The sequence below is a fragment of the Lepidochelys kempii genome, chromosome 7 (genome assembly GCF_965140265.1).
Source record: "Lepidochelys kempii isolate rLepKem1 chromosome 7, rLepKem1.hap2, whole genome shotgun sequence".
In the NCBI taxonomy this organism is placed as follows: domain Eukaryota; kingdom Metazoa; phylum Chordata; order Testudines; family Cheloniidae; genus Lepidochelys; species Lepidochelys kempii.
Window position 1 is genome coordinate 45,180,161 of NC_133262.1, and position 1,153,433 is coordinate 46,333,593.

Below are 1,153,433 nucleotides of genomic sequence, written 5' to 3' on the forward strand. Positions count from 1 at the left end.
GAGAAATGGTGACTTGTTAATTAACTTTTTGGCTGAAGATGCACCTTGTACATCTCTGGAGCCCATTTTAACACCAGTGATTTCCTAGGGAGGTTCCAGTTTTGGATTCATGCCTTCTCTTGTGATTGACATTGTGCTGGGCAGGGTACAGATCATCTTGTGCTAGCATTAAACAGGGTTAGCTGCCTGCTTTGATCAAGCTGAACCTTTCAGCACTTTTTGATATGACTGACCATGTGGTGTTACTTTGTTAATGAAGGGAAGTTTGTGGCTGGAATCACTCCCCAGTGGCTCTAGTTGCATCTTTCAACATAGTGATGGTAGACAACTCTCATTGCTGTGGGAGTTCAGATCTAGTAATCCATCAATTCTCCTTCATCTCTCATGCTTCCCAACATGTGAGTCTTATGGCAAGGTCATTTCTCTACATCAAATATGGCTGTATGGCTCATATTTTGAGATTGGAGCCATGACTAGACAGTCCCTCTTTGTCCCACCAGTGGGACTGATGGTATAGACAGGCTTCCAGGCAGTAGTCTGGATTTAAACACCATGTCACTTAATTCTGTACAGGATGGTCTTCATGACATGATGCTTCAAACACCAGCATTTGTCAGCACGTTGTCTATGGATAGTGAGAGCTGCACAGGTGGGAAAAATCAGGGAAAACTTCTTAGTGTACACATTAGTGTAAATGCTGCTGCAACAAAATGGGGATTGAGGGGCCCAGAGAGGGAGAGAAGACTAACCATGTAGGAATACTCTGCTTCTGGCTGCTCCAAGGCAGGGCTCTGAACTTGTTTAAATCCAACTGCTATTTTGATCCTGAAAATCACTTTAAAAACCAAACAAACTTACTGTACACACCCTTGCATACTGTAGGAATGCTCAAAAGCAAAGTCAGGCAGAACAATGCGGTTCTTACTATCAGAGTTAGACCTTTGATACAAAGAAGAGACCGCTGTAATAAATTTAACACATGAACACTGTGATACAGCTGTGATCACAGCTAAATGTTAATGCCTGTCAGAGGATGCTGATTTCAGTGATTACTGTTACCACATTTGCTTTTCGTGAGGTACACATAGCTTTCTCCTTGCGTACAAACAGTAACTTTTGGGGAGGACTGAGAGGGAAAGTAATGAACTGGCTAAATAAAACACTTAAATTAATTTGATCCACCGTGAGGTGCGTGCACTCAAAATTAGACCAGCTCGTAGTTGGGAGTGAATAGCTTGGAAGCACAAATGAATGAATTGTGCACAGAATGACACAGTAATTGCAGCCTGTACTCTACACCTTTGAACTAGTTAATGACTTATGCACCCAAAATTATTGAAACCTCTTTCTTGTGGGGTATGATCTCATTGAAGTCAATGGAAACAGGCCGATAGATCTCTGGATGCTCCTAACCGATGTGTTCCCAACATTAGCATTTTGGTGGAATAGCTCAATGTGGCTAAGGGAGACCACCTCAGACAATAGTAGAATCTGGACTCCTCAACACGTTAAAAGCATGTTGGAACAGTGAAAAATGTCATGCTTTGAGTCTAAATCCTGTCCATCTGCCCAAGAGGAGGTGAAGGGGGATGGGCTGTCTAGTGGATAGGGTGCTAGCCTGGGACTTGGGAGACCCAAGATGCATTTCATGCTCCACCACAGACTTCTCTCCATTTGTAAAATGGGGATAATAGTATTTTCCTATCTCCCAGGCACTGAGGATAAATGCATCAGACAATGAGGTGCTCAGATCATACAGTAATGGGTTCTATATAAACACCTTAGACAGAAAATGGAAGGTATATTAGAACAGACAGGATACATCTAATAATGCATACTACCCAGATAGTTGACAATGCTTCAGAGGAAGGTATATAACCACTACAGTGCACCTAAATGTCTACAGCCAAATGCAGAGGGTTCTTCCTAACTGTAACAATGTGGTCTGTCCCTTTTAAGGGGTGTCAGGCCCAGGGGCCTGCCAAACCCCTGTGCCAACGTAAACCTCTTTAATGGTAAGTATTTCATCAGAATGGGGGCAGGTGCTTTAATAACATGCCTACAATTCTTAGCAGGTAAAAAGACGGGGGGGAGGGAAGAGTCTGAAGAGAGGTTCCCTGTAACCTGATAAGGGTAAACTAGGGAAGCCAGTGAGGATTACAGCACAGTCTCTGTGCAGGGAGGGGGCTGTGATAATCTTGTCTCAAGACAGAAGGAAGTTTGGGCTGAGGAAGAGGCGCTGGGAAGGAGAAACAGGACAACTTGAGGGGCAGAAAAAACTGATTATTTAGGATTTCCAGGTCTGGGAATTCATGGCAGAGGGAGGGTGTGGGTTCTCCCTAGGCTACCATCCTGGTAGAGAGTGCAGCAACAGCTGTTGCTAAGAGGAGGTAAAAGGAACTAACCAGAGCCCAGGAGGGCTGGAATTTGAGCCTGGGAATAGAAAGCCAAAGTCGAAAGAAAAACATCAGTCTTCTATCTTGGACCTGCGCCAGTCACATAACAGGCTTTGATTACCCCAGAAGGGTTGGACTTAGCCAGAAGGCCAAGCCACCTCAGAAACTGAGTCACTGAAAACCCAGGAGGGAAACTGAGGCAGGTTGACTGCAGTGCCACACCACACAGGGGCCTGCTCTGGAACTGCACCCTGCTATGTTAACCCCATTTTATACTCTGGGGGATTCATGAACCACTGTAACTATTATCCTACCCACTATAATTGCAGATGCTGTTATTTTATGTAAAACATGAAATCTCCCTTTTAATCCCTAAGGAATGGATACATGGAGATCCTTGCATTGAAACAAATAGCTATTTTTCAATGGAATGATTAATATCTTCACATGTACAAAAAGCTCAGCATCTCACATCCACATAACAGCACTCTGTGCAACAGTCATGAGTGACGGTGTGAGAAGTATCATATTTTTAATATCCTGACTGAGCATTCAGATGTGTAATGAAACATTGCACAGCTGAGGAGGGTTGTGTGTGTGTTGGAGGGGGTGTGTGAATTGGATATCCATGTTGAATATTCCAGTAAGCTGTGTATCCATGGAGATAAAGCCTGTCCAAATCACTTTACTGATTCCTTTTGCTTAGCTGTGTACAAGAAATTTTACAGTTTAATAAACCGACTTTATTGAGACTGACTGTGACAATCCTTTCTCACTTTTAAAATAACAGGTGCAGGATACAAACTTGATGCAGGCTTTGGGAAGATTGCTTCAATCTTCCCTGTTATGCTTTACCAGTTTGCAGTTGGACTTGTTCTAGAGATATGCCCATTATCACCAGAAGGTGTCATACTGCTACCATATCAGAAGTGGAGTGTTACCAAAATTCAAAGAAGGCTAATGCAGCTGCGTTTTGTAGGTGGTTTCCTCCCCTTTACTGATCAATCTGTGCCTCAAGGAAGAGTGTTACTGGCAGTGGTACTTGAGATTCTACCCCCCCCCCCTTTTTTTTTTGGAATATAGTCTTTCTTCCCAGGACCTGTTGCACTGATACAGCTACTGACTTATCTGTTAAGGGAACAGCGCAAAAGCATCTGTAAGCTAGGCTTCTTTGCCATTAGTAACCCTTCTCTACAGCTGAGGGTGCCCTAAGAAAGGAGTGACAATTCCTTTGCTGATGTTTTAGGGTCTCAGGTTTTGGCACAGCCCCTTCTAGTTTTGGTGGTCTGCTCATTGGTCTTCTAACAGCTTCATTATGCATGCATGGTATCCCCATCATGTAACTGCTGTGACAGCTGTCTTTAAAAGACCATCCCAAATTATCCCCAGCTATACTGAATGCATCTTCCTTCCCCTTGCGTCCTAAAGGGTGGGCCATAGAGCTGGTGCTGGAGCCAGAGTATGCAATGCAAGCCTGATTGCCTGCTGCTGGAGAAGCATGTCCTTGGCTTTCTTAGTGAGGAAGAAATACAGCTCTTTTGTTATTGCCTCTCTCGTATATGTTGCCTGCATCTGCAAACGGGCACTGAAGTGACAACTGGGCCTTGTCCACCCAAGGGTCACTTTGCAAAAAATCCATCAAGTTCAGCTATGCTACTGTGAACAATATTGGGGTGCCTATAAGGATGGGCTGCTGCAGTGTCTGAACATATTGATTAGAGATGGTCTGAACTGGGTTACTGGACACAGTGGTAAAAATACTCCAGGTGTGTCTGTTCCCTGCCCTCTACCATCGTACCCTCTGGGGGAGCTGCAGCAGCAGAGAATACAGTACCTCAATTTCCCATTGTAGAAGAAAGCAAAGGAGAATTGAGTCATAATGCTCCCCATGGAAAATTATAGCTTTATCAGTTCTGTGAGCAATACTTTATTGGCATTACAAGTGTTGCCAAAAAAAAAAAGCAAACACAATTTTAAGGAAGAACCCTCATGAAGTTTGTCAGTGCTACATTACAGCAGGCACGGGGGCCTTCAGCGTGGGTTTGTGTCTTTATTTTTATTCCCCTGTCTCTACTAGTCATGCCTGCTTCACTCACCAGTGATAAGGTTCTCCCTGCCCTCTGACTCACCCTTTTGCTCTCTACCAGGAGGGGATTTTGCTTCAGTGCTTTTTGCCTCAAAGCTGATTTCTGCCTGTTCCCCCATCCAACTAATTAACCCATAATCCTTGTGTCCCTCCCTACCACAACCCACAGCCCTGGCAATGTGTCCCTCCTTCCAGGAGGAAGGTACTTGTACCCCTTCATGATACCACCTCTTCCTCCGCTATCTTGTGTGTCTGACCTGGCAATGCCCCTGTGGCTAATGCCCCCTGCCCTTTGCACATATCCTAGTCAAGAGGCTGGTGCTTGCTCCCCGCTCTCCCTCCTAGGCTGGCGGGTATCCTGTGTGCCCCCCCCCAGCTGGTACCTTGTGTGGTTCCCCCTCTTCCCACCTTGCAGGTATACTGTGTCCTCCCCACCTGCCTGCCTGGCTCATACCATGTGCATTCCCCCCTTGGCTAGAGGGTACCCTGTGCCTCTCACCTCTGGCTGGCTAGTACACTATGCACCCCACCCTTCTCAGCTAGCTGGTACTCTGTGCGTCTCCCCGTCAGTCCACTCCCATGGTTGGCTGGCACCCTGTGCATCTCCCCCCTCCACAGCCCACTCCCCATGGTTGGCTGGTACCCTGTGTATCCCGCCCCACATCCTGGCTGGCTGGTTCCCTGTGTGCCCCACTCCCCCCTGGCTGGCTGGTACCCTGTGCATCTCCGACTCTCCCCCCCCACTCTCCCCTCATGGCTGGCTGGCTGGTCCCTGTGCACCCCCCCCCCCACTCCCCATGGCTTTCTGGCACCGTGCCCGCCCTTGCATAGCTGGCTAGCACCCTGTGCATCTCCCCCTCCACAGCCCACTCCCCATGGTTGGCTGGTACCCTGTGTATCCCGCCCCACATCCTGGCTGGCTGGTTCCCTGTGTGCCCCACTCCCCCCTGGCTGGCTGGTACCCTGTGCATCTCCGACTCTCCCCCCCACTCTCCCCTCATGGCTGGCTGGCTGGTCCCTGTGCATCCCCCCCCCCCACTCCCCATGGCTTTCTGGCACCGTGCCCGCCCTTGCATAGCTGGCTAGCACCCTGTGCATCTCCCCCTCCACAGCCCACTCCCCATGGTTGGCTGGTACCCTGTGTATCCCGCCCCACATCCTGGCTGGCTGGTTCCCTGTGTGCCCCACTCCACCCTGGCTGGCTGGTACCCTGTGCATCTCCGACTCTCCCCCCCCACTCTCCCCTCATGGCTGGCTGGCTGGTCCCTGTGCATCCCCCCCCCACTCCCCATGGCTTTCTGGCACCGTGCCCGCCCTTGCATAGCTGGCTAGCACCCTGTGCATCTCCCCCTCCACAGCCCACTCTCCATGGTTGGCTGGTATCCTGTGTATCCCCCCTGCCCCGGCTGGCTGGCACCCCGTGGCCCCCCACTCCCCACCATGGTTGGCTGGCACCCTGTGCATCACCCACCCCCCCACGCACACTCCCCATGGCTGGCTGGCACCCTGTGCCCCCGCCCCGCCTGGCTAGTACCCTGTGCATTCCCTCCTCTTCCCCGACAGCTGGCGCACCACGTGCTCCTGCCACTCCCCCGGGCCGCGTGTCTCCGCCGGGACCGGCTGTAGCAGGAAGGCGGGACCGGGACGTCACGTGAGCGGCCGCCTCTCCTGGCTGCTGGGGGTACGGACCGCGCCGGACCCTGTGCGGGAGGCGGTCCGGGGCTGTACCAGCCCCGCCCCCCCAACTCACCTGCGGCGGGCACATCAAGGTAACCCCCCCCCCGAATAGTGCGGCGGGCAGGCTCACCTGGGCCCCTCCCGCCCCTAGCTCTGCGCGGGGCAGCCAGGTAACCTGCCCGGCTCTGCCCCTCCCTCCGCCTGTGTCCTGCGGGAAGCCCAGATGGGTCCTCACCTGGGCCTTGCCTGTGTCCTGGGGGAAACCCAAGTGGGCCCTCACCTGAGCCCCACCTTCCCAGCTGGGCCCTGGGGGAAACCCAAGTGGGTCCTCACCTGGGCCCCTCCTTTCCACCTGGCAGGGCCCTGGGGGAAACCCAGGTGGGCCCACTCTTTTGTCCTTCCCCCCACCTCTGTGACCTGGCCTAGAGGAAGCCCAGAGCGGCCCTCACCTGCCACCCAACTGTGCCCCAGGGGAAGCCCAGGTTAATCCTCCTCCTCCTCCTATGCCCCAGAGTGCTCTAATTGTGGGAACTAGGTTACACCTCACCTGAGGTCTCCTCTCCTCCAGTCTGCTGTAGGTTAGCCAGGTAACTTCTTACTTTGGGGCTCTCACCTGTGATTCTTCACTAGGGCAGTCATTACCACCTCATCTTGGGGCCAGCTTTTCCACATATACCATCCCACCCACCCCCAGTCTTGGATGCTGAATTGGGGGTAGTCATGTACCTCTCATCTAGGGCCTTCACCCCCTCGAATTCTACAATAGAGCAGCTGGGTAAACCCTCACTTGAAGGCCTTCTTCCCCCATACCCTTGACCTGTGCACCAGGATGGCCACATAACTCCTCACATGTTTTACCCCACCCCTGAATTCTTCACCAGGGCAGCCAAGTATATCCTTAGGTGAAATGAAATACATGGATATCACCTGCCCCTCTTCTTGACCCAGCACTGGAGTGGCCAGGTGATTCTTCACCTAAGGTCCTTCTCCCCCCAATCTGTCTTCACCTAGGGACTATTCTTGCACTGGAATTGCCAGGTAATCCCTTGGCTGGGGGCTTCCTTCTCCCATCAACTTGTTCAATCCTATATCTTGGGAATTTCTTCCTTTTGACCTGTGTGCATTGGGATAGTCAGATTGCCCCTCAGCTGGGGACACCCTCCCCCCTGCTTTTTCTCCAGCTTATGTACCAGGGCAACTAGGCAACATCTTATTTAGGGCTTCCTTCTATCTCTCTACCAAGTCCTGTTCCTGAGTCGGTAATCAGTGACTCATTTGAAACCAGGTTCACTTAGGCCTATAATTAATTGGGTGATTTTGAACCTTTCAGTCACTGTTCAGTCCTGTAAGGCTGATATTCAGATCATAGGTAAAACTGTCTTCAACATTTGTTATTAGAGATTGTGAGCTTCTTGGGGTATAGGGACCAGGGTGACCAGATGTCCCGATTTTGGGGGCTTTTTCTTATATAGGCACCTATTACCCCCCCCACCCCATGTCCTGATTTTTCACACTTGCCCTCTGGTCACCCTAATAGGGACCATCTTTTTGTTGTGTTTGTACAGCACGTGGCACAGTGGGGTCTGGGTCCATGGCTCAGGCCTCAGGCTCTGCCACAGTGTAGATAAATAGTGATTGACTGTTACCTGTGAATAAATGATTCAAGGCAACTTGGTCAAGTTCTTTATGCTGATAGGTGAAAGTTACTTTTCTGATGTGAACAGCCATCTTCAGTCATTTGTAAGTCTGGTATTGCCAGATGTCTAAATATGAAGAAGGGAGGAGAGAGAGGAGTTTGTGTAGGAGCGGAGTTTGATTCTACCAAGTACATTGCTAATATTTATTTGCGTTCTTGTTTAGGAAAACTGAGTGAAATACAACCAAATGGACTCCTCGAAGCACTTGCTTTGATCTGCTGAGTTGGGGGGAAATCGTACTGAGGATCTGGTGTCTACCTCTGTAACCTCTAACTTCTCAGTGCTATGGAACAAAGTGAGGGCGAGCAGGCGCCCCAGCCAGAGAGTCATGAGGACAGCAAGAGCAATGTGAAATCCTTGCCTGGGGGAGCTGTCCATGTCTGGGGAGAAATAAAAAAACATGCAGTTACAGATGACTACAAGCTCTCCAAACGGGTGCTAGGTTTGGGTGTTAATGGCAAAGTACTGGAGTGTTTTAACAAGGTGACAGAGCAGAAATGTGCTTTAAAGGTACGTAGACATTTCCTTGTATACATTTTTGAGGCCAAAGCTCATATCTCAAAATCCCATAGAAGGCCATCTTTTCTGTTGATGCCTAGGTAAAACAGAGATGGATGTATTAGAGATTCTTGGATATGTAGAGAGAGAGTCTAGTGTAGCAGTATGTTGGTCCAAACTCAAGAGGTCTTTTTCAGACTGTTCCTGAGTGAGTTTCTGTAACAATTATCATTTATATAACTGACTGTGCTTTTCTACCTGGACTGAAAAACCCCAACTCCTGAGTGGTTTAGCCAGGGTTTTTAATATGGATACTATGCAATCAACAGTCAGGAATCTGTTGCAATAGGTCTAGGGCCTGATGCCTTTATGTGTATTGCCACTCTTCTGGTTTTCCGTCTTTAAAAAAAGTACTAAAGGGCAATTTGGATCCTGGAGTCCAAGACTTACAGTTCTGTTGGAAAGGAGTCCCTGACAAATATTTGTCTGTTTGTTTTTCTTATAGAATATTTCTTAGGACTTTAAGGAGATTTTCTAGTTGTTGAATAAAAATTGCAGGGTGAGTGAGTAATTCCATTTTCTTATCTACTTCCAAAAGAGTAGGGCATCTGAAAACAGATCAGAGATATCCGGTTTGGGCAGATGTGTTTACCCACTTACCAATGATGAGCCAATATTAGGGTAATAAGTGTCATTTATATAAATAGAGCAGGAAACCTGCACTAATAAGTGTAGGGCTTACCTATCGTTTTGTGCAGTATTTAAGATTTCTTTTTTAATTACAAATTTAACCCTAATAGTGACAAAGTTAATCTTCACTGAATCTGTAAACAAGCATAAGCAACAAAATTCTGTGAACTGCCTCAGAATGCAGTACTGCTTCTTTTGCATTAATTGGGATAACTAGAATATCTAGAAGACTTCAGATACCCTTTTCTGTCCCCACCCTCAAACCCTGAATGCATTGGCAGAGAGTAGGACGAAATCTGCTAGTGATCTTCTGGATGACTTGTTGAGGTATAGACTACACCTTGTCTCTAGCAGGCTGGACCTGAATTCTACGGCAAGGTTCTTGCATTCTGTAGTATGCTGGTTGGACAGTTTCATTTAAATTTTAAAAAAGAGACTTTTAATTGATTAAACATGAAAACATCAATTTGTACAGAAATGTGGCCTCAAAATAACAAAGGGACTAATTAATGCATTCCTCGCATTTTCAGTTTTCATGCTGATTTCTGTATTGACAATGCATAGTTGAATTGCAGAAGTTTATTAGGATGGAGTTGCAGGTTTTGGCAGGTGGGGGAATGTTGAGGCTTCTGGCACACAGGCAGGCATAGGAGGGTGTTTGAGATTGTCGGATAAGTACGTTAGCTTGTTGCTTCTGATTAAAATGACCAGCAGTGAATCATGGAGTATAGTTGTAGCCATGTCTGTCGTAGTGAATTAGTTAATATTGACACTTATTTAATTTTCAGACCTAACTCATTAAAATGAAGGGAACAATTAACATTCAAAGCTGTTTCACTGTGTCTGCAGACTCAGGCAGGCCTCATTATATAAGTTTATGCTTGGTTCACATTTTCAAGGTTTTCATTGCAGCTCTAAGAGCTAGACATTTTTAAAATGTGAGCTTACTTTCTAGAGCAGTGGTTCTCAACCAGGGGTACACGTACCCCTGTGGGTGCGCAGAGGTCTACCATGGGGTACATCAACTCATCTAGATATTTGCCTAGTTTTACAACAGGCTACATATAAAGCACTAATGAAGTCAGTACAAACTAAAATTTCATACAGAGACTGACTTGTTTATACTCCGTCCTGGATATAGATGTAATATTAAAAAGCTAATTCAACACTGATTAAGCTACAGAGAAGAATGTCAGAAATTAAAGGTAATGTGCTTTTTAACAGGCTTCCCTTTGCCTAATGAGCAGGAAGAACTAATGATGGAGGAAGGGATCTGAGACATCCAATTTAGAGGTTCCCTGTAATAAAAAATGAGGCTGAAAAATCAGTTAATCCCTTCAGTGCTAACATACTTAGGGTACAAAAAACCCCATCCCCTACCTCACCTCCCGCATACACAACCAAAACTATATTCTCTGTGATGTACCTGGTATATCACTGAAGTCCTGTTGTTATGTTCCAGTGGAATGTCTGCACTTCAGGGAGTGCTCCCTTTTTCTGCTGAAATGGCCAGAAAGGTGTTAAGATGTGTGTAAAGGCCATGGGGAGCTAAAACAGCAGCTGATGCCTTATTCTGTGTATACAGTTTTCACCACTATGGATCAGAGTGCCGAATACAAAATGAATTATGCAATTATGTAAAACTTCCAATGGCTCAGAGTGTAGCCACTCCCAAAATATGGCAAAGAAAAAAATAACCATGGAAGGAGAGACAAAATGGTTTAATTGTCCTGAACAGAAGAATCTTGTATTGAGCCCTGAAGATACTTACAGAGGTGGCAGTGTTCAGGGAGGATGTTGTCATTGTTTCACGGGGATCCTGAACCAAGCAGCACAAGTCCCTCTCCTGCTCCTCATGGGACCTCAGAACAGCCCATCCAGACAAAAGAGCTGTGTAAAACCTTCTGGAAATATGTTCTGTTCAGAAACTCTGCTTTTATATTGTACAGTGTAGGGCTTGTCCTCCTTTTGGAGGAAATAGGCTCAAGAGTTCTCAGTTTACATAGCTCTCTATTCCCAAGCTGCATGTGATTGTCTCACATTGGTGGGGTTAAACAGTAGGTGCGGATGAATTATTTAATAAGACTCCCTATTTGACATGTAAATGTCAAAAGTAGAGAAATGCAAACGTTACCTTGTGTGTACTTTTTTGTATATGGAGCCAAAAGCTGAAAAGAGGGACAGAGGTGGGTATTTTTAAGGCTTTATTTGTGTGTGTTGTATAATACATAGTGTTTTCTACATATGCCTATGCATGCGCGCACCCACTTCCTCTATTACTTCTCTGCTCCCTGTAACCAAGTCCCCTGAACAAAATCAAAACCTCCTCTTGCTGCTGAAGGTAGACCTTATCAACCGTAGGTTCTCTTTACCACCAAACTCTCACATCAAAGCTGCCCCTGACTTGGCAGATGGCACTGCTTTCTGCCTGCAGGTTTTCTTTCACAAGGGAACAAAGCCAGCACAGAGCTTACTCAATGGAAGGAATTTTTACGGAGGTACTCAAGAGAAAAACTCTTGAAGAGGCAGAAACATTCATCCACAGAGCCATGTGTCAGTCAAGCACTACATACTGTAATTGGGAGGTCTCTGTTGTCTCCTTTAGTCCATGCCTGTAATTGGAACTAGTTAGAATTTCACTAATAATTTTAGACTGGGAAAACACAAGGCATCCTCCCAGGATACTGCAGGGGCTCTAACTGTGGCGTTGCTTATTTTTCTGAAGTGTTATGTGGCTTCGTTTACTCTGCTTGGCATAGTGTTCTGTTATACGCTTTTTAAAAGTACTGTCACCTTTGCTTCCATTAGATTGAAATGCCACCCACACTGCTGCCACAGTTAAGAAAATCTAATCTGGCTACTTGCTTATACGTGTAATGACACATTGGCTGTACAGCAATGTTTCCAAACAATGAGGGTGGAGGAGTAAACAAACTAGTCTGCAGGACAGTGGCGTTCTAGAAGGCAATTTTGAGTAGTCCACACGTCTATTATTTTTCTACCGGGTAGGCAACTGACCTAGATTCACTTCCATAACTTAGGTGATGTTACAAGCCCTCCTGCATTTTTGTCCCTTCCTTTGTGTCCTGACCCCATTCTTCATAATTCTACTTCCCTGTGGAGCTAGACTTGGAGAAAATGCTGATACTTAACTTCCCTTCTCCTCGCAAGCTCTCTATTATGTCCCTTCCTTATGGGGATAAAGAAATCTGGGCCAGCTTTCTACCTGGGACAAAGATGATAAACATGAGGGTTACTGAAAGTTGCCTTCTTGAAAAAGGCCAGTGGTTCTCAACGCTTCTTTTTTTCTTCTTCTGTGGAATGAGAATCACAAAGTGGTCAAAAAAATCATCCCATGACCCACCCTATCCCACAAAGCTCTGTGGAACTGAGGATGATGTGATTTAGGTTTATAGGATGGAGATTGTGGATCAAAAAAGGTGAGGAGGCTGAAGGGTCTTCTGGGTCATGGAGACTTTTCTGTGCTTGCACAGTGCTCAGTTCCAGGGTGGCGATGAACTGCTGCTAGTGGATGAGAAGCTGGTCAGATAGATCGTTAGAGCACTGCTTCCTCTTGCCCTGGAGCCTAGCACTGAGTGGAGGGAGAAAACAGCTTTCCTCAGACTGTGGGGTGGATAGCATCAGCAGGAGTGAGCCTCTTCTTTCCTTTTGTCACTGGGCTCTCACTGTATCCTGGTGAGTTGGAGCATTTTGATACACTATGAAAAAGGACTGAAATGGCAGAGTGGCTGCCTGTGACTTTTTCCCTCCTGCGCGCGCACACACACACACACTATACGCTAACAGCCTCCATCTTGGTTAGGGCAACGTGAGTTGGGTGTTTGAATGGGCCTGCTCCCTCAGGTCTTCTAGCCTAGAACAAACTAGGCTGTCACCTTCTGGCTGCTGGAAAAGTTAAGAGTTAGAGATTATGGCTCCCCATAAGCTAATGGCCAGACATCCTGCCCTGAGAACATAAGGACATATAAAAACATGAGAGGCCATACTGGATTAGACCAAAGGTGCATCTAGCCCAGTATCCTGTCTTCCGACAGTGGCCGATGCCGGGTGCCCCAGAGGGAATGAACAGAAAAGGTAATCATCAAGTGATCTATCCCCTGTTGGCCATTCCCAGCTTCTGGAAAGCAGGCCTTGAATTCACATCAGAACAGCTCAGCAACAGGAAACTTACCTATGTTGCAGGTAACCTTTGCTTTCTTAAGTGCCTTTTTTATTATTACCTGAGAGGGTAATAAGTTTGATAGAGAGAATACAAAGTTCATATGAGGGTAGCATTTACAGAGTGCAAAAAATGTGCAGTTTTACTTGACTGAGACCAAGACAGTGAATCAACATTTTCAAAGTGCAGATATAGGCAACGGTTATGATTGTAGTGCATAAAATCATTGCCGTTTTCCTGAGATGTTTGGGCTGGCATTTTCCTGTGAAGGATCAATACCTTTGCTTCTTGAAGAATGTGGAAGTGATTTTCAGCTGATGATTTGATACAGAACGATAAATGTTAGCAAGTTTCCTGGTGGATGGAAGTTGGTATTAAATCTCTTTAACTCTGAAGTCATCCTTTAGAGTGAAGAATTCCAACTGTGTAACAGTGCAAAACAACACTGTGCAACATTTTAGGACAGGAAATAAGAATGCTGTGTCATACTGAAACTGCAGGGGAATTCAGGGTGTTAGAATATAATTATCAGAGTTGGAATTTTGTGAAGGATTTAAGAGTGATTGTGTTTTGTAGGTGGAATTTTAGGACATCCGACTACAGGACACTTCATCTTAATCTCATTTATTTATTTTTTAACCCTTGCCATCTATTTAAACCAGTCTGTCTCATTGGTACAGGACTCCTAGAGTCATTATCACAAACGATTACATGTAATGAGCTCCAGCTCCAGGGAGCTAATGGGATGAGGGAGAAGGCAGATGCTGGGTGAAACAAGCATACTTCAGGGAGATTCCACCTGAACTGGAGTAGAACCTAAAATATGGATAGTGTGAGACTGGTACCCTGAACTTTGTTCTTAGATGCCAAGCCCAGAACATATATGAAATACCTAAAATAAACATCCACTGGGTGGATAGTGGATTATTTTATCTGTTCCAAGAAACTTTTTGCAAATCAATGGGTTACTTGAAAGACCAGGATCATTCAAGCACTTACCTGTCTGCAGTTGGTCTAGAACTGCTGCATCTTATGGACTAGTTGTTTTGGTTTGGTTATCAATGGAGTTTGTCAATTGGCTTGCACTTTACAGATGTAAATAAGTTGGTTAGTCTAGTGATCTCTTGTGCTTATTGCCAGCCTGGGCTGATTTCTAACCATAGAAGAGTTGTATAATAGGGGTATAGCAGGTGGAAGCTAACTCATCAAGCCTGTAAGGTGGAAATGCAGAAAGAAAGGGAATGCTGTAAAACGATTAAGGTCTCTGTGAAAAGCAAGCTGTATTGCTGCTTCCTCTGTGCTTTTTATGTTCTCTTGTAGTGTGCCAACAAGCTGAAACATGTTCCATCCAGACATGTGTAGTAACAAAGCTTAGGAAGATCAAGGCGTGTCCCTGTGGTTTCAAGCAGATTTGAAGATCTGAAAAATTGTTACAGATACAAATCTTATCATGTGCGTCTGTCTGTCTGTCTGTCCATCAGACCTGACTAAGATCTCTCTGTTTTAGGAATAGATGACCCTTCTCCCCATCTCTCCCCCTTTATAGTCTAAATCCTTCTGTTCCATTTAACGACAGTAGAACCTCACTAATTCACACTGACTGGGCATCTCATTGCAGATAACTGGATTTCCATATCAGCTTTCATGTAAGCACCCAGTAAGCTAGAATAACAAAATGTTCATTTATTTAGCAAGTCTGCTCCAGTTTTAATTACGTCTGGTAATACATCGCAGCATAGGGATGCCTGAACAGGAACGTCTGATCCAGCCTTTTGCAATTTGAGGAAAATCACATCCTCCTTTGAATGTCAAGGCTCAGGTCCGTTTCTCCTTCATAGTGCACTAGTAAACGTGGTACAGTATCTTGTGTACAAGTAATGCAGTCTTAGAAAAATGAGTAGTCCTGCTAGCCCTCTGCTATTAAATCTCTGCCCAAAAAATGGGGAGAGACCCCAATTTTCCTGTGTTAAAGTGATAGGGAGCACAGATTAGCAACATTCTGTGGTAATTGGGACCAACATGCACCTAAGGCACTTAATAGATAAAAGTGCTTAGCATACATAGAATGTTTAATATTAATATTTTAATTGTATATTAAGTGAACCAATTTAAAGCAGATGTAAATTGATCAGTTCACATCTGTACAACACTCCATTCTAAAATATTTTGCGAACTACATTTCATTCACTCTTGAAAAGCAGCCATTGTTAGCATGAAATGTTTATTGTTCCATATTATGCAATAATAGCTACACTCCCATTTTTTTTCTTGATTTTCCTGACTTAAAGATGTATTTAATTTAAAAAGTCAAACTGTTTAGGACTATGCGTAATGTACCAATGGCAATGGTTGCTGTTTAGCAGTCTTTATTTCTTTTGCCACAATAAGAGTTTGTTGAACTGCTCAGCTTCATGGTTTTAATACTGCACGTTCCACATGGAAACCTTCTTGAACAGCAATGTGGTGTACATGTGTCCAGTGATGGGACTAGAGTAGAAACCTATTTGACTGGAAAACCATGAGAACGTCTCTTTTTTAACCAATGGAACCAACAGCCTCTCAGGATTAGAGCATATAAATTGTCTGGATTCTGGTACTTTTACACAGACTTCCTAAGTATTTAAGATGATTCAAAGCTCTCTTAATGAGATTAAGCTATAACTCCCTTGCATTTTAATACCTCTAAACTGAAAGGAGGAAAGAAGTCTAGTTCAGCCTGCTAATCGGCCCTGGGCTTCCTATTTTCTGAATCTTTACAATATGGCATTTCATGCTGAGGCGTTTGAAAACTGCTTTGAGAGAAATAGGAAACACAAAATGTTTAAAATTAATTTATTCCAAAGCAACTTTAACAATGCCAAAGTTTTGATAAAATAGTCTGAATGTTTCATCTTTAAAATGTAATTTCAGACACAACCAAAGAGCCAAAGCTTATTAAAGTTGCACTGTTCTCGGGTCTGACCTATTGTCAGTTCACAATCTGGCTCTTCTCCACAGGCCTTTTCCCAAAAATATTAGGTCTTCCCAATTCCTGTTTTGAGTGTGCTGAAGGTTAAGTAAAAGGCCCTCAAGCAGCTTTTTGAGTTGGCATTTGAGTCAGCTACTGTCTGGGACATTATTTATTATGCCTATTTCAAGGGTGGAGTTGAGAAGTGCAGAATTCTGTTGGAATGCACTGCTAAAACATACAAACTCAGGGCCCCATCTCTGGAAGCCACAGAGAGTAGCTAGAATGGTACCATTTGGTTGCTCTCCATTGAGATTTTGGTTACTGAGAGTGATTTGCCCTGTGAACTAGCCGTGATGCCCCTAAGAGTCAGTATCTCTGTTATCCCTTACAAACATGTGAGTCGGTAAGGTAACTTATAACCATTATTGGTTTTCAGTTAAATATTTTTTTGAGGGAGAGGAGAGAGGGAAATGCCTGGATGGTGAACTACTAGTGTCTTTCTTGCACACTGTGCTGTGCATATATATCCTGAAAATCTAGGATCTCTCTAAAGTTTATGGCAGATTGGATATTACTGTTGTGGGATATTTAAAGCCCTGTTCACAATACCATAGGGTTTAGTGCACAATAGAAGCCCTGCTACCAAAACATTCTCCTTGTTTGCAAGTCTGTGTGTCTGTTTGGGGCTTGTTTGTTGTTTTATCAAAAACTTAAAATCCTAATTTTTTTTCTTTTAAGAATTCATTTCTCACAGGGCTTTATAACGATTCCGGTTTCCCACATGTTGCTTTCAGTCAATGTGGCTTTGTCAAAAGCAGTCTGGTTGCCACAGCAACAGAGTTGTTAATAGCAAAGATGTCATTGCCTGAAGGTGGGAAGAGGGGGAGGGTGGGTTTCTCTGGCTCAGCTGCCTCTCCACAGTAGAAGCTCCTGCTGGAGCCACACTACAGTACAAGGTCTCCATTGTTTCTGTGAGGAGTAAAAGCCTTTTATTTTGTTCTCTTCCCTTTCCAATCAATTTACAATCAAAATTTGACACATGGGAGGGTGACGGGGCTTGACATTGGCTTGATACTCTGAAGCGTTCCTGTTCTTTCAGACTCTCCAATCTCAAGGATACTGCTGTTGTCCTCTGTGTTTAAAAGAAAGTTTCTGTGAACAACAAAGCACTTGCATACATGCAGAACCTGCAGCGTTCAGTTTGTGTTTATAACTAAAATAACACATAGATGCACCATCCTCTTTCCCTTTAGCTAACAGCCTTTTTATGAAGGTAGTGTGAAAAATGATCTATCCCTTCACCCTGTGCTGTAATATGAAACCAAGAGGACACTTAAAGGGCATTGGGTTTTCAAAGGAACCTAATGATGGGACTTGGACACCTAACTCCCTTAGGAAAATCCCATTCTTAAACAGCGTGTTACTTTATTAATATTTAGTGAACCTGTAGAATTCTCTGCTCCAATAAGTCAATGAGACCAACACTGAGGATTTTAAACGGGATTGGGTCATGTTTATGAACCTTAATGAAATGTGTATCTCTGCAAGAAAGTTGTACAAACTTTTGTGTTTTGAAACAAATAAAGTGCTATGAAAGTCCTTTGTGTTAGCTTGCAGTGATATTACCCATGCTTCAGGGAAGTAGCTGATTCTCTCTCTTTCCCTGCTGCTAAATATACCACCTCAGCAAATATAGCATTCTGCTAGCCAAGGAGAGAGAGAGAAGCTAGGCTCTGATTTTGCAAGTGCTTATGGACATTACTCATGTCATTCACATGCATAAAGTTATGCACGTGTAAGAGCTTGTCCACAGGGAGAGGTTATTCTGTACTGTAGGAACCCTCCAGTTATGTACACAAATAATCTGGGTAGCAAAAGGGAAAATCTGTGCATTGTCTGTATCTGTTATGCTGGAATTTGTTGTTTTACAAGATAAACCTCTGGCAGGATTGACTGGGTTGTGTCTCATTAGGTTCTTCACTTTACAATATTTGGAAATTGACAGGATTTCCAGCACCAGAGAGCGAGAGAGAGAGAGCTGGGGAACGTCTCAGTTATGTACTAGTGTAGTTGTGGCCATGTCAGTCACAAGAGCTGTGTGTGGCTGGAAAGCTTGTCTCTCTCACCAACAGAAGTTGGTCCAATAAAATATATTACCTCACCACCTTGTCTTTCTAGAACTGTACTAGGTAATTTGCCTTATCCATTTTGTAGTGTTCAGTCATTTTTTTTTAAAAGATTTTTTAAAATATATTTGCCAGGAAATTGTGTGTATCCTGTAATGTGGGGTGGAGTGCCTAGGAGAAATTTTAGGAAGGACATGAAGACTTGAAGAGGAACAATGGTCCAAGACTGGATCCTGGAAGAGGGTATTAGTATAAAGTGAGAATAGACTGGGTGGAAGTTCATTAACAAAAGGAGGTGAAAGTACTGATGATAGCTGCTGAGTGTGTTGTGTCTCACATGTCAGTTTTTGCACTATTAATGGTATGAGTGCTGTGATCTCCAAATGCAGATGTTGTCGGTATTGGAAGGATTGAGGGGAATTATGTGTGTTTGTTTTGATTTTTATTTTTTATATTGCAGTATACCATTTTAATTCAAGCCTATGGGGACATTCAGTGTATATATTCTAAACAACTTTATTTTGTAACAAAACAACAACATTGTGTATGTTCTGCATATGACTACTTCACCCCACTGCAGCTTCTCTGTGGAAACCTTAATCAATTATATACAAGGTGGGGGAGGTAATATCTTTTATTGAACCAACTTCTGTGGATGATAGACAAGCTTTTGAGCTACACAGAGCTGCTCCTCAGGTCTGGGAAAACTACATGAAGTGAATTAAGACACTCCTTTCTCCCTTCTAGGATTACTCTAGTGACCTGTATTTGAGCATTCTTAGAGCAGGGGTTTCACCATCCTTCCTCTTTTGAGCTTCTGTTAGTCAATAGCCTGTCCAATAATGATAGCTAGTCAGGCTCCTCCTTTCTCTGTTGCTTAATGAAATGCTAATTATCTGGTATTGGGAAGGAGAGGGAAATCAGTTATTACGCTCTCACTTGCACTGTGGTTCAAATGGTTCTTCATTTGAACAAACTGAACCAGAACTTCAGGTAACTTGTTTCAGTTACATGCAGTTTCTTTTACATATGCTTTTGTGTGCAAGTGATGGGTATGGCAAATATCCGACATGCAGTTGGTAAGAAGTAAAATAGTAATGGCTGTGTTTTTAATAAGAAAGTTCAGTGACATGGGTATGACAACCTAGCCATGTAAGGGAATATTTAAGTGTGTGAAAAATCCTAGAGCAGATTTTACAGCATTTTAAGTGATAGAACTTCAGAATCTGAACAAAATGAAGACAGCTATTTTACTCATTGTGTGGGAATGGGTGCTTCTGACTATGCTGCTTCAGTCACAAAGGGAAGAGTATAAATATGTTCGTGGAGTAAGTGGGGGAAATGGAGAGGGAGACACTCTTAAATACATTTCCTAGAGCTGTGCAACATATCTAGTTTCTTCCTTGCAGTAGGTTAGGGACTGAAGAGATTGGAAAAATGTTCCATATTCTTTGAGATTTTGTTTTACTGCCACTACCTTTTTGGACTTGTTTGCAAAATGGTGCAGTGGAGAGGGCATTGGACACCCTGGCAATAGACACCCTTAAAATATTTTAAATAATTGCTGCATCTCAGATTGGGAGAAAGTAGCATTAGTAATTCTTTAGGGTAGTATTTTAAAGTATGATTTATTGGCAGAGCTGTTAGTCTACTGTGTTTACCATAATGAAATGGAAACAGTTGATGCACATGGGATTCTGAGATTAGGCTTAAATGTAAAATACACAGAGGCTGAGGACAATAGGCTTTTAAATGTTGAAGACAGTAGAAAACCTGAGATAGTAACAAAATTTGATGGCGAGGAGTAGTATACAAGAGGGCAAGAGATCAGACCAGGAATAAAATTGACTGGAGGTAGTGGGAGACGGGATAGGCAGCAGTGGAAGATTTGGCTAGCCAAGGGCAATGCTCATCTAGGATGGTCTAGTCTAGGTTTCATAGCATGAAGGGTGGACCATAGAGTACTGCATGGATACTTAGGCCCCAGTGTTGCAGATTTACGTACATGCTCAAGTTTAGCGACATGAGTAGTCCCACTGAAGTAGACTCAAATACTAATGTCTACAGATAAGTATATTGTGTATATCTTTGCAGGACTGGGGCTTTAGTTTACATTTTCCTGTTAGTTCTATTGAGTATTATGATTCTTCACAACTCAGATAGATGTAGGTTTCATTTTTAGAAGGTGTGTACTATACATTTTTAAGTGATTTATTTTGAAAACTTTTCAGATTAGTTTTACAGCTATATCAGAAAATGAATGATTGTTTGGTTATTTTATTTACCACAGGTAACTGAAGCAGATATTTATGAAATCAGTGGGAGGTGAACTATCTCCAATTCAACAAGTTAATCGTTAATATTTGGAGGATTTTCTTGCCATGCTGTATTAGGAGGAGAACATCACCAGACAGACATTTAAATTGTTTTATTTAACTAAAACAACAACATTATGTATTATGGACTTTTTTTCTTCAACAGCAAACATAATATTTTGACAAAACAAGCATATGAATTTTTGAATGTAGTGTGACAAAGTTCCTCCTCTACCTTGGTGGGTCTTGCGCTTATTGGTGGATTTGCTCGCCTCGGAGATTCACGGCAGCCCTCAGTTTGGCCGTTTTTGTGAACCCACAGTCCAGTAAACTCCTTCTGTGTCTGATCAGGAGTTGGGAGGTTTGGGGGAAACCCGGGCTCACCCTCTACTCCGGGTTCCAGCCCAGGGCCCTGTGGAATGCAGCTGTCTAGAGTGCCTCCTGGAACAGCTGTGCGACAGCTACAACTCCCTGGGCTACTTACCCATGGCCTCCTCCCAACACCTTCTTTTTCCTCACCATAGGACCTTCTTCCTGGTGTCTGATAATGCTTGTACTCAGTTCTCCAACAGTACGCGTTCTTACTCTCAGCTCCTAGTACATCTTGCTCCCAGCTCCTCACACGCACCACAAACTGAAGTGAGCTCCTTTTTAAACCCAGGTGCCCTGATTAGCCTGCCTTAATTGATTCTAGCAGCTTCTTGATTGGCTGCAGGTGTTCTAATCAGCCTGTCTGTCTGAATTGTTTCCAGAAAGTTCCTGATTGTTCTGGAACCTTCCCTGTTACCTTACACAGGGAAAAGGGACCTACTTAACCTGGGGCTAATATATCTGCCTTCTATCACTCTCCTGTAGCCATCTGGCCGGACCCTGTCATAGTAGTTAAACATTCAGGTTTTTTAAAATCAGGTTTGTTTCAGTTAAAATTGTTTTTAACTGAAATAGTTAAATGAAATATTTATTTAAAAAAAAACAACCCAAAAATTAAATTGACTATGTTAGCCAGGTCAACATGAGAAATTTAAAATATTGACTTCTGCAGCTAACTCAGTCATTTTCACCTTCATTTTCCTGTTTGTTCATAGTCTGGAAAAGAAAATAAGCTTTCCTGCTTTTTCAGGTCCCAAATGATTAATTCATTCCAAATGGAGAAATCCAAAGGAAGAAAATTATTCTTTCTACACCAGCAGAAGAAGCTATTGCTGTTAAAAGTGAGATTATCCCTTCAACAGTCTCTGAATCCAAGTGCTTAAGTGACTTCCATCAGCTCACTGGTGTGATTGTCTTTAAAACATCATCAGCAAACATATATTTCTTGAATGGTTCACTCTTAGCTCTGAAGTTTATTAGAGTTGGCATTATGGAGGGATGATTGCTGGATGTCCATGTCACAGCCAACTCCTCTTCTTCAGTAGCTAAGGTTTGACCCTGGTACCGAGCATTGAGAATATTTGGTAGAAAAAGAGCTGAAGATAGTGCTTGTCCCATTTGTTTTTTTAATGCTTGTAATTTAACTCCATCATTGCATATTTCTCTTTTTAAGATCTCACTCAGTTCCTTCCAAATTTCAACAGCGTCAGCAATAAAACAGCTGTTTCCCTGCATTTTGTTCAAGGCTACAGAAATAGGCTTCAGGGTACTTGGCATGTGTTCAACATTTCTCTTAAGCCCAATGTTGAGAACTTTGGCTGTGACAGTGCCATCTATTTTTTCACAATTTTGTTCACAAAGTGTCATCAGATTAGGCCACTTCTTGATCTAGCGCTCAAAACAGTCCACTCCTGAGTTCCATCACACGTCTTGTGGGAGAGTTAGCTTGGTTCCTCCCACTGTTTTCAGAGCAGCTGCTGCAAAGTGGTTGTTACGGAAGTATTTTGCAATTTCAACGACATTAGCCTTTATTTCTGGATCACTGAAGCCTTTGGCTAGAAGGTGCATCAAATGAGCACTGCAACTGTATGTTATTATCTTGGGACTCTCTTCTAAATAATTTCTTCTCATCTTGGATACATTTGCAGCATTGTCTGTGACCAAGCTGCATACTAGATATTTGCATTTTTTTTCACAGTTTGTTATAGCTTTTGCTGCTGCTACTTGTAAGTATTCTGCTGCGTATGCATTTCCTGATGTATCAATTGTTTCTGTAAGGAAGACATTCCCTTCTTCTGTTGTCACACAAGCACGTACAACAGGATCATTGTGGGCATTGCTTCACCCATCAAGACCTAGGTTAACAATTTCACCCTCTAAACCTTTTGCACGCTGTTCAATTTCTCTTTCATACACTTTATCCAGCAATTTGCTTGCGACATCTGTTGGGTGCACTGTATCCTGGTCTTAATGACTGAACCATATTAATGAAGTGTGGGTTCTCAATCATATGGAAAGGAGAGTTTGTTGCATAAACAAACCAGGCAATTTTTTCATCAATTAACTCTTTTTCTAATCTGCTGGTTCTTATCACAAACTTATCGATGGTGGTTTCTGGATGATGGAGATTTTTTTTTTCTTTTTGCTATAGGTGATATACTGTGGCTATGTGACATACATGATGTGACTGAAACAGTGTCATTGGCGGATAACTCTGAAACTATAGAAAATGATGGTGATCTGGAAGGTGGAGAGTCTTCAGAATCCTGTATGTTGAGGGTGGATTCTCCTAAAGAAAATAAGTCAATGCAGTTATTTAATTATTATTACCATACTGCTCATTTAGTATTACTCATTGCATTCACTGACACTCAGTACTACTTTAAAGGTGAAATTGTAAAAGGAAGATCTGCCTATTTCAGCTATTTATTTTTTTATCACAACTGCATCTAAAATGATTGCACCATAGAGTAACAACTATATTTTTTGCTCAAACATGAGAATTCAAGAATAGTCCAGAAGGAAGACAGGCAGTCCTTAAGAAAGAAGTATGAAATAAAAAAGTTTTACCAACCTGAAGAGCCTGTATGATCAGACATGTGTGTTCCTTTCATCGTCTTTCAACGCATCTTCCTCCTGAGAAGGAACACTTATCATGATGATGTTTCATTTGGGCAACCAGGCCTTGCATTTCTTTATTGCACTGTTTGCATTTTGCACCCATGCCTGTCTTACCCACAGGTAGAGGAACTTCATTAAAATATTCCCAAACTGGGTTTCTTTTATGGCCTGCTGCCATTATAGGTTTTCCCTTCTAGTGAGAGAATGGTATGATAGATCTCACATCAATGAAGGCTGCACTCAGAAAGACCTCAAGACTTCTGGAATATGCTGCTCAAACAATTTCACTTTTGTTCCTATTGCCTGTCCCTGCCTTCTCACATTTATCTCCAGACTTCTTCTCCTTGTCCAGATCTATTCCGCCCCCATTCATTGAACTTTTTGAAACTTTGCACTTTTAGAGAGAGGTAAGGGATTGACTCTGTATATACAAATTTGCAGAGGGACAATGGGGTTGAGGTCTGTTATCTTTCACCTCTATATATTATTTATTTATTTAAGAACTTTTTTGCTGTTAACAAGCATGTTATCTCTGGAGACACAAATCCACAATTTGAGAACTGCAAAACTGAGCATCTCTGATGATGTCTTCTAGACTGAGCACTGAGTCCCATTGGGTAGATAGAAAGGATTAACCTAAATAATCTATACAGAAGCCCCTGGAACCCCATAAGATTGGGTCCCTAATCCATGAACTATTGGAACTCATTTACAAAACTTTTCTTAAACATTAAATGAATATATTGTCTCATACTATAGAATTAGTATTTATAATCCCTATTCCATGATGAGATATCTTTGAGCTATAATGAATCTTCAGATAGGTTTTTTCGTCAAAAAGCATTTTACCAAAAAAATCGGATTTTTTTTTAAGCTCATTGATTTTTATCCACCCAGGTATTATCATTAAATTCTGGCACTTCAATTATTCAGTGCTCATCTACCCCCTTCCACCGCCAATACTTGAAATTTCTGAGTATCCTTATTCATGAAACCCTAGTTTGAGTTTTTAGTACATATACGTGCATTTCTAAGGCACTTATCATTGTATCTGTATTAGACAATATAGTCTAGATACATACAGATGCTAACCCTGCCTGGAAGAGGCAAATTGAACTTTTTTTTTTCTTTTTCTTAAGACTGCAGTAGAGTGGAGAAAGGCCAGTGAAGAGGTCTGCAGAGTTTATTTGCATTGGCTTCCCACATTGTTCCTGCTGGTTTCTGGATGATATTTACACGACTCTTTATTTTGCCGTGGATACTTTTCAGGTGCTGGTGGTATGTGAGGCTTTGGTCTAATGTCATGCCACAACAGTTCAAGTTGGGATAACAAAAAGCTGCTAGCCACCAAAGTGCAGGTGCAGCTCCATCCTAGCGTCTCTATTGCTTAGATGAAATGCTGACATGACATTCTTAGTAAGTTTTGGTTTTAGCCTCCAATATAAGAAATATTCTGTGGTTTTAATGCCCTTTGGTTAGGGTTTGTCCAGTAGTAGGTAGATTTCATGCCTGTATAGTCAGAGCAATTTTATCAGCATAGACTGATTTCCATAATGTTTGGGGAAGGTCAATGGTGCAGATATTAAACAAGATCGGTGCTAAACCGGTTGCTGAGGTAGGCTGTCATTGTGAGTGCATGGCCTGCTGATCTGGTCACCAACAAAAAAGCAAAACCTATAGCTGACCAAAACATCTTGGAGGAGTTTTATCATAGCAAAATTATCTCAATCAACGTAGGCTTTCAAGAGAAGGACATTCCTCCCTATGGGTCATAGGCATCAGATAAGTCTAAGAAAACTGCCCCAGTCTTGGGTTTTCACTGGAACTGCGCCTCAGTGTGTGGTGGTCAAGCTAATACTTGGTCAGTATAGCTGTGGCCTGGTCAGAAACCTACTTGTTTATTTAGTAACATTGCTTCTACAAGCGGCATAATCTTTGCCAATAATATTCTCTCCATGACCTTATGTAACATGCAGAGGAGTGACATGGGCCACTACAATGGTTGGCTTGTCAATGGCTATGACCACAACCTCACACCAGATCCCTCGGACAAGCCATGAGGAATGGATATTGGAGAACAGTGCTTCCAGCCATTTCTCTCCTTTAACTCTGAGGTTTTTAAGAAATTCTGGAAAGAAGCCATCAGGCCCTGCAGCTTTCCTAGCTTTTTTGAGTGAGAGTCGTCTTCACCTTTTCAGTGTTGAAGGGCAATGATGCGGGGTGGAGGTGGATAGTGTTTGTCAGTGCACTCTGAACATGTTGTGCTTATTGGACTTGTCCCCTAAGCTTACCATTCAGAAGGTCTTCAAGAGGCATCTGTCTGTCTCTACTCCACCTCCCTGCTTTCCTCTGCTTCCCCACCCCAAAAAAGAGGAAACAAGCAGGGAAACATTCTATCTAAAGTGCTAGGGATTATGGGGTGCTATCTAATACTGGTTTAATAGAATACTGTGTTCTTCACCCTATCCCCTAAGGAAAGATGACGCTTAGGGTGTAGTGGGTACCCAGTGGCTGGAATTTTATCTTGAAGTTCAGGTACTGTAGAACCCAGATCCCCCAGTGAACTTGTGAGAGCTGAAGTGGCACCCACACAGGCCTTGTAGGTATCGATCCTATTGTTCACGTGAACCAAATACTGCAGGATCTGTTTGAGGCTCATGAGTGCCCCCACTTAGTACCAAGAGTAGTTAATTGGCTGGTCAGGATTGTGCCTGTGAGTTTGGATAAGAAAATTCAGTCTCTCTCTCTCACTCCCTTTTATGAAAGGGTGAGGATAAACCAACTGATGCTCTCTCTGTTTAAAAATGGGGGTAGTTTTGTGTGTGTGTGTGTGTGTGCACACCCATATATGTACCTAACAGTCAGTATAAATAAAGAAGGAGATTTTTACAAGATGTGGAATGTATGAGAGTTGAAAATGACCACCACCACTTAGATCCAGGGAGAGAAAACTGGCAATGGGTAGATAATCTACTGAGTCTCATGAAGTGCTGTGCAATGATAGATCAGTGACGCTTCTCCTTCCCCCACTTGACTTGTCTCTGTGATCCTTCTCTTGCATAGATGGAATAAACATCACTGGCAGCTTCCTCCTCCTGCCACTTGCTTGGTGTGAAATGTTAGCTCAGCTCTGTAGAGAGGGACTTGCAGCTACACCAGTAGGACAATCTGCCTTTCTGTTAACGTGGCTTTAGTGTGGATATTTCCCTGATTCCCCGGCACATCATGTCCAGGAGAATGATAGTGGATGGCACATCATGTCAGTGAAATCCATCTCTTCAAAAAGCATTTTACAATTTCATGAAGCAGCTGTTGCTGCAGCTCCCCCTGCTAGGTTTAGAATAAGAGAGGTGACTTTTGATCAGACTCTAAGCAGATAAGTGCTATTTCTCCCTTTCCCCCACCTCCCAGCTCCTCTTTCTCCTTTTCCTAAACCCACGCTTTTATCTTAGAAACATACTGACTTTTGGAAGTGAGCCAGCATTGCAGGCTGACACAGAAAGAAACTGCTGCAGGGAGAGGAGGAGAAAGGCAGGGTCCTGTAAGAGGCAATTGGAGGTGTGTTTCACAGCTTGCTTAAGAAAGGGTTGAAACTCCTAGAATGGCATTTGTTTTCCACCTTTGCGATGTCTTACTTTTCCTCCCTCTGTTTTATCCCCAGTTTAATGAAGGAATGAACATTAGTCTTCCAAATATTCTTGGAATTTTTCCCTTTCCTCTAATGTGCATGGTCATTGAGTAGGCATCCAGTGACAATACTATAGAGCAGTGGTTTTCAACCTTATCTCATTTGCAGACTCCTAATAAATTTCAAGTGGAGGTGCGAACCCCTTTGGAAATCTTAGACATGGTCTGTGGATACCCAGATGCCCTCAGACCACCGGTAGAAAACCACTGCTGTAGAGGAATGGAGAGGAAATCTATTTAGGAACATTAAGAAACCTTTTTTGATTATAGCAACATATTCTTTTCCATTTGAATTGCCCTGTTCATACTTCGCTATGTTTGACTCTCTGCAGCCCTATAATCCAATAGCAGGGAGTGCAAAGGAGATTGCTTTCTTTCTAATGCCCGGAAAATTGGATCACAGATCTTGGAGTGGGCGGAAATCACTGCCTCTCCTCCCTCCTCCACAGGATCATCTTGGCTAGGAAAAGACTTCAGAGGAAGGTCACAAGGATGGAAACTGCAATAAGGTGGGGAGTGGAGTCAAAATTACATTTCCTTCCTGTGGGGTTTGAAAACTGCTCACTGCAGGGCAAGTGGAAAAGGAGACTGGGGATCTGAGGGGTATTCTGTATGTCTACATTCCGATAGATGATGAGCATTTGATTCAAGGCCAGAAGGATCCATTTTGATCATCTAGTCTGACCTCTTGTCTACCACCGGTCATATAACTTCACCAAAATAACTCCTAGAGTAGATATTTTAGCAAAACATGCAGTCTTGATTTAAATATTGCCAGTGATGGAGAATCCTCCGTGACTCTTGGTAAGTTGTTCCAATGGTTAAGTACCCTCACTGTTAAAAACGTATACCTTATTTCCAGCCATTGGATCATGTTGCACCTTTTTCTGCTGGATGGAAGAGCCCGTTATCAAATATTTGTTCCCCATGTAGATACTTACAAACTGTGATCAAGTCACCCCTTAACCTCTTTGGGTACGTCTACACTATGAAGACTATACCAGCGTAGCTATGTCACTGTAGCTATGCTGACATAACCCCACAGTGTGTAGACAGCCTATACTGACAGAAGAGGTTTTTCCCGTCAGCATAGGAACACCATTCCTGCAAGCAATGGCAGCTACATTGACAGAAACATTCTTCTGTTGGTCAGGGGCATGCATTTTTCATACTCTTGACCAACATAGCTATGTCAACCTAACTTTTAAGTGTAGACTCACACCTTTGTTAAGCTAAATAATTGAGCTCCTTGAGTATGTCATTATAAGACATGTTTCCTAATCCTTTAATCATACTTGTGGCTTTTCTCTGACTCGTTTCTATTTTATCAACATGCTTTTTAATTGTTGTCACCAAAACTTAAGAACATACATAAGAATGGCCATACTGGGTCAGATCAATGATCCATCTAGCCCAGTATCCTGTCTTCTGACAGTGGTCAATGCCAGATGATTCAAAGGGACTGAACAGAACAGGGGAATCATCAAGTGATCCATCCCTTGTCGGCGAGTCCCAGCATCTGGCAATCAGAGGCCTAGGGACACCCAGAGCATGGGGTTGCACCCCTGACCATCTTGACTAATAGCCATTGATGGACCTATCCTCCATGAACTTATTGAATTCTTTTTTGAATCCGGTTATACTTCTGGCCTTCACAACATCCCCTGGCAAGAAGTTCCACAGGCTGACTGTGCGTTGTGTAAAGAAGTATTTCTTTTTGTTTGTTTTAAACAGGCTGCCTTTTCATTTTATGGGGGACCCCTGATTCTTCTGTTATGTAAAAGGGAAAATAACACTTCCTTAGGCCTGGGCTACACTGGGGGCGGGGGGTTCAAACTAAGATACACAACTTCAGGTACGCTATTCGTGTAGCTAAAGTCGAAGTATCTTAGTTTGACTGACTTGGCTGTCCTCACGGCGGCGAGTTGACCACGGCGGCTCCCCCGTCAACTCCGATTGCTTCTCCTGCCGAGGTGGAGTACAGGTGTTTATTTGGGGATCGATTTATTGTGTCTAGACAAGATGTGATAAATCAATCCCCGATAGATCGAGTACTACCCGCCGATCCTGCGTACCCTTATTCACTTTCTCCATATCATTCATGATTTGATAGCCCTCTATTGTATTCCCCGTTAGTAGCCTCTTTTCCAAACTGTTCCAGTGTTTATTATTTCTCCTCATATGGAAGCTGTTCCATACCCCTAATCATTTTTGTTGCCCTTTTCTGTACCTTTTAAATTTCTAATATATCTTTTTTGAGATAGGGTGACCAGAACTGTATGCAATATTCCAGGTGTGAGCGCACCATGGATGTATATAGTGGCATTATATTATTTTCTGTCTTATTAGCTATCCCTTTCCTAATGGTTTCTACCATTCTGTTAGCTTTTTTGACTGCACATTGAGCGGATGTTTTCAGAGAACTATCCACAATGACTCCCAAGATCTTTCTTGAGTGATACTGGCTAATTTAGATCCCATCATTTTGTGTGTATAGTTGGGATTATGTTTTCCAGTGTGCGTTACTTTGCATTTATCAACACTGAATTTCATCTGCCATTCTGTTGCCCAGTCACCCAGTTTAGTGATAACCCTTTGTAGCTCTTTGCAGTCTGCTGTGGACTTAATTGAGTAAATACCCCGTCTTGTGCTTTATCTGTTAGGACATTAATCATAATTATTCAAGATCATGTTCTGTCAAGTTGTGAGTGACTCTGAAACAGGTAATGCCATTTTTGACAGTGTGTCACTCTTCCTCCTCTTTGGACCAGCTGGATCTTGAGAGGTATCTTTTGCAGTTTCCACTTTGAGGACCTGGTATCGACTGGAAATTCTAGCTGTGTGGAATTCCTCCTGGTCATCTTCTCTTTGGTGGCCTCAGCCTTCCCATTCTTATCTGTCTCCCACTGTGCAGAACTTGTTGCAGTTCATGGTCACAACACTATGTGTTGTTTCTCAATCACTCCTGCTTCCTCCCTCTTCCGTGCCCCACTATCTGACTTGGAGTGATGGAGAGATAGCTGAGGAGCAGCAACATAGAGCAGGCTAAGCTCCAGAGAGCAGCAAATTGGCAGGAGACTAGCAGGAAGTAGGCAACTGAAGGGAGCAGAACAGAGCACTGGACAATTAACCATCTAGAGAAGGGAACCAAACAGTGGGGAAGCCCTGAGCCTGTAGGGACCCAATCAGTGGGAGAGACAGGCCAGTGGAGCTCTAGACATTTGGAACCCACCCAGCAAAGAAATCAAGTTCTTCTCCTTTCCCACTCTTTGTTCTCTCCACTCCTTTTCTGAGAAAGATGCTTTCTAGGCTACTTACTGCGGGGACCTATTTCAAATGCTTTCATTGTCTGTCTGTCTCTCTGGAAATGCTGAGCTGTAGATAATGTCCTGAATGCTACTGTGACGAATCTGCTGAGTGGTTTTAAGTCAGGAAAGTGCATTGTTATGAATCTGCTGCTGCTCTTTTCCTCCTGCTTGTGAAGGTTTTAGGCCAGGAGTGCAGGATGGTTATGTGGCAGTTGGTGAGGAGAGGGTCCTAGAGACATGGTATCTGGGGACCTTGCTGGAGTATAGTGTTTCTGAGGCAGTTGGTGAAGGTGTCTGGAGGACCTGCCGGTTGTTAGACCCTATCAGGCTTAGCTGTTGAAGCAGCTAGAACACTTCCTAGAGTCATGGTGTACAGAGCATGGTGTGAAATCCTGCTCAGGACACCCAGAATTATGAACTGCTGTGTTACCCCTCTCTGCCTCAGGAAGGGAGAGTTTTTCTGTTGCTAAGCTGTGTCAGCCCCCTGACACACCAGCCTGTCTGTCTTGCTGGGAAACTCTTCTGGACTCTGCCAGTCCAAATCTTGCCTTGCAGGTAAGAATCAGTGAACCCAAATGCCCCAGAGATGTGTCTCTGCTGTGTCCAGTCCCTCTCACTGTGACACTCAGTAATTATCAAGTCTGCTCCCTCAAAAGAGACAGAACATGCACAACTGCCAGTTTTGCTGAGGACTCGCATAATACACGGCACTGAGGTGGTTTTGTAATAAAACAAGAATAAGTTTGTTAGCAAAGAATAGAGATTGAACTGATACTTAGTATGATGTTCCCCTCTGGTGTTATCTGGACCGGTGATCTGCTAGGCTACTCCAATCCTTGACTCTGGAAGCCAGCCTTACCCTCCTCCGCTTTGAGAACCCCCGCTCCTGGGCTGTTCATGCACAGCCTCTGGCATGTAAGCTGCTCCCAGCTACTTGCAAGTGAATGACACTAGCCAATATCTCCAGTCCCAGACACAACCCTTTTCAGAGTAGCAGCCGTGTTAGTCTGTATCCGCAAAAAGAAAAGGAGTACTTGTGGCACCTTAGAGACTAACCAATTTATTTGAGCATGAGCTTTCATGAGCTACTTTTATGCATAAAAGTGGAAAATGCAGTGAGGATATTTTTATACATACAGACCGTGAAAAAATGGGTGTTTATCACTTCAAAAGGTTTTCTCTCCCCCCCCCACCCTACTCTCCTGCTGGTAATAGCTTATCTAAAGTGATCACTCTCCTTACAATGTGTATAACACAACCCTGGGAACTTCCGTCTTGCAGTGTCCAGTTATGCCTGCAGGACGCTGCAAGCTTATATAAGTTCGTCAGTTTAACAAAGAAATTGATATGTACCAGGCTTGTTCTCCCAAGGGGAGTCTCTGACACACTGCAAACCAAATGCACTGCTTCAGGTAGAATAAGCAAACAGATTTATTAACTATAAAGGTAGATTTAAGTGATTATAAGTCAAAGGATAACAAGTCAGATTTGGTCAAATGAAATAAAAGCAAAATGCATTCTAAGCTGCTCTTAACACTTTCAGTATCTTTACAAACTTAGATTCTTCTCACCACAGGCTGGCTGCTCTTCAGCCAGGCTCTCCCCTTTGATCAGCTCTTCAGTTGATTGGTGGTGATGGAGTCTGTAGATGTAGGTGGAAGAGAGAGAGCATGGCAAAATGTCTCTCCCTTTTATCATGTCCTTTCTTTCCTCCTGGCTCCTCTCCCCCCCCCCCCCCGCTTCAGTCAGGTGAGCATTACCTCATCGCAGTCCCAAACTGCCCAAAGGAAGGGGGGTGACTCCCTCAAGGGTCTAACAGATTCTTTTGTTGCTGCCTAAGCCAGTGTCCATTGTTCCTGTGAGGCTGTGCTGGGTTTGTCCCATCCATGCCCTCACGAATGTGAACTGTCTGTCTGTTCTTGGAGATTTTGCATGGGCTTGCTTTAAGCCATGAGGATACTTTTTCAGCCTCATAACTATGTAAATGAAATTACAAACTATAACCTTACTATAACATTACTGTAACAATTACTATAACATCACTATCACAACAAATGCTCAGTGCATTATGAGCCTTCCGAAGATATCCAACATGACAAACTTTGCATTGGATACCACACAATCATTTTATAAAGATGAACATGGGGGTGTAGGGTGTTCCCCAAGGTACAGAACGTCATACTAAGTAAGAATAAAAAAGACAGGTATGGTTATAAGCAATGCAAAGCATTCTTTTTATTGACTAAAATGTAATTTCAGCAAATTACAATAGCTGGTTAAGCAGATTTCTCACTCGCATGAGTTTCCAGTAGCTCTTGCCTTTTAGGCCAAGAGGATCCAGGTTCAAAGGCACAAAGGGTTCTGTACCCTATTGTCCCCTCAGTGATGGATCCCTAAAAGGTCTTTTTGCTCCCCTTATATTACGCAGAGTCCATCGTTTCTGCCTCAAGAGCCAGGAAGTCTTCCTTGGATTCTGTCCCCCAGCATGAGGGGATTGGGCCAAAAGAAATCTGATGTGGTTCAACAAGGACAAGTGCAGAGTCCTGCACTTAGGACAGAAGAATTCCATGCACCGTCACAGTCTGGGGACCGACTGGCTAAGCAGCAGTTCTGCAGAAAAGGACCTGGGGATTACAGTGGATGAGAAGCTAGATATGAGTCAGCAGTGTGCTCTTGTTGCCAAGAAGGCTAACGGCATACTGGGCTGCATTAACAGAAGCATTGCAAGCAGATTGAGGGAAGTGATTATTTCCCTCTGTTTGGCACTGGTGAGGCCATATCTGGAGTATTGCATCCAGTTTTGGGCCCCCCACTACAGAAAGGATGTGGACAAATTGGAGAGTCCAGCGGAGGGCAACGAAAATGATTAGGGGGCTGGGGCACATGACTTACGAGGAGAGGCTGAGGGAACTGGGCTTGTTTAGTCTGCAGAAGAGAAGAGTAAGGAAGGATTTGATAGCAGCCTTCAACTACCTGAAGGGGGGTTCCAAAGAGATTGGAGCTCGGCTTCTTCTCAGTGGTGGCAGATGACAGAAAAAGGAGTAATGGTCTCAAGTTGCAGTGGGGGAGGTCTAGGTTGATATTAGGCAACACTATTTCACTACAAGGGTAGTGAAGCACTGGAATGGGTTACCTAGGGAGGTGGTGGAATCTCCATCTTTAGAGGTTTTTAAGGCCCGGCTTGACAAAGCCCTGGCTGGGATAATTTAGTTAGTGTTGGTCCTGGTTTGAGCAGGGAGTTGGACTAGATGACCTCCTGAGGTCCCTTCCAACCCTAATCTTCTATGATTCTATTGTAAATGTTCTTCTCCCCTGTTCATTTAGTTTAATGACTTTGTTTATCTTATATATGTAAATGTACTTCTATTGTCCTCTGCCTGTAACCAAGCCGGTCAGATGGGAAAATACACATTCCTTTGTCTAGGGCAGGCTGAGCTCATGCTCTGCCTGCCAAACACATTTTAAGAACATATTCCCAGCACACATTTATATCACTTTGTACACAACCCATACATACATCAAATAATGATTTTTGGGACCAGCTTGTCACCAGGTTACACACATCTTGCCCGATAACAGTGTATTGGGGCAATGAGTGTCAGGCCTGATGTGAGTTACGGTATGGGAGGGGGCCCCTTTGCCTTTGGCATTGATGTGCTCCCAAGGTCACAGGAGAAAGATTGACAACCACTAATGTGTTCTGCCTCTCCAGGATAACTGGGGTTTTGGAGATGAATACTGGCAAACCTAAACAAATATCAAAGTTAAAATCCAACACCTCCTTAGAGATAAATTGTGTGTGTGTAAGGATTTAGAACCACTTTAGGAAATATAGTGAATAGAGTGCGGCAAGAATGCGTTGTTGCTGTGAGAAGTGTAGGGTTAATAATCAAAGTGAAACAGTGAAAACTGCAACAGGGGTTCACATGGATAGTCCCAACAGCATTCTATTTAAATTTAGATTTCAAATTTCACACTGCTTGCAAAGGATCCTTTAGAAATCTCTTCAGTATTGGATGAGTGAAGAGCATACTTTTCAGAGATACATGGTAATCTCATGTTGCTCCTGTGCACTTTCAGCAAAGGACATTGAGGAAACAGAATCTTTCAACTGAAGTAGATAATCTTGAAGATATCTGGAACTGAGGATGAAACAAGATTGAATTATTTTCTCTCTTCCCTAGTTGGATGAATTGTAGCCATTTGGAAGAAGCTATGGATGGAGGAAAAGGCAGCGCAGGCTGGACTAGCCTGGAGAATGCCCTTTTCCCTGACAGCAAAGGCAGTAACTGACATGGGCTTGCAGTTGTTGTACTGTTATAAGCTCAGATGCTTCTCTGGGTTAGCCATACTCCAATCCAATGCTGCATAAAAGCCCCAGCAGGCTTCTAGGCCTAGAATTTGAAGGGGGTATGTGTGAGAGAAGAGTCCTAAAGCTACTTTCAGCTAAAACGAACTGAATATCTAGGACTATACAGTACTACAGTGCAGTTAATCACAAGAATACTTTAAGCCTAGATCCCCAACCTTGGAGCAAAATTAGTTGGACTGTCTAGCTCGCTCCAAGCCTCCGAGCTTTTGCAGTATTTGGCTGTGAAAAGGAAACAAGGTGACTACAGGAGCTCGTTTATAGCTTCTCATAAATTCCACGCACAAGGAACTCGCGGCTTCAACAGCCACTGCCAGCAAAGGGTTCCAGACACATGGCTAAAGGCACATGCATCCCAAATGTTAAGGTGAGGATTTTTGTGATGCAATTCTCAAAGTATCTGTTATCTTGTAATACAGGTTAGATGGTAAAATGCATTTGCAAGGCAAGTCTATATTGTGTAATATATGTGCAAGAAATAAAATATGATCGTTTAAGAAATGTTCTGACCTTCTAGGAGGGTGAAGGGTTTGTTGTTTTAACCTAAAAAACAGATGACTGCTTATGTTCATAGCTAAACACCAACCCCAATGAATGGATTATTGCATGTGTGAATGATTTGTTAGTGTATTAACACACCAGAACATGGGTTTGTTTTTTTTCAGTACTATTGGGCACACAGTCATCTTCTGAAGTGCGTATTTGCAAACTGCTGTCCTGTAAATCTGAGCTTATTTCCCATATCTGCACTTTCTTCTCTACACTGCAGGTTAGCATAGGGTCTGACTGACCACGTAAATGTCATGCTTTCCAGGCCTAGTTAAGACTTCCACAAGCCTAGGCTTTGAGAGAGTGGGAAGTATGGGAGGGGACTATGCATTGAAACCTGTGCTAATAGTCACCTCATAACCATCTCTTCTGTCCTAATAGTAAAACCTTACGCTGTGCAAGATGTCTCATATTAATTGCATTCTTGGGTGATTGCCTATTAACAAACAGCCCCTTGGACATGATTAATAGTCTTACTGTACTGTCACCCATATGAACTGAGTCCACCTTTGACTTTTCTTTGAAATTTTGTTTTCTTTTCTTTGAATTTATTAATTTTCTTGGCTCTAGAAGCTGCATACTCAGAAAAGCAAGCACAAGCAGAGGTTTGGAGAGAGTTATTTTCACCAAAGTCATTCCTACTTCTCGTATTTGCTCTCTTGAGTAGCGATACAGAAATGGCACCTGCATTCGGAACAGTTCTGATTTTCACCCCTTGCTGTGTCAAGTGTGCCATGTACAAGATGTGCAGATCCCAGTGATTCTCTTGATCTGTTGCTCTAATGCAGTAGTTTTCAACCTATTTACCATTGTGGGTCTCATATGCAGCTCTCTCTGTGTTATGTGGGCCGCATCCACACAATATATATACTACCTGTATGGCCCAGAGGATATCACATGGGCCGCAGCTTTGTGCTGACTGGGCCGTGGGTTGAGAACCACTGTTCTAATGTATTACTCCTGCTGTAGACTGGGTTGTGACTTAGAGAGAGGCTTGGTCTCTGCTTTAAAGCACTTACAATCTAGTTCACACAAACACAACTCTGCAAACATATATAGTGCACATCAGATGATGGTATGGGCTCAAAGTGGTGGAGAAATGTGAATAGTCCCATTGTTGAAAGATTTTGCAGACGAGACTTGATGTAAGAGAGGTAGTTCACACATATGACACATTGCAAGAGAAAATGGTGCTACACTGCACTGGATCCAGTTGGACAGATACCAGAGAGTAATGGTGGACAGCTGTTCCATGTTTCCTGGATTATATGGAGTCCTACAAGATTCTACACCTCTCCTGTTAGAGATTGTGAGATACCATGGACCACCAGGCCACCAATATTTGGACTGCATTCAGCTTTATGTCTCCTCTTCCCCCAGTGGAGCCTCTGGCATAGACATCCCCATGCCTGGAAGAAATAAATGGATGGATGAAGAGCAGGTGGTTCAAGCTCCATCCAGGAAAGAGGAGACATTTCAAGGAAGTTGATGGTAATCTATCCTCCCCATTGACTGAGAGCATCAGGTCACAGACAGTCAACATTTTGTTAAGCCACAGGCTCATGCAGAATTCCTTGCTCCTCCTGGACATGCACATTGCTCTAGTCATGAAGAATGTGTTTTCTTCAACTATCCACTAAACTGCTCCCTTTCTGCTCAGAAATCTACCCACTGGGCTTGAACATAACTATCACACAGGCCCCACTTAAACTGATGCATGATTGCACCATGTCATCAGTAATAAAGGAATAATACCTCACAAATACCACTGCTCTGTCCATTTTGAAAGCCCTGATCTAAGCCAGAAACCACTTATTTTGGTCCCAATCTGTTATCTTGGTGACTGCCTCATTCTCTGCAGTAGTGATATTTTTTTCTCCTATGAGGAAACTTTTATTTCAATTTCCGGAGTAGGGCCATAAGTGAAAAGTGTAATTATTTCAGATGCGATTTTAAACTTGAATAGCAGTGGTGGAGCTGCAGTTGAGGTCATTTGATTGAGAAGCCCAGTTTACTGCACATAGGCACTCACTTTCCTCCTGCAGTAAATATCCTTAGAAGGTTTACCACCAGCAATTAACCCGAATATGCTTTAGTCAGAACAGTAATGGTCTCGCAAGCCAAACAGGCCAGGATTTTAGGTGGCTCGGTTGTCTAACACACTAGACTTTTACCTCTAGATGCTAGCTCAAATCCTGGCTTTGGTCAGGTGGAAATGAGTTTGGTCATCTCCAAACAACCTAATTTATGCACGCAGCTGGAGCTGGCTGAGATCCCCCTCAGTGATGAATGACCGGGGCATTACCCAGATGCAAATTACGCTGCTGCGTAGGGCACCAGGAAATTTGGGGTACCAAATTGCTCCAGATTCCCTGGTGCCCTACACAGCTGCATGCTGCTCCAGGAGCCAGCCCAATCCCCCAGCTGGCTGAGCCAGCCAGGAAATCTGCCCCCACCCCTCCTCTTCCCCAAAGCCCCCACTCCCCCCCTTTCCCTAAGCTACATCCCGGGGGATTGCAGCAGGGGTCGGGTGCACCCTGCACTCACCGGGCAGCTGGAAGTTGAGCGACCCGGCCCCAGCCCGCTCCGCTCCGGCGGCTTCCAACCGCGCCACCGGTGAGTGCTGGGGGGCAGTTCTCCCCTACCCCCAAGTCCCAAGGCTGGAGGCAAGGGAGCAGAGTTGGCAGGAAGTGGAGCGACCCGTCCCCAACCTGCTCCGCTCCGCCGACTCGTGCTCAAGGGTGGTTTCCCCCCTGCCCCCAAGCCTTCTTCTGCCCTCGCCAGACCTTGGCCGCAGGCTCCCCCCCCCACGGAAGCCTGGGCCAGTGCTTCCTCTTCTTCCCCTCCTCCCCCTGCGCCGCTGCTGCGGGGCTGCATAAGGCACCACACTGTCTTGGCCCTGTGAATGACCAAACATCCAGCATAAGAGCTTCAAGCAAGAACTTGTGGTCTGCACAGTCATTCTGTATCCTGTCTGTTGGTGGAGATGAGGGAGACTAGAAAAGACGCAGATTACTTTGGTGACAGGCAGCCAGTCTTTAAGTCTACTACTGTATTAATGGAAAGAAGCTTGTCTGTGGCAGGGCTTTGAGACAGAGGGTTCTACCTGGGTGATGACTGTTGAGCCTAGAGTTATGATAGTACTGTGTGCGTAGGTCATCGGTAGCATATCTTGCTAATAGTACTTGAGAAGCAGGGCCATCCTTAGGCATAAACAGCATATGCGGCTGCATAGGATACCCAAAAATTTGGGGCACCACCAGGACCATAGGCACCAACTTCTCATCTTGCCAGGGGGTGCTCGACCCCTCCCCATCCGCTCCAGGCCCTTCCCACACTCCACCCCTTCCCCAAGCCTCCGCCGCACCTTAGTGCACAAGAGGCATGGGCGAAGGGGGTCGGGGAGCTTGGCGCCAGTGGGTGCTCTGCACCCACTAAATTTTCCCCATGGGTGCTCCAGCCCTGCAGCATCCACCCACGGAGTCCGCGCCTATGACCAGGACAGCAGGTAAGAGCAGGTTTGCTCCCACACATCCAGCGCATGCTGCAGCCTCCTTACTAGGCAGAAGGCAGGGGCCGTATTCACAGAGCCAAATGTGCTGGCGTAGGGGCACCAGTTTAATAATAATGCATAGGGTCCCATAAATACTAAGGATGGCCCTGTTGAGAAGTAAAAGTGGACTGGGAAATGGAGCCCTAGACCTTCTTAAACAAATTGTCAGTCTAATTTTGTGGGAGAAAAAAATTTGTGGCTGTGGCTTTTTAAACTACAGTATTTAGAATAACATAGAAACCATTAGAGTTTCATCGAAACCGTCAGTGGGCGGCTTGTAGCTTAAATCTTATTCTGTTCTAAAATGCTAAGAAAAGTTGGTGGAGGAGGTGGAACAAGGTTACTATGTGCAAACAGCACTAGAACGCCACCTTCTTTTTGGCTTATGGAAAACTGGAAGCCTTTCAATAAAGGGCTAATACTTATCAACATTTGAATTTTTTAATTTTGGGAAATGAGAGAGCCTGAGCTGTGAAGTCGCCTTCCTTCATTCTTTCCTATCCCACCACCACCACCTCCCTCTTGACCCACCTTTCCTCTCTCACCACTACAAATGAATGTAACTTTTATTTTTATGGCACCTATCAGATGTCTTTATCCAACTTGCAAAGCAAGTATAGTGCTAAAACGCAAATATACAGAACTTAACAAAAAATAAACGGAGATGAGACTTTTAAATCAAATTATATATGCAGTGTGGTATAAAACATAAACCTGAGTAGTTGGGTCACCATACTTCAATGAGGAAAACACATTCATACTATTAAATATAACAGCTCATTGGTTTATGTTAATATAAATTATGTTTTTTTGCTTTACTCTGTGCTAACTTCATGTGCAGAGGATACCTTTGAAATATATATTCAGCTGTTATTTTGCCATTTCAGTTGCCCTTGCCCCATCTCTGCTGATGTTATGAGTAAAGACACTTTACCTTTGTGGAGTGAGTGGCTAGCGATATATGTAATTAGAGTTAATAGCTGTATGTCTCTATTTATTTATTTATTTATTTGTACAGTCATATTGCTGGGCACCCAGGCCATCTTCTGGGTACCTCTACAATAAAGTACACTGTGACATACATTAAATAGATATATTTGAAGCGACTGCCCAAAATTACCCACCAAGGAAACCAATTATACTTAGAGGACTCCTTAATTCCTCATACCAAATCCAACTAACTCCCAAATGCTTGGGAAAACAGTTGGACTTTGTAGTGTGTCTAGAAGGCTAATAAATCATCCTCTCCGTAAATGCACAGAGATCCTTGCATTATTCTAAAAAGAGAGGAATCTTGACATACAACTTCTGTCCCTCTTGCTCCCTCCCGTCTCTGCTGCTGAAACATGAGTATTGCTTTCTGTGCATCTCATAAATTGACCACATCTGGTCTCAAGCAAGTTTTACAAATGGTCAGATTTATAAAGGATCATACCTCTTTCTGCTTGTCTGTCTTCTTCCCCTCTTTGCCTCTTTTTGTTTTTCTCTTAAATGTGCTCTTTAAAACTTGTTATGGAATAGTGTCCAAGGTTTGAGTGTCCGCATCTAAGCGAGTTCAGTCTTCTTCTGACACCACATGCAAATACTCCTCTTTAGCCCCCTTCACTGTAGCTCATTCTGGCAGGACACTGAATAGCATTCTTCCAGTTTTTGCCTTTAGAGTGATTAGCTGGGTATAAATTGTAAGAACAGAGAGAGGAGGAGGGATTCTTAAAGCAGACAAAGCCCTGGTCTACACTATGGGGTTAGGTCGAATTTAGCTGCACTAGGTTGATTTAAAAATGACTGCATCCACACAACCAACCCCATTTTGTCGAACTAAAAGGCTCTTAAAATTGACTTCTGTACTCCTCCCCGACAAGGGGAGTAGCGCTAAAATCGACCTTGCTGGGTCGAAGTTGGGGTAGTGCGGATGCAAATCGACGGTATTGGCCTTTAGGAGCTATCCCAGAGTGCTCCTTTGTGACTGCTCTGGACAGCACTTTGAACTCTGATGCACTAGCCAGGTACACAGGAAAAGCCCCAGGAACTTTTGAATTTCATTTCCTGTTTGGTCAGCAAGGCGAACTCAGCAGCACAAGTTACTATGCAGTCCCCCCAGAATCGTAGAGCGTAGAATGTTTCTACGCTCCCCCTATCATCTCCGTCCCTGAGGTTATTGCAGATTAGAAGGCAAAAAAACCGCACTCGTGATGACATGTTTTCCGAGCTCATGTAGTCCTCCCGCACTGATAGGGCACAGCTTAATGCATGGAGGCATTCAGTGGCAGAAATAATTAAGTGAGCATGAAGAGTGGAGGCAGGATGTGATGCTGAGGCTAAGGGGGGAGCAAATGGACATGCTGAAGCATCTGTTGAGGGAGCAAACGGGCATGATGAAGCGTCTGTTTGAGCTGCAGGAAAGCCAACAAGAGCACAGACCCCTGCTGCATTCACTGTATAATGGCCTACCCTCCTCCCCATGTTCCATAGCCTCCTCACCCAGATGCCCAAGAATGCGGGGGGAGGCTCCAGGCACCCAGCTACTCCACTCCAGAGGATGGCCCAAGCAACACAAGGCTGTCATTCAAACAGTTTGATTTTTAGTGTGGCTACAATAAGCAATGTGGCCTTGTCCTTCCCTCCTCCCCCACCTCACCCAGGCTACCTTGTCCGTTTTCTCATTTTTTTTAATTAATAAAGAAAGAATGCATGGTCTCAAAACAATAGTTACTTTATTTCGAAGTGGGGAGGGTGGTTGGCTTACAGGGAATTAAAATCAACAAAGGGGGCAGATTTTCATCAAGGAGAAACACACACAACTGTCACACCAAAGCCTGACCAGTCATGAAGCTGGTTTTCAAAGCTTCTCTGATGCTCAGCGCACCTTGCTGTGCTCTTCTAATTGCCCTGGTGTCTGGCTGCTCAAAATTGGACACCAGGTGATTTGCCTCAACCTCCCACCCCGCCATAAACATCTTCCCCCTTACTCTCACAGATATTATGGAGCACCCAGCTAGCAGCAATAACAATGGGAATGTTGGTTGTGCTGAGGTCTCACCTAGTCAGCTTTTAAACATCCAAAGGCACATTCTACCACCATTCTGCACTTGCTCAGCCTATAGTTGAACTGCTCCTTACTACTGTCCAGGCTTTAAGAGCCATGGGAGCAGGGGGTAGGCTAGGGTAGGTGCGACCACGCGGTGCTGCCGGCTGGGAGAGCAGCCTGAGGCAGAAGCCTCTAGCTTTCATGATATTCCAGGCAGGACTGAATCTCCATAAAACGAAACTTAAAGAAGAGAATGACCTGGAGTCTCTGGCTCCCATTTGGTGCTCTAAGAGGAGAATAGCCATGTCTGTCCAGGCGCCCCTGATCGACCTCACCAAGGTCTGCCAGGAGCACCCAGGAGATTTACGACAGCTATCAGTCCTACTGCACTGTCTGCCATGAAGTGGGGAGGGATAGCTTGGTAGTTTGAGCATTGGCCTGCTAAATCCAGGGTTGTGAGTTCAATCCTTGAGGGGGCCATTTAGGGATCTGGGGCAAAAATTGGGGATTGGTTCTGCTTTGAGCAGGGGGTTGGACTAGATGACCTCCTGAGGTCCCTTCCAACCCTGATATTCTATGATTCTATGAAGGCAAGGAGCTGCTGCTGTGTAGCAATGCAGTACTGCGTCTGCCAGCAGCACCCAGGAGATGTACCGTGATGGTGAGCTGAGCGGGCTCCATGCTTGTTGTGGTATGGCATCTGCATGGGTAACCTACAAAAAAAGGCATGGACTGATTGTCTGCCGTTGCTTTCACGGAGGGAGGGGGGCCTGACGATATCTACCCAAAACCACCTGCGACAATGTTTTTGCCCCATCAGGCATTGGGAGCTTAACCCAGAATTCCAATGGGCAGCAGAGGCTGCGGGAACTGTGGGATAGCTACCCACAGTGCACCGCTCTGTAAGTCGATGCTAGCCATGGTAGTGAGGACGCACTCTGCCGACTTAATGCGCTTAGTGTGGACATAGGCAATTGACTATAAAATCAGTTTCTAAAAATCGACTTCTATAAAATCGACCTAATTTCGTAGTGTAGACATACCCAAAGAAAACCCTTGATTTTGTGCCTAGAGGCATTGAGTAGGTTAGGTACAAAACCAGAGCCATCTTTTATAGCTGTTCTAGATACCTTGGCATTGTTCAGGTTTTTAATGACTTTATCCCTGTGTGGGCTTATGAAAGGTGAATGACAGCTCTTGACCAAACTCCCTTGTGTACAAGTGTAGCACAGGCAGGAGTGATGCAAGCTTTGTTACTGCACAGCACTTCTTTACTAACCTGGAGGGACCACCTCTGGGGTTGGTCTTTCCACTAAGGGTGTCCATTAGTGCTGACTGCAATGGTAGCTTTGGTAACGTGGACAGCTCCTCTGGAATTGGACTAGAGGTTCATTACACTTAGGCCACCATACAGTTTTGGTCACTAACACCCTGGTTTAGAGACCTAGAAGTGAAAGGCTTTGTGAGCCACCACCAATCCCCGGATCCATCCAATCCACCTGGTTATTTTTAAATATCCCACAGTCACTGAAAAATTTTTAAAAACCCTCTTCTTCCTCGGGGGTTTGCTGGCATGTGTTGTCTGCTGGTTTAACTGCCACAGCTAACATGCTTTTGCTAGATCTCTTCTGGCTGATGCTGATGCACAAACAAGAAAGTAAACATTCTTGTTAACATCAGCTCCATTAGGAATGTAGCACAAAGGAATACTTTCACCATCGTAATGGACTGTTAGAAAGCATGATGAAATTTTGGGTGGTTGTTTTGTTTTGTTTTGTTCCCACCGAGAGCGGAAGAGAAACCTATTCAGAGGGATATGTTCAACTACTGCATTTTTTTCCCCTTTCCCCACTATTTAAGGAAGAATGTGGACACTTCACCACCAGCTGATGCTCTTCTCCTATAAGGATTTTTTCACCTCTTTGGGTAACTGTCTTGCTTCCAAAAAGAAAAGGAGGACTTGTGGCACCTTAGAGACTAACCAATTTATTTGAGCATGAGCTTTCGTGAGCTACAGCTCACTTCATCAGATCTTCCATCTACCTACCACTAAGGCTACATTTTAGTCACGGGTATTTTTAGTAAAATGGACAGGTCACAGACAGTAAAGAAAAATTCACTGCCCATGATCTGTCCATGACTTGTACTATATACCCCTGACTAAATCTTGGGGGCAAGGGTACCGCAGGTGCTTGTGGGGAGGTGGCCAGGACCCCCACTGGTGCTGGGGGGGGGGGTGGGATTGGCAGGGCTGGCAGGCTTCATACCTGGCTCCTTCTGGCTCCCCAGAAGCAGCAACATCTCTCTCTCTTAGCTCCTAGCTCCATGCACTGCCCCTGCCCTAAGCACTGGCTCCACAGCTCCCATTGGCCATGGTTTCTGGCCAGTGGGAGCTGCACGGGTGGTGCCTGCAGGCAGAGGCAGCGCGTGGAGCTAGGAGCTGAAGGAAGGACATGTTGCTATTTCCAGGGAGCCCACCAAGGTAAGCACCGTCCAGAACCCTCACCCCCTCCTGCGCTCCAACCCCCAGCCCTGAGCCCCCTCCCACACACATGCAAACTCCTGCTACTGGGGGAGGGGGACAGTGGCCCAAGACTGCCCCAGCAGCAGCTGGTGTGGCTGGCCCAGGGGCTGCCCAAGCTGCTCAGGTGGCCCCTGGGCCAGCCGTACTGGCCGCTGCAGAAGTCCCGGAGGTCCCGGAAAGTCACGGAATCCATGACCCCTGTGAGAAACTCTCGGCCTTACCTGTCACTGTCTGTTCCCTACCCCCTCTCCAGTTGAGAAATGTCTTGAAAAAATAGTGAGTGAAACAGCATCTCACTGATACCTGAGCTTCCCAATAGAGTTTTCTGTTTTCAAGGTCAAAAAGCTGTTAATGTTAAGAGCAAGCAGTATAGCAAAATGCAAAACATGATCCTCTTTGGGGAGTTACAGCACTTAGAGAAAGACAGTGCGGTATCTCTTAGTGAATGGCATTAATCAATGGTCTCTCCTCCATTCCCTTCCCCTACTGCACCTTTTAGTCACCAGATTTCACAGTCTTTGCAAAAGCCTTTTCAAGTTTCCTGAATGAATAAAAATATAATTTAACAATCAGTGAAGTAAAGCTATCAGAACATGCCTTTGCTGAAATTGAGGTGCAATCATCTTGTTAAAAACCTTTATGGTTGATTCGGTGTCTTTTTCTCTTTCCACTCTAATGGTACACAAGTGGTCTCCCCAGCATGTTCACATTCATTATGCATTAGACCATCCACATGTGCCTTTATAGAGGTAGTGTAGAAATAAGGAATTGACTACAAGACAACATGTGGTCCAAAGCCATCGTGGTAGAGACATTTTGTGGGTGGGGGAAGAGGAAAGGGACAAGTAAAAGCTGCATTAATCATACATAACTATACAGGCCTCTTTGTGACAACAGCAGCTCTTGAATAGAAAATGAATGGAAGAGCAGCTGTGGAGCAACTGGTGCTAGTTCAAGTGCATGAACAAAGCCCTGATTCCTTTAATCCACGCTCATAAAAGCAGCATGCAAAGAGGAAAAGTAGTAAATTGAGGTAGACATATGTCCATCATTTGCACGTGGTGGGTGACTTTGTTTGCAGCAATTTATATTTTAGCAGTCAGACAAAGTTTGGATCTGGATTCAGGTTTCCCCCAGTTGAGTGTTAGGATCTGGACATTTAGTTCAGGCCCATCTCTACTAATCTTACAGCCCTATCTCTGACTGAAATGAACAACAGAAAGGTGAGGATACTTAGTTTCTGTTCTCAGGCAAGACTAGATGCTGGGAATGGGAGTAAATGAGTGAACCTAGAGAGGGCCACTTGTAAAATCAGAGGTTACTGGGACAACTAAATTCAAGTGCAGATGCCTAAAGTAGTAGTCAGTGAGTCTGCTAGAGGTCTAACACAAGTCCCAGAACTCGTTGGCATCACAGGGACTTGAGAAAGGAGGAGGATTTTTCTTAATCTACTATGGAGGGACAATGTCAATGGATATGTCTACCCGCAAAAGAAGACCCACAGCAGCTACTCTCAGTTGTCTTGGGCTCACGCTAGGAGTTCGACTTCGGTCTGAAGCTTGAGCTCCAAAACCTGGCGAGGAGGGAGGGTCTCAGAGCCCAGGTTCCAGCCCGTACAGGAACGTCTACACTGCTATTTTTAGACCCTTAGCGTGAGTCCCAATCAGTTGACCCAGGTGCAATGAGTTTTTGCAATGTAACTGTATCCTTAAGTCCCAGAAATCAGATGAAATAGTAAAATCACCTTCCATGGAAATGTTACACACCAATCACCTAGTAGTTCTTGGTGTACATTGATGGGAAAAATCACACGGTTGTCATAGTATGCTGTCCTATGTTCCATTTCCTACTGCACCAGCCCACGGATTCCATTACTACCATTAATTGCACAAAATGCTGCATATGTTTGTACCTGTATATAGTATGCAAAGGGCTTATTTTTGATATCTGTGTACCAAATAAATACAAAGGATATTTTCCAGAGTTTAACCCTCACCCTCTAAAAATGGCTTTTGGCAGACACATAATGATTGCTACACCGCCTCCTTTCTTCACTTCTGGCCAACAGCCCAGGTGTGATCCCTAGTGCCAGACTTGACTGTGGTAATGTCAAGATGACAGCTGGAGGGAGTGGGAGAGGGAGAGAGAACACACAAAAATCGAGAACAGAAATGTGGGGACTTGATTCACATTTCAGGGGTGGTTTGATTTATATTAACTCTTCACGGTCACATCTTTACTGGTAAGAGTGCTACAAAAATTAAATTAATCTTTGGTTTCAAACGTAAAATGAGATGCCCTTATCATATCTTGGAATAGGACTTGGAAAAACCACTCACCTGTGCCAAGAGGGAAACTTTCCTTGGTGAGTGCAGGGGCTACAAACAATTTCTGCAACATTTAGGCTGTCATTTAAAACCACTATTAGGATTCTAGCTCTTATGGGTGCAAAGAAAATTTTCCAGATTTGCACTAACTATAAACTGGAGCAGTGTCATCGTCCTGAGTCTGTAGAAAGATGGCACTGGGCCTCCTGCTGCTAATAGCCTTGTCAAACAACAACAAAGCGAAACTGATAAGACTGGAAATCAGTTTCACTGATGATTTTCAGAGCTCTGAAGACATCAAGGAAACTGAAGAATCATGTTGGTTTTTTCATGCTGTTGGTTCAGAGAGGCAGCTGAAACAAGAACCAGAGTTCTTCCTGGAAAGACCCAAAAATGGAGGCTAGGAAAAGTGTAAAGTAATAGAAATCCATTTCCTTGGCCTCCCCTCAGCTCTTTGCAGCAGCCAGGAAGGCTCTGAGGGAGAGGTAGAGGTTGAGTGTAGAGGACAGGAATAAGGCCAGGACCCTGGTAGAAATTCTAGCACACATTCCCATTCCAGTAGCTGGTGGTGGAGGCAAGGGCATTGTCCCTAGGGCCTTGTTTGTCATCTTTTGTGTCTACCTCTGGCTAGCAATTATATGTTAAAAAAATAATTGAGCCCTGCCTCAGAATGCCTGCTCTAGCCTTGCTTTGTGAAATTTCTCTTGATCATTTCTGCTGGAAAAAAAAAAAAGAGACTGGGAAATTACACTGTATCTGCATTTGCTAATGGAACTTGCATTGATTGAGCATTGTGTAAGAGGGAAGGATGGCAGGAACTCTCACACCTTAATTGTCTGATCTTTTCCAGAAATAGCCTTCTAAGAACTCCAGTGAGAGGCAAGTTTCAGAGTGATAGCTGCATTAGTCTGTATCAGCAAAAACAACGAGGAGTCCTTGTGGCACCTTAGAGACTAACAAATTTATTTGGGCATAAGCCCTTGTGGGCTAAAACCCCGTCATCAGATTCGTGGAGTGAAAAATACAGTAAGCAGTATATATAAACAGCACGTGAAAAGATGGGAGTTGCCTTAGCAAGTGAGGGGATCAGTGCTAATGAGGCCGATTCAGTTAAGGTGGAAGTGGCCTGTTCTCAACAGTTGACAAGAAAGGTGAATATCAAGAGAGGGAAAATTACTTTTGTAATTTTGTACATTTGTAGTGCTAATGAGGCCAATGCAATCAAGGTGGATGTTGGCCATTTCCAACAGTTGACAAGAAGGTGAGTATCAGCAGAGGGAAAACTACTTTTTGTAGTGACCCGTTGTGACATTCCCCTCTGGTGTTATCTGGGCCAGTGATCTACTAGGCCTCTCCAATCCTCAATTCTGGACCAGTGATCTACTAGGCTTCTCCAATCCTCAGCCAGCCTTACCCTGCTCTGCTGTGAGAACCCCCACTTCTGGGCTGTTTACGCACAGCCTCTGGCATGTAAGCTAATCCCAGCTACTTGCAAGCGAATGACACTAGCCAATATCTCCAGTCCCAGACATAACCCTCGGAACTTCCGTCTTGCAGTGTCCAGTTATGCCCACTGGACGCTGAAAGCTTATATGAGTTTGTCAGTTTAAGAAAGAAATTGATATGTACCAGGCTTGTTATCCCAAGGAGAGTCTCTGACACACTTCAAACAAAATGCACTGCTTCAGGTACAATAAACAGATTTATTAACTATAAAGACAGATTTTAAGTGATTATAAGTCAAAGCATAACAAGTCAGATTTGGTCAAATGAAATAAAAGCAAAACGCATTCTAAGCTGATTTTAACACTTTCAGTGTCCTTACAAACTTAGATGCTTCTCACCACAGGCTGGCTGGTTACTTTTCAGTCAAGCCAGTGTCCATTGTTCCCGTGAGGCTCTGCTGGGTTTGTCCCATCCATGCCCTGACGAACGTGAATTGCCTCTCTGTTCTTGGAGAGTTTTTGCATGGGCTTGCTTTAAGCCATGAGGACACATTTTCAGCTCATAACTATGTACATGAAATTATAACTGTCAAGGTTTCTCCCCCACTCTGAACTCTAGGGTACAGATGTGGGGACCTGCATGAAAACCTCCTAAGCTTACTTTCACCAGCTTAGGTTAAAACTTCCCCAAGGTACAAATTAATTTTATCCTTTGTCCCTGGATCTCCACTGCCACCACCAAACTCTAACTGAGTTTACTGGGAAACGTAGTTTGGACACGTCTTTCCCCCCAAAATCCTCCCAACCCTTGCACCCCACTTCCTGGGAAAGGTTTGGTAAAAATCCTCACCAATTTGCATAGGTGACCACAGACCCAAACCCTTGGATCTGAGAGCAATGAAAAAGCATTCAGTTTTCTTACAAGAAGACTTTTAATAGAAGTAAAGAAATCCCCTCTGTAAAATCAGGATGGTAGATACCTTACAGGGTAATTAGATTCAAAACATAGAGAATCCCTCTAGGCAAAACCTTAAGTTACAAAAAAGACACACAGACAGGAATAGTCATTCTATTCAGCACAGTTCTTTTCTCAGCCATTTAAAGAAATCATAATCTAACACCTAGCTAGCTAGCTAGCTAGCTAGCTTGCTTGCTTGCTTGCTAAAGTTCTAAGACTCCATTCCTGGTCTATCCCTGGCAAAAGCAGCATACAGACAAACACAGACCCTTTGTTTCTCTCCCTCCTCCCAGCTTTTGAAAGTATCTTGTCTCCTAATTGGTCATTTTGGTCAGGTGCCAGCGAGGTTACCTTTAGCTTCTTAACCCTTTACAGGTGAGAAGATTTTTCCTCTGGCCAGGAGGGATTTTAAAGGGGTTTACCCTTCTCTTTATATTTATGACAATAACCGATAAGCTTACTATAACATTACTGTAACAGTCTCCAGACAGGAGAGTGGAAGGGGAGTCCTCAAGGGCAAGGAGGCCACTGGGTAAAGGAAGTGGGAGCGAGGACTCAGATCCTTTTGCTAGCCCACTTCACCGGGGTAGTGCAGAAACCAGGAAAGTTCCCCACAATAGCGGGACTATTGCCCCACTTACATGTGGATTTTTGGAGTGATGGGACTAGTTGGGGTCAGGGGGTTCTGGTTCTGCTTCTCTAGCAGGTCCAGTTGGTGTTTTCGCTCTCTCTCTCTTTCTCTTTCTTCTCTCTCTCTTTTTCTTTTATCTCCAGTTCTTTCTCTTGCAATAATCTCTGGTGCTCCCTCTCCTTTTCTGCAGACTGAAGCCTAAAATGCTCCAACTTCTCAATCGCTTCACTGCTTTCACTAATTTTCCTGCTTTCCTGTTCTTACTTCCCTTTCCCGAAATAAGCAAACAGAAAATAACAAAACCGTGACCTCCTCCTAACTGTCCTTATATGTGAAACGTGCCATCATGTGCCAGAAATGCCCATCTGCCATGTACATTGGCCAAACTAGACAGTCTCGACAAAAGAATAAATGGACATAAATCAGACATCAAGAATTGTAACATTCAAAAACCAGTAGGAGAGCACTTCTGTCTCCCTGGACACTCAGTAACAGACTTAAAAGTGGCAATTCTTCAAAAAAAAAAACTTCAAAAACAGACTTCAACGAGAAACTGCAGAACTGGAATTAATTTGCAAGCTGGACACCATCAAATTAGGCCTGAAGAAAGAGTGGGAGTGGATGGGTCACTACAAAAAGTAATTTTCCCTCTGCTGATACACCTTCTTGTCAACTGTTGGAAATGGCCGACGTCCACCTTGATTGCATTGGCCTTGATAGCACTACAAAAGTAATTTTCCCTCTTTTGATATTCACCCCTTCTTGTCAACTGGGCCACATCCACCTTAATTGAATTGGCCTTGTTAGCACTGACCCCCCGACTTGGTACGGCAACTCCCATCTTTTCATATGCTGTGTATATATACTGCTTACTATATTTTTCATTCCATGCATCTGAAGAAGTGGGTTTTAGCCCACGAAAGCTTATGCCCAAATAGATCTGTTAATCTCTAAGGTGCCACAAGGTCTCCTCGTTGTTTTCAGTGAGAGGCAAGTGGCTTTCTGGGCTTTTCTGAAATATCAAGGGGGCAGGGGGCAGAAACACAGGAAAGGTGAGTGGAATTTGAAGCATCATAGAAAGAAATGGTGCTACATTAGCAACATCTGGGCAGCAAAGCTCAGTATACTCTTAAGAAGCTTCTCTAAGTATCTTGGCTAGAGAGAGAGAGCCCTGAGAATGTTTGGGCTTTGCTATTGCACATGTGGCTCAACGAGCTTTTAATTAGACCTTTAGGCAACAGCCCAAATCAGGAAAGGCAGAGGGGAAAATCCACATGGACAGGGCCACTGAGCTACAGCATAGTGGTAGTGAGGGAAAGAACAGGCTGAATGGACTGATGACTGAAAGAAGTACAGTTACTGCACTTGGACCTGCTAATAGGCTGCCTTTATATATATATATATATATATATATATATATATATATATATATATATATATATATATATATATATATATATATATAAATCTAAATTGGATCAGACTTTTCTTTGAGAAATAGTATGTATTGGAAACCAGGCCATATTGAGGCTGGTGGGAGGATGGCTATGAAGGGTGAACTCAGGTCACAATTGATGGCATTGGAAGAAGCCCTTATGGCCTGTTGCAGGTGTCCTGAGTTTAGGAATAATGTTGCAATGCAGACTCCCTACAGCAGTGAACATCTCGCACTTTGTGGAGCTTTTGTATCTTTGGAAAGGAGCTGGAGAAGTTTGGGGCCCATGGTGCTCCGTGGGATCCCTGGCCATTTAACTAAAGAGGAGGCAGGTCCTTGGAAGAGACTGTGAGCCTCATCTTCAGCTGCACTGAGACAGCTTTCCACCACCTCCAGGAGCGTGAAGATTTCCTAAAGTCTCCTGCCTGGGGGAATCCCCAAGTAATGTAGAAACGCCATAGTCACTCCGATGTCTCCCGTCTCCCTCCTCCCTGCATCCAGAACAGGGGCTGCTGCCAGGGAGAAAGGGGCGATAGCTAAGGATCTCAAAGTACTTCACAAATATTTAATTGATTTATGCATAACAAGGCCCCGTGAAGTAGTTTTGTACTGCTGCCCCCATTTTACAGAAGGGAGAACTGAAGCACAGAGGGTAAATGGCTGGCCCAGTGTCACATGGAGGGTCAGTATCTGTGCCTGGAAAAGAAACCAGAACTGCTGCTATCAGTTCCTTGCTCCAACCTTTACACCATGCCTAGTGTATTAATGACAGAATACATTTCGATACTTGTTCTCAACAAGTATCTTCAGTTCCGTTTTGATCTAATATAATAAATGAATGAGACATGAGGTACGCTTTGGCTTCATAAAGCCAATGATAATGATGTTGCCAATTTGTCTGAAAATATTTCGCCTACTATTGCTATACTTAACTCCTAAGACCCCAGTGACTGAAAGAAATTAGAGAAAATTATTTTCTTTTTCCTTTTTTTACTTTGTGCATTTGAAAATAGTGTGTGGAGAGCCAGTTTCATTATTTCTCCAGTCCTGTTAATGCTAATATTACATTAGCACTGAAAGGCATCAACCAATATCAAGACCCATTATGCTAATCACTATACTGATGCACTGTATGAGACAGTCCTTGCCTTAAAGAGTTTAAAATGTCTAAATAGACAAAACAGGGGGAAGGAGTGGAAGAGGAGTCAAAACTGAAGGTTTGTCTATACGGGGATATCCAGTAAAGTTAATCTGAATTAACTAAAGGTATGAATTTGAAGTGGATTAATCAAACTGCATTAAATCCCTGTGTGGATGCTGTTATTCATAATTAAAGTGGTCTTAATTCAGTTTAGCTTAATTCACCTTGGAAGTGAATTAAGGTAAACAGAATTAAAACCACTTCAGTTCTGAACAAGGGTGTTCACACAGCACTTCAATGCAGGAGTTTCACTAATCTGCTTCAAACGCACCTTTAATTAATTCAGATTAATTTTCCCGGATGCCCCAGTGTAGACAAGCCCAAGAGAAGTGACTTGCCCCACGTCACGCCACAGGTCAGTAGAAGAGTCTGGAATAGAACTCAGGTCTCCTGCCTGCCAGTATACAGTTGTGTTTCATGCAGAACACCAGGCATCAGATCTGGCTCGCACAGTTCATTTTCAGTCATGGTGTTTTCTGGCAGATGAATAATTAGAATGGTAATATCAGAAAGCTTCTCAGAATATTTTTGGGGAGGGAGGGAATATATTTCTTATTGTGCAGAGCTCCCTGTGATCAGGAAAGCTAATCTCTAACCTAACCTACCTTCTGAGGGGGTTATATGTCACCGCATATAATAGAGAAGAAGCTTGAGTATCTAGCCAGCCCTGGGAACATTAAAGGTTTGTTAATACTCAAGGAGCATACTCACAAATGGAGGACTGTATACACAGTCACCGCACACTTTTAAAATCTCACTATGTTTTAGGGCTCTGTAGTGCACCTTAAATTTTCCAGGCTCCATGGTGGCTGGACTGGGGAGGAGGAGTTACTAACCTTCAAAATCGTGTGGACAGCTGTGGCCTCCTACTTCATTCACACTACCAGTTGCTTCTATTATGGAGAAGCCCAAGAGCAGTGCTAGCCTCTCGCTGCTATTAGATGCTAATGCTTTAACCCTTAGATCCCTAAGGAGGTGTCTGTTCTTCTTAAGGTGAGGGACAGGAACCAAGTCAATGCTGCTCCAGCTCCCTCAGCAGCCCTGGCTCACTTACCCTGCCAGCTACACGAAACTACCCCCTGCCCCTCTGTTGCCCCCACTCCCTCCAGCAGGTGAACAGCGTCACATTCTTTCCCCACCTGTCCAACTTCACTGGCTGACCAGCCTCTCTGCATGGTGCCTCTTCTGGGCTCATGCCAAGAAGTCCCTTCCCACAGCTGCTGCTCTGAGCAGAGCCGCTTCTCTATGTGTGTGGCAGGGTTAGGATCCCACACAAGCCAGTGAGGAAGGGAACGTTCCTAGCAAGGAGTGGGGAGGGTAGGACTGCCTCCATCTAGGAATCCCAATGCCGCCCCTCCTCCTTGCAGCCACAGCCCCTTTCTTCTCCAAGAAACAATAGCCCTCTGTAGCCTTCCCACTAGTCCAGGAAGCTTGTCGGTTCTGATAGCATAAAACATCTCAGGATGGGCTAGCATCCTATGGGCTGAGCGGACAGCCAAAGAGGATTCCTGCCACAGTCTTGAGTGCCGCTGCTGTTTGAACCCTAGGTACTAAATTTAAGCAGAATAGCTTAGACCAGTGGTTCTCAAATTTACTTGATTGGGCCCCCTTTCTTTTTGTCTGTAGTCGTTTACGCCCCTCTCCCACAAGTACATATAGTGCCACCCAGCTCTGAAGGCAAGCACCACACCAGTAGCAGCACAGAAGTAAGGGAGGCAATGTCAAAAGTGACATTCGTCAATATCACTTTTCACAGCAGACTTAGCACCCCATTGTCACCCTTACTTCTGTGCTGCTGCTGCCACCCTGGGGCTGACAGCTGGAGCCCCACCGCATCCCGGTGAGGGACTGTGGGGCTGGGAGGAAAGCCCGGGAGCTATGGCTGTCCTGTTTATCCCCACATCCAGGCTGTGCACGGCCCTTCTGCACAAGCTCTGGCTGCCTGGGGCCGACAGAGCTCTTAAAGCGGGGTGGGGGAGGAAGGGGAGCACACAGTTCGCACCTGCCATGACACATTCCCATGTCTCCCTCGGGAGGCCTGCCCCATAGTTTGAGAACCCCTGGCTTGGACTGATAGCGTTGCTCTCTCCTGTCTCCTTACAGCTCCTGTATGACAGTCCGAAAGCACGACAGGAGGTGGATCATCACTGGAGGGCGTCAGGGTGTCCCCATATTGTCCACATTCTGGATGTGTACGAGAACATACACCAGGGGAAAAGATGCCTCCTCATCGTCATGGAATGGTACGAACCAGGGAAGTCCCTTCCCCCTGATCCACATTCAGGAGAGTAGAGAGAATGTGACCGCTGGCTGTAAGAGCTGGGAGCAGTCCTGGCTGCACAGCCTTGCCATGCAGTAGCCTCCTGCATCTTTCTCTTTATAGGATTTATGGGGAAACCTGCAGCTGCTCCAAGCAGCCTGTCTGTGGGAGGAACAAGAAAACTAATCATGAAACTAACCTTCCTTTGCACTCAGAAAAAAGTATCTTTATGGAAACATGGGTGTAATTAATACGTATATTCAAACGTGCATCTGTCACTTTCCTCAACACATTCTCGTGGGGGCTGACTGTCCTTATAAGGTAATTTGGCTCCCCTCAGGCTATAACTATACCTAATTCTTCCCACTGTCCCCTACCATCTTGGTGCCACTGTCGCAATGGTGACTTCCTCCGGGAGGTGGGTGGGGGCAGTTTAATATCTCTCTTATTAGTTCCTTATTTGCTTGCTTGCTTCGTTTGTTTTTCTCCATCCCCAAACCTTAAAGAACTTTTTTGTAGTGCAGTAAGACCACAAGAATTGCTATCAGCCTTCTGAACCAGCATCTGACCTGTCATTTCTGGTCTCCCAGCAGAGATGTGTGGCATGTTACCAATGTCAGTGATTATGTTTTCTGGGAAATGCCTCACTACATATTAAATTACAGGCCTCAAAACTCCTGTTTTGTTGTTGTTGTTGTTGTTTTTTAATTTAATGGCAGAGCAGGCAGCAATCTGCCCTGGACCTATCAGGAACAGATTATTTAGCAAGTTCAAGTCTCAGAGACAGGCAGGCAGGTTACCTAGCTTACATAAAACCATAGTTGCTGCAGGTCCATGCACACAAGATGATGCACACTCTGATGGAGATTTTCTTTTGCTCGTCCCCCTGATTTTGTTTTGTATGTGTTCTCTGTTTCAGCATGGAGGGAGGGGAGCTGTTCAGTAGGATCCAGGAGCGAGGAGACCAAGCTTTCACAGAGAAAGGTAGAATGTCATGAGAAAGTCTGTGAGGTTTTATTTCCTTCACCCTCCCTCCCTACCCAAAATAAATGGAAAATGTTTACGTAGTTTCTGCAGGAACTTTACTGGGTTCGGTTTTGTTTCCTCTTGTTTTAAATTTCTATTTTTTGTATTTAAAACAATTTAATGTCACAGCTCAAGAAAATGAGAAGCTACCAGAATTGGCTAGATTTAGGCATAATGTGGAAAGCTAGACGAAAACTTCCTGACATACATCTGCTTATACACTTCAGTACTAAACTGCAGCAGCCCCTGCTGTTCTAATTCCTGGTCCTCACACAGCTCTGCCAGCATACCCCCATCCTGACATGCAGTCCCTCCCTTGAGTAGCATCAGTTGTGTTCAGCTGTGTTGTGAATAAATGGTTATAACAAACACTTAGTACAGAAAGGCAACATGACTTGTTTAAGGTCCCACAGTGAATCAGTAAGAGAGCCTGGAACACAAAAGGCTTGTTGTTGTTTATTTAATTATTATTATTACTTACTATTTGGACAGTACCATAAATGCACATGACTGCAAAATTCTACTTGCCCACTCACTGCCAGAGAAGTGCCTTACTTTTATTGAAGAGTAAAATATTATTAGCGTTGTTTCATTATTGTCCTCATGAAATGGGTAGGAGAGTGGAATTTATACCTGGGTTGTAAATTATTGTGACCATTGTGCAAGGCTGGTATAGAGGCCAGGTTTTCTGATTCCCAGTTTCCTATGCTAATCTCTAGTCTATGATGAATCTCTCAAGAGGCATGAGTGATACATGTGGAGCACATGAACTGGATGCAGTTCTAAGGCGTGTACTGTGTAGTTCTGTCAGATACAAGACTCCAGAGGGAAAGAATGGTGCTGTGACTGTAGGTGATTCTACCCTGATAACAACATGACTTTTATGCATTATACACCTCCAGTGTTTTCTCCCAGATACCCATTCACAAATCTTTGGGGACTACAAGAGAAAAATACTCCACTTGCGCAACAGGCGCTGAGAAATTAATATCCCTCTTTCTTTGAGGGACCTCCCAAGATCCCACTCTCCACCCACCTAGCAGATAGCTTCACAGTGCTCAGGGCCTAGCTAGTAAAGGAGAAGGGTATGCAAGGTTTTAACCTCACAGCTTCCAAATGGGATGCATTTTTCCTCCCTTTGATTGTTTCTGCCTGACAAGGCACAATTTGTGCCCTCAAGCAAGACATCTCTGTATCAGTCCAGACCTGGAATTTCCAGCCAAAGCAGGAGACTTGCTTTATACCCAGATGGGTCTATATAAACTAGGTTTGCCTGGTTACAGTAAAATAATCTTAGCTTTCCCCTCCAGCCTCTGAAGCTGAGAGCATCACTTTATTTATGCTCCTACCTGTGCAGGAAATGAACAGCCAAGTTAAAGATATTAACTCTGACCTCTGTTAATTCAGACAATGTTGAATAATATAGATATTTATGTAGTCTTGTGAATTTAAGACAGTGTTGACCCATAACAGTGGGAACAGAGAAAATGAGAGAGAGACTGCAGGTGAAGTACCTTAGGGGGTTGAAGCCAAAACTAGCACTTGCTCTAGAATAGCTGTTCAGCACACAGAGCTGGGGGAGGCCACAACCCTCTTTCTCTGAAATGACCTCCCACATAAAGCTCTTCTGGCTGCCGCAAGTCGATGAACTCTTTCAGGCTCCACTTCACGAAATCTGTTGCTGGGGGGACAGTCAGCTCACTGGCCACTAGAATTTCCTGCTGGAGTATGTATCAAGTGCAGAAATTAGACATAAAAATAAACTGGTGAAAAAATAATGCCCTTAGTACTCTGTTCTGATGAGCGCAGCAGAGCATTAATTTACAAGTACACACAGAGCAGGAGTCTCAACTATTTAAGTTTCTGTGCCCGCTCATGAGAATGGCTGAGCTGCCGGGGGATTGTGGGGTATGATTGCCTTCAAAACAAAAACACAGCTGTTGAGGCTAATTTTAGGTTTTTCAGCGTTGACGCTAGCCCTGTATACAGACAAGCTGGATGTAACTCAGAAACATTCCCAAGCATGTCTCTGAGCTACAGTGGGAATGTTAATATGACCTTTCTCTAAAATTATATTTATAGAGGCCTCTGAGATAATGAGAGACATCGGAACAGCCATCCAGTATCTGCATGCAATGAACATTGCCCATAGAGATGTCAAGGTGAGGCCTGAATGTGCCTATGCAGGGCAGAAAAGTTAAACTGAAAACAAGTGGATGGTGGTGATCTATATAACATTTATGAATACAGTACAGCATAGGTGCTGGAAGTAGGGGTGCTGCCACATCCCCTGGCTTGAAGTGGTTTCCTTTCTATACAGGGTTTACAGTTTCATTCAATGGCTCTCAGCAGCCCCACTGTACAAATTGTTCCAGCACCCCTGCAGTAAGGTAGCCAAAGTGTTCCTGTTTCACGCCAGTGTGGGGAGGATCTGTTCATGCCCAGTCAGTTCAGGGTCTGAATACCCACCCACATCAAGGCCAATAGTTTTCAGTTACATATGCAACACAGAAAGATCTAGGTAGTCATAACTGGTATTAAAGAGACATTCAACTTGAAGTCTAGTTAATTTTAAAAAATGTATTAAGTTGTTTCAGATTCTGCACCCGCACCTGAAGTCCCCTTGTCAGTTTTTGTAGTTTCAGAATCGTATTTTCCTATTTTATGTTTAAAAAAGAACACAAGAAAAGGAGAAACTGCCTGTGTAGAGGAAAGTATGAAACCAGTTCCACACAAAATAAACAAACTGGGGAGGGGGAAGAGAAATTAATATTAGACTTGATCCTGACTAACAGGGAGGTATTGGTTGCAAATCTGAAGGAGGAAGGCAACTTGCGTGAAACTGATCATGAAATGACCGATTTCATGATTCTAAGGAAAGGAAGGAATGAGAGCAGTGGAATAAGGACAATGGGCTTTGAAAAAGCAGATTCAGAAAACTCAGAACTAGTAGGTAAGGTCTCAAGGGAAGAAAATCTAAGGAAAAAAGAATTCAGAAGAGCTGGCAATTTCTCAGTGACAATATTAAAGGCACAATAGTAAACTATCCTGTTGCGAAGAAGAGACAGTAGGATTAGCAAGAAATCAGTATGGCTGCTTTAATGACCTGAAAATCAAAAAGGAATCCTACAGGGAAACATGGACAAATTGCTAAGGATGAACACAAAATAACAGTGCAAATCTGTAGGGACAAAATCAGAAAGACTAAGGTACAAAATGAGTTACATCAAGCAAGGAATATAAAAGACAGTAAGAAGAGGTTTTATAAATACAGTAGGAGCAAGAAAAAGATGAAAGAAAGCATAGGTACACTACTTAGTGGAAAAAGAGAGCTAATGATGGAAGAAATGAAGAAGATTGGGGTGTTTTGTTTTGGTCGTCACTAAAAAAGGTTTCAATGTAACCAGATGCTTAACACAATATTAACAACAAGAGGAAGGAACACAAGCCAGAATAGGAAAAAAATAGGTTAAAGAATATTTAGATATTTAAGATGTATTCAAGTTGGCAGGGCCTGATTAAATTCACCCTGAGGTACTTAAGGAACTCGCTGAAGCAATCTGAGAACTGTTAGCAATTATCTTTGGGACCTCACCTGTCCTCCCTGAGTTCTCAGAGGACTGGAGAAGGGCAAATCTTTAAAAAGGGGAACAAAGAGGAGCTGGGGAATTATAACCAGTCAGCTTAACTTTGATACCTGGAAAGATACCGGAACAAATTAGTGAACAATCAGTTTAGAAGCAACTAGAGAATAATAAGGTGCTAAATAGCAGCAAATATAGATTTGTGAAGAACAAATCATGCCAAGCCAACCTAATTTCCTTCTTTGACAGGGTTACTGACCTAGGAGACAGGGGAAAGCAGTAGATGTGATATATCTTGATTTTAGTAAGGCTTTTGACACATTCCCACATGACATTCTCATAAGCAAACTAGGAAAATGTGGCCCACACTATAAAGTGCGTGCACAACTTGTTGAAAGGTCGTACTCAAAGAGCTATTGAGTTATCAGTGGTTCGCTGTCAACCTGGGAGGGTATTAGGGGTCAGTCCTGGGTCTGGTACTGTTCAACATTTTCATTAATGACTTGGAAAACAGAGTGGAGAGTATGCTTATAAAATTTACAGCTGATACCAAACTGGGAGGGGTTGCAAGGAGGACAGGAGGACAGGATTAGAATTCAAAATGACCTTGACAAATTTGAGAATTGGCCTTTTATTGAATTTCATCTTGTTGATTTCAGACAAAGTACTACAAAGTACTGAGGAAGGAAAAATCAAATGCGCAACTACAAATTGAGGAACAACTGCTAGACACAGTACAGATGAAAAATATCTGGGGGTTATAGTGGATCACAAATTGAATATGAGTCATCAGTATGATCTAATTATAAAAAAAAGGCTAATATCATTCTGGGTTGTATTAACAGGATTGTTATATGTAAGACAAGGGAGTTGATTGTCCTGTTCTGTTCAGCACAGGTGACGCTCCAGCTGAATATTGTATCCAGTTTTGGGCAACATACTTTAGGAAAGATGTAGACAAATTGGAGAGAATCTAGAGGAGAGCAACAAAAATTTTAAAAGGTCTAAAAAACTAACCTATGAAGAAATATTAAAATAACTGGGTATGTTTTGTCCTGAGAACAGAAGACTGAGGGGAACCTGATAAATCTTCATATAGGTTAAGGAATGTTGTAAAAAGGACAGTGATCAATAGTTCTTTATGTCCACTGAAGGTAGGCCAAGAAATAATGGGCTTAATCTTCAGTCAGGGAGATTTAGGTTAGATATTAGGAAAAGTTTTCTATCTATAAGGAAGTTGAGTAGTGGGATGGGTTACCAAGGGAGGTTCTGGAATCCCTGTCACTGGAGGTATTTGAGAACAGGTAAGACAAACAAACACCTGTCAGGGATGGTCTAGGATGTTATGCTTGGTCCTGCTTCAGGGTGTGGGGGCTGGACTAGATGACCTCTCAAGGTCCCTTCCAGTCCTACATTATTATGATTCTATGATTTTTTAAAATCTAATCACTTTTCATTAGCAATCTGAGGTGCTGTAACAACAGCAGGTAAAAAAAAATTTTTGCACTCCTGTCTGAATATTTCTTAAGTTGGCTGTCTCTCTTCAAGAATGTTTTAAAATTGCTAATGAAAATGAGGATGATGTTGGAAGGTCTGGCTGCGCTTGAGCATCATGTATTGCTAGTACCTGGTAATTATTTGTGGCACAGTACTGAAGAGAATCATTCCAGAAAGCAGGTCTGGATTTCAGACCCTGATTTAGAATAGTGGTAAGAACCTCAGGCTATTCCAGAGAAGAAAGAATGCCTGGCCTGCATAGAGTATACAGACTTGCAAAACAGGAGTTGGTGCACTCAGCCATCCTCTCCATAAGGCCATGTAGAACTATACCCCTGGCTATTTAGTGTTCCTCAGCATCACTGAAATGCCTCAGTCCCATTCAGCAGAGGACATACAGCCTGTCCTGAAATAGACATTTGACACACTTGTACCATTTCTGTGCAAGCCCACTTTATATGTAGGATGTGTTTTATGGTTAGCACCCATTTGTTATGGCAGTGGCACTGCTTACAGCTCTTGCAAACTCAGCTCTGAGGTAGTCCAGATGTAAATGCAACATTTCAAATATTCATAATGTTATTGCCGAGTTTAGAATCAGGAGGAGTAGGGGGAGCTCATTTAACACTACCATGCAGAACTGAATTAAGGTACTAGGTAATATTTGCCAGCCTATTTAGTGGGGGAGATTTGGCAGGCTTTTGCTATTAAATTACTGTATTTACATAGTGTTTGTAGTGTGCTAAGCACTTTACAGACAAAATAAAGACAAGACACATGCCCCCAAAGAGCTTACAATCTAAATACTCAGTGTACAAATGAGGGATGGAATGTAACAAAGAACAAGTGATTTAGTGGTGGGGGTTAGCACCTGTCCTATTCTCATTCCACAATTTATTAATTTGTGTGTGTGTTTTCTAGCATGTATTTCTGTTCACATTTAGTTGAAAGGAGGACTAGTATTTATAGGGCTCATGGAAGGAGTGTGTTTTAAAGAGGGACTTGGAGGATGATTTACAAGTTAAGGGACTAAATTCCATGTACTTTGGCGGAGCTGAGTTTGTGCCAATGCCAACCATAAACATGAGAACTAAATGCTGGCTGGCTTCACAACATGTGCCAATGCACAGCAGGCTAATGCAGAAATGGTACAAACTGGTTAGCCATCCCTCAATTCCCTCCTCCTTCAAGTCCTTCCTCAAAACATGTTTCTTCCATCCTAATAACCCCAGTGTGGAAGAGGGCATATCTGTGTACAGAACTCAGGTATCAGAGGGGTAGCCGTGTTAGTCTGTATCCACAAAAACAATGAGGAGTCCGGTGGCACCTTAAAGACTAACACATTTATTTGGGCATAAGCTTTCGTGGGTAAAAACCCCACTTCTTCAGATGCATGGAGTGAAAATTACAGATGCAGGCATTATTATACTGACACATGAAGAGAAGGGAGTTACCTTACAAGTGGAGAACTGGTGCTGACGGGGCCAATTCAGTCCGGTTGGATGTGGTCCACTCCCAATAATTGATGAGGAGGTGTCAATACCAAGAGAGGGAAAGTTGCTTTTATAGTGAACCAGACACTCCCAGTCCCTATTCAAGCCCAAATTAATGGTGTTAAATTTGTAAATGAATTTTAGTTCTGCAGTTTCTCTTTGAAGTCTGTTTCTGAAGTTTTTTCATTGTAATATGGCTACTTTGAAGTCTGTTACTGAATGTCCAGAGAGATTGAAGTGCTCTCCTACTGGCTTTTGTATGTTACCATCCTGATGTCTGATTTGTGTCGATTTATTCTTTTACGTAGAGACTGCCTAATTTGGCCAATGTACATGGCAGAGGGGCATTGCTGGCACAAGAAGGCATATGTCACATTAGTAGATGTGCAGGTGAATGAGTCCCTGATGGTGTGGCTCATGTGGTTGGGTCCTCTGATGGTGTCGCTAGAGTAGATATGGGGACACAGTAGGCAACGGGGTTTATTACAGGGATTGGTTCCTGGGTTAGTGTTTTTGTGGCGGGGTGTGTAGTTGCTGTGCTGTTCCTTTTAATTTTAACCCGTGGGTCCATATGATGAAGATGGGAAGGAGGGCCTTGAAAAATTCCACCTGGATTTCAACAATTTCCACCCCACCATCAACCTCAGCCTGGACCAGTCCACACAAGAGATCCACTTCCTGGACACTACAGTGCAAATAAGTGATGGTCACATGAACACCACCCTATGCCGGAAACCTACTGACCGCTATACTTACCTGCATGCCTCCAGCTTCCATCCAGGACACATCACATCATCCTTTGTCTACAACCAAGCCCTAAAATACAACCGAATTTGCTCCAATCCCTCAGACAGAGACAAACACCTACAAGATGTTTATCAAGCATTCTTAAAACTACAATACCCACCTGGGGAAGAGAGGAAACAGATTGACAGAGCGAGACGGGTAGCCAGATGTCCTACTACAGGACAGGCCCAACAAGGAAAATAACAGAACACCACTGGCCATCATGTACAGCCCCCAGCTAAAACCTCTCCAGCACATCATCAACGATCTACAACCTATCCTGGAAAACGATCCCTCACTCTCACAGACCGTGGGAGGCAAGCCAGTCCTCGCTTACAGACAGCCCCCCAACCTGAAGCAAATACTCACCAGCAACTACACAGCACACCACAGAAACACTAACCCAGGAACCAATCCCTGTAACAAACCCTGTTGCCTACTCTGTTCCCATATCTACTCTAGCAACACCATCAGAGGACCGTATGAGCCATACCATCAGGGACTCATTCACCTGCACATCTACTAATGTGATATATGCCTTCTTGTGCCAGCAAGTTTTTGTGTACAGAACTGTAATTTCAGAGTGTTTTCTTCTCCCTCCCAGTGAAGTTAAATAAAGTCCTTACTTACTAATACTTGAACTCCCAGTTCCCTTTGATTCAGTGCTTAAGAACCTTCCTCCTCTTCTCTCAGAGTGCACTGTGCAAGGGTGCTAGTACACAGATTGGAAGGGCAGAATTAGTTCAGTTTTGGGGGAAAAGCTGAATCTTGGTGTTAGTTTTAATAGAGTAGTGTCAGGCACTGGCCATGATCTAGTTCTTAAGATGAGCTGTTACCAGTACCCCGGTTCTTAGCTCCTACTGCCTGAATGCCTCATGGAAACACAAAGCATGGACTGATATCTTCATCAGCTTAGATGCCATGTAGGTCAGAAAGAATAATCCCCTAAAGCGTAATGTTCTAAAGAGGAGTTCATAGAAAGCCTGATCCTGCACCCATTGAAGTCAGTGAGAGTTTTGTCATTGACTCCAGTGGGTGCAGGACTGAGCCCATTTTTCTGTGATTATTGGGTTGGGAAGGATTTTGATGCCTGCTGTAGGCAAAGGTGCTGTCAACTGTGAAAGGGGAATGATCCTAGGGGAAGTGAGGAGAGAGAGAGCGCAGCAGTTCATGGCCGCGTGGATGAATTAGGAGTATAACCCAACAGAATTTATTTTGAGACCCTTCTCCTATGTTGTTGCAATTACCTTTTCTCTTGGTGCCATTGCAGCCTGAAAACCTACTTTACACATCCAAAGAAAAGAATGCAGTACTCAAGCTCACAGACTTCGGGTTTGCCAAAGAGACCACTGTACAGAATGCACTGCAGACGCCCTGTTACACTCCGTATTATGTGGGTGAGTCTTCTGGGGGGCCCTCCTCCACATGTATAATCATCCCAGCAAGCCTGGAGACCTCGGGAAAGCTCCCCGTGCTGTGAAGGGCACGTCTTCTCTCCCACAGAGATGAAAAGGAGGAACCCAGAATTTTAATTGAGGTCATACTTGTAAACTAACCTAGTCCCAACACAGAGTTCAAGCCCTTCTGCGTGGGAAGGAGAGAGAAAATGTAATGGCAAACTTAGGTACACAGAAGTAATGTTGGCTTTTTCAATGTGGGTTGATGTGATAAAATCCATAATCTGAACCCAGCCTTCACAACCATTGGATGTTTTCTTGCAAAACTTCGCTCAGCATAAAAACATGGTGAGAGAAAACAGGGTGATGGATCATTCCCACAACTATAAAGGTGCATTTTTAAACTAGGAAAATGGAGGAATTGGTAATCCAAGAACAAAATTTAGTCTTGGCTGAAATGTTGCCTTCCTTGCATCCAGCAGTGTGTACCAATGTACTGAATGTCTCATTATGCTGTACTTATACTAATTCTGGGGTACACCCACTGCAATCTTTAGGATAGTGATTTCCTCAAGATAGGATGAAAAGTCACTCTCCCTTTTGTATGGCTGAGTCAGTTTGCACTCATAACACCTCTTTGGGGATGAGAAGGGATAATAAAAAGCCTTCACTATTTTGGCAGAACTGGTCCCCTTTGCTATACAGATGAAAGCCTATTTGATGTTTTTAATGGGTAAGTATCTTCGGGGGGAGGGGGGAACTCAAGTGATAACGGCAAAAACCATGTAAAGAAAAACAGCACTAGGAAAACAACATTGAGCTGTACTCACCATGCATAAGGTCAGCACACTGACATGTTAAAGGAATTAATATCCACATATTTTAATGTCCTATATATTTGCACATGAACAGACTGACTTTTCCCTTTCCATACCTCTATAAACCAGCATGAATTGCTCATTTACTCAGAGAACCTTTTTCTTACTAAGCAAACCTAAAAACAATTTGTTTTGCCTAAGAAAAAAACAATTTCCCCCATCCCCCGAGCCCCTGACATCTTTTTTCTCATTTTTGTACTTTTGTAAGAATTAGATGCTGTGGCATATAATAATTCTGGCTGGAGCCAACCACAATCCAGGCAGGTGCTGTTCAAGACTTCCCCACATAGCTCTGTCAGTGTACTTCAGTTCCAATCTCTGCAATATGCACTCCTGTTTATTCCAATCCTGGATCCCCATAAAGTCCTCAGCTGCAGCTCCCTCTACTACTTTAGCTCAGGACTTCTCCTGAGCAGAGATTTGCCAATGAGGAATTGTGCAGTTTTTCAAATTGACACCTGCACATTTGGAGCTCCAGAGACCACACAGCAGTTTGTAAATAGAAAAGATTACCCAGTGATAGCAATCACTTATTTTTTTCCTGCAACAAATATTTGTTGTTATTTTATACTACTACTTGCTGTTTAGAGGTGAGGAAAATATCTGGCAATCAATTGTTTCTAATTTTTCCCTTCTTCAGCCCCGGAAGTCCTTGGTCCTGAGAAATATGACAAATCATGTGACATGTGGTCTCTTGGTGTCATCACATATATTCTGTAAGTATAAGATATGGGGACAGATGAATAAACAAGAGTAGGCCAGCTATTAGCAGACTCTCGACCCATATGTCCCGCCCTACCTCCATCCCAGACACTATTGCTGCATTAATAACTTTTTCATGATATTTGCACTACTCATCCCATCTTTGGAAGAATCATAGGCTGTCGGACTTTATATGGGACAAAGGAATGTGTGGATTTCCTAGGTATAACCATTCCATACACCTCTCTTACAGCCTGTGTGGGTTTCCTCCATTTTACTCCAACACCGGACAAGCCATTTCCCCAGGGATGAAAAGGAGAATTCGGATGGGGCAATATGGGTTTCCCAATCCAGAATGGTCTGACGTATCAGAAGAAGGTAACTGAACTAGCCTGTGTCTCTGTTTTTCACACATACACACTGGATGGTGAGAGGGGTGTTTACATTTCAGACTATTTCTAAGGAATCTTTCTTTTGTGATGCTCTTTAAATCAAGACTTTATGAAATGATACAGGGAAGGGCTAGGGATTGATGCATTTCCTGAGCAGTGTCGAACATAAACAACAGAAAACTTTTATTGAAGGGCACTTAGTGCTGGTGAGAGGTGTTAGATAAACATCCCTGGAAACTGAAGACCTTAATCCATAGAACAGTGTGATGCAAGGTGAGCTGCAGGGGAGAACTCAGACTTTGGCCTCCTTATTGATACTGCCAACTTCTCAAAATAAATTTTGTGATGTGGACACTTATCCAGGTATTAGACTGAGGTAAACGATCTATTTCAGCTAAACTAGTGACCAAAATCAGCTGTTGAGTGGTGACCTGGAATGAATTAAAATCAGTGTACTAGAAGTGGAAGGTTCTGGTTCCCTATTTCTACACCAATTTCCTAGATCACCTATTCTCACTTGCCAAACCATGTGTCAGGGAAATAAGTTCAGCAGCTTCTGATCATACTTCTAATGATAGAATGGCTTGTTAGAAAAGAAGTGGGTTATGCTGTGATAACACCCTTTAATTTTTACTTATTGAGTGAAAACCAGGTATCATCACTGTGTCACACTGTGAGATGTGGTACAGCTGTCCATTATGGGATCTAATGGATGTGCATGCGGAGTGGGCCACTGTACATGTAATGTGAAGGAGGATGCATCAGTTGTGCATCCCTGTGTGAATACTCGTTCTCCCCTGGATTCTGTTCCTATCCTGTCCCAGGATAGCAGTTATTAAAATGCTAGAGGAAGGTGGAGAGAGGTAATTTATTTGGAAAACTTGTTTTCATATGGATGTGATAGAGGGTAGTTGCCTCCTAATTTGAACCTACTCAGCACTGTCTACAAACCAAATTTAGCAGTAGGTCCCCTTGAACCAGTGCTGAAAACTGTTTAACTGCTAGTATGGATGGGACAAAACTGATTACAGAAAGAATGACTGATACTCCAACAGTGCTGAGGACAATTTTGTCTGGTATATGCCGTGGTCATTAAAGGTTTAGATATTATGTTGATGTAGATCTACAGAAAACCTTGTGTTAGACAACAGCCAAGGTGTACGGTTTTCAACATGGGTCCAGCGGTACCCACTGCTAACACCTGTAGTCAGCAACAGGTTAGTTTCAGGGTGTAGACTGGCTCATAGAATCCCTAACCCTCGTCTCCTCTTCCTACTACCTTTCCTCTGTGTGTGTGTTTGTGTGTACACGTATGTATGTTCTCTCTCTGTCTCTCCCATCTCCTCTGCTTTTCAACATGAGAGCAGACACAAGTAGGTGTCCTGAGCTGTATACAATGACCCTTCTTAATGCAGGTTCCTTGTTCTGAAGATTGTGTTGGATATAGCTGAATACAGTGTGCCATGTTGGTCCTTGTCTTTCAGCCAAGCAGCTGATTCGTCACTTGCTTAAGACAGACCCGACAGAGAGAATGACGATTTCTCAGTTTATGAATCATCCTTGGATTAATGTGAGTCCTGCATGATTTTTACAAAGGAGAGGGATGGATTCTTTCATGCAGAGCCTGAAATGCTGCTCTGCCTGGCACAGGAAGAGAGGGCACTGTTGTTGTTAATACTCATTTGTTAATTAGCAAAGACTCTACCCAGTGTGCTCTCTGTAAAAGGACACCTGTCTGCAAGGACACAGTTCCTCATTGTGGTACCAGAGGACACACCTTACAGTTTTTGTGAGCAAGAACCAAGTACATCCCTACCTACTCTCAGCCAGACGTTGCTACTGACTGTAGCATGCGCTACCCTCCTCCCTTTAAAAAAAGCCATGGTACTTCGTTGCAGAACTTATGAAGAGCTACTATTAGAAGTCTCAGGCTTAGCTATGTTGATGTGAATTCAGAGCATCACACTAAGGGAATTCTCATCCTTGGCATAGATCTGAAAATGCCTGGGAAGAGGCAAGGATTTATGCACTGTATCTTATGAGAAAACAACAGAGACTCGTATACATGATGATGTTGAGGAAACCAGTTCAAGTCTTGTTTTGTCACATGTTTTTTTTCTCCCCCAAGTATTTGAGCAGATGTCTCTATTTCATAAAGTAATATTTATTATCTCAAGGAGATAATAAACCCCTGAAAACAAACCCAAAGGAAACAGAATGCTTATCCTGCACAATCCTTTCTCCCAGGGATGGCTGTTCTAACGAACTTCCCTGTCTGTGCTTATCCCAGGAGGAAGAGACACAAACAGCAACATAACTTCATATAGTGTCTTATTTTATTGTATTCATTGCTGAAGATAAGGCTGCACTTCTGCAATGCCTTTCATCTGAAGATCTCAAAGCCCTTTACAAACATGAAGGAATGTAGCTTTATTAGTCCCCTGTGAATCAGCTGGGTGTCCTCATTTTGTGTTTGAAGCATGGATGAGGGCACTATTATTGCAGCCCATGCATCTTGGGTGCAAGAGGATGTGGTTTGTAGTTTAGGAGGAGCATGTTGTCCTCCAGTCAGTTGGTATGGAAGTGGCAGTCAGCAAGCAGTAACTGTCAGCAGGTGGGGGCACGCTCAGCTCCTGCTCAGAGGAATTAAAATGCACTCCATGGTGCCAGTTTTCCATTCCCTCCTCCCCAGCCTATCCTTGACAAATCATGCCTTGGTCAGCAGGGGACTTTTTCCAGAGAAGGCATCAGCCATGCTTTTGGCTTCCTCTTGCCATATTAACTAGAGCAGGATTTAATTTTATGGCACCCTGACCTGGGTGGCCTTTAGGCACTACTGCAATATAAATGTTAAATGATGATAACATGCACAGGGATCTTTTCACCCTTTGCTGAAATGCAGCCTGCTTTGGTATGGAATGAAACAGCACTCCATAACCATTTAGGACAGAAAGTGAAGGAGAATTCTGTGCCCAACTGAGACTACAGTGTGAGCTGTAGACAGGCACAGTGTCATTGCTTAGCTGGAATTTAGCAAGGAAATTGAGCTAACAACCCTACTCTACCAAAAAGATCTACAAGACCTTTCTTGACAAGAGATCATGGGCCTCAGTTGTATGTCTTATCTGAAAGAGCATCTCAAGCAAAACAGTTGTTGGGGCATTGAATGTGTACTTACTCAAGATAATAAAACTATACATTGCTCTTCTGTAGCACCTTGCAACCAAGAATCTCAATTATTTTCAAGCATTAATTGAGCCTCCCAACCATTTCCTGTGAGTTATTTTGTACCTATTTTACATTTGGATGAATAATAATCCCTCACTCATATATAGCACTTTTCATCAGTAGATCTCAAAGTGCTTTACAAAAGGAGGTCAGTATCATTGTTCTCATTTTACTGATGGGGAAACTGAGGCACAAAGTAACTTGGTTATTTGCCCAGCATCACACTGCAAATACTGAGCAGATCTGGGAATAGAACCCAAGTGACCAAATTCTCAGTCACCTGTTCCAAACATTGGATTGTGTTTCCACCTGCCAATTCACCCAGACCTGACTTTTCCTGAAAGGTTTCCTATGGGTGTATTACTGTGTCCCTCCCTACATTTAAGGTCTGATGAGATCATACCAAGTAGTACTATATGTGCAGAATGAAATTTCCTCTATCATAAATGCTAGAAGAAAAATAATGAACTGCTTTGAACGGGATATTTAATGAATGAACAGTTGTTAAAAACAATGTATAATAAGAATACACAATATATGGTTTAAAAAAAACCTAGAAAAGAATAAAAAAACAAATGAAATGCCAGACTGTGGCTTCTACATCCTCTTCGTCTGGGTGATATTTTAGGGGGATAATAGTACTTCTCTACCTTACACGGTGAAAAAAGGATAAATGCATTTGATTGTTGGGCACTCAGATTCTAAGGTAATGGGAGGCCAAGTATCTTAGATAGGTCTTCTGCCTCACATACATTCATGAGAGTAACTGATCATTTCACACAGCTAGCTTTGCAGAATGTTTCTTTCTGGTTTTATTTCTCTCCTTAGAAATCAATGGTGGTACCACCAACCCCGCTTCATACTGCACGGGTCCTGCAGGAGGATAAAGACCACTGGGATGAAGTGAAGGTCAGCCAAAGAACAGCTGCATGAATTATTATTTTTGTAATTATTGGGGATTCTTCCCAGAATGGGGTTTGAGAAGGGATGGAGAGGCCTTTCTTTGCTTGGAATGAAAGAAAGCCAAACATGTTAAGGTATGGAAATGCACATTATGGGCACCTAAACAACCTTAACTCTGCCCAGAGACACCATGAGGGAAAAACGTGAAAAGATCTAATTTGTCTTTTAAAAAAATCATTTTAATCTAATCTGGGACTCCAAACACTGTTGTGCATTGACCATAACTGTATGGTTATTACATTGTCATTATAGGGCAGACTTAATGTTGTTGGATTCTCTAACTCTGTTTCCATACCTTAACATATTTGCATTTCTTTTAAGGTTAACTGTATTTTATAATATTTGGGTTTGGGATAATTGCAACATCCCTGTAATGTATTTTACCCTAAATTACTCATACATTCTCCCAACCTTTAAACTACATTAAGATAGAGTTTTGTCTGCAAAATGAGTTAAGGCAAGGCCAAGACTCACATATAAAATGTCATTAAAGGGATTGAGATGATAGTTTCATTTATGATTTTTCAGTTCCGTGTCTCTATTTGATTGTATGTATTTTGTTCAGGCCTCTTGGATGTTCTCTGATCACTTGACCACTAGTCTGGTGCATTCTCTTGTAAACTTGAACTATTTTCTGTTTGCAAAATTCATTGACACTCACATAGGCAGCCTACAGTGAGTGGGAGTAAGATTTTTGCTCCCTTACCTTGTTAGCAGGTGATAACACTTTTAGTCTTGTCCAGGCAACAGAAAGGTCTAATTTATTATTAATTCTAATATAACCTACAACAGGGCTCCATTCTGTCAGATAGTCACTCACCAGTAGGATGGAATGGCTGTCTTGCCTATGTCTGAGTTTTCACAATTGTTTAGTGTGGTTTCAGGAAGAGATGACGAGTGCTTTGGCTACCATGAGAGTGGACTACGACCAAGTGAAAATCAAAGACTTGAAAACATCCAACAACCGCCTCCTCAACAAACGCCGCAAGAAACAGAAACAGGCAGGCACCTCCTCCGCAGCCCCAGGATGTAACAACCAGTGAGAATAAAGGAGAGGAGGCTGAGGACTTGAGGGTTACAATTAAAAGGAACAAATAAAAATGAGCAGGGTCAGCTTACCCTATACCACAAAGGGGCTGGCCTTGAGAAAAAGAGGAACCTGGCCTGCAAAGGGGGGAAGTGTTAAAGACTATATCATTCTAGAATGTTATCTGAGCTTTGCTTTTTAAGGGGGATTTGTTCTTGTCATATGATTTTTGCATTTTGCCAGGGGTACCTAGCAGTACCAGAAACTGGGGAATTTTGACACAGCTTTAGCTGTTTTGGGGCAGCAGAGGGTACAGGAGATCAAGTCTTAGAATACCGATACACAAAGGTTTTAACCACAGCCTGTGAGAGTGACTTCTACTGTGATTTTAAGCTTGTGAAGGGGAAGACCAAAGTGTTCTGGTAGGAGAGGTTCAAGACTTCAAACACAGGCATGGGGAAGGGAGTGAAATGTCACTGCTCTCTTTACACAAGCAGCACAGTCTCAACTCTTGGTGTTGCTGGTGCATCTGAATCGCAGCTCATGCTAGCATTGGTGAGAACAGTGAGTGTTTTCCAGGTTTAACTCCTACAGCTGCACATCATCTGAACAGGGAAGCACTGTCCTTGATTTAGGAAAACCTTCCTGTGCCACTAATGGATGGAGTAAGGGTTTCTTCTTGCATTTCCTTATTCACACAGATCCTTAGTCTTATGTGAAATTCAGGTTTTGTAGCACTTTTCTAATTCAGTAGTTTGTTCATTTTCTACAGTTACAGTGATGCCATGTCTGTTCTACTGGCATATCTCTCTTGCGTTTTTTGTTTTTGTTTTTTAAATCTATGGCAGTATTTTACATAAAGCTGTTTGTTTTTAATTAGGACTCAGAACATGTCATTAATCCTTCTGAGTCTGTGAACCTTCAATGAACACAACTGGATAACTATCATATACACACCTCTGCTCTAAAGAGAGGCGTCTGAAGTCCACAAAGAAATGGAAGGGGTTGTTCTCTGTAGGAAATCCCATTGTCTGACTTCATCCAGTCTATTACATGCAGGTCTTATGCCTTATGTAAGGTGCTTATTTCTGTTAGGTTTTACCTGCTGTGCTTTAACAAGCAAACTTTAAACCTTGGGGAGTATTTTGACCCATTCTGACACAAGAAAGTGTAAACCTATGTCAGCAATACTGCTGGATCCAGAGTTCCAACATGGATATGTACCCATTGTCTTTTTTTTCTAACTCAAACTTCTGGTTTAGATATTCTGGCTGTGGTTTGTTAATTTGTTCTTCTACTTTATGTTCAGATTGTTTCTTCTTACTGCATTACGGGTTTTATTTGAGGTGAACAAAATCAGCGAGAATGTGGAGAGTTTTTAAGGTGAAATTAAATGCTTCCAATGCTGCAAATAAACACATTATAACATGGGAAATGAGGGGCTGAAAGGGTCAGACAAGAGGACAGCAGTGTACAGGAGGCAAAGCAATCCTGCCAAACAGGGTCTGGATCTTCCAATTTATTTGAAAACCACACTGAATTTGTTACCTCTCCACTGAAGATCTGCTTGATGCTTCGACCTTACAGATGGGCTCTGGTCCCTTGTAGGAAACACTGGCTATCCCTACAAACCATCCACTTTTCTTTGTGTAATCTTTGGATTTTACAAAATGATTTTAATAAATCATGATGTTCCAGCATTTCTTCCTACAGTGGTCCCTGTTTTCATTGAAATATTGTGTGGTTTCATGATACAGTACCAGGTACAGTCATCTTTGAGGATTTTAGCAGGAAAGGAAAAGTTTAAAAAGGAAAAATACCACCTGCACTCAAAGGCTGGCCAGCTTAAGTTATCTGAACACATTTTTGCTCTCAAAGCTTGGTTTTTGAATAGAAATCTCAGTGTAAATGCAAGCACTGAAGGGTTATTTCATGTTATCAATCTAGCTACTCCCATGACCATAGTGCATCTCACATTAATTGATTTAGCCTCATAAGGGTCTGGTAGGATAGGGAGACATTACTCCCCTATCTATAAAATGGGGATAATAAGGCAAAGAGCGATTAAGTGACATGCCGATGGTCACATGGATGGGGGTCTGTGTCAGAGCTAGGAATTGATCTCCTTAGTCCCAGTGTAGTGCCTTTACCACAAGACCATCCATCCTGCCTCCCAAAAGTTCATCTGTTTTCAGAGGGTAGCTACCACATCATTCCAGCCATCTGAGTTGTACACCTCTTCAAGTTGGAATTTGTTCTCCCATATCCCAGCTAGTAGGAGTGCAAAGGTTGACTTTCTAGTAATCTGCCCGTTTTTGATTATATAGAAATATGACAGCCATCATGGTCCCAGTGGTACTCATCCTCTGCAGTGGGTTTCCCATCGTCTAAAGGTTAAAAGGCTGAGCCATTGGTCTCCTGAAAAACAATGGCTCATGTTTTCTCTTAACTTGTCAGTTCAAGCAGTCTAGAGCTCTTTAATGCAGTGGTTCTCAACCAGCGGTGCATGTACCACTGCAGGTATCCTGAGGTCTTCCTGGGGGTACATCGACTCATCTAGATATTTGCCCAGTTTTACAACTGGCTACATAAAAAGCACTAGCGAAGTCAATGCAAACTAAAAATTCATACAATGACTTGTTTATACTGTTCTCTATATATTATACATTAAAATATAAGTACAATATTTATATTCCAATTGATTCTATAATTGTAGGGTAAAAATGAGAACTTAAGCAATCTTTCAGAAATAGTGTGCTGTGACACTTTTGTATGTTTGTCTGATTTTGTAAGCAAGTAGTTTTTAAGTGAGGTGAAACTTGAGGGTGTGCAAGACATATCAGACTCCTGAAAGGAAGGGGTACAGTAGTCTGGAATGGTTGAGAGCCACCGGTTTAAGGGATGTGCATAAGCACTGGTCATTTCTGATGGAGAACTCCAAAGTATACTAAGGGCCCAATTCATCACTACATTACCCCAAGTTTACAGCAGTGTAATTCCCTCAAAATCAATGGAGTTATGCTACTGGAAAACTGGAGAGACAAAATGGTGAGTCAGGCCCTCAGGTACTCAAATTCCAGTCCCTGAACAGTGGAAGCTGTGACATATTATTTTTTTGACTAATGCCATCACAATCTGTTGTACCGTGACATCTAGGAATGGACTAAGTTAAACCACAAGGGGCAGCTCCAGGAAGGTCTCCAAAGTACAGTGTGAAAATGGGGAGGGGCGGCATGAGGGAATATTTCTCCTTAACTTCTTTTAATGAGGGACAGAAGAATATGTGAAGTAAATACCATGTAATATATGTCAAGCCTTCAGGCCCAAATGTGTTACAACTTCAGCCATATAGGGGAAACTGGCTACAACATGGTTGTGTTACAACCTGGTTCCATTTACAATATAGACAAGATTTGTTTTAACCATGTTGCAGAGCCACACCAAAGTCTTGGATACATCAAAGATTTCAGCAGGGTTTGGGCATGTGGTTAATGTGCCATCCTCACTGAAATATTCAAGTGTTTTGTAACCGAATGTGGGGATAATTATGTTGTAACTCTTCCTCCCCTTCCCCCACCACATGGCTAAAGATGTAGATTAAACAAAGCCTTGGAAAACAAGACTTCATTTCAAAGGTTTTTTTGTGGATGTGGAGCTACCTGCTGGTCCTTCAGCATCATTGCACTTGTTACAGCATAAAGAAGTGGTGAGTATTAAGAGTCTCAACATCAGTAAGAAGCAAGTAGGGGATTAACATGAACAAAGTGAAACAAAATTGCTTTTAGTGGGTAACATCCACACCCTAAAGATTTTTGTAATGATACTGAAATGTTGCAACTTTTTGAAGCTCTTTTGTGTGTGTGTGTGCCTACCTTAATGTAGGTTACTCTGCCATGGAAGAGGTTTGCAAGACAAGGCATGAATGGTGCTCTGCATTCTGTGGATTCTCATGTTTCATAGAAAATCTTTCCCTTGTGGTTTTTAGCTCAGTTATACAAAATACCCATCACAGCACTCTCACACATCATAAAGTGCTCCCATTATTAGCTATGGTACTTTGATCTTACCTACATGAACCCTACCCCCATCCCTATGCAGTCCTCCCACTTGGTATAATAGCTTCTTTGGAACATACTGCTTGGGAGTCCAAATTTATCGCCTGTTTTTAAGGAGGATAGATGATTATAAAACTGGTTCATTTGCATATTCATCAGGCACATGGATGAGGTGGCACAGCCAGGAAGAGAAAGAAGTGAATGGCCAATAGGACAGGCTGCAAAGAAAACATAGATTAAAAAGAACAAAAAACCAAAAACCTTTTAGGCAGAAACTGAATAAGAACTGTATGCACAATTCCCTGCCCGTTTCTTTTAATCATTGCTTATGGGCTGCCGTTTCCCTTGTGCGTGTCTCCAGCCCATCTCTCCCTCTCATGAGCACACTCTCTCACATACAGTAATTCCCTCCCACAGCTTTTCTCTGCGTGTGTTACACATCTGACTCCCTCCTTGTCTTTGATCAAATGTACATTGTGATGAACCTTTTCTGACACACTACATTTCAAAACTAATTTTAATTGTAAGCCATTGTTCTACTTCTGTGTCTTCTAATTGAGAAAACACAGTACGCAGTCTTGGGATTACATGTCTTAACTCTTCATTGGCTGGGGTTTGGAAGCTCACTTTTATTGCAGCTCCTGACTTGCCTGAAATTGGGGGAAAAATAGGGTGCTACATACTCAGTTTGATCTAATTTCCTGTTCTCATTTCAATTAACTTGAGGTTTTTTGGCCAGTGTATGACCAAGTTCTGATTGTGAGGCTTTTTGAGAAGAGGGGTATTTGGTGGGATGGAGAGTTGGTGGCCTTGGAGGTACATTTGTGAAAACATTTTTGCAATGTTTTGAAACATCTATTAGAGGGTGCTGCTCTCACACACATACACCCATGATTAAACTAGCCCCAGGAAATTTTCCTGCCTCCACTGTGGGAAGATTAATTCTTGAACTGAGAGGTTCATTCTCAAACTGTATATCATCGCTTCTACTTTTCTGCCAGACTCAGACCTGCAATCTGCCTCCCTTCCCTGTAATATAGGTTTGTTTCATCTTTGCCTCTGCATCTTCCTTCCCATGCCTTTGTCTTCTTTCACTTTGGCTATTGCAATTCCATCATGTAAAGCTTCCCTGTGTCCTGGTTCCACAGACACCATCATATGCTGGACACCCCCTGTGTTTTTTCACAGGTGGAAGGAAGCATTGCCCCATCACTCCCCCACATACACACACACCATTTCCCAACTCTGTGAATTCCCCATTCATGTCAAGAGCCAGATCAACCTGTGACATTGCACCCCATAAGGCTTTATGGAAATATGCTTATGAATGTATGTATGACATAACTGGAATATGTTTTATGCCACATATGCCATGTAACGTATCTCTGTAAAGGTTATGATCTACTGAATCTATTAATCCTATTTGTATGCATGCGTCATTTTTGTACTCGAAGTTATGAATATTGGCTTGTGGTGGTTAGATTTTATATTGCCTTAGTAAGGCATTTGGGCAGCTTCTTTAGAAAGGAATTTGCAAGTTAAGGGCCTAGTCAAGAAACACTTAATGGACAATGGATCTTGGAAGGCTCCAATCCACATAAGAAGTCTACTTGAGGACGTTCAAGGTAGCATGTGAACCACGGCTGCTACCTGTAAATTCTGAGTCATGCATGGACACGTGACTTGCCCGTGTGACTCCAAAACTCCATCTTGTAGCTGGGATTCTACACAGGGGGAGGGATGGGTGTCCACCCACAAGAGAAAGTCTATTTAAATCCCTGTGAGACCCCCTCCATTAGATCTTCAGCTGGCTCAAGAGATAGCCTCTCCACCCCCAAAGGATACCTGAAAGAAAGTGGAACAAAGGACAGTAACTATGGGGATGTGATTGATTGCTGGACCCAGACTAGAAGGAGACTAGAGCTTACTGGGACACCTCTGAGGGTGAGGTTTTATCTGTATTCAGTTTTCTTACTGTATTAGACATAGACTTGTGTGTTCTATTCTATTTTGCTTGGTAATTCACTTTGTTCTGTCTGTTACTACTTGGAACCACTTAAATCCTACTTTCTGTATTTAATAAAATCACTTTTTACTTATTATTTAACCCAGAGTATCTATTAATCCCTGGGGGGGGGGGGGCAAACAGCTGTGCATCTCCCTCTATCAGTGTTATAGAGGGCAAACAATTTATGAGTTTACCCTGTATAAGCTTTATACAGGGTAAAACGGATTTATTTGGGGTTTGGACCCCATTGGGAGTTGGGCATCTGAGTGTTAGAGACAGGAACATTTCTTAAGCTGCTTTCAGTTAAGCCTGCAGTTTGTGGGACGTGGTTCAGACCTGGGTTTGTGGCTGGCAAGCGTATCTGGCACAACCAGGCAGGGTTCTGGAGACCCAAGCTGGCAGGGAAGGCAGGGGCAGAAGTAGTCTTGGGACATCAGTTGGCAGCTCCAAGGGGGTTTCTGTGATCCAACCCGGCACACAACCTCTACCCCCTTTTTACTAAAATCTCTATGAACTTGCTGCCACTGACCTCCCCTACCTACCAACCCCGGTTCATTCGTTACTGCTCTTTCAGACTGCACCTACAAACCACAGTGGGGTTAAGAGAGAAAGGAAAAGAATAATTATGCACTTAGAAAATGGACCTAACTCCCTCAAAAAAACCCATACTTCTTTCCTCTGATCAGAACCAGGGTCCTCTTTCTCCTAAACTCTTGTTCTAGCTCCCCTCACCTTGCTATTTTTAGTGGTCTAGTCTGCAGCACAGGCTCCTTGTTTAAGCTGCTTGAAGAACCATCACAGGATATCTATCCTGCTAAGGGGAATCAGGCTCAACCTTGCCTGTGACCTACCAGTTAACCCCCAGCTGATCCTGCTCTGGTGGCTTAATTACCATTAGTAATTTTATTTATTATTTTTAGCAGCTGTGAAAGGGTCAGGGAGGACTACATACAGAGACAGGGAAAACTATGTGCAGAAAGAAGAAGGAGATCTAGGAGAGCAGTACAAGGGGTATTTCCTCTCTTTAGGGAAGGCTGGTGAAGGTAGTCTGGAGAGATCTACAGGGAACAGGTCAAGCTCCTGTGGAAGGCCCTGAGGTAGGGATTATAAGAAGCTGAGACGTTCCTGGGAGAAGCTACTGGAGTCCCCAGGGAAGTGGGCAAATCTAGTAGGAAGAAGTGCTTGTAGGTAAAAAGCTCTGAGGGATAGTGGTTAGCCAAAGGAGCAAATGTACTGAAACATTTCAGTTGAAACAGTAAAGTCAATCTCAGTTATTAAAATAAATTGATGAAATGTGTTTTTCATTAGAAATAAAAACACTTTCTGTGACTGAAATGCAGCCTTAATAATGAGATTGTCTTATACAGTGGGCTGTTAAGAAAAGTTAAAATGAGGTGGGGGAGGTGGAAACGCGTCATGGTGAAAAGGGAGTGAGAATTGAAAAATGGCTAGTGTCATGAGTGCTATGCTATACCCCAGATATGCTTTATTTATCCTGTTTTAGTGAAAATGTCTAGAGCTGCACAACTGCAGCTGATTGGCTTGGTCATCCTGAGAATGCTGCCCCTAGGATCTAAATGTATCCATAGCTGTGGACAATTAAGCAAGAAATGTGGAAATCAAGGTTCAAGACTCAAGCAAGTAGAGGTTAACATGGTCATCCTTGTGTAGCATAGTTATAATTTCTTTAAAAGGCATCTGTCTTGAGGAACAAGATTGAGGATTTAGAAAATGGACAGAGATGTAATAGCCACCAGAATACTGGCCTCCTTGAAGGTAGCTAGGGATCTGATGAAACAATTTCCCCCCCAAGAAATAGGACCTTGAGTCCTGAGGAACCTCATCAGGCAAAATCCTAATTTACAATGTGCAATGCTCTGTATGTATAAACCTCACTAATGGAACAAGACCCCCTGCACACATGTGGGTACAGCCCTATCATGACAAGTGACATTATAAGCCCCTTTCCAGCAGGAATCATAGAATATCAGGGTTGGAAGGGACCCCAGAAGGTCATCTAGTCCAACCCCCTGCTCGAAGCAGGACCAATTCCCAGTTAAATCATCCCAGCCAGGGCTTTGTCAAGCCTGACCTTAAAAACCTCTAAGGAAGGAGATTCTACCACCTCCCTAGGTAACGCATTCCAGTGTTTCACCACCCTCTTAGTGAAAAAGTTTTTCCTAATATCCAATCTAAACCTCCCCCACTGCAACTTGAGACCATTACTCCTCGTTCTGTCATCTGCTACCATTGTGAACAGTCTAGAGCCATCCTCTTTGGAACCCCCTTTCAGGTAGTTGAAAGCAGCTATCAAATCCCCCCTCATTCTTCTCTTCTGCAGGCTAAACAATCCCAGCTCCCTCAGCCTCTCCTCATAACTCATGTGTTCCAGTCCCCTAATCATTTTTGTTGCCCTTCGCTGGACTCTCTCCAATTTATCCACATCCTTCTTGTAGTGTGGGGCCCAAAACTGGACACAGCCTCACCAATGTCGAATAGAGGGGAACGATCACGTCCCTCGATCTGCTCGCTATGCCCCTACTTATACATCCCAAAATGCCATTGGCCTTCTTGGCAACAAGGGCACACTGCTGACTCATATCCAGCTTCTCGTCCACTGTCACCCCAGGTCCTTTTCCGCAGAACTGCTGCCTAGCCATTCGGTCCCTAGTCTGTAGCTGTGCATTGGGTTCTTCCGTCCTAAGTGCAGGACCCTGCACTTATCCTTATTGAACCTCATCAGATTTCTTTTGGCCCAATCCTCCAATTTGTCTAGGTCCTTCTGTATCCTATCCCTCCCCTCCAGCGTATCTACCACTCCTCCCAGTTTAGTATCATCTGCAAATTTGCTGAGAGTGCAATCCACACCATCCTCCAGATCATTTATGAAGATATTGAACAAAACCGGCCCCAGGACTGACCCTTGGGGCACTCCACTTGATACCGGCTGCCAGCTAGACATGGAGCCATTGATCACTACCCATTGAGCCCGACAATCTAGCCAGCTTTCTACCCACCTTATAGTGCATTCATCCAGCCCATACTTCCTTAACTTGCTGACAAGAATACTGTGGGAGACCGTGTCAAAAGCTTTGCTAAAGTCAAGAAACAATACATCCACTGCTTTCCCTTCATCCACAGAACCAGTAATCTCATCATAAAAGGCGATTAGATTAGTCAGGCATGACCTTCCCTTGGTGAATCCATGCTGGCTGTTCCTGATCACTTTCCTCTCATGCAAGTGCTTCAGGATTGATTCTTTGAGGACCTGCTCCATGATTTTTCCAGGGACTGAGGCGAGGCTGACTGGCCTGTAGTTCCCAGGATCCTCCTTCTTCCCTTTTTTAAATGTTCTGAATGGATAAATCTAACCTTATTTCCAAACCTGTCCGGCAACTTCCAGATGCAGAGAACTTTCAGATCCATTCAAGAAATCCACCTTGCATTCATGCACCGATCATTCCTCAAGAGTTTGGAATCTAACTGTACTAACCACTTCCAAATCCAAAAGTATACTCTAAACATATCAGTGGAGGAAGATTACAGGTGCAGTTGTATTATGAAGCACTATTGTTCTTTGTTTCAGAGTAGCAGCCGTGTTAGTCTGTATCCGCAAAAACAAAGGGAGTACTTGTGGCACCTTAGAGACTAACAAATTTATTTGAGCATAAGCTGTCATGAGCTACAGCTCACTTCATCGTTCATCATTCCACTGAATGCATCAGATGAAGTTAGCTGTAGCTCACGAAAGCTTATGCTCAAATAAATTTGTTAGTCTCTAAGGTGCCACAAGTACTCCTTTTCTTTTTATTGTTCTTTGGTGAAGTTTCCTTCTGAGAGTCTTTCTTGTGTCTGGCTGAGACATTCCTTGGGGTCCCAATTCAGGTGCCAGCGTCCTTGCCCAGTGCAGTCCTGCTTGCCTTTCCAATCTTCCCCTACCTAGCAGGAGAGAGTTTTAATTTTTTTATTATTCTATTTGTTTTCCCCTTGATACCTCTTGTTTTCAGATCATTGGCTCTGCTGTGGTACCCTTTACGTGCTCCAGTAGTGTAAATGGGCCATAAAGCCAACTTAGCCATCCAACTGTGGATTCCCCTGGCATAAGGGAATCTCCGGGCAGCACTGATCGCATTCCCCTCACCACATCCTATGTTGTAGGGGTAGAGACAAGCAAGGTGGGAGTGCTACTGCATTCTAGCAATCCCTGGCTGCTAGAATGGCCTCTTGGAGCTATAGTCTGTCAGGCATAGAGAGTAGCCCTGAAACAGCTGTAAGTATCACCATGAGCCAATGTATCCCCTACCTGACCAAAGGAGAAATGGAACTCAAAGATGGTATGGGTACCTCTGCTGTGTCACCTCCTCCACCTTCTAAGTCTGTCATGAAGCAAAGCATTGTTAGTTATGTCCGTCAAGTGGATGGGGTATTATTTTTCATTGTTACCTTGGGCCATACAATTGAACTCCATAAAGTAACTGCCAATCATGGACTGTGTGGAGCATAAAGAATCCAAAAAGTGGGAGTCGCATGGTTTTCTTATAGAATTGGCTTGTGCTGAATGCCAATGTGTTGAAGTTAATTACAAATGTTTTTTGTTTCACAACCATTTCTGATCACTTTATTCATTAACAGGAATTATAGATGTTCCTTCCTTTTTTGTTGCATCAGTTTTATTCAGGTCCTTGCAATTAAATGGGATGGTTATTTGGACTGTAATTGCTCTCCTGAAATTTCCTTGCTTACCGCTTTGAGAAGCTTGGAAAACTGTTCTTGGGAGACATTTCTTATTGCTTAGCTACTGAAACACCTGCTAAAACTGAGCTCTTTGAAACTGAAAATTATTTAAATGTGAAAAGGGTGGGTAGATCTGGAAGAGAAACTTCTTAAAACACTAAAATTAGAATAAAATGTGTTGGTGGAGAAACACTGGTGGGGGGGCGGAGAACTCAGATTTTTAAATCTAAAATGTATTGCTTCACTAATGAACCAGGAAAATTCTGGTTCAGATATTAGCTGTTGCCCCATCTCAGAGCAGTTCCTGAATTCTGAAGTAATTAAATCTCCCTAAAGACAAGTACAAAATGTATTCTAACTATTGCTGGAGAATTCTAACGTAAGGCTGTGCCTTATGGATATGAATGAGTCACTTGAGTAAATACCTTCATTTACCTAATAATCAGGCTCAATTTTTAGAGCAGCTGATAACACATGGACAGTGCATTTGTTCCGTTATCGGACACAGTCCCACTCCCCCAAAGTTACTTGGCTGATCTCGCTCTTTGTTTTTAAAGAAAGATATATGATCAGGCAAAGTAGACCTTCCCTTTTTAATGATCCTTTGTCAATCTTACAAATTTCTGACCTGGATGAAGATTTATTTAGTTCGCCTCAAGCCTGAGACCTATTCCATGATGTCTCTTCCTTTGTTTTGACTCAGGAGGCTGCCTGCTGCTCCATCTCTTACAATCACGTAGGGCAGGGGGAAATATTATCAACATTATATTGTTATCTGGCAGGAAACTTTCAAAATAGGAACCTATATTATGTGCAAAGCAGTGAGGAAGAAAAGTCTAAAATACCTACGAATGGAAGGTGTATCCCTGTGCCATGCCAAACTCCTGAGACCTCCCCTGCATTTGCCCGCCAAGCCCAGAGACAATGGATGACTCTCCCAATGAAATTAGCCTAGTTAGAGTTCTGGGTATTGTTAAGTGTGAGGGATGGTTCCTCTGTGGCAGCTTCCTCCGGGTCACCCTGAAAGAACGTTACCCCCATCAGCAACCGTCTTACTCTAAAAAATCCAAGATTGTGGGACACAAGGATTGGTTGCTTTCAGCTGCACAGCATTACCTATGGTCTGTGGAGGCAGGGAGAGGTCAAGAAACAGTGGAAGCATAAGGCCTCTGTATGGAAGGTGCTGGTGAGCATCCCAATCTATGGTTTTACAGGGGTGGATCTATTTCACGAGAGGACAAGCAGTTGCTATAACTGTATAAATAAGTAAGTGTATAAATCATTAGAGCTGGTTGAAAACTTTGTTGGAACAGTTTTCTGTCAGAAAGTGCTGCTTCATCAAAATGTTTCATAGGAACATGACTACTTCAATGGAAAAGTTGACATGATTTGAATGACAATGGAGTATTTTGTTTAACTTTATCATTTCAGTCTGACTTTCTCATTCTGTTTATTTGGAGTTTCTTGTTCCGTTTAATTTCATTTTATTGTTGCATTTTGACTTGATGTGGAAAAATTTCATTTGAGGGATTGTGTACTGGGATTGACCTGTCACATATTGCTGTGTGTCGTCTTTCACTGGATCTGACTGCACATTGCTTCAGATTTTTCCAGCTGACCCATGTGATATCAGTGTGAGCAGCAACTCTCTGTTTAGTGCCAGGCTCAGCCTTTGAGTGAGGCTGTGAGATTTGCATGGCATTTTTGCTGAAAGGAAGCAATAATTGCCAGCTATTATCCATCTCTGCCCTTCCCCTCCTCCCAGGTGCTCTGGGCTTCTGTGAAACATGATCTTTTCAGTGATTTCACCTCAGAAAGCCTGCCCCCCTGCTCTGAAAGATTTAAAGAGGGAGTGGAAGCAGTTCAGGTCACATTCAGCAGTTGTCTGACTCTCTCAAATAATAAAAAGGTCTCTTTGACACTGCTTCCACTATAAATGACAGTGCCACATCCCCTGTCACTTCTAAGAACATAAGAATGCACATACTAGGTCAGAGCCATGGTCCTTCTAACTCAGTATCCTGTCTTCTGACAGCGGCAAGTGCCAAATGCCTCAGAGGGAATGACCAGAACAGGGCAATTATTGAGTGATCCATCCCCTATTGTCCAGTCGTAGCATCTGGCAGTCAGAGGTTTAGGGACCCCCAGAACATAGGGTTGTGCCCCTGACCACCTTGGATAATAGTAATTGAATTTATCTAGTTAGTTCTCTTTTGAACCCAGTTATGCTTCTGGCCTTCACAACATCCCCTAGCAATGAGTTCCATTGGTTTGACTGTGTGTGTGAAGAGGTGCTTCCTTATGTTTGTTTTTAAACCTGATACCAGTTAATTTCATTGGGTGACCCCTGGTTCTTGTGTTATGTGAAGGCATAAATAACTTTCTCCACACCATTCATGATTTTATAGACCTTTATTATGCAGCCTCTAGCCGTCTCCTTTCTAAAATGGACAGTCCCAGTCCTTTTAATCTCTCATATGGAAACTGTTCCATACTACTAATAATTTTGGTTGCTAATCTCTGTACTTTTTCCAGTTCTAATATATCTTTGAGATAAGGCAACCAGAACTGCATGCCGTAGTCAAGGTGTGGGTGTACTATGGATTTAGACAGAAAATATCATAATGCCACTCTATAGCTATCCATTTCCTAATGGTTCCTACCATTCTGTGGGCTTTTTTGATTGCTACTTCACATTGAGCAAAGGTTTTCAGAGAACTATCCAGTGACTCAAAGATCTTCCTGAGTGGTAACAGCTACTTCAGACCCCATCATTTTGTATGTATAGTAGGGATTATGTTGTGCATTACTTTGCACTTATCAACAGTCTATATCATCTGCCATTATGTTCCCAGTCACTCAGTTTTGTGGGATCCCTTTGGAACGCTTTGCAGTCAACTTTGGACTTAACTGTCTTGAGTCTTTTGTATTGTCTGCAAATTTTGCCACCCCACTGTTTACATTTATTAATGGTCTGGAAAAAGGGGTATTGTACAGCACAGGTCCCAGTACAGATCCTTGGGGGATCTGCTATTTACATCTCTCCATTGTGAAAACTGACCATTTATCCCTATCCTGTGTTTCCTATCTTTTAATCAGTTACTGATCCATGAGAGGACCTTCCCTGTTATCTCATGACTGCTTACTTTGCTTTAAGAGCCTTTGGTGAGGGACCTTTTCAAAGGCTTTCTGAAAGTCCAAGTACACTACATCCCTTGGGTCAGTGTAAGTGGAACTAGCAGACCCCAGCATAAGGCTGCCCAGAAGCTGCCATCTTTAATGGAACAGTTTAGGGTGGGAAAATGACTCGCTTGCTCTGTAGAGAAGCTGTTGTGGATGCTCTGCACCATGCACCCCAGCAAGTGCAGGGGGAACCCAGGCTGCCAAGAGGAGGAGTCAACAGCATCCATTTTGCCTGAGTCAGGCAGCTCTTTCAGAGAGGAATATTTCCCTGGGAGTACACTTGACCAGACTGAGTGCATGGGGTAGGGAGAGCAGTGAGTAGAAAGTTACTGTAGCTCCAGTTTGTTCTCTAGAGGAGGATTCCTAGCATACATCAGCTACAGCTCCCTCTAAAACTTTGTTCCACGAGTCACTTCTGGCAGGATGTAGTTGTCAGTCACAGCTCCCAGCAGGGGCAATCCATCGCTGCTGCACATAGTTCTGGTGGGAACACTGTGTGTGGGGGAGGGAAAAGTAGTGCTCCCATGGAGCATCTCTCTCGCCAACAATACTCCCCAGTTAAAATTGCCCACCCCACCCCTGCAAAATACATTAAACCGGACATCCTCCTGGGGATGGCAACATTTCCAAATTGATTCTGGGGCCTGTAGCAGTGCCAGCTTTACATCAGTAATGTCGGTTTGGGCCCTGAACCCTAAAAAGACTGGAGACAGCAGGTTTACAGCGCCCACATGCAGCAGCAGGCTCAGTCAGCGGAAAAGCACACAAGCACTGGGTGTACTATAGAACAGAGGCTGACCCAACCAGGGTTTTCCACGATATTGTCAGTTAAGTCCACCAGAGCATAGCAAGGTGTATTCAGATGGGCCAAAAATATCACAGCCCCCCTAAGGCCACGTTACTGAGCACAGAGGGCTTATGACTGCAGCTGCTCCCAGGTGGCAGATACCTAGCCACTCCTATGTTGCTAAAAAGACAGTGCCAGATCTGTGGCAGCACAGTGTGCTCTGGGTAACTGGGAAGGTGGGAGGGTGCACCTGACCACAGACGGGGACCAGCTGTCGGACAACTTGTCTGTTATGGCCCACTGAGTGAGCAGCAGCAGATAGGCCAGCACCAGCACGGACACCACCTACACACTTAGTTGACAGCGTGCCATTCTGTCCAGGGGTAGGTTTGAAAAACACCTCCAGGAACATCCTGGACAAACTGCATGCTGTCAGGGGAGTAGCTAAGGCCCCTCGCTCTGCTGGATTTGTGCAATGGACAATGGGCTGAACAGGAAGATCTGTGCCCACTTCAGCTGGTGCAGTGCAGCACACTGAGACATGTTCAGGACATGCATTCTTTGCCACACCACCAGATGAAGAAGGAGGTGGTAACCAGGTCAAGCTCCCGCTTTTACATGCTGGATCATCTGTATGAGTGGAGAGCAGCAGTGCAAGTATGGAGCATCCATGGCTCCCTAGGAGCACAGACACAAGACGAAAGTGAAAGATGAAAGTGAGCAACGCAAATTGTTTTCGACATCCAGTCGATTCCTTTGTTTCATTTTTATTATGACTAAACTTGAAAAGCTTTTTTCACCGAGTTATGTTGACAAAAATGGAAGAATAATAAGTAGCGCTACTTCTCCAACTTTCGGGTAAATTGGGAAATATTTTATCCAAAATTCCTCCAGGCTTAAGTTTTTGAAAATATATCTTTCGCACTTGAATCGTATTTCATTTTCAAGTGCTTGTTCTTGCAATACTTCTGGCAATGAATCGACATCAACGTTGAACAGATTACGTGCTAATTTATGAATGGGGTTGCAAGAAAAGGTGTCTGGAAAATAGCGGATGAATTCGTCAGCAAGGCAGTCCAGATGAAACAGAATTTTGTTCTTTGCATCCTCTTTACAAAGTTCTCGGAAACCTTCATTTTCAGCGAGTGATGAAAATGTTGGAAAAGACTAAAAGTTAGGAGTCTGAGCTTGCATTCGACTTTTCTAAAGCTTGATTTTTTTTTCTGTAAACGCTTTGATGGCATCGTGGTGTACTATAATGTTTGCAGTGTTGTTTCCTGGAAGCTTCAAACTGAGATTGTTCAAAGATTCAAAAATGTCCATGAGGTATGCCAGTGGAAACTTTTGGTCCGTAAATGCACGATATAACTTCTTTTTTCTGTTTCAGGAAAATTTCCACTTCATCTTTCAGTTCGAATAATCTCAAAAGCACGTTCCCCTTTGGAAACCCATCGTACCTCTGTGTGAAACAAAATAATTTTATGATCCGCTCACAAATCCATGCAAAGAGCTGCAAAAAGTCTTGTATTTAAAGCACTGTTCTTCACAAAATTGACAACTTTGATGGCCAAATTCAACGAGTCACGTAGGTCATCTGTAAGGGTTTTAGCAGCCAACGCTTGTCTGTGTGTGACGCAGTGAATCGTGGTTATGGCTGGATTTTTTTCTTTCACCAGTGTCACAAATCCAGAGCGAGAGCCAAGCATTGCTGGAGCACCGTCTGTGCATACACCAACCAGTTTTTCCCATGGAAGTCCATTTTCTTCAAAAAAGTCGGAAACCATTTTCATAACATCAGAAGCCTTTGATGTGGTCATCAATTCCTTCAAAAAAAGCAGTTCTTTCACAGTTCCATCGTTAATTAATTGTGACAATATTGTGCTACATCAATGGTATCATCGCACTGAATTGCGAAAAAAGAAGCTTTCGCTGCCTTCACAACTTGAAGTTTTAGATCTTTCGCCATGTCATCGATGCGACATTTCACGGAATTGTCGAAAAGCGAAATTTCTGATTTTTTTTCTTGCTTTTGGCACAAAGCACAATATCAGTTGCTTTCAACAAGCAAGGCTTCACAAGAGTTTCTGATATTATGTGCACTTTCTTGGCTTTAACAATGAGCAATGAAAGTTCATAAGACGCTTCTACCACTTTGGCCGATGCTTCATGAAAAGCTCCAGTAGCATCCAGCTTCATGCATTTTAAGTTTTGAAGTTTAGCAGCAAAAAACTCTTTTTTGATTTGTCTTTCAAAGCGCTGTGGTTCTTTGTCAAGTGTTGCTCAACACGACTGGTCTCCAAGACATCATTGCTGAGAACTGCGTGGCATACTACACATTGATGATGATTGATCCTGTTTTTTGCCATGACAGTGAAACCATACTTAATGTAGTCTTCATCGTACTTCCTTTTCTTAATCGAGGCCGTAATATACTAATAAAAAAAATCTATAAAAATTTTCCTGATTCGTGAATAATAACGGATGCAAGTTAATTTGAGCTATCGCAAACATTTATTTACTAGTACTATTATGTACAGACATGCGCTGGCCTATATATACACCCTACCACCAGTCCAGCAAGTAGCTGGTATTGCGCGGTGAGTGGTGGAGGTAACCACTCCCATGATAAACAGTCTCAAATACTCTCACGAGCGAGGTAGAAAGTTTAAAGTTCCATCGCTTTCTACATCTTTCTTCGGCCTCCCCAACAACCGAAACGGCACTCGTACATATCAAAAGGCAAAAAAATAAAAAATATTCGCATTTTGTGGTATGAAATTTGAAAACATTGCAGTTATATACTTTTATTTATAGTTGTATTTTTATTATTGTACTTTGTTATTCCTTTATTCTTGTCTACTTATATTCATAATAAAAGACAAGATTAATACTTTATTGTCGTTAAATAATATAGGACTGTAATTGGACAATTTTATGAATAGTTATGTATACAGAATATGTATAATTTATTGTCTGGTCTATTAAATTTAAAAAAAAATTATGCTGATAAATTTTTTTGTTATGAAAATTTCACAGCCTCGTGCCCACCCCCCTCGGAATTTCTTCATGCCCCCCAGTTTGGGAACCGATCATTTAGTCCCTTTGGGGGTAGAGGGTTAGGAGGATTTGTATGAGCAATTGCACTTTTTTAACCCCTATTTAATTGTGGATTATTTTTTCTGTTTGTTTAATAAAATCAAAGTAGCAGTTGGGTACTGTGAAGATTTTGGATCAGCTGTAACCTAAATAAAACATATTGATTTTTGGGCTAGAATTTTTTTTATCTATAACAAATTTTGTTTAAAATGAGAAATTGACTCTAGAACATTTTAAATTGTCTGTCTTTAGGAGCCTAACAAAGGAGTGTCCCTGACCATCACTCCCACCCACCCACCTGCAAAATAGGAAGAGTAGATCCTAAGCAAAGCATAGTTGTGTTGTAGGTGCCAGTAGTATAATGCATGCAAGTGCACAGTATGTGCATGGTTGGGAATAAGCATCATCATAATGCAACTTTAGGTATCAGCTCTATAAATCAGTGCTCTAGGGTGTGTGTGTGTGTGTGTGTGTGTGTGTGTTTTTCTAAATCTCTAGTTCCCCTCCCCCCCTTCTCTCCCACTGGCAAGCTACTCTGCCATATACTTGCCCCTTTCAACTAGTGTTCTCCACTTTCACCTCTTTAGATCTTCATGTAAAATGTTTCCCACCCTATCTCATTGGGGAAATCAGACTGGGTAGGGGTAAAACTTTCACTGATGTCATTCTCTCTCTTACACTAACAAACTTTGTCTAGCCATGATCTCTCTTGTTTTAATAAATGAGTCCATTCCTTTTCTCTGTAAATGATAGGATCATTTACATCAAAGGCTTAGTTTTATTTTTGTGGATGTGTAAACACATACACCATACCTAACAGGAGGGAAGAATTAAATTTCCTGATTTAAAGTGACTATTTTAGGTCTAAATCCTTATTACACAATAGACTAGCTCTACCCCAAACATATCCTTAGCTGGCTCTAGGTAGAGCCATCAAATGTTTTGCTGGTTAATTTGTCATTCTTGCTTACAATCAATTCCTAAACCATTCCTTAAGGATCCACGAACAACTAGCCATTTAGCACTCCTCAGATTCTGGAGGCAAATGCTTTCTTGTCATAGGGTATCTGGAGATATTTGAGACCTCCCTCACCTCAAATTATGAAACTATGTTTTCCTAACAGGGGTATTAGCAGCTGAGTTCCAAGCGGGCCCCCCTCCAAAAGCCTGCCTCCCCACAATTCCAGACTTAAATCAAAAGTTGCATTATTGCTATGAGAACTCAATATCATTGTTATAAGAAAGTAATTTGGTCTTGTACTCCAGGCTAAAAAGCATTTTTCCCCCCATAGGACTCTTCCAAACACTTCATATTTCACTATACAGCACTCTGTGCTCCCCAATCCAGAAAACTATTTCCACCCACTTTAAGGTTAAAGGGAAAGTTGGTCTGCAAACAATACTTGATTAAACATGCTGAAAAAGATGTGTTGCTGAATATGCAACTCCTGTCCAGGCAGCCAAGTGCATTGTTATACTAGGTCTGGTTTGTTAAATTAAATGCCGCCTCCTATTAACACAAAATTTAGTCCTAAAGCAAATCTCTATTGCCCAAAAGTGTTGTTCTGCTCTGCATTGTGACTTTGTGAAAATGACACACAAACATAGGATCTCAGGGTATCAGTGATTTCAATGTAAGCACATGTGAAACTCTGTGCAGGAATAGGAGTACTTGTGGCACCTTAGAGACTAACCAATTTATTTGATCATAAGCTTTCTTGAGCTACAGCTCACTTCATCGGATGCATAAAGTGGAAAATACAGTGAGGATGTTTTTATACACGCAGACCATGAAAAAATGGGTGTTTATCACTACAAAAGGTTTTCTCTCCCCCACCCCACTCTCCTGCTGGTAAAAGCTCATCTAAAAGTGATCACTCTCCTTACAATGTGTATGATAATCAAGGTGGGCCATTTCCAGCACAAATCCAGGGTTTAACAAGAACGTCTGAGGAACAGTGGGGGGGGGGCAGGGAGGAATAAACAAGGGGAAATAGGCTTGAATAGAGACTGGGAGTGGTTGAGTCATTATAAAAAGTAACCTAAGTTAATTGTATCCAATTTGCAAATTAATTCCAATTCAGTAGTCTCTTGTTGGAGTCTGTTTCTGAAGTTTTTCTGTTATAATATCGCAACTTTCATGTCTGTAATCGCGTGACCAGAGAGATTGAAGTGTTCTCCGACTGGTTTATGAATGTTATAATTCTTGACATCTGATTTGTGTCCATTTATTCTTGTATGTAGAGACTGTCCAGTTTGACCAATGTACATGGCAAAGGGGCATTGCTAGCACATGATGGCATATATCACATTGGTGGATGTGCAGGTTAACGAGCCTCTGATAGTGTGGTTGATGTTATTAGGCCCTGTGATGGTGTCCCCTGAATAGATATATGGGCACAATTGGCAACGGGCTTTGTTGCAAGGATAGGTTCCTGGGTTAGTGGTTCTGTTGTGTGGTGTGTGGTTACTGGTGAGTATTTGCTTCAGGTTGGGGGGCTGTCTGTAAGCAAGGACTGGCCTGTCTCCCAAGATTTGCGAGAGTGATGGGTCGTCCTTCAGGATAGGTTGTAGATCCTTGATAATGCGTTGGAGGGGTTTTAGTTGGGGGCTGAAGGTGACGGCTAGTAGCGTTCTGTTATTTTCTTTGTTAGGCCTGTCCTGTAGTAGGTGACTTCTGGGTACTCTTCTGGCTCTGTCAATCTGTTTCTTCACTTCAGCAGGTGGGTATTGTAGTTGTAAGAATGTTTGATAGAGATCTTGTAGGTGTTTGTCTCTGTCTGAGGGGCAAATGCAGTTGTATCGTACAGCTTGGCTGTAGACAATGGATCATGTGGTGTGGTCAGGGTGAAAGCTGGAGGCATGTAGGTAGGAATAGCGGTCAGTAGGTTTCCGGTATAGGGTGGTGTTTATGTGACCATCGCTTATTAGCACTGTAGTGTCCAGGAAGTGGATCTCTTGTGTGGACTGGTCCAGGCTGAGGTTGATGGTGGGATGGAAATTGTTGAAATCATGGTGGAATTCCTCAAGAGCTTCTTTTCCATGGGTCCAGCTGATGAAGATGTCATCAATATAGCGCAAGTAGAGTAGGGGCATTAGGGGACGAGAGCTGAGGAAGTGTTGTTCTAAGTCAACCATAAAAATGTTGGCATACTGTGGGGCCATGTGGGTACCCATAGCAGTGCTGCTGATTTGCAGGTATACATTGTCCCCAAATGTGAAATAGTTATGGGTGAGGACAATGTGCAGGAATGTGGCCCAAATGTGTTCAGTTTAGAAACAGAAAGTGTGGTTTGGGGTTTTAAGAGAGGATGGGGAGTTCCAACTGTCAAGTTTTTTTTTTATTAAAGGAACCTGGACTCTCAAAGTGAGGATCTGGTCTTCCTTTTTCCTGCATCAACACTAATAACAAAGGTTTTGCGGAGCAATTTAGGCTTTCACTTCTGTACAGTCCCATTGCCTTTAAATTATGCCCACCAATGTCCCTGTGGTTCCATTGCCTTTAGTGAGTTTTCACAGATGTAACTATTGGAACTTAGAACAAATGCTGATGATGATGCACATGAAGGAACAGAACTCCTCTCACTTTCACTTAGCTAAGTTAGCTCTGCAGTGCAGGGAGGCGATAAACAAAGCAGATTACTGCACTAAGTGCATACAGAAAGCAAATCTATTGAATAAAAAGCTTCATTTCAGAATATGTGTGCTAAAATGTAAAAATTTTAAGCCCACATTCATCCTTACTCTTCTAATATATTCTCGGAGGGGCAGAATGTACTAGATGTGGGGAGGTGAAAAGTTGACTAAATATGTTGCATTTTGCTAGTAGTTCCTTTACAACAGTCTCTTTTGAGGAATAAATAGTAGGGGTGAGTGTTTCAAATCTTTCAGGATATTCATATTAATCAGAACAGTAGAATCTAATGTTTTTAAAAGACTTGCTAGGTCATATAGGCCATCTTTTTGCCAATGCAAGATTGTTCTCCATTGTATTGAATGGTTTTCACCTCAGCTCTACAGATAGTTACTGACTAGCTCATTATACAAGATATATCATTTCATACTTCTTTGGAAACATGGTTTCAATAATTCCTCAGGATTTATTATGGTGGTGACATAGCAAATCTCTCACTATGAAGCTCTCTTAATAGGAATTAAACCTCTTTGTTATGTATAGTTTCTACTCCCCAAAGTTACAGCATTTACTCCGAGTATAGAATGAATTTTCTGGAAATTTACAAGTAAATCTGTTAATCATGTTATGAGTTATAAGCATTAAATGTGACCCCTTATTTTTTTTCCTTTTCTTTTAAGAATTGTTACTTGTAGACTATTCAAAACATCTAAACTACAGGCTATTAAGATTAGCTGTAGCTCACGAAAGCTTATGCTCAGATAAATTGGTTAGTCTGTAAGGTGCCACAAGTACTCCTTTTCTTTTTGCGAATACAGTCTAACACAGCTGTTACTCTGAAACCAAAGATTATTACTGTGCATACTTATCTATGAACACTTAGTCATAACCATTTTAAGTATGCTGATTTTTTAAATCAAATTTGTCATAAATATATTTAACAGTGACTACTGGGGGCATACAACTGACTTTTGTACTAGTCACTTGTGTTTGGAGAAGAGGTTATATAATATACTTTTACAGGCTGTTTCCTAAAGGGAAGCTGACAGTAAAGAAGCATTGTCAAAAGGACTGTATTGCAGATCAAAGTAGAGCTTCAGCAGTCTACTTTCTGAGTAATATCCAAAGAATCTTCTTGTCTCCTGGACTTCCTCATCCTTTGTAAATTTTCTAGGAGGCAAAGTACCCTCCTTCTGCAGGCTTCCTATCATACTCAGGTGAAGAGCTTCTCTTCTGTTCATTACCTGAGGAGCTCTTCTAGAGAATTTGGAAAGAGCCTTGCCCATTGCACCACTCCTCTGATCAGCATCTCGCCCAATCCAATGCCTACTGCTACCACCCCTCCTTCTCCTCTGCCTCATCCAGTGTACTTGTAAACTGTAAGCACCTCACATTTTAACATATAAAAGTTACACTTGCAATATATATGCCAAAATATTTTGCATAAATGTTTATAGTTCATAGGAAGAAAACTGGATGAAGCAGTGGACATGTAGCAATGGGGATGGCAAAAGATATCTACTTAGGTCTGAGAGCATAGGATGGAGACAAATACAGGATTCCAACGCTATCAACACTTAAGAGCTGGTATGGTAAAAAATCATATCCACTTTTCACATTCGGTGGAGAAAGCTTTAAATAACACACCCAGCACTAATCTTGACTTGGGCTACAGCCAGGGAAGACTGAAGTAATGCTGATGGAAGGGGGAAAACACTGCATCCCCTGCTCCCACACTTATGCATGTAAATAGACAACCTTAAGTTAATGATATTTTGTATGGAAATTTGTTTGTCTAGTTTCTCACAACAATACACATACCAGACTACAAGGAATCATAAGTTAAGACAATATATGCACCCAGTGCAGTACCCTTCTCCAAGCACAAGAAGACCTTCAACCACAACATGCCCCCCACAATGTCTCTAATATTTGAAGAACTGACAGCCACAGTACAGCTTATGACATATATATCTTGCATATAAAAATGCTGGAAGAATGTTAAGTTGCAAAGTCTAACACACCAAAGTTAGAAAATTCCTGTTTTATGGGTATCTATATAAATTTGCCCCATATTATGTGCAGCCTGTGTCCTGAACTAGGCAGGGGTCCTTTGGGGAAAAAAATAGTATGTGATCATACAGTGTAATGACTGTATTGTAGTGCATAGAAACCTGAGGGTAGTATTAAAGTTTCACAGACAACTGTAGCTCTGGCACTTCCTAGCATGTGTTCTTGACTTTGCAACCTTATATAAGGTTCTTTTAATATATTTTTTATGTAATTTCCTAAGGGTTTTTTTTAAATGGAAAAGAATAAAAACAAGTTCTACTTTTACACAATTATACCACCCTCCCAGTCATGCATTACCATCAGAGCTCAGACCCTGCACGTTCAACATTGCAACAGAGACTGCTACCACTTGAGCTACAGGACTAGCTCAAGTGGTAGCAGTCTGGGGTGGAGGGAGGGATAGCTCAGGGATTTGAGCATTGGCCTGCTAAACCCAGGGTTGTGAGCTCAATCCTTGAGGGGGCCATTTAGGGATCTGGGGCAAAAATTGGGGATTGGTCCTGCTTTGAGCAGGGGGTTGGATTAGATGACCTCCTGAGGTCCCTTCCAACCCTGATATTCTATGATTCTATGCCTAAATATGTTATCTATCACCAAGAGAAGGGTATTATTCCAGGGCATGGGCCATCCCACCCTGATGTGTGCTTGCTCTCCTTCAGTCTGGACTTGAGAGAGCTCCTGCCCCATGTGGTACCTTCAGAGATGGGGAGAGGCTGCTGGCACCATGTGCTGGGTCTGTTGGATGGTTGTAGGGAACCTGGCCTAGCTATTTCTCAGCACTCCCCCACTACTCTTGGGAAGTGGGGGAGTGCCACCTCCATGTAGTGCCCTAAGGAATGGGGGGAATGTGCTGCTGGGGTGAAACAGCATGCTGAGTCTGTGGGGATGGGGTGGAGAGAGAAGTCTGGCCCATTTCCTGCTGTATGTGGTGCCCCAGGGGAAACACAAGCCACTGTGACCATGTGAGGGGAGTCCAGCCTGGCTATCTTCCCACTCTGCCCATAGTTGCTCTGGCAGTTCCCAGCTGTTCCAAAACATAGTCTCATCTGCTGCTGTTGCAGTGGTACAAACCCAGTGTTCAGATGTCTGCACGTTTAGTTGTTATTTTGGTAGGTACCCCAACCCTCTGTCCCAGCCCAGAGACCGCACTCAGCACTCAAACTCTCTCCTAGAGCCTGCACCTCAAACCCCCTCCTGCACCCAAACCCTCTGTCCCAGCCCACAGCCTGCTCCCAGCACCCAACTCTCTCCCGGAGCCTATACCTTGCCTGCACCCCAAACCCCCACCTGCACCCAAATTCCTTCCCAGAGCCTTAGGCAGGTGTGTGTGTGTGTTGGGTGGGGGGGGTGGTGGCGGCAGTGGCGGGACTTGGACCCGTTCTGGGCACCACCAAAAATTATACAAACCTGCCACCCCTTTTGTAATCTGGCAGTCTATGCCAGTATAATGGCCTCTTTTGGGCAGGAGGAGGTGGAGTCTAGGAGGAGAGAATTACATGCCATTATAGTTCAGAGTACAGAGGATGGAGACACTGGAAAACCAGCCGCAGCACTGGGAGTGTCAAACCGGCAACTTGTGGGAGGTGAATGAAGGGTCAAGTGCCCCTCCTGCAGGGTCAAGTGCTCTCAGCAGTCAGCCTGGGCTGGGAGAGGAAGGGTCAAGGACAGAGGTGGAAGGGAAGAGGTGGGGCCAGAGCCTCTCCTCTTCCAGCCATGTTGCCTGGGACGCTGCCCAGTGTAGTGCAGCGGCTGACTGGGAGAGCTCCTGGTTGCAGCAGTAGCAGGCTACCCCCCACCTACGCTCATCTTCTGGGGACAGTGACTGAGACAGCCAGAGCCCCCCTGCCCCTCCAGCAAGCTCAGAGTTGGCTCCTGAGCCTGGGCTGGGAGTGGGCTGAGCCTGGGCACAGGAGCCAACTCTGAGCATGCCAAGGGGGCGGGGTGGGGGTGGGGGGGACACTCCAATTCGCTCAGCCCATGTCCCAGAAGCTAAGCCCGGGCAAGAGGCAGCCCACTGCTGCTGCAGCCAGGCACTCTCCTAGGCAGCAGCTGTGCTGCATGGGGCAGCATCTGGGAGTGGCTCCGGGGCCTGGTTGCCAGGAAGAGCAGCTGAACATGCCAGGGGAAGCCAGCGCACTGGGAGGACAGAGTGTGTCTTCATCCCCTCCGCATCCCATGTTACTGGGGGGGGAGGGAGGAGTGGAAGGAGAGAGTATAGGGGCCTCAGGCTAGGGGCAGGGTGGGGAAAAGTCATGTGTCCTCCCCTTTAGCTGGTGCCCCCATGTCCCTCCCATGAGTTGCCCATCACCATCAAATGACTACTTTGCACCCTCTCTCCATGTGCACCCTGTGCTCATGGGCCACATATGAAGCGGCAGCTGTAAATTAACAATGTGGCATTTCAGTTTGGTTTGATTTGTGGGAGGGGGTGGAATGTGTGAGAAATGGGACTCTATTGGAAAACTAAGAAAGAAGAATCTTATGCCATTAGAAACAGTCTCTCTACTGTCAAAGTATTTATAGAGGACTTCTTATTGGTTTTAGCTAATCAAATACCTGTGGTTCTTCTGGACAGCAATTTTCTGAAGTTTTAAATTGTCTGTTTCCTTTTTCCATCCTGTTTCATTCACCAAGTGTAAAGTTGAATGCAGTTAAGTTGAAGTGAAACTTTGTTAAACCGTCTAGACTGCTCTGTCCGTGAGGCTGAATTGCTTCCAGATTCACTCCCTAGGTTCCTTGTTCCACTAGTGTCCCAGCAACAGTCCCTTCAGGTAACACTGGCCCTCTGACTCCAGGTTCCACTGATAGTGGTACATCATCTCTATTTTACAAAAAAAATTAATATAAACCTTAAAATAATTGATACCCCACCCCATGTCCCGTCTGCCAGAGGTTGCTAGCACATAGCTCAGTAGGAATCTCTTCTTTGCTGCAGACTCAGCTGGTTACATAGTCATTAAGATGGTTTGGCCTTCACACCAGGAGTGACCCCTCCCTGTCTCCAAGTCTAGGAAACTCTCTCTGTGAAGCTCTCTACGAAATTTTCGGTGTAGCTGGCCTCTGGATGGTTCTCTCTCTGTTCTGTGGTGGTCTCTATATCTCTCTCTAGGCTCTCTGGGTGTTGAAGTATCTTCTATTCCTTCAGATCACTTGTCCCTCTTGTGTAGTCACCTTGTATGACCTGGGTGCCACTTTACGCCTTAGACCTCCTTTAGTCCACTCCTTCTAGTGTCTCTCTAATGGCTGCATCCTCAAGGAGTACCTGTCTCCAGGACCAGCTGGTCCTTGGCTGACCTGTCATATTCTAGTGCCTTCTTTTACTGATTGTTGGCCAAGGCTCTAGGTGGTAGCTTCATCTTTCTGGCTGTAGCAGGTCTCTCCTCCCTGATAGCAGCGTTGCTGATTGCATCTTACCATTACTCTGTGAGAATGCCAGGCAGGAAGTGTGGTGGTCAAACTTCCATTTGTATGCAAATTCCTTAAATTTTTCCAAGCCAAATTGGGATCCATTGGTGGGGAATACAGCGCCTGGAATGCCATATCTCGTTAAGTGGGCCCTCAGTTTGCCAATCCCAGACTTGCTTCTTGTATCAGGCAGGGCCTCAACCTCCCAAAAGTTAGAATAGCAGTCCGCTTTAATCAAGTACTGCTTTTCCTTGAAGGTAAACAAGTCCATTCCCACCTTTTCTCATGGTCAGGTGGGCAGCTCATGTGGTAAGAGTTTCTTTCTGATGGCAGTTATCACATGACCTGGAGGTGTCACATCCTTCCATCAAGGAGCGGACTCGTGTATTCATTTTTGGCCTATAAACACGTGAGCCCATCTAAGACAGCTGTCAGGGCTCAGGTGTGAGGCATGTATTTTCTTCAAGACATCCTTATATAATGTGGTGGAAAAACAGCTCTCTGTCCTCAAAATAGGATTCCGTCTTGCACACTCAGCTCATGTTTAAAGTGAAAATATGGTTTTGTTCCTACTTACTTGGCTTTTGTCTTCTGGCCATCCTGCTAGGATTGCTTTCTTGATGCCCGTAGCTGGATGTCCTTGTCCATAGTCTCTTTGATTTCCATCAGCTTCACTGTTGACTACTCCTAAGAGTGTTAGCTAACAACAATAATCATCCTGGACAATATCTGACCTCTATCTGGCAGTACTGGAGGCACATCACCATATGCTGCCATGTCTTTGGCGCACTAAGGAATTTTGCCATGATTGTCTCTAGGGGTGTGTGGTCTGATTGCACAATTACTGGGTGGCTGCAGATGTGCTTCTGGAATTGCTACACCCCAAATACCACAATCAGAAGCTCTGTTTCTATTTGGGCCTACCTCTGATCAATCTCTGACTGGCATAAGTGACTGTCTGCTCCTGCAAAAGAACTACACCCAATCCTTTCTCTGATGCAGCACACTGGAGTGTCAGTGGCTCACCAGGCTGTTTGTACTTCAGGACAGAGGCATATCATCATTTGTTTCAGCATGTCAGATGCTTGCTGTTGGGGATCTACCCAGTCCCACTGCACATTCTGCCTTATGAGCTGACATGTGGGTTCCGTTACTGCAGCCAGTCGGGACAGAACTTGGACAGAAAATATATCCTAGTTTTGCAAGAATTAGGTTCCAAGCAGTTGTTGTTGTTAACTTGGACTCTGGCTATACCATGTGAGTTCATAAAGGGATCCCCTCTATTTCTTTCTCCACCCCATCCCTATATGCAATTTGCAAATAAACAATTTAAAATCTAACTATGGCATCTGCTGCTGCTGTGAGAATTAAGCCAGACATGCAGTTAAATAATAAATGAAACTTTTGTAAGGCAGTTGGGATAAAGTTTATTATACATGATTCCTCAGAATAGCCATATATATCTTTCTCTTCATCCATCCAGGAACAGACTTATGTTTGCAGGCTTCAGGTAAGAATGGGTCCAATATTCTGGCATGAGGGAATTAGATCTTGAGTTCCTTCCCCTCCTGTTGTTATGGAGGGCAAAACTGAATTTTCTTTTTCCTCTCCATTTCTGCTGCTAGAGGTAGGATCAGTCTTCCTGTAGTAAAGTGGCCAAAACTGGGTTACCCAGAGTATTATGGGATGGAGCCATGTTCCACTCCTCCCTTACTTCCTGTTTTGTGAGTCATCCTCTTCCTCTTCACTCCAATACACTGTGAGGTGTTATGCCGTAAAATAAAGCAGCAAGTTCCCAGCCTGCAGTACTGTGAGTAGAGCTTGGTTTGTGTTGTCCTGAGCCTTCCCTTAACTATCACTTGCAAAATTTTCATGAGAGCCTGGGAAGTTTCAAACAACTGCTTGAATAATTTGTTGAAGAAATGTCTCACTCCACCATGTTCCTCTCCCGTCCCCCTCTATGTCCAAAAAAATGTACTGAGGGCCTTGTTTAATCACATGATTTACTACACGCAAACTAAAAAACCTGATCTTGCCACGCACTGGAGCTCAAGCTTGATCCTGAGCCTGACAATATTAGAGCTCTATCTCTAATTTTTTCATGTGTGTCACTGTTCAATTTTTTTTAAAGAAAAGATGCAGTTATAGGTGCCAACTCAGTGGGCGCTCTGGGGCTGGAGTACTCATGGGAAAAAAATGCTGGGTGCTCAGCACCCACTGGTAGCCTCACGGATCAACTCCTTCCCCTACCCCCTCCAGCCATCCCACCTGCTGGTGGGCCTTCCTGATCAGCTCCTCCCCATCCCTCCCAGCACCTGCCATGATCAGCTGTTCGGCAGCATTCAGGAGGCACTGGGGGGGAAGGGACAGGAAGAGGTGGGGTAAGGGCTTGGGGGAAGGGGTAGAGTGAGGGTGGGATCTGGGGCAGAGCAGGGGTCAAGCACCCCCCAGGAACTGGGACAGTCAGTGCCTTTGGATGCAGTCATTTTGGAAGCCTTATCATCATCTACCCTTTATTCCTTGACTTGTAGATACATTTCCTCATACTGTTTTCCTTGGAAAAATTTCAGAGTTATACTGCCTTTGGTTGTGAGCCATTAAATATCATCTTCTGACAATACAGTGTAATCCTTGGCAGGACCCATGCAGCAGCTTTTGACAAAGAGCAAACAATGCCCTTTGAAGCTGTTGCCAATTTGAATAATTTTGTTTTAGCTGTTTATTCATTAGTAGAGAAGTAAATAGTGCAGGCAGACTGTTGTGAAACAGGGTGTTTGTTCACTTGTTTTCTGTCCTTCTCTGGATTAATAAAATGACTCATAGATACAATTATATGCTTGGAGGAAAAAAACCTGTAGGTGGGATATGTATTGAGGCTACTGGTTTTTTTTGCCAAAACACCCCCATTCCACCATGCCCACACTTGTGATAGGATTCCTCTTAGAATGGCTACATGATGGAGCAGTTTGTTGCTAAGGGGACCAGAACACCAAAGCTGACAGAATCAAAGAGCATCTACCAGGATTTGGGTGGTTCACATCCATTTGAAAGGAATGGCTGGTAGGTGAGCAGTGAAGAGCACAGAGTTGCCTATGAATGTCTGCACACTGCAGAAACACTTGGAAAGAAGCACTATAACAAGTTTTATGTCTTAACTTCTCTGTTGTGCCAAAACGGGGGTGCCAATAGAAGGAGCTGAGGGGAGACAGAGAGGTTTTCATAAGAACATATCTGCTAGCTCTCTCTCTTCTGCTGTGGCCTCAATCACCCTAGTAACCAAGCACTTCAGTGTAGTTATCTGCATAACACCCCATGTGAGGTAAAAAAATATATTCTGTTTTACACATGAGAAATGGGGGCATAGAGAGACTAATGTCTATATCCACACAAGGACTTAGGCACCTGTCATAAATATAAAGGGAAGGGTAAACCCCTTTGAAATCCCTCCTGGCCAGGGGAAAGCTCCTCTCACCTGTAAAGGGTTAAGAAGCTAAAGGTAGCCTCGCTGGCACCTGACCAGAATGACCAATAAGGAGACAAGATACTTTCAAAAGCTGGGAGGAGGGAGAGAAACAAAGGGTCTGTGTGTCTGTCTATATGCTGGTCTTTACCGGGGATAGACCAGGAATGGAATCTTAGAACTTTTAGTAAGTAATCTAGCTAGGTATGTGTTAGATTATGATTTCTTTAAATGGCTGAGAAAAGAATTGTGCTGAATAGAATAACTATTTCTGTCTGGTATTAAGGTTTTGCCTAGAGGGGTTCTCTATGTTTTTGAATCTAATTACCCTGTAAGATATCTACCATCCTGATTTTACAGGGGGGATTTCTTTATTTCTATTTACTTCTATTTTTATTAAAAGTTGTCTTGTAAGAAAACTGAATGCTTTTTCATTGTTCTCAGATCCAAGGGTTTGGGTCTGTGGTCACCTATGCAAATTGGTGAGGCTTTTTATCCAACATTTCCCAGGAAAGGGGGGGTGCAAGTGTTGGGAGGATTGTTCATTGTTCTTAAGATCCAAGGGTCTGGGTCTGTAGTCACCTAGGCAAATTGGTGAGGCTTTTTACCAAACCTTGTCCAGGAAGTGGGGTGCAAGGTTTTGGGAAGGACGCGTCCAAACAGCTCTTCCCCAGTAACCAGTATTAGTTTGGTGGTGGTAGCGGCCAGTCCAAGGACAACGGGTGGAATATTTTGTACCTTGGGGAAATTTTGACCTAAGCTGGTAAAGATAAGCTTAGGAGGTTTTTCATGCAGGTCCCCACATCTGTACCCTAGAGTTCAGAGTGGGGGAGGAACCTTGACAGCACCTAATACCTTTGTGGATCTGGGCCTAAGTGACTTGCTCACAGTCACATATGGAATCTGTGACAGAGCAGGGACTTGCCCTCGTACTCAGCAGACTGAGATTCAACATCTTAACCACTGGAGCATCCTTCCTTTCTATATAAATATACATCATCTCTATAACAGGCCAGGTATTTGTTGTAAAGTAAGAGAGGATTGATTACTTAGCAAGATCCCTATACTACAAATGAAACTCTAATTACAAAGAGGATTGTGTCACTTGAAGTACCTTTAAAAAAGTGTTTAATGTTTTACAATTGATGAAATACACTTTTCCCATTGCTGTATAATTCAAAAGCAGGTGAAGAAATTTTTTGTAAATTTTGCACAACAAAAAAAATTACATTTGGATGATGAAGGATGAACAACTTTCAGCTGAACAGGAAAAATTTTCAGTAAGCTATGAGAAACTGAAAGCAGGCCAAGAGGGGAGGGTATTGTCATGGAACTCCTGATCGGAATTTAATTATAGAAGTTGCTACCTGGTGACTTCTATATTGAGAAAACAGTCAAACTAGAAGCAACCAACTGACTTAATTTGAGACACAGGAAATTTTGCTCAGCATTTAAGTACATGAGAAAAGCAGGAAACTGATTATATTATTTTTTTAAAAAAAGAAAAAGAAAAATCAATTATGAAAAAAGAAACCAGTGACTACAATGCAGCCACAGAGTTTTCAAACAGCAAATTACATATTCAAAAAGTGTTATCCACATAGGTAGGAGTACATTTCACAGCAACAACTCTCCCAATAAACCAGCTCATACTTCACCCCTATAACCACTCAATTCATGAGTGGCCCTAACATTAGAATTTACCTAAGAGATCCTAAACTTATTATTTAGTTATTTAAGAACGCTGATGTTGGCAATTACTCCCTTTTAATCATGTGGCATTCACTCTTAAAGAGGAGCCTGTGTTGCTAGAGAAGAGGCTTGGGTCTAAATCAACAAAGGGACTTAGGCATTGAAATGCCTCCTTTCCCCTGGCCCAATGACTATTTAAATATTTATCCCAGTCAAATGGTCACTGGGCCAGAGCAAAGGAAGGGAATGATGCTGTAGCCTGGTGGCTAGGGAACCTACTTTGGAGGTGGGAGACCCAGAGTCCAGTCCAATTGCTCCAATGACTCTTTTTTTGTTATTTATCCACAGTGAAACAGCTTCAGAGACTGAGGAGAGACTGAGGGAGCCTCACATCATACTCTCCCATAGCTCTGTGGTTAGCGAACTCTCCTGAGAGGTGGGAGACCCTCGTTCAAGTCTTTTCTCCCCCTCAGAGGAGGGAATTGAACCTGGATCTCCCACATATTAGGCAAGCACGCTAGCCACTGGGTTAAAACTTATAAAATGGGAAGTGACAGTATACTTTCTCATCCTCCTGCCAGATTTTGAATGGGACCTGATCCAGTAAGTGACCTCTGATTGGGCCCCACATATGGGGGCATTTGTCTGCCTATCTTCCTCCAGTTGGTGGATCGCTCTTAGGCTTAGGTGAGAGCTAGGCAGATGGATGCTGAGAAGGAGACAACAGTGGACGTGCCTGGTGGCAGAAATTTAGGCACCAAGGGAACTTTCTCCCTGAAAACTTAAGCACCAAGTAAGTTTAGGCACCTACAGTGTTCGGCGAGAGTTTTGTGGATCACAGTGGAGCCTAAAACTGGGGCGTAAGTATCTTTCTGTATCAGGGCCTAGGGCTGTAGGAAGCAAAGAAGTGAAGGAGCAGGCTGGATCTAGAGCCAGGAAAAGGAAGAGTGGAATGGGATCCAGGAGTTTGATCAAAGATTGCCTTATTAATTATCCTCAAAGAGACTCAAAGAGGGGTGGAGAATGGGTATGCCCAGGGAAAGGTATAAAGGAATATAAGGTCAAGGAATCAGAAATGTATGGCTGGGAGGGGTCTCAGGAGGTCATCTAATATATCTTGCTTATGCTGAGGCAGGCCCAAGTAAATTTAGACCATCCCTGAAAGGTATTTGTCTAACTTGTTCTTAAAAACCTCCAATGATGGGGATTCCACAACCTCCCCTGGAAGCCTAGTCCATAACTTAATTAGGTAAGTAAGACAGAAAACTTTAAAACAAGAGAAACAACAACCACAAGGCAATGTATACATAAGAGTCTGATGAGGGGGAAAACCCCAGACTGAGTCATTATACAGCTAGCTCTACAAAGAGAGAAATCAAAACAAGACAGCAGTAAAATGCTTAGGCTTGAATGGTGCAAGGTTAATTTACAAATAGACCCAATGGCAGTTGCTAAAAATAGCAGACAATGACGATCCCTCACAAGTATAGTAATTAAATAATCAAAATAGATGATGTGAGTGAAGAGTCCAGATAGTGCTGTTAAAAATGGATATGTATAGAAAACATTACATTAGGGGAGAAAAATATACATTCCTCTGCCTTGTTCGCAACATAAACATTGTAACATTTGGGTTACTAAAGGGGAACCCATGGAAAAAAATAGACTGAACCTCCGTTTATAAACAAAAGTGAAACTGATTTGCTTAGTCTTCTTGTCCAAGCAGAGGGCCTTCTAAGGCTGCTGGGGGAATGAGCTCCATTTTCTTGCTTCAAGAGAACCTCTAGCTACAGGCCACTGTCCTTGCCAAATCCAGAAGAGTCTTTGAGGGGCTGGAAGCTGACTGACAACCCTAAAAAAACCTGGAGCAGCAAAACTGGAAATGCACTTCCTTCCATTCCTGTTGAAGGCAGGAACAGATGCTGCCTCGTAATAAGCCTTAGGATAGAAAAGGACTCTCAATCCTTAGGCACAACTGCTGGGAAACCTGTGGCTTATTTAGGCTCCTGGGATACTTTATGCACTTACTTAAGGAAGCAGTGCCACTCCTATGCTCACTGTGGTTCCCCTGAGGCTAGGCGATGGGGAAGAGAGGACAGCCAGAGAAAATCACCTTGTCCCAGGAGAGAGCAGCAGGGGGAGAAGTAGTGGTCAGGCTATGCATCCTACTAGAAGATGGAAATGGTAAGGTTGGAGAGGTTCCTAGTTTGGGTGAAAGGAAACATCAGGGGGGCTTTTGGTGGGTCAGAAATCTAGATCTGTGCAAACTGAGGCCTGGTCTACACTACAGAGTTAGGTTGATGTAAGGCAGCTTACATTGACCTAATTATGTCAGTGTACACACTACAGCCTAGTCCTGCTGATGTAAGTGCCCTGCTTATAGGCGCTGACTTCCCTTCTGCCCCGTGGGTGCTCGACCCACCCCTGGTCCCACCCCAATTCCACCCCCTTCCCCCATGTCCCCCGCCCCGCCTCCTCCCCTGAGCACTCCTCCCCGTCCCTCCCAGAAAGTCTTAAGTGCCACCAAACAGCTGTTAGGCAGGAAGCTCTGGGAGGGGGAAGAGCGGGGATGCGGTGTGCTCGGAGGAGGAGGCGGGGCGACGGGAGCTTGACCGCTGGTGGGCGCGGAGTACCCACTAATTTTTCCCCATGGGTGCTCCAGTCCCGTAGCACCCACACAATCAGTGCCTATGGCCTTACTACACCAACATAAGCCCTATGCCTCTTGACAAGAAAGCCAGACTGTCACCAGGGTAGGTGGAAGGATCTGGTTAGATCTGGGTGGCCCCAAGCTCCCGGAGGGGACTGCATGAGGAGCTGAGAGCCCGGGCTTTCAGCCCCCAACACTGCCCCTCTTAAGTCAGTGGAAGCGCTTCTGGTGAGGACACTCACCACTGACAGAATAAGGGTACTATGGACATCAACCAACTTATAGGCATACTTAAGATTTTAGTGTCCTGAATCATTCAGCTCCCATCATGCTTATAGACCTTGGCTGATTGTTTGCAGATAGGGGCTAAAACCAATACCCACTCTCCTTTTTGCAGCTGATCATGGTTCTAGCTGAACTGTTCTGGCTTAGACTTAACAGCAATATATCTGGAAAAACTAGCAATCACCTAACTGAAATAATTTAATGGGTAGGTAACTTCAAAAATAGCACCTAAGTCCATTCTCTGATCCTTAGAACAGCAGCAACAAAAAGATTCAGAGATTGTGCTTCGTTAGGACAGGGGATATAGTTAGCACTAAGTAAACCCATGGAGCCAATTTTGGCCCAGTATGCATTTTCTTTGGCTCAAGACACCTATACCAGACATTCTAAATTGGCTCCAGCAGAGACAAATGTATATTTTGAGCCAATGAAATGTCAGTGTCTAGTAATTGATATTAAATAACTGTATTTATCATGGCAACAAAGGCATTAGCAGGGGATTAAGATGGTCCATAGGTGTCCCCATCCTTGTATACAAGGAAAATGTTTTATACAGTTGTCTAATGCATCCATCTTATTTTAAGAATATTAGCATCTTTACACTAATTAGGAGCCAGACTTTCAGGTAGGAAATCAAACACTAATCTCTCTTCAGGTGTCTGTTACCTTGGAATGTGCTATTTAATTGTGCTTTTTAGAAGTGGAAGAAGCAAATTACCTAAAACACTGGATCATTGTTCAGCCTCTTTTTCCTCAGGAAGGGAATTATATTTGGCTGTTTCATCTTTCTGGTACTGTGCTGGGTTTAGAGTTCTTCAGCTACCAATCCAATTCCTATCTGTAAACTAGGTCTGCAAGGTGGATTTTTCTTTGGTACCACAGTCTCCCATCTGTCTTTGTGGAGCTAATTCAAGGTATGCTTGCAGTTCCTGCCTCACCTCAGATAGTAGGAGACAGGTGTGGAATTATGAACAGGATATTTGCGGTGGCTCACCTCTCCCCTAAAGTTCAATCCAGGCATGGAAAGAGAGGGCAGAAGATACCCATTACTTCTCAGAGTAGAGACTAGAATAGGTTAACCAAGGGAAATTTATTTTTGTGCATTGTCCCTAGCTGAATTCTCTCTCTTGTAGCTGCTTTGAAAGCTTTGTGGTCCCTCATTGGCTAGTGACCAGGGGCCAGATTTTTAAAAGGTATTTAAGCGTTGCTGCACTCAAGAGCCTAAATCTTATTTTCAAAAGGGATTTAGGCACATAGGAGTCAAAAATCCCACTGACAGTTGATGGAATTTAGGTGCCCTAGGTGCCTAAATCACTTTTCTAAATGAGAATTAGATGCTTCAATCAGTTATGTCTAAATACCTTTAAAAATCTGGGCACTGCTATAGTACATGGGGAAATAAAACCATCATTCTGCTGTGTCCTACATTCCCCTTATGGCAGATAAGCACTAAACTATATCATGTCTAATCATGAACCTAAAACTTTACTGTTGATCTTCCTAATTTTTCTTTTAATTCTTCTACTTTTTAACCTATTTATCCCCAAAATTGTAGAGTTATTGTCCCTACTGACAGACATGCTGTGTTGGTGGACAAGCTTCCACCCCGAGATCACATCAACCTCCATTAATGCAGAAGTCCAGGATCTTGTCTATAATCTTGTCATGTGAATTTAGTGCTGGTAAAAAGAGCAGAATTGAAAAGCCTTGGAGACAAAGATCCTCTGCTTAGCCATAGAATAGGCAAAGCACAAACAGGAGCAGTACAAGGTTCCCTCACCTCACAAATGTGCTTCAACCCTGACTTGCAAAGACTGCCATTCTAGAGGTCAGAGTGCACTTTGAATTCAATACCCAGTCAGTCCTTAGCATCTATGCTGACACTATCAATAAAGTGCTAATTATAGTGGTGATTGTAGTGATGTGAGTGCCTATCCAATGGGCATTGAACTAACACAATTAAAGCCATTTCATATAGGAGTCACTGCCCTGAAAGTAATAAATTGTGATCACTTTCAACCTGCACTATATTTGAATGGCAATCTTTTAAATACCTTTCTCCCTTCATGAGCAACCTGTCAAGTGGGCTCTACAGTTCAAATTCATAAGGGCAAAAAAAGCCTAAAAACTATTAGTATATAATGGCTATCACCTTTATGTCCCTGGAAAAATCATGGAGCAGGTCCTCAAAGAATCAATCCTGAAGCACTTGCATGAGAGGAAAGTGATCAGGAACAGCCAGCATGGATTCACCAAGGGAAGGTCATGCCTGACTAATCTAATCGCCTTTTATGACGAGATTACTGGTTCTGTGGATGAAGGGAAAGCAGTGGATGTATTGTTTCTTGACTTTAGCAAAGCTTTTGACATGGTCTCCCACAGTATTCTTGTCAGCAAGTTAAGGAACTATGGGCTGGATGAATGCACTATAAGGTGGGTAGAAAGCTGGCTAGATTGTCAGGCTCAACGGGTAGTGATCAATGGCTCCATGTCTAGTTGGTAGCCGGTATCAAGTGGAGTGCCCCAAGGGTCGGTCCTGGGGCCAGTTTTGTTCAATATCTTCATAAATGATCTGGAGGATGGTGTGGATTGCACCCTCAGCAAGTTTGCGGATGATACTAAACTGGGAGGAGTGGTAGATACGCTGGAGGGGAGGGATAGGATACAGAAGGACCTAGAAAAATTGGAGGATTGGGCCAAAAGAAATCTGATGAGGTTCAATAAGGATAAGTGCAGGGTCCTGCACTTAGGATGGAAGAATCCAATGCACCGCTACAGACTAGGGACCGAATGGCTAGGCAGCAGTTCTGCGGAAAAGGACCTAGGGGTGACAGTGGACGAGAAGCTGGATGAGTCAGCAGTGTGCCCTTGTTGCCAAGAAGGCCAATGGCATTTTGGGATGTATAAGTAGGGGCATAGCGAGCAGATCGAGGGACGTGATCGTTCCCCTCTATTCGACATTGGTGAGGCCTCATCTGGAGTACTGTGTCCAGTTTTGGGCCCCACACTACAAGAAGGATGTGGATAAATTGGAGAGGGTCCAGTGAAGGGCAACAAAAATGATTAGGGGTCTAGAACACATGACTTATGAGGAGAGGCTGAGGGAGCTGGGATTGTTTAGCCTGCAGAAGAGAAGAATGAGGGGGGATTTGATAGCTGCTTTCAACTACCTGAAAGGGGGTTCCAAAGAGGATGGCTCTAGACTGTTCACAATGGTAGCAGATGACAGAACGAGGAGTAATGGTCTCAAGTTGCAGTGGGGGAGGTTTAGATTGGATATTAGGAAAAACTTTTTCACTAAGAGGGTGGTGAAACACTGGAATGCGTTACCTAGGGAGGTGGTAGAATCTCCTTCCTTAGAGGTTTTTAAGGTCAGGCTTGACAAAGCCCTGGCTGGGATGATTTAACTGGGAATTGGTCCTGCTTCGAGCAGGGGGTTGGACTAGATGACCTTCAGGGGTCCCTTCCAACCCTGATATTCTATGATTCTATTGTTGCTGTGTATTGTTTAGATTTAGTAAGCTACCATTAACTGGTCCTTTACAATATGATGATTTTCACATATATTCCAACTGTTCCCATCTGTAATAAGGAAAAATAATTCTCTCAGTATGTCTCATGTTTACTTCATGTGACAGTTGGAAGTGAAAGGATCACCTGATTTTCCCACTTCACTTATATGATAGAGTTTGAATTCTGCAGGAGCTCAGTTTTAGTATTGAGCTGACTGACTTGAAAGCTGCATATGAGGTAGCACGTGTGTACTAGGTAGAGCAAACTGAGACACCAATCCTGAAAGCACTTGTGTAATGTGCTTAATTTTAAGCACACAAGTAGTCCATTAACTTCAGTGTCACTACTCAAGTACTTTAAAGCACATGTGTAAGCATTTGCAAGACAGGGACCTGAGTCAGCAGTTTCCCTTACAATGTATTCTGGGATATCAATAAAAGATCACAGCAGCAGCACACAGTTAAGAAGCTTAGAGAAATAGTGTAAAGCCTGTAAGAGTGAACTCAATAGACTACTTTTTGTTTTTTTGTCAAGTTTTATTTATTTCTTGTTAAAACAACTGCATTGTAGCTAAAATATTCTAGCCACTTTCTGTGTCAGCATTCCACATCTCACCCATCAGAGTGTTAAACAGAGAGGATGATTACTATTCTTTTCCCTCTTCCTTTGTGATTATTCAAAGCTAGAGAAGATTACCCTGAAGATTTAGCCTGAGTTATCCATTCTTGGTAATGTGCTGCTCTTAGAATTAAATTGAGAAAGATCAGGGAAATAACCCCTTTCCCTAAGTAATAAGGGCCCAATTAGGCATTTGTTGGCAACATTTAAACTCACTTTACAACCCTCCAATCACTTCTTACAGGCAGTTTTAGCTGTGACATCCTGTCAAGGTTCCTTCCCCACTCTGAACTCTAGGATACAGATGTGGGGATCTGCAAGAAAACCTCCTAAGCTTACTTTCACCAGCTTAGGTTAAAACTTCCCCAAGGTACAAATTAATTTTATCCTTTGCCCCTGGATTTCCACTGCCACCACCAAACTTTAACTGGGTTTACTGGGAAACGTAGTTTGGACATGTCTTTCCCCCCAAAATCCTCCCAACCCTTGCACCCCACCAATCCTCACCAATTTGCATAGGTGACCACAGACCCAAACTCTTGGATCTTAGAACAATGAAAAAGCATTCAGTTTTCTTACAAGAAGACTTTTAATAGAAGTAAAGGAATCACCTCTGTAAAATCAGGATGGTAGATACCTTACAGGGTAATTAGATTCAAAACATAGAGAATCCCTCTAGGCAAAACCTTAAGTTACAAAAAAGACACACAGACAGGAATAGTCATTCTATTCAGCACAGTTCTTTTCTCAGCCATTTAAAGAAATCATACTCTAACACATACCTAGCTAGATTACTTACTAAAAGTTCTAAGACTCCATTCCTGTTCTGTCCCCAGCGAAAGCAGCATACAGACCCTTTGTTTCTCTCCCTCCTCCCAGCTTTTGAAAGTATCTTGTCTCCTCATTGGTCATTTTGGTCAGGTGCCATCGAGGTTACCTTTATCTTCTTAACCCTTTACAGGTGAGAGGATTTTTCCTCTGGCCAGGAGGGATTTTAAAGGGGTTTACCCTTCCCTTTATATTTATGACACATCCTATTAATGGATTTTACCTTTTTTTATTTTATTTTTATGATTATTTCTGCATTAGAGCTTACATCAGCTAGGAAACTTTCACACATTACCCTAAATTAGTTATCCTTCGAAGTGCCTCTTTTACCCTTGCTGTTTTCTTTCCTCTTTCTATATCTTACCTTTATTAATATTTAAAAAAATCACTTTTAGAACTTTTTAACTTCAAAACACTGTAAGTTGTCTAAAATTTCTGTGAGGAATACACATATGAGTAAAACTCAATTAGAGAAGTTAAGTGACTTACCTGGGTGGATTTGGTATTAGTGCCAGGATTAGTAATCAGGAGTCCCTAACTCTCAGTCTTGTGTTTGAACCACAGCTTTATCCTCTTTCCTTTCCTGCCTTCATCTCCTTTTCCCTCCACGCTGTGTCTTATTCATTATTCTTCACCCCACAAACAATTCTTTTGCTTCCTTTTCTTGTGTGAAAGTAGTTTATAAATTCCTGCTTCTTTGATTAATTCAGACAGCAGCACTCCTGTGCAGGAACTTTGCCAGCTACCTTCATGAACTAAAGAGATGCTAGTGCTGGAACTCCTGATTTAATGCAGCAGGAAAGAGGTGGCCTAGCAGCAGCAGTAATATTCAGTTAAAATGGGTCGGAAATCTGTTTGAACTGGAAAAATCACAAAACACAGTAATTGCACAGCTCCAATTCTTATCAAGCCACTGATTCTTTCCAGTGGCCTTGCTTAATGAGGAATTGACTTTCAAAAGGAAACATTTTTTTGCACATGCTGAGGTTCCACTGTGTTTCTCTGTAAATCTAAAAAACGGTCAGTTTCTGTATCCAAACTGTCAAGAGCTCTCAGAGAAGGGATCCAAAGGACTAAAGAACATGATTAGACTACATGTTAACCTACAGTTCAGCTATGTGCCCACGGACAAGTCTTCAGCTTTTTATCTCCCCGCTGTGCATTGCATGGAGTTTTTACAATCAATTTCCTTTTGGCTACAGCTAGCAACCTTTTTATTTAGAATTAATGCTCCTATTAGCTACTGAAATCAAACAGATGCCTTCTCTTTCCCCATAAGAAATTAGGTTAGTGGATAAAGAGTTCCTCAATTTTTGTTTTGTTATCACAAAAGGTTTCTTTCAGCTCCAATCTGGGAGAGGAAGGTTTGCATATTTCTGTGCTCCTTTGTGCTTACTGAATTTATTAATTAGTTAAACTGACCTAAACATGGAGGCTTGCATTAAAGGGAGTTTCCCCAGTAGCTTATAGTATTTCCTGGGAAATGCACTATAGCAAAGTAGGGTAAAAAGAGAATACAGTGTAAAAAAAAAAAAGGCACAGTAGAACCTTGTTGTCTCCCACCATGTATCATTTGTATCAGAAAATTTTCTCTGACTTTTCTGAATAAATTTCATAACTCACATTTGACTTGATTAAACTCAAGGACCTTGTGGAGGGAAAAACTGTCAACATTCTGCCCCCGCTACTTAAGAAGGTCTTGTCTACACTACAAAGTTTGGTTGACAAGTTACATCAGCATAAAACCAATGACTTTTGTATATTGCTCAGGCAAGTGCACACTTGACTACTTGCATTGGGGCTGTGCATACTCGTCACAAGTTGCTATGTGGATGGAAAATGCAGTGTACCATTGGCAGGTATCCCAGCTTGACCTTGCTGGTGTCCAGAGCAATGCCTTATGGGACATTTTCACAGTGCTTTATGGTATAGCAGTTATTTGCCAGGGATTTCTGGGAACTGGGTGTCAAGTTCCCACAATGTTATTGTCTCCATCCCATAATTTTAATGCCTTATTTTAAAACTTCCACAGTCCAGTGTGTCACTCTTCAGTTTCTGCCATCTCTCTGGCAGAAGCGTGGATCCTGAAGAACTCAGTGCAATTTTAATGACTACTGGCTAGTACAGGACACATGATTCTCCAGTATTTCAACAAGTACTGCTGGCATTCCCAGAGCAGCTCTACATGGTGGCTCACTGCTTCCGGGCTTGATAAACAAGCACTGAATGGTGTGATCACATTGTAATGCATGATTGGAATGATAAAACAGTGATCGGCAGAATTTGTAGATGCAAAAGGCCACATTCCAGGTTCTGTGCACTGAGCTTGTTTCAGTGCAGGGACACCAGAATAAGAGCTGCATTGACAGTGGAGAAGCAAGTGGTGATCACGCTGTGGAAACTTGCACTGCCAGATTGTTACCACTCAGTGACCAAACAGTCTGGAGCTGGAAAATCCACAGTGGGGGCCATCTAACTCTCATCCAAGTGTGCAAGGCCATTAAGCATATCCTGCTACAGATGACTGTGACTCTCAGCAATGTGCAAGAAATAGTGGATGGACTGGCAATAGTGGGGTGCCCAAATTGTGCAGGGGTGACAGGTGGCACTATTATCCTTATTCTGGCACCACCCCACCTCATCAGTGATTATATAAACAGAAAGGGATACTTTTTCCATAGCTATGCAAGTGCTAGTGGATCACTGGGGATGCTTCACTGATGTAAATGTGGACTTGTCAGGGAAGGTGCATGATGCTCACATCTTTAAGAACACAGGACTTTTCCAAAAGCTGCAAACTAGGACATCATTTGCTGACTGGTGGATTACCATTGGTGATGTTGAAATGCCAGCAATGATTCTGAGAGACACAGACTACCTTAGTTCATGAAGCCTCAACAGTGCCAAATAAAGATTAAACTACTGACTCAGCACTGCAGGATGGCTGTTGAATGCACTTTTGGTAGACTAAAAGGTTGCTGGCACGTGTACCCTTTATAATAGTGATGAGAGGGTATTAACAGTGGTCTCTAAGACCACAGTGACCTGTGCCAAAGGTTCAAACTCCTGAATGACAGCAGTATCAGGACTGGCAAATTGAGAACCACCATTAGAAATATCCTTACCTTTGGAGGTTTTAGGGGCAGGAGGAAGAGTTACCACAAGTAACATGTTCACAAGTTATCAAACATCCTTTTTATTAACAATTTTATTAAGAAGATGAACAATGCCACAACTACAGTAACTCCTTGCTTAACGTTGAAGTTATGTTCCTGAAAAATGCGACTTTAAGCAAAATGATGTTAAGTGAATCCAATTTCCCCATAAGAATTAATGTAAATTGGGGGGGGGTTAGGTTCCAGGGAAATTTTTTCACCAGACAAAAGACCATCTCTCTCTCTCTCTCACACACACACACACAGTAGAAGTTTTAAACGAACAATTTAATACTAGTACACAGCGATGATGCTTGTGAAGCTTGGTTGACGTGGTGAAGTCAGAGGGGGGAAGAGGGTGGGATATTTCCCAAGGAATGCCTTACTGCTAAATGATGAACTAGCAATTGGCTGAGCCCTCAAGAGTTAACTCGTTGTTAATGTAGCCTCACACTCTACAAAGCAGCACGAATGGAGGGAGGGGAGACAGCATGGCAGACAGAGACACACACCTTGTGTGTGTGAGAGAGATGCGCATTGCTCCTTTAAGTACACTGACCCCACTCTTAAGTACACTGACTTGTTAAGTTAATCAGCAAGCTGAGATGGCAGCTGCTGCCAGGAAGCTCCCTCCGTCCTGAGCCCTGTCATGTGTCCCCCCTTCTCTATGGAAGATGGAGTAAGTGGGGTGGAGAAGCAGAGGGGAGGGGGGGACACTCTGACATTAGCCCCCCCCCCCCCCGCAAGCAGGAGGCTCTGGAGAGCAGCTCCAAGGCAGAAGGCAGGAGCAGCACATGGCAGTGGGGGGAGGGACAGCTGAACTGCCGGCAATTGGTAGCCTGCTGGGCCGCTGCCGCACAGGGAACTTAGGGGAACGGGAAGCTGATGGGGGGCTGCCGGGCCATCCTGGTTCCAAGCCCCCACCAGCTAGCTGCAACGGGCTGCTCTTCCTGCAAGCAGTGGACAAAGCAGGCAGCTGCCAAATGATGTTATAAGGGAGCATTGCACAGCTTTAAACGAGCATGTTCCCTAATTGATCAGCAATGAAACAATGTTAACCGGGATGACTTTAAGTGAGGAGTTACTGTACTGACACGTACACGGAGATAAAGACAAACAACAAGATGTGTAAGATCAATGATTTCATATGCTCAGCCCCTAGGGAAACACCAATATGAGTAGGATGATTGCCAGGTGACCATTCTGTTGGGTGTTACCATCCCTACCCACTTAGCCTAGGCAACACCTTTTTATCCTGAATTTCTTTTCCACTCCCTATGCTTATGCATATACATGAGTGTCAACCCCTTTTCCTTATTTGCACATGCACTTACTCATGAATTTTAGGATGCCCCATTTCTCACAGGCTACCCACTTAGTTCCCCTGATTCTCATTAGCATCTATGTCAATGAGTTAAGAACATAAGAATAGCCATATTGGGTCATACCAATGGACCATCTAGCCAAGTATCCTTCTTCTGACAATGGCCAGTGCCAGGTGCTTCAGAGGGAATGAACAGAACAGGCAATCATCAAGAGATCCCACCCCTGTCATCCACTCCCAGTTTCTGGCAATTAGGCTAGGGACACCCAGAGCATGGGTTGCATCTCTGACCATCTTAGTTAATAGCCATTGCTGGACCTATCCTCCTCCAACTAATCTAATTCTTTTTTTGAACAACGGTGACAGGGTGGACTAGGCCCTGAGGTGCCTCCTGCTGGAGGTCTTATGGCCCTGGCACACCCTGCCCCAGAAAAGAGTAATGGAGAGGGTCCTCCAATCTGCCTAGAGTGCCTGCATCCTACACAGACAATCAGAAGGAGCTGCAGGGAGCCCAGCAGGCTAGTATAAAAAGAGGTACAGGGCCAGAATGAGTTTAGTTACTTGCTGGAGCTGAAGGAGTGTGAAAAGTGTGCTGTGGATGGCTGAGGGAGCTACTGGACCTTGTACAGAGCAGTGCTGGCAGAGACAGGGGTGGAGATGAAGAAGGAGCTGCTGGCTGGCTATTGGGACTCAACCAGGACAAACCCCTGAGGTAAAGAGTGAAGAATGTGCTGGGGCTGTGGAGAAGTAGCTCAGGGAATTGTAGCAGTGATGCACTTTGTTTAAAGGAATGCAGTGGACAGCTGCTATCTATAGGGTCGACTACCTGGGATCCACAGAGTAGTGGGCGGGCCTGGATTCCTTCCCATACCCCCTGCACAACAGCCACTGGGGAAGTTGCCTAGACATTGTTGCACCCCAGAAGGGGAACTGAACTCTTAGTGGCCCAGCAGAAGAGTGGGGGCTAGAAAGGCCAAGAGGGGGTAAAGACATTGCCTCCAGGGAGGGAGTCCTGAGGCACTGCTTCATACCAGAGCAGTGACCATTTGAGAGAGCCCAGAAGGGTTTGAGGGACAGTTTGAATGAGGGTACTGTGATAGATCCTGTTGGACTGATTTTGAGGATCAAGCTCAGGGATAGGGCTGCAGATAAAGTGACATTACAGTGGACACTGAGATAAACCCTCTATTGGAGTAGTACCGTGGAAGGGATTTTTATTTCACATAGACTGTGTGTGACTCAGCTGGAGGGCTGAGTCACCAAAGACCCACCACAAACAGAGAGAGGGAGAGTGCAGGCATATGCACTTGGACAGTGGGCACTTGCCATAGGCATTGGCTTCCTCCGGGCTTGGGGGGGGTTACTCAACCCCCCACTCCGCCCTAGGCCCCACACCACCACTTCCCCCAAGTCCCCAACTCTGCCCCACTTCTTCTCTGCCCAGTTTTGGCCCCTCCCCCAAGCACGCCCCATCCCCGCTCATCCCCAGTGCCTCCTGCCTGCTGCAATCAGCTGTTTTGCAGTATGCAGTATGCGCTGAGAGGGAGGAGTTGATCCATGGGGCCACTGGTGGATGGGAGGTGCTGGGGGGGCAGGGGAAGCTTGCTGCCAGTAGGTGCTAAGCACTCGCTATTTTTTTTCCATGGGTGCTCCAGCCCTGGAGCACCCACGGAGTTAGTGCCTATGGCACTCGCGAGAGGTGAGTGCAACCCTATTACAACCCTGTTACTGTTTTGGCCTTCACAACATCCGTTGGCAACAAAGTTCCCAGCTTGACTGTGTGTTTGAAGCCTGCTGCCTATTAATTTCTTTGGGTTCTTGTGTTATGTGAACAGGTAAATAACGCTTCCTTATTCACTTTCTACATTCACGATTTTAGAGACCTCTATTATATCATAGAATATCAGGGTTGGAAGGGACCTCAGGAGGTCATCTAGTCCAACCCCCTGCTCAAAGCAGGACTAGTCCCCAACTAAATCATCCCAGCTAGGGCTTTGTCAAGCCTGACCTTGAAAACCTCTAAGGACGAAGATTCCACCACCTCCCTAGGTAACCCATTCCAGTGCTTCACCACCTTCCTAGTGAAAAAGCTTTTCCTAATATCCAACCTAAACCTCCCCTACTGCAACTTGAGACCATTACTCCTTGTTCTGTCGCCTAGTACCACTGAGAACAGTCTAGATCCATCCTCTTTGGAATCCCCATTCAGGTAGTTGAAAGCAGCTATCAAATCCCCCCTCATTCGTCTCTTCTGCAGACTAAACAATCCCAGTTCCTTCATCCTCTCCTCGTAAGTCATGTGCTCCAGCCCCCTAATCATTTTTGTTGCCCTCCGCTGGACTCTTTCCAATTTTTCCACATCCTTCTTGTAGTGTGAGGCCCAAAACTGGACACAGTACTCCAGATGAGGCCTCACCAATGTTGAATAGAGGGGAATGATCACATCCCTTGATCTGCTGTCCCCTTAGTTACCTCTTTTCCGAGCTGAAAAGTCCCAGTCTTTTTAATCTCTCCTCGTATGGAAGTTGTTCCATACCCTTAATCATTTTTGTTGCCCTTCTTTGTATCTTTTCCAAGTCTAATATATCTCTTTTGAGATGGGGCAACCAGAACTGCATGTGTTATTCAAAGTGTAGGGGTACCATGGATTTATACAGTGGCATGATATTTTCTGTCCTATCTGTACCTTTCCTAATGGTTCTTAACATTCTGTTAGCTGTTTTGGCTGCTGCTGCACACTGAGCAGATATCTTCAGAGAACTATTCACAATGACTCCAAGATCTTTCTTGAGTGGTAATAGCTAATTTATACCTCATCATTTTGCATGTATAGTTGGGATTATTTTTGCAGTGTGCATTACTTTGCATTTATCAACACTGAATTTCATTTGCCATTTTGTTGCCTAGTCACCCAGTTTTGTGAGATTTCTTGTAACTTTTTGCAGTCTGGTTCAGACTTAGCTATCCAGGGTAATTCTATATTGTCTGCAAATTTTGACACCTCACTGTTTACCCCTTTTTCCAAATCATTTACAAATATGTTGACTAGCACTGGTCTCATTAGAGACCCTTGTGAGACACCACTGTTTACCTCCTTCCATTCTGAAAGCTGACCATTTTGTTTCCTTTCTTTTTACCAGTTACTGATCTATGAGGGCCTTCCCTCTTATCCCATGACTGCTTACTTTGACAAGGTCGCTCATCAAAGGCTTTTAAGCAAAGGCTTTCTGAAAGTCCACTGTATCTACTGGGTCACCCTTGTCCACATGTTTGTTTGACCCTTTCAAACAATTCTAGTAGATTAGTGAGGCATGACTTTCCCTTACAAAGCCATGTTGACGCTTACCCAACAAACTGTTTTCATCTAAGTATCTGATCATTCTGTTCTATACTACAGTTTCAACCAGTTTCCTTGGTACTGAAGTTAGGAGTGCCAGGATCTCTTCTGGAGCTGTTTTAAAAAATTAGTGTCACATTAGCTATCCTCTGCTCATCTGGCACAGAGGCTGATTTAATCGATAGGTTACATACCAGAGTTAGCAGTTCTGCAGTTTCATATAAGAGTTCCTTCAGAACTCTTAGGTGAATCCCATCTGGTCCTGGTGACTTATTACCGTTTAACATATCAATTTATTCTAAAACCTCCTCTCCTGACATCTCAATCTGGGCCAGTTCCTCAGATTTGTGACCTAAAAAGAATGGCTCAGGTGTGAGAATCTCCCTCACATCCTCTGCAGTGAAGACAGATGCAAGGAATTCATTTACTTCTCTGCAATGGCTTTATCTTCCTTGTGTGCTCTTTTAGCACCTCAATCATCTAGTGGCCCCTCTGACTGTTTGGTAGGCTTCGTGCTTATGATGTACTTAAACAATGTACCACAGCAACTTGAGGTTATTGCAGAATCTCCTCGAATCATAGGACTGGAAGGGACCTTGAGAGGTCATCTAGTCCAGCCCCCTGCACTCATGGCAGCACTAAGTATTATCTAGACCATCCCTGACAGGTATTTGTCTAATCTGCTCTCAAAAATCTCTAATGATGGAGATTCCCTCACCTTCCTAGGCAATTGACTACAGTGCCTAACCACTGTGACAGTTAGGAAGTTTTTCCTAATGTCCAACCTAAACCATCCTTACTGCAATTTAAGCCCATTGCTTCTTGTCCTATCCTCGGAGGTTAAGGAGAATATATTTTTCTCCCTCCTCCTTGTTACAACCTTCTATATACTTAAATTTGTTATCATGCCCCCCCCTCCCCCCGCCACTCTTCTCTTCACCAGACTAAACAAACCTAGGGTTTTTTCAATCTTTCCTCAGAGGGCATGTTTTCTAGACCTTAAATCATTTTTGTTGCTCTCTGGACTTTCTCCAATTTGTCCACATCTTTCCTGAAATGTGGTGCCCAGAACTGGACACAGTACTCCAGTTGAGGCCTAATCAGCACAGAGTAGAGCGGAAGAATTAATTCTCTTGTCTTGCTTACCACACTCTGGCTAATACATCCTGGAATTATATTTGCTTTTTTTTTTTGCAACAGTGTTACACTATTCACTCCTTTTTAAGCTTGTGATTCACTATGACCCCCAAATGCCTTTCTGAAATACTCCTTCCGAGGCAGTCATTTCCCATTTTATGTGTGTGCAACTGATTGCTCCTTCCTAAGTGGAGTACTTTGCATTTGTCCTTATTTAATTGCATCCTGTTTACTTCAGACCATTTCTCCAGTTTTAATTTTAATCCTATCCTCCAAAGCACTTGCTCCCAGCTTGGTATCACCTGCCAACTTTATATGTGTACTCTCTATGCCATTATCTAAATCAGTGATGAAGACATTGACCAGAACTGGACCCAGAACTTATTCCTGTGAGACCCCACTTGATATGCCCTTCCAGCTTGACTATGAACCACTGATAACTAGTCTCTGGGAACAGTTATGCACCCACCTTTATAGTAACTCCATCTAGGCTGTATTTTCTTAGTTATGTTGCTATCCAGCATCTTGAGGTATTAACTTGTATATTGCGGCATACTGTCTAGTCTATTGCTGCACAGTTGCCAGAACATCAGCACTTAACAAATCTTACTATTGACTAGTACAGGGTCATCTCTCAGTCAACTATTCATGCCAACCTGTTTCAGGCCTGAGGTCTTCCATGACCAAACTACATATCTTACAGACCTAAATCCTGTTTCCAGTGTTGTACCCATGTTGGTACCAGTATACTGGAGGGAGACAGTGTGTGAGGTAATATCTTTTATTGGACCAACTTCTGTTGGTGAAAGAGAGAAGCTTTCAAGCCACAAAGATTGTCTTCTTCAGAGAGGGAGCTCTCCAGTTTGCCTAGAAAGAGATATATACACACCCCAAGGTCCTAATAATTCCCAGAAGCTACAGCATACAGCTCTTCTCACGAACCGTATTTTGTCCCATTGAAGTAAATGAGATTGCACATCCTTAAAAAGAAGGATGGAAGTTTGGTTCAAGGGCTTTCGTGGGAAGGGGAACAAGAGGGTTCCCTTTCTTCACATCCCATTTAACACCCAAATAATGGTTAAATTGGATTGATTCTGCACAGACTATGAGATTCATATGGCCAACATATTTTCTCTTTGTGTGTAAATTTGAACCTGTTTTACAAGCATCCCAGAATTTTTCCCTGAAACAGTGTATTAAAGATGCACAGAAACCTTACCTTTGCTCCTAAGTTTCCCCTCCTGTTTAGCAGATAACACAACAGTAAAAGTAGTTCCTTGAAGCTACACCCTCAGAAAATTCCAATTTAACATTTATAAGTATGGAATAAACTAGTTACTCTATAAAATACCCATCACAGCCCTGATAAAGCTTCCCCCCCTGGCACTTATCAGGCTGCTGTGTTTTGGACCTATGCACTCCATATTGCCTCTGGTTTTAAGTGTCTAGGCACACTCTTGTGGCGCAGATCTTCTGTCTTGTGCTTCCTTCTTGAGCTAAGACTCCGCAATCCAGCTACCTAGGACCAGTGACTAGTGCTGGCTCTCCCAGGCTCCACAGAACTTTAAGCACCCAATCTCAGAACTCCAAACTTGTAGGCACAGCAGCTTACTATTTACTTCTTCAGGAGGGACATGTGATAGTTGAAGCACATAACACAGAGCCTTTGGAAAAGTTCCAAAACCAATCCTTCTACTTTGGATAACACAAGAAACAAACAGATCCAGACTGGAAGGGGGTGTTCACTCCACACCAGCCCTGAAATTGTTAAAAGTGGCTCAGAATGGGACCAATTAACCTTTATGCTGGACCTTGGGGAGGAGTCAAGCTTCATTGATATTCAGTAAATGAAAATGAATATCACCTGGGCAGGAGCAGGCTGAGCTCATATAAAGCCAGGAAGTTGAGTACAAAAAGGGGTTCTAGGGAGGAAATGAGCAGCTGCTTTCTGGGTACAGAGAAGTGGGTAAAAATAAACCCAGGGGAGAGCAAAAGCTCTGGGATCCTAGCTCTGTAGGAAGGTTTACTCAGAGGTGTTGTAGGGAAGAAAGTCTGTGGAAGGCAGAGTAGGAAGAAGCCCAAGGAAAGCATAACAAGGGCTAAGACTATGTAGACCTTGGCTGCTGATTATAGGGGCCAACAGCCTGAACCCAGAGTATGGCTAAAACCAGGTTCCCCTACCAGCCAATGTGGAAGTGGCACATACTGGGAATTGGCATAGAGGACTGAATGGGAGAGCACATGGGCATATTATCTGGTGGGACTTGGCTTCCCCTGAAGAGGAAAACTACAGTGACCTGACCAGAGTGCTAAGTCTGGAGAATGAGAGGCCATAAGGTGAAGGGGATGTTTCTCTCCCCCCAAAGTGGTGAGTGAAACCCCATTACACAGACAGAAACAAGAAAAATTCTTATGCCATTCCCAGCTTCAATTTCCTTACCACACCGGAGTGCTCTTCAGGAGTTCATAGAATCATAGAATATCAGGGTTGGAAGGGACCTCAGGAGGTCATCTAGTCCAACCCCCTGCTCAAAGCAGGACCAATCCCCAATTAAATCATCCCAGCCAGGGCTTTGTCAAGCCTGACCTTAAAAACTTCTAAGGAAGGAGATTCTACCACCTTCCCTAGGTAACGCATTCCAGTGTTTCACCACCCTCCTAGTGAAAAAGTTTTTCCTAATATCCAACCTAAACCTCCCCTACTGCAACTTGAGACCATTACTCCTTGTCCTGAGTTGTGTCAGTATCTCTTGAGGTTCCAGGTACCGTCTCTAGGACTCTACTTATCCAGGTTGGGCTTCTCTGTTGAATCATGGAGTCTGCGCTCAATCCTCTAGCCAGCTTCTTTTGACCATGGCTGATTGTACTATCAAAAACATTCCCCTCTCCTTCTAAAAGCCTGTGCCTTTGTTCCTCCAGTGAGTCCTTCCTCTGAGCCCCACCCAGAGGCTCTGAGGATTTTAATAACCAGCACTAAAACTTGATCTGCTTCTCAGGAAACTCCACTCCTTCAAACCCCATCCCCCTGCAGAAAAATTGGTGAAAACTGGTACTACTAACTTCAGCCCATCCACTGTCTTAAGGTGCTTCCCTTGAATGGGCAACCATCAAGGTTTAAAAACTCTCTATTGTCCCTGATCTGGAAGATATGACAGCCCTGAGAGCAGTTGGTGGAATCCATATACCCTGAGGCAATCAATAATGCAGCAATTTCTTAAAATCAACCAGAATCCATAAGTTGTATACAGAGCGGTCCCCCTGCCAAATCATCACAGTATTTTCTTCTTTAAAAGTTGACTAAAATATGCTAACTTACTCCACTAAAACACCATTTCCATTGGCTCCCAGTCTCCTGCACAGTATGCTATAGAACTTTGACACATGTCAAAGTAAAATCACCTACTGATGCACCTCTCTGAAAAACAGTTTCTGGGGTGGGATGCTATTATTACATTGACTTCCTTTAGTAATATGTTATATCTCATGCTGCTACAGCCAAAGCAATAAATTATGTATTTCTGCAGAAATTAAACTATGGCTGTCTATATATTATGCAAATGCCTGAAGCATGCCAATGGTATTTCATGCATATATAAGAATACATGTAAAGCATATTTTTCAGTACAACTAATCTGTGCTGAAGCACAAAATAAAACCCCAACACCTTCCATCAAGCTTTCATAATTTGAGTAGAATTTGGGGTTTTTTGGACTGCTAACCTTAAATTAATTAGTTAATAGTGAATAGCTGATTTATTGTCCTAGTGACTAGGAAGCTCTAGATAGACTAAAGCATTTCACATGTACCAAGCAGGAAACTGCATGTATTTTGGTTGAAGTCCCTTTTTATTTCTACAGCTTATTTTGAAATGATGCTTTTCAAGGATCAAGAAAAGGATATGTTTATCCTTTTGTAACATTTATATTCATCTGGCCTCTTTATCTCCCTTGGAAATCATATTCTCTGCTGAATAGATCTGGATGTACAATAAACCAATCAAAAGTTCCTATGCTGTATGTTAAAAGTGGCCTTGCTTTTTCAAAATGGGTCAATTGGTGACCAACTGAGCAAGGGGTCCATGGGCTCCTACTGGAACATAATTACTCTGTGCAGCTTCCCTGAATACTTTTTCTTTTTTTTAAAGCATTTGATGTAGATGGTAACCAGAAGAGTTTAGCAAGTGTAATTTTGTGTTTGATTCCTTCATTTAATTTCCTTTGTTTGGAAGAGACAGATTAAATTTATTTCTCTTGTAGGTATTATGAAATTAGAATAACTTTCAAATCAAATTTTTGAGGAGGTGGAGAGGTGCAACATCACAAGCACTCTGGATACTGAAATATAGAAATTTGATAGGAAAAACATAACTGGTACATGATTTTTTTGGTTACATCCCATCACAGAATGGACTAATGATTAATCATATCACTTTTGCAGAGCCTTCACCTGAAGGTTCGCAAAGCACTTTGCAAACTGTGCAACAAACTATAGTTAAGGATCACTTCATTCTCCATTCAAATGCCAACCTCTGTGATAGGAAGTAAAGACTAACTGCAGGGGGAATTTAGGGACAAAAAATGTAATTAGCAAAGTTGGAATCTGGCCAGACCACTACTCTCAGCAGTCTGATTGAATGTTCATGTAGTTAATAGAAAATACTGTGCTTTCTCTCTTGACTAACCTGACCCCTGAGTGCTTTTAAACCTTAAGCTTTGATTTTTAAAAGGAGCCTAGCACTCCTAGGCTCCTTCTAAAATTCCTGTTTATAATTGATTCCAGTTTTGTGTCCTATAATAGTACTTCAGTAGCACAATGCTTGTGCTTGACAAAATGCTGGGGCATTGGTTCTGTGCTGACCCTGAGGAAAGACTACTACCTACTGAATCTCCAACCCCACTTCCTGGAGCATGTATGTGTTCCTGAATACCTATTCAGATACAGAATGGATTGATCTTGCGTTGGTTGCATGATCTCCTGGGATCAAAGGAAAGATAGTATAGCTACAGGTCAGAATTACTCATCCTTCTCTAAAACACCTAATGCAGATTTAACACTTAGTCATTCCATTTGGAGGAAGATTAACAATCTAAAATACAGTAATAAATCGAACAGTATATGCTGAAGAATTAAAGTATAGAGCAGTTAATTCAGAAGTAGATAATTGGGGTAGCTTTGGAACTGTAAAACCTCAAGGATTTATTCTATCTTCTGAAAGAGCAACATTAAAAGAAGTTCCTATTACTTGATGGGAGAAAAGTGAAGTATATTCCCTTAATACATACACATAACTTCTATTAACATTAATTGGAATGCTGTGTGCATTTCAAGGAGGGGATAGACCCAGAAGTGGTGTTTTCAGCTAATGGTGGTAGCAGCATCATAGCAGATTCTGCAACAATTATGTATTTGTAATTGTGGCGCTGTGAGCCCTGAAACAAGCAAAAGCAGTTCAAGAATTCCTTCACTGCACCAATTTTTCTCACCAGTGGTGCTATGCTGGGAAGTACAGCCGCTTAACTGCATATTGCTTTCAGAATAAGGTGTATGAACCGGCAGGGAGGAAGCCATGATGATAAAATGCCAGCTTCGCTTCAAGGATTTATATGTAACCCTTCTGTGAGGAGTCAATAGCAGTAACAAGGTTCAATATGACATCTCAGGATCTCTTTTAATAACAATAATTTGACTCAAGTCTCCACTGTACTCAGATTCTAGTTCTAGGAATATAAAATCTAAATACCTTGGGTCACCTTTAATAGTAATTTTCTTTCCCTCATGCAAATCCACACAAAGTCTTATTAACCTGGGAGCACAATTAATTTTATTGGGAAGAAATAAACAAGTTGACTTGAAAACTCTGGCTCCTAGCAGAAGACCGACTTAAGTCTTATCTACAAATCCAGTCTGGCCCCATTTCCCTGTATCTGCTTGACTGGCTTTCCTCAGCTATGGCCTTTCACTAACTTACTGAAATTGCCGCCATCCAGTCTGCCACTGCCTGACCAGGTCTTCTCTAAACCTCTAGGGGCAGCTCCCATCCAGTTCACTGCCACCATTCCACCAGGTCAGATCCAGTCCAGTGCTGCCTTCTCTTACCTAAGTAACCAATGAAGTCCACTATGTTTGGTTAGAACTAGGGCTGTCGATTAATTGCAATTAACTCAGGTGATTAACTCAAAATTAATTGCAATTAATCGCAGTTTTAATTGCATTGTTAAACAATAGAATATCAATTGAAACTTATAAAATATTTTGGATGTTTTTCTACATTTTCATGTATATTGTATTCTGTGTTGTAATTGAAACCAGTGTATTTTTATTACAAATATTTGCACTGTAAAAATGATAAAAGAAATAGTATTTTTCAGTTCACCTCATACAAGTACTGTAATGCCATCTCTTTGTTGTGAAAATACAACTTACAAATAGAAGGGTAGGTGTGGTGATGCAAATGGCAGAAGGAGCTAGCCACCTCAAGTTACATACCTGCCCAAGCCATACCTCCTGTTCAGTTTGTGACCCCATTCCTTATTTAGTGCACACGATTTCAAATGCTGCTCTGAAGGCTGAATTATTCACGTCTTCATGGGCTTTTCTGTGGTGATCATCACTATAGTATAGGCATTCTCAAACTGGGGGTTGGGACCCCTTGGGGGTTGCGAGGTTATTACATGGGGGTCACAAGCTGTCAGCCCCCACCCCCAAATCCCACTCTGCCTCCAGCATTTATAATGGTGTTAAATATATAAAAAGGTGTTTTTCATTTATAAGGGGGTCACACTCAGAGGCTTGCTATATGAAAGGGGTCACCAGTACAAGAGTTTGAGAACCACTGCTATAGTACCTGAGTATTTCACAAACATTAACGAACTTCTTTTGATAATGCCCCTAAGAAATGAAGGGTTATTATTATCCTGATTTCACAGATGAGGAACTAAGGCACAGAGAGTAAGGTAAAATATCTGCTAGATTCAACTACCTTAACCAGGAGACCTTCCTTTCTCTTCCTGCTGTTCCCTGCCGTATTTGCTACAAACCTTCCAGCTTCTGCAACAAATGAAGCCAAGGTCCTACAGCCAATAGTCATTGTCACTACAGTCTTGATTTATCACCAGAGCAGGTCTAGCCTGTAGACTCAATGAAGCCAGGGTCCCATGGAGAAAATAGTATGTAATTAAAGACTGTATCGTAGTGAATATGCACAAGTGTCGAGGCTAATTCCCCACTCTGGCACTTTGAGTGCAGAAGGTGGGGGCCTGCAATGATTCTAAAAATTAATACTGCCCACTCTAGGTTTGTATTAAACTCCCAAGGTTACAGCTTTTCTCTGACCTTGGATTGGTAGATGCTGCCACCACCAAGTGCAGAACCCTTTTAAGAGCTCAGGAAGGCACACTTGGGAATTCTTTCCTGTGGGGTACCCTCAAGCCCTTTCACCCCCACCCTGGGGAAGAGCTGAGAAAGGGAAAAAAAGGAAATGAGTTGTTGCCACCAGCTAATTAAACAACATGTGCACAAACCTCTTAAGACACAAAAATCCAATTCTGTTCTTAAAAAAGGTAAATTTTATTAATAAAGAAAGTAAATACATCTGGGAACTCAGGCTATTGCTAAACTTTAAAAGAACTACAAGGATTAAGCACCAAGAATAGCTTTCTTGAGGTCCAGTTTAAAGGTTACAAGAAAAACAAATGCACCTGGGGTTAGCACAGAAGAATCCACGAGCCATAACGAAATAAAAGGGATAAACCTAATCACATATTTCTAGACATTTCCCGATCTACTTACATATTTGGGGTTTTAAATGAGTAGTTCCTAGGTATGATACTGATTTTTTTCCATATATGGACCAAGCTTCTTACAGCATAGCTGCTGTCCTGTCCACCTCTCCCTGGGAGAACAACAGACAAACAAAAGGGAAATCTCCCCCCCACATTTAAAAAAGTTCTAGCCTTCCCATTGGCTCTTTTGTTCAGGTGCCATAGGCACTGACTCCGTGGTGCTCTGGGGCTCAAGCACCCACAGGAAAAAATTAGTGGGTGCTCTGCACCCACTGGCAGCCAAGCTCTCCTTACCCCCCCCACTCTCCTCCTCCCCCCCTGAGCACTCTGTGTCCCTGCTCCTTCACCTACCTCCCAGCACTTCCTGCCCAGCCGCCGCCAAACACCTGTTTGGCAGCATTAGCTCGCTCCGGGACCAAGGGGGAGGAGCAGGAATGTGGCGTGCTCAAGGGAGGAGGCGGGGAAGAGGTGGGGCTGGGGCAGGGATTTGGGGGCGGAGTTGGGGCAGGGACTTTGGGGAAGGGGTTGGAATGGGGGTGGGGCAGTGGTGGGAAGAGGCAGGGCAAGGGAAGGGCATCATGGAAGGGGTGCAGTGGGGGGAGGTAAAGAGGGGAAGTTGGTGCCTATGCCTGGTGTCCACACATTTCTTTTTATCTATGCATAGCAGTGAGACATTTTAACCCTTTACAAGTAGAGCAATTAGAGAACAGCTACAAAGAGGGATATTATAGCTGCTGGCTAGCTGGGTGTCCATAAAAGGGAGCTACCCCCACTCCTTCATTTATCACAACAAGGAAACCAAATTAAGCACTAGCGCAACAGGGGGGATAAGACACACTTTGCCAGTGAGATTCACAGATATTTCTTGACAGCAGAATCATGGGGAGACTCAGGAATTTTGGATTCCATTCCTCTAACTTGACCCCCCTTAGCTTCATCCCCTCCAAACTGTCCTGGTTTTGAGTCCAGTCTCTTTCCACACTGGATCTTTATCCTACTCTCATTCTCCTCACCGAGCCAGTCCCAGTCTCCAGCTCAGCTCAGACTCCAGGCTTGTGATCACACTCTCCCCCTCACAGTTCCAGTTTCCACCCCACTGCTCCCTGGCCCCTGGTCTTCCCCAGTTCTGTCTTGTCTCTCATTTATCCCTGCTATAACAGCCCATGCACCCCCTAAAATTCCAATCCTTCTCCCAGCTCTCCATGTTTTTGACTTGATTACTTTCAATTTTTTTAATCGCTTGACAGCTGTAGTTAGAACCTTGTTCCCCAGAGCCAAGATGACACTCCAGAAGAAATCCTTGCTTTCTATCTAGTTACCCATCTTGGGCCTGATTAGATTTAAATCTTATGGTAAGATTATGTAGTATTGGAAGTGCTGCAGGGTGTTTCGGATCATTATTGAGCAGAACCCTCATCAGCATGGACGCATGTCCTCTGGAATGGTAGTTTTGAAGCATGAAGAGGCAGATGAACCTTTAGTGCATCTGGCAGGTAAATATCTTGCAACGCCAGCTACAACAGTGCTATGTGAACGCCTGTTCTCACTTTCAGGTGAATTGTAATTAAGAAGTGGGCAGTATTAGTAAATGTAAACAAACTTGTTTCTCTTAACAATTGGCATGGGTGGTCAGTGAAACTTCCCCTGTGGGAGGCTAGCTCCTTGTCGCACCCACACTTCACCCCTGCTCTGCCCCAGGACGCACCGCTGACTCGCTGCTCTCCTCTTCACCCACCCTGTGAGGTCTCCCCTTCCACTCACTTCCTTCTCCACCCACCTGCTGTTTGCCTCCTCACCTCCTCACCCCCCTGCCAGACCCTCCCACCCTCCACAAGACACCCCCACCTGCCGTGCAGCTGCCTCACCGCTCACCTCCTCACCTTGCTGCTGCCTCTCCCCCACCCCCCGTGAGTCCCTGCCCCCTCTTCATCTTAAAGCACTAATAATATTCCCGTATGGGAACTGAACAGCTACAGATCAATTGCCAGATGGATTCTCCTCTGCGTGGCAGGCAGTTTGATGTATATGGCATAGAGAGATGAAAAGCCAGGCTACCTGCGCCACACTGAAGCCTAATCTCTCCTTTTGAAAAGTGTTTGTCATTGACAGCCTGCATTAAGGCAGCAGTTTAATAACCTTTCTTACACAGAATTCCCTGCCAGACTTGCTCACTTAAACTGGGTTTGAATAAAACAACTAGATCAAGAAATAAACTCACTGGCTATGTCAGCTCCTCCTTGAGAGTGAGCTTAGTCAAAAATACTTCTGCCTGGTACAGAGAATAACTGAAGGGTCACTTGGAAGCCATTTTTAACCCCAGTAACACATTTTCCTACAATATAAAAACCAGCTGAAAGTGGCCAACGGCTTCCTGGGCATTGGCAAATGCCTGTTAAATGGCTTCATCACCACTTTAATGGCCATTCAACAGTTTCAGTGATCTGCTACTAGGTCTCTGCTCTGGAAGGCTTTTTCACTGTGTAAAGTTACTCAGGGATCCCTTCCCCTCTCCTCTTCCTCCTCACTCCCCTGCCTGCCATTCGCATCCTAACACACCCCCCTGTGCCCTGCAGGGATGGGGGTGAAGAGGAGAGTCGCACTGGCAGCTGCAGGGAGCTCTGAAGGGGGAGGAGGGTGGGGTGTAGAAGAGGAGGAAGACACCAAGCGGCGGCAGCAGCAGCAGGCTGTGGGAGCCTCTGGGAAGGGTCAGAGCAGGGAGTGGAAGAAGCGGCAGGGGGACCACAGCCCAGATGTCGGGTGGCAGGGACATCTGTGCTCGGGGAGGCACTGCCTCCCCTTGCCTATTATACCTGCTGCCCTTGACAATTGGCTGAACAAGAAGTAGGACTGAGTGGACTTGTAGGCTCTAAAGTTTTACATTGTTTGTTTGTTTTTGAGTGCAGTTATGTAACAAACAAAATACATTTGTCAGTTGCACTTTCATGATAAAGAGATTGCACTACAGTACTTGTATGAGGTGAACTGAAAAATACTATTTCTTTTATCATTTTTACAGTGCAAATATTTTGTAATAAAAAAATATAGTGACTACTGTACACTTTGTATTCTGTATTGTAATTGCAATCATTAAATTTGAAAATGTAGAAAAATATCCAAAAATATTTAACAAATTTCAATCGGTATTCTGTTGTTTAACAGTGCAATTAATCGCAATTACTTTTTTACAGTTAATCCCTTGAGTTAACTGCAATTCATCGACAGCCCTATTAAATATACACAAACATGCAAGGGCTAGCTATGAAGCCATTACTTACATTCCAGACAGCATGTTTACATGACAGTCCGCTCAGTATAGATGGGTGTCTCCTATGGTCCATTGTTGCTTCTGAAATATATAACACTGTGAGTGCCACTAGAGATTTCACAAACTCATTGTTTAAAAGAATGCAATTCTATCCCTATATGCTATACTGGTGCACTCCAGGATTCAGAATGCCCAAGACACCATTATATATTTCTTCTGGCAAAGCACATGGAAGTACTGCCCAACTCTATTGCAGAGATACCATGGTCACACTTTAAAAAAAAAAAAATTCTCCTCACTTGGGAGAGAGTGCTCCTGTGAAAGACATTCCCATTACTTAAATGAAGGATACCTCTGAAAACAGTAGTATCTCTCAAAATAAAGACTTCTAAAGTGTCACCACTGCAGCTATACTCCAAATTTCTTTTACGTATGGAGGAAACATCAATCAGAAAGATAGCCAGCCATCAAATTAAATTAAAACCAGGACAAATTACTAGTTTCAATATAATTATCCAAAACTGGGGCATTCCAGGAAAGGAGGTTTTTAGATCACTGTTGGGCCCTTCTTAGAGCAAGAGCTCTTCAGCAAAATAATGCCCCTAACAGGACACTGAGGCATTGTTCATATTTGACTGAGGCCTGGTCTCCATTTTTTACCAGCAAAACGTTAAGTGTTGTGATTTTTTTTTCTTTTTATTAACATAGTTATGTTGGCAAAAGATCAAGTGTAGACCATTACACGAGTATAAAGGTGCCTTACACTGATAGAGTTTCTTTTGTTTCACCAAACTGGAATAAGCTATACTGCTCTAAGCACCTTTTTGTACTGGTATAACACTGTCTACCTGGGGGCAGAGTGGGATGAGAAAGAAGTTGCCTCTTTAACTATGCTGGCATCACTAAAGCAGCACCATTTTTAAGTAGGGCGGATTTGATTTAAATCAAATTGATTTAAATAATTAGTCAGGAAGACTCGATTTAATCATGGATTTCTACTTAAAAGTGTATTCTTGTTGGTTGGTATAACCTTAAAACTTATTCTTCACAATTCAGAGATAGATGTAGATTTCATTTTTAGAAGGTACACACTGTACATTTTCAAAGTGAATTATTTTGAAAACTTTTCAGATTAGTTTTACAGCTATATCAGAAAATAACTGTTTGGTTATGTCATTTACCAAAGGTAATTGAAGCAGATATTTATGAAGTCACTGGGAGGTGAACTATCTCCAATTCAACAGGTTAATCATTAATATTTGGAGAATTTTCTTGCCATGCTGTATTAGGAGGAGATCACCACCAAAGAGACATTTAAATTGTTTTAGTTAACTAGAGCAACAACGTTATGTATTCTGGATTTTTTTTCTTCAACAGCAAACATAATACTTTAACAAAACAAGCATATGAATTTTTGAATGTAGTTAAACATTCAAGTTTTTTAAAATCAGGTTTGTTTTTGTTAACATTCTTAACTAAAATAGTTAAATAAAATATATATATATATTTTATTTAAAAAAACAGAAATTAAATCTACTATGTCAGCCAGGTCAACATGAGAAATTTAAAATAATGGCTTCTGCAGCTAACTCAGTCATTTTCACCTTCATTTTCCTGTTTGCTCATAATCTGGAAAAGAAAAACCAGCTTTCCTGATTTTTCAGGTCCCAAACAATTTCTCAATTTGGAATGAATCAGTCCAAAGGAAGAAAATATGCTTTCTACACCAGCAGAAGAAGCTACTGCTGTTAAAAGTGAGATTATCACTTCAACAGTTTCTGAATCCAAGTGCTTGCGTGACTTCCACCAGCTCATTGGTGTGACTTTCTTTAAAACATCATCAGCAAACATATATTTCTTGAATGGTTCACTCTTAGCTCTGAAGTTTATTAGAGTTGGCATTATGGAGGGATGACTACTGGATGTCCATGTCATAGCCAACTCCTCTTCTTCAGCAGTTAAGGTTTGACCCTGGTACCGAGCATTGAGAATATTTGCTAGAAAATGAGCTGAAGACAGTGCTTGTCCCATTTGGTTTTTTTTAATGCTTGTAATTTAACTCTGTCATTGCATATTTCTCTTTTTAAGATCTCATTCAGTTCCTTCCAAATTTCAGCAGCGTTAGCAATAAAACAGCTATTTTCTTGCATTTTGTTCAAGGCTATAGAAATAGGCTTCAGGATACTTGGCATGAATTCAACATTTCTCTTAAGCCCAATGTTGAGAACTTTGGCTGTGACAGCGCCATCTATTTTTTCATGATTTTGTTCACAAACTGTCATCAGATTAGGCCGGTTCTTGATCTAGTGCTCAAAACAGTCCACTCCTGAGTTCCATCATATGTCTTGCAGGAGAGTTAGCTTGGTTCCTCCCACTGTTTTTAGAGCAGCTGCTGCAAAGTGGTGGTTACAGAAGTATTTTGCAATTTCAACAACATTAGCCTTTATTTCTGGAACACTGAAGTGTTTGGCTAGGAGGTGCATCAAATGAACACTGCAACTATATGTTATTAGCTTGGGACTCTCTTCACTCTCTTCTAAATTTCTTCTCATCTTGGATACATTTGCAGCATTGTCTGTGACCAAGCTGCGTACTAGACATTTAAATTTTTTTTCACAGTTTGTTATAGCTTTTACTATAAAAAGCTACTTCTTGTAAGTATTCTGCTGTGTGTGCATTTCCTGATATATCAACTGTTTATATAAGGAAGACATTCCCTTCTTCTGTTGCCACACAAGCACATACAACAGGATCATTGTGGGCATTGCTCCACCTATCAAGACTCAGCTCTTCAACTTCACCCTCTAGACCTTTTGCACACTGCTCAATTTCTCTTTCATACACTTTATCCAGCAATTTGCCTGTGACATCTACTATTGTATCCTGGTCTTAATGACTGAACCATATTAATGAAGTGTGGGTTCTCAATCATATGGAAAGTAGAGTTTGTGCATAAACAAACCAGGCAATTTTTTCATCAATTACCTCTTTTTTTGTAATCTGCTGGTTCTTATCAATGGTTGTTTCTGGATGATGGAGGTTTTTTTTCTTTCTTTTTGCTACAGGTGATATACTGTGGTCATGTGCCACACATGATGTAACTGAAACACTATCATTGGCAGATAACTCTGAAATTATAGAAAATGAAGGTGGATAGTCTTCAGAATCCTGTATGTTGAGGATGGATTCTCCTAAACAAAATAAGTAAATGCAGTTATTTAATATTACCATACTGTTCATTTAGTACAACTCATTACATTCACTGACACTCAGTACTACTTTAAAGGTGAAATTGTAAAAGGAAGACTTGGCCTATTTCAGCTCTTTATTTTTTTTATCACAACTGCATATAAAATGATAGTACCATAGAATAACAACTATATTTTTTGCTCAAACATGAGAATTCAAGAATAGTCCAGAAAGAAGAGAGGCAGTCCTTAAAGAAGTGTGAAATAAAGTTTACCACCCTGAAGATCCTGCATATTCAGACATGTTCCTTTCACCATCTTCAACGCACCTTTCTCTTTAGAAGGAACACTTCTCATGATGTTTCATTCAGGCTACCAAGCCTTGCATTTCTTTGTTGCACTGTTTGCATTTTGCACCCATGCCTGTCTTACCCACAGGTAGAGGAACTTCATTAAAATATTCCCAAACTGGGTCTCTTTTATGGCCTGCTGCCATTATAGGTTTTCCCTTCTAGTGAGAGAACGATATGGTAGATCTCAAATCAATGAAGGCTACACTCAGAAAGACCTCAAGACTTCTGGAATATGCTGCTCAAACAGTTTCACTTTTGTTTCTGCTGCCTGTCCCTCCCTTCTCACATTTATCTCCAGACATCTTCTCCTTGTCCAGATCTATTCCTCCCCCAACAATCTATTCACTGAACCTTTTGAAACTTTGCACTTTTAGAGAGAGGTAAGGGATTGACTCTGTGTACACAAATTTGCAGAGGGACAATAGGATTGAGGTCTGTTATTTCTCACCTTTTATTTGTTTTAAACCATTTTTGCTCTTAACAAGCATGTTATCTCCAGAGACACAAATCCACGGTTTGAGAACTGCAAAACTGAGCATCTCTGATCGTGTCTTCTAGACTGAGCACTGAGTCCCATTGGGTAGATAGAAAGATTAACCTAAATAATCTATACAGAAGCCCCTGGAACCCCATAAGATTGGGTCCCTAATCCATGAACTATTGGAACTCATTTATGAAACTTTTCTTAAACATCACATGAATATATTGTCTCATACTATAGCATTAGAATTTATAATCCCTATTCCATGATGAGATATCTTTGAGCTATAATGTATCTTAATTAAAACGGTCTTTAGATTTTTTTTCCTCAAAAAGCATTTTATTGAAAAAATCTGATTTAAATAAAATCTGATTTTAATTTTTTTTTAAATCACTGATTTTTATCCACCCTACTTTAAAGTATAGATACGGCCTAAGAGGAAAAAGTGCTCTCCTCCACTGAACCATTAATACCACTTCCTGTTGCACTTGTGCTTTACTTGAAGATCTCTCACACAAGTATTGGCCAGGCCTTGACCATGCTTGTCTTATAAAATCACAGCCCGAGACGGGATGGCTGCAGGCAATAAATCACTGCAGGCAATGAATCACTGAGTTCCCCTGTTCCTCTGCAACACTTTGACTCTAATATTGTATTTTGCACAAGTTCTACTAATAAAGGGTTTTGAATTTTCTGCTTATGTAGTATCCATATGTTTCTTCTATGAAATTCTTCCCACAGGGAAGTCTTCCCTTACTGTCAGCCTATTACACATCCGGAATTTCTCATTGTAGAGTTGCACCTTGCTTTATAACTTTTTAATTCTATAATTTTGCTTTTTCATTTAATATAGGAAAGGACTTAAAGCTTCTCTGATAAAAGGTACTATGTAAATCAAGTGTTACCTTGTTCTATTCATGTATTTTTAACATTTTATTTACAATTTCATTTTTAAACGTCAAATTGTATACTTGAAAACTGGTAACACAAACTAGAAAAAAAATTATTTAATAAAAACAGAAGTTGCAATCTATATAATATTCCAGGATTGTTATTCTGTGTGTTACTCTTAAGCCTAGAATGTCGGAGTGAGTGGGAAGCAATGGAAACAGCTACAAGCATGGAGAAGAGTTCTTTTGGTTCAGAATAGCATCAGGTTGAACCATAACTGGGTTTTGCAGTCTGTTCCTGTTGGAAGTTTATTGATATCATTGCTTATTCCCATACCACTATGACCCCAATTCAACAATAAATTCCTTTATTCATTGTAAAGGCTGAATGGTATTTGTACAATTGCTCGAAGCATGTCTAAATAATAAGCAATTGCTACATCCACACAGTAACAAACATTCCTAAGCATTTGATCAGAATACTCATGAAAGGATCAGTACTGGGGATAACTCTCTCATCCTGACTTGCTCAAGCATAATCAGGTAGGATCTGATAAATACCCACTGCAAGTCTGGTTCTTCTACACAGTGCAACAAACAAGTGATGCAATACTGACTCTTACTATTTTAGCTAAAAACCAGGTTTTGGCTAGTTTGGGATTACTACAGGTTAAACACTACATTGTTCAAAGTAGTTAGAATGATTTTCTGATGAGTGGGATCTTTTTTCCCAAGCACTTTTCCTCCTACCTTAGCAGTTACTTTTCAAATTCAGTTTTTCCACTTAAGCCACTGTGAAATTACCCAGGGTACAATCTGGACTGATGGATAACACTCCCCCCTCAATTCCCCAACCTGGGGTGCCTTTTACACCGCTTTGCTGCGAGACCAACCACTGCTAGTCTGCCCTCAAACAGCCTCCACTATGTAACTCATTGCCAGCTATACTGTATGAGTGCTATCATGACCCACTCATGTATTACACTGCAGAGCAACACTAGCAAACTCCCAAGTTCCAGATTTCCCCCCAGAAATGTGTGCCTTGTACTGCCCAGCACCCTCTTGGACAACACAAGCTCATATAAAGTTGTCATTTATTAACAGAAAATGATATGCAAAAATCTTGTTATCCCAAATGGAGTTTCCCAAACACTTTTAGATAAAACAACAAAATACATTTGATTAACTACAGGAAGATAAACTTTAAGTGACTACAAGTAATGAGGCATACAAGTCAGAATTGTTTCAAGGAAATAAACAGCAAAACGCAACTAACACCTAACTTAACAAGCTAAATTAATATAAAGCAAAAGTCGCTCTCACCACATGTTCCAGCAGTCTTACTGGTTGAACCTCTTTCAGTCAGACTCTCTCCCCTAGTCCAGTGCTGCTTCCTTTGTTCTCCAGATATTGATGATGCTGTGGGGAGAGAGAAAGGGAGAGATGATTTGGGGGTATCTGCCCTCTCCTCTTTATAGCCCTTTCTCTTGCACAAGAATATCTCCAGCTGATCAGGAGACAGAAAATCTGTGTGGCCAGGAACTTAAACTGCTTCTTTGTCACTACGTAGATTTGGTTGGGTTTTTTTGGGTATCATCCTTACCCAAGAGTGGCCACTTAATCAGGTGATGGTCCATTTGAGCATGTTGACAGCTGGCAGAGGGGTTGGCTAGCCTTTTGTCTCTGGGGAACTTGTTTGTGACTGCCCTCCCAAAAATGTTGGAACATGTCTTGGTAAAATCATACAGTAGAATCTTCCATCTTTACACAATGTTGTCACACATACTTTATTAGGACAATAATAATCAGCAAATCTTGAGTTTTCAAATAACAGTTTACACAGTCTGCTTTGTACATAGTCTTATAAAAGAGGTGAACATAGGGGTACAGCCTGTCACAGCCACATTCCAAGTCCGCAATTTCTAATCAAGCCTACCATCTTTCAGGACCACTGCTAACTGCAAACCAAGCCATATATTTTTTCCAACTAAGCTAATTTAATCCTTTTATATCTATCTAATCCTACAGTTACGATCCAGTTTTTAAATTCTTACAGCTGGGTGACAGAAAGGCATGTAGCTATACTATATCTATGTATCTATACAGCAAGGGTTCTCGTTCATTGTGACATCAGAAGTAATGCAACCAATCACCACCCTTACTCTACAGCTAAAGTTTCACTGGTCGTATGAGAGAGATGGCACAGATGGTGGATTACATGGCCCAGCTGCCCAACCCATACAACAGCATGGGACTTCAGTAACTAGTTTAAGCAATTTGAAAAGAAAGTACAAAATTTTACATGATACAGTGAACACAAACAATAACTAGACATTCATTAGACAAAGGCATTAAAACAAAAGCAGTATTGCTTGTTGGAATATACATTCCTTGTTTAGAAATAGAATTATCCAATATAGTTAATATTTGAATTCAGGTGCAATAGAATGCCATTAGATCTTATTCTGATGTATTATGGACCTAATCCTGCTCTCATTAACATCAACATCTGACTCCCATGTTTCCAGTGTTGTTGTAGCTGTGACCCATGGGCATTGAACCAGGCTCTAAAGTGCTCCATCCTCATGTCCTCCTTCTTATATGCATAAATGAAAAGAGATTTGGCATCATTGTAATCCATAAAATGTGAATTGCTTTCAATCAAAGCATAATCACATGTTAACAGGTTATAGTGCCAGTTTAGATATAGCTACAGAAGCAAAATCTTATCTTAAATTCAGCAATATTCTCCACTGTAACTAAGTTGCTCCAGAGACAGCCAAACTTGAAGTCATAGCTCTATTCTCAAATAATACAGAAAGAAATGTAATAAAAGTGAGCTACACAATAAGGAAAAGTCAGAAATAACTGGTGGAAAAGGCTTACTGGGCTTCTAAAAGCTTTGCCTATTTGTTAAAAATTGATCCTTTTCTTTTGTTCATGTGTGGTTTCCAATAATGAAGAGACTGTTGTGCAAAACAATTTACATAGCTTTCTAAAATTCTAATATTACATGACTTGATCCTATTTTCAATAATTTCAATTCTGCAAAGAAGCAAATCATTATCCTGTATGAAGACTCCATCCAGTGAGTAATTTAAATTTCATACTGTGATTGCAATTCAGATATTTTCCCTCTGATTTTTGTAATGTTCTTTGATTAAAAAAAATCTTAGAAATAAATAAGCTGATTCAGTTTCAGACTCATTGCAACAAGACTCTGAAGCTTGTATTAAAGGAAACACAGATGAATGATATCTTTGAAGATAGAAGACAATTTATATACAGAACACACTGAACCAGATTCTCAGCTAGTATTGTCTTCAATGCAGCTATACTGATTTAGAGGTGCTAAGGAGCTGACTTGCTGCATTCAGTGCTGCTCTGGCCAAAGAAGAATATGATGGGGGGCAAATTCCCGTTTTTTTTGTCTGGATGTCTCCTATAACTGTCCATTCATTATTTTTTAAATACCTCAAGAATCAAAAGGGGAAAAGATATATTCAAAAAGGACCTCAGCAAAGAAAAGCAAGACATCTAAATAACCATCTAGCTAATTACAGAAAACATTCAACAAAATGGTCCTTACTGTACTGGGTGAAGAGAGTTCCAACAGGGAATGTATTGGCCACTGGCAAAGGCACAGAAGCAGCATCAGCAAGAACAGCAATCTGTCAAGGGAGAGAAGCTTTAGGGAAATCTTCTCTCCTAATATTACTTTCTGATATTTCACTGTAACTCTGCATCCACTCACAACTTTTACAACATACACATCAGAAGCTTTGTGCACCCAGTGTGTTCCACCTGCCCTCCCAAACTAAAAAATCAAATGGTGCAGAGGGAGGAAGGAAGAAACAAAACGTTTATTCTTTGAAGTTCTCCAGAACCAGGGGACCTTTGTGCATCCACTCACATTATCATGGCTAGTTTAAGGTCTGGAGTGCTGTGTAGCTCCTTGGCTTAGCATCCGTCTCACTTGTACATACACTGGGTACAATTCTGTGCTGCACCTCTTGGAAACGGTGGCTGCTCCAAGCACTGGCATAGCCCCAGTTGGTATATTACAACACCCAGTGGCTAATCTAATTTATGGCAGCCCTCTAAAGACTGCCTATGGGCTGTGTCACAGCCCAGAATCTCTGTAAATTCATGCACTCCAAAGAGACCATCAAAATCCCGCTCTTGCCCCTGCCACATGCTCACTGTGCCAGAGCTTGTAAGTGGAGCAGCACAGCACCATTTCTACTTGCTCTATACTGCTCACATGCTGGAGGAATTCATGACCTCTATAGAGTATATAGTGATTAAGGCAGATGAAGAAAACCTCTCCTGCTGATTCTCTCACTCAAACTGACTACTACAGTGAACAACTGCTCCTCTAGAGGAAAGAAACTGAAGTGATTATTGTTCTTTAAATGCTCCTAAATTTAAAGGAAAATGCACCAATACTTTTTAGATGGTGTCAACAACTAATTTCATCCTGTACCTTACAAACTGTGTTCCCTTGTGAGAATCTAAGCAATGTTAATCCTCAGCATGGAAATCACTGTTACAAGGGGAAGATGACAGACCTTTTATTTTGAAACAGTGCAGGCAGCTCTGTCTTTGGGGGAATATTCCCTAGGATTATCTTAATTTCTTCTGAAACCTCAAATTGATTAAATTAGATCACTGAAAAGCCACTAAGGGCATGTTTTGTAGGGCAGCATGTTAATCTCCTTGGATTTGGAGTCTAAGTTTGAATCCCAGAGTAGCTGGTAGTTCAAAGGAGCAATATGTAAAGGTCTACACATACCAGTTCAGTGAGGCTTCTGTCTACAGCTATTAAGAGACAAAACAAAGATTGGAAGTAAAGACCTAAGATCCTCCTGCATAATCATATATGTAGTCATAGAAGTAAGATTTTTTTATTAAAATAATTTTCCTAAGTAGTGCTACCTGGAAATTCATTGACCTGCTCAGATTTGTAATTTTGATACACTGTTTCTCAAGAGTCATTGTAGTGACTCCTCTAAAATTTGAAAAATTCTACCTACATGAGACTGCACTTTTACGATAAATTCAAAGTAAATTGATAATCATTGCATGAACATAAGAATGGCCATACTGGATCAGACCAAAGGTCCATTTAGCTCAGTATCTTGTCTTCCAACAGTGGCCAATGCCAGGTGCCCCAGAGGGAATGAACAGGAACAGATAATCATCAATGATCCATCCCTAGTTGCCCATTTCCAGCTTCTGAGAAACAGAGGCTAGGGACACCATCTCTGCCCATCCTGGCTAACAGCCATTGATAGACGTATCCTCCATGAATTTATCTAGTTTATCTAATTCTTTTTGATGACAAATAGAATTTTTTATTTTTATTTTTTCAAAAAATAGAAATATTATACACACACACACACAAAGCAGAGGACAGATTTTCACAGCTGCCTGGGAACAGGCAGGGGACTCATGCCATAGTCTTTGGCAGTGGAACCACCACGTGTCTCTCTAAGATATCCCTCCTCCTCCCTCACAATCTTTTCACTTCAGCTTCACTCCACACCTGCCCTTCTTTCCCTCTCTCTGCCCTGTCCCTCTTATTCCCTTCCCTTCAATGTCTCCTCTCCCTTCACTTTTTCTTTCAATTTAGCTTATCCCCTCCTACCTAAACCTGTCCCCAAAATAACAACAGCCATGGAACTAACATGATGTTTGATGCCATTACATGATTCACTCTGCTTGGCTATTATACCCTTTTCAGAAACCTTTTCAATGTCTGCTCTCTCTTTAGATTGTAAGCTCTTTGCGGCAGTGACTGTCTATTACTCTATGTTCGTGAATTGTATAACACAATGGGACCTCAGTCTTGGTTGGTTGTTAACCACTACTGTAGTAAATATTATTAATATTGTGACAGGGTCGGGCTGGGTGGCTATAGAGAGTAATAGAAGGCAGATATATTAGCCCCAGGTTAAGTAGGTCCCTTTTCCCTGGGTAAGGTAACAGGGAAGATTCCAGAACAATCAGGAACCTTCTGGAGACAATTAAGACAGACAGGCTGATTAGAACACCTGCAGCCAATCAAGAAGCTGCTAGACTCAATTAAGATAGGCTAATCAGGGCACCAGAGTTTAAAAAGGAGCTCACTTCAGTTTGTGGTGCGCATGTGAGGAGCTGGGAGCAAGAGGCGCTAGGAGCTGAGAGTGAGAACGCATACTGTTGGAGGACTGAGGAGTACAAACATTATCAGACACCAGGAAGAAGGTCCTATTGTTAGGATAAAGAGGGTGTTTGGAGGAGGCCATGGGGAAGTAGCCCAGGGAGGGAACCTGGAGTAGAGGGCGGGTCCCCAAACCTCCCAACTCCTGGTCAGACACAGGAGGAATTGACCTAGACTGTCGGTTCACGAAAACGGCCAAACTGAAGGCTGCCATGAAGCTCCAAGGCGAGCAAATCCGCCAATAAGCGCAAGACCCACCAAGGTAGAGGAGGAACTTTGTCACAATATCTACTACAGATTTATCAAATATGCCATGCTGAGTACAGTTTCAAAACATTTAATCTTAGCAGGCATAATGAGCCATTTAATTTTTTTTTACTATATATGGGAGCAGGCAAAAAGGGCAGTGAGCACCCAACTCCCATTGATTTTTGGTGGCATTTGGGCAACTAACTTCCATTAGAACCTTTGCAAATCTCCCCATATCTTTCATATCTCTTTTCATCTCCAAACATTTTTGGAATAAGGCCAAATTCAGAGATGAATCTAAACTAGGACTGTCAAGTGATTAAAAAATTAATTACAATTAATTGCACTCTTGTTAATATAATACCATTTATTTAAATATTTTTGGATTTTTTTCTACATTTTCAAATGTATTTATTTCAATTACAACACAGAATAAAAGTGTACAGTGCTCACTTTATTTTTGATTACAAATATTTGCACTGTAAAAAACAAAAGAAATAAAATTTTTCAATTCACCTCATACAAGTACTGTAGTGCAATCTCTTTATCATGAAAGTTGAACTTACAAATGTAGAATTATGTACTAAAAAAATTACTGCATTCAAAAATAAAACAACGTAAAACTTTAAAGCCTACAAGTCCACTCAGTCCGACTTCTTGTTCAGCCAGTCACTCAGACAAACAAGTTTGTTTACATTTACAGGAGATAATGCTGTCCGCTTCTTGTTTACGTCTCCTGGAAGTGAGAACAGACGTTCGCATGGCACTGTTGTAGCCGGCGTTGCAAGATATTTACGTGCCAGATGTGCTAAAGATTCATATGTCCCTTCATCTTCAACCATCATTCCAGAGGACATGCGTCCATGCCGATGATGGGTTCAGCTCGATAATGATCCAAAGCAGTGCAGGCCAACACATGTTCATCATCTGAGTCAAATGCCACCAGCAGAAGGTTGATTTTCTTTTTTGGTGGTTCAGGTTCTGTAGTTTCCACATCAGAGTGTTGCTTTTTAAGATTTCTGAAAGCATGCTTCACACCTTGTCCCTCTCAGATTTTGGAAGACACTTCCGATTCTTAAACCTTGGGTCGAGTGCTGTAGCTATCTTTAGAAATCTCACATTGGTACTTTTTTTGCATTTTGTCAGATCTGTAGTGAAATTGTTCTTAAAACGAACATGTGCTGGGTCATCATCCGAGACTGCTATAATATGAAATACATTGCAGATTGCGGGTAACACAGAGCAGGAGACATACTATTCTCCCATGAGGAGTTCAGTCAAAATGCAATTAATGCATTATTTTTTTAAGTGTCATCAGCAATGGAAGCATGTCCTCTGGAATGGTGGCCGAAGCATGAAGGGGCATACGAATGTTTAGCATATCTGGAATGTAAATACCTTGCAATGCTGGCTACAAAAGTGCCATGTGAACTCCTGTTCTCACTTTCAGGTAACATTGTAAATAAGAAGCATTCAGCATTATCTCCCGTAAATGTAAACAAACTTATTTGTCTTAGTGATTGGCTGAATAAGAAGTAGGACTGAGTGGACTTGTGGGCTCTAAAGTTTTACATTGTTTTGTTTTTGAGAGCAGTTATGTAACAAAAAAAAATCTACATTTGTAAGTTGCACTTTCATGATAAAGAGATTGCACTATGGTACTTGTATGAGGTGAACTGAAAAATACTATTTCTTTTGTTTATCTTTTTTATAGTACAAATATTTGTAATAAAAATAATAATATAAAGTGAGCACTGTACACTTTGTATTATTTCTTGTAATTTAAGGCCAATTATATTTGAAAATGTAGAAAAACATCCAAAGATAGTTAATAAACTTCTATTGGTATTCTATTAACAGTGCAATTAAAACTGCGATTAATCACGATTAATTTTTTTTAGTTAATTGCGTGAGTTAACTGTGATTAATTGACAGCCCTAGACTAAACTAGTATATTTTACATTGTCTTGCAACCACCACCATATAAATTACACTAATTTAGACTCCTATAGATGCTCACTGATATGTAAACTACATCCCTATATGCCCCACAATTGCCATTTAATTTAACTAATCCTGACAATAGCCTCAGTGGGTAGGTCCATTTTATAGTTTGAAAAATTGAGGAAAAATAAGTTAAGGCCATAATTCTCAAAAGCATTCACTAATTTTGTATGCCCAGTTTTAGAAACATAGAGGCTAGAGTTTCACTTTGCATATAGGCACCATACGTGCCCAATACTTTTAAAGATTTTGACTTAAGTGACTTTCTAAAGACAGACAATAAATGAATGACAGTGCTAGAATTAGAATTGATGAGTGTTTGTTTTTTTGATGATACATACTTTTATAAGATGTATTCACATCTACTTTTCCAAATTTAACAGCAACAATATAACAAAAATAGCCAAAACATTTTTAAAAATTAAATTATGAAAAGCAACTCTGGCATTTTTAAAGCTGTTGATGTTAAAAGTCAAACATTTAACGGGTCAGCCATTTGTATCCACATCTGTTTCTGAACAAGACTGTGTAGAAGATCTAGCCTTTGATTTTTTTTTGTTCTATATCATCTTTCATGGCAAATGTGGAATTTAAGTGAGTACAGGACCAAAGCCTCCACAAATTATCTTTTTATGGGAACTCCTTCCTGATGCTTCCGATGTCATGGAATTGATATCTATAAACACAAACACTTATTCACCCTTAAATAAATCACACTTCTTTCTAGCCATGGGGATGATTCTCTGTCACTAATAATAAAGATCAGAGTGCTTCCTTGAGGATTCCTTTGTATCTACTTTTCTGTCCTCTTTATCAAACTCCTGAAGGCCATTTTTCATATAAATTAGCTCCTTGCAATCAAGCAGCAGAGCCATAGAAAACCAGGACTCCAGAAATCCTGCATGGTCCTCCCACACTGCACTGCCTGGCAAGCCAATTAGCTTGATATTTTTATCACTAATCTGATTTGGAACTAATTATAAATCAGTATTTTACCAATCTCTTTTCTGTGATAAATGCCTCAGTCAACTATTATTAGATCTGTTCCTAGGACAGCTAAGTAGCCTCACATCCACTCCAAATCTTAGCTTTTTTTTAATTCCCTATCCTGACCTCGAAGCTAGAGGGGGAAAAACACACACATGCACATATAAAAACAAACTCAGGGCTGGCCAGAAGTCTTATGGCTTCTCCTCTATTCATGGCTGTAGTATCTGAGTGCTTTCTAGTAGTGCATTAAGTAATATGACTATCATCACATACTTGTACTCTCAGCCTCCCTCGGGGAGAAGTGCATGCAGTGGATTGTTTCATTTTGGAAATTTGTTTTAATGTGTGTGTGTTTATAAAATACACATTTTGCTAGTAAATCTGTGGCTACCTAGTACTTCATGGTCATCAAGCCCTATGAAATGCATGGTCATAAGTGGAGATAGAACGTAGGTGCTTCTTTTTGCTCCAAAATCATAGACTCATACCATTAGAAGGGGGAGTGTAATGGGGTTTACAGACCCCAAACTAAGGTTATAGGAATGATGGAGTAATATTGGGCCAAGAACGGTCCACCTCTCAGCAGCTGCTGGGCATGCTCCCTATGGAGGACCTGCTTAAAAGGGAGCTCTGGAAGTTAGGTGGTGTGGGAGGGAAGGAGAGACTGGCTTCAAGAAGGCTGGCTACAGCTGCTCAGACAGAGTGATTGACAGGAGAAGGCCTGAGACTGTGAGAAAGACTTAGGAGGGGCCCTGACCCCTCCCCACTTCTCCCTGACAAGGAGGAAAAACTGGACTATGTGAGTGAGCTGGGGAGCTTCCCCCTCACTCCCACTCAGCTGGGAGTTGGAGTAATGAATTGTGACTTGGCTGACAGGCCTCCTGGAATGCCTGGAAGATCTATCCCATGACACAGAGAGACTGTTTGGCCGTGGCTTGACCACTAGGCCTGCTGTCCCTCGAGCAAAACCTACTATGGAGAGATTTCCAGTTGGCCAGTAATTAAAGCACTTGTTTCTAGCTTTGAAAGTTCCTAAGATATCCAGCTTTCTAGTCACAATATTTCCAGATACAGAAAGGCTATTTTAGGTCACGATCAGAGTCCTTTACAACTGGACTTTAGCTTCATAGGTGGAAGGATGCAAAAAAGTCACCAAAATGTTTTTGAAGTCTTTCCAACATTTCTAAAACTGTTTCCCCTGAAAAATGTGTGTATTATTATCATGTGTATTATTGAAGTAACTAGGGGTCTCAGTCATGGACCAGGACCACATTGTGCTAGGTCAGGGGTGGGCAAACTTTTTGGACCGAGGGCCACATCTAGGTGGGGAAATTGTATGCAGGGCTGGGGCAGGGGGTTGGGATGTGGGAGGGGGTGCGGTGTGCAGGAACAGCCTCAGGGCAAGAGATTGGGGCAGAGGAAGGGTGCGGGGTGTATGAGGGGGCTCAGGGAAGGGGGTTGGAGCGTAGGAGGGGTGTGGAGTGCAGGAGGGGTCTCAGGGCAGGGGTGCAGGAGGGGGTGTGGACTGCGGGAGGGAGCTCAGGGCAGGTGGTTGGGGTATGGGGTGCAGCAGGGGGCTCAGGGCAGGGAGTTGGGGTACAGGAGGGGTGTGAGGTGCAGGCAGTGGGCTTGGGGCAGGGTGCAGGAGGGGTTCGGGCTCTGGCCTGGCGCCGCTTACCTAAAGCGGCTCTGGGGTGGCAGTGGTGCGCACCTGGGCCAGGCTCCCTGCCTGCCTGCCCTGGCCCTATGCCATGCCACTCCGGGAAGCAGCCGGCACCATGTCCCTACACGGTCCCTGGGGGAGAGGAGGCACAGGGCTCCACGTGCTGCCCTTGCCGTACCTCCAGGTATCTCCCCCGAAGCTCCCACTGGCCAATGAGAACTGCGGGGGGCAGTGCCTGGAGGCAAGGGCAACGCATGGAGCCCTCTGTCCCTCCCCCCCCGAGGCCGCAGGGACGTGGTGCCGGCCACTTCTGAGAGTGGCGCGAGGCCTGCGGCACCATGGGGGACAATCCCGCAGGCCGGATCAAAAGCCCTGATGGGCCGGATCCGGCCCGCAGGCCGTAGTTTGCCCACCCCTATGCTAGGTGCTACACATACAAAATGCATGCTGTGTAGGGTGATATAATTTTTAAAAACACCTCTGTTTTTTAATATAACAAGAATATGTATATATGCTTTATTTTTTAACAACAAATGTAAATCTAAGTGAGGGTGATACTATAAGTATATAATAATCCCTGGGTTCATTAAATTTAAGGCGTTAGGGCAGTGGCTTTCAACCTTTTTTTTTTTTTCATTTGCAGACCCCTAAAAAATTTTGAATGGAGGTGCAGACCCCTTTGGAAATCTTAGGGGGTCCACAAACCACAGATTGAAAACCACAGCCATAAGGGGATGATTGTGATTATCTAGTTTGACTTCCTCCAAAACACAGGCCATAGAATATCTCCCAGTACTTCCTGCATCAAGTCCATAATGTCTGGTTGAGCTAAAGCATATCGTTTTAGAAAAAACATCCACATTTGAGTTAGACTTCAAGTGATAAATAATCCACCACATCTCTTGGTAAATTGTTCCAATGGTCCACTTGGTTAAAAATTTTACTTTATTTCCAGTCTGAACATGTCTCACTTCAACTTCCAGCCATTTGATCTTGCTATGCCTTTGCCCACTAGATTAAAGTGCTATCAGAAATCTCCCCATGTAGGTACTTACACACTGTGATCAAGTCATGCTTTAACCTCCTCTTTGATAAAGCTAAATAGATTGAGATTCTTAAATCTCCCACAGTTAGGGAGATTTTTCAGACCTCAAATCATTCTTGTCGCTCTTTTCTGAATCCTTTCCAAGTTTGTAGCATCCTTTTTGAAAGTGTAAACACCAGAACTGGATACAGTATTCTACAATATCAAAGGGACACCAAGCTGTATGGTAAGATTAGGTCTTTGTAATTTTGTTTTTAAATAATTGATTATTTCCTATTTCCTTTTGAACTGGTCCAAGTTCTGGGTTGCTCTTACTGAGGCTTGCTCCATTATGAAGGGTTTCAGAGTAGCAGCCGTATTAGTCTGTATTCGCAAAAAGAAAAGGAGGACTTGTGGCACCTTAGAGACTAACAAATTTATTTGAGCATAAGCTTTCGTGAGCTACAGCTCACTTCATTGGATGCATTCAGTGGAAAATACAGTGGGGAGATTTATATACAGAGAGAACATGAAACAATGGGTGTTACCATACACACTGTAATGAGAGTAATCACTTAAGGTGAGCTATCACCAGCGGGGGAGGCGGGGCCTTTTGTAGTGATAATCAAGGTGGGCCATTTCCAGCAGTTGACAAGAACATCTGAGGAACAGTGGAGGGTGGGGGGGAATAAACATGGGGAAATAGTTTTACTTTGCGTAATGACCCACCCACTCCCAGTCTTTATTCAAGCCTAAGTTAATTGTATCCAGTTTGCTAATTAATTCCAATTCAGCAGTCTCTCGTTGGAGTCTGTTTTTGAAGTTTTTTGTTGAAGAATTGCAACTTTTATGTCTGTAATCGAGTGACCAAAGAGATTGAAGTGTTCTCCGACTAGTTTTTGAATGTTATAATTCTTGACGTCTGATTTGTGTCCATTTATTCTTTTACGTAGAGACTGTCCAGTTTGACCAATGTACATGGCAGAGGGGCATTGCTGGCACATGATGGTGTTAGGTGAAAAAAATTGAATATGAAGCAGTTATGCCAACCGAACCAAAGTCAGGCCAATAAAGGTTGCTGGGAAAGTCCCTGAACGAGATAAATAAAATGAAGGAATATTTGTTTAAGTTACAAAGAGTGAGAAAAAGGGAGGCTTGCATTCCTGCATTTTTGTACCAAATGTTCTGGGAACAGTTTGTTGAGATAGGAGGCACTGTTTTCCACTCCTTGTTTTTGTGTTATGTCTGTTCTTAACTCCTCATCTCCTGGTTGACACCCATACCAATAAGAAAGTTAGTGAAGCACTATGATTTGCTAAAAGTTATCTACAATAAGGGGGGTAGATGTGCATGCATATAGAGAAAGAGGATTTTAAATAATATGGGGGGGATGGGCTGCTTTATGAATAAATCTGTGACGCGATGGGACTGTCTATAAAAACCTATGAGTTTTACTTAGAGGCTGGCTGGTTCTCTTTGGAGACGGGCTGCTCTCTATTGTTGTGTGCACTCTTCAATAAAGAGCTTTGAGTTCGGACCTTGCTGGTGTTGCCTGTCTCTCTCCGGTCAGACAACGAACCGTGCCGTCTGGGGTTCGAGTCCTCGACAATTGCATGTATCACATTGGTAGATGTGCAGGTGAACGAGCCTCTGATAGTGTGGCTGATGTGATTAGACCCTATGATGGTGTCCCCTGAATAGACATGTGGACACAGTTGGCAACGGGTTTTGTTGCAAGGATAGGTTGTAACTATTTCTTATTTGGGGACAATGTATACCTTCAAATCAGCGGTACTGCTATGGGTACCCGCATGGCCCCACAGTATGCCAACATTTTTATGGCTGACTTAGAACAACGCTTCCTCAGCTCTCGTCCCCTAATGCCCCTACTCTACTTGCGCTACATTGATGACATCTTCATCATCTGGACCCATGGAAAAGAAGCCCTTGAGGAATTCCACCATGATTTCAACAATTTCCATCCCACCATCAACCTCAGCCTGGACCAGTCCACACAAGAGTTCCACTTCCTGGACACTAGTGCTAATAAGCAATGGTCATATAAACACCACCCTGTACCAGAAACCTACTGACTGCTATTCCTACCTACATGCCTCCAGCTTTCATCCAGACCACACCACACGATCCATTGTCTACAGCCAAGCTCTACGATACAAACGCATTTGCTCCAACCCTGCAGACAGAGACAAACACTTACAAGATCTCTATCAAGCATTCTTACAACTACAATACCCACCTGCTGAAGTGAAGAAACAGATTGACAGAGCCAGAAGAGTACCCAGAAGTCACCTACTACAGGACAGGCCTAACGAAGAAAATAACAGAACGCCACTAGCCGTCACCTTCAGCCCCCAACTAAAACCTGTCCAACACATCATCAAGGATCTACAACCTATCCTGAAGGATGACCCATCACTCTCACAGATCTTGGGAGACAGGCCAGTCCTTGCTTACAGACAGCCCCCCAACCTGAAGCAAATACTCACCAGGAACCACACACCACACAACAGAACCACTAACCCAGGAACCTATCCTTGCAACAAAGCCCGTTGCCAACTGTGTCCACATATCTATTCAGGGGACACTGTCATAGGGCCAAATCACATCAGCCACACTATCAGAGGCTTGTTCACCTGCACATCTACCAATGTGATATATGCCATCATGTGCCAGCAATGCCCCTCTGCCATGTACATTGGTCAAACTGGACAGTCTCTACGTAAAAGAATAAATGGACACAAATCAGACATCAAGAATTATAACATTCAAAAACCAGTCGGAGAACACTTCAATCTCTTTGGTCACTCAATTACAGACATAAAAGTTGCAATTCTTCAACAAAAAACTTCAAAAACAGACTCCAACGAGAGACTGCTGAATTGGAATTAATTAGCAAACTGGATACAATTAACTTAGGCTTGAATAAAGACTGGGAGTGAGTGGGTCATTACGCAAAGTAAAACTATTTCCCCATGTCTATTCCCCCCCACCCTCCACTGTTCCTCAGATGTTCTTGTCAACTGCTGGAAACGGCCCACCTTGATTATCACTACAAAAGGCCCCGCCTCCCCCGCTGGTGATAGCTCACCTTAAGTGATTACTCTCATTACAGTGTGTATGGTAACACCCATTGTTTCATGTTCTCTCTGTATATAAATCTCCCCACTGTATTTTCCACTGAATGCATCCAATGAAGTGAGCTGTAGCTCACGAAAGCTTATGCTCAAATAAATTTGTTTGTCTCTAAGGTGCCACAAGTACTCCTTTTCCATTATGAAGTTTATTCTGATCAGTTGTATAACTTATTATGGTCCTGCTGGGTTCATTCATACTGTCAGGATTGCTTTCTTAGCCAATGTTATCAATAATGAAGTTTTTAAAATGTCCATAATGCCAAGACTACACAATTGTGGCCTTTTAGGAACAACAATTTCTAACAGGTCCTTTGCTGTGTGATTACGTTTTATTGTAAATGCTTTGTTGTTTTTTTACATCTTTTGTCAAATAATCCTTGAGAAATAATGCAGCTATGGATTAGAAAGATCTGCGTTTGTATAATTATTTCTGTAAACATAGTAGATGTGTCTTATAGCTTCAGAACACTGGTTTTGGCTACTTTCTGTTTTAATATCTTTATTTAGAAGGGTGATGGTGCTTACAAAGTTCCCTTGTATGGGGTGCATTTATATTTACAGACTGCTGATATCTCTTTTGCTCCTAGTGGGCCTTACTATCTACTTTTCAATGGGATGCATTTTCCATAGATCTTTGTTAGTATTTAAGTGCTTAAAATTGTAACTTCTGAAATAGAGATAACGCAGCAAGAGCCTGTCTGAAATTCTTATTTGTTATAGGTACGGGTAACTTGCTTCATGTACATTTTTGCATATCACAATAACTTTTTAGACCCAAACTTGCCAACATTTAGAATTTTGGATCAAGTTACTCCTTGTCAAAAATAATGATATCTTCTTATTGACTGTATCCATGTAACTTTATATTATTTTTGGAAATATTTAGCATTATAATTGCCAAGTTATGTTTAGATGGTTTTATTGGAATTTGTTTTGGACTAAATTACATGGCATAGTTGTGGGTTCACTACTTGTGAATAATGTGGCATTCACAAACTCAAATCCTTTTACCTCACCATATCATTTTGTATTCTCTTTCATTTTTTCTTTCTTTACAAAGTGCTCTCTTTATATAATCATATTTGTGTGTTTGAGTTTGTTAATTTCATTCCATACTTAAACTAATATGGCTTGGGTTGACTTTTATTCCTGGGTTTTAAAGATACTCCTGAAAAGATTTTTTGCCCCATTAGGAATGCACCAGAGTTCACAAAAGGGTGATGTTCCTACTGTAGGGTTGGTATTATGTTCTTTTCAGGGCTGTCAAGAGATTTAAAATTTTTGATTAATTGCATGATTAATCGCTCTGTTAAACAATAATAGAATACCATTTATTTGAATATTTTTGGATGTTTTCTATATTTTCAAATATATTGATTTCAATTACAACACAGAATAGAAGTGTACAGTGCTCACTTTATATTTATTTTTGATTACAAATATTTGCACTGTAAAAAACAAAAAGAAATAGTATTTTTCAATTTACCTAATACAAGTACTGTAGTGCAATTTCTTTCTCATGAAAGTTGAACTTACAAATGTAGAATGATGTACAAAAAATAACTGCATTCAAATATAAAACAATGTAAAACTTTAGAGCCTACAAGTCCACTCAGTCCTGCTTCTTGTTCAGCCAATTGCTCAGACAAACAAGTTTTTTTATATTTGCAGAAGATAATGATGCATGCGTCTTATTTACTATGTCACCTGAAAGTGAGAACAGGTGTTCACATGGAACTGTTGTAGCCAGCGTCGCAAGATATGTACGTGTGAGATGCGCTAAAGATTAATATGTTCCTTCATGCTTCAACCACCATTCCAGAGGACATGCTCAATAAAGATCCAAAGCAGCGCGGACTGACACATGTTCATTTTCGTCATGAGTCAGATGCCACCAGCAGAAGGTTGATTTTCTCTTTTGGTGGTTTGGGTTCTGTAGTTTCCACAGCAGAGTGTTGCTCTTTTAAGACTTCTAAAAGCATGCCCCATACCTCATCCTTCTCAGATTTTGGAAAGCACTTCAGATTCTTAAGCCTTGGGTCAAGAGCTGTAGCTATCTTTAAAAATCTCACATTGGTACCTTCTTTGCGTATTATCAAATCTGCAGTGAAAGTGTTCTTAAATCAAAAAATATGTGCTGGGTCACCATCCGAGACTGCTATAACATGAAATATATGGCAGAATGCAGGTAAAACAGAACGGGAGACACACAATTCTCCCCCAAGGAGTTGTCGCAAATTTAATTAACACATTCTTTTTTTTAATCAAGTGTCCTCAGGAATGGAGGCCAAAGCACGAAGGGGCATACGAATGTTTAGCATATCTGGCACGTAAATACCTTGTAATGCTGGCTACAAAAATAGTTAGTTCACATTGTAAATAAGAAGCGGGCAGCATTATCTCCTATAAATGTAAACAAAATTGTTTGTCTTAGCAATTGGCTGAACAAGAAGTAGGACTGAATGCACTTGTAGGCTCTAAGGTTTTACATCATTTTGTTTTTGAGTGCAGTTATGTAACAAAAAAAAATCTACATTAGTAAGTTGCACTTTCACAATAAAGAGATTGCATTATGATAGTTGTATGAGGTGAATTGAAAAATACTATTTCTTTTGTTTATCTTTTTTATCGTGCAAATATTTGTAATAAAAATAATAATAAGTGAGCACTGTACACTTTGTATTCTGTGCTGTAATTGAAATCAATATATTTGAAAATGTAGAAAAACATCCAAAAATATTTAATAATTTTCAATTGGTATTCTATTGTTTAACTGTATGATTAAAACTGAGATTAATTGTGATTAATTTTTTTAATCGCAGTTAATTTTTTGAGTTAATCGCATGAGTGAGTTAACTGCAATTAATTGACAGCCCTAGTTCTTTTTATTCACTAATTTCTAGTGCCATATAATCAGTTTCTGTAACTCTCTATAGCAGTTGGTAGTGATATTAGCAGTCTGTTTCTTTACTGTTTTCAACCAAGTAACTATTTTCTACAAAAAAAAACAGGGAGTACTTGTGGCACCTTAGAGACTAACAAATTTATTAGAACATAAGCTTTCGTGGGCTACAGCCCACTTCATTGGATGCGTTGAATGGAACATATAGTAAGAAGATATATGTATACCTTCACAGAAGGTCGAATTTGCCATACAGACTGTAAGAGGCTAATTAATTAAGATGAGCTGTTATCAGCAGGAGAAAAAAACTTTTGTAGTGATAATCAAGATGGCCCTTTTAGACAGTTGACAAGAAGGTGTGAGGATACTTAACATGTGGAAATAGATTCAATATGTGTAATGACCCAGCCACTATCAGTCTCTATTCAAACCCAAGTTAACGGTATCTAGTTTGCATGTTAATTCAAGCTCAGCAGTTTCTCACTGGAATCTGATTTTGAAGCTCTTCTGTTGCAGAATTGCCACCCTTAAGTCTTTTACTGAGTGGCCAGAGAGGTTGAAGTGTTCTCCTACCGGTTTTTGAATGTTATGATTCCTGATGTCAGATTTGTGTCCATTTATTCTTTTGCATAGAGACTGTCCAGTTTGGCTAATGTACGTGGCAGAAGGGCATTGCTGGCACATTGCTCTACAGTGCCTCTGCAAATTGTGACAATTGACATGAACTCCAAACTAACCACTGAAGACGGGAGCAGCGGAGCTGAATCTCAGAGCCCCAAGCCCTGGTGCTTCCTGAGCCCATGGGCAGAGATGGGAGGCATGGAGGGTGTTGCCCCCCCCAAACTGCAGCACAAGAGCAGGGTAGTCCCAGAGGCAGCTCCACCCCCCACCCCATCTCCTTCTCTCCCTGCCCTCTGACCAGGTCAGATGTGGGAAGCCGGAGCTGGGCAGTGCGGGGCAGCTGCTGCTCTGGCTGGTGCCATGGAGCAGGCAGCTACAGTATTCCCTTGTCTCCCGCTGCTGCTGGTGCTCAGGGTTGAAGCTGCTGCTCAGTTCCCAGCCCCCTTTGCTCTCGCAGAGGCAGCCGATAAGAGCCACCAAGGTGTGGAGATCCTGCTCTGAGGCTGGCAGAGTCCTCCGGGAACATGGACTCCGCAGGGGAGTCCTCCTAGCACACAGTCCCTAGAACCTTCTGTGATGGGCTGGATCACAGAAACCCCTTTGGGACTGCCACCTGATGTGTCTAGACTACCTCTGAGCCTGTTTTCCCTGCCAGTGACTTCATTACCTTGCCTTGTTTGAGCCAGACACAGCAAACACAGATCCAAGTCTGAACCACGTTCTCCACAAGCTGCAGGATTAACTGAAAATAGCTTAAGTTGTACTCCTGTCTCCAGCACTCAGATACCCAGCTCTCAATGGGGTCTAAACCCCAAATAATTCCATTTTCCCCTGTATAAAGCTTATACAGGGTAAACTCATAAATTGTTCGCCCTCTATAACACTGATAGAGAGATATGCACAGCTGTTTGCCCCCCTGGTATTAAAGTTCACCCTCAGAGATGTTTCAATAAGCTTGCTTCACAAACTGGACTCCTTTCTAGTCTGGGCACAATCCTTTCCCTTGGTACAGTCCTTGTTCCAGCTCAGGTGGAGCTAGGGGATTTCTCATGACTGTAGCCTCCTTTGTTCTGTTCCACTCCCTTATACATCTTTTGCACAAGGTAGGAATCCTTTGTCCCTCTCTGCGTTCCCACCCCTCCTTCTAAATGGAAAAGCACCAGGTTTAAGATGGATTCCAGTACCAGGTGACAAGCGCACATGTCACGGTAAGACTTCATTACCCACTTGCCAGCACACAGGTATACAGGAAGACTTACAAGTAAACAGAGCCATTTACAACCAGTTGTCCTGGTTAATGGGAGCCATCAAGATTCCAAGCCACCATTAATGGCCCACACTTTGCATAATTACAATAGGACCTCAGAGTTATATTTCATATTTCTAGTTTCAGATACAAGAGTGATACATTTATACAAATAGGATGACCACACTCAGTAGATTATAAGCTTTGTAATAATACCTTACAAGAGACCTTTGTATGAAGCATATTCCAGTTACATTATATTCACACTTATTAGCATATTTTCATAAAATCATATGGAGTGCATCACACCTTCTTCCTACATTCTGAGCTACCCCCCTGCCCTCACACAGCCCCTAGACACTCCTCTTCCAGCTCCCTGAGCTACCTCCCTGTCTGCACATAGCCCCTAGCTATCCCCTCCCTGAGCCTTGAGCTACCCCCTTCCTGCATGCAGCCCCTAGCTACCTCCTTCCTGCACCCTAAGCTGTTTTCAAACTTTTTGAGCTGAGCTCGCCACCTTTGAATTATAATTTTTGGTTGCACCCCCACCGACACAGGCTGGATGGCCTGCTAAGGTGAGTCAGGGGGTGGAGGTGGCACTCCCTCCCTGGACTCCACCATGCGGAGCTAGCTCAAGCCCCACTGGCCCCTGCTCCCCCTAAAATAGAAGCCAAACTACACCTATGCCCCAGGCCCCTGCCCCAAGGGGCCCCCCCACACTGGGCCCTGGAGTTTTTATAGCATCTTGGGTGAGGGGGGGAGGCTCAGAAAGAAAAAGGTTGAGAACTCCTGCTCTAAGTGTCCCTACACTCTGTTTGCCAGAAGCTGGGAGTGGACAACAGGGGATGAACCACTCGATGATCGCCTGTTCTATTCATTCCCTCTGAAGCACCTGGCATTGACCACTGTCAGAAGACAGGATATTGGGCTAGATCAGAGTTTCTCAAATGCCGCCACTGTGGCTGCATGTGGTCACCAGGGGCTTTTCTTGTGGCCATGACAGCCTCCTGGGAGTGGCGGGAGGAGCAAAGCAGTGGAGCCTCCCCCAGGGCCACGAGCAGGGCCCAGCCCCCTTCTGGAGTCACAAACGCCAGAGGAGCAGGCAGCAGTGAGTTCCCCACCTTCCTGGGGGTAGTGAGGTGCAGGCTTCCGATGTTAGCCCTGGGGTGAGAGGCAGCAGGATCCAGTCACGGGTCTTTGGATTCTGGCCCTGGACCAAGGTCCTTGGCTCACCCGCCCCGGCCCAAGTTGTCTCCCTTACCCACCTCCCCATCCAGGGCTTAATTTGTCCGCTGGTTTGTCAGGGCTGAGTAAGTCTGCTGTGGAAATTGATATTTGTATGTTTGTTAATATCACTTTTCACAGCAGACTTACTAGCTAGCTGGGAGGCTGTGAAAACCGATATTAACAAATATACAGATATTACTTTTGGCAGCACCAGACTTACTAGCTGTCAAGTCTTTTTAAAAAAAGCAATCAAAAAGCAAAAGAAACAACAAAAAGAGGTAAGAATGTTCAAAGCACCTTATTTGTGTTTCTATTCTGTTTAGGTCCAATAGAGAATAGAGACAACTGTACATTATTTTTATGATTGAATCTGGAAAAAAAAACTACATAAATAAATTACACTGATTTGGACATGTATATGTGCATATTTATTTGTTTTTCCTACAGTTAATTAAGTATTTTAGGAAAAATTGTCAGAGCAGCCTCCAGAAAAAGTTAGTAGCCACACTTTGAGGCCACCAAAAATTTGTTGTGAGAACCCCAGGGTTAGATGGACCATTGGTCTGACCCAGTATGGCCGTTCTTATATTATAATAGGCTGAGCATGAAATCCTGGCCCCACTGAAGTCAATGAAGATTATACCATTGACTTGCATGAAGCCAGGCTTTCACCCTAAATGTTTAAAAGTACACAGGGGATTAACAGACAAAAGGAAAACCACTTGTACAGTTTAACAAAATAAAACACAAGAATGAATACTTTTGACAAACATGTGTATTAAATGTACATTATTATCAAATACTATTTTTATGGGGCCCCTGCATCATTCAGTGACAGTGCTCTGGGAATGAATAGTAATTAATGATGCTGTGGAAAAAATAATAGGTGAACATGTAATTAAAAAGTGTATCATAATGCATACGCATAAAGGGGGTGAATTAAGAATGCACTGGCATTTCCTAACGTTTGAGTGCTGGTCTTTTCAGTTTCAATGTTCTTTTAACATAGTTTTTTAAAATGAAATTTCGTAGATTTTTTAAAAAAAGTATACTGGAAAAAATAAAAAATAAATTCTAGCATGTGGAAACACATTGACTCCCACATGGTCCGTCAGCAAGGTTAGAACCTTTAGGTTCACAGAACAGACCTCTGCCACTTGAGATAACAGAGTACCTGTTAGCAACAGCAGGTTGTCATAATTTAAAGGGGCCAGCCACTAGTGGAAGATGAGGCATTTTGCTAGTGGGTTTCACAGCTATTTGCTGATAGCACAGGAATGTTGAAACTCAGCAATCCTGGATTCTATTCCAGATTCTGAGGGGAGTGTGCTGTATGCCCCTCCCCAGCCTGACTCCTTCTGTCCCAGGCACATCTAGCTTTTCCTTGTCCCAGTCTTCCCTGATTCCCTTGGCTTCTTGTCACAGTCCCAGCCTCACCACCAACTACCCCTTGGCTCCTTGTTCCACTCTCAGTCCCCATACCTCATCTCCATCCTGCCACCCCAAGTTCCATATTCCAGTCCCTGACTCTGCTTCCTCCTCACAATCCTCCTCACCCTCTGGATCTCCGCAAGCTTAGATCTTCACTCGTATGCATTTCAGACTTGCAGCATCCTCATTCTCCTCCTCACGGCCAGGGCACCAGCATTAGGACTACTGGCAGCACAGGAGAGACAGATTTCCTGCTGTCCACCCCCATGCTCAGAGCCAGAGTGGCCCCTTTGCTCTGCCCAGCTGCCATTACAGGGAAAGTCCTGCTCATCCCCTGAAGCCTTGGGCTGGCATATGCTCAGTGCAGATTGAATCTTTGGAGAATTTAGAGCTAACTTTGGAGGCTCCAATGAGCACGTGTAAACTAAAACTTTTCAGATATTTATAACTTTACCATTTTGTGCAGATTCTGATGGAGATGCAAAAGACACATTCTTGACACCACGGTACCCCATGTGCCAAATTACAAGTCCCTGTTCCAAAGCATGAGACACTAGAGCTTTTCAATTAAATGGTTGTACAAATTTTTTAACACTGGCAATGTATTTTCCCCTATCCTTGTTCTCAGAAATGGCTGAACTATATGTGTGCTGAAATAAAAAAAAATCAACATCTGGCATGGAAAAATTCAGTTAAATTTTGGCAAAATTATAAGCAACTGAAAACATACAAGGCAGAGAACTACCTTAACTATAGGCGTTGCTACCCATGTCATCTATAATTTTTGTGTGTGTGTGTGTTCGGATCTGCTGCTTACGTTGGAATTGGAGAGTTAGATACTGTACCAGTCATTGCCTTCTGCACTTTATGACTGGGGAGCACCTCTTCTGTTGAGGCGAGGGACTTTTTTAATGGTCTGCTCTTGGAGGGTGATGGAGCATTTCCAGAGGGATTCATAGAAAACTGGTTGCTTCTGATGGACCATTATATTGATGGATTGGTGTAGTACTCTTTCTTTTGTTTTTCATCATCAATTAGGTGGCTCCCTGTCATCTTCTTCCTTTGTTTCATTGTCACAGGTCTTCTTGGCTTTTTGATTATGTGCAATAGATGAAACAACGACAAACTGCTGGAACCTATGGTGGACATTCAGTGCGGAAGGTAATTGACTACACATAAAGAATTCTTAAGATTTTATTAGAAGATTCTGTTTGAGAAAAAAGGTTTTTTTTTCCTTTAACACAACATATGCAATATCTTGGACAATAGATTTTTTCCCCATTTTTGCCCCCAGGGATTGATTCAAGCATCTCCCATCATGAAGAAATTTGTTATTTTTGTAGAGAAATAATTCTAATTTTGACTGAGCTGTCTGCATCCAGGGCAGCCGAGCAGCATATTGAGGTAACTGCTTGAGTTTGCACCAGTGTTGGTCACTGAGGTTCTGAATGTTCTGGGAGAAATTAATTCTGCAACCCATATTTTGAGCCCATCTCCCCCTTGGCTGGAGAAAACTATCAGGATTTGTTAGCTAGTGGAGATTGTCAACAACCTTTTTAAGGCGGGCAGAGTACTGAGCACTCTTAAGAACACACGTGTATGAGCTTTCCTCAAGAAAACATTATTTCATGACTATAATTTGGCCAACTATAGACCAATATATAATCTTATACTTTTGATTAAGAACATGGAGCGAAGACAATTATGGTGGGACAGTTCTGAATATCTAGATGTGTTAGATGGCCTTGTCAATCTGGTTTTATACTAAATTTTAGCATTGAGACTGCGCTCATTGATTATATCATCCTGATGACAGATGAAGATGAGGTGTCCATGATATTATTGTTAGATCAATCAGTTGCCTTTGATAATGTTTTTCGTGTGCCTTTGATGCTGTTGGTCACAATGTGTTGACTCATTTGTAGAGCGGATTAGGAGTAGATGAGATTGTCTTCTAGAGGCTTCATCTTTTTCTCTCAGATTCCAAAGGATAGTTTAAGGTAATTGCTGCTGTGTCCTGTGGGTTCTTTTGTGTTATGTTCCACAAGGTTCTACTTATCTTCTCTCTGGTGAACATGGGATCATTAGGAAGGTTACTGAGGAGGCACAGATTGAGGTGCTTTTGATATAATATCATTGTATGCTATCTTTCCATTTCAACTGACTCTAAGGGTGCAGCTAAGTTTCTTCCTCAGTGTCTGTTGGTGATTGGGGCATGGACGAGAGCAAACTGGCTGAAGCTCAATCCAGAGAAGACTGAATGGTATTGACAGGTTGGGAGAAAAAACTAGGAGATAAGGTAAAGGTTAGATTGGCTCTTCTTATTGAAGATGTGTGACCAATTTCTCAGTCAAGCTTTCAATTTGTGGGTCTTATTAAGTCTCACATCTGTAGCAGGATACTACTGCCCAGCAAGCTGTGTTGGCTAGCTTGTAGGATTCCAAGTGGGGCTTACATTGTCTTATTTTCTTCATTTTAAATTACAAACTTAATGTTATTTCTATTAGATTTTTATGTGTTCATATCAGCTATGTATTGTCTGGTTTTATTTTGATAAGTACTTATCAAAAATTTAATTTGATAAGTACTTATCTCTGCACCTATTTGAAAAAATTGAGAGGATTTTACGTCTAAAACGTCTCATAAAATCTGTGACTAATACTATAAATATAGTAACTGATTGAATACAGTAGGTCACTGCTAACAGCACAACAGAGAAGGAACAGTGTGCAAACATGACATCATCATAATATAAATGTCACAGTTCTTCATGTAGGGATAATTTACTAGAGCACACTAGCACCATGGACAGCTCCTTGCCATTTATTCTATCTCTTTGAAAAAGTATGCTGTATTTTGGAGGGATTTATGCAAGCAACATAGCTTTGTTCTGATCTATTGTATGTCTTACAAAATGGAAGGTGCCCTAACATTTACTGCACCAGCTAGGGTAAGGAAGAATTCTTCTAAAAATAACTACCATGGAATATTTAATTTGATAGTAAGCGTGCTGTGACTAACCCATGGAACAAAGAGGCTGTGAGATAAGTGACAGCACAATAATAGGAAGGTATTCTTGTTTGACCCTTAAACCAATGCAAAATGAAATAAATTTGCTGTATCCTTGTTGTACAGCTGAACATTAATAAAGGTATATAATAAATGTTATTCTACAGCCACTAGTTCCAGGAGGTGTATTGGTTCACTGTAGGGAAAAAAACCCCTAACATTCAATTTTCTATGAAACAAGGCAATATCATTAGAGAAAGCACTTTTAGAAATGAATTACTCTGTGTTAAATTGTAGAGAGTTATGCTAGTAATGGGCTAAGTGACTGCTAGTGTCAATTAAGACAAGCTCTGGAATGCTAACCTGGTTGTATTTTCAGATGCAATGAAACCAGCTCTCAAAGGTTTGCTTCAAATGGAACAAAATTAATGGAATGAAAGGAAATATATCCTTTCAAAAAATAAATAAGTACATGGTAAGAACTTTGGTAAACCAAAAAAAGATTTCTGAACCCTGCCACTTGAAAAAACACTAAATGCTAACAGTTTGCCATGATCTCTCCAGAATGCAGAAAATCCCTCATATCCTAAAACATTACAAGAAATAAAAAGAAAATAGTATCCATTTGTCAGAAAATTGCTAATCTATCTTTTATGATTTCTCTTTTTATCACCATGCAATCTGCTGCAGTGAGAACTCTAGAGTTCCTAACAGAGGAAAAGCAAAAATAAGGCCAGAGTAGAATTTCCCAGAATTTCTCCATTATTTATGGAACACACATTAAAATTCAGAGGAATCTTCTTTGGTAGTAATTGGAGAACAAAATATTCTAAATTTCTTAGTATCATAAAAATGTATTTGTTTAGTGTAATCTTTGATATTTTTCAAATCAACATCTAAAAGACTAAAGAATACTAGGCTATACTATGAATTTATTATACTTGCATTTGATGATGTTCACTTTGTATTAAAGTATTAAACTGAAATAATTTTAAATTTGTAATTTAATGTAATGCTCATAAAAGTGAAGAGTGGATAGCCATCATTTGATCCAGGCATAGGAGAAGCAAGCATCATGCAAACTTTCCATGAACAGCTGTGCCAAGGCACCCCACGCTTGACCCATAAGAGCTCTTCCTATCTGAGTCCTGATCCTCTCTCATTTTATTTTCATTGGAGATGAATTACACTATGACGAAAACAACATTGCAAATATAGTACAAGAAATTTTTGATATTTGAATATAGTTATCTTAGTTTTATTATTTTTTAATCTTCTAATGCAGTGTTGAAATTCAACTATACAGTGCTTTCCCAAAAATGAAAAAATAAACAAAAAAACCCAACAAAACACTCAGATATTTTAAACCTCAGTTGGAACCATTTTTATTCTGACCCTCACTTGGTATAAAAGGGCGAATTGTGTTGCTAGATAAATGTTGGTATTTTTACAAAATGATTATTTTAATGTAGGTGTTTTGGGGACTTCTGAGAGCCCCTCTTCTTTTTCATTTGGGTGAAACATGGTAAGTTTGAATCATGGGGTTGGGGTGCTCCCACATAAAGCCCCTGATCAGAAGGTGCATATGATGGCAGAGTAATGTGACTTCTATAAGAAGTGGCTGCCTTTCTCACCTTCAGAGACCAGGGTTGGGATGTAAGTGCAAATAGGAGTCAACTTTATCACTGTGCCACAGTGCCAGTTAGATTTTTAAAGCTGAAATCTAATAAACTAAGATTTGTCAATTTGATAAGTATTATAACCAATATTTGAATGAAATTTAATTAGGATAACTTATTTTTATTGAGTCCAGAGCGTGCTAGCTTATTAATTTTAGCACTAGGTTCTTTTCAGGTCTACTTTTACCTTGGACAGTATTTCTCAGATCAAGACATTTGGTTATTCTTAACGAATCAACAGCTTACTTACTCACCCAGAACAATCAACAGTTCATCAATCAAATGTAGATACAACCAACTCTCTAGGCATGTACTGAACAGAAAATATACAGTCTTGTAAGCAATTAACACAGGTCAGTGCTGGGGCCCAGCAGCTATACCAAGGAACATTACAAATCTCCAATATTTCTTATAACATTTACTTATAATCATCAGATATCAATTCTTTAGTTGCTCTAATACACTTATTACTCTTTCAGGAATTCTCCAATGAGAAAGGATGCATATGTCTATTTTAATGGCCTGTTACGAAAAGGAGTACTTTAAGCAATTGCTCTTGATGTTTTAAAGTTATTGGTTAATTCTCTCTTAGGCCAATTTGCTTGCGTGTATAAAGAAGAAACATATATTAGTTGGTTAAAATCCAAAGTATGGTTACTTGATGGTCTCACTTGAAAGAGTAGTCTCAACAAGATAACTCTTAGTTATTTATATTAAAGAACACAAAGAAAAATACAATCGCTGAAATGAAAATTTTCGCTGCTTCTTCTGTCTTATTAACCCTGGAAGAGAGGAGAGCTATCCATGAGGCTGGTCTAAGTGTCTGATAGCACTTCTGGATTCTGTAGCTTATTTGTGTGTTTAGTTAACTTTTTTCTTAGTTGTCATACATATAAAGGGAAGTCCCTTGAAATCCCTCCTGGCCAGGGGAAAGCTCCTCTCACCTGTGAAGGGTTAAGAAGCTAAAGGTAACCTCGCTGGCACCTGACCAAAATGACCAATGAGGAGACAAGATACTTTCAAAAGCTGGGAGGAGGGAGAGAAACAAAGGGTCTGTGTGTCTGTCTATATTCTGTCTTTGCCAGGGATAGACCAGGAATGGAATTTTAGAACTTTTAGTAAGTAATCTAGCTAGGTACGTGTTGGATTATGATTTCTTTAAATGGCTGAGAAAAGAACTGTGCTGAATAGAATAACTATTTCTGTCTGTGTATCTTTTTTGTAACTTAAGGTTTTGCCTAGAGGGGTTCTCTATGTTTTGAATCTAATTACCCTGTAAGGTATCTACCATCCTGATTTTACAGGGCGGATTTCTTTATTTCTATTTACTTCTATTTTTTATTAAAAGTCTTCTTGTAAGAAAACTGAATGCTTTTTCATTATTCTCAGATCCAAGGGTTTGGGTCTGTGGTCATCTATGCAAATTGGTGAGGCTTTTTATCCAACATTTCCCAGGAAAGGGGGGGTGCAAGTGTTGGGAGGATTGTTCATTGTTCTTAAGATCCAAGGGTCTGGGTCTGTAGTCACCTAGGCAAATTGGTGAGGCTTTTTACCAAACCTTGTCCAGGAAGTGGGGTGCAAGGTTTTGGGAAGTATTTTGGGGGGAAAGATGTGTCCAAACAGCTCTTCCCCAGTAACCAGTATTAGTTTGGTGGTGGTAGCAGCCAATCCAAGGACAAAGGGTGGAATATTTTGTATCTTGGGAAAGTTTTGACCTAAGCTGGTAAAGATAAGCTTAGGAGGTTTTTCATGCAGGTCCCCACATCTGTACCCTAGAGTTCAGAGTCGGGGAGGAACCGTGACATTAGTATTTTACCCTGGAGGAGGGGAGAACCATGGGGGTTCAGCTAGTTCTGGGGTCCCCCATGGTAACTTCAGTTTTACATACATTGTTTGGAATTTTGTCAGAGTGGGGCCACCTTCTTGTTTTTATCAGACTCAGAGCTCAGATTTCCTCTCTCTCTCTGCTGCTCTTGTTGGTATATAACAAATATCTTCAATCATTTTCTTAGTCAGGGATTTTTTGTTTGTTTAATTTCAAGGATTGTATTTCAGTAATAGCCTGGACTATGAACTGGAATATCACTTTTTAAGCAATTTCTTTCAATATTTCCCAGTTATACCCCGGTTATGTGCTTATATCTTTCAACATTCCTTTTTCCTTCTTGTGCTGTACCATTCATTCCACTCAACATTCCTTTTTCTTTCTTGTGCTGTACCATTCATTCCACTTCTGCAGTACATCAATCATTTAGAATTAAAACAAAAATCCCCTAAATTTCCTCCCAATTTAGTTGATGTAGTCTGTGCATTGTTTGGTTATATCTCTTACCTTTCTTTTCACATGGTTAGGGCTTAAATAACATGAGACATTATTGACATACATAGAGATGGTTTATCTGATTCATAAGGAAAAGAAATTTACAGCTTCTAATTTGGGGTGAAAGACATATTGAAGGAACAAAACAGATTATTCACCTATGGAAAGATGGTGCTTTTGATTCAGAAAGCAAACACATGTAGTTTCACATTTGGGGTGAAAGCTAGTTGGTTTGGACTTCTTAATTTTCCAGTTCCCACAGTAAGTTATTTCTAGTTGGATTAACTCCTACAGTTTCTTTACTCATCTTTGGTCTTTGGTCTGAGGAGCTAACAATAGTTGGAAGACTTGTTATCAAGCTTTCCCTTCCTGGGGAATGTGTACTTCAGCTTCAGTTTAACTGATATTCCCCAGACAAGATGTCCCACCTGTTGGATGTGAATATTGGCTCCCAATGCCTTTAGCTCCAACAAGAAGCTAGTTTTGGATAATGCATAGGGGTGTATGGTTGTAATGTTGGCTGACACAGATAGATAGTTTCCTGATGAAAAGGGGAGGAAAGAAAACTATAGCTGTTAATCTTTTCAGGGCATATTTGACAACTATACTTCTTACAGGGGAAAGGTCATGGAAAAGGCTTGTCTGTGAAGGTCTTAGCCAGAAAAGACCTAGGAAGGTATGTGTAGAGGAGCTGAAGGAAGTCCTGGGGTAAAGACCTAATATAAAAGGCAACCTAAGCAATGTCAGAAGTAGCTCTGATGGAACAATGACATGGATGGTTGAGCTTAGAGCAGATGGCTATTCACTAGTTAGGGCCTTAGAGGGAGGGTCTGAGCTACCTTGTATCTTTTTGTAATGTCCATTTTAAGAGATAAGTAGACAACTCTCTTACCAAAGGTGATGGATTGATTGCAGTCCTAGGGAGAAGTTTGTGAGGAGCACCTGTAGTAAGAGGAGAAAGACTACTGTGGATTGAGGCAATAAGAGCTGAGGAACTCTCTTTAAACATGGGGAAAAGGGCTTACTTCAGCACAGGGAAGGGTTATGGGGAGTAGCATTCCCTGAAGCTGGGACAAGGGCCCAGCCATTGAAACAAGGTTAACAGATTCATAGATTCCAAGGCCAGAAAGGACCATTCTGATCATCTAGTCTGACCTCCTGTACAACACTGTCAAGGTTCCTTCCCCACTCTGAACTCTAGGGTACAGATGTGGGGACCTGCATGAAAGACCCCCTAAGCTTATTCTTACCAGCTTAGGTTAAAAACTTCCTCAAGGTACAAACTTTGCTTTAACCTTGAACCCTACGCTGCCACCACCAAGCGTGTTAAACAAAGAACAGGGAAAGAGCCCACTTGGAGACGTCTTCCCCCAAAAGATCCCCCGAAGCCCTACACCCCCTTTCCTGGGGAAGGCTTGATAAAAAATCCTCACCAATTTGCATAGGTGAACACAGACCCAAACCCTTGGATCTTAAGAACAATGAAAAATCAATCAGGTTCTTAAAAGAAGAATTTTAATTCAGGAAAAAGTAAAAGAATCACCTCTGTAAAATCAGGATGGTAAATATCTTACAGGGTAATCAGATTCAAAACATAGAGAATCCCTCTAGGCAAAACCTTAAGTTACAAAAAGACCCAAAAACAAGAATATACATTCCATTCAGCCCAGCTATTTTACCAACCATTAAACAAAAGGAAATCTAACGCATTTCTAGCTAGATTACTTACTAACTTTTTATGGGAGTTCTGAGCTGCATTCCAGATCTGTTCCCGGCAAAAGCATCACACAGACAGAAAGGCCCTTTGTTCCCCCCGCTCCAGCTTTGAAAGCATCTTGTCTCCTCATTGGTCATTTTGGTCAGGTGCCAGAGAGGTTACTTTAGCTTCTTAACCCTTTACAGGTGAAAGGGTTTTGCCTCTGGCCAGGAGGGATTTAAAGGTGGTTACCCTTCCCTTCATATTTATGACACCCCCCTCCTCCAAATCACAGATAGGGTGAAACACTGGCTGTGATTTCTTCCTGGAGCTCTAGGAGAAAACAGAGTTAATAAGACACATGCAACCTCTAAATATACTACCAAGTGTATAAAGACTAACAATATTTCCCACATCTCAAAGACGATTTTAACCAGTTGATTCTGGGAAACTTTCACGGGAGAGTGAAAGCCACTTTGTTAGAAGCTCCTGAGATGTGTTGTATGTCGAAATCAAAATCTTGGAGAGCTTAACTCCACTGAATAAGTTTTTTGTTATTTCCCGTGGCGGTATGAAGCCACTGTAGCGCAGCATGGCCGGTTTGCAGGTGGAAATGCCGTCCCCAAGTGTATGGGCATAGCTTTTCCAGAGTGTAGACAATGGCGTAACATTCCTTTTCACTGATTGACCAGTGGCTTTCCCTCTCAGACAGCTTCTTGCTGAGAAAGACGACAGGATGGAACTCTTGATTCGGTCCCTCCTGCATTAAGACTGCTCCCACACCACGCTCGGATGCATCTGTGGTTACTAGGAATGGTTTGTCAAAGTCTGGGGCCCTTAGTACAGGGTCAGACATGAGTGTCGCTTTAAGCTGGTTAAAGGCCTTCTGACACTTTTCGGCCCGCTGAATGGTATTTGGCTGTTTCTTTTTGGTTAGGTCTGTCAGTGGGGCGGCGATTTGGCTGTATTGCGGTACAAATCGCCTGTAATATCCGGCCAAGCCTAAGAAGGATTGGACATGTTTCTTTGACTTTGGGACAGGCCACTTTTGGATAGCGTCCACTTTGGCCTGTAGGGGGTAGATAGCTCCTAGACCCACCTCGTGTCCAAGGTAAGTCACTCTGTTTAGGCCTATTTGACACTTCTTAGCCTTAACAATTAGTCCTGCCTCCCTTATGCGCTCAAAGACTTTTTGTAGATGTTCCAGGAGTTCTGCCCAGGAATCCGAAAATATGGTCACATCGTCAAGGTAGGCGACTGCATATTCTCCTAATCCCGCTAGGAGACCATCTACAAGTCTTTGGAAGGTGGCGGCTGGATTTCGCAGCCTGAAAGGGAGCACATTAAATTCATACAGCCCAACATATGTGGTGAAGGCTGACCTTTCGTTGGCAGATTCATCTAGTGGTACCTGCCAGTACCTCTTGGTTAAGTCCAAGGTAGAGATGAACTGGGCCCGTCCCAGTTTCTCTAATAGTTCATCTGTGCATGGCATTGGATAGTTGTCTGGGTGAGTTACGGCCTTTAGTTTATGGTAGTCCACGCAAAAACGTATCTCCCTATCTGGTTTGGGAACTAGAACCACTGGAGATGCCCATGCACTTCCAGAGGGGCAGATTACACCCATATGTAGCATACCCTGGATCTCCCGTTCTATAGCAGTTTTAGCTGGAGGAGACACCCGGTAAGGTTGGGCTCTAATTGGGTGAGCATTACCTGTGTCAATGAAATGGTATGCCCGTTCAGTCAGTCCTGGGGTGGCTGAGAACGTCGGCGCGTAGCTAGTGCACAGCTCCTTGATCTGCTGTCACTGCATACGCCCAAAGGTCATGGAGAGGTTCACCTCTTCCACGCCACCAGAACTTTTTCCTTCGTAGTAGACACCTTCAGGTCACTCAGTTTCATCTCCTCCCTGGGCTGTAAACTGACAAACCTTTAATTCTCTGGAATAAAAGGGCTTTAGAGAATTAACGTGCTACATCGTAGGCTTTCGGTTGGAGGTGGGGAATGCTATGAGATAATTAATAGCTCTCAGGCGCTCTTGGACTGTGAATGGCCCTTCCCACGACGCTTCCATTTTATGGGCCTGGAGCGCCTTTAAGATTATGACCTGGTCCCCTACTTTGAAGGAATGCTCTCTGGCATGTTTATCATACCAGGCTTTTTGCTTTTTTGAGCATCCTTTAGGTTTTCTTTAGCAAGGGCTAAAGAGGTTCGGAGGGTGGTTTGCAGGTTGGTTACAAAGTCCAGAATGTTAGTTCCTGGAGAAGGTGTAAACCCCTCCCATTGCTGCTTCACCAACTGCAATGGCCCCTTAACCTCACGGCCATATACAAGTTCAAATGGGGAAAACCCTGAACTGGAATGTGGTACAGCTCTGTAGGCAAAGAGCAACTGCTGCAACACTAGGTCCCAATTATTGGAGTGCTCATTTACAAATTTATGTATTATGGCCCCCAAAGTTCCATTAAACTTCTCCACCAGGCCATTTATTTGAAGATGGTAAGGGGTGGCAACCAAGTGATTCACCCCATGAGCTTCCCAAAGGCTTTCCATAGTTCCTGCCAGGAAATTAGTTCCTGCATCTGTGAGGATGTCAGAGGGCCAACCTACCCTGGCAAAAATGTCTGTTAGTGCCTGGCACACACTTTTAGCCCTGATGTTGCTTAGAGCTACTGTTTCCGGCCATCGGGTGGCAAAATCCATGAAAGTCAGTATGTACTGCTTTCCTCTGGGTGTCCTTTTTGGAAAAGGATCCAGAATATCCACAGCTACTCACTGAAATGGGACCTCAATTATGGGCAGTGGCTGTAGAGGGGCTTTGACCTGGTCTTAGGGTTTTCCCACTCTTTGGCACACCTCACAAGATCAGACATAGGTAGAAATATCCTTGCCGATTCCCTCCCAGTGGAATGACTTTCCCAAGTGGTCTTTGATTCTGTTCACCCCAGCATGGCCACTAGGATGATCGTGGGCTAAGCTTAATAGCTTTAACTGGTACTTAGTTGGAACTGTCTCTGAGGATGCCAGTCTTCCTGGTGTCCACCAGAAAGAGTTTCCTTGTATAAAAGTCCTCTTTCTACAACAAACCTGGATCGATTAGAAGAGCTGAGAGGCAGTGGGTTGCTCCATGCTGCCGTCCAAGCTCTCTGGGGGCTTTCATTTGCTTTTTGTTCGGTCTGGAACTGTTCCCTTGATGCTGGAGAGATCAGTTCCTCATTGGATTGTGGACCTAGGCTTGGTCCCTCTGGAAGCAATGCAGGTGATGGGGCTGTTTCCGCTGACTGTGAAACGCTCTCCACTGGTGCACTATGTTGGGGTTCAGGCTCCAGCTGAGCCTCTTGTGTAGGGTTATCGGCTGCCGCCGGTTCAAGTTCAGTGGGGCCCTCTGGTGTTGGGGTTGCAAGTACTGGGTTCAGTGCTGGCACTGGTTCTGGTGCTGGGGCTGGCTCTGTCTGGGTCTCTGGGATTGGATCCACTACTGCTGTTGCAGACGTTGGCATGGCATCACCTCTGACCATGTCCTGGTAGAAGTTTCTGGAACAGCGCTAGGTGCGATGGCTTGCTTTGCCTGGCTGCAAGTGACCATTCCCACCCTTTTGGCTAGCTTCATATGATTGGCCAAGTCTTCCCCCAACAGCATGGGGATGGGATAATCATCATAGACTGCAAAAGTTCACGTTCCTGACCAGCCCTTGTACTGGACTGGCAACTTGGCTGTAGGCAATTCAAAAGAGTTTGACTTGAAGGGTTGAATTGTCACCTGGATCTCTGGGTTGATTAAATTGGGGTCCACTAAGGAAGCATGGATAGCCGACACTTGTGGTCCGGTGTCCCTCCACGCGGTGACCTTCTTCCCGCCCACACTCACAGTTTCCCTCCACTCCGAGGATATCTGGGAGGTATCTGGGCCTGAGGACCTCTGGTGTGATTCCAGTGCAATGAACTGTAATCTGTTGGGGTTCTTGGGGCAGTTGGCCTTTACATGCCCCGACTCGTTACATTTAAAACATCGTCCACCTGACGGATCATTGGGATGACATGGGTTGCTGGAGAACAGTGTGACGGGACGATAAGGTGTCTGGAGTGTTCCTTGGTGTGTAGTTGGGGCCTTGGGCTGCCCCCGGTAGTAGGGTGTGGTTTGAGGTTGCCCCTTCAGGTATCTGCTCCAACTGTGACCAGGGTTGTTTCTCTCTCCTCCCTCCACCCGTTTTGTTCCGATTTGCTCCGCCTCTCTGGCGGTTCTTGACTGCTCATATTGATCAGCATAAGAAGCAAGACTTTCTGCTGAGTCCATTTTCTTATCCCATAAACACTGTTTTATTTCCTCCTTGGACATATTGAGGAATTGCTTCTGAGCCATCAAATCACACATTCCTTCAAAGGTAGTTACTTCCTTTGACCCATTTATCTAACAGATCCTTCATCTGGTTTAGATAAGCCACATTACTTAGTCCACGTCCTCCATTAAGGGCTCTAAATTTTACTCTGTACGTTTCAGGTGTAACTTGAAATTGCCTTAAAACCAAATCCTTGAATTTATTTTCGTGAGAAGCCTCATCAATAGGCATCTTATTGAAGATGTCCAGAGCTCTTCTAGTCAACTTTGCGACCAATGTGGCAATCTTGTGAGCTTCAGGAATTTTATGGAGTGTGCAGAGTCTCTCAAAGGTGAGAAAATATTCAGCAATATCACTGGATTCATCATACTGTGGACACAGTCGCTCCCATTTGTGGATTCTTGGGTACGGATTGTTAGGGTTATCCGATATATTCTGCTGAGCCTTTGCTTTCTCTATCTCCAGTGCATGCTTCCACTCTTTTTCCTTTGCCTCCATAGCTCTCCCATGGGCAGCCACTTGGGCTTTTTCTGCCTCTTCTGCTGCCTCCAGTCTGGTTAACTCCAGTTTGTGTTGTGCCTTGGTTTCTGTCATCTTAGCCTCTCTGTTTTTAACTAACTTTACACCCGAGAGTTAGAAAGAAAACCACAAAACAAACAAACAAACAAAAAACCTGGCTTGTAAAATTTTGCTGTGCTGTAACCTGATACCTGTGTTCTCTGATAGCTATTCTCAGCCTACAGAAAAATCCTTTAAAAAACCACCTCTTTCTCCAGACAAATAGACAGAAAAAGCCTCTAGCTGCTCTTAGCTTAAAAAACAACCTCTTCAGGTCTGTGAAAAACTTGTGAATTTCCCTGCAGGAGGTTAACTACCCTGCCTTTAGGCAGAGAAAACCCCAGCGCAAAAAAGAAAGATCCCTTTTGTTATGCCTGCTGCTCTGTTCCCCCCAGGCAGAGACATAGAATTTACAGCTGTAATCCTCTTTTACAAAACCTTTTAAAATCCTGCTGTGCTTCTGGTTCAAAAATGATCTAAAAAAAAGTCTCAAAATGATCTCAAAAAAATCTCAAAATGATCCCACCGCTCTACCACCATGTTAAGGTTCCTTCCCCACTCTGAACTCTAGGGTACAGATGTGGGGACCTGCATGAAAGACCCCCTAAGCTTATTCTTACCAGCTTAGGTTAAAAACTTCCTCAAGGTACAAACTTTGCCTTGTCCTTGAACCCAATGCTACCACCACCAAGCATGTTAAACAAAGAACAGCGAAAGAGCCCACTTGGAGACGTCTTCCCCCAAAAGATCCCCCGAAGCCCTACACCCCCTTTCCTGGGGAAGGCTTGATAAAAAATCCTCACCAATTTGCACAGGTGAACACAGACCCAAACCCTTGGATCTTAAGAACAATGAAAAAGCAATCAGGTTCTTAAAAGAAGAATTTTAATTAAAGAAAAAGTAAAAGAATCACCTCTGTAAAATCAGGATGGTAAATACTTTACAGGGTAATCAGATTCAAAACATAGAGAATCCCTCTAGGCAAAACCTTAAGTTACAAAAAGACCCAAAACCAGGAATATACATTCCATTCAGCAGAACCTATTTTACCAGCCATTTAACAAAAGGAAATCTAACACATTTCTAGCTAGATTACTTACTAACTTAACAGAAGTTCTGAAGAGCATTCCTGACCTGGTCCCAGCAAAAGCATCACAGACAGACAGACCCTTTGTTTCCCCCCACTCCAGCTTTGAAAGTATCTTGTCTCCTCATTGGTCATTTTGGTCAGGTGCCAGTAAGGTTATCTTAGCTTCTTAACCCTTTACAGGTGAAAGGATTTTGCTTCTGGCCAGGAGGGATTTTATAGTTCTGTATACAGAAAGGTGGTTACCCTTCCCTTTATATTTATGACATCTCCTCATTGGTCATTTTGGTCAGATGCCAGTGAGGTTACCTTAGCTTCTTAACCCTTACAGGTGAAAGGGTTTTGCCTCTGGACAGGAGGGATTTAAAGGTGGTTACCCTTCCTTTTATATTTATGACAAACACATACCATAGAACTTCCCCAGAATAATTCCTAGAGCATTTCATTCAGAAAAACATAAATCTTGATTTAAAAATTGTCAGTGATGGAGAATCTACAACAGCCCTCGGCAAGTTGTTCCAATGGTTAATTACTCTTACAGTTAAAAATGTATGCCTTAGTTCAGTGGTTCCCAAACTAGTTCCGCCACTTGTGCGGGGAAAGCCCCTGGTGGGCCGGGCCGGTTTGTTTACCTGCCACGTCTGCAGGTTTGGCCAATTGCGGCTCCCAGTGGCTGCGGTTCACTGCTCCAGGCAATGGGAGCTGCTGGAAGCGGCGCGGACCGAGGGATGTATTGGCTGCCACTTCCAGCAGCTCCCATTAGCCTGGAGCAGCGAACCGCGGCCACTGGGAGCCGCGATCGGCCAAACCTGCGGACGTGGCATGTAAACAAACCGGCCCGGCCCGCCAGGGTCTTTCCCTCCACAAACGGTGGAACAAGTTTGGGAACCACTGCCTTTTTTCATCTGAATTTGTCTAGCTTCAACTTGAAGAGCCTCTGCATTTAGCGGCCCAGGGGAAGACTTCTGTCACAAACAGGAGAATACTTTGGGCATGAAGACGACCATTGTGGCTGTGAAAAAGAGTGGACTTGTTTAGTTTATTTACTTAGATCCTTTGATTTTCCCTGGAAGGGGAGATTTATGATTTAGCTGGAGAACCAAGTTGCCTCAACAGACCAGACCAACCTACGAATAGGGAGAGACTGTGTACTTGAAGGGAAACAGAGATGCAGAGTGTGGGAAACTGAAGCACGGACAACTAGCTTATCCTATTCTGGGATCTGACTTATAGGAGAGAAACAAAATCAACCCCTTGTTTACTATGTTAGCAGGGGTAGGCCAGTAGCAGCCTGTCTTGAACACAGACTTTAATCACGGATGCCTTCATTTAGTATCACCACCAACCCTAAGGACTGAAGGGACAGAGGAGAAAGACGAAAGTGTATATGCCCTTCCCAGGCATGTCGAAGTGGAAGGGGCAATAGTGATAAGCATCCCAAGATACCTGAGGACTGAGAGGGTCAGGAGACAGCTGACTGGGATTGTGCAAGAATAGCTCAGTGCCAGCTGCCTTGACTGTTTGATTCCCCACATGTCCTTTGTAGAGTATCTGAAGTGACCATTCAGCTCTGTCCTCCTCCTGGCTCTTTGATCTATGTACAGGAGGACATTTTTGCAAGACTTTCATTTCCCAGCCTCCTATCTCCCAGATTATGTGTATACTATGAAAAAGCATTATGCTGTAAAATGTGCTAACTAATGCATTTTAACTAAAACAACATTAAACATGATTTGACACTATGTATAGACAGGGACAGTTGTGTTTAAAATAGTTAAGTTCCTAGGTTAAACATGACCAATAAACATTTTAAACACAACTATATCTGTCTACCATTGTCATGTTTAACATTCTGTTAGATAAACATTTTTTTTTCTAACGTGTTTTTCCAGTGTAAATAGGCATCAGTGTGGGGAATTTGGCATTCCCTCTTTAGTCTGTGAGACAGAGGTCTGGGGAAAGAGACTTGCAATGCTGCTTCCTAGACCATGATAGCTCAAAGGGTCACTGTGAGGGGAGATAAGGCTGATGATCTGCCAGTACAGCCAGTCTCTGGAATCCACGAAGCCCACCCTCAAACCTTTAGGTTTAGGGCCCTAGATATTTAAGGAAAATCTTATCTTTCGTTTTGATTTCTAAAATAACTATTTCCAGAATCTTTTCTTGCCAAGACTCTCTAAAATGTAAAGATCTACATTGACAGTAGAGATGGAATGAACAAGTAGCTGGGCTCCAATTCTGCAACAGGAGATTGGAAATGCACACAATCCTTATATAAAATAAATCTTACATTTGGGGTGTATCACAAAGAATCATTGTGCTATACCTATGCACAGTGGTGTGACCATCATGGTAAACTGTCAGTTACATTTGGAGGGAGGAGAGGAGGCACAACTTTATTCTGAATGCCTGCCCAACAGTGCTAAAGTTGGCTCTATTTGCAAGGTTACTATATGTTGCTCTGGGCTTCCTTTGCTGCATATGGCTGACCCTGAGCTCCTTCTTCCTCCCCGGAGAACTAGCTCCTGTAGCTCCTTCACTGGACAAGATATTTATTTAGCATTATTCTCTGGGTAAGAATGTTTGTTAAAGAAATCAGGATTTGTGTTGGGCTGGTAGAGGACTCATTCAGTTTGTGAATGCATATCAATGAAACAGGTGTAAATAAATCTGATAGCTTTAAATTATGTAAAATTGCATTCCATCTACTGTGCTATAGAGGATAGTGATTTCTTAATCAGGATATCTGTCCCTCATGTCACTCTTTGGGAAGTACAAATGTACTAACTAACAAGATAACTGTATCTGAGGAGATAATTGGGGATTAAATATCTAATCTGTAGAATATTGCAAATAAATCTTAAAATGTTTCAATACTTAAAGAATCACTGGAACTGCTGATGCCACCTTTTTATATAATGGTCAAGATATACAAATGACCAATCTGTCTTTAAAACAAAATATTTTGGTCCTCTGAAGGCTTTGTCTGTCCCCACTCCTAATTACTAGCCCCACCATCTCTTTAGAGTTTGTTTTCATCTAATCTTGTGTGGTGTTATTCACCCTCAATCTGTTTTGTCTTCAGAGGGTGAGGGTGCTCAGAAGCGTCCTGCATATAGCATCATCATCCTGCTGAATTCTCCCTCAAAGAGGAGCAGCACTGGGGCTGTGAGGAGAAGCATTTGTCACCTCTGTAAAGAACAGGGCAACTAGGAGAGGGCTAGGAAGAATCCCCAAGAGCAGAGAATAGAGAGATGGCCATAGCAGAGGGACTGTCTCTTGTCTTTAAAAAGTTTAGGATCAGTAAAATGTCTAATATTTAAAATTCAGCTGGTACAGATAAAAATAAGAGATTAAGTATTATATTATGAATGTTAAAGTGAACAGAAAAATCCTAAAAGCTAGTAGCATCCTATCTGTAACAACAGAAATCTCATGATTTCTCAATTTTTGTTATGACTAAAAGCTACTCTTGTACGCTATGAGAGTTCTTAGGAAGATAAGTAACAAAACTAATGCAAAATATGCATGCTTACATTTATGTGTAGAGTAAGGTTTGATAAAATAACTAGTTTTCTAAATCAAGAATGTAAGAGCACTTTCCTGCCTATTGGCCTTTGTATTTGTACTCTTATAAAATGCTGTCAGTACATCATCAATGTTAAAAATTTAATTGCACAAAAGTCAGAAAATTCATAATAAATGTTTCCATGGCAACCTCAGCTCAGTAGCTCAATTCAGCAACCTTTATTATTTCATTACATAATTGCAGAACACATATTTAGTAAAACAGAATTTTATATTACAAAAGTACTATGTAACCATAAAGTTGTATATATATCACATCTTATTGATAGATTTTCTGGAAGAGCTGTACAAAAAGAGCAGTTCTCTTCAATTATATTAGGGACAGTATGTATTGAAAAAAATAGCTAAATTATCAGGACACTGAAGTGATAAATCCAATACCAAACTTACTGAAATCCTAGGAAACATCTAGAATGACACATCCTTCAACTTCTAAGGCTCTGTGAAGAATTCGTATCTGATCTCTTGACATCAGAGGTAAAGTAGAAGTCATAGATGAAGTCTAACACAATACAAATGATAGATAATTGCTTTTCCAATGACCTGCATAAACACCCGTTACTTCTAGTTAGAAACTTGTCAAACTGTTCACAATCTCCACATTATAGGATTACATAACTTTCAGAAGAGTGTCACATTAGCTAGTGTTAGATGAATATATTGTGAAAGCCCCTATTGTAATGCATAGGTAAATTTCCAATTTTAATGCAACTACAATCTCAGGCTTAATGGTGCAACACTATGTTTATTTTTTTAAAGAAAAACAGACTGGAGAAATGATGATTTTCACTAAATACTCATCAAACAATGCAAAAATTACAGTAAAATCTGCCTTAGAGCCTACCTCTGAAGAGGGGTCCCTGTCACGACCAACTAGTTGCAGAGGCCACAGAACACAGCTGCTCTCTGGTCTGCAAACCTTTGAAGAGAGACCACCTCTTACAAGAGACCACTTTTGCTAACTCCCATGCGTGGTAGCTCTTGGCAGGTTTTACTGTACTTGGAAAACTTTCCACTAGCCCTTGGGCTAAAAATCTTTGAAGTTCCATCCTGAAAGGTCTCTTATTGAGAATAGGAGTGCAAAACGGAAATACTATTTCAATTTGTAAAGCCACTGAATAGGGTGGAATATCAATGTTAAAGTTCATATCAGGAGAATAATAATCCAAATTTTTAGTTTTTTCCCTCATATAATCTGTATTAGGCATTTGTACCAGGACTGAAATACTGAATACGAATTTGAACTTAACTCCTATGATGCCTGCATGCTCAAAGAGTATGCCTTTCCTAGACCACGAATATTCATATGGTACTCACTGTATCACACAAACATTCTATAGTATATGACCTTAGGAGACTGAAATTCCTACACTCCTGGGAACAACAATTTTGAATCCTAGTAGTCATCTTGGTTTATTCTTCTAAAATAGATACATTGAATATGATGAAGTTTACTGTGAAGTTTTTCAGATGAGATATAAACAAAAATCTAAGATTCTAAATAACCCTCTTATTCTTTCAAGAAAGCATTTGTCCTTGTGTGTGTGGCCAAAATTCCCTTCGCTGTGTGTCCTGTCTGCTGTTAATTTGCCAGATACCTGCAATCTAAGGGAGCTATTATTATGGATTTAGTTAGGGAAGCACTTTGAGATGGTTTAAGAAGAAATCAGCAATATAAATGTGAGTTAATAAAGGCCATACAGTGTATGTGCCTATTAAAGTGTCATAAACTGATGGTTATAGCAAGGGTTGGTTTATCACTTCACTGTTAGTTGAGGTACACACTTGTATACCGCTTCTCCTGGGTAGTACTGGTGGAAGAGATCAGGTTAACTACTCAGCATGGACAAGCACAATACTTATTATCAAACAACAGCAGTGTAATAGTGACACACACACGCACACTGTTCTGGATTAAACAATAGCTTTGTTTACAAACAAAATGTTAAAGTTCACACATTCAAATTACATAACTTAGACTTCTCTGGGCATATCCGTGCTCCCCACTAGCTAGCAGAGTCCTGATTCAAAAGAGGTAGAAGGAAAAATAAAAACTCACAGCTCTAGTTGTTTGGTGGCTGTCCACAAAGGCGGCTGCTGGTGGGGGGTAACATTTGGCACCTCCAAACCTACAGTTTTCGCTGTTGCCAGATCTTGCCATTTGTTTTAGCAGAAACAGTGATATTTAGTGATATTCGGAGTGTGTCTTTTCTCCATGCAACCCCAGCTCCTGGAGGCATTTTTCCTTATTTCCCCTCAGAATCTGCTGTGGCGCAGGACCACTAACACCTCGCGCGTGTGCCCCCATTTCCCGCCCTTTTCGTTCCCCTCTGCGGGTACCGTGCGGCCCCGGGAGCGCTGGAAGGCAGGGGAGGTGTCTACGTCTGCGCGCGATGTGGAGGGGGCGGCGGGCGGCGGCGGCGCCAGTCCTTCGGCGACGACGGCGACAGTGAGGAGGCTGGAGCTCATGATAGTGACCTGAGGGAGGGAAGTGGGGACCCCTACAGCCGGGGGCTGGACTGTGAGAAGCCGGGAGCCGCCGGTACCATTCTCATCACCGCGGGCCATTCGCAGCTCCGTGCTGGGTGCTGCCGAGCCCGGAGGGATCCGGCACCTGGCGCGGCGGCTCCCTGGGGAGTTGCGCAACCCCCCCGCCTCCCAGCACCTGCGCCTGGCCTGAGTGAGAGCGAGGAGGAGACGCTGCTGTGCCCGGGGGACTGTGCGGAGCGGCGGCTCCGCTGTCAGCTGGGGAAACCGCCTCCGCTCCATGAGCAGGGCTCGGCTGCTGCGCTCCGTGAGGGGGGAACCGCGGCCGCCGCCGGCACCAGCATGTGGACGCCGACCGAGGAGGAGAAATACGGCGTGGGTAGGTGCCGAGCCCCCTCTTCCCTTCCCCTGCTCCCCCAGCCACTGGCAGCACGGCGGCCCCCCTTTACTGCCTCAGTGGGCTGGGGAGCTCCGCACTGGGTGTGGGTCTGTATCCCGAGCTGACCTCTTAGGGTCCGAGGGTGGTGATGAGGCTGCCCCTCTTCTGAGCAGCCCCAGCTATTGTGCTGCGGGCGGGCGTTGCACATTGAACCCAAAGTTGCTGTAGCGGGAAGGGTCGTGGTGGGCCGCAGGTGGAGGGATGCGGGGGTGGGGCTGTTGCTGCTGCATGGCAGCGGCCGTCTCTCCGCCTTTTGAAAACAGTAACGTGTGCAGCAATGTTCGCATCCCACTGTTCCCAACTGCACCACAGGCCTAGGCATCCCCCAGCCCTCATCGCCTTGCGGGTACGGTAGGGAACGAAGGGGGCCGTGTTATGGGGCCGGCCCCATCTCCCATGTGCGTTGAAGGGCTGCCCGCTAAAAATAAGATTAATATCATGAGGTCTCTGTGTGAGGTGGAACATCTGTTTGGGACTTTAGTCCTTTCGGATTTTCGAGCCTGGAGTCCAGTGTTTATATGAATTGGAAGTCCAATTGAACTGTGCATTTTTGGTTTTGTGGGGTTTTGTGGTTTTTTTAGGCGGTAAGGGAGTGGAAGGAGAGGAGTAGGCTTCCAGGGTTTACTTATAGGTTCTGTTTGCGGAAATAATCAGTAAACGAGTCTCTCAACCTTAATCTATTTATCTGCTATTCCTTTTTCTCTCTATTTTAATCTGTGCTCTGTGGTGTTCTTGTTTACATGGTTGAGTTTAGAGAAAGGGAAGGATTATGATGGTATGTCATTAGGGGGCGCCAGCGATGCACCTGCTCTGAGTCCTGATATCCTTCCAGGAAAAGAGACACAAGATGTAACATATAGATAAATGTTAAAACCTGGTTTTGTACTAAGCCCTGGCTATGATATTGAAAGCTGATGAGCATTTTTGGATTCTGGCAGCACTTAACACTAGTAACCCAGAGCTACTAAAGAAACCAAAATGAACGAAAAAACCCCCAACCTTTTAATGGTGAAACTAAGTAGTATGGTGTTATGTATAATATGAAGGGACTATATATACTCAGGTGACCATTTCAAAATTTGTAAAAAATTCACATCTTGTGTAATATTCCTGAAAATGTCAGTAAAAATACATTATACTTTCTGCTAACATTATTTTCCTGGGTGTTTGATATAGCTTATTGTACACTGTTAATAATAGATGCAGTTTTGGTCAGATGCCATAATGCACATTGAGTAACACATACTTGTTATAGTCAACATTCATTATATTTTTACAAACATGTCTTGTTTCTTGTAAACTTAGTATATTTTAAATACTTTTTATCAACACTTGATATTTTATCATGAAAATTGGTATCTCTAGGATGTGGGAAAACTGCACCTTCTGAAGTGACAGTTCACTTCTGCTCAATTATAAAGTTAAAATGTTAATGATTTAGCATAGGTGGTGAGTTATATGGACCTGTGGTGCCCCTGCTCCACCAATATTCAGGAATATGGGCCTGGTTCCACCAATGTTTGGGCTGATATTTTCAGAGCCATCCCGTCCATAGGGCGGACCGGGGCAACTGAGTCGCTTGCTGGTGCCAGGCCCCCCCCCAGGCTGCCCTGGACCCTGCGTCCCCCTGAAGTGTGGGGGCCCCCCAAAGCGCTGGGCCCAGGGCAGTTGTCCCGGTCCATCCTGTGGATGGGATGGCTCTGCTTGGACCCGTTCTGGGCACCACCAAAAATTTTATAAACCTGGCACCCATGTGATTTAGAGCAATTTTTGAGTGGTTTAGAGGACCAGTAACATGACAAAGAATTCTCAATTAATTTATCGTATTATGCAGCTGTGTAGTAGTTTTATTACAGCTAGATTTATACATGTGGTAAAAACCAATTTTATTTGCTTAGAACAAGCATCATAGAACGTATTAATGTATAGACACATAAGGAATGCAGTTTTATAAGAAAAGCAATTAAATTTGGTGAATGTTTCTCCCAGAGATACATGTATTAAATGCAAAAACCTATGATAATATATGTAATAAGGATGTAAATTTACTACTAATTAATTAAAAAACCCAGGGGAAAATTCAGTTTAGGTACCTGCAGCAGTATTGTTACCACAATGTGTATACTGTGTAAAATACACATTTTAACCTCTAAGAAGAACCTATATTGTAATCGGTAATATTATATATGGTTTTTGTGTTGAGAACCTTAAGTGAATCTTCTGATAAGTTTAACTTCATATTAACAACTGTAATGTTGTATTAAATTAAGCTTTTTGTATTTTAAGTTTATATATAAAAATTGTATAGCAGGGGTACCATGTTTGTTTGTTAGTTTGTTGATGTTTTTTGGGTAACTGTTTAACTTTGCTTTAAATTGACTGTAGATGCAGGAAAATCCTAGCTGCAGAACTATGAAGTTCCACAATGTGGCAATAATGTAACTAAAACCTTTTCTTACTCTACTGTGAAAGTGAATTTTTAATCATTTTCCTGAATTGTCATTCTATCCCATTTATAAACTGATTCTTCCTCACTGTGGACTAACAGCACATGAAGTTTGATGGTTTTAATACTTTCTCTTTTGAGCATTGTACGTAGTCATGGTGATCTTTGGGAAAAAAAAGGTTCAGAGTAGCAGCCGTGTTAGTCTGTATCCGCAAAAAGAACAGGAGTACTTGTGGCACCTTAGAGGCTAACAAATTTATTAGAGCATAAGCTTTCGTGGGCTACAGCCCACTTCATCGGATGCATAGAATGGAACATATACTAAGATATATATACATACAGATAAGTTGGAAGTTACCATACAAACTGTGAGAGGCTAATTAGTTAAGATGAGCTATTATCAGCAGGAGAAAAAATTTTTTGTAGTGATAATCAAGATGGCCCATTTAGACAGTTGACAAGAAGATATGAAGATACTTAAGGAAATAGATTCAATATGTGTAATGACCCAGCCTCTCCCAGTCCCTATTCAAACCCAAGTTAATGGTGTCTGGTTTGTATATTAATTCAAGCTCAGCAGTTTCTCATTGGAGTCTGTTTTTGAAGCTTTTCTGTTGCAGAATTGCCACCCTTAAGTCTTTACTGAGTGGTTGAAGTGATCTCCTACCAACTTTTGAATGTTATGATTCCTGATGTCAGATTTGTGTCCATTTATTCTTTTGTGTAGAGACTGTCCGGTTTGGCCAGGGTATCTGGCAGAGGGGCATTGCTGGCACATGATGGCATATATCACATTGGTAGATGTGCAGGTGAATGAACCCCTGATGGCATGGCTAATTTGATTAGGTCCTATGATGGTGTCACTTGAATAAATATGTGGACAGAGTTGGCATCGGGCTGTTGCAAGGATAGGTTTCTGGATTAGTGTTTTTGTTGTGTGGTGGCTAGTGAGTATTTGCTTCAGGTTGGGGGGCTGTCTGTAAGTGAGGACTGATCTGTCTCCCAAGATCTGTGAGAGTGAGGGATCATTTTTTAGGATAGGTTGTAAATCTTTGATGATGCGCTGGAGAGGTTTTAGTTGGGGGCTGAAGGTGACAGCTAGTGGCGTTCTGTTATTTTCTTTGTTGGGCCTGTCCTGTAGTAGGTGACTTCTGGGTACTCTTCTGGCTCTGTCAATCTGTTTTTTCAGCAGGTGGGTATTGTAGTTTTAAGAATGCTTGATAGAGATCTTCTAGGTGTTTGTCTTTGTCTGAGGGATTGGAGCAAATGCTGCTGTATCTTGGAGCTTTGCTGTAGACAGTGGTTTCTGTGGTCTATTCTGGATGGAAGCTGGAGGCATGTAGGTAAGTATAGCAGTCAGTAGTTTCTGGTATAGGGTGGTGTTTATGTGACTATCACTTATTAGCACAGTAGTGTCCAGGAAATGGACCGCATGTGTGGATTGGTCTAGGCTGAGGTTGATGGTGGGATGGAAATTGTTGAAATCATGGTGGAATTCCTCAAGGGCTTCTTTCCCATGGGTCCAGAAGATGATGATGTCATCAATGCAGCGCAAGTAGAGTAGGGGTGTTAGGGGACGAGAGCTAAGGAAGCATTGTTCTAAGTCAGACATAAAAATGTTAGCATACTGTGGGGCCATGCGGGTACGCATAGCAGTACCGCTGACTTGAAGGTATATATTGTCCCCAAATGTGAAATAGTTGTGGGTGAGGACTAAGTCACAAAGGTCAGCCACCAGGTTTGCTGTGACATTATTGGGGATACTGTTCCTGATAGCTTGTAGTCCATCTTTGTGTGGAATGTTGGTGTAGAGGGCTTCTACATCCATAGTGGTGAGGAGGGTGTTTTCTGGAAGGTCAGCGATGGATTGTAGTTTCCTCAGGAAGTCATTGGTGTCTTGAAGACAGCTGGGAGTGCTGGTAGCGTAGGGCCTGAGGAGAGAGTCCACATAGCCAGACAATCCTGCTGTCAGGGTGCCAATGCCTGAGATGATGGGGTGTCCAGGATTCCCAGGTTTATGGATCTTGGGAAGCAGATAGAATACCCCTGGTCAGGGTTCTAGGCAAAAAAGAGTGTATGTGTGTTCTGCCTTCTTAACTCAAAAGCAACTGTATTGATTTTGCTTAATCTGAGGCAAAGAGGGATCACTGTTGGGCTCTAAACAAGCCTGGAAAAGTCAACCTAAAGTGAGAAATGAGTAAGTGACAACAAGGGGGAATATAATGAAAGTTTCTGGAGTCTTGGACATCTTCCTGTAACACCTGTTCCCTTATTTGGGCTATAAAGACAGAGGGTATGAACCTCAAGTGATAAGCAATTGAATCAATTGATTGTATACAATATTACTGTAATTATAAAAGTTTATCAAGTGAGGTGTTTTATGAAAGCCTGTGACACACCGGTGATTAAACCTGTAAAATGTATGTTTTAACACTATATAAAGAATTATGGATACTCACTGATATTAGGCTTTTCAATCTGTCCTCAAACAAAGAGAAAAACAAATCTCTCCCAGACAGAAAGGAATATCACAGCAATTTACCAGTCTCCTATGTAAATTAAGCATGGTGGAATCAAAACAATGGAAGCCCTATTTACGTAGAGGGGGGTGGGAAGCCTACAGGAAGGGAAAAATGGAAGAAGGTCATTCTAACAAGTTAATTGAACTTTGGAAGATAGATTTGTCTTTGCATATATTTTTGTCATCCTTCACTAGATGTACACAAGGAGTCAGAGCTCTTGCAAGCTGAAAAAGATGTGTACGTTAACCAAGGAGGGACTGAAGTCTCTATGAACTTAGTATAGGTGAGAAACCTGCTTAAGCATTGATCTTTCACCTTGGAAGACAAGGGAAGCTAGCATCTTGTACTCCTGTGGAAGGTCCTGACTGAGAGAAAGTCAGCTATGGTTGGGAAGAGTGATTGAGTGATTAAGAGAAATCGTTTGCAACAAAGCCAGTACCATGGTTAACATTAAGTTTTAGATGTTTAGATGCATTTTCACTTTCATTTGCTTATAACCCTTTCTAACTTTATTCCATTTACTTAACCTATATCCTGTTCTTAAATTTGTTTTATTTTTACTATAGACCTACTTAGTGCTGTGTTTGAAGGGAAGGGTATGTTTACCCCTGTTAAGTTAATAAGCTGTAATGTGCTTTCCTTTCTTTAAAGAAACAACTGACCTTATTATTTCTCTGAGTGATCCAGGTGAAGTCTGGATACTTCGGGCACATTCTTTCAAATACATTTGGGACTAGAAGTATGTTGGGGTCACCTTGCTAGTTGTAGTGAAGACTGGTAGAAGCGAGAGTAGGACAGTGGGGCTGTAAGCAGGCTGCTGAGATCAGAGCTGCTGAACCAGGGCCCAGAGTAACAGCCATGTTAGTCTGTATTCGCAAAAAGAAAAGGAGTACTTGTGGCACCTCAGAGACTAACCAATTTATTTGAGCATGAGCTTTCGTGAGCTACAGCTCACTTCATCGGATGCATACCGTGGAAACTGCAGCAGACTTTATATATACACAGAGAATATGAAACAATACCTCCTCCCACCCCACTGTCCTGCTGGTAATAGCTTATCTAAAGTGATCATCAGGTTGGGCCATTTCCAGCAGGGCCGTCTATCACCCAGGGCCGTCTATCACCCAGACACTTAGTGTGTGACGTGCATGATTATAGGCTGGCTGTGAGCATGCCAGGCTGGGAGCTATAGCAGCAAAGCATTGTAAGACGGACAGAATTGCAAGGCAAGTGGTTGCACAATCTCTTTCTGGTCTGAATTGCAACCCAAAGTGTGTCTGTGTTGTTCCTAGCTACCTCATTTGGTCCCATTGACCAGATTAGAGGGGCCAATTTTCTTCATTAGCTAACTCTCTCAGGTGTTCTTGCAGCCTCTTTGTGCAGCAGACTTACTTTTGGACAGGTCTTATTTTTTGGTGTTGGGTTCCATTATCCTGTTGATGGCCCATTGCAAGGAATCATAGGCCTTTCTTGAAGTCACATGGCTTCTGGAGCTGTGATATTTTGGACAGTGACATTGAATTACCTTCTGCTATCAGTTTTAAGGATTCACAGGTACTTCTCTGGAGTACTTGAATAAGCCACCATCTCTTATTAAAATCAAAATATTTTCCCCCTAACTGGGTGGATGTATTCTGGAAAAATCCAGCAGACTCAAACAAATCTGTAATTAGGCAATTGAAAGTCAGCATTTTCCTTTAAGATTTCCAAAATATGTATCTGCCTAGATGGATTGTCTCACTTGAAACTGGATCACAAGATCTTTTGACCATAAACTTGATGAAAGCTTGACCAATAAAAAGTGTTGGCATTTTATAAAAGCTCTAATTTAAAATAAGAAAAATAAACGTTTTAAAATTAAAAAATTGAAACTGAATTCTGTGGCTTAATTATAAATATTCAAAACTCCAATTTATATTTTACTTCCTTTAATCTCAGGGCTAGCAAATGAGCAAGGCTCTTGTTTCAAGCAGTGACTTATCTTTATTTTCATGTAACCCAGGGAGAAATCAAAATAGCTATTTAAAATGATACTTTTATTTTTTTTAAAAAGGGATGGGGGAAAGATTTTTTTGTAGAAAGTTGGCCTTTTAAATCTTCACACAGTGTACTCATTTGAATAGTCATCACAACAGAAATATTGACTATGCTTTGGAAAAGATGTTGACTTCCTAAATTAATCTTTGGTTCATTCCTTGTAAGCAACCAGAGCCCTTGTTGAATGGGATGCTAATATTCAGAACTGAGAGTTCCGTTCTTCCAGCAGATCTGGAGTCAGGGTTGCTTTGAGAATGCTATACAAGTATTCCTTCATATTAGCCAACGTCCATGGTGCTACCCAAAACTTCTTTAGACTATTAGTTAAAAATATAACATGCATTTTAGTGGCCCAACAGACTCCATGGTTTTTTCTCTGATCTGATGAACTGGCTGTAAAATTATGGCTAATATTTCCTCCTTTGCAAGAGAAAAAGAGATTATCATTTTAAGACCCTGTCTCACTTCTTGAAGAAAATACTTTTAAAACAGAGTTTCACTTTTCTACCATGCTAAAAGCTGGGTCAGCATAGTCTTCTAGAAGGCATTTCAAAAACTACTACTCTTAAAAGTTTCCCTCCAGTCCCAGAGTCATGATTTCTTGCTTGGAGGAAGATCTTTTGGAGCTGAACATCATATCAGAATGCCTGTGCTTTCTCTCCTACAACAGAGATCCATAGTGTTTTGTTATGGGTTGGTAGAGATCAGCATGACAGTTTCATGGAGCTACAATAAAACAACATAGCCATGTGATAGTTTGTTGCTATGGAATGTAGGGTACTTGCTACGGAATTTGGTCCCATTGTGCTGCAGAATACTTTTAATACTTTCCAGAGCCATCCATGCTGGGGAAGTTATGGGAAGGAGCCACTGGTGCCATTAGTGCAACCTTTGTTCTCTCCAAGAGAAGAGCCACTCAGAATGGGCAGCTGTTTGAAGAGAGGCAAACAGCCATTTTCTCCCTTACCATATCCCTGATTTGTGGTATGCTGCCTGTCTTCCTCCTTCAGCCTGGACACACCGCTTAAATGAGAGTCACTGACTACTTTCCGGGGTGCAGTTTGAACAGGTACTAGCGAGTGCTTTTGTAATGGTGACAGGAGTATGGCAGTCTTCCCACCTCTGCCATTCTGTCCTTCAGACTTTACTATCATTTTTGTCAGTTTTCCTTAACTTGTCTTTCATTGTCAGGACTGCAGACTGAGTGCTGCTGATGGACATTTGGAGCTACAATATTGCATACCTTGATGTGGATGAACACTCTGTCTTAAGGGACCCTGCTTTATAGTTAAATACATGAAAACTCTTATTTTTCTCAAAGAATAGATCAGTGTCCTATGTGGCTGCCTCACAACACTGTTTCTCCTTTCACCAACTCCCTGGCCTTTAATCTATCAGTTGATAGCAGGAGCAAAAGTAATATGCACCCTGGCTGAACAGCACAGAGGTGCAAAGGAGAGAGAAGTCTGAGACTCTGTTTTAGCAGCAGCTTCTGTCCCTGTTGGGATAGGGGTTTCATAACCAAGGCTGATGAGGGAGATGGTGTTATAGGGGAAATCAGAGAAAAGAGCTAACAGGAGAAAAGTCAAGCTTTGCAGCATGGGTTAGAGGGAAGTAGAAATAATGGCAGTATGTCCCAGCTATTGAATTAGCCATCTGGCTAGTGAGTGTAAAGTTGTGAAGCTCTGCACGTAGCTTCTGGTGTGAACTAGAGAACCTATATTGTTTTGAACTCTATCTTTTATATTCTATTTAATCTTTTCCTGTGATATTTCTACTGCATATGTGAACCAATATCATTGTTGTCAGTGGCACCTGTGAATTTCCATTAATATTAACCAGGATTATGTACTTAAAATCTAGTGTATTTGTCTTATATGTCAAAGAAATAATGTTCAAATCCTTTGGATGTGGTGTTTCAGTCAGAATTTGACATAACTGTCAAATGCTTACAACAACTTCTATGCAGTGAGGCTTTCTTCTTTTTACCAGCCCTTCACCTTGGAAAAAATTAGGGTCCGGGTCAGTTATCGAATCTGATTGCATTACATTTATTTTAAGAATCAGAGGCTTTTCTCCTTAAATCAAATCAAGTAGATGCTTTTATAAATAAAATTTGAGTTTTCAACTAACTGTCTCACAGTGGAGGGATTTCAGAGCAAAATAAAAACCCATAGATTTGTAGGTTTCAAGACCAGAAGGAACCATTGTGATAATCTGGTCTGACCTCCTGTATAATACAGGCCATAGTACTTCCCCAAAATAATTTATAGAGCATGTGTCTTACAAAAACATCCAGTCTTCATTTAAAATGATGATTTCCCCATTTGTAGTTGCATTTTGAGACCTATCAGTTAGCTAGTTTTTAATCCATTTAATGCCATGTTAATTTTATATCATTCTGGTTTTTTAGTCAAAATATTGTGCGGTACCAAATCAAATGCCCCACAGAAGTCTAAGTATATTGGGAACAAAAAGAATCCTCTCTCTTATTCTTAACTCTGCAGGTCATTGAGAAATCTGTGTGTCCCTTTGCTTCCCATGTACATTTTTCTACAATTCCTAGCTTATATTCATTACTATCAGCTTCCCTTTTCTTTCATTTGTTATAAATTTTTTTATAGCTGCTTTCACTTCCCTCTTCCTTGATTGTGGCTTTTTTGGCATCTAGTAACATGTTTTTAAGCAATTCCCAGTTACTCACATTTTTCTGATTAAGTTCTTCCTCCCAGCTGATTTGGTTCATAATGGTTTTCAGCTTTGTGAAACTGGCCCTTTTAAAACACCAAGTATATCTATTACTGGTTTGGACTTTATTCTGTTGGCACATTATAAATGCGATCAAGTCAGTATCACGTGTACCTAAGCTACCATTAATTTTTACTTCTGTGGTCAGTTCCTTTTTAACTGTCAAGATTAGGTCTAATATAAAATTCCCCTGTGTTGGTTGAAATACTTTTTGAGTAAGGAAATTGTCATCTATAACGTTAAGAAAGTCTGAGGATGTTTTAGTACTGGCAGCATGAGATCTCCAATATATGTCACTCAAATTGAAGCCCCTCATGATCGTGTGTCTTTTTAACCTAAATATTACAGATAGTGTGTAAGGAGCTGGTCATCCCATTCCTTAGTATAATTTGGTGGTCTGTAGCAGACACCAACTAATACCCAATCTTATGCTTTGTCTGTTAGGACATTGATCCATAAGCATTCAGTGTCATTTTTTTTCCAAATGATCAGAGACTCAGAAACAAGGTTATGCCATTTTTAACATAAAGTGCCACTCCCCCTCTCCTTTGGCCCATTCAATCCTTCCTACGTAGGTTATAACCATTTATTTTTTTAATATATATAACTTAGTTACAACTTATAGTTACTAGAAGTAGAAAGGTTTCAGAGTAGCAGCCGTGAAGTGAGCTGTAGCTCACGAAAGCTTATGCTCAAATGAATTTGTTCATCTCTAAGGTGCCACAAGTACTCCTTTTCTTTTTGTAGAAGTAGAAAATGTCAGTTTGTCGGAAAGGATTGATACGTTCTGCCATTGAAGTAGCAGTGCATTCTGTATGTGTATATAGACTTTCTGTGATGGTAAGTGGTGACTAGGGATAAGCAGCCTTCCAAAGGATAAGGTAACTTTGTCAGCTCAACAGTTCTTAAATGTAGACAATAGATCAAACACTTGCTTTTCTCCATCTGGATTGGTTCCACTTCAGGCAGCTAGGTTTTAAATGTCATATAAAAGAGGGCACCTTAGAGAATTTAAAGAGATTGTTTTTATTCTTTCTCTCCTCTGATAAAGAAATCATATTGATGATTTAAAAACTTTACCAAATATCCATTACATATTAGTATACATGAAGGACAGCAGTTTTCAGAAGCAACCCGTGCAGTGCTGTGAACTCTCATGATTGTATTTCAAGTCTCAGAGTATTCTGTATCTCCATTTCTTTAAAGCCCTAGCTCCTGGAGGCATGTGATGAGGTGGAAATCTCAGCTTTTATTTAAAACTGTGTTATTTTTAAGCCCTCATGATTGCAAAAATATTTACAATGTGACACATGCACTCCAAAGACTCAAAGCAGAAGGAAAATAAAAAACACCCAATGTATTACCTGATTAATATCTCTTTATTTTTCAGTGCCCCCGGGTGATGGGAATGAGTAGGTGTTGAGATTTTTACTAGAGTGTTGTCTTTGGATTCTGATACAAACAATAACATTCTGAATCTGCCTCTGGCTATGAAGTCTTTTATAAATTTGAAGATCAACCCCTTTCTAGTTGCTTAAGGGTGAAAGGAACTCCCACTGGATCTTCTTAGACTTCAAGGCCAGAAGGGGATACTAGGGTAATCTAGTCTGATCTCCTGCATAATATGGGCCATAAAATGGCTATTATGAGAGAGGGATAATTTCCATTATTCTAAATACACAAATTGCCAGAGTGGAATAAACAGCATTACTCAGAATCCTCTCACTGGGAAATTGGGGATTGTCTATTTGAGGAGCATATTCCAAGACAAGATAAACTTCAAAGCCATTGGCTCAGTTGTGCTCTGGCAGCAGGCAAGTGGGAGCTGAACCAAGGTATCTGCAATAATCTATCCACTAAGTGGTCTCTCCACAATGTAGTCTTATTTGTAAACTGCAACAACAGCCAAGAGTTTGCTCTTGATGCTGAAATCCCTGAACCTGGAAGACAGACTGTGTCTTTTCACCAAGAAAAAACCCATCAATGGCCTACAAAATAGGCCAAATGTAATTCTGAAGACCTATTATTTGCCATGCGGACTGTCATAAATATAAAGGGAAGGGTAACCACCTTTCTGTATACAGTGCTATAAAATCCCTCCTGGCCAGAGGCAAAACCCTTTCACCTGTAAAGGGTTAAGAAGCCAAGATAACCTCGTTGGCACCTGACCCAAAATGACCAATGAGGGGACAAGATACTTTCAAATCTGGAGGGGGGGAGGAACAAAGGGTTTGTCTGTCTGTGTGATGCTTTTGCCAGGAACAGATCAGGAGTGCAGCCTTACAACTCCTGTTGTAACTCCTGCTAGAAATGCGTTAGAGTTCCTTTTGTTTAATGGCTGGTAAAATAAGCTGTGCTGGATGGAATGTATATTCCTGTTTTTGTGTCTTTTTGTAACTTAAGGTTTTGCCTAGAGGGATTCTCTATGTATTGAATCTGATTACCCTGTAAGGTATTTACCATCCGGATTTTACAGAGGTGATTCTTTTACCTTTTCTTTAACCTTTTATTTAATTAAAATTCTTCTTTTAAGAACCTGATTGATTTTTCATTGTTCTTAAGATCCAAGGGTTTGGGTCTGTGTTCACCTGTACAAATTGGTGAGGATTTTTTATCAAGCCTTCCCCAGGAAAGGGGGTGTAGGGCTTGGGGGGATCTTTTGGGGGAAGACATCTCCAAGTGGGCTCTTTCGCTGTTCTTTGTTTAAAATGCTTGGTGGTGGCAGCATTGGGTTCAAGGACAAGGCAAAGTTTGTACTTGAGGAAGTTTTTAACCTAAGCTGGTAAGAATAAGCTTAGGGGGTCTTTCATGCAGGTCCCCACATCTGTACCCTAGAGTTCAGAGGGGGGAAGGAACCTTGACACGGACTATGGGTCTCCAGATTCATAAAAATAGAAGTCTAAAACCCCCAGAAGATTGCAGTTTTCAGTGATTGCTGTCAGGTACCTTAATGTTAATAGTGAATGAACTGTATAGCATAACTACAGTTGAGAAGAAGGCTCCTGTATCCAGCCAAATAACTTGTTGTGTTGTTCGTGTAAACACTGTTGTTTTTGTTGACTGTTACTGGCTTTTAGAAGCTGTCCCTCAGTGCCCTCCAGTGACAGTACAGTTGGTACAAGCACTTAGAATCATAGAATCATAGAATATCAGGGTTGGAAGGGACCCCAGAAGGTCATCTAGTCCAACCTCCTGCTCGAAGCAGGACCAATTCCCAGTTAAATCATCCCAGCCAGGGCTTTGTCAAGCCTGACCTTAAAAACCTCTAAGGAAGGAGATTCTACCACCTCCCTAGGTAACGCATTCCAGTGTTTCACCACCCTCATAGTGAAAAAGTTTTTCCTAATATCCAATCTAAACCTCCCCCACTGCAACTTGAGACCATTACTCCTCGTTCTGTCATCTGCTACCATTGAGAACAGTCTAGAGCCATCCTCTTTGGAACCCCCTTTCAGGTAGTTGAAAGCAGCTATCAAATTCCCCCTCATTCTTCTCTTCTGCAGACTAAACAATCCCAGCTCCCTCAGCCTCTCCTCATAAGTCATGTGTTCTAGACCCCTAATCATTTTTGTTGCCCTTCACTGGACTCTCTCCAATTTACCCACATCCTTCTTGTAGTGTGGGGCCCAAAACTGGACACAGTACTCCAGATGAGGCCTCACCAATGTCGAATAGAGGGGAACGATCATGTCCCTCGATCTGCTCGCTATGCCCCTACTTATACATCCCAAAATGCCATTGGCCTTCTTGGCAACAAGGGCACACTGCTGACTCATATCCAGCTTCTCATCCACTGTCACCCCAGGTCCTTTTCCGCAGAACTGCTGCCTAGCCATTCGGCCCCTAGTCTGTAGCGGTGCATTGGATTCTTCCGTCCTAAGTGCAGGACCCTGCACTTATCCTTATTGAACCTCATCAGATTTCTTTTGGCCCAATCCTCCAATTTTTCTAGGTCCTTCTGTATCCTATCCCTCCCCTCCAGCGTATCTACCACTCCTCCCAGTTTAGTATCTGGTGAGGATGTGCACCGCCGACCCAAGGAGTGTAGTGTGGATATACATAAGTGATTTAATGGTAATGTAAATTAGATCGACGTAATTTTGTAGTGTAGACATGGCCCCAGGGTCAGAGCTAAATACAATATGAAACAGATAGTTTGGCACATACTCTATCTAAGGGACCATTCAAGGTGAAGTGGCCTGTTAACACTCCTGTAGTCATAGGACAAAAAGGGGGGTCAATAGATTACAGATTGTTATTTAGACTGTGATTTTTAGTGTCCAGCAAAATTATCAGTTTAAGCTCCCAGGCTTGTCTTTTGAAAGTGTTGTGCAGGTTTCCTTTGAGGATGAGGACTGATAGGTCAGGTATAGATTGATCGTTTTAAGAAAAGTGTTCACCCAGAGGGAATATAGCATTCAGGGTGGATAAAAATCAGTGACTTAAAAAAAAACGGATTTTTTTAATAAAATGTTTTTTTCCTCAAAAACCTATCTAAAGATAGTTTTAATTAAGATACATTATAGTTTAAAGATATTTCATCATAGAATAGGGATTATACATTCTAATTCTATAGCATGAGACAATATAGTCATGTAATGTTTAAGAAAAGTTTTGTAAATGAGTTCCAATAGTTCATTGAATAGGGACCGAATCAGCAGCCCCACATCAGCTGCCCCACCCTGCTTCCAGTGCCTCCCACCCACCAGCAGCCCCACTGATCAGCAATTCCCCCTCTCTCCCCGCACCCCGATCAGTTGTTTCATGGCATGCAGGAGGTTCAGGGGGCAGGGGGAGGAGCGAGGGCACGGCAGGATTAGAGCAAGGGGTGGAGTTGGGGCAGGGCCTGTGGCAGAGCCAGGGGTTGAGGAGTGAACACCCCCCAGCATATTGGAAAGTTGGCGCCTGTAGCTCCAGCCCCGGAGTTGGTGTCTATACAAGGAGCCGCATATTAACTTCTGAAGAGCCGCATGTGGCTCCGGAGCCACAGATTGGCCACTCCAGTCTAGAAGATACCATCGGAGATGCTTAGTTTTGCAGTCTCAAACTGTGGATTTGTGTCTCCAGAGATAAAATGCTTGTTAACAGCAAAAATATTTTAAAATAAATAAATAATATATAGAAGTGAGAAATAACAGACCTCAACCCTATTGTCCCTCTGCAAATTTGTGTACAAGTGAACAAGGAGAAGAAGTCTGGAGATAAATGTGAGAAGGGAGGGACAGGCAGTAGAAACAAAAGTGAAATTGTTTGAGCAGCATATTCCAGAAGTCTTGAGGTCTTTCTGAGTGTAGCCTTCATTGATTTGAGATCTACCATATCATTCTCTCACTAGAAGGGAAAACCTATAATGGCAGCAGGCCGTAAAAGAGACCCAGTTTGGGAATATTTTAATGAAGTTCCTCTACCTGTGGGTAAGACAGGCATGGGTGCAAAATGTGAACCGTGAAACAAAGAAATGCAAGGCCTGGTAGCCTGAATGAAAAAACATCATGAGAAGTGTTCCTTCTCAGGAGGAAGCTGTATTGAAGATGATGAAAGGATTATTTCTGAACATGCAGGATCTTCAGGTTGGTAAACTTTTTTTATTTCATACATCTTTCTTAAGGACTGCCTCGCTTCCTTCTGGACTATTCTGAAATTCTCATGTTTGAGCAAAAAATATAGTTGTTACTCTATGGTACTATCATTTTAGATGCAGTTGTGATAAAAACAAAGAGCTGAAATAGGTCGATCTTCCTTTTACAATTTCACCTTTAAAGTAGTACCGAGTGTCAGTGAATGCAATGAGTAATACTAAATGAACAGTATGGTAATAATAATTAAATAACTGCATTGACTTATTTTCTTTAGGAGAATCCATCCTCAACATACAGGATTCTGAAGACTATCCACCTTCCAGATCACCATCATTTTTTATAGTTTCAGAGTTATCTGCCAATGATAGTGTTTTAGTCACATCATGTTTGTGAGTTCAATCCTTGAGGGGACCATTTAGGGATCTGGGGGCAAAAATTGGGGATTGGTCCTGGTTTGAGCAGGGGGTTGGACGAGATGATCTCCAGAGGTCCCTCCCAACCCTGATATTCTATGATTCTATGTCATATAGCCACAGTATATCACCTGTACCAAAAAGAAAAAAAAATCTCTATCATCCAGAAACCACCATCGATAAGTTTGTGACAAGAACCAGCAGATTAGAAAAACAGTTAATTGATGAAAAAATTGCCTGGTTTGTTTATGCAACAAACTCTCCTTTCCGTATGATTGAGAACCCACACTTCATTAACATGGTTCAGTCAATAAGACCAGGATACAGTAGTAGATGTTACAGGCAAATTTCTGGATAAAGGGTATGAAAGAGAAATTGAGCAGTGTGCAAAAGGTCTAGAGGGTGAAGTTGTTAATCCGAGTCTTGATAGGTGGAGCAATGCCCATAATGATCCTGTTATATGTGCTTGTGTGGCAACAGAAGAAGGGAATGTCTTCCGTACAGAAACAATTGATACATCAGGAAATGCACACACAGCAGAATACTTACAAGAAGTAGCAGTAAAAGCTATAACAAACTGTGAAAAAAAATTCAAATATCTAGTACGCAGCTTGGTCACAGACAATGCTGCAAATGTATCCAAGATGAGAAGAAATTATTTAAAAGAGAGTGAAGAGAGTCCCAAGCTGCTAATATATAGTTGCAGCACTCATCTGGTGCACCTCCTAGCCAAAGGCTTCAGTGTTCCAGAAATAAAGGCTAATGTTGTTGAAATTGCAAAATACGTCCGTTAACAATCACTTTGCAGCAGCTGCTCTGAAAACAGTGGGAGGAACCAAGCTAACTCTCCCACAAGACGTGTGATGGAACTCAGGAGTGGACTGTTTTGAGCACTAGATCAAGAACTAATCTGATAACAGTTTGTGAACAAAATTGTGAAAAAATAGATGGCACTGTCACAGCCAAAGTTCTCAACATTGGGCTTAAGAGAAATGTTGAACACATGCCGAGTACCCTGAAGCCTATTTCTGTAGACTTGAACAAAATGCAGGGAAATAGCTGTTTTATTGCTGATGCTGTTGAAATTTGGAAGGAACTGAGTGAGATCTTAAAAAGAGAAATATGCAATGACAGAGTTAAATTACAAGCATTAAAAAACGAATTGGACAAGCATTATCTTCAGCTCATTTTCTAGCAAACATTCTCAATGCTCGGTACCAGGGTCAAACCTTAACTGCTGAAGAAGAGGAGTTGGCTATGACATGGACATCCGGCAGTCATCCCTCCATAATGCCAACTCTAATAAACTTCAGAGCGTGGAGTGAACCATTCAAGAAATATGTTTGCTGATGATGTTTTAAAGAAAGTCATATCAGTGAGCTGGTGGAAGTCACGTAAGCACTCGGATTCAGAAACTGTTGAAGTGATGATCTCACTTTTAACAGCAGTAGCTTCTTCTGCTGGTGTAGAAAGCATATTTTCTTCCTTTGGACTAATTAATTCCAAATTGAGAAATTGTTTGGGACCTGAAAAATCAGGAAAGCTTGTTTTTCTTTTCCAGATTATGAACAAACAGGAAAATAAAGGTGAAGACGCCTGAGTTAGCTGAAGAAGCCAGGGGTCTGTCGGTGTTACGCTTGCTTCTGATTATGAGCTTTGAGAGGTTGGTGGGGTGTTTGAAGATCAGAAGAGGGGGTTTAGGAAAGATTTCTTTCGGGATGGGGGTTCCCATCAAGTATGGGTGGTTGTAGTTTGATACCTTGTATGGGTTCTAGCGTGAGGTGGTAGCTGACAACTGTGAGTATGCAGTCAGAAGATTTTATTTCTGTACAGAAGCAGGTTCTCTCAGGGTATTTGGATGGTGAGAGAACCTGCTTCTTTACAGAAATAAACCCTCTGATAACCTCATCACCCCCTGAGGGAGGTACTCTCCTCACTTTGAAAACTTATGAACTAAACTATTTGAGGTTAATTCGGCGTAATGAGAGAAAAATGAAGGGACATAAAATGGACTTTCACACAAAGTTAGCAGACTGACTGTGCAGATGATATCAGCAAGCTATTTCATATCTTTAGAGACATGCAAGCCAAAACAAATGATCTCCATACTTATGTAGATAATTAGATCCTGCCTGAGTCAAAATAGTGAATTCAGCCTGTGCTGAGTGCAGTTTACTGGGTTTTTATCTACAGCTAATCAGGGATCATCAACACGGTTGTTCCTGACGTGGATCTGTTGTTATTTGAAGAGTTGTAGGGTCATGATCAGAGACTAGATTGGTATCATTGGAGGAGTCAGTTACAGTATTAACCAAGTCTCTGGAGATCAAAAAGAAATCCACACAGGAATAGGACCCATGTATTGGGTCAAAGTCTGAATGAGTATGGGTATGGATGTATGAGCCACCAAATATCACATTGTCTTAGACCTTCAGTATGCAATTCCGGGGCCATTCTAGTTTTGGTTGGTTTATGACACTGAGCATGAGATTTATTCACAAAAGAATCAAGCACTTCATTCATAGCCTTAGGAATCACAACAGGAATATGAGGTTCTCTGTATAATTTAGTAAAAAAACCTCTGAAAGTTTTCAGGATCATCAAGGCTTCATGCCTATTAGCAGTAATTAATTCAGATTTATTTATGGCAACTTTAAGGATTAAAAATCTGTCCTGATAGTGTGAAATTGACTTAGACTGTTACTACCAGCAATTTATGGAGCAGAATGGCTACCTCTATGGATTTGGATGAGAAGCGGCAAGACGCTGCTTTTCCTACCCAGTCACATTCTAACTGAGCAGTCTGATCTGTGGTCAAGTGTGCCTGCTGCAAAAGCACTACATCTGCCTTTCGTTCTTTAGTAATGAGTATACTTTGTTTCTTTTAATATTGGTTTAGAGTCTCTTTACATTCCAGGAAATAAAATTAAGATTCAGGACCATTGGCTATGTTAAGAATTTTTGTCATCTGTGACCTTATAAATGAGGGTGATGGAATGTTTGTTTGTGTCATTTGCTCTATTGCCTCCCATCCCACTCACCTCATAGAATCCCGTGGGGAACAGAGTGTCATCTATGAATGAAATACTTCAGATGCTTACTCCACAGACTTTTGGATTACCTTGCCTGTTGCTTGCCACTTGCCAGGCCTCCAGAGAATAATGTAGGTGCAGAAGCATGGGGGGAGGCATCAGCATTAGGTCTTATCTACACTACCTCAATAAATTGACCTAAGTTACACTACTTTAGTTACGTGACTAAAATAACAGGAGTCGACATATCTTAGGTCGACTTACCGTGGAGTCTGCAATGTACGATGTTGACGGGGGATGCTCTCCTGTCGACTTACCTTACTTTTCTCATTCCGGTGAAGTACTGGAGCCGGGTGGAGTATTGGAGTTCACTGGAGAGCGCTCTGCCATCAATTTAGCGGATCTTCACTAGACCCACTAAATCAACACCTGCTGCATCAATTGCAGCAGCACCAATCTACCAGTAAGTGTAGATATGGCCTTAGTTGCAGCCACCTGCAGAAGCTTGATGCAATTCACTGTCATGTACGGTGCAATTTTCCTGAGTGATGTTGGTCTAGAGAGAGGTGGAAAGGGGTGGGCAAGAGTGGGGGTGATAAGGAGAATATAGGAGAGGGCTCTGAAGAGGGGAAGGGAAAAGCACAAAAAGACATTAAAGCAAAAACATAAAAACACCCTAAGTTGACATACTGCAAAGCATGATTCGCTGTTTTTGGGATGTGGTATTGGGCATCATGGGCCCACTTTAAAGGTAAATCTTAGTGAAAAAGCAAGAATTGTCAAGTACTTAACACTACAAACAAAGCTAAACCAATTGTAAGTTCCAGAGGGTGGACTGGCGAGGCACACCCATGCAGTCTGGTAGTTTCACCAAATACCTACTATTTAAATTATATTTTCCAACAGGCATTCTATATTTCCCATACTGCAACAAAGTAAGCACACATTAAAGAGATAGAAAGGGATCACATGCTCCGCAAACATGACTTTTCTTAATTTGGTATGTCAAGCATATGCCTGAGTATATTGTACCACCTGAAAGTCCAACCCTTTCTCCAAATAGTGGGACAGTGGAAATGGGGCAAGTAGGGGATTGCTTTGTAGGATGAAGTATGATGGCGAACTCTGCTCTCCAGGCTGTTACGGTAGCCATGAAGGTGTACAGGGATTTACTCTGAAACACCCTGGCTAACATGGCTTTGGTCAAGCAGATTAGGCTCATTAGCTTGAGCAGCTGGTCTAAGAGAAGGTCACTCTGAAAATAAACCTGCTGCCAGTAAGTCCTTCAGTTGTTTTGGTTTACCTTGCCACTGGAAATGGTCTTGTTGGTCAAGAGAGTGTATGAGTTGGTACACAACTGCTAATCCATTTAAAAAAAAATTCTCAAACAGCCTTTGAAAAGCCAACAAGTCTGGCAGCGATGGGACAATGGTGAAAATGACATGCAGTGGATATTGCTGGCAGTCATAGATGTGAACCTGCATGAAGGGAAGGTCAAGGCTTTGGTTACTCTGCATTGACCTGGGGTGATACTGAAGTCCGACAGAATCTTGATCAACTTGGCTGCTCTGTTCAGGGACAACACAGCTGATCTTAGTCTGAGGAGCCCTGACCAGCTTACCCTGGCTGGAGAGTGTCCCATAATGTGGTCAAAATTCAACCAAGCCTTGAAAAGTTTCCTTTTATTTCAGTGTTGTGACGTGGAATGTTTGTACGCTCCTTGAACTCCCAACCAAACCGATCATCTTGCCTGGTGGACTACTCTAGTTGTATGAGGGTTTGGAAGATGTTGTATAGACCAGTGGTCTCCAACCTTTTTACGCCCCAAGATCACTTTTTGAATTTAAAGGCAACCCAGGATCTACCCTGCCCCTTCCTTGAGGTCCTGCCCCCCCTCACTCCATCCCCTCCTCTCTCCATCGCTCACTCTTCCCCTCCCTCACTCACTTTCACTTCTGGGGGTTGGGGTTCGGAAGGGGGTGTGGGCTCTGGGCTGGGGCTGAAGGGTTCTCAGTTTGGGAGGGGACTCTGGGCTAAGCTGGGGCTGGGGGTTGGCGTACAGGAGGAGGTGAGGGGTGCAAATTCTCGGAGGGAGTTTGGGCGCAGGAGCGGGTTCCAGACTGGTTGGTGCAGGAGGGGGTGTGGGAGGGAGTATGGATGCAGGAGGGGGCTCTGGGCTGGGTGTTGGGGTGCAGGCTCCCACCAGGGGGCACTTACCTCTGGCAGCTCCCGGTCGGTGGTGCAGCGGGACTAAGGCGGACATGCCTGCCTGCCCCGGCCCCACTCAGGCACATCGGCATCTACTCCCCATCATGAGCTGGGCCACCCCACCACTCTGCCAGCCAGTAGTGCACCATGTGGCCATGCCGCTCCCGGAAGGGGCCAACACGTGCTGCCCCTCTCTACAGGCACTGCTACCGCAGCTCCCATTGGCCACAGCTCCCCGTTCCCAGCCAGTGGGAGCTGCGGGGGTGGTGCTTGCGGGCAGCCCCGCTGCACCATCGCAGCCAGAGATTGTGATAGACTGGGAGAGTCCCCAGGATCGACCAGTTGATCACGATCGACGGGTTGGTGACCACTGGTATAGACATTACAGTGCTGAGTGAGGTGCAACTTGCTGAGGAGGGTCAACTAACTGAGGAGAATGCTGGGTATATGGTTTTTCTGGAAGGGACACCTAAAAAACAAGCCGTGCATCCCAGGAGTCAGCTTTCTTATCAGCAAGACTCTTGTCTCATTTGGAAATCCTACCTGTCAGTATAGATGAAGCTCTGCCTGCCCCAAGAGATGTACGTTATGCTTCACTAATCAGTACTTAGCACTGACAATGACTAACTGAGGGTAAGGAGAAGCTTTGTTCGAATTAAATGACTTGATCTGATAGACTCCCCATGAAAAGCTGATTATTTTAGGTGACTTTAGTGGTCATGTTGACTGTAATGATTCTACATGGTGTGGCATAGTTGGCAAACATGGTGTCAGCAAAATGAACCTCAACGACCTACTTTTGCTGATGATGCGTTGAGCTCCACTGTCTTCCAACTCCCTGACAAATATAAAACTACCTGGATGCACTCTTGCTCACATCACTAGCATCTGATCAAGTGTGTGTTGGTCCAACAGCTTAACATACAAAATGTGCTCGCAACTTGGGTATTACACTGAGCTGATTGTTTGACTCATCACCATCTTGTTCAATCAAAGCTTTCCCTATTTATTTGGCCAAAAATGGGGGGAAAAGTCAGTTAAGCACATAAATACTGCCTGGTTGAAAGATTTGGTGATCATCGAACAACTTTCAACACAGCTAACCACTGTTTTAGAAACTCTTCCAATGAATAGTGATGATGCATCTGCCAAATGGCTTTTCCCGCTTGACACACTCTATAACGCTGTTGTGGACTGTGTTGGGTATATGAAATGCTGTTATCCAGACTGGTCCAGTAATGGTGATCCTGAACTGTCATTTGATATCAAGGCAATTTGATAAGCACAGCTGCGCTCTTAGATGAGCCTTTCTGAGTCAAAAAGGCCACATACTGGGTATATTGTAGCATGATCCAATGCACACTCTGCCAAATGCAAAATATGTGGTTTGACTGTAAAGCAGATGGAACCATAGGCTCTTGCTGATAACCATGACTCCAAAGGTTTCTGTGATGGGGTCAGTGCTGTGTGGCCCTACCCAATCTGCCTTGTCACTGCTAACAAGTGCTAATGTTGCATCTCTCATCGCAGATTGCACTATCATCAATCAATGGTGGTGTGAACATGTTAATTGTTTATCTACTGTTTCTGATGAATCACTGGACAATGTCCACATCTAAGATGCTTGGCAATCCACCCACATGAGCTGAGGTGTTGGACAGTGATCAAAGTCAGAGGTGATGCGTGTGCGGGGGTGCATGTGGGGTCAAATGCCCCCCCTCCCAGATTGCTCGGTCATGTGTTGTGGCCAGGCCCCCTCCCTGCGGAGCAGCTGAGCTGGGGAGCTGCATCAGACATGGAGAGGCTGCCACTTTAACTCTGCTGGGAGAGGCGTAGGAACAGCTGGGAGCTGCATGGAGGGGCCGCTGCTTTCCAGAAGTGGGAGGGGAGTGCGTAACTCAAGCTGTTATGGGATTGTGCCCCCTCTCCACTGTATGCACAGGTCATCTATGGTTCACGTAAGAAAGAATAGTAAGTCTTCTGGTCCCAATTCTATTCCAGCTGAAGCTTTCAAACATGGAGAAACTCTTATTGATGGACTTGTTGAATTTTTATTACATGTCTGGCTTCAAAAAATCATACCACAACAACTAAAAATATCAACTTCAGCAACATCTATGAGCATAAAGGCTCAAAAAGCAACTGTGGTAATTACAGCGGTATCTCTTTGCTGTTTGTGGCCAGCAAGATTCTTGCCCAGGTTTGCCTGAAATGACTCCTGACCCACATCATCAGCAATGTTCTATCTGAGTCACAGTGCTACTTTTGTGCTCAGGGGATTACTATTGACACTATTTTCTTCATTCAACAGTTACAGGAAAAATGATGTGAACAGCACCAACCTTTGCACATCATGTTTTTCGAGCTAACCAAAGCATTCATAGAATCATAGAATATTAGGGTTTGAAGGGACCTCAGGAGGTCATCTAGTCGAACCCCCTGCACAAAGCAGGACCAACACCCAACTAAATCATCCCAGTCAGGGTTTTGTCAAGCTGGGCCTTAAAAACCTCTGAGGAAGGAGATTCCACCACCTCCCTAGGTAACCCATTCCAGTGCTACACCACCCTTCTAGTGAAAAAGTTTTTTCCTAATATCCAACCTAAACCTCTGCCACTGCAACTTGAGACCGTTACTCCTTGTTCTGTTATCTGCTACCATGGAGAACAGTCTTTGGAACTCCCTTTCAGGTAGTTGAAAGCAGCTATCAAATCCTCCCTCATTCTTCTCTTCTGCACACTAAATAATCCCAGTTCCCTTAGCCTCTCCTCATAAGTCATGTGCTCCAGCCCCCTAATCATTTTTGTTGCCCTCCGCTGGACTCTTTCCAATTTTTCCACATCCTTCTTGTAGTGTGGGGCCCAAAACTGGACACAGTACTCCAGCTGAATGTGGAGGGGAGTGATTACATCCCTCGATCTGCTGGCAATGCTCCTACTTATACATCCCAAAATGCCATTAGCCTTCTTGGCAACAAGGGCACACTGTTGACTCATATCCAGCTTCTCGTCCACTGTAACCCCTAGGTCCTTTTCTGCAGAACTGCTGCCTAGCCATTCAGTCCCTAGTCTGTAGCGGTGCATGGGATTCTTCCGTCCTAAGTGCAGGACTCTGCACTTGACCTTGTTGAACCTCATCAGATTTCTTTTGGACCAATCCTCCAATTTATCTAGGTCCCTCTGTATCCAACCCGACCTTTGAGTGTATCTCCTCCCAGTTTAGTGTCGTCTGCAAACTTGCTGAGGGTGCAATCCACGCCATCCTCCAAATCGTTAATGAAGATATTGAACAAAACCAGCCCCAGGACTGACCCTTGGGGCACTCCACTTGATACTGGCTGCCAACTAGACATGGAGCCATTGATCCCTACCCTTTGAGCCTGACGATCTAGCCAGCTTTCTATCCACCTTATAGTCCATTCATCCAGCCCATACTTCTTTAACTTGCTGGCCAGAATACTGTGGGAGACAGTATCAAAAGCTTTGCTAAAGTCAGGGAATAACACATCCACTGCTTTCCCTTCATCCAGAGAGCCAGTTGTCTCATTATAGAAGGCAATTAGGTTAGTCAGGCATGACTTGCCCTTGGTGAATCCATGCTGACTGTTCCTGATCACTTTCCTCTCCTCGAAGTGCTTCAAAATTGATTCCTTTAGGACCTGCTCCATGATTTTTCAGGTGAGGCTGAATGGTCTGTAATTCCCTGGATCCTCCTCCTTCCTTTTGATGTGGTCAACCACAGTGCTGTCTGGAAATCACTTGCTAAATTTGGATGATCAGAGGAATTTATTAACATTTTTTGGCAGTTCCATGAATGCATGGCTGGAAGAGTTAGCGTTGATGGTGATCTAACAGACTCATTTCCAGTCATGAACAGGGTGAAGCAAGGATGTGTCCTCGCTGCTAGCCTTTTTGGTCTATTCTTTGCTGCGATGCTAGAGGAAGCCCTTCGTGGCTCTTCAAATGGTGTCTTTATGCACTTCTGCAGTGGTGAACTCTTCATTCTACATTTATGTGTGAACACCAAGGTGATACAAGTGTTAATCCAGGAACTGCTTTACTCTGATGATTGTGCCTTGATGGCACACTCTGATGCAGCACTACAAGATCTTATAACCTGCTTTGTTTTGGTGGCTAAAAACTTTGGCCTCACTATCAGCCAAATGAAAATCACTCCTCAACAACGCTACTAAGACCTGTCAATTCGCTTGAAAGGTACCACGCTCCAAGCTTGAAAACAGTTCAGTTATCTCAGCAGCATGTTGAACAATGAAGTGACAATTGACCACAACATGGATACATGAATTAAGAAAGCCAGTGCTGCATACGGTAGCCTCCATCGCCAAATCTGGAAGCAACATGGAATTTTTCTACAGCCAAAAGTCAAAGACTGTAATGCTGTTGTCCTCATGACATTGCTCTACGAGTGTGAAACGTGGACCTTTTTTATCAACAGCACATAAAAAACCTTCCGTTTCCATTTGTGACATCTACGATGATTGCTGGGCATCATGGAAGTCCTGGTGAAAGCTTGTTTGATTGGGATTGAGTCTGATTTGATCTTCACCCACTTGAGATGTACTGGCTATGTAATTAGGATGCCTGAGACCCATTTAACAAAACAAGTCATATTCCGAATTAAGCACTGGCAGTTGTAAATGTGGAGGGCAGATTAAGTGCTTCAGACACCCTGAAACAAAATCTGCACAAAACTAATATTTCTGACTTGACCTTTGAATGACTGGCTATTGATCGTATTGCATGGTACCGCTCTGTAAGTGTGGGCGTCCCTGACTTTGAGAAGAATGGTGTTGAACAGCGCTGGGCACAGAAATAATGTGCAGCTCAATCAACGGAACTTGGCAATGGGCTCTATGGCCAGTGCGGTAAACGTTCTTCCTGAATTGGGTGTATGGAGTCACACAAAGACCCATGAACACAATCTATGATTGTTGGTGTTGTCATCCTTGAAATTGAGGTGACCATCACCATCATTCCTTAATTGTAATATGTTTAATTTGTCAAATTGAACCCCAGAGTATTGGTAATATAGCTTGGTGCACTGAGTGAGATATATGTTGGGTTATTTTTCCAGATCCACATGCCCCGCTCTCTTTTGTTTACAACCAAACATTCAGTTTCCTTTCCTCATATTAAATGAACTTATAACTGACAGGGAAGAAATCTGATTGCTCCCTTTAAACTGTAAATTGCTGCAGCAGAGAACACAAACAAATCCAATCCAGCAAGTGAATTTTCTGTACAAATGTCATACTCCATGTACTCAAGGTCTGAGTTTGTAGAAGATGTTAGGTTGGGGAAAGGAAGCTAGTCACAGTTACTAGATAACTATGTGCAAGTAGAGCAGAAATAACTTTGATGTAAAGCAGAAAAGGTATTCAGAACATTGCAGGCTGTTTTTTTTTTTTAAAAAAAAATCTTTCGGCTTCTTTTGGTTTTTGGAAGACCTGCACTTCCTCATCAACTCTGACATGGAATTGAGCTAGAAACTTCATAAAATATTTCAACCCTTGCTGCATGACAAGTTCCCTAGTTCTTCTAAAGGCTGATCTCTGTTTAACCACATATTTTGCAAAATCATGAAAAATCATTATCTTAGTACATGACCTCCCTTTAAATGGTATTAATCACCACACTATGGAAGGGTCTGCCATCTTTTTGGATCAGGGGAGAAGCATAGTGATCTTGTTACAGAACTTTTTTGTTTCATGCTTTAGTAGATGTAGTACTCAGACTTATTTAACTTTGTTGTATATAACAGTACAGTCAATAGTAAAATGTTACATTTGTGATAAATAGGTTCTGTAAATACACACAATGCTGTTGTCTTTATTATGTGTAATTGAGTACACAATTAACACAATATTCATCTTCAGTAGAAGGGAAGATAAAGTAGTGTTCTTGTTTTAAAAACATTCTAGCATCAAGGTCCACTTACCTTTACACTTCCTATTATTGTATCAAAAACTATACATAATTTGTTCCATAGTTAATTTTATTAAGTGTATTGGTTCAATTATTTATTAAATTTATTTACTGTATGTGGACATTTTTTGCAATAGCTAATATAATACATATTTCCATGTGATAATACCTTTTTTATCCCATTTCTTCCCAAATACACACAATTTTTTACCCTGAGGAAAAAACACTTGAAAGATATATCTAAGTCTCATTCCTGTTTATGATCACTATAAGTGGGTTGGGATACTGCCAGGTTGAGTGTTCTAGTATCTGAATTAACCTTCTTGCATATATTGGGTGTAGCTCAATGAAAACATTAAAGGCCTAAATAAAGGTATTATGGGGAACCTATAACAATCCTTTTTTAGTTTTCCAACAGTTTCTATTATAAAAGACTTGTGTGCTTTTTTTAATACCTCCATTTGCACCAAGTATTTAAAATTTTGGCTTCTGGCTAGAAAGGTGTCTTTTTTCCCCTTTGTCCTGTTAAATTCCACTCAGGCTTTGCTGAGTTATAAACTGTTGAAAATTGCCATTTCTCTTTTGTTACTTGCATTCCCCAGGAAAACTTTGGAGCCTAGCAAAGTAACCACTGAACATGAACATTCTAAGGCTGGTTTCACACCACTGCACTGGGAATGCCTGGGAATAGCCAGAGCAGCTGAAGAGTGTGGGGAGAGCCAGGCACCCAGCACATGGCCCGCCTCTTCCTCTGGGAACACTATGTGGGGGAGGGAAAGGGTGGGGTAGTCTGAGCTCCACTCCCCATGTCTATCCTCTGAACAGAGCACCTGGTTCCATTCTCCCTGACCTCAGAGTATCCGTATTCTCCTATTGCCATCTAACTGTTAGTCCTGTAGGTTAAGTGAGTGTCTACAGTATTGAAGTTTCAGGGTTCATTATAAACCACGGTTATGTTGTTTGGGGGGAGGGGGTCAAGAGTGGGGTTGTTGGTTTTACATAATATAATTTACTTTCTTCTTTAAACAACAAAACATAAAACAGGGAATTAGTTACAAAAACTGTTAGTTATTTAGGTAGCAAAAGCAAAGACTCCAAAGATAGGATATGCCAGATTTGTGATAACACAATGTATCTTTGATTCTGCCACTTTGTGCATACGCATTATGATACAGACTTTAATAACAAGATCTGAATGTGTGCTTTCTGCAGGACCCCTACCTCGTTTAGTGTATAGGTTGGACACACAAGAGGTTGGGATTGAGGGTGCACAGGCAACTGTAAATCTGCCTGTTACGGGGGGCTCTACTGATTAGCTCTGTGTGGCTGAAGCCCCTTCCTGTGGTAGCACTCCATCTCTCCCTCCTTCTGCGGCCCCTCTCTTGCTCCAGGAACTGCAGCGTCCTCTTAGTGACTTGGCCCTCCTCTTCCAGGGTGGTGTATCAAAGTCCCTGCTCACCAGCTGTCTCAGGCAGTCCTCCCATTCACTGCCCCAGGTGCCACTCCCTCAGTGGCTGGTAGGGGGACCCAGATCCACCCTGTACTCTGAGTTCCTGATCAGCCGAGACGTGGTTACTTCTTGCACTTTGCTGCCTTTTCTTGAGCCTTTTACCTACCTCCTGGTTCTCCCCACTCCTCTGGGTTTGCCAGCCTCTCGACTCCCTTCTCCCAGCGAGTGACTGCAGACTACTTTCCAGGAGCCCCCTCTGCTTCTAATTTCCTTTTAGCTAAGCCCCACCTGTTCCCTTACAAGTGAGCCTCCCTCCAAATAACTTCCTCCAGCCTAAATGTCTTATTTTTCCAGCATCATGGGCTGATTGGGCTTACTTGTCTTAATTCAAGTCTTGGAGGGTCAGTGTGGGGAGTACACCCCATCACACTGCCATTTCCTAATTTTGTAGTGCCTTGATTTTACAGTCTAAGTAACTTAATGTTAGTTATGGATGTTATAGCCTATGGATCTTAAATGTTTGCCATATTTGATTTTACAAGTGGGTGTTTTAATGACTTTGCTCAACTTGTCTTGGATTCTTGATATAATTGGATTTTTTTTGGGGCATTTTTGATTAAGCTTATGAACTGATTTAGGGTTAGATTATGAGTTAATGATTTTCCCTGAACAGGAAGTAGCATGTTGTTGTGCTGTCTATGTAGCTGTCTAGAAGGGAGATTGTTATTTTGCTGAATCACAAATCTCCTTCCCAGTCTACCCATTGCACCAACAAGGGAGTAAACTGTGCAAGGTCTATATCGGGTGTAGTGTACGTCTGCTGGCATATTTTCTGCCCACCTGTATGATTGGGGACAGGGTTGGCTCACAGTGGCTATATGGAGAGTGCTTCACCTTCTATGCTGTGGGTGGTGGTGTGGGTAGTTGGGACAAGGCAGTAAGCAGGCTTTGTAAAGAGGCATGGATGCATGATTGTGTAAGCCAGGTCAAAAGTTTATTCCTTAGTAATTGCTATTTTTAATATTCTTTAACATAATGAAATGTAATTTCTCCCCAATTCCTGCACCCTTTTTTTCTTTGTGGTTTGGTTATATGTGTGTACTTTATTTGATAAAATACTTTGCTGCTTATATAATAGCATTCTCATGTTGTGGTCTAATTGATTTTTCTACTGACATAGGTTGGGGGCGAAGGGAGCTATATTTTTCCTTGTCAGAAAATCTTTATAAAGAATGAATTCTTCTGTGTCCATTCCTCAAATACTTTCCATTCCTGTAGGGAAAAGTTGGGATCATTAAATAGAGTGGATACTTATGAAACAAATTTATCTTAAATTTTCTTTTGTAAATGGCTCTCCATACTTGTAGACATCCTCAAAGTAGTGTGTGGGTAAATTTTATCCGACCATTTTACTTTTTGTACGCAGTGTAGTTGTAGCTGTGTTGGTCACAGGATGTTAGAGCGACTCGAAGAAGAGCTGTGTGGCTTGAAATCTTGTCTCTCTCACCAACAGAAGTTGGTTCAGTAAAAGATATTCCCTCACCCACCTTGTGTCTCAGTTTATTTTTTGTTTTACTAAACATAATCCAAAGGACGATCGGAAGCAGTCCTTACACATACTTGTTCATTAGGCTAAAGATGTTAATTGCTAAGATGACGTTTACCAGTACAGTATTGTTCTGTTTTAGTCCAGGTGGAATTGTTTTCCTGTTGTCCATCTAGTAAGATTTCATAAGGGCTGAGCAAAAATATAAATAAAATTTGGAAAACCAAGGTCTCCTTTGATTTACCTGTATCTTACCACCTGCTTTTTTATTATGGTTTTTTCATTTGGTTTGTTTTTAAGTGAGCAAGGGTTTTGGTTTGTTTGTTTTTTTTTCACAAATAATGTGGTCTTAAATCTATATGAGAACACTTTTTGTATTTGATGTGAAATCTGGGGAAGAATGTTCACTTTTATTTGGAACCTCTTTTCATAAATGTTACACTGATTGTCACCTATCTTTTACTGAGCATGGAGGGAGAGTGATAGAATGGCATTCTTCACCCCAGAGGTATGGGGAAAGAGAACTGTCAACTTTCCCACATCTCAAGGAGTAAAGAGGGGATAAGTGGCACCCTTCTCTAAGTAGCTAGTTCGAGGCTTATATTTTGCCTTCACATTTATGGTTGAATTTTGAACTTGAAGTAATTTCAAAATAATTGGGGGGTATGTGTCAGTGGTTTCTCCCTAAAAACTTAACAATCAGAAGACAGACAAAAATGTCATTCATATATTTTAAATATAAATAAGTTAACAGCCAGTCATGGGGTCTGATTCATGATCTTTGAATGCTGGGGGTAGGCAATACTGCTTTTCTTGGCTTTCCTTGTTCTTCCCTTCCACCCACCACCATAGAATCATAGAATATCAGGGTTGGAAGGGACCTCAGGAGGTCATCTAGTCCAACCCCCTGCTCAAAGCAGGACCAATCCCCAATTAAATCATCCCAGCCAGGGCTTTGTCAAGCCTGACCTTAAAAACTTCTAAGGAAGGAGATTCCACTACCTCCCTAGGTAACGCATTCCAGTGTTTCACCACCCTTCTAGTGAAAAAGTTTTTCCTAATATCCAACCTAAATCTCCCCCACTGCAACTTGAGACCATTACTCCTTGTCCTGTCATCCACTACCACTGAGAATAGCCTAGAACCATCCTCTTGGATCCACCTTTCAGGTAGTTGAAAGCAGCTATCAAATGCCCCCTCATTCTTCTCTTCTGTAGACTAAACAATCCCAGTTCCCTCAGCCTCTCCTCATAAGTCATGTGTTCCAGTCCCCTAATCATTTTTGTTGCCCTCCGCTGGACTCTTTCCAATTTTTCCACATCCTTCTTGTAGTGTGGGGCCCAAAACTGGACACAGTACTCCAGATGAGGCCTCACCAATGTCGAATAGAGGGAAACGACCACGTCCCTCGATCTGCTGGCAATGCCCCTACTTATACATCCCAAAATGCCATTGGCTTCTTGGCAACAAGGGCACACTGTTGACTCATATCCAGCTTCTCGTCCACTGTAACCCTTAGGTCCTTTTCTGCAGAACTGCTGCCTAGCCATTCAGTCCCTAGTTTGTAGCGGTGCATGGGATTCTTCCGTCCTAAGTGCAGGACTCTGCACTTGTCCTTGTTGAACCTCATCAGATTTCTTTTGGCCCAATCCTCCAATTTGTCTAGGTCACTCTGTATCCTATCCCTACCCTCCCGCGTATCTACCACTCCTCCCAGTTTAGTGTCCTCTGTAAACTTGCTGAGGGTGCAATCCGTGCCATCCTCCAGATCATTAATGAACTTATTGAACAAAACCAGCCCCAGGACCGACCCTTGGGGTACTCCGCTTGATACTGGCTGCCAACTAGACATGGAGCCATTGATCACTACCCGTTGAGCCCGACAATCTAGCCAGCTTTCTATCCACCTTATAGTCCATTCATCCAGCCCATACTTCTTTAACTTGCTGACAAGAATACTGTGGGAGACAGTGTCAAAAGCTTTGCTAAAGTCAAGGAACAACACGTCCACTGCTTTCCCTTCATCCACAGAACCAGTTATCTCGTCATAGAAGGCAATTACATTAGTCAGGCATGACTTGCCCTTGGTGAATCCATGCTGACGGTTCCCGATCACTTTCCTCTCCTCTAAGTGCTTCAGAATTGATTTCTTGAGGACCTGCTCCATGATTTTTCCAGGGGCTGAGGTGAGGCTGACTGGCCTCTAGTTCCCAGGATCATCCTCCTTCCCTTTTTTAAAGGTGGGCACTACATTAGCCTTTTTCCAGTCATCCGGGACTTCCCCGGATCGCCATGAGTTTTCAAAGATAATGGACAATGGCTCCGCAATCACATCCGCCAACTCCTTTAGCACTCTCGGATGCAACGCATCCGGCCCCATGGACTTGTGCATGTCCAGTTTTTCTAAATAGTCCCAAACCACTTCTTTCTCCACAGAGGGCTGGTCACCTCCTCCCCATGCTGTGCTGCCCAGTGCAGTAGTCTGGGAGCTGACCTTGTTCGTGAAGACAAAGGCAAAAAAAGCATTGAGTACATTAGCTTTTTCCACATCCTCTGTCACTAGGTTGCCTCCCTCATTCAGTAAGTGGTCCACACTTTCCTTGACTTTCTTCTTGTTGCCAACATACCTGAAGAAACCCTTCTAGTTACTCTTAACATCTCTTGCTAGCTGCAACTCCAGGTGTGATTTGGCCTTCCTGATTTCACTCCTGCATGCCCGAGCAATATCTTTATACTCATCCCCGGTCATTTGTCCAATCTTCCACTTCTTGTAAGCTTGTTTTTTGTGTTTAAGGTCAGCAAGGATTTCACTGTTAAGCCAAGCTGGTCGCCTGCCATATTTACTATTCTTTCTACACATCAGGATGGTTTGTCCCTGTAACCTCAATAAGGATTCTTTAAAATAAAGCCAGCTCTCCTGGACTCCTTTCCCCTTCATGATGTTCTCCCAGGGATTTCTGCTCAACAGTTCCCTGAGGGAGTCGAAGTCTGCTTTTCTGAAGTCCAGGGTCCTTATTCTGCTGCTTTCCTTTCCTCCTTGTGTCAGGATCCTGAACTCGACCATCTCATGGTCACTGCCTCCCAGTTTCCCATCCACTTTTGCTTCCCCTACTAATTCTTCCCGGTTTGTGAGCAGCAGGTCAAGAAGAGCTCTGCCCCTAGTTGGTTCTGTTAGGGGGCTTATTCCTTCACCCACTTACTTCCCTGGTCCTTCTCGCATGAACAGAGAGCAACAATACCCGAAGTCCAAAGGTGCAAACAATTCGATGTTTATTGGGGTGAACTTCCAGCAAGCATGATTCCAGTTTCCTTCCTTAGTATCCTCCTTCCCAGTTCTGACACCACAGAGCCTTACACCTGTGTCCCTGTTCCCATTCCTGCCCTTAGCCAAACATGATTCCAATTTCCTTACTCCCATTCCCTGTGCCCATTTCCCCCTTTAGCAAAACATGATTCCAATTTTCTTACCCCCATTCCCCCCACACACCCACCCCCTCCCACCCATACCCACCCACTTCCTCATTGACTACAGATTATATAGTAAAACTTGAGTTCTGCTTAGCCATACCTTAACCAATCATTTTCCTGAAATTTAACTAACCAATCCTAACATATTGTAACATGATTATGTAACCAATTATATCCCACCACCTTAATTAGTTTACACCCAGTAAAATTAATTATACAGCAGACAGGAACAATCACAGTACCAGATAGAGATTATACAGACAAACAATAGCAAAGTGGGAACTATAATGCCAAAACAATACAGAAGTGAGGATTTCACATCCCAGCTATTGATAAGTGAGTTCTTGCCAGACAGGATGCTATCAAACTAAGTTTCCTTTTACATTTTCTAGGCACTTCATTTTCTCTGGAGGTGATAGGAATACAATCCTGTCCTGATAGTGCCTAACAGCCCAATAGCACCTTATTTCAATGTGACTAGTTTGGAATGTGAGGATGTGACCGTTCGCTTCCCAGCTTATGGCTGCCTCTGCTGCTTAGCCTAAGAACAGGGCCTCAGACTGTCACAGTAAGAGAAGGCCCTTACACCAGCAGACAGTGATTTTGATTCTTTTATACCTCTAGAACTAGCCAAGCGATAAGAATACACCTAAATTCTTAGAGTATAGGCCTTTACAGACAGGCCTGAATATCTATATCCTAACAGGTTCCTCCAGCACTTGCACCAGGAAATTGTCCTTACATTTTCTAAAAACTTCCTGGATTGCATAAACATTTTCTAAAAACTTCCATAATCCATTGCATCTCTCCAGTGCTTGAACTCCTCCAACCACAAAACAATGGCAGTCTTTGTCTGATTAATTTAACATGATCCATCAATTAAATGGATTAAGAACTGATGACAGATCTCAAAAAGTAGCTATCAGTGGGAAATAATAATAATCATCAAATAGGGGTATGGTAGTAGTGGTGTTCTGCAGAGATCATTTATAGGCACAACACTATTCAATGTTTGTTTCAGTCTGCAGAAGAGAAGAGTGAGGGGGGATTTGATAGCAGCTTTCAACTACCTAAAGGGGGGTTCCAAAGAGGATGGAGCTTGACTCTTCTCAGTGGTGGCAGATGACAGAACAAGGGGCAATGGTCTCAATTTGCAGTGGGGGAGATCTAGGTTGGATATGAGGAAAAAATTTTTCACTAGGAGGGTGGTGAAGCACTGGGTTACCCAGGGAGGTGGTGGAATCTCCTTCCTTAGAGATTTTTAAGGTCAGGCTTGACAAAGCCCTGGCTGGGATGATTTAATTGGGGATCGGTCCTGCTTCGAGCAGGGGGTTGGACTAGACGACCTCCTGAGGTCCCTTCCAACCCTGATATTCTATGATCCTATGGTGGTGGGTAGAAGGGAAGAACGAGGAAGGCCAAGAAAAGCAGTATTGCCTACCCCCAGCATTCAAAGATCATGAATCAGACCCCATGACTGGCTGTTAACTTATTTATATTTAAAACTTATGAATGACTCCTGTTGCCAGCTGGAAGCTAAATCTAGTCCTGGAATAATTGATGGGGCAGCCTTTTTGAACTGGTGGCTCCAGCATCCGTTTTTCTATTTCTGTTAAAGTGGCCTCTCTTGTGGCAATTACTCTGTGAGAAGGGTCAGTGATTTGAGTGCCCTTTTAGTTAATACTTCTCTCTTCAGTTTTTCTCTGACAAAATAGTCCTTCACACTACACAAGAATTCCTGTCTAAGGTAGTCTCTCCATATTGTCTGAATAGATAATTACTTCACCTTTATTTTTGTCTTAATTCTTCTCAGAGAGAAGTGAGATGGCATTACCTGAATATTTGTAGAGTCATAGGACAGTATCCTTCAGGAAGTCTGATGCCAAAATCTGAAGGCTTTAAAAGCAATTAAAGGAAGGCTGGTAAAACTCCTTTTTATTTTGTTTGGTTTGGACTGCTTCCTAAGTCCCAAAGGCCCTTTCCCCCACAAATTAATGTGACTGTATGTGAATTGACAATCTTGTTCTTTTTTGTTAATTTCTCATACCAGGAAATCTATTAATCTGAAATTTCTCTCTCCCTTGTAAAATATGTGTGTAATTATTTCTCTCTGTCTTGTAAATTATGTGTATAATTAGTATTCTGAACACTGGAAGATGGCTACTGAAGCTGTGATAGTGAACAGACATAGATAGGAAATTTGTTTTGATGCAAAAATCATCACCACTGAGCTGCCTCTATGGGTACAGATGGACATGGTCAACCCATTAGTCCTCACGAGAAGAATAGATTGCTTGCCATGAGAAGACAAATTTGAAATAATAAAATTATTTAATTTTGTGCTACACTGGCCACCATTTTTATTGGAAAACCTGAATAAGCAAAATTAAACATGATGATAAGACTTCTTTTCCTTGGCTACTATGTCTCATATAGGTGGCTTTATTATGCCTACGAGAGAGCTCTCTTCCATCAGCATAGACCATCTTCACCAGAGGCACTACAGTGGCACATCTGCATCAGCGCTGCTTCTAATGTAGATTAGCCCTAAGTCTTGTTGGAAGCCTGCTTCAAGTGGGTTTTCCTTGAGCATGGAGGTGTAGGACACAACCACCTCCAGCAGTGGGCCAAAAAAAAAAAAAAGACAGAAAGAAAAGGCCTGATAGACCCTCCCATCACAACTTCACTTCTGCATTCCTCCTATCAATTCTTTCCTACTTTTTTCTAGTGAGCTCAAATCCCTCTTCCCTAGACTGACTGTGCAACTGTAAACCTATCTAAAATCAAATGTGTATTTGAAAATAAATATATAAAAATTAAAAATAAAATAAATAAGATCTATACCAGAAAGAATTTCCCCTTTCTCAAGAATACAAGACATGTCCAAATTAAGATTTCCAAATGAAGATTTAGGAGGACCAAAACTTGCAACAATATTCATTTGAATGGAAATTAAGTAGTACACTTAGGGTAATACATTACTCTTTGTTTCCAGTGCACCCATAAAAAAATTCAAAATAAATTGCAATACACTTTAGAAAGTCCTTCAAAAAACTTGTTTTTTTTTCCTGTTTAAAAAAACCCCACTCAGAGACCTAATCCACACCTCCATTTAGAAGGCAAGAAAACCATCACTGCAGTATGAACAATTACAATTATGGTTCCCAAGAACTACCTGTGTGGTGTTTTGATGCAGAAATAAAACTTATTAAATGGAAATTCCTCCTTATTAAAAGGATAACTATTTTGTTTTATGTATTAACCCCTGAAGTAATGAACATATACTGCAGTGAACTGTACAGTCAACAGTTGAAGAAGTTAACCATACAATATTTCTTTTACTGAAGATACACAATACTTGGAAATTTTCATTGTGATATATTTTCATGGAGTGTCCAATTATTCAAGTAAATTACATTATAACTATATCAATACACTTATTAGGTAATCAAATACTATATAGAATATTTTTTTCAAACTATCATTTCCAAAAGTTGTCTTGCAGTGTTATGTATTGATGAAAATAAATCTATTTTGCAAAAGACTGTGTTTAAGGTAGTTTACTATGTAACAAATTATAAAAACATCTTATTTTTTATTCTTCACTTCTGAATCATCTTGGAGAATGCCCCTTAGATTGGACTTGAAATTTGCTTAAGTTCATATTTTCAAAATATATCAGCACAGCCAACTTTTAAGTTTTTATAAACTTTACTGATTTCTTTATAGTAAAAATACTCCCTGGCAACACATTTAAATCATACCAAAGCCAACAGAACTCATTGTCATAGAAGCACAACAGGCAATGCACTTCTCAGGGTGAGTATGCAAAACAAACAAACCCAAGAAAGGAAGGAAACAAGGATAGGAGGAGTCCCAGAACACAGAAGAGAAGCTTTTAAAAAAACAAAACAAAACAAAAAAAAAGAGAGACGATGACCAAAAGAGAAGGGCACAAAGTGAGAATAAAGGGAACTAGAGGAGGCATTGAATAAAGAAGGCCAAAGTAAAAAAAATAACTGAAAAATCCAAACCTGAAAAGATAATTCACCTAAAAGAGATTGTAAGAAATGTGCACTTTTCAAAAATCTTCATTTTTCTAGAGAATACAAGAGATATATTTGAATACACAAGAATCTATATACAGAGAAACAGAGGCTAGAGAGAATGTGAACAGGGAATGCAACAATAAAGCCTATAAAGGAAAGATGCATTTTAAGTCATGGTAATAGAACACTTTCTGTTTATCCTATGTTGGGGGGAGCAGCTCTCCTGCCAACATAGCTCTGTCAATACTGGCTTATTCACACCCCTGAGCTACATAATTTAAACCAACATAAGTGGTGGTATGTACAAAGCCCTCATTCCTCCAGAGGCATAGAAGTGCCAGGAGGAGATGCTGACCAATCAGGAGCCAGCAGGCCAGTTAAAAAGGCTTGTTTGCTTCTCAGGAGCATTGCTGGATGAGTCTGAGATAGAAGAGGAGCTCGTCAGGTCCAGGTCAGGGCCTTGCCTTCAAGCAGTGCAACTAAATGCTTGCCTTTGAGGTTGTGCTTATTTACTGGAGGGAACTGTAGGCCTGACACAGGACAGTTTGGGATTACCAGGGACTGGCTGATCATTATTAAGCCATGCCGTGGCAGGGGGTTGGAGAGCTGGGTCCTAAGGGTGCGCAGATGAATAACCTCAGAGAGGCTGAGTAATAAGCCCAGCTGGAATAAAGTCTTCTTTATTTTGCCAGATTTTTGGATTGTGACTTTGGACTCTCCTGCCCCCAAAGGGAGGATTGAATTTTTATAGTGACTGGCAAGCCAGCTAAGCCATCACTTGCCAAAGCGGGCTGGAAACTCTGTCAGGGAAGCTGAGGCAGAGAGGATGCAATGCTGGGTCAGTGATCATGGGGACAGTGATCTAGTGACAGGAGAGGAGTGATCCCACAGGGTGTTCAGTGAATAAAGAGAAGTAGTAAAAGTAGTAGCATCATGTAGATGTTTATAGGTATAACAACTGATCACTGATGTTAATCACAGGTTTCAGAGTAGCAGCCGTGTTAGTCTGTATTCGCAAAAAGAAAAGGAGTACTTTTTGCACCTTAGAGACTAACAGATTTATTTGAGCATAAGCTTTCGTGAGCTACAGCTCACTTCATCGGATGCATTTAGTGGAAATTCCACTGAATGCATCCGATGAAGTGAGCTGTAGCTCACGAAAGCTTATGCTCAAATAAATTTATTGGTCTCTAAGGTGCCACAAGTACTCCTTTTCTTTTTGATATTGATCAGTATCAAAGAGCAAAATTCATATGCGTTCTAATGTTTTTGAGTCTCAAATTTTTATTTCCCCCCTTCTGAGTGAAGTGGTTTTAAAATTCACAGTCTCTATCATCTATGTGTGGGGGCATTTGAGACCTTTCCTCTGCAGCACTAGTTTTAGCTACTAGTGGCATGGATAAACCAGCGTTCTTCATAAATCTGAGCTCTAGAGACCTTGGAATTGCCCTCAATCTGAATAGCTTGGGCCTGAATGAGATGCTCTCGGTGGATGATGGAAATCCTGGAATGCAACTGTCATAAATATAAAGGGAAGGGTAAACCCCTTTGAAATCCTTCCTGGCTAGGGGAAAGCTCCTCTCACCTGTAAAGGGTTAAGAAGCTAAAGGTAACCTCGCTGGCACCTGACCAAAATGACCAATGAGGAGACAAGATACTTTCAAAAGCTGGGAGGAGGGAGAGAAACAAAGGGTCTGTGTGTCTGTCTATATGCTGGTCTTTACCGGGGATAGACCAGGAATGGAGTCTTAGAACTTTTAGTAAGTAATCTAGCTAGGTATGTGTTAGATTATGATTTCTTTAAATGGCTGAGAAAAGAATTGTGCTGAATAGAATAACTATTTCTGTCTGTGTATCTTTTTTGTAACTTAAGGTTTTGCCTAGAGGGGTTCTCTATGTTTTTGAATCTAATTACCCTGCAAGATATCTACCATCCTGATTTTACAGGGGGGATTTCTTTATTTCTATTTACTTCTATTTTTATTAAAAGTCTTCTTGTAAGAAAACTGAATGCTTTTTCATTATTCTCAGATCCAAGGGTTTGGGTCTGTGGTCATCTATGCAAATTGGTGAGGCTTTTTATCCAACATTTCCCAGGAAAGGGGGGGTGCAAGTGTTGGGAGGATTGTTCATTGTTCTTAAGATCCAAGGGTCTGGGTCTGTAGTCACCTAGGCAAATTGGTGAGGCTTTTTACCAAACCTTGTCCAGGAAGTGGGGTGCAAGGTTTTGGGAAGTATTTTGTGGGGAAGGACGCGTCCAAACAGCTCTTCCCCAGTAACCAGTATTAGTTTGGTGGTGGTAGCGGCCAGTCCAAGGACAACGGGTGGAATATTTTGTACCTTGGGGAAGTTTTGACCTAAGCTGGTAAAGATAAGCTTAGGAGGTTTTTCATGCAGGTCCCCACATCTGTACCCTAGAGTTCAGAGTGGGGGAGGAACCTTGACAGCAACACCTCTCAAAATCCTTTAATCATGGAATATTCTCAAGAGCGTACATGGCAGGGTTCTTGGAGCCTAACATCATCATCAGATATTACTGTCCTTTAACCTTTTGGTGGGAGGCCAATGTAGGACGAACTGTATTTTCTGTTTGAGTGTGTGATGGAAGTTTTAGAAAGATCTTTCAGTTTAATAACAAGGCTAATTATAGAGTATAGTTAATTTTAAATAAAGGTCTGTACTTCTGTGTTTTTAAAGGCTCTTGGGTGATTTCCGTGGTAATCATAATGGAATTGATGACAGAGCCATCTTGATTAAAGCTTAGAATAGGCTCAGAAATTTCCTTCTCTGATGTCATGTTTCTTCTCAATTTTATTTTTAAAATAAAAATCCATTAATGATGGTCCTACATAACACACACAGCCATTATATTTCTTTTATAAATGTCCTCCGTTCTAACAATGAAGAACAGACCATCAACGCTTAAGTAATTATTAACCTCTTGATGAGGTATTAAAAAACAGCAGGTATTAGACTGCTAGTTTTCTAGAAATAAATGGGTTAAGATGTGTGACTTGTAGGTTATGGTAAATCTGGATGACCTGTTATTTCAGACTGACGGTCATTGTAGGATCTAGTTCTGTACGCGTTTTCTGAGCAGATGCCAGGTTAAAGGGCATCAGCTGGAGTCAGTAGTGGCCATCTCCCACTGGAAAGCATAAAAACATTTGACAGGCTCCTTGGCACATAGGGATCTCTACTGGAGGTTGTTGAAACATAAGAAGTCTTGGGGAACTCAGGGGACTCTTTCTTGGATCAGAGAGAACAGTGTTTTAATCTTGAAATGAATCTTGCATATTGAGAGATTGAGGATAGACTGGTCCAGAATAAGATGAGAATTTCTAGATGTTTTGAGTATTAGAAGGAACCTGGATTAGATAATGCTGGAATGATTGCCCTGAGCGAGAGAAGTTTTGTCACACTGTCTAGAATAGTTTGCTTTTTATTAGGTCAGGAAATTATTAGGAAAAAGGATGCAAAGATGATGGGGAGAGAGGGCTGATAAAAATATATGAGGTGGCTTTGCTTCAGGTGCAAGAAGGATGAATCTTGGGACAGAGAAAAATTTGATAGATGTTTCCTTTATTCGATATAGTTTCTGGATACCCTTGTTTATATTTCTTTTCTGCTTCTGTAGAACCATTCAGAGTCTGCAGTCTCTGCCAAAGACTTTCCTTTACTATGTCTCATTTTGAGGGGGACCTGGGTGGGAGTGGGGAAGATAGACCGTTGATTCTGCTTGGATCAACTGAGATTTCCATGTCCTTATTTAGGAAAAAAAGTGATATGTTTGAGTCAGAATGGGAAGAGTTCTGCATCCTTAAATATGAGAAAGTATTACCTGTGCTATCTGGCGAACCTTTGAAGGAAAAGGCTGGCTTGCTTCCCTGGAAGTGAATGCCTTGGGGAGCAATTACCTTGCTACCTGTAGTGATCAGATTGCAGGGGATCAGAGCAAACTATCTGAGGAGAATGAAAATACCCATAACTGGAGTGTACGCTTAGCTTGGCTGTCATGATGACTGAGAGGATTGTGGGATCAGACAATGTTGTGTATGAAGTGTTTGGATCTTAGAGGTTTTTTGGGAGGGGATGGGGTGTAACCAATTAGTTCATTTTATCATTTAATTGTTGTTAATGCACTTGCTATTTCATATGTAATCAATGTGTGATGAATAGATGAGTAGAATAGGATTATAGGAGTTTGACAAGTATTTATGAGTGACAAGTGTCTATTAAGGATATTAGCTCGTGGACAGGGGACCACAAATGGGAATTTGAGAGGGGGAGAAGGAGATTCCCCTGCTGAACGAACATGGTGTGAGTACTAATCATGGGGTGAGTGAGTTTGTTTGGCTGTTTGGGTTTTTCTCTCTCTTTCAGGTTATTTCAGTTACAGGGTCAGTTGGGATTGTGTGTCTGGGGACTGTTTGAGCCTTTGTTCCCTGGATCGTCCTTGATCATCTTTGATCAGCTTCAGTCATCCTTGTGATCACCCTCTCCCTGTGTGATTAACGAGGGGTTAGGGCTGACCTAGGAGAGAAGGCCTTAAAAACCAGAGACTAAGTGACCAATGGGAGCTAGTGAACAGGGGACTGCAAAAAAGGGAGTTTGGGAGGGAGATGTAATATAATCACTATGGTTAGGAAGGGCTGTGTCGCAAGTGCCAATGGTGCTCCTATCTCCTCCATCCGTGCATGTATCCAGACAGACAACCTAACCATGGATGCCTCTACCCAGATGCTGGTGTGGATTTTCAGAGACTGTGCCCTGCATTTCCCATTCACAGAAAGCCAGGCTGGGGGGACCATCCAGTGTGAATGGTGCCTGCTGGTGGAATCTCTCAGGAAGCAGGTGGGAGAGCTACAGGAGGAAGTGGCTAGATTTAGAAGCATCCATGCCCAAGAGGAATTCCTCGAGAGTATTCATATGGAGACATCCAAGGCTGAGAAAGCTATCCAGCTACAGAGGACTGCTGTCACTTCACTGGGGGAGGAGGATATGGCTCAGGCACAGGGAGGACGCTGGCTGCTGGTTACTTCTGGCAGCAGGCAGTGCTCCAGCCCTACTCCCAACCCACCCACCATGGTAATGGAAAACAGTTATGCTGCCCTGGCAACGAGCGATGACGAATCACCCCAAAAGGTGGAGGAGGAGAAGCTATGTGCCCCCAAGGCTGGGAGGATCACAGTCACCACTCCCAAGAGGAAATGTAGGGTAGTGGTGGTTGGTGACTCTCTTTTGACAGGGACGGAGGCACCCATTTGTCATGCTGACATGGCATCCCAGGAGGTATGCTACCTGTCTGGGGCCTGTAGCCGAGACGTAACGGAGGGATTGTCGAGGATCATCCAGCCCTCTGACTACTACTCCATGCTACTCATCCATGTGGGTACTAATGATACTGCAAGGTATGACCCATAGCAGATCAGAAGTGACCACAGGGCTCTGGGAGTAAGGGTGAAGGAGTTGGGGGCGCAGGTGGTGTTCTCTTCAATCCTTCCCCGTCAAAGGTAGGGGCCCAGGCAGAGACAGATGCATCATGGAGATGAATGCCTGGCTGCAAGGATGGTGTTGCCAGGAGGGCTTTGGCTTCCTTGACCACAGGATGCTGCTCCAAGAAGGAGGACTGCTAAGCAGAGATGGGGTCCACCTATCTAGGAAGGTATCATAAATATAAAGGGAAGGGTAACCACCTTTCTGTACACAGTGCTATAAAATCCCTCCGGGCCAGAGGCAACATTCTGTTACCTGTAAAGGGTTGAGAAGCTCAGCTAACCTGGCTGGCACCTGACCCAAAGGACCAATAAGGGAACAAGATACTTTTAAATCTTGGGGGGGGGGGGGGACAGGAAGGCTTTGGTTTGTGCTCTTTGTTTACGTGTTTGTTCTCTCTTGGGACTGAGAGAGGCCAGACAGAAATCCATCTTCTCCAACCCATCCTAATCCAAGTCTCCAATATTGCAACTAGTATGGGTAAGCCAGGCAAGGTGGATTAGTTTATCTTTTGTTTTATGTGAATTTTCCCTGTGTTAAGAGGGAGGTTTATTCCTGTTTTCCGTAACTTTAAGGTTTTGCCCAGAGGGGGATCCTCTGTGTTTTGAATCTGAATACCCTGTAAAGTATTTTCCATCCTGATGTTACAGAGGTGATTCTTCTACCTTTTCTTTAATTAAAATTCTTCTTTTAAGAACCTGATTGATTTTTCATTGTTCTTAAGATCCAAGGGTTGGGGTCTGTGTTCACCTGTACAAATTGGTGAGGATTATTATCAAGTCTTCCCCAGGAAAGGGGGTGTAGGGCTTGGGGGGATATTTTGGGGAAAGATGTCTCCAAGTGGTCTCTTTCCCTGTTCTTTGTTTAACACGCTTGGTGGTGGCAGCATAGGGTTCAAGGATAAAGCAAAGTTTGTACCTTGAGGAAGTTTTTAACCTAAGCTGGTAAGAATAAGCTTAGGGGGTCTTTCATGCAGGTCCCCACATCTGTACCCTAGAGTTCAGAGTGGGGAAGGAACCCTGACAGAAGGGGAAGAGCATATTTGGATACAGACTAGCTGACCTAGTGAGGAGGGCTTTAAACTAGGTTCGAAGTGGGCAGGTGACCAAAGCCCACAAGTAAGTCAAAAACATGGAGAGCTGGAAGAAGGGTCGGAATTTGGGGGGAGCATGGGTTGTTATAGCAGGGCTAAAGGAGAGACAAGACAGAATGTGTGTGAGGGGGATCAAATCAATATCTTAGATGTTTGGATACTAATGCGAGAAGTATGGGGGATAAGCAGGAAGAACTCGAAATGCAACTAATAAACACAACTGTGAAATAGTTGGCATCGCAGAGGACTCAGTGGAATAATACACATGACTGGAATATTGGTATAGGACAGCACAGCTTGCTCAGGAAGGACAGGCAGGGAAAAAGGGAGGAGATGTTGCCTTATATATTAAATGTATACACTTGGACTGAGGTACAGTTTAACTAGGAGGCAGACTTGTTGAAAGTCTCTGGGTAAGGATAAAAGGAGTAAAAAACAAGGGTGATGTCATGGTAGAGGGTCTACTACAGACCACCTAACCAGGAAGAAGAGGTGGATAAGGCTTTTTTTAAACAATAAAGTCATCCAAAGCACAGGACTTGGAAAAGGGCAAATATAGTGCCCATCTATAAAAAGGGAAACAAGGACAACCCAGGAAATTACAGACCGGTCAGCTTAACTTCTGTACCCAGAAAGATAATGGAGAAAATAATTAAGCAAACAATTTGCAAACACCTAGAAGATAATAAGGTGATAAATAACAGTCAGCATGGATTTGTCAAGAACAAATCGTGTCAAACCAACCTGATAGCTTTCTTTGACTGGGTAACAAGCCTTGTGGATAGGGGGGAAGCGGTAGATGTGGTATATCTTGACTTTAGTAACGCTTTTGATACTGTCTTGGAACTACTATAAAGTGGGTGCATAACTGGTTGGAGAACCATTCCCAGAGAGTAGTTATCAGTGGTTCACAGTCATGGTGGAAGGGCATAATGAGTGGGATCCCACAGGGATCGGTTCTGGGTCCGGTTCTGTTCAATATCTTCATCAATGATTTAGATAACAGCATAGAGAGTACATTTACAAAGTTTGTGGAGGATACCAAGATGGGAGGGGTTGCAAGTGCTTTGGAAGATAGGATTATAATTCAAGATAAGCTGGACAAACTGGAGAAATGGTCTGAAGTAAATAGGATGAAATTCAATAAGGAACAAAGTACTCCACTTAAGAAGGAACAATCAGTTGCACACATACAAAATGGGAAATGACTGCCTAGGAAGGAGTATTGCGGAAAGGGATCTGGGGGTCATAGTGGGTCACAAGCTAAATATGAGTCAGCAGTGTAACACTGTTGCAAAAAAGCAAACGTCATTCAGGGATGTATTAGCAGGAGTGTTGTAAGCAAGACACGAGAAGTAATTCTTCCGCTCTACTGTGTGTTGATTAGGCCTCAACTGGGGTATTGTTGTTCAGCTCTGGGCACTGCATTTCAGGAAAGATGTGGACAAATTGGAGAAAGTCCAGAGAAGGGCAACAAAAATTATTAAAGATCTAGAAGAGCGTTCTCAAACTTCATTGCACCGTGACACCCTTCTGACAGTGAAAATTACTACATGACCCTAAGAGGGGAGGCAAAAGCTCAAGCCCCGCTGCCCTGGGCGAGGGGGGCCAAAGCTTGAGCCGCACTGTCCTGGGCAGGGAAGCCGAAGCACAAGGGGTTCAGCTTCAGGCTGGGAGCCTGTAACCTGAGCCCTGCCACCCAGGGCTAAAATCCTAGGGCTTCGGCTTCGGTCCTGGGCAGTGGGGCTTGGGCTTTGGCTTTGGCCCCCGGCCCCAGCAAATCTAATGCCATCCCTGGTGACCCCATTAAAATGGGGTCATAACCCACTTTGGGGTCCCGACCCACAGTTTGAGAATCGCTGGTTTAGAAAACATGACCTATGAAGGGAGATTGAAAAAATTAGTTTTTTTTATTCTGGAAAAGAGAAGACTGAGAGGGCACATAACAGTTTTCAAGTATATAAAAGGTTGTTACGAGGAGGAGGGAGAAAAATTGTTCTTCTTAATGTCTGAGGATAGGACAAGAAGCAATGGGCTTAAATTGCAGCAAGGGAGGTTTATGCTGGACATTAGGAAAAACTTCCTAACTGTCAGGGTGGTTAAACACTGGAATAAATTGCCTAGGGAGGCGGTGGAATCTCCATCATTGGGGATTTTTAAGAGCAGGTTGGACAAACATCTGTCTGGGATGGTCTAGATAATACTTAGTCCTGCCAGGAATGCAGTGGACTTGGCTAGATGACCTCTTGAGGTCCCTTCCAGTCCTATGATTCTATGATTATTAAGGTAAGACAGTAATGCAAGTCCTGCAGGCTAACACCTGTGAGATTTCAACTTAACGACACTAGGCCACGGGCTTAAAGAGACTTGACATAAGTGGATGACCTAAGACTGACCTATGTCAGTCAATAATACCACAAGATTTCTGTAAAAGATGTGCCAATTGTTGATATTATGGAAAAATAGACTGCAGTAGATCACAAAACACCTGATTGTAACATCACGGAAAGTTCTGTTCTGATCACAGGTTATCCTGGAAACAGGTTGACATAAATGTTACTTAGATGCTGATAAGGAAAAGGGGAACTAAGAGTACAACCTATGGAGAATGGGGCACCCCAAAATTTATGGGGTGTGGGAAATATAGATAAGGAAAAAGAGGTTGGAATATGAATAAGGAGTTAGGCGTGATCAGAACAACAGTATATGAGGTTCCCTGATTGGGCAAAAGTGGGAAGACCCCAGCAGGAATCACCCCTATATCAATGATCACCTGTTGAGAGATTCACCAAACTCTCAAATATCTTTGGGGATGTGAGTATGAGTACAGCGTTAGCTATTGCTTGGGCTCTCTCAGGTTGGATAGAAGTGTATGGGAGTGTGTCAAGGTTCTTTCCCCACTCTGAACTCTAGGGTACAGATGTGGGGACCTGCATGAAAACCTCCTAAGCTTACTTTTACCAGCTTAGGTTAAAACTTCCCAAGGTACAAATTATTTTACCCTTTGCCCTTGGATTTCCACTGCCACCACCAAACTTTATCTGGGTTTCTGAAAAAACGGAGTTTGGACACGTCTTTCCCCCCAAAATCCTCCCAACCCTTGCACCCCACTTCCTGGGGAAGGTTTGGTAAAAATCCTCACCAATTTGCATAGGTGACCACAGACCCAAACCCTTGGATCTTGGAACAATGAAAAAGCATTCAGTTTCCTTACAAGAAGACTTTTAATAGAAGTAAAAAAAAGAAGCACCTCTGTAAAATCAGGATGGTGAATACCTTACAGGGTAATTAGATTCAAAACATAGAGAATCCCTCTAGGCAAAACCTTAAGTTACAAAAAAGACACACAGACAGGAATATTCATTCTATTCAGCACAGCTATTTTCTCAGCCATTTAAAGAAATCATAATCTAACATATACCTAGCTAGATTACTTACTATGTTCTAAGACTCCATTCCTGTTCTGTCTCCAGCAAAAGAATCACACAGACAGACACAGACTCTTTGTTTTTCTCCCTCCTCGCAGCTTTTGAAAGTATCTTGTCTCCTCATTGGTCGTTTTGGTCAGGTGCCAGCGAGGTTACTTTAGCTTCTTAACCCTTTACAGGTGAGAGGATTTTTCCTCTGGCCAGGAGGGATTTTAAAGGGATTTTACCCTTCCCTTTATTTTTATGACAGAGTGTAATGTATAACTTTTAATACAAACAAGACAGTTTACTTGTAACTGTTTGTGGTCCACTGTATTCATTCTGTGTGTGCTCCTAAGAATCTCCCAATCTAAGAGAATCATAAATGGTAACTTTTGCCATATTGATTTGGAAACTAGCAACAGGAGCTGAACCCATTGTAAGTTAACACTGAACTGTCTATGCGGGTGGGGAGGGAGGAGAATCTGTGAATCATTCTTTGATTCAAGTAAGTTATTGAGGTCATGGATCACTTGATCTTTAAGCGCCCAACTGGGGTGAGGGGGGCTGTGTTGGGCACTGAATCAAACTGGGCACAGAACATTGGGAGGAGCTCAGGAAAAAAACAAGATTTTGCTTTTAAACCAGCCAAAAAGACATGAACTGGCTGAAATGCAGCCCCCCAGACTGCTGATATGCAGCCCCCCAGGAGATGAGAAAATGGGATGAGAAGTGCAGGAAATTGGAAGTAGACTTGGCTAGACTTCTCTGGATTATATCCACATGGTTCTTTTGTGGTTGTGCTGTCATAAAGACAATGGGTAAAATTTTCAAAAGCATCTAAATTATTTAAGCATTTAAATCATTTTAGAAAATAGGACTCAGGGTCCTCAGTCACTTAGACATCTTTGAAAAGTTTACTCTTTGAAAATTGTCTCTCAGTATCCTAAAACTGTGTATGGCCTGTTAAGGGTAGAAATATGAAGGTTTGGAAAGAACTGAGAAAATTTCAGGAAAAAAAACTGTTTTCTCACCCTCATTTTTTTCCTTAGGTCTGGTATGGGAAAATTGGAAATTTTGGGCAAAATTTGAAAAAAAATTTATGTGAAATATTTTCTCTCAGAATGAATGGTGAAAGAATTTTTAGGCTAATGTTTAAAATATTAACACTGCTGCACTTCAGTCGTTCAAAATGCTTTCTAATAATTAATAAGTAATTCAAATGAAGTTACTTTATTTCAAAAACGTATAGTATTAGGCAGTCGCAGTTCCTATATACTGAAGGCCTGTCATAAATATAAAGGGAAGGGTAAACCCCTTTGAAATCCCTCCTGGCCAGGGGAAAGCTCCTCTCACCTGTAAAGGGTTAAGAAGCTAAAGGTAACCTCGCTGGCACCTGACCAAAATGACCAATGAGGAGACAAGATATTTTCAAAAGCTGGGAGGAGGGAGAGAAACAAAGGGTCTGTGTCTGTCTGTAGTCGTCTTGGCCAGGGACAGAACAGGAATGGAGTCTTAGAACTTTTAGTAAGTAATCTAGCTAGGTATGTGTTAGATTATGATTTCTTTAATTGGCTGAGAAAAGAATTGTGCTGAATAGAATAACTATTTCTGTCTGTGTATCTTTTTTGTAACTTAAGGTTTTGCCTAGAGGGGTTCTCTATGTTTTTGAATCTAATTACCCTGTAAGATATCTACCATCCTGATTTTACAGGGGGGATTTCTTTATTTCTATTTACTTCTATTGTTTATTAAAAGTCTTCTTGTAAAACACTGAATGCTTTTTCATTGTTCTCAGATCCAAGGGTTTGGGTCTGTGGTCACCTATGCAAATTGGTGAGGCTTTTTATCCAACATTTCCCAGGAAAGGGGGAGTGCAAGTGTTGGGAGGATTGTTCATTGTTCTTAAGATCCAAGGGTCTGGGTCTGTAGTCACCTAGGCAAATTGGTGAGGCTTTTTACCAAACCTTGTCCAGGAAGTGGGGTGCAAGGTTTTGGGAAGTATTTTGGGGGGAAGGACGCGTCCAAACAGCTCTTAGTTTAGTTTAGTATTAGTTTGGTGGTGGTAGCGGCCAGTCCAAGGACAACGGGTGGAATATTTTGTACCTTGGGGAAGTTTTGACCTAAGCTGGTAAAGATAAGCTTAGGAGGGTTTTCATGCAGGTCCCCACATCTGTACCCTAGAGTTCAGAGTGGGGGAGGAACCTTGACAAGGCCTTTCTACCATAAATGTCAGTGCTGTTAGCGTACACATTTATGCTTGAAACCAACACACTGGTAAAATAGTAAAGAGTGAATTTACACAATTTCAAAAATTTCCTAAAATAAATTGTAAATCTTGGTGGTAAGTATGCCCATAATCTCTCATAAGGGTCTGATCCTGTGATGTGCTGAACTGATTTGGAGCTGAAGATGTTCAGCACCTCTGCTGGTTAGCCTCAGTATATAATCGGTGCTGTTGAAATACCTTATCAAGTGTAGCTTATTGGTCTCTTGTGGGAAAATACAGTTTGGGGAGAGGACTGAGACTTTTTTGTTTCTCTGGTATTGTCCCTGATAGTTGACATTGTCTACTTGTACTACATATAGGAGTATGGAGAGATGGCCCACTTTTAAAATTATTTTGCTAGAATGGTGTTAAATTTCTAAGCTTGTAGAAATTCAGAATCGTAATCTTAACTTCATATTCAATTTGTGGAACAGAAGTGGAAGCAGCTAGTGATCAGGGAAAGCTCTGCTTGCAATTTTTAGGCCTCTTGCATTCCCCACAGGGCCTAAATCCTAAACTAGCACATTAATGATTACTTTGATTTCTGTGGACAAAAAAATATTTTAGTCAAATGAAGTGATGACAGTAAAGAGGTTGTAGTAGTTTAGAGCTGCCTGGTTACTTTTTAAATCTTTGTAAAGCATGAATCAAGCACAGAAGGAAAAGTAGCCACCATGTCTGTCTGCCTTAAAATTTTCTGCACCCTCCATCATCATAACTATTGATTAATATGGTAATTGCTCAATTATCTGCATCACTCAGCAGTTTCCCTTCCTAGCTTTCACTCCCTTGGTCCTGATCAGCAATTTTCCCTCTTGACCTGAGATCAGGTTAGGAGCCCTCCTCCTTTCTCTTATCCTTCATCCTGCCTGCACTTGAAAGAAAGAGAGGTCACTGGCTATAGGAGCTGCCATCAGCACATCTCTTCTATCTAGAAACTCCTCAGCCTTGCCAACCTTTGGAATCCAAGTCTTTGAGGAGGCGCTAGGTGTCATCTTCTCAGTTGCTGCTAAGCACTTTCTGCAGCTTTGCTGGTTTCCATTTCCTATGCTCATTAAGGAGGAACAGAGGAAAAGGGGTTACAATAAAATGTTTTGTTTCAAAATAAAATGTTTTGTTTCCAAATAAAAGTTCAGAAATATTTCTTTTACTTCCCAGGGGGGTTCCCAAATCTACAGAGTGCTATTAGGAAGTAGAACCACAGTAACATTGCTTACATTTTAGTTTTGGAAGTATTGGGACATGCAGCATGTGGTGGGAGGGCTGGAGAGGAGAACAACTGCATCTTGCTAAACCTTAGATTGACAGCTTTGATTGGCCTTCATTTTTATAACTGTTTATTTAGAAGATATAAACAGCTTTACAAATAATCAGATAGGAACCAAAATGAAATATTAACAATTACGCAAATGAGTATATTTTGTTTTAAAAAATACAGTGACAGTCAAGTGTCTGTTGGGCAGTGTGTTACCATTTTACAGGATAACTTTCTTTACAATACTTACTGCATGCTGTTTTTTGAGGATTTCCTTATACTGAAAAAAAATTCTTTACTCGTTAACCAACCACAGTAAATCTTTTATAGTTATTAATATTAACTGTCAAATGTGATGGCATTTTTGTTGGCTAGTGCACTTTGGGTATTTAATAATGGGTAATCCAAATCAGTGTCTTTTCTGCTGTGTTCATTTTTCCATAACAATTATCTTTCATATTATTTGAAATTATTCCTTTAATTTTGGGGGAATTTTTCTTCTCCAGCGAGACAGATGAAAGATCAGTTCTTTATCTTTTTGACTCTGACAGTTTTCACTTGGAATCCCCAGGAGGATTACCAATGGATGATTTGGGAATAAATGTCTAATAGTTTGTAATATTTGGTTATCACATCCCATTAATCTTCAATAATTTGACATCTGCCCTGTATATATAAAATCACTTTTACACAGTTTCTCCAACACTTGTTTCCCCCCCTCTGACTGTCTTCGTGTTTTATATAAGTTGGAGCAACTCATTTGAAGTGATTCCTCGACCCATATATTTGTTGAAAATAAATTATCAGATAAAAGCATATCACTAAGAACACTTAATTATTAATTCCAGGAGATTAATCAGTTTAGGCTAAACATGAATACAATATGTAACAGCTTTTTGTCCTCGGTTTTTCATGTATTCTGATATTTGGCCTTTTCAAAATGTTAAAATTACAGTTGGAGTGTATATTTTAAAATCACTACTATGGTAAATGAATAGACTAGCTGGAGTAATTTGTTTTATTGGATCAGATGGACTGATGTAAATGAATATACTCTAATTATCATTAATTATTTGGTACCTATCAGTTTGATTTTCTAAATACTGGATTTAGTGCATTTTGTGTGAACAGTACAATCTCTTTCCATTTTTCCAGAATTTTCAATGCATGAATAACTAAAGAATGCCAGGAATGTACACTCATGAAAAATTTAGTGCTGAAATCCCTTGAATCAAATGCTATAATTAAATGGAAAGAATAACAGGTACTTGAAGAGACTATTTAAACTGATTAAGAATGTAGTGAATGAAATCATGTAATCTGTCAAGTGTAAGATATATATAGCATGAAAATATAAACCATTTTCAAAGCCTGTATTCTGCTAGAAAATGGTTCTACCAGATACCTACTCACATAAAAAAGCACACGAAAAGGGATTACCTGATTAAAATTTTTTTTTTATTTTTTCTGTCCATATAAGTGTTACACTCTATAGGTGCACTACCCTTTCTAGTTAAAGTATAAAACTGCTTTTGGAACTGTCCTGGAATAAATACCTGACAGTTTTGAAGAATAAAAACTTGCAGTTGTTTGGATTAGATCTTTTGAGCAATGGGTATTCTTTTTAGCCCTGCATACAGGTGGATGGGCCAAAGGGTGTAAAGCCAATGGGACATATAACAGTTATAGGTGAGCTCAGTTTACAATCTGAGCATTTAAATTCTCATTTAAATGTTTTCCTAATGTTGGACAGAAAATATCTTTTTGTAGTTAGTACCCAGCAACCAGTGGAGGTTGGACCTTACGAGGGAGGTTTATTTCCCATCAGATCAGAAGGACACCTCTGCCTCCATTCAGTACTTCCTCCACATCCCCTGATGAGGCAGCTTGTTGCCTTGAGGATGTGGCAGTGTGTGACTTGATGAGATCATACAGGATGCATGCACATATGGTGGAGTGGAGACAGCTGATGCATTTTTAATAGCTGCAATCCCACTATGCTGACCTATGATTCTGGAGTAGGAGCAGAAGCACAGAATGGGACTACATTGTCATCCTGAGAGGCTGGGATGAACAGTGGTGGCTCCAGAATTTCTGTTGATGGACACCTTCATGAAGCTATGTGAGGAGCTTGCCCTGACCCTTCAGTGCCAAGGTATGCAAATGAGAGAGGCCATACGTTTCCCCAGAAGCAGGTAGCTATTGCTATCTGGAAGCAGGCTACCTTAGACGGCAGTAGGTTGATGGCTAACCAATCTGGCGTTTGTCAGTCAATTGCTGGTGCTGTAGTGATGGAGGTTTGTGAGGCAGTTATTGCTGTGATTTTACCTATGGAGTACTTTATTGAATTTCATCCTATTTACTTCAGACCATTTCTCCAGTTTGTCCAGATCATTTTGAATTATAATCCTATCTTCCAAAGCACTTGCAACCCCTCCCATCTTGGTATCCTCCGCAAACTTTATAAGTGTACTCTCTGTGCCGTTTTCTAAATCATTGATGAAGATACTGAACAGAACCGGACCCAAAACTGATCCCTGTGGGATCCCACTCGTTATGCCCTTCCACCATGACTGTGAACCACTGATAACTACTCTCTGGGAATGGTTCTCCAACCAGTTATGCACCCACTTTATAGTAGTTCCATGTAGGTTGCATTTCCCTAGTTTGTTTATGAGAAGGTCATCCAAGACAGTATCAAAAGCCTTACTAAAGTCAAGATATACCACATCTACCGCTTCCCCTCATCCACAATGCTTGTTACCCGGTCAAAGAAAGCTATCAGGTTGGTTTGACATGATTTGTTCTTGACAAATCCATGCTGACTGTTATTATTACCTTATTATCTTCTAGGTGTTTGCAAATTGTTTGCTTAATTATTTGCTCCATTATCTTTCTGGGTACAGAAGTTAAGCTGACCGGTCTGTAATTTCCTGGGTTGTCCTTGTTTCCCTTTTTATAGATGGCCACTATATTTGCTTTTTTCCAGTCTTCTGGAATGTCTCCCATCTTCCATGACTTTTCAGAGATAATTGTTAATGGCTCAGATATCTCCTCAGTCAGCTCTTTGAGTATTCTAGGATGCATGTCATCCGACCCTGGTGATCTGAAGACATCTAACTTGTCTAAATAATTTTTGATTTTTTCTTTCCCTATTTTAGACTTTGATCCTACCTCATTTTCACTGGCATTCACTATTTTAGATGTCCAGTTGCCACCAACCTTCTTGGTAAAAACCAAAACAGAGAAGTCATTAAGCACCTCTGCCATTTCCACATTTTCTGTTACTGTCTTTCTTCTCTCATTGGGCCTACTCTGTCCTTGATCTTTCTCTTGCTTCTAATGTATTTGTAGAATGTTTTCTTGGTTCCTTTTATGTCCCTAGCTAGTTTGATCTTGTTTTGTGCCATGGCTTTTCTAATTTTGTCCCTACATACTTGAGTTATTTGTTTATATTCATCCTTTGTAATTTGACCGAGTTTCCACTTTTTGTAGGACTCTTTTTTGAATTTGAGATCATTGAAGATCTCCTGATTAAGCCAGCATGGTCTCTTGCCATACTTCCTATCTTTCCTACACAGTGGGATAGTTTGGACTTGTGCCCTTAATAATGTCTCTTTGAAAAACTTCCAACTGTCTTCAGTTGTTTTTCCCCTTAGACTTGCTTCCCTTGGGATTTTACCTACTGTGACAGGGTTGGGCCAGATGGTTACAGGAGAGTGATAGAAGGCAGCTATATTATCCCCAGGCTAAGTAGGTCCCTTTTCCCTGGGTAAGGTAACAGGGAAGGTTCCAGAACAATCAGGAAAAATCTGGAAACAATTAAGGCAGACAGGCTGATTAGAATACCTGCAGCCAATCAAGAAGCTGCAGGACCCACCAAGGCAGAGGAGGAACTTTGTCACAATTGGTATGAGCTGTGGGATTTGGTGTGCACAGCGCGGTGGAAGAAGGAATGTGTTGTTATTTTTTTTAAAAAAAGAGAGGGTTCCCCCCCCCCCCCCCACCACCACAATGGAGGAGGTACTGCGGGCACTGATGCAAGCCATGGCTTCCCAGCAGGAGGCTACCCTTGTCTAGGCAGCTGCCCAACAGGAGGACTAATCGCCTGCTGATGGACCAGGCTGCTCAAGACCGTGCTATGTTGCGGGAACTGGTAAATCAAGTGAAGGCCCTTATGGAGATGAACCACGGCCATGATGGGACGTGGATCAGATGGGTCAGCAATTGCCTGCAGAAAATGACAGGGGAGGATGACATAGAGGCATATCTCCTGGCCTTTGAGAGGACAGCCCTGCGGGAGGCTTGGCCCCGAGAACAGTGGTCTGGCATCCTCGCTCCATTCCTGTGTGGGGAGGCCCAGAAGGCCTACTATGATCTGCCTCAAGAAGCTGCAGCACCCTACCCCCAGCTGAAAGCAGAGATCCTGGCCAAATCTGGGGTAATGACCGCAGTGCGGGCCCAGCGGTATCACGAGTAGAGGTACCAGGAAAACAAAACCCCACGGTCCCAATTGTTTGACCACATCCATGAAAGTGGTTGCGAACTGAGTCCTGGAGTACGGAGGAGATATTAGAGGTTCTGGTCATCGACTGGTACATGAGAGGACTACCGCCAGACCTTCGTGCTTGCGTAAGCCAGAACGAACCCTCCACCTACGATGAGGTTGCCAGAGTATAAAATATCATTTGTGTTATTGGGGCATTCTAAATGCTGCGCAGCATATTTGAGGATAAGGGGGAGAACTTTCACCAGAAGTGGTTCGCAGACATTGCTGGCATACAGGCCAGGTACAGGCAATTAGAAAGTGTGCCTCTGATAATTGGGACTGGGACCAGGTGAGTGAGGGAAGGAAGGGGTGTTTGTGTGCCCACATCCTTGCTCTGCAGGGAGAAAATGCTCATGGAATTGTGCTACTGTGGAGTTGTGATTCACCTGTACTGTACATATGAATAATACATATCAATTTGTCTTTTGTTAATCTGACTATATTAAAAGCTTTGCCTTGAATTTCATGTGTCTTTGTTTCCCAGGTACTCACACCAATTGATTGTGCAACCATATATTTCATTTAGCAAAAACAAATCAAAACATCAACAAAAAAACTATATTCCAGCTGACACTGCATTAGGCAAAGTGTTGTCAAAATCTATAGTGAGGTGTAAACAGAACTGACAGTAAAGCCAATTAGTGCAATATAGTGGGAAATGGAATTGCACATTGCCAGTATACCTGTTCTCCTTTCCCCACGGGTACATGGAGATAGAGGAGCAGAATACGTCTGCCCACGTATACTCAGGCCCTCTCAGAGGTCCAGAGAGGACTGGGCCGCTTCCAGCTTTTGAGGCCGGTAGCCATAATAAAAATAAAAAATGACAACACCTGGAAACAAAATAAGGCACCAAAAAATAGAGTGGCACATAATTTGAATATTTTTTTATTTAACAAATGCTTTTCTAGCCTTTTTCTGTGCAAATGCACTAATTGAGGAAAAATCTAGCTTTCGTGCACATAAAAACAAGTCGCGAAACTTATCAAATGCCAAAAGATTAACAAGTGTCTAAATTTGAAGCCTCCTTTGAGCTTGAGGCCCAGGCCAAATGGCCCTCCTGCCCTCCCCGCCCCCCGTGATTGGCCCTGCGTATACTTCTCCTCCAGGAGGACTTTGATTGGCTATTCCCCAGCCAGAATTCTTCCATAGCTGCAGTGACTCCATGACATAGTAGTGTGAAGGGGTGTCTGTCTAAATTATTACAGTGGGGCATGATGTAATGGCTTACATAGGTGCAGCTGTTAGAACTGCGGTCTGCTGCCTGCTGGCCATCAGTGGTTCTCAAACTAGGGGTCAGGACCCCTTAAGGGGTCGCAAGATTATTATGTGGAGGGTTGTGAGCTGTCAGCCTCCACCCCAAACCCTGCTTTGCATCCAGTATTTATAATGGTGTTAAATTAAACACAATTTTTATATATTTTTAAGGTGGGGTTGCACTAAGAGGCTTGCTATGTGAAAGTGGTCACCAGTACAAAATTTTGAGAACCACTGGGCTAAGCATCTCTTATCCGTCCTGCTCCTTTATCATGCTTCATGTACTCCACAGCTATTCCTGTCCAGTATCTTCCTCTGCATTTCCACGAGTTGATATGAACTTTAGGCAAAGTCATTTTGCATGTGCTGCAGTAGGTTGCTTCTGACCCTTTCTTTTGCCCTCTGTTTAAGGGTCCTTGGCCGAAGAAGCCTGGATAGGTGCCTTTTTTTCCAGCTGAGGTAGAAGGTACTGCAAAGGCAATGAAAAATCATATGTGTTGTTTTTTTTGTTAGAGAGAGAGAAAAAAAGCTTTCCCTTTTTAATGTTCTGTGTCACAACAAGGCCAACATTTGCAATACATTTTCCTGCTCAGAATCTGCTGCAGCCTAGGGTACTAGCCCATCAGGACAGGGATAAATATTTCATATTTATTTTACTAAAAATACCCCAAAATATTTTTTGGCCTGGGTGGGGATGTTGGGTGACAGGGGGAACAGACCAGGGTCATTATTTCAGGCAGTGGTGGCACTGGAAGATGTAAACTTTCTCAAGATTCCAAATTGGAAGAGGGAACAACTTTTTCTTGCTTGCAATAGAATTCCTGCTGTCTATATCAAGGAGATATTTTGTTGCCTTGTGATTTAGCAGTAAATTAATGGCTGGAGAGGTCTAGTAAGCTACAGTCTGGAATTTCTTGTCTCTGAAAAGTTCTCAAGCATCAACATCCAGGAGTGGGCTAAACTTCAGACAAACATAAGCAAGCTTCTGCATCCTGTTTGTAACAGATGTGCCTTTGCAATACCTCCTCCTCCTCACTTTTCCACTTGCGGCCAACAGATAGCAGGATAGCAGCACCAAGAGATTTTCCAAGTGCTCTGGACTTTATACATCTACAGGTCATACAATGGGACTTAAAATCTAAGGAGCTTTAGACAATTCTCTAGTGCTAGCATCAGTGTAAGGAAGAACTCTGTGTGTGTGTGTGTGTGTGTGTGTAAGCATATAGGTATCCTTGTGGTGCATGTATTCCTTCTCCTGCAGGCATTGCTAGGCTCGTATGAATAATCCCTACTTTGCATACCTAAAACAGTGCATGCTAGAATAAATTAGTAGTTGCATGCTTAATTTTTCTGGCCTGCTAGGAATCCATCTTGGATTGCATGTAGCAGGGAAAGGAGATGGTCCAGGGAAATGGCATTTCTTCCATCCTGTGGAGGATAGAGGAGTTTGGACTAAAACCTGGATAAAAGCCTGGGTTGTTCTTTGGGTGATGGTCCCTATTGTATTCCACTGTCGGTTATGCATGTGCCCTTAGAGAATTTGAAAGTAATTTCTGTTGGTCTGTACATGTACCCTGGTTCACCTCAGGCTCCCAACCGAGGCGACAAAGGGAAGGACAGACCATCTGCCTCTTAAGTTCATCTCACCGCTACATGGTCTGGGTCAGAACCTTCAGGTCTGATGTCATTGTTTGGATATAGATATTCTGGCCTGTCTGTAAAGGCCTATACTCTAAGAATTTAGGTGTATTCTTATCACTTGGCTAGTTAGAGGTATAAAACAAAGAATCAAAATCACTGTCTGCTGGTGTAAGGTCCTTCTTTTACTGGGACAGTCTGATGTCCTGTTCTTAGGCTAAGGCCTTAGGCTAAGCAACAGAGGCAGCCATAAGCTGGGAAGCGACCGGTCACCTAATCACATTGAAATAAGGTGCTATTGGGCTGTTAGGAATACAATCCTGTCCTGATAATGCCTATCACCTCCAGAGAAAGGGAGGTGCCTAGAAAATGTAAAAGGAAACTTAGTTTGATAGCATCCTGTCTGGCAAGAACTCACTTGTCAATAGCTGGAATGTGAAATCCTCACTTCTATATTGTTTTGTCATTATAGTTCCCACTTCGCTATTGTTTGTCTGTATAATCTCTGTCTGGTTCTGTGATTGTTTCTGTCTGCTGTATAATTAATTTTGCTGGGTGTAAACTAATTAAGGTGGTGGGATATAATTGGTTACATAATCATGTTACAATATGTTAGGATTCGTTAGCTAAATTTCAGGAAAATGATTGGTTAAGGTATAGCTAAGCAGAACTCAAGTTTTACTATGTAGTCTGCAGTCAATCAGGAAGTGAGTGTGTGTGTGTGTGGGAAATGGGAAGAGGGAATGGGGGTGGGGAAATTGGAATCATGTTTTGCTAAGGGCAGGAATGGGAACAGGGACACAGGTATAAGGCTCTGTGGTGTCAGAGCTGGGAAGGGGGACACTAAGGAAGGAAACTAGAATCATGCTTGCTGGAAGTTCACCCCAATAAACATCGAATTGTTTGCACCTTTGGACTTCGGGTATTGTTGCTCTCTGTTCATGTGAGAAGGACCAGGGAAGTAAGTGGGTGAAGGAATAAGCCCTGTAACAGTCATCATTTCTGAAAAACAGTATTTTAGGTGTAAATAGTAGTTTTAGAATTTTTAATAGATTTCGAAGTTTTGATAATTTTCAATAGCTTTGGATTAGGCTATATGGGGGTCCCTCCCCCCAATTCCTCCTGTACCGCATTTGGGTACTGAACTGTGTCTTCCTCTGCGTCCATTCTGAAGATATCGAGCAAGCCTATGAGCAAGCCCACTGGCTTGACCCATGACGACGACGTATGTCCTAAGTCCCATAAACATAACAAGAAAGTTCTGAAAAATAGGCTCTACCATCTCCACGACCATCTCTATGATCATCAGTCATAGGCTCCATCAGTATCATCATCCCCATCTCCTCATAAGACACAAAACCGTCCAGCACTGGTGAAGACCGCCCGCCACCAGATATCATCCTCATCACTGGCATTGACAGCCCAGACAGAAAGGGTCTCTCTTGCACTGAGGAGGTCTGGATCCAAGGCTGCACCACAGGACCAGCAGCAGGAGGCTACCCAGCAACAACAACAATAGGCTCAGCTGCTTCAGCAAATGGCTACACAACATCAACAGATGGCCCAGCATTGTCATTATTCAGCCAACCCTACAAGGGCTCTCACTAGTTCCTGCATTTATAACTAAGGCTGTGAGTTTGTCATGGAGGTCATGGAAGTCATGGATTCCGTGACTTCTTCAATGGGAGCTGTGGTGGCGGTGCCAGCTGGCGAGGCAGCGCACAGAACTAGGAGCTGAGGGAGGGACATGTGTCCACTTCAGAGAAGCTGGGTAGGGAGCCTGCCAGCCCCACCATCCCTCCTGCTGCACTACCAACGGTGATCCCGGGCACCCCCTCCCCCCAAGCACCTGCAGAGCCCCCTGGACTCCCCCTGCCCGAGCACCTGGGATGCCCCCCATGAGCACCCATGGCACTCCCAAGGTTTAGTCAGGGATATAGTACAAATCATGGACAGGTCATGGGCTGTGAATTTTTGTTTACTGCCCATGACTTTTACTAAAAATACCCATGACTAAAATGTAGCCTTATTTATAACATTTCATCTGAACTCTGGCTCACTTACATCTCTTGCTGAGGATGTGTAGGACATGCAGAAGTGGTAGTTTTTGTTAAAGCTGTACAGAAAGCATCTGAGTATATTCAGCAACTACCACATCCTCCTTCTGGATGTCTGTGAGCATTTCTGAGTCCCCTACTCTGCTCTTTGCACATGTGCAGAGACAGATGATTCAGACAAATCCATTCCTCTTTCCTACTTATTTTTTCTCTTTCTTGGAGTTAAAAAGCACTATAAAAATGCTACTGTTGGAGTGGCTGACCCTTTTTGGGAGGTTGGACCCAGCCTCACTTGTGATTGCTCGGCGACCTCCCAGCTGAGTCTGATCCAAGTGATTATTAAAGCCAACAAGTGGCTGAGTTCAGGAGGAGGGAAATTGGTTTCTGTGTCAGGAGCTGGAGTAGGGGGACTCCCATGGAGACTGCATGTAGGAGGACTGGGGAATAGCTTTGTTTTGGTTTACTGTGTGAGTTTAGTGTTTGAGTAATAAATGAAGCCCTGAGGAAAACGCCCTGATTCAGACTCTGGGAGTAATGTCAATCGTTTCAGGGCTGGGGAGATTGGCAGCAGCTTACAGCTGCATTGTAAAGCATGTGAGTTACACTGATTGAAATAGCTTTCTTCGGACAGCAGTGAGTTCCTGTTTATCCATATTTGGACAAATGGCTCACGAGAGCACTTTCTTTGCAATAAATTTTCTCAGCCCTCAAGCCTGTATGCACTGTATTTTAATCTTGGGAATTACAAATAGATTATGACAAGTCTCACTTTCAACTTGTCTCAGATGGCATAGTTTGTGGAGGAATTGGAGTTGCTCATTTCTGAGCATAAATTTGACCTACTTGGCATTACTGAAATCTGATGGGAAGATTTGCATGTTTGGAATGTTAAATAGGTTATAACCATTTTTTTAAAGGGAGGATTGAGTGGGCAAAAGGGAAGTGGTGATATCACTGTCAAAAACGGCATTATCTGTTTCCAAGTTGCTGATAGCTGGGAAGCAGATCATTTTTAATGCTTATGGATCAAAGTCCTAACAGGTAAAGCACATGATGGGGCTCTAGTTGCTATCTGCTGTAGTCCACCAAATGACACTTGAAAACAGCCTGTCTGGCTCTTTAAGTTCCTATCTGTAACATTAAGCATTAGGAAGAAGTGCCAAAGGGACACAGTAGAGTTAAAAATTACAATTCTTTTTTAAAATATTTGTGAAGTAGTGTTTTGAGTAATATCTAATATGAGAATTATGGTAATGGACAATATGAACCACACTCCTAGGTGGGTTATTAGATTCTTTTTGTTTTATATCACTTGTTCTCAGTTCTAGAGAGCCCTGACATCTGGGGAAGAAACATTGTCAATTTCCAATTTTATATAAATAACTAACAATAAACCTACATAAAACATGTTACAAAATGAACGAATATATAAAAAAATAAAAATTCCTAACTTAAAAATGCAAATCAAACTAAATAAAAGTTAGATTAATTTGATTTTAACTTTATCAAGTTAATTAAATGATTCCAAATAAGCCAATAGTTTCCTCAAAAGCTTTACCTAATAATTAACTAGAAAATAATGTCACATTATCAATGTCAATCAATATGAATTTATATTCTAGCCAGATGGTTAATGCATGAAGGGTTAAATAATTGAATAAAGCCAATAATTAAACCACATTTTGATGCCATTTGAAGCTGTCTGCCCAAATTTTAGTGGTTAGATGCTAGCTAATTTTTGTTCTCCGTATATAATTATATAAAACATTTTCATACAAATCAAGATAATACAGCTTATTATATTTATCAAATGTTTTTAGGTGAAGATGGCAATTTCTTAAGATTTAAGCATATAATCCCTAACCTGTGAAATGTACTTGTATAATCTCCTAGTACAGTGACATTATCTAATTTGGACCTTTCTTAAATGTTTGAGAAACTAATTCTTTTTGGGTCATTTTCAGATACATTGAAGGTTTTAACCACACGCACTTGCCCATACATACATGCTCACTACCTGTCACTTAGTGGGATTAAAAAAAAAGCAAGAATGCTGAATCAGAGGCATCCTCTGCTGGCAAAAAGAAAAGTTAGATACTTGTACAAGTTTATTTTGTGACTCTTGTCGTTTCATACAGCTTTTTAAGAAGCTGACCTGTGGAAAAGAGTAGTTGGTTGTTTTTATTTTCTCAGCTAGTTCATGTCGACAGACTTCCTGGTTGGCTAGAGACTGTTTGCTTGTGAAGACTTAGATATTGCAGGTTGCTGGAATCTTCTCTATGATTAAGCAGTGTCTGGAGAAAACACAGGCTGCTTGTCAACCATGATGATACATGACCAGAAGCAAGAATTTTCACTTTTCATCCAGCTTTTAAAGATGTCGACTTTACAGGCTCCTCCCTCTCGTCAAGCTGCCTCAAGAATTTCTTGACAAACCAGATTAGGGCATCATCCAATGGGGTTCAAATAGAGCATCTTATTCATTTCAGTAAATATTAGCTTGGAAAGTTTTGCAGTGTCAGCATTTTACAAATAAATGGTGAGACAATCACTCAGCAAATAAATTAGCTGTGACAGTCTGGACCCTTATGTTCATCCCTTTTACAGGTCTATGATAATTTTTGAACAAAGTATGCCTTGTGAAGTATCATTTTAAAACTCATCATTTTGCTGATCATTATTGTCCCAGTAAAATATATGTGGCAACATTGTATGTAAAGTTAATATTCTACTATATAACATTACTGAGACATGTTCCAAGTTTAGAAAAGCAGGCACAAACCAGTTTCGCAAAGACAAAAGGCAAACTGATGACTCAGCCAGGGTCAGCAAAATCAGATGGACTATCATCTGGTTAAGTGGCCATTCTTTGGCAGGAAAAAGGGTGTGATAGAAAAATCTACATTTTGGCAAAGAAGCAGCTGAAGGTTCCTGGCCCCTCAGACTTCCTGTCTCCTGAACCTCAGCTGGAGGTGATTTTCAAAGGGCAAAAAAGAAATATAAGAAAGGGGAACAGATACCCCAAAAGACTCCTTCTTTTCTCTCTGCACACGAAGGATAAGGAAATCAACACTGAACTGGAGGAGACGTCCTGGCTTATAGGAACCCAGGCAGTAAGATTGCTAAAGCATGTGGTGAGAGAAACCTTTGCTTTGAATTAATTTAGTTTGTTAAATTAGGTGCTAGTTGTGGTTTACCTTTTATTCCTTTGTAACCAATTCTGACTTTTATGCCTCATTACTTGTAATCACTTAAAATTCGTCTTTTTTGTAATTAATAAACTTGTTCCATCCAAGCACACTGGTTTAGATAAAAGTGTTGGGGAAACTCCATTTGAGGTGCATATAATTTTCTATTAATAAATTGAAGGACTTTATATGAGCTTGTGTTGTTCCAAAGGGGGCTGGGCAGTACAAGAGACATGTTTCTGGGTGAAAGTCTGGGACTGGGAATTTGCTGGTGTTGCTCTGCAGTGTAATTTAAGGGGGGAGGGATAGCTCAGTGGTTTGAGCATTGGCCTGCTAAACCCAGGGTTGTGATTCAATCCTAGAGGGGGTCATTTGGGATCTGGGGCAAAACTTGGGGATTGGTCCTGCTTTGAGCAGGGGGTTGGACTAGATGACTCCCTGAGGTCCCTTCCAACCCTGATGTTCTATGATTCTATGAGTGTCTGGGCATAAGCACTCATACAATATAGCTGGGAGTAATTTACATGCTGGAGGCTGTGTGTGAGCTGACCAGGAGTGGTTGCTCTCACAGTGAAGCAGTGTACAAGTCACCCCAGGTTGGATAATTGAGAGGACAGAGCTGTTCAGCCGTCTAGATTGTGCCATGGGGAATGTCACACTGTCTGAGAATAATTTTTATAATTTGCCAATTTGGAGAAATGTCATAAGATTTTCTTGGTAATCAGGATTTGCATCATCTTGCACAAACTTGCAAAAGTGTTTTTAAAAAAACCCCAAACTTAAAAATGCAACTCAAGTATAAAAGTTGGAACTGCAATAATTCCACACTCAACCTCACATTCACTCAATATTACATTTGCCCAACAAACACATGGGATAAACTTCCATATTGTAAAATTACAGGCACTCTGTGTTCTGCGTAAAAATGCATAAACTACGCTTTTATAATTTGATGCATAGTTGAACTTTAAACAATATTTCTGACAGAAATGTCAGTGAAAAATTACTGTAACTAAAATAGAAATACTAGATAGAAAATATTTTTCTGTATTTTTCACTTTGTGCATCGGATAGCACTTTCTGGATTGTCAGTATCCCTTAATGTTTCTGTAGGGCTTTAAAGGCTTTTCTCTTGTTGCTTATGTTTAAAAAAGAAAAAAGAGAGAGCGAAATATAATTGTAAGACTACACAAATATGGGCACAAAAAATCAGGAGCTATATAAGGGACATAGGGGGAACAGAGCTCCTAACTACCTGTATTCTAGATACTCTCTTGACATTACTTTAACACTTTTTTGAGCGATACTCAATTTCAAGCTGATCGCATCCCTTTTAAAGAGATAAGAAACTACAGGCAGACAAGGAAAAAGCTTTTTTGCCAAAACAAATTCTCATTTTGGCACTTAAATTCTAATGCACCTTTGTATAAGCTTACCTTGGGAGCGAGTTCTTAAGTCCTTCAGGAATCCAGTTTATGAACTATTATTTCTGAGCACCTCAACATAGAAAATAATTCAGTCTTGAAGGTGTCAACTGATTTAGGGATTTGGCTTATTTTATGATTTATATTCTTGTAGTATGTATAATAAATAAAATCCAAACCCTGTGTTAATGAGAGATCATTCAGTGGTGACAGGTCATTAGGGAGTCTGTTTTTGGATTTCTCTGAGAAAATAATGAACTTGGGTATTTTTGAAAATATTTTGTCTCTCTAACTTTGTTCTTTGTGTACAGTAGTTCCTATTGAATGTGGAAATAGCAACTGATTATGGCAGTAGCAGGATAGAACTTCTCAGAATTGTAGAAATAACCTATCAAGAGTCTGTGTTTTGAGTTAGAGGATGATTACTATACTTTTTGAAGAATTTGAAATTTCTGAGACAGTTTGAACATAAGAACGGCCATACTGGGTCAGACCAAAGGTACATCTAGCCCAGTATCCTGTCTTCCTACAGTGGCCAATGCCAGGTGTGCCAGAGGGAATGAACAGAACAGGTAATCCATCAAGTGATCCATACCCTGTTGCCCATTCCCAGCTTCTGACAAACAGAGGCTAGGGGTACCATCCCTGCCCATCCTGGCTAATAGCCATTGATGGACCTATCCTTCATGAACTTATCTAGTTCTTTTTGGAACCCTGTTATAGTGGTGATAAAATATATTGTAGGATTAGTTGACTGTTTTTAAAAAGTGCCATCTGACAAAAATGTTTCTACTGTTTGAAGTGTTCTTTAAAAATTAGGGCTGTCAAGCAATTAAAACAATTGTGATTAATCGCACGATTAAAAAAATTAATCGTGCTGTTTAAACAATAATAGAATACCATTTATTTAAATATTTTTGATGTTTTCTACATTTTCAAATATATTGATTTCAGTTACAGCACAGAATACAAAGTGTACAGTGCTGACTTTCTATTTATTTTTAATACAAATATTTGCACTGTAAAAAATAAAGGATATTTCAATTCACCTAATATAAGTAGTGTAGTGCAATCTCTTCATCATGAAAGTTGAACTTACAAATGTAAAATTATATAGAAAAAAAACTGCATTCAAAAATAAAACCATGTAAAACTTCAGAGTCTACATGTCCACTCAGCCCTACTTCAGCCAATCGCTCAGACAGACAAATTTGGTTACATTTGCAGAAGATAATGGTGCCCGTTTCTTGTTTATAGTGTCACCTGAAAATGAGAACAGGCATTCGGATGGCACTGTAGTTTAAGCCTGCGTCGCAAGATAGTTACATGCCAGATGCGCTAAAGGTTCATATGTCCCTTCATTCTTCAACCACTATTCCAGAGGATACGCATCCATGCTGATGACGGGTTTTGCTCGATAACCATCCAAAGCAAGAGCAGACGATGCATGTTCATTTTCGTCACCTGAGTCAGATGCTACCAGCAGAAGGTTGATTTTTTTTCCTCTATAGTTTCCGCATCGGAATGTTGCTCTTTTAAGACTTCCGAAAGCATGCTCCACTCCCCGTTCTGAAGCAGATATTTATGAAGTTATTCGGAGGTGAACTATCTCCAATTCAACAGGTTAATCATTAATATTTGGAGGATTTTCTTGCCATGCTCTATTGGGAGAGAACATCACCAGACAGACATTTAAATTGTTTTATTTAACTAAAACAACAACATTATGTATTCTGTTTTTTTTCTTCAACAGCAAACATAATATTTTAACAAAACAAGCATATGAATTTTTGTATTTAGTTAAACATTCAAGTTTTTTAAAATCAGGTTTGTTTTTGTTTTAAACTAAAATAGTTAAATAAAATATATTTTTTAAAAAAACAGAAATTAAATAGACTATGTCAGCCAGGTCAACATGAGATATTTATAATATTGTCTTATGCCGCTAATTCAGTCATCTTCACCTTCATTTTCCTGTTTGTTCATAATCTGGAAAAGAAAAACAAGCTTTCCTGATTTTTCAGGTCCCAAACGATTTCTCAATTTGGAATGAATTAGTCCAAAGGAAGAAAATATTCTTTCTACACCAGCAGAAGAAGCTACTGCTGTTAAAAGTGAGATTATCCCTTCAACAGTCTCTGAATCCACGTGCTTACATGACTTCCATCAGTTCACTAGTGTGACTTTATTTAAAACATCATCAGCAAACATATATTTCTTAAATGGTTCTTATTCCCAAACTGGGTCTCTTTTACGGCCTGCTACCATTATACGTTTTCCCTTCTAATGAGAGGATGGTATGGTAGATCTCAAATCAATGAAGGCTATACTCAGAAAGACCTCAAGACTTCTGGAATATGCTGTTCAAACAGTTTCACTTTTGTTTCTACTGCCTGTCCCTCCTTTCTCACATTTATCTCCAGACGTCTTCTCCTTGTCCAGATCTGTTCCTCTCCCAACAATCTTCTATTCATTGAATTTTTTGAAACTTTGCACTTTTAGAGAGAGGTAAGGGATTGACTCTGTGTACACAAATTTGCAGAGGGACAAAGGGGTTCAGGTCTGTTATTTCTCACCTCTCTATATTTATTTATTTAAAAACATTTTTGTTGTTAACAAGGATGTTATCTCTGGAGACACAAATCCACAGTTTGAGACCTGCAAAACTAAGGTCTCTGTTGGTATCTTCTAGACTGGGTAGATAGGAAGATTAACCTAAATAATCTATAGGGAAGCCCCAGAAACTCCAAAAAATTGGGTCCCTAATCCATGAACTATTGGAACTCATTTATAAAACTTTTCTTAAACATTACATGAATATATTGTCTCATACTATAGAATTAGATTGTATAGTCCCTATTCCATGATGAGATATCTTTGAGCTATAATGAATATTAATTAAAACTATCTTTAGATCGTTTTTTTCCTCAAAAAGCATTTTATCAAAAAATCTGATTTTTAAATTTTTTTTTTAAATCATTGATTTTTATCCACCCTGGTCACAAATTTAATTAACTCACTATTTTTTTAATGAACATCAGCAGCATGGAAGTATGTCCTTTGGAATGGTGGCTGAAGCATGAAGGGGCACATGAATGTTTAGCATATCTAGCACGTAAATACCTTGCAATGCCGGTTACAAAAGTGCTATGCGAATGCCTGTTCTCACTTTCAGGTGAGATTGTAAATAAGAAGCAGGCAGGAGTATCTCCTCTAAATGTAAACAAACTTGTTAGTCTTAGCGATTGGCTGAACAAGAAGTAGGACTGAGTGGACTTGTAAGCTCTAAAGTTGTACATTGCTTTGTTTTTGAGTGCAGTTATGTAAGAAAAAAATCTACATTTGTAAGTTACACTTTCACAATAGAGATTGCATTACAGTACTTGTATGAGGTGAATTTAAAAATACTATTTCTTTTATTATTTTTACAGTGCAAATATTTGTAATAAAAAATAATATAAAGTGAGCACTGTACACTTTGTATTCAGTGTTGTAATAGAAATCAATATATTTGAAAATGTAGAAAGACATCCAAAATATTTAATACATTTCAATTGGTATTCTATTGTTCAAGTGTGATTAATCGTGATTAATTTTTTTAATCGCAGTTAATTTTTTTGAGTTAATTGCATGAGTTAACTGTGATTAATTGACAGCCCTAATAATTAGTTATTTAAGGTATAAAAAGATACTGGTTTGAATGTGAACATTGATGACACAAGGTATAATGGTGGCTTGAGTGTTTGTTGACATGTTATTGAAGACTCAGGATATGATGATAGCACTGCCCTCATCTGAACATGACAGATTATTTAGACACAAAATGTGTCAGATTCACTATTTACTGTCACGCTACAGGACTGAAGACGTTGCAATTGTAACTCACCCTAACGCGAAGTGGCTCTTTGTCCTCCTCTGTGGGCTAGAGTACAGATAATGGTTTGAGCATGTTCCTTTCTTTGAGCTGGTTCTTTATCTTAAGCACCTACAGAGTCATGGTTTTAGATCCAGAGGTACTAATTTCAGCCCCCACAGATGCATGTAGGTTACTTAAATTTCCGGGGAGAAGGAGAAGGTGTAGGAGAAGGTTTCCTGGCCAGGGTGAGTGTGCAACTTATACTAACGTTAACAACGAGGAGCCCTGGAAGTACCCCAAGGACTCCTTGTTGTTTTTGCTGATACAGACTAATACGGCTACCCCCTGAAACCTTATACTAACATTTGGCTTTTTCACCCCTCTAATGGCTTGACAATATGTAACATTGCTCCTAGTTGGGTCATCTGTGGAAGAAAGCACTGTGGACCTCTGCATGCACTGCTACTGTTTGAAATGAAGGACAGAGGCCATTAGTTTAAAGGCAGGAACAGACTCAGGAATCTTAATATGTGGTGTAGCCACTTGAGGAGAATCAACATGTGGATTATAGTGGAGAAAAGTTCAGGGCATTCTAGAGTAACTGTTATATCTTATTATGTTTGATCCCATTTTGTGCTTCATGTGTTAAACTCTGACAATACCTTGGAAACACATTTGCTAATGTCTTTCACTGCAGAGTGTCGGCGGTGGGAGGCAGAGCCTCCTCTGTAAGAGTTGCATGTGGGGAAGAGTTCTTCCTCCAACCCCTGTCTCTACAGGCAGATTGACTAGCTTCATTAAGCTCACAGGTGATCCAAAGGAAGGATGCTAGCAGAAGTTACATTTATATTCTGTTTGTGTCAGTTAGGGCATTTACAAATATAAGTATTATACTTAATCCACACAAATAGCTGCAGAAGCTGAAGATGATGTTATATCATTCTGGGAATTTTCTTCTTCTTTGGAGTGCTGATGTCAAAATTGGAAAATTCAGAGGTGGAGAGGTATGTTTTTTGTGCTGGCAGAGATTGGGGGTGGGGTGGGGAGGAGGAGGGATCCAGATGGAGAGTGAATGTTGTAGGCATACCTGCTACTGCAGCTATTCTTGGCTGTATCCACATAGAGTCCATTCCCCTGTTCATAGAATCATAGAAACATAGAATATCAGGGTTGGAAGGGACCTCAGGATGTCATCTAGTCCAACCCCCTGCTCAAAGCAGGACTAATCCCCAACTAAATCATCCCAGCCAGGCCTTTGTCAAGCCTGACCTTAAAAATCTCTAAGGAAGGAGATTCCACCACCTCCCTAGGTAACGCATTCCAGTGTTTCACCACGCTCCTAGTGAAAAAGTTTTTCCTAATATCCAACTTAAATCTCCCCCAACTGCAACTTCAGACCATTACTCCTTGTTCTGTCATCAGCTACCACTGAGAACAGTCTACATCCATCCTCTTTGGAACCCCCTTTCAGGTAGTTGAAAGCAGCTATCAACCCCCCCCTCATTCTTCTCTTCCGCAGACTAAACAATCCCAGTTCCCTCAGTGTCTCCTCATAAGTCATGTGTTCCAGTCCCCTAATCATTTTTGTTGCCCTCCGCTGGACTCTTCCCAATTTTTCCACATCCTTCTTGTAGTGTGGGGCCCAAAACTGGACACAGTACTCCAGATGAGGCCTCACCAATGTCGAATAGAGGGGAACGATCACGTCCCTCGATCTGCTGGCAGTGCCCCTACATATACATCCCAAAATGCCATTGGCCTTCTTGACAACAAGAGCACACTGTTGACTCATATCCAACATCTCGTCCACTGTCACCCCAGGTCCTTTTCTGCAGAACTGCTGCCTAGCCATTCGGTCCCTATTCTGTAGCAGTGCATGGGATTCTTCCGTCCTAAGTGCAGGACTCTGCACTTCTCCTTGTTGAACCTCATCAGATTTCTTTTGGCTCAATCCTCTAATTTGTCTAGGTCCCTCTGTATCATATCCCTATCCTCCAGCATATCTACCTCTCCTCCCAGTTTAGTGTCCTCTGCAAATTTGCTGAGGGTGCAGTCTACGCCATCCTCCAGATCATTAATGAAGATATTGAACAAAACCGGCCCGAGGACCGACCCTTGGGGCACTCCACTTGATACCGGCTGCCAACTAGACATTGAGCCATTGGTCGCTACCCGTTGAGCCCGACAATCTAGCCAACTTTCTATCCACCTTATAGTCCATTCATCCAGCCCATACTTCTTTAACTTGCTGGCAAGAATACTGTGGGAGACAGTATCAAAAGCTTTGCTAAAGTCAAGGAACAACACATCCACAGCTTTCCCCTCATCCACAGAACCAGTTATCTCGTCATAGAAGGCAATTAGATTAGTCAGGCATGACTTGCCCTTGTTGAATCCATGCTGACTGTTCCTGATCACTTTCCTCTCCTCTAAGTGCTTCAGAATTGATTCCTTGAGGACCTGCTGCATGATTTTTCCGGGGACCGAGGTGAGGCTGACTGGCCTGTAGTTCCCAGGATCATCCTCCTTCCCTTTTTTAAAGATGGGCACTTCATTAGCTTTTTTCCAGTCATCCGGGACTTCCCCCGATCGCCATGAGTTTTCAAAGATGGCCAATGGCTCTGCAGTCACATCCGCCAACTCCTTTAGCACTCTCGGATGCAGCGCATCCGGCCCCATGGACTTGTGCTCATCCAGCTTTTCTAAATAGTCCCGAACCACTTCTTTCTCCAGAGAGGGCTGGTCACCTCCTCCCCATGCTGTGCTGCCCAGTGCAGTAGTCTGGGAGCTGACCTTGTTCGTGAAGACAGAGGCAAAAAAAGTATTGAGTACATTAGCTTTTTCCACATCCTCTGTCACTAGGTTGCCTCCCTCATTCAGTAAGGAGCCCACACTTTCCTTGACTTTCTTCTTGTTACTCTTAACATCTGCTAGCTGCACGTCCAGTGTGATTTGGCCTTCCTGATTTCACTTCTGCATGCCTGAGCAATATTTTTATACTCCTCCCCAGTCATTTGTCCAATCTTCCACTTCTTGTAAGCTTGTTTTTTGTGTTTAAGATCAGCAAGGATTTCACTGTTAAGCCAAGCTGGTCTTTCTACACATCAGGATGGTTTGTCCCTGTAACCTCAATAAGGATTCTTTAAAATAAAGCCATCTCTCCTGGACTCCTTTCCCCCTCATGTTATTCTCCCAGGGGATCCTGCCCATCAGTTCCCTGAGGGAGTCAAAGTCTGCTTTTCTGAAGTCCAGGGTCCGTATTGTGCTGCTCTCATTTTTTTCCCTGTGTCAGGGAATTTTAATTAATCAATTAATTAATTTACTGTTATTTCAACCAGTCTTGTCAAATAATCCTTTATCGAGTTCTATCATGAAACCAGTTCAGCTTCTTGCTCCCACTACTTCTACTTGGAAGGCCGCTGTAAAACATCGTTCCTCTGAGGGTTAGAAACATTTTTCTAATTTCCAGCCTAAGTTTACTCATGGCCAGTTTATACCCATTTCGTTCTTGTCCAAACATTGTCCTTTAGCTTAAATAGCTCTTCTCCCTCCTTGGCGTTTACCCCCCAAAGTATTTATAAAGACCTGTCATACTCCTCTCCTCTCCCCCTCGTATTCATTTTGCTAGACTAAACAAACAAAGCTCTTTTAGTCTTCCCTCATAAGATAAGCTCTTCAGTCTCCTGATCAACCTAGTAAGCCCTTTTCTGCACCTGTTCCAGTTTGAATTAATCTTTCTTAGAGGTTGGTGACCAGAATTTTACACTGTATTCCAAATAAGGTCTTATCAGTGCCTTGTACAATGGTATTACTGTACTTCTCTATCTCTACTGGAAATGCTTTTCCTGATGCATCCTAGGATGGCATGTGCCTTTTCATAGCTATACCATATAGGTGTAATAGTCAATCACAGGATGACTATAGGCCACCAAAGCGTCTCTCTTTCTCTGTTATTTCCAGCTGACGAGCCCTCAGTTTATAGAAGAAATTCTTATTAGTTCCGAAGTGCATGACCTTGCACTTTGTGTTTTTAAATTTCATCCCATTTCTGTTACTACAGTCCTTAAGGTCATCCAGCTCTTCCTGTATGATGATCTGTGTTGATAATGCCTCCTAACTTGGGTCATCAGCAAATTTTATACATTTTTGTGTCAAGGTCATCCAATGAAAATATTTTTATAAGATTAGTCCCAAAATTGACCAGGGGAGTTCAAGAATAACTTGCAATTGTTTTTCTAATCCACATTTTCTCCATCCTAACTCGTAATTTCCTATGTGGCACTGTATCAAATGCTTTACTGAGGGACATCTAAATTAGATTTATTGCATTTCTCTGGCCTACAAATTATTTTAATCCTAACTGAAAACAACAACCAAACTTTATGGTGTGGCTAGCTGACATATATAATTATTTCAGTGTGAAAATGGTGCATCCAGATATAAGTTACCATAGCAGTTCATTGGTTGTTCAGCATTCTCTCAGAACTCTGGAACATAAGAGTTAATTAATTTCAGGAGCTGCAATACAGCATTCTGATAGGAATGAGTTTAGGCCCAGAACTCAGGCTGGACAAAGAGGTTCTGAAAATTTCAAAAGTGTAATTAGTGAACTTCAGATATCCAGACCTATGTTCAAAATCAGATTACAATTTTCTCCATTACTTAGATCAAGTCAGTCACTTCCACTGTGTTTTATTAAGTTGTTGCTAAAAATGCAGCAGTCTCCTTTTCTTAAGGTTATTCTTTGGTAAGCATCATTCTGGATCATTCAAAGCAGTAAGTTTCCTAGCATGGTTAAATAACACCTTGCCATTGAAAAAAGAATAGAATTTTTTCCTCAGATATATTAATGTCTTTTTTTGTAACCCAGCTGGGCACCCATTTGCCAAATAAGGAAATAGGGTTTTAATTTCTGTATTTCAGTCTCCTAGAAAATTATAATGACTGCAACTGATTTCTCCACAGCTGTTCTTTCAGAGACATTACTTGACTTGCCTAGAAACAATTTGCTGAGCCTGACTAGCGTAATGCAAATGTTTTGTTCCTGGATGGAAACAAAGCCAAATGCAATCCATTTTACTCATCTACAATTTGAAGTCTTGTTTTAACAGAAAGGGGAGACATTGATTTGGAACAATTTGCTCTTATTATTAATGAACTCCCCTTAGGCACCTAAGGAGAAAGCTAAATCATTCACCTTAGCACCAAAGGCTAATCTGGATGCAGATGTCTGAGGAAGTCTTTGTGAAATCTGTGTCTGTGAAAAAATATATCTTACCTTCCGTTATGTGTATATGTAATGCCTCTGCACACTCTCTCAAATTCTCAGGCTACTTCAGAATCAAAATCTGATTTGTTACATTATGTATTTAATTAGAAATATAAATACTAACTACATATTATTCTGGAGCTTGTTTATTGTATGCAATATAGGATGGATAATGGATAGGGCGTTGAGACCTGGGAGAACTCGTTTAATATTTTGTTAAGCCGCAGACTTCCTGTGTGACCTTGGGCGAGTCACTTAATCTACCCTGTGATTCAGTAGTTCTTCTATATAAAATGTTAATAATGCTTCTCTACCTCTTGGGTATATTGTGATTAAAATCCATTAGTGATTGTGAGGGGCACAGTTATCACAGTGGTGTAAGTACCTAGATAGATATGTACAAATTATTTCTTTCTGTTTGTTTTGACCTGGGATATTTCCCTGGAGTAGTTCCATTAAATGCACATACTTGTGTGTGATTTTATGAAATAGACTTATATCAAGAGTTTGGAATGAAATTGAAAATAAAAAAAACATATAATACACACATCAAGGTAGAGTATCATTAGAATGGAACATTTTGAAAATTACTTATAATTTTGTGCACGTTATATTTTTAATTGGTGATATCTGAAATCTGTAGACTAAAGATAACATTATAAATCAAATTGCATATTTCTGAAGTTTGAATTTGCTCCTTGACCGATCCAAAGTACTATATCCTACCTTACTTCCTCCTGTACTACTTTTTAGCATGTGTCTGAAATAATTTTCTGACTTAAGTAGAGCATTGCAGATTTGTAGATACTTAATTTCATATAAAATTATATACTATCTGTAGTTTGAAAAATGAGATAGAATTCAATCTTTGAAACATGATATAGACTTGTGAAAGTACTGTATTTTCTTCCAGACTGATGAATGTGATTGTACTGAAGCCCATGTGTATGCATATGTGCAACTTAAAATTCTTCAGTGTCTGTTAAAGGGACCTAATGCCTCAGAGACAAGGCCTTTATATGGCTGAATAAATTTATCATGATTTTCCTTTCAATGAGCTCTGTGTGATAATATCAACTCTGGGTATTCATTACTAATCATATTTTTTATTAGGAAAAAAATCTGTTACAGCCTTTTTCTTTGCTGGGTGGACATAGATCATAGGGCTGGAATGCGACTTTGAGAAGTTATCAAGTCCTGCCCCCTGTGCTGTGGCAGCACCAAGTCAAAGTAGACCATCCCTGACAGGTGTTTGTCCAACTTGTTTTTAAAAGCTTCCAATGATGGGGACTCCATGACCTCCCTTGAAACCCTATTCCGGATCTTAACTACCCTTATAGTTAGAAAGTTGTTGCTAATATCTAACCTAAATCTCTCTTGCTGCAGATTTTTAGTTTGTTTGTTTCCCTGCAAAAAAGTTTGTTTCCCTGCAAGAGTTGAATACACCACAAGCTCCTACAGCAGTGCAAAGAATACAGAAAAGTATTTTAGTAAGTGCTTGCCATGTCATACCCTTAGACTCCAGTTTTGGTTGTTAAATGAAGGAGGAAGAAGGTATTGGTAGACATGAAAAAAGTTTCAGAGTGGTAGCCGCGTTAGTCTGTATCAGGAAAAAGAACAAGGAGTACTTGTAAGGTGCCACAAGTACTCCTCGTTCTTTTGATAAAAAAAGTTGTAATTTTAACGCTGCATGTATTATTGTCTGCGAAACTTTAAATAATTTTATAAATGGTTTTCAATTAACATTGTATAAAGAGTATTGTAGGTTTAAGAAATAGGAAAAGATTCACTTTTCTTTGCATAGGCTAGATTGAAAAAAGCACACTGAGAAAGTCAGTAAAATGTCACTGTAAACTAGAGTTTCTCAGACTTTTGAAAACTGAGCTCCCACTTCAGGAAAATGAAACCAATTAGGATCTCTTCAACCTCTGTTCAACCCCATCATGTGTTAAGGGTCTACTCATCCGTAAATTATATATCTTGTGCACTCCCCCAGATCCAGCTAATCCTTGGCTCATCCCACACTTTGGCAAATGCTGCTACAAAAGTTAACACTTATTTCTTAAAGCAGTGGTCTCCAAACTTTTTGGATCGTGCATCCCCAGGGCCAGCCCTAGGGAAGCAAAAAAAAGGGCTGCCGCCGGCATGCCGCCAAAGACGGAGCGGGGAGAGCTGGGCTGCCGCTGGCATGCTGCCAAAGAATCAAAGGTGCAGGAGCGCTGCTGCAGCCATGCTGGTAGCACTCCTTCTGCGCACCCCTAGGGATGGTCTTGCGCACCCCCTGGGGTGCGTGTGCCCCACTTTGGAGACCACTGTCTTAAAGTAACATGATTGTGAAAGGCAAAGCTTGCAAGATTGAAGATAAATACCAATGAAAGACAGTTCATTACTCAAATCGTCTACTAGGCTGCAATAGTTTAAAATAAGATGTGATCTGATTCATCTGTTGTATTTGGTGTCATAAGAAAATATCTAACTTATGAGTTCATAGTTTCACTTTTATTTCTATGGTTAATATTCAAATGAAGCAGGTTTGTGTGCAGATGCTTAGGTCAAAGCTAATCCCTTTTCAATCAACTGATTGTTTCCTTGAACGATATCTTCCTTTCCATCTCTTTTATTCCCAGTATGGTGAAGAAAAGTCAGCTAGGCTCGAGACAGGACTGTATTAGCAATCTTATGAGCCCTTTTATCAGAGCTTCTAAAGTGTCTGTTTTTGTGAAAAACACAATCCTGGAAATTACTTTTCCTTGGTCAATTTTTACTATGTAGCCTAAACATACCAGAGCTAAAACCACAGCATTGGAATCTTGATTAATTAGAAGAAATCTAGGCAGATGATTACAACTGCAGTAATTTACCTACAGTTTAATTTAAAAAGTACTTTAAACTATCGTTTGTTTGGTGGAGAGAATAATAGATAAAAAATAAAATTGGTGGACGGAGGAGGAGTCAGCACCTGAGTGGATGGATTTAAGCATGAACCTGATGCGCTCATGGCAGCCTACACCATAGAAAAGATGGGCAGGTGCATTTTGTACCAGCTGGAGCGTGTGCATTGTCTTCATGTGCAGCTTCAGATACAGTGATTTACAATAATAAATACTCCTGGGGGAATTCTGCACCACAGCGCAAGTGCAGAATTAATGTCCCCCCAGTTGACTTCTACTCTTTCCCCACAGAATAACTGATTCACGCAACCCTTCAGGGCAGCGGTCCCAAGTGGGTACATCTGGTTTGGGTGTTGGGAGCAGCCGGGGGAGATGTAAATCATTGCCTCAGGGGGCAGGGCTGGGCATCCATGCAAGACTCTGTCCCACTCGCGCATTATCGGGGTGCAGCAGAAGCCGGGGAGGGGCAGGACTGGAGATGCTCCTTTTGTGCACTGGGCTCCAGCTCCTAGATCTGACTGGGTGTGGGGGAGCGGGGATGACACAGGACTTCCTCTTCCCCTGCATGGAGCAGCCAGGGCTAGGTCAGACCCACTCCCAGGAACCTCCTTTGGCTGCAGGAAGTTCTGCAACCCCCCCACTTTCTGCCCCCATTATTCCCCAGCTGTTGGGGGAGGGATCACTGTACGGGGCGCTCCCCCTATCTACCCAACCCCCATGCATCTGAACATCCTGCACACATACACCCCCACTGAACCAGACCCCCTGTACCCAGACCACCCTCCACTGAGCCCCCTGCACCCCGCTGCCGAGCCCCATCCGCTCCATGTCAACTCCCCCTGCTGAGCTCCACCCCACCTTCGCTTGAACCCCACCTAGAGTCACATTTCCCCTGCACTCGGAACCTCCCAATGAGCCCCTGTGCATCCAGATCCCCCTCTTCACTTGGCCCACCACCGAGCTGCCCACACCCAGATTGCCCCACAATGAACCCTCTCACCCCATACCTGAATCCCCCTTCCACACCTGGATGGGGGGGCACGGATGGGCATGCATGTGAGACACTGTCCCTCTTGCTTCCTATCGCAGTATACCTGGTGCAGAGTGGAGGGCCCCGGGATGTTTCTGGGGCAGGCCTCGCTCTTGCGCTGTGTCAGGGTTGGGTGCAGCCTCCCCACCAACCCTGTGTCCCCTGGGCAAACATTGGGGGTGGGAGGGCTGCAGAGTGATCCCCCACCTCCATGCAGCCAGTGGCCTCTGCTTGCCATTGCTGTGCTGGAGCCTGCATTCCTTTTGCCCTCTTAATCTATTGTATTAAAGAATTTCAATTCTTCTCCAGTGCCTGTACAGTGACACGTAAGGACTACACTAGATATTAGCCATGCCTTTCATGAAGGCCCCAGTCTGGCAAAGCACTGATTTTAGGTGCTTTATGCACATAATTAAGGACTGTGCCAGATCATGGCCTAACTTCACTCCTAAGGATGTGCTGCCCTTTAGGGTATGTCTGCACAGCAAAGAAGAACCCGCAGCTGGCTGATGCCAGCCAACTCACGCTCACAGCATATCCCTGCAGCTCCTAGGTGGAGGGGCTAGGGGGCTCCATGCTGCCCACGCCCGCAGGTGCCACCTGTGCAGCTCCCATTGGCTGCGGTTTCCTGCCAATGGAAGCTGTGGAGCCAGCACTTGTGGTGGGAGAAGCGCACGGAGCTCCCCTGGCTGCCCCTCCCCTAGGAGCTGCAGGGTCACGCCTGTTGGAGCTGGGTAGGGAGCCTGCCAACCCTCCATCCCCCAGCACCAGCACTGGTCCCAGGTCGCATGCTGCTGCCCCTCCCCCCCAGTGCCAGCAGGGGTCCTGGGCCATGCGCTGCCACCCATCTTCCCCCCAGCACCTGCAGTGCCCCAACTCAAGTTTTAGTTAGAGGTATATAGTAAAAGTCATGGACAGGTCACGGGCCGTGAATTTTGTTTACTGCCCGTGACCTGTCCATGACTTTTATTAAAAATACCCGTGACTAAAATGTAGCCTTACTTATGAGACCATGTCTAACCCCACAGCAGCCCCACATGGTCTGTTTCCCCATATCTTGACCTGACCCGACAGATGCTGTGAAGAAGGCAGGCTGTTTCTCTTTCCTATCATAGCTGGGGCTGGCAGGAACGGCTGCTGTGTTTTAGCACCACAGCGCCCCTCTGGTGGGCAAAAGATGGAATTGCAGCAACTTTACAGCAGTTGCTATTTTCTGGGGGAAAAAAAATTAAAAATGTGCGTTCAGTGGCACAGAATTCCCCCAGGAGTAAAACTGTGAAACTGGCTTGTGTGTCTTATGTGTAAAATACTTGGCCTATGCAAATAGCAGGGTGAAGCAGGGTATCAAGAGGGAATTGTTAGCTACAGGTTACCCACCATCCCAAACAAGACAAGCTAACAAGTAAATAACCAAGGCCACAAAAACAGATCAGTATGGTTGAAAACAATGAATGGAAGCAATGGGCTGACGGAAGTAAACAGATTAAAGTAAATTTTATCAGGATAAGCAAAAATATATTAGTCTAGGTTATATGCAGTGTAGCTGTCACCATGTCTGTTAGTTCAGGTTTAGTTATTGTGATTTGTGCATGAGAATGCTTTAACTAGAGATTTAGAATACATAGGCACACAGATGAGGTCACTTGATAAGCTGAATCTGCACAGTTTCAAAATGGGATGACAGACAGATAATTAACAATGAGAATGGAGAAGATGAAGGGTTGAACGTAGCAGAGAACAGAGACATGAAAGAGTCACCCTGTTTCCAAGCGAGGTAACATGATCAATTACTTTTCTTGCCATATCTGTTTTTGCATGTATATGTAATTCTTAGGTGATAACAGCATTGTCTTAAAATGTACATAATAAAGGCTAAAAGAAACTGTTTAAGACTAAATTGAGATAGATCTAGTTTTTCATACAACAAAGTGTGTATAAAAAAAACAAAAAACAAACAAACCCAAAAGCCACACAAATATTTCAGCTTTTCAGAGAGCCAGTTTTGTAAAATATTGGAGGAAAAGAAGTTACCTAGAAGGTAAAGCAGAGGTTCTCCAACTGGGGGCAGGGAGGTGCGGAATGTATTCTGGAGGTGAGGGAGTAAGAAGCTTTAGGGGGAAAAAATTACTATGCACATTCAGAGCTGGGAGGCTAGAGAGCGGTGGCTGCTGGCTGGGCACCCAGCTCTGAAGGCAGTGCTGCTGTCAGCAGCAGCAGAGAAGAAAGGGTGGCATGGCAATACTATAACATACCCCCTTTACTTCTCTGCTGTTGTTGGCAGCTGCCCTGCCTTTAGAGCTGGGCTCCTGGTCAGGCACCTCTGCTCTGCCTGCAGCACTGGGTGGCTGGAGAGCGGCAGTTGCTGTCTGGGTACCTGGTGGGGGACGTAAACTACTACAGACACGAAGAAGGGAGTGCGATCAAAGACGTTTGAGAACCATTGCTATAGCATATTGATCGGAGCCTATAACTTAAGAATGTTGTAACTAGTCTCGATAACTTTATTCTGCTTTGGTGCTTAGTATTTTGGTAGTTATCCTCAATAACAGGACCTATTTATAATAATTCCCCTGTGATTGAAAGTGAATCCAGTGGATTGAGAATACTTTAATGTGATTTAAAGGATTTTTGCACTATTGCCCCAGCCAGGCTTTAAGTCACTCTGAGACTCCTCCAGTCCTGGAGCTGTCTGGATGCTTGTACTGTCTGACATAATTTAGAAGAGTGAAGTCTGCTCTAGCCTATAGTGGCTGCCACTAGACCCAAGGAGCAGTTATAATTGCTGGGGTTTGGGGGGAGAAGTCCAACCATGACCCTTTTTTCTTGTCTGTGCACACTGCATAGAGATCTTCAGGAAGCAGGAAGAGGCGCAAATTCTATTGTATGTAGGTTCTTATACTTCCATCATTACTGTAGAATCTGAGCAGTTTCCGTTAGTGCAGTGGTTCCCAAACTTTAACAGCCTGTGAATGCCTTTCACTAAAATGTCAAGTCTTGCGAATCCCCTCCTAAAAATGAATATTTCCAGGGATTTTCTCCTTTACCTGCGTATAAATTATAAAAGCAGTGATCTTGGAAATATAAAATTTGTTTTTGTGATATGCTTATTACACACTATTTATTATTTATCATTACAGTATTTTTATTACATTATGAAAACAGCAACACTCTTCCAAGATCTCACTTTCATAGCTTGTATCACTTTGAATAAACCTGTTATAAGACAAGGCTCCTATATTTCATCAAGGAGTATCAGATGTGAAACAGCATGGAGGTATTTAAAAAGCCAACTCAAAAAGTTCCTCCTACACAAGCATTGAGGTCTTGAGCAGTCCAGGCAAACAACGCACGTTACAACAAAGCTTAAACTTGTTGTTTATAATAATTTTAAAAACAATACTAGCTGCCTATTTAATTTTAAAAACAGCAAAAAATATCCATCTCCCTTTCCATTTCTTATAAGGAGTTTTGAAGTTTAAATCTCCTCAGTGTGATAGATATGCTTGCTTTGATCTGCTTAGCTCTTGGAAGTCCAGGGGCTCCAGGCTGCTGGCCCCATGCTGCTCAGAGTTCCTAGGGATAGCTCTGTCCACCATTAGGGAGTTTTCCCCTGGGAACCCCCTGTAACATTTCGCAAACCCTGAGGGGTTCACGAACCCCAGTTTGGGAACCACTGCATTAGTGCATTAAGCAGTGTGACTAACCTGATCATGTGGTTTGTTCCTCTCTCATCCTCTCCACAGGGGGGAAATTGTGTGGGCAGTGAAGTTTTTGTTTTGCTAGAATTTAGGTTTTAGTTTTTTAAAATATACACAGTGTTACATCTTAGAGAAGGTTGAAGAAGTGCAATTTGCACTTGGAGCAGAATATGGTGATGTTTGATGGTCCATAGTTCTCGTGGGAGTTTGTTCCACAGTATCAGACCAGCCCCTGAGAAAAATATGCCTTCTGCATGGATGGGCTTTATACACAGGACTCTCTACAGTGGCTCTTTGTCATATGAAAATGCCTGTATGAAGTAAAGAAGTGAGAAGCAGCTCAACTGAATAGGAGAATTAGGCCCATAGTCTTGAGTTTAATTTTAAAGGAAAAGATATTTCCTTACTTATGGGCAAACATCTGAAGTTTTAGCCTGAGTACATTATTCCCCACTGGAGGTCACTATTTCAACTCATGGTTTCCCATTATAAATCTCATCTTTGTGTGTAAAATGTATATACAAAATGTGTTTATTGTCCGTGTATATATAAATCATCTTAAAGTTAGTTCTCCAGGAGAAAGTGGGTTTTCTGTTTTCTCCATTTTTTAATAAACAAATCTTTGATGTGTCCATAATGACACTTATAGATACAAAGGTTTTTAAAAGAATGATCATATTTATATGTAATCCTAGTTACTGTTGACATGACCTATTAATGTTAAAAATAAAAAATACAACCCTCCCCCCTTCCAGAAAAAACTCCCAAACAAACAGTAGCCATGCCACTATGGCATTTTAACAAGTATCATGGGTAAGGAAGACTGTTACGCATTTCCAACAAATAATTCCTTTCTTGTTAGATTTGAGGCTCTGAGTGGTGATTTATTTTATTTATATTTTCCTATGTTCATTTTTAAGATAGGACATTTCATAAAGTGATTTTTCTTAATTTAGTTCTACAGTAATTAACCAATAAAAAACCTGGAAGAAAAGACACAACAATTAAAGCTGTCGTCTCTAAATTATTAAAGCTGTATAACCTATTCAATATTTCTAAACAAAAAACATTCTCTAATAGCCTTAAATCATAAGTATCTAAAAATAACAGCTTTCCTATATTAAATTAGCGCCAGACCATGTTTGAACATGAATAGAAATGTTGGAGAAGAGTAATCTTTGCAATCTACCTCCCTTTTTATGTACATTAATGCTCAAGAAGAATAATCCTGATCCAAATAAAATCAGTGCTGTTTCTTGCACTTGGTAAGTTGTATAGATGAAGTAAATCTTGGTGTATATAGCATGAGTTCATCTGGGATCAATTATTAAAAATGATTGAGATCTTCCTCAACCTAGATTTTCCCCCCACCCCCAAAAGTATGGATAATTTTTAAACATAATAGAGTTCAAGGTTGTGGTAAGAGGGGGAAGGATGTACAAGAGGAAGTAATAGCAAAATGGGAAAGATTTTTTTTGAGCAGATATGTAACAGCTCTTTGTGTATAAATAAATTAAGCTAACATGTGAGTCTCCTTTGTTTTAAGAATAAAACAAGACAATATGTAACCTTTATCTTTTGTTTTTTCTAGTGATATGCAGCTTCCGAGGATCTATACCACAAGGCTTAGTCTTGGAACTAGGAGAAACTGTCCAGATCTTGGAAAAATGTGAAGGTTAGTATGATGGATTGGAATGTGGGTGTGTTTCCCAAAGATAAATCTTATTTGCAGTAGAAATAGATAAACAAATTTACAGTTGAGGATTTTAATTAATCATTTTGGGACCATGATGTATCAGATCATCAAAATACTCTGATAAAACCTCATTTGACCCACTTTCCATAGGAAAGACTAGAGCATTACTGGCAGTAATCCGGTCTGATAGGAGGTCAGCGTGTTTAAGTAAACCATCTGTCCAGAAAATGTTCGAACCCTGACTTGATTTGGTTGGGACCAAGACTGAAAAAGAATAGTTTGTTGAAGTTATTGATTTATGTAGGAGAGTGTTTTACAGTTAACCTTCTTTACCTTCTTTTTACCCTTAAAAGTAAATGCCATTTCCAGTACATTACAGCAATAGCAGTTGTTCTCTCTGTTTGAATATATACATATAGGGTCCATTCCTGCTGCTTTTTTACTCCTGGGAATAAACCAGTTGAAGTCAGTGCTGCTAATCACATGTGAAAAGGATTTGTCTCCTATCATACAGAAAAAGCAAGCAACCGTAAATTATTTGTTTGTAATACCATTGAGGCATACTTTTGACAACATAAAACACGAGAGGACATGTTTCACTAAAACCTCTGAGATGGAATTATAGATTCTTAATCCAAAGATGTCTTCAAAAAAATTAATCCAGGTCCCAGATCTATAGTTATGAATCTGAGTTGCAGATCCATGGGCCATTCAGTCTTTTGTTTTCTCTCTAACTTCCATGAATAGGAATGTAATTCGTGAATGTTGCATCACAGCAAAGAACAATTAGGATTTTTTAAAAAAATATAGATTGCAGTGCATTAAAATTTACTCAGTCAGTAGTTTAGCATAGTTTAACAATATAACATTTTAGCCATAGACCACTGAGCATACTACAGTAAATACAAATTTTAAATTGATAACTTCAAAAAAATTAGAATTTTAAAAACACAAATTAAAAACAAAAGATTTAACCTTCCCCCAAATCAATTATACCTTTAAAATCACTACTCCTAAAACATTGTAAGAAAATAAGATTAAAAAAATTAGGAGTACAATATTTCATTTTGGTTAAGTGGCCTCTGTCTCACAAGTTTGTTCTTATGTTATGGCCAACCAGGCAAATAAGATAACAGTCTGTATAACTGAAATGTTTTCAGTGCATAACAAGTATACTGATTTCTGAGCTGATGTGGTAAAAGGCATGTAGGCCAAGAATAGAAATAGCCATTTATTTCTCAGGTGGCAGTATAGATTACAAGACTATAAATAGGTTTCAGAGTAGCAGCCATGTTAGTCTGTATCCGCAAAAAGAAAAGGAGGACTTGTGGCACCTTAGAGACTAACAAATTTATTTGAGCATAAGCTTTTGTGAGCTACAGCTCACTTCATCGGATGCATTCAGTGGAAAATACAGTGGGGAGATTTATATACACAGAGAACATGAAACAATGGGTGTTACCATGTACACTGTAAGGAGAGTGATCAGGTAAGGTGAGCTATTACCAGCAGGAGAGTGGGGGGTAGGGGGAACCTTTTGTAGTGATAATCAAGGTGGGCCATTTCCAGCAGTTGACAAGAATGTCTGAGGAACAGCGGGGGGTGGGGAATAAACATGGGGAAATAGTTTTACTTTGCGTAATGACCCATCCACTCCCAATCTTTATTCAAGCCTCAGTTAATTGTATCCAGTTTGCAAATTAATTCCAATTCAGCAGTCTCTCGTTGGAGTCTGTTTTTGAAGTTTTTTGTTGAAGAATTGCCACGTTTAGGTCTGTAATCGAGTGACCAAAGAGATTGAAGTGTTCTCCAACTGGTTTTTGAACGTTATAATTCTTGACATCTGATTTGTGTCCATTTATTCTTTTACGTATAGACTGTCCAGTTTGACCAATGTACATGGCAGAGGGGCATTGCTGGCACGTGATGGCATATATCACATTGGTAGATGTGCAGGTGAATGAGCCTCTAACAGTGTGGCTGATGTGATTAGGCCCTGTGATGGTGTCCCCTGAATAGATATGTGGACACAGTTGGCAACAGGCTTTGTTGCAAGGATAGGTTCCTGGGTTAGTGGTTCTGTTGTGTGGTGTGTGGTTGCTGGTGAGTATTTGCTTCAGGTTGGGGGGCTGTCTGTAAGCAAGGACTGGCCTGTCTCCCAAGATTTGCGAGAGTGATGGGTCGTCCTTCAGTATAGGTTGTAGATCCTTGATGATGCGTTGGAGAGGTTTTAGTTGGGGGCTGAAGGTGATGGCTAGTGGCGTTCTGTTACTTTCCTTGTTGGGCCTGTCCTGTAGTAGGTGACTTCTGGGTACTCTTCTTGCTCTGTCAATCTGTTTCTTCACTTCAGCAGGTGGGTACTGTAGTTGTAAGAATGCTTGATAGAGATCTTGTAGGTATTTGTCTCTGTCTGAGGGGTTGGAGCAAATGCGGTTGTATCGTAGAGCTTGGCTGTAGACAATGGATCGTGTGGTGTGGTCTGGATGAAAGCTGGAGGCTTTTTAAGACTATAAATAGTGTGTTAAGTCTGCAGCCTGGCGAAACCTACATGGACAAAGATGATGGTCTCTCAAAACCAGCATAACTACCTTCTTTCCAAATAGGCCCTTTGCAAAGTTTGAAACAGAGACCTCTAAACATACAGTTTGAAATACTCAAATATTTCTCATAGCTATATATATTTTTTGTTGGAAAGTTACAGAGATATTTGTTGTATGAACAACTGCCCCATCCAATTGTTTACAGTTATATTCTGCTCTGAGCTTATTAAGGTTTTCTCACTTTTGCCGACAGTGCTAACCAAGACAAATTCCAAAAAGCCCAAAGAATGGAGGGAATAGCGAACTTGCAAAAGCCAAGGGAATGTCAGAGGGTATACCTTGCTGAGCTTTTCCTCCACACATAACTATGGCAGGTGCTGTCCATTCATATGCTACATACAGAGCCAATAAATATTAAGGCATTTGGCTTTTGTTGAAATAGCATATTCTTCTTCGAGTGCTTTCCCTGTGGGTGCTCCACTCCAGGTGACGGTGTGTCCTGGCGCCGTTGATCAGAGATCTTTGGTAGCAATGCCTGGTCGGGACGCACGCGCTCAGCTTCTGTCTAGGGTGTTGTTAGGGTGCGCATCCTGCACCCCCCTCAGTTCCTTCTTAACCATCCTTGAAGACGGGACTCGGGGCAGTGCTCATCTCTTACCTGGTTGCTGTAGGAAATAAGTAGAGAAAAATAGAAATAGCTAGCGATTTCCCAGTTCTCCCTTTGCTTTAGCATAGTTTGTTAGTTTCCAAAAAAAAAATAAATCCTCAAGTTAGGCCTTGACTACACTACGAAATTAGGTTGAATTTATAGAAGTCGGTTTTGTAGAAAGTGTTTTTATACAGTTGATTATGTGTGTCCCCACACAAATGCTCTAAGTGCATGTAGTTGGCGGTGTGTGTCCACAGTACTGAGGCAACCGTCGACTTCCGGAGTGTTGCGTTGTGGGTAGCTATCCCACATTTCCCGCAGTCTCCGCCACCCATTTGAATTCTGGGTAGAAATCCCAATGCCTGATGGGGCTAAAACATTTTTGCAGGTGGTTCTGGATATATATCGTCAGGCCCTCGTTCCCTCCCTCCCTCCATGAAAGCAACGGCAGACAATCATTTCGCGCCTTTTTTCCTGGGTTACCCGTACCATGGCAAGCATGGAGCCCACTCAGCTCACCGTCACCATATGTCTTCTGGATGCTGGCAGACATGCTACTGCATTGCTACACAGCAACAGCTTATTGCCTTTTGGCAGCAGACAGTGCAGTATGACTGGTAGCCATCATCAACATAGTCCAGGGTGCTCTTTTAACTGACCTCGATGAGGTCAGGGGTGCCTGGGCAAACATGGGAGTGACTCAGCCAGGTCATTTCCCTTTTAAGTTTCGTCTCATGGCAATTCAGTCCTACCGGCAGTGCACTGTCTTGTAATCAGCAGCCAGGAGAAGACGATGGCCAGCAGTCATACTGCACCGTCTTCTGCCGAGCACCCAGGAGATGACGATGGCTAGCGGTCGTACTGCACAGTCTGCTGCCAGCAAGATGTATAAAGATAGATGAAGTGGATTCTGGGCCTGGGAAACAAGCACAGAGTGGTGGGACCGCATAATGTTGCAGGTCTGGGATGATTCCCCAGTGGCTGCGAAACTTTCGCATGCGTAAGGCACTTTCATGGAACTTTCTGACTTGGTTTCCCCTGCCCTGAAGCGCAAGAATACCAAGATGAGAGCAGCCCTCACAGTTGAGAAGTGAGTGGCAATAGCCCTGTGGAAGCTTGCAACCCCAGACAGCTACCAGTCAGTCAGTAATCAGTTTGGAGTGGGCAAATCTACTGTGGGGGCTGCTGTGATCCAAGTAGCCAACACAATCATTGAGCTGCTGCTATCAAAGGTAGTGACTCTGGGAAATGTGCAGGTCATAGTGGATGGCTTTGCTGCAATGGGGTTCCCTAACTTTGGTGGGGCTATAGACGGTCCCAAGATAGGGATATGCATTCTGGACCACCAGGGCAGCCAGTACATAAACCACAAGGGGTACTTTTCAATGGTGCTGCAAGCATTGGTGGATCACAAGGGAGGTTTCACCAGCATCAGTGTGGGATGGCTGGGAAAGGTGCATGACACTCGCGTCTTCAGGAACTCTGGTCTGTTTAAACGGCTGCAGGAAGGGATTTACTTCCCAGACCAGAAAATAACTGTTGGGGATGTTGAAATGCCTATAGTTGTCCTTGGGGACCCAGCCTACCCCTTAATGCCCTGGCTCATGAAGCCGTACACAGGCACCCTGGACAGTAGTCAGGAGCTGTTCAACTATAGGCTGAGGAAGTGTAGAATGGTGGTAGAGTGTGCATTTGGACGTTTAAAGGGTCGCTGGCGCAGTTTACTGACTCGGTTAGACCTCAGCGAAACCAATATTCCCATTGTTATTGCTGCTTGCTGTGTGCTTCACAATCTCTGTGAGAGTAAGGGGGAGACGTTTATGGCAGGGTGGGAGGTTCAGGCAAATCGCCTGGGCACTGAATACTCACAGCCAGACACCAGGGCGGTTAGAAGAGCACAGCAGGAAGCGCTGCGCATCAGAGAAGTTTTGAAAACCAGTTTAATGACTGGCCAGGGTACTGTGTGACACTTCTGTTTGTTTCTCCTTAACGAAAACCCACCCCCTTGGTTGCCTCTAAATTCCCTGTAAGCCACCTGCCCTCCCCCCTTTGATCACAGCTTGCTTGCAAAGGAAATAAAGTCACTATCATTTAAAAAACATGTATTCTTTATTAATTGATTATAAAAATAGAGAGATAACTCACAAGGTAGCCCAGGTGGGGTGTGGGAGGAGGATAGGAGGGAAGGAAAAGGCCACTTTAAAACTTGTTGAATGCCAGCCTTCTGTTGCTTGGGCTGTCTACTGGGGTGGAGTGATTGGGTGCCCAGAGCCTCCCACCCCACGTTCTTGGGTGTCTGGGTGAGGAGGCTATGCAACTTGGGGAGGATGGAGGGTGGTTAAACAGGGGCTGCAGCGGCAGTCTGTGATCCTGCTGCCATTCATGAACCTCCACCAGGCGCCGGAGCATGTCCGTTTGATCCCGCAGTAACCCCCGCGTTGCCTCCTGCCTCCTCTGATCTTCCTGCCGCCACCTCTCCTCACGTTCATCGGCCACTGTCCTGTACTCTGCTATTGTGACCCTCCACACAGCTCTGTCAGTGCCGGACGACTGCATGAGCTCAGCGAACATGTCATTGCGCATGCGTTTTTTTTGCCGCCTTATCTGAGATAGCCTTTGGGACGGTGGAGGGAGGCTTGAAACATATGCAGCTGCTGCAGGAAAAAAAGAGAGTGAAGTATTTTAAAAGATACATTTTACAGAACAATGGCTATACTCTTTCACGGTGAACAACACTATTCACATTACGTAGCACATGTGATTTTGGTACAAGGTCACATTTTGCATCTTATATTGAGTGCCTGCAGCTTTGGTGTTAGAGATCACACACGCAGTGCCAGGGAACAGAATTTGGCTTGCAGGTGGCCATGGTAAGCTATAGTCTTTCAGCTTCTGCAACCTTCATAACAGCAGCGCCCTCATCTCCCATACAAAGCAAAGCACCTTGAGTTGGCCATTTAGTACTGCGGTTTTCCTGTTAACGTGCAGCAGCAAAAACCAAACTAACCCCCGCTCCCATCCAATTCTCTGGGATGATTGCTTTACCCCTCCCCCCACCACATGGCTGGTATCAGGGAAGATCCCTGCTAGTTAAACATGAATAGCTCGGCGCCAATGCCCCCCCCCACACCGTGTGGCTAACTGCGGGGAGGATTTCTTTTCAGCCACAGGCAAACAGCCCAGTAGGAACGGCCACCTCTGAATGTCCCCTTAATTAAATTGCCCTATTTCAACCAGGTTACCATGAACGATATCACTCTCCTGAGGATAACACAGAGAGATAAAAAATGGATGTTGCTTGAATGCTAGCAAACACTGGGACCATACGCTGTCAGGCTTTGTCATGCAATGATACCAGATTACTTGCTACTAGAATGGCGTGGTAAAGTGTCCTCCCATGGAGGACGGAATAAGGCTGCTGTCCCCAGAAACCTTCTGCAAAGGCTTTTAGAGTACCTCCAGGAGAGCTTCATGGAGAAGTCCCTGGAGGATTTCTGCTCCATCCCCAGACACGTTAACAGACTTTTCGAGTAGCTGTACTGCCCACGAATGCATCCCAAGTCCTCAGGGCTACTTAATCATTAAAAAACGCTTGCTTTTATAACATGTATTATATTTTAAAAGGTACACTCACCAAAGGTCCCTTTTCCAGCTTTGTTGGGTTGGGAGGGTATTTCAGTCAGGGTGATAAAAAGATCCTAGCTGTCGGGGAGAACGGTGTACTGTGTGCTCCCCGCAAGCTTGTCTTTCTCCTCCTCATCTTCCCCGTCTGCAAAATCCTCTGCCATGGTGGAAAGTACTCCATCATCGGAGTCCACGGACAGGGGTGGGGTAGTGGTGGCGGCGGCGGCAGCCCCCCCCTAGAATTGAATGCAGCTCAGCATAGAAGCGGCATGTCTTGGGCTCTGTCCCGGAGCGTCTGTTTGATTCTTTGTTTTTCTGGTACGCTTGTCTGAGCTCCTTAAGTTTCACATGGCACTGTGTTGCATCCCTGCTGTAGCCTCTGTCCCTCATGGCCTCGGAGATTTTTTTAAATGTTTTGGCATTTTGTCTTTTGGAAAGTAGTTCTGATAGTATGGATTCCTCTCCCCATATAGCGATCAGATCCAGTACCTCCCATTTGGTCCATGCTGGAGCTCTTTTTCAATTCTGGGACTGCCTGGTCACCTGTGCTGATGAGCTTGCCAGGCCAAACAGGAAATGAGATTCAAAAGTTCCCGGGGCTTTTCCTGTACACCTGGCCAGTGCATCCGATTTCAGAGTGCTGTCCAGCGCTGTCACAATGGTGCACTATGGGATAGCTCCCGGAGGCCAATACCTTCAATTTGCGTCCACACTAACCCTAATTCAAAACGGTGATGTTGATTTCAGCTCTAATCCCCTCTTTGGGGAGGAGTACAGAAAATGGTTTTAAGAGCCCTTTCTGTTGAAAAAATGGCTTTGTTGTGTGGACGGGTGCAGGGTTAATTCGGATTTAAAGCTGCTAAATCCAACATAAACTCGTAGTGTAGACCAGGCCTAAGTCTTCTGTTGAGACTTCCCCGGCTGCTCATACTTTCATTATGCCGGGGTCACCAGGCTTTAAGAAATGTGTCTCCTGCAAGGAGTTTATGCCTCGGTCTGACTGGCACTCACTCTGCGTTAAATGCCTTGGCGAGACACACGTCCCTGCCAAGTGTCTCCACTGGACCAACTTAAAAACTAGAGCTCGCCATGACAGAGACTTGCGGCTAAAAATGCTACTCATGGAGAAAGCTCTGGAGCTATCTATTGAGAAGGGCGGTAAACCCTCTCCCTCATGCTTCCCTGCCAAGTCAGAACCAACCAGGAGCACGGCTTCACCCTCTCATGCAAAGAGGCAGGGAGCCCTAATGTTTCCTCTCAAAAGGGTAAAGGATCTCCCGCAAGGTCTGTACCCTTGCTGCTGACAGAGCTGAGAGCAGGCAAGTCAGACCGCACCAGCACTTCAGCAGCAACTCACACGGGGCGCAAAAGCAGGGACCCAACTTCCCACAGCGGAAAGCTCTCCTTGGTACTGGTCCTGCCGGCACGGACAATGGACCTGGTGCCAGCAACACGTTCCACCCTGGTGCTGACAAAAATGTCAGCACTGAGCCTGCCTGCCACCCCCGGAGCAGATTCAGACCCCCTGCGGGGCTCTCACAAATGTCTCACAGCTCCTACAAAAGTGAAACTAAAATCACTCCGGGCTGCCGCTCACGCTTCCCGCTCTCCAGCACACCAGCCTAGGGAGCAGCAACAATTCTTGCATCAGCAGGATATCTCTATGGCCCCTGAGCCTGACTCTCCGCTCCTCGACATTGAGTACTCACTGTTTGAACAGCAGCTCTCACCGTCTGACCTGGCTACTTTCACTGATAGTGAGAGCAACACACAATAGCAGGCAGAGTTCTCCCCGCCTGAGTCTCCCCCTCCACTGGAGCCATACATACCCCAAGACATGGCGCATCATAAGAATCAGCCTCAGTTTCCCTATTTTATCCCCCAGTGGCTGGGACCCAACTTTTCCTACCTGGTGCCCTCGCCTCAGTGGTTGGCTCCTGCCACCGCTCCTCCTTGCGTCCCTTCTACCAGACCGCAAGCTCGTCCTACACCTATATCCCCAGCTCCATCAACTTCTAGAGCTCCTGAACCCCCTCCTGAAGAGGTGGGCTATCGCCATCAGCCACAGAGCATTCCCTCATGCCTCCACATCCACAAAATATGGATGACTTTAAGCAATTTCAGTGGAACTTTTCAAGAGAGTGGCACTCAGCCAGGACATCCCTTTGGAGGAAGTCCAGGAGACACATCATAGACTGCTCAAAATCCTCCAACCCTCTGCACCCTCAGAAATCCCTCTACCCATAAATGAAGCTCTCCTAGAACCAGGTGATGCTCTCTGGCAGACCCCTGCCTCCAACCCACTAACATGCAAGAAAGCTGAACATAAATACTACATGCCTGCGAGGGACGTCAGGTTGTGGGTGGGAAAATAAGAAATCAATTATCTTCTGGTGGATGCAGCGATGCAGAGAACAAAGCAGCCACACTACCGGCCCACTCCGCAGGACAAGGACCTCAAATCCCTTGACATCCTGGGACACAAGGTTTATACCTCTTCTACTCTACAATTTAGAATTGCAAATTATTCTGCCCTTGCAAGCTATGACTATGATAACTTCAACAAGCTCTTTGATTTTTCTCCCATATACTGGAAGACAGGAGAGCGGACTTCAAGGAAGTCCTCTTCGAAGGTCAGTTGGTGTCTAGGATGGTACTACAAGCGTCCATGGACATGGTTGATACAGCAGCCTGCACCACTGCTACTGTAGTGATGATGTGGTGGTCTTCCTGGCTCTGGCATCCGGTGTCCCCAAAGATTTGCAGACCAAAGGATCTCCCCTTTGACAAAGATAAACTCTTTTCCAAAAAAGCCGATGAAGTCCTTCACGCTATGAAAGACTCTAGAGCGACTTTGTGCACATTGGGCATATACCCATCCATCCTCAGGAGACCATGGTATCAACCTATCAGAGGCCCCATGCACAACAATATCACCGACCCCAGTCAAGACCGTATGACACTAGGAGAAACTGCAACAGACCTCCTAGGCGCAGGCAAAACCAGGTGCAACCAACTACTTCCCACCCATCAGGTAACAAACAACAATTTTGAAGTGCTGGTTGGGGGTCTGCACGGCCACCCCTTGACTCCACCTCCTATTTGCCCATTTGGCTACCACCTTCAGGCTTTCCACCACGTCTGGCAACAGATCATGCAGGACTGCTGGGTCCTGGAAATAGTTCAGTCAGGTTACTCCATCCCTTTCTTATCTTTCCCGTCCACCCTTCCCCGTCCCTCTTCAGGAACCCCTCTCACGAACATCTTCTCTATGTGGAGGTGGCTCATCGTCTCCGCCTAGGTGCAGTTGAACATGTACCGACGCAACATCGAGGAAAAGGGTTCTACTCCCACCACTTTCTAACCCAAAAGAAAGGCGGGGGGTGGAGACCTATATTAGACCTACGCCGACTGAACAAGTTTGTATGTGTACAAAAATTCAAAATGGTCACATTGGGCACAATAATGCCCACGCCTGAACAAGAGGACTGGTTCACAGCCCTCGACCTACAAGATGCCTATTTCCATATATCCATTCATGCAGCACACAGACACTTCCTGTGATTCACACTCGGACACGACCACTTTCAATACAGAGTACTTCCATTCAGTCTCTCCACAGCACCGTGGGTATTTTCCAAGACCCTTGCTGTAGTTGTAGCCCACCTCCGCAAACACGGGATTATACTTTCCCCTACTTAGACAACCGCCTTATCAAAGCCAGCTCCTATAACGAGACGTTAAAAGCGACAAACTTTACCATCATCCTTTTCCACAGTCTAGGCTTGCAAATAACTTTCCAAAAATCCACTCTAATACCTACACAGCAGATAGAATTCATTGGAGCTCACCTGGACTCGATTCAAACCAGAGCCTCGCTTCCACACAACAGATTCCTCCTCACAATTACGCATCCCATACGCATGATCTCTGTTCGACCCAGAATACAGACATGGATCTGCCTTCAGCTTCTTGGTCACATGGGAGACACCACCTTCGTGGTCAAATACGCCAGGCTGCACATGAGATGCCTTCAGGGTTGGCTCAACTCCAACTACAAACCCAGCAGACACAGTTTCTGCATAAAACTGACTCTGCCACCGATGTATTGGCCTCCTTACATTGGTGGACAAACCAGAGAACCTATGCACAGGTGTTCCCTTCCATCCACACTTCCCAGTACTCGTGCTTACCATGGACGCTTCCCTGACAGGTTGGGGAGCGCACCCAGGAGACCACAAGGCACAGGGCCACTGGTCCCTATCAGAAATGCGTCTGCACATCAATCTTCTAGAACTCAGCCATCAAGTACACTTGCCTTCACTTTCTTGCCACCATAAAGAACAAGTCCATCTGAGTTCTGACAGAAAATATAGTATGTATGTTTTACATCAACAGGCAGGGAGGAGCATGATCTCACTCCCTATGCACAGAAACCATCTGACTATGGAATTGGTGCATACAACATCACATAGAAATCGCCACTTCCTACCTGCCTGGTGTCATGCAACACTACCGCCGACACACTCAGCAGACAGTTCTCCAAGGAACACGAATGTGAATTACATCCAACGATACTCCGACAGCTCTTCTCCCACTGGGGTGCTCTGTCAATAGACCTGTTTGCCCTCCTCAAAACCGCAAATGCCATCTATTTTGCTCCAGAGCGGGACTCAGAAACGCATCTCTAGGGGATGCATTCCTCATTCCTTGGAACAACTCCCTCATGTACGCTTTTCCAACAATTCCACTGATACACAGGGTTCTACGCAAGATCACAGAGGACAAGGCTCGGGTCATACTTATTGCCCCAGCTTGGCCCAGACAGACATGGTCTCCTTACCTACTACGCATGTCCATCCGTCCTCCCCGGACTCTCCCTGACAGACCAGCTCTCCTCTCCTAGAACTGCGGTCGTCTTCTTCATCTGCAGCTCCGGAAACTCCCATCTGACAGCGTGGTTCCTTCATGGTTTCAGTCCCACAAATTAGCCTGCTCAGAACAGGTCCAACATGTCCTCCTGCACAGTAGAAGGGACTCCACTCAAAAGACTTACCTGCAAAAGTGGAAATGCTTCTCCATCTGGTGCTTCCACAGACGCCTGACACCCCAGACTGCAACCCTCCTTGACATCTTAGACTATCTTTTCAAACTAAAACAGGATGGGCTTTTGCTCAGTTCTATCAGAGTACACCTCACAGCCCTTACCACCTTCCATGACACTGGACGGCTAGTCACTTTTCACCCACCCCACCATGAAACGCATCCTCACGGACCTGAAAAAGCTGTACCCTGAGATTCATTCACCAGTAACCTCCTGGAGTCTCAACCTAGTTCTCCGCGCTCTTACGAAACCCCCTTTTGAGCCCCTGGCCACCTCATCCCTGCTCCACGTGTCCATGAAAGTGGCTTTCTTGGTTGCCATAATGTCAATGAGAAAGGTTGGTGAAATAAGCGCCCTGATGGCCTACCCTCCCTACACCATTTTCTCTAAAGACAAGGTTACTATGCGACCCCACCCCAAATTCCTCCCCGAAGTGGTGTCTACCTTCCACCTTAACAAGCCAATACACTTACCTATATTCCATCCCAAGCCTCACATGACTCCACAGGAAGCAGCGTTACATACCCTTGACATTTGACAGGCTCTTGCATTCTATCTTGACAGAACTAAACCATTTTGTGAATCCCCTAGGTTATTTGTTTCTACTACCGAGAGATCAAAGGGTGAGGCTATCTCTAAGCAAAGACTCTACAAGTGGATCTCAGACTGCATCAGATCCTGCTACCAGACCCAGAATGTTCAACCACCAGAGAGTGTTAGGACTCATTCTACTAGAGCAATGTCAACATGCATTGCTTTCCTCCACAACGTACCTATTACAGACGTATGCAAGGTGGCCATGTGACATCTGACCACACATTTACCAAACATTATGCAATCACATGGAATACCACAGCAGACATCATAGTCGGCCATATGGTATTATCTACGATTGTGCCTCACGCAACTCCAAAATCCCACCAACCATAGTGGGTACTGCTTCACATTCACCTGGAGTAGAGCACCCACAGGGACAGCACTCAGAAGAAGAAGAGAAAGTTACTCACCTTGCAGTAACTGAGGTTCTTCGAGATGTGTGTCCCTGTGGGTGCTCCACTACCCACCCTCCTCCCCTCTACTTTGGAGTACTAATCAGACAACTCTACGGTAGAGAAAGAACTGAGGGGAGTGCGGGACGCGCGCGCTCAGGCAGACCCTAATGACCCCGCGAGACAGCAGGTGAGCGCGTGCGTCCCGACGAGGCACTGCTCCCGAAGATCTCTGCTCGACGGCACCAGGACGCACCGTCACCTGGAGGTAAGCACCGACAGGGGGACACATCTCGAAGAACCTCAGTTACCGCAAGGTGAGTAACTTTCTCTTCCCCTACCTTTGCCCTGAGTAAAGCAGCTAAGATGTAACTTAGGAGGCTGAGCATTCTCCTTAAAAATTTGTTTTATACATCCTGTAATTCGCTATGATTCTTCCAACCCCAAATTTCTGCATTTTACAGTATTTGGGAACACACTTTAGCTTTAACCTCTAAGAGTTGGAAGGACTGGATTGCCCTTGTAAACGTGAGTGAATGCAGCACTGCTTGCATAGAACCTCAGGCTTTCTTCTTTACCTCCTCTATATGTTTATCCTATTGGCCATTATGTGTAAAACAGATATCCAAATAGGGGGAAAACCTGACCTGTTCAATATAATAGCCATCAATCATCCATTTATACAGTTTTGGTCTGTGGCCAGAGAAAATTACTTCAGTTTTCTCATAGTTTATGGTCAGGTTTTCCTGCTTGCAAAGAGAGCTAAAGTGCTTTAACATATGTTTTAAGCCCAGCAGGGTTTGGGACCACAGAACCATGTTGTCTGCATGAAGAAGGACCAACACAAATTGGTTCAGAATTTTGGGAGGGAAATGTTGCGCTGCTTCTAAAGCTGTCACAGTCTCATTAATGTAAAAATTAAGAAGAAAATGGGCCAATAAGCAGTCCTGTTGGATGCCTTTTATGATGGATAAGTAAGTTAATTTATCTTGCCACCCAATCCTAATCTTGGCTACTGTTTGTCTATGATGGGCTTTCCATACAAAGAAGCCTAGGGTCAATGCCAGCCTTCGCAAGTTTCTCCCAGAGATGATCTCTGTAAGTAGACTCCAAAGCTGATTTCATGTTGACAAAAGCTGTATACATTTTTTCCTGGGAACTGGCTTTGAAGGCTAATAAAATACTCTGGTCAGATGGCTGAGATAAATCTTAATTATCTGATGTGACAAAAAGTGTCTAGTCCAAAACTACATGGCTCTTGGGCTAGAAGGCAAAATAATGTACATATTTATCATTTTGTGAATGGTTACAGTGCACATCTTTGTAGACCAGATTCTTGAATACTGCAAGTGCTATATAAGGTTATTAGGCCATTAACACTATGGACTTAAAGGAAAAAGTTGCTTACTGGAACTTCTCTGCTCAAATGTAGATAATTTTTCCTGAGATGGCATATATTAATGATGGTACCTGTTTTAAGAGTCTTTGTTCTATGCAACTAAACTCGCAAAAAAATCCAAACACCCTTCCCAGACCTGAAGAAGAGCTCTGTGTAGCTCAAAAGCTTGTCTCTTTCACTAACGGAAATTGGTCCAATAAAAGATATTATCTGACCCACTTTGTCTCTCTAGTATCCTGGGACCTGCATGGCTACAAAAACACTTCAAACAAGCGGTGGCTTGTAATTAAAAGCTAATACTCCAATTCCATGGTATATATCTACCTCTCTTCAAAGGTCAGGTGAAACAAATGGGCCCTTTTGCAACATGTCTTGAAAGTTGACTAGTCTAATCTATTTTGTACCACAGATGGTGGGAATTCTAGAGTCATATCAGCTGGCCCCTATTTGTTATGTCAAGGAGGATTTAGTATCAGTACATCTGCTGATCACAATTGTCAGTGTATTGCAGGAAGAGACATAGGCGCAGAGTTTCAAAACTGCTGGGGGTGGGGCATGCTCCTCCCTGGCCCTGCCCCCACTCCATCCCTTCCCCAATGCCCCACTCCTGCCTCACTTCTTCCTCACCCAGTTCTTCCCCTTCCCCCGAGTGTACTGCGCCCTCGCTCCTCCCCCCACACCAGCGCCTCCAGATGCCACAAAATGGCTGATCCGCGGCAGGTGGTAGGTGCTGGGAGGGAAGGGGAGGCACTGATTGGCGGGTCCTGCCAGTGGGCAGGAGGCACTGGGGGAAGGGAGAGGCATTGATAGATGGGCTGCTGGTGGGTGCTAAGCACCCACCGTAGTTGTTGTTATAGACTTTTATGTTCCCAAATCTAGTACAAATCCTCATTGCTTAGGACTTGCCAGTTTATTTCTATTTTATTTCTGGAACTTTTCCAGGAATGAAGGCAGATAAAGAAAATAGACTTTAGACTCAGTTAACCTAATTTGATGGCTTCTATCCTGGATTAACAAGGACAGTACATATCAATTGCTTGATCCACACTTAACAACACAAATTATGTGTGTGTATTTAGAGATCTGTAAAACTGTAGAATCCCATTTTGGGTTCATCCAGAAATTTTCTATGGCTGACCACTGAATGTGTCTGTGTCCTTTAAACATTGATAGTTATCAGTTATTGGAAAGATTGTCACTGGCAGCTTTTAGCTGTTCTTGAAAACATTTCTCAATAAGCATTGCACCCTCTCTATATATTTAAGTACTTCAAAAGCTATTTCAAATAATTATTAAATTTAGAAGTGGAATTCTTTTCAAAAGACCTTTCTTCTCTGTTGGAGTTTTGCAGACACTTATGTAAACATTTACTCTTTCTGGATCTTTCAAAAGAAATTATTTGAGATTAACCAAAGATTTTAACCAGTGAAGATTTCAATCGTTAGTATGATCAGTCATGAAAAATCAACTGTTTTTTTATGGGAGAAAATCACCCCAGGGTATTTTGTTGAATTTTCTGGATTTTTCACCTGTTTACTATTTTACTTTCTATTTCTGAAGAATTCAATATTATGTAAATTTACACATATGTATACAAATATGTAAAACAGAACCTGTAGTTTTTTGCTAGCAAATGTTGACAGGTTTGTAATTGCATATTACTACCATATGTACGTTAAAATGTGCACTGAGCATAATGAGGACTTTTTATCACATATAGTAAAGTGTGTATATAACAACTTTACAAAGAGGCACAAAACTTACAAAAGTAATTGCAGGAAATTTAAAGGGAAATTAGGAAATACAGTTGAAACTACTGTTCCAGTCTCAGTTGAAATCTGATTTGATTTAATTAATAAAGAAATGGAACCACAGAAGAAAAATATAAAAAAAGAGAGAAATTATGAAACTTTTCCATTACTTAGCCAACATGAATGATCCCACATAAAAAATGTCATTTGGTGAGCCCAGAACAAAAAGATGCTGAAACATGACTGACGGAACACATTTCATCATCTTTGCTGTCTTCTATTCTGCTATTTAAAATTAAAAGTCCAACTTCTCTCCCAAATCTTTGTTTGTGAAGGAGACTGTCACATTTTGTTGGGAGGAAATTGTGGCAGTCGCAGGAGAAAGGACAGGAGAATTAATTTTTTCTTCAGTATTTAAAAGCCTGGCACACCTATCGACCAATAGCAAAGACTTTCCAAGTATATATTATGTTCATGGTAATGCTTTACAATGATATAGAAATTTTAAACAAAATAAAAAGAAAAAAAATTTAGTGTGAGAGCCTCATCCCTGCTGTGGCTCCTTTACTTGGAGTAAATTAGACTGAGAGGTGTATATGGGCCTTTAAAGCCCTAATTCTGTCCAGGGAAGGATTTCCCCCAGTGCAGGAAATGAGAAAGATAACCATAAAGTTGTCAAATAGCGTCCCTATGGGTGCTCCACTGTAGGTGTGCTTGCATCCCTGTGCTGCTGATCGGAGAACTTTGGTAAGTGTCCACTGTCTCTCCTCATGCTGCGCCACGAGGCAAGTCAGTGCCTGTGCTAAACCCTCTCAGTTCCTTCTCAACCGCCCCAGCTAGAGATGGAGCTGTTTGCAGTCCATTAGGATCTTTACTTTATATTTGCATTTCTATAGTTAGTCAGTCTCTAAATTAGGATAGTTGTAGTTTTTTCTTTACCCTGTTTTTTCTCTTAAAAGAAAAAGAACTTCACCTCCCCTGCTTTTTCTTCGTTGTTGGGGACTCTTTACCCTACTGGGTATGTCCAATTCACCAGGCTTCAAGAAGTGCCTCGCTTGCAAGGACGCAATCCTGGTTGAAGACAAGCACTCCCAGTGCATTCGCTGCATTGTGGAAGGCCACGTCCAGCAGAAGTGTGGTCTCTGCCAGCAGCTCAGGCCAAGTTCATGTAAGGTCAGAGAGCTCTAGCAAAAGATTATCTGCATGGAGGCAGCTCTCAGACCCTCTCAGGACTTGCAGTAGAGTCACTTGGCAGACATGAGTCTTCTCCACAGTTCTCTACATCTAAAGGCTGTGAGTCGAAGAAGCAAGCTGCTGACCCTTTTCATAAATCATCAAAGAAGAAAGCGGGAAGCCACTATAGTGAGCCACGAGATAGCCATAAGAGATCCCCATCGTGCACTGTATCTTTGGCACTGTTGGCACAGAAACCTTCCCAGTCAGGTACCCATGGCTTACAGAAACCGAAAGCAGCAAGTACCTGTTAACATGCCCACCGAGTCATTGGCACTGAGGGACAGGAGTAAGCACTCCACTAAAAAGGCTCTCCTGTTATGAGAGTCTGTTTTGGTACTGTCATCGATGCCTCATCCAGCACCAGAGCAACCAGAACAGGCAAGATCCCCGGCACCACCATCGGCATTGAGCCATTCGGTACCGGCAGAATTCCACCACTCTAGAGTCTTCCGCATATTGGATGTACCAGAGTCTTTGCTTCTCGGTATCGGGACCTCCACACCAAACCTCTGGGTAGCATGGGAGTCATCCCCACTGCCATGCCACACTCCCCTGCTCTCTAGCAAGGGTTCAGATAGTGAGCCAGAGGAGGTGGCGTCACACTACTTCTCCCAGCCTCCGTATGGTGATCAACATCAACAGGTCCCTAGAGTATGCCCTCAGATGGCCTCACCAACACCATCGTGGCATGAGCACCACTGCCGGGCTCTAGGCCACCACAATCCCAATGGCCATATTGGGATCCTTGGGTGGCATATTGCCAGCATGCGTCACCGGAGAACTCTTAAGGCACACCCCCTTGGCTGTAGCATCTGGAGCTTCGGAGCATCCAGAAGACATCATTGAGGAACATGAGGGCGGTGCCAAGGAAGAAGTGACCCTGAGGACCATCTCCTCCCCCTTGCCAGACAAAGCCATCATGCCGTCCCCACCATTTCTGGCTGATGTGGTAAAGAGAGTTGCAGACACTCTCCAGATACAACTGGAAGTAGTCAAGGACACCCACCATTGTCTCCTTGGCATTTTCCATTCATCCTCTTCCTCAAAGATCATCCTTCCTATTAACAAGGCCATCTTGGACCCGGGAAGAACCATCTGGCAAACCCCAGCATTGGTAGTGCCTACCTGCAAGCAGGTGGACAAAAAATACTATGTCCCAGCTAAGGAATCTGAATTCCTCTTCTCTCACCCTCCACCCCACTCCATCGTGATGGACACTGTCAACTCCTGCGGCCATCAGCACCAGATGAGATCCACTCCCTACGAAAGGGCCTGGAAGCACCTGGACCTTTTCAGAAGAAAAGTGTACTCCTCAGACGCTCTTCAATTACGTATAGCCAACTACCAAGCCCTCATGGCAAAATATGATTATATAAATTATTCAAAATGGAATGATTTTATTGAATGGCTGCTGGAATCACATCGTGAACAATTTAAGGCCATTATCCAGGAGGACCAGTTAGAGGCAAAGACCACACTTCAGTCTGCCCTCAATGCTGCCGACACAAAAGCTAGGTCCATCTCCACAGTAGTGGTGGTGTGACGAACATTGTGGCTCCATCTATTGGGCTTCCTGAAAGAGGTATAGTTGACTGTTAAAGACTTTCCTTTTTGAGGGCACAAAGCTCTTCTCAGAAAGTACTGATGCCTCCCTTCACGCTCTGAAGAATTCTAGGGCCACTCTCCGTTCTCTGGGCATCTATATGCCAGGATAAAAAAAGAGATTCCGGCCCCAATCCTTGCATAGATCACACACATCCCAATATCTGACTCAATGCCACTATGAGCTGCAGAGAAAGAAAAGTAAATTTTTTAGGCGTAAACCATCTGGTCAGCAATCTTCCTCATCCCAGCCGTCTTCTTCCAAACCAATTTTGAAAGGCTGATTGAGATGTGGTAGACCACTTTCCCCCAACCACTACAGCTGAAAATGCTATACACCCATTTGGACACTGATTGGCAGCATTCTGCAGTGTCTGGGAATGCATAACTTCAGACCAATGAGTGTTAGATATTGTTCACATTGGGTACTCCATCCATTTTACCTCCATACCCCGGACCCTTCTCATGAGAGTTTACTATAACAAGAAAGAGATCACCTCTTCCAGTTAGGAGCCATAGAACTGGTACTTCAACATCTACAAGGCAAAGGGTTCTATTCTTGGTATTTCTCAATACCCAAGAGGAAGGGAGGCTGGAGACCAGTGTTCGACAAACTTGTTGAGAGCTCTGAAGTCTAAGGTCAAAAATTCAAGATGGTCACTCTAGCAACAATCATTCCATTGTTGGAACAGGGAGACTGGTTTTCAGCACTTGACCTTAAGGATAACTACTTTCATATCTCAATCCTATCGGCTGTGATTTCTTAGATTCACTCTAGGACAAGAGCACTACCAATACACAGTGCTCCCCTTCAGACTATCATTGGCCCTGAGAGTATTTTCCAAGGTTCTCTCAATCCTCTCAAGAATTATCAACATTCAAAAACCAGTCAGAGAACATGTCAATCTCCCTGGACTCTCAATAACAGACTTAAAAGTGGCAATTCTTCAACAAAAAGACTTCAAAAACAGATTCCAACAAGAAACTGCAGAACTGGAATTAATTTGAAAACTGGACACCATCAAATTAGGCCTGAATAAAGACTGGGAGTGGATGGGTCACTACAAAATCTAATATCCCCATACTAATTTCCCCCTACTGTTACTCACACCTTCTTGTCAACTGTTTGAAATGGGCCACCCTGATTACATTGTTCTCATTACAACTACAAAAGTGATTTTTCCTCTCTTGGTATTCTACCATTGAGAATAGCCCACTTCCACTTTAATTGAATTGTCTCATTAGCACTGACCCCCCACTTGGTAAGGCAACTCCCATCTTTTCATGTACTGTGTACATATACCTGCCTACTGTATTTTCCACTCCATGCATCTGATGAAGTGGGTTTTAGTCCACGAAATCTTATGCCCAAATGTGTTAATCTCTAAGGTGCCACAAATACTCCTCGTTGTTTTTTCAATAGTAGCTGTACACTTACACTCCCAAGGAATCCTCATTTACCCTTATCTAGACGATTATCTCCTGAGAGCCCCATCGCTCCTGGAGGCTCAGCGAATCACCAAGGCTACAATATGCCTTTTTACAGAATTGGGCCTGCAGATCAATGCCCAGAATTCAACCCTTGTTCCAGTAGAGCGCCAGGAATTCATAGGCGCAGACCTCGACTCGCTACAGGCCAGAGCTCTTCTACCTCAACAAAGATTTCTCTCCCTGGTTACACTCAGAGAGCCCACAGATATCAGCCAGACACTGCCTCTAACTCTTGGGGCACATGGCAGTGAACACAGCAATAATACCACATCCCCGGCTTTATGTGTGATGCCTTCAGATGTGGTTCAGCTCAGTTTACAGATCAAACAGGGACAGGTTAGAGAAACCCGTCACTACCATCCAGGATCAAAAACCCCTTTAGACTGGTGGAAAGACCCAGACAATTTTTGCAGAGGGATTCCCTTCTTGCAACTTCACCTGTTGTTGCTTCTCATCACTGATTCATTACTCAGAGTGGGGTGCACATCTAAACAACCTCACCACACAAGGCAAGTGGTCACCCACAGAGATGTCCCTTCACATCAATCGTCTTAAGCTCAAAGCAGTTAGGAATGCCTGCACCCACTTCCTGCCATTGATGAAAGGATCTGTCTGGCCAAAGAGGGCTCGGATACGCTCAATGAAGCCACACCAGGTGCATAAGTATAACCGGTTTTATTGCCAAAGTATAATAAGCTTCCCAGCCCTCACGCGTTACTAAATACGTGCTTTCCAGCAAGCAAGCAAGAATCAATGCTTACACACCCTCTGCTATGGACAGTCCCGAACCCTCCAGCCTTGTCCTTGAGGGCTCGTAGTAGGCGCTGCTCCACCATGGGGAATTCCTGGGCCACCCACAAGGCCTAGGTCCGCAGGTGAGACTGTTCGTCTAAAGCAATTCTCATAGCCGTTTTTTATCATCATGTCTTTCTAAGGAGGGCATATACATCCACAAGCAGGCTCTGGCAGGAAACACTACTGCTTTCTATTCCCACACTTAACACACTCAGGCCCTCCTTATCTCATTACTTGTTTATCCAGTCGAGTAGTTGCAAGCCAGCCCGGCTGGTCAAAGCCAGTTCACTACTAGCTCCCCCCGAACCATTCTGTAACAGGCCAAGGTAACTTGCGGACAGCCCCAACAGGATCACACATGAGAGTTCTAACGGACAACATAGTCTGCATGTACTACATAAATCAACAAGAGGGAGCCATGGCACCCTCCCTTTGTATAGAATCAATGAGACTATGGAACTGGTGTATCTCCCATGACATCACAATGTCAGCAGCCTACCTCCTAGGTACACAAAACTCCATAGCGGACAGCCTCAGTCACAGATTCCCACATGACCACAAGTGGGAGCTAGACCCAGTCCCAGCTAGACCTATGATCTATTCAAGTGGTGCGGGGGCGCTGACCAGAGATTTGTTCACTACAGTACTTACCTGAACAAGAAATGTCCACAGTACTGCTCCAGAGTGAGGATAGGACAACACTTCTTGGGCAATGGTTTCCTTCTCCCCCTGGGAGGGGGACCGCCTTTGCACCTTTCTTCCTTCTCCCCTGCTATCAACGGTCCTGCTGAAAATAAAAAGAGAGAGCACGTAATTCTAATTGCTCCTTCTTGTCCATGACAGATCTGGTACCCTTACCTGTTGCATCTCTCTCCCAGTCACTCTGGACCTCCTCTCTCAGGACAGAGGATGTACCCTACATCCCAACTTGAGAGTTCTACGCCTCAAGGCATGGCTCCTTCTTGGTTCAAACACCTAGAAAACTCCTGTTTGAAGGAGGTGTAAGAGGAGGTATTATACAGTAGAAAGTCCTCGACACAACATACCTATCTGCAAAAACGGTCCAGGTTTCAGATTTGGTGTACTTCCCATCAAATCTCCCCGAAATTCTCTACTCTTCCACATATTTTAGACTACATACTTTCCGTAATAAAAAAATCAGGGCTACCTCTAAGCTCTGTGAGTCCATCTAGCAGTGTTAACAGCTATCGACCTACCAGTAGAGGGATACTTGGTGCTGTCACATCCAAGTACTAAAAGGTTCCTCAAGGGTATAGTAAACCTTTTCCCATAACCTCGATCTTCTACTCCCACATGGGACCTAACTCTGGTATTGAAAGGACTGACTAGGCCTCTCTTCGAACTCATGGCCACCTGTTCGCTTATGTACCTCTCAGTGAAAACCACCTTCCTGATAGCAATCACCTTGGCTAGAAGAACAGGAGAAATAACAGATCTAATGGCACATCTCCCCGACATGATATTGTTTTGGGACAAGGTTACACTCAAGCCACATCTGAAATTAATTCCTAACATAAGCTCCCCATTTCACATGATTCACTTGATTCATCTTCCAACCTTCTATTCCAAGCCTCACTGAGACAACAGAAGCTATATTACGCTCTCTAGATATCAGGTGTGCCCTAGCCTTTTACCTGGACAGGATGAAGGTTTTCCTTCCCCTTGCGGAAAGATCCAAGGGTGCAGCAATATCAGCACAAAGACTCTCCAAGTGGGTCTCAAACTGCATCAGACAGTGTTACCAAGTTCGCAGTATGACCCCTCCACATACTATTTGTACATACTCCACCAGGTTGATCTCCTCATTCGTCGCCTTCTTCAAGAATATCCCTCTCTCAGAGATCTGGAGAGAGGCAGCATAGGTGTCAGTTCACACTTTCGCAGAACATTATGCAATCACTGGGGATGCTGCCTCTGATGCCATCTTCGGCTTCATGGTGCTGTCATCTGTGACTAACCTGACTCAGAAGTCCCAGTCGTCCAGAAGGAGTCACCTACAGCGGAGCACCTATAGGGACACTGCTCGAAGAAGAAGAAATTACCTTGTGCAGTAACGATGGTTGCTCCACAACCTGTCCTCCTCCCCTCTACTTTGGAGGTCAATAACTCTGTGATAGAGAAGGGACTGAGTGGGGTTAGCCCACATGTGCTAACTAGCCTCTTGGCGCAGCATGAACAATGACAGCGCATGTGTGGGCCTAACGGACACTACTACTGAACTTCTCCGATCAGCAGTGCAGGGACGCTTACACTGGAGCACCCATAGGGGCACACATTTTGAAGAATCATCGTTACTGTACAGGGTGAGTAACTTCTTCTGAGGATTGCCTCACAAGCCCTGATGTATGGGGTTTGGTGGGAGCAGGGTTTCAGCATGCACTGTTGCAGAGATTCTAGGCAGTACTTAGTATCTAATGGTTGGTCTAAGTAGATTGTAAGTTGGGGAATCTACTAGTATGGTCTTGTTTTTTATTTAAAGAATTGCAAACTTTACATTTTGGAAAATGTGTGTTGTCTTGTGTTTTGAGGAATAATTATGCTTATGAAGTGTAATTTTGTGTGTTATTTGATGAAACCTAATCATTCTGAGGCCTGTTTTTTTTTTTAATGGGAGTTTTCAGTAACAAACAGTCTTCCTTCTCCCCTTTTCAGGTTGAGAAAAAACACAATTTGTAGCTTCAGAAGCTGGATTGTATACAACTGACTTAATGGACAAAGAAATATCTTTTTGATATTTAAATATTTATATATTTTTCATATTTTCTATGCCATTTATTTTTAAAACATTAAAATACTTATTTTACAACATCACTTGGTTATTGAATATTTTAGTGCCATTATGGGTTGTATGTAACCTTAATGCTACTTATGATCTTGATTAAAATATATAGTACAGTTTTTTTGTTGCACTCTAAAAGTGGTCTTCTCAACCTCTTTGGGAATTTAGTTGTGATAATAAGATGCAAAAACACCATAAACTTCGAAATTTTGATTAAACCTTAAAATGCACAGCATTTAAAAAAGAAACCCTTGTATAGAATATACATAAAGCTAAAAGGGAAAGAGGATTGGAATTGAAAAATACAAAGATCATATTGCACGGACTATTAACATTTTTGTTATAAGAAAAGGAGTACTTGTGGCACCTTAGAGACTAACCAATTTATTTGAGCACAAGCTTTCGTGAGCTACAGCTCACTTCATCGGATGCATACTGTAGATCCACAGTATGCATCCGATGAAGTGAGCTGTAGCTCACGAAAGCTTATGCTCAAATAAATTGGTTAGTCTCTAAGGTGCCACAAGTACTCCTTTTCTTTTTGCAAATACAGACTAACACGGCTGTTACTCTGAAACCTGTCATTTTTGTTATAGTAGGTTATTGAATGTGATGGCTATTTTCAAGCAATGCCTGCAAACAGAAAATGTATCTAAATGTCATTAGATTTAAATAATTAAACAGCATCAGGTAAAATGATTACTGTATCTTCTAGCCTTGTGATATTTTTGTACTTCTGTCGCAAGGACTATTAGGAGTTTTTTCTGTTAAGTCATCACGTAACTGATAGTATTAGCTGGATAGTGTTGGTTCATATTTTGTGTTTGTGCTTCTAGAGGTCCAATTTTTGTAGTTTATAGACTATCACCCTTACAATAAAGTAAGTTTAGCACATCCAGTATATTAGCCTTACAGTTTAGAACAGTGTTAATAAAGCACACAACATTTTATTGTAAGACACGCAGATGACAATTTCAGACCTCTGAATAGATCCTTTTTTTTTTTTTTTAAACAAAACATTAAATTAAAGCGACACTTTATGGAAGTGAAAAAGACTGAGGCTTCAACAGGCATTTTTCAGTAAAACTCAGAATTTGAGTTTGAATTTATAGTGTTTCTCCAGATATGAAATGTCATTGGCCTATCTAATTATGACCTCATCACTGGGAGAGGAAGTAAAAAATGCTGCTGCTTGGGTATGTGCCTAGCTGTTGCTCTTGGACTTCTTTTTTTCTTTTTAATATAGTGATGCAGTTGTTTTACTCCCATTGGTCTTATTTGAGAATTTGGAAGTGATTTCAAGGAAATTAGGGGCTTTGTCTCCTGCTGCAGTGGTTTTTTATCTTTCATTGTAAATCACAACTGAATTTACATCATATTCTTTGCCTTATTTATATTGAGTGGATTTCCCAGTGCGGCTTTTCCTATTCTATTTAGGCGGTTTTATATCCTTTATATTGTTAGCATTGTAACCTCAAATTTGTGTTTTATGCCTTTTTGCAAGACTTCTTTGCTCCTTGTCATTGATTGTATCTCAATATAAAGGGAGAAAATTGAGGGAGGTATAATAGAAAAATGAGTATAAACTGACTTTACTATTACACTTAAGCGGGTCTAGTGATGTGTGAAGCATGTTTGTTTCTCTCCTTCCAATCCTTTTTACACTCTCCCTCTACTCGTTACTGCTTTTGAGGCAATCCAATTAGCGGATCAGAGACCTACTCCTGTACAGCTGGAACAATGAGTCACTTAAAAAGTCTCAGTAGAAACCATCACTCTGCCTGCTATGGACACCAGGGCCCATCAAGACCTACTCAGGAGGGTGGCCCAGAACTTGAACTTGCAGGCAGAGGAGGTCTATAAGGACACAGATGGTGGATATTCTGGTCCTAGAAGAGCCCTTGAGGGTGGCTCTGCCCCTCATCAAAACTATACAAAATGCCACCAAGGTGCTGTGGCACATGCCCGCCTCTATCCCACTTGTAGCCAAGGGAGTAGAGCACAAGTACTTTGTGCTTTCTAAGGGTATGAGCACGTCTTCACCCACCCTCAGCCCGGGACCGTGGTGGAGGCGGCAAACCACAAAGAATGCTGGGGGCAACAGGGGCCTCTCCCCAAATCGAAGGATGCTAACAAGCTGGACCTCTTTGGTTGGAAAGTCTACTCCACCGGGGGGCTCCAGCTTCGCATAGTGAATCAGCAAGCAGTACAGAGCCTCTGTGCTTATAACTCCTGGAACTCTCTGGCCAAATTCCAAGAATTGCTTCCAGCGGACTCCCGTTTGGAGTTTAGAGTGGTTCTGGAGGAGGGAAAGGTGGTGGCCAGGACCTCTCTTCAGGTCACCATGGACTCAGTTGACTCGACCACCTGCACCATGGCCCCGGTTGTAGCCATGAGACACAGCTCTTGGCTAGAGATCTCAGGGCTCCTGCATGAGGTTCAGAATACAATTCAGGACCTGCCCTTCGACTGCTCTGGGGCTTCATACACCAGCCCTGCAAAGAAAGACATTCAAGCCCCTGGCCGCCCAACGTTTCTACCCTGCCCTTCCTAGACAAAACTTTACAATAGGAAGCAGGGCAGAAGCAACAGGAGGTGCCCATATCAGTCCTCCTCCAGCCAAGGGCAGGACTCAGCTAAGTAGCCCTTGGGCTCGAAGCCAAACTTTTGAAGGTGTGACCGAGGATGGAGTACCAGTTCAATACCTGGATCATTCCCCTCCCTTTGTGAACTACCGTGCCTGGGCTCAAATAACCTCAGACCTATGGGTCCTGAGCATGGTAGAATTGGGTTATTCCCTCCCATCCTCTTACCCCCTCCCTTCTCACAAGCAACTTCTAGTGCATGAGATGCAAATGCTGCTACAGCTGAGTAGGGTAGAGGAGGTTCCTCTGGAGTTCTGGGGCAGGGGTTTCTATTCCCCTTACTAATTAATCCCCAAGGCCAAGAGGGAGGGAGTGCGCTCAGGCCCATTTTTAGACCTGTGAAACATCAACAAATTCATGAAGAAACTGAAGTTCCGCATGGTCTCCCTGGCCTCCATCATTCCTTCTCTGGATCTGGGGAACTGGTATGCCATCCTCGACTTGAAGGACGTGTACTTCCACAACTCCATAATCCCGTCCCACAGATGGTTTCTGCGATTTGTGGTCACCAACACCAATCAGTTCATGGTCCTCCCCTTCGGCCTATCAGCAGCCCCTCAGGTGTTCATCAAGTGCATGGCGGTCATGGTGGCCTGCCTTCAGAAGCATCAGGTGCAAGTGTTCCCATACCTAGACGACTGGCTCATCAGGGACTGCATCTAAAATGATAGTACCATAGAGTAACAACTGTATTTTTTGCTCAAACACGAGAATTCAAGAATAGTCCAGAAGGAAGAGAGGCAGTCCTTAAGAAAGAAGTGTGAAATAAAAAAGTTTACCAACCTGAAGATCCTGCATGTTCAGACATGTTCCTTTCAGAACCTTCAAAGCAGCTTCCTCTTTAGAAGGAACACTTTTCATGATGTTGTTTCATTCGGGCTACCAGGCTTTGCATTTCTTTGTTTCACTGTTTGCATTTTGCACACATGCCTGTCTTAGCCACATGTAGAGGAACTTCATTAAAATATTCCCAAACTGGGTCTCTTTTACAGCCTGCTGCCATTATAGGTTTTTCCTTCTAGTGAGAAAATGATATGGTAGATCTCAAATCAATGAAAGCTACACTCAGAAAGACCTCAAAGACTTCTGGAATATGCTGCTCAAACAGTTTCACTTTTATTTCTACTGCCTGTCCCTCCCTTCTCACATTTATCACCAGACTTCTTCTCCTTGTCCAAATCTGTTCCTCCCCAAACAGTCTTCTATTCGTTGAACTTTTTGAAACTTTGTACTTTTTTTAGAGAGTGGTAAGGGATTAACTCTGTTTACACAAATTTGCAGAAGGACAATGGGGTTGAGGTCTGTTACTTCTCACCTCTATTTATTTATTTATTTATTTATTTATTTATTTATTTATTTATTTATTTATTTGTTTTAAAACATTTTTGCTGTTAACAAGCATGTTCTCTCTGGAAACACAAATCCACAGTTTGAGAACTGCAAAATTGAGGGTATATCTACACTATGAAATTAGGTCAATCTTATAGAAGTCAATTTTTAGAAATCAATTTTATGCAGTCGATTGCGTATGTCCACACTAAGCGCATTAAGTTGGCGTAGTGTGTCCTAATTACCTTGGCTAGCGTCAACTGTTGGAGTGTTGCACTGTGGGTAGCTATCCCATAGTTCCTGCAGTCTCTGCTGCCCATTGGGAATTCTGGGTTGAGCTCCCAATGCCTGATGGGGCAACAACATTGTTGTGGGTAGTTTTGGGTACATGTCATCAGTTGCCCCTTCCTCTGAGAAATCAATGGCAGACAATCTTTTCGCACCTTTTTTGCATGCAGATGCCATACTGCTGACAGTAGATGTTGCAGTAGGACTGCTAACCATCATCGTCATCCACCGCTTCTGCTGAAACTCTGCTCTCCTGGTGCCATGAATCCACCTCGCAGGTCCTCTCGTCGTTCTGTATAAATATCTGTTCTCATGGCATCCGTCGTCATCCACCGCTTCCGCTGCAACTTTGCTCTCCTGCAGACGCCATACCATGGCAAGCCTGGAGCCCGCTCAGATCACTGCTGCTGTTGTGACCATTGCAAACACCTCATGCATTATCCTGCAGTATGTGCAGAACCTGCAAAAGCAGGCGAGGAGGCCACGACAGCGCGATCACGATAGTGATGAGGGCATGGACACAGACTTCTCTCAAAGCATGGGCCCTGGCAATTTGGACATCATGGTGGTAATGGGGCAGGTTCATGCTGAGGAACGCCAATTCTGGGCCTGGGAAACAAGCACAGAGTGGTGGGACCACATAGTGTTGCAGGTCTGGGATGATTCCCAGTGGCCGCAAAACTTTCGCATGCGTAAGGGCACTTTCATGGAACTTTGTGACTTGCTTTCCCCTGCCCTGAAGCGCAAGAATACCAAGATGAGAGCAGCTCTCACAGTTGAGAAGCGAGTGGCGATAGCCCTGTGGAAACTTGCAACCCCAGACAGCTACCGGTCAGTCGGTAATCAATTTGGAGTGAGTAAATCTGCTGTGGGGGCTGCTGTGATCCAAGTAGCCAACGCAATCACTGTGCTGCTGCTATCAAAGGTAGTGACTCTGGGAAATGTGCAGGTCATAGTGGATGGCTTTGCTGCAATGGGGTTCCCTAACTGTGGTGGGGCAATAGAGGAAATGCATATCCCTATCTTGGGACCAGATGACCTTGCCAGCCAGTTCGTAAACCGCAAGGGGTAGTTTTCAGTGGTGCTGCAAGCACTGGTGGATCACAAGGGACGTTTCACCAGCATCAGTGTGGGATTGCCGGGAAAGGTGCATGACACTTGAACAGCTGCAAGAAGGAACTTACTTTCCAGACCAGAAAATAACTATTGGGGATGTTGAAATACCTATAGTTATCCTTGGGGACTCAGCCTATCCCTTAATGCCCTGGCTCATGAAGCCATATACAGGCACCCTGGACAGTATTAAGGAGCAGTTCAACTATAGGCTGAGCAAGTGTAGAATGGTGGTAGAATGTGCATTTGGACGTTTAAAGGGTCGCTGGCACAGTTTACTGACTCGGTTAGACCTCAGCGAAACCAATATTCCCATTGTTATTGCTGCTTGCTGTGTGCTCCACAATCTCTGTGAGAGTAAGGGGGAGACGTTTATGGCGGGGTGGGAGATTGAGGCAAATTGCCTGGCGGCCGATTACACACAGCCAGACACCAGGGCGATTAGAAGAGCACAGCTGGGCGCCCTGCGCATCAGAGAAGTTTTGAAAACCAATTTCATGACTGGCCAGGCTACGGTATGACCGTTCTGTTTGTTTCTCCTTGATGAAAACCCACCCCCTTGGTTGACTCTACTTCCCTGTAAGCCAACCAACCTCCCCACTTCGATCACCACTTTCAGAGGCAATAAAGTCATTGTTTCAAAATCATGCATTCTTTATTAATTCATCACACAAACAGGGGGAAAACTCGCAAGGTAGCCCGGCAGGGGTGGGTGAGGAGGGAAGCACCGGGTGGGGTGGTGGATGAGGGGAGGTGGGAAGGACAAGTCCACACTACAGTTCAAAACTTACTGAATGCCAGCCTTCTGTTGCTTGGGCAGTTCTCTGGGGTGGAGTGGCTGGTGCCCGCAGCCTCCCCTCGCCCCATGTTCTTGGTGAGGAGGATATGGAACTTGGGGAGGAGGGCAGGCGGTTATACAGGGGCTGCAGCGACGGTCTGTGCTACTGCTGCCTTTCCTGCAGCTCCACCAGACACCTGAGCATGTCAGTGTGCTCCCCCATTAGACTCAGCATTACATCCTGCCTTCTTTCATTGCGCTCCTGCCTCCTTTCATTGTGCTCCTCCCTCCTCTCATCACGTTAATTTAACACTTTCCTGGACTCTGCCATTGTTTGCCTCCACACATTCTGCTGAGCTCTTTCAGTGCCGGAGGACTGCATGAGCTCTGAGAACATTTCATCGCAAGTGGGTTTTTTTGGCCTTCTAATCTGCGCTAGCCTCTGGGACGGAGATGATAGGGGGAGTGTAGAAACATTTTCAGCTGTGGGAGGAAAAAAAGGGAGAGTATTTAAAACGATATATTTTAGAGAACAAAGGAAAGAGTATTTCACACTGAATCAAGAGATTCACGTTATGTAGCACATGTGCTTTTGGTACACGGTTGCATTTTGCCTCTTATATTGAGTGCCTGCTGGTTTGGTGTGAGACATCAACACATGCTCGGCTGGGCAGTAGAATTCGCCTTGCAGGCAGCCATGGTAAGGCAAAGGGTTTTGGCTTCTTCAACCTTCATAACATGTGGGAACGGTTTCAAACAGCAGCACCCTCCTTTCCCATACCAAGCAAAGCCCGTTGGGTTGGCCATTTAAAAGGAGGGGCTGTGGTTTTAGGGTGAATGTGCAGCACAACCCAAGCCCCACCTCCCACCCAATTCTCTGGGATGATTGCTTCACCCTCTCCCACCGCCCCCCACCACATGGCGAGTATCAGGGAAGATACCTGTCAGCCAAACGTGAACAGCTCAGCATGAACGGGCCTCCCCGCTCCACATGGCTAACAGCGGGGATGATTTCTTTTCAGCCAAAGGCAAACAGCCCAGCAGGAATGGGCACCTCTGAATGTCCCCTTAAACAAATTTCCTGTATTTCAACCAGGTGACCATGAATGATATCGCTCTCCTGAGGGTAACACAGAGAGTACCTCCAGGAGAGCTTCATGGAGATGTCCCTGGAGGATTTCTGCTTCATCCGCAGACACGTTAACAGACTTTTCCGGTAGCTATACTGGCCACGAATGCATCCCAATTCTTCAGGTCAAATTAATCATTAAACATGCTTGCTTTTAAACCCTGTATTATATTTACAAAGGTACACTTACCAGAGGTGCCTTCTCCGGTTTCATGGTCTGGGAGCTCCCCTTGGGAGGGTTGGGAGGGTATTGGCTCCAGGGTGATGAACATTCCCTGGCTGCCGGGGAGAAGGGATTCTCCGCTTGCGTGCTGTGTGCTATCCTCAACCTCCTCCTCCTCATCATCCACAAAATCCTCATCCCTGTTGTGTGAGACTGCCCCCTTGCTGGTGTCCACGGACAGTGGTGGGGAAGTGGTAGGGGCTCCCCCTAGAATTGCATGCAGCTCATCATAGAAGCAGCATGTATGGGGCTCTGACCCGGAGCGACCATTTGCTTCCTTTGTTTTTTGGTGGGCTTGCCTCAGCTCCTTAAGTTTCACGTGGCACTGCTTTGTGTCCCTGTTGTAGCCTCTGTCCATCATGCCCTTGGAGATTTTGGCAAATATATTGGCATTTCGTCTTTCAGAACGGAATTCTGCCTGCACGGATTCTTCTCCCTATACAAAAAGAAAAGGAGTACTTGTGGCACCTTAGAGACTAACCAATTTATTAGAGCATAAGCTTTCGTGAGCTACAGCTCACTTCCACGATATGCATCTGAGGAAGTGAGCTGTAGCTCACGAAAGCTTATGCTCTAATAAATTGGTTAGTCTCTAAGGTGCCACAAGTACTCCTTTTCTTTTTGCGAATACAGACTAACACGGCTGTTACTCTGAAATCTCCCTATACAGTGATCAGATCTAGTAACTCCCGTTAGGTCCATGCTGGAGCTCTTTTGTGATTCTGGGACTCCGTGGTCATCTGTGCTGATGAGCTCTGCATGGTCACCTGTGCTGATCAGCTTGCCACACTGGCCAAACAGGAAATGAAATTCAAAGTTTCTAGGGCTTTTCCTGTCTACCTGGCCAGCGCATCTGAGTTGGGAGTGCTGTCCAGAGCGGTCACAATGGAGCACTCTGGGATAGCTCCTGGAGGCCAATACCGTCAAATTGCATCCACACTACCCCAAATTCGACCCAGCAAGGTCGATTTTAGCGCTACTCCCCTCGCCGGGGAGAAGTACAGAAATAGTTTTTAAGAGCCCTTTAAGTCGACAAAACAGGCTTGGTCGTGTGAACAGGTGCAGGGTTAAATCGACCTAATGCTGCTAAATTTGACCTAAACTCGTAGTGCAGACCAGGGCTAAGCATCTCTGACGGTATCTTCTAGACTGAGCACTGAGCCCCATTGGATAGATAGAAAGATTAACCTAAATAATCTATGCAGAAGCGCCTGGAACCCCATAAGATTGGGTCCCTAATCCATGAACTATTGAAACTCATTTACAAAACTTTTCTTAAACATTACATGAATATATTGTCTCATACTATAGAATTACAATTTATAATCCCTATTCCATGATGAGATCTCTTTGAGCTATAATGTATCTATTTTTAGATAAAATGCTTTTGGAGGAAAAAACCTTTTTATCAAAAAAATCCAATTTAAATTAAAAAAATCCATTTTTTAATTTTTTTTTAAAACATTGATATTTATCCACCCTGCTAGAAACAATTCTACCAGCTATTTAAGCCCTACAGTCTAAATTTCATTTGTTTGTAGCAAAGTTGGTTCTGGTTTAATCAAATATGTTAGATCTGCAATAAAGAACGTTAACTGTTGAAAAATGTGAAAGATCTAAGAGAATTTTAATGAAGCATGAGTGGAAAATGAGATTACCAAACTTCTAGTGGGATTTTAGTAAAAGACAGAATTATTGTATCAGTAGGCATGTCAGTAGTGAGAACTCCATGAGTAATAAATAACTTGCATATAAATTAAAATATTCCAGAACTTAACATACTACTGTCCAATGTAGTTTTTATAGGTAAGAGGTTCAGAAATGTGTTAGTTGATCAGAGAGCAGCTTTGCATGCTTTATGGTGTAACCAGTGTTATATAGGGAAGTGGAAGTCTGGAAAGAAGGCTCATTGAATTAAGAGGATAGGGGAGCTTTTCCAAGATCCTAAATGTACTCTGGTGTGCTGCAGGTTCTCCTTTGAGTGATTGTGTACATATGCGTTCCACTGTAGATGTATGTGCGCCCAATGTACTCGAGTCAGAGACTTTTGACAGCTGTACATCTAGGCAGTGCACATGCCCCAGTTCTTTTTGTGAGTTTTGCTGGGAGTATAAAAGGGCCATATCTCCTTCTTGGTTCCTTTTCACTACCCATGGTGAGAGTCAGAGCTCCCCATAGCTTTTTACATTGGTTAGCCAGCGTTTTCTGAAAAGCTTGGCGTATATAGTTATAGATAGTTTAGTTTGTTGTAAGTATTTAGTGTAGTGATCTGGGAATTTATTATGAAAAAAATCGACAGGTTTCAAGTAGTGTGCCACCTGTGGGATGATTTTCCCTGTCATGGACAGGCACAAAAGCTGCTTAATCTGCCTGGGGAAGGACACATGAGGGACAAATGTCCAGTTTGTACCTCCTGCCCACCAGTACAAAGAAGCAGAGGACTTCTGCCTAAACGTTCACCTGATGAAGGAGGTGATGCGTCCTGTGCTGGAACCAGCCCCTGAACGTGTTCCTTTTCTGTACATCTAAGCTTGTGAATTTATATTGTATGAGTTATACAAGACATTCTTAATGTTAATTGGAGGATAGTTATGGGTATGTAATTTGAAATTGATTTGAAGACAGATGCTAGAAGGTAAGGGGCATCGTAGGAGAAATCCATCGTAACCTGCCTGCCCTCCAGGAAAATATAAATGGCTGTTGTCTTTTTCTGCCTATCCGCCATTCATTGCTTTTATAGTAATTGTAACTACAAGGTATTCTTTTGGTTCATAAAAATGTTTGAATTAATAAACCTGAGTGTTTTGGCCAGTGTGTGTTTAAACTTCATCCAACAGTTATTTAGATAGATAATTATGGGTTTTTTAAAAACCCTGAATTTGTTATTACTACATAATTTATATATTAACACAGTTATCTAAATTATATAACAACGTAGACTGGTTTAAATTATTTTTGAAATGCTTTGAATGTGAGTGAATTATTTTTTAAAAAATTAAGATTACAAATAAAAGTAGGTTTCAGAGTAGCAGCCATGTTAGTCTGTATCCGCAAAAAGAAAAGGAGTACTTGTGGCACTTAGAGACTAACAAATTTATTTGAGCATAAGCTTTCCTGAGCTACAGCTCACTTCATCGGATGCATGCAGTGGAAAATACAGTGGGGAGATTTTATATACATAGAGAACATGAAACAATAGGTGTTACCATACACACTGTAACGAGAGTGATCAGGTAAGGTGAGCTATTACCAGCAGGAGAGAAGAAGTTAAAAAAAAACAAACAAAAAAACCCCTTTTGTAGTGATAATCAAGGTGGGCCATTTCCAGCAGTTGACAAGAATATGTGAGGAACCGGGGGGGGGGGGGGGGGGAATAAACATGAGGAAATAGTTTTACTTTGTGTAATGACACATCCACTCCCAGTCTTTATTCAAGCCTAATGTAATGGTGTCCACTTTGCAAATTAATTCCAATTCAGCAGTCTCTTGTTGGAGTCTGTTTTTGAAGATTTTTTGTTGAATAATTGCAACTTTTAAGTCTGTAATCGAGTGACCAGAGAGATTTAAGTGTTCTCCGACTGGTTTTTGAATGTTATAATTCCTGACGTCTAATTTGTGTCCATTTATTCTTTTACGTAGAGACTGTCCGATTTGGCCAATGTACATGGCAGAGGGGCATTGCTGGCACATGATGGTATATATCACATTGGTAGATGTGCAGGTGAACGAGCCTCTAATACTGTGACTGATGTGATTAGGCTCTATGATGGTGTCCCTGAATAGATATGTGGACACAGTTGGCAATGGGCTTTGTTGCAAGGATAGGTTCCTGGCTTAGTGTTTTTGTTGTGTGGTGTGTGGTTGCTGGTGAGTATTTGCTTCAGGTTGGGGAGCTATCTGTAAGCAGGGACTGGCCTGTCTCCCAAGATCTGAGAGAGTGATGGGTCGTCCTTCAGTATAGGTTGTAGATCCTTGATGATGTGCTGGAGAGGTTTTAGTTGGGGGCTGAAGGTGATGGCTAGTGGCGTTCTGTTATTTTCTTTGTTGGGCCTGTCCTGTAGTAGGTAACTTCTGGGTACTCTTCTTGCTCTGTCAATCTTTCTTCACTTCAGCAGGTGGGTATTGTAGTTGTAAGAATGCTTGATAGAGACCTTGTAGGTGTTTATCTCTGTCTGAGGGGTTGGAGCAAATGCGTTTGTATCATAGAGCTTGGCTATAGACAATGGATCATGTGGTGTGGTCTGGATGAAAGCTGGACTCATGTAGGTAAGTATAGTGTCAGTAGGTTTCCGGTATAGGGTGGTGTTTATGTTACCATCGCTTATTAGCACTGTAGTGTCCAGGAAGTGGATCTCTTGTGTGGAGTGGTCCAGGCTGAGGTTGATGGTGGGATGGAAATTGTTGAAATCATGGTGGAATTCCTCAAGGGCTTCTTTTCCATGGGTCCAGATGATGAAGATGTCATCAACGTAGTGCAAGTAGAGTAGGGGCATTAGGAGATAAGAGCTGAGGAAGCATTGTTCTAAGTCATCCATAAAAATGTTGGCATACTGTGGGGCCATGTGGGTACCCATAGCAGTGCCGCTGATTTGAAGGTATGCATTGTCCCCAAATGTGAAATAGTTATGGGTGAGGCCAAAGTCACAAAGTTCAGCCACCAGGTTTGCTGTGACATTATCAGGGATACTGTTCCTGACGGCTTGTAGCCTATCTTTATGTGGAATGTTGGTGTAGAGGGCTTCTACATCCATAGTGGCTAGGATGGTGTTATCAGGAAGATCACCGATAGATTGTTGTTTCCTCAGGAAGTCAGTGGTGTCTCGGAGGTAGCTGGTAGGGTAGGGACTGAGGAGGGAGTCTACGTATCCAGACAGTCCTGCTGTCAGGGTGCCAATGCACTGAGTGAGTTATAGGAAACTCTGCTTGTATTCAAGATTTCCTGCAGTTAGCAAGGTGGTTATGTTTTAAAGACATTTTTGCATGTAAAGATCTTTGCAGCTCACATAAATCTTTATTGAAAAATATTTGGAAAACTTGATACACAGGAGAGTGCTTTGTAGCAAGAAAATATCCTTTCTTTGATGTTCATTTGATTTTTTTTTGTGCCTGACTTATGGACATGCAGGTGATTGGACAGGAGGCAGGAGAATGAATGCAAGGGCAGATCACAGAGGAAAGGTGAGGAGGGGAATATGATGGAAAAGGGGAAACTCAAAGGGTAGAGTCAAAACTGTAATGGGAAATGGATGGCAGTTCCCCATCTTAGGGGTATGGAGAGAGTAAGTAGAGTCACCATCCTAGCAGCCAGTAAATTTTAGTGTTAATTAAGGGTTGACTTTTCAATCTGATATTCTCTCTTGCATCCTGGCAGAAGAGCAGAGGGGAGTTGGAAAGTCCAAAGGCTGATTAAAAAACACAGTTTGGCCCCCAAATCCATTAATTTTTTTAAAAAATTGAATCTCATGATTTTTGATGTCATGTAGTTGGCAATAGCTGATATGGAGTTTTTGTAAAAAGTCTGAGCAAGGTTACAACCTATCTTGGGGCAGTTGTTGAAGTGAAGTATCAGTCAGTGTCCCTTCAGAGAGATGGCCATTTTAAACTTTCTGATCTTTAGGGTCTTTTCCCTTGATGGTTTTATACTCAGTACAAGGGAAGAGCGTAGTGAAGCAAGACACCAGCGCGACGCCTCCTGCTGGTCATTTTGGGAATTAGCTCAATTCCAGCTCCGGGGCTCCCTCTGCTGGCCGGTGTCTTGCCTTCCTCAGGCCCTGTGTCCCTCCCAGACCCCCTTTTACCTCGGGGTTCTGTCCCAGCAGTACCCCCACACTTTGGGTCTCCCCTCCCAGGGGAATCCCCAATCCTCTATCCTCACCTTGCCTCAGTGGCTACTGCCAGTAATTATCTAGCCCCTTTCACTGGGGCAGACTGCAGTCTGTAATGGCCACTCATCATTGGCAAGGGAGTGAGACCTGCTGCCTTTGCCTTTGCCTATCCCCGGGCTGCGCCTCTGCATCTCCAGTACCTTTCGTAGGCTTTCAACAAGACCTGCAGCCTGGTGGTTTACCAGGCTGGAGCTCCCCAGCTCCCTTTTCCCTTCCCCAGCACTGCTGTGCTTTCTCCCACTCAGGTACCTTACTTCCCACTCCAGGGCTAGAGTGAGACTCCTCTGTCTCCTGGCCCCACAGACCTTTTATTCAGGCCAGCTGTGGCCTGATTAAGTCAGCCACACCTGGGGCCAACAACCTCGCCAGGCTCTCAGAGCTGCTCTTAATCCCTTTTACGGTGGAGTGGGGCAGCCACCCCACTACAAAGAGTCATTGAGAAAAATGATAAGAGAAACCCTTCTCAAGACGTCATCCATCTGAAGGCGATTGTAGCTTCTGAACTGTTGAGAACACTGAGAAACGGCAACTCTTTTGAAAAAGGGCTGTTCTTTGTGAAATTCTCTGTCAGACCATTGTATCAGCCTTTGCTGAAAGAAAAACTTTCAATTATGAAAAGTAATGGGAAAAATGACCATTAATAAGAAAAAATCAAATATGGGCTTGTGGCAGGGCAGGACTCGCCCCTGCGGCACCTCCTACTGGTTGTCCAGGGAATTAGTGTTGAGCCTCTGGGGCGCCCTCTGCAGGCTGGTGTCCTGCTTGCCGCGGGGCCCCGAGTCTCTCCCGGACCCTGGTGCCCCTTTCACACCGGGGTGGTGCCCCCTGGCAGTGCCTCCACAGATCTGGGTCTCCCCCTGCGGGAACCCCCACCCTCTATCCCCACCTCGCCTCAGTCTTTGGTTACTGCCTGTCACCATCTGCAGCATAATTCCCACTCATCATCGGCAAGGAGGGTCTGGACCTGCTGCTTCTGCCTACCCTTGGGCTGCCCTCTGCAACCTCAGTACCCTTTTCCTAGGCCTTCATCAAGGCCTGCAGCCTGGGGGTTTCCCAGGCCAGAGCTCCCCAGCTCCTCTGGCCTTTCCCCAGCCCTGCTCCACTTTAGGTACCCTGCTCAGCTCCCAGCAGTCAGGCCCCTCCCTCTTAACATGTAGATAGAAACTGTCCTCCTTGCCCACGGCCCTTCGATAATGGACAGCTGGGCCCTGACTGGGGTGTGGCCACAGCTGTGGCCATTTCCCCAATTAGCTGAGGCTTGCTGCTTTCCCTAGCAGCAGCCCTCTCCCAGGGCTGATTTCAAGCCCTTCAAGGCAAGACCAGGTGACCACCCCACTACAGAAAGGAAAGGTCAGTCTGTTCAGGCTGCCCTGCTGGGTGGAGCTCTCTCCCTTCCTGGGCTGCTGCTGCTGCTGGGAGCTCCCTCCCTGGGCTGTTACTGCTGGCTGGAGCTCTCTGCCTCCCTCCCTGGAGGGCTGCTGCTGGCTAGGACCCCTTCTGGGAGCTGCTGCTGCTGCTGCTGTTGTTGCTGCTGTGGGGAGGAGGGGCCTTGCCGGCCTGTCTCCCCATCCCCACCCCTCTGGAGGGAGAAGAAGCGAGGACCCCACCACCACCATTGTCACCCCTTCTGCCTGGGTCCTCACCTGGCTGGCCACCGCCCGCTTGCTGCAGCTTCTAGGCTTGCTGCCTCGTCGAGACCACTGCAAGGAATTGTGGACAGGGTCGGTTATTGGACTGAGTGACTTTAACAGGTGGTGGTAGCCTTTTGCTGCTGTGGGGGGCTGGGGGAGAGGTGTGGAGCGCTCCCCTAGTCCTACTGCTTCCCACCACATCTTCCTTCACCACCACCACCACCCCTTTTTGCCACTACCCCCTCCGTCAACCCAGCTGACCATTAACACCTGCTGCTCTCCCCTCGACGGGGCTGCCTGCTTCTTCACCCACCATCATCTGGGACTGTTTCCAGCAGCAAGCAAGGACTGGAGTGAGCCCTACAAGCGCTCGTGGGTGCGCTCCCCCCCCTTTTTTGTTTGGACGTGGCCCCTCTCCCTCAGTTGCATTTGGGTGGGAGGGTCTCCCCATTACCCCCCCAGCCCAGTTTTTCTCCTCCCTTCCTCTCGTAGCTCCCTGGAAGATTTTTCCCGGGTTGTTTGCCTGTCCCACCCTGACCCCATCCTAGGTTCCTGGGTTTGTTTGTATGCCTGCCCTGCCCCAAGCCTTGCAAGTTTGTTACTTTGCCTGCCCCGCCCTTCCCGAGGAGTTGAGTTTCCCCCCTTGTGCTCTACTTGCCCCGCCCTCAGTTGTTTCCTGTTCCCCCTGACTCCCGCTGACCCCTGCCCTGTCCAACCCGCAGTTTGGTGTGCCCATGTCCCCTTTCGGAGCGCTTGTGCCCTCCCTCCCCCCCGTTTTTTAAGTTGTTTACCCTGATCACTGCACCTCCCCGATGCAATTATAGTCCTTCCCCTTCCGAGTGCAGCCGGAGGAGCCGGTGCCCTGCCCTATGCCTGTGATTGTCCCCCTCTCCTTTGTTGTCCCCATGTCCTCCTGTTGTTAGCACCCTCCTCCCCTGCCTGCAGCCTAGTGGGAGGAGTGGTTGCTTTTTGCCTTCCCCCCCGGTACCCTCCTACAGTTTCCCCCCCCCCCGCTCATGCTGGTGCCCTCCATCCTGTATACAGTCTAGCAGGGAGGAGTGGTTGGCCCTGTCCCACCTTCGCTATTCCCAATACCCTGTTTGCTGGACCCTCCTCCCCGCCTGCCGTCTACTGGGGAGGAGCAGTTGTCCATTGTCCCACCCCCGATTTAGGGCCGCCTCCTGCCTCTTTCCACCATGGAGAAGGACCCTGCCTCTGCCCCTGGTCCCGTCCCAGGCCCTGCTCCTGCCCCCACTGCTCCCATAGTTCCTCCCCTGCCACCACCCTTGCCCATCCCAGCGGCTACTTTCTCGACCACCACTAGCCTAGACTCCGTCGCTGCCATGGCTGCCCCTTCCATTGGCAAAAAGGGCCAGGGGAATAAAAAGGGCAAAGGCCCCGCCCGGAAAACAAAACCTCCTGTTGGCGGGGCTGCCCTCCCTGCCGCGGCCCTGACATCTGCCACAGCTCCTTCCTCCCGAGCCGTTCCCTCCACCAGCTCTGGGGGCGCTCCATCCCTAGCCCTCAGAGCGTATGCCCAAGTGGCCGCCGCCCCCCTGCATGCCACCACGCCATCTGCCCCAACTGCCGGCTCCGGTACCATTCCTGGTGGCTGGGGCCCCTTCCCCTCGCTGACCAGGAGGCATGGCGTCTGCTGCCTCCTGGTGTCTGCCTCGCCCCACGTTGAAACGTACATGCAGGCATTGGCATGGGTGGTAGGGCCCATGGCCATCGTGGTGGTCTCCAAGATGTATGGTAAGGTTGTGCTCTTCCTAGCGTCGGAGGCCGCCGCTAAGGAGGTGGTAGAGAAGGGCACAGTGGTGCGGGGTGTGTTCGTAGCCCTAGAACACCATAAATCGTGCGGCGCCCATAAATCGTGGGCTCGATCCCTCCCCTCCGACGAGGAGGGAGAGGAGGCCCCCTGAAAAATGCTGCGGGAGGCTGATGCTGTTACATCTTTTGCTGTGCCTCCGGATGGAGCTCAGCAGGAGACGCTGGCTATGGCAGCCATGGCAGCAGACAGAGGTGTCACCGCCCCCCTTATTGAGTACCCTCCCTAGGAGGCCTCTGTAGGAGTTCCCCTGGCCCCTTTGCCATCTGCGCCCCCTACCATTGTCGATACCGGAGCTATTACTGCCCAGGCTCCTGACGGGGAGGACTCTGGGGCCGCAGGGACTGGATTTACCTCCGTATTCGAGGATATTGAGGCCCTGGGTCTTACCCCGGTCACCCAGAGGGAGGACGACCCCCAGTCAGCGGGCCTCGATCTGGGTGGTGGCTCAGTTCCACCACCCCCTCCTCCTTCTCCCTGCCCCTCACTCCCAACTGTAGCCCCTGCTCTGGTCCTGGGGGCGCCCCCGGCTCTCCCTAGAGGCGACGGCTGATGCCGAGCGGTCCGGCCCTGAGCCTGTGGGCGTGCCCTCTAGCGCCCGGACGGAGCAGTTGGCTTCCCCTCCGGAGGGGGGCCCCACTGAAGTTTCCGTAGTGCCTGACACCGTGGCTGTGGGTGACGTGTTTCTCACAGCTCCCGTGCCCGGCGTCGACGCTGGCCTCTCTCTGACCCCGGTCCCGTTGTCCCCCGCTCCTGGCCGAGAGGAGCCGCACCCTGATAGCCCGGTTGCCGGGGACCGCGAATCCATCAGTGTCCCCGTTCCTGTTCCTACCCCTGCTCCCGGCCCCTTTCCTGCCCCGGTCCCAATATCAGCCGTTGTCCCTGCTCCCGCCCCTTCTTCTGTCCTCGCCCCTGGCCCGGTCCCCGCCCCGTCCCTGATCCTATTTCCGTACCCGATGAGTTGCTCGCCCCCTTCCCTGCCGCCGCCCCTGAGGTTGTCTCGTTTCCTCTGTCTACGGACAATTCTCAGGGGGCGGTTTTCGTGTTCCCTCTTTCTAACATCATGGGGGCTGCACTATTCCCTCCGCCACTCCCTCCTGTGCCGGGGATGGGGACAGGCTGCCCGGTGCAACTACGCTGGGGTTCCGCTCCATGCTTCCCCGTCTCTGCAGGCCGCGAAGATCTTTTAGGGGCCTTACCGGAGGGCGGCGGCGGGTTGGCTGCCGCGTCCCCCTCTGCGCTGAGGGAAGAGCTGTGCCATTTCCTGCTGGACACTCGTGGTTCAAAGGGCAAGATGCAGCTCGCCCTCCAGCGCTGGGGGGACTTCCATCGTGTCCTCCGGGCTGTGAAGGGCCTTTTGGGGGAGGAGAGAGGTACCGGGAGGCAGGGCCTCACAGCCTACCAGCAGGCACGTAAATTCCGCAACTCCCTGATGACCTTTGGGGTCGAACATGGGTTGTTGCGGGGCCCGCTGGAGGCCGTCAATTCCCCTGCCCGTGAGGATTCACCCCGGCCCTCCCTATGAAGGATACCATCTTTGCTACGTTGAACACCAGGGGTTGTACCGTGGGTCTCCTCAGGAGCCAGGTGCTCTCCTTCCTTTGGGAGGGGGTACTCTGTGATCTTCCTGCAGCAGACCCACACGGCTCCAGCCGTCGAGGCTAGCTGGCGGCTGGAATTGGGGGATGACGTTTACCGTAGCCACCTCGTGTCTCGTTCGGCTGGGGTGGCCATCCTGTTCTCTCCCGAGCTATGGCCCGAGGTGCTGGGGGTAGCCGAGGTCATGCTGGGTCGCCTGTTGCATGTCCGGGCCTGCGTAGAGGGGCTAAGATTAAACCTGGTCAACGTTTACGCCCCGAACGCAGGCCCGGAACGAGTGCATTTCTATTGGCAGGCGTCGGCCTTCCTCGGCACCCTGGATCCTCACAAGTGCCTGGTCCTGGGCGGGGACTTCAACACCACCCTCGTGGAGTGGGACCTCTCAGGAGTCGAGACATCCCAGGCAGCCACAGGCGTCCTCAGGGAGATCGTGGATCATCACTCCCTGGTGGACGTCTGGTGCGACCACCACCCGGACGACGATGTTACCTTTACTTATGTCCAGGTGGAGGGAGATCGGTTGCGCCAATCCCGGTTGGACTGCATTCATATCTCGTGTTTCCATCTGGCACGAGCGTACGCCTCTGGCGTTTGGCTGGCCCGGTTCTTGGATCACCACTTGGTGACCGTGACAGCCTTTCTCAGTCTGGAGAGGTCGGGGCTGGCCTATTGGCATTTTAATATCAGCTTGCTGGAGGACGTGGGCTTTGTGACTTCCTTCTGGGAGTTCTGGCTGGCCTGGCAGGGGCAGCAGCGTGCTCTTCCCTCAGCGAGGCGGTGGTAGGATGTGGGGAAGGTGCGCACACAGCTCTTCTGCCAAGACTACAACTGGGGCGCCACCCGGCGGAGGGATGCGGTGATAGGGCAGTTGGAGCGGGAGATTTTAGAGCTAGAGAGGCGTCTCGCCTCTGGCCCCGAGGATCCACCTCTCTGCGCAGCATACTAGGAGAAGCATGAGGAGCTCTGGGCCCTGGAGGACCATTGAGCCCAGGGCGCTTTTGTTCGATCCTGCATCCGCCTCCTTTGGCAGATGGATCGCGGCTCCCGCTTCTTCTACGCCCTGGAGAAAAGGAGGGAGGCCAAAAAGCATGTCACCTGCCTCCTGGCAGAGGACGGGACCCCCCTCACAGATCCAGAGGAGATGCATGTAAGGGCCAGGGCCTTCTACGCTAACCTTTTCTCCCCGGATCCGACTGACGCCGATGCCCGCAGGGTGCTCTGGACCGAACTCCCAACAGTCAGTGCGGGCGACCGAGACCAGCTGGAGCTGCCTCTCTCTCTGGCTGAACATTCGGAAGCCCTCCGTCACATGCCCACTAACAAATCTCCAGGTATGGACGGGCTGACCGTGGAGTTCTACCGCATGTTCTGGGACGTCCTTGGCCCAGACCTTGTCATCATCTGGGCCGAGTCCTTGCAAAGCGGGGTCCTCCCTCTCTCGTGCAGGCGAGCTATGCTCGCCTTATTGCCAAAGAAGGGGGACCTCCGCGACTTACGGAATTGACGTCCCATCTCGCTCCTCAGCACGGACTACAAGGTCGTAGCGAAGGCCATCTCGCTGCAGCTTGGGTCCGTGCTGGCGGACTTGGTCCATCTCAACCAGACCTCCACCGTCTCAGGCTGGTCCATCTTTGACAACTTGTATTTGGTCCGGGACGTCTTGGAGCTGGGGCGTAAGGATGGTCTGTCGTTCGCCCTCCTGTCCCTGGACCAGGAGAAGGCGTTCAACAGGGTGGACCACGGGTATCTCCTGGGCACCCTGCGGGCGTTCGGCTTCTGGCCCCAGTTTGTGGGCTTTCTCCAGGTGCTGTACACTGACACGGAGTGTTTGGTCAGGCTCAACTGGACCCTGACTGAACCGGTCAGCTTCGGGTGGGGGGTACGGCAGGGGTACCCCCTTTTGGGTCAGCTGTATGCTCTGGTGATGGAGCCCTTCCTCAGTCGGAGGTTGATGGGGTTGGCGCTTTGGGAGCCGGAGCTGCGGCTGGTCCTGTCGGCATACGCCGATGACGTGCTCCTCGTGGTCCAGGACCCGAACGACCTGGTTTATTTGGCTGCCTCCTCCGCCCGGGTCAGCTGGGTCAAGAACTCTGGCCTAGTGGTTGGGGATGGGTGGCAGGCGAGCTCCCTCCCACCCGCGCTTCAAGCCATCCGGTGGAGTGCAGGTCCGCTGCTCTATCTTGGCATTTATCTCTTCACCACGCATCCTTCTCCGCCGGAGAACTGGCAGGATTTGGAGGCCAGGGTGGGTGAGCGACTGAGGAGATGGACAGGACTGTTCCGGTGTCTCTCCCTGTGAAGGAGAGCTCTGGTGCTGAACCAACTGGTTCTGTCCATGCTCTGGCACCGACTCAACACCCTGAGCCTGGCCCCGAGGATCCTGGCCAGGCTCCAGAGGATGGCTCTGGAGTTCTTCTGGCTGGGGCTGCACTGGGTCTCTGCAGGGGCTCTGAGTCTTCCCCTGGAGGAGGGAGGACAGGGTCTAGTTTGCTTGCGCAGCCAGGTCCATGTCTTCCGTCTCCAGGCCCTGCAAAGGCTCCTTTATGGTGCAGGTAGTCCAGCGTGTAGTATGTTGGTGCACGCCTTCCTCCGCCACCTCTGCTTTCCCTTCCAACCCCCAGGCGCGTACTCCAGTAGGTGAAGGCCGCCTTGTCACCCAATTCTCTCACTTTCCTGTGGTAAGCCCTGTAAGAGGATGTTCCCCGCCCACCCCTGGCCCTCCGGACATTTTTCTTGGGCCCCTGTTCCACGAGCCCCCCCCCCCCCCCGGCCTCTCCGCTCCCACACATTCCCTGCAGCCAGTCCGGTTTTGAACCGCACCCAGAAACCATCTGTACACGCTCGTGCTCCATACGTTACATTTCCTCACCCTCATGTCCCGCCCTGACACCAAATGGCGGGACTATCTTCCACCTAAAGAGGGTGAGGAGCCCCGGTGGGCCAGCCTTTATTCCATCTTGGTCCCACGGCCCGCCGGGGACGTTAGTTGGCGGCTCCTTCATGGAGCCATGAGCACTGGCATGCACCTGACGCAGTTCACCACTACAGCGGAGGCCTGCCCCTTTTGCGGTGTGAGGGAGAACCTGGCGCATGCCTGTCTCGAATGTGCCAGGTTGAAGCCCCTAGTCTGGCTCCTCCAGAACCTCTTGTTGAGGTTCTGGCTGCACTTTTCCCCACACTTGTTCCTCTTTGCACACCCTATCTGTGGCCCCACGAAGTCGCGAGACCTCCTCGTCAACCTCCTTCTGGCTCTGGCCAAAGTCTCCATCTACAATACCAGGAGGAGGATGTTGGACGAGGGGGTCCTCTGCGACTGCGGGGCCTATTTCTGTTCCTCCCTAGTTTCATGCATCTGGGCAGAGTTCCACTGGGCTGTGTCCGCTGGCTCCCTCAACAGCTTTGAGGAGCAGTGGGCTCTGTCCAGGGTTCTCTGCTCGGTGTCCTCCTCCGGTATCCTCATTTTGAACCTCTGAGGTTCAAACCTCAGACCTCACTCTGGTCCCTGTTTTTCATTAGTTGCCCCCTGTAATCAGTTGGTCCCTGGGTCCAGTGGTCCTTCCCGCTAGGCTGGGGGAAGGGCCTTTAGCAGTGGGTGGGCTTGCGCCCACCCACTTCCCAGGTTTTCCAATAAGACCCTGCTACAGGCCGATACGTATAATTTCAGTTACTTTTATTTGAAGAGTCTTTTATGCTGTTACTGAGATTATTAGAGGCAAAGGTCTGACACTGGGTACTCAATTTCTTAAAGGACCCAATTTTAATTATTTTTCATTCCTAAAGTAATTAAAAAATTGTAAACTGTGAAAAATCATTCTGTATGTGAACTGCTGTCATAAATATAAAGGGAAGGGTAACCACCTTTCTGTATACAGAACTATAAAATCGCTCCTGGCCAGAGACAAAAACCCTTTCACCTGTAAAGGGTTAAGAAGCTAGGATAACCTCGCTGGCACCTGACCAAAATGACCAATGAGGAGACAAGTTACTTTCAAAGCTGGGGGGTGGGAGGGAAAACAAAGGGTCTGTCTGTCTGTGTGATGCTTTTGCCAGGAACAGAAAAGGAATGGAGTCTTAGAACTTAGTAAGTAATCTAGCTAGATATGCGTTAGATTCTGTTTTGTTTAAATGGCTGGTAAAATAGCTGTGCTGAATGGAATGTATATTCCTGTTTTTGTGTCTTTTTGTAACTTAAGGTTTTGCCTAGAGCGGTTCTCTATGTTTTGAATCTGATTACCCTGTAAAGTATTTACCATCCTGATTTTACAGAGGTGATTCTTTTACTTTTTCTTTAATTAAAATTCTTCTTTTAAGAACCTGATTGCTTTTTCATTGTTCTTAAGATCCAAGGGTTTGGGTCTGTGTTCACCTATGCAAATTGGTGAGGATTTTTATCAAGCCTTTCACAGGAAAGGGGGGGTAGGGCTTGGGGGGATATTTTTGGGGGAAGACATCTCCAAGTGGGCTCTTTCCCTGTTCTTTGTTTAATACGCTTGGTGGTGGCAGCATAGGGTTCAAGGACAAGGCAAAGTTTGTACCTTGAGGAAGTTTTTAATCTAAGATGGTAAGAATAAGCTTAGAGGGTCTTTCTTGCAGGTCCCCACATCTGTACCCTAGAGTTCAGAGTGGGGAAGGAACCTTAACAACTGCAGTAATTTTAAAGAAGATATGCTTTGTTTTTCTGTCCATAACAAACCTGTGTATGCCTCCTTTATGTGCTAGAATCAATTGAGTCTCAACTATAGAGTCAGTATTGATGCCCTCATTAGTTCTGTAATATTTTATTTTTTTTGGTCAGAGGAACTGGGTATGAATATTTATTTTTGATTCTTTAACATACTATCATAGTAGAGAGTGGGAACATGTTATAATCCAGGGCAGGGATCTCCTCTTTATTGGTGTTTGTTTGTAAAATGCCAAGCATAATTAGGCCCTGATATTGAATGGGGCTTGTACATGTAGCCGTAATACAAATGATTAATAACAGTAATATTATGTTAGAATTGCTGATTATTTAAAAAATTGCTTTGTGTACATTTTTATAAGAGGAGATTATTTTAAAAAGAAAAAAACCTCAGTACTATAGTAGTAGTAATAATATACAAAAACAACAGTAAAAGAATCTTAAGGTTGCAATGTCAAGACCTCAGTATTTAGGAAATGCCAGAATTAAGGTTGTCTGTGATTCATTAATTTACTCTTTGTGCATATCCATTATGATAGTCTGCAGTTACACCACCTCATTCGCAATACACCTTCTGACTTCTACAACACTGAGGCATGAGTCCTACAGACAACAGCCTTATTCACTACACATCCCTGATTCATTCCCTGAGCTCTGTCCATTCTGTGCACTGAATGAGGCAGGGGTTTTATGGAAACAGTAGTAGATGATCATATAATTAAATACTTTATCATAATGGATATGTACAAAACCACAGGTTAACAAGTAGCTGTTAAAGACTGTTATCTGTGTAGACTTATCTTCTAGAGGGGTATGAGACACAAACTTTGGGTTTTATAATTATTTGCTAGACAGCAGAGAAAAGTTGAGACTCAGGAATCCTGGGTTCAATTTGAGTTCTGGAGGGGAGTATGCTCTCGTGTTTACAAACCCTCCTGTGTCTCTCCCCTCCCCCATCTGGTTCCATCACTGCCTCTCCTCAGAGCTCTTAACCTTCTCTCCAATTCCCACAGCTCCTGTCCTCATCCTCTGCTCCTATCCCTGCCTTCTTTAGTTCCTGCTCCTATATCCTCTGTCCCTATCCTCCCCCATGCTCCTATCCCTTCCTCCCTTGCTCGTGTTCCTGTTCCGTCCCCCTGTCTGCTCCTCTTCCCCTTCCTCAGCCCCCATGCCTCTGCGTGTCAGTCAAGCTGCTTAATACTTCTCCACACTGCCTGTGTGCTAGCAAGGAGCATTGAGAACACAGGAGAGAAGGTCTCCCTGTTCTCAGTTCTGGTGCCTGATGCCACAGTGTTCCCCAGCAATGAGGATGAGTAATTGCAATAAAAGTTCTGATGAGCCCAGGTTTCCTGGGATGGAGCATGCTCAGTGCGGATGGAATCTTTGGAGAATTGAGCTGCTGAACTCTAAGAAATTTCTTCTGAATATGTGTAAATATGTGAAACTTTTTATTCAGAGGTTAACTCATTCAGATTTGGGCAGTTTTCCTTGGGATAACAAAAGGCATGTGTCTGACACCCGTGCAATCTCAGTTGCCAGATTTCTGCTCCAGAGCATGGAGATACTAGAATTTCTCAATGAAGTGATTGAGAAAAAATTTTAAATAGGCAAAACACATCTTGTTCTCAGAAACAGCTAACCCATTTTGGTTGATTACCCTGATGCAAACACCTGGCATATAAAATTTCAGCCTGAATGTTGAAGTTTGGGAAAATTTAAGCAGCTGAAAACTGGGTTTTAAAATGGAAAAGGTTAAACAACTGTAACTGTAGGCATAGCTACCAGCTCTGCCTATAATAATAAATAGTAACATCAACCGAAATATATTACGATTGTGGCACGAAAAGGGAAAAAAGAAAAGGAATCTGTGCTTCACTCCCCTTGGCTAGATATATTTCCTAGGGTTGACTGTTTTCTCAGTCTCTGTCCATTTGTTTCTCTCACTCAGCTCTCCAGTATCAACCTTGTTGGTCTTTCAGCACCATCAGTTTTGATTTTTTCCTGTTTTTGTTGCTGATGCTAGCTTACATAAGGTGAAATTATTCTCACCTGTTGGTGAAGCTCAGGTAGCTTGTGGAGAATGAAATTTGAACCCCTTGTAGCCCTTACTGCAGGCTGTTGTTGGAATACTACTATCTGGAGCTCTTGTGTGACACTTGAATGGGATTTAAGCGTAATAATTGGATTTGTGCAATTGTAGATCCTGAGGTCCATTCCTTGACTTGTTTCCATCACTGTCCTTTAGAGACACTGCCACTGGGCACCCCATCCAAGCATAGTGCAACTGCAGTGTTTAAGTAGTGTGAAGGGCCTTGCTGACTCCTGTCATCCAAGATACAGCTCCTGGTGTTCCCATTGTGACCTTTGGCATTGTTTGTGCAACTTAACTGATCCCACACCAGAGAAACCGTGACAGGGCAGTGTTTACACAGTATACGTCCTTTCCACACGTTTGCTTTCCTGATTAAATGTTGAACCTATAAAATTCAAGTGTGTTAGAAATGTACTGGAATGTCTTCTCCCATGTAGGAAAGATGTTCAGGCTGAATTATTGCCTGTGTGCTGAATGTGTACTCACCACAGCTGCTAATGGTTCCAAGTAGTTTAAAGAGACTACAAACACTAAGCTGTTTCTGTCCTTCATGGGAATAAGCAGGAGTACAAGATTCTTATGGCTTGTGGTCACTGCAGAGTAAAAATCTTTCAAGAGTTAATAACCTATGTGAGCTATAGTGTCTGTTTCAAAGATTACTCTTGGGGGAATTCTCTGCCACTATGCATGCACAGAATTTATGTCCCCCGCAGATTTCTTTGATTCCCCACAGAAAAATGACTTTCTGCTGAGGAAGCAAAGGGAAGTCACAAGAGCGGTCACACAACTTTCCCCAGCAATATGTTTTGGATACCTAGGGCAGCCGGCAGAGTGGTAAATCACTGTGGGGCAAGAAGTGGGACTGGGGAAGTCCTGGTTGGTGTCTCCTACCCTGTGCTGGACTCGGTTGCTAGTCCGGGCTGGGCTGGGGAGGACAGGACTTACTCTTCCCCTGCACGGCATCTGGGACCGGGTCAGACCCACCCCAGATTTCTCTCCTGGCTGCAGGAAGTTCTGCAAACTCCATCTCTCCCCCTGCTTCCTGCACCCATTACTCCTCAGCTGCAGGGGGAGGGATCCCTGTACAGGGAGCTGCTCTTCCATCCGCCCAACCCCTGTGAATCCAGACCCCCTTATACTCAGACCCTCTCACTGAGCCTAACCCCCCTGCACTCAGAACCCACCTTGATGGACCTGACTACTCCGATGAGACACCCATATCCCCACCTCACTGAGCTCCAACCAGTTGCACCTGGATCCCCACTCCACTGAGCTCCCCCCCGCCGAGCTACCCCCCTGCCGAGCTCTATACGCCCACACCCAGAAACTCCCCACCACTGAGCCCCAACCACCTTCACCTGGACCCCCCTGCAGAGTCCCATTACCATTGCCCCCAGAACCCTGCAACAAGCCCCTGTGCATCCAGATCCCCCACTGAGCCTCCTGCACCCAGATTGCCCCACACAAAACCCTCTCAACCCACACCTGGATCCCTCCCCCCACATACTAAGCCCCTCCACACTTGGATCCTGTCTTGCTGAGCCTGTCTGCTCACACCTGGTGCACCTGGCACGGAGGCGCAGGCCCAGTCCTTGCACTGTCAGGGTAGGGTGTAGCCTCCCTGCTGAGTCAGTGTCCTGGGGCGGAGAGCTGTACAGTGATATCCCACCTCTGTGCAGCTAGTGGCCTGTGTTCCCCAATGCTATGCTGGAGCCTCCATATTTATTTGGCAAATAATATTTGCAGAATTTTGCAGAATTTTAAAATATTGTGCGAGAATTTTAATTTTTTTATGCATAATTTTTTGGCACAAAATACATTCAGGAGTAAAAGATGACCTGAGCATTTGGACGGTTTTGCCAGTGGCAGTCAGATTATTTCAGTATAAAAAAATGCAATGCCACAATTTAATACAGTATATTTTGTCCTGTTTTAGGCTGGTACAGAGGAGTTTCCATTAAGAAGCCAAATGTAAAGGTAAGTGTAAATATAGTCTCTATTTTTAACAATTATTTGAGAATGAGGACTTTCCACCTTGCTGTTGCAGCCCTAACCCATGTTCTCCCTCACTCTTAAGACTCCACTTCCCTTTACAAATATTTTGGCATACATAATTGTACTGAATTTTTTTCTGAATTGCTTCTTAGTCATCCCAAAGGTTCAGAGACCTTTTTCATCTGCATACATGTAGGCTGTATTCATTTTGACTTTTTTTTTCAAAAAAGCCCAAATGCCTAAATAAGCCTGTACAATTCTTAATTCAGGATTTTTAAAACAAATTTAAATACTTCACTTTATCAAAATAGAAATATGAGAATTTTTGAAATAAAGCCAATTGGGGAAAAATATTGTTAATGTTTTATATTTCACAGATTTTATAGTCTAATCAAGGAAATTTTGCACCAGGAGGGCTCTTTATGCTGGCTGTGAATTTTTGTTTGTGTTCATGTACGCTTAAGTATACAAAGACACAAGCTATTTCTAACATTCAACTGGCTTTTGTTTAAAATACTGTAATTTTCAATGTAATTTGTAAAAAATATATTAATGAACACTAGTGTCTAATGAATTTTTTGTTTTTTCAAAAATATACCCTACATAATCAATTAATTATATTTTTCTTCTAATAAAACTTCCCTAAGTTGTTGAGCATTTCATTCATTTGTGCATTTATTGTTACATTGTACACTGCATAAATCTGTGTTCACAGTTCTGACCCAAGAGCCATTCAAACCTACCAGTTTCCTAGGTAACCAACACAGTGCCTCAGAAACAGACGGCATAAAGTGGGAGTAAATCAGATGAAGTAAATCCAATTGCATTTCCACCTTTCCAGTATTTCTGTATGGTTAAAATGTGTGTGTTCGCTATTGACTTTCTTGGTGAAGTCACTCTTGTTGGGAAAACCTATGGAAAAATCTGCTTCAAGTTTGTATTTCAATGGAAAGCGATTTTTCCTCCTCTTTATTTTTGTTCCTTGAAAATTCTTAATTTTAGTACTTCAGTGAGTTTTTAAGAGTTGTTGAACTAGTTTATTGTTTAGCTCCTGTGTATATTGCCTGTTTGCTAGCTTTTGATCTCTGTGTGGATGGCTTGTATATTTTCTTGGTGCTGAGCAACTGTGTATTTTGAATCTTGGCATCTTTTTTTCGGGATACTGTGAAAAGTAGGGAAAAGTAGCCATTTTTTTTGGTATGATTGTATTTAAAATGGTGTGTACACAACTAATTGTAGGCAAACCTGGTAGCTGTGCTTGTCGTTCAAGATGCAATGCTTTCCATTATGAGACCTTGTTTTCAGTTACTTACAACTTTGCCAAACATAAACCGTTCAGACTCAAATTTCCTGTGTCAGTTGTTTCTCTCAGGATGAATGTTTTTGGAAAGTTTCAGCTAAAATGTTTCAGCCATTTCTTACAACAAGGCGAGGAAAAATACATTGTTTTGCTCACATCAAAAAAATTCTCAACTCTTTCTTTGAGATACTCTAGCACAGGGATTCTCAAACTTTTGTACTGGAGACTCTTTCACATAGCAAGCTTCTGAGTGTGACCCTCCCCTTATAAATTAAAAACATTTAAAAATATATTTAACACCATTATAAATTCTGGAGGCAAAGTGGGGTTTGGGGTGGAAGCTGACAGCTTGCAACCCCCACCCCGGTGTAATAACCTCATGACCCCCTATGGGGTCTTGAGCCCGAGTTTGAGAACCGCTCTTCTAGCACTTCCATGCTTTGCAGCAGACGTTTGAAATTTGCAAAGGGGTCACTCTGGTGTCAGAGATGTCTTTTGTCACAGTGAAAATCTTCTCAAATTTGGCCAAGTTTATAAGTCCCTGGAAAATCACAGTTTGGACATGATTAATAGAGTTTTGTTAAAGGTTAGCAGCATTATTTTCTGAAGATTCAGTCTGTAAAAAATGTGCTCCACCGCTACAAAGCTCCTATGTGCTGGCAAGGTTATCTGTGCCATCCTGACAGAGCAACTGAGCATGCTGTATCCTAGGCCTGCAGGAGCCATGCAGGACTTTTACCTGCAATTGCTCCTGCTGGCAGCAAAGGGACACTGTGGCACCAGGCACCAGAAGTAAGAGCAGGGAGACTCTCTCCTTTGCTCTCAATGCTTCTGCTTCTGTAGTGGCAGAATGGAAGAGAATGAGAAAGGAAGTTGACTTGAAAGTAGAGGCTGAGGAGCAGAGGGGAGATGTGGAAGTCAGGATGTTGAGTAGCAGGGGTGAAGATGGGAGAGAGAGGAGCAGAGAACAGAAGAAGGAAGTTTGGGAGTGAGAAGGTGAGCAGACTGGGACAGACTGTGTGAGCCTGAGTGGACAAAGTAAACAAAATGGAAAGTGCCTGCTTAATGAGCAGCTATTAGATATTGTTTTCTCTATTGTTTGTTGTGTGGCCCCATGGCTTATTTACTGCACATAGAACATCAAGGTTAGGAGGGACCTCAGTAGGTCATCTAGTCCAGCACCCTGCTGAAAGCAGGACTAATCCCCAACTAAATCATCTCAGCCAGGGCTTTGTCAAGCCTGACTTTAAAAACCTCTAAGGAAGGAGATTCCACCATCTCCCTAGGTAACCCATTCCAGTGCTTCACCACCCCCCTAGTGAAAACGTTTTCCCCAATATCCAACGTAAACTTCCCCCACTGCAGCTTGAGACCATTACTCCTCTTTCTGTCATCTGGTTCCACTGAGAACAGTCTAGGTCCATCCTCTTTGGAACCCCCTTTCAGGTAGTTGAAAGCAGCTATCAAATCCCCCCTCATTCTTCTCTTCTGCAGACTAAATAATCCCAGTTCCCTCAGCCGCTCTTCATAAATCATCTGCTCCAGCCCCCTAATCATTTTTGTTGTCCTTCACTGGACTCTTTCCAATTTTTCCACATCCTTCTTGTAGTGTGGGGCCCAAAACTGGACACAGTACTCCAGATGAGGCCTCACCAATGCCAAATAGAGGGGAATGATCACATCCCTCTATCTGCTGGCAATGCTCCTACTCATACAGCCCAAAATGCCATTAGCCTTCTTGACAAGAAGGGCAGACTGTTGACTCATATCCAGCTTCTCGTCCACTGTAACTCCTAGGTCCTTTTCTGCAGAACTGCTGCCTAGCCGCTTGGTCTCTATTCTGTAGCAATGCGTGGGATTCTTCCATCCTAAGTGCAGGACTTTGCACTTGTCCTTGTTGAACCTTATCAGATTTCTTTTGGCCCAATCCTCTAATTTGTCTAGGTCCCTTTGTATCCTATCCCTACCTTCCAGCATATCTACCTCTCCTCCCAGTTTAGTGCCATCTGCTAACTTGCTGAAGGTGCAATCCATGCCATCCTCCAGATCGTTAATGAAGATATTGAACAAAACTGGCTCCAGGACTGCGCTTGATAATGGCTGCTGAATAGACATGGAGCCATTGATCACTACCCGTTGAGCCCGACGATGTAGCCAGCTTTCGATCCACCTTATAGTCCATTCATCCAGCCCATTCTTCTTTAGCTTGCTTGTAAGAATACTGTGGGAGACCATATTAAAAGCTTTGCTAAAGTCCAGGAAAAACACATCCACTGCTTTCCCCTCATCCACAGAGCCAGTTATCTCATCATAGAAGGCAATTAGATTAGTCAGGCATGACTTGCCCTTGGTGAATCCATGCTGACTGTTCCTGATCACTTTCCTCTCCTCTAAGTGCTTCAGAATTGATTCCTTGAGGACCTGCTCCATGATTTTTCCAGGGACTGAGGTGAGGTTGACTGCTCTGTCATTCCCCGGATCCTCCTCCTCCTCCCCTTTTTCAAAGATGGTACTACATTAGCCTTTTACCGATCATCTGGGACTTCCCCCTATTGTCATGAGTTTTCAGAGATAATGGCCAATGGTTCTGCAATCACATCTGCCAACTCCTTTAGCACCCTTGGATGCAGTGCATCCAGCCCCATGGACTTGTGCTCGTCCAGCTTTTCTAAATAGTCCTGAATAACTTCTTTCTCCACAGAGGGTTGGTCCCCTCCTCCGCATACTGTGCTGCCCAGTGCAGTAGTCTGGGAGCTGACCTTGTTTGTGAAGACGGAGGCAAAAAAAACATTGAGTATGTTAGCTTTTTCCACATCCTCTGTCACTAGGTTGCCTCCCTCATTCAGTAAGGGGCCCACACTTTCCTTGGCTTTCTTCTTGTTGCTAACATACCTGAAGAAACCCTTCTTGTTACTCTTAACATCCCTTGCTAGCTGCAACTCCAAGTATGTTTTGGCCTTCCTGATTTCACTCCTGCATGCCTGAGTAATATTTTTATACTCCTCCCCAGTCATTTGTCCAATCTTCCACTTCTTGTAAGCTTTTTATTGTGTTTAAGATCAGCAAGGATTTCACTGTGAAGCCAAGCTGGTCGCCTGCCATATTTACTATTCTTTCTACACATTGGGATGGTTTGTTCCTGCAACCTCAATAAGGATTCTTTAAAATACAGCCAGCTCTCCTGGACTCCTTTCCCTTTCCTGTTGTTATTCTCCCAGAGGATCCTGCCCATCAGTTCCCTGAGAGAGTCAAAGTCTGCTTTTGTGAAGTCCAGGGTCTGTATTCTGCTGCTTTCCTTTCTTCCTTGTGTCAGGATCCTGAACTCGACCATTTCATGGTCACTGCCTCCCAGGTTCCCATCCACTTTTGCTTCCCCTACTAATTCTTCCCTGTTTCTGAGCAGCAGGTCAAGAGGAGCTCCGTCCCCTAGTTGGTTCCTGCAGCACTTGCACCAGGAAATTGTCCCCTATACTTTCCAAAAACTTCCTGGGTTGTCTGTGCACTGCTGTATTGCTCTCCCAGCAGATATCAGGGTGATTGATGTCCCCCATGAGAACGAGGGCCTGTGATCTAGTAACTTCTGCGAGTTGCCGGAAGAAAGCCTCGTCCATCACATCCCCCTGGTCTGGTGGTCTATAGCAGACTCCCACCACGACATCACCCGTGTTGCTCACACGTCTAAACTTAATCCAGAGACTCTCAGGTTTTTCTGCAGTTTCATACCGGAGCTCCGAGCAGTCATACTGCTCTCTTACATACAGTGCAACTCCCCCACCTTTTCTGCCCTTCCTCTCTTTCCTGAACAGTTTATATCCATCCATAACAGTACTCTAGTCATGTGAGTTATCCCACCAAGTCTCTGTTATTCCAAACACATCATAATTCCTTGTTTGGAATTATGTGCCAGGACTTCCCGTTCTCCCTGCCTGTTTCCCAGGCTTCTTGCATTTGTGTATAGGCACTTAAGATAACGCGCTGATCGTCCTGCTTTCTCACTATGAGGCAGGAGTCCTCCCCTCTTGCGCTCTTCTTTTTGTGCTTCCTCCCAGTATCCCACTTACCTCAGGGCTTTGGTCTCCTTCCCCCAGTGAACCTAGTTTAAACCCTCCTCACTAGGTTAGCCAGCATGCTTGCGAAGATGCTCTTCCCTCTCTTCGTTAGGTGGAGCCCTTCTGTGCCTAGCAGTCCTTCTTGGAACATCATCCTATTGTCAAACAATCCGAAGCCTTCTCTCCGACACCACCTGCATAGCCATTCATTGACTTCCACGATTCAACGGTCTGTACCCGGGCCTTTTCCTTCCACAGGGAGGATGGACGAGAACACTACTTGCACCTCAAACTCCTTTATCTTTCTTCCCAGAGCTACATAGTGTGCAGTGATCCAAGGTCATTCTTGGCAGTATTATTGGTGCCCACCTGGAGAAGCAGGAAGGGGTAGCTATCCGAGCGCTTGATGAGTCTCGGCAGTCTCTCCGTCACATCGTGAATCCTAGCTCCTGGCAAGCAGCACACTTCTCGGCTTTACCGGTCAGGACGGCAGATAAATGAGTCGGTCCCCCCTAGGAGGGAGTCCCCGACCACCACCACCCACCTCCTTTTCTTGGGAGCGGCAGTCATGGAACCCCCATCCCTAGGACAGTGTATCTCATGCCTTCCAATCGGTGGAGTCGTCTTCTACTCCCTTCCTTCAGATGTATCATCTAGTCCACTCTCCACATTAGTACCTGTGGAGAGAACATGAAAACAGTCGCTCACCTGTATCTGCATTGCTGGTACATGGATGCGCCTCTTTCTTCTTCTGGAGGTCACATGCTGCCAATTTTCTTCACCGTCCTTTTGTCCCCGCTGCGCAGCCTGCTCTGAATCTTCAGAATGTTGTGCACATAGAAGCATATCCTGATGTCTGTCCAGGAAATCTTCAATTTCACTTATGCAACGCAGCATTGATACTTGTTTCTCCAGACCTTGAACCTTCTCTTCCAATATGGAGACCAGCTTGCACTTTGTACAGACAAAACCTCTTCTGTCCTGTGGAAGAAAGACAAACATAGCACATCCTGTGCAGGTCACAACAGCTGATCGCTCACCGTCCATATTACCTTCCTTCTATGAGCTTCCTCAGCTGTTGCAGTAACTATTCAGAGAAGCCTGCGAGATGAAAGCCTCAGTGGCCTCTCCCTAGGCAAACTCCCAGTCAAACTCCCTCTATTAGCCTCTCCACTGTTTGCCGCTCAACTGGTTCTCAGCTGACTGCCTTTTTATAGCAGTCAGGCCCACTCAAGGCTCACCTGGAACAAAGCACTCCCAATTCACACTATTGAAACCCTGCTCTGAAGACAGACTTGTTAATTTCCACATAGGGTTTTCTAGGGCACTCATCAGTATGATATCTGAGTGCTTCATCAATATGAATGAATACATTTTTACAACACCCCTGTGTGGTGAGGGAGGATTATTATTCCCATTTTGCAGATGGGGAATTGAGGCACTGAGAGAGATTAAGGCTAAAAGTATTCACTAATTTTGGGTGCCCAATTTGAGACACCTAGGACCTGATTTTTTCAGAGTATTTAGCATTTTATAGCACTTCATTTGCTTGGAGCTCAGCTTCTGATTGATTTCAGTTGCAGTAGTTAGTGCTCAGCGCTTCTACAAGTCAGACTCCAGGGTCTCAAGTCAGGCACTCAGAAAATGTGGAATACTCAGTTAGTGACAACCTGTGAAAAGGTTGGTTTAAGTGACTTGCTTAGCATCATATAGGATGCAGGAAAAGAATTGAGATACATGGTCATCAACAGGATTGGGACTGTTAAATACATCATACCCTCTGCCACTTGATCTGAAGGAGTAACTGATAGCAGCCTTAGGTTGTCATTCTCTGTGTGGTCATGCACCAGAGGGAACTTGGTACCTTTTGCCAATGGGGTTTGGAGATACTGACAGCAGAGGAATGATGAAATTTGGGAATTGGGTTCCATTCCAGTTTCTGGAAGGGAGTGTGTTCTATTTGGCACAGTCTGTTCTTCCTTTTACGCCCAAGAGTGACACTTTCTGCCCCATCCCTGCCAACCTCTCCTTTTCCCAATCCTGTCTTGTCCCTATTGCTGGTTCCTCATTCCAGTTCCACCCTTTTCACCTAGCCAGTCCCAGTCTCCAGGCTTCTCATACCAATCCTAGTTTCCTTGCCAAGCAAGTCTTAGTCTCCCCCCTCCAAACTCCCCCTCCCAGCCCTAGTCTCTCCCCACGTTTCCCATCCCCACTGGCTTCCTCAATGAGCTCCTCATCCAAACTCGGTATCCTGTCTCTCCTATTACCTCCCCTACTCTTTGTCCTAGTCTTTTTGCCCAGGCAGTACCAGGTCTCCCCCTACATGTCAGGGTTTTTTTTCAGATCGGTCTCACATCCCCTCCTATCTCCTTTCCCTGACCCACTGAAACCTCCAATCCTAGTGTCCCCTAGCTCTTCATCCAGTCTATTGGCTCCCCCCCACCTATTGGCTCCCAGTCCCAATCTCCCCCCCGGGTCCCAGTCCTAATCTCCCCCTCCTCCCCCCACCCTCACATGCGCCAGTTTCCTCCTTCTTCCCCCCCTTGCCATCCTCCACTCCTAGTCTCTTCACCCGGCCTCCTTGCTCCAATCTATACCTCCTACCCCACTGCATGTCTATCTCTTGTCCCCTTTGCATTAGATCAGGCAACTTACTCCTCCACTGTGTGTCTACCCAGCAGGGAATCATGGAGAACTGTGTAGAGCCAGCGTCCTTGCTGTTAGTTCAGGTAGCCACATAAGAAAAAGAAGGCAGACAGGGGTCGTTCCCCCGTCAAGAAGCCACAAGGGGATTTCAGTGGGGTGTGTCCTCAGGCAGGACACCCATGGTCTGGGCCTCAAGACCCAGCACCGTTGACTCTGGTCCCAACAGGAGGCCCATTGAATCAGGTGCTGGTAGACTCCCTGACTCGGGTGGATTTGGAGGAAGAGCTCAATCTTCCCTCCATGCCGGACACCTACAAGGCAGCGCGGAACCTCATTGCCATGACCGCACAAGCCCTGGCACCGCAAGACCAGGCACCGGCTGTGGCACCAGCTGCAGCGTCTATTCCGGCACCACATGTAGCTCTGGAACCCTTTGCAGCACCAATGATGGCATCGCTTCTGGTTCATCATCGTGGCAAGCCTATGATGTTACGGCACGGCTCACCATCTCCCCAGTACCGCTTCCTGGAACCGTCCGGCTCTGCCCCACCGTGGTTGGGCACAGACTATTTGTCCGAGTCAGACACTGAGTCTTCTCTCTCTAGACACAGCCACTACCAATCCTGGTCTGGCTCCACAGATCGGTGGAATCATCGGCACCGGCGGTTGCCTGGCTGCCTCAGTGGCATGGCCCAGTCCAATGGCCCTTTTGGACACCTTGGGCCTATGCTCAGGGTCAGGTCTCCAGGCCGGCATTGGTGGCATCTACAACTCATGGCCCTCCCCCTTAGTAACGTCGCTGACTCACCACACACTCAGGGCTCCTGAGGACCCTGCTCGAGTCAGGGACTCTGGGCTGTCACGCTCAGGTGCAGAACCTGAACCAGCACTATAAGTGACACTAGAGCCACCTCTAGTCACGGGAGGTTCCAAGGTACCTGACCCAGCCTCCAGAGAGCCAGAAGGGCAGGAAGACCCTGTCCCACGGGCCTCCTCCTCGCCAGACGAGGAGGTGGCGGGCACCACCACCACCCTACCAGTGATGGACACCAAGGGACACCAGGACCTCCTTAGGAGGGTGGCTCTAAACCTCGATCTCCAGGCAGAGGAGGTCATGGAGGAGTCTGACCCGATGGTGGACATCCTTGCCCCTGAGGGTCATTCTAGGGTGGCCTTGCTCCTCATAAGAACAATCCAAAACACCAAAGGTTCTCTGGTAGACTCCAGCCTCTATACTACCCACCACTAAACGGGTGGAAAGATGCTATTTTGTGCCACAGAAAGGGTACGAACACCTTTTCACTCCACCCCCAAGGTGGAAGGGAAGGAAGTGAGGGGGGTTCACCTGTGCAGTGCTAAATAGCCTCGAGGCAGACTACGAGGGAGGGAGAGCACATGCGCGGGCTCAACGGGACACTGATACCATAAATCTCCGATTAGAGGTGCAGGGGCACATAGGCACCTAAAGTGGAGCACCCATAGGGACAGTACTCGAAGAAGAAGGTCCAGCTTCTTAGTGTCCCTTGACTTAGGCGTGGGACCTGGCTGTCCTTGCCGCTCTTTGTGATTTGCCGCATTGTGGAAGGAATCCCATTGTTTCAAACAAAGTTCTCTGTGGAAAATTACAGTAACAAGATTGTGTTTGGAGTCACATGGACAAGTCACATGTCCATGCACGATTTCACCTAGTCACAGCAGGAAAGTCCATTAAGAGTAGGTAGGCATCTTCCATTGTAAGTTAAGTGTCCTTTAATGGGGCCACTCTTCTTGAAATAGTTCCTTCAAGATGTGCAGGCTAAATACCTTGTGGGTGTTACCCCAGGAGCAAACATTTGAAATACAGGTATAGTGCCAATACTCGTAACTTCAAATATTAAAATGATACGTGCATAGAAATAGCATAATCATATTCAGTAAATCATAACCTTTCCATAGACATCTTAAATGCCAACCTTTGTACAATATTTATTGAAATTATATTACAGTGGTTGCACCAATAATCTATATGCTCGTATTTTAATCAGATAACGTCACACCCAGTATGGCCATTCTTATGTTCTAATACTTCACTGATTACTTCAATATTGATTAGCTGTTGCAATCTGATGAGAGGCCTGTAGAAAAGCTATGTATTCTATATACTGTAGTCCAGAATTGCAAAGAATGATATCTAAACTTGCATCAGTGAGAGTGATTTTTAAAAGAAATGTACTGTATATACTAGATCATAAGCCGGTTAGTTTATAAGCTGACCCCCTGAAGATGGATAAGTAAAAGTGGAAAATTTTTACGAGCCATTCATAAGCTGACCCTATAATTCAGGTGTCAGCAAACTTTGGCTCCTGGGCCATCAGGATAAGCCACTGGCATGCCGAGATGGTTTGTTTACCTCGAGCGTCCGCAGGCACGGAGGTAAACCTAAGTAAACAAAAAGAAAAGGAGTACTTGTGGCACCTTAGAGACTAACCAATTTATTAGAGCATAAGCTTTCGTGAGCTACAGCTCACTTCATCAGATGCATATCGTGGAAACTGCAGCAGACTTTATATGTACACAGAGAATATGAAACAATACCTCCTCCCACCCCACTGTCCTGCTGGTAATAGCTTATCTAAAGTGATCATCAGATGGGCCATTTCCAGCACAAATCCAGGTTTTCTCACCCTCCACCCCCCCACACAAATTTACTCTCCTGCTGGTGATAGCCCATCCAAAGTGACAACTCTTTACACAATGTGCATGACAATCAAGTTGGGCTATTTCCTGCACAAATCCAGGTTTTCTCACATCCCCTCCACCCCCATACACACACAAACTCACTCTCCTGCTGGTAATAGCTCATCCAAACTGACCACTCTTCAAGTTTAAATCCAAGTTAAACCAGAACATCTTGGGGGGGGGGGTAGGAAAAAACAAGAGGAAGCAGGCTACCTTGCATAATGACTTAGCCACTCCGAGTCTCTATTTAAGCCTAAATTAATAGTATCCAATTTGCAAATGAATTCCAATTCAGCAGTTTCTCGCTGGAGTCTGGATTTGAAGTTTTTTTGTTTTAAGATAGCGACCTTCATGTCTGTGATTGCGTGACCAGAGAGATTGAAGTGTTCTCCGACTGGTTTATGAATGTTATAATTCTTGACATCTGATTTGTGTCCATTTATTCTTTTACGTAGAGACTGTCCAGTTTGACCAATGTACATGGCAGAGGGGCATTGCTGGCACATGATGGCATACATCACATTGGTGGATGTGCAGGTGAACGAGCCTCTGATAGTGTGGCTGATGTTATTAGGCCCTGTGATGGTGTCCCCTGAATAGATATGTGGGCACAATCGGCAACGGGCTTTGTTGCAAGGATAAGTTACCAGCAGGAGAGTGAGTTTGTGTGTGTATGGGGGTGGGGGGGGATGTGAGAAAACCTGGATTTGTGCAGGAAATAGCCCAACTTGATTGTCATGCACATTGTGTAAAGAGTTGTCACTTTGGATGGGCTATCACCAGCAGGAGAGTAAATTTGTGTGGGGGGGTGGAGGGTGAGAAAACCTGGATTTGTGCTGGAAATGGCCCACCTGATGATCACTTTAGATAAGCTATTACCAGCAGGACAGTGGGGTGGGAGGAGGTATTGTTTCATATTCTCTGTGTACATATAAAGTCTGCTGCAGTTTCCACGATATGCATCTGATGAAGTGAGCTGTAGCTCACGAAAGCTTATGCTCTAATAAATTGGTTAGTCTCTAAGGTGCCACAAGTACTCCTTTTCTTTTTGCGAATACAGACTAACACGGCTGTTACTCTGAAACCTAAGTAAACAAAGTGTTCCAGTGTGCCAGCAGCTTACCTTGACAGGCTGGGACAGCAACTGGTGGGGAAATTTTTGCTGGGGAAGAAGCTGGGAATCAGGGGAGTTAACCCCTGTGACCACTCCCCACATGACCCCACCCCTAGCCTGGGACTCCCTTCCCACCTTATCTGGGGAGGATGTCTTTGGCCTGGCTGGAGCTGCTCCGGCGGCCCAAACCGGACGGTGTGACTGCAGCATGTTCCAGTGGGCTGGGCCGGGAGGCATGGCTACAGTGTGCTGCGGTGGGCTGGGCAGTGCAGCCGCAGCCCGCTCTGGTGGGCGAGGCCAAGTGACACGGCTGCAGCCTGCCAGCCTCTGAGCTGCAGCTGCTTCGGAGGCTGGGGGGAGAGCAGCATGACAGAAGCGGAGAGACTCTGGCCCCCCTCTTCCCTTCTGGCTCTGCTGATTGTGCTGCCTCTCCTTGCTCCCCCTGTTGCGGGGAGGGGCTGTGTCCCACCTTTCCCTCTCTATACCCGTTCATAAGCCGATCCTCTTCTCTGATGCGTCCCTGTTTTACTAAAAAAAATTCAGCTTATGAATGAGTATATACGGTATACATTTGGAATATTGTTTTCCCATCTACTTTTCTATTATTTTGGTGGAATTATCTCTTTAAGTGATGTGAAATTCAATGCACATAGCTTAATTTCCCAGCATTGCCTCTCTCCATCCCCTAAATTAAACATACCCACTGTCTTACTGTTCAGTCCCTTAAAAACTACACACTACAGCATTGGCCTTTAGCAGGGTGTGTTAATGACTGTTTCCATATTTGACAGTAATACCTGTTGTTCCATATCCATTTTAAATGTTTGAACTTACTAAACACTGGTCTGGCCATGGTGAAGGTAATTGAGTTATGTACTGTTTCAGTAAATTTATGTAGTAGTTTTTAAATACTTTTAATACTTTAAATGGGTTGTAAAAAACCACCAGCCTGTAAGCTTTTATCATCTTCATTTATGCAAGTACTTATTGTGGCTTTATGTGCCAGATGATAGTTATTTAGCTTTGTTGTTTCTAAATGTTGTAAAGCATTTTATATTTTCCTATGCTGATGCAAAGTTAAGCTGCTTAAAGTGATCCTTTTATAAGACAAAACAGTGTCATATAACAGTATAATTTACATTGACAAATAAAAAGTTCTTACAGGAGTGCCTGAATGAGAAATACCTGGAATATTAAGCAAAGACCTATGCTTAGGTCTGTGTACGCTGTTGGCCTGTCTCCCCAGCCCAAGAATGTTTGACGGCATGTCCAGAATCTGGTTCAGGCCCTCTTTTTCAGGCTTCGGCTTTATTTCTTCCACATATCAACTGGTAACAAATTCCACATCAGCTGTCACTTCCCCCTAAACCAAGGATCTTCTGCCCGGGGCTACAGGTTTCTATGCTACAGGCCAGTTGTCTGAGAGTCATTCACAAATTGTGCTTTTTGCCCCGCAGAGACAGGAGCTTCTTTCCAGAGCCGCCTTGTTCCTGTTAGCCTTTTTGTAGTCCTACAGGCAGTTTGCCCTGGGAGTAGCCCTTCTCCAGGACCCACCACAGGATCCAATCCAGTCCCTGTATCTCTCCCCAGGGACTTCTGCAGGAATTTGTTAGTTTTTGAGGTGCCACAAGGACTCCTCCTTGTTTTTCCTGCACTTTGCAACTCTCTCTCCCAAGTGGGTTACTTGCTGATTAGAAAATCATGTGATACCTAGCTGCTTAGTCTTAGCTGGGAGGTAGCTAATAAATCACAGGTATAGCTGGATTCCAACTCCCCTTAGAGGACAGCCACCCTGTGAGACTGTTTCCAAAACGTAGCATATTTTCCTTTTTAATAATGATGGCTAATGTGTTCACAAATATCTCATTGCCTTTCTGACTAAGTGTTAATAAGTAATAACAAAAAAAAATTAAAGCTGTAAAATGGATAAGTGAAAGTCTCTTCAAAGCTTACGAGAACATTTTAGAATTCTCCAGTGAAGTCCCTGGGTGACTGCACCTCTAGTGTTAATGGATAATTAGATCCCCACAGAAATAAAGCTAATTATGTAAATATTTTAAGGGGTGTCATTAAATGGAAAATATCAGTTACCAATCGACGTTCATTTTTATAAGTAATTATAATTGCTGTTTCTTGAATGTCATTTGTAGTTTAATAGGAAAGTGTGTGACTATTAGCTTTAATTGCAAACAGATTTTGGCCCAAGGAATCAGGTTTTGTCTTTTTTTATGTTGCCTGTAGGAAACGCCAATCAGGCACAAAATAATCAATATATAATATCAGGAGATGTTTTGGCCTGTTTGTCCTTTTTCTTAAAGATCACGAATATATTACCTGACTAATTTTCCATCAGATAATCATTTCAGATGTTGTTATAGTCATACATTTTTATCAAGTACAGTTTTAAGGATCCCTGTATCCTCAGCTAATCATAGATAAGTTGGTTTTCATTAAGAGTTAAGGTAATTGGGAGTTATGTGGGACAGCATAATCTCTTCATAAACATTCAGTACAAAATGTTCTGCCTAGAGGATTTAATAAAGGACACCACATATCCCTTATATTGAAAAGATGATAATTAAGATCTACCACTAAAGATGATCTCATATGGAACTTCTTGACACTACTTTTCTGATGCTGGAACAGAATTCTGTGGAATGATACTGACTCTTGATATGTCTATATGAAATGAAATGGGAATAGCCTCCATCAAGATCACGTTCAGCCTACCTTACATCTATTCTTCCAAAAGTGAGAATCTAGAATCTGTTTGATTTTGATCCCTGATGTGGCATTGGTGTCTGGCAGCACTGGCCCTCTGCAACAGAGCAGACTTAATGAATGTATTTTTATCTTTTTAGGCTATTTTTTATCAACATTCTTTTGAAATAGGGTTGTCAAGATTCCTCCCCCACTCTGAACGCTAGATGTCATGACATGCCCCCCAAATCTCAGCTAGGGTGAAACACTGGCTGGGATTTCTTCCTGGAGGTCTAGGAAAAACAGAGTTAATAAGACACATGCATCTCTAAATATACTACCAAGTACGTAAAGACTAACTATTTTCCACATCTCAAGGACAACTTTAACCAGTTGATTCTGGGAAACTTTCACGGGAGAGTGCATCAGCCACTTTGTTAGAAGCTCCTGAGATGTGTTGGATGTCGAAATCAAAATCTTGGAGAGCTAAACTCCACCAAAGAAGTTTTTTGTTATTTTCTTTGATGGTGTGAAGCCACTTCAGTGCAGCATGGTCGATTTGCAGGTGGAAACGCCGTCCCCAAACATAGGGGCGTATCTTTTCCAGAGCGTAGACAATGGCGTAACATTCTTTTTCACCGACTGACCAATTGCTTTCCCTCTCAGACACTTTTTTGCTGAGAAACACTACAGGGTGGAATTCTTGATCAGGTCCTTTCTGCATTAAAACTGCTCCCACACCACGCTCAGATGCATCTGTGGTTACTAGGAACGGTTTGTCAAAGTCTGGGGCCCTTAGTACAGGGTCAGACATGAGTGTCGCTTTAAGCTTGTTAAAGGCCTTCTGACATTTTTTCGGTCCACTGAACAGCATTTGGCTGTTTCTTTTTGGTTAGGTCTGTCAGTGGGGCGGCGATTTGGCTGTATTGCGGTACAAATTGTCTGTAATAACCGGCCAAGCCTAAGAAAGATTGAACCTGTTTCTTTGACTTTGGGACAGGCCACTTTTGGATGGCATCCACTTTGGCCTGTAGGGGGCTGATAGTTCCTTGACCCACCTGGTGTCCAAGGTAAGTCACTCTGTTTAGGCCTATTTGACACTTCTTAGCCTTAACATTTAGTCCTGCCTCCCTTATGTGCTCAAGGACTTTTTGTAGATGTTCCAGGTGTTCTGCCCAGGAATCCAAAAATATGGCCACATCGTCAAGGTAGGCGACTGCATATTCTCCTAATCCCGCTAGGAGACCATCTACAAGTCTTTGGAAGGTGGTGGGTGCATTCCGCAGCCCGAAAGGGAGTACATTAAATTCATACAGCCCGACATATGTGGTGAAGGCTGACCTTTCCTTGGGAGATTCATCTAGTGGTACCTGCCAGTACCCCTTGGTTAAGTCCAAGGTAGAGATGAACTGGGCCCGTCCCAGTTTCTCTAATAGTTCATGTGTGCGTGGCATTGGATAGTTGTCTGGGCGAGTTACAGCATTTAGCTTACAGTAGTCCATGCAAAAACGTATTTCCCCATCTGGTTTGGGAACTAGAACCACTGGAGGTGCCCATGCACTTCCAGAGGGGCAGATTACACCCATCTGTAGCATACCCTGGATCTCCCGTTCTATAGCAGTTGTAGCTTGAGGAGACACCCGGTAAGGTTGGACTTTAATTGGGCGAGCATTACTTGTGTCAATGGAGTGGTATGCCCATTCAGTCAGTCCTGGGGTAGCTGAGAACGTTGGCGCGTAGCTAGTGCACAGCTCCTGGATCTGCTGTCACTGCATATGCCCAAGGGTCATGGAGAGGTTCACCTCTTCCACACCACCAGCACATTTCCCTTCGTAGTAGACACCTTCAGGCCACTCAGCGTCGTCTCCTCCCTCGGGCTGTAAACTGACAAACCTTTAATTCTCTGGAATAAAAGGGCTTTAGAGAATTAATATAGTACACCTTAGGCTTTCGGTTGGAGGTGGGGAATGCTATGAGATAATTAAAAGCTCCCAGGCGCTCCTGGACCGTGAATGGCCCTTCCCACGATGCTTCCATTTTATGGGCCTGGAGCGCCTTTAAGACCATGACCTGGTCCCCTACTTCGAAGGAACGCTCTCTGGCATCTTTATCATACCAGGCTTTTTGCTCTTTTTGAGCATCCTGTAAGTTTTCTTTAGCAAGGGCTAAAGAGGTTCGGAGGGTATATTGTAGGTTGGTTACAAAGTCCAGAATGTTAGTTCATGGAGAAGGTGTAAATCCCTCCCATTGCTGCTTCACCAACTGCAATGGCCCCTTAACCTCACGGCCATATACAAGTTCAAATGGGAAAAACCCTAATCTGGGATGTGGTACAGCCCTGTAGGCAAAGAGCAACTGCTGCAACACTAGGTCCCAGTCATTGGAGTGCTCATTTACAAATTTACGTATCAGGGCCCCTAAAGTTCCATTAAACTTCTCCACCATGCCATTTGTTTGTTGGTGGTAAGGAGTGGCAACCAAATGATTTACCCCATGAGCTTCCCAAAGGTTTTCCATAGTTCCTGCCAGGAAATTAGTTCCTGCATCTGTGAGGATGTCGGAGGGCCAACCTACCCTGGCAAAAATTTCTGTTAGTGCCTGGCACACACTTTTAGCCCTGGTGTTGCTTAGAGCTACTGCTTCCGGCCATCGGGTTGCAAAATCCATGAAAGTTAGTATGTACTGCTTTCCTCTGGGTGTCTTTTTTGGAAAAGGACCCAGAATATCCACAGCTACTCGCTGAAATGGAACTTCAGTGATGGGGAATGGCTGTAGAGGGGCTTTGACCTGGTCTTGGGGTTTTCCCATACTTCACAAGACCGGACATAGGTAGAAACATCCTTGCCCATTCCCTCCCAGTGGAATGATCCCCCCAAACGGTCTCTGGTCCTGTTCACCCCCGCATGGTCACTAGGGTGATCATGGGCTAAACTCAGGAGCTTGGCCCGGTATTTAGTTGGAACTACCAGCTGTCTCTGAGGATGCTAGTCTTCCTGGTGTCCACCAGAAAGAGTTTCCTTGTATAAAAGTCCTTTTTCTACAACAAACCTGGATCGATTAGAAGAGCTGAGAGGCGGTGGGTTGCTCTGTGCCACCGTCCAAGCTCTCTGGAGGCTTTTGTCTGCTTCCTGTTCGGTCTGGAACTGTTCCCTTGATGCTGGAGACATCAGTCCCTCATTGGATTGTGGACCTAGGCTTGGTCCTTCTGGGAGCGATGTAGGGGATGGGGCTGTTTCCGTTGACTGTGAACTACTTTCCGCTGGTGCACTGTGTTGGGATTCAGGCTCCAGCTGAGCCTCTTGTGTAGGATTATCAGTTGCTACCGGTTCAGGTTCGGTGGGGCCCTCTGGTGTTGAGGTTGCAAGTACTGGATTCAGTGCTGGCAATGAGTCTGGTGTTGGTTGTTCGACTGGTTCTGGGATTGGTTCTGTCTGGGTCTCCGGGACTGGATTCACTACTGCTGTTGCAGACATTGGCCTGGGGTCCGGGTCCATCACCTCTGACTGGGTCCTGATAGAAGTTTCCAGAATAGAGCTAGGCCTCACGGCTTGTTTAGCCTGGCTACGGGTGACCATTCCCTCCCTCTTGGCCTGCTTCACATGATTGGCCAAGTCTTCCCCCAACAGCATGGGGATGGGATAATCATCATAGACTGCAAAAGTCCACATTCCTGACCAGCCCTGGTACTGGACAGGCAACTTGGCTGTAGGCAAATTGAATGAGTTGGACTTGAAGGGTTGAATCATCATTTGGATCTCTGGGTTGATTAAATTGGGGTCCGCTAAGGAAGCATGGATAGCTGACACTTGTGCTCCGGTGTCCCTCCACGCGGTGACCTTCTTCCCACCCACACTCACAGTTTCCCTCCGCTCCAAGGGTATCTGGGAGGTATCTGGGCCTGCGGACCTCTGGTGTGATTCCGGTGCAATGAACTGTAATCTGTTGGGGTTCTTGGGGCAGTTGGCCTTTACATGCCCCAGCTCGTTACATTTAAAACATTGTCCAGCTGACGGGTCACTGGGGCGAGATGGGTTGCTGGAGAATGGGGTGGGGGGACGATAAGGGGTCTGGAGGGTTCTTTGGAGGTAGGTGGGGCTTTGGGTGGCCCCTGGTGATAGGGTGTGGTCTGGGGTTGTCCCTTCTGGTCTCCACTCCAACTGCGACCAGGTTTCTTCTTCTCTGCCACCTCCACCCATCTGGCTCCAATCTCTCCTGCCTCGATTACAGTTTTGGGCTTCCCATCTAGGATGTATCTTTCTATTTCCTCAGGAACACCCTCTAAGAATTGTTGCATTTGCATTAGGAAGGGCAAATTTACTGGAGATTCAACACTTGCTCCTGATATCCAGGCATCCCAATGATTCACAATGTGGTAGGCATGTCGGGTAAATGACACGTCTGGTTTCCACCTTAGGGCTCTGAACCTCCAACGAGACTGCTTGGGTGTTATCCCCATTCTGACTCTCGCCTTGGATTTAAACAGTTCATACTTGTTCATGTGTTCTTTAGGCATTTCAGCTGCCACCTCAGCTAAGGGTCCATTGAGCTGTGGCCTCAGCTCTACCATGTATTGGTCAGTAGAGATGTTGTACCCAAGGCAGGCCCTTTAGAAGTTTTCTAGGAAGGCCTCAGTATCATCGCCTGCCTTTTAGGTGGGGAACTTTCTGGGTTGGGGAGTGGTACCTGGCGAAGCATTGCTAGGGTTTGTTGGTATATTCTGCTGAGCCTTTATCTTCTCCATCTTCTCCGCATGATTCCTCTCTTTTTCCTTCTCCTCCAGTTCTTTGGCCCTTGCCTCCATTTCTTTGTCCCTTGCTTCCATAGCTCTCCTGTGAGCAGCTGCTTGGTGGTGTTCTGCCTCTTTCGCTGCCTCCCTTTCTTTTTCCTTCTCCTCCTTCTTCAGCCACATGAGTTCTAGCTGTCTTTCATGTTCCCTTTGTTTTTCCTCAGCCTGAAATCTGGCTAATTCCAGCTTTTGTCGAGCTGTGGATTTTGTCATTCTAACCTCTCTGTTTTTAACTAACTTTACACCCGAGGTTTAGAAATAAACAAACAAAACTTGGCTGTAAAATTTTGCTGTGCTGGAATAGAATACCTATTCTCTGATAGTGATTGTCAGCCTACAGAAAAAGACAATTCCCTTGTCTCTGCTCTGGGCCCAAATCAAAGCAAAAAACCTCCAACTACTTGGAAACCTGCTTACGAGCAGCCTAAAGGAAAAAAAAATTCCTTTTCAAACTTGTGCTCCTTGTAAAAAATCAAAATCCTAAAAAAAAAAAAACCCTGCCACTTTTGTCTCCAGGCAAATGGGTAGAACACGCCCCCCCCCCATTTACTTTTAGGGGAAAAAAAACTCTGGGTTGGAAGACTGTGAATTTCCCTGCAGGAGTTAAGTATCCTGCCTCCAGGCAAAGAAAACCTGCAATGCACAAAGATAATCCCCTTTTGTCTCTGCTTGGCCACAAAGCAGAGAAAAAACAAGCTGCTTTCAGTTTCAGCTGCTTTCTGGACTTCCTTTCCAAAGCAAAAAAAAATTCCTTTTTAAAATCTGTATTTCTAGTTCAAAAAATCTCAAATTGATCTCAAAATGATTTCAGGTTAATTCCACTACTCTGCCACCATGTCAAGGTTCCTCCCCTACTCTGAACGCTAGGGTACAGATGTGGGGACCTGCATGAAAACCACCTAAGCTTATCTTTACCAGCTTAGGTCAAAACTTCCCCAAGGTACAAAATATTCCACCCTTTGTCCTTGGATTGGCCGCTACCACCACCAAACAAATACTGGTTATTGGGGAAGAGCTGTTTGGAAACGTCTTTCCCCCCAAATACTTCCCAAAACCTTGCACCCCACTTCCTGGACAAGGTTTGGTAAAAAGCCTCACCAATTTGCCTAGGTGACTACAGACCCAGACCCTTGGATCTTAAGAACAATGAACAGTCCTCCCAACACTTGCACACCCTACTCTCCTGGAAAATGTTGGATAAAAAGCCTCACCAATTTGCATAGGTGACCACAGACCCAAACCCTTGGATCTGAGAACAATAAAAAAACATTGTTTTCTTACAAGAAGACTTTTAATAGAAATAGAAGTAAAAAAATCCCCTCTGTAAAATCAGGATGGTAGATACCTTACAGGGTAATTAGATTCAAATCATAGAGAATCCCTCTAGGCAAAACCTTAAGTTACAAAAAAGATATACAGACAGAAATAGTTATTCTATTCAGCACAATTCTTTTCTCAGCCATTTAAAGAAATCATAATCTAACGCATACCTCGCTAGATTACTTACTAAAAGTTCTAAGACTCCATTCCTGGTCTATCCCCGACAAAAGCAGCATATAGACAGACAGAGACCCTTTGTTTCTCTCCCTCCTCCCAACTTTTGAAAGTATCTTGTCTCCTCATTGGTCATTTTGGTCAGGTGCCATCGAGGTTACCTTTATCTTCTTAACCCTTTACAGGTGAGAGGATTTTTCCTCTGGCCAGGAGGGATTTTAAAGGGGTTTACCCTTCCCTTTATGTTTATGACAAAGGTATTTCTGAAATTAAATAATTATTGATTTTTAGAGTCCTTTTAAAGAAGTAACTCAAATATTAAGAGAAGATATCAGAATATACTATTGTTTTTGCCTGTAGCAGAATCTTACATTTTATTGGTGACAGCATAGGGGAAGGAAGTGGGGTAAGGGAGATGCCCTCTGGAGCCACTGATGTCTGACTTACATTGCAGGACACAGGTTCTGCCAGCCTTCTACTTGAAGAATGAACATATAAGAACATAAGAATGGCCATACTGTGTCAGACCAAAGGTCCGTCCAGCCCAGTATCTTGTCTACTGACAGTGGCCAATGCCAGGTGCCCCAGAGGGAGTGAACCTAACAGGTAATAATTAAGTGATCTCTCTCCTGCCATCCATCTCCACCCTCTGACAAACAGAGGCTAGGGACACCATTCCTTACCCATCCTGGCTAATAGCCATTAATGGACTTAACCTCCATGAATTTATCCAGTTCTCTTTTAAACCCTGTTATAGTCCTAGCCTTCACAACCTCCTCAGGCAAGGAGTTCCACAGGTTGCTTGTGCGCTGAGGGAAGAAGAACTTCAGCTTCATCACTTCTGTGATGCATTTAACCTCTCCTTATTGGGGACCTGAGGTTCCTGAGTAGTCTTCTTGGCAGAACAATATGTTTGTGCTTTCTTTTTTTTAAAGAAGACAAAGACAGAAAAAGAACATTATGTCTTGTACTCTGTCAACAGAATGCTGTTTCAATTACTAAGGTCATTGGCTGAAAAGCATGGAGAATTCGCACCATAGTAAATCTAGTCTGTGTTAAGAATAAACAAAAGGAGGAAGATAAGAATATGCCATTTTTTCATCATGCTCAGGTACACAGATCTGTTACAATGGATACTTGAGCCAGCTTGCTGGTTCAGAGCAGAATCGGAACAGTCAGGGGAATTATTACTATTTTTCATTACTGTAGAGCCTAGGAGCCCTAGTCATGATAAAGAACCAGATTGGCTAGGCACTGTATGATCATAGAACAAAAAGACAATCTCTGCCCTGAAGAGTTTACAATCTTAGGCTATGTTTACACTGCAGCCTATGTTGCCAAAACATACGTAGCTCAGGAATGTGAATATTCCACTCCCCTGAGTGACTTAAGTTACACCGACATAAGTGATCACGTGCATAGCGCTATGTCAGCAGGAGAGCATTTCCCACCCGACATAGCTTATGCCGCTCACAGAGGTGTGTTTTTTATGCCAACAGGAGAGCTCTCTCCTATTGGCATAGAGCATCTTTACCAGGCGTGCTGCAACAGTGCAGTTGTATTGCTACAGCTGCTCCACTGCAGAGCTATTCATATAGACATGGCCTAAGTATAAAATGAGATGGCAGATACATACAGACAGATAGGGTAGCAATGAAAAGTATTGGTCAGCATGACAGTCAGTGGTCTCAGCACACCAGTGGACTAACTGTTGTTGATTTTTTTGTAGGCGGCATGGCAGAGGAGAGTTTTAAGGTGAGATTTGAAGGAGGATAATGAGGCAGCTGTGCCTCAGATGTGCTGATTCCTTTGGACTTGAGCACACATCTCCCAACACACACACACAAAAGGGAACTCTTCCTCCTCGAGGGAGAAAACTCTGTTTTGGACAGCTGCCCTAAGGGGTCAAATAATAAAATATTTATGTTTGAAAAATAGCCAAAAAATCAACAACCACCCAAGCAAACCCTCAAAGGATAGCTTATTACAGGCACAGTACTGTGAAATTTATGCTCAGGCGGGCTGCCACTGCTTTAGACAAGTTGTATAGGAGCATATGCCTCCTTGTGTGGGAAGATTATAAAGGGATGAAATTTCTTGACCCTCCTAAAAGACTAAGAAAGTATTGGGCTGTCATCACCAGATCCTGCTGCCAGTTGCCCTGACTATTGGGCTATCATACCTATCTCTTACTGTGGGTCACCATGTCATAATGTCCAGGGTGTTTCCAACTGCTTCTGCTGTCTCCCCACAATCTCCACTTCCTCCCCACAGCAGTTGGCCATGGAGTGGCGAGACTGACTGCAGCCCAGATGGGGAAGAACAATCAGGCAGTAAAGGGATCTTTTTGCCCCACTGTTTAATTCTTAGCCCCTGGCTGCCTCCTCATGAGGCCAGAGAATTCCTTAGTTTACACAAGTTCAAATTCAGCCTTGTATCACTGCCAAAAATAAAGCTGCCATCTGACATGCTAAGTTCCTCTCCATGCATTCACAAAGAATGATAATGTCGGAGGAAATATTGTCCCTCTCAGCCCAAAAATCCATGACCCGAAGGATATTCTGTGAACAATGTAGTGAGATACACCATTGAGAAACAGAATTGTATGTGGCTTTCATCTTTGAGATCCAATGATCAGGAAAATCAATTTCCATCTGTCTTAGTGATACAATGGGAAATTTTGTGGAAATCTGAGGCTATTCAGAGTCACTCCAAAAGTTTATTTACAATCCTGGCTCCTGTCAGACATTATAGAAAGGAATACAAGTTGTATGGGAAGTTGAAAGAGTCTGAAGTACAAAATGAGAAAATACCGTTCTTCAAATGATAGCTTCGGTACTGAGATGAGGTTAGTAGGTACCCACAGTTGCCTCAGCACTATCTGCAAAATTTTCAACCAGCCCTGTTTAGAGTTATAATTCTGATTGGTGCTAGACTCTTTCAGTTTGGGAGAAAATGGCTACCTATAGTTTTGGTCAAAATGAGGTCACAACTGTCATAGCATTCATTCCCAAAGAAAATTTTAAAAAAATGTATTCTTTTAAGAAGCAAAGTCCACTCCTTAGGAGCCATGAGAGTCTCAGGGCAGAGAAGTCTTGTCTACTGCATTAAGACCTGGTAAACAGCCAGATGATGATCATAAATTCATCAAAATTTTACATATGGGTCATCCAGTCTTTATCCACTTCCATTTTTGGCAGAAGACTTCTCCACATATTAGTGCCTAGGTGAAGATGGAGGATATATAGAATCATAGAAGATTAGGGTTGTAAGAGATATCAGGAGGTCAACTAGTCCAACTCCCTGCTCAAAGCAGGACCAACCCCAATTAAATTATTCCAGCCATGGCTTTGTCAAGCCGGGCCTTAGAAAGCTCTAAGGGTGGAGATTCCATCATCTCCCTGGGTAACCCATTCCAGTGCTTCATCACCCTCCTATAATCTCTTCATAAACATTCAGTACAAAATGTTCTGCCTAAAGGATTTAATAAAGGACACCACATAACCCTTATATCGAAAAGATGATAGTGAAATAGTTTCACTATGATAGTGAAACAGTTTTTCCTGATATCCAACCTAGACCTCTCCCACTGATACTTGAGACCATTGCTGCTTGTTCTCTCATCTGCTGCCACTGAGAACAGCTCCATCCTCTTTGGAACTCCCGTTTAAGTAGTTGAAGGTTGCTATCAAATCCTCCCTCATTCTTCTCTTCTGCAGACTAAATAATCCCAGTTCCCTCAGCGTGTCCTCGTAAGTTATGTGCCACAGCCCCCTAATAATTTTCGTTGCCCTCCACTGGACTCTCTCCAGTTTGTCCACATCCTTTCTGTAGTGGGGGGTTAGGGCACTCCAGATGTGGCCTCACCAGTGCCAAATAGAGGTGAATAATCACTTCCCTCGATCTGCTGGCAGTGCTGCTACTAATGCAGCCCAGTATGCCGTTAGCCTTCTTGGCAACAAGGGCACACTATTGACCCATATCCAGCTTCTCGTCCACTGCAATCCCCAGGTCCTTTTCTGTAGAACTGCCTCTTATCCAGTCGGTACCCAGACTGTAGCAGTGCATGGGATTCTTCCATCATAAGTGCAGTACTCTGCACTTGTCCTTGTTGAACCTTGCTGAACCTCTCGGATTTTCTTTTTTCTTTCTTTTCTGTAATATACCTCCTGTTGGATGTTCATATTTAAGGGATGATCCTGTTTCCCATCTTGGGGGCAAACTGTTGTACAAATCCCATTGTAATGGATCTCTGAATCTTATTACTCAAAGAATAAGATTTTTCTTTATCTGTGCTTTCAGGTAAGCATAGAAACATTTCCCCTAATTTTTGGTGACGTGTTCTTTGAAAAATTAAGAGCCACTAGCTAAAAGACCTGTGAGAGTCTGTGAAAGGTTTTTGGAAGGTAATACAGAAGAGTTGCTCTCCTATAGTTGGAGTTCTTTGAATAGATTATTTGTATGTATTCATGATCTTGGGTTTCACCTGCACACTACCACCCCAATGCTGGGACTCTCTAAAAAGCTGATCATTGCCAGCCTATGAGGATCCTGTTTGAAGACGTGGAGTCCTTCAGGTAAGGTTATGTAAGGAGGCATGGCCTCCACGTACTTTAATTTCTTTCTACTTCCTCAGAGGCTAATATGGAGTCCAAAGAAGTCAGACGGGAGGGGGAGGAAGTCTAGATCTATTGACCGTCTACGTGAATTCCAGTCAGAAGTGTGTATCTTTCCTTTTGCTTTTGAGTATTTCCTATATAGATTTCGGCTCTTGGAAGATGTGCAAGCAGTAACCAATCATTAGGAGGTATGAATGAGAGGGATATTTAATTGAACAATGATTGCAGAATTGCAATGTTCTGCAACTTGGACTTCTTTACACCAGTCATCTATTTTTCTTTGTGCTGCTTTGCATTAGTTAATATCTGATACATTAACTCCTTTTAAGTCACTACCTACTCGCTACACTAAGTACTGCCTTACTCTCTTGCTATTTTGTTACCTAAAATTTATCACCCAATTAATTGCAATACTCTCTGCAAAAGTCTCTCACTTGTCTCTCACTTCACAAGGAGAAGTGCAGAGTCCTACACTTAGGACAGAAGAATCCCATGCACCGCTACAGACTAGGGACCGAATGGCTAGGCAGCAGTTCTGCAGAAAAGGACCTAGGGGTTATAGTGGACGAGAAGCTAGATATGAGTCAACAGTGTGCCCTTGTTGCCAAGAAGGCTAATAGCATTTTGGGATGTATAAGTAGGGGCATTGTCAGCAGATCGAGGGATGTGATCGTTCCCCTCTATTCGACATTGGTGAGGCCTCATCTGGAGTACTGTGTCCAGTTTTGGGCCCCTCACTACAAGAAGGATGTGGAAAAATTGAGAAGAGTCCAGCAAGGGGCAACAAAAATGATTAGGGGCCTGGAGCAGATGACTTATGAGGAGAGGCTGAGGGAACTGGGATTGTTTAGTCTGCAGAAGAGAAGAATGAGGGGGGATTTGATAACTGCTATCAACGACCTGAAAGGGGGTTCCAAAGAGGATGGACCTAGACTGTTCTCAGTGGTAGCTGATGACAGAACAAGGAGTAATGGTCTCAAGTTGCAGTGCGGGAGTTTAGGTTGGATATTAAGAAAAACTTTTTCACTAGGAGGGTGGTGAAGCACTGGAATGGGTTACCTAGGGAGGTGGTGGAATCTCCTTCCTTAGAGGTTTTTAAGGTCAGGCTTGAGAAAGCCCTGGCTGGGATGATTTAGTTGGGGATTGATTCTGCTTTGAGCAGGGGTCGGACTAGATGACCTCCTGAGGTCTCTTCCAACCCCAATATTCTATGATGAGGAGGTGTCAGTATCAAGGGAGGGAAAATTTGCTTTTGTAGTGAGCCAGCCACTTCCAGTCCCTATTCAAGCACAAATCAATGGTGTTAAATTTGCAAATGAATTGTAGCTCTGCAGTTTCTCTTTGAAGTCTGTTTTTGACTTTTTTTTTTTTTTGAAGTATGGCTGTTTTTAAATCTGTTATAGAATGTCCAGGGAGATTGAAGTGTTCCCCTACTGACATGAAATGGTAGAGTTCATGATTCTAAGGAATGGTAGGAGGGAAAACAGCAAAATAAAGATAATGGATTTCAAGAAGGCAGACTTTAGCGAACTCCGTAGGTAAGATCCCATTGGAAGCAAGTCTAAGGGGAAAAACAATTGAAGACAGTTGGCAGTTTTTCCCAACAGACATTATTAAGTGTAGGCACTGACTCTGTGGGTACGCTGGGGCTGGAGCACCCACAGGGAAAAATTGATGGGTGCTCTGCACCGACTGGCAGCTCCCCGCCCTACCTCCCCACCCAAGCTTGCTTCCGCCTCCCCTTAGCACACCGCTGCGTCCTGCTTCTCCCGCCTCCCTCCCAGTGCTTGCGCTGCAGAACAGCTGTTTTGCACGGCCAGTGCTCGGAGGGAGGGGTGAGGAGGAGGAACATGACATGCTTGGGGAAGAGGCGGGGCTGGAGTAGGAATTTGGGGAGGGGTCCAATAGGGGCAAGGTGGGGGCAGAGTCGGGCCAGGGCCTGGGGGCGCAAGCACCCACCGCTGCCAAGGAAAGTTGGTGCCTCTGTTAGTAAGGGCAAAAAAGAAAACTATCCCACTGCTTAGGAAAGATAAGAAGTGTGGCAAGAGATCACCCTGGCTTAACCAGGAGATCTTCAATTATCTAAAAATAAAAAAAGAGTGGTACAAAAAGTGGAAATTAGGTCACATTACAAAGGATGAATATAAAAAAACAAGTATGTACGGACAAAATTAGAAAGGCCAAAGCACAAAAGGAGATCAAACTAGCTAGAGACATAAAGGGTAACGAGAAAACATTCTACAGTTACATTAAAGCAAGAGGAAGACCAAGGAGAGGGTAGGCCCATTACTCAATGAGGGGGGGAAACAATAACAGGAAATGTGGAAATGGCAGGGGTGCTTAATAACTTCTTTGTTTCGGTTTTCACCAAGAATGTTGGTGGTAATTGGATGTCTAACATAGTGAATGCCAGTGAGAATGAGGTAGGATCAGAAGAGGCTAAAATAGGGAAAGAACAAGTTAAAAATTACTTAGACAAATTAGATGTTTTCAAGTCACCAGGGCCTGATGAAATACATCCTTGAATACTTAAGGAACTGACTGAGGAGATATTGAGCTATTAGCGATTATTTTTGAAAAGTCATGGAAGACAGGAGAGATTCCAGGAGACTGGAAAAGGGCAAATATAGTGCCAATCTATAAAAAGGGAAATAAGGACAACCTGGGGAATTACAGACCAGTCAGCTTAACTTCTGTACCCGGAAAGATAATGGAGCATATAATTAAGCAATCAATTTGCAAACATAATAAGATGATAAATAAGTCAGCATGGATTTGTCAAGAACAAATCGTGTCAAACCAACCTGATAGCTTACTTTGACAGGGTAATAAGCCTTGTGGATGGGGGGGAAGTGGTAGATGTGGTATATCTTGACGTTAGTAAAGCTTTTGATACTGTCTCGCATGACCTTCTCATAAACAAACTAGGTAAATGCAACCTAGATGGAGCTACTATAAGGTGGGTGCAAAACTGGTCAGAAAACTGTTCCCAGAGAGTAGTTATCAGTAGTTCACAGTCATGCTGGAAGTTCTTGGTCTAGTTCTGTTCAATATCTTCATCCATGCTTTAGTTAATGGCCTAGAGCAGAGGTGGACAACCTATGGCTGCTGGCCGGATCTGGCCTGTCAGAGCTTTGGATCTGGCCCGCAGGATTGCCACCTCCATGGTGCTGAGGGCCTCGCGCCGCTCCCAGAAGCAGCCAGCACCACGTCCCTGCGGCCCCTGGAGGAGGGAGGGCAGAGGGCTCAGTGTGCTGCCCTCGCCTGCAGGCACTGCCCCCTGCAGCTCCCCTTGGCCAGGAATGGGGAACAGCAGCCAATGGGAGCTTCGGGGGAGGTATCCACAGGCAAGGGCAGTGCACGGAGCCCTCTGCTTCCCCTCCCCCAGGGGCCGCAGGGACGTGGTGCTGGCTGCTTCTGGGAGTGGCACGGGGCCAGGGCAGGCAGGCAGGGAGCCTGCCCTGAGCCCAGTGCGTGCCACTGCCACCCTGGAGCTGTTCCAGGTAAATGGCACCGGGCCGGAGCCTGGGCCCCGAACCCCTCCTGCACCCTACTCCCCAACTCCCTGCCCTGAGCCCCTGCTGCACCCCTCCTGCACCCCAACCCCTTGCCCTAAGCCCCCTACTGCACCTTGCACCCCCTCCTGCACCCTAACTCTCTTCCCTGAGCCCCCTCATATGCCCCGCACCCTTCCTCTGCCCCAACCCCTTGCCCTGAGCCCCTTCCTGCACACCGCACCACATCCCACACACTCTCCCACACCCCTGCCCCAGCCTTACATTCATGGCCCTGCATGCAATTTCCCCACCCAGATGTGGCCCTCGGGCAAAAAAGTTTGCCCCCCCCCCGGCATAGAGAGTACACTTATAAAGTTTGCAGATGATACCAAGCTGGGAGGGGTTGCAAGTGCTTTGAAGGATAAGATTAAAATTCTAAATGATCTGGATAAACTGGTCTGAAGTAAATACGATGGAATTCAATAAGGACAAATGCAAAGTACTCAACTTAGGAATTGTCAAGATTAGAGGACAAAAAGAGGGACGATACATTTTCAAGGGGTGGAGTGTGAAGGAAAGCAGTTTAATTCTGAGGATTAAATCCACAATTTGACAGTCAGAGAAACCACAACAGATAACAGCATAAATATGCTTTGAATTAACTCAACAGCAAAAATTGAAACTCTTGTAAAGAGCAAAGAGGAAAAAATAGAAAGTATTGTTGGAGCCCAGTATTCTATTTCAAACTAGAAAATTCATGATTTTTAAAAGTTACTTTTTAGAGTTACAGTGCTTTCAGATGTTTTGATCTGTTTCCTGTGATATTTTTGTTGGATACACTCACAAAACTTCCCCATAATGAAATTTTTTTTCCCAAGAATGAACGGTTATATAACCTACATAATTGTCAAATCAACATACTGTCCTATTCTGAGATAAATTGAAGCCATCTGATGTTACTATCATTTGAATATTGATTTTGACAGTGATAGCTTGTTTCACACTATAGATGAAATTGGAAAGTTGGCAATTATCAAATGTTTGCTAATTTTGTTAGAATGAAAACTGTTCAGAGCTATAATTGTATTTTTCTGACAAGTGGAATTATTATTCTCTCTTGCAGGGGATCTTTCCTGCTAACTATATTCACTTGAAAAAGGCAATCGTCAGTAACAGAGGGTGAGTATTTTTCTTGATTATTAAGAAGTTGCCTCATTTGTGTAAATTGAGAGAATCTGAGAAATGATCTGGTTGGAATTTTGAAGGGAGATTGTCAACAACTCCCCCCCTCAAATTTATTATTTTTTCTTTCTTGTTGTGTATGATACATAGGGCTCTACCAAATTCACAGCCATGAAAAATGCATCACAGACTGTGAAATCTGGTCTCTCCCTGTGAAATCCAGTCTTTTGTGTGCTTTTACCCTATACTATACTGATTTCATGGGGAGACCAGCCTTTCCCAAATTGGGGGTCCTGACCCAAAAGGGAGTTGCAGGGAGGTTGGAAGGTTATTTTAGGGGGGTTGCAGTATTGCCACCCTTTCTTCTGCGCTGTCTTCAGAGCTGGGTGGCTGGAGAGCAGCGGCTGTTTGCAGGGGGCCCAGCTCTGAAGGTAGCGCCCCGCCAGGAGCGATGCAGAAGTAAGGATGGCAGTACCATACCATGCCACCCTCATTTCTGCTTTGCTGCCTTCAGAGCTGGGTGGCTGGAGAGTGGCGGCTGCTGACTGAGGACCCAGCTCTGCAGGCAGCAGCACAGAAGTAAGGGTGTCAATACCATACCACGCCATCCTTACTTCTGTGCTGTTGCTGGTGGTGGCTCTGCCTTCAAATCTGGGCTCCCAGCTAGCAGCTGCCACGCTCCAGCTGCCCAGCTCTGAAGGCAGCACCGCTGCCACCTGCAGCAGCACAGAAGTAAGAGTAGCATATTGCAACCCCCCATACAATAACCTTGTGACCACCCCCACCCCCAACTCCTTTTTGGGTCACGACTCCTACAATTACAACACCATGAAATTTCAGATTTAAATAGCTGAAATCATGAAATTTATGATTTTAAAAATCCTGTGAGAGTGAAATTGATCAAAATGGACTGTAAGTTTGGTAGGGTCCTAATGATACTCTTTGAACCTTGAAAATCAAATGTCATTCTGTGGGGTTCTGTCCTCCATTTGTCAATGTCCCAATTGTATTTTTAATATTGGAAGAACAAAAATGACTGTGTTTACACTCCTCTGGTTGTGCACTGGAAAAGTAACATATGGATGATGCCATCAGTAATATGTACACTTTTAAGAAACCATTCACACTCCCTACTCACTGTTCTCTAACTTACATGGGCTCACTTTGATTGATTAAAGTATGCTAAGGGAGCACAGATATGCAGCTAGCACCTCTTATTTTGCTATGATCAGACCTTCAATTACTTCTAATGATTCTTAGCCTCCTAAGTGCTTAAGTTACTTTTGAAAATTGAACTAGGAGTATCATTTTCAAAAGCATCAAAGATCCAAAGTCCCCCTTTTTTTCAAAAGGGACTTAAGCAGACACTTTTGAAAATTTTACTTTGTGTGTGTAAAAGAGTGTCCTGATGATGAAGTCTAGGTATTGCCATCTAGGAGCAGAGTTTGATATTAATATACAATAACTCAGGGCACATCTTTAAAAATTTGATCAGCTGTACACAGTCAAAACTTGGGAACAGAAGGCCTTGCTGTTCTATGACCCCTTTCATGCAATATTTTGTTGACATTACATGTTTCAAGAGACAGTAACTAAGCTAATAACTTAGAAGGGGGATTTGACACTTCAAAGTAAGTATCAGGCTATTGAACCATTACAGGCTGAAAAAAAATCTGTGCATTAGGTGGTGTTATGTACCAAAGAAATATAAACTTCCGAAGGAAACAATGAGATCAGTAAAAACAACGAGGAGTCCTTGTGGCACCTTAGAGACTAACACATTTATATGGGCATAAGCTTTTGTGATGAAGTGGGTTCTAGCCCACAAAAGCCCAAATAAATGTGTTAATCGCTAATGTGCCACAAGGACTCCTCATTGTTTTTGCTGATACAGACTAACACGGCTACCACTCTGAAATGAGATCAGTGACCCACAAAGCAGCAAAATCGGTGTATGAACCATTGAAGGCAACATCTCCTTGCTTCCATGAGGCGTTAGCAACTAAGACTGAGCTACAGAGATGCTGGAGATCATTGCTGTGAAGAACTGCTCTGGAATATTGAGGAACTGTATGAGTGCAGGGCAAAACAATCAAGGGATACAGAAACAGTGTCCAAAACTTAGCTTAGCTTAAGCAAAACTTGACTTTAGCTTAGTTCCTTTCAATGCCCAGCTTGTAAGTGTATTTCATTAGAAACATTCTGGCATTCAAGGCTGGGGAAGCTAAAGGGAGCCTCAAGACAACCTGCACTGGAATTTAAACTTTAGTTACTCATGCTTGTTCAAGTGTGACGTACGTGAAAACCTATCTATTTAGAGTCTGACCTTGTCCATTGAAGAAATGCAATTTACAGGTTAAAAAAAAATGTTTATGATGTTATAAAGTAGACCAGTAAAGACCTCTATTAAATTGTACAGCAGGACATTTGACCAATTTAAGATTTAGACAGACACAACATGACATTTCATTGAAAGTGTAGACGTAGTGTATAGAAGAATGCAAGCTTATAGGAATCTGAGCCATGATGCTTCAATGGTTTAACTGTAATCCTGTTATGCACTCTCTTTAAATTCAACCACATACTTGAAGGTTAGAGTTAATCTAGCAGAATGTACTTTCTTGTCAGTAATGAAAGAAGCTTGCAAACCATTTTCTAAAAAGAATCTTTAGGAAAAGTTTTCTTTAGATTCAGTGAAATTATTATTTACCTATTCTCACGTAAGACAATATTGTCTGGGGTTTTTTCTACCTCCAGAAGATTTCTTTAATGTATACTGGGTTATTTTTCAACCCCTCTTTTGTAGTTCAGTGACACTTTACGAAGAGCCCAACAGAAACTAGATGATTTTCAGCTTTCCTGATTCCCAGTTCTCAAGTTGTTGCCAACAGGCAATCATTTTGATTCTCCATTTGGTGTACATTTCCAGTGCAAGCCACTGATCTGATCTTTGACTTACTGTTCCACATAAAAAGCAACATTATTCTAAGTGTTTTATAGGCTGATAAAGAAACTTCTTTAACAGGGATCCTGAAGGTACACTAAAATGATAAATGAACTATAGAAAATAATTTGTCAGAGGCAAATACGAACTTTTCAAACACGTTAAGAATGGGATTATTAATTACAAGACTCTCAGGTCCCTGTTCTTCCTTCAGATATACCCATGCAAACCTTTAAAATCAAGGAATTCATACAAAAGCCAGTGCAGAGTTATACACATTATTTACCTGGGGCATGATCACCATTGGTACAGATAGATGGGTGTTTGTGTATTTGGTCCATCAGACACATGGTGTCCAATTAGGATACGGGAATTTTTGTTCCCAGCTCCTCCCTTTCTAGGCTCCCCCATCATTCCTTGACTCAGACCAAAGAAACAGCTAGTGTATCATGCTGAAATGCCATTTTGGATCCTCTACTGCCTTAATCTACAGAATGTAAAACAGGTAAAAGACAAGCCAGCTGGGAGCTACAAGCACTGTGCTGGATGAAAGTCTACTCTTTAGTCCCCCATTGTGGGTCCCTTGTACATGAGTTCTCAGATACAGAGATTTTGCTCTTTTGTCTTCTCCATATGGAGCCTCCTGTGGGGGAAAAGCCAAGTAAAATGCCACCGTGCTTCATCTCCCCCTGCAGAACAGGCAGTTTCTTTCAGGCCACACCACAGCAGAAGGAAAATGGGGAGAGTTCCTTTGAGGTGCCAGTGATTCAGGAGGAGGCGGTCATGATAACTGTGTGGTCTTTTCCTCACACTGAATTCCATGACCCCTTCCAGGACTGATATGTTCACAAGAGATAGGCAGAAGATGCATGAATGGTGCACAGTGTGAAATGGAGTCAGTGAGGGCAAGCTTTGAAGAAGGGGACAGAAATGGAGGAGGTATGGATTTACAGTGCTGTACACCAACACCCCCTGAAATTCTCCCTCTTTTTCCAAGTCTGCACCAAAAAGTTATGAGAATCTGAAAATGTGATGAGCAGTTCATGTTAGAAGGGCTAGGTATAATTTAACCCCTTGACCAGTTGACCCAGTGACTTGCTTTGCTTTGATCTCACTAAGTCACATACAAAATGGTTGAACATGAATAATGCTGCAATTTAGTCATGGAGGTCATGGAAGTCACGGATTTTGTGATTTCCAAAGACCGCCATGACTTCAGTCAGCGCTGGCTGGGAGCTGCAGGGTTCTCCGCCGCCTGCAAAGGCAGGGAGCTGTGGGATACCCCCACCACCGCAGTGGCAGGGGGGACCCCCACAGCTTGAAGCTTCCAGTGGAGGGGGACCCTGGAGCTCCCAGCCTTCCCACAGCTTCCCAGGTGCCTCATTTTGTCATGGATATTTTTAGTAAAAGTCAGAGACAGGTCACAGGCTTCCATGAATTTTTCATTATTGCCTGTGACCTGTCCATGACTTTTAGTAAAAATAGCTGTGACAAAATCTTAGCTTTAAACATGAGTCATGATTGTATTACCTTGTTTACTAGTCTTTCATCTCCCCTTTATTTAATCACAGCTATTTTCCTTGATAATACTACTAAAGTAAAAATAAATAAATAAAATAAAATCTAAAATCAGGATGTACATGTTGATTTTTGAGCATTTTAAAATATTGCTCTTAAACCAAAACTTTTGATCTCAGATCAAAGTATCGAAAAGCAGCCCCTGCAGGCAATGAACAAGTAAAACACACATTCCACGAAAGCTGGTAAGGATAGAGCTCAAACTTATAGTACTTCAGTATAGCTCAGTTTCAGTGGCCACAGTATGTCACCATGTACATTTCACTCTCTTAGTTAATCCTTTTACTCCATATTGGAGTAACAGATTCTGTCCTCAGTATCTTTTCACTATTACTTCTTCAAAGGGGCAGTCATTGCTGATCAATAGCTGAGATAAATCCCAAGGGATGATACCAATTTGGGGGGAACAGAGCCATAGTTTTATTAAAAAAAGTTATAAGAACCATGTTTTATAAACACATTTTTTTAGGTGGAGTTGTACCTCAAAAACCCCTCTCTCAAATGACCTCATAATTGTACCACTAACCCTGTGCTCCTTGCACTCCCTATGATTTACGGCAAACTGAACCAGCATGTGGACTTTAGAGTACTTCATATAGTCATCTTTTAAACAGTAAGCCATCCTCCACTTTAACTGTAGGAAAGCTACCACTTCACTATAATGACTAGGCCAAATGGCCACATCCAAAATTGTTAAATGCCATTAAATAAGAGGTTGACAACTTCTTGGGTCGTAAGGCATAAGCATCTGCCTCATAAATTTGTGAGGTGATTACCTGGTCATCTCACACCTTCATCTGGCATTAAAAATTGTATCAGTCTTTGCAGACATTTGTTGATCACTGTGTGCACCAACCACTGCTGTAAGGTACATCGGCCTCCTTTAATTCATTGGTGGCAAAATCTGCAGTGAGAACCCCTACTCCTGCGCTGTTCACACACAGCCTCTGGTATGTAAGCTGCTCCCAGCTACTTGCAAGTGAATGACACTGGACAATATCTCCGGTCCCAGAAACAATCCTAGGAACCTTCATCTTGCAGTGTCCAGTTATGCCAACTAGACGCTGCAAGCTTATATAAATTCATCAATTTAACAGAGAAATTGATATGTACCAGGCTTGTTCTCCCAAGGGGAGTCTTTGACACACTGCAAACCAAATGCACTGCTTCAGGTAGAATAAACAAACAGATTTATTAACTATAAGGTAGATTTAAGTGATTATAAGTCAAAGCATAACAAGTCAGATTTGGTCAGATGAAATAAAAGCAAAACGCATTCTAAGCTGATCTTAACACTTTCAGTATCCTTAAAACTTAGACGCGTCTCACCACAGGCTGGGTCTTCAGCCAGGCTCTCCCCTTTGATCAGTGGTTCAGTCACTTGGTCGTGGTGGTGTCTGTAGATGTAGGTGGAAGAGAGAGAGAATGGCAAAATGTCTCTCCCTTTTATCATGTCCTTTCTTTCCTCTTGACTTTGTTTCCTGCCCTCCCCTTCAGGGAGCATTACCTCATTGCAGTGCCAAATGCCCAAAGGAAGGGGGTGACTCCCTCAAGGGTTTAACAGATTCTTTTGTTGCTGCCTAAGCCAGTGTCCATTGTTCCTGTGAGGCTGTCCTAGGTTTGTACCATCCATGCCCTGACAAGGTGTGAACTGCCTCTCTGTTCTTGGAGAGTTTTTGCATGGGCTTGCTTTAAGCCATGAGGATACATTTTCAGCCTCGTAACTATATACATGAAATTATAATCTATAACCTTACTATAACATTACTGTAACAATTACTATAACATCACTGTAACAACCATGCTCAGTGCATTATGAGCCTTCTGAAGACACCCAACATGACAAACTTTGCATTGGATACCACACAATCATTTTATAAAGATTAACATGGGGGTGTAGGGTGTACCCCCGAGGTACAGAGCATCACACTGAGTATTTAGAGAAATACATATTGACTCAATATTGTAACCATTTTCTAACATTAGCTTTAGTTTGTAGTGAGGCACAATTATAAAACTCCTGGATAAATGGATTAAAATTAAATGTTGCAAAGATGATGGGAAAACCAAATGAAAGTTTGTTTTGAGAATTTGGTTTTACATGTAAAAAATGCAGTCTTTTATTTAGATTAATCTTCAATTTCTGTTATTTATTTGGAGCTAGCATGAGTACACAAGGGGAAGGTGAGGGGGGAAATGACTGCTTTCTTTCTCTCTCTTTCACATCCTGCATAAGGGGGGGGACAGCAAGTAGCCTAAATTTGGTGAGGGTAGGGCCATGGTTTCACCTACTCCACTGCAAAAGCTCACAGAGCTGGCTAGGTTCAGAGAGCAGGGAGAAATATGTATCATCCAAGAGGAAGGGCAGTGAGTGCACGCCTCTAGTGTTCTTTGCAGTGCTGGGATTGTGCCTCCTGAAGCAGTTTCTCCTGGAGCTTCTTTAGAGTCAGTGTAGCTCCTACATCACTCCTCTACTCAGATCTGTGAATAAATTCCACAATCTAGCACTTGATATTTCAGAAACACTGATGCCTGTCACAGATTATTTTTGTTTTTTGTTTTTTAATTGCTAGAATAGTAGAAGCTTGAGATACACTTTACTTCCATAGTTCTTGCTAGTTGTTGTACGATACCTAGCATTTGTATTTGTTCCATTTAAAAGGCCAAGTAAAGGAACTGATGCCTCCAATAATATAAAAAGCAGATTATTACACTAAATCACATTATATTATTACCATACCGTGTGCTCAGATGGTGTGGAGGAATCCTGTTTCTCCTTCTATGGGTGTGGAAGACCCTGAACACAGTGGAACTAGTGTGATTCTTCTCCTTACTTGGTGGACAGGAAGCCCACACAGAGACTTTGTAACCCACTGCATTAAAGGGTCTCGGGGCTGAGGAAGGTGCATAGCTAGTGGATCCATAGAGTAATGGATTTGTTGGCCAGAGTGCTGAACATAGGGGAGAGGATCAGCATAGTCTTGAGGAAAAACCTCATTCCTGTGGAACTCCCCAGGCACAACCTGGTTACTTTGGCTGTGGGATGGGCATAGGATGGCGCATAAGGGATATTAGCACATCATAATCAGAAAGACTCTAATATTGAACTTTACTAGAATGATAATTAAATAGTGCCCTCATATAATTAGGAAATACTCCCTCTCTTTGCAGGATCCTTGCAGGAGATAATGGAGTGACAGTTGTTCTACTTCCTGAAGATATGTAATGTGTTCAGCATAATAGAGGGCTATTGCTAGAATATTGTGTTTAAAAATTCTTAGAAGTGTTTAACATTTAATAGACTATAGACATTAGAAATGCAAAGTGCCTATTTTTCTTTAATTGGCTGTAATATAAATAATAATAATGTCTTTGTGTCACAAAGTAAATTTGATAAAAAAAAGAAAACAATGTAAACATTCCTATGGGCTTCAGAGCTCAATTTAGAGCCCCTGGAAAGGCAGTCTGATTGGCCAGTTTTTGGAGAGCATGTTGTAATAATTGTTCTTTTCTATATATATTGCTTACATGGATTTCAGGTCATTTATATTGTTTTCTACCTTTTCATGAGAGCCTTTGTAAACAGTATTTTTCTGTTTTACAGACAGTATGAAACAGTAGTTCCACTTGAAGATTCTGTTGTGACTGAAGTCACAGCAACGCTCCAGGAATGGGCTATCCTCTGGAAACAGCTGTATGTGGTAGGTACAGTGAGAACAGTGTTTTTTATTCCACCGTGTGTAGAAACAAGTGTTGTGTTTCACACCATTTACTCCATCTAAGAAATGATTGTTGTACGTGTGACATGTTGGGAACCTGTGGAATAATATTAGCAAATTATTCTGGGAGTGACCTTTAGAGGTAGTGAGCATTTGCGGCTGCTATTGACTACATCTGAAATTGTGGACGGTCTCAACTCTTCTGTTGTCTAAAATTTCCATTGCCAAAAACTGATGGTGAGTTTTATAGATTAATCATTCAACATTTTAAGGATTCTTATGGTATCTGTGTGTGAATAACCCTGTTTAATAACACATGAACTTCAAGGACTACCTTTAAGAACTTTTCCATAAATGACTCTGAAGGATTATTCAACACAGTTTGTAAATGTAAATATTTCCTATAGCGTAGCATCAGCTTCTTCAAAACTTACCTAATTGGTGCTCGAAAACAGAGAGAGCCCTACCAAAATAAATTCTGAGTTAGATCATTGTCTCTCTTCAGAAATAAAAATGTGTTAAATAAATTAAGAGAAGGCTTCTTGAGTTGATTTTCTTTTAAAATTAACTTTCTTGGTAACGTTCTTGTTTTCATTTGATGCTACATTTGGTTCAAGTTTTCTGGCCACACAAAATTTTGAGAAATGGCTGGCCTGATCCCATTGTCAAAGGGAACAAAAAGCAAGAAAGGCAGCTTGCATATTTGAAATGTTCTTTTCCTTTTCTTTTATTGTCTATTTATCTATGATTACTGTATCTGCTGTATTAGGGCCAGAGACATCAGGTGAGCCATGCATGAAACTTCCCTTGACTTAAAAGGAATTTCTCCATGTATTGCTGGTGTGGCTTTGCTCCTTTATTAAGCCTGAATACTAGTAGTCTATTTTCCAGCTACAGTACATAGTGTTACTCCTGGGGAGATTCTGCATCACTGCGCATGTGCAGAATTTATGTCCACCGCAGATTTCTTTGATTTCCCAAAGAAAAATGACTTTCTGACGGGAAAGCAAAGGGAAGCCACAAGAACAGTCATGCGACCCTCCCCAGCAGTATGTTATGGGTGCCCAGGGCAGCCAGCAGAGAGGTAAATCGCTGTGGGGCAAGGGACGGGATTGGGGAAGACCTGGCTGATGGCTCCTTCCCTGCATCGGGCTCAGCTGCTGACAAGACTTCCTCTTAACCTGCGTGGCATCTGGGGCTGGGTCAGACCCACCTCCAGATTTTTCCCCCAACTGCTGGAAGCTTTGCAAACTGCCCCTTCCCTTGCCAGCTAACAGACTTTTCAAATTAATATTAATGTATCACTATATCTCTTCATATATGTTAGAAGCATTATCAAAGCTGCACAGCACTTGTGTATAGGTTCAGAAGTGAGTATTATTCCCATTTTACATATGGTGAAACTGAAGCAGGGAGAAGTTAAGTCATGGCTAAATTGGTTGAGGGCACACATTGAATCAGTGACAGAGCCAAGACTAGAATTCAGGAGCTCCTGGCTTTCAGGCCCACATCCATACCACAGGGGCACATTGGCACTCATTTATCTTGTAATGTTCATTCTAAACGCTAGAGTGCTATTAGGTCTGGCTCTAAGCAGGGCCGGCAGAAATTTTTGATTATACAAAAACTGTAACTTGAGCATTTAAAAAAAATCTCATTTAATTAGTATACTATTTAGCTTCCTTAGTAATGAGATATATTGTTGCTGTACTGAGTCAGCCTTGTAGGAAAGTCCCATACCATGGGTGTCATTAAAAGGCTAAGTTTACCATTCAGTTATTCTAAGGATTTGTCTACACCTGTGATACTCAGATGTCTGTTGTTCAGAGCCAAAATTAGCAATCAACATTATCCAAAAGAGCAACAGTAGTGTGAATTCATTGTTTCATTTACTATAGTACTATATATTCTTCTTTAAATATTTAGTGTGTGTATATATGTATAAAAATATAAAATTCTCACAGCAAAACTACAATTGGTTAGTAACATAGTAAAAGCATCTGATTGGCTAAACACTTAGATTGGGTAATAATTAAATCACACAGTGTTTTAATATCATGTGCTGCAGAGAGCCACAGGAGACACATTAAAGAGCCACTTGTAGCTTGCAAGCCTCAGTCTGAGTATCACTGGCCTACACAATGAAAGCTATGCACAGGCTAGCCTACTTGAATCTAGCTAGGGCAGGTGATAATAGCAGTGAAGACATTGCAATGTGGGCTTCAGAGTGTGCTCATGAGTAGGGCCCTACCAAATTCACAGTCCATTTTGGTCAATTTCACGGTCATAGGATTTATAAAATTGTAAATTTCATGATTTCAGCTTTAAAAATCTGAAAATCCACAGCTTTTGTAATTTTAAGGATCCTGACCCAAAAAGGAGTGTGTGTGTGTGGAGGTGTCACAAGGTTATTGTAGGAGGGTTGTAGTACTGCCACCCTTACTTCTGTGTTGCTGCTGGTAAGGCACTGCCTTCAGAGGTGGGTGTCTGGCCAATAGCTGCCACTTTCCAGCTGCCCAACTCTGAAGGCAGAATTAAGGGTGGTAATATCGTGACCCGCCTTAAAATAACCTTGCAACCCCCCTGCAACTACCTTTTGGGTCAGGACCACCAATTTGAGAAACGCTGGTTTCCCCTGTGAAATCTGTATAATATAGGGTAAAAGCACACAAAAGACCAGAGTTCATGGGGGAAGACCAGATTTCATGGTCCGTGATACATTTTTCATGGCTGTGAATTTGGTAGGGCCCTACTCATGAGTCAGGATCTGTGTTGCATTTTTAATACCTGTGTTGAAGCATGTGCTGTGGTGTCTTCACTGATGTTTTTACTTGTGCTAGCTGGATTCAGTCTAAATCAGACAGGCTAGCCTATGCACAGCTTTTGCTGTACAGACATACCCCAAGTATGAGGAAAAAACTGTTGTGTATCACGTACCTGTGTGTGATAACTATTAGCAAATTATTACTTGATAATAGTGATCGTGGTTCTTAGAGACATGCAAAGCAAAATATGTAGTATCTCTCAGGCTCTATGAATAGGCTCAGCATTTTTAATAGTGTTCTTTACATAGATTTTGATTTGAAAGGCCAAGTGCATATTAATTTAAGAAGTCCTCGAACAATTAGGATGCATTGTAAGATTTGGATCTGTCTTCTGGATTTGTGAGTTAGACAATAGGAATAAAGATGTGACCTTCCATCCATGTAAAATTCTCTTGGTCAAAGTTGCTTGCCTTCAAATGTGTTGATTCATTTTTATATATATTCTGGAAAAACTATTATTTTGGTATAATGCAGAAATATGTAAATACTCTTAAATTTTGAGTTAATTATGTGGTCGGTGGGAAAAAATCTTCATAGAAAAGCTAAGTGGCTGCTCTGTTTAAATAACTCATAATGCATATTATATCTGTACTTTTTCATTTTCTTTGGTTAAAAGACTGTTTTCCTGAATTAACACCAGGCTGAAATGTTTGAAATACTATGAGGTAAATTTTCTTTCTAGATACAGGACTTTTGCTATTGTGAGAAGCAGCAATGGATATTGGGTTTTAAGAGAACTCACTCTTGCTTCTTTGAAAATATGCCATTCTAACAATAGTGTTTGAATAACATAATTTAATGTGCCATGGCTTCTCATAGAAATATCATCTCCCTTCACAAAACGTTTTCCTGATATTCTTCTTAGAATTCTATAAACCTTGGCTGTGAATCCTGAAGAGTACTTAGTGCACTAATATGCTTCCCTTCATAAAGCAGCCCCCACCTGTGTGTATTTGAACTCATAGCTTCTAACTGCAGCTCTATTAACTTGTAGTGAGCCCATATGTCTAGCCACTTTGCTGACAACAGAAGAATTTTAACAGCTAGAGGGACACTTATAACATCTATGGAAGCAGTTATTAAACTCTCTGTCAAAGTATATGGAGTCAGGGAAATTTTCTACTTGTTTTCATAAAATCTTAACTGTTCTCTTCTTTCCCTGTGTCCTTTCCCCACACACAATGTTGCCCCATGTAGTCCGTTAGGGGGAGTGGCTCTGTGGCATTGCATTCTATATTTTTATAAAAATATGTTTATAAGTGTGGAAATGATGTAACTGGAATATGCTTCATGCAAAACATCCCTTGTGAGGTATCATTACAAAGCTTAATATCTGAGTGTGGTCATCCTATTTGTATGAATGTATCGTTCTTGTATCTGAAACTAGGAATATGAAATATAACTCTGTGGTCCTATTGTCATTATGCGACGTGTGGGCCATTAATGGTGGTTTGGAATCGTGATGGCTCCCATTAACCAGGACAATTGGTTGTAAATGGCTCTGTTTACTTGTAAGACTTCCTGTATACATGTGTGCCAGTGACTGGGTAATGAAGTCTAACAGAACATATGATCATATCACCTGAACTGGAATCCATCTTTAACCTGGTGCTTTTCCATTTAGAAGGAGGGGTGGGAACCCAGAGAGAGACAAAGGATTCCCACCATGTGCCAAAGCTATTAAAGGGGGTGGAGCAGAACAAAGGGGGTCCCAGTCTTGTTGAATCCCCTGTTTTTCACCTGAGATGCCTGGTGGAACTAAGAAGGTCTGTACCAAGGGAAAGGACTGGGCCCAGACTAGGAAGGAGTCTAGTCTGTGAAAGAAGTTTATTGGAACATCTCTGAGGGTGAGATTTACCTGTATTCAGTTTCTTAATGTATTAGGCTTAGACTTGTGTTTTTTTGCTTTATTTTACTTGGTGACTTATTTTGTTCTGTCTGTTATTACTTGGAACCACTTAAATCCTAATTTTTAGTCTCAATAAAATCACTTTTGTTTATTATTGAATCCAGAGTAAGTGATTAATACCTGGGGGAGCAAACATCTATGCATATCTCTCTATCAGTGTTATAGAGGGTGGACAATTTATGAGTTTACCCTGTATAAGCTTTATACAGAGTAAAACAGATTTATTTGGGTTTTGGATCGCATTGGGAGCTGGGTGTCTGGGTGCTGGAGACAGGAGTACCTGCTGAGTGGTTTTCAGTTAAAGCCTTAGCTTTGGGGATGTGGTTCAGACCCTAGGTCTGTGTTGCAGCAGGCTTGCGTGTCTGGCTTAACAAGTCAGGGTTCTGGAGTCCCAAGCTGACAGGGAAAACGGGCTCAGAGGTAGTTTCAGCAAATCAGGTGACAGTCCCAAGGGGGTCTCTGTGACCGAATCCGTCACAGGCTCCTCCGCCTCTGGGTCAGTGGGTGGCCAATCCTATGTCTCTGGGGGTTGCCTTACATGGGGAATCAGTGGGGCAACGGGAGATGTGAGCTCAGGCCTGTGATCAGGGCCAAACAACAAACCCAGTTACGGAGCCCCAGCCCCAGGTCAGGACAGGACAACAAAGGGTCTCGGGCTCAGGCCTGTACTCAGGCTGGGCAGCAAACAGTCAGTTAGCCCAGGCCCTTGATCAGGGCAGGGCAGTAGAGAATCTGAGGGCTCAGGCCTGCACTCAGGCTGAGCAGCAAACAGTCGGGTCTCCTAACTCTGGTGGAGGCCGACAAGTGCAGGCTTCTCGCCTAGGAGAGGGGGAGACTGCCACCCATGGATTGGGGTGGCAGGGGGAGGATGCAGGTCCACCCACTCCACTGCTTCCCGGCCCAGGGCCCTAACAGTGACAGTGCGGTCTGCCACTGGGTCAGCGGGGATCCTGAAGGCAACACGCTGATGTGCTTGGTGTTAGCGTTGCCACCAGACAGGGATTGGCTACCCTTGGGCCACTTCCCAACTCCCCCTCAGGGTGTACCTGGCTCTGTAGAGGGTCATCCTGGGTTGTTGGTGAAGAAGGCTTGCAGCTTGCAGCTTCTCCATGCTTGGGTCCGTAAATGGCCCTGGTGGTCCTGGCCAGTCCTCAGCTCCCTCAGGGTCTGCAGCGGCCTCCTAGCTCGGGAGCTCACAGGAGGCGTCTGGCTCCTCCGGTGGCTGCCTCCCAACTGAGTTCTCCGGCATGCCTTTTGTACTTCCAGTCCCACCCCACTGACTTCCGGCAGGAGGGTTGAGCGTGGCATGGCTCCGCCCACTGGGGTTCAATAAGGGGTTCCTCCCCCTCTGGGTCTGTGAGCGGTCAATCTGCCCCACTACACCCTGTTATAGAGAAACAATCCTGCAATGAAGTCTTGGCGGCCGAATAAAAATTTTCAGATACTTTGTTTTAAAGAGTAAATCGATTAGTAACATTTCCCCTATGTGTAGTTTGTTTTTTATTTTGGATTTTCAAAGTTTTTTTTTTTAATAAAATATTTTCAATTCATTTCTAAAGGAATTAACTATGAGACCAGTGAAAAGAATACATTTGCATTAGAAAAATGAACTGCTAAAGGTCCTAATCTGTTGAATAGATTTTCCTTGTATAAAATGAAACTATATTTTCTTCTTTGAGTGCTGGTCCCTGTGTGACTGTGTTCCAGGTGCTTGGAGTCAGAGAATTTTTGCAAACCGTGTCTGGTCCATGCATACATCCTTGCTTTCCTCATATTTCCAACCAAAGGCATGAAGTGCAGAGCAGACCAACCCCCTCTCCAGTTTCTTCTTACAGCTGCATGACCTGGGTTGGAACCTACAGTGTCCAGAGCTTTCCTTCAATTACTCCTATCTGTAAATATTTCAAAGCTTGCCTCTGTGTCTTGTATGTAGTTCTTTATAATGAGCAAGTTTGTAATAGTTTTTATAGCCATTTAGCAGAGTTTTTTCTAGTTAGTTAGATTCCTTGCCTTGGGGACTGCCCACCTCCCCTGTTACGGGTATTGGATGGTGCCCAGAACTCCAGGCTTCAGAAATTGTGTGTCCTGCCCCTGTTCCATCCTGATCAGCGATGATCACCAGCACTGTTTATACTGTTTCAGGAAGGCACAGAGTGTGGCTAGGTGAAATATCTGCCACTTTTTTTCCCTAGACAGACCTGTGAGATGAGGGAACTCTGGCTTAGAAAATACCTCATGGAGAAGGTCATGAAGCTGCAATCAGACCCAGGCCGAGAACCACCCCCCTCCCACAGTATGTTGGCCTGAATTGATATGGAGCATGCCTCCTGCCACGAGGTCCAACTCTGTTTCAGTCGAATCCATACCTATGGATCCCTCCCCTCTATTGTGCAAGCGTACTCTGCCTTTCCAAGCATAAAAGCAGGTCTCTCCCTAAGTCTGCTTTGAAGATGTCTGATACGGACATACTACATCCAAGGGTCATGACTTTAAAGTCCAATGAGACCAGGGGTCACCAGTAGCAGATCCCCATACCAGCCAAGTCCACTCCACCAGTACGGTCCAAGTCAAAAAGCCAGGATCCGTCAGTTCTGGCATGATCAGAGCTTCTACCACTGATGGTATTGTCATGTCTTAACACTCCAGCCTCGTGAAGCCCCCCTCCTCCAACTCATTTGACATGAGTGGATTGGACCCCTCACACTCCAGGGATATCCGAGACTTATGCTACACCGAAGCCTCAGTTTCCACCATCATCGGGCCCTTCTCTCACTAGGGAGATTTTGACTCCACTGGAAGATGCTATCTTTGACAGAAGCCTATCCCCTCTTCTGTCTGCCAGCTGTGCCTTTCTTCTGTTCGAACTGTTGGTACCACCATTGGATCCGGACCCTTTCTTCTCTTCCTTGGGAGAATCAGAAACACCAAAGGAGCAATTTTCTTCTCCTCTGAGACGTGTTAGTCCATACAGGAGATCCAGAGCCTCCTGGTACCAACCTCCATCTCAATATTTATCAGTATGGGGATTCCCTCCTGAACCATCATACAGGCCATAATGGGAAACAGGGTTCTGTATGCAAGATGTATAGAATCCATGCATTCTCCCAGACTCATTCCACCATTCCCTTTTGAGGGAACTGTCAGAGCCTCCTCCTGACCGTACAGAAGAGGAAGAATATGAACTGGTTCTGTCAGTACAGAAAAGATTGTCTTCATTTCCCAAAGAAGCTGTCACCCCAGCATCTCAGTCCCCTCCAGATGACCACAAACAGTTTCTGGATTTATTGTGAAGGTTGCAGAGGGACTCCAGATCTCCCTAGAGGAGGTCTAGGACCCTCAGCACAAACTCCAGGATATCCTACAAACCACTAGATCCAGTCAAATACAATTCCAGTTCATGAAGCTGTTCTGGAACCTCCAAGCACAGTCTGGCTTACACCAGCCTCGGGTGCCCCTATTCCCAAGAGGGCAGAGAAATGCTGTTTCATTCCAGCTAAGGGAGTAGAATCTCTCTTTACCTACTCTACATCAAACTTTCTGGTCATCCAGGCTGCCACAGAGAGCTCTAGATATCTCAAATCCACTCCTCCTTCTTTGAGGAATGTCCCTGTTGGTGCTCCGCTTTAGGTGTTTTGGTGCCCTGCACTTATAATCAGAGATTTGTAGTAGCAGTGCCCCGGTTGGCTGCACATGCACGAGACGGCTGCTACCTAGCATGCGCAGCCAATTGGGCCCCAGTTCCTTCTCTACTGCCCTTGGTTTGAGTTGGAGCGACAGCAACGCCCCTTCAACTTCATAGAAAGTTTATATTCCTTCCTTTTTCTTTTATCCCCTCTGTTCTAGTTAACTTCGGTTACCATTACTTTTAATTTCTTCCATATTTAAAAAAACACAACTTTTTCAGGTAGTTTTTCCCCTCGTGCCCCTGGCGGGCCTCTGCTAACAACAACTGCTTAAACATGGGCTGCCCCATTTTTCTCCAAAGCTGGACCTTCCTCAGATCACATACCTCTTCAACACCAAGGACAAGGTTTTTACTCTGCCTACTTCATAATCCCCCAAAAGAAGGGAGGTTGGAGACATATCCTTGATTTGTGCATTCTCAACCACTTTATTTGCAAGCTGAGATTTCACATGGTCCCTCTCACATCAATAATCCTCACGGGATGGGGAGCTCACTTGGGCGACAACATGATCCAGGGTCGTTGGCCAGCAGTGGAAGCAAACATATATAAATATACTAGAACTAAGAGCAGTCAGAAACGCATGCGAGCATTTCCTTCCTCTAATCCACAGCACTGCTATCAACGTCCTTACAGACAACACAGCTTGCATGTTCTACATAAACCACCAAGGGGAAACCCAATCATACCCTCTGCTTGGAGGCAATATGCCTCTGGAATCTGTGCATCACCCACAATGTAGACATCTCGACATCCTACCTGCCAAGACACCAGAACACCACAGCAGACCAATTGAGCAGAGACTTCTTACAAACCCACGAGTGGGAGATGGACTATGCAACCCTCACCACCATCTTCAACCTTTGGGGGTTCCCCTCTATAGACCTATTTGCCACAGCTCACAATGCAAAGTGCCCTCAATACTGTTCCCAAGCGGGCCTGGGACGCCACTCCCTGGGCAACACCCTCCTCATGAAATGGGAGGCGATGCTAATGTATTCATTCCCTCCAATTCCACTTCTGAGTTGGGCTATACACAAGATCAGGCAAGACAAGTCCAGGGTTATTCTCATTGCCCCTACATGGCCCAGACAAACATGGTTCCCACGCCTTCGACAGATGACAGTGAAACCACCTCGAACTCTCCCTTTAATACGTCACCTCTTGATACAGGACTCAGGACATGTCAGTCACCCCAACCTAGCTCTTCTCCATCTGAAGGCCTGGGTTCTCCATGGCTGACAGGTATTGACAAAGAATATTCTGACAAAATTAAAGACATACTCTTGAATAGCTGCAGACTAAGCACACGGAAAACATATACATAGAAGTGGACATGATTTCACACCTGGTGCGAGATTACCCATATTTCTCCACAGTCAGCTCCACTGCCCAGGGTCCTTGAATATATACTGGGTCTTAAAAAATGGAGACTATCCAGCAGGTACATCAGAGTACTTCGCACCGCAGTCACCTCGTTCCATGATAACGTGGATGGAGCCACTATCTTTGCTCATCCAATGACTATGTTTTCTAAAAGACATGATGAATACTTACCCAATGCTAAAAGACCCTACACCCATGTGGGATCTTAACTCTGTCCTCCATAGCCTCATGGAGAAACCATTTGAACCCTTAGCGACTTGTTTATTGCTACATTTATTGATGAAAGTGGCCTTCCTCATTGTCATCACGTCAGCAAGAAGGGTAGGACAGCTAGGTGCCTTAATGGCACTCCTACCTTATACCACTTTCTATAAAGACACAGTGAACCTACAGCTGCACTTCAAATTCATACCGCACCTCAAATTCATAGCCTCGCTCTTTCATCTAAATCAACCGATATACTTACCTGTGTTTTTTCCGAAACCACATGCCAACAGGGAGGCTTCTCTTCACATGCTTGATGTCCGCAGAGCACTAGCTTTTTACCTAGAAAAGAACAATCACTGGGAAAAGACATTCAGTTTGCAACCCTCTGTGTGAGGGATGCATACATTCATGTCTCCCACACGCATTTTCTCAGCTTCATGCAGGGCCCTGGCCATTTCCAATACAGGGTGCTCCCTTTTGGTCTTCCCACTGCTCCCAGCATCTTTACCAAGATTTTTCTGGTAGTAGCAGCTCTCTTCAAAGAGAACAGCTTCATCATTTTCCTGTCTCGATGATTGGCTTCTAGTTGCTAAGACATGTCAGGAAGCATATGAGTCAACCTCATCAAAGCTTCAACTACTTGGTTGCCTAGGAGTCAGTGTGAACTTGGAAAAGCCTATCTTCACTCCAGTGCAGACTATTGACTTCATAAGGCCATCCTGGACTCAGTCATGGTGAGAGCTTATCTCTCAAAGGACAGGTTTCGCACCTTATAGATTGGGTTATGCATAACCCTCGATCTCCAGTCAGTACTTGTCTTCTGGGGAACATGGATGGCTTCATATACTTACATTACTCTATTTGCCAGAATCCATCTAAGTTGCCTTCAGGTTCCAGACAGTACATCCCCCAACCAAACACAGCATGAATACCATGGTAACAATTCTTTCCAGAGTAATGTTTTTCTGTTGTGACAGAAGGATCCTCATCAGGTATGTGTGGGTGTCCCCTTCCTATCATCCTCGCCAGATAAAGAGGATCATTAGAGACATCTCTCTTTTAGGCTGGGGAGCCCACATGGACAGCCATATAGTGCAGGGCACATGAACACCCTGAGAGGCCAGGATGCACATCAACCTTCAGGAACTCTGGGCAGTCCAAGACACTTGCAAGGTTTTTCCTCAGTTAATCTGGCCCCATCCTGTCCTCATGATGTCAGACGATACGACAACCATTTTTTACATCAACAAACCGGGAGGGGCAAGATGTGTAGAAGTAGTCAACCTGTGCAATTGGCATATCAGGAATTGAATCACCCTTATCTTATTTTCCAGGAACTCAGAATGTGTTGGCAGGCATTTTTCCATCAATTACAAGTGATAATAGCAAGATTCAGTAGTAAACAACATCTTTGCTCAATGGGGGACTCCCAAGCAGGATCTGTTCACCTCCCAAATAAATAAGAAATGCAACATATACTGTTCCAGAGGAGCTCTTGGACTACACTTTCAGGGTGATGCTCTCCTCCTCCCTTTGTCAGACTATCTGATTTATGCCTTTTTCCCCTTACCACTCCTACTAGGGTTTTACAGAAAATTCGTCAGGACAGGGCATGAGTCATCCTCATTTCTCCCGAATGGCCCAGACAGTTTTAGTTCACAGATCTCCTGTGGCTTTCATCTTGTCCTCCGATCAGCATCCAGACTTTTCCAGATCTCGTGGCCCAGGAGAAGGGCAGGATCAAGCATCCTAGCCGTGAAGCATTTCATCCCATGTCTTTGGATGGATATTAGTACTAGAACATTCCTGCTCTTAAGCCATACAGAATGTCCTTAATTATATCAGAAAACATTGCACTAGGAAATGCTATTCAGCCAAATGGAAGCATTTTTCTATATGGGTGTAGCAGAAATACATATCTCCTGAATCTGCAAATAATCCAAAGTGAGGATTCTCTCGAAATAGTTGGGCTTTCCCTCAGTTCTGTATGAGTCCGCCTGGCAACAATCAGTGCACACCATCCACCATCAGACAGTTACTCAGTTTTCACTCCTCTGCTGACTGACAGATTTTTAAAGGGCCTAATCAGCACTTTCCCACCAGTAAGAAGACCAACTCCTCTCTAAGACTTAAACTTTGTTCTTTTATCACTCACTAAGCATATCTTCAGACCATTAGCTACGTGTTCCATGCCTCACTTCTCAAAGAAAATAGCGTCCCTTGTGGCTATCACCTCAGTCAGAAGGGTAGGTGAGCTGGCAGCTTTAATGGTGAATCTGCCTTACATTATATTCAATAAGGATAAAGGCTATTTACATCTACATCCGGAATTCACCCCCAAAGTAGTTTTGTAGTTACATGTAAACCAATCAATCCATGTGTCTGTTTTTTTTCCCCAAAACCGCATGCATCTGAGGAGGAGAGGCAACTTCATTCTCTCGATGTAAGATGTGCTCTTTCCTTCTGCCTGCAAAGGACAAAACCAGTTAGAAAAGTCACCTAGATCAGGGGGTCTCAAAAGAAAACTTTTGGTGGCCTCAGAGTGTGGCCACCAACTTTTGCTGGTGACCACTCTGACAATTTTTCCTAAAATACTTAATTTTAGGAAAAACATAAATATGCACATATACATGTCCAAATCATTGTAATTTATTTATGTAGGTTTTTATTGCAGACTCAGTAATAAAAATAATGTACAGTTCTCTCTATTTTTTACTGGACCTAAACAGAACAGGAAAAAATAATGTGCTTTGCACGTTCTTGTCTTTTTTGTTGTTGTTTTTTTTCCTTTTTTTGTTGCTTTTTTTTAGATTTGCTGGCTAGTAAGTCTGTTTCTGAGAAAAGTGATATTTGTATGTTTGTTAACATTGCTTTGTGCCCCCGGTCACCACCCAGGAGGCTGTGACTGCACAAAAAGCCCCTAGTGACCACATTTGAGAAACGCTGACCTAGACTGTTTCTTTCCATAGCAGAACAAGTCAGAGGTCAAGCTATATCCTCCCAAAGGATCTCTTAATGGATCTTGGGCAGTATCCTGTTATGTTACCAGTTGTTGCATCTTCTTCCCCCTCATGGGATGAGGGCTCTTTTTGCAAGAGTACAAACAATTTCAGTAGTATTTCTTCAGGAAGTACCCTTACTTGACATTTGCAGAGCAGCAACATGGAGTTCCATCCACACATTCACAAGACATAATGCTCTAGTGTAGCGGTTCTCAAACTTTAGCAACCTGAGGACTGTTATTTTGATTTAAAAAATTTTTAGGGATCCCCCAACCTCCTCACCCCACCTCTTCCTGCCACCCACTCACTCCATCCTCTGTCGCTCACTCTCCCCCACCCTCATTCACTTTCTCCAGGTTGGGCAGGGGATTGTGGTGTAGGAGGGGGTGCAGGCTCTGGGAGGGAGTTTGGTTGCGGGAGAGGGGTGAGAGGTGCAGGCTCTGGATCTAGTGCAAAACTCCTCTACAGATGCATTCTTTGGGACAGTGGTTCTCTAAATGTCTCTGCTGTCTGCATCCTCTCACCCTCCTCCTACTTGAATACTGCTTATCAGTCACTCACAGGGGAAAATACATCAAGACCAGCGCTTGAAGAGGAAGCAGAAGCTACTTACATCTTGGTAACTGGAGGTACTTTGAAATGAGTGGTCTTTATCTGTATTCCACTACTCCCCCCCCATCCCCGTTCCCTTCTGCTTCTGGTCTTTACTGGATTCTCAGCAGAGAAGGAACTGGAGAGATGGTTGATCTGCTCTGCCTTTTATGCCTTCGGTTGGAAACACGATGAAGGCAGGGGCACATACACAGACCAGTGGACGCTATTTACAATAATTCTCTGACTCCAGGCACATAGAGTACATGTGTATGCTCACAGTGGAGTACAGATAAGGACCACACATCTCGAAGTCTTCTTTAAAGAAACCCCTATTATAGAATTAGGACAGAGAAGAATACATTTTTCTGCATAATACTGTTTTCAGCAGCTTTCGCCTGTATTCTTTCATTGTTAATAACAATGTATGGAATCAGTGGCTGCTTCATGCAATCAGAAGCCTGCAGTTGCATAAAATTATCCTTTACTCCCTGTTCTTTGGAAAGATGGTCAAGAGAAGTGGATATAATGCACTTCATCATGGCCTGAATAAAGTGTGTGTGAGAGAGAGACACACGTGCACACACACACACACACACACATTTACTGGATAGAAAGTAATTTAAGTACATCTCTCCTGTTGTCTTATGAAATCATCTACTTGTAAATTATATTATATGGAAGTATCTTGGTAATGTATGCTGCTACTGTAACCATAGAAAATACATAGACAATCTAAAATAATTTTCCTACTGAAAAAGTATTGTCTTTACAGTTCAGCAATCATGGTCACAGTATGGATTATGCTAAATAAGACACTTGGACAAAATCTCCTCTGGCTGGCTCAGTGAAAGAGAACAGAAATGCAGTCCTTTATGCCTTCTGCCTTTAGAGATCTTGCTGACCATAGCATGATTTCATAATGAAGGCTGGTGATACTGCATTTGTGGTGTATTTTGTTGTTAAAAAGCAACATGCACAAACAGCACTTTCTACTAGTGGCTGAATGCATGCTAGCAGGCTTGTGTGCCTGGTCACATCTCTTAAGCCACATTACACATCCCTTTGGGGATGTGGTGAGCAAGAGGGTATATTGGGCTAATTTTTAGTGCACTCTTTTCTGCTAAGGAGGGATCGTGACCTATTGATTCCATGAAGGGAGGAAGAGGGTCCCTGCACTCTCTTCTCCCCCACACCTTATGTCTCTAAGCATGGCACAGTAAAGGTTTAGTATATTTCTGTTTCTGCATAACTAGTTTTCTTCATGTTGATTGAAACGAAAGATGCCCATAGGGGCTCTCATGACACTGGATAATGACCTCAGAGCGAGGCTCTAATTCTTTTGCAAAGTATATCTGCTAAATAAATATACAGTATATATTGAGGTTTGTGTGACTGTTTTATTTGGGACTGAGATTTTGTTTTATGGGACCATAATATATATAGTCTTCAGAAACCATTCTAAGGGTCACAGGGATGGTATTTGGGATTTGCTTGGAGCATAAGTCTGTGTAACACCAGTATACTCTGTTTTGTTATTTTGACTAAGAAATTTTTCTGATCATACAAGCTCAATGTGTTCATGTTACTTTTCTCTTAGATGAAGTTCAGAATGAGGAAATGTGTAGTCTTATGAAATATTAAGACACAGCATGTGAATTCACACTATGTCATGCGTGCTTTTTGAAACTGGAAGTTGTTTTGTCATAGCAAGTAGGAGCCACTAAACAGAGGTGGTCATGTTCCTGTTACTGTTTTCCTGTGATAATGTGGAATTTAATGAATTTCACTCTTATAATATCCTTTTTATAAAATAATTTCTATGAGGCATAAAGAAGGAGAACTAAAAGTAGACCGTTATTAACCATTAAAAATCGAGGAGAGGGAAGAAGTATGCAGATGGTAACATTACCATCCCCTCCACCATGCACACACAAATTAACTTGGTAAATTTGGTGCGTTTCTCTAAGTACAGTTTCTGTATTTCAGAAAATTAAGCACCGAGTGATGTCAGCTGTTTTAGTAACAATTTCTGCACTTCTTCAATAATTACATAAGGCTCACACAGCTTTAAGATCTAAGTTACAGTTGCTCTATTGCTGCAGTAGCTTACACACATGCACGTGCCCTCTTCTACCCCAAAGAAGTCTTTTCCTAAGGGCTGTCAAGCCATTAAAAAAGTTAATCGTGATTAATCGCATGATTCATCATGCTGTTAATAATAAAATACTATTTATATAAATATTTTTGGATGATTTCCACCTTTTCAAATATATTGATTTCAATTACAACACAGAATACAAAGTGTACAGTGCTCACTTTATATTTACTTTTTATTATAAATGTTTGCACTGTAAAAATAAAATAAATAGTATTTTTCAATTCACGTAATACAAGTACTGTAGTGTAATCTCTTTATCATGAAAGTTGAACTTACACATATAGAATTATGTACAAAAAAACTGCATTCAGAAATAAAACAGTTTAAAACTTTAGCATCTACAAGTCCACTCAGTCCTACTTCTTGTTCAGCCAGTCGCTCAGACAAACAAGTTTGTTTACATTTGCAGGAGATAATGCTGGCTGCTTCTTGTTTACAATGTCACCTGAAAGTGAGAACAGGCATTCACATGGCAGTGTTGTAGCCAGCGTCGTAAGATATTTACATGCCAGATGTGCTAAAGATTCATATGTGCCTTGATGCTTCAACCAGCATTCCAGAGGACGTGTCCATGCTAATGACGGGTTCTGCTTGTTAACGATCCGAAGCAGTGCAGACCAATGCATATTCATGTTCATCATCTGAGTCAGATGCCACCAGCAGAAGGATGGTTTTCTTTTTTCGTGGTTCGGGTTCTGTAGTTTCTGCATCGGAGTGTTGCTCTTTTAGAACTACTAAAAGCATGCTCTACACCCCATCCCGATCAAATTTTGGAAGGCACTTCAGATTCTTAAATCTTGGTCGAGTGCTGTAGCTATCTTTAGAAACCTCACATTGGTACCTTGTTTGTATTTTGTCAAAACTGCAGTGAAAGTGTTCTTAAAATGAATAACATGCTGGGTTATAATCTGAGACTGCAATAACATGAAATATATGGCAGAATGTGGGTAAAACATAAAGCAGGAGACATACAATTCTTCCCCAAGGAATTGAGTCACAAATTTGGTTAATGCATCATTTTTTTTAATGAGCATCATCAGCATGGAAGCATGTCCTCTGGAACGGTGGCCAAAGCATGAAGGGGCATATGAATGTTTAGTGTATCTGGCACATAAATACCTTGCAATACCAGCTACAAAAGTGCCATGTGAACCTCACTTTCAGGTGACATTGTAAATAAGAAGTGGGCAGCATTATCGCCTGTAAATATAAACGAACTTGTTTGTCTTTGCGACTGGCTGAACAAGAAATAGGACTGAGTGGACGTGTAGGCTCTAAAGTTTTACATTGTTTTGTTTCTGAGAGTAGTTATGTAAAAAAGAAAAAAAATCTACATTTGTAAGTTGCGCTTTCACGATAAAGAGATTGCACTCCGGTGCTTGTATGAGGTGAATTGAAAAATACTGTTTCTTTGGTTTATCATTTTTACAGTGCAAATATTTCTAATAAAAATATAAGAGTACAGTACATTTTTATTCTGTTGTAATAGAAATCAATATATTTGAAAATGTATAAAAACATCTAAAATATTTAATAAACATCAATTGGTATTCAATTGTTTAACAGTGTGATAAAACTGCGATTAGTCACAATTAATTTTTTTAATCACGATTAATTTTGAGTTAATCGCATAGTTAACTGATTAATCGACAGCCTACTTTTCATTTCTTTAGAAGACTATACATATCTCATTCACCCATTTTGAACTGAGCATCTTTCCTGTGATATGTAAATGAGAGGTGAGCAGTTTGTTACATATGGAGAGAAAAGAGGATTGATGAATACAGAAAACAATCTCTTAGCTAATTACGTTTTATAATTTTTTGCACATAGTTGACATTACATTATCATTGCCATCCAGCAAACTTTTTAAAAATAAATTGGAATGGTTATATGTTTAGCATAAATACATGTGCCCTACTCGTAAATAAGGAGATTAGTTTTCAGTGTCACAGATGTTACATTATTTTTCATTATCAGTTTAAATGTATGAGAGCTAACATTTGTTGGAAGTCAAATGATTCTATGGAACACCTTTACTAGAGTATATAATCTGAACAAGAAAATGATAACCACCTTGATAAATCTCTAGACAAGATTTTTTTTTTTTGGGTGACAAACTCCAAGTGGAATTCTCTGTGAAAATACTTCTATAAACATAGAAGCAATAAGTTTTCTATACTTTTAAAATGTTCATCTTTTCCTTCATTCGGGGAAGAAACTCTTCTCAGTTGCTGGCTTACACAGCACTGTAGACTTTCCAAGATGAGACTTCAGGAATTTTGAATGTTTCCCTCTTTGGCTGATCCGATTTCCCCCTTCCACCACAAAACCCAAAGGTCTGCCCAGCCTGTTGCTATGTATGATAGTCAACTGAATGCCAATGTCACTAGGGTACTCCTTGAGCATACAAAGTGGACTCATACAGATATCATTGGCTGTTGTTTGATTGCCATACAGAGCTTTGACCTGGTATAATTAAAAAGTCAACATTATAAAATAAAGATTAAAGAGAACATTAAACTCTTTTGTGCATGAGGGAATGACGCTTGCCTTACAAAACTATCAGAGGTAGGTAGAGATTTGTGTAATATGCATAGACAAATTTGCAGTCTTAAGATACCACAGTAGTTGGTGCATAAGGAGTATCTTAGATAGATAAAAGAAAAGGAGTACTTGTGGCACCTTAGAGACTAACCAATGCATCCAATGAAGTGAGCTGTAGCTCACAAAAGCTTATGCTCAGATAAATTGGTTAGTCTCTAAGGTGCCACAAGTATTCCTTTTCTTTTTGCGAATACAGACTAACACGGCTGCTACTCTGTAACCTTAGATAGATAGGCCTTGTAATAGAGTGGCTTGCCCCTTAAGGGCTGGAGGGCCTGATTATTGAAGAGTTAAACCGGGGTTGGAGCAGGGACTGCCCTGTAAAGGTTGCAGTGAAGGGGAAAGCTCAGGCAACAAGAAAGGCTTCTGGGGAGAAGAGCCTGCTAGGAGGAGGTTTGGAAATCAGAACCAGAGTCCAGCCAGGTAGGGCCTGGGAGTGGCTAACCACAGAAGGTAAAGCCTCTCACAGGGCGGCCTGGGGGTAGGATGAACTGGAGACTGCTGAGAATAAACAGGCTCCAGGAGAAGGACCCAAGACATGAGGCTTCCCTACTGAGACTACAGGCAGGAAAAGCCTGGGAGTGACCTGACAAGAGGGTAAAAACGATGGACTGTGATTTGCAACTTTTATTATGAGTTTTATGTAGAGTTTTATTTGTATTAATAAAGTTAGAGACCCTTCCCCCCGCCCCAGCCCCAATCCGAGAAGGGGTGGGGAATGGACAAGAAAAGTCTTTGTGGAATTTGTTTTAAAAAAGCCTGTGAGGGAGAAATTGTTACCAGGGCACTGCAAAGGCACCCCTGGCCACAAAGGGCCACATGGGAGGCGGCTGACTCTGCTACAGGTCTCTTCTCAGTTCAGTCATTCATCTATATCTGCCTTTTCAAAGGAAATAATGTAACAGCCAGGTGAAGAAAAACCCCATTTTGTAAGATTCAGCATGCTCTTATTGATGCAGGTCAACTAGGGATACAAACACATGTTGGCTATTTAGGCTGAGCTGATTGCACACATCAGAGGCTCCTGGCATCCCTGCAGTCTCACCCTTAGATTTCATTTGTGTTACTCTCCCATCCCTTTATTTCATGGACTCCCCATAGCCCTTCCCCACCTCACACTTCATGCCAGGGGCTCTGTGTGCACCCTTTCCCCTGTTTGATAGTGGGTCTCATTCTTTCCCCTGTGCCAAGGGGGGAGGGCCTCTGTGTTGTACCCTAATTTCCCCTTACTCCCTCCATACCAAGGTCCCCATTGTTCTCTGCATCAGAGGTTCTGTGTGCTTCCCCATCTCCCATTCTACCTCCCCCCAGAATGCTGTGTGCTCCCTATGACCGGGTTCTCCATTCTCACACCCACCCCCGCACACACACACACATATTAGAGCTTCTGTGCTCTCCTCCATTTCCCTATGCCAGGATCCTACCATTCACCCTCCCCTCCAAGGATTTTAGGTCACCCCCACTTCCCCATCTCCCCCTGTCAAGGTTCCGTCCCCACTCTGAACTCTAGGATACAGATGTGGGGACCTGCATGAAAACCTCCTAAGCTTACTTTTACCAGCAACTTCCCCAAGGTACAAACGATTTTACCCTTAGCCCTTGGACTTTCGCTGCCACCACCAAACGTCTAACACCAGTTACTGGGAAAGAGTTCCTTTGGAAACGTCTTTCCCCCCCAAATCCTCCCAAATCTTACCCTCTTTTTCTGGGGAAGGTTTGATAAAAATCCTCACCAATTTGCATAGGTGACCACAGACCCACACCCTTGGATCTTAAGAACAATGAAAAAGCATTCAGTTTCTGAAAAGAAGGATTTTAAGAGAAGTAAAAAGAATCACCTCTGTAAAATCAGGATGGTAAATACCTTACAGGGTAATTAGATTCAAAACAGAGAATCCCTCTAGGCAAAACCTTAAGTTACAAAAAGACACAAAACAGGAATATCCATTCCATTCAGCACAGCTTATTTTCTCAGCCATTTAAAGAAAACAGAATCTAACGCATATCTAGCTAGATTACTTACTAAGTTCTAAGACTCCATTTGTGTTCTGTCCCTTTTTTTTCTCCCCCCCTCCAGCTTTGAAAGTATCTTGTCTCCTCATTGGTCATTGTGGTCAGGTGCCAGCAAGGTATCCTAGCTTCTTAACCCTTTACAGGTGAAAGGGTTTTTCCTCTGGTCAGGAGGGATTTTAAAGGTGTTTCCTCTTCCCTTTATATTTATGACACCCCCCCCCATACCAAACTCCTCCATTCTTCCCTTCATGCCAGGAGCTCTGTATGTACCCCATTGTGATGTTATTGACATGATCTGTGACTGTATAGATTGTTGTTGCAAACAAAGTACTATAGTTGCACCAAATCTTGTACAAAGAAGGTCCAGTAAGGTGTCAATGGAAAGGTTATGATCTGCTGGTTATGATTATGCTATCAGTATGCATGTATCAATTTTGTAGTTGAAATTATGAATATTGGCTATGCAGTTGTATCTCAATGTGTTTGATTCTAAAAGTGACATTAGTGAAGCATTTGGTCAGCTTCTTGAGAAAGGAATTTGCAGATTAAGTGCCCAATCAAGAAACACTTAACTGACAATGGATCTTGGGAGACTCCAAACACTTAAAGTGGCAAAGAGTCCTGTGGCACCTTATAGACTAACAGATGTATTGGAGCATAAGCTTTCATGGGGGAATACCCACTTCATCGATGCACGTAGGGGAAATTTCCAGAGGCAGGTATAAATATGCAAGCAAGAATCAAACTAGGGATAACGAGGTTAGTTCAATCAAGGAGGACAAGGCCCCCTTCTAGCAGTTGAGCTGTGAACACCAAGGAAGGAGAAACTGCTGTTGTAGTTGGCTAGCAAGTCACAGTCTTTGTTTAATCCTGAGTTGATGGTGTCAAATTTGCAAATGAACTGAAGCTCAGCAGTTTCTCTGAAGTCTGGTCCTAAAGTTTTTTTGCTGCAGGATGGCTACCTTTAAATCTGCTATTGTTGTCCAGGGAAGTTGAAGTATTCTCCTACAGGTTTTTCAATATTGCCATTCCTAATATCTGATTTGTGTCCATTTATCCTTTTAGGTAGAGACTGTCCAGTTTGGCCAATGTACATAGCAGAGGGGCATTGCTGGCGTATATTGCATTGGTGGACATGCAGGTGAATGAACCAGTGATGGTGTGGCTGATCTGGTGAGGTCCTGCGATGGTGTTGCTGGTGTAGATATGTGGGCAGAGTTGGCATCGAGGTTTGTTGCATGGATTGGTTCCTGAGTTAGAGTTACTATGGTGCGGTGTGTAGTTGCTGGTGAGAATATGCTTCAGGTTGGCAGGTAGTCTGTGGGCGAGGACTGGCCTGCCTCCCAAGGCCTGTGAAAGTGAGGGATCGTTGTCCAGGATGGGTTGTAGATCACTGATAATGCGTTGGAGAGGTTTTAGCTGAGGACTGTATGTGATGGCCAGTGGAGTTCTGTTGGTTTCTTTCTTGGGCTTGTCTTGCAGCAGGAGGCTTCTGGGTACACGTCTGGCTCTGTTGATCTGTTTCCTTATTTCCTTGTGTGGGTATTGTAGTTTTGAGAATGCATGGTGAAGATCTTGTAGGTGTTGGTTTCTGTCTGAGGGGTTGGAGCAAATGCGGTTGTACCTCGGTGCTTGGCTGTAGACAATGGATCATGTGGTTTGTCCGGCATGGAAGCTGAAGGTATGAAGGTATGTATAACAATTGGTGGGTTTTTGCGATAGGGTGGTGTTAACGTGACCGTCACTTATTAGCCCCATGGTGTCTAGGAAGTGGACCTCCCATGTAGATTGGTCCAGGCTGAGATTGATGGTGGGGTGGAAGCTATTGAAATCATGGTGGAATTCTTCCAGGGTTTCCTTCCCATGGGTCCAGATGATGAAGATGTCATCAGTGTAGCGTAGGTAGAGAAGGGGCATGAGTGGACAAGAGCTGAGGAAGCGTTGTTCCAGGTCAGCTATAAAAATCTTGGCATATTGTGGGGCCATTCAGGTGCCCATAGCGGTGCCACTGGTCTGGAGGTATATATTGTCACCAAATTTGAAATAATTGTGCGTGAGGATAAAATCACAGAGCTCAGCAACCAGTTGTGCTGTGGCATCATCAGGGATACAGTTCCTGACAGCTTGTATTCCATCTGTGTGTGAGATGTTTGTGTAGAGGGCCTCTACATCCATGGTGGCTAGGATGGTGTTTTCTGGAAGATCACCAATGCATTGTAGTTTTCTCAGGAAATTAGTGGTGTCAGCTGGGAGTGCTGGTGGTGTAGGGTCTGAGTAGAGAGTCCATATATCTGGACAGTCCTTCAGTGAGAGTGCCAATGCCCGAGATGATGGGGCATCCAGGATTTCCGGGTTTGTGGATCTTGGGTAGTAGATAGAATAACCCTGGTCGGGGCTCTAAGGGTATGTTGATTTGTTCCTGTGTTAGTGTTGGGAGTGTCCTGAGTAGATGGTGCAGTTTCTTAGTGTATTCCTTAGTGGGATCTGAGGAAAGTGGCCTGTAGAATTTGGTATTGGAGAGTTGTCTGGCAGCCTTCTTTTGGTAGTCAGACCTGTTCATGATGACAACAGCACCTCCTTTATCAGCCTCTTTGATTATAATGTCAGGGTTGTTTCTGAGGCTGTGGATGGCATTGCATTCTGCACGACTTAGGTTATGAGGCAAGCTATGTTGTTTTTCCACAATTTCTGCCTGTGCACGTCAGTGGAAGCATCCTATGTATAGGGCCAGACTGTCATTTCGACCCTCAGGAGGAGTCCATGTGGAGTTCTTCTTGTGTGTTGGTGGGAGGGTATCTGTGTATCAGTGTGCTGTTCAGTGTTATCTTGAAAGTATTCTTTGAGTCGGAGACGGAGAAAGTAGGCTTCCAGATCGCCGCAGAACTGTATCATGTTTGTGGCGGGGCAGAAAGAGAGTCCACGAGATAGGACAGACTCTTCTGCCAGGCTGAGTGTGTATCTGGATAGATTGACGATATTGGTGGGTGAGTTAGGGGTACAACTATTGTGGCCCCATGTGGCAGGTAGGATTTTAGACAGCTTACAGTCCTTTTTCCTTTGTAGAGAGGTGAAGTGTGTAATGTAGATCTCCTGTCTTATTTTAGTAAAGTCCGTTTGTATGGAAGGTTGGTTATTTATGAGACTCTCCAGGTTGGAGAGCTCTTTTTTGATGTTTTCCTGTTTGCTGTATAGGATGCTGATCAGATGGTTCCTCAGTTTCTTTGGTAGTGTGTGGCATAATCTCTCACTGTGGTCCGTGCAGTATGTCGATAGCAATGGATTTTTCACCTTCAGTCCATTTGGTATGATGTCCATCCGTTTGCATTTGGAAAAGAAGAAGATGTCTGTCTGTCTGTCTGCAAGTTTCTTCCTGAGGTTGATGGATTTCCACTCCATACAGCTAAATGCAGTGCCTTACATGGTGTCAAGTATCAGAGGGATAGCTGTGTTAGTCCAAACACTTAACTGACAGTGGACCTTGGGAAACTCCAATCCACATGAAAAGTCTTCCTGGGAACGTTCAAGGTAGCATGTGAGCAATGGCTGCTCTCCCTGCAAAGAGCCGAGTCATGCATGGACATGTGACTTGCCCATATGACTCCAAACTCCATCTTGCTGCTGTGATTTTCCACAGTAAGAACAAAGGGTTGTCCTTCCACAGGGCAGAGGATATAAAAGGCCCTGGAAACCCCTCAATTTTGTCTTCAATCCTGCTTCTTACCTCTGGAGGAACTTTGCTACAGTGAAGCTCTGAACAAAGGACTGAATGACCTATCCAAGCTGTGGATGTACTCCAGAGACTTAATTTGAACCTGCAGTTTACTCCATCACTGCTACAAGCCTGAATCAAGAACTTTGCCATTACTCTATGTAATTGATTCCATTTAACCATTTTTAACTCTCATCTATATTTTTCTTTTTATGAATAATCCTTTAGATTTTAGATTCTAAAGGATTGGCAACAGCGTGATTTGTGGGTAAGATCTGACTTGTATATTGACCTGGGTCTGGGGCTTGGTCCTTTGGGATCGGGAGAACCTTTTTTGACGGAGCTCCGACCTTATCCCCGTGGGTCCCGCGCTTCCAGGCGATTTCTGCTAGCCTCAGAGGCTCACTGCGACCCTCCACGTAGCCCTTCTCTCTCTAGGGCCAGGGTTACAGTCTACTGAGCCCTTTTCATCATAAGCCAGCAAGGAGGTTGGTGAGAGAACTCCCACAGTCTCTGTTGTCCCTACAGGCTTATTCCGTAATAGTTTAGCCTCCTGTCCTGACAGGGGCCTATCTTCCCCTCCCAGGAGGTGTTTCTGTAGTGGTGGGTTGGGGGGAACCCGGGCCCACCCTCTACTCCGGGTTCCGGCCCAGGGACCCTAATGGCAACAGCTGTTGGCAGCCGACCTTTCACTGCCAGAGTTGCTACATTTCCCTGGGCCACTTCCGCACAGCTCTCCCGCTTCTCTCTTCTTCACCCTTACCTTAGGGCTCCCTTACCAATGATTTGAGGGTGTCTTCATTAACCAGCCCTTCAGCCGCACTTCCTTTCCTCTGGTTCCCCTCAGCCTGACTGGAGTGAGTCTTTTTATAGTATCAGAAGAGCCTTAATTAGAGTCAGGTGTTCACATTAACTTAATGGCTTCACCTGACTCTTTGCAGATTAATTGGAATCAGGTGTTCTCATTAGCCTGGTGCAGGTGGTGATACAAGGGAACTGGAGTATCTGAGGGAATTGCTTGTATGACTTCTGGTTAGCCAGTAGGGTAAAACCAAAGTCTTCTCTGTTTGGCTGGTTTGGTGTGCCTCAATAGTGGAGGAACTGCAGCCTTGGGCTGTGACTGCCCTGCTCTAAGCAGTTTGTCCTGAATTGATACTCTCAGTTGTGTCCCCATCAGAAGCAGCTTCATTACACCCATAGTCACCTTTCCTCCCATGCCTTCCCCTTCCCCTTCCCCTTCCCCTTCCCCTTGCCATTCTTATTCTCCTTTTCTTTTTTAAACTGCTTCAGGAGGATGGGCAGAGGTAAGATGGGAGGTATCACTTAGAAATTTTAGACAAATCGCTTACTTTTTCATTCATTGTTTCCAAATTTTGAAAAGGAAATGCAGTCCTTATATGCTGCTTCTGGTGGTGGTATGTGGGTCCAGCTGGAGCGGATTCCTTGGTTTGCTTACTACCATGGCAAAACACCATTCAAACTGTTTTAAACCTTTCATTAAAGGTACAGGGTAGTGTGGGATGCGGGGGGGGGAGGGGGAGAGAAAAACAGTTCAAGCATTTGAAATATAAAGTATTAAGTAAGATTTTCATTGTAACAATATCCATTATTCCTTTTCCCTTTAGCTATATGAAAAAAGGGGAAAAACCCTATCTGACAGTCTTTAGATGGTGTTTAAAGATGGTAATGACTGTCTTTTTTTGTGGGGGCAAGGACAGAAATAGTAGAGAAGGGATGGAGCTATTGTTATTGCTGTTCAAGTCTGATCCCATTTCGCAGAAGACAAACACATACAAAAGGGGGAAAGAAAAGATCAGCAAAGGTAGAGAATGCAGCTTCAGTCTTTGGTGCTGACTCTTGCAACCTCACTGCTAGAGAAATTGAGGGTACGTCTACATGGCATTTGAACACGCACGGCAGGCCCATGCCAGCTGACTCAGGCTCATGGGGCTCAGGCTAAGCGGATGTTTAATTGTGTGTAGACGTTCAGGCTTGGGCTGCAGCCCAAGCTCCAGGACCCTCCTACCTAGATCCTGGGCTCCAGCCTGAGCCTGAATGTCTGCACTGCAATTAAATAGCCCCTTAGCCCAAGCTCCTTAGTCCAAGTCAGTTGGCACAGGCCAGCCATAGGTTTTGAATTGCAGTGTAAACATACCGATAGGGTATGTCTGCACAGGGATAAAAACCTGTGGTTGGCCCAAGTCAGCAGACTTAGGCTCGCAGGACTTGGGCTCTGGGACTGAAGGACATAGAACGTCAGGGTTACGGACATCTCAGAAATGGAGGTTGTCTGTAGCTCTGAAATGTTCGTAACTCTGAACAAGACCTTATGGGATGCTCCTCAGGGCAGACTGCTTAGAGCGGGGGCTCACAGCTGTGCCTGCGAACTTCAGCGTCTTCACCTCCTACCTGTGAGTGGCTGCCCAGTGAGTGGGGGTGGGGACAAGCAGCTGGTTCTAGCCCCCTGGATTCAAAGGTGATGAGTGAGGCACCCTGGAGCACTGTGGCATCAGTGGGTGCGTGGTGCAGGCTGTGGCCCTTTAAAACTGAGCTGCTCTTCCAGAGTGCAGTGTGCAGGCAGGAGCTCGGGCTCGGGCTCCGGCTCCAGCAGCTCCTGCCCCAGCAAGGGCAGCTTCCTTGCAGCATAGAATCATAGAATATCAGAGTTGGAAGGGACCTCAGGGGGTCATCTAGTCCAACCTCCTGCTCAAACCAGGACCAATCCCCAATTTTTGCCCCAAATCCCTAAATGGCCCCCTCAAGGATTGAACTCACAACCCTGGGTTTAGCAGGCCAATGCTCAAACCACTGAGCTATCCCTCCCCCTATCAACATCTGGGCGGGGAAGCTTCTTTCCCTGGCTCTGACAGAGCTTGCAAGCTTGTTCCCTTCCCGGCCGGGGGGAGGATGGGGAGGGAAACAGTGCCCGTGTCTTACAGGAAAGCAATGCAGATCCCTGCACTGCTCCTGCTCGGGGGATCGCAGCTTGGCCTGTGAAACTCAGCGTCTTCACCTCCTACCTGTAAGTGGCTACCTCACACATGGCGAGTAGGGGGTGGGAGTGGGGACAAGGCGGCCCAGATGTGCCTCCCTTTAAGATACAGTACAGTATTTGCTTTTTTTTTTTTTTTTGTCTCTGCTGCTGCCTTATTGCTGACTTCTGGTTCCATATGGTGTCTGGTTGACGAGCTGGTCTGTAACTCTGGTGTTTGTAACTTTGAGGTTCTATTGTATTAATCTAAATGGCAGAGATTCTCACTTGTGAGCAGCCTGACATAGTCTGGACCTGGCCCAAGCCTTGATACCGAACATCCTCGACTATTTGTTGCACTTGAAACAGATGGCCTTTCATTCAGCTCTATTAAAGGTCCACATCACAGGATCTCAGCTTGTCATCCACCTGTACAGTCATGCTAAGTCTTTTCTTACCACACAGTACTGAAGTTTCTCAAGAGGCTATTACAGGCTTCTCACGTATCAGAGAAACTGCTCCTACTTGAGGCTTCAGTTTAGTCTTCTTGGGCTCATGGATCCTCCATTTGATCCTCTCTCAGGATATGCTTTAGACCACTTCATGTAGAAGATTGTCTTCCTGGTGGCTACCACTTCAGCCAGGAAGATGAGTGAGCTACGGGCCCTCACGACCAAACCTCAATTTGTGACATTCCATAGCGAAAAGATGGTGCTCAGAACTCATCCAAAGTTCATTCCTAAATTGGTCTCAGATTTTCATCTAACCAATCAATCAACCTATCTGTTTTCCTCCTGAAGCCCCACTCATTACTGGGGAAAAGAAATTCTTCAAGTGATTGCACATGTCATTTCCACTGCTGGTGTGTGCATGCTTTGTGCACAGATGTCAGATTTTTTTCTCAGAAATACTCACACACTTGAAGAAAGAATGGTTACTTTCCTACAGTAACTCTGGTTCTTGAAGAAGAGGTAGTCGGTATGAATCCTGTGATTTGCCCTCCATCCCTGCTTTTCAAAGTCCTCAGCTACAAGTTGTGAGGGAACAAAGAGAACGTTGTGGTTGCTCCATCTGTATGCCCTCACATGGGAGCATGAGGAGGTGCAGGACATATGCATGTTGTTTTAAATATCTATATATGTATATCTCCTCACTTACCTGAGGCATGTGCACACCCAACAGTGGAATCCACAGTTGGATCCATACCGTCTACAACATCTCAGAGAAGCAGAGTTAGTATAGGGTAAGTAACCATTTTCTTTCTGGCCGAGGGTTGCCTCCGTGAAGAGATTCTAGAAGCTTCCTATTTTGCTCTGTAGGATCTGCCAGTTCTGGACTAGATTTTAACAAGTGTCAGGTATTTTAAAAAAATATTATGGGAAGATCTATATCTCTATGTTCTGACATTAGAGCATATCACTCATATCTGAGTACTCTTCATTCTCTTCCTCCACATGTTCTGTTACAAATTATACAGTTTGAACACAGTACTATACTATCAGTACGATCAGTGTAGTGTTTAGGAACAAAATGTAATCACTCCCACCAGTTGAGCTTAATATAAGTTTGCCCAATGATATTGCCTTTTTGCTTAGTTATGTTATAAGAAGGTAGTTTTATTTACTATACTTGCCCTTTCTGTGTGAAAGCATACATACATCTGAGTTTCTCATACAGTAAGTGGGAAAATTTTGTTGGAGCCCCTTGTTAATGTATTGGTACCACATCTGCTCACTATAGTGTCACAAGGCATTGATATAGCAGTTCGCCTCAAGTATAGGTTAGATTGAAATTCTCTTTGCCTATGTGTCTCAGCTTATATTTGCAGGTAAACTTGGAGAAAGCATTGTTTAGGTATTCAGTTTTGATTGGGAAATGCTCCAGTTCCACAGTTACCTACTTGCTTCTATTTTGAAACAAAAAACTGATGAATTCCAATGGCATAACATTTGCTACCTAGGTAGCAAAGCAGAGGAGTGCGCAAATCAGGCATGTGAAAATTAAATGCTTGCTGAGAAAGAGGAGATAGCAGTTCCTCTAGAAATCATTTTTAATGGACTCTTATGGCTGAGAAATTCTGAATGAGGATTATATGTTGCAAGCTGCCATAATGTTACTATCCCTCTATGTGACCTAATTTTTAGACAGTGGTATCCAACAAAAGGAGAGTTCTCAGTATTACTGTTTTTTATTGTGCAGTGATATTAATATATTTAAACACCAAGAAGACTTTGCAGAAAATATTCATGGTCTTCACATGTGAGTCTTAATGGTTTTTATCTGACTGACACCCTGGCACCCCAATATTCACCACTGTCATGTAATCAGGATATGTTTTTCACAAAGTATGCCTTGCGGGGTATCATTCTAAAAGTCTTGGTATTCTAGACATTAATATCTTGTTGGATTTTATGTGCTATCGTCATATGTGAAGTTATGAAGTTTGGCTGTGTATGTATTATTGAAACGTGTTGGGAGGTTGAAAACACCCACAAGCAGCCTTTCAGGTACAACAGTAAAAAAGGCCAAACAACGTTAATGGCTTATTGAGGAAATGTACACAAGCACAAGGGTTACCTTAGGAACTGTGTGCAACAGAAACCTCTCAGAGATAGCACTACACAATGGGAACTGTTTGAGCCAGGTCACAGCAAAAAAGCTTTCCAGCAAGTGGGAAGAGGATATAAAAGGGGGAAATGACATGATAGTACCTCACTCTCCCTACAACAACCCACCTGGAAACACCTGAGGAACAGAGACTGAACTGAGGGAAGTGATGACCCCAGGCTAAAGGGATTTCTAGCCTGTGTATGAAAACCTGGGAAACCACAAGCTGCCTTTTCTTTGCAGCTTGGCCTTAAGAATCTGCCAGCCTGTTTATCATTCAGGGTGAGAATTTGCTAATTTATATCCTTCCTATCTAGTATGTTAAGCTCAGTTTGCTGTTTTGTTTATTTATTAGGTAATCTGCTTTGATCTGTTCACTGTTACTTATAATCACTTTAAAATCTATATTTTTGTAGTTGTTAAACTTATTTTATGTTTTAATCCAAACCAGTGTGCATTTGACTACGGTGTCTGGGGAAAATCTCAGCTTGGTTATCACAAGTGTGCATGATCCTTTTCACATTGAGGGAGAGGCAGACTGGGTGTTAAACCCATATACTGGCCAGATTTGGCCAGGGCAGGACAGTACTGCTCTGGGGTCCTAGGTTGGGAGGCTGGTGGTTAGTGAGCCTGCATGTAACTGCAGTTGGATGTGTTTCTACCTGTGTGAATGCTGGTGAAAATGCAAGCTTGGAGGGCTTTTCAGCTTGTCAAAGCAGCATGGTGTGAGAGGGAGCCCAGGCTGGTGGGTCAGAAGGCTCAGTGGTACCCCAGTTCCAGGTTGCACCCCGGCGGGAACCCGTCACACTGACATAATTGATAACATCTATAGAATCATAAATCTAATTAATCACAGAACAGAAACAATGGCCAGAGTCAATAGGGCTGCCCTTCTGCTCAGGGCAGCATAGCCCAATTTTTCAGAGTCTATACGGCCACCCTTCTCTTCATGGTAGCAGGGCCCAATGGCCAGAGTCTGTGTGGTAGCCCTTTTCTTTAGGGCAGCATGGCCCATAGAGTCAATAGAGCTGCCTTTCTGCACAGGGCAGTGTGGCCCAACGGCTAGAATCAAAGCCGCCACCCTTCTCTTCAGGCAATGTGGTGCAATGGCCAGAGTCAACAAAACTGTCCTTTGACAGTAAAACCCACCCCTTCAGCCGGTGATTACAACTCGTGGCGTGTGCACTCGGGGTAAGGGGGGCCCAGGCCCACCCTTCTCCACCAGGTCCTGAGCCAGGACCCTCAGGAACCAGTATTTCTGTGATCAGTCTTGGTCTCCTATTGCTACAGTCCCGTTTCCTGGGTCGCTTCCTACTCTTACTTCCAGTGAGAGCAATCTCACAGCCTCAGTGATTTCTTCTCTGTTGGGGTTGGCTGGGTATTCACCGGGGTCTCAGCATGGCTGGCCTCTGTGGCCAGGGGCTCTGGCAGCTTCCTGGTAGGAGCCTGCAACACACCTCTGGTCTCTTCCATGATCAGCCCAGATTGAGCTGAGCCACTCTCTTTTATACTCTGGTTCTGAGCATGCCCAGTAGGTATGAGGGGGCATGGCCTCTTCAGCCCACACAGTGCTGTTAACTCCTGTGGGACCAGTGCAGGGTAGGTACACCCTGTCACAATTGAATTGTGAATAAAATGTTTGTTGTCCTAGTAGGAGTAATTAAGGTATTGAGATAGACAGAAGTCAAGTGAAGAAGCTGTGGTGGTCTCAAAGGAAGGAGACTTTTAAACACACTTGCTTGGTTTTCAAAGAATCAGCATTTGCAAATCTTTGAATTATTTAGCAGTAGGATGACTCACTTCTCCTGCTGATTTAAATAAACATGTTTGCTTGCCCAAAAGGGATGGAGGTAAACATCAAAGTTTCTTCTGCAATTTAGCACTTTATGAGAATGAATTGTGGTAGATAGAAACAATTCCTATTTAAAAAGGTGTCATTTGTTGTACATCATGATAGTTTCAGTATCAGTAATTTGAAACAGTTTGATTTTCATCACAGTATGAATGGAGTCTCTGCAGAACATCTGTCTCTAAGGAAAGTGAAAAATCAAAATGGGCTGCTAAAAACATTATAAATGTTATTCCTGTTAATGTCTTTCACTGAGGTGGGAGGCTATGCCAATATGAAAACCTTCTAAAAATGTCTTCTAATTAAAATGTCCATTTGGGGATAGTCCACAGTGCTCAGGTTTTTCTTTAACTATGGGATTTTACCCCCTGGACTGTCTAACTGAGTCTGGGAGAACTGCAGAGATAAATAATGTTCTTAAGGTTTGAGAATGTTGTATTTAGAGAATCTCCTTGTGTTGAGTTAGGGACTTTTTATAGAAAGTAGAGGGATTCAGGATTGAAACAGTGGTTCAAAATGATGGGATTGGTAGAAACCCTGCAACCCCATTTGGGACTCTTGTCTCCAGATATTTTGTCTTGGGCATATGTCTGTAATCCTCGTAGATATAAAATAGGCCTATAAACAGCCCGTGGATCGGTGAAGGAGTTAAATTAGGAATTTCTTTGGGATGTCTTCTAATATATTATGCATGAATATGTTACTTGTTACTTCATATCAGATAATTTACTCTGTGACATGCCTAATCTGTAATATGTTACATAGAAAAAAACCTCATACCAAATTCATTTTACCACTGTCTGATCTGTACTATTACCCATTGTTCTGAGATTCCTTAAATACTTGGGCACATGTAGGACATTCAGTTGGAGTCCTACTTTTGATTCTTCTAGAATTGTATTCAGAAATAATGCTAAATATCGTTGGTTCAAGATAGATCTGGGCAAACTGCTGAATTGTTCTAGGAAAATTCAACTATTTTTAAAATGGCAAGCTAGCACTTTTCATGTGGCCTGTCTTCCTAATGCCATAATGAAGTTCCAATTTTTTGGAAGTTATCGGCAGTATACTATTTTAAATATTATTCAAAAGTTTGTTTAATGAGTGAGATTGTGTACAAAATTTATATTTCTATACATTGATCTGAAATATTTCTGTACCATTGAAATATATTTCAAACAAATACAAGTATAAAATAAAAACTGATTTTTTTCCATAAAATGACAAAAATATGTGGCCAAGGTTTTCAGAAATATTCTTAAATTGGGATTGTGCATCCATATTAGGCACCCATATAAATGGCCAGATTGAAATTAATGGGAGTTGCCTGGTTGGCTTTTAAAAATCTCAACCTTGGTGCCTAAATTTAGGTAGCCACTTTAAAAAATCTTAGCCTGTTTGTATTTCTAGTTGCTAAGTAATGTACTGAACAGCAGTAGTATTTTACAGTAATACATATTAATGAAATATCATAGATAATATTGCCATTATGGAAAGGGTTAATGTGGTAATTTCATTCAGAACCCTTGAGTATGCTAAAACATGTTCATTATCTAAGCATAGTTTTACTGTATATTTATCATATAAAGGATTTTAATAAGCTTTGTTTCTCTGGCATACTCTGAATAGTAAACACTGTAAAATACCTTAAACGTATCTAAGGTTGTAGGAAAAACAATGTATGATGCTGTGTTGTATTATTTGAGAAATAACATGTGATCATGCTGTTTATGATAGTGGGCCCAATTCTGCTGTCACATCAGAATATATCTGGAATAAGCGTGCAATGAGTTTCCTCAGCTATAGGGAGCATATAACCCATGGTAAAACAGTGTAGCTCTTTGTCGTGTGGTTCCGCCCCCCACCCTTGCCGGAGCTAGATCGCTTATAAAGGTATGAGTGTTACTTGGTATGGGCCAGTGGGTTTGGTTAATTACTCAGAGCAGCAGAGGTTATGCTTTGAGATCCAGAGGTCCTAGTTTCAATTCCTGCAGGCAACCCAGTGAAAGGTGTTGTTACAAGTCATTGAAGTGTCTTTGGATATACCTGGATGTGACTGAAAGTGTAGTCTGGCCCTGTATCGTAATGCATACACACATGGGAGTCAAGTTAGGATTGCACATTCAGCCTTAGCATTGACATTTCCTACTAATTGAGGGTTTAACAGTGTAACCTTTAACATTGTGTTAACTTGGGTTTTTGCATTTTATTTACAAACATGTGGGGTGTTTTGTTTAATTTTATTTTTAAGAAAAATGGTGGTGAAAAAGGGTAAAAAAAACCCCCAACAACCTGAAAAGTGAAATTTTTCCAGTCTTCCAGGCTTCCAACTTATGCTAAGTTGAAAAATTTGTAATAAGAACCCCTTGCATTTCCCCACATGTAGCAAGTGCAATTCTTTCCAGTTCCTGCCCAAGCCATATATACAAGATATGTAGAATGTCAGAAGGCCTTCAACCAGCTTAAAGCGACACTCATGTCTGACCCCGTGCTAAGGGCCCCAGACTTTGACAAACCATTCCTAGTAACCACAGATGCGTCTGAGCGTGGTGTGGGAGCAGTCTTAATGCAGGAAGGACCGAATCAAGAATTCCATTCTGTCGTCTTTCTCAGCAAGAAGCTGTCTGAGAGGGAAAGCCACTGGTCAGTCAGTGAAAAGGAATGTTACGCCATTGTCTACGCTCTGGAAGAGCTATGCCCATACATTTGGGGACGGCGTTTCCACCTGCAAACTGACCAGGCTGCGCTACAGTGGCTTCATACTGCCACGGGAAATAACAAAAAACTTATTCGGTGGAGTTTAGCTCTCCAAGATTTTGATTTCGACATACAACACATTTCAGGAGCTTCTAACAAAGTGGCTGATGCACTCTCCTGTGAAAGTTTCCCAGAATCAACTGGTTAAAATTGTCCTTGAGATGTGGAAAATATTGTTAGTCTTTATGCAGTTAATAGTATATTTAGAGATGCATGTGTCTTATTAACTCTGTTTCCTCCTAGAGCTCCAGGAAGAAATCACAGCCAGTGTTTCACCCTATCTGTGATTTGGGGGGCGTGTCATAAATATAAAGGGAAGGGTAACCACCTTTCTGTATACAGTGCTATAAAATCCCTCCTGGCCAGAGGCAAAATCCTTTCACCTGTAAAGGGTTAAGAAGCTAAGGTAACCTCACTGGCACCTGACCCAAAATGACCAATGAGGGGACAAGATACTTTCAAATCTGGAGTGGGGGACAAAGGGTTTTTTCTGTCTGTGTGATACCTTTGCCAGCAACAGATCAAGGATGCAAGCCTTCCACCTCCTGTAAAGTAATCTAGCTAGAAAATGCCTTAGATTTTTTTTTGTTTTTTGGCTTGTAAAATTCGCTGCGCTGGAGAAATGTGTATTCCTGTTTTTGTGTCTTTTTGTAACTTAAGGTTTTGCCTAGAGGGATTCTCTATGTTTTGAATCTGCCTGCCTGTGAGATTATCTTCCATTCTCATAGACTCATACATATTAAGGTCAGAAGGGACCATTATGATCATCTAGTCTGACCTCCTGCACAATGCAGGCCACAGAATCTCACCCACCCACTCCTGCAATAAACCTCTCACCTATGTCTGAACTATTGAAGTCCTCAAATAATGGTTTAAAGACTTCAAGGTGCAGAGAATCCTCCAGCAAGTGACCCATGCCCCATGCTAGAGAGGAAGGTGAAAAACGCCCAGGGCCTCTTCCAATCTGCCCTGGAGGAAAATGCCTTCTCGACCCCAAATATGGCGATCAGCTGAACCCTGAGCATGTGGGCAAGATTCAGCAGCCAGATACCCAGGAAAGAATTCTCTGTGGTAATTCAGATCCCACACCATCTAACATCCCATCACAGGCCATTGGGCCTATTTACCATGAATAGTTATAGATCAATTAATTGCCAAAATCATGTTATCCCATCTCCTCCATAAATGTATCGAGTTTAATCTTGAAGCCAGATAGGTCTTTTGCCCCCACTGCTTCCCTTGGAAGGCTGTTCCAGAACTTCACTCCTCTGATGGTTAGAAACCTTCGTCTTATTTCAAGTCGAAACTTCCCGATGGCCAGTTTAATGGGTCCTAAGAAACCCAAGCTGGTCTGTGCTTAACTTGTTTATTCTCAAGCCTCCCCAGGAAAGGGGTTGTAAGGGCTTGGGGGGATATTTTGGGGGAAGATGTCTCCAAGTGGTCTCTTTCCCTCTTCTTTGTTTAAATCGCTTGGTGGTGGCAGCATACTGTTCAAGGACAAGGCAAAGTTTGTACCTTGGGGAAGTTTTAACCTAAACTGGTAAGAATAAGCTTAGGGGGTCTTTCATGCAGGTTCCCACATCTGTACTCTAGAGTTCAGAGTGGCAAGGAACCTTGACAGGGCTCCTTACTGCCATACCCTTTATTCCACTCTGTGCCTGCATAAAGGTAAGCCAGAATCAAGCCCTAAGTGAAATGCCCATGTCACACACTTGGAACAGCCTCTTTCTTCCCATTTGCCAAACAGCTTAGATTCAGCCTTTCTTTACTTAGCTTTGTGGCTCTTGGGATGCTGTGACCAAATGACACTTCTGCATCTGAGGAAGCACAGAATATTCTTTAATCTTGTAAATGATCACTTTGGAAGTCCTCTTGGACTTTTCACTAATTCACTTCTGTAGAGTAACATCTGTTAAGATTTTTCTAAAGAGTGTTTTGCCTTCTGAGTCACCGGAACAGAAAATTCCATTTGCTCACCCTCAGATGAAACACTTCATGAAAGGCTCCTTCGTCTTTATCCACTGGTGAAATTCTCTAATCGGTCTTGGGGCATTAATCTGAACCTCATTAAATTTTTGATCCTCCTCCTGAACTGTTCAGGAAATGTTCATTCTACTCCTCTTCCTTGAAAGTAACTTGTACTACTCTAAAATCCCTGATAGCCTATTCTCTTTTCCCTGCTTTCCATAAGGACAAAGAAGTTCTTAACCCTAAAATTCTTTCTAAAGTGGTTCCATCTAATTCACCTTATTGCCCTTCCTTCCAGTTTTTTCCCTTGGGATGTGACTCTTCTAGCACAATTCAACAGAAGTTTGATATGAAATTAGTTCTTCATCTTTACATTGAGAAAATGAAAAGCTTTGTCATCTCTTCTATGTTGCTTACAGGATAAAATCCAAGAGGAAATCCAACAACTATCTGAGCAGATAGCGCAGTGAAATGAAGCTTGCTATGATAAGATGGCTCATGTTCCAGTACAGAAAATGTTGAAGACTCATTCTAATAGAAATATGGCAATGTAGAAGATTTCCCTTAGCAAAGTTCCTTTTCCTAATATGGTATCTGCAAGGTAGCTCCTTGCAGTTTAGTGAACATAACTTGAAGCAGAATTTACACAACATTATTATCTACAGTAGTTTCAGAGGCTCGGTCAGTAATTGATCAGGATGTCAGTTTTGCAGGCCAGGTCTACACTAGAAACTTTTGCCAATATAATAATGTCAGTTAGGGATGTGATTTTTTTTTAAAGACCTTCCAAAAGACCTATTGAAGATACTGTTATACTGGGGAAAATGTGTTTTTACCCAAATAGCTTACTTTGGGGGAACTGATGAAAGCTATATGGGCAAAAGCATACTCAAATAATTAGAAATAACTTGTAAGTATCAGGGCAATTTTTAATTTACATTGAACAAATATGCTAGCTTTGAAATGATAGGATTGTAACAATACTATTTTAAATAAATCACAGAATGCCATCATTAAAATACAGTTCTAGAGAGGACAGATAAAGGTTAAGCCTTTTTTCCTATAGTACGCTTTATCTGTGAAACAACTTAAATCCTGAAAACACCCTGAAAAAGCACAAGAACAAATCTGCACAGACACACCCCTAGAACCCCGAGCAGGGGTATTCTGTCTACTACCCAAGATCCATAAACCTGGAAATCCTGGACGCCCCATCATCTCAGGCATTGGCACCCTGACAGCAGGATTGTCTAGCTATGTAGACTCCCTCCTCAGGCCCTACATTACCAGCACTCCTAGCTATCTTTGAGACACCACTGACTTCCTGAGGAAACTACAATCCATCGGTGATCTTCCTGAAAACACCATCCTAGCCACTATGGATGTAGAAGCCCTCTACACCAACATTCCACACAAAGATGGACTACGAGCCGTCAGGAACAGTATCCCCGATAATGTCACTGCAAACCTGGTGGCTGAACTTTGTGACTTTGTCCTCACCCATAACTATTTCACATCTGGGGACAACGTATACCTTCAAATCAGCAGCACTGCTATGGGTACCCACATAGCCCCACAGTATGCCAACATTTTTATGGCTGACTTAGAACAACGCTTCCACAGCTCTCATCCCCTAAAGTCCCTACTCTACTTGCACTACATTGATGACATCTTCATCATCTGGACCCATGGGAAAGAAGCTTTTGAGGAATTCCACCATGATTTCAACAATTTCTATCCCACCGTCAACCTCAGCCTGAACCAGTCCACACAAGAGATCCACTTCCTGGACACTACAGTGCTAATAAGCGATGGTCAAATAAACACCACCCTATACCAGAAACCTACTGACCGCTATACTTACCTACATGAGTCCAGCTTTCATCCAGACCACACCACACGATCCTACATGTCTACAGCCAAGCTCTTCGATACAACCGCATTTGCTCCAACCCCTCAGACAAACACCTACAAGAGCTCTATTAAGCATTCTTACAACTACAATACCCACCTGCTGAAGTGAAGAAGCAGATTGACAGAGCCAGAAGAGTACCCAGAAGTCACCTACTACAGGACAGGCCCAACAAGGAAAATAACAGAATGCCACTAGCCATCACCTTCAGCCCCCAACTAAAACCTCTCCAATGCATCATCAAGGATCTACAGCCTATCCTGAAGGATGACCCATCACTCTCACAGATCTTGGGAGACAGGCCAGTCCTTGCTTACAGACAGCCCCCCAACCTGAAGCAAATACTCACCAGCAACCACACAACAAACACACTAACCCACGAACTTATCCTTGCAACAAAGTTCGTTGCCAACTGTGTCCACATATCTATTCAGGGGACACCATCATAGGGCCTAATAACATCAGCCACACTATCAGAGGCTCGTTCACCTGCACATCTACCAGTGTGATGTATGCCATCATGTGCCAGCAATGCCCCTCTGCCATGTACATTGGCCAAATTGGACAGTCTCTATTGTAGAAGAATAAATGGACACAGATCAGATGTCAGGAATTATAACATTCAAAAACCAGTCAGAGAACACTTCAGTCTTTCTGGTCACTCGATTACAGACCTAAAAGTTGCAATTCTTCAACAAAAAAACTTCAAAAACAGACTCCAATGAGAGACTGCTGAACTGGAATTAAATTTGCAAAGTGGACACCATTACATTAGGCTTGAATAAAGACTGGGAGTGGATGGGTCATTACACAAAGTAAAACTGTTTCCCCATGTTTATTCCCCGTGCCCCCACCCCGCCACTGTTTCTCACATGTTTTTGTCAACTGCTGGAAATGGCCCACCTTGATTATCACTACAGAAGGTTCTTTTTCTCTCCTGCTGGTAACAGCTTACCTTACCTAAGTCACTTTTAGAAAAGGAGTACTAGTGGCACCTTAGAGACTAACCAATAGGTGCCACTAGTACTCCTATAATTACAGCTTATTGTAATATTTCATTTTATAAGATCAGTTAAGGAAAATATTTTTAAAGAGTTTCTTGTGTTGAAATGTATGGAGTACAGATAAGGCTATATGAAGTGGTAAACGTATCTATAAATCTTCATGTAAAAACATAAATACTTTCACATTTAGCACTTTCTCTGTTGGTTTTGAATGATTACTAAAACCAAAATCAGAAAGGAAGTGAGAAGAAATATTCTCCCAGTAAGAACCAGAGTGAAATATAACAGTAACTTTTTATATTGGAAGAAGACTGCGCAATATGTGGGATCCGTATTGACAAAACATCTCAAATCTACATTTACTATAAGAAAATTGTTTTTTTCATTTCCCCCAAAGATGTATGCTCCTTTGAATAAGTTGGTTTCACTCCTTCAAAAGAAATAATTTCTATTGGAAGCTTTCCATAAGTAGCAGAACTGGAAACAAAGCTTGCAATTTAGCTCACTTGACCCTGGTTTGCTCCTTGTACTTACTTACTATTTTTATTTGTAAAAGAAATAAGTGGATAATAAATCTGACCTGTTTTGCTTACCTATATCAGATATATGTGATAAAATAGAGGCATCATGCCCATAAACATTAATTAAAACAAATAATTATTACTTATTGGTCTACAGATATTTTGTTTCTGCAGAGCATATTTTATGTCTTTTAATTTTAATCCATTGAAATGCTAAAAAGGACATTCTTTTATATATTCTACAAACTCTAAAATTAAATATAAATGCTTACAGTTTGTGCATAAACATTCTGTCACAGCGCGATACTGACTGTTGAAGAAGGAAGAGGCCAGTGCACACATTACTGATCAGCTTCCCAACTGGGATTAAAAGAAAGCACCTAGGCCATAGGGAGGGACTGAGACAGTGGAGGAGTCAGGAAAAAGGGAAGGTGAGAGTTGTCTGAGTTAGCCAGGAAAAGAACAGGCAAGAGACATGCCTGGAAGTGAGAGATTGGAACTTGAGACCTGCCAGAGACTAGGAGGCTATAGGAGGTCCCAAAAGGAATTTGTAGGTGGTTCCTGGGGAAAGGCTGAAGGGAGGAGAGCAGTGAATGGAGTTTGCTGACTGACCTCCACAAGCCAGAAAGTGAGGGCTGGAGAGGGCAGAAGGTCAGAGAACAGCAGAGAGAGTTCGCTGCTGTCTTATGAGCTGGAGAGCTGAAGCCTAGGGCTGAAGGCAGGGGAGCAGCTGAGGGGCTTACCTGCTGACGTCTCCATGTTGGAGAGCTGGAGCCAGAAGGCTGGAGAGCACTGAGTGGGAGTGATCTATACTTCCTTGGTGAGAATGAACTCCCAAGAAGAGAATATTCTACTTGGGTATTGTACTTGGAAAAGTAGGGTTGCACTCCAGCTGGAAGAGTTAGGGTGTCTGTCCTGGAAAAAGGACAGGAAATGACTGAAGAGCCTGAATGTGTGGAAGATGCTGGAGCGTAGTATGAGCTGTGTGGGATTTTAAAGATTGCATTCACTGGGTCTGAGAAATGTACTGTGTTTGAGACTTTTGTTGTCGATTATCTGAACTATTGACTAGCCTTTCCTAATCTCATAAACACATATCTGTGTGTTCAGAGAGTGAATTGCAGGGTGTGTTCACCTTAACTAATGGAGATACAAAATTATTGGACACATTTTGGTGCCAGACAACCTTATGTATTATGACAAAGTTCCTCCTCTGCCTTGGTAGGTCCTGCGCTTATTGGCAGATTTGCTTGCCTCAGAGATTCACAGCTGGCCTCAGTTTGGCCACTTTTGCTAGTGTCTCAAACCTGCTGTTCCCTCAGCTAACCTCATCACCAGACAGCAGGCGGAAAGGGAGGAGAACAATCCCCGCAATCTCTGCTGACCCACCTAGTAGGTTGGGGGATGGGCCAGGGACCTTCCCCTCTGGTGGGACTCACAGTCCAGGTCACCACCTCTTGTATCAAATAGGCAGTTGAGGAGGATGGGTGGAACCTGGGCCCACCCTCTACTTGGGGTTCCAGCCCAGGGCCTGTGGATTGCAGCTGTCTACAGTGTCTCCTGAAACAACTACATGACAGCTACAACTCCCTGGGCTACTTCCCCATGGCCTCCTCCCAACTCCTTCTTTATCCTCACCACAGGACCTTCCTCCTGATGTCTGATAACGCTTGTACTCCTCAATCCTCCAGAAGTACACCTTCTCACTCTTAGCTTCTTGCGCTCCTTTTGCTCCCAGCTCCTCGCATGCAACTCAGTAACAGAAGTGAGGTCCTTTTTAAAACCAGGTACCCTGATTAGCCTGCCTGTCCTAATTGATTCTGGTAGCTTCTTAATTGGTTCCAGGTGTCCTAATTAGCCTGCCTTAATTGGTTCCAGCAACTTCCTGATTGTTCTGGAACAGCCCATTATCTTACTCAGGGACAAGGGACCTGCTTAATCTGGGGCTAATATATCTATCTTCTATCACTCTCCTGTAGCCCTCTGGCCTGGAGGTAGGCAGGAGGGAGAGGGCTGCTGCTCCTGCTGGCGCTGCTGCTAGGCCCTGGGCTCTCCCTGCTGCTGTTGCTGCTCCAGCTGCTCCCCTGGCTAGGCCAGACACCACCACCCCTTCTCTGCTACCTGGTTGCTAGCCAGCTGCTGGACCCCCCACCTTTGGGGCTGCTACTGCTCCAACTACAGCCCCTTGGGGGGAGCCTGCTGGTCCGCTCCCCAGAGGAGGGGAGTGAGGGGCCCCAGCCGTTGCTGTTGTGGACACCACCACCACCAATTGAGAGGGGTCCTTTCTGCCTGCTTGGACCACCACCTAGAATTCCTGAAGCTGCTGCTGCGTAGTCTTGTGCCTGGAGCTGCTGAAGCCCTGAGGAGGAGGAGAAGAAGGACCATCTGCCATTGGGGGAGCACCTAGAGACTCTGCAGACCACTGTGGAGGGGGCTATCACGTACTGAGTAACTTTCAAACTGTGCTCTTGTGGTTGGGGTTTTGACTGTGTTTGTAGGGATGCAGGGGGTGTGGCTTGGAGCTACCCCCTGATCCATCTGTGTCCCCCATAACCCCCACCTCTACCACCACCACTGCCCCCTCCACCACCCCCACTGGCTGTTTACCATCTGCCTCAGCTCCTGCCTCTGGACTCAGCTGTTTGCTTGGTTTGCTATGCCCTATTTCCACCATTTGGGCCAGAAGCAGCAGCCAGCCCAAACTGACTTTGTGCAAGAGCACGTGGGCGCACGTGCCCCCCCCCCCCCGGACTGCCCACCCCACAGCTTTGCCCTTCGCTACCTGCCCCATTTGCCCCTTGCAACCTTTCCCCCCCTTTTTACTCCAGCCTCCCTTACTAGCTTCAGTTTCTTTGCCTGCCCCATCCATTTCCCTCTGCAGCCTTTGTTTGTTTGCCCCGCCCCAGCTTCTGAAGCTAGCCCCTTGGTTTCCCTGACCTAACTCCAGCCTGCTTAGCCCCTTGCTCCGTGCGCCCATGCCCCCTCCCATGTGCTTTTGCCATTCCCCTTTTTTAGTTTAAACCCTCTTCACTGCACCCCCAATGCTGTTGTATCCCCTCCTCCCCTAGTGCAGCTAGAGGAGCCGGAATCCTACCCAGTGTTGGTCATTGACCCCTAACCCCTGGTTGCCCCCTCGTCCAGCCCACCCCCTTTGGCACCCTCCTCCCCTGCCTGCAGCCTAGCGGGGAGGAGTGGTCGACCTGCTTCCCCTTTTTCCCCTTCTTCTTCTGGTGTCTCCCCTTCCCTCCCTGCTCACGATCGCGGGGGCTGAGACGGGTGGGGCCCCTCCAGAAAACCCCACCGACCCTCCCCCACCTACCACCCCGTTGCTTCCCTGAGCCTCTAACTCCTCTGCCACAGCCGAACGACCTGGTACCGCCCCCACTGAGGCCCTGGCAGTGGTGGACACCAGAATGAACTCCGTTGCTGCCACGGAGCACCCCCTCTGACTCTGGGGAACCGCCTCCCCCAGCCGGTAGGAAGGGCCAGGGTAAAAAGAAGGGTAAGGGCCCCGCAAAAAAGACGAAGCCCTCCATGGCAGGGGCTGCCTCCACTGCTGCGGCCCCGCCACCGGCCATGGTGTCCCTCCCCGCTGGTCCGTCCACCAGCTCTGCGGGTGTCCCTCCCCCGGCCCCCAGGGCATACGCCCAGGTGGCAGCAGGCCCCCCACCTGCCGCTATGTCATCTCTCCCGCCCACAGCCTCTGCTACCATCTATAGCGGCTGGGGCCCCTTCCCAACCTTGACCAGGAAGCACGGCATCCGTTGCCTCCTGGTGCCTGCCTCGCCCCATGTAGAAACCTATGTGTGGGCGTTGGCGAGGGTGGTGGGGCCCACGGCCATTGTGGTGGCCTCCAAAATGTACGGAAAGGTTCTCTTCTTCTTAGCATCGGAGGCCGCCGCCAGGAGGCGGTGGAGATGGGCCTGGCGATGGGGGGCGTGTTCGTCCCCCTAGAGCCGCTAGAGGACCTAGGCATCTGGCTGGTCCTGACCTCTGTCACTCCCTTTCTTCCCAATGCCGCCCTGTTACCTGTCCTCTCTACCCTGGGGAAACCCATCTCCATTGTCAGCCCTCTCCCACTGGGCTGCAAAGACCCCGCCCTCACGTCCTCTCATTCCGCCGGCAGGTGCAGCTTCAGCTGCCGCCAATGGCACGTGGCGGAGAGGCACTCGAGGGGTCATTCCTGGTCCCCTACCAGGGGGCACTATTCCACGGGGGAGGCCCAGTGCTACCTTTGCTGGGTGATGGGGCATGTCTGGAGGGACTGCCCCTTGGCAGTCTGGAGGGGTACCTCTCCCACTATGCCCAGACAAGCGGGAGAGCTCCACCTCCGCTGCATGCAATCTGGTGGGGCCTGTGGAGGAGGGGAGGGTAAAAGGACCGGGAAGCAGGCCGCTGCAGCCTACCAGTGGGTCCGTGGCTTCCGTGACTCGTTACTCACCTATGGGGTAGGTCACAGTTTGCTGCGTGGCCCAATGGGGGCCGCGAGCATCCCTGCCAGCGAGGATCCCCCCGCAGCCCTCCTCATGGCACCGCTCATCATAGCAACATTGAACACCCGGGGCTGTAGGATGGGTCTCCGCACTTCCCAGGTGCTCTCCTTCCTTCGGGAGGGGGCTACTCTGTGGTTTTCCTGCAGGAGACCCATACGGATCCGGCCACCAAAGACAGCTGGCGGCTGAAATGGGGGGACAGGGTTTACTTTAGCCATCTCATAGTTCATATGGCTGGAGTGGTGACCCTGTCCTCCCCTGACCTATGGCCCAAGGTGCTGGGGGTTGCTGAGGCTGTGCCAGGCCGCCTGCTGCACCTCCGGGTCCGTACGGAGGGGCTCGTGGTCAACCTCATTAAAGTCTATGCCCCAACATCGGGCCCGGAGCGGCTGCAATTCTATCAGCAGGCATCTGCCTTCCTCAGCACCACCCTCAAGGAGTGGGACTGCTTGGGGACCGAGCAGTGCCCGGCTGCCGCGGACGTCCTCCGGGAGATAGTGGAACATCACTCCCTGGTGGACGTCTGGCACAACCACCATCTGAATGACATTTCCACATTCACCTTTGTCCAGGTCAAGTCCCATTGGTCACACCACTCCCAGTTGGACCGCATTTATTTATCACGCTTCCACCTTTCACGAGCCCACTCCTCCAGCATCCAGCTGGCCCCATTCTCTGACCATTATTTAGCCACCGTGACGACCTCCCTCTGTGCGGAGAGGCTAGGGCTGGCCTACTGGCATTTCAACAACAGCTTGTTGGAGGATGTTGGCTTCGTGGCGTCCTTCCGGGAGTTCTGGCTGGCCTGGCGAGGGCAGCGGCCTGCCTTTCCCTCGGCGTGGCATGGTGGGACCTGGGGAAGGTGCGCACCCAGCTCTTCTGCCGTGACTACACCCGGGGCACCAGTCAACGGAGAGATGCGGCGATAGAGCAGTTGGAACGGGAGGTCTTAGAGCTGGAGAGGCGTCTGGCCGCCAGCCCCGAGGATCTGCCCCTCTGCGAAGCATGCCGGGAGAAGCAGGAGGAGCTCCGGGCCCTCGAAGATCATTGGGCCCAGGGCGCCTTTGTTCGATCCCGCATCTGTCTCCTCCCGCTTCTTCTACACCCTGGAGAAAAGGATGGGGGCCAAGAAACATGTCACCTGCCTTGTCACAGAGGATGGCGCCCCCCTCATGGATCCGGTGGAGATGTGCGGGAGGGCGAGAGCTTTCTATGCAAACCTTTTCTCCCCGGATCCGACTGATCCTAACACTTGTAGTGTGCTCTGGGAGGAGCTCCCTACGGTAAGTGCAGGCGACCGAGACCGGCCAGAGCTGCTTATCACTCTGGCCGAGTTCTCGGAAGCCCTCCATCGCATACCCACCAATAAATCTCTGGGCATGGACTGGCTGACCGTGGAGTTCTACCGCGTGCTCTGGGACGTCCTTGGCCCAGACCTAGTCACCATCTGGGCCAAGTCTTTGCAGAGCGGGGTCCTCCCTCTTTCGTGCAGGCAAGCCGTGCTCGCCTTATTGCCGAAGAAGGCAGACCTCCGCGATTTACGAAATTGGCGTCCCGTCTCGCTCCTCAGCACGGACTACAAAGTCATAGTAAAAGCAATCTCTCTGCGACTAGGGTCCGTGTTGGCGGACGTGATCCACCCAGACCGTCCCGCGCCACAGCATCTTTGACAACCTATATCTGGTCTGGGACCTTTTGGAACTCAGGTATAGGGATGGTCTGTCGTTCGCCCTCCTGTCCTTCGATCAGGAGAAGGCGTTCGACAGGGTGGACCACGGGTATCTCCTGAGCACTCTGCAAGCGTTTGGCTTCGGACCCCAGTTTGTGGGTTTTCTCCGGGTGCTGTATGCCTCCGCAGAGTGTCTGGTCAGGCTCAACTGGACCCTGACCGAACCGGTCAGCTTCGGGCGAGGAGTACGGCAGGGGTGCCCCCTTTCGGGCCAGCTGTACGCTCTGGCGATTGAGCCCTTCCACTGTCTCCTCCGCAGAAGGTTGACAGGGTTGCTGCTGCAGGAGCCGGAGCTGCAGCTGGTCCTGTCGGTGTACGCCAATGACGTGCTCCTCGTGGTCTAGGACCCGGGCGACTTGGTGTGGGTGGAGGCTTGCCAGGCCATCTGTTCAGCAGCCTCCTCCGCCCGGGTCAACTGGGTCAAGGGCTCTGGCCTGGTGGTCAGGGACAGCTGGCAGGCGAGCTTCCTCCCACCCGCTCTTCAGGCCATCCAGTGGAGCGCAGGTCCGCTGCTCTATCTCGGCGTTTACCTTTCTGCCACGCATCCCTCTCCGCCGGAGAACTGGCACGATTTAGAGGGCAGGGTGACAGAGTGGCTCCGGAAATGGACAGGACTACTCTGGTGCCTCTCCCTTCGAGGGAGAGCGCTGGTGCTTAATCAACTAGTCCTGTCCATGCTCTGGTACTGGCTCAACACCCTGGTCCCGGCCCCAGGTTTCCTGGCCAACCTCTGGACATTGATTCTGGAGTTGTTTTGGTCAGGACTGCACTGGGTCCCTGCAGGGGTTCTCCTGGAGGAGGGAGGGCAGGGCCTGAAGTGTCTGCACGCTCAGGTCCATGTCTTCCACCTCCAGGCGCTGCAGAGGCTCCTTTATGGTGCAGGTAGTCCAGTGTGGAGCATACTGGCGCACACCTTCCTGCGCTGCTTCCTAGGGCTCCGATACGACTCACAGCTCCTTTATCTCCATCCTAGAGGTCTTCTGTGAGACCTCTCCGGGCTGCCGGTCTTCTATCAGGATCTCCTCCGGACCTGGAAACTGCCTTCAACGACCAGGTCCGTGGCAGCCACTGAGAGGGTAGATCTCCTCGCGGAGCCCCTGCTACACAACCCCAGCTTCGCGTGCAGGTGGAGTCCCCCTCGGTGCACCAGAGGTTGGTCCTGGCAGAAGTCACAAGAGTCAGAGACCTCCTGGGCTACGACCGGGGAGACTGGCTGGATCCCCTGACACTCGGTCAGCGCATGGGGCTCTCCAGACCTCATACTCCTCGGCACGTACTTCAGGAGGTGAGGGCCGCTTTGCCGCCCGCTGCTTGGGTTTACCTCAATCGGGTCCTGCACGAGGGCGCGCCCCGCCCACCTCCACCCCAGGCCCGCCGGACCTTTTCATTGGGCCACTGCCCCGTGGACCCAACCGCCCCCCACCCACCCCTTCACTGTGAGCCGGCTGCACAAACTGCAGCCGGTCTGCTTTCAGACAGCGCCAAGGAAACATCTATACATGCTCGTGCTCCACACCCTTCACGCCCTCACCGTCGTGTCCTGCCCTGATACAAAATGGTGGGACCTCCTGCCACCTTTGGAGGGTGAGGAGCCCCGGTGGGCCAGCCTATATTCCACCTTGGTCCTGAGGCCTGCCGGGGATGTCAGTTGGCAGCTCCTTCACGGAGCCATGAGCACGGGCGTGTACTTGGTGCAGTTCACCCCATCCCAGACACCTGCTCCTTTTGCGGCATGAGGGAAACCCTGGCACACATATATTTGGAGTGTACCAGGCTGCAGCCCCTATTCCGGCTCCTCACGAATATTTTATTACGCTTTTGGTTGCACTTTTGCACTCACCTTCTTATTTATACACTCCCTATCCGTGGCCCCACAAAGTCATGGGATCTCCTGGTCAACCTCCTCCTGGGCCTAGCTAAAATGGCCATCTATAAAACCAGAGCGAGGAGGTTGGCCAGTGGAGTCTCCTGTGACTGTGGGGCCTATTTCCGATCCTCGGTCCGTTCACGTATCCGGGCAGAGTTCCTCTGGGCGGCGTCCACTGACTCCCTTGACACCTTTGAGGAGCAGTGGGCGCTGTCCGGGGTTCTCTGCTCAGTGTCCCCGTCCGGTTCCCTTTGTTTGACCCTTTGACCACACTCCTGTCCCTGTTATTTCATTAGTTGTCCCCCATATTTATTTGGTGTCCAGGTCCGGTGGATCCCTCTCTTAGGCTGGGAGGGGATCCTTTAGCAGTGGGCGGACAAAGCTTCCCGGATCCCAATAGGATCACTCTCCTGTAGCCCTCTGGCCTGGAGGTAGGCAGGAGGGAGAGGGCTGCTGCTCCTGCTGCTGCTGGCATTGCTGCTAGGCCCTGGGCTCTCCCTGCTGCTACTGCTGTTGCTGCTCCAGCTGCTCCTCTGGCTGGGCCAGACACCACCCCCTCCTTCTCTGCTACCTGGTTGCTGGCCGGCTGCTGGACCCCCCACCCTCGGGGCTGCTACTGCTTCAACTACAGCCCCTTGTGGGGGGGGGGGGGGACTCTGCTGGCCTGCTCCCCAAAGAGGGGGAGTGAGGGACCCCAGCCCTAGCCGTTACTCCTGCAGATAGAACCACCACCACCTGAGAGGGGTCCTTTCTGCCTGCCTGGACCACCACCTGGAGTTCCTGCTGCGGAGCTCGCTGCCTGGAGCTGCTGAAGCCCTGAGGAAGAGGAGAAGAGTAGCATCTACCAGTGGGGGAGCACCTAGAGACTTTGCAGACCACCGTGGAGGGGACCATCATGGACTGAGTAACTTTTAAACTGTGCTCTTGTGGTGGGGTTTTGACTGTGTTTGTGGGGACATAGTGGGTGTGGCATGGAGCCTGCCCCCCCAATCCATCTGTGTCACCCTCCCCAACCCCACCACCACCGCTGCTTCCTCCACCACCCCCACTGGCTGTTTACCATCTGCCTCAGCTCCTGTCTGTGGACTCAGCTGCTTGCTTGGCTTGCCACGCCCTGCTTCCACCGTTTGGGCCTGAAGCAGCAGCCAGCCCACATTGACTTTGTGCAAGCGCACGTGGGCGCATGTGCCCCCCCCTTGGACTGCCCATCCCACAGCTTTGCCCCTTGCTTGCCAGGTCCTGTGGATCCGCCTCTTAGGCTGAGGGGGGATCCTTTAGCAGTGAGCGGGCTTTGCCTGCCCACTTCCCAGATCCCAATAGGATCACTCTCCTCTAGCCATCTGGCCTGACCCTGTCACAATATATAGGCCCTGGCTGAGTGCCTAGGAATTCCTTTTAAGATTTATTAGTGTGTTGATTAGACTCTGAGTGGTAGTACTGGCTCTAGACTGATGGACATGTGAATGAGACACTTGATTTTTAAGGTACTGAGTGCCACTTAGAGCGGGAACCTGGAACAGGGGAGGAAGGAAGGTCAGGCCATACTTCAGAACTCAGTAATATCTGAGGGGCTAACTCTTCATTGTTTATCAAATGTTGACAAAGAGCAGATATTTTTCCTGAAAATGAGTATGTTTCTCTATGAACTCTGGTTATGCTGTAGACATCAGTGTTTGACACATCAGCCGTGTTAAGAAAAATCATTATCCTTGTAGCAATTTCAGAACCTTCCGTCTGCTTTAACCCATCTGAATTTTTGACCTTTTTTTGTCATATAGGGTATAACTTCAAGTGGATTGGAATGTGTGGGTAATTCACTACCCTCACATTTTTAGTAAGAACTTAAAGAAATGGTTCTTCAAAGTAAAAACAAAAATAGTTCTTGACACGTTCTAAAAATTGACAAGTGAGGTGAAGTAAATTCTCCATCATATTCAAGATCGCCTCTCAGATTTGAGTTTTCCTTTACTCCACAGATGGAATAACTTTTAATCATAAGAAAGACGTTTAGCTTTCATTTCTGGGAAAATCCTGTTTGTTTTGCCTTCTGACAGTTTTAACATACAATTTTACACAGTTCCCTGATGATGGAGAAGCCCTTCAAAAATAAGAAGAAATCCAGAAACTTGCACTTCAGCCTAGTTTGGAGGGAAAAAAATTATTTCCTTTTCCTCTGACAGGTAGTCTCTGCTAGTCATTCCTTCATTGGCTTCTGCTGAAGGGACAGTAAGTGAGTGTCTCTATCAAATCCTCCAGCAAGGGTGGCCTTTTCAGACAGAAGCAACATAGCTTCCTCTTTGCCTACAGTACCAGAAGGCTAGCAGCTCCAGAACAAAGTGATTCTAGCAGAAGGTATTTGAGTGGCTACAGGAGAGTCGCAGCTGTCAGTTGCAAGCCTCATTTCTCCAGCCAAGTTTTCAAGTTTTCTTGGCTTTTTTTAGGACCTGGAACATTGCCTTGAGCTTCAGCAAAATATAAATTTGCTAGAGCTCAGAGCAGTTGAGCTAGCCCTTTTCACCCTGGAAAGAACATATGATGTATCCAACACATTTTGGGGTGAGGAATAACACCATGGTTGTGGCCTATGTGAGCAAACGGGGGGACACAAAGTCATCATGCCTACACAAAATGGTGGTTATTAATGACATGGTGTGATGGAATGTGTACTCCACATAGGTCCTACAGGGGTTAATGTGGCTTGAGAGGTCAGTTCACATACCTGGCAGCACCTGTGAGAGAGAGCAAGCCAGGCTTAATAAATAAGGAAGCCAAGTTGGGGAGGGGCTAGATGGTGATTATAAAGCCAGGACATTTGTAGAAGAAAGGGGAGTCTGCAGTCTGTCTCTGAGTATGCAAATGGAAGAGTCTGCAGAATGGACTCTTTGTGAGTCTTTATCCGTTACCTGACACACACATTCAGAACACTAGTGTGAAATGTTTCTCAATCAAGCAGGATATCTAAACCTACAGATTCTTCTCCAGTCATTGCAGTCAAGAGGTAAAAGTGCTGTATGTGTTGTTCCAGTCATGGACAATAGTTTTTTACATGTTTTCCCTTGATAGTCAGAAGAAAAATAAGAGATGACATAAGTAATTCTAGTGTCTCCATCTTTGCCCTAGAGATCCTGGGTTTTGGACCTATTGTAACTATCATCCACATTGTCAATTTCCCAATGAAAGGGTATAATAAGAATTTAAATCCAGACTTGGGAAAATTGTGTCTACCTACCTGAGTGCTGAACAACTAAGCAGGAAAGGGAAATTTTGACCCTGTAAATTGTTTTTCTGCAAGAGGCTCCGAATAATCCAGGTTGATTCTCCTCCTTTGCTTAATCAGGTAACTTCACCAATTGAGGGGTAGATGACTTTGGTGCCTTTTTCTCTGCAGATAGAAACTCTCCCTCACTAACCATCTGAAACTTCTGTAGCTAGACTCAGATTCTGAAACATAACCTGAGAATCAGAAACAAAAAGCAAGATTCCTGGAATGGATTTCAGATTGTTAGAGCTTCTCACAGAAGTGTAAATTTGTAAGTATCAATAGGAATCAAAATTCTGCTTTCTGTTCATGAGGCTTCAACAACCTGCAAAGTGAATTTTGTCTAGTAATAACCAATACCAAGACAGTGGGGAACCTATTTAGGGAGTTTACTGGAAGATTCTTGGACTACAGCATTCAGGACCATATGCCCCAAAAGTGCATTTAAGGACTCTATAGAAATATGTGTGGAGCAACAAAAGACCACTTCAGATTTTCACTATTGAGGCAGATTATATTTGTCTTTGCCCAGGAGGAGGCTGCTTTATGAATGGAGTGGGCTGAAATAACTATGGTACATGGGAGACCTTCTGCACCAAATCCTTCCATAATACATGCTCTCATTTATTGAGCAATGACCAAATAGGAAGAAGATTGCCCTTCCTTCGGGTCAGAATATAGGACCTGACTCTCTGTAAAAATAAAATTTCAGAGCTCTAAAAAAATCTAGGGAATGCCAAACCTCTTCTGTATCTGAGGCCAAATGAGAACAAAAGGAGGGGGAAGATTGTCCAGAGTCCAGTAGAATTCTGAATAAATCATGTGGATAAAGCCTCCTTCACAAAAGGTTACTAAAGAAACCAAGTAGTCATGGGGTAAGAGGAAAAGTATTATTATAGATCCATAACGGATTAAGATAGGAAACCATAAGTAGGAATAAATGGACAAATTTCATGTGGAAAATGGTTGACAACAGGATGCTTCAAGGTTCTATATTGGGTCCAATATTTAATAGATTATTTAATGCCCTGTAAAGTAGGGGAAGTAGTGAGGTAGCAAAATTGGAAGAGGACAAAAAGTTACTTAGGTCAGTCAAGTCCACATAATATCGTGAGGAAGTTTGGAGAGATGTAACCATGCTAGGTGAATAGGCAACATGATGATAGATGAAGTTCAATTTTAATAAATTCAAAGTAATGAATTTTGGTTGAAAAAAATTTAACTACTTATACAATTTTCAGGGTTTTTAATTAACTGTATTGACTCAGGAAAGGGCCTGAGCATCACTGAGGACAGTTCAGTGGAGACTCGATCAATGTGTAACTGCATTAAAAAAAAAGTTAAGATGTCTATGGAATTGAATGAAGGATAATACGTGAAATAGTATAATACCATTATAGAAATTGATGGTAGACCCTCATCTAGAATATGGTGTGCAGTGCTGGTCAAGCTATCTTAAAAATAATACTGGAAAATTAGAAGGGGTTCAGAGAAGGGCAATAAAATTATTAGAGATAAGGAAAATACAGAAGATTTGGAAAATATTGGAATTGTTTGTTTAGAAAAGAGACAAATAAGAGGTGACAGACTCTTAGATTGTAAATCCAGAAGAGACCATCAGATGACCACTTGCACATCGCAGGCTACAGATCCTCACCCACCCACTCATGGAATAGGTCCGTAACTTCTGGCTGAATTACTGTATTCCTCAAATCTTAATTTAAAGACTTTGAGTTACAGAGTATCCACCATTTGCTCTAGTTCAAACCACCAAGTGATGCATGCTCCATGCTTCAGAGGAAAGCGAACTCTTTGCCCCCCCATGCCCTGATCTCTGTTTCCCAGGGTTTTCAGAACCCCTAACAGGGGCAATTTAACTATTTCAGATTTTGGAAGGGATAGTCTTGTTTCAAGGCTTAAACTAATCTCTAACTATTAGGGATTACACTGAGACCTTTATGGGTCAGATTATAGCATATTTGCCTGCTCTGTGGTTCTTGCACCTCCTTCTAAGGCACCTGGTACTGGCCCCTGTTGGTGGCAGGATGCTGGACTGGACTAGGTGGTCCATGGATCTGATCCAATATGCCAATTCCTATAATGGAAAACTAGAAATATTTGCCAGCAAAAGAGAGCCACAAGCTCACTCGCTCTCCAAAAAGAGGTAATAGTTATGGAAAAGGCTGCTTTTAGTGAGAGCCAAAATAAGGATTCTAATGTCAGGGGCTTAAAGGGTCATGTACAGAGGCTATTAATCACCATGTTTAGGCTCCAAGGAGGGACGATCCTTCTAGGTCTCACTGAAATCTGTTTTATTGCCCTGAAAAAATAAATCAAGTTATTAGATTGGGAACCCACTGAGTGTCCAGCCTTGCTGAGGGCGCCAGGCGTTTGCCAATGCTGAACTTTTCAAACTCTGTTGAAACTAAATCTTTAATATTGCTCCATCGTATAAAAGCCTATTGCTCTTGCCAGTGCTGGAAATGTATTGTAGTTATGAAATCCTTCCATATTTAATCCTAGCTGAGCAAATAATGCATATCATTGCACACTACATTACCAATTCAATGGTATTTAAGTGAAATCATTTTCAAAAATAAGTCAAAAATATAAGTCAGAGCTCTCTTCCAGAATTTTATGCTTATGTTTTTTCCCTTGGGCCTTCAGCACAGCAGTACAAATGCATAATTTCTATGTATTCTGCTTAAAGAATTGCAAAATACAGAATTGTTCCATAGTGTCTAAATGGGGTTTGAGTGATGGTAAATTTTTATGTAGATTACAGTTTTGGGAACAAGGGTTCCATTATATAGGGAACTGTAGAGCATAAATCTTTCTTCTCCAATTGTTTTGCGTTTCAAAGGCATAATTACAGGAAAGTACACAACTGAGTAAGCATCTTTCTTTGACTGGACATAGGATGGTCTCATTTAGGCTGTAATTTGTTCCATATCTTGTTTTTTGTCCAGACACATCTTAATAGTAAGACTGTCATGAGCCATAGTATGATGATACCTGTTCTGGTATCTACTATTCTAAAATTGAGAGAATTACCTGCTTTACAAGCAGTGGTGAGACTACATTCACTGATGTTTGTAAACTGCTTTGATGTGTTTAGATGGAAGTGGCTAGAGAAATACAAAGTGCAGTTGTCTTCCTCTTCTTTCTTGACATTTCTCTGTTCTGGGGCCGTGACTTTTATAGCCTTCTTCCAATACTCATGATTGTACACTGGCTGTCATGCAAATTGGTCTCTCTAAGGTCTGCTGATATCCAGTCTGTGTATTGAGTCTTTGGCCTCCCCCTTGGTCATCTTCCATCCACGATCATTACAAGGGCTGTCCTACCAATATAACTCTCATATCTCCACTATACATGTGCATACCAACAGAGCCTAGCCTCCCCAAACTTGTCTTCAATTGGGGCAACCTGCATTAGGCCCTCACAACTTCATTTTGCTTCCTATCATGGAGTGTCTACCCATTTGACCACCTCAATATTTTCATTACTGCGGTGGAGAGCATAGTGATTTCTTTTCTTGGTCCAGTCTCTGCTCTGTACATTAGGCCTGGTCAAATTATAGTTTTATACACTCTACCTTTTAACTTTATTGGCATCTTTTTGTTACAGAGAACTGGGATCAGCTCCTGATATTTGCACTAAACTGTTTCGGTGCAAAGCTGGCATTGCTCAGGAGGGCACCATTGTCAGCAACCACTGATTCTAGGTATTTACATTCTTTAACTCTTCTAAGCTCTCTACCTGTATTGTTCTTTATGGTGGGTCCTCCTCCATCAGTTATCATAACATCAGTCTTACAAACATTCATTCTAAGTCCTGCAGTTCAAAGTTGGTTTGCAGGGTCTCTTAGTCATCTGTCCGTATCACTAAGTCATCTGAGAACAGCATATTCCAAGGTGATTGCTTTCTCAAGGTGGATGATATTCTCATTTATCACATCCAAGACAACCACAAACAAAAGGGCTTAACTGTGACTCCAGGTGCAGGCCACTGTTTACTGGAAATTCTCTGCCTTAGCGCCATTTGGTTTTGATTATGGTAGTTACTCCATCATCATCCTGGATAAGATAGACATATCCTTCTGGCACACCTGTAAACTCCACCAAACAAATTCTCTTGGCACATGATTGTATGCCTTCTCCAAGTCCACAAAGACCATATCTAGTTACCGTCCCTTTTCTCTGAGCTTCTTCATGAGGGATTCATAAAGCAAATATGGCATCAGATGTACTCCTTCCCGGCATAAATCCATACTGAACCTGTGACTGGTTACGCCCCTTCTGTGGGTTGCCAACTGGGACTGGGTACTACTGAGCCCGCCTGACCACCAGCCTGGGCTCCCTTTCTCCCTGTAATGCTGTGACAAGCTGCAGACACGCTCCTGGAAGCACACTTTTACCAGCACACAGGTAGGGACACAACCAGCTGCAGAAACACACAGCCACTGAAATCAGCTCTGCATGGGAAGACTCAACTAAGGAATTGCGCAGTACTCAAGTGCACACACCCCTCGAGAGGATAAACCCAAAATTATACCGTTTTGCCCTGCACAGAGAACTACACAGTGTAAACTCATGAAATTCGTCCCCTCCCTCAATGTGGAGAGAGAGATGGTACAGCTTTTTGCCTCCCCCCCCCCACCCTATGAATTCCACACACTGGATTTTAGACCAAACAAAAACAAGTTTATTAACTACAAAAGATAGATTTTAAGTGATTATAAAGGATAGCAAAAAGATCAAAGCAGATTACCCAGCATTTAAAACAAAACTGCAATCTAAGCTTAAGATACTAAATAAACTGGTTACAAGTAGCAATTTCTCACCCTAAATGTTGTTTTAGGCAGATTGCAAAGATTCTTGAACGCCTACAGGACTTGCCTGCAGCTTAAACCTTCAGATATTTATTCACAGGCTAGACAACCTTCCATCCTGGGCTCAGTCCTTCTCCCCAGGTTTGGTCTTTGTCTTAAAATTAATTAATTTGCGATCTATCATTTCTTCTTGTTAAAAAATAAATCAATTTGCGACTTGTGTCCTCCACTCACATAAGTTATGAGGTGGCTTTTCCTCCTCTGAAAGTGTGTTTGCAATCATCATGTCTAGTGCTTCACATGTCTGAAGGGCTGTTTCCTCTTTGGAGTTTCTGGCTCCAATGTCATGCCTGTAACAGGGCAATTTCTTGCAGTATCCTGAACAAACCTTACTGAATTGAGTTTACCTTATATTGTGGCCCAGAGAATGTGTAATTCCATTGGGGAGAGGGACCATGGACTTCCAAGGACTAAAAGCAGTGGGAGGTACTTAGGCAAATTCACTCAGGTTATAGCATCTCCAAATAGGTATCACCACCTGGAGAGAGGCTCACGTATGCTGGATTCTCCAGGGACCAATAGACAAAGAAAGGACTTTTAGTTAAATAACCTGAGTAGAAACTGATGCAGGACCCTTTTTTTCTGACCCAACAAATGGTTAATTTCCAGTTCCTCATCTTCTGTTTTTACCAAGTGTGATTTCAACATAGTGTTTTGGATCATATCAGTGTGGCTTTTTGTTTGTTTGTACTTATTTAGTGTCTCTATCCTTTTTTCTCGCATCTTTTTGATAACATTCATTATTGAAAGCAACTTGACGTACTTTCAATCAACATTTGTTATTTTAGGTTATTCATTTCATGAAATTTAATATACTTTTTACAATTGAGTTTATATTTAGGGTAAATTTGTAGACACAATTATCACAACTCCACTCTGGTTTTCAATTATTTATTCTTCTCCTTCCTCTTTTTTAGACACTGGCTTCTCTATTGCAATTTACCTTCTCTTTGAAATCTTGAATGCTACCATCCTATGAATTATGGGATGCAATCTTAGATACGCACATAATCCATAACTATAGGTAGTTAAAAAGAGATAGTTGCTGGCTGCAGAAAAGCAGACAGTGCATGCAAGCTCAGCTATCAGAGAAGTGGGCCTATCTGAAATTAAATAGGATGCACAAGCGTTTAAAATAGCATTTATGACTGGGCTGAGGAATATGGTGAGAATTGGACCAAAGCTTGATGACCAAAGCCAGGACTTGCAGAAACTTTTGGGACAGATATGTGTTGCCAGCTCTTGAGCTTTTATCATGAGTTTCATGATATTTGTTGTTTTTCGTAAAGCCCAAGATCATGGAGTCCTGTGATTATGGGAGAATGTAAGCTTTCATTGGAAAAAAAAATTCAAGCACTGATGCAGAGAAGAGCTTGAAAACACAAACCATAATGGTTCAACCAGAAGGTGAATAGAAAGGATCAACAACTTATTACGTTTTAAAATCTCATGATTTTTAAGCCAATATCATGAGTTTTGGAGACATGACTTATGATGTTAGAATATTTAGGATTTGCAATACTGGTAGTGCTGCCCAAGTTGGCTGGCTGTTCTGCCTCTTTTCAATGCTGGATGTCTTCTCAAGTCATCTGCAAGAACTGCACCATGCTTCACCAGTGCTTCAGGAGGTGTAGGACTACCTGCTTTTCTGTGTTTTCCCGTATCACCTCAGCATTGCTAATGCCAAGTGTTTCAAAATCATGACATTAAGAAACACCAAATATTACAGCACTTGCAATAATGTCCCCAGAGTTAATAAATACTGCTCTCTCCACCTTCCCATGCTGCAGAAAACAGAGCAGCGGGGGCGCTACAGCTCCCTCACTCTCTTCTCCATCCTCCTGTGGCAGCAGCAAGTAGCTCCTCTTTGGGGCTACAGCCCCAGGCTCCATACCCTGTCCCTCCATGGACATATAAAGCAGGCTCTAGGGTCCCTTAGGCTCATCAGCAACAGGAGAAGAAAAGTGAGTGAGCAGGGATGCCAGAGTAACTTAGGAGCTTGGCTGCAAGTGAATGTAGGGTGAGTGGAGAGCTGCCTTGGTGAGAGGGGAATTGAAACATCAAGGAGGACAGACTGCAAAAACAAGGAAGGAATGTATTTCCGAGTGGGAAGGGCTACAGGGGAGGATGTCAGAGATAGCCAATATGCGGACCAGGCTGCTCCAGCAGTGGGTTTGTAAGAGGGCCCTAAGTTGACATGTTGTCCCAGGCCCTGTAAATCCTCACTGCCATCCTGATGCTGGATGGGGACTAGGAGGTGGAGGGGGATCTGCACAATGAGAAAGTAGCTATGTGGATTGCAGTTTAACACTATTTTATTAAAACAAAATTGAAGTTAATCTATTATTAGAAGAAGTAACAGCAATATTAACCTCCTTTTGTAATGTCATAATAAAGTATTAATAAAGCATGAGGAAATGGAATTGAAGAGGGTAGGTGCTTGGGCATAAAATTTACTTAATTTCTGATTCGGCAGGACAGGCCCAACAAACAAAATAACAGAACGCCACTAGCCATCACCTTCAGCCCCCAACTAAAACCTCTCCAGCGCATCATCGAGGATCTACAGCCTATCCTGAAGAACGACCCATCACTCTCACAGATCTTGGGAGACAGGCCAGTCCTTGCATACAGACAGCCCCGCAAACTGAAGCAAATACTCACCAGCAACCACACACCACACAACAGAACCACTAACCCAGGAACCTATCCTTGCAACAAAGCCCTTTGCCAACTGTTCAGGGGACACCGTCTATTCAGGGGACACCATCACAGGGCCTAATCACATCAGCCACACTATCAGAGGCTTGTTCACCTGCACATCTACCAATGTGATATATGCCATCATGTGCCAGCAGTGCCCCTCTGCCATGTACATTGGTCAAACTGGACAGTCTCTACGTAAAAGAATAAATGGACACAAATCAGATGTCAAGAACTATAACATTCAAAAACCAGTCGGAGAACACTTCAATCTCTTTGGTCACTTGCACAAAAAGTTGCAATTCTTCAACAAAAAAACTTCAAAAACAGACTTCAACGAACGAGAGACTGCTGAATTGGAATTAATTAGCAAACTGGATACAATTAACTGAGGCTTGAATAGAGACTGGGAGTGGATGGGTCATTACACAAAGTAAAACTATTTTCCCATGTTTATTCCCCCCCACCCACCCCCCACTGTTCCTCAGATGTTCTTGTCAACTGCTGGAAATGGCCCACCTTGATTATCACTACAAATGCCCCCCCCCTTGCTGGTAATAGCTCACCTTAAGTGATCACTCTCATTACAGTGTGTATGGTAACACCCATTGTTTCATGTTCTCTATGTATATAAATCTTCCCCACTGTATTTTCCATTGAATGCATCCGATGAAGGGAGCTGTAGCTCACGAAAGCTTATGCTCAAATAAATTTGTTAGTCTCTAAGGTGCCACAAATATTCCTTTTCTTTTTGCGAATACAGACTAACACGGCTGCTACTCTGAAACCAGTAAAATTAATGTCATTATTGACCATTTCTCTGGTTTCAACTCGTACAGTGAAGCCTGTCCCAAATCCTTTACTTATTAAATACATTACATTTATTTTCATTACCATAAGAACAAACAGATTTGCCAATTACCATGTGCCAATTTTTGATTGTTGAATCAAAGAGCATGTCTTGGTTTTTGTATTCTCTCACTTCAACCTGTATAGTTGCTGGTTTTATTGTATCAGTCATCAGAATAACAGAACACATAGGACTGAAAATTAGCACAGCTGCACTTCACTCTGTTTGCCTGTGTTTTGTTGTGTTTGGGAATACTTTTGAATAAACAAATCTGACAATCAGTTTTCTGGGTAGTGTTGATCCACATTATCTTTGATAGAGCCCCACATGAAGTGTGAAGGCAGCTATATGTGGTATGTTCCTTTCTCCCCATCATGTAGCCACCAGCAGTCTTTGTGCAAGCTCAGCACCACAGCTAAAATGGAAGCATGTCTGGGCTGAAGGTGAAAAAGCTGGGGAACTGTAGCTTTTTGTGGCTTGCTCTAGGAATACATCAGATGTGCCCTGTGATTGTTGCTGATGTGGAAAAGCTCTGTATCCTGCACAGATGAGGAGGACCCCCTTTTATACCGATGAAGTGAGCTGTAGCTCACGAAAGCTCATGCTCAAATAAATTGGTTAGTCTCTAAGGTGCCACAGGTACTCCTTTTCTTTTTGCGAATACAGACTAACACGGCTGTTACTCTGAAATTTGTAAATCATGGCATTCATTCCAGTGCTTTAGGAGATCTTTTATGTATCCTGGACCCAGACCACTGAATTCCCTGAAGATAAGCACTGAGATCTTGAATTTGACTTAATATTCTATAGAGACCCAGACTAGTGAGCAAAAGACTAGTTCGAGTGCTCATGCTAGCCTGTGTTGCTGAGGGGAGGCACTACAATGTGCTCAGATACAGGGCACATCAGGGTGATGAGCACAATATAAGAACTTATATAGAATATAAAAATATTCACAGCCCCCTGGTGCCTGGTTCCATTGAACAATGCAGGGAATATAGAATCATAGAAATTTAGGGCTGGAAGGAACCCTGAGAGGTTATCTAGTCCATTCCTCTGTGCTGAGTCAGCATTTAAGTATGCTTAGACCATGAGAGATGTTTGTCTAGCCTGTTCTTAAAAACCTTTAATGCCAGGAATTCTAAAAACTCTCTACATAACTTGTTCAAGTGCTTAAGTGCCCTTAAGTCACTTGGGGTAAAATTTTCAAAAGCACATCTATATGCCCAGTCTTGCTCCTCATAAAGTCAATAGAAAATTTTCCCTTTGACATTATTGGGATTGGTAAATTTGTGTAATTAATGTGAGAAAACTACATACATTTTTGTTTCTTCAAACTGTCTTGAAAGCTGATCTGCCTGGGGTTATAAATAAGGAGAAAATAAATGATAGTTTAATATTTTGTAATTTGGGGATTATTGGCACATTTGCTAAAACTGTTTTTGAGAGGGAAAAGTTGCTTATATAAGAATGGAAAGAATACTGAGGTTTTGTATTCTGTGCGTTATGCTTCTTTGAGAGCAGTTTTCATCTGATATTTTGATTTTAAAATATGCAAAATAAGATTAAAGGCTGTGTTTCTAATGCAAAGACTTCTTTAGAAGTAGAGCAAGCTTATGTAATTGCCATCTCCCTTGTTTGTTTTTTCCCACAGCTCAAGGAAAGCCTTGTGACTGAAATGCTGCTTCAAATCAACATGTTTTTTCTTTAAAAAAATACTCTATTCATTTTATGAACTCCTTTCACAATTTACAGACTACATTGTGATGTGCAATTTGTTTACTTTTTTAGTACCCTAGAAAAGTTATTGCTGTTTCCTTTCAAAATTAATATTTAAATGAGAAAAAATGAATAAACTTCAGGAATGTGGGCCTGCTATATGCCCTTAATTATTAGTGTCATATATGAGGATCTTGTCCCTCACAACCAGCACAAGTTGTGTAGTTAAAACATGATGGAACAAAATGTGGTTTGTTCCTGTGCCATTTTGATTATAGTAGTAAATAACATTTTAATTTTGAAAAAGTTTTGAAAAAGGATCTGAATGAAATAATTTGTAAGGGAAATGTGGTTTAGATGTTTGAAGCATGAATACGAAAGAATCTACCATTTTTCATGTGAGGAAAGACTGCAACTTGGCATGAATCCCTTGTAATTTAATTTCTCTTGCTAATAATATGAAAAAGCTTGAACTTCAGACTAAGTTGACTTGTTAATTGCAGAGTACTGTGATAATGGGTTTGAGTATTAGTCATTTGCCCCACTGTTCTTTGTAGTCAGATAGTAATGAGGGAAGGAAAAAAACTTTCCTAGGAATTACTAGTTTTTAGAAAACCTTGGAATCTCTCTCTCTCTCTGCTCTCATTCTATGTAATTTCCTTGAATTTTGGTATTGGAATAACGTTACCAAGAACCCTTTCTGAATCATGTTTGTAGCAGCCACGAGTCATAACTTAACATGGTTGGTTTGGTGTGGTGCAGGTACACTAAATCACCAGATGTATTCATCCTGTTGGTAGATGGCTTTGATATTGACGAACACACTAATTTATTCTTACATCAAATAATTAAGATTTTCCATTTGTCATATAGAATTTTAAATGGGTTTTGTTTTATTTTTTTTGTGTAGTGCAGAAATGTGCAATGCTCAGAGAATTGAAAAAATGTTGGAAGGAGTCATTTGCTGCTATAGCACTGTAGAGAAATTACTGTGGAGCAGAGCATATAAAATTAAAATATCATAAAGAGTTAAGTTTGTGCAAGTTATATAGGCCTTAAATATTTTTAGAAAACTGCTTTTGATGGTGGTAAGGAGAAAGAGGAATTTGCACATACAGAATAGATCCTTCAGGATTCCCACATACAATGTTCTTTAAAACCTCCTGTTCCTCACATTTCAAGACTTCTTCACATCACAATGATCATACTTCTTTAATCAAAGAATAGGATAGGATGGAAATCCCATTATTTTTTCTCATAACTCAAGGAAAGCCAAATAAATATTTTTTGCATTTTTGCACCACAAAATTCTGTTTAATTATCCAGAGGCGTTGGTTTTGAGTGACATATGAGGTGCTCCCTCAAGGGTGAAATATGTCTAATTTGCAGCATTCATAGCTCCTGGCCGTGCAGTTCCAAATGTATTCAGAAGTAAGTAATTATTCTGACTACTTTATAAGAACAATATAGTGATGCAGCCACATGATTTATATTAACATAAATGGAAATTATGTAACCAAATCTCTGCTTTCTATTTTACTCAGTTTTCATTTGCTTCAATGTAAAATGATCTGAAATTCCTTATATCTGTTTGTTTTTTCCTATTTCACACACTGTAGTATTTAAAACTTAGGCAAGTTGTTGCCATAACACATTTTTCACTGGTTAATAGTATACTATCAGCAATGAGAAATAATTTTTTCTGTCACTTTATCTTGCTTTAATGCAAACTCTGCAAACTGAGGTGCCCTCCTCCTCTATGAAGACAGTTGAGAACCAAATAAACAACAGATATATAGTACAATAAATTGATAATTCCTTCTTGAAGGAAAAGATCTTAATTATATATCAGTAGGAGTAAATAAAATGCATGCAGGTTAATGCATTTTATTCACTAGTTGCATATAGAAGCATATAAAAACAAAGACATTTCAAAGTTATGATCCCCCTTTTCAAGTGTTTATTAAGGGGATGCATGCCTACACTGGAAGGAAAAAGGAAGGGAGGGGGGTTCTTAATTCAGGTTAGCGAACCCACGTTATCTACCTCAGGTCAGAATAGAAGTGAAGGCATGGAAACTTGGCTTTTAACTTGAGTTAGCAGTTCAAGGTTGACCCCAGGCTTCCCTATAGATTTTAACATGAGCTTCTAAACCGAGTTAAACAGAGTTGTCAGGTTTTCACTATTATTTCAGTCCAAGTTTGCTAACACAGCTGAGCTGACCCAATTTCAAAACTTTTTTTTTTTTTTTGCAGTTTGGCATACCCTAAAGATACAGTGACAAACTTTCTAAGAAATCGGATATCAGCCATGGACTCATGTCTGAATTCCAGAGTTGATATTTAAATTCTTGTAAAATTCACCTTATAGTTTTAAATTGGAGAAGTTAGTATTGACTTCCTCTCTTTAAATCTGTTGTTTAATGGTGCTGTGCAGTGTTAACAGTCACTGCATTTTATCAGACCTGACTGCATTTTAGTGGAGGTGAAAGTGATTCCTCTGTCTCTCAAGCTAATCTACTATTTCTTTACTATTTAGAATGTAAAAAAGGGTCTGAATGAGCTCTCCCCTGACTTCTAATGATGAAGTCGGGGGAAATAATTTGGGAGCGGACTGTATTTGCACAGACATATCTAGTCTGCCTAGGTGTGCAGCAGATGGAGCTGCTTTGCCAAAATTATCAATTTTGTCTGGTTTTGGGTTACAAATCACTCTTGTATTTGAATGCAGGAGTAGTGAAATTTTGCTATACTTTTTGTACGAGTAAAGGACAGCCAACTGTGCTTAGCATGCCCTGATTGAGGGGGATCATCCTAAACTGAACCTTGCTTGCTAATTAGGGATGCCAATTCCCAGTAAGGAGAGAGTGGGTGGGAAAAGGTGTTTCTACATGATGGTATGAACACTGTCTAAAGAGTCCTAAACACCACTTAACCTGCCCCTTTCCAGCTTTTAAAGACAGAGCTGATTAGACTCAATTGAAAATCCTCTTTTCTGGTTGGTGATTCCTGGAGCTGATATCACCGCTGAGCAGGTCTAGGTCTAGGTCCAGTGCTGCAGCAAAAGACAACACAGCAACTACGCTGGCAGTGAGGTTCTCCACTACCTCCTGAAATCCAGGAGAGCTGCAATCACTAAGAAGTGTATAAAGTGGTGGAACCTAAGAATGTGATGTTGCAGTGCATGAAAACAGAGGAACAGTGACAGCAGCAGCCGATGGGGGTAGAGAGTCAGTGGTGGCCAGTGGTAGCAGACAGGCAGCAGAAAGGCATCAGCGGTCAGCAACAGCAGAGAGACAGCAGCAACTGTGAGCCAGTTGCAGAGGTGGCAGCAGCAGCAAAGACATTACTCAATGCCTCGCAGGGGTGGGAGGTGAACCCCCATGAATGCACCTCTGAACTCTGGGCCTTCATTAACCAAGGGCTAGTAACTGTGAGTGGGATGCAGCAGCAGGAGAAGGGATTGGTGTGTTAAGAAATGTTTGTTTGTCAGCCTTTATTGCCTTGTGGAGCTTCACATTGCCATCAAGTACACTATCTGCCACTCCTTTCTTCCCTGAATGTGTGAGGGGCAAGGGCCCCATCTGCAGAAGCACCTCATGGAGCAGGCTATGAGGTCCCATTTGGATCCAGGCTGGAGAGATTCTCCCCACCCCCCACCGCCATGCAACAGCCTCAGACTGCGTGCAGCGCCCTTCCGAGTATGAGCTCTGAAGTAGAGGCTAAAACACTTAAGTCTAAGGCCATGTCTACACTATGAAATTAGGTCGAATTTATAGAATTCGGTTTTGTAGAAAGCTTTTTTATACAGTCGATTGTGTGTGTGCCCACACAAATGCTCTTAAGTGCATTTAGTTGGTGGAGTGCATCCACAGTACCGAGGCAACCGTCGACTTCCGGAGTGTTGCACTGTGGGTAGCTATCCCACAGTTCCCGCAGTCTCCGCCGCCCATTTGAATTCTGGGTAGAAATCCCAATGCCTCATGGGGCAAAACCATTCTCGTGGGTGGTTCTGGGTACATATTGTCAGGCCCCCCCTTCCCTCCCTCCCTCCGTGAATGCAACGGCAGACAATCATTTCGCACCTTTTTTCCTGGATTACCCATGCAGACACCATACCACGGCAAGGATGGAGCCTGCTCAGCTCAGTCACCGTATGTCTCCTGGGTGCTGGCAGATGCGGTACTGCATTGCTACGCAGCAACAACTCATTGCCTTTTGGCAGCAGATAGTGCAGTATGACTGGTAGCCATCGTCGCTGTACTCCAGGGTGAGGTCGGTCACGGGCACCTAGGCAAACATGGGAGTGACTCAGCCAGGTCATTTCCCTTTTAAGTTTCGTCTCATGGTGATTCAGTCCTGCCAGCAGTCCTACTGCACTGTCTTTTAATGCGCAGCCAGGAGACGACGACTATGGCCAGCAGTCAAACTGCACCGTCTTCTGCCGAGCACCCAGGAGATGACAATGGCCAGCAGTCAAACTGCACCGTCTTCTGCCGAGCACCCAGGAGATGACTATGGCCAGCAGTCATACTGCACCGACTTCTGCCTAGCACCCAGGAGATGACAATGGCCAGCAGTCGTACTGCACTGTCTGCTGCCAGCAAGATATATAAAGATAGATGAAGTGGATCAAAACAAGAAATAGACCAGATTTGTTTTGGATTAATTTTCTCCCTCCCTCTGTGAAATCAACGGCCTGCTAAACCCAGGGTTTTGAGTTCTATCCTTGAGGGGGCCATTCTGTTTCTCCTTGACGCAAAGCCACCCCCTTTGTAGATTTTAATTCCCTGTAAGCCAACCCTGTAAGCCATATTGTCAGTCGCCCCTCCCTCCATCAGAGCAATGGCAGACAATCGTTTCGCACCCTTTTCCCCGGATTGGCCGAGCAGACGCCATAGCACAGCAAGCATGGAGCCTGTTCAGCTCACCGCAGCAGTTATGACCATTGTAAACACTTTGTGCATTATTGTGCAATTTATGCAGAACCAGCACCTGAAAAACCAGGCGAGGAGGCAACGGCAGCGCAGTGATCAGGACATGAACACAGATTTCTCTAAAACCGCGGTCCCCAGCAATTTGGAGATCATGGTGTTACCGGGGCAGGCTCATGCCGTGGAACACCGATTTTGGGCCTGGGAAACAAGCAGAGTGGTGGGACTGCATAGTGTTGCAGGTTTGGGATGATTCCCCTGGCTCCGAAACTTTCGCATGCATAAGGGCACTTTAATGGAACTTTGACTTGCTTTCCCCTGCCCTGAAGCGCAAGAATACCAAGATGAGAGCAGCCCTCACAGTTGAGAAGCGAGTGGCAATAGCCCTTTGGAAGCTTGCAACGCCAGACAGCTACCGGTCAGTTGGTAATCAATTTGGAGTGGGCAAATCTACTGTGGGGGTTGCTGTGATGCAAGTAGCCAACACAATCATTGAGCTGCTGCTATCAAAGGAAGTGACTCTGGGAAATTTGCAGGTCATAGTGGATGGTTTTGCTGCAACGGGATTCCCTAACTGTGGTGGGGCTATAGACGGAACGCATATCCCTATCTTGGGACCGGACCACCAGGGCAGCCAGTACATAAACCACAAGGGGTACTTTTCAATGGTGCTGCAAGCATTGATGGATCACAAGGGACGTTTCACTAACATCAACTTGGGATGGCCAGGAAAGGTGTATGACGCTCGCGTCTTCAGGAACTCTGGTCTGTTTAAACGGCTGCAGGAAGGGATTTACTTCCCAGACCAGAAAATAACTGTTGGGGATGTTGAAATGCCTATAGTTATCCTTGGGGACCCAGCCTACCCCTTAATGCCCTGGCTCATGAAGCCGTACACAGGCACCCTGGACAGTAGTCAGGAGCTGTTCAACTATAGGCTGAGCAAGTGCAGAATGGTAGTAGAGTGTGCATTTGGACATTTAAAGGGTCGCTGGCACAGTTTACTGACTCGGTTAGACCTCAGCGAAACCAATATTCCCATTGTTATTGCTGCTTCCTGTGTGCTCCACAATCTCTGTGAGAGTAAAGGGGAGACATTTATGGTGGGGTGGGAGGTTCAGGCAAATCGCCTGGCCGCTGAATACGCGCAGCCAGACAAGAAGAGCATAGCAGGAAGCGCTGCGCATCAGAGAAGTTTTTTGAAAACCAGTTTCATGACTGGCCAGGGTACTGTGTGACACTTCTGTTTGTTTCTCCTTAATGAAAACCCACCCCCTTGGTTGACTCTAAATTCCCTGTAAGCCACCTGCCCTCCCCACTTTGATCATAGCTTGTTTGCAAAGGAAATAAAGTCACTATCGTTTAAAAAACATGTATTCTTTATTAATTGATTATAAAAATAGGGAGATAGCCCGGGTGGGGTGTGGGAGGAGGGAAGGAAAAGGCCACTTTAAAACTTGTTGAATGTCAGCCTTCTGTTGCTTGGGCTGTTCACTGGGGTGGAGTGGTTGGGTGCCCGGAGCCTCCCCCCCATCCCACGTTCTTGGGTGTCTGGGTGAGGAGGCTATGGAGCCTGGGGAGGAGGGAGGGCAGTTAAACAGGGGCTGCAGTGGCAGTCTGTGATCCTGCTGCCATTCATGAACCTCCACCAGAAGCCAGAGCATCCTCCTCACCTAATGAGGTGGCCGCTGCATTCTCTCTCTTACTGCCCGACAGCCACAAACTATACCAGGGTTACAGAGGTTAGCAACTGAGCTCCAGATACCACTGCAGGAGGTCCAGGACACACAACATGGTCTAGTGGACATCCTTCAGCCCTCTGGTCCTTCTGGGATGGCCCTTCCAGTCAATTGGGACATTTTGGAACCCACCAGAGCTGTGTAGCATACCCCTGCCTCCGGTGCCCCTATTCTGAAGCGGGCTGAAAATAGTACTTTGTGACAAAGGTACAGAGATTTTATTTACTCATCAAGCACCCAACTCCATAGAGGTGCTAGTGGCTACAGAAAGTTCCAGGGCACAGCACCCCAAGACTACCTTAATTGACAAAGGTGCTAAACACCTCGAACTCTTAAGAGGAAAATATTTTCAGCATCTAGTCTCCAGAGTTCCTAACTACCAAACACTGCTAATGAAATATGATTTCCTGAACAGTTCAAAATTTCTAGACATTAAAGACAAACTCACTTAGGAAGGCAGAGACCTGTTCCAAGCCCCCATTGATGAAGGCTGTCTGGTGGACAAGACATCACTCCAAGTGGCAGTAGATGCAGCTGATACTGCCCCTAGAGCTGTAGTCATAGGACATGAATTGTGGTTGCAATCTTCAGGGTCCCTCAGGGAGGTCTGGAATACCGAGGACATTCCCTTTGATGAGTAACTTCTTTAATGAAGAAGAGCAATGAGTCTCGACACTCTCTTACAGACTCCAGGACAACCCTCCACTCTCTGAGCATTTACACCTCCACCTCAGAGAGGAAACATCATAAGCAAACCTACAGGCCCAGACCTCCCCGTCAGGTGTTCTGTCACCAGTGTCCTTATAAGCTTGCATGCAAAAGACAGTGTTCAAAGACACAGATATGCAGCTTTTTTCACCTCTACACCTGCTACCCACCTCACCAGTTGTCCAATGGGTTCTTTTGATGGCACTCCCAAGGACCTGATACCAATATTGATGCCTTATTGCCCCCACAACCTTTTGTGGCTGTCTTGCCCACTTTGATCCTAACTGGGAGGCAATAACAACAGAGAAGTGGATGCTGAAGATCATCCACTCTGGCTACACAATCAAGTGTATCACACATCCTGTAATGTTTTGGGGTTCAGCCCAGACCAGTGAGAAGCTGTCAGCACATGTCCTGTAACTGGGGGTGTCTTAAATGCTCTGCAGTCATGGCTCAAACCCCAGCCACCAACAGCCAGCAGACGAGCATGTAGTTTCCTGCGTGTCTGTGTACTGTGCAGCACTGGTTTAGTGCTCGGACTCCAGCAGCCTTTGTATAACACAGCAGACCCACCATGGTCTGCATCAGGCTTTGTCACTACTTGCAGGGTGACCCCAACAGACCCAGTCTCAAAATTTCTCCTAAATCATCTGCCCTGAAGTATCCAGTCTTCTCCAGGAACACTCAAGGAAGTAATAAAGTTTGTTGGTCCTTTAAAGAGACAAAAGTAGAGTTTATCGCTTTAATTGGAATTAACAATCCTTTCAATTCAGACACAGCACTGAGTTGGATTATAGTAAAAATAAAACAGGTTATTAACAAAAGGGCATAGGTTAAGTTATACCAAATAGAAGAGATTAAAGTAGAATGGATTACAATCAAACAAAAGTAAAAATACACTTTCTAATGTTTAAGAACTAACTTAATGAGCTACAGATGTTACTCAACGTAGTTTTCTCACCAATCATTCTTTGTCCAGAATGTCTGACAAGACCCTCTGGCCAGAACCCAACACATGGAGCTTCGTTCTATAAAAGTCAGGAAGGCCTCCTTGGGGATTCAGTCTCCTTTGTCTCTCTGGAGTGCAGGAGCCATGTTAATTCCCTGTCTCAAGTTCATTGTCATGATAACCCCACTGTTTTAGCTGAATGGCTTTGTTTACTGCTAATATGTAAATTGAGGTAAACCCACATTCCTTTGTCTAGAACAAACCTATTTATTACCTTTGCCTAGGCTAGGTCATCTGGTTTTCATCATGTTTTAGTAACATCACACAGAGAGAATTTATAGCTTTACATATAACTGGGACCTTACCAAATTCATGGTCCATTGTGGTCAATTTCACAACCATAGGATTTGAAAGTTGTAAATTTCACATTTTCAGATGTTTAAATTTCACGGTGTTGTAACTGTGGTGGTTTAGACGCAAAAAAGGATTGCGGGGGGCTGGAGGGGTCATAAACCTGTTGTAGGGCGGTCATGGGATTGCCATCCTCACTTTTGTGCTGCCCTCAGAGCTGGACAGAGTAGGGAGGAAGGGGTGCAGAGCTATCTGCAGCTGGGAGAGATACCCAAGAGGAGCCCTGCAGGGAAAGAGCAAGTCCTGTCCTGCCCCAACCCTGCCCAGGCTAACAGCTAGGAACCCCCTTTGCTGGGTGTTTCCAGCAGCACTATGAAGATTGGACACAACTTGACTCCAGCTGCAGGAACCTCTGGAGCTACTACCTAGTCCCAGAGCGTCCTGCAGTAGGGTGAGGGACCTGGGGTTGGGTCTGGTCTCCCGCACCCCTCCTGGGCAGCTGTGCAGGGCATGGACAAGTCCTGTCCCTCCCCAGTGCAGCCGGAACTAGAAGCCCACTTTACTGGGCCGCTCCTAAGAACAAGGGGACATCAGATTTCATGGGGAAGAGTTTATTTCATGGTCGATGACATGTTTTTCATTCCTGTGAAATTGGTAGGGCCCTACATATAACGTTACCTATATTTTTACAATGATATTATAGACCAGTGTGGTGTTAGTTTTCAACTGATAGCTCATAAGGCATATTTTGTACAAATATCATTGCAGTAGTGTGTAGGATGTGAATATAGCAGTGTCTAGGGTCACACTTCCCCTGCCACAAACCTCCTTCCTGGGTCCTTCTCAGGGGCCAGCTTATGAGTAGATTCTTTGTCAAAAGGTTTCAGAGTCGTAGCCGTGTTAGTCTGTATCAGCAAAAAGAACGAGGAGTACTTGTGGCACTTTAGACCCTAACAAATTTATTTCGGTATAAGCTTTCATGGGCTAAAACCCACTTCATCGGATGCATGCGTGGAAAATATAGTAGGAAGATATGTATATATATACTGTGACGAAGTTCTAGCTCTACCTTGGTGAGTCTTGCGCTTATTGGCGGATTTGCTCACCTTGGAGCTTCATAGCTGCCCTCAGCTTGGCCGTTTTACTGAATTCACAGTCCAGGTCGACTCCTCCTGTGTCTGATCAGGAGTTGGGAGGATTTGGGGGGAACCCGGGCCCGCCCTCTACTCGGGTTCCAGCCCAGGGCCCTGTGGAATGCAGCTGTCTAGAGTGCCTCCTGGAACAGCTGTGCGACAGCTGCAACTCCCTGAGCTACTTTCCCATGGCCTCCTTCCAACACCACCTTTATCCTCACCAAAGGACCTTCCTCCTGGTGTCTGATAATGCTTGTACACATCAGTCCTCCAACAGTCCGCGTTCTCACTCTCAGCTCCTAGTGCCTCTTGCTCCCAGCTCCTCACACGCACACCACAAACTGAAGTGAGCTCCTTTTTAAAACCCAGGTGCCTTGATTAGCCTGCCTTAATTGATTCTAGCAGCTTCTTGATTGGCTGAAGGTGTTCTAATCAGCCTGCCTGTCTGAATTGTTTCCAGAAAGTTCCTGATTGTTCTGGAACCTTCCCTGTTACCTTACCCAGGGAAAAGGGACCTACTTAGCCTGGGGCTTATGTATCTGCCTTCTATTACTCTCCTATAGCCATCCTGCCCGACCCTGTCACAATACAGAGAACATGAAACAATGGGTGTTGCCATACCAACTCTAACAAGACTAATCAATTAAGGTGGGCTATTATCAGCAGGAGAAAAAACAACAAAACCCTTTTGTAGTGATAATCAGGATGGCCCATTTCAAACAGTTGACAAGAAGGTGTGAGTAACATTAGGGGGAAAATTAGCACGGGGAAATAGTTTTAAGTTTGTGTAATGACACATCCACTCCCAGTCTTTATTCAAGCCTAATTTAATGGTATCCAGTTTGCAAATTAATTCCAGTTCTGCAGTTTCTCATTGGAGTCTGTTTTTGAAGTTTTTTTTGTTGAAGAATTGTGACGGTTTGGTCTGTAATTGAGTGTCCAGGGAGGTTAAAGTGTTCTCCAACTGGTTTTTGAATGTTATAATTCTTGACGTCTGATTTGTGTCCATTTATTCTTTTGCATAGAAAATGTCCCGTTTGGCCAATGTACATGGCAGAAGGGGCATTGCTGGCACATGATGGCATATATCACATTGGTAGATGTGCAGGTGAACAAGCCCCTGATAATGTGGCTGATGTGATTAGGTCCTATGATGGTGTCCCTTGAATAGATATGTGGACACAGTTGGCAACGGGCTTTGTTGCAAGGATAGGTTCCTGGGATAGTGGTTTTTGTTGTGTGGTGTGTGGTTGCTGGTGAGTATTTGCTTCAGGTTGGGGGGCTGTCTGCAAGCAAGGACTGGCCTGTCTCCCAAAATCTGTGAGAGTGAGGGATCGTCCTTCAGGATAGGTTGTAGGTCCTTGATGATGCGCTGGAGAGGTTTTAGTTGGAGGCTGAAAGTGACGGCTAGTGGTGTTCTGTTACTTTCTTTGTTGGGCCTGTCCTGTAGTAGGTGACTTCTGGGTACTCTTCTTGCTCTGTCAATCGATTTCTTCACTTCACCAGATGAGTATTGTAGTTTTAAGAATGCTTGATAGAGATCCTGTAGGTGTTTGTCTCTGTCTGAGGGATCGGAGCAAATTCGGTTGTATCTTAGAGCTTGGCTGTAGACACTGGATCGTGTGGTGTGGACTGGATGAAAGCTGGAGGCATGTAGGTAAGTATAGCGGTCAGTAGGTTTCTGATATAGGGTGGTGGTTATGTGACCATCGCTTATTAGCACTGTAGTGTCTAGGAAGTGGATCTCTTGTGTGGACTGGTCCATGCTAATTTTTCCCCTACTGTTACTCACATCTTCTTGTCAACTGTTTGAAATGGGCCATCTTGATTATAACTACAAAAGGTTTTTTTTCTCCTGCTGTTAATAGCCCACCTTAACTGATTAGTCTCGTTAGAGTTGGTATGGCAACACCCATTTTTTTCATGTTCTCTGTGTGTGTGTGTGTGTGTGTGTGTATCTTCCTACTGTATTTTCCACTGCATGCATCTGATGAAGTGGGTTTTAGCCCCAAAAGCTTATGCCCAAATAAATTTGTTAATCTCTAAGGTGCCTCAAGGACCCCTCGTTCTTTTTGTCAAGAGGTAAATTCTCTCCTTCAGAAAGGGGATATAGAATTGGTGCCATCCCAGCATAAAGGGAAGGGATTTTATTGCCCCGGTTTCTTGGTCCCCCAAAAGAAAGAGGGATGGAGACTGATTCTTGATCTATGTCAACTAAGTGTATTCCTCTGGAAATTAAAATTCTGCATGGACACATTAACATCTATAATCCCCTATCTAGGAGACATAACATGGTTCGTGGCTCTTTTCATGAAAGATACTTTCCCATAGACATTCACCTGTCCCATAGATCTCAATCTCATCTTTTCCTTCTTATCAAACCTGCCTTTGAACCATTAGCTATCTGTTCTAGGTCCCATCTCTCGATTCAAGTTGCCTTCCTCATCACATCATCCAGGAGGGTAAGCAAGCTGGGAGCATTCATGACAGATCCGCCATATAGCATTTTTCATAAAGAGAAACACTTCCATCCAAAATTCATCCCTATTATATTCGGACTTTCACATAGAATCATGGAATATTAGAGTTATAAAAGACCTCAGGAGGTCATCTAGTCCAATCCCTTACTCAAAGCAGGACCAATTAAATCATCCCAGCCAAGGCTTTGTCAAACTGGGCCTTAAAAACCTCTAAGGAAGGAGATTCCACCACCTCCCTAGGTAACTCATTCCAGTGCTTCACCACCCTCCTAGTGAAATAGTGTTTCCTAATATCCAACCTAGACCTCCCCCACTACAACTTGAGATTGTTGCTGCTTGTTCTGTCATCTGCCACCACTGAGAACAGCCTAGCTCCATCCTCTTTGGAATCCCCCTTCAGGTACTGCTATCAAATCCCACCTCATCCTTCTCATCCGCAGACTAAACAATCCCAGTTCCCTCAGCCTCTCCTCGTAAGTCATGTGACCCAGCCCCCTAATTATTTTTGTTGCCCTCCGCTGGACTCTCTCCAGTCTGTCCACATCCCCTCTGTAGTGGGGGGACCAAAACTGGATGCAGTACTCCAGGTGTGGCCTCACCAGTGCCGAATAGAGGGGAATAATCACTTCCCTTGATCTGCTGGAAATGCTCCTACTAATACAGCCCAGTGTGCCATTGGCCTTCTTGGCAACAAGGGCACACTGCTGACTCATATCCAGCTTCTCATCCACTGTAATCCCCAGGTCCTTTTCTGCAGAACTGCTGCTTAGCCAGTTGGTCCCCAGCCTGTAGCGGTGCATGAGATTCTTCCTTCCTAAGTGCAGATCTCTGGACTTATCCTTGTTGAACCTCATCAGATTTCTTTTGGCCCAATCCTCCAATTTGTCTAGGTTCCTCTGGACCCTTTCCCTACCCTCCAGCATATCTACCTCTGCCTCCAGCTTAGTGTCATGTGCAAACTTGCTGAGGGTGCAATTAATCCCATCATCCAGATCATTAATAAAGATGTGGAACAAAACCAGCCCCAGGACTGACCCCTGGGGCACTCCGCTTGATACTGGCTGCCAACTAGACTTCGAGCCATTGATCTCTACACACTGGGCCCGATAATCTAGCCAGCTTTCTATCCACCTTATAGTCCATTCATCCAATCCATACTTCTGTGACTTGCTGGCAAGAATACTGTGGGAGACTGTATCAAAAGATTTGCTAAAGTCAAGATATATCACATCCACCACTTTCCCCATATCCACAGAGCCAGTTATTTCATGATAGAAGGCAATCAGGTTGGTCAGGCATGACTTGCCCTTGGTGAATCCATGTTGACTGCTCCTGATCACCTTCCTCTCTTCCAAGTGCTTCAAAATGGATTCCTTGAGGACCTTCTACGTGATTTTGCCGGGGACTGTAGTGAGGCTGACTGGTCTGTAGTTCCATGGGTTCTCTTTTTTCCCCTTTTTAAAACATGGGCAGTATATTTGCCTTTTTCCAATTGTCCGGGACCTCCCCCGATCACCAGGAATGTTCAAAAATAATGGCCAATGGCTCTGCAATCACATCAGCCAACTCTCTCAGTACCTTTGGATGCATTAGATCTGGACCCATGGACTTGTGCATGTCCAGCTTTTCTAAATAGTCCTTAACCTGTTTCACCACTGAGGGCTGCTCACCTACTCCCCATGCTGTGTTGCTCAGTGCAGCAGTCTGGGAGCTGCCCTTGTCTGTGAAGACCGAGGCAAAAAAAGCATTGAGTACTTCAACTTTTTCCACATCATCTGTCACTGTGTTTCCTCCCCCATTCAGTAGGGGTCCCACACTTTCCCTGACCACCTTCTTGTTGCTAACATACCTGTAGAAACCCTTCTTTTTATCCTTCACATCGCTTGCTAGCTGCAACTCCAGTTGTGCCTTGGCCTTCCTGATTACATCCCTCCATGCTCTAACAATATTTTTATACTCCTCCCTATGCATCTGTCCAAATTTCCACTTCTTGTAAGCTTCCTTTTTGAGTTTAAGCTCACCGAAGATTTCGCTGTTAAGATAAGCTGGTTGCCTGCCATATTTGCTGTTCTTTCTGCACTTCGGGGTGGTTTGTTCCTGCACTCTTATTAAGGCTTCTTTAAAATACACCCAGCTCTCCTGGGCTCCTTGCCCCCGAATATTAGCCTCCCAGGGGATCCTGCCTATCAGTTCCCTAAGGGAGTCTAAGTCTGCTTTTCTGAAGTTCAAGGTCCTTATTTTCCTCCTCTACTTTCTTCCTTTTTTCAGGATCCTGAACTCAACCATCTCATGGTCGCTGCAGTCTAGGTTGCCACCCACTTCTACTTCCCCTACCAATTCTTCCCTGTTCGTAAGCCCCTAGTCGGTTCCTCCAGCACTTGTAGCAGGAAGTTGTCCCCATCACTGTCCAAAGACTTCCTGGATTGTCTGTGCACTGCTGTATTGCTCTCCCAGCAGATGTAGGAATGATATCAGGAGGGCCAAATCGCACCTGGAGCTGCAGCTAGCCAGAGATGTCAAGAGTAACAAGAAGGGTTTCTTCAGGTATGTTGGCAACAAGAAGAAAGCCAAGGAATGTGTGGGCCCCTTACTGAATGAGGGAGGCAACCTAGTGACAGAGGATGTGGAAAAAGCTAATGTACTCAATGCTTTTTTTGCCTCTGTCTTCACGAACAAGGTCAGCTCCCAGACTGCTGCGCTGGGCATCACAAAATGGGGAAGAGATGGCCAGCCCTCTGTGGAGATAGAGGTGGTTAGGGACTATTTAGAAAAGCTGGACGTGCACAAGTCCATGGGGCCGGACGAGTTGCATCCGAGAGTGCTGAAGGAATTGGCGGCTGTGATTGCAGAGCCATTGGCCATTATCTTTGAAAACTCGTGGCGAACCGGGGAAGTCCCGGATGACTGGAAAAAGGCTAATGTAGTGCCAATCTTTAAAAAAGGGAAGAAGGGGGATCCTGGGAACTACAGGCCAGTCAGCCTCACCTTAGTCCCTGGAAAAATCATGGAGCAGGTCCTCAAAGAATCAATCCTGAAGCACTTGCATGAGAGGAAAGTGATCAGGAACAGCCAGCATGGATTCACCAAGGGAAGGTCATGCCTGACTAATCTAATCGCCTTTTATGATGAGATTACTGGTTCTGTGGATGAAGGGAAAGCAGTGGATGTATTGTTTCTTGACTTTAGCAAAGCTTTTGACACGGTCTCCCACAGTATTCTTGTCAGCAAGTTAAGGAAGTATGGGCTGGATGAATGCACTATAAGGTGGGTAGAAAGCTGGCTAGATTGTCGGGCTCAACGGGTAGTGATCAATGGCTCCATGTCTAGTTGGCAGCCGGTATCAAGTGGAGTACCCCAAGGGTCGGTCCTGGGGCTGGTTTTGTTCAATAAGTTCATTAATGATCTGGAGGATGGCGCGGATTGCACCCTCAGCAAGTTTACAGAGGACACTAAACTGGGAGGAGTGGTAGATACGCGGGAGGGTAGGGATAGGATACAGAGTGACCTAGACAAATTGGAGGATTGGGCCAAAAGAAATCTGATGAGGTTCAACAAGGACAAGTGCAGAGTCCTGCACTTAGGACGGAAGAATCCCATGCACCGCTACAAACTAGGGACCTAATGGCTAGGCAGCAGTTCTGCAGAAAAGGACCTAGGGGTGACTGTGGACGAGAAGCTGGATATGAGTCAGCAGTGTGCCCTTGTTGGCAAGAAGGCCAATGGCATTTTGGGATGTATAAGTAGGGGCATAGCGAGCAGATTGAGGGACGTGATCGTTCCCCTCTATTCAACATTGGTGAGGCCTCATCTGGAGTACTGTGTCCAGTTTTGGGCCCCACACTTCAAGAAGGATGTGGATAAATTGGAGAGAGTCCAGCGAAGGGCAACAAAAATGATTAGGGGACTGGAACACATGAGGCTGAGGGAGCTGGGATTGTTTAGCCTGCAGAAGAGAAGAATGAGGGGGGATTTGATAGCTGCTTTCAACTACCTGAAAGGGGGTTCCAAAGAGGATGGCTCTAGACTGTTCTCAATGGTAGCAGATGACAGAACGAGGAGTAATGGTCTCAAGTTGCAGTGGGGGAGGTTTAGATTGGATATTAGGAAAAACTTTTTCACTAAGAGGGTGGTGAAACACTGGAATGCGTTACCTAGGGAGGTGGTAGAATCTCCTTCCTTAGAGGTTTTTAAGGTCAGGCTTGACAAAGCCCTGGCTGGGATGATTTAACTGGGAATTGGTCCTGCTTCGAGCAGGGGGTTGGACTAGATGACCTTCTGGGGTCCCTTCCAACCCTGATATTCTATGATTCTATGTCAGGGTGATTGAAGTCCCCCATTAGAACCAGGGCCTGTGATCCGGAGACTTCAGTTATCAAATCATCCCTTTGCGAATATTTTTTCCAAAATCTCGTGCCTCTGATGAGGAGAAAAGGTTTCGCTCTCTAGACGTTTGGCAGGGACTGGTGTTTTACCTACTGAGAACAAAAGAATTAGGAAAACACCTAGACCTCTTATCACCCTAGCAGAGCAATCAAGGAGACACTCTAAGTGGATCTTGCTCTGCATCATCTTTTGTTACCAACTAACTCAAATTCCTGACCCAGATGGGGTGAGAACCCATTCCACCACAGCACAAGTGACCTCTGAACCATCTCTGCGAAATATACACTTCTTAGGATTATGAAGGGTGGCTCTCTGGAGCTCTGTACACACCTTTACATGTTTAATGGGACTGTGGGACAACTGTGCCCCCTTAACTCTCCAGCCTGTGATGCCTCGCACAATGCTTTGCTAGTGAGAAGCAGCAAACTCCTCCAGGTGCTGTTATCACTTAGCACAACCACATGTGGAGCCCCATGCCCAGCTAGTTAGCATGAATGTTCCCAGAGCCACTCATGAATCAGAGTAAGACACCAGCCAAATGCCCCCCCAGTCCCAGTCTTGTATCTCAGAAATATACCGTCTGAGCAGTGCAAATTTATTAATTGGTTTACAATGGAAAGTGGATGTGCACCGGCCTTCGCAAACTTGAGCAGATTCACCAGACACTTCAGGCAAACTCACTGGTAAAGATAAACAGGTAAACAAATGTATTGACTCCAAAAGATAGATGTTAAGTGATTTACAAGTGATAGGCAAAAAGTCAGAGTTAGTTACCAAAATAAAATATAAGCATGCAGTCTAAACTCTCATCCCTATTAGACTGGGCAACATCTAAATTAAGCAGTTTTTCTCCCCCCACTGGATATTGCAATGCTTAATATACAGGTTTGTCTCTTAAACCTGGGCCAGTCTCCTCTGTTCGAGTCTTCAGTCTTCTGAGTGTTTTTGTTGCTTGCGGCATAGGTGGGGGCAGGAGAAAGGCCAAGCAGTGGGCTCTTTGTGTTCTTCTTTATACCCTTAGCCCATGTGCTTGGAGCACACAAGTCCAGGCATGTCTGGCGGGCATTGCTGAGTCCCTAGGCAAGGTTCAGCAATTCCCCATGTGTGGCCTTATGCAGGTGAGTCATTGAATTGTAGCTCCCTTGCTGGACAATGTTGTTGATAGGTTGTTTCACACCCCGCCTGGACGTTAGTTACTTTCCTTGCTGTTGCTTCTGGTGAGTTAATATCTGGCAGAATCCCCAACTTACAGTATGTTTTAGTGACAACCATACAATACAATCTCATAACTTCATATGCACTAATGATATACATATTTAGCTAGAATAGTGACTTTTAGCAGATCATAACCTTTCCCCTGATACTTAACACGGCATGCTTTATATGCAAGATCACAATTATATATAAATGAGGAATATGGGGGTTACAGGGCCCTCCCCGATGTTATAGACTGTCACAACATGACATTACACATTGATCCAGACTTCTACTGTAGGTACAGCTGTGGGAATGGCAGTACTACAGACATCTGTGGTATCTACATCCTCTTACCCACCTCCTGTTTGACTCTGCTTACTAATCTCCCAAATGTGGAATATAGATAGGGACTATCACTCGAAGAAGAAATAGAGGTTAATCACCTGTAACTGGATGTTCTTCAAGATGTGCGGTCCATATCTGTATTCCATTTGCCCTCCTCCATCCCCTTTGGTGTGGATTATGATTAGATTTGCAATAAAAAAAGGAACTGGAGTAGTGTTCTGCACTGCCCTTTAAGTCCTCGGTTTAGAGCACAAGGAGAAAGAATTGCACATGAGCAGACCAAAGAACACTGCTTACTAAAAATCTCTGTAGCAGGCACATGGTTCACATGCATACACCCTTGTGGAATACAGGTAAGGACCACACATCTCAAAGGAACTCTAGTTAAAGGTAAGTAACCTCCATATACCCAGGTCATCCTGTTTACCCTTTTTTGAAAATTGTCATGTTAGCTTTTTTCCAGTCTTCAGAAACTTCTTCAGTATTTGAAAACTTATTGAAAATCAACATTAATTGTCCAGGGAGCTCCCTATCCAGTTTTTTTAAAATTGTTGGATGCAAGGCCATTATATAGGACCATTAATTTCAGTAGAGCTTGCTGATTTACCTTAGCTGAAAATCTTGACCCATGTGTTCTAGGCTCTTTACAAACATCTATCTATTTATTTATTTATTTATTTATTTGTATATCATATAACAGGGGTGTCAAACTCAGTTTACCTTAGGGCCAGTGCCAGTCCTCAAATCCTCCCAGCGGACCAATAATGTCACTCATGCTGCCAGAACCCGCCCCCCAAAAGCAAGGGGGAGTGGGTGCAGGCTCTGCAAGGGAGTTTGGGGCTGGGTGTGTGTGTGTGGGAAGGGGGAGAGGGTGCAGGCTCTGGGAGGGGGGAGGAGGGGTGGAAGTGGGGAGGGGTACAGGCTCTGGGTGGGAGTTTGGGGGCTGGGTATGTGTGGGGAAAGGGTGGGGGTGCAGGCTCTGGGAGGGGGGGGCGGTGCTTACCTGGGTCTCCAGGGTGGGGCAGGCCCGGGGGCCTCCACGTGCTGCTGCCCCACAGCTTCCCATTGGCTGCAGGGGCGCTTGGGGTGGGGGCAGCGTGTGGAGGCACAGCCCTGTCCTGCCCTGCCCTGCCCTGGGGCCACAGTGAGGGGCCGGCAGCCACGTGGAGCGAGCAGGCAGAAGCCGCTCAGTTCTGCTTCACTGCGGATGGTGAGTGAGGCCCTGGGCCATTGTAAATTGCATGGGGGGAGTGCCCGGGGGCGGCAGGCTGGGCCAAGGGAGAGACCTGGATCCAAAATTGCTGGAGCCCCGCGGGCCACATTGGGGAGGTTCTCGGGTCGCAGATGGCCCATGGGCTGGGAGTTTGAGACCCCTGTTGTAGAACTTAGGAGCCCCAGTCGTGGACCAGGGCTCCATTGTGGTAGGCACTGTACAAATACAGAACAAAAAGACTGTCTCTGTCCCAAAAATCTCAAAATTTAAGTATGAGACAAGAGAGAACAGATTGGTATAGATAGACAGACTGATGGGGGAATACATTGAGACAATATTGGTTAGTATCACAAGCTGTGGTGTCAAAATGCTAACCCAAGACCGTAAATAAGCATAGTAAGACAGAGAACATAACATCAATTTAGATAGCATATAAAGGAGTGGGGGGAAAGGGTATAAGGTTTTTTTGATACTTTAGATATTAGCCTCTGTAATTTCTATGGAACCTTCAGCCCTTACTTGACAATCCATTTTAAATCCATATCTATATATTTTACATCATTGTTACTACCTTTTTTCCCTTGATCTATCTTCTGAAATTTTGCCCCTCAAAATGGTAGACAGGTCACCAAAGAACTTGTTCACCTTCCTTTTTGTGAAGTCTAATGAATTCTTCTGAGTATACAAAATGGCTTTTTTAGCACTCTGGATTTGGAAAGTGCATTTTTGTGGAGACCTGCCTGGGCTTATTTATCTCCAGGAGTAAGAATCAAGACAATGTGAGGTTTTTAAAAAAAGAAAATGATTTACCTATGGTTTGGCTACTCTCAAAATTATTTGACTAGATTTCTGCTTACCTGTCTGTCTTACTCTTAGAGTTTGGAAGTGAAAGATTTTCAGTGACTCCTCTTTGGTGTTCATCTGGTCATATGCCTGTTTGAAAATTATATTTAGAATCTGGGGACTCTTTGCATCCTGCTTTTCAGGAATTGAGGTGAAATATTCTGGGGAAACTGAGGCACTGGCACTTGGTGCATCTTTGTAACACATACCTCAAGGTCCGTCACACCTCTGCCCTTACCTACTTATCTGCTCTTCTCTTTCCCTCCATCCCCTCTGCTTCACTAAGAACACCACCTTTAATCACCTATTTATCTGCTTCTCTCCCAATCAGATTTATACTTTCTTATGCTCCTTCCCTTAACCCTGGAACAACCTCCCTGAATTGATTTGTAGACCCTTTAACTTTTACTACATCAAATTTCTCCTCAAGGCCCACTTCTGTTGTGATGCCTCAGAGAAATTAGCTAACTCCTAATGGCCAGCTAGAGAGGCAGTTGCAGATAATTGTTACTTATTTAAACAATTTATACAATAGATTTTGATTATCTCTTTTATCCTTCTTCCCTCCTTTGCATGTAGCTTGTTTCTTTTTAGATCATAAACTTTTGGGGAAAACTTACTATTCTTTTAATTGTTTAGTCCTACAGTGCATAATCTGAGATTAATTCTCTGTTGATGGCAGGAAGCTTCATGGTAACATTACTACTTGGAAGTTGGTTGAACAGTCAGACACAGTATTATGTATAAAGTTTTTAAAATATCTTTTGTTGTGCTTAAGGGTTTCAGTTGCATTTATAACATTAGAGACTTGCAATAAGTTTTAAACCATAAATAAGGCACAACACTCTATATTCCAACTGAGTTTTATTGAGAGAGGATTTGTTTAGTGGTTAAAACTGAGAACATAGAGGCATGAGGTCTGTATTCTGTTCCCAGTTCTGTTACTATCTTGCGCAAACATTATCATTTTTCAGACTTTAATGTGGAAAGTTAGACACCTAAATCCATATTTAGACATCAGAAAATTTATTAGCATAAGGACAAAATCTAATAATCCATTCTTATAATAATTATGATAAGAAAAAAATTATATTTGTCACCTTTTAAAAAAAATTATACCCTAGACAAGTGTCAGTAGAATTTTTCAGATTGCAGTATAGAAATGCAAAGATGTTTTCTTTACAGTACCTTTAAATATAGTTATGATGATAAAAAGTGACATTAACATGTCAACTTCCACAATAAACTTGCTTCCTATGTATCTTCATGGCATACAATATCTGTTTATCTTAGTGACAAAAAACAAGTATAGACTCTTTCTAGCATTGCAAAACTAGGTATGGAAAAGTGAGATGTTTCATGCATAAACACAATTGGCAGCCACATTCTAATTTTTGAATCTTTATTATGAGTGCTTGAGTAGGAGGCAAAAAATGCTCATTGTGATTTTGGAAACCAAGTTTGAGTTTTTAAAGAACTGTCTGTTAGAAAAATCGTCTTTTGATTTGTAAACTCCACAAATTTTATATAGAATCACTGAGAGAGAATTAAGATGGAACTTCACAATGTAACTTTTCTGAGTATCACTGCACTTAAGATAGTCTTAGCAGTGCTAATGCTGTGCGTTGTCAGTAGTAACAGATGTTGCCATAGAAGCCTAGGAAATGGTCTGTATCTAGAACATAAAACATGGCAACAAGATTTAGTGGATGATAGACTTGTGCTGCATGTGATATGAGATCCTGCAACACATGATATCAAGTCTGACCAGGTACAATTAGCCCTTAGCCAGCTTTTATTATTATTACTATTATAAAAATTTTGTGTATATGTTTACTAAAATATCCTAGGTACAAGAGAGATTTACAGAATTTGTTCATGCAAGTGCAGTGTAGATCACTGCAGACAAACTGACAAGACTTCTGTTGCCTGGCAGCCCATGACGTGATAGAGCGGCCTGAAGTGAAAGCTATAATAAGTTACATGAGAGACAACTAAAAACATAATGAATGGTTACAAATAATATCTGACTGATTTGAAGAGGGCTGATTAGCATGTTTGATTTATCAAGAAAAAACATTTTATTTTTATTATGAGATTACTCTTTTGACTGAAGTGTCCCCACTTTAATAACTAATGAACTTTGACAGTTTGTCAGAAAAGGTGGTGTTTAGGATCATGTTTCAAGCAATTCATCATTCAAGCAATTTTCTCTTTAAATAGGGTGGGGTGTGGGGAATCCAGATACTGCTAGCATGGTAGTGAATTTTAGGGGTTTCTTCTTAGAAAGTTGAGAGAAAAAGGCAGAGAAAATTCACTGAAATTCACCAAAATGTGTGTAAACCCCTCTGTTGAATGGACCCTAGCAATCCCCAGATTCCTGGTTTATTTAAAAAAAAAATTAATTATTTCAACCCTCACATTACTGTCCTCAGTCCCTCTTTTCAGAACAACCTCAACTCTTCCAGATTTCTCTCCTCCAGTACAGCTCTCCTTCTTTACTCCACTTTCATGGCTCCCCAGTCTTTGCTGTACTCCATAGCTTCTGGGCTGTCACCATAAATTCTTTTATTCCGACAGAGCCTCATCCACAACTACCCTTCTTTCTTCTCCCCTTAGGTGGAGATTAAACTTCTATCTTCCTTACATGGGCATAATCTTCTCAGCTCCCTAGCCATCAACATCTACCTCTCCTACTGACAATGGCTGAGAAGTAATCTGCTAAAGAACAGCATTGGCAGCTGCAGCCAAAAGAGACAGGGGATTGGAGTAGCTGATCACTAAGAGGCCCTTCTTTTCTTACAGTACTTCATGTGGAGCTCTGTGTGTTTGCCAAATCTATACTGCAGAATTTTCAGTAGAAATTACTCCTTGCAGCAGAATTGTGCTCCAGAATCTCATCTTTAATTTAAATTATATATTTGCTTATAATTCTGAAGACAACATTGAAAATGTTGTTTTAATTTAACCAATGTAGTGAGTTTACCAATAACTTGAAACAATATCATGAGAGTTTTGAAGTGTCCCATTCATCTCAATAGGTTAATTTTGAAACCTGAATAAGACAATTTTAATGTCATGGTTCTTAACTATTATTTCACTGCTGATCATTTTCACAGAAATATGCAGCTAACTTGCTTATCCCACAGTCCCAAACTGTCTCCCACTCCTCCCTATGTGTCACCAGAAGCTTCAATTCTGTCCTCTACCCAACAGTATACAGCTCTAGTTATGCCAATGACAAGTGCTGATACAATTGACTGTTACAAATACAAAAAAGTATGGCATGCTGAAAACTGAAAATACTGGAACAATATAAAGTAAATTTAATTTCATATAAAATAAATAAAACAGATGCTATTTTGCTGACCACTGTTTATTAGTAGAGTTACTTAAAACCTCAAGTATTTTAATTTATCTGAAGCTGTTGCATAATTTCCACCCCAGTGCTGCAGAATCCAGAGACCTTGCCACAGGCTACACAGGGTGTTTACAGTCTTCTTCAGAACTTGATCAGTCTTTGGACATTGCCTGGGACTGCATGTACTTGGGACAGAATGGGAAAATTCATCATGTCAGAACTCTTGTCAGCTGTGCAGGATATGCTGTTAATAATATTTGTTTTTATCTTGAAAATGTGGCCTACAACTGAACACTGCATTCAATTCCAGAAATCTACAGTAATTGTTCTCTGGTTGCACAATATTACAAACAACTTAATTTCACAAGATTACAGTGTTTCAGAAGCTTAACAGTGCCATTTCCAGAGGATGGGCAAACCTTAGATAAGGAATTAAAATCTTCACATACTACTCAGATGGATGGGGCCATTGGTGTAGCGTTATGCAAACATCTCTTTCACAGTTATTTTCTTCTTCAGTATAGGGAACCCTCTACCCCAGCTTCCAAGGGTATTCAGTAGAGTAATCTTTCTTGACAAAGTGGCACGATATAACATGTCTTTAGGAGACCATCAGGATGATTGTAGTTCAGCCACATTTGGCACTGCAGAACTACATAGCAGAGACGACCCGTGCCTGCCAATTGGGGGGGGGGCAGAGTGAGGGCAGCCAGCTTCAGCAGTGTTACTGAGCATGCTCAGTGTGTGTGAGCATGCTCACAGGCCAAGCAGCAAATCTGGGGGGAATGTGACCCTGCTTGCCCCCTCACCCCCCAACGTGTTGCCTCTGCTACACAGTAAGGTGTGCATAGAGAGTAAGAAATCTGGCCGATTGGGTCTTTTGAGGTCACTTCCATGGGCAAACAAAGGAACCAGTTATTTTATGTCTTATTAGGATAAAGCTATTTCTAGAGAACACATTTTGTCTCTGAACCACAGTCTACCGCGGGAGGAGCTGGATGAAGAGAGACTGGGCAATTTCTGCTCAGCTTTTAAGCCTGGATTCCTAAACTTTTGAAAGCTGATCCCTCCTTCAGGAAAATGAAAACAATTATATACCCCATTACAGTCTCATCACGTGTTGTGAAAGGCCTACATTTTTAATTTATACATCTTCTGTGTCCCCCTTCCCCTTTTCATTTGTCCACACACTTTTTGGCTCTGGAAAACACTGGTGTAAATATTCCTCTCCTTTCTTACATGCTTTGATGGGCATTAACATAGTTAATAATATTCACATCTGAAGAATCACCCATTACAAAGAATGGAACATTTCACACCTCAGAGTTGTCAGAACTATTGTTTCTTCTAGTGCTGGTCCCTATGTATATTGCACACATGGATATGCATGCTCTCCATGCAGAGATGGAGATAGCAGCAAGCAGTGTCTGTTGGTCCGCGTCTTCGCAGATGCTCTCCTTGTGCTCTAATCCAAAGGCATAAGTGGTGGTGTGGATTGATGCTTCTCCAGTTCCTTCTTACGACTGCATGGCTTGAGTTAGAATCCTCAGCATCCTCAGCTATCCTTGTTCTTTTCTGCATCTGTAGTGTGGATATTGTACATCATTATATAGCTTTTATAGTTTTCTAGCTTTAGAAGTTCATGGTTAGTTTAGTTCTTTCTGCTCTGGGAAATTTTTCCCCACAGAGAGAGACTATGCTCAGGGTTCTGGGGCTTAATAACTGTATTATCTGCCCCCATTACTTCTCTGTCAGTGATGAACATCAGCACTGCCTCTATTGTCTTGGAAAGCCTCGTGTTGCCTCCAAGTGCAGCATTTACTGCTCCTTCTCTCCCTCAACCCAGAAAGAAAGGGAGCTATGCTTGAAGGAACATCTCATAGAGAAGGAAGGCCATTACACCACAGTTGGACCCAGGCCAGGGAGATCCCCATGTGTAGCCTCAGTCTGTGAATAGTCTCCCTCCAACCACAAGCTCTGGGGCTGAGGTGGGGTCTGTTTTAAGACTAAAAACCCTCTCATGAGAGAAAGGGGCATGACCATAGACACAAGGACAGATCCCCTTCCAGATCTGCCTCTGAAAGAAAAGATGCCTTTCCAAGTTGGGCGAGTCCTCATGCATGAGTTTTAAGGACTTAAGCCTGCTTAAATCTTCCATTCAAGAAGGGAATGTGTGAAAGGGGGAAGGATCTGTTGGTACCGGCTCCATCTCACTGACCAAAAAACTGGAATCCGACAACTCTGTTTGGGAGTTCCATGTTGGATTTCCCTTCCATGGTACTACCTCAGCCAAGACAGGTCTATTCTCTTGACATCGCAGATCCGTTGGTACCAACCTCGGGTACTCCACGTACTCTGGGTTGAACTGAGACTTTTACTTCCATGGAGGATGTTTTTGCATTCCCATACCCACAATCTCTTCTCTTCTCAGGTCCAGTCCTTATTAGAGATATTCTTGCACCAGAGGTGACCACTTTAGGGAGAAACAGGTTCTCCCTCAATACAAATGGGAGTATTCTACTGCTGGCATCCCCAGAGAATATGACTCAACTTTCTCATTGGAAGAATATGACATTTCGTATGAACCTTCACCCTCCCTCCTAGAGAGACCAGTCTAGACAGATCATCAAGGAGGTTTTGGAATCATTCTCCTATCAGACAGTGCCTTGGAGGATACCCTCCCCAGCCAGTTCACCCATCATATTCACCTTATTTTTGGCCTCTGGGATCTGTATCCTGGGTGTCCCAGATCTCTGCAGGAATCACACTGACCATCTTCCCCAACTGGGCCAGCCATGATTACAACCAGCAGGGTAACTCAACACAATCCCAGTGCCACATTTTCCCAAAATCATGTGTACAGTAACACCCAGCCTTCTCCTGGTCAATTCAGAGAAATAATGTTTGGTTGTTCCTCTAAAGACGCAAAAGCACATCGTTGCTTATTGATGTAAATAGGGTAAATATACCCTTCCATTTAAACAAATGCCTCAGTTGGTTTATATTAATAGTAAAACAAGTTTATTAACAAAAGAAGATAGGATTTTAAGTGATTTCAAGTATGAGAGATAAAGTTAGAAAGTGTTACAAGCAAATAAAAGTGAAAAAGTATCTAAAAGTCTGTAACTAAGTCTAGCAAAGTACAGGCTTTGTTCAAGACAGTCTCTTTGAGCCAGGCTGACTTTCACTCAGTCAGGACCTTCCACAGAAGTACAAGAGGCTGTTTTCCCTTGCCTTCCTAGGTGAAAGATCTTCACCTATGCATGTTTATCACCTACATTCAATTTCTAGAGACCTCAATCCTCATTGGTTGAAGGACCCATCTTTCTCAGTTTGCAAGAGCTCTCTTCCCTTGTGTCTGTTTAATGATGGATGCCAAAGATGGCTTCTGTGTTTGGTTATATCCTTCAAAAGTGAATGACTTTGTTTCAAGAGGCTGGATGACCTCTTGTTGTTCTTACCTTTCTGTGGGCTTCCCATCACCCTATGTGAAAATGGGGCTTCCATTGTTTTGATTTCACCATGCGTAATTTACATATGAGACTGGTAAATAGCTGCCTTCTCTCCTGTCTGGGCGGGAACTTCTTCCTCCCTGTTTGACCACAGACTTCAAAATGTAATATTATTAAGTAGCCATATTTCCTCATATAATGTTAATACATACATTTCACAGTTATGTTAATCACCAGTGTGTCATTAGCTTTCAGAAAATACCTTAATTTATATACTTTTATAATACAGTAATATTGTCAATTGCTTATCACTTGAGGTTCAGCCCTCGTCTTTATAGACCAATAAACCTTTGGAATGGATTTTTCCAGGGGATACCCTTCAAAATAAAGTTGATTCAAGTGGAGAGGAGGGTGAGATGGAGTCTTGTGGTGAAGGATGTACCATGCACTTTCTTCCCCCACTTGCTAGCTCAGGGGCGGGCAAACTTTTTGGCCCAAGGGCCACATTGGGTTTCTGAAATTGTATGGAGGGCCAGTTAGGAGAGGCTGTGCCTCCCCAAACAGCTAGGCATGGCCCAGCCCCTGACCCCTATCTGACCCCACCTGATGACTCCCCGGCGGCCCCTGCCCCATCCACCCCACCCCCAGCTGTCTGTCCCCTGACCTCCTCCGGACCCCCTGCCCCATCCAACCACCCCTTCTCCCTGGCTGCCCCCGGACACCCCGCCCCTGACTGCCCCCCGCCGCCCCATCCAACCCCCGCTCCTTCCTGACTGCCCCCCGGTACCCCTGCTCCCATTCAACCCCCCCTGTTCCCCGCACTCTGACTGCCCCGACTCCTATCCACACCCCCGGCCCCTGACCATCCCCCAAACTCCCCTGCCCTCTATCCAACCCCCCCCTTCCCGTGCTGCCTGGAGCACTGGTGGCTGGTGGCGCGGCTGCATCAGGTCAGGCAGCCACGCCGTGCAGCACAGAGCACCAGTTCAGGCCAGGCTGTGCAGCTGCGCTGCCCCAGGAGCTCGCAGCCCAGAGCATTGCGCTGGCGGCGCAGTAAGCTGAGGCTGCGGGGAGGGGGAACAGCAGGGGAGGGGCCGGAGGCTAGCCTCCCAGGCCAAGAGCTCAGGGGCCAGGCAGGATGGTCCTGCGAGCCATAGTTTGCCAGGGTCCAGGCAGGATGGTCCTGCGAGCCATAGTTTGCCCACCTCTGTGCTAGCTTAATAGCTTTGTTTACCTAATATGTAAAAATGGACCCTCGTTGTCTCTGCTTGAACTTCAGGCTTATCAGAGAATCAAATACACATTCTTTTGTCTAAGGCAAGCCTGTTTACCAACTACCCCTGACATGCCTGGTTTAAACACACTTTAGTCATAATTCTAGCATATATCCATAACTCTTAATAACCACCATGTACAAACATCACACAAGAATATTAATGATCAATGAGTTATTAGTTTTCATGTGATACCTCACAAGGCGTATTTTCTACAAAGATTATTATAATAGCGTGTACAGTGTGAATACAGGGCTTTTTAGTGTTGCACGCACCCAGCACCTATTTCCTTGAGGGAACAGTGATCCAGATTACAGCACCCCAGGTCAATTCAAGGGTGATAAATGACTTGACCTTCTGGGTTGGAACATTTTCTCATCTGCCAGCTTCCAATTTAGGATCACGAACTACCAGGCCCTGTTAGTGGAATATGATTTCACAAATTATACTAAATTTGTGGAATTCAAAGAAAAACTTCCCCTGTAGGACAGGACCCAATTCCAAGCACTCATTGATGAAGGCAGTCTGGTGGCTAAAACATTTGTACAGGAAGCAGTAGTAGATGCAGCCAATATTATATCTAATGCCATTGCCACAGTCATTGTCGAGAGATTCAAACAGTTGCTTCACTCTTCAGGGTTCTCTAGGGAGGTCCAAAATACCATAAAGGGCTTACTCTTTGATGAGACCAGTCTTTTCAGTGAGAAGACAGATGAGTCACTTCATTCCCTCAAGGACTCTAGGACAACCCTCTACTCCCTGGTCTTTTATACACCATGGTCAAAGAGGAAGCACCACAAACAAATGTGCAGACACAGACCCTGTCCTCAGGCATTTTATCACCAATGTTCTCACAGGCCACCCTGTAAAAAGGTAGAGTATGCATAAATCCAGATATACAGCTTTTTCAACCTCAACTACTGCTGCGCAATCTCACCCACCAGGTTTTTTTTTGACAGGACGCTCAAGAACTGCTTACCACTATCAATGACATTATATACTGCTCTCCAAACATTTGGTGGCCCTCTCACCCTCTTCATGTATAACTGGAGGGCAATAACAACAGACAAGTGGTTACTAGAGATCATCCACTTTGGCTATCGATTTCCACTCTCCTTCCACTCACAGAGCCCCATCCTGACCCCTCTACAGGGACCTCTCTTATGAAGTGATTCTCTATCAGGAAGTGGGTTCTCTCCTCCAGTGAGGAGCCATAGAACAAGTACCTCCTCAGCGTTAGGGGAAAGCATTCTATTTACCATACTTTCTAGTTGCCAAGAAAAATGGAGGCTGGAGTAAAATGTTTGTAGTCACATGTCAGAATTAAGAATGATTACACTGGTCTTGATAATCCCCTCCTTGAAAGTTTTTCCATTCTGACTAACCACAGCCCCCAGGGTCTTCACAAAGGCCTTATCTGTGGTGTTGACCCAGATGAGATGAAATGGTTACACTGTCTTCCCATACCTGGATGATTGGCTGCTTATGGGCAGATCTAGTTAGGACGTCCAGTCAGCAACCATCTTTTTACTAAGTTTCCTGGCATCCTTGGGAGTCTGTGTAACATCCTACTTTGACTCCCAGGAGGACTATAGATTTTATCGGGTCAACCCTAGATTAAATCTTAGCAAGGGGTCTATCTCCCTATGGAGAGATTCCATGCCATGAACTCTTTAATAAGAAAAGTCAGTCTTGATCCTCAAACTACAGTCATTGTTTGTCTGTGTGTACTGAGCACAGTGCCCTCATGTACTTATGTAATGCTGTTTGCTAGACTCTGCCTCCATTGTCTGCAGGTCCAGCTCAGCTCTGTTTACTCTTGAGACAGTGACTACATGAAAACTAGGGTATCAGTTCCCACCAAATTGCAGCCTCTTTGGTTTGCTGGACAAAACCAGAGCAAGTGTGTGTGGGAGTATCTTTCATTCCACCCCAACCAGTGTGACCATTATCACAGATGCATCCTTCATAGGATGGGAAGCCCCCTGGGAACTCATGCTAAGCAAGGCACCTGGACCCCTCAAGAAGCTAGCATGCATATCAACCTTCTAGACCTCTTCGGAGCAGTCTGCCTCGCCTGTAATGCATTCCTCCCACTGGACAACTGTCTTCTACATAAACAGAGTGGAGCAAGATTGCTTTCTCTGTGAGTTGAGGCAGTCAGCTTATAGAACAGGTGCATCAGGAACCACATAGCACTCATGTCAACATATCTTCCAGGGACACAGAATTCTCTGGCAGGCAATCTCAGCAGACATTTCTCCACAGAACATAAATAGGAGTTATACAATGCCATCTTGAATGAGAGATTCACCCAGTGTGGAATACTATCCTGGGACCTGCTCACTTCCCAGACAAAGAATAAATTCAGCCTTTATTGCTCCAGAACAGCTCCGGCCAGGGGTTCTAAGGGCGATGCGCTTCTCCTGTCCTGGACAGACTACGTGAAGTACACGTTTCTTCCCATTCTACTACTACTACAGGTACTGAGAAAGATTGACTCGAGTTTTCTCATGATTATTGTCATCGAATCCAACTTGCCCAGACAGTTCTGGTTGTCAGATCTTCTACAAATACCAGCCCATCTTCCCATCAGCATGAGATCCTTCCCAGATCTGTTGACCCAGGAGAACAGCACAAGCAGACATCCCCATCGAGACACTGTGCACCCCACAGTGTATTGTTTGGATGGGCATCAGACCTAGAAACTTTCCTGTTCAGAGAACATCCTGGCTATTCTCAATCAAAGTAGAAAATGCTCCACCACAAAATGCTGTCTGGCTAAATAGAGATGCTTCTCCACCTGTGGGCAACAGAACCATTTCTGTTCAGGGGCTATGGTCATTCCTGTTGTTCTTGACTACATCCTTCCTCTTAAGATGTCAGGCCTTTCTGTTAGCACTCTGTGGGTCCACCTAGCAGCAATCAGCGCCTTTAATCCTCCATTTGAAGGATATACTTTTTTTCCCCTCACCCAGATTAGTCAGATTTCTGAGAGGCCTCATTAGAGCCTTCCCATCCCTTATGAAGCCAGCACCACAATGGGACTTCAGTCTTGTACTTTCCACACTTACCAGAGCTCCCTTTGAGCTGTTGTCACTTGTTCCAAATCCCATCTCTCTATGAAAGTAGTCACCTTCCTAGTTGCCATCACATCAACGAGAAGGGTTAGCGTATTAGGAGAGCTGATGGCAGACCCACCATATTTCTTAAGGAGAAGGTTTCTTTTCATCTCCAACCAAAATTCATTCCTAAGGTGATCTGAGTTTCACATGAATCAACTGATTTTCTTTACCAACCCTCATGCTTCTGGGGAAGAGAGGAGACTTCACTCTCTTGATGTCAGACGAACTTTGGCTTTTTACCTACAGAGAACAAAACCAATTAAAAAACATCTAGGCTTTTTGTTGCTATAGCAGAATGAACATGGGAATAAGCATTACTTGCTCAGACACTAAGTAGATTTCTGAATGTATCCTTCTTTGCTATCAGTTGGATTATCTCACCCCATGGGTAAGAGCCCATTCCACTAGAACATAGGCAACTTCAGCAGCATCATTTGGAGCTGTACTTATTCTGGACGTTTGTAAGGTGGTTAGCTGGATTTTCATCCACACTTTCAGAAAGCATTACACTTAGTCCAGGTCTCTTCTGCAGATGCAACATTTGGAACAGCAGTGTTAGTCTTCTATACCAGCTGTATCCTCGCACCTTCCTACTCTCTGAATACTGCTTACTAATCACCAATGTGTGGAACACATATAGGAACCAGCACTCAAAGAAATGGAGGTTATTCACCTGTAACTGGAGGTTCATAGAGATGTGTGAACCCTATCTGTATTCCACTACCCACCCTTCTTCCTCTCTGCTGTGGATATTGTTTGATTTGCAGTAAGGAGAGGAACTGGAGATGTCAGTCAACACCATCTTTATGTCCTCAGATCAGAGCACAAGGAGAGCAACTGTCTAGGCATGGAGCAACAGACACTGCTTGCTTACAGAGCACCAGTCTCAGGTTCATAGAGCCCGTGTATACATGTGTGGAGTACAAACAGGGTCATAGGGCCCACACATCTCTAAAAACCTCCTGTTATGAGTGAATAACCTTTATTTCAGGCTCTCTCAAAACTCAGGCAGACATTACTTCATTGGTTACAAGTGGGTCACGTTGTCAAGGTTTTCTGCACAATTGTAATAGCTAGAGACTTGCAAGAAATCTGAAACTGGAGAGCAATTGAGAAGTCTGTCCATGTATTCTGTCTAGTGATTCACACACCTCTGGGGAAGAGGGTGCGCCCCACACTTTGGGGAACACTATTTTGCTGGAAGCAATGTGTTCCTGTGCTGTGTGCCCACTCAGGTACTCTAGTTTGGGGAACAGGGTCATAGCCCTGCCCAAGCCCATACCTCCTGCCTCCTTGGGGTAGTCTAGTGCTGCCAGTAGTGTTGTACTCATGCAACCCTTGTTCTCACATGAGTGGAAGTAATGGGATTATGCTGGCCCCTGAACAGTGATTCAAGGCTGGTGGGAGACGCCTTGAGCCCTTTCCCCTCTCTCTGCCAATTTGTAGAGGGCTGTCTGTCTTGTGGCCCAATTATTTATAAATGTGATGTTATTTTAAAAGCATTAACACCATTACTTTACCTTTTCTGGTTTTTTTTCTGTTTTTCGTTTGGCTTTTTGTATTCAAAGCATGTATCTTATACAGGAAAAAAGGGAGGAATAGTTTTTATATCACTTTGTACTGGCTGAATGGCTATAGTAGCTCAATATGTATATTTAGTACACTTTTTTTATATACTGGCAGAATCATTTCTGTCATTCTTTCTGTGTACTGTCACCAGGGAGAGAATGCAATGACTAAACAGATTCTGTGTGCTATATGAAAAACTAAATCTTCTCTAGGGCATTCATCTGCCCTGGAATTCATGTCATTTCTTACCCGATCTGAGAATGAGATGTAAAATTTGCTCCCTTCTTAATGTTTGTTTTTGCTTTGTTAGGGTATCTCTTTAGTGGAAACTGTATAAAATTCATTTTTCATTACTTAAAGTAATAAACTGCAGTTGTTATCTCTATTTTGGGTAAGACATTTCTCACTGGTTTGTGTTTTTGGAAGTTCATAATTCTCTCTATATAGTGCTTTTATAACCAAAAGGAAATTTATACCTGTATATTTTCAAGTCCTTGTGTTACTCCATTCAACAAAACCACCATTTTATTCTTCCAGATATAATAGGTATTTCTTCTTCGAATAGCGTCCCTATGGGTGCTCCACTGTAGGTGTGTTTGTGTCCCTGCGCTGCTGATCGGAGGACTTAGGTAGCAGTGTTTGTTAGGCCTGCACATGCGCTGACCCCCCTCATGCTGTGCCATGAGGCTAGTCAGCGCAAGAAGGCTAACCCCCTCAATTCCTTCTCAACCACTCCTAACAAGAGACATAGCAATTCACAGTCCATTAAAACTATCACTTTAATTTACATATCCATAGTTAATCTCCTAGTTTATAGTTATAGTTTTGTTTTCTAATTTTATCCTTGAAAATGAAAATTAAAAAAAAAAAGACTTTAATTTCTTTTCCCGCTCTTTTTTCCCTGCCAGGGACCCTTCCATCCAGTGTGGTATGACTGGGCTTTAAGGAATATCTCACTTGCAATGAGACCATCCTGATTGCAGACAAGCACTTAGTGCATTCGCTGCCTCAGACTGAGAGCTTGACAGAAGATCATCTTCATGGTGGCTGCTCTCAGGCCTGAGTCACCTGGCAGACGTGAATCTTCCCCTCAGCCCTCTACATCTAAGGGCGGTGGGTTGAAGAAACAAGCTGCAGACTCCTTTCATAAATAATCTAATAAATGGGTGGGAAGTCCCCACAGTGAACCCTGACATAACTGTAAGTAGCGCCTACCTGCAAGCAGGCAGATGAAAAATACTATGTGCCTGCCAAGGAATTTGAATTCCTTTTTTTCCATTGACCATCCAACTCCATTGTGGTGGATGCCATCAACTCCTGCGGCTGCAAACACCAGTCGAGGGCTACTCCTAGTGACAGGGATTGGAAGTGCCCGGACCTTTTCAGAAGGAAAGCGTACTCCTCAGCCACTCTTTCATTCCGTATTACCAGCTACCAGGCCCTCACAGCAAAGTATGACTACATAAACTATTCAAAACTGAATGACTTCATTGAATGGGTGCCAGAGTCACAATTTGACCAATTTAAGCCCATTGTCCAATGGGCCAGTTAGTGGCAAAGATATGGGTGCAGTGTACCGTCAATGCAGCTGACACAGTGGCTAGCTCCATTTCTACAGCTGTGGTTGTGTGACAGGTGTTTTGGCTCCACCTGTTGGGCTTCCCAAAGGAGGTGCAGTCTATTGCAGAAGACCTCCCATTTGGGGGCACAAAGCTCTTTGTCGAGAAGACTGGTGCCTCCCTTCACACCTTGTAGGATTCTAGGACAACTTTCTGGTTGCTGGGCATCTATACGCAAAATACATTAATTTATAAGGGGTCTCACTGTAATTAGCACATATTATCAAGGTGACATACCAAAGGATAAAACCCTAGGCCCACTGACAGATGGAATAAAATAAGAAATATAAAGGGTTGAGGCTTTCGCTTCTCTTTTATACACTTGGGCCCAAATCTCTCTTATGACCTGGACCCAAATAGCTTTTTTTGGCCTGCACCATTGGAGAGATAATAAAAGGAAAGGAAATGACATGTGGAAATACCCCCAGCACATGGGGCTTCCTGGCTGACGTAAAGCTGTCAGAACGAATGTGTTCTGGCTCTCAGCAAATGGCTGGCAGAGATAGGGATGGGGTGTATCCCGAGGGCTACTGCATTCCAGCTGTCTGTGCTCAGATGACTGGGAGCCCTTAGGAGACCATGGCCTGGTCAAGCATTAATTAGAGCAGTCTAACTTAATCTCAGGTGTGGACATGTCCCTGGGAAAGCCCAGAATACAGGAAGCACAGAGGTGGTTTAAAGGCCCTTTTGCCCCTTCCATTCCTGCACTGATTTCAGTAACAAAGGACCTAAGAATTAGGCTCAAAATCTTCTCAATATGCAGCTTATGTGTCATTGTCCAGATTTCCTAGCTAGCTAAAGCTTTTACTGGTTCCAGTGTTGCTTGCAGATGAGCACATAATTCCAAAAGCATATCTATGGAGGCAGTAATTTGGAGTACCCAATTTACTAAAAAACAAAAACAAAATCCTATTGTAGAAAATTGAGAAATAAAACACAAAATTTTTCAAAAGACATTCCAGGTGTGCAGAGGATGAAAGAAAGCACAGAGACTTTTCTGAGAAGATGAAATGGATATTGTTCTTGGCATCAAGGATGGATTATTTTGTGAGGGTTTGGGGGAAGACAAGGGTGCTGATTTATGCCAGGGCTGCATGCAGTAGCGCAGGGGTGGCCAACCTGTGGCTCTGGAGAAGTTAATATGCTGCTCCTTATATATGCATCGATTCCAGGGCTGGGGCTACAGGCACCAACTTTCCAGTGTGCTGGGGGGTGCTCACTGCTCAACCCCTGGCTCTGCCACAGGCTCTGCCCCCACTCCACCTATTCCTGCCCCCTCCCCTGAGCCTGCTATGCCCTAGCTCCTCCCCCTCCACCCCCCCGAGCCTCCTGCACACCACAAAACAGCTGAGCGGGAAGTGCGGGGAGGGAGGGGGAGGCCCTGATCGGCAGGACTGCCAGTGGGCAGGAGGCACTGGGAGTGGGGGGGAGTGGAGGGAGAGCTGATGGGGGGGCTGCTGATTATTACTGCGGCTCTTCGGTAATGTACATTGGTAAATTCTGGCTCCTTCTCAGGCTTAGGTTGGCCACCCCTGCAGTAGTGCCTTAAAAACAAGGACAAGAAGTTTGAACTTAGTTCACAGTGCAAAAGGAAGGTGGTAAAATTTCTGAAAGAAAGGGATGGAGGTGTGTGAGGTATTTTAAGAGGTGAGTGAGAAAGATGAGTTGGCAGTGGTAATGTGGACAATTTGGAGGGAAAGACAAATTTAATATAGAAAAGACCTGTTACAAATAGTATGTAGTAATCAAGTAAGGCAAATGACTGAGATATAGAGCAGCGATTTAGCTGATTGGATGGAAAAGTTGTGAAGGAAAAAGGGACAGGACTTGGTCCTTTGTTTGAACATAGAACTAATTTTAACTACTTGGTTGGATTAGAATCGTAGACTTTAAGGTCAGAAGGTGGTGTTTTTAACTGCGTCTTTGTTTTAGAAAAAAGAAAAGGAGCACTTGTGGCACCTTAGAGACTAACCAATTTATTAGAGCATAAGCTTTCGTGAGCTACAGCTCACTTCCTCAGATGCATCTGTTTTAGAGTTTACTTTGCAAATGTATATGTATTTTAACTGGTGAGAGGTACCCAGGAACCCTTGGGTGCCATTTATGAATCATTAAATAGTTAACGCTAACTAGAGCATCACTTTGATAATATAAAAACTGACGAAAAATTTTATATAAAAATATTCCATCTTATTTCTCCATTTTTATGGCTTAAATTGTCAATACCATTTGATAAAATTGAGCTTTGTCAGTGTCTCTATTATAGTAACATATTAATTGAGCACTGCTGTATAGGGACAAAACATCACATTCCTCCTTACACTTTTACTCTTCTAATGAAGCTTAATTGGTCATTCCCATTGTTTCCTTTTTCCCACTGGTTTTTGTGCTGCCTTCCATGCTTCACTGTACATTTAGGATATCTTCTCTATTCTAAGTGTGTCTTCATTCAAAGTTGTCCTGAATATTCTGGGTGAGATCCTGAATCCTGCTTCGACCCCTTTACACTATGCTGGAGTGGCATAAAGTAACCCTAAAAGGTCCTGGTCATGTTTAGGGAGGGGGAAATAAGGGAAAAGGTAAGAAAGCTGCCTCTTGCAAACCCTCTTGTGAGCACCGGTGTTGGAGAGTGCTGGAGTGAGGCTGGGATTATGAGGGACATGTCAGGGATTAGGCATGCACCATGCAGCACTGTGGACATTTCAGGCAGCTCTGCATCCCGCAGGGCAGACTGGGGAAGCTGCTGTAATTTAGACAGGCCCCCAACAATATTCTTAAATTATGCTGGTGTCCTTTCCAGCTTCCAGAACAGCCCAGAATCAGGAAGCCAAAGGTTGCTAATAGACCCCTTATACCCCCACCCTCCTGAGTGGAGAGTTCTGTGCTGCCCGGAAAGCGCTAATCACTGCCAAACAGCTGTTTGGCGGCAGGAAGCACTTGGAGTTACGCAGAGGAGCGGGGACATGGCGCGCTGAGGGGGATGTGGGGCAGTGGGTGAGGGGAGCTTGGCGGCTGCAGGAAATAACTCCGGGGGGGCGAGGATCTTGGCAGGCCACAGCAAATAACTCCGCGGGCTGCATACAACCTGCCGGCTGCATGTTTCAGACCCCTGCTCTAAATCTTCCAAATATTCTTCTGTGGCTTGTGTGTTTAGATTGTAAGCTCCTTGGGCAAGCGACTGTTTTTTCCTTTGGCTATTGGTCAGTACCAAATAAAATTTGAGTGCTTTAAAATAATATTATTGTAATTTAGTGAGAAATTGTATTAATTGCAGTATATTTATAGATATTTCTCTGCTGGCTTCCTTCCAGGCCTCAGTACCTCTAAGACATGTATTGTTTCAAATGACTAATGATGGATAGGTCAACTTAAATAATTGTTTTGTGGGATATGTTGATTATATTTGATAGTGTTAGTCTGCATGATTTTTGCTAGTTTTGAGTTACCGTTGTCAATTGATGCACAAGATAGGTAATGTTGAGTTGAGTGTTGCACTTAAAGTTGGAATTCAACCTCTTTATTATTCATGAAAAAATACAGCATATCCTCCCTTGGCCAAAATGACACCACTTAAAATTTCAGTAATGCATAAACTTTGGGAGAAAAGTCAAGTAAATTTATTAGATAATTTGAGCTATAATTAATTTTATTTGGGATTGCACACTTCATAGCTCGTGTGGGCTGAGCTTATTGCCCATGCCAGGGGCTCCTTGCATTCCTCCATTCCTCTCCACAAGCTCCCTGTGTGCCATCCTCCCATCCCCTTCTGTTTCAGGGACTCCCTGTAATTCTCCCAATCTCCCCACTGCCGGGGGTTCTGTTTGCCTCCCATTTCCCACCTCCTCCCATACCAGGATCCCCATTCTCCCTCCAGGCACCACCATTCCTATTTCCCCCCATGCTGCCTGTTCCTCCTTTTCCCCCACCCATACTAGGATCCCCCCATTTCCCTGCCCATCGGGGGGGTTCTGTTAACTCTCCCCCATTCCAGGGTCCCCCATTGCATTGTGTTCCCCCATTCCCATTTTCCCCCATACTAGGGTCCCCCAATCTCTCCCCCACCAGGGGTTCTGAGTGCCCCACATTACCACCTCCACCCTATACCAGCGTCCTCCATTCTCTCCATTATGTCAGGGTTCTGTGTCCCCAGATCCCTCTCTTCCTCATTCTCCACCCCATGCCAGGAGCTGTTTGTATCCCACCATGTTTTGTCTGGGTGAAAGTCATTTAGGATGTCATCATGTGAAAAACTATTGGGAGAATGAGCAGAGATCAGATAAGGTATTGTTATGTTGAAAGTCTTTAATGAGTGCCATTAGTTTATTCCTTATAGACAAGTGTTGAGTGCTTGAAGCTGTGGCTGTGCTAATCAGATGGCAGGGACTCCATGTGTCCCCTGTTTTCTGGTTTACCCAAAAGCCTATAGAATTCTGGCCTCTGATACCAGAAACAGTCTTTGAACTTTTTGAATTTATCAGATAGGGCATTCAAAAGTTACTGCATTACAGACTGATACAAAAATGCTATCAAGTGGATAGTAAGGTCTTCACAAGCTCGGCCAAAAAATTTAGCATCTCGTGTCAAATCTTTTTTTCATGGCCTTATTTTAACAGTGGAATAACACAGACTCTTCAGACTTCCCATATAGTTAAATGATAGAAATATTTTGTTTTAGACTACTTTTAAATATTTTTTTAAAGGATTAATAGTATTTTTTCCCTGTATTCTTACCCTGGTTTGAGGATCGCACTGGGGCTGAGACATGATATGTGTCTAGAATGATGCCTACAGTGAAGCAGCACATGTTCAGAGGCAGAAACTTAGAAGCCTATGGAATTTTTACAGCTGAAAATTTACATGTTGGTTGAGTTTAGTCAGGCAGCAGCTGAGTGGCGGTTTTGTGGATCTCAGTGGTGCTTACATTGAGACTGAGACACCTAAGTCCCTTTGTTGATATGGCCCCATTGATATTTGTTGCCTGTATTTGTTGCAGGCACTGTGAAGAATTATTTTGTTGTGATTTACTATTGCCCATGTTGATATTGACCTAAATGTTTTTCATTCTTTTGATTGTGATAGACAAGTTTTGGGGACCTTTGCCTGTGTTTTTAGTTTATACTAGGTACGCCAATTAAATTCTGGACCTTAGTACCTTAAGAGTTACAGAAGGGACTTTCAAAAATGTTTGGTATGAGCTGAGCTCTGCTCCCAGTGAAGTCAATGGCAAAATTCCATTGACTTCAGTAGGGCCAGGATATCACCCTGGGAGTTTTACCATTGACTGTAAATGGAGCAGCGTTAGACCAATGCTGAATACTTCTAAAAATCTTACCGTGTGTGCATCCCACCCTTAGGTGCCCAAATATGGGCTTAAGAGCCTAACTTTAGACTCCTATCCTTGAACTTTTTGGTCTATGTGCATAAAAGAGTTTACAGTAATTTTGTTTATGTGCTAAAGGTCTAAATAACTTCTAATTATTAAAAATGAAGAAAATTTATTTTAGTATCAAGATTTTATGCCATTAAGAGAAAAAATTCAAAAAATACAGTTTTTACCCCCTGATGCGTATGCTTAATTATAAGTAGTCCCATTGAAGTCAATGGGATGATACATGTAACTAAAGTTATGTACCCACTTAAGTGTTTGCAGACAGCCTCCTACTAGTGGCATTAAAACAAACAATATTTATAATTTAGTGTATATTATAAATTTTAATCTAAAGATGCTATAGAGCAGTTTTTCAAATTAGTTTTAGAAAGACTGAACCTGATTTAAATCAATTATTGCGGGGGGGAATCAAGTGATTTCAATTGGTTTGTTTTAAATTGCTCCATCCAGAAAGGTACACTTTCAAGAGTAGGATGGAATTACATACATATAAATTCATGTTTTTGCCCTTCTCTTTCTGTGATTTAGGCCTCAGGTAAGAAAACAGTACCTAATTCTGCCTTGTGGTCCATGTACCTTTCTAGTACTGCTAAAATATAGCAATCAGCATACAATTCAATTTCAAGATTTACAGTTGATTGCCTTTTTGTGGCCATAATACTTAAAATAGAAGTTGTTCTAGAGTTTTTTTTTTACTTTTTGAAGCAAAACAAACTGCAGAAAAAACAGAATGGAATGACTGTGACAACCTGGAAAAGGAACCAGGAGTTTGTATTTTATTTATTTTCTGGAAGCATCATGACATTGAGGAATATATGGGGAAAAGAGTGATTCTTTTGTGAGTTTTTTTTTCTTGGATAATTGATGAAAATCTCATTTGATTTTTTTAATCTCTCTCTCCCCTCCGCCCCCCCCCCCACCAAAATGTACTTTTACAGAAGCATAAGATAGATCTTTTCTACAAACTGCGCCATGTGATGAATGAACTCATTGACCTGCGTAGACAGCTGCTGTCAGGTCACTTGACACAAGATCAGGTGCGAGAGGTCAAGAGACACCTTACAGTGCGACTGGACTGGGGTAATGAGTAAGTACAAGTACCATCCAAGTGCCATCTGTTTTAATTAAAATGGAATGTTTTTTGTGTAATGGAATTTGCAAACAGTTGAACTATCTTCAAGTTGTTGGCAACTGAAACCAAATATCACTTTTTACATTCTGAGTTGATGGCGTACCTCCTCCCCCATAGATATACATACAGTAATTAAAAATTCTAAAAATGTATGATTTGCTTCTATTATTAATTCCTTTCTGAAGGAGTCTGTATTTTTCAATGTGTTTTAGGCCTTTTCGTTTAAGTTGTACAGTGAATATTAACTCTGAGGTATTCTATACATTGTAATTTATCTACATTATTATTATTATTACCATTTTGCCATTTGAAAAATTGTTACTGTCAGTGGAACAGCTGTACATTTGGGTGACACTGTAGAATAGCCAGAACTGGCACTGTCTGATCAAATGATTAACACTGTGGAGCTGAGGCTTATAGTATTCAGATTTAATTTTGTTTTAGGTCTTGTAATCTGTATAATTCTCTGCTGATGCTTTCTCAGATTTTGTGCCCAGATTTTGATGATCAGTCCTGTTGTAAAGAGGTGGCCATTTGAATCTTCTTTTTATGGAGCCAAAGGTATTTACAGTAATTTAGAGTTGAATATGGAATTATAATTAATTACTTAACAAAAAAACTAGCCCTATCCCAGAATCGACTCTTGGAAAACAACAAGGAAAAAGCTTGGCTTGCCTAGTTCTAAGGCCAAGTTCCGTGAACAGATATGTTATGCGTGGCATGCACATGACCTTTTCAGAGGAAATGTCACCCCCTTAGGCTTACAACAACCTTTCTTCAACCAGGATGATGGATAAGTTATAATTAAAGTACAGAGTAAAATTCTGTGTAAGTTACCAAAAACAGAAAAAAAATCAAATTTTCCTCCCTAACTTATTCTAGTCGTGTCCACATTCCTTGAACACCTGTGTCAGGACTCCCATGGAGAAGAGTACAGGAATGAACTGTCAAAAACTCAGCTGGCCTCTCTTCTTAAATTAATATATTAGTCTCTTCTTAGCTGAAAAAGAGGCTCTGAAAGATGTAGACTAACGGAATTACTTAAGTGATTGTCTTGCATTTTAACTCCCACTAATGTAAATGGAACCCAATAACCATCATGATGCTTTGGGATTCAACCCAGACTAGTAAAGGGTTGTTTCACCATCTGCCCAGCAAATCTAGATGCCTTAAATGGTCTTGCTGTGGCTCACAGCCCTGACAACAACAGCCAGCAGACAAGCATGCAGGTCACACCCTGGTTTCCATTGCTCAGTTACTTTTGCAGAGTGACCCAACACCCTCCCAGTTCCGAATATCCCCAAAATCATCTGCTAATGTGGCAATCTGCTGAGGTTCTCAGAAATGCGAACTCCTGTGTTATTCCTCTCAGCCTCAGTAAGTGAGAGTTTTGCTACTGCTAAGTTGTGTGACAAGTCCCTGACAGACCAACTTGTCTGTCTTGCCAGTAAACTCTTCAGGACACACCTTGTCTTGTATGTAACAAACAGTGAATCCCCAGCTCCCGAGTTCCCCAGAGACGTCTCCATGCCATGCCCAGCCCTCTCCTGGAACACTCTCAGAAGTTAATAAGTTTGCTACTCCTTTAAAGAAACTGTGCACTGCAGTTCATTAATTTAATTAGAGTTTGACAACTCTCTTATTTCAATCATAGCACAGAATTGGTTTTTAGTAAAAGTAAAACAAGTTTATTTAACAAAAGGACATAGGATTAAGTGATACCAAGTAAAAGGAATAAAGATAAAAAGGGTTAAATGCAAACAAAAGTAAAAATACATTTCTAAGGCTAAAACTTAATTTCAGCAAATTACAGTCTTTGCCTAAGCAGGTTTCTCACCTAAACTCAGTTCCCAAAGACTTCAACCCACTTGTTTGAAGGATCCAACATTCCATATTCAAGAGCTCTGGTCCCTTTAATTTCCCAAATGATGGATAATTATGAGGGTTCTCTCCCCATTCTTTTTAAAGTCCAGTAAACCTTTAAAATGTATTATTTGACAAGTAAGCCCAAACAAAGCTTCTCTCTCCTCCTGGGATGTAGATGCCATGATGTCTTCCTAAAGTTCATTGTCCCTACTTCAAGAGGCAGGAAGGCTTTCTGTTGTTCTTCCCTGCCTGTTGACTTCCTATCATATGGAAATGGGGCTTCCATTGTTTTGATTCCATAATGCTTAATTTACATTGGAGACAGATAGGTAGCTGTCTTCCCTCCTGTTAGGGAGAAAAACCTATGCATTTGGTCACAGACTTTAAAGCATATCATCAGTGAGTATGCATAATTCCTCATATAGTGTTAATGCATATGTTTCACAATGAAATGAATCACCAGTGTGATAAAAGACCTTGATACACTTTTATAATACAGTAATATTGTATACAAACAGTTGATTTAATTGTATCTTTGAGGTTCAGCCCCCCTGTCTTTAATAGTTATAGTTTCCCCCACTTGCTGGTTTGATGGCTTTGTTTACCTTGCATGTAAATGCAATTTCATTGACTCTGCGTGGTGATCAGGGTGGTCAAACAAGTACACATTTCTTTGTCTAGGGCATACTGTACTTATGCATTGCTTGCCAAATACATTTTAAGAACATAATTCTAGAATATCCATAACGAGGGGTGAAAGTAATATAAAATTTTTACTGGTACGGCCCTTTTAAATCGCCGGCCCTGGGGCAGCTGCCTCTTTTGAGCCCCTGCTGTTGGCGGCCTGGGGGGGGAGGGTGGGAAAAAGGGGCAATATCGTTAAAGCGCTACCAGCAGGGCCGCTCATGGAGGGGGGAGCAAAAGGGGCAGTGACGTTAAAGCTCTGCCACAGCAAAGGACCCTCCTTAAAGTGCTGCCACAGCAGCGCTTTAATGTCGGCTGCGTACGGGCCGGTACCATCTTCTTACCGGTACATTGCACCGGCCCTTACTGGCCCACTTTCACCCCGTCCATAACACTTTTTGTACACATCTTGTATATACCTTACACAAGAACATTAATGATCAGTGAGTTATTAGTTTCCCAGTGATATATTGCATACCACTTTTTGGGTATATGTCATGACAACAGTGTGTTAAGTGCTGTGGGTATGTCAGGCCTGACAAGAGTTGTTGACACAGAATAGTGAACCTCCAAAGGGCCTCTGTGTCACAACCATACAGAAGCTTTATCCCTAGATATTTTTGCTGAGAGAGGCAGCAGACAGAGTGAGCAAGAGGAAGTGAGAGAGGGAGTACTGAGAAGAAAGGAATTTGGACTAAATGGTAGTTCAGCACTGACGGGAGTAGGTTGCTCAATTAGTTGTTAGTGGACCAAAGAGGAGAAGTTCTGTTAAATAAATAATACAATAAATAAGTGTAAAACTTCAAGATAAAACCCATTACCCAACCACCTTATAGAAATGAGCAATTGAGGTAAATGATGGTTAAATGTAACATCTGTTAGGTAAACCAGTAATACAGTGGTATTCTGTTTACGGTGGTAGAGAAAGACAGAACTTATACTGTGCTAGAGAAAGAGATGGGTTGAAATCACCGAGGCAGAAATAGAACAGGATATTAGATAAAAGTAGGCATATGGTATAGTGCGTGTGTGTCTGTGTATGTAAAAATCTGTATACTTGTGTGAGAAACATAATAGAAAAATAAATGAGCTGTACTGGGATAAAAGACATGTCTGAGGTATGGTTGGATGAAAAAAATCAATGGGCTATTGTAATACCAGGCCGTAGACTATATAGGAAGAATGGATTAGGTTATAGAGATAAGAGCATAGCACTGTATCTAAAAGATGCCATAAAATTTAATTAGATACAGTTTCTGAGTAGGGAGGATGATACAGTAGAATCCATATAAATTCAAATCCCATGTCACAATAATACAAATATATTAATAGAGTTATACAATGAGTCTCCAGATAAGGAAAAGTATGTTCAGCATATAATGTTGAGGGAGATCAAAGAGCCAACTAAAGAAAATAAAACAGTAATAATGAGTGCCTTCAAGTATCCACATACATATAGGTCACGTTGGGGGACAGTTTAGAGAAACAACTTCAGAATTTGCTTCTGGGAATAGCTAGCGCTATGGCAAACAAGAGGAGAAGCTATCCTCAACTTAGTCCCTGGAAACACTCAGAAGTTGTTTCAATAATGACGATAGTAACAGCAACAGTAATCACAATATTATTAAGTTGTTTATACTGCCAGGTGACAGGGAAGAGCTGCAAGGGTTTCAGAAATCAGTGCACATAGTCTTGGTCTCCAAGACACCATGAGAACTGGTGTTTGGGAGCAACATCTTTTTCTGCAATCTCCACCCTTAGGGTATGTCTACACTACGGAATAAGGTTGAATTTATAGAAGTCGGTTTTTTAGAAATCGGTTTTATATATTCGAGTGTGTGTGTCCCCACAGAAAATGCTCTAAGTGCATTAACTCGGCGGAGTGCTTCCACAGTACCGAGGCTAGAGTCGACTTCCGGAGCGTTGCACTGTGGGTAGCTATCCCACAATTCCCGCAGTCTCCGCTGCCCATTGGAATTCTGGGTTGAGATCCCAATGCCTGATGGGGCTAAAACATTGTCGCGGGTGGTTCTGGGTACATATCATCAGGCCCCCATTCCCTCCCTCCCTCCGTGAAAGCAAGGGCAGACAATCATTTCGCGCCTTTTTTCCTGAGTTACCTGTGCAGACGCCATACCACTGCAAGCATGGAGCCCGCTCAGGTAACCGTCACCCTATGTCTCCTGGGTGCTGGCAGACGCGGTACGGCATTGCTACACAGTAGTAGCAACCCCTTGCCTTCTGGCAGCAGAGTGTACAGTATGACTGGTAGCCGTCATCGTCATGTCTGAGGTGCTCCTGGTCGCCTCTGTGAGGTCGATCAGGAGCGCCTGGGCAGACATGGGCGCAGGGACTAAATTTGGAGTGACTTGAGCAGGTCATTCTCTTTAGTCCTGCAGTCAGTCCTATTGAACCGTCTTATGGTGAGCGGGCAGGCGATACGGACTGCTAGCAGTCGTACTGTATCATCTTCTGCCGAGCAGCCATGAGATGTGGATGGCATGCAGTCCTTCTGCACCGTCTGCTGCCAGCCAAAGATGTAAAAGATAGATGGAGTGGGTCAGAACAAGAAATAGACCAGATTTGTTTTGTACTCATTTGCCTCCTCCCCTGTCTAGATCCCCTTGCCTTGTGGCAGCAGACGGTACAGTACGACTGGTAGCCGTCATCGTCATGTCCGAGGTGCTCCTGGCCACGTCGGCTGGGAGCGCCTGGGCAGACATGGGTGCAGGGACTAAATTTGGAGTGACTTGACCAGGTCGTTCTCTTTAGTCCTGCAGTCAGTCCTATTGAACCGTCTTATGGTGAGCAGGCAGGCGATACGGACTGCTAGCAGTCGTACTGTGCCATCTTCTGCCAAGCAGCCATGAGATGTGGATGGCATGCAGTCCTTCTGCACCGTCTGCTGCCAGCCAAAGATGTAAAAGATAGATGGAGTGGATCAAAACAAGAAATAGACCAGATTTGTTTTGTACTCATTTGCTTCCCCCCCTCCCCTGTCTAGGGGACTCATTCTTCTAGATCACACTGCAGTCACTCACAGAGAAGGTGCAGCGAGGTAAATCTAGCCATGTATCAATCAGAGGCCAGGCTAACCTCCTTGTTCCAATAACGACAATAACTTAGGTGCACCATTTCTTATTGGAACCCTCCGTGAAGTCCTGCCTGAAATACTCCTTGATGTAAAGCCACCCGCTTTGTTGATTTTAGCTCCCTGAAGCCAACCCTGTAAGCGCCCCTCCCAGCGTCAGAGCAACGGCAAACAATCGGGCATCTGAGAGTGCTGTCCAGAGCAGTCACAATGGAGCACTCTGATGGGGCTAAAACATTGTCGCGGGTGGTTCTGGGTACGTATCGTCAGGCCCCCGTTCCCTCCCTCCCTCCCTCCGTGAAAGCAAGGGCAGACAATCATTTCACGCCTTTTTTCCTGAGTTACCTGTGCAGACGCCATACCACGGCAAGCATGGAGCCCACTCAGGTAACCGTCACCCTATGTCTCCTGGGTGCTGGCAGATGCGGTACGGCTTTGCTGCTCAGTAGCAGCAACCCATTGCCTTCTGGCAGCAGACGGTGCAATACGACTGGTAGTCGTCCTCGTCGTGTCCGAGGTGCTCCTGGCCACGTCGGCTGGGAGCGCCTGGGCAGACATGGGCGCAGGGACTAAATTTGGAGTGACTTGAGCAGGTCATTCTCTTTAGTCCTGCAGTCAGTCCTATTGAACCGTCTTATGGTGAGCGGGCAGGCGATACGGACTGCTAGCAGTCGTACTGTACCATCTTCTGCCAGGCAGGCAAGAGATGAGGATTGCTAGCAGTCGTATTGTACCATCTTCTGCCAGGCAGGCAAGAGATGAAGATGGCTAGCAGTCGTACTGTACCATCTTCTGCCGAGCAGCCATGAGATGTGGATGGCATGCAGTCCTTCTGCACCGTCTGCTGCCAGCCAAAGATGTAAAAGATAGATGGAGTGGGTCAGAACAAGAAATAGACCAGATTTGTTTTGTACTCATTTGCCTCCTCCCCTGTCTAGGGGACTCATTCCTCTAGATCACACTGCAGTCACTCACAGAGAAGGTGCAGCGAGGTAAATCTAGCCGTGTATCAATCAGAGGCCAGGCTTACCTCCTTGTTCCAATAAGAACGATAACTTAGGTGCACCATTTCTTATTGGAACCCTCCGTGCAGTCCTGCCTGAAATACTCCTTGATGTACAGGCACCCCCTTTGTTGATTTTAGCTCCCTGAAGCCAACCCTGTAAGCCGTGTCGTCAGTCGCCCCTCCCTCCGTCAGAGCAACGGCAGACAATCGTTCCGCGCCTTTTTTCTGTGCGGACGCCATACCAAGGCAAGCATGGAGGCCGCTCAGCTCACTTTGGCAATTAGGAGCACATTAAACACCACACGCATTATCCAGCAGTATATGCAGCACCAGAACATGGCAAAGCGATACCGGGCGAGGAGGCAACGTCAGCACGGTCACGTGAGTGATCAGGACATGGACACAGATTTCTCTGAAAGCATGGGCCCTGCCAATGCATGCATCATGGTGCTAATGGGGCAGGTTCATGCTGTGGAACGCCGATTTTGGGCTCGGGAAACAAGCACAGACTGGTGGGACCGCATAGTGTTGCAGGTCTGGGACGATTCCCAGTGGCTGCGAAACTTTCGCATGCGTAAGGGCACTTTCATGGAACTTTGTGACTTGCTTTCCCCTGCCCTGAAGCGCATGAATATCAAGATGAGAGCAGCCCTCACAGTTGAGAAGCGAGTGGCGATAGCCCTGTGGAAGCTTGCAACGCCAGACAGCTACCGGTCAGTTGGGAATCAATTTGGAGTGGGCAAATCTACTGTGGGGGCTGCTGTGATGCAAGTAGCCCACGCAATCAAAGATCTGCTGATATCAAGGGTAGTGACCCTGGGAAATGTGCAGGTCATAGTGGATGGCTTTGCTGCAATGGGATTCCCTAACTGTGGTGGGGCTATAGACGGAACCCATATCCCTATCTTGGCACCGGAGCACCAAGCCGCCGAGTACATAAACCGCAAGGGGTACTTTTCGAGAGTGCTGCAAGCTCTGGTGGATCACAAGGGACGTTTCACCAACATCAACGTGGGATGGCCGGGAAAGGTGCATGATGCTCGCATCTTCAGGAACTCTGGTCTGTTTCAAAAGCTGCAGGAAGGGACTTTATTCCCAGACCAGAAAATAACTGTTGGGGATGTTGAAATGCCTATATGTATCCCTGGGGACCCAGCCTACCCCTTAATGCCATGGCTCATGAAGCCGTACACAGGCAGCCTGGACAGTAGTCAGGAGCTGTTCAACTACAGGCTGAGCAAGTGCAGAATGGTGGTAGAATGTGCATTTGGACGTTTAAAGGCGCGTTGGCGCAGTTTACTGACTCGCTTAGACCTCAGCGAAACCAATATTCCCACTGTTATTACTGCTTGCTGTGTGCTCCACAATATCTGTGAGAGTAAGGGGGAGACGTTTATGGCGGGGTGGGAGGTTGAGGCAAATCGCCTGGCTGCTGGTTACGCGCAGCCAGACACCAGGGCGGTTAGAAGAGCACAGGAGGGCGCGGTACGCATCAGAGAAGCTTTGAAAACCAGTTTCATGACTGGCCAGGCTACGGTGTGAAAGTTCTGTTTGTTTCTCCTTGATGAAACCCCCCGCCCCTTGGTTCACTCTACTTCCCTGTAAGCTAACCACCCGCCCCTCCTCCCTTTAATCACCGCTTGCAGAGGCAATAAAGTCATTGTTGCTTCACATTCATGCATTCTTTATTCATTCATCACACAAATAGGGGGATGACTACCAAGGTATCCCAGGAGGGGTGGTGGAGGAGGGAAGGAAAATGCCACACAGCACTGTAAGCACAGCACTTTAAAAGTTTACAACTTTAAAATTTATTGAATGACAGCCTTCTTTTTTTTGGGCAATCCTCTGTGGTGGAGTGGCTGGTTGGCCGGAGGCCCCCCCACCGCGTTCTTGGGCGTCTGGGTGTGGAGGCTATGGAACTTGGGGAGGAGGGTGGTTGGTTACAGAGGGGCAGCAGTGGCAGTCTGTGCTCCAGCTGCCTTTGCTGCAGCTCAACCATACACTGGAGCATACTGGTTTGGTCCTGCAGCAGCCTCAGCATTGAATCCTGCCTCCTCTCATCACGCTGCCGCCACATTTGAGCTTCAGCCCTGTCTTCAGCCCGCCACTTACTCTCTTCAGTCCGCCACTTACTCTCTTCAGCCCGCCACCTCTCCTCCTGGTCATTTTGTGCTTTCCTGCACTCCTACATTATTTGCCTCCACGCATTCGTCTGTGCTCTGTCAGTGTGGGAGGACAGCATGAGCTCGGAGAACATTTCATCGCGAGTGCGTTTTTTTTTCTTTCTAAGCTTCACTAGCCTCTGGGAAGGAGAAGATCCTGTGATCATTGAAACACATGCAGCTGGTGGAGAAAAAAAAAAGGGACAGCGGTATTTAAAAAGACACATTTTATAAAACAGTGGCTACACTCTTTCAGGGTAAACCTTGCTGTTAACATTACATACATAGCACATGTGCTTTCGTTACAAGGTCGCATTTTGCCTCCTCCCACCGCGTGACTACCACCTCAACCTTCCCCCCTCTCTGTGGCTAACAGCGGGGAATATTTCTGTTTAGCCACAGGCAAACAGCCCAGCAGGAATGGGCTCCTCTGAGTGTCCCCTGAAGAAAAGCACTCTATTTCAACCAGGTGACCATGAATTATATCTCACTCTCCTGAGGATAACACAGAGAGATAAAGAACGGATGTTGTTTGAATGCCAGCAAACATACACTGCAATGCTTTGTTCTACAATGATTCCCGAGTACGTGTTACTGGCCTGGAGTGGTAAAGTGTCCTACCATGAAGGACGCAATAAGGCTGCCCTCCCCAGAAATCTTTTGCAAAGGCTTTAGGACTCCATCTAGGAGAACCACAAATGCCAGGGCAAAGTAATCCTTTCACATGCTTGCTTTTAAACCATGTATAGTATTTTAAAAGGTACACTCACCAGAGGTCCCTTCTCCGCCTGCTGGGTCCAGGAGGCAGCCTTGGGTGGGTTCGGGGGGTACTGGCTCCAGGTCTAGGGTGAGAAACAGTTCCTGGCTGTCGGGAAAACCGGTTTCTCCGCTTGCTTGCTGTGAGCTATCTACAACCTCCTCCTCCTCATCATCATCTTCTTCGTCCCCAAAACCTGCTTCCGTATTGCCTCCATCTCCATTGAAGGAGTCAAACAACACGGCTGGGGTAGTGGTGGCTGAACCCCCTAAAATGGCATGCAGCTCATCATAGAAGCGGCATGTTTGGGGCTCTGACCCAGAGCGGCTGTTCGCCTCTCTGGTTTTCTGGTAGGCTTGCCTCAGCTCCTTCAGTTTCACGCGGCACTGCTTCGGGTCCCGGTTATGGCCTCTGTCCTTCATGCCCTGGGAGATTTTCACAAAGGTTTTGGCATTTCGAAAACTGGAACGGAGTTCTGATAGCACGGATTCCTCTCCCCAAACAGCGATCAGATCCCGTACCTCCCGTTCGGTCCATGCTGGAGCTCTTTTGTGATTCTGGGACTCCATCATGGTCACCTGTGCTGATGAGCTCTGCATGGTCACCTGCAGCTTGCCACGCTGGCCAAACAGGAAATGAGATTCAAAAGTTCGCAGTTCTTTTCCCGTCTACCTGGCCAATGCATCTGAGTTGAGAGTGCTGTCCAGAGCGGTCAGAATGGAGCACTCTGGGATAGCTCCCGGAGGCCAATACCATCGAATTGTGTGCACAGTACCCCAAATTCGAGCCGGGAACGTCGATTTAAGCGCTAATCCACTTGTCAGGGGTGGAGTAAGGAAATCGATTTTAAGAGCCCTTTAAGTCGAAATAAAGGGCTTCATTGTGTGGACGGGTGCAGGTTTACAGCGATTTAACGCTGCTAAATTCGACCTAAAGTCCTAGTGTAGACCAGGGCAAAGTCTTTCTTCCTGCTTGAGTAAATCAAATCTTAAAGCTAAAACATTTATTTATACTGCAACACTGCAGTCACCTTTTGGCATTGTATTTTATCAGGTGACTGAAGAGATAGTCAATGATCTTATGTACCACAAGAGGGCTCTTCTCCTGACCAAACTTCTGTAAAGATACAGAGCACTACTTACCTCAAACATAGAAACTGTCATCTATTCCAGTAGCAAATTATAGGCAAGATTAAAAAACACAATGGTTCTGCAATTTCATTCCATGCACAGCATGGACAAGGCAAGTCTATCATTGTTCAGTGCAGCACAAAAGCATTAGTTGGTGCTATTCAAACTGCTAGTAATCTGAAGCAGGAACTTAAGTCATCCAAACGTTTAGAGGGTGTTTTTCAGGTGGCTGAGCCTGAAGAACAGCTTTCAAATGAACAAGTGGTTTTATGTCATGCTGCTTCAATCCTTTGTTCTGAAATAGCCAAAATGAAAGTCTCAGAATATTATCAAAAGCCAGATTATTGTAGTTTACAGAGGTCAGCTACTTTTGTACCCCAGTTGGTACAAGGAGTTTGTCCTTTGGTTGATAGACAAAGAGGCATATAATTCATCCAGCAATTAGTATCATCCTTCAGAAGGCATTCAAAGAGGGTGTCTCTCAATTGTGGAGTCCATAGTATTTAACAGTTCCAAAGTTATCACACCACTGTATATAAATCCTGCTGCACAGCTACACCATGAGTTTGTCGCACAATTTAACTGACTTACTACACTATCATGGATTCTGCATTAATTATGATTAGCTGAGGCGGTTCCTTGCTAGCGCAGGAAAAAACTGATGTAGAAAGACTCCAGGGAGGTATGGTCATTCCAAATGGAATTGTACCATTTAACGCGTGTGAAAATCTCATCCATGAAGAAAATGATAATATAGACATCAACATAGAGACCATTTATGGAAAGAATGCCTTCCGTTCAATGGCTAGAGTGGTATTTCATGAACAATCTGCAGATAGTCCAGCATCACAAGAAATATCACTGAAGCATGGGAATCGGAGTCTCTAATGTAGTGCGCCATTTGAAAAACCTAGAATACATCCAGAACTGATTGACCATGAAAAAGTACTTGAGAAAATAAACTCTTGTCACCTGCAAATGAGGGCTGTCCAAGAACTCTCCTGGTGTCTTTTTAGCACTGCTGCATTTTGATGTCCTAACAATACTAAATGTCACTGCTGTTGTTCACCCTCAGGTGATTCTATTTTGGACTGGTTTCAACCAAAAGCTTGCAACAAAGAAGAGCACCTACACAGCAGTTACATATGTAACTATTGTGGGTGCCAAACCAGCTGATATGGCCACATTGTATACTACACTGCTGAAATATAAGGAAATGTCAGGACCTCTAGGACAGCAGCATGCTATTTAGACCATGGATAAGAAACCTTATGCTGTTGCACAGCAAGTGAAGTAGACTCTCCAAAGTGAACGTGGTGCCAGTGTGATTTGCATTGTGTGGGTCATTTTCACACCGTTTGCTGTTTTATTGTATGTATTGGAAAATTTTGGGGAGATGCAGGTTTGCTAGACTTTCTTGTTGATTCTGATATGCATGTATCTTGTACTGCAGCTCAAATGCTTGCTGGTAAACAATTGTGTTGTGCGCCATATGGCTTGACTTTAGCATTCGTGGCCCTGAATGCTCTGAAACTTTATTCATTTGTTCAATGTGTGAGCAGGGAGAGGTACTCTTGTAGTTCCAGCATTTGTCTGCTAAATGTTGGCTGGCACTCAAAAGGTGTTTAAGTTTGAGGATACTGACTCCTTAAAGAGTTTGATGATGATGTAACTGAGTAAATGCTACTACTACTGGAGGAATTTCAGACACGGGAGCATGCCTAGTCTTCTACATTCAAGTTCTGGGATCATTTTCTCCAGGTTATGCATATCTAAATGTCCTTGCAGAGTGATGGTGATTGGAAACTTCACCTGCAAACAGCGTGTCATGCTTCCGTAATTCTTTACTACAGCTAGGCCCAGTTATCCCTGGTGGATATCAATCTACATTTGTGATATGTTAAATCTCTCTGAAAAAATAAACAGTGCCTTTGAATCAAGGGAATTTGCCGTGTGTCAGGTTACTAGTTCTTTTATTGGAATGTGCCATCGAAGACTCAAAGGACAGTAATGGGATTGTAGGACTGACAAGAAAGAAGCTAGCCCTTGTCAGATGGACCCTCAAAAGACAGGTCCTGAGTGAATATGCAAAAGATATGAGAGAAAGATTTGACCTAACAAGAAATAGTGAAGACAAAGTCCACAAACAAATCCTTGCCTCTGCACTGAAATGGATGAAGAGTGTGTTACAGCATTTACTAACCATGTCATCAAAAATATGAAAAACCCAGTTGACCCTGAATCATATTCAGAGATGCTTATCAATCTAGCAATTGGACTTCAGGGAACATTAGATGTACAAAAAATAGCAGATGTTGGCATGGAAGAAATGGAAAGATTTGTGAGAGGTCCTTTTGATTTGGATGGGACATGAAGCTTCTTCAACCTAGTCAAGAAATCTGGCTTCAAAACATTTGCTGACCTGGCAAGAAGACCCAATTTAAGTCTGTCAAGGGAGGGACAATTACAGCAGCTGAGTCCTGAAATGGTTTTCCCTAGAACCCTGTCCGTAGCAAAATGCAGAGATGATGTTTCAATGCACACGCATTAACAAGATGTGACTCTGTGTCATCCCTATTTGGTACTGGAGAGAAAAAAATCTGAGTTTGATATTGTCATAGTAAAGGAAGCTTACTGCCTCAGAGATCTTGCCAAATTAGGAGAGAATGATGGACAAGCTGCAATTTCTTCAGCAAGGAAGTTGGTAGCAGTGATGCATGACCAGAGTGAGAGAGAAAAAAGGAGAACCACAAATACCAGAAAGAAAAGGAGTACTTGTGGCACCTTAGAGACTAACCAATTTATTTGAGCATAAGCTTTCGTGAGCTAGAGCTCACTTCATCGGGTGCTCACGAAAGCTTATGCTCAAATAAATTGGTTAGTCTCTAAGGTGCCACAAGTACTCCTTTTCTTTTTGCAAATACAGACTAACATGGCTGTTACTCTGAAACAAATACCAGAATTGCTTGTACCTTAATCTGGCCATCAAAAAGGTCAAATCACAGGCCAAACTCCCACCATGTGAGAACAGTTTTGAAGAGCGTATCAAAAAAGCATCTTGACAAACAGAGATTTGGATGTCTTTGCACATAGGTAAATCAGATATTAGATCACCATTGCAATATGGATGGAAAAATGTGGCTGATGAACTAAGTCCTGTATTCTTCAAGGGCTGAATGGCATCTGAGCTTCTACAAGACCTCATTTGTACTGTACAGGGCACTGTACAGTCAACTGTATCTGTAGTCTGAACAATCTTCCCTGCAGAGAATTGTATATATGACAAGATAATGAAGGCTGTGGTAACCCATGTGCTCTTGACAGAGATTAAAATGATGAATAATAATATGATGATGATAACTAGAAATGTTACAAGTGGTATTACATTTCAATGATACTGCCACAAATTTTTATTATTAGATTTTGTTTTACCCTTTAGATTGTTGTGATGGTTTGAGGTCACAAAGAAATCCAATTTTATGTCTTGAAATAATATGTAGAGTCATTAACAAACAGAAATGAATGCAAATATTTCAGAGTGGTCCTTTTAGCATGTTGGTGTATGTAACGGTGCGAGACTCACCCCTGCAGCGCCTCCTGCTGATCTCTCAGGGAATTAGCTCTTCCAGCCTCTGGAGAGCCCTCTGCAGGCCAGTGTCCTGCTTGCCGATGAGCCTGAGTCCCTCCTGGACCCTGGTGCCCCTTTCTCTGGGGTGCTGCCCCCTGGCAGGACCCCCGCAGATCTGGGTCTCTCCTCCCAGTGGAACTCCCACCCCCACCTCACCTCAGTCTTTGGCTACTGCCAGTCACCACTGAGCCCCCACACACTGGGGCAGACTGTAGTGTGTAAGCCAATCATCACAGGCAAGGGGGGTTTGGACCTGCTGCCTCTGCCTACCCGTGGGCTGCCCCCTGCAGCCCCAGTACCCTTTTTGGCCTTCCACTAGGCCTGCAGCTGGGGGTGTCCAGGCCGGCTCCCCAGCTTCCTTGGCCTTCCCCCAGCCCTGCTCTACCTCAGGTACTCTGGTACACTCCCCAGCAGCCAGGCCCATCTCCCTGCACAGCTAGCGGAGACTGTCTGTCTGTTCCTGACCCACTGCCCTCTTATAAGGACCAGCTGAGCCCTGATTGAGGCGGGGCCACAGCTGAGCCTGCTTCCCCAGATCAGCCTGGGAACTGCTGGTTCCCAACCACAACCCTTTCCTGGGCTGTTTTAAGCCCTTTAAGTCCGGAGTGGGTGACCATCCCACTACAGTGTCATTGTTCATCTCCATTTCTGTGGTAAAGGCACCACTTGACAGCTCCATATCATGTCTCTCTCTTTAAGTAGACATAAGCTTTCAAATGATGTCCATGTGTTTAGAGAGGGTATATTAAGTCAATCAGTAGGTAATGTCTGCCACTCACCTACTTTGTCTGGAAAATTCCAGTATCTTCATGCAAAACATCTTCTCCCATACTAGTTTATGTAAGACATTTTGGACCATACAGTGAACACCTGTTGGCTTAGCTTCAGACATCAACATATTTCTGCAAATTATTTTCTGTGGGCATCCTCTGGTCCTTTGGCCAACTTTGCACAACTCCATGCTCTTTCCATCAGCACTTTTAGCTGTCTGTAGCAATGTCCATTTTTAATTTAGAACAGAATGTCTATTGACAGTTCATGATGGTTCTGCCCTTTAGTAGTTTTCACTATCCAGCAATATAAAAGCATTTGACTCATTTGCTTTGTCAGTCAACAGTAGTCAATCAAAACAGCTGTACACATCTCCATACCAGTGCTTGATTATTTCATATACCTCAGTGATAAGGGTGGTAAGATTACTTCCTATGTGAAACTCTCTCTGTGCAACTGCCAATCATACACTTGATCAGGTCTTAGGGCCTTATAACATTCTGGTTGGTTCACTAAAAAGGTTTACACTTCACTTTGTATTCTCAACATATCACTTGAGTGGATCAGCTTCTTTAATACAAAATGAATATTTTGTTAGCTATTACTTTTAGTCAGGGGTGAAAGTAACTTAAAGGACTTACCGGTACTCCGGAGTCCTGATGAGGGGGCTGGGCCTCAACCGAAAGAGGTGGGGCCTTTAACTCCCCAGGCACTTTAAATCAGGATTTAAAGGGCCTGGGGCTAGGGCTGTGGGAGCAGCAGCTGGGCCCTTTAAATCACCCCCTGAGCTCCCAGCTGCAGAGGCAACTGAGAGCCCTGGGGTTTGGGGGTGATTTAAAGGGGGCTATTTAAAGGGCTTGGGGCCACCGCTACCACCCCTCCCTTTAACTTGCCACCAGAGCCCCGCTGCTGCTACCCCAGGGCTCTGGCAACAAGGCTCCAGGGACAATTTAAAGGGCCCGGGCCGGATTAACTTTTTGTGGGCCTGGCGCCAAACATATATGAGGGCCCCCTGGGGAAAGAAGAGGCCAGGGGGAAGAGCACAGTGGGGCATGGTGTGTGGGGGGGAAGATTGTTCCCCAGCTGGAGCAAGGCAGGGGCCGGGGCAAGATGAGCACAGTGAGGCATGGGGGGAGAATTAGTGTCTGCTGACTGGAGCAAGGCAGGGGCTGGGGGCAAAAACACAGTGGGGCAGGAGCTAGGGTTGGTCCTTGGAGCAAGGGAGGGGCTGGGGGTAAACTGCAAGCGCAGCAGGGCTGGGGAGGGGGTAAACAGGATCCCCCACACACACCCCTGCCGACATAGAGTGGGTACCTACCTTCTCCCTGGTTCTAGCCCATTCTCTTTGTCTCTCTCTACACCAAGCTGAGGGTGGGGGTGCACTGAGAACAGGGCTGGCGATGCAGGGTCTGGGAGGGAGTTAGGGTGCAGGAGCAGGCTGGGGGTTGGGGTGCAGGGTCTGTCCAGGAGCTAGAATGAGGGAGGGGGCTCAGGGTTGGGGCAGGAGGTTTGGGTGTGGAGTGCTTACCTGGGGCAGTTCCCATTCGGTGCAAGGGGTGCAGGTGGGTATGTGGGCTGGGGGAGGGTGCAGGAGCTCCCGTTTGGTGCTCAGGGTGGGGGTGGAGTTGTGGGGGGGGTGCAGGAGTCAAGGCATGGGGTGTGGGAGGGTGCAGGAGTCAGGGCAGAGGGCTGGGGGTGTGGGCTGGGGTCGCTCCCAACTCCCTGCCCTGAGCGGCTCACAGCAGGGGGCTGGAGGGGGTATGCCGATTCCACCCCCTTCCCCAAGCCCCGCCCCCGCCTCTTCTCTGCTTCCTCATGCCAGCAAACAGCTGATCGGCAGCAGGGAGTGAGAGGGGGAGGGGGAATGCAACACACTGGGGGAAGAGGCGGGGGAGGCAGGAGCTGGGCTGCCAGCAGAGCCTGCCCTGCAGCAGAAGGACAGAGCCCCGGGAGAAGGCAGCACCAAGCTTCTGCCCCCATAGGAGAGAGCGGGGGGCGGAGAAGAACGGCCAGGGCCCCTTCCGAGTGTGGCCCCTTTAAATAGCCGCTAGAGCCCCACCGCCGCTACCCCAGGGCTCCGGCAGCGGGGCTCTGGTGGAAATTTAAAGGGCCTAGGGCTCCAGCTTACGTATCCGGGGTGTACCGGCTTACTTGCACCTTTGCTTTTAGTCATATATTTATTTGAAATAGAAAATTCAATCGACAGCATGCTCTGAACTATTTGCAGTACTTTATGATGAGGTTGACTAGGGGGTGAAAAATCCTCAAACTTGAAGGAGTCTATGACATAATGCCTGTAGGCATAGCTTTAATTTTCTGATATAGTTTCTTAAATCTGAATTGATACCTGTTAGATTTCTTTATCTATTAAAAACATTATACCTTGTCATACTGTATCAAATAGTATAGCTTGATCTATGGCATCTCTATTACCAATTTTATAGGCATAGAAGAGGAAGTTACTTCACAGCTTAGTAAGAATTTGTGGTTAGGTCTAGCTAATTAGCTGTTATAGTATAGCAACCTACATCTCCTCTGCAGTGTCTGCTCTTCTATAGCTAGATGTAAGTTTTGACAAGATTGCAGCCTGTGTGTGGATGTCTATAATATTGTTAATAAACTCCATATTTTCTGTGTCATTGCTATGAAAGGAACATTTGAAGAGGCTTCAAAATAAATCAAACCCCCAAATTGTGTAAAAATTTAGAAAGACCTTACTCCGGAGTTATATAGAAGAACTTTGCAGAAACCTGTAGATCGCTACTGATCATCACAGAGTACTCACGATGGGCTGGATATTCATACCCTTATATTAAGTTGTACCTCACTTACAACTAGTTCCACTAATTTCAGTGAGGCTACTCATGGTATAAAGTTTTCCCAATCTGAGGATGGATATCCCAGTCTAGCCCTATAATTCAGGAGAGAGGTCAGAAGAATAGAAATGTGAATTTGGCATTCAAAATGAGTGTGGCTGAGGAGATGGATAATCAGTATGGCTCAGTAAATTGCAGGCAAATTGCCTGGATATCTACATAGTACAAATGAGACATGATTGGTGAGGCAATATCTTTCATTGGTCTGACTTCTGTGGGTGAGAGGGACAAGCTTTTGAACGTAAACTGAATTTTTCGTCAGTTCTCAAAATGTACTCAGAGTGTCACAGCTAAATACAAGGTGGAACAGATTGTTTAGCGTAAGTAGTTAACACGTATTTCAAGGGACCATTCAAGGTGAAGTGGACTGTGTGACAGGTTGTCACCCCTAGGGTGCGGACTGGGAGGCAGGGGAACCGCTGCACCCTTCTAAGACACACAACTGGGATGGTCTTGCTTTTCCTGCTCTGTTGGAGAGACAACCAGCCTCACCAGGCTCTGTTATCGCCCAACACAACATCAAGTGGCACCACTCACCCAAACTAAGCTACCTGAGGGCAAACAGCAGACACCAGCCAATTTCCCAACTTTCCAGGCACGCACCACCCCACTGGAATATAAACCCAAAATTATACAAACTTGCACAGCACAGGCATCTTACAATGTAAGCTCATAAATAGTTCACCCCTCCTTCATGTGAAGAGGAATATGCAACAAGCCTGTGTTAACCAAGCTGAGATTTTTCCCCATACATTTCACTCAACGGCACATTGGTTTAGATAAAGCAAAAAACAAGTTTATTAACTACAAAAAGATAGATTTTAAGTGATTATAAGAATTTTCAAACAGGTCAAAGCAGATTACCTAGTAAATGAACAAAATCGCAAACTAAGCCTAAATTACTAGAAAGACTGGATATGAATTAGCAATTCCTCACCCTAGCTGATGATACAAGCAGTCCACCAGGTTTCCATACACAGGTTAGAAATTCCTTTAGGCTGGGACCAGCACTTCCCCCAGCACTGAGGATGGAGTGGAGGTTAAGGATAATCTAGGCATGGCCCAATATCTAAACAAACACTTTGCCTCAGTCTTTAATAAGGCTAATGAGGATCTTAGGGATAATGGTAGCATGACAAATAGGAATGGGGATATGGTAGAACATATCTGTACATATATGGTACATATCTGAGGTAGAAGCGAAACTCGAACAGCTTAATGGGACTAAATTGGGGGGCCCAGATAATATTCATCCAAGAATATTAAAGGAATTGGCACATGAAATTGCAAGCCCATTAGCAAGAATTTTTAATGAATCTGTAAACTCAGGGGTCCATATGTTGTACCGTATGACAGAACATTGTACCATATGACTGGAGAATTGCTAACATAGTTCCTATTTTTAAGAAAGGAAAAAAAAGTGATCTGGGTAACTACAGGCCTGTTAGTTTGACATCTGTAGTATGCAAGGTCTTGGAAAAAATTTTGAAGGAGAAAGTAGTTAAGGACATTGAGGTCAATGGTAAATGGGACAAAATACAACATGGTTTTACAAAAGGTAGATTGTGCCAAACCAACCTGATCTCCTTCTTTGAGAAAGTAACAGATTTTTTAGACAAAGGAAACGCAGTGGATCTAATTTACCTAGATTTCAGTAAGGCGTTTGATACCGTGCCACATGGGGAATTATTAGTTTAATTGGAAAAGATGGGGATCAATATGAAAACTGAAAGGTGGATAAGGAATTGGTTAAAAGGGAGACTACAGCGGGCCATACTGAAAGGTGAACTGTCAGACTGGAGGGAGGTTACCAGTGGAGTTCCTCAGGGATCGGTTTTGGGGCCAATCTTATTTAATCTTTTTATTACTGACCTCGGCACAAAAAGTGGGAGTGTGCTAATAAAGTTTGCAGATGATACAAAGCTGGGAGGTATTGCCAATTTAGAGAAGGACCGGGATATCATACAGGAGTATCTGGATGACCTTGTAAACAGGAGTAATAGTAATAGGATGAAATTTAATAGTGAGAAGTGTAAGGTCATGCATTTAGGAATTAGTAACAAGAATTTTAGTTATGAGCTGGGGATGCATCAGTTAGAAGTAACGGAGGAGGAGAAGGACCTTGGAGTATTAGTTGACCACAGGATGACGATGGGATGCATCAGGCGGTCTTGGGATGCATCAGGCGAGGTATTTCCAGTAGAGATAAGGAGGTGTTAGTACCGTTATACAAGGCACTGGTGAGACCTCACCTGGAATTCTGTGTGCAGTTCTGGTCTCCCATGTTTAAGAAGGATGAATTCAAACTTGAATAGGTACAGAGAAGGGCTACTAGGATGATTCGAGGAATGGAAAACCTGTCTTATGAAAGGAGACTCAAGGAGCTTGGCTTGTTTAGCCTAACCAAAAGAGGGTTATGGGGAGATATGATTGCTCTCTATAAATATATCAGAGGGATAAATACCAGAGAGGGAGAGGAATTATTTAAGCCCAGTACCAATGTGGACACAAGAACAAATGGATATAAACTGGCCATCGGGAAGTGTAGACTTGAAATTAGACGAACGTTTCTAACCATCAGAGGGGTGAAGTTCTGGAATAGCCTTCCAAGGGAAGCAGTGGGGGCAAAAGACCTATCTGGCTTCAAGATTAAACTTGATAAGTTTATGGAGGAGATGGTATGATGGGATAACATGATTTTGGCAATTAATTGATCTTTAACTATTCATGGTAAATAGTCCCAATGGCCTGTGATGGGATGTTAGATGGTGTGGGATCTGAGTTACTACAGAGAATTCTTTCCTGGGTATCTGGCTGCTGAATCTTGCCCACATGCTCAGGGTTCAGCTGATCGCCATATTTGGGGTCGGGAAGGAATTTTCCTCCAGGGCAGATTGGAAGAGGCCCTGGGGGTTTTTTGCCTTCCTCTGTAGCATGGGGCACGGGTCACTTGCTGGAGGATTCTCTGCACCTTGAAGTCTTTAAACCATGATTTGAGGACTTCAGTAGCTCAGACTATTGGTGAGAGGTTTATTGCAGGAGTGGGTGGGTGAGATTCTGTGGCCTGCATTGTGCAGGAGGTCAGACTAGATGATCATAATGGTCCCTTCTGTCCTTAATATCTATGAGTTTATTAGTTCAGTCTTTGTTCCTCGGGTGATTCCAGGAGTTCTCTTGTGTGGAGAGTGAGGCCCCTAGATGATGTATATCTTATATACTAACCTTATATATCTTTAACATATGGTGGTAAGCCTTTGTTCTAAAAGCAGTTCCCAGCCCAGTTTGTGGAAAAATAGAGGTGTCAAAATGGAGTTCAGTGTCATGTCACCTGGTTACATGTCCTTGCTGAGTCATAGTAGCCATTACTTACAGGCTGTCTGGAGTGTTCTCAGTCAGGCTCACCAGGTGGAGGATAAGCTTCTCATAAGGCCTATTGTTTTCTCTAATGGGCCATTACCCTGAATAGGCCCTTCACAACCAGCTATGTAGACTGGAAGCCTTTTGCGTAGTGGGTGTTACCCAGGTGTAACCACATTTGAAATACAGATACATACTCAGTTTTCATAACTTCAGATACAAAAATGATACGTGCATACAAATAAGATAATCATATTCAGCAAAACATAACTTTTCCGTAGACATCTGACAAGACACATCTTGTATGAATTGCATCATAATTATGTCATAATTATATCATAATCATACAACTATGAAGAATATGGGGTGCAATGTCACAGCTTCTTTACATGATACAAGTCCATCTACCATAGAACAGGCTAAATAAAAATGAGAGAGCCATGCAGAAAAAGCATTAGTACTCTGTTGGAGGGGTTGGCCAGTAGATCCCTCTGGTACAGAATTTTACCCTAAGCCATCACAAAAGTCTCCTCTCTATAAAGAAGTGTCATGAAAACCTCTATAGAAATCTATGGCATGCAAGGAGTGTGGTCTCCCCACAGTGTAATCTCCATATCTATAAGAGTAAGTAGACAAGATTTGCTCCGAAAAGAGAATTTAATGTCTTTGACATTGTTGGCAGTAATAAAATAATATTTTTAAAAAGCAAACTCATAACTTAGCAGTTAGCTTGGATGCCATAATAAAGTACTTGATCTTCTATAATCTGTGCATTATCATTTGGAACAAAGAACAGCAAATTCAATTTTGGTTCAGGCAAACTAATACCAGTTCTTTAAAGATTGATTTAGCACAGAATAACTTTGAATAGGGACATACAATTTTAGTAAATTTCTCTTAAATAGTTTCAGCCAGGAGAGTAAAATCTCCCACCCTCCATCCACTTCCCTGTACAGTGCTGTTAAAAAATCAGATTAATAGAGAATAAAGTTTTGGAAAGGCTTGGTAACATTGTACAGTGGGAATATAGTGAAAGCATTGTTTTTATTTTTGACATGTGCATATGTAAAAAAAATATACCATACTGAAATGATAAAGGACAAAGTGTCAATTCAGAACTCAAAAATTGAGTTTAGGAACATTTCAATAAATATGTGTTAACTGAAATTCTAAAATGTAATATGCTGTGTGATGGTAGGATGACAAGATCGCAAGAGTGACATATCAGAACACATTGGGCAAGGGGGACAGTGGGGGAAGAGAGCCACAGGTGCACAGCCCCGACCAGAGCCATGAGAGGGGGCACACCGCCCTAGGAAGCTGCAATAGGGGTGTACAGCCCCTGCTGCAGCCCGCACCACAAGCCATGAGGCAAGGACTCATGGCCCCATCTCCAGCCCCCAGGAGAAGCCACAGAGCCAGGGGCACAGGTTTCTCCTCCCTCCCAGTGCCCCTCCCCACAGTCCCACCACCACAACTACACAGTGTCCCACACAGACCCCCAGTGCCCTGACACACAAAGATCTCCCCCACTGCCTAGCACCCCAAAACACACAAACCTCCCCCACTGCCCAGCGCCCACCACACCCTCACAGCCCAGCACCCCACACACACACTTCCCAGACACTCACTCCATCACACCCTGCGCCCTTCCCTGGCCGCACTCACCAGCCCTGCTGGGAGGTCTCTGGCTCCTAGGGTCAGAGCAGCGAGGGAGGTCTCCAGACTCTCCACGTGCTGCGCCCACCACAAGTGCGAGCTCTGTGGCTCCCATTGGCCGGGAAAAGCGGCAATGGGAGCTGCCGGAGCCACGGAGCAGTGCTTGCAGGCACCAGCAGCGCGTAGAGAGCTCTCCGCCCTGACCCTAAGAGCCAGAGGGACCTGCCAGGGGACGAGGTGGGGAGTCCTGGCGGTGCTTACCTGGGGCGGCTCCCAGGAAGCATCCAGCAGGTCCCTCTGGCTCCTAGGGTAGGGTCAGGTCGGGTTGGATGGAGTGGGGTTGGTAGGCGGAGGGCTCTCTGCCCGCTCCGAGCGCCTGCAAGCCCTGCCCCTGCAGCTCTGATTGAGTAGGAGGGAGCTGGTGCAGCACGTGGAGACCCCCTCCGCCTCTGTGGCCAGGGGCTTCCCATACTGCAGGCTCCTGCTGGCGGGCGGCCACCGGGAGCTGCCCCAGGAAGCGCCGCCACGCCAGCCTCCGGGACTTTGGTGGTGATGGTGAGCAGTCCGTCCCTGATATCAGGACAAAGGGTGTCCTGACTGATGTGCGGTCAGGACGCGGGACAAATGGGTTAAAATCGGGACTGTCCTGATAATATCGGGACATCTGTTCACCCTATGTGATGGCTTTCTGATTTCAGCCAATAATCAGATAAGGGGCATATAAAAGCACTACACAGGGTATTACATTACATAACTATATTGTGTCAAATTCTGAAGTAAGTCCAAGTGAATATAAGGTGATATAGCTTATTACTTCCAGCCTCCTTAGTGTGTTACACTAATCTACACTCCCTTTGACTTAAAAATATGCCCTTAGATTCAGACAGACTTATTGATGTGCAACTTACACCTTCTTAAACATTGTCTTTGGATTTGTCCCCTGAATATAAGGGAGATCAAGTTGTTGTAACTGCCATATTGAGCAGCCAAAAGATAGAAGTTTATACTAAGAAAAGCAACTAACAGAAAGCTAAAAGACAAGGTACGTTAAAATTACTTATGTGAGTCCATGAGATAAACTAATCTGAAAGAGTCAAAACAAGTTATAAATTAGTATAATTTACATTATTATTATTTAGTATTGATTACTTATATTGCAGTCATACCTGGAGGCCTGCTAGACATTGTGCAAACAAACAGATGTTCCATGCCTGTGAATATTCAAAAAAAAAAAAGGTAAACTATGCCAATGTAAACGTCTTTAGACTTACCTCCCAATAAAACCTATTCATTGTACCTCTCTGAGCCTTTAACTGAGAATTTTTTTCCTGGAAATGAAGGATTGCTTGCCAGATGAGTCAGTTCAGAGAGAAATACTAGGTACAAATAATCATTCAGTCGATGCCAGTATTGGTGCTCCACCATGACCACTGGTACCACAAGATTTCAACAATTTCCACCCCACCATCAACCTCAGCCTGGACCAGTCCACACAAGAGGTCCACTTCCTAGACACTACAGTGCTAATAAGCGATGGTCACATAAACACCACCCTATACCGGAAACCTACTGACCACTATACTTACCTACATGCCTCCAGCTTTCATCCAGACCAGACCACACCACACGATCCATTGTCTACAGCCAAGCTCTAAGATACAACCGCATTTGTTCCGATCCCTCAGACGTAGACAAACACCTACAGAATCTCAGGCAAGCGTTCTTAAAACTACAATACCCACCTGCTGAAGTGAAAAAAACAGATTGACAGAGCCAGGGGGGTACCCAGAAGTCACCTACTACAAGACGGGCCCAACAAAGAAAGTAACAGAATGCCACTAGCCGTCACCTATGAGCCCCCAACTAAAACCTCTCCAGCGCATCATCAAGGATCTACAACCTATCCTGAAGGATAATCCCTCACTCTCACAGACCTTGGGAGACAGGCTAGTCCTCGCTTACAGACAGCCCCCTAACCTGAAGCAAATACTCACCGGCAACTACACACCACACAACAAAAACACCAACCCAGGAACCCAACCCTGCAACAAACCCTAGTGCCAACTCTGTCCACATGTCTATTCAAGGGGCACCATCATAGGACCTAACCACATAAGCCACACTATCCGGGGCTTGTTCATCTGCACATCTACCAATGTGATATATACCATTATGTGCCAGCAATGCCCCTCTGCCATGTACATTGGCCAAACGGGACAGTCTCTATGCAAAAGAATTAATGGACACAAATCTGACATCAGGAATCATAACATTCAAAAACCAGTAGGAGAACACTTCAATCTTTCTGGTCACTCAATAACAGACTTAAAAGTGGCAATTCTTCAACAAAATAACTTCAAAAACAGACTCCAAGGTGAAGCTGCAGAACTGGAATTAATTTGAGGCTGGATACTATCAGATTAGGCCTGAATAAAGACTGGGAGTGGTTGGGTCATTACAAAACCTAAACTTAATTTCCCCAATACTAATTTCTCCCTACTGTTACTCACATCTTCTTGTCAACTGTTTGAAATGGGCCACTCTCATCAACACTTCAAAAGTTATTTTTCCTCCCTTGGTATCCTGCTGTTAATTGATTTATCTTGTTAGACTGACCTCACACTTGGTAAGGCAACCCCCATCCTTTCATGTATTTATACCTGCTCCTGTATTTTCCACTCCATGCATCTGATGAAGTGGGTTCTAGCCCACGAAAGCTGATGCCCAAATAAATTTGGTAGTCTCTAAGGTGCCACAAGGACTTCTCATTGTTTTGGCTGGTACAACAAAGTGACTTCACTATAACCTGTTTAGATCATATGTCAAACATATGGCCCATGGGCCATCCAGTCCTCAAAATGTATTTCTTCTTCTTCGAGTGCTTGCTCATGTCGATTCTAAGTAGGTGTGCATGCACCACATGCTGTTGTTGGAAGATTTTTCCCCTAGCGGTACACGTTGCACTGGCTGTGGAGCCCTCTGGAGTCCCACCTTCATTGCAGTGTATATGGGTCCCTGCCGTCCCGCCGCCTCTCCAGTTCCTTCTTACCTCCGTGACAGTCGTTGGAACAGCTATTCTGTTGCTATGGCAGGCGATCCCCTAGTGAACTTTCTTGTTATTCCTAGTTAAATAGTTAAAAACTTTGTATTAGTTAGTCATGTAGTTCTCAGTTAGTTTAGATAAGTTTCAGTTGCGAGTTTTCCCCCACTGTTTCCCATCCTGGGGACCGGGGCATGCCTTGGTGTTAAGGGTTTAAGTCATGCGGGTCCTGTCTAAAGCCCATTCTAAAGGGAGACCCACACAACTCCTGTTTAAAGTATTTGGGGGAAGCCCATCAGACTGAGAAGTATTAAATCTTCAGAGGCTTCCGCCCAAGGACTAAGAAGGAAAGGGACTTCAGGCTGAAATTGCTCTTCATGGAGTCAGCCCTCCTTCCCCAGCCAGCGCCAGTGGCGTCCAATCCCAGGCCCAGCACTTCCGTGCACAGTGCACTGGCCTCGGTAAGGGAAGCCATGGCACCGAGAAAGGACTCAGGGTCTAGGGTGCTGACGGTCCCTAGAACCTGAGTCCTTTCTCGGCTGCGCCAAAGATCCCCTGCAGTGCGAGCACCTGGCACTGCTCCCATTCACCGGTGCTACACAGAAAGAAGAGGTCCGACAGAGGTCACTCTCCGGGGCACCAGCGGGGTGCGTCCCACCCTGGGACATGCTGCTCCAGCTCCAACTCAGCTGGCACCATTGGCTCTGGCCTTAGAGGGAGGTCCATCGAGTCCAGTTCTAATAGACTGCCCAGTGCGGTAGTGTTGGGAGGAGGATTTAGACCTCCCCTACATGCTGGCCACCTTTGAGGCTGCCAGAGACCTCATAGTAATGATGGCACAGCTCCCCATCTGGACAGGTGATGGACTTTGTGCAGCCACACTTCTAAGTACAATCACTCTCCCCATTATAATGCTGAGAGATACTTACTTTCTTATCCTTTAAATATAGGAGTGTTATTCCCTAAACCTAGAAACAGACTAGGGAAGAAGGAGTCATCAGTAATATGGGACTTGAAATGGGACCATAGGAATTAACAAGTAAAGATTGCTCCACAGGTTTGCATTACTTGAGAGTAAAAGGTAATTTTTCCTTATAAAATGCATTACAATTATTTCTTAAATCACTCCCATCATAGCAGTAAATAGCTGGAAACATCTAGAAAGAGCACAAATGGCCAACAGTTGCAATTCAGTGGGATTGCTAAGGAAAAGTATAGTCTTTTCCACTGTGGTCTGAGTGAATTAAACTCTGCTTTGAAATTCATGGCCTTTCCCTGCTCTTCACTTATATGAAAATTATTTTACCCACTGGCAGTTGCAATACTAGCACTTACTGAATATTGAAATGAGTAATATTGTATAGTTAATGAAGGGTAATGTGATCTAGTGACCTAAGCAGATAATTGGGAGCCAAGAACTCCCAAGTTTTAATCCTGGCACTAACATTACCTTTCTCTGTGGGGTTGGGACTTTCTCTCTCTGTCTGCATTTATTTTCCTGTACAAGGGAGGATAATAATACTACATACTTGCCTCATAACAGCATTGTGTGAATTAGTTTTATGTTTTTAAAATGACATTCATGGTTAAAAGTACTAAGTAGTAAGATAGAAAGGATTCTGAAGAGGCAAACTAAGCAATTTCTCTGTATTCTGAGACATGTTGCAAGACATCCTCACTCCAGAGAAGCCTGTGTGAGGAACACTTCATCAAAGAGGTCCTGGTGTCTTTATTTTTTGGTTCTCACTTGGTATTTGCTCCCTGGCCCCTGTTTCCCACCCCTTGGACTGTGCATTCCATTATCATACTTTTCTTTTCCCCCTAAAACCTTTCATTTTTAATTCCTCCTTTTTTTTTGTCTTAACTCTCATGTCAACCAATGGGATAATGTGTATTTATATGCTTTTAAGATGTTTTGTGCAGGTCTTGAAATAATATACATTCTAGTTTAAAAAGTACTTTATCTTCATGAACAGTTACTGTCTTCGCTCTCCCTGAGCCCCCAGTTGTCCTGGTAAACACATACTTAGTGAATTTGCTTTGTGTAGAAATTGCCCATCATTTGATGCCACACATATTTTGATGCTTACTTAAAATATGTAATTAATTATTCATTTTAAACAATACATAAATCTGATCCCTCAATCAGCTCTGGCTTCCACTGAGGCAGTTTCTCCACTACATAGAGTTCCTGACAGCCCCTGTTTTCTCCCTTCTGCTGCAGCTGTTTTTCTTCTCTACCTGAAGTTGATTTCTCTGTAGCTCCTTCTGAATCTGTCTTCCCCTGCCCTACTTGCTACAGTTTCTCTGTACTCCCTTTGATACCAACTCTCCCACCCCCATCTTCATTTATTGATGGTTCCCATTACCTTCCTATTTCTTCTTCTGCTTTCTCTTTTTTGCTCCAAACTCTTCAGTCACCGTTACTCCTTTTTTGCCATCTCCCTGCCTCATATCCCTTGACCATCTTCTAGTTTGGAACACAGGCTGCATTCTACCTTCTTCATTCTCCTAATTCCTCATTGTTTCTGGGAGCCATATATTTTCAATTATAGTTGACTAATACTTGTATTGCTTGAATATTCAGCTGCCAATCTAGTTGCCAAACTAGTTGCTATCAGCTCTCTTAGCTGTGTCCTGCCACTGTCATATGGCTGAATGTTTGACTAGCACAAACGTCAAACAAAAATATTCTAAAATATTTGGATCACCAAATATTACTGATACTTACATGGTTTGGCAAATTAATAATTCAATTCACACTTCTCTAATAAACTGTCCTATTACATTATACCTATTCTAAGATGGCTGCCAGCTTAGCAACCTGGTACTTCTAAAGTTTTGTTAATTTTTATATGTCACTGCATAACTCTTAGTTATTCAAATTACCTCTTTATCTTCTGTGTCTCAGGGAGATCTTTATACTGTGTTTTATCTGAACTAACAAATACCATAAGTTTGGATGGTGTCATCTGCTATTTCGTCCTTTCTTGCTATGCTCCACATCAGTGGAATCCCTTAGCATTGTGTATAATTTCAGAGCCCTTGACTATTAAGAATCTTGTGTCTCAGTGGTACACTTTACATTCCTTCAGTACAACACTCTTCCGTGCTGTGCAAAATAGTCATCAGTTCTACATTCTCTCCCCTAAAAGCAAAACAGAAAAACTCCATGAATTCTATACTCTCCCACTTCCCAGATTCATTAGTCCTTCTACCACCATCACCCTCTGGGCCAGTTCACCATACTGCTCTCTCTTCAGTGCCTCACTGAGGCCACTCTAAACATCTCTGCTATATGACATCCTTTGCCTACTGCAGCAATAGCAGTGCAGACAAGTTGTTCTGTGGGCTGTGGCTGTGGAGTGGAGTGGATGATCAGGTGAGGAATGGGTTCCTTTTGATGGTGGACTGCATGGTCATTGGAGGAATATGTCCCCTTTGGTTCATGAAGAAGACAATTCTCCTTGAACTACTGAAGATCTTCCTTAGCTAGGGCAAAAGAGTGGGAATGGGGCTGGGAGAAAAAAGTCTCTCTTGTCTTATGAGTGGAGGCTTTAGGCTCCTCCCTAGCATGAGCTCCACAGACTCTAGGCTAGGAGTGGGGCTGGGTAGGCACCAGTGGGGAGACTGGTGGACTAGAGTGGCTATAGTCACTATAATGGCAACTTGGCCCTATCTCTTCCTGGTGTGCTGCTGGTATGGCTGATGGGAAGGGTTTCTGAGAAATGCATGGTGTATGATTCACTGCAGGTTAGCATCTCTGATAAATGAAGCAGGGTAGCTCCCTTTTTTGGACACCCAGCCAGCCAGTTAGCTATAAAATTCCTCTTAGTAGCTTTTCTCTACTTGCTTTACCTGTAAAGGGTTAACAAGCCAACAGGTAAAAGAAAAGGAGTGGGCACCTGACCAAAAGAGCCAATGGGAGGGCTAGAACTTTTTTAAATTGGGGAAAAAACTTCCTTTTTTCTGTGTGTTGTAGTTCTTCGGGTAAGTGGGGAACAGGGCAGCAGTTATGCTGTGAGAAGCTTTAAGCCAGGTATGAAAAACCATCAGATCATACCTAGAGATTGCATATCTGAAACCCCAGATATGTAAGTAAATTAGGGAATGTCTAGGAAGATGCGATTAGGTTTATTTCTGTTTATTTCTTATTGGCTTGTGGACTCCTCTGTGCTAACCCCAAATGCTTTTTGTTTTGCTTGTAAACTTTAAGCTGGACCTCAAGGAAGTTATTCTTGATGTTTAATTTTTGTAAGTGGGTTTTTTAAATCTAGCAAAAGCCTAAGTTCCAGATGTATTTTCTTTCTTTTTGTTTTTAATAAAATTTACCTTTTTTAAAGAACAGAATTGGATTTTTGGTGTCCTAATAGGTTTGTGCATATGTTGTTTAATAAGGTGGTGGCAACAGCTGATTTCCTTTGTTTTCTTTCTCAGCTCTTCCCCGGAGGGGTGTGTGAAAGGGCTTGAGGGTACCCCACAGGGAGGAATTCTCAAGTGCGCCTTCCTGGGTCCCAAAGAGTTTGAGTTTTTTTGCACTTATGTGGTGGCAGCATCTACCCATCCAAGGTCAGAGAAACTGTGACCTTGGGAGTTTAATCCAAGCCTGGAGTGGCCAGTATTAATTTTTAGAATCCTTGCAGGCCCCCACCTTCTGCAGTCAAAGTGCCAGAGTGGGGAATCAGCCTTGACAGCATCCACGAAGGGATTCCTTTTACAGTAGTTTCCATGGTCACAACAATAATGATCTTACTTGGGGCTGAAAATTTTAACAATCAGAGCCAACCATTTTTGGAAAGGTTGTCAAACAAATTTTTGCAGCCTACCTCTAAATATAATCAGTTTCTCTCCCCAATTATCATACCACTTTTTATAGGCCAATTTAAGATGTGTGTCTAAGTAGCTTCATGGTGAGAATGTACTGGGTACTAAAGGTCACTTTAATCTAACACAATAAAAATCAATAACTGGGTGTTAAAGCCAGATAAATTGAAATTAGAAATTAGCCAAATAAATAAAAATTGAAATTAGAACACACGTTTTTAACAGTGAGGAACAACCAACCAAGGGAAGTGGTGGATTCCCCATCTTCTATTGTCTTTACACCAGTGCGGGGTGCCTTTTTGGCTTTAGTCAAACACACATTATTAGGCTTAATACAGGGGTAACTGGATGAAATTCTATGATTTCTGTTTTACAGGAGGTCAGACTAAATAATCTAATGGTCCTTTCTGGCCTTGGAATCTATGAATCTATGAAGATTGTGGGGATTGTTATTGAGGTCATATCTTGAAATATAATGCAAACTTAACTGACTTGTGTTTTAATAAAATCTTTTGGGGATGGGTTTTTACATTCCCACTCAAACTCCTACTGTAGAATCATAGAAGATTAGAGTTGGAAGAGACCTCAGGAGGGCATCTAGTTCAACCCCCTGCTCAAAGCAGGACCAACCCCAGCTAAATCAGAAGATGAAGCCCAGCTGCATAGTTCCCTTCAGTCTTAGCAATTGTTTAGCACTGCTTTATGTCAGTTTCTTTTTTGAGATAATCTTTGCAAGGAAAAGGGCCAGAGATTTAAATATTGTTTTCAAAGAAAGCTAAAACTCTCCTTTACAGGGTCCAGAATCTGGCTCCACGGAAAAAGAGACTTTCACAAACTCCTGCCAATTCAATACTGACTTTGTCCAATACTGATGTCATTCATAGAAGCTGTCTGTCATCTCAGGAATTTTTCCTAAGGGTATGTCTACACTACGAAATTAGGTCGAATTTATAGAAGTCGGTTTTTTAGAAATCGGTTTTATATATTCGAGTGTGTGTGTCCCCACAGAAAATGCTCTAAGTGCATTAAGTGCATTAACTCGGCGGAGCGCTTCCACAGTACCGAGGCAAGCGTCGACTTCCGGAGCGTTGCACTGTGGGTAGCTATCCCACAGTTCCCGCAGTCTCCGCTGCCCATTGGAATTCTGGGTTGAGATCCCAATGCCTGATGGGGCTAAAACATTCTCGCGGGTGGTTCTGGGTACATATCGTCAGGCCCCCGTTCCCTCCCTCCCTCCGTGAAAGCAAGGGCAGACAATCATTTCGCACCTTTTTTCCTGAGTTACCTGTGCAGACGCCATACCACGGCAAGCATGGAGCCCGCTCAGGTAACCGTCACCCTATGTCTCCTGGGTGCTGGCAGACGCGGTACGGCATTGCTACACAGGAGCAGCAACCCCTTGCCTTGTGGCAGCAGACGGTACAGTACGACTGGTAGCCATCATCGTCATGTCTGAGGTGCTCCTGGTCGCCTCTGTGAGGTCGATCAGGAGCGCCTGGGCAGACATGGGCGCAGGGACTAAATTTGGAGTGACTTGAGCAGGTCATTCTCTTTAGTCCTGCAGTCAGTCCTATTGAACCGTCTTATGGTGAGCGGGCAGGCGATACGGACTGCTAGCAGTCGTACTGTACCATCTTCTGCCGAGCAGCCATGAGATGTGGATGGCATGCAGTCCTTCTGCACCGTCTGCTGCCAGCCAAAGATGTAAAAGATAGATGGAGTGGATCAAAACAAGAAATAGACCAGATTTGTTTTGTACTCATTTGCTTCCCCCCCTCCCCTGTCTAGGGGACTCATTCTTCTAGATCACACTGCAGTCACTTACAGAGAAGGTGCAGTGAGGTAAATCTAGCCATGTATCAATCAGAGGCCAGGCTAACCTTCTTGTTCCAATAACGACAATAACTTAGGTGCACCATTTCTTATTGGAACCCTCCGTGAAGTCCTGCCTGAAATACTCCTTGATGTAAAGCCACCCCCTTTGTTGATTTTAGCTCCCTGAAGCCAACCCTGTAAGCGCCCCTCCCAGCGTCAGAGCAATGGCAAACAATCGGGCATCTGAGAGTGCTGTCCAGAGCAGTCACAATGGAGCACTCTGATGGGGCTAAAACATTGTCGCGGGTGGTTCTGGGTACGTATCGTCAGGCCCCCGTTCCCTCCCTCCCTCCCTCCGTGAAAGCAAGGGCAGACAATCGTTTCGCGCCTTTTTTCATGAGTTACCTGTGCAGACACCATACCATGGCAAGCATGGAGCCAGCTCAGGTAACCGTCACCCTATGTCTCCTGGGTGCTGGCAGACGCGGTACGGCTTTGCTGCACAGTAGCAGCAACCCATTGCCTTCTGGCAGCAGACGGTGCAATACGATTGGTAGTCGTTCTCGTCGTGTCCGAGGTGCTCCTGGCCACGTCGGCTGGGAGCGCCTGGGCAGACATGGGCGCAGGGACTAAATTTGGAGTGACTTGAGCAGGTCATTCTCTTTAGTCCTGCAGTCAGTCCTATTGAACCGTCTTATGGTGAGCGGGCAGGCGATACGGACTGCTAGCAGTCGTACTGTACCATCTTCTGCCAGGCAGGCAAGAGATGAGGATTGCTAGCAGTCGTATTGTACCATCTTATGCCAGGCAGGCAAGAGATGAAGATGGCTAGCAGTCGTACTGTACCATCTTCTGCCAAGCAGCCATGAGATGTGGATGGCATGCAGTCCTTCTGCACCGTCTGCTGCCAGCCAAAGATGTAAAAGATAGATGGAGTGGGTCAGAACAAGAAATAGACCAGATTTGTTTTGTACGCATTTGCCTCCTCCCCTGTCTAGGGGACTCATTCCTCTAGATCACACTGCAGTCACTCACAGAGAAGGTGCAGCGAGGTAAATCTAGCCATGTATCAATCAGAGGCCAGGCTAACCTCCTTGTTCCAATAACAACGATAACTTAGGTGCACCATTTCTTATTGGAACCCTCCGTGCAGTCCTGCCTGAAATACTCCTTGATGTACAGGCACACCCTTTGTTGATTTTAGCTCCCTGAAGCCAACCCTGTAAGCCGTGTCGTCAGTCGCCCCTCCCTCCGTCAGAGCAACGGCAGACAATCGTTCCGCGCCTTTTTTCTGTGTGGACGCCATACCAAGGCAAGCATGGAGGCCGCTGAGCTCATTTTGGCAATTAGGAGCACATCAACCACCACACGCATTATCCAGCAGTATATGCAGCACCAGAACATGGCAACGCGATACCGGGCGAGGAGGCGACGTCAGCGCAGTCCCGTGAGTGATCAGGACATGGACACAGATTTCTCTGAAAGCATGGGCCCTGACAATGCATGCATCATGGTGCTAATGGGGCAGGTTCATGCTGTGGAACGCCGATTCTGGGCTCGGGAAACAAGCACAGACTGGTGGGACCGCATAGTGTTGCAGGTCTGGGACGATTCCCAGTGGCTGCGAAACTTTCGCATGCGTAAGGGCACTTTCATGGAACTTTGTGACTTGCTTTCCCCTGCCCTGAAGCTCATGAATACCAGGATGAGAGCAGCCCTCACAGTTGAGAAGCGAGTGGTGATAGCTCTGTGGAAGCTTGCAACGCCAGACAGCTACCGGTCAGTTGGGAATCAATTTGGAGTGGGCAAATCTACTGTGGGGGCTGCTGTTATGCAAGTAGCTCACGCAATCAAAGATCTGCTGATATCAAGGGTAGTGACCCTGGGAAATGTGCAGGTCATAGTGGATGGCTTTGCTGCAATGGGATTCCCTAACTGTGGTGGGGCTATAGACGGAACCCATATCCCTATCTTGGCACCGGAGCACCAAGCCGCCGAGTACATAAACCGCAAGGGGTACTTTTTGATAGTGCTGCAAGCTCTGGTGGATCACAAGGGACGTTTCACCAACATCAACGTGGGATGGCCGGGAAAGGTGCATGATGCTCGCATCTTCAGGAACTCTGGTCTGTTTCAAAAGCTGCAGGAAGGGACTTTATTCCCAGACCAGAAAATAACTGTTGGGGATGTTGAAATGCTTATATGTATCCTTGGGGACCCAGCCTACCCCTTAATGCCATGGCTCATGAAGCCGTACACAGGCAGCCTGGACAGTAGTCAGGAGCTGTTCAACTACAGGCTGAGCAAGTGCAGAATGGTGGTAGAATGTGCATTTGGACGTTTAAAGGCGCACTGGCGCAGTTTACTGACTCGGTTAGACCTCAGCAAAACCAATATTCCCACTGTTATTACTGCTTGCTGTGTGCTCCACAATATCTGTGAGAGTAAGGGGGAGACGTTTATGGCGGGGTGGGAGGCTGAGGCAAATCGCCTAGCTGCTGGTTACGCGCAGCCAGACACCAGGGCGGTTAGAAGAGCACAGGAGGGCGCGGTACGCATCAGAGAAGCTTTGAAAACCAGTTTCATGACTGGCCAGGCTACGGTGTGAAAGTTCTGTTTGTTTCTCCTTGATGAAACCCCCCGCCCCTTGGTTCACTCTACTTCCCTGTAAGCTAACCACCCTCCCCTCCTCCCTTTAATCACCGCTTGCAGAGGCAATAAAGTCATTGCTGCTTCACAGTCATGCATTCGTTATTCATTCATCACACAAATAGGGAGATGACTACCAAGGTATCCCAGGAGGGGTGGTGGAGGAGGGAAGGAAAATGCCACACAGCACTTTAAGCACAGCACTTTAAAAGTTTACAACTTTAAAATTTATTGAATGACAGCCTTCTTTTTTTTGGGCAATCCTCTGTGCTGGAGTGGCTGGTTGGCCGGAGGCCCCCCCACCGCGTTCTTGGGCGTCTGGGTGTGGAGGCTATGGAACTTGGGGAGGAGGGTGGTTGGTTACAGAGGGGCAGACGTGGCAGTCTGTGCTCCAGCTGCCTTTGCTGCAGCTCAACCATACACTGGAGCATTCTGGTTTGGTCCTGCAGCAGCCTCAGCATTGAATCCTGCCTCCTCTCATCATGCTGCCGCCACATTTGAGCTTCAGCCCTGTCTTCAGCCCGCCACTTACTCTCTTCAGCCCGCCACTTACTCTCTTCAGCCCGCCACCTCTCCTCCCGGTCATTTTGTGCTTTCCTGCACTCCTACATTATTTGCCTCCATGCATTCGTCTGTGCTCTGTCAGTGTGGGAGGACAGCATGAGCTCGGAGAACATTTCATCGCGAGTGCGTTTTTTTTTCTTTTTAAGCTTCACTAGCCTCTGGGAAGGAGAAGATCCTGTGATCATTGAAACACATGCAGCTGGTGGAGAAAAAAAAAGGGACAGCGGTATTTAAAAAGACACATTTTATAAAACAGTGGCTACACTCTTTCAGGGTAAACCTTGCTGTTAACATTACATACATAGCACATGTGCTTTCGTTACAAGGTCGCATTTTGCCCTCCTCCCACCACGTGACTACCCCCTCAACCTTCCCCCCTCCCTGTGGCTAACAGCGGGGAACATTTCTGTTCAGCCACAGGCAAACAGCCCAGCAGGAACGGGCACCTCTGAGTGTCCCTGAAGAAAAGCACTCTATTTCAACCAGGTGACCATGAATTATATCTCACTCTCCTGAGGATAACACAGAGAGATAAAGAACGGATTTTGGTTGAATGCCAGCAAACATACACTGCAATGCTTTGTTCTACAATGATTCCCGAGTACGTGTTACTGGCCTGGAGTGGTAAAGTGTCCTACCATGAAGGACGAAATAAGGCTGCCCTCCCCAGAAACCTTTTGCAAAGGCTTTAGGACTACATCTAGGAGAACCGCAAATGCCAGGGCAAAGTAATCCTTTCACATGCTTGCTTTTAAACCATGTATAGTATTTTAAAAGGTACACTCACCAGAGGTCCCTTCTCCACCTGCTGGGTCCAGGAGGCAGCCTTGGGTGGGTTCGGGGGGTACTGGCTCCAGGTCTAGGGTGAGAAACAGTTCCTGGCTGTCGGGAAAACCGGTTTCTCCGCTTGCTTGCTGTGAGCTATCTACAACCTCCTCCTCATCATCATCTTCTTCGTCCCCAAAACCTGCTTCCGTATTGCCTCCATCTCCATTGAAGGAGTCAAACAACACGGCTGGGGTAGTGGTGGCTGAACCCCCTAAAATGGCATGCAGCTCATCATAGAAGCGGCATGTTTGGGGCTCTGACCCAGAGCGGCTGTTCGCCTCTCTGGTTTTCTGGTAGGCTTGCCTCAGCTCCTTCAGTTTCACGCGGCACTGCTTCGGGTCCCTGTTATGGCCTCTGTCCTTCGTGCCCTGGGAGATTTTCACAAAGGTTTTGGCATTTCGAAAACTGGAATGGAGTTCTGATAGCACGGATTCCTCTCCCCAAACAGCGATCAGATCCCGTACCTCCCGTTCGGTCCATGCTGGAGCTCTTTTGCGATTCTGGGACTCCATCATGGTCACCTGTGCTGATGAGCTCTGCATGGTCACCTGCAGCTTGCCACGCTGGCCAAACAGGAAATGAGATTCAAAAGTTTGCGGTTCTTTTCCTGTCTACCTGGCCAGTGCATCTGAGTTGAGAGTGCTGTCCAGAGCGGTCAGAATGGAGCACTCTGGGATAGCTCCCGGAGGCCAATACCATCGAATTGTGTCCACAGTACCCCAAATTCGAGCCAGGAACGTCGATTTAAGCGCTAATCCACTTGTCAGGGGTGGAGTAAGGAAATCGATTTTAAGAGCCCTTTAAGTCGAAATAAAGGGCTTCACTGTGTGGACGGGTGCAGGTTTAAATCGATTTAACGTTGGTAAATTCGACCTAAAGTCCTAGTGTAGACCAGGGCTAAGTGACGTACTTGCAGAACTGCTTCAAAGAGTAATCAGACTATGAGACAAAAGTAGAAAGAGAAAGTCCTATGCAGAGGGAACTACCCAATAAATGGAGCTCCATGTCATCTAATTCTCATCTGTACCAGGAAACTTTTCCAAAAAATTTCCTTCTGTTGATTAATCTGCCTCAGCGCCATCACTGCTAGCAACAGTGGGAGCTTTAGGGTGAATGGCCTATTGATGGTCTCTGGCATTTTAAGCATTGTGTCATCTGACCCCACACAGAGCAGGTCTTATCAACCCAATTAAACATTTTACATAATATGGATTGAACTTCAACCCGCATTACAGATAAGAACGTGTTAGGTTCTTAAGAGCTAGTAGGAAAAGGTTTAATTCAGTTACTGTGGCACTGCACACAGGTATGAGCTCATTGGGAGTAGGTACTGTGCAGGATTACCATAGCATTAGAGGATGAGAATCCTCTAGACTGGAAATCCATGGTGTTAGAAGATTTTACTAAATTTAGTGTATCAAATAAGTTTCAAAGGTAATAGTTTCAGCGTGCTACTATGGCTGTTGTGTCAAATGTTATTAACCAGAGAATAGCATTTGTCATAAATATAAAGGGAAGGGTAACCACCTTTCTGTTACCCTATAAGATATTTACAATCCTGATTTTACAGAGGTGATTCTTTTACCTTTTCTTTAACCTTTTCTTGAATTAAAATTCTTCTTTTAAGAACCTGATTGATTTTTCATTGTTCTTAAGATCCAAGGGTTTGGGTCTGTGTTCACCTGTACAAATTGGTGAGGATTCTTATCAAGCCTTCCCCAGGAAAGGGGGTGTAGGGCTTGGGGGGATCTTTTGGGGGAAGACGTCTCCAAGTGGGCTCTTTCCCTGTTGTTTGTTTAAAACGCTTGGTGGTGGCAGCATGGGATTCAAGGATAAGGCAAAGTTTGTACCTTGAGGAAGTTTTAACCTAACCTGGTAAGAATAAGCTTAGAGGGTCTTTCATGCAGGTCCCCACATCAGTACCCTAGAGTTCAGAGTGGGGAAGGAACCTTGACAGCATCTTTGTCACATACTGAATAACATATCCTGCCACTGTTTGAGTTGGCAGTTCCAAAGAGAGTTGAAATTATGAGAATGGAACAGTTTTAAACAGTCATCAGCTTTGGCAGCCTTTCCTGTAATGCCGTAATGGTAGTCTGTAACTCCTCATAAAGGATAGTTCTGTGTATTCTTTTCTTTTGATAATAATATTAGAAAGCATCTGTTTATTTTTTGTCACCTGAGATCCACATGTTTGGGAGGGATCACTTCTTATACATTTTAACATGTGTATGCATTGGCCTTTTAGACTCAGGAAAACTTTCTAATCTATGGCGTTTATATGATGCTAATTGTTGAAACAGATCTTTAATGGCCCACAGCTGGGCAGATTGTTACCTGTACCAATGAAAATTCACATTCAGTTTGCACAATGCACAGCAGTTTATTTGAGAAAGAATCACACAAGCAGTAAAAGGTTCTATAATACATCTTCCTTATACGCCTCAATTCCCCAAGCGTAAACCCTCAGTAATTATGTTGGCTTTACACAGTATCCTGACTGGCAAACGAAGTAGATAGAGTTACCGGTTCTAGTTGGAGACTTCTTTTCTTCTCTTCTCTTCTCTTCCCCTTTCAGGTAGTTGGTCTGTCAAATGTCCCCTGAAGCAGGGTCTTAGTTACCCCAAGGGCCTCTGGTTCCAAAGTCCTACAAAAGTCCCTCATAGCAAGGTGTTGGCTACCCTGAGACCCTCTATCTCACAGCGTCACAGACCTCTTCAGATGTTAATTGGGGAACTAACTAACTCTGCTTAGCATTTATACCTCTTGTTCTCAAAGGAGTCACATGTCGCAGAAATATGCCCCGTTGGGCGTTCCATTACTGGTTTTTTAAATTAATATTTTAGAAGGGACTGCAAAATGGACAGAGACCAAAGATCAGTTGATGTTTACCCTCTCATTAATCATTCACTTGAGCTCTTGGTGCGATGCCATCCTAAAGGGTCATTTTGACCCAGATCGGCCTGTACGAAGCTCACTGATCCCGTGTCTTCTACATATTTACTTTTGTGAGCTGGCCATCAGCTGATATGTTTCAAAGTTCCATGTTGAAACCCACACACACAGATAGAGCCTTTGATTAACCAATTCCAGCACTTTCAGTAAATTTCCATACCAACTATCTGATGCTAAGAGTACCCTGCTCCCAGAATCCTCTAGCAAATTCAGACATACCCAGCCATAATAAACTCATGTTTACTACATTGATTCATATCAAATACAGCAATTCACAATAATAATTTGGCACCGTCCCAACACTAGTCGCCATAATTTCTACATGCTGACATCAATGCATATTATACTTAAAATATAAACACTGTATCATTGATTATGTCTGGCACTCTAGTGGCAGCACATTTTAAGATTGCCTAAACCCCCATTTTCAGTTGTTAATGAAGGTCAACATTTTTCATCTTTTGGCCTGTACAAAGGTGAAATATATTTGGTAAGTTTCAGCAAAAACAGGTTAGCCATTTTTGAGAATGAAGACAGTGGTGAAAAATATACATTTCCTATTATTAAAAAGCATAAATAAATTGTGCCACCATTTTTAACATGATTAGCTCCAAAGTGTGCTTAGGGTAGAAATTGACGTTTGACAGGTAATACCTGGAAGGAAGATTGCCTTTAATGTCCTGGTGTAAATCTAATTGTATCTGGCAAAGATATGAGGGTTTGAAAATTGTAGTTTGCCTATCTGCAGTAGTTTTTTAAAAATTATAGCACTTTTTAACAACTGTCTTCCAATGGTATAAATGAAAGAGGGCTGTACAGTGCTTCTGTGAATAGATAATTTAGGACCATAAAAAAAAATCTCTTGAGTCCTGCCTGATTCATTGGGAGTGAGTTTTGTGCCTCATAGCCAAATGCCCCAGTCGGCCATTGTGGATGCTGCTGACAGCTAAAACATAGCAATGCTGCTTCCTTAGCTATGCGGAGAAATGCCTTACACTCTAGGGGACTCAGCTTGCCAAGTATGACAGTTTTCAGCCCATTGAAACCACTGGACCCTATTTTGCAAAATAAATAAATTACTCAGTGTTAAGGTTGGGTTTTAGTTGCATAAGAGTCATGACGTTCAGAATGAATTTCCTAAAGCATCCTACTCTGTTTCCTTGCATGTATGCCTTTTATTAAAAGATTACTCAATACTGAAACAATGTGATATACTAGTTGGCAAAGCAAACCTTAAAATGGAAAGAAAGTGATTTTTTTTCTAGTCCTCCTCCAATTGGACTGCAAAAGTAAATTGAATTGAATACTATTTTTAAAATATATAAACATACATGAACATTCTTTGTTACTCTATATATGTTGTTTAATCATGTAACAAAAGAACCTGCTGAAATTGTGTGGGTGGGAACCTTAACTCTAAATTTCCTAACTTTTGTGAAATTAACTCACATTGCATCAACATAGTGGCCCAGATCCTCAGCTGATATACGTTGGGATAGCTCCATTGAAGTTAGTGGAGCCAGCTAATTTACACTATATGAGGAGCTTGACCCTATGTTTTTGCTTGTTTTTGTTTTTCATTTTTATATTTAAAAGGATTATCTATGTTGAAAACCAACAGTACTTGAAGGATAGCATGCACCTTAGAGGTTCAAGTGTCATTGTTCCTATGTGTGCATGTAGAGTAGTGCATGTACTAACAGTTGTTCCATCTGCCTTTCTCTTTCATAGACATTTGGGCCTGGATCTAGTTCCTCGGAAGGACTTTGAGGTGGTGGATTCAGATCAGATCAGCATTTCAGATCTTTATAAAATGGTAAGAAACCTCAGGTGAAAGTCCTTTGTTTGTGTATAAGCACGGGGAAGAGATTTTCCTTTTCTTATTTATGTTGCTTGTTTGGGTGAGGGGAGGGGGAATTAAATCATTTTTTTATTGTTTCCAACATTATTAATATTGGTGGGGGAGAAGTCGAGCGATTGATTCTCGTCCTTAGCTGATGCTATGAAAGATGGGTATTTCTGGGTTTGTTACATATCACTCTATAAAGCTTCCAGCATCACAGAGTCTCATTGTTTTCAATCTGAACTTTTTTTTAAATGAAAAATCAGGTAAATAGTGATGTCAGGGTTCTTTCCTGAGAGTGGTCTATAATAAGTGTTTTTCTCTGTGTGATCACTAGACTAGGCATATATGTACCACAACATGCTTGATTTATCAAGTTCTGCTTTTCAATAGGAAAAGAGGCTTTTTCTGTGAGATTTTATTACACTAGCTATGTTAATTTTATTCTTTCCCTTTATTTTCTTGATTCACTGACTACGTTGTAGTTTAAATTTGGCATTTCTTTTATCTCTTTAACTCATTGATTATTCTGGTAGTTACTGTCTTTATTTGTCTTTATTACTCTAACTTGTTAGTTAAAACAACCCATATTTTTTTGTTCGAAGGACATAATTTTCTATAAATTTGGCAAAATGGGGAGAAAGAAGGGCTGGGAAAGAGAAGAATGTTGAATAGCTCTAGTAAAATATAAATGGAGTATACAAACCAGTTCTGGAGAATCAATAATAACTTGGCATTGGTTTCGAAACCTAGCTGGTGGCTTAGAATGTGATTTCAGCCCATCTGCAGTTTAATCTGTTTGCTTGACACATTCATCTGGGCACATGTGGAAAAAGCACTAGGGTATGTCTATACTGGAACTGGAGGTGTAATTTCCAGTTTAGGAGATGTAGCTGCATTAGCTCTCATTGAACTAGCTTGCTAACAATTGCATAGTAGCCACAGGTGCACTAGTAGTGGGATGGGCTAGCCATCCTGAGTACATACCTAGGTTTTCAGAAGGGCTTGTACTCTGTGCAGCTAGCACAGATATGGAAATTACACCTTCAGCTACAGTGGAGACATACCATACCAGTAGGGGAGCTACTGAATTTAAGGCTTTTAGGACTTCATGAAGAGAGAGACAAAACGATCAGGTGGAGCTATAGCAATAACATTATAATCCAATAGTCTCTGCCATTCTCATGTCAGTACTCCAGACCCAGCAGCAATTCCTATCCACTCATTTATTTCCTTATTTTTATTTATTTATGCTTCAGATATTATATAGAGAAATCTGCTATTTATATGCTGTGGCTATAAGACCTGCTAGTGTTCTATAAGGTGAGGAAGTACTACAGGATCTGTCATAACACCCAGTTTGTTAGTATCTTGCTCACAAATTGTTGTTTTTCTCACTTTAAAGCCCCATGCACCAGGCAGAAGTTTCAGAATGCCATACTGACCGATAACAACATGGTCTGACTGGAAAACAGGTTGACCTCTATAGCCTTGTACGAATAAATAAAATCCTACTTTGGGAATGTAAAATCACACGTCATTGTTAGTCCTGTTGAATACATCATGGGCTTCTCTCAGACTGTCCTTAATCAGTTGAGAACATGCAAAAGATTACAACTCCCTGAAATCATGTTAAGTGGGCATTAATTTTGTTTAATAGGCGCTGTGGATTGGACAGAACCACTTTTTTACCATTTAATTGAATACCAAATAATCAGCAACAGTATTCATCAAACACTAGATGCAAATACTAACAGTTGACATTCTTTGGATGTTGTAAGATCACACTGGTAGCAAGATACAGAGTTGATTACCATTAGGCCTCCTCTAGTAAATATACCTTCTGGAGAAAGGAGTCCATCAAGAATTTGTGCATGTGTCCAGTAAATTCAGGAGAGCTACTATTTGATGAAATTGCAAATTTCTATTCTTCGTATTCACAAAATGCCACAGAGATGTTATGATGGATTTGGTGACAGGTCAGCTGCCAGTTTTTTAGTAAGGGGCTCACATTAAAAATATACCTCTTTGCCTGAGCAAGATGATGTGTATTACAGGTACTTGAACTTACGGAGAGGCTGGATATGAGGGACTATGGAATACATTAATTTAAACAAAACCATTTCATTGTGAACATAAACAAGGATGGAGGCAATATCGCTAAACTAAACAAAGCAAAAATACTGTGCATTTCACTGGAAATGTTTATACTCTTTTCCTGATAGTATAGTACAGGGGTGGGCAAACTTTTTGGCCTAAGGGCCACATCGGAGAATAGAAATTCTTCTTCGAGTGCTTGTTCACGTCCATTCCACATTAGGTGTGCACACTGCGTGCACAAGCATCGAAAACTTTTTCCCTTAGCGGTTTCCGGCGGGGCCCCCCGAGTGCAGCACTGCGCCTTGCATATATACCCCTGCCAGCCCGACCCGCTCCAGTTCCTTCTTACCGTCCATGTCGGCTGGAACAACCTCTCTTTCTCTCTTGTAGAAGAGCAGTCCCTTAGCCTTTAGAGTAGCTGTTATCAGTTAGTTAGCATACCTTTATTGTGGACACTCAAGTGATTAGGTGCTTGGAGGCTTCCAGCACCTGCCCCAGACTGCAGGGCATGCCGCAGGCCAAAGCTTCAAGGCTTGTGCCACGTGCCGCAAACCTATGCCAGGTAGTGAGCCCCACAACTCGTGTCTACGGTGCCTGGGGGATGGACATCAAACTGAATGGTGTAGGATTAGCAAGGCATTTAAGCCAAGAACAAGGAAAGAAAGAGACTTCCATTTAAAGCAGCTGTTGATGGAGGCCACATTGCAGCCACTGTGCCCGGAGCACCCAATGCCAGCTCAGGCTTCCTGGGTGCATAGTGCCCCGGAGCCATTGAGAGACCCAGCACCGGCCAAGCACCGTAAACTGTCTGCCCCAGAGCGCCAGACTAGGCCCCGGCACCGCTCGTCCTCCTTGGTGCGGCCCCCAGTGCAGCCGAAAGGAAGGCGCGGTCGTTCCCCACACAGGAGGCCAGCGCCTCCCAAGGTCCCGAGCACCGATAAGAGCGGGAAGGCCGTGGTACTGGCGCCGACACCAGCGGTCCCGGCGGCACAAGCCCCACAGAGCCCAGACCTAAGTGAGCTCAGTGCGGACGATGGGCTCGAGGGCATAACGGATCAGCCCTCCACGCCTGGCACCTTTGAGGCTGCAAAGGACCTTATTGAGCTGTCGGTGGCAAGCCCCCTCCCGTATGGGGAGAAACCTCTGGCACCCACGCTTTGGGTGCCGTCGAGGGGTAAGCCTGCAGCGGTGTGCCGCTTGAGGACACCGTCCCAGCACCGCTCCTGGAGTTGGTCCCGGTCGAGCTCCAACTCCGTGGACTCACAGTTGCCAGTGGCCCAGAAGGAGGTAGCAACAGCGGGAGTGGGTAGGCACGAGGAAGCACTGGAAAGTGCACACCGCTCTCCGGCACTACCCAGAGACTGGCACCAGGAGGAGTTGAGACGGCCCTTGCCAGAGGACTCCCGCAGACGGTCCCGGTCCAGATCCCGGTCCCGGTCCTGGGTATACCGGTACCGCTCCCGCTCCCGCTCAGCCACGAGCCGCTCGTTCTCCCGCTGGCACAGATCGTTGGCACTGCCGTAGCCTTCGCGATTGGCGTCGCCGCAGTCCGGTGCTGACTTTGGCCACTATAGCTACCCGCACCAGGCCCCAGACAGCAGGGCCCCTCAGGTGGGCTGGCAATCCCAATTGGGGCCACCAGGCCATTGGCCCTTCTGGACCCCCTGGGCCTATCAGGAGTGTCAAGGGGCCCCGCCCAGGGCAAGTTACTCAGTGCAGCGGTCCCGGTCCCCACACTGATGCCAGACGGTGCTGGAGGCAGTAGTATCCAGGCCTCCAGCATCCACCCAGGATAAACCGGAGAGACCGGCACTGAGTCCGGTGCCGTCCCATGGACTCCCGGCCTGAGCCAGAGACCCCTCCCACGGGAGAAGGGGAGCAGGAGCACCAACCCGATGGGGTCGAGCAGCAGCTGACCTCCTTGTCATCCCCGGATGAGGCGGTGGCGGGTACAGAGGTGTCCGGCCCTCCACCAATAGACCATAGAGCCCACCAGGAGTTGCTGCACAGGGTCACCCAGAACTTGCGGTTGCAGGCCGAGGAGATGGTTGAGGACCCCATGGTGGACATTCTGAGCCCCAAAGGTCCATCCAGAATAGTGCTCCTACTTATTAAGACCATTCAGTCCAACTATAAGGCCTTATGGCAGACCCCGGCCTCCAGCGCTCCAACGGCCGAAGGACTTTGCCCCATCTAAGGGCTATGAGTTCCTGTTCTGCCACCCAAGTCCATGCTCCCTAGTGGTCTCAGCAGTAAACGGCCCCTAAGGCCAAGGAGGCAAAACGCATGGACCTTTTTGGCAGAAAGGTGTACTCATCTGGGGGCCTTCAGTTGAGGACTGCAAACCAGCAGGCCATCCTCAACAGGCACAATTTCAACTCGTGGGCGGTTGTGGGGAAGTTTAAGGACAACCTCCGGCAAGGTTCCCAACAGGAGTTCACGGCCCTAGTGGATGAGAGCAAGGCAGTAGCCAAGACCTCTCTCCAGGCCTCCCTGGATTCAGCAGACGCAGCAGCTAGAACAATCACGTCAGGGGTGGTTATGAGGCACTCAGCATGCTCCAGGAGTCAGGCCTGCTGCCTGAGGTCCAGAATACACTCCAGGACCTCCGCTTTGAAGGGTCTGGGCCCTTCTTGGACCAGACAGACGCAAGGCTGCACAGCCTTAAGGACTCTCGAGTTACACTTAAGTCACTGGGTATGCACACCCTGGCGACGCAGAGGAATCCCTTTAAGCTGCAGCCTCCCCCTCAACACCAGTACCAGCCTCGCCATAGGCATGACCCTTACCGTAGGCAAGGCAGGAATAACAGGACGGCGCAACAACAACAGTAACAATAATGTGCTGGGCCAGAAACAAGGCCAGCACAAACCCCAGCCGGGCACTGAGTCAGGCTTTTGAAGGTGCGCTTGAGGACAGCATACCAGACCAGTCACCGGATCCGTCCCTTTGTTTCCTGAACCGCCTGTCCCCTTTCTCCCGTGCATGGTTCACCATTACATCAGACCGTTGGGTCTTACACACGGTGCGGAACGGGTACTCACTGCAGTTTGCCACCCTCCTTCCCCGTCCCTCTTCAAGGACCCCTCTCATGAGCATCTCCTAGAGAAGGAAGTCCGCTCGCTGCTAGAGGCGGTAAAGGCGGTGTCGCACAGCCTAAGGAGAAGGGGTTTTACTCCCGGTACTTCCTCATCCCCAAGGCCAAAGGGGGCCTTCGTCCCATCCTAGACCTGTGTGGGCTCAACAAGTTCCTGGTCAAGGCCTGGTTCCACATGTTTTCTCTGGGCACCATCATCCCTTCCCTGGATCCGGGGGACTGGTACACTACCCTCGACATGAAGGATGCGTACTTTCATATTGCCATCCACCCAGCACATCGGTGGTTCCTACACTTCACTGTGGGCCAAGAACATTACCAGTTTGCGGTTCTCCCGTTCGGTCTAGCTGCGGCCCCACAGGTATTCACGAAGTGCATGGTGGTGGTGGCGGCAGCCTTCTTACTGAGGAAGAGAATCAGGGTGTACTCATACCTCAACAGCTGGCTCCTGGTGGGCCGATCCAAGGCAGAAGTGTGGGGCCATGTGGAGGTGGCCCTGAAATTGTTCCGCGAGCTGGGGCTCCTGATCAACGTTCCCGAGTCCACGCTTGTACCCACAGAGAAAGTGGAATTCATAGGGGCGGTCCTGGACGCAGTGCAGGCCAGGGCAAACCTTCCAGTATCCCGATTCTGGGCTATCCAGCAAGCAGTGGCCTCCCTGCGCCAGTTTCCAACAATGGCCAGGTGCTGCCTGCGGCTGCAGGGCCACATGGCAGCATGCACGCACGTGGTCAGGCATGCCAGACTGAGACTCAGGACTCTGCAGGCATGGCTCGCTCGGGTGTACCGCCCAGGCAGGGTCCCCCTGGACTTGGTAGTGGCAGCCCCAAGGGATGTGCTGGAGTCCCTGCTATGGTGGCAGTCCCAGCCTGTGGTTTGTGAAGGCATCCCCTTTGCCGCCCCACAACTGGACCTGATGCTGGTGACGGATGCGTCAGACCACGGATGGGGGGCTCACCGGGAGGACCTCATGATGCAGGGGTTGTGGTCTGGAGCAGAGTGGCTGCTCCATATCAATGTGAAGGAGCTCAGGGCGGTTCGTCTCGCCTGCCAGACAACACTACTGCCATGTTTTATATAAACAAACAGGGCGGGGCTCGTTCCTCTCCACTCTGTCGCGAGGCTCTCCTCCTCTGGGATCTTTGCATAGCCCACGCAATTCACCTCGAGACATCCTATCTCCCGGGGTACAAAACGAGCTGGCGGACTCCCTCAGCAGGTCATACCGCATGTACGAGTGGACGCTCAGGGCAGACGTCATGCTTTCGCTCTTCCGCAGGTGGGGGTTTCCCTGGGTACACCTGTTTGCCACCAGGGCCAGCGTCCAGTGCCCGCGGTTCTGTTCGTTCCAGGGCTGCAGCCCAGGCTCACTCACGGACGTGTTTGCGATCCTATGGAGGGGGCCTTGATGTATGCCTTCCCCCTGCTCCCCTTGGTACACAAGGTCCTACTCAAGGTGCGCAGGGACAGGGCAGCGGTGATCCTCATCGCCCCAGCCTGGGCCCGCCAGCACTGGTACACATCTCTCCTAGAGCTGTCCGTGGAGGCCTCAATAGTCCTGCTCCTACACCGGGACCTCATTATACAGGACGTCAGGCAGCTTCTTCACCCCAACCTACAGTCACTGCACCTAACAGTGTGAAGGCTCTGTGGCTAAACACCCTGGAGAACCAGTGCTCCCTTCCCATGCAGCAGATTCTGCTTGGCAGTAGAAAGGCCTCTACGAGGGCGATCTATATGGCCAAGTGGAAAAGGTTCTCGTGTTGGTGTGAACCCTGACAGGTGCGGCCATGCCAGGCCCAGTGCAGGCCATGCTGGAGTACCTCCTGCACCTCAAGCAGCAAGGGCTAACCCTGTCCTCATTCAGAGTATACCTGGCGGCCATCTCCGCCTTCCATCCGGGGTTCTCGGGGGGCTCAGTGTTCTCCCACCCAATGGTGGGACGTTTCCTTAAAGGGTTGGAGAGGGTGTTTCTGTACTTCCACCCCCCAGTCCCTCCATGGAACCTTAACCTGGTCCTCTCTAAACTCATGGGACCCCCTTTCAAGCCCCTCGCTTCCTGTTCTTTCCTCTACCTTTCCTGGAAGGTGGCATTTCTAGTTGCCATTACCTCGGCCAGAAGGGTGTCCGAACTGAGGGCCCTCACCTCTGAGCCACCATATTCAGTATTTCACAAGGACAAGGTGCAGCTCCGGCAGCACCTCAAGTTCCTCCATAAGGTGGTCTCCCAATTCCATTTGAGCCAGAACATTTGTCTGCCGGTGTTCTTCCCGAAACCCCGTATGGACCCGAGTCACCGCAGCTTGCACACGCTGGATGTGCATCGAGCGCTGGCATTCTATTTGGAGTGCACCAAGCCCTTTCACAAATCCACGCAGTTGTTTGTAGCTGTAGCCGAGAGAATGAAAGGTCTCCCAGTGTCAGCGTAGCAGATTTCATCTTGGATTAAAAGCTGCATCCGTGCTATTAGCTCGCAGGTGTTCCGGCCCCGGCGGTCACGGCCCACTCGACCAGGGCGCAAGCGACTTCCACGGCGTTCCTGGCACAGGTCCCGATCCAGGAGATCTGCAGAGCAGCCACCTGGTCCTCGCTGCACACCTTCATGACCCACTATGCGGTCAACCAGCAGGCCAGAGAGGACACGGCAGTTGGCAGAGCGGTCCTCCAAGCAGTTGTTCTGTGACTCCTACCCTCCTTCAGAGGTAAGCTTGTGATCCACCTTATGTGGAATGGACGTGAACAAGCACTCAAAGAGGAAAAAACGGTTACTTACTTTCTCGTAACTGTTATTCTTCGAGATGTGTTGTTCATGTCCATTCTATCACCCACCCTCCTATCCCTCTGTCAGAGTCGCCAGCAAGAAGGAACTGGAGGGGGTCAGGCCGATAGGGGTATATATGCATGGCGCTGTGGCGCTACTCGGGGGGCCCCTACGGGAGCTGCTAAGGGGAAAAGTTTCTGACTCTCATGCACGCAGCACACGCACACCTAATGTGGAATGGATGTGAACAACATTTACGAGAAAGTAAGTAACCATTTTTTGTATGGCGGACCATGAATGCTCACAGAATTGGGGTTGGCGTGTGGGAGGGGGTGAGGGCCCTGGTTGGGGGTGAAGGCTCTGGGGTGGGGCTGGAGATGAGGAATTTAGAGGTGCAGGAGGGTGCTCCATGCTGGGACCGAGGGCTTTGGAGGGTGGGAGGGGGAGAGGGGGACCAGGGCTGGGGCAGGGGCTTGAGTAGCATTTACCTCAAGCAGCTCCCAGAAGCAGTGGCATGTCCCTTCTCCGGTCCTATGCAGAGGTGCGGCCAGGTAGCTCTGCACGCTGCCCCATCCACAGGCACTGCCTCTGCAGCTCCCATTGGAGCACCGGAGGGGGCTATTGGAGCATGTAGGAGCCGGAGTGGGGCCATGCTGCGGCTTCCGGGAGCCACGTGGAGCAGCCCTAGACCTACTACCCTGGCCGGAGCACTGGAGCAGAGCCAAGCTGCGTGGTGTGGCCCCCCGACCCAGCACCCTCGCTAGAGCGCTGGTGCGGGGCAAGCCCCAGACCCTGCTCCCCAGCATGAGCTCGTTGGTCGGCTTAAAACGGCTCACGGGCCGTAGTTTGCCCACCTCTGGTATAGTATGTTATAAAGTAGATTGATAATATAGTAGAATGTTGAACTTCGGTATTTGTTTTATAAAAATTTCTTCATTTCAAGGAGTTCAGACTTTCAGCATTTTTAGGCATTGATACGCTGATACGTACAATGAAGTAAAACTACAATTTCACAGGCCTAAATAACTGTTTGGTGGACTATGGAAGTACTGAGTTGTAGACTCAATAACACAGTTTAAAATAAGGGAACCCAAGTTCTCCCCTCTCTCTAGGACCACAACATTTTAATACCCATCTTCCCAAATAAAGTGACTGATAAGAGAATTAAACTTCTCAAATATTACCATCCTGAATAGTGGGGTCCAACCTTGGTCCGAGGATGACAAGCTGAACAGTAGGGCTGGAAGGGAGAACCCCTAAATAATATCCCTTTGCTAAGCTGTAATATCAGGAACTGCTTGTGTAATTTGAAAGGGGGTTGGTGAAGACATTACTATTATTTATTATTTGTATTACTGTAGAACCTAGAAGCCCTAGTCATGGACCAGGACTCAATTGTAGTAGGTGCTATACAAACACAAAGCAAAAGATATTCTCTGTCAGGGGAGCCCCTCACCCCAGTAAAATATTTGAAAATACCTAAAATGCAATCTAGTACATTCCAAAGAAAATAGTAAATGTTTGTCATAACTATTTTTATGAGTGCCAGGGATAAGCTATCTCAGGCAAATATTTTTATTTCCCAATTTAAAGTTTTCAATGGCTTTTAGATTTACCGTACTTAAATTTAGATTTTAGAACTATAAAAATATACAATTAGTCCAACGAATAGAGGATCAGTTCCCAGAAAGAAGGAATGAATTGGCAGCAAGAAAAGAAGAAAGCAAGAAGCAAAGGAGAAGAGGGGATAGTCCACTGAGCATTCTATGAATGAAGACATTGTCAACTGGAAGCGTCATACAGAGATTTCATCATGTAACGGTAGATTGTTGTTCATACATGGAAAGAAATAAAGACCATATGTTTTCAGAAACTTAAAATCTGTAAAGATTTGTCTGTGCCACCCTTTTCAAGGTGTTGTCATAGTTTGTAAATCCATTTCTCTATGCAAGGGAAATACTGAGGCTTTCCATTATGCATCACTGTTTTTTACGATTAACTTCTCATTTGCCAGAGACTGTACAGGGTCTCTGTGCCCTGTATTAAAAAGTATTAGTACAGGCTTCATATCAAACCTTACATGACTCAGAAAACACCTCATACAGATTTTAACTTTATGACTTGCTTGATTTCCTTGCACTTCATTCAAAGTATCTTTCTTAATTTGAATATGTGTGACATAATGAATGTTTAAATTGATTAATGTAACTAAGGTTCTATTGTCCTGGCAGAGACATTGATTCAGTTACAATGTGAAATTCCAGTGGGAGTTTTCGAGGTTAAAAATCCAACACTTGAGTCTTCTGGTACAGTGAAATTTGAGTGGCCTTGCTCCAGCACACTAGTGTCTCAGGTTATAGATTAAGCTTTTTGATATCCTGATTAACTTGGAGGTTATTTACACCCATCTTAGGCAAAGCCTGCTTCCTCCTCTTGTGACAGTGTAAGACGCTTGTAGTAAAACTAATATGGTTCAGCCGTGCAGAGGGTGGCACTTAGGACAGAGGTCTCCAATGTGTGGGGCGGGTCCCCCCAGGGGGCCAAGGAGGACCAACCAGGGGGCTTCAGTGGGGCCCCATGCCAACCCCCACAGGGAAGGGGAGGGAGCACCACTCAGCCCATCTCCGCCCCCAGCCAAGGGTGCCGGAACAATTTTTATAGTGGGGCTGCTGAGACCCATTACACCAAACTGTAAACCCTGTATTTAATGGAAACTATTTCAAGTGAGGGTGTGCGGCAGCACCCCCATTACCCCTCGTTCCGGCTCCTATGCCCCCAGCTCTGCCCCGGTCCGGCCGCTGGACGTGGCTCCATTCCTGGCCCGGGGCTGACGCTGGGGGCAAGGTCAGGAGTGGATCTGCACCTGGCTGTGGACCCAGCTAGTGGCCTCCACCACAGCCTGGCTGTGGCTACTCTCCTGCCTCTGGCCACATCCTTCCCCTCCCACAGCATCCCCGCACCACCTCAGGGAAAGCTGGGGGGGCGGGGAGAATGACCCTGGGTTCGGTGGGGTGCGACCCTTAAAAGAAGACCGCTGAGTTAGGGGATGTGCACCTTCTGCACTCCACATTCTGTAAGGATGCCCTGCACATTCCTGCACAGCAGTATTTAAGAGAAAGAGCAGTGAATCTGCTAGTACGTGGATCCATTGGCTATTCCCCTTGAGCTAAATTTGTGGCAAATTGCTCATAGTTTATTCTAGCCATAAGGCTGGAGTAGCAGCCAGAGAGCAACTCCACTACCACAAAATAGTCCAGAGTAAATGATTCCTTCTCCCACCTTGGCTCTGAAGGAACTTCCCAGAGCACAGCTTGCAGCTCATGTGATGTGTTGGGATCAGGACTTGGCCCTTAGTCAGTTTATACATCTGTGTTGTTTTAGATTGCAGATTCAGCTAGACTGCTGTCAGGTCATGTTCAGTTTACATTTGGCAGGCTATCTGTACAACCTAAAAGGCAAAAAACTTATTTTTTGTTTAAATAAAAAAATAGATTCTGCAGAAACTGATGAGAATCGCTCATCAGGGAAAGTTTCATACTTGTCAACAACAAAGCTTTAATTGGCTTGTCAAGCCCTGCAATAAGATCTCTTAGTCTGTGGAATAGTCTTCTGAGAGTATTCATGCAAGGGTGCTGGAACAATTTATATAGTGGAGGTGCTGAGAACCACTGAACCATACTGTAAACCCTTTATATGATGGAAATCACTTCAATCCAGAGGGTGCAGCAGCACCCCTAGTTCCAGCACCTATATATTCATGGGATCCTTATTGCTTTCCACATTTACATAAATGGAAAATAGTACAACAGGGAACGGTAATGTACTGGCAAAAAAACAGATCAGGGGATTTAACAGGTCTTTTCCATCTATAAATAGTGTGAAATGAAGGCATGTTATATAAACCCTGATCATTACATTAATTTCATTAGCAAAATGTGTGGATTTAAAAGTTTTTGTATGATGTGGCTTTTATTTAGTTTTAAGTGTCCTATCTGGGTATGCATGTCTTTGCAGCTTATGTACAGTAACTCCTCACTTAATGTCCTAGTTATGTTCTTGAAAAATGCAACTTTAAGTGAAACAATGTTAAGCAAATCCAATTTCCCCATAAGAATTAATGTAAATAGGGGGAGTTAGGTTCCAGGGAATTTTTTTTTGCCAGACAAAAGACATTATATACATATACAGTATAAGTTTTAAATAATTTTAAACAAACAATTTAATATTGCACTCACCAATGATGATTGTGAAGCTTGGTTGAGGCAGAGGTGTAGCAGGGTCGGGACACGGGGGCTTGCCCGTTCCCCAGCTGGAATGCTGGGAAGGTGGAGCGGGGAGAGCCAAACAATATTATAAGAGAACATTGCAGGACTTTAAAGAGGTATGTTCTCTAATACATCAGCAACCTAATAATGAAAGGTTAACTGGGACAATGTTAAGTGAGGAGTTACTGTATGGTGTTTCATTGTTCTTCTTCCAGTGATGGTCCCTATGTATATTCCACTCCAGGTGCGCATGTACTCCATGTGTCTGAGACCAGAAGACATTTTCTAGCAGTGTCATTTGGTCTGCACCTGCAGTTTTCTGAACTGAGGGCATAAGTGACAGTGTGGAGTCCCTTTCAGTTCCTTTCTATCACCCATGGTTTGAGGTGGAACCTCTTCAGTGTCCAAAGCGTTAGCTAGCTTTCTGATTCAAAACTTGTAGATAACTGTAAATAGTTTTTAAAATCTGTTTTTAGATCATTTTTATAGTTAGTGTAATTTAGTAGTCTTGAGAGTTTCTCTCACCCTAACATTCACCTGTATGCAGTGCCCAGTATATCCAGGATCCCAGGATTTAAGATCTGAATGGCTGGGCTTTCCCAGTCAGTAGCAACCATGACGTGCTTCTATTACATGGGGAAACCCATATTCCTACTGGTCCTTTCTGAGCTGAACCCATCAAGCTCATGAATACAGGCTATGAGTTCCTAGTCCAATTGTGGCCTGTCAGACCCCCTGTGCATCAGGCAGAAACACCAAGTGTCCCTCAAAGCATAGTGATCTCGGGCTCCAGGGATCACTCGAGCAGGGCTAAGGACTCTGCCAAACAAAGGCATGAGGAGGGTAAGAGCAAGCACTCTCAGAAGAAATGTGAGAGAACCCCTCCAAGTCCTTATCCAAAAAGAGGACCTCCTCTCCAAAACTGTCTAAATTGGGTGAGACTCCATGCCCTAGTATGGGAGTGTCAGGAACTTACAATGAGCACTGTACTGGTTTCCCGGTAACAAAGGCAAGAGCACCTCAAAACTGGCCTTAGCTAAAGAATCAGGGCCATCCTTGGTATCAGTGAGAGAAAGAAGGCTGTGGACACTATTGGTACCAATGTGAAAGCAAGGCCTCCTACACCATTGATACCAATGTGGAGAGAGAAGGAGTCATCAGTACTAAATAGAACCGCAGTAAAGGCAGCACCACTGGTGCTGCTGAGGGAAAGAAGCCTGGTCCACTCTTGTTTCAGGGGTTATATATGCTTCCATGGAGGACATTGCTGTCGACATAGATCCGGAATCACCAGTACTGTCAGTTCCATTACTAATCAGGGAAGTACCGACACTGTCAGTTGGCCACTCACCAGTACCATCAATCATCTGAAGCATAAGACCTCCCATACCAATGGTACTGCTCATCAACATAAAAGCCCCCTTTTCCCCTGATAAGTCCCTTATCAGTGTGAGATCTTCACCATCCCTGTCAAGACCAGGGGTCAGCCCCAGTAGAGGTGCTGGGATCTCATGGGCACCTTCCTTCTCACAAAGGAGGGACTGCACACTTTCGATCCAGTGGCATCCTGCTCCATGGGACTGCCCTATTTTCCCTTTGACTCCTAACACTGGCCTTGCTGGAGCTCCTGCCATTCATATGAGACATCCCGAATCTATAAAGTCATAAGGGGAGTCATGACAGGCTTCCCATCTCAGGGAAGAATCTCAACCCACTCGGGATCAATCTAAGGAAGAAGAGCAACCAGACCAGGCGAGACCACCTGTCCTGGCAGGATTATCATCGTTATCCCCAGATGGTTGCACCTGGCTCACCATCACCGCCTGACATCTACAGATAGTTCCCGGATCTTCTGAGGAGGGTTACAGTTACAGATCCCCCTGGAGGAAGTACAGGACACCCCTCATAAGCTACTGTACATCTTCCAGAGTACATGTCCTAGAAAGGTGACAATTAATGAGGCCTGACAGTTAAAGATGGTCTGGCATACTCCAGTCAATTGTGCTCCCACTTCAAAGAGAACAGAGAAGAAATACTTTGTGCCTTCTAAGGGAGCAGAATACTTATTCTCACACTGTGCTCTGTACTCTTCCATGGTGCAAGCTGTCAGTGAAAGGAACAAGCAAAACCACACTAGCTCTACACCTTCTTATAAGGAGGCCAAATTTTTAGACTGTTTTTGAGAAAGAACTTCACTTTGGCAAGCTTACAGTTCTGCATAGCAAACTACCAAGCTTTAATGTTGAAATATGATTTTATTGATTGCAATACATTCTCAGAATTCACCAACAAATTCCGCCAAGAAGATGGACCTCATTTCCAAGCAGTTATTGATGAAGGTAAATTGTAGATCGGCCCCCAGGCATTAATAGATGCAGCAGATACAGCCTCCCACTTGATGGCAATTTCATGAGACTTTGTAACCTTATCTAAACCAGGTCATCCATTTACCTGTCTTCTATCCAAAACTACATGCCACCAGAGAAGACAAGAAACTACACTCTCTGGATGCATGATGACCCTTGTCATTCTATCTTCAGAAGACAAAACCCTTCAGGAAATCTCCTGAACTGTTGTCTCTTTTATGGTACATATGAGAGGGCAAGCGGTCTCTTCAGAGAGATTTTTCAAATGTATTTTGGGTTGCACCATCCTTTGTTACAAGTTAATGGCAGCCCATCTGCCGCAAGATATGAGGGCCCACTTGACCAGAGCCCAGGGTGCATCTGTTGCTTCACTTCAAGATGTCCCTCTTCTGGAGATCTGTAGAGCAGCTCTGTTCACACTTTTGTGAACCATTATGCTCTTGTACAATCTTCTACGTAGTCAGCAGAGCAGTCCTCCAACTGGTGTAGAGCAGATGCAGACCAACTTATCCTCCTCAACGAATACCGTTTGTGAGTCACCTTGAGTGGATACACATAGGGACCATCACTCGAAGAAGAAAGGTTACTTACCTTGAACAATAACTGGAGTTCTTTGAGATACGTGGTCCCTATCTGTATTCCAGTATCCACCTTCCTTCCCCTCTACTGCAGAGCCCTGGCCTATGGCTATTTGTAGTAGAAAGGGAACAAGAGAGGCAGTCAGTCCACACTGCCCCTTATGCCCTCAGGTCAGAGCACAAGGAGAAGAGTGCAGCTGTGGACCAATGGAGTCTAGTAGCAGAAATTTTCCAGTCTTGGGCACATGGAGTACATGCACTCTTCTAATAGAATACAGATAGGGAACCCCACATCGAAAATAAACTCCAGTTATTATACAGGTAAATGACTTTTCTTTTTCATCTCCTCTCTTATCAGAATCACTTTATCTTAGGCCTTGTGAATTTTTCTCCTTCAGGTTGCTGATTATGTAGCTGAACAATGTCCTTAACATGAACAAAATTTATCTAAAATTGATGTTGTTTTTTAAGAAAAACAAATTACCCTTTCCATATGAAAATGTGAATGATGTTTTAAAAAATGATATAATTGAATAGTATTTTTTGGTATGTACATCATTTTTAACCTGTATAACATTGTGCGGAAATGTATTCTGAGTTGTTAAACTATTCCACGGGGCTTCCTATAAATCAGCTTGCAGTTGGAATTGCCACTGGATTTAATCTACATCGGTCAGTGGTATAGGCCCAGCAGCACAGCAGTAACAGTGGGACACTGTTATTTAGCAAGAATGGGCACAAGAAAGAAATAAACAGGACACACCTCTCTGGAGATATCTGCAGATCTTTAGAAGGGTTTAAATCTAGCCTCCAAACATTTGTTTAGCCTTCCTTTTGATTAATTGGTCATTTTTTTATGCATCATTCTGAAGTGCCTACAGGGTGAGTGCTGTAGATGGGCAGACGACAGAACTACTGCCCATGTTTCTTCCAGGCCTCAGCTGTTTGTCTTTAAATTGAACTATTTTATTTTTAAATTAAGATAAGTAATATATCAGGATTTCTTACAAATACACTAGTTTTGAGGGGAGTTTTGAAGTGGAGAGAAACTAGAAATAGACTTGCAATGAACATAGCATTTGATGTCAAAACAGCAAGATACATAAGGAGTTCAAAGAGAGTTGAGCTTGGCGCTTTTATACAGCTGTTATAGAGAAATGGAAAGCTCTCTAAGCTTTTTAAAAAATATTTGTAAATATATAATAGAAATGAAAATGGCTTGTACACACTAAAAATTCCCCACAATGTGAAGCATTTTGACTTTGCATGCAAGTAGGCACAGTGTGGATGCTCATCACGTAGAACGCTACTGACTGGGGCTTTGTAGATGCCCTGAGGGAGGCAAAAAACCTCATCTTTGCCTCCATCACAGCCACAACATAAGATTAAAAATGTTTTATAGAAGTGAGACTCAGATAAGGATATTGTGTGCCAAATTCTAGCCATCTTCCATTTCATGTCATTTTTTGCAGGTCATCTGTGTGCTATGGTGATCTGTGAGGTTGATGGTGGGGAGAGACTGTTTTGACAGCTGAGTACAAAATATTTGTAGTGTATAGGTAGGAACACTGTTAGTCCAAATGCAAATTTTAATGTGCTGTTTGGACTTTTTTGATGATTCCATAGTCGTATACCAAACTCCCTATAGGCACATTGACGCCTCATTTTTGAAACTCACTGAAAACACCTGTTCCCTACTTCTGGGGGTAGGGATGGAGTGGGAAGAGGAGAAGAGGATACAAACAGTTCAGGGAACAACTTTTTAAAAGGGAGAATGGGTTAGAAAAATAAACAAACAATAAATATATTCAAAATGAGGATTGAAACTATCATTTTTCACAGTTGAAGGATACACTGCATAAACCCTCCCACAAAACTTTAGGAAGGGTGTTCAAAAATAATGAAGTATAAGATTAATAAACAATACTCTAATAGCCCTATTAGTCATTATAATGTAGCAGTAAGCTATGGTGAGTCAGAAATAGTAGTGGGTGTGCATTAGTAGGCTATTGCTTCAATTCTCTGGTGGTTAAAGAAGATAAAAGACCTTGGGCTAGATCCTAAAAGAGGACTTAGGCTAAGCGGCAATGCATTGCAGTGCCTAAATTTTAGTCACCCTGCTATCTAATGGAATTTATAATACTGAACCAGGTACCCTGTATAACTCCTGGGGAGAGTTAAGTACCTAAGAATGGGATCCAGAAATGCCAGCAAGTTGAGTGGGGAGATGTCTAAACAAACTAATATGAAATGCTGAAGACCTAAGCCCTGGTATGACCTAAGCTTCAAAGGAACTTAGGCGCCTAAGTCCAGGTCTGAGGGAAATGCCTATTTTTGTTCGAGATTCACAGCCATGAACCCTCTCCTGGAGTTAGGCACCTAAGTCCTTTCTTGCAAAAAGAAGGTGGTGGGGCTGCCCTTTTTAGCCCAGTAGTTAAATCATTCACCTGGGTTGTGGGACAAGATTGGAAGGGGAACTCAAACTTAGGTCTCCCACATACTGGGTGAATGCCCTAGCCACTGGGTTAAAGAGTCATTCTTACTCTTTCTCTGGCCCAATAAATACTTAATTATTTATACAGAGTAGAGTGGCTTCTACAGGAGAGCTGGAGAGAGACCCAGCCTAGACTATCCGGGGTGGAAGGGGAGCAGTTGAGCCCAGGTCTCCTATGTCTGTGGGGCGTGCTCTAACCATTGGTCCAAACGTTAGAAGGTGGAAGCAACATTACAACCACCACCTCCTCTAGATAAGTTTTGCGTGGGATCTGATCTGTTAGGCGACCTCTGAGAATGCCTGCCAGATCAGTCCCTGCAAGCAAGATAGGGGAGAGAATGCCTAGTTTGAGGATCCCAACTGGGCACAGGACTGAGATTGCTGTGCACGTGCCCAGTGGCAGGTTTAAGGGGATTTTACCAGCAGACACTTAGGTGCCTAAATCCCTTTATGGATTTAACCACTTGTGCCTCTTAGTGCATCTGAGGCATGCAGCAGTGGCTTACTCATTTGCACTTTTTTTGTAGGTCATTGCTGTGTCCTATCAGATCATCAATACAGTGGCCCACTGGCTGAACAGTGTTCTTCCTCAGAGCTATCTGAGGCTTATACTTATAACCCCATTGTACCTTTGCCCGACTGCATAGATTTAGAAGTATATCCATTTTTTCAGGAAGTAACAACAAAACTCTCATCTCCTTGTCCATGGATTAAAGCCATTCACTTGCAGTGGCAAGCACACATTAAATCTGTATTGTTTTTGGACCCTGTCAGGGTCAGCCCAAAGTAGAGAGTATTGCATTAGTGGAGCCCTGAAGCATCAAAAGTATGGACTGTCATGAAATCCAGTCTCCTGGCCAGCCAAAGATGCAAAAAGGATATTCAGCCCACTACTGTTAAAATGCAAATTCATTGACCTCCAATTGTATTATTTAATTTCAGTCCCTTGTAGAGCTTATTCTTTTATATAGAATATATTTCAATCCCCAAAATAAAATGGCCTTTTTCCTCTGTTTTTATTCATTTTTTCTGACTGCAAGACTCATAAGAATGCCATGGTTTGGAGATGCTGTTGCTGAAGCTCTTGGTTTGTTGAATTTCTGTTCCTGCAACTGCTGCCATGTTGACAACAAATCATGCAGGTCCTGCTAGGTAGTGTGTTCAGGTTTGTCAGAACAACAGTATCTTAAACATGTCTGAAAAGGGTAGGGTAAGAAGAGAGGGAAAAGGACGTAAGCTATTCTGTTGATCATGTTGACAAGATATTTCATTTTTTAAATACTAAAGTTTAAATGAATGTACATAACAAGGCATGGAAAAATCGTTAACAAGACATTAAAAAAACAAACCTTTGAAACCTCAGTTTAGATTCAGATTAATATTTAAATCTCTGGAGATTAAACAGGCACAGTTAGAGACTTGCCGTCCATTTTCTGATTATAATGTTACCGTTTAGCATGAAAAACAGGATCATCTTTTGAGTTACAGTTTCAGAGATAAAAGAAAAGGAGTACTTGTGGCACTTTAGAGACTAACAAATTTATTTGAGCATAAGCTTTCGTGAGCTACAGCTCACTTCATCGGATGGTGCTCTTACTACAGATATTTTTGTACAGGTGTTGACTATTTGATATTAGTGAAAATGTCTTCAGATGTTTACTGGAATTTCATTTTGTATCACACAGTCCAGATCTGTGCAAAATTTGAACACAGAAAGTATCAAACAAAATGACCTTCTTTCTAGGCTTCCATCTCTGTGGATGATTAAACAACTGTATCTGTCCTTAGGATAACACATACTAGATGGGGATTAATAACAGTAGGGTACTCCTGCATTTGGATACCTTAAATTACCCAGTGTAAGAAAAAGAAAAAGGGCCTTTTTAAATGACATACAAAGACCATTTTAAATGCTATCAAGTCTGTGAGAGCCTTTTACACTCAAAGTTAAGGCAACACCACCCGTAAATTATCTCGGTTAGGTATAAAAGGGTTTTCAGATAAAGCTAGTAGTATTGGTGTATATCTTAATGAATAACACAAATAAAAGAAAATCATTCTGAATTACAAAAGTAAACTGAAAAATCAGTCTGCTGTGATCTCAGAAATGTCTAGCATGTTTATGATAAAGGACACAGTAACAATTAGAGGAATACATAGAGAGAAGAGAGTACAGACAGGAGGATTTTAGGGTTGAAAATTAATTTTTAAAAATAGTCGTCCAATGCCGTATAAAGTGAATGCAAACGTTTCTCCTGTAATAATCAATTTATATTTTTATTCTTTTTTCCTCCACAGCATTTATCAAGTAGGCACAGTGTCCAGCAAAGCACAACACAGGTAAGATGGCTGCAAAACCCTAGCATGATGTCTTTTTTTCTTTGAAATCTCTGATAATGTATCTGAATGTAGAGAAATAATGCAAATCGCAGACTGACTGATCAGAATTGGCTCAAATTGATTGTTGACCTGCGCATAGTGTTTTTATTTACACCAGTGCAAAATAGAAATAAAACACTATCAAATCAGAATGGTAGTATTTTATATATGCTTTCCACTGGTATAAATGATGTAATTGGTATTAGGCCCAAATGTATACCCTTCTTGGTATTTGGCTCTTTTGGTTACTCAAATATCGATAATAAAAGATAAACCCCGCAGCCTAAGCTTTCTCCCTAAATTGTTCCTAGAGTTTCCTAAAAGAGATCTCTCTATTTTAGACCTCAAATCCCTCCCTCCCCACAATCTCACATAACCAGTTCCACGTCTCTCATCTCCAGGGTGGTTAATGAGCTGCAACTATTATAAAAAGTCAGCAAGAAGCAGTTTCTGAAGCAATTTTTTTGGAATTCTAATACCTGCTAACAGTGTGAGTCAACAAGAATTGTACTTTCTGGAATCTGGAGCACTGGCTGAGAAACAGAACTGATGTAGTCTCTTTGATGGTTAGATAAGTTGATTTCAGATTGGTAACACCACACATCTTCTTATTGCTGTTTCCAAAACCACTGCAATGAAAACCAAATATATAAGTTAAAACTAGAAAAACTGAAAACACATCTGCCATATGTCTCTGATGTAGCACCTAATTCATGAGGCTAAACTTCTACTCCATGGAGAAGGAAGAACTGAGTTATGACTCTGCCATGTGAGTTATGTACACCTTATTTGTGAAGAAAATAATACTTGTTTTTGATTTTTAAAAATCAGGTGGATACAATTCGTCAGCGTCATGGGGAGGCTTGCCGTATGCCAGTGCCTCACCACTTCTTCATCAGTCTAAAGAGCTTCACCTATAATACTATTGGGGAAGACACAGATGTCTTCTTTTCTTTGTATGATGTTCGAGAGGGCAAGCAGATCAGGTAGGACAATATCAACCTCTTGTTTGCTTTTCATCACATGTGGAATACAAATATTCAAAGAATACAAAACTTGGAGAAAAATGTCTGAACTATCTCCTCTCACCCTTGTCATGAGGAATTTTGATAGATGAATTCAGTGAATGGCAGTTTTGTGATGCATACGCCAAAATATTGAAGTATGGTGTTTTTTTGTGTGAGAAGTGTACTTCTCATGAAAGTGGGTGACTCAGAGCATTGACTAACAGTAGGCATAGCATGGGCAGTCATTGTACAAACTTCCAGATCAGTCCTAAAGCTTAACCTTAATGTAGTCCAGGTCTTGTGCAGAGTGAAAGTTGTTACTCCGTAAAAAGTGATAATGCTGATTTGTGCCATGTTGCATGAGAGTTTTGAAAGGAGCCCAGCTGTTTGTTTAGGTGTTTGGCTGAGATCATCAAGCTCTCTTTCTCTAGTGATCTAAGAAGGATCATAGTGGATTGGAGAGATGCTAGAATTACTATAATAGCTTGTTTTCCTCACTCTGAGTTAGATATAAATACATAAATATGGCTGAAGGTATCCATTCTTCTGGCCAGTTTGACTGTACATTATGTTATAGGCAGCCGCCAGAGCAGAGGTCCCCAAATTGTGGGGCACGCCCCCCTAGGGGTGTGCAGAGCAGCGTTCGGGGGGTCGTGGCGGGGATGGGGCGGGAGTGCCAGCCAGCCCCACCCCCAGTTCTGCTCTGACCCCACCCCCAGCCATGTCCCCCATTCCCAGCCCCGTGTCTGACCCTGTCCCCAGCCTTGGTGCAGCTCTGCACCCAGCTGGGGGCCCAGCTGCCACTCCAGCCCCACCCTCAGCCCCTGGCTGGGGAGGGAGCAGAGACAAACCCAGCTGCGGGCCTAGCTGCAGCTCCATTCCCAGCCCGGGGATGGGAGCGGAGCTAAATCCGGCCACAGGCCCGCCTGTGGCTTTGCTCGTACCCCAGCCTTGGCCCCCGGCAAGGCTCCAGCCCTAGACCCACCTGCCACTGCAGCCCCAGCCTCAGCCCCCTTACCCCATCCATGTTCCTCCTCTCCCCCCCCCCCCAAGCCGCAGCCAAGCTCCTGGCACTGGCTCCAGGGGAGGCCAGGGAAGCACAACCCTCAAAAGTTTGGGGACCACTATACTAGAGGTTTCAATATGATATGAAATAGGTCCTATTTTTTTCCTTCTTATAAGTGGCCTTTGGAAATACCAGGATGAAAATTAACAGAAAATGACCACATCAAGTGCCTTGTATCTGAGTAGTTCAGTTAGTATATGTCTTTACCAAGAGAAATCATTGAGACACCATATGCTGAAGAAAATGTTGCAGGAAAAAGTCTAGTGCCACCGGGAGTCCTTGACTCTTAACTCTTATTGATGTCATCTTACTCCTGCACAGCAAAAACAAGTGATGAAAACAGGTTAGAGAGACAACAAAAGATTTCCAGACTAAAGCTTTTTTAAATTCTAATGATAGGATAAAAGGAAGCTATCATCTGCAATTCATTTGAAAAAAGCAGCACTTATAAATCATTCTTTTGAGCTTTGATTAAATTATGTCTGGGTCCATGGACAGAGATATTTAACATTTGCCTGAAGGAATTTTGTGCCACTGTGATCAAAATTGTCTTGTACATTTTGACAGATTTAAACTTGTCCCAAGCTGGGAAAAAACAGATTTCAGAGCTCTGTCTGCCTTTTGCTTCATTTTGAAAAATACTATTCTTCCAAAGAAGTTGTGGGATAGAACGACTAATATTTGGGGCTCTCCAGAGTACTAAAAAAAGGAGAAATATTGGAATACCCTAAATGAATCAGTTAAGTTTTATAGTTAAACAAATGTGTCTGCCACCAATTAGCTGGGCATCTTAAAGAACACTGTTAAGGAATGTAGGGAGGGAGTCTGACCTGATATTGAGTCAGCTGTTTGATTCCCTCTATAGAATCATAGAATATTAGAGTTGGAAGAGACCTCAGGAGGTCATCCAATCCAATCTCCTGCTCAAAGCAGGACCAATCCCCAACAAAATCATCCCAGCCAAGGCTTTGTCAAGCTGGGCCTTGAAAACCTCTAAGGATGGTGTCATAAATATAAAGGGAAGGGTAAACACCTTTAAATCCCTCCTGGCCAGAGGAAAAACCCTTTCACCTGTAAAGGGTTAAGAAGCTAGGATAACCTCGCTGGCACCTGACCAAAATGACCAATGAGGGGACAAGATACTTTCAAAAGCTGGAGGGAGGGAGAAACAAAGAGTCTGTCTGTGTGATGCTTTTGCCAGGGACAGAACAGGAATGGAGTCTTAGAACTTAGTAAGTAATCTAGCTAGATATGCGTTAGATTATGATTTCTTTAAATGGCTGAGAAAATAAGCTGTGCTGAATGGAATGTATATTCCGGTCTTTGTGTCTTTTTGTAACTTAAGGTTTTGCCTATAGGGATTCTCTATGTTTTGAATCTAATTACCCTGTAAGGTATTTACCATCCTGATTTTACAGAGGTGATTCTTTTTTACTGTTTCTTCTATTAAAATTCTTCTTGTAAGAACTAAATGCTTTTTTCATTGTTCTTGAGATCCAAGGGTTTGGGTCTATGGTCACCTATGCAAATTGGTGAGGATTTTTACCAAACCTTCCCCAGGAAGTGGGGTGCAAGGGTTAGGAGGATTTCGGGGGGAAAGATGTTTCCAAACAATGCTTTCTCAAAAATAAACCCGGTCAGATGTTTGGTGGTGGCAGTGGAAGTCCAAGGGCAAAAGGTAAAATAGTTTGTACTTTGGGGAAGTTTTAACCTAAGCTGGTAAAAGTAAGCTTAGGAGGTTTTCATGCAGGTCCCCACATCTGTACCCTAGAGTTCAGAGTGGGGAAGGAACCTTGACAGATGGAGATTCCACCACCTCCCTAGGTAACCCACTCTAGTGCTTCACCACCCTCCTGGTGAAACAGGAGTTATTAAAATACTTATTTTGGTCTGGTCAGAGCACTCAAAGACGTGGTCCTCCTCAAGAGAATAGAACAAAAAATATCTGTCACCAAAAGTTTAGAGTGAGAATGGCACATTTAGATACTTCAAACAAACAAAACTATTCAGTTTCTATAACAATTAACTGAAGTGTCAGAAATTGTTGAGTTCAAGCGCAGCAATTGGAAACAGGCAAGACAGATGTGCAACTAGAAAATAAGCTTGTACAAGGCCTCCAATGGCTTCAGACGGAGAGAAGTTGTCACATAAGAGACCACCGTGGCTTAACCAGGAGATCTTTAATTATCTGAAACTCAAAAAGGAATCCTCAAGAACTGGAAACTAGGTCAAATCACAAAGGATCGATATAAACAGCACAAGCATGTAGGTATAAAATTAGAAAGGCCCAGGCATGAAATGAGATTAAACTAGCTAGAGACATAAAGAGTAACCAGAAAACATTTCACAAATATATTAGAAGCAAGAAGAATACTGGGGACAGAATAGGCCTGTTACTCAATGGTGGGGGTAGACAATAACAGTAACTTTTTGGTGTTTCAGTTTTCTCCAAAAAGTGTATTTGCGATTGGACTTCTAACATAGTGAACGCCAGTGAAAATGGGGTAGGATCAGAGGCTAAAATAGGCAAAGAACAAGTTAAAATTACTTAGACAAGTTAGATGTCTTCAAGTAGCCAGGGTCTGATGAAGTACATCCTAGAATACTCATGGAGCTGACTGGGAAGATATTTGAGCTATGAGCAATTATCTTCAAAAAATCATGGAAAATGGGATTTCAGAGGACTGGAAAAGGGCAAATATAGTGCCAATGTATAAAAAGGGGAATAAGGACAACCTGGGAATGACAGACCAGTCACCTTAACTTCAGTACCTGGAAAGATAATGGCACAAATAATTAAGCAATTTACAAATGCCTGGAGAATAATAAGGTAAGTAACAATGAGCGTGGATTTGTCAAGAACAAATCGTATCAAACCAATCTAATAGCTTTCTTTGACAGGGTAACAAGACTTGTGGATGCAGGAAAGTAGTAGATGTTATATATCTTGACTTTAGTAAGCCTTTTGATACTGTCTCTCATGACCTTCTTATAAACAAACGAGGGAAATACAACCTAGATGGAGCTATTATAAGGTGGGTGCATAACTGGTTGGAAACCCGTTCCCAGAGAGTAGTTATCAGTGGTTCACGGTCAAGCTAGGAGGGCATATCAAGTGGGGTCCCTCAGGGATTGGTCCTGGTTTTCTTCAATATCTTCATTAATGATTTAACTAATGCCAGAGAGAGTACACAAATAAAGTTTGCAGACGATACTGAACTGGGAGGGGTTGCAGGTGCTTTGAATGATAGGATTAAAATTCAAAATGATCTGGAAAAACTGGAGAGATGGTCTGAAGTAAATAGGATGAAATTCAATAAAGAGGAAAGCAAAGTACTCCACTTAGGAAGGAACAATCAGTTGCACAAATACAAAATGGGAAAGGACGGTCTAGGAAGGAGTGCTGCGGAAAAGGATCTTGGGATCATTGTGGCTTACAAGCTAAATATGAGACAACAGTGTAACACTGTTGCAAAAAATCAATTCCTTGGATGTATTAGCAGGAGTGTGGTAAGCAGGACACAAGAAGTAATTCTTCTGCTCTACTCTGTGCTGATAAGGTCTCAACTGTAGTATTGTGTCCAGTTCTGGGCACCACATTTCAGGAAGTATGTGGAGAAATTGGAGAAAGTCCAGAGGCAAGCAACAAAAATGATTAAAGGTCTAGATAACATGACCTATGAAGAAAGATTAAAAAAACTGGGTTTGTTTAGTCTGGAGAAGAGAAGAGTGAAAGGGGACATGGTGATAATCTTCAAGTACATAAAAGGTTGTTATAAAGCAGAAGGTGATAAAATGTTCTCCTTATCCACTGAGGACAGGACAAGAAGCAATGGGCTTAAATTGCAGCAAGGGAAATTTAGCTTGGAGATTAAGAAAAACTTCCTAATGGTCAGGGTAATTAAGCACTGGAATAAATTGCCTAGAGAAGTTGTGGCATCTCCATCACTGGAGAGTTTTAAGAGCAGGTTAGACAAACACCTGTCAGGAATGTGTGACAGTCTATACCTTGGGGGAGCATCCTGGAACCCCCGTATTCCTCATTTTTATATAATCATGATCTTACAAAAGCATAAAAGTATAAAGCATGCCTTGTAATATATCAGGGGAAAAGTTATGATCTGCTGAAAGTCATTTTTCTATCTATATATGTATATCATTAATGCATATGAAGTTATGAGAATTATGTTCTATGGTTGTCACTAAAACATACTGTAAATTGGGGATTCAGCCAGACATTAGTTCCCCAGAGGCAACAGCAAGGAAAATAACCAATGCCTGGGTGGGGTGTGAAACAACCCATCAACAGCCATTGTCCAGCAAGGGAGCTACAATTAAATGACTCACCTGCCTAAGGCCACACCAGGGGAATTGCTCAGCCTTGCCTGGAGACTCAGCAGTGGCCACCCAGACATGCCTGGACTTGTGTTTTCCAAGCACATGGACTGAAGGTATAAAACAGACACTGTGGCCACATGCTGGGCCTTTCTCCTTCCCCCACCTTTGCAAGCAACAAAGACACTCAGAAGAAGGCAAGACTCCAACAGAGGAGATTTGCCCAGGTTTACGGGACAAACCTGTATATTAAGGACTGAAATATCCAGTGGGGTGAGAAAAACTGCTTAATCTATTTGTTGCCCAGTATAATAGGATTGAGAGTTTAGACTGCATGCTTATATTTTATTTCTTTTGGTAACTAACTCAGACTTTTTGCCTATCATTTAAAATCTATCTTTTGTGGTCAATAAATTTAACTGTTTATCTTTTATCAGTGAGTTTGTCTGAAGTGTGTGGCAAAACTGCTCAGGGTACAAAGGCTAGTGTATATCCACTTTCCACTGATGATTTGTCTTGAGCAGTGCAAGATGGTGTATTCCTGAGGTACAGTGCTGGGAGCTGGGGGGATTTGGCTCTGATGCCTTTCTCTGTGGGATTCATGAGTGGCTCTGGGAGCATTCATGCTATCTAGCTGGATGTGGGGGCTCCACTTGCTGTTGTGCTGAGTGATCACAGCTCCTGGAGGGGCTTTCTGCTTGTCACTAGCAAAGCATTGTGAGAGACAGCCCAGGCTGGAGAGAGCAGTCCCACGGTCCCAGGCTGCACCCAGGGTGGTCTAGATAAAATGCAGTCCTGCCTTGGGTGTAGGGGACTAGACTAGAAGACCTCTTGAGGTCCCTTCCCAATCCTATGATCCTATTATTCTATGACCTAGTTCAGGAAAACATTTAAGTATATGCTTAAATCCTTTTGAATTAAATGTGACTTCATGCTTAAGTGCTTTGCTGAATAGGGATGAAGTTACCCAGAATCTTTGTTAATCATGTGCTTAAATGCTTTGCTGAATCAGGGCCTGAATGGCAGCATCTGTGGGAATGGTGCACAAAGGAAAATGGGAAAGACCTGAAGAGGCTTTTTATATAACTGGCAACCAAAAGAAGCTGAAAATAATGCTGACCATGAAGATGAAAGTACAATGGCTTCTGAGATACCTGAATGCATACAAAAGTGCCTCAGAAATGCAAACAGTTGTTATCGTGTTCTTGGGGTTGTAGCATGTACCAGTGAGCATCAGTAGTGACAACAACGTCAGTTTTAATATTGCCCTAACTTCCCAAAGGAAGAGGTGCAGGAAGACTGGAATGAGAGGCTGAGCTGCACTTAACTGCTTGAAGACAGGAAATTATCTTCCCTAAACCAGAAAAGAAAACAAAGATAAATGTTTCTTTTAAAGTAGATATAAAAACATCTTTTTAGTTTTTGAGCAATAAAAAATTTTCCCCCTCTCAGTATGCCGTGGAAAATAGTCAAATATTCCCGAGCCAATGGCTCACTAGGTGGACGTGATTAAGGCATGTCAATATCATAGCCAACAGTATACCAGGGGGTGATGCAGCCAGCATCATGTCTGACTGCCTTAACTGGATGGATCAGGTACCCATTTTGCAGCTGAATGAACTGGAGGTGGCCTTTCAGTATGAGATTGAGCAAGACTTTAATCCATGCGCTTCAAGATTCTAGTCAAGTGCCTTAACCACTCAGCCACTACACCTATTTTCTATTGGAAAATAGTCAAAGTAAAGCCAAGCAAAGTTTCTGTGCATTCAGTTCTCAATTAAGAAAACAGACTGATTTTCTTAGTCATTCCTAGGCTGAAGGTGGGATGGTTCCCAGCAAGCATGTCTTCAGCATATAGGCAGCCACAAACCTTGTTGAAGCTGGTGAGCATGATGGTTGCTTTGTTTGGTGAAGCTGTGTCTGTAAGTGAGAAGCTGCCAGAAGCAGACAGAGACAGAAGCAGAAAAGCCAATGAATCATTAAGAAAAGCACTGGAAATGTGGCTCTGAGAGCGCTTTTTGGACAGAGTACTGGCTGGAAAGAGGCTTGGAACAGTGAGCAAAAAACCTGTCTCCCGTTGTTTGATTCCTGTTGTGTTCAGGGAAACAGGATTTGTAAATAATGGGATTGCATCAAAGAAACACCTGACTCTATCATCAGTTTCTTGTCCAATGGAAACAAACTGTAGGACCCCAAACATTGGCTAATCACTCGCACCAGTAAGTGTGTTCTTTTGATACGTGTGAATCTCACTGTAGGTATTCATATGCTTCATGCAAGGAAGATCAGATTTTTTTGGCTAGCAGTGTATGTTGAGGCCGCGCATGGCCCAGGTTATTGTGCGAGGACATAAAGGGCAAAGTGGCTGTGACCCTCCCTCAGTTCCATCTTACTGCCTATAGCAGTGAGAAAGAACCTTGTGGTGTACCACCTGCTGGCACTCTCTCACGAGCTATTTTTGTTTAACTTCTGAAAATTTTCAGAATACCCTTCAGTCCTTTAGTTTTAACATCAGGGACAGCATAATCCTCTGTCTGGATCAGATTTCTTCAATCAGACCACCCTTGTACAGATTCCCCTCCCCCCTCCATACAAGGACCTCAAGATGGCAGACTGAAAATCTGCAGGCTTCAAGTCTTGTTCGTCCTGTGATGGACTAATTCTTGTTACAGACAAGTTAGGTGTGGGTGAATGCTATACGGTTGCTTGATTTGCCTCTCCTGCATTCTTATTTAAAAATTGAAAGATCCAAGACTGAAGCTCCATCTCTTGGAGCAGTCAATGAGATATCTGTTTGATATTTTATCAGCCTCTGGATCAGCCATAAATGAGGGACTGTTAGACCTAGCAGGAGCTCTGTGGTAGGCGTTCACCACTACAGCACTAATGGCAAAGTGTATCAAGAAAAGATACCAGGTGCCCCTTTCTGGGTTCAAGTATTTCTATTCACACTCTGACCCCAGGTCTGTAGTGGTCTTCAATGTCCAAGAGAAGCTGCATTCTGCCACAAACACATCAAAAGATAAAGTTCCCAAATGATTGGATCTGTTAGGGAGAAAATCCCATACTTCAGCATGGTTCCAACTACAAGTGACTGTCAGGCTCTCCTAGACAAATACAACTTTTTAACTTGAGAAAGAGTGATACCATTGATCAACAAGCTCCCTATTGAGCTCAGAGCAAGGACATCATAAAAGAGGGACTGCTTGTGTGGAAAATGGCCCTGCAAGCCACACTGGATTCAGTAGATGACATTACTAGGTCTGTGGCCACTGCAGTGACCAGGTTTTCCTCATGAAGTACAAACCATGACCAAGAATCTGCAACTTGAAGGATACAGATTGCAGACTACAACTCCACTGAATAAAGAAAAATTGCAAGGGACAAACCATAATCATTCTCACACATAGGGAAACCTATGCACTAGGGATATCTAAAACACACAAGTTGTACTACTTCAACTATACCAGAATAGTTAAAGCAATACAGCCCCCATCCCCATTGTGGATGCAGTATAGAGGTGCTTTATAGTACTATACCTATTCCTGTATGGAAGGGGAAATAAGCTACACTGCTCTAAGGCACTGTGACATGGTGTACCTAGCTTTTGTGGCTCCCTACAGGAGGCCCCGCAGTCATACTAAACCACGCCCCAGGAAACAGCAAAGTGACAGGAAAGGAACAGTGAAGGGGGGTGCTTCAGGCCTGCCTAGAGAGGCCTCAGGGGTGCAACCAATCAGAGCCCAACATGCTCGGATAAAAGAAGCTGCAGGGCCTTAGCTGGTCAGTTCCTGGCTGGGACCAGTGGAGTGAAGAAGGGTGCTTCTTTCTGTCTTGGAGACAGCAACAAATCTGAGGATGCTGGCCCTGAGATAGGGCTGAAGATAAAATGGGCCTGGTAGGAAGAGGCCCAGGGAAATAGAAGCAACAGACTGGAGTAAGCAATCCCAACTATACATATAAAATGATGGGGTCTAAATTAGCTGTTATCACTCAAGAAAGAGATCTTGGAGTCATTGTGGATAGTTCTCTGAAAACATCCACTCAATGTGCAGCAGCAATCAAAAAAGCAAACAGAATGTTGGGAATCATTAAGAAAGGGATAGATAATAAGAACAAAAATATCATATTGCTTCTATATAAATCCATGGTACGCCCATATTTTGAATATTGCATGCAGATGTGGTCGCCCCATCTCAAAAAAGATATATTGGAATTGGAAAAGGTTCAGAAAAGGGCAACAAAAACTATTAGGGGTATGGCATGGCTTCTGTATGAGGAGAGATTAATAAGACTGGGACTTTTCAGCTTGGAAAAGAGACGACTAATGGGAGATATGATTGAGGTCTATAAAATCATGACTGGTGTGGAGAAAGTAAATAAGGAAGTGTTATTTACTCCTTCTCATAACACAATAACTAGAGGTCACCAAATGAAATTAATAGGCAGCAGGTTTAAAACAAACAAAGGGAAGTATTGCTTCACACTACGCACAGTCAATCAACCTGTGGAACTCCTTGCCAGAGGATGTTCTGAAGGCCAAGACTATAACAGGGTTCAAAAAAGAACTAGATAAATTCATGGAGGATAGGTCCATCGATGGCTATTAGCCGGGATGGGTGGGGATGGTGTCCCTAACCTCTGTTTGCCAGAGGCTGGGGATTGACGACAGGGAATGGATCACTGGATGATTACTTGTTCTGTTCATTCCTTCTGGGGCGCCTGGCATTGGCCACTGTGCCAGTCTGAGTCAGTGCTGAGTGCTGCAGCTTCAAAGAGAAGCACATCTCCAGAATTAGTGGAATCCCAGCACCGTTCTTCCTTGTCCACACTGAGGAAGAAATACAAAGCTTCTAGAGAGGAAACCAGAGGAGGGTCTCCACCTCTTAAGTCTGGTAAGAGGGTTGAGAAGGAATTGAGTAGAGAGCATCTGAAACATGAGCACTCCTCCTCCAAATCCGTGCCTTAGTTGGCACAGTCAGCTCCATGCCACAATGGGCACCGTCAAGTCCAATGTTGGGAGAGGCACTGTCAACTTCTGCACTGCAACAAGAGACCATCTTGACACCAACTACTGCAGTGGCATTTGTGGCAGCAAGAAACCTGCTTTGCATTTTGGTGCTGGTGTCTCCAGCCTTACAAGAGTCCAGTCCCCTGGCTCCGTGGTCAGTGATTCAACCTCCAGTACTGCAGTTGCTTGCTTCCTAGATAGGCAACCTCCTGGTACCCTTTAAGAGGAAGCTTTCTATGATGGCATTGCTCTGCTCATTGCCTGGCTCCCAGCATCAATCCCTGGCACTGAGAGGAAAGGGAATTTTTGGGTCGTATGAATCTCAACCATGAAGCAAGACCCATAGGTCTATGCAGAGATCCTTTCTTCCTATTTACCACGGCAACCCTTCAGTGGGACCCATGGGAATGCCCTGCCTCATATCAGTGGCTCTTTTGGAACTCTTGGAGATTTCCCCCAACTTCCCGATCTTCCCCTTACTGTGTGTACTCAGTGTCCTCATCTAGAAGGGCTGGGTCTACGCACTGAGCTGCTCTGTCCCCCAAGTTGAGTACCAGGTGCGTACCGAACATCAGGAGGAATTTCCAGAGCCAAAGCAACAGCCGGTAGAGGAGATTCTATCCACTCCAGTCTTGGCTTCATCTTCACCAGACAAAGCCATTTTGTCCAGCATGATTTCACGTCATCCTGATTTTAAAGTTCATCAGGAGTTGCTGAAGACTCTGTTACTTCTAAGGTGCGTGCCTGCATGACCACACAAGAGGGCATCAAAGGCTGCACACCTAATTAGTGGAGCAGGCGCACAGCCATAGGTCTGCCTGGACCCTGGAGAGGACATGTGAGAAGGTGAGGTGGGGGGAATAGGGGGGGGTGGGAGCAGTGGGGTAAGGTGGGGGTGGGGAGCTTGGGCATGCAGGGCTGAGGTGGCTGAGGAGAGACGCCTCTCCCCCAACCCCAGGGCTACGGCAGGGAGAGAGGATGAGGACTCCCCCAGCTCTGGGGCTGCGGCAGAGAGAGATGCCTGTCTCTTCCAGCCAGGGCTGAGGTGGGGAGAAAGTGCTGGGGGGAGTCCTCTCTCCCCACTGCAGTCCTGGGGTTGGAGGTGCCCCTTCAAATCCAGAAACCTATCCCTCCCAGGTTGGTGTAGGTGAAAGAATCATCCCTCTGTGTGACCACAGCTCCCAGTAGCATCATTTTGCCACCACAGCAGTTTTCAGTGTGATGCTTTTTCTCTCTTGGGCTGCCTCAGCTTCGTTATGGTGATAACTTTTTAAAAATATATATTATATCTCATTTTTTTGTTTCTGCTGGTGGCGCACATCTGCATATTACCTCGATATTGGTGCTGCACAGAACAAAATTCATTCCACTCATGGATGGAAAAAATTAGAGGGAACATTGGTTGAAAAGAGCAGCTGCAGGCTTAGGTGTATAGGACAAAGAGGTCAGGGAGTCTTCGCATCATCTGGTTGACATTTTATCATTGGTCGGTCCTTCCAAGGTAGCTCTGCCAATTAACAAGGTGATATTAAAGCCTATAAAAGCTCTATGGAAAACTCCATGTTTGCCTTCTCCCACCTCAAAAAGAGCATAAAGAAAATATTATGTATCCTCCCCAAGCTTTGAGTACTTCTACACTCGTCCAACACTGGGCTCATTAGTTGTGACAGCGGCTAGTGAAAGAGTATATCCGGGGCACCAAGCTGTCACCCCCAAATCAAAGAATGCTAAAAGGCTGGACTTATTTAGAAGAAAGATTTATTCAACACAGAGTTTACAGCTCCATATTGCTAACCAACAGGCTCTGCTGGGGCAGTATGACTTTAATTTATGGGGCTCCATGGAAATGTTCAGAAAGCTGCTACTGGAGAATGCTAGACAGGAGTTCTTTTTCCTAGTCAATGAGGGTAGTCTAATTGTGAGAACATCACTTTCGGTGGTGCTGTGGTCTGCTGCAGGAGGGTGCTCAAGGAGGGACCACCCTGTTACAAAGCAAATGGATGAAATCTTGAAGGTCTAGACATATAGCAGTTTTGAGATGTAAAACTAAAACAGATCCATAGGGCTTGTCTATACTGGGTAAAATGCATTGTTTTAGAAGACATCTTTTAATCTGCCTAGTGTTAAACACGATGTTGTCTTTAGTGGCCTTGTCTAAACTTTTCACTTCCTTGCTTTTGTGAAGTTGTGTCAAGTGTGTAATCTATGTAAGAACCTTAGCTGCTTCCAAACAAAAAGGTTTTTATATTTGTGTGTATGTATTCTGTTCCATTCAGGTTCTGGTATTGCACTCATTACTGTGATATCTCATCACCACACTAATCTTTTTATTTTCTGGGTTCAATTCCAGTTACTTTGAGTAAAAATAGATATTTTTAGTAGACTGCAGAAAATAGAGACTGAACCATGAAATTGAATTTAGTTATACATATATTGTTAATTCAATAAGTCATGAAAAATGCTTCTAAGCAGACCCCCCAAATTAGTTACATAATATGGGTTAAGCAAGGCAAAAACCTGTAACTCAGCTAGAGCCCTTGCTTCCAGTTTGAAAGGTATGTGTAGTCCCCAGGAAGTCTTTCAATGTAGCGTGTCTCAATATGAAGATGTGTGTATTGATGAAAAGAAGATCAAAATAAGATATGGGAATACAACTAGAAGATTCAGGTACCTTTTAATTGGAGTCAGATGTACCTCCAGAGTATGTATGTGTGGATTGTTGTGACAGGACTGTTTGGGTATCTGCCCCACCATACATTTCTCACAACATTCAGTTGACCACTATAGCTCCAAACTATGTCTGGCTTTTAAATATTGAAATACTATTTGTTATTGCCTTACACATTCCCAGCTTCCAGAAATGATGAGTCAGTAGTGTTGGATGGTGGGTAACATGAGGCATGTCAGTAAGAAATGGCCATTTTAAATGTCTGAACATTTCTAGCCTACATGTTTTTAGCAGTAGTACCAATTTTGCTTTGTTTGATTTTTAGATACAGGTTTACAATGAAGATTGGCAGTTAAGAACATTCTTAATGACAAAATAGCTAGACTAGAAAATATCTGTGCCAATGACAGCATCATGTTTGTAATTATAATGTGTGTGTGTGTGTTCACACACAAACACATATGTACACATATATATTATACAAGAAAGACATAAAATGTGCATTATTAAAATTGCAAAACCAAGTACTCAAAAGTTAGCAAATGCCAATATACAGGTTACTTGTGCAACCTTAGTTCAGCCACCTTCTGCTTATGGATATTAATAAACATTTTAATTACATGATTACATACTATTTTCCCCATAGGAATATATCTCATACAGTGCATAGAATAGACAGTGTTCACTTAATGAGTAGAATTCAATATTTTTCTCCTTATTATGTGTTCCTATGCCTTATTGACTGCTTACTACTCAAACCCTGCTCTGAAAACTGAATTGTTAAATGCCTTATGGTCTTTTGTATGGCATGCATCACTATAGTAGCTGAGTGCTTCACAAATATTAATACATTTATTTTCATAACACCCCAGTGGGATGAGGGAATATTATTATCCTCATTTTTCAAATGGAGAACTGAGACACAGATTAAAAATATCCACTAATTTTAGCTGCTCAATTTGAGACACCTAGGACCTAATTTTTTCAGAGTACAACATTTTATACAGTACATTTCATAGCACTTTATGTGTTTGTGATGTTCCTCTGGTGTTATATGGACCGGTGCTCTGCTAGGTCACTCCAATCCTCGATGCTGGGAGCCAGTCTTACCCTGCTCCGCTGTGAAAACCCCCACTCCCGGACTGTTCACGCATAGCCTCTAGCGTCTAAGCTGCTCCCAGCTATGTAAGTGAGCACTTTTGGCCTGCCACTGCCTGGATTGTGCAACCGAATGACACTAGCCAATATCTCTGGTCCCAGACACCACCCTAGGAACCTCCATCTTGCAGTGTCCAGTCATGCCCGCTGGACGCTGAAAGCTTGTATGAGTTGGTCAATTTAACAAAGAAATTGATATCTACCAGCCTTGTTATCCCACGGGGAGTCTCTGACATGCTTCAAACCAAACACACTGCTTCTGGTAGAATAAACAAACCAATTTATTAACTACAAAAGATAGATTTTAAGTGATTATAAGTCAAAGCACAACAAGTCAGATTTGGTCAAATGAAATAAAAGCAAAACGCATTCTAAACTAATCTTAACACTTCCAGTGCCATTACAAACGTAGATGCTTCTCATCACAGGCTGGCTGGTTGCCCTTCAGCCAGGCTCTCCCCTTTGATCAGTGCTTCAGTCGCTTGGTGGTGATGTCTATAGATAGAGGTGGAAGAGAGAGAGCATGGCAAGTGTCTCTGCCTTTTATCATGTTCTTTCTTCCCTCTTGGCTTTGCCCCTCCACTTCAGAGTCAGGTGAGCATTATCTCATCATAGTCCCAAACTGACCAAGGGAAGGGGGGTGATTCACTCGAGAGTCCAGCAGATCCTTTGTTGCTGCCTAGGCCAGTGTCCTTTGTTCCTGTGAGGCTGGGCTGGGTTTCTCCCATACATGCCCTGATGAGGTGTGAACTGTCCCTCGGCTCCTGGAGAGTTTTACCTGGGCTTGTTTTAAGCCATGAGGGCACATTTTCAGCCTCATAACTATATATATGAAATTACAACTTATAACATTACTATAACAACAATGCTAAGTGCATCATGAGCCTTCCAAAGACACCCAACATGACAAACTTTGCATTGGATACCACACAAGCATTTTATAAGGATGAACATGGGGATGCAGAGTGTTCCCCCGAGGCACAGAGTGTCACAGTGTTCAAAGCACATTTCTTCTTTGGGGTTGCAGACATGTATTCGACTCAGGTGTGTGTGCGCCCAGCAAAATAAAGCCAGAAAACTTTGTGCAGCAGGACCCATCAGGGCCACAGGCGCCGACTTTCATTTTTCCGGGTGGGTGGCCTGCTCCACCTGGAGGCCCTGCCCCCACTCTGCCCTTTCCCCAGGTCTCTGCCCTCTCTCCACCTCTTCCCGCTCCCACTCTCCCCCTCCCGTGACCACGCCCTGCCCTCACTATGCCTCTTCCCTCTCCGCCCTCTCTCCCCAGTGCCTCCTGCCCATCGCCGAACAGCTGATCAGCAGGTGGCTGGTGGATGCTGAGCACCCATTATTTTTTCTGTGGGTGCTCAAGCCCGGAGCACCCACAGAGTCGGCACCTATGATCAGGGCAGTGCATGTGCCCCCACAGCTCCTCATGGCCGCCTCCTGAGGCTGTGTAAGGGTGGGGCTGCCCCAATCCTCCTCAGTTACTTCTCACTGCTCACAACCTAAGTCTGAGCTCCCCATGTGGTTTTTTTCTCACGGTTACTGCACCACAGCAAGATTTCTGTGTGCTTTGTAAATATTTAGTTTTAGCTTAGTAGTACTATTTAATCAACTACAACACTGCATATAATTAGTAGTTGGTTAGTGAAGCTGGTGCAGTGCCTTCACCAGGTTTTAAGCATTGTCCTTTGTGTGAGGTGGCTATCCCAAGTAATGACCCCCACACACATACATTCAGTGCTTGTTGTACCCAGGAGAGGAGCACATTAAAGCAAATTGCACAATCTGCCTGTCATTCAAAAAGAAAATGTTGCCAGAGACCTGTGCCTGAAGCAGCATCAACATGGAGTTAGACATGAGGCCCACTTCGGCTCTGGGACCTTACACAGATTGCCCAGCCCCTCAAACTATGTCAGAGCCAGTGCAGGTCTTTTTTAGACTGCCAGCCTCAGATTTTTTCTCCGTGGAGAAGTGTCTGTTCTCTTTCCTCTGGTTTGTCGAGAAGAGAAACTAATCAGGGGTCAGAGAGACTCTTCCTCCACTTCTAAGAGGAGTGTGGGGCATCACAAAGATTCTTCAAGTGCTCAAGATAGAGCAGGGCCAGCTACCCACCCCCCAGTACTGAGATGAGAACAGATTTATGCCATACTGTCAATTCCTGGTACCCTCTGCAGGGTGTCCATTGAGTCCAGTACCAATGACATTGGTTTTGGCACTGATGATATTGATCAGGGTCCTGCATGTATTGGCTGTGGGTCCTACGCTATTTAACATTTTATCAGTGACCTGGGAGAAAAAATAACATCACTACTGGTAAAGTTTGCCAATAACACGAAGATTGGGGAGTAGTAATTAATTAATTATTCTCCGTTAATTCTTTATTGAGTCCCACATCAGCTGTTCCATTATTTTGCCCAGGATCTATGTCAAGCTGACAGGCCTATAATTATCTGTATTGGCCTGTTTACCCTTTTTAAATATTGGCACCACAGTAGTTTAAGTAGTAATATAAGATTCCTCAGTCTCTCCTGTGTAGATTACTGTTTGATAGTAGCCACAAGTGGGATCCACATGGACAAGAAACCTGCTAGGCCTAGGGCTAAGAGTCAGGCAGTGGGGTCTTCTACCCACCAAGACAGCCATGACTCCAGCAGGGGGGAAATGGACCAGAAACCCCAGTGCAGAGCAGGGAGAGCCTCCAAAAGCAAGGAGTACCCTGACTACTGGAGTTGAGGCTAAGTCCCAGGGGAACCTCACAGAACAAAGAGGGGAGGCTTGTGGGTCCCCCAACCACCCAAGTTTTAAAGTGGGTCCTGAGAGCTAGGGGAAAGAAAAAGGATTTCTAATCAGCCCTCCTCCTTCTCTAGCTGACTGTGAAGGCCCTGATAATGAGTTCCTTTCTTCCCATGCCCAGGGGGATTGGGACCCAGTGCTGGAGGATTCTGAGAAAGACCTCTGGGCAGCACTCCTGACCCTTAGGAAGGCAAGGTGAAAAAGGTCTCACCAAAGCCACAGCAGAGTTTCTATACTCCAAGGCACGCAAGAAGGTTTAAAAAATCTAAAAAGGCTAAAATGGAAAAGAAAAAGCACAAAAAATCCAGGAAATATGAGTCATCTGACTCCTCATCCCCCTTCTCCATTGAAGAAAGTGAGCTGTCTGGCTTTGAATCAGCAGGATGGGAGAAAAATACAGAGGTACCAGCAAAGGGACAACAGATTCCCCAAGGGCAAACAGTGGAATCAGGGTTCAGGGGGAAAGTCCAAAGGGACCTCCACTCCCCCAATCCACTTTGTAATACAGATCTCACAGGTTTCTGCCTAGAACTGAAGCTAGGGGCAGGATTTCCCATTTCCTAGAGGATTGATTTTCATCGACCACCGACCAGTGGGTCAGGGAAACAGTGAGCCAGGAATACTCCCTAAAACTGGGGCTCCACCCATGCATTCTTCATCCAGTCACTCAGCTCCAATGACCCTGTAAAACACAATCTGATCCAGAATGAAATATCTCATCTTCTGGAAATGGGAGTGATAGTGTCCCCTCAAAAGAAAGGTTCTCAGAGTTCTACTCCATCTTCTTTATTGTACAGAAGCGCTCAGGGGTATCAGAGTCATTCTCAACCTCAAAAGGTTCAACAATTGGATAAAGAAAAAAATGATGTTTTGGATGGAGACCCTGGCCTCTACAATGTCATCCCTGTCCTAGTGGACTTCTTAACTTTAGTAAATCTAGCAGATGCATATATCCATTTACCTATCACATCACGCCTTTCCTATGCAGAGAAAGGAGAACATCCTAGAAGTCCAGAATTGTGGGAGATGCTTATCTGCAGAAAAATAAATACCTTGTAATGGCTTAAACCCAAATCTGCCCTCAGTTATATGCAAATGACCAATTGTCTTCAGTGGGTTACACAGTTTATAAGTAAGTGCAGAATTTGTTCATTATTAACAATTAAAGTATTACTTAGAACTTACATAGTGTTTTTCATTCATAGATCTCAAAGTGCTTTCTAAAGATGGGTAGGTGCTAATATCCATGTTGCATAGGGGATAAGTGACTTAGATTTACTTACCTAATCAGTGGCTAAATTAGGAATGGTACTGAGATCACCTGAATCTCAGTGTTGTGCATTATCTAATGAATCACACTGCTTCCTGTACAATTAGATATCTAAATTAAAGCTAACTTGCCCAGTTCAGGTGCCAGGAAAGTTTAGGTCAAATTAATAACCTTAAACTGTTATCAGGACTGTACTTTTGTTTGGTTAACTATATAACTCTGACCAGGTTTTGATTTTTTTAAATAATAATGTACGTTTTCATTTTAAATTTAGTATCTTACAAAAGCAAATTACTGGTAAAAGAAATTATTCATATTCAATCTTTTAGCTGTTGTTAATTTATGCCTATAATTGATTCAAAGGGACTGTAAAGCTGCGCTAAACAGGCAGCTGGAGATTCCCAAGGCACACACAAATTCCTGGCTGGTGTAGAGCTGGAATAACTAGGTTTATACCACCGCCTCTTCATACTCATTATCTGGGATGTGCCATGGCTGTTACACATCAGCACATAGTAGAGTAGCTCTGAGGTGGTTCTCATTTATATTGGGAACCAAACCAGTCCCCAGCACCCTTGGGGATCAGAGAAGTACAAAGGTGGTTCTGACACATGTGATGATCTGGACCTGACTTTCTCACCAATTAGAATTTCAAATAGTAGTATATAAACATTTATGTATAGTTCCACAGAAAAGAGACACATTACTTGTTTAGTATATTTTGCTCACATATCTCAGGTACCAGTACCCCAAACAAACACAAGAAAAAAGATAGTTGTAGTGTAAGGATATTTATGATGTGCTCATGTTTATACATATTAACAGTCATAGCCAATCCCCTTCTTTTATTATGCTTGTGTTGCTGGTTTTTGTTATGGAGTTTTCTTATACGTCTGCCATTCCATACAAGTATATTTTATATGGAAACATTATTACTCCATCAGATACTGATTACATCTACATTTTAAAAAAAGAGATACTATAGTTCAATTAGTGCAGAATTGTATACAATTTCCTACTAGATTTTAAATATTGAATTAGTTTATTTACTAGAAAGGAACAGCTTAATCTGCAAGAAGACATGTCATTAATACTGTGCTGCATTCTTGTGATACTGCTGTTTTGGTGCTCGTATTAGAAAAACAGGCCTTTATAGTTACTTTCAAATCCACGCCACCCAAACCTTATAGCAAACCTTTTTAGAGCCAGAACTAAATAAATGTGACAACTAGTGTACGACACCTGAAAACATGTTGGCAAATTAGAGGCTTGTGGCTTAAAGACTGCTTTAAAGGTTATAAAAAATTGGAAGAGAAGAGGTCAGTATTATGAGGCTGGGGAAGATTTATAAATAGCTCGTGACAGAACAGCAGTACCTAAACAGGGTATCAATGAACATTCTGTGGTTTTAGAAACAGAAAAGAAAGTGAACAATCTGAAAGTCAGAATGAAATGTGAAGACTAAGTTGTTGCCGAAGAAAGTTACAGAGGGGATTTCCACTTCAGTTCTTTCATTCCCATGGTGTGGATGATTTAAGTACCACAGCAAAATGCTGTGTAGCTTTCAAGGATATCAGTAGCATTTACAAATGTATGGTAAGGGTTACTGATGTATGAACTTTCTAAGGGGAATTCCTGCATAAATGTTTAACCTAATTGACAAAATGAGTTAACTACACAATTTATCTGTAAACAAATAAATGCCATTCTATTTCCCGTTGCTGCAACTATTGCTTTGCTACGGGCTTGTCTATACTACAAAATTAGGTTGACTTAAGTTAGGTCAACCTACAGCCACCACAGAATTAAATTGGCTGTTGGTGTCCACCCTACCCTCCTGCTGTTGGTGTGCGTCCTCACCGGAGCGTTTGCACTGACTGAAATAGGGCATTGTGGGGCACTGACAGGGCCACACACTTCAGCTGACAGCCACACGGCTCACAGTCGGAGCCTCACACCCCCACCCTGGAGCTGGCAGCCACAGCTGGGAGCCTACCAGCAGTGAATTTGGCATTCTTGTCAGTTTCCTGGCTGCTGCTATTTCACATTTCTTCTCCAGCTCCCGCTGTCAACCCATGCTGGTCTCACAGCTAGAAACATCTCTTCTCCCCCCACCCCACCCTGTTCTGGGGCTGACTGGCAGGAGATGGAGACCAAATGTAAAATAATAGTAGCGTGGAAACCTGACAAAAATATAAATTTCACTGCTGGTAGGCTCCCTGCTGTGAAATTTGTTGTCAGCTGTAGGGTGCTCCCACTATGAACCCTGGGGCGGGGGATGCGGTGGCTCCTGATGGAAGCCCCACTACTGCCTCCTGGAGAGGAAGAGGAGAAGCCAGGCCTGGCTGCCTCCTAGTGAGGGAGTGGGCAGGAAAGGAGAGCCCAAGCCAGGTAGCAGACGGGCTCAGGCTTTCCTTCTCCCAACACCTAATCTGTCACCAGGAGGTGGCGGTGGGGCTCCGGAGTGTCAGTCCCAATGGCGGGGCTCCAGCTGTGAGCCCCCATGCACGGCCAACAGGCAATGTCAATAACAGTGTCTACACAGGCAGTGCATCACCCTAACTACATTGACTTAAGAGCTATGTGTCTTGCAGAGGCAATGTTATTAGGTCAGTGTAGTGGGCTACTGTAGAGAGGTTATCCGGGGCTTGTCTCTCTCTGGGGCGGTGGGAAACCACACCACCTCACTAAATTGGGGAATAGGTCTTGCGGGGAATTAGTCCAGCCGCAGGAGTCGTCCTCTGCAGCCTTTGTGAAGATCGAAATAACACAGTAAGCCCAGTCCCTAGGTCAGGGTGGGGCAGTGGTGAGCCATGCCCTCAGGCAGAGGCTGAGCAACAACGGTATATAAACAGTAGGCCCAGGCCCTAGGTTCCAAAGGGCCTGGGAGAGGGGGAGACTGCCACCTGCGAGTTGGGTGGCAGGGGGTACACAGGTCCTCCGACTCCACTGCGTCCCAGCCTGGGGCCCTAGCAGCAGCAGAAGACCCGCTGCTGCGTCAGTGTGGATCCTGGCCGCCACTCACTGACAGGGGTTCTGGCAGTGCTGCAGCCAGACTAGGGTCAGCTGCCCCCGGGCTACTTCTAGACTCCCTCTCTTGAGGTACCTGGGTCAGAGTGGTGTCCTCAGGGGGGTCCAGCATCATGGGTTCCTCGGGATAGCTGGCAAGGAGTAGACTCAGCAACTCCTGCTAGCTGGCGCGGGACAGGCTCAGCAACTCCTCCGGGTAGCTGCCACGGGGCAGGTCGGGCCAGTCCTCGGATTTACTGCAGGCGGGTGGAGTTTCCCAATCGCGAGCTAGGCTGAAGGCGTCTGGCCTCCCCGGCAGCTACTCTCCCAGTGAGCCCTGAGGTTGGGCCTTAATACTTCCGGGGCAATGCCTGACCCTCTGGGGGGCGGGCTCAGAGCTCCCTGGCTCCGCCCACTCTGGTGTCCAGAGGGACTCGTCTCTCTCCCGGACGGCAGGGAAACACACCACCTCACTACAGCGACTTACATTGGCGGGAGCACCATTCCAGTGTAAACATTTATATAGTTAGGTCAATGTAATCTGCCTTACGTCAACCTAGCTCTGTAGTGTAGACCAGGCCTAACTCTTTTATCCTTAGTCCTGGTCGACATCTAAAACTTAGGTCGATCTAGCTACATCGCTCAGGGAAACGGAAGAAGTCTTCTGACCTAAATACCGCTTCTTGAGGGGGTAGATTAACTACAGCAAGGGGAAAACACCTTCCATTGCTCTAGAAAGTGTCTGCACTACGGTGCTACAGTGACACAGCTGCAGCGCAATCACTATGACACTGTAGCATCAGTAGCTTAGACAAGCCCTTCGTTTTAGTCTAGGAGTCTGCTGCTTTCACAGTTGATACTGATGCCTCTAATTGGCTCAGTGCCTGTCATAAATATAAAGGGAAGGGTAAACCCCTTTGAAATCCCTCCTGGCCAGGGGAAAGCTCCTCTCACCTGTAAATGGTTAAGAAGCTAAAGGTAACCTCGCTGGCACCTGACCAAAATGACCAACCCGAGGAGACAAGATACTTTCAAAAGCTGGGAGGAGTGAGAGAAACAAAGGGTCTGTGGGTCGGTCTATATTCTGTCTTTGCCGGGGATAGACCAGGAATGGAGTCTTAGAACTTTTAGTAAGTAATCTAGCTAGGTACGTGTTAGATTATGATTTCTTTAAATGCTGAGAAAAGAACTGTGCTGAATAGAATAACTATTTCTGTCTGTGTATCTTTTTTGTAACTTAAGGTTTTGCCTAGAGGGGTTCTCTATGTTTTGAATCTAATTACCCTGTAAGGTATCGACCATCCTGATTTTACAGGGGGGATTTCTTTATTTCTATTTACTCCTATTTTTATTAAAAGTCTTCTTGTAAGAAAACTGAATGCTTTTTCATTGTTCTCAGATCCAAGGGTTTGGGTCTGTGGTCACCTATGCAAATTGGTGAGGCTTTTTATCCAACATTTCCCAGGAAAGGGGGGGTGCAAGTGTTGGGAGGATTGTTCATTGTTCTTAAGATCCAAGGGTCTGGGTCTGTAGTCACCTAGGCAAATTGGTGAGGCTTTTTACCAAACTTTGTCCAGGAAGTGGGGTGCAAGGTTTTGGGAAGTATTTTGGGGGGAAAGACGTGTCCAAACAACTCTTCCCCAGTAACCAATATTAGTTTGGTGGTGGTAGCGGCCAATCCAAGGACAAAGGGTGGAATATTTTGTACCTTGGGGAAGTTTTGACCTAAGCTGGTAAAGATAAGCTTAGGAGGTTTTTCATGCAGGTCCCCACATCTGTACCCTAGAGTTCAGAGTGGGGGAGGAACCTTGACAGTGCCACATACTGTTGTATGTAGAAAGCTGGTCAGCAGAAGGTTGATTTTCAGATAAACAAACCACCATGCCTGTCCTTTAGATTATTTTTCAACATTTTCTGCAGTCTAGTCAAATGCAGTTGCTTCTGATGTAAATCTGTTCATTGAACCAATAATGCTTCTTTACTGATGCCAGGACCATTGACATTGTGAGTAGTGATCATATTATAACGCTGTGGGGGTTTTTTCCCTGTCAGTTATCATAACTAAGAAGAGAGGTAGTTTCTTGGTAGAAGAAAATGCAAAGCCTACCTAGATAGGCCTCGGTGAGAAAGTGTGTAAACACCAGACAATAACAGTCAAGACTTTAAAAATATAAATAAACTAGAGATTAATCAATGGATTTTAATTATTGAAGCACTAGTTTTAAATCTGAAATGCCATCATCCCTAAAAAGAAAAGGAGTACTTGTGGCACCTTAGAGACTAACAAATTTATTTGAGCGTAAGCTTCATATTCTCTGTGTATATAAAATCTCCCCACTGTATTTTCCACTGCATGCATTCGATGAAGTGAGCTGTAGCTCACAAAAGCTTATGCTCAGATAAATTTGTTAGTCTCTAAGGTGCCACAAGTCCTCCTTTTCTTTTTGCGGATACAAACTAACACGGCTGCTACTCTGAAACCTATCATCCCTAAAATATCAATAGTCAATGTTTAGAAGTCCTCTCCACAATCAAGTTTAGAACATTTCACATTGGGGAAAGCCTGCAGGATTGTGTCAAACTCTTTTTTCACCACTTCTGAGTTGAGGGCCTCTGACAGGGATGGTAGAAGTGAGGGATCACATTTTGTGACTGACTTCTCTCCTTTGGAAGTCAGAACTCTTTTCCAATTAATGGGGAGGATTCAGTTTCCAGTGCCTTTTATGAACGTTAATATGAACCTTTCCTGATTTCAAATAACAAAAAAATGCTAATTAGAACATCAAATGTTGTTGTGTGGCAGACTTACGAGAATCCAAGGAGAATCTGTAATTGGTACTTAGTTATATTGCTTTTGCAGTCTTTAATACATTTTCAAGCATTTTTTGTTGTTTTTGCTTGAATCTGGGATGGCAGGTAGTTATTTTAACTAATTTGTGTTTCTATGGAAACCCAGTATTTGCAGTGACAGTATTACTGTATGCTCTGTAATCCTCCCCTGTGGCTTCTAGCCAAGGTGGTAACTTAATAATTCATGAGCACTAAGCCTGAATTTGTTGGAAAGCAAACCGTGTTGCCTGGAGCTGTTTTTCATAGCCAAACTAATTTCCCTCACAAATTTGGGGTTCTTTTCTCCAAGATGTCTTTTTAAAGTACACTCCATAAACCAAGGCAAATCACTTTTGTAGACTTGTTTTTGAAACTGGGGTTACTACAGGTCATTTTAGCACAGCAGCTGATGACAAAAAGAGAATGTGAACACTTGCGTGAAAATGAAGATCATAACAACTGTCTGTGAATCATATTTCCTTTTAATGGTCATCATTATTTAGTCAAATAATTTTTAAACTAGGAGAACAGTGGAGGTGATGCTTCTGGCTGTGAATGTGTGGAGGAAGGTGAGTCTCCTGTTCCTTGAGTGACTTCTGTTCGCTTATTAGAGACAATACTAAGTACTAAAGATTGTTCAGAATAGTGTGGCACCATAAAGTCTAGGTTAAGGGGCTGGGTAGGTTTGTAAATGGAATGTGAACTCTTCATAAAGACACAGTGTCATCCTGAACACACTCTTTGCCCTACATGACTTATCCTCTCTCACACACACACGTTGTGCTGGCTGAGGATTGGATTACTTGATCATGTTCCATTCATCCTATGGAGAGGAGGAAGATAGTAATATTGGGTCATGTCAGACAGCAATTGTGAGAAATTGAATAGACTTTTCTAGAAGAGGGTGGCCTAAAATAGCAAATCTAAAAGTTAAATATTAATAATAGAAAATGCACTATTATATTTACCATAGGGAACAGTCGTAAATTGACTCCTGAGAAATGGACTAATATATCTTTTCCAAATCTACTTTTTTGAGCCAGTGAAGGTTTTGCCTTTTAAAATGAGGCAGATAACATATATTCACGCTTCAGCATATTTGTCAAAAGGGAACCTTTAAATGAAAATAAACTATTTCCCTGATTCTGCAATGAGATGTGTGGAGATGGCCTTCTGCAGAGCCCCAGTAATTTTTTAATGGACATAAACACTGAAGCCTTACTTTGTCATCTTTTGCCATAGTAGATATTTGTGCTTGCATTAGAACGTGTTCACTTGCTGCTCGTCATCTCCTTCTTTCGTATCATTTATGCAGCGTCAATCCTGTATTAATGACATCAGGAAATGACTGGGGTGTCACCAGAAGTAGTTTATGATTTTATTGTGGAATTAGGTAGTCCTTTTTAGACACAAATATTTTTGTTAGTTGGAAAATGTGATAAGAAAAAAGTAGTAAAAGCATCTGAATAATAAATGAGTCTAAAATTTAGTACAAGATCATCATTAACTGTACATGGGTGTGCAAGAGAGTAAGGGGGAGTAAAGATGGAGCCTTAGTTCTGCCCCTCCAACTTCATAATGTCCCAATTACTTGTGTCAATGCACTGGGAAACCATACACTGTGCTAGTTCAGTGTGTTTCCTCCCCAAAGGCAGGGAAAAACTTAGTCACAATCAGCTTCCCAGACTGTACCTTGGACAGCACAACTACATGCTGCCCTTGGTTAGGGCAAACCATAAAGTGATAGTTTAGTCCCTATTTTGTTACATCTGAAAGTTTTCTCTAAACTAAAATGTCCTCCTTTCACTAGGCCTCTACTTGCTTATACACATTCAGATTAGCAAGAGAGTAACTGTTGGTGCACCCCATAGGAACATTTACTGACACCAGTAAATTCCTAGTAAGACTCCAGAAGCTTGAAGAGCTGGCCATCAATGAGATACTTAATCCCAGTTCCAGAAGAAAGTCAGTCACGAATAAGAATCAAGATTACAGCAAGATAGATGGAAAAAAGGGTTGTGGCAATAACACAGCCCTGCTTAACAACAGTACAGATGGTGAATATGTACCAACCCATTACAGAGGACGGTGGCGATCATCTCATCATGAAATATCCTGAGAACACGAATGAACTTCAATGGACAACCGAACCTAGACAGCACCTTCCATAATGCTTCACAGCTGATGGAATCAAAAGCCTTAAGTCAATAAAGGCCATACACAATGGCTGGTGGTATTCTCTACACTTCTCTTGGATCTGTTGTGCAACAAAAATCATGTCAGTGATGTCCCAAGACAGTCTGAACCCACACTGGGATTCCTGAAGGATGTTTTTGGCAAGAGGGAGGAGACGGTTCAAAAGGATGTGAGCAAGGATCTTCCTGGCAATGGAGAGGAGGGATTTCTAGGGTTAGGATTCTTATGGGTAGGACTCCCTACCCAAGAGTTAGGGTTCCAATGGATAGGGTTTCCCAGCCTAGGGTGAGGGTTCCTATGGATAGAATGCTTGGAGCTAGGCTTAGGGTTTCAGTGGGTGGGGTGCTTGGAGCTGGGGTTTGGTTTCTTATGGGTGGGGTACTTGGAGATAGGTTTAGGGGTCCTATGGGTTTTGCTTCCCATCCTCGAGTTATGTTTTTTTTGGCTTGGATACTTGGAGCAAGGATTAGGGTTTATATGTGTAAAATACTTAAAGCTAGGATGAGGATTCCTGTGAGTAGAGAGTATTGAGCTAGGGTGAGGGTTCCTATGAGTAGAGTACTTTGAGATAGGATATGACTAGCCTGCTGGAGGCCTTGCTGCCCTGCCACACTCCATCCCAGAAAAGAGTAGGGTGCTCGGAGCTAGAGTTAGGGTTCCTATGGGTTGGGTTCTTGGAACTAGATTTAGAATTCCTGTGGGGTACGGCTCCCCACCCTAGTGTTACAGCTCCTGTAGGTAGGTCTGTCCCCCCTTGGGTTAGGGTTCCTATGGGTAGGGTACTTAGAGCTAGAATAAGGGGTTCTTCTTCAAGGAGTGTCCCTGTGGGTGCTCTGCTTTAGGTATCTTGGCGCCCTGCACTTGTAATCAAAGATTTGTAGTAGCAGTGCCACGGTTGGCCACGCATTGCACGGCAGCCGTCTCGCACTGCTCCCAGTGGCCACTTAGCGTGTGCAGCCAACCATCCTTCAGTTCCTTCTCTACTGCCTTTGTCTTGAGTTGGAGCGACAGCAGCACTCGTCTATCTCGTATATTGCTTATATTCCCAGATTTATTTATCCTTTTTGACAGTTTACTTCAGTTTTCCTGTCCTTATTTATCCATTAAAAAAATATTATTTCATTTGCCCCCCACCACCGGCAGGTCTACGCTGACGTGACTGAACTACAGCCGTTTTCTATAGATCTGGATCTCCTCAGGTATGCCTCATTCCCCCCGCTTTAAACATTGCCTGACCTGCAGGCTATCAATTCCTGTATTGGATGGTCATGCTCAGTGCATGTGCAGTCTCGGGGAAACCCATATACTACAGAAGTGTCCACATTGCAAGAAATTATCTGCCAGGATACTGAAAGCCAGGGACCTTCAACTAAAATTATTAATGATGGAGAAATCCCTCAGGCCAGCTTCCAACCCAGAGTCCAGGACTTCCTCCTGGCCAACAATCTCTAGCAGCAGCCTGAGACAAGGGCTCCACACAAACTGTGTCTAAGGACCCTGCATCTAAGAAGGCAACCAAACATCGGTCGCAGTCATCGCCACAGAGAGATCCCCCTAAGAAGAAGCAGTCTCCTGGTGAGAAATCTGCCCCGCTACCGACGGCACGGAGAATCTCGGACTGAGAGGCACTGGGAACATCTAGTACCGAGGCATCCTGAGGAGCCAAGGCACCGATGCAGCCAGGCTGTCACTCAGGTGCACAAGCTAAACCTAAGCTGCCTAGCTCGGCACCAACAGTGCTGAAGAATGTCTCGGCACCGGCTAGTGTAATGGCGTCACCTGCTCATATACACAGCCTCACAAGACCACGGCACCATCAGAGCATACTATGCTGCCATCTACGGCATCGAGGTTCCTGGTACCGCAACCCTTTACCAGACAGGTGGACCGGGCAGTCTCCTCTATGCTCCACTATCTAGTGATGAGGATGATTCAGGTCTTTATTCCTCATCATTTCTCCTCAAAACTGGGACCCTCTCACCAACAACCACCTATACAAGGGCAAAGCTGGCAGGCACAACCATGGATGCCACCGCCCATTGTTATGCCACCCAAGTGGTCGTACTGGGACCCATGGTCAATCTACAGAGCCCAAAATCTTAACCTCCCCCAACCCACCAGTGTCAAGAGCCACCCGGTCCCCTTCACCCATGAACCCACCACCATTGGAGGCTCAGGAGGAAGAGGGAGAGGAGTCAGAAGAGGCTCCTGAAGGTGACACACTGCCACCCACCCATATTTAATCTTCGACCCTGGACGAAACAATTATGTCATAAGAACATAAGAATGGCCATACTGGGTCAGACCAAAGGTCCATCCAGCCCAGTATCCTGTCTGCCGACAGTGGTCAATACCAGGTGCCCCAGAGGGAGTGAACCTAACAGGTAATGATCAAGTGATCTCTCTTCTGCCATCCATCTCCACCATCTGAAAAACAGAGGTTAGGGACACCATTCCTTACCCATCCTGGACAGGACAGGCAGGTGTGTCGGCTTCTCCTTTCACAGTGACTTAACAAATCTCACCCACAGGCTTGGGAGGATTCACTGGATGTACCCCAGGGGCACAGAAAGGCTCCCAGCTCCCTTCCTTTCTGCTCCTCACCTGAGTTCCTTCCAGAGCCACCCTGTGGAACACTTAATTCCCCAACCTTCTCCCTCTGTGCACCAGCCTCCTCCAGAGGGCTAGACATACTGCAGGGAGTGAACAGCACAGTGCAGATGGGGTAGCTCCAGTTGGAGACACCCTGCTGCTGCCCATGCTTACGGAGGCAATACCCCTCAACTCCCTCACTAGGGCCAGGTGCACTTGCTGCCACCGTGCACCCACCTCACATTCAGAGGGAGTCATCCAGACCGACAATTAGATACTCTCTTCCAGGAAACACCCACTTCCCATCTCTCTCTCTCTCAAATCTTCAGAGAAAGACCATGTTTCTGTCTAAAAGTGGTTGGGGAATAGCTTGGGTGGCCCCTCTCCCCACTCTGCAGCCTATACTACTGAGCTGTGTGGTCCCTTTCAAACTGCCTAGCTCTATAGGCTACTTCTAAGTGCAAAGAGGACTAGCTCTGTCACTAGATATTATAATGCAAGTGAAGATGTGAGGCTTTTGACTTTTACATTAAGATCAACAATGGTGCCCCTCAATCTAATATATATTTTTCAATGCAACAAAACAAAACAAAACCCCTACGTTAATGGAGTTTTATGGTTGAGAATTTAAATGGACAAAAGGCAGGAATTTCAAAGCTGTTATAATTCTCCCATCAGCCGTAATTTGGCCAGCATAAAATGTAAGGGCATGTCTTGGAAGAAATATGTACACAAGAGAACAATTTATGATTGATATGCTAGCTGTAATTTTGAATGTGAGTGTCAGTTTTTTGAAGGTAGAGGCATTTTCCAGTAATTTTATATGTGCTGACAGAATCTTATTGCAGAATATTTTGAAGCATTTTGGCTTCATTAGTCCATTCTGCTAAATGATATTTTAATTTAAAGAAAAATGTAATTTTTACTATTTCTCTGCTATATTGTGTTCCTTTCCTAAGATAGGATCATAATATATGCCTGTATCTGTAATAATGTATTGATTTATCAGTTCTTCATTCTGAAGAAAATTAAGAATATTAATATTAAGCAAAATCTCCAGTGCCCAAGCCTGGAATCTCAAGCAGAATAAAATTGGACCGGATTTATCACTTTTTTAGACTGATTTCTTTATTTAAAACTCCTAAAATGCACAGCTTCTTTGAGTGTTTATTACCTTCTCCCAGAAACTCTCTCTCTAATTTTAGACTTCTTGGTTTTATGAACATTATCCTTGATTTTCTAGGTCAGAAACTTTAGAGGCATGCTGTAAGAATTCTGCAGAAACTTTAAGACCTCCGATTCTGAGCATCCCTTTTATTAGTATTTATTTCTTTTGGAGTATAAGTATGATGCTGTCCTAAGGACACCCAGAACTGTATGCCACTATGTTACCCCTCTGCCTCAGCCAGGGAGAACTTTGCTGAGGCTTAAACTGTGTGTCATCTCCCTGCCATGCCAGTCTGTCTGCCTCAACAGCAAATTCCTTGAGACTCTATCAGTCTTAACCTTGCCTTGCAGGTAATAATCAGTGAACCCCAGTTCCTGAGTTCCCTGGAAACGTGTCTCTGAAGTTTATTAATAAAGAACAGAGATTTAAGTGATACTAAGCAAGAGAAAAAGAGATGGATATAGTTAAAACAAAACAAAACTTAACTTTCGCAAGTTACATTTTTGCTTAAGCAGTTTTCTCACTTACATTAGGTTGCCAGCACCTCCAGCCTTCCAGGCCAGAAGATCCAACGTTCACAGAATCAGAGGTTGCTGTCCTCTTTTTGTTCCCTAAGTGATGGACTAGGCTACATTTTAGTCACGGGTATTTTTAGTAAAAGTCATTGACAGATCATGGGTCGTTAACAAAAATTCACAGCCCATGACCTGTCCATCACTTTTGCTATATACCCCTAACTAAAACTTGGGCCAGAGGGCAGCAGGTGCTCAGGGGGGGCTTTCCGGGACCCCTGTTGGTGCTGGAGAGGAGGCGGGCGGCGGCCTGGGACGTCCATTTGCACTGGTGGGAGGAGGGGGCGGGCAGCGGCGTGTGGCACGGGACCCCTGCTGGTGCTGGGTGGGGCGGTTGGCGGGGCTGGCAGGCTCCCTACCCAGCTCTGACAGGCATGTCACTGCAGGTCCTAGGGGGAGGGGTGACCAGGGGGGCTCCATGCACTGCTTCTGCCACAAGTGCCAGTTCCGCAGTTCCTATTGGCCGGGAACCACAGCCAATGGGAGCTGTGGGGGCAGCGCCTGCAGGCCCGGGCAGCATGCAGAGCCCTGTGGCCCCTCCACCTAGGAGCTGCAGGGACATGCCGGTGGGAGCCGGGAACCACTCTCCCTCAGGTAAACCCAGCTCGAGCAACCCCTGAGCCAGCACCAGCCAGAACTCATGGAAAATCACAGAATCCGTGACCTCCATGGCAGACACGCAGCCTTAGTGGTGGATCAGTAAGGGGTTCTCTTCCCTTCTTTTTATAGTCTCGTAAAACTTTGAAATGTATTCTTTGAAAGATAAACCTAGACAAAGTTTCTCTACCCTGCTGGTGTGTAGACACCATGCTGTCTTCCTGATTCTCTTATCAATTTGCTTTTTTCAGTTAGCTTAATCATGTTGTTTACATTAGATGTAAATGTACTTCCATTGTCTCCTTGCTCAATTCACATTGGAGACACAGGCAAACAGATGAAACAGAATTAATAGGGGAAGCAAAAGTGGATGAGAATCTGGGAGGCAGTGACCATGAGATGGTCGAGTTCAGGATCCTGACACAAGGAAGAAAGGAGAGCAGCAGAATACGGACCCTGGACTTCACAAAAGCAGACTTTGACTCCCTCAGGGAACTGATGGACAGGATCCCCTGGGAGAATAACATGAGGGGGAAAGGAGTCCAGGAGAGCTGGCTGTATTTTAAAGAATCCTTATTGAGGTTACAGGAACAAACCATCCCAAAGAAAGAACAGTAAATATGGCAGGCGACCAGCTTGGCTTAACAGTGAAATCCTTGCTGATCTTAAACACAAAAAAGAAGCTTACAAGAAGTGGAAGATTGGACAAATGACCAGGGAGGAGTATAAAATTATTACTTAGGCATGCAGGAGTGAAATCAGGAAGGCCAAATCACACTTGGAGTTGCAGCTAGCAAGAGATGTTAAGAGTAACAAGAAGGGTTTCTTCAGGTATGTTAGCAACAAGAAGAAAGTCAAGGAAAGTGTGGGCCCCTTACTGAATGAGGGAGGCAATCTAGTGACAGAGGATGTGGAAAAAGCTAATGCTTTTTTTGCCTCTGTCTTCACGAACAAGGTCAGCTCCCAGACTACTGCACTGGGCAGCACAGCATGGGGAGGAGGTGACCAGCCCTCTGTGGAGAAAGAAGTGGTTCGGGACTATTTAGAAAAGCTGGATGCGCACAAGTCCATGGGCTCAGATGAGCTGCATCCAAGGGTGCTAAAGGAGATGGCGGATGTGATTGCAGAGCCATTGGCCATTATCTTTGAAAACTCCTGGGATCAGGGGAGGTACCAGACAACTGGAAAAAGGCTAATGTAGTGCCCATTTTTTAAAAAGGGAAGGAGGAGGATCTGGGGAACTACAGGCCAGTCAGCCTCACCTCAGTCCCTGGAAAAATCATGGAGCAGGTCCTCAAGGAATCAATTCTGAAGCACTTAGAGGAGAGGAAAGTGATCAGGAACAGTCAGCATGGATTCACCAAGGGCAAGTCATGCCTGACTAATCTAATTGCCTTCTATGACAAGGTAACTGGCTCTGTGGATGAGGGGAAAGCAGTGGACATGTTATTCCTTGACTTTAGCAAAGCGTTTGATACAGTCTCCCAGAGTATTCTTGCCAGCAAGTTAAAGAAGTATGGGCTGGATGAATGGACTATAAGGAGGACAGAAAGCTGGCTAGATTGTCAGGTTCAATGGGTAGTGATCAATGGCTCCATGTCTAGTTGGCAGCCGGTATCAAGTGGAGTGCCCCAAGGGTCGGTCCTGGGGCCGGTTTTCTTCAGTATCTTCATTAATGATCTAGAAGAGGGCGTGGACTGCACCCTCAGCAAGTTTGCAGATGGCACTAAACTGGGAGGAGAGGTAGATACGCTGGAGGGTAGGGATAGGAAACAGAGTGACCTAGACAAATTAGAGGTTTGGGCCAAAAGAAATCTGATGAGGTTCAACAAGGACAAGTGCAGAGTCCTGCACTTAGGATAGAAGAATTCCATGCACCGCTACAGACTAGGGACCGAATGGCTAGGCAGCAGTTCTGCAGGAAAGGACCTAGGGGTTCCAATGGCCGAGAAGCTGGATATGACTCAACAGTGTGCCCTTGTTGCCAAGAAGGCTAACGGCATTTTGGGCTGTATAAGTAGGGGCATTGCCAGCAGATTGAGGGATGTGATCGTTCCCCTCTATTCGACATTGGTGAGGCCTCATCTGGAGTACTGTGTCCAGTTTTGGGCCCCACACTACAAGAAGGATGTGGAAAAATTGGAAAGAGTCCAGCGGAGGGCAACAAAAATGATTAGGGGGCTGGAACACATGACTTATGAGGAGAGGCTGAGGGAACTGGGATTGTTTAGTCTGCGGAAGAGAAGAATGAGATGGGATTTGATAGCTGCTTTCAACTACCTGAAAGGGGGTTCCAAAGAGGATGGATCTAGACTGTTCTCCATGGTGGCAGATGACAGAACAAGGAGTAATGGTCTCAAGTTGCAGTAGGGGAGGTTTAGGATGGATATTAGGAAAAACTTTTTCACTATGAGGGTGGTGAAACACTGGAATGCGTTACCTAGGGAGGTGATGGAATCTCCTTCATTAGAGGTTTTTAAGGTCAGGCTTGACAAAGCCCTGGCTGGGATGATTTAGTTGGGGATTGGTCCTGCTCTGGGCAGGGGGTTGGACTAGATGACCTCCTGAGGTCCCTTCCAACCCTGATATTCTATGATTCTATGAAACAACGTTCCTTTGTCTACCAGAAACTTGTTTATCCACTCTAATCAGATTGATTGGTTTGAATATATTTTAGGAGTATATTTCCAGCACACATACATAATTCTTTACATACTAACTTTACTTACGTCATGCAATAATATGAAAGACCAGCATGTCACCAGTTTTTAGATGATACCTTACAAGACACTGTTTGGCTAAATGTTCTGACAACAGTGAGGTGGGTGTACCCTTGTCCAGTTGCCACATAGGGGTTCTTATGGTCATAATAAGTAAAAGATAAATTCATATTATTTGCAGTGGTGTTATAGCTGTATTGGGCCCAGGAAAAGAGAGAGATTAGGTGGATGAGGTAATATCTTTTATTGGACCAACTTCTGTTTGTGAAATGGACAAGCTTTTTATTGGACCAACTTCTGTTTGTGAAATGGACAAGCTTTTGAGCTTCACAGACCTCTTCCTCAGGTCTGGAAATAGTAACCAGAGTGTTCAAGGTAAATACAAGGTGGGGCATATTGCTAAGCATAAGGGGTTCACATGTTGTATTGAGACCACTTAAAATGAAGTGAGTAATTAACACCTCTGCATAGGACAAAGGAGATTAGTAGACAGTAAGGTGTGTTACAAATTCTTGTAATGAGCCATAAATCCACTGTCTGTTAATTTAAAAAATAAATAGTATCTAGTAGAGTTACGAATTTAAGTTCCCAGGCTTGTCTTTTGAAGGTGTTGTGCAGGTTTCCTTTGAGGAGGAGAACTGAGAGATCAGATATGGAGTGATAGCTTTGTGAAAAGTGTTTGTTCACAGCTGGTAGGGTGCTTTTGTCCTGAGGAAGAGCTCTGTGAAGCTCCAAAGGTTGTCCCTTCCACAAATAGAAGTTGGTCCAATAAAAGATATTATCTCTCCCACCTTATCTCTCTCAAACTCATATTACACAGATAGTATATGAAACAGGGAAACAGGAATGGAAGAGTACAGAATTAGACGGTTACCCTAGAAAGTGCAACTGGAAATACACACACAGCCAAACTCCATATAGCACAACCTGAAACAGGAAGGAACTAAGCAGATAAGGAAAAAGGCATGACAGATTCTAGAGCTGATGTGACAAAATTATTTTTTTAATAATCCGTGCTGGCTGGGATTCAGCAGAGTTGAACAGAGGCATCCGTGCTCAGCAAGCATCACACCTCAATTATCCAGAATGATGAACTACAGTGAAGACCCTGCTACTTCCCTGCATTTCCACTGGATGCATAATGGTAGACTCGGTTCATAAGTATTACACCTTAAGCCAAATTAACTTTCAGGTTAAATTTACCTACCTTAAAGAGACACATCTGCAATTTACATAGTTTGTGTCATGAGGTAAAAAACTTAGCAATTATAAATAAATTTCTGGAACCTGACAATAAATTCTGAAAACAAAAAATACAGGTAATAGTGGTTATAATAGGTTCCCAGTCATATTCTCTACAGTTAGGGAATATTTGTTTTATATATTATAATTCTGTTACTATTTACTCCAAAACCCATTGATGTCTGAGGCAGTTGTCGGCCAGAGCACCTCATTAATTAAAGGGAAATTAAGGGTATGTCTATACTACCCACAGGAAGGTTGAAAGTACATACCCACAATTGATCAATTCATTTTGTATTTTTGGCATGCTCCTGGATTCCTCACTGATGCTAAGCTCTCACATAGTGGAAACGTTACTTGGTGATACTGCTATCTCCAGTTGGCTAGGAGTCTCTGCCCCATCATGGCGAATGGTGACAGGCCTCAGTTGTTCATGGCTTTGCTACCTCTGAGCTGGTCTATGGTAATACAACATGCCTGGGCATGAGGCTTTCTGCACCTGGGAAACTCCAACTGGCACAGAATGCTACAGCATGTCTTCTTAACACACTGGCTATTGCAAACACATCAGACCTCTCCTCCTTTTCCTACACTGGCTTCCCATAGAATATCAAGTTCAAGGTCTTGGTCCTTATCTTCAAGATACTCAATGCTCTGTGCCCAGAGTGTCTAAATGATCAACTAAAACCCTGGGATGAAGACTATGTCAACAACTTTGCTCCTCTGGCACAATGAAACTTTCTACAATAAAAGTAAAGCTCATCTGTGCAGATAGAACTTTCTTGGGAGCTGACCCAAAACTGTGGAGTGAACTCCCACAGGAACCAGGGACTGTTACAAAACTCACTGCTAAGAGCAAGGTGCATTTCTTTGACCCTGCCTTCTCTACCATAAACATATAGCTTTATGTATGTGTTTAAAAAAATCCAAAACAAAATATTCAACTACACATCCAATTCACCTTTGGGAAGAGGATGAGGGAACATACCCATGTGAAACTCTGCTGAAAGGCACTCAGGGCTAGATCCACAAAGGTATTTAGTTGCCCCGTTCAGCGCCTAAGGACTGGTCTACACTAGAATCTCTACAGTGGCTCAGTTGTACTGATGTAGCTGTGCCGCTATAGTGCTGCTAGTGCAGACCCTCTATGCCAAAGGGAGAGAGCTTCTGCCACTGACATAGCACTGTCCACGCTGGTGCTTGTCCATTTAACTTGCATCACTCAGGGGGAGGTTTTTCCACACCCCTGAACAACTTGAGTTATATGAAAGTAAGCACTAGCATGTACAAGTCGAAGTCTAAAATTTAGATCCTCAAAACCTCTACGCAGCTGCTGCCTAACTCTGTAGGCACCTAAATACCCTGGTGCCTTTGTTTCTGCTGTTAAATTCCCCATGATACCTAAAAATATGCAATTGAGCATGCACACAGCCACCAAAGTCCCAACACCTGGGCACCCAGCTCATGCCTAAGTTCCAGAGTGATCCTCAAACTTGGCATTCCAACCCAGATCCTGAAAGGTATTTAGGCACCTAGCTCTTATTGATTTCAGTGAGAGTCAAGTACCTAAATATCTTGAAATATCTGGTCCTCTCTGCCTGTCTTGCTTATGGGGCCTGGTCTAGTAGGTGTTCTCAGAGGCTTCCTAAAACCGTGTTTATTGGATCAGTCTCCGTATCGATGGTGCTGTTGGTCCCTGCATCCCCTTTATAACCATATAACCTTTATCTCAATTGTTAGAGCACTCACCAAGAATGTGAGATACCCAGGTTCAATTTCCCCCTCTGGAAAGAAATTGGAGCAGGAATTTGAACCCAAATCTCCCATATCTTAGGAGAGTGCCCTGATCACTAAGCTATAGGCTATTCTGAGGTGGGTCTCCCTCAATCTCTCCTGTTGAAACTGTTCCACTTTGTATAAATAATTAAATTTATGTGGCTCTCCCACAATATGTGTGACTGCTCTAACCTTGGGATAAAGGTTATATGGAGGCACCAACACCACCTCCTGTTTGGCTTGTTTGTGAGAAAGGGCTTAGTGTCTTAATTCTAGGGAGGATTCATGGCTGTGAATCCGAAGCAGAGACAGGCAACTCACAGCAACCTGGCCTTAGGCACTTAACTCCCATTGAGGGGAAGGCTTAGGCCCCACCCGTCTCCTCAGCATTTTCTATTGACTAGCTTAGGCAGCTCTCCACTCAGCTTGCAGGCTTTTGGAGATTCCATTCTTAGGTGTCTATTCTCATTATGCATTGTAGAAGAAGCCTGGGTGCCTAACTCAAAGCTGTGGATTCCATTAGGTGGCAGGGTACCTAAGTCCCCTTTGTGGATCTAGCCCTCAGATCCTATGAGCACTGTATAAGCACCTATATAGAAAAAGAATAACAAAGAACTAAGTTTTCTCTTTTATGTCTTTGTTCTTAGGGATTGGCTTGTTTTGGTCTTGTTTTGAAACAGGATTAGCTTAATTCTTGGCTTAGTGTGAAAGTTGGGGTGCATATTTACCACGTGAAAGTTGGCAACTGTGCATTAGACAGCAGTGGAAGATTTGCATCCAGCATTTACCCAAAAAAGGCTAATTTTTTTAGGTATTGGAACTCTTTATAGTTTGGTGTGACAGGGTGTACCAGGTCCTTTGGGGCCTTGTGGTCCTACCACATCCCGCCCCAGGAAATGAGCAGTGAAGGTGGGTCCTTCAGGCCTGCCTAGAAAGGCTGCAGGGAAGCAGCCAATTAGGGCTCAGTTAAAAGGAGCTGCTGGGCCTGAGCAGTTCAGTCCTTGGTTGAGACCAGAAGGCTGAGGAAATCCTGGAAGATGGAGAAATTCTCCAGGCAAGGAGGCTTGTGGGAAGCCCTGCTCAAGCAAGGGTAGGACAGAAAATCTCTCCAGGCAAGAGGCCTGGAAGAAACCCTGCGCAAACAAGGAATGAGACAAATAGAACCCAAGAACTATAATTTAAGGTAGAGTGAACATGATGGGACCGAGTGGGAAGCGGCCCAGGGCATAGCAGCAGCAACCAAGTAAACGAAAGCAGTAAATGGCTGCTGTCTATAGGGTCCCTGGGTTGGGACTTGGAGTAGTGGGTGGGCCGGAGACACCCCTCCCCCCCAGCCACCGGAAAAGTGGCCTGGTCCCCAAGAAGGGGATAAGACTCTATTAAAAGCCCAAAATAGACCCAGGGACATGGCTGAAGACCCTGGAGGGGCCAACCCTTTGTTGAACTTTGTTTCCCTCCCTGCCACCCCCACGAAGAGGACTGAAATTAAGGATTGACATGGCTGGAGAGCTGGGACACCAGAGAACAACTAAAGGCAAAGAGTCTCCAGGGAGAAAGCCCTGGGGGGTGCTGCTTTATGACAGGGTAGAGACAGACTTAACATTGGCCCAGAAGGGTCTGAGAACTGAGCCGAGATGCAGGGCTGCAGATACCAATGACTGCACAATGGTAGTCCTTGTTGGACATTTGTTACCGTGGAAGGGGTTCATCCATTTTAGACTATGTTTGACTTAGCCAGAGGGCTGAGCCACTGATGAGGGCAACAGCTGACCAGGAGCATTGTGAACTGAGAGAGTGCAGGTTCACACCCAGCTGACAGGTGGGTGCTCAGGAGAGGTGTGTTCACCCCATCACATTCAGTTTTAGTGAGGAGTAAACACAGTCTTAGAACCTCTGCTACAAAAGTAGTTGTCATGTGTTTGAGGGTCATGATGGCTATCTGCAACAATCTTGATAGTTAATTCTAGGCTTTTTTGGATTTGCTGTTCTTTTTTTTGGAACTCAGGTTTTCCTTGATGAAACTAGTCAACCAGGTACAAAGCATTATGGAGAAGATACATGACATGAATTATAATTACAAGAGAAATGAAAAAAATGTTTTCTCATATAACTGCAAGACTGCATAATAAAACTGGTTTAAGAATTAAAATAGCTGCATCTGTTGAGATCAAAGTCTGTGCAGAGGTGACCTAATAACTATTTTTTAAGTCTTTCTGAAAAGTATTTTTGGGAGCATAGGAAAAGTCTCCTTTGTATAGTTCCTGTGGCTCAGGGAATGCAGCTACTTTAAGAAAGCTATCAGTTCATTCATATATCTTAAAATTAGTGCAGAACTTTAAAGCCACTGTAGTGTAATTCTTATCTGAAAAGTGACCGTATAAAAATGTGGCATTCTGCCTCCTGTGTTTATTCAGAGTCTGAGTTTGCGGAAATGCTCAGGTCCACAACTTGAGTTGAACCTATGTCCATCCTGGCTGTTGGAGACCAGCGAAGAAGTACTGGGCTCATTGTGGATTGTGTGTGTCACTATGGGGGTAGAATAACAGCAAACCTTAAGAAAGCTATTGGCTTTGCTCTGACAATCTTGCTATTTATTGACTTCTGTCTAGTCTTCCTTTTCAGGAAAAATTGTTGAAAAGGTTGTGGCAAAACAGGTCAGATGATATGTGAGAGCCTTGAGCTCATCCAGGGCCAGCCTTAGGAAAAATGGTACCCTGGGCAAACTTGTGTTTTGTTGCTCCTGCCCCCGTCTCCCCAGGCTTCCCCATTACCTTGGGCCTCTCTGCCTCCCCAGGCTCTACACCCATCCCCTGATTTCCCCAGGACCCCTCCACCTCCACCTCCCCATCTATCACCCCTGGCCCCTGCTTCCTCCATGGGCTTCCGCCCCATAGCCCCTGGCCTCCACTGCCTCCCAAACCCCATCACCCCCAGACCCCACTGCCTTGTCCCCTCATTGCCTCAAGCTCCTTTCCATGGTCTTGCACCCCAGGCCCACCCTGCTACTTGCCTCTTGGCCACAGTGACCCCCCTGACCAGGGCACCCTGCACGATCACCCACCCATAAGGCTGGCCCTGTGCTCCTCACCTAGCAGACCTGCCCCAGTCACCCACCCAGCATCCTGGCTTGCCTAACAGGGAACGAGAGAAGGGCTCAGGGGCTGTCAGTGCTGGGAAGAAGCAGGCACTCAGGCCAGGCCTGGCCGTTACCTTGTTGGTCCCAATCCCAGTCATGGCATTGTCCAGGTGGAAACAGAGCGGCACCACCAAGCTCCAATCCCTGCAGCGGCTGCAGATTCTCCAGGGGACCCAACAAGCATGGTGTGATGACTCAAAGCAGCAATGGCCATGAACCCTCCAGCCATCCTCAGGGCCAGCCCCTTCTCCTTGCCCTCCCCCCACCACCTAGTGGCTCCGCTTCTCTCTGCCACCCACCGGGGGCACTGGGCTCCTCTGGTCCTGGGTGGAGGCCATCACGAGCCACCACTCCACTAACATATACTGCTTGGGGGGCATTGCTCCCCCAAACCCTGCACATGGCTAAATTTCTGAGCGTCAAAGTTGGAATTTTTAAAATACTTAATGTTGGCCTAACTCTGCTTCCATTAAATTCAATTGACTTCAGTGGGAACAGAGTTACACCAACACTGAACACTTTTGAAAATCCAACTCCAAGGTTCTTGAGATTCACTTCTTTCTTACTACATCGGCTCCAGCTGTAAGAGCACTCCACTCCAATCAGCCAGAAGGAAGCTCCAGCAGAAATAAGAACAGCCATTCATGGAGAAATGGAAGTGAGAATTTTCTCTACTTATTTTTCCTTCACATATATTCAGAAGCTTAGTGGGTACAGAACTATCTTGTGCCCCTGGGAAATTTTAAAAGCATTTTTGTCACTTTTATTTTTACATCATTCACCTTAATTTTTACCACATTGTTTGTGGCCTATATTGCAGCTGATACAAGCGTAAAAAGAAACAGAAGAGGCAGGAAATGTGCCCAAAATGCTTCATGTTCTGTGGAATAAGTTTTAATATCTGAAAAACATGGTCTTTTACCCTAAACATCTAGCAGGATGACATAGGCCCTGCTCTAAGACGTCTCTTTTTATGTCTTAAGAATTTTATTTCACAGGAACATCAATTTTACAGCATATTCTATATTACAGGGTCACACAATCCTGTTTCAGCCACAGACTGGCTAGTTGATCATTTTTGGTGCCAAAAATTATTGATAATTTACTAGGATATTTTAGTGCAGGGGTGGGAAAACTGTGGCCTGCGGGCTGGATCCGGCCCCTCAGGGATTGCCCATCGTGGTACCGCAGGCCCCGCGCCACTCTCAGAAGCAGCCAGCACCACATCCCTGCGGCCTGGGGGGGCAGGGAAGGGGGGTGCAGAGGGCTCCATGTGTTGCCCTTGCCTCCAGGCACCGCCCCCCCCCCCCCGCAGCTCCCATTGGCTGGGAATTGAGGTGCGGCAAAGGCAGCGCGCGGAGTCCTGTGCCCCCTCCTCCCCCAGGGACCTCGCAGGGACGTGGTGCTGGCCACTTCCCAGAGCGGCATAGCGTGGGGCCAGGGCAGGCATGCAGGGAGCCTGCCCTGGCCCTGGAGCGCGCCACTGCCAGCCCGGAGCCGCTTTAGGTAAATGGCGCCGGGCCAGAGCCCGAACCGCTCCTGCACTCCGCATCCCCCCTGCACCCCAACCCCCTGCTCTGAGCCTCCTGCTGCACCCCAACCCCCTGCCCTGAGCCCCCTCCCGCAGTCCGCACCCCTCCTGCACTGCTGCCCTGAGCCCCCTCCTGCAACCCCAACCCCCTTGCCTGAGCCCCCTCATACACCCCACACCCCTTCTCTGCCCCAATCCCTTGCTCTGAGCCCCTTCCTGCACACCACACCCCCTCCTTCACCCCAGCCCCCACCCCCGCCCCAGCCCTGCATACAATTTCCCCACCCAGTTGTGGCCCTCAGGCCAGAAAGTTTGCCCACCCCTGCTTTAGAGGGATGGTGACTAGGAAACAAAGTGTTTCAGATGCCATCCCAAACCACAGAGCCACCCATATCTTAAGTTTAATAGTGCAAATAAATGTCTCACTTTAAGAACATTAATAATTAAATAATTGCGCAAGGTTGGAAAAGTTACCAAGGGTACATATTCTAATGTGCACAGCTGAAGGCTGAGAGTTATTTAAATGTGTATACAAGTGCATAGTCACAAGCCCAGCAAATAATTAAATCTACTGATCTTGGTTTTGTGTATCTATATAAGTAACTTCTCTGTCATGACTTTTGTGTAACTACCATATTGTGTCCCCATTAGTGGGTGAATGATTTGGTTTACAACCCCGTTTTGTTGATTTAGACTCCATCCTCGCTTTGCAGTAGGGCTGTTCAATTTATGAATGATAAAAATTTTGGTAAATCAGGTCCTGAGATTCAAGAATTGCTACATTATTTTATTGGATTTGTTCAAAATGAATAAGCTTTCAGACACATTTTCCTCATCGCTGTATCCTTCTTTTGTTTTGATTTCTTACATTTTTGAGTGAATTTCAGTGGTCATGAAAGTGAAAGGCAGACAGAACTAACTTGAACCAAGCATCATGCAGGCATGTGCTATGTAAGTTTCCTTTACACAGCTCTGCAAATGCGCACTGGTTCTTACCTGAAGTACCTTCTGACCCCAAACAGCTCTGTCAATAGACGTCAATCCTGTACTGCAGCATTCCTGCTATTCTAGTCTTGGATCACCGAGCTTTGCCACATGCTTTTTAGTCCTTATCTGCAGCACTTGTTCAAGTCCTGTGCTTTCATGAGACTTCATGCACTTGAAAAATAGCCTTTACACAAGTCTGTTACTTTAGTATGATAATCTGCCAGTAAGATGTATCAGCACTGCAGCTTTTCATGAAGAGGTACTTCCTGTAAAACAAAGCCTTCTACAATAATTACTCATGGCTTCACAATGTAATTCTACCTGAGTCACTGAATACAATTCCTTATGCTTTGAGAAATTCAAAAATGACAGGGTTTAACACACATTTTGAAATATTTATTCTTTTTTGTTTACGTTTGTTGCAAGTAAGTTTCCTTTGTTTTCTTTGGTTTTTAGTGAGCGGTTTCTGGTGAGATTAAACAAGAACGGAGGCCCCAGGAATCCAGAGAAGATAGAACGGATGTGTGGCCTTTTCACAGTATGTATGAATTACTCATTCTCTTTCCCTATCTAACTGTGAACTGAGACTTCTCTTGAAGGTTGTTTGACTGTAGACACGGTCACTCTGGGAACATATAGAAATTCTTTCTTTCCTGTATACTGAGGAAAATGAAAACTGTATATTTCTGCTCAATTTAATGAAATGTTAACATTAGAAAATTGAAATAATCTTCCAGATTAATTGATTTTTTCAAGTAAAGGAACATCAAATACATTTCACAGTTTTCATCTTTAAATGCCCGTTGCATGTATTATACACTTAGAAAACAGAAGATGGGAAATTATTTCTTTTTTGACTGTTTGTGTGGATCCCACTCTTTGTGCATGCACCTCATGTTCACAAAATAGGAATACTTGAATAGCAGTGTCTGCAGGGCCACACCTGTACCATGTGTGCCCTCCCTCTCCCCCATGCTGGCATAAATGCCAGAGCCATCCCTCGTTACTCTTTTACCATCCATGGCAGTTAGATGGAGCAAGCAGTGTCCACCCACTACCCTTACTGGAATCTGCTTCAGTTGCAAATTAAGTGACTAGTTAGTGTTAATGCCCTTTAAATTACTGGCCTCCCCCTTTTTTTTATTTTAAAACCCTCCAAAAACCTAAATTTAATTTGTGTCTTAGCACTCTAAGCCACTATCCAGGCCAAAATGATGGATGGAGGGGAGGGATAGCTCAGTGATTTGAGCATTGGCCTGCTAAACCCAGGGTTGTGAGTTCAATCCTTGAGGGGACCATTTAAGGATCTGGGGCAAAAATTGGGGATTGGTCCTGCTTTGAGCAGGGGGTTGGACTAGATGACCTCCTGAGGTCCCTTCCAACCCTGATATTCTATGATTCAGGCTTCAAACAATTGCTGTCCTGGGATGTTCTTATTCCACCCATGGACAGTCACAGCCTATTTTGTCTCAGTGACAGCTGTGTGCCAGACTGCTACTTAGTGTGTCATTCCTTCAGAACAAGAACGAGAAAGTCCAAGGACACTTGTTTGAAGTTATACTTGCTCAGACGATCAATGAGAAGAACTTCAGACCTTGAAGAGTGAAGATCAATTTCTAACATGGATTCTGCCTCTTCTAAGACATTGTCAGACAGTGACCCTGCTAGCTAGCATGCAAAACCCAACATGTTGTCACCAGTCTGTTTCTTCCCATAAGGAGACCCAAATCTTTGCTCTCCCGGGAAGAGAGTACTAAGCTTGCTCATTCTCCAGAGGCAAGTGATGTCGGTTCAGCTATGGCTAGGTACTGAAGAAGCACAATGCCTGTTACTAGTACTTTTAGGCATGTGTACCAAATGCGATAACACTAATCTCAACATATGCACCAGAACCAACGTCAGCACCATTGATGGAAGTCTTAACAGCACCAGCTGATTTAATGTTGGTGGAGGTGACTTCATCCCAGGACCACTATTGGCACTTATATCTCTATATTTGGAACTAGTGCATATTTCTGACCAGTACCAATGTTTGGGGGACACTTTTTCTCCATTATCTAGCAGAGAACCTTCTCCTCCTCAGATCACACAGGTCAAGATAAGACCTCTCTCTACAGATCAGGGACTCTAACTTTAGAGCTGGAAGTCATCTGCTTCTGGCATGGTAATGGTCTGGTCAGCCCTGTCAGAACCAGCATTGTCAAAATGATGCTGCACCTTGGCCCTATGGGGCATACTGGAGACCACCATGCAGGAGCCAATCTCCTTCTTATCATTCAAGGAAATGGAGAGGATCTCAATCCCCTTGACAGACCCCGTCTACAGACAGGGAAGAACAGCAGCTGGCAAAGGAGGATTGGTTGCTCAGGGGCTGATATTATCAAGAGAGAAATGGTTGGCAGTACAAACAAGCTTGTTACTCCACAATAGGCTTCCAACTAAATTTTGAGAGGTCTGCTTTGACACCAGTACAGTGAATAGATTTCACGGGGACACTCTGTACCTTGGGGGAATACCCTACACCCCCATGTGCATCCTTATAAAATGATTGTGTGGCATCCAGTGCAAAGTTTGTCATGTCAGGTGTCTTCGGAAGGCTCATGATGCACTGAGCATTGTTGCTATAATGATGTCATAGTAATTGTTGTTACAGTAATGTTATAGTAATATTATAGGTTCTAATTTCATGTATATAGTTATGATGCTGAAAATGTGTCCTCGTGGCTTAAAACAGGCCCAGGCAAAACTTCTCCAAGAGCAGAGAGGCAGTTCACATCTCATCAGGGCATGTATGGGACAAAGCCAGCCCAGCCTCACAGGAACAAAAGACACTGGCCTAGGGTCTGTTGGACTCTCGAGTGAGTCATCTCCCTTCCTTTGGTCAGTTTGGGACTACAATGAGGTAATGGTCACCTGACCCTGAAGTGGGGGGCAAAGCAAAGAGGGAAGAAAGAACATGATAAAAGGGAGAGATGTTTGCCATGTCTTCCTCTCCCACCTCCATCTACAGACATCATCACCAAGCGACTGAAGTGCTGATCGAAGGGGAGAGCCTGGTTGAAGGGCAACCAGTCAGCCTGTGGTGAGAAGCATCTAAGTTTGTAAGGGCACTGAAAGTGTTAAGATTAGTTTAGAATGCGTTTTGTTTTTATTTCATTTGACCAACTCCAACTTGTTGTGCTTTGACTTATCATCACTTAAAATCTATCTTTGTAGTTAATAAATTTGTTTGTTTATTTTACCTGAAGCAGTGCATTTGATTTGAAGCATGTGAGAGACTCCCCCTGGGATAACAAGCCTGATGCATATCAATTTCTTTGTTAAATTGACAAACTTATATAAGCTTGCAGTGTCCAGCTGGCATAACTGGACACTGCAAGACGGAGGTTCCTAGGGTTGTGTCTGGGACCGGAGATATTGGCTAGTGTCATTTGGTTGCACAATCCAAGGAGCAGCTTACATGCCAGAGGCTGTGCGTGAAAAACCCAGGAGTGGGGGTTCTCACAGTAGAGCAGGGTAAGGCTGGCTCCCAGAGTTAAGGATTGGAATGACCTAGCAGATCACCAGTCCAGATAACACCAGGGGAACAGAATAGATTTCACAGGGACATCTCTGAATGCAGTGACAGGCAGGGCTTACTTTTACCTACTGATAGATTTCTCACCCTAAAGTATCTTAACAGTTCAGTTCAACCTCAAACCTGAGTGAGGAATTGCCTTCAACTATTGGGCCATGTTTTTGTAACCCCAAACACTAGGTTATGTCTTTGATGCCTCCAGGGATGGCTCAGGACACTCTACATACCAAACAAACAGTCTGGACAAGCAAGTGTCTGTAGTCAGCCAGGTTCTGCAGTCACTCAACTGGTGGAAGGATCCTTCCAAGGTCTGTACAGGAGTCCCATTTATTCACAATTTCACTACCATTGTGATAACATCAGACACTTTCCTCTTGCGTTGGGGATAGGAACCTCACACAATCCAGGGCAAAGGGTCATCCAGAGCAGTTACTCCACATCAACCTTCTAGAGTTGAGAGAGGTCAGAAATGCTTGCCTTCAGTTTCTTCCTCTGATCAGACCAAATCAGTCAAGATCATGACAGACAACGTGGCCTGTGTGTTTTATATCAATTATCAGGGAGAGGATGTTCCCCCTCATTCTGTGCCGAAGCAATAAAACTCTGGAATTGGTGCATACCCAACCAGGAGTCATCTCAGCTTCTTACCTTCTAGATGTGCAAAACACTGTGGCTGATGACCTCAGCAGGCATTTCTCCCAAAACATATTATTAACTTGGGTGCTTCCAGAGGTAGACCTCTTTGCAACTGCCGCCAACACGACGTGCAAGAAATGTTGCTAAAGAGGAGACTAGACCCTCAATCACTATTGGGCTGTGTTTTTGTAACCCAAAACACTAGGTTACATCTTTGATGCCTCCAGGGATGGCTCAGGACACTCTACGTCCCAAACAAACAGTCTGGACAAGCAAGTGTCTTTAGTCAACCGGGTTCTGCGGTCACTCAATTTCTTCCTCATCTCATGGATGAGAGGCCTTCCAACATTACTTTGGAAAGAACTGAACAAAATCCAACAAGACAAGGCTAGGGTCATTTTAATTGCAACAATCTGGTAGAGGCAAGTCTGGTAACCTTACATCATTCAACTTGCTTCTTGTCCACTGATGAGACTTCCAGCTAGTTGGCATTCTATTGTCGCAGCATGCTCATCAGATGCTTCACCCCAATCTGAAAGTTCCTCTACTCCAGGCGTGGCTCCTGAATGGTTCTTGGGGACAGAGACCTCCTGTTCAAGATAGGTGCAACATATATTATTAAACAGCAGAAAACATCTACCAGAAATACTTACCTTCAAAAATGGAAGAGATTTTATCACTGGTATACCTGTCAACAAGTTTCTCCTGTTCTCTTCTCTTCCCACCATTCTTGACCAATTAAAGACTCCAGGTCTCTCTGCAAGTTTCATCAGGGTTGACTTGGCAGCTATTACAGCCTTTTACTCATCTGTAGAAGGTTTTTTGATCTTTACTCATCCTGCAAACTCAGGATTTCTCAGAGGACTGATGAATCTTTTGCATCAGATTAGAGAACCTACTCCAGTATGGGACTTGAACCTGGTTCTTAATTGCCTTACAATAACACCCTTTTGTGCCATTAGCTATGTTTGTTGCTTTATTTATGCATGAAAAACAGCTTTCTTGGTGGCCAGCACTTCTGCCCAGAGGGTAGAACTGGGGGCTTTAATGTCAGACCCTCCTTTTACAGTGTTTCTCAAGGAAAAGGTAATTTGGGACCAGATCCCAAGTTTCTGCCTAAGGTGTCTTCTTAATTTTATTATTAATCAGACCATTTATCTCCCAGTTACTTTCCCAAAAGCATATCAGACTAGACAAGAAGCTGCCTTCCATATCCTTAATGTCAGAAGGGCATTAGTCTTCTATCTGGACAAACTCAAACTGTTCAGAAGGTCTTCTACACTCTTTGCTTCAGCTGTAGACATATCCAAGGGATCCGCACTCTCCTCTCAAAGATTCTCAAGATGGATCTTGGGGTATATATTATCACATGTTATGATGTGGCTGATATTCAACCTCTTTCTAGAGTAATAACTCATTCTACTGGTCAATCTATGTCTGTGGCATTACTCAAAGACATTCCAGTTACTGAAATCTGCAGAGATGCAACCTGGACCTCTGTACATACTTTCTCCAACCATTATGCTCTGCCTCTAGATTAGATGCTGCAATTGGCAATGCAGTTTTTTCTTCAGTACTGGACTCTGTTCTGAAGCTCCCTCCTTCTTATGGAGGTACTTCTTGGAAATCACTTGAAATGGAGCATCCATGAGGACACTACTCAAAGAAGGAGAGCTTAACTTCTGTAGTAACTGGAGTTATTCAAGATGTTCCACTGCCCACCCTCCTTCCCTTCTCCTTGGAGTTTCCCCTGTGGAACTCTGTGGTAGAGAAGGAACTGAGGGCAGTTTGCCCATGCAGCCCGATATGTTCTTGAGATGGGGAATGAGGATGTGTAGGGCGCATGTGCAGGCCAAATAGGTGCTGCTACCAATAATTTTCAACCAAAGGTGCAGGGACACATGCACTCCTGAAGTGGAGCTACTACAGGGATACACACCTTGAAGAACTCCAGTTAAGGCACAAGGATAAGTGACCTCTTCTGTTTGGATGTACGTCTGTCTTAGACAGGACTCTGTTGGCATAAGTGACTAACTGCTCCTGCAAAAGAACTAAGCCCAATCTTTTCTATGATGCATCACTCTGGAGGGTCAGTGGCTCTTCTACTTGGTGGTACTTCAGGAGAGGGGCATCTGTTATTAGTTTCAGCATGTCAAATACTTGGAGTTGGTGACCTTCCTAGTCCCATTCCACATCCTGCCTTGTGAGCTGACATATGGGTTCTACTACTGCAGCCAGGTGTGGACAGAGAATGTATCATTCCTCTGAAGTGCTGTACCCCTTCTATATGCACTGGAGCTGATGTGTCTCTGACTGCCTTAATCTTGTTGGGATCTGCTTTCAGTGCCTCTGCTGTGATCAGTTGTCCATTGTATGTCATCTCATGCTGTTTGAGTAACTTTTTTTTCTGGATTGGTTTTTTTTCTGGTCCCTGCATGGCTGTAGGAAATCTTGTAGTTCTCTGCCATGGTCTCATTCAGCTTCTGTGTCACTTCTCCCTTCACCTACAATGAAGATAAGAGCTACAGTTATTTTCACCACTAGCAGTCCTTCCAGTGGTTTGGTGAGTCTTCTCTGGACCACCTCTGGTAATGAGCTTATGCCCATCAGCATGCACAGCCATTTGTAGCAGCCAAATAGTGTTACACCTGACTCTTTATTCAGGCTTATGTGCCAAAACCTGTTCTTCACATCAGATCATAAATATTCTGGCTTTGAAATGTTCTGGCAAGATGTCATCAATTGTGAGCAGTGGACAATGGTATCTTGTCAATGCCCAGTTCAGTGAAAGGGTGAGTGCCCTTTTATCAGATCTGTAGCTTGTATTGCTGTATTCCCCAAGAGGGATCTGTGGTTGTTGCCATTCACCACAACAAACATCAATTGTACCATCTGTTGTTTTTTATGTTAGTTACTCTGAAGTCACATTTTACTATGGGCTGTATTATGCTCTCGTTGTACATTAGGAGGATGCACTACTTTTTCTAATGGGTGTGTTCGAGTCCAGTTCACACTGAGGAATCATGTTGCAGGAGGCCCTGCTATCCATCTGAAATCGCACGGGGGGGGGGGGGGGGGGGAGGTTGGTATTGTCGCTAGTTGCTTTTCTGTCCCAACAGTCTGTACCTAATAGTCTTTGGAGTCAAGGAGAAAGTCATACTGTCACCACAAGAGTCTGATATCCCCTCCCTTTCTTGTACAAGTCTTACTGAATCTTTCTAAGACTTTCTCCTGTTCTTGTACATGCTGCTAAAATAGTTCAACTTGCCACATTCCTTGTAATGCTGTCCTAGTTCGGGGCACTTCTCCTTTTCCTGCATATGCAGTGTCCCACAGTAAATGCATTTCAGTATGCGTATGGAATCCTGGCCACCTGCTCTTCTTTGCTGTTGTCTCACTTCATATACTTCTGGAGCTGTTGTACCTCCTGGGGCTTTCATCCTTTGTCTTTATTTTCACTGCATGCCTCATCTGTCTCATGTGAGATTGCCTTCCTGGAGCTTCCACTCCCACAGGTTTTGATCCCAAGTGCTGCAGATCATCTGTTATTAGGGAGTCTGTCAAGTCCCAAAAATTGCATGGAACAGCCAGAGTGCATAAGGCAGTAACCATATGGGTTTATCCCTGCCCCTTCGGATTTGTCTCTAGTGAAAAACTTGTATCATGGCCAGAGTTTCATTCTTTTGTGAGCAATAGTTCCCCCAGGCTCCTAGGACTGCTGTGAGGCTTGAGGCAGTGGTGAGCTTTAGAGTGCAGCAGACCTCTCTGCCTTATTCCCAGTAAGGTAAAGTAACAGTTTTACTTCTCTGCTATTGTTGTTATCCTGCATGGGCATGTCTGTGTACTGCCCAAACTCCTCCTTCCACTTGCCCAATCACTGGGCTAGGTTTGTATCTGCAAAATCCAAGGTTCCATGGTTCACACTGCTAGCTGCTGCACTTCAAAGAACTCACAGCTCCAACACTGCCACCATGTTTCATTCACAATGAATGAAGGTTAAGCTGAACAAGTAAAACTTTATTAAATCCTGTGCACTGTTCTGTCCATGTGGATGAGTTACTTCCAGTCTAACTTCCTTGCTTCCCTGTTTCTGTTGGTGTCCTGTCAATAACAATCCCTCCAGGAAACATGGACACTCTGACTCCAGTTTCACTGATCATGATAAAGGCAGAATACTGGTTTCAGGGCCTATGGCAGTTGGGCTGCAGAGTTCCACATCCCAAGGAAGGAGGATGAACAGGAGTTCTGCACCCAGTTTTGTACCTGAGAGGCCCAGAGTTTTAAACAGTGACCAGGTTTGGAAGTACATGGGATCCAAAGGTTGGTCCAATTGCAACAGACTAGAGATCATTCACAACATGGAACACAGACGGTTATTTAACATAGGATATCCCCCTTTCTAGCTAAACTCCCACAAGACTTGACAGAAAAGTTGAATCCCATCAGTGCCACAAGTTAACTAATGGCTAAAACCTCATTGCAGACTGCAATGGATGTATCAACACAGCAGCTGATCCATGGCCACCATGGTAGCTGTGTGCAGAGATGCATGGCTGTAAGCCTCTGGCATTCTGAGAGACGTACAGAGTACAACTGTCAAGTTTGCTCTTCAAGGGCACAGGTCACACACAGATGACACACTACACTTCCTAAAGGATTCCAGAGCCAGACTTCATTTATTGGTCATCTACATCTCAGCCCCAAATCATAAGTCCTATATATATCAGGGCAATCCAGGCAGAAGACATCTATTTATACAATAGCCTTCTGAGTAGCTACCCTGGAAGATGTTAAGGTTCTCTCAAAGGACACCATCTTTCCCACTTACTAGGCAGCCTTCATTTGCTTCGGACAGCAGGTTTGACACAAGGATCAGGAGCCACACTCAAATCACTCAAGAGCCACCCCAAGCCCTACTTTTGGATGCCATCTTGCTTTCTTCCTTGACACTTGGACTGCAATAACAACAGACAAATGGGTGCTGGAAGTTGTGTCTCATAACTATTCTATTGAATTTCAGTCCTTACCCCCTACCCATACCTCCCTTCCCTATCATTCTTCAGGGACTCTTCTCAGGAAAATCAGCTAAAGGAAGAAGTGTCTTTTCCACTTTGCCAAGGAGTCATAAAGGACATGGTACCTCTGGAGTACAGGGGAACAGGTTTCTACTCCTTATATTTATTTCTTTATCCTGAAGCAAAAAGGTGGTCTTCATCCTATCCTAGACCTGAGTAGACTGACTAAATGTATATGCTATCTCAGATTCAGGATGGCAAAGCTTACTTGGATCATCCTTTTTCTTTCAGGCTTAAGACTTACTCATTAGTAAGAGTACTCACTTCCATTTTGCCATCCATCTGTCCCACAGGAAGTACCTATAGGGCCCAATCATTACCAGTACAAGGCTGCCATGTGCCATTCAATCTCTCCACAACATGAAGAGACTTCCCAAAATGCTAATGACCAATATCAAAACAAATGGTCAACTATAGTAAGAAGCTGCCTCAAACTTTTTGGCCTCTTGTTGGTTTGCACATATGTGATACTGCTAGCCAGACTTCACCTGCATTCATAAGAAGTCTGATTAAGGTCATCCTCCAAGATACCAAATGAGCATGCAAGTTGTGGTCCTGGTACGCATTCTATCCACACTGTTGGCCCAAGAACATTTTGGAGGGATTCTTTTCTCTGCTCCTTCTCTTGCAAAGTTGTTTCATGGTATATAAATTCTAGAACTAAAAGTAATCAGTTTAGCTTGCATAGCATTCCAACCTATTCTACAGAATTCCGCTCTGCAGATTATCATAGACAACAAATCAACAACATACTTTATAAACAAGCAAGGAGGTGCCCATTTATCACTCTGTCAGGAGGCAGTCAAGTTATGGACATGGTGTCAGTAGCACAAAATGAACCCCAAAAGCTCTTCATCTACCAGGAGTGAGCAACAGCCCAGCAGAATTTCTAAGCAGACACTCCATCAGCAACCACAAATGGTCTCTGGACTGTCTGCTAGGAAGTCTGCTAAGTTGTTGCAGACTCCTGTTAGATGAAGAGCTTTGGGGGTTTATTTTGTCTTATTGACACCACGTTGATAACTTGACTACCTCAGTTTCTTTTGTTTGACATCTCTGGTGCTCTTAAAGGTCAATCCATCTCCTCCCAGAGGCTACCAAAATAGATTAGATGCACTGTATTTCAATCTGGTGTTATAGGACTGGTACACCTCTTCCTCCAAATATTAAAGCTCACTTCACTAGAGTGCAAATTGCATCCTCTCCATGCTTTAGAAACATCCCCATATCCGAAATGTGCAGGGTAATTTCCTTACTTTGGTTCAGTACTAGGCCCTTGACTTGGCCACAAGATCAGATGCCAAATTTGGCAGGGCAGTGTTAAGTAACTTGTAACGGGGTTCACTCACCACTGTGGTGCCTCCAGCTGGCTGTCTTGGGAATTAGCTCTGCATATTATTGCACCCTCTTCAGGTGGTGCCTCACCGCTGTCACTCCTGCTGTAGGACCCATGTCTCTCCAAGGATCATGGCGTCCTTTTCAGCGATACAGCCCTCTGACCATGCCACACACTGTGCTCCCCCTCCAGGGGACCTGCAGTCCACTGTTCAGCTACTTCCATTTGTGGCTACTGAAGCAAATTGTCTGTCCACTTCCTCATGGCACCAGCATCCTCTTTGCCCTTGCCTCAGGGCCTCAGCCTGCAAACCCCAGCAGCCATCCAGGAACTGTCTCTCACTCCCCTGGCCCTTGCTAGCAACACTTCTCTGTGCTGGCAGTTCTCTCAGCCCTCCAGAAACACACTCCTTCCTCCCTGGGCTCCCAGCAGAGAACAGGGCTCCACTGCCCTGAAGCTCCCTTTTTATAAGGGCCCACTTGGTCCTGATTGGCTGCCTCCTGCGCAGCCTCCCTAGGGTTCTATTAACCCCTTAGAGACCAGTGTGGGCCAGGTGCCCCATCACATCACTATTTAGGTAGTGGCAGTTAGGAATTCTTAATATTAATACCTCCTTCCAGTTGGGGCACTACTTATCGATCAGAGAGAGGGGATGACAACATCTTGAAGAACCACTGGTATTGTAAAGTTAAATAACCATTCTTTTTAATGAAATTTTTTTTTCCATTTGGCTAACATTTTTTTAACCTGTGTTCGTAATGAAGCATTAAATTATCATGGTCTTTTGGTTTACTTCTTTTTGTCTGTCAACCAACATCACTTGAAAATGTCAGCTCTATAGCAGGAATAGTTTACACCTACAGCAGAGGCAATATTGAGAGCGCAGTTCAACAAATCACTTCAGTTCCATGGGACACAAATAAGTAATTGGCTCAGATTGTCCCCTCCTACATTAAAAGCCAGGAGAAGGGGACTTTTTGTCTGGAAATTTCTGTGAGGATTTCCTCATAGATATTCTTGCATTCTCCTGTCAGGGGTGAGGCAGTATTTTCTCCCCTTGCAAAAAAGCCACCCTCAAACCTGGAAGATCTCAGGGCCATCTGCACTGAGGTCCTATGCCGTCTGGCTGTGACCTGCAGCCCCTGGGGCTGTATTAATGTTTTTAGTATGTTCTGTGGAGCTGAAGAGGGTAAGTATGTTTCCCCACTCCTCCCCAATATTTTGACATTTTCCCCTTGAAAAATAGTCCCCTCTATAAATCAATTTGCCATAATAAAATTATAAATCCCTACTTCTCCAAATAGAGTAATGAACATGTACAGCTGTAGCTATTACAGTATCTGCTCAGAATATCATCCATATAATACTTTAATTAGGCAAAGGGTTTGTCCCCTTATATGTAAAACCTAAACACTAGTAATGTTAACTTTTCAAGGTCAAATTAGAAAATACAACCAGTCTTGTTGCCACGAAGGCTAATGGCATATTGGGCTGCATTAGTAGGAGCACTGCCAGCAGATCGAGGGAAGTGATTATTCCCCTCTATTCGGCACTGGTGAGGCCACATCTGGAGTATTGTGTCCAGTTTTGGGCCCCCCACTACAGAAAAGATGTGGACAAATGGGAGAGAGTCCAGTGGAGGGCAACAAAAATGATCAGGGGGCTGGGCACATGACTTAGAAGGAGAGGCTGAGGGAACTGGGGTTATTTAGTCTGCAGAAGAGAAGAGTAAGGGGGGATTTGATAACAGCCTTCAACTACCTGAAGGGGGGTTCCAAAGAGAATGGAGCTTGGCTGTTCTCAGTGGTGGCAGATGATGGAACAAGGAGCAATGGTCTCAAGTTGCAGTAGGGAAGGTTTAGGCTGGATATTAGGAAACACTATTTCACTAGGTGGGTGGTGAAGCACTGGTATGGGTTTCCTAGGGAGGTGGTGGAATCTCCATCCTTAGAGGTTTTTAAGGTCAGGCTTGACAAAGCCTTGGCTGGGATGATTTAATTGGTGTTGGTCCTGCTTTGAGCAGGGGGTTGGACTAGATGACCTCCTGAGGTCTCTTCCAGTCCTAATCTTCGATGATTCTATGATCACATTGAAAAGTAAAGGGTTTGTTAAGAAACGATGCATGTTCTCAAATGCCCTTTACTGTCTAGGAAGACTGAGAACAGTTGTGTGTCCCTGGCCTGTTTATGAGTTTCTTTGCTTGTCAAAGATGTCACCGCACGCTTTCTCAAAGGGAAAATTACAAAGCAAAGGAAGTATTTAAGCAGTGGGTACTTCTAGCAAGTGAAAACATGGGAGCTTGTGCTTTAAATATTCTAACAATAATTATCCATAATTTTGATATTTTAAAATATGGTGAATTAACTTGCTTTTACATTTGTACTCCATTTTCACAAATACTCTGTGTGCATGAGGCACAACTGAACAAAAACAACACACAAACACTTCTTACCAGGGTTGGTCTATAATTTTTAATCCCGGTGTGAGACAGCGTTAGCAGGATAAGCATCCCCAGAACACTGGGGAATAGAAGAACCTTACTGGCTGAAGGTGCGCTAATGATAGCTGTGAAGATTAAAACTGCACAAAATCCCTTCTTATCATTGAGCTTCATTTTTTCCAAGACACACAAGGCTAAATCTTGCCATATGCTGCACTGGTGCACGAGACAGTAAAGAGAGCCTAGAAAGCTTACCCCTTATCTATGCAGCAGGAGAGAGAGAATACTGGGAAAATTTTATGCAGCCTCAATGCTGGCCAACACTCCACAGCCCCAAAGAGGCATGATCTGCTAGCTAGAGAGCAGAGGCAGCACAGAACCTAGCAAACAGAACTGAAAATGGGAATTTGAGGGGGAATTTGCAAGGCAGAGTTTGGAGGAGGGCATGAGTGGTATTTTTGTGGGGTGTTTTTGCTTCTTGACAGGAGCTTAGGAAGTGAGGCTACAGAGGCAGTTCTGCTACAGAACTGAAAAATGGAAGAGATGTTGAAAATGACTGGAGGTAGAATCTGCAGGATGTATATCATTCTGGAGTGGGTACCTGAAAGGTGCTTTGTTTTTATGAAGTTCCGGCTGAGTGGTTTGATGGAAGAGAAGATCCATGGTTTGGAGATGCCGCTAGAAACTGTGATTGAGTATTGAAGAGTATTTGAGTGAATAATGGAGGGAAGGAGACAGGAGGCTAAAGGGAAACCTAAACACTTGTGGATACATGATGGACCAGAGAACTGTGAGGGTAGACTGCTGAATGAGGGGAGTGGCCAGTAGAAGTCTGTGGCTATGACAGCAAAGCAGAGGAAAGGACTGGCTACCAAAGGAGAAATAGAGCTGAGGAACAGGTTCAGTGAGTTGAAAAATGAAGGGAAGAGGCAGGCAGTAACAGAAATGGAAGAGCAAGGAAGAAGAGAAGAACTGCTGGTTCCCTATAAGAAGAGGGGGAAAGACAATGGAGATAGCCAGAGTTTGGAGCCCTAGGAGGATAGGGAATGATGAACAGAAGATAAGAAGACTTGCAGCCATTAAAAACAGAAGGGGGATGGACAGAGGATCACACCAACACCAGGAAGAAGTAGGTCTAAGTGACTGTGGACTCCCTATTAAGAAAAAGAGGCTTGTCCCCAGAGCTGATCCAGAGAACAAAAAGTTGTACTGTCTGCCAGGAGCTAAGATTCAGGATGTGGACCTAAAGCTGAAGAGAATCCTAATGAGATTAGGAAAGAATCCCCCAATAGTCCTTCACTTGGGAACAAACTATACTGCTAGATTCTCTCAGGAATGCACCAAAGAAGACTACACCCAGCTAGGGAAAACACTTAAAGATATGGAAATAGAAATTACCATATCTGAGATGGAAGCTAAACTCAAACACCTTGATGGGACCAAATGGGGGCACCCAAATAATCTCCATCTGAGAATATTAGAGGAACTGGCACATGAAATTTGTAAGCCCAATAGCAAGGCTTTTTAATTAATCTGCAAACTCAGGGATCGTATCCTGTGACTGGAGAAGAGCAAATATAGTACCTATATTTAAGAAAGGGGAGAAAAAGTGATCCAGGAAACTGCAGGCCCATTAGTTTGACCTCAATTGTATGTAAGGTTTGATAACCAATTTTGAAAGAGAGAATAGTTAAGGACATAGAGGTAAACGGTGATTGGGATAAAACACAACCTGGTTTTCCAAAAGGTAAATCGTATCATACAGCCTTATCTCTTTCTTTGAGGAGATAACTAATTTTCTAGACAAAGCAAATGCATTAGATCTAATCTATCTGGATTTCAGTAAAGCATTTGATACAGTTCCACATGGAAAATTACTAGTTCTATTGGAGAAGATTAGGATTAATACGAGAATCAAAAGATGGGTAAGGAACTGGTTAAAGGGGAGAATACAATGGATCAATCTGAAACATGAACTGTCAGCCTGGAGGGAAATTACTAGTGGAGTTCCTCAGAGATCGGTCATTTTCATTACCGATGTTTGCACAAAAAGTGGAAAGTCATTTGCAGATGACACATAGTTGGAAAGTACTGCCAATACAAAGGAGGAACAGAATATCATACAAGAAGATTTGGACAACTTTGAAAACTGTAGTAATAGAAATGGGATGAAATGTAGTAGTGCAAAGTGCAAGGTTATGAGTTTAGGGACTAACAACAAGAATTTTTGGGGACCTACCTGTTGGAAATGAGAGAGGAGAAGAAATACTTGGGTGTATTGGTTGATCACAGGATGAGCTGCCAACGTTAGGTGGCCATGAAAAAAAGGCTAATGCAATCCTAGGATGCATCAGGCGAGGTATTTCCAGTAGAGATAGAGAAGTGTTATTACCATGATACAAGGCACTGGTGAGACCTCATCTGGAATACTGTGTGCAATTCTGATGTCCCATGTTTGAGAGATGAATTCAAATTGGAACAGATGCAGAGAAGGGCTACTAGGGTGATCAGAGGAATGGAGAATTTACCTTATGAAAGGAGACTTAAGAAGCTTGACTTGTTTAGCATAACAAAATGAAGGCTGAATGGATATATGATTGCTCTTTACAAATACATCAGAGGGACAAATGCCAGCACAGGTACCGACTTCTTCTGGCACAAGTGGGTGCTCGACCCCCCCTCTGTCCCCGGCCCAGCCCCGACTCCACCCGTGCCCCACCCCCATTCCAACCCCTTCCCCAAAGTCCCTGCCCCAACTCCGCCCCCTTCCTGCCCCTATTGGACTCCTTCCCCAAATCCCCACCCCAGCCCCACCTCTTCCCCGCCTCCTCCCCTGAGTGCGCCCTGTTCCCCCTCCTCCCCGCTCCCTCCCGGAGCTTCCTTAGAGGTTTTTAAGGTCAGGCTTGACAAAGCCCTGGCTGGGATGATTTAACTGGGAATTGGTCCTGCTTCGAGCAGGGGGTTGGACTAGATGACCTTCAGGGGTCCCTTCCAACCCTGATATTCTGTGATTCTATGATATTTACAATAAGCAGCATGCTCTAGCCAAGGAAATACACTATTTTTTTTCAAAGGAGTAAGTAGCAAGATATCCCCATCAGTTTATAGCTCCCCTTCAACCATCCTGCACTGTGCTAGCAGTATGAGACTAACTGGAAATACAGCTCTGGTTGACATCTTCCCCTTCCCTCTCTCCCCGTCCCTCTTTCTCCCCACTCGGCATGCATGGCCACATATGTAAAGGGCAGAATTTTTCTCTTAGAACTTTGCTTATAAAATATGATCTTTGCTGTCGTTAGAAGTGTAGCTGCCCATATGCATTTATTTTAGCTGTACTTCTATATTTCACTGTCTGTCTGCATTGCTATCATAAACCTCAATTTTTGAGATTTCCTCTCTCAAATCACATAGGACAGAAATCTTCCATGCAAGGTGACAGGTATGATTCATATTTTCTTTTCAACAAAAAAAACAACCCTTTTTTAATTCTCTAAATTGATTTTAAGTTATAAAATTGCAAAATCAGAATTTCTCCACCTTTACCTTTACTAAAAAGTGTCTTTTCTTTTCTTTTCACAATGGCTTTAGTGTCATTTGACTTAGGAGTGATTTCATTTTGAAAATTTGCTACTGAGAAACGAAGTTGAGTTTTTTATATTTTACAAAACTTAGTAGTAGAACAAGCCACCTTATTGTATAAGCAAACCTAATAATGCTGAAACATTTCCTCACTCAAACATTTCGGAGTATGCCACCATCACTAGGATGGAGGCCATAGTTTAATTGAAGGGAAAGAAAACATGAAAAATTTGAATCCACAGCTGTTATATTAAAATAACATTAAGGGTCAAACATAAGCCTCATAGCTGTTAGATTTGGAACTGAGGCTACTACAACATCCTGTTCTCATCTTCTTAAGTCTAGTGATTGTAAAATGCCTGGGGGTTTTTCATCTTGGGTCATCAAATGAAGTGAGACGACTGTTCCCTCTTACTAGGAACAATAAGGATGAGTTAAGTTACAATTTTATTTAGAATCTCTATAGGTATCTTTTTCTCCTTTTAGTATTACTATGACTTTTTTATATTTAATATAGTAACAGAACCAAAACCTCATAATTTTCTAAATATTCCATGAATGACAACTATTTAAATGACTCTTAGACACTGTTTTCTTCTTTGAGTACTGGTCCCTGTGTGTATTCCATTGTGGGTATGCATGTGCTCCATGTGCCTGAGAGAGAGAGAATTCTTGCAAGCAGTGTCCGTTGGTCCGCTCCTGCGCCCTTGCCATCCTCATGCTTTGCACCAAGAATATAAGGGGCAGGGTGAACTGACCACCGCTCCAGTTCCTTCTCTACCATGAATCCAATCATTATCTGAAGCAGAGGGGAAGGAGGGTGGGTAGTGGAATACAGATAGGGGCCACACATCTCGAAGAGCTCCAGTTACAACCAGGTAAGTAACTTCCCTTTCTTCTTCAAGTGGTGGTTCCTGTGTGTATTCCACTCTGGGTTTTGACAAGCAGTAGTCCGAGAGGAGAGTGTGAGGATGCAGAGTATGGCTGCTTGTAAAACTACAGCCCCAAAGGATGTGTCAGCGGAGGAGTCTTGGAACAAGACATAATGCCTCATGAATGCATGCATGGGATTCCATATAGATGCCCTGCAAGTGGCTAGCAGACAGTGCGGGGCAGTGCGGCAGAGCTGCCTAATTTCCTAATATTGTGTAGTACTGCAGCTCACAGATTTCATCTCAAGTAGGGTGTGTTAGGATCAAAGCGTTAAATACATGTTTGAAAATGACTGTTGACAGAGTTCCAACATAGTTTCCTCACCAAGGTAGACAGTTGATTTTTGTTTTTTCTTTTATAGAACTCTGCTAGCCAAAACATAACCTGTCTGTGCCTAATTTTTCTTCATCCATAACCTTCCCACCTTTGTAAATCAGATTTAAAGATGGAAGGAGTTAAATACGTGAAAAATATTATTATTTATTATTATTTGTGGGGTGTGTTTGTACGAGTATTTTGCAGACCTTCTTTAAGGTCAAAAGTTGTGTTATTTGTTATTTGTTGTGTTATTTGTTTCAACTTCTATTTTTTTCCAATTTGTTAGGATCTCAGCAGCAAGGATACGAAGAGAGACTTGTACATAGTTGCACATGTAATTCGAATAGGTACAGTATGGTTTGCTAACTAATTTTTTTTTATATTAGCTCAAAATGAAAAATATTTTTAAAACCTATCTTATACTGAATTGACGCTGTGATCAATTTAACCAGTTAGAAAGCTCCATCACAGACCCTACCTCTTTGTAGAAACAGAATTTCAAATCATGGCATTATACATAAGTGTTAATACATTTTAGTAATTGCTAGACAGTGATTTTCTTGATCTGGAACACAAGACTTGGGTAAATACCCATTTGGAAAGAGAAGATATCAGTTTTATCGTGTACCCTTCTAAACTTTGCACACAAGATGTAGGAAAGGGGGAGATAAAGCTCACTTTTTGGAGAGGATGTCAGCGTACCTGGTCATTCAGAATTATAAATCATTTGCAGATGGATAAATACAGGGAACTCTTTTTTGTTGTGTGCCCAGTGACCATAAATGGCAATAGCAGCTTTTGAGACACACTGTTAGCAAAAAAACCTGCTTAATGGGGATGCATTTAGCCAATGCCAAGGTGTTAAGATATCGGTGTTTTAATTGAGAAGAGGCCAGGTAAATATTTCTTGTATTTGTGTAATGTACAGTATTTTATTTCTAGTTTTTTCAGGCTGTTTAAAAATCTCATCTCTTAATGGGACAATAATTTAATCAGAATAATAGTCAGTCTACAGAAATGGCCCAGTTAAAAAGTTTCTATGTAACAATTGACTGCATAATTCATATATAGAAGAATATGAAAAGAGGGACACAGACAGTTCTGTACTGTAGTTTATACTGTATGTATGTATACACACTCACATAGAGACAACAGAAAGATAGGAGCAGAGAGAGCAACTGCATGTTAATTGCTAACCAAGCTGTCTGTTTCAGGTCGCATGCTGCTAAATGATTCCAAAAAAGGCCCCTCCCACCTACATTATCGTCGCCCCTATGGCTGTGCAGTATTGAGCATCATGGATGTACTTCAATCAATCTCTGAACTAAAGGAAGAAAAAGATTTTGTTCTCAAAGTTTACACGTGAGTAACTCACCAGAGGGAGAAAGAAACTGAGTGAGCGATTAGTATAGGTTAGGTGTCTTAATACTACATGAATACGCATGTGCCACAAACCAGAGATTCAGCACTGAGCTATAAATGACATGTAAAGGACTTATAATTTTTTGTGAGTTCCTCTCCCTGACAGGTTAGCATGACCTGCTCTCATGCGTACAAACAAATAATCTAAATAAATCTCTTACAGAAATGTGCAAGTGTGTGATGCTTACATTGATGAATTCTCCAGCCTTCTAATTCATTTTACTTAGCTGGCTGATGCTAATGCTGAGCTCTTTAAAGAATAACCATTGTACCCCACTTTTTAGATGTTTCTTTTCATAGGGAAGCAAACTTGGGGATGAGGGGGGAGAGCATGAGCAGGGAAATTTCTACTTACCCTTGCTTTTTCGTACAGCTGCAAGACAGCTAGTGAGCCTGAGGGAGATATACTAAAACTACATGCAGCTTCATTTTAAAGATATGATGTTTCAGCCAGGTTGCATGACAAGAAGACACATTTTGGAATATTCCTTGAATATATATCACTGGGGAGAATTCATAAACTGTTCTTTTTCCTGTTTCTTACTGATGTTGCTCTCAGTGCTACTAAGCGTAACTTTTAAAAGCTTAAAGAATGGCTAAAGCAGCATTCTGCGATCTGGGGGTGAGAGAGAGAGAAGTCTAGGTTTGGGCACGGGGGTGCAGGGAAGAGGAAAGGAGCAGTAAGGGTGGGGAAAGCTGCATGACCATAGATCCACTCTGAATGTCCACTACAATAGTGCTGCTGTGACTAAATCATTTGGCATCTCTTTGAAAAACTACATTCCCTCCCTGCACTTGAGGCTGTTTCCTAATGCACATGGCTATAGGAGCCACTCATGCATACCCGACTACAGTTTTAAGAAGCACATCATCAGCTGAAGCTTTGTCTCTGCTCCCACAAAAGAGTACGTCTTCAGGAGCATGTGTCCAGGCTTACAGATTTCTGATGGACACCCCCACTTCTGGTAAGGGGAGAAACAGGCAGGAGGGTGGTGGCCAGGAAAAGGCAGCAAAACATAAGAGAGCAAAAATGTATGAAAATGGAAAGCAGAAAAGGCGGGGGGAGATGAAGGGGTAAAAAAAAGCATGTAAACAGGGAGACTAAGGGGAAAAAAGAGAGACTGGACAGAAAAAAGCAGAGATCCTGCCATGCCATAAAGGGTTGTGGGGGCTTCCATGGAGCCCATAGACCAGTCTATCGCATATAAATAAAAGCCGGGGAATCACTGGGTTAAAGACTGAAATGTTGACTGTCTTTCATAATATGAGTGAAGACTTTGCTGATGGAAAAGCATGAAAAGTTCAAGCATATTTCTATTGCTCAGTCAAGTTTGTATATTGACATCTTATTTTGAACCTTTAATATGCAGTTTACTTCTAGCTTTAACTTCAGTGGCATCATCTGCCTTTGACCTGCTTAAGATAAATCTGTCAGATTCTTCAGGCTAAACTGAAATTGTCTGTTTGGCTTCTATTCACAACTGCTCACAGAGGCTGCTTTATTGGATCAATATTGCTTTCTGATGGTTAATTAAACAGAGAACATTGCCAGTTATTTCCTCGGTGTACTGGGATTGTTCATAGACTGTCACTTTGCACAGGAGATCCACTAGTAGTTTACCTTCATCTTTTGAAATATGCTAATCAGATTAGTGAATAAATACCCACACACACCTGACCCAAGACTTACTTCTACCTGCACATTCCCATCAATATTCAAATTCCATTTCATACTAGTGTTTGAGTGACAGACTTTTTGAAAACATGCTGGCAGGTTTAATTGCCTTAAAAGCAACCGTGAGCTGTTCTTTCGCCCCTGATAGATTGTTTTGCAATAACAAGGATTAGTATTTTAGCTGTTGCTTTCAAAGGTTTACAGTTTGAAATATTTTTAATTTTAAAAGGTAAAATACTCAGATTTTCAAGATTGAAGGTGCTTTCTTGTTTTAGGAGCATTAATAGAGATTAAAATATATGTTTGGTTTGGGAATTATGGCAGTAAATTCAGATTATTTTCAAAGTGATTTGCTTGCAGTTCTGAAATTCTTTAGTAGATCTGTGTGGGATTGAAATCTACATGTACTTTCAGTCTGTACAAGCTATGCCATGCATTTGTTGTTGAAGGGCTCTGTTAACACTAGCTGTAGGAGAAATGATAGATGGATCTTGTGTTGGGTCAGAGGTTTAGGTGTCAAACAAAGTAAGGCTTTTGTACTGTTTAGCAGCTGATGGTCCTGCAGCATTCAGTAAGGATGCTGAAAATTGGCAAACATAAAATTTCTTCTGGACAACTTGCTCTCTGAAACAAGTGAGAAAATATTCATCAGTTCTCACAGTCACCACCCATTTAAATAACAGAAAATGTGCAGTAGCTCATGCCAGCTTCCATTAAAGCAGATTCAGTCACTGGTGCACTTCTCCTTCAGACATGTGTGTCTTTTCAAATACCTTTTGTTTAGATTCAGTTTTGTGTTCTTGTGCACTGTGCCCACTTCAGGACAAAAAGCTATTCATCTGTATTAGTAACTAAGGGCCAGATTTTTAAAGATATTTAGGTGCCTAAAGGTATACATAGGAGCCTAGTGGGATTTTTCAAAGCTGCCTAACTCCCATTGGGACTTAGGCACCTGGAACTTTCAAAAGTGCCTAGGTGCATACATTCAATGGGAGTTAGGCAGCTTTGAAAAATCACACTGGGCTCCTACCTGCATCTTTAGACACCTAAATATCTTTGAAAATCTGGCCCTAAAGCATTGTCTGCGTTTATAATGGCATAATATAACTTTAGGAACCATAGTATAATTGTATACTTTAAACTGTATACCTTCCTTTCAGTCTATCAGCAGTTTATGTATCTATTAGAAAGTTGTGAATGCCAGAAGGAAGCTAGATTTGAAGATAAGAATTCTAATTTCTTCTTCCTCATTTAGCAGAGACACCACCAGTAGTACAGGATGAAGTGCTCTATCTTGCTCTTCAAAAGTATCAGGATTTAGAATTTAAAATTTCACATGAAGAATTGTGCACTCTGTTTAAACATAGTCTTATCCTAAATGTACATTGAGACTTTGGTTGGTTTTTTTGTTTGCTTTTTTTTTTTAATAAAGCACTATACAATATTAAAGTAAAAAATACGAAAGTTGCAGGGTCAGATGTAGTATCCTGATGGAATCCTCACTATTTTACTGGTGGATTTTATTGTTTTCTACTCCCTACGTGGGCTGGCATACCATAATTGAATTGATGCTTACACTGTACCTAGAAGTATGTGTCATAGCATCCAGTGTTGTCATTTCTCTTGTGGTGTATACTGTTTCTTTTGACCTACATTTTATATAGTCTATATTATAGGATACTTATATTTCTTTCATATTGCAGTAACCCTCATAAACATCACTGTTTAACATGGTACAGATTACCCCTCAGACCTCACAATTATTTAATTTCTTTTCTAAATTTTAAATGAATTTTTTTACTTATGAAAGATGTTGAATTGACAGCGCTGGGAACTGAAGTCCTCTATTTAACCACAAATCAGATAAAGCATGTTAGGCACTTCCCTACACTGCCAACTACTTCTGTGCTTCAACAGAGCTCCCATAAGTTTCTTTTCAGAATTCTATGTGAAGTACTAGTAATACATGTAGTGACCTAGCCAGATCCTCCCTACCTATGACCAGGTGCTCACGCTTTTGCATACCCAGAATGGCCAATTCTTGTCTATATGCTGTTTCCACAGCCACCATCACCCCACCCTTCAGGCTGCAGCTTTGCAGCTTAAATTAATTCCCTGAATGGACCAAGCAGCCAGAAGGTTGTGCATAAAGTTAACTTTTCCATGGAGAGAAAAGGGGAAATCATTTGGCCCCATTGACTGCAGAATCAGACAGAACTGCTGTTGGGAAATAAGCACTCTGGGTGCTGCATTAGCCATATGCATCTGGGTCAGGAAGAGTGGCTGTGTACATTTGCATGGCCCTAAGGTCACTAGCCAGTTTCAACCTTGGCCATAAGGGGCCATTCTGGAGCAAAAGTGTCATATGGTTCTTGGTCTACTCAAGATAGTTAAGTCCCAGACAGACTGCGAAAAGCTAAAAAAGGATCTCTCAAAACTGGGTGACTCAGCAACAAAATGACAAATGAAATTCAGTGTTGATAAACGCAAAGTAATGCACACTGGAAAACATAATTCCAACTATACATATAAAATCATGGAGTCTAAATTAGCTGTTACCACTCAAGAAAGAGATCTTGGAGTCATTGTGGATAGTTCTCTGAAAACATCCAATAAATGTACAGCGGCAATCAAAAAAGCAAACAAAATGTTGGGAATCATTAAGAAAGGGATAGATAAGAAGACAGAAAATATCATATTGCCTCTGTAGAAATCCATGGTACGCCCACATCTTGAATACTATGTGCAGATGTGGTCACACCATCTCAAAAAAGATATATTGGAATTGGAAAAGGTTCAGAAAAGGGCAACAAAAATTATTAAGGGTATGGAGGCTGCCATATGAGGAGAGATTAATAAGACTGGGACTTTTCAGCTTGGAAAAGAGACTACTAAGGGGCGATATGATTGAGGTCTATAAAATCATGACTGGTGTGGAGAAAGTAAATAAGGAAGTGTTATTTACCCCTTCTCATAACACAAGAATTAGGGGTCACCAAATGAAATTAATAGGCAGCAGGTTTAAAACAAACAAAAGAAGTAATTTTTCATACAACACATAGTTAACCTGTAGAATTCCTTGCCAGAGAATGTTGTGAAGGCCAAGACTGTAACAGGGTTCAAAAAAGAGCTAGATAAATTCATCAATGGCTATTAGCCAGCACGGGCAAGGATGATGTCCCTAGCCTGTTTGCCAGAAGCTGGGAATGGGCAACAGGAGATGGATCACATGATGATTACCTGTTCTGTTCGTTACCTCTGGGGCACCTGGCATTGGCCACTGTCGGAAGACAGAATACTGGGCCAGATGGACCTTTGAACTGACCCAGCCTGGCCATTCTTATGTCTCTCTGCCCAGACTATCAAGCTGGCCAGTTTGGTGGAGATTTTATGATGTGGATATCTGTGTGCTAGGAGTTAGACTGACACTACCAATCCATTGCAAATACTATAGATGCCACTAGATGGTACTAACTTTCAGTCACTATCAACTTGGGGTGGATTCAGTCCAGTGACCTAAAGATGAAAGGTCTATATCTCATTATCTCTCTATTCCTCCTTTTTTTTAAATTGCAGTTAAAGAGTTAAACGAGTGAGCTTGTTAACCTATTTTGCTCCATCATTACTCTTTGGGTGCATCCTCCCAGGTCCTTTAAGTTTAACTTAACACACACAGGGACATAGAATTTCTGTGTTCCAGCAGTCCATCTAGTCAAGCAGTCCATCTGGTACTGTATTCTGTTTACAAATGGTCAGAACCAGAGTTAAGAACCTTGCAGCAGGCATATGTGGAATAATCTGACCCACATATAAGTCTCATCCTGATTTCTGTTAGTTAGTGATTGTCTTAAGCTCTGAAGTACAAAGTTAATATCCCTTCCAAAAGTTATATTTTCATTAATAACAACATCTCTCGATATTCTTGATATCCATATAAATATCCAATTGCTTTTTGCATTTTGCTGATTTCTTGGTCTCAACAACTTTGTCTAGCGATAAATTCCACCGTTTAACTACATGTTGTATGAAAAAACATTTCCTCTTAGTAGTTTTGAATTTTCCACTTTTTATTTAATTGAATGTTACCTTATTCTTGTGTTACACACACCGTGCAGGCCTTTTAATAGAACAGTGTTCTGTTTCTGGATCTTGACCTTTTCCACACTCCGAGACAGTTGGGCTGCACCTTTCTTCCTCATATACTAAAGGAAGTTCAGGCTTAACAATACTCTTTATGCCTTCATGGAAGATTCGCAGTGTTCTCAGCCACCATTGCATTCCCCAATCCTGGAACTGGTGTATTATGGACAGATCCCCTCAGCATAAGTTAGAACAGTCTGAAGGCCTCATATCAGCAGTCAGGGTGGTGCTCCCAGTGTAGAGGAAGCTGTGGGTGGGAAAATGAGAAGAGACTATGTGATAAAGAAAGGATTTCTTGTAAACCCTTGATTAAAGAATGAATGAGGTGAATTTGTGGTGAAAGTAGGTGTAGGAAACAGCCTTGTGGCAAAAGTAGCAGCTTGGGTTGAGATCTAGTGTGGGCACCTTCTACTGTTTAGGAGTTGTCTGGGGCTGAGGGTGGGAGAAAGCTTTTCCTTTGCAGCTAGGGGAGAAGTGTGTATAGACACAGGGGAAAGAATTGTTGCCTGAGTAGAGCAAAAGTTTGTTTTGTGTTTCTGGTTTGGCTGGAGCCTGACAGCTTTAGCTTGTCTCAGGGTATGTCTACACTGCAATTAAATACCCATGGCTGGCCTGTGTCAGCTGACACGCACTTGTGGGACTCAGGCTAAGGGGCTGTTTAATTGCAGTGTGTAGATCTTCAGGCTTGGATTGGAGACTGGGCTCTAGGACTGTCAAGGTTCCTCCCCCACTCTGAACTCTAGGGTACAGATGTGGGGACCTGCATGAAAACCTCCTAAGCTTACTTTTACCAGCTTAGGTTAAAACTTCCCCAAGGTACAAATTAATTTTATCCTTTGCCCTTGGAATATCCACTGCCACCACCAAACTCTAACTGGGTTTACTGGGAAACGTAGTTTGGACACATCTTTCCCCCCAAAATCCTCCCAACCCTTGCACCCCACTTCCTGGGAAAGGTTTGGTAAAAATCCTCACCAATTTGCATAGATGACCACAGACCCAAACCCTTGGATCTGAGAACAATGAAAAAGCATTCAGTTTTCTTACAAGAAGACTTTTAATAGAAGTAGAAGTAAATAGAAATAAAGGAATCACCTCTGTAAAATCAGGATGGTAGATACCTTACAGGGTAATTAGATTCAAAACATAGAGAATCCCTCTAGGCAAAACCTTAAGTTACAAAAAAGACACACAGACAGGAATAGTCGTTCTATTCAGCACAATTCTTTTCTCAGCCATTTAAAGAAATCATAATCTAACACATACCAGCTAGATTACTTACTAAAAGTTCTAAGACTCCATTCCTGGTCCATCCCTGGCAAAAGCAGCATACAGACAGACACAGACCCTTTGTTTTTTCTCCCTCCTCCCAGCTTTTGAAAGTATCTTGTCTCCTCTTTGGTCATTTTGGTCAGGTGCCAGCGAGGTTACCTTTATCTTCTTAACCCTTTACAGGTGAGAGGATTTTTCCTCTGACCAGGAGGGATTTTAAAGGGATTTACCCTTCCCTTTATATTTATGACAAGGACCCTGCAAGGAGGAAGTATCCCAGAGCTCAGGCTCCAGTCCAAGCCCGAACGCCTACACTGCAATTAAACAGTCCCTTAGCCTGAGCTCCGCAAGCCCAAGTCTGCTGTAGACATACCCTCACAGTGTACAATTGCCATAACTGAGCTACTCAGCATAGGGCCAGATAAGCTTTTTCAGATGAAGAATATAGGAAATTCAAATGAGACTGAAAGGTATATAACATTTAAACAGAGATTTTACAGGTGTGCAAATCAGAATGATTGTACAAAAATTCAGTTTATGTTACTGTTCTTTTAGAGCCTGCCTTCTTCTTGTTACAGATTTATGTCTGAATAAGATAGTTCCTCTCACAATCCAGTTTTTCCTGCTCTTAATCCTGCAGTCATGTTATAACCTTGCAAAGACGATATAATGCCACAGCTATAAGCTCATTACATAAACCATGAAAAGATTTACTTTATTAATAATACATTTTAATTATATACCTATAAAACTATTTTTAAAATGAAGTAAAAACTAATAAATCTAAATGTATACATCATTTCTTATTTCATTTTTCCTGGTCGCCTGTATTTTTATATTTCTGTATGGCCTTTTTGTCTTTAATTCTTTTCTCCTTTTACCTTATCTCCACTGGTTTTCTTTTCCCTCTTCCCTTAACATTGTAACCCTTCTGCCTGTCAGAGTTGGCAGCAACAAGGGCTGGGTTCAGTATCTAGGGGTTCCATTCCAATAACACAATACAAAACAGGCTCAAGCCCACACCCAGTGACCTGGGACAAATATATACCACCCCCGCTGGGCGCCTCCAAGAGGCAATACTTCCCCTCTCGCAAGCACATAGTCTGAGTGTAGCAAAAGCCTTTTAATAACAGAGAGAAACAATGTGGCATTATGTTGGGGAAACACCACCAACAGGATTCCTAACACAGCCCATGAGCCAAAAACACCCCACCCCAAGCAAATTGGGGCATGTCCTTTCCCTTTGGTTCTTGAGTCCTGCAACCCAAAATCACCCAAAGTCCCAAAAGTCCAACGACCCAAAAGTCTCTGTCCCTGGTCAGGGCAGCCCCAGAGTTCAAAAGTTTATCTGCAGAGTCTTACCTCCCAATCTGGGTGGAGATTGGGGTGGGGGGGGTTAAGGGGCACCTTACGTGGTCCAAAGCTGATGGCTCCACCTCTCCATGGGGCTCTGCTCTGCCAGCCGCCCCATGAGCTGCTCTAGGCGTCCAACAAACTGCTCCGCTCCAGCAGCCACTCCACTCTGCTCCGCTCGCCGTCCCGAAAACTGCTCTGCTCCACCAGCTGCTCCGCTCGCCATCCCACAAACTGCTCCGCTCCACCAGCTGCTCTGCTCCGCTCGCCATCCCGCAAACTGCTCCGCTCCACCAGCTGCTCTGCTCACCGTCCTGCTTCACCATATATCTTCAGGCTCCCCCACTACTTAACACTCAGTGATTTCAGCTCTTAGTATGTTTAGCTCTTTTGTGATTTCAGCTTGTAGCAGGGGAGCCTCAGTGCTGGTGTACCATTAGCCCAAAGTGAATTCAGCTCAGCAGCCTGTAATTAGACTCCTTAATGGAATCAAAATTAGCTCTGATATTCCACAGCGGAGAGAGGAGGAAGTGCAATTAGCATGCAAGGCCCTTACCAGGAGGACCCATACCACCAAGTATTAATACCTGTCCCCAGCCTCTCTCAATTCACAGAGTTTTGGAACCCATGTCCCTTGCCTAGCGAGTGCTACTTAGTTGATGGCGAGTCCCTCCATCATAACAAAAGGCCAAGTACAGTTCCACTGTCCTTGATTCCCATAATCAGGGTAATAACAATTTATTCTTCCTGCCCCAATAACAGACACACTGGGGATCCCACAGCAGCCAAAGTGACCATATGGGCAGCTATGGCCTCATTCTAGGCAGGGTGGGTGTGCCTATGCAAATGAGATCACCCCTGAAGTTCTTTTCCACAACTTGCCACACCTCACCACCAGATGTCAGGGTGGAGCTTATCCTGACTCTGCTTACAAAATGATCTCACTTTTTTTCTTATTCCTGCTTTCAGTTTTCCTTTTTGTCTTCTCTTCCACAGTCCTATTACTCTCTTCTCCTTTTTCCTCATCTGACACCGAACCTTTTGGCTTTAAAATTCCTTTCTCTCATTGCAAGTATATTGCCTAAATGCTTTTCCTTTTGCAACACTCCTTCATTGCTATTTGCCCAGCTGGGTAGAGCCTTCATTTTAGTTTTTCCCCCACAGTGTTTGACATTATAGCCTAATGTTGTGTGTAAAACATTCACCATTGTGAATTTACTATGGAAGCAACCAGCGAAAAAGGAAATTTGGACGGCAAAGGAGGAATTTTTTATTTAAATAGAAATATATTTGATCACTAGTAAAATGCCCAAAGAAAACTATGAAAAGTTTATTAATGATGAATGTATTTAGGTCTAAATTTTCAAACTTGGATGCCTAATATTAAGCAGCTAGAACTAGATCCTTGGCTTTGGCCAGAAAGTATACAGTGCAACTTAAAAGGGTGGTTGGTGCAAAAATGGCTTTAGGCTTTAGGTATTTGTGATACCTAGGTTTTGGGCCAGTTTTGTCTCAGACAGGTCCTCTGGCATAAGGTAGAATAGGCTAAGGACTGCTCTAACTTGGATGTGCTCTCCTAAAACGAGCCACAATACAGAATGCAGGGTAGGCAAGTGACATGGGGCTGCTTGTGGGTAGTGTGTTAAAACCATCTGCTCAATGTTTGCTTGTTTCAGAGAAAGCAAACAAAATCTTGCGATGTAGATAGAGGAGCATAAATTGGTCGTATTCTTGTGTTATATAAATGGTATCATGTTGCAAATATTGTCTGGTATTCTGTTCATATATCATAGGGATGATCTTTCTTAGAATAGAAAGGTATATTAAAGATCAAATTTATTAGATATTCTGATGTAAGAAAGACCAGCTATACTTGGCTTTAGTAGTTTAGGAAGAAAGGGACCTGTGACAGGATTCCAGGTTCTTGAAAGGAGAGGAATGGATTAATGCCAGTTAACTGAGAGAAATATTGTTTCAAAAACAAGAGGTCAGTGAATGAAATTAATGAGGGATTATAGTATAAGCAGTTTGGGCCAGGTTTCTTAACACAAATGATGGCTGGCATATGGAACAAGCTGCCAGAATCAGCAATAGATTTAAACCAAAAAATCAATTGAAGAGGGAGTTGGACCCATTTATGGAAGCCAGTGTTACCCAGGATTGTAGCACTATCCAATTTATCAGGTTAAAGGATGAGAGAATATAAAGTTGATTTGAAGTTCCTAGCTTTATCAGGACAGACAGCTATTTTCATTCAATAAAAAAGAAAAGAAATGGCCAGGAGTGTTCTCCAAGAAAGTACTTTGTCTCCTTATGCTATTGCTGGACAGCTTGGGGACATAGAAATGGCAAAGGGATTTCTTGTTCATCATGCAGTGGGTGGGAAAGCTTTTAAATTGTATCTAAATTAAACAATTCTAAATGTACTGTGTAGGCCTTATGAAATCTGCTGAATTATTGAATTTACCAGTACAGTACAGTGTCACACAATACAAAGAGAAGCATTTATTTAGACAGTAGATGTCAACACTGACATGAGGCAGAGATGCAAATCTGCAGTATCTTAAGATAAAAAGTACAAAAAAACCACTCTTTTCCTCAAAAGTAAATTTAAGGCTGGAGAAAGGAACAGTTCATCTCTGTAAACTAAAGTCCTGTACCCTCAGAACAACATGGATAACATCAGTTCAAGCTTCCCTACACTGCTCCCCTTATGTACCTCACCTTCTTTTTTTTTTTTGCAGAGATCCTCTTTAAGAGTGAGAGGGTAGTTCATTCTCTATACCTATCATTCTGCGACAGCCAACAGATATGCCAGATGTGACTTGGGAGAGGCATATTGACACCTGTACAACTAAGATTTAGATTGAGACCTTACAAATCTGGTTGAAACCAGTGGTCTACAAGTGAAAGGGGTCTATACATACTACACTACCAAACTTTTCAGTTATTTAATTCCCTTTTGAACATATTCTGGGAAAATTTAGTTTTACTTTTTAATTCTTTTTTGCACACTCAGATGGTATGCTTGATATATAGCATCCTATTCCCTGTTGTCCACACAACTTTTTGCAGTTATAATATTCACCATTTTCTTAAGGGCTGTCAGGCTACAGTAGAGCTTCTGGTAACTCATTTTACCTGACAGAACATGGGTTTGTAATGTGAAAGCTGTAGAAAATGACCAGTTACTTCTTTACAGTTAGCCTGTTACTCCTTATGCCATTGAGTGCTCAAGTTCCACAAACATAAATGCTGAAAAATTGCTGATGTTTTTGTCTGTCTTGACAGCAGCTGGTTTTTCTCCTGTCTAATTTTGCCAACATTATGTGCCTTTTTAAAAAAGAGGAATTAACATGCTTGATACAAAAAAATAGACCCTACAAGGAAAGCCTCAGGGTAAACTGCTTTTATCTTCCTGAAGTTTTGCGTCTTTCCAGCATTTGAAAGCTATGGTCTGTAAAGATGAACAAATGAGGAAAATCAGTAGGGCAGAGGTTTAATTTAATAACAAGCCAACATTACTACAGAATAACTAGGACTCACTCTTTGCTGTTGAGGAAAAAAATATCATGACTTCAAAGGCATCTTAAGAAGTCTTGCAGCTGTATTATATTCAAAATAACCTGGCCAGTAGTCAGAATTGAGAAGATGTTAGTCCTGGTCTAAGTTTTTGTACCAGAAGAACTATATCAGTTAGGAAAGATCGGGGTAGGGGGGTGGTTTTGGTTTTTTACTGATGTAGCTACAGTAGAACCTCAGAGTTACGAACTGACCGGTCAACCGCACACCTCATTTGGAACCAGAAGTATGCAATCAGGCACCAGCAGAGATCAAAAAAAGCAAATACAGTACAGTGCTGTGTTAACATAAACTACTAAACAAAATAAAGGGAAAGTTTAAAAAAAAAGATTTGACAAGGTAAGGAAACTATTTTTGTGCTTGTTTCATTTAAATTAGGATGGTTAGAAGCAGCATTTTTCTTCTGCATAGTAAAGTTTCAAAGCTATATTAAATCAATGTTCAGTTGTAAACTTTTGAAAGAACCACTATATCGTTTTGCTTAGAGTTATGAACATTTCAGAGTTACAAACAATCTCCATTCCTGAGGTGTTTGTAACTCTGAGATTCTACTGTGTATACCTGTACAACCTCTAGTTTGAATGCTGTTATATCAGTGCAATGGTGCCTTATACCAGTATAGCTTATTCCCTTTCCAATATGGGAATAAGCTATACCACTATAAGGATTTTTATACTAGTATAACTTCATCCACACTAGGGAAGGTCATACTGCTTTAACTATATCAGTATAGATAAAGTAAGACAACTTTAGTGATATAAAGACAAGTTCTTAGCGATATAAATTAGACAAGAAAAGGAACAAGACCAGATCATTTATCTGTATCATCAGAACAATGACACTTTATGTTAAGGTTCCATTTAAAAGAAGCTTTAAAAGGGTTAGTAAATGATTAAGCAAGTCCATAGAGTCCAAGAGGTCAAAGGGTTGCTTATAACTATGGCTTATACTTATAACCATCTCAAATTTTTTTTTTTTGCGGACCACTTGAAAATTGCTGAGGGTCTTGGCGGACCACTTAATGATCTTTCCAAGTGTTGTTTGTACCATTAGCTATTGTAAAGCGCTTTGGATAAAAGCGCTATATAAAAAAACTTAATGATAATTAACATTTTTTGTTCTACAAATAAAAGCACACAACTCATATTTTAATATCAATAGTCTTACCTTTCTAATGCAATGGATGTGCCCTCTCTCCCACGCCGTGGCAGCCCCCAAGCTGGGGCTGGGAAGGAAGGGGGTCTTTCCCTCTGTCCTCCGCCATGGCAGCTCTCGAGCTGGGGCTGGGAAGGAGAAGGTCTCCCCCACCGCAGCAGCCCCTGAACTGGGCTGGGAAGGAGGGAGCAGTCTCTCTCCAACCACAACAGCCACAGAGCAGAGGCTGGGAAGGAGGGCCGTCTCTCCCCGGCAGCAGCTGCCCTGGAGCTGGGGAAAGTCACCTCTTTTTCTGACCGCTGCAGCCCTGCATGTCCCAAATACCCCCCACCCCATCTTCTCACCCTATTGCCCCCTCCCATCTACCCTCTATTCCCCCCAAGGCTACCACCTCACCTTACATGTGCATCTGCTCCAGCGTCCAGGCACCTAATTAGTAGAGCCGTGCCTGTGCAGCTCCACTAATTAGGTGGGTGGCCCTTCATTCTCTCATGTGCGGCCACCCAGGTGCGCACCTTAGAGGAAACTATCTGCAGACCACCTGAATGGAGCTCACGGACCACTGGTGGTCTGCGGACCACAGTTTGAGACCCTCTGATCTATAACACATTCTATGATGTGCTTATAACAATCTTTGACATGCTTTAATGTCTGTTAAGCAATTATTAACCCTTTATATTAAGGTTCCATTTCTAAATGTTTTATAAAGTGTGAGTATCAAAATGTAAAGAAAACCTATAAAAAAAGAGAGCTTAAAGAACTCAATTAGCTGTGTAGCATCACAGTATTGATGCTGTAGTTAAAGCTCTGTTAGGTTTTTCAATTCAACTTGCTGCTTTTGAAGGCAGTAGTTAAATGTAGATTGAAACAGGAGAGGGAGCTTGATCCTGCAGGGCTGGAACCTGAGACCATGGTGATGCTGGGCTGCTGTCATCTCCAGGGTTGCCAACCCTCCAGCATTGTCTTGGAGTCTCCAGGAATTAAAGATTAATCTTTAATGAAAGATTATGTTATGTGATGAAACCCCCAGGAATCCGTCCAACCAAAATTGGCAACCCTAATCACCACAGGTAGATCCCTGCGTGGATACAAAATGTGTATCACATCCAATCCATGATCCTCAAACATGTCCACAAATATAAAGCAGATATCTGCAGATTTGCAGGGCTCTATCACAGGAAGCTCCTGCAGGAGGACCCCATGAGGCTGGGCCCAGAAGGAAGTACCAACCCACAGGACCTGAGTGGCAGCCCACTGACTGATTGGCTGGCTGGCTGACTGGCTGCCAGTATGTAAGACAGGAAGCCATGACAGGGAGTTGTCTGAGCAACAGTACATACTGCCTATCTTGCTTCACATTCTGTGTGTGAGAGATCCCAGACTCTAGCTTCTGATTCTGCCTGCTTCCTGATGCCTGACTCTTAATTTACCCTCCAGCCTATCTTGGTCTCTGACCTCCCAGTAACTGGACCCTGCCTGCCTACTGATGCCGGATTCCTGGTTTGCCCTCTGGTCTATCTCAGACTCTGACCCTCTGGTACCCAACTCGGCTTGAGTCCCAACTCTCACTCTGACCACTAGGTCTGGCTGCCCACGACCTGGTCATGACACACTTCATTACTTAAGAAAGAGTGGGAGCTCTGGGGGAGTGCTGTTTACTCAGAGGAGAAGAGGGAGAGTTGTGTTATGCATCTTCCCATCCCCCACACAATCCCATTTTACTTTAAACCTTGGCTGAAGGATTTCATGTTTTTATATTTCTATACTGAATTTTATCCTAAAGAGCAGGACCCCAGGGTATTTTACAAATGCTTTAGGCCACCTTTGCAGTCCCTGATCCTTGGCTGACTCAGCATTGAGCTAGTTTTCCAGTATAGGTTAGTACAGCTTTAAACTGTATAATTTGCTAGTAATTCCAAGGGCCTGTACTGGGAGTTGGGGATCGCACATAGGGATGCCCTAGCCCAGCCCCCTTCTCCCATTACAGACTAGAAGTGGAGGTGATATACAAGGCATTAAAGTGGCTCTGTAACACTGGAAGTTTCCCCTATATAGGACAAATCCTCCATAGGCCAGATCTTCTGGGTTTAGAATACCTTTGCACTGGAAAACCAGTTTAAAGCAGCCCTAACCAATCAGAAAATCTGTCCCTATATATTTGGTGTGGTTCCATATTGTACCCTTGCTCAGATCTGCAGCCGTATATGGGATGGGATGGAGCTGTGGTTACTGATAAGAAGTGTTCAGAGTCATTCTGCCTGTGTAAGGTGGAGGCATGCACAGCAGTGTATCTCCTAACACTGTACTTTGGTTTCATTTTGACTCAGAGGAAAGAGAATCAGACAGTCAATTTCTGCATGTCCTTGGCCTTTCTTTGCGACTCTTCCATCCAGGTCCTGCTCAAGTCCAGTTCCTGCTTAGTTAATAGATCAGGCAAGATCTGATTACATGGTAAGCTGGGTGCAAGCAAACAATGTGTGTTTTAAATATGACTAAATGTAAATATATACATCTAGAAACGAAGATTGTAGGCCATATATACAGGATGGGGGAACAGGATGGGGGACTCTATCCTGGGAAGCAGTGATTCTGAAAAATCGTGATGGCTAATCAGCTGAACATGAGCTCTCAGTGGCCAAAAGGACTATTGTGATCCATAAAAAGGGGAATCTCGAGTAGAGTAGAGTAGAGACGTTATTTTACCTCTGTGTTTGGCGCTGCTGTGACCACTGCTGTAATACTGTATCCATTTCTGATGTCCACAGTTCAAGAATGATGTTGATAACTTGGAGAGGGTTTAGGGAAGAGCCACAGGGCTTCTTAAAGGATTAGGAAACTTGCCTTATAATGATGGACTCAAGGAGCTCAGACTAATAAAGAGAAGGTTAAGGGGTGACTTGATTAGTTTACTAACACCTATATGAGGAGCAAATGTTTGATAATGGACTTCAGTCTAACAAGGTCTAACAAGATCCAATGGCTCGAAGTTGAAGTTAGATGAATTCAGACTGGAAACAAGGCGTATTTTTTTAACAATGAGGGTAATTAACCATTGGAAGAATTTACCAAAGTGAAAAGTTCCCCTGGTGTTATCTGGACCAGTGATCTGCTAGGTCACGCCAAACCTCGACTCTGGGATCCAGCCTTACCTTGCTCTGCTGTGAGAACCCCCACTCCCAGGCTGTTCACGCACAGCCTCTATCATGCAAGCTGCTCCCAGCTACATGAGTGAGCACTTTTGGCCAGCCGCTGCTTAGATTGTGCAACCGAATGACACTAGCCAATATCTCTGGTCCCAGACCCAACCCTAGGAACCTCTGTCTTGCAGTGTCCAGTTATGCCAACTGGATGCTGCAAGCTTGTATGAGTTCATCAATTTAACAAAGAAATTGATATGTACCAGGCTTGTTATCCCAAGGGGAGTCTCTGACACGCTTCAGACCAAACACACTGCTTCTGGTAGAATAAACAAACAAATTTATTAACTACAAAAGATAGATTTTAAGTGATTATAAGTCAAAGCACAACAAGTCAGATTTGGTCAAATGAAATAAAAGCAAAATGCATTCTAAGCTGATCTTAACACTTTCAGTGCCCTTACAAATGTAGATGCTTCTCACCACAGGCTGGCTGGTTGCTCTTCAGCCAGGCTCTCCCTTTCGATCAGTGCTTCAGTCACTTGGTGGAGATGTCTGTAGATGGGGGTGAAAGAGAGAGAGCATAGCAAACGTCTCTCCCTTTTATCATATTCTTTCTTCCCTCTTGGCTTTGCCCCACCCCGAGTCAGGTGAGCATTGCAGTCCCAAATTGACCAAGGGAAGAGGGGTGACTCACTTGAGAGTCCAACAGATCCTTTGTTGCTGCCTAGGCCAGTGTCCTTTGTTCCTGTGAGGCTGGGCTGGATTTGCCCCATACATGCCCTGGTGAGGTTAAACCGCCCATTGTCCCAAGTCATCTGGCATAGACCAGCTGTAGGTTTTTAATTGCAGTGTAGACATACCCAAAGAGACCTCTTGGGTCTGTTTCATGATCAGTATTTACAGAGAAAAGATACTTTGAATTATCTTTACTTGCAATTATAAATAATTTAGCCAAGTGTAGAAATGGAGTTCAACCATAGCTGTTACTTTACATAGCTGTTACTTTACATTTAATTCTCAAACTCTGGGGCGGGTCTCCAAAGGGAGGTAAGGGAATGTGTCAAGGAAGGCGCAAGGTGTTAAGAACTATGGCTGTCAGCCCCAGGTGGCTCGGGCTTGTGCAGAAGGACCATGCGCACCTGGGAGCCAAGGATAAAGGGAACAGGCAGAGCTCTGCCACTCAGGGCTGACAGCCAGAGCCCGACGACCGAGGCTTGCACTCTCCTTCCCCCTATTCCCCGTCCCTCACCAGGAGGCAGCCCAGGCTCAGGCTCTCTTCCATCCCCCAATCACGCACCTACAGGCAGCCAGGCTTTAACTGTCAGCCCCAGGGTGGCAGCAGCAGTGCAGAAGTAAGGGTGGCAATGGGCACTTAGTCTTCTGTGAAAAGTTGTTACAAATCCCACTGTTCACATTGCCTCCCTTACTTCTGTGCTGCTGCTGGTGTGGCACTGCCTTCAGAGCTGGGCGCCCGGCCAGCAGCTGCTGCTCTCCTCTATGTCTTCAGAGCTGAGTGGCAGTATATGTACTTGTGGGAGCGGAGGGCATAAACGACTACAGACACAAAGAAGGGGGGCCTGATCAAATAAGTTTGAGAAACACTGCTTTACATCAAGAGGAGAGTACTAATGAGAAATGAGAAATTTCTCTGAAATGAGAACTGGAGCTCCTAATTAGATGCTACTTTTACATACTTAGTTAATGTAATAATTTATTGAAAATGTGTGCATTTTTATTGAGGACTGAAAGACTGGAAATACAATCTCTCTCTCAATTATATGTGAGTCCCAGGCTGAGTGAGTGTGGATGGATGTGGATACTGGGTTGGAGGGGAAGGGGGCAGAAGCAAAGGGAGAGTACAGGGTCAGGACAGCCATTGGGTTGCTGTATAGGGCTGGCTTAAAAAGGAATTCTGTTTTGACCTGGGGAGGTGTTCTACTTGTTTTTAACGTTAGAAATGTCACATATCAATTGTGATCATCTTTGGTTTTGCTGGAGGACTGCACAGATGTCTCAGAGAACGTGTGTTCCCTACTGTCATTGTTCAAGTGAATGGGTCGGGGGAAAGGGAGGGAAATCTTTAACGAAGCTCTATTTTCTCTAAAATGTTAATTAGTCTGCCATAAAACAGGTGTTAACACAAATAGTCTTAAACAGTCTGACTAAAACTCCTCTCCTCTCTCAGTTGCTCACCTTTCAGCCTCTTGACACAAGGGCCTGGTCTACACTTAAAAGTTTTATTGGCATAGATATGTCAGTTAGAAGTGTGAAAAATGACACCCCTAACCAACATAGCTATGCTGGCGAAAGCTCTAGTGTAGATGCAGTTCTAGTGGCAAAAAAGTATTTTGTTGGTGTGGAGAATGAGGAAGATATCTTGGGGTTTTTTTTATGAATAAGTGTATCTTATTTTAGCTTTTTGGTATTACCCTACCTACCTGCATTGAGTTAAATCAAAGGAAGCTCTAAGGAGGAAACTAACTGGAAATCATAGAATCATAGAATATCAGAGTTGGAAGGGACCTCTGGAGGACATCTAGTCCAACCCCCTGCCCAGAGCAGGACCAATCCCCAACTAATTCATCCCAGCCAGGGGTTTGTCAAGCCTGACCTTAAAAACTTCTAAGGAAGGGGATTCTACCACCTCCCTAGGTAACGCATTCCAGTGTTTCACCACTCTCCTAGTGAAAAGGTTTTTCCTAATATCCAACCTAAATCTCCCCCACTGCAACTTGAGACCATTACTCCTCGTTCTGTCATCTGCTATCACTGAGAATAGTCTAGATCCGTCCTCTTTGAATCCACCTTTCAGGTAGTTAAAAGCAGCTATCAAATCCCCCCTCATTCTTCTCTTCTGTAGACTAAACAATCCCAGTTCCCTCAGCCTCTCCTCATAAGTCATGTGTTCCAGACCCGTAATCATTTTTGTTGCCCTTCGCTGGACTCTCTCCAGTTTTTCCACATCCTTCTTATAGTGTGGGGCCCAAAAGTGGACACAGTACTCCAGATGAGGCCTCACCAATGTCGAATAGAGGGGAATGATCACATCCCTCAATCTGCTGGCAATGCCCCTACTTATACATCCCAAAATGCCATTGGCCTTCTTGGCAACAAGGGCACACTGTTGACTCATATCCAGCTTCTCATCCACTGTCACCCCTAGGTCCTTCTCTGCAGAACTGCTGCCTAGCCATTTGGTCCCTAGTCTGTAGCAGTGCATTGGATTCTTCCATCCTAAGTGCAGGACTCTGCACTTGTCCTTGTTGAACCTCATCAGATTTCTTTTGGCCCAATCCTCCAATTTGTCTAGGTCCCTCTCTATCCTATCCCTACCCTCCAGCATATCTACCACTCCTCCCAGTTTACTGTCATCCGCAAACTTGCTGAGGGTGCAATCCATACCATCCTCCAGATCATTAATGAAGATATTGAACAAAACCGGCTCCAGGACCGACCCTTGGGGCACTCCGCTAGATACTGGCTGCCAACTAGTCATGGAGCCATTGATCACTACCCATTGAGACCGACAATCTAGCCAACTTTCTACCCATCTTGTTGTGCATCCATCCAGCCCATACTTCTTTAACTTGCTGATGAGAATACTGTGGGAGACCGTGTCAAAAGCTTTGCTAAAGTCAAGGAATAACACGTCCACTGCTTTCCCTTCATCCACAGAACCAGTTATCTCATCATAGAAGGCAATTAGATTAGATTAAATGAAACAGTGGCAGAGATGAGGGTCCTTAAGGAACACTGGAGGGGGAGCTGTTAACTGGGGAAAGGCTCCTGCCCAGCTCCGTCCAGGCTAGCAAGTAGTGTCATAGCTACAGTGGTGCAAGCAGTGCAGTCGTTGTAGGGCCCACTTGATTGTGGGGGCCAACCAGCAGAAACCACTCTATCCTAGGCACCACTGTAATTAAGCCACTGTCAACCTATAGGCAGAATAGGCAACCTGTGTGCCAAGTAGCAAGAAGTGGCCCCCAGCCAGGCTGCCTCAGTCCAGCAAGTGCCACTGCCCTGCCTCCAGTATGAGAAAGTTTTTGGCCACAACTCAGGCAATGGGCAACTTGTGGCTGCTCCTGGCAATACCACCAGAGTTGCTGGCACTTCAAATTGGTGTCCAACCTGCACCTGTTATTCTATGCCCGGTCCCCATGGGCCCTGCCACCCAGGCAGTCCCTGACCACCACCAACCTGAACTTGCATGGTGCCACTGCTTCAGCAGTGAGGAGCTCATCCAGGAAGGTGCAAGAGGTGGACTGGGGGTGTACAGCGTGTGGGGCCAGGCAGTGGGTGATGGCTGGGGTGGGCTGAGGATGTGGAGTGCAGGCTGGGGGTACAGAGTGTGGAGGGGTAGGGGGGCTGAGTCCTGTTATGGTTGAGCTGAGAGGCTCCGGGGAGGGGTTGTGTGGGATGGGGCCCCAGGGGATGGAGGAGGAGATTGCAGAAGGCAGGTGGGGATCAGCCCCTGATCGGAATTAATCTCTCTACTATGTTAGAATGTGTTTCTCCTAACTGGGGTAGATGCACTGGTTCACTCTAGCTCCTATGCAACATTTTGACAATGGAAAACTATTGGCAACCTGCTCTGATCAGCCAGGTAAATTGAGTTTATGGAGTGGCCCAAAAGTAGCTGAAGCCATACCAGTGAATCTTGCACCATATGAGGTAGGATCATACTGTATCCAAAAAGTGTTTATATCTTAGAGGTACTTAGAAGATGTTACAGTTGTTGGTGAGGGCTGGCTTTTTATCTAGGTCGGGTAACATTTCTATGATATATGCAGTGTTGTTGTAGCCATGTTGGTCCCAGGATATGAGAAAGAGAAGGTAGTATTTTTTTTATTGTTGAAAGGGACAAGCTTTTCAGCATCACAGAGCTCTTCTTCTGGTCTGGAGAAGGTAAACAGAGTGTCTGAGCTAAATACAAGTTGGAATAGATTGTTAAGCATAAGGAGTTCACACATGCAGTAGGGGAATACTTAAAATGAAGTGGGCAGTTCAGGGTTGTCAGGGTGTTGGACAAATGATATGATATGGAAACAGACATACCATAAGTTACTCCTGGGAGAATTCTGCGCCAAAAAAATAAAAAATGCTGCACACAATATTGTAAAATTCTGCATATTTTATTTGTCACGCCAGTTTCAATTTGTCATACCAGTTTCAATGATTTCAATTATTTTGGTAATTTATTTCAAAATACCTGTCAGCAAGTATTTCTGTAACAATAGAGACAAAAAAAAAGATTCAGGAAATGTTTTTTTGACAAATAGATTCCTTATTAGGCATATTAATACAGAACTTTGAGTAATTTATTTAAACTACAACACAGAAATGTATTTCCCACATCTCTCAGAAGCAGTGCAAAGGCTTGGGGGAGTCTGGGTAACAGAGGGAGGGGGAAGGAGCCCGGGAGTGAACCTGAAGGATTGTTGGATGTGAGTGGGAGAAGTATGGAACAGGGGTTTTTTGGGGGAGGGGAGGGATTGTTAGGGAGTTGAGGAGTCTCACGCATGCAGACCCTGGCTGACCCCAAGCCTCTCCCATTCAGTCAGGCACATCTGCCCTTCTTCCCCATGAATTCCTGCAGTCCCCTACTCTCTGTCCCCATGTAGCCCTACAGCACCCCTTCCATTCAGCCCCTGGCTCAACACTGTCACCCCACTAGCTCCTGAGCCTGTGCCCCAGTCTGTATCACCCACTAGCCCTTCTGAATCAGTCTGTGACCCCCCCCAACACCCCTATGTGCCCCACTCTCTCTCTCCTAACCTGGCTCTGTGGGCAGGATGCTGTGATGAACACAGCTGGCTGCTGACTGTTCTGGTGCCACAGTGGCCTCTGGTGGGTGAAAGGCAGAATTGCAGCACTTCTCCTACCCTGGGGAAAAAATTCTGCGCTGGACATGAATTCTGCACATGTGAAGTGGCACACAATTCCCATAGGAGTAATAAATGCCTGACTTAGTCAGTAATGTAAAATGGACTAGGTATCACAATCTTTGAAAAGTGCTGAAGATGTAGTTGTTTTACTAGTTAGTTTTGTTTTGTTTTTTATTGACATGGCAGTATGGATCTTTGTGCTTGGTTTAGAGTGGTCTATATGTTTGTGACAATACTTGTTTTCATTTGGTGCCTAGCCACACATGATTGGTGAATGCAAATGCTGTGTGTGCTCAAATTGCAAGTTTTGCCATGGACAAAATTGTCCGTTCAGATATATAAAGATTTGGGGCTTGATTTCCCATTGTATTACTCACCCATTGTAACTCTATTCACTCAGTTCCAGTAGAATTGCACCAACTTGAGACAGGAGTAACACAATAGTAACTCACATCTTTGTGCTTTTTGACAAACAACGTGTATACTTTGGACATGCCTTATGCGTAGTTTAAAGTTTGGCACACAAAACCTGAGTTACACATTTTTATGTTGATACAATGAGTTTATTACTAATGTGTGAAGCTTCATGATTGCTATTGTGCAGATTTTCAATTAGATAAAATTTACTAGTAAAATTATGGTTAGGTTTTGTATATGGATGCTTTATCTGTGATGACACAATATACAGGCTGCATGTTTATGGATATGATAGATAAATTATGATTTTCCAAGATGATAAAGGTAAGCAAATTTTTAGATTTTGGAACCGGAAAGGAGACCTCTGTCTATTCTTGCACCAGCGCCTTCTCGGGCCTTGCTACGCCACTGCTAGCAAGGTTTATCCTTCCCAGTCCTGAGCCTAGGATCAAAGGGGATACTAAATCATTAAAGGACCCCAGACCTAGAAAAAAGAAAGGGAGAGATGAGCCTACATCTACACAACGCGCCACTGGCGGCAGCATGTATAGTATGTGATAGCTATGTGCCACAGTGAAAAGCAGGTCGGTGAAAGGGTCTGGTGTGGGGAGATAGCATGGAAAAGGTTCAGCAGCTTCTCACTGCCAGAGCCTTTCACTGTGGTGAGGAAAGGCTCTGGGAGGTTGAGGCAGCTGGGAAAGGCTGAGCCCTGTGGCAGGGAAAGCCTGGGAGCTGCCCAAGGCTTTCCCTGCTGCCTCCCAATGCCAGAACCTTTCCTGGCTGGGGGAGTCTTTTCCTGCAGACAGTAAAGGCTCCAGCAGTGGGGAGGCAGTGGGACACTACACTGCTAAAAATAGCTGCACAAACGGGAACATGACTTGGGCAAGCAGAGAGTATGTATGGTATTCGCATAACTCTTCAGGCGTGTCTTTACTTACCTGTGTTGTGCCTCCCATCTATGCTGCTATTTATACTTATGCTAGGGGAACTATACATGTATGTACTGCGCATAGTGCTGAAAGAAGCATGCAGTGTATATGTACCTAGAGGCACATACAGAGCATGATACAGCAGAACAACCTACTTCTTCCAGCTGAGAGCTGGAGATAACTGGGCTGAATGGAACTTACCAGAAATTTCAAGGAAAGATTAAGATTTACGTAAGGGGAAGCGTATGTGTATATCAGCCTTTATTGTTTTTACCCTTTTCTCTGTGTGCTATATCTATTTGGGTGAATGAATAAATGCTTTAAAGAAGCTGTTTCTGAGTCACTTTAATCAGCTGCTGTCACAGACTCCTGGAAGAAAAGGGCTTTCAGATGACAAACGCAGCTGGGCCTGTCATGTTAACACAGTTGGTAAACAGAGAAGCTATCATCGAAAGATCCTGTCCTAGGTTGTTTGAACTGCATGGGTCTGTCCTTGAGAGAAGTAAAGGATGTTGGCCCTGTCACCTCAGGGAGAAAAAGGGATAGAAGGTATGGCTCACCCCGCAACCATGATAGCCAGGATAGCTTCTGTTCAGGGTACTGGTATAAACTGCATCTCCACTAGCAATTTTGCCAGCAAACTTTTTCTAGTGTATATTAAGGCCTAATTCTCCAGTTAACATAGACTATTCTCTATGGTCCCTTCCAGCTCTATTTTTCTATGGTTCAGGGGCACACAAGACTTGAGTTTCCAATATCAACAACATGTTGTTTATTGTTTGAGATGTTTTGTTTGATTAAAACATTTCGAGCCTTCCTTATATATCATATATATCAAAGAAGTGAAAATTGGCAGAAAGCCAGTTCCTCTCCCCCACATGTCCCAATATAGACTGTAATTCTCATCCAGTAACTAATTTCTCCTTTGTATCAATTTTAAGTTCTTGACAGGATAAGTTTGATCAGTCCCTAATGTTTCTATTAAAAATAATTAAGGAGTTATTTCACTTTAAAAAGTAAATAGGTACATTTGCTTAGTAATATTTAATAAATTGACTTTTTTCATAAGTGAAAGAACTGTGCACAGCTCACATATTCACCCTATAACTCCGAGCTATTACCATCTTTCCAATGGTTAGAGGATGAAACAAGATGTACTGACACTCAGCATATCATAACTCATCCTTGACATGCTTTCATACAACTTCCAAAGATGTCATCCCACATGTCAGTTCCAAAATTAGATTTCATTCCACAATTTTGTGCACTAAAAAAATTATCCATGAATGTAGATTGTCATAATTCCAGGACTAAATTTCTGCTGGAAGTCAAAATTTTGAATCAGAAATTAAAAATATATGTTTTCAACACATTATTAATGGTCTCCATTTCACTTGGATATTTTACAATTAATTTTTGTGTGTGACTGCTTCACATTAGTCCCTTTGGATTGTTTTCATGTAGCATATGCTAGGTGACTTAATTTCTGAAAATAAAGAGGTCAGCAGGAAAGTGGAAGGAACAGTGAAACACATAATTTACAAGGTTGCAGCAGCCCCTGCCCTGCAAGCTCCCAAGATATCATAAAGTGTCTTATTAGTAAGATCTGTGAAAAACTGGTAAATCTACTCTTCTTATGAAGATTAATGTCAGCGGTCATTGAAATCACTAAACCCGTATAAGCTGCTCTTCATCCAGGTGTAAATTTGTCTGCTTTGCTAAATTGTCTTTATAAAAGAGACCCATATTGGTCATTAAAGCTGTAGAGCTGCTATATGAATGTGGAGATCAGAGGTCTTATGGGTTCTTTCTGCCCTGTGGCTATGTTACATTTATAGCAAGTGGCTCTTGCAATCTTGTAGACCTAGAAAGCTACAAGGAAGCCTGACAAAGAAGCAAGTCTGGTATTAGTATTTTTACACCTGTGTAACACTCCGAGGTATTGACTGATCGGGCAAGTCAAGAAGTTACAAGTGTCAAGCCTTTAAGGGACTATAAAATCTGTCAGAGCCTCTCATTACTCAGTTACTGATGGGACTTCAGCAAATGGATGGTATTCACTTTTTAGACAATGTTCTGTTCTCCCTAGAGTCTGAGGAAAGAGGGGACCATGTGCTTTTTCTAAGCTGTATATCTCCTTGCTTTCCCAGTCTTCTATTGCATATTTTATGCTGGCTATTGTGGTTGCTTGTCTTACTCATTAATTGTGTTCCAATGGTTAGAGCAAAGGCTGAGGGTCACAAACTCACTAAATGACCTTGGGTAGTCACTTACTGCTCAGTTCTTCAGCAACTGTAAGACTAAGTAAAATAGAGTAAGTAAAATAGAGTTGCAGTAATCTCAGATAATTAAATTTACCCACCTGATATACAAGAATCTAAGAAAAAAATACTGGCTACAATATCATCAAGGGCTGAGCAATATAAATAAACACTCATATACAAAGTAATGCTCTGAAAGAATCCATCCACTGGAGAAAAGTTGAGTTTAATGGGTCAGACTAAAAGAGCATAAACCCATAGTGGGTTGTCCTGCATGGGAAGATTTGCGAAAGAATTTGAAGTAAGAAGAAAGGTCTCAAATACCAATGAACATACATTATTATTTTATGTTACTCAAAACCAACTGTTTACTATACATGGGAACTTTATTATGTCAAAAAAATAAGTCATTGGGTTGTTGATATAGCCCATAGGTAGGCATAGTGCTTTACAGTTTTTAAATAGACAAATCTCTGCCCCTAAAGAGTTTTACAATCTGTGTTAGATGTAACATAGCAGAGCAGATAATTGTGGACAAAGGATGAGGGACAGAAGAGTGAGAAGAGATTGGGCCTGATTCTCCACTGCATTACACCAGTTTGAAGCCACTATGAGTCCAGTGGCTTCAGCATAGCTATATAGTAATACAGTGGAGAATCCAGCCCATTCTTTATTATATATGTCTCTTAGTTGCCTTTCTAATTGCTCATTATTAACATTCATTTTTAAGTTAATATTTGAGAGAACAAAGTTGAAGAAGAGGTCAGAAGTGGATGGGACTTAGAAAAGCGAACTGTAAAAAGTGGAAAATCAACAATCTGTAAAAATGAGAACAGGAGACATCATCTTTTACGCATCCTGTGGATGTGTGCATTATTATATAGTCATTCTGCAATAAAATCTGAAGCAGCTAATACCATGACCAAGATATATTGGTTAGAAAATATTTCAGAATGTACCCTGCTCATAGGCATTATTTCTGCTAACACAAGCTAAGAAATGTATCTGGATGGTTTGTACTATTAAAGATCAGTCCAGCTGGCTATCTTAGACAAATATTGTTAAATAACATTTATTCATAGAACAAATTACCAGTGCATCATCTGGACTGACATCAATAGTTGACTTTTTTATCAATCAAAAAAATAGACTTAACTTATGTACTAGTGATAGATGAGTAAACATATTGTAATTGCTATCCTGGAAACTTTTTGAAAATATATTGCTATATTGACTTTATAAATACAATACTGTAATAGTATTTGCAGGACCTCATTAAATTACACGTGCATTGTTGTCTGTTAAAAAGAGGCTTGTGTTGGATTTCTCCCACAAAACGGAATCATACAATATATGCAGTAAACCTTTCTCTCTTTTTATCATTTGGATAAAAAAAGAGCAGGTAACTTTAACTAGTGTCCCTTTTATTTTAGGTGCAACAATGAAAATGAATGGTATCAGATCCATGAAAACATTATCCGCAAGTCCAGTACCAAGTACACAGCACCCAGCTCAAACTATGGTAATTTTTTTTTATTTTTTGGCTAGAGAACCCTTAAAGTGTACCTTGATAAAACTGAGAATTCTTTGTGGGCAGAGAAGTTCCACAAGATATGCTGTCACACCTAGCCCATTGCCAGGCATCATACATTCTTTCTAGTTGTTTGTTTATTTGTGCTGATGTTAGTATTTCGTCAGGTAAAGATTTATAGGGCATTACAACTCTGATACATGACTCTCTGAAAATGGCATTTTGGGGTTCCATGTTTGTGTTTTTAATAATTTCCATATAAAATTTATTCAGTTTACAGGTTAAAAAAAATCTCTAACGACCACTCCTACAAATTTGCCATGGATACAGAAAGTCAAACTGGATTCTGTCCTGCCCATGCACTGTTGGCAATATTAAAGATTCTGCATGTTAAAGTCTCTCCTTTATTATATCTGTACAATGCCATTGTCTGTAGATCAAAGTGGAGACAACTAGTGGCTATCTCTGAGTTTTCATTTGTGGCTACTCTTAATTTTGTTGGGCATTTTACCCTTGCTTATGAAAACCGGTAGCCAAGGGAAGTGTACAATATCATCAGCTAACTGTACTGGCGAAAATATTTTATATATCCATTTGGAGCAGTGTTTCTTGTTCAGTGTTCCTAGATAGAAATTGAGGGAAGTTCTACAGGAGCTGAAGGATTTGCACAGGAGTCAAAAATGTAATTAGACTCTCTCTTGATTATTCTGGATCATACCACCTAAGTATTCCCATGAAGATTCCCGCAGTGACACATACCTGAGACATGCTCATCTTAGGACACCATGAATCTATTTGTGAAGGGATAAATATTGCATTTCTTTAAGATACTTATCTGATTTTTCCAGAGAGAGACCAGTGCATTTATATCTGAAGATTAATTATCATGAACACTAGCTCTGATAGTTGCAGTGCAGAGTGCTTCATAAATAGCCATGGGCAGTTATTGTCTTGGCAGAGTTCTTACCGTATTCTGAGTCCAGATTTACTAAATTAAATAAATCAATTAAAGATAAATTTGTAATTTGTTGAGTAAATTAATCTTTCTCCTTATCCTGTCAGCCACCTCAGTTTATAAGTGACATAGATAGCTAATTTGGAAATGCAATTGCTATTCCATTCCAAATGCTACTGTGTGTTACTCTTAATGTACATGTGCATCCGATGAAGTGAACTGTAGCTCACGAAAGCTTATGCTCAAATAAATTTGTTAGTCTCTAAAGTGCCACAAGTACTCCTTTTCTTTATGCGAATACAGACTAACACGGCTGCTACTCTGAAACCTTAATGTACAGTCATTTAAAGGTACAGGCAGTTTTGCTTTTGTTGGAAAATAAATTTAGAATTCAGCAGGACCCCACTGAGGTTTAATTCCTAATCTCTTCTGGATTTCAGTTGTTTACATATCAAATATGATGTCACTGAATTTGCAATAATTCCCATTAGCATAAAGGGCACTAGGTACAACTGAAGGCAAATGAAGCAGCTAGCAAGCAGGGTTATGTTATAGGTAGAGTTTGTAATGCCATCTATAGGTAAGGTTGCCCATCACTTCTTGTTATAAGACTCTGTTTACAGTTGCTCATAACTTTGCTAAACTTTAACCACTTGGGCTGAAATTTTCAATAACAGGTGCCTGCCTCTGGCATGATTGCTTATTTATTTATTTGAAAGTTTCAGCAAAAGCAGCTCCAAATTTTTTGAGAACAAGCATAGGGGAAAATATATTGTTCGCCCATGTTAAAAGAATATTTCTAACCAGCTTGTTGAGAAGCTGTAGCGCCTCCATGCTTTGCAACAGGCACTTAAATTTGACAGCAGTGTTGTCCTGGTGTTAGGAATGCAGAGCTGCCACCTCTTATGATTTTATTGCGAATAGCACAAGTTTGCCCCTGCTGGAGCCAGTCTGGCAATGAGAGACTCTCCTGCCCTCATGCAAATTTCAGGCCTACCTGAGGGAAAGCCTCCTCTGATTGGCTGCCTTCCCCACTTCCCTATTTACAGGGAAAGAGCAGCCAATCATGACTGCTCCAGGAGCAGAGGGAGGACCCATGAGTAGGCTGGATAGCAACAGGGAGCAGAGGTGTGGTAAGTTGACAGAAGTGCAGAGAAGAGGTGGTTGGTTGTAGGCTAAATAGGAACAGAGATTGTGAGGAAAAGGAGCTGGGAGTGGCATAGAGGGGACAGAAACCAGTGGGAGGAGCCACGGTGTTAGAGTTGTGGATAAGATCAGTGTAGGAATTGGGGGCAGAAGTCAAGGATGAGTAGACAGTCTTAGGGGCCACTGAAGCAGAAGGGTCTATAACTACTAGAGAACACTCCCCTACAGAACCTGAAATTGAAGACAGTCCTGAGTTACTATATTCTGGTCCTGCTTTGAGCAGGGGGTTGGACTAGATGACCTCCTGAGAGCTCTTCCAACCCTAATCTTCTATGATTCTATTATTCCTCTGCTGTCAGCAAATAGCTATGAATCCCACTTGCGAAGTGTGTGTCTCATTCCCCTCTTGTGATTGGTCCACCATGGATAACAGCCTTCTGCTGCTGCCTTTTACTCCATTACCCCAGGTGATCTGTGCTGTGAATCTAAAGGTCTGTACCCTGCTTATCATCCATGTTGGAAATCAGTATGGTTCCATGTGATGGATTTTTTGCTTTTTCTGGTGTTTTTTTTTTTAATTGGTAAATTACATAAAAATCCCTCAATTTAAAAAAGTGTTAAGATTGCAAAGTCAAGCATTCCAAAGTTAGGAAATGCCAGAATTAAGGTTGCCTATGCAGGAATTTGTATTCCATGCAGTGTTTGGATAGTGTGTGTTAAATAAGGCCTGGAATTGAATATGGAGGATAAAAAAAATTGAGTAACTACCCTTAACTGAATGAGGCAGGGATCGTGGGGCAAAAAAATAGCACATGATCATGCAATTAATAATGCATACTCACAGGGAGGCTGAATTAAGGTTGCACAGGCAACCTATATTCTGGCACTTACTAACTTGAGAGTGCTTGGCTTTGCAATGTTAACGTTATTTTAATGTAATTTTTACGATGAAATATAATATAAATAAAAAGCAATTAGAGAAAGATCTATGCAAACACTTGTGCTGAGATTAATTTATGTAATTGATCCCTCTTCAACTGTTCAGTTGATGGAGAATAGAAAGGGCCACATAACAGGGCAGGAAGTTACCAAGTCGCTTGTACTTTTCTATGTCCTGAGCTTGCATTCAAATTGACCATTGCTTTTGCTGGGACAGTCCTAAGTATTGGAGGGAATTCCATTAGAGACAAACATTCTCACATCAGTTGGTTAAAGAAACAAAAGTGTGAAAGTGAGCTCCAAGATTGTTGTATGGTGTTAGGTTAGAGTGAAAACAGTTCAAGGAAACCCTATAGCATTGTACTGATGTGGCAATTAAGATAAAGGTTTACATTATTATTCCCAAGTGGTTCTAGCCTAGTGTGTACCAGGAAAAAACATAGTGCCTCATAAGTGTTTTACAGTCAACCTGCAATGTTTAATTTTTTACTTCAAATCCACAGTCCTGTATAACATTACATTACGCTCCTAGCTGGTTCTGTAGAACAGTTTGGTTTCTCCAGCATTACTTCAGATTTAGATACATAATATTATTCAAATAAAAAATGCTGTGTGTATTATTGTGTTGTACATACTGTAATACAAGCCATTATTTCCCACATATGTTTGATGTGGACTGAGTTATAACTCTCAGATCTGGAAAAATAAACAACTTTGTTTCTTGCAGGACTTATAATTTCTCTACAGCTTCTTCGTGGGGACATGGAGCAGATTCGAAGGGAGAACCCAATGATCTTTAACAGGGGGGTGTCTATTACCAGAAAACTCGGTTTCCCCGATGTCATAATGCCAGGTAGGTAGATCTCCTCTAACTATAAAACACAGATGCTATTGTTCAGTCTTTCTTAAGCATTGATAAATGGGATGGTTTTTCACTCAAGGATGGACAATAATGTAAGACATTCCCAGATTACAAACGTTCTAGATTACAAATTCCTGATTGCAGTAAAGCATACTGTGACAAAGTTGCTCCTCTACCGTGTTGGGTCCTGCGCTTATTGGTGGATTTTGCTCCGTTCAGAGATTCACGGTAGCTCTCCGTTTGGCCACTTTCATGGCTCGAATCTGCCGTTCTCTCAGATAACCTCATCACTGGCCAGCATGGGGAAAAAAGAGTAAGAACAATCCCCGCAGTTTCTGCTGATCCACCATGTGGGTCGGGGACCAGCTCAGAGACCTTCACCTCTGGTGGAAACTCCTGTGTTGGGTCAGGAGTTGGGAGGTTTGGGGGGAACCCGGGCCCACCCTCTACCCCGGGTTCCAGCCTAGGGCCCTGTGGACTACAGCTGTCTAGAGTGCCTTCTGAAACAGCTGCACGACAACCACAATTCCCTGGGCTACTTCCCCTTGGCCTTCTCCCAACACCTTCTTTGTCCTCACCACAGGACCTTCCTCCTGATGTCTTTTAATGCTTGTACTCCTCAGTCCTCCAGCAGCAGGTCCTCTCACTCCCAACTCCTTACGTGCACACCTCACTAACTGGAGTGACAGCCTTTTTAAACCAGGTATCCTGATTAGCCTTAATTCTAGCAGCTTCCCATTTGGCTACAGGTGTCCTAATTGGCCTCCCTGCCTTAATTAGTTCTAGAAAGTTCCTGAGTTTCTGGAATAGTCCCTGTTATCTTACCCGGAGAAAAGGGACCTGCTTAACCTGGAACTAATGTATCTACCTTCGACCACTCTCTTGTAGCCATCTGGCCTGACCCTGTCACAATACCTATTGCCAATTTGAAGTATTTTTCATTGAAGCAGTACAGAGCCGTACTAGAATTCATTAAATTGACATATGTAACATATATTCAACAGACTGTTTTGCTCTTTTTTTTTATTAGAAATAAGTATAGGGCTGTCTGTTTCAGAACCAGAGAGAGTTATCATACCCTTTCTTTCCTATAATAAAAAGCCTGGGGAAACAGGAGAGTTCCCACATTGTGGAGCTGATTCTCAGGTTTAATATAGCTCTTCTTCCTTGTTTGACAGCACAAAGTGCATGTAAAACCATCTATTTCCCCTCCCCTCCCGCAACCCACACCCAGCATCCCTAATTCTACGCACACTCAACCCCTCCAATAGAAGTCTTGGCCACAGCGCTGCAGCATTCTAGTTATCCCTGGCTGCCAGAATAGCCTCTTGTGTCCATTGTCATTTGGGCACAAATTAGAGCAGCCTTGAGTCTGCTGAGTTGATTTAGGGGCCAAACTAGCATGTGGCCAGTCCTATGATCAATGGGCATGAAGGCTGGCATCATATAGCCTGATTCATGCAGTGTAATGAGGAACTGGCCTAGAAACTCTCTGACATACATAAACTTGATATGCCAGCATTTGAAATGCCACTCCCTCACTTCACATTACGAATCAGAACCAATAAGGATTTTGTAGATTTGGGAAATTTTGTGTGAGCAGTGTTTGGGAGAAATGTTGGATTTCTGTACTGGAAAAACTGTGCTGGCACATTAACATCTTTGGTTCGTTCAGTCTTATCAGGCAGTCTTTATAGAAACCATAGTGAAAAGCTCAGCAGGGATTATGTGGGAAGTATTTTTTTAAAATATAGTGTAAATGATATGATCAGAAGTTTAGAACTGTATATATTTTAACACTTTTGAAAGTACCAGGATTTCTTGCATTAAGATGGGTGAGAGAGGAGGATGAGGACACAGGGATGCTAACCTCCAAATTCTATATTGTGATAATTACATGGGAATTAAAAAAGAAACAATTTCAAATTAAAATTGTGTTTTATTGATCACAAAAATTTTTTCATAAATTTGATTAAAGCTAAAGAAATTCAATTAGTTGACACACATTTAATGTGAATGTCTTTTTAGTGAATTTACCAAAGACATTTTTTGGCCTAAGAGCATGCCAAAGAATTTCATTTATTTAACTATATTCTAAACCTGTGTTCTATAAGCCAGGCCCAATGGCATGATGGTACCACATCACTCTGCAGTCTGCTATTCAAAAGGTTGTATATCAGGATAAAATCACAACTCCCACTCAGTGGACTACTGTAGTTGACATCAGGGCCAGACTTTTGAAATTGCAGTGCTTAAATCCATATTTAGACACCTGGGTAAGTGGCCTGATTCTCCTTCATGAATTACTCCAATGGATCCCCATTCTTGGGTATGTTGAACTGCCCCTTGGTTCCTTCAGACCACTAAAGGTGTAGCAGGTTCAATGAATAGCTCAATGGCCTCAATGCTTCCCTCTTTGGTTTTGCTCTTCCTGGGACACCAGCCCTGCTCTGGGGGCTGTCATAAAGTGGGGGTTGCCCTGCCTCCTCCATGCCTCTCCTCTTTTAGGCAGTTTGTTTGCAAAGGAATCGAAGGGGAGCAGTCCCCATGCAAGGGCTGTCCCCAATCTAAGCCTAAGAGGTTTCTTCTAGTAGTATCAACTCAGTCTACAAATCTTCTAGACTGTAGCTTATGGGGTTTGTCTAGCAGTCAGTCCATCTCAACACAAAAGCTGCCCAAATGAGTAAGATTATTTGTACATTATTGCTGTGACTTTGCTGGTGTTCAGCCACTGGGAGACATCAGGAATATTAAACTAAAAGCAGCTTCTACAGAATGCCTTAATGGTGTTTCCATCATTGAAATATGCAAGGCTGTGACTTTCAGCTCCATATTCAGTTGTAATCCCTTGACTTGGCCTCTAGATCTGGTGCCCAATTCAAGAGAACCTGTCCTGCACTCTCTTTTCAGCTAATGCTCACCAGAGACACCTCATGCTGCTGCCCCAGTAGCGTGGGAATCCATACTGTCAATCCTTGAAGGAGGAAAAACAGCATACCAGAGTAACTGTGGTTCTTTGAGATGATTGTGGATATGGATTCACACTCCCCTTGCCACTTCTTTGGAGTCTCTTATTAAGGATTCCTGAATTAAAAGAAGAATGCAGAGGGGCAGTTGGGGCAATTATTAGTGAGTGGAGAGAGGTCGGGTGCAACCAAAGTCTCATCAGATAGTGATTACTAGAAAGTCCATACTTGTGAACCAGGGATGTGCATCTCCCCAAAGTGTGGGCCTACATGGACAGTCATCCTGAAGGACCACAGTTATCACGGTAAATGATTGTTTCTTTCTTTTTAGAGGTGCTGAACACCAGAACTCTGTTAAATCCAATGGTGGCTGCAGATGTTCTGCATATCTGAAAATTAGGCCTCTTATTTAGATGCTTAAATATGGAATTAGGTGCCTAACTTTAGGCACTCACATTTGAAAAATTTGGCTCAGTTATGTCAGAAATGGCAACAAGCACATTGGACACTCCCTGACAACGAGTACCCTTCTTTGAAGAGTCCATGCAGAGATGAAGAGTAGGTATAAAGGAGCACATGACCACAGTGTAAGTGGGTAGGAAGAAAGAAGCAGTCATATGTGGAGTGATGCATAATGCAAACACTTAATTACCTGGACAACTCTCCATCAGCAAAATCAGTATACTAAAAAAAATAAGGGAATTTCAATGATGCAGGTTAGTTCCCCTTCACCCCTGGAGATGTATGTTTTTACAAGTGAAAATGTGTTTGATCTCATCCATTCCGTAGCAGATATTTATCCATATGATGCAGTTTGACGCAATTGATAGACTTTGTTTAGAAGAGGTCCAGTATTAGAGAACCAGGGATAGTATAAATTAGGATTGAATTAGCAGAACTATGAGAATAAAGATTACATAATCTTTCGTTCCAGTGTTATCACTGTCAAATTCAAAAGTCTTCATTTTCTGACAACTTTATTTGTATTTTCAGTGATTTAGAAAAGACTTTACTGGTTACCAAGTCAAAACCTTTTGGGTGCTTTTGTTAGCTCTTGAGCATGTCCACGTATTTGTTAAATCTCTTTCAGACTGCTTTCCTCCCTGCTTTACTTCAGAGCTATTGCTGTGTTATTAAAGACAAGGTTTCTTCTCTCTGAAACGATTAGCAGTGAGCCCAAAGGTTTCTATCAGAATTATACTTTGCAACTAGATGCATGTTTTCAAGAGGTGACGGTCAAAAGAGGATTAATAACCATGTAGAGGCAGTGTCACCTAATGTTGCTCATGTACACTGATCAGATTGTTAAGCCAAAAACTGTCAAAAGAAAGCAAATAACTTTAATGTATTCAAACCCATTTCAAATGAACTTTAACATTCTTTTCTCTTCCTTTTTTATGAGGAGTCAGCAAGTTCCCTTTGCCCCCAGACATCCAAACATTAAAATTGTAAGGTTACTACTTTTCTCCCAGTTTCCCCTCTTCCTCCCTGGCTTTTTTAATGGCACTGGTGAGGATTCTTCTAATAAACCTCTCTTCCCCCATCGACCAAGAATCTTGACTAATATCCAGCAATCATTAGGGAACAGAATTACTGGAACCAGTCAAGTCATGCATATGTCCTGCATAGCTGTGCAGCGCATTGCTAAAGTCTCTGTGGACAATCATGTCTGTTTCGATGTTAAATTTAGAAGTTCTGAGATTTTCATTGTGTTGTGATCTGAGAAGAACATCCTGATGAATGTAATGCTGTTCTGTGTCCTTGTGAATCAGAAGGGATTCAGTCATACCAGGCTTATGAAGTTTCTTTCTAAATTGCTATTGGATTTAAGAACGTTCATTTAATCCTGACAATAATTTTACCTTTCCCCAGAGATAAATGTAATGAGGCATGTGCTGCTTGCCTTTTGGATTGCAACTTTATTTGTATACAGAATCTGCTATCAGAAATCTATTGCATAGGCATGGTGTTTGTCAGTTTCCCAAAGGACATCCCTTCCCTTCCCCATGTGCTGATACCTATGCTGTCTTTTACTTTGATCCTCTGATGAAAAGTGCATGCTTCATCTTTTACTTGTGAGTGATGTTTCTTTCTCTTTTCTCTCTCTCTCCTTTCTAATTGCCCTGGTTCCTCTCTTTACTTTTCCTTCATTTTCTCCTCTTTCTTTCTGATGCAGAGCTGAAGATAGTTGGGTGTAAGTTTCTGCTTTTCTATGTAATGTTTGCTTATTGCTTGATTTTTCCCCATCTTTACCTCATGTTTTTTTCATGGAATGTTGGGGATTGGTAAAAGTAACAAACCATAATAGCATTGCTGGGAAGCTTTGGTAACAGATGGGCATTTTCAGTGTATTATCAGTATTTCTTCACACTAATGTATTCCAGACAGAGTCGCTAAGTATAACAGGATGAATCAGAATCACTGCTGAGAAAGCTTTGGGCATCAGTGCTTTGAATGTTCGCTAAGTCATGGCAAGAGAAACATTAATAACAGGATATGACAGGGCTTGTCAGCTGCTCAGAGCACAATTATGCGAAGAGGGTTAACAAGAATAAAAAAAAGGCATATGTTAAACAACAATTAAAAAGGCATAAATATGTGTTTCAAAGAGAATGAAGACCAATCATTTTCATTAGTCAGAAAAAAGAAAATAAGCAAGGGTTAAGATGGAGCAAGGAAAATTTTAGGTAAAATATTAGAAGAATCTGTTTGTAAAAACAGAGAGAAAAAATGGAACAGTCTGTTAAGGAAGTTTCTGGATCATTGATATTCAAGGACAGAAAAGACACCTATCTAACCAGGACAGGAAGGATAGTGAAACCAGTCATTTATTTACACAAGGGCATATGCTGAATCATCCACTAGTGTGCCTTACCCACCCTGAAGATTGCATGATTCTATCAATATGAAAAAAAAATCTTGTTGAAGGAAAGGAAAGAGAGTGGTCAACTTTCTCCAAATTAGTCTGGGAGCAAAACCATGACACTAAATACAAATATTTGTGTAGGTATATCCTGCTGGCTCTATAAATCTATTTATAGAAGACATTGTATTAATTCCTTTGGATCCAAAGGTCCAAAAATCTATTATCAGAAAGCAGATTAATGTGACATTCTGTCTTTCCCTTGTTCCCCTCAGAAGCAGAGCGAAATACAGCCTGACCATTTTCTTCACCAAAAGCCAGAGTGATCATCAAGGGTTAAAATGCATGTACTAATCCCAATAATGATACCTTAATAGAAAGAATAAATAATAATAGATGTTGTGTGTCCCCTTTCTACTTTCCCATTGTTCCTATTAACATTAATATAGTCTCATGCACATTTTTAGGAAAGAATAGGACCTGATACTCATTTACGTTATGACAAGTTTATTTACGCCAGCTTTAAGGATTCTTTCACTGCCAAAAGAATGAAAAGTGTCCTTAGTGTAAATGCAAATCAGGCCCGGTAGACCCTTAACAGGTTTTCAGTGGTGATTGGAAGAACAAGAGAGTAGTTATAAATCAGATATAGCATGATACCGTATAAGAGAAACTTTTGCTTAAGGGTTCTATACATCATACTGATTATGGTTAATTGTGATTTGTTACAAGAAAAATCTAGTGAGGCTCAAAAGATACAGAATTTATGATCATACTGCTAACCGCGGCCCTGATTCTGTCATCCTTACGTGTTTGGAACATTACCATACTAAGTAGCTCTATTTATTTCCATTGGACTATTCATGGATGAAGGTACTACCCACTGTAAGGGTGGCAAAATCAGGCTGCCTAAGATCAAAACTGAGATATGCTGATTTATACCAGCTGAGGATCTGAACCCTAATTTTTACATGTGTTGTGTGGTCTGGGTTGATTGTTTCTTGGATTTTTTTGTTTGGTTTTTGTTTTTGTTTCAGAACCAGGGAACTGAAAAACAAATATATTTTGATTGCCCATTCTACCCCACTGTCTCTCCATGAGTACCAGGCATTCTTTTATAGAGTATAGGGGTCCAATCCTATAAAATACTATCACCTCCTATTGCTGAGCCCCAGTGACTTAAGATGCATAGAGGGGGCTCAGTAACTCACAGGATTGGGCCCTACATAAATAGGGCCATTTCGACAGTTGGATATAAACAGACGCACATGTTAAGTTTTTAATATACAGATAGTCCTTAATCGCCTGGCTTTGCAGGCCATGAGAGACTGGACTTTTACTTAATAAATCCTGTAAAGACTCCCTGGGTAAATACTCCTTTTTACTGAAATATTCCTCAATTATTCAGAAAGCTGGGTACAAATACCAACTGAACTGAGCTGCCTTTTTTCCCAAAAGGACATTGATGTATTAAGTCCATTTCAGAAGGCTGCAAAGCTGGAGAAAGCTGGCCACTCTGTAAACAGATGTTGAGAGTCAAGACTTCAAGGTTTTATTTACCGTTCTGTCTCTAGCTTATTCTGTGACCTTGAACAAGTCATGTAACCTCTTTACCTCATTTTTCCCGTATATAAAATAGGGATAATAATCATTCCTTTCCTCAAAAGGTCGTTGTAAGTGTAGTTAAAAATTTTTGAGATCCTCTAATGAAAAGTGCTACATAAATGCATAAAAGCTTATGCTCAAATAAATTTGTTAGTCTCTAAGGTGCCACAAGTACTCCTTTTCTTTTTATAAATGCAGACTGTTACTATAAGGTATAATTACTTTGTGGCCAGAACATCATGGTAAACCCTTTCAACAGAGAACATGAAAATCCCTTCAGCAAAAATCTCCTTACTATAATAGATGCCAGCTACTAAGTTGTCACTAAACTAGAGTAGTTCATATTTTTAAGATATTTTCAGCTTAAAGCCATTAATACACAGGATGAGCATTCGCGATTTTCAAACGTTCTGCAGTACACTTTTCCGTTTTTGGTACATATACAAATACAAAACCAATATATAGTTATAGCAGCTTTTCATGGCATTTTTAGGTTAGAATATAGAGCATTTCATTTTCATATAAGTGAAGTTGCCAAAGCTTGCTAAGTTTATAGCTTGATCAGGATTTATTTTCTGAACCTGAGGCTTCATAAACAGAGAGGGGGGAAAAAACTCCAGTGGAGGAAGGAAGGACCCATTTGGGTATATTTTTCTGATAAAATACAGAAGAATATAATTTGGTTTTATGTAACATTTTTCACACTCAAAAGCATTTTCAAGGCATTTCACTGAGAAATAAATTGCAGTAACTGGCTAGGTGAATTCTACAAACTTTATATGCTCAGTAACAGCTAATACCTAGCTTTGGAAATTAGACCCACTTTTGTTGAGAGAAGTAATACAAGCAGAGACATTCGTGCTATGCTATTGAAAATTTCTATTACATATTTCATTTCAACCTAGACAGCCACCCAAAATGAATCTTATAGCAGTATTATTCCTGCCTTAAAGGTATGAGGCTACAACTAATCCCATTTTCTAATCTGCAATATTCTTCTTACAAAGATATGACATCCTAAACAATCCAGGCTTCCAAGCCACACTGTTCTTCTCCCAAAACCATGAATAGAGAAATATCAGTTATTGCTGCTTCAGGGAGCCATTGCAATTTACACATTTGCCACACAGAGGAAATAGATTAGCTGGTATGTGAGAAAAGTCCTTCTTTGTTTGTTTATTTTTGTTTTATAAATGATGTGAAAGATCTGATTTAAAGAGCAGGAATTCTGTTAGCCAGGCCTTTTGATTTGAAATGTCATTGCCATTCTGTATTAAAGCTGACTTAGATCATTTTCTAAAGTCATTGACAAGACCTTTTTAGTCACAAGCAAGCTGCATAGGGTGACCAGACAGCAAATGTGAAAAGTCGGGACGGGGGTGGGGGGTAACAGGAGCCTATATAAGAAAAAGACCCAAAAATCAGGACTGTCCTTATAAAATCGGGACATCTGGTCACCCTAAAGCTGCACTCTCGTTGCCGTTTAAACATTTGTTGCGGAATAGCACCTCTTGCTTTCTAAGTGTAATTAATGAACGTGGATAATTTCAGTTAATGAACTGATGTGGGACTGAAGACTTGCTGTGGTTTCTGTGCAACCCTTAGGCCTTGTCTACACTACAGAGTTTTGTCGATGCAAGTTAAGCTGACAATCAAAAACGGTATAATTACACCACTTGTGCGTGTTCTCACTATGCTCCTTCTGTCAGCAGAGTGCATCTATACTTGGTGCTCTAGCATCAACAGTGAGAGCAGTGCACTGTGGGTAGCCATCCCACTGTGCTACTTGCCACCTTCTGCAGCTAGGAGTTGTGGGAAAGCAGAGTGGATCACAGTGCATCATGCGTGCAGGCTCAACGTCCCCTGATGCAGGTCTTTCTGTCCCAGCATTCTATGGGCTTCCGACTGCATTTCCCAGCATTTTTCAATGGGCCCTGTTTACTGTGCACCCGCCATCTCTGTCTGAAAGGCTGGATCCTGCACTGCTCTCTACTGTTGTGGTCACTGTTATGAACATGTCGTGGATGGTCATGCAGTATATCATGAGCTCCAAATCTGAACAGGAATCAGAGTTGCCTGACCTGCTGTGTGCCATGGAAAGAAACAACGCCAGATTACTTTTGACATTCACAGAGCAACTGAACATGGTGGACAGTTGCTTTTGGGCTCGGGAAACAAGCACTGAATGGTGGGATTGCATCATTATGCAGGTCTGGGATGATGAGCAGTGGCTACAGAACTTTTGGATGTGGAAAACCACCTTCCAGGAACTGTGTGCGGAGCTCGCCCCAGTACTGCGGCACAAGGACTCCAAAATGAGAGCTGCCCTCTCAGCGGAGAAATGCCTGACGATCGCTGTGTAGAAGCTGGTTAAGCTACCAGTCAGTCGCAAATCAGTTTGGAGTCAGGAAGTTGACCATTGGGGCTGTGTTAATGCAATTATGCAGAGCTATTAATTGCATCATGTTATAAAGGACTGTGACTCTTGGCAATATGTGTGAAAGAGTGGATGGCTTTGTGGCAATGGGATTCCCTAACTGCGGAAGGGCAATAGATGGCATGCATATTCCAATTTTGGCCCCAGACCATCTTGTGATGGAGTACATCAGTAGAAAGAGGTACTTCTCTATAGTATTGCAGGCACTTGTGGATCATGCGGACGTTTCACTGACATCAACGTGGGGTGGTCTCGGAAGGTGCATGATGCATGCGTCTTCAGGAGCACTGGCCTGTACAGAAAGCTCCAAGCAGGGACTTCCTTTCCAGACCAGAGATTCCAGTGGGGGATGTTGAAATGCCTGTAGTGATCCTGGGAGACCCAGCCTACTCCTTATTCCCACGGCTCATGAAGCCTTACAAGAGAAATCTGGACAACAGCAAGGAGTGCTTCAAGAATAGGCTGAGCAGGTGCAGAACGACTGTGGAATGTGCCTTTGGCTGATTAAAGCACGCTGGCAGTGCCTTTATGGCAGGTTAGGCCTAAATGAGGAAAACATTCCCATAATCATAGCAGCCTGCTGCATGCTCCATAATATTTGTGAGGCTAAGAATAAAAAGTTTTCCCCTGGAGTGGAGTGCGGAGATGGATTGCCTGCCTGCTGAATTTGAGCAGCCAGATACCAGGGTTATTAGAGGGGCAAAACGGGGCTATTCAAATCAGGGAGGCTTTGAGGCAAGATTTTGATAATGAGCACCAGTAAAGTGTCTTTCTATACAGCACTCTGCCATGCTTTGTTAACGTGCTGCCTTAGATGAAAATTGTGATGATTCGTGAGCAGGATATGAGGTCAGCAAATGATCAGGCCACTGTGTATGTCTACCAGCAGCAACCACCATGAGTAAGAGACAAATAAAGATTGGTTATCTTTCAGAGAGTTTGTTTTTATTAAATACCAATTAACAACACACACAAAAGGATTGGTGGGAAGGGAGATAAGAGTGCAGGGCAGCGTTGGCTCTCATAGCTGTGTGTAAGTCCAGCCATCATTTTGGAAGCTGTCTGAAGGGGTGGAATGAATGGGATACCGAGATGTTCCAGGAAGTATCAAGGAATGTGTGGGAGGAGTTTGGGGAGGACATGAAAGCAGTTCTGTATCTGTTTCAGGGCAGCGGGGAGAGCATGCATGTGTTCTGTCTGGAGCGTGATTGGGGACTTCAGTACCTCTGTTTGCTCCTCCATCACTTTTATCATCTGCTCCTGGCCCATTACAAATGTGCTCCTTGGTCTCCTTTCTGTCCTGCCTTTCTATTTTAAATTTTTCCTTCAGGGTCTCTCTCCACTCCCTGCATTCTCTTTTTTCGGCCTCTGAGGATTGGGGCACCTCTTGGAACATGTTCTCCTTACTCCACCTTGGTCGCTTCCCTATCTGGCGGTGGCCCTTCGCTGGTGTGTAGGGGGTTCCCCTGAAGGCCACATCTGCAGGAGCACAGGAAAAAATACAAGGAAGCATGATGGTTAGTTCACACACAGCATTGAATCTTTACAGTAAAATACATCTCTTTTAACATACGAATCACTTTCACACTGTCCCTTGACAAGCACACATCTTGGCGAACACCCTAAGCATGGTGAGTTTGGCCCAGGTCGGGGTTGGGTGTTCAGGATCGGGCAGAGGGTCTAGGTGGGTTTTTTTTAAGGGGATCGATGCAGGTGACTAGGGACAATATTGTAAATTCTGCCACCATTTTCCTCAGGTGGGTTATCAAAGCCAATATTTCACTCCTGAGGGTAAGCAAGGGTGCATCTCTTGCACGCATGCAGCTTCAGACTGGGTCCCTATGCTGCTCGCCTGTGTGCTGCTTTGGTTCCTGCACAAGTGATTGCCTATTGGCGTGGGAAAGTTTCCTACAATGGGGGAAGGAACAAAGCAGCTCTGCCAGGGAACCTTCAGCAGAGGATTGGCGAGTACCTACACAAAAGTTTCCTAGAGATCTCTATGGAGGATTCCCGTGAAATCTCGGTGTACATTAACACACTGTTCCACCACTCTGCTTAGCTGCATAGACGAATGTTTAGCACACTCAAACACAGCTAGTCTTGTACATTTCTATCCCTTTACTCACTTCTAGAATATACAGAGCAAAGGACAGCTCTACCTCATATAATCAAGCAGCGTCTACTCAAGAAGATCACTTACCAGAGCTCTCCTCTCCTGTATCAAGCACACCAGAGACAGACTGCTGGGACTGGCTAGACCCCTCCAGAATGGAAAAGAGGTCCTGACTCGCTGTGCCACCAGATGACCCTGCCGTGTGCTGCACGTCATCTTCCATCTTGACCTCCTGATCCACGACTGTCTCCTTGCCGTTGAGTTCACTGTCCATTGCCTCCAGCCCCACCGAAGTATCCACGGGGCTCTTGGTGGTGGTGGTGGTAGAGTTGCCGCCAAGGATGGCATCCAGCTCCTTATAGAAGTGGCGCGTCTTTGGCGCAGCACCAGAGCGATGGTTTGTCTCCCTTGCCTTCTGGTATGCCTGCCTCTTCCAGAGCATTTAAAGGGGGAGGAGTGGATGCCTGTGTACCTGGGTGCAGGGCAGCAGAGTTTGAATTGCTGACAAGAGCGGTCAGGATGGGCATTGTGGGATATCTTCTGAAGGCCATTTACAGCGACATAACCAAGTGCAGTGTCTACACTGACACTTTGTCAATGTAACTTAGCCACAAAAATCTCTACGCCTCTCGTGAAGGTGGTTTTATTTTATCGGCAAAGCAGGAGAATTTTGTTGGCAGACAGAGCATTGCAGTGTGTACACCTCCACTGTTTTGTCAATGAAACCTAACTTTTGTCAACAAAACTGTGTAGTGTAGGCAAGGAGGTCTCTGGGCTTAGAAACCTCCTGCTGACAGCTACCATCTCAGAGAAATGTGACCGCAACTCATGGGGGCCAGTGGCAGAGGTGGTAAACCAATGTAATATTTAAGTAAATATTTTCAAGACAGTAAAATTATTTTCATCGTTAAAGTGAAGAACTTAATTCAGTAGTTCAATCTTCTGACTTTGGAATAACTAGACTCTCTGCAATCATAGGTTCAATATCTAATCAAGTTAACTCACCCCTTCTGTCAGGGTTCCTTCCCCACTCCGAACTCTAGGGTACAGATGTGGGGACCCGCATGAAAGACCCCCTAAGCTTATTTCTACCAGCTTAGGTTAAAAACTTCCCCAAGGTACAAATCTCTATTTGTCCTTGGACTGAGGTATGCTGCCACCACCAAGTGATCTTAGAGAAAGAATCAGGGAAAGGACCACTTGGAGTTCCTATTCCCACAAAATATCCCCCCAAGCCTACACCCCCTTTCCTGGGGAGGCTTGAAAAATAAACAGGGTGAGCACAAACCAGACCCTTGGGTTTGTAGGACACTAAAAACCCAATCAGATTCGTAAAAAACAGAACTTTATTATAAAGGGGAAAGAAAGTAAAAGAAGCACCTCTGTAAAATCAGGATGGAAGGTAATTTTACAGGACAATCAGATTAAAAACACAGAGGATTTCCCTCTAGGCAAAACTTAAAAGTTACAAAAATCCAAAAATAAACCTCCCTCTAGCACAGGGAAAATTCACAAGCTAAAACAAAAGATAAACTAACGCATTTCCTTGCTTTACTTACAATTTTTGTAATCTAGATACTTAGTTCAAGTAGGGCTTTGGGAGATGTATTTTCCCTGTCCTGATTCCTCACTGACCCGGAGAGAACCAACAAAGATAACAAGCAAAAACCTTCCCCCACAGATTTGAAAGTGTCTTCTCCCCTTATTGGTCTTTTTGGTCACGTGCCAACCAGGTTACCTGAGCTTCTTAACCCTTTAAAGGTAAGGAGGGATTTTATGATACCCTTAGCTGTATGTTTATGACGCCTTCTCTGAGCCAAAGTACATACATTTGCTCTTGTACCCTTTGCTGTGGGAAATACCTTATTTTTTAAAAGGTCCTGTTTGCTCTGCATTAACATTACAGACCCCAAGCTGTTTTTTGTGAATGCAGTTGCATCAGTGTGCTTGACTAAAATGACTTCTCCCCTCATTTTTCATTGTGATGTCAATCACGGTATCTAAGCTGTATGCATCTTATGGGTTTCCTTTATATATACCTATGTAAAGCATCTTGGAATGTAAGATGCTATGTCAATATCAAATATTGTTATTAAACCAGGCTAGGGACTGATTTGCAATCTGTCACTAGAACTCTGATTTCCAGAGTCAGTCTTCAGCAAGATGGGGTCACCAGCAAGAGGCTCCAAAATACCCAATTATAATTAGTAAAATGTATTTCCAGAAAGTTAGTTTATAGATGTAAATTAATTCCTTTCACCATATGAAGTGTTCTGAGGAAAATGTGTGCAGTTTTCACTAAGGACTGACCAGGAGAAATTTCAAAGCAAATAACCAACTCTGACCTACATTTCTCTTTCATGTCAACAGACTGTTACATTTCTTTAATAGTCCCATAGCAAGTGCATAAATGGCTCAGCCTGCATTTTGAGCAATGAGACTGATTAAAATGCATTATCACTTTCCCATCATTGTGGTTTGCTAGGTGTTAAGTTTGACCACTAAACATTAGTAAGAAATGCTAGGTAAAATGCTTGAGGGTCTTCAGAAACCTCTGGTGTCAGTTTCCATATGACAATTCCCACCTCCCTCCCCCATTAATTAGCCTTGGCATTTTCAGATCTCTAATTGTGAGATGCTTCAGACTGCAAACTTCATGGGGCTACACAGTGGGAGTGGGGATAATGCAGCAAGGAGGAGGCCCTGTATAGATTCCCGTTCATAAACAACTCCCAACAGAAGTCTCAGCAAAATAATATAGCTCTGTATCTAATATTAAGTGCTAAAGAGTTATACTTGTCACGAGCAAAAAGTGAGATAAAGACAAGGCTGAAAGCTTGTAGTGTTGATCCATACAGTGGATTTAGGAAAGGGGTTAAGGAACATTTCCGTTTAGGTGTAGACTGTGACAGATACAGAAGGATTTCCCTCACTGCCTCTTTCTTTGTGCTTCTGGTTAATGAACAGATTTAAATGCATCAGCTTCTCCAAGTACTGAAGTGGAAAAAACCATGCTTCCAAACAGGCTCTGCATTGCTGGATAGCCATTCCATTACTTCATTATTTAGTTTCTTTGGGCTGCTTAACACAATATTTGCCTGAAAGGGTTTGATTTTTTTGTTTTTTAACCTTACACATTTTTCACACCGTGTTAGCATGAGCTATCCTTCAGTATGCTATATGGAAAACCAACACAGATGAAAAAGTATATCTTTAGAAGCCAGTGACAGTTAAAAATAAATAAATGAAAAACCTAAAGAAAAATGGGTGCTCTCTTGTCTCCTTTTGTTACAGAACATAAACACTTTAGAGTTGACTACATTAGATTTGAAAGCTGATTTTCCCACACCAGCAGTAAATACTAGAAAAGTGGACTAGAAACTGTCAAATTCAAAGCAACAAAGGGTTGACAGATTGTTACCCCCAATACCCTAGCATCTGTATTTCTGGATATAATAATCTGCTCTGAAAGCACTTGAAAACAAGGTGATGAAAAATTGGCAGGCATTTCTAGTGCTCTCTCCCTAGCACTCCTGCGTGGAGTCTGCAAGCTAGCCAGGAATCCAGCAGAAAGAAATGTATTAATTCTCACCCACTCCACCTCAGCAGAGGTTTGAATTACAAACAGATCTTCAAAACAAAGAACAGCTTTTGCTTTTGTTACAGTAATAATAAACATTAGTTTTGTTGTGAAAAGAATTACTTGAACTTAATTGCTACAAAATATCACAATTTTTAAAGCATACTAAAGACAGTTAATTAGGTGTTATTGACCATTGGTTAAACTTACCTGGATCATTCCAAATCAGATGACGCAGCAAAAGAATGTGAGGTTATTTTCCCATTCCCTTCACTCCCCCCGTAATAATGCAGTTATTGATTCCAAATTCAGATTTAATACAAACGTTACTAACAACCCTCTGATTTAATTCATTGTTGGTCAAATATTCCTTTTTTTTTTTTTTTATTAACTTGCTGCTTGGAATGAGTTGAGCTCCAGCCAAAACCTTGAAGAACAAAGTCAGTCAGTTGCCTCCATAAAGGCACCATATCTTTGATGTGGTGTTTAAACATGTGACTTCTATCTCTCGTTTCAGGTGATATACGTAATGACTTGTACCTGACACTAGAGAAGGGGGATTTTGAGAGAGGCGGGAAGAGTGTGCAGAAGAACATCGAAGTGACCATGTATGTTCTTTATGCAGATGGAGAGATCCTGAAGGTAAGCAAATTAGTTTGTTTCCGTGCTGAGTTACATCAATATCAACCTACTTGTTCCATGCACATCTTCTCTTGCCTTCTCTAATACCCTGGAAAGTTTTGAATAAAATGATTTCCTTCAACGTTTTGGGCCTTTGGGGTTCTTTATTTACTACTATACTATGATAAAGAGATTTAACTACCAGGCTTGAATTAATTTAGGGCAATTCTGCTAGTGGGGAAATAATGGTAAACCTCTGAATTTGGGCACTTGGACAAAACATTAATAAACAGTAAGTGAAAAGCTAATTTAGTTAAACTTTTCACTCAGAGTGGATCAAAATTCAAGAATTCCATGCCAGTGATGGGAGGGGAGAAGGGTGCGGCTGACTAAATTTAAGTGAATGGCATTGTGCTCTGGTGTGTGGGATCACAGCACTGCTCAGGTTTGGCTCAGCTGCCACTCTGTTAATGATGAGGGGTGGCTGGGCCAAATGTGAATGGCACTGTAACTCTGTGCACCAAGTCGCAATGCCCAGAATGGGGAACCAGCCCCAGCCCCGGGGAAGGAGCCACTGCTGCAGCGTGTGTGGGGCAGGCTCACAATTTTTAGTATCTAGCAAAAGTTATGAGGTTAAGCTCCCAGCTTGTCCTTGAAAGTGTTGTGCAAGTTTCCTTTGAGGATGAGGACTGAATATGTCACTCTATACCTGACTGAATAGAGACACTAGATGTATGGCTTATTAAAATAATCTGTTTCCCACTGAAACCCCCCCTTTCCTTTCCTCCCTATGACTGGAGGGGTATTAACGGACCATTTCATCTTGAATGGTCCCTTGAAATGTGTGTTAGCTACTTATGCTAAACAATCTGTTCCACCTTGTATTTAGCTGTGACACTGAGTGAGTTTCCCAGACCTATAGAAGAGCTCTGTGTAAGCTCGAAAGTGTATCTCTCTCACCAACCAGAAGTTGCTCCAATAAAAGATACTACCTCACCCACCTTATCTCTGATATCTGGGAACAACACAGCTACAACAACAATACTGCATACGAAAATATGAGTAAGGATGACAGAATTGGGCCTTTAGGGAGAGATTGAGATGTCCTTAAAATTATTGTCTTGTCCCACTGAAGTCTGTAGAGGGCATTGTATTCAAATTTGAATTATTTCCCAAGTCAACACGTTTGGTGGTTTTAGTCTAATTTCTGTCTAATTTTAGTGGAAATTTCCTCACACTACTTTGTAATTTAGCACCCCTTATCACAACCAGCAATCTCTGTTCAGAATAAGCCATAGACCAGGAACAGCAAAATATATTTCAAATTGGAATTGTGGTGCTTTGACTGTGTGAGAGAAACTTGCACAGTTCTGCTCAATTACTGTATGCTTGGAACAGAGAATTGCTATCAATCTCTCCTCTCTATTAAGCACTAAAAGTTATTAAATTCACCCTATAATTAAAAGAAACTTGGGGGAGAAAATGGCTGCATCGCACTATGTAAGCAGCCTCAAGGAACTCAGGTGATCCTTCTGGTAAAACAAATATAAACACTGAAGATATTGGATCAAGCAGCTCTTCCAGAAACTCCTTACTATTAATGTTTACAATAAAAAAATATTAATCTTTAATGAATTCTTTTTCATTTTCTATTATGTTGAATTATTGCAGCTGAAGTTCTCTAGCTGACAGTGTCTTTGCAGCAAGAGCTTCTCCTTCTGTTTAATATCAAAATCCTATCTGACCTTGAATGATATCTGCTTCACTCCTGATGGGAAATGACAGGGATGTCACAAGTATACAATTAAAAGCCCACTTGCTCTAAATGGCCAAAATGAAGATTAACTAGACCACATGTATGAAGTGTAAAGTAAAATACCTTGAAATTTTGCGAATAGTTTGAAACAAAACAGAATGATTCTGAAAATAAAAGATAAAACAATATTAATTTAGTAAGTATCATACTGAAAACACCTAGGGTAATAAACCTATATAGGTTTTTGGCAAATGGATGCCTAGACATCTTAAAATCCATTACAGAGCTTAGACTATTAAAGTGATAGATCTCATCATTCTCAGAGATCTTCACCTAAATTAAGAGGAAGACCTTGAAAGCAAAATTTTGTCTAACCTTTACAGCATTTTGGAGGCTGACACAAATGTTTGAGGAGCTGAAGTTTTCTGTTTTTCAGGGTTTTTCTATAGATTTACAACACCAGTATACCCTTAAAAAGTCAACTGGGACAAGGATATTAATGTGGAATGATAAATTACCCCACTAAATTAACAGTAATCCCAGATGGCTGGTCTCATTTGCTTTTACTTTGGCAGATGAATTGGCAAAATTTTTACATCATGCAGAAAACTCGACAGTGAGCAAAGAGATGAGACAGGATTAGTCTCCAAATTGAATGCTGTATAGTGTGTTTCTGTTATGTGGTACTGATTATTTCTGCGTATTGGCGACTGGCATTTTTGAAGTGGTCTAAATTCAGTTCAATAGATGTTAAATGTGATATGTTTCATGCTGCTATTCTGAAGTAATAGACTATACAAATATTCAGATTAAAGGGAGCAGAGTTCTGCTTTCTCTTGTGGGCTCTTATTGCATTAGGCTGGATATTTTGCTTACTTGTTATGAGGTATGTCATATCCCATTTAGGAATCCTCAGTTGTTGTTAATCAGTTCCTTTTTGGACAGCTGTTTGAACATTTGAAATGCTCTATAAGTTAGGGAACATTCTTTTGAATTTTGGGTCTGATCCTCAGCTGGTGTAAATTGAAATATCTCCATTGTTTTCAGTCAAGCTGTGTTGACTGATACCAGTTGAGAATCTGGCCTTACATGTTTCAGTTAAATATTTGGTCTGAAGTTTAAAAACACATGAGCTTCTTTGTGCATTGAGCACACAATTTCTCCATTTTGAGGATGTGTCCACTTGAACTAATCCGTTTGGATTGTAAATTCTTTTGGGCAAGGACTGTCTCTTGCTATAGTATCTGTTTGTACAGTACCTAGTACAATGAGGCCCCAATCTCAGTTGTAGCCTCTCGCTGCTACTGTAATATAAATAATAACAAAAATATTGGTCAGTATTGAAATGGCCCATCTTGTTGAAATAAGGATGGTCAGAGAGCTGGAGATATATTCAGTTCATCTTACTTAGAATCAATGTATGGCCCATGGTTCAGCTATGCATGCCAACATTACATGTTGACTAATTTTATAGATTTGGCATATTTATTATTATTGATATGTTCAATAATAATTATGGTTAAAGTTTCTCTTTTTCTTAATTAAACCTTTTAAAGTATTTCCTTTGTTGGATGATGGTGAGGTCATGTAAGGAACTAGGACAAAGGTTCAGATATCACAGATTTGAGAGGTTAGAGACCCATATAGATTATTAGGTAGATTTTTTTTATAAGTGACAGGTTTCAGAGTAACAGCCGTGTTAGTCTGTATTCGCAAAAAGAAAAGGAGTACTTGTGGCACCTTAGAGACTAACCAATTTATTTGAGCATGAGCTTTCGTGAGCTACAGCTCACTTCATCGAATGCATACCGTGGAAACTGCAGCAGACTTTATATGCACACAGAGAATATGAAACAATACCTCCTCCCACCCCACTGTCCTGCTGGTAATAGCTTATCTAAAGTGATCATCAGGTTGGGCCATTTCCAGCACAAATCCAGGTTTTCTCACCCTCCACCCCCCCACACAAATTCACTCTTCTGCTGGTGATAGCCCATCCAAAGTGACAACTCTTTACACAATGTGCATGATAATCAAGTTGGGCCATTTCCTGCACAAATCCACGTTCTCTCACCCCCTCACCCCCCTCCCAAAAACCACACACACAAACTCACTATCCTGCTGGTAATAGCTCATCCAAAGTGACCACTCTCCCTACAATGTGCATGATAATCAAGGTGGGCCATTTCCAGCACAAATCCAGGTTTTCTCACACACCCCCACCCCCATACACACACAAACTCACTCTCCTGCTGGTAATAGCTCATCCAAACTGACCACTCTCCAAGTTTAAATCCAAGTTAAACCAGAACATCTGGGGGGGGGGGGTAGGAAAAAACAAGGGGAAATAGGCTACCTTGCATAATGACTTAGCCACTCCCAGTCTCTATTTAAGCCTAAATTAATAGTATCCAATTTGCAAATGAATTCCAATTCAGCAGTTTCTCGCTGGAATCTGGATTTGAAGTTTTTTTGTTTTAAGATATCGACCTACTGATTTTAAAAATATATCACTTCATTTCAAAGGTATTCCAAATCCAAGTAAATAAAAGAGCATTGGGTCCTCCTCAGAGAAGCCAGGACCACAAATCAGTTTCTTACAAGAGATCTACTTAATTTCTTACCAAATTACAAGTAAGAATGGATATATATGCATCCAATGAAGTGAGCAGTAGCTCACGGAAGCTTATGCTCAAATAAATTTGTTAGTCTTTAAGGTGCCACAAGTCCTCCTTTTCTTTTTGCGGATACAGACTAACACAGCTGCTACTCTGAAATAAGTAGATTGAGTGACAATGATTTTGATACATGAGCACTTCAGTGTTAAGTCTCTTTTGAGAAACAGAGGCCATTTTATTGTAATGGAGGGAAGGATAGGAGAGATGGAATTGTTATTAGTTAATATGAATTCCTATGCTTTGAATCCTTCAGGAACTGGTACCTTACAAATAAACTCTGTTTTTCTACTATATGTAGAAGCATGTGATATAACAATAAGCACTTATTAACAAAATTATTGATCATTGTGACAAAGTCAAACCTCACAGCTATAAGAGAGTGGTGGAAGTCATGTGTATCAGTCCTATAACGGTGAAGACCCTTTTTCCTATGAACTGAAAAGACGTTACCTCAGGTTAATTAGAGACACTTGAGTCCAATTAAGGGCTGCCGATGACCTTTAAAAGCCCCTCCTCCAGTAAGAGAGTGGGAGGAGGGAGAAGAAACAAGCTTCAGCAGGGTTAGGGGCAGCAGGAAGAAAAGGGTTATCCTAGGTGAGAAGGCTGGTCTCCTCCGTACACGGGAAACATTGAATTTACTTCTGTTTTGGGGAAGGGCTAGTAACCAGAAACCAGCATAATAAATTAATACTCTAGTCAGGGGTCCAGGAGATGTATTTCTTTTGTATTATGGGGTTCTTTTTCTTAAGAGAACTACTCTAGCCTACCCTGAGCCTGACCTTGTAAATATTGTAAATAAACCGAAGTTAAGAATTTAAAAACCTCCAGAGTAGGACTGACTTACTCCAGCCCTGCCTCTGCCACCACAGACAGAAATGCTGAGGCTGACGTGGCAAAAAAGATGCCTTGCCACATCATATACAGAAATCTGCTGTATGGGTGAGGGAACATGTAGAAAGAGAGAAACCTCACCTTTGGTCTTCTTTCCTTCTGAGCTGCTGACAAATTGGAAAGTCTAATTCCTCCACTGATTATGGTCACTCACTAGTTGTTGTGGTACTTCATCCCAGCTGATGCCAAATCAATCAGTGTCCTCTGGCACTGTCTTCAGTCAATTCTTCCTTGAACTTCCTTGCTTTCTTTTTCCGTTGTCAGATACCCATTTCAATACTTGCTTAGCATGTCTCTTGTCTTCCATATGGTATATATGTCCTAGGCAGCTGACCCATCTTTCTTTGATGATATTTTATAACCTGTCCTGGTCTCTCAGCTCCCTTACTCTTATATTTGTAATTTTGTCTTTTCATGAAATATTCAGTATTTTCCTCCACCATCTTTGATGGGAAGCCTCCAGTCTCTTTTTGTTAGCCACAGTCATTGGCCATGTCTCTGCTCTGAACAGAAACATGCTCAGTACAATCACATGGTATAATCTGACCTATCATTTGGTGTGAAGATCTGTTTGACCAAATTTGGTCATCCTTCCAAAAGTGGTGTTTTTCTTGTGTGAATATGTTTATCACAGCCACCTTTGAATGACATCACACACACACAGGTATCAGAACATTGCTAGCTGTTAAATTTCTTTTCCATCCATGTACACCTTTGTATCTGTTGTACAGTTTTCTACTTTCATAATATTGGTTTTTCTCTGCCTTGATTTTCAGTCCAAATTTTGCTGCTTCCTGTTCTACCTCTGATATAAGGGCAGTAATTCCATTCCAGTTCATACTTAGGGCTGGTCTACACTATGGTGGTAAATCGATCTCAGTTATGCTACTTCATTGAAATACGTAACTGGAGTCAACGTAGCTAGATCCGCTTACCGCAGTGTCTACGCTGTGCTGTGGCGATGGGAGACACTCTCCCACCAACTTCCCTTACCCTTCTTGGCGGAGAGATGGAGTAGACAATTCGATCAGAAAGTGCTCTCCCATCAATTTAGCATGTCTTCATCAGACCTGCTAAACCGATACTGCTGCAGGGATCAGAGCAGTGCCGATTTAGCCAGTAGTGTAGACCTGGCCTCAGTAAAGCAATGTTGTCGGCAAAGTTAACGTTGTGTTAACTAGTTTCTGCTAACCAATTTTACACCGTCCATGATGCCTTGTGTTGCCTGCTTCATCACCCAATCTACTGCCAATGCAAAGAGGATTTATGATAACACACACCCTTATCTAACTCCAGTCACAATATTGAACCATTCACCCAGGCCTGTATCCAATCTTACTACGCATCTACTTCCATGATATAAACTCCTTATAGTGCTGATCAGTTTATCTGCTATATCCTAGCTTCTAGCAATATTAGAAGAGTTTAAACTTTATTTATTATGTAGTGCCTAAGAGCCAACCAAGAATTGGCCCCATTGTTGTAGGCACTGTAAATATACACAGTAGTAGGGAGTCCCTGCCCCACAGAGTTTACAGTCTAAATAGACAAGAGAGACACAGGGCAGGGGAAGAGGGTATAATACACAAGCTGAGTGAACAGTGTAATGGCAGCAAATGTCAGGTTAGTTACATGATTATATTTATATATTGTGGGGTTACTTAGAAGGAGATAAGCTAAATATAAAGGGCAGAGAAGGAGAGTGAGGCTGATAGGGAAGGGGGTAAGAGGAGCAGGTGTGGAGTGAAGCTAAGGTGAAGAGACTGCAAAGGAGAGAGAGGGTTGTAGCTAGAGCCCTGCAACTCTACAGATATCCACCTTATATCCATGGACCATTTTTGCAGATCATGGATCAAATGTGGATACAAATTTTGTATCTGCGCAGGGCTCTCATTGAAGCAAACCGCCAATCAGCATAGGGCACAGAAAATCCAGTCAAAGTTGTAGAAAGTTCTCTGAATGTCCAGTGGTCCCTGCTTTGGCTGCTTCTGGCTGGTTCCTCTCTGCTGTTTTACCTGTGGGGAGGGGCACTTGAGTCCTAGTGCCCCCAGAGTGTTCTGTTACATTATAATCTCATAGACTTTAAGGTCAGAAGAGACCATAATGATCCTCTAGTCTGACCTCCTGCACATTGCAGGCCACAGAACCTCACCCACTCACTCCTGTAACAGATCCCTAACCTCTGTCTGAGTTACTGAAGTCCTCAAATCATGATTTAAAGACTTCAAGTTACAGAGAATCCACCAATTACACTATTTTAAACCTGCAAGTGATTCTTGCCCCATGCTGTAGAGGAAGGCACAAAAACCTCCCAGAGTCTCTACCAATCTGATCCGGGGGAAAAAAATCCTACCCGACCCCAAATATGGCGATCAGTTTAGACCCTGAGGAGCATGTGGGCAAGATCCACTAGCCAGACACGTTGGAATGAATTCTCTGTAGTAACTCAAAGCCATCCCCATCTAGTGTCCCATCACCAGCCATTGGAAATATTTGCTGCTAGCCGTCACAGATCCGCTTCATGCCATTGTTGTCAATCTCATCATACCATCCCCTCCATAAACTTATCAAGCTCAGTCTTGAAGCCAGTTAGGTTTTTTGCCCCCACTACTTCCTTTAGAAGGCTGCTCCAAAACTTCAGTCCTCTGATGGTTAGAAACCTTTGTCTAATTTCAAGCCTAAACTTGTTGATGGCCAGTTTATATCCATTTGGTCTTGTGTCCACATGGGTGCATAACTTAAATACCTTCTCTCCTTCCCTGGCATTTATCCCTCTGATGTATTTATAGAGAGCAATCATATCTCCCCTCAGCCTTCTTTTGCTTTATCTAAATAAGCCATGCTCTTTGAGTCTCCTCTCATAAGGTAGGTTTTCCATTCCTTGGATCATCCTAGTAACCATTCTCTGCACCTGTTCTATTTTGAATTCATTCTGTTATGTTCCTTCCATATAAATATTTCAAATTGATAGAGAAGTTCAGAACATTAAAAGGGAGGAACCTACCCCACCCAAAAAATAAAAAATCAATAATCCAAAAACTGGGTTACTATTTTCCTGGAAGGAGTGGGGGTAACAGAAACAAAATCAATTTTTCTTGGACGTTATACTTGCAGATTCTTTCAGCTGTCCTTTTTCTGCTTTGTTTTAAGATGCATGGTGTAGTCAGAGCTTCTGAGTTGCTTTGCAGGTGTCCAGCCTAGTGCATGCATTTGTGCTTTACCTTTTTGTATAACTGTATTTCAATACAAACCATGGAGTGTCTCCTTCTTGGCCCTGGTCTACACTACCAGTATAGGTCGAATTTAGCAGCGTTAGATTGATTTAACCCTGCACCCGTCCACACAACGAAGCCATTTTTGTCGACTTAATGGGCTCTTAAAATTGATTTCTGTACTCCTCCTCAATGAGGGGGATTAGCACTGAAATTGACATCGCCAGGTCGAATTTGGGTTAGTGTGGATGCAATTTGACAGTATTGGCCTCCAGGAGCTATCCCACAGTGCTCCATTGTGACCGCTATGGACAGCACTCTCAACTCAGATGCACTGGCCAGGTAGACAGGAAAAGTCTCACAAACTTTTGAATTTCATTTCCTGTTTGGCCAGCGTGGCAAGCTGATCAGCACAGGTGACCGTGCAGATCTCATCAGCAGAGGTGACCATGGAGTCCCAGAATCTTAAAAGAGTTCCAGCATGGACCGAATGGGAGGTACTGGATCTGATCGCTGTATGGGGAGACAAATCCGTGTTATCAGAACTCCATTCCAAAAGACTTAAGGAGCTCAGGAAAGCCTACCAAAAAACTCAGGAGGCAAATGCCCATTTGGGGTCAGAGCCCCAGACATGCCGCTTCTATGATGAGCTGCATACAATTCTAGGGGGTGCCCCTATAACTACCCCACACCTGTACGTGGCCTCCTGCAAGGGAGTCTCACTCAACAGGGATGAGGATTTTGGGGACGACGAAGATGATGAGGAGGGGGAGGTTGAAGATAGCACACACCAGGCAAGCGGAGAAACCATTCTCCCTGACAGCCAGGAACTGTTTATCACCCTGGAGACAGTACCCTCCCAACCTGGGCTTCTGGACCTTGAAGGTGGAGAAGGCACCTCTGGTGAGTGTACCTTTGTAAATATAATACACAGTTTAAAAGCAAGCATGTTTAATTATTAATTTGCCTTGAAGACTTGGGATGCATTCACAGCCAGTACAGCTACTGGAAAACTCTGTCAACGTGTCTGGGGATGGAGCGGAAATCCTCCAGGGACATCTCAATGAAGCTGCCCTGGAGGTACTCCCAAAGCCTTTGTAAAAGGTTTCTGGGGAGGGCAGCCTTATTGCGTCCTCCATGGTAGGACACTTTACCACGGCAGGCCAATAGCACATAGTCTGGAATCATTGCATAAGAAAGCATGGCAGCATGTGGTCCCGCTGTTTGCTGGCATTCAAGCAACATCCATTCTTTATCTCTCTGTGTTATCCTCAGGAGAGTGGTATCATTCATGGTCACCTGGTTGAAATAGGGGAATTTTATTAAGGGGACATTCAGAGGTGGCTATTGCAGCTGGGCTGTTTGCCTGTGGCTGAAAAGAAATCATCCCCGCTGTTAGCCATGTGGTGGGGGAAGGAGTGAAGCGATCATCCCAGAGAATTGGGTGCGGGGGTTAGTTGGGTTTGTGCTGCACGTTAACCTGAAAACATCAGCCTCTCCTTTTAAATGGCCAATGTGTCTTTTTCAATTTTAATCTCCCTTTTTTCCTCCCGCAGCTGCAAATGTTTCAAAGCTGCGACTAGCATCTCTGTCCCAGAGGCTAGCGCAGATAAGAAGGTGAAAAAAACGCACTCGCGATGAAATGTTCTCTGAGCTCATGCAGTCCACCCAAACTGAAAGAGCACAGCAGAATGCCTGGAGGCAGACAATGGCAGAGTCCAGGAAAGCACAAAATGAACGTGAGGACAAGTGTTGGGAGCAACAGGAGAGGTGGTGGGATCAAGAGGAAAGGTGGCGGCAGCATGATAAAAGGAGGCAGGATGCAATGCTGAGGCTACTGGAGGATCAAACGGATATGCTCTCGTGAATGGTTGAGGTGCAGGAAAGGCACAGACCGCCACTGCAGCCCCTGTGTAACCAACCGCCCTCCTCTCCAAGTTCCATAGCCTCCTCACCCAGACGCCCAAGAACGCGCGGGGGGGGCACCCAACCACTCCACCCCAGAGAACTGGCCAAGCAACAGAAGGCTGGCATTCAATAAGTTTTGAAATGCAGTGTGGCCTTGTTCTTCCCTCCTCCCCGACCCCACCTGGTGCTTTCCTCCTCCTCCACCCTTCCCGGGCTACCTTGGCAGTTATCCCCCTATTTGTGTGATGAATTAATAAAGAATGTATGAATGTGAAACAACAATAACTTTATTGCCTCCGCAAGTGGTAATCGAAGGGGGTACGGGAGGGCGGTTGGCTTACAGGGAAGTAGAGTGAACCAAGGGGGCGGGTTTTCATCAAGGAGAAACAAACAGAACTGTCACACCGTAGCCTGGTCAGCCATGAAACTGGTTTTCAAAGCTTCTGTGATGCGCAGCGCACCCTGCTGTGCTCTTCTAGCCACCCTGGTGTCTGGCTGCGTGTAATCAGCAGCCAGACGATTTGCCTCAACTTCCCACCCCGCCATAAACGTCTCCCCCTTACTCTCAGAGATATTGTGAAGCACACAGCAAGCAGTAATAACAATGGAAATATTCGCAAAAAGAAAAGGAGTACTTGTGGCATCTTAGAGACTAACCAATTTATTTAGTCGCTAAGGTGCCACAAGTACTCCTTTTCTTTTTGCGAATACAGACTAACACGGCTGTTACTCTGAAACCAATGGAAATATTGGTTTCACTGAGGTCTAACCGAGTCAGTAAACTGCGCCAGTGCGCTTTTAAACATCCAAATGCACATTCTACCACCATTCTGCACTTGCTCAGCCTATAGTTGAACAGCTCCTGACTACTGTCCAGGGTGCCTGTGTATGGCTTCATGAGTCATGGCATTAAGGGGTAGGCTGGGTCCCCAAGGATAACTGTAGGCATTTCAACATCCCCAACAGTTATTTTCTGGTCTGGGAAGTAAGTCCCTTGCTGCAGCTGTTCATACAGACCAGAGTTCCTGAAGATGCGAGCAGCATGTACCTTTCCTGGCCATCCTACGTTGATGTTGGTGAAACGTCCCTTGTGATCCACCAGTGCTTGTAGCACCATTGAAAAGTACCCCTTTCAGTTTTATGTACTGGCTGCCTTGGTACTCCGGTCCTAAGATAGGGATATGCGTTCTGTCTATTGCCCCACCACAGTTAGGGAATCCCATTGCAGCAAAGCCATCCATTATGACCTGCACATTTCCCAGAGTCACTACCCTTGATAGCAGCAACTCAGTGATTGCGTTGGCTACTTGGATCACAGCAGCCCCCGCAGTAGATTTGCCCACTCCAAATTGATTCCCGACTGACCGTTAGCTGTCTGGCGTTGCAAGCTTCCAGAGGGCTATCGCCACTCGCTTGTGAACTGTGAGGGCTGCTCTCATCTTGGTATTCATGTGCTTCAGGGCAGGGGAAAGCAAGTCACAAAGTTCCATGAAAGTGCCCTTACGCAAGCGAAAGTTTCGCAGCCACTGGGAATCATTCCAGACCTGTAACATTGTGCGGTCCCACCAGTCTGTGCTTGTTTCCTGTGCCCAGAATCGGCATTCCATGGCATGAGCCTGCCCCATTGCCACCAGGATGGCCAAATTGCCAGGGCCCGTGCTTTGAGAGAAGTCTGTGTCCATGTCCTCATTGCTTTCATCACTGCGCTGCCATTGCCTCCTCGCCTGCTTTTGCAGGTTCTGGTTCTGCATATACTGCATGATAATGCATGAGGTGTTTACAAAGCTCATAACTGCCGCAGTGATCTGAGCAGGCTTCATGCTTGCCATGGTATGGGGTCTGCAGGAGAGCAGCTGAGCAGAGTTGCAGGGGAAGCGATGGTTGGATGACCAGTTTTGCAGACCTACTGCACCATCTGCTGCCAGGACACAACAACTGAGTGGGCTGCACGCTTGCCGTGGTATGGAGAGACAAGAGTAGCCGAGCAGAGTTGCAGTGGAAGCGGCCCTGTGAGACCACCAGGAGAGCAGAGTGGCAGCGGAAGCAGTGGATGACGATGGTCATATAGAGGACCTGCGAGGTGGATTCATAGCATCAGGAGAGCAGAGTGGCAGCGGAAGCAGTGGTTCGATGACAACGGTTAGCAGTCCTACTGCACTGTCTGCTGAAAGCAGTATGGCGCCCGCACGGAAAAAAAAGCGCAAAACGTTTGTCTGCCGTTGCTTTCCCGGAGGGAGGGGCGACTGACGACATGTGCCCAAAACCACCCGCGACAATGTTTTTGCCCCATCAGGCATTGGGAGCTTAACCCAGAATTCCAATGGGCGGCGGAGACTGCGGGAAAGCTACCCACAGTGCAACGCTCCGAAAGTCAACGCTAGCCTCGGTACTGTGGACGCACTCCGCCAACTTAATGCGCTTAGTGGGGACACACACAATCAACTGAATAAAATTGCTTTCTAAAAAATCAACTTCTATAAATTCGACCTAATTTCATAGTGTAGACACCCTTTCTCCTGCTGTTTGCCACCTGCTCACTATTTCTCCCAACTGTCCTACCTCCTGTTGTGAATGGGGGATTCAGGAAGTTTCCATGATACTCCTTAATTAAATTGACTTGTACAGTTTTTGTTCCTCCATGTGCTGAGAATGTATAGATTAGTCAAGACTACCCTGGAGTTTTTTAGTCTCCAAGAGTGGGAATCCACTCTGGTATCTTTAGGTGGTAATTATTAACCTGTGTGTTCTTTGCTTGCCATTACTCAGTAACATGAAATAAAATGTTCTATCTAAGGGCACTGGGGCACTGGCATTTGATCTCAGAACAGGGCTGTATGGCCAGTGCTTCAAAGAGCTAAAAAAAATTGAGAGCTCAGAGAGTTCTTCGCTGTATTACATTAGTGAGCTGAGACCCAAAAGTAGGAATCTAGCCAAATGATGTTTACAGAGAAGCCTAATTACAAGTGAGTAATTATCTGTTACTTCCCATTTTTTCCTTCTGATCCATTTGTTAATATATATCCTGCACTTACTTGATACAAAGGTAAAAATAATAATAATCTGAGGAAAAAGGAAAGCAAACAACTCCTGTTTGAATGCTGCTTGAGACACAGGTCCCAGAGCTGTACCTCTGATCCAAAGCACCATCTAAAAATCTCCCTTCAAAAAACTTCAGATTCCTTTGCATCCAGGATTCTCCTCCTATCTCTGTCCTTGTGTTTGCAGAAGGGGATGAATTATACAGAGAAAAAAAGAGACTAACCTGAGTAACCTCAGCATGAGGCTCTCTCAGTGTAATAAAATGACTTGTGTATATGGTGTCCAGATAGCTAGTGTAAAAAATCAGGACGAGGGTGAGAGGTAATAGGTGCCTATATAAGAAAAAGCCCTCCAAATTGGGACTGTCCCTAAAAAATCGGGACATCTGGTCACCCTACTTGTGTAAAAAGAAAAGGAGTACTTGTGGCACCTTAGAAACTAACAAATTTTTTCCACTCCATACGGCTAAATTCAGTGCCTTGCATAATGACAGGTTTCAGAGTAGCAGTCGTGTTAGTCTGTATTCACAAAAAGAAAAGGAGTACTTGTGGCACCTTAAAATTTGTTAGTCTCTATGGTGTCACAAGTACTCCTTTTCTTTTTGCGAATACAGACTAACATGGCTGCTACTCTGAAACCTACTTGTGTAGTAGAGGTGATGTCTTTTATTCTTTCTTTTGTGTTTTGTTCCAGGACTGTATCAGTTTAGGCTCAGGAGAGCCAAACAGAAGTGCATACCACTCTTTTGTCCTCTACCACAGTAACAGCCCTCGTTGGGGGGAAATTATCAAGCTACCCATCCCCATTGACAGGTTTCGTGGGTCTCACCTTCGCTTTGAGTTCAGGCATTGCTCCAGTGAGTGCAACATAATCATTTGTCCAAAACAAATCTAAAAATGTTGATTTCTTTCCATTACAAGTAGAGGATTAGAATGCCATGTCACTGGAAGAGGGAACCTTAAAGTACAATAAGTACAATGTTAAGAATCCTGGTGCTATCATGAGTTGTTAGAGAATAGAAAAAGAGGGTCTAGATTAGAACATGCAGTTCAGTACAACAGACTCCCATGTTGTTTTCCTACTGTGTTGTTAGACATATTGTCTTTACAAGTTGTGCATATGATTTACTCCGGTCAGCACAATCTTGATAAAGGCTTGTCTGATTTACATTTGTAGAGACTAATTATGTGGTCAATAGCATAAACTGAGACCTAGTACTGTGTGTGTGTGTATCTCTAATCTACAGATAGATATAAAAATGAATCCTTATGTGGCTTTGTGCATTGGTTGTTAGAAATACAGAGAGGCTAAGGAGTGAGTGTGAAGTATAGAGAGTGAGGGGAAAAAATTATACACACATACACTTGCAGCATATGCAGAAATGTTTCTCTATGTTCTTTATTTCCTGTTGCAGCTAAAGACAAAGGAGAAAAAAAGCTCTTTGGCTTTGCATTTACTCCTCTGATGAGGGATGATGGCACCACCCTATCAGATGATATCCATGAGCTTTATGTTTATAAGGTACCATAGCTCACAACTCTTCTAATGCTGCACTGCAGACCTGCCACCTATTTATCCCTACTTCAGTATAGATACATTTGAGTAAACGTCATTGCATTTCTGATCATGCGGTTTTTCATTACATGAGGAAATAGTGACAGGATTCTGAACCTATTTATAACAGATCCTAAATTATAGGACTTAGTATAGATGGGTTTCATTTTTCAGGTACAATTGATTTTCCCCCTCAAATTATAATGATTTTTGTGACTCCTCTCTGGTTTTAAATTCAGTCTCACTAGTATTCATAACCACCCACGAATGCTATGAGGGTATGTTATTACTATACGCTTTTATGCTCTGAAAACATGCTGTTATGGACTAGACTAGTAATGTGAGACACCATAATCCTGCTCGACAATACTCTAGCAGAGTAATTTTGTCCTTACCAGGTTACCCTAGTTTTTTCCTTCAGTGTATAGATATAGCTCTCAAACAGATATATGTAGTGTATCTGAAAGGTCCTTAAAAGTTCTGAAGGGATCTGTGGGTGGGAGACCACATTTTCTTAAGCACAGATGACTTAATGTAGTGTACCTGATGATGGCAAGCATAGGTTTCTGTGTATAGATTTTCTGTGCACTCAGAGGATCGTACAATGGGATTCTGATCTATGACTAGGTCTCCTAGGTGCTATGATAATACAAATAATAATTCAGAGTATTGTTAATCACTTGCTGGCAAGGCATGAATGTGTGGAATAAAGTAAATCAACTGGGTAAAATTTAGTTTCCTTTCTGTATCTGCAGTGTGATGAGAACAGCACATTTAATAATCATGCTCTGTACCTGGGGCTGCCCTGCTGCAAAGAGGACTACAACGGCTGCCCTAACATCCCTTCTAGCCTCATTTTCCAGCGTAGTACTAAAGAGACCTTCTCGATCTCGACCCAGCTCTCCTCCACCAAACTCACCCAGAACGGTACCATAACTGTCCCTTCTGAAAACAAGGCCATTGAAACATGTTCTGTTTTTTCAATATAATGTTCCTTTTTTCTATGGTTTAATGTTAGCTGTGCTTATATTTACTAAGCTTCATTGCTTCTGGAATGAGTAGAGACAGGGTTTTTTAAGGAAATGAGCATACTAACTTGTAACAGAGATAGTATGTATATTTCTGTAAATAGAGGCACAAAGGCTAGGATAAAACATTGTTAATTCTGATTAAACTCATGAGAATAATAAATTCAAAGTTAGCATGTTTACTCAATTCTAAATTAGCTCTGTTGGGCTTTATATTGAAGGTTTCTGTGATCAAGGCTTGATGTTGCTTACTTCAAGTCCTCAGAGACACCAAAGGGTGAAATGTGACTGCCCACAATGCAACATCAAGACAAAACGGGGAGAGATACAACCTTTACTATTTAAACACCATTCATTTCTTTGGCAATAATGTATGATATGTTTCTGAGGTTTACTCCTTGGGTTTTCTCTTTGAGGTGAGGAATAATTCATGGAACAAGTATCGCCTCTTCAATCTCTATCACATCTTGGGAGTGACTTTCTTCCTACCTTAGTTGTTTATAAATTTTAACTGATTCTGAGTGTGTTTCTAACGCACAAGCTTTTGTTATGGGAAGGATTCTTGAACTGTTGTTAGTATTTTAGAGGCTTCACTTAAACTTATGCCATGTTTCAGTCTTTCATTATATGGCGTGAAAAGCAGGAGTGAGACCACAGACAAGATCTAAACGTGCAGTGGAAACTGAAACATTTCTTTCTTTCTTTTAGTGGCCAGTCTGGCCTTCTATTGTTGTCATACTGATTCTGAACTTTAGTAACCTAGCCATGTAGTGCCTGTACTAGACATTCTTCAGTGTCCTTGTGCTTTACAGTATATCAGAGTGCATGTTGCTTTCTTGTGTCATTTTGCAGTGGACTTGCTTGCCCTCTTAAAATGGAAGGCTTACCCAGACCGTGTAATGGATATCCTAGGAAGACTGAGGCATGTCAATGGCGAGGAAATTGTTAAGGTACTGAGTCAACTAATGGTCAGTCTTACTGATGGGAAAATTATTTTTTATGATAACGGTGTCTTCGAGGGAGGAAACCAGAAGAGGCCTTCCTGTGACTGACTCTCTGCTGTCAATTTTTAAAGCCCAGATAATATGACTGTTATCTGATATGTTATGTACCTGGTATTTTTAGAGGGCTCAGGGTTTTGTGTATATATATTTTCAGTGTGTAGATAAGGAAGAGTCATGTTTCTGCTTTATTCCTTCACCAAAAAAGTTAAAGATTGAGATAACATTGAACATTACGCATTAATCTATAACAGCATTAGAATGTTGCAGTTATTTAATATATTTGAATTTAGACCAGTTTAAGAAAATAAGTGAATGGAAGCTGGGAATTTAAAAAACTGTAATTCAAAAATCCTAAACTCCAGAAACACTCAGTAAATCGACATTATCCCTGCCAACTAAAGCTTCTTCTTGGAGTTATTGTCCCAAAGGGGCTCCACTTTACGTGGGCACACATCCAGACACTTTTTATCAGAGATTTTTCACTAGCAGTGTCCACATGTCTGTGCCTGCTCCCTACACATCCTTGTGCTCTGGACCAATGGTATATTAGCGAGGAGCAGACCCTTGCAGCTCCAGTTCCTTTTCAACCACCTGTAGCTGGAGAGGGAGCATTGTGGTGTCTGCTAGCTTAGCATACCTAGCTGACCATTTATTTTATTATTTTTGTTTCTTCTTGGTACAAGCTGTGCTTTTGGAGGTTCCCCCACCCTTGTTTTTCACAGCAAGGGCCTCTGCCCTTTGACGTCCTTTTTCTGCAGCCTCCCTCCTTGGGCTATGCCCAAAAACCTGGGTTTTAAACCCTGCCAGATCTGCCACAGGTCCTTCCCCTTGGCAACGGGCATTATGGCTGCCTCAGAGAGTCCCACATCCTATCAAAGTGTAAGGTCTGCTCTGGCTTCAGGAGCAGATCCAGGAAGCTGAGAGAGGACAGACTGAAGTTACTGCTTATGGAGCAGTCCTTGAGAGCCACCATCACTTCAGGGTCTGACTCCTCCTGCATACGTTGGCATCAACCTCTCAGAGCATTCCGGTGACGACTTTGGCTCCGGTGAGCAGAGAAAGGGTAGTTTCAGAGCGTTCAAAGCCCTCTAAAAGGAACAGCTATCACTATCCCCATATGTGGCTTCTAAAAGAAGGGGAAAGTCACTCCAAAGGCCAGGGATTGAGAAGGCAGTATGGGTACAACTAGGCTTCTACCTCCTCTGGTATCAAGATGTCGGTACTCATGAACAAGACTTCCAGCACACATACTGAGAAGTCTTACGACCAATAGCTCTGTTCAGCATGATTGTCAGTACCCTTGGAGCCCTCCAAACCCAATGACACCAACCCCAATCCAGTCTTTGTGCATAAGGAGCATATGGACCACCCATCCATACTGTATCCAATACCTCTCAACTCACTTCAGCTTGAGGAGCAGTGTCCAGAATTGCTGATACCAACCAGTTTCCTCTATCATGAGGTTCTCTGAGTCACAGCCTGAATCCGCTGTACTGAGAGGTACACGGGGATTTCCTACTGGTACCAATGCACCCACCTGTCCTGACATACTGCCCAGCTTCTGTGCACCTCCACACTAAAAGTCAGCCACTGGTTCCAACTCAGAATCCAGTACCAACACAACCACCAGTACTGACATGGCCAACAGTACCAACACTCCTAGTTCCTCCGTTAGATACAGGGGGGCAACACCTCCTTGGACTCAGACATTTCTGTCCAGGATTCCACCACATTTCCATTCCAACCTCCCTCTCCAGCAGTGTACCATAAGGACAAGACCCCTGGAACTAGCCAACTTCCAACCTGCCAATGTGGGCAGGAGCACCCTTACTCTCCCTTCCCCTTTCCTTATACACCTCCACATTGGGCTTTCTGGAGCCCTGGGGCTCCTTATGCTGACTAATTTTATAGAATGCCCTCACGGAAGAGGACCTATCAAGAGAAGCAGGCACTGGGACCCTATTCTCCAGGAAGACCCTTTGAAAGAACAAGAGCCAAGGGCAGAAGAGGCATTACCTTCCAATAAATCCTTTTCCTCCAGAGATGGCAGTTATGCTCCTTTCCCCCATCCTACATGCTTGATTTGAAAGTCTTTCAAGAGCTAATAAAGAGGGTGACTGAGAGTTTACAGATTCCCCTAGAGAGAATACAGGAACCCCAGCATGTCTTGCATACTTCTCCTCCAGGCAGGATAACCATGGCCATTTGAAAAACACTGGCTACCATCTACCTATAAGCAGGAGTGCTGGCAAAAAGTACTATGTGCTGGCCAAGGGTTCAGCGTACCTTTTTCTCCCACCTCTGCCCAAACTCTCTGGTGATCAACGTGGTTAATGAGAGAAACAGGAGCTGTTCAAATCAGCTCCTCATGACCAGGATCTTAAGCACCTGGACCTCCTTGGCTGCAAGAGTTACTCTTTTGTTGAACTGCAATTCAGGATTGCCAACTATCGTGCCTTGTCAAAATATGACTACGCACATCATAGGAAATTCTCTCATTTTATTGATCACTTGCCTCAGGACCAGAAGAACCAGTTTCAAACCATCATCTCCAAAGGCCAGATGATATCAAAGCTTCTTTGCAGGTCTCTCTCGATGCTGCTGGTACAGCCTCTTTTTCATTTTGACCATTTGGTCAAGGGTAACAAATCACCTCACTATGAATCCTGTGGTGCACCACCCTGCCCAATTGCCACTCTGTGATGTACATCTCTCCCAGAATACATCAGATCAGACAGATGGTTACTTAAATTATTATAGTCGGGTTACACCATCTAGTTCAGCCCCATTCCCTCTTCCTCGTCCCTTTTGAGGGACTCTTCCCACAAGGGTCTCCTGGGCAAGAGATAGAATCTTTCCTGCTGCTGGGGGGCAATTGAACTGGTTCCTCATAGTTTCACCTAAAAAGGCTTCTACTCCAGTTACTTCCTGGTTCCCAAGAGAAAAGGGGGATGGAGACTGAACCTGGACTCTGAACACTTACAAAAAAATGCAGAGATTCAGGATTGTATCCTTAGCAGCAATAATTCCATCATTAACTCGTCATTGATGTATTGATTTGTGCCCCTTCCTATATTCCCTCAGTCCAAACCATGACTATGCATATGGTGCAGGTGGGACCCACAGATACTGCGGATGAAAAATCTCTGATCAAAAGCTCATGGGCCCGTGTGCACCTGTAGGGGCAAAACATCTCGAAGCACTCCAGTTTCTGTACCGGAAATTAACCCCTCCTTATCCCCTCTTACTCCTGCACCATGAAAGAGAGGAAATCTTCCTTGTTATGTCTATGAATTAAAATAACCCGGATGGTCTTTTGTTATCTGATTATATAACATGCACGTATCATTCTGGCCTGTAGGAGCTATGGGAGAACTCTCAGGTCTAGTCTGCTGGGGGTCTGCAGCCTGTGTGTTCAGGATGAATGGGTACAAACTTGATTCCTGTCTGTAATTGTAAAAGAGGTCTCTGGCCATTATTGTGTTTGGGGTGAATGTTGCCTTAACTTATGATTTCCTTGTTTTTTAATGTTTGCATTGTTATGAGAAAGTACAGTTAAGCAACCTTACCTCTAAATTAACCGTGTTTTTTGTGTGGAAATATTGAAAAGGTGGCTGTCTCTGAACTCCCTTCCTAAATAAACAAGAATACTCAAAAATTCATTAGTTGCGTGGAGGCAATGATGAAACTGAAACTCCAGTTGACGAGTTGATTTCTGAGCTAAATATGCAGCTCTGCTTGTTCACAAAGCAACAACCTGGTGGCTATTAGTTATGACTGACAAACCTCAAAAATTTTAGCATTTGGACCTGAATAGGCTCAGAAAATGCCAGATGGCTAATCAAATTTATTTCAACTTTTTAGGTTTCTTTTCTTCTATGTCTTGCCCAGATCCTTCCCTTCAGAGCAAGTAGATCATTCTCCCTTACCATGACTCCAACTGCTTCTTAACAATCTACAGGAGGCCTTCTTTATCTCTCTCCGCTTTTCTAAATCTCTCCTTAGGCCTCAAAATAAGAGCTGGTCAGAACATTTCTGACAAAATGTTTTTTCATCAAAGTAAGCTGTTTCACCAAAACTGAAATGTTTCACAGATATGTATGTATTTTGATGAAGTTTTTAACAAGAACATTTGCGAGGTTCAGGAGAGAGAGAGAGAAACCCCAAATTGAAAACCTGGCCTTTTCAATCCAAACATAGATGTTTAGACACAATTTCATTTTGCAAAAAAATGAAAAAGGTTTTGTTTTCCTTGCCAAAATTTGTTTTTGTTCTGTATGGGAATCTCTATTGTGCTGAGTTCCAACTCTTCTGTTATCTTACATGCCCCAGGCTTCTCCAGATCAAAGATGATATTTCAGAATACATTCACACATTTGTGAGCCTGGAGAAGGACACATCCATGCTAGATATGAAGACAGTGGCTGTCCCTTCTACTAGTTCCAGAAATGCAGAGAGCCCTCCCTGCAATTTATTTTGCAGAATTTAAGAATTGGAAGGAGGTGTGTTTGGCCTCTGGAATAGTGAACCCAAAACACCTGCCCACTTCTAATAGTACTCATTTTTGAATAATGCTACGTATTGAATGTTGCCTTACATGATTATGAGCAGAACAAGCCTACTCCTTCATGTCCATATTTGACTTCTTCACAAAATTCCATAATTTTGAGAATAAATTTTGTCTTCAATGCAATACAGCTAGGGTCTGCACAGGGAGAATTTTTCTCTAGGAAATCTTAAAAAATATGTGGACTTAACATATTCCAAGTGAAGTGCTGACTGACTCCCTTCTGGAATTCAGTGCCATTCAGTGACAGCTGTATCTTTTGGGGGGGACTTCATAAATCATTATGGGGTTTTTTTCTTGTTTTTCCACATCAAAGAATCCGATGGAATAGATTGCACAAAGCTAGCCTACAATGCCAGCTATCAGCTTCGCCTATAGCACTGTCACTTCGCTATCTTCTTCTCCAGTGGGTCCTATTTATTGAAATGGAAAGCAGTGGGAGATCAGCACACTGAGCAGCCTGCCATGTCATGGACAAAAGGGGCTGGCGTTGTATAGCTAAATTGTTGCACAGATACTTGATAAAAACAACAACAACCACCCTGAATCTCTGTCCCGTAAAATACAACTGTTTTGTACTAACCATGTCTTGAAACACTTACTATTTACTGTGAATCAGTGGATGTGCTTGTATCAGATATGGAATGCTATCTCACATGCTTTTAGGACTGCAGAACAGTGAACGGTTTTGTCAGTCTTAGGCAATACTGTTGATCTGCCCAGAGACAGTGAAAGGCAAACACTAGTAAATTAAATGAATATAGTTTATAATAAAATAATTTTTGTGTTTGTCATTTTCTTTTATAATTGTTCTTTGTAAAAGGACAGGAGATATTCTTGGCAATAAGTAATTTTTCTCACACCTACTATGGGTGAATCTTAAAGTGGTCTGTTCTTGCAGAATGGTGGTAAAGGCATAGGAAAGTATGTCACATCTGAGAATAAAAGCAGTGCTCTTGAATGTAAGCAGGATTTGTAGATTTAAATTCTCTGTCTCTTCCTGCCATTTCAGTTCCTGCAAGACATTCTAGACACTTTGTTTGTGATTTTGGATGACAATACAGAAAAGTATGGCCTGTTGGTCTTTCAGTCTTTGGTAAGTAGCCCCACTCCCATTAGATGAGTACTTTTCTTTCCCTGGTGGTCAGTATTTCCCATGCTCTTATTACCTTACCACCATGCCTTATTGCTAGTATCTTATTACCTTAAAATGTCTGAGAGATTCAGCTGGAGGTTCTACCCCTGTAATTTTATTGGGTGCAAGGAGTAGGATAACCATAGCCAAAATATGAGGAGAGAAGGATTACATCCATCAGTATGGGAGGGGCAAACAATAAGTCAAAGAGGAGCATTTCCATTGTCTGCATATGAAAAAAACCCATCATCTAACTGTTTCTTAGCCTGTTTAGCTTGTTCATTTAATCCCTGGTGACGTGTGCAGTTTGCTCTGTTATGGGTTCCCTTCTCTATCTTCCGCAGGTGTTCATCATAAATCTGCTGCGTGACAGCAAATATTTCCATTTCCGACCTGTTATGGATATGTACATTCAGAAACACTTTGCAGGAGCACTGGCTTACAAGTAGGTTGAGTTTTGTCATCACTTTGTACAGTAACGCTCAGACTTTTGAGTGGTATGGGCACCAGAGTTATAACTTTTACACTAGCAGAGTATATCTGGTATTCAAAAGCAAACATTCTGGAGAAGAATTTTGTAGCATGACTTCTAAATCTAACCCCAGAGAAAAGCTGCTGAATGTCATGCTGGTCCTAGTCCCAGTCTTAGCCTGCAGGGGTTCGGAATGCTGTGAAGTGAGGAAGCACTTCATGTCACTCAGCAGCAACTAATTAGAAGCTGTGTTGATAGGCCCCACAGAGCATCCACCCTTCCTATACTAGAAGGATGCTGGCTACTTGAGGCCTGCATGAAACTTAAGCAGGGATCATGGAAATGATTCTTACATTTCTTATCAGGAATGCATCCATTGACATAAGACCAATAGCCTCCATTTAGGGAGACAAATCACCTATTCTCTAATGCCTTTTCCTATGGCTAATTTCAAAGAAGAGGGCAAGTATTCAGATTAGATCAAGTTATTCTGTTCTGTGAGATTAAAGGCAGAATGTTCATTTCCACAGAGAATTAGAAAATTAATTTCCATTAACACTCAAAACAGCGGTGAGCCTTATTTTCCAATATATTACAATGAAATGTTACTTCATGAGTCAGATTTAGAAAGCAGTAGCAATTATCAGACAGGATTGTATTTTACCTTTCTTCCAGATTGCTTCTTGTGCATAATTTAATGGCTCCCAAATTGGATCAAAATAAAGTGAACACAGCAATCTTCCAGCTCCATCATTCTTGGCCCTGGTATTATAGGGAACTCAAGCTATAGTGTATTGAAAAAAATCTTAAATAGGTTACATTAAAAATGTTCTTTTAAAACAGATTGAAACTGTATGGGAATCACAAAGCACAGTGAAGTTCAGAAGGATGAGAAAACAGATTCACAATTTTTAATAATCAGTGTCATCTTTGATCTTAGGAAAATGTTATTAGCACTTCTACTTTCTTCTGATGAGATGGTGTATAAACAAACTTGTTCTTAAGCATATGTAATACTTCAGGGCATTCTAAACAGTTTTGTGCACTTTAGGAAATTAGGTGAAGGTATTTTCTCTATGTTTTTTACATAAGTTGGTCTTTTCCAATTTCAAACAGTTTCTGAAAATTGCTTATCTGTAAGACCCTTACTCAGATTGCTTAGCCAAAAAGAAATACTACATGTATTTTATTTTCTGTAAACTGATTATTTTCTTTGTTTGAAGTGATTTGTTATAACCCCTTTTTGATTCTTTATTTCTTGCCATCTGAGTTAATTATGGAGGGAGAGTTATTTTTTGGTGTCAGAAATTTCTTTTACATTTAAATTAATGTATATGTTGTTACTGTAAACTTGGTTATTTAGACTAATATGCCTAACTATTAAAAGTGAGTGTAACAAGAGAGCATATTGCATTTCTTGCTGTTTAAGGAAACAACTGCCAAGTCATTTAAAAAACCCAGAAGGTTTCAGGGTTGGCTACTTTCAGATAATTGCTTGATGTTTCTGTCAATGTGTCTCTTACTAGAGAACTGATCCGATGTTTGAAGTGGTACATGGACCGGTCAGCTGAGCTTGTACGACAAGATCATATCCAGGAAGCAATGAGGGTATGTGTTTGTCGTAAATGCCTGTATGTTCAATGTGGCTGTGGCTTCTAGACAGCTGAGGCTGCTCTAAGGCACATGAAACCTGATCTTGAACAGATTTGCAGTACTCATTTGTCCAGAGCAAATTTCAACTTTGTCAAAAACTGCCCAAATTCTAATCTTAAAGTGAAATTCACCCTTGTGCAGAGGGCCAGTACAAGGTCTATGCCTCCTTAACTCCTACCAAAACCCTATTTTGTGGATTTAAGTGGTATTTTGTGGGGCACTGGCATTGTACTGGCCCTCTGCACAGTAGTAAATTTCACCTTTATAGAAGTAACATTTTTATAGTGGTTAGAGCACAGACTGGGAGTCTGAAGTTCTGGTTTTTATTTCTGGCAGTGACACAGACTGGATGAAGCTCTAGAATATTTTAAGAAAACAGTAAATGGGCCTTTGAGTGGACCGTGGTGTTGACAGATACCATCCCACAGAGCATGGGTCAGTTGTCAATGAACAGAGCATGATTTTGAAGGAAGACACAGCTTCCCATCCTGTGTGTGAACCAGAGGAATAGTTTTTGCACTAGTTCAGTTCCACAGAAAACAAATAAAATGCTACTTTTTTTACTAAAAAAGAAAAGGAGTACTTGTGGCACCTTAGAGACTAACCAATTTATTTGAGCATGAGCTTTCGTGAGCTACAGCTCACTTCATCGGATGCATACCGTGGAAACTGCAGAAGACATTATATACGCAAAAAGAAAAGGAGTACTTGTGGCACCTTAGAGACTAACCAATTTATTAGAGCATAAGCTTTCGTGAGCTACAGCTCACTTCCTCAGATGCATATCGTGGAAACTGCAGCAGGCTTTATATACACACAGAGAATATGAAACAATACCTACTCCCACCCCACTGTCCTGCTGGTAATAGCTTATCTAAAGTGATCATGAAATGGCCCACCTGATTATCATACACATTTTAAAGAGAGTGGTCGCTTTGGATGGGCTATTACCAGCAGGAGAGTGAGTTTGTGGGAGGGGGGCGGAGGGTAAGAAAACCTGGATTTGTGCTGGGAATGGGCCAACTTGATGATCACTTTAGATGAGCTATTACCAGCAGGAGAGTGGGGTGGGAGGAGGTATTGTTTCATGGTCTCTGTGTATATAATGTCTTCTGCAGTTTCCACGGTATGCATCCGATGAAGTGAGCTGTAGCTCCCGAAAGCTCATGCTCAAATAAATTGGTTAGTCTCTAAGCTGCCACAAGTACTCCTTTTCTTTTTGCGAATACAGACTAACACGGCTGTTACTCTGAAACCTGACTTTTTTTACTATAATTATAACAGCAAGAACTCAAAGTCACCAAGATTAAGAGGTTTACTATAGAAAGACCATTGAATTTGGAATTCAGTTGTTCTTTAGGGGGAGAAACACAAAATTCTCTCAGTTGGCCTTTGCTGAACCCAGAGGAATGAAAGTTGGCTTCACTGACAGGTTCTCAAATAGATAATTTCATCTTAAGCAGGTCCAACCTTTTTCAACAGATTCTGGGACAGGCAAACAGAAATATTTCTTCCTTTCCCATAAATGACATTTCCAGCTAGTATACACCTTCACATTTATGCTAATGATGCTCAGATGTTTCATTAACTGTGGAAAGAGAGAAACAAGTTGTTTCTAAGGCTCTGACACAGATCAGGCTTTAAATCCTCATTTTCTTATGAAGGATGGATAGTTTTATGTCAAAGGCCTATAAGGTGAAGGTCCATTTGTTGACTTCACATTTTAGAGTTCATTTCTGTGTCTACATCCTGAACAGTAGCTTCAGTTCAGGACCTATGTGAAGCATCTGTATAGAGATAGGCAACTTGAAATGATGCAGGTAGCAATAATGGTCTATGTAGCCTTTGGTAGAAGGTTTCACCAAGCAATAATCCAACGAAGAGTTCACACTTCTGAGTTGCTACTTCTTTAAGTCCCTGTGATCACTGGACTGATATAAGACTTGAAGAAAATGTACTTTATTCCTGAAAAATTACTTTTTGTTTATTTCTCTGTACTAGTCTGACAGTCTTTCCCTTGCTTTAAATGTTCCCTACCACCTCCCTCAAGCTGGATTTCCAGTCTTTTGTGCTTCATAGTGTCTGTGCTGTAAAACAGACAGATTCATTGAGTATTTGAAGACTATAGCAGAGGGCTTTGATGCCTATGGATCTGATTTTACACTCTTTCTCTCTCTCTCTCTCTCTCATTTTGCCTTTGCTGCTTGTTGGCTGGACCAAACTTGCAGAAACTTAATTTCCAGTTAGGAACTGAAGTCCCTTTTGTCTCTGTTAATTGTCAGACAATGCCTCCAAAATAATAGTGTTCAAGAAAACAGAAGGTCTCAGGGCATTTCAATTAATTTCTACTTCTCTAAGGGCCTTACACGCTGCAACTGAGCCTCTAATGTTTAACGTAATTTGTTGGTGTCCATGCACCAGCTTTTCTGCCATCACAGCCATGTGTTTGCATGCACACCTAGTGCTCTGCCTAACTCCCTGAGGGCATTCTGGGCAGCCATAGCAGCCTGCCCCCAGAAGCATGGGTCTTTTTAAGAACCGCTCTTTTCATAAAAAGAAAAGGAGTACTTGTGGCATCTTAGAGACTAACCAATTTATTTGAGCATAAGTTTTCACGAGCTACAGCTCACTTCATCATGAAAGCTTATGCTCAAATAAATTGGTTAGTCTCTAAGGTGCCACAAGTACTCCTTTTCTTTTTGCGAATACAGACTAACACGGCTGCTACTCTGAAACCTCTTTTCATAGAGGATTATGGAACATCATATACAAATCCTATAATCCTCTTCCTTGGGTCACAGTGGCCTTTCCCTTTTATGGAGAATTTCAAGTTACTTCACATTGCTGCATCCTCCAACTTCTGGAATTTGGTAGTTGACAGCCTGGAAGCAAAGCAGGGCAGAAATTGTAATCTTTACAGAGTGCTCTGAGTGTAAGGAAAATGCAAATGAAGAGGTTTGTTATATTTCCAAACTGGATCATGAGAAAAGTGGTTTCTGGGTCAGGTCACATGTTATGTGCTGATGAGACAGTGTTGTGGCTGTCTGGACCAAATGTGAGTGACTGAGACCCATGTGGATGACCAAGTCCAATTTTGACTTTCTGTGTGTGGACCTGGCAGCAGACTTACACTTACAATGCAAAACTACTGTATGAGAGCTGATGTTCCTGGGGACAAAAGTTGCAATAGCAATCTGAAAACTGATCAAGAGTAGAATATTATCACCTGGTGGAGCTCTTTGGTGTGAGGTATTCCTCAATGGGTTATGTTGTATTGAGGTGTAAATTAAAAGGAAGTTGAACTGGCCCATGTGATCAAGGTTACCACTGTTCCAGAGATAATGGAGAACTTTGAACATTGCGACTTCTCAAGCTGTGCTGGGACTGTTAATGAATCTCATTTCCCAATTCTTTGTCCTTAAAATCAGTTCACAGATTTCTACAAATATAAGTCTTACTGGCTGTGGCAAATCTTAGAGAGCAAGTCCTGGAACTCACACTGGCTGATCAGGCAAGATGCATGATGTGAGAATGTTAAAGAATTCCGCTTGTGACAGGCAGGAAGAGTTTTCACCAGTAGGGACATTAATGATGTCTCTGTGCCAGCTGTGGGGATCCAACCTATTCTTTGCTTACTTAGACAATGTAGCTATTGGTACCCAGACTATGAGGATGGCATCAAACAGCACTTCAGCTACTACTTGAGCCATGCCAAAATGGAAGACTGAAGGGAAGGGGGAGGTGCCTACTGAAGCAAAATGGCACAGGCCTGAAATACATTTCATTGCTGCTGCTTGTGTACTCCATGTGATCAGAATGGAGAGCACTATGTTTTCATATGGGATACTGGCACTCAGTTCTACCCATTTTCTCAGCTAGCTGAGAGCCCTGTGATTACTATTGCTGATCATGCTGGGCTGGTTAGCATAATAAAGGGTGCACTATGACAGTATTTTTTTCTTACACTGACACTTAGCTCACCCCTAGAGTCCATCTCTACCACTTGATACGTAGAATTATAGAATCATAAAAATACAGCTAGTCACCCTGTTTAGATCAGTGTTTTTTAAAATGTTAGTTAAAGCATTTTAATAAACACATTTTTAAAATACACCATTTATCCTAGTCTGTACAAACCATATTGTGAAGTTTCACTCTACTGTAAAAAACTCACTGGGGTAATCCTCTGGAACAGCAGTAATTATCACTCACTATATAGTGTTAAATGCTGTATTTCAAGGGGATTATTCCCCCTCTGCCTGGGCTAAATAGGGACAAAGAGAAGTTGCCATATGGGGAGAGAGAAAAAAAATCCCTATCTCTCCCTGCAACTGTATTCAGCTGAGAAAAAAGGGAAGTTGGTTTGCTACTGTACAAACTGCTCCTTGCTAGTAGTAAAGTTATGGCCTTCCAGAGACCCTCACATCCTGCTCCTGCCTCCTTCCACACCCACATACTGCTGTTTCTACACGCAGTTGCAGGGAATAAAGAGAGGCCAGGCCATCATGTCCAGAGTGAAGACCAGGGTTTTTTTCCCAGGTAGGCCCTCTTCTGTTACTCTAAGGGTATGTGAACATTTGGAACTGGAAGCATAATTTCCAATTTGAGGAGACATATCTGTGCTAGCTCAGCAGCACAAGCATCAGTAGGGGATAGCCACCCCAAGTACATGCCTAGCATATTATACCATCTTGGGTATCTCTACACAGCAATCAGTGGTGTGACTGCAGCACATGTAGATATACCTAAGCTAGCTTTGATCTGGCTAGCTTGAATACCAATAGCAGTGAAGCTGCAGCAGCAGGGGCTATCCAAGCCCACCCATGACCCTGGTATTTACTCAAGTGGCTAGCCTATGCAGTCGCAGCATCACTGCTGTCTTTTCTAGGAACAAAAAAATGTATCCTCAAGTTAGTTAACTAGGGGTAAAACCTGTTGAAGACAAAGTAGTTTGTAGTTCTCATGTATGTTAGAAAAATTACTGAAGGACTAGGCTCCCCTTTAGTTTTTAGCTCAACTGGCTAACTTGCATGAAAACTACCTACTGCATTATCTTCACTAGGATTTTGCCTTAATTCAGTTAACTTGAATTAAGAACACACCTTTTATCCTAGTGAGAGATTTCCATAGTAAAGATTGTTGGTGAGGAGGGAACAATTAGCTATGAGCAGGTTGTATATAACTGTGTTTAATTTACACAACCTGTTTTTCTTTCCCTGTTCTCTGTGAATGAAGAATTCCATTATTAATAATGTTATTAAAATCTTCCTGGTTCTCTTTAAAGCTCCCTTATCTCTCTCTTTCTCTGTTACTCTCATTCCTCTCTTACTCATTAAGGCCTTGGAATATCTTTTCAAGTTCATTGTCCAATCTCGGATCCTTTACTCGAGAGCTACTTGCGGAATGGAGGAGGAACAATTTCGCTCCAGTATCCAAGAGCTTTTCCAGTCCATCAGATTTGTACTCAGCTTGGACAGCAGGAGCTCAGAGACTCTCATCTTCACACAGGTTAGCTATTTTCTATACTTGAATTCACCTGGAAGTGCAGAGGCAGCTATTTTATGCATAAGCAACATATTCATCCGATAGTTAAGAGGCATAATTTGCCCTCTTTTACAGGTTGATTTTACAGAAATGAGTGACATAGTTCCACAATAAGTTTAGACAGTGAACAGATGCAGAACAGCTAGGCAGTTTTACAGTGAAGGGAGACATATATTGTCATGTTATGTGGTTAGAGTAGACATTCCATATTCTTTTTGTTTTTATGTTAAGTGTCTCATTCATAAGCATGTCTCAGAATTGGCACAGAGGCATTTTAATTCCTTTATTAGTCACAGAGGAAAGTAAAGCTCAAGTTAATACAGTAGATCACAGCAGCTGCGCATAGTGGAAAAGTTTTGATTGATGTGTAATTAACTAGCAAACCCTAGAAAAATTCACATCCTCAGTTTAACCATCACTACTGGAATCAATGGTGGATTGACTACAATCATATTATGATATCCTTATTCATGTTTGGTAGTGCCTTACTTTGCAAACAGTTCCATTGACTTCAGTGGGAGTTCATATAAGGTAAGGCGCTCCTCAGTGTGAGTAAGGATGTCGTAGTCTGGCTCTGTGTTATTGTAAAGATCACTATACTAACATTTAAAACTTAACATTTTAAACAGTAGGATCTTTTGCTGTATGTACATACCCTAGCTCAGAGGCTCTCAAATTGTGATTTGCATAGAGCTGACTGGTAATGTCATGCTGCTTCTCGACATTCTCAGTTAAAATGCAATAAAAGACAGTTACAGATACATTTAATATTGTCCTAATAGGATTTTCCATGGAAGCAATTGCTGTAGTTGTCACAATAAAGTTTAATTATCCCAGTGGGAGGAAAAGTGGTCAGCAAGACACTCTCTCTCTCTCTCGAGATGTGGTCCACATTATGACAAAGTTTGAGAACCACTGCTGCAGCCTTTGATTTAATCACTTAGCAAGAGTATGGACCAGGGTCATCAGAAATCACTGCAACTTTCTACCAGGAAACTGACATTGGGGGAAAATAGTGTCTGGGGAAACCATTCTTTTGTTTTTCGTTTGGGCTATCATAAATACATAAGGGAAACTGAACTGAGGACAGGATTGTTCTCTCTCTCTCTCTTTTTTGCCCTGTGTTACTACTGTCTTTCGAAATGTCTTCACTTCAGGCATTTGTATATTTATAAAACCTGTCCTGTTTAATATTTGAAAAGTTTACTTTTTGTTTCCCACTTGCCATTGTGTTGCCCCCTCGACCCTCATTGACCCATAGGCCCCTCAGCCTGGAGGACAGGTGAGCGGAGCTGGGACATGTGCCCCACAAAAGTGTGGTGGTACTTCAAGGCCGTCGTTTAATTCTGTAAGTAATAATCACCTTGCCTGCACCACTCTTTCATCATGGATGTGCCCCGTGACTCTCCTTTCCCTACCCAAATCCATCTTTTCCTGCATATAATCTTGGAGTGCAGTGTACACTTCAGGTTTTCTCATGATGTGAAATATTCTGATAATGGATTGAACATGTAGGATTTCAAACACTGAAAATACAGTACAAGTGGTCATCAATACCTATGTGAGTCAACTTGTGCAGGAGAACCAACGATGAGAGGAAAAAAGTATATCCAATCAGTCATGAAAGAGAACGGATATTGGGTCTTATTCATTCTTCAGTAAACAAGATATATTTAATAACTACATGGTCATGAAAAACAATATCAACGAGAAAGAAAATATTATAGATCCAATATTGAAAGAGAAGAGAGATTGGATCTTATGCATCCTTCATTATAAAGGATGCTTAACATATTAATAGTCAGGAGAAGCAATGGTGGGAGAGAAGATATTTTAAACAAATGATGAAAGAAGACTTACTTGGACCTTGCTCATCCTTTCTGCTTCTACCAGGATGATTGTGGCAAATGGCAATTTACAAGTTCAAGCCTTTTGTTATAATGATTAGGTTCTTTAAGTGCATGTATCATTGTATGATAGTAACACTAGTCCAGTGCTTGTCTGTTGAATATTTCATATCAATACTGATCCAATAATGTTCCAGCAAAGACTTAAATCTAATGGTGAAGATGGTAATTTAGAACAGCCCTGTTCCTGTTTCATTGTTTATATTTTCATACACTGATCCAGAGTTAGGTCTTTTGAGTGAATAAAAAGCAACCCAGATAACTGAAAAGCTATTAAGCCATGACAGAAATGCTCAAGGCCTTTAGGAAAAAAAAAACAAAAAACCTTCACACTTCTCCTTTCACCCAGGATGTTAGAGATCTCTCTCTCCATGCTCCTTTCCCGACCATCACAGTGAAATTGATTCTGCCCTCTTTCCAGTTCAATGATCTGACAAGAGGAATATACCAGACCATTGCAGATACTTGTACAGAAAGCAGCCATATCCTTCTAAGAATTAATAAACCACCACAGAGATCCCGCAGGTTATCTAGCATAATATTGAACTATTACTAGGTTTCCTAAATCATTACAGAAATCCTCCCACTCAGAAGATAGATTTATAGGCAGGCTTCAGGCAAACTGTTGCAAGAATACCCAGGGCCATAATACTGATATCTCAGGCCATTATCCCGAAGGCTGTCTCAGACCTCTCAAAGTTAGTCTACAGAATCATCAGATTATCACAGAGATAAACTGATGTAGAGATTCACAGCCATTGTAATAGCCTCCAAAGAGATACCTTGAAATATTTAAAAAAACTGATACACGTTTAATTAAACTAATAATGTTGCATGTGATGGCACTTGTAAGCTCTTTAGGCCACTATGTAATCTAAATTGATCACATGACAAGATGCTGGGGGAGATAACAGGCAAGAGAGATGGAGGAAGGGGTGAAGGAATATAGAGAATGTTATGAACTATACAGGACAAATTGTTAGTTCTAAAAGGCTTTTGATTTTATTTTATTCATAATTGCATTTTTTATTTTTATTGTGTAAAGGACATTAGCTAGAGGATCATTGTTTGTTGGAAGGATTGTGGATAAAAGTGTTTTGAAGAGGGAAATTGTGTGGTATATAGGATCAGGGAAGACATTCCAAGTCTAAGGGCCAGCATGAAAGAAGGCACAGAAGTACTTCTGGGAGAAAAGAAAAAGTATGTGGAGGGAAGAAAGATTGGCAGAATAGAGGAGAGTGGTGGACAGCCACTGATGAGACATAGGCAAGAGCAGAGCTGGAAAGAACCTAACAAATTGAGTTCAATTATTTTGAAATTGTTATGCAAGGGACTGCAGAGTCAGTTAAGGGATTCATAAAAAGGGATGATGTGATCAAAAAGTGAGTTTCGTGGTGACATTTTGGATAGATTGGATAGGAGTGAGGCAGCTGTTGGGAAGACTAGAGAGGAAGTTACAATAGTCCAGGTGGGATGTTATTAAGACGCACACAGGGATTTTGGATGCACTGTAAAGGAGGAAACAGGATTTTAAAACATCCTGAATATGAGGGGTAAATGGGTGGAGTTAAGGATAACATCAGGCGTGTGGGCCTGGAGATTGGGAGGGCTCATGGAATTATCTACCGTCATGGAGAAGTGAATAGGAAGGAAGGACAGGAGTGTGAAATGAAGAGTTCTGTTTGTGTTACGTTGAGGTCCTTCCTCCAGTCCAGAGATACCTTCAGGGATAACTCCAAGGTACTAAAGATACCCCCTTATCACAGAAATAAATTTTGCTCTATTATTTGCATGGTATGATGCATTATTTTGATGCAAAAATACTCTGCCTCACTGTTGTAAAAGTACACTAGTATCGCGTGGTGGTGCTTTTAAGGGTCTCTCAGTATCTTATTTATGAACAACCTTTCAGAATGGTTTGTAACTCTCCCTTATTAAGTTGTTTCAGTGCAAAAATCTTTATAGAAGTTCTTAACTCAGAAGCACTTTTTTTCATTAAAAGATAAAAATCAAGAAAAAAATATTTGGACCAGTTTGGGTGTTTGTTTGTTTTTTGACAGGAGACCAAAAAAGAATCTGTTTAACACCATTTTACAAACCGTGAGGCTATAATATAGACAGTACTGTTTTGTGTTTTTTTAAAATCACTCTGTGCTCAACTTATTCTATAATATGTTGATATTGCAAAGCTTTCAGAACAAAAAGCTCACATACCGGAAGTGCTTTGCTTTTGTGAGCTGCAGGGTGTTACAAAGATAGAACATCAGCCACCATTTTGAATGTAATAGCGTTTTTCAGACCCTTAACTCTGTTTTACCATTGTTTATTTGTATTTCACACATATATATCTATGATGTGCCATCCCTATTCTGTGGTTAGAGAACTCAAAACTGTCATAACTTGTTCATTTTCTTTTTTCAGGCTGCTTTACTGAATTCCTTCCCTGCTATCTTTGATGAGCTATTGCAGATGTTCACTGTGCAGGAAGTTGCAGAGTTTGTGAGGGGAACTCTAGGAAGCATGCCCAGTACAGTTCATATCGGACAGTCGATGGATGTAGTTAAGCTGCAGTCTATAGCACGCACTGTGGACAGCCGCCTGTTTTCTTTCTCAGGTAAGACAGTAGCAGCCATTTGTAACACTTGCAGCTGAATGCCCCTGGTAAATCTAGCAAAGTGATAGTAGGATTGTATTGCATTTTTTGCAGCTACTTTGTGGAGAACCATTCAGTGAAGAATACAAATAAACTTGGAGTTGTTAGCTATGTTGTACTTATGGTGTATGTATGTATATATTGTTCTACATATATGGAGCTTTTCTTACAGAGAAGAATGTGGTGTACGATATGTGGTATGCCCCCATAAATAGTGTGACCTCAGATAGTGTAGAAAACATGAGATTTAAGGTACAGAACAATACACTTAACTAGCATATCCACTGATTAAAAACATTCTTATTAAGTGATCCAATTATTATGATTATCAGTGCTCAAAGGAATGCACTGTGCTACAACTCTAGTATTATTTCCTATTACAACTGCATTGAACAGGACAAGACAATCCCTGCCCCAGCAAGCTTGCAGCCTGGAAGATACTCACTGAAAGAGGAGCTGCAATGAGAGACCAAGGAAAGAGTCACTTTAGATAGGGTTTTTTAAAAATATATAATCTGAACATTTTTATTTTCAACATTTATGGGTCTTATAAAAGAAGTGGGTGTTTTAGAGGCATTTGAATGAGGAAAAGGTGAGAGCCTGGTGCACTGAGATGGGGAGGTCATTCCATGTATAAGGGTCATCTTGAAAGTAGTTAAAACGACAGGAGTGGAAGAAGAAAACAAAAAGGTTTTAGATGGCATATTTGTCCAAAGAAAGAGACAGAGAGGAAACACAATAGAAGGTGAGATCCAATAAGCCAGGGCTGAGTCTGCCAGGGCCTTGAAGGTGAGGAAGAGAGGATTAAACTTTACTAAGGTGGGTGGCAAGAGGGAAACAAGTGAAGCAGATCAGAGAAGAGGGCAGTGATATTGTCTGATTGGCAGGCAATGGATTCTGTTTCTTTAAATACTTTAACCCTATGGGTTAATATATTTTCGTTAGGGTTCTAAAAGGAAGAGCTAAGTAAACCTGACTCCTCTCTGTTAGCTTCTTCATCTCCTCCTCCTCTCTTTAACAAGGGATTCCGGCATCCAAAACCCTCCTTTACCTGCCGACCCTACATCTTCTTAACCTTATTGCATTCCAATGAGCAGAAAGCCTTATTGTTCCTTCCTGTGTTCCTTTTGCTACTGGCCTGTTTTCCTTGCACCTATCCACTCAAACGTGGGGCTGCCTTTGGTGCTGATTTCTATTTTCTCCCTACTCGTGAGTCTTTTGCAGCCTTTCTACAGGGGCTTCCCAGAATAAAGGAAGGGCAGGGCCCTGCAGCTGGTGAAGGCAAGACCATTGGCCAGACATAATAGAGGAAGGAATGAGGAAATCCTAGTATTGAGGAGTCTGGGCCAATCAGAACTTACTGCAGGCAAGACTCCTGATGTGGCCCTACCTCCCAAAAGCCAGAAAACCTCCCTGCTTCTAACATTGCACCCTTTCCACTATTTTGTGCAATGAAGACAGTTAGGTCCTTAAGGTGATGAACCCACAAAGATAAGCTAATTTCCTACGAGTTAAATATATACAGAGTTTGACTCACTAAGCTGCTGTGAAAGCAGCATGAAGTGAACAAAGGGCCACACAGCTGGAAATTAATTCTAGCAAATGGCAATTCACACCTGTTTGCAAGCACATTCACAGTAGTCATCAGGCATGCCATTTATGAATTCATTAATTCATTGTTTAGTGTCTTTAAAATGCATTGCATTGAAAGTCTTTCAATCGGGGGGCAGTTAAGTGATTTCTACTGTATCAGCATCCTATATTAATACTAATTCTTTGGTTTCCACATACAAGGTTTTTGGATAATATCAAGGTTGCTGAAATTCTAGTCTGTCCTTGAATAATTCTGAGTCTTGTTTCCCTATTTTAGAATCCCGGCGAATCTTGCTTCCTGTGGTTCTTCATCACATTCACCTTCATCTGAGACAGCAGAAGGAGTTACTCATCTGCTCTGGGATCCTCAGTAGTATCTTCTCCATTATCAAGGCCAGCTCCTTGGTAATCTGCCCACCTGTCTTCTCCATTCCAACACAAAATTGCTGAAGCACAATCTGAGATATATCCAATAGAAACTATATCTTTTTCAGTGAATCTTTTTATAACAGAACTCTAACTTTATTAGCAGCAAGAGAATTCCTTAAGTGAATGGCTGCCTTTGTGTGTATGACTCAGAGCATTCTGGTTACAGCATGTTCTTGCTGTAAAAAACCCACACACAAAAAACCTCAGACAAACCCAGCAAGATTGACACTGTTTAATTTTCTTCACCCTAGCCTGGAACTCACTTATCTGTGGTGCTCAAAAGTCCTACCCAGTCCTGTCACTTGCAGTTCTGTAGGAAACAGTAACTTTAGGGTGAATGTTAAGAGAACTCTAAAATTATCAATGAAATCACGCTTATATTCAGAAATTGCTGCTGATTTAAACAGCCCGCTTTGATCTTCCAGATACTCTTATGTCAAATGCCACCTCAGTTGTTTTTTTAAAATGTTCACAATTTCGTACAGGGCAGAGAACTATCCCGGGTTACTCCAAAGGAGGAAGTCTATAGTGTTTAAAATAAGTCACATCAAGGAGTATTTTGAAATGTGCACTGTAGTTCTGTAAGTTTGAATGGGATGAAAGAAATGATAAAATAAAGCAATATTCCCACAGAATTTAGGGGAATAGAAGTTAGTCCCACTGTGCCATGGAGTACACAGGTGTCTCAGTATGGATTTATATTAGGTCTGTCAAGCAACTAAAAAAAAATAGTCTCAATTAATTGCAGGATTAAATTAATCATGCTTAATTGCACTGTTAAACAATAGAACAGCATTTATTTAAATATCTTTGGATGTTTTCTACGTTTTCAAATATATTGATTTCAATTACAACACAGAATACAAGTGTATAATGCTCACTTTATTTTTTATTACAAATATTTGCACTGTAAAAAATAAGAAATAATTTTTCAATTCATTTAAGACAAGTACTGTAGTGCAATCTCTTTATTATGAAAGTTGAACTTACAAATGTAAAATTGTGTCCAAAAAAAGCTATATTCAAAAATATAAAAAAAGAATAACTTTAGAACCTACAAGTCCACTCAGTCCTACTTCAACCACTCACTCAGACAAACAAGTTTGGTTACAATTTGCAGGAGACAATGCTGCCCCCTTCTTGTTTACAGTGTCACCTGAAAGTGAGAACAGGCATTCGCATGGCACTGTTGTAGCTGTCGTCGCAAGACATTTGTGCGCCAGACGTGCTAGAGGTTCTTTTGTCCTTTCATGCTTCAACCACCATTCCAGAGGACATGCGTCCATGCCAATGATGGGTTCTGTTTAATAATGATCCAAAGCAGACTGGACCAACGCATGTTCATTTTCATCATCTGAGTCAGATGCCACAAGCAGAAGGTTGATTTTCTTTTTTGGTGGTTTGGGTTCTGTAGTTTCCACATCTGAGTGTTGCTCTTTTAAGACTTCTGAAAGCATGCTCCACACCTTGTCCCTCTCAGATTTTGGATGGCACTTCAGATTCTTAAACCTTGGGTTGAGTGCTGTAGCTATTTTTAGAAATCTCACATTGGGACCTTCTTTGCGTTTTGTCAAATCTGCTGTGAAAGTGTTCTAAAACGAACATGTGCTGGGTCATCATCCGAGACGGCTATAACATGAAATATATGGCAGAATGTGGGTAAAACGGAACAGGAGACATACAATTCTCCCCCAAGGAGTTCAGTCACAAATTTAATTAATGCATTATTTTTTTAAATGAGCATCATCGGCATGGAAGCATGTCCTCTGGAATGGTTGCCAGAGCATAAAGGGGCATACAAATGTTTAGTATATCTGAGATGTAAATACCTTGCAACACTGGCTACAAAAGTGCCATGCGAATGCCTGTTCTCACTTTCAGGTGACATAAACAAGAAGTAGGCAGCAGTATCTCCTGTAAATATAAACAAACTTGTTTGTCTTAGCGATTGGCTGAACAAGAAGGACCGAGTGGACTTGTAGGCTCTAAAGTTTTAGATTGTTTTGTTTGAATGCAGTTATGTAACAAATCTACATTTGTAAGTTACACTTTCACAACAAAGAGATTGCACTACAGTATTTGTATGAGGTGAATTGAAAAATACTATTTCTTTTGTTTATCATTTTTACAGTGCAAATATTTGTAATCAAAAATATAAAGTGAGCACTGTACACTTTGTATTCTGTGCTGTAATAGAAATCAATATACTTAAATGTAGAAAAACATCCAAAAATATTTAATAAATTTCAATTGGTATTCTATTGTTTAACAGTGCAATTAATCACGATTAATTTTTTTAACAATTTTTTGAGTTAATCGCGTGAGTTAACTTTGATTAATCGACAGCCCTAATTTATATCTTTTGATGTGTTCCAATACCCTTCTATCAGGGAGGGAAGAGGTGAGAAGTCACATATTATAACATTGCAGCCATATGACAGTGTCTGCTATGTAGGGCAATGTTTATTTTCTGCCTTCGAACCTCCATCTCCAGGAATCTCTTTTGGTAACTGTCAGGGTTCCTTCCCCAGTCTGAACTCTGGGGTACAGATGTGGGGACCCGCAGCTTAGGTTAAAGCTTCCCCAAGGCACAGATTCCTTTCTTGCCTTGGGATCGCTGCCACCACCAAGTGATTTAACAATCAATCAGGGAAAGGAACACTTGGAGTCCTATTCCCCCCAAATATTCTCCCAAGCCTACACCCCTTTCCTGGGGAAGGCTTGAGCATATATCCTCACCAATTGGTTACAAAGGACTACAGACCCAAACCCCTAGGTCTTAGAACAATGGAAAAATCAGTCAGATTCTTAAAAAGAAGGATTTTATTTAAAGAGGAAAAAGGTAAAAACCACCTCTGTAAACTGAGGCTGGTAGTTAACCTTACAGAGTAGCAGAAAATTCAACGAGCACAGAGGAACCCCCTCTAGCCTTAGTTTCAAAGTTACAACAAAACAGGGATAAACCTCCCTCTAGCAAAGGGAAAATTCACAAGTTGAGAAAACAAAGATAAACTAATACGCCTTGCCTGGCTGTTACTTACAAGTTTGAAATATGAGAGACTTGTTCAGAAAGATTTGGAGAACATGGATTGATGTCCGGTCCCTCTTAGTCCCAAGAGCGAACGGCCACAGAAACAAAGAACCCAAAACAAAACCTCTCCCCCCAGCAGATTTGAAAGCATCTTTTGTCCCCATTGGTTCCTTTGGTCAGGTGCCAACCAGGTTACTTGAGCTTCTTAACCCCTTACAGGTAAGGAGGAATTTAGGCTACTCCTATGGTTATGACAGTAACAATTCTTCCTGAGCTTCTCTAAAGTTATCAGAGTTCCATCATGAAGGCCGTTCCTGGTGTGATTGGAGCTGCACATTTGGCTTGCCATTTCTGTCCTCAGCTACTAATTGTCTGTTTTCTTACTGCTCACTGTAGGAGGCAGATGTAGGGGAGGAGGTTGAGATGATGGTGGAGAGCCTCCTGGATGTACTTTTACAGACTCTGCTTACTATCATGAGTAAATCGCAGTCTCAGGAGGCGGTAAGAGGGCAGCGTTGCCCGCAGTGCACAGCCGAAATCACTGTTAGTAACTAACAATCAGGTTCTATTTCCTGCTTCTCTAACGTTCAGCTCCCTTTATCCCACTCCCTCACAACCACCTACACCTCATTACCATCTCTCCTGCATGGGTGATCACAGCTTTCTCTCCTTCCCTTCCCACTCATGAAACCATTCTTTCCACTCTGAAAAGAATCGGTCACAGTGCACTAGTCAGTCTGCTTCACGTTTACATCAGCAACTGATGGGGCCCAGGAAGCTTTCCTCATTGCTATAGTTACTGTCTTGGATTACATTTGAAGTTATGATTGCAAATTATCATTTGGTAGTCTTTGGCATATGCCAATTAGGTGATGATTTAGAGCTCCACCTCTAAATGGGCACCAAAATAACACTGGGAATATCATGATTCCTCACCAGCAGGCCAGTGCCATTCACTTCAGTCCCTGGAGAGATTCTGCTCAACTGATCCATACTTATCACTTCCCACAAATGAAACAGGTGCATCCTTCTGGAGAAGGAAACAACAGATAAGAAATCAAGTGTGTTGCTGAGCTGGGTGGGAGGAAGGGAGCAAAGAGATGAATATAGCACCAAACCTGATCTTTTCAAAGGGTGCTAATAAGCATACAGCTGGCCCAAATTATTCAGCAGCATGGGATAAAGAAGGAATGAGAATTCTTCCCTGTGTTTCACGAAAAGAGGGGGGGGAGAAGGATAAAAATCCCATCCAGTCTTCTCCCTTCCTGGACTCCTTGCACTACATATTCTATCCTAACCCTATTTTTACTTGATTCAAACACTGAGCAGATATTAGTGCCACTTGTGTTGTCAATCTGTTCTCCAAAACGCTTTCCATCCAGTGTTAATTTTCTTACAAATTGGCTGGGAATTTGAGTGGGTTGTGCAGGTAGATGTACAGTCAGTGCCTCCACACTAGGAATAAAGAGGTTTCCTAACCTCTTGTTAGCTATAATGCAATAAAAACATGCGGTAAATTCCTAATGAAGAAAAGGCAGTTTGTAGGGGCAAGTCTAGGTTTTACCTTCACTTGCTAACATGTGCTAATAAAGTTTGCAGATGATACAAAGCTGGGAGGTATTGCCAATTTAGAGAAGGACCGGGATATCATACAGGAAGATCTGGATGACCTTGTAAACTGGAGTAATAGTAATAGGATGAAATATAATAATGAGAAGTGTAAGGTTATGCATTTATGGATTAACAACAAGAATTTTAATTATAAGCTGGGGATGCATCAATTAGAAATAACAGAGGAGGAGAAGACCTTAGAGTATTGGTTGATCATAGGATGACTATGTGCCGCCAATGTGATATGGCTGTGAAAAAAGCTAATGCGGTCTTAGGATGCATCAGGAAAAGTATTTCCAGTCGGGATAAGGAGGTGTTAATACCGTCATACAAGGCACTGGTGAGACCTCACCTGGAATACTGTGTGCCATTCTGGTTTCCCATGTTTAAGAAGGATTAATTCAAACTGGAACAGGTACAGAGAAGAGCTGCTTGGATGATCCGAGGAATGGAAAACTTGTCTTATGAAAGGAGACTCAAGGAGCTTGGCTTGTTTAGCCTAACTAAAAGAAGGTTGAGTGGAGATATGATTGCTCTCTATAAATATATCAGAGGGAGAGAGGATTTATTTAATCTCAGTACCAATGTGGACACAAGAACAAATGGATATAAACTGGCCACCAGGAAGTTTAGACTTGAAATTAGACAAAGGTTTCTAACCATTAGAGGAGTGAAGTTTCGGAATAGCCTTCCAAGGGAAGCAGTGGGGGCAAAAGATCTATCTTGCTTTAAGATTAAACTTGATAAGTTTATGGAGGAGATGGTATGATGGGATAACATGATTTTGGTAATTAATTGATCTTTAACTATTCATGGTAAATAGGCCCAATGGCCTGTGATGGGATGTTAGATGGGGTGGGATCTGAGTTACCCAGGAAAGAATTTTCTGTAGTATCTGGCTGGTGTATCTTGCCCATATGCTCTGGGTTTAGCTGATCGCCATATTTGGGGTCGGGAAGGAATTTTTCTCCAGGACAGATTGGAAGAGGCCCTGGAGGCTTTTTGCCTTCCTCTGTAGCATGGGGCACAGGTCACTTGCTGGAGGATTCTCTGCTCCTTGAAGTCTTTAAACCATGATTTGAGGACTTCAGTAGCTCAGACTATTGGTGAGAGGTTTATTGCAGGAGTGGGTGGGTGAGATTCTGTGGCCTGCGTTGTGCAGGAGGTCAGACTAGATGATCATAATGGTCCCTTCTGATCTTAGTATCTATGGGAAAAAAAAAACACAACTGTCTTTTCTTCACTATGATTTTACATTCTTTTACTTACATCTGTTAGCTAATACATGTACCTGTAAGAACACACCTTTTTCTTAGTAAAGACAAGGTATTAACGTTAAGTGGAGTAGCTCAGAAAAGTTTATAAACATTCCCAAGCACATGGGCAGCTACCTGAGTCCATCTGAAAAATGAACTTGCCCAGGAAACCCCCAGATATAAAATCTCTTCAGAAACATTCTTCATGAACATTCATATTTAGCACAGTATCTGTAATATGTGACACAAGATTAGGTACTTCTTAGAAAATCTTTGCAATAGTTTAAAAATAAATTGTTTCAGTGGCTTAGAGACACAATTGCTACAAGGAGACATGTTTGGTAGTCATAGCAGGGAACTAGTAAGGTGGAGACAGATACCATTCTTGACTGCTACTGACTTGCAACATTATCTTTGACACAATGCCTCACCCCTTTACGCTGTACTCTTCAAAGGTGTACAAGTGGGTGTAGCGGGGCAGGACTCACCCATGTGGTGCCTCCTGCTGGTCATCCAGGGAATTAGTATTCCAGCCTCCAGAGTTCCCTCTGCAAGCCGGTGTCCCTCTTGCCGCTGGGCCCCTAGTCCCTCCTGGACCCCAGTGCCCCCTTTCACACCTAGGTGCTGCCACCTGCAGTACCCCACACAGATCTGGGTCTCCCCTTCCCAGGGAACCACAAACTCTCTACCCCCACCTCACCTCAGTCTATGGCCACTGCCAGTCATCACCTAGCCCGTTTCCTGGGGCCGACTGCAGTGTAAGCACCACTCATCATAGGCAAGGGGAGGTTGGACCTGCTGCCTCTGCCTACCCCTTGGGTTACCCTCTGCAATCCCAGCATCTATTTGGCCTTCCACTAGGCCTGCAGCCTGGGGGGTTTCCAGGCCAGAGCTCCCCAGCTCCTCTAGCCTTCCCCCAGCCCTGCTCCACCTCAGGTACCTTGGTATACTCCCAGCAGCCAGGTCCCTCCCTCTCAACAGGCCAGAGAGAGAGTCCTTCTGTGCCTGGCTTCACTGGCTTTTATAGGATCAGCTGGGTCTATTTGGGGCATGGCCACAGCTGAGGCTGCCTCCCAATCAGCCCAGCTTTTCTGCTGCCCCAGCCCTCTCCCAAGGCCGTTTTAAGCCCTTCCAGGCAGGAGCGGGTGACCACTTTGCTACAGTGGGGATTTTTACTCACCTTTGTAAAGCGCTTTGAGAGGCTATGGTGAAAGGAACTATATAACGGCAAAGTATTATTTACTATGTAAGACCTTGATTTCAGAGTAGCTTCACTTCTCCTACATACTAGGGGAGAGAGAGAGAGAGAGAGAGACCCCTTGACTGTCAGTATTGACCATTTAAACTCTGATATTTGTAATAAGTCCTATGAAAGCTGAGCCTCTGAGATTTTTTGCTATGTATTAACAGGAACTAGAGATCATTTGTCATACAGTATTTTTAATCTCTGCACATGAGCTTTTCTTCCATATGCATTGGTGCCATTTCAGACCCCACCTTTTACCTCCTACCTCAGGTTGAATTTTACATCTAAAAAATACTTTGATTGTCTGGACTGAATAATTCTTCATTTACTTGACAGGGAGAGTATGTGTCCTGTCTCTTGTCTCTGCTTCGTCAAATGTCAGACACTCATTTTCAACATTTACTGGACAACTTCCAGAGCAAGGATGAGCTAAAGGTAGGACGTAACATCATGGTTTTTAGAAGCAGCTATTAAATATTATCCTCAGAAATCAGATAGATGACAGTGCAGAAGGTGTTTTCACTTACTCTACTGAGCATCCACATTCACTACAGATATAGTCACTATTTGTTTTATATACTTAGTTTCTTATTATCAGAGAAAAGAATGGTCCAGTGGTTAGGACACTAGCCTAGGAGTTGGGAGTCCCTACCTCTATCCCAGGCTTCCTGTGTGACCTTGAACAAGTCACCGAAGGTATGTCTACATTGCAAAGAAAAACCCATGGTGCCGAATCTCAGAGCCTGGTTCCTTTGGCTTGTGCTCATGGGACTCGGACTGTGGGGCTATAAAGAGCAGTGTAGACATTCACGCTTGGGCTGGAGCTGAGGGGGAGGGTCTCAGACCCTGGGCTCCGGTCTGAGCAGGAACATCTAAATTGCTCTTTTTAGCCCGGCAACCCAAGTCCTGCAAGCCCAAGTCTGTTGACCCAGGCTCTGAGACTGTGCTGAAGGTTTTTCTCTGCATTGTAAACATACCCAGAATGTCTCTGGTATGTCTACACTGCAGCTCAGAGTTGTGATTCCCAGTGTGGTTAGAAGAAAATGGGTACTTGTGGCGCCTTAGAGACTAACTAACAAATGTATTTGAGCATAAGCTCTCACCCTGAGTTAGTGGAGTGTGGCTCTTGTGGCACTAGCAGTGGCTCAGGATAACTGCCCAAGTCCGAGCCTGCCCAACCTCCTGGGTCTGCGCTCAAGTGATTAACCTGAGCCAGCGCCGCAACTTCCACACTGCTATTTTTAGTGTGCTAGCACGAATCTGTCCACCGCACTGGGAATAACACCTCTCAGCTGCAGTTAGTCATACCCATAGCACTTTCCTACCTCATGGCAGTGGTGTGAGGATAAATACATTAACGATAGCAAGGTGTTCAGATCATATGATAATAGGGAGCAGATAAGTACCTGGGATAGATATCATTATGGTACTTTGTGGAACATAGCTTGAACTACAGACTAGTAGTCTGTACAGACTAGAAAATCCAAAGTAGTTTATTCTGCAACCTATTGAAGGGCATGGAATATACATAGGAGCTCACTTAAAAGGTTTGAAGTTTGTTCTTATGTCAAAAGATAATTATATTCCAAGGCTGACTTTTGCATACCAAGCAGAGAAAAGTCAACAGCAAATTTTAGCTTGGTCTGTTGGAGTAGTGGCCAGCCTACTCTACCTGGTATGCTTCAACAAGCTCCCCAAATTCCCATTTGTGAGTGGTGACCTAAATAATAGCTATTATGAAGATTACGAAGAGAGAGTTGCTTAGTACACTGTTTATGTACCCTCACTGGTGGCTTCCCAACCGTTATCTGTTTTGAGGTGTCCATCTCAAAGGGAGAGAAGCCTATCTGTTACCTTCGCATCAGTATGAAGGCAGCATGTCTCAGATCACAGTAAATGGCTCTGAAGTGCAGATTAACTTCAAGCAGCAATACATAAATCTGATGGAAGTAACAGTCATGCTGCCACTTTCCTTTCACAGTATGATGATGGGGTTATATACAAAATGTTTTTGTGGCTAGTGTGACAGCTCAGTAATAGAGTGAATAGTAATACCAAACTGACACCATGGTAGAAACCTGTTAAAACACTGAACAAACAAGGTGGAACAGGATCTGAAGTGCTTTTGAAAGAGGTTGTCAACTTCCAATTATTGTATATATCAATGAAAATGTATCCTGAGAAAAGCTGGGTGGCTCAGAGATACAGACTTTGGGATAACAGAGTCTCTTACCTCTAGGTTGCTAGGTTGAATGGAGCTCAAATTGGTAGTGATCTAAAGTTAACTTTTGATGACTTTTTCAATAGTGCACATGATAAGAGTTGGCACTCTCATACTGAGTCTTAAGTAGACATGGAATATACATAGGAGTAGAGCTTGTTGGAAATTTTTGTGGAATTTTTAACAGAAAATTCTGGTTTCATCATAATTGAAATATTTCTGAAAAAGTTGTCAGTTTTGATAAAAATTCTCTCAAATTTCAAAACAAACAAATATCATTTCAGTACATCTTTGTTTTAAAATTTAATTTCAGGTTTCAAAATTTTGCTTTGGAATTTGAATTTTTGCTTTGAAATTTCAAAATTTCATTTTGAATTCTATTTTATTTGTACCTGTTTTTGTTGGTACATTATTTTTATATTATGTTATGTCAGTAGTATTGCACATTATGCACTGTAGCTACTGACTCATAATATTATATAATCATTTAAATATTCTATTTTTAATATATTTTTTGAAATCTTAAAGGGAAGCTACTAAGATGTTTCAGTCAGTACTAAGAAGCAGCTGCCTTTAATGATATTTACTACATCTACATGTCATGAAATAATTAAATATAATAAAAATTTAAAAATCAATCAAATTTGAAACAAAGTTTTGAAATTCAAGAATAAAAAAACAAGCTTCCAAAACAAAACTGAGAAATCCAAATTGAAATTTAAAAATTAATGTCTTCCAAAACTGTATTTTTTGGGGTTGGGGGGAATTTCGGGTAATTAGGAAATTTCAAAAATATTTGTTTTCTACTTGAATTAGAAGAAAGGAGTTTTGAAATTTCCCAGAAACCAGAAATTCCAAGTTTTGACCAGCTCTACTGAAAAGTTCACTTAAGAAAAGTTTTGAAGTTGTTCTCACCTGACATCACAAATACCACTGTCACAGCTGGCAACCTTCTTGATAGTCTCAGTAAAAAGACCTGTGATTAAATTGGCTATGGAGATAGAGATTGAATTATGCTGGTGTAACAACAATAATGTATACCCCTTTTATGGGTTAAGAGAGGATTACTGTTATATAAAAGTGAAAAATGAGGCAGATAGTGAGTTGCTAAGTGATTTATTCAGAATCAAAAAGTAAGTCATTGGCAGAGCCAGGATTTGATCTCAGGAGTTTTTCCTCAATCCTTTGTTCAGGACTGCTAGACCACTCTTCTTTCTCCCTTAGGTTTTTTTGCATGATAGACACATACACTCTCTCTCTCTCTCTCTCTCTCTCTCTCTCTCTCTCTCTCTCTCTCTGAAGTGGTCCTTTTAGAAACAGACATCGGGGTGGGATGCCTTTAGCAAGTCCTTTCTTCTTCATCATAAATGGGATCTTATATTACCATATTACATAACCTATAAAATAATTTATTTTATTCATTTTTTTATTTTATGACAGGGGTGCCTAGAACCATGAAAACATACCCCTTTTAATATAAATTAAATAAATAACAGTTCCTCCAAAAGGCACACTGGGAACTCAGACCAGAATTCTGCATGACACTACTGAAATGTCATATAGAATAAAGTAAAATAAAGTGCTGCACTGTAAGCTTTAAAATATAGGAGAGTGCACCTGCTGAAAACAACTGTATCTGTCTCATTCCCATACATGCTGCTTCCATGTCCTGAGCTATGTAGCCTAGTGACACAGGGATCAAGCAAGGGAAACATAATTAACTTAATTGTCTTGGCTGTGGCTAGGAAAGTACATTTGCCTACAGCTGCCACTGCTTATTATTCTCTTTTATCTGTGTATTAGGAGTTCCTGCTGAAGATTTTCTGTGTGTTTCGAAATCTAATGAAGATGAGTGTCTTTCCTCGGGACTGGATGGTGATGAGGTTGCTCACCAGCAAGTGAGTATGGACATGTTTAAAGCACTGAATGTTTGTTTGAGAACTCTGGGGGTACTCTACATTAGGGCTTCTCAATCCCAGAGAAACAGTGTGTTTTAGTGGATTGAGGGGTGGGACTCTAGGCAGGAACTCCTCCTGAGTACTAATCCTGGTTCTGCAAAGTTACTTAAGCTATCAGGGCCAAATTAGGGCTTCTGTCAATGAATGATCACTTTCATGTACAAGTTTTACATGCTACCAGTGGGCACACATACTATAGAGTTAATACTATAAATCGCTCTTTTTTCACGAAAACCAAGTGCAAATAGGCTTCCTGTATGTAAATTCTATCACTTATGCACACAAGTGATAGTGAGCTAAAATGATCTGCCCAAAGTTAGTCACATATGGAGTTTATTTACCCCTTTGAACATCTGCCCCTTTGTCTGTTTTCCCATCTGTAAAGTTTCGGTAATTGCTTTGCTTAGGTCCATTGCTTTGAAGACAGGCAACACTCTTTAAGTGCTGAGTAGAACTAGACACCAATTCCAGTTATCTATGTCTGTATCCACAATTACCCCACAAATCCTTCCCTGACTGAGGGAGGCATGGTTTCCTCTTGCCATGTGATAAATGCACTTCGTCAATAGTCTGAGGTGCAAGGAGGGATAGCCAAAAAGACTGGCTCTTCCATTTCAGCCAAGTTACTAAAATGGAAGGAGCTGCTGAGGTATACATAGCTCTTGGATATATAGTGCTTGTGGTCTTAATTTTCCTTTTACCCACATTGTTACCTCTCTGGCTTAATCATAGAATATCAGGGTTGGAAGGGACCTCAGGAGGTCATCTAGTCCAACCCCCTGTTCAAAGTGGGACCAATCCCCAATTTTTGCCCCAGATCCCTAAATGGCCCCCTCAGAGATTGGCCTGCTAAACCCAAGGCTCTGAGTTCAATGCTCAAACCACTGAGCTATCCGTTCCCTACCTCTTCATTGTGTCTCAATTTAAAAAACAGCAACAAAACTCACCAAGGAGTTTTCTCGCAGTTTGTTGCTGGTGCACTGCCTGGGGCTACTGCTCCTGACAGAACCAGCATCCCTACAGGTTGTAAACATGCTCTTTGGGTGAAAGACCAGAACAACTCAGCTTAGATCAGTGGCGGACAGGACCGGCTCTAGGCACCAGCAAAGCAAGCACGTGCTTGGGGCGGCACAATTCCAGGGGCGGCGTTCCAGCCACCGGTTGGTTTTTTTTTTTTTTTTGTTTCTTTTTTGCTTCAGCAATTGCTGGGACGGCAATTTTTTTGCTTAGGGCGGCAAAAACTCTAGAGACGGCCCTGGTGGTGGACTCAATTTTTTTTTAGAAAAGGAGGGGCAGACCACAGTCCTTACACCAGGTGACAAGGTATCAGATTGAAATCATTATTTCTTGATTATGCAGTTGTCATTTGGGCTTGAATTTTTTAGTTTTGTTTTTTATTTTTGCCTTGTCAAGCTTTTTCTGTTGTTTTTAGGAGGTAGCAGCAGTAGGCTGGGGTTACCTACTAGTGTCTCATTTTATTAGCTAACCTAACTGTAGCATCACAGTTGACTAACTGAAGTACTGGAGGGGTCCACATTGCAAGATGATGTCATGGACCTCTTCCTGAAGGCTGATTGGTCAGCTGTGGTTGTTAGGGGGCTTATTCCTTCACCCACTTACTTCCCTGGTCCTTCTCACATGAACAGAGAGCAACAATACCCAAAGTCCAAAGGTGCAAACAATTCGATGTTTATTGGGGTGAACTTCCAGCCAGCATGATTCCAGTTTCCTTCCTTAGTGTCCCCCTTCCCAGCTCTGACACCACAGAGCCTTACACCTGTGTCCCTGTTCCCATTCCTGCCCTTAGCCTAAACATGATTCCAATTTCCCCACCCCCATTCCCTGTTCCCATTTCCCCCTTTAGCAAAACACGATTCCAATTTCCCCACCCCCATTCCCTGTTCCCATTTCCCCCTTTAGCAAAACATGATTCCAATTTCCCCACCCCCATTCCCTGTTCCCATTTCCCACCCACCCACTTCCTGATTGACTGCAGACTATATAGTAAAACTTGAGTTCTGCTTAGCTATACCTTAACCAATCATTTTCCTGAAATTTAACTAACCAATCCTAACATATGGTAACATGATTATGTAACCAATTATATCCCACTACCTCAATTAGTTTACACGCAGCAAAATTAATTATACAGCAGACAGGAACAATCACAGAACCAGACAGAGATTATACAGACAAACTATAGCAAAGTGGGAACTATTATGACAAAACAATACAGAAGTGAGGATTTTACATCCCAGCTATTGATAAGTGAGTTCTTGCCAGACAGGATGCTATCAAACTAAGTTTCCTTTTACATTTTCTAGGCACTTCCCTTTCTCTGGAGGCGATAGGCACTATCAGGACAGGAGTATATTCCTAACAGCCCAATAGCACCTTATTTCAATGTGACTAGTTTGGAATGTGAGGAGGTGACCCGTCACTTCCCAGCTTATGGCTGCCTCTGTTGCTTAGCCAAAGATCTTAGCCTAAGCACAGGGCCTCAGACTGTCACAGTAAGAGAAGGACCTTACACTGGCAGACAGTGATTTTGATTCTTTCTTTTATACCTCTAACTAGCCAAGTGATAAGAATACACTTAAATTCTTAGAGTATAGGGCTTTACAGACAGGCCTGAATATCTATATTATAACAGTGGTGTTGTATGCTCTGTGAGTTCACAGTGCTAACGAGAAGTGAAAGAAGTAGCTATAGATGTTGTGAACCCCCAGGTTACATGCTGTACTACAGGACAAGAGAAATCCATATAAAGTAAAAAAGACCTGGTTACCTAGATAACCTCATCCTGCTGGCGCTGCTTAGCTGGAAATCTCTTCAGGTTGAAATAAGGTGCATTTATCAATGTCGCTGAAAGTATCACATGAATGAGATGCTGAGCTTTAGCCTATTTCTTTTTTATACCAAAGCAAATTAGACTTCATTAATTCTTGCATGTTGTTACATGATTTATTCCCATTTAATTAAAGGCATTTCATAGAATATCAGGATTGGAAGGGACCTCAGGAGGTCATCTAATTCAACCCCCTGCTCAAAGCACCTACAAACATATTTACGTTTCCCAGTGAACCCAGAGCTTACAAAATATTACCCAAAATGTACAGAGGAGATCAATTTACAGCAAAGTCCAAAAACCGTAGAGGATTGTGCCTACCTGATTTTTGATTAAAGAAATGCACAGAAACAAAAATAAATAAGTTATGTTTGTTCTTTTATTTATTAACTGCAGTACTGGACTTTTCAAAATAAACTCATCAATTACAAAGATATTCTTCAGTTTCCAATATCTACAATAGTTCAGGAAAACATATTTGTGAATTCGTCCTTGCATTATTTAATTTGAAGTCTTTGTTAAAAAAAAAACCAAAATACAGTGACCTTTATGGTGATATCTAGAAATGACTGCATAAAGAAAGAGTGCCAAAATGCATTTTGAAATGTAACAGAAAGCACCAGTGCTCAGAGCCATTCAAAAACTCTCTGAATGTAATTTGTACTGCTGATTGAAGACGATCTTTTTTTTAATTATAGTATCATAGTTACCACAGTCCAGTACCTGTCTTCTGCCCTGCACAAGAACTTCACAGAAACAGACTTTGATTTTAAGGTAAGGATTGAGATCTAGAAAATTTCATGACAGCCTTTAAAACCAGCAGCAATGCAGGAACAGTGGCTACTCTATGTTAATAGATTATGTTCACTGTGTTCATTAGCTCAGAAAATAAACTAGCTGATACAGACAGTAATCAAACTCTGCTGAGGCTTTGACTGAACTGGAAAATCCCAGAAGAGCAGAAGCATTATGAACTAATGGTACGAAAAGTGAGACTGCTTGCATTGGCTAAAGTCAAGAATGTATAGTGTCTAATGTAATTCAAAGCACACTCTATGTTGTGGTTTAAGGTATGAAAACGTGTTCACTAGGAATATTTGAAACTGCCAAACTCATTTCACTTTTGGCCTAATGCAGAATTGAATTCAGGTGTCAAGAGGTGAAAGGCCTATGTCTGAAGCCCCACCACTCCGTTGCTGCTGGATTCTTTTAATTGTCATTCCCTCCAGTATTTGTATAATTCTTGGCACTGATTTAACTTAGTTTATTATTACATCTGGTTTATTGAGACATAATTACCTATTTTCCTCTGACTTAAGGTGGAACAACCTGATGCCTTCTGTAAAATGTAAACATGGCATGTATGTTTGTGTTCAGAACTTGTTCTGCCTTTGGACTGTCATGTGTTTAATTTCCTTCCTGTTTTCTAGGTGTGGAACTCCTATTTCAGCTTGGCAGTTCTGTTTATAAACCAGCCAAGCCTGCAGCTAGAAATTGTCACTCCAGCTAAGAGAAAGAAGATTCTGGACAAGTAAGAATATGATCTCCTTGCCTCCAAAACTCTGATTTTTGACATAACCTCAAAAGTAGGACGTAGGTTTTTATCACAAAATCCCATACATTACAGGCAGTGAGAGGAATCATCCCAGAAAAATCATACGTAGAGGTCATAGGACAAGTATGCAACAATTTGATGAATCCCTTGGTGTTCTTAAAAAGTATAACCTTGGTTTAAATATTGATTTAATTTCATTAAATCACCAACTTGCTGTATTTTGTCCCATTAAGGGATTGTCTATGCCGTCTCTTTCAGATACGGCGACATGCGAGTGATGATGGCATATGAGTTATTCAGCATGTGGCAGAACCTGGGTATGTCTCTTTGTCTCCTATTCTCCTTTTAATCACCAAAACTAAAGTTGTTTAAAAATTGCATTACTAATATTCAGCTTTAGTGCTGTGACACCACAGAGCTTATGCTGGGTCTTGTAGTTTCTTCAGGAATTTTCAACTAAAAAAAATGACTTTCTGAATAGCTCTATGGTGATATTTTTCTCATTTGAAATAACTCATTCCTATGAATTTGAATACTTTACTCTCAAATCTTATAGTGACTGGTTTCAACAGCTTTTCTTTGGTATTCCCAGATGATGTACTGCATTAGCATTTGGAAATCCATGCTGTTGTGCTGCAATCTAGTCTAGTACTTGAGATACGGTTGTACACTCTTGACTTTAATCTGGTCTATGACTGCATCGCTGAAACTAAACCTTTACAGCTGTGTCCAATTTCATCCATTTGCAAATGGTACAACAGAACAAGTCAGGGTGATGCAGAATTCTAAAAGTGCACAGCTAGCGATCATGTACAGAAGAGACATGCAGTAAGAGACATGCATATTTATGAGTGCTTTATTAATGTGTCTGATAAGTATAATAACAAATTCTCTAAAAAGAAAAGGAGTACTTGTGGCACCTTAGAGACTAACAAATTTATTTGAGCATAAGCTTTCATGAGCTACAGCTCACTTCATTGGAATGCATCAAGTACTCTTTTTCTTTTTGCGAATACAGACTAACACGGTTGCTACTCTGAAACAAATTCTCTGTTTCTGGTTAAAAAAACGCAAAAGTTTGCCCTCGATTATCCAATAGTTGTTACACCAGTTGTAATAGACTTTACATTTCTGTAAGTCATTTGAGTTTGTACCACGTGATATTTTGATTGACACTGGAATGTTACTAAATCAACACAGCATATATTGAATCTGCTAAAACTAGCTAACTGATAGCTCACAAAATGTAATTGTAAATGGGGAAGCATAATCAGGCAAACGTGTTCTTAGTGGGGCCCCACAGAGATCATTTCTTGGCCCTATGCTATTTAACACATTTATCTGTCTGGGAAGAAAACATACAATCATTCCTGGTAAAGTTTGTGGATGACACAAAGATTGGGTAGTAAATAATGAAGAGGATAAGTCACTGCTACAGAATGATCTGGATCACTTGGTGAACTGGGTGCAAGCAACAAATAAGCTTTTAATGTGGCTACATGTAAAATCCTACATCTAGGAACAAAGAATGTAGGCCTTACTTCTAGGATGGGGGAATTCTGTCCTGGCAAGCAGTGACTCCAAAAGTACTTGGGGGGCATGGTGGATAATCAGCTGAACAAGAGCTCGCAGAGTAAAGCTATGGCCAAAAGCGCTAATGTGTTTCTTGATTATTAAAAAACAGGGAATGTTGACTAGGAGTAGAGGGGTTATTTTACCTCTATATTTGGCACAGGTGCAACCGCTACTGGAATATAGTGCCCATTTCTGGTGTCCAAAATTCATGAAAGACATTGATATTAATTGGAAAGGATTCAGAGAAGAGCCACAAAAATGATGAAAGGATTGAAAACATGCTATATAGTGAAGGACTCAAGGAGCTCAATCTGTTATCTTAACAGAGACAATATTAAGGGGTGATTTGATCTCAGTCTATAAGAATCTACTTATGGAACAGGTAACAGAGGGCTCTTCAATCTGGCAGACAAAGGCATAACAAGATCTAGTGGCTGGAAATTGCAGCTAGACAAATTCACCCTAGAAATAAGGCATAAATTTTTAACAGCGAGGGTAGTTATCCATTGGAACAATTTACCAAGGGTTGTGGTGGATTCTCCATCACTGCCAATTTTAAAATCAAGATTGGATGTTTTTCTAAATGATATGGTCTAGTTCAAACAGGAATTAATTCAGGGAAATCCTGTGGCCTGTGTTATACATGAGGTTAGATTAGATGATCACAGTGATCCCTTCTGGCCTCCTTATAATCTACAAAACTATGAATTGTACTTATTTCTGATCTAAATAACATCTTTTGGTTGAAGTGAGCTGGGGTGCAGCATAGCATCTTATGACATGTGCCCCATCACATTGGCAGGGAATGTATCACATTGACTTCACTGTATTAGTTATGTTAGAAACACACTTTGCTTCTCATTATTTGTCTGAAAAATAGATAGCAATATTCATGAAATTGTTAACAGGCTTAAACAAATGTCACATGCAGCTTAAAAGACAAAATCTAGTATGTCTAAATTGTAATCATCCAGATCATGATTTTGAGGAATACACCAAAGTGTCTGCTTTATGCTTCACATGCAGAATGACAGAAATGAAATAAGAAAAGGAGTACTTGTGGCACCTTAGAGACTAACAAATTTATTTGAGCATAAGCTTTCATGAGCTACAGCCGGATGAAGTGAGCTGTAGCTCACGAAAGCTTATGCTCAAATAAATTTGTTAGTCTCTAAGGTGCCACAAGTACTCCTTTTCTTTTTGTGAATACAGACTAACACAGCTGCTACTCTGAAACCTGAGAAATGAAATAGGAGTTTTAATATTGCAGAGTTAATGACATATGCTCCCCATAGGGATTAAAATTATTATCTCTTTAAATCAAAATCATGCTTTTCTGCTTTTCCTGATTTGTTTATTTCTCTTTTCCTACCCCTGCCTTTTTGCAATTGTGGGACCACCTAAGAGACTGATTAATTTACTAGAGGAAAACCTCCAATATGTAGGTGTATGTTGGATTCCCAATTTAATCTGAAAGATAATTTTGTGGAGAAGTGATATCTCAAAACAATATTGCCCTATCAATGTTTTTTTCAGATAATTTTGTTTTATTTACTAAAGTTTTACAGTGGAAGCACACTTTAAAAATAATTGCTAACAATGCTGTATATTTCTGCTACCTAGAGGTGACACTGTTTCGTTCAAAGTCAAGGTCCTTGTCCATTCAATTGCAAATTTCATACCACTAAGGTTAAGGAACTCTAAAAAGTATAAAGGACCTGTAGCTGATCCATTAAATACTATTATCACAGTTCCTTTGAAAAATCCCTTTCTCCTTAGGAGCCAGAGCCTCCAAAACGGCAGTGGAATCTCTCCATCTTCTCTGGCAGAATTAATGCTTCTGACACATAAAGGTGAAGCAGATATTGAATGAGTTTCCCTGTACGATCTGCAGTTTCTGCTAAATGTAAAGACTAATTAATGTAAAGATAACCAGGCAGACTTCACCATGGAAAACTTAAAGTACCATTGATTTGATAATTTTTGGAGAAAGAACCTGTTTGCTTCTTTATGCTTAATGCAGGGACAAGTTGCATGTGTCTTTACCATATAGTCTCACCTTCTTCTCAACAGGGAATAATAAAAAAGGAAGGCTTTCATTAAATGTAAATTGCTTTGTGTTGCCCAGGTGAACATAAAATTCACTTTATTCCGGGAATGATTGGCCCCTTCCTTGGTGTCACACTGGTCCCACAGACAGAGGTCCGCAACATCATGATCCCCATCTTTCATGACATGATGGACTGGGAGCAGAGGAAAAATGGCAACTTCAAACAGGTGATATGGTTTTTCAGGCTCTTGCTATATCCTCTCTGTTGTTCTGCCCTTCTGCAACACTGCACTAGAAGTACTGATAGTTTGTTTCTGAATGTGAGGGAGCAGTTGACGTGGATGGATGGATAGATAGATAGATACTAATTAAAAAGTAACATCCTTTACAACACTGCTACCAAAGTCCCACCATTATATGAACATTTCCATAAGGCATTTTCTCCTATTAATACAGAACACAGTGTTGCATTCACTGCACAGGGAGCAAGGGAAAGTGGATTCTCCTTCCTAATGGTAAAAACAATGGATGCTTCTAAACCATATGTGATGAGGTATTCTAGTGCTTGCAGTGTTTTACTAGGAGTCAAGACTCCTATTCCTGGCCCTGCTGCTAACTTTCTGTATGACCTTGGGTTAGTCACCTAGGGCCAGATTTGTAAAGATATTTAGTTTTCCCATCTGTACAATGAGTACCATGTGATTAATAAAAATACATAGAGTGCTTTGAAATCTTTGGATGAAATACCCTGTATGGCTTTATGTGCATTGAGACTTTTTAACAATTTTCCTACCATTGGCCTATCAAAAGTGCATCTCCACAGATGTTAGCTACAATGAGAGTGTAGCCTGATGTCTGGTTTTGTGTCTTTTAAACTATAAGCCCTCTGAGGCAGGCATTTTCTTATCTGTGGCACATATCTTGCAAACACTTAAGCACATGATTGAATTCAAGCCCATGAGTAATCCTGTTGATCTCAAAATTTACTAATACATGTTTACTAATGATAATAATAATGTTTTCAGGATTTAGCTTATTGTTATGATTACTATTTACTAACAAAATCTACATTTTGTAGCAAAAGGCATCCACTTTAAAGAAGAGGGAAAAAATCAATAAAGGCACATTGCATTGAATGTAAAGAAATGCCACTTTACACTCTAAAGGGACTTAGCAAAAGGCTACGTTCTCCTCCTTGCTCTTCTTTATGGCAACTGACCCATGTCATAGTAAAGTGTATCGTTATGGTCAGAAACTAAACTAAAAATGTGCACCTTGTTAATACAAACACCTACTCTCTGTGACTCTTCTGGAGCTTAGGCTAGTGGCACAAATAAATGTTTTCTGCTGTGAGTACTGGAAAGCCAATGTGCTGTAATGATGGTAGAGCAAATGTGTTTTATTCTGTCTCATGCTCCATCAACAAAATTGTCAAGTGAGTTATGATTCCAGAATCTTTGTTAGTGATCACTAAAGCAAGAAAAAGCACTGCTTAGTGTTTTCCCTAACTTGGCTTATTATTATGCATCACAATTGAAAAGAGTGATCAGTTGGGTGAACAATAAACCATCTTTCTCTCCTCCCCGCCCCCCGACCCCAAGCCTTTGGCTTCCTGCTCCCAGCTTCTACTCTCCTAGAAGGTTTCATTCCTGCTGACAAAAACTTCTGCCCGCAGGTCTCTGAGATTAGGGCGCTTACCTCGGAGCCTCCCTATACGGTGTTTTACAAGGACAAGGTCCAGCTGTGACTGTGTCCAGCTTTCCTGCCCAAGATAGCTTCACAGTTTCATACAAACCTGGACATATACTTACCTGTCTTCTTTCCAAAATCTCATAAGTCAGAAGAGGAGTGAAAATTATACTCTGTGGACGTCAGGATCGCACTAGCCTGTTACACTTAAAGGACCAAGCCATTCCGTAAGTCGACACAGTTGTTCATTGTAGTGGCGGACAGGATGAAAAGTCTTCCAGTGTCCGCCTAAGAGAATTTCATCATGGATTACCACCTGCATCCTTGTCTGCTATGATCTGGCTAAAGTGCTTCCACTGGCGACTGTAACCGCCACTTGACTAGGGCACAAGCCTCGGCAACAGCCTTCCTGGCCTAAGTGCCGATTCAAGATATCTGCAGGGCCACTGGTTGTCTATCCACACGTTTACGTCTCATTACGCACTCACCCAGCAGGTCCATGACGATGCTGGTTTTGGTAGACCAGTGTTGCAAGCCACATGACTGAACTCTAAGGATACTGCCTGTGAGTCACCTAGAATGGAATTGACATGAGCAAGCACTTGAAGAAAAACAGTTACCTACCTTTCGTAACTGTTGTTATTTGAGATGTATTGTTCATGTCCATTCCATTATCTGCCTTCCTACCCCTCTGTCGGAGTTGCTGGCAAAAAGGAACGGAGAGGTGTAGGGCCGGCAATGCCTATATACCGCCGCATGAGCGCAGCACTCCAGAGGGCACCACAGCCAACCCTACGGATACCGCTAATCAAAATCTCTGACGACTGTGCAGGTGCATGCGCACACATCTAGAATGGAATGGACGTGAGCAATACAGCTTGAAGAACAAAGTTCTTCTTCAAGTGCTTGCTCATGTCCATTCCATATTAGGTGTGTGTGCTTGCCACGTGCACCAGTGCCAGAAGTTTTTCCCTCAGCAGTATCCATGGGGGACCGGCTCTTGTGCCCTCTGGAGTGGCACCCGCATCGCATGGTATAAGGGGCGCCGCTGACGCCTCCCACCCTCAGTTCCTTCTTGTCGCCAGTGATGGTGCTGGAATATCTGCTTCTTTGGCTAGCGTTGTTTCGTTCTTTGTTCTTGCAAACTTTGAAATCCTGTAAAATAGTTATATATAGTTAGTAGTTTCTTAGTTACCTTTAGTAGTAGTTCTCAAACTTTTCATTAGTCACAAATGGGACCCAGACAGGGGTCAGGACGTGCCACAGTCCCCAGGCTTTAAGCCCTGCGATTGCTGCAAACAGCGTATGCCCATTATCAATCCACATATCAGCTGCCTAAGGTGCTTAGGTGAAGGGCACGTAAGTGACAAGTGCTGTATCTGCAAGTCCTTCAAACCTAGGACGAAGAAGGAGCGCAATATCCATCTAAGAGCACTCCTAATGGAGTCGACACTCACTCCAGCACCAGAGCAGCGGTCTGACTCCACACCAAGCACCATGGCCTCCATGTGCAGTGCTCCCCAGGCGCTGTCCACAAGCTGGCACCAGTCTCCTTCCATGGCTTCAGTCAAGAAACCGAAAAAGACTGTGAGGGGAAGATCTCCTACCCCTGGCAAGGGAAAGGAAAGGGCAGGGGGCGAGCCAAGATCCGTGCCGGGCAACTCAACATCCCCCTTGGGAAGTCGGGCCCCAGCTCAAGTTGAGTGGTGCAGGCCATCCCATGCTTTGCCTGCAGCTCCAGATAGCAGTTCAGGCCCCAGCCAGCATCAGGTGCCATCGATACCTGAAGCCCTTCAAGCAGCTCAGGAGATCCTGATGCTCCCAGTGCCACCCTCACCAGCTTCCGTGGTACCCTGGTCTTGTGGAAAACCCGAGTTGGGATCTATGCGTGTGTCCCTGCCTCAGCGGTACCATTCCCCATCAAGATGGACATCCCGCCAGTGTTTGCCCGCCTGCAGCCGCCATGCCTCAGCACTGGAGGGGCAGGCTCAGCAGAGCCTTCTGCAGTCCCCACACAGGGAACACCGGTCAAGGGACTCGAGGCGTACCTCTCCGGTAGATAGGCATAGACCCTCTGAGGCACAAGCCTCGCAGCAAGAACTCCGGGACCAGCCCCAACTATCTCCAAGGGCTCGTTACCAATCCCAGGACCAATCAAACACGAGATACCGCTGATCACCGGGCCATAATGGCCCATCTCCAAAAGGAAGGTCGCCCTACTCAGGACGATCCTCCCGGCAATTGGCCCGTAGTAGCTCACGGTCCCTTTCGGGTTGTCCACCGAGGCCCAGCAGTCTGTGCAGGACCTACCCTTCGATGGCCGGACCCTATTTGCAGAGCAAACAAACAGCAAATTGCATGGCCTCAAGGACTCCCACAACACCATGAAAACCCTGGATCTCTACGTCCCAGCCCCGGCGCATAAGCGGTTCAAACTGGAGCAGCTGCAGGGCCAGGGGAGCCAGCCTCAGCAGGACCAGCCCCATAAATGAGCCAAGGGCTACAAGTGCTGCCCGAGCCACCCGCCTCCACCCTCTGCCCAGTCGGGCTCGACCCATAATAAGCAGGGGGCCAAACAGTCATTTTGAGGGTGCGTCCGAGGGCGACCTAACAGATTATTCCCCAGACCCATCTTTCCCAGTGTTCTCCAACCACCTTTCTCTCTTCCTACCTGCCTGGACAGCTATAACCTCTGATGGAAGGGTCCTCAGCATAGTGGAACAGGGTTATACCCTCCAGTTCCTTTCTACCCCCACCCCTTCCCACCCGCCTTCCCCATCCCTCTTCAGGGACCCCTCTCATGAGAGTCTCCTCACGCAGGAGGAAAAGGGGTTGCTACAACTGGGTGCAATGGAAGAAGTTCCTCTTGAGCACTAGAACAAGGGTTCTATCTCAATACTTTTTAATCCCAAAGGCCAAGGGTGGTCTGTGGCCCATCTTGGACCTGCGAGACCTCAACAAGTACCTAAAGAAGCTAAAGTTCTGCATGGTCTCTCTGGCTTCTACTATCCCCTCCCCGGATCTGGGAGACTGGTATGCCGCCCTCAACTTGAAGGATGTATACTTCCATATGGCGATCTTTCAAGGACACAGACGCTTCCTCCAGTTTATGGTGTGGCCCCACTACTTCCAATTTGCGGTCCTCCCGTTCAGCCTGGCTACAGCACTGAGGGTGTTCACCAAGTGCATGTCAGTGGTAGCAGCTTACCTCAGGCGCCGAGGTATCCAGATCTACCCAGACCTTGATGACTGGCTCGTCAAGGGCAGCTCCAGGTCTCGAGTGCAAAGGGATGTCACGGTGCTTCAAGCTATGTGTTACTCTCTGGGTCTAGAGGTAAACGATGGAAAGTTGATGTGCGTGCCAGTGCAGAGGATAGAATTAATTGGCGCGGTCCTCGACTCGACCTGTACAGGACGTTCCTGCCCCTGGAAAGGTTCCACACATTGACGAACCTCATCGCGGAAGTCTCCACATTCCCTCTGATTTGAGCCAGGGTCTGTCTGTGCCTGCGGGGCCATATGACAGCATGCACTTACGTGGTCCGACTCTGGCGGACCAGCTCGGCAGGGACTTCTCCTCTCACCACAAGTGGTCACTCCATCCAGAGGTAGCCTGAATGATCTTCCAAAGGTGGGGAACGCCCCAAGTGGACCTGTTCACTACCAGACAGAACAGGAAATGCCACTGGTTTTGTTCTTGGCAAGGTCTGAGCAAGGGCTCCCTCTCCTATGCCTTCCTCCTGTCGTGGTCAGGGAGCCTGACCCGCTGCGTTCCCTACGTATTCCCTCTGATTTCACTCATCAGCAGGGCCCTGGCAAAGATCAAGAGAGACAAGGCACAGGTCATCATGATCGCCCTGACGTGGCCTTGCCAGCACTGGTTCAGCATGCTCACAAGCCTGTCAGCAGCCCCTCCCTGGCCCCTGCCCAACCGACCGGACCTGCTGTCACAGGATCACAGTCGACTCCTGTACCCAAACCTCGGGTCCCTCCACCTCTTGGTATGGATGCTGTGTGGCTGAACCCGGAGGAGCAGACCTGTTTGGAAGGAGTCCAACAGGTCCTCCTGGAAAATAGGAAGCCCTCAACTAGACTGACTTACCTGGCCAAGTGGACGAGGTTTTCCCGCTGGGCATCCGAACGGGGCATCTCTCCCTCACATTTCTCCATACAGGCTGTCCTGGACTACCTTCTCCATTTGAGGAACCAGGGCCTGGCACACTCTTCCATTAGAGTGCATCTCGCGGCCATCTCCGCTTTTCACCTGCCGATCCAACGACCGTTGGTGTTTTCCCATAACATGATGGTCAGATTCCTGAGAGGGCTTGGGAGACTCTTCCTGCAAGTACGGGCTCCTGTCCAGCAGTGGGAACTTAACTTGGTCCTCTCTAGGCTCACTGGCCCATCCTTTGAGCTGCTGGGTTCCTGCTCCTTTTCCCACTTGTCATGGAAGGTCGTGTGCCTGGTGGCGGTGATGTCAATGAGATGGGTCTTCGAAATTAAAGCCTTGACCTCAGAAACTCCATACGTGGTGTCAAGGTTCCTTCCCCACTCTGAACTCTAGGGTACAGATGTGGGGACCTGCATGAAAAACCCCTTAGCTTATTTTTACGAGCTTAGGTTAAAACTTCCCCAAGGTACAAACTATTTTACCTTTTGTCCCTGAACTTTATTTCTGCCACCACCAAGCGTCTAACAAATATAACAGGGAAAGAGCCCACTTGGAAACGTCTTTCCCCCCAAAATCCCCGCAAGCCCTACACCTCCTTTCCTGGGGAAGACTTGATAAAAATCCTCACCAATTTGCACAGGTGAACACAGACCCAAACCAAGAATCTACATTCCATTCAGCACAACTTATTTTATCAGCCATTTAAACAAAACAGAATCTAACGCATATTTAACTAGATTGCTTACTGACTTTTTACAGGAGTTCTGACCTGCATTCCTGCTCTGGTCCCGGCAAAAACAACACACAGACAGAGAGAACCCTTTGTTGCCCCCCCCCTCCAGCTTTGAAAGTATCTTGTCTCCTCATTGGTCATTTTGGTCAGGTGCCAGCGAGATTGTCTTAGCTTCTTAACCCTTTACAGGTGAAAGGGTTTTTCCTCTGGCCAGGAGGGATTTAAAGGTGTTTACCTTTCCCTTTATATTTATGACACATGGTCTTCTAAAAAGATAAAGTTCTTTGTGGCCCTACCCAGCCTTCCTGCCAAAGGTAGTCTCCACCTTCTATATGAACCAGGACATCTTCCTCCAGCGTTCTATCCCAAACCGCACAAAACCAGTGAAGAGAGGCATCTTCATGCCCTGAGGGCCTTGGTTTTCTACTTAGAACGTACCAAGCCTTTCCGTAAATTGACTCAACTCTTCATCGCTACAGCAGATAGGATGAAGGCGACCAGCTTGGCTTAATGGTGAAATCCTAGCGGATCTGAAACATAAAAAAGAAGCTTACAAGAAGTGGAAGGTTGGACATATGACCAGGGAAGAGTATAAAAATATTGCTCGGGCATGTAGGAATGTTATCAGGAGGGCCAAATCGCACCTGGAGCTGCAGCTAGCCAGAGATGTCAAGAGTAACAAGAAGGGTTTCTTCAGGTATGTTGGCAACAAGAAGAAAGCCAAGGAATGTGTGGGCCCCTTACTGAATGAGGGAGGCAACCTAGTGACAGAGGATGTGGAAAAAGCTAATGTACTCAATGCTTTTTTTGCCTCTGTCTTCACGAACAAGGTCAGCTCCCAGACTACTGCACTGGGCAGCACAGTATGGGGAAGAGATGGCCAGCCCTCTGTGGAGATAGAGGTGGTTAGGGACTATTTAGAAAAGCTGGACGTGCACAAGTCCATGGGGCCGGACGAGTTGCCTCTGAGAGTGCTGAAGGAATTGGCGGCTGTGATTGCAGAGCCATTGGCCATTATCTTTGAAAACTCGTGGCGAACCGGGGAAGTCCCGGATGACTGGAAAAAGGCTAATGTAGTGCCAATCTTTAAAAAAGGGAAGAAGGAGGATCCTGGGAACTACAGGCCAGTCAGCCTCACTTCAGTCCCTGGAAAAATCATGGAGCAGGTCCTCAAAGAATCAATCCTGAAGCACTTGCATGAGAGGAAAGTGATCAGGAACAGCCAGCATGGATTCACCAAGGGAAGGTCATGCCTGACTAATCTAATTGCCTTTTATGATGAGATTACTGGTTCTGTGGATGAAGGGAAAGCAGTGGATGTATTGTTTCTTGACTTTAGCAAAGCTTTTGACACGGTCTCCCACAGTATTCTTGTCAGCAAGTTAAGGAAGTATGGGCTGGATGAATGCACTACAAGGTGGGTAGAAAGCTGGCTAGATTGTCGGGCTCAACGGGTAGTGATCAATGGCTCCATGTCTAGTTGGCAGCCGGTATCAAGTGGAGTACCCCAAGGGTCGGTCCTGGGGCCAGTTTTGTTCAATATCTTCATAAATGATCTGGAGGATGGTGTGGATTGCACTCTCAGCAAATTTGCGGATGATACTAAACTGGGAGGAGTGGTAGATACGCTGGAGGGGAGGGATAGGATACTGAAGGACCTAGACAAATTGGAGGATTGGGCCAAAAGAAATCTGATGAGGTTCAATAAGGATAAGTGCAGGGTCCTGCACTTAGGATGGAAGAACCCAATGCACAGCTACAGACTAGGGACCGAATGGCTAGGCAGCAGTTCTGCGAAAAAGGACCTAGGGGTGACAGTGGATGAGAAGCTGGATATGAGTCAGCAGTGTGCCCTTGTTGCCAAGAAGGCCAATGGCATTTTGGAATGTATAAGAAGGGGCATAGCGAGCAGATCGAGGGATGTGATCGTTCCCCTCTATTCAACATTGGTGAGGCCTCATCTGGAGTACTGTGTCCAGTTTTGGGCCCCACACTTCAAGAAGGATGTGGATAAATTGGAGAGAGTCCAGCGAAGGGCAACAAAAATGATTAGGGGACTGGAACACATGAGTTATGAGGAGAGGCTGAGGGAGCTGGGCTTGTTTAGCCTGCAGAAGAGAAGAATGAGGGGGGATTTGATAGCTGCTTTCAACTACCTGAAAGGGGGTTCCAAAGAGGATGGCTCTAGACTGTTCTCAATGGTAGCAGATGATAGAACGAGGAGTAATGGTCTCAAAGACCAAATGCAGTGGGGGAGGTTTAGATTGGATATTAGGAAAAACTTTTTCACTAAGAGGGTGGTGAAACACTGGAATGCGTTACCTAGGGAGGTGGTAGAATCTCCTTCCTTAGAGGTTTTTAAGGTCAGGCTTGACAAAGCCCTGGCTGGGATGATTTAACTGGGAATTGGTCCTGCTTTGAGCAGGGGGTTGGACTGGATGACCTTCTGGGGTCCCTTCCAACCCTGATATTCTATGATTCTATGAAGGGTCACCGTGTGTCCTCGCAGGGGATTTCCAATTGGATTACCTCATGCATAAGGACCTCTTACGACCTGGCAGGTGTTCTGCCGCCGCTGATTGTCAGAGCCCACTCAATGAGAGTGCAGGCGTTTTCGGCGGCCTTCCTGGCGCACATCCCTATCCAGGACATCTGTAGAATTGCAGCGTGGTCCTCTGTTCACACGTTTACCACCCATTATGCCGTCACTCAGCAAGCCAGGGATGATGCTGGGTTTGGCAGAGCTGTGTTGCAATCTACACGTCTGTGAACTTCTACCCATCTCCAGGGGTACTGCTTGGGAGTCACCTAATGTGGAACGGACATGAGGAAGCACTCGAAGAAAAGAAAGTTACCTTTTCCGTAACAGGTGTTCTTCGAAATGTGTTGCTTATGTCCATTCCATGACCCGCCCTCCTTCCCCACTGTCGGAGTTTCCGGCAAGAAGAAACTGAGGGTTGGGGGAGCCGATGGTGCCCGTTATACTGCCCCATGCAGACACCACTCCAGAGGGGGCCAGAGCTGATCCCCTATGGATACTACTGAGGGAAAAACTTCCAGCACCAGTGCATGTGGTGAGCACACACACCTAATATGGAATGGACATGGGCAATACATCTCGAAGAACACCAGTTACAGAAAAGGTAACTGTCTTTTACGAAAGGTAGGTAACCATTTTTTTTTCGGTTGCTGACAGGTAGGACAGGGTAAGATTCTACTTGATACATTCATTTATAGAAAGTTCAGATCTAGGTATTGATAAAAACAAAGAAAATGGATGACAAGAACTCCTGTAAGAAACAAAAAGCCTATCTCCACAGGGAAGCCCATTTTACCCCTCTGCTCAGCAAGAGGATAATTGAGCTCTGTAGTCCATCTCTTCCACTGACCCATATGAGGCCAGTTGTTTCACTGAATCCGCTGAGCCATTATTTTGTAGATTTGAAAGGGGTCTGTTTTATTTCAGATGCTTTTTTATATCAGGGCAGAAATCATCCATCCGTAAAATCTGGCAACTTGCAGAACATAAGAAATTATCCATAAAATACAATCTCAGCCTTCTTAACGTTTTTGAAATTTACCTTCTCTGCAAACACAGTTAATTTCTAACCCATTATTTCTCCCTGATCCAGGTGGAAGCTGAATTGATTGATAAGCTGGACAGCTTGGTATCAGAAGGAAAAGGAGATGAGAACTACAGGGAGCTCTTCAGCCTACTGTAAGCAATGCCACTCTCCCTTCATCTTGCATGTTACAAGGTCACCTTTAGAAGGCTTGGTAAAATTTCAAAGTAATGATTCATTGTAAAATACCAGCAATGGAAGTGGCCTCCCTCAGAACACAGAGTAATGAACAGGGACTTCTAACAGGTTATTGTGACATTGGCCACAAATCAGAGAGAGGGCTATGAAAAAGCTTGCCATCCCTTTTACACTGACAAGAATATAAAAATATATTTTTGTATCTTTCATGCAATAAAATCTAGTATTGATGTTGCATAGGTTACAGTATACAGTGTGCCAAGTGGTGTCCATGTTCCTATCACAGACACACTAGACAAGCCAGTGCTCAGCTTTGTGACATCAGTGTGTGAAGTCATAGTCTTCAGACTGTTCAGAGGGCCAGCTAAAAAATCAAGCAGTTCAAGTCTGTTTTGGGGCATTTAAAATTTCCCTCCATTTTCTCCCCTTGCTTACCTTGCTCTTGAAGGTCATACATTAATTGAAGGTTGGAAACTGCTCCCTCCAAAGCCTATCAGTGCACAGCATTTCCAGTCCCTTCCAACCCAAGAAACAATAATGATAGTCGGAGGCTAACCTGAAATCTCAAGATCTGTCCCTCCCACATGGTTAGTTCTCGGGTGCTGAGCAGTGTCCAAGTCTGATTTTCAAATGCCTCCCTTGGTGGATGCTGATCTTGGTTTGAAGGCATATATTGTGACCCACTCTGTAATCTCCACTGAGTTAAATCTTGAGTCTTTAATTGATCCAGTGGTCCCTCTGAGATCAGTAACAGAATACAGGGCAAATTTTCAAAAGGATCTCAATCCAGTCTCCATTTATGTGCATGCAGCTTGATGTATACAAACATCTACATGCATTTTTGGTGCACCGACACCTCTGCATGGAAATTATAGAATTTACTTGTGCACACCCATCATTTTGGGTATGCAGGTAAATCTATAACCTGTGCACCTTTATGTTAATACTCAGAAAGTATGCACTTGTATTTGAGTGCACACAAATGGCAACCACTTTTTGAAAGTTTGGCTCCATCAGTGTACATGCAAAAATAGCAAATACTTTTGAAAAGAAAATAATGGAAAATTTGTTTTTCTTTTTATTTACCTGGCAAGAACAATGTTCTGTATTTCCCTTGCAGCAGCTGATGATATCTCTGATAACAGTTGTGATGCAAGATGTTGAACTGGGATTGCTCATTAGAGACCAGAATTTAACAGTTTAACTGAGGGGATAAAATGTGTTACTGTGGGTTTAGGCTCCTTCCCAGTCATAGCTTTCCATTGCTATAAGCAGCTACCATTAGCAGCTTGGGAACCAATTTTTGTTACGTGCAGTGTTCTCTTTCCTATGTTTGAAGCAGCATTGTGATGGGAAATTTTACCTTTTGCTGCCAATTCCATCTTTTCTTGTCTTTGCTTCATGCTGCATGGAGTAGAACCCAGCTCTTTGGGCCCTACCCCAGGTAAGACTGTAATTCTGTCAGTCTTCTGCATGAGAGAGAAACAAAGTTGCCCCTGGCTCTCTCCAGGATCTATACCGTTTCCAGGAAAGCCTCATATGCTGCCTCTTCATTTCCAAACAGCCTGCTGGAGAAGATTGAACAAGAGACGTGGCGGGAGACTGGCGTCTCTTTTGTTACATCAGTTACTCGCCTCATGGAGCGTCTCCTTGACTACAGGTACCTAGTTACAACAGTAAAGTGTTCTGAGTATAAGTATTCTAGCATTCTGCAAGAAGGGTGTACAGAATTAGTAATGCACCAAATTATTTTTGTGTAGAGAACTGTTTTGTATTGGTTTTGAAGCAATCAGTTAATTCAGAGCTGTGGAGTAATGTGAGAGCAACCATTACACAGAACTGTTGGTTTCTGAATTAAGATAGTGGAGGCACACGTTCTCATTTACTTCTTGTTCATTCTTGATAAATTGTCAGAATGAAGAAACTGATGTTTAGTTTACTTGATGATGAGGCTAAAGGATTATAGAACTGTTGGAAGTTATTAATGTGGCTCTCTTCTTAGAATATTTGGCCCTGATTCATCAAAGTCTAACGCAATGCCGTCTAACTCAGCTAAGGGAGACTTTCTTAAAAGCAGGACCCTATGTATTCCATGACTCAGTGACCATGGAGTTTGCAGCAGATTATATTCATGAATCTCAACTTTCATTTATTTAAAAAAAAAAATCTAACCTTAAAGGTTGTAAAGAAAATCTTGAAAGTGTGAACAGAACATAAACAGATGTAATGAAACAGTAGTGAACTGTCCCATTCATCTCAGTGGACTGTTATCTCTGGAACTTAAAGACAACAGTTTAATAATTAGCTGTTTTGCTGCTGATCATTGTAACAAAAACATTTGGCTAATGTGGTTTATTCAACAATCTCAAATAATTTCCCGTGCTCATGTGCCAGAAGCCCCAGTTGTCCCCACCCACATGACAAAACCTCCAGTTCTTCTTCGAGTGACTGCTCATATCAATTCCAATTAGGTGCGCATGCACAGTTGTTGGAAAGTTTTTTCCCCTGGCAGTGCCCATTGGGTCGGCTGTAGAGCCCCCTGGAGTAGCGCCTTCATGGAGCTCAATATATGACCCTGCCAACCTGGCGCCTCCTCAGTTCCTTCTTAGTGACAGTGACGGTCTTTGGAACTTGCTCAGCATGTTCTACCACATTTCCCTAGCTTTGTTTGTGTTCTCTGTACTTATTAGTTAGTTCTTAGTTGGTAGTTAGTAGTTAGCACTTGGGCTGGGGGGTTTACTCTCTATCCCGACCGCTTTTCCTTGGGAGGGCTTACATGCCCAAGTCCGAGGGGTTCAAGCCCTGCAAGTCCTGCAGCAAGCCCAGACCAACGAGTAACCCCACGATGCTTGTCTAAAGCCGACAGGTGCAGGATTTGTAAGGGGTTTCGCCCCAGAACCAAAAAGGAGTGAGATTTTTGCCTCAAGCAGCTCCTTGTGGAGGCAGCACTTAGACCACAGCCTCCACCAGTGCGGCAATACCTGGCGCCAAGTTCATCAGTGTGTAGCACCCTGGCAACAGTGGTTGAAGCGGCACTGCAGAAGGACGCTGGCAGACACCCAAGGCTAAGCCTTCGGTACCGCATTGAGTGGCACCGTCTCGAGGCAAACTGGCGATGCTCCATCGCTCGGCATCGCTGATAGAATTGCAGCACTGCTCAGAGTCCTGGTGCCGCTTACAATCACAGCACCGCTCAGACTCGCGACACTGGTCCACCGGCCAGCACTCCCGTTTGCAAAGATGATCCATGCATCGATCCACGTTACGCAGCAGGTCCCACTCCCAGCACCAGTCCCAGTGCCACTCAGCAACCCCACACAGCTCCAGATCGTGACACTGCTCTCCAACCTCACAGCACTGCTCTCCAGCCTTGCAGCACCACTCTCCGGCATTGCAACACCGCTCCCCAGTGTAGCACTGCTTGCAGGATCAGCTCTGCTCGGCACTGCCCTGGCCACTGCGGTCCCGATCCCAGTCTTCTACTCGGAGACGGGATCTAGATACTAAGAGCAGGGTCGGCACCGGTTGGGTCATGGATGCTGTGAGGTGGGGGCAAGGCCAGGGCCTACTCAGTGGCAAGGACCAGCACAGTGGCCATTTTGGATGCCGTGGGTGTACCACCAAGCACAGGGCACCCAATCTAAAGGATCCCGATTGGCCACCTTTGAACCACAGGTGCCGGAGGCTTCTGTCAGTGGCCCCACCCCTAGCACTGCAGAGGAGGTGCCGTGCCCGCAACCCCCACCCCCACCCTCCGCCCCGCCCACAGAACCCACTCCAGTTCCTGAGCAGGACCCTGGTCTACCTGGTCCAGCCAGCGAGACAGGACAGGAGGTCTCTGACGAGCAGGAGGACCCTGTTCCCTGATTAGCCTCTTCGTCCTCCTCCCCAGATGAGGCCGTTGCAAGCACTTCTGTCTCTGGACTGCCCCCCATAGACAGCTGTGCCCACCATGACCTCTTTTGCAAGATGGCGTGCAACATGGGTCTGCAGGGCGAGGAGGTGGTGGAGTCGGAGGACCTAATGGTCGACATTGGGAGGAGAGGTAGATATGCTGGAGGGTAGGGATAGGATACAGAGGATTAGAGGATTGGGCCAAAAGAAATCTGATGAGGTTCAACAAGGACAAGTGCAGAGTCCTGCACTTAGGATGGAAGAATCCCATGCACCGCTACAGACTAGGGACCGAATGGCTAGGCAGCAGTTCTGCAGAAAAGGACCTAGGGGTTACAGTGGACAAGAAGCTGGATATGAGTCAACAGTGTGCCATTATTGCCAAGAAGGCCAATGGCTTTTTGGGATGCATAAGTAGGGACATTGCCAGCGGATCGAGGGACGTGATCATTCCCCTCTATTCGACATTGGTGAGGCCTCATCTGGAGTACTGTGTCCACTTTTGGGCCCCACACTACAAGAAGGATGTGGAAAAGGGGGAAAACGTCCTGTAGAGGGCAACAAAAATGATTAGGGGTCTGGAATACATGACTTATGAGGAGCGGCTGAGGGCACTGGGATTGTTTAGTCTGCGGAAGAGAAGAATGAGGGGGGGGATTTGATAGCTGCTTTCAACTACCTGAAAGGGGGTTCCAAAGAGGATGGATCTAGACTGTTCTCAGTGGTAGCAGATGACAGAACGAGGAGTAATGGTCTCAAGTTGCAGTGGGGGAGGTTTAGGTTGGATATTAGGAAAAACATTTTCACTAGGTGAAACACTGGAATGCGTTACCTAGGGAGGTGGTGGAATCTCTTTCCTTAGAAGTTTTTAAGGTCAGGCTTGACAAAGCCCTGGCTGGGATGATTTAGTTGGGGATTGGTCCTGCTTTGAGCAGGGGATTGGACTAGATGACCTCCTGAGGTCCCTTTAGATGACTGTGCACGCAGCGCACACACACCTAATTGGGATGGATGTGAGCAACACATCTCAAAGAACAGTTATGAGAGGTGAGTAACCGTTTTTTTCTCCCCTGACAACTTCTGCAGTGCAGTTACTCATCAAAACAAAATTCTGAAAATGTAAAATATGGGGACATCTATTTTAATTGAATTTACTGTTAAAACAGCACAGGATCTACTATATTGATTGTAGTATTAATTTTCTTATTCAATTCAGTTACAATCCTCAATTTTTTAATTTAAATTAATCTGGTAGCAAAATGTCAAGTGTGTTGCACCAACATGCTTTTCACTTCTACAATAGGTCTTTAGTTCCAGTGACTATAGTCCATAATCATCTGATGCCTGTTCAGGGTTCCCTTTAAAATTAGGAAGTAATCCCAGTCCTTTCCTAGTGCACGGGAGCCAATAAACAACACCATCTCAGCAGAGGACAAAGTCTGAATAACTCTGAAGATTGAACTCCTCTCTTTACAGCTGGTTCTTCCAAATCAGGGCTGTGGCACGTTGTTGGTGCACTTTGAAGAACCTGGCACTGCCACTGCTCATACTGCACCTTGTGTGTGCGTAAATGGAAGGTCTCAGTCTCTAAGGCACTCAGTCCAGAACCTTTTAATGGCACTAAATTAACTTTACACATAAAGCTCATTTGAAGACTAACTTTCTTAAATAACTTCTTTAGATCTACACTGTATGGAGTCTCTTTTGAGGGGTGCTTTAAAAATAAACTTTAGCCTTCACTATTGTTTTGGCATTCTAGAACAGCTTCATCTTTAGTTAAGGAACACACTCTTGCAGTCTAAATGTCTCAACAGTGTTTCTCTTTTCAGGGACTGCATGAAAGGAGATGAAACTGAAAACAAGAAGATTGGCTGCACTGTTAACCTGATGGTAAGAACACTTTCTTTTTTATTTTATTGACCTGTACATCATGATCCTGTGCACAGTATTTTAATCTGGAATGGAAAGGTTTAGGTATGATGATCTGCAGAGGGTTAATAGTCTCAGCATCCTGCAGCTGAAAATTTAGGGCTTTTTCCATTTTGAATTTACAGTAGTGTGTAGTAAAATGGTTCCATTGAGACAGGAGGCAAGAGAGCACAGCAGATGAGCAAGTGTGACTCTTAGCAAAGAGAAAAGGAGTACTTGTGGCACCTTAGAGACTAACCAATTTATCTGAGCATAAGCTTTCGTGAGCTCACGAAAACTTATGCTCAAATAAATTGGTTAGTCTCTAAGGTGCCACAAGTACTCCTTTTCTTTTTGCAAATACAGACTAACACGGCTGTTACTCTGAAACCTCTCTTAGCAAAGAATATTTCTACAGGCATTTTATCCTTTTCCATTCCTCCTCTTTAATCTCATCCTGTACAAACACCCCCCACTCACATCTCCTTTTCTGTTGATTCTAGAGATGGCAGTAGTATTTTTAGAGTGCAGAGGGAATGAATCACCAGTACATATTTGTGGGCATTCACTCTCTTGTACCTTGCTCTCTCATACTGATATTTGTATGGATACAATGGGCCTGATTCTTTTCTCCTTTGCACTCATGTTAAATCCAGCATAACTTCATTGAAGTTAGTGGAGTTACTCCTCATTTACACCCGTTTAAATTAATCCAGTATTGGGCCCAATCTTTCATATTATTAATGCACTTTCTTCGTATTATATGCAGCTTCTATTAGCTGCCTGGAAGTAGGGGGTTATTTTACACTGACAGAGTATCTCAAGATTGTTTCTGAATATTAATTTTCAACTCTTTTTCAGAACTTTTATAAATCTGAAATTAACAAGGAAGAGATGTATATCCGCTACATCCACAAGCTGTGTGACATGCACTTACAGGCTGAGAACTACACTGGTTAGTAATGAGGAGGCTTTCTTCAGGGTCTGCTGTTAGAATCCAGGCCAGAAGTATTGAGTCTCCCAGCATTCTCCTTGAATATTCATCAAATACTTTTCTAGGAATTTTTGTGAAGATCAAACTACTGCAGTTAGAAGAGTTAGAAGCCCTGTTTTTTCATATTACTAATCAACTTGCTTTGATGCCATTTAAGAAACAGACCAGTTTGTAAATTAAGAAACCAGGTGAAGAGGTTGATTTTTGAAACAATACTTCAAGGAAGAAGAGTGTTGAAGGGACCTTGTGGATGGTAGCCCTTTGCTAATATTCGGTATTGGCAGAATCCACGTTAGTCATGTATCCTATTCAGGAAGTGTTTATAAGAGAGGGAGAAAACCTATAGAAAAATGAATTATAAAAGCATTAGCAGTCTGATATGTTGCTATGTTTATATCTCAGTTGAAAGATGAGAATCTATTTTTAAATTATATACATCTGCACAACTTTGGGGAACTTGGAGGAAGTCAGAAAGATGACTTTGAAGGGGAAAGTACAAACATTAGTAAGGTGCTTTTTCCACTTCGGAGATCGTTCATCAAAAAGCCAGGAAAGTGTAACAGTTAGACAGCAGTTGTGAAAACCCCTCATTTTAGCTCCCTGTCCAGATGACAGGAATGGAGTCCAACACATTTTCCACTGAATGCCCATGACATGTCATCTTTGTAATGCTGCAGCATGAAGTTGTTGATCCACTGACCAAGTAGCTTCCATCTCTCAGATGTTTCAGAAGGGGATCTTGGTTTTCAAGCACTTTGTTCCCCACTGGGTTATTCTGTAGGTGAATTTCAGATCATGATTCGCTTGACAAATCCAAATGCAAATCAAACCCATTAATTGTATTTATTTGTAGTAATTTACTCAGTCTTCATTGATTGCTGTTCTAACAGAGGCTGCATTTACATTGTTTCTGTACTGTGAGCTACTTCAGTGGGAGGACAGACCTCTGCGAGAGTTCCTGCACTACCCATCACAGACAGAGTGGCAACGTAAGGAGGGGCTATGCCGGAAGATTATCCACTACTTCAACAAAGGGAAGGTATGCCAACTACTGCTCTCCTCCCACATCTTCCCTCCATTTCCCTGACTTGCTTTTTTCCCTCTCAACCCATCTTTTCAATTAAGTAGTATATTAAAAAATCTTATGCTAAGTGGACTTTCAGCATTGTAGACTAAACAGCAGGTAGCTAGAGAGTAGCTGAGAAAATGAGTGGGGATAAACATAAAACTCAGGACTAGATGAGTTAGACCCAGAAAAACGAATCCAGCAACTTCCTGCATCTTCTATCCAAATTCTGAATCAGCTGGACTGATAAAGAACTGTGTGAGTTTCGGTTGCTTCATTTCTAAAAAGTCTCTCTTTGTAGAAAGCTCTGAAAATTTCCATTTATATGTATTGTGGTTCATGTTAAGATTTGGTTGTTTTCTGACCTGCAGGGTTAAATATGAATGGTCAGTGGAATTTAAGTGGCACTGAAAAATAAAGACTAATCCTCCTCACCTCAGCTGTTTTACTCACAGGTTTGGGGTTCCAATTGGACTCCATTATCCATTCACTGACTCGGAACAAAATGCAGCAACTTGCAAATGTCACTTATTTGACTTATCTTTCCCACAGTAAATAAACAAATTTTAAAACTACTGTAGTGATCTATGTAATGAGCTATGATCCCTTATGTTATGATACTTCAGGATGGTTTCATTAGGTTAGATTTAGAAGGTATTTATACAATTTTGTAAAAATTAAAGACCAGATTATCCCCTTGTCTACATTATCTCCATTCTCTAAAAACTCCTCCATAGGGCAAGACTAGTAGAATTCCCTGAGTTTTAAGGATTTTTTGTTGCTGGGTTTTTTTTTTTCACCCAGGAGGGCAGTGGCTGCAGCATAAAGCACAAACACCACTGCACCATACAGAGAATGGGATTAATATTTAATTAATCCCACATTGGCCACAGTCAATGAAGGAGCTGTTGGTTGATTTAGTTGGGGTTGGTCCTGCTTTGAGCAGGGGGTTGGACTAGGTGACCTCCTGAGGTCTCTTCCAACCCTGATATTCTATGATTCTATGTTCTTTGGCAAAGACACGTACTGCATGTAGCTATAATGGAAAAAATCTATCCTCAATTTACTGGGGGAAGGGAGTGGCGTATTTACAAGGAATTTGTTACATTAACAAAGAAATACTTTGTTCTCAGGGTAGTGTTCTTGTGTAGTAAAACTGGCTATCACCCCCTCTATAAAGCTTCAGATATTCTCAGTATTTAGCCAACTACATTCCACAGATTTATCAACTTCAGCTAGTATCTCAGGACTACCTGATTAGGCAAAGAGTACAGAGAGCATATATATAAAATAGTGTATTCTGTAACTATTAAAGGTTCGTAAGGTCTTGTTTGACACATTATCAATCGTATGAGACAATATAACAAAAGTACTACTGGTTCTTGTACTATTAGGCTTCTAGTGTTCTTCCAGATGGACATTTATGGGGTTGTCTCCTGTATGATTGCTTCCTTTTACCTTAGACAGTAACTGAATCACTGAATTAGCCTCCCAAAACAAGTATTTTTTTCCTGAGTATGTAGCTTAGTTTTGCTAGAAACAGGAGTAAAACTGAAATGCCTTGAGCAGCAAAATCCTTTTGACACATTACATTTGACACAGTACATTTTTCCATTGCTGTGTAGCAGGGCTCAGGTCAGGGAACAGCAGAATTTTGCAGCTATCAATTTCTGTTAGCTCTTTTTTTCTGGGCTGCAAAAAGAAGCCTTTCTCTGTCTCTACAACCAGTGGCTGCTATTGTGCTGCTTACTGTAATTTGTTCTGTCTGTCCTTTATAAGGGTTTCCTTAGCAATATTCTTGGGGTGAGATTATCACCCCGTTCTAGCCTCTTAACACTGTGTAAAAGGTCTGCAGTAGCATAAAGGGGATCTAAAACCCCTGAATACAGCCGGGGGAGAATTCCTCCAGCACAGAAATTGAGGAAGACAAGAACTGTGGCCTGTTTTCTGAGAACCCCCTTGCAACCATTGACAAGAAGGGCATGCCAGGGCTGGGCTGAGGACAGAAGAGGTGTTTCAGGGCAGGGCCATAGCACTAAGTGATTGTGGGTGGTGCTGCTGCCCATAAGCAGCCAAGGACAGGCTGCCATAATTTAGACAGCCCCTACATGACTGTCTAAGTTATGTCAGGAGCCACTTCAGCCCATGGAGCTGCCCAGAATTGGAAAGGCATGAAGGTGGCTTAAAGCACCCAGGCTGCAGAAAAGATGTTTTTTGTTCCATCACTTCCTCTCTGTCCTTAATGGGTTTGTATCTCAAGAAGCCAGTAGTGCTAAGATTTTAGGCACTGGCTTGATTTTCTTTGTCTAATCTGTAATTTGTGCAAAAACCTTGTTTTAACAGATTTTTTTAAATCTCAAGGATCTCAGTCACCATTTTATCTTATTAAATGCCTTGAGTATCATTTTCACATTTGAGGATTTCAACTTGCTCTCAGTAAATGAGAATTCTAGTGATTCCGCCTTATTTCTCAGTATTGAAATACTTCATCTAGGCTTGACTGCATCTTATCTGCATTCTTTGACAATGATTCTAGTAGCTTCCAGGTTGTAACCTCTCCAGTTGCAGCAGAGCTTGAGGAAGAAGAAGTGAATTCAGTAAAGTCACCAGCTTCTTACTGGCAGACATTTTTTGTCCTTTTCTCTGTATTTTTTGTTCTTCCCTGAGGAAGAACAACATACAGTTAATTGGTATGTTGTTAGCCAGGGTCAGAAATGTAACCTTTATGCTGGAAATCAAGATTTAAGAGATTTTATTCGCTGTTCTCAGACCCAAATATTCATTGACAGCACTTTAGAAGCTACTGAGACTTTGTTAGTTTAAAGACAGTGAATGGAACAGACTAAATTTGATTCATTCTCTTGGTTGATAGAGATTTAGAATTAAGCAGCATTTTGCATCAAGTCCACTGCTAGCCCCCATCATCAGTGATATGTAGTAGCCTAATGAAGCCCATCCTATTTGTGACATCTCAGTGTACATTCTTCTCCCTGACTGTTTTGACCAGGGGTGCACAAAGCCAGATTTTCAAAAGAGCGCATGTTCAAATGCCCAGTACCCACAACTGCAGCTCAGCTGACATTTGTGCACCAAAATAAGTAGCCAAGTTTCCAAAAGAGCTCAGCATATTGAGTTCTGAGGTCTTCTGAAAATCTTCCCCCAATTGTGCATGCTGAGCACTTTTGAAAATCTGCCACATAAATCCACTATAGCTCATGTAAATAAATGTTGCAATTGTGAATTTTGAGATTTTCTTTATCAGTGCCTCCTGAGCGTGTTTGGTGTCAATCAGTGGAGAACTGCTGGCACTGTAGAGCAAGGTTGTAATAAGGGGGTAGATGAGAGATGCTCAGCAAGTGAAGGAGTCTGTAGAAGGTGAAAACGGATCAGGCACAAGGTGAGTGGAGGATCAGGGACAGATGAATAAGTCATGGTGAGAGGGGAAAAGAGAGGACAGAAACTTGCACAGGGCTTACAGCTAGAACTCAGATCTATGTATTATATAAAATTACAGATGGGTCTCATTTAAGTCATAGATTTTAATCAAGGGGATCTAATGTTTCAAGGATCACTTCCATGTGTGACGGAATCTTTGATTGGAATTACAGCACCACACTTCACTTGTCTGTTTATTCTCTCTCTATCCTTTTCAAATCTACACTCTCCTTCTCCCTTTCTTTATTCTGTAAAAGATGGAGACAGTAGTCATATCCTGGAGTTTTCCTCCCTTGTATCTCAATTTGTAGCTACAAAATGTTCACCCAGTACAGTAGAATATATCCGTGTTGAAATCTAACCAAAAGAGAGAGCTTGATTTAGGATGACAGGTGTAATATCAAAGTACATTTGACAGAGCTGGTAGAAATAATGAAAACAGAGATACCATTATAATAGCATTCAGATCACAGGAAAAAAAGGAACATGGAAGCAGGAGGGGAAGACATCTATAGGGTCAGGTCAAAAGAATAGCTTCCATTTTTTCACTGTCCTCTATCTAAAAGTAGGTTTCAGAGTAACAGCCGTGTTAGTCTGTATTCGCAAAAAGAAAAGGAGTACTTGTGGCACCTTAGAGACTAACCAATTTATTTGAGCATGAGCTTTCGTGAGCTACAGCTCACTTCATCGGATGCATACCGTGGAAACTGCAGAAGACATTATATACATAGAGACCATGAAACAATACCTCCTCCCACCCCACTGTCCTGCTGGTAATAGCTTATCTAAAGTGATCATCAAGTTGGGCCATTTCCAGCACAAATCCAGGTTTTCTCACCCTCCGCCCTCCCCCCCCCCCCCCAAACTCACTCTCCTGCTGGCAATAGCCCATCCAAAGTGACCACTCTCTTCACAATGTGTATGATAATCAAGGTGGGCCATTTCCTGCACAAATCCAGGTTCTCTCACTCCCTCACCCCCCTCCAAAAACCACACACACAAACTCACTCTCCTGCTGGTAATAGCTTATCCAAAGTGACCACTCTCCCTACAATGTGCATGATAATCAAGGTGGGCCATTTCCAGCACAAATCCAGGTTTTCTCACCCCCCCCCCACCCCCATACACACACAAACTCACTCTCCTGCTGGTAATAGCTTATCTAAAGTGATCATCAAGTTGGGCCAATTCCAGCACAAATCCAGGTTTTCTCACCCTCCACCTAAAAGTAGACATTAGACATTCATTAAGCTTCAGTCGTAACATCCCAGTTGTATCTCTGCATCTCTGAAGTCAGAAAATGACTCTGACTCCTTTCCAACTACTTTAGAATTCATTTTTCTGTCTGTTCTTTTAGATAAATCCAGAATATCTGAGGAGGCGAAGGGTCCATACATTGAAGTTTAAAAATGTTTGTGTGATAAATAAAAAATAAATGCCATTTGGATTGCAAATATAAACCCTTAACCACGTAATGTTTGAAAAAGAAATTTTTGGCCTATAAGAATGTATCAGTTCATTTGAATTGGAAACCCACAGCAAAGATGCTATTAATATGAGATCATAAAGCCTGAGTGATATGCTGAGCACCCAAGCAACTGGTTTCCTGTTGTGTTATTGACTATCTAAATATAACTCATGTCCTCAGTGCAAAAGATTTTCATCATTTAAAGCTATAGATATTACCAGAACAACCAAAAATAAAGCTATAGATATTACCAGAACAACCAAAAAAGACCCTGAAAAAGCTGATGCAAAGAATCTTATATTAGTTTTTGCCATTCACAGAAGCTGGAGAAATTTAGGATGGTTATTTTTGTTTTTTTAATTCTTGGATTTGTGCTGTCTTTTCTAAATGTTCCTGAGGTCTCACTTACCATGTTTTGAGCTTCTTCAAATAAAAGATATAGCATCTCTCAGTTTTGTGACAACTAATGTTTTGTTTCTGTTGTTTACATGACAATGATTTGTAAACCTGTTAAAACTTCCTAAATAAAAGGATATAATGAATGTATCATCTATTTGAGAACTGAAAAGAAACTAAATATAAGTGTCTATAGTGCTCCCTTACTATAAACCTGTTTGGAGAATCGTCATGTTGTATTATAAAGAGGTCTTCCGTGGTATTGAGGGTGAGAGACCAGAAATGGTAGAGGAGACATTTAGGAGGGCTTTATAAAGAGAGGTATGATATACTGTATCAAGTGGTGTGGAGGTTCATTTTTTAAATAAAGGTGCATATAACAAGAAAAATGTTATCCAAATGCATTACTACTGGTATTTTAGGAAATGTCTGCTCTGCAATAAAACACCTGTGGCTGACCCATGTCAGCAGACTTGAGCCCAAGGGGCTCAGGCTGAAGGGCTATAAAATTGCAGTGTACATATCTGGTCTCGGGCTGGAGCCCAGGCTCTGAGACCCTTCCCCCTTGCAGGGTCACAGAGCCTGGGCTCCAACTCAGACCCGAATATTAATACTGCAATTTTATATCCCCGCACCACAAGCCCAAGTCACCTGACAGTGGCTAGCTGCAGATGTTTTATTGCAGTGTAGACATAGTCTTAGTTACTATTAAAAAAATGGTAGGGTCAGATTCTGACTGCCATATTTACATTAATGTTGCTCTCAATGTAGTATTCTCCTATGTGCAACAATTGAAGTATCTAACTATCTGTAGTTGTTAGTCCAGCAATGAGAAGCAATCCCTGCCCAAAGAGCTTATAATCTAAATAGGCAAGATAGACAAGGGCTGAGAGACATCAACTTATGAAGCCCTCATCATCGTAGTATCAGAGCATCTCCCAAAGTTTAAAAGAAGTAACAAAAAAATCTTTCTCTCTTTTCTTTCCTGCCTGTGGGAGTAAAAATTTGAATAGTCACCAGAATTTCATTGTGAGGCAGTGGATATACTGTATGAAAAACTCAATGAGGGAAGGCTAAGGTGAAGAAATGAGTTTTGCATTTAGTTCTGAACATACTGAGGTTAGCAGTCATAGTTCTGTCCCTTGGCAATGAGTTCAACAGTATAGGTCCAATTCCTGTGCAAGTTCTGTCTTTCAAGTTATTGTCCCTATGGGTGCTCCACCATAGGATGTGTATGCACTTGTGCACTCTTGACCAGATGCTTTAATCAGCAGTGTCCACAGGTCTGTCCTGTGCACTATACACCTGGTGCTCCAGTGCAAGGGCATCTAGGGAGGGGCAGAGCCATTGCCACTCCAGTTCCTTCTCAACTGCCATTGGCTAGAGACGGATCACTGGGGTGTATTTGTTCTTCTTTCTTGTTTTGTTTTCAGTTTTTTATTTTAGTTTTAGTTTTGAAGTACAAGTTTGTGCTTCAGGGCGGCTCCCCCACCTCAAGCTTTCTTTGTTGCTTGTGGCACTCTCTACCTGGTTTGTGCCAAGGGCTGTAGGTTTCAAACCCTGCCAGACCTGCCACAGATCTTTCCCCCTCAGTGACGAGCACTCCAGCTGTGTCCGGTGCCTTGGAGGGTCACATAAACCATCAAATTGCAAGGTCTGCACAGGGTTCAAAAGCAGATCTTGCAAACTGACGGAGGATAGATTGATGCTCCTCCTAATGAGCAATCCCTGAGGCCTGGGGGATCCAAATCCTCTTCCATTCATCGGCTTAGCCTCTCAGGCCTCACCGGTGACTTCCTGAACTGTAAAGGCAGCTTCAGAAAAAAGCATTCAAAGAAGAGAAAATCCCATTCCCCTAAGAAAGACTTCAGAAGGGGTAAGGTCACCTCTTAAAGCTGGATTCAAGAAGACCGCGCTTCCTATTATAGCAGGGGTGGGCAAACATTTTGGCCCGAGGCTACATCTGGGTATGGAAATTGTATGGCGGGCCATGAATGCTCACAAAATTGGGGTTGGGATCAGGAGGGGGTGAGGGCTCTGGCTGAGGGTGCGGGCTTTCGGGTGGAGCCAGAAATGAGGAGGTCAGGATGCAGGAGGGGGCTCCAGGCTGGGGCAAGAGGTTGGGGTATGGGGGAGTGAGGGCTCTGGCTGGGGGTGCGGGCTCTGGGGTGGGGCTGAGGATGAGGGGTTTGGGGTGCAGGAGGGTGCTCCAGGCTGGGATCAAAGGGTTCTGAGGGCAGGAGGGGGATCAGGGCTTGAGCAAGGGGTTGGGGTGCAGAAGGGGCTCAGGGGTGCAGGTTCCTGGAAGCAGCAGCAGCATGTCCCCCCTCCGGCTCCTATGCTGAGGTGCAGCCAGGCATCTCTGCGCACTGCCCTGTCCACAGGCACCACCCCTGCAGCTCCCAATGGGTGCCCCTAAACATAGGAGCTGGAGGGGGGACATGCCGCTGCTTCCAGGAGCTGTGCGGAGCTGCAGCATGCACACACACAGCGGCCCCCAACCCCCAGCTGGAGCCAGGAGCGGGCAGCCAGGAGCGGGCCGTAGTTTGCCCACCACAGTATTATAGGTACTGCTGAAGCGCCTGCGGGCCTTAGTACCCAAGAGTCGGCACCTCCCAAAAAGACATCCCATTCCAAGAGATCTTCCAGTAAACAGCAATGAGAGGCCCCATCTTCAGTACTGGGAGCAGAAGCCTCTAGGCACAGTAACTCATCTAAGATTAAGGACTCTAGAACAGTGTTTCTCAATCTTTTTTTATACAAGGGCTTGGCTTGCTGCCTTTCAAAACTGTGTCAGGCAGATCTCAGGGACCAGTGCCAGTCCACAGACCGGTTGTTGAGAAACACAACTTTAGAAAAGCTGCCTCTAAGACATCAGTATCGCTACCTTCTCACAGTTACAGAACGTTCAGACTGGCTTCCGTCTGTCCTCAGTACCATCCTCCTCGGTGTGCATCAGTTCAGACCACAGGGACAATGGTCTCTTCAGGACTGGGTCTGGCCCTGATATCAGCTATGTCCCTGGCTCCTCCTGTCCTCGACCTTAACCAGCTGTTACTCTCCAGGTTCCTGTCCTATGAGGATCTTCTCATCTCAGAAGAACTGGAATCTCCCCTCTTAAGGGGCACTGAGAGAGGTTCTTTCCCAGTACCATTACACCAGCCAGTGAACAACCCTCCTTTCTCTGGAGCAGGACCCCGACCTCCAGTACTGACCCAATTCTAGTATCACTTCCCAGAATCAATGCCTGGAGCCCCTCTGCTGGACATGGGGGGAATGATACCACCTCAGATTCTGAGATTTCTGTGCAGGGCTCTGCCTCCCTTCCATAACATCCCACACCTTTGGAGCTGTTTCCCAAGGAGGACATGCCAGAGCCTAGCGGACACTCCTGGCAAGAGCATCTCTCAGGACCCTTTCCTTACCCACCACCACAGTGGGCCTATGGGAAACCTTGGACTCCCTATGGAGACCAGATTTATAGAGTACCCTCTCATAAGAGACCTCACTAAGAGTACCCACCAGTATCACAGTGGCCTCTGGTTCTACAAGTTCAGTCACCTATACTGCTCCTTTCCCCTGTCCAGGAGGAGACTCAGGAGGGACAGGAGCCAGCAGCTGAGGAGGAGACACCTCCATCATAAAAATCCTTCTCTTTCCATGAGGTGATGATGTCAGCACCACCCTTCTATAGGATGATTTCAGGGCTATTCAGAACCTAATGAAAAAACTGGCTGAATCCCTCTAAATTCCACTGAAGGATATTCAGGAGATACAACATTCCCTGGTGGACATTCTGCCCTCCAGAACAAGGTCTCCTTGCCTATTAATGAGGCATTATTGTCACCATCCGTACCGTATGGCAGACACCTGCCACCATTGCACCCACATGCAAATGGCCAGATACAAAATTTACATTCCAGCGAGGGGACTGGAATAATTTTTTCTCTCACCCCACTCCCAAATCACTGATGGTCACAGTCATTGAGAGAAACCAACAAATTCTCTCCAGTCCACACCCTTGGACAAGGAGTCTAAGCACTTAGACCTTTTGGGTCAGAAGAGCTATTCATCCATTGCTTTTCAGTTTCAGGTTGCAAACTACCAGGTCTTGATGGAAAAATATGATTTCAATAGTTATTCTAAGTTTATTCATTTTATTGAATACCTGCCACAGGACCAAAGATAGCAATTTTGAGCATTCATTTCAGAGGGTCAGTTAATCACTAAAGCTTCCCTTCTCTGCTGGTCTCCTTCAACGCTGCCAACACAGCCTCACGGTCCATGACAACCACAGTAGTTATGTGGCAAGCCTGCTGGCTACAAACTTCTGATCTCCCCAACAAAGTTCAGAATACTGATGAAGACCTCCCCTTTGAAGGGCCTAAGCTCTTCATTGGCAATGCTGACACCTTGATATCCACTACCTCAAAGATGCCAGGGCAATGCTTCATTCACTTGGAATTTATACATCTGGAACAAAGGTATTTCAGCAAATCAGACAGCTTAATGCTCTTGACTCTTTCAGTACCAATTGTCCGGGGCTTATACAAGCTATCCAGGGTTGTCCCTACCACCTCACCTGAGGAGCCAAATTGAAGCAAGAGCAAGCAGTGGCTATACTGAAAGCATCTGAGTGGCTGAGACAAGTGTGGTTCCTGGAGCTGCTTCACCACTCTCTGACAATACCTCAGTGTCTTCCTCTCATACCAGATTTCCTGACACAGGATGTGGGCACCATAACCCACCTCAGGCTGTTCTCAAGAAATTCAATCCATGCTCTTGAGCACTAGAAATCCAGCCACATGCAAAGCCTGCCTGCAAAAGTGGAAACACTTCCACCTCTGGTGCGCTTTCCATTTTATACCCTCTTCGGAATCTCCCCTCTTGAGGGTTCTTGATTAACTATTGGACTTGAAGGCGCAAGGACTCTCTAGAGCTCCATTAGAGTGCACCTGGCCACTATTACAACTTTTCACTCACCCATTGAAGAGTTTTCAATCTCCACCCATCCTACGATAGCCAGGCTCCTTAGAGGCTTATCCAATCTGTTTCCTTATGTCAGAAATTCCACACTACCATGGGACCTTAACCTGGTTCTTAGTGCCATGAGGAACCTTCTACTTAAACCAATGGATAGCTATTCACTACTTAGCCTCTTCTTCTAGACTTCATTCCTGATAGTCATCACTTCAGCCAGAAGGATAGGGGAACTAGGAGCACTCACGGCCGACCTGCCCCACACCACCTTTTACTGTGACAAGCCTTCATTACACCCCCATCCTTGTTGTTGGCCAAAGTTCTCGTCAGAGTTCCATATCAATCAAGAGAGCCATTTCTGTGTTTTATCCTAAACCTTGAAAGAGGAGGCTAACCTACATGCCTTAGATGTTAGGAGGGTACTTGCCTTCTGTCTTGACAGGACAAAGACTTTCAAGGCTTTCCCCCAACTATTTGTATCTTTCATTGAAAGGTTAAAGTAACAGCCAAGCTCTATTCAGAGACTGTCAACGTGGTTTCAGGTTGCATTGTAGCCTGCTATGAAGTTGTTGGGTTGCATCCCCTACCTAAAGTAACAGCTAACTCCATCAGGGCTCAATCCACGTCCATAGCCCTTCTTAAAGGCATTCCCATCATGGAGATCTGCAGGATCACAATCTGATCCTCAGCTCACATCTCCAAGCATTACTCCATCCTAACTGCTTCCAGGACTGATACAGCCCTCAGTGATGCTATCCTCAAAACCATCTTGGATCTACCTTTTCAGCACCCTCATCCATCTCAAATTACTGCTTAGGAGTCTCCTACAGTGGAGCACCCATAAGGACAGTAACTCAAAAAAGAAGGAGAGGTTACTTACCTATACAGTAATTTGCGGTCTTTGAGATGGATTGTCCCTATGGGTGCTCCACCTACTATCCTCCCTCCCCTCTGCTGCAGAGTCTAGAAGGCTTCATGGTTGAGAAGGTACTGGAGAGGAAGTGGATCTGCCCCTTCCTAAATGTCCTGATCCCAGAGCACAAAGTGTATAGTGCACTGGCATGGACCCACAGACATTGCTAATAAAAGTCTCTAGTCAAAAGTGCAAAGGCATGTACATATCCTACACTGGAGCACCCATAGGAACAAATAATCTAAAACATCTCAAATTACTGTACAGGTAAGTAAACTCTCCTTTTCTGTGCTCAAGAGTCTTTTCTAGTGCTTGACAACATCACTGTTCCTGTGGAAAATAGCTGGGGGTGGGGGTGGTCAGTCATATTCAGGGAGAGAGATGCAATCTTTCAGATAGCTAGGGCCAATCCCATGATTAAACCTGACTCTATTCCATTGGGCTTTAGGCAGAAGGTGGAGCAGCTATGCAGAGCTGTTTTTTTTTCTTTTTTTTACAGTAAGCCTATTTGTTAGCTCTTGTATTTTTCTCTGAAGAAGTTCCTGATCTGATTAGTGAATTAAGAATGATGTAAAACTCATGGAAACATAGGCATCTGTTTGCACCAAGTTGCTAAATGTCTTGCATCAGACATTTATATGAAGCCTCATAGAAAACCCTGTATTGCATTGTGTTTTCATGTGTGTTTGCTCCTTGGGTTTTAATCTCTAATGAATTCCCCAAAAATGCAGTTCCCTATTCTTAACTGTTAAGAGCTTTAGTTGTGGCTGAGAATCCCACTTGGTCTGAGTCTGGTTTGCTTTTGCAGAGCTGGGAGTTTGGAATCCCACTGTGCAGAGAGCTGGCCATTCAATATGAAAGTCTGTATGATTATCAAAGCCTCAGCTGGATTCGGGTAAGTGAAACCAGCCCTTCTCCCTCCAAACTCTTTATCCATTTCTTAGTGATTACTGCTGAAATGTCAGAGAAGTCTGAATTAAAAAACAAACATACTGTTCCTCACACAGTTAGGATGGTTACTTTCTAAGTATGTCATTTTCCCCCCTCTGCCAAGATTACAGATCTGTTCCTGCAACCTTTACTAACAAATAGACATAACTGTCCCAAATAGGCTCACTGAAGTAACTTTTGATCCTGCCAGCTGTAATTACCAATAAAATATATGGACAACTGTTAAATATATAAATATGAACTATGCCCACAAGCACAAATACATACATATATATTTGTATTGCTGCATTAAATTTTATTTATTTATATATTTTCTTTATTGGTGGCCAAATTGGTCTCCCCCTCAGTGCTCTGGTATTATATTAAATTTATTCTAAGTGCAGCAAGAGTAACATGTCAGTCTAGGCTTATGAGAAGATAAAGAGAGATAAATAGAATACAAAGCACAGTGAAGTTCATGGTATTCCTGCCAACCATGTGGATTCTCTCATAAAAGCAAGTAATTAATTGTCAGGATGAATTTGTGTCACTGCAGCTTTTATCAAAAAATCTTAACCAAGGCATTAATAAGAATTTTAAACTCTCTGGTTAATCCATCCTGGTTTATGTCCATAAAATATCAAGTATTATCCTAAAATAAAAAGTGCCATGTGTTTGTGAATTGAGTCTCAGGTTGATGAGCACACCTGTCTAATGATGAAGCTCAATTCAGTATTGTATCATTATCCTAAAACTGCATCAGTAAATTAGTTGTTATAGCTGTTTCTTCATTGGTTGGATTTAATCAGTCAGGTGAAAAAATCTTGACTGGTGGGTAACAGCCATTCATCTGATTCTTATTCTCATCTCTTCTGTTAAAAAAAATCTGTTTTTTGTTCCGTTTCCTAAATCTGTATTAGACATGCGTTTCTTTGATGAGTTTCTCCCCGTCTTCTTTTTTTTCCCCAGTTTCTGTCTTGCTCCTTCATTCTATTTCCACATCATTCTGTCTGTTCATTTATTCTACCTGTAATGTTTTGAGGCTAAAGCCCCTTTTTCAGAAGAAGGGTTAATGTATGCAGGTATCAAGAAACTTGACTCAGAGTCTGTCTGGGCCAAAGTTGCAATTAGGTCCCCTGCACTGGAGACTAGGACTCCAAACTGGATTTCTCTCTCCAAAAAAGTCACCACAGTTAATAGTGAACTACCTGTGAGCCTTTTTGAGCTTTGAGTTGATGTGGCCCAGCTGGACAATGGGGTCTGAGAGCCTGCTTTTGGCACAGGCCAGCATACTATTAGTAGAAAAGTACCTTTTTCTTCCCCCAAATAATTTTTTTCCTTCCTCTTGTTAAACTTATGGATGTCCAGAATTCCAGATAGTCTAGACCATCTCCACTTCCTGCCCTTTCATGCCCTTTGGTTCACTGTTTAATCTGTGGGAGAGAATATGGTTAAAAGAGGAGACTGGGATTCAGGAGATCTAGACTTTAATCCAATTTTTGCCACTAACTAATTCTGAAACCCTGAACAAATCACTTTCTTAAATTTGTATGAGTAACTCCAATAAAATTTAATTTAATGTAAAATGGGGATAATTAAATTTACCCATAATTAAATTTTCCCAGGAGTTTTGTTTAATTACTGTAATGTTTAAGTGTTTTGAAATCCTTACATAACAGGCACTACGTAAATGCAAAGTATTATTATGAGGTTCTAATGTTGATTGAGATTCTGAAACAGTAGCAGGAACTTTGAGTTAGATATCAACTGCTTTTTCCGTCCACAGAAAATGGAAGCTACCTATTATGATAATATCATGGAACAGCAGCGCTTGGAACCTGAGTTTTTCAGAGTTGGTTTTTATGGCCGGAAATTCCCCTTCTTCCTTCGGGTAAGGCAGTTCAGAAGAAAGTGCAACATATCAACCAGGTCTGGGGTTTTTGTGGGAGAGAGCAATGTTGTGAATGTTGAATGTTAAAAATAAGGTTTTTCTTTGAAAGGGATAGAACTGATTGATCCAGCTCAGAGACTTCTTTGTGTCATTTCCACTGGGCTATTTGCCACTCTCAAACTCTGTGCTTTAATATTTTGTATTGTTTTGTAACTATCAGGAACAACCAAGGGTAGCTTTATCAACACCAACCATTCTGGAAACTTAGAGCTGATTTTTGGTTATGCAATAAACACAGCAATCTGGAAAACATCAAACCATGGTGGCAAGTTGGCCATGTTTCACACTGGTTGGTGTGAGATGTGTCAGGTCCTGCCATGTAATCTCTCTTGCTCCTTACAGTGAGAAATGGGTAGCTTGTTATATCTGCTCCTGTAAAGCCATCTTACTGGGTAAACTAAAGGAACTGAACCATTGGTAATAAGTGATGAAGACACAGAGGGGCGGATTTTCAGGTGCACAGATTTGCAAACTCATATTAGGAGTTTTGATACATACACAGTTGTGCATGTGAAAAGTCTTATCCAGACTCAAGAGCATTTCTTTCTCTCCATTCAGCACAGAACCCTGTTGCAGCAATTCTGGCTGTAGTACATTACAAACTTCCATTTTTTCATATCACATCATACTTACAAGGTCTCAAATGAAGTTCAGAGCCTAATATCAATGTGGTGACTCTTCTAGGCTGCTTGTACACTAGAATTTTCAGACATGTTCAGCCACAGCTGTAAAACACAGCCCCTCATCTACATAAACTGCTGTCAATCTTCATTGTCCACTGGTCTATACATGATCAACTGTAGTTGACTCCTTTTTTCTCATAGGGAATCAACACTAAAAGCCTAGCTTAGCAAAATGAAGGCTCTGAGTGGATATGATTGCGGTCTATAAATATATCTGGGAAGTAAACACCAGAAAGGTAGACGTGCTATTTAAACTAAAAGTTAATTCTTATAAGAACAAGTGTTTATAAACTGACGGTGAATAAATTTAGGCTGGAAATTAGAGGAAGGTTTCTAAGCACCAGAAAAGTGGAGATCTAGAACAGCCGCCAGTAGGAATAGTGGGGATAAACAACCTAACTGATTTTAAGATGGAACTTGGTAAGCTTATGAATGAGATTATATGATTGGGTTGCCTGTCATAGCAGGGGACTGGACTTGATGACCCAGGAGGTCCCTTCCAGTCCTGTGTCCCTAAAATGGGTGTTGCTGATTATCGTTTGACACCTCATATAAAACTTGTCTGACAGTTCTAGTGTAGGTGAGCTCTAGCCGACTACATTGACAAGATAAACTAACTTGAGACAACTAGAACTCCAGATTTCTGGTTTTCTTCAAGGGAAAGTATGACGAGATTGTAACCAATCCTATGGGGCATAGGAGGAAGGGAGGACAGAGCCTACAATGGTGAGAGCATGTGGGTGCTTTGTTAGTAATGTATATATTTTTAAGGTTTCCCAATTTAAAAAAATTAAATTACTTTGAAGGGAGTTTAAAAATTTAAACTCTGGTGTATAGGTAATTTGAAAAAAGTGTGTTTTATGGAGAAACTTGAAGGGGATGGAGGCATGATGGAATAGGTCAGCAACAGAAGTGCCCACTGGTGGAGGACAGCATAGAACAAGGGACAGACATGAGAAGCATGAAAGAAGCAAAAGGGCAGTTAGGCATACAGTTTGGATGGAGGAAAGGGAGCTGGAGCAAAACAGAAACAGACTAGAGTAGAAAGTTAAGCCAAAGCTAAGATGTGCAAAGCCTGTGTCAATTAGCTTCATTCTAATATGGAATGTGAGTGGGAGTGGGTTAGGGGATCAAAAGAGATGACAAATCTTACAAGAGTGAACATAAAAAAAATTAGTAAGGGCTAGAATATTAGGGGTGCTCAGACCCTTGTAACCTACAGAATCTTACATGATAAAAATGATTTGCAGGGTCAAAAAACAAACAGAAAAGCATAACCACATCCGGCAGTTCTACTGTGAAAAGCAAAATGTAGAAGGAACCAGTATCAACACATATGGAGATTTCCAGAGGAAATTATCTCAGTTTTACCTTTTGTATCTGGCAGTGGAAATTTCAGAACATGAACAATAAACTAGTCAGTATAGCAGAGGAATTGATCCTAAGGTCTGTAGTTCCATAAGTGAACCTACCCTGCTTTTCAGTGGTGGACATACAGCTGCATCTTGGATAGTAAGTGACGTGGCCTGTATGTTTAAGAATATGCATGAGTTTTCGGTGGTACAACAATTCCTCTTGATTAAATTGTATAAGAGTGTGGGAATTGCTGCTAGTGACAGTAACAGCAAATACACTGTATATAATTATAATCCCCATTAATTCTGTAATTATATTCCATAGCAGTGTTTCTGATAGCAGAGTGGGAACTGATAGTGTAACAACCTCAATAAACTCCCTCTTTCTCTCTTAACGACTGATAGTGTACAGACATTTCAGAGACTGAGTCCGTTAGCTGACGTATCTGCATGGATCATATAGTTACATGGTTGATGAATGTTAATCTAAAGAAGAGTAAGATTTTCAGTGATTTAAAATAAAATATGTATTCAGAATTCTCAGGGATCAAATAAGCACCCAACACTTTCCTCTGGTTTATTTTATTTTATTTTATTTTAAATCCGCAGATTTTAAAACAGGAAATTACCATACTCACTTCCACCTCTTCCACTTGGTAGCAAACATCATCTAAAAATGTCATTGTTCATGTTGCTATGAATTCTGAATCTCTTTCTGTCCTGGCTATATAAAGGTCAGTTAATTAAAAACTGTCTGGCTTCTACATTACAGAAGTTCAAGTAAGGCTTGACAAACCACATTTTGAGAGCTTGCACTGGCTTCTGCAGGGAAGAATCTGTGTTAAATGCAGATTTCTGGTATTTTTAGTGCATTATGGTTAGAACCATAATAATTTGGTGCATAGGCTCACAATTTCCTGGGTTGCTACAGTCAAAAGGCACAAAGTAGGTACAACAATTAGTAGAATGGGTCTCTACTTTGAAGGTGAATCTCTTCATGACAAAGTTAATAATAGCTGGGAACTTTGTGCATTACAGACAAAACTGTCCAGACCCATCATGTAATATTTCTTCCTGTTCAACCATTGCTGTGACTGATGTATGGTAAGTCAGATATGTCACAGATGGAACTGATATCTGTTCCAAAATTATGTAGTATGAGGCCATGGAATAAGCATTTATTTTGCCCATTGGACTTGAAGTGGTTTTGCTTCAAGGTAACTAGAGTGTGCCCTTCTACTTGTATTACAGTGCTTCCAGAATAGCAGGTGACCTATCATAACCCACCAAGAACAATCCATTATTTTCATTTCTAATTTTAGTACTTCCTAAAGCTCATCCACTTTCTCATATTCCATGCAATGTTTAAATACACTTCTATCCCAATATAACGCGACCCAATATAACACGAATTCGGATATAACGCGGTAAAGCAGCTTTGGGGGGGCGGCGGCTGTGTGCTCCAGTGGATCAAAGCAAGTTTGATATAATGCAGTTTCACCTATAAAGCGGTAGATTTTTTGGCTCCCGAGGACAGCGTTATATTGGGGTAGAGGTGTATGCTGTAAGGCAATAAAAATATTTAATTCTTTAGCAGAATTTCTTTTATTTATCTTGCCACATTTTGTCAAGACAAACAGGAGATCTGTTTTAGCTCCAATTTTCTTCCAGCTGAAGGAAGACGCACCAATTATTCACAAGCACCTTAGCTTCCAGTTCAAGAGGAAGGCAGAGAAAGACTCACCCATTAAACAAGGGTATTAAAATGTACTTCTTGCCACTACAACTAATGTACAAGTGAAACAGTGCTGTTTTTCTGTCTGACCTTAATATTCTTTCATTACCTTTTGTCCTTTTCAGACTGATCAGACAGATAGTAAGTGTTGACACCCTAAACAGTTTTGTCTCCACTTCACAATGAAGGTTAGAAATCTTTGCAAACTTCTTCTTGGAATGGAGGCTAAATCTTTTTATACAGGATTCTGCAAAGTGAATGGACAAAAATAATGACTGCCCTAGTCCAGAACTAGTAGCTGCTCAATTGTCCTTCCATGTACAGGTAGGTGGATCTTTACAGAGAAGAAAATTCTAGTAGCAGGACCTCCCCTCAGAGCAACTCACACCTCAGAGTTACAGTTCTCTGTCTACTACTCGGTGGAGTATGGCTCCATCCTTCTGCAGTCACAAGACTATGATGGCCCCTTCAGAGGACAGAGGGATAGAAACGTTATGCTTGGAAATTAGAACAGTGGTCTTGCAGGCTGTGGCCAGGGTTTCCTGTCCCTCCTGCTGTCTCAGTCTTTCCCTGTGAACAAGGTTATGGGACTCAGAGAGCTTTGGCTGGCATTCTGGGAGTACAGAGCTATCTCCAACTCCCTCTTGGCCACTATCCATGATCAAGACCAGGCCTTATTTGATATGACTTTTTCCTGGGCACTGTGCGTGATTTATCAAGGCAGTCTACATGGCTATGCTGAAGTCAGGTTCCCACCAAGCTCTGTTGTGGTGAAGGGAGCTGCAGAAGCAGCAACTTTACTTTGATCAAGTAGCCCCATGCCAGAAGCCATTTTTCCAGAGGTTCATCCAGTGGCCACTTGGCATTTGTCTTCTCCTTACCCTACAAAGTCTCCAAGGGATACATTTCTCAGTGCCAAACACCCAAACAGCAGCCTAGCCAAAAGCAGTCATAGTCAGACCTCCTACTACCAGAGATGAGGTTCCAAGAGAATGCAGAGACAAAATAAAAATCTTTATATTCCTCCTTCCATTACAGTAATCATCTTTAACATGAAACATAAAGAAAACTCTCACTTCCTTTCCCCTATCCCTGCAGGCAACAGTGATCAAGAGCTCTAGGCAGACATAGCTCCCCACCCCCCACCCCCAAAAGAAGAAAAATGCTTAAGGACGTCAGAGACACTGACATTCTGGGGCATAGTTGGTCCCACCATTTTACCACAGAGAACACCCATTTATTGACTGATGAAGTATCCAGGGTCCTGTACTTATCATCAGAGAAGGAAACTAGCAAAAAAGGAAAATCTGTCAGATGTTTCTTCTACCTTAAGACTAAAGAAGACATGTTTCTCCATACACCCAAATCTCCTTGACTTTGTTAAAGAGAAGGCTCACCCAGTAGCACTCCATCTTTTCCAAACTGTAAATTGTATCTTGCCCAAAGAGGCATTAGAAGAATGGATTCCCAATGTGCACTTGTCAGCCTTCAGTATTAAAGAGAGCTCTATTTGCTTTGCATGAACAGTGGCCATCAAGAATCTGTTATAGACCGGTGGATACCCATTTTAAGAATGACTAAGAGCTTGTCTCAAAATGTATTTCAGTCAGCATAGCCTCAGCATTTGGTCCCAAGGAAACAGACTAACAGAAGTCAGATAACAGAACAAGGAGCAATGGTCTCAAGTTGCAGTGGGGGAGGTTTAGGTTGGATATTAGGAAACACTATTTCACTAGGAGGGTGGTGAATCACTGGAATGGGTTTCCTAGGGAGGTGGTGGAATCTCCATCGTTAGAGGTTTTTAAGGCCTGGCTTGACAAAGCCCTGGCTGGGATGATTTAGCTGGGGTTGGTCCTGCTTTGAGCAGGGGGTTGGACTAGATGACCTCCTGAGGTCTCTTCCAACCCTAATATTCTATGATTCTATGTCAAATCTAGAACAGGGGATACCTAAGAAGTCATGCAGAATGAGGAAAAACTTGGAGATTTTCCAGTGTGCCACAAAGTATATCCACAAAGTTGCCTTCAACTTAGTCTTTGCCATTAGCTCTTCTTACTAACAAGGACATGAGGGCTGTATGGCTTTATTCATAGCAACTGGATGTCCAGGCCAAACAGAATTTTATTGTACTACCTTTTCCAGGCCAGTACTTTGGGGACAACTTAGACAAGGACCTAAAAGATAATACAGAACAGAAGTCCTATCTCCCAGAAAAGAAACACTCTTAGTCTTCCTCTCAGAATTTTGTTACTTTGGCTGCTCTCCAGCAAAGTCCAAGGTTAGCTCTTGTTTCAAGTGGGCCTTCTCATTAAGGTTGTCCAGAGACTGAGAACTACAGAGGCCTCCAACAGACTTCTTACATCAGAATATCAGCAGATCCCCTTCTCTCCCCAAAGACAGAATTCATGACTGCAAACAAGACGGGAGAAATCCACCAACAATTAGTGTGTACCATCTAGTTTCAGATAGGCTGTATGTAGAATTCTTTCAACTTCCACTCGAATGCATTTCATCACTTTACCAATTCCTTCAAACTTAAAACAAAATAAGATATTGCTGGCAGACATTAGGCACCTGGTCAACATTCAAGCAATAAATCAAGTTTTAATGTTAGAAAGATTCCAAAGAATATGATAATCCTGTTTGCCCTCTCCAGTAGATCAAAAGTGCATAATGTTGTCTAACTCTGCACCCATTTAAGTCCGTGGGAGTTTTACTCCTGACATCCGTGGGAGCAATTAAACCAATTCTGAGCATTTTTAAGAATCCCACCCCTGTAATCTACTTGACTATAGATCTCAAATGGATAAATTTTTTCATAGCCTGTAAGTAGTTCAAGATGAAAACACTAAGCAGCATGTAGCAGCAATGGAACTGGAACATTTCCTTGCATTCATCAATTTTAAAGATGCCTATGTTCATATTCCAAAAGTTGAGTCCTATTTTAAATAACTTCAGTTTTTTAAGTCTGAGTCATTACCCATTGACATTTCTGTCCATCAGTTTTTTATGACACCCAGAATATCTTCCCTAAGATTTTCATCACGTTGGTCATGACACTGTGCCGGTGATATATCAGTCTTTAATTTGACAACTGGTTGATCTGAGCACTGACAGTGGATAAAGTATGTTTTGTAGTGTGGAAGACTAAAACTCTTCTGTCAGCTTCCTGATGAATGTGGAAGAGTATCTTGTAATTAATTCAACAGCACACTTACGCACAGGCACAGCAAATGCAGCATGTGTGTGCAGTTTGTTTTTGCCTTTAAGAAGTGAATCTAAAAGTCCATGAAGTTAGCAGCTCACCTTTTCTCACCTATCTGCGTATGACATCTTGCAGTTACTGGGACCATAGACTCCCTAACACATTTAGTGCTGAGTTACATGTCTGTTCATGGGGCTGTCCAGACATAGATAATTTTTTGATAAGAGTGGGATTGATTCTTGAGTTTGTGTGCCAAAAGACTAGAGAAACTGAAATACTGTGGGAGAAGCAGTATGGTCAAATGGATGAGGCACTGGACTGGAAATCAGGAGACCTGAGTTCAAATCCTAACTCTCCCATTAATTTGCTGCGTGACCTTGGGCAAGTCCCTCCATCTCCCTGTGTCTGTGTCCCCACTCACCTTTTGTTTGTTTTGTCTATTTAAATTGTAAATTTGTGGGGGCAGAGGCTCTCACTATTTGTACAATTTATGACACCATAGGGCTTAGATCTTGGCAGGAGCCTGTAGGTGTTATTGTAATACAAAATAATAAATAATACTGTTGCCCTTCTAAAAGATGGCTGGAGCCTTGCACATCAGCTTCCAGGTGGAAGAGAAATCAGTGAAGCAGAATCTGGGTATATCCTAAATATGTTGTTTTTTTGGGTAATAAACACCAGTCCTGGGACAGTGATGGTCACAAAAAGCATGCAGGCAATGCCTTCAATCAGAATTTTCAGCCCAACACCAATTGGGTTGACTCGGGGCAATTCTGCCTCAAGAAATGACTCTTGCTGGTTGCACAGCTCCCTCCACAGAGAACCTTGCATAACAAAATGGACAACACCATATATGTTTTTCCTAGACTGAACATCTTCTCGCACTTTAAGGAAAAGAACTTGGAAGAGTGTAGCAATGATACCTGGTTACACCTTCCATAGAAGTACCACATTTTGTCTCTCTCAAGCACTCAGGAAGGTCTCTGATCTCATATGTCCCAATAACATTACATACAAAACCTACATGTGACAGAATGTGAGTTGCCTAAGGCTGATTTCCCATTCTGTGCACTTTGGAAGTATGGCCACATGGGGCAAATGGATGAGGTATTATTTTATATACTCAATGCTTAACTAATTGGTGGTGTCATTCAGCTCTTCAGCTGGAAGCAGTTAAGAGAGGCAGGAGGAAACAGAAGGGAGGGGGAATGCTGGAAGAAAGGGCCAGAGAAGCCAAAGATCTCAGAGAGGTCAGATCTCTCTCTCCCTCTCCTGCCTTGTGCCTTGTTAGAAGTTAAAGGCTTGGGGAAAAGCCTTATGCTGTGAGGAACAAGCATGTATAAAGCACATTATAATTACAGCACTAGGTATTGAACTTATCACTGGTGTGCATGAGGACTGTCTGCAGTACAAATCCAGGGTGAGGGAATCCCGCCCTATGACACTACGTTAAATGAATGTTAAGGTTGCAAAGAAAAGCACATGAAAGTTAGAAAATGTCATTGTTACAATTGCCCGTGCAATCTTATTTTGACTCCATTGCATATGTGCATTATTATAGTCTTGCCCAACGTGATATAGAACCTAAGAACAGCCATACTGGGTGAGACCAGTGGTCCATCTAGCCCAGTATCCTGTCTTCTGACAGTGGCCAGTGCCAGGTGCTTCAGAGGGAATGAACAGAACAGGCAATCATCAAGTGATCCATCCCCTGTCACCCATTCCCTGCATCTGGCATGGCAAACAGGCTAGGGACACCATCCCTGCTCATCCTGGGTAATAGCTATTGATGGACCTATTCTCCATGGACATATCTAGTTCTTTTTTGATTCCTGTTACAGTCACGACCTTCACAACATCCTCTGGCAAAGAGTTCCACAGGTTGACTGTGTGTTGTGTGAAGAAATACTTCCTTTTGTTTATTTTAAACCTGCTGCCTATTAATTTCATTTGGTGACCCCTAGTTCTTGTGTTATGAGATGGAGTAAATAACACTTCCTTATTTACTTTCTCCACACCAGTTTTGTTGCCCTTTTCTGTACCTTTTCCAATTCCAATATATCCAATATATAGAAAGTACATGGCAGAGCTTGGGATAGAATCCAACTTTCCTGGATCCCATTTCAGTGCTTGAAACACAAGGAAACATCTTTTCAACCCTAGTGCTTAAAATTTGGTAGTTATAATCAACTAAAAACAGGGGCTTTTCATGGTGTTAGGCAACTTTAATTATGGGCATCTCTACAGCTCTACCTAAAACACCAGTACAAAATGGATATAGCAAATGTGTCTATGTGTGCTGTGGCTAACAGCAGGGAACATTTCTGTTCAGCCACAGGCAAATAGCCCAGCAGGAACAGGCACCTCTGAATGTCCCCTTAAGAAAAGCACCCTATTTCAACCAGGTGACCATGAATGATATCACTCTCCTGAGGATAACACACAGAGATAAAGAACGGATGTTGTTTGAACGCCAGCAAACATACACTGCAATGCTTTGTTCTGCAATGATTCCTAACTACATGTTACTGGCCTGGTGTGGTAAAGTGTCCTGCCATGGTGGACGGAATAAGGCTGCCCTCCCCAGAAACCTTTTGCAAAGGCTTTGGGAGTACATCCAAGAGAGCTTTATGTAGATGTCCCTGGAGGACTTCCGCTCCATCCCCAGATACATTAACAGACTTTTGAAGTAGCTGCACTGGCCGCGAATGCCAGGGCAAATTAATCATTAAACACGCTTGCTTTTAAACCATGTATACAATTTAAAAAGGTACACTCACCAGAGGTCCCTTCTCCACCTGGCGGGTCCGGGAGGCAGCCTTGGGTGGGTTCAGGGGTACTGGCTCCAGGTCCAGGGTGAGAAACAGTTCCTGGCTGTCGGGAAAACCAGTTTCTCTGTTTGCTTGCTGTGAGCTATCTACAACCTCCTCCTTATCATCTTCCTCGTCCCCAAAACCTGCTTCCATGTTGCCTCCCTCTCCATTGACGGAGTCAAAGCACACGGCTGGGGTAGTGGTGGCTGAACCCCCTAAAATGGCATGCAGCTCATCATAGAAGCAGCATGTTTGGGGCTCTGACCCGGAGCAGCCGTTTGCCTCTCTGGTTTTCTGGTAGGCTTGCCTCAGCTCCTTAGGTTTCACACGGCACTGCTTCGGGTCCCTGTTATGACCTCTGTCCTTCATGCCCAGGGAGATTTTGACAAATGTTTTGGCATTTCGAAAACTGGAATGGAGTTCTGATAGCACGGATTCCTCTCCCTATACAGCGATCAGATCCCGTACCTCCCGTTTGGTCCATGCTCGAGCTCTTTTGCGATTCTGGGACTCCATCATGGTCACCACTGCTGATGAGCTCTGCATGGTCACCTCTGCTGATGAGCTCTGCACTCACCTGCAGCTTGCCACGAGGGCCAAAAAGGAAATGAGATTCAAAAGTTCGCGGGCCTTTTCCTGTCTACCTGCCAGTCCATCTGAGTTGAGAGTGCTGTCCAGAGCGGTCACAATGGAGCACTCTGGGATAGCTCCCGGAGGCCAATACTGTCGAATTGCGTCCACACTACCCCAAATTCGACCCGGCAAGGCCGATTTCAGCGCTAATCCCCTTATCGGGGGTGGAATAAAGAAATCGATTTTAAGAGCCCTTTAAGTTGAAAAAAAGAGCTTTGTCATGTGGACGGGTGCAGGGTTAAATCGATTTAACGCTGCTAAATTCAACCTCAACTCCTAGTGTAGACCAGGGCTAAGAGTGATTGGATTTGTGGCTGCATTTGAGTGCAATTAACAGGAGCTCAGTGAGTGCATTCTGGTTGTTTATATTTTGGAAATACAAGGGGATCTTTTTGTGGAGAGGAAAAGTCTGTCAGTGCTTTTGCTTATTGTGTTATGTGTATATCAAGATGTATAAAGGTTACCTAAAATGGAAGTTTCCTTGCTTTGGCAGGTGTTTCACTTAAGTAACCTTAATTCTGATCAAAGTTTTTGTTTATAGGACTATAGTTAGAGAACTGAAATATAGTTTTCATGGGACTCAGGGCTTTAGAAGGTCAGACTCCCTTTTTACATTGTTCAAAAGTTCCAAAAAAGATCATAAAAGATCCAAATACTCTCTGTCCAGGTGGATTCATGACTTCAGTAAAGAGGCATACCTGACTACAGGGATTCCATGGATCATGACCCTTAGGAATTGTAGCTCACTCAGCAAAAGGGATGGCAGTTTCCTGATTTGAAGAGGAAGTTAGCTAAGCAGCCATTTAGAATTCAGTCCATAATTTTTCCTGACAGTACTACTGGATGGGTGGGAACGCTTCCATGCTGGCAGCATTCTGATCACCAGTCCTGGATACCATATTCCAACATAGTAAAAACTATTTTTTGTCTTTTTGTCAGCAGGTTTTTATGGGCCTTGCTGTGGATAATTATTAAAATGCTAGACAGAGATCTTTAGTGCCAGGTCAGGGAGCATCAAGCTTTTTGTCCCTTACCTGCAAATTTCATTTTGACAAAAGACTTTCCCAATCCACAGTGTCACATCTGGTGGTTCTGTGACAAATCCTGGATGATGTGGGGGTCAGGGGTGTTTGTGTGTCTATATATTTATTTGGGTTTAGTTTAATAAAAAAAAAGCAATCTATCATTTAGCTAAGAAGCCATTCAGATGACTTCTTTGGGGTGGTCTTGTTGCTGAGCAGTTGTTCAGTGGGAAGGATCAATCTACTTATGTGTGGGAGGACAGTGGAACAGCCCATTAGTTCTGGGTTAGAGGAGCTTCTTGCAAAAATATAATGTAGAGGTAAGGAACAAAATGTCCTTCTACAGTCTATGTTAAATGCAGCTTTCACACATAGCCCATTCCGCCTGTATCTCTTGTGATTAATGCTAACAGTATGCAAATATCTTTCCTAGGGTAATGTATTAGCTTCAAGGTCTAACAATTTAATTGCCCAGCTGGTTTTAGAAAAGGAGAGCTCAATAAAAAAAATCATCATGTTTTTCTTACAGAATGGAAAGATCCCAAATAAGTGTAGAGGCTTTATAGATCTAAAGATTGTGTCAGCCTTCTTTTACCAATCTGGAAATTCTACAACTGAGCAGCATTAACTCTAGGATTGATTACAAGATGCAGAGATGAAAGGAACTGCTTCAAATTACCAGGGCCTCAAAGCCTTGTTCTGTTTGCTGTATCATTTTTCCTAATTTAACTTACAGTAATGGAGCATTCTTCTAATGTAATCCAAACATGAATACCACACTGAAGGCTCAGACTATGGCAGATTTTTTCCCAAGGTAACCGCTCAGTATTTATTTTTAGACTAGATTACGCTGCTTCTGCCCACACTTGCCTGGGCATAGAGGGCTATGGCTGCAGTGTGACCAGTATGGTTTTGCTGCATGGAAGAGGAGAATTCAGTGAGTCAGCTCTTTAGGGGCTACCTGAACTTCTTATGAAGAATGGAGATTTGGGGTCCGGCGATTTGGGGCACAGCCATTCCCTTCCATGAAAGACGGTGTAGTGTTTGAAGGTGCTCTCCAAGTGTGGCATGGAAGATTCCTTCACCATGCTGGGTCCCTGCAGACCTTATCAGTGCATTATTCAGTGTGTGGGATGAGAATAAGATTTGCGCCTCTGTGCACAATTGAGGGAGTTTCCAGGTTTCTCTCCTGTCTTTAAAGATCCAGACAAAAAATGAAAAAAAGATAAAAGGCTGAAATATCTGGGAAATTGTTTTGCCAAGTAGCATAACAAGATTTTTTACCAGCTTAAAACTAAACAAGATTCACCCAACAGAGATTTCTATGTGTATTTACAAGTTAGATGGGTTTAGCTGACTATATTAGACAGAAGCAACTATATCTTCTTTTTAAAAACATCTTCTGGAAGAGTCACTCCTTTCATGACAGGTATCTAAGCAGCATCTTTCTAAAATATATGGCCCTGTTATAAATCATGTTTTCAAATACATAGGCCTCAAATATCTATGGCAGTGAGATTTGCAAGGCTATCCTTACACAATAAACCATGGCTTGAAGCCTTGGCTTACCCCTTTACTTCACTTGTTACAAACACAATGTAAGTAGATGTAGTTGTTTTTATCTTTTGTTCAGTGGCAGTGCTCCATCACTTTACAGCTGAAATACTAGCAGACTTCCTTAAGCATGGGGTGAAAAAAGTCAGCACATTGTTTCTGGGAGTGTCTTGTAATTGGAATTTTCTGGACTTCACTGCAAAATTTTGTCAAATGAAAAAGGGGACAAATTTTTGGGGTGGATATAGAAGAGATGCTGGATCCTATCCTGATTCCAATCAAATCATGCTGACATTTCACCATTGACTTCAGATGATTCAACCCTTTATCTAGATTCATTTTTGAAAACGACAATACATTAATTTTGCTTGCAAAAAAGAGATTCTGCATTTCAGGACAAAACCTGTTGCTCCTACTCTGTCAGCTTGGTTAAAAGAATTTAAAACATATTTGGACCTGCTGTGGATTAGTTTGCATCTTTAATGGGACAAAAGAGGAAACTAGATTACTCGTAACATATGTCTTACTTCCAGTAGTTACTCTAAACAGTTGCTTCAGTCCACGTTCCAAGTTTAATCTTGGACGCTGAGTTGTGGATTCCTATGTTTGATGGCATCCATATTATAGATAGATATAAAGTTAAACATTGTAAATAATTAATAGTAATAGTTAATAACTAAGTAGTTAAATCTTTTTAAGATGTTTTCATAACTTTATCATTTATAACTTTTATTTTTGATGTAATAAAACAAAAATTTAAAAATATATAGATTTTTGCCTGTTATTATGTATGAAGAAGACTTGTTCCAATTAAACAGCAAGGAAAGCAAAGAGAATGGTTTAGGAATTTTAGTGGTTTTCGTGCCTGTTTGTTTTGCAGAACAAGGAGTATGTATGTCGAGGCCATGACTACGAAAGGCTGGAGACCTTCCAACAAAGAATGCTGAGTGAGTTCCCACAAGCCATTGCAATGCAGCACCCAAACCACCCAGATGACACCATTTTGCAGTGTGATGCTCAGTGTATCCTTTCATAAGGCAGCCTAATGTTAATCAAACTGTTGTAGGATACAAAGGGTATAGGGAAAAGAAAACTGTTTCATTTTAGAAATTCTTGGTTCATATCTGGCTTTAGTGATAGGTGTCATGATTTTCATCATCTCCAACTTGTGTTTAGTGGATATTTATCTACATCATTGCACACCAGTTGGACATAATTGTCATTTTTGCTTAGGGAATACTTCAGGTCATGGCTGATGTACATTCTCAGGACTGTGTGGGAAGATGTGCCCCGTGCCCAGTCTGGTCCATGCTTTATTCTAACCGTTACTGACACTCGCTCCCTTATTGAACATTACATTTCACCAGACATCCACCTGGCTACCTTCTGCAATTCCACAAGAGAGAACCATGCAATTAGATTCATGCCTATTCTCGACATACTTTCCATTTTGTTTGTTTTTCACTTCACCTTCCTTGTACACTGCACGTTCCTTTCCATTCAGACTGTCTGCTCTTTTATGCAGTACATCAGACTTCATCCCATTGATACTAATCTGCATTGTGAATTTAAATGCAGACAACAAAAGTAACAGTATGCATCCGATGAAGTGAGCTGTAGCTCACGAAAGCTTATGCTCAAATACATTGGTTAGTCTCTAAGATGCCACAAGTACTCCTTTTCTTTTTGCGAATACAGACTAAGACGGCTGTTACTCTGAAACAAAAATAATGTTGCTGTGCAGTGTCTGAGGACTGGCCCACATGGCATTTGTCTGAGAGTGTGAACATTTTAGGTGAGATGGGAGGGGAAGATTGCCCGCTAACTCCTATTTCACCAGTTAGCATAATGAACAGTACTTTGACTTTACTGACTAATAGCCTCAAGTTAAATTTACCAGGAGTAGAATGGTCAGTATTTCCCATTCCCACTGCTGCCTTCCATCCCTGACAGAACCCAGTTTTTCCTTGCTGTGTGATGCTGAACCACCAAATAACAAGGGTTTGTTTTGGGTTGTGACAGTTTGGGTTTTCTTTGCTTTGCTTTCTCATGCCTTTTCTACACACAAGTTGGACGAGTTTAATTAAATCGGTTTCTAAACTGATTTTGTTAAATCAGTACAACCTGTGCATGTAGACAAAGCCTAAGTTAAGGCCAGATTTTCGAAGGTATTTAGGTGCTGAAAGATGCAGCCTAGATGCCTAGTGGGATTTACAGAAGTGCCTAAGCAAGTTAGACACCTAACTTCCTTTATCATCAATGAGAATCAACTGCTTAGGCACTTTAGCAAATCCCATTAGGTGCATATTCAGTTGCCTAAATATATTTGACAACCTGGCCTGAAGTTCCTACAGCACTCTAGTCCCCTAGCTCTGGAGATGCTAGCCCAATGAGTTGCTGCTACCTTTGAAGCAGCAGTGAAAAGGAGAGGTGTGTAATGGAAGGAAAAGGGAAGCATGGATTTCACACTTTCTCCATCGTTTTTCTTTTGGTAACATGTGACATCCCTAAGGGAGTCATGTTTTGTCTCATTGTTTTCTTATTTGATGCCTCCGTGTGTTTCTTTGACTCCTCGTTTTGCAGATTTACAGATATATGCAGTGACTCCCATCCCAGACAATATTGATGTCCTACAAATGGAACGTGTGCCTGATCGTATAAAGAGCTTTTATCGCGTCAACAACATCAGGAAATTCCGCTATGATAGGCCTTTCCACAAAGGTCCAAAGGACAAAGAGAATGAATTTAAGGTAGGAGCACTCAGTAATAGTAACTAAATTTTAATATTTCCAGGGCAGGTAGTAGTGTCTTCCTCTTCTGCATTTGTACAGCGCATCACACGATGGGGCCTTAATCCTAAATTGGTGCCGCAAGATGTTGTTTTAATTCAAATAAAATGCAGGACTGTTGAGCCCAGTGGTTGCACACCTGGCATAAGTAAAGCCTACTCTGTTTAAAAGGTACTTGTGGCAGTGCCATGGAGAGGGATTCTGAAGCAATAGGGGTTGTTTGGTTGATTGACATATTACCCAAAATGATCTCTTAGTTCCCAGCTAATTGATAGCAGACCTAGGGTCTGAGGTCTAGAAACTAACTGAAAGGTTTGGTGCATTGCTTTAAAGCACACTGAGTTTTTTTCTTTGTGTTTAAATGTAAAGCAGACTTCAGTTTCATGTTACATTCCATTGTGAAAAACATAATGTCTGCTCAGAGTATTAATGCACTCTTCTGTTCAGCTACTCCTGAACAACTGCAGTGAGAATAAGAGTGTTCAGATTCTGAGTCACTGGGTCCCCCACTTACTGTATTCTTTGCAGAGCTTGTGGATTGAACGTACCACTCTGACACTGACTCACAGTTTACCTGGGATCTCTCGGTGGTTTGAAGTGGAGAGAAGAGAGCTGGTAACATTTCTTATACTTGTAATTGGGATATGAATGGATAGTTTCTTCAGAATGAAGGATGGACAATTTAAAGCCTCTTGGCTGGGTCTAGCAGTTGAAAAAAATTCATGCTTCACTGGTGGATATTGCAGAATCCATTCCCTCAGCTAAAATACTTGCTAAACATAACAAGAGGAGCAGTGTGAAGGGAACAGAGCAGTCAGAGTAAATGACAGTGAGGTGTGATTCTGAATCTTGATAGCATCTTCAGTCAGTTATTCAGAGACATGTGACAGCTATTGTAACTGCTAAGATGAGTGCGCAGTGAGGTGAACTGAGATGTATTGCTGACACACAGGAAAACTGTTGTGAAAAGCCATCATAACAAAATGGCTAGCTAGTCTGCAAATCAGAAAAAATTTGAATGCTCATCAGCAGTAGTAGGAATTGGTTTCATAGTAAGGAAGGGAACGTGGTAGCAATGAGGTATCCGTGGCATTGAACTATTCTTTGTTGCCTTGTAGGTCGAGGTAAGCCCTTTGGAAAATGCCATTCAAGTTGTTGAGAACAAAAACCAGGAACTGAGGACATTGATAAGCCAGTATCAGCACAAGCAAATGCATGGCAACATTAACCTGCTCAGCATGTGTCTGAATGGAGTGATTGATGCAGCAGTGAATGGTGGCATAGCACGGTACCAGGAGGTAAGTAGGGACTGTACCTCTGAGTTTAGTATCAACCTATTAGCAGCTCTTTCCCAGAAGCATTTCTCCTGCTGTGTTGAAAATAGCATGACATAATAATAAGTCAAATATAAGAAATTACCCCTATGTGCCCAGTTTTCATACTTGTGATCTAAACAGGATGCTGAAATCCCATGTTTAGTTGTTTATATATCAGCACTTGGACAAGTAAATCCTGTTGTATGTAGCTAAGTGTTGATATGAATGTCCAGATATGGGTTCTGGATGTCCTGTTTAGATGGCACAGTTGAAAACGCAGCTTCTCAAGTGTAAATTCTGATTGACACGGCACAGCTGATCTTGCATGTACAATAGTGAAGCAGGCAGTTCATGTACTGCTATACTGTAAACACGTTTTCCAAAGCAGGCAGTGGGACTCGCTCTCTGTGCTGATGGAGACTGAATGTGATGAGGTTCCTGCTGAGGGAAAGTTGCTGGCTGGCACTTCCAAAGAGTTGTCTTTGCCAGACAGTGTCCAGTATAGTCTTAGTCCTAAGGGGACCTAATGTTCTGCTTCCTTCGCCAGGAGTTAGTTAAAGATGTATGTTGCAAAAGGGAGCTACAGGGACACATACTGAAAAATGATGATGCTGGTCCACATTTTTGGGTTGTGTGTGCCCTGCAGAGAAGCACAGAAAAAGCTCTTCATCCCTTACATTATTTACTCCTTTAGTCACTTATTTCCTACAGTTTCTTGAGATACTTAAATGAAAGAAGCTATATAAAATTCAAGTAATGGGCTTAATGACAGTGCTCTGCACTGTCATGTGGGGAGATTTGATTAGATTCATGATCCTTTGGGGCTGGGAGAGAATACCTTATGCTACTCAATAGTGATCCCTTTGACTAACTGAGGAGCAGAATTTTCTAGGCAGCTAAAATTGTGGTACTGTAGCTTCATCTAGGTCCCAAAATACTAGAAAAGATCAGTTAAATGGAATTTTCAGTTTGCTAAGTGTACTTGGGTCCCCTAGGATTTCTGTTCCTTCTTTTCTCCCTCTTTGACATATGGACATAATCAGTGGTGAGCTGGAGCCGGTTCGCACCGGTTCGCGTGAACCGGTTGTTAAATTTTGAAGCAGTTTTAGAACCGGTTGTTAAACCGCTTCCCTGCAGGGGGCGCTGAGGCTTTGATGGGCTCCGGCCGGGAAGTGATGTAATTCCTCCTCCGGCTGCCAGGGGAGCTGCGCTGTGGGAGCCATGTGGGCTGCCGCCTGGCCTTAGGCATGAGCCCTGTTGCTGCTGCTGCTCCCCTGGCCCTGGTGCTCCCGCTGCTGCCTGGTGGTCCCCGGCTGCTCTGCCGGGCCTGGGCTGCGTCCTGCTGCTTGGGCTGCTCCTAGCCACTCTCCCCATGAGCACCCACCACCCTGCCCGCAGCCAGCCCCTGCCCTGCCTCCAGCCAGCCCCGCACGCCCTGCCCGCAGCCAGCCCCTGCCGCACCCCCTGCCCTGCCTGCAGCCAGCCCCCATCTCCAGCCACCCCCGCACTCCCTGCCTCCAGCCACCCCCTGTCCTGCCTCCAGCCACCCGTCTCCAGCCACCCCCACACCCCCTGCCTGCAGCCAGCCCCTGCCCTGCCCACAGCCAGCCTCTGTCTCCAGGCACCCCCGCACCCCCTGCCCTGCCTCCAGCCACCCCAGCACCCTCTGCCCTGCCCTGCCCGTACCAGCCCCTGTCTCCAGCCACCCCTGCACCCCCTGCCTGCAGCCAGCCCCTGCTGCACTCCCTGCCCTGCCCGCAGCCAGCCCCTGTCTCCAGCCAGCCCTGCACCCCCCTGCCCTGCCTGCAGCCAGCCCCTACCTCCAGTCAGCCCCTGCCCTGTCTCCAGCCAACCCCACACCCTCCCGTCTCCAGCCAGCTCCGCACCCCCTGCCCTGTCCACAGCCAGCCCTGCACCCCCTGCCTCCAGCTAGCCCTGCCCCACGCCCTTGTCTGCAGCTGGCCTCACGTCCGCTGGAGCCCTGCAGTTCCCAGGGCAGTAACCCTTCACACCTGCTTCAATGAGGGGGGCAGGGAGCAGCTGGGACCCACACATGTGCATGACCAGACAGCAAGTGTGAAAAATCAGGACAGGGGGTGGGGGGTAATAGCAACCTATATAAGAAAAAGACCCCAAAATCGGGACTGTCCCTATAAAATCGGGACATCTGGTCACCCTAGCACACCCCCAGGGAGTGGCAGGGACCCACACTTGGGAAACAGAGCTCATTTCTAGTTCAGGCCCATCTTTTTAGAAAAGAACTTTAGGCAGGGTTAACATACATCCGTATTTTCCCAGACAGGTCAGGCTTTTTGGTTCTTAAATCACTGTCCGGGAGGAATTTTTAAAATTTACGTATACGTAAATACGGACGTATGGTAACCCTGTTGGTACAAAAAATACATACTGGGGCACATCCCTTAAATCAGAACTTTTTATAGGGAACCAGTTGTTAAGATTTTGACAGCTCATCACTGGACATAATAAATTGTTTCCTAATAAGGAGATGATTTGTCTTTTTCCCACAGGCCTTTTTTGATAAAGATTATATCACCAAGCACCCTGGAGATGCAGAAAAAATCACACAGCTCAAGGAGCTCATGCAGGAACAGGTACTGCTGTGCTTTTAACAATGAAGGAAGAATGCTGTGATAGTGTGTGGATTCCTCAGCAATCACTTTGCAAACCCAGAGCTAAATAATTCATTCAGAAGCAAAGAAACACAGGAGCTTTGCAGTGTATTTAAAGCATAGGGAAGTGAGAAGGCCAATGAATTAATAATGCACTAGCCTTTCACCTGAGTTGAAGCCTAATTTAAATAACAAATTAAATGAGTATGGCTTCTCCTTTTATTAAGCAATGGATGTCTTTCTACATTACAAAACTACTCATCATTTTAGGATAGTTAGCAACTTCTTCTCAGTGGAGTCTCAGGATAGACATAGTAAGGGTGGTACAGATCATAACTGAAATATGTTTGCAGAGCCATGTGGGAAAGCATATACAGAGCCTACTTGCACTATCCCTGACTCTGTCCAGTGTTCTCAGTGTCTCACTTGCACAAACATATAAAATCTCACCAGATAGGTTGTAAATCAGTGATGTGATGAGAAAGAAAAATCATGTCACTGTTAAATTAATGATTGGCAAAATATTTATCCCCTCCCATAACACAAGAACTAGGGGGTCACCAAATGAAATTAATAAGCAGCAAATTAAAAGCATACAAAAGGAAGTACTTCTTCACACAATGAACAATCCACCTGTGGAACTCATTGCCAGGGGATGTTGTGAAGGGTTCAAAAAATAATTAAATAAGCTCATGGAGGATAAGTCCATCAATGGCTATTAGCCGAGATGGTCTGGGATGCAACCCCATGCTCTGGGTATCCTAAGCCTCTAACTGCCAGCAGCTGGGAGTGGACAACAGGGGTTGGATCAGTCAGTGATTGCCCTATTCTGTTCATAACCTCTGAAGCATCTGGCATTGGCCACTGTTGGAAGACACGGTACTAGGCTAGATACACCATTGGTCTGACCTGGTATGGTCATTCTTAAGCTATATTCAAAAAGTCTGTCCAAGTCTGAATGGAGTTTTGGGGATTATTCAGCAGAGGTAGCATGGACTTTGAGGGTCATTTAATCCCTGTGTGTATCTCAGATTTTCCATCTGCAAAATAAGGATAATGCTTATTTTACCAATTCTCAGGGGGAGTCGTGAGGATCAATTAGATATTACTTGTACATGATGTAAACTATATAAATGCTAAGTATTATTATTAAGTATTACTGTGCTCTCTCATCTGAGAGTTTATATAATGCTACTCACTATTATATTCATGACCTTTAAAAATGGGACCTTTATGAATAAATAATGAGCAATAGAGAGCCGACAGTTAATAGTGTACATTGCAGCTTTGCCACTATTCAGATTAATTGTAGAAAATCCCCCTACAAATCTCCATTAGCAACTTTGATCCCTTATCTGACATTATGTGAAGATATGGACAAAGGGAATTTCCTGTGTCACAAAGAACTAACTGAGTGAGGACTCAACACTGTCTGCAGAGTGAATCAATTTTGTCATTTTTTACTGTTCTCTCTTGCAACTGTAAATCCAACATGTCACAAACGTGGTTGTCTCACACTTAAAATGTATGTTAAACACATACTTGTCAGCTTTCTTATGTTTACTAATTTTCAGCAATCTTGCAAATGAACAAGAGACTCTTTTACAGATCTCTCTCACTCGCTGACCAAACTAGAGGACAAATTATGTAGTGTCTTCTAGGCTGAATGAAGATGTTCTTGATTCATGATGTTATAATTCCTTTTTTTTTTTAATAGGTCCATGTTCTTGGAGTGGGTCTGGCAGTACATGAGAAATTTGTACATCCAGAGATGCGTCCTCTACATAAGAAACTGATTGATCAGTTCCAAATGATGCGATCTAGTCTGTACCATGTAAGCTAATCACCCCCACCACCACTTCCGGGTCGTTGTCAGTAGTTCAGAGCCATGCTAAAAATTAATTCAGTTGCAATGAGATGCACACAGGAACTGGACAAAAGTAGTGTATATTAAACCTATGGGATTGTCTAACTCTTACAAGAAACCTTGTTTCCAGTGCAAAAATTAAAGCCCAAAAAGATTTGCAAACTGAGCCCTTAATACAGTCCCTGGGATTTTTCAAGGTCCCTCTCCTGTAATTTATATCACTGGTGATGTGGGAGAAGGTCTGTGAAGCTGAATACTCACACTGTCTTACATAACGTAGGGCAAAATTTTGCCCTTATCATGGGGTGCTGTGCCAGGGGTGGGGAGAAAGATGACTAGACAGTACTAGTTGCCCATCTCACAAAACAACCATCCTGTTGCAACCTGTTGAATGCAGCATAGGTGCCACCCAGATGCGGGGCTGGACACATTCCCTGGTTGGCAGATCATACTCAGCAATTAGCTCTGCAGACCAGGATGTTGATGGGATATGCCTTCTAGTCATCTTTTGTGGGAGAAGTCCTTTCCTGCTCCGTGCACTGGGGGATGGAAGTCTTCTCACCAGACAAGGACAGAAGTAGAAGGCAGAGGATCAGTCCCATAGTCAGAATGCCCTTATCTCCTGTAGGCTTTTTAGCCTGACAAGTCCTATCATTAGTCCAGTGCTGCAATGGTGGGAGAGCTAATGTAAACAGGGCACCAACAGCTGCTGATGTTTTTACCTCCATAGAAATTTGCTCAGAGTAGATAATTGGCAGTCACAGTTTCACATATATGCATCATATTTTATGTGTGTTTTATTCTACAACAATAGAAAGAACAAATAGGGCCTTCCACTTAAAATGTGCTTTAGGAAATTTCAGGGTTAATCTCCAGTGTTGAAATAGTGGGGCCTGTTTAGTGTGTTGTTTAACCAAGTGTACATGAGTTGATTTGCATTTAGTTTTGTTGGAAGATTTAAAAAGAGCTTGACTCTTGGAACTGCTCCTGAAGTCATTACTTTGTTAGCACATTTACTACTCAGCTGTCCTTAGTGAGGGGAGACATGTCCATTGCATGTAATTATCACTTCTTAAAATTCACTAGCAAAGGAATCCATGGTTATTTAAGAAGATAGAGACCAAAAGTTAGCTTCAAAGCAGTGGACGTGTTATTCCTTGACTTTAGCAAAGCTTTTGATATGGTCTCCCACAATACTCTGCCAGCAAGTTAAAGAAGTATGGGCTGGATGAATGGACTATAAGGTGGATAGAAAGCTGGCTAGATCGTAGGGCTCAACGGGTAGTGATCAATGGCTCCATGTCTAGTTGGCAGCCGGTATCAAGTGGAGTGCCCCAAGGGTCGGTCCTGGGGCCGGTTTTGTTCAATATCTTTGTTAATGATCTGGAGGATGGCGTGGACTGCACCCTCAGCAAGTTTGCGGATGACACTAAACTGGGAGGAGTGGTAGATATGCTGGAGGGTAGGGATAGGATACAGAGGGACCTAGACAAATGAGAGGATTGGGCCAAAAGAAATCTGATGAGGTTCAACAAAAACAAGTGCAGAGACCTGCACTTAGGACGGAAGAATCTCGTGCACTGCTACAGACTAGGGACTGAATGGCTGGGCAAGAAGGATGTGGAAAAATTGGAAAGAGTCCAGCGGAGGGTAACAAAAATGATTAGGGGACTGGAACACATGAGTTATGAGGAGAGGCTTAGGGAACTGGGATTGTTTAGTCTGCAGAAGAGAAGAATGAGGGGGGATTTGATAGCTGCTTTCAAGTACCTGAAAGGGGGTTCCAAAGAGGATGGATCTAGACTGTTCTCAGTGGTAGCAGATGACAGAACGAGGAGTAATGGTCTCAAGTTGCTGTGGGGGAGGTTTAGGTTTGGATATTAGGAAAAACTTTTTCACGAGGAGGGTGGTGAAGCTCTGGAATGGGTTACCTAGGGAGGTGGTGGAATCTCCTTTCTTAGAGGTTTTTAAGGTCAGGCTTGACAAATCCCTGGCTGGGATGATTTAGTTGGGGAGTGGTCCTGCTTTGAGCAGGGGATTGGACTAGATGACCTCCTGAGGTCCCTTCCAACCCTGATATTCTATGATTCTATGATTCAATAGCACATAATAAATAGGTATGAGATGCTTATGTGTTGTCACTCAGAAGAGTTGTGTGATCAGAAGCTTTTTCATGCCAATTTGTTTGAAAGCTTAATAAGAAGTTAATTATACAAAAAGCGCACTGTGCTGCCTCTCAGTTACTAGTGTCTCAAGATTTGGCTGCAGCTGTGGAACCAAACACTCAGAATTAGAAAGGTTAACGCTGTGTAAGATAAAGCTCATTTAGAAGACTGCTCCTGTTCTGTTTGAAGAAATCTGATCTCATAGTAGTTTCATGGTCATCTCCTCCCTATGGCCAATTTATCCCCTCTACATCCCACCCTAATCCTCAGTATCCTGAGGCACATCACTGAAAAGACAACACCTGTTGGGGGGGGAGGGAAGAGGAGAGGAGAAATAGAACAGTCATAGAACAATCATTAGTGTCTTGGTAAGTGCTGACTGTCTGGTTAATGTTGTGGGGTTTTTTTAATCAGTGGTTCGTGCAGAGTCAATGAACCCAAGACAAGTCTAAATTTCTCTGCTTCTCAGATTGTTGTTAATGTTGTCAGACATCATAGAGGAGCCATAGACTCCACTATCACTAAGAGTGATGTCGACTTGACCCTTTATGCTGTTTTATTCTTCAGTGCTTTGGGACAGCTTCTTGAGGTGTTTGGGTCAAATGGATCTTAAGAAATGGCAGACCACTTATCTATTCACAGTACAGTGTCATTTTCACAGATACCTTGACTCCTTCATAAACATTTTAAAAAAACAAAGAAGGGGCAGCTTTCAAAGATTTAAGAAAACATTTTGAATTACATATGGTAGCATTTAACGTTATATGCTGAAAGGCAAATCCACATTTTCTAAGTGCTATGTGAGGATGGCCACAAATGAGGCCTCCAGAATTCTACAATATGGCCCACCTTTAATATGGAGATGTGGTCCCCATAGACTACAGCTCCCAACCTGCAGTTCCCCATCTTTGTACAAGTGGCTGGGCCACACTACATGCTGGTATTTGTATTCTCTGCATGCCATATCTTCATATTAAAAATGAAGGCAGTCACAATCTGGTCCATTGTATGCCTAAACTTCCAGCAAATTGTTGAGGTGGTGCCTGGGAATTGTTGGTATCAAGCTAATTAGGTTGGGAGTGAAGGGGTCTGAAAGCTCTTGGGCTAATTGCAAAACCATAATAGCTCTGTGAAGAACATAGTCACAGATGTATCACTTTTGATGAAAAGGGAAAGCTTATTTCCCTTTTCCCATGATCAAGCCCAAAATTTCTGAAGTAAATACGTGATTTTGTGTTTCCTATGTAGGAGTTGCCTGGTTTGGATAAGTTGAGTCCAGCCTGTTCTGGTAGCAGCACCCCACGCAGCAGTGTTCTTGTGTCACACAGCCCTATGAGTCCAGAGAGCATCAAGCTGGTGCATCGACACAGGTACCTGTTTTTCTGCTGTAATCTCTAGAATTTCTAACAGTTTAAGCAGAAAGTTCTAAATGTACCATCCTGTGCTGGCATGAGTTCTCAAAACTCCATGGAAGGGCAGAGAGGGATTTTAATAAAGTTTATGGGCCCAAATAAGCCTAGCCTCATAGGTGGCTAGAAGTACTGTGGAGGCAATAACATCAGCCTTTGTAGAAAAGTGTCCCTTTTGTTTGTCTGCAATGACCACTGATGTTTGATTCAGAGTCATCACTGGAAAGCTTTGAAGTGAAGCCATCTGTTCCCTCTCATGTCTAGGTTGGAAGCTGTGTTGCACTGAGAAGCCAGGGATTTAATAGAGATCTTAAGCGCTTGTTAGCTGGAAGCTGACATGTAGCGACTCCACCGCAATGTTTATACAAACAGATAAAATATCCTTAACTGTCACTTAGATTTTTCTTATAGCCCAAAATTCACGATGACTTTGAAAGTCCAAACTTTTAATATTTCTGACATGTAAATGAGGGATTGGCAGCCTGCTCAGGTTAAATAAAACACATATTTTGACAACCAAAAAAAAAAAGTCTTGTTGCTTATTTTTGGAATTGAACTCAAACTGAATCTTTGTTTAAGATTCTAAAGATGTTCAGATTGTTGTGTTTACAATTCTGATTTCCAGCCTAGACTAGAATCAAAATACAATAAGAGAAGCTTTCAAGGTATTAGATCAGAATGGTATAAAATAACACAGGCCAATTTTCAGATTTAAGAGGCTTATAAGGTTTAGATAAGCATCTGAACTTCTTGATTCTGATTCAGACTGAGCACCCATTCCTAACGCCAACCCTAGCACTGATGATAGCAGGACTTCAGGATACAAACAAATATTTTTAGCCTCTATAAAATGTGCTGTTAGTTGAAAAGAGTTATCGCCTCACAAGACAGAACAACAAACACAAAAATGGTACAGGAGTTGTGAAGTCTTAGTTGCTATTCTCTGCTTTTTCCTTTTGAAGAGTTAGACCATGTAGCTGATTTTAAAGCTTTTTTCAGTAGAACAGGGTGCAGCAACTCACTCTCAGGTGCGTAAATCCAAGAAGTTAAATTGTGTGGTAGAATTCCACAGTCTGGCACTCAGTCAAAGTGATGGCACTTTTCTCAAAAGTCATCAACTTGTAAAGAGCTTCCATGTTGTCGGTGTGATTTAGCAAGATTCTACTGTGTATATTGTGTGTGTGATTCAGAGTAAGAGAGGAATATATCAACGTAATTTTACATCATGAGAGATCAAAGTGCAGCCTGCAGGCCATTTGGGCCATAGAGTTCTACATTCAGCTGCAGTTGCCTTCAATTCTAATACATATGTGTCAACCAAGGAGACTACAGACTACACAGGAAATGCTCCATCTTGATCTGAGTAACCTCTGCTGCAGCTCAATGAAACATTCCTGGGAGCTGTCTCCACAGGTTGCATCTCAGCATTAAAAATGAGAGTGGTTTCAGTCTGCTCTGTTTGAGGCAAATTAGGTGTAGCACTCAGCTTCCTGGAAGGATGCCAGCTTGGCCCCAGATTGAAGTTTGAATGACCTTGTTTTATATTGTCAATGTGTATGTAACTGAAATGTAATAGTATTGGTTTCTTATTGCATTTGCCATGAAAATGTAAGGGATGGGCATATTTGCGTAAGCATTTATGGCCTGATTTTTCAAAGGTTTTCAACACAAAAGTCTCTGGGACTTGCAGGTATTCAGCACCTTTGAAGATCAGGCCTCACTACTTAAAACTAAGATTTGGAAAAGAATATTGTCTAACCTTTGCACCCTGTTTTTCCTCTGTCTCCATATTTGTTTTAGCCCATTGAACTTGCTGGGTTCAGTCCGACACTCGTCATCCTCTCTTTCCTCCCATACTTCTAGTGAAACAGGAAACCTGGTTGTCCTAACAGACAGTTCTGTAGGGGAAACCGCTGAGGACATGTACCACATGCAGGTATAGCTGCCATACAACATCAAGGACCTATTGCTAGGAATATAATTGAACATGCCCCATAGGCTGTACTTAGGACAATAATTATTTACATGTACAATAGCCATACTTAGACCTCTTCTGTCTTAGATTTATCTATAGCTATGAATTGAAAAGATATAGCAGTAATCCCATGGAGTCTGACCTGGTGTAGAGATCAGTATCTCCTAAAGATTGATAGAAATGCCATGGAGGCAAAGATTGCTCCCAGTGATTTCTTTCTAAGGTAAATATGATTAACTCTTCTATGGGTTTCAGAGTAACAGCTGTGTTAGTCTGTCTTTGCAAAAAGAAAAGGAGTACTTGTGGCACCTTAGAGACTAACCAATTTATTTGAGCATGAGCTTTCGTGAGCTACAGCTCACTTCATCGGATGCATACCGTGGAAACTGCAGTAGACATTATATACACACAGAGACCATGAAACAATACCCCCTCCCACCCCACTGTCCTGCTGGTAATAGCTTATCTAAAGTGATCATCAAGTTGGGCCATTTCCAGCACAAATCCAGGTTTTCTATAGGTGTAAATTAAAAGTTCCTAGTGCAGCCTAAGAACAGAGCAAAGTAAAGGTCATCTTTATAAGGGGTGTGTTATCACCTAGTGAGCAGAATAGTTAGTTTTTCTTATTGAGATGCTTATCTTACTAAGTAATGTCTCTTTCAATCCATGACAATCAATCTGAGAGGCCGAAATGGGTCCCACAGCCCAATGACTGTACAGTGTTAATAGTGAGTTTTATTGTAACTATTTCCTAGACAGAGGTCATATTCCCTACACATTTGATGATCTGAGGCAGGTGAATATATAATGCACCAGTCTGCTCAGTTTTCTGTCTTGCTGATTTCTCTGCCTCCTGCAGCTTGTTTACCCTAACTCCACGTACCAAGGCTCAGTCACCAACATCTCTGTTTTATCCTCATCCCAGGCCAGTCCTTCCACTTCAAGCCTGAGTTCTACCCACTCTGCACCATCGCAGATGATTAACTCTGCCCCTCCCAGTGCACGAGGTAAGAATGGAGAGACTTTGAGTGAAGAGTTCAGGAACCCAAATGGCCCTGACTCTTGTCCTATCAGTTTATAGATTGTGCTGCTGAGATGCTTGAAATATACAGTAATTTTACTATTTTACTTTTGGAATTAGGGATTGTTTTTTCAACAGTGACTTCTTCTGAAATGTTTTGTGTAACCGCCAAAGTGGTCTCAGTCATCTTTTCAACAAAATTTGGTGGAGTGTATATCTTTGGTACTTGCTGACTTCAGGCAGTTTAATTATGTAATGGTTTTGAATGTGCTTCCACACAATTGAGCCAACCACTTGCATCACAGACACTGTAAGGGAAAGGATGCCATACTGCCCTATGGCAAACAATCTGCTGAAGGCTGTAAATAGTTATTTGTTACAATACTTGCAAGAAGTGGAACATCAGGAAAAGGCAAAGTTCAGTCTTGTGTCTTTAAGGAAATTAGGCCATTCTAAAGAAGTTGTGAGATGGGTTAACATTCATGTATACAATGAAGGTTGAAGGGCTTGGAATGAGAGATACCAGAATTAAAAGAGAACTTTCATGCTGGATCATACTTGAAGACAAGAAGAAAAAAAACACAAAATACTTTACCTCTTAATGTTTTGTTTTCCTTTACCTCTTAGGGTAACTACGCTTAGTGCAGTGAATCCCCTTTTCCCCAGGCCTCAGAACTGCAGTGGAGTCACTCCATGTCTGCTACTGCAGCCTCAGAGCTTTAGTAACCTCCATTCAGATTGTTTCCTTCCCCTTTTGTGGGAGCTCTGTTGCATGTCCACCTGCCCCCACCCCAGCCACTACTACATCTCCCTCCACAGGCTCATGCAGAAGGCCTCTATAGTACAGGCTGTAGAGCTTGGCTCCACTTGCTCAGATCTTGTTCCTTTTCCCCACACAAAAGAATTCCACTGGCTGCACTGTGGCCAGTGGTCTCTGTAAACACAAAAGAGGGAGCAGAATTTGTTTCTTCTTAACTAGAATAAGAGCTTTTTTCTTCTCAGTGCAGCCTGTCTTTGTGCATGATCCTACAATGAAGTATAAATCACAGTCTGTTGCTATATCAGAAATGCAGCAGGATGATTTAGCAGAAGGATCAGGTGAATAGAAAGCTGAGGAATGGGATTACTTATGTCAATAAAAATAGCTTTGTTAATTATCAAGAGCTGGAGGAAAATAATGACAACCAAATAATAAAGTAATTAGAATAAAGGTGACATAGCAGGGAAAGGAAGGTGGAACTGAATATGGTCCTGTCATGTCAAGAAGGCTCTGTAAATGAACCTGCCCAGCTAGTTCTATGAGGCCTGAATCTTTTGAGGGAACAGTGTGAGATTCTGGTGCTTGCAGCATTTCAAGCTATTTTCCAGTTCAGAAATCTGGTATTCACAGCCCCAGGCTTTGCCAGTCATTCTGAGCTGTCTGACTTCCCAGCATCACCAACTGCCCCTTCAGGTTTCAGCTATGGTCTCTGCTGTTGCTTAGGAACCAAAGTGATGAACAATATAAAAGGATGTCTGGCTGATGCTTAAGTCGACAGCACCTCCCACAGATGAGAACTAGATAACTCTACTGACTACAAATAACAAAACAGCAAGAGAAACAGTGATTTTCAAGTTGCAGTGGGAGAGGTTTAGATTGAATATTAGGAAAAACTTTTTCACTAAGAGGGTGGTGAAACACTGGAATGCGTTACCTAGGGAGGTGGTAGAATCTCCTTCCTTAGAGGTTTTTAAGGTCAGGCTTGACAAAGCCCTGGCTGGGATGATTTAACTGGGAATTGGTCCTGCTTCAAGCAGGGGGTTGGACTAGATGACCTTCTGGGGTCCCTTCCAACCCTGATATTCTATGATTCTATGATTTTAAAAGTGTATTATTTGAAGGGACATTTTTGGATATTATTTATTTTATTTTGTTTTACTTGCCATTCTTACTAGTACATTTTGATAAGTTCAAGATAAAACATTTCTTCCCTGCCAGTTTTGTCCATTTTCAGTTAGGCATAAAGAAGTGTTTACCTCCACAGTCTAATGAATTATTATGAAAGTCCTAGATCTTTTCCATACTTCACAATTTGCAAGTTTCTAATCTGGTTATTATGAAAGCTCCATTTAGAGTGAAATTGTTCAGCAGAAAAAACAACTTCACTATATAAAAGTTCCACTGTGTTAAAATTAACATGGCTTTGGTTTCTTTGTTTGACTTTTTTGTTTGTTTTTGTTTTTTTTAATTGGGGGAATTTGATGCTTGTTAAAATGAGTGATGGCACTGGCTAGAGCAAATTACGATCAAACTTCACATGCAGCTCTGCCAATGCACCTCTATCCTTTTTATATTTATTTATATTCTTTTTAATTTAGTGCTGGTGAAAGGTGCTGGATTGACAACACTGGAGGCTGAAGCCCTCTATTTATCCACAGAACAGATACAGCACGGGCGGCAGCAGTGCAAGCTTCCCCACACTGCCCCCACCAATGTGCCTCATCTCTGTCCTGGAGGGACCACCTCTAGAGGTGAGAGGATAGTTCAGTCTCCATGACCCGTTCAATCCTTGGCCTTTCTGCTGAGACTGCCGACAAAGTTACCAATTGAGATGCTGCATCAGTCAGGAACTGTACTAAGGCTATCAACTCATTTCACATGACCACCTAGCATTTCTCAGATTTAACAGTTCTTATCACCTCTGGTCCTAGGTTGAACATTGGTTACTTCTGTTTCTAGTTCTAGTATTTATCAGTTGTTAAAAGTTTTCATCTCTAGGTTCACATCTTAACCTAGAAGTGAAAAACTGCATCCCATTTCCCTAATCCTTGCACCAGCTTGTCCCGTTAGCTGCAGTCCTGTCCAGCAGCATGTTTACTAACATCAGTCTGAACAGAGAGGTGGCTTTGTGAGGTGGATTAATTTCCACAGGGACCAAGAGACCATCCAAGTCACTTGCACTTAGGGTTCAACTAGAATTTGAATCCCCCAGCCCTGGAGATGGGAGAGCTAATCCCCCACTCCCAGAATGTGGCACTGTTCAGTGAAGGAGAAAAATACCAGTTGTTTGAGACTCAACAATAAGCCAAGTAAACTAAGTTATAGAAATATGTATTACTAACTTAACATTTCATTTGCAGGAAGATAGTCATCAAGAAAATAGATTGATACTGATCTTATCCACAAAGAACTGATTAAATAGTACACAGCAAACCTTACAGTGATGTTATAATGCTCATCACCTCCAGCCAGGATCCAGGGAGTTGAATCTTATAAAGAAATGTTGTAATCAAGATACAGTAAGAACTCCATTAGCTTGCAGTAGTGATAGAGAAACACATTACAAATTACTGTTATTTGCCAATTTAAAGAGGATGTTCCTCTCTGGTTTTGCCCGGCCTGACCCAACCCCTAACATAGCCTGGTGAAGCACTTCCTGTTTACCCATTGGGAAGCTCCACGTCCCAGGCCCACCAAAAGAGCAGCACTGTGTTGTAGGCAAGATCAATGAGAATTTTTGAGTTTGCATTCATTCCCCTTGAGATCAGTCAGATCAGGCACTGCTCTAATTCTAATGGGGTTAAAAGAAGATATGAGCCAAGGTTCCTTAACCAGGAATTATAACAGGGAGTCCTATAAGGAGGTATGTAATGTTGTTTTAAAAGGAATCATTTTAAAGTTGGTGTAGAGCATGTTCAATACACTCTAAAGGCAGCTCATATTGAGTACTAGCTGTGGGAGCTGTCAAGTCATTCTCAATGCTTCCTCCAAACAGCCTTCTTCTCAGGCTTAGAGAGCAAAGGTCCCAGGTTCTTACTCAGCATGGTAAAAGAGCTTCTGTACTTGGCATTTGAAGTAAATTAAAATCTTCATTAGAGCTAAAAGTTCATGTTTGGGGCTGGAAGCAAATTGTTTCAAAATACCAATAGAAGTGGGAAAATCAAGGGGAAAATCAAGAAGGATTTAGCAGGAATTTACAGATTCCTCAATTAATTGAATATGCATTGCTAAAACCAATATTTTTGTGTCAATTTTAATATTTTATTTGGTTAAAAATGTTGGAGTAAAATGAAAAGCCTCCCCAGGCCCTGACAAACCAAGTTTTGCTTTCCTATAAACAGTGTGTAAAACAATTTACACATTACATTTGCAAGGCCTACAAGCTGAAAAGCATAAGAGACCAAGGGTACCTGCAGCTGAGTTTTGTAAAGTCTGCAGGGCCACTGCATTGCAATGTTGTTCTGAAGGATATCCCTATGGCAGCTCTGGAAGCTTTTAAAAGATTTGAGTTTGAGATGCTCCTTAGCCAAGTCCAAATAACAGTCCTGATTGTTAACAGGATCTTAAATGAGCCACTCTTTCTGCACCCACAATTTTGCCAGAAAATCAGATGCTGAGACGCTATTTATAATAACATTTCTAACCACAGTTATTTGCAATTCCAAACTGAGGGCTCAAGAAGGAGGGCTGGTTTTAAAAATTAGATTCTGACACCATAAAGCAGCATAGAGCAAGGGATTTTGAAGATCATACAATGCAAGGTCTTGTGGGATTTGTGATTCTTTCTAAACTAATGGCACATATAGCTGCAATTTGCTCACATGACAAGAAAAATGAGGATCAAATGATAAATAAAAGGGAAAAAAGTTGCAATGTGGTTTGTGCTGTGATGCAGTTCTTGGCACCCCTATAAGTTCAGTATTTTTATATTTGACATGCAGAAATAGGACTATCTGTGATGTGTATGTGAGTAAAAGAGACTCAGCATAGTGTTTAAAACTGTCTTTTTAAAGATAATGTGTATAAAAACTAAGAATGTCTAAATGTATTTGTTTTATGTCTGCGGAGAAATTGTGATTGGAGTTAGATTGCAAATATTTTGCATTTACTTATGCAGTGCTGGGGTTTAGATTTATCTGGGCCTTATACCCCCTGATGAAATTGCTGCAAGTATAGGACTTCTGCACTCTGCTGGACACATTGTTCCTTCCACTGTGCTGTATATCAGTCCAAAAAGGTGCATGTTATGCTGTTGTTGGTGTAAAAGCCGCATTAACTAGAAAAAAAAATGCCTCTGCTCGTACGTTGGAGTGCTGGTAATGCACATGTGGTTGTGGAAAGGGGGCATGTCTTTCCCAAAAGCAGGCATGGCTGGGTAATGCGCTGTGTGGTGCTGCCTGTGAAGTGTGTGTTTGTGGCACAAATAATCAGTACAAGTTATAGCTCACTTCTGCAGCTTCAGAATGTTAACTTCTGCATATTATTGTGTATCCATGAGTGTGTGTGTGTATCTTTATTATCAGACACCCACAAGCCATCCCATTAATACAAATCTTTCTTGTGGCACAACCATTGTAGCTATATACATCAGCAAGCCCATTGGTGTGCAGTGTGCTCCTTGCCTAATGGTGCCTAATGTAAAAAAACAAAGTAGTTTGGTAAAAAATGCTGTGCTCCAATAAATATTTAACATGAAACACATAGACCCTCTCATAATGTAGTATCTCCTGGCAATTATCCAGATTACAAACAATTGCTGGATCACATGAGCAAATACCCTCATACTATATACCAGCATGTTGGCAAACCTCTGTTGATGTATTCTCAGAATAGCAGCATGCTGCTTCGTAAGCACAGTGATAAACAAAGTGCCCTCAAATTTCACAGAATGGTGGTTTTCAACCTCTGGTCTGTGGCCCCTGAGGGTCTGCAGACTATATCTAAGATTTCCAAGTGGACCTCACCTCCATTCAAAAATGTTTAGGGATCCACAAATGAAAAGGAGTTGAAAACCACTGTCAAAGAACATTCCATTTTTATCTGGCTAATATTAATAAAGAGGAAGCCAAGCACGGGAATCACCATTCATATGTACCATCTCTGACACACACAAGGAAAATTCCAGCATCAGTTTTATTTGTATCCCAACCTCATATCTCGTTCATACTTATTCAGTCAAAAAGTACACAGTTTTATGGCATCTGAATGCATACCTCTGATATCTTATTAGGCCAGGGAAGAGTAGGCATATTAAATCACAACCACTGCTGATTCCACACAGACAGATACACTTTTATTTTAGGGGTAAGTGGCTTGTAATGTACAGCTAGTGACTTGCTGAGTTGTACATCCTAAACCTAACAATGTGTCCATATCTTAACTATACAACAAGTGGATTATTACTGCACCTATCTACAGTCAGCTCCTAAATGGGCTCAGCACCATATCTTCCTGGAGTCCTGTAAGATCATCATCCAAATTGTTGGGGTAATTCATGAGTCCCAGGAAAAAAGGAGGACTAGATCACTGGGCCAAGCTGAGATCTTTCTGTGGTTTGTCATGTGTACGTGATTATTCTCACTTGTTTACAGGCTCTCCCTCTCTACCAGATAAGTACCGCCACACTCGGGAGCTGATGATGCTGCTACCAACCCACCGGGACCGACCAAGCAGTGCCATGTATCCTGCAGCTATCATGGAAAATGGACAGGTAATAGACTTACTATTCTTTCCTAGTACAGCAGCTGTGGCATTTGTGTATTTGTGATTAGCATATAGATCCACTGTTGTCATTTGTAATTATCTTCACTTCTTCTCTTTTTACCTTACCCTGCATCCAGAAACCACTGGCTTAACTACATTTACAGAGTGGCTCATCAGATTGTGCAGAGATTTCTATGCTTCTCTCTCCTCCTTTCAGAACCACTATTTTTGATACAGTAAAATCAGCATCATACTAGTATGTTGCAATTGTTGGTCCTCATTGATTCATAGATATTTAGGTCAGAAGGGACCATTTTGATCATCTAGTCTGACCTCCTGCACAACGCAGGCCTCATTGTGGGGATGGGCTCTTCTTACTTTAAACCTGACCAGCAAACGCTGACCCATCATAAACTATCACATGACTTGACTTTGTACATGGAGCCTAGAGCATGGGATGGGCACAATTTTAGCAATAGAAATAAATGAATCAACTTTATAAAGTGCCACCACAATTGATAAATGAAATATAGGACCCAGTCTCCCAGAATCAAAGACTAATTAATTCATGATTCAAAACCCAGAACTCTTCAGAGTAAAAAATACCTTCAAAACACTACCATCATCCCATCATTCAGCATCTCATGAAAACCATCCAGAAAGGGCTGGGAGCACAGCTGAGACTGGCAGCATGATATGAAGGTCAAAAAATCAGATCTCTCAAATGATGGGGGAAGCAACTTCCATAGTTAATACACCTCACAGAGAACAACCCATCCCTTCAGAAATAAATCTCGTGAGCAATGAGGTTGGTTGCATTAGCTGATCTTGGCTGCCATGGAATATACCAGGGCCATGGAGGTCAAGAAGTGGTTTCTGGAGTAACCAGAACCCAACCCCTATGAGGCTTTAAGAGTTAAAATTTCCAGGGGCATTTAACCAATAAATGGCTAAAATGGTTTCTAATAATGCAGTGCCTCCAAACAGTCTCCCATCTGCCCCTTGCCTACAGACATTCATGTGAAAGCTCAGAGGCTAGAGCTTTCCATGGATTTTTATCTCGGGCTCTTCAGCTATCACAGGGTTCTGTATTGGCAAATCTGTAACTGTTTTCACATTTCTATGCTGTCTCCCCTCGTCTTTAGCCTCCAAATTTTCAGCGCGCCTTGATCCAGCAAGTGGTTGGACCATGCAAACCTTGCAGTGATCCCAATCTATCTGTCGCTGAGAAAGGTATTCCTTTTCTTAATTATGTTGTTGCATCTTGTAGTACTGTTACTCTGTTCATGCTTGTACACTTATGGACTTCCACCTCTGTACATCCTGTCACATTCTTAGGCTGAGAGTTTCACTAAGCTGAGAGCGTCTGCCAGCCTAAAGACAGCTAAGTTGATGCTTTAGATCTACAAAGAGATGCACAAGTGCCTCCACTAAAGAAGCTCTGTACCATTTGTTAATGACAATGGGCCAAATCCTGCAGTCCTGACACAGACAAACTCCCACAGAGTTCAGTGGGAGTTTTGCCTGAGTAAAGGCTGAAGGAGTTGGCCCAAAGATAATACTTACGTGTATTGAGCTTTATTTCTTCAAAAGATTCTCCAAACTACCCTGTGAGGTAGCTTTTGACATTTCACCGTCATTAGTAGAGACGAACATTTTGTTAAATCAAGTTGTCGTGGTTTTTTTAAGTTACAAACATGAATCCCTGTTGGCAAAAACAAATGTCTTATGCACATATCAAGGTCAGGTGGTTGACTGGTTAGTCTCTTTTGGAATGTTTTATAATCCTCTGTAGGGGATAATCAGGGAATCCCAGCTCCTGAGCCATGTTGTGAATGTAAATAAATGCAGCTGCAGGCATATGTGCAACCTTTTGAACCATTACCACTGTCTGTAAGTCAAGAGTGCCATTAACCAACTCGTTTTTTGTTAATGTTCATGTCCTGTGAACTTGTCCAAGCCCGTCTCCAGTGAGAAGCCCTCTGCACTAATTCTCACTGACAGCAGAGTGACACCAGCTGCTGAAGGGAAAAACTGTTCAGCTATAGCTTCCCTTCTGCTGAACTTGACCACCAAGTGCACTCGGCTCCACCAGATGGTTTGGCTGCTCTAGGGCAATAGTAGCTTCGATGGTAGCTTCCTCCCTGGAGCATAGCTGGATAAAGTGTTGGTTCCAACAGGCAGAAACCAGGTTCTGAACCATCCATCAACAGGATCATGTACAGTAGTTCTAGGCACTGATATGGGCTGAGGAGCAGATCCACGTAGTGTAATGGGCTAGTGGACTAGATTTACATCTGTTTTTCAGATTCCCTCTGATCAGTGCTATTGATTTCTCCCTTTTAACAAAAGTGCCTCAAGGAAAGGAAAAGAAATAAACTCTAGTTTAATGCTTGTGGTTATCATCCTAGTACAGAACACTGGTATGAATGTCAATTTTAGTCCCATCAGGGAAAGATTACTGTTGATCAGTAAAACGTTTTGTAGGTTCAACATTTGACCTTTGCTCTGTACTCTCAAGTAGCAACATTGTTGCTTGGTAACCATTTTGTGGCATACAACTGTTGCATATTATTTTTAATGGTGGCACTATGGTATCCATTTCAAGAGTCCGATTTGTCTTGCGCACCCCCAAGTTTCACCTCACTTAAAAACTACTTGCTTACAAAATCAAACATAAAAATACAAGTGTCAACACACTATTACAGAAAAATTGCTGACTTTTTCATTTTTGCCATATAATTATAAAATAAATGAATTTGAATATAAATATTGTACTTACATTTCAGTGTATAGTATACAGAGCAGTATAAACAAATCATTGTATGAAATTTTAGTTTGCACTGACTTTTTATGTAACCTGTTGTAAAGCTAGGCAAATATCTAGATGAGTTGATGTACCTCCTGGAAGACCTCTGAGTATTCCAAGGGGTACGTGTACCTCTGGTTGAGAACCACTGCCCTATACTACAGAGCACCAAACTGGTAAAATACCTATGGCTGGTCTTGGTGGTGTAGAGCCAGCACAGAGGTTCTTATTCAACTCCTTTTTCCTGATGCCAATGTAGCAGAGAAAAGGACACAGCTGCGATGACCCTGCACTACGTCAATCCCTGGGTGTGTTTTTGGCCACTGGGGCTGTCATAAACATACAGCTAAGGGTAGCCTAGAATTCCTCCTTACCTGTAATGAGTTAAGAAGCTCAGATAACCAGGTTAGCACCTGACCAACAAGACCAATGGAGAAAGAAGATACTTTCAAATATTGTGGGGGGAAGGGTTTTTTTGTGCTTTTTGTGTGTGTGTGTGTGTTCTGTTTTGGGACTGAGAGGGACCAGACGGAAATCCATCTTCTCCAACCCATCCTAATCCAAGTCTCCAATATTGCAACCAATATAGGTAAGCCAGGCAAGGTGGATTAGTTTATCTTTTGTTTTGCTTGTGAATTTTCCCTGTGCTAAGAGGGAGGTTTATTCCTGTTTTCTGTAACTTGAATTTTCCCTGTACTAAGAGGGAGGTTTATTCCTGTTTTCTGTAACTTTAAGGTTTTGCCCAGGGGGGAATCCTCTGTGTTTTGAATCTGAATACCTTGTAAAGTATTTACCATCCTGATTTTACAAAGGTGATTCTTTTACCTTTCCTTTAAATAAAATCCTTCTTTTAAGAACCTGACTGATTTTTCCATTGTTCCAAGACCCAGGGGGGTTGGATCTTTGATCATTTTGTAATCAATTGGTTAGGATATTATTCTCAAGCCTCCCCAGGAAAGGAGGTGTAAGGGCTTGGGGGGATTGCTGGGGGAAGAGGAACTCCAAGTGGTCCTTTTCCCTGGTTCTTTGTTAAATCACTTGGTGGTGGCAGCGTTACTTAAACCCAAGGTACGAGGGAGAATTTGTGCCTGGGGAGTTTTTAACCTAAGCTGGTAGAAATAAGATTAGGGTGTCTTTCATGCAGGTCCCCACATCTGTACCCTAGAGTTCAGAGTGGGGAGGGAACCCTGACAGGGGCTATTTGCAGCTGGTATAAACTAGAGCAATCCTCAGGCTATTCTAACCAGCAGGATCAGGTGAGTGCAGAACTGAACTTGATGCCATCTTTGCACACATACTACCCTGACCTGCACTCTGTACAGATCAGGTGCATCCCTGGAGCTGGTCCACCCTCTTTTAGGATTCTCACTCTGTCTCTTCCCCCGACCCCTTCCACTTTTGGATTGGTGTTTTTAATGTGTGTTTATCTTTACATCTTTCATGTTTGAGGGTCTAATTTTGCAATCATTTTGATTTTATAATTGGCTCATTTTTTTTTCTCTTGGGAAGCCTTTGCTTCCTGCTGAATCAGGAACTAATTAAAAAGCTCCAACGGCAATATATAAACAGAGTTGTGGCACACAGCCTTGGTTGTGGGGTGACCTTTATTCCTATCCACTACTACAGACCTTTAGGGACCATAAAAAACCCCTCAAAGCTTGGGAAGTTTTGCCTATTTATACTAGGGAGCTGAGACTCAGGAGTGAGAATCCTGCAAGATGATGTGTTCAGAGAAGCAGATTTACAAGGTAAGTAAAATTTGCTCATGCAGTTGAATGGCTGGTGAAATCATGAAGAAAGATTGGAATTTGGCCAGGTGCCTGGGGCTAACACTCATGTGAATAGGGGATATCTTTTGATGGGATGGTCCTCTGAGATACAGTAGTAAAACATTTTCCTGGACTGGGGAAAAGATTAGGGAATTTTTAAGCTTCTCCAAGATCACCAACCTTCTTCCAGAACATACATGTGTAGTCCAAGGTTAGACATTGATGGATTTGGAGGTAGAGCCCCCACCCCTTTAAAAAAAACCCTCACCAAGTACAGAAATATGGAAAATATACAATCCCTGTCATGTTAAGAGTGAAATATTCACAGGTCAGTGACTCCTGGGACTGAAGGGCATTTCTTCCACTCTCCAAGATACAAGCTGTTTCCTGGGCATATCTCCTCTTCCTACCCCATCCCCCTCCCCCAGCCGCCGTTAAGTTTAAGGCCTATAAAGTATTCTAGGCTAGCTGAGTGTCTCTTTGATTATTTTTTGCCAGTGGAGGCCCTTAGCACCTACTACTTTCGTCCAATTATGTCCCCAAAACAGATGCAGAGGAATGAGGATAAGGTCCCATTAGGAAAAAAAAAATGACTATAATTCCATTGGCATCTATTGCGTTACGGTCCCTGTTGCATTTTCCACTTGCTACTTGGCATTAGTAGCCACGAGATGGACTCACTGGTATATCATCAGCTTTTTGTAACCCCATATGTATTCGCATCTTCTACTGTCAGATCTATTGTTAGAACCCGTATTTTCTGTCACCCAGAGCCTGCAAGGAAGGGCTAATATTTTTAATCAAAACTAGTTTCAGTGTCTTTGTTAGACTCTCCAAATCATTTTGATTCCCCCTTCAGATATTAAACAGTTTTAGAATAACCAACACAGCAGTAAATAGATAAAGTCGCTGTTCTGGCACATTGATTAGTATATTGGCTGCTTCTTGTCATCAAGAAAGTGGTGCAGTGTGTCTGAAAGAAAAAAGGGTGTATTTTCTTTAATAATGAGAGTTCAGATCTTTCCAGACATTTCAAATGTCACTCAGTCTAGAAGGAAAAAGCTGTTGCTTCTCGGATCTGAGTGTATTACTTTAGGTTTCTCTGCCTGAGTTCTTTTCCATGCAAAACTGAAGGCGTTTAGAGATCGTAACCAGTATGTATTATATGATTATGAAGACAGGAAAGCTTTCTTGTCTTCTTTGGCTAAAGAAAATCAGGTCTTCTGATGGTAATTCTGAAATAGGGTTTTCTGATTCCTTATAACCACATTTTGAAAAATAGTGATCATAGCTAGTGATTAACTCTTTGCCTAGTAAATGATGCCATTAAAGGTAATGTTTTTATTGCATTATGTTTAGATATGATCAGCTTAGTCATCCTCCACCTAGCCATTATGGTGCAGTAACAGATTTTGTTGTGTTTACTGAGGTTTCTGCCACTTATGCTTGTAGTCTACTTCTCTTTACCCTTACATTTAAAATAATCACCTTTCTGTAGATTGCAGCCCCCTAATTCACCCTGGCCTTGGAGTCTGGCCTATCCTTGCAGCCAAATTGCGCACAGCTTCTCTTGTGCTTGCTGCCTTCAGGTCCACCTTATGGTCAGGTACTACATCAAATGGCAAGGAGCCAGATCCACATACTCAGTTGAGGAATGGAGAAATGCCATTGCCTCCATCCCCAAGAAAAACTTGTAATGTAATGTACCCAAGTTCAATCTGTTTCCATCCTTCAGCTGTGCCAGCAGCGCCCAGCAGCTGGAGCCTAGACAGCGGAACCAGAGAGGCCCTGCCATTCCTGTCTGCCCACGTTGGGAGCATCTTGGCCCCACCAGTACCTCCCCGAAGCCTACCCCATGGTAAGGAAATCCCGAGGAGGTCCACTTGATAAGTCCTGTGCTCATGCACAGATAAACCTAGGTCACATGAAAGCCAACATTGACTTGTATGAGCCTTTTGTAAGAAGTGCAGGGAGAGAAGGCTATTTGGTCTGCTTGGTTGACATTAGATAACACCTAAAATTTCATCAGCTGCAGCAATAAGGTCGTAAGTGTGTTTTGGGACTAGAATTAGGTTTATGAGTAGTGTAAGCTGTCTTGGCTGTCTTGGCTTCTTGTCAGTGACGATCCTCAGCAGTAGCTTAAGGCTACAAAGATATTAATTGTGTTTCCAGACATTCAGCATTTAAGAGACTGCTGCCTTGCCATGAAATCCTTGATAACAGCGGTGGGTAGAATTCTGTTGTTGCTACTGAACTCCTCATTTGCACTTTGTAACAGATACACTTTGGGTTACCCATTACAAAGATTGCTTTCCAGGATATATGGTAAGCTCTGGACTGGAGATGGGACTGTCGGCAGTTGGACCTGGTTACCTGATGTTACAGAGGACTAGAACAGTGAATTCTTACTGCCTTGAGGTTGTACAGATCTGTGAGCCCACAGCTACAATTCTTTATTACTATTTTATTCCTTGTCTCATTTCAGGTCACTACTCACTGCACTTTGATGCCTTCCACCACCAGCTCAGTGATGCTCCTCCAGCACTGCCTGCTCGGACATTGCGCAAGGTAAAATGACCTCTCAAGGTTGCAGAACACAGCATCCAGCTAATCTGGTCATTAGCAGTTATGATCAATTCCAGAATCTCTACCTCTCATATACCTTCTCCAGCCTGCCTTATTCCTGTATTGTCTGAGCAGTAGAAAATACATCATCTATTTCTAAGAAACAGAAGTTCAGACTGAAGGCTGACATGGTGATTGTCTACACCAAGATCTCCATTAAATGGACAGTTTGCTGCTGTTCCAGTAATCAAGTAGCCCATAGATATGTTTGTGCTCTCTTTAGCCCATAGGAGGCTTACCCTCTTACTATATATATGTGTTTTCGATCCAAGAACACAAGCCTTTGAATAGCCAGTTCTAATCACAGTTGGGACTCTCATGCCCCTCACATAGGGATTTTTGAGAGAGGTTGAGGGTAGACTAGCAGCATTTTTATCTTTTTGGCCTACTATACCTTTTGATTCAAATTGATACAGGAATGAGGGGATAAAATGTTTCGTTGTCAGCTCTCTTTAGATTGCCCTCCAGAACAGAACATCAGTTAGTGATTTGGCAGATCTTCTTTTCTCTTCTTAAAATAGATGCTTTCTACTCTGTGCCTCAAGAGGCAAGGGTTAGTTACTCTTTCCTGATACATACAGAAAACAAAGGGTCTATGACCTCATCTGGAACTCATTGTTTTGAATGAAAACAGTAAAACTAATGCTTAGCCTGCTGTCTCTCCAATCAGTCCTTTTCATCAAATAATAAAATCTCTAGAATCAATCTGCCAAAGAGAGTGTTATTTATTAGAGAGTAAACAAATTGCTAAGAGTATTCATTCATTGCTATTCCCTTTAGGGCCAGATTTTCAGACATAGACACAACAGGTGCACCTGCATGAACGTGCTGGCAAATGGGTCAGTTGGGCCAATATACATCAGTAGGCTGTATACTGATGCTTTCTAAAACTTCTGTCTCTCTGTGTGCTGCTTCCAGCAGAGCAGTAAACTGAAATTAACAAGATTTGATGAGTGCTTTAGAAATTGCTCCCCCTTTGTTCTTTTTCCTTACCCCCTGCTCAGTGTGCATCAGCAGTGGAGTAGAGAGAGGAGCAGAACAGGTGATTGCAAGTGTGAAATTAACAAAACTCTCTGACATTTACTGCTATTAAGCTTCAGAGAACTTTTTACTTTTACTTCATCTCTGAGGAGCCAGGCAGCAGAGCAGCATGCAGGCTGGGAGGAGAAGCAGTAAAGGGAAGAGGAGGGGAATAAAGCAGCACAGAGTACAAGGAAAAGAAGCAGAGGGAGAAAGGAAAGAGAAATGAGAGTATAAAGTCACAGACCAAAAATCTTTATGGCTGTGGAAGGTCCTGCTTGGGTGGAGCTACTTCCTCACAGGCTCAGAGAAGATTGGGGACAGGGCTAGATAGCCGCAGATCCACTTGCAAAACTGATTGATTCCCCATCAGACTCCATTGGACCTCACTTGCAGACAGTTTGGTTTCCAGGACTGGGAGAGGATTGGACATGGAGAATAGAGAAACAACAGGAAGAATATAGACATAACCTCAGAAAAATAGAGAGAGGAGAGAGAGAGAGGAGAGAGGGAAAAGGAGCAAAAAAGAACAGAGAGAAGAGAAAATTGGAAAATACAGAAATAAGATAAATGTGGAGATGCCCACAATGAGAGCTACAGGAATTGGGGGGAGACAGCATGCATTAGGCAGGGCAGGGATACGCAGTGTGGCATTAAATTTTTTAAAATAAAAAGACAAAAGGAAGCTAGTTAATATGTACTCTTGAATTAAGGAATGGAAATAGCTACTGAAACAGTTTTAATAAATAGCAATTACTAACTTCTAAATAGCAAAACTACTGAAAAAATAAATCAATGTGTAAAAACTTATAACACATTATTAATGTTTTTATTGTAATATTTGTGTTGCAAGATTGTAATATTTGTGTTGCAAGATAAATACTCCGATATTTACGGAATGTAGGAGATCCTAGCAAGGCAGGTGTGGTGAATGGAAGATGCTGGGATGTAGGACATGTTAAATAGGATTGGAGAAGAGGGTGTCACCACCATGACTGCTAGTTTTTTACTGTTTGATCATGCATACAGGAAAAACACATTTGCCTGTACAAACAGGTATTTGTACATGGAAATCAGGTTGTGGGTGTACAAATGGCTCAGATTTCTTATTTTCTTAAATACAAAAGCAATTAGGCGGTAACTAATGAGCTGTAAACAATGAAACATGGCCACTGAGGTGCACAATTGCCCAATCACGGATGTTAACATGTGTTTTTCTTTAAACAGTCTCCTCTTCATCCAATTCCTGCATCACCCACAAGTCCCCAGTCTGGCCTGGATGGAAGTAACTCCACTCTGTCAGGCAGTGCTAGCAGTGGTGTGTCCTCCTTAAGTGAGAGTAACTTTGGACACTCATCTGAGCCCCCTCCTCGCACAGACACCATGGATTCTGTCCCTAGCCAGGCCTGGAATACTGATGAAGACTTAGAGACACCCTACCTCCCTGTCAGGTACAGTCTCTCTGAACCTGATGTTCTGGAGTCACTCAAGTCCCAGCCATGTCGAAGCCACTCTGCTCCATCTGGAGTCATTCCTCAGGACACTATGGACCCTCCAGCTCTCCCCCCAAAACCATATCATGCTCGGCTCCCAAACATGGAGAATGAAGAGGAAATGATGCTGATGATGGAAGAGGAAGACAAACACCGGCCACTCCATCGCAAAGTCTCCCAACCAGCTAGTGGTGGAAAGGAGGAGCAGGCCAGGGTAGCATGGGAGCATGGCATCAGTGAGCAGTAAGCAGGACTACCTGGAAAGAAGCTTGTATAGTAATTCCAGGTCTGACCAGAAGAAAGATGTAAAAGTTTAGGACTCAGAGGAGAGAACAGTAATCCAATTCTTTACTTTCTACTGCCATGAGTTAATGTCCGGAGCCCATACAAAGTTTGGGCTGGCATGTGAGGTTGCTGCTTTCCTTTTTATTGTATTTTATACTTTTTGGTTTTATGTTATTTTTAATTATTATTTTTTGTGTGCAGTGGGTGCTTTATTCCTTCTGCAGTTTATCAGACCACACAAAGTGGCATGTAAGCTGTTAGCCATAGAGACTTGCAGAAACTGAAAAGAATTGGAATATTGAAGGGGGGATGTGGCAAATTGTTTTAAAAAGCTTTCCTCCCCGTTTTGAGATGCACACAAGTAGAAGCAGTTGCACTAGGGACATGTTTCTTTGCTGCATAGAAGTGAAAGCTCATTGCTGAATTCAGGGATTTCATGAACTGTCAGGCTGGAAGGTGCATTCTCTGCAGGCAATGGAAACTCGGCTGTTCTATGAAGAAACTGGGTCTTCCAGGTTTATGACCATAAACAGCTTTACAGTAATCTCCTGCATTGACTCAGATGTGATGAAATGATCTAACCAGTGCTGACAGGCTTCCATATTGATTTTTGAGGTATCATTTCAAACAAACTCTGCCTCCTTTGGTTGTTCATGGACATGTACTTTGGTTTTTCATGTTTTTGTTCCTTAATTTCATTTTTTTACTGGGTAAGCCAGCTGCTTTTCCACTGGAGTCATAGTCCATATCCACCTTTACTGCAGGGTAAGAGAGGGTTATGTAGCCTTTAGGGCTGCAACCCAATTCTGAGCCTTTTCTCATGCTTAGCTCTGGGCAAGTGATTGTCACCAGCACTTTTATTCCAGTCAAGGAACCAGCTGAGAGGCTCATGCAACAACTGCTTGATAACTCAGCAAGTAAGAAGAGAAGGCTTGAATACATCATATCCAGTCCTTGCCTCAGGATTGAAAGTCTGCACAATCCACACCAACATCCATTAACTGTGTTTGTTACTCTAATATGTGCCCTTCTGATACATTTCGCTGCTGCTGCTGCACAATGCCTCCATCTCTCCCTTCAGATAGGAAACCCTATGAGCTGCAAGAAATGTCCAGTGTGTAGTGTGCACTCCAGCTTCAGGGATTTTAAAGATTAACTGTAAGAAGGAAGGGGGGAGATGTTTATTCCCTTTTTTGCTTCTTTATGGTGTGTAAAGAAGACTTGAAAAGTTCTTCTTTTATTTTAAGGGTTTTTTTCCTCTTTGTTTTTTACATTGCACAAATATCCATTCTTGACTTCCCTTTTTTGCTGGCAGACTCTACGAAGAACTGTAGAATTTAGTGCAATTATGATGTGACACAAAGCAAGAGATTGAGACCAGAGCAGTGGAGTGGGGAAGGGAATTTTAGTCAGGCTGTTCTAAGTTCTAGGGTTTTTTGTTTTCTTTGTTTAATACCTGCTTAGTACCTGACAAACGGGAGAAAAACTTTGTTGGTGAAAGATCCACTAAAATTGCCATTTTATTTGAGAGCTGAGAAATTTCCCATTTTTCAAGTCCTTTGAGAAATCTTCCAGCAAAAATAGGGAAGAAAATATCAAATATTTTATATTCATGATATTTATAAGATAAATAAGCAAAAAATAAAACCCCTTATTTCAGCCCTTCTTTATAATTTTATAATAATCCGGAGTACTTGTACAGCACTTTTCATCTGTAGACTGCAAAGCACATTCCAGAGGAGGAGCATAAGTAACAATGCCCTTCCTCTTTACAGTTGGAAAAACTGAAGCACAGAGAAGTTAAGGGATTTGCCCAATACTACACAAATTAGTGGCAGAAATGGGAACAGAACCAAGGTATCCAGACTCCCAATTCTGTGCCCCATCCATGCTGTTTCCTATATATCAAAAACATTATAAAGAAGCAAAAAAGGAAACGTTTCCCTTTGCAAGCCACTTTAGCACTACCTCTATACAACGTGACGGGACAAATATACCATTTCCAAATTCTCCTGAAAATGATAATCTGTATCAAGTTTGGACTCAGGTGGCCATTGTATAGAGGCGGGTGTTGAGATTATTCATTTATTCTTTCTCAAGTTCTAGCCCATGCAAAAGAAATATTGTTCTGTTTTCTTCATTGACCTGCCTGGCTAGAAGAAGATCTATCCCGTTTCCTTTACTTTTGCTAGAGCAGGACACACGGAATCATTGTATCCTTCACCATTGAAACACAGATGTTAAAATTTGGTCCACAATGAGCATTTCATCTCTTGCATAAATGCCAAGGCAGATCTGAGTAGAAATGAAAAATGGTGAAGCTCTTAAGAGCCAGAGTCTTAGCTGGTGTAAATCAGGGTAGCTCCATTGAAATGAATGGAATATTATGATATACACCATCTGAGAATCTGGCCCAGGATCTTCATATGAAACTTTATTAGAACAAGATGCTTGTTTTCCTTTTTTGGTAGAAGGGTTAAACATTATTGTATCTGGAAATGTATTAAGCTCTCCTTTCCAGCAAAAAATAAGGTGTCTGCGCATAAAGCTTTGTGTGTAAATTGGAGTTAACATTCGAGTTAGTCTAAACATCCAGCCAGTGTGACTGACTAGCGCTAACTGCTAACCAGAGTTCTAAGGGATTTCCAAATGCATATCATGCTGCGCTGATTAGAAGGACAGCGTCTGGCATAGAGACGCCCAGCTTTGATTTTATTTCACTTTTTGGTAAAGGCTTTTTCTAAAAGTTAGATGATCAGTTAGCTTATATAAACAGATGTCAGCCAATTTTACAGCAGGTTCATAGCCACCAAGTTTCATGAAGGAGCAAATTCAATTAACACAAACATATTAGATTTGAGTCTCCAAGGAGTTATTCAGAACCATGGTCAAATTTTTGCAAAATACTTTGTGTATTCTTTTTAAATGCCTAATTTCAAAGGGCAGTGGGGGTTGTGCTGGGTGGGAAGAGAAGGAGGTGGGGGAGATTCTATTATAATTAAGATCTGGTGAGTGTAACACTCATACTACTCTCTGGGGCAAGTATGCTTGGCCAATAGCAGCATGAAACTTAAAGCCAAATTCAGCCCTGGGGTAAGTGGGCACAACTACATTTTCTGAGTTAGGGCTGAATTTGGCTACCAGGGTTTGTTGCTGTGCTCTGTGTAACTATCGTAAATAGAGATAATTTACAAGGAACATGGTCATGCCATACTCATGTACCAAGTTTGAAATTGAAAATGCTTCTTTTGGGTTCTTGGGCCACCACTTCTCTCCTGAAAGCATGGGCTATTAAACTTTCCGCCATTGGTGTTTACACCCTCTGTCTGGAGGAAAAGGAATGGGCAGAGGGAACGATGGAGACGAAGCAATGAGAAGAATTGCATTCATCTGCCAGTTAGTTGCTCATTGGTTGGAAGAATGTTTTGGTTGTGCTGCCAGGTGCAAGACCACGGGATTTTTTCCTCTTTTTCTTTTGTTTGTTTAACCTTTATTTCCCTCTTTGGGTGGGGAAGGGGTTACTACATATCTGTCAGGGGAGAGGAGGCAGCCAAATTGGAAAGGTTGTAGAGCAGAAGCAGAAAAAAAAGTGTGATATTTAATTTTTCCTTCATGTGTTTTTTGTATATATCCCATTTGAATGCTGTGTATTTGTACAGGAAATTGAGCAAAAAATGTATAGATCGTGCTGTCTGACTGGTACTCTGCCCTGTAAATGTGTTTTTAACCTCTGGCATTCTGTGCTTATTTAAAAAAGGCAAAACCTCTAACGACTTCTCTTTTGTGTATTCATGTTTAAAAAAAAATCAAAAAAAGCTCTCTTAACTATAATGGAAAGCAAACATAAAAGAAAAAAAAAGAATTTGAACAAGTGTCCTAAAGGTATTTCATTGTATATATTGTGATAGCATGTTTCCAGAACCAACAAATAAGTGATGTGAATTTTAGATGTAAATAGCTGCTGGGTTTTTTTCCTTCCCCATTCACTCGACTGCTGTGATGTGGAATTAAAGATTAATACCTGATATTAAAACATTGGGTTAATGTGTATTCATTATGGTCTTGCTGAGAAGGTTGTCCAGATGCTGCCCCTGGTGTTCGCAGGGTCTGTGTGTGCTAGAGACAGAAACGGATAGTGTATTTTTAATCCTGTTTATCTTGCTCTACCTTCTTCTTGCAGATGATATCAAAATCCACAACAAAGAAACCAGACACAACCCAGCATTTTGGGGGTGAGAAACTACTGAGGAGACAAAAGGAAATCCAGGAACATTACATGGGGAGAGGGAACTGATTCCAAACTGCCTCCCTAACTGGCTGATTGCTGCTGTTTGAATTAAGATGACAGTTTTTGTTTTTTAACATTCAAATCACCTAGTGCCGGGATGTCAGGCATATAGCTATGAGCCAAATCCAGCCAGATAGTTGTGTTTATGTGGCCAGCACAATATAATCAGATTGTGCATAACCTGATCTTTTTTTTTGTTTAAGTAAGTTTCTAGCTTTCATGGTCACGAGCAAGACCTTCCAATTGTCAAATGAGTGTAACTGATGTAATGCTGTCTGGCCAAGCCTGTGGACAACCTGAAACCATTACTCAGAAGTGTGAAATAGATTGTCTCCCATTAATCTCATTGGAATGTCAACTTTAAAACCGAGAGATGGCATTTGAGTGTCAACATAATGCATTTAATTACTAATTCATCAGCAGATAGAATGGGGAAACAGGTGGGAGTGAAGACCATAAGGAAGTAGGAGATAGGAGTTACTGGAGAAAACGAAATCCAAAGGAGATATATGAATGAAGGGACTATAAGGAAGGAAAATTAACTAAAAGGTGGAAAGGTGGTGTTCCTAGAGGAGAGGGTATTTTTCACTGATGCTGAATGTGACAATAAGGTACTGAACAAATAATAGTATTAACTAAAAGTATAGTCACTAAATAAAGGCCAGCCAGGCCCTTATAGACTTGTTGAGCCGCAGTCTAGCGACTAGATTTACTCCTGTTCTCAGAGTCCTTAGCTCAAAAAACAAAACAAAAAACCAAAAAAAAAAAAAAACCCACCATGGAGAGATAACAAGGGCGTTGTACTTGTGCAGAATAAATACTTTACTTCAAAAGGCATTTGGCAGCAGACAGTTATATTGATTTAGATTTGTATCTCATTATTTTAGTTAGTTTCAGATAGATTTTTACTGTTCTTCATTAGTATGTAGTATACTTCATTGTGTATTTTTCCCTAGGATGTATATTGAAATCAGTTCTCCCTACCTATGAGACTGGTATCATTATTCCCATTTTACATATAGGGAAACTGAGGCACAGAAAGGTAAAATTACTTGCATTATGTAGCATGTAGTATTATGTAGCAAAGGCAGAACCAGAGTAGAACCCAGAAGCCCTGATTCATTGTTCCTTGCTCTCAGGCCAAAGTAAATGGGCACCGAATAAATAACATATACTGATACAGAATAATAGTTCTGTAAATATTGCTGGGAAGTTGAAACAAAATGTTTTAAAATGAGTCAGAGAAATGGAGTACTGTTCACTAAGGGTTCCAAGAAAGTGTGGTTATGCCCACGCCGACCAGCCACAGAGACATTACTATACAAGCAATAACATACTTCAAGAAGTCAGGATATACAGGAAAAGAAGACCTGGTGTTTAACTTTAGAGGGTGGTTAAGTCACTTGGTCTTCTGCATCATGTTTCACCATGCATAAATGCCTACTATGTTACATGATTGCTTATGTACCCAATTGAAGGCATGCAGATACCATATGAGATGATCAACACTTTGCAGGATTGGGCTATCAGCTTGAGCTGGATGCTGTACCAGGCTGCTGAGGGGCTCCTTTGAAAGGTTCAAATGTAAATATAGATTTTTTTTATCTTCCAGGTACACATAGAAAATAAGGGCTTCACCTTATTGATATTATGAAAGAGGGAGAATTAAGCGAGTTGCAGTCCACTGTAAGAGTAAAGAACCTCTGAAGAGAAAGTGAGCTGGAGGCCTGGTAATGTCCAAAATCCTCTCTCTAAAGTAAGGACTGTGGATTCCCTTATCCTAGTATGTAAGAAATTAGAAGTTGAAGAACAGCATGAGAGGTTCCATTTCCCATCTTTTGGATGGGGTGTTTCATGCAGTGTGTTCACGCCTTAGCCGTGAGTTACAGAGGAAACTCTTCCCAGCCACAAAACAACAGTTGTATATTGTCTTTGCTATGGGGGTGACATTATATAGTAGGGGAAAGCATGAAAAGGATGGTTTGATAGTCTAGATGCCTCAACACTAACAAGCTCAGCCTTTGCTTTGGAGAGCTGAGGAGCTCCAGCGTACGCTTTTGCTATAATCAGTGAGATAAAGAAAGCATATGGATCCTATGGCTTTTTCACAGAAAACCAAAAATGTTAAGATTTGGACATCTGGGGCCAGATTCCTCATTGGCCCTCTGACCCCTTTGTACCAGTGAGGCTGTAGCAAAAGGGTTGTGTTTTAGGCAAAACTCCTCTGGGGAATACCTACTGGTGCATGAGTTCCTGCACTCGTTTCAGAGCTGTGTCCACCAGTTCTGTTCCACCTCCACGAAGTTCAGGGCACAAATTGTTCCAGGGAAGAGGTAAGGAAGGAGCATGGCCAGGGCAGAATCTGTATCTCTACAGTAGTCCATAGTGACCATTGCAGTAGGGGCACAAGTTAGACGTAGCCTGCACTGGGGCCCAACACACTCCCACAGTCCTTGAATAGGAGAGCTGCAAGCCTCATCCCCTCTGTTCCCATGTGAGCACAGGGATGAATCTGGTCCCTAGAAGGTGCACTGCTAGGTATCAGGCGAGTTACAGTGTCCTGTATGGAAAATGTTATTGGAGTTCATAGGTTCTTTTTCAGTCATACTGCTGGTTTGTGCCTTCAAGGGGCTTGCACTTGCTTCCTCCTTTGGACCTGGCACAGTGGTAAGTACAGCAGCTCTGAATCCACCTACTGAAATATTTGAAGAGTGCCTTGAATGGAAGCCTACTTAAACCCCCTTATGGACCAGCAGCTAAACCCTCACTGGGAACATCAGGCACTGGGAATTTAGAATATAGTCAATTTTCATCATGGCAAAAGATAACAATGGGGTGTCCTGGGGATTCTGTACTAGGACCTGTGTTGTATAATATATTTATTAATTATCTGGAAAAGGGGGTAAAACAATGAAGTAGCAAAATCTGCAGATGACACAAAATTACTTGAGTGGTCAACACTGGAGAAGACTGAGGAACTTCAGATGGACTTATCCACACAAGGTAAATAGACAACATGATGCCAGATCAAATGCAAAGTAATGCACGGTGGAGGAAATAATCTGAATTACTTGTACAGCTTACTAGGATCTAAATTAACTATTAATTTGGGGAAAACATTTGAGCCTCAGTGTGAACATATCCGCTCAATGTGCAGCAGCAGTCAAAACAAACAAAATATTAGGATGTCTGAGGAAATTTTTTAGAAAAATGATAAATATGAAATATCATTATATAAGTCAATTATATGCTTTCACCTAGATTGCTGCGTTCAGTTCAAGTCATCCCAACTACGAATGATGCAGCATAAGAAGGGGTTCAGAGATGGACAATGCAAATTATTAGAGGTATGGAAATGCTCATGATTGAAAAGAATAAGGCTATCTCAGGACATGAATAGGAGGCCATGATAAATGCTCTTGAGAGGGTAGACTGGGAACTTCTATTCACTCTTATAACACAAAAACTGAGAGCTATTGAATGAAATTGAAAGGTGGCAAATTCAAAACTGATGATGGGAAATTATTCTTTACACAACACAATTAGCCTGTGGAATGCTGTAGCACATTTCATTACTGTGGCGAAGACCCTAGGATTAAAAAAAAGAAGTCAACCTGTATATGGTTAATAAGAATATTCAGAGTTGTTATAGCAAATATTAAAAGAATAAACAATAGTTTGGGAAGGAAAATAAACATACTTTAGGGCACAAGCAAATCTCTAATTATTGGGGGGTTAAAAGGAGAATCTCAGGGCAAGTTATCCCCCCATAAATGCCTATTGAAGGGTTTCTTGCACCTTCCTCTGAAACATCTGGTGCTGGACACGGTCTGTAACAGAATACTGGCTAGATGAACTCTTGATGAGATCCAGAATGGCAGTTCCTGTGTTCTAAAGAAGAGAGAGAGAAAGAAATACCAAGAGAAAAAGCTAGAGGTTTTGGATTCACAACCAAGCAAAGAAAATGAAATACAGGGCTGCAGTCAATGTTGGTTTAAATTAATGTTAGGATACACCTTAAACTTCCATTTGGTGGTGGTGAAGTACCTCCCTACAGTTAAATTACTATAATTAGGTTGTTTGTTTTCAGTATTCATGCATCTACAAAAGGCAAGGAGTAGTGGGGGAAGAAAAATTAGTGAAGCAAATCTATAACACTGCGCATAGATCAAACAACAGACTTACTGCAAAATCAATACACCCAATATAGCAACACTGACCATGTATTTTGTAATAAAATAAGAATAGGGCCACTTCTGGCCCCTGCTATCCCTGTATGCATTGCAACAGCATATGGAACCACATAAGAGCCACCAGGAGCCAAGGAGAATTCCCCTTATGCAGGAGCAGCATATAGCCAATGTACCCCTCATTTGCAAGCCCCAGCGGAGAGGGCAGTCCTGGAAGTGGAAAGGAGTGTGCCTATAGAATTGCATGTAGGGCTGTCGATTAGTTGTAGTTAACTCACGCTATTAACTAAAAAAAATTAATCGTGATTAATAAAATTAATCACAATTAATCACACTGTTAAACAATAGAATACCAATTGAAATGAATATTTTTGGATGTTTTTCTACATTTTCAAATATACTGATTTCTATTACAAGACAGATTGCAAAGTGTACAGTGCTCACTTTATATTATTTTTTATTACAAATATTTGCACTGTAAAAATGAAAAACAAAGGAAATAGTATTTTTCAATTCACCTCATACAAGTATTGTAGTGAAAAGAAAAGGAGGACTTGTGGCACCTTAGAGACTAACCAATTTATTTGAGCATGAGCTTTCGTGAGCTACAGCTCACTTCATCGGATGCATACCGTGGAAAGTACAGAAGATCTTTTTATACACACAAAGCATGAAAAAATGGGTGTTTACCACTACAAAAGGTTTTCTCTCCCCCCCACCCCACTCTCCTGCTGGTAATAGCTTATCTAAAGTGATCACTCTCCTTACAATGTGCATGATAACCAAGTTGGGCCATTTCCAGCACAAATCCAGGTTTTCAGATACAGACAGACATCATCTTCCTTTCCAAACGCAAACAGATGGACATCGTACCAAAAGGACTGAAGGTAAAAAAATCCATTACAATCTACATACCACACAGACTATGCTGACAGCTTGTGCCACACGCTCTCAAAGAAACTGCGGAACCACCTGATCAACATCCTCTACAGCAAACAGGGAAAGATAAAGAATGAGCTCTCAAAAATGGATACTCTCATAAAAAACCAACCTTCCACACACACTTAGTAAAGTCCAGCCACGAGGAAAACTAGACAAGCCATTTACAACACACACTTTGCTTCTCTACAAAAGAAAAAGGACACTAAACTTTCTAAACATGCCACAAGGGGCCACAGCAATGGTTCCCTCAACCCACCCAGCAATATTGTTAACCTATCCAGCTATACTCTTAGCCCAGCAAAAGCAGCTGTCCTATCTCGGGGCCTCTCCTTCTGCCCCTCCATCCCCACGAACATGATAAAGTTCTGTGGTGACCTAGAATCCTATTTTCGACGTCTCCGACTCAAGGAATATTTCCAACACACCTCTGAACAACATACTAATCCACAGAGACCTCCCTACCAACACTACAAAAAGAAGGATTCTAGGTGGATTCCTCCTGAAGGTCGAGACAGCAGACTGGACTTCTACATAGAGTGCTTCCACCAACGTGCACGAGCTGAAATTGTGGAAAAGCAGCATCACTTGCCCCATAACCTCAGCCATGCGGAACGCAATGCCATCCACAGCCTCAGAAACAACTCTGACATCATAATCAAAAAGGCTGACAAAGGAGGTGCTGTTGTCATCATGAATAGGTCAGAATATGAACAAGAGGCTGCTAGGCAGCTCTCCAACACCACTTTCTATAAGCCATTACCCTCTGATCCCACTGAGAGTTACCAAAAGCAACTACAGCATTTGCTCAAGAAACTCCCTGAAAAAGCACAAGATCAAATCCGCACAGACACACCCCTGGAACCCCGACCTGGGATATTCTATCTACTACCCAAGATCCATAAACCTGGAAATTCTGGACGCCCCATCATCTCAGGCATTGGCACCCTGACAGCAGGATTGTCTGGCTATGTAGACTCCCTCCTCAGGCCCTACGCTACCACACTCCCAGCTACCTTCGAGACACCACTGACTTCCTGAGGAAACAACAATCTATCGGTGATCTTCCTGATAACACCATGCTGGCCACTATGGAAGTAGAAGCCCTCTACACCAACATTCCACACAAAGATGGACTACAAGCCGTCAAGAACACTATCCCCGATAATGTCACGGCTAACCTGGTGGCTGAACTTTGTGACTTTGTCCTTACCCATAACTATTTCACATTTGGGGACAATGTATACCTTCAAATCAGCGGCACTGCTATGGGTACCCGAATGGCCCCACAGCATGCCAACATTTTTATGGCTGACTTAGAACAATGCTTCCTCAGCTCTCGTCCCCTAACGCCCCTACTCGTGCTATATTGATGACATCTTCATCATCTGGACACATGGAAAAGAAGCCCTTGAGGAATTCCACCATGATTTCAACAATTTCCATCCCACCATCAACCTCAGCCTGGTCCAGTCCACACAAGAGATCCACTTCCTGGACTCTACAGTGCTAATAAACGATGGTCACATAAACACCACCCTATACCGGAAACCTACTGACCACTATTCCTACCTACATGCCTCCAGCTTTCACCCTGACCACACCACGCGATCTATTGTCTACAGCCAAGCTCTGCGATACAAACGCATTTGCTCCAACCCCTCAGACAGAGACAAACACCTACAAGATCTCTATCAAGCATTCTTACAACTACAATACCCACCTGCAGAAGTGAAGAAACAGATTGATAGAGCCAGAAGAGTTTCCAGAAGTCACCTACTACAGGACAGGCCTAACAAAGAAAATAACAGAATGCTACTAGCCGTCACCTTCAGCCCCCAACTAAAACTGTTCCAATGCATTATTAAGGATCTACAACCTATCCTGAAGGATGACCCAACACTCTCACAAATCTTGGGAGACAGGCCAGTCCTTGCCTACAGACAGCCCCCCAACCTGAAGCAAATACTCACCAGCAACCACATACCACACAACAGAACCACTAATCCAGGAACCTATCCTTGCAACAAAGCCCGTTGCCAACTGTGCCCACATATCTATTCAGGGGACATCATCACAGGGCCTAATAACATCAGCCACACTATCAGAGGCTCGTTCACCTGCACATCCACCAATGTGATGTATGCCATCATGTGCCAGCAATGCCCCTCTGCCATGTACATTGGTCAAACTGGACAGTCTCTACGTAAAAGAATAAATGGACACAAATCAGACATCAAGAATTATAACATTCAAAAACCAGTCGGAGAACACTTCAATCTCTCTGGTCACGCGATTACAGACATGAAAGTTGAGATATTACAACAAAAAAACTTCAAAACCAGACTCCAGCGAGAGACTGTTGAATTGGAATTCATTTGCAAATTGGATACAATTAACTTAGGCTTGAAGAGAGACTGGGAGTGGCTAAGTCATTATGCAAGGTAACCTATTTCCCCTTGCTTTTTCCTACCCCCCGCCCCCCTCAGACGTTCTTGTTAAACCCTGGATTTGTGCTGGAAATGGCCCACCTTGATTATCATACACATTGTAAGGAGAGTGATCACTTTAGATAAGCTATTACCAGCAGGAGAGTGGGGTGGGGGGAGAGAAAACCTTTTGTAGTGGTAAACACCCATTTTTTCATGCTTTGTGTGTATAAAAAGATCTTCTACACTTTCCACAGTATGCATCCAATGAAGTGAGCTGTAGCTCACGAAAGCTTATGCTCAAATAAATTGGTTACTCTCTAATGTGCCACAAGTACTCCTTTTTTTTTTTGCGAATACAGACTAACACGGCTGTTACTCTGAAAAGTATTGTAGTGAAATCTATTGTGAAAGTGTAACTTACAAATGTAGATTTTTTTTTGTTATATAACTGCACTCAAAAACAAAAAAATGTAAACTTTAGCGCCTACAAGTCCTCTCAGTACTACTTCTTGTTCAGCCAATCGCTAAGACAAACAAGTTTGCTTACATTTACGGGAAATAATGCTGCCTGCTTCTTATTTACAATGTCACCTGAAAGTGGGAACAGGTGTTTGCATGGCCTGTTCTCACTTTTGAAGCCGGCGTTGCAAGGTGTTTACATGCCAGATATGCTAAACATTCGTATGCCCCTTCATGTTTGGGCCACCATTCCAGAGGACATGCTTCCATGCTGATGATGCTCGTTAAAAAAAAAATAGTGCGTTAATTAAATTTGTGACTGAACTCCTTGGGGGAGAATTGTACGTCTCCTGTTCTGTTTTACCCACATTCTGCCATATATTTCATGTTATAGCAGTCTAGGATGATGACCCAGCACGTTTGTTTTAAGAACACTGTCACAGCAGATTTGACAAAACACAAAGAAGGTGCCAATGTGAGATTTCTTAAAATAGCTACAGCACTCGACCCAAGGTTTAAGAATCTGAAGTGCCAACCAAAATCTGAGAGGGACGAGGTGTGGAGCATGCTTTCAGAAGTCTTAAAGGAGAAACACTCTGATGCGGAAACTACAGAACCCGAACCACCAAAAAAAAGAAAATCAATCTTCTGTTGGTGGCATCTGACTAGGATTATGAAAATGAACATATGTCATTCCGCTCTGCTTTGGATCAGTAACGAGCAAAACCTGTCATCGGAATGGACGCATGTCCTCTGGAATGGTGATTGAAGCATGAAGGGACATATGAATCTTTAGCAGATGTGGCACGTAAATATCTTGTGACGCCAGCTACAACAGTGCCATGTGAACACCTGTTCTCACTTTCACGTGACATTGTAAACAAGAAGTGGGCATCATTATTTCCTGCAAATTGTAACCAAACTTGTTTGTCTGAGCGATTGACTGAAGTAGTATTAAGTGGACTTGTAGGCTCTAAAGTTTTACATTGTTTTATTTTTGAATGCACGGTTTTTTTGTACATAATTCTACATTTGTAAGTTCTAATTGAAAAGAAATTGCACTACAGTACTTGTATTAGATGAACTGAAAAATACTAATTCTTTTGTTTTTTACTGTGAATATATTTGTAATCAAAAATAAATATAAGGTGAGCACTGTACACTTTGTATTCTGTGTTGTAATTGAAATCAATATAGTTGAAAATGTAGAAAACATCCAAAAATATTTAAATAAATGGTATTCTATTATTAAGAGCGCGATTTATCACAATGAATTTTTTTAAGAGCGTGATTAATCGCAATTAATTTTTTTAATCGTTTGACAACCCTAATTGAGGAATTCTGGGCTACAATGCACCACACAGGTAGTTCTAGAGATGCTGCTATAAGTTAGTGCAGCCCTAGGCTCTATCTTACTTCAGGAACTGTTTGACCCTTGCAGCAATGCAGACTCAAAAGACCACAAAGGTGGCACGAATCCATCTTTGCTCACACGCTTCTGCTCACCATGACCTGAGCCTTCTATGCTGTGTCTATCAGGAGGTACAGAGAGCTGGTAGTGACCCCTACATTTCGGTTGCCTAACCCTTTTCATTATAAAAGATTATTTTATTTGAGAAGGTCCTGTTGAAAATTCTACGGGATTAATCACTGTGAGGTCTGCCGCACCGCCTAGAGATGGCAGGGGCTCAGGCCATGAGACAACAGTAGTGCCCCCTATGGGCAAAGACAAATGAACCAACACCGAGAAAACCTTTGGTACCGGGTGCAACAAAGCTCTCATCTAGGGAATGCGCTGCACCTTCACAGCCATCGGTACCGACAACGTACCATGGACACATCTCTGTGGTACCGAGTTTGCCAATGGTACCATAAGAGTTCTGGTACCCTAGAGACCTGATGGGGAAGAACCACAATTCCCATTATTCGGAACTGAGGCCCTGGTACCGAACACATTCTGGTGCCCGAAATCACCCTCGGCTCTGGGCCACATACCACCAATACCCCGGTCAACACTACCCTTACCTGGTGATGAGTCTGACAGTGACCAAGAGGATGTCATTTCCTTCGCTTCTCATCATGGCCCACCATCACAATAAAAGGGTCCCCTTCAATTCCATTGAGCTAACCCATGATTTTGGTACAGGCCTCCTTGTGTACCCTACACCATCCATGTCCTTCACCCACAATGGCCATATCGGGATCTCTGGAAAATGTACAGATCCCATACTTCATGGGTATTTAGTGTCTCTCAGAGAGAGTCTACCAGATACTCTCCTACAGAATCACTGTCCCTGAACCAGAGGAGACGGAAGCTTTTGAGGAACAGGAGGAAAGGTTCAAAAGGGAAGCTACCCCTCCAACAGACTTCTCATCTTCACCAGCTAAGGCTATAATCCTGCCCCCTCCTCCCCCCCACCCCCCATCACTAGTTGATGATTTCAAGAACTTCCAAGACATTACATAGAAGGTGATGAATAAGCTGCAAATTCCCTATAGGAGGTGGCAGCTACACATCACAAGCTGGTAGATAGTCTGCACACCTCCTCCTCATCCACAATTGCCCTTCCAATTAATGAGGCGATTCTAGATCCTGCCAAAGTCATCTGACAGACACCAGCCTCCATCAGATCGACCAGCAAGAGAGCTGACAAAAAAATACTACATCCCTCCCCAAGCAGACTTTCTATTTCAACATCCGCAACCCAGCTCCATCACAGTGGATGCAGTTAATGCATGAGGCAAGCAACATCACGCCAAGTCGACCCCATACAGTTGGGATTGGAAAAGGCTAGATCTCTTTGGGAGAAAGGCGTATTCATCAGAGTCACGAACTACCAAGCTGTCATGGCCAAATATGATTTTATTAAATTTGGGAAACTCAAGGTTCCAGGCAAGTGACCCTCCATATCAATCTTTTGGAGCTAAGGGCCATCAGGAACACCTGTGCACACTTTCTGCCTTTCACCAGGAAAACCCACTCAAAGATCACAATGGACAATATGACCTATATATTTTACATAATCACCAGGGGGTGCCAGATCTCCCTCTGTAAGCATGGAAGCACTCAAATTTTGGAACTGGTGCATCCATCACAATGTGCTCAGTTCAGCTGTCTGTCTACCAGGGATACAGAACGTGACAGCCTACAGTCTCAGTCGTAACTTTTCTCACGACCATAAATGGGAACTCAACTTAGAGGTGCTTCAAGACATATTTGTCCTTTGGGGAAACGCAACTACAGATCTCTTCACTACTTACCAGAACAAGAATTGTCCTTGTTACTGCTTCAGGGCTGGCCTGAGGAAGCATTCACTTGGAGATTCCCTCATCCTCCCATGGGACAGAGACCTCTTGTATGCCCTTCCCCTGATTTCCTCTTCTATCCAAGGTCCAGTTGAAAATTCTACAAGACAAAGCGAGAGTTGTTCTGATTGCCCCCTCCTGGCCAAAACAAATCTGGTTTTCTTACTTGACACAGATGGCAATATGTCCTCCAGTTCCATTTTGGCCCATTCCCCTCCTGCTCTCTCAAAGTGACAGGCTGATCCTGCACCCCAACCTGCAGGTCCTCTGCCTCCAGGCTTGGCTTCTTCTTGGTTCCATAACTTAGAGGTAGATTGCTCTGACGAGGAGAAAGATGTGTTGCTGCACAGCCGAAAGTCAACCACTTGATGTACTTACCTGCACCTTGGCAGGGGGTTAGACTAGATGACCCTTGCGGCCCCTTCAGATCATATGGTTCTATGCCATCCCATAACTGGCAGTTCTACTAATGTGCAGAAAAGGGAGTTCCTCTCCTGAGTACCATAGAAGACTGACTAGAGCTCTTCAGTGCTTGCCTGAGGTTGTTACCTGCACACATTAAGGTACAGGTTAATTTAGGCATCCCCACCTTTTCCTAATTCATAGGGCTCCAGGTGAAAAGCACCTACCCTGACCCAATTCGTAGGGCTGAGGGCCGCCCATACCCAATTCATAGGGCTCAGGGTGTAATTAACCTTGTCAATTTAAATACCCACACCCTTTCCCAATACGTAGGGCTCCAGGTGTATACTACTTCAGCAGGTGTGCAGGACCTTTTATTGGTGAAAGAGTCTTACACAGTAAGATACTACATAACCTGTATTTATTAACAATTACCCCAAACAGAATGCACATGCTAGACATACAGTGCTCTCCACTCCCAATAAGATAGATGAACTTTTCTTGATGGCCAGTCAGGATCAGGTCCACCTGGAGGACTCCAGTTTCTGCACGGTGTCATTGGCACAGTGTTGAGGTCTGGCAGCTCTGATCTTTGGGGCTCTGTCCTGGAGTTGGTTCCCAAAGAACTTCCTTTTGGACCCCAGTTTATATAGTGAAATTTAAGTCCTTTTTAGCTATACCTTAACCAATCATTATACTAAAATTTTACTAACCAATCCTAACATCATGTAACAAAATTCTCTAACCAATCCTACCCCACCACCTTAATTAATTTACACCTAGCAAAATTAATTATGTAACAGACAGAAACAAAGAACCGGACAGAGACTATACAGATAAACAATAGGGAAGTGGGACCATAATGACAAAACAATAAAGAAATGAGGATTTTGCAACCACAGCTATTGATAAGTGATTTCTTGACAGACAGGATGCTATCAAACTAAGTTTTCTTTAATCATCTTAAGATCTGTTTCTTTATCTGGTGACAATGGGTGCCATTAGGATGGGGTCTCCATCTTAACAGCCTGATATCACATTGTTTTAATGTAATTTAGATGGAATGTGAGGATGTGACTTCCTGCTTCTCAGCTCATGGCTGCTCTTTTAATCTGGCTGCAGACGAAGGTGTCAAGGCTAATTTCCTACCCTGGCACTTCGAGTACAGAAGGTGGGGGCCCGCAAGGATTCTAAAAATTAATACTGGCCACTCCAGGCTTGCATTAAACTTCCAGGGTTACACCTTTTCTCTGGCCTTGGATTGATAGATGCTGCCACCACCCAAGTGCAGAACCCCTTTGAGAACTCAGAAAAGCACACTTGGGAATTCCTTCCTGTGGGGGACCCTCAAGCCCTTTACCCCCCTCCCCCCCGGGGAAGAACTGAGAAAGAAAAACAAAGGAAATCAGCTGTTGCCACCAGCTAATTAAACAACATGTGCACAAACCTCTTCGGACACAAAAATCCAATTCTGTTCTTAAAAAAAGTAAATTTTATTAATAAAAAAGAAAGAAAGAAAATACATCTGGGAATTTAGGCTTTTGCTAGATTTTAAAAAAACAACTACAAGGAATAAGCATGAAGAATAGCTTTCTTGAGGTCCATCTTAAAGGTTACAAGCAAAACAAAAGCACCTGGGGCTAGCACAGAAGAATCCACAAGCCATAACGAAATAAAAGGAATAAACCTAATCGCGTCTTCCTAGACATTTCCTGATCTACTTGCATATCTGGGGTTTTAAATTACTCTCTCAGCAATATTCACTCATGGTGCCCAGGGGCCCAGCTCCACCAATGTTTGCGGCTGGGTCTCTCCCCTGGCCCCACCTGCTGACCCCCCCCCGCACCTCCCCTGAGTGTCCCCCGGCCCCCACTTGCTGCCCCCACTCCCCTCCCCCGGCGCCTGCAGCTCACGCTGACTCTGCTCCGCCTGCTCCCCACATCAACTGCTGCCGCAGGGTCCTAGTGCCCCCCATTCAATAATGGCAGGGCAGGCTGCCCTTACACTGACCTTCTGCCCTAGCCCTGAGCCTCTCCAATGCCCCAAACCCCTCAACCCCAGCCCCAGACAGAGCCCTCATCCCCCTGCACCCTAATCCTCTGTCCCAGCCCTGAACCCCTCCCACACCCCAAACCTCTCATCCTCAGCCCTCACCCCTGCACCCCTCCTATCCCCAAACTCCCTCCCAGAGCCTGCACCCCTTCCCACACACCCCCTCCTGCCCCCAAACTCCCTTCCAGCCTCCCTCTGCACCCCCTCTGATCCCCAAACTCCCTCCCAGAGCCTGCACCCCTCACCTCCTCCTACACCCCACCCCCAGCCCAGAGCCTGCACCCCTCACCCCCTCCTGCACCCCCACACCCAGCACCCAAACTCCTTCCCAGAGCCTGCACCCTGCACCCCTCCTGCACCCTAATCCTCACCCAGGACCTGCACCCCTGACCTCCTCCCCCCCCACCCAAACTCCCTCCCAGAGCCTTAGGCAGGTGGGGGACAGAGTTTGGGGGGTGGGTTCTGGGCACCACCAAAATTTCTACAAACCTGCCATCTCTGATGGTGGTAGCTCAGGGTCCTGAGTATTGGAGACAGGCAGAGCCCCCAGCACAATCAGTCAGGAGATGGAGTCCCAGTGGCACTGATACAGAGTTTGGGTCTATGCATCACAACACTTACTTGAACATAGGCAGGGTTTTTTGTAGAGAAACAACAATGGTTCAAGGGAGAACACTAGATTTGTTTGTGGGTAAACTGATGACTCAAGGGTTTTCATTAGGCTAAACAATAGGAGCTGATCACTCTTGGCTGAGTGGTGTTTTCTTCCAGGGAGCTCACAATGTAACAAGGCTGCTTCAGTATTTTGGATATCAATCAAGGATTCATTACTAGAATTGGTCTGATAATTGCTGAGCTGGGTGTGTGCAAGCGTAGGTTCATTAACATCTGGAGCAGAGATCCCACATGATGCTGTGCTTCCCTGCTTTTCTGGTCCCAGAGTTCAGTGCGGTTCTCTGTTCTCCATTCTGTATGCAAATCGAGATGTCTCCCTGTGTCATCTTTCATACAGATGAGGCTAGGGGACTTGTCTCTGTTTTCCATTCTGTATGCTAATGGAGATGTCTGACTTGTCACCCTTGTCAGTAGGGGTCTAGGTGAGTCTCCCATCCGCCCTTCATTGCTCTCTGCAAGTCTTTTCTCTGATGGGTTTTGGTTTAAGCAGAGGCTTGTGGGGGGGTATCTTTCATGAGTCAGACAGGCTAGATACTGTGCCCTGGTTCCCTAAGAACACAGAGCTGACTGGTATCACCATGAACATTTCAGAGCCCACTTCAACAAGGCAGGGGGAGGAGGAGGAGGAGGAAAGTGGGAGTGAGGGTGCTGAGGAGGAGGAAGACACCCCAGAATCCCTAGATGCATGCAGCCAGGAGCTGTTCTCAAGCCAGGAGGAAGGTAGCCAGTCGCGGCGGCTGGTGCTTGGGGAAGGACAAACACCAGAGGAGGTCCCCAGTAAGCGGCTTTTATTTTGGGAAGGAAGTTATTTGGTGCGGGCTCTTGGGACGAGGAGGGTTAGGGCTGCATGCATGCCTAGATGCGGAATAGGGCGTTGATGTGCTCTCTCACATTGCAGTAATCGGCCTCAGTGATCTTTTCAAAGGTCTCATCCAGAACTTGGGCAATGTGGTTGAGCAGGTTTCTTGGGAGAGCACCTGACGTCCTTGTCCCAGTCAGGCTAACGTGTCCGCGACACTGTGCCATGAGGGTTGGGGAGACCATTGCTGCACATAGGCAAGCTGCATATGGGCCAGGGCAAAAGCCTCATTTTAGTAGAAGACCCTCACTTGCTTCCCAGGTCACCCTCAGCAGCGAGATATCTTCCAGGATGAACTCCTGTGGAAAATGTGGGGCGAGTGTTCAGTATAGGGGCCCCTTGCAGCTGTTGGCTCTCCCCAAGGCACAGAAACCCAGAGGGCAGTACAGCCATGAAACAATCAGTCCCCCTTGACCCTGTGCTTACTCACCATTTTGGGGCTCCTGTGGGTTATGTGCACTCACTTTGGGACGGGCAAATTATGCTATTGTGTAGACTGTGCTTGCCATTAAGTACAGGGGAATCATTGCTTTGACTGGTTGGAACAATGCTGCGTCTGTTAAGTGTTGCATTTTGCCTTTACAGATGCAACCTTGAGATCTCAGCTGTCCGTGTTATCACCAGCCAAAAGACTCCAAAGAATTAGGAAGAGGCCATGTAGAAGCAAAGAAGACATGCTGCATGAAGTAATGCAGCAGTCCCTTAATGAGAATCTAAAAGTGCAGGAGTGGAGGGAGAGTGAAAGGAGGATCCACCAGCAGAATGAGGAGCGCTGGGACAAATCCATGGAGCTCCACTGATAAGTATCACGGAGCGCCAAGTGGACTTGATCCAGGCTTGCAGGTTCCTGAACAGGCCAGTCTTCCGAAAGATGCATGCGTCATGCACCTTTCTGGGCCAGCCTGCGTTAATGTTCATGAAATGCCCACGGTGATCCACAAGTGCCTGGAGAACCATAGAGAAATACCCCTTCCGATTAACATACTCGGAGGCTAGGTTGGCTGATACCAGAATTGGAATATGTGTCCCATCTATCATCCCTCCGCAGTTAGGGAAACCCATTTGTGCAAAGCCAGCCACAATGTCATGCACATTACCTAGAGTCACAGTTCTTTTGAGCAGGAGGTGATTAATGGCCCTGCAAACTTGCATCAACATGATTCCAACGGTCAACTTTCCCACTCCAAACTGGTTTGCAACCAATCGGTAGCTGTCTAGAGCTGCCAGCTTCCAGATTGCAATAGCCACCTGCTTCTCCACTGTGAGGGCAGCTCTCAATCTCATGTCCTTGCGCCACAGGGTGGGTGTGAGCTCATTATACAGTCCCATGAAAGTGGCTTTTCTCATCTGAAAGTTCTGCAGCCACTGCTTGTCATTCCAGACTTCCATGACAATGTGATCCCACCACTCAGTGCTTGTTTCCCGAGCTCAAAAGTGGCGTTCCACTGTGGTGAGCATGTCCATGAATGCCACAAGCAACCTAGTGTCGTATGCGTTACACGACTCAATATCATCGTCAGAGTCCTCATTGTCAGTTTGGATCTTAAGGAGTAACCCGACTGCCAAATGTGATGTGCTGGCGAGACTCGTCAGCATATTCCTCAGCAGTTCGGGCTCCATTCCCACAGACCGAAAGGGAAGACAGAGTGCACAGTACAAAAAATGTTGAAAGATGGCACCAAATGTGGACAGGGATTGCTGGGATGCAAACCGATGCATCATGGGGCGTTGGGACAGGACCCACAATGCCCCGCACCCCTCGCCCCCTTCCCACAAGCCACAGTGCCAGAATGGGAAGAGGTGCTCTGTGGGATAGCTGCCCATAGTGCACCGTTCCCAGTTCCGCTGCAAGTGCTGCATATGTGGCCACGCCAGTGCGCTTGCAGCTATCAGTGTGGACAGACTGCAGCGCTTTCCCCACTGCGCTCTCCGAAGGCTGATTTAACTCAAAGCGTTCTACATCTGCAAGTGTAGCCATGCCCTTCGAGTCAGTAGACAGTTTTAAAAAGTTTGTGCAAGCTTGAAAACTTGCACCAAAAGAAGTGGGTCCACTAACAGATATTACCTCACCCACTTTGTGTTTCTATAATATCCTGGGGCCGACATAGCTACACCAACACAGCAAACCAAAGTTTTAAATGGCCAAAATGAAATTAGAATGGAAACCATTTTGCAGCCTTAACTTGAGGTCATTGGTTTACAGGCTATTAAGCAACATTTTTTTCCTTTGAGTAAATATTTGTGCTGAATCTTCTCATCCAACTCCAAAATCCTGTGGAAGGCAATACAGCTAAACTAGAAAATGGAGCATTTGCCAATTCTGGCAATTTTATCTCAATTCTCTCAATATTTGGTGTTTTTCTTGAAGGCTTAACTCCTGGATTCATATAATTATATGGAAATCTCAGCTTTCTTTTTTTAAGTAAGTTCCACTTTACGGTGGCAAAGGAAAGTCTGAAAGGGTGACCTGTGTGAATCCCAGTGTCTCAAAAACAAATGGCAACTAAAAACACACAACAGTTATTACTATTTTTAAAAGAATCTCATTTTTATGATAAAAATTTCAATCTTATGATTTTGAACGCTGACAATTTTTGAGCACGTGGGGTTAGAAGCCTTGCTCTCTATTCTTTGTCCTTGTGCATATCTAGTGCCTGGGCTTTCTGAAGAGTGGCACAAACTCTTCTCTTCTTTTTCCTGGCTGCTTCCCCTAGTCAGGTTCTGTGACTTTAACAGCTTTCTTCTAAAAATCATGATCGTAGGCCACGGTGCCATGTTGACCCGCTGAGATCCAGTCCGTGTACCAAGTCTTTGGGGTCCCCTTGGTCCCTTCTATCCCCAATCACTGCAAGAGCCAACCTCACGTGAAAGCTTTGCTTGTTGAAAAGAATGTGAAGCATGGCAGGGGGTGAGCCCATGAATCCAGGGCAGCTGGGGCTTGGGAGCCAGCCCGGTCCACAGCACTAGCCGAGTTGTCACGCAGCCAGCCTGGGCTGTGGTGCTTGGTGCCAGGTCAGGCAGCCAGCCTGGGCCCCAGGGTGGCCAAAGGCCCTTTGGCTCCAGCACCCACCTCCGCCGCCGCAGAGTGCTACCCAGGCCCCTATTAGCCTCAGCCCCTTTTGGCTTCAGGACGATTCCTGCCAACGGCGGGGGTCCCGGCCTCGCACGAAGTATCCCTGGGAGCGGGGACGTGCCTGAGACCCAGAGCAAAGCGCCAGCCCCTGCTCTCTACCTCCTTGTGAGTTCCAGCTCTTCACATGAGGGACTTGCCCCGCACAAAGATGGCGGCTGCACGAATCCCATTATGCGATCATGCTCCGCACAAAGATGGCGTTTCCTGGCGGTTGTTCCGTTTCCGGGACACCGGCGGCTGAAGCCGTTCCTTGCCCCTCGTCCAATCTGCGGCCGCCAACTCTCCCGTCTCGGCTGCCGACCGACCAATCGGGAAAGGGAGCGTGTAGGCCTATGGATGGGTGGGCGAATGGGAGCTCGAAGTGTGAGGGAAGCGCCAGGAACATCCAATGGGGTGGGGGATGGGCGGTGCATGTTGTCAAGGAACCGGGTGCGACGGGGTCTCGCAGAGCGGCGTGTGCGCCTGAGGAAGCCGGGAGCGCCGTGGCAAGATGTGGGTGGCCAACGGGCTCTGGGCGGCGCTGGCCCTGATCCTGCTCCCGGGCGGCAGCCGGGCCCTGCGGGAGGGAGACTGCGAGGGTGAGCGAGGGGCTGCGCCGCGGCTGGCTCGGGAGAGTCCCTGGCCTCGTGGGGCTGCTTTTCACCGGAGGCTCGGTGGGCTGGGGGCTGCCGGACGCTGCGCGGGGCTGGGAGGAGTGGGGCTCCTGGTGGGGGAGGGCTCCTTGAGCTGCCTGGGGTCTCCTGGGCTGGAAGGGGTTTCTTGAGGGGCTACCTGGAGGGGGAGAGGTGTGCCTGAGCGGGAGGGGAGCTGCCCGGGGGCTCCCTGAGGTGCTGGGCAGTCTCCGAGGGAAAAGGCCTTAGTGAAGAGCAGCCCAGGAAGGCGATGGGAAGCTGCCTCTTGTCACTGTCTGTTGGAACTGGAGTGTCTCCTGCCTAGCTCGGTTCCCCGTCACTGGGGGCGCATGGTCTGGCTTGTCTGTGAAGTTATCGTGTGTGAGGTAGGGGTAGGTAACTGGCTTGCTATAAAGTGGGGAGAAGGGCTGAAGAAAATGTTTGAATGGTCCTATGCCCTGAGGAGGAATAATGCAGGGGTGGTATGGCAAGAGATAGCACATCTAAAGGGGAAACTTCTCTGAGATCTTTAATTACTAACCAGACACACCTGTAGACATAACTGAGCTACAAAGCAAAAATTAAGCTTTGTCCTTCATAGCAGCTTTCTGTTGTCTCCATCCGCCTGTTTTAAAACACCTAACCAAAACTTTTGCTTGTTTATATCAGGAAGAGGGAGTCCTGATTTTGCAAAGATCTGTGGAGGCCCTCATAGTGATATCAGCCAGGACTGCAACTCTCTCTTACATGCACCCAGTTGAGAAGAGCAATTCTGAGACCAGGGTCCAAATATTTGAAGCTATTTTGATGACTGTCTTCAAGTGTCTAAATACCTTTAAAAATCTGTCTCTAAGACTGATATTTAGTACTCTACCCCCTTGGTTTTTTGAATGTCTCTCATTTCACAGTTCACCTTCATTAAAGATCCATTTAATACTCAGTTCTTTGCTTCTCTGTTCTATCCTAGGTTTAGGGTGTTTTCTCTGTAATAGCTGATAATCTCCAAATAAAGCAAAGTAGGGAGCATGAGGAATATTCTGATTAAAGGTTTTCTGATATGGAAGAACTTCCATAGGTAAGGAAGTGAATTCTGAACCTGAATGTTGGCAGGTCAGTAAAGGAGAAAGTGAATCTTGACTGTTTTCAAGTGTATTTGTAAATTGCAAGCCTGACCCCATAAGTGAAACGTAATTTTAAAAAACTTTGTCTCCTTACATAGCATAAATGATACCATGGTGACTAACACAATAGAAATCATATAGGACTGGTCACCATTATACTCTAGTTCAGGTAATATATATTGTACCTTTTATGCTAAAGGGTGCCAGTGTTCAGCTAATAATACAAACTGCACCCCGTTCCTTAACAACACACACACCCCATCCACCACCCCATTGGGTGCTCCTGGTGCTTCCCTCACACGTCGAGCTCCCATTGGCCCACTCCTCCATGGTGCACCACTGAAATGCATCAGCCTCTTAGGTTTGAATTACTTAACAGCACAGAAGAGTTATGCAGCAGTTCTTAAGTGAAGAGATTCTGCAGATGAAACTTTAAGGGGAACTTTAAAGATGTAGTTATCCAATTTGGAATTTCCCTGCAGTTCTGGAATTTTGCACCACTACTGCTGCAAAAAATGCCATGGTCTCTTTAATCAGGGATTAATTTTTTCACCTCATCTGAAAGATGGCATCTCCAGTGCCCTGTAACACCACGCTGGAACTCGGGTTCAAGAGTAAGTCAGTCAACACTATCATTCCCTGCAGCACCTGGAATCCAAATACCAGACCACAGCACAAGAACAGCGGACAGCACTATGTGGGAGAAGTAACGTGAAATGGCCAAAAAAGACGCTGTGCATGTAGAAAAAGTTCAGCTACCTATTTACTTCAGGTTATGCTTTCTGCCAGTGTTACATATTTGAAGTGCAAACTTCTTCTTGGTCGTGTGCGGCTCAAATAGGTGATCCTGTATTTTTCAACTCCTTATGCCCTCCCTTGACTTTAAAATTGAGTGAAAAGTTGCTGAAGGCCATAGAGATTGGTTGATTCCTTCTCCTGATATCAGTAAAATGTATGGAAGGCCTAACCTGTGCCATTTTTTCCACCAGAGATAGGGTCAGCGTTTGACAGCTTGTCTCATCATTGAAAGTAACAGGATTGCAAGAGTGCTGCTGAGGGTCTCATTTGGCCCACAGAATTTTTCGTACTAGTGATGTTGAGGTCAAGGTTGAGTTTCCAAAGCTGATACTCTTAAAGAAAGCATTTTTTCCTTTTGTAAACTGAGTGGACTTGATCTGTAGTCACTGAGAGACCATTAACAGGGAGTCGACAGTGCCATATTTAAAGTCTGTTATTTTCAGAATAGCGTTGCATATTTAAAGTCCTTGGATTGACATTGAGTTATTGTTTTGGGAGGGAAGGATAAGAAAGCCTGGCCATTAAGTTGGCTCTTCCCACCCACCACTTATAGAGGGAGCACTATTGTTTGCTGCTAGCAAATCTGCACTGTATTCCCTCGGCTCAGTGGTTCTCAATTGGTACCTGTGGCCCAGTCAGCACAGAGCTGCATCCCATGTGACATCTGCAGCGCCATAGAGGCAGTATTGGGTGTGGTCCACAATGGTAAATAGGTTGAGAACCACTGCCCCAGCTGAATCTGTTCTGCTCTTCCAGTACAGTACGAGTGCCATTGATGGGATCTCAGTGGATCTGTTTCTGTTCTAAGTATTAGCGAGACAAGGTGGGTGAGGTGTATAAGTATATGAATGATATTTGAGTCACCTGTCCTCATTCATGCTCTAAAAGATATTCTATGATGTAATTGTCATGTGTGCAGCTTCAAGGGGATAGGTTCTTGGTCACTAATGCAGCGTCCTAACCTCATTCACAAACCCCTTCATTCTCTTGTTTTTGTACAGGAGTTTTCCCCAAGTGCTACTTCCAGATTAGTGCAAATGTAACAAATTTTTCCATCTTTTTTCCCCATTAGTTTGTGTTACATTCCTGGGAAGGTTCTACCAGAGTCTAAATGACAAGGATGTTGAGTTCACACCAGCTAGTGTTGAAAAAGAACTCTTGAAATCCTGCAAAGAAGCAAAAGGCAAAGAGAACCGACTGGTAAGTAACAATGATCCATCACCATCTCTTTTGCAGAATAATTCATAAAACACCTGGGAGGTAGATAGAAACTGGGAGTCTCTCACTGAATGGTTGTGTATACAGCATAGGCCTATATAGGGAAGATTTGAGGAGGAGTGCAGTCCCTCTCCACCATAAAAATAAATCAGTACCAGTTTTCCTATTGCTTGACCTCATTTCTGCCTGTAACTGAACTGCAGTGAGAGAGTTTTTCATTAATGATCTGGAGGATGGTGTGGATTGCACCCTCAGCAAGTTTGCAGATGACACTAAACAGGGAGGAGAGGTAGATACGCTGGAGGGTAGGGATAGAATACAGAGGGACCTAGACAAATTAGAAGATTGGGCCAAAAGAAATCTGATTATGTTCAACAAGGACAAGTGCAGAGTCCTGCACTTAGGATGGAAGAATCCCATGCACCGCTACAGACTAGGGACCGAATGGCTAGGCAGCAGTTCTGCAGAACAGGACGTTGGGGTTACAGTGGACGAGAAGCTGGATATGAGTCAACAGTCTGCCCTTGTTGCCAAGAAGGCTTAACAGCATTTTGAGATGTATAAGTAGGGGAATTGCCAGCAGATCTAGGGACGTGATTGTTCCCCTCTATTCGACATTGGTGAGGCCTCATCTGGAGTACTTTGTCCAGTTTTGGGCCCCATGCTACAAGAAGGATGTGGAAAAATTGGAAAACGTCCAGCAGAGGGCAACAAAAATGATTAGGGAACTGGAACACATGACTTATGAGGAGAGGCTGAGGGCACTGGGATTGTTTAGTCTGCAGAAGAGAAGAATGAGGGGGGGATTTGATAGCTGCTTTCAACTACCTGAAAGGGGGTTCCAAAGAGAATGGATCTAGACTGTTCTCAGTGGTACTAGATGACAGAATGAGGAGTAATGGTCTCAAGTTGCAGTGGGGGAGGTTTAGGTTGGATATTAGGAAAAACTTTTTCCTTAGGAGGGTGGTGAAACTTTTTCACTAGGAGGGCAATGCGGGGAGGGATAGCTCAGTGGTTTAAGCACTGGCCTGCTAAACCCAGGGTTGTGAGTTCAATCCTTGAGGTGGCCATTTGGGTCAAAAATTGGGGATTGGCCCTGCTTTGAGCAGGGGGTTGGACTAGATGACCTCCTGAGGTCCCTTCCAACCCTGATATTCTATGATTCTTACAAAATTTTACTTTCTACTGTACCCCTTGAGCATTACATGATGCATCTAGATTTGCCATACAAACTATGGTTAAATAATAATGCTTATCAACCCTTGAACTGAAAAATGGGCAAAGGAAATTAACCCAAAAGGAAGTGCTAATTGAAAGCAGTTCAAAATGCTTTCACAATTAAGTGACCCGAGTAGAAAGGACTTCCCCTATCTTTGAAGAGAAACTTAGGGACATACTGTACTTCAGACAAGTTGTCCTTGAACTGAGAAAACTCTGCCTTCGGGCCAGTTCAGATAAAATGTCACTCGGAGGAACTAGGACAACCAGCCTCAACATAATGAGAAATCAGCTTTTCTCATGGCTCTAATAGGACTCATGGAGAAATATTCTGTACCAGTGAATGTGAAATTGCAAAACTATGCAACTTAGTCTGTCAAAAATACATACGACAAAAGTCCAAATAAGCCATTTCTTGGTGGCATGTTCTTTCTGTTCCTTATGAGTGAAAATAAATCTTCCCCTGGAGCTGAGGTGCTTCCAGGAGGTAGAGTGAAAGTGGGGCTGTGGTTCCTGTTCCCCCTTCACTTTGCTTGCTCTAGAAATCCAAACCAAAGCAGATGGTTTCAGAGACTCTGCCAGTAGTATTGTCCTCTCCTCTGGATAAAACAAATTCTGAGATAAAATCATGGCAAGACTGTGAGATTTGTATGGCAGAAAGCTCAGTGTCTCTGGCACAGAGGAGGGAGGAAGCAACCAGGAAAATCAGCTGAATTCTTCTGAAAGGATTCTTTTCCCTCAGCATCACTAGACGCTTCATACTTTTCCTTTTTACCACTCTAGTGCTATTACATTGGAGCCACCAGCGATGCAGCCACTAAAATGGTTAATGAGGTATCAAAACCTCTGAGTCACCACATCCCTGTGGAAAAAGTCTGTGAGAAACTGAAGAAGAAAGACAGCCAGATCTGTGAGCTAAAATATGGTAAGTTTGGGGAGACGTTAGCTATCGGGTTAAATGATTGGATTTTTCTGCAGTATGGATCTTTGTTCTGATAGGTAATGTACTTGCACCCAATCCCTTGTATGGATCTGCTTCTAATCTAAAACAGGCTTAAGTGGCTTTCTTTTGAAAGCTAATGAGGTGAAGCTACTTGCTCTTAAATTCTTCAGCAAGATCAGCAGAGTAAGTATTATGACAGATAACTTGAGCTGACCCCTGTCAGAGATGTTTGAATGGTCAGGCAGTAGCACAAGTATGTGTACTAAATGTTCCTGGAGGCTCCTCATAGGGTGATAAGGTGAAAGTTGCTGTCTGGCACTGATCCAACTCTGAGGGTTCCTGCACAGACATGGGTTTGTATAGTGTACAGCATTGCTTATGCCCAGGATTAGCCCAAACCCTTGCAGCTAGACTCTTAAAGGGTGCCTAACTACCTGTATAGGTGCCTAGGTCCAACATTTAAGCATCACTGACATTCATGAAACCAATGCTCAGCTGCTGCCTAACCCTGCGCAAGTCCTGATACTGCCCTACAGCTATCAAGTTACATGGAGCCTTAGGTCATGCCTAAACCCTGCCAGAATTTTCAAACAAGGTAGCCCCCACCTCTTGCCTACAGAGCCCAATCCAGGAGGTGCTTAGAGCACACTCTTCATTTTGCTCTTGGCCATCTTAGGCAGCTTCCTGCTCAGGTTGCTGGCTTCTGAGAATCTCTTTCTTGGATGCCTAACTCTTCTCATACAATTGGGCTTCTTGTTACCAAACCCTATCAAAGACATTTACAAGAGACTCTTTCATTTTTAAATGGTCCCTCCTTGGTTCCCTAAAAGTCTGGCTTCCAGTTCTGCTCCACTGAAACTGCTCATGACAGTCCATTAATGAGGTCTTCCTTGCCAAGCCTAATTAATGGTCGGTCTCGCAGCCCTCCATGATTGTCCTCTCCTAAGTGATCTCTACCTTGGTGGCCACTCCTTCAGAAATATCTCTTTTTACTTTCTAGGTGTCTGTCCTTGGGCTCTATTTTTCTGTGCTTGTTCTCTGAGTATTCCTATCCACTCTCTCATCACCTCTATTTTGATGATTCTCAGATCCACCTCTTCTTCTGTGCAAGCCACATCTTTGTTTTGTTCTGTCTTCTCATGGATATTTGTCTGTTTACTAAGAAGATCCATTTGTCATGTTTCTCTTATCTTTCCTCCTAAAACCTCTCCTTTCACCTCTTGAGATGCAGAATTCCACTGTCCTCTCTTATCATCAGAGTTTGCAGCTCTTGAGATTACCCTTGAATCCTCACATCCAGGCTTTCACTAAACCTTATGTTTCTCTCTAATAGATCAAAATAAAAATCTGCCCTTTTCTTTCTGTGCTCACTGCCAAAACCCTAATTCATGCCTTGTTTCTGTCTCATTTGAACTCTTGTAACCACCACCACCTTTCTGGTGTCCCAGACTCTCTCCCCTTCACTGGGTCCAGTCTTCAGCAGCTGAATATAAGAATGGCCGTACTGGGTCAGACCAATGGTCCATCTAGCCCAGTATCCTGTGTCTGACAGTGGCTAGTGCCAGATATTTCAGAGGGAATGAACAGCCCAGGGCAATTTTGAGTGATCTATCTCCTGTCATCCTGTCCCTGCTTCTGGCAGTTGGATGGTTAGGGACACCCTGGAGCATGGGGTTGTATCCCCAACCCTCTTGTCTAATAGCCATTGATGGACCTTTCCTCCATGAACTTACCTAATTAACTTTTTTTAAAGCCAGTTACACTTTTGGCATTCACAACATCCCATGGTAAAGAGTTCTATGGGTTTAGACTGCATTGTTTAGACAAGTAATTCCTTACGTTTGTTTTTAAACCTGCTGCGTGAACCCTAATTCTTGTGTTGTGTGAAAGAGGTAAATACTTTTGTTCACTTTCTTCACACCATTCATGATTTTATAAACCTCTATCATTCATCTCTTTTCTAAGCAAAACAGTCCCAGTCTTTTTAATCTCTCCTGATATGGAAGCTGTTCCATACCCATAATCATTTTTGTTGCTCTCCTCTTCCAATTCTAATACATCTTTTTAGAGATGAGGCAACAGAACTGCATGCACTATTCAAGGTATGGACATACCCATGGATTTACATAGTGGCATGATGATGATTTCTGTCTTAGTATCTATCCCTTTCTAATGATTCCTAACGTTGTTACATTTTTTTGACTGCCACTGTGCATTTAGAGGATGTTTTGGGGGAATTATTCACAATGGTTCCAAGATCTCTTTCTGGTAACAGCTAATTTAGACCCCATCATTTGGTATGTATAGTTAGGATTGTTTTCCAATGTGCATTACTTTGTATTTATCAACACTGAATTTCATCTGCTGTTTTGATGCAGTCACCTGCAGTCACCTGGTTTAGTAGCTCTTTTCAGTCAGGTTTGGACTTAACTATTTTGTGTAATTTTGTATCATCTGCAAATTTTGACACCTCACAGTACAGATCCATGGGGGACCCTACTATTTACATCTCTCCATTATGAAAACTGACTATTTATTCCTATCCTTAATTTCCTGTCTTTTAACTAGTTACTGATCCATGAAAGCTCCTTCCTTCGTATCCTATGACTGCTTAAGAGCCTTTGGTGAGGGACCTTGTCAAAGGCTTTCTGAAAGGCCACTATATCAACTGGGTTGCCCTTGTCCACATGCTTGTTGACCCTCTCAACTAATTCTCATAGATTGGTGAGGCATGATTTCCCTTGATAAAAGGAGTGTTGACTCTTCTCCAACATACCATGTTTATCTTGGTGTCTGATAATTTTGTGTTTTGCTATAGTTTCAAACAATTTGCCTGGAACTGAAGTTAGGCTTCCTGGCTATAGTTATCAGAATTGCCTCTAGAGCCTTTAAATAAAAAAAAAACAACTTTCCTTTTCTGTTGCTCTGACTGCATCAGTCTGACACTGCCAGTCTCATCACTGATTCCATGTGTCCTTGTGCATAAAATTCAGCCTTGTTTGTCTTCCATTGCGATTCTCCTTCTTACCCTGCCTCATTACAAAATATCCTTTGTACTTGTGTTTAAACCTCATTTCCATTTTCCCCTCCCCCTCCTTTGTCTGTCTTTATATTTCATTTTCATGTAAATTATAAAACACTTTGAGGCAGGGATTCTCTTTAATCTCTACAAGAGTAGGCCTTCTCCAGTGAAAGACATTAAACAGAAGCAACTCAATCAGTGAAGGTAACAAGCCAATCACGTGTCTTTAAGGGCATGGCTACACTTCCAGATGTAGAGTGCTGTGAGTTAAACCCGCCTTCGTAGAGCGCAGTAGGGAAAGCGCTGCAGTCTGTCCACACGAACAGCTGACAGCGCATTGGCGTGGCCACATTTGCGGCACTTGCAGAGGCATTGGGAGCAGTGCATTATGGACAGCTATCCCAGCATGCAAGTGACTGCAACGTGCTTTTCAAATGGGGGGGTGGAGTGTGACAGGGAGTGTGTTGTGTGTACATGGGGCAGAGAGAGTGAGTTTTTGGGGTGGTGTCAGCATACTGTCTTGTAAGTTCAGACACCCCTCCCCACCCCCGACTCTCTCTCTCTCACTCAAAACAAACAGTAAATGTTTGCTTTTTTTCACGGGCTTCTCTACACGGAGCTTTGAAAGGGCATTTCCACATTCCTGCAGCCAATATCACAACAATGACAAGAGCGGCCACTTGACTTAAGGGGATTATGGGACATTTCTGGAGGCTGATCAGAGCACAATAAACCAACACCTTGTTCACTGGTGCCATGGCGCTCCAGCAGGGGCACAGCAAACGTTATTCCACTCACCAAGATGGAGTACCAGCTGCGCTGTAGCCGCAGAGTCAGAGCGCCCTACATGTCTTGCCAGTGTCGATGGGCTAGTGAGCTAGTGCGCCTGGGGCTCCTTTATTTCGCTGTAACTCGCAAGTGTAGCCAAGCCCTTAAAAGCTGTCAAAATTAACATCTTTCTTATCAATTTGTTGTTGCTTATTTTGAATAACTGATATTCCTCCCTCTCTCTCTCCTTAGACAAGCAGATTGACCTGAGCACTGTGGACCTGAAGAAACTGAGAGTGAAAGAACTGAAGAAGATCCTAGATGACTGGGATGAAACATGCAAGGGCTGTGCAGAAAAATCAGACTATATTCGCAAAATCAATGAACTGATGCCTAAATATGCACCAAAGGCAGCCAGTTCACGGACGGATCTCTGACCAATGTAGTGGCCTCCATCATCCTAGCACCTCATTCAAACTACATTAGTCTCTTTATTTTGTTTCTTATAAAGCCTTTTCTGTAACTTATTTAAGTGGGCTCCTAAGGCTCTGACAGTTGGAGCAGCTGTGAAATGCTCATTCAACATCCTTGTTGTGTCATGTCCCTAGTTTGTATTTCTCTTGGTTCTGCTTTAGTTTAGGACATCACAATCTGTATGGGATTTTTTTATTAAAGTAAAAAGAAATCTACTCTTTTTCTACTAAATCTGAGTTGAAAGTAGTTCAGTAGAAGTCACGAGCAGGTTCAGCTGAAGCTAGTCTGCTGAAACTAGCAGTAGTGATGTTTTAGTGCATAAAATTGAGCTTGTCTAGCCCTGTGGGCATACACACCTCCAAGCTGTGGTGTAGGTGCAGTCAGGCTGGCCTCAAGGTGTGGTAGAGATTTGCTGTGACACTGGGAGTCACAGACTCCAGGCAGGGTAGGGACTGCGCCTCTAGCGCTGTCTCAAGCGGGGGGCGGGGTTAGACCTGGGCCTGCAGCCTGCTTGTGTAAATGCAGCTTTACCCCAGCCCTGCCTGCTGCAGGGTGTTTAATAGGGGAAAGGGGAGGGGTGTGTGTTCCTTGCCCAGCGCAGCAGGGGGGCCGGGCCGGGGCCGCGGGGGCCTGGGGCGAAGCGCCTCCCTTCAGGCGCTGGGCCGAGGCCGTCGCGCCCCCCGGGGCTGCTTGCCGGAGCCAACGCCGCTTTCGTCAGGAACGGGCCTGGCCTCCGCCCCAAAGCAGGCTGGCGCTGTTGGCCGAGGTCGGGTAGCAGGGCTCGCTGCGCTCCTGCGGCAAGGGGCGCTGTGCGGGGCCGGGCCACCGCCCGTTCCTCCCGTCACTCGAAGCCGGCACCCTCCCCGTTGGTCCCCTGTCAGGGGGCGAAGATGTAACTGTCGCTTACCCCATTGGTCCTTGTACGTCACATGACTCTGGCCGCGCGGGTGGCGGGAGGTTGTCCCTTGTCAGGCGGCGGGTGCCTCGGCGCTAGCTCGCCATTACTCCTGACGCCACTATGCGGCGAGGCGCAGAATGATGACGTATGGCCCGCGCGGCGCGGCGGCCGCACTCCGGAGCCGCCTTCGTTCCCTTTTGTCCAAGATGGCGGCGGCCGCCGGAGGCGCCTCCTGAGTCGCGGGCCCCGGAGCCATGAAGCGGGGCAGCGAGCGGGACCCCAGCCCGGGCGGGGCGGGGGGAGGCCGAGCCGCCGCCGCCAAGCGGCCCCGGGAGCGAGAACGGGAAAGCAGCAGCCGGCGGGCCCCGCACCGGAGCTCGGGCACCTCCCGCAGTAGCCGGGACAAGCTCCCGCCCAGCGGTGGCAGCGGCGCCTCTAGCTCCCGGAGCCACCGCGGTGACGAGCGGGCCGGGGGCAGCGACTCCAACCACCGCACGGCGGGAGGTGGGTCGGCCTCCAGCGCCCGCAGCAGCCAGGCCGCCCCTCCCTCCACCTCTTCCTCGTCGTCGTCGCGGGCGCTAGGGGCCCCCAAGGCCAAGGCCCTCCCGGGGGCCGTGGTAGCCCCGTCACTGCTGCTGGCTGCCCCCCCGCCAGGGGCAGCACCCTCCCTGCTGCTGGCCCCGCTGGGGGGCTCGCCAGGGCTCGTGGTGGAGCCACCCGGCTCCTGCGAGTACAAGACGTTGCTGGTGAGTGGGCTGAGTGCAGCGCTGCCTGACCAGCTGCTGGAGGATGGGCTCTTCCGCCAGTTCCAGCGGTTTGCGAGTGGGGGCGCTGGCGACATCAGTGTCAAGCTCTCCCACACGCCCGAGCTCGGCCGTGTCGCCTATGTCAACTTCCGGCACCCAGGGGACGCCCGCGATGCCCGCAGACACGCCCGGGCCCGGCAGCTTCTTCTGTATGATCGTCCCCTAAAGGTGGAGCCTGTGTATCTGCGTGGGGGTCGCAGGAGCCGCACACCCCCACCAGTGCCCTCCCCAGAGCCTCTGAGCTACCTGCCACCCATCCACAGCGCTTACCAGTATAAGCAGAGGTCGCTCTCGCCTGTTGCCAGCCCTTTATTGAGGGAGCCAAGGCCCCGGCATGCTCATGCCGCGGCTGCAGCCTTTGCCTTGGAGGCTGCTGCGCTTGGGCTCTCCCGGGAGCGGGAGAGGGCTCTGGATTACTATGGGCTGTATGATGAGCGTGGCCGACCCTATGGCTACCCCATAGTGGCTGAGGAAGACCTGATGCCAGAGGATGACCAGAGAGCCACCCGGAACCTGTTCATTGGGAACTTGGATCATAATGTCTCAGAGGTGGAGCTGAGACGTGCTTTTGAGAAGTATGGCATCATTGAGGAGGTAGTGATCAAGCGCCCTGCTCGAGGCCAAGGTGGGGCCTATGCGTTCCTCAAGTTCCAGAACTTGGACATGGCCCATCGGGCAAAGGTTGCCATGTCTGGCCGGGTTGTTGGCAGGAACCCAATCAAAATTGGCTATGGTAAAGCCAACCCTACTACTCGACTCTGGGTAGGCGGCCTTGGACCAAGTACATCCCTGGCTGCCCTTGCTAGGGAGTTTGATCGCTTTGGTAGCATCAGGACTATTGACTATGTGAAGGGGGATAGCTTTGCTTATATTCAGTATGAAAGCTTGGATGCTGCCCAGGCTGCCTGTGCGCAGATGAGGGGCTTCCCCTTGGGTGGACCGGAGAGGAGACTTAGAGTGGATTTTGCCAAAGCTGAAGAGACAAGATACCCCCAGCAGTACCAGCCTGCACCACTCCCAGTGCACTATGAGCTGTTACCTGATGGATATAGCAGGCACAGAAGCCTAGAGCAAGACTTAAGGGTGAGAGATAGGACTCCTCCACATCTCCTGTACTCAGACCGAGACAGGAGCTTTGCAGAGGTAGACTGGGCTAGCCCTGCCAAAAATGCTGAACGCAGAAATAACTTGGAGAGCTACAGCCGATCCGTGCGTAGTCGCAGCGGAGAACGCTGGGGTAGTGACAGTGACCGCAGCGTGCCCAAGCCTTGGGAAGAACGGCGGAAACGCCGGAGCCTTTCCAGTGACCGTGGAAGGACTGCTCATTCACCTTACGAGGACAGAGGCAGGACAAAGGCCAGTGGGCTAGCTTTAGATCGCAGCCCAGACAGGGTTCGCAAAGAGAACAACACTACAGAGTCTGGAACAGAGAGAGACCAGAGTAACTCCCTTCAGAACAACCGACATGTGTCTGAGGAGAAACCCCATCGTGAAACTTCTGATCTTCCTCAGCCTAAAAAAAGGGACAGCGAACGCAATCATCGAACTGGTGAATCGGAATCAAAAACTCACGAGGAACCAAAATCTGAGACCAAAAAAGTAAAGAACTTATCAGAATTCGCTCAGACACTGCAACTTGCTTGGAACGGGCTTCTTGTGTTAAAAAATAGCTGCTTCCCCACGTCTATGCACATCCTGGAGGGAGACCTAGGTGTCATCAATGGGCTCCTAAAAGACCATTCATCTGGTGGGAAGTTAACACAGCTCAAGATTGCTCAAAGACTTCGGCTTGACCAGCCCAAGCTGGATGAAGTAACTCGCCGTATCAAACAAGGCAGTCCTAATGGTTATGCTGTGCTACTGGCTACCCAAGCCACCCAAGCAGGGGTAGGGGCTGAGGGGACCTTTCCTGTTGTGGAGCCTGGCTTGCAGCGAAGGCTTCTCAGGAATCTGGTCTCCTACTTGAAACAGAAGCAGGCTGCTGGGGTGATCAGCCTACCTGTGGGAGGGGCGAAGTGCAGAGACAGCACAGGCATGCTTTACGCTTTCCCTCCCTGTGAATTCTCTCAGCAGTACCTCCAGTCAGCACTAAGGACATTGGGAAAGTTAGAAGAAGAACATATGGTGATAGTTATAGTCAAAGACACTGCCTAGCCCACACTGTCTCTTCAGATTCCATGTTTTCTTTGTGTGTGTCACAGCCCAGTTGTTTTTAAGGCCGATCATTTTGGTGGAAGCCCAGTATATCTTAAACAAAATTGTAAGATTTTTAGTTTCGAATTAATTTTAATACCATTTGAATAGATCCACTTTTATTCATTTTTTAATATGTGACACTGTCCACTGTGTTCTGTATTTTTATTTTTTAACTGTATGGAAAGTTGTCAGTAAAGCCTTGTTCACTGATGGATTTTTAATCTTGTGCAGTATCTTGGTTTTTATGGCCCTACGAGGGGCTGGTTCCCTGTCTGCCCAAGAGCTAAAAGATGGTGCCTCCTCCCTTTCCAGTTTTTCAGACCTATATTTCCCCTCCCTCTTTCCAGGAGCCCTGGAAGATTGGGGGAAGACTTCTTTATGATGTATGAGAGACACTGAAATGTCAATTCATGTTCTTGGCCTGTTTGCTTTGTATATTATAAATTTGAGTCTTGACACTTTGCTACTTCTCCAATATTTGATAGAGGTGTCCCAGGTAGATAAGTTTCAAGGAAGTGAATCTTGATCAATAGAAGTGAATCTTCTTCATAGTTTTAAATCTTCTTTTTAAGAGAAAAAAGCTGCTTGTAAAAGGTTAATTTCCTTATCCATTCAGTCGCAAGCACTGACCAAGAAGCTTCAAAAAAATATAGGTAGACAAGGCTTGACATTCCTGATAATTTTTAAGGGTGGGGGAAAAAATCAAGCAGGATTGAAAAAAACCCATCCCTTTCCTCTTTGGAGAGAGAACCCTTTTGGGCCTCTGTTATACATAAACAAATAAAGGGGACAAGCTTAGTTTTTACTGCACTGCAGGTGCCCTTTTGTATAGGGCAGAGTTTAACTGCCATGGTTTTGCCAAAGTTAAATTGGTCGCGGGATTCTAAAGGAGGAAAAAATACCTTTTGGCTGTTTAAAAACATAATTAACGGTGTTAATTTTCCTAAGATCCTGGGAAGTTGTGCCGCAGTAAGAGCATAAACAAGGAATGAAAACTGGAACTGAAGAAAGGGCGGTTCCTGCTGGTAGTCTGTGAGGTGATTGTCTGACAGAAGCTAGAACATTTGCCTCTCTAATTTCTCAGTATCTTAATGATGGGGGTTAACCATTCCAAACTTGATTTAAAATCCACACAGTACCATTATTTTATAATGCTGGTAGCCTTTAGCAGTTGTAGCGAAGCGTTTCCAGGATATAAAAAAAAACCCTAAGTTTGCTTTTGAATTTCCAGAGACTTTTTTTGTTGTAAAACAACAATGCTGGAGGACCCAAAATCTCTTTTGCACATGTGGGTGTGAGCCAGACACTCAGTAGCAGAAAGTTGCCAAAGACCCTTTTAAAACCGTGCTGTCAGCTAATATGCTGGTACGACTGGTGGCAGAAGCTATGTAAGGGGGGAGGTTAATTCACGCTAATAAAGCCCATTTATCCTGCAGTTTCAGACTAGGGACAGCATTGTTGGTGCATGGTCAGTTGCTTGTTTCAATAATGTAAACAATTTGTTGCTTTTATTTAATACTGCAGTTATATTAAAATAGAGCTACTGCGTGAGTTTAATAATGAGGCTTCAATAATAATAATACCGTGCCCCCAAAGTTCAAGGCTGGCTGGATTGACAAGGGCTTTCAGTGTTTTAACTGTGTTGATGGTTCCTATCAACACCTTGAAGTGTTACTTTTGTTTTTTGAAACCAACTGCTATTAAATATTCCACATGGTCAGTGTTAGAGAGCAACTCTAGCTTCTGTCACAAACATCCTGTGCATTGAGGTGGAGGAAAGTGCAGTTGTGAACTGACTCTATTGCTGTGAATTCTAGCTGCTACTGCTTCTGTGGTTGAGTGGCAATGACTGCTTGTTATATAATCTGCATTGGACGGTTCGAGAGACAGATGATTCCCTGAGGCCAAAGCCAGAAAAATGTTACTTGAGCTCTGCAATGCCAAGGCTCAAGTAAATAGTAATTAGAACTTCAGATTATTAGCGCTTTAGCCTTGTGCCATTGCTTCCTGAATGCGTTTCTGTTCAGTATGGCTCTGTGTTTATGAATGGAGTCCATCATTCCCAGGATGTGGTTGTACCCCTGCTGTCATGCGTAGTCAGACATCTACCAAACTAAAAAATAAAGTTACTATAAAAACAGGTGCCTGTTATCTGTCTAGCATCAAATGTATGCTAGGTGCAGAAAAGGCATGAGGAATGTACCGACAAGCAAGTAATAACACATGGCTGCTGTTAGGTCTATGACTTTTTTTCCAGCTATGAGAACCCTTCCTTCATAGGCTCAGCGAAGATGCAGTGAGAGAATGGCAACAGTAGGGAGGTGTGACAGGTGGTAATGTCATGTGACCTTAACACCTAATTGACTGTAGGAGACCAGCCCCATGGTATCTTTTAGATACATACAGGCATGGTTCTTGGTAAATGTGAATCCTGCCTGATACGGCGGGGGGAATGATAATGGAAAATGTAAGCCCGTCTCTGCACTGGGGAAAAGACACCAGAACAATTTCCACCTACTCTGAAACTAGCACTGGGAGGTGTAGTGTGGCCATAGGTCCAGCAGTGAACTTTTTGTTTTGTTTTGGCTGTTTTAGTAAACGTGCTGAAAAGCCTAACACCATCATGGTGGTAAAAATGGTTCTGCTTTGTCTACACTTGGGTTTTGTACTGGTTTTAGCAGCAGTTCAGGGGCCATTTTTGGGGACAGTACCCTGGGAAGAGCACCTGGTTGGACTGATTTCTAGGCTGTCTTGCTCAACTGGAGAATTGGGTTGGTAGGATAGAGCTGATGTAGAGCACAAACCATTCAGTATGTCCATGGCCCCTAGGGTACATATCCCGGCACTGCTCCCTGTGGGAGATTTCAAAAAGCCCTTGATGCACTGTTGACAACAGTAGCAGCATTACGTACCACTTGTACTGTTACCAGCAATCTCCCCAGCTGAAGTGGCACTGTAGGCATACTGTGAGGGTATTTAGCATGCATGTAACCTGTTTGAAACAGTCTTAAGTGGACCAAATGGTTAATTTCTCTAGGATAGACAAAGTGAATTAGCAACTGTCGGAGGGTGGACAGAGTAAAGGCCATCTCCCCTTGTAGTTTAAAAACACTCTACTCAGGGTAGCGCAGGCCTGACTCTCGAGCTAAGGAGGAGAGAGGAACTCACTGGGCCTCCCTGCTCTCTACTAAACATCACTCTCTGTGTGCAAACTTCCCATTCTGAATTCTAGGAATAGGCAAGAGAGCAACCCAGCTAGAGCATTGCTCTGACTCACCAGGGTAAGTTAAGAAAGCTGTAAAAGTTTTCAGAAGAGAGACTTTTTCAACCACAGCCAAGTGGTGGCATGTTTTCTGAGCACCAGGCTATATGTGGTGGGTTTTGTTAGGGCCTGGATTTTGTGTAACTTAAAGCCAAAAAGGCACCTAATCTAGGTGATTTTTAAGGTGGGGCCCTTGCGATCTTGTAAACAGTAACACCTCATTTGACTTATCTCTATTCCTCTCTGGTGTTAATATCACAATGGTTTTCTGCAACAGTCCAGTGGGGTTATGTAGTGCCCATAACAGTGTAATAAATGTTCAGGTATATCTTAAATCATAGTAGTAAAAGTTTTGTTTCGAGGAAGACCAAGTATGCTGTTAATCAGTAAATATTTGTTTCGCTCTAACCTGGTAAAAAGAGGAATCTGGAAGAGTTGTCAGGGATGTCCTAGGCATAGCTCTGGTGGACAGCCTTAAGTGAGTGAAGGACAAAACATTCAGTTCTGTGACAGAACTTTTAAGTTAACAGTTCTTTGTAATTGCTGCACTGCTCCTTCCTCCCACCTGATTTACCTTGTTCTTTGTGTTGCAACTCAGCCATTTCTCCTACAGAAGGCTGCTTGGTGTGTCCTGGGAGATACTGTGCTGTCAAATACTATTTGGGCAGGTCTGAGGGGGAATACAGCTCACAGCCATACATAGAGACAGGACTTGTATTTTATTTTTTTAATAAATACACTTTACATTAAAGAAAGACCTTCAATTTGCAGTTTCCACAGAGGGTGTGAAAGGGAGAAAAAAAGATTAAAAAAAACCTTGAATCACAAGGGGGGGAAGAAGAGTCCACACTGCAATCCGAGAGCCCCTTGTCTCCATGAATATCAGGGTGTCAGCCTCCCCCTCTGGCTGCTATTACAGCAAGAACCTCTGCTTAAAGCAGGCTGGAGGTTCAGTTACCCCCTTGGGCTTTTCTCTGAAGGCAGGTGACGCATACACAAGCTAGCAGCAGATGGCAACACCTGTTTTAAAAAAAAAAATTCTCACTTCTCAGCAATTTTAGAAACCATGATCCTCTTATTCATTTAGTACTCTGAGTAAAAATACCCCTTTTGTTCATTTTAAACAATTTTTCTCCCCCAAAGCCTGACCCGTGGTAACAAGGTACTAGATTGATACAAAGTTCAGACTCTTTTTACTATAACACCTGCCTTTTTTTTTTTTTTTTTTTTTTGCTTTTTTTTTGGTTTTATATAAAACTATTTTTGTTCTTTAGGAAAGAACTTTGTACAAAGAAAATATATTCTGAAATAGCTTCAGACGTTTCCGTGGAGAGGAGAGTCTCATCTCAGCCTAAAATTAAAACTTAAAAAAAAAAAAAGGCAGAGAGAAAGAGGCCTAGCCCCTGGTCTGTTTATTCAAGCGCCTCAATCTGACCCAAACAAACACAACTGATGGGCTGGAGTTCCTTGGATGTCCCAAGGGGTGCTCAGAAATTGCTTCCGAGTTGGTCTCTTGTCTTCTGTGAAGGGAACTTCTCCTGATGCCAACACCCTGTGTGGTTGTCACTCCTCACTCATTCAGAGACAAGATTATGTCATCTTCCAAGTCAGAGTTATCTGAGCTGTCAGCTGGAAAGGGGACACATGGGTTATTTGTTTGGTGTATGTCAAAAAATGCAGCTGTCAGGCCAGCTAAGTAATGGAGCCTGTTCTGCATCAGTCAGTTACCAGAGATGACCACCACCTGCTCAAGCAAACTGACCCCAGACCAATGAACTCCTTAGCATTAGGAGCTGGAACTTTCCACCAAGAGGTTACTCATATGTAAGATATTTGCACAACTTATTGGGAACATATAAATGACGTAACTTCATGTTGTTGGGACAGGACAGATGTGGTTTTGCAACACACAGTCATCCCACACATTTCAAGAAACTACATCCGACTTTGAAGGGTGGCCTCTGCAGAAGTTACTAGTTCATTATGTAGCAAACTGGACACCAAAAGCTACATTCTTATTGAACAGTTGTTGTCTTTCCAGGCAGTGCACTGCTGGGACCTCATTAGTGAGGAAAGTCAATAATTCATTATATTTATACCATCATTTGTAGCATCTCCCACAAGCACTTCACAATGAATTAACTGCACAGCACTCATTAAAGGTGACCTGCAGAGGATTTCTAAAAAACAGGCTTTTGCCCTTTTTAGCTTTGTGAAGCAGAATGAAGACATGAAAGTATTTGCCAACAGGCCCACCTCCCCCATGACCACCACTTGCTTTAACTTTAAACAGGAAAGTCCAGTCTATACTCCCCTGCTGCACAACTGAGGGAAAGTGGCAGAGATGAATATCATGAGTTCTCAGGCCCTAGCTGAAGTGACATGGTTACTGAATCTTTAACAAAGACGGTCTTTCTCCTAAGTATTTGTTGAGTGCTACAGTTAACTAGGTGTTAAAAGCAATTTTAAAGAGTAACCAAAAGTCACTTCTCCCCTCAGCTTCCAGTCTCTTATGACCTCTTACATTTCACGAGCTCTCCAGAGACCCTTCCAGTGTAAGCAAAGCCTCATAAAAACAGGGACAAACCTTTTAGGCCTTTTTAAAAAAAAAAAAAAGGGGGGGGGGGAAGTAGCTCAGGGCACAAGCCTGGTTTTTGCCCTTTGTAGGTACCTTTAATATGGGTAGGAAAAATGGGTTGGCAAAACTTAGTCAAAGAAACGTTTTATATTCTGAACTATCCTGTATAACAAGCTCACTGCCCAGACAACTCAATGCTGTGTTGTCTCCTCCAGCCCAACTGGAGTACTTCACAAGCAGTGGGACTCCTTTCAACTCTTCCTTTTGCTTAAAAAGATGATCTGGGAGCTATTTCCATGGTCCCGATTTATCCAGAGGAAATGTTTATAGCAACTCTCTGGTGCTGCTGATTTCTGTGGCCAGGCTGGGCCAAGATCTCAGACCACTTCAGGAGAACCAGCTGCCACACATCTCAGAAGTTTCAAGGGAAAGTACAAGTCAACCCATCTGCATGTTCTGCCATGGGGCAGGGCTGGGCAAGGGACAGCAGCTCCTGGGCTGAAAAGTCAGGGGAACTGAAGGGAAGCTGAAGTTCCAGAGGGTTCCTGCCCAAAATGCTTGGCTGCCCTTTCAGATGTGTGCGGTGACCCACCAGCCAATCAAGTCTCAGCCTTTATTGTAAAGCCTAGGAGAGCAGTAGCTATGGCAATGCAATGGGAACTGAGCCACAAAGTACTGCTGTAAAATAGCAACTAGGTTACATGGGGAAGGAGGAGGGACAACAGATCTGAAGAGTCCAGAAAACATGGAGAGGAAAAGAGGCAGACAAATAAGTTATTTATTAATAGCAGGTGGGAACTGAATGAGAGAGGGGCATCCTGATCTCATAGGGAAAGAATTTCTTGGCTGATCAGCATTCAGCCGTGTTCTTCTTAACAACCCAATGTATGCCTCAGTCCTTCTTAACAAACCACTATCACTCCACTGGCCAGACAGCACAGAACCTTTCAAGATGTTTGCAAGCACTTATCTTGTCAACTGTTCTCACACTGCCCAAGTGAGACCACACAGACCTGTTATAACTGCCATAAGGGAGAGCACAACGCTTCACTGGGTCCTGTAGGGCTCTTCCATTCAAACGCTGGCTGTTCTCAACACAAACCCTTAAATCTGCAAATACATACCTGTAAAGAACTCACATACTAGCTTGGCAGTCACCCTTCCAGATGTTAGAATAGCAGATCACAACTCAGCTAAACACTCAAAAACAAGTCACTCTGCTGCGAGTTGCCAGTCACCAGCAAGAGGGACTGAAATGCCCATTTTAATCAGACACTTTTCTTGCAGATACCAGAGTTCAGCCTGCTAGCAAGAGGCTTCTCCCTAGGTCCTGGATCCGAATTCCTGCTGAGCTGCTTTCTGTAGGGCATTACAAAGGGGAGACAGCCCCACATTTTCTAGGAGCGTTTTCATAAGTACATCCCAGGGACTCAGACAGTGAAACGAGCTTCTGCAAGAACCCCAGTGGGCGCAGAAATTGCGCTGGTCCAGAAAGGCCAAGCTTCAAACAGATCCCCTCCAACCCAAGTGATGCACGAGGCTGAGAGGAACATCTGCACATTTTAAAGGTTTTCACAGGTCATTCCTGAAAAGGCAACTCCTCCCCGCCCATGACATGAGTACCAGGGTCACTCACTTCCCCATTTTCATTGTTCCTTTAATTATTACGTCCCCACACTGTACACAGGCATACTAACTGTGCCAAGCTTCGGGAGGGTTGTCAAGAAATACCAGTATGGCCAGTCAGAAGCTCTTCAGAGGGCCTGTACCACTGGGGGGCAGGGGAGAAGAGGCAAAGTGTTATACATTGGATAGTGTATCTCAAGATTGGACTCTTAAGCAGTGAATACAAGGATCAGAGTCTCTGAGGCTCACTGGTCTCCCCACGGCTGGGAACTTGTTAAACGTGACTGCTGCCTCAGGGAAGGTAGAGGAGAAGATTATGATTAGGTAAGTACAAGATGCATGCTGGACCTGGACCACACTAGCCTGACAAAGCTGAGTCCAAAAAGAGGAGCCGTCACAGGACCCAGCTAACCATACAAGTGCAACCTGACCAGAGCATGGCTGTGAAGTTCCATGCCTAGCTATAGTCTCTGAGATGGCTGTGAAGTTCCCCTGCATCTTTGGAGGGCTAGCTGCAGCTATACAAGTTCAAAGTAGAGCCTCAAATAGCCCAAAATCACAGGGCACCTGCTCAGCAACTTCTGAGCAGGCAGCGCACTCAGTGCAAGGGGTGCTACTGCTACTCATAAATGACCCCTTTGGCCGAGGCCTGGAACTTCTTCAGTGGGCCAGGTGGAGCTGTGACAAGTCCCTTTTGCTTGGTGACTCATGTAGGCCTTGTGACTGATGGCAGTGGGAAGAAGTCTAAAGGAATTACCTCACAAACCGCTTTGGCTAGCTTCTGAACAAGAACACCCCATAGTGCTGTATCTCTGCAAAACTGTCCTTAGGAGCACTATGTCCATAATAGCTATGTATGTACAGAGCCAGAATGCCCCCTACTCCCAAACCTGTTTCCATCCTACCCCAACTTTAGCTGGCATGGCTAGTGAGGCACCATTCAAAACTGCATATGCTGAATTGAGACACAAAAAGCACCTGACTCAGGTATTAGCAGATGACAGAACGAGGAGTAATGGTCTCAAGTTGCAGTGGGGGAGGTTTAGATTGGATATTAGGAAAAACTTTTTCACTAAGAGGGTGGTGAAACACTGGAATGCGTTACCTAGGGAGGTGGTAGAATCTCCTTCCTTAGAGATTTTTAAGGTCAGGCTTGACAAAGCCCTGGCTGGGATGATTTAACTGGGGATTGGTCCTGCTTTGAGCAGGGGGTTGGACTAGATGACCTTCTGGGGTCCCTTCCAACCCTGATATTCTATGATTCTATGATTTGCAGAAGCACATGGGCCAGCAGGGGGAGCCAGAGCAAGAAGAGAGCCAGCCAACTGCTCCGGCAGCTCCTCCTCGCCAGGCTGTGGCTCTAGCTCCCTCCCCATGGCCCAGGCCACCACATACACAGGAAAGGGATCAGCAACTCCTGGACCCGCATTTCTTCTGCTTCCTTTCTACCTCCTCCCTATTTTCTACAACACCAAGAAATGAAGTGGGTAACAAGGAGATGGGGTGGGGGATAGCTGGGAGGGGACATGCGATGGGGTGGGGGGAACCAGTCATGGATAGTGCTCTGGTGGAGCATAGGTGAGTGCCAGCCTGTTTCCCCTCAGTGTGCCCATTGGAAAGGGGTCTCACAAACCCCCCCCACCAGCGTTCACAGGCTGCAATTTCACTGAAGGGTTGACAACCTCAAACCACCAGTCCAAATCTAGATCTGAATAATAATAACCCAGAATAAACTTGATATCACATGCCCAATTGCCATATTAGTAACGCCCCACCCCTCACCTCTCTACATTTACGCCCTTCCCCTTCTATAAACCGGAGGCTGCTCAGGAATGAGTGGTGAGGTGTCTCTAATTCCCTTGAGAATCAAGAGTTGGATGATTACTTTTAACTACTGCCCCTAAGTGTCAGATCTGTTACCTGCTGGCCTCTCTAATAGAAGCCTCTGCTTTCTCTTTCCCATGTAAACTTGGAATTTTCTGTGTGCTTCTCAGTGCGCTAGACTGAGTAGTTTCTAATACTTTAGGCATCAAGTCTAAATGCTTGGCGCCCATTTGAGATTTTGGAGCCACCTAGGGATCTCAGTGACCCCAGTATTCAAAGTCCTGAGCAGGAAAGATGTACTCACATTGCCTGGATGTCAGATGATCACTTATTCTCTGCTGCAGCCGCCTCCCCTTCTACTGAGACTCAATCACAGATTGATGTAAATGCCACATGTATACACTACAGCTATTTATTGGAACTAAGAGCCAATTTACTTGCAAATGCAGAGGTTTTTAAAGACAGTCAAGTTCAAATAAGCTCCTTTTCAAAGTGCACAAATTTTCACCCATTTCTGTGTAACCTCCCCTCTCCTTCCCACCAGTGTCTGCTACCTACCTGTCCTCAACTCCTTCCTCAATACTCATTCCCCTTGGGTGCTTACAAACCAAAGTGCAGAGATGTCAGGTTCTTGTGGCTTCCTTACCATTCCTACTGGGTGTTCCCCGCACAGCTGCTGAGTGCTCACAGCAGCCCTGTAGCCCCATCAGAGGAAACAGGAAGTTAGTGGACAGGCCAGAGGCAGCCCCACAGGACTTTGTCTTTCCTCTAACAGTAAAGTAAGTGGGGTGAGGCAGATGCAGCACAGAATGTCAGTCTCCCCCTCTGGCAGAAGGGCCAGAAAGTGGTGAAAAGGCCCTGCAGGACCGAGTTTTAGTGACTTCTCTTCCTGGCACTGGTGACTCCTAAACGGAGGTTTTCTTTAGTTTCAGTTTAGAACCCTGTCATAGGTCAACCCCACTCTCACAAAATAATACCGCTAAGTATGTGTTAAAGTGCAATCCATTTTTAATTAGACCTATACAAATGTCCTGTTTGGACAAAATACCTACCACCTTCAAGAGAACTGCGAACTGACTGACATACATATAAGAAAATCTCTGGAGACCTGAGGGGGCATTATCCCCAAATTCATGAGTCTGATCACAGAGGAGCAGGGCTGCACTACAATGAAACAGAAGAAGAACATGGATGAGTCTGCCAGTGAGAGACTCTGAACTTAGTGTGGAAGGAAACACCAGCTCAGAAACTGAGAATTGCCACTCGAAGCCTTCCAACCTGCCACCAAAGAGGTCAGGTTTCCGTCTCGGTTCCCATCCAGCCCCATCACTGCAATACTTTAGCACCTCAAACATCATTTATCTTCAACGCTCATGTAAGGTAGGGCAGTGCTACTACCTCCATTTGACAGATGGGAAACTGCAGCACAGAGACACTGAGTGAATACTTAAGATCACACAGGAAATCTATGGAAGAGACGGCAACAAAACTCAGATCTCCTGAGTCTCAATCCAGTGCCATCTTAACCGCAAGGTCATCCTCTCTTGATTTATTAAATGTTTTCAAAATTGAAGTGCTAGACAAACTCCAAAACTGTTATTTATTTATTTTTCTTTTAAATGAAGTCTCTGTTTCTCCAAACCAGGAGGGAGAACAACTTCAACCTTATGCACAGAGCTAGGTTAGCACTGGAACGGTCAGGGACAGTGAAGAAGCAAGCTCAGAAACGCCATGCTGGGTTATTCTCCAAGTAACTGCAGAAGGTGAAAGTACATCAGCCAAATGGAAGAGGCTCAAACCAGCAAGGAAGAAAATGGCTTCCCATTTCTATGAGGGTATAAACAAAGCAGAGGAGAGGAGAGAAGAGTCTGGGTCCCTCTGGAGAGCAGGATTTGTGAGCATACATATAACAATCCTTCGCAAGGAGTTGCAAAACCTGCTTTTAAATTCTCTCAAGTGTATCTGGGAATAAAGATGGAAACAGTTTCCTTCCTAGACCTAACAAAGGTGGTTCCGTCAGACCATGGTGGGTATTTACCAGTGGTGCACTTTGGGAGGCCTAAAGCTGATTGAGTGTGCCTTTCATCCAGGGAGGGGAGGAGAGAAATCAATTTTTCCAGAGGGAAAATTTATCTCTTTCATATTTGTGAGGATGGTACCACCTGTGACCATCAGGATAGAAGTATACTTACTATCACCAAGGATCAGCTCAACTTCCTCGTCTGCATCAGAATCCTCATCTTCACCTTCATCCCCCTCTTCCAGCAAGTTGGCAAGCTCCTCATCATCAGAGGGAGAGAAATCATTGTCTCCATCCTCACCAGCATTCTCATTGTTCTCATCCTCCTCCAGCTCGGCCTCCAGCAACTGGTCAGTGTCTAGTTCATCAAGGTCATCTGTATCATCATCATCTTCATCATCATCCTCTTCCTCTTGTTCTTCCTCCTCCTGCAGCAACAGCAAAAGAGCCCATTAGGACATGTAAAAGTATATCAGGGAATGAGGGAAATGTATATCTCCCCAAACTAAAGGTCACCCAATATTATTTGTAAACTCTACCCTCTTCACCCTTAAATCACATGATAGATGCTAGATTGACAGCCCTGGAAAAGTCCTTTTTACCCATAAAACAGGTATAATACAAGGTGGTAGCATCACAAGCCTCCACCCCACAATATTACTTGCCAACATGTCTCACACGGATCTGCAGAGGGACATGAGTTCAGTCCCAGCTCTATACAATTCCTGGCCTCATGCCAGTCTTATACAGACAGCTGTTTCTTGACAACTGGACTGAGACCATTAATTCAGTCAGAGTAACTGGTATTGGTCACTGCTGATCAGGATGAGATTTGGGGTCCTGTGAAAATCTCTATTATCCCATTACCAAACCACGAGCCACTCAATCCTCAGATTATAAATGCCTTTAAAGTGGCTCAACAACCTCACTACTGAAATTTACACTGTGAATCAGGGTCTCCGTTCTACCAGTGTGCTGAATGAACAGCTTAAAGAGGAGAAAACAATCCATGGGAATTTTTGTTTATTTGTAGTGATTGAATTTCTTATTCCATCAATTAAACCCTTTCCAGCCTGAAAGCCATTTCTGGTATAAGCATGGTTTTATGAGTGGGATGAGGAGGATGGTAGCGCTCAGTGGTCCTTCCACACAACTGAGAGGATACCAGCTGCACCAACAAGTCTCTGAACTTCAGTCCCCTTTTAACATTCTTGCATCTGTATCACACCCACCCACACACCTCTTCTCCGATGGAATATTTTCGCATGGTAGGAAAAGTACCTTGCTGACCCCTGGATTCCGAGAGGGTATATGAGACACACCATGCAAGATTATAAAGCAGTTGGGGAATATTTGACAAACCCATCAGAGACTGAGATATTCAACCCTGCCTCTTCTTGTGGCATTGATGGATTTGGGACTGTTTCATTTTCAGAGTTACGCTAAGGCAGAGATGGCCAACCTGTGGCTCTGGAGCCACATGCAGCTCTTCGGAAGTTAATATGTGGCTCCTGGTATAGGCACCGACTCCAGGGCTGGAGCTATAGGCGCCAACTTTCCAATGTGCTGGGGGGTGCTCAGTGTTCAACCCCTGGCTCTGCCACAGGTCCTGCCCCCACTCCACCCCTTCCCGCCCCCTCCCCTGAGCCTGCCATGCCCTCGCTCCTCCCCCTCTGAACCTCCTGCATGCCACGAAACAGTTTATCGGGAGGTTCGGGAAGGGAGCAGGAGGCACTGATCGGCGGGGCTGCGGGGGGTCCTATGGAGGGCTGCTGAGATCGGGGGGAGAGGCCTATGGGGGGCTGCTGACATATTACGGTGGCTGTTTGGCAATGTACATTGGTAAATTCTGGCTCCTTCTCAGGCTCAGGTTGGCCACCCCTGTGCTAAGGGAAGAGAAGCCCCATCTCCTTTGCGCCCCCACACCACACTTTTTTAAGTCTGTCTAATACACATACATACAAAGGGTATTACAACTAAAAGCAGTAGGTAAATGCTCTCCAAAAGCATGTGCATCCACAGCATGAAGGGTTACTGAGCTCACTGTCCACAGCTGGAAATTTAGGAATAGCAGCAAGCCCTGATATTTTATCCATCCAGTGAACTCTATTATTTTTAGATTCATGAAAGGCCTCCGACGTATGTCTCTCACTCACTGGAAGTATTTACATAATTTAAAATGGAGTGGATAAAAATATATATTAATAATGAAGAAAACTGGATTTTTTAAAATCAGTTTTTATTTAAATTAAATACATTTTTCTTTTTCAAAATCAACCTGTTTAAGTTCAAAATTACAATCTAGGTAAAGGCCTAAATTTACTATAAACTGTTAAAATAATTTAAATAAATAAAAAACCAATATGCTACATCAATAAGCCCTCCTCCAATTTCAATGAGTTAAAAGATGCAGCTTCAATAAGTATGTATAGAATCGGGGGTGAAATCTAATTTTTAGGTCAACTTGAGTTTTATAAATATGTCAGAATGTCATGTACTATATTATTGTGAGCCTTTACAACTGAGTGAATGCTAATATTAACATTTTTCCAAAAGTATTTTCAGTGTGCTGTGCAGAATTAACCTTAATTACTTTTGGTTTCAGTTTAGCTGGCAGGTGGACAGATTTTTTTTTTTTTAATTCATTTGAGCTAGTTCAAAGTTGAGACACCAAGTGGGAGCTGAAAAAGCAGGAAAGCTTGTTTTACTCTTCAAATCTATGAATAAAAATCAAGTAGCAGAAGATGAGCTCTACTAATTCTAAAACCAAGAGACTGGATTTTCAAAGGTATTTAGGCACCTAGATGCAGACAGGCGCCTAGTTTTAAAGCACCTAACTCCTACTATTTCAGTTCCAATTGTTTTCAATAGGAGTTAGGTACCTAAACTGTTTAAGCATTTTTGAAACTCTCACTAGAAATCTATCTGCACTTTTAGGCACCAAAATACTTTTGAATATGTGGCCCACGGTGACGAGAAACCATCAGTCAATTCAATAACTACAGTATATACTTCCATTGTTTAATAAATCAGCTTTAAATGCAAAATATGCTTTAATAAACTTAGTTTCTTCTTATGTATCCAATATATTTAAGGTTGTTTTATTTAACTAAAAAACAATTTTAAAACGTTGGTTTTGTGCATTTTTAATTGAATTCCAATTTCCATCCAAATGCAGCTGGACACAAAACATAAGTAAACAAAATCATCTAGTAAACAAGAAATGAGTCACCCAACCTTTTCTAACAATAAAAAAGGTAAAAATTAAGAGTACACTGAGTAACAGAATTGCTTCAATGGGTATAGATATAGTTTATCCTAGTGGTTAGCAAAAAGAACCACCAAATTTAATGGAAGGCTACATTTAGTTGCAAACCAACAGATTTTAATGTTTATATCAACTATCGAGCATGAACTTTTAAAGAAAGTAACTAAAAAGTACCAGTGCAAAATAAGATTAAAAAATCAATTATTTAAATCAAGGTTTCTTGCTTGCCAGTTTAAATCATTATTAAAATCTTTGATTTAAATCAGTCCACCCTGATTTTAACACACCACAACAATACTGATTCAGCTACACAGATATCTCCCCAACCCCAGTAAGGCAGACTCATTTTTCAAGTCTCCCATTCAGGCTACAGTCTGATGAAAGCAATGAGCCTTACACTGTCCCACAAAAGTCAACAAATTCTGGTTGTGATGGAATAATAGAGGAACAAGCCCCAGAGCCAAGAGGCCTGCCTGGAGAACACCTTGCATCCAGTCCCTAGATGTACAAGTTTTTTAGGGCAGCCAGAAGATACTAAATAACTATCTGAAAGCATATGCAGTATTGTTATAACCACGTTGGTCCCAGGATATTAGAGAGACAAGGTGAGTGAGGTAATATCTTTTATTGGACCAAATTCTGTTTGTGAGGGAGAGAAGCTTTTGAGCTTACACAGAGAAGAAGAGCTCCATGTAAGCTCGAAAGGTTGTCTCTCACCAACAAAAGCTGGTCCAATAAAATATATTACCTCCCGTACCTTGTCTATCTGAAAGTAGATATTCTCGAACTGTGATCTACCCTTGCCGGTGGGCCACAGAAGGAAACATTTTGAGACCCAAGCCATAGGGGGCTAGGGTGCTGAGAAGGGAGGTAATTCATGGAAGGAGTGCTGCAAAGGGTGGAACAGTTGGAAAATCTCTGGTCTAGGTGGACCAAGTGAAAGTGCCCTATCTAATCTGACAAAGGGGAGCGCCTCAAGTAACAGAACCAAACCATACAAAGCTTTAGGCCCGGATTGTTAAAAGTATTCAGGGGTTGCTGCGCTCAGTGATGAAACATCTAACTGATTTAAGAGCTTAAATCTCATTTTCAAAAGGAATTTAGGCAGTTAAGAGCCTAAATCACATTGACAGCCAATGGGATTTTGGCTCCTAAGTGCCTAAATCCTTTTTGAAAATGAGATTTAGGCATTGCAACACTGAGTGCAGCAATGCCTAAATACTCATTAAAATCTATGCCTTAAAGATCCAAAAGCAGCACTCTGAATTGCACACACAAGCAAACTGGAAGCCAGTACAACTTGGAAGAACATATGCAACATGGTACCCCCTAAACAGGCAGCTGTATTCTGCGTTGATATCTGAGCAGTCTTTAAGCCTAACTCTTTGTACAGGACAATGTAGTAATCTAATCCATAAGTGAAAGGCCTAGCTAACTGTGGCACAGTCTGCACAAGTAAGAGTAAAAATGGCTGCAATTTTCTAGCCAAAATAACCGGGGACAAGGGTTTCGGCCCTGGGTGGCAGGGTTCAGTTTATAGGCCCCCTGCTTGGGGCTGAAGCCCTTGGGCTTCAGCTTTGGCTCCCTGCCCAGGGTGGTGGGGCTTGGGCTTTGGCCCCGCCACCTGGGGCAGCGGGGCTTGGGCAGTCTCAGGCTTCGGTCCCCCGTCCTGGGGTCCTGTAGTAATTTTTGGTGTCAGAAGAGGGGCGCAGTGCAATGAAATTTGAGAACCCCTGCTCTATCGGACCATTACTTGGTCTGAGTTCATACCAGCTGATTCTAATGCAGGCCCTTATCTTCATCAGGTGAGACCATCCATGTCTCAGAGAAAAGACAAAGTTTTGTCATCCATACGCAGATTAAAACCCCCAACCCCAACCATGTGACAATCTTCCCAATGACCACCATATACACTGGATGGGAGTGACAGACAGAACAGAACTCTGTGCAACTCTGCAAGAGAGGGTGTTCTGGGCAGAAGAGCAAATTACCCTCTGGGATCTGAGAAGAACCAGCAAAGCCAGAATCTAACCCTGCCAACGTCCTCAATTTAGCTAGCCAACCCTCATGGTCAATGGAGATAGCAAACAGATCTAGAAGAATCAAAATGCACACCTGTCTCCACTGGAAATAAATTAACAAAACCTGTGTGTCTGTGGTATAACCGGGTCTGCATCTGAGGAAGGAGAAATTCAACACTCTGAAGAAACCGGATGGGCAAATCAGCATGTTGTCCAATTTTCAAATATGAATTAAGCACCTTACAATTACCCATTTTAGGTAGTTACATGCTGGTTTAGGCAGCTAGGTCACCACACAGATGCCTAAAATGGGGATTTAGGTGCTTAACTTTGATAATCGGGCACTAAGGTTGGGACCTCTACCAGCATCTAAGTAACTTAGGTGCCCAAATGCCATCGACTTTCAATGGGACTTATGCTCCTAAGTCACGTACATGGTTTTGAAAATCCTATTTCAAATGACTTGTCAAAAGGTCATAGATGCCTCTTTTTGCTCTATAAATCTAAATAAAAACACCACATTAGTGACAGAGATAAGAATACACCAGGAGTCACAATCACCAGGCCGCTAGACAATGCTGCTTCCCTTAAAAATGCTGTAGTAAGTTAAAACAGAAAGAGGTTCTGTTTATGAATGCTGAACACTTTTACTGAATGTCACCTTCATAGCACTGTACCAACATTTATCCTCAGCATCCCTGTGGTATAAATATGTTAACATGCATAGGCTACCATGGGAAATCCACTGAAATACACAAAGAAATAGGGAATCAGCTCTTCCTGATAAAAATATGCACAGAACCACGCTAACCTATGGCCCTTGTGATTCATGCATAAAATGCCTGCCCCCTTTTCTACTGACATTTGAGAGCAAAGTGCTGACTTTACCTGGCTTCAACAAAAGCCCCTGCAGGAGATTTGTAGCATATACTGCTAGCCTTAACTGTGTTATAAGGTGAACAGAAAATAAGCTGAAATAATAATTAAAGGGCATTGTAAAAAAAGAGACCCTGCCCAACGTTACCAAAAATAGCATCTACACACAGATTTGAACGGTTTTAGTGAAAGTGGTGCAAACCCCTGTGTGGACACGGAGTGTTGTAAGCAAGACATGAGAAGTAATTCTTCTGCTCTACTCCGTGCTAGGCCTCAGCTGGAGTATTGTGTCCAGTTCTGGGCATCACATTTCAGGAAGGATGTGGACAAATTGGAGAGAGTCCAGAGAAGAGCGACAAAAATGATTAAAGGTCTAGAAAACATGACCTATGAGGGAAGATTGAAAACATTGGGTTTATTTAGTCTGGAAAAGAGAAGACTGAGAGGGGACATGATAACAGTTTTCAAGTATGTAAAAGGTTGTTACAAGGAAGAGGGAGAAAAATTGTTGTTCTTAACCTCTGAGGATAGGACAACAAGCAATAGCTTTAAATTGAAACAAGGGGTTTAGATTGGACATTAGGAAAAACTTCCTAACTGTCAGGATGGTTAAGAACTGGAATAAATTGCCTGGGGAGGTTGTTGAATATCCATCATTGGAGATTTTTAAGAGCAGGTTAGACAAACACCTGTCAGGGATGATCTAGGTAATACTTAGTCCTGCCACGAGTGCAGGGGACTGGACTAGATGACCTCTCAAGGCCCTTCCAGTCCTATGATTCTATGACACTTATTTCAAGTTAGTTTAACCTGTTCCTAACTGACTAAAGCTCAACTGAAATAAGAGTGTCCACACAGGAGTTTGTATCAGTTTAACTAAAATGTTTTAAAATTAATCACATCTTAAAACTAAATTGGTGAATTCTGCATATAAACTTAGGTGGCAACGGTAGTACCAGCTTCCTAACAAAGCTCTCCTTTAGCAAGGGCAGATCAGCGTTTGTAATCAAGCTGATACAAGAGTGGAACAAAACTGAAGGCATCATGAATTTTGCTCACAGAAATTCCCTCCATCCTGAAGTCCAGCATCCCATACCACCAACACCCATGGAAGGTGCACTTCACTTTACAGTCAAGTATAATAATAATAGGATTCCATATGATTTAACACCCTTATTGGCCCATGTTAGTACAACATCAAGCTTCATAAATACAACTCCAATCAGGCTGGCCTGGAGTAGCTCATCAAGATGGGTATCACCTTCAGCTCCAGAATTTCACCTTTTATTTAAAAAAATTAAATCTCTAGCCCTTATGGTTGTAAAGAACTACCTTTAAAATGTGACCTAAGTGTAAAAAGACACAGGTGATCTCTGCCTGAGTCCTCAGACAGCCAGAAATGAGAGGTCTATAGGAAGGATTATTGTTCTGATTCATCACAATTGGGTATTGACAACGAAGCCTGATGACAACTTTAAATGCCAACATTGTTTCTTTTTCTTGTACAATTTCATCAGCAGTGAACTAAAATCTTACTATTTTTTAGTACCTGATCTGACCCCTGAAAACTAGATGGCAAAAATAAGTGAAGCAAGAGGGATTGTTATTATTATTATTACTACTACTATGATTCATGAATTCCCAAAATTCAGTTATTCACAAGGTGTCCCCTAGTCATTAGTACAAGTTAGCAAGATGCTACTGTATTTCCAACTCAAACATGGAGATAATGAAAAGCAAGCTGCCCCATTATCACACAAGATGCCAGGTACAACCTCAAAAAATATATATTTTTTTCTTAAAGAACAACCTTAAGTTTCATTCATTCTATTCCAGGTACTGCTGTCGTTATGATGGGAGAATAGCAGTGCTATTCACATCTGCTTTGGGGATGAATCAGGGTTGTGTAGTGCACAAGACTATAGTCTGTAGAATCGCTGCCTTGTTTGTTGCAGAAGTTGGAAAGTGTGTAGTGAAGGAGGCAAGAGACTGCAAGAAGTAAAAGAACAGTCTCATGATAAAGGCAGTTGAATGCTGCTCTGGAGAATTGGACTATCCCTGCCTCTGCCACAGAGTTCCTATGTGATGGTAGGCAAGTCACTTAACCCAAACTCATCACGTGATCGCTATTACTAACTGCATGCTCCGCATTTTCTGGGTGCCTGACTTGACACCCTGAGAACTAGTCTGCAGAAGTGCTGAGCACTCAAAGCTGCAACTGAAATCAGTTGGATCTGTTTTGAACATATAAAGTGCTATAAAATGCTAAGTGCTGGGAAAAATCAGGTCCTAGGTGCCTCAAATTGGGCAGCCGAAATGAGTGGATCGTTTTGACCTTAATCTCTGTGCCTCAGTTCCCCACCTGTAAAATGTGGATAATACCTCCTCATCTCACAGGGGTGGGGTGAAAATATATTCATTAATATTTATGAAACACTCAGATATTGTAGTGATGGGCACCACAGCAAAGCCCATGAGGAAATTAACAATTCTGTCCTCAGATTAGGGTTTGGACAGTGTGCAGCAAATAAGGCGTAAGGCCATACACTGAACAATGAGGAAAAAAAAATATTGAATAGCTGCTCATTAAGTAAGCACCGTCCATCCTGTGCACTGAATGAGGCAGGCATACTATGGAAAAGTAGTATGTAATTATGTAATTAAAGACTGTCATAATGCATACTCCCAAGAGGGCCAAAGAAAGATTTTCATGGATATCCTTTATTGTGGCATTTCCAAACTTTTCAGTGTTTGACTTTGTATCCTTAATAATGTTATTTAAACAGTTTTTTGAGTAATATCCTAGGTTTAAAAAAACAAAATGAAAAAACTAATTCTATCATGTAGCATCATATTGACACCCACATGGTTCACCAGCAGCCATGGAACCTTTAGATCGACCACTTTTGCTAATGATAGCAATGGTGGGCTGTCATCCTCTACGTGGACCAGCACTAGAGGGGGATGGAACACTTTGCCAGTGGGTTCCACAGATACTTGTGAGACTTGGGTTCCATCCTATGCTCTGGAGGGAAAAATTCTCTAGTGGGCACAGGCTCTTTTTGACTGTTCCTCCCACAATCTTAACCCCTTTTGTCCCAGTCCCTTGAAACTATCCCTATTTCGGTCCTGTTTCTTCCCCACCCCAATCCCTTGTCCCAGTCCCGTTATTTTCACCTAGCTCATCCCGGTCTCCACTCCTCAAGCTTCCCATCCCACCTCCTCATCTCAACTATCCCCTTGCCCCCAAATCTGTCTCCCCAGGCTCTTCAATTTCAGTACCTCCTACAGCTCCCTGTACCAGTCCCTTTGCCCAGCCAGTCCCAGTTCTCCCCCAACACCCCAACTCATCAGATCCAGCTCCCCTCCCTCCACCCACACCTCCTTCCCCCCATCCCAGTGTTCCACAGTGCCAGTCTCCTTGCCCAATCAGACCCAACCCACTGCCTCCTCCTACCCCCGGTTCCCAGACCCAGTCTCCACCCCTATCTCAGAGTCCCAGCTCCCAGTCTCCTTGCACAGCCAGTCTGTCTCCCCTGACTTACTCCAACTCCCAGTCCCAACCTCCCCTCTGTGACAGACTGGGGGACATGTCCATGTCAAACTATTCCCAGTTTACTCCCACTCCCCGCACCAGAAGGTCTGGCTGCTGCCCACTCTGCATTTAAATAAGGCAGCTTCCTCTTCTATGATTCTGCACTGCCTGGACCAGCAAGCTGGTTGATCATTTTCTCTCCTCTGGTCTCAGTTTATGTGCTCTCAGTTCAGGTGCTCAGACCTGCAGCAGCCCAGAAGTGTCTTACTCTGTCCCAGGGTCCAGCACACTCAGTGTGGTCAGAATCTTCAGAGAATTTAGCTGCTAAAATCTAAAAAGACTTTACTGAGCACGTACAAACTGATTTTTTCAAAGGCCAAATTTGGGTGGATTTTCACAGGGATGGTAAAAGGCACATCTCTAATACAAAGGGCACGCCCTGACAAATTTCAAGTTGCTGCTCCAAAAATGGGAGTGCTAGAGCTTTTCAAAGAAAAGGCTGCTTAGATTCCTCCCCCGCCCAAAAAAGTGGCAAAACGACATATTTTTCCTCAGCCCCATTCTTGGAAATGGCTGAAATTTCAACAAAAAATGTTCAGCCCACCCTGCGTGTAACGTTTCAGCACAAACTGTAAGATGTTTGGCAAAATTATGAACAATTAAAATCAGGGTCTTATAATGGGAAAGGCTGGGTAACCTTAACAAGATGCAGTACTCTTAACTATATATTTTAGACCTCCCAAAGAGATACTACGATGGAATGAAAAACAAGGGCTAAGATATTTAAGTGAACTTTTAATTGAGTCTCAAAGACTTTCTCCAGGTTCTAAGGCTTATTTGAGAATCTGTCTGATCTATCAAAACCTTTAAACCACTATACTAAAAATGCTCAATCATGAACAATGTAGTCTCTTCCTGTGCACATGTACTATTATGATAAGAATTAAGAGAGTTAACACATGAGCCACAACTAATAAATTGGCTTTTTACATCTCATTATGGAGAGATCTGGGATTTACTGCATAGAGCCAGATTTAAAGGAATAAAGAATATAAAGAAAACAAGAGAAGCTGTAGATTTAAAATGTGGGATGAAAAAGGGATGGATTGCAAAGGATCAAGGCAAAATCATCTTAAAACAGATTTTTGGAGAGAGTGAACTATCACAGCAAGGGAACACAAAGGCTATATCTACACTACAGCCAGATCAATGCTCTGGCGACCCATGTACCAAGAGTCGATTTAGTGGCTCTAGTGAAGACCCACCAAATCAACTGCAGATCGCTCTCTGGTCGACCCTGGTACTCCACCCCGAACGAGAAGAGTAAGGTAAGTTGACGGAAGTGTGTCTCCTGTCAACCCAGCGCAGCGTAGACACCACATTAAGTCGACCTAAGCTATGTTTACTCCAGCTACATTATTCATGTAGGTTGAATAGCGTAACTTAGGCAGACTTACTGTGGTAGACAGACAGACAAAGAGCTTCATACACTAGAACAAAACTACATCTTAGATATTATCAAACCAAATGGTCACTATAGAAAGTTAAACATGTATGTGCACTAAGAAAACCAAACTTTGGGGAAGAAAGAGGAATGTTTTACACTAGCATTTAGTAACAAGAGAACCACACTTAGGACTTGCCTACACTGGGATATTTACCAGCACACTGCTACAGTTATACCTATATAGCTCCCTGTATAGACCCTGTTATTCTGGAGTAAGAGTGAGTTTTTCAAGTTTAGTGTACATTGCTCTGAAAGTGGTTTAACCTAAACCAGAAAACCAGCATTAAATCCAAAATGAAGGTGTCTACACAGGGAGATATACAGTCACAGTACAGTTGTACCAGTATAATTATGCCAGTATATTTTCCAGTGTAGACAAAACCTCAGTATAAAACAAGCTAGTCAAGGAGTTTTCCAAATGTTATCAGTCTCCTGAGCTCAGTCTCCAGAAAAGATATTGTTTTGCCAGTAGATTTGGAAAAACCACAAACTTACCAACAATGAAGATAATGAAATCTAAAACAGAGGAAAGATAGGAAAGAGGGGAGAGGGAAAATTTACTCAAAAAGACCTCCAGGCTGTTCAATATTAATTATTTTACTGTGAATCCTAATTCGTTTTCCTGGGCCAGGAGTTTACACATATGCATCCAAAGAGATGACACACCTATAAGGCTACATAATCTATATATTTTGAGCTATTTCAGACTTACCTATTAGTAGACATAACCTTCACTTACACAGGAAGTTTCCCCAGTTACAACCAACAGTCATGGCTCCAAGACAAGACATGGATGTCAACCTGCATCAATGGAACTTCCCTGTGTAACCCAGTTAAGGCAATATCCCCTTTATCCTGGACCACACTAGATTGTAATCACATTTATATAAATTCCTGGACTGAAGACATAGCTGAACCAGATATCTTCCCTCCTGAGCTATGGAATACATACTGTGTGAAAGAGATTAACTCAGGACCATATCATGACATGAGTTGAATTATGGAACAAAGTTTCTGCAGGAGGACACTACCACCTGAAAAAAAGAAAAGGAGTACTTGTGGCACTTTAGAGACTAACAAATTTAACGAAAGCTTATGCTCAAATAAATTTGTTCGTCTCTAAGGTGCCACAAGTCCTCCTTTTCTTTTTACGGATACAGACTAACACGGCTGCTACTCTGAAACTACCACCTGACTGTTTGATACAAGACAGTATTCCACATCCTCTCTAGACAACTATTTGTCCAGATCTGATATGGCGCCTGATTGTCTATATGTATTTTGTGTACACACACACACACACACACACACACTCTAAGACTGAGGGTAAAGTTGAGTTTTAGCATTTCTCTGCTGCAAGTTTTAAAGAATATAAGCATATAAAGCAACCCATCATATGTAGTAGAAGTTGCCCTGTTATCTCTTAAAGCTGCATATCACAGAGCAGCAATGATTGAGAAGCGACTTCCATTGAACAGACCAGATCCTAAGCTAGTGTAAATTAACACATCTCCACTGACTTCAGTGGAGCTAACCTGATTTACACTAGTGGAGATCTGACCCAATGTGTTTTCTGCACTTCCCACGCTTGAAGGACTAAATGCCCTTTGGTTTGCACGTCATTAAGGAGTGTTATACTTGTTTGATCCCTCCTCTTCTAGAGGCATCAAATAAACAAAGGGGACCCGTTATCAGGATTGTTTTCACGAACAGGGAAGCCAGCTTTACACACAGATTGACACAAGGGTCTGATTCTCATTATCTGGAAGGCAGTTGAGCAGAAGAAGTGACCTACAGATGCTTGCTTTGACACCAACTCTTTCCAAAGATTTGATGGGCTTTGATCTGGCACAGATATTTCTGATTCAAGAAAAGAGCTTCCCATTCCCCCAGTGCACTGATGAGGAGTCTGATCAGCACAACAAACTATCAAGAGAAATTTAAACTCAAAAGATTGGTTCATGACCCACCATCTCCAAATATATAGGAAATTGTAGAAACGACATATTTTGGTCTACATGTTAGATTTCAGTCTTTGGGGATTTATAATTACCATTCTTCCCTTATAAACTGTGGGCTGTCGTGTACTTCATCTGCACATCTACCAATGTGATATATGCCATCATGTGCCAACAATGTCCCTCTGCCATGTACATTGGCCAAACCGGACAATCTCTACGCAAAAGAATAAATGGACACAAACCATCCATCAAGAATTATAGCATTCAAAAACCAGTCGGAGAACACTTCAACCTCCCTGGTCACTCAGTTTCAGACCTAAAAGTTACAATTCTCCAATAAAAAAACTTCAAAAACAGACTCCAACGAGAAACTGCAGAATTGGAATTAATTTACAAACTGGACACCATTAAATTAGGCTTGAATAAAGACTGGGAGTGGATGGGTCATTACACAAAGTAAAACTATTTCCCCATGCTAATTTCTTTTCCCCCTACTGTTACTCTCACCTTCTTGTCAACTGTTTGGAATGGGCCATCCTGATTATCACTACAAAAGGTTTTTTTTCGCCTAATGCTAATAGCCCACCTTAATTAATTGGTCTCATTACAGTTGGTATGAGAACACCCATTTTTTCATGTTCTCTGTGTATATATATATATATCTTCCTACTGTATTTTCCACTGCATGCATCCGATGAAGTGGGTTTTAGCCCACGAAAGCTTATGTTCAAATAAATTTGTTAGTCTCTAAGGTGCCACAAATCCTCCTCATTTTTTTTTGCTGATACAGACTCACACGGCTGCCACTCTGAATCCTTACAAGGTGTCTCTTCCCTCCATTAATGAGCCTTAGCAAATTAAACGGCATTACAACAAGGCTTCAACAGTTAGAATTCCCTTCTTCACCACAATAGGTACTTTCGTTTATAAAAATAGGCCAGGCTTTCCTCATCATCCCATTCCCAAACAGCTTGTGGTACCAAACAAGTCTGTTGCTTAGTGGCTCATACAGAAGGTAAGGAGTACATGAGGACTAACATACAGCAGCTTGTTTTACTGTCACTAAAAAAACACTTTCTGTACTATATTTTCCTGTGAGAATTTTTAAAGTCTGGAAACACTTTCACAACGATTGGATGTCCAGAACCCAAATGAGATTCCTTAGTGGGAGGAGGAGGAAGAGGATATAGTCTCTCAGGCTTACATGTTTAGATTCTGGTTTTGAAATCAAATCAGAAGATCTCTCAAGCCTTTTTGTATGCTTGCTGCTGGGTTTGCATTCCTCAGACAACTTCATTTTGGGGATTACAGTATATAAATCTGTGTTTTAGGCTTTGAAATAGTTTCAGCTGTTACCACAAAATAAGTTCTGATCTGTAATTTTTTGTCCACTTCTCCTTGTTCTGGAAATAAATTTGGAAATAATTTGGAGTCTGAATAAATCACATTTTGTATTCTATTACTCAATTGTGAATCCTCTGTTGGGGGTTGTTGTCTTAATACTTGGAAGTAAGAATCATCCCTCATCCTGGAAATTATGCCTCATGAGGCCAGAGGAATAAAATAGCGGTGGAACTTTTCCACCCGCCTCTATCTTGCCTTTCATATTTAATTCACATCTCACTATTCCTATTTCACACTTCAGGAAGTCTTCAATTATCTGCCAGTCACTACCTACTCTATGCATTCATGTTTGATTCAGAAGGGTCTATACATTTCTTTTCTGATCCAATTTCAAAGGTTTTTGCCCACCCTCTCTCTAGGCCTCTAGAACATTATATTCCCCCCTATCGGCCCCCACCCCCGTTTTTTAAAGGAAGTTCCTTTTTCCTACAGTCTCAATTACTTTGGTAAGTCTACCCATTTCTTACACACAGACATCTTACTGGTTTTCTCTCTCCAGATTGTTCCTGTGGAAAAGCAAGCTCACTTTCAGCAATGCGAACCTTTCTAGAAGGTCAGTATTCTATTGGTATCCGCCTCTTTTCCTGATACCAAAGGATTTTGTTTTCCGTACTCATCCAAAGGGTTGAACAAAGAATGTTTTACTCCAGAGGAGGAAACCTCTCCCCATGTTAGTAAGTTATCTTGCTCCACAGGCAAGCTATGCTTTATTCTTCTGACAGCTCAACACTCTGCTGCCAAAGCCGTAGGCAGCTCCACGTCCCTCTGTAACTGTCTCTCAAGGAGAGACAACTTCTGGTTTTCAGCTGTTGGAGCTGTTACCTAATTTCCTCCCCAACCCCATTTTTTAGCCCCCCTAAACACTATATAGCGGTGAATGCTTAGTGATAGCAATTTTCATTCTGTCTTATTCATGTCATGACATCACCACATTTCCCTAACTAGCTACACTTTGCCCCCCCCCTTTTCCCTCCCTACTCCAAATCTGAACTTATACCTATTATCTCCATGACGTAACATTCACTCTAGGCATCAGAGTCCTCCGTAACATGTGGCTACCCCTGCTTTCACCTTTACAGCTAGTTTGGTGTTGGAGCTTAACTTCTTTGTGGGGTAAATGATGTGATTCAGGAAAAGACACAGAGCTCTGGCTATGTGTATTAGTACATGTAATGAGTAAGGATTCTTACCATAGGCTTCTATGCAGATGGAGAGGACATGGACAGACGTAATACAGGGAGTACAGCAAACACAGCATACAATATGTCACAGATGCAAAAATGGAGCGAAGAGATAAAACACAGTTATTCTCTTATTCTGTAAGAGCATCCTTAGCCAGTTTAACAATAACCACAGATCTACAGTAAATAAAGAGGTTACCATTACACCTTTTTAACAAGTCAGCTAGACAAGACCTTGGAAATATTAGTCTAGTCTCAGAAAGATTGGCATCATGCTTTGTTATGGCTCAGTGTTTAATCATCAATACCATTTACTTTACATGTGAAACGTGTTTGGTCACACACGGCCATATAGTTTGTCTACATACCATAATTTTTTTAAGAATAAAGGGATTAAGAATAATCAATTTAAATAGAAACCATTGTTTCCTTAACTGTCTGTAAATAGCACAGTTAAGGCAATTTTTCCATCAATGGGAAGAGTATTTGTTGCTGTTTTTTATATATAAACTTGATTAAAGGTTAAAACTGTATCACCTCAAAATAATCAATACAATAATCAGCTATTGTGCGGTTTTATTACAGAAAAGGTCAAGGCAGCTAACTGGCCAGGTAGACTTCAACCCTTAAGATCTAAGAGTTAAGATTGCAAGTGTTCTCCATTTTCAAGCCTGGCCAGTTTCCAGGGGTTTGCTGAGGCTCACAGGAAGTTCTTGTTGAAGGGGATGGAGAGGAACAGAATCTGGGGAAAGACTCTTGAAAAGGATCCATCGCACCCTGATGTGTTTCCACCCTGCCAGGAACATCTCTGATTGGCTCTCCTACTCTACCCCTTTTCCCTGTACAGCTAGTTCCATTTCCCTCCTCTCACACAAGTCAGAAATTGGAGAGGAAGGGAGAAGACAGACCTCAGAGCCACCAGCAGCAGCTTCCACCAACGGCAGGGCATGCCACAGACCCCTGAGTGGATCTGTGCTGAAGAGACCGCTGAACCAGAGCAACAGGTTCTCTACCCAATTGGGGAATGAGAGCATCTCTACCTGCTGCCCTCCCTCAGCTAAGAATCCTCTGGTGGAGTATATTTCTCCTTATGCGGTAAAGACAAACTCAGATGGAAACCAAGCAGGTTGTGTGGGGCTTATCAAAACACCACTATCCAACAATGCTACTGCTCTCTGGATGATCATTTATAATCAGCTAGTTACCTCCAACTTAAACATGGGTGTCTTAAGGTTAAATGTGAAGCTGTACGGTAAAGTCCAGTTTTCTTGCCAAATTTCCTTACTATTCTGAAATATTTTTATATGGTAGGATAATTGCCCGGAACAACAGATTTCCTCCCAATTCTGAAATTCACTGTCCTCACTGAGAATGCATCTGAAGCATCATGTGGCAGTCATTGCACACCGTACTGCAGTTGGTAAATGGGTAACAAGATGCCTATTATATCCATAGATGTCCTTTATTGGAGTGCCCAGAAGTACTACTAGGTGTCCAGCGGTAGATGTTGCTGTATCCCTGGAATTTCTATAATCTATTAAATTACTCTCCCTCCCTCTGAATTGGAGCCCTGTATGGGACTTGTGCAGAGTCCTGCAGAGGGATTGGGATCCCGCAGGTCCCTCAGGACCCACTGCCTTAATAGCAGGAGTGGGTCAGAGCGGGTATTGCAGGGTCAGAGTGGGATATAAAATAGTCCTGTGCAGGGCTCTACTCTGAATTATTACCCATATGTTCTTAAATATGTCCATCCCTCTGGTACCCATATGCCAGAACAGCAGCATTTGCAAACACTGTCAATTTGGCAGTAGTTTGACTTTCCCACCATAGATGGAAGCATGTTCCCTTATTTCCACAATCTAGTTCCTGGTTTAAATTTTTTACTGCAACTGCTATAGCTTTTCCTGTTTTACATCACAGCTGCTTTGGAGTTGCAGGAATATCCTCTGGGCTATCTGGAGGCATCAACCTTTGATTTTGTGACTGAAAAGCCAGAACATTCTTTTTTTCATTTCTGTTTTCAGCGGGGAAACTGCACTCTATGATATTAGAGCTAGAGATTTAAGAAGTCTCAAGTATTGTACAGTAATTTCCTCTGTCTGTACCAGAGGGCTGCCATCTTCTGAAATTACAGCATAGTTCAGAGATGGATGCTAGCAACTCATACCAAGAACTAACAGAAATTCTTGTTGGCATGCAAAGATGTAGCAAAGGTGAGCGTGTTGCTAAACACTATCCTTTTAATCCATTACAGGTTGCCCTTCCCTAAGCCCATGTCTGTCACAAAGAGATCTTCAATCGAAGCCATCCCATTGCTAGCCTCATGGCTGAAGTCTAGTTTAAGACAGCCCTGTTAAGATACACGATCACAATGTATGATAATGTCAGTTCGAGGCCTCTATTCAGCGAAGCTCTCTCCCAGAAACTATTGTCCTGTAATCCAGTGCCGGAGTTCACATTACACCTTATCTTGCAAGATTATAAGCTCCTCTTATTACGAGTTGAGAACCATCAACTCCCACTGACTTAAAAAAGAAATTGAGGGCACTCAGCACCTTGCAGAATTCGTGGGTTCTTAAACATGTCTGCTGATTTGGATGGAAGTTTTTCAGCAAGGATCAACATGAAAACTACAGGCTTCTCTCTAACAGCAATGGGTTTAGCATAGGATTTTTGCTGTAGACAAAGGGGAAACAGTCCTAAATAAACACACACAACATAACCGGAATCACAAGTGGCAGAATGTGAGCTGATAATGGAAAAAATAATGCTATGAAACCACCACAAGCACTGAAAATCCAGCAGCTACAATTTCAGTTAGTGCAGAAGAGACATTTCATTGGCAGGATCCAATCTGCAAACCTAAAACAAGTCTCCCTCTAATCTAGATTTACAGAAATTTGTAAAAATTTCTATTGCGTTATACCAGGGGCGGGCAAACTTTTTGGCCTGAAGGCCACATCGGGTTTCCAAAATTGTATGGAGGGCTGGTTAGGGGAGGCTGTCTCCCCCCCAAACAGCCAGGTGTGGCCCGGCCCCCACCTCCTATCTGACCCTCCCACTTCTCGCCCCGACAGCTCCCCCGGGACTCCTGCCCCATCCAACCCGCCCTGTTCCCTGTCCCCTGCTGGCCCCCATCCACCACCCCCTGCTCCCTGACCACCCCCGGACCCCCAACCCCTGACTGCCCCCTGCCACCCCATCCAACTGCCCCATCTCATTCCTGACTGCCCCCTGGGACCTTTGCCCCATCCAACCCCCTGTTCCCCACCCTCTGACCCCCCCCCGATCCCTATCCACACCCTTGATCACACCCCTGAACTCCCCTGCCTTCTATCCAACCCCCCCTTACTGCACTGCCCAGAGCACCGGTGGCTGGCGGTGTGACAGCCACGCTGCCCAGAGCGCCGGGTCAGGCCACGGCTCTGCAACTGTGCTGCCTGACCGCCCAGAGCATTGTGCCAGCGGTGCGGCGCACTGAGGCTGCGGGGGAGGGGAAACAGCAGGAGAGGGGCTGGGGACTAACCTCCCAGGCCAGGAGCTCAGGGGCTGGGCAGAAGGGGCCCGTGGGCCGGATGTGGCCCGCAGGCCGTAGTTTGCCCACCTCTGCGTTATACTGTAAAAGGTGAATGTCTCAAAAACCAGTATAATTTAAACTTGAATGACATTTACCAATTCTCTCAGAACAAATCCATATAACTACAGAGTATAAATAGATTTCCTCTATAATTTTAAATAGAGGATTCCACATTTTTCTACTGCAATTAATGAAAGGGTGAGAGGAAGATATTGGATAGATTACCATTGGCTAGGGCTACAAAACATGGACATCTTAGATGTTCCTTGTCCCTGACCCTAAGCTTCCACTCAAGAGTATACATAAAGACCACAGAATTTAGGAAATATTAATGAAGTACGTAAACATTATCTCCCTAAACTCAAGATACCTTTCCCACAATCCGCAACTCAGAGAGACCTATGCTAGCAATGAGAAATCTCTCTATTCTGTAGAGATATAAAAGAAGAAAAACAGACCATGCCTTTTAACATCAGAAAAGCTAGCTAAGTTTAGGTGATGATGGCACTGAGGGAAGAGGATGTATCCAGGAGATGTTTTTAAGGCTAAATAAAACAGAGCTACACAAATACAAAAACACAAAAATAAAAAGACTGAAGACATACAGAGTTCCCTATTTGGCTAAACTAGACATTACAATAAGAATGATCCTTCCCCCAAATATTTGTTTCCGTAGGTCCACATCAGAATTTCCAGGAGTTGAATAAAAATATTCAGAAATGTCATTTGAGGAAGGTATCCACACAAAAGCAAAAGCCAAATTAGACACAGCACTCCTCCCACATAGAGAAGCTTCTATTAGATACATACTGATGTGGGAGGATGACTAAGAAAAAACAGATTTTCAACACTGATGATTAAAAAGTACATCACATTTCAAGAGCAGTCTAGGAACAGTAACAGGCTACTAAGTGTTATAACCTGCCGTTCAAGATTTCAGTCTCTGTGAACATGACAGTTTAAGTAGGGAGAGACTCTCAAAACTCATGCAACTGTGTTGGAGTACCCCAAATATTATATGTGATAATACTTACAGTTATTAATGAGTACTACTGAGGGGAAAAAAGTAATGTTTTCAATAGACAAAAATGCAAAAGCATAATAAACCAAACTTTTTGCGGTTCTACTTGTAAATAGATACATTTCAGAGAAAACACCCAGAAAGTGGAATGCTAGATAAGGAGACTGAAAATTACACAACTGTCACAAAACAGTAATGGTCCAGACCACAGACCTATTTAACTTGTAGATTTTGACTCTGCTCTCCCTTAATCCCTCCCCCACCCCCATCTCTGGCCTTTTTGACAAACCAATATTTTTGGTTAGAAGTGGGTTTTAGCCCATGAACGCTTATGCTCAAATAAATTTGTTAGTCTCTAAGGAACCACAAGTACTCCTCGTTCTTTTTCCAATATTTTTAAAGTTTTCCTCTCCTGCCAGGGTGGATCTGATTTAAATCAAATTGATTTAAATCATGATTTATATCACTAGTCAGGAAGACTCGATTTAATCATGGATTTCTACATAAAAAGTGCATTTCTTGTTGGTTGTTATAACCTTAATACACATTCTTCACAACTCAGAGATAGATGTAGGTTTCATTTTTAGAAGGTACATGCTATACATTTTTAAAGTGATTTATTTTGAAAACTTTTCAGATTAGTTTTACAGCTATATCAGAAAATGAATGATTGTTTGGTTATTTCATTTAGCAAAGGTAATTGAAGCAGATATTTATGAAGTCATTGGGAGGTGAACTATCGCCAATTCAACAGGTTAATCATTAATATTTCGAGGTTTTCTTGCCATGCTGTATTGGGAGGACAACATCACCAGACAGACATTTAAATTGTTTTATTTAACTAAAACAATGTTATATATTCTGGATTTTTTTCTTCAACAGCAAACATATAATATTTTAACAAAACAAGCATATGAATTTTTGAATTTAGTTAATATTCAAGTTTTTTAAAATCAGGTTTGTTTGTTAAAATTGCTTTTAACTAAAATAAATAAATGAAATATTAAAAAAAACCAGACTGTCAGCCAGGCAACATGAGAAACTTAAAATACTGGCTTCTGCAGTAAGTCTTCACCTTCATTTTCCTGTTTGTTCATAATCTGGAAAAGAAAAACAAGCCTTCTTGCTTTTTCAGGTCCCAAACAATTTCTCAATTTGGAATGAATTAGTCCAAGGAAAGAAAATAGTCTTTCTACACCAGCAGAAGAAGCGAGTGCTGTTAAAAGTGAGATTATCATTTCAACAGTCTCTGAATCCGAGTGTTTACGTGACTTCCACCAGTTCACTGGTGTGACTGTCTTTAAAACGTCATCAGCAAACATATTTCTTGAATGGTTCACCCTTAGCTCTGAAGTTTATTATAGTTGACATTATGGAGGGATGACTGCTGGATGTCCATGTCATAGCCAACTCCTCTTCTTCAGCAGTTAATGTTTGACCCTGGTACCGAGTAATGAGAATATTTGCAAGAAAATGAGCTGGAGACAGTGCTTGTCCCATTTGTTTTTTTAATGCTTGTAATTTAACTCTGTCATTGCATATTTCTCTTTTTAAGATCTCACTCAGTTCCTTCCAAATTTCAACAGCGTCAGCAATAAAACAGCTATTTCCCTGCATTTTGTTCAAGGCTACAGAAATAGGCTTCAGGGTACTCGGCATGTGTTCATCATTTCTCTTAAGCACAATGTTGAGAACTTTGGCTGTGACAGTGCCATCACAATTTTGTTCACAATCAATCATCAGATTAGGCCAGTTCTTGATCTAGCGCTCAAAACAGTCCACTCCTGAGTTCCATCACACGTCTTGTGGGAGAGTTAGCTTGGTTCCTCCCACTGTTTTCAGAGCAGCTGCTGCAAAGTGGTTGTTACGGAAGAATTTTGCAATTTCAACAACATTAGCCTTTATTTCTGGAACACTGAAGCCTTTGGCTAGGAGGTGCATCAAATAAGCACTGCTACCATATGTTATTAGCTTGGGACTCTTCACTCTCTTCTAAATAATTTCTTCTCATCTTGGATACATTTGCAGCATTGTCTGTGACCCAGCTGTGTACCAGACATTTGAATTTTTTTTCGAGGTTTGTTATAGCTTTTACTGCTACTTCTTGTAAGTATTCTGCTGTGTGCGCATTTCCTGATGCATCAATTGTTTCTGTAAGGAAGACATTCCCTTCTCTCTGTTGTCACACAAGCACATACAACAGGATCATTGTGGACACTGCTCCACCCATCAAGACTTAGATTAACAATTTTACCCTCTATCTAGACCTTTTGCACACTGCTCAATTTCTCTTTCATACACTTTATCCAGCAATTTGCCTGAGATATCAGCTCTGTTGGGTGGACTGTATCCTGATCTTAATGACTGACCCATGTTAATGAAGTATGGGTTCTCAGTCAAACGGAAAGAAGAGTTTATTGCATAAACAAACCGGGCAATTTTTTCATCAATTACCTCTTTTTCTAATCTGCTGGTTCTTATCACAAATTTATCGATGGTTGTTTCTGGATGATGATTTTTTTTTCTTTTTGCTAGAGGTGATATACTGTGGCTATGTGACATACATGATGTGACTGAAACACTATCACTGGCAGGTAACTCTGAAACTATAGAAAATGATGGTGATCTTGAAGTTGGATATCTTCAGAATCCTGTATGTTGAGGATGGATTCTCCTAAAGAAAATAAGTCAATGCAGTTATTTAATTATTATTACCATACTGTTCATTTAGTGTTACTCATTGCATTCACTGACACTCAGTACTACTTTAAAGGTAAGGAGTACTTGTGGCACCTTAGAGACTAACCAATTTATTTGAGCATAAGCTTTCGTGAGCTACAGCTCACTTCATCCGATGAAGCTGTAGCTCACGAAAGCTTATGCTTATGAGCTTATGCTCAAATAAATTGGTTAGTCTCTAAAGTCCAAAAGTACTCCTTTTCTTTTTGCGAATACAGACTAACATGGCTGTTACTTTAAAGGTGAAATTGTAAAAGGAAGATCTGCCTATTTCAGCTATTTATTTTTTATCACAACGACATCTAAAAGAATAGTATCAGAGTAACAACTATATTTTGTGCTCAAACATGAGAATTCAAGAATAGTCCAGAAAGAAGACAGGCAGTCCTTAAGAAAGAAGTATGAAATAAAAAAAGTTTACCAACCTGAAGATCCTGCATGTTCAGAAATGTTCCCTTCATCATCTTCAATGCAGCTTCCTCTTTAGAAGGAACACTTCTCATGATGTTGTTTCATTCGGGCTACCAGGCCTTGCATTTCTTTGTTGCATTGTTTGCATTTTGCACGCATGCCTGTCTTACCCACAGGTAGAGGAACTTCATTAAAATATTCCCAAACTGGGTCTCTTTTACGGCCTGCTGCCATTATAGGTTTTTCCTTCTAGTGAGAGAATGGTATGGTAGATCTCAAATCAATGAGGGCTACACTAAGAAAGACCTCAAGACTTCTGGAATATGCTGTTCAGTTTCACTTTTGTTTCTACTGCCTGTCCCTCCCTTCTCACATTTATCTCCAGACTTCTTCTCCTTGTCCAGATCTATTCTAACCCCAACAATCTTCTATTCATTCAACTTTTTGAAACTTTGCACTTTTAGAGAGAGGTAAGGGATTGACTTTGTGTACACAAATTTGCAGAGGGACAATAGGGTTGAAGTCTGTTATTTCTCACCTCTATATATTTATTTATTTAAAAACATTTTTTCTGTTAACAAGCATGTTATCTCTGGAGAGACAAATCCACAGTTTGAGAACTGCAAAACTAAGCATCTCTGATGATATCTTCTAAACTGAGCACTGAGTCCCACTGGGTAGATAGAAAGATTAACCTAAATAATCTATACAGATGCCTCTGGAACCCCATAAGATTGGGTCCCTAATCCATGAACTATTGGAACTCATTTATAAAACTTTTCTTATATATTACATGAATATATTGTCTCATACTATAGAATTAGAATGTATAATCTCTATTCTATGATGAGATCTTTGAGCTATAATGTATTTAATTAAAACTATCTTTAGATAGGTTTTTTCATCAAAAAGCATTTTATCAAAAAAATCCAATTTAAATTTAAAAAGATTTGATTTTTATCCACCCTTTCTCCTGCCTACTGCAGGGGGCATGTGGGCAGCACCTGAGACTCCTTCACCTTTCTCAGTGCATTCACTGCCCTCTGTACCAGTTACTCCACCGCTCCTGCCTTCTCTCTCATTACAAAAGACAGATAATGAATGAAATGAGTAAGTGTCCAGTGAAGGGAGAGGAGGGGGCCTTAGCAGGACAGTAGCCAAAAGATGTTCCAGCATCTGCATCAGTAGACCAGATGCCCACTTGTGCAGTCAAAACCTCAGGGAGTGGGGAAACCTGAAGGAGCAAGACCAGGGGAACTGCAGTGAAAGGGGAAGGAGAGAAAGGGCTCAAAGGGAAGAAAGCGTGGGGAACTGGACCCTGACAATACTGCAGAAATGGGCCTGCCACCTGCACCTAAAACTCTATTTGTCTACAGACTCAGTATGCAAATGTTATGCAAGCAAGATTGCCAGGGTTTCTGATGGGCCTTTTGATGGGCATTATGATGAACTCACATTGAAACACACTAAATGCTAATGGTCAAAGACAGTCAGTAAGGCTAGGATTTTCAAAAGAGCCCAAGGATGCCAGGCATCCAACTTTAATTGAATTTTAGTGGGATCTGGGTGTCTAATTCCCTTGGCCTCTTTTGAAACTCCCAGCTGAAGAGGCAAAGGGAAAGAAAGAAGGAATGGAAGTGTGCCAGTCAAAACATTACCTGGCTCCCCCAAATCTGAGAGAAATAGGTTAGAATGGAAGCCATATTAAATAAAGCAAGTGTTAATGCCACCTACTTGTTAGATGTGAAACTGAATTCATTTGTATATTTAGCATCAAACATTCATTATAAAGGCCTAACTAAAAAAAAGCCCACAACTTCACAATTGCCCTAACTGGCCATCAAAAACCCCTTTCTTCCTCATCTCCCCCTTACTTAATGTAGTAACTCCCAGGAAACGTATCTTAATGGTACAATACCAGAAGATTCACCTTAGATTTCCTTAATTGGGCTTGACATTCTGAAATATTCCCCTCAGCTAGGACAAGAAGGCTTTCCAGAGGTCTAATATGAAGTCTAGCACGAGTAACCTAGGCAGAAGCCCACCAGCTGCAGCAGCATTAACCTCAAATATTTTATAACAAAAACACTCAAGGATTTACAGCAGTGGAACTATGCATAAAGCAGCTAATCCATCCTTGTCACTGGGTCTGAGGGTAGCTTAAGCAGCAGCAAGTTAGTTTGATTTTACCTTCTCCCACCCCTCCCAATCAAATCACGGGAGGGGTGCAGAGAGATGCCTTGGGGGGGAGGGGGAAGTGCTGCTGCTGGCAGCTTCATTTTACGGATGCCACAATGCCCTTCTCTACTCAGAAACATCTAAAAACAGAGCCATTAGGTGACTTTGATGCTGAGATGTCATACTCTGAAGCCAAGAGGTTATCACAGTTCCCACCCACATCCATTACTTGCTATGCATAACTTGCTGCAAACACCATTACCAAAATGAGCAGGACACCTTCAATTCCTTCCTTCACTGCACTAAGGGGACTCAAACCAAAGAATTGGGAAACTTGCTAGCAGATCATTTACAGAAGAAATAGACGTGAAAGCAAAAGGCCTGGAGGTGTAGATCGAGGATACCAAGGAAAGCCAACAATCTGAGCTATCCACAAGCTGCAAAGGATCTAGTACCAGAGCATCATTTAGAACATTTAGTAAATCAGATTAAGAACATATGACTTATGAGTTCTGGTCAAAAGAAGAGACATCAGATTCACATGCTATAGAGAGGACATTGTGCATCAATTTTTGAGGCACTCAAGTGAGAAGACTTAACAAGGAGAAATCTGGAAGTACCTTTCTGATTTGTCAAGGCCTACGCAATGCAGTAGAACTGTGAAAGCACCCCACATTTTAAAACTATATTAGATATAGTAAGATACAAATTACCTTTTTTGACCAGCCTTAATAGATACACACAAGCCAGGAAGAAGAAAAGTGTGTGTGCGGGGGAGGGGGGGGGGAGGCAGGAGAAGGAGAGAGTGAGAAAGGAAGAGAGTGAGTGGGGGAAAGGGCTGCGGCTCTCTGCTCCTTCTAGCTCAGGGGTGGGCAAACTTTTTGGCCTGAGGGCCACATCTGGGTACAGAAATTGTATGGCAGGCCATGAATGCCCATGAAATTGGGGATTGGGAGGGGGTGAGGGCTCTGTGGTGGGGCCAGAAACGAGGAGTTCAGGGTATGGGAGGAGGCTCTGGATTGGGGCAGGGGATGAGGAGTCTGGGGTGCAGGAGGATGCTCCGAGCTGAGACCAAGGGGTTCGGATGGTGGGAGGGGGATCAAGGCTAGAGCTGGGGTGTGGGCTCCGGGGTGCAGGCTCCAGGAGGTGCTTACCGGAAGCAGCAGCATGTCCCCCCTCCAGCTCCTACACGGAGGCATGGCCAGGCAGCTCCATGCGCTGCCCTATCCGCAGGCGCCGCCCTCATAGCTCCCGGAAGCAGCAGCATGTACCCCTTCGGCTCCTACGCGGAGGCATGGTGGGGTATTGGCCATGGTTCCCGGAGCTGTGGGGGTTGGCACTCGGGGCAGGGGCAGCGTGTGGAGCCTCCATAGTCTTGGCTGCCCCTATGCGTAGGAGCTGGAGTGGGGAACATGCCACTACTTCCAGGAACCACATAGAAAGCCCCCGACCCTGCTCCCCAGCAGGTGCTCGAGGGCCAGATTAAAAGGTCCGATGGGCCAGACATGGCCCACAGCCCGTAGTTTGCTCACACCTATCCTAGCTCAATACAGGAAGTTTCTATGAAGATATAAAGCTGTATCTTGAGGATCTGCAAGTCAACCTACTGGACCAACCAAAGGGAAGCAATGGAGAAAAGGTTACCAGAAACAAAAAGGATGTATGTTTCTGGTTTAGATTTTGCTAAATATACAGTGACTGGAATTTGGGTAGCTTTTATGTAGTTTACATTAAAACTAATCTCCCTCATACCCAAGACTGATGTTGACAGCCTCAAAAAGTCATTGTAAAAGTGACTGCATTTTAATAAAGTCAAGGGACAAAGACAGTCAAGAGCAATAAATGCATACATCAACTGCATGCTCTTATTCTGCAATTGATGCCACAGTACCAAACGAAAAAGCAATTCTGCTTTGTTACTTCAGAGGTTTTGTGATAGCTTTTCAGTACACAAACAGTGCCTGAGATGTAGATATACAAACAGAAGTACATTTAGGGCACCACACACACACACACACACACCACCACTGAAAAGTCAATGACTACCACCAACCATTACCATGAGCTAGTATCTGATACTATAGTATTTTCCTATATTTAGGATAAGAGAACAGTGATATTTGCCTGGTAACAACTGGTAAATGCTGTCTGTGAAAAATGGAAATAGCTATACAAAAAGAAGTTTTACAGTAAGTGTATTTTGTAGATTTGTCAAACTCATGATGAAGTTTACCACAAGGATGCTGAACACATTAAATTAATTTAGGAGGAAACAGACATGAACATGAGGCACACTCACTGACTACAGCCAAAAACCATTATTTTACACATACATGTGCTCCGGGATAGATGTTGGCTGGCTATTAGGTAGTCAAAATTTGGATTATTATTTGGAAAGGACAACAACTAGTACTTCTTCTATTAGAAAGTATTGTTGCTGTTCTATAGAGTTACTAAACCAGATCCATCCAGTCTGGTGGTGTGCCTCAAACAGTGGCAGATAATTCCTACTTCATAATAAAGCACCCACTGCCCCATAACACAACATTTGAATCAATGTGGTATCAGGGATGAAAAAGAAAAGCATTCTCCCAATCTAATTTGTGTAGGTGATATGAGGTACTACCAATATTACAGAGAGCATAAATCCACTGATTAGACTGAAACTCCAGTCTCCATGGATGCTATTATCAAATGTTCCTCTGAAAGCCAGTAAAGCAGTTTTATTTTAACAAAAGGAGATTAAGAAAGTGGAATGAACACCAAAACCCTAGCTTTCTGTGTAGTCTGAAGAAATCAAACTTCTCTTTACAGCCCCCTCACCATGCCAACACAGAGGAAAAAAGAAAAATCAGCTGTGTTTCCATGATGCAGACATCAATGTATCACAATACAAACACCAAAAAGGTGACAATAAACCACTCCAGGTCTTTTGGGATATATATATTTATTTCCCTTCTCCTGCAACCAAAGCAGAATGTGCTTGGCAGTTCTATGAAGCCTGGCACCAAGAGGTCTCCTGAAAACTGACTATAGAATGTGCTGTAGCATAGCAGATAATCATATTACCTACTGTATCCTGAGTAATAATAATTCTTCGCTCTTTTATAGATTGACAGACACAGTGAATCCAGAGGTCAAATGCTTAGTTTAAGCCAGATGATATTAGTGCATCCCAATATAAACCTATAGATGTTACCAAATTTCATAAACATCTTTATTACACAGAAACACTGTGCAATTTCACAATGCAATACTGTGCTCCATATCCTATTTATACAAGGGTTACAAATCATAAATGACCAAGCCAATCTTAAACCTAAAGATTTGGAAATATGTACTTAAAGACAGCCAGAAAAAAAAGAACACTATCCTACAGAATTGCTTTTTTATAGTAATATTTTAACAAGCAGCAGCTCCCAGCATTCCAGCTATGAGTGAAAAGAGTTTGATTACAACTGGACTGCAACAATCAAAATGACTCTACAGTACTCACCTGATCTTCCTCTTCATCCTCTTCATCTTCTGCCAAACGCTGCCTGCCTACCTCATAGAGCCTGCAAACTGTATCCATGTTCATGGCATCCATGCTCCCTTGATTCTGAAGAAAACCCCCAACACAGCAGTTAGTACCTAGTGGAACTGTTTATGCTTTCTTATGTAACTCAACTCTATCATGATCTCTATTACAGAAGAGAGGTTATGACCAAGAACAAACAACAAAAAGGCATTTTATCTTTTTTATTTGCTACTTACATACACAGTGTAATTAGTACTAATGATTATGCTGTTATGTTGCAAGAATTACCTCAGGAGCAGCATAAAAGGTTTGGCTTTGAGATTCTAGCATCTATGCCACTCCCAACAAAGATTCCTATCACAGAATTTTATACCTCATAAACCTTCATTTTGACCATTCAACACCCGTGTTCAACTTTGGGTTTGTTCACACTCTCTGAAACTGCATACCAGCTTCCCTTTAGATTCTCTCCCTCCTCTCCCACCTGAACTTTGCCAACAACCACTGCTTTAGAAACAAAGCGGTTTGTCCCAAGTGGGATTTGAACTCTCCACTCTTATAGGCCAACTGCTGATACACTAATAGTTTGCACTAGGACCATGGCATTACTGTTGATTGTGCCCCTAAGCATAAACCCTGCTTCTGTGCCAGGAACAGCACAGTAATCCCAAGGCTAGTATTATGGTGCTACTCTGTATGAAGCATGAGGCGAGAGCCTTATCAAAAGTTAAAACTGCTTCTAAGTTGGGAAGGAAATGATTTTATAATGATCCATAAATAGCTCACAAAACAAAAACAAAAAAAAGACAACTAATACAAGCCTGTTAGCCACTCCATCACTAGAGGTTAATGGAGAAACTCAGATCATTACAAGTTACAGATGCATTGATTAAGGCCAGAAGGGACCATTGTGACCATCCAGTCTGATCTCCTGCATACACAGGCCATAGAACGTCACCCAGAAATTCCTGCATCAAGCCCCAAACTTCAAGAAGTCCACAGCTTCCTTCTTATCAAGAAGAAACAGGGAGGGTAAGAGAGGCCCAAATAAAAGCTCCGGGTGCACCAGACAGAGAGAGTTTCCGTTTTTGTGCAAGTTTCAACAACAAAAGACTAGAGAATCAGAATAAAAATGTATTTCTCCCTGCTTGTGAGGAGGACACCTCCCTCTGCAGTATATTTCTTTTAAAGCAAGGCAATGTTTGAGGAATGCAGCTGAAGGGTTCCAAGAAGTCCCAAAAATGTGCATATGCTAGAGAGACAGAGACAGCACTGAATTTAAGCACAAGGGATGGGGTATAGAGAACTGATTAGTACTCCCCTATCCACATCAAAGCACCAGTGCATAAGACATCTGAGATGGATAGTAGGAGCTCCAGAACTCCCAGCTCCAATAAAGGTAAGTGTTTATTTTTTTAAAGCATTGCTCTCAGACCATAGCCACAAATACTGGTATTTACTCTTCCCCAACTATCTCAGATCCTTTACCTCAATAACAGCCAAATAGCAATCCTTGCTGTCCGTGCACAAATCAAAGATATTCCGTTTTACATCAATGGTGGCTAGAAAACAACACAAAGTGAACTTAATGGTTACCAGCAGGTTATTCAATGCTTTGCCAAATATACAATATACAAATATGCCTGGACAGCTATAGCTAAAACAAAAGCATGTTTAGCACATCTATCTAATTTCAACCAGTAATGGAGAATATTTCTAAGCTGATACACTAAGCTAGTCAGTTCTCACACTGATTTCCATAGCGCCCCCATCTCTGTGCAAATATGGCTACTGGGTTTTCTGAGAAGGGGAGAGACCAAGTTGGCCCCTCAACTTCCAATGAGATAGTGACTGAGATGGACAGAGATGTGGGCCATCTTTTCTCATCTCAGCACACGAAAGCCAGAGGCCATGTTTACTCACTCCTGTTACTGCTGCACTGAGCTCAGCTCCAGGAGCGCCGCGGGCTGGAGGCTGAACTGACAGACATTTGAGCTACAGATAGGAACAGATCCTGATGGGAGAGGGGAATGTAGGGGAGAAAATTGGGATCTTTCATGAAGCTGCGCAATTAAAGCTTAGACCATACCACTGACTATTTCTCAGATTCATGTCTGACTTGGTGGGAGGAAAGCCAGAGCCAGTGACTGTAGGCTACAGAGTGCGTGAGGAGAAGAAATCATGTACTGGAGCAGAAATTCTATTGAAGCTAATTTAGTGTTGAAGACAAACTTTGTGCTTGGAACAGGGTATATTAAGCAGAATTTGTTTTCATAAGATATTGTGGTGAAGTAACAGGTGGGGTTAAATAAAGAAAAATCTAAGTCAACCTGCACCAAACCCACAAACCAACCCCTGGCAACTGCACCTTCATCCTCACCTATAGGTTTATAGTCCGTTGCATTGAATGTCCTGAAGGATGACCCAAAGGGGCTTCTCATCCTCTCCTCCAGTAGGTCATCTTCATCATCCGCCTGCAACATAGCTGACAAGGGAAAGACTATTAGGCAAGTCCATGTCCCATTTATAACACTATCTCTAATCATTTTATGATCCTGTCAGGGTCCACACACTACTATGATGGGGAGTTTTTTTAGGTTTTTGTTTTTAATAATTTGGCAAAACCCCATTTAACCAACAAGTACTGTTCCCAAGTTGTCTTTCACAACATTGAAGGTTACGAAGATTAGCAAATAAATGGAAGCAGAGTCTTTCCCAAATTATTACAAGCCAAACTTCTGCATTACAAATCCTTCTCTTTTCAGAGAGCTGAATTTTAACCTTGCAAACTGACCATGGCATCACTGAGGTGACAGAAAGCTACCTAAAATATTAAATTTCCTAGTTGCCAGCAATAAAAGTAGTCATGCAGAAAAAATATGGCAATTTCATGGAAGTACACTAGTCCTGATGTCATGTTAGGGGCAAGAGAAAGGGTAAGTTCTAAGTAAACATGAACATTAAAAAAAAACAAACACAAAGGACAAACTATGAGGAAAATTTTCAAAGGCACAAATGGAATTTGATGCCCAACTCCTATTGACCTTTGGTGGGAGTAGAGTGCCTAACTGTTCTTTGTGCCTCCTATTAAAGCTTACTAAATAAACAGATTTTTAAAAAAATCTCTCCCTACAAATTATGAGCAGATGATTTTGAGTCAGGACCCCTGGGTCTCCTATGAGCAGGGAAAAGAACATCTAGTTGTTAGAACAGGAAATTCTGAATTTGTGTATAAGGAATGTAATTAAAGACTATCATAATGCATATGCAAAGGAGGCCTAATTAAAATTGCACAGACCATCTTAATTGTGGCATTTCCTAACTTTGGACTACTTGACATTGCAACTTAATGTTCTTTTAATGCAGCTGAGTGAGTGTTTACTCACTCTGTTCCTTAAAGCAACTTGCTCACAGCCCAAAGAGTCACTGCTTTCTAGAGGATTCTGAGGGGAGGGATAGCTCAGTGGTTTGAGCATTGGCCTGCTAAACCCAGGGTTGTGAGTTCAATCCTTGAGGGGGCCATTTAGGAATCTGGGGCAAAAATTGGGGATTGGTCCTGCTTTGAGCAGGGGGTTGGACTAGATGACCTCCTGAGGTCCCTTCCAACCCTGATATTCCATGAACTTAATGTACTCCAAAAGGAAACAATCTGTATCATAATCTGACTGTAGATTGGTTCAAAACTGCAAGAGTGGCCAGTATATTTCCTTATGTTCCAAAATCCCCAGAAACTGCTAAAACCAGTGGTTCAGATTCCCCTTGAAGTTCAGCGGCCATGTATCCTTAACACGTTGCTCTATCCAGCAGCGTCAGATTAATAGGAGCTGCACTGACAGTAAAGTTCCACACTGTCAAGTCAGATACGACTACTACAGGGACAGGTAAAGTGTAGCCAGTGAAGTTCTAAACAGCACCTAACAGAGCTGGTGGACACTACAGGTCCCCACCATGCAATGATTCACCATAGCTTTTATGAGTTGCAACCTCCCTTAAAAATGACTGAAGACAACTACCGCACTCTTTCCTCTTGTAAGTTACAAAGTATTGGCTGGGAAAAGTTTCAGTTTGTCTGCTTTACTATGAACATGAGGGAAAGAACATCCCCACCCTTGGCTTCTACTGCCAAATCCAAGGAGATTGAGGAGAACAACAATGCCATGGTGCAATACTAAGGGACATCCTACCTCCATACATAACTGTGCCAGTGTAGTTGAAGACTACACGGCACTGATCCAATGCTGGTACCGTGTGCAGCAAATGGAACGTTCGAAGATCCCACTGAAGAAAGAAGTTAAGGAATAACACATGACAAATTTTCCATTTTAACTCCATGGTGAGCAGCAGATTAATAGTGCCCAACTAATGAAGCTTACTTGCCAGGTTAGGAAAATGTTCAGCTCTCTTCTACCATCACAAGCCCTCCAGCATGAACAAAAATATAATTAAACATGTTGCACCAAGTCCTCAGCTGTAAGCACGGTGGTTATGATGCAGTTTTTGGTGACGAGAGAAATGATCCCCTGAATGAGATGCAAGTGGTAAAACTACAAACACCTATGAGTGACACCTGAAAGGGCAGAATATAACAGGCATCAACAGAAAACCCTCTCAACTCCCTCCCTTGCTGGAGAGGTTCATATTTCCCTCTCCTCTCCTGCCTCCCTTTCTGAAAGTCTTAACTCCCCACCCCACCCCCATCTCACTCAATCGTTAACATAACCAGTGTCTTACCACCAAGACTACAGAGATGTAAGAACCTTTACAATTAAAAAAGAAACGAGTTGCACTTGAGTAGAGAGCATGACTAAGAGTTAGCACAGGAAGAGTGGCCCAAGTGGAAGTCTGGTACTAAGGTAGGTACCCTTCTAAACTAGTTCATTCAATCTAATATACAGAGGAAAAACTCCTGCTTAAATTATAGCAGTAGAATGTCAGCAGCAGATCAATCACGATGAGGGGCACCCAGCTTACTGCATAGAGTGAAGAATACGTGACTGCTTGCCTTATGGCCAAATGCAGCATCCTAAGACTAGAATTATTCAAATAGAAATGTTTAGAGACAAAACACTGAAAGCTGAACCCACCTATGAACTAGCTGCCCCAATCCTCCAGCTGAGAAAGCCAGTCTCCCAGTGAAGCCAATGTGGAAGAGCAGGACTAACTTCCCCTAGTTGGAACCCACTATTATTTCTTACTCATCATGGCAGTCACTCCAGGAGATGGGGTTACAGATTAAATAACTAGAAATATCAACAGTTCAGCACGTGGTGACCATGAAATCTATTTGGTAATCTGACTATTGAATGTGCAGGTAAAAGATCTCGTGAGACATCTAGACAGACTTATAGCAAACGCTGGGGATTTGCTTGTAGGACATGCCATATTGGTAAGAGAGACAGAGAAGTCATCCTGGAAGTTAAATTTAGAATATTAGTGGTGAAGGACAGGGGGGAAGGAAACTTTGAACCCTGGCCTCCATAGCATCTCTCTCTAAAAACTGGGCCAGCGCGGCAGGCCTCATTTCAAAATCTCAGTGTATAAGTGAGAGCATGGAGAATAATGGAGATGTTTACATTTACTAGATGCTGGGGAACTTGGAGGGAAGGGACAGCCTATGCAGAACAATAGGCTCCACTAACAAAAATAGAACCAGCCTGAGGACAGAGAAAATTAACAAGGCTTTGGGGTCTTATTTGAAGTAGGAGCTGGGGGGAAGCCACAGTATCTGAGGAGGAGACTGGGAAAATACAAAAGAAATTCTGTAACCAATAAAGAATAAGAATACAGCTGTACTGAAGGAGTGACTAGTTGAGATCACAGAGGCAAAATTCTGGAAGAGTAACAGGGGATCAGACTAAGGAGTTAAAAGAGGTACAAGGCCAAAAATAAACTATAAAATAGCATAAAACTCCAGTACATATGCTTAAAAGCAAAAAACAAGTGAACTAAAATGCCTAACAACAGAAAGTGGCCTTAACATAAAAGACATTATTGAAACATGATATAATGACGACGATTAACGTGATAGTGTAAGACCTGGTTAGAGGCTACATGAGAAAGGAAGACCACTACAGAATCTCAAGACAAGATTTCTTAGTGTAGAGGACCATACAGCAGAACATATACCAACACAATTCTCACATCAAAAGAACACAAATAAAAATCTTTCTTAATGTGAAAGCTAGTAGTAAGTACATAATGTGAGGGACAACAAAGCAACTAAGTCTAAAAAATTATAATAGGTAACTTCAACTACCCATACATAAATTGGTCAAATGTCACAAAAAGACAAGGAGGGGTAAGGCAATTTCTCGACCCCATAAATGATTGCTTCTTGGAACAGATAGTACTAGAACACATAAGAGAAAAGACTTAGTTCTAAGTCAAGAATAGCAACACACAGGAGATGATTAAAGTAGTAACTACAGTTGAGCCATTAAGCAAGAGTCACCATAACATAAGTAAGTTCCACAGCCTCAGGGAAATAATCATGCCAAAGACTAGATCTAATAAACTTGAAGAGGATTTAAAAAATTAAATTAAATAAAAAGCAAGCAGCTCATCAGAAGTAAAAGGAAATTAAAATCCTAGAACTCAGCATGTAGGCTATTTAAACACACCATACCATTAAGCAAAAAAGAATCAAAAAGGTAAGAAAACACAAATGACAGACTGTATGGTTAAATGGCAAAGCTCAACAGTTTTAGAGGTGGAGGAGTACTTGTGGCACCTTAGAGACTAACCAATTTATTTGAGCATGAGCTTTCGTGATCTACAGCTCACTTCATCGGATGCATGCCGATCTATCAACTACGGCATGCATCCGATGAAGTGAGCTGTAGCTCATGAAAGCTCATGCTCAAATAAATTGGTTAGTCTCTAAGGTGCCACAAGTACTCCTTTTCTTTTTGCGAATACAGACTAACTCGGCTGTTACTCTGAAACTAGTTTTAGAGGTGTCCTTCAGAAAACAGAAATGTGAAGCCCTTAGAAATAAATAATCCTCTCTTAAATAGTGTTTTTCAGCCATGACACTCAAAGCACTTCACCAAATAAAGTCAGTATCATTACCTCTAGATTGAAAAATTGAGGTACAGGGGTAAAACGGACTTGCTGAAATGTTTCACAGCAGGTCACTAGCAGAGCTAGGAATATTACCCAGGTCTCCTGACTCAGTTTAGTGCCCTATCCATTAGAACATGTTGCCTTCCAGATGGAGACTAAACTAAGCCAGGTAAAGTGTAAGATGCAAGTTACAAGGGCTAGGAAGGAATCTGAAGTGCAAAAAACCAAAAACAAACAAGAAATTCTTTAAACTGGAAGCAGAAAGCCTGCAAATGAGCCACTATATATACTGAACTAACAGTGTTAAGAAAATAAGTAAAGAGACTACAGACAGGGCACACAACCTAAGATTATGTCTGTGCATCAAAATTCACTGCAAAAGATGTTGGGGGGGGGGATACCCTCCTCAGATCTACTTTTTTTCAAATCACAGACATCAGATTGAGCTGTCAAAATGAGAAGGTAATGGAACAAACTGATGAGTTAAAGAGCAAGAAGTTACTAGGACTAGAATCCAAAGGAATTTAAGAATTAATAGGCTAAACCACTAACAAATATACACAATCTGTCATTAAAGTCCGCTACAGTACCAAAGGACTAGAGGGGAGAAAAAGTTGTGCATATATTTAAAAAAAAAAAAAAAAAAGTGTTGGAGTGAGAATTACAGACCAGTAATCCCTACTTCAGTATCAGGTAAGTAAACTGGCTAGAACAGCAGCTAAAAATAGAATACCTAAATGAGCATGGTGAGATACACAAAATAGCATGGCTTCTCTGAAGAAAAATGGTGCCTCTAATCTACTCAGATTGTTTGAGGAGGTGAACAGAGCTATAAGGAGAACCAGTTGACATAATTTGAGTTTATAAAAGACGTTTGGGGGAAAAAAAAAATATTAAGAAATCTAATGCATGGCATAAGTGGCAACATTCCATCTTGGATTAGAAACTGGCTATAAGACAGAAATGGTAGGAATAGTCAATTTTCAGTGTGTCCAAAGAGTCAGAGGGGATGTCTCAAAGTTATATACTAGGGTATGATTTTAAAATATTTATTAATGAGCAAATGAGAGCGGGCATGGGAGGCGGTAAAATTTGCAGAGGACAAAATTATTTAGATCACTCAAGATTAATGAAGAGCTTCAGAGGGTCCTAAACAAAGCTAGGTAAATAGGCAGCACAAAGGCAGATAAAATTCAATGTTGTCAAATGCAAGATAATGTACATTGGAAGGAATAATCTGAATTATTCATACACTAATATCTGAATAATATCTGAAGGAATACCCTACAATTTAGAACCGAGCAATCATTCAGGAAAGTCCTGGTGTCACTATGGCAGTTCAATGGAAAAAAACAAACAAAAAAACCCCTTCTGTTCAATGCACAGCAGTGTTTTTAAAAAAAAAAAAAAGCAATCAAAAAGTTAGAATGTATAACGAATGGGATACAAAAGTGACAACATAACGCCTCAAATATAAAGCAATTGTTTGCCCTTACCTGGGTCAACGTGGGCCACCCTAGCTCAAAAGTGATAGCAGAAATAAGAGGGGGAATCAGGGTCAAGAAATGCAAGCATGAAAAGATTGTTCTCTACACTAAACAGTCTCAAAGAGGAAACATGACAGAAGTACATAAGATAATGAATGGTACAGAGAAGGTTGGTCAAGCACTCCTGTTTACCCTCTCATAACAGTACAACAAGGGACATCCAATGAAACTGAATGGCAATAACATTTAAAAGTGAACAAAAGAAACCTTTTAATATAATGCATTAACTAATATTTGCAACTCACTGCCAAAGCATTACTGAAGCCAAGAGTTTAACGGGATTCCAAAAAGTATAGACTTCTATATGGATAATGAGAACATCCACAGTAGCTTTACAGGGCACTTTTGTTTTTAAGTGGAGATATAAAACCCAGTACTTTAAGGGCACTGATTCTCAAACTTTTCACTACTATGACCCCATACTACAAAAAGTAAGAAGTTGAAGACCCCTCTCCCATCCAGCCACTAAAAGGTCCAGGGGGGTTGCAACAACTGTCCCTGTTCACAACCCCTGGGTCAAGAACTCACCCAGCATTGTTCAGATGGCAGCCCACGGGCCACATCCAGCCTGCAGGGCATAAGCTGTTCCCTCCTGCTCCCCACTGGGGGCTCCATTGTAAAGGTGGCCCCACTACATGGCTCCAGCTCTGGCCCCTGAACTCACTTGCCAGGCAACCCCTTTCCCTCCCAAGCTGCAGAGCATCTTCTGAGCCAGCAGGTGTCAGGCCATAGGGATGGGTGGCTGACTGGGAATGGTACTCAGAGGCAGGTGAGCACAAGGACTCTGCAGCAAGGGGAGCACCGGGGCTGGTGATGCCGGGTGTCTGGGGTGGAGACAAAGCCAGGGGCTCTGTCCTTACAGCCAAGCCCCCAACTGGGAACACAGGTAGATGGAGGCAGGGATGAAAAAGGCTCTGGGGGGAGTCACCCCTTGCTCTACTCCTCCATCTTCCTCCCACTCAAGCATTAATAAGGAGGCACCTGACTCCTGCAGTGACTCCACACACACCCTTGATCATTTAATGAAGAACTGATCATGAATATTTGTTCTTTCTACCAAATGTAGCCAAAGTGAATCCAATGTTCTTGTTGTGCAACAAGTGTGTTTCTGTCATAAAGGAATACAACCTGAGATACCACTTTTATATGAACCAATCAACTTTCAATGACAATTATCCTTTGAACACAGAGACAAGGTGATCAAAGGTCGACTTCCTGATCATATCTTACAATTATGGAAGTAAGATGCTCATGAGTTCTGCATCACAACAGGAGATGGCTATGGCTTCTCTATGAGTGGCCTGGACTCTAGCATCAAAGACGAAGCTCTTCAGTCATTCCAAAATCATCGAAGAGTGTATGCGGGCTGTTCTCCAGGAAGTGGAAGCTGATGAGAAGATGAAGGCAGTCACCACGAACACTGTCAAGCAAGCTCCCATCAGAAACGACTACAATGCACCCATGTCCAGGTTTTGACAAAGCGTTCCATTAATTGTTGAAAGGTCTGAGAGGTGCTGAGTTTGTGTCAGTGGCCATTGACTAATCAATTACAATAAAGACATAGCACAGCTGTGTTTGAATGTGAGCTACTTTGATGGCCAAACCTTCTGAGAAGAACTTTTCAGTTTGATGCCCCGGAAACATTTTTCCCTGGAGATGTCGTATTTGAAGAAAATCAATGCAGCGTTTGATAAACAGCGACTCTCACTAAGCAACATTTGCCTTCTGCTAACAGATGGCAACCTTCAATGCTGGCAAGTGGAAGGGCCTTGCAGCACAACCAGCAGAAGTAGCATCACAACCGAAAGCCCTCCCCAAAGTATGCTGTGTGCCAAGTTGAGTGGGGAACTGAAAGACGGTAAGGAGATGGATGAAAATAATCAATTTCATCAGAGCTTTCTCAAGTCTGCAGCAGAGACTATTTTGTGAGCTGATTGCTGAGTCCTCTGCAAACCATGAAGATCATCTTCTCCAGAAAGATATTCACTGGCTTGGTGAGGCTACATCACTGCCATGCTGCTGCAAGCTCTAGGCTCAAGCTGTTGAGCAGCCACAAGGAGGCATCTGAATATCTGGCCCTTCTAGAGATATTGAATTCATGGTCAAAACAGTATTTCTTTGCAACTTATTTGGCCATCTGAATACCCTGAATGTACAGCTGCAAAGCCAGGAGAAGATAATCCGCAACCTTGTCAAGAAGCTAGAAGCTTTTCAGAAGAAGTTGAACATATTTCTCATGAATTTGAGCTCTGGGAAGCTTTTGCATTTTATTCAATTCCACAACCATTGATCAGCACTGAAGACAGTTGTGATCAGTCCTCTCATGACACGCTGCCTTTAACAGCGACAGGACAACTTCAGCACCCAATTTAGAGATTTTTTTCATGCCAAAGGATGTAACTGGTTTTGTACATGATCCTTTCTCCATACCACCTGAGCATGACTTCTCATCTCACATCCACATGGTCCTCCCTGTAACAGATGAGGGGGTCCTGCAGCTAGAACTAGTCGACTTGCAGACCTCTGACATGCTGAAGAATGAATTCAAGAACACCGAAATCATGACATCCTGGACACGTTATCTGGACACAGAAAAATACCCAAACCTTAAGAAACTCTCCCTCCTGATACTCTCAATGTTCAGATCACCATAAATGAACAAATCCAGATTTGTAGTCAGAAGCACAGTCAAGAATGATACTCGAAACAAGCTCACAAACAAGTCTCTGGAGAGCTACCTTTGCATAGCAGTCACTTCACTGAAGCCAAACTTAAACGAGCTAGCACAGAGGAAGAAGTGCCACTTTGTGCACTAGTAACAGGTAAACAATAGGGCTGCCAAGCAATTAAAAAAATTAATCGTGCTGTTAAACAATAATAGAATACCATTTATTTAAACATTTTTGGATGTTTTCTATATTTTCAATTATATTGATTTCAATTACAACACAGAATACACAGTGTACAGTGCTCACTTTACATTTATTTTTGATTACAAATATTTGCACTGTAAAAAACAAAAGTAGTAATATTTTGGTTCACCTAATGCAAGTACTGTGGTGCAATCTCCTTATTATGAAAGTTTAACTTACAAGTGTAGAATTATGTACAAAAAAACTGCATTCAAAATAAAACAATGTGTAACTTTAGAGCCTATAAGTCCACTCAGTCCTACTTCAGCCAATCGCTCAGGCAAACAAGTTTGGTTACAATTTGCAGGAGACAATGCTGCCCGCTTCTTGTTTACAATGTCACCTGAAAGTGAGAACAGGCATTCGCATGCCACTGTTGTAGCTGTCGTCGCAAAACATTTACGTGCCAGATGTGCTAAAGATTCGTATGTCCCTTCATGCTTCAACCACCATTCCAGAAGACATGCGTCCATGCCGATGACGGGTTCTGCTCCATAACGATCCAAAGCAGAACGGACCAATGCATGTTCATTTTCATCATCTGAGTCAGATGCCAGCAGCAGAATGTTCATTTTCTTTTTTGGTGGTTCAGGTTCTGTAGTTTCCACATCTGAGTGTTGCTCTTTTAAGACTTCTGAAAGCATGCTCCACACCTCGTCCCTCTCAGATTTTGATTAGCACTTCAGATTCTTAAACCTTGGGTCAAGTGCTGTAGCTATTTTTAGAAATCTCACATTGGGACCTTCTTTGTGTTTTGTCAAATCTGCTGTGAAAGTGTTCTTAAAACGAACATGTGCCGGGTCATCATCCGAGACGGCTATAACATGAAATATATGGCAGAATGTGGGTAAAACAGAACAGGAGACATACAATTCTCCCCCAAAGAGTTCAGTCACAAATTTAATTAATGCATTATTTTTTTAATGAGCATCATCGGCATGGAACCTCTGGAATGGCTGCCAGAGCATAAAGCTGCATACAAATGTTTAACATATCTGAGACGTAAATACCTTGCAACACTGGCTACAAAAGTGCCATGCGAATACCTGTTCTCACTTTCAGGTATCGCTGTAAACAAGCAGCGGGCAGCAGTATCTCCCGTAAACGTAAACAAATGTGTTTGTCTTAGCGATTGGCTGAACAAGAAGTAGGACTGAGTGGACTTCTAGGCTCTAATGTTTTACATTGCACTCAAAAACAAAACAGTTATGTAACAAAAATAATCTACATTTGTAAGTTACACTTTCATGATACAGAGATTGCACTACAGTACTTGTATGAGGTGACTTGAAAAATACTATTTCTTTTGTTTATCATTTTTACAGTACAAATATTTGTAATCAAAATTATATAGTGAGTACTGTACACTTTGTATTCTGTGCTGTGTACTAGAAATCAATATACTTAAAAATGTAGAAAAACATCCAAAAATATTTAATAAATTTCAATTGGTATTCTATTGTATAACAGTGCGATTAATTATTTTAAATCATGATTAAATTTTGAGTTAATTGCGTGAGTTAACTGCAATTAATCGACAGCCCTAGTAAATAATAGTACAGACAAAACCTCTCTATTAGCCACCACTATGCCAATAAATTATGTGAAGAGGAGTAAAGCTTGTGGGTCACGTGTTAAATGACAGAGAACTTTTTATTTAGACACAAAATTCAGTAAAACAAAACAAAAAAGCTCAAAAAAGGCAAACAAAATGATGTGGCAATGAGGTTTTAAGTGTCAGATCAGAAACAAGAATGCAGGACTAAGGGAGAGCACTGAGTCAAAGTATCGAACATTATCACTTTAGCTGGGTATAGAGCTTTGACTCCCAGTGAAGTCTGTCATCGTGGTCAGTGACTGAAAGAAATTTCAGTGTGAAGCTGCAGCTAAAATCATCATTTACCTTTATCCAAATGTCCAGTTATCCAAAGGTAATAAATGTCCCCAAAGTTAAAAGTTTCACCTATGAATAGGCTAGCCCATAAGTGTCCACTGGGGGAGGGGAGAGGGTACATCATCTTCTGAAGCATCAGGCACTGGGTTAAGATCAGGGTTTTTCAAGCAAAATTGGGTTACCAGAATGTTTCAAAAGGTGGAATGGCAGCTCCTGTGACTCCTGTCCCATGGGGCGGGCTGGGCTTGTCTCCCTGCTCCAGGCACTGCAGCCTCTGGGGTCCCAGTGCCATACAGGTTTAGTCCAACTGTCATGACGACAGGAGTTCATGTAGGCCATTTGAGTGAATGGCACTGCAACCCCATGAGCCAGGTCACAACTCCACTCACACAAATTTGGTCCAGTCAGGGGGGTGGGGCCAAACCTGAGCGGTGTTGCAATGCCCAGGGCAGAGAGCCAAGCCCAGCCAGCCCCGCAACACAGGAGATCCAGGAGCCGCCACTGAGGGGTGAGTGCTGGGAAGGACCCAAGTCCCCAAAGGGGTAGGATCCAACCAAAACCATCCCAGAGCCTCCACCCCCAGACTACTTACTGGGTTGCAACAGGCGCTAAACATCTGTAAATGGGTCCTCAGCCCAAAAAATTTGAGAACACCTGGTTTAGATGGACTATTGATCTAACCTGCATAATTTCTATGTTCACCCTATTTAACTTATGTATTAAAGCTTCTGTTACTACCACAGCCTGTGAAATTCTATTTCTGCTTATCATATGACGCAGCCGGACAGTTATACAGGCTGCTGCAATCAAACCACCTGTTTGTCAGTCCAAGATTTTATGTTTCCAGTGCATTAGTGTTACAACGGAGGTAAAAGGATACAATCTCTGTGTTGACTATGACCTCTAGCCCATTAGGATGAAAAACACCACTGATGGTCATGTTGAATTTGTCAAACTTGTGGATGGCCTGTGCAGAGCGGACATCCCAGAGCACCCCATCATTTAGGACAAGGTCGTCTGTGGGGTTAAAGGTGGCGCAGTTCTTCTTGTAGTTGTTGGCAAGATCTGGGTTAAACAGAGTCAATAGCTTGTTGCCAGTCTGAATATCATAGATCTTTTAGATTAAAAAGAAAAAGAAAGATTAGTTAAGATTTGTAGTTCTATCAGTGCCCAAGAACACTATCTATCATCCCTTCCAGAATTTTCTGGTGATCCCTCTCACCCTAGCTTTTCTTATGCATTGCAAATGAGAGCTTGCCAATGTCAGACTCTCCCTTCCAAGGCATCAAACGTTCAGACAAAAGTTCTCCAGGCCAGGGTCTGTGTTTCCCCATACATTTGGGCAATGCTTAGCTCATCTGGGGCTGTCTAACATGTTTAACAAGCTTGAGGTTGGTACTAGAAAACTAACCCAGTTTTGAAAAATAGGTTGCAAAGTTTTAGACAAAGGCAGCATATAGCCAGTCTGCTACAGAAATATTTAAACTAACTTTAAAGGAGGTGATATTTACAGGCTACAAGCAAAGAAAAAGTCCATTAGGACACAGTCAAGAAAACCTTGAAATATAGGAGAAGGAGTTCAAGTTACTGGCAATTATTACACTACATGGTCTCACTAAACTGTGCCCCTATTTCCCTGAGAAGGATTTTCAAAACCAAAGACAAAACCTTCATACTTTTTGTGCATGTGACTATTTTCTCAGAGGTATTTCTCACAGCCTAGTATCCTTCTGACCCTGCAATGAAGCCATAAGCCTTTGTTTTTTGGATATCAATCTGTTGCCAGATGATCACATTGCAAACTCAGATTTGATTTCCCTGGAGTGCCAAAACACTGGAAGAGTTGGATAAGGATGGATAACTCATTTGTTTAAACAAAAATGTACACGAAAATTAGCAAGAGTGGCATGGAAAATGATGAACAATTTGAATAAGTAGACTGCGTGACATTTTTTGTCAACGCTTCAAGTGAGATAATCCCTGTAATTAATTCTGTCTAGCACTGGCACCTTCAGAGAGGAAAGGAACCCCTCAGATTGCAGGATTTTCATGGCCTGATACGTGCAAAATGCTGAAAGAGTATTATGCAAAATACACAGATAATTTAAACCAACTTATTTATCACTGTAAAGCAATCTCATTCTGTGCATTCCTGCAGGAAAACTTCCAATATCCCATTTCCCTCAACTGCTGCTGAAGTACTCTTTATGGCAAAACCTTTCATTTATAAAAAGCTGCCATAACTTCTTCACACCTGCATGTGTTCCAGCACAATTCTCTGCAGAACATCTCTCAAATGAATGGCTCATCAGGCCAGATACTAGATATGCCCATTACAATTATGTCTAAAATACATATGTCTAAAAGGCAGGTGGCATACCATTCAACTTTACAGCCTAACTCAATTTTCAGGTTAACCCAATGCTTTTAAATGCAGTGAATAAGCTAATTTACACTTTTGAAGCTGTACCTGTAAAGCCTTTAATTTGCCAGTTACATACAGCTCCACAGTACCCACATCAGTTAACAGATGGTACGGGTAGGGGCATAACCTTGTCATGGCTTCAAAGAATCGATTTCTACTGGTACTTACATGGGCAATGTCCCCTTTTGTGCCAATGACCCTATCCTGAGAGTGCTTGCTGAACTCCACGTAGTGATCGTCTGGGAAGGAATGCCTGCACAACAACAATCAGTGACGAGGTCAATGGGCAGCAGATTCAGACTGTCCATTCTGAATCAGATACACACTGTGAAAATACTTCTGGAAGAGGTTATAATTTTTAACACACAAGAAATGAAACCTAAAAGAGCCTTCTCTGCTCCACTGACCATAGCAAATGGTGGTGCTAAAATGTGCACACCAGCTGGGAGTTGTCCATTTGTCAGAAAAGTATTTACTATCCACAGTCACAAACAGTACAGCTCTGAAACACACCAGCAGCAAGGCAACTTGTGATCAAAAGCCACCTCAGAACATTAACTGCTGCTGCTGCTCAAGAAGACAGAGTTGACATTATATTTGTTAAAGAAGGCCAGTGGGAACATGTAGAATTCCCACATGCATCAATTTGACCGCTTCAAATCTCCTGTCCATAACATGCCTTCCAGTTAATTTAAACATGGTCACATTAAAAAGTTAATGCTATTGCCCATAGTCTAGTAGGCAATGATTAAACCTTTGAGAGATGGGAATCTCTCCCTTCTATTTTCTAAAGGGACTAAAGAACGGTTTAATATTGAAATGAATTTAACTTTGTCATGTTTGCAGTATCCATATACACTACAAAATTTACCATGCAAATTACTGTGCTACACTTTTTCAGTAGCTAGCCTTAAAAGATTGTCATGATAATTTACCAATGAAGCAAAAAACAAAAAAAATGCTACTTATTTGCTTTTTGTCAAAATCACAATTTTACTCATCTGTCTCAAGTAAATACCCTCCAGGCAAATAGAATTTTGTAAGGCTATCTGCATCCAATGAAGTGATGAAGTCAGACTTTTTTATTCAAACACTAACAATTTGAATGTTCTGGTCATAGTTACATTGCACTATCCTTTTACATAATATAACACTACCCATTTTTTCCCTTTGAAGTTATTTCATTTAACTGGTTTCTGGATAACTTTTAATTGTTCTAATTTTGTTTGATCATTTTAAACTAGTCATTACTGTGTGATCTGTCTTCTACAAAACCTGTGGTATAGGTAATATAGCTGTAGCTCACGAAAGCTTATGTTCAAATAGATTTGTTAGTCTCTAAGCTGCCACAAGTACTCCTTTTCTTTTTGTATTCTGTGTTATTGAAATCAATATATTTGCAAATACAGAAAACATCCAAAAATATTTAAATAAATGGTATTCTATTATTAACAGTGTGATTAAAACTGCGATTAATCGCGATTTTTTTAATCATGATGTTTTTTAATTGTGCGATTGATTAATCGCAATTATTGTTTTTAATTGTTTGACAGCCATCGTTGGAATAGGTTTCCTAGCACACAGCAGCTCTCAGCTGCCAAGTACTTGAATACATTTTTGCAGTTTGCCATTCCAGGGCTTTTTGGGTACATTTAAAGCAGGGGTTCTGAAACTGGGGGTCGGGACCCCTCAGGGGGTTGTGAGGTTATTACATAGGGGGTCGTGAGCTGTCAACCTCCACCCCAACCCCGCTTTGCCTCCAGCATTTATAATGGTGTTACATATATTTAAAAGTGTTTTTAATTTATAAGGGGGGGGGTCGCACCCAAAGGCTTGCTATGTGAAAGGGGTCACAAGTAAAAAAGTTTGAGAACCACTGATTTAAAGGTTCTTCTTTAACTTTGTGCATTTCAGACTATCAAAGGGTATGTCTTCACTACCCGCCAGATTGGCGGGCAGCGATCGATCCAGCGGGGATCGATTTATCACGTCTAATCTAGAGGCGATAAATCGAACCGAGTGCTCTCCCGTCGACTCCTGTACTCCAGTGCCGCGAGAGGCACAGGCAGAGTCAACGGGGGAGTGGCAGCAGTCGACTCACTGCGGGGAAGACACCACAGTAAGTCGATTTAAGTATGTCGACTTCAGGTTTGTTATTCACATAGCTGAAGTTGCGTAACTTAGATCAATCCCCTACCCCCCAGTGTAGACCAGGGCAAAGAGTACGTACTTCATGTCAAAGACCGATTTCATCCCCCACAGCGCAGATAATGGTTGGCTCCACGTAGCAGATGTTAGCAGTAAAGATCCATCCTGTTGTTCAATGGTGTGAGAAAACGGCAGAGCAATACAAAGTGGAGTTATTGGTACACAAGTGTATTTTCTCACATGTACAATAGGGGTTTAGGAGTGCTCAAAGGACCCTTTCTCACTGCACTACTCAGGAATGGTGATCAGGTGGTAAATTATACCACTCTACAATATTCCTCAAAAATTTTATGGACCACTAAAGGAGCTATACATTATGATGGCAGCAGATGAGAAGCAGGTAATCCTTGACTAAGCTCCAATGCCCTGTGAGTGGAGAGGAGAACTCTTTTTTTTTTTTTAATTTCTTCCTAGATTCTTGCACATTAGGTTTCTTCGACTCTAAAGGAGAGTTCTTTTTTAAAGCATCTTGTGTTTCTCCTATACATACACAAAGCCACTTCAATAGCCCTCTTCATCAGCCTTACAAACACAGGTTATCAATGCAGACACAAAGCTATTGCATCCCTCTTGTGCTATCTGTTAGGTAAAAGGAAGGATTTATACAATTCTAAGGGAGGAGAGCAAAAACTGTTCCACTATTATTCTGCTAGTACTTTTGTAGGCTATGTTGCATGCTAGCCAGTAGATGTGCTTTGGGTCCGTGTAACCCATATGGGGCAAAAACAGGACAAGGTTGAAACCACAGGAACTCAACGTTCAGATGAGGTCTTTGATTCCTTACCCTGGATGGCTCAAGGTGCGTGATGGCAGAGTTATGGCAGTTGTAACTGGCCTCCTCCTGCCCACTGAAAACATTGTAGAGCTTCAGCTGCCCAGTGCAAGTGCCCAGCATTAGGAATCGCTCCCGTGCAGAGAATGCACAGCAGGTAAAGCCACTTTCATCCTCATTTGCTTCCCGGAACACAGAAATTGGACGAAACCTGGGGAAGGAAAGAATGTAGCAAAGTGACCCAAAAGGGGGGAAAGAAAAGCAGCAATGAACAAGGGTGGGATGATCTTAAAACCTGTGCTTGAAAGCTCAGGTAGCTACAGTTATTACTTTAGCTTTCTTTTTAAGGGAAGATTAGAGAGAATGACACCAGCAGAGCAAGAAGAAAACAGCTGACACTGGGGCTTGCAACATCTCAGGATTTGTGTCCTGCAAGATGAAATCCTTGAGTCATAACATCCTATCAGATGTAAAGTCTGGATTCAATACCTTCCAAGTTGGACTGGTGGAAAATCTGTGGCATGGTCACATGGGAAAACCTGGCCAGGTGGCTAAGACCTCATGAAAGAAGCACAGAACAAGCAAAACAAGGACAGAGGTACATCAGGTGTCTCAGGATCATAAGTTTTTGAAGGTGGTAGTGTGGTTTTACTGCCACCAAAAAATATTTGCATCAACATATGATCATTTTACAGACTTATCAGCTCTTCCCATTTATTCCACATCTGAAGAAGTCACAGACTTCTGTGTAGGTAGGACAGCACTACTGGTGGCTGTGAGGAAGAGGAGATGGGGGGTACGCTACAAGAACAAAATAGAGATCCTGTATTCATTAATTTGCCAAAAGCCCTGGATCTGACAGATAACCTCATGCCTTCAGTAGCTCAGTCTTTCTGCCTCAATTGTCTCACCTGCAAAGTGGGGATTACAATACTTACCTCCCAGGATGGGGTCATGAGGCTTCATTAGTATCTTTACAACAATCTAAAGCTTGAAGGCGCTATATTAAATGCTAATATCAAAGAGAAACAGAACAGCTTCTCAAACTGGATTTGCAAAGTTCTCCCAACTGTCACCACAGAAGGGAAATGTTTTTGTGTGTCCAAGGAATGAGGATTCTGGGACCTGCATCCACTTTTGTAGCAGGTAAGACCTTTTGGCACAGACCTCACCCCAAGAAGATTTGAGAAACATTCCTTTCTTCCTTACCTGCTGAATATAAGGTGTCTATCAAAGCATCCACCGTCCACCCCTCCATACTTCGGAAAGGCCGCCCTACGGGTCAGCCGCGAGGTAAAGTTAGTTGGCGCCTGGCGCCTCTGTTTTGGCTCAGGGCACTGGTGGGGAGTAAAAAGAGAGAAAGGGGGGCAGGTGGCAACAGGGTTCTTGCAGCGGGCATGCTGCTCCCTAAGGTACTCTGTAATTATACTGTCCAGCGTGGGTGGGGAAGGGAGGTGTCTGTCCAGCTGCTTTTTGATGGCTGGGCTCTGGCTGTAGGCGCCGTGGTCCGATTTTTGTCTCAGCACTCTGATTTTCCTGCCATTGCAGGGTGGTGGCCTCTCTCTGATGAAGCTAATCCTGCCAATCAAAGGGGAGTTGCTGGCATAAGAAGGACCTGGAAGGGCAAGTGGACCCTGGGACACAGAAGGCCTTGGCTGAGCATGGACAGAGGTGGCAGTAGAACCTACAGAAGCATGGCTACTCAGTCGGGCCGAGATACCGTTAGCTATACGAGGTGTGCGAGGCAGAGCCACAGGGGAGGCAGCGGCTGCAACAGGGGTGAAGGCGGAGGAGTGAGATGCTGCAGTCATGGGTAGATCTGCCTCTTTAGTGAGGACAGTAGCAGTTTCTCCTAGCCCCTTAGAGATGAGATGGTTCCGAATCAAAAGCAGCAGCTCCTTTTCAGGAAATGAGATCCTTGACTGGGCCACCACATCCGCTTTCTGCAACCGAGCCAAGGAGACATCTGTGCCAATCAGCAATGGCTTCCCTGAGACACGCTCTATCAGCTCGGCAGCATACTTGCAGAACTTGACATGGTCGCTGCGCTTGTCCTGGAGCACAGGCTCCTTCATCAGTTGCTGGATCTGACAGCTGCTGAAGAGGGGAAGCTTGCTGATGATCTGCCGGACGGTACTGCTACGGGATAGCCCCACCAAGGCCTTACAGGCTAACGCTCGGATCTGATCTGCATCCGTAATTGGCATCTTTATAGACAGCAATGACAGCAGCACTTTGATGCCATTGTTGGACTGCACCACATTCCACATCTTGGCCAGTGTGTGCTCACTGCTTTTGGGTGCCTGGGGGAGCTTTCGTCGGGGGGTTCCCGAGATGAATTTGCCAATACTGGAGATCCGATTATCTGGGCCACACACACAGTTGATGATGATTTGAAGGGCTGACTTCTGGATCTCTGCATCATGGATGAAGAATTCACCCTCAGCAACTCCCAGGATGATGCTGATACCTAATGAGAAATACTTCTGTTACCATGCTAGCCTACTTAAGCATTACACACTGTTCTAAAAATCAGAGTATGAGACATTGCTCTGCAGTCACCTCATTCTCTCTGACCACCACAGCTGTTCCTCTATCTCCCCAGGCTAGATAATCCCCTCCACTAGTACCACCCACTGATATGCTCCGTGAATCACACCACAGCAATACTCAGTGACGTGTCAAATATGGTCTCTCACAGAAGGTGATCAGGCATGGTCCATGTTAGCTTTAGGCCAGGCACCTCACCAGACTGCAGCTATGACATGGGGATTGACACAGAGGAGTGCCTCTGGGACTGACATCACAGAAAGCAGCTATCTATTATGTACATAACAAAGCAAAAGTGGAGGAGAGGGTAACTTTTTATACAAAAAGGACAATACACATCACACCCCCCAGAGTGACTCAAAGAAAAAAGGCTGGAGCTAGTTGCTTTTTGGTCAAAAAGCATCTATTACTTTAATTGTTCTTCAAATCCAACCTTCATTCCAGGAAGGACTAGTGGAAAGTGCTCACACATGAGAGATTCCCTCTCAGAGCTACACCAACTGCCCCGCACCCCTGCCAGTTCTAGAACATGCCAGGCCCCTTCCTCCTAACATTTAGAGGCCAGCAATCAGCCAGAGTTGATTCAATTGCAAGCTGTGAGCATGTGGCATGACTGACCCAAGACACTGAATCAAAAAGGGGCACACTCATCAGCCGTTTAATTATTTAACGGTCAGTACTCCCCTCCTACCGACTTCCAATGCCATATCCCATGAGGACACTTTAAGAGTCCGGGAAGCTGAGTGACCCTCACTCTCCCATTGGAAATGTGATTTTGCCAGTATTATTTGTTGAGCACTGACAATGTGCTCTGGGTTCTTCAGAACAAGGAGACGACAAAGGCTGTGCCCCCCCAGGAGTTTACAATTTAAGTACTGTATCACAAGCTCCTCTCATTTATCTGCATCACTGGCTGTGACGATGAACGGAGTGCTGTAGACCTCTATCTTACTGTGGGGGGTATGAAATAAGTCACCTAAATATCATTTAATTAAAGATATGATTGTTAAAGTACTTAAACCCTAAAGGCCAAGCTCAGCTTACCCACAGTGGAGACAGTAGATCCTGCTTCATCCAACACATCTACAGGCTCTGCCAGCTGCAACTGGATTTTAGGAACCACAGTAAGAATAGCCAGAACATCCAAAGCGTAGCGTACTGTGTCATTCCTGGAAGAGTACAGCGAAAGAAATACTTAGAAATACTAGGACAGAGCATTTATAATACTTCAACAGGACTCCCTGCAGATTATTCTCTCTTTGGCTACAGGTTGGATACTGCAATGTAGGATAAGATCCAGGGGATGAGATGTTTCAGGAATTTACCGGAAAGTAGCTTTGCTCTGGCAGCATGCTGCTGTAGAGAGCCTATTGTCAAAAACAACAGACAGGCCTTTAGGAGTGACATCTCCTAGGTTAGTTCTATGCAACTCTAGAGTTTGGTCACTATAGAATTTCCTCTGAGGTCTCCAGTCTAAGCATAGTACAGTAAATCAGCAGCTTCCAACACCCCCTTTTTGACTGGCCAGATATTCATTATCTTGATACAGGCTCGTATTTCAAAACACCTGGCCAAATTCAGCAAAGTCAACAAAGAGAAATGAGAAGTATCCCTCCTTGACCCAGCTAATGGAGATTTGCCCTCTGCAGGGCAGCCTAAATAGTTGGTTTTTCCCTTCTCTCTGTGCTATGAAAGATTATGTTTTCTAGTCTCCAACAATGCTTTGGTTATTGCTTTCTGTTACTAACCAAACACAGTGAAAAGTAAGCAAAGTTTGGGGTGGATAGGAAATGCAAATTTAGACTAGAAATTAGATGAAGGTTTTTAACGATCAGAGGAGTGAAGTTTTGGAATAGCCTTCCGAGGGAAGCAGTGGGGGCAAAAGATCTATCTGGCTTTAAGATTAAACTCGATAAGTTTATGGAGGAGATGGTATGATGGGATAACATGGTTTTGGTAATTAAATATTCATGGTAAATAGGCCCAATGGCCTGTGATAGGCTATTAGATGGGGTGAGATCCGAGTCACCCAGGAAAGAATTTTCTGTAGTATCTGGCTGATGAATCTTGCCCATATGCTCAGGGTTTAGCTGATCGCCATATTTGGGGTTGGGAAGGAATTTTCCTCCAGGGCAGATTGGAAGAGGCCCTGGAGATTTTTCGCCTTCCTCTGTAGCATGGGACACGGGTCACTTGCTGGAGGATTCTCTGCTCCTTGAAGTCTTTAAACTACGATTTAAGGATTTCAAAAGCACAGATATAGGTATGAGGGTTTTTTTTGTAGGAGTGGTGGGTGAAATTCTGTGGCCTGCATTGTGCAAGAGGTCAGACTAGATGATCATAATGGTCCCTTCTGACCTAAATATCTATGAATCTATCTATAAGACTGTGGTTAGAATCTACTCAGCTTCTATTTTACCAGTGACTCTTGAAGACTAGAGTATTCTGGCTCTGTAGAGCCCTTATGGCATTCACATCATCATGTTTCCACTGTGGTTCAGCTGTCAATGATACTCCTTCTTTCATACACACTAACTACAAGACTATAGCACAGGCTCGCTGCAGAGCACAAGACACTGTGTATGTGTGCCCTTAATTAAATGTTGGGGCTCTGTTTAATGTAAAAATGGAAAATTTTCTATTTAAAGTATTCATGCCCCACTACAGAGTTGCACCCTAGTCTGGGAAATGCAACAGTACAGTATAGTATCTACTGTCTCACCTGGCATAGTATGTCTTCCAGTTGCATGCTATGGAGATAAGCTGGAGCATGAGTTGCACACAAGACAATTTGAGAAAGACTTCTGCTGGCTCCCAGTAGAGCTGTGCTGGACCATACTCTATTAAAAACTCCATCATCTCCACAATCTGCTCATGAGTGTAGGAACAGGCCTATAGGGAGAGGAGGCAGGGTGAATTAAAGAGCTATCACAAAGGTTATAAGCTTAGGAGAGAAGAAGCCAAAATAAATACAATTTCATTCATAGTTAACTTGCTTTTGTTTTTCAATTTATTCCCTTACTATACTAGCTACTGTAGCTGCCACTACAATAAATGCTAGAGAAATTATTAAAACAATATCCTTCAAGTTTCCCACTAGACCTAGAAATGACAAGTGAGTTTGAGAAAACTAAGAAAGAGGTTGTATCAAAATAAAGTTCTGGCTTCACAGGGCTAATATACAGTAACTTGTATATACTCGATCATAAGCTGGTTCGTTTATAAGCCGACCCCCCCCCAAGATAGTGGATAAGTAAAAATGGAAAATTTTATGACCTATTCATAAGTCGACCTATAAGTGTGGGGTCAGCAAACTTTGGCTCCCAGGCCATCAGGATAAGCCGCTGGTGGGCTGAGATGGTTTGTTTACCTTGAGCATCCGCAGGCATGGAGGTAAACTTAAGTAAACAAAGTGTCCTGGTGCGCCAGCTGCTTATCCTGATGGGCAATTGGTGGGGAAATTTTTTGTGGGGGAGAAGCTGGGGGTCAGGGGAGTAATCCCTCTGACCACGCCCCACATGACCCCACCTCTAGCCCAGGACCCCCACACTCTCCCCATCCCATCCCTTCCCATCTTAGCTGGGGAGGGCCAGGCGAGGATGTCTCTGGCCTGGCTGGAGCTGCTCCAGCAGGCTAGGCAGCACGGCCGCAGCCTGCTCCAGCGGGCCAGACCGGGCAGCATGGCCGCAGCATGTTCCAGCAGGCTGGGCCGGGTGGCATGGCTGCAGCGTGCTCCAGTGGGCTGGGCGGCACAGCCACAGCCTGGTCTGGGGCGGGGCTGAGTGGCACAGCTGCAGCCTGCCAGCCCCAGAGCTGCATCGGAGGCTTCGGGGAGAGCAGGGTGACCAGAAGCGGAGAGATTCTGGCCCCGCCTCTTCCCTTCTGGCTCTGCTGGCTGTGCTGCCTCGCCTTGCTCCCTCTGTTGGGGGGAGGGGCTGTGTCCCACCTCTCCCCCTCTCTATACCGGTTCATAAACAAAGCAAACCCCCCTCTCTGATTCATCCCTTTTTCACTAAAAAAATCTGGCTTATGAATGAGTATATACAGTACTACACAATTTAGAAAGAGTTCAGTAAAAATTTTACACTAATATGATTCAAACTCACAAAAGGCTGCAGTAAAATGGAGTTACAGTCCCTAAATTCCAACCATAAAAACCATTTAAAATAGAAAAAACCTAAATAGTCTTTTTTCTCAACCTTCAGCACTTCATCTTTCATACATTTAAATAAACGTATTTTTAAAACATAAAAGAAAAGTGACTTTAATACAAGATTCCTGCATTTTTAATTCCTTTGTTTTTCTGAATGAAACTTTATGTGTAATTTTTGTCACTCCACAGAAGTGGAAGTTGTCTTTTCAGTTCCCATCTAAAAACCCAGCAAAAAACAGAACAGAAACCACTGCTCCCTCAGGATTTACAATTTAAGATCAACTGGAAAAAATAGGAACTAAAGGTAACAAGGATTTCTTAGCTTATTTCTAAAGACTATTGTCCTCCTTGGGCACAGAGAGGATTGTTCCACCTATTGCCAGAGCAGAATCTCACAACGGGACCCAAATTCTCTTCAGTACCTTTAAAAACTTTCCTGATCATGCCCTTTCAGGGGTGAAAAACATGAGAAGGAAGTAGATATGTGATGAAAAAGTTCTGATTAGACACTCTTATCTTAACTCTCTGATGGGAAAGAAGTGTCCCCTCCCAATTAAATGGAAGCCAAATACCCCCTGAAACTTTGCTACAGACATTTTTCTATTGCCATGACACCTCACTGGGGAAAAAACTAAACAGTCTGTTGTGCATCCTGTATGGATTCCACTGACTTCAGAAGACATTGTCGCAGACATGGAAATGAAATAATGTGAAAACGTCATACACAGAGCAGTATCAAAATCCTACACATACTGCTCACCTTGTATGGTGGCTGCGGATGGACCAGAATGCCACCTTCAGTACGCTGGAGCGACTGCTTCACCTGTTCAAGTTTAATGGCAAGATGAGCTTCAAAGTACCTGCGCAGGGCCATGCAGGTGTGCTTCCCAGTTTGGCGACTGGCAAAGATCTCATCGTCACTCAGGAGGGCTCCCTGGTCTTCCAGGTTTAAGATCTCCAAGGTGCTGATCTATACAAAGCAATTCAAGAAAGGGGAAGCATCTTTTCACTTGGCTCATTCTTCAGGAGGAAGATGCCTACAACTGCCAACTGCATTTGTACGAAAAATTACCCTACAGAGCTAACCTCAGTATCAGGATGGATATCAAATATCACAGCTGAAACTGTAGATTGGTATTCTCTTTCAGCTATTAAATGGAAGCCTCTTTTTGCAGAGGGGGGGGGGAAGAGAGAGAGAGAGAGAGAGAGAGAGAGAGAGAGAGAGAGAGAGAGAGAGAGAGAGAGAGAGAGAGATATGACTGGGTAAAGAGGAATATTCTCCGGAAAGAGTAGTTTCCTCTCCCCCAGTACACATAAAACCAAAGGCAAATCCAAAAGCCACATCAGGGCAGATCTGGAGAAGTTGTTTCTACAGCAATCACATGAGGATTAGAACACATGTTGGTGGAATGGTATCACTCATGAGGTAAAAGGTCTGAGAACTAAGCCAAAGTTAGAATTTAATAGGCCGTTGCCCAACAAAGGAGCAGCACTAACAGGCTGTTTGGGAAGCGTTACCCAGTCCTCAGCCTTCAAGACAAATAATCATAGGATCTTTGAGTGTGAGAAGAGAGTAAAAATGCCCCCAAAATGGGGAGGCAGACTACTCACGTCCATCATGCAGAATCCCCACATCCCACCTCCATCCATTCCAACAGGAGAGAGGGGAGCTCTTTACAGCTATAAAGGTCAGAGCTTTAAAACTTGACACTAAAGCGATGTCTCGAAACATGAAAGGAGACTGTAATTGTTACCAAGTTCACTAAGCGACGGAGGCCATCATGCCTGTCGAAGAGCTCCAGGACAGCACGGAAGGAGAAGCAAATGGAGAAGAACATGGTAGCATGGCAGCAGCCCGAGGCATGGGAACATTCCATCAACCACAGGGTGTAGTTCACAACATCCGACAGCACGTTATGGGGATGCATGCACACCTACAAAGCAAAAGATGTAATGACAACCCTCCCATCCTGGGGACAGACATATTGAGTGCGTGCTTACACTCAGACAGTCACCACTGGCTACATAAGAAGTGAAGTAATTACTAAATACAGTTGCTTTTATCCTGAGCAGCAATGATCACAACCCCTGAATCCCAGAACGAAGGACACGACTCGAAAACATATGCATGGCTCAAAAGACTTTGCCCCATTTAGCCCACAGTGGCTGACTGCACCATGGTCCCACCTCTCTGGATAGGAAGTGGGATTTTTAACAAGCTGTTTTATTAACCTGTAATCTTTAGTCATATACCATACTTTTTTAAAAAAATCCAAAAGCCCATTAGCCCTGCTAAGGTCAGACAACATGACCTTGTTTCAGATTATTATTTATATTTATCAAGCACAGGAGAGGCAGCTTAGACAAATATAAATGTTCTTTGACCTGCAGAGTTTACATCTGAATATAAACCAGGAGCTTCAGAAATGTGGGGTTTGGATCATTGGAAAAGCCTGTTGAACAGGTTCTCCTTATGAGGGGGGTAGGGGTGTACAGACACAAGAGGATCCTAAGTGCCAATAACTAGAAGTGCTCTAGTTAGATCAAGCTAGCTAACTAGTTTTTTATCCCCTGCTCTGTTTTCTGGAACCACTCCCCTTTGCTCCCTGCCAGACAGCTGAAGGACCTGGCTAGTACATCAGATGATACTGATGTGCTCGCTGCCAATTATCCAGAGATTTTGGGTAACTGCCACCACTTTTGAATAATGGTGTTCACCATGCTATACTAGCAGAAATCCCTCTTTAGCTCCAGGTTAACTGCTCATCATGCAGGATAACCACAAATCTGTACACTACTTGTTTACTGAAGTTGGCATCAAACAGAAAAGAAATAAACAGAAATTCGGGAACAGCCAGACACGAAGGAATTTAATAGGCAGAAGTGTAGTTTCTTATGTTAACTACTAATTTAGTTGCTACTGTCCTTAGTTGAAAAAGAATGTAAGAAGTTACAATGATAAGGCCAGGAACCACATGTAGCCTAATAGAAAAGGAGGACTTGTGGCACCTTAGAGATTAACCAATTTATCTGAGCATAAGCTTTCGTGGGCTACAGCTCACTTCATCGGATGCATACTGTGGAAAGTACAGAAGATCTTTTTATACACACAAACCATGAAAAAATGGGTGTTTACCACTACAAAAGGTTTTCTCTCCCCCCACCCCACTCTCCTGCTGGTAACAGCTTATCTAAAGTGATCATTCTCCTTACAATGTGTATGATAATCAAGGTGGGCCATTTCCAGCACAAATCCAGGGTTTAACAAGAACGTTGGGGGGGGGGGGGGCTGAAGTGTTCAGAGAGACTGAAGTGTTCTCCGACTGGTTTATGAATGTTATAATTCTTGACATCTGATTTGTGTCCATTTATTCTTTTACGTAGAGACTGTCCAGTTTGACCAATGTACATGGCAGAGGGGCATTGCTGTCACATGAATGGACACAAATCAGATGTCAAGAATTATAACATTCATAAACCAGTCGGAGAACATTTCAATCTCTCTGGTCACGCAATTACAGACATGAAAGTTGCGATATTACAACAGAAAAACTTCAAAACCAGACTCCAGCGAGAGACTGTTGAATTGGAATTCATTTGCAAACTGGATACAATTAACTTAGGCTTGAAGAGAGACTGGGAGTGGCTAAGTCATTATGCAAGGTAACCTATTTCCCCTTGTTTCTTCCTACCCCGCCCAGACGTTCTTGTTAAACCCTGGATTTGTGCTGGAAATGGCCCACCTTGATTATCATACACATTGTAAGGAGAGTGATCACTTTAGATAAGCTATTACCAACAGGAGAGTGGGTTTGTGTGTGCACAGGGGGGGAGGAGGAGGACGACACCTGGATTTGTGCTGGAAATGGCCCACCTTGATTATTATACACATTGTAAGGAGAGTGATCACTTTAGATAAGCTGTTACCAGCAGGAGAATGGGGTGGGGGGAGAGAAAACCTTTTGTAGTGGTAAACACCCATTTTTTCACGGTTTGTGTGTATAAAAAGATCTTCTGTACTTTCCATAGTATGCATCCGATGAAGTGAGCTGTAGCTCACAAAAGCTTATGCTCAAATAAATTGGTTAGTCTCTAAGGTGCCACAAGTACTCCTTTTCTTTTTGCGAATACAGACTAACATGGCTGTTACTCTGAAACATGTAGCCTAATGTCACTTTGAAAGTGTGGTACACCTGTGGGGCTAAATGCAGGGTACCACCAAAACCTGTCTAAAGGGGCTCAAAGATGGTAGCCATAATCAGAGTGTTAAATGAAGGATATGATCTATGGTCAAGTCTCTTAACCATACACCCTTTCGAGACCAGCACTCCAGTACCACAATTTGGTACCTAGCACAACAGAGTATCATAGAAGAAACAATAGCAAGGCTCCTTGTTCCTTCCAGGAGCGACAGTGTGAACAGCTTCAGTTACTGTGCAGTGACGTCTCTGGGCAACTCTGAACAACTAGTTACTGTATTCTGAGAGAATTATATCCAGCCCATCTCATTTTAAGAAGAAACCAGTCATTTCACAAAACTGCATTTGTAGCGGCCATTCTATAACATACTATTTAAAGCAATCTAAAAACAGACAAAAACTGGAGGGAAATTATGAGAATCTGCTAACAACTTGACAGCAGGAGACAAGGACAAACTTCCTAGTGGTAGATACAAGACAAAAATTCAAGTAGGGAAATAACTCTCCTTAGCTACTCTGTTCATAGCTTCATAGATCTGAAGGCCAGGAGGGACCATTATGAACATCTCCTGCATAACAAAGGCCATGCTGCTGTCCATGCTTTCACAGAATCAGAGAAATGCAGGGCTGGAAGGGACACAAGAGGTCCCAAGTCCAGTCCACTGTGCTGTGGCAGAAGCAAGAAAACCTAGACCATCCTTGACAAGCGTCCAACCTGTTCTTAAAAACCTCCATTGATGGGGATTCTACAACCTCTCTTAAAGCCTATTCCAGAGCTTAATATCATTAAAGTTAAAAAGTTTTCCCTAATATCTAACTTAACTCTCCCTGATTGCAGATTAAGCTAATTAATTCTTGTCCTACCTTCAGTGGTCATGGAGAACAGTTGATCACTGTCCTCTTTATCACAGCCTTTAATAAATTTGAAGACTTATTAAGTGTCCGTTCCCCCCACCCCTCAAGTCTTCTTTTCTCAAGATTAAACATGCCCAGTTTTTTTTAAATCTTTCCTTACAGGTCTGGGTCTCTAAACCTTTGATCATTTTTGTTGCTCTCCTCTGGACTCTCTCCAATTCATCTACATCTTTCCTAAAGTGCGGTGCCTGGAACTGGACAAAGTAATTCAGCTGAGGCCTCAAGAGTGCCAAGCAGAGAGGGACAATTACCTCCATTATCTTAAATGAAACACTCTTTTTAATACACCCCAGAATGATATTAGCCTTTTTTGCAACTGTATCACATTTCTGACTCATATTCAATTTGTTATCCACTAAAACCCTCAGATACTTTTCAGCCATACTACATAGCCTACAACCATTTTGTACTCGTGTACTTGATTTTTCCTTCCTAAGCATAGTATTTGGCAGTTGTCTTTACTGAATTTCTTCTTGTTGATTTCAGACGAATTCTCCAATTTGTCACATTTTGAATTCTAATCCCATCCTCCCAAGTGCTTGCAACCCCTCCCAGCATGGTGTCATCAGCACATTTTATAAACATACGCTCCACTCTGTTATCCAAGTCATTAATTAAAATACTGATTAGTACCAGACCCAGGACTAATCCCTGTGGGATCCCACTAGATAAACCCTCCAATATTAACAGTGAACCATTGTTGCAGGTGAACTATACACTGAAGTGTGGGTGGCCTCACTGCTTGTTTTGGAGTGCAACAGAGGAGCCCCAAGCTTGGATTTTAGCAAATCAGTAGCCACGAATTCATAGATTTGAAAGGCCAGAAGGGAACAGTATGATCATATGACCTTCTACATAACACAGATTACAAAATTGGGGAGGGGAGTTGGTGAATTTTCCTGTGATTTTATGTACTGTGATTCCCCCCATTACACCCCCTGGAAGGAGGTGCACACCCCCCATGGATAAACATAGTCAGTCAAACACTCTCTCAGTGGTACTGTACATATTCCTTCACTTCACTCCTTCTCTATACAGGCCATGATCTCAAAACAGTAGCTGGCCCTTCAGCTGTACCATTGAACTGTTCATTCACTGTTTGAACCGACTGTGACACAGAGCTTCTCGATATCGTGCGAATCATTACAACACTAGTAAGGGAATGTCTCTTACCCTCTCCATGGCATCCTGGTTGTAGGATAGATAATATAAGCACATGGAGACCCCTGTAGCTGCCATGGAAGGACGAGGAATCTCTAGCAGCTTCTGCACTCCTCCATGAGCAACAAACTCTGTAGCAAACTTGTTGTGGAGCAGCAACGATGCCAAATGCTAAGAAAAGAAAGCAGGTTAGCGTGGGATTCCCCATACTCTCTCAGTGCTCGGCAATACTTGAGAAAGATTCTGCCCTGCTACTTGTATAAGGAGGTAGCAAAGAAATTTGGTTCCCTAATCCCTATTCTCCCCAGCATATGTGGAAAAACAACATGGACAAAAGACAGAGCGCCCAGAGTGTTTAAGCTTTCTTGCGAAAGGGATACAAAGAAAAGTGAGACAATACAGGAAAATTGCCAAAAGGGGTGTGTTTTGGTTTTTTTTTTTTTTAAATAACTTTTAGTATTCTCTCTGTATCAATTTATTTTTCATCAAACCACCATGAAAAATGTAAATACTCAGTTTATATATATACTAGGTTCTGCCATTTAAATAAAGATTTTTTTACAAAATGAAGGTTGAAAGCTCTTGCTAAAACTGAACTCTGTAACACAACCTTAACGGTGGAGTAACTACTTCTCCACCATAATACCTACCACATAAAGTAAAATAAAAAGTTACTTAGGACATCATTAGTCCAATGATGTAACATAGGAGCTTCTAACCAGGAGGTGTTTATGCCACTACCCTTCAGTGATGTCTTTCAATTAAGCAGCCCAATAATGCAATCTCAGAACAGCAGCAAACATCAGAGCTTCTGAGGAAGGAGGATTTTATGCCCCTCTTCTCTGCAGAGAACATAGGCAAGTAGTGGCGGGGAGCAGATATAAGCTCCCCCCACAATGAAATCCTTCCCCAGGCAGTTAGGGGGACTGTCCAGGGTGTCATTGTAGCAGCATAAGAGCACATTTTGGGACTTTGCCCCATGCAGATTTTTTTCTGTATAGTGGTAATCTGCCCTACTTTAGAAGCATATATCCCTATTAACTGCTCTAGCCTTTGAAGCTGTTTTCTCCCAATGCAGTCCCTCTGATCTCTTCAGAGGGAAAGGAATCTTAACACTCAAAGAACTTTATAAAGGCTGGAAAGAATCCTCATTTTACACATAGGGAATCTTAACCTAACTGCACTTCAGAGATTTGTTCAAGATTACACAGCCAATTAGCAGTAGTGCCAGGATTAGAACCTGCAATGGACATTTATTCACTTGCTCTCGCCACTAGAAATCACTCCCCATTTATTTCATGTGACAAATGGGAAGTGGTCTCTCCCACTTGTTGCTTGCTTTGTCCTTGCAGAGCGAGGAAGCATCTGATTCAAACTGATTCCATTTCCAATCCCAGGCCAGCCTGCAGGACATACAGGTGCCATCTACTGAAGGAGAAGAGCATTCACCTCAGAAGCCCTTGAGCCTGCAGAGCAACTAGCTGGTTCAATGCACCACACTTCAACACACAACTTCTTTGCACCATGAGAGTAATTTACCTTTAGAGCTTCAAAGGTGAGCAGCACATCGTTGGTCCGTTTCAGGTCAATGTAGAACATCATCAGCTCTCTTGATCCAAGTTGCATGAAGATAGGGAGCAGCTGAGAACAGTGAGAATTGAGACTTGCTCAATGTTTCATAGCATTTAAAAGGTCTGTTTTATTTTTTACTTTTTTCCCAAACCCCAATTTTCCCCTATTAGAGGATACCTCTTATGAGATGTCAAAGGTACCCATCTCCATCCACAGGAAGCAATAAAGGTTAACAGACCTCTTGTAATACATCTGCTGACTGCAGCAAGGTGCATGACAGCGGCCACATGGAAATCTTAAGCCACTCCTTCAGTAAGAATATGACATGTCCACACAGGGAACACCCTGGCAATAAATTCCATTTTCAATCTGTGCAAAGACAACTACCCAACAACCGAACAAACAACAGGAGAGCAGGGCAACAAAAGCAAAAACCCTTCATATAAAATTCTATGTGCAACAGCTTTTGAGTATTAACTCAAAATTTTATATCTTATTATTGCTGACAGACTCCATGCCATGCAGCAATGCATGGGGATTATTATGACAGTCCCACAGTTTCTTTGGTTCTCTCAGAAGCAAAGAGTGCATAAGCACATGTAAGGTATGCCATAAAGCAATTTTGAGTTGCTGGGTTGCATCTCACACCATGTTAATCAAGGGAAATTTTCTAAGCAAAGGTACAGCCTCTCAGCAGACCTGTGCTAAACCAGGGCTCCTTGGTGAAACTGATCTGACCCCTACTATTTGTGTCCAGATATATAACAAAGCAAACAGCTCCATTTTCCAGCTTTGCACTTGCTTTAACACTTCACACATATATGGCATCTTTCCTCTCAAAGCACATTACAAATGTAGAGTGTTAATCTTCATTTTACAGATATCTTGAAACATACACAATTTCCCTACGAAACTTGCCCCATCTCACACAACAAATCAGTAAGAGTTAAGAAAAAGAAACAGAATCCACGACTCTGATTCCCAGTGACCTGGTACTCTATAGCCGTTAGCCAGGACTGCCGCTTAGTTTCACCTTAACCATTTATGTCTCACATTTTAAGTGAACAATTAGTCTGAAAATAATTTACATTTTAGGGTTCTATAGTGACCTCTGCCACATTCAGGACACATCCTGAAATGGAACAATGGCACTCAGATCTTTACATAGGGTTGGCAGAATTTGATTATTTTTTTGTTCTAATTTTGATAATTATTTTTATTCATTTTTACTTTATTTTATTTTCTATTTTTAACTATTTTTATTTTTACAGTTGTGAGGCATAGGGTTGGAGATCATGTTAGGGCTGTGCTGACAGTGGGGCTGCAGGAGCTAACTGTGCGACTGAGGGGCCCAAGACACCAGGGCTCAGGGTGTGGCTGCAGTCATCCAGGCCTGGTGGAACAGAGATCCACAGACAGGACTGAGGAGGACAATGAGCCCCCAACCTGGGGGAGGCCATCCCACTGCTGAACAGTTCCTGAACAGCTCCCACACTATTCACTGATGAGTAAGTGGGGCCGTGACAGCAGAGCTGAAGAGTGATCCCTTGATGGCCACAGGACTGGTGACACTGGATCCCTGCAGGCATGGGGAAGGCTCGGGTCCTGATGGGATACAGCAAAGACCCCTGGCCAGGGTCATGAGGACAACAATGAGTCCCCATCTGCAGGGGTGGACACCACACAGCTGAATGGCACCTGTCCAGGAATAAAGCCATTCTGAAGTGGAGTAGCATCCTCCATGGCCAGGGACAATGATGACTCCTCCTCGCAGTAATGGACAGGGGTCTCTGTTCTGCCAGGCCAGGATCGCAGTTTTCCCCACACCTTTCGCCTGCAGGGACTGGATATCACTGACTCCACTCACTCACACACCAGCCAGAAGCGTGGAAGCTGCCCCAGGCTGGAACTGCCAGCGGCTCATCCACTTCCTTGCAGTCCTGACCAGAGGTCTCCGCTCCTCTGGACCAGGAGACCACAGCCTTCCTTGCACCTTGTGCCTGCAGAGATCAGATGTCACTGGTCCTGCAATCCATGCAGATTGCCCTCTGCAGTCCACTAGCACAGGAGTGAGGGAGCTAAGCAGCGACCACTGAGCTGCAAAGGATACCCTGCATAGTCACAGGGCCAGTCTCTGTGGGGAAGGCTGCGGTTCTGGCAGGGCAAAACAGAGATCCCCTTCGCTTCCAACTCCTGAGTGAGAGAGTGGGTCTGTGACAGCAGGACTGCAGTGGGCACCCTCCAATGCCACATGAGCCATTCAGCAGTGGCCAAAGGCTCATCTTCCTCCTCCTTGCAGTCCTAGCCAGGGATCTCTGCTCTGTCCTACCAGGACCACAGCCTCTCCCTGTATCTTGTGACTCCCAAAATCAGGTGTCACCACTGCTGAGGCAGCATAGGAAACCCTCTGCTGTCAAAGACCTACTCGCTCACAGGGCCCATGACAGCTGATCCCTACAGGCGTGCTGAGTGTCACCGATTGCTTTGTTTTAGTCGATTTCAGTGTGTTAACAGAAATCAACTTTCACCGACAGTTATTGATTAAAAGCAAATCTTGCCAAGCCTAAAGCATACAAACGTCTCATCAAAAGAATTAAAACTCAGTCCGCTTCCTCCTCTCCCTATATACTCACCTCTTGGTATTCTCCTAAGGGGGTCAAGTACTGCAGAATTAGTCTCTGCTCTATGGCAGGAGTCAAAGGGTAAAGGGTATAGTTGGTGCCAATTACCCAAGGGGACATTTCTGACCAGCTGCTGTTGGATAATTCAACAAACATCCGCTCTGGCTCTGAAGAAGAGAAGCCCAGTTTTTGTTTGGCCTTCCGGAAGCTGTCTCTTTCATGCTGTTTCCCTGATTTGCTTTTCCTTAGTCCCATGTCCTCAAGCTTTGTGGCAGAGTTCACTCGACTGCTGGTCTTGTGGCTTGAATCAAGATGAAAAGAGATGTCCATTTCCCCAGCAACTTCCTCCTGTTCCCCATCTACTGCCATCTCCCCATAGTCCATATCCACAGCCTCTTCATCCAGAGGCAACAGAGGTTCCGAAGGCAGTTTCCGAGGACTGGGACGCTTGTTTTCCTGTTTCATGGTCATTTCATTACCCTGTAGCTCCCGTAGCCGTCGAAGAACCAAAGCTACCTGTCATGCAAAGAAACAAGTCAGAATGCATCCACTGACTTCATGTGGCAACCAAATAGTGCATCTAGCCTGCTCCAAAGATTGCCCCAAAAAAGCTACCAGATTTGTAAGTCTTCTCATTCTTACCAAACATCCAGCTCTTTAGCATAAGGTATCATGCATGCTGTAGTCTGCATTTGGGCCAGAAATAATCTGCCTCCAATATTTAAACCCAAGGAATTCTAATCAGGCAAAAGGGAAAATACTTTTAGCCATAATGGCTTCCTGTATGAATAAGGCCAACAGTACCCAACATCCTTATGACTGACGAAGAGGTGGCCTGGGAGTTGTAATCAACAGCAGAAATGCTATAGCCAGAATACATACGCTAGAAGATCCTGTGTGTCCCCTGGGCACTTCCTCTACTCCCTTAGCCTGTGGCAAGTGCACACTACCTCTGCAGCAGTAATTATATCAAACTTGACTGAAGTTCTACAAAACTCACAAGCCCCAATTTCGCCTCAGTTGTGCAAGAATGAACTTTAATCCCACTCATACATTGATGTATCATATTCATTTGAGAGCTAATTTCACCTGTCCCATATGGATCTAAATTTATGCCACTTATGTGTTCACAACTTACATAAGGCATCACAAAACTAAAGTGATAAAAGGCTTCATATAAAAAAATAAATGTTATTTCACATTAAGTTGTTTCTTTGTTGTTCTGCCTTTCATTTTACAGCATGTGTCCCATATGTGACCTTTGACATGTGATAGCTATGGACTTTGAATGGAATATTCAAAAGCACTTAAGGGAGCTAGGAGCACAACTCCCATTGACAGTCAATGGTACTTGTGTTCTTAGCTCCCATAGGCACTTTTCAAAATGCCACCCACAGAACACAAGAAATTGGGTCCCAAAACATACCATCCAAAAATATACCTTTGGGGAGAAGGTGAATGAACCAAAAGGCATTTACTCCTGCAGTTTTACTATTAGAGCCTGGGGCTGCTGACATTTATGAAATACTATTTTATGCACTCTTTCATAAATGTCAGCAGCCCCAGGCAAACAAAAAAGGTTTTATAATTTCATGCCCCCCCCCCCCTCCCGAAAAGGAAAGCATCTCATGTGGACATTACCAGTTGTGAGTTCTCATCCCTGTAGTTGGCAGCAATATCTTGGTTTTCCATAGCACCTCCTAGCAACCCAGTTGCATACGTCCTCAATGGCTGATCCGCCTCTCGAGCCCACTTAAATAGATTTTCAACTATGCCTTCCTAAAGTAAAACAAAAAAGCCATTCAGACACTAAATTTTCCTCCCTTCCTTCCTCCCCCCACCCAAACTGTGTTGAGGCACAGTTCTCCTTACTTCCCATTATTCATGTTACACACCAACAATTTACATTACATGGTTTGGATCAGGATTTCTATGCATGCAGAATTCACTTAAGTGTTCATTTGGCTTATTGCCCAGAAAGTACCAGCACTCAGTAGGTTAACACTGACTATCTGGCCTAATTCTCTTCGCAGTTACATCAGCATAAACCTGAAGTAATTCCACTGATCTCAGAGGAGTTGCTTTGGATTTACACTAGTATAATGATGCAGGATCTGGCCAAACGTGCTTTGCTTCAACAAGACATTTTATTATTCTTTATGGCCAGATTGTGAACCCCCTTATTCACACAAGTAATCCCTTTGGAGCCAACAGAACTATTCATGAAAGCAATTGCTCACCCATGAAAATAAGGGATTCCTTAATCTGGCCCTAAATCCAGAATGGACTTCCACAAAGACCTGTGGAAGTGTACATATCATTTCACCAAGAAAGAGAAGCTATTTTTTTTTTTAAGTAAGAATGCCACCCTACTACTGTTTGCACAAAATATCAACAGATAAGAGCCAATCTAGACAGAATTAAAAAGTGAAGAGTAACAGCACAAGATCCTGCTTTTCTTTTGAAACAATCAATATCACTGACCCCAAAGCAGAACACACAGTTTCATTAGCACTGACTACTATGGGGCTCTGATCCATAATTGGAATCCCTACCCTAGCCACTACAGTACAAATAATAGAGTAATAATAATTAGGCATCTGGAAGATCATGTATTACTACAAAGAAATCAGAACCCTGAGTTTACCTCTCAAGATTTGAGTAGAACAGATTTTTAAAATGTTGTCTAGTTTTTATTTTAGTGAACTATTCATATACACATGTTGCCAACTTTAGTTCTTTCATATTTTCTTCTTCAATAATGTTTTAAGAGCATTTAAATTAATCTTTAAAATCCATGAAATGTGAAATACTTTGACCACTAGAGGGCCATATTATTCCAGGCAAACAAAACTATTAAATAATGGGAAAAGTAACCACCATACAAAGAATGAAATGCAGTGTAGTTTACAAAAAAAATCTGTATGATTGAAAAATATTATCAAAAAAATTAACAAATTTACTGAAGGATTTCATACCTTTGTAAAAATTCAGATAAAAAATAGAACCTTACTTATGAAGAAATTATGAGTTATTAAAACAAGCCTTGTATTGAAAAAAGCACAACGTTCAAAATTTGCATCTGATGAAGTGAGCTGTAGCTCACGAAAGCTTATGCTCAAATAAATTGGTTAGTCTCTAAGGTGCCACAAGTACTCCTTTTCTTTTTGCGAATACAGACTAACACGGCTGCTACTCTGAGATTGAGCTGTGAGTATCACTATAAGGCATGTTTCTAATCATTTAATCATTCTTGCGGCTCATCTCTGAACCCTCTGCAATTTATTTACATTCTCTTTGAATTGTGGGCACAGAACTGGAGACAGGGTTCCAGCAGTGGTCACACCAGTGCCAAATACAAAGGTCAAATAACCTCTCTACTTCTATTTAAGATTCCGCTGTTCATGTGGCCCAGGATCACATTAATTCTTTTGGTCACAGTATCACATTGTGAACTAATATTCAGCTAATTATCCATCACAACTCTCAAGTCTTTTTTAGTCACTGCTTCCCAGGATAGAGTCCTCAATCCTGTAAGTAGGGCCTACATTCTTTGTTCCTAGATGTATACATTTACATTTAGCCATATTAAAATGTATATTCCTTGCTTGCACCCAGTTTACCAAGCAATCCAGAATATTCTAGAATCCAGAATAAACAGGAATCCCTGTTGAGGTTACAGGGACAAACCATCCCGATGAGTCGAAAGAATAGTAAATATGGCAGGCGACCAGCTTGGCTTAATGGTGAAATCCTAGCGGATCTTAAACATAAAAAAGAAGCTTACAGGAAGTGGAAGGTTGGACATATGACCAGGGAAGAGTATAAAAATATTGCTCGGGCATGTAGGAATGTTATCAGGAGGGCCAAATCGCACCTGGAGCTGCAGCTAGCCAGAGATGTCAAGAGTAACAAGAAGGGTTTCTTCAGGTATGTTGGCAACAAGAAGAAAGCCAAGGAATGTGTGGGCCCCTTACTGAATGAGGGAGGCAACCTAGTGACAGAGGATGTGGAAAAAGCTAATGTACTCAATGCTTTTTTTGCCTCTGTTTTCACTAACAAGGTCAGCTCCCAGACTGCTGCGCTGGGCATCACAAAATGCGGAAGAGATGGCCAGCCCTCTGTGGAGATAGAGGCGGTTAGGGACTATTTAGAAAAGCTGGACGTGCACAAGTCCATGGGGCCGGACGAGTTGCATCCGAGAGTGCTGAAGGAATTGGCGGCTGTGATTGCAGAGCCACTGGCCATTATCTTTGAAAACTCGTGGCGAACCGGGGAAGTCCCGGATGACTGGAAAAAGGCTAATGTAGTGCCAATCTTTAAAAAAGGGAAGAAGGAAGATCCTGGGAACTACAGGCCAGTCAGCCTCACCTCAGTCCCTGGAAAAATCATGGAGCAGGTCCTCAAAGAATCAATCCTGAAGCACTTGCATGAGAGGAAAGTGATCAGGAACAGCCAGCATGGATTCACCAAGGGAAGGTCATGCCTGACTAATCTAATCGCCTTTTATGATGAGATTACTGGTTCTGTGGATGAAGGGAAAGCAGTGGATGTATTGTTTCTTGACTTTAGCAAAGCTTTTGACACGGTCTCCCATAGTATTCTTGTCAGCAAGTTAAGGAAGTATGGGCTGGATGAATGCACTATAAGGTGGGTAGAAAGCTGGCTAGATTGTCGGGCTCAACGGGTAGTGATCAATGGCTCCATGTCTAGTTGGCAGCCGGTATCAAGTGAGTGCCCCAAGGGTCGGTCCTGGGGCCGGTTTTATTCAATATCTTCATAAATGATCTGGAGGACGGTGTGGATTGCACTCTCAGCAAATTTGCGGAAGATACTAAACTGGGAGGAGTGGTAGATACGCTGGAGGGGAGGGACAGGATACAGAAGGACCTAGACCAATTGGAAGATTGGGCCAAAAGGAATCTGATGAGGTTCAATAAGGATAAGTGCAGGGTCCTGCACTTAGGACGGAAGAACCCAATGCACAGCTACAGACTAGGGACCGAATGGCTAGGCAGCAGTTCTGCGGAAAAGGACCTAGGGGTGACAGTGGACGAGAAGCTGGATATGAGTCAGCAGTGTGCCCTTGTTGCCAAGAAGGCCAATGGCATTTTGGGATGTATAAGTAGGGGCATAGCGAGCAGATCGAGGGACATGATCGTTCCCCTCTATTCAACATTGGTGAGGCCTCATCTGGAGTACTGTGTCCAGTTTTAGGCCCAACACTTCAAGAAGGATGTGGATAAATTGGAGAGAGTCCAGCGAAGGGCAACAAAAATTATTAGGGGACTGGAACACATGAGTTATGAGGAGAGGCTGAGGGAGCTGGGATTGTTTAGCCTGCAGAAGAGAAGAATGAGGGGGGATTTGATAGCTGCTTTCAACTACCTGAAAGGGGGTTCCAAAGAGGATGGCTCTAGACTGTTCTCAATGGTAGCAGATGACAGAACGAGGAGTAATGGTCTCAAGTTGCAGTGGGGGAGGTTTAGATTGGATATTAGGAAAAACTTTTTCACTAAGAGGGTGGTGAAACACTGGAATGCGTTACCTAGGGAGGTGGTAGAATCTCCTTCCTTAGAGGTTTTTAAGGTCAGGCTTGACAAAGCCCTGGCTGGGATGATTTAACTGGGAATTGGTCCTGCTTTGAGCAGGGGGTTGGACTAGATGACCTTCTGGGGTCCCTTCCAACCCTGATATTCTATGATTCTATGATTCTGATTTATTACTCCCCCCAATTTTTTGTTCATTCCTCCAGCCCACACTGCCGCATGCATGTGGGAGTATTCTTTTTAAAAATTGTGACCCGATATACGTGAGACTACAACCCTCATAGATTATGCAGGCATAATCTTCTGGGCATTTTCAATATATTGACAAAAAAACCTTTAAATTATTTTGTACATCAATATGTAAACTAGGAACTATCAGAGTACTGACTCCTGTAATACTTGTTTCTCATAGGACCCAAACGTCTTAATGAGTTTATTCTTAAGTAAAAAACAAGTCTGTACATTATATGTGACATTGTTAGCAGACAAACTATATCATATGTGTGGCAAAGCTCTCTGCCTTGTCAGCTGGCTTTTGAAAAGGACAACATTTCTGCACAACCAAGAAATTAAACTTCCTTATTAGTCAAAGCTCCATCAGAAACACAGGGAGAAGAAAAGGGTGAAGAAAGCCAGAGGGCTCTGAACCCTCTGCAGTAAATAGTGCAGCACAAAAGCAGTGCAGAAGCATGAAATGGCTCATTCATCTCAATGGGATGTTCTCAAATGAATCACCACACCTATGAAGAGTAATACAGTCTGACACAATAGCTCTGAGGAGTGAACTGACTAATTCATCAATGGGTTCTCTCCTCCCTTTCTTCCAAATTCTATCGCAACCCTTATTGTGGAATATCAATTTTCAAGACAGTTTCGCTATGCATATGGATTTTAGAACAATCTGAATATTAAAATCAACGCTTTATTTGAAGGGAGAGGGGTGAGGCCTGTATGTGAGAAACCTTTTAACCAAAAGACCCCAACTTACACCACCAGCTCTATCCTGGATCCTAATGTGACACAGCATTAAAATGGTGTGGAGGTAGCATCAAAATTTCCATTTTAAAAGAGGTGAAAAAGATCTAAAAAAATCTGTCTTCTGGAGTGGAGTAACATTTTTATATGTTAAGTGTAGTTTATACACTGCTGTAAGGGCAAAACTTTCAGGAGCCCCTGCAGAAGCAAATTCAGAGAGTAAATCATTCTCAGAACATATTCTCAGGGTAGGTCTACACTACAGCTGCTACAGCGCCATAGCATAGACACTTCCTACATCGACAGAAGGGTTGTTTTTTTTTCTGTCATGGAGTTAATCCATCTCTCCAAGAGCCAGTATCTAGATTGACAAAAGAATTCTTCTGCCAACCTAGCCACGTCTACACCGGAGGTGGGGTAGGGCAACCTAACTACAGCGCTCAGGGCACTAAATTTTTTACAGCCCTAAGCAAGGTAGCTAGGTGGACATAATTTTTAAGTGTAGACAAGGCCTCAATAAGCTGTATAGGGCAAGACTCAAACTCACAGTACATGGGTGCTGCTCAGGTTCAATGGCTACAGCACGGCACCTTGAGCAAATCACTAAGGCCAGGTCTACACCACAGACCTATATCTATGTAACCATGTCGCTCAACAGCGTGAAAAATCCACACCATTAAGAGACATAGTTATACCAACCTAACCCTCTGTGCAGACAGAGCTATGGCAACAGGAGAACTTCTCCTGTGAACATAGCTGCGGCCTCTCAGGGAGGTGGTTTAGCTACACCAACAAGAGAAGCTCTCTCATCGGCACAGCAGCATCTTCACTTAAGCACTGCAGAGGCAAAGCTGCATCAGTGCAGCTGCTCCAATACAGCTGACCTGGTCTACACTGTAAAATTTACTGGTATAGGCCAGGTCTACACTAAAAAATTTAAGTACGCCCATCTTCATCACTCATGTATATGACAATCGACACTCACAAGCAACGTAATTAAGCTGACCTAACCCCTGATGTAGACAGTGCTAGGTCAATGGAATAATTCTTCCATTGACCTAGCTTCTGCCTCTCAGGGAGGTGGATTAACTATAACGACGGACGACCTCCTCCTGTCACTGTAATGAGTGGCTACACTGAAGTACTTCAGCAGCGCAGATGCAGCACTGCAGCTATGCTGCTGTAGCTGTTTAACTGTAGACATAGACATAGTTGTGTCAGCTGAGGAGGAGGGGGAAAATCACATCCCTAAACTTACATAGCTATCCCAGCAAAGTCCTAGTAAAGTTGCAATTATACCAACAAGAGAGTCCTTATTCCATTCAGGCAACTGATTTAAACTGAACTTTTCACTGGCATACAAACTGTCTCTCCAGTGGCAGCAGGATGAAGGGGTTTCTGGCATAGCTCTCATGGTACTGCTATATCTACAAATCCTTTTAAGTGTAGAAAAGGCTTTACTCCAACGTCAAGTTGCCTGCAACATTCTTCCTTGCAACAGAGCCCCAGTCTTGCAGCACGTGTGTGCAGAACTTTCTCTGGCTCAGCAAATTGGTTTCATTGTAGATCCAAATGTTATCCTAAAGAACTTTTAAAATGTTGCTTCTCAAAAAGGGCAGGGGAGGCCAGACACTAGCTAAGTTCAAGTCTAAATGAGTAATATCAGCTTGAGGAGGATCAGTGATAGTTTGAGCCCCAAGTGTGTGCAAAAGTATGTTACAAACCCATAAAATATTGGTGTCATTCGATTTTTTTTTAAGGGGGCTGTGTGTCAGGAGCCCGTTGCTCAAACAATCTCAAATATAGATAACAAGGGGCGTGATGCTATGTGTAAGAAAGATGACCATTCTACTCCTGTCAAGTATCAGGGGATAGCCATGTTAGTCTGTATCCACAAAAACAAAGAGTCCAGTCCACTTTAGTCTTTAAGGTGCCACTGGATTCCTCGTTTTCATTTTACTCCTGAGAGCATTCTGCACCAAAAAAGTAAAAATTCTGCACACAATATTTTAAAATTCTGCAAGTTTTATTTGTCAATAAATAAATGCAGAGGCTCCAGCATGGCAGTGCACGAAGGTTGGAGATCACCCTGCGGCCTCCCCATCCCGGGGACACAGACTCAGTGGCAAGGCTGTATCTGACTCTGACACAGCACAAGGCCTGGGCTGCCCCAGAAACACCCTGGTGCCCTGCCCCTCTGCACCAGCTGTGTGGCAGGCAGGCTCAACCAGGCAGGATTCAAGTGTGGAGGGGCTGGTGTGGGGTGAGAGGATTCTGTATGAGACAATCTGGGTGCAGGCAGCTCAGTGGGGGGTCTAGGTGTGGCTCCTTGGGGTGGTTCCAGATGCAGGGGCAATGGGACTCTGCAGGGACTTCTAGGTGAAAGTGGTTGGGGCTCAGCGGAGAGGTCTGGGGGGCTCAGCAGCTAACTGGATGTCAGTGGCATGGGAGCCTGGATGTGGGGGCTCGTCAGAGTGGGGGTTTGAGTGCAGGAAGCTCAGTGGGGGGTGGTCTGGAGGTCTGGGTGCAGGGGGCTCCAGATACAGGGGCTGATGTTCAATGGGGTGGGGTTCAGGTATGGAGGGCTATAGGGGTTCCAGGTGTACGGGGTGAGGCTTGGCAGGGGTGTCTGGGTATGCACAGGGGTTGGGCGAATGGGGGAGCAGCTCCCCATACAGGGACCCCTCCCTCCCGGAGCTGAGGAGCCATGGGGGCAGGAAGCAGGGGAGGATGTTGAGCTTCCTGCAGCTGTGGGAGGTTTCTGGGGGTGGGTCTGACACAGCACCAGCCACTCCTTGCAGAGGAAGAAGTCCTGTCCTCTCCTGCCTCCAGCCCAGCCATGATTAGCAGCTGATCCGGGCTCAGGGTAGGAGCCACTGGCTTGGGTGTCTCCAGCCACGCAGTGATTTACCTCTCCGCCGGCTGCTCCAGATGCCTGAAACAATGTACCTGCACAGCTAGGGAGTGGTGTGTGACTGCTCTTGCAGCTTCCCTTTTCTTCCCTGTCAGAAAGTTGTTTTTCTTAGGAGAAGCAAAGAAATCTGCAGGGGACATGAATTCTGTGCACACACAGTGGTGCATAATTCCCCCAGAAGTACCATTTGTATCACTGTTGCTACCACTGTTACACAATTGCAACAAATCTTGTATAAAGTATGTCATATAAGGTGACAATGGAAAAGTTACAACTGCTAAGTATGATTATCTTGTTTATATCCATGTATCATTTCTGTATCTGAAGTTATGAATATTGGCTATGTACTTATATCTTAAATATGTGTTGTATTCCTGGGTGACACCCCCCAGAGAGAATTTACATTAGGGCTGGACAGTTTTGTGTTGATGGCCTATCAAGGACACTCCACTCTCTCAATGGGCCATTGAAGAAACTCATCCTGTCCAGATAGCTCTTCCAGAGGATGCCTCAGATAACAACCACCACCCCGTGTGATTCAGCAAAACATTAAGGGCATGTAATATGCTCATGTGACCCTGGACACCATCTTGGGCCAGTAACTTTCCACATTCAGGGACTGTGTGGGCTTTGTTTGGGACAGTAAATATGAGTAAATAAAAGACCCTCGACACCCCTAATTTGCCTCTTTCCTGCTCTAATTCTCTGGACTGTGGATTTACAACTAAAAGAAGCATCTTGAACTATGGACTGAAGACCTTTCAACCTTTTGGAAGTTACCAGAGACACTTCACAAGCCTGCAGTCTATTCCATCACTGCTACAAACCTGATAGAAGGACTTTGCAATCATTTGTGTGAATATGATCCATTAACCATTTATAACTCTCTTCTTTTATTATTAAATCTTGAGACAGTTTACTAAGGATTGGCTGACAGCATGATATTTGTGTAAGATCTGAGATACATATTGATCTGGGGTAAGTGTCTGATCCTTTGGGATCAGTAAGAACCTCATATATGGTGAAATGGGTTTTCAATAACCTCTCACTATATCAGACTTAGTTGTGTGGATGGGAGCCTGGGGCTGGAATGTCTAAAGGGGATCATTTCTGACTTCTTGTCCACCAGTGTGGTCACAGGCGCTGGCTTCCTCCTTGCTTCAGGGGTGCTCAACCACTGCTCTGGCCCAGACCCTGCCCCCAACTCCACCCCTTCCCCCAAACCCCCACCCTGGCCCAGCCTCTTCCCACACCACCCCCTCACTGCCTCTTTCTGCCCAGTTCCAACCCTCCCCTGACCACACCCTGTCCCCACTCCTCCCCCTCCCCCAGCGCCGCCTGCACGCCAGGGGAGGCACTGGGACGGAGAGGGAGGAGCTGATCAGCAGAACTGCCGGTGGGTGGGAGGCACTGGGGGGAGGGGGGAGGAGCTGGCTGCCAAAGTGCTCCAGGGCTGGAGCACCCATGGAGTTGGTGTCTATCAGTATGGTGATACAGAAGTTCTTTGTTACTGATTTGGTGAATCTAATTATAGAATAAATCACCAGTTTGAGGGGATTGTCTGCCCTATTTCTTGCAGTTTGCTCTGTGGGCACCGTTCTCAATGTGGTCCATCTCAGGCACTCAGTCACAAGGGGATCCCCAAGGAGGCACAGCAGTTTTCAAGGCAGTCTGGGTAAGCATGTGGATTTAAAGTTTAGACCAGTAAACTTGTCACTACCTTAACTGTAGTGGTGCTACTGTCCCACTATAATGTTTGCATTTCAAGGAATGAGATTACAAAATCTAGAGAGTCTTAACAAGCTGATTGCTAGCACACTGCTGCATCGTGTTAATGTCTATTGAATTTATATCCAGAACATTATGGCTGCAAGAGTTCCCAAAACAGATGACTTTTTGGTTCCTGTTCCTCTGATGTAGGAGTATGCAAGTTGGCCTTCAACGCACATGAGCAGCCTAGAAATGCCTGAGGGTTTGATTAATTTAGCTTAACAACACTACAACTATTGAAGTGCCCTTTTAAAATTAAACATTAATAAAATTGAGTAGAGATTGTGTCCAAGAAACTGCATTTTAAACTTCCATTTGTACAGATTTATCCAAAACGAGCATGGGAGCTCCTAGAACGCTGAATACACCAAGCATTTATAACCAGTATTGCTATACATGGTACCTTTTCCTGAAAGACAACAGCAGTTTCCAGTCCTGGCATGATGTCCAGAAGGAGTCGGCAGGCAGCAGTATTTAATGGGGGTTCCCTGCTTGTCATCACGTAAGCATTCACCAGCTGGGGGAAGAATATCAGGAATAGGAGTGGCCTGAAATTCACAACTCCTACTCAAAACAGTGCAGCACAGTGAAATCATTAGTGACTCCCCTAGCTTTACAAAACATGGGAGCAAAGGGGAAGATACCAGTAGCATTGTCAGTGTGTAAATCCTTGACCTACACTTTAGGGCTTGTCTACATATACAGCACTGCAGCTGCACTGTGTGGTTTATTTACACCCCTGAGCAACATAAGTGATGCCAACATAATCTATAGTGTAGACATAGCTTCAGAGAGAGCATAGCCAACTGCCTGGTGACTCTTCCTCTCTGATGTATCAGAAAAGAAGTGGAAGGACAGCACAATTTATTTTTTTCTCAGCCAAATAAAGTTCTCTCTTCTATATTGCCCACTCTGGACTAATCTGTAAGGCTACAATGCCTTTACGAAACCAGTTAATCAATGATGGCTTGAGGCAGAGGAAAATAACTGGCATTTATTTTGTTTAGAAAATTCAATGCACAAGAGTTTTTCTTAGTTGTTTGTATGCCTTTTTACTGACCCTTTATAGTCTGACAAGTGATATGCAAGCAATTTGGGGCAGGGTCCATGTCTTAATGTGAGTTTTTAGAGGGCCAATACCAATTCAGGCCTCTGGTTGCTACTGCAATTTAAATATTAAATAAAAGATGTTGTAAGTACAAAGTGTTAGCAGTGCAGGAAAAGAGCCAGTAACTCCTAGCCCTCTGCTCAGTCCCCTAGAACTCATTTTCTTCCCCAGCTCCCGCAACCAGTCCAGCATGTAAAAGCATCCACAGGCGTAGCTGTATTACTAGTATTAGAGACTGTTTTAACAATTTACCTGGCGAATCTGGACCAGGCTTGACTCCATTTTTGTTTTTTATATTACATAGTATGCGCATTATGATCTACATTTAGAAAACGTCCTTCCCTCCACTTTAATAGAGGGAGGCAAGTCACCTTTAACCCCGTTTTAAAACCAGCATTTGGAAGAAATATTCCTAACAGTAGAAAAACTCCAACATGGACTGGACTAAAAACAAAAAACACAAGCACTCAGGCTAACGAGCCCAGGGCAGATAAAGACAAACCATTACAGGTAACAGGGAAGTGTCATCATTTGTCAATTATAATTCTTAGGATAAATGCAAATAGAAAACCTACCGCATTCATGAAGTCGTCGTTCTTGAAAAGTATTCTCAGCAGATGGCCCAGCATACACTCTGGATCTGCTCGACCTGGCAAGGCAGAAAGAAGGGGCTGAGCTAATATTCAGACCTCCTTAGCTAAACAAAATATTACAACCAAAAAAGAATGGAAGAGCAAAGAAAGGAGACAGTCACTTGGTAAACTTGACAGCTCTAAATGGCTTGTCATTTAACAAGCTCTAGGCTTCATGGCCAATACTGAAGTATAAAACTAAGTCATGCCACAGCAAAACTGGCTGTCGGACACCCCAATTAGCAGGATCAATCTTACACAAAAGACGACTTACATGAGAAATCATAGGTTTCAGAGTAGCAGCCGTGTTAGTCTGCATTCGCAAAAAGAAAAGGAGTACTTGTGGCACCTTAGAGACTAACAAATTTATTTGAGCATAAGCTTTCGTGAGCTACAGGTCACTTCATCGGATGCATTCAGTGGAAAATATGGCGAGGAGATTTATATACAGAGAACATGAAACAATCAGTGTTACCGTACACACTGTAACAAGATTATCACTACAAAAGTTCCCCTCCCGCCCCGCTCTCCTGCTTAATAGCTCACCTTAAGTGATCACTCTCGTTACTGAATGCATCCGATGAAGTGAGCTGTAGCTCACGAAAGCTTATGCTCAAATAAATTTGTTAGTCGCTAAGGTACCACAAGTCCTCCTTTTCTTTCTGCGAATACAGACTAACACGGCTGCTACTCTGAAACCTATGATTCCTCATGTAAGTCGTCTTTTGTGTAAGATTGATCCTGCTAATTGGGGTGTATGAGGGTGCATGAGATTCAGACTGCAATCTCTAACCCAGGGGTCAGCAACCTTTCAGAAGTGGTGTGCTGAGTCTTCATTTATTCACTCTAATTTAAGGTTTAGTGTGCCGGTAATATATTTTAACGTTTTTAGAAGGTCTCTCTCTCTAAGTCTATATTATATAACTAAACTATTGTTGTATGTAAAGTAAACAAGGTTTTTAAAATGTTTAAGCAGCTTCATTTAAAATAAAATTAAAATGCAGATCTTATCAGTTTAGTGCAGTGGTTCTTAACCGGGGGTGTGAGATGCCCTTTCTGGGGGTGCGAGACAGGTGAGATTTTTTTAGAAGGTAAATCATCGAAAACACAAATTAAGCACAGGCACATAAATATAACTACTTTGTTTCATCAAACCTATGTATTTATTAACATTATACATGTTTTAACGATTACTGTAATATACAAAGTTTTTAAGTTTTCAAGTTTTTCAGTTAATTGCACTGTAATTTTTTATAAGGGCTTCAGAGCGCTGGGCCCAGGCCAGGAGCAGAACCCTGGGCTGGCTGCCTGTACCCCAAGCCAGCAGGAGGGCTGAGCAGGGCCGGAGGCCCTGACCTGGGTTGGCAGGGGGCCAGGTGGCTGGAACCCCAGACCAGCAGTGAGGTGAGCGGGGCCGGCGACTGGTATGCCAGGCCAGCAGCAGGCTGAGTGGAGCCAATGGGCAGGACCCTGGCTGGTAAGGGGCCAGCGGCTGGAGCCCCAGACCATCAGTGGGCTGAGCTCGGTGGCGGACAGAACTCCGGACCGGCAGCAGCTCACCCGCTGCCGGTGTGGAGTTCCGCTGGCTCCTGTCAGCTGGGGTCCCAGCCGCCAGCCCTGCTCAGCCCGCTGCCAGCCAGGGGTTCCGTTCACCCAAGCCGACTGCAGGCTGAGCAGGGCTGCGGGCCGGGATCCCGGCTGGCAAGGGGCCAGCGGCCAGAACCCCAGACCAGCAACGGGCTGAGTGGCTCAGCCTGCTGACGGTCTGGGGTTCCATCCGCCGGCTCCTGGTCACTGGCCCCGCTCAGCCTGCTGCCAGCCTGGAGTTCCATTCACCCAGGCTAGCAGCAGGCTGAGCGGGGCCGGCAGCCAGGACCCAGCTGGCAGCAGCGTGCTAGTAAAAATCGGTACGTGTGCCGCAGGTTGCCGACCCCTGCTCTAACCTCTTCCAAATTGGAAATCTGGAGAACCAGGCCAGGTCTACATTGAAAATTTAGAGCAACAGAGGTAAAGGATCTGGAAAAAGAGTTAAACAGTGAGATGAGAAAATCTGCAGATGATACAAAACTACTCAAGATAGTTAAGTCCAAAGCAAACTGTGAAGAGTTCCAAAGTGATCTCACAAAACTGGGTGACTGGGCAACAAAATGGCAGATGATATTCAATGTTGATAAATGTAAAGTAATTCACATTGGAAAACATAAACCCAACTGTACATACTACATGATGGGATCTAAATTAGCTGTTACCACTCAAGAAAGAAATCTTGGAGTCATTGTGGATAGTTCTCAGGAAACATCCACTCACGTGCAGGAGCAGTCAAAAAAGCTAACAGAATGTTGGGAATCATTAGGAAAGGGATAGATAATAAGACAGAAAAGATCATATTGCCTCTATATAAATCCATGGTATACCCTCATCTTGAATATTGCGTGCAGATCTGGTTGCCCCATCTCAAAAAGATATATTGGAATTAGAAAAGGTACAGAAAAGGGCAAAAAAAATTATTAGGGGTATGGAACAGCTTCCATATGAGAAGAGATTTAAAAAACTAGAATTTTTCAGCTTGGAAAAGTAACGAAAAAGGAGGAATATGATAGAGGTCTATAAAATCATGACTGGTGTGGAAAAAGTAAATAAGTATTAGTCTCATAAATAAGTCTCATAACACAAAAACTAGGTGTCACCAAATGAAATTAATAGGCAGCAGGTTTAAAACAAACAAAAGGAAGTATTTCTTCAAACAACACAGTCAACCTGAGGAACTCTTTGCCAGAGGATGTTGTGAAGGCCAATACTATAACAGGGTTCAAAAAAGAACTAGGTAAGTTCATGGAGGATAGGTCCATCAATGGCTATTAGCCAGGATAGGCAGGGATGCAAAACCATGCTCTGTTTGCCAGAAGCTGGTAATGGATGACAGGGGATGGATTACTTATCCTGTTCAATCCTTCTGACGCATGTGGCATTGACCACAGTTGGAAGACAGGAAGCTGGGCTACATGGACCATTGGTCTGACCCAGTATGGCCGTCCTGTGTTCTTATGTTCTCATGAGCTCTGGTGCTCAGCGGTATGAAAAACAGAGACCACTGTGCTCCATGGCTATGTCAACCTAACCCTCAGTGTAAACACAGCTAGGTCAATGGAATAATGCTTCCATCAACTTAGTTACCATCGCTCAGGGAGGTGGTGTATTTACAGCGATGGAAAAACACTTTACATTGCTGTAGGCTGCGTCTACACTATGGGGTTATGCCTACATAGCTACAGCAGTGTAGCTATGCTGCTATCATACTTGTAGTATAGACAGGGCCCAAGACAAGGATCTCCAAATTAGTCCCCACATCAACATCCAAAAAAGCCATTCAAAATTGTGCCTGGAGCCTAGACCTCTTACAGTCAGAAATGCCAAGTGACAAAACTATAAAACAAGGTTAGTAAGCTGAGTAGTGATGCCAGGACTTAACCAGCAGTGAGGACCTTCAGGCTAGTCTTTTGGGTATATTTTAAACATATGAATGACTAATTTTCTCCTGAAACAGAGTGGGGTCACACACAAGGCATTGTGTTTACCAGGCCTTACCAGGGTGTCTGTCATCAAACGGGTCCGGATCCCCCTTGCGGTATTCTTCAGTCTCCTTCTCAATTAATTCAGACATTCTAGGGAGGGAGTAAAAATCAAATAAACACGCCACATGCATTTTCTTTCCCCAGTGGACAGCTCCTAAACAGTCTATTTGCCAAAATGCTATAAACAGCCCATCAAGTCACATTCAAACTGTACTCTGTGAACCACCAGAAGATTCCAGGCATCCACTGGATACATATAAGAGCAAGTTAGAGAGGACGCCTGTCCCTCCCAAAACAGTGATCACCTATCAATGTTCTAATGATATGTTAGCATGCTATACTAAAGTAGCTTGTCTGCTTCTCTTTGCTGAGTCCCAGCAATGGAGAGAAAGCACTTTTTCCTCCTCTGAAAGAGGCAGTGCATCCAGCTGAACTGCTTCAATGCTATGCATAAGGTGAAGACACAAAGAGAAAAACCATCCTGCCGTCACTCTACCTCAGAACTCTGGCACTGATGGCCTACAAGATATCAGATAGGAAACTCCTGCCCATTCTAGCCTCCCCTGCACAGCATTTCAGATTGCTTTTTGCCTCCCTGACATATAGATGAGCCACTGCAATTCATAGGGCTTTATTATTTTTGCTCCGGGGGTTGTGGGAGGGGGTTGGAGGGAGGGTTAAAGAGGAGGGAATTTCTCACCACCACATACTCTACTACAAGAGGTAAAGGTGACTAAATGTCACATGAGAAGGCTTTCCACCCGGTCCCTGCTCAGTCTGTTGGCATACCCTGATTTCTTCCCCCTCCTCAACCACCTGAAATAACACTGAGGGATCTAACTCTTCTCAATTCCTCAGACAATTAGTCAACAGTTGTGGGGCTGGAGTAAGGAAGGACTCAAGCAATCCCCCCTACCACGCCATTGGAGCCCTACCACACCATTGGAGCCTTACCCCAGACTAACTGCTCATCTGTACCAGGCAGGAGAGTTGTGGGAGCAGCTTTAAAGCTGTGCATTCCCCTTGCCTGAGCCATGACATTAAAGCTATAGGCAAAATTCCAGACGTAATGACTAGCAGCCTGAACAGTTATAAGAAATCCTATGTTCCTGCTCCTCTAGGAAGAGCAGAAGAGGTGCCTGAGAATGGGAAATGCTAAGTCATTAGAGAGACTGATCGTTATTTTACATATGAAGGAAGACCAACACATTTTCTGGCTTTAAATGCTCCCCTAACTGTACCTATTTTTCTGAGGTTTTCCAGCAGAAGGATACATGGATTAGGATAAAGTCAAGATCTGAAATTCAAAGCCTTCAGCAAATTCATCTTATTCCCATGGTGTCTTTCCTTCCCCCCTCAATTTAGGTCTCACTGAGGCAGCTACAGAGTCTGCCTACACCTCCTTGTCAGGATTTTGATATTTCAGGTGCTGATGATGAGCCTATGGTCTATTACAGGTTAGGCAAGGCCACTCAAGCAGCTACGTTCATTCCTAGAGGAGCAAATGCACTTTTCTTTTCCTGGGGATTTCCTCTAGACTGTGCTGCAGGATTCCACTCTGTTGCCATCACTTTTCAGTATATATCGGATGCTTCTGAGGAAGAGCAGAAAGGAGCAAAAGCATCTGTTGCATTCCTTCATCATGAACTGCACTGATTTGCCAAATCTGGGCATGTTTTACAATATTAACAATAGTTTAATATTGTAATCAGTAATGAGCCGGGAAATCCCTTGTCTTGCCAGAGACAATTAACTTTCACAAGACTCTTTGCCCTGTGGGGTTCCAATATTTCATGTTTGTCAGCCTGATTTTGAAGAGACGTAAACTGCATCTTGCACTAAAAGGTTGCCGAATTTGGGCTGTGGTGGATTTCTAGCAACAGCAAGTTGTAAAATTGGGTGCACCTTTATATGGAACATCCTACTATCAACTCTAACAATTTTTCCTTGGGACTTAACAGCTTGAGAGCGCCTGCTGAGCACAGAGACCATGGGGAGGAATAGGAGGAGATGTGATCTGAGAAGTCAGGTCTATGGGTTTGTCTACACCTAATCCGCAACAGCACGACCGCTGTAGCACTTCAGAGAAGACTCTTATCTATGCTGACAGGAGGGTTTCTCATACCCCTGAGCAACACAGTTATACAGACCTAATTTCCTAGTGTAGACCAGGCCATAGACTAGCTAGGCCTTTCTAGGGACGTAAATAGGGTTTAAAAATAGTAACTGTTTAACCTACTAAAATTCTACCAGTTAAACGGTTAACCGTTACAGCGTTCACATAGGCATGCATGACAGTGGCCTGAAAGAGTTCTTGTCTTACCCACAACCATTCTCCAAGAAAGTCTGATTTTCCTCCTTCTCCCAACTAGAAAATGCCTTGAGTGTTTAGTCCCATTTTTCCTTTTTGGTTCGATAAATCAAATTTTGATTGGTGGCTCTGCCAACCCTTAACTGAAGAAGTGGGAGTGGTGAATAATTAAGAGTTTCCCTTCCCCTGCTTCCCAAGTGCTTAGTTCAATAGGTGTTGTTAAAAAAAACACCCTCACAAGTGGCATAAGCTATGTCAGTGGGAGAAGCTCTCCTGCCAACGTAGTGCTGTGTATACTAGGGCTTATGTTGGTGTAACTTATGTCGCTCGGGGGTGTAATATTTACACCCCTGAATGACGTACGTTTTGCCGATACAGGCGGCAGTGTAGACTAAGCCTTAGAGTAGTCTCAGGGCTGCTTTATCTTTCCCTGATAACAACAGCCCCCAGGGCCCTTTCCTCTAGCCCAGGACCATGGTAGCAGTGTGCTGCAGCTACCCCTCGCACCACAATATGCCCCATTCTAAGTGGGTGAGGATACAGCCAGGACGAGGGGTACAGAGCTACTGGCTTTACACCATCTAGGCATCCCCTTATGTAAGGGGTTTGAGAATCTGGCCCATAGTAGGTACAGAACTGGTCCATATGAGCTACACGCAGACCTTGAATGAATGCTGTTGCATCTTCTCATATCTAAGTATTCTAGAAATACTTGCTGATCGATGTTGCCTTATAATCAGCCTCTTCACTTGTATTGTGTTTGTACCTTCTGACACTCTGGGATATATGAGCCTATTTGGAAACATGATTTTATATGCAGCCTGTCACTCTGTGAATCACTGACTACTTTAATTTACTGTCATTTAATTTTACTGTCCCATTTGTAATAGTTACCACAGATTACAATGAAGCCTTGACACCATGAGAGTTTGCCTATAGCTGACAAATTTTTTTCAGAGCATTTCTCATGATGCTTCAGTACAGCCTTCAACACCACACTTTGGTGTGTGAAAATGTCTGCACATTTCATGCAGTTTTGCCCCTGGAAGATTTCCTCTATGTCAACTCGGAAGGAGGAAGGAAGCAGAAAGATGTCACTCACTGACCAGCACGACCACAAGTTCCTCTGTCTTAGAGTCTACAACAATATATAAAGGAGTCAGATGTGCCTTGAAACATCACCGAGCACAATCAATCTTTGTGGGGAGCATCTTATATCCAGAGCAGAGACACCCCAAAAGACTCCCTTAAATCTAGGCAGAAGCCAGTCTGGAGCACTTCTATGTTCTGTCCTCAAAGCAGATCATGGAGTAAAGCTATGCTGCTGAGCTTCTGAAAGTTGGGACTCTGTTATTGCTTTCTACAGCAATGTAAATTCAGCTACCGCTCGGTCAAATGGATCCTCTTCACCAGTTGCCTTAAAGTGATCTCTGTATCGGCCTGAAGCCAAAAATGTCAACATGCCAGATCTGTACTGAGCTTTGGCATCACTTTCACAAAAACAAAGAGCAAGAGCCAGCTGCTCTCCAAAATCACTCTGCTGAAGCTACCAACTCCGAACAGCACTACAGGGAAACCTCTGGAAACCACCCTCCCAAAAGGCTCAGTGTCTGCAGACTAACTTGGAGGAGCTTGTTCGCAGCAGTGTATGCTCATGGAGTTAGTCGAGTCCAGCAGAGAATCAGTGAGGCTGCCTTGCAGGGAGCTGAGATCCATTAGAGCGGTCTGCACAGTAAAAGTACTCTTTGTGGTAAGTTCCAATAGTCAGTCTGTTCAGTGAAAGATGTGCTGTCAACACCAAGATCCTCACAACCATTCACTCCAAACATCAGCGTAATCCAGGGGTTCTCAAACTGGCAGTCGGGATGATTTTGGAGAGTGCTGGGGACAACTTCCTGGTACAAGTGCTGGAGGAACCGAGTAGGGGCCGTGCTCCTTTTGCCCTGCTGCTTACAAACAGGGAAGAATTGACAGGGGAAGTAGAAGTGGGTGGCAACCTAGGCAGCAGTGACCATGAGATGGTTGAGTTCAGGATCCTGAAAAAAGGAAGAAAGAAGAATAGCAAAATACAGACCTTGGACTTCAGAAAAGCAGACTTAGACTCCCTTAGGGAACTGATAGGCAGGATCCCCTGGGAGGCTAATATGCAGGGGCAAGGAGTCCAGGAGAGCTGGCTGTATTTTAAAGAAGCCTGATTGAGGGCGCAGGAACAAGCCACCCCGAAGTGCAGAAAGAACAACAAATATGGCAGGTGACCAGCCTGGCTTAACAGTGCAATCTTCGGTGAGCTTAAACTCAAAAAGGAAGCTTACAAGAAGTGGAAATTTGGACAGATGACTAGGGAGGACTATAAAAATATTGCTAGAGTATGCAGGGGTGTAATCAGGAAGGCCAAGGTACAATTGGAGTTGCAACTAGCAAGGGATGTAAAAGGTAACATGAAGGGTTTCTACAGGTATGTTAGCAACAACAAGGTCAGGGAAAGTGTGGGACCCTTACTGAATGGGGGAGGCAACATAGTGACAGATGATGTGGAAAAAGCTGAAGTACTCAACGCTTTTTTTGTCTCCGTCTTCAGAGACAAGGGCAGCTCCCAGACTGCTGCAATGGGCAACACAGCATGGGGAGTAGGTGAGCAGCCCTCAGTGGTGAAAGAACAGGTTAAGGACTATTTAGAAAAGCTGGACGTGCACAAGTCCCTGGGTCCAGATCTAATGCATCCAAGGGAGCTGGCTGATGTGATTGCAGAGCCACTGGCCATTATCTTTGAAAATTCCTGACAATCAGAGGAGGTCCCAGATGATTGGAAAAAGGAATATATAGTGCCCATATTTAAAAAAAGGGAAAAAAAAGAACCCGGGGAACTATAGACCAGTCAGCCTCACTTCAGTCCCCAGCAAAATCATGGAGCAGGTCCTCAACGAATCTATTTTGAAGCACTTGGAGGAGAGGAAGGTGATCAGGAACAGTCAACATGGATTCACTAAGGGCAAGTCATGCTGGACCAACCTGATTGCCTTCTATGATGAGATAACTGTCTCTGTGGATATAGGGAAAGCAGTGAATGTGATATATCTTGACTTTAGCAAAGCTTTTGATACGGTCTCCCACAGTATTTTTGACAACAAGTTAAAAAAGTATGGATTGGATGAATGGACTATAGAGTGGATAGAAAGCTGGCTAGATTGTTGGTCTCAACGGGTAGTGATCAACGGCTCCTTGTTTAGTTGGCAGCCGATATCAAGTGGAGTGCCCCAGGAGTCGGTCCTGGAGCTGGTTTTGTTCCACATCTTTATTAATGATCTGGATGATGGGATTAACTGCACCCTCAGCAAGTTCGCACATGACACTAAGATGGGGGGAGAGGTAGATATGATGGAGAGTAGGGATAGAGTCCAGAGTGACCTAGACAAATTGGAGGATTGGGCCAAAAGAAATCTGATGAGGTTCAACAAGGACAAGTGCAGAGTTCTGCACTTAGGAAGGAAGAATCCCATGCACCGCTACAAGCTGGGGACTGACTGGCTAAGCAGCAGTCTACACAAAAGGACCTGGGGATTACAGTGGACGAGAAGCTGGATATCAGTCAGCAGCGTGCCCTTGTTGCCAAGAAGGCCAACGGCATATTGGGCTGTATTAGTAAGAGCATTGCCAGCAGATTGAGGGAAGTGATTATTCTCCTCTATTCTGCACTCGTGAGGCTACACCTGGAGTACTGCGTCCAGTTTTGGTCCCCTCACTATAGAATGGATGTGGACAAATTGGAGAGAGTCAAGCGGAGAGCAACAAAAATGATTAGGGGGCTGGGGCACATGACTTATGAGGAGGGACTGAAGGACTGAGGGAACTGGGATTGTTTAGTCTGCAGAAGAGAAGAGTGAGGGGGGATTTGATAGCAGCCTTCAATTACCTGAAGGGGGATTCCAAAGAGGATGGAGCTCGGCTGTTCTCAGTGGTGGCAAATGACAGAACAAGCAGCAGTGGTCTCAAGTTGCAGTGGGGGAGGTCTAGGTTGGGTATTAGGAAACACTATTTCACTAGGAGGGTGGTGAAGCACTGGAATGGGTTACCTAGGGAGGTGGTGGAATCTCCATCATTAGAGGTTTTTAAGGCCCAGCTTGACAAAGTCTTGGCTGGGATGATTTAGTTAGTGCTGGTCCTGCTTTGAGCAGGGGATTAGACTAGATGACTTCCTGAGGTCTCTTCCAATCCTAATATTCTATGATTCTATGACCTCTCAGGGGGTAGCGAGATTATTACATGGTGGGTCGCGAGCTGTCAACTCAACCCGAAACCCACTTTGCCTCCACCATTTATAATGGTGTTAAATATATAAAAACGTATTTTTAATTTATAAGTAGGGGTCACACTGAGGCTTGCTATGTGAAAGGGCCCACCCGTAAAAAAGTTTGAGAACCACTGGAATCAGCCTCAGCATCTGCAAGACAGTGTTGGTGCTTCTATCCTCTCTACCAAACATATGTAATCAGTGTACCATGCTGAGTCCTATAAGCAGAATCGGGGGAAACTCTGAGGATAACTAACTTTGACAGAGATGATAAGAGGACACAGAGACCAAATACTTCTCCGGAGCAGCAGGAATGCAAGACTGCTCTGAACGATATGACCTCCCCTCCACACACCCCAGATATATAGAATTTTTTTTTTTTAAGTGGACTAGGACAACTGGATATGTCTGAGGTTCTTGGACAGGAATCCTCAAGGGCCAAGATAGATGCTATCCTATTGTTTCAAACTCTTAATATTTTGCACATCTGGTAATATCTGGTGTTTTTCTTAAAAGCTCTGGAAAGCAAGAGAACAGGAGGTCTTGGCTTACAGTTAAAAAAGGAATAAGTTTCTAGCCCTTGTGGTTGCAGGGAAAAGCCTAAAATCACGAACTGAATGTACCCGAAGTCCCAGGAAACCAGAAAACAAATAATAAAAGCCCTCAATGTGTTTTTTTTTAACATCTCATGATTTTTTTTAAAAAAAACTTGATATTTTGGGGGCTAACTCGTGATTTTTAAAGGCCTGAAAATGGTAATACTGCTGTCCATTCAACGAGTACCATTCTGCTCTTGCCCCCTATTTTTCATGAGTTAGTGAAGATGTGGAAGACACCTCATATCTCTCTCCTCCTACCCTGAGTTACTTGAGGCAATCAGTGCTACTACCTCTTCCCACCAAAACAAGAGCTTTAGTCAAGGCAGCAATGGTCAGGGGAAAGAGCACCTCTTCACACATACAACATATGACCAGCATCCTAGCCACAAAGTGCCACTGGTTCCCTGTTCATTAGAGGATCCTGCTAAAGGAGGGAGGGAAACCACTGCTCATTTTCAAAACTCTCCACTGGAATTGGCAAGCCAACCTCACACACTTTCTCTGTCTACTCACGTCATTTCATCTTATGTGAGTCTCTCACAATCTGAGCACTGTTACTGAGAGACTCTCTGTAACTCCAGCCAGACGGAATAAACTTGTAACTCTCCACCTCAGACTATGTTTTACAAGCGTCAGCAGCAGATCTACCTTTTCTCCCTTGTCTAACTCTCAGATAGTAGAAGAACAAGAGAAACATTAAGTGTATTAAACTCAAATATTTTGGAGACAGTTTATATAAAATCTATACAAAGTAACACCATACTGTTTTGACAAGAACTGTGAAGTATTGCACATTCCTCAATTTTTAGGCCAAAAAGAATGTAAGCTACCAATAACTGATCAGCTACTTTAACAACTTCAAGTATAAGTCACCATATGCCAAAAGCTGCTGTCATGTCTCAGAGGTATTTGCATTTCAAAGCTTACTTAACAGAGCTTACCTGGTGAGGATAGGGACCATGTCTTGCCCACTGCCATGTTCTTTCTCCCATTGCTCCAGCAAAGCAGTGAGTTCAGCCTTGGAGTCCACATGCCCAGACCCTGACGTCATGGCTTAGCCTAAGTGAGATGGGAAGAAAAAAAATAAAGTAAGATTAACTAGGTAATTGTCCCACTCAGTTATGTTGACTCCTCAAAAAGAGTAAAAAATCAGGGTTTAAAAATCCGCTTGGCAGCGGCAAGCAAACTTTAGCTGAAAGGCAGGGAGGCGGCTAAACCATCAAATTCTACAGAATTTGACATAAAAAAAAGCAGAGGGCTGTCTTTCATCCCTCAGGTATATAAACAAATGCAAGTCTACTTTGCAAACCCAAATCTGGACTGGTGCATGCAAATCCTTAACTGTGATGGGTAATAGCCACAAGTGTGTCCAAAATCAGAGGATTTTTTGCAGGTTAACATATGTCTCCACAGGCAGACTGCTCCTGTCCCTTTGCTATTACACCTAGTTTTACCCAAGAAACTGCAAAGCAAAGCTGACAAGATTCTGAACAGTTTCATTGCTCCTGTTCAACACCCTCTGGGCATCAGGGAAAGTGACAAGAATCATATTCACTTTAGATTGCTGCTGCTGTCCTACAAGATTTAAAGTAGCAGCAGAGGGAGGCACTGACAGTTGTTCACAGTGGACTAAAGACAAAAAGAGGTTCAGGGAAAGGATCTCTACCACTCTGCCCCTTCAAGTCAGGTGGCTCTAGTGAGAAAGAGGAAGAGACAGAGACAGACACATGTTCTCCTTTCCAACAGCTTCATGGGAGGAAACAAGAAAGCAATAACTTCAAGATTATTAGACGCCTACTTAGTGCAAACCAGAGGTTGATACAAAAGATTTGCCCCTATGAAGGCTTCAGGTACAATATTAGACTTTATACCAAGGTGCAGTTGCCCCTGGACCTCACTAAGGGTACCATCTCTCATCTTATGCATTCGTCTCCAGCTAGCAAATGTCAAAACATTTTCAAGCCTTGTAAAAATGCACCTAAACCACTGATGGTTCATAACGCTGGGGATGGCTCAATACACAGCCACACTCTTTTTGCCCTCACTTTCTAACCTAATAAGTCTTGGATTACTAGGAAGGCAGACTACAGCCTTTCGTGGCATGGTTGCAGGACACTGAGAAGATCTCAAGGGAGCTGTACCCAGGCCTAATCTACAGAGATGGTCACCATGATGTGTGACTTTTAAGGGTGAAAGAGAAGGAAAGTGATTACAAAAGACTTTCTCTCTCCTTCAAATATATTTTAAGACTTCCAGTATTCGATAGGTAACAGATGCCAGTGCTATCAAATCAACAATGATTAAACAACAGAACATAGACAGAACTTTGCTGAGCCATTTACAATGCAGACGCCTAAAAGGAGAACACACACACGGTGCCCATTCCACTTCCTCAAATATACATTACAGAAAGTCAATTGAGGGGAAGAACATGCAGCAAACCACAGTTTAGTCCATATTACAGATAATGCAGGTTAGCTAGAAGTTCAGAATGTCAACTGCCAGTATTTTAAATCAAATGGACCATTGGGCACCTCCAACTGGCCTGGAATTTTTCTCGAGAACAGAATGAAGTAAGTTCTATTACTCACAGACTCCTGTCTCATAGGTCCTTTTGAGTTTAATGTATTTTGATTGGTTAGCTTATTAGACACAAGGCAACAATCAAATGGGAAACTAGTCATGCATGAAACTGGCAGGACTCTCAGGACAGGTCTACACTTAAAACTGTACATCGGTGCAGTGGTTAGGTTGATATAACTACATTGTTCAGGGGGGTGAAAAATTCGTAGTTATACTGATAGATCTGGCCACAGGAATACCACACAGACCCAAAGACAGTGGAAGATTAAACTCACAATTACAAAATCCCCAGTCAAAGGTTATTTGCTGTATATATTATGGTAGCTCCTTGGGGCACCATTGTGCTAGGTACCGTACAAGAGTTAGTATCTGCTAGTGGATGTCCCAAACAAGCATAAAGAAAAGGGGACATACCACATTTCAAATGACTGTATTAATTTTCTTCTTATCCTTTTTATTATGTGGAGCATTCATTCAACACATTAAGTTAGGCTGGGAGGTTTTAATGTAAACATGCAGATCGCTTGAGGGAGGCTCTCTTTTAAGACTGCACAAAATGAAACATACTAGAAAAGAACTCTGGTCCAAACACATGAAAATTTAGATGAACAGCAGGACTCAGCGTATAACAGATACATACTAGCCAGAGGCAAATATAAAAGATACTCTCCTTCCCCTCAAAGGGTCCTGGCACAGTGGCCTTTCTAGGAAAGTCAGCTCTTGGCTCCGGAGAGGAAAGACAGGCTGGACTTCCCACCAGGACTCTAATGCTGGATCCCACTTTAGGACAGTTCCCTCTCCTCTAAAACAACTCTAACTGGCCTTGGCAGATATTTAGTAAATATACAATCCTTCCTGATAGTTTCCCTGCTCACTCACTGACCTCACTAGCTACTGATGAATGCATTTTCAAGTCTTTGCACATTACAAATAAGAATTTCAGTCCATTACTTCCACAGAAGAACTATCTTTTTTACTACTGGGAATGCAAAGTGCTGGGCTTGTAATTGCATCCAATCTTTTCAGTCATCCCCACCCCAGTACTGTACTCCGGGGATACGAAGGCACTAAGTGACTCCCACAAGGCCTTCCCAGTCCCTATGTCATTGATTCACTATAACTGTGAAGAGCAGTTTACACTTCATTTTGGAGCCCTTCCCTGTCAGCCACAGTAGTTCCAGCTGGAACAGAAAAAAGATTGCTCTAGAAATACTGGCAACAGATCAGCAAAGCTCAAACTCAAAGCTCAAGTCTGGAAGTAGTAAGAATGTACATTATTCACCCTAACCTACTAGACCAGGCCTGCACAACATATGGCCCCTGGGCGGCATGTGGCCCGCGTGGGCTCACTGTGCAGCCTGTGGGGCATGAGTAGATGGGCTCTCTGTGTGGCCCACGGGGAGTGGGGGGGGGGAAAGCCAACAGCTGGCTGGCTGACTGGCCGGCCAGCGGGTGGGCGGGGTGGTGAAGAGGCCAGTGGCAGGCTGGGGAGTGAGGGGGAGCCAGCGGCAGGGGCAGCGGCAGAAGGTAAGAGGCCAGCGGCGGGCAGACAGGTGAGCTGACGGTGGGGGGAACAGGCGAGCCAGCAGCAGACAGGCAGGTGAGCTGGCAGGGCTGAGGAGGTGAATGGGGGGGTGAGGAGGCGAGAGTGGGGGAGGGATGACGAGCCGAGCGGCGAGCAGGTGAGCCGGCAGGGGGAGGGCTGAGGAGGCGAGTGGGCGGCAGGGGGAGAGTAAGCGAGCTGGGAGGGTGGGGGATGACCAGCCGAGCGAGCGGACAGTAGCAGCAAGGCTTTATACTTGAAGCAGGGAGTGAGGAGGCGAGTGGCGAGTTGGTGGCCGGAGGGGGGCATCCATTTTCAGTATTTTAATTTTTGGTACTGCAGTGATTGACTGCTGTGTGCATTAATATAGTGACTCACTGGGTCTCTGAATGAGCGTTTATACTTGGGGTTGGCAGGGGGGGAGGCTAGCAGCAAGTCAGTGGCTGGAGGGGGGCAAGTCTCCCAGATTCAAAATCTGCAACTGTGTCCGTTGGTCCTTTTTGCTGCTTTTCTCTGGGCTGGGGGTTGTCCCAATGCTGCAAAGAGGGTGTTCCCAAAGGAAGGTGCTTGCTTCTAACCCCCCCACGGCCCTCAGTATGTCTGCTCTTCTCTAGTCAGCCCACTTGACAAGCTTGATCGTCCTTGGTCTGGCTCCCATCCCCTTTCCAAGGGTTGCAGCTGTCTGGAGGTGCCTGCCTTCCACGCCTTCCTCATTCACACCTCATTCATTCAACAGGGCAACTGATTACAAAATGGGGGGAAGATCTTATTCTACTTCTAGCAAAAAGACATTTTTCTTTTACCTTAATTATACTACCTTAGGGGCCCACTATAACATATTACCAAGGTTCAATACAAAGTCATATAAAAGTTATACAAAAATGCATAATGCAGAGATTTATCTACAACTGCATTGATTGACTGCTGTGGGCAGTAATACAGTGACCCCTGCATAGGGGTGTGATGGTGGGGCCGAGCAGGGAGGGAGTGGGTCCTATTTTACTGCTGTGATCTGGTCACCCTATGCACCCCTTTACAGGCTTCTACACACCGTCAGTGCCTTGCTAGTGTGCCATGTGCCGTGAGATATCTCTTCTCTTTGTGTGTGACTATGAGTGTTTCCCTTGTGTGTGAATTTATTCAACAAAATCTTGAGCTTCATAATGGATTTGATTTAATTGAAAAATTCTTAATCAAGTATCACACACACACCCCAACCTTCCTTTCAGCCCACAGATGTTTCAGCGGGGTGGCGCTGGGGAAGGAGGGTTTGTTTCAGCGGGGCGGGGTGGTGCTGGGAGGGGGGTTGTTTCGGCGGGGCAGAGGTGTTTCGGTGGGGCTGGGGAGTTTTGGCCCCCAGCTGTTTTCTTTGGAGTAATATGGCCCTCGCTGCTTTACGAGTTGTGCAGGCCTGTACTTGACATACAGCACTGCCATATAACTCAAGACATCTAGTGAAAAACCAGCAATCCCTACTTTTCCTAGAAAGTTGGATCATTACCTGGTTAAGTCATAATGCGGACTTAAATGCCAGAATTAGCCATACTCTAGTATATTCTTGAATTTTTTTCAATCTGCATACATGCACACAAGTTTAAACTTAACTCTTTATTCAAAGCATCTAATACATGCCACTTTTTAAAACTGTTATAAAAAAAAAGTACATTCTAAGTTCCCACCCTATAGAACAAGTACTATACATCAGAAAAGACTTAGGCCTGGTCTACACTAGAAAATTAGGTCAGCATAATTACATCAATCAGATGTGCGAAAAATGCACATCCCTGATTTTGGACACACTTGTGGCTATTACCCATTCCCGCAGACCGAAAGGGAAGACAGAGTGCGCAGTACAAAAAACGCTGAAAGATGGCGCCAAATGTGGACGGAAGCACAGGGATTGCTGGGATACAAACCGATGCATTATGCAGCGTTGGGACAGGATTAGAATGCCCCGCACCCCTCGCCCCCTTCCCACAAGCCACAGAGCCAGAATGGGAAGAGGTGCTCTGTGGGATACCTGCCCATAATGCACCACTCCCAATGCCACTGTAAGCCACATCAGTGTGCTTGCAGCTGTCAGTGTGGACAGACTGCAGCGCTTTCCCTACTGCGCCAAAGGCGGGTTTAACTCAAAGCGCTCTACAGCTGCAAGTGTAGCCATGCCCTTAGTTAAGCAGACCTAAGTCCCCATGCAGACAGTGCTAGGTCGACTGAAGAATTCTTCTGCAGACCTAGCTACCACCTCTAGATGGGGGATTACCTATACCAACAGGAGAATCCCTCCCATCAGAGCAGGTAGTATCCACACTGAAGCTAGTGTAGTGTTTTAAGCGTAGACTTATAAGCACTAAGATTTACACAATGCTTGGATTCCAAAGGATTAACTGCAGAATTCCCAGCACACGCATTTTTACAGCACGTGTATGGCACTGTTAGACACAGTACCCAAACCAATTCCTCCCAGAACTATGGTCACCTCATTCAAGTATTCTGTTTTAAATCAAAGGGGAAAGTTCAAGAGAAAGGGCAAGATCATAAACTGTGTAAATTGTAAGGTCATATCTACACTACCATTTATGCAAGTATAATGCCAGCAAAACTTATGTTACCCAGGGGTGTGAAAAAAACCACCTCCCTGAGCAACATACGTATTGCTGGCATAAGTGGTAGTATGCACATCACCATGTCAGCGGGAGAGCTTCTGCCGCTCATTGAGGTGGTTTTATTCTGTCCATGGGACAGCTCTCTCCCCATCAGCATAGAGCCGCTTCATGAGTGATCTTAAAGCGGTGCAGCTGCTTCGGTACAGTTATGCTGCTCTAAGATCACTTGTGTAGATGTGGCCTAACTGTCGAGAAGTGCCCCTAGGCTACATGAGAGGATATTTATTAGAGCAGCCCGAATTCTCATCTTTTCCCTTGAACAAGCCAGTTGACAATTTCAATCCTAAATTGCTTTCCAGAAACTGACAGAACAGGGTTGCGTGATTTAATCATTAATTTAAACCACTTTTTTTAAATCAATATTTAAATCAGATTGAGGACTTGTGAAACTAATCTGAAAACTTGTGCTATTGCAACTACAGATTCAAATTTATAATGAACTAAATGATACATGAAGTTTATTTAATACCATTCCTGGCAGGGTACCTTATTTGAATTTTATGAAGCTGCTATACACAAAATATTGAAAATTATGGCCCTGATTCTGCTCACACTTAAATAGGCATGTAACTTTACAAACCTAAACAGTAACTGATTTCAGGGATATTCATGTGTTTAAATTTAAGGGTAAAGTTAAGAGCTAAAATGGTTTGTTTTTGTTTTTTATTAAAAACTTCTCTATTAAATCATATCTACACCATGACACAACAGTTTAATCCACAGTGCAGATGGAGCCCTCTGCAACAGTTTTCCCGTCACTGTACGAGTGGCACCGCCTCAGTGGTAGTAGCTAGGTCAATGGAAGCAGTCTTCTGTTGGCCTAGCTGCATCTACATAAGTCATAAGGCAGGTATGGGATAGCTACAACACTCGGGTATGGATTTTTCACACCCCTGAGCACCACTGCCATGTCGACCAAAGTTTTAAGTCTTAGTGGCAAAAAAAATCTGTCACCTCAAAACAAAATCACTTCTGTTTTAACAATAAGTAGTTATTTAGACTTTCAATTTATTAGCAAAGTTATTGTGAATACAGGCCAAAATATTGAAGCCTAAAGTTAGGCTCCTAAGCCCATATTTAAGCACTAAAGTTTGGATTTTCCAATGCACCTAAAGGACTTTGGGATCACAAGTTCCACTGACTTCTAATTGCAAATCCTGACAAAGTACAGTCTGGTCAAAATAGTTCAACTTTTTTGACCTGTGGAATTTCAATATACTGGAAGATGTCACTGGCTGCAAGAACAGTGCAGGACATTTGCTTATCAGTTTTGTGTTGTTCTCACAGTAAGGATGATAATGAAGCACTCAATTGGTTGTTTTCAGCATAGATAAGCATTGTAAATGTGAAACTTCTTAGAAAAAAAATTGTGTACAATCTGAAATTCTACTAACATCAGGAAACAAGTACAAAACATTCTTTTGGTAACTGAAAATTATAAAATGGGAAGTGGAAAACTAGAAACAAATTTTAAAGAAGTTACGATTTAAAATAAAAAGTTTACATAATCATTTGTATTGAACCTGTAGCAGAACCATAAATATTTAAATTCTGAAATAGACAAATGAGCTTACAACAAGATCTGTGTTCATCCAGCATGGATAGGGCCATACCACATTACAACAATTGCACTCTAATCTAGTTTAGACAATTGTGTTTAGAACTGTTCTCAAAGTCTCACTGTAGCCGAAGCCTAAAGCAGCATTACCAAACTATCATGAAAACCAGCCCACACATAGGGTTCATATTGGGAATTTGGCAATAGATCAGCATACCTATATGTTTTTTTTCTAGATGTTGTGTGCTTCAAATCATAATTTTGGGGTTTTTTAAAATAGGCCTTTACCTCTAATGGTTCAGAAGATATATTTCAAACAGTGAGTCCAAGGTAAACAGATCAGTTACATCTGCCTGAGCTTGCACAGAGCTTGAAACAGCTCCAAAAGCTGTGAACTATCCCACTCATATTAGAGGGGGTTAACACTGAAGCCTAATGATGATGATGTAAACATCAACACAAGCTAACTATTTTACTGCTGGCGAAAGTATATAAGAAAGGAAGAAAATCTTATGAAGCTGCACAATTTACTGTGAATTAAATTACATTGTGGTGGGATAAGTGGGCGGAGCTTAAAGAGCACCACCAATTATTTCCAGTTCAACTCCAACTAGACAAAACTCTATTTACCTGCACTTACTGCAAACATTCAATAATTATTTTTTAAAAACTATCAATATTTTACTTGCCTGTCAACAAAAGGAATGTTTACTCACTCACACAAGGAAGATTTTGTAAGGCCCGCCTAAAATATTAAATCATTCAGTTGTCTAGATTTAAGTTTCTAGGGAATAAAACTCAAAATAGTTGTTACCAAATCATGACAAAACTTTATTAAAACCCAGAAGAAAAAAAAAAGCACAATGAAAAGGCCAAGCTCCAGTTTCAGCTGTCCCATTTCTCAGGCCATAGATTTCCAAATAAATTCCTACATACATAACTGAAAAGAACTATTCAGGACTTCTCTACAACTAAAAGTTATACTGCTTTAACTATGCCTGTACAATTAGAGCAGTACACACAGAGAGAGTGTGCAATATACTTATATGAGTGGATACACTTATACCAGTACAGCTTACTCCCATATGGGAAGAGGAATAAGCTAAATCAGTAGACATCTTTTATACTGGTACAACTGAGTCCACACTTGTACTGATTTAACTATTTTGGTACAAAAATCATACCCTTAACTGAAATAGTTAAAATTGATACAGAAACTGTGCAGACCAGGACTTAGATGCTCCAATGCCCACTACAAAACACAACTATACTTTCTGCAAAGAAAGACGGCATAATACTTAATCGGTTCCGCACACCCATCAGATAGCGAGGGGAAGAACGTGGTTGGAGAAGGTGAGTCTCCCCTTTGCCGGGGCTGGCATTCACATCCCCACCCAAAGCAGGCGGGGAGAAGATGAAGTATTAGGTGAGGGCAAGTGCTTCAGGGATACGTGGGGCACTACCACACACCCCATTAACAGGCCCAAGAAGGGGTGAGACATGAGGACACCTCGGCAAAAAGGGTGCAGAAGAAAGCAAGGCCCCCCACAACAGCAGGCGGGGAGACACCTCCCTCCCAGCAGATGGATAGGCTAAGTGCATGGGGGGGAGCTGAAACTCCACTAGCAGTCGGCAGAGAATCACCCTGGCCAGAGGCTGAGATGAAGCATCCCCCGCCCCCTCGTAGGGACTGGCGAGAGAAATAACACCTGCTCCACCCGGTGGGTGGGTGGGTGAGTGAGTGATGGGGGCGGGGGAAGGCTGTAGCCCCCTACAAGTGGGAGAGGGGAAGCCCCCACCTGACTAGGGGGAGGGGCAGTGACCCTGGTGAGGCGAAGCCTGACACACGGGCGAGAGCGGCGGCGCGGGGCAGGGGCGGGAAGTGAGACCCCACCCCACACACCCGTGTGTCTGTGGAAGCCGCCGCCGCCCCGGTGAAATCAGGGAAGCCCGCGGCGGCGGCGGCAGGGACTGATTGGGGGCGACCCCGTGCGAGGCGGGAGGGGGAAGCCGAGCCCCCCCGGCCGGTGGCTGAGGTGAATGCCCCCGGCGCCGGGGACTGGGCAAAGGAGCGGCCTGTGGGGCCGCGCCGGGGGCCGCGCCGTGCCCGCTCCCCCCGGTACCTGCCCGATGCCCCGCTGGCTCCCCGCCGCTGCTCCCGGCCCCTGCGCTCGGCCCCGCACACACCGCGGCGGCGGCGATTGCTATGGCGGGCACACACTTTCCGCGTCACCGCGCTGCAGCGCCGTCACGGCGCGCGAAGGGAAGAAGCTCGCGCTCAGCCTCTAGGGAAACATAGTTCGAGATCAAACGACTCCAGCGCGCAGGCGTCTCTGCTCCATGGGCGGGAGGAGGCCCAAGGGAGGCTGGGAGTTGTAGTTCTCCGCGTGGCTGTAGGCTCTATTCGTCGTTTTCAGGGTGGGGGGACAGGAGTTACTGCCCCATACCACCCCAGTTCCCAACGAATGTGGCAGCGGCCTCCTCCTTCTGTGCCCATCCTAGGCCCCTGCCCACCGTGTACACAGTCCCCACAGTGCCCCCTCCACACTAGCATCCCAGCCCCTCTGCCTCCAGTGCCCAGCCAAATCCACCCACCAGGCAAAGTCCTGCACTTGTAAAACTGCACCCCTGCTCAGAGGCTAGGCAGGTTCAGCATAGGAAGGAGTAAGGCAGGATTCCAAGCCAGGGCAGGAGAGCTAACAGATACCCTACAGTATATTCTGATAAATCCCTGCATCCCACCCCTCAGTGACCCAAGCCATGTGGAACAGCCTCCCAGAATTCAATAAGGCCAACCTCCCCGGCCCCATCATCACTCTTCCCTTTCCATTCCCCCTCCCCGGAGATCTATGTGCAGCCCAAAAGCCAGAAGGAGTTCTACAACCAGTACAGCAGCTGCAGGGGAGTTGGTTTGGTTTTTTGACTAAAGGTCACTCAACTGAAAATGGAGACCATCCAAGACCTGTAATGGTCACAGGCCACACTTCTATTAGAGACAAGACAAGAGCAGCTGTGAACTGATCCATTTTATGTATATCAGGTATAGCCTCCAGCTCCTGCAAAGTTACCGACAGGGGCTTAGGTTGGGCATTGCCTGCAGAAGAACATCCAGCTCCTTTACCTGCTAAGTGCCAACACAGCCTTTTAGGGGCACAAGCCAGTTTTTCATGCAAATATCTCAACTGCTGTTTGAGAATCACCTGCATGAAAATAAAATGAACATAAATAATAATTGTTTTTCCCTCGATTTTCTTTCCAAGTTTTACCTGCCCTGCACTTACCATCTATGGGACTGCATGATAATAGCTTGACATCATGCTCATGGATATAGCCAGGTGTAAGCCATAATATACAAGTTTTAATTACCTGGGACTAATATTACCCTATTATTCACTATTCAACTGCACCTGCTCCATTACTGATCACGTTGGATCCCATTTATCCCTGGAGTAACTTTATCAGTCACTCAAGTTACAAAAGGGAGGGCCTTGGCACATTATGAGGACCCTGCCAAATTCATGGTCCATTTTGGTCAATTTCAAGGTCATAAGATTTTTAAAATAGTAAATGTTATGATTTCAGCTATTTAAATCTAAAATTTCATGGTGTTGTAACTGTAGGAATCCTGATCCAAAAAGGATTTGGGGGAGGCGGGAGGTGTTGCAAGGTTATTGTAGGGAGGGTTGTGGTACCGCTACCCTTACTTCTGCGCTGCTGCTGGCAGTAGCACTGCTCTCCGAGCTGGGGAGCTGGAGAGCAGCGGCTGCTGGCCGGGAGCCCAGCTCTGAAGGCAGAGCCGCTGCCAGCAGTAGCGCAGAAGTATGTATGACATGGTATAGTATTCCCACCCTTACTTCTTCACTGCTGCTGCTGGGGCGCCGCCTTCAGAGCTGGGCGCCCAGCCAACAGCTACCACTCTTTGGCCACTCAGCTCTGAAGGCAGCACTCAAGTAAGGGTGGCAATACCGCAGCCCCCCTAAAATAACCTTGGGACCACCTTTTGGGTCAGGACCCCCAATTTGAGAAATGCTGATCTCTCTTGTGAAATCTGTATAGCATAGGATAAAAGCACACACAAGACCAGATTTCACAGGATAGCAGGAGCTATCATTTACTGCATTTGTACAATGCCTAGACTGGGCTGGGCTCTAAAGAGCTACCACAATATAAATGCTAAATAAGTTGTGTACAAGGGCACATCTACTTTGGAATATTAAAGCTATATTGTAGGACGGTACAGAGGCAGTAGCAAACGGGGCAGCATGTACATTCCTTCCAAGATGGTTGACACCCTTTGATAGTGCTGCAGCAGGGCACGTTACTAATCTCTCAAAAGTTAAGTACATAAACTGCACTCATATTGTAATACATGGAGATCCACACAGCTGAATAGACCCCATTATGCGTTGTATTCACTATAAAGCTTGGAATGGATTCTCTGGGACAGTCTCTGGTTGTTCCAAAGTTCCGTCCAGGCATATGGGATAAGGACGATGGGGGTCAGTACTTTACCAAGCAATGGATGGCTATATAATGCAGATAATAAAATCCTCTCTCATTGTCACCATTTCACAATACCAGCTTCACCTGTTCCTTAGCTCATGCCATTTGTTTGGTTTTGAGCTCCCTTTTATTCATCCGAATAACTTCTTTCCCTGCCTGTTTTGCTTCACAACCATGAAATAAGACATTGATGAATACTGGTCAATTTAGCCTTGGCTCTGTTCCCAGTGCCAGCTACTTTCACCCATTAACAGCAGCTTGCTTTGGCAACAGGACAGCTTTTCACCAGGCAGGGAACAGAAAGGAACTGAACCCCAAGCAAGCCATTTAGATAGAAAACTATTAGATTTAAGAAGATGAATCTGCTCCAGTTCTGACTCTGTCCATGCACAGATCACTTGGGTATGGTTACTTTAATCACAGGGAGGAAACATGATCTAGTGCTTAAAGCAGGGGATGGAGTCAGGATGCTGGTTCTGTTCCAGCTTTGCCAATGACACACTTGTGACTGTTTGCAGGTCATTTCACTTCTCCGTCCCTTCTCTTTCTGATCTGTAAGATGGGAAATAACCTCCACTTCCAAGGGGATTGAGACACTTGATTAATTAATGGAACAGGCTGTTCAATAGAGATGTTGAGTTACCATCTAGGCAATAGTCTGTTCTTCTGCACATCCACCCTAAAGGATAGGAGAGATGACTCACTGGAACACCCAAGAGGTTCTCTCAGAGTGTTTTTCAGTTTAACTCCAGAATGTGTCTGTTTTGTTCATCTACATAACCACTTCAAACTCCGCCTACTTTTCATTAACCTTATGCCAAAGGGACAAAGTGTACAGATTTTGTCTCCATGTCTTTGGAAAAAACAGATTAGCTCACCACTTAATACACATTTACTTGGCCCTCTCACCGGCCCACCACTGTACCTGAACTATTGCCCCCCCTTCTCCATTGTGTCTTGTCTGTCAGATTGTGCACTCTGTAGGGAAGGGCTAGTGACTTATTCTGCATTTTGTAGTGTCGTGTACTTTGACAGTGCTATAGGGTGCCCCTTCCTCCATCTATGACATGTTTAGGTTGTAGACAGTAGCTCGAGATATACACACACAGCAAGGTTAGCCAACAATCTTCCCTACGATCAGAACAAATTACAACATCTGCAGGGCAATGAAAGAAAACACACCTTCAGAGCTAACCTACCCTCAAGCAAAACTTGAGTCAGCAGAACCATGCAGTTTCCAGGAAGGGGAGTGAGTTCCAAACCAGATAAGGTGACCAGACAGCAAATGTGAAAGATTGGGATGGAGGTGGGGGGGTAATAGGAGCCTATATAAGAAAAAGACCCCAAAATCAGGACATCTGGTCACCCTAAAACCAGAATGCCCTGCCACTAGTCCCCAAATTCCAACTCTAGTGATGCCAAGGGTAGCATCTCATCTGATCTCAATCATCAGGAAAGTTTACATGGATGTTTCATCTTCCCCTTTAAAAGCCCTGTGGGCAACATTTATTTCTTCCCTATAATGCATTTGTCATCAGACACAGCCATCCCCACTGACTCTAGAACCACAGTTGCAACTCCCAATCTAGGCTGTAAATTAGGTCATTTAATGATGTCACGACATGGACAAAATGCTGAGACCCCATGTTGGTTGACAATCAGCCTCTGAAAGGCCATGGAGACCAAGAAGCAGAGTTCTAAATTGAAAGAGGCCAAAAGGGGCGATAAAGGTAAATCTCTTCTGTAACAACTTAGGCTAGGTCTACACTACACACCTTTTGGCGACACCACTGTGCCGTTACAGCTGTGCAGCTAAAAGGCACACAGCATAGCCACTGTTTGTCAGCAGGAGGGAGCTCTCCTGCCAACAAAGCGCTGTTCACATCTGCACAATTTGTGTCATTTGGGGGTGGGGGGTGTTTTTTCACACCTCTGAACAACAGAAGTTTTGCCAATGAAAGTCTGGTGTAGACAAAGTCTTAGTGAGCAGGATTGGCAAATGCTTTTTCATCAGGCCCAGGGTGGCTGTTAACCAATATGTCCACTCATAGCATGGGGTAGGCATTAAACTTAGGAACTGCACAGATCCAAGGTCAAATGATAAGTGGATCCATGCAATTCTGCATCTAGATCAGTACAACTGGGGCCTGTGCTTCGCTGTGCAATTCCTCAGTTAAACCCACATTCATCATCTGCCTAATTATTTTTCACTGCTGTACCTTTAAAGCTGGTACTGGTGTGTTGCCCTTGTCACTCCACCTAGGTCTAGATCCATGTCAGATCAGCTTGGTCTGTGCCAACTGTATCAAACAGGCCATAACATAATTAAGCTACAAGTCCAGAACCAGTTTCTTTTGTTTTGGAGGAGGTATTCTTCCACCTAGATTGTCCCTTCTCCTTGGAGGAGGGCTCTAATTCAGGGTTTTATGTTTACAGAGGAGATTAAGCTCTCCTGGGCCTTGGGCTGTTCCCTTCACCATCCTTTAATACAAAATGTAGAAAGCAAAATAAGACTCAGCTTCTGTAACAGCTATGCCCACTCAAAGGTATCAGAAGCAATCTTCCTTTCTCTGTTCTAGAGCACTATTGGATAAACCCACCAACCTCCCCAGACTGATGTTTACCTCTGCACTGCAGCCTCAGGAATTTGAGGCATGGAAGTTCACTCTTCCTTTGAGGGCTTGTTAAGAACATAAGAATGGTCATACTGGGTCAGATCAATGGTCCACCTACCCCAGTATCCTGTCTTTGGACAGTGGCTGGTGCTAGATGCTTCAGAGGGAATGAACAGAACAGGGCAATTATCAAGTGATCCATTCCCTGTCATCCAGTACTAGCTTTGTGACCATTGTTTTTCTGTTTAGTCACTAAACAAAGTCCCCAAACAAGTCCACCTCCCTTCTGATGCGTTTTGTAGGGCCAAACATCCGCCGCCAAGAGCTCTTAATCTTGCAAGGGGAAGTGATATCAGGGAGGTTTTATGAGACCCTTCTTCCATTTCCTCTTGATCCTACGCTGCTTCCTTCAGCAGTCCTTGAGAGTGGACCCACTGAACCTGTAATGTGACACGGTAGGTCTTTTTTTGTCCAGGGCTATGGATGCCATGTGGCCACCTTAACCAACTGACAGACTTTCAGAAAGAATGGGTTTTTTTCAACCTTCCCTTAAGTGCCCACTAGATGGGATTCAATTCTTGAGGGGTTTAGGTCCAATGGGATTAAGTCCCATTTTACAACAGTCTAGCTGTAGGCAGAGTCTAACAGTGCTTAGATTCTTGGCTTGCACTAGAATCAAATTGGGGGTAAGTGGGGGAGAGAACCCCATCTAGGGCTGTTCTATGATGCATCTCTCAAAGTGATGCTTCCATTCCACTGGAGGGCATCATCTATAGCAGGGGGCACTTCTCTTTCCTGCAGTAGAAATACAAATTTTCTAGTGCCTCACTCTCTCCTACAGAGATGCCAAGGGGGTAAGATTGAGTCCTATCCAGCATAGGCCTCATCATTGCATAGCAAGGGGCTTGCTTGGTCTAAGCTGAAAGGTATTGGAACATTTTATTTCCTTTAGGAGACCAAGTGGAGGGGCGCTCTCTCTCTCTCTATGCAATTTGTCCCTTCAGTTTTACATCACCCTTGAGCAGGCCCAGATTACAGCCAAGGTGATCTACCACCCTTCCATTGACATCTTCACTTGTGGCTGAGTCTTAACCTAATGTTGGCACACCCACTCTTCCACTCCAAGAGGCAACATTTGCATTAATTGCTTCAAAACAATCAGTTCAGCCACCTGAGGGGCAGACTGATTCCAGCTTTAACCGTTTCTAGCCCAGATCATACAGTTGATAACTATGGCTTTGGGCCTTCTCCTAGCCTGGTCTCTCTCCTCCTGGAACTGATACTGAAGTCTCTAAGATTTCTAGATCATAGTATTTCAACCTGTAGAGGAATGTGGATATGCAAGTATCATAAATAGGCACATCAAGGGTTGCAATCACCCAACTCTTCCCATATTGCAATACAGAAGGCAAATGTTGGTATGGAAAAGCCAATGGGAGGGCAGTCCCCCAATATGGAAGAGGTTGAGTGGGAGGAAGAGGACAGCTTTCACTTGCTGTGACTCCAACTGCCACATGCCTATTCAAGACCGAGTAAGCTAGCTTGGGGTTGAGACAGGGCTGCAGCAGATCAGATCTCCACAGATTCAAGGACCTGCAAGTACCCGTAGCTATTCATTCACAGATCTCTAGGAGGGCTTCTGGGTCATTAACTGATCTCATCTTAGTTAAGAAAAGGCCTGGTGCCATGGAAATCTTTCTTGCATAGTCACCCTGCTTGATTCATTTGGGTTGCATAAGACGACCATTTTCATCAAACAGGACTAGTTATTTGCTAGCAGCTGCACCTCCTGCTAGTTCTGTTCCACCTGCAACTTCTGCTTTCAAAACAAAGCTTTCAAGGGGGTTCACTACCAGACAGCTCCACTTTTCCTGCCAGTTGTGAAAGCTCTGACAAGGGCAGCTGTTCAGTCCAGTAATACTATTCCTTTAAGAAGCTGAATGAGCCCCTCTTGAGTGAAAGGTCCAGTTATTGCAAGTTCTTTGTTTTGCTTCAGTCCAAGCGAAAATAGTAACAAGGTTCCAGAGCCAGCTTACTTTACCCAACCTCTCCTGGTAGCTGAGAAATAGTTCTAAACAGCCCTTGTTGTTTTACTTCAACACTCATTTCTTCAAGCTCTGAAAGAGGCTATTTCTCTGTCAGCCAGGCCTCTCCTTTCTGAGGATATAGGCTCTGTAATCAACTCCAGCTGAAGCACTTCCTGCTTCCCAACATCTGAATTAACCCCTTCCTTCCTCCTTGGAGTATAAGCCCCTATCATAGACCTACTCTGAATAGGCATGAATGCTGCTACCAAAAATACTGAATCCAAGCATGAAATCTTCAGGTGCTGCAGGATACAGAATGCAAGAAGATCCAGTGAAATGGAATAAGATTCCTGGTCACCTTTGGTTCAAGGCTGGTGCAGATCTATTTTAATTAATTCTTTTGATATATCAGTTGAAAACACACCCTGTCAAGCAAGCCTTTAGCATGCACAGTCACGTGATAGCAAAAAAAGTCAATACAAATAACAAAGAGTTAGATTTAACAGAGCTAACAGGGTAGGTTCAAGAGATCCACATTTAGCATTGTTATACTACCTCAACACACCTGGTGATTGGGATCACCAGTTCAGACACTTATAGACAAGACGACAAAAACCTTAGTACCAGCATTTAAGAAGTTTCTTGAGCCAAAGGCTCAAGGAACAGGAAGAACAGAAGACATCTAAACAGAATCCAGGAATACGCTGGTTCTGTTTCCTAAGAACATCTAGAATACTACCGACAGTGCTCATGTTCTGACAGAAATACCTTTCTCACCAAGTCACAGTCACTGACAAACATGAAGAGCAGCAAACACAGGCTCCAGGCAGCAGATCCACCTTAGTGGCCGAAGAGGCCATGCAAAAGGGACTGTTTTAAGAACAAGAAGTAATCATGTCTTCAGAAAGCCGCTGAGGTGCGAGAGATTTTATTGACAGATGTCCAATAAGAAGCAGAATAATCCTTTAACCTCTTGAGAAGGTTCAGGTCTCTTACCCTAAATTCCAACCTAGACATCTCCATTTGTGTGCTGTGATGTGGTGTATAAATCCCACATTGGTTAACCATGGGTTAACCAAAAGAAAAGGAGTACTTGTGGCACCTTAGAGACTAACAAATTTATTTGAGCATAAGCTTTCGTGAGCTACAGCACACATCATTGGATGCTGTAGCTCACGAAAGCTTATGCTCAAATAAATTTGTTAGTCTCTAAGGTGCCACAAGTACTCCTTTTCTTTTTGCGAATACAGACTAACAGCTGCTACTCTGAAACCATGGGATAACAGGAGCTTAAGCCCAATTAGACCAGAGTGTATCTCACCTGGAGGGGGTGTTAGGCATAACTGGAGATCAAACCCAGCTGGGGAGGGGCTGGGGGGCCTGCATAAAGGAAGGAGCACAAGGCTGTAGTAGAAAAATCAGGAAGGAGACCCAGATGAGAGGTAGCTGGGTGGGGTAGAAAGCTGAGAGGTCTAGAGGCTATGCTCTGAAATAAGAGCAGGAGAGAGCTTTCTTGAGCTACAGCAAGAAACCTTAGGGGAAAAAAGGGTGTAGGACATGGCAAGGAAGCCCAGGGTGTTAGGGAAGGCTACTAGAGGTATATAAAATCCTTGGTATGGACAATTAAAAAGCAAAGCTTATAGGAGATGGTGATTCTTGCTGCAATGGGCCCAAAAGAGGATTAAAAATGGCACTGCAAATAAGGGAGTAATAAGGGGTTTTGTGGTAGGGAGCCTGACTACTTAGTAAAGTACAGGGAGTTGGGTGGTGGGTTTTTTTGTTTTTTTTTTTGAATGGTCTAGCTTGAAGATCCCACGGGAGGACCTGTGTCTTAATAACCCCTGAGAAGAGGGGCTGAAAGGACTGGGCATTGTTCTATATGGGCTTGGGACTGAAGTACCACAGCAAAGGTAGGAAAAGTATGACTGGGCCAATGGGCTGAGTTTCAAGAAGACACTGACTGCTGTGGGTCTGGAGTGACTGTCAGTAGGGGACACTGGAGAGGACAGTCTGCTATGCCATGCCCATCTAGGAGAAGGTGCTCTAGGGATGAGTCTACCCTTCCACAGGGCTTTAACTGACTACAATACCCTGTAGATGCTATTTTTGGCTACTATTATTATTTATTTGCATTTTATTTGTTATAAGGGAAGATGTAAGAGTAGTTATTGAGTCTGTGGATACTGACCCTTGCTATGTAACCCTATGTCAGGCGAGAGGGGATCAGATAAGTTCAATCTCCTACTAACACTTTTATATGTGTTAAACCTCTACTACAGTGTGCCATGCCCAGGTTGATTATGCTGGCATTTGGAGGAGGGATACAATATCAGGAGCTGAGCTATAAAGACTAAACTCTGATCCCATATTTGCAACCTAAAGGATCTAATTCTACAGATTTTGGTGCCACAGACGGCACAAATTGGCCTCTTTGCTAGGAAATATGAAGAATTGCCCATGGGAAATGCAGAGGATTCTCTCTGAATGTCCCACTAGAGGACACTCCGCCTCTACCCCAGTCCAGCTAATAGAGCAGCCCTCTGGCAGAAAAACTTTGAAAGCTTTTCCCTGTTTTTGTGTATGCAAGGTATTCTTCGTTGTCTGGTGGAATGTATACTGCAAAAGCAAAGCTCAGCCCTTCTCCTGGTGCTATCCATCTCGACTCATCAAGTCACAGTGGCCAAAATATTGTTGTGGGTGGGGGGGATTACATGGTGTGTAGACCCTCCAACAGTATCAATTTTTCATGAACGGTGCTAGGTTTCCAGGTACTGTGCCAAGGATATTGCTTGATGTATCAGATTCTGGACACGTGAAGCCAGCTTCCAGGATGTCCTCATTGTGTCTGCCCTGCCTTTGCACACTTTTGACTGGCCAGAGACTTCAGTGGAAAGGTTGGGGGGTTAGACCAGCAATGGTGGGGTAGGGACAGCTGCCATGATACCGTGAACCTGCCCTACCTAAATACAGCTGTACAAGCTATAGGAGATACAGTACCTGCTACAAATTACTTACAAACTAGATAGGACAGCTGTCATAGGACAAAATTATTGCACACCAGATGACCCTATGTGAATTGAGTGGGGACCCCAGTTCAATCACAAGGAGGAGGCACACAAGAGACCTCCCTTTAGTGTGAGGGGAAAGAGGGAAACAAACCAAAACATCTAAATAACAAATATGCCAACCAAGCCTTTGATCTTCTAATAGAGCCAGGAATAGCCACACAAAACAAAGAGGAGGAGGAAGGGGGACAGACAAAAGCTTTGATAATTAAAGGACTCCGCATCCAAAAGACCTGGCAGGGGGAGCAGTTGAAGGCCCTAGAGTCTGCCAGCAAATTAAGTCCAATCTTCTGCTCACTGGGCTGTTCAGCAAGATCACAGGCGGCAGCAGGAGACAAGGGAAGGGGAGATGGATCAGCTCAGGAGCAGGGTGTGAAGAGACTGAGCACAGAAGAAAGTGGATGCAGAAGCTGGGGACCACGTGGCCTGGGAGAGTCATTCCTGCATTGGGATGTGCATGTGAACAGAGATCATGTTGAGGTGATTCCTCCACCAGAAGAGTCACAATGAAGCAGAGAGAGAAGCTTTCAGCAGCAGATCAAACCTTTCCACTCTCCAGATAGAGACAGACTGAGGGGAAGCGGTAGAAGGTAGATGTCAGAAAGGGCTTTGCTGAAGAAGGCATTTCAGATAGTATTATTTGTGGGGAGAATATAGAGAAAAGGGGATTAAAGAAAAAGGAGTAGCAGGTTTCCCAGGGCTGCATTTTCCCGGGGCTTGAGTTGGTACAGCAGAACCAACCAAGACCAGCATCAGGATTTGGGAATAGGGAGAGACTTTTAGCTCTGAGGCTATGTCTATACTACCGTGGTAAATCGACCTACACTACGCAACTCCAGCTATGTGAATAACGTAGCTGGAGTCGACGTACCTTAAGTAGAGTTGCTTAGTACCTTAAGTCAAGTTATACCGCAGGGGGTCAACAGGAGAAAATCTCCTGTCGACTTACCTTACTCTTCTAGTTGGGGGTAGAGTACAGGGGTCGAATGGAGAGCGATTGGGCAGCTCTTTACTAGACCCACTAAATTGACCGCTGGTGGATCAATCTCAGAGCGTCAATCCTGGCGTAGTGTAGGCCTGCCCTTAGATGGAACTCAACTATCAATGGTGACTTACCTTCTACAGTAAAGAATTGGTAACAGCTCATCCAACACATCAGTGTAGTAGCATGGTCAGTTACATTAACTCCTCTAGACAAACACAAGATCTGCAGGACTTGACATCAGATGGATAATGGACCTCGGGCAGTGCTAGGGTTTGCAGCAATTCAGCCACAGAATTTATCATCCAGGTATGCCAAGCAAAGAGATGGTTGAGAACTTAGTCTAGACTGGAGAGAGGAGCCAGATCTCTTCCTAGAAACACAGGAGAATATAGTTCATCAGCTCTAATGCTAATGAACATGAAGCTAATATCCAAATTACTTTGCTCCAAATATATCCTGGTGCTAAAGACTCCAAGTCAGATGCCAAGTGTATTTATACTTGGCCTAGCTAAGCATTTGGATGATGTACCTGAGTTTAAGCGGTAGATGTTAATAGGAAAGTGGTTAAGCAATTTAAACTATTGAACCATTCTGACATAAGAAGCAAATAATCAATATAATCTGCTTCTCTCTGGCAGCAGTGGAGGCTGGGGTGATTGAGTGGGAGAACCATTAGGGATTCAAGTGAATGCCCATCCTTAAGATAAATTCAAGCTGGTCACCCATATACTTTTTTCCTTTAGAGATGGTCCTGAGCCCTAATCCTGGATCTGAACCCTGGATATGAGTTTAGCTCATAGTTCACAGTTCCAACTCCACCCTCTCTAATGGGACTGAATTTGAGCACACTAGCTGAATAGTGACCTTTCAGAGACTAGATTTGTATCTAGATTTCAAAACCTATTTGTGGTCACTGTCTCCTCCATTGTGTGTCTCTTCCTCCTTCATTGCTCTAGCCTCCCAGTGACTATTTTAGCCTTTAAATTTAATGAACAGCATGGGTCGGAAACTATTTTTTACCCATGAGAACTGGTTACAGGGATAGTCTGTTCCTCAGAGCTCCTGGGTCCTCAGTGAAGGCACCTTTCCCCATGTACTTGTGTACAAAAATAATTGTTTACCTTAATGAAAACAGCCAGGAAAATATGAGAAATAGAGGTCTTTAGAATGCTGTGTATTGAAGGGATGAATGCTATTTGGATATTGTACAGAACTGTCTAGAACATCTTGCCCACTCGTGCCCACCTCAAAAAAAAACCTCATGCAACATGAGGTAAGTTATTCATACTACTTTGATGCCTCAGTACAGTGAGTCTTCAAATTAGAGGGTGCCAGAGATCTGCTTAACCTACTTTTGCTCGTTTCTGAAATGCCATTTATTCATAGATCCTAAGGCCCAAAGGGACCACTGTGAGCATCTAGTCCAACCTCCTGTATAGCACAGGCCGGAGAATGTCCCCAAAATACTTTCTAGAGCAGATCTTTCAGAAACACATCCAATCTTGATTTTAATAGTGGCCAGTGATGGAGAATCCACCATGACTCTTGGTAAACTGTTACAGGGGTTAATTTACATAGCATTGGTGGATTGGTTCTGAAACAGCCAGCTCATAGATATTGAAAAACCTTCCAAGAAACGAGGTCCAAATCCGACTTGGCAAAACCACCCTATATGGAACTATGAACAATTAAGAAGTCACCAGAGAGCCATCCAGAGATTAAAGGAGGAAGCACTTCCTGTTGCACACTGGAATTTCTTGCCATTCAGAATCATTTCCCACCACTATGCCTCAAGTACCTATAAATAGTTAAACCAAAGGCTAGCACCGCAGCTGTAGCTCAAGAGAAAATCCAGGAGGCCAAGCTACAAAAAGTTTATTCAGCAATGGGAAAGGTCTGTCTGCTGACAGAATAGCTCACAATTTCTGATGGATGGGCTCCAGACCCAACCAACTGCTATTTCCCCCCCATAGTATATAGTGGGTGTCAACCCATTTAGGTCACCAGAAATATTATCCTTCTGACACCTGCTGGAAATGCTCCTCTGAAAAAGGGACATGGATACAGATACACTGAGAGTGCCCCAACTTTAGGGCCCGTTAAATATTGTGCAGAGAATAAACCTCATAGGCATACTGTGTCCACCAAAAAACTGATGGACTAGAAAATGCCAACCCTGCCAATTATTGAGCCAAAGTAAATGCAGCCTGCCAAGTACAGTTAAAACCATAGGAAAATCCCAGACTAAATTCCTAAACTACTGCATTGCAATGATCAAACTGGATGAGTGCTCAGCTAAATAAACATGGTGGGAGAACTCAGGACTGTGCAGGAGATGGGGTAGGGCAGGGACATGAGGAAGGCTGAGTCTGGCCATTCAACCAATCTGGATGCAAAGTGGCTGTTAACCCTGGTGTCCTGCTCAAATTCTAGCTCAGATAATTCCATTCTGCTTCCAGACACTATCCCAGCAGTTTCAAGTGAAAATGGTATTCTTTCCTTCCTTTCAAACTGCTGTATAGCATTACTACTCCATGCTGTTAGATAAGTGCTGTGTTTTACTCTAGAACAGGGGTGGGCAAATGTTTTGGCCCAAGGGCCACATCTGGGTATGGAAATTGCATGGTGGGATATGAATGCTCACAAAATTGGGGGTTAGGGTGTGGGAGGGGGTGAGGGCTCCAGCTGGGGGTGTGGGCTCTGGGCTGGGGCCAGAAATGAGGAGTTCAGGGTGCAGGAGGGGGCTCTGGGCTGGGGCAGTGGGTTGGGAAGGCTGGGGACTCAAGCTGGGGGTGCGGACTCTGAGGTCGGGCTGGGGATGAGGGGTTGGGGGTGCAGGAGGGTACTCGGGGCTGGGACCGAGGGGTTCAGAGGGTGAGAGGGGGATTAGGGTTGAGGAGTGGGAGGGGATAGGGGATAGGGGTGCAGGCTCCAGGTGGTGCTTACCTCAAGCAGCTCACAGAAGCAATGGCATGTCCAGCCTCTGGCTCCTACGCAGAGGCATGACCAGGGCTCTGCATGCTGCCCCATCCACAGGTGCTGCCCTTGCAGCTCCAATTGGCTGCAGTTCCTGGCCAATAGGAGCTGTGGGGGTGGCACTTGAGGTGGGGGCAATGTGTGGAGCCCCCTGGCTGCCCATACACATAGGAGCCAGAGTGGGGCTATGCTTTAGCTTCTGGGAGCTGTGAAGAGCCACAGCACACGTGGAGCAGGGCAAGCCCCAGACCCCACTCCCCAGCAGGAGCTTGAGGGCCAGATTAAAATATCTGAAGGGCCGGATGTGGCCCCTGGGCTGTAGTTTGCCCACCACTGCTCTAGAGGTAGCTACTTATCAACAGTGGATGCAATAATCCAGGCATAAGGTTGTAAAGAACTTTGAGGTTGTCTGGGACTATAGAAGTGCAAAGATAGACATTTTGGGTTCAAATAATAAAATATTCAAGAGAGACCATAAAGAAACAATGAGGTGGTAAGTACATTGTCAACCATACAGATAAGGGTGTTGGATCATATTAAAGAAGTTCTGTATTAAGATCACAAATGAGTTTGATTCCCCATAGTTTAAATTCCAGGGTATTACTAATTAAGAGGTCTCTTGATTTTTGGTACTGTTTCTCTCCCGCTATATGTGAAACTTGCAAGCTGCTAATTGTGTTAGTACATTCAAAGACAGTCTGTTCTCAAAGCAGTTCTTTGTAACAACAACTACTCACACAGAGAGAGACTCAAAGCAATACTCTGTAACAACAGAAACAGCACCCAGACACTCCCCGCCCTTTTGTTGTATTCATCTTGCTTTGTTAACAATTGTGATTAAAATAGAGATAGAGGATGTATGTGGATGGATGCTTGGTGTGGATAATAACTGAATGATCAGGGAGGTGCCAGCCTAAGAATCCAGTGTCCATCGGCTGAAGAAGGCGTCAGGTGGAAATAACTAGAGGACCCCCGGAGGGCAGACTGGAATCCACCCAACAGCCTCAAGAATGAGAGAACCAAAGAACAAGATAACATCTGGCAGCACGGAGCCGTCAGGAATGTGCCATCTGCTGATTCATTCAGCAACAGCATGATGAAGCAATTCCCATAGACTGGCATAGGAAGAAATTCCTATAAAAATGGACTCTAGAAAGTGAGAACTTTGCGGTCTAATTCTGCAAACCAACTTCCAGGAGCATCAGATGAGCATCTGACAAGGCCCTGCTCCCTCCTCATGTCCAGGCCACCTGGCCAGTGGCTTGGCATGAGCAACGCTAAGGCTGGTAACTATGATAACAACCTTGCAGAACCTGTGTGTGTGTGAATGAATGTGTGAATAAATATGAAATTGAATGGAATGTTATAGCTATAACTAACTGCTTACTATGATTCTTTCTGTATTCACAATAAATGTGGCATTTTGCCTTTTCCCCTTTAATAAGATCCTGCTGGTTTTTATTTTATTGGCATAAAAAGGGTAGCATAAAATCCCTCCTTTACCTGTAAGGGGTTAAGAAGCTCAAATAATCTGGCTGGCACCTGCCCAAAAGGATCAGTAAGGGAAGAACATCCTTTCAAATCTGTGGTGGGAGGTTTTGTTTTGTTTTGAAATAAAGGTACATCCTAGATGGGAAGCCCAGAACTGTAATCGAGGCAGGGGAAATCGGAACCAAATGGATGGAGGTGGTGGAAAAGAAAAAAGCTAGTAGCAGTTGGAGCGGATATCAGAAGGGGCAACCCAAGACAACACCCTACCACTGGGGGCAGCCCAAGGCCCCAACTATATCCCAAGGAAAACCTCAAACACTGTATCATCCCACAACTGCCACCATGTCAGGGTTCCTTCCCCACGCTGAACTCTGGGGTACAGATGTGGGGACCTGCATGAAAGACCCCCCTAAGCTTATTTCTACCATAGATTCATAGATACTAAGGTCAGAAGGGACCATTATGATCATCTAGTCTGACTTCCTGCAAAATGCAGGCCACAGAATCTCACCCACCCACTCCCGCGAAAAACCTCTCACCAATAGTCTGAGCTACTGAAGTCCTCAAATCATGGTTTAAAGACTTCAAAGAGCAGAGAATCCTCCAACAAGTGACCTGTGCCCCATGCTACAGAGGAAGGTGAAAAACCTCCAGAGCCTCTTCCAATCTGCCCTGGAGGAAAATTCCTTCCCGACCCCAAATATGGCGATCAGCTAACCCAGAGCATATGGGCAAGATTCACCAGCCAGATACTACAGAAAATTCTTTCCTGGGTAACTCAGATCCCACCCCATCTAACCTCCCATCACAGGCCATTAAGCCTATTTACCATGAATATTTAAAGATCAATTAATTACCAAAATCATGTTATCCCATCATACCATCTCCTCCATAAACTTATTGAGTTTAATCTTAAAGCCAGATAGATCTTTTGCCCCCACTGCTTCCCTTGGAAGGCTATTCTAAAACTTCACTCCTCTGATGGTTAGAAACCTTTGTCTAATCTCAAGTCTAAACTTCCTGGTGGCCAGTTTATATCCATTTGTTCTCGTGTCCACATTGGTACTGAGCTTAAATAATTCCTCTACCTCTCCAGTATTTATCCCTCTGATATATTTATAGAGAGCAATCATACCTCCCCTCAACCTTCTTTTAGTTAGGCTAAACAAGCCAAGCTCCTTGAGTCTCCTTCATAAGACAAGTTTTCCATTCCTCGGATCATCCCAGTAGCCCTTCTCTGTACCTGTTCCAGTTTGAATTCATCCTCCTTAAACATGGGAGACCAGAACTGCACACAGTATTTCAGGTGACGTCTCACCAGTGCCTCGTATAATGGTACTAAAACCTCCTTATCCCTACTGGAAATACCTCTCCTCATGCATCCCAAGACCGCATTAGCTTTTTTCACAGCCATACCACAGTGGCAGCTCATAGTCATCCTATGATCAACCAATACTTCAAGGTCCTTCTCCTCTTCCGTTACTTCTAATTGATGCGTCCCCAGCTTATAACTAAAATTCTTGTTACTAATCCCTAAATGCATAACCTTACACTTCTCACTATTAAATTTAATCCTATTACTATTACTCCTGTTTACAAGGTCATCCAGATACTCCTGTATGATATCCCGGTCCTTCTCTAAATTGGCAATACCTCCCAGCTTTGTATCATCTGCAAACTTTATTAGCACACTCCCAGTTTTTGTGCCAAGGTCAGTAATAATAAGATTGGTCCCAAAACTGATTCTTGAGGAACTCCACTGGTAACCTCCCTCCAGCCTGACAGTTCACCTTTCAGTAGGACCCGTTGTAGTCTCCCCTTTAACTAATTCCTTATCCACCTTCCAATGTTCATATTGATCCCCATCTTTTCCAATTTAACTAATAATTCCCCATGTGGCACGGTATCAAACACCTTAGTGAAATCTAGGTAAATTAGATTCACTGCATTTCCTTTGTCTAAAAAATCTGTTACTTTCTCAAAGAAGGAGATCAGGTTGGTTTGGCACGATCTACCTTTTGTAAAACCATGTTGTATTTTGTCCCATTTACCATTGACCTCAATGTCCTTAACTACTTTCTCCTTCAAAATTTTTTCCAAGACCTTGCATACTACAGATGTCAAACTAACAGGCCTGTAGTTACCCGGATCACTTTTTTTTCCTTTCTTAAAAACAGGAACTATGTTAGCAATTCTCCAATCATACAGTACAACTCCTGAGTTTACAGATTCATTAAAAATTCTTGCTAATGGGCTTGCAATTTCAGGTGCCAATTCCTTTAATATTCTTGGATGAAGATTATCTGGGCCCCCCGATTTAGTCCCATTAAACTGTTCGAGTTTGGCTACTACCTCAGATATGGTAATATCTACCTCCATATCCTCATTCCCATTTGTCATGCTACCATTATCCCTAAGATCCTCTTTAGCCTTAATAAAGACTGAGGCAAAGTATTTGTTTAGAAATTGGGCCATGCCTAGATTATCCTTAACCTCCACTCCATCCTCAGTGTTTAGTGGTCCCACTTCTTCTTTCTTTGTTTTCTTCTTATTTATATGTCTATAGAACCTTTTACTATTGGTTTTAATTCCCTTTGCAAGGTCCAACTCTACTTGACTTTTAGCCTGTCTCACTTTATCCGTACATGTTCTGACCTCAATAAGGTAGCTTTCCTTGCTGATCCCTCCCATCTTCCACTCCCTGTATGCTTTCTGCTTTTTCTTAATCACCTCTCTGAGATGCTTGCTCATCCAGCTCGGTCTACAACTCCTGCCTATTTCAGAGTAACAGCCGTGTTAGTCTGTATTCGCAAAAAGAAAAGGAGTACTTGTGGCACCTTAGAGACTAACCAACTTATTTGAGCATGAGCTTTCGTGAGCTACAGCTCACTTCATCGGATGCATACCGTGGAAACTGCAGCAGACTTTATATACACACAGAGAATATGAAACAATACCTCCTCCCACGCCACTGTCCTGCTGGTAATAGCTTATCTAAAGTGATCATCAGGTTGGGCCATTTCCAGCACAAATCCAGGTTCTCACCCTCCGCCCCCCCCCCCCCCCAAACTCACTCTCCTGCTGGTAATAGCCCATCCAAAGTGACAACTCTTTACACAATGTGCATGATAATCAAGTTGGGCCATTTCCTGCACAAATCCAGGTTCTCTCACCCCCTCACCCCCCTCCCAAAAGCCACACACACAAACTCACTATCCTGCTGGTAATAGCTCATCCAAAGTGACCACTCTCCCTACAATGTGCATGATAATCAAGGTGGGCCATTTCCAGCACAAATCCAGGTTTTCTCACACACACACCCCACCCCCATACACACACAAACTCACTCTCCTGCTGGTAATAGCTCATCCAAACTGACCACTCTCCAAGTTTAAATCCAAGTTAAACCAGAACATCGGGGGGGGGGGGGGTAGGAAAAAACAAGGGGAAATAGCCACTCCCAGTCTCTATTTAAGCCTAAATTAATAGTATCCAATTTGCAAATGAATTCCAATTCAGCAGTTTCTCGCTGGAGTCTGGATTTGAAGTTTTTTTGTTTTAAGATAGCGACCTTCATGTCTATGATTGCGTGACCAGAGATTGAAGTGTTCTCCGACTGGTTTATGAATGTTATAATTCTTGACATCTGATTTGTGTCCATTTATTCTTTTACGTAGAGACTGTCCAGTTTGACCAATGTAAATGGCAGAGGGGCATTGCTGGCACATGATGGCATATATCACATTGGTGGATGTGCAGGTGAACGAGCCTCTGATAGTGTGTCCTAAAGGATGACCCAACACTCTCACAAATCTTGGGAGACAGGCCAGTCCTTGCCTACAGACAGCCCCGCAACCTGAAGCAAATACTCACCAACAACCACATACCACAAAACAGAACCACTAACCCAGGAACTTATCCTTGCAACAAAGCCCGTTGCCAATTCTGCCCACATATCTATTCAGGGGACACCATCACAGGGCCTAATAACATCAGCCACACTATCAGAGGCTCGTTCACCTGCACATCCACCAATGTGATATATGCCATCATGTGCCAGCAATGCCCCTCTGCCATGTACATTGGTCAAACTGGACAGTCTCTACGTAAAAGAATAAATGGACACAAATCAGATGTCAAGAATTATAACATTCATAAACCAGTCGGAGAACACTTCAATCTCTCTGGTCACGCAATCACAGACATGAAGGTCGCTATCTTAAAAAAAACCACTTCAAATCCAGACTCCAGCGAGAAACTGCTGAATTGGAATTCATTTGCAAATTGGATACTATTAATTTAGGCTTAAATAGAGACTGGGAGTGGCTAAGTCATTATGCAAGGTAGCCTAGTTCCCCTTGTTTTTTCCTCCCCCCCCGATGTTCTGGTTTAACTTGGATTTAAACTTGGAGAGTGGTCAGTTTGGATGAGCTATTACCAGCAGGAGAGTGAGTTTGTGTGTGTATGGGGGTGGGGGGTGTGTGTGAGAAAACCTGGATTTGTGCTGGAAATGGCCCACCTTGATTATCATGCACATTGTAGGGAGAGTGGTCACTTTGGATGAGCTATTACCAGCAGGAGAGTGAGTTTGTGTGTGTGGTTTTTGGGAGGGGGGTGAGAAAACCTGGATTTGTGCTGGAAATGGCCCAACTTGATTATCATGCACATTGTGTAAAGAGTTGTCACTTTGGATGGGCTATCACCAGCAGGAGAGTGAATTTGTGTGGGGGGGTGGAGGGTGAGAAAACCTGGATTTGTGCTGGAAATGGCCCAACCTGATGATCACTTTAGATAAGCTATTACCAGCAGGACAGTGGCGTGGGAGGAGGTATTGTTTCATATTCTCTGTGTGTATATAAAGTCTGCTGCAGTTTCCACAGTATGCATCCGATGAAGTGAGCTGTAGCTCACGAAAGCTCATGCTCAAATAAATTGGTTAGTCTCTAAGGTGCCACAAGTACTCCTTTTCTTTTTGCGAACTCCTGCCTATGAATTTTTTCCCCTTTCTTGGGATGCAGGCTTCCGATAGCTTCTGTAGCTTTGATTTAAAGTAATCCCAGGCCTCCTCTACCTTTAGATCCATAAGTTCTTCAGTCCAATCCACTTCCCTAACTAATTTCCTTAATTTTTGAAAGTCAGCCCTTTTGAAATCAAAAACCCTAGTTGCAGATTTATTTTTGTTAATCCTTCTGTTCAGTTTGAACTGAATTAGCTCATGATCACCTGAACCAAGATTATCCCCTACAACCATTTCTTCTATGAGGTCCTCACTACTCACCAAAACCAAATTTAAAACGGCAGCCCCTCTAGTCGTTTCAGCAACTACTTGATGACGGAATCCATCAGCTATCGCATCTAGGAAAATCTGAGCCCTATTATTATTACTAGCACTTGTCCTCCAGTCTATATCTGGGAAGTTAAAGTCTCCCATGATCACGCAGTTTCCATTAGTATGTACTTTATTAAAAACATTTAAAAGGGCTCTATCCATATCCAAATTAGATCCCGGCGGTCTATAGCGCACCCCAAGCACTGTCCCAGGGGAGGCTCTAATAGTTTTCTTCCCCAATGTAGTTTTTGCCCAGATGGACTCTGTCATATCCATTCCATCGCTTCTTATTTCTTTACATTCTATCTCATCATTGACATACAATGCTACTCCGCCACCTTTACCTTTATTTCGGTCTTTCCTAAACAGCACAGACCCTTCAATACCCGTAGTCCGGTCATGACGACTATTCCACCATGTTTCTGTATCCCTGTAATATCTGGTTTCACTTCCTGCACCAGTAGCTCTAGTTCCTCCATTTTGTTACCACGGCTCCTCGCATTAGTGTACAAACATCTTAATTTTTGCTGTTTGGCCTCGCTCACATTCTGTGCCCTATTAGGCACGGTCATTCTACAGCCGGTATAACCTATTAGACTGGAATCCACACAGCCCTTCCTCCTTAAATACATTCTCCTACCCACGGCTGTATCCTTTCTAACTTTGTTTTCTTCCCTCTCAATGCTAAAATCCGGCATGGAGATTATGTGGACATCTCCCAACCATCTCCCCCAAATTCCTAGTTTAAAGCTCTCTTAATCAGTTGTGCCAGCCTCCATCCTAGAAGTCTATTTCCTTCCCTACTCAGATGAAGTCCGTCCCAAGAGAACTGTCCTCTGTCCAGGAATGCCTCCCAGTGGCCATACATCCCAAAGCCCTCCTTATAGCACCACTGCTTGAGCCATCTGTTGATAGTCATAATCTTGTCACACCTTTGTTGCCCTTCTCTAGGAACAGGCAGAATCCCACTAAAGATCACCTAAGCCTCAATTTCCTTAAGCATCTTCCCCAGCCTAGCATAGCCTTCCTTAATACTTTCCAGAGAGAATCTAGCCGATCATTTGTTCCCACATGAAGGATAATTAGGGGATTCTTTCCTGCTCCCTTTAGGATCCTTTTCAACCTCAGGTCTACATCCTGTATCTTAGCACCTGGAAGACAGCACACCCTTCTACCAGCTTAGGTTCAAAAACTTCCCCAAGGCACAAATCCTTCCTTGTCCTTGGATGGGATTGCTGCCACCACCAAGTGAGTTAGACAAAGATTCAGGAAAAGGACCACTTGGAGTTCCTGTTTCCCCAAAATATCCCCCCAAGCCTCTTTACCCCCTTTCCTGGGGAAGCCTGAGAATATACCAACAAAATACATAAACAAGGTAAGCACAGACCAGACCCTTGGGTTTTTAGGACACTAAAAACCAATCAGAGTCTTAAAAACAGAACTTGATTCTAAAGAAAAAAGTAAAAAAAGCACCTCTGTAAAATCAGGATGGAAGGTAATTTTGCAGGGTAATAAGATTCAAAACACAGAGGATTCCTCTCTAGGCAAAACTTCAAAGTTACAAAAAACAGAAATAAACCTCCCTCTTAGTGTAGGGAAAATTCACAAGCTAAAACAAAAGATAATTTAACACATTTCCTTGCTTTACTTACAATTTTTGTAATCTAGATGCTTATTCCAGGTAGGGTTTTAGGAGAGGTTTTTTCCTGCCTGGTCGTTCTCTTTGTCCCAAGAGAACACAAAACAAAAGAGCACAACAAAACCTCCCCCCACAGATTTGAAAGTATCTTCTTCCCTTATTGGTCCTTTTGGTCAGGTGCCAACCAGGTTGTTTGAGCTTCTTAACCCCTTACAGGTAAAGGTGGGATTTTATGCTACCCTTATCTGTTTGGTTATGACATACATAGAGAGGGGCATTACAGCAATTGTTTTGGGTTTAGTTAAACCTTGTTATGGGCTGGGCATACCCACTGCCTTTCACTCAGGATAAATGTAAACAAGCGTCATTTCAGCCCCTAAATACAATAACCATAGCACCCAAAACACGTGCACATGGAAAAGCTCAAGCAGAAAATGAACCACATGGCCTAAGGTGTTTCCCAGAGTTTTGATAGCAAATACGGGGGTAGGACTTTGGCTGATGGAACTGTGTTTGTCGCCAGGGGGCAGAGAAGGACAGAAGCGGTGGTAATGTAGCCTGAGAGAAAGCTAAGAGACATTGCTTTTTGGGCACAGGGTGCTGGCCAGAAAGGCAGACTCTGAACTTTGAGCAAAGGAATTGTCCCCCGCTGTTGCATTCCTATCATGTTCAGGGACACAGGATTTAGTGTATAATCTTTGTAAATAAACACAACTGCATCAAACATCTGGCTCTAACATCAGTGTCTCCTCCCAACTGCATAACCCACAACACCCTGAATTTGGCTAACCACTCAGGTCAAGAGAGGTAATACAATGTAACTGGCTAGCTTTAATCCTCATCAGTTTGCACTGTTTCTCTTACTAGGAGCGAATTAAAAGTTCATTTAGATACTACACTTGCTCCAAAGTCCCCTGTCGATGTTTGTGGTTTAATAATAGTATTTTCCAGATTTTGTAAATGATCTTTCTCTGTCCTAGTACCATATGAAAGACCCACACAAACAACAAGGGAAACTGACTACTCAGGTGCAAACAAAGAAAGATAATACACAAAGTGTGCTCAAATGCCCAAAGTAAAAAACCTAGGAACAAAACAAATTCCCTCTATTCTTTTCCAGTTACAATGATCTTAGGGGTTACTTGTAACAACATCAGCTTAAAAAAAAAAAGTGAGGCAGCAGTGTGGTTTTTAAGTGGATGGGGCCTTTTTAGAAGTTCTCATGGCTGTCTTCTCAAGAACTATTAGACAAGCATTAGTGTTGATTTTTGTATCTGCCCTTGTACATAATTTCTGTTTCCCATGGCTTCTGCTTAAATGGGTCAATAGCCTGTATGTGGCAATTTTGACGTATGTGAAGACAATGAACAGATTAGTGAAACTAGGGCATGGTGCTTACAGGTGCTGTGGATGCACATAAACAAGTTAACTTTTTAATCATCAATAGCTCCAAGGCCATTTCACCTTTGTGGGGTTTTCCTTCAATGATAACATGTATTGTGCCAGATGAGATTGAAAGAGAAACAGAAATTAAGGCTGGAGAGGCCTTAGTAATTCAGACTTTTTCATATACAGGTACTTAAAATATTTACAAATAATAATATCTAGCTCTTATATAGTGCTTTTCATCTTTAGATCTCAAAGCACTTTCCAATACTATGTCTTACACTACCCTGGCTGAGGTACTGTACCGCAGTAAGGGATAAGAGAGATGACTTCACTCCCCACTGAACTTAGCCATGCTGGGGATGAAACATTGTAGCTGTTTAGCAGCATACAGCAATTCTGTGTTAAACTTTGAACAGGAAATAAAGAATAAATTGAAGCTGCAGAATGCAATCATCTGAGCTGAAACTTGCCTGGGACAGCATGCCAAATATCCCTTCTACCATATTTCTACCATGAAATATGCCATTGGCTCCTAACTTGAAAGGCAACCTCCACCACTAGTGATTCCTACTATTATTCTAGATGCCCTCATTCAGCAGTGATTCAGAAGGAAGAATGCCCCCAAACATCACTTCCTGCAGCACATAGGATTTTCATGGAGGTCTCTCATCCAAGCACTAGTCACTCCAACCCAGCTTAGCTTGTGAAATATAAGAGGACCTCAGCCCAAGGTGATAACTACAAGCCAAAATATACCTGGTTACTGTGCACTTCATAATGTGCCAGCTAGTCTTATGAGGTCACAAGTGCTGCTATCAAATGAGTTCTACTAGTGCCTTGGGATACTGTGTGTATCAGGTGTCAAAGTTTGACTCAGACTCACAATTTATCAGACCACTCTGTTTTATTAGCAAAGCTGTTCTGCTAATACATTTAGAAGTGAGCCCCCCGAGTGGGGCTTGTGTCTTTTAATTTATACAGTTTTTTGGAGAACAAGTTACAGAGAAGTTACAGACAAAAGAAGAAAAAAGGATTTTAGTCACCACTCTTCGAGATCCCTGAGACCAGTCACGTATCTTCAATTACCTGCCACCCTTAACAATCTCCTTTAACAGCTTCCAGTTAACTTAACTAATTGCCCTTCACACCTTCCATTCTGATGCCTGCTTCTTAGACTGCTGGCTCTATCTTAATTGCTTCTCCATTCAAAAGCTAACTGTCCCTACATGTGCTCCCTCAGATACTTTGTAACATGTTTTGGCATGCCCTCTCATATACAATGTATCCAGCATGTCCCCTTATACAACGCTATACTTATACAATGTTATACTTCCACACAGGACACGCACACTCACTCTCTCCCAACTCTCTTTTGCTGTATCTTCTGTTTATTATATTGGGTGGGTGATAGTGGAAAAAAAAACAACCTATGTGCTTGATACTCATATTAGAAGGCAAGCACATTTTCTTATCTAGAATAAGTTCATAAACTTCTTTGCTCAATTAAAAAAAAAAAGGAGGATGCGGGGGGACCTGAATTTCCAGAAGTCTGATCTGATGCAAAGCAAATGAGTGCCTGCTATTGGGCTATGCACATGTGCACCACCAAGTCTGTACTAGCAAGTGCAATGAGGCATTTTCCATAGGCCTTGTCCTTCTGGGAATCTTCATATTTTGGCACACCTCCTTTCAGTTCTGTGTAAGGGGCTCCTCGTATAGTGGTTCGCTCATTGTACTAAACAATTGTGTGAAGGAAATAATAGTATTGCCTATTAGAAATATCAACCAGCATTGATAGATGGTAACCAGAAATGTACCTGCTCACCGTGTTTGTATCCACATCCAAATTTTCGTCAGATCTGGAAGTGGAGAGGTGTTTCAAGTCTAAGATTCCAGCTAGAACTCTCCCTATGGGTAATGCAAGGTATATGTTTGACATTGCACTCCATATGTTTTATGAAAATATGCTTATGAATGTGAATATAATGTAACTGGAATATACTTTATGCAAAAGGTCTCTTGTAAGGTATTATTACAAAGCTTATAATCTACTGAGTATGTTCATCCTATTTGTAAGCATGTATCATTCTTTTATCTGAAGCTAGAAATATCAAGTATAATTCTGAGATCCTATTGTAATTATGCAAAGTATGGGCCATTAGTGATGGTTTAGAATCTTGATGGCTCCCATTGACTAGGACAATTGATTGTAAATGGTTTATTTACCTGCAAGCCTTCCTGTGTACGTGTGGGCCAGCCTGTGGGTAATGAAGAATGAGGTCTCACAGGGACACGTGACCATTTCACCTGATTATGAAATCTTAAATCTGGTACTTTTCCATTTAGAAGGCGGGGTGGGGACCCAGAGAGACAAAAGATTCCTGCCTTATGCCAAAGCTATAATAGGGGGTAGGGCAGGCCAAAGAAGGCTGCCAGTCATGAGAGAGCCCCTGATTTCCACCAAAGATGTCTGCTGGAACTAACAAGGAGTGTACCAGAGGAAAGAATTGGGCCCAGACTAGGAAGGAGTGTAGTCTGTGAAAGAAGCTTATTGGAACATCTCTGAGGGTGAGAGATTACCTGTAATCAGTTTCTTAATGTATTAGGCTTAGACTTGCGTGTTTTTGCTTTATTTTGCTCAGTGACTTACTTTGTTCTGTCTGTGATTACTTGGAATCACTTAAATCCTACGTTTTATACTTAATAAAATCACTTTTGTTTATTAGTAAACCCAGAGTAAGTGATTAATACCTGGGGGAGCAAACAGCCGTGCATCTCTCTATCAGTGTTATAGGGGGCAGACAATTTATGAGTTTACCCTGTATAAACTTTATACAGAGTAAAAACAGATTTATTTGGGATTTGGATCCCATTGGGAGCTGGGTGTCTGGGTGCTGGAGTCAGGTAACCTGCAGAGCTGTTATCATTTAAAGTCTGCAGCTTTGGGGGCATGGCCCGGACCCTGGGTCTGTGTTGCAGCAGGCTAGCGTGTCTGGCTCAACAAGGCAGGGTTCTGGAAGTCCCAAGCTGGCAGGGGTAATTTCAGCACATCAGGTGACAGTCCTAAGGGGATCTCCATGACCAAACCCATCACAATGTTTTTGGGGAAAGCTCAGATATCTGGCATATATAAAGGCTTGCTTTCAGCTTATTGGCTTTCAAATTGCTCCCAGGACTGAGAGTACACACCCTATGAATACATAGCATGTCCACACTGATCTGATGGATATTGTTTAGACACCCAAATTGTGACATTTGAATTCACATCTTCCTCGCATTCCTAGGGGATAGAACAATGGCTAAACCCTGACATGTTGTCTCTATAGGCTCACTCTATAGACCCTAGAATGCAGAGAAAATGATCTTGTTATATGAAATGCATGGAGACTTTGCAATAGAAACTGTATACCAAAAAGCCAATAGCTGAAATGTCTGGTTCTCTTAGACAGAGAAAGCAATATGCATCTGTATGACTGAACACCTATAACTGGATGCAAAAGAGATCTGAAAGACCCTTGCTTCATCTTTATCTTCTTGACCTCAGGATCCTGACTTGGGAGTTTTGCTTGTGTGCTTTGCCTGGGATTCAGAAGGAATTTCTTAGACTTCTGTGTTTTATGGCCAATCAGATTTTTAGTAAATTAACATAGCTTCTGTAAAGGAACCTAGGGAATAAACACATTTGCTCTGGATAGGAGGAACAAATGCCATGTCAGTATAGTTTTATATCGACTATAATCCTACTGTTTGATTTTATTGTCTGTTTATAATACACTGAAATCTCTGCATTCCAAATTGTGTTAAGTGTCTTCAAATGTATTCACTTTAATGTACGTTCTCTCCTATAACATTATAAGCTTTTGTAATGTGCCCATTCTTATAGCATCTGGGCACATTTTTCCCTTTACTAATATTTACGTGATTTGTTATTGAGTGTTTACATGTGGTATTTTGGACGTCACTGTTTGTAAATTATATTTGCAAGGCAAAATTCAGTCCTGATAACCACGTCTGACTCTTGACCACAGTCTGAATCTATTTATTGCTATTTGCTGGTTACATACTGTAAAATACAACCAGTTATTTATAAAACAAATGTTTCTATTATTGACCCTTCCATAAAAAGAACTGGTATTTTAGACTAGTGACTTCTGGCTCTTACCACTGAGTGAAGGGGCTAATGTGCTCCCTTGTGATGGTAGGAGTCTCTCTCGGTGTTTCATATGACTTCTCTGCTTCAATCCCCCTGTCTCTGGCAAAGATCCACCCCCATCGGAAGTACCAGTGTTATCATCAATGAGCCTCCATTGTGATGTCACACGATGGGACATGATTTTTCCCTGTATTTTTTTCTTTAACATTCATGTGTTGTTGTTGTTTTAAATATGAGAATTAAACAATGAATTTTCATGCAATCTGGGAGCAAAAGCCTGTGTCTTTGGCTAACTGCTGTAGAGGAGGTTAAACAGGTGAGGCGGGGGAGGGGTGAAGTCTCTGTATGACTCAGGGGCTGTTTGGACTCATGTTTGTAGAGGATTTAGCAATCTGGCTGCTAGAAAGGCCATGACCCAGGGAAGGAAGGGGCGGGGGAAGCACATCCTCAGCCCTGGATATTTCCATTCCATCCTTCTCAGACAGTGCTGCTATTGGCAATGCTTCCATGATACACATATCCAAATCATGGTGCATGTAATAGGAAATGGGGTTTATTTTGGTTTGTCTTTGGATTTTTGGGATGAAAGCCTGATCTCACTGAAGTCATTGGGAGTTTACAGTTGACTTCAGTGGAGCCAAGGTTTGTCCCCTGGGCTCTTGAAATTGACTGCCACTTATCAGTTAATGCCATGTCGCCTCTAACAATTTTCTGATCTGGATCCATTCCCAGCCAATCTCTCAGCAGACTTGCACTTCCCTTCCCAGCCAACAAATTCACACCATTTCATCTTGGTATCCACTCTACTGCTGCCTAGTGTTAACTTACACCTCGTACTTTCCCCTCATACCATATGAAATCCCCCCAAGTTGTGTGGGTTGCGGGCAGCAGCCAAAGGATGAGCCTAGGGGAAAAGAGTTCCAGCAGGAGCTGCTGCAAAGAAATGTGTCCCGGATAATATGGCTCACAAAAGAAACTTGTAAGTTACAAATCAGATCTGGCTACAAAAAATACAAGATAGTATTTGTATTACAACAGCACATAAAGGTCCCAACTGAAATCAGGGCCCCATTGTACTTGGTAGTGTACACACCTAGTTAGACAGCCTCTGCCCCCAAAATCTTGTAATCTAAATGGATAAAGCCTGGGGTGGGGAAACTGGAACCAAAAGGTGATGTGACTTTCCCAAGGTCACACAACAAGTCAGTGGCAGAGTTAGGATTAGAACCCAGGTCTCCTGAGTACTAGTCTAGTACCCTACCCACTATGAACAAATCACAGCTCAAATGGTAGAGGGCTGCTTAAATTTAGGCCCACGCCCTCAAATGTATTTGAAATCAATGGAAATTAGGAGCCTAAACACCTTTGGGGATCTGGGCCTTAGCTTTCCGGACCTCAGCATACAAGATAATAGTAATCCAAATTCAAATCACACTGTACTGCTGCCAGAAAAGATGTCAGTCTTTCCTTTATATATCAGTATCTGTGCAAAATTATTCTGACTACCTAACTCCAAACAGTTTATATGCTATCACTTTATGTATCTATTGCCTCAACATATCTACTCTACAGTGAGCAATTGTGCATACTCCTCTACATCTTTGTTTGCATCAGCTGTGCATATATAATAAACTGTATATATTAACACTGGATCCAAAGGGTGTATTTACCCATGTATTTTCCTGCATGTTTTCCTCTGTACATATTTGTATATTGGCTTCCATGCTTCATTGTAAATTCACCTAAGTAACTACTGCAAAATGCTTTTCAAAATACATATAGATAATTGTACATAAACTAAACAGGCCACTGTATCCTTCAGTTCCAGTTCTTTCCAGTTGTCTCAACTAGTTTCCCCCTCACCTGGAAGTAATTAGCAAATCTGTCCCAGTTGCTTACCATTAGCTTCACTCACATTAAAGAAGAAAAACTTTGCAAAAGGGGGAAAGGTATGATGGCGCTTCAAATTCAGCATGTGCAAACTGAGGATCATAAAGACAATATACTGCTGGTGTACTGTAGAGATTCAATATTATCCCCCGTTCTTAGCTGTGCCTCTGAAGATCTTTGCCTACTACTGCTGACGTTCCCCTGCTTTCTCATTAGACTCCTGTGTAGTTAGCCAATCATCAAGAGCTTTGATTGTTTGGACAAAAGAAGAATGATCATTATTAGTTAAACCCATTTTGCTTTTCCCAGCAAGTCAGATATATTCAGACAAGTAACCGTTCTCTGTTCACTCACGTGTCATTAGCATTTTGTAAAGCTGATTTTTCAATTTAAATAACCTAAACATGCACTTGTACCTTGATGGACTGGATGTTACCAGGGAATGGAAACATAATGATGAGAGTTATTACCTTTTGCTGACTGTTTGGTGTCTCTGCCATGTGAAATGAGTTTGAGAAGTAGTACCTATATCACAGACACCACACTGACAATCAGCACTAATTGATCCCCTTGTTTGCAGTCTCAGGAGAGCGGGCAAGAAATGGAACAGCCAAGGAGAATGAAGTACCTTCCCATTCCCAGAAATGGTTTGACCACGTCAGAGCCAAAACCACATTAGGTCTGATTCTTCAATACCTTGCTATTTATACCTGTGCAAAGGGTCTAAAATACTACCAGCCTTTAAATTAAGCAATTTTTCAGCCCTTGCTGAAGAAACCATCTTTGGACATTGGCCTTTTGTCTTACCGAAAATGCTTTGGAAGTAAATCCATCAATTCCTCAGAGCTCTTTGATCCTGGCCTTGAGCTGGGTATTGTACAGAAACAGCATTGGTTTCGTTGGTCAATTATCTCCTAATGGTGATAGATAAAAATTAGGTATTGTGACAGAGCTCCAACCTTGTCCCCATGGGTCCTGTGCTTCCCGGCAGTTTATGTTAGCCTCAGAGGCTCACTGCAACCCTCCATTTAGCCCTTCTCTCTCTAGGTGCCAGGGTTACAGTCTACTGAGCCCTTTTCATCATAAGCCAGCAAGGAGGTTGGGGAGAGAACTCCCACAGTCTCTGTTATCCCTATGGACTTATTCCCAAACAGTTTAGCCTCCTGTCCTCACAGGGGCCTGTCTTCCCCTCCCAGGAGGTGTTTCTGTAGTGTCAGGTTGGGGGGAACCTGGCCCTGCCCTCGACTCCAGGTTCCAGCCCAGGGACCCTAATGGCAGCAGCTGATGGCAGCCTACCTTTCACTGCCAGAGTTGCTACATTTCCCTGGGCCACTTCCCCACAGCTCTCCCGCTTCTCTCTCTTAACGCCTTCTTCACTCCTTACCTTAGGGCTCCCTTTCCAGTGGCTTAAGGGTGTCTTCATTACCCAGCCCTTCAGCTGCACTTCCTCTCCTCTGGTTCCCTGGCTCTCCTCAGCCTCATTGGAGTGAGCCCTTTTATAGTATCAGAGGGGCCTTAATTAGAGTCAGGTGTTCGCATTAGCTTAACGGCCTCATCTGACTCTTTGCAGGCTAATTGGAGTCAGGTGTTCTCATTAGCCTGGAGCAGCCCCTGTTCTGGTCAGTCAGGGAACAGAAAACTGCTTATCCAATGGCCAGTATATCTGCCTTCTAGCATGGGCATGTACTTGGCACGGTTCACCCCAATCCCGGACACCTGCCCCTTTTGCGGTGTGAGGGAAACCCTGGTGCATGTCTACCTGGAGTGCGCCAGGCTGCAGCCCCTATTCCGGCTCCTCACCAATCTTTTGTTACGGTTTTGGTTGCACTTTTCTCCTCACCTTCTCATCTACGCACTCCCTGTCCGTGGCCCCACTAAGTCGCGGGACCTCCTGGTCAACCTCCTCCTGGCCCTGGCTAAAGCGGCCATCTATAAAACCAGGGTGAGGAGGTTGGCCGATGGAGTCTCCTGCGACTGCGGGGCCTATTTCCGAACCTCTGTCCGTTCACGTCTCCGAGCGGAGTTCCTCTGGGCGGCGTCCACCGACTCCCTTGACGCCTTTGAGGAGCGGTGGGCGCTGTCCGGGGTTCTCTGCTCGGTGTCCCCGTCCGGTTCCCTTCGTTTGACCCTTTGACCGCACTCCCGTCCCTGTTTTTCATCAGTTGTCCCCCGTACTTAGTTGGTTCTCCAGGCCCTGTGGATCTCCCCCTTAGGCTGTGGGGGGATCCTTTTGTAGTGGACGAGCTCTGCCCGCCCACGTCCTGGATTCCCAATAGGACCAGACTCCTGTACCCCCCTAGTCTGGAGTGAGGAGGGAGACTGCTGCTGCGGGGCCTTGGCCCTTGCTGCTGCCCCTGCCCCTGCTCCAGCTGCTCCCCTGGCTGGGCTAAACGCCATCTCCCCTACCTGGTTGCTGGCTAGCTACTGGACCCGCCCGCCCTTGGGTGCTGCCGCTACTTTCCAACTGCAGCCCCTTGGGGGGGACTGCTGGCCCGCTCCCCAGAGGGAGGGGAGTGCGGGGCCCCTACCCCAGCCGTCGGTGCTACCGCTGCTGCGACTACCATCAACATCAGCATGGGCATGTACTTGGCACGGTTCACCCCAATCCCGGACACCTGCCCCTTTTGCGGTGTGAGGGAAACCCTGGTGCATGTCTACCTGGAGTGCGCCAGGCTGCAGCCCCTATTCCGGCTCCTCACCAATCTTTTGTTACGGTTTTGGTTGCACTTTTCTCCTCACCTTCTCATCTACGCACTCCCTGTCCGTGGCCCCACTAAGTCGCGGGACCTCCTGGTCAACCTCCTCCTGGCCCTGGCTAAAGCGGCCATCTATAAAACCAGGGTGAGGAGGTTGGCCGATGGAGTCTCCTGCGACTGCGGGGCCTATTTCCGATCCTCTGTCCATTCACGTCTCCGAGCGGAGTTCCTCTGGGCGGCGTCCACCGACTCCCTTGACGCCTTTGAGGAGCGGTGGGCGCTGTCCGGGGTTCTCTGCTCGGTGTCCCCGTCCGGTTCCCTTCGTTTGACCCTCTGACCGCACTCCCGTCCCTGTTTTTCATTAGTTGTCCCCCGTAATTAGTTGGTTCTCCAGGCCCTGTGGATCTCCCCCTTAGGCTGTGGGGGGATCCTTTTGTAGTGGACGAGCTCTGCCCGCCCACGTCCTGGATTAAAGAAAGCATGGGCATGTACTTGGCACGGTTCACCCCAATCCCGGACACCTGCCCCTTTTGCGGTGTGAGGGAAACCCTGGTGCATGTCTACCTGGAGTGCGCCAGGCTGCAGCCCCTATTCCGGCTCCTCACGAATATTTTGTTAAGAGTTTGGTTGCACTTTTCCCCTCACCTCCTTATCTATGCACTCCCTGTCCGTGGCCCCACTAAGTCGCGGGACCTCCTGGTCAACCTCCTCCTGGCCCTGGCTAAAGCGGCCATCTATAAAACCAGGGTGAGGAGGTTGGCCGATGGAGTCTCCTGCGACTGCGGGGCCTATTTCCGAACCTCTGTCCGTTCACGTCTCCGAGCGGAGTTCCTCTGGGCGGCGTCCACCGACTCCCTTGACGCCTTTGAGGAGCGGTGGGCGCTGTCCGGGGTTCTCTGCTCGGTGTCCCCGTCCGGTTCCCTTCGTTTGACCCTTTGACCGCACTCCCGTCCCTGTTTTTCATCAGTTGTCCCCCGTAATTAGTTGGTTCTCCAGGCCCTGTGGATCTCCCCCTTAGGCTGTGGGGGGATCCTTTTGTAGTGGACGAGCTCTGCCCGCCCACGTCCTGGATCCCAATAGGAGCATGGGCATGTACTTGGCACGGTTCACCCCAATCCCGGACACCTGCCCCTTTTGCGGTGTGAGGGAAACCCTGGTGCATGTCTACCTGGAGTGCGCCAGGCTGCAGCCCCTATTCCGGCTCCTCACCAATCTTTTGTTACGGTTTTGGTTGCACTTTTCTCCTCACCTTCTCATCTACGCACTCCCTGTCCGTGGCCCCACTAAGTCGCGGGACCTCCTGGTCAACCTCCTCCTGGCCCTGGCTAAAGCGGCCATCTATAAAACCAGGGTGAGGAGGTTGGCCGATGGAGTCTCCTGCGACTGCGGGGCCTATTTCCGATCCTCTGTCCGTTCACGTCTCCGAGCGGAGTTCCTCTGGGCGGCGTCCACCGACTCCCTTGACGCCTTTGAGGAGCGGTGGGCGCTGTCCGGGGTTCTCTGCTCGGTGTCCCCGTCCGGTTCCCTTCGTTTGACCCTTTGACCGCACTCCCGTCCCTGTTTTTCATTAGTTGTCCCCCGTAATTAGTTGGCTCTCCAGGCCCTGTGGATCTCCCCCTTAGGCTGGGGGGGGCTCCTTTCGTAGTGGACGAGCTCCGCCCGCCCACTTCCTGGATCCCAATAGGAGCATGGGCATGTACTTGGCACGGTTCACCCCAATCCCGGACACCTGCCCCTTTTGCGGTGTGAGGGAAACCCTGGTGCATGTCTACCTGGAGTGCGCCAGGCTGCAGCCCCTATTCCGGCTCCTCACCAATCTTTTGTTACGGTTTTGGTTGCACTTTTCTCCTCACCTTCTCATCTACGCACTCCCTGTCCGTGGCCCCACTAAGTCGCGGGACCTCCTGGTCAACCTCCTCCTGGCCCTGGCTAAAGCGGCCATCTATAAAACCAGGGTGAGGAGGTTGGCCGATGGAGTCTCCTGCGACTGCGGGGCCTATTTCCAATCCTCTGTCCGTTCACGTCTCCGAGCGGAGTTCCTCTGGGCGGCGTCCACCGACTCCCTTGACGCCTTTGAGGAGCGGTGGGCGCTGTCCGGGGTTCTCTGCTCGGTGTCCCCGTCCGGTTCCCTTCGTTTGACCCTTTGACCGCACTCCCGTCCCTGTTTTTCATTAGTTGTCCCCCGTAAAAAAAAAAAAAAAAAAAAAAAAAGCATGGGCATGTACTTGGCACGGTTCACCCCAATCCCGGACACCTGCCCCTTTTGCGGTGTGAGGGAAACCCTGGTGCATGTCTACCTGGAGTGCGCCAGGCTGCAGCCCCTATTCCGGCTCCTCACCAATCTTTTGTTACGGTTTTGGTTGCACTTTTCTCCTCACCTTCTCATCTACGCACTCCCTGTCCGTGGCCCCACTAAGTCGCGGGACCTCCTGGTCAACCTCCTCCTGGCCCTGGCTAAAGCGGCCATCTATAAAACCAGGGTGAGGAGGTTGGCCGATGGAGTCTCCTGCGACTGCGGGGCCTATTTCCGATCCTCTGTCCATTCACGTCTCCGAGCGGAGTTCCTCTGGGCGGCGTCCACCGACTCCCTTGACGCCTTTGAGGAGCGGTGGGCGCTGTCCGGGGTTCTCTGCTCGGTGTCCCCGTCCGGTTCCCTTCGTTTGACCCTCTGACCGCACTCCCGTCCCTGTTTTTCATTAGTTGTCCCCCGTAATTAGTTGGTTCTCCAGGCCCTGTGGATCTCCCCCTTAGGCTGTGGGGGGATCCTTTTGTAGTGGACGAGCTCTGCCCGCCCACGTCCTGGATTAAAGAAAGCATGGGCATGTACTTGGCACGGTTCACCCCAATCCCGGACACCTGCCCCTTTTGCGGTGTGAGGGAAACCCTGGTGCATGTCTACCTGGAGTGCGCCAGGCTGCAGCCCCTATTCCGGCTCCTCACGAATATTTTGTTAAGAGTTTGGTTGCACTTTTCCCCTCACCTCCTTATCTATGCACTCCCTGTCCGTGGCCCCACTAAGTCGCGGGACCTCCTGGTCAACCTCCTCCTGGCCCTGGCTAAAGTGGCCATCTATAAAACCAGGGTGAGGAGGTTGGCCAATGGAGTCTCCTGCGACTGTGGGGCCTATTTCCGCTCCTCTGTCCATTCATGCCTCCGAGCGGAGTTCCTCTGGGCGGCGTCCACCGACTCCCTTGATGCCTTTGAGGAGCGGTTGGCGCTGTCTGGGGTTCTCTGCTCGGTGTCCCCGTCCGGTTCCCTTCGTTTGACCCTTTGACCGCACTCCCGTCCCTGTTTTTCATTCGTTGTCCCCCGTAATTAGTTGGCTCTCCAGGCCCTGTGGATCTCCCCCTTAGGCTGGGGGGGGATCCTTTTGTAGTGGACGAGCTCTGCCCGCCCACGTCCTGGATTCCCAATAGGAGCATGGGCATGTACTTGGCACGGTTCACCCCAATCCCGGACACCTGCCCCTTTTGCGGTGTGAGGGAAACCCTGGTGCATGTCTACCTGGAGTGCGCCAGGCTGGAGCCCCTATTCCGGCTCCTCACGAATATTTTGTTAAGAGTTTGGTTGCACTTTTCCCCTCACCTCCTTATCTATGCACTCCCTGTCCGTGGCCCCACTAAGTTGCGGGACCTCCTGGTCAACCTCCTCCTGGCCCTGGCTAAAGTGGCCATCTATAAAACCAGGGTGAGGAGGTTGGCCAATGGAGTCTCCTGCGACTGTGGGGCCTATTTCCGCTCCTCTGTCCGTTCACGCCTCCGAGCGGAGTTCCTCTGGGCGGCATCCACCGACTCCCTTGACGCCTTTGAGGAGCGGTGGGCGCTGTCTGGGGTTCTCTGCTCGGTGTCCCCGTCCGGTTCCCTCCGTCTGACCCTTTGATTGGGGGAAGAGCGAGAGACGCCAGCCCCAGCCATTGCCGCTGTGGATACCATCATTCCTGTCATCTAGGAGGGGTCCTATAATACATGGGTGTCTACCCCCCCCTCCCTAAACCGCCCACCCCGCAGCCGTGCCCATCTTACCGGGCACTCTCAGGAGAGGGAGGATCGGTGACACTGGGCGCGGCACTGGGTAACTCGAGGGGGTGGAAGACCATGAGTGTCGAGGAAGCCCCCCCGCTCTAGGCCACCAGGTAACTCAGGAGGGTGGAAGACCACGAGTGTCGAGGAAGCCCCCCCGCTCTGGGCCCAGGCTAGCCTGAACACTTCTCCCTCCTGAAAGCTGCTGTGTTATACCTTCTGATTGCGTTGTTTTGTTGCATAGTTGTTTTGTTTCTTTTGGTAATTCTGTAAGCGTTACCAATAAACTTTCTTTCTGTTTCAAAAAAAAAAAAAAAAAAAAGCATGGGCATGTACTTGGCACGGTTCACCCCAATCCCGGACACCTGCCCCTTTTGCGGTGTGAGGGAAACCCTGGTGCATGTCTACCTGGAGTGCGCCAGGCTGCAGCCCCTATTCCGGCTCCTCACGAATATTTTGTTAAGAGTTTGGTTGCACTTTTCCCCTCACCTCCTTATCTATGCACTCCCTGTCCGTGGCCCCACTAAGTCGCGGGACCTCCTGGTCAACCTCCTCCTGGCCCTGGTTAAAGTGGCCATCTATAAAACCAGGGTGAGGAGGTTGGCCAATGGAGTCTCCTGCGACTGTGGGGCCTATTTCCGCTCCTCTGTCCGTTCACGCCTCCGAGCGGAGTTCCTCTGGGCGGCGTCCACCGACTCCCTTGACGCCTTTGAGGAGCGGTTGGCGCTGTCTGGGGTTCTCTGCTCGGTGTCCCCGTCCGGTTCCCTTCGTTTGACCCTTTGACCGCACTCCCGTCCCTGTTTTTCATTCGTTGTCCCCCGTAATTAGTTGGCTCTCCAGGCCCTGTGGATCTCCCCCTTAGGCTGGGGGGGATCCTTTTGTAGTGGACGAGCTCTGCCCGCCCACGTCCTGGATTCCCAATAGGAGCATGGGCATGTACTTGGCACGGTTCACCCCAATCCCGGACACCTGCCCCTTTTGCGGTGTGAGGGAAACCCTGGTGCATGTCTACCTGGAGTGCGCCAGGCTGCAGCCCCTATTCCGGCTCCTCACGAATATTTTGTTAAGAGTTTGGTTGCACTTTTCCCCTCACCTCCTTATCTATGCACTCCCTGTCCGTGGCCCCACTAAGTTGCGGGACCTCCTGGTCAACCTCCTCCTGGCCCTGGCTAAAGTGGCCATCTATAAAACCAGGGTGAGGAGGTTGGCCAATGGAGTCTCCTGCGACTGTGGGGCCTATTTCCGCTCCTCTGTCCGTTCACGCCTCCGAGCGGAGTTCCTCTGGGCGGCATCCACCGACTCCCTTGACGCCTTTGAGGAGCGGTGGGCGCTGTCTGGGGTTCTCTGCTCAGTGTCCCCGTCCGGTTCCCTTCGTTTGACCCTTTGACCGCACTCCCGTCCCTGTTTTTCATTCGTTGTCCCCCGTAATTAGTTGGCTCTCCAGGCCCTGTGGATCTCCCCCTTAGGCTGGGGGGGGATCCTTTTGTAGTGGACGAGCTCTGCCCGCCCACGTCCTGGATTCCCAATAGGAGCATGGGCATGTACTTGGCACGGTTCACCCCAATCCCGGACACCTGCCCCTTTTGCGGTGTGAGGGAAACCCTGGTGCATGTCTACCTGGAGTGCGCCAGGCTGCAGCCCCTATTCCGGCTCCTCACGAATATTTTGTTAAGAGTTTGGTTGCACTTTTCCCCTCACCTCCTTATCTATGCACTCCCTGTCCATGGCCCCACTAAGTTGCGGGACCTCCTGGTCAACCTCCTCCTGGCCCTGGCTAAAGTGGCCATCTATAAAACCAGGGTGAGGAGGTTGGCCAATGGAGTCTCCTGCGACTGTGGGGCCTATTTCCGATCCTCTGTCCGTTCACGCCTCCGGGCAGAGTTCCTCTGGGCGGCATCCACTGACTCCCTTGACGCCTTTGAGGAGCAGTGGGTGCTGTCTGGGGTCCTCTGCTCAGTGTCCCCGTCTGGTTCCCTTTGTTTGACCCTTTGACCGCACTCCCGTCCCTGTTGTTCATTAGTTGTCCCCTGTAATTATTTGGTTTTCCAGGTCCTGTGGACCCCCGCCTTAGGCTGGGGGGGGATCCTTTAGCAGTGGGCGGGCTTCGCCCACCACTTCCTGGATCCCAATAAAGCATGGACGTGTACTTGGCACGGTTCACTCCCTTCCCAGACACCTTCCCCTTTTGCAGCGTGAGGGAGACCCTGGCACACGTATATCTGGAGTGCGCCAGGTTGCAGCCCCTATTCCGGCTCCTCCTAGATATATTATTATGGTTTTGGTTGCACTTTTCCCCTCACCTTCTCGTCTATGCACTCCCTATCTGTGGCCCCACAAAGTCACGGGACCTCCTCGTCAGCCTCCTCCTAGCCAAAATGACCATCTATAAAACCAGAGAGAGGAGGTTGGCTGATGGGGTTTTGTGCGACTGTGGGGACTATTTCCGCTCCTCAGTCCGTTCATGCATCAGGGCAGAGTTCCTCTGGGTGGTGTCCGCTGGCTCCCTTGACGCCTTCAAGGAGCAGTGGGCGCTGTACGGGGTTCTCTGCTCTGTGTTCCCGTCCGGTTCCCTTCATTTAGCCCTGTGACCTCACTCCCGTTCCTGATAGTTCCTTAGCTGTCTCACGCATTTATAAAGGAAAAAAACCAAAAAACAAAAACTACTCTGCTGTACCCAACTGACCTGGGTCTATCACAGTATTCATACAGATTTTAGAACATAGAATCATAGGACTGGAAGGGACCTCGAGAGGTCATCTAGTCCAGTCCCCTGCCCTCATGGCAGGACTAAGTATTATCTAGACCAGGGGTCTCCAACTTTTTACGCTCACGATCACCTTTTGAATTTAAGGGCAACCCAGGGTCTATCCCGTCCCTTCCCCGAAGCCCTGCCCCGCTCACTCCAACATCCCCTGCCCCGTTGCTTGCTCTCCTCCACCCTCACTCACTTTCACTGGGCTGGGATAAGGGGTTGGGGTTCAGGAGGGGGTGCGGGCTCTGGGCTGGGGATGAGGGGTTTGCAGTGTGGGAGGGGGCTCCGGGCTGAGCATGGGGTAGGGGGTTGGGGTGCAGGAGCAGGTGAGGGGTGCAAGCTCTGAGAGGGAGTTTGGGTGCAGGAGGGGGCTCTGGGCTGAGGCAGAGTGTTGGGGGGGATGGGGTGCTGGCTCTGGGAGGGGCTCAGAGCTGGGGCAGGGGGTTGGGGTGCAGGAGGGGGTTCAGGGTGCAGGAGGGAGTATGGGGTACTGGCTCCAGGAGGGGGCTCAGGGCTGGGGATTGGGGTGATGGCTCCAGGAGGGTGCTTAGGGCTGAGGGGTTGGGGTGTGGCCTCCTGTAGGGCAGCACTTACCTTGGACAGCTCCCAGTCAGCGGCGCAGTAAGGCTAAGACAGGCTCCCTGCCTGCCCCAGCCCCATGTCGCTCCCAGAAGGGGCCAACATGCCCCTGCAGCCCCTGTGGGGAGGTGGGGGGCATGTGGTTCTTTGCACAGCCCCTCTCTGCAGGCACAGCCCCTGCAGCTCCCACTGGCCTCAGTTCTCCATTCCTGGCCTACGGGAACTGCAAGGGCAGTGCTTGCAGGCAGGAGCAGCGCGCGAGACCCCTGCCCACTCCCACCCCCTACGGGACCACACTGGCTGCTTCCAGGAGTGGTGTGGGGCCTGGGCAGGCAGGAAGCCTGTCTTAGCGGCGGCCCTGCTGCATCCCCAGAGACTGTGATCGACTGGGAGAGTCTCTAGGATCAACCAGTTGATCACAATCGACAGGCTGGTGACCACTGATCTAGATCATCCCTGACAGGTGTTTGTCTAACCTGCTCTTAAAAATCTCCAATGATGGAGATTCCACAACCTCCCTAGGCAATTTATTCCAGTGCTTAACCCCCCTGATAGTTAGGAAGCTTTTCCTGATGTCCAACCTTAGCCTCCCTTACTGCAATTTAAGCCCGTTGCTTCTTGTCCTATACTCAGAGGTTAAGAACAATTTTTCTCCCTCCTCCTTGTAACAAATGTTTTATGTACTTGAAAACTGTTATCATGTCCCCTCTAAGTCTTCTCTTCTCCAGAGTAAACATACCCAATTTTTTCAATCTTCCCTCAGAGGTCATGTTTTCTAGACTTTTAATCATTTTTGTTGCTCTTCTCTGGACTTTATCCAATTTTCCACATCTTTCTTGAAATATGGCACCCAGAATGGGACATAATACTCCAGTTGAGGCCTAATCAGTGTGGAGTAGAGCAGAAGAATTACTTCTCGTGTCTTGCTTACAACACTCCTGCTAATACATCCCAGAATGATGGCTGATTTTTTTGCAACAGTGTTACACTTTTTGTTGTTGGCATCCTTTCGTCTGCGAGAGACGGTGGGAATTGCAGCCTATGCTGTAGATGGTTTGCAATGTCTCATGTGACAGTATAGTCCAATCCGAGATTTGCATGATCTTTAGCAGTTATTGCAAATGTATACATATATTGCAAATGTATGTATCTTGGTAGGGAGCTGCTTGCTTCCTTTGGACTCTTTTTCTCTTCAAGCAGTAGGAGCCAGCTTCTGTCATGGACTTTGATACCCTGATGGAGACAAGGGTACCACTTGTTACACTCACTTGTCAAGATTTCCCATTGGTCAGGATCAATTCCAAATTCCTTCATATCTCACTTGCATGTGTCTTTATAGACAAGCTTGGGACATCCTGTTGTTCTTGTTCCCTCTGATAGCTCCTTGTATAGCATGTCCTTGGGTATGCGTCTGTCTTCCAACCTATTCAGATGGCCCAGCCAGCGCAGTTGTCTTTGCTTGAGCAGGGCTGTCACACTTGGTAAATTTGCCCTTTGAAGAACCTCTGCGGTGATGATTTTATCTTGCCATTTGGTGTTGAGTATGCAGTGTAAACAATGTAGGTGGAAATGGTTTAACCTTTTCTCCTGATGAATTTAAGTTGTCCATGTTTCCCCACCATACATGGGAGTGCTGAGGATGCAGGCTTGGTACTCTAGCATTTTGGCCTTGATGGTAAGCTTTGAGTTGTTCCATGCTCTTTTAGTTAGTCTGCTAAAGGTGGTGGCAGCTTTTCCAATGCTGGGGGAGTGTAGTGGGGTTACAGCCAGCCCTGGGAGAGGGCTGGAGCTGCAGGCGAAAAGCTAGGCTGATTGGGGAAGAAGACCTCAGCTGGCCCTGATAAAAAGGCTGTGAGCCAGGGGCTCAGAGACTCTCCCTCTAGCTTCAGAGGAAGAAGGACCTAGCTGCCTGGGAGCTGAGGGTGCAGGTAACCGAGCAGGGCTGGGGAAAGGCGAGAGGAACAGGGGAGCTCCCACCTGGCAACTCCCCAGCTGTAGGCCTTGTCAAAGGCCAAACCAGGTACTGGGGTTGCAGAGGCTGCAGCCCAGGGGTTAGGCAAAGGCAGCAGGTCCAAACCCCCCTTTGCCAATTATGAATGGCTTGTACACTGCAGTCTGCCCCAGGGAGCAGAGGCTAGATGGTGACTGGCAGTGGCCATAGACTGAGGCAAGGTGGGGATAGAGGGTTGGGAGCTCCCTGGGGAAGGGAGACCCAGAGCTGTGGGGTTACTGCAGGGGGCAGAACTCTGCTGTAGAGGGGCACCAGGGTCTGGGAGGGACATGGGGGCCAGTGGCAGGTGAGTCACTGACATGCAGAGGATGCTCCAGGGCGGCAGAGCTAACTCCCAGGATGACCGACAGGAGGTGATGCGCCGGAGAGTCATCGCATCGCTACAGGGAGCTATGTAAAGAAAGGAAGCTAAACTCTAAAAAGCTTTAAAAAGTCAGGGCTGGTGTCTTTGCTCTAGGAAGCTGATCAGAGGCAGAATGAGGTACTAAACCCAGACCAGTACATAGAGGAAGGCCCCTGTTCTCCTGAAGGGCATGAGGATGCCCCAGAAGACCAAGACCAGAATCAATCCGCAGTCCCAGGAGAGTCAGAGGATGAGTTCACAGAGTAAGGCATGGAGGAGGATGATGAGAGTGCAAGCAGCAGCGACCAGGCCCCATCCAGTTCTAGCTCCTCAAATCAGCAGAGGCTGGTGTGGAAGAGGCTACAGCTAGAGAGAGAAAAGCTGCCCCTGGAGTGACAGAGGTTGGCAGACAGGGAGCAGGAGAGAGCTGAGCTGGAGTGTCAGCGGCAGCACCAGGAGGCACAGCACCAGAGCAAACAGGCAGTCCGGGATAGAACATGGAATGCCAGCTCTGCAGGGAGTAGAGGTGCTAAATTGTTGAGCCAATGTAAGGAATGGGGGATTTTGATGTTTATCTCTCACTGCCTTTGAGAAGGCTTGTGACCGGAAATGGGTTCCTCCTGCTGGTTGGCTGTGTTTTCTCACCCCCATCGGTGTGGGTAAAGGCACAAGGCCTGACGCCCAAGGAGATGCGCTCAGGGTATGTCTACACAGCAAAGAAAACCATGTGACTGGCCAGTGCCTGCTGACTCGGGCCAAAATGTGGTGTGGGCTTCTGAAGGCTCCCAAATGTTTAGGGTATTATTGAAATGTTTAAATAGTTGTTTTGATAAGATATTATATATAATACTAAGGATAGGATTTTCAACAGCACTGAACATTAGAGTTGGGTGGGAAACAATTTACCTATCCCAAATCAGGCCAAAGCCCTCCCCCACCTCCCAAAAAAGTAAACCAACCAAAAATCTGAAAAAAAAATCAGATTCAGTAGATCAAAATGCTTTATTTTCATCATTTCAAAAATCTTTGTCTTGATTTCAACTTTTTTTTTGCATTTTTAAATTATAAATTAACTTTAATCTAGAAACAAAAAATCATTTTGAACCAAAAAACCTTCATTTTGAAAACCTTAAAACAGGATATTTCAACAGTTTTGAAACTTTTTTTCTAACCAGATAATTTATTGAAACTGACCCTTTCCTGCAAACAGTTTTGATTTTGATGAATTGGCATTTTCCAACAAATATTTATTCGAAAAACCCCTACCAGCTCTATCCTCCTCAGCGCTGGCCTAGTTTTGCTGCCTTTGGAGCAAATGGGCAATGGGCAAAAGTGTTCAGCACTGGCTTAACTCTGTTCTCTCTGAAAATCCTGCCCTAAATGTCTATTCACATTCCATGCTCTTATAAAGAAGCTATGACATGATTTCTCCAGGAAAGGTTCATGGATTCTTAGCAGTATTTGTGCATTTCCTTCTGCACATTCAACTGACTATCATTCCATAGCCTTGAGCTGAGCACAAGGGAATGATGTGACTGTTTCATTCTTGAATTCCAGTTTCATTTTTATCTGAATGGTTTACAACAGTTGGGTTTTAGTGTTGACTACATCAATAATATCATGTTTAGGGTCCTGTTTACACTGCCAAAACCACCATGTTTGACACCATATCAACGCCAGCTCAAATCAGCAGGAAAGGGGGAGCTGCATGTTTGACACCTGGTGCCTATTGAAGTCAATGGCAAAGCTCCCATTGACCTTCATTGCTTTTAGTGATGCAGAACTAGGGCCCTGATGTCAGTAGTAGTCAGTTCCTGTAGTATAACCAACACCCACACCGTGAGGTAAATCATGAAAGTTTAAAAAAGAGTCTGAAACCTGAATATACTTTCCTTCTAAAACAGCTGATGCAGAGGAGTGCCTACAAACTAAAAAGTGCTGTAAAGGTAGATTTGCGGTGGAGGTGTGTTCAGGTCTAGTTGTTCTTGGGAATCCCCAATGAATGTGAAACTCAAACATGAATAGAAAAGTAGTACTTGTGGCATCTTAGACTAACAAATTTATTTGAGCGTGATGCATCCGATGAAGTGAGCTGTAGCTCACGCTCAAATACATTTGTTAATCTCTAAGGTGCCACAAGTACTCCTTTTCTTTTTGCGGTTACAGACTAACACGGCTGCTACTCTGAAACCTGTCAAACATGAATGTGAAAATATCATTAATGCTGCTAATGAGAATCAAAATCACGAATGTGAATGTGACAGTTTGATTAAGAATGACAAAAAGCTACACTTACTCATGGCATCTCAATACCTGCCATGGGCATTGAATGACTTCACGAAGTAGTCAGTGATGTTTCAACTTAAAATACACTGCTAATGGGATACATTTCCTATTACTTTCATGAACAGACCGTTTGCAGCATTGTTGCAGCCCTGTTGGTCCCAGGATATTAGAGAGACAAGGTGGGTGAGGTAAAATCTTTTCTTGGACCAACTTCTGTTGTTGAATGAGACAAGCTTGTGAGCTTACATAGAGCTCTTCCTCATGGCTGGGAGAGGCACCTGGGAAAAGTACCTTTCCCAGACCTGAAGACTACAAGCTTGGTGTAGCTCGAAAGCTTGTCTCTTTCACCAACAGAAGTTGGTCCAATAAAAGCTTTTACCTCAACCACCTTGTCTCAGTGAAAAGACTGTCATCTGTGCAAACCTAGGGGGCCTTTCCCATGAGACAAAAGATAGATTTGTGGTGGCTGCTCTAGACTGGGCTACAGTAAGCCTGGGTTCAATTTGTAAGCTCTACCACAGGCTTTCTGGGTTACCTTTGATGTGTCAATCAATTTCCCGCAATTCCATGTCTGGATCACCCTTGTCCACATGTTTGTTGACTACCTCAAAGAATTCTTATAGATGGTGTTGAGACATGATTTCCCTTTACCAAAGCTGTGTTGACTCTTCCCCAACAAATCATATTAATCTATGTGTCTGATAATCCTGTTTGTTACTATAGTTTCAACCAATTTGCCTGATACTGAAGCTGGGTTTACCAGCCTGTCACTGTCAGGATCGCCTCTGGAGCCCTTTTAAACAAATCAGAGGCTTGTTTCAGCGATAGGTTACATACCACACTTAGTAGTTCTGCAGTTTCATCTTTGAATTCCTCCAGAATTCTTGGGTGAACACCATCTGGTCCGGGTTAGTTGTTATGGTTTAATTTATCAACTTGTTTGAAAACCTTGTCTGTTGACACATCAGTGTGGGACAGTACTTCAGATTTGTCATCCACATCAGAGCTATCCATTTTGGGCATCTCCAGGTTTGTCTACATTACCTGCTGGATCGAAGGGCAGCGATCGATCCAGCGGGGGTCGATTTATCGTGTCTAGTCTAGACACGATAAATCGACTGCCGAGCACTCTCCTGTTGATTCTGGTACTCCACCAGGGTGAGAGGTGGAGTCAATGGGAGAGCGTCAGCTGTCGACTTACAGCAGTGAAGACACCGTGGTAGGTAGATCTAAGTACATTGACTTCAGCTATGTTATTCACGTCGCTGAAATTGCGTAACTTAGATCGATTTCCTGCCCAGTGTAGACCCGGCCTCCCTCACATTCTCTGCAGTGATGACTCATGCAAAGAATTCATTTAGCTTCTCTGAAATGGCATTGTCTTCCTAGAGTGCTCCTTTAACTTCTTTGTCTAGTGGCCCCACTGACTGGCAGACTTCCTGCTTCTGATCTACTTAGAAAAATTCTTACTATTAGGTTTTTGTGTTTTTAGCAAGTTGCTCCTCAAAGTCATGTTTAGCCTGCCTTATTATACTTTTTACACTTAACCTGCCAGAGTTTCTACACCTTCTTATTATCCTCATTAGGACATGACATCCAAATTGTAAAGGATGACTTTTTGCCTCTAATAACCTCCAATACTCTGCTGTCTAGCCATAGTAGAGAGACAAGGTGGGTGTGGTAATATCTCTTATTGGATCAATGTCTGGTGGTGAAAGAGAATAGTTTTCAAACTACACAGAGATTTTCTTCAGGTCATAGTGGCATTTTTTTGGTCCTCTTCTTATCTGTTCTGATTTGGGGGTATAGACAGTATTTAGTCTGAGCCTCTAGTATGGTGTTTTTAAATAGTCCCCACCAGGCATTTAACCCTTGTGACAGCTCCTATTAATGTCCATCTAACAAGTGACCTCATTCTTGTGTAGCTCTCTCTTAAAAATTAAACGTTAGTGCAGTTTTTTGGTATTATACCCCCTACAAGGATGTTCAATATAATTATGTTATGGTCACTATTACCAAGTGGTTCAGCTATAGTGACATCTTGGACCAGATCCTGTGTTCCATTTAGGACTAAATCAAGAATTACTTCTCCCCCATCTGACTCATTGTTTCTAATCCCATTTGACTCCAGTCTCTGTCATTTTGTGTCCTGTTCTCTCTCATCTTTCCTGTTTTCCTTTATTCCTTTAATTTCCCTTCATTCTTTGCATAATTCTTGTTGCTATGCAACATTTCCAAGCTGAGCCATCTGTAATAATCCCCCATGATGGGTGCTTGCTGCTTGGCTGCATAGTGGACTCTTTGCTTAATTTACTTTCACTTTTTGTATAAGGATTTTGAGGAGTTGGAAAGCAATTAAAAACAAAATTACAAACCCCCCACACTCCAGTGAACCAAAATTAGCCTCAGTAAATTAAACCATTGAAAAACTGTCTCTAATGTGGCCTGGAATGTGGCCTGGAATACTGTGCACATAGCAAAGCAACCAAAAAATTAAAATGTGGAGCCTGACTCACCTTTCACTCCTGTTATCACTGGTGTGAACTGTATGAGAGAGGAGTCAATGCAGAGTGGGGAATGGGAAGAAACAAAGGGGAGAAAATGGATGTGGGAGAGACTGCACTTGGAGGTTTTAAACTTAAGCGCAGTAGCCATTCATCCCACAGAGGGAGTGAGGGAGGGGTATCCCTGAACCTGCCTTGAGCAGAGAGGAGCAGGAGAAGCTGCAGGGGGAGGGCAGGGTAGCCCCCAGCCCTCTCTCCCAGCCAGGAGGCTGATGTCTCATAGTGCAGGAGCTTCTCTACACTGTAGACATTGATCAGCGAATTGCCAGCTATCTCGGTGCATAGCCTCACATTACAGGGGAACCTTACCATGGACCTTATCTCTAGGAAGTGTGCAAATGGCACTGGAGGGGTTGTCTGGGGAAAGGGGTGTTTGGTGCCAAGTGCAGCAGCGGGGGTGGATGTTGTGACAGTTCAGAGGATATGTCAGTGCCAGCTTCTGAATTCCATTTTGTTTTGGAAATGCCCTTGTCTACTGTAATGCTCTCTGTGGATTAGAGCATCCATTTTGTAGCAGGAACCTGACACAGTCAAGGCTCATCAACAATGAATTGCTCTGCCCTGGTGGGACAAAGAGGTTTCTGCCAGCAGGGCCTTTGACTCTGAATGGTCTCTTGAAACAGAGCCCTATCTGTGGGGAGGGGGTTGGATCTCTTCCCCCATGCCCAGATCTAAACAAGCTGGGATTTGGAGTCTCACCACTAGATTAAAGAGGGTCAGAGGCTGATTTAAAAGAGCTGTGCTCCCTAAGCAAAAAAAGTCATATCACCAGAAGACTCAGTTCAGGAGGCAGTTTAACCTCTGCTCAGGGTGCTGACCAAACCCAAATTCTCCTGGGGTGGTGAGGACACCAAGGGGGACAGTGTGCATGAGTGTGGTATTTTCCATACATCTGTAACTCTCCTGAGCTCTCTAAGAGGTGTGTGTGTGTGAAATTCCTTTGCTAAGCCTGTGTTTCCTTGCTTTACTGCCACATTTGTCCCTGAAGGGGATAATTTAGAAAAATACAGCTTGCACAGCCAGATGGACAGTGCGGGGAAAATATCTAAGCAACTGGGGCGCTCTGGAGGCCTGAGACACTGGTACAAGGGTCTAGGCTCCCACTGCCCAGGAAGGGTGTCATAAGAACAGCCATAGAGTCTCAGACCAATGGTCCATCTAATCCAGTATTCTGTCTTTTGACAACGGCCAATGCCAGATGCTTCAGAGGGAATGAACAGAACAGGAAATAGTGATCCATCCCCTGTCATCCATTCCCAACTTCCGGCAAGTAGAGGCTAGAGCAGGGGTGGGCAAACCTTTTGGCCTGAGGGCCACATCGGGGTTGTGCAACTGTATGGATGGCTGGGTAGGGAAGGCTGTGCCTCCCCAAACAGCCTGGCCCCCACCCCTTATCCGCCCCCTTCCACTTCCCACCCCCTGACTGCCCCCCTCAGAACCCCTGATCCATCCAACCCTCCCTGCTCCTTGACCCCTGACTGCCTCATCTGAGGACCCCCTGCCCCTAACTGCCCCCACCCCCTATCAACCCCCCCCGCCTTCATATCTTAGTCTTCATATCTCATATCTAAGTCTTAGTTCACCTTAGTCTTAGTCGTCTAAGGTGAACAGTCCCAGTCTCTTTAACCTCTCCTCATATGGAAGCTCTTCCATACCTTTAATCACTTTTGTTGCCCATCCCTGTACCTTTTCCAATTTTAATATATCTTTTTTTGAGATGGGATCACCAGAACTGCATGCAGTATTCAAGGTGTGGGTGTACCATGGATTTATATATTGGCATTATGATATTTTCTATCTTATTATCTATCCCTTTCCTAATGGTTCCTAACATTCTGTTAGCTTTTTTGGCTGCTGCTGCACACTGAGTGAATGTTTTCAGAGAACTATCCACGATGACTCCAAGATCTTTCTTAAGAAGTAACAACTAATTTAGATTCCATAATTTTGTATGTATAATTGGGATTGTTTTCCACTGTGCATTACTTTGAATCCATCATTAGTGAATTTCATCTGCCATTTACGAATATGTTGATCAGCACTGGTCCCAGTACAGATCCCTGGGGGACACTGCTATTTAGCTCTCTCCATTGTGAAAACTGACCATTTATTCTTACCCTTTGTTTCCTGTTTTTTAAACCAGTTACTGATCCATGAGAGGGCCATTGTTCTTATCCCATGATTGGTTACTTTGCTTTAAAGCCTTTAGCAAGGGGACCTTGTCAAAGGGTTTCTGAAAGTCCAAATACGCTATATTGACTGGATCACTTTTGTCCACATGTGTGTTGACTCCGTCAAAGAATTCTAATAGATTGGTGAGGCACAATTTCCCTTTACAAAGCCATTTTGATTCTTCCCCAACATATTGTGTTAATCTACGTGTTTGATAATTCTGTTCTGTATTATAGTTTCAACCAATCTGCCTGGTACTCAAGTTAGGCTTAGCAGGCTGTAATTGCCAGGATCACCGTTAGAGCCTTTAAAAAAAAAATTGGTGTCACATTAGCGTTCCTCCAGTCATCTGGTACAGAAGATCATTTAAATGATAGGTTATATGCCATAGTTAGTAGTTTTGCAACTTCATATCAGAGTTCCTTCAGAACTCTTGGGTGAATACCATCTGGTCCTGGTGACTTATTACTGTTTAATTTATCAATTGGTTCCAAAACCTCCTTCACTGACACGTCAATTTGGGACATTTCCTCAGATTTGTCACCTAAAAAGAAAGGCTAAGGTGTGGGAATCTCCCTCATATCCTCTGCAAGTGAGGACTGATGCAAAAAATTCATTTAGCTTCTTTCCAATGGCCTTGTCTTCCTTGAGTGCTCCTTCAGCACCTTGATCATCTAGCAGCTCCGCTGATTGTTTGGCAGGCTTCCTGCTTCTGATGTATTTTTTTAAAAAATTGCTGTTAGTTTTTGAGTCTTTGTCTAGTTGCTCTTCAAATTCTTTTTTTGACCTGCCTAATTATACTTGACTTGCCAGAGTTTATGCTCCCTTCTACTTTCCTCAGTAGGATTTAACTTCCAATTTTTAAAGGATGCCTTTTTGCCTCTAACTACTTCTTTTACTTTGTTTAGCCATCGCGGCACTCTTTTGGTCTTCTTACAATTTTTGTTTAATTTTTTGTTTAATTTTGTTTAATCTGGGGTGTGTACCTGAGAGACCCAGAGCTAGGGACAGTGACTAGTCACTCCCCAGACCTGGGGGCAGCACATAGGATTCAGCAGTTGGATCCCATCACAACCAACTGGGTCCATCCAGAGAGTGGGGCAGGGCCAGATTGTAACAGATGGGTGCTCCTGAGGTAACTGGGCTGTGGTAGCTGCCTAGGGTGAGTGCATGGTGAGGTAACTAGTTGAGTCGGGGGTCTGGTGTATGTTGGAGCTGCTAGCTGGCACGAGTGGCTGGGGGAACAGAAGTTGGTTATGTAGGGAGAAGGCTAGACCTACTATTCTATTCTTCCCTCATCGTGTTACCTTGCTGGTAGCCTCTGCCCTGCCTGCTCCTTAAATAGAATCGTAGAACCATAGGGTTAGAAGGGTCCAGAAGGCTCATCTATCTAAGCCCCTGCCAAGATGCAGGATTTCTTCTGTCTAAACTATCCAAGACAGATGGCTATTCGACCTCTTTTTCAAAACCTCCAGTGAAGGAGTTTCCACAACCTTCCCAGTCAGTCTGTTCCTTTGTCCTACTGTTCTTAGTTAGGAAGTTTTTCCTGAGGTTTAATCTAAATCTGCTATGCTGTAGTTTGAACCTGTTGCCTCCTGTCCTGCCTTCCATAGCAAGAAAGAACAACTTTTCTCCATCTTTTTTATGGTAGCCTTTCAAGTATTTGAAGACCACTATCATGTCCTCCGTTAATCTCCTCTTTTCCAAACTAAACATGCCCAGTTCCTTTAGTCTTTGCTTATATGGCTTGCACTCCATTGCTTTAATCACCTCTGGATCCTTTCTAGTTTCTCTGCATCCTTTCTATACATTGATGGCCAAAATTGGACACAGTACTACAACTGAGGCCTAACAAGTCCCGAATAGAGCGGTACTATCATCTCCCACGGCTTGCATGCTATGCTTCTGTTAATGCAACCTAAAATTCCATTTGCGTTTTGTTTTTGTTTTGTTTTTTTTTTGCAACAGTATCGCACTGCTTATGCATGTTGAGGTTGTGATCCACCACAACTTCCAGATCCTTCTCAGCAGTGCTGCTGCCAGTTATCCCCCATTTTGTATTTGTGTATTTGGTTTTTCTCCCTTAAATGTAGCATCTTACATTTGTCTTTGTTGAATTTCATTTTGTTGTCTATTGCCCGGTTCTCAAATTTATCAAGATCTGTTTGAATTTTAACTCTGTCCTCCAAAGCGTTTGCAACCCCTCTCCAGCTTTGTGTCATCTGCAAATTTGATCAGTATGCTCTGACACTGCATCCCATATTCTTCAGTGACATTATTATGATATGAGTATGACATAATTATGTATTTTATGCAAGATAAGTCATGTAAGGTATAATTGGAAAGGTTATGATCTGCTGAATATGATTATCCTATTTGTATGCATGTAACATTTTTGTAGCTGAAGTTATGAATATTTATTATGTATCTGTATCTCACATGTAGTTGCATCTGGGTAATGCCTACTAGACAAGATGTTTTCATTCTAGACAGTGGGTGGGGATGAGCCTATTCAGTGCAATGGCCCATTAGGAGAACAATGGGCCTTAGGAGATGCTTATCTCCCACCTGGGGAGCCTTCCTGAGGACGCTACAGACAGCATCTGAGTAATGGCCGCTGTGACACTATAGAGACATGTGATCAGGTCACTGGGTGCTGGAGTCCATCTTGGGATGTCAGTATTTTTCCACTGACTGGTGTGGGAACCAAGTTTTGAAAGAAAGGGTTCCTGCCATATGCAAAAGCTATATAAGGCAGGGAAGTGACATTATTGTGGTTCTTCACTGACTCCCACACCCAAGGAGACTCCTGGAAAGACCTGAGGAACAAAGACTGAACTGGGGGAAGTGCTGAACCCAGGCTAAAGGGATTTTTAGCCTGTGAATGGAACACCTGGGGATTCCAAACTGTAAGCAAGTGCAGCTTGCCCCTTAAGAATCTGCAGCCTGCTTGGATCATCACTTAGGGTGAGAATTTGCTATTCATATCTGATCTATGTATTGTATTAAGCTTAGTTTGCATTTTTTGTTTATTTGCTAGGTAATCTGCTTTAATCTGTTTGCTATCACTTAAAATCTATCTTTTGTAGTTAATAACTTGTTTTTGCTTTATCTTCTAAAATCACTGTTTGGGAGTCATAACTCGAGCAGAAAGCTGTTGTATATTTCTTCTCCACATTGAGGGAAGGGGCAAATTTCATTAATTTATGCTGTACAGTTCCCGGTGCAGCGCAAGGTGGTATAATTCTGGTTTACACTCAAGAGGGGGTGTGTGCCTGAATAGCTGGGAAATACCCAAGCTGGAGCCTTCTCATGCAGCAGCTGGTCAGAATGGCTGCATGTAATTGCAGCTGGGTGTCCCTACCTGTATGGGTGCTGGTGAAAGTGCAGGCTGGAGCCTGGAGAGAGACTGGAAGCTTGTCACAGCAGTACAGTGTGAAAAGGAGCCCAGGCTGGTCGGACGGGGGGGGGGGGGGGGCTCAGTGGTACCCCAGTTCCAGGTGGCACTCTGGGGGAAACCAGTCACATGCTCTCTATTCCTACATCCAGGTCATTAATAAAGATGTTAAATAAGACCAAACCCAGAACACATCCATGTGGAACCCCGCTCAAGACCTCCTTCTAATCTGACATCATTCCATTAATATTTACTCATAGTTTGTAGTTTAACCAATTATGTATCCACTTAATAGTAGTTCCGCTAAACCTGCATTTCTCCAGCTTACTTATCAGAATGCCATGTGGGACTGTGTGAAAAGCTTTGCTAAAGTCCAGGTATATTATGTCCACCGCATTCCTACTATCCACCAAACCAGTTACACTGTCCAAAGAAGGAAATCAAGCTGGTTTGGCATGATTTGTTCTTAGTAAATCCATGCTGGCTGCTAGTGACCAGTCCTTCATCCTCTAGGTATTTGTAAACTGAATGTTTTACATATTCTTCTAGTTAATCTAGTAGCTTCACAGGTATCAAGGTCAGGCTGACTGGTCTATAGTTCACCAGCTACTCCTTTCCCCCCTTTTTAAAGATGGGCACTACGTTCGCTCTTTTCCAGTCTTCTGGAAACTTTCCATCATCAATGAGTTTGCAAATATTATTGCCAATTGTGCCGAGATTTCTTCAGTTAATTCCTTCAGCACCCTGGCGTGACTAGCATCAGGCCTCGCTGACTTGAATTCATTCAAATTAGTCAGGAGATCTCTGATGTGTTCTTTACGTATCCTGATCTGCATCCCTTCCACTTAATTGTCTATGGTAACTTTGCTAGTCTTCCGATCACATTATTTTTTGTGAGAAGACTGAAGCAAAGTAGGCACTGAGCAGCTCTGTCTTCCATTACCAGCTCTCCTTCTCCATTGATTAGTGGGCCCACACCATTCGTGATCTTTCTTTTTTGTCTGACATATTTGTGGAACCCCTTCTTGTTGTCGCTAACATTTCTTGCCAGCTATAACTCATTCTTTGTCTTGGCTTTCCTGATTTTTGTCCCTACATGCTAGCACTATTCTCATGTATACTTCCTTGGTGACATGCCCGTCTTTCCATTCCCTGTATGTATCCCCTTTGGCTTTTAGATAGCTAAAAAGCTCCTTGTGCAGCCACAGTGACCTCCTGTGGCTCTTCTTATCTTTCCTCTGCATAGGAATAGCTTGATGATGAGCCTCTAGTATTATATCTTTCAGGGACTGCCACCCCCCTTCAACTCCTTTTGTTCCTAATTGGTCTTTCTCTGGGACTATTTCTTTGAGTTAGTTGAAATCTGTCTTTCTGAAGTTGTGTCCTTGTTTTGTTCTTATTCCTCCTTTCCTTAGGATCTTGAATTCTATCAGATCATGATCACTTCCTTCCAAGTTCCCGACCACCTTCGCAACTAATTCATCCCTGTTGGTCAACACCCGATCCAAAATAGATGACCCCTTAGTTGTTTCCCCAACTTTCTGAATCAGAAAGTGATCCCCTACACATGCTAAAAAACTAACAAATCACTAACAAATCCTTCTCCACTTGGCTCCAACATGGGGAGCAGTGAGGGAGATGGGCTGCCTGCTCAACAAGTCTCTATAGGCATAGCAGCCCGAGGCAGGAGGAAAAAATGCAAGTAACTGCCTGAACTTCCCTGCAGCCAAGCCAGCAGTGTCACAGAATGGCACAGCTGCAGGAAAGCATAGTGGGGGCTGCTGGCATGAGTGTCACATAAGATGTCTGACAGTCCAGCGAGGAGTGGGGGCTATACACACAGGTGCACACCAAAATCCTCCCCTCTGTTGTGCAGTATGTTGGCTTCAGTGTGGCAGCCAGCTGGTGCACTGGGGGTGTCTGCATTTCAGTGATGCTGTGTGTATACTTAATAAAGGCCTTTATATCACCTGCACTGGTGGGGCCCATCAATAATAGCGCCTACACGGAGGGCTATTATAATTCAAAGTTAAACCCGCCCCCTCCTGAATAATACTGTTATGGCAGGAATTAACAGACAGTGCCACAATGATAGTCTTACCATTTTCTTTAGGGCACGAGCAAGTTTTTAGTCTTGGAAGAAAATGCTGTGGTGATAGTAGTTTTGTGCTACAAGGTATTTTGGGGGGAGCTTTGGTAAGCCTCAAAGAATTTGCTCTCTGCCTCAACCTAACTAGTCAATTCTTGAATCAGAGATGCTTCTTGGGAACTGGGTATCTGTTACTGCTTGGGAGAGGGATGATACTATTCACCAGCTAGAAGTCCCAGACACAGAGGAGGGGGAGGGCTTTAATGCTGATGCCTTGAATACTAAAAATTGAATTAGAGAAAACGTTTATGCTATAAAAGGTTAACCTACCTCAAGAAGTTTAAAGAAATCACATGCTCACTTCCTTAGTAATAATAGAGAACAAAGAGAGTAGATTTAGATTCTACATTGAGCTCAAAGAACTTGAACAAGAACATTAAAAGTGCTTTCCCATTTGACCACCAGGAGTGAAATGTTTGAGATAGCAGGAGCTATATTCTTCAGTCATTTAGATTAATAGGCAGGTTCCCATGGACACAGACAACTCCAATATTTGCTCTTTTAATGCAACAGTAGGAAGATACTGCTTCTTGTGACTGCCTTTCAGAGTACGCCCAGCCCCAGAAGTATTTTACCAAACAAAAAACGTCTTGCAGGAGTGAAAATGTACCTTAAGAACATAATAGCCTACAGCAGCACCCTACTGAACATCAGGAATGATTATGAAGAACACTGGAAATTGCAAAAAAGAACCAACCTTATACCAACAAAAACCAAGTGTCAATTTCAAACAATTGAAATTGCTTACTTTGGAGAGGAATTGAGCACACATAGGAATAATGTCAAGTTCCAAAAGTCAAATGACAGTGAATGTGGTGGGACTCAGAGATTTGCAAAGAAAGTTGAATTATGGCAGTAAGTTCATACCTACCTTGAAAAACTTACCTGTGAAAACTCTTTTAGAAAGACAGTGTCCCAGGATGCCAGAAGATGAAAGAGAGGTCAAGGATTTGAAAAGAATACTGACTTCTGCATGAGAATTGAAGTTCTTTGGCACTGTTGAAAGAAATCCAGCTCTGCACAGATGATTCAGAAGGAGGGAGTGGAGTTGTCGTGCTACAGAGACAAGGGACTTAATGTCTACTTGTAATGAATACTGGGAGTGAGAGCTAAGAGAGTGGCAGAGAAAATGTAAGTGCAAATCACAAAAGGGATGCTAGGTCTTGCATGTGGCTGTATAGTCATAGCTTAAAAGCTGAAACAGATCGTAAATCACTGACTGCAATATACAAAGGACTTAGAAATGCCACTGAGGGTACAGCATTTACTTCTGAAGGTAAAAAAAGTATGACATAGCTGCAGCATGCCAGCCAGAATGTTACCTAAGTAATTACAGATGTGCTGTCAATAAAGTATGATATGATACCATGTTATCCATTCCACAAAAATCTGCGAACGTTTCACCATTTTTGTTCATTTCACTGAGGGCTTGTTTCCTCATAATTACTTCCCTACCAATGTTGTTGCTCCCTACTTTAGCATTCATATCTTTAGGCACCCTCACTAGTATAACAGCAAGTATTAGTCTAAACTAAAACTAAGGTACAGGTCTCAAATGAACAAAGTAATGCAGTGTCACAGTCCTGGCTGAGTCCCCAACGTGGATGGTCAGTCTGTTTATAATTGGATCCAACCTTTGAATCCCATGTGTGTCTAAGCCTGAGGGGTCTAGGCAGAGTCCATCACTGCTTCCAACTGCAGGGCTCCTAAAGCATTATTATTATTTTTATTTTATGTGACCCTTTTCCTGGGATGCAGGACTCTGTAGTCCATCTGCTCTAGGCCCCAAAGCTCCCAAATCTTTCCAGCCTCTGTGCACATTCTCCCAGAGTCCCATCTAGCTGTGATCGCTCTGGTTTACAGTTTAACCCATTGGGGAGCATGTGGCAGTTAAAGCAAGGAATGCAAACTTTGCAAAGGAGCTTCTTAAACATATATATTTAATTCTTAGACAGCACAGGAGAGTTACGGATCTAGGCAAAACTATAAATGCCTAAATGCCATCCCCCTTTGGAGTTCTCACCACTGCCGAGAGTCTTTGAGTTTGGTCAGGGTCTTTGGGAAAGGCAAAAGTCCTTTCTGTCCCCACTCCTCCAGCTGTATTTTCTGTTTATGGCAATGGAATAACACCCCTTGTTCAGACAGCTTGACTCTTCCAAAAACAGTCTGATATTTTATCTGTTTCTGTTCTTCCACTGGAGATTTTCCATGTTCGCCACTGGAAGGAGGCAGGGAGGTAGACTTGTGTTGCTTTTTGTTTCCTTAACTTGAAGGTACAGGAAGAACCCAGCATGGGAGGAAAATGGCATATTGCCAAGACCACTGCTAGCTGCACCTATTCCTTTGTCTGCACCTATGGGAGGCCCCTGCCAGACAGGCAAACTGCCATTGGAGGCCAGCAAAAGCCAGGTGGGGGAACCACCAGGTGTGAGAGGTGTCTGTTGGTGGAGTCTCTCAGGAAGCTGGTAAGAGAGCTGCAAGAGGAGGTGGCTTATCTGTGTAGCATCCAGGAGCGTGAGGACTTTGACAGGATGCACACGGCGACATCTGGGATGGAGGAGGCTAGTTGACTACAGATGACTACAGCTGCTCCACAGAAGGAAGGAGAACTGGCTTCTCTGTGAGGAGGAGACTGGCTGCTGGCCACCTTGGGCAGTCGACAGTGCTCCACCCCCACTCAGGTCCCCAGTCCACTGAGGTGAAGAACTAGGATGCCATACTGGCAACAGGAGGTGAGGAGCAGACTCTAATGGCTGATGAAAAGCAGCTGTTTGTCTCCAAGGCTGGGAGGCTCACTGCCACTGCACCTGAGAGAAGGAGATGTAGAGTGCTGGTGGCTGGGGATTCCCTTCAGCAGGGGAACAGAGACATCCATCAATCAACCCGACTTGATGTCCCAGGAGGTGTGCTGCCTGCCTGGAGCCTGCATCAGAGATATTGTGGAAAGGTTGCCAAGGCTCATCCATCCCTCTGATCACTACCCCATGTTGCTCATCCAAATGGGCATTAAGATACTGTCAGGCCTGACCCTTAGCAGATCAGCAGTGATCTGGGAGTGAGGGTGAAAGGGTCTGGGGTGCAGGTTGTGTTCTCGTCCATCCTCCCAGCTGAAGCTAAGGGCCCAGGCAGGGACATGTGCATCCTAGAGATGAATGCATGGCTGCACAGATGGTGTCAATGGGAGGGCTTTGGTTTCCTTGACCATGGGATGCTGTTTCAGAAGAAGGTCTGCTGGGAAGAGATGCGGTCCACCTGACCAAATAGGGGAAGAGCATGTTTGTGCACCAACTCACCAGCCTACTGAGGAGGGCTTTAAATTATGTTCAAAAGGGGCAGGAGACAGAACTCCACAGGTACGTGTAATAAAAGGCAACTTTTTAACAGATGGTTGGATGTTGGGGTGGGGTTAGACATGGAAAATTACAATAAGGTTATAGGAGCAACAAGAGGGAAATGAGTAAGGAATCTGATCAACAGCTTAGATGTCTATATACAAATGCAAGGAGATTGGGGAATAAACATGAACTGGAAGTATTTGTACATAAGCCAAATTATGTCAACTGGCATCAGAGAGACTTGGTGGGTTAAATCTCATAACTGTAATATTGGTCTAGAGGGGTACAGCTTGTTCAGGAAGGATAGGGAGGGTAAAAAGAGAAGAGGTGTTACATTATACATCAAGAATACATACACTTGTTCTGATGTCCAGAAGGTGGTGGGAGGCAGGCCAGCTGAGAGTCTCTGGGTAAAGATAAAAGGGATAAAAAGAAGGGGCAGACACCCCAAGATACCCTCCCCCCCCCGCCTTTCCATTGCATATGCTGCACCTGAAAAGACAAAGGAAGCAGCCATTGGGCTCTGGGGGAGGGGTCCTGACCTAAAGAATATGGTCAGTAAGACTTCTGAAAGCATGTGGTGAGAAAACTTTGCTTTGAATCTAATGTAGTTTGGTAAATTAGATACCAGTAAATGCTTTATCTTTATTTTTCTTGTAACCATTTCTGACTTTCATGCCTCATTACTTGTACTCACTTAAAGTCTATCTTTTTGTAGTGAATAAACTTGTTTTATTGTCTTATCTAATCCAGTGTGTTCAAGTTGAAGTGTCTGGATAACTGCATTTGGGGTAACAAGTTGAGTGCATATTATTTCTTTAAAGGAATAACAAACTTAATAAGAAAAGGAGTACTTGTGGCACCTTAGAGACTAACCAATTTATTTGAGCATGAGCTTTCGTGAGCTACAGCTCACTTCATCAGATGTTTACCGTGGAAACTGCAGCAGACTTTATATACACACAGAAATCATGAAACAATACCTCCTCCCACCCCACTGTCCTGCTGGTAATAGCTTATCTAAAGTGATCAACAGGTGGGCCATTTCCAGCACAAATTACCAGCAGGACAGTGGGGTGGGAGGAGGTATTGTTTCATGATTTCTGTGTGTATATAAAGTCTGCTGCAGTTTCCACGGTAAACATCTGATGAAGTGAGCTGTAGCTCACGAAAGCTCATGCTCAAATAAATTGGTTAGTCTCTAAGGTGCCACAAGTACTCCTTTTCTTTTTGCGAATACAGACTAACACGGCTGTTCCTCTGAAACAAACTTAATATATTTGTACTGTCCAGGAGAGGGCTGGGCAGTACAGGACATACATTTCTGAGGGAAAATCTGAGACTGTGGTAACCTTTAAGGCTGGTAAGAGCCAAGGTGGGGCGGGCTGGCTGGCTGGCTGTAGCACAAACAGTCATAATTGGGAGTGATTTACGTGCTGTAGGCTGTTTGTGGGCAGTCCAGGGTGGAGGTTACAGCAGCAAGGCACCGTAAAGGGCACCCCACTTACAGGGCAAGGGTGACACAGCCACTCATTGGTCTGGATTGTGCCCTGGTATGTCATAGACACCAAACTGGGAGGGGTTCCAGCACTTGGGAGGACAGGATTAGAATTCAAAACAATCTTGACAAATTGGAGAATTGATCTGAATATAACAAGATGAAATTCAATAAAAACAAATGCAGAGTACTTCACTTAGGAAGGAAATATCAAATATACAACCATAAAATAGCAGAATAACTGACTAGGTAGTAGTACAGCTGAAATGGAGGTTATAGTGGATGATAGATTGACTGAGAGCCACCAATGTGGCTTCCCGCAGCTCCCATTGGCCGGGAACGGTGAACCACGGCCACTGGGAGCTGCGGATTGGTCAATTTAAACAGTGTCTCGCGGCCTGCCAGTGGAGTACCCTGACGGGCTGCAGGTTGCCCACCACTGGACTAGAGGCATCTACAATTTAAAATTCCAGAACTCAAACCAAGAAATAAAACCTCCAACTGTCCGAAGTAACACAATGCTACGTCATCTATGGAAAGCATTTAAATCAAGGACAAGCCCACAATTCAAGGGGATTGTAAAATGATCCTTGGTATTACAGGCAACTGATAAAATCAGGCATCAGAAGAATAAATACCTACATCTTAGCCACAATCATATGAAAGTTTCTGGAAACACTGTGGGTACAGGCTGAGTATTGTGATGTGACATCCAATATGCGAAAATAACAATGCCAATTAAATGTTCCTGCAGCTGGACAGCCACAACTTTAACCCCAGTATCATTTCAGGATGAAACAAGTTAAGAACTAGTTGACATAAAGTCTTTCAATGAGAAGCTTGATGTTATATTAGGAATCATGACAATCAACCATTGGCAAGTGAGAATTTAAAATAATGGGCTGAGTCCTGCTAAGGGTTTCATACAATGCCAGGAGTCCGAGAGCAGCCTGGAGCTGCTGGAGGCAGGAAATGGGCATGAAGGACAAGCCTGCTGTCATAAATATAAAGGGAAGGGTAACAACCTTTATGTATGCAGGAACATCAAATCCCTCCTGGTCAGAGGTACAGAATCACTTACCTGTAAGGAGTTAATCAGTTCAATTAACCTAGTTGGCACCTGACCAGAAGAACCAATGGAGAAAGAACATACTTTCAAATGGGGGTGGGAGGGGGGAAAGGTTTTGTTTGTTCTCTTTATTGTTCCATCTCGGGACAAAGAGAGACCAAGCAGGTAACCCAGCTCCTACTGAAATGATACATCTAAAATTACAGAAATTGGAAGTAATAGCAAGGAAATGCGTTAAATTATCTTTTGTTTTAGCTTGTGAATTTTCCCTGTGCTAAGAGGGAGGTTTATTCCTGTTTTTGTAAATTTGAAGTTGAGCCTAGAGGGGAATCCTCTGTGTTTTAAATCTTTTTATTACCCTGTAAAATTACCTTTCACTCTGATTTTACAGAGGTGCTTCTTTTACTTTTTTCTTTATAATAAAGTTCTTCTTTTAAGAACCTGATTGGTCTTAATCAGGTTAATCAGACCCCAGGGGTCTGGTTTGTGCTCACTTTGTTAACCTATTGGTTGGTATATTATTCTCAAGCCTCCCCAAAAAAGGAGCTTGGGGGGATATTTTGGGGAAATAGGAACTCCAAGTGGTCCTGTTCCTGAATCTTTGTCTAAATCACTTGTTGGTGGCAGCAATCCCGTCCAAGGACAAGGAAAGGATTTGTGCCTTGGGGAAGCTTTTAACCGAAGTTGGTAGAAATAAGCTTAGGGGGTCTTTTATGCAGTTCTCCACATCCGTACCCCAGAGTTCAGAGTGGGGAGGGAACCCTGACACCTGCCCTGCTGGGAGACATCCATTCAGCTGTGTGTGGGAGAGTGATGTGAAATTGTTGCTGCACCCTGTATGGGAGCACTACCAGCTCTGAGGGCCCCCTGCTTGCTCCCCTGGGAAATTCCAGCAGAAACGGCTTCTAGATACTTCAGGTGAGTCCGTAACTTATTTCTTCCTTTAGGCTGAGCCAGCATCTTCATCTGTAGAGTGGGCACTGGGTGGAAAGAGGTTGCTTTGGATCAGTGAAGGTGGGGCGGGTTGGCTGGGTAATAGGGATCATAGAATCATAGAACCGGGGGGGACAAGATATTTGTCCTTTGACTTCTGAGGACGATTGACATTTTGCTGATAGGTTGTCTGTCTGTTGCTCTTTTGTCTTATCTAGGTTGTAAGCTCCTTGAGGCAGGGGTCATATCTCGGGAGGAGTTCAGAGTGGTGGTTGATGCAGCTCTGGGCTTAACTTCAGAAGTCAATGCTTCACTGCGGTGAAGGGGCTACTGTGTGCGGCATGAGATGAATAGGATAATGAGTTAGCTACCTTATCCACGTGACTACAGAAAGCAGAAGGGAGATCATAGTTGCTGCTGCTGCTTCTGAGTGGAGACAATGTTCTGTCATGCAAGGTTGCGGATTGTGGAGGTCAACAGCTCCAGCAAGGCAAAGAAGTTGTTTGGCAGTTGCTACCTACTCCATCCTTTCAAGTACTGTGGCCCTTTCTAATGTTGGCTTTCCCCATTGCTATGAGCCATGAATCCCATTATCTGCACTTCTCTCATGGTCCTCTCAGGAAGGAAACCACTTAGGGCATGTCTACACGCAACAAACCAACAAACCAACCAACCAAAAAACCAAACAGCAGCGAATCTCAGAGGCCAGGTCTACAGACTTGAGCTCAAGCCATCGTGCTAAAAATGGAAGTGTAGCCGTTCCTGCTCCTGCTGGAGCTTTGGCTCTCAGATTCACGCCTCTCACTGCAGGTAGTTTTTTGCAACGTAGACATACCCTTAGAAGCCACTGCAAACTTCCCTTGCTCACAGTCTGGATTGCTAAAGCTCAGTTGCGACCACCCATGAGAGCAGGTCAGGGTGGCAGGTGCTTCCTTTTGCTGCCTCCTGTTCTGTCCTTTCAAGGGTAGGAGTGTAGGAGCAGCCACAGGAAATCAACTGAATTCCCTCTTCTAGGGGAACCCCAGAACAAAGAAACAGACAGAGAGGAAGAAGGCAGGTAGACAAAATGGTAGGTGGAGAAGCTTTGTATTGAAGGAAGCAGGATCTGTATAGACTTAAACAGAGCAAATGGAGTGATGCAGCAATGGGGTTAAACAGTAAATTATGCTGTCATCTGCAGTGCCATATAATTATGGTATACATCTGGACCCTGCCTGTAGACATTACACAGGCAAAATTTTCCCATTGCTTTCACTGCAGGAATTTAGCCTATCTTAAGGCTGCAGAATGCAGGCTGCACTCCTGAAAGAAACCAAAGACTCCAGACAACTTCAACAAGGCCCAGTGGCCCACCATGCAAGTGAGGATGTAGTTGCTCATGGCATAATAATAGTCAAGCCCGTTTCCTCAAACACTGGTGGGACAAATTCACCAGCTGTGAGTTGTGCTGTAATACCTACAGTGTTACAAGAATACTTTAGGAATAGAGTGCTATGATTTATGCTCCCACTGAACGCAATGTGGCTGTGCCAGTGATGGGGTTATCAATTTATTGGTTGTTTTAAATGGAGAGTAAGTTGATGACTCCCAGCTGCCATCGCCATAGAGCAGTACTCTGAGCCACTCCTTTAGAGTGTCCTTATGAATTGCACTTTATGAGTGTAAGCAGTGTCAGGATGAGCTCCACCCTGACATCTGGTGGTGAGGTGTGGCAAGTTGTGGAAAAGAACTTCAGGGGCCGAGCTCATTTGCATAGGCACACCCACTCCGCCTAGAATGAGGTCATAGCTGCCCAAATGGTCACTTTGGCTGCTGTGGGATCCCCAGTGTCTCTGTTATTGGGGCAGGAAGAATAAATTGTTATTACCCTGATTATGGGAACTGTGCTTGGAACTGTACTTGGCCTTTTGTTATGATGGAGGGACTCACCATCAACTAAGTAGCACTCACTAGGCAAGGGTCATGGGTTCCAAAACTCTGTGAATTGAGAGAGGTTGGGGACAAGTATTAATACTTGGTGGGGGTCTTACATGCTAATTGCACTTCCTCCTCTCTCCACTGTGGAATATCAGAGCTAATTTTGATTTCATTAGGAGTCTAGTTACAGGCTGCTGAGCTTACTTTGGGCTAATGGTGCATCAGCACTGAGGCTCCCCTACTACAACCTGAATTCACCAACGAGCTGAACTGACTAAGAGCTGAAATCACTGAGCGTTGTGTTAAGTAGTGGGGGAGCCTGAAGATATATTGTGGAGAAGTTTGCGGGATGGCTGGAGTGCCTTGTGGACAGGCTGGTGGAGTAGTTTATAGGACGGTGGGAACTGCTGGTGGGACGCAGAGCAGTTCGTGGGATGGCGGGAGCTGCTTGTGGGCTGCGGAGCTGAGCAAAGCAGTTCGTGGGGTGGCTGGTGGAGTGGAGCGGAGCGAAGCGAAGGCCTATGGAGCTGTGGGGCGGTCAACTTCAGATCATGTAAGGTGCCTTTTACCCCTGCCCCCATCTCCACCCAGGTTGGGAGGTAAAGCTCTGCAGATAAACTTTTGAACTCTGGGGCTGCCCTGACCAGGGACAGAGACTTTTGGGTCATTGGACTTTTGGAACTTTGGGTGATTTGGGGTTGCTGGACTCAAGAACCAAAGGGAAAGGGCATGCCCCAATTTGCTTGGGGTAGGTTTTTTGCTCATAGGTTGTGTTATGAATCCTGTTGGTGTTGTTTCCCCAACATAATGCCACATTGTTTCTCTCTGTTATTAAAAGGCTTTTTGCTACATTCAGACTAGGTGCTTGCAAGAGGGGAAGTATTGCCTCTTGGAGGTGCCCAGCGGGGGTGGTATATATTTGTCCCAGGTCACTGGGTGGAGGCTCGAGCCGGTTTGCATTGTGTTATTGGAATGGATCCCCTAGATATTGAACTCGCCCCTTGTTGCTGCCAACTCTGACGGGCAGAAGGGTTACATGAGAATCTGTATCCTCTCCATTTATTTTCTCATCTGCCACCACCGAGTGCCAGCTACCTTGACATCTTGGCAAAGCAAGGATGGAAAAATCAGTGGTATTTAGGTGCATCCTGCAACATTAAGTCAGTGTAGTGCAAGAAGAGTTTTCTTGCCAATGAGGTGCGCCCTTGCCTACAGGTGACTCTCCCAGAATGCTCTCTGGATGGAGCAAGAACTGCTTTAAGGAATATTTCTACAAATAGAAAGGGAAGTTTTGCAAGTGCATTGTACAGTTTCCGTTCCCACCATATGGAACAATGTATCTCTGCATGGAACCACTGCACATCAGTGAGTAGTTGGAATATGAGAATGCCAGAGAAAATCTATTGCTACCCAAATCTTTTTGGACCTCTCCTCAACCATGTGCATGGGCTGCATGTGCTAGGGCCACAGAGTATACTTCAGGACTTAGGCTGGAGTAGCAGCTGCAGGGTAGTTCTACAGCCTTACAAAGGTGAATTTCTCCACACCTTTCCTCCTTGCAGTTCCCCAGTAGACAGCAAAGTCATTGCCTACAATTTAGGTGACTGATTAGTTCACTGCAAAGTGAAGCTAGCTGCACATGCACATGTAGTGCATCCTTCCCAAGGTGAAGGTCAGGAGCAAGCAAAAACAGGAGCTTAGAATGGAAAATGGTATGCAACCTTATAGTAGTCACTGCCAGGTCCCAGGTTTTGTTCCTTATATTTTTGCCTGAAAAGGCTGAACAACAACTAGCAAATAAGCAGTGATTCCTTCTTCTCTTAACCCCACACTTTGTTTCTGGAAGATCTTTCCCAACTATTGCTGTCATCAGACTATGATGAAGCACTCTGTAAGATATTGCTTCGGCAGCTGTGAGTAGGGAGAAAGCCTGACAGGGCAGTCACTTTCCACCTTTTCTGTATTTTTAGAGAGTAATGATGGATATAGCCTTGCAGTGTTACCTGCAGTCCGTAGGTGGCTTTACAGAAATCAGTGTATTGTCCCTATCTCTGTATGCTTCAAAAGAATGGCCCCCTGAAAAAGCCACCCCTCCACTGGGCCATACTTCATAATACAGTAATCTGCCAGTGTAGGACTGAATGTGGAACAAATGTACAAAATGTGATATTGTTTTTCCACTGTGAAGGTAATAGCTCCTCACCATCCTTTCTGTTTGGGGCTTTCCTGTCTCATTTAACTTACTGCTCCACTCTGCATCTCATTGTGCAGGGGGGAGGGGCCATAATCCATCTTTGTGTTGGGTCTATCTTATTTCTGTAAAATGGGAGATAAATCCTTGACAGGTCTGTTTCTCATTTGTGTGTGTTTAGCAGGGAAGAGGGTAAAGCCTCTTTGTAATACCGCTCATTCATTCTTTTGAAGAGCCTCGTGGGACATACTATTTCTATTATGAGGCACTCTTGTGTCTGCCCTTCTGTGGTCTGAGGACCCTTGTACTTAGGCTGCTTTTCCTCCTTCTTTGGCTCCTGCATCTCTGGAATGTATGTGACCTCTGTAAAGGAAGAAGAGGTTGAGATACATTGATATTGGAGGGGCCGCCAACTTGATTTCCAGAACAAGCAGTTCATTTTGCTATTTTTTTCCTTTTAGTGGAAGCCTAGATTAGTACTGTACAAGATACAAACTAGACAGTCCCACTGCATAGTTTATATAATATGGCCCATAGTAAACCTAGTGGGCTTACTCGGATTTCCAGCTTGGGCCCAGTTTATTTTTTACAGGGACAGGCACATAGTAGGTGTTCATTAAATAATAGGACTACCTGGCTGTTTGCTACAATCACACTCCATAGCAACACAATAAAGTCTTATCAATGGTTCAGTGCAAATGCAATACTTACTTACTTACTAGACAACCTCAATTCTGGGATGCGACATCAATGGGGCTCTGTACTTCAGAGAACTGAGGACAGTGGACACCTAAGCCACAGTAGTTCACGGGAGCCATGTAATGCAACATTGGTAATGCTAGAAATAAGCAGTCTGACATTACCAGGTCCAGCCCCTAGATGGAATTAAAGTGTTGTATTTCACAGTTGCCTATGCTCAGTTCTGCACTTAATGGACATCGGTTCTGAGTAGTGGCAGCGTGTTTCCTTTCTGTCTTGCCTTTCAGTAATTGTAGGGGTTGACTTAACGCCTAATGATAGCTGAGTGGTGGGGTCAAGTGCTTCTTCAGGGCTGTGGAACCAGCACTAATGTGATGGGGTCACTTGTTTTCACAGAGCAGGGATATTCAAAATGCGACACTCCCTGGGCACGTGAGGCCTGTCAAATTCTCACATGCAGCCAGTTGCTGTCTCAGAACCTGCAGCGTCAGGCCAGATCTGAGCAACAGGCACTTGTAGTCCAACGTGAACTTAAGGAGTCAGCACTTCCTAATAAACAACCAAGGGAGATCAGAGTATTTGGCCTGTGTGGGTCCAAGGTGGGGGACGGATGTTTATCTGCATAGTGGGGGATGGCATCTGGTTCCAGGCCTGATTGACACCCAGCCCTTCTGTGGCAAAGTTTGGGTGCAGCCATGAGAAGGGCTGTGGGACTGGAGCGGGGCAGGAGTCTCAGCTGGACCCCGCTGAGACACCAGGCCCAGAAACCTCCAGGGGGTTTCTGCTACCTCCCCGCGCCCCTGCTGCTAACTCTCCTGCCCCCTGGGATGTGGGAACCTTTCTCCTCCCCGCGGAACCTTTGCTGCGGAGGCGCCTGTTGCCGCCCGGGGGATCCTCTCGCTGCGCTGGCCGGGGGGACGCTTACCGAGGCGGACCCCGAGCGGAGCCCGAGCGCGGAGCCGAGGCCGGAGCGAGGAGGCGCGGGCGGGCTGAACCGAGCCGAGCCGCTCCCGGGGCCGGCACGCTACCTGCAGCGGGAGGAGTCGCCGAGCCCCGCGGCCCGGCCCGCAGCCCTGCCGGGGAGGTGAGCGCCGGGCCGCCGCTGAAGGCACGGGGCGGGGGACGTGCCACAATGGAGGCGCTGGGGGAGCAGGGCCCTGGGGGAGAGGCTCCCGGAGAGGCCCAGGCCGCGCCCACCCCGGGGAGGTGGGGGCCAAGCCTTACGCGCGCCATCAGTAGTGGAGCAGGCTGGGGGCTGACAAATACCTGGAGACACTGGAGCCTGTTGTGTGTCGCTGTCCAAGGGGGGGAGGCGGGGCACAAGTAGGGGCAGCCTAGCCCTTGGCAACGTGAATTATGCCCCTTGGGATTATACTGGAGGAGGGAAGAAACCGGCTTCCCGGGGAGTGAAGAGCCGTGCACCGGGCTGGAACCCCCCGCAGGAAGAGGGTCTGGTAGCCCAGCAGTGGGTTGAAGCCCTGCTGAGTTAAGCAGAAGCTGCGGACGATCCGACTGAAGTGGAAGCAGAGGAAGTAGAACTTTTAATTTGGACCAGTAGGCTGGAGACGGGGTGAGGTGCACATTGGAGGCAGGGAAGGTAACAGCTTGAAAATCAGGTTCCTGCTCCTAACTGAACAGGGACAGTCCCAAGGAGATTATCTAAGGGTGAACAGAGAGTAATGTGACAGAATACACTTTCTTGCTCTTCAGACAGAAAACCGATCTGCATGTAAGAAATTATTTGTGCTCCCTTGTTCTCCTTGTCTCATAACACAGGAACAAGGGGCATTCAATGAAATTAAAGGGTGGCAAATTCAAAATTGAAAAAAGGAAATGCTTTTACACAGAACATGTAATTTGACTGTGGAACTCATTGCCACAAGGAGCTGAGACCAAAAATGTACTAAGATTCAAAAAGTGCTAGGATGGATAACAAGGATATCCATTATTATTATTATTATTATTAATAATTATGACTCTGGGAGGGATATTAAACCTCATGGTTCAAGGTTTATGCTAATCTCTAACTATTAGTGATCAGGATGAGATCTAAGGTGTGTGTGTGTGGGGAGCAGCTAATCCCATATTTGCCTACTGTTTGGTTCTTACATCTTCCTTTGAAGCATCTGGTACTGATTGCTGTCAGAGGCCGGATACCTGCCTCGATGGATCTTGGGTCTGATTCAGTCTGGCAATTCCTATATGTAAAACATTTTTATAATTTAAATGTCATTGTTTAGTCACATTCAATAGTATTAGTAAACAGATATTTAAAACGACAATTTGGGTTTCCAGTATTTTGATGTGATATTGGTGGATGGACTGTGGGGACCTTTTGTGATATTTGTGGATGGGTTTTGGGGGCTGTTCATTATTCTGTGGTGCTGTAACTTTTTCATTTGATTTTCCTCTTCACCAATCCATAATTTCTTATTTGTTGAGTAATGTACAGCTGATTTTCACTGATGCCTCTTATTTGTGATGTAAGATAGTAGAAGCTCACATTGGTGAGACACTTGTATATTTCATTCATATGTCTTCCCATGGATTTATACAGAATTTATTAGAATTTACGTTTTTGTTTTTAAAAAAGTTTACATCTCTCTTGGTGCTATTGTTTAAGTTATCTTGACTGCAGACTCACCAAGCCAGCAGGGGTTTACCTTGTCAAGACTCCTCAGTGAAAAGGGGCAGAATGTCACTTTCCCCCTCTTAATCTTAAGTGGTTAATCGTTAACCAAATGCAATGGTGATAACTATTCAGCTGTTGGTAGTCCTATTAGAAATATCCAGAGAATGTGCTTATTCACTGGGATGCGCCTATGTCCAGTAATTTGAAAGTACCTTCCCCAGAAGTAAAGCTATAATTTTTGAAAACAGTAGTACTGACCTTATTGGCCCCAGCTTTTTGAATGGGAGGTCCATCAAGAACCCAGGTGCTCCTATAAGAAGAGGTGTTGGTGATTCAGTATGTGGTGTGAGTCAGCACTGAACCAATATCCCAGTTCTGTTGGTGGAGGTGCCACCAGTAATCACTGAGCCACTTGTCTTTAAAGATCCGATAACTTTTTCAATGAAGCATATGATTATTTAGCCATTGTGTACTGGCCAGACTCCAACCTGAGTTACTGGGTAACTTCTTTCAGAGCTGTAGCTGTGTTAGTCTGTATCAGCAAAACCAACGAGGAGTCCTTGTGGCACCTTAAAGACTAACAAATTTATTTGGGCATAAGCTTTCATGGGCTAAAACCCACTTCATCAGATGCATGCAGTGGAAAATACAGTAGAGAGGTATACATACACAACATATGAAAAAATGGGAGTTGCCTTACCAAGTGCAGAGGGGTCAGTGCTAATGAGCCAGTTCAATTAAGGTGGAAGTGGGCTATTCTCAACAGTTGACAAGAAGGGGTGGAAATCACCTTTGTAGTGCTAATGAGGCCAAGTTTCAGAGTAACAGCCGTGTTAGTCTGTATTCGCAAAAAGAAAAGGAGTACTTGTGGCACCTTAGAGACTAACCAATTTATTTGAGCATGAGCTTTCGTGAGCTACAGTTCACTTCATCGGCTGCATACCGTGGAAACTGCAGCAGACTTTATATATACACAGAGAATATGAAACAATACCTCTTCCCACCCCACTGTCCTGCTGGTAATAGCTTATCTAAAGTGATCATCAGGTGGGCCATTTCCAGCACAAATCCAGGTTTTCTCACCCTCCACCCCCCCACACAAATTCACTCTCCTGCTGGTGATAGCCCATCCAAAGTGACAACTCTTTACACAATGTGCATGATAAACAAGTTGGGCTATTTCCTGCACAAATCCAGGTTTTCTCACATCCCCCCCCACCCCCATACACACACAAACTCACTCTCCTGCTGGTAATAGCTCATCCAAACTGACCACTCTCCAAGTTTAAATCCAAGTTAAACCAGAACATCTGGGGGGAGGGGGGGTAGGAAAAAGCAAGAGGAAACAGGCTACCTTGCATAATGACTTAGCCACTCCCAGTCTCTATTTAAGCCTAAAGTAATAGTATCCAATTTGTAAATGAATTCCAATTCAGCAGTTTCTCGCTGGAGTCTGGATTTGAAGTTTTTTTGTTGTAATATCGCAACTTTCATGTCTGTAATCGCGTGACCAGAGAGATTGAAGTGTTCTCCGACTGGTTTTTGAATGTTATAATTCTTGATGTCTGATTTGTGTCCATTTATTCTTTTACGTAGAGACTGTCCAGTTTGACCAATGTACATGGCAGAGGGGCATTGCTGGCACATGATGGCATATATCACATTGGTGGATGTGCAGGTGAACGAGCCTCTGATAGTGTGGCTGATGTTATTAGGCCCTGTGATGGTGTCCCCTGAATAGATATGTGGACACAGTTGGCAACGGGCTTTGTTGCAAGGATAAGTTCCTGGGTTAGTGGTTCTGTTGTGTGGTATGTGGTTGTTGGTGAGTATTTGCTTCAGGTTGCGGGGCTGTCTGTAGGCAAGGACTGGCCTGTCTCCCAAGATTTGTGAGAGTGCTGGGTCATCCTTTAGGATAGGTTGTAGATCCTTAATAATGCGTTGGAGGGGTTTTAGTTGGGAGCTGAAGGTGACGGCTAGTGGCGTTCTGTTATTTTCTTTGTTAGGCCTGTCCTGTAGTAGGTAACTTCTGGGAACTCTTCTGGCTCTATCAATCTGTTTCTTTACTTCTGCAGGTGGGTATTGTAGTTGTAAGAAAGCTTGACAGAGATCTTGTAGGTGTTTGTCTCTGTCTGAGGGGTTGGAGCAAATGCGGTTGTATCGCAGAGCTTGGCTGTAGACGATGGATCGTGTGGTGTGGTCAGGGTGAAAGCTGGAGGCATGCAGGTAGGAATAGCGGTCAGTAGGTTTCCGGTATAGGGTGGTGTTTATGTGACCATTGTTTATTAGCACTGTAGTGTCCAGGAAGTGGATCTCTTGTGTGGACTGGACCACGCTGAGGTTGGTGGTGGGATGGAAATTGTTGAAATCATGGTGGAATTCCTCAAGGGCTTCTTTTCCATGGGTCTAGATGATGAAGATGTCATCAATATAGCGCAAGTAGAGTAGGGGCTTTAGGGGACGAGAGCTGAGGAAGCGTTGTTCTAAATCAGCCATAAAAATGTTGGCATACTATGGGGCCATGCGGGTACCCATAGCAGTGCCGCTGATTTGAAGGTATACATTGTCCCCAAATGTGAAATAGTTATGGGTAAGGACAAATGTAATCAAATGTAAGGACAAATGTAATCAAATGTAAGGACAAATGTAATCAAGGTGGCCCATTTCAAACAGTTAAGAAGGTGTGAGTATCAGCAGGGGAAAATTAGTTTTTGTAGTGACCCATCTACTCCCAGTCTTTATTCAGGCCTAATTTGATGGTGTCCAGTTTGCAAATTAATTCCAGTTCAACCAGTAGGAGAACACTTCAATCTTCCTGGACACTCAATAACAGACTTAAAAGTGGCAATTCTTCAGCAAAAAAACTTCAAAAACAGACTCCAACGAGTAACTGCAGAATTGGAATTAATGTAGGTGGTGTGCTTTTAAAAAAAGGCTCTGTTCTATCCCAGATGTAGCTGCATCTTAGTGGTGAGTTTGAATGCACTGTAGGATCCTTTGGGATTCTATATACATATAAAATATTTATTATGGTGGGTGGGTGAGTGTATCATGTTTCACCAGTATTTCCTACAAATGATTGTCTGCCCCTTCCTCATTGTTATGCCATCATTTCACCTGTATTCTCATTGGTTAGGTGCCGTATCCTGCACGTCTCTCTGTCTTGCTCTATGTTGTTTTGAGTGCCTCCAAATACTCTTTGTTTTCAAATACCTACTATTCTAAATCTGACTGGGTCACTAGGGTAAGGGAGGAGTGGTGTTGAAATGAGTATTCTTACAGGATTTGAGCTGAAATTTAAAAACAAAAAGTTTATTGACCACAGATGTTGTGTTGCCAGGAACCAAACTTAGCAAAACTTTATAAATCCAGAAGTTAAACATGTAAATATTGTTAAATAACATTTATAGGTGGCAGATCAAAGACATTATAATGCATTTCTTTCTAATCATGCAGTTAAGTTATGCTGTAGTTTTAATTCTGCTACTTTTAGGAGTTTATAACTTTTTGGGAAATAATTCTGCAGGGAAATTTTCTATGATAATTCTAAATGTGAATTCTGTGTAGAAAACTTAATAAAATTACTTTTGGGTATTCTTGAGTTAAGAAATGTTTCAGATGCTCTATTTTGTACTCAACTAACAAAAAAGGGTTTAATTTTTTAAAAACTTGAAGTTTGCCATAGATTTAATCCTCAAAGAGGAGAAACACCTTTGATATTTTGAGACTTGGTTTAGAAATAAGTTTGCATATTTTGTGCATGTAACATTTTCTAAAAAATATTTAATTAAGGTACTGAGGTGGGGAGTGTATTGAAATAATCCCATCTATACATATTTCAGGTAGTGCTTTCTCATCCTAACTAGTAAGTATAAAAGCTGTTGATCAGTACTGTGTACAGGCAGTTAAAATTTACTGGTTACTAAACTTTGTTGAATGAATCTATTTGATTCAGTAAGTTGAAGGAAACATCAGGAAACAAGCAATTGAATGCACTGAAATAATGAAAACAGAAACATTTTCTAAAGTAAACTAAACATTATCAAGGATTATTAAGCAGAAAATTAGAATGGATTTGTGCTTATCTCAGAAAGTGCAGAAATTGGTTTCTTTAAACGCTTCCAGATCAAATGTGTCATTGAATGCAATTTTGTCTATTGAAGTGGAAGAGCAGAACATTGATGAGTTTAATACTGCAAGTGAGACATATTCAGTGCCTTTGGTGTCATTGCAGTGTTGCTGTGATAATTCAAATCCTGCTTAGGATCTTCTAGCAACTATTGAGTATCAACTTCAGGACCAGTCTCTGTGTGACTCTGATGCCTCAAAATGTCAAAGATTAATTGGCAATAATGCCATTTAAATAAATGAACTTGATAAGAAAGTTGCATCTTTTTATATTAATAATGTCACCTTCCTTGTTTTCCAAAATGAGCAATACATAGAAGTGATTGAAGCATTTTGTCTTGGATATGTACTTTTGTCATAGACTTAACCTGCACATCCACCACTATGTGCTGCAAGTGAAGAAATAGAGGAAAAGGTAAAGGAAGAACCAGAAGAATCAACATTGATATTGATGGAAGATGGTTGGTGAAACATGAGAGAGGACTATGTAATGGTGGCAAGCATCCATGGAGGGAATGTGTGTTCTACTTAAATTGCTGAATAATTGTGTGCAAATGGCAGAAGATGCCCTCAAGAATGTAGAGAAAATTATGACAGAAAGGTCTTCGCCACTTGCTCAGATATGAAGCTATGGGAGTATATCTTAGGAGTAGTCATTCTAAATTTTATGTGTTCAGTACAGTATTTAAAATTTGATGAGGGGGAAAAAAGGAACATCTACTGCAGTCCTAAAACATGTGATGGAAGTTCAAAATTTCTTCTGCGGTTAGCATCAATTTCTTGATTGGTTGAAAATAGAAGAACTGATGCCCGTAGTTCACAATAACGCTTAATGGAACTCAGAGGAAGATTGTGGCCTGGTCTAAATGTAAAAAGTTCTAGTGGCATAACTGTTGGTAAGGGGTGTGATTCTTTTCTTTGCTCACATGACTATGCTGGTAAAAGCCCTAGTGTAAACACAATTATGGCTTATTTCATTTCCTAAATGGAAATAAGATACAATTACCAGTATAATTGCATCTATTCTGGGATTTTTTGTTGTTGTTGCTTTAATTATGCAGAGTTAAAGGAGCAAAGTGTAGACAAGCACCAAATTTCTACAACTGCATCCAAATACTAAAGTATATTGAAACTTGCACTGAATATGAGGAGAACTTTGATCAGAACATAAGACACAAAACATAGTACACGCTTTACATAACAAGGGAGGTACTAAATTTATAAAAGAAATTGAAGGAGGTTTTGTAATAATTTGGCAGATTGCAAGCAAAAAATGCTACAGTCACAATCTCTGTGAAAATCTTGCTTGATCTAATAAAGAACTGGAACTACACAAGAACAGAATACATTCATATAATCTACAGAACCCTTCCATTTCTTAGCCAGTATGACTGATCCCAAATACATAGAAAGGTCAAGTTTAAATGCAATATAGAAGAGGCGAAACGTGGCTGATGTAACATCATCCTGAGTTTGTTCCTTTTTCTTCTGGCATTTAAAATCAAAGATCCAGGTTTCTACCCAAAATCTCAGTTTGTGAAGATTGGCACAGTCCATCAGAATAGTGAGAAATAGTGCAAGTGATGTGACAGAAGGTGGGACAGTTAAAATCAGAATTTTATCAATTTTTGTAAAAAGACCTGTAATCCAGACCAGCATCTTGGCATCAAGTAAGCATGTTGCTAGTGCATTTGCACTGGTTTAGTATACGCTGAAATAGACTACCTGCTGAAAATGTGATTAAGTTGGTAAAAATGGGTTGGTATAGCAGGGTCTTATCCAGCTTTCCACAGCCATGAGTGGGAGCTGGATCAGCCCATATGGGCTATCTAACAAAGGCCAGGAGGCATGACTAGTGTCAGTCTGTTACAGACCACTGAATCAAACCAGAGAACAGGATGAATTTCTCTTTAAGCACCTGTCTGTTTTGTGTGGGAAGAAATATTGTGTTCTTATGGGGAACTTCAATTTGGGAAACACTTGCTGGTGGTCTTGTGCAGCCAATAGTAAAACGTTGTTAGACGTCTAAAAAATTATAGATGATTTTCTGACACACAAAGTATTGCACCCAACATACAGTAACTCTATTTTGGACCTCTTTCTGATGGATAAAAATGAATTAATCACTGTATTGGATGTTGGTGGTTACCTGATTACATTCAGTATGGGCAAACATAAGACAGTTCCAACAAGTAATGTGTATATACAGTATACTCCTGATTATCCGAATAGCATGGGGGAAGCAGATTTTATTCGGATAACCAGGAGTTCATGTAATTGAGAGAGTGAGAGCTATTCAGCAGCTGGGTGGGGACTTGTTCTCCTCCTCACAGTCCTGGACAGGGGTCTTTTCTTTGCTCCACCCACTGGCATGACAGGGCTGCAGAGTGGTCCCTGTGCTGCTGTAGGGCCCGTGTTCCTTCCCCACTCTGAACGCTAGGGTACAGATGTGGGGACCTGCATGAAAACCTCCTAAGCTTACTTTTACCAGCTTAGGTTAAAACTTCCCCAAGGTACAAACTATTTTACCTTTTGCCCTTGGACTTTCGCTGCCACCACCAAACGTCTAACACCGGTTACTGAGAAAGAGTTTGTTTGGAAATGTCTTTCCCCCCAGACTCCTCCCAAATCTTACCCCCTTTTTTTCTGGGGAAGGTTTGATAAAAATCCTCACCAATTTGCATAGGTGACCACAGACCCACACCCTTGGATCTTAAGAACAATGAAAAAGCATTCAGTTCTTAAAAGAAGAATGCATCCGATGAACTGAGCTATAGCTCACGAAAGCTTATGCTCAAATAAATTTGTTAGTCTCTAAGGTGCCACAAGTACTCCTTTTCTTTTTGCGAATACAGACTAACACGGCTGCTACTCTGAAACCAGTCCCTACAGGTGCAAGGTGTGGCAGGAGGAGGCTGCAGTCAGAGCAGAGACCCCTGGCCAGGACTCAGTTCTGCCCTGCCAGGACTGTAGCCTTCCTTCCATCTTCCATCTGCAGGGATCATGTGTCTGTGACTCAGTGGCAGTGCAGGAGCCCTCTGCAGTTCCCTCCCTGCATAACAGGGCTGCAGAGGGCTCCCTGTGCTGCCACAGGAACCATTCAGCAGCAGGGTGGCCTCTCCCACAGTCAGGGGCTTGTCCTCCGCCTCACAGTCCTGGCTGGGAGAGAGCTCTATTTGTTGTACCTCCTTATTATCCAAATCCCTCCTTTGCCCTCTGCAGCATGTATCTCCTGTTGTGGGACAAGGAAGGAATTCAGATAATGTGACGGTTCGGATAATAGGGTTTCAGATAAATGGGAGTATACTGTACTTGGTGCTTCAAAAGGCTAATTTACCAAAGCAGAGGAAAATATGAGTGAAATGATTGCGGGGAGGGGAGGGGAAGAAATTAGGCAGAAAAAATGTAAATAAAAATTGGGATTTGTTTAAAGAGAGTTTATTAGATAGCCAAAAAGCCACAATTACACAATCAAGAGAGAGGATACTTTTGGCAAAAAACTGGTTCAGAGGTGAAGTGAAGGCAGCAATTAGAGATAAAGAGCAATATCTATCCAATGGGAAAAAAGGAGGTGGTAGATAGCAATCAAGATCAATTAGAAGTTATGAAGCGTAGCAAATTTATAAGGGAAGCTAAAGACATCAGGAAAAAATCCATGACAGGCAGGTTGAAGGACAGTAAGGAGGAGTTTCAGTATATCAGAAACCAGAGCAATCCTAGCAGTGGTATTACCAGATGGAAATAATAAAATTGTTGTTATGCTGCATAAAAATCAAAAGTGTTGAATACATAATTCTCTTCTGTATTTGGAAAGAAGCAGGATGTGCTATATCACATGAGGCTGATGACATCATTTCCAGTCCATTAGTAACTAAGGAGGGTTTTAAACAATTAAAATCAGGAGGCCCAGATAACTTGCACCCAAGAGTCCTAAAATAGTTAGCTGAGGAACTCTCTAGCCACTGATGTTAATTTTTAATATATCTTGGAATATTTTGGAAATTTCAGAGAACTGGGAGAGTAATACTGTGTAGGTATTCCAAAAGGGTAAGCAGGGTGACCCAGCTATCTGAAGGCTGGTTAGCCTGACATCAGTCTCAGGCAAAATACTGAATGGTTCACATGAGATTCAATTGTTAAAGAATTAAAGGATAGAAATATAATTAATGCCAGTCAACATGGTTTTATGGAAAATAAGTCTTGTTAAACCTGACTTCATTCAATGAGATTACAGATTTGGTTGCTAAAGGTAACTGTGTAAATGTAATAGACTTTGTACTGTGCAACATTTGGATTAAAAAATTAGCACTATACAGTATCAATAAAGCACTCATTAAGTGGATTAAGAACTGGCTAACTGACAGGTCTCAAAAAGTAATTATCAGTGAGGAATTGTCATTGAATGGGGATGTGTTTTATGGGGTTCCACAAGGATTGATACTAGGTCTGATGCTATTCAACATTTTGATCAATGATCTGGAAGTAAATATAAAATCACCACTGATAAAATTTGTGGATGACACAAATATTGGTGGAGTGATGAACGGTGAAAATAGGGCAGTCCTAGAGAATGATCTGGGTTGCTTGGTAAGTGAGGAAGATCCAAACAAAATATGTATTAATACAGTCAAATGCAAAGTTATACATCTGGGAACAAGGGGTACAGGCCATACCTATAAGCTGGGGGACTGGATCCTGGAAAGCAGCATCTTTGAAAAGGATTTAGGAATCTTGGTGGACAAGGCAGTGAACATGAGCTCCCAGTGCTGATATTGTGGCAAAAAGAGCTAACGTAATCCTTGAATATAGAAACAGGAGTGGTGAATAGAAATAGGGAAATAATGTAATTGATGAGACTGTGTCCAGTTCTGGTGCTGACATTTTTAAAAAGGTGTTGGAAAAACTGGAAAGGGTGCAGAAGAGAGCCAGAAAAATGATTAAAGGACTGAACAAAAATGCCTTGCAGTGAGAGACTAAAAGAGCTCAATTTGTTTAACTTATCAAAAAGAAAATTGAGACGTGACTTGGTTACAGTTTATAAGTACTTTCATGGGGAGAATATGCTGGGTGTCTATGTGGTCTTTATTCTAACAGAGAAAGAGATGACATAAGAACCAAAGACTGGAAGTTTAAAGCCAGACAATTTCAAATTAGAAATTAGGCACAATTTTTAACAGTGAGGGTGATTAATCACTGGAACAAATTACTAAGGGCATGGCTACACTTGCAGATGTAGAGTGCTTTGAGTTAAACCAGCCTTCAGAGAGCGCAGTAGGCAAAGCGCTGCAGTCTGTCCACACTGACCGCTTCAAGCGCACTGGCATGGCCACGTTTGCGGCACTTGTAGTGGCATTTGGAGCGGTGCATTGTGGGCAACTATCCCAGCCTGCAAGTGACTGCAATGTGCTTTTCAAGTGGGGGTGGGTGGAGTGTGACAGGGAGTGTGTTGTGTGTATATGGGGAGAGAGAGAGTGGGTTTTTGGGGGGCTGAGAGCATGTCTGCATGCTGTCTTGTAAGTTCAGACAGCAGTAGACCCCCCTCGCTCCCCCCCCGCCTCTCTCTTTCTCTCTCTCACACACAGCATTCCACACTAATGGCTTGCTTTGTCTCGGAGCAGATAAGCAGCCGGCTGTCAGAAATAGAGCTTTCAAAGGTCATGTCTGCATTCCTGCAGCGATTCAAAAACAATGAGAAGAGTGGCCCCTTGACTTAAGGGGCTGATCAGAATGCACTAATGCAACACCTCGTTCACACTGGCTCCACGGTGCTCCAGTGGGAGTGCAGCAAATGTTATTCCACTTGCTGAGGTGGAGTACCAGCAGCGCTGTAGCCACGGAGTCAAGGCACTCCATATGCCTTGTCAGTGTGGACGGGTAGTGAGCTAGTGCACCCGGGGCTCCTTTATTTCACTGTAACTCCCAAGTGTAGCCAAGCCTTAAGTGATGTATGTAGTGGTGTCTTTGTCTCTTCATGTCTTCAGATCAAGACTTAATGCATTTCTGGAACACATGCTTTAGGCAAACTCTAGTTGTTGGGCTCAATATATGGGTAACTAAGTGAAATTTAGTGGCCTGTGGTATACAGGAGTTCAGACTAGGTGATGTAATGGTCTCTTCTGTCCTTAAACTCTAGTCACTAGACTGGGGGCTTGATTATTGTGGTGGTGGTTCACTTACGGTATTGGAAACTTTTCTTGCAATACATGTACCTTTTTTCTACCTGAGGAATACTTATGCTTATGAAGTGAACCACTTAGTTTGGGTTTCATTAACCTTTGTGTCTTAACTCCCCCCCACCCTATCTCCACCCCCCAAAAAAAGTGTGGGGTTGGGTTTTTGGGAAGAAATGAGGGAATACCACAGCCACCCTGACTCACTTCTTTAGCAAGCTGCAGTGCCCACCCTCCCTCTCTTCCTCAGGAGTCCTCATGTGTATGCTGACAAAGGCCACTCACCAGTAGTCAGTGAGAAGCTTTATGTTGAGAGTGTGGGGGCCTAAGCCAATTAATTTCTGCAGAATTTAATCTTTCACTGAAAAATTGTTGCCAGCCCCTGTGCTGTTGAGTAGCCCCGTGAACGTGAATCAAATGTAGAATGAGACAGTGTTGTCTTTGTGTCTGCTCATAGCTTTATCAAGCAGCATCAGAGTAAAATTAACAGATTTCTGGGCAACTGCAAGGAATTAGCTAGGGTCTGTTGCCATTGAGTCCTGTCTACTGGAAGCCAAAAGGATATTGAGGGCAAGGTTAAAAGCCTCTTCCTTTGCAAGGAACCAGCTAAAGGTTGCTTCCATTAATACTCTATCCACCTCAGGTCTGGAGCTACCCCTTTGCCCTTTGTCTCCTAGATATTATTTCATAGGGAATAGGGCCATCAGTGGCTATTAGCCCCGATGGGCAGGGATGGTGTCACTAGTCTCTGTTTGCAAATGGGCAATGGGGATGGATCACTTGATGATTCTCTGGTCTGTTCATTCCCTCTGGTGCACCTGAAGACAGGATACTGGGCTAGATGGACCTTTAGTCTGACCCAGTATGGCCGTTCTTATGTTCATAAAGTGGAGGAAAATATTTTATTCTCTCTATACCCAGGTATTTTTCCCAGGTTTCCTCTGAAGACAGGCTCACCAAAGAGAGATTTGGAGGAAGATACTTATCATTTCACCTCCTAATTTTCTTTTTAAAGGGGCCCTCTCTTTTGTTTTTATTTCCCTCTCTACCACTTTGCCACCAAAGAAGAGGCAAGAAGGGAAAGAAGGGAGGGAGGTGTTGTAAACAAATTTTTCACCTTGTCTTTACTGTCACTGCAAGTGGGCCAAATAATGGAAGAAGTAAATGTGTTTTTCCCTTCAGCCCCCTCTGTGATCACCTTTAGCTGAATCTGTTTTAGGAGTACTTAAATTAGAGGAACACAAATTTGGGGATGGATTCTCTCCTCCTCTGTGACACTAGTATGCTGCATTGGCATCAGAAAAGGACTGGCAGAGCCCAGGATCAGGTCTGGAGAGAATTCACCCTGGCACAATCTTTGTGAAAGGCAGCAAAAGGCCCTGCAGTAGGGGTGGGCTTAATTGTTGGAGGAGGTGGGTCTGCAATAACAGAGAGCCATAATTTAGGCAGCCCTTTAAGGCTGTCTGTTATGCCAGAGGCATCTCTGGCCTCTGCATTAGTCAAGAATTGGGAGGGCATGAGGGTGACGTATAGGCACATCAAGCCCTTTCCTCTTCACTTGGGCTTTGAGTTTTTTATTGTGCCTAACTGTGATGTAGAACACATGGAAAACCCTATTAAATCTGCAAATAATTCATATTTTCTGTATTGTGGATTTTTCTGTTAGAGTTTACATTTTTTAGTCTTATTGGCTGCAGTCCTCCTTTAAATATACTGAAAGTGCACCATGTTCCCCTAAGTAAATCCTTTTTTCCCCAAAACTACATTGTACTGCAAAAATCAGAAGATGAGTGAGACCTGAAAATGAAGCAACTACAATCTGAGTATCAGAAAAAACTTGGATTTTCTGATATCTCTAAAATAACTCCTAGCTGACTTGTCTCACAGAAAATTACATATCATCTGAATCAGTAATATTCCTACTAAGCTTTGTTTGTTTAAACTAGCTTTTTTTTTTTTTTACTGTGATAACACACATTTTTACTGCCTTAGATTAATAATAATAAAAAAGAGATCCAATTTCTTGTAGGTAAAGAACTGAAATTCCTAATGAGTTCTTGCATCTTTGAATAAAAATAGCTTGTGTTGCCTATATTTTCCTGATATCTTTCCATGGTTTATTTTTTTTTATACCTACATGTGTAAATTTACACCTTGTTTGATATATTAGCTAAAAGAAACTCATTTTTCACTTAGTTGTTTCTGTCCTTAGTCCACTTTTGTGGACTAACGAAAACTGTCCACAGACATAGATTACTTTTCAAATTCTCCACTCCATCCCGACATTATTGTAATGCCTAGAATGCTCCTTGTCCTCCTCAGGACCAACAAGAAAGTTGTATGCTCCTTCCTCAGAGAAATGCCAGCATTGTCACACAAGTGTACATTGGTACCTCTGTAAACAACACCTTCCAAGGAGCTGTCAACCATGTAGAGCAGGGGTGTCAAACGTATGGCCCGCGGGCTGGATCTGGCCCACGGAACAGTTTCACCTGGGCCATGGACTTCTCAGGAATCTTCTGGCTTGACTACACTGTGGGGGGCGTGATTTGTAGAACTCCCCCCTGTAAAGCCTTTTGATGTGCACTGATGTAGTCCTTTAGTGCATGCGGGGGAGTTAGAAGGCAACATACTAGTGTGCTCTACAGATTATACCCTGGTAATCCAGACTCTGGGGCTGTGTAGACAAGCCCTTCATTTCTTTATTAGGATGACTGTGGTTGACTCATTATGGTCCCCTCCTATTTGGATGAGGGTGGGTTCAAATCACAATGAAAATTATTTTGTACTTAAAGACCAACCAGGACTGCTAAGCAGCAATCCAGAAAAACACATATAGAAACTCTTGGTCACAAATAAGAGGTTTCAGAGAAGCATAAATCTCATAAAAGCTGGCATGTGTCTGTGGGAGGGGAAATGGCACTGAAGAGCGGTTACCTGCTGGCTGGAGAATAGATACCCCAACCTGGAAAGTTGAAGAAAAGGAAACTGCAAACAACTCAAAGGGTGAATGCCTTTTGCAGCTGATAGACCAGCAGACTCCCCTTTAAATTAAAGAAAAGAAGCGGGGAGATACTCTTCTCTTCCTTCCTTTCTTTATTCAGCAAGTGACAAGTGGCCATTTATCTAAGGGCTTGTCTACACTGGCACTTTACAATGCTGCAACTTTCTCGCTCTGGGGTATGAAAAAACACCCCCCTGCCCCCCGCCCCCGAGCACTGCAAGTATCAGCACTGTAATATGCCACTATAGACAGTGCACCAGTGCTGGGAGCTACTCATGGAGGTGGTTTTTTTAGAGCGCTGGGAGAGCTTTCTCCCAGTGCTGTGCCGCAACTACACAAGCCATGTTAAAGCGCTGCCGTGGCAGCGCTTTAATGTTGCCAGTGTAGACAAGCGATAAGAAGAGAAAGATAGATCAAGAGTGTTCTGCATTTCAAGAGAAATGTAGGATTGTCTATTTATTGTGGACTTTTATGGAAAGCCCGTGTGCTTGGTTTGTAAACAAGTTAGCTGTGGTAAAATAATACAACATTCAAAGATACTATCAAGCAATCCATGATGAGAAATATAATAACACAGGAAAGTTGCACAAAGATAAATACAGTACTCTGAAATAGCACAGTTGTTGAAAAAGCAGCAATCAGTGTTTACTAATGTTCATCATGTAAATTATGCTGCAGTTCAGGCGACTGATTTCTATTTTAATAACTTTTGCTGAATGTGGCCCATGCCAAGTGGCAGGGTATCAGATCAGGTCTGCTGTATGAAATGAAAAGGAGTACTTGTGGCACCTTAGAGACTAACCAATTTATTTGAGCATGAGCTTTCGTGAGCTACAGCTCACTTCATCGGATGCATGCCGTGGAAACTGCAGCAGACTTTATTTATACACAGAGAATATGAAAAAATACAAAATACCGAGGTATTTTTTCATATTCTCTGTGTATAAATAAAGTCTGCTGCAGTTTCCACGGCATGCATCCGATGAAGTGAGCTGTAGCTCACGAAAGCTCATGCTCAAATAAATTGGTTAGTCTCTAAGGTGCCACAAGTACTCCTTTTCTTTTTGCGAATACAGACTAACACGGCTGTTACTCTGAAACCTGTATGAAATGAGTTTGATGCCGCTCCTGTAGAGGATTGTGAGTGCTTATGTATTCTGTATTATATGATGGAATACACCTCACCACAAGAGACAAGCTTCCTGCAATACAAAACTTGGGTCCAAATAAATCTTTCTCCTCCCATCCCTTCCCCTCTGCACAACCAGCTTCCTTGGTGCCAGGGGAAAGGAACAATGATGAGCTCATCTGTCTTGGACTGGAAGCATATTATAACTGTGGTCCTGCCAGATAAGCTTTAGGTTTCTTCCTTCGGGATATTGAAAATTCAAGGCAACTGGACTGAAAATGACACTATGGAATTATTCAATTTGAAGGTGTTTAGACTTCAGTATGCTTCAGATACTATTAACATAGGAAGATAATTTAAAGGAAGATCTGATGACTAGATGTCAGTAGCCTATAATAGAGAAGGGTTGCAGGGAGAGAGATTGATTGGGCCCTTACACGAAGTATTCATATGGAAATTCAACATACCGGAGGAGAATCTGGTCTGTATTGTGAAATTCCAAATATCTCATGTGGGCCTGTTATCCCTGCAGAAGAATTCCCCGGAGAAACTGACCTTCAGTTTGGAAGTCTTCAGTTACATTCCGGCAATCATGGGACAATAGTCAATACAATTTTCCTTTGCCAGCAACTGTAAGCTTCCGTCTTACTGAAACAGTACATGCTGTTCTTCAAGGAAAGCAGTGGCAATTGAGGCCCTTTATATATTGTGGTTTGTTTTATGCATTTCCCTACCATAATCTAGGTAGTAAAATCATCACAAAACTAATCCAGACTCTCTACAGGTGTTTTTCTGTTTATTAACTCTTCTAACACCACAACAGAAAGAAGCTCTCTGGCATTGCCCCTTTTTGTCATGCTTAATGATTTTCCTGGAGCAACATCACGTATGACTCATTTTGATTAGCGAGGTCAAAACACTATTAATCAAATCTCCCCCCCTCCCCCAATTGAACTACCTGGGAATATAGACTCAGCGCTGATAACATCTCCCAAAGGTTTCCCATCAGAGTTACTAGTTCACAGCCTGTGGATCACTAATATCTGAGTTCTTGGTCCCAGTAAATGTTCGTTTTATTTTGTGATTTGACTTTCTATTAAAAAAATAGTTAGCTGGCACTGTATATTAACAAAATAAAATAAAAAGTATTTACCAAAACAAAAAACAAAGCCAAGGGCAGCTTTTCATATCTTGCAGTACTAACTCAGTCCTTTCACTGTGTTGGAGCATGATGTATAACCCAAAGGGTTCTAGCAAAGTAAATACCTACTTTAAAAGAATTGGGACCTAGATAACTGTTGTATCCAATGAGAAAAATCTCAATTGCTCTCATTCATAGACTACATAGAATAGTGCTGTTCTTTTTTTTCTTGAAATGTTTGGAGGATTCCTTGGCCCTTCTCTTTATCCCAGAACTGTCCCCTCCTCTCCCTTTCAGTAGCCACAGTGACCATATTTTCAAGTGTGGATGAGGACTTTCTTTGTAAGCCATCAGTTTCATTCCTTAACTATCAAAGGAAGCACTTGTAGAACAGCATGAGAAACCCCCTCTTCTCCCAAGACCTGAGCAAGGTACCTTTGCTGGCAAAGGTAAGGAGAGACCAGAACTAGAATTCCAAACTGGGTTCCCTACATGGCAGAGCACAACACTATAACTTGGCAACTGGCTCCTATAGAACCATTCTGGCTCACTGTTAGAATGATTTTATTACTACTAAACCATTAGCGGACTATTTAGGTAGGAAACCCTTTGTGGTAGGGGCTATGTCTTACTCTGTGTGTGGACAACATCAAGCAAAATAGAAACTCCCTCTCAGCTGGGGTTTTTAGGTTTGACTATAAATAATAGCATAAATCCTAATCCTTTGTATTTTGTGAAACTGATATAAGAGAGATTCTCTGCCTTTTAGATTTCTATTTCCTGTTGATATTTTATCCCTACTTGTTGTGCTGTTTTGTTTATTACTTAGATTATTTCTTCTTAAAAGCGATACAGGTGGTATCAGTTTTATTTCTGTATAGTAACCAGATTTAATAAGTCTATCAAGAATGCTTAGTTTGAAAATTATGTCCAAGAAAAGGTGGGCAGGAAACTGCTCATCTGAGTAGAATGAGATATGGCGACGTTTGTCTCTGCTACTTGTAGGAAATATTCTTATTTTTAAATCTGCTTTTATGATGTGAGAGAGAGACAGACAATATGCATTAGAAAACCTTGATTTTTTTTTCCTCAGAAAACTGTGGATGAAATAGAATGTAGTGTTACTTATAGAGAAGAGTGCTGTTAAGCATACATGAGCTCCCATGAAAAGAAAAGTTATGGTTATTATTAAAATCTCTGAATTCAGTCCAGGTGAACAATGACCAAAAGTTCATAGAGTTAGATGAATGTTAGGTGGACTGGGTGAATAACTTGGCAATCTCAGTCCAGTTATTAATAATTCATGGCAGAGGGGGATAGGCACAGGAAATTCCGCCCTGACCTTTGTTTTAGCAGATGTCGGAGTCTGTGTGTTGGGATACTTTCTTACTATGTGTGATCGCTCTAGTTTAGGATTATGGCACATAGAGAGGTATTGTGGGAAAGTTTGTATAGCTACTGCTCATTTTATACTTTGGGGATAAAGAGAACTCTCTAGGGCTGTCAGCACCTTTCACAAACACTAAATGGACTTAAAACAAAACAAGTTGTCCCTTGAAAGCTGTTGACTGAAGATCACTTATAATCTATTCTTCCATACTACTGCATAGTTCTTCTTCCACCTGTTCTTCCTGCACCAAGTTAGTGGCTTGGAAGAGCATAGTGCGGTGGTCTTCTAAAATGAGTTTTTCTGCTTCTGAATCTTAGGAGTTAAAATTTGGATTATGTCTGATATGAAAATAAAACTCATTATGATCTGCTGCAGTAACATATAAAATCCCTAAAGCGGGGTGGATAAAAATCCGTGATTTAAAAATAAAATAAAAAAAATCAGGTTTTTTTCCCTCAAAAAGCATTTTATCAAAAAAATCCGATTTGAATAAAAGAAATCCATCTAAAGATGGTTTTAATTAAGATACATTATAGCTCAAAGATATCTCCTCATGGAATAGGGATTATAAATTCTAATTCTATAGTATGAGACCATATATTCATGTTATGTTCAAGAAAAGTTTTGTAAATGAGTTCCAATAGTTCATGGATTAGGGACCCAATTTTATGGGGTTCCGCAGGCTTCTGTATAGATTATTTGGGTTAATCTTTCTATCTACCCAATGGGACTCAGTGCTTAGTCTGGAAGATACCATCAGAGATGCTTAGTTTTGCAGTTCTCAAACTGTGATTTGTGTCTCCAGAGGGAACATGCTTCTTAACAGCAAAAAATGTTTTTAAATAAATAAATAAAATATAGATGTGAGAAATAACAGATCTCAACCCTATTGTCCCTCTGCAAATTTATGTACACAGAGTCAATCCCTTACCTCTCTCTAAAAGTGCAAACTTTCAAAAAGTTCAATGAATAGAAGATTGTTGGGGGTGGAATAGATCTGGATAAGGAGAAGAAGTCTGGAGATAAATGTGAGACGCGAGGGACATATCCTTGTTTTGTTAAAATATTATGTTCGCTGTTGAAGAAAAAAATTCAGAATACTTAACGTTGTTGTTTTAGTTAAATATCTGTCTGGTGATGGTGTCCTCCTAATACAGAATGGCAAGAAAATCCTCCAAATATTAATGATTAACCGGTTGAATTGGAGATAGTTCAACCTCCCGATGACTTCATAAATATCTGCTTCAATTACCTTTGGTAAATGAAATAACCAATCAATCATTCATTTTCTGATATAGCTGTAAAACTATTCTGAAAAGTTTTCAAACTAAATCACTGTTTAAAAATGTATAGTGTGTACCTTCTAAAAATGAAATCTACATCTATCTCTGAGTTGTGAAGAATAGATATTAAGGTTATAGCAACCAACAAGAATGCCCTTTTATGTAGAAAACCATAATTAAATAGAGTCTTCCTGATTAGTGGTTTAAATCATGATTAAATCAATTTGATTTAAATAAAATCCACCCTACCCTAAAGTGTATGGAAATCAGCATATACTGATATTTTCTCTGTTAAAGATTTTAAGCAGCTATCTGCAGATGGACCTGATGCTCCTATAGATAATGGCCCCAGGTATGCTCTAGGAATTATTTGGGGGGATGTTCTATGGCCTTTATTATACAGGAGGCCAGACTAGTTGACCATAGTGGTCCCTTTTGGCCATGGAATCTAAGAAAATTCTGTGGTGCCCCCTAAAATAGTTTCAATATATTAATATGTGTCAGTCTACTGATCAACTTGGATTGTACTGTTTTTAAAACTCTGCCTGAAAGTAGAACTCAAGTGTGCAGAGTCAATATTGACATTTTTAAAGGGACATTGTGAGAGGTACTATAACTTAGTTTCTGTTACGTATTTTCTGTGGTATGCATGTGATTCTCTAAAGAAATGTTTTAGATCTGGTATATAGTGTAGGATAAGCAGAAGTGAGCTGGATCTTTCATTTGTAAGCTTGACAAAAATGTAAGTGTGTTTCTCGAGTCAGGAAGATTCAGAGCTTGGGAAAAGGAAGCCTCACCTTGGTAGATGGCACTTTCATTTTTAAGGGTAGAAAAATGTTGGAAGCTACATCAGTCTCATCATAGAATACCAGGGTTGGAAGGGACCTCAGGAGGTCATCTAGTCCAACCCCCTGCTCAAAGCAGGACCAATCCCCAATTTTTGCCCCAGATCCCAAATGGCCCCCTCAAGGATTGAACTCACAACCCTGGGTTTAGCAGGCCAATGCTCAAACCACTGATCTATCCGTCCCCACATCGCTTTACCTGTGAGCAAAGCTTCAGTAAAGACATGGATGTTAAGAGAACAGATATGTGTTTAGTCTTTGTGTGTATGCTTGGTGGTGGAGGATCTTGGTGGTGGATTCTCTTATTTCATCTTTTAAAGGTGGGAAAAACGTCAGGGACCAGCCATCAGGCTGTAACTACATGTGTTGGGAACCAGCTGAACTAACCTTCCTGAGAGGCATGTGCTATCATGGAAAGGTCACAGGAAGCAGAATTCCTTAGGGAGTGAATGATTCTGCATGAAGTTCTTGTTTCTAAAGGTTTTTAATCCTTAAATGGCTTTTTAACTTAGAGTGGAACTTAGTCAAAATAATTTTTAATCACTGGGGAATTCTTGTGTGTCTGATCGTTGGGCACAACTGAACCAGTTTGGAGGTGCCACACAGTAAATGAAAGCTCATAATGTGAAGATGACAGAGATGGTTTTTCTTCTTTCAAAACTGGTCAGATGGTGACCAACTACCCAAGGTCATGTGCGTTTCTTACCAAGAAGTCTATTTCTTGCCTGAGCAGAAGTTTCCTTTGCCAAGTCATAGATGGTGGCAGGGGGAGTTTTTTGTTAATTCCCTCATTTCTTTATTTCCTTTAGCCAGAAACAGAAGGAATTTTGATTTTTTTTCTTCAAAATTTTGAAACCAAGAAGAACTAGTTTTTAGTCAATGCTGAGGAGGTGGAAAGGTGCAGCATCAAAAACAGAACCCCCCCCCCCCTTAACATTCTGGATAGTGAAATGCAGAAACATGTCCCAAGGGACCGAATAACCACAACTTGGTCATGATTTATCAATGACTCTGTGCCATATGACTGGCCCTTGTTAGGCACAAAGATGAGTGAAAGGAAGTGACAATCAATCACCAGTAATCCGGTCTGTCTAGCTGAGTGGTAAAAAGAGATGGGTGTGGGAATGATGAATGCTCTGGACGAATTAACCAGGTATTCCAGGGTTAAGAAAAGATGCATTTTCCCCATAACAAAAAGGGGAAAACATTGTCTACGGGCAGCACTTTTCTCTTCTCTTTGTGAGACACTTGTGCCAAAGAGATGAGCAACAATGCCAGCAAATCCCAACTGCTGGTGCCACAGATTAATTTTGTAATTCTTTACTGCTCAAAGGTGACTTTCTCCTGAGACTACCTCATGCCTTTAGGGCTCATGGGGAGTGTGCTCCTAGCACTGGCTCTGTTTTACATAGCTTGCAAGTAATCAATTCCAAGCCATCCTTCCATGCATACAACCTAAACTCCCAGGAGAATCTTTTTTAATTCTGTAGTCCTCCACTATTGGTTAGAATTAGTCCACCTATTGCCAGTGGTTGGGTGAGATTGGTACTCACAAAGAAAAGGGTTAACGCTTTTTTCTTATGAACTGTATTTAAAAGGACAAAATTTCAAGAGCCAAAAATATACATGGCAATTCTAAAAAGTAAATAAGGCAAGGGATCAGATTTTGTTGAGTTGCAGTGGTGTCCATGCAGAAAAATGTCAGTGGAATTACTCTGGATTGATAGCGTGGCCCCATGGTTTCTGGTCCAAAGAGCTCACAGTCCGATGCACTATAAAATGGCACACTAGGCCACAGTTTAGGTTTGGGAGCATGTAGAGATGGCCCTGGTGAGAATAATAGGGTAGGAAGGACTTGCAGAAGAATTTAATACAAATAAGCTCCTACATTTTAAATTATTCTAATGTCCAATTTAACATGCCTAAAATTGAAATCATATTTAAAAAATACACAACATTGTTTAGAGCAAACATATATCAGCACCTTTGTGTTGGTTCCATTCACAAATAAACAGCATTTCAGTACTTATAATACCTTATGAAGAAGAGGATTTTTTTAAAAAAAGTTACAAAATATCAACATTGCTTGGAGTAGTGTGGCTCTGTCCCTTATGAAATGGGGGGCCATACGGGGGAAAGTACACACCCTGCCACCAAAAGTTTCTATGTGGCATGCAGCAGTTGATTGATGAGCAGGCTTCTGCTGCTGCCTGTGTTGTGTAATGATCTGCAGATGCTGCCGTTGACTTACGTTAGCTCTTTTTGTTCAGAATCACAGTGGGAACTGGGCCTTATGTAATGCTGATTGTCAAACTCTCCGTTCCAGCACTGTCACATTAGTACGGAAGGATTAGCTGTCCTCCTTTTCTTTCCCCCACCCCCTCTTACACATTCTTATTGTTTTCACCTCTCCAGGCAAGAGCCAGTTTTAGGCTGGTTTGGTGTCATGCTGTCTTTTTGAATGGTCCATGTACCTAAAGATAATAAGGGGCTGGGTCCTGAATTTCTTCAAAATATGGCATGTTGTTTTTTCTCTAGCCTCTGCTCCCTACAAATCATGTTGGCCAACAGCAGTGAGAACCCTTGCAACTTATAACTGATTGGGGATGAGACCAGATTCTTTTCAACAGTGTCTGGTGGGAGTTTGCCTTCCTTCCTCAGAATAGTGGGTGAATGTGAGCATAAGTTCCATTCCCAAATTCAAATGCATTCCCAAATTCAAATTGATTATAGCCTCAAATCATCCCATTCCTGTGGTTTCCTTTTCTATAGGCAGAACTTTACAATAAAGCAACATAAGGTTCAACTCAAAACTTCTTCCTGGGCTTAGCTGTTCCAATGGCACCTATTTCAGGACTGCTTAACAACATCCTGGATTCTTGTAGTGAGCCGTTCCCACTTTGCATGGGGTAGTGAGCCACCTGCCTGTGGGCTTGTCTACGCTTGCAAGTTTTGTCACCAAAAACTGGCTTTTGGTGACAAAACAGCGATAGCGTACCCACTGCAAGGTCACTTTTTTTGGGGGGGGAAAAAAAGCCTAGTTTTGGCGACAAAAATCTTCCACTCCTGTGAGAGACTTTTGTATTTTCCCTTCCCTTTATTGTCGACAAACAGCCAGTGTAGACATCACAGTTTTTAAATTTTTTTTTATTGGCCTCCAGAATGTATCTCACAATTTCCATGCTGCCGCTCTGGTCAGCGGTTTGAACTCCTCTGCCCTGCAGCCAACCTGCCCCTCCTCCTTGCAGCCCCGGGAATTTTAAATTTCATTTCCTGCTTGCTGGCTTCCCAGAGGAGCTTCCCAGGTGAGCATGGCTGGCTATTGCACCAAACGCGCTCCTGCTTGGACTGCTGATCTGATCACTATATGGGGAGAGGAGTCTGTTCAGTTGCAGCTGTGAGTGACCCGTAGGAATTGGGGGACACATGGGTAAATTTCTCGAGGCGTATGCAAAAAGGGCTATGATCGGGATACGCAGCAGTGCAGAGCGAAGATAAAGGAGCTGAGGCAGGTGTACCCATAAGGTGCGGGAGGCGAACCATCGCTCCGGTGGTGCACCTAAGACCTGCCACTTCTCTAAGGAGATGAATGCTATCCTCAGTGGTGACCCCACCTCCATCGTTGATTGCCCCGTGGATACTTCGCATGCAGCTGAAAGGGGGGTAACCCGGAGGTTGAAATTGTGGATGAAGATGTAGAGCTAGAAGAGGATGTGATGCTCCCAGCAGGGTCGCCAGGTGGGGCAGGCAGCCAGGAACTTTTCTCCACTCCAGAAGTGCTCAACAGGGAGCAGGAAGCAGATGAGACTCCGGGAAAATTGCTGTGGCTTGTGTAGGGAATCAAAAAGTGGGAGGCAGGTAGTGTTTTCAGAGAGCTGGACATAGCCCTGTGTAGCTAATCTGCATGGTCAAGCAGGGTGTCGATGGAGGTACTTGTTAATCCTCTGCTGCAGATTCCAAGGGATTGTAGCCTTGTTAGTTCCCCCATTGTAGGAAACTGTGCCATGCCATTTAACAATCACTGGAGCTGGGACCAAAGTGGCACATAGCTGAGCTGCATATAGACTGGGGTGAAAGCCGCAAGCATTCAGCAGCTGAGCCCTGGTTTCTCTGGTCACCCTCAGCAGCGAGATCTCAGCCAGCAGGTTGGCCGCCTGTGAAAAAGTGTGGGATAATTTTAGAATGAGTTCCCTGCAAGCTGTGACCTTTTGTCCGTACCCACAACTGCCTTGCCCCCCACTCCCGAAACTCACCATGATTGGGGTGTTCGTGGAGCTGTGTGCCTGCCTAGAGTCTCAGAGAGAAAGTGATTTCTACTAGGAAAATGGAACGCAGCAATCCCTCTTCTGTTCAGCACAGACATCATGCACCCCCACGGACCAGCTGCAGCAGATAAGAAAAAAACCTAGGGGCAGCAAAGAAGACATGTTCTGTGAGGTTCTACGGTGCAATGAGAGACAGACCAGGGAACAGAAAGAGTGCTGGGAACCCAAAAAGCAGGACAGAAAAGAGTGCTGTTTTTGTTAGGCAAGTGACAGAGCAGATGATAAAAATTATGGAGGATCAGACAGAGATGCTCAAGTCTTTTTGATACAGCTGCAGACTGAGCAGATCCGAGTTTGAGCACCCCTGCAGCGGATGCACAATTCTTTGCCAACCCCACCCCCCTCTATGCCCACACATTGCTTTTCACTTCACTCCTTAGTTTCCCCATCACTCCACCCCCTCTCACAGCTTGCACAATGATAGCTGGAGCTAGACACAGTTGTGAGGTTTTACCATTTTTTACAATAAATAAAGGCTAAGGTATTCAATGGTACAGCGTTTTTATTCTGTGTTCTACAAAAGCAATCAATTCACTCTCGGGAACAGGCTTCTAAAGCATTGTGTTGCTTGAGTCTTGGGGCCCAAAATCGTACATGGATGCAATAGGGAAGCAACTCCAAAGCAGACATGTTACTGCCCCTCATTGTCAAAGTGGTTCCTCGAAACCTCTCTGATGTTAGTAGCAGCCCTCTGATAGGGCTTCTCTGACAGCCCTAGCATATGGCTATTCAAACTGTGCAGCCAAGCGCTCTGCTTCAGTGCACCACACCTGAGCAAACATTTCACCCTTAGATTCGCACAGATTATGCAAAGTGCAGCATGCGGCTATGACCACGGGAATATTATCCTTGGTAAGGTCTAGCCTGCCATTTAAACACCTCCAGCTAGCTTTCAAACGGCCAAAGGCACATTCGACTACCATGTGGCACCTGCTCAGCCTTTTGTTAAAACGCTCCTTGCTGCTGTCCAGGTGCCCTGTGTAAGGTTTCATGAGCCAGGGCTGTAAGGGGTAAGCCGGATCTCCCAGGATTACTATGGGCATTTCCACATCCCCCACTGTGAACTTGTGGTCTGGAAAGAAAGTCCCCGCCTGCAGCTTTTTGTACAGGCCACTGTTCCTGAAGATGCGTGCGTCATGCACCTTTCCAGACCAGCCTTCAGTGATGTCCTTGAAATGCCCCTGGTGATCCACAAACACCTGCAACCCCATGGAGAAGTATCCCTTCCTACTGATGTATTCAGAGGCAAGGTGGTCTGGCTAAAATTGGAATGTGTGTGCCATCAATCGCCCCACCGCAGTTAGGGAAACCTATCTCTGCAAAGCCATCCGCTATTTCATGCACGTTTCCCAGACTCATGGTCCTGTGCAGCAGGATGCGATTTATTGCCCTGCACACTTGGAGTAATACCGCCCCAACAGTGGACTTTCCTACTCCAAATTGATTTGCAGCTGACCCGGTAGCAGTCTGGATTTGCCAGCTTCCACACAGCGATTGCAAGATGCTTCTCTGCCAGAAGGACAGCTCTCAATCTGGTGTCCTTGCGCCGCAGGTCGGAGGACAGCTCAGCACGTAGCTCCATGACAGTTGCTTTATGCATCCTAAAGTTCTGTACCCACTGGTCGTCATCCCATGCCTGCATGACAATTCAATCCCACCAATCAGTGTTTGTTTCCCTAGCCCAAAAGTGATGGTCTACTGTATGCAGCTGCTCTGTGAATCCACAAAGCACTGATAAGTTGCTGCCATCCATATCACACTCAGGTGCTTGCGATTCATCCTCTGCTAACTTTGCGAGTAACTCTGTGAGTAACTGTGCTGCCATGTGCGATGTCCTCATGACAGCTAACAGCGCGTAGGAGAGAAGTGTGGGATCCATCCTCTCTCACTGCAGATGCTGGCGAGCACTACAAAAGAATGACAGTTGGAAAAGTGGCGCAAAATGGGGCAGGACACAAAGCAGTGCATGATGGTACACTTTGCACATCCCAGGATGTGCCACGCTCAGTTTCCGCATTCCCACAACACCAAGCGACGGATGGTGTTGCCAGGCACTGTGGGATACATACCCACAGTCCATTGCTATCACTGTCGACAAAGGTGGACACGATCTGTTGACAGAGGGAGCAAATGTATATACGCTTTGGCAACTTTGCTTTTGTTGATTTTCTCCCCCCCCCCCACCCCTTTGGCGACATTGGTTTCATTGAAAAAGCTTGCCAGTGTAGACAAGCCCTTTGTGAGTAACATAAACCAGTAAACCATTTCTCAGCAGAATAAACACCTGCTTCCGGAGTGGCGTGTTCCACATACACACTGTCAGCCTATTACAGTCTGTTTTCTTCAACCAACAATGTACCATTTTGGTGTATAGATGCCCTTTTAACATAGAGCTTGTTTCCGGTTGTGAATGTGGTGGCAGATGGGTCTCACCTAAGGACTGTCAATGTCAATGCTAAGGATAGGGGCTGCCCAACTTCTTCATAGTGTGGACCACATTTTCAGAGAGACGGTTGTGGAAACCTCCCCTCCCATTTGTAATTATGCAGACCCATTCTTTTCCCATTTGCTGTATTAGCAAGTATATCAATTACTTCCAGAGAAAGTTAATAGTGATTAATATGATGGGTTAGGTTTTAATGTGTACTTAGCTGCTTCTGATGTAATTAAATAGGTGGAAATAAGAAGAGCCAGCATCATGTGAGCAACCATCTCTTCACAGACCTCCAGCGTGTGCTCTGTGCACCACCAGTTATTCATAAGGCACTGGTGAAGAACTGTTGCTTTAGGTTCATAGTAGTCTGATACAGCAAACTGAGTCCATCCCATTTGTGAGTACAGCAGAAGGATCTGATTTAAATCAGGATTTTTATATACAATATTACAACTTTAATTTTTCCTAAAGAAAAGTTACATCTCATTGGTTTGTGATAGAGTCAAAGCATTTTGACTCATGTATTTGCTTTATTTAGAAATACAGACTACCTGTTAGGTGAATGCTGTTTGAAAACACGCTTGTGCCTTTTTTGAACAAATACTTGTCTTTATTTTACACAACAGCATATAATGACTGACTATATATAATTTGTGGTGATGTTAATATATTGTGTAAGGTAAACTGTGAGAATTAAATAAAACCATTAGTCCTGACATTTTGTACTTATTGCGTTTTTAAATTCAACAGCAGAATGTTCATTGCATTGTCACTTTTGAAATTATACAGACGTTACCAATATATTTTTTCCCCATGAGCAACTTTAATGAATGACAACTTAGGCTTGAATAAAGACTGGTAGTGGATGGGTCATTACACAAAGTAAAACTATTTCTCCATGTTTATTCCCTCCCCACTCCCCCCACGCTGTTCCTCAGACGTTCTTGTCAACTGCTGTACCTGGCCCACCTTGATTATCACTACAAAAGGTCCGTCTTACACTCTCCTTACAGTGTGTATGGTAACGCCCATTGATTCATGTTCTCTGTGTATATAAATCTCCCCACTGTATTTTCCACTGTATGCATCCGATGAAGTGAGCTGTATGCTCAAATAAATTTTAGTCTCTAAGGTGCCACAAGTCCTCCTTTTTTTTAATGAATGACTTCTTCTCTAATGATCTATTTGTATGTTTTGCATGTGCCATTAGATACTGGATGCTATTTATTTATATAGTGCCAAATGTAAGTCTTTTTACAGCCTGAAGGCCAAAACTGGAATATTCATGCCCAAAATAATCCCCTCACACCCCACGCTCAACTGATTACAATAACTGACTAGTGATATAGTAAAGATTAAACTTAACGATTTCTGCAGAAATGCCATGGAATTAGAGCTGAGTGAAATTTTTTTGCTTGCCCAAATATTCAGTTTCAGGATGACTGAAACTATTCATGAATTTGGGTTGAATTTGGAAAATAGTTTTAATTGAATAAAAAAGGGGGAAATTTTTTTTAAGTCAAAATGGTTCATTTTGACATTTTGTTTTGAAATGAGCTGTCTCATTTAGAAAACATAAATTCAGATCGACCTGAATTAATTTTTTTTTTTGGACAAGAAATTGAAGAAAAAATCAGTTTTGATTAAAAATGAAACATTTTTTCCAGATTTTTTTGGTTCAACCACTGAACCAAAAAATTATTTGTTCAGTTCTAATTGGAATTACCTCTTTCACCCTAATTTCTGTTTACACAAATGTCTTTGCTCCAAAATTGCATCATACCAGTCTATAATTTTCCTTCCCAGCATGCGCTGGTAGTTTGGAATATTTGGGGCTATAGAATTTCCCAGGGTTCTTGACACTTTGTTTATAGCCAGACATTACAACAACCAAGTCAAAATCTCTTACGAAACAGGCATTAAGGGACAAATCTTCCATAAATCCAAATAATGGTCTTGGCTCAAGTGAGATCAGGGAATGGAATCTTCTTTCCCCATTTTACATTGCAACTGCTAGTGCTGCCTCAGGGCTGCAGGGTTGAACCTACATCCTCTGCAAGTATTTAGATGGTAGATGTCTGCAGTTGTGGCTCCACATCCAAATCCCCCCTGCATGATCTGCATGTGGTAGGGAGAGTCCCTGGGAAGCACAGATGCTTTAGTATTCTGGCTATCCCTTATGGAGTGAAGTCCTTCCCACCTCTGACTGGGTGGACGGGATTTGATCCTGCCCTAAAAAGAGTGAGTTTTAGAGAACACCAGGGTTCCTTCTATAGTTCAGGCTGTAACCTTTCTTCATTGGATACAATTAACTTAGGCTTGAATAGAGACTGGGAGTGGCTAAGTCATTATGCAAGGTAACCTATTTCCCCTTGTTTTCATAACCACCCCCCCCACCCCCTTCCTCAGATGTTCTTGTTAAACCCTGGATTTGTGCTGGAAATGGCCCACCTTGATTATCATACACATTGTAAGGAGAGTGATCACTTTACATAAGCTATTACCAGCAGGAGAGTGGAGTGGGGGGAGAGAGAACCTTTTGTAGTGATAAACACCCATTTTTTCATGATTTGTGTGTATAAAAACATCTCCTGTATTTTCCACAGTATACATCCGATGAAGTGAGCTGTAGCTCATGAAAGCTTATGCTCAAATAAATTGGTTAGTCTCTAAGGTGCCACAAGTACTCCTTTCTTTATCCATGTTTCATTAAATGTATCATGTTTGTTTCATTAAATAAGTTGTTTGGACATGGACCACATGTGAGTGAGTCCTGTGATGGAAATTGCAGAGAGATGATGTGCACAGCATACAGTTTCAGTGACTGTCACGGTATTTGTTGCTTCACTTAAAGGCCCAGCTCCTGAGGACAAGTGACAAGTTAAGAATCCCTGCTCTCATTTAAAAAAAGAAAAAAGTGAGTTTCTCGCTCTCAAGAGTGTGGAGAAAATCTTGGAAAGGACAGTGAATTATGGATCTTAGTGTACAAAGGGTTGAGATTTAAAAAAAAAAAAAATCTAATCTTTAAACACGTATTCATGCTTTGGAAGCACCTAAATCCCTAATCCAGGATTGGGCCTCTCTTGTGCTAACACACAGTAAGAGACACTCATTACCCTAAGAAGTTTACACTTTAAAATATTCTACCTTTAAAAAACAAACCAACCCCACAACGGACCACCCCCCCTAAAAAACTACTTTTATCTTACCTGAAGGGTGGGTATAGTGCCTGATAGAGGGTGTCTTGGATATTATTTTGATATTCAGTTGGTGCAGGCTTTGACTCTCTGAACAGTGGTAAACATGAAAGCTCCTCTCTCTTTATTGTGTGAGCAAATGGAATGTTTTGGAATTTCCTCACTTACTAGTGCCTCCTGCCCCCTTTACTCAGCAGCCTCCCAATTTCTTGAAATTTGTCCAGGATCACAGGCTTTTTATATAATCCTGTGATGTAGAGGACTTGTTTACATATGCTGGTGCTGTTGGCCCTCTTCCTGTTCTCCCTGCATACAACCAGGATGCCATCTTTCCTTGTGTTTCTTTCCATTCTAGGGCTAGGAGGTTCACAGATTGATTGATTTAATGTGGGAGAGCTGGAAAGTCCAGAGGAATAGTAACTTTGGTCAGTTGAAGATGATCTGTTTATCTCTTGCAAAGTGCCCTGCCAGCAGTGATTAAATGTGTGTGAGAGGTTGGAATAACCCTGCTGTAAAACAATAGAGGCAAATGCAATCTGGATATGTTATGTAATTCCCTTTCAAGAAGGCTTGGAACTGGGTCATATCTGTGTGAGAAATAAAGGTAGGCTGGTGTCTGTGTAATTCGTACCTGCCTGTTCAGTGTTCAGGTTGCGTATCCCAGTTTTTTCAGGCAAGCTAGGAGCTCTCCAGAGAAACAGAGCTTATGCAATTGAAAATTATTAGGGGAGCTGCCAAGATCTTGGGTGGAGGTGGGGCAGGAGGGATGTCTACATGATAATATGAACGGAAGAGTTTATCATATTTTTATTACACTGGAATCCTTTAGAAAGCTTCTGTTTTACCCCTGCATATCACGCAAACTGCGGAATAGTTTGTTAGATTAAGATGCACTTGCTACTGATTTCAAAGTACCTTAATAAGTTGTGATTCAAAAAAAAACAACCAAAAACCAAAAACGGGATGAGAACCTGATAAACCTTTACATATGTAAACGGCCTTTATAAAGAGGATGTGATCAATTGTTCTGCATGTTTACTGAAGGTAGGACAAAGATCTAATAGGCTTAATCTGCAGGAAAGGAAATTTAGGTTAGATATTAGGAAAAACTTTCTAGCTATAAGGGTGGTTAAACTCTGGAATAGGCTTCCAAGGGAGATTGTGGATCTGCTTCACTGGAGGTTTTTAAGAACAGGTTGGACAAAGGTATCAGGGATGGTCTAGGTTTGCTTGATCCTGCCTCAGCACACATGGATGGACTAGGTGACCTCTTGAAATCCCTTTCTTCGCAGCATTTCTGTGATTCTATGATGCACGGCAAATGAAGGTGTGACCATTGCATGGGTGGGCATACCCATAATAGTTATAATCTAGCCAGCATGAGTAACAATAGCAGTGTAGATGTGGTGGCATGCACTTCAACACAGGCTAGCAAAGAACAAGTCCAGTACATACTCTGGTTGATAGCCTGTTCTGAAATCCATGCCATCATGTCTACACTGCTGCTGTGACCCGTGCAAGCTAGACTAAAGTTATTAGAGGTGTGCGTACACATGATACAATCACATCTTCACTTGCAATGTAGACATACACCAAGTGATCCTCTTCTCCTCCCCACCCCCCACCCCAAAAAAAAAAAATCCAGGGAGACCACAGTTCTAATTTTTCTGTGAATTATACAGGCAACACCAGCAGCTTCACAATTACAGGTCTGAAAGCAACCTGACTATTTAAGCTAAAACAAAATAGAAATATATTTTTAGACCTGTGCATCAGTTGGAAGGTATGTTTTTTGTTGCTACAGGTGCAAATAAATTGCTGCTCTGAAATAAACATCAGAATTTAGCACAGCACTTACTGTCAAGAAAAACTTTTTACAGTAGACTGGTTTAGGCTTCCTCCATTGCTCCCTCTTTTTTTTTCTCAGTAGCTGCTGTGGTCATTTATGGGTGATCTAGAGCAGTGTTTCTCAAGCTTTTTGATACCAGGGACTGGCTAGCTGCCTTCCTAAACTGTGCCAGGGAGGTCTCGGGGACGAGCATCAGTCTATGGACCAGTCGTAGAGAAACACTGATCCTAGAGCATGGAGCAAATAGTAGTGAGTCTGGGGATCTGTGGACAGATCCTTAGCTGGAGTGAATTGCCATGGGTCCATTTAAGTCAGCTGAGATTTGTGTTGTATCTGCCTTCTGCTGGACTCCAACAACCAACCTATCCTGTTTAGTCCACTTAAACAGCTGTTGAACTGTAAGAACTTTTGGTTGCTTCCACCAAAGACTAGAATTGAACCTGTAATCCAGTGATGAAAGGCTCCGTATCACAATACCAATCCCCTGAGCCATCGTCTTACCTTGATTTCATTTTCTTTTGTTCTCTTGCTTTCCCTTCGTGTCTTGCCGACGCATTCTCACTGTTACTCTTGTCTCGGTCTGATTACTTTAACTGGAATAATTTTAACAGACTTAGCTGTTAGATTTGTATTTTTTCAGGCCTTATTTTACAGGGTTGTGAGGTGTTTCTTAACTTCCAGGATATCCAGCCTATAGTGCACTGTGTTAATACAAATAATATACCAGAAAATAAAAGTTCTGCATATTTTATGAAAAGTTTATGTAGATATTGAAAGCTTGCCTACAGGCCTATTTTAACTGCTTGGAAAAGCGTTTTAGAGACTCATGTCCTTTTAAAATGTGTATTTCAATTCCCAAATACATTGCTGCTTAAATCTTCAGTGGCATCGGTGCTAGGGGAAAAAGCAGATGATTGGCAATGCATGAAGAAAAGGGAAAAGGTTTGATAAGGCACATGTAGGGTCATGCTGGTTATGTTGAATGGTGATCTTTCAAGGGTCAAGTTTGAACACATCGTGAGCTTTTTTCCAAGGATGGATTCGTTATCTACCATTATCTTCATTTTCTCTCCTTTGACACTTTGCTTTCCACCCACCCTATCCAATACTAAGATTCCCTAACCCTGTACAGCTGTCATATGACACTGTTCTCCTTGAAACACAGCTGAGACACTTCCAGACAGAAAGATCTGTCATGAAATCCATGCTGGGGCAATAGGTGGTCTGAGCTGACAAACCTGTGCTTTCATGATCACCTTGGTCTTTATTTCCAGTTTACTTTCTCATTCTATACAGAGGCTCCGACTGTGACAAACTGAGATGGGACTAGGTGAGAGTTTCTCTACAGCCCAGCATTCGTGTCCCATTCCCTACAGGAAGTAGCTGTAACCTGTCTTTTTTGGGCTGATGTATTGTTATCCCCTCCTGAGCTTTTATTCTTCTCCTTGCCTTCCTTTAAAAGGGATGGTTCAACCAATGGATCCTGGGCCCTTGTCACAGTCTTTCTTCGTGTTGTATTAAGGGAAGGTTGTCTTTGCCTATAAGATACACAGACCACTGTGAAAAGTTGAAGGCACTCAGATTAATAGGCTGCAGTATAAAATCCCATGGTACATAAAGTCTGTATGTGAAACTGAATTGCTGGACCATGAAGAGGTGTCAAATGATCATCTCAATCCACTTTCTGTTTCCTGGAAGTGACTTTTTCAGCTGGCATTTTGAACCTAAGCTTCAGACACACAGCAACATCTGAAATCAAATTGAAAGGTTACCTTTGTCTTTAATAGTTGTACATTTGGATTGTAGTATCTTGGAATTTTTTTAGGTGTTTGCATAATTTTTTATATAAAATATGAATATTTTAGCAGCAGCTTGTTATGCCAGTATTCACAAGAGGATTCTCCTGGCCTGCATGTACTAAGAATAACAAGCAAGATGTTCTGGCTTGAGTGATTAGTTGTTACATGTCAGTTGAGCCTCTGATTCTGGTTCCAGAGTTCTGAGCCTCCATCATCTTGGTACATTGCTGGTGAGCATAGTGTTTCTGCTATCTACAGATGACTTTGCCTGTGTTGTGAGGACTTCCTTTTAGAAGTTGAGAGCTAATTTTGTTTCGTATTTATTCACTCTGGGTCACGGGAGGAAGCACATGTGAAAAGTTCATTGGGGGTAGATCAGGGGCACAGTGTGGAGGTCTTTCATATCATACTTTGGCTAATACATTTAATTCCCTGGGTGTCTAGTCAGGTTTTCAAACCTTATATGTAAGTGGATGGGTATGATTTGGGTGTGTGGCAGGGAGAGGGTCAAATTGATTATATAAATTAGCTCACAAAAGCTTATGCTCAAATAAATTGGTTAGTCTCTAAGGTGCCACAAGTACTCCTTTTCTTTTTGTGTGGTATAGAGTGACTGAAAATATAGAGGAAGAGGTAGAGAACACACTGTAGGGAGAGAAAAAAGGACGGGGAAAAGGAAACCTACACAGAAGAGGAATCCACAGAGAAAGTAGACAGCATTACCACTGCTGTAGGAAAGAATAGGTGGAGTGAAGCCAGCAAGGGGAAGAAAGCTTACAAAAGTAAGAGAGATTAGTAATTAAAAATAATAATAATTAATAAAGAGGAATAACGGTACACAATAAGCAGTGCACACATGTTTTATTTGCATTCTGCAGGTTTTGGCCTTGGTGCATAGGTTCTGTCACGGTAGCACAGACATCTTTCACTATGGCTTCTTTGCTTAATTTTTGAGTATTGGCTAAATTTTTCAAGCCCTGGCAATAACTCATGCAAGATCTGTGAATAGATTGGGTGCGGGTTACTGCCTTCCTCATCTCCTCTTTAACGATTGTGTCCATGATTCTCTCTTCTGAGAGGATTCTGATGTCCATGATAAATATTAACTGTAGTTATGGGACCACACAAACTTGTCATGGGTTGCACTTGGAAGGCTTTTATATCTGAAATTCTGCATGACTGAGTTTTTCTTGAATGGATTTTTTCTTCCTACTCCTGCAGGGCTGCCTTGCAATAGACCATGAGCAGGTAATGCACAAGGAGCACCACTGGGAATCATGTCGGACGAGTCAATCTCAGGGAGTGATCCAGACCTGGACCCGGACTTGGAGCAGGAGGATATGGAAGAGGAGGAGGAGGAAGATGAAGAGGCAATGGAGGAGGACAATGACGGGGATGACGAGGAAGACTTACTCGATGAGAATGGTGAGTGATTGAGGTTGTGAGAACACACAAACACTTTACCATGCATAATCACTGGAACTGCTAATTCTCAACGTATGGCTTTGGGGAGCCCCATGGAAATGAAATCTCAATAGAGAGGGGAGAAAACAAACCTCCATTATGGGTTTTGCTGAGCATTTCAAGTGTAGAGACTGTTCATGCGTCAAACGTTTCCCAAAGAAAAATGTATACTGTTTGAACTATTGAATGAATCCCTCTTTGGTGTTCTGTCTTCACCCTTCCTGGATGTCTGGGATTATTTCTGATTGCAGTGGCTGGAATTCCGCTTCATTTGTTTGTGGGTGGTACTGTTCTCTTATTAATATTGACAGAGAGTCACTTGTTTTCTGCCTCTGAGAAAGGATATGGATTAATCATATTTCAAAAATTTGCTGTTCAGGGTGAACTACTGATAAGAAATGAAACCTAGAGTACTGTAACAGATGCAGTTGTGAGTATTGGCATTCAGATGCCGTTCTCCAAGGCTTCTGGTTATATCTGTATTTAAACCTGGGTTTGGAAAATCTTCGTTTAGTACTGGTGGAATGAGATAATAGAACAGCTATGCTGTCCATCTAGTGATTCTGGCTCTGATCTAATATAGTTCTGTATTTTTAAGTCTCTAAGAGAAACTGTCATAGGACTCCTGCTTTAGTTTGACTTTGTGTTGAAGAAGTGTAACTTACAGCAGTGGGGCCTGTGATTAGAGCAGGGGACTGAAAATAAGGACTTCAAAGTATATTCATGGATGTGTCACTGTGGCTGATTCTGTGTGATCTTGAGCCTGTCTTTAATCTTTCCAGATCTCAGTTTTCTAATCTGTAACATTATGATACTTTGCTGTACATATTTGTAGTCTTAATTCAGGTTTGTAAGGAACTTTGATATTCTTGAATCCTTATTAAAGAAATGCCTAACACTATTAAAAGGACACAGTTGGGTCAACTTTGCCCCATAACTTAAGTTTTTTAAAAATAAACCTCAGACCAATATATTTTAAAACGTATTTATTAAAATTCCAATGGAAAAGTGTGGGTTTTTTTTAAAATAAACATTCCTCTTCATCTGTTTTGCAACTCCTAAATTGCAGCATTGTGAAGATGGTGCGTGAAATTGACTTGAAACTGAGTACCCTATTTTCATTGTCTAGTTTGAGGGAAATGGAAGAAGTACATAACATAAATAGAGAAAAACTAAGTAGACTTCCAAAATAATTTGTTTTGTCAACCTCATGTGTTATCTGTAAAGCAAATAAGGAGACCAAAAATGTGAACTCGTGCTCCTCTCTGCTTCTGTGAGCGTAGGGGTGCTTGTGCCAAAACCCAGAGAGCCCAGCTTTTGGAAAGTGGGGAGGGGGCAGCGTAGTATTATCTTGAGAAATTTCCCTCTCTTTGTTGTGAATACACTATGCATTCTTACTTGAGACAGGCTCCACCAACAGTGGGCTGCTAAGGGACAGCTCCTTCAGGGGGGATCAGTGGGTTCTGTAGGCTGAACCCCCTGTTACATATGTGGGGTTGGGAGATAGGGCAAATCCCATGATTCGGTTAAAAAAATGAAGACGAGTGAAAATTTGCTGAGTCTAGTCCTCTATGTGACAGTTACCCAGGTAGGTGGGCATGGGACCCTGACTTAATCTGATAGCATCCTATAAATTGGGCTTGTTACTGTCTGAGTAGAATCCTAAATGAGGGATAGAGGAGGAATGCAATAGCCTCTGTAATTGTTATATGAAGTGTAGGTGTAACTGTGTCAATCCCAGGATATTAGAGAAACCAGGTAGGTGAGGTGGTAATATCTTTTATTGGACAAACTTCTGCTGGTGAGAGAGACAAGCTTTCAATCTTACACAGAAGAGCTCTGTGTAAAATAAAAGATATTGCCTCACCCGTCTTGTCTCTGTAATGGTTAGCCCATCAAACATCCCATTTAATCAGGGAATATTTGTGTCTAAGGCAAGAAAGGGCCTTATTGCTGAAAAAAGGTGCTGTTGGTGAGGGGAAAAATATAATTTTACTTGCATTTTTTCTGTAGTGCTGGAAGATAGATGTTAGTCTGTTGCCTTCTACTTTTGACCTATGCTGAATTCCTTTCAGTTCTGGAAGGACTGTCTTTAAACTGCCACTGTGATTCCAAGGAGGAAAGATGGATGACTTCCAATCTCTTCAACCCCTAACAGAGAACCCCTGTTCTAGTGGGGGTGGCTGTTTCAAGAGGAAAGGGGGTAAATCATTTTTGCTACTTCCCAGAAGATTTAAGAATAATGATTTAACAGCATTTCATGTGGGTGGGTGAATGTTAAGGGAAAAGAGATCCCAGGGTCGATGGATTTTTTTTTTCTTCCTCCTCCTTCTGGGCAGCATAAGACACTGCAGCTGCTCCTTGGGGAACACTGTTTTTATTAGATGATTCCATCTGCTATCGTACAGGAGCATAACAAACTTTATTGCTCCTTGCATTCTGCCTCAGATCTTTGATGCAAGCAGTCTGAACAGTTCAGCCCTTTTTGGTGTGTGACTGGAAACTGGGAGGTGAGGCAGGGAAAAAGTGGAGCCTGTCATAATAAAACTGGCATGGAAAGGAGGCTCTTCTGTTTATGGAGGTGGGGATGAAACAAAAGGAAGGACTTGCCTCTAGCCCAGGAGCATTTTGAAATTGATCAGGAGGGTTTGTATTTTTAAGCCCTGCTGTGTCTCTGTGCAAACGTCATACTGATCCATGCTAGTAAGTAATAACGTATATAAATAAATATAATATATATATTATTTTGGACCTGCCAGTATCCTTTTGTTACAGTGAGTCTTACATTTCTGTCAGAGAAAAGTATCGTAAATTCATGCAGGATGAGGGAATAGGCCCTTCAGACTCAGCAAAATGTCTGTGTACAGGATATGTTCTGTAGAACCTCATCAGCTCCTGTAAGACCATGTCCTGTATATAGACATTTTGCAAAAAGAAAAGGAGTACTTGTGGCACCTTAGAGACTAACAAATTTATCTGAGCGTAAGCTTTCGTGAGCTACAGCTCACTTCGTCGGATGCATCCGATGAAGTGAGCTGTAGCTCACGAAAGCTTACGCTCAGATAAATTTGTTAGTCTCTAAGGTGCCACAAGTACTCCTTTTCTTTTTGGAGATACAGACTAACACGGCTGCTACTCTGAAAATAGACATTTTGCTAAGTCTGCAGTGGTGACATTGAAAATCTCTCCTCTGTGTTTTGAGGAGAACACTGTACTTCATTTTGATTTCTGTTTTTCTTTTCTAGTAAATCTGGCATGGGCCAGTTGTCTGTATTGCTAGTTTTCTCTGTGAACTCATGTCTTGAGTTCTATTTGTGTCGAGCATATTCTGCCAGGGGTGTAAAGGAGGGAGGGAGGTAGCATTTTAGTGTGTACAGGATATACCTTCGTAAGTCTTGGAGGAACATGGGAAGATACTTTGGGTTTAAGTAAAGATGAGGGGGCACCTTTCTGGCTGACTCCAGCATTTTAACTAACCCCATGAACTGGGTTACCTGGTGTTACCTAAAAGATTTCCACTGGAGTGGGCGTGGCCTGAATAGTGATGTGGGAAGGAAGGATAAGGCCCTCCCTAACACCCCCCACCCCCCTTCAGGGTATTGCAGACTAACAATGCTTCAGGCCAGTCTGTCAGTCTCTCTCTGTGTGTTTAGCCTTTCAAAAAACACAAACTCTCGTTCCTAGTCTTCAGTGGTTTTTATAAAAGAAAGTTCCAAACAAAAGTGATGTTCTTTCCTCCCCCACTCCATCTTTCCCCCTATCCTCCCCAGCTTTCTGACAACAGCTTCCTTTCTGAGAGAGTGGTACAAAGTCTGGTGTAGTCGAAATGTTATGTAACCTGGAGTAATGACTTGCTTTACTTCTTTAAAAGGAGGTGATGTCACCAGAGCGCTCCTTCCCTCGAACCCATTGATTGGGCTATTGGGTTTTGCTGGTCTAGTAAAACAAGGTGAAATTATAACTACTACTTGGCTTTTTTCCTTTGGATCTATTGTATACGAAGAAATACAAAATGAAAATCCTTCTGTGTAATTTCAGAGCAGCCCACATCCACTGGTGTGTGTTTTCTGTGCGGATTCTTTCCAATGTTCCTTTTACCCACTAGTGTTTCCCAGGGTTTCCTAAAGCCTCCCTGAACATGGGGAGTAACACAGTTGTACAGGGAGTAGAGGTCAGATATAGAGACCATTTATTAGCTGATCAAAGGAATGCTGCCAGATGGAAGAAAAAGATCTCTTTATTTCTCTTTTCTATTTTGTTTCTATGTAGGAGACTCAGGGTTTGTCACTTATTGTCCAGAAAAACTGGTAGTGTTGTTTTTCCACAAATATGCCTAAAGGTTGTCAGTACCTTTCTGTACTAATTTGTATTATTTTTCATGTGCTCCTTCACAATCAACTCTCCATAGCTCATAATCAATTTTAATAATAATTCTTTGCACTTGTATAGTATCTTTCATCTGCAACTTTAAAAACACTGCAAGAACACGAATGAAAGAAGCTTCACAACACAATGAGATTGATGCTGTCTCGATTGTACAGATGAGGAAACTGAGGTGGGAGGGGAGGGAATAACTTCATAGAATCATAAAATATTAGGGTTGGAAGGGACCTCATGAGGTCATCTCGTCCAACCCCCTGCTCAAAGCAGGACCAATCCCCAATTTTTTTTGCCCTAGATCCCTAAATGGCCCCCTCAAGGATTGAATTTACAACCCTGGGTTTAGCAGGCCAGTGCTCAAACCACTGAGCTATCCCTCCCCCTGCTGAGTCAGTAATGGAGCTGGGAACAGAATCCATGAATCTTGACTCCCAGTGCTCTGCTCTATCTTTTAGACAACACCCCCAATAGTTTTACCTGAAGCGTATAATGAACATAGTTAAACGCTTCCTTGGGGTGGCGGGAAGTAAACTAAATATCAGCTCCTGGTTTAATTTTTCTTTAATTTCAGCAGGCATTTTACTAGAATATGCTGGTTTCACCAAAACATGGTAGCTCAGGTTAAATCAAAGATGTACTTATTTTACTTTATATTATATGTTGCAGGGGTGCAAGAGCACGTTTGGAAGAAGATCTTTTTAGTTAAATGCCATTATTCTAAGAATAAGTTGTTTTGCTCAATATAGCTTAAAAATTCTCCTTCAGAAGCATGAGGCTGAAATCTGAAACAGTATGTAGTTTGTAGTTGTGATAGTGCTCTCTGGCTTGCAAAAGGCATTGTAGGTATGGATAAATGTGTTCCATTACTGTGTTTTTGTTTCCCATTATGTACTCTCTGGTTTATAATTGTTGGATTGCTCATGGATACTATAAATGAGTGTCTAAGTGAATTAATGTGGGAAAGAAAACATCCCAAAATTACATGAACAAAGATATAAAGTGAAAAAAGTTGATCAAATTTGTACCTATTGCCTGATCCAAAGATCATTAAAGTTCGTAGAAAGACTCCCAGTGGGCTTTGGATGAAATTCTGTTCTAAAAAAAACCCAACCACCCCAAAACCAAAATACATTATAATTGCTGCTAAATCATATTTTGTAGGTAGAATTTGATGTAGTTCAGAGGTTCTAGATTGATTAGCAGCATCTAAACCATCCCTCCCCCCATCTTTCCCACGTGGGGGCATGGGATACTTCTATGGGATACCTAGGCAGCAGTGACCATGGGATGGTTGAGTTCAGGATCCTCACAAAAGGAAGAAAGGAGAATAGCAAAATAGTGACCCTGGACTTCAGAAAAGCAGACTTAAACTCCCTTAGGGAACTGATAGGCAGGATCCCCTGGAAGGCTAATATGCGGGGGCAAGGAGTCCAGGAGAGCTGGCTGTATTTTAAAGAAGCCTGATTGAGGGCGCAAGAACAAGCCACCCCGAAGTGCAGAAAGAATAGCGGCAGACAACCAGCTTGGCTTAACAGTGAAATAGTCAGTGAGCTTAAACTCAAAAAGGAAGCTTACAAGAAGTGGAAATTTGGACAGATGGCTAGGGAGGAGTATAAAAATATTGTTAGAGCATGCAGGGGTGTAATCAGGAAGGCCAAGACACAGTTGGAGTTGCAGCTAGCAAGGGATGTGAAAGGTAACAAGAAAGATTTCTACAGGTATGTTAGCAACAAGAAGGTGGTCAGGGAAAGTGTGGGACCCTTACTGAATGGGGGGAGGCAACATGGATTCACCAAGGGCAAGTCATGCCGGACCAACCTGATTGCCTTCTATGATGAGATAACTGGCTCTGTGGATATGGGGAAAGCAGTGGATGTGATATATCTTGACTTTAGCAAAGCTTTTGATAAGGTCTCCCACAATATTCTTGCTAGCAAGTTAAAAAAGTATGGATTGGATGAATGGACTATAAGGTGGATAGAAAGTTGGCTAGATTGTCGGGCTCAACGGGTAGTGATCAACGGCTTGACGTTAGTTGGTATCAAGCGGAGTGCCCTAGGAGTTGGTCCTGGGGCCGGTTTTGTTCAACATCTTTATCAATGATCTGGATGATGGGATGGATTGCACCCTCAGCAAGTTCGCAGATGATATTAAACTGGGGGGAGAGGTAGATAAGCTGGAGGGTAGGGATAGGATCCAGAGTGACCTAGACAAATTGGAGGATTGGGCCAAAAGAAATCTGAGGAGGTTCAACAAGGACAAGTGCAGAGTCCTGCACTTAGGAAGAGAGAATCCCATGCACCGCTACAGACTGGGGACCGACTGGCTAAACAGCAGTTCTGCAGAAAAGGACCTGGAGATTACAGTGGACGAGAAGCTGGATATGAGTCATCAGTATGCCCTCATTGCCAGGAAGGGCAACTGCATACTGGGCTGTATTAGTAAGAGCATTGCCAGCAGATCGAGGGAAGTGATTATTCGGCACTGGTGAGGCCACACATGGAGTATTGCATCTAGTTTTGGGTCCCCCACTACGGAAAGGATGTGGACAAATTGGAGAGAGTCCAGCGGAGGGCTACAAAAATGATTAGGGGGTTGGGGCACATGACTTATGAGGAGAGGCTGAGGGAACTGGGGTTATTTAGTCTGCAGAAGAGAAGAGTGAGGGGGGATTTGATAGCAGCCTTCAACTACCTGAAGGCGGATTCCAAAGAGGATGGAGCTTGGCTGTTCTCAATGGTGGCAGATAACAGAACAAGAAGCAATGGTCTCAAGTTGCAGTGGGGGAGGTCTAGGTTGGATATTAGGAAACACTATTTCACTAGGAGGGTGGTGAAGCACTGGAATGGGTTACCTAGGGAGGTGGTGGAATCTCCATCCTTAGAGGTTTTTAAGGCCCGACTTGACAAAGCCTTGGCTGGGATGATTTAGTCAGTGTTGGTCCTGCTTTGAGCAGGAGATTTGACTAGATGACCTCCTGAGGTCCCTTCCAACCCTAATATTCTATGATTCTATGTTCTCGTGTTTTTTTTTCATGATGGTGATGAAGTTACGGAGAGGGTGTGATGTTTTGGGGACCACCCAGACCAGTAAGGGGTTTTGTCACTAACTGCCCTGTGACCTTGGGGGACTTCATGGTGGTTCAGATCCCTGACACCAGTAGCCAGCCCACAAGCACAAGGTCTCACCCTGGCTTTTATCAGGCTAGTTACTCCTTGCAAGGTGACACCAGGATCCCCTTCCCTCCCTCCTCCCCCCCCCCCTTCCTGAATATCCCCAAATTCATCCTCCCTGAGTTTTAATTACCAGTACTTTGACTGTTCCCCACTGTTTTTTCACCCCCAAAGGTGTGAAACCAGTCCCCCAGTTACCAGCTTTCTTTGGGATACACACTTCACACAGTTTTGCACACCAGAAACCTGCTTGGGGTAAAAATAAACCAAAAGGTTCTTTAATAGAAAAAAACACAGATTCAGAGATAAAATAGAAAGAGAAAGGAAACATATACAAGTAACACTGAAAATCGACATAAAAATGCAACTTCAGGCTTTATACTTCCATATTAGATAAAATCCCTTTTTTTAATACAAGTTACTTATTGCCCATGAACAAGGGAATGGAAGGAGGACATACCAATTATCTAGTACTAGCACATAGGATATTGTTTGTGCTAGTACTAGATGCTAATTGATATGTCCTCCTTCCATTCTCCTCAGTGACTTACAAGCAATCCAGATTTGTAGACAGCCTCAACTTGTTGATGAGCAATGGGGTGTGCAGAGAGCAGCTGTTAGAAATTCAGCAGCATGCGAGACAGCTGTGGGAATGAGGAGGAGCAGCACAGATGGCACAGAGTTAAGATGGGAAAGAGAAGGAATGGTCTGGCTTGCAGAGAGTAGCTGTTGTTCTTCTGCAGCTCTTGTGTTATATCAGAAGGCAGGATACTGGGCTAGATGGACCATTAGTCTTACCTAGTATGACTGCTTTTATGTTCTTATTGGAAGGTGAACAGCATGTAAGAAGTGGTAGGAAAGAAAAGGCGGCAGAGAATATGTAGCATGGCCATTGTCCAGTCGTGGAGATCTTTCTTACTGTGTGTCTGTGTAATACAGCTGAAATATAACAAAAACATTGGATCCAAAGAAATTAGTGGAGGAGCAATTTCCTAGTTACTCTGATAAGACTGGCCTCACAAAAGGATATTCCATAAATGGGCTTATCTATAATAAATTACCTCCCATGAAGAGATCATTTTATGAACTGACAGTTTCTGGCACAAGAACTCTACTTGGGTGTGCTGATGGTATGTGGTGCATATTTGTTGTGGTAAATGATGATGACAACACTGGATCTTTGCCTTGTATGGAAAAGTTCTCTTCCATTCTCCATTGTAAGACACAGAAGAGAATATGCTGTTTATTGAACCATGGAAAAGGAAAGACCTAGGTCATCCTATTTCTTTGATGCACTAGTCTTTCATTTTCCTGATGTTGCATCCTTATAACAAACGTGTTGTGGAAATGGCCCTCTTGTCACTTAGATGCCTGCCTGCCTTTAAATCTTACTTCCTAGTTTCGTAAATGTGTTTGCTCAGACTTTCTGTTCATGCTTGGATCACTTGTACCAACCCCATTATGTACAATACCAATTCGTGTATTGTAAGGCCTGCTGCAGATGTCTCGGCTTCATGTTTGATTTTCCTAATATATTTGTCCCTTGCAAGTTTTTCCTGGAGGAAGTACGAGACTGGGCTGGATTTGAACCAGTTACATGGAGATGAAAGGCTCTGCGTCCCATTCCCTAGCCTCTGAACCATCCAATTCCTTCTTTTACCTAGTTGATAACTTCTTCTCAATAAGATATGTACAGGTCTTCTCAATAAGATATGTACAGGCAAGCCCTAATTACTATACAGTCCTAATGTGTTTCAGAGTTGTGATATGCTCCAAAGCAGTAAGAATATTTTGATGCTTCTAAGCCTTCACTGAATTCTAATGCCCTTGAAAATAAGATGCCTAATACCAATGGCTGTAGTTGCACATAGTGCCGGTAGGTACTGTCCAAGTTTCTGAAACAGACTTCTGAGTGAACTTCAGTCCTTAAATAAATACATCATATTATACTATTTCACTCCTGGAGCCCCCGCATATCTGTGCCACTATTTCTTAGTCACAGTCTGCTCTTGCTGGTCCTCTCCTAGTATTGCCTGCCAGTTGTTTCATGTTGCGGACTGTTGTTGTTCAGTAAGAGAGAGTTGACATTTTGTCAAACTGATTTCACATGCCACCTTTCTAGAGGTTTTATTGTTTCATTATACTGCTGCAGTGTTTAGTTTTTTGTGCTACCCACTCAGGTGACAGAGTTAAAAACTTAAAATTATGTCCCCGCAGTATTTTTCTTCACTATAGCTAGGGCCCTTTGTTTTCAGTTTTTATTTTATTTTTCCCAGGAATTTATCAGTGTTTATTACTACAACAACAAAAGCAGGTTAAAATCAGTGGGGAAAAAATATTATTTTTTCTGGGTAAATATCGGGGTTTATTTTGATTGAATTCCGTTCATCAAAGCATTAATCTACTGAATACTTTTTCCTCCTATCCTTCCATCAATGTGATTTTCTGCAGAACTAAAACATGGAACCACACCATTTGCAGTGCTTACATTCAACTTCATCCTTTTCGTCTGTTTTTGTTTTTTGAAAACTTTCAAATATTTCCTTTAGCAGCTGTGTTAGTCTGTATTCACAAAAAGAAAAGGAGTACTTGTGGTACCTTAGAGACTAACAAATTTATTTGAGCATAAGCTTTCGTGAGCTACAGCTCACTTTGCTCAAATAAATTTGTTAGTCTCTAAGGTGCCACAAGTACTCCTTTTCTTTTTGCAAATATTTCCTTGTGTTCTGAAATGTATTCTGATCCAGATTTTCCTTTTCTTCCCATTTTAGTGTGTCACATCTTTAAACTGTTATTTACTAACAACTTGAAATGTGTATGTGATGGGGATGAGATTCAGATGCGCACATGTGCGTGCCTGTTTATTGTGTGCATCTTCTAGACTAATACAAAGCCTTACTTCAACAGTCAGCTTTGCATATACACATAGACTAATGTATTATAGTAATACATATATCTCATGCAATGTATTATATTTTTGTAATAAAACTTTTTTTTCGTATATTTGAATGATACAAAAGTAGGGTGAAAATCAGCAAAAACTGAATAATACTTTTTGTAAAACCTGGGATTTTTTTTCAGTACAAATCGGTTTAAACTGAAAGCGAAGGGGCTTAACTGTAGTTGAATAACAGGAGAAGAAATATATATACTTTCCTACTCCCACCTTTTTTCAGAAAAGGGCCTTGCTGTCTCTTGTGATAACATCACGTCTTGAGATGATCAGCTTTTCAGTGAATGAGGTTTTTGTTTGTATTATAGTAATTTAAGAGTTCCCTAGTCAGTGGATGCTTCATTCCAGTCCATCACCCACAGGCACATTGCTTTCTACAATGATTGAGTTTCTCTGTGAATGGAATCTGACATGGAGAAGGTGTCTGTAGCAAGGTTAGTCATGCATGATCATTAGCTGCATAGGGTGTCAAACATAGCCGTGAAAGCACTTGTTCCCTCCTGTTACCAGTGTTGTGGTGTGACAGCCCTGCTAGTCCAGAGGAGTGACTTTCTTGTGAGTGGGGAGAAGAGGTAAGTGGGATTTCCCCAGCATTCTCCCCCCATCCCCCCGCACGCGCGCACACACACACACAGTTACATACAGTGTTGCCAGTTTAGTCGGTTGGAAATTTGAATTGAAACTGAAACATTAATACACATTTTAAAAGCATATACAGTATATGAGAAAATACTTGTATCTGAGAAAGCATAATGGGTTTGAAAAGTCTGAACAAAGACTAGCTTCCTCATACAGCTGTTGTTTATGACAATGTCGGTGCATTTGTTTCTGCTATATTGGCCTACCTTATAATTTCAAATTATGATTTGTAAGCAAGGTCTGAATGAGCTCTCCCCTGACAGCTAGTAATGAGCTAGGCGTGGATGTAAAGGCTTCAGAACCAGACTGTATTTACCTGAGCACACCTACTCTGCCTAGGTATCCAGCAGACAGAGCTGTGCCACCCAAGTGATCAATTTTGGCTGGTGTTGGGTTACAAATCACTATAGTATTAAATGTGGGGGTCATGAAATGTTGTTATCCTTATTTGTATGAGTAAAGTGCAGCAGAACTGTACTTAGCCTGACTGAATGAGGGGGTCTCCCTCTGTGCTTAATTTGTGCAAGGGCTTGCCAGGGTTGAGCCCCAGCAACTCTAGGCTTGGCAGTTCATAGCCCTGTGACCTCTGGGCTTGCCACATCAGTTATGAAAGTAACAAACTTGCTTGAGCCCCGGCACCTCTTTCATTACAAATTAAGCACTGGTCACCCGCAACTGAACTGCACTCCCTAAGCAGGAGGTTTGGATGCCAGATCCTAGTGAAGAGAGAGAGGGTGGGGCACAGGTATTTTGCTTGGTGGTGTGGGCTTTGCCTAAAAGTCACAGGCGCTATTTGACTGCGACTCTCTCCTGTTTAGGGAGAGAGCTGATTAGGCTCCATAGAGAGTCTTTTGGTTTAAGTGACCACTAGAGCTGAAGGCACTGATCATCTGGTCTAAGTGTTTAGACCTGCTGTGGGAGGGTGTTTCTGTGGAAGAAACAACCCAACCTGCACTAGCAGCAAGGTTCCTCCACTGAGAGCTGAAATCACTGAGAGCTCGCAGAGGTCACAGTGGCAGGTGGCAGCAAAAGGTTATGGTGCAGAACCGTTGGGGATGGAGTGATAGAGTGAATGGTGGCCCGACAAACAACAGCGGCCAGAGCATTTGTTTGTTGGACTGTGTTTTAGTGACTTCACTCCAGAATGCTAAATTTCTGCCTGGGAAACTTATACAAATATACATTTCCTACTAGGTAAAGATTTTAAAAATGCATTATTTGCCAAGGTCATTATCTCACATCATCGCTATCTCAAGAGGTCATTATCTTGGGAAGTTTCTGTATTAAACTTTTTTGTTATAATTAATTTTTATGTAAGAACGGCCATATTGGGTCAGACCAATAGTCTATCTATCCCAGTATCCCGTCTTTCAACAGTGACTATTCCACGTGCATCAGAGGGAATGAACAGAACAGGGAATCATTGAGCGATCCATCCCCTGTCATCCACTCCCAGCTTCTGGTGAACAGAGGCTAGGGACACTCAGAGCATGGTGTTGCATCCCTGTCCATCCTGACTAATAGCAATTGATTGACTTAACTTCCATGAACTTACCTAGTTCTTTTTTGAACCCTGTTATAATTTTGGCCTTCACAACATCCCTGACAAAAAGTTCCATGGGTGACTGTGTGTTGTGTGAAGAAATACTTAGTTTTGTTTGTTTTAAACTTGCTGCCTATTAATTTCATTGGGTTGACTGACCCCTGGTTCTTGTGTTAAGTGAAAGGATAAATAATACTTCCTTATTCATTTTCTCCACACCAGTCAAGATTTTATAAGCCTCTGTCACATCTCCCTTAGTTGTCTCTTTTCCAAGATGAACAGTCCCAGTCTTTTTAATCTCTCCTCATGTGGAAGCTGTTCCATACCCCTACTCATTTTTGTTTCCCTTCTCTGCACCTTTTCCAATTCCAATATATCTTTTTTTTTTTTTTTTTTTTTGAGAGGGGTGACCAGAACTGCACATAGTATTTAAGATGTGGGCATATCATGGATTTATATAGTAAAATTGTAGTAGATTGGTTTGCCAGACGGGTCAGTTAAGCCAGTACTGACAACCTATATGAAAAGGCTGGAAAACACTATGCCTCTGGACTGCATCAACATGCAGAAAGCCTTATAAGCCAGTCACTGTCAAAGCCAATTTTAGAAGAACTTAATGAGGCTGTTAAGAATACTGGAGACACAACACAGTTTATGTGAACCAACATGGCTATTGCATCATACTTTCTTTTTAAGCAAGAGATATCACGCACTGCAAACTGGAGATCAATGTTAAGTGCCTTGTCACTTGTTAATCCTGAAGTTGGACACTAGTTTTGAACAAGGCTGGCAAATGCTCGCTATCTTTCTGGGGAAAAAAAGCTCAGCTGACTCTTTAGAAACATGTGGTACAACAGTGAAAGACTCAGCAGTTGAAAAAGTGAAGAACTCTCTCACCATATTTAAAAAAATGTGCATATAAGGCTAATGACTGCACCAATGCAAATAGGCATCAAGTATTAAGTCATTGGGTATGTTATCTTGATGTCCGTGATAGGCCAGTAGATGCATTTAAATGTACAGGTTATAGAAGACACCATCAGCTGCGTCTGTCACATCTTAGAAGAGTTAAATGCTTGTAAATTGAACCCCAAACAGATGGCTGCTTGTGCATTTGATGGAGCTGCAAACTTCTTTGGAAGACATGGTGGAGCACAAGCTTTGCTCAGAGAAAAGTGTAACCCTGATCTCTCCTATACACACTGCAGAGGCCATCTACTCTAGCTAGCGCTAGGATGAATTGCAGAATCTTCAAAAGACATTAAAAGCTATAAATGTAATGGCTTTGTTATACTCACTCTTCTTTTCAGCAAGAGTCCAATAGGACTGAACGTCTTGGAAACAAAGAAGATACACTGGGACTGAAGTTCAAATTAGACCAACCTGGGAAAACCTTCTGGCTTTCTCATGAGCAATTCTTGGCTGTGGTCTTAAAATTACTGCAACGATTATTACTGGCTTTGGAAAGTATCCAGCAAGATAGGACAGATCTAAGTAGTGAGGCTGATGGGCTACTTTTGTTACTAAGTTCAGAGAAGACTATTGCCATTCTCTCTCTTGTAAGTCTGCTGTTGAAACCCTTTGGGTCATTAAACAATGTCATCCAGGCATCTGCTACAACAGTAATAGATCTCTGCCCATCAATAGAAGCTATCCTTGCATCAATCAGAAATATCCATTGAAAACGTACTGGAAGAAACAAAGGCTTCAGTCCAGAAGTTGACTAATGAAGTACTTATATTGACTCCCTACTTGAAGATGAGAGATGTCTGTTTTATAAAACACCTACAGTTGGGTGGAGTGAAGCACTACCAGAAATGGGGCTGCTATGTGATCACGACAGAATAGAAAATTTTGTACACAGAGTGGAATATCATACAATGAACTAATGAAGATTTAACTTCAACTTCTTCATCATCACTAGTGGTTTGATCCAATCTTTGTGCTATGTTTCCTGGGATGAAAGAAGTAGACATTCATCTCTTGCTACTCCCAGTCACAACAGCTACAGTTGAGCGTTCTTTTTCCTCATTGAATAGAATTTTGTATTCTGAAAGAAGTCGCCTTCTGCCTGATTATGAGCATATCATGAAGAACTGGAAGTAACGGACACACAAGAAGACACCAGAGAGTTGTGCAAATATTACAACAAGAAACCAAGAAGGATGTATGTGTCGTGCTTCATAGTAGGCTTGAGTAGCCAACTTTAATTTCTGGGATTATTTTAAAACATGAGTTAAATCTAATAAATGGTTGTGAAACATTTTTCAGTTTTTATTATGGTGCCATACAGCTCACCTTCACCCTTGCCGTCTCAACCCTTGTCGGTCCTCACCTCCCCTGTATATTCAAACACCTCCCGCTAATTTCAATTCCTGGGGAAAACACTAAAGGTCTGTCTCTTACAACCCCCCAAATCTCATTAGTGGCATTTTCATTGTGTTCAGATCCTTCTGGGGGTATGCTATAAAACATGTTAATGTAAGGAAAAAATAAACAGGTTACTCTGTTGTCTGTTGTTGTGTAACAAGTTTACAGGTTCCTGAGTGATTTTTTTCCAGTTTCACTTGCATGATCTGTTTTAGGTTAGCAAACACCATGTGGGCAGTTAGCAAAATCACATATAACAAAACTCTTCCCAAAGCCAAAAACTACTTATTTTCTAATTTCCCCCTTTCCCTTTGCCCTGATAATCTCTGGTGTATAGTTGAGAGTGTGTGCATCTCTGGCTGTAGATTTCCTGTTGCCTGTTGGAATTCCCCTTCTGTGGGGCCCCAGTTGAGTTTGAATGGTTATGTAAGGAGTTTTGTTTTATTCCGGTCTGCCGCTGTTAGTTGAAATGGATTGCAGGCAAAGTGAATGGGATCAGAACTGAGCAGTGTGCAACTTTGCTGCTCAAGCCACCAGAGAAAGAAGAGACACCTGCCCCCATACACGCCCGCCCCCCCTCCCCCTCACTTACATGCTCTTCTTCTGCCTTTTAAAACCTTCCCCTTTCTCAGGAGTGGCTGCGGTTACTGCCTCTGATTTAGCACATATGCTGATCCCAAACTAACAGGACAGAACAGCTCTGGTGATTGGTTCCCAGCTATCTAGCACCTACCTCACGCTGGGCTGTGCAGTTTGAGTGTCTGAGCAAGGGAGGGAGATAGTGACACTTCTACTGAGGCTAGAAACCAGGCAAATATAATCAGTTATAGAACAGTGACCCCGCTCAGCCACAGCTGAGTTCTGGAGGATATATGCTCACAAATTCCCACATACTGGGCTTGTGGAACAGAGCACTAAATGCTATTTACCAAAGTTATTTTCAGGAATACACAGCACCAGGATTTTACTTAGCCTGTGTTCCACCCTGGGCTACTTTGTCACAGGGCATTTTCCCAGTTACGCATTCCCAAAACTAGCAGAGCATCTTTAGTGCTTACTTTGCTCCTGGCAGAGATACAAACTGTTGGGAGTGACTAGAAACTTTTGGCCTGAGGACCCTGAGACTAGAATAGCTGAGGAGGCTGATAACTTGTTGCCATATTGACCCTCCGCTAAAACGCTGAACCAGCCACTTGGTCACTGACGGAGATCTTGCCTCAATCAGCAGAGTACATTGAGCAGCATGTTACTCTTGGATGAGTCTCAGCAGTTTCCAGGTAAGATGCAGGGTTTTTTTCTCTTTTGTTTCCTGCTTTATGGTGACACTATTCATTTTAATACTTCCGTGTTGGGATATGGCAGCTGATATTTGGAGAGTGCCTCCTAGAATCGCTCACTTGGGATCCAAGAGAGTTTTGCGAGGCACTGTTTTTGGTTTGGCATTTGTCTGACAGTGATGAATTTGGCTCAGATTTCAGGCCTTTCAATGCCTGTATAATTCTGACTGAGCAAATTTAAAAAAGAAGTTCCTTGTATTGTATGTATTTATTTATTTGCATTACTGGTTTTGTTGGTAAAATTGACGTTTTTAGTAAAGGAAGTGATAAAATCTTTTGCATCTGTCTGACGGGATCACAGCTCTAGTTTCTGCTGCTCTTTGAGTTGTAGGAGTAGTTATTTAGTGAACAAGGATGTTGTATTTTCAGTATTCTCTGTCCTTTTCCCTGTTTTGATGCATTTCTTGCTTTTCCTCTGTTCCTGATGGAGTTCTAAGAACACATGCTTGTAAAATACTTGCTGAGAGAGGATGGTGCTAACATATTGAAGCCACTTGCTCCTTGTTGAACCCTTGCTGACAACTGCAATACTTAAGGGCTCTGGTCAAGCAATACATGATCTCTCTACCACCATTCCCTATTTCCTAGCCGTCTCTAATTTGTGTCTGGCTGCCAAGAACTGCTCAGCTCTTTTTTCCTTTGTTTTCCCACTCCCATTAAGGGGGATGTACTAGGGAATATCAACATATAGTTTGCCTCATTGAGATGGAGCCTCTAAAATTGGTCTCTGATGTGAAGAAGTAATGTTTGAGAGAAACTTCTCCTTTAGCCATCCACACTTACTGTACTATATTTTGGTTTTAGTATCAGGTGGGCCCTATATCAAAGATGGAGTTCTTTTCTTCTTACCTTACTGGAAGGATATAGGTTATGGGGTCTATTGCTCTATCTCATGAAGCTCATGTAAAGAAGACAATGGACTGTTCAGGGTCTGCCTTTAAGTTCCCTATCATGCATAGGGCCCGACGTGTGTGGTCCTTATTTGGAGTGTAAGGAAACAGTTCAGTGTGTGTCTGACCAGTAAACAGCCTCATGAAGTCTTATTAGAATCCATTTTGTTCACCTTATATGCCTTTGATCTGGAAGAGTGACTGTGCAGGCAGGATGAGTAAACCAAATCTGGAAGGGAGGGCATGGATGGGAAGAGGATTACATTCAGAATGACTTGGATAAACTAGGAATATGGAACATATACATGATTTATGTAACCCAATGTAGGGTAATAGAGCTGAAGATAGGGAAGAAATAAGAAGGGAAGGTGGTTTCAATGGTGATACACTTGAGGTTACAGATTAGAGATGAGAGCAGTTCCTGGTTAGAGTAAGCCCAAGAATTATAAATGGAAAGATCTAGTTGGTGAAAGTTATGAAAGATTAGTCCTGCACAGCATTGTATTACACAGGGACTGGAGTTTGAGGCTTGAGCTCTGTCCTAGATTCCAGGCTGTCAGAGCACAGACAACTCTGAGGGTTGAAGGAGCATTTTGCTTGTGTTATCCAGCAGTCCCTATCTGGCTGGTGTGTTCTGGAGCAGTCCCTCTCTAATGGCAAGGATGTTTGCAATGGTACAAGTATTTGGGAAGGATTCATTTAGAGGATCCTCAGGACTTGGGTGTCCTGCATCGTGTGTGTGTGTGGCGGGAGAAAGGGGGAAATAAAATTCTAGGATGCTTCACGAAGTTAAGTTAGAACAGCTTCCCATTCTTATTTATTTGTATTGGCGTAAAGCCCTGATCAGAGATAGAACACTGTGTACTTACTAAATTTTAATAATCCTCATCAGTGATACTTTATGTTCTGTAGCCACTCATCCATCTCAGGATCTCAAAGTGCCTTGAAAACAATTCAGCCTTACAGCACCCCTGTGAGGTAGGGAATCACCCTTACCCCCATTTAATACTGGGGAAAAGCTCAGGCACAGAGAGGTTAGATAACTTGTACAAGATCACACGAATAGTCAGTGGCAGAGCTAGGAATAGAACCCAGATATTCTGACTCTCTCGTTCTGCACAAGTTGGTGCTTCTCTCTCTCTCAAATGGCTCTTGATTGGTCTAATTCAGTATACTGCTCTTTAGGGGTAGATCAACCAGTATGTGCTGAACACACAGCATTTGTGTTCCCAGTTGTCAGCGCTCCATTTTGTCACATGTTTTTGGATCTGGAATTTTTCCAAATTTTTATGGTACCACCATGTGGTGAAATTTTGTGGTGTTACTGTACGCTGTCTGCACCCTGTTTCAGCTGAGTATATCATCATGTAAGGTAAATGACTGACTGTTAATGAAAAAACCAAACCACAAAACCCCTTCTCTCTGATGGCAGTGCTGATTGTAATATCTCCCTTCAGTGAGCCCAGTGCAGGGCCAGTGCTGCTTGTGGGAACACCATTTTCTTTCTGGAACCTATTGAGCCAGTTGTTCCTTTCTTAAATGTTATGTGTCTGGGGTAGATAGTGGTGCCTCCTCTTGACATCATGGCTGCTTCTTCAGGCTTTGACTGATGTGATTCTTCTGATCACTGAACACTTGTGCAGCCCTTTTGTGTTCTGGGTCAGATTGGTTCAATGCTGCTGTCTCAGAGTATGCTGAACAGCACCAAGTGAAGTATTTCTAATTAAACAAAGTCCTTAAGAATTCCCCTGACATTATTTTATGGACTGAAGCAGAAAGTGGCATTTGAGTTGAGGTCTGTGGGCTTTTTTAAATTCTAAATACCCTATCAATTTTTTCAGTAAAAATTATGTTTAAGGAAGGAAGCCTAGTCTAGTGATCTGAGTGTAGGACCAGGGCTAGGAACTCAGGAGTTCTCATCTCAGCTCTGATACTGACTCTGGCTTCAGGGAAGCTACCCAATTTCATTGCCTCATTTTCCCTATCTGTAAAATAGACATGATATTTACTACTTCACATAGCTATTGCGAGGATCAATTAGTGCTTGTTAAAGCCCTTTGACATAAAATGCTTTGTAAGTGCCAGGTATTATTGTTTCTCTACTCTTCCATTGCACCATTGCCACCATAAACAATATCAGTGGTGGCAAAGGGACACTCACACACTGAAGGATACTTTGTGAAGGGATTATCTTTCATGCAGCTCTTTAAACACTGATCAAGATTAAATATCCTTTTTTCTAAACAAGCCCTGAATGAGGCTGTGGTGAGGGCTGAGAGCAAAGATTAGCATAAAAGTCTAATTTGCTGTCGTTGCTTTTTTTACCGTTTTTTGGTGGCCTTGGAACCGTGTGGCAGCAATAATCCCCTCTTTATTATCTCTCATTACCCTGAGGCTATCCTAGTATAAAACTAATACCATGACTTCCAACCTCCTGCAGTAAACTAATCCTTATGTAATCATTGAATAAGGCAAAATGCCTGCTCCCCTACCTTTTGTACTCATCCTATTTTCCAAGCCCCTGAAAATTACATGGATCTACAAAAATAATGATAGTCTCAAGACTGACCCATCTTGCAGGACACATGAGAAGCTGAGGAATATTTCTGTTTACTGGGGCTGAAATTTTCAATTTGGGTGCCTAAATCCATACTTAACCACCTAAATGAAAATGGTCTTATTTTTAGAGGTTCTGAACTTCCATTGAAATCAGTAGGTGCTCTGTGGAAAATCAGGTCACTTATTTTGGTACCTAATTTTTGGCAACCTGGTTTAAAAAATATATCGTGGGTTATTAGAATATTGGTTAACTGGGCTAAGCAGAAGCGAGGTTTCAGTGCCTTCCTACATACAAAAACAACGAGGAGTCCTTGTGGCACCTTGGAGACTAACAAATTTATTTGGGCACAAATTTTCCTACATACAATTACTGAAGTAGCAGCTTGCTGAAAACTTCTTGGCTCTGGAGACTGAAATATTTCCTGGCTTTATAGTATTGGAGTCATGCAGACATTAATTTGTCTAACAAAATTGGATGTGGAGGAGAATGATCGGAAGGACAAATGTGAGTGAATCACAGATGGGTTAATACTAGATGATGGAGGACAGTTCTGGGATTTTGGGGTGTGCCTGAATTCAGGAGTGCCTGAATTGTGTGTGTATGAGAGGGCTGTTCCATTTAATATTTTGAGGGTAGTGGTTATAAAGGTGGATACATTCTAGATATTATAATAGGGATGCTGGATGATAATACCCTGCATTTCTTTGGATCCTTCCATCTGAGGATCTCAAAACACTATGTGAATATTTAATTGAGCTTTACAACATCCCTGTTAGAGTGATAGTACATCTGTGTCAAAGCTAGACATAGAAAGCAGGTTCCCTAGCAGCTCTCAGTCCTGGGCTCTAGCCATTAGACCATGGTTCTTGGCATAGATTAGGAAGAGGATGTTATTTGAACAGTGGCATGCATTTCAAATTTTGTGTGTTGGGAGTAGTGTTGTCTAGCACCTAGACTAAGAAGGGGGCTGTTGTGGGATCGATGTAGTTATACATAGCTTGGACTTGGCTGGAACAGCTACTTGCTTTCCTCCTTCAGCTCGGGGTGTTGATGCTTGTAAGTGTGTTTCATACAAAAGCTTATATAAGTGCTCTTTAGTGTTTATGTAACTCGGATCTCTTTAATGTGTGCAGCAGTGAGGCCTGGCCAGAATAAGAGCTTTTGGATGTCTGGGGCCTGGTTCTGCTTGTATAATCCCAGGGTTAGAAGATCTATTGTTTGTCACCAAAGTTGGCCTTTTGATGTTCCAGTGTGCCTCTGAGCACTCTTGGCCCTTTTCATTCCTTCTCCATTTTTGTGTTGCTTCTTTCTGGCTCCTTTTTTTTTCCTGTTTGAGTGGTTCTTTTTATTTGTGAATGATTTTTTTCGGGCCAGAAATGAGTTTTCTTGTGTAGCATACATCATCTGCAACTGATGCACTATGAAAACCTCGGAAAAAGAAAGGGAATTTTTATTTTTTTTTTAAACTTCCAATGTTCTGGGTTCCTTCACACCCAGAAGGAATTTGGAGGTCACTCTCCTTCTCTCCCTTCAAGATTTCCCTTTTCTTTCTTTCACCCCTATAACTGAAGAGTCTTCAGTGGTACCTTCTTCAGAGCCTGTTAACGTATTATCCCTCCATTCCAGAGCCAGATGGGGGTCCTATTATAAAAAGCACCGCTGCCTTGTTCCCTCTCTCTGCAGGCCCCAAGGATGTTGCCTTTATACTACAGTGAGTGATCACTTTATAAATATCTAGATAAATGAAAAATGTGTTACCAGAAATGCAAGTGAAACTGTTTGTTATATTCATACGACATACTCTGCCTCTAGTTTTTGAGACCAGTACAAAAGAGAGACCTGGCGTTGTTAACTCCTAGATAAGTCAGCAGCGCTAATGAGGACAGCGGAGTTGATATGTGTGCTGTGTGACAGGCCAGAGGAAGCATCAGTCATCAGAAGGAAAGCTCTGGGGCTGGAGCATGTACAGACTGGAAGATTCACTTTTGTGCCTCAGAGTATAGCCGTGATCGTGCTTCATAGCAAGGTGCAAGCTTTGCAGCCTACACCGTGCGCAAATCTGAGGAGTGAGAGTGAGTGGGAATTAGGTTATGTTCCCTCTAACAATTGCTTTTCATTGTCTTCATTTCTTCAGTGAGGGTAAGGTGTAGGCTATGCTAAGAGAGGCTGCTGTGCTGCCTGCTTTGCAAGGGATCAGAGTTTAGCATCCCTAGGCAATGGTTACCGAGGACTTTGCCCAGCTGAGGTCAAGATGAAGCATTGCTTGCTGGGAGTAGTAGTCTCTGCAAGTTGCGTCTCTGCAACAGAGACTTTACTATGCACTGCAGACTTCTGAGCTGCATTTGGCTACTCCTACAGGGCGAGAGGATGCCTCACTTGGCTCTTTAGCAAACTTCTCCAGTGGAGTGCTATTGAAAGTTGTTTTCTCCAGTCCTCTGTTCAGTCCGCACAAGGCAGGGCTGCTGGAACAGGGGGGAGGGAGGGAAACGGGACAGGGGGCCATGGCCCTCCGGCTTTCTGAAAGTGGAGGGGCCTGTTCTGTCCACTTTTTGCCACCTGCCTCACCCCTCCTCTTCCCTCCAGACCCTGACCAGCTGGGGAGCTTGAGCACCTGTGGAGAGCTGCAGACCCTCCATTTGCCTGGGAGAGTAGCGGGAGCAGCCCCTGGCCTATGTCCCTGCCCCCTGGACCTCCCACACAGGGCAGCTGAAGGGTCTGTGGCTCCCCACAGCTGCCTGGGTGGCTCTTACCATGGCCAGGTTGCGGCTTCGAGGCCTGGACCCCCAGCCAGAGCTGGGTTGGGGTAAGAGCTGCGCAGGCAGCTGTGGGGAGCGTGGGTCCCTCCACCTGCCCTGGGTGGGGAATCCGGGGGGGGTGGAGGGTGGGGACATGGGTTGGGGAGGGCAGGCTCTCTGGCTTGGCTTGGCTGGGGTGGGGCCTCGGGGGGAAGAGGAGGGGCAGGGCCACAGAGGGGGTAGTGGTCCCTCCTCCCACCCCCCTTTTTGGGAAGGCTCTGCTGCCTCTGCCACAAGGTAGACTTGAGTGGGGAAAATAGGAAAGGGGAAGTATAGTGACTGCAAAAGAGCTGAGTACCTGGAGAAGCAAAAAGTGCAGGACAGAGAAGAGAATGTGAGTGAGAGAAAAGAGGAAGATAGCAAAAGCTGAGAATGAAATGTAGCGGATCACAGACGTAGGCGAAAGGGCTAACTGTGATGGATACTGGTTGTAGAGCTGGCTGTCTATACAGTATGATGATCTATTCAAGAGGGAGGGGGGAGATTTCTTATATATTCCTCTTGGCCCTGCTAGCTTTCAGCTTTCAAGAGTGGTTGTACGTGTGTGCTGGGGTGGGTGGGTGTGTCAGCTTATGTAATGGTTACATAATTAGCTCTTTGTTAGGCTGCTCTGGGTGGGAGGGACCTAAAGCTGCTGAGTTGCTTGAAGGGGCTGAGGCTGATTATTTTAAAATGAGAACAAAGTCTTTTTGCTCTCTAATTAGCTGGCCTGATAGAAACTGCAGAGGTTTTCAAAGACTCTGGACCCTGTGAGCTGGTGGGGACTGCTTTCTTTCCTTCCCTAAGAGACGTGGATTAATTTGTTTGGGCACGTAGAGCCAGGGATTATCATAGAATAATGGAAATGCAGGGCTAGAAGGGACCTCTGGAAGTCATCAAGTCCAGCCCCTTGTGCTCAGTGAGGCAAGACCAAGTAAACCTAGACCATTGATCTCAGGTGTTCAATCTGTTCTCAAAAACCTCCAGTGATGGGGATTCCGCAGCCTCCCTTGGAAGCCCGTTCCAGTGCTTTATATCTTCATAGTTATTAAGTTTTCCCTCGAATCTAACCAAAATCTCCCGTCCTGCAGATTAACCCCATTACTACCTGTCCTTCCTTCAGTGGACATGAAGAACAATTGATCACCGTCCCCTTTATAATACCCCTTAATATATTTGAAAACTGTTATCAGGTCCCCCTCAGTCTTCTTTTGTCAAGACTAAACGTGCCCAGGAAAAGAATAAAATGGAGTTCCTGAGCACATTGAGCACCATCACCTGAAGTGTCCTCAAGGCCTACCTGCAGTCTGGCAATGGTTGCAGCATGGGCCGTGGGTGAACCACGGCTTGGGGAGGCTAGGCCCCGGCCTGGCCCACCCCTTCTGCCTCAGGCCCCCCCCTTCTGCCATCCCCAAGCCCAGCACCTCCCAGTACCCCCCAGCCTTGGGTTGCCCGAGTGCCTCCAGCCCCAGAGCACTGGGCAGGTGGCACGCATGCCCGCAACCCCAAAGCGCCGGGCAGGCGGCACATGATTTCCCCCCCCAAGCCAGAGCACTGGGCTGGGCAGCAGCATGTGGCCTCTCCCCCCCCCCCCCCCCGCCCCAAGCCCTGGAATGCCAAGCGGGCGCATGGTGCGCAGCCCCTCCCCAGCCCTGGAGCACTGAGCTGCGCACTGCCCCTCCCCAGCGCTAGAGCACCGGGCGGGTGGCGTGCAGACCCTACTTCCTTCCCCAGCCCCGGAGCGCTGGATGATGCAGCCCCGTCATAGCACTTAGGATTCCCAGTCACAGACTGGGACCTCGTTGTACCAGATGCTGTACAAACATGAAACAAAAAGATGGTCCTTGTCCCAAAGGGTTTACAGTCTAGTTGGTTCTAAATACGGTTTGCGTTGACATGCAGCACATTGAATACGTGGTTAGTAACCACAGAAGCTAAACCAGATTCATCCTTGCCAGCTGCCTGGGCTGGCACATGACATTTGTCCTGTATCCGGGTTGTAACGTTGTTTAGCTAGGACCCCCAAACAATGCCAGTGCAGCCAGTTTGGCTGGCCGGCCTTCCTCCAGAACCCTGAGTGGGTAGGATTATCCAGTGTGCAGTGCTGCACATGTTGCTGGTGGCACTCCCTTGGCTGAGGCAGTATGGAATAACTGCCCAGACTTTCCCAGAGGACACTGGTGGTGTAAACATGGTTAGGCAGCTGTGGATGCGCAAACATGGTTGACAAATTGTTACATTGTGAAAAAAGCTGCTTATTGAAGCTGTCAGATTAGCAGTTCAATCGAATGTGTACTCGGAGCAGTGCTGCTATAACGTTCCTTCACTCCCTCTGTCACAAAGAGCAAAAGTGTTACTAGTGCAAGACTGATGGGAGATCAGTGTTTAGCACAAGATTTCAACTGTCTCTACAGTAGGGAATTTAACGGAAATAAATCCCACTGATTCCAATGTCAGCTCAGCTGCATAGGTGTTAGAGCCACTGGGAGTTGTAGCCTAGACAAGATTCCAGTATCTTCTGGTGGTTTACCTGTGTGTTAAGCCTACTGAAAAGGAGCTTTATTTGACATAGTGGTAAAAATGTACCCAGCCATGGGAACCTTGCTACACGACGGCTCCCACTGGTTCTAATACCACTTCAGCTGAACCGATGAGATTTTTTGATAAAGTCCCTAATGTGGAGAAGACGTTATTGTCCAGATGGGTATATACCATATGTGTTGTCATACTGCAGTCCTTTTCTTAGAAATAGCATACACAGGGCAAACAACTGGGTTTAACTATTAAATGAAATATGGTAGTGGTTGAACAAGGTTCTAGTTTGACGAGTTATGTTTTGTTTGAACAGGGACAAACCATTTTATCAGAGTTGAATTTCATATTCTTGCTCAGGTAAGAGTGGTTGTTTTTTTTAAATTCTGGCCACAGCTGTTTGTCACCTAATGTGTTAAATATAGTTTGGAGCAAATTCAGAAGAGAGGAAGGAAAATGCATGCAGAAAAGTAAATATACAAAGAGACTGAAAGACAGATAGGGAAACGTACTGGAGACAGCTCCACCCTCCTGCTGTGTAGACTCTGAATTGTGTTTGCCCTGCACTACCCTCTGCTGGTACTCTGCTGGAGAAGAGTCAGTGCAAAGGGAAGAACCAGTGCTGCATCAGTAATTGCCAGGGGGCAGAAAGAGAGGTGGTTCCCTCTCCAAAATGAACATGACTTTGTTCCTTTCTAATTGTGTCCAGGTCTCAGGGGCTCAGGGTAGGATGGTAGCAGGGATACCAATGGCTTTGTTTGCTCTGGGAAAGTTACTGGGTTAATGACTCAGCCTGTAGAATGTGGTCACGTTGCTGCTGTTGCTGTTTCCCTTTGCCCTATTTTATCCAATCCTTTGATCTAGTTATATAATTCTGAATCAAGACAAAGCAGTGTTAAAGACCTGTGGGTAATGTGACCAAACTGCATCTTGAGCTCAAATGGTAGAGCTCTTATCTGAGAAGCCCAGGAAACTGGATTCTTTTCTGAGCACTGATTTCTCCCTGTAAATGAATATAATGCATGGTCTGTGAGCCTGTTTTGTTTAGGGAGGCATGTTGTAGTAATAGACTCTAAAGACCCACAAGGTTCATAACACTGAGATCAGTTTTTCTGTGTCTACATTTGCAGCAAAACTGTGTTCCCTGTTCAGCACAAGGTCAGCTGTACCTATTGCTGGCACCTGTTGCTGATCACCATTCTTCTGGCATAGACAGGGCTTAATGGTATGGATGTGCATAGAAAACGGCGCATTCTGTGGCCCAGGATGTGTTGTGTTCAGATGTCCTGCATTAATTCTGATTTAGATTGGGGGCAAATGCGAATAGTTCTGGGAGATGTCTTAACAGAATCTCTGCTGGGCTGAGGTTGCAGTGCTATTCACTTTGTTCAGCTAGCAAAATACTGTTCTTGGGACCCCAGCTTTGAGGGGGAGAAATTGGTGGTAAGACTAATGTAATTGGTGTGTCAATGTGTCAGCCTCTAGTGGCACCTGTGTGCATGACATGTTACACTGTGGTACCTGTCGTTACCGCAGCCATCTCTCCTTTCAGAGGGGACTCCACGAGTTTCCAGAGATGCTGATATCACTGACATATTGCCTGTTTTCCTCTTTCTTGTCACACCCTTCCCCCCCCCTTATCTATTTCAAAGGCAGACCCTTTCCCAGTCACTGTAGTTCTCTGATTTAACTCTTTGTATAGGAGGAGCAGAGTTGATCCTGAGATGGGGTTGCAGGTTATCCCTCTGCTGTTAAAATTGGACAGCAGTTTTTGTGGAATGCTAGACCATTTTCCTTTTACAAAGCTTGTTGGAACTTCCCTCCCAAGTGGAACTCATTGCCAGAGGATGCTGTGAAGGCTAAATGTATAATGGGGTACAAAAAAGAATTAGATAAGTTAATGGAGGATAGGTCCATCAATGGCTATAAGCCAAGGTGGTCAGGGATGCAATCTCCATGCTCTGGGTGTCCCTAAATTTCTGCCTGATGCTGGCACAGGACAACAGGATGGATCCACTCGATAATTGTCCTGTTCAGTTCATTCCATCTGAAGTGTCTGGCACTGGCTACTATCAGAAGACCGGATACTGGGTTAGATGGACCACGGGTCTAACCTAGTATGGCCATTCTTATGTTCTTGTAGCCCTTAGTAGCACGCATCTAATGCATGTTGACTTTTAGCTGCATCTAGACTTGTAGGTTCCCAAATGCAGTATAAATGGTTATGGGCTACTTTTAGCTCCCTCTCCTAATCAATACTAATGCTAGCCACTAGAAGGAAGTAAAGTCTCAGGCCAGAAAACATTGTGCCTGAGTTAGAATCTGTTCACTTTGTTTACATGTTAGGGCCCTAGAGGTTTTTTTTTTTTTCCTCTCTCTGGCTCTGTCTTTAGTGATGCAGCCTCCTCTTTCACAGGAGACAGACACTGGCCTGAGATCTTTAACACTGTATTTAGTAGCATCTTCAGTGCAGAAAGGTCAGTTCATAATTTTGGCCTTCAAAGAAACATGCAACCAAATGAACAAGAAGAGGGATGAATGATTCCAGTTGGTCTTTGAGCTCGATCTGCGGTTAGCAGGTGTATAAAAATGACTGACAGCATGGGATGGTTGTTTACAATTTGTTCTTGCCTTTTCTTTTCAGACCAGCCCCAGGAAGATGTGTTCAGTAGTGACCATGTTCAGCATGGGGAGGATGGGGAATGGCAACGCTCTACTTCAACTACCTCATCTCAGAGCGAGCGGGCAGAGCGACTCTTGCAGAATCAGCACAAGAGCCTGGCCTCTGAGGACACCAAAAAGAAGAGGGCTCAGAAACCTTCTCACATGAGGAGGAACATAAGGTAGGCAGCAATAGAATTGGGAAGGGCAGAGGATGTCTTAATGGGGGAAAGTGGAGTCTATTCAGTTGAGTTTATATTGCTTCTAGGCTTTTGCCACCAGCTTCGGTAGAAAACCAGACAATCTGTTAAAACCAAATCATATTACTTGGGGGGGGGCAAGTAAACTGTTTGAGATCTCAGAAGATTAACATGTTCAGCTCCAGAGCAGCAAATATATGAAATTAGCAGAATAATTCACATCTAGGTTTTAAAACCAAATACATGAAAATCAGTTCCACCATTACATTCTAATCAATACCTGAGTTCAGGGTGTGTCTCTTCTCTGTTAGAGGTGATGATATTGTAAGTTCCCTAAAATAAATCCTTTCCCTGCACTACTTTAGGTGTTTATTTGCAAGAAAGCTCAGGGCACAGCCAGTGACTAAAAAGTCCGTTTCTCCTTCATTTTACATTGTAGTAATTTGAGATTTTTTTAGGTCCCCTCCTATATTCTGTGACAGGATGGAGGGCTATAAGAAGTTTGCAATAACATTTATTTATGGGGAACTAGATGGCTCAGAGGAGTCATAATGGAATGTGGCATCTTACACCAGCTGATGGCGGTTTGATGCCCCTGTGTGAAAAGAATTAGTGGTCTTGGTCTGGTTCACATGGCAGTTAGTACTAATTAGCCCTCTTGTTGGCAGCCTCAATCCAAGGAACAATAGTTTAGTGGGCCCTGGATACCAAGATATCTCCTTACTCATGGAGGAGGAGGTTCCTACATTTGAGGGCTAGAGTGAATTGGCAGGGCAGGGTGGGGAAGCCTTGGACTGCCGCTGATCAGACTATACCTATATTCTGTATAGAGGAATTCAGTCTTCAGAGCTGCAAATCTCTCACCTTTTACATTAATCTGAAAGGGGAAAAACGGAACCTTCCAAAACTCATGGGATTACCTGTAAAGTGGTGTATTTAAGTTAACTCCTAAGCATATTTGGAATGCAGGTGCTGTCATGGTTCCTGGAAAGAACCAGAAGAACAGGAAAGTGATTTGAAAGTACTTATTTCCTCTTTTGCTGTTGAAGGCTTTTAGATAGGTGCTTTGTCTCCTAACAGATTTCCCTGATGTTGTGCCATTGCTGCTGTACGTGGACTCTAATACCATAGAAATAAATAACATACGTATCCTCTGTTGTTCACAGAAAGATCCTTTCAAGTTTACTGCTACTAGGCATCTCAGCATAGACACTCACTTGTCCACTCACCTTTTCCATCCATCCAGCATTTTGCTCCTGTCAAACACCAGCCATTTCCTCATACAACAGTAGCAGTTACAGGCAGTTAAAAAAGCGAGCAGCCTTCCCTAAAATTGTAGTTGTCATGCTATGGCTTTTGGCTATGATGTTCTTAGTCTGTGTAGCTTACGTTCTTTCTGAAGGTTGTCATTCCTCTTGTGGGTCAGCTATGAAACCACCCAAGTTATTTGGGATAGACTGTTTCTTGGTGTAATGAAATAATATTTTCTGTGTTTGCCCATGTGCTCAGAAAGCTGCTGCGGGAGGATCAGCTTGAGGCTGTGACAAAAGCAGCCCAGCTGGAAGAGTTGGAGAGAAGGAAACGGCTGGAGCAGCAGCGAAAGGACTATCCGGCAGCCATCCCCACTGTACCGCTAGAGTTCCTTCCAGGTAAGCAGAGAGCGGCATTCACTAAAGCAAGTTTTAAGGATAGCAGCTGAAGAGGAGTAGAAAGTGGTATTCTCCCCAGCCCAGGGGTGGGCAAACTACAGCCCAAGGTCTGCATGCGGCCCATCAGACCTTTCAATCTGGCCCTCGAGCTCCTGCTGGGGAGCAGGGTTGGGGGCTTGCCCCACTCCTGCACTTCAGCCAGGGAGTGGGGTCGGTGGGCTTGCCCTGCTCCAGGTGTGCCATGGCGTGTCCCCTCTCCGGCTCCTGCACATAGGGGCAGACAGGAGGCTCCACACACTGCTCCCGCCCCAACTGCTGGCTCTGCAACTCCCATTGGTCGGGAACCGCGGCCTACGGGAGCTGCAGGGGCGGCGCATGCAAACGGGGCAGATCGCAGAGCTGCCTGGCCGCACCGCCGCATAGGAGCCGGAAGGGGGACATGCCGCTTCTTCCGGGAGTTGCATGAGGTGAGCGCCGCCTGGAGCCTACACCCTTGACCTCCCACGCCCCAACCCCCTGTCCCAGTCCTGATCCCCTTCCCGCCCTCAGTCCCAGCCCAGAGCACCCTCCTGCACCCCAAACCCCTCATCCCCAGCCACATCCCAGAGCCTGCACGCCTAGCCGGAACCCTCAACCCCCTGACCCCCAGCCCAGAGCCCCCTCTTGCATGCACCCTGAGCCCCTCATTTCCGGCCCCACAGGTTTTCTGGAACCCGCACCCCCAGTCCAGAGCCCGTACCCCTTCCCACACCCCAATCCCTTGCCTCAGCCTGAAGTCCCTTCCCATACTCGGAACCCCTCTGCTCCACCCACAGCCCGCTCCTGCACCCCAAGCCCTTCATCCCTGCCCGCACCTCCAGCCAGAGCCCTCACCCCCTCCCACATCCCAACCCCATGTCCCAGCCCGAAGCCCCCTCCCACACCTGAACTCCTCATTTCTGGCCACACCCCCAGCTGGAGCCCGCACCCCCTCCCGCACCCCAACCCGCAATTTTATGAACATGCATGGCCCGCCATACAATTTCCATACCCAGATGTGGCCCTTAGGCCAAAAGTTTTCCCACCCCTGCCCCACACTCAAACCAAAGTGTTTTGGCATGTCAAAACCAAACATCACTCTGAGTATTTGGTGCAAATGTTCACACTTCTTTCTTCCATGTTTTGACCAGCAGTGAAATAATTGACAATGCAGACATTTAAATTAGAACAGCTAGGCTTCAGAGTCAACACCGATTGAAACGAATGAGGCAGTTCACACCTCTCAGCTATTTTTCCAGGCTGTCTGCAGACCCATGGAGACAACATTGTATTAGTTACACTCTCTTCACATTTTAAAAATATTTTTCACAAACATAAAGAAGTAAGAGTAACCACAAGATTGCAGTGCTGGGAAACGGTGACCACAAGTTGGCCCCATTTAGCCCCTAAGCACTTGTGCTTTCTCTCAGGAAGTAGTGCAAAGTAAGGAAAAGGGAACTTTTTCCCCCTTGTTGTAAGGCACTGGATGGTTAAAAGATTATCCTGTTTTTCTCAGCTTTTGGAACAAAATGGGCTTTGGAGTCTCAGTGAGGAATATACTCCACACGTGGCTTGTAATGGGGAGCTTCCCAACCCTGAGTACCTTGTTTAGAGAGAATCATTGAGCACATTGAGGTGGGGGAAAAGGAGATGAAATGACCCGCTAAGCTGAGACATAGTGGTAGGTTAAAGAGCAAGAGTTGATTATAGAAAATCCCAGGACTAATTGAGTGGAGCAAGTGTAGAAGGGAATGTTGACTTAACTTCGAACACTTTTGTATCTTTCCTGATTATTATTAGTATTGCTAACTATTGCTTACTATTTTTGTGTAGAAGAAATAGTTTTAAGAACAGCAGAGGCCACTCAGCTTCCTCCTCAGGTCCTAGCTGAGGAAGTGATCTGCTTGGATAGCACCAGCAGTGGCAGTGAAGATGACACGAAAGGCATACTACATAGCATTAAAGATGGTAAGACTCACAACCAACCTATCACACATCCGTGTATCGCCCAAACGGTCCCATTTACGCAGTGTCATCCAGCCAGATCTCCCACAAAGCTGTCTATCTTCAGATGTTACGTATCTAAAGTGTTTTTTAAATAAACGTAGTGCTGATTCTGGTAGTCCCACTACCAAATTGTCCTTAATTAACCTTTCCAAAATGAGGCGAAGCACCTTGGGCCAAGCATTGGCTACAAATTGTATTTGAATATTCAGATCTGCATTCAAAATTGGTATTTTTGAGTCCTTTGCTGAAAATTAACAGAATTTGACTCCTGTCTACAAGTCCAGTGAAAAGTTAATGCCCCTTCCCCCCTCTGGCTCTTTCACAGAAGTGATCGAATTGAGTTCAGGAGAGGATGAGGCCCTCCAGATCGTAGACAGCAGCGACTCTGCCAACGAGGGGGAAGATGGGGATGGTACTGAAGAGAGCAGTGGCTCTCATGTGAATGATGCCTTAAATCAGTCGGATTCTCTGGGGCAGGTCATTGTCAACATCAACCATCCACCCAATGAAGAGGACATTTTCCTGGCTCCACAGCTTGCACGGGCAGTAAAGCCTCACCAGGTACAGGAAGTTGAGGCTCAGAACACACAAGGACTTCAGCAAAACCTCCTCCTTATCCCAGGAGCTGAAATCCATGCTGTTGATGTCATGTGGGTTGATGATTTGCTATAGTGATGTTATTGGCAGAGCTGCCACCCTGAAGATTGTGGCCAGAATTTGTGGCAGTGCCCAGTGCAGACAGTTAAATGATGGAGAGAAATTAAAGGAGATCCTGAGCCCCATATTTCTTTGACTGTTATCTGATAAGCAGGCTCTTGGCGTCTTAGTCCTAGAGCCTGTGCTGTTATGTTGTCAAAGTATGTAGAAATACGAATATTTTCATAAAAAGAAAAGGAGGACTTGAGGCACCTTAGAGACTAACCAATTTATTTGAGCATGAGCTTTCGTGAGCTACAGCTCACTTCTTTGGATGCATTCAGTGGAAACTACAGTGGGGAGATTTATATACACAGAGAACATGAAACAATGGGTGTTCTCATACACACTGTAAGGAGAGTGATCACTTAAGATGAGCTAATACCAGCAGGAGAATGGGGGTGGGGGGGGAGAAAACCTTTTGTGGTGATAATCAAGGTGGGCTATTTCCAGCAGTTGACAAGAACGTCTGAGGAACAGTGGGGGGGATAACCATGGGGAAATAGTTTTACTTTGTGTAATGACCCATCCACTCCCAGTCTCTATTCAAGCCTAAGTTAGTTATTTCCCCCCTCCCCCCAAAAAAAGAAAAAAAAAAGAAAAAAAAGAAAAACTGTTCCTCAGACGTTCTTGTCAACTGCTGGAAATGGCCCACCTTGATTATCACTACAAAAGGTCCCCCCTCCCCCCCCCGCTGGTATTAGCTCGTCTTAAGTGATCACTCTCCTTACAGTGTTTATGATAACACCCATTGTTTCATGTTCTCTGTGTATATAAATCTCCCCACTATATTTTCCACTGAATGCATCCGATGAAGTGAGCTGTAGCTCACGAAAGCTTATGCTCAAATAAATTTGTTAGTCTCTAAGGTGCCACAAGTACTCCTTTTCTTTTTGCGAATACAGACTAACACGGCTGCTACTCTGAAACCTAGAGTAAAGTGATGCCTGGAAAAGTTTCAAAACCAGATGATATGACATTGTATTGATAGAGATTTTTCCCCTCTACTTCATGCTTGGATGAGCATTATTTCATCAAATTATTTAAGAACAAAAAATCAACCCAAAGACTGTAGGCTCTGCACAAGCATAAGAATGATCAGGACCATCTTTTCAGAAAGTTTTTTATAAGGAATTCTATTGAGTCCTTGTAGCTGAAAATACTGCAACGAATCTCTAATTTCCCCTTGTGTATTTATCTGCCATATAAACTCATACAATGTATATGTCAATCTGTAGCTACATCTCCATTTTGTTGTTTTCCACTACTTCTTTTGCAACTCTTCCATATTTTCTCTAGATTGGTGGGATCCGGTTCCTGTATGATAACCTGGTGGAATCCCTGGAGAGATTTAAAAGCAGCAGTGGGTTTGGGTGTATCTTGGCCCATAGCATGGGGCTGGGCAAGACCATCCAGGTCATCTCTTTCTTGGATGTACTTTTCCGGCACACAGAGGCAAAGACTGTCCTTGCCATTGTACCTGTAAGTAGCCCGTGTGAAACAGTGTCAGGTCCACCATTTAGGACTTGCTTTTTTTATTGTTGTGGGGAGGAGGATGGATTGGTCCTTCATACCTTAGAGAGAGCCCTCAGGTACCCTCACTCCCATTTTCACTGCTTTCATTCCCACCATCCGTGAGAATTCTGTATGATGGCCCTTTCTTTCTAGCTGAGGACAGCTGGATGTGATTCGCAGGTCCCATTTAGCTTTGAGTTCTGAATGCTGGGTGACTGAATTTTGTGGTCTGAGGACTACTTTCTCAGTCCTTTGGGTGCATTTTTTTCCTCCCCAGGTAAACACTCTCCAGAACTGGCTGGCAGAATTCAACATGTGGCTTCCCGCACCTGAAAACCTCCCTGCTGACTATAACCCAAAAGAAATTCAGCCACGCTTCTTCAAAGTCCATATCCTGAATGATGAACACAAGTAGGTGCCATGAATGCCCCTCCTGAGCAATTAATCTGCTTCTCATGGAGTTGTATTATCAGTGTCTCTGTACCACTGCTGCAGTCTGTTCATTTGATCTGATTCCATGCCCTGTCCTTTTAGTTTCTCTCCCTCTGTATGTCTGCAGTATATGTTCTTGTGTGAGGATTTCGGTACATCGAAAAGGTGCATCTTTTAACGAGGGGTTAGATTTCTCTCATTTCTTATTTATACTCTCTTCCATCATGGTTGTCAACTCACCTCCACTTTTCCCCTCATGCATTGAGATGGGAAAATTCAAATGCCAGACTTTGTGCTATGTATGGATTGGCCAGTGGGAAGTGCATTGTTTTGTCTGTGGTGGGTACTTTCCTCCACCCGTCAGAGACCAGCCATGTGATTTCTCAGCCTGTATGCATGATTGCTATTGAATCTTATATTTGGCTTTTCTGGGAATTTTCACTTTCCTCTCTGATTCTTTCTTGCAGACATTTTAACTTTTACTCAGTTTTGCTGTGCCTGAGGGCTTCTAAATGAGTTAGCATTCCTACACCGAAGGGAGAGATTATGTAAGGCAGAGTATTGTCCTTTTCATCTTACACAGTGTGTATTCTTGGCTGCTGCAGCTCTGCTTGACTCTTTGTCATGTTGTCTCATGCAATCTGGTGAGATTTATATTCATCTCAGGGCACTCGTAGTTCATCTGGCATTTACACACACTTGGCCGCTGAGGTCCTCACCTCACGAGAGGAATATACTTCCTAGTCAGCTGATATTATTTAGAGCCTCTTATGTGCATCTCATATTGGATTGGGGATTACCGTGCTCTGGTGTATGGGAAAGGTGGAGTGGACCGCTTCATATCTGAGCCTGTCCTTAATGTTGGTGGGAGGGAAAGGAAATAATTCGGCTAACTCTCAGATTGATGGATAGGTGTGTGCTGTAAGTAGTAGAGTAAGACAGCCACGTACATCAGAACCTTATGCAAATGTGTGCTTTGGAGAGGTCTCTTTCCTAACACTTCCCATAAGAGGATTCCATTGCTCTGTGAAATCTGATTTAGGTTCATATACAGCAAACTTCTTCATGCATCCACTAACATCCTTTAATGGTTCACCTTTCTCTGCCATGTTACCCTCAGTATGCTGGAAGCTTCTCCCAGATCTTCATGTAAAAGGGCTTCATTGCTCTTGTCTGCTGGTTTGGTCTGATGCCAGCATATGTTTTAAGTCATTTGAAAAGGTCCTTTCCTTTAGCAGGCATCTGTTTCAGCAAGTTCAGGTGTATTTAAGGAAGAGGTCTCATTTTTTGTGCATTTGGGTTTTTTTAGGACTACGGCTGCCCGTGCAAAGGTGGTGACTGACTGGGTGACGGATGGCGGGGTGCTGCTGATGGGCTATGAGATGTACCGTCTCCTCTCACTGAAGAAGTCCTTTGCTACTGGCAGGAAGAAGAAAACAAAGAAACAAACTGGCCCTGTCATTATCGACTTAGATGAGGAGGACCGGCAGCAAGAGCTTCTGAAAGGTGGGAGGCGAGTCTTGCTAGGAAATACCATCCTGTCTACAGAATTGCAGCTGGGAGATTCTACTAATGCCGGCTGGCTCCATGGGCAGGTGGTCACTTGGCAGCAGAGAATAGTTAGTTTATTGTACATAGGCACCAACGTCAGAGGTGGTTATCTTTAACACAGTCACTATATTTGCTAACAGCTTATTTGTGTGTAGCTTCTGTTGGTGAGAGAGAGAAGCTTTTGAGCTCACACAGAGCTCTTCCTCAGTCTCTATCCCACTTTCTAATATCCTTCAGGTCTGAAGAAGAGCTCTGTGTAAGCTTTCAAGGTTGTCTCTCTCACCAACAGAAACTGGGCTAGCAAAAGATATTACCTCACCCACCTTGTCTCTCTCATATCCTGGGACCAACACAGCTGCAATAACACTACAAACAACTAGTATTTTTTTTTCAACTTTCATAATTACTCATTTTTCCTTCTGTAGAGCTACGTGAAGCAGGAACATCAGCTGACCAAGTAACTCAATGTTCCTTTCCCTCAGGGATTGAGAAGGCTTTATCCCGCCCTGGCCCGGATGTAGTTATCTGTGATGAGGGACACCGGATAAAGAACTGCCATGCCAGCACATCTCAGGCCCTGAAGAACATCCGCTCCAGGCGACGGGTGGTACTGACGGGCTACCCGCTCCAGAACAACCTGATTGAGTACTGGTGCATGGTAGACTTCGTCCGTCCTGACTTCTTGGGTACCCGGCAGGAGTTCAGCAACATGTTTGAACGCCCCATCCTGAACGGGCAGTGTATTGACAGTACACCGCAGGACGTCCGTCTCATGAGGTACCGCAGTCATGTCCTGCATAGTCTGCTGGAGGGGTTTGTGCAAAGGTGAGTCCACATCAAGTGTTCAGTAACGTAGTCTGTGCAGTCAGCTCCTTGATCATAGTTTAGCCACATCGATTGAGGAGTGTATTCATTACAGCGATTCCTGTTGTCTTCCTGAGCTTGATTTTTACCCTGGATTCCCTGTTGTCCTTTAGGGAGATTGTAGACATATAGGAGAAATCTTGGAGGGGACCCCAGAGTTAGCACCTGCATGTTTCTCTCAAAAGCACTTTGTCTAATTTAGCCTGTCAGTTAAGAAGTGATCTTTGGGGGCTTCTCCCTGACTTAGTGGCAGGTGTAACGTTACAGTACCCTGCCAGTACCGTCCTGTGGGACTGGTAGAGGGGAGCACATGCAGATGGAGGGCAGTACAGTGCTCCCTAACTTCCTTTAGAAGTATTAGTAGGTGATTGGTAGATGCATTTCTGTATCATCTTCCATCCAAGGATCTGAAAGCATTCTATAAACCCCAAACAATGTAAGCATCACAGTACTCTTACGGAGGAGAGGAGGGACTAGAAATCCTCCCCATTTTACAGATGAGGACCCAGAGGCACAGAAGGAGTAAGTGACATGGCCTGAGCAAGTCATTGGCAAAGACAGAAATAAACACCAGGTCTCTTAATTTCCAGTGCAGTGTTTTGGCCACAAGTGTATCCTTCCTGATTTAGCACCACGGTTAGCAAGACCTTGATCCCCTTTCTAAACACTATCCTGGGGTATTATAATGTTTGCTGTTTTGGTAATAGAGCATACTGTACTTTTTATTTGGCTTCAGTTGTAATGTCTTCTGAGTGTCCTGCAATAGAAACACTCACAACTAGAGTTCCTTCTCTTTGCTGTCATCAGATATCTTACCCTGAAGGCAGCCCCTGAGATGCTAGCCCTGAATGTTCTTTCTCTCTTCTGATCTTCCTTTCTTGATTGCTTCTGTAGGAGAGGCCATAACGTACTAAAGGCTCAGCTTCCCTATAAAGAAGAACATGTCATCCTGGTACGTCTGTCAAAAATCCAACGGGCTCTCTACACAGAGTTCATGAACCGGTTCCGGGATGCAGGCAACAGTGGCTGGCTGGGATTGAACCCGCTCAAGGCTTTCTGTGTCTGTTGTAAGGTGGGTATTGGCAAGAGAGTAGCTTCTCCTGCAGTATACAGGGAAAGGGTAGGAGTCTATGTCCAAATATTGGCCAGAAGAATGATGTAGATATAGTACAAGTGCAGTATCTTGGTGCATCTTAAGCATTAGTGTGCATGTTCCTGTGCATGATGTAATGTGGTGGCCTGATAGTATCATTATTCCCACATTAAAGATGGGGAACTGAGTCACAGAGTGTTTAATTGACCTGCCCAAATTCATGCAAAAAGTCTGTGGCAGAGCCAGGAACTGAACCCAGCTGATCTAAGTCCCAGCCTTTAACTGCAAGAAAATCCTTCATTTCCCAGAGTGTGTGCCTTGTGTGTGTTCATTCATCAGTCACCAAACAGAGGAGCTTTAAGATAATTAAAATTGGTAACATGTCTTGGTTGAAACAGTGTATACCTTGTGCTGTGACAGAATCGCACTTTCCTTTTTACTTGTTGACTGGAATCTGCCTAGCTTCTATAGCAGGCAAAGTTTCAGCGTGTCCACGCAAGTCAACTACAGAGGACTTCGGACTGAACAGGCAGAGTCCCTGGCATTAAATATTCTAATGCGGTGAGATCTGCTTAATTTGTGGCACTTTACAAACTCCCTTTCAGCTGAATTTGGAGGGGAATAATTAGATTAACAAATCGCTGGTGCGTTTCTGCAGGGGCATTAGCATTTGACTGCGTGTGAGGTGCTGTAAATCCACAAGTGCCTTGGTTGGGTTTGTGCTAGTGCAATGTTACCTTTTGCCTTTTCTTCATCTCTCAGATCTGGAATCACCCAGATGTGCTGTATGAAGCGCTGCAAAAAGAGAATCTGGCAAATGAGCAGGACCTGGATGTGGATGACCTTGGCACAGCTGGAACTAATTCTCGCTGTCAACCACAAGGAATAAAAGTCAAAACAGAGACTAATGCTTTGGCATCACCAGTTGGAGAAGCTACCAACAGCAAGTTCCTTCAAGGCATTGGCTTCAACCCCTTTCAGGAGAGAGCAAATCAAGTCGTTACTTATGAGTGGGTGAGTACCAACCTCAGAGCTAGGAGTCTCATGGCTTTTTTTTTTTTTTTTTTTTTTCCAACAAACATGGGCTGAATGCTTAATTGGTCAAAGGCCCATGACCCTTTTGTCGGGGCAGTGCGCTGGTTATAAATTGGGGAACAGCAGTGGAAAAAACCCTTGTGTAGCAGGGATCCTGCTTTTAGTTCTGAGACTTTCTCACCTGCCACAACGTGCTTTGGAAGATAGGATTATAATTCAAAATGATCTGTACAAACTGGAGAAGTGGTCTGAAGTAAGTAGGATGATATTCAATAAGGACAAATGCAAAGTACTCCATTTAGGAAGGAACAATCAATTGCACACATACAAAGTGGGAAATGACTGCTGAGGAAGGAGTAGTGCAGAAAGGGATCTGGGGGTCATAGTGGACCACAAACTAAATATGAGTCAACAGTGTAACACTGTTGCAAAAAAAGTGAACATCATTCGAGGACGTATTAGCAGGAGTGTTGTAAGCAAGACACGAGAAGTAATTCTTCGGCTCTACTCTGCACTGATTAGGCCTCAACTGGAGTATTGTGTCCAGTTCCGGGCACCACATTTCAGGAAAGATATGGACAAATTGGAGAAAATCCAGAGAAGAGCAACAAAAATGATTAAAAGGCTAGAAAATGTGACCTCTGAGGGAAGATTGAAAAAATTGGGTTTGTTTAGTCTGGAAAAAAGAAGACTGAGAGGGGACATAACAGTTTTCAGGTACATAAAAGGTTGTTACAAGGAGGAGGGAGAAAAATCGTTATCCTTAACCTCTGAGGCTAGGACAAGAAGCAATGGGCTTAAATTGCAGCAAGGGAGGTTAAGGTTGGACATTTAGGAAAAACTTCCTAACTGTCAGGGTGGTTAAACAGTGGAATAAATTGCCTAGAGAAGCTGTGGAATCTCCATCATTGGAGATTTTTAAGAGCAGGTTAGACAAACACCTGTCAGGGATGGTCTAGATAATACTTAGTCCTGCTTGGAGTGCAGGGGACTGGACTAGATGACCTCTCGAGGTCCCTTCCAGTCCTATGAGTCTATGATCTCTGCTATGAAGCTTTGTCTTGCTCTCTGTCTTGATCAGTGCATATAAAAGGCTACTAATGGGAATTATGAGACCACTGTACAGCTGGCACTGTGCTTTACACCTTGTTTTCATCAGACCCGGATGGTGCAGTGTCTGTGTTTTTTCACCAGCATAGCTGAGATCAGAACTTGAATGAGAGTGAGATGGCTGAAACTTAAGCAGAATAAAAGAAAAGGAGTACTTGTGGCACCTTAGAGACTAACCAATTTATTTGAGCATAAGCTTTCGTGAGCTACAGCTCACTTCATCGGATGCATACTGTGGAAAGTGTAGAATCTCTTTTTATATACACACAAAGCATGAAAAAATACCTCTTCCCACCCCACTCTCCTGCTGGTAATAGCTTATTTAAAGTGATCACTCTCCTTACAATGTGTATGATAATCAAGTTGGGCCATTTCCAGCACAAATCCAGGTTTTCTCACCCCTCCCCCCCACCACACACACAAACCCACTCTCCTGCTGGTAATAGCTTATCTTCATGCTTTGTGTGTATATAAAAAGAGATTCTACACTTTCCACAGTATGCATCCGATGAAGTGAGCTGTAGCTCACAAAAGCTTATGCTCAAATAAATTGGTTAGTCTCTAAGGTGCCACAAGTACTCCTTTTCTTTTTGCGAATACAGACTAACACGGCTGTTACTCTGAAGCCTGTCATTAAACAGAATAATGGTGATGCTAGTTGAGCATCTTGAGGATATAGCAGAAGTTCCTGTACTCAAGACTTTGTCCACTTATTGTCCAAGAAATCTGCAGTTTGAAACTCCTGGATCCTCTGTGGCTTTGGGACTCAGAGGTGGCCAAAACCAGCCCTTTCATCTGGACCTGGCTGGATGCTTGAGGCCTCTCTTCTTGGATCCAGACTGTGCCACAGTAATTTATTCCTCTGTCACCTTGAGACTGAATTGTTGAAACGTGCTCCACAAGGGGGCTACCTTTAAAGATCACTTGGAAGCTACAGCTGGCAGAATGCATCAGCTGGATTCCACTGGCTGTCTTCACCTTTTATACTAGTTCTCCAGCAGTTGCACTGGTTTCCTGTTCACTTCCAGATGCAATTCAGGGCATTGACTTTGTAGACCGAAGTCCTATAAGGGCACATGGAGACTGCTGTTTCCTGTGAATTGCCACAGCAGTTTTCACGCTCAAGCTAAGAGTCCCCAGACTTAAATGACAGGGTGATGGCCTGTTGTTCTCAGTATGGGGATGTGTGTGTCTGGAACTTGGGAGGGCTATGTGGAGATTTGGCTCTTCGTATAGGGTCACATTGGGTTTATTACATTTTGTTCATGAGCCTGAAGCCTCTTATGGAAAGTATGTTTTATGGAACTAACTGAGTACCTCCCCATGTAACCGAGGCTCTTGTTTCTGGGTAGGCCAAGGACATCCTGTGTGATTACCAGATGGGAGTTTTGGAGAACTCGCCCAAGATGGTGTTACTGTTCCACCTGATTGAGGAAAGTGTGAAGCACGGAGACAAGATCTTGGTCTTTAGGTAAGAGGAAGTATCAATGGCTGCTCCTCTGAGCCCTGAGCAGTGGTGTGTTTGGAGATTAGACAGTAGTAGAATGAGACTGATGGTGTTTCCCTATGACAGCTGCCCACTGCTATGCAGTGTTATTTGGTCTTTTCCCATTGTTTGGTTTAATGTTTTTTGTTGTCCATTGGTTTTGTAATCTCTTCATCCGTATAGTTGTCAGTGGTAAGGGGGTGTCCCGTGGCACCCTCAGACTGCTAGCAGGGGAAGATGGAGTTTGCTGTTCTAGTTACACTGTTAGGGGCTTTCCTGAGCAGAGACCTTGTTTTTGCAGCCAGAGTCTGTCCACATTGTCTGTCATTGAGGAGTTCTTGGCCAAGAGACCAATGCCCAATCCTCCAGGCTCAGATGTGCAAGGCATTCATAACTGGGTCCGAAATCTCAACTATTACAGTGAGTACAGACCGTCCTCCTTCCTTCATCTGGGACCCTATTTGATCCTCTGCGGCTGGGCTAACCTCTTGATGTTGCAACGATTTCCTCTGGTTTCTCGCCACACTTACCTGTGCTTTTCCGTGGGCGTGCAGATCTGTTCCTTAGCCATTTTCAGATTGATTTGTTTGAGTTGTCTTGGATGCATGTTTTTAGTTTTGATCAGGACTGACTGATAATTTCCCAGTTCCCCCTTTTCTTTTTAATGGCTCTCTGAATAGCTTAACTATCACTTCTTAAAACTTTTAAAAAAATCTTCATTCTTCCTTTGCACCACTTGGACACTTTCTAATTCTAGAATCTTTACTGCTTGTTTTGGTGATCGTGAGTTTTCCCTCCAGTTCTAGTCTCTGTCCCCTTCAGTAGCTGACTTTTGTGGCAGGGCAACAGGAGTGTTTAGGGTAGCTGGATGGACATAGTGTCCCTGGGAGCTCCTGGCAAGCATGCTAGGTGTCTATAAACTGCTCTAATTCCTCTTTTGACTCAAGGTGTGGGTGGCAGCATCTCTTCATCATGAGTGAGTTCTACCCATGATCACAAACATGCTCTGTCCATCTGCACTCTTTTTCTCCGATTCTCTGCATATGGTCATGTTGGGTCCAGTGGGGTTTTGCCAGCGGCTTGCGTTGTTTTTGTGCTATCCCAGCTCAGTGGTCGTATTGGATCTATTTTATACTGGTGCCTGTTACCAATACTGGTATTTCAGGCTTTTGTGACTGGTACTGCAGACATCCTACCTGAATGATGAGCCTCTGTGTAGGATCCCAGTGCACTAGAACTGCTCATCTTTGGTTTAGCTGTATGCATTGTAGCCCACTGTGGAACTTGGCCTATGCCAGACTCCTGTTTTACACTCATGTGATATTGCAGCTAGACACAGCCCGAGCTCCCTGGCTGACTACACTGTGTATGTTTGACTGGGGGGATGTGGGCATTGGCTGGGACAGCTGAGGGCTTATTGTAGTAAGCTGGTTCAATTGCCTGAAATGGCACGGAAGCGTTTCCCTAGCTGGATCTATACGGAGTCTGCAGGGTAATGGCATTCTTCACAGTGCAGGTATTCTAAGAGCCAGACGGGAACTGTTTCGTTTTGATGGATCCCACAATACAAAGGCTTTTTAAACACCTCTCTGATTTTCTTACCAGGACTGGATGGCAGCACTTCTGCCTCAGAAAGGGAACGATTGATTAACCAGTTCAATGACCCCAGCAACAGCTCTGTTTGGCTCTTCCTTTTGTCCACACGGTGAGTTGGTCACCTGCCTGGAACGGAGGGGTGAGGTGGGGTGAAAGAGTGGGTTTCATTAATGTGATGGAGGCTGTTCAGACCACAGAATCTATTGCACTTGCTCTGTTTGCAAGATTTGGCTTAAGACCATACAGGATGGTAACTCCTTAAAGTATAAAGGTATTGAAGACTGGAAAGAAAAATGATTTTGAAACTTAATTTTTGTTTTGTTTAAGAGCTGGGTGTTTGGGTGTCAACCTGATTGGAGCAAACAGAGTGGTGGTGTTTGATGCTTCTTGGAACCCGTGCCATGACGCACAAGCAGTATGCCGGGTGTACCGCTACGGACAAAGGAAGCCGTGCCACATTTACCGACTGGTTTCAGATTACACCCTGGAGAAGAAAATCTATGACCGCCAGGTCTCCAAGCAGGGGATGTCAGGTAGGCTTGAACACTTTTGCCAATATGTCATCCTGCTTACTTTTCTTATACTCCGTAGTCCATGGACGGAGTCTGTATGATTTTGGTGATGCTTCCGTCTGTCTAATGTTAGACACAAACTGCTGCTAGAAGAAATGACACTAAAAAGGCATTTATGACTGGGGAGTTGTTCTGATATTTTTATAATTTAAGAGTGAGTACAGATCTAGTAAAAATGAAGGATTCAGCAGTACCGGTTTGAGCCAGCATAGTGCAACACACACTCCCTGTGGTTCACCCCTTCTGCTCCTTAGCTGCAAGCACACCTCAGTTCTGACCTGTAGCACCTCCTGCAAGAACAGAAGCAGCAGACCGGCTGGATAGTCTGTTGCTTATAGCAGGAGGCTGGGAGTTAGGAGATTTAAGTTCTGTCTCCAGCTCTGCTGGTGCCTCCTGTTAGATTGGACAGGTTACTGCAGTGCTCCATGGCTCCGCTTTTTCAACAGTACAGTGGGGAATACCTACTTTTGAAAAAACAGGTTGACATCCTTATTGCTACCTAATTACTAAGGTTCACTAATCGTTCCAGTTCTGACCTGTCTGGAACCAAGACTGCCAGTGGGGCTGAATTGTGCCAGATTTTGTGGTGGTTTTGAGAGATGCACAAGTGGTAGGCTACCATGAGCCCAAAAGGGTTGTGTCAGAATTTAAGTCCAGGTGCAGAGGGGATACTTCAGTGCTCTGACTCTGTGTGCTGTCTAGTACCCATGTCCTAGAGTCCTCTCCTCCTCCTCCTCTCTTTCCTCCTCCCCACACACACACTTGTTCCCATCTTGACACATACACAAAAATCAAGTCCAGGGAAATAATGCAGCTTCTTTTGAGTTATGGAGGTGAGAATGGGGATCTCAGATGTTATCCAGAACTTTCAAATAGTTTAACAGAATCTGGTGGTTGTAGTCCCCGGAAACCTGAGTCACTGGTTAGTCACTATAAACTTTTGAGCCTTTCTCTGTGGTTCTGGCTCGTTAGTTACTGATGTTCGCCTTTGCAGCTGCCTTTTTATCACAATGTCCACATAATATTTTCAGGCTTCTGATGTCCAAGGGTGAGATGGGGAACTTCTTCAACCATATTGTATGTACAGTATCTTCAGCTTCCAGGTTTGTGTATGCCAGGATGTTAATGGCCCATATCACCTTGTTGTAATATATGGAGAGCAAAGCATTCCCTAGCCTGGTTTGTGTCAATATTCAAATACCTGCATGGTCATGTCTCAAAGTGCAGTGGAATGATCCCTGTCCCTCTGCAGATATTCACAGCAGAGTGCTGTGGAAAGCACAGATTAAGAGCTGGGAAATCTATAAGCAGGAATGTAATGAGTACAGCAGAGAGCAGTAAACTGTTTCCTCCTTTCTCTGAATGATGCATTCCCTCCATTCTCCAGATCGTGTTGTGGATGATCTGAATCCAGTGCTAAACTTCACCCGGAGGGAGGTGGAGAACCTGCTGCACTTCGTAGAAGAGGAGTCAGATCCTGCCCAGCTGGCATTGGACCCAAACAAGATCAAGGAGTCTGTCTTACAGCTAGCCTGTCTCAAATACCCTCACATTATCACCAAGGTATGTACCTTTGTTCTTAATGCTGCTTCCAGATGTCATTGCCAGTTAGGGATGACACTGAGCTCAGTGAATAACGGTCTACCCCAGGAGAAAATGGAGCTGCCTGTGTTGTGATACCTTGGTTAAGATAAGAGTGTTCCAAAACAATATTAGTTATAAGGGACTGTGCATGTCTCTGAGACAAGTCCATGATCAGTGTCAGGTATCAAGAAATCTGTTGTTCCATTGTCAAACGCAAGACCTGAAGTTCATGTGCAGATTTCCTTAGACCTTTGGTAGATACTCCTGGGGGAATTATGCACTGAATTATGCGCAGATTTCTTTGCTTCCCTGAAGAAAAAATGACTTTCTGATGTGAAAGCAAAGGGAAGCCACAAGAGCGGTCATGCGACCCTCCCAAGCAGTATTTTTCGGGTGTCCACGGCAGCCAGCAGAGGTAAATCACCTGTAGGGCAGGGGACGGGACTGGGGAAGACCCGGCTGGTGGCTCCTACCCTGCGCCAGGCTCAGCTGCTAGTCCCGGATGGGCTGGGGAGGACGGGACTTTCTCTTCTCCTGCACAGTATCCGGTGCTGGATCAGACCCACCCCCAGATTTCTCCCCCAGCTGCAGAAATCTCTGCAAACTCTCTGATCCCCTCCCCACACCGCTTCAAGCACCCATCGCTCCTCAGCTGCAGGGGGAGGGATCAGTGTAAAGGAAACTGCTCCCCCATCTGCCCAACTGTTGAGTATCCATACCCAGACCCTCCAGCTGAGCCGCACCCCCCTGCACTCAGAACCCCCCTGAGGAGCCCCCTGCACCTGGATCGCCACCCCACTGTGCCCCAGTCCCCCATCATCTGCCTCCCACATTGAGACCCCCCACAGCCGCTGCCGAGCTCTATCTCTTCCACACCCAGACCTCCCCAGCCCTTCTTCCCTCCTCGCTGAGCCCCAACCACCTTCACCTGGACCCCACTGTAGCATCCCATTACCGTTGCATCCAGAACCTCCCAACAAGCCTCTGTGCATCCAGATCCCCTGTGCACTTGGATCCCCCACTGAGCCTCCCACACCCAATGATCCCACACAGAACCCTCTCAATCCACGCCTGGGTCCCCCCACACTAAGTCCCCCCACACTTGGATCCTGCTGGGCTGAGCCAGCCTGCCTGCCCACACCGATGTGCACCTGGCACAGAGGGGCAGGACACTGGGGTGTTTCTGGGGCAGGCCTCCTTTTTGCACTGTGTCAGGGTTGAGTGCAGCCTCACTGCTGAGTCTCCCCCAGGGGGAGTGATCTACCACTTCTGTGCAGCCAGTGGCCTGTGCTCTCCAATGCCATGCTGGCGCCTCCACATTTATTTGACAAATAAAATTTGCAGAATTTTGCTGAATTTTAAAATTTTTATACACAGAATTTTTAATTTTTTGGTGCAGAATGCCCTCAGAAGTAGGTAGAGCATCTAGGAAGAACATAGGTTGGGGTAGTTTGGTTAAGGCTTTTGGAGGAGAGGAGAAATGAAGGACTGTGTCTGCCTGGCTATCTCTATACAGAGATTCATGGTTAAAAGGAAAGCCTGCTATGGGGCATTTAGTGCAGTAACAGAATTGCTCCATTTATGTGCTGTCGTAGTGCATGCATTGTGAGTATTGTGAATAAGCATGTTCCTGTGAGTGTTATGCAGTGAGATCATTGTGGAGTTGGTGCACAGATTATTTATAAGAAGTAATCATATTGTCTATAATAGTGTCCATTGCACTAGTTTTGAACTCTTCCCCCAGAGTCCACCCAGGGTATGTCTTCACTACCCACCAGCTCAGCAGGTAGCGATCTAGCCAGCGGGGATCGATTTATCGTGTCTAGTCTAGACGTGATAAATCAACCCCCGAACGCTCTCCTGTCCACTCCTGTACTCCAGCGCCAGAAGAGGCGCAGGCGGAGTTGACAGGGTAGCGTTCGGGGGTTGATTTATCTTCAGCTATTCACGTAGTTGAAGTTGCATAACTTAGATTGACCTCCCCCCCAGTGTAGACCAGGGCCCAGAATACTGCCCAGAGTCTGCCAGTTGCCATGTTATTCTGCCTGGGATACAGGGAGGGAATTCTATCATTTGGGTTTGTCTACTGCCCTCCTGTGGTATGTTGGTGTCTCAATATGTTTATGTGCTGTGACCACAGGAGCCTTTCCAGCATGAGTCGCTGCTGATTGACCGGAAGGAGCACAAGTTGACCAAGGCAGAGAAGAAGGCAGCAAAGAAGAGTTATGAGGAAGAGAAGCGAGCATCCGTCCCCTATACCCGTCCATCCTATGCACAGTATTACCCAGCCAGTGACCAGAGCCTGACAAGCATCCCTGCCTTCAGTCAAAGGAATTGGTGGGTGCTTATTTCTTTCCCTGTTCTGCTGAGGACTTCAGATGAGGGGAGAGGCGGGGCAGGAAAAACAGCTGGGGTAGATGAAGACTAACCTGTTACCCTGGGCGTTCTCACTTGGCTCCTAGGAAATGAGAATATTAAGGCTGGGTGTTGCCCCCTCTCCTTCCCCTGCCAACTATAAATACGGATTCATGAAGAAGGGGAATGAAGCAAGGAAGGTGGGGAAAACAGCTGATTAGGGAGGAAGGCTCCCTTTGCAGCCTTGGGGGCACATGCAGCGTTTCTCAGTGGGGGGTGTCACTGATTGCAATGGCTGTGGCTAAGAGAATGGGCATAGTATCAAACTGAGAGATGCAGAATCCAGACAGGTAGTGAAAGTGTCAAGACCTGTCCCCACACACCACTTTTCTGGCTAATAGCCAGAGTCACTGTGTCTATCATCTGCCTTCACTTCACCTGGAACATGTGTAATTCCCCGTAACACTTTGCATTGCCCAATCTGAGGCTCTGGGAGTGCTGTGCAAATGCTGGCTGGCTGCTTGCATGTCTCTGCCATTGGTGAGAAGGCACCCCCAGTTTACAGATGGGGACACTGAGGTGAAGTGACTTGCCCAAGGTCAGTGACAGTCAGGAATAGAGGCTGGAGTCCTGACGGCCAGTCCTATGCTTTAACTCAGAGATCAAACTTTAGCGACTTCACTCTCTCTTTGTGATCCTGGAGCAGTGAGATTCCCACTGCCTCTCTCCAGAACTGGGAGCAGAGCAAAGAGTTTCAGGGCTTTGCATTTGGGGTTTTTCTGCCTCCATGAGCAATTTTCTCAGTGCAGAGCCTCACGATTACCCATGTGAATGACTGAGAATGGTGGAACCAAATACAGTTGGGACTCTCCTTCCAAAAGAACATAACTCCGTTTGACACTCTCTCCTTTTCCCTCTTCCCACTAGGCGACCAGTCTTCAAGGGCGAGGACAAGCCAGTGGCAAGCGTCCGCCCTGTTCAGTCCACCCCCATTCCTATGATGCCTCGGCATGTCCCGTTGGGTGGCGTGGGATCGGCATCTGGTTCCAACCCCACTGTCAACTTCCCCATCAACTATCTACAGCGAGCTGGTGTCCTTGTTCAGAAGATTGTCACCACGACAGGTCAGTCGTTCCTTTGGAACCAAGTCCCCCTGAGAACACAGCTGGTTGAGACAGAGTCCTGGGATCCAGAGATGGAAGGCAGGCAGTCCGTCCATCCCTCGGGGATAGAATAGTGTCCCAGACAACTATGGTGTCTCATCTGTGGCCTAAGAAGCTGGATGAGCCCCTTGAGGGGGATTGTGTCAAGAAGGAAAGTGTCTGATTATGAATTGAGATGTGTCCCTTGAAGCATGTGCTGTGGTGTTTAAACTGAAGTGCTGGAATCCGATCCATTAGTGCAGATTGGAGGTAAGAGGGGTGCTGCTTCCCCTGCAGCAGCTTGGCTGGGAGCGGTCTGTTCTCTACTGCAGCTGCTCAACAGCTCCCCTGCCGCGTGGAGGAGAGAGTAACTCTGGCTGTTCTAGGTTAGAGCAGCGCTATCTTGCACCAGCTGGCAACAGTGGCTAGGGACCATACACCAGCTGGGGACAGCCAGAGTACAGTGGGCTCCAGCCACTCACTTTCCCTACCCCCTCTAACCTTTGCCTACCAGGGAGGGAGGCGTAGGAGCCAGTTATGCCACCTCTATGCCTGTTATGGATTCCATACCTGGAGAATCCCCAGCAGTGGGTTTTGCACCACAGATGTGCTAAGGGACTAAAACAGGGCAGTGAATCTGCCCCCAAATACTGATTGTAGCTCCCTGATCTCTTTGCAGCTTTCAGGCCAAACATATTTCAAAAGCCAGGTATGCTGGCTGCACTGTATGGTATGCTGGCTTCCAGTGCTCTGCCCAGTCCCATGTTCTGTGTTCTAATTGATGGGGCTTGTGTACTGGGGTACCTTGCCTTTCATTTCCCCTGACCCCCACTCCTTCCTGAGCTCTCAGTCCCAGGGGATTCCACTTCTGCTTCTTATGTCTTCTTTGTTACTCATAATTAAACCCTGATCTCATTTGTAGCAGAATTTATTGAGGAAGCTAGCTGGATGCTGAGGGAATTTAGCCCTGGATTTCTCCCACTCTTTTTTGAGCCCATAATGTAACTTCTCAAATGCTGGCTTTCTCCATCAGATATTGTGATTCCAGGCACAAACACATCCACTGATGTGCAGGCGAGAATCAGTGCTGGTGAGAGCATCCACATAATCCGAGGGACTAAAGGTAAATCCCTGACTTGGGAAATAAGTAACTGCTAATCTCCTGGCCCTCATATACTAAAATCCCCCCAAATTCCTGTTTTCAGTGCTCTGCATTTGCAAGATGCATTTAATAAACAGGCTTCGTCAAAGCTTGAAGAGTCAGAAAAAACAGAGGCTTTAGTTGTGGGTTTAACCATGATGGGGAGATGAAGGGGATCAGGCCACTGATACTGTAATTTCCTGCCAGTGCCCCAAAGGGAATGGTCTTCCATCCTTCCCTTCTAAAGCAGATGGAAGCGATTTCAAGCTCCAGAGTTGCCCATCTCATTATGTTAACACACAATCTCCTATCATGTTTCGGGGATGAATAGTTCTTGACCTATGAGACCGTTGAAGCCAATGGAGAAGTTGCAACTGACAGAGCCCCAGGTCAGACTGTAAGGAGATGTGGTGGCACATTCTCCCTTCCAGTGGAGTCTGTCTTGTCGCCTTTCAAGAGTATTGCAAGCTCGAGCTCTTTACACAAGCCTTCTCCCAACAATGGTGGAGCAGCTGGCCAGGCATCGTTTCTCAGAGATGGGCCAGGGGTCGGCCTGTTTGCAGTGCTGTAACACTAGAGGAGTGATCAGTTGGGGCCCTCGGGGCAGGGATTCTGTGTTTCAGTTATTTGAATGGAGCCTAGTTGAGTGCCGTTGAAATTCGCCAACAGCGCTGCATAAGGAAAAGTGGAACCACAGCCATTGCCACTGGCAGAGATGGTGACCTGAAAATGTGTTTGACTCCCCTGGGGGAGAAAAGGGAGCATGGGAAGGGAATTCGGGTCCTGCAGCGATTCAGCAGAGAGCCACATGTGTGTGTAACCCTGGGACAGAGAGAAGCAGAGGGAGGGATTTTTCAGGGACAGACTGGAGACAGGCTCTAAAGGAGAGAACCAGCATGCACCTGACTGCAGGGGTCCGTGGCTGCCCTTGTTGCTGCTGCATGCTGGTTTTACAGTCTGCTCTGTTTTAGGTAAATGGCTTGTGGGCTGCAGGCTCCTGGCATGTTGCCAGCCCAGCACTCAAGTGGGCACAGTTTGGGTGCTTCTGGCCTGTCTGTAATGGACCTGTAGGCCACTGACACAGCACTGTGACCCTGGCATTGCCCGACGGCAATGCTCACAGACGTGGAGAGAGAGATCAAAGTGTTTGGGGATTAGGGGCTGGTGTGTCCTCTCTGCTGCCCTTTTCTCTCCCTGCCTGCCAGTTCTGCAGCCTTTCCCTGGGGCAGGCAGCCAGCAGCTGGGCATGGAGCTGTTCCTGTGTCTGACCAGTTGCTTCCTCCCTGTCTGTTTCAGGGACGTACATCCGCACCAGTGATGGGCGGATTTTTGCTATCCGGACCACTGGGAAGCCGAAGGGCAGTGAAGACCGTCGAACGGCTGCCTCAGGTAGGGACTGAAGATCCTTGCACTGGATACACGCCCCAAGTGCTCTCCTCTGTTGGGTTTCTGTGGTGGGTGTTTCACTGCACTGTCTTCCCCAGGGCTGTATTTAGGGGACTTGCTTTATATCCCTGCCCAAGAGCTTCCTCTCTTCTCACATCTTTAAATTCCACATTTTCTCTCCTCCCTGGCTGATTCCATGGCAGCCCCCTCCCTCCCACCCTCAATCCCATCCCATGCCGAGTCTATTCAGTCCCCCCTCTTCTCCCTTTTCCCAGCGCCGGGATGTTTCTCCAGGCTTCTCTGTCTCACCCACTCCATCTCCTTGTCACCTCCAGGCTCTCAGGGTCCATCTCTGGAATCCACAAGCAATGGCAGACACAGTGCCTCGTCACCCAAGCTCCCTAACACAGAAGAGCTCACTCGGCCCATTTCCCCCGACAGCCCGGAGATCATCAGTGAGCTGCAGCAGTATGCTGAGGCAGCCGCTGCCCGGGAGTCTCGCCACAACTCCCCCAGCACTAACACTGTGCATGGACACCCTGCCCGGACAGAAAACGCAGCCACCTTAGCAGCCCGGGGAGCTGAGCAGCGATTGGGCCTCCATTGCTTGGCTCCGTCGGTTTCTTCAGCCCTGCCAGCCACCAGCCAGAATGTCGATGGTCACTCAGTGCTGGACTTACGGGGCAACAAGCGCAAGTCGACCTCACCCTCTGTCCCCGAGGAACCAGCCCGTCGGCAGCAGAAAAAGCGCCACCTGCCAACGTCTGTTCAGTCGTACGAACACGGGTACCCAGTCTCTGGTGGGTTCACCATGCCCCCTATCTCTTTAAACCACAACCTAACCCATCCATTTCCCCCCCAAGCAGGAAACTCCTTGTACATGGGCACTGGCTCATCCTACTACCAGCTGCCCAATTTACTACCAGACCCTCAGCTGGTGTTCCCTGTGACTACTGACCCTCTGCTGACAGCCGGCACCGCCAGCTCCTCTGCTGCTACCTCAGCCACCGCCAGCGTCCCCTCGTTCATGCTAAACCCCTCTATGACGGGGATGCTGCCCAGCTATTCGCTTCCCTTCACGCAGTCGCTCCTGCCTGAGCCCAGGATGTTTGCTCCTTTCCCAGCCCCAGTTTTGCCTAGCAGCCTTCCCAGGAGCATGGCGTCTGCCTACCCTGGCTACATGTCCCCTCATTCGGGCTACCCGGCTGGGGGCCTCCTGCGGTCCCAGGTGCCTCAGTTTGAATCCCAGGAGGCCTCAGAGGTGGGATGCAGCTCCAATGATGACGAAGACAAAGACGACGATGTAATAGAGATCACAGGGAAATAATGGGCCCAGTTCCTGTTAGATCTCAGCTTAGCCAGGAGGCAAAAGTTTCAGGACCTTTCTGGAGTCAGGATTTCACCTCTGGGTTATGGCAGCAGGGCTGGAGGAGGAGATGTTTTTAGATGTCAAGGATCTGCATTGTATTGGGGAGGGAGGGTGGGGAGAACAAAACCTGAACGGACTTGCAAGGGTGGGGGGGCAGCAATGCAAACCATAGGAGTGCCTCCCTTGCTTTCTCTCCTGCATTTTCCGTTTGTCTGTCTGTGTTGTCCGAAAGGGAGCCTTGACGTTGCTATTCAGTGCCCCTTCTCAGGCGTGGAGACACTGGGTTGATCTCTGTGTGTGGAAGAGCTCCCTCTCCCACAAACTGCCTTATCTGTGAACTTTTCTCGCTCAAGGAGGCACGGGGTGGGAGTATGTCCCAGGAGAGGGTCTTGATGAGCATTTTCAATTGGGGCAGGGGAGGAGCAGGCTATATGTCGTGTGTGTACCGGGGGAGGGCAAGGGATGTGTGTGGGGGGGGGTCCATGTGAAAACCAATTTGTTTTTCATCCTCTTAAAAATTCAAAACACAATAATCTGACAGCTCGTACCAGGCCCCTGCTGGAGGATGAGATGGGGAGTGGAGGGAATGCTGAGCTGTGGCATGACTCTCCAGTCTGCTCCCCCAGGGGGCCTTCTCTATGAAGCCCTCTGAAGGCAGTGACCCTAGTAGGTTGATCCTGTGGTTCTGGTGCTGGCTTCTCGAGCCTGGGTTGGGTTAAGAATCCTTTAAATCTTATAGCGGCTCGAGGGCAATCCTGGGGACTTTCCCAGTTCCTCCCTCTCTTCCAGTGATGGCCTCCACACCAGGCTATTGAGGGGTGTGCCCTCAGGCTCCAGGAGGAGGCCTGGGTGGGAGCAGGTGGATCAGTTTGACTCCTATCAACCCCAGCCAGCAGGACAGGTTGAAAAGGGATACCATTGCGGACTCAGCGCCCGTCTCCATTGACTCTGTGATCGGAGCAACTGCCCCCTTCACAGAATCTCGACATTAATTTATTTCATGAAGGCAAATATTTATTTGTTTGGGGAGTTTCTTTCCACATTTTATTAATTTTGTTGTTTAAAAGAAAAACTAACCTGCTGGCCTCCATAATGCAGTGGTTGCTTGGTGGATTGTCTGTATGGGGGAGACGAGACATAATGACCATTTGACCAAAGCATAATCTGAAAGCAGGACCAACTGCGAACGTTCCCCAGTAGCCAGCTCCCTTGTTTGGTTCTGTTACAGTGATGTGGCATTGCCTGTGCCATATACACCCCTTTGGGGGAGCGTGTGACAGTGGCGCGTCCATGCAGTACAAGGGATAATGAGAAACCTCTGGTCTTGGGGTTGGGATCACTCTGGCACAGTGTTTGCTGGGCGGCTGAGAAGTTAGCGTGCTAACCAATCTCTCAGAGAGAGAAGGAGTCTCGGCTCATGACAAGTGGGCTTGGGGATCTCATGGCAGCAGGCTTGAGCTCCTATTGGCTTAACGGACCCCCTGGCTGACATGTGGAGTGCTGTTGCTGGGCTCCAGCCCTTCCCAACTAGAGAGGTGTCACATGAGAGTGAAAAGCGAGAGCACAGAGAGTAAATTGCACTGACTGTTCAGCTCTTGGTGTCTGCAGGCAAATCATGCTCTTGGCATTGAAATGCCACATTTGCATGAGTTTGGGCACCTGAGCTAGATGGCCTGACATCCTGTCCACTGTGTGCGTGCTCATGCACTGGTAACTGCTGAGTAATCTTGGAAACTCAATGCCTGCTCAAAGGCCCAGGTCCTCGAAGGGATGTAGGCTCCTAAATCCCGTTGACTTCAATGGAAGTTAGAATCTTAAATACCTTTGAGGATCTGGACCTATGTGTCACCACCTCAGGGAACGAGAGAGACTCTGAATGTCCTTGGAAAGTGGTCCATGCCATTGGACCAATGACAGCTGTTGGCACAAACCTGTGATGGGAAAACCTCCAGGGCTGATGCTTCAGTACGGTTATTGAGGTCTACTCAGACCAGCTCAGGAGGGAGGGACAAGGCATTCTGGCATATTGTGTAAGGTAGCTGTGAAGAAAGGGGAACTGCTTTATCGAGGGAAGGTGGTGCGGTGCGTGTGTGTGTGTTTGTGTGTACCATGACAAAAGTAGGACGTTATGGGGCTTTCTCTCTGTCTTTCTCTGTTTTAATGGAACTTGTCTGTCAGACGTAACCACACCATTCATAGAAGCCTTAGATCTACAGTTTAGCTATGCAAATTATTTTAAAAACAAACATTGAAATAGTGCTTTCTTCTTTAACATATCCTAGGAGTTGAAAACCGAGGGGTTCTGAGCAAACTTCTGAACAGCTTGTCTTTGGATGTACCATGGAAATAAACAAACTCCCCCTTCCCCCCACTCCACCCCTCACCCAATAACAAAGCAAACTAACTGATGGTGTCCACTCCAAACACTTGACAGTGCTGCATCTGTAAGTCATGCCCTTTGCAGTTTGTGTGTCCATCTTATGCAAAATACTGTGACGCTGATTGTATCACAGCTGTCTGTTGTATCTCTGTAAGGCTCTCAAAAGCTCTAGTGGATTTGGGAAGCGGACCTAGGCAAGGGGGTTTCTTGTCAAGAGTAGCGAGGATTCAGACCTGGGGGAAATCTAAACAATATTTGTGGAAGGCAACTGTTGATTTAGGTTAGAGCAGACCTTTTAACCAGAGTCCCTTGGCATGGAGTATGGTTCCTTCGTTGTTTGTGCCAGGGTGGCACTTTTAACCTGAATGATCCTGCTAGTTCTTTGTAATGGGGGCATTTTGTGTGTCTTTTCTCTGCTCAGATGAGGCATACAGATTTGACTCTAAACAGTAGGTTAACGTATGGTTCTGGATGCTGTACCTGAAATAGCAGCAGCTTTCACAGAGACTTTGCTCATTGTCTCACGAGGAAAGTACCAGAGGCCTCTGGAGGGCACTTTGGATGGTACTGAATTGGGCAGGCCTCTGGCACACCCTCACTTTGGTGGGTGGAATATGGGAATTTTTCTGCTCACAGGATTAGGTGCACCTAGGATTAGTTTAACCAAGCCCTGTAGCCATAGGAACTGGAGACTGATGGATCCTCTGATAGCCATAGGAAATGGACCCCTGTAATTTACTTCCCCAGCCACTGGATGACAGTGTTGTTTCACATGGAATATTTACTTTCTGCAAGCAAGTAGGTTTAAAATTGTGCTTGTTTTGAACACTGGTTTTTGTATTCAGTCAAGAAAGCAAGCAAAACTAATGCTCTTTTTGCATTGTGCAGATTCCTGCATTAAATTGACTCTTGTAAACAGGGACCTTTCTCTGTCCCTGGCAAACTTCTGTCTCCTCCTGTCTATTCGTAGTACATTCAGTGCTTAGAGTGCACATCCTCCATAAACTGCTGGAGACTAATTAGCCCCATAAGTGCCTGGGTTGAACCCCCATCCTGTACCCCAGCCAGCACTCGGTGGGTGGGTCCCTCTCTCCTTCCTGCTCCATCCGGACAAATGCTCAATCCAGACTATCTCCTTCCCCACAGACCCTCCCAGTTTCCATGTGTCATCTCCCAAACGCTAGCTAGTGGTTTAAAGATGAAACCCCATTGATTTGGGGCATCACAACCTTTGGGAGAGATGATCTCATCACCTGGAGTGAAGGAAGGTTTGTGAAGGTGATTTCCTCTGCCCTTAGTTTTCTGTTAGTGCTGAAGAAACCCCCATCACCCAGATGCTGACCACTGAGTTCCACTGGGTGTGCAACATCTTCCAGGAAGGTGCAGCTTCTCGTGCTTCTGAGTACATGAAGTGCAGAGAATGCAGACTGAGACCATGGATCAGAACTGTTTAATGACAGAGACCAGGAATCAGAATTATTTAATGACTTTGGCATAGAAGATCAGAAAGTCCTTTATCTGATGATGTTATAATCTTCAAGAATGTCTTGGAAATTCAGAGGTGGTATTGACAATGGAGACCTCTTTGAATCCTGTTCCACAACACTTTCTTACCTAGGGTATGTCTACGTTACAGCCACTACAGTGGCACAGCTGTGCTGCTGTAGCGCCATAGTATAGGCTCTTCCTGCACGGATGGAAGGGTTTTTCCATTGCTGTAGGTATTCTACCTCTCCAAGAGGGGGAAGCTAGATGGATGAAAGAATCCTTCCATTGACCTACCTGTGTCTTGACTGGGGATTAGGTCGACCTGACTACGGTGTGAAATTTTTCACAGTCCTGAGCAACGTAGCTAGGTGGACCTAAGTTTTAGGTGTAGACCAGGCCCTAGTCTCCTCGTTCCTCTTCCACAACCTTCCGTCTTCCCTCTTTCCCTGATCTCTCCTTTCCAGACTCCTATCTTTTCTCTAGCTGACACATAGATCCTCTCTTTTCTTTCCTGATCCCCTGTGATGGGGCTGTCTCGGTTAAATTTTCTGACTCCAAATGGACTGACCAAAGTAACTTATAGTTCATATTTGTGCTGCAGATAACACTGAGAGTAGAACAGGGGCTCTCCGATAAGCACTTGGACACTAAGGAAGATTCCTGGGCAGAGCACAGAAGCCCTGGCGACTTGTGCAATCCTTGGGTTGTACTTTGGCTGCCCCTTTCAGTCAGTATCTAACTATAATAAGTAGATTTTACTTACTTAGGCTGAACTGTTTAGATGGCAGTTTATGGAGCAGCAGGGATATCAGGGCAAATTCCACTCTGTACTAGTACAAGACACTAAGACAGAATTAGGGGAAGAGGTGACCTCATAACTGTGATGTTTCTGTGAGTTTTCTAGGATGTACCTAATCTCAGTCCAGTCTTGGGCAATGTATTTTCACGCAGTTCTGCAGGATGGAGCATCTCACATTCAGTTCCATTGCCATCTGGGGATGAAGCTGGGTGAAAACTGCCAAACAAGCTTCTCTCAAGCTTTGCTGGGAATGAAAGAATTCACTTTGCTTTCCGGGAACAATCATGTGATTGAATTTCACTAGTGTGAATACTGATGGGAGAGCTCCCTTCACCTTGCACATTTGAATACTTCTGGCGAGCAAATTCAGGTTGGTTTTCCATTGGCATTTGCACCAGTAAGCAGATAAATGTTTGCTAATAACTTCAAATAATTGCTAAATTAGAGAAAATCATGGTCTGTGGACATTCTGCGAAGAGAAAGTGGTAAAATACAGCAACTCCATTCACAATGAATGTGCTTCTCTGCTCTCTCAAGTGAGATCAGGTAGTCCAAATTTGAGGGGAAAGGAGGGTGGGGGGAATTTAGTCCAACTAGGATACACTGGGAATGGCTCCTTGCAAGCTGAAAAGGAAAAGAAACCCATCTGCAAAGGGAGAGGATGTTGTAAGTGGGGGGTGATCAACCAACTGTGTAGGGTGGAGGGAATAGAGGGAAGAAATCCCCATATGCTCCACCCTATTCCCCCTGTACTGAAACAATACCACTAACAGCTGCCCAAAGCTGCACTGTGTCTTGGGTCTTGTATTGTTAGCCATCCAGCTTGCATTCAGAAACTCTCTGGTAGATTTGCTTGTATAGGGGAGCGTGAGCTAATCCTTTGATGTTTGTTTTTTATTTTGTTTTTTCTGTTTTTAATACCGCCTTAGTTTGTGGCCTGTCTTTTGTGATCAGAAAGAGGAGTTACTGTAGCAGGGTGGGTCGGTTGGCCGGCTGCACACATGTGCTTCCCTCTTCTCTCTGTCTAATGGAGCGTGCTCACTGATCTCCCAGAACAGAGACTTTGAACAATTTGTTGTTTATATGATGTATTTATTTTTACTTGTGTTTCATGTCATTTTTTAAAAAATCAATAAATTGTAAGTTGGTATAACTGCCGATTGGCTCTCTCTCTCTCCTTTTTTTTTTTTGGTAAAATAAACTTCAAAATTAAAAAAAACAACAGCGACTGTTGTCTAAAATGACTTTGGTTTGGATTTGCATGTTCACAAATTATTGCATGTATGTGCTGATGGAGCCAGGGAGCTGGGAAGAGGTTTAGTGAGTTTGATTGTTCTGGAGTTAGAGAGACAAAGCCTGGTGCATTTAGGATGTCAGGCCTCTGATTCAGTAACGCACATAGGCATGTGCTTAACTCCCATTGAATTCAATGGGACTTAATTTCAAGCATGTGCTTTGCTGAATTGGGGCTGTGGTAAATTTCACTTTGATCGGTGATACGTGAAAATGGATAGTTCTCAAAGTATGCACAATCCCAACAGAATCACGCCTCTTTTCAGCAAATGTTTAATATCCTCGGGCTGCTGTGAGGACTTTTGGTATTAACACTCCATTATTTTGTACAAGTAAGAGGGCAGAATACTTACTGCAAGGGATTTATTCCCTTTGTTACTGTGAATCAGTCATGCTTTTATGTACTTGCTCCCAGCGTGAGGGCAATGAGAGCAAAGCTGCAGGGAGGGGACTCCAGCATAGACCTGTTCTGCACCCCTGTCCCAACTACCTTGATTTTCCTCTGAATTAATTAGTTCTGGCGTGCGCCCTCAGAGCCCTTTCATCCTAAGGCAGACATGCCACATAGTCCTCCACCTTCATATCAACAAGTTCCTGACGAACCCCGCACCGTGAACAATTGAACCTAACACTCATTCTCAAGGCCCCTATAGCCTCATTCAAATGGATGGCTAGACATCATATTTCCTTCCAAAACCCAGTATGTCCTTCCCCTGCCCGTTAGCAAACTCCAGGCCCTTTCCCTTAAGGAACCTTTCTCCACTTTTCCTTGAGGGATTAGACTCAAATCTTATTCTGATAGTCAACTCAGCTCTGCCTTTTACACGAACCAGTGTAATTCCCCGTGTGCCTTTCGTCCCAAGCCTCAGCTATGCCAACTCCATGTGGTGGATGTTCACAAGGTCCTAAAATTCTGCCTCAGAAGAAAGGAGTGGAAGGGGTAACTATTGTCTGCCCTGCCCTTGAGGGGCTCAGAAAGGTCTTAAGGCACAGATTAGTTCAGATAGGCTCCAAGCCTGGCCAACAAAGCTGTGTATATTAATGTCCCAGCACACGATACCAGAAAATTGTTGTGCTCCTGGGATGGGGCCAGTTATAGCTTGTTCCCACTTTTATACCATGCTGCAGGTTTAATATCCTTTTGTCAGCAAGAGACAGCCTGGAGCCTGCCTGCAGGGTATAATGGCCTTGTCATGGCTTCACATCATCTGTCGCTGCCTCCATCATGGTAAATGGCCTGTTGGATGGGTGTCCCCACATGTATGTCGTTTGGTTTTCTCCCGGGTTGGAGGATCCCAGCGCGGGAACACTCCCTGATTAATGCTATGCCGCTCTGGTACCCAAGACTAACATCTGCCTTTTGAGTTCCCAGCATTGGTACCATTCTGCAAGGAGAGTTATTCCAGCTGCCTTGGTCTCACAAGAGCAGTGCAGCACTGCAGAAGGTTTCTCCAACAAGACCAGATGGCTTGGAAGGGAGAAAATATAACTAGTTAAACATTGCAGTGAGGGAGGTAATTATGGTTGTTCCCATTTTGCCCCACGCCAAATACTGAGTCAGTAGCAGTGCTGGGACCAAAACTCCAAACTCCTCCCTCCTCAAGCTTGTGCCCTATCCCCTAGCCCATGTGTCATCCTCCCTAACTGACTTGCAGTGCTTGCCTGAAGGGGCGGGGGGGGCTCTGTGCTCCACCAGGGCGGAGGGAGAAGTGTATTACTGAGGCCGGATATCAATTCCCCATAACAAGGGAGACTGGTAAGAAACATGGGTTTCCCTTCTGTTTAATTTCCAGTATTTATCAATAATAAGAGGCATAATAAGAAAATGACAGAAGGAAAATGCAGAGAATAAATATTTCATGGTATGTAAATAGTTTAAAGTCCTCGCGTCACATCAGTCTGTGTCAGCCGGCCTAGTAACCAGACTGTTTGCTCCAGGCCGTGGCTGCAAAGTCCCTGGTTTAGCACCTCCTGGACTTAGCAGCCCCATTCGTCTGGGGGTGTCTGAGAGCATCTGCACTGGCCGCTGGCCTGCTCCAGGAGATGGCAAGGGGCAGTGTCACGGCTGAGGTAGTACATGACGAGTCTGTGGGCCTCTCAGCAGGCAGAGCTTGGCAGCAGCTGAGCTGAGCTGGCACCTGTGTGCAGGGCTGTGCATGCAGAATGGCTCTGGAGACGTGGCCGGCTAATGGAGACTGTTCAGTGACCTGCTCCCCCTGCAGAGGGCACTGTGCGGAGCTCAGACTAGTCTCAGCCCAGCTCTGGCTGGCTTCAGGGGGTTGGGATGCCTCCGCGCTCGGCCTTTCTTGCTCTCCAAGGAATGCTGCTGCCACTTGGGGTTCCAGGCCTTTTGCCGCTGCCTCTCCTGGTGCCAGAGCGCATTGCAGTACTCGTCCAAGCCGGGTGCCCCCAGGGTCTGCGGGTAGCCCTTGTACTGGAGCTGCATGGGCACGGCGCTCAGGTGGCTGCCTCCCTCCTCGGCCCCCTTGCTCCGTTTGGCCCCCATGGCCTCGTGGCCAATGACACGAAGGCTGTAGTGCGTGAGGGGGCGGGAGAAGGCACGCTCCATTGCCTGGCACTGATAGATCCCGGCATCCTCTCTCGCCAGTTGGCGGATCAGGAGCCCTTGCTCCAGGGTGGAGAAGCGGTCACCGGTCCTCACCTGCGGCAGACACAGGGAGGGGCCAAAGCAGAGCTCCCTGAGATGCTACCCAGGGGTTGTTGGGAGGGAGCCAGGGCTGCAGCTTGCGACGTGCTCTGCTCGTCAGTCGGGGGCGGTGGCATTGCCCGTGTGGGGACTGTGCCAGCTGAGCTGCTTGTGCACTGGGCCGCGCTCAGGCCTGGGCAGCACCCCCTCCCCCCCGCTGCCCTACCCCCTCTGAGGGACTGGGGAGGGGCAGAGACTTGAGCTGCGTCCCCCCCTCTGAGGGACCAGGGTGGAGCAGGGAGGCCTGGGCAGTGTCTCTTCATCGCCATGCCCCCTCCGGGGCAGGGCATGGGAGCCTGGCCATACCACTCCCCACGATTTAGCTTTTCCCTTCCCCAAGTACCTCGTCCAGGGCTGCCTCCTTGCTGCGCTGCACGAGCCATCGAATGGCCGTCTGGGGAGAGCGTGCCAGGCACTCGAGGAAGGTAGAGTTGTTCTCCACACCAAATACCAGCTTCTCCTCAGCTGCAGTGACCCCTGCAAGAACATGTGCATGTGGGGGGAGCAGAGCCCTGGGGCCTGGTGCATCGAGTCTCTCCATGCCCTGAACCAGCACCCCCTCTTCCCCAGCTCTCTAAACCAGCCCCACAACCCTTGCTGCTCTAATCCCCTGGAGCAGCCCTGCCCTGACCCCACCTGCTCCAATAGCCCCACACACCTGCTGAGAGAGTCCCACGTTCCGGCTGGGCCATCTCTGGCTAGAGCACTTGGGGGCAGGGGGGCAGAAATGTAATTGGCAACAATACAACCACCTTTTGCTGCACGAAAAGGGGCCTGGGGGGGTGTGCGAGGTGACTTGCTCTACCTCGTCTTTGCACACACGCAGCTGGCTGTGCCCAGCACACAGGCGGAGGACATGCTGTTTGCAGAGCCATGTAAATCCCGGCTTTCCCGGCCTGGCATGCTGGGGAGTGACTGGAAGGGGGACAGCGTTTATGGAAATGGAGCTGGCCATCCCAAGATACTTTCCTCTGCTCACTGTTTGCTGGTTAATTACTCGGCCGCACCCAGCCCCATGTCAACGGCCGCCTGTCGCTAGATTTGCTCACACGCTGTGCCCTGGACCTGAGCTGGGTTCAGTTTTGCAGGCAACACTTCCTGGGGAAGTGCGTTGTCCAATGTGACTGTACAAGCCTGGGGGTAGCTATCCCCAGCAGCCACGCAGGAGCGCCGTCTCTGTACGTTGCTGCCAGCATGGGGGGGGCCCTTCCCGGCGCTGTCAGCACCCCAATGCTCAGCTCACCGCGCGGTGCCGTGGTACAGCGTGCAGATGCACCATGATGTGGCATTGGTGCAATGTCTCCATCATGGGGTGGGATTGCCCCACCCATGGCCAGTCCTGCTGGAGGCACCCGAGGCTGGCTGGGGCTTCTGCCTCACCCCCACCTGCTCCCTCCTCCATGGCAGAGAGCAGCCCACGCTAGGCAGCATGCAGCCTGTGGGAGAAGGGTGCCGCAGTGGCTGATTCTCACCCGCTGTGGTGTCCTGGCACTGACTGACCGGGTTGGCCTTCAGCGCATCCTGGCAGCGTGCTCGCCTGTGTGGAGTGCAATGAGATAACACACTCAGTGAGCTAGGTGCCTACTGCAGGGCGTGCGTCAAATGGAGATTTATTGGTGGGGCTGTGTGGGGCCCAGGACTGGAATAGCAGGAGGATGCAGGTCTGGAAGGAGAGGCATCGGCAGGTGTGTGTCTGGAAGGCCCCGGACAAGAACAGGCAGGGGCTGCTGCGGTTCTGGATTGTTGACTGTGAGAAGCCAGGGCAATGTCTGGTACGGTGGGTGGTGTCCATGGCTGCTGGGGAGCGGCTCCAGACTGCAGGGTGTGTAACTAGCCCTGAATTCCCCCTTCCCATCTCCAAGCAAACAGCCAGGGACGGTGGACACTGTGTGAAGGGAACAGGGCAGGGCTCACCTCTTCTCAGTCAGCTGGTAGGGGCTGCAGCCCTTGCCGTCCCAGGTGCAGTAGGGGTCTCTGGCCAGGCAGCAGTCAGCGCAGTCTTTGCCGTAGAGCTCGCAGCGGTACAGGGAGAGCTGGACAAGCCCATGGGTGCTGCTCACAAACAGCTCCTGCTGCTCATGGAACCAGAATGGCTGTCAGCACCCCTGGCTCCCCTTCCATAGAGGAGTGGCACGCAGCAGCCTGGGAGCAGGGCTGGACCCACACCTCAGTTCCTAGCTAGTGAAGGAACCAGCTATTCTATATCTATTCTTCATGGATTAGTGCAGGGAGTAGGCACCTGACTCATATTGGGGCACTTTGACACACATGGACTCGGGCAATGCCACTCCTGGCACCATGCAATGGGGCACCTGACCCAGCTGGAACTGGGCAGCACTGCACCTGGTGCCATGCAATGGGGGGCCTGACCCTGACAGCTGGAAACGGCCAGCGCCATGCCTGGCACCTGGTGCCCTGGAGTGGGGGATCCTGTCCCACACAGCTGCAGCATGTGAATGTCTGCATTAGTGTGTGGTTCCTGGCTGGAGAGCCTGGGAGTCGCATCCTTGTCTTATGGTGTGACTGGGCCCTGCATAGGGCTTTGTGAATGGTCATTAATGAGGCCTTACCCGCTTTGGTGAGAACTGCATGTCCAGGATGGGAGATGGCACCTAGAGGAGAAAGGACCGCACTGGAGCTTGGGTAGATCTTTGCCCAACTTCCTAGCTGAGTTCAGCCACCGCAGCCCCAGATGGTCCAGTGCTGGATCCCTCACGTCCGCCCTGCTTTGCCAGTGCACCTCCAGCCTGATGCACCCTAGCCCCTGCTATTCTAGGATCAGCCCTGTGCTTGAATGGGTTAAATTCCAGCAGGAAATAGACAAGAGGTCAGGATCCAGCGCCAGGTTCTGACCCAGGCTCTGTGTGATCCTGGGAAACTCACTGACGCTACCCTGTGCCTCAGTTTCCTGTCTGTGCAATGGGGGTAACAGCACTGCCTCTGACTGAGGGTGAGGCCCTCTGAGACTACAGCGCTGAGGCTCTGAGCCTCCGGGTGGAGGGGCCGGGGTGCAGCCTCCAGGATGTGGTCACCCCACACCCTTGGCTATTTGTGGCACGGCTCTGCATGAGCTCTGCCCATGGCTGCTGCAACTGAGGGCTGGGACAGGAAAGAGCAAGGGCCTGGCTGGCCCTGAGGGAGGAGCAGCTCTCAGCCACAGCAGCCAGGCTGGGAGAGGCTGCTGGCCCCGCCAGACACTCCCCCAGTGCAGACCCCAGCTGCAGAGGAAGCTGCACTGTTGCAGCCACTTTCAATGGCCACAAACAAGCATCCCAGGTCCTGCAGCTGAGGCCTCTAGAGGAATCAGTTCCCCCAGGAGCCAGTCTAGCCCCTCAGGGCAATCAGAGAACCCAAAGGGGGTGGGATGGGTACCTTAGAGACACTGATTTCCTCCAGGCTGATCTCCTCGCTGTCCTGGCCTCTCCCGCCGGTGAGCCCCACCTTCAGCACTTTGCCTTCGTCTGGGGAAGCAACCGTGGAGCCATCACAATCCCACTAGACCCAGTGAGAGCCCCCTCAGGAAGTGCTCGAGGGGGAGGTGCCGCAGCTATCAGCTGCTACGGAGCTTCTTTCCTTCCCTGAGCTAGTAATGATCTCTCCAGCCAGGGAGGAGATCATTACTAGCTCAGGGCCAGGGAGGAGATCATTACTAGCTCAGGGAAGGATAATTATTAAGAGTCCTCCCCAAGCAGGGGGGACTTTTTCCAAGCCAGCACATGTACTTTGTCTTCTCCTTTCGGATTCAGCAGGAGAAGAGATCAGACTTGACTTCTGAGCAAGCCAAAGCTGACCTGCCAGGACCAGCCCTGTGAGAAGTGGGTTTTGCTAGCCGCCTGCCCTTTCATCCCTCCTCCTCATTGTCCCGTCTCCTCAGAGCCATCAGTGCCAGGAGACCGAGTCAGAGACCTGCTAAGTGTAGCAAGGGAGACAGAAGCCAGACTGCACCAAGGCCTGGCCTTTACCCAGTTCTCTTCTTGGTAAGAGGCTGCATCGTGACTATCTGCAGCTTGCTGGCAGATCCCACTCCTGGGGGCTGCCGACGGGGCATGGAGCAAGCACCTGCAGTATTTGCTAGCCCTGAACATCTGCAAACTCCCCCATAGCCACCTACAGAGCTCAAGGTCAGGCCCCAGTGAGGATGGAGTGGGAAGTGAGTGATGCCCTCTAGTGGCTACTCTAGATATGATAATTGACCTGCTCTGGGGTGGGCCTTGTGCTTTTGAAGCTGAAGGGTCCAGCTTCTGGTTACCTGTGTATGTACCAGTGATATATATACACAGCTAGCTCTCTGGGGGCAGGGACGCTCATGTTCATCTGTACACATCATTAGCACCACAGGACAGGGAGTCACTGTCCCCAGGGCATGGCTGAGGTATGCTGGCTGCTCAGTCTGAGAGTCCCACGGACTGGCGCAGAGAGAGGACAGGACCCTGCTAGGGTGGGGCTGAGGAGCTAATACAGCTCAGTGGGGCAGGCTGGTGTGTGGGCAGAGTGGGGGGGTTTCACTGGTGCCGGCAGGGGCGGGACACGCTCTCACCAGTGGCAGTCCAGCAGGAGAGGGGAAAAGGTACATTCAGAGCTGGCGGTAAAGATCCCAGAGCCTCTACCTGTTCCAAGGAAGAGAATGTCATAGTGCCCAGACTCTGTCTCCACCCTGTCCACCAGCAGCTGCCGGAGCCGATAGGGCACGTTGGCCCTCACCAGGATGGGCTTCCGGCCAAGGGGGTACACGGGGCTCCACATCAGCTGGTGGTTGCGCATGAAGCTTATCAGGTCATCAGGGAAGTCCTTGGTGGAGTGGAAAAGAGGGTCGTACGTTTCGCTGGGGCACTGGGGGAGAGATGGAAACAGAGGAGGGAATTTAAAGCACAGAGTGACCCAACCCCTTCCCCTGCCGTCACCAACCTCTCAGCCCCGCCCCCCACCCCGCCCTGTGTCCCACACTCACTGTCCCTGGGCGGGGGTAGGGGATCCGGCCCTTGTACTCCACCCAGTGGTAGTCAGCTCCTTCCTTGTGTGCAAAGGGCCCGCTGAAAGCAGCTCGTACAGCAGCCATGGAGTAGACACACACGGCAGAGCCGCTGAAGATCCCGCTGCCAGAGAGGAGACAGACCGGCCTGAGCATCGGACTCTAATGTGGCCGCCATGGGAGCCAGCGCGAGAGGCCTGGTCTGTGTGCAACACTGCTGTGGTTTAACCAACTCAGGGCTCAGACCGGGCAGCCCCTTTCTGCAGCTTCAGTGGGGTCCATTGCCTGAGCTTCCCTCCGTTCCTGCCAGCTTCTGCCAGCAGTGCTCTGAAGCCGCAGAGAGAACACTAAGCTGCAGGGAGAGGTAGATATGATGGAGGGTAGGGATAGGGTCCAGAGTGACCTAGACAAATTGGAGGATTGGGCCAAAAGAAATCTGATGAGGTTCAACAAGGACAAGTGTACAGTCCTGCACTGAGGAAGGAAGAATCCCATGCACCGCTACAGGCTGGGGACCGACGGGCTAAGCAGCAGTTCTGCAGAAAAGGACCTGGGGATTACAGTGGACGAGAAGCTGGATGTGAGTCAGCAGTGTGCCCTTGTTGCCAAGAAGACCAACGGCATTTTGGGCTGTATTAGTAGGAGCATTGTCAGCAGGTTGAGGGAAGTGATTATTTTCCTCTATTCGGCACTGGTGAGGAGTATTGCGTAATACCTGGAGTATTGCGTCCAATTTTGGGCCCCCCACTACAGAAAGAATGTGGACAAATTGGAGGGAGTCCAGCGGAGGGCAACGAAAATGATTAGGGGGCTGAGGGAACTGGGGTTATTTAGTCTGCAGAAGAGAAGAGCGTGGGGGGAGGGGGGAGGTTGATAGCAGCTTTCAACTACCTGAAGGGGGTTCCAAAGAGGATGGAGCTCGGCTGTTCTCAGTGGTAGCAGATGACAGAACAAGAAGTAATGGTTTCAAGTTGCAGTGGGGGAGGTTTAGGTTGGATATTAGGAAACACTATTTCACTAGGAGGGTGGTGAAGCACTGGAATGGGTTACCTAGGGAGGTGGTGGAATCTCCATCCTTAGAGATTTTTAAGGTCAGGCTTGACACAGCCCTGGCTGGGATGATTTAGTTGGGGATTGGTCCTGCTTTGAGCAGGGGGTTGGACTAGATGACCTCCTGAGATCCCTTCCAACCCTGAGATTCTATGATTCTATGATCCACCAGCACTAATTGGTACAGCTGGTGTTGAGCCACCCAGCCTAGGGCTAGAGAGCTGCTGCTTGCACGGGAGAGGCTGACGTCCATTTACCACTGACCCACCAGTCACTGCCCTGCGATCCTCGGGAGACCAGCGCTAGCTAATGGGGGCAGGCAGGGAGGGGCTGGCACGGTCCCAGGGGAGCGGGATTGGCTAGGAGGCTCTGCAGTGGGGTCTGTTTTTGCCGTGGGCTTCGTGCATCCTCCCACAGAGACCTTGTGTCCCTCTTCTCCCCTGCCCCGCCCCGGCGCTTGGCTAGTAACAGCCTCCACGCTGTCCGGCCACCGGTCTCACTGCGTTTGTGCGAGAGCCTCGTCCCCTGCTGCTCCCTTTGCTCTGCTCTTCCCTCCTCTCCCCTCGGCCTACCCGCTCACACTGACCTGGAGACCGTGAAGAGGCCAAAGATGAGAGGGCTCTGTGGGTCCCGGGTGCGGAGGAGGAAGACATCCTCTGCAATGACAGCGGGTGAGGAGTCCTGAGCACACGCTCTCAGGGACCCAGCTCTGGGCCCAGGGAGCAGGGTGAGGGGCTTTCATCAGGTGACCTTTGCCCCCTCCCCTCTCCCACGCCAGTGACTGTGCCCCACTCGCTCTGGCGAAGGAGCAAGCAGCAGCCGGCACCCTTCAGTCGGCAGCCAGGGCTGCTGTGGTGATGCAAGGTGCTCGGAGTCCCTGCTACGGCTCAGTGGGTCGCCTCTGGGACGATCCCAGCCCAAATGACCATGCCGTGGGCCCTGAGGAATGGCGGCCCTAGGCAGGCCCGCGCGCCCCACTCACCGAGCTGGTCGAAGTGTGTCTCGCTGGCCTGGGGGCCTGGGATGGAGCAGACCAGCCGGGCCTTGAGGAACGTGCTCCAGCGATTGATCAGGCTGCGCTTCCCGCCGACGTCGTTCTGCCAGCCACAAACCCACCGCTCAGAGGACGCTTGCGATGCCCCCCCCCCCCTCGCTCCCTCTAGTGTTAACCCTCCATGCCCGCTCCCTGCCCCAGGTCACCTCCCCCTCCGGCATTGTTAACCTTGACATGCCCACAGCTCAGGGAGGGTGGGATGGGCGATTACCCCACTCTCCCCAGCCCAGCGTCTCAGCTTCACAAAGCAAGGCAGGGGACATGACTTGCCCAATCAGTGGCAGAGCGGGCAACAAAGCAAAACAAAACCCAGGTCTCTTTACTCCCAATCCCTTCTCTAACCACTTCCATCCCTCTCCCCAAAGGCCAGTGCTGAGCCCAAGGAGCCCTGCCAAAAGGAGAGAGAAACAAGCCCTCGTTTCCCAGTAGGACAGTGCCATGCCCCTCCCCTGCCACTTGGTAGTGCTCCGCAGCCGTGCCCTGATCCTGGGGTGGCTGACCTTGCAGACGCGCGCCACCCGGGCATGGATGCGCCGCTTCTCCCACTGGCCGGCTTCCAGGGCTGTCTCCCGGAGGAAGACGTACACCTTGTCATCGTGGGCGTTGTGGGTGTCGGGAATCACGTAGGCACCGATGAACACGGGCTCTGGGAGAAGGGAAAGTTCGGCAGCCAATGGCACCATGCCAGCAGGTTGACCCATACCCATACCCTCTGGCCATGTCCCCTTTTCCTCTGACAGACTTGGCTCTGCTCTGGCTTTAAATGATGCAATGGTCTCAATGGCACCTGGCTCTGAAATTCCCTGCTGGGCTTTGGAGCTGGGGCCCTGATCCAGACCCGTCTAAGCTTTACTAAAGTGAAGGGAGATGCTGGAACCAAGGAGCACCCCAGCAAACAAAGAGGGGAGTGGGAATACCGTTAGCTTCCCATCGCATTCATTTTTGCTGCCATGTGATAAGATCCTTACACACGTGGAGCCATTGCTTGTTCTGACCGTAGTGCTCTGGATTTCAGCAAGACGTCACGCAGGGCGAGGGTGTTGCTCAAACCGAGCTATGCTGGCAGTATCTCACCTTTGCACTTGTCCTCCCCAGTGGGACTGGCATTCGGCACTACCCACTCAGACCATCTCAGTTTTCTTCCTGACAAGATCATTGTGGCCTGAGGTTTGATCCAAAATGCTCTGTGGGTTTTTGATAGTCTCACAAAACTTCCCTTGAACAATGCAGGTGTGATGGCTGAGAAATTGGGCCTCTAGGGCCAACAGTCTGAGCTGCTTCCACTTGAGCTAATGTTCCCTAGCTGGGCCTGCAGCTGACTTGCCCCCTCTGTGGATGGGGCACAGAGGAGCCCTGTCACACACCCACAGAGCAGTGGGTTACGCAAGCCGATCTCACTCGGGGCTGGGTTTCAGCAGCACCTTCCATCTTTGTGGGCCGGAGATCTGAAGAACGTCAGAGTGAATCTAGGCTGAGTTACTCACCAAAGGGAGCTTGTGCCCTGTAGTGAGTCTGGGGCTTTGGCCCAAAGGCAGCTGGAGCTGCTTGGCATGTAGTTGTCCTGTTCTACCCGGGTCTTTCCTCTGTCATGTGGGGGCACCTCCCCGCCCTTCTCCCTGCAGCTCCTGAGGGCTGAGACTGGCGGGGGATGGGAGGGGACAGCAGCAGAAGGGGTAGTTTGAAGTGCTCGAACAGAGGCCTGTGCCCAAGTGACAGTAGGGGGTCTGGGCCTCTTAAAGCAGCAGGGAGAGAAAACCAAGCCCCTGCTCCCCTGCAGCAGCACCGGAAATGTGGCACCTGCATCTCTTCCCCAGCAGTGCTAAGTCCATTATGTTGCCGGGTAGGACGGCCCCCCCAGCCAGGCTATATCCCAGCCCCACATTGTACCATTTAGCCAGTGATCTTGGTTCTGTTCTGTCCGGATGTAGTTCTGGGCAGCCTTGTGAACTCGGGTCCGGAAGAAGGCGGCGCTGCTGCCCATGAAGTCGCTGGAGGTGCCCGAATACAGCTCCCCGTCTGAGCTCAGAGAGGCAAGCATGGGTTAGCAGAGCCGGCGGGTGCTTTGACTTAGCCAGCTCCTCCCTCAGTCCCACCCCGGGGGAAGGAGGCACAGACCAGGTTACGGGGCACTGTGCCATGGGTCAGCCTCACCCGAGGAGCTATGAGCTGACCGCGACAAGGTAACGGCAGATTTCCTTGCAGGGGCTTGAATAAAAACTAGAATCACAGCCCCCGAACGAGGGTCGGTTTTTCTCCAGGCGGCCTGTGCATTCCCGGCTCAGGAGCGAGTCTCAGAGGGGGCCAAGGTTGCTGCGGATCTGCCGCCTTCCCCTGTGAATGCTTTGCGAATTGAAGGCAGGCTGTGCAAGGTAGTCGCTGGGGAGGGAGATTGAGGTGCTCTGAGGGTATGACTACGCTGCGGCTGAAGGCGTAATTCCCAGCGTGGGGAGAGGTACATGTGCCGGCTCTGACGAGCTACTGTGGGTGGCCATGGAGCCAGGGGCAGCATCTTGGACTGGCTGGCTGAGTACGGTAACCCCAGGTAAATACTCCACTCCACGCAATGAGGGCTGGAAATTCTCCGGCATTAAAACAAGAACGAACACCTAACGAACCAACAGCTTAGCAATAACTAAATACAGGGCAGATGAAACCAATTCCCTTCATCGCTCGGCAGGGAATGCCAATTTCCTTACCTACCACCCTGGGCCAGGAGAGGGTCTTATTACAGCCTCCTCCTGCACAATCTAGTGCCTCTATCACGCTCCAGAACCAAGATTGGCAGCCTTCAGCTGCTGTCGGACAGATGGGCCTTCCACTCTTAGATCTAGCTAGTCACAAGCTTGGGCAGCTTGTAGTTCCAGCCCCAGATCAGCTGTGCCAGGTAAGTAGCTCAGCTGTAATGACGCTGTGCAGCCAGTCACTCCTTGCCTAGTCCCTGTCAGCGCTAACATCCTGCCTTGGCCTTTCACACCTGCCTGGGAATCTGGCTGAGCTCCCCCGTGAAAGGGAGCTTGCAGGTTCCACTCTGGCAGAAACCACAGCTGAATTCGGGATGTGGGTTAGGAATCATTGGCAGGGGATGGAGCTGATTGTCTAACCCTTCTTCATTTCTAATGCGCCTATCACCACAGTATCTAGGCCCCTCTTCCTGCCCCCCCCCCAATTCCTCTTACCTATGAGTAGCCCAGTGAAAGGTTCGTGGGGGCTGAATGGACACTTGCCTCTCCCAGATTCCACAGAGTTGGCCACCAGCTGTATTGGGGAGCCCCCCGGCTCCTGCAGGGGTTAAAGGGGAGATTTTGGCCCAGGCAGAGGCTGGGAGTGAACTGATCTGAGCGGCTTTGGGGCAGTCCTGCCAGATTTCAAAGTCCACGTGGTGTCAGATGCACTTGCTTGTATGCTGGGGTCTGAGCCATGTTGGGCCTGCTTGGCCGGCCACTGCCAAGTTAGCAGCACTTAGTATGGATCGGATGGGTGTGTTCACGGGGCCGGGGGCAGAAGCAGACATGGTCCCTGTTCCCTAAGAGCTCATAATACAGGGAAGGTCTTGGGGGTATGATCAGGCAGGGATGCTGCTGGGCACCAACCCAAGCTGGCCAAGTTAAGCTCATCTGGTCAGAGACTAAGGGCCTGGCCTGGGTCGCTCAGCTGCTGTTGGCCTGGGAGCAGCTGATGTCTGGAGAGGATTGACCCTTGCGAGGGGTGTGTGTGCCCCAGGGTCCCGCTGCAGGAATGCCTCCCTCCTGCTGCTGGGGGAGAAAGGGGAGTGAGCACCCTCTCCTAGGCCCCTTCATGCTGCCCCCCTCCTGAGGTCCTTCATGCCACCTGCACAAAACGTGCTACCAGGTTCCTTGAGCTAGGTGCGCCCCTTCCCTGCAATTCCTCATGGCCCACCAGAGAGGAGAGAGTGGGTACCCTGGGATTCATCATGGAGCCCAGTGGGGATGAAGGCACACCCTGGGATCTTCTCACTGCCCTTGGCCCAGGCAAATTCACCCTCCAGGGTCTCTCTCACCTGTGCCCTGGATCCGAGCTGGACGAAGGCGCAGATGGGCTGGTAGGAGCCAGTCCCACAGGCAAACACGTGGCTCCTGTTGAACGGCTGGAGAAGCCGGATGAAATTGGCACATTCTGTCTGCTCGGGAAGAAAAGGTTCCTTCAAACGCCAGCACCATTGCCCTGGGCCTTTGTGCTCCAGATCCTGCCCCTGGAGCCCCCTCACCTCTTCTAACACTGGTCTCCAGCATGTCCCCTCCCCAGGGCACGGGAACGCCCTGGTGCCATTTGCTGTACACTTCCCCATAGGTCTGCTGATGCCCAGAAGAGTGGGCGATGTCTGGCTAACACTAGCCATGGGGACAAGGCCAGTGGCCTGGTGGCCCCGCCCAAAGCTGTATGCTTACTGTCCCCATTGTTAAAGGTTACATTGGGTCTAAGGGAGCTGTGCCGGCAGCCTGAGCTCCCGCTGGCTGCAGATCCATGAGCCTCCTGCTCTCGGCAGGGTGGACTCACGTGGGTCAGGCAGATTCCTGCCTGGGCCTGGGCTCACTGAGCTTTGAACAAGGATGTTGGGGTCCTGCTTTACCTCTGCGTTCTTCCCAGCAAGCCGGCAGCGCTCTGCCTGCTCCTTGCGGGCTGGCCAGAAAACCTGCAAGAGAAAGCACCGGCCTGGGAGCGTTGCTCCAGCCTCCTCTCTCCTCCTCCGTGGTCCTGCACCAGTCGGGCTGCGCAAAGGGGGCTGGAGCTGCTCCCCAAGAGTGCTTCATGCTCCATCCTGCTTCCCTGACATGTGCTAAGCAAGGGCAGGTGCGTGTCAGTACACACAATCACAGCCCAGCCAGCCAGCGGTGCCGCTCCGTGGGGCAATGTGAATGAGCAAATGCCACCCTGAGGGCTGCAGTGTACCCCAGGGCTTGCATGCTCTTGGGTGTAATGCCCCCCCCCATGGCAGTGTATAACAGGCCTCTGGTCGCTGACTTTGCAGTACCGGTGCCCCCTCCGGCACGCAGAGCTGTGCTCCCGGCTCCCCAGGCTGCTGGGAAGGGTTAAGCCGGGCTGCCTCGGGACCGCGTTTCCATGCCCACCCGGCACTGACCTTCTGAGGCTCCTCATTTGGCCTGTCCAGATGCAGCAGGAAGATGTGGTTTTTGGCTCCCACCATCAGCCACGCCCTGGTCTCATCTACCAGGAAGGACTGGAAGGCCAGCCCATCCCCTGAGCCCAGCAACAGGCGGGAGCTGTTGGATCTCAGCAGGTCTGCAGAGCAGAGGGGGAGGGATCTGTCACCCCCATACACAGGAGGGAGCCCTGACCACATCCCTCCCCCAGGAGATAGTGAGCACTATCCCACCCGGTCCCACACTCTCCCCGGGAAAGTCCTCTTTACCCCGACCCCGGAGGAGTCCTTGCTACCATGAACACCATACCTGTGCGCCCTGGGGAAGGACTGCACTACCCCAGGGGATAGCAAGCATTACCCCTGCCCCCACCCATGGGAGACAGCAAGCACTGCTAGTAGCTGCCCTTTCCCCGACACCAGGGCAAGATGGCCCAGCCCACGTCTGGCCAGTAACCAGTGTGGCCTCTGGCAGTCCTGGCCTGCTGTTCCCTCCCAGAGAGCGGAGTGTCCCACAGGTCAGGACAGCTGGCTGGCCCCACAGGAGACAAGCAGCTGCTATAGTTGGGCCCACCCAGGGTCATGGCAGCTCAGCTTCGAGTGTCACTGACCTTGCAGTTCAATGGCGCCATGGGGCCTGGAAGAATTTTAACCATTGCAGCAAATCCCCAATTCTCCCCAGTCCTGTTCCCCGGGCACTGCGGGCTGAGAATGCAGCACGGGTCCATTTTGCATTTCTAGTAGAGGGATCCCTGAGCACAGGCTCAGTGGAGTTTCTATATAAAAGCCCTCAGTCATTCCCCTGGTGAAAGTAGCCTTGAAATTAAAGGCTGTATTAAACCGGTGGCTGCTGCTTGATTTGCGGGGTGATTGTTTGTGGTGTTGCAGGACTCGTTTCCCTAGGTGAGCTGGGCCCCACCTCCTGGGTCAAGTGGAATCTCGACAGCTTCTAGGTCCATCTCCCTCTCTGTCCTGGGGAACCGCAGCGTTCCCCAGCCCTGGCCCAGGCTGGCTCGGGGGAGATGCCAGAGGGCCCTTGACACAGGCGGGTGAGAGCAGCACAGAAACGGGAGGTGGCAAGGCCCCAGGAGGTGATTTCCTGGCGCCATTGCACCGTGGAATCCGTTTGCAGGGGCATGTTCCAATACTTTGTCTGTTCTGCTCTACCGCTAACGTCCCAATGGATGGGGCTGTCACCGCTTCTCTAGGGAGAGTATTCCCCAGTCCCCAGCCTCTCTGCACACTGGCAGGACTTTGCCCCTGCTTGTCTTCTCCTTTATTTGCTAAGCACTGACCACATGCTTTGCTCTGCACAGAGCCAGCCAGTCCCTGGCCCGGGGAGCTTACACTCTTAACCTCCCCCTACTGCGCCTTGGTCCATCCTGCACCATTCCTCAGCCTCAGTGTCCCTCAGCAGACGTGCCTTCAGACTGCTGAGCCAGCGGGGATCTGGCAGCTCTTCCCCTCCCACTTGAAACTGTAGGGGAGGTTAAGCTCTGGATTAGTCCAGCGCAGAAAGTAGCTTTTAGAGCAGCCATTTGCTGACAGGCCAAGCCCCGGATGGCAAGATTCCTGGGAGCAACATTGGCTGAACGAAGCAGAGGAGACAGCGCAAAGCCCACTGCTCTACCTCCCACTCCTCCTGCCACCCCACCAGCGGACACAGGAGCACGGACTCGGTGCTGCTTTGGAGAAAGTGCTAGCAGGGTGAGTGCCCTCAGGCGAGGGGGCAGGACTGGACAGCCACTGCCAGGCTCCCGATCCTCCTCTTCCCCCCGGTTCTGTTTGCACGCAACAGCCAAGGCGATGGACCGAGTGGTGACTGAGTGCCCTAGGCATGAGCTGGACTGGAACCCAGCTCGCTCTCCCATTGCTATAACATCCCCCTTGGCTAGCAGCAGGAATCGCTCGTCTGGCTGCAAAGCAAATAGGAGACATGGACGCACATGGGGAGCAGCGACATAAGGCCGTCTGGCCGTACTCTCTCTCTTGCCCACAACCACCTCATCTTCACCTGTGGGGACACTTCTGAGCCTGTCTGGCTCCCCCTTCCTGGCTGAGTTCCAGGGGTGCTTGGGGTGGGGTGGGGGAAATCTTCCACCTTGGCTAATCGTCCCTGAAACATTGCCCAATCTAGCCTGAGCCTGGATAGGGGGCTGCATGGGCATTAACGAGACATGTATCAGTCTGGGGGACACAGCCAAATCCACCCCCTGTTGTTCCAGGGATGTGCATGGAGTTTTGCTCTGATTAAGTGCTGACCACATGCTGTACAAAACCCAAACGTCAAAGCAGCCGCTGCCCTGGAGAGGTTACTCAGTAGAAGACTGATGCAAACAGACAAGAAGTGATGGGAGGCCCAGAGGGAAGAGTCACCTTAGGGCATTTAAAACCCTTAACCAATCACTTTCCTATGTCTCTTGGAGGAATCTGACTGAGGTGAGAGTGCTGGCCCACTGCACTGCGAGGTCATGCGAGGCTGAAGGGGCTTGGGGGAAGGTCAGAAGACAGGAGTGGAAGAAGGAAACAAGAGAGGAGACGAGGCAGGCGTTACTGGCTGAGTGACGGGGCTGGGGATGCGTAGGAGATGAGATGCGAGTCCTAGGTCTGGGAGAATCTGTGCAGGACCTTGAAATCCACAAAGATGGGATGAACTTGGTTGTCTGGGAAGCAAGCACGCCAGCATGTGTCTGTGCAGGTGTGGATCTGTGTATGTGGGGGCACGGGTGCCTGAGATGGGATGCATGGAGAGACATGCTAAAACAGGCCATGGGATTGTAGACTATTTCTCTTTCCCTGTCGCCCCATTCCCAGGGGACAGGGGAAGCCAGGACCTCTTTTTCTTCAGGACAACTGCAGCGAGCTGGAAATTCCACTGACATCTGCTCAGCCCAGCAGGGCAAGGAGCAGCCGCAGCATTTGCAGCAGGCAGGTGCTGGTTCTCAGTCTCTGTACGAAGAGAAAGCTTCAGTCAAGGCAGTTCAATGGCAAATCAGTTCCCCGGCTCAGCCCAGCTCAGCCTGGCTAATGACCGGGCCTGTCATTTCATACACAGCGAGCCAGGGAAGTTCCTTGGCACTAACCATTCTTGCTGGGAGTGTCCTATAACTAGCCAGGGGAGGCATTCTTCACCGTGCACTTTCTTACGGCTGGCATCATCACTTGCTAGCTGTATCTCCAGTGCCGTTTACCTGGCTGCAGCCTGGCGACCTCTGTGTGCTTTCCCCACCCCCATGCCAAGGACAAAACTTTTCAAATCTGCCTAGGGAATCTGGAGTGTTTGTTGGAACGGGGCAGGTGAGCACAGTCCGAATGAGCCAGAGTGGGGAACTCACCCTCCCCCAAGCTGATGATCGCTGCCCTGTGAGTGACCCCAGGCGGGAGCTGGGCAGGACCCAGAGCCACAAGGCATTCACCGGCCTCTGAAAAGGCTGGATGTTTCCCCGGAGGCAGGGCTGCTCCCCTGACCCTGCTCACCCAGAGTGAAATGTAGGCCAGGTCCATTGAGGATACAGAACAGAGTGAGGGGCAGGGGCAGGTCAAAGGTTTATCCAATACACTCCCCCACCCTGCTTAATTAACCAGAGTAATGCAATGAGGTCCCTAGGGCGATAGAGCCCAGGATGCTCCCATTAGCACTGCTTCACCTTCTGACCTCCCTCGTGGGCAGGGGAGAGGTCAGCCAGGATTCATGATGGGGTTCGCTCAGGCCCGCTGTGTTCTTTGGGGCTAAGATTCAATCTGGCTTCCAGGCAGGATGAATTGTCCCGCACTTGCAGCATTAACTTCATCGCCATGATCTCTAGTTTCACATCCTCCTCCCTGTAGCTTGGCTTGTCCCATTCCCTTCATGAAGAGGTGGGTGGGAATCTGACCCAGTTTGTCCTACTCATGAAACAAACCTGGGCAGGGAACTGTTCAGTTAAACAGGAAGTCTGAGGGGGCTGGGAAAGGGGTGGAGCAGGGAGATCCCCACTGTGTGTGGCTGGGAGAGCCCAGGTACCCGCTCCTTATCTGCAGATGAGGCATCGGTATCCCCTCAAGCATATTTACATTCCTGGCCAGGTCCCCCATAATCACTGCAGCCTGCTGAGCATCTCTACCCAACCTTCCCCTGAACTGTGCTCACCACGAGGGCATCCGAGTGCCTCCCGGGCCTGAAGTGTTGCTCTTCTCGGAGAGCGTTCTCTCTCTCCCCATCGCAGACGGGCCAGCACTGAAACCCTGAGCCGAACACCCCAAAAGCCTGGGGACAGTCTGGATTTGAATCAAGCCTTTTGCTGCCAGTGTGAAAGGAGTCCATTGGGGCCACTTAGTGGTGTGTGATACGGATAACTGCCTGCTGGGAACAGGAATGAGGCCCATGAACACACTGTGCGCCTACACCACCAACCAACCAGCCAATGGTAACAACGTCCAGCCCCTAACAATCTGTGAACCAGTGACCTGCAGGCAAAGGGCTCTGCAGCCCGCGTCCAGTCGCCTGGAACGTTCAGCCCTCTACGTTAAGAGCAGACCACGCAGTGTTAAGGTGTAACCTCATTGCTGATATATAAGCCCAGAGTAACGACACCATCCCAGATAGAAAGACACAGCCCAGTCCAGGATTTCAGCTGGCTTCAGCGCTGGCCTGTCTGAAGCAGATTGAAGTAGCATTCACTTTCTGAATGCCGATCAGCGCAGGCCAAACACCAAGAAGCTGGGAGTGCTTCCCGTCCAGTAATGTACCTTACTGATTTGCATGTGGTACGGGTCCCCCGCTGTGACTATCAATGGGATACGAGGTGTTGCAGCAGCCCCAGAGTTCAGGCAGCTTATGTTTTCAGCTCTGGAGGTCCCTAGTTCAGGCCCTCCCACGTCTGTCACAGGAGCAGTTGCGTGGATTTTCTCAGAAAGGCCGGCATTCTATTATAAGCCGTCTGATGGCGTTATCATGGTGTGAGGGGTCATATTGCTGCTTAGCCTTATTGTTCTGCGCCGTGTTCCCCTGTGCACCATCCTTCCTTTGCTCTCCCTGCCTTAGGTCTGTCATTTCCTTTCTGAAAGCCTGTCTGTGTTTCTCCCCACCCCCATTCAGCCCACGCCCCTCCCCCTTGCGGGGCTCTGACGATAGCTCAGCTCCCAAGAGGCTCTGGGGCGGAGGGAGTCTGGGAGGTTTCTTTCCTCTGGGGTTTTTGAAACCTAGACTTGTCAGGCCGTTGTGGCCTTGACCCTGCTACGTGTAGTCTGTGAGTCACACCTCCTGCCATTGTCTGCGTTGTCCCCAAGCCGGCCTGAGGCTGGGAGCTTCCTCTCCCAGCTCTGCCCACAGCACGAGGGCTGTTCTGGCTTTGAAGAAGGAAGCCCTCCTCGGTCCTCTCCTCCAAACAATCTCTGCTCCCGCCTGGCCAAGGAAAGGAAGATCTAGCCATTGTGTTTCTGAGACGTGTTATCGATGCTGGCAATCGCCCAGCGGTGACCTGCTCTGGAGCATTGTGCTTCCTCACCGGATGCTGCGTGGCAGACAGTGTGTGCAGGCAGCCCTGACCAGGGCCAACTTCTCCCCCCACTCCCTTGTGGTCCTTGGTTTCAAGCCTGAGTTCTGGTGGCTCCCCACAAACCCCCAAGGCATCTCCCGGCTTGAGTGCCAGTCTCTGCCCAGTCAGTTCTGTACTGAGAGCGTATCACCCCTAGACCACAGCCAGTGGGCCATTACCTCAGGCTTGGCGTCCAGGAGCTCTGTGTTTGATGAGCATCCAGTCTAAGTCCCCCTTGCACCTCAATTAGACAGCCAAGCAACTGGCTCTCTTCTCTGGGAGTGAGAGGAGACCTATGGTCACAGGTGTCATCCCTGCCCTGCCCTGACGTGCCACCCGTGGTCCTCACCTCTGCCCTGAGGCCACCACCGTCATCCGAGTTCTTCCTGCAGCAGAACCACTGTCCTCAGCTAGTGTGAACTAAGCAGGCTTGTGCCTGGCTGGAGTTTGGATGGGAGGCCTCCAAGGAAGCCTGGCTATGGTAGCATTGCTGGTGGGGCAGTTCAGTAAGTGGTGCTCATCTGTGTCTGCACTGATCCAATGGCCCAGCATGGAGCTAGGGTGTGCTATGATGCTGCTGGGTGAAAATCAGAGAGCATCCCGACCACTTTGTCATTAAAGAGCCCTGACTCAGGCTGAGCTGTAGGCGGTCACGTAGGAGAAGATTGTGACTCAGAGCCAGGCCTGCGGGAGTATAAAGGGCGGCCTGAGGGTGTAAAGCCATCTCCAGCAGAAGGGAGTAGAGCAGCTTGCCTTAATTCCCAGGCAAAAGGCCTGGGGCGTGGGAGAGCGGCCAACAGGAGACCCTGGGTCAGGGGAAGGTCCTGATTTACATGTGGAGCTAAGGTTAAACTGTTTTACTTGGAAAAAGCAGAAGCCAAGTCCTGAAGAAAAGAGACTGAAAGGCAATGAAGGCTGCGAGGTCTCGGAGGCACTGGCTGGTGAGTTGGGCCTCTGCCTTACAAGCCCATGCTGGTTTTCCTGAGCAGGAATGCTGAATTCCAGCAGCCTGGCTGGATCCCAACTCATGAGTAAGCTATGCAGATTAGTCTTCACTCCCCCATCCTCTAAGCTGTTGTGTAGTTTTGCTGTGTGCTGTTCACGAGCTAGTGCATTCTATACCAGAGGTGGCTGCATATCATTGTTGGGCCTTGGAGCCCTCCACAGAGTCTGTAAAATGCTTCAGAATCCTTTTGGCTGAAAGGGGCTATGTGGTACATGAACGTAAAAGTATTGTCAGTAGCTGTGGCATCGAAATATCGCACCATTAGGATGGGTGCTTGCATACCCCGGTGATGAGTGCAGTATAAATAACTAGACAAATCATCTTTATGTCACTAGCTGAAAGAAGGTCAAGGGCAGATGTGGTCCAGTTGCAGAATTAGCAGGGGTTCAGGGAGGGGCCTGGAACAGCTCTCCTCAGAAGAGACTGAAAAGATTGGGATTGTCTCCTTAGAAAGGAGATGAATAGGAGGGGATGTAATAAAGGTTTGCTTGGTCCTGCCACAGTGCAGGACTTCTCAAGGTCCCTTCCAGCCCTACGTGTCTATGAAAGGCTATAAAACCATGAATGGGATTGTCATAAATATAAAGGGAAGGGTAACCACCTTTCTGTATGCAGTGCTATAAAATCCCTTGTGGCCAGAGGCAACATCCTGTTACCTGTAAAGGGTTAAGAAGCTAAGGTAACCTCGCTGGCACCTGACCAAAATGACCAATGAGGAGACAAGATACTTTCAAATCGGGAGGTGGGGGGAAACAAAGGGTCTGTCTGTCTGCTTGATGCTTTTGTTGGGAACAGATCAGGAATGCAGTCTCAGAACTTCTGTTAGTAAGTAAGCTAGCTAGAAATGAGTTAGATTTCCTTTTGTTTAATGGCTGGTAAAATAGCTGTGCTGAATGGAACGTATATTCCTGTTTTTGTGTCTTGTTGTAACTTAAGGTTTTTTGCCTAGAGGGATTCTCTATGTTTTGAATCTGACTACCCTGTAAGGTATTTACCATCCTGATTTTACAGAGGTGATTCTCTTACCTTTTCCTTAATTAAAATTCTTCTTTTAAGAACCTGATTGATTTTTCATTGTTCTTAAGATCCAAGGGTTTGTGTCTGTGTTCACCTGTACAAATTGGTGAGGATTTTTATCAAGCCTTCCCCAGGAAAGGGGGTGTAGGGCTTGGGGGCGATATTTTGGGGGAAGACATCTCCAAGTGGGCTCTTTCCCTGTCCTTTGTTTAAAACGCTTGGTGGTGGCAGCATAGGGTTCAAGGACAAGGCAAAGTTTGTACCTTGGGGAAGTATTTAACCTAAGCTGGTAAGAATAAGCTTAGGGGGTCTTTCATGCAGGTCCCCACATCTGTACCCTAGAGTTCAGAGTGGGGAAGGAACCTTGACAGGGATAGAGAAGGGAGACTGGAAACTTCTGTTCTGCCTCATGACACGTGAACAAGGGGACCGTCAATGAAACGGAAAGGTGGGAAATCCAAAACTGACCCAAGCTTTCCCCCAATGTACAATCAGCTTGTCTTGCCCCAGGAAGTTAAGAACTGTCTATATGGATAACGAGGCTAGCTAGTTAACATAACTGAGAGCAAAGCTTCTGGAAGTGATATTAGCCCCCATGGTTTGAGCCAAGCTCTCACTACCAAGCACCAGATTCTTGCACCTTTCTCTGCAGCATCTGGTGCTGGCCTCCAGTTCGCTGGGCTAGATGGACCTTGGGAGTGAGCCAGTCTGGCAATCCCTGTGTCCCTAAAAGGAACTCAGCATGATGCCTGTCTGGTGGCCCCTTTGTGAGACCAGTTGAGGGTTTCAGTCCAGTTCCTTGTGGATGTGTGCCCATTTCACAAACCCGCAGCTGTGCTGGGAGCCTCAGCAGAGAGGCCGAGGGCTGACGCTGTGGTGTGTGAACTCACCCCTACAGAGAAGAATTTGGGGCTGTGACAAGAGCTAAAACTCCGGCAGCACGAAGGGTGAATCCTCACTCCCCCCCACACAGCTGGAGTAAATAGGCTGGGCACTGAGTAGGAACCCTTGCCCCAGGCCGTAGTGCAGCAATGACTCTGCTCCATAGCTGCTGCTACCTCTCTGGGCCGCCATTGCTCCTTCCTTGCAGGGTGCTGGGCAGTGGAGCTGTGTAGCCTGCAGATCCCCCAGTTCCTCCCTGGCCCACCATAAGAGTCCTGGGGTGGGGGTTGCAGGGAGCCCCCACAGAGCTCTGTACCACATGCATACCCCGGATGCATCCATGTATTGGGTCTTGGTTGACTGAGCCTCACAAAGCTGAGTTAAGTGACTCGCTTGAGGCGATGCACTGAGTCAGTGGCAGAAGCTGGCTCTCTAGATTCCCAATGACCTGCTCTAACCACTAGACATGCTTCCTCCCAGGTGAACTCAGGCTGACTCTGTTCCCGCCCTCACACTGAAGTCCGTACGCTTTCCCCCATGCAATTGAACAACGTGTTTTGTTGTGTGGCCTGTGTAGCTAGAGGTTGCCCAAGGCCTCCTGCAGTGTGTGACGTTTCCCCATGGTGAGGGCTGGCCCTGCCCCTGTGCGTTACACAGTACATGGAACATTATAAAGCACTGTACGCTGAGTCTCAGGGTGAAATGGGGTATTTTTAGATCCCCTCCTGTGCCCCAAGGGCAGCCCGAGACTTCCCCTCTGGGCCATTCCCTTTCCAACCCCCATCCTTGACAGCAGCAGATAGATGGGCATTGCCTGAGCCCCCTGGGGTAGTGGCATTTTCTGAGCTCTCTGGCCATGCTGGTGTCCCCCCAGGCCATACTGCAGTCAGCTGAGCTCAGCCTCTGTCGGGTTCTGGTGCCTCACTGGCCACAACTACTGCAGGGCAAGAAGCCCCATTGTAGGGCTGACATTGGCCCTACCCAAACCCTATAGTCCAGATCCTCCTCCCCCCACCCATTCCCACCAGCCCTGGCCTCACTAGCTGCCAGTCAGCTTGGCTACCTGATGCTACTTCTAGATCATTCTGAACTGGGCATGAACCCCAAGGAAATCCTGGCTCTGACTGCAGGGCTGATCAGCCACAGGCTCCCCCCTACCTTTGTATGAGAGGCGAAGGCGAGGGACACCTTGCTTCCAGGCACCACCATTCCCAACGCTCAGCAGGAGAATCCAAGTCAGCAGGGCAGGGGCAGTGGAGAGGTGCCGCCTGCTAAAGACCAGGGCTGGCATGTTGGTGGATTCTCTGGCCGGGGGCTCCTCTCTCAGCAGGGAAAGCTGCTCCTCCCTCCAGGGAGCATGTTCTGCTGGGAGAGATTCTGGTGCCACTTCCAGCTGAAAACAGAAAGGAAGGAATTTTGCATCTCTTTTGGCCATGCATTTAGCAGGGCTGAACAATCTGGGCTCTTGGCCTGCATGTGCTGAGCCCCTGCAGTTCTCACTGCTGCCTGGGAGATTGTTTTAAGTCAAGGTGATTGAAGTCAGTGATTGAAATCATGATTTAAATCATCAGGTAGGAAGCCTTGATTTAACTCATTGGTTATAATGAACTTTTCCATTTGCATTTCAGTTACTTCCTAAAGAAATGTGCATTCTCACTGGTTGATGTAATCATTTAAAACATGTTGATTTAAAACTAGAGTCTTTGCACTAGACACGTTACAACTTTTTGCTACGTCGGAGGGTACACAATAACTATAAACATTTATTTAAGCAATTCTGTAGCTTATTATTTTCAGATTCTTGTTACTTGTACACTTTTAGTATGTTTGGAAATGGTGAATGATATATTGCTTATTTACAGCAGAATTAGCTTTTGGCTCATTATTTGGGCCGAGCTGCATTAGGATGGTAACTGGAATTGAATTAAACACACAATGGCAAATACAATTTATTTTTATTAAACAAAACAACTTTAAACTTTTTGGCCACATAAACATCTCTTATCAAAGCATGTTTCGCATTTACAACTAAACGCCAATAAGTTTCGGCCTTAACATATTTTGGGTTAAAATCAGATTTCCTTTTAAACAGGTTTATTTTTAAAAAGAAAAATGCTATAATGTAAGTAACAAAATAAAAAATGTCTGATTTTAAATAAAAAAATCTAATTTAAAATTTTTTAAAAAAAAAAATCTTTTTAAAAAACAATCCACTCGGCTTTGCTGGCTTGGGCCAGCAAAGAATTAATTGCATCTGAGAATTAATTGCATCAGTGGCAATAGAAACTCTGGCACCAGCAGAGGAGTTGTGGGACAAACCCCAGCGCAGGCATGCTGCACCTTTGTAAAAACCACTTGCACGTGTGGTGTTGCATTGGTGTGGGAAGAGCAGCACAAATCCTCCCCTGTGGACAAGCTGTCAGGCAATATCTAAAGGGAATCAATTCTCCAGCTCCATCAATTCTCCAACAGCTGATCCCTGTAGGAGTGGGGCTGAAATCCCACCCTCCCATTCCTATTCACAGCCCCACCCAACCAGGAGCATTCTGAACTACGGAACTCCTTGTACAGAGGGCTTTAAACCTGAGGGTCAGGCTCATTGGACTGATGGGGGAGTACAATCAGTATGGAAAGGCACAAAGAATCCCAAACCCACACAGCAAGTCAGTGGCAGAATCATTGCTTAATAAGCATAGAATATCAGGGTTGGAAGGGACCTCAGGAGGTCATCTAGTCCAACCCCCTGCTCAAAGCAGGACCAATCCCAACTAAATCATCCCAGCCAGGGGATTTGTCAAGCCTGACCTTGAAAACTTCTAAGGAAGGAGATTCCACCACCTCCCTAGGTAACCCATTCCAGTGCTTCACCACCCTCCTAGTGAAAAAGTTTCTCCTAATATCCAACCTAAACCTCCCCCACTGCAACTTGAGACCATTACTCCTTGTTCTGTCATCAGCTACCACTGAGAACAGTCTAGCTCCATCCTCTTTCGAACCCCCTTTCAGGTAGTTGAAAGCAGCTATCAAATCCCCCCTCATTCTTCTCTTCCGCTGACTAAACAATCCCAGTTCCCTCAGCCTCTCCTCATAAGGCATGTGTTCCAGTCCCCCAATCATTTTTGATGCCTTCCACTGGACTCTTTCCAATTTGTCCACATTCTTCTTGTAGTGTGGGGCCCAAAACTGGACACAGTACTCCAGATGAGGCCTCACCAATGTTGAATAGAGGGGAACAATCACATCCCTCGATCTGCTGGCAATGCCCCTACTTATACAGCCCAAAATGCCGTTAGCCTTCTTGGCAAGAAGGGCACACTGACTCATATCCAGCTTCTCGTCCACTGTAACCCTTAGGTCCTTTTCTGCAGAACTGCTGCCTAGCCATTCGGTCCCTAGTCTGTAGCAGTGCATGGGATTCTTCTGTCCTAAGTGCAGGATTCTGCACTTGTCCTTGTTGAACCTCATCAGATTTCTTTTGGCCCAGTCCTCTAACTTGTCTAGGTCCCTCTATATCCTATCCCTACCCTCCAGCATATCTACCACTCCTTCCAGTTTAGTGTCATCTGAAAACTTGCTGAGGGTGCAATCCATGCCATCCTCTAGATCATTAATGAAGATATTGAACAAAACCGGCCCCAGGACTGACCCTTGGGGCACTCCGCTTGATACCAGCTGCCAACTAGACATGGAGCCATTGATCACTACTTGTTGAGCTCGACGATCTAGCCAGCTTTCTATCCACCTTATAGTCCATTCATCCAGCCCATACTTCCTTAACTTGCTGGCAAGAATACTGTAGGAGACTGTATCAAAAGCTTTGCTAAAGTTAAGGAATAACACATCCACTGCTTTCCCCTCATCCACAGAGCCAGTCATCTCGTCATAGAAGGCAATTAGGTTACTCAGGCATGACTTGCCTTGGTGAATCCATGCTGTCTGTTCCTGATCACTTTCCTTTCTTCTAAGTGCTTCAGAATTCATCCCTTGAGGACCTGCTCCATGATTTTTCCAGGGATTGAGGTGAGGCTGAGTGGCCTGTAGTTCCCTGGACCCTCCTTCTTCCTTTTTTCATCATTATTCATTTGCTATTAAAATAGCACCTTGAGGACCTCAGCCAAGATCAGGGCCCTGTTGTGCTATGCACTATGCAGAGACAATCCCTGTTCTGTAGAGCTCAAGCTGGCTAAGTAAACCCAGGTGCAAGGGAAAGGGACTTGCCCACAGTGCTGCACTGTGGCATCATTAATGATGTTTTTAGGATGCCCGAATGTTTAGGTGCCCATCCCTATAGGATTTCAGTCATTTTACAGCAGAGCCAAACAGTTTCCAAGGGATGGGGAGCAGGTGTCCCCCTTCCCTCAGCATAGTCACCTCTGTCCTTGAGGAATCCCAAGATCACAGAGTGCACTAGCCGGGGAATCTAATGCCTGCAGGCTGCAGCTATTGAAAAGCCTGCTCAAAAAGGTACCTCTTGCATCTTACCCAGATGGCAAGGCAGCCAGACCCTGTGCATGGGAGCGTCCTGCAGAGATAGGCTTGTATTGCAGCAGCACTGGCATGTGTGCAAGCAATGTGACAATGTTTGCAGTACTGGGTCCTGGTCTACAGTAGGAGGGAGAAAAATCCACACCCCTGAGAGACTGATCTCTGCTGACCTAATCCCTGGTGTAGACCATGCTTCCCCTGCCCTAGCTGCCACCTCTTGGGGAGGTGGGTTACCTGTGCCAATGGGAGAATCCCTTCCCATTGGTGTAGGCAGTGGCTACAGCGGGGCAGATGGACCTGTCACACACCCACCCTTAACTCCAGTGCTTTTTACTTGGTTTGGCTCGCCTGGGGGGGGGTGGATGGGTACAGCCTGAGAGAACACAATTCCCCCCCCCCTGCCCCCGCACAGCTGCTAACATGCTCAGTGTCATGTTGAGGAGGGGGAGGGATAGCTCAGTGATTTGAGCATTGGCCTGCTATACCCAGGGTTGTGAGTTCAATCCTTGAGGGGGCCATTTAAGGATTTGGGGCAAAAATTGGGGATTGGTCCCGCTTTGAGCAGGCAGTTGGACTAGATGACCTCCTGAGGTCCCTTCCAACCCTGATATTCTATGCAGGTTAATACTTCTTGAGTGACACTAGTCCTCCAATTCCTTCCCACAATTTCCCCACCACGCACCCAGAAAGGTCAGAGGACATCTCCCACAATTCATGGGTGGATGATGTAGATGTTCAGGCTCTAGGACCACACCATAGTTAAACAGCCCCTTAGCTGGAGCCTCTGGAGTCTGCATCAGCTGGCCTGTACCAGCTGTGGGGTTTTAATTGCAGTGTAGCCAGACCATTACTGTTCTCTCTCCTTTGATTCACCACTTCAGTGCCGGGGCTTTGAAAGGCTGGCATCAAAGAGCCATTTTCCACCCTCATGACCACATTTCTTCCTGCCATCCCCCCAGAGCGGCTGCTGCTTGGGCCACCTGTCCCCTCTGCAAGGGGGAAGAAGAGAGGCTTGGGGGCAACAAATAAAATGAGCAACAGTAGTGAAGAAAGGAAGTGTGTGTGTGTGTGTGGGGGGGTGCTGTTCCAGCACCATGCAGGAGCAGCAACAGGTGTATCCCCACCATAGTGGCTCTTCTGGGCCTGGGCAATGCCTGGAGTACCGCTAAGCAGGGAGGTTGCCCTGGATAACAGCATAGAGGTTGGCAGCTAGATGCACATACTGCATTCTGTCCTGATGAGTTCCCCCTCCCCCCCCAGAGTAAATTGTACGGATGTTCTATCTCATGTAATATATTATATCCTCCTCTACATACAGCAATGCTTGCATTTCCCCCTCCTCGGCCTGGAGCTGCCTCTCCTGTGAGCTGGGTGTATGTGCATCGTGCCCTTTCCTGATGGACTAAAACCTGCACATGTTCCAGCATCCTGGCCAGGAAGCTGAGACAGCGGAGCTCAGCCTGCATGCTCCCCACATCCCCCCCAGGGGTTTGGGCAGAGCAAACCCAGTGCTCATCACAAGGCCAGGGCTGGGGCTGGCCTGAGACTCCTGTCAGTGTTCACTGGTTGCTGGAAGCCTTGGGAAAACGCTAGCTGGTAATTGCAGGCTGCTATAAATGGAATGTGCCTGTCTGGGGACAGCGCTGAGCAGTGGGAGGGAGCCCTGAGTGACCTGATGCCCCAAGATGGTCCTAGGTGGCTGCAGGATGGCGGGGGGGGGGGCAGATGGAGCAGAGCCCTGACCCTCCACAGCCTAGGATTGCGCCTGAATGACAGCCCTGTGGATTGGGTGGGGGAGCTGGTGTGTTTCACACGCCACCTCCAGGGGATGAAATAAAGGGGCTGGTGGATACCCTGTGCCAAGGTTCAATCCTGCGTCTCCAGAAGTCAAGGGGAAACTCCCACTGGGATCAGGATCAGGCCTCAAAATGAAATCCAAATAATAGAGGACAACTGCCCTCCCCTGCAAGAGGGCCAGTTCACTATTGCTATAAAGGATACGAGTCCAGGAGACTTTCACCTACTTGTGCTAGCCGTGAACATGGCTCAAAGTCTGCAAAAAGGCAAAGGAAACAGCCAGTGATATTTAACCCAAAGCAGGTGGGCAGTCATTGCTAAAAGGTACAGGGCAAAGGAAGCACAGTTACAAAAATGGATTCCCTGTTCCCTCTATATCAGTGGCTGTCAACCTTTCCAGACTACTGTGCCCCTTTCAGGAGTCTGATTTGTCTTGTGTACCCCAAAGTTTCACCTCACTTGAAAACTACTTGCTTACAAAATCAGACATAAAAAGTGTCACAGCACACTATTACTGAAATATTGCTGACTCTCTCATTTTCATATAATTATAAAATAAATCAATTGGAATATAAATATTGTGCTTACATTTCAGTGTATATATAGAGCAGTATAAACAAACCATTGTCTGTATGAAATTTTAGTTTGTACTGATTTCGCTCATGCTTTTTAAGTAGCCCGTTGTAAAACCAGACAAATATCTAGATGAGTTGATGTACCCCCTCAAAGACCTCTGAGTACCCCCAGGGGGTGCACGTACTCCTGGTTGAGAAGTAGTGCTCTATACTATCCCAGGACTTAATTCAAGGCAGCTTCAAGCCAATGCTTCTTTGCCTTGATATTGTTGGATATAAATCCTTCTTACAGTGCAAAAGGCTTAGGAAAGCCATTTTTCTCTCTACTGCCCTTGTTCTGTCTTTTTTGCTCCCAGTGTCTACTGTAGCAGTCTTTTAATGCAACTTGTGGAACTCCCTGCTGCAGGATGTTATTGAGGCAAACAGTATACCCAGGATCAAAAAGGTCTAGGCACTTAAAGGAATAAAAGGAGCACCCATCATTACACTAGCTAGGTGGGGAAATTACAAGGCTCCAGGTCTGTGCACCTTCCTCAGAAGCATCAGAGGCAGGATGCCAGGCTTCACTGTTCCTTCAGGAGCAGCAATGCCTATGTTTGTGGCACTATTAGTGCAGCAGGTCAGGACTGAGGGGCATGGGCAGGGCGTTGTGGCAGCTCAGGGTTGTGTGATTAAGGGGTGCAGTGAAGTTAGCTTCCATGGTGTCTGTGTGGGGTAGTCCTCCCCCAGCTTGGCATTTGCTTTGTTAGGGTCTCCTTCAGTTCTGGAAACAGAATGTCAAAGATCATTTTCAACTAAAGTTGGCTCACCGATTTCTCCCCTCCCCTGGCAGTCCTTATGCTGGAAGCACAGCTCCCTGGTGGGCTTCCCCACACAGCAGTGTCCATCCACTCCATGCCAAAGAGGCACTTTGAGCTTCTCCACACAGCCAACTGGGCATGCAGCTGTGGGCGCTTCTGCGCCCCCCCCTCCCCAGCACGTGTTGACTAGGGGCCCCGCAGCAGGCGCTGCTTCCCACAGCAGTGCCCTGCCCATATCAGTGAGGACTCCAGCAGGGGCATCTTTCTCCCAGCAGTATCCTGGCAATGCAGGCCTAGCAGGTTCTCCGCCACTCCACCCTAGGATAGAAACCAAGCAAGGGCTCCCCTGTACAAGGGATAACGGCCCCAAGCTATAAACCTCTTCCCAAATATACTCTTGGCGGGAGCTTGTCCTAGGCAGAGTTTATATGTACTCTGGGGGGGAAGCGGGTGTCCAGTGGATGGAAACAAGCTGCAGATGATGAATCCAAGCTTAAATTAAACAGTCCCGACAGCTTTATGTAATCAACTGTCCAGAACGACAAGTGTGTTCTCACTCCGTTTGGAGCAGGGCGTGCTGGTGGGTGCAGGCGGCCGGGCAAGGGCACTTCTGCGTGTCTGGCTTCAGAGCCAGGACTGTGGCAGGGAAGACGCACCTGGATACTGTCAGTGGGAGCCGGGCCAATCTTTGTGGGTTCTGGAGTCGGGGACGGGGGGCAAGGTTTTGGTGAATTTTCTCTCTCATGAAAAAGGACCAGTGTCCCTGGGCAGAGCCGGTCATGATCCCAGGATGAGCCGTACACGCCCCTTGCTTGACCTGCAGCTCCTTCACCTCTGTGCCAATGATCCGCCACCTGGCCAGCAGCACTTCTGCCCCCTCCGCCCCACAGCTCTCCAGATGCACCTCAGTCTCGACCTACAGCACTCCCCCTGTGTTTACGGCCTGGCCACCCACCCCACAACTATGGCACGGCCCTTCAAACCTGAAAACTAGAGTCCTCTGTAGAACAGCGCCAGCTTCCCAGCTATGCTGCTGCGGGCTGCAGCTACTAGCTGTTGTCTAGATACCAGTCCACCACAAGCTGCACTGAAACTGGACAGGCTTTTCACATAGGCAACCAAGCAGCCTTCAGATGGTTACAACTTAATCACTGTTGACCTGGGTTGGCTTTGAGCCATTGATCGGAGTCGTGCATTCCCGATCCCACTGGCCACCCAGGCTACCGGGGCAGTGCCACTCTCCTTGCGCCAAGCTCAGACAGCACTCTGGGAGCAACGGATCGCAGGCTGAGACTCGGTGACTTTGTCTGTGCGTCCTGTAGCATCGTTCAATGCGCCTCCATTAGAGCTGATCCCTGATTGAGGGATTTGTACCCATCTACAGGTGGAAGATGACCACTATAGTGGAGGGTGTAAACACCACAAATGGGTTACCCCATAGAATTCCTCCCAAGGGCTGTAATTAGGAGTTATGGGAGGAAACTGAGCTAAGGAGCTGTCGACTGAATTTCAGGGAACCCGTATCCTGGCAGTGAGATCTAGGCTGTGGATCACCTCCCAAAATGGAAGCGAGTGTTGCGCTTGAGCCTTCTGAGCTGTAGGATGGCACCAACAGCAATGACAACATGCTCCCTGCTCCATCCCCCCAGCCCAATGGGGCCTGCCATGTGCGCTGCACTGCTCAGCAGTTCTTGATTGTTTCCTAAATGATCCAGAAACAACATTTGCAGGAGATTGCTGGCTCACGTTCCTGTTTGGAGCTAGATGGGCCATGCCCAGGATGATGGGGTCAACAGCTGGGTGCAGCTCAGGGGAGCAGCCAGTGGCGACAGCCAGAAGGGGGTTGCACGCAGTCTGTGAGCGTTACAGGGTGGTAAAGATCCCTGTGCTGGAAGAGGAGCCTCCTGCTAGATCAGATTGTGGGTGACTCACTCTTAGGTTGCCTGAGATAGGAGAGCTCAGTGCCTTTTACTCCCCCTCCCCCAGATACCCGCTGCATTGGGCTGGCATTGCGCTGCAATGTGGGAGAGCTAGGCATGAGTGGATTAGCCGCAGATCCTGTGCTTAAATCCAGGCTTCACGCTCCTGGGGGGCCTGATGCTGCAGTCCTGCTTTCACCTGCAGATGCTCTCCTGAGTCAGCAGGAGCTGGAGCCGGGGGCGCTAAAGAAGCCACAGGTTCAGCCCTTGCTGGAAGGGATGGAGAGCATTAGGATGCGCTGCCACGCCCCCGTGGCCATTTTGGACGTGCTGAGGATGGACTGCAGTGTCTGGATGGGGCAAGAATGGAGGAGCTCATCAGGGCTGCAAGAGGGACTTGGATGGTATGTCTATGCTGCTAATAGACACCTGCGGCTGGCCTGTGCCGGCTGAGTGAGGCTAAGGCTCGTGGGGCGTTTAACTGAGGTGGCTCGGGCTGCAGCCTGAACTCTGGGACCCTGCAAGGTGGGAGGGTCGCAAAGCCCAGGCTCCAGCCTGAACCCAAATGTCTACACTGCAATTAAACAGCCCCTGGGCCTAAGTCAGCTGGCATGGGCCAGCCGTGGGTGTCTAATTGCAGTGTAGGCACACCCAGAGAGCCCCCCCAGTTCCATGAGCAAAAGTGAATCATGCACTGAGTCAGGCCTTGCCTGCTGGAGAAAGGGTGACTGACAGGGCCATGAATGATCACCGTCCCGCAAAAAGAACGAGGAGGACTAGTGGCACCTTTAGAGAATAACAAATGTATTTGAGCATAAGCTTTCGTGGCCTAAAGCTTATGTCTGTCTCACACTTGCTCAGGGCATAAGCAGGAGGCATTCCCAGGCCATCCTGCCCCCCTACTGTATAGCGCGTCGCTCTGGGGCTGTGCTTACTGGATCTAAATCGGGATAGGGGCCTCTCTCTGTGTATTTGTTTGAGTGTTTGAGTGGTGTATTAGTGTGCTGCTACTTGCATCTCCACGTACATGTTATGTGTAAAGGGTGGTACCAGTATGCATGGGCACATACTCATCTGCATACATCTGTGTGCAGAGACACATACCTCTGTCTGTTGGCCCATGCCTGTGCCTCTGTAAAAACAGATGTGTGCACTTGTCTGCATGTACACGTATGCCGAAATCTCTCTATGCTCCATGAATTCCATGGAGGTTTCAGTTCCTATGGTGAAGCATGATGGATTCCCCAGCAGCTGTGGCTGCTCCCTGGTTAATGCAGGGGCTCAGGGCAAGGCAGCTGTCCTCTTTCTCTAAATGAGATGACAAAGACAAAAATAAATGAGTTCCTTTCCCTCCCTGCCCCACTTCCCTCCCCTGCTGCGTTTCCCCTGGTGCTTCCAGGCGAGGGGAACAGCCCTCTGTGCTGTGAGTGTGCATGGGTCGCTGGATGGCACGTACTGTTCATGTGAGCCTTACGCGTACTTAACATCTCATCCCTTGTGGAAGTGACCTTAAGAGGCAGGAGTGTGAAGGCTGGGCCCAGAGCCCATGTGACAGCAGGACAGCCAATGCATGTACTGTACAAAACGTGGCCCGTAACCTCCAGTTGTTTGGGGTGATAGAGATGAGTCAGGAACCTGTCTGGGCAGAGTCCTGAAGGCGGACAGAGGGAGGGAGCAGGAGGAAGGGAGGAATTCTGCAGCAGCGCTCAAACTGGAGAAATGCTAACAGGGCATAACAGGCACATTCTGTGCAAGCTTCCCTCACACCTACTCTCTGCCAGGGCCCCTCCGTCCTGACTTGTAATCCCCTGGCTACTCCAGCACTGCGACCCTCACACAGTCTTGCCTATGCCCCTCAGTCCTGATTGGCAAGATTCAATGCGGTTATCGCAATTATCACTCTGTGCAGATTTCTCCCAAAAGTGGCAACACGGAAGCATGCTAAGTTCCAGGAACGTGAAGGAACAGGCTCTGTCTGCTCTCAGCACACACACCCCTGCCATGCTCCTCCTTTGGTTGAGCTGCTTTAGCTTTTCACCATCTGCCTTTCATACCTGCCAGGTAGGAGAACCCACCGCTCACAGGTATGTGGTAATAACGACTGTAGCAGACACAGTTCCGTCCACCCGATAACTCAATGCCAGACAGCCTGGCAGCAGGTCTTGTCCAGATCAGGGGAACTTTATGGCTGTTTTGACACATGAGGCTGTGAGCTCTTACTTCAGTTTTTATTCTATCTATGTCATGATGTAAAGAGTTCACAGCCCTTCCAGGGTTCAGCTGTTTTGTCAATTTCATTCCATACGCTGGGCAGTTGCCTTGGCTTTCTTCTCTTCCCCTATTCCGTGGATGGAACTGTGTCTATCAAAACTATGCCGAGTTCTCTGAGAACCCGGCAAATCCCAACTGCCAAAACTCTCTCTTGCACTGAAAAGAACTTTCCATCTGTTCCATGGACAGGATCAGTGGAATCAGGACTTGGCAGGCTGCTCTCCAGGGAGCAGATCTTTGTCTGTCTGGAGAGGTCTCTGGGAGTTCTGCTCCCTGAGGTTCAAATCTGTGGCACCATGCCCCTGACAGCTTGTAACGCAAATGGGGAATGACTGAGCCCATTGATGGCCAAGGTGGTTAATACCACCCTAGGAGAGGTTAGGGAACTGGCTTCCCTCTAACAAGTGGCTGTTAATCCCATAATTTGGAAACTATTGTCTGTGGCTGGCGCACTTACCAGCTCTCTCTCTCTGTCTCTAACCTTCCATTCTTGAGCAAGGCCGTTGTAGTGTTGATCCCTCCCCACTTTGGTTTCAGGCCTGAGTAATGCACAGAGCCTGCACTTGTCTCACTGGCTGGCAGTGGGCCAAGGGGAGGTGTTAATGCTGATGCTTTCAGATCACTTGTCTGCCTTTGATAGTGTTGACCATGGGGTTTTGTTGACTTGCCCGCATGGAGCGAATCCCCACCTTCTAGGACATGTCCACTCTTTCTCCGGCAGATGAATCCTGCTAGGAGGCAGTGGGCCAAGCTGGCATAGGGAGGTACCATCTGACCTCCCCTCTACCCGCAAGCGTGGGTCTGGTCTGGCCCAAGAGCTGCAGGGAGCCCCCAGGTGCTGAGTACCTGTGGTCATTGCAGTCATTGCAGTGGGAAAAGGTGTCCCAACTGACTGGAGAGGACCTCCCAGGCTACACCTACAACATAGGATTGACTTACTGCCTCCCTGAGGCCAAATTGAGTGACTGATTCTTGACCAGTGAATATGATGCCTCAGAATAAAATCTAAGCCAGACAAAATATTGTATCACATGAGCCCCAGTAGGGTGGAGAGCCTCTGGGACTGTGGCTCGGGATTCACCCATCCCTAGCTATCAATGCCACCTGTTCAGATCCTATCTGGTGGTTCGCACCTTTGCCATCTCCACACTGTCAACCCTTGATCTCTCGCCATTGAGAGCCCACTGTTTGGAAGAGCGGTGCATGAAGTTGCCTGGCTCCCGCTTCCTTAACCAGCCTGGCAGGTCTTCTCTGGGGTGGGGGTAAGCCACAAGGCAAACTAAGCCAGATGGCAGCTGGGCCGCGTTTGGACAGTTTGAGAGGAAGAGGGCTGGGCTTCTTTCCAGACAAAGCCCAGGGTCAGAAATGCGAGACAAGTGTGTGGCAGCCACACCTCAAGCTGAACCAGCAACGTGGCCTGCTTTCCTGCCTGTTTGCCAGAATCCCCACTCTGATGAACCACTGACTCTGAAAAGCAAGAAAATGTGTGCAGCTGGTACCCTGCTCCTCACACTAGGCTCAGGCCTCTGCCCAGAGTACGCCTTCTTGGCTTCTGTGTTAATTATAGCAACAGCAAGCACTGCCGTGCTTTCCACCCCAATCCCCTCTTTCAGCATCCTGGAACCTCCTATACTTTCTGCCTTTGGGACTGAAGTTCTCTCCTTGCAGATGAATGGAGCGCTTGCTGGTTACAGTTTGAGGAGAACCAATTCAGTCATTCTGAAGGACCAGGAGAAGGGATAAACCATGTTTCATCCCATGATTTAAAAAAAAAAAATCATCCTGCAACCTTTTGAGGAGAACACCACAGCTGAAACGACTGGTGGGAAGAAGTTGGCATTTGGCCTGGAAATAGCCCTGACAGAGGAGATGTATCTTTGAGTCTTCAGGTGAGAAATGGGTTTAGAATGACCAAGTTGGGAGCCAGTGCATAGCGAACTCTGCATGCCTGAGACATTTGACACAGAACTTTTCACCCAGCTCTTAGAATGTGCAGCCAGGGAAGCATTCACTGCACAAAGCATGCACGGCCAGCTCAGAGGAAAAGGTAAGTGAGGGGCTGAGGTAAGGACATCAGAGGAACCCTTGGCTTAGTCCTTCTGGAGGACATAAGGTGCAAAAGAGTGAGGCAGGGCTGCTGTCTACTCTTTAAGGCTCACAAGAGGCAGTTCTGCTGTGATGGACCATAGGAGCCCCACACCACACAGAGGGCAGAGGAGTGGGATTCCTTCCCATGACTCTCCTACCACATTCAGGATGGCATTCTGGTGGTGTTCAGATTAGAGCACTTGTGCGTTATTGCCAATTTTCTGCAAACCAACAGAGCTTTCAAGGTGTGGATAGCCTTAACTCCGCCCCCTCTTGTGTGTGCATCACATGGCCATGTAGGAACTTCATCAGTGTTTCTATGTTGCACACTGTGATCAATCAGAACTTCTTGCAACCTCTGGCTCCAAGAACCCAGGCCCCTCCAACTGCAGAGAAAGGAGAATCACTGATGGCAGTATAGAGTTTTCCCATGCAGTTGACCCATCCATCAGAAGGCAGTGGTGCACCTAGTTACTTCATTACACTACTGACTTAATTCATAATGGTGTCAAGAGGTTTAAATGTCCTAATGTCTGAAGTGTGCTGATACCCTCTGATGGAGGGTGCTGGAGGCAAAGTGCCCACGTAGTGTATCAAAGAGCCTCTATCCCACCCACATCACGGAGTGTGACTGATCCCTAATGCGCTGCAGATTCCAGGACACACACACACACAAACACACACACACACACACACATTCCTGAGAGCTGGGAAGAAACTGACACTTGTCACCTGTCTAACACATGGTCTCACACAGTACAAGAAGTCAGAGTCCCATGGAGTTTGTCCCTCTTTACCACTCACTTCATTAGACTTTCTCAGTTGAATCTGTAGGTTAATGCAGCAAATTCAGATGGGGGCTCCTGACCTCGGTGTGCTGGGTTTGAGAGATGGCCATTGCCAGGCATGATGCGCTGTTGCTAGTACTTTTTACATCAGCCCTGCTCAAGATCATTTGATGCCCTAGTGGATAGAAATTTAAATGTATTCCATATCTAGAGGAGTGGGGGTTGCTGCAGTGTCCCAGCCTCTCAGACCTGGAAACATAGGTTCAAATCCTTGTTCAAGTCAAAACAGAAAATAAATGTGATGGTCTCAATGTCACACTTTTACTATTGGGCAGGAAAAGGGTGGGTTTGTGAGGGGGAGGTCAGGGCTGGCATAGCAGGGGGTGCCAGGTCAGGACTGAGGGGCAGAGGCAGAGCTGTGAGGCGGAGCTCAGGGCTGCCATAGCAGGGGGTAGCAGCTCAGGACTGGGGGCAGCAGCAAAGCTGTGCGTGGTAACTTGTAAAGTACTTGCCTGACTCTAGCAAGTGTTACCCACCCATTTTTTTTCGTGATCCTTCATTTCATGCAGAATGACGGTGTTAAGAGAAGACGTCTGGTCCACAGGATTTGGATACAGGGAGTTTCGCCTCTAGGCCACCAGAGCAAATCTGGACATGATCAGTGGAGACCAGAAGTAACTGGCACTGCTGGCTGTTCAGTGGCCTCTGTGAAACGTGTGTGGTCTGTCAGGTTCCTAGTGGTTATGGCCTGACCTCACAAAGGGCCCTTTGCTCGCAGTTTCAGCAGTTTCAGCTGCTCACAAGTGGGGCAGTGGAGGGGGCTGCTTGCCTTGCGGCACGGACACGGCACTATCCAGGGCTATTAAGAAGCCAGTTTCTAGAGCTAGCATTCAACTCACTGAAAACTCTCCTACAAATATATTTCAAAGGGATTTCTCCTGCCTAAAGTTAATCTGCACTAAGCTAAGCGAGTTGGTGTGGGTGTGCTGCAGCTCTCAGATCAAGGCCCTTAGTTTGCAGGGCTCCTCAGTTTGGCCTAACCCTAAAGCTGGGGCCATCCTGCCACAGGAGTCACCTGCTGCTTTGCTCAGTGACCCAGTTAGATGGATTCACTGATGCCAGCCAGTGCCCTGGGCCGAGGTTACTGGGCCTTACGTTCCTGAAGCTGCTCCCTGCCTCAGCCAAGAGTGCCTGCCTCCCCAACCTGACACATCAAAGCTTTGCAGTATTTTCTTTTAATCCAAAGGAAGCCTACTCCCTGCCCTCCCCTGGTCTCCTGCTCTAATTGGAATAAAATAGAACAAACAGGCATGGGGGACTCTGGCAGAGAAAACGTTTTAATGAGCAGTAGGGGGTTCCTGCACTACTCTCTGCTTCTTCTCAGAGGCTGTCAGCTGGAATGGCTCTGTAACTGCAGCCTGGATTTGAAGGGAGGCTCTCCGGATGAGTCCCCAGGACCCCTGTACAGTGCCGTGCTCCCACAGCCTTTTGGAAGAGCTGCTCTTTCCTCTGGCACATCCAGGCCTGCCTCTCTCACTCTGTAAGTGGCCTCACTCCAGGGGATAAAATATACCGTTCAGCTGGCCACCTCTGAAAGACACCTGTTGAACAAACCTCAGTAGTGTCCTCTGGGGTTTGAGCCAGGGAAGGAGAGGCTCTGTAGTTTAATAGAAAGTTAAGGAAGAGATCTTTCCTGGTTTTTGCCTTAGGTGGTTCCTTTCGGCCTGATCCTGCAGTCCTTACGCAGGCAGCCTTGCCATAGAAGGCCATGGGAATTTTCGTGAGCTAGGAGCACTGGATTTGGCCTGTATAATCTCCAGGGGATTAGTGAATGGCTGAGAGGCAGACACACATAGGGTGACCAGACAGCAAGTGTGAAAAATTGGGACAGGGGGTGGGAGGTTATAGGTGCCTATATAAGATAAAGCCCCAAATATTGGGACTGTCACTATAAAATCACATCTGGTCACCCTAGATGCACACCATGCCTTTAGCCCCAGCTGGCCATTCGTTCAGCCCCATGTAGGGTCCCTGCACCCGGGTCAGTCTGGTGATGAGCTGAAACCCAAGGAAGATTTGTCAGGGGGAGGGTTAATTGAGCTGATGAGAGGAAAATAAACCTGGAGCCCTCAGTGTCCTTTGCAGGGTCACTTTTCTGACTATGGCCACATTTTGAGGAAAAGAAGGATCCCATGGCCTCAGCCATTTAACACCATATCAGTCAAACCTGAATGAATCTAGCAGAGATGGGGGTTAATCAAAGAGTGCTGAGGGTGCAGGAGGCATGTCCGCAAAAAGGCTCCCAACACGAATGATGCATCAGCTGACTTGCACTGGAGTGAGCAATAGCATAGCCAGGGCTAGGTGTGTGGGGCCAACCTGAGGTGTGTGTATGTGGTATCTACCTAAGGGGCTTCTGTCTCCCTGTCATTGTAGTATCAGGAAGCCTCAGTATCTAATTATTCCCACTACACTCCTGTGCAGTAGGGAAGTGTTAGTAAAGATGGGAACTGAGATCAAGACCAGGGGTATGTCTACACTGGAGCTAAAGGTGTAATTTCCAGCTAGGGTCACCACACCAGTGCTAACTCTGGGCGAGTTAGCCACGTGTATGGCCCTGGGATTTCAGATGAGATTGGCCTCGGGGCAGCTAGCCCGTGCTTCTGCTCGCTTCACTGTGACTACGCTGCTGTTTTCAGTGCACTAACTCCATCCGAATGTCTGCACAAGCTGGGAACGACCCCTCCGGTACCAATGTAGACATACCCTAGGTGATATGCTCAAGAACACATGGGCATCTGTGGCGGAGCAGGGATTCAAGATCAGGTCTCCCACAGCCCATGCTGGCTCTCTAGCTGCTGAACCATCCTTGCTTTCCACAGCACATGCTAGGCCAGCCTTTTTGAAAGAGCTCAGCATGCCAGGGGAGGCTCTGGCCCTTTCCGTCCGAGTGAGTGGGCATGTGTGAATGAGAGCAGATAGGCACAGGCTGGGGTGTGGGTGTGGTTACAGCATGCAGGTAGCGGTACACTACGCAGGTGCATCGTATGTGGTACAGTTCTGTTCTCATCATGACTCAGGAGAGACTGAAACCAAAAGCCATTGTCTACGCTGTTCACCCATTAAAAGCTCTGGGAAAGAGACTTCCTCATGTTATCTAACATCAGAAATCTCCCCTTGGAAAGCGAGGAAATAAACTTGAGCCTGATGCCGGGAGACGTGAAGGAGGTGGCGAAGCAGCCACACAATAAGTGGCAGCCTGCCAGTGAGTTAGACATGAAGAATCACAGCTGATGGCCAGGTGTTTTTGAAGCACATTGTTTCTGTGAAGCCATATCCTGGGCAGGCACACGATTAGACTTTATTCGACATGAGCAACGATTGTGTCCCACGTCATGCAAATAAAATTGTGTTGGCCCAGTGCACATGTGTGAGGGAGTGGCACAGTGGCTGTGAGTGGACACAGGATGTCTGCTGGGTCTGGGTATACAGGGAAGACTGAAGATGGATACAGCACAGTCACCTGAGCACGTGTCCATGCAACCCACTGGTCAGTGTGTTCATCTCTGCCTCCTCTACAGAGGATACAGATCAGTCACAACCCCTAGCTACGGAGCCAGGCTCTTTAACTCAACCTGTAGAGACTCCTGCTTTTAGTTCTCAAGGTCCTCAGTTGAGTTCCCAGTGTGGCAGCCATCACATCTATGCTACTGATACACCACCCTAACACCTTGCTATCCAGGTACCAGTGGGTCCAGGGTCTGTTTGTTTGCACTCACGATTGTTATGATCTGTGGGGATGTTTAGAGAGGCATCGTGACCCAGTGGAAAGGGCTCTGGAGTGAGAACCAGGCCACCCCTCCTCCCCCCGCCCCGTGTTCTGTTCCCAGCTCTGCAACCTCAGGCGAGCCACTTTGCCTCAGTTTCCTGAGCTGTGGAAGAGGGGTAATGATATTGTCAAGTCCTGTGAGCTCTGCTGATGAAAGGCACTCGGAACAAAGGCATTTGGGAGAGCAAATGTGGGTCATTTAGGAAACTGAAGAGGAGAAAGGGCTCAAGGCTAGGCCTGGATTCCTGGACCAGAACAAACTGTCTTTTTCCCCCTTCTGGTCTGGGGTTCTGTCCTGCTCCACTCAGGAGGTATGTCACAGCAGGTCATTACCCCAGTTAAGAGCGTTCCCTAAATATGTGCATGTGGGGAAGGACTGGCTGCATCTTTCCCAAAGCTTCTCTTCTCCCTCCCCCACCCTAGTTTAAAAGCCTTTCCAGCTCCAGCCTGGGATGCATGGGGCCACTCAGTTGATTCCTCAGCTGTCTGTCTTTGCCTTGCTCATTTTTTCAGCACCAGGTCTATGCCTGGGATCCCAGGTTTACTAAAAGTGCCGATCTCGCTCTGCACTCCCCAGAGAGGCCCTTGCTGTAATCCCAGCAGGAGTGTGGGATGGGCTGTTTCTAGAGGAAGAGGCAGCTCCCATGGCGCAGTAGCCAAGATTGGCAATAAATCTTCCTTCCCGCTGTAAACAATCTTGGAGAGGGTGTCACAGGAGCACGGATGGAAGCAAGGAGGCCAGGAGCACTCGCCTGCTTTAGTGTCTGGCAGTAAGTGTGTCCCATTGGCTCTCGTCCCCGCTTTCTGTGCAAAGAAGACCATTCCTAGGGAGCTCCATTGTGGCTCCTGCTCTAATGAGCTCAGCTGTTATTCTTTCTGTGTGAGCTTGGTGCTGGCGAAAGGAGTACAATGGACAACCCTGTGGCCTGAAGTCCTCTCATGTACAGAACAGGGGTGGATCAGCCACCTCCATGGACAGGACAGGCTGTGGCATTTTGGAGAGGGCTTGCGGGACAGCTTTATATCTTTACAGGCTCCCTGCTCAACTCCCTTCTTAAGAAAGCAAATCAAATTCAACTCTCTCTCGTCTCCACTGGCTGCAACGAAATTAGAGCGGGGTATTTGGCCCAGTGTTTCTAATAGAACTGATAACTGCTGGTCCACCACATTCCCCCATCTCGAGTTTATGAATAGTGACTGTGTTTGTATCTCTGTGATGCTTGCACTGAAGTTAGCTTAGCAAGGAATAGCTACAGACAATAAGCAAGGCTCCACAACCTGTATACACACTCTGTCTCGCACACGCACACACTGTCTTTCTCTCTTTGCCTGGAGAATCTATCAGGGCACCGACCCATGAGGACTACCAAGCCCTCCATGTTTGTGAAGTCTGGGATGGGATTATTGAACAGTGCCTAGTGATATTGGACAGAATCAGCTTGGTCTGGGGAAAGCTCCTGAAAGATTGTGTCCCGTTCATGGGGCAGGCAGGTGTGTGAGATACCCAGCAAGAGGCAGCAGATCAGACCAATCTGGGAGAGTAGGGGAAGGAGCCCGAGTATATCTCGAACACTGAACGTTGCTGATGGTGAGTGAGGCAGCGCAGTGCATGAGCGAGAGAGGAAACCATTTCTTTCTTTAATGGATTGAATAAGCCTGGCCTGTAGGAAAACCTGACAAAGTCTGATCTCTGCTCTAAAGTCCTGTGGGTGGAACTGCAAGGGGCCTAAGGGAGTTAGTTAATGGGATTTGGGCCCCTTTGAATGTCCCAGCCTATATTTCTGTGTCTCAACTGTGTGTGTAACTCCTGCTGTCCTTTCTGGGCCATGATAACATGACGTCTCTGGACACTAAGCTGGCAACAAGGCTATGCTGGCTTCTAGTTCAACAAAGATTGCATCTGCTCACCAGCAGCTAGCTAGATCCCAGCCACACACCCATGCAGTGATACATCACCGAGAGATAGCAAACTAAGCTGAGCCGTGGCAACAACCTGAGATTTCTGGCCAGCTATATTCTGCTGACTGACAATCCCCCTACAGATTCCATTGGACATGGTATCCTTTAAGCAATGTCTCAGGCTGCTATGTAGCATTTCTGTGTACAGTACCATTAGACCACTGCTGTGCTCCGCCCGAACAGGGGGTCTCATATCAGGGGTGGGTAAATAATCTCTATGTCCATAGTTTTAGTCTAAATTTGCAAAGTCCTTTTCTATCTATCTATAAACATATAAGTGCAAGTTATTATTATTAATTATTACCATATCGGTCCATTCATCAAATTAAATCTTACAAAAACACAATGTTGAAACATCCGTCCCTTACGAAAGGCAGTATTGGTTTTGTCTGCCCCCAGGCTCCCCAGTCATCAATAACCCAAGTACTGAAATATTTAGAAACCGAAAGAGCACGAGTTAAATGATTCTTTCAGAGAGCACTTTACATTTCTCAGGGTCTGTTTCTTTTCTGCCCGCTGCACTGCATGTCCTGAGTTTCTGGGAGTAGAGGCGTTGCAGAGAGGGGGGCGCGACAGCTGGTTTAAAGGAGCAGAACTTTGCCCTGGAGAGGGTTTAACTCATTCAGGGGACTTAGTGGTAATTTTTTTCTTTAAACATTAGTGCTGTCAGACAAAGTCAAATGGAAAACAAAGATTTATTTACAGGTTTCAGAGTAGCAGCCGTGTTAGTCTGTATTCACAAAAAGAAAAGGAGGACTTGTGGCACCTTAGAGACTAACAAATTTATTTGAGCATAAGCTTTCGTGAGCTACAACTCACTTCATCGGATGCATTCAGTGTAATTACAGCTTATGCTCAAATAAATTTGTTAGTCTCTAAGGTGCCACAGGTACTCCTTTTCTTTTTAAAGATTTATTTAGTCATTTTTACTTTCTTTTTTGGGGGAGAGGGGGATCCAGCAGAGTAGCCTGTGGTCAGTGGAACAGTCCTCTGAATGGAACAGTCCTTCAGTGGAAATGTGATCTGTAAACTAATTTCAGATTGTTAAAATTTATTGGTGGGAAATTAAATGGTCAGAGTAAAGAAGCCATAGAAAGTACCAGCATGGAATATACAAAGCCTTAACTTGGTAATAAAATCTGCTGAATCCAAAGTAAGGCATTTATAATGACGACAAATAAGCTTACCAAAGACTTCCCCATCATGTAATATGGAACACGAGTGCCAGAGTAATCTCTGTTTGCTCTTCGATTTAGGAAAGGATAAGTCACAGTCAGAAGCTGTTTTGCAGATGTAGAGGCCACCTATATGCTCACTTATAGTGGGTTAACCCTGACATAACTCCACTGACTTTGATGGAGTTACACTGGATCTGGCCCAATGTAAATGGAAACACAATTTTGGTCCCACAGGGAGAAAAAAATACAAAGATTTTCCAGCCACTAACAGTAGCACTTTAATAACTCTTTGCTACTCACCACCTCCAGGCTCTGCTGACTTTTACAGATGATGAGCTGCTGTCTGCTTTAGCAGTGTGCTGTCTGCTTACGCTGCTTTCCTGTTTCAAGCTCCACAGCCTCCAGTGCATTAGCCCCTGGCAAAGCAGAAGCACCTGAAATGTACAAGGAAGCTGTAGAGTAGGGGTGGAGTCAAGAGCCAGTGATGTCATCCAAAGACAGCCTCCATTCATAAAAATAGTAGAAGCTGTTACCAGACCATCTGTTCCACTTATTTATGTTTCATTCTCAACCCTTAATCCAGTTCCTTAGCCCAGACAAAATTTGCTGGGAAGAGCTGACATCTAGTGGTAAATGTCTGTATTTATCGAGCTAGATGTTTGGATCCAAATAATTTCCAAGCACCTATTGTAACATTGCAAACTGGCCACTGATCATGGTTGTGAAGTGGGTGCAGATTTTTGTATTAAATTATGTGTTCTCTGCTTTTCTAGAGCACATTTCACTTGATGAGCTCAGTGCACCAGATGGAGATTGGTTAATTAACACTCAAAATATCCCAGTAGGTAAACACTTTGTGATTATGCCTCCTTTATAGATAGGGAATTGAGATACAAAGAGGCCAAGGCCCAGATTTTCAGTGGTATTTAGGCATTGCTCAGCTCGGCACTGAGGCCTAAGTGATTTAGGTGGCTACATACCATTTTTAAAAGTGTGATCCACAAAGGCACTTAGGCATTGCCACGTTGAGGGTCATGGTGCCTAGAAAAGCCAGGAACAACACAGTGATCCACAAAGCCAAGTTATGCAGCTAGGCTCCCTGTACAATGAATGGGGAGAGAGAGGCGCATACGAATGGGGTCCACAAAAGCCAGCACGTTTAGCAGGGAACTGCCGAAGCCAGCCAATAGGAGTTGGCAATCAGAGGTGTATGCTAAACCCTGCCCCTATCTTGCAGATGGGTGCCTAATCCAGGCAGCAGGGTGGCACCTAGATTTGCTTGGTGATCTGTGAACGGGCATCCACCACCTGGAGTCAGATGGCTTAGGAGCCTAAGGTGTTTCCTGTAGAAATGAGTTAGGTGTCTGCCTCACTCCATCCAAACCGGCGGTTGGTGGTGCTCAGTGGTTAGAGCACTCATCTGGGATGTGTGAGACCCAGCTTCAGTTCCCAGAGCGGGAGAGAAGGAGTGGGGTGTTCAAGAGTCACTGGATTGTCCTCTTGAAGGGAGACAAGTGAGCAGCTGTCCTGGTGGTGTGGGAATCTCTATGGAGAATGCAGTTGGAAAGGATGTGCTTCGGCTAGGTCTACTCACTGACGTGCAGCTTGTTTTTCATTGAACAAAGGTGGGAGACCTAATGAGCGTTTTGGGAAAATGAAAACATCAGACGGACTTCAGCTAAGAGGCCCCTCACTCTAACAAAGTCAGGAATACCTGGAGGGAGTTCATCTTCAGAATGCCCAGGAAATCAGCTGCTCTAAGGGCAAAATGCCTAATCCAGCTCCCTTTGACTTCAGTGGGAACTTTTATTGATTTCAGTAAGCATTAACTTAGACCCTGAATTCTTTCATTAGAGCCACACAGGTTATAGCTCAGATAAACAGCTGAAATCAGAAGGGATTTAGGTGACTTTGTATCATTTCTGAGCTTGGAACAAACTTCCCCAAAAGGGGGCACATTTTAGTGGTAAAGGGGTGGTGGATAAAGCATCTTACTTATACTGCAGCAAACTATTGTTCAATTTCTGTGAGTGTACGCACTCTTTATTAGAAATCCTTCCCACCTTTTATTCCCTTGGGTTTGATGAATGCATGTTCAGCAGAAAATTTTCTTTTTCATCCAAAAATTAGCAGCATTTAATACGGGTTAAACCTCTCTAGTCTGGCACCCTCAAGACCTGACCAGTGCTGAACCAGAGAATCTGCGAAACCATGGGAGGTCAATGCAGAGTGCCAGCGGGTCTCCACAGGCGCGGGAAGTAAGGGTGCGGGGGGTGCTGCAGCCCCCCCCAGGCTTTGCACCCAGCATGGCCCCCCCACCCAGGGGCCTGGTTGCCACCTGGGAGCTCTGATACTGGCCCAAGGTCCACCCCCTCCGGCCCAGAGCTTGAACGCCATGAATCAGCTGTTCGCGGCATTCCAGAAGGGCTGGGAGGGAGGAGGAGGAGTTGGTAAGTGCAGCGCCACGTGGGGGAGCTTGGAACCCACTAATTTTTCCCCATGGGTGCTCCAGCCCTGGGAGTGCCAGATTAGAGAGGTTCAACCTCTAATATTTAACCAGCTATTGGATCAAGGCATTTACAGTATTAAATTAAGTGATTTACAGTATTAAGTTAAATTATTAGAAAATGTTGCATGCATTTAGATCTTGCTATGAAGCAGGAAAGAGACTTATTCCCTTTTGTGGTGTAATTTGTTAGCTCTCCTAGACTAAGGAGGGTTAGGCATAGTTAGTATCTAAATGGGAGATCGTTCAAGTACATGTTACTTTAGGTAACAGCATTCCGCTTTCCAAAACTGCCCCTATAGTTTCAAATAACTAGATCATGCATCTTCATTTCCTATCCTAAATGTGTGTGTAGAATGAGTGTGTGCTATTAAACAGCTACCAACATTTGCTCCCGAGGTGGCTGCATGTTGCTGGTGGGTCAAGATGCTCCTGTATGTTTATAAAGCACTCTGGGATTCTTTGGGATGAAAGGAACTATTTATAGTTGTGATATTATCATGACTAGTTTGTAAATATTGCTGTGTAAAGTTTGTGCTCATATTTTTTTACTCTTTTGGTGACTCCCTTGGGCTAATGGAATTGAGCAGCTGTGGTCTAGTGCACTGAGCAGCTTACAGTGGAGTTAGGAGAGGTGGGATCTAGTCCTGGCTTTGACACTAACTTGGTGTGACCTTGGGCAAGTCATTTACCAGCTCACTGCCTCAGTTTTCCTTCCTGTACAATAGGAATAATAATGTTTAGCTGTTTTTGTAAAGCACTTTGATATCCATAAATAAATATGCATAAGAGAAAATTATTATTATATCTAGAACACCAGTCAATCACTGGGAAAAATCAGTTCCAAACCAAAAAAAATGGTGGTAACTGAGTATTCTAGTGAGTGAAGTTATAACAGATAAACCTATCTTCACTTTTCCTTATACTGTAATCCTCCTCTTCTCCATGGTTTCTGATGCAGATCCAGGTATTATCTATCTTTCGTACCTGTCCAGCCATACAACATCCATGCTTGACTTCAGTCCAGTCTTTGCTGTAGCTCAGTTTGTCAATACTGTTTCAGCCACAAGGGGTCAGAACTTCCTCAAGTACAAATGGCTCTCAAACCTTTTCCTTCTGTGGGCCATCTGCCCTCCTATCCATCCCTGTGCTAACAACAGCACTTGGTTACAGTAACTTGCCTGTGTAACAACTGCATAAAAGCTGAGGAAGGATTTCAGGATTTGCTCCCGGTACTGTAGTAGTGATGGAATATATGGAATTTCTCTCCAGCTATGAGTGAAGGAGGTCTTGTGGCACCTTAGAGACTAACAAATTTATTTGAGCATAAGCTTTCGTGAGCTACAGCTCACTTCATCGGATGCATTACTGTCTTCCTCTGCTAAATGGTATTTCCAACCTTGAGGTTTGTCAAGGCAGGATGTATTTTGCAATGTTCCAACTAAAATGTTCAAAATGTAGTGAATGTCCTCCCCACAGATACTTGCTTATGTTGGCCCTTTGAGTCTAAAGTGATTTTTTACAAAGCACATTGTCTACTCCCTCCCAGTTCAAATGCATACCGTGTAACTGAATTTGGGGAAAGGGAGATAGTGACAGGAGATGGCATGTGTGACATCTTGCTCAGGTCACTCACAACTATGAGCCCTCTCCGATACACCCACTCAACTGCTCTGCCAGCAAACTCTCTTGAGGACTCTGCCAGTCCAAACCTTGCCTTGCAGAGATACCCATCAGTGCACCCTAACTCCCAAGTTCCCCAGAGACGTCTCCCTGCCATGTCCCTCTCGCTGGACACTCATAAGTTTGTTGCATCTAGAGAGACAGAGCACACACCAGAGACCCACCCTGTAGTTTATTACACAACCCTGAGATTGTTTTGTAATGAAACAAGAATGTTTATTAATAGAGAATATTTGTTAAGTGCCTTCAAGTAAGAGTGAAAGAGCTAGGAAAGATCAGTGACTAAAACTTAATTTCAGCAAGTTACAATATCTTTGCCTGAGCAGGTTTCTCACCAATAGTCAGTTCCCAGGAACTTCAACACCCTTGGCTGAAGGATCCACCTTTCTTCAATTTCAAGAGCTCTGGCCCCTTTTGTCTTCCCAGTGAGAGATACCAAAATGGCTTTCTGTGTCTGCTTAAATCTCCCAAAGCTCATTGACCCTGTTATAAGAGGCAGGAATGCTTCTTGGGGTGGAGCTTCCATTCCCTGATATGATTGTTAAGTAGCCATCTCCCCCACTTGCTCGCCTGATGGCCCTTATTTACCTTCCATGTAAATGTGCTTTCATTGTCTTTGATGTCACTTTGCTTAATCTACATTTGGAAACACAGTCAAGCAGGCAAAACAACATTCCTTTGTCTAAGGCATAGTCATTGCCTGCCAAAGACATTTTAGGAACATATTTCCAGCACACATCTATAATATTTTGTACATCACCTGTAAATGCATTGCTCAATAATATTAATGACTAGTGTGTTACCAGTTTGCATATGGTACCTTACATGACACCTTTTAAATACAGATTCTGACAACAGCGAGTTGGGGCAATGAGTGTGTCAGGCCTGAAGTGAGTTATGGTAGGGCATGCCCTCTGCCAGTTGGCATTGGGGTCTCCCTGGGTCACAGCATGTCCAGCAGATGGGGATAGGGTGAAGAGCCAGGGTGCTGTGCTGGGGAGGGGGACTGGAGTCTGATGCTGAGTTGAGGGCTATTAGGGGCATGGAGCTCACCGATGCCTGTGTGATGATTGCATAACTGTGAGGCTGACTAACCGGTCCAACTAGCAGCACACAGGCACCTGCACTGGACCTCGTACCACTGTCCAGATAAAGCTGGAGTCTATAGACATAGATGGATGAAGCAGACACACAAATATTGCAGAGAACAGGCCAGGAGCCAGTGTGACAGATGAATCAATACTTTTCCAACAATCAACATCCACTGTTTGCCTCCTAATGTGAAAGAATTTAAATAACAATGGGCTGAAAGGCCAGGTGAGTCATAATCGTAAACCTCTCCAAGATGATCAATATACCAGTTGAGAGAGACACAGCACTCCTCTGAGAGCCTCTCCTAGGGCTGAGCGTGCCGCAAAAAGTCCAAGGCCAAATATATTCAAAACCTCAGTTGCTGCTTCTCAATCCTACCAGCCAACAACCCAGGCTTGGGGATAGCTGCCCCTACTGGGGGCACTGACCTGTTCTGAAAACAATTCTTTGTATTTTTGTAGCAAATGCAACCATCAGCTCTGCTTGGCACGCCCCTAATGAAGGGAGTCAAAACTAACCAAACCCCTCAGGATTTTCTAGATTAGTTAGATAAATTGTGTGTGTGTTCTGGTTTTTAGGCTAAAGCATATCCAGGGCTAAATAAACTTCAGGGCTGGAGGGCAGGGGTGCTCTCACTCACTGGGTATGTTCAGGCAAAGCACTTAATTTCCCTGTAACGTTCCCCTCCGCCCCAGTAAAGAAGGTATGATACCTAATTCCAAGAGGGCCTTTGAGATGTAATTCAAGTTTGTAAAATGGAGCTCCTTGGAAGAAAGGGGCTAAACCACGGTAAAGTATTATTCTAAGTTATACTGAAATAGGCTTTCCTGCCTCTTGCCCTCCTCACACTCTCCCATCCATGCTCCTAGGACCAACACCTTGAACTGCCCCTGGAAGCAGATGCAATGCTAACACAAGTGCACTGCTAAAGCTCCTGAATGATCTTTGAGCATAGTAAAGTTGTAGTCCAGCCTTTGGGAATAAGGGCCATGCTGGCTGGGTGAAGTCTGTGGCAGCAAGGAACACTGCAGCCTCTTAGTAATCTTCAGCAAAATGAGAGATCAGTGCTACCTGGCAATTCAAGGCCACTTGGAAGCTCAAAATTACCCACAAAGCATGAACCGGGACACAGTCCTGCAGCAGAAAGAGCAGACCCAATCCTGCAGCAGATAGAGCATGCCAGTCACTGTGCATGTTACTTCCCCTTGCCAACAAGCATAAGGTCTGTCTTTTCCACCCTAATTAGCCATTTTCACTTTTAGCCAGGCAGTGGCAAAGCACTGCCCAGATCTGGTGAAAAGGAGGCACTGAACTGAGTATTACTGGGATGTGATTGCAGCCCAAAACTGGTCTCATATGCCTCTCACATACTCATTGGAATAGAGGTGGGATGGAGTGCAGCTCTGTGGCATGGCATATAAACAGGCACCACCCTCCGAAAACTCTCAGACAGAAGGAGTGTAGCCATTAAAGAACAACCCTGTCCACCGTGCCAGACCCCATGAGTCAACTATATCTTGTGTTCCACCATATCAAAGGCCAACAAGCCTTGATAGGGCTAACAACACCAGCATGACTGCTGACATTTGTCCAATGATTGGAGGAGGAAGAACATCAGCTAAGGATACCTCCCTACCCTAGCCAGGTCCGAAACCATAGTGGTAGGGATCTGGCTGAGCCAAGGAACAGAGGAATCCAGATGAACCCTGAGCTGCCATAGAATCATAGAAACGTAGGGCTGGAAGGAACCCCAACAGGTCATCGCTCATCTTCCCTTGCTAACGCAGGACTAGACCATCGCTGACAGGAGTTTGTCCAACTTGTTCTTAAAAACCTCCAAGGATGGAGATTCCACAAGCTCCCTTGGAAGAAGCCTATTCATACATATCCTTTAATTTAGCAAGTTTTTCCTAATATCTAATCGAAATCCCCCTTGCTGCAGATTAAGCGGATTACTTCTTGTCCTACCTTTGGTAGACACGGAGAACAATTGATCACCATCCTCTTTATGACTGCCCGTTATATATTTGAAGATGATAGAATCATAGACTATTAGGGTTGGAAGAGACCTCACGAGGTCATCTAGTCCAATCCCCTGCTCAAAGCAGGACCAACACCAACTAAATCATCCCAGCCAAGGCTTTGTCAAGCTGGGCCTTAAAAACCTCTAAGGATGGAGATTCCACCACCTCCCTAGGTAACCCATTCCAGTGCTTCATCACCCTCCTGGTGAAATAGTGTTTCCTAATATCCGACCTAAACTTCCCCCACTGCAACTTGAGACCATTACTCCTTGTTCTGTCATTTGCCACCACTGAGAACAGACGAGCTCCATCCCCTTTGGAACCCCCCTTCAGGTAACTGAAGGCTGCTATCAAATCCCCCCTTACTCTTTTCTTCTGTAGACTAAATAACTCCAGTTCCTTTAGCCTCTCCTTGTAAGTCGTGTGCTCCAGCCCCCTGATCATTTTCACTGCCCTCCGCTGGACTCTCTCCAATTTGTCCACAACCCTTCTATAGTGGGGGGACCAAAACTGGATGCAATACTCCAGGTGTGGTCTCAGCAGTGACAAATAGAGGGGAATAATCACTTCCGTCGATCTGCTGGCAATGCTCCTACTAATACAGCCCAGTATGCCATTGGCCTTCTTGGCAACAAGGGCACACTGCTGACTCACATCCAGCTTCTTGTCCACTGTAATCCCCAGGTCCTTTTCTGCAGAACTGCTGCTTAGCCAATCGATCCCCAGCCTGTAGCGGTGCATGGGATTCTTCCTTCCTAAGTGCAGGACTCTACACTTGTCCTTGTTGAACCTCATCAGATTTATTCTGGCCCAATCCTCCAATTTGTCTAGGTCACTCTGGACCCTATACCTACCCTCCAGCATATCTACCTTGACTGTCATCAAGCCATTCTTTGACCTGTCCAATCAAGGGAGAGTTTGGGGCAGAGGTAATGGCTGAGGTAATTACAAATAAATGTCTTGAGCAAAGTCCTGATCATCCCTTCAGGGTATTTAGCATCTTGCTCTCCAGAAGGGAGACATTAACATTCCCCATCAATAATGCACCCACAAACCTCCTTTCTGGGTTTCACCAGCCATGCACACATTTCACAGGACATAGTCTACAGCCCTCCTAGCACTTTCTGGATCTCTGTACCTGAATTCTGGTGAGACTCCGTTGGTCCAGGCCCATGGTGTCCTCAAGAGGGTAGCCAAACCAGTCTCAATACAACACCTGTGAAGTGGGTGAAAAACATCTCCTGACAGGAAATGACCAAATCTATTATTGGGTGGAGTCCATTTGGATTCACCAGACTGATCACCACATAGCTCAGTCTTGCTGGTCTGGACATCATGAAACAGGGCATGAGAAGAATTTAACAGCCCCTACCATAGTCGTGGCACAGAAACATAACATTTCCTTACACTGAAGTCCTCAGGTGGGGGGCAACTAGATCACATGTGAGCCTTTATATTCTGATATTATTTTGTTAGGTCCCCTGCTGTTTCAGTGATGAACACTGTCTGGTAGACAATCAGTTGGTTTTGGATTACATTTTCAGAATATTTATTTATAGGCATTTCTATGATGCTTATCGCTGACTGACATCCACGCGTGAGTTAGTCCTGCTGCCACTTCCTGTTTTATTGTGATGGAGCTATAGGGACTTTCACATCCCAGTGGTTACAGGACGAGACTCGGGAGTCAATGCTCCACCAGCCTTCCTGCGTGCAAGTCACAGATCCTCTCTGCACCTCAGTGCCCTCCTCCCAGTAGGGTGGGGAGGGTAAATACGATCCAGGTTGGGGGATAACAGTGGGGTGCCTTCTTCTGATGTCACCTTGCCAGAGGGACACTTCTCCCATTCTTCTGTGTTAGTTTGGGGTTACTCTTCTGAGAACACCACCCTCGCCTGGTGGGGGAGGGGGGACTCCACAGATGCTTCTGCACCCATTTCTTGATAGGACCAGGCCCAGCTGGAGCCCTCTTCTGGCAACACTGTACACACTGAGCACTCAGCCAATACTACAGGACTAGGGTACTCTCCTCGGATGCCAACGTGTCAGCCTGGCGTGCATCTGTGACAGCCCAACACAAGGCTGGAGATCTCCTCCCACAGCACGACAGTAAAAGGCCGCTCGGTAAATTGCAAGGCCCCAGCCTTGGATGCTCCTCCAACAGCACCGTTTTGCCCGGTGGCCCTGCTCCGGGCTGCCAGCGTGTGGGGTGTCACTCCTGTCCCAGCATTTCCTTCTGCCCCCCAGCATCGGGCTCTCATTTGGGCTGGCTGGGGAGCAGAGCTGGGAGGTAGCCCAGGGGCCGAAGAGCCCCCTAAGATTGGCACGTTGCCTTGAGAAGAGACTGGCGGTGCCACCTCAGGCTCACCCACGGACGGGCCTGGTTCCAAGGAGGGGCCAGCCCAGACCAAGGCAGTGGCACCTCAGAGACCCCCTCCCCTGCTGGTTAGGGTAGGGCCAACCCGGATATGCCCTCCCCCCCAGCGGCTGAGATGACACCACTCCAGAGACCCCCCTGTGGCTGGGATGGTACAACCCCAGAGACCTCCGCCCCCTGCTGGCTGGGGTGGGACCACCTCAGAGACGCTTCCCCCCCCCCGAGACGCTTCCCCCCCCCCCCCGGGGCTGTGGCGGGGCCATCGAGGAGCCCCTCTACGCCGCCCTACCCAGGCCCCCCCTGGGGACAGGCAGCGCCACGCCCAGCGCGGCGCCCGCCCGCAGCCAGGCCGTGCCCGCGCACGCTCCGTCCCGCCGGGGCCCGCGCGCCTGTGTGGGGGTGGTGGTGAAGCGGGGGAGCGTCTCGCCGCCTGCCCGCCCGGGCGCGCCCCCGAGCGCCGCCTCAGCAGCGCCCGAGACTGAGCCAGGAGCGCACGGCCCCCGCCCTGCTGCCACCGCCGCGGGGTGAGTTGGGCGCGGGACTGACCCCAAGGGGAGACGGGCCTGGCAAATCCCGGGGGGAGAAACGGGCACTCAGGGGATCCCCGAGCGGGGGTGCAGGGGGAGACTGGCCCTCGGGAGGAGACTGATACATTTGTTCGTCTCTAAGGTGGCCCAAGTCCTCCTTTTCTTTTTACTCAGAGCTTGTAAACCCTTGTAGACCAGCCTGCCGTGGATCCCCGTGTGGGGTGGAAAAAGAAAAGGAGGACTTGGGGCACCTTAGAGACGAACACATTTATTTGAGCATGAGCTTTCGTGAGGCTGACATGCGCTGGGCAATCCCGGAGTTTCAGCAGTGTTTCCCAAGGAGGAGGGTTCGAGTCCATGGGTCAGCAGGGTCTCTGGCGGAGTGGCATGCGGTGTGCCAGGAAGGGGACTCGCTGTGGGGCAAGTCTTGCTGGGCCAGGTGTTTGACTAGCCTCAAAGATTTCTGCATCTCTTTTGTTTGAGGAGGAGAAAATCTTTGAGGAACAGCCAAACACTTAGTATGCCAAAGTTCTTCTGAGGGTGACCAGTGTCCCCTCCCGCATTGATCATCCCCCCCAAATCTCCCCCTCCCCATGCCCTGGGCTCTCCTCTATGTTTTTTCTCTAACACCCATCACCATGGTATCTGGGTGTGGGAGATTCCTTACAGTGCAACTTTCAGGAGAACCCAAACAGTATTTAAAATTAAAAAAACCCACATTTTCTCTAGCTGTGAACACAGGTGTTTCTTTATCAATCTTTGAATGGAAGCAAAAATTGACAATAACCAACATTTACCAATTTAAGCAAAGGCCCAAGAGTCTGTAATGAGCTTGGACCTCATTTGAATTAAAAATTCCAGTCCACGCTAGTCAGGAAAAGCAGGCTGGCAACAAACGTGATTTGCCCTGATTTGAAATCAGTATTGGATCCCAGTGGCATCAGGGCCCAAGGGCTCATTCCACTCCAGTTGCTTAGTCCTTACCTGAAGCCATAATCCTCTGTTTGTGTCATTACAATTAGCTGAACAGTTGTCACAGGAGATTACTACTCAGGTACGGAATAAGAATCTGGAGTGGGCAAACTCTGAAAGGAGCAGAGAAGCTGTATGATCCCTGGAATCCTAGAAACAGTCCCCAACTGCCTTCCCCTTTCCTGCTGGATAAAACATTGACACCCAGGCAGAATTGCTGCCAAAGTGTATGTGTTCCAAAGTTTTCCATAGAGCATCAGTGGCTCTTTAAGGAATGGAAGGAAAAATGCTTGTTGGCTTCCCAGACTGTGCACGAGCACTGTGACCTCATCAGGCTGGTACACGTGAACCAGGAAGCAGAACACAACTGAAGTAAACAAGACAGGTTGGGAACTTGGGAGAAACTGAACAGCTGTATGAGTAGAGAAGGGGGTGAATGGGATTTGATAACAGATTCCAGTTTCTGGGCTCGTCAGTAACCTCTGTGCAGTGGATGAGCTGGTTAACTGCCTGGGGGCTTGGTTCACTTTCCTCTTCCTAATTTTTGACACGCACAGATTGTAGCCCTGTCTCAATTGTTCTGTGTGGCAAGCTTCCTTTCTTCTTTTTCTTTTGTGTGAGGCTTATGTGTGTGGGTGTGGTATAATCGGTGTGATTTGATTACTAACATTTGTATTGAGTAAGCTTTAGAAACAAACAAAAACATAGGACCAAATTCTGCATCCTGTTACCTGAGGGTAAATCCAGAGTAACGCCTGAACATAGCCATTATATGAACAACATACCCTCATATCTCAATGTCTGTACTTTGACCCGTTAACCTTCTACCCTCAATTGGGGATATTGCAGATTATGTATTCTTTATGCCATCAGATCCTAAACCGAACTTTGCATCCCTTGATAATCTGTACATTATTCCCTGATAACCAGAAACTTCTATGGTTGAAGTGAGCTGTAGCTCACGAAGGCTTATGCTCAAATAAATTTGTTAGTCTCTAAGGTGCCACAAGTACTCCTTTTCTTTTTGCTTAAACTCTGTATGGTTTTCTTTTTATTTTAACATCATCTTAATAAAATATTGATTTCAATGGAGTTCCTGCAGATTTGCCCCAGATTTAATTGATAGCAGAATTTGGCTGAAGTTTTGCCCCTTTGCTCGCTGCCCAAGTATGTACCCAGGAGGTCTGAGCAGGCTTGTTGTCAGGTGGCTAGCTTGAGCCGCTGCCTATGCTACCTAGCCATGTTGCTATTTTTATCTGGAGCAGAGTTAGCATGAATCTGTCCCCTGCACTGGGAGGCACGCTCCCAGCTGCAGAGTGGACATATCTTGAGATGCATTGGTGGAGCTGGGAAGGTTTGCAGAGCACCCCTTGTCATGGACTCACAGGTCGTGCTCACTCTTAGCCCCATGCAGTCCCTGGGGGGAACCCCTTTCAGTGAGACAGCCGTTCTCGGGGGTTAAGCCCCTCCACCTCCTGGAACTGCACATGACTGTTTCTCGCTGTGGGCCCCCTCAGGGAGTCCACTCGCTCTGGACCCCCATGGCCTCCACTACCAGAGGGAATAATACAACCCTGTTCTCTAGACTGGAGTGACTCTCAGCCAGCATAAAACAGGAGGGTTTATTGAGTGTCTGAACACAGCATACGAAACTCTCAGGGCCCTCAGGCCTGGCCTCCCTCAGCACAGTACATCTGAGTCTCCCCTGCATCCAGGTGGGCTCTGCCTGCTCTGTCTCTCCAGCCCAGAGCCCCCCTGCTTCCCAGCTGGGCATCTGATATCACAGGGCCCCTGCCTGTGTCCATTGTCTTCTATCCAGGTAAACAGGGCCTCCTCTTCTCTCTTCTGTCCTCTGGCCCCCTCTGGCTGGAACCGCCTGGTCAGGTCACCGGGGTCCTCTCTTTACAGCCCATTGTTCTCCCACTGTCCGGAACTGGCTGTGGATCCTGAACTAGGCCTTCAGGTCACCAGTTGCTGGGGTATCCATTCTCCAGGACATTGGCTGGGGTCCCAATTTCCATCGCTGGTCCTCTGTAACAACAAACTCCCTCTCCCATCACCTCTTTAAACCAGTAACAACCAGGTAAACTGAGTCCCATCCCCTCTGCATGCAAACCATTGGAAAAAACAAGCAAAAAACAAGAAAATCCCCCCCTTCATCACACCCCTCTGTGCTATTGCTAGCTCAAGCCATGCCATCTGGCCTTTCTTGTCATGAAATGTTTGATCTTAGATTTTGGAAAGAAATCTCTGAATCTTTCTTTTTAAATTCCTCTCCAATCCTGAAGGGAGATGTGCAGCTTTCCAAGGTGATCTTATTCTGAATGGAGTTCCTCAGACAGCTCTGATGTGGCTAAACAATCCCAAACTAAGGGGACATGGCATTCATCTCAAGCGGGCGGGGGGGTTGGGAGTCATTGTTTGGAATCAGCGATCCTGATTCCTCTCCAAAAGGGAGCACAACAACCCACGTGTAAAGTGGTTGGGGTGGCTGTTTATTTCTAAAGTGTGTATGTGTGTGTGGGGGGGTGGTTTTCATGCTGCAGTTATTAATAAAGGAAATAACGATACTATCTCCCTCCTGTTTTAGGAACGTGGATCCTTGATCAGGACTCTAGCAGAGACCATGAGCTGTTGCTAGGCTCTAGCCTTCTGACTTTCAGGTGAGTAGGAACATAAGACACAGTGCGTCAAATTCACCCCAGTCTAATCCCCCTGCAGTGAGTGGAGTTAGACCAGGGATGGATCTGGCTGACTTTGAAGTGTTTGGTCTTGGCTGTGCTTGCATTGATGAGGATAGCAGCAGGATTTGTGGTCAATGTGAGGCTGAATAAAGAAATGGCCAAGATGGAATTGTTTTTTCAGAGAAAGTAAATTTGTCCAATGTAGTTAAAGGGGTGCTGCTGAATTTTAACTTGGGTCCCAAATTTAGTTTCTGTTCAAAACCCCATGAGCATAGATATGGGGTTTTGGGGAAAATAAAATCAAACTTTTCTTTAGTGTATTTGATTGAAACTTTCCCCCTAGATTATTGGAAAGCTAAACATAACAGTAGCCTGCTTGTGTATGAAAACCAGCCAGCAAAATTCACCACACTAGTTTCATTGCTCTGAAGTGAAGAGAAGGCAGAAAGCGAACAGCACAAATGGTGGAAAGTCCGTCACCATTTTAAAAGCTCTTTCAGATTTAAAAATCAGGTGAAGAAATAAAGCAGTTCTACCTTGACAGTGCCTCTTTAACATATGAGGATGTTTACATTGTGCCTTTCACTTCTGGCTGTGGTATGGTTAGAGTGATCTGGTTTTGGGAGGGGTGTGAAGCACAGTTTAAAGTCACGTTGATCATACTCCAGCCCTCTTTAAGAAGTGGGCCTCTGCTGGCAGAGACAAGAACTGGAACCCCAGAATTCTACCTGAGTTATTTGGATTGGGTCACCTCCACCTCCATCTGAGTAGCTTAAGATGTATCATGATTACTCAGAATTCCCTCTTATCCCTCCTGCACATAAAGGCTATTCCCTTCCAGATGCTAGTATAGATACCTGTCATCAACACATACCAATCTCAGACTGGTTGGGTCTTCACATTTATGGCATCAAGGAAGATGGTGTGAATTGAGAATCAAGCCTAGGTCAGAAACAGGGTAGCATTGTCCATTGTGTGTAGTTCACAATAGCCATCATCAGGATGGAGTTAAACATTAAAGATAACTGATTATTTGTGAAAAGAAAAGGAGTACTTGTAGCACCTTAGAGACTAACCAATTTATTTGAGCATAAGCTTTTGTGAGCTACAGCTCACTTCATCGGATGCATACACGAAAGCTTATGCTCAAATAAATTGGTAAGTCTCTAAGGTGCCACAAGTACTCCTTTTCTTTTTGCGAATACAGACTAACATGGATGTAACTCTGAAACCTGTGATTATTTGTGGGTTACAAAGAAAAAAAAGTGGGCCTCTTCCCACAAAGCTCTTCGCCAATAGGCGAGATGAGAAACAAATGATCTCTTACATTTTAGTCCTTAACCTTCTGCCTTGTCCATTGTACCATAAATAAATCCTCCAGTGTCCTGGATTCCCAGCCTTGTTAGATGTTGATCTCGCCTGGTTACATCTCAGGAAAGGGGGTGGAGCACCAGTGCTCTTCTGGTAACTGGGTGATAACAAACAATGTCTTCCAATGCCCTGGCCGTTTAACCTCTTAATTCCCAAGAGGCATTCAGGTGGCACAGTTTGCATGTGGTTACAAAAACTGAATGGTCAGCAGGGTGTGGGGTTAATTTTTTGAGTGCTTCTGAGCTGGCCTTAGTTGCATTCATCAGCTGTGTGGAAAGCAGAGGAATTGGAAGAGGAGGGTGGCTGATGTTGCTGGAAAGTAGCTTTGAAGCAGACCGCTGTCTCCTAAGGTTGGCTTAACTCTCCACTTTCTCCTCTTTAGTTTGTGAGGGGAGTTTGAGGCACCGGGGCCATGGCGGACTGGGTGCTCCTTGGACTGATTGGGGCATTGCTTGTACTCCTGCTGCTGACTCTCTTTGGCTTTGCCATCTATTCGGGGCTCTTCTCGGAGGTGGTCGTGAGTACTGGCTCGCCCCCCATCTGCAACATCACCCTGGCATACAAGTCCAAAGTGGGGCCCTACAGCGAGTGTGGCAAGCTCTTCATGGAGAGCTGCAGCATCTCTCCAAAGCTCTGCTGCATCGGCGTCTACTACGACAACCCTCACACGGTAAGAACCAGATGGGAGCTCTCTGGAGCTGGCCAGGCCTGGAAGCCATGCTGCTAATACTCCTCCAGGATGGGCATACAGCTGTGGGAACTGGGCGGAGTTCTGAAATATGGGCCTCAAGTCTGTATATGGCAGAGAGACCCCAAGCTGCTGGAGATCTCAGGCTAGTTTTAGGCATCCCAATAGATGAGTTCTATAATCCTCTGGGCTAGGTCTCATGGAGTTTCAAAGGAAGGCACTGTAGGGACAGGAGTCTGAGGAGGACCAATTGCAAGTGTTGAGGAGTTCGGTTTCAGTGGGGGAGCAGAAATTAGATCTCCATATGACCCCTGCTGGGTAGAACACCCCTATAATTCTCTATGGAGTGGAGCTGGTGTACTAAACCATGGGAGTAAAGCATTGGATGCCAGGTCTCCCTGTAGATGGAAGCGCAGCCTTCTCTTCTGGGCCGCTGTTTGATATTCTCTGTGGTTAAAAGCAAATTGTCTCTTCCTCCCACTACATGCTTGCCTATGCGTGGTTTCTGAGCCTTCGCTTACCTACCCCACCTCTGGCTTGCAAGGTGAGGTTTGAAGAGATTTATATCCCCAGAAGTGCTTGAGACTTTCAGTCTGCACTTTTCTGCTGGTGCTTGCTAATTGCAAGATCAGATGGTGAGTCCTGATGAGATCCTAAGCCTAATACGGGCTTCCCTGTAGAATAAAATGGTTCCCTCTGGCTCAAACTCTTCAGGTGGTGGGGAGAAGATCACTGTCTAATGGATGCTAGGCAGCAGGTTAGTACCTTAGATTCTGAGATCGACCTAGTCCAGATGGCCAGTAAACCAACCTGAGTCTTAATTCCCAGGGGGATAAGTAGGATGAGTGACTGACTTGTTAAATGGCATCTGCCCATGATAGACACGCAGTCTCACAAGTGATTCAGCAACACCCAATGTGACCTGTCAAGAATCCTGGGCGAGACCTGCCAGCAGCTCTGTGTGTGTGTGCTGGGGAGTTTGGGCTGTTGGACTTAGAGCTTAGACTGATAGCTCCTGCTTGGCTTTTCTGGTCCCTGCTGAGCTTGGGCGACTGGTCTTGTGGTGCAGGAAGCTGCCTTGAATGTACGAGGCCTACCCCTGTTTTATTGTTGGCTGGTGGTGCCTTTAGACAAGCGTAATGTGTTGCTCAGCCTGACTGTCAACATTCCTCTCCTGTTAAGGGGACGTCATCCACTTACACCTCACACTTCTGTTTGCAAACATTCTACCATCCAGCATTACCAGGGTCCCCTGCAGCCACTGCTGCTGGAGGAAATGGGAGGAAAAGAGCCTCTGGGTGCACCCGTTTGTTCAGTTTGTGCGTTTAACAGCACTTGTCGTGGAGTCAACTTGGTGGCCCTAAGCCGCTCTAGCAGTCCCCATATCTGCCCCTTGCCTGGCCCCTTTACTCTCATTGTCCTGTAGCTCCATGCAGGCTGTGGGAAGCAGAGAATAGCCACAATGCAGTAGACTCCTGCCCCAAACTTGCCACTTCCCTCTCCATGCCTCCAGGATGGGAGCAGAAATGGGTGCTGATGAAGACCCCGTATGCCAGCTTTATGCCAACATGGCAGGGGGTGTGCATTGGTGGTTGTTTCTGCCACCTGTAAAGTGTGGCACAGTTGGGCTGAGAGAGAGAGGGACTCCAAGTGGGTACAAGATTGGGCTGGGATAGAGTGGTGGCACATTTGGTGCTGGCAGAGGATCTGAGTGGCTGACTGCCCTGCGCTGTGACAGAAGGACTCTTCCCAGATTGTAAATGCTGCTGGAAAGCTTTGTCGTCGTTTTGGCCCATCACTGACTACTGGACATTAATCGGCTGTTTGTGGATAATCTCCCCTCCCTGAGTTCCGAGGTGCCGAGCGTCTGCTCTTGAGTCAGGCCCACATTCACAAGTTGCACCTCTTGAGTTATGGGGAATGAATATTCCACAAGTGGTAGCAGGAAAATCAGGACTTTCAGTACAGGGCCACTCTTCCCAGTTGATCAGCCTTCAGGTTTGCAGCCCTTCCTCTCCCCCTTCTCGCTGCAGCTGTCAGCCCTGTGCTTCCCCGACTTAACTCTGCAGTTGGGGATTGTTGACGTTGTCCTTGTTCCCATGTCAACGCCCCATGACATCAGGAACTAGAGGGTTGTAATATCACAGCAGGAGCTGTTGGGAGGATGAACCCCTTATTCCAACATGAATCTCTTTAGTAACAGCCATGGGAGCAGGCACAAGTACTAGCCACGGAGCTTGCTCTTGGGAGAAATTTCCTATGGAAGGCGCCTCCAGCATGGCCGTTCCTCTTTAAACAGCGAAGTGTATATCTGGCAGCTTTCAGTCTGGGCAGGGAAGGGAAACAGACTCTGGATCAGTCTCTGGGGTCAGCAGCATGGATGTGCTAGGAGCTGTTGAGAAACCCCTGCTCTCTTGGCATACTGGGGGTCCTCTTGTTTCCCCCCATTATCTGCCTGCTGGCTCCCTGGCTGCCTCCTGGGGAGACATCTTTGGAATCAGTTTAATTTCTTTTAGTGGGGTTATTTAATGTCTCGGATCCTGCTTCAGCCACCTCTGTGGTGGAACGTGGCAGCTTTTTAACAGTGCCCAGCAACGCTACACAGCAGTTTAGTACAGGAGACGAAGAAGGACACTGTATGGAATTGGGCCAGGACTTGGGGCAAACAAGCCCTCCTTTTTCAAACAGTGCCACAAGGGCCTTAGTGACTATAAATGGTCAGGACCTAAGGGAAATATATGGCTCCCCCCCAGCCTCATGCTGGGCCAGGGGGCCAGCGTTAACACCAGGGGCAGAGAGCTCCACCTACTAAACAGCCAAAAGAATGAGGAGTACTTGTAGCACCTTAGAGACTAATAAATTTGTTAGTCTCTAAGGTGCCACAAGTCCTCCTCATTCTTTTTGCTGATACAGACTAACACGGCTGCTACTCTGCAGCCTGTCACCATGAATAGCCAAAGCAGACTTTACAGGCAGTCTGGGCAGCATAGTGGTAACCCTGAATCTCTCCTGCCGACGTTGTTGGTTACACTGGGGCAGGTGATAATACCACATTGGTAAGAGATGTTCTGAGCCATGGTACCTGCACCACTGCTGGGACAATTCCATCCGCCATGCCACAGATACCCAGGGAGAGCAGCGCCGGGAAAGGTGCTTAGCTCAGACTGCTCCTCTTTTACTGCAATCACATGGAATCTCAATGTGTATTAAGGATAAGAAGCAGCAAAATGTCGTTGGACTTTACATTGAGCCATTGTTTAGCTGGAGTTTGCCAGGAAAGAGCTTCTGAGCATCTGTGAAACATTCATTCAACAGGGCTGCTCTGGTCATGTCTGCACAAGTCTCACCTCCCCAGCCCTCCATGGTCTGCACACATCCTTCCTCCTCCTCCCCCCTTGTGGTCTGCACGTAGCACTCAACATGTCTTGTTAGGAAAGTTTTGTAAAGGTGCCTTTGAAAGCTGCTTTCTGCAAACACAGTTCCACTGGCTAGTCCCTCGTTCACCCAGTTCTGCCCCATCCCTGCCAGCTGGCATCATCACATTTGCAGACCTCTGTTTTACACCCCAGGTTCAAACAGGATTTATTGCCCTTGGGTAAGCTGACATTCTGCCTCCATAAATTCCCCCTCCAGCTTCGATGAGTTGCAGTATCATCTTGGTTGGTGCCCTGTTCCATCCCAGAGGTGGCTGCATTGCAGGGTCCCTAGGTCCAGTCTCCGTTACTGCTTTGGAATCTGTTTGGCTCTGGCCATGTCAGATCATTCTCCACTTGTCCAGCAGTGCCCTAGCTGGGGAAAAGGGAAGGCACCCCTCATGCTTCACAAAGGTGAGCTGGCTCTCCAGGGGGAAGAGGAATGCAGGGGCTCTGGGGTGCACTCACAGCAGAGCTCTTGGATAACTAATCCCAGCGAGGAGCGATTCTCCAGTCTCCTTGTTGATCTGGAAGGACTGAGCTCAGCCACCCACTGAGCCCAGAGCTCCACCCAACACGTTGGCTTCTTAGTGCTGCTTCTGCTGGGGGGATGTGGGGCATGTACATTGGGTGGCCTTTAGGAGGATCTTCCCCCATTTCTGTGAGCTGGTTGAGCTCCCACCTCTCCACATCAGTTTTCCTTCTTGGTCTGAGGTGTCCCCATGGGGCATCGCCAGCAGCAATGCCAAGTGCTTTGGGTGCTGAGTAATAACAGGGAGACCTTGGTCTCCAGCGCTGTCCATCTGGCACCATTCATTGACGCTCAGGACGTGATTCTGGGCAGGGCTGAGCACCACAACCCCCCTTTGATTTCAGTGCTGCTTGTTGTGCTTGTGGGAATTATGATTTATATTGGTGTAGTGCCCAGAGGCCCCAGGCAGAATCAGGGCCCTGTTGTGCCTGGTGTTGTATGATATGATCATTAATAATACTTTGCACTTCTACAGCATCGTCCATCCAAACACCTTCAAACACTCAAGTTGTACACAAACAGTGCATCAAAGCACCCATGTGAAACGGCGGGGTGGGATCCTTGTTTTACTGAAGGGGAAACTGAGACAGAGAGGGGCAACGTGATTTGTCCAAAATCACACAGTGAGTCAATGGCAGAGCTAGGAATAGAACCGGGCACTCCCGACTCGCAGTCCTCTGTTCCAGCTACTGGATAACAGCCTGCTGGGGAGACCTGGTCCATTGCCAGGTACAGTGCAGTGCTTGATGGGAGCACAGCACCCGAGATGCCTGCCAGCAGACTTTCAAAGACAAGTCAGGCCAAGCTATTGCAGCATGATCAAAAAACTCCCCATGGCATCAGCCTGCATGAACGAACTCCTTCACCAGTGCCCGGGCTGTAGATGAAAGGCAGCTGCTTGCCCTCTCCCACGGGATAAGGAAACTGGTTTTGAACAGGGTGTTGCAGTTGGGACGTGAAGCTGCCCCAGTAGAAAGAGGGGGATCTAGGTGGAAAATAGACTGATTTGCGGTATGATTGTCCTGAAAATAACGGTGCTTGAGTGAGATGAGGAATGGCTCAGGGAGACAGAAATGGTCTCCACTGTCTGTGTGTGTGCCCATGGTTGCTAGGAAGAGGTGACAGGGTGTGTGTGTGGTTGCTAGGAAAGGTGATGGGGTGCATGTGTGTGGTTGCTAGGAAGAGGTGTGGGTGGCATGGGGACGCTTGGCATGGAGGGGTGTGGGTGGCACGGGGCACTTGGAATGGAGGGATGCAGGTGGTACAGGTATGCTTGGAATGGAGGGGCACGGGGCGCTCGGAATGGAGGGGTGCGGGTGGCTGGCAGGGGGTGCTTGCAATGGAGGGGCATGGGAGCGCGCGGAATGGAGGGGTGTGGGCGGCACGGGGGGGCGCACGGAATGGAGGGGTGTGGGCGGCATGGGGGGGCACACGGAATGGAGGGGGGTGGGCGGCATGGGGGGGCGCATGGAATGGAGGGATGCGGGTGGCTGGCAGGGGGCGCTCAGAATGGAGGGGTGTGGGTGGCTGGCAGGGGGCAGTACAGACGAATAGTGAGGAAATCCATCACTCTGTGGATCTGCAGTGCTAAACCCTCGCTGAGGGCACAAAGAGCGCCCAGGTACTGGCAAAGCACATGGCTGTAGCTGTGGCAGTGGAATGGCTACAGTCTAGACTGTCACTCGGTCAAACAGCTGGCATTGGCTGGGGAAAGACTGTTTTCCTCACAGCCACCCTTCAATCCTATCTGTAAAATTACCTGGATTTTGTGCAGGTACTTCAATATCTGATCCTTCCGCTGGCGTGAGCTGCCCCCATCCATCTGAGGGGGAGTTGACTCTGAAGTCTATTGATGGCAAGTGAAAGGGACCTATTCCATTGCTAATTATTTTAGCAGAAACACCAACCTAGTCTGCGGCTGTGGGTGAAGATCGAGTAGAATACTGCCATTTACTACCCTTCTCCACCCCACTCTAACACCTGCAGTGAGGCTCCATCACCCTTCCCCGTTGTTTCCAAAGCAGCCAGGCTTGGGCGCAGAGGCAGCAGGAAGGAAGGGAGGTCTGCGGCCTGTGGGACACTGGAGCAGGAGGGAAGCTGAGCAGAGCCCAGGTAGGGGATGGGAGATCTGTCTGAGTTTTACTCTGAAGAGGCTGGACTCAGGTGGCGTAGGTCTCTCCTGCCTGTGGGCCTAGCTGATTGTAATGGGTTAGTTGGAGAGGCCAAGCTCTGAGGCTTCTCTCCATCCAGCCTGGGCATGGGCCTCTTGTGTGCTTCACTGAGAGACTTCTGCCACTGCCATCCAGCTGGGAAAATGTCAGGCCCAATCCCCTCTGGCTTTTCCCAGTTTACAGATCAGCAGAGACTTGGCTGGGAGCCCGGCAGGTGCCACCCCCAAGCCATTTCTTTTTTCTAGAATTCTAAACAGCAGCTGGAAGGGCTGCTGGAAGCAGACCCATCACCTCCCCCTGGTCCCTGTTTGCCAGCAGGACTCTGGCAGTTGGGGAAACCTGAAAATCTCCAGAACAATGAGTGCTTGCATGGACTTCTAATCCCCACTTATTCCTTATGAACAAAGGAGAGTGCGGTCATGGTCTTAGAACAGTGGGACTAGAATGCAGCATGGGCCACCAAGCCTTGTTTTAAGAAGACATGCTGATCTTCCTGTTGGAGCACATCAAAGCAGCTCCAATCGTAGGGGGTGCTGTGGGATAAAGACAGCTTTGTACATTTCACTTGGTGGCTGTTTTCATTCAAGTAGCCCCGCTTCTGAGCAAAGACCGAATTGCCAAGCGCTGGTTCTAAGACACTCTCTGTCTGTTGCTCCTCACCGTGGTATCGTTCCTCTGGGATGGGTTCCCCTGGCCAAGGCGGGAATAAGCGAGGTTGCTCCTACGTGAGTCTAAGCTGATTTTTTGGGCTTGTCGAGGAAGGACAGGCTGTGAGACCTTTGGAGGTCCTTGGAGGGAAGGTGCTGTAGAAACAAAGGAGAGGGCCAGAATTGGCCTTAGTGCTGAACTTCAATTGGAGGGAGCTGGGGGCAGTTACAGAGCTCCTGTCCCTCATTCCACTGGGTGCTGAAACCCTCCTCTCTGGACTGTTATAGTTATTGTTATTTGTATTACGCTAGCCGCTAGGATCCCTAGGCATGGACCAGGACCCCATTGTGTCAGGCACTGGACAAACACAGCACAGCAAGATGGTCCCTGCCACAAGGGGTTGAGAATCTGAGTAGAAGGCAAGAGACAACCGATGGGTACAGACAAGGGGGGAGGACATGGAAACAGTGAACCAACATTGGTCTGTGTGATAGGCTGTGGTCTCAGCACACCAGCAGCCCAGCCAGGGTCCAGTTTTACATGGGCAAAGGAGAGCGTTCAGGAGGGTTTTGAAGTGGAACAAAGAAGGGGCTTTACAAATGTTTATGGTGAGTGCCCCCTGAGCATGTGGGGCAGCACGAGGGAAAGCAGGTGCGTGGGTGATGGAGACTGGCGCGTTGAGCCCATTGGAGGTGAGCGTCAGCAGCTTGCTAAGGAACGAGCATGCCCCTGGCTGTAGTCCGGTCTCTCTCCGTGTTAGTGCACAGGGTGGGTATGCAGGCAGTGTTCTTGGAAGACGGCCCTGATCAGAAAGGGGAGGCCCTGAGACAGTTCTGCTTGCCTTTGGCTGTTTCTTAGCCTGCCACGCTCCAAATGCCATTCCATTGTGCATCCTCAGCACCATTGTCAGCTGTGTCCTGAAGCTGCCACCATAGAGAAAACTCTGCAATATGTTCTGCGTGCTCCTGCCAGCGTTGCTTGGGTTTGATCCTCTCTTGTCCCTCTTTTCGTAGCAATACTTGTGTAAAAGAAGGTTTATTATTTACTGAGGGGTTGGGCTCAATCCTGGAAACCCCCATGTTGAAGTCAAAGGGGAGCTGGGTCCTGTCACAGAGTGACTGGCCCTTTAAGGGGAGATGTGTCCTGCTCCACAGGTGATACCCTTTAATCATCTCCCCAGGTGGAGGGAATGAGCAGAGGCAGGTCATGTAGCTAAAATCCACCTTCAGATTGGAGATGAGAGAAGGCTGTAGTGGAAGGCAGATTCCAGATAGGAAACCCTGGGAGGTGCTGCATGATGCAGAGCAGGGAGGACTCGGAGGAACTGGAGGGCTTTATGAGCTGCTCTACAGCAAGAGATGTGCCTTAGCTCCCAGGTGCGGCTGGGGGACAGCCTGCATGGAGCTGGATCCAGTGAGGAAGGCTGGAGTGGGGAGAACAAGCCTGCCAGAAGAACGCCTCAGCAGGCCCAGGGCTCGGCAGCTGCTGAGGGTTGGGAGCCAGCTAGGAAGGTTGGGGGAATTCTTGTTTCCTTGTGACCTTTGCTAATAAACCCTGGCCCCAAAAAGGGATGTGACTCAACATATGAAAGAAAGCCTGTGCCAAAGGTATTGGGAAGCCCAAGGGGGAGGGAACTGAGGCAGCTGCTAGCCCAAAGCCAGCTCAGGTATGCCGCAGCACTACCTGCCTGATCAGCTGTAGGAGTTTCTGCCTAAATGCTTGGTTCTCATGCAGTAGCAGGGTGCTGGGTTTGGGTTCCCAGCTCTGCAAGGAGCTGGGCGTGCTCCTGGCTCACACTAAAATAAAAGCCCAGCTGAGATCGGATTCCACTGGAAAACCTCTTTGGGAAACAGCAATGGAAGGTTTAGTCCTAAAGAGTAAGGAGACCTGGTGGTTAGAGAGCCAGTCTGGGAGACCTGCTCCTTTCCTGTCCCTGGATGACCTTGGGCAAGTCATAGCTGCTCTATGCCTCAGTTTCCCATTTGTATGTTGGGGGTTGTGAGGACAAAGACATTGGGATCAGGAGGCACTGCGATGGCTGCTGTGGAGCTGGGGGCCATATGTGTACCTGACACAGAACCAGCTCTGCATCTCTCAGTCATGCTCCATCGAGCTGCGCTAGAACTGGGAAGCAGCAAGGTTCCCGCTGCCAACAGCCGAAGGGCAAGCAGGAGCCAGCACGGCAGAGCAAACAGCCCAGATGTGCTTCTCAGTGCCACCCCTGCACCAGGTACGTCTGGAACGTCATCACTTCACGGAGAGCGTGCCTGGTAGGGGGGGCAGCAGCGGAGGTTTGTCCGGCCCCACGTACCTGGTACGTTGGGCAGTGCTTAGTGATCAAACAATCCGGTGGGGCTAAGGCTGCTGATATCAGCTGATAAAACGGAGTGCGTTTCACTGGATCCCTTCCTAGAGGTTGAGAGCGCATGACTGGGGCCATGCTCTCAGCTGGCACCTGTGTTCGTGCCTTACAGGGCACATCTACCCCACCCCCTTCCTGGGGCCAAGGCTCCCCAGGGCCCGTGGAACCAATGTGGTGCTGATGGGCGGGGATGCGCCAGTGCAAGGGGATGAACACCTCTTGCGGATCATGTGGCACGGCTCTGGGGGGCAGGCTTCTGAAAGTGGGGAAGTGGATCAGGGCCAGTGGATCCAGCTATTCTGCCTTGCAGGGAGGGCTGAGGAACAGCCTTGGACCCCCATGACACCTTCCTAACCAGTCCCCATCTCAAGTGCCCATTTCAGCCCAGCGAAAGGTTGCCCTGTTGTGTGCAGATCAGGTCCTTGTCCCCTGGACGTGCCCAGTTGCTGACTGCTGAGGCAGGCTTTGCAGTGCAGGATGAGAGAGGCCTTGCCTAAAAATGTGCTCCAGGGACACCATCCATCTCTGATGTGTCTGTAGTTCCGGACCAACCGGCCCCCAGTACATCAGCTGTCCCCCTCGGGGGTGCTGCCTCTCGCCGGGGCCCCGGGGAGCCTCCAGAAATATTCTTTTCCAAATTGGGACTGCAGAAAAGAAGGGATCTTTCCCCACCCTGCTGCCCCCTTCCTATGTTCCCACTCATCCCTCCTCCCTGCCTCTGGGGTAATTCAGAGCCTCCTCCCCAGAAGGAACCCACTGCTTGGTAATAGAGGCTGCTCCTGTTCAGGGCTGGCCCAGTGTTTCTGATGGTGGCCAGTGGCCAGAAATAGACGCCTTTGTCATGAGACAGTGGAAATAGCTGGCTGCCTGTCTGGGGCTCTGTGGGCAGAGGATGCGCTCTCTCTGAGCAGCTGGGGGCAGGGAGGACAGTGGCACCTGCCATGCTGTGGGGGAAAAGGGCCCTGGAGTCCAGCTCTCCAAAGTAGTACTCTGTTCTAAGCTGTTTAGATTCCCCAACCCCCAAGGAGGCAATCCTGCTGGGTGTGGGTGGGTTAAGCACCAGGTGTTGGGCCCAACCTTTGGCAGCAACAAAGGGTCAGTTACCTCGTGCACACAGGGCTTAGGAGATATCAGGACAGTCCCTAAATGAGGGGGTGTCTACACCCAGAAAGTGGGCGGGGTGTTGCTTGGGGTGTCCCAAAAGGTGTAACTAGGAGGAAGGGGAGAATGTTAACTAAAGAGTGAACAGAAGGAAAAACGTCCTGCTAGGGTTGGGGATCTCTTAGGCTGTGGAATTGTCTCCCCAAGGAAGAGGGGAGAGGCCCCGTTGCTTGATGTGTTTCAGAGTGGTCTGGATAAAGCTCCAGTGAATGTCTAGCAGAGACTGACTGATCCTTCCCAGGCTCCTGATGGGTGGATGAGATGATTCTCTGAGCACTGCCCAAGTGTATAGGACAAACGCAGACACTGCAGTCATGGCACCAATCCCCAAAGCCTGATTTTCATGCACTCACACATCCACCCATCTGAACAACTTGCGACTTGTTTTCTTGGTTCAGTGACTTGACGTTTGTGCAGACATGCAGGATTTTAGAAGGGGAGGGAATGGCCGTTCTGGATCTCTGTTAATATTGGTTTGCTATTTAGGCTTAGAAGGAACATGGAGACATAGGCATTCCAGGCTGGATCAGACCCAGGGTCCTTCTAGCCTGCTGTCCTGTTTCTGATAGGGGCCAGCACCAGGTGTCGCAGAGGAAGGTGTAAAAACCCTGCAGTAGCAGATGGGGTAATCTGTCCTCACATTAGTCTCATCCTGGTGTCTAAGGCCTGCTCTACACTACAGAGTTAGGTTGATGTAAGGCAGCTTACGTCACCCTGGTTGTCAGTGTGCGCACTACAGCCTTGCTTCCACTGATTTAAGTGCCCTACTACACCAACATAATACCTCCACTTCCATAGGGCCTATGTCAGTGTAGTTAGGGCGATGCAGTGTCTGTGTAGACACTGCATTGCTTATGTGGGCTGCTAACTGTCATTCTTGTCAATTTCACAGGTCCATGCTGGAGCTGTGAAATTGGCAAGAAGCTGGGCTGTCACTGTGGAGGGGGAGGGGCTCCAGCTAAAGCCTGGCTGCCCCTGGGCTTCCCGCTTCCAGTTGACCTGCAGCCGCCCTGCTCAGAGCCTGACTGCCCTCTGGGTCCCACTCTCAACCCAGCTCTCTGCCCAGGCTCCCCATTCTGAGCCGGGCTCTCTCCGCTCTGTACTTAGCTCCCTGCCAGGAGCCCAGCTGCCCCTGGGCTCTCAGCCCCCTCCCGCCACTGCCCTTCTTAAGTCAGTGTAAGTGCTCCTGGTGAGGACGTGCACCATCTACAGAAGCAGGGTAGTGTGGACATCAACCACCACAGTAATTACCTAACATAGGTCGACTTGCGTTTCTAGTGTAGACGTGCGGCTTAGCCCCTGACGCCTGCGGTTTAATATCCCTTCCCAAATTTTCATGTATAATAAGAACAACTATGGTTCTTCTTGTTACCCATAATCATGTCCAATCCCTTTTTTAATCTTGGTAATTTCTTGGCCTCACCGACTTCCTATGCCAATTACTTACTGCATGGCTGAATTAGTTTGTTACCTGTTTGTTTGACTGGCTGCCCGAGTTGAAGCAGTAACTGTATAGGAGCAAAAAGAAAAAGAGTAATTGTGGCACCTTAGAGACTAACAAATTTATCTGAGCATAAGCTTTAGGTCTCCTAAAAGTGTCAATTCTTCAACAAAAAAACTTCAAAAACAGACTCCAACGAGAGACTGCTGAATTGGAATTAATTTGCAAACTGGACACCATTAATTTAGGCTTGAATAAAGACTGGGAGTGGATGTGTCATTACACAAAGTAAAACTATTTCCCCATGTTTGTTCCCCCCCCCCCCCCCGCGCTGTTCCTCAGACGTTCTTGTCAACTCCTGGAAATGGCCCACCTTGATTATCACTACAAAAGGTTTTTTTTCTCTCCTGCTGGTAATAACTCACCTGACCACTCTCCTTATAGTGTGTATGGTAACGCCCATTGTTTGTTTCATGTTCTCTGTGTATATAAAATCTCCCCACTGTATTTTCCATTGCATGCATCTGATGAAGTGAGCTGTAGCTCACGAAAGCTTATGCTCAAATAAATTTGTTAGTCTCTAAGGTGCCACAAGTACTCCTTTTCTTTTTGCGGATACAGACTAACACAGCTGCTGCTCTGAAACCTGTATAGGAGCACTTCATGTTGCTGGGCAGTGATTTCTGTCATTGTACGATTGTTTAAATGTGAGGCACCTGTAAATTTGTGTGTGTGTGTGTGCTTTTGTTTTTGACACCTGAAGTAAAAAATAAATATTCGATCACACCACTGCTTCACGATATGATAGTTGCACTGTTATGCCTGTCATGACCCTCAGGTCTCAAGCCTGGGGTAACAGGGAGTGGCCCCACTCAACCCTCCACCTGTTAGCCTGGGACCCATGAAGCTCAGCCCCAGTTTGAGGCTCCACCCCGAGGTCCTGTTGGCAGAGTCCCTGAGCAGCTGATTGGCCTGCTGGCCCTATGTAAGCCAGCAGCAGGAATGGAACAGGAAGCTGTTTGAACTGGGCTCCATCCTGCTCTGGACTGTTGTGCCTTGTATTTCCGGCTCCAGCTCTGGCTTGATTTCCTGGCATCCTGAGCCGGCGTGACTCCTGGCATCTGGCTCGTGATTCTGATCTCCAGTTTGTCTCCTACCTGTGATCCCTGGTATCCTGACCTGGCCTGACTCTGGTCCCAGTGTGTGGTTCTGACTTCCTGGTATCCTGACCCAGCTGACTCTGTCTCATGACTGTGGACTGCAGCTCTGACCATTAGGTCTGGACGCCTGTGACCTGGCTGTGACAGCCTCATGAAAGGTTGAATTATTTGCTACTGACGTTAACTAACCATCAAACAATCTTTGACATGCACACACTTAGTAGCTCCTACATAATATTTTCAGAATAATGGAGAAGGGATTTAACAGAAAAAAATTAAAATTGAATACTTTCAGTCCCAGTTGTAGAGGCAAGGTGGAAGAGGGAATATCTTTTATTGGGCCAACTTCTGTTGGTGAGAGATTCAGACTTGCGTGCTCTCACTGATTTCTTCAGGTCACACACTAGTCTCTTGGGACGCACAATGCTAATCCCAAATATAGATCCCTATCGCCACCTGCTGGAGAAGGTATTGAACTGCAGTGCCAAAGCCACAGGGCAATCTTGATGCATGTATTATTCAAAGTAAACAGAAGATTGCCTGCTAAATTCACTTAAAAATTAAAAAAAAAACAAAAAACTAATGAGCTGCCAAGGCTGTGCTGCTAGCAATTTGCTTTTTGTTTAATAAAATCCTATCTACTTACAGCTTAATTTACTTCACTCAGTATTTATCTTTGTTTTATCTGCCTCAAAACAGGAATTGTGAGTACTTAAATAAAGGGATTGAAAGGATGTTTCATTTTCCTGGAGCTTGGCCTCTGCTGAAATGCTCTTTAGTCACTTCTTAAAGCAACAGTTTCAGAATTGTGACAGAGATTCCTGCAGCACTTTAATAATAATTGAGCCCATGTCCCCAGGAATCAGTCCAGGATTGGATGCTGCAGACTAGTCCCCACAGCTTTGTCTAGTTTTAAGTGATTCAAGCAGTGGGGCTTCTCTGATGTCCCTTGGGAGACTGTTCCACAGTTGTATATATCTCACTGTTAGCAAGCTTTCGCTGCTATTTTGGCCTAAATCGTCCTTTGCTCAATTTCAGCTGTGATTCTCTAGTTATACTTTAAGGGATTGAATAATTCCTCTCCTTCCAGGGCTTTACATCCTTCTAGAAACAATAAGGTGCCACAAGTCCTCCTTTTCTTTCTAGAAACAATAGTCACATCTGCCTGGATGGAGTGTTCTCTGTACGTTTTCCTAGCCTCATCAAGACTGTGTGGGCTGGTGTAGTGTAGATCCCTGGCATTCTGCAGCTGGAGATCAATCTTTGAAAAAGCAGCTTTGGCTGTGAAGTGGGGAGTCAAGTTCCATCCCCCTAATGCTGGAATGTGTAACTCTGCAGGGAATCCAGAATGCTCAGCTGTGTGTCATAGATCCTGCACTGCTGATGGAGTCTCATCTGGGTCAAGTGGCAGGTAATTTGGAGAAAATAAGGTCTGATGAGTTCTGTATCCTCTGTTGCCATAAAGTTCCAAATGGTTTGCAGTGTAGTGACAGCTCTGAAATCCTAGGTTGCCAGGAGATTGCTGCAGTCCACATGTGAATCTGTTTAGTAGTGAATCTATTACAGGAATCAGATAACAATACCGACTGGTTTTTCACTGATCCTTCTTTACCACAATGGGGCTCCATTCTCTTCTTAGCTCCAAAAATATGATCTGAAGAAAATGTGGTGGTCTTTCCATAGCACAGCTCTGCACGCAGGTCCCTCGTGTGGCACAGGGTGGCAGCAGTGTGCTGTTTGAACCAGATCTTTGCTCCGTGGCTTGTTAGCTAGCATTGCTTGTGAGAGTCCCTTTGTACATTTGCAGCTGCCTTTAAAAAAAAGAATATTCTTATGCTGTGGCATCAAAGCGCATCTCTAGGAGTGTGTGGGAGTGAGGGGAAGGAAGGGCAAGGAATCCTGCGAGGTACAGATCCGCTACAGGAGAACAGCGCAGGCAGTTGAGAGAGAGCGCACATAATTGGAGGCATGATTTTGAGCTGAATCAGGCTCAGATCACTTTGGAAAGTCCGGGGGCTGGCTAAAGGAGGAAGAGGGAACCCTCCCACCGCTGGACCAGACTTGGGCCGCTTTGTGGTGGAGCCGCTTAGCTGGTTTCTCCTTGGAGCAGAACAGCTGGGGGATGTTTCCAGTAGAGCCTGGGACTGGAGGAGGCCACGGGCTGCACTCCGGAGGCCCTGTTGGCCACATGAATGGGGAAGCAGGCCCAGTGCTGCTGAGCCCTCAGCCTCTGCATCCCAGCTGTCCTCCCCTTTGATAGCATCACTCAGGAAGTGAGCACCTCAGGCCTGCCCTGCTGCTCCTTCTCTTTTGACCCATGCTTCTTGGAAGGAGGCCCGTGTCCCACAGAGTCCCCAAGGCAGGTGAAGCTGCCATAATTACCACCCGACCAGCTGGTCTCTGAGTTTCTGTATTGTAGAAAGAGGGATTGGAGATGGGCACTGTAACCCACTGGTGTAATTTGCACCTTCCCTATGACTCATGCCACCCCCACCATGGAATCACATGCTGATTTGAGCAGATGCAGGCAAGATTTGTCACCTGAGGTGGCATGAGTTTGCAGGGCTCAGCTCTCTGTCCCTCACCAACTGTAGTTAAAGGAGAAACCCAGGACCAAGAAGGCACAGATGCCATCTCTGCTTCCCAAGCATAGTGAATTCGGTGCTGCCGAAAAGGGTTACCAGCCCTGGAGCCTGAAGTCCTCTCGCTAGAGGGCAGGGAGAGCAAAGGTGGACCTGTGCAAAGCGTTGCTACGCAGCTCTGCCAACATGCCCCTGTGGGGCACAGTGGGATACCTTTCTCCAGGGCCCAGTCCGTCCTTAACGCCTCTACTAAGCTTGGCAACGGGGTCACTGAGTGATTGTGTGATGCAGATACCAGTGCACTGGGAGCTAGCCTGAGATCCACCAACTCATTTCATGTAGGAGCCACGGACCAACATGCCTCAGTTTTGGTCCCTATTGGGCTGGATTTCATGGGGTGATCTAGAAGTGAAGGGCTCTCTCTCCCATTACCGTGAGCCAGCCTGTCTCCCCCTGAGTTCTCTGCTCTGTTGTCTCCCCAGAGACTCATGAGGATCTGTGCTCCCAAGGGCTCCTGCGGTGTCAGGGATTGTGCAGCTTTGATGGCTGTGTACAGTGGAATGTCCCGTGCCTGAGCTGCCCTGTCTGTCTGTATTGGAGGCTAGAATGCTGAGTAGGGGAGCAGGCAGAGATCTGAGGGTTTGGAAACAGCTGGTCGTAGGTCTGCAGGTTGTCTGTCATATCTGATTTCTGATGGCTGAATGTCAGGTAGTTGACCAATGGTTGCCTAAGGTGCTTTTATGATAACCCCAGCAGTATGCCTCTGTAGTGCAATTGACAAGCCCTTGTCTTGGACACGGACAGAGAGAGCTGTCTGGGGTGTGTAAGAACTCTGGGCTCTTATCTCCCTGATTCATTGTCCCCCTCCCCATCCATGCGCACTGTCTGCCTCCCATCTTTCTGCTGTGTCGGTCTTGTCTTTCCCCCCACCTTGTCTCTCTCTGAGGACCCTGTTTCTCCCCTGCATGCTAGAGCCATTTGTCAACACAGTGATTCAAACTGATGAGCTTCTAGGAACCACTTCCCCAAAATGATTAAGTAGATTGTTCTTCAGGGGCCTCCTGGCTCAGTTCTCCAGGTGTAGGCAAGGGGACTTGGGGGAATTCACCAATCCGTGAGAATTGCGGCTTCTTAAGTAGACAAATATAGTGCAGTCTTCTCCTGAAGACGATATTGTTGGAGTTGAGAACAGTGCATGTCCCTCACCCACCATTGTGCCTCAACCCGGGTGCTCTCTACCCAGGAAGGAGAGGGGCCAGGGTCACGGATGGTGGCCCTGATTGTGGTCAATGCCTCCCTTATCTGAAATGGGCTGCATTCTTGGAAGGAGGGTGCTGGGCTTAGAACTTGCTGTTTTTCTGGCCTCTGAGAACGTCCCGGCTATGGCGATCTTCTCTTTAAGTTGACAGCCCCTTGTTCTGAGAGGTGTCATGTTCTGGGATTGCTTGGAGGCAGTCAGGGTTTGTGGAAATGGGCTGGAAACCCTCTAATGCAGTGGTTTTCAACCTTTTCTCATTTGCGGAGCCTGAAAAAATTTAGAATGGAGGTGCGCACCCCTTTGAAAATCTTAGACGTAGTCTGCAGACGCCCAGGGGTCCACAGACCACAGTTTGAGAACCACTGTTTTATGGTAACGACAACCTTTCACGGACCTCTTAGCCATAGTCTGTGGACTCCAGGGACCCACAGACCACAGGTGGAAAACCACTGCTCTAGTGGCATGACTTTGCTCTCTCTCTGACAACAGGAAAACAGTCTCTCTGCTTTCTTCATGGTTTGAGAAAATCCCTTGCCACTGAGTCTCTCTCTAGCAGACCATGTTTTCCACCACCGCTGCTCACGTTTTCTTCCTTCCCGTTTCTCCCATTGCACGTCATCTGAGAATCATGATGAGAAGCATGGACAGCAGGACAGGAGGGGGAACTTGGGTACCAGAGTGCCAATAGCTGTAGATAGGGAGCGGTTCTGTGCTTCGCTGATTCTTGTATTCCTTGGCCTTCTGGGTAGCTTCAGTTCTATCAACGTGAATTTTGGAATTCAAGCATAGTCAGGAGTTGTCCATGGTGGTGGCAGCCATCTGGCCTTCGTGTTGGCAGCTCCAGCAGAAAGGCCAAGGATTGAGAGGACCTCAGAGACAGTGCTCACCTCCAACCTCTGGGATTCTTTTGTCAGGTTAGAGGCATATTCTGTTCTAGTCAGTTACTTATACGGTCCTGTAGTGGGGCGTGTGCCCTGTACTTGCCCTGATAGGGTTAAACCCCAGCCTGGAGGGCTGCAAGGAAACAGCCAATTAGGACAGTGGCTACAGCAAATTAGGGCGGCAGCTGGACCAGCCAATCAGGACCTTGCCGGCCCACATAAAAGGAAGCGGCAGGCCAGAGCAAACGGTCTGCCGCAGGAAGCCCAAGGGAGGGGACCGGCTTCCTAGAGGGCTGCAGAGACTAGCACCGTGAGCAGGGCTGCTAGGGCTTGCAGGCCCGAAGCCCTGGGAAGAGGGGGAAGGAGCCAGAAACGGGAGCCGAAGGTGCTGAGGCTGTGGGGAAGTGGCCCAGGGAATTGAGACAAACTGGTGGAAAAAGAAAGAGGCAGCAGGAAGCTGTTGTTTACAGAATCCCTGGGCTGGGACCCAGTGTAGTGGGCAGGCCTGGGACACCCCCCCCTCACCCCCCACTCGCCGCTGATGAAGCGGCCAGGCTATGGACTACCAAGCTGCTGCAAGGAACGGCTAGACTGTTGCGGAAGGAGGGAACCTGGATTGTGACACAGCCGGAGGGCTGTGCCAGGAAGCAGAGGCAGACTGGAACTGCAGTGGGTCTGCAGGCCGAGATGAGCATGGGAGAGCCGCCACGACCGGAGGGCACACCCTCTTACCAGAGTTAATTCCTGAAATGGCTAGCAGGAGGTGCCAGTGTGGTGAGAGACCCCGTGACAGGCCCTCATCAGTGCTGTATCTTAGTGCGTGCCAGAAGTGCATTGAGAGACATGGTTACCATCGGTTGTGCATGGTTTTGTCTTTCTGTCTTCTCCTCTCCAAGGATAAACTGTGTGTGTAAGGGGTTAGTTTGTTTTTTAAAAATAATGTAATGTATGACGGGGACGCCACTGGAAGTTTTTGGAGGAGAAGTGTGCCATGCCCTGAAGTGGAGCGTAGTGGAGGGTCTTCATTCCTGGAGGAATGAGTTTGTTCCACAGTGTTGGACCAACCCCCAAGAAAGCGCTGTCTTCTGAGCAAATTACCATACCCCTTGCAGTGGACAGTTCCACTGCCACTAAATGCAGGTAACGCCCAGTTCTGCATTTCCTTGGTGTCCAACACAAACAGTGCCATCCCGCAGTGTTCTCAGGCCCTACCAGAAATCAGCCCCTGGCTGAAGAGGAAGCTGGCTATAGATGTACCTAGGAGAGACTGAAGAGAAGCTGGTATGAAGAGGGAAGTGCTTTGAGCATTACCCTGCCAAAGAACATCTCAAGGGCATCTGCTCTCAGCTTGTTAGGTAGGTCACAGCCTTGGGGTCCTTTTGGACCCCTCAGTGCTATTGGATGATCAAATAATCATGGCAGCAAAGAATGCCCTCTTTCATCTGTGAAGAGCCAGGAAACTCAGCCCTTCCTATTGGATTCAGGCCTGACCATGTGAACTGTGCATTTGTGACTTCCAAGCCTAATGAGTGCAACTCTTTGGGGCTAGGAATGAAGCCACACCCCTGAAAAAGCTCCAGGGGGTGCAAATCACAGCAGCCTGGCTACGTAGCCCTACATGTCGCTGCAAACACCTGACCCCCGTGCCCGTCCCTAATTGATTTCAGTTCCAGTTCAAACCATCTATGGGGAGTGACCCAGGCTACCTCAGGGATCATCCCTACCTCCATGACAGCGACTTCCCAGGACGGCTGCGTTCTGCCAGAACAATGGTCCTGCTGACCAACTGGTGAGGCTCATGGCATGGGAGGTGGAACTCTGCTGGGGTCTGGCCCTCTGTTATGGGACTAGCCTGTGCACGAGATAGGAATGGGCCTGGGCATCATCACGCTCAATGCACAGCCTGTTGCTGAGGCCGAGCTTCCCCTCAGTGAGTTCTGCGCGCGCACACGCACATGCACACTCTCTCTCACACAGTCACGTACAGGTCACTCAAGTGATATCTTCTACAGGTTGGAAAGGAAGCAAGAGAGGCAGATTGTTGTTGTTTCTATTTTTAAATACATGCTGGGGTGGAGCTGCTATGGTGATGGCACCCCACTGCTACCCAGCTCCGCTAGCTAGCTAGCCTGTTGCTTTTGTGCGATGTGGGTGCCTCCGCATGAGAGATTGGACTGAGACCTACAGCTCACTTCACATAGGTTGCAAGATCACAGTCCCAACTGGCCTGGTGGTCCCTGTTGACCCTCTCATCCAGTAGCCAGCACCCTGGTTTCCTCTTCTGGAGTCTGCTCCAAGCAGGACTCTGCTCAGCTGAACCCTCCCGCCAGCTGGGAATCATTCAGATGGGGGAGTGGGACAGCCAAGCTTTTGAGTCTCTCAGATGGGGCCCAAGGAGTTTGATGGCTGTCCTCTGGGTGCCCATGGGCGTGCGTGGGTCTAGAGTGATCTCCCCTGGGTCCAGAGAGGGACTAATAACCCTGTTGGCTGTTCCTGTTTTGAAGATGCTGCTGTGTGGCTCAGGCTGCAGCCTTTTACAGGGATCCTGCTTTATCTAGTGGAGAACTAGAGCTTTGGCTGGCTAGGTTATGATTGTATTAGGAGTCCCCTGCAGCTCTGATAACTCCTCTCCCCCCCCCGCCCCGCCGCTCTCCAGTGTGCCATGCATTAAACCCTCTGTTGGTGGCCACAGTTCTCATGGCTGAGGAAGATTAGGCTGGCCTGGCTTCCCCAGCAGGCGTGTTGTGAGCTAGGTTTGCTGAGCAGCTCTATGGGGGTGGTAGAAAGATCCCAGAAGAGAGGAAAGCTGGTCCAGTGGTTACAGGACGAGACTCGGGAGTCAATGCTCCACCAGCCTTCCTGCGTGCAAGTCACAGATCCTCTCTGCACCTCAGTGCCCTCCTCCCAGTAGGGTGGGGAGGGTAAATACGATCCAGGTTGGAAGGTGCTTAGATATGGTGATGAGGGGCCAGAGAAGTACCGAAGGCAGAAGTAAACGGTTTGTTTTGTCTGGTTCCCTCGAGTGCGACTCGATCGCAAATACCTTAACCGCTTGTTGTTTTTCCACACGTTGGGAAGCCTTCCTTGAGAAGAGGCAGCCTGGGTTTGTGGCAGAAGGCTGCTGTTGTGTTCGCAGCTCAACCACTGACTCACCCTGTGGCCCTGGACAAACCACAGCTGCTCCGTGCCTCAGTTTCCTCATCTGTTAACTCTGGGTGAGAGGGTGGGGTGTATGTGTAATAATACTTATGGGTAACCCTAATTCCAGAGTTTTTAGAGGAACAGCCGTGTTAGTCTGTATTCGCAAAAAGAAAAGGAGTACTTGTGGCACCTTAGAGACTAACCAATTTATTTGAGCATGAGCTTTCGTGAGCTACAGCTCACTTCATCAGATGTTTACCGTGGAAACTGCAGCAGACTTTATATACACACAGAAATCATGAAACAATACCTCCTCCCACCCCACTGTCCTGCTGGTAATAGCTTATCTAAAGTGATCAACAGGTGGAAAGCTCATGCTCAAATAAATTGGTTAGTCTCTAAGGTGCCACAAGTACTCCTTTTCTTTTTCCAGAGTTTTTGTTTCTGAGGGCTTGACTTGGGAACCAAATGGACATTCTTTTCATGGCCGTTTTCCCTCTCTCATCTGTAAATCGATTGAGTGGTTCTGCTATTTGGTTAGTCACATTGGAGGACTGTTTCTTAGAGCCCCGCAGAATGCTATGGGGTTGTTGTGTGTAGTCTGTGTTAGCGTCTGGGGGCAAATTCAGCTAGCCGCAGCCTAGAGTAAGTGGGAGCAGGAAGGCTATGGGCTAGGTTCATTTATCCATCAGACATCTGTTGATTGTAAAATTAATGCACATGACATTATGTATCAGGCTGAAAGTGTGTGTCTGAAATGTGCCAACCTGTTAGCAGCTGTTGATCCTATTGGGAAAGGATGAAGTGGCTTCTGCTGGTGCCTATAGACCACTGGAATAGTAGGGAAGTGGGACTGGCTAGAGAGAAAGAGAGGGAGGATCCAGAGTGTGGGCTGAGCAGTGCTGAATGAGGAACGCTATAAGCA

At 44.2% G+C, this 1,153,433-nt stretch overlaps 10 protein-coding genes and 3 long non-coding RNA genes across 36 annotated transcripts in view; 7 read left to right on the plus strand and 6 right to left on the minus strand.

Moving 5' to 3' along the window:
* The first annotated feature begins 6,128 nt into the window (after window positions 1-6,128).
* MAPKAPK3 (MAPK activated protein kinase 3) lies at window positions 6,129-73,554 on the plus strand. Of its 2 annotated transcripts, none has more exons than XM_073352481.1 (11): window positions 6,129-6,251; window positions 8,020-8,366; window positions 54,725-54,864; window positions 55,801-55,865; window positions 57,990-58,069; window positions 64,538-64,664; window positions 66,183-66,258; window positions 66,498-66,622; window positions 68,121-68,206; window positions 70,693-70,773; window positions 71,712-73,554. In XM_073352481.1, the coding sequence occupies exons 2-11, from the start codon at window positions 8,142-8,144 to the stop codon at window positions 71,868-71,870; spliced, it is 1,164 nt and encodes a 387-aa protein (XP_073208582.1). In that variant the 5' UTR covers window positions 6,129-6,251; window positions 8,020-8,141; the 3' UTR covers window positions 71,871-73,554. The 2 variants fall into 2 exon arrangements, with proteins under 2 accessions (XP_073208582.1, XP_073208583.1); XM_073352482.1 differs by having other exon boundaries at window positions 71,701-71,805.
* Window positions 73,555-180,128: 106,574 nt separating this feature from the next.
* DOCK3 (dedicator of cytokinesis 3) lies at window positions 180,129-765,444 on the plus strand. 14 transcript variants are annotated; one of them, XM_073352483.1, is made up of 56 exons: window positions 180,129-180,646; window positions 264,118-264,201; window positions 315,363-315,403; window positions 345,468-345,523; window positions 353,653-353,749; window positions 455,965-456,113; window positions 497,555-497,639; window positions 517,626-517,667; window positions 518,538-518,692; window positions 561,829-561,910; window positions 579,553-579,613; window positions 580,481-580,628; window positions 607,928-608,016; window positions 611,793-611,918; window positions 628,009-628,133; window positions 642,290-642,452; window positions 643,011-643,117; window positions 643,906-644,077; window positions 645,031-645,128; window positions 650,762-650,845; window positions 651,229-651,329; window positions 652,883-652,964; window positions 658,347-658,517; window positions 659,815-659,901; window positions 662,882-663,074; window positions 664,984-665,111; window positions 668,563-668,709; window positions 672,616-672,714; window positions 676,304-676,398; window positions 680,005-680,080; window positions 680,737-680,837; window positions 681,120-681,178; window positions 684,565-684,713; window positions 694,712-694,797; window positions 696,258-696,284; window positions 696,405-696,500; window positions 700,564-700,624; window positions 701,504-701,597; window positions 702,527-702,675; window positions 714,703-714,789; window positions 716,611-716,715; window positions 730,656-730,797; window positions 732,359-732,525; window positions 733,093-733,179; window positions 733,683-733,862; window positions 736,409-736,492; window positions 738,228-738,344; window positions 741,791-741,912; window positions 743,752-743,887; window positions 744,852-744,933; window positions 747,306-747,458; window positions 751,299-751,417; window positions 752,556-752,643; window positions 757,724-757,846; window positions 758,474-758,556; window positions 760,861-765,444. In XM_073352483.1, the coding sequence occupies exons 1-56, from the start codon at window positions 180,610-180,612 to the stop codon at window positions 761,371-761,373; spliced, it is 6,390 nt and encodes a 2,129-aa protein (XP_073208584.1). In that variant the 5' UTR covers window positions 180,129-180,609; the 3' UTR covers window positions 761,374-765,444. The 14 variants fall into 14 exon arrangements, with proteins under 14 accessions (XP_073208584.1, XP_073208585.1, XP_073208587.1 ...); XM_073352484.1 differs by having other exon boundaries at window positions 751,317-751,417; XM_073352486.1 differs by having other exon boundaries at window positions 668,563-668,667.
* On the minus strand, window positions 269,502-271,120 carry LOC140915287 (uncharacterized). The gene is made up of 2 exons (XR_012160125.1): window positions 271,046-271,120; window positions 269,502-270,065 (listed from the first exon to the last, which is right to left on the minus strand). It is a non-coding gene; the product is annotated as an uncharacterized lncRNA (long non-coding RNA).
* On the minus strand, window positions 464,592-466,382 carry LOC140915288 (uncharacterized). The gene is made up of 2 exons (XM_073354870.1): window positions 465,741-466,382; window positions 464,592-465,151 (listed from the first exon to the last, which is right to left on the minus strand). Exons 1-2 carry the CDS (start codon window positions 466,324-466,326, stop codon window positions 464,994-464,996), a joined length of 744 nt encoding a protein of 247 aa, XP_073210971.1. The 5' UTR covers window positions 466,327-466,382; the 3' UTR covers window positions 464,592-464,993.
* A 3,874-nt stretch (window positions 765,445-769,318) lies between the features above and the next one.
* On the minus strand, window positions 769,319-781,801 carry LOC140914517 (uncharacterized). Its single transcript, XR_012159885.1, has 3 exons — window positions 779,969-781,801; window positions 776,981-777,125; window positions 769,319-769,590 (listed from the first exon to the last, which is right to left on the minus strand). It is a non-coding gene; the product is annotated as an uncharacterized lncRNA (long non-coding RNA).
* Window positions 781,802-784,533: 2,732 nt separating this feature from the next.
* On the plus strand, window positions 784,534-794,534 carry MANF (mesencephalic astrocyte derived neurotrophic factor). The gene is made up of 4 exons (XM_073352502.1): window positions 784,534-784,724; window positions 787,749-787,876; window positions 789,896-790,037; window positions 794,098-794,534. Exons 1-4 carry the CDS (start codon window positions 784,637-784,639, stop codon window positions 794,280-794,282), a joined length of 543 nt encoding a protein of 180 aa, XP_073208603.1. The 5' UTR covers window positions 784,534-784,636; the 3' UTR covers window positions 794,283-794,534.
* Window positions 794,535-795,325: 791 nt separating this feature from the next.
* On the plus strand, window positions 795,326-798,440 carry RBM15B (RNA binding motif protein 15B). Its single transcript, XM_073352501.1, has one exon. The coding sequence runs from the start codon at window positions 795,472-795,474 to the stop codon at window positions 798,175-798,177; it is 2,706 nt and encodes a 901-aa protein (XP_073208602.1). The 5' UTR covers window positions 795,326-795,471; the 3' UTR covers window positions 798,178-798,440.
* Window positions 798,441-802,181: 3,741 nt separating this feature from the next.
* DCAF1 (DDB1 and CUL4 associated factor 1) lies at window positions 802,182-909,043 on the minus strand. Of its 4 annotated transcripts, none has more exons than XM_073352499.1 (24): window positions 908,918-909,043; window positions 899,382-899,499; window positions 891,256-891,332; window positions 887,614-887,687; window positions 886,334-886,447; window positions 876,364-876,501; window positions 874,735-875,238; window positions 872,069-872,170; window positions 870,542-870,700; window positions 866,009-866,188; window positions 865,015-865,224; window positions 862,824-862,993; window positions 861,146-861,270; window positions 858,761-860,021; window positions 857,564-857,762; window positions 856,802-856,884; window positions 854,740-854,824; window positions 853,027-853,260; window positions 842,913-843,006; window positions 841,109-841,213; window positions 840,217-840,290; window positions 838,705-838,809; window positions 809,702-809,957; window positions 802,182-803,110 (listed from the first exon to the last, which is right to left on the minus strand). In XM_073352499.1, exons 2-24 carry the CDS (start codon window positions 899,489-899,491, stop codon window positions 803,052-803,054), a joined length of 4,518 nt encoding a protein of 1,505 aa, XP_073208600.1. In that variant the 5' UTR covers window positions 899,492-899,499; window positions 908,918-909,043; the 3' UTR covers window positions 802,182-803,051. The 4 variants fall into 4 exon arrangements, 3 of the variants coding, with proteins under 3 accessions (XP_073208600.1, XP_073208599.1, XP_073208601.1); XM_073352498.1 differs by having other exon boundaries at window positions 908,914-909,043; XM_073352500.1 differs by lacking the exon at window positions 908,918-909,043 and adding an exon at window positions 894,448-895,589 and having other exon boundaries at window positions 899,382-899,468.
* Window positions 909,044-976,379: 67,336 nt separating this feature from the next.
* Window positions 976,380-1,070,018, plus strand: RAD54L2 (RAD54 like 2). Of its 5 annotated transcripts, XM_073352539.1 has the most exons (23): window positions 976,380-976,546; window positions 1,012,010-1,012,213; window positions 1,040,048-1,040,246; window positions 1,041,774-1,041,913; window positions 1,043,765-1,043,899; window positions 1,044,264-1,044,499; window positions 1,045,934-1,046,116; window positions 1,046,427-1,046,560; window positions 1,047,891-1,048,087; window positions 1,048,615-1,048,957; window positions 1,049,891-1,050,068; window positions 1,050,852-1,051,103; window positions 1,053,587-1,053,705; window positions 1,054,022-1,054,140; window positions 1,055,326-1,055,425; window positions 1,055,644-1,055,849; window positions 1,057,276-1,057,451; window positions 1,059,613-1,059,809; window positions 1,060,755-1,060,951; window positions 1,062,003-1,062,092; window positions 1,063,407-1,063,499; window positions 1,063,832-1,064,296; window positions 1,067,148-1,070,018. In XM_073352539.1, the coding sequence occupies exons 2-23, from the start codon at window positions 1,012,066-1,012,068 to the stop codon at window positions 1,067,213-1,067,215; spliced, it is 3,975 nt and encodes a 1,324-aa protein (XP_073208640.1). In that variant the 5' UTR covers window positions 976,380-976,546; window positions 1,012,010-1,012,065; the 3' UTR covers window positions 1,067,216-1,070,018. The 5 variants fall into 5 exon arrangements, with proteins under 5 accessions (XP_073208640.1, XP_073208635.1, XP_073208637.1 ...); XM_073352534.1 differs by having other exon boundaries at window positions 1,063,832-1,070,018; XM_073352536.1 differs by lacking the exon at window positions 976,380-976,546 and adding an exon at window positions 980,978-982,637 and having other exon boundaries at window positions 1,063,832-1,070,018.
* On the minus strand, window positions 1,000,251-1,007,287 carry LOC140914518 (uncharacterized). The gene is made up of 3 exons (XR_012159886.1): window positions 1,007,153-1,007,287; window positions 1,001,438-1,001,589; window positions 1,000,251-1,001,338 (listed from the first exon to the last, which is right to left on the minus strand). It is a non-coding gene; the product is annotated as an uncharacterized lncRNA (long non-coding RNA).
* Window positions 1,070,015-1,153,433, plus strand: part of ACY1 (aminoacylase 1) — a 455,667-nt gene continuing 372,248 nt past the window's right edge. Inside the window, exon 1 of one of the 2 annotated variants that reach the window (XM_073352547.1) lies at window positions 1,070,015-1,070,018. The gene's annotated coding sequence lies outside the window, so the exon portion shown is untranslated. Of the gene's footprint in view, window positions 1,070,019-1,142,054; window positions 1,142,060-1,153,433 lie in introns of those variants that run through there. The other variant, XM_073352546.1, reaches the window with a different exon arrangement.
* LOC140914519 (semaphorin-3D-like) lies at window positions 1,072,598-1,125,615 on the minus strand. 2 transcript variants are annotated; one of them, XM_073352504.1, is made up of 19 exons: window positions 1,124,278-1,125,615; window positions 1,116,135-1,116,268; window positions 1,095,304-1,095,538; window positions 1,085,704-1,085,864; window positions 1,085,194-1,085,256; window positions 1,084,624-1,084,743; window positions 1,083,782-1,083,884; window positions 1,082,493-1,082,621; window positions 1,081,106-1,081,251; window positions 1,080,534-1,080,648; window positions 1,080,138-1,080,207; window positions 1,078,481-1,078,625; window positions 1,078,140-1,078,362; window positions 1,076,905-1,076,993; window positions 1,076,103-1,076,144; window positions 1,075,447-1,075,604; window positions 1,075,005-1,075,069; window positions 1,073,876-1,074,009; window positions 1,072,598-1,073,487 (listed from the first exon to the last, which is right to left on the minus strand). In XM_073352504.1, exons 3-19 carry the CDS (start codon window positions 1,095,434-1,095,436, stop codon window positions 1,073,065-1,073,067), a joined length of 2,319 nt encoding a protein of 772 aa, XP_073208605.1. In that variant the 5' UTR covers window positions 1,095,437-1,095,538; window positions 1,116,135-1,116,268; window positions 1,124,278-1,125,615; the 3' UTR covers window positions 1,072,598-1,073,064. The 2 variants fall into 2 exon arrangements, with proteins under 2 accessions (XP_073208605.1, XP_073208606.1); XM_073352505.1 differs by lacking the exons at window positions 1,116,135-1,116,268; window positions 1,124,278-1,125,615 and adding an exon at window positions 1,089,854-1,090,066 and having other exon boundaries at window positions 1,085,704-1,088,673; window positions 1,095,304-1,095,320.
* TEX264 (testis expressed 264, ER-phagy receptor) overlaps window positions 1,125,894-1,153,433 on the plus strand; it is a 130,616-nt gene continuing 103,076 nt past the window's right edge. Inside the window, exons 1-3 of the mRNA XM_073352548.1 lie at window positions 1,125,894-1,126,040; window positions 1,129,606-1,129,678; window positions 1,131,453-1,131,740. Of these exons, the coding sequence (XP_073208649.1) occupies window positions 1,131,483-1,131,740 (258 nt within the window). The 5' untranslated portion in view covers window positions 1,125,894-1,126,040; window positions 1,129,606-1,129,678; window positions 1,131,453-1,131,482. The remainder of the gene's footprint in view (window positions 1,126,041-1,129,605; window positions 1,129,679-1,131,452; window positions 1,131,741-1,153,433) is intronic.

Coding starts and splice junctions, on each gene's coding strand:
- MANF (XM_073352502.1), top strand. CDS start 784,637: ATGTGGGTGGCCAACGGGCTCTGGGCGGCGCTGGCCCTGATCCTGCTC. Junction 784,725..787,748: donor GCGGGAGGGAGACTGCGAGG/GTGAGCGAGGGG, acceptor TTTCCCCATTAG/TTTGTGTTACATTCCTGGGA. Junction 787,877..789,895: donor AAGGCAAAGAGAACCGACTG/GTAAGTAACAAT, acceptor TTACCACTCTAG/TGCTATTACATTGGAGCCAC.
- RBM15B (XM_073352501.1), top strand. CDS start 795,472: ATGAAGCGGGGCAGCGAGCGGGACCCCAGCCCGGGCGGGGCGGGGGGA.
- MAPKAPK3 (XM_073352481.1), top strand. CDS start 8,142: ATGGAACAAAGTGAGGGCGAGCAGGCGCCCCAGCCAGAGAGTCATGAG. Junction 8,367..54,724: donor AGCAGAAATGTGCTTTAAAG/GTACGTAGACAT, acceptor GTCTCCTTACAG/CTCCTGTATGACAGTCCGAA. Junction 66,623..68,120: donor GTCTGACGTATCAGAAGAAG/GTAACTGAACTA, acceptor CTTGTCTTTCAG/CCAAGCAGCTGATTCGTCAC.
- RAD54L2 (XM_073352534.1), top strand. CDS start 1,012,066: ATGTCGGACGAGTCAATCTCAGGGAGTGATCCAGACCTGGACCCGGAC. Junction 1,048,958..1,049,890: donor CTGGAGGGGTTTGTGCAAAG/GTGAGTCCACAT, acceptor TTGCTTCTGTAG/GAGAGGCCATAACGTACTAA. Junction 1,054,141..1,055,325: donor CCGAAATCTCAACTATTACA/GTGAGTACAGAC, acceptor TTTTCTTACCAG/GACTGGATGGCAGCACTTCT.
- DCAF1 (XM_073352499.1), bottom strand. CDS start 899,491: ATGACGTCAGGGTCTGGGCATGTGGACTCCAAGGCTGAACTCACTGCT. Junction 866,189..870,541: donor ACCAGGATGCCATGGAGAGG/GTAAGAGACATT, acceptor TTTGCTTTGTAG/GTGTGCATGCATCCCCATAA. Junction 803,111..809,701: donor TGAGCTGATCCTTGGTGATA/GTAAGTATACTT, acceptor TCCCCTTTCCAG/CTGACAGCTCAGATAACTCT.
- DOCK3 (XM_073352483.1), top strand. CDS start 180,610: ATGTGGACGCCGACCGAGGAGGAGAAATACGGCGTGG. Junction 611,919..628,008: donor CCCCGATGTCATAATGCCAG/GTAGGTAGATCT, acceptor CTCTCGTTTCAG/GTGATATACGTAATGACTTG. Junction 701,598..702,526: donor ACAGGCTGAGAACTACACTG/GTTAGTAATGAG, acceptor CTGTTCTAACAG/AGGCTGCATTTACATTGTTT.
- LOC140915288 (XM_073354870.1), bottom strand. CDS start 466,326: ATGCAGAGCTCATCAGCACAGGTGACCATGATGGAGTCCCAGAATCAC. Junction 465,152..465,740: donor AGGCGGAGAAGGGACCTCTG/GTGAGTGTACCT, acceptor TTTCTCCACCAG/CTGCATGTGTTTCAATGATC.
- LOC140914519 (XM_073352504.1), bottom strand. CDS start 1,095,436: ATGCCAGCCCTGGTCTTTAGCAGGCGGCACCTCTCCACTGCCCCTGCC. Junction 1,080,649..1,081,105: donor GGGTGGCGCGCGTCTGCAAG/GTCAGCCACCCC, acceptor TGTGGCTGGCAG/AACGACGTCGGCGGGAAGCG. Junction 1,074,010..1,075,004: donor GTGCCAGGACACCACAGCGG/GTGAGAATCAGC, acceptor ATGTTCTTGCAG/GGGTCACTGCAGCTGAGGAG.